Below are 1153433 nucleotides of genomic sequence, written 5' to 3'. Positions count from 1 at the left end.
TTGGTCTGCCCTGTTCCCATGATGCACTGGGCCAGGGACAGACTAATTTGCATATAGCCAGGTTCTGAGCTGGGATGGGGCAGTGAGCTAAATAACGGTGATGGATCAAGCCCTGATCTTTGGACTGGGTAAGAGTGGTCTGCTTAATTCAGACACTCTGTTCATCACCACCCCCTTTTCTGAATCATTTTGTCCACCATAAGCGTGGAAGGGTATACTCAGACATGAGTCCCTTGCTCACTGCTCCATCAGGATTCAAGCAAGCCGGGGCGTCGACGCCTGTAATGGCAGAAACCGGTCCCCGGAAGCTTGTCTCCTTTCTGGTGAAGAATTGGCTTGGTAGTTTGGTCTGCCCTGTTCCCGTGATGCACTGGGCCAGGGACAGACTAATTTGCATATAGCCAGGTTCTGAGCTGGGATGGGGCAGTGAGCTAAATAACGGTGATGGATCAAGCCCTGATCTTTGGACTGGGTAAGAGTGGTCTGCTTAATTCAGACACTCTGTTCATCACCACCCCCTTTTCTGAATCATTTTGTCCACCATAAGCGTGGAAGGGTATACTCAGACATGAGTCCCTTGCTCACTGCTCCATCAGGATTCAAGCAAGCCGGGCCGACGACGCCTGTAATGGCAGAAACCGGTCCCCGGAAGCTTGTCTCCTTTCTGGTGAAGAATTGGCTTGGTAGTTTGGTCTGCCCTGTTCCCATGATGCACTGGGCCAGGGACAGACTAATTTGCATATACCCAGGTTCTGAGCTGGGATGGGGCAGTGAGCTAAATAACGGAAATGGATCAAGCCCTGATCTTTGAACTGGGTAAGAGTGGTCTGCTTAATTCAGACACTCTGTTCATCACCACCCCCTTTTCTGAATCATTTTGTCCACCATAAGCGTGGAAGGGTATACTCAGACATGAGTCCCTTGCTCACTGCTCCATCAGGATTCAAGCAAGCCGGGCCGACGACGCCTGTAATGGCAGAAACCGGTCCCCGGAAGCTTGTCTCCTTTCTGGTGAAGAATTGGCTTGGTAGTTTGGTCTGCCCTGTTCCCATGATGCACTGGGCCAGGGACAGACTAATTTGCATATAGCCAGGTTCTGAGCTGGGATGGGGCAGTGAGCTAAATAACAGTGATGGATCAAGCCCTGATCTTTGGACTGGGTAAGAGTGGTCTGCTTAATTCAGACACTCTGTTCATCACCACCCCCTTTTCTGAAGCCTTTCCAGAAGGCAGCAGCATAAATCGCTGCTACCCCACTATTGGAGCAATGCCTGCTCCGGTAACATGCAAGGAGCCAGCTGGTGCTGCGAGGGCCCTGGGGCTCCCCCCACTGCTGACAAAGTGCTGTTTGTGGGAGCCCCTAATTGCACCGGGACACTTACATATATTAAAATCAGGTCTCAGGTCCCCAGGGCCTAATGAAGCTCGAGCAGGGGGTCCATGCAGGCCCTCCACCCTTTAATTTTGATTTTGGCCACAGAAATAGTGTCCCTGAGGCCTAATTAGGCTCACTTTATTATTTACTCAGCTCCGGGAATGAGGTCCCTGGGTATTAATGATGCTCAAGTAAGTGATAAATGTGGCCCTCACCCCTTCATAATGTAATGTGGCCCCAAGGAATGGGATTTCTGGGGCCTAATAAGGCTCGGGGAGTGGGAACACACGGTCCCCCTCGTCTTTACAAAAAAGGATTACCCAGGGGATATAATTCCTGAGGCCCAAAGAGGCTCGACGAGGGAGCCCATGGGGCCCCCCTTCCCTACTAAAAAGCAGTTGGCTCTGAGGGATGGGGTCACCAGGGCCAGAGAGGGCTAGAGGAAAGAGGACCACATGGTCCCTCCCTTTTAATAAAATAAACAGCCCGAGTGATGGGTTCCCCTGGGTCAAATAAGGCTCAGGTAGGGGGGGACTGTGTGTCACTGTCCACATTTTTATTATATTTGGAGCTGGGCAATGGAGTCTCCAGTGCCCAAGAAGCCTAGGGCAGAGGGGTAACATGGGCTCCACTCCTTTTTTTGCATTTGGCCCTTGGGGTCGGGACCCCATCGCCTATTGAGGCTCAGGTAGGAAGGAGGCATGCCCTCCTACCCTGTTTAATTGTATTTGGCCCTAGGGGCTAGGGTCCCTGGGTCCTTTTAAGGCTTGAAGAGGGCGGCCACACAGATCTCCTCCCATTTTTATTGAACCTAGCCCTGGGAATGGGAACTCCAGGGCCAATTAAGGGTCTGGGAGTGGGCTGCACGCCCCCTCCATTTAATATATATGTTTTGCCCTAGGGGAATTGGAACCCCATGGTCTAAAGGCCAACCCTGCACTGCATACTGCAAATGCTGTGTGGGTTTAGCAGGCTGCTGTGGGGTTTTCCACTGGGCTTGGCGGCAGACCAAGCCCTTTGGCCAACACCTCGCTGCACATGGCGAAAGGCTACATGAAGTGTGGGGTTGTTTGCCTGTGGGGAATTGGAAGCAGGGCCTGTCAGCAATACAGAACCTGCAGTTAACTCCATGCCATGCATGACCAAATCACAGAACGCCCTCCACCTATTCCAGATAGAACATCCTAATATAGGAGAGTGTCAATTTTGAAAAAAATAGGCTTATTGACTTTGTTAGAGGGTCACCACATTAAAATATATGGCAAGTCTACTGGCTTTGTCAAGGGTTTACCACATTGCAAGACCAATAACCACATGTCATAATCACCATTTTATCACTTGAATCATGCTTAAATGCAATCATTATTGTCAATCACAGCACTGCAATGTTTATCAAAAATCAATGTCTTTTTTCAATAAAACATTTTACTTATTTGAATATTTATTTTACCACTTCTTGCCACATAAAAAGCATTCATAGGACAAACGTCCAGATATCCCTGCACTCAGAAGCTGAAGAGCAAAAGCTCCAGTTCTTGAGTGCTTTAAAAATTATGTTAAACTCTCCTTGGGTGATGGTTTTGTCTGACAAACTCAGAGAAAAGCAGAATATATTGCTGCTATGCCTGCTTTTTTGCCAACAGCGAGGTTCCTTAAAAGGGAGTGGGCTTCATCCCCTTTGAGGTTTTGTTTGGGCACCTTGTGAATGGTCCCTTGAGCCTAGTGAGAGAGGTGTGACAGAATCTTTTCAGAGAACCAAAGCAGGACATTGTAAACTATGTACTTGACCTGAGATTGTGAATGGCAGTGTACATGAAGAAGTCACATAATAATATAGAGGCCAGTCAGGAGCTTGTGAAGCACTAGTATGACCAGAAGGCTTCATTCGTTGAATACCAGCCCGTTCAGAAGGTGTGGGTGTTGTAGTCTGTGGCTCTCAGGGCCCTCCAGGACAAATGGACAGGACCCTATCAGATACTGGAGAAGAAAAGTGATGTAAAATACTTGGTGGGCCTCAACACCCACATACACCCTCACAGAGTCATGCATGTGAACAGATTGAAACTCCACTATGACAGGTCTGACATAACAATGCTTGTGGTGACAGATGGAGGAGAGAAAGAGGTAAGTGAGCCCCCAGACCTCCTGACTCTGAGTCCCATTCTCACAGAGACAAACCTAGGTGTACCTGTTAGCAGCCTGGCTGCCTGTTCAAATGTCTTTTTTGGATGTTCAAGTAGAGGCTGCTGCACTAATCCAGTCGTGACAGAATGAGCGCTGTGACTGCTATCTTTAGGCTGTCTTTGGGAAGGAGGAATTTGATTTTCCTCAGAATTCTAAGAATGTAGAAGCTGATTGAGACGACCTTGCTAATTTGGTCACAAAAGGAATGTTTAGAGTCAATGATCTACCCCAGGTTTCTTAGCCTTCTCTGCAGGAACCGGAAGCGTGCCCATTGCAGTTGGCCACCAGTCCGGCGTCCAGAGGTTAGAGATGTTCCTAAATATAATCACCTCTGCTTTGTCTGCATTTAGTTTCAGGCAGTTTGATGCCATTGAACCTGCGATCACCTGCATACAATCATGGTATCTTTATCCAGTCTCCACTTCTTTACCATTCTGAAGAGACAACGCAATTTGTGTGTCGTCCGCATACGAGGTCAACTGGAACCCAAAAGATCTAATCAGGGCTGACAGTGGTGACACATACACATTGAATAATGTGGGACTGAGAGAAGATCTCTGCAGTACTCCACAGGGGAAGAGAAAGGCCTACATCTAGCCAAACCCAGGTCCACAGTTTGGGTCCTGTCAGTAAGAAAAGATCTAAGAAGATCACAGGCCTTGCCTTGGACCCCACATTCAGATAAACGGTCCATCAGAACTTCATGATGGACCGTATTGAAGGCGGACAAGAGAGCCAGTATGATCAATATCTCAGCGCCTCCCTGGTCCAAGGCCTCTCTGATCTCCTTCGTAGATTTAATCAGAGCCAGCTCGGTACTGTGTTCCGCACGGAAACCAAACTGTGTGGAGTCCAACAGAGAATTAGTTTGGAGAAGCGTACTGAGTTGCCCATTCATGGCCTTCTCAATCATTTTTCCTGGAAACGGAAGACGCGAGATGGGTCTATAGTTATTCGGGTCTTTTGGATCCAGTTTGGATTTTTTGAATAAAGGAAGGATAGATGCAGTTTTCCAGGGACCAGGAAAGTGACCTTATTTAAAAATGGAGTTAAACAGTGGGGTAAGGCTGCCCCTAAATTGTCTGGAACCAGTTTAAGAACGGAAGCTGGACAGGGGTCCAGAGGGGAACTGGATTGAATATCTGATAGTAATTTGGTAACCCCTTGTAGGTCCAGTGACGTGAAGCAATCTAATATGGGGGTAGGCATATAGTCACTAGGCGACCCTATTGCTGAGGCCTTGTTATCGTTAGTTAGCTGGAGAGGCAAAAATGATTTCCACCTTTTGCAAAAATAAAGACGGAAAGCGTTTCACAGAGTTCCGGGCTACTGTCTATCCTGGGGCTAGTGGAGGTTGTGAGTGCATTAATAGTTTTGAAAAGTTCCAATGGAATCTAGGAACGCACCTCTTGGGCCGGGGGGGCGAGAGAGGAGGACGGCTTTAAGTGTGTCATGGTCAGATGTTCGAACAGTAATTGACAATGCCTCACATGCCTGAATAGAGGCTTTAACAAAGGAGGGCTCTAAGGTGTTATGATCAATCACTGCCAACGCACCACCCCTTTTGATAGGTCTGTCAAGTGTATAACAAAAGAAACGGGGTGGAGTGGCTTTGACGAGGTCGGGTCCAGAGGCTTCATTGGACCAGGACTCTGTAATAAGAGCTAGTTTGATATTATGCTCCTCTATAAACAGGGGGCATTCTACACTATGCTTAATCAGAGACCAATCATTTAGAAGAAGACATTTGAGTGATGTCTGATCAGCTGGATGGATCCTATCCCCCATTGTACTGGCCTGGAGACTAGTAGCGTGTTTCACGATGCCGTAGATGGATAGGTGACACTTTGGACATAGCTCAGCCTGCACTTCCAGAAATAGGTTGGGAGCAACCCTTGGGCAGCGCGCATTGCCCCCCTCAGGGTACAGCCTCAAGAGATGCTCTCTAGAGTAAGTCAAGATGTCTGACATGGAAGTGCCAGGGGGACAGGCCCTGTGCCCGGTCCAAGCACAGACGGGCGTAGGCGAGCTTGCCTTAGGCGCGCCATCAGGTCACCAGTGATGCGTACGCTGCGCGGTTGCTTCAGCGTAACAATTATTGTGCTGCTGCTGGGAAAGCCTAGACCGCTAACCCCAAGATGGCTACTGGTGTCCTGCCCTGACTCCTTCTACGTGGAGCAGTCACTGTGCCAGTGTGAATGAATACAAAGGGTAAAGTGCCCAGTGTGTCTCAGTTACAAGTATTCCAATGATAATAACAGTAAAACAATGTAAAATATGTTGGAAACATTCCAGCAAAGGTTTTAAAACGAAGCGTTACAAAGAATACCTTCCTGGTGAGCATTGAACACAGCTCAGTTCCAGGAGGCAGTGCTGCGCGGTTGCGTCAGTGTGACAATTTATGTGTTGCGACTGGGACAGCCTAGACCGCTAACCCCCAAGATGGCTACCGGTGTCCTGCCCCGACTCCTTCTATGTGGAGCAGTCACCATGCCAGCGGAATGAATAAAAAAGGCAAAGTGCCCAACGCGTCTCAGTTACAAGTATTTCAATGATAATAACAGTAAAACAATTTAAAATCTGCTTGAAACGTTTCAACAAAGGTTTAAAAACAAAGTGTTAGGAAGAAAACCTTCCTGGTAGCATTGAACACAGCTCAGTCCCAGGAGGCAGAGCTGCGCTGTCACGTCAGCGTGACAATTTATGTGTTACGGCTGGGAAAGCCTAGACTGCTAACCCCCAAGATGGCTCTCGGTGTCAAGCCCCGACTCCTTCTACGTCGAGCAGTCACTGTGTCAGTCATTGTGATAGTGAGGAAAATGGGTGTGCAATGTCAATAATGACTGCTAGACGACATGCATATGTAAGATAAGCTTCTTGCAAGAAAGAATGTAGGTCGAAGCTAGGTCAACAAGTAAAAGTGTGAAATTCATTTGGGCACTGTCCCAAGAATGTGAATGGGTGCTCCATACATTTTATCATAGACCTTGTTGTGTCAATAAACATGATGCCAGAGGAAAAATACAATGAATTGTCTCCATTGCCCCATTTAACCCTGTCAAAAACCAAAGTTCACACATGGGCTGCTTTAATGCCGCTGCAAAGTCAAGGTTCATTCATAGCAACTGGGAAGCATAAAAAGACGAAAATAGAAGCCCTAATTCATGTCTTGCCAGGCACTTAATTTAGTGCATGTTTACTCAGTTTCAGGACTGCTGCTGACGAAAGTGCAACTTTACATAAATGAGGGCAGTCGTCATTTTGCTCAATGACATTTTTGGATTGCATTTCATTTACAAGAGGCTGTTGAGAAAGAACTTGAGACACTATGAAAGCACACTATCATTGAGCTATCCACTGATCTAACACCATGGTTATCACCCATAGCGGTAGAGTGAAAAAGGATAGTAGAGGAGCTGTGGACATCTGCATTGATATGTACCAAGCAAACAATATGATTGAAAGAGAATGACATCCAGGTCCGCACATTGCTGACATGATTACGCAGCTGTCAGAACCAAGGACTCTTTAGTTCCTGACTGCACAGGAGCAGAGTGAAGCCTAGTTCCCAATGCCCCTTTCAGTACGTTCCTGTTAGGTTTTAATAGTCCTTCGCAGGTAAGTACCAAGGGGGATAGGGGATGGGGAGAGAGAAGAGACTGACTGCCAAGTATTTATTTTTTCACCTGTTCAGCTTCGTCTTCTTCTCTTCTGGTATAGGCTACAAACAATACAATTCTTAATAACTTAATTCTTACCAGAAAACAGTTTGTCCTTTATTATGTATTGAGATAACTTATCTTACTACAATAAACCTTGGCCTTAGCTTAGCTTCTGTATAGTTCTTTCAGAATGTAGTGGTAGCATTGAATAGTAAAAGCCTTAATGTGTAACCTTTTCTCTTTTGCAGGAGAAGAAGAAGAAACCTCCTCCAGAAATGCTTCTCCGTGGAGAAAATTCGGTAAGTAGAGTATGCTATCTATGATGGTAGTGGAAGGCTCTGTCAGACTTTATTACACGCACTGGGTTCTTTGTAGGAAACATATTATAAGTCTTTTCTATGAGCGCTCAACTGCTATCAGTCTTTTAGTAATTATACGATGGAGAGAGCAGTATGGACTTAATTAGGACTAACTATCCTTATTCAATGAGTAGTTTCACTGTCATGAATAGAAGGATTTCAGTTAGGAATACTGTCTTAGTGCCCAGAACTGTTTAGAGAGAATGCGGCGCGAGGAGAAGTACACACCCGCATTCAACGTCATTTCAAATTATAACAATAACAAAAGGGTTTCTCTCAAGCATGCGCTGAATGCAAGAGAAGTTCGGGGCATGCCCCAAGAAATAACACTCACCTTGTGTCAGGGGAACACGGAAGCTCTGAGGACTGGCAAAACTAGACGTTGCACATGTCGTAACTACCCTGACTAACTAGTTGCATTGGGGACACTGCAGGTAGCTGCAGCTGCTGAAAATTCTCCGCTGAAGTGCGCAGTAGAACGTTGGAGCGCACTTCACCAAACCCCAAGGTTCTACGGTAAGCTGGAATGCTGAACAGCGGGCGGACTGGCGGCCATGTTAGAAGTCCAGCACCACCAGCAATTCTACCAACTGAGGTCACTGTGGGATCGTGACCCCTGTTTGTCGGAGTGAGAGCAGAAATGTTCGCTAGGGTAGAGTAGTGAGGAGGAAACCTCCTGTGAAACCTGACAGCAGCTGAATGGAGCTAAAGACTTTTCCCGCCTTAATTTGAACAAAGGATATCACCAGCTCGAGCTTGAAGGGAACTGCAGGTGCATTGCTCCCTTTTTGACAACTCATGTTGGTTTGCTTTGATATAAAAAGCTAAGTTTCTTAGTGTCATCAGCTGCAGAACGTTTTCAGCATGTAAATCGTCACATAATACAGCCTGCCACAGATACTTTCAATTACAGTGATATACTAGTTTTGGGGCCATAGAAAAGGAACATGATAAAGCTCTTACACAAGTGTCATATACTTGCTGATGCAGGCCACAATCTAAATGCAGCAAAGTGTGAGTATCATAAATCCAAACTCAGGTTCTTTGGTCACATTTTTTCTGAAGGGGGAATGACTCCAAATACAGTACAAGCCTTATCAGCCACTTCTCTCCCACAAGATGTAACTATGCTGTGATCATTTCTTAGTTAGTGTTCAAGGTATAAACTTGACTTTGCCACTGTAGGTGCCCCATTGAGAGACTTAGCAAAGCAAAATGTCCCATTTCAATGGTCAAGTAAATGTGAACAAAGCTTCATGAAAATCAAGAATGCACTGGGAATGTAACTGAAATGGCATACTTTGATCCAAAATTGCAGACTGAAGTTGTTGATGATGCCTGCCCAGGGGGTTGGTTCCATTCTTGCCCAGCACACTAGACTCCCAATGCCCCACGACACATTGTGAGTTATGCTAGCCAAACTTTGTCCCAAATAGAACAGGCCTATTCACAATCTGAAAAATATAGCCCGGGTGTAGTGTGGGCTTGTGAGCATTTTCATGTGTTCCTATATGGAAAGCATTTCACATTATGTTGTTATTTTTTATTGTTGTAAAGGTTTTGTGTTATACAAGCATGCTTAATACAGTGGTAGTCTAAAATCTATTTGGCCTATCAATTTGTGTAGGGTTCAAAGGTTTATGATATGTAATGTTAAGAAATGTAAGTTGCTTTTTGAAAAAGATAAAAAATAAATGTATGGCCATGCTAATTGAGTTTCGTGTCCACTATGACAAAATAAATGATTCTATAACTAGGGTTAGCAAAGGTTAATTTTGTGTGTATGTTTGACTTTTAGAAAGTTGGCCTTTTTATATTTAAACCATTTGGTGCTTTCTGTCTGTCTCCGGGAAACACGTCTGGGGTGGGTGACAGCTGGCTCCCTGTATTCCTTCTAGAGAACCACACACAAAAGAAGGGTAGGTTGTTATTGAGTAGCCATTTGCATGTTGACGGGTCATCCTGAGCAGGATGGGAGGGAGGATCTGACCCTCTGCACTTGAAAGGGCTGTGCCTGTCCCCACACAATGGATTGCATCCTCTCCTAGGGTGAGTTTCCAGCCAGGGCAGGAAAGGCAGGGTCTTGTGCATTTCAGAGCAAATCTTTGAAGTGTCCCTACTTTAAAGGCTTAACTGGTATAAGTACTATGCCTCTTATACCACCAAATCAGAACACTTCTGGAACAGAGTTCATTCTACTTGGAAGAAGGACTGCTGTACTGGCAGGAGGGACTGCCACTTTGCTGAACTAGTGTGCTGTGTTGGCCAGCTTCTTCTTGCTTTGGAGTGAGAAGGACTGGACCTGCATTTCTTAATTCCAGAACGTAAGTACTCTCTAAGGGCTTGATGGTTTGCCTCTAGTTTCCAAAGTCTCAGGGATATCAAAGACTTCGCCTTCATTTTCAACTTAGCACCGGAACTTTGCTTGCTGCATGTCTTGCTCTGCCAAGTGGTGTCAATCCAGTCCAGGGCACTTGGAAGTGAGTTTAAAGTGCTGCATCTGCCAGAACCTGGGCGACAATCAAAATTGATGCATCACCGCTCTTGCAAGAAACAGGTCTCATTGCACTCAGAACTGCTGCATCACACACAGAAGCACTGGATCGGAACCAACGCATTGTTGCTACTGCGTGGAGAAGATCGACCCTTCACACCTCCAGGGTTGATTAACTCGGCGCATCATAATCGGAACCACTGCACTCGGAACTGGCGCTTCGCTCAAAAGAATTGATGCATTGCCGCAGTTGCCTGGAGAAATCTGGTGCAACACCCCAACTGCCTAGGGATCATCAACGCATCTTGTGCTGTAACAAGAATTAAGGTATTTTTGCTCAGCGGATCCTGCATGTGTCCTGTAGCCAGCCTGTGCTCCATCACGGCGGCCTGAACTCTTAACTTTGTTTCGGTCCAGTGTGATCAATTAACTCTTTGAGCGCTGTTTTCTTCCAAGCACTATTTTTGCATTTAATCTTTAAAAATTCATATCTCGACTTCTACTAAGTTTTGCCATTTTGGTCTTGTTTTATTTTTTAAATCATTCTCTATTTTTCTAAACTAGTGTATAGTCTTTTTGTGGTGTGTTCACTGTGTTACTGTGTACACAAATACTTTACACTTTACACATTGCACTTTAGTTAAGCCTGAGTGCTCTGTGCTGAGCTACCGGAGACACACAATTGATAGATGGAATGCAGAACAAATCAAAACATTCACCCCCAGTCAAGAGATCTGGGTTAAATCCATCATTCTCTTGCTGACCATGCCATCCCAGTTTAGACCTAGCCATATGCAAATAAGCCTTGACCCTGTGCCTCATGGGAACCGTCCAGCCCGAACTGCCAAGCCAGGTCCTCCCTGGACCAGAAACAAGCATCCTAGGACAGGTTTTGCGGTTTCACCCCTCTTCAGCTAAGATAGCTTGATTCCAGAGGCACAGTGAGCCCGGGACCCACGTCTGGGCATAACCGGCCCACTTAGGTCTAGAAAGCAAAAGACAGACAATTGATGGACGGAATGCAGAACAAATCAAAACATTCACCCCCAGTCAAGAGATCTGGGGTAAATCCATCATTCTTTTGCTCACCATGCCACCCCAGTTTAGACCTGGCCATATGCAAATCAGCCTTGACCCTGTGCCTCATGGAGGGTCAGCACAGGTTAAATTAAAGTGTGCTCTGGACTTACCCTCACTAGGGTTGTGCTTCCTGCTTGGACAGGGTGCATACCTCTGCAATAAAGTCTCTCTCAGGTTCATGATCCTTGGCTAGTATTAGAGTGTACTTTTTCTAACCAGAGTACTTCAACGTGCTAGCCAAATCTAAAGCTAACAGTCTTTGAGCCGAGTCCGAGGCTCATTAACTACCACTACTTGGTAGATTGTAGGCAGCCTTGAATGCCCTCGAGAACCAAGGCATTCAACTGACCCCTGGACTTCGATGAGCCATCGAATCCAAGGCAGAACTCCAGCTGCAGAGGACCCCATTAACCTCACAGTTAATAAGAAAGAGATTTAGAAAAGTGTGAAGATAACATCTTGACCAGGACCAACCTGATGCCCACATCGGACCCCAAATGCCATCACGGTTGGCCTGAAACTTCGACTGTGTTCAAAAGCAATGATCTACCAAAATATTTGTAACTTTTCAACCTTTTCAGAGTGAAAATTAGTGATTTATGAAAATCTTGCAAAAATCACAACTCCAGTTACCTTCAGTTGATTTTTGTCATTTTGGTGTCTAATTAAAGATAAAAGTATATTTTATTATTTATTATAAATTGGAGTGGGGTGTTTATTCTGTTGTATTTCAAACGTATTGACTAATTTGGTACTGATACCTGCTTTACATTTGTTTCCTTTGAGTTAAGCCTAACTGTTCTGTGCCACAGCTACCCGAGACTGAGGAAGGGTTTGTTAAAAAGAGCCTTAACTGGACCTGACACAGAATATTGGCATCATTACTTGGTCTTACAACCACTCCAACTAACGCTCATTTTTCTCATGATTGCATAATGGTGCTCCAGGGATACTTGTAAAATATATGCAAAATAAATCTGATAGTACATTTATGACACATAACAATATAATTACCAGCCAAACTCCTTGTGCATCTACTCCCCAAAATAGTGTCAAAAAATATTTCCAGATACACTGAATAGAATAACTTATAAATGTTTCTACCACAGGAGGCTGCTCAAGAAATTATACAGAACTATATACAAAATGTAATCTTGGTTAATAATGTTTAAATTCTACCCCAGTATAGATAACTAATAACTAAAGCAATGATTTCAAGTACATTGCTGTGGAAAAAAAATCTCACATAATCACATAAGCATTCCACTAGTCATTACAATGCATGTTCTGTATCAAGCACATCCTACCCAAATGACATATCTGTACTTATTTCACCAAGTCAGCAAATTTGAATTGTTAATCGAGAAATAAATAGCAATCTAGCATTAAATAGTGTCAATATTAGATCTTATTCTCATAACCAGCATCATTGTCTTACAAACATTTCATACTGTCATGAACATTTCAATGCTTTGCTGGACTAACACCCTGGGAGAGGACTCCAGCCCCCAGGGTGCACCAGTAAGTCCACAGCTGCCGCGAGTGAGGAGGAGACATGGTGACGCGCATTAAGCGCTGCCTCTACCCCCTTGGCACAGGACGTGCGTGGTACGATGCCCGAACGAAGCCCAGACCAAGGGCGGGCCCGTCTGTGCCCGTCAGGGATCGGAAGAGACTGGGCTGGGCCACCCCCCTGACATTGCAAAAACTGCGTAAGCTGACTAGTTGGTTGTGTAACTTAGTATCTGTGCTGCCTATTTTGTTTTTGGTTTTCATCTAAGACAGTGGATAATGAGTAAGATCAAGTGCAAAGGGGGTGGTGGGTCAGGAGTAATGGGAACTTTGGATGCGATTCTTTCCCGCGCTGAATCCGTGAAAATGCACGAGATTCAACTTAGACAACGCAGACTCTCGTTAGAACCCCAGGTCCCCTCACAGGAACAGCATTGACCCCTGTACTTGAGCACAATGCAGCAGCTGACTCCATCTCACAATTAAGTCATGAGGCTCGAGTGCACCTGCACTCTGGGCTGCCTACTGTACCTAGTTTGGACAGCACCTCATCTACACCGCCCGCCTCCCCAGCCAAGGTACTTACTAGGCTGCAAAAGACCACACAGGCTTCTGATGGTGAACAATTACAAAAAAAGAGGAAAGCACATGGCTTACCCAAGACCATCTGCCAGGCTTCCAAAATGGTGAAACCTAAGCCTGCTACAACTGGAAGCGTGGGAGATTTGACACCTGCACCTATATCCCCTAATCCGGGTGCTGGTCAAAGTAATACCACTGCAAGGGAGGAACAGCTATTCTGTAATGTCCAGGTTGATTTTTTTAAACGGGGTTGAAGAGAAGCTGTTAGCGCTGATTGATCCCTTGATGCTGAAACTGTCAGCAATAGATACGAGATTAGCTAAAATAAACCAACACATTTTTAAAGTCCCTCAACCTTTTTGTGGGGTTAGGCAGGAAGAATCAGTCAACACCCGATAGGATAATAGGCTTGATAATAGATTATAAATGTTTGGGTGGAAATTTCTGGGCCTCGGTGCTACAATTGTCAGGGCCCAATTGTGTAGTGGCACATTCCTCGCGAAAGGCTTCACCCAAGATCCATTTTAAGGGTAAGTATAGAGGAAAAGTGGAGGACTGCGCCCTCATGTTTTGTCAGCAGTAATCTGAAAATGAAATACAGACGTCTCTGTGTTCCAGGACCGCAGAGACGAGATACCGGCTTTCTAACAGAATCATGATCTTGACCTACGCCAACACCAGATCCTTGCCTTGAAAAAGCCCACGGCTTTAGGTCACCAGTGCGAAACACGTGTCAGCTGTTCTTTATCCACAGATGTAACATGAAATAAAAACTATGGACATAAAAGTTTTAAAGAACGTCTGTATTTCATTTTCGGATTACTGCTGACAAAACGTGAGGGCACAGTCCTCCATTTTTCCTTGATAATAGAATATATTCTAACCCTGCAGAATGTGTCCCCCCCCAGGGTAGCCGCTCCAATGATCACCCCTCTGGCATACCCCTTACAAAGTGGTACATCGGTTTACACAGCAAGGTCACTGGGCCCTCCGGCTCCATCGCAAAGCATGGGTGGGGCCACGAACACCCATATGTCCCTCCATCTCCCACCCAAAGCAACACCCTACACAATAGTATTGGCCAATGCTCCAGTGCTCCCAGACAATGCCCAGGAACACTGGTCTTCCCTTAAGAATAAGGCTCTTCACCTTTTGGGAAATAGGACTGGAGTTAGGAACCATCTTTTTTTCGGAATTTAAGATGGTTCGAAGAATATCTTGGATCGGTAAATCATACAAGGCTTTTAGTGCATGTTTTTAAGTTTCAGGTCACCGGGTTTGGTCCAGTTAATATTGGATAGGGCAGGGTCTGGCCGCCTAAGTAAGGAAGATATCAATATACTTCTATTGGGTTTTTTCTATCAAACACATGTTAACCACCGTAGGGGACAAACTTGGACCCCTACAATTAAGCGGTACCTACTTTTAATAGATTTGAAGTCTTTGCTTCGCTGGATGATATTGACTGACTTGAATTCAACCCCAGTTCCTCTAGTCTTGAGACACAGGTTCAAAGAGAGTTTTGTGTGGTCGATCCTGAAGTAGATATTCATGATCTAGAAGTATCACTACCACTAAAGTTAACTGCCAAGAGGGGAGCTATTGTTGTGGGCGATAATATTGCAAGCGAAGTTAGGGACAGCAGGCTCATTCAGACTAATGTTCCATCTTGTGAGGGAGACACGGGTCCTTTTTATGCAACTAATGAACAGTCCACATCCCATAGCATAAACTCGAGTTCCTTCAAACCGAATTCACTATTAGTTTCCTGGAATATAGCAGGGCTAATGTCAAAAACACCCTCAGTAGAATGGTCAACATATATTGAAAGCCACAACATTATGGCCTTTCAGGAAACCTGGTCCTTGGATCATGTGTACCGACTGGGTTTCCTAAATGTTTCTAAAATAGCACAGGTGGGCCAGAGGGTGAGACCCTTGGGGGGACTCACAACTTGGGTGAGACAGTTAGAACGTTATAAGGTAGAGGACCTGTGTATTGACAGTGGGGATATTCTTATTATCAAACTACAGATGGTTAATGTCCCCGATCTGTTGATCATTAATGTCTATGCGAGAGGGTTGCCAGGTGGAAAAGCTTCCAGTACTGTTGCTCTCTTAGATACCTTTTTAGACCAGTACAAAGACGTGTGTAATCTGATAATTGCCAGGGATTTGAATTGTTCCTTTAAACCATTAGATATCAATGACGTAAACCTTAGCTTAGAGGAGGATGCCCAGTGGAATATTCCGTCACTGGCCCTCTCAACAATCAAAAAAATGGAATGGAGCTGCGTTGCAACTAAAAGTGCTATGTTTGGAAAGGGGGTTAGGGCTATCAACGGGAGGTCCGTTTCTGATAGGCAGGGCTCAGTAACTCATAACAATGGGTTGAGAAGTAGTCGTATGGACTTTATATTTCTCAACAAGGAACTGTGGTCCTCCCTGTTAGACATGGTAGTACAGGAGCGGTCTGAAAGCCACCATAACCCCCTAGTGCTATCAATGCAGCTCAAGGGTTTTTCTGACATTGATTGTCCGGCATCAGAAAGCGCCTTTGTAGAAGTGAAACTTAGTAATGACACCAGGAGAGTTAAATGGTCCAAATGTATTAATAAAGAAGAGCAATTGGAGCATGTGAGGCAACTGGTGGTAAATACAACAGCTACCCTTCAAGGTTGTGTCACACAAGAGGAAAATAACTCAACGGTTTTACAGGTCCACAATGAATTGTTTAATAAGCCTAAAGTCTTTTTTATTACAAAAGTAAAAACAAAAAAACTGAAATATTCTGGCCCTAATGTGGCCGTATGGTACGGGAAATCCTGTAGAGAGGCTTACAGAACCTTAGCCAGGGCAATTAGATCAAAGAATATGGGAGACATCAAAAGGGAAAGGATTGGGTACAAGCTAGCCCAACAGAAAGCTAAAAGGGACTGAGATGAGCAACACTGGGATGAGTTGTTCAAGGCTAGTAAGGGGAGAAACATGGTCACTGGTTGGCATGTGATGAGATTGGGCAGTGGCCTGCCAAGCCAAGCTCCAGTTAACCACGTAACCCCCGAACAGTGGGTATCCCACTATAAGGTCCAGTTCGCCGTTAGAGAACAACAGCCAGAACAGTTTGCACTGCCCCATTTAACTCTTCTCTGCACTTCACAACGCAAGAGGTAGAATCAGCGTTAAACTCAGTCCCGAGAGGCAGGGCTGGATTACGTCCCAGCCGATCTGTTCCTGCATGATAAAACGATCTGGGTAACATATATCCAGTTACTTGCGAATGCCATTGCCAGTGGTGCCCCATGCCAGAAACTTGGTCAGGAGCAGAAATACTCCCAATTTTTAAGAAAGGGGACCGCTCTAACCCAGGCAACTATAGGCCAAAAAGTCTCATTGACTGTGTATAAAAAGTCACAGCTAGGCTGATATTAAGCTGAATCCAGGCCTGGATAGATGAATTTGACATCCTAGCTCCATTGCAGGTGGGCTTTCGCTCACATACCAGCACCATTGACCAGGTTTTTAGGTTTATTTTAATTTATTGGTGTGTGGTGATTTTGATAGGTGGTACCATTACGTGGATTTTATTGACCTTAAGTTGGCTTTCGACTTAGTCCCACGTACCAAAATGTGGAGCCCATTTGTGGAACAGGGCATGCCATTTTCTAATTACATTACACAATTCCTATTATGCACAGGTACGCGGGGGAAAACAGGGGAGTGTTACCAATAGGTTTCCTATTGCAAATGGGGTTCAGCAGGGGTGTGTTTTAGCACCAACCCTCTTTTTCCTGTACATCAATAGGGTAGTGCAGTACTTTCAGAATCATCCCACTGACGCTCCCACCCTAGCAGGCATGAAAATCCCTTTGCTCATGTTTGCAGATGATACTATGATTATTTCCAAGACTCAAAAAGGACTCCAGTCAGCTATTGTTAGATTTGATGAGTTTTGTCGGGACCATGACCTTATAGTTAATGTGGAGAAAAACAAATTTATGGTTCTACACAAACACAAGATTATAAAAGGTAGCGTAGCCATGAACGAAGTTACTTTAGAGCAGACTCACGTTTTTACATATTTGGGCATCACTTTAGGTAGCAAACTTATTTAGAAACCGCATATCGACCAATTGGTCCTTACACACGCCCAATTGTCTGGTGCTCTACTGAAGGAACAGTGTCTTTTCCATTCTAAGCCTGTTGCTCCAGTCCTAAAAATGTACAACTCCAAAATAAGTGCCTCGGTTTTATACGGGGCAGAATTGTGAAGATTCGACAACTTAGCCCCATAGGCAATAGCCCGAAACAAATTCCTGAGGGGTTGTCATTATTTTGAAGACATAGCACGATTTAGACAAGTGGCCTATTGGAGAAGGCTTTGGGTTACACCTGAATTGTCCCTGTATGCTCAGGCCCTTCTGGAAGTCAGGGAGGTAGATCGTATGTGTAAAAGCTTTTCTCCTCTTTAACAAGGGTGTCATTAACAAGGGAGTTCTTAGAGTTTAAACATGATACAGAGTATGAAGGGTTTTGGGATGTTATCACATTTTTTAATGATAGGAAACTTTATCACCAACTAAGAGTGGGTCCACTCCCAATCAATTTGTTTGTTAGTAAATGGTATGCCCCGAACCACAGTAAATGCCCCTTTTGTCGAACTCAGAATGAATCTTTAGCACATATTCTATTTATTTGCCCTGTTTATAAATCTCCTTGACATAAATGGATTAAACCTATTTGTTTGACTTTGGGCATTAGTTCTGGCAACAAAGCATTCAGGATCTTGAAAACAGATACTGTCGAACCCATAGCGATTGCAGTTGCCAAATTTCTAAGTTGGATGTGGGCCATAAGAGCAAAAAAGATGAGGTTAGGTTAATCTGTTTGAAGTATATCCACCTGGTCATTTTTACTTACTAGCTGAGACTACTGTCACAGATTTTTGTGGTACAACCGTCAGAAGTTTTATTCATTTTTAAATATTTATTTATTATATATCAAAGCACTTTATCATTGTGGATGTACTTCCTCTGGAGCCTTCATTTTTAATGTATAACTATGTAATATTCCATGAAAATGAACTAGATAATCATGTTTTAAATGTAACGTCTTTTATGATTTTTAATCGAAATAAAGACATATTGATTTGAATTGAATTTATTATAAAAAATACAATACAATAATTTCTATTGATAAAGTACAAGAAACATCAAACAGAATGAATGGATCTATTTAATATAATTGTCTTCAACCTAAGTGTTCTTTGAGTTCCTCATCTAGGTTCAAACTTGTGGGGAATTTTGTCTTTAAGCTGATGATATATGTGGGCTCCATATTTCTGAATATTACTTCGCTGTTGCCTTCTCTCTTGTTGTCCTTGTCCATGTTGTACACTTCGAGGAATACCAAGGTAATATTACGGATAGGTGAAAATCTCATTGAAAAGGCAACGTTTTAAACACAAAAAAAATCACTGACATGTACTAGTCATTGGTAAATGAAGTAATTATAACCTGCACACTCTCCATGCACCAGGATGTTATTAATGATGTTATTTCAGATGTAATCAGTGATGTTATCAATGATATCAGAGAACATGTCATGAGGTGAGGTAATAAGCAGTGCATGACAAGTGTACAAGTTATAGTAACTTCATTTAACTATAACTAGTGAATCTGTGTTTTGTTTAGTTCAAAATATTACGTCTTAACTTACAATTTTACCTAACTATAATGTCACTTTAATCTTTACTTTTTATGGTGATTTTTTTTGTGTAAAATGAGTTATTTTTACCATGCCTAACTATAACATCAACGTAACCTCAGTTTTTTTGTGAATTTCGAGTATTTATTTAAAGTAAAGTAATATGCTATTACCATTCCACCCCTCCTGTGTGATGCTGGCCCCTTGCTGAGCATGGCAGAAGGGGGGATGAAAAAAATATAATATATTACTATGCATTAAAAAAAACTAGAAATGTAATCAAAAAGTAACAGTAAAAGTGACTTTATTGTTAGGCACAGTAAAAATATCTTTTATGTGTATAATTTGTTGAGTTGCAGAAAAAGGGATTATGTGTAAATTGATATGCCATTTGTCAAGAAAAGAGTAGCACTACATCTTCTAAGAGCCCCCAAGAATAGTAGGACATGAGTATGCTGAACAAGGATTCTTCCTATATAATAATGAATTATGTATGGTCGGATAATTGATAACAAGCTGATTTAATTGACAAAAGTGGGCAATCGAAAAGTAAAGGTTATGTTCATTGTGGTCATTGTAATTAAAATTATGTGAGGGGAAAATGGCATAAATGAGAAACTCTATTATGCAGTATTCTGTTGAGTGTGGAAATAGAAATAAGACTGTCTTTATAGGGATGGTCATGGAAGGCACTGTAGCATGTGATCAAGACTAAGGTTGAAACGTGTTGTGTATTTGTCCGTCACAATTGGTGAACTGCAATTAAAGCAAATGATCCAAATGACATGGAGTACAGCCAGTTTTTGATGAGTGAATCAAGTCAGGAATGGTTGCCCCAAGAGGCGCATACCGTGGTATCTGCTGTGTATTGCAGAAAGTTTGCAACAGTGTCAGTATACAATATATACATATATATGTTAATTTCCATTGTTTCCACCAAATGCAGAGGCTCTCAATGTGACCTCTTTAGACAAGGCTACAGCAAAAACTGTGGAACGGATTTAAACCAAATTTGGCAGGGACGTAGACCTTGGTTCTCAGATTGTGCGAAATTTATGGTAAACAATAATTGTATATTTTGACAGTTAGATCCGCAAGAGTTTCGAGAGACTCTTGTGGGACTGGACATTTTAAAATAGTGTGTTCTGATTTGCCCAGGGAGCTTAATTTCCCTTGGGCCATCTCACTCCCATGGAGTCAGATTCCGGCGAGCACTCTAATTATCTGCCGGCAACATGTAAAAAGGTTTGCTAGCAGCATTTACAGAACTTGGGGTCTTGGTCCCATGAAAAATATAGCTTTATGGGTGCAGAGTAGGGATATCCTGACACCCTATGCCCCATGGGGGAGTACCCTGATCCCACAAGACTTTTGTGGGATTAAACAAAACAAAACAAAAAAAATGGTATTTGGGGTGCATTTAAATACTTTATGCTTCTGGACTGTGTTCAAAAAGGGAAAGGGAGGTAAGGCCCCAGTCCCCATGCCTTCGGATGCCCCATGGAACCCACCCTAGGGGCTGAACATATTATGTATGGAGAGGGGGACATGTGTTTGCTCTCCGTGAGCCATAGGGGTCCCAGTGGAGCCCACTCCCATGGCAGAGCATATTATGAATGGGGAGGGAGCTGCCAGAGCCTCGGGGTTACAAATTTGAAAATGGGCGCAGCACCCCTCCTCAAGCCTCTAAAGGCCCTATGCAACCCTCCCCTAGGACCAATTACATTAAGGGAGGAGGGCTGTGTTGTCCCCCTCCCTGAGCCATTAATAGCCCGAGGGCCCCAACCCCCGGGACTGGCTCATATTCTATGTCTCAATGAGTCCTCTCCCAGGACATAGTTGTTTCCCTGCCCACAGCAGCTGTCCTACGTGGGACGTACGTCTTGAGAAAACTGCGTACGCATTTCTCGCAAGACATCTTGCGAGAAATGTGCATACTTGAGGGGGTGGGGGGATCTGGGTACACAAGGGATAAAGGATAAACAATTAAATTTACATTTGCATTTTCCGAGACAATATAGATCCCTGGGTACATGGAGGGATGCCCGTAAGTTCAGGGTGGATAGTGTCAGGGTACTCCAGGGGGGTGCAGTAGACGGAAGTAGGCAAGGTCTCTGGATGAGCAGGAGGCAACGTTTAGGTAAGGAATGTGCCCATTAAGAAGGATTTGGCATCCTTTTTTAAGCGAGCCAGAGAAGGGATTCTTCTAATGACCGGCGGGAGTAAGTTCCATATTCTATGTGCAGCCCCAGTACAGGCTCAATTGTAAGTTTTCTTTTTCCGAAACGTGAAGGTTGGAGCAAGAGATCTCGGGAGGATAGTGTGTTTCTGGTTCCTCCGGATAACATGAGTTTCTGAGCAAGATATGCAGGGGAGTTTGAGTATAATGCCTTGTGCGTGATACATGCCAACTTGAGTTGGATTCTGGCCTGTCAAGGAAGACAATTCGGAGCTTTCACGTGAGGAAAAATATGGCTGAATTTCTTTGAGCCAGTTAGCAGTCTGGCGACGGCGTTGAGGCAGGCTTTTAAAGGTGCCAGGGAGATCTTGGGTAGACCCGAGTGGGTAGAGCAGATATATTCAAGTCTAGAGATGACTAGAGACTGTACTGCCATTTTTAGGTCGGGTGTATCAAGAAAGGGTTTCAGTTTTCTTAGGTAGCTCAGGTGGAATCTGGCTGATTTGGCCATTGAATTGATGTGGTCCAGCATGCTCAAGTTGCAGTCCAGGGTTATTTCAAGTGATTTGGCCGAGTCCACGATGGTTGGAGGGCAGTTTAAGGCTGTGATGGCCTTAATTCAAAACCGATCTCAGGGTTAATATTGCCTCGGGAAATTAGAAGAAATTCTGTCTTCTTTGCGTTTAGTTTGAGTTGATTGGAGGAGGGTGATTGGACAGTTTAAAGGCTTCATTGAGGGAAAGAATCTCCTTGTGGGAGGAGATTTTGATGTAGATTTGGGTGTCGTCAGCGTACAAATGGTAGGAGACATTTGCAGTTTGCAATACTTCGGCAAGCGGTTCGAGGTAAAAGTTGAAGAGGATAGAGGACAGGGTTGATCCTTGGGGGACTCCAACCGTGACCGGAGAAGGAGCAGACAGGTTACTGTTAATTAGGAAACTCTGAGATCTGTTATGGAGGAAGGACCTAAACCAATTCAGAACAGAGACATCCAATCCCATTCTGAGTTTGAGGCGTTCGAGTAGTTTATCATGGTTGACCATGCCGAAGGCCGAGGATAGATTTGGGAGGATTAGGAGACAGGTTTTGCCTTGGTCAAAGGCTTGAAGGGCATTATCCACGATGTGGAGAATGGTGGTTTCCGTGCTGTGCCCAGGCCTGAAATCGGATTGGAAGTCATCTAGAAGGTGGAAGTTGGTGATGTGTTGGCGCAGCTGCTGTTGCACACACTTCTCCAGAATTTTGGCTAACAGTGGGATATTAGAGATAGGTTAAAATTGTCAGGGGAGGCAGGGTCAAGGGCCATTTTTTTTAAGATTGGTAGGACTTGGCCGGCTTTCAGAGAGTCGGGTATCGATCCTTGAAGCAGGGAGGCGTTCATTATTGCAGTCCAGGTAGGGATGATTGATTGGTGGTGGTAGCTTGGCAGTTGAAGGGGAGTGGGTCATTAAAGTGGTTGTTTGGGTTTAAGTTGATTAGGTTTCTTTTGCGATGGCGTGTTTGTCATAGATTTTGAAGTTGGTCCAGTGCGCTTGGTTTTTAGGAGAGGCCTGAGGAGGCGGCGGGAGGGAGGAGGCAGATCTGGAAGGGGTTGAGAGTAGTTGGCGAATCTGAGCTCATTGCCTAAGGCTGTGATTTTGTCAGGGAAAAAGGAGGAGAGTTCCTCAGATGATATTAGTGTTTTGGGGGTTTCTTTCGATGTTTTAGCCAGTTTGTTGGATTGGCGTTTGACCAGTTCGAAGAGATTGCGGGGACTGTTCTTGGGGTTTCCCAGTTCAGACCTGAAGAATTAATTTTTTGAGTTGAGGATGTTCCTGTTGTAGGCATTTCCGGCCTGGCGGAGACGTTTTAAATGCGCGGTTCTGTCTCCAGATTCTTTCTGACTGCCGGATTGAAAAATGCGATGCAGCCCGCGCTACGAAATTCGTTTTATTTATTAAATTGTTTACTTACCTCCAATTATCCATATTTCGGTTCTTAGCACCCCCCAACTGCCCCTCCTCTGCTCTGCCATTCTGCCCCACCGCAACTTCCTCCACGGGCCGCGGCTGCTCTTTCATTTTCCTTTGAGTGGTCTTCAGGGGGTATAGTCCTACTTCTCTGTTTAGTGCAACAGTGTGATAAGGTTACCGATGAGTACTAAAGAATATTGTTATAATAAACATCACAGGCAAGCTTTTTGGGGAAGGGCAATGTTAGCACGTACCCGCTGGAACCATGATCAAAAACCGTTTGTGAACACGTTTACGGCACCCAGACGCTCCTATCTGCTACACACCGAGGGTCAACAGATGGTGTCTGCAGTGGCTACCGTGGGAGAGATTAGTTGGTCATCTTCAGCGCACATACGCGCTCGTAACACCACCACCTAGCTGAGCATTTGGAGGCTGAGGGCAGCATCAGTCCCAATCTCTGCGGCGATACAAGCAGAGCGCAAATCTGCCACCCTGGGAGCACTGTCCTCAGCGTCAGGACCTGCAGCGTTGGGACTTTGCAGCAGAGCAGCATGGTACAGTAGCACTCACCCCTGGGGTTGTCCTGCTATGTGTCCCTCACTGCCGCACCTGGTTTCAGCGTGCGCCAACGGAGGCAGAGGGGATGCAGAAAGCAGAATCGAGACCTCGCAGCTCCCGATCCCAGTGTGGAGCAGGAAGTCCTCACGCAGGTAGGTGGAAGGTAGACAAAGGCGATCAGTGCCACAGGGCACACAAAGTAGGAGAGGGAGAAGGGCAGATGGCGGGGTTAACCGGGGATATGCACCAAAAATGGTTATCCCCAAACCAGGAGTTCCAGCAGGGAACTCCTACTCAGCGGCCATTTTACCATCTATTCATAGTTTACATAGTGATGGGTAACTACATAATTTCTACCTAATTTGAACAGCTTAGGTCCAGCTGAGGGGCGTTAGTGTTTACAAAATGTATGTCCTCCTCATGCATCATAGCTCTAAGAGGTACTGAACATGTTATACATTTTTGTAGAGTAACTATGGTTCCAGGTGACAGTTGACTTTTGGTTCTACAAAAAACGTTTTTTAACAGGAGATAGATTCTATATAGTATATACTAACTTTTGTAAGCAGCCTTGAGTTGTTAGAGAGAATTGTGTCAGCATGGAAATTTCTGTTGAACATATAAGAATGTGTGCACCAGGTACTATCCTATGTACGTGTGCTTGTTTTGCTTCAGAAGATGGACTATCTGTAAAGTTTTCACCACAGTATGAATGATGCAGGTAGCATCTTTAGCACCTTCAGATCTTAGTTATTTTTAGCAGCTAGTGTCTTATTTTAGAACTATTGCAGAGAGTGTACACTGTTCTTAGTAGATTCTCTTTAATACTCTGTGGTGTATTTCTCAAGAGAGATTTGCTGTCTGAAAACACTGTGGTACAGAGTAAACTCTCTCCATAGAGTAAACACTGTCAACAGTGAATCTCTGACAGAATATCGAGGCTGAAAATATCGACAGACAAAATATCGACGTTGGAATATCGAAGGCAAGTATATCGACACCCTATCTACAACATGGTAAGTACAAAAATATCAAAACAAAAATATCGATGTTAAAAATATCGTAATTAAAAATATCGTTTTTTAAAACAAAGGTACAATTAAGTAAATAGTACTTATATATATTTTAAACTTATGTTAAAATGTGTTATAATGTTTAAAATGAATAAATAATACATTTTTACTATTAAACATTTAATTAAAATTAATAATTAAATATATTATATATACTTAAATATTTATAATATATACATTATTTCTTAAATAATTATAAAATATTAACAAATACTACAATTTAAAAATACATCCACACTCATAAAATAATAACATAAATAATAATAAATAATTATATTTAATAAATAACAACAATAAAATATACTTCCAATATTTTTAAAATTAATTAAATACAACATTATGTAACATCTTAAATACATAAATAAATATAAATAATATTGAATAGCATAAGGGTGAAAATTACTATTCAAACTCCATAGGGTGCAACAGTAGATAAAGCGTTGGATAGCGTAAGTGTAAAAATTACTATTCCAACTCCAGTGAGTGGAACAGTAGAGAAAGCATTGGATAGCGGGTATGTAAAAATGACTAATCCCACTCCAATGAGTGCAACATTAGGGAAAGCGTTGGATAGTGTAAGAGTAAAAATTACTATTCCCACTCCAGAGAGTGCAACAGTAGGGAAAACGTTGGATAGCGGGTGGGTAAAAATTACTATTCCAACTCCAGTGAGTGGAACAGTAGGGAAAGCGTTGGATAGTGGGTATGTACAAATGACTATTCCCACTCCAATGAGTGCAACATTAGGGAAAACGTTGGATAGCGTAAGAGTAAAAATTACTATGCCAACTCCAAAGGGTGCAACAGTATGGAAAGCGTTGGATAGCGTAGTTTGGCTAATTACTATTCAAACTCCAGAGGGTGCAACAGTAGGGAAAACGTTGGATAGCGTAGGGGAAAAATTACTATTCCCACTCCAGAGAGTGCAACAGTAGGGAAAGTGTTGGATAGCGTAGGGAGAAAAATTACTATCCCCACTCCAATGAGTGCAACATTAGGGAAAGTGTTGGATAGCGTAAGGGTAAAAATTACTATTCCAACTCCAGTGAGTGGAACAGTAGGGAAAGCATTGGATAGCGTATGGGTAAAAAATAATATTCCAACTCCAAAGGGTGCAACAGTATTGAAAGCGTTGGATAGTGTAGGTGGGAAAATTACTATTCCAACTCCAGAGGGTGCAACAGTAGGGAAAACATTGGATAGCGTAGGGGAAAAAATTACTATTCCCACTCCAGAGAGTGCAACATTAGGGAAAGTGTTGGATAGCGTAAGGGTAAAAATTACTATTCCAACTCCAGTGAGTGGAAAAGTAGGGAAAGCATTGGATAGCGTATGGGTAAAAAATAATATTCCAACTCCAAAGGGTGCAACAGTATTGAAAGCGTTGGATAGAGTAGGTGGGAAAATTACTATTCCAACTCCAGAGGGTGCAACAGTAGGGAAAACATTGGATAGCGTAGGGGGAAAAATTACTATTCCCACTCCAGAAAGTGCAACATTAGGGAAACCGATTGGATAGCGTAAAAGTAAGAGAATGCAACAGTAGAGAAAACATTGGATAGCGGGTGGGTAAAAATGACTATTCCAACTCCAGTGAGTGGAACAGTAGGGAAAGCGTTGGATAGCGGGTATGTAAAAATGACTATTCCCACTCCAATGAGTGCAACATTAGGGAAAACATTGGATAGCGTAAGAGTAACAATTACTATTCCCACTCCAGAGAGTGCAACAGTAGGGAAAACGTTGGATAACGGGTGGGTAAAAATTACTATTCCCACTCCAGTTAGTGGAACAGTAGGGAAAGCGTTGGATAGCGTATGGGTAAAAATTACTATTCCAACTCCAGTGAGTGGAACAGTAGGGAAAGCGTTGGATAGCATATGGGTAAAAATTACTATTCCAACTCCAGAGGGTGCAACAGTAGGGAAAGCGTTGGATAGCGTAGGGAGAAAAATTACTATTCCAACTCCAAAGGGTTTAACAGTAGGGAATGCCAATTAATAAATATTTACAAAATATATTACACATAGAAAATTGTAATTAATTACTATTAAATTACTTCCCACCCTATTCCCCTATAAACCCACAACCCGCTCTGGTACTAAAACATAACATTTAATAAAAATTAACATTAATTACCAATTAAATAATTAATTTATCAATTAAAATAATTAATTACCAGTTAATTATTACAATTAAATTACTTCCCACCCTATTCCCCTATAAACCCACAACCCGCTCCGGTACTAAAACATATAATTTACTTAAAAATAAATGTATTAATATATAAAAATAATACACATATAATATACATTAATTTAAATACTTTACAAAAACATATAACACATACATAATAAAAATCTAAAAAATAATACAAATATCGATATTAATAACATCGAAATTAGTTACATCGATATATATGCTATCGATATTACTTACATCGATATAAATTAATTCGATATTACTTACCTCAGGGTCGATATTCTGTCCTACGATATTCTTTACATCGATATTCTGTACCTTCGAAATTTTAAACACGATATTTTGGTAGGTCGAAATTTTCAACTCGATATTTTGACTGTGTACCGTCAACAGTACCCACTTTTGCACTCATCCACTTTATTTCAAAATGCAGGTTCAGTGACTGTCAGAGGTTTGATACAAGAAAAGACTGTCTGTAGTAGGGCATTAGTTATGTAACAGAACTTAGGTTTTCCCTGAACAGTTGTAAATTGAACTCCATGTGCAAGATAGATTACCATTTCATCTGTGAATCATAGTCAACATGAACTTGGCGATGCCCAGACGTGGGTCCCCTGCTCACTTTGCCACTGGATTCAAGCTAGCGTGGCTGATGACGGCTGATTAGCCAGAAAATGTTCCCAGGATGCTTGTTTCCGGTCCAGGGAAGACATGGCTTGGCAGTTGGGCCTGGACTGTTCCCATGAGGCACAGGGTCAGACTGATTTGCATGTGGCCAAGTCTGAACTGGGGTGGCTAAGTGAGCTAAAGAATGATGATGGATTAAACCAAGATCAGTTGACTGGGGGTGAGTGCTTGCAATGTTCAACACTCCGTCAATCATCCCCTTTGGTGTTGCATATTAATAGACAAGAAATTGAAACATCCACGTCTGTCTACTACATGCTTCTTTTAAACCAGTTTGGCTTTTGTTAACACACAAATAATTTTGTTATCAATAGATTTAGTCCCAGTCAAACTATTTTCTTTTAAGAGTACTTTTTGCCCATTTGATGGACTTGATAGGACAATTTTCGGTCATCAGACTGTTGGATGCTGGAATGTGTGTAACCCCTTATTTTCAGTTTGTGTCTTTTGTTTGACATTTTAAGTAAAAAGCATTTGTTTTCTTGTATACACAGGGGCCTCGATTCCGATCCGTACCCCTGCGATCATGGGGGTACGCACCGTACCCGGGGGGGGGCGTTCCGTACCTGTTTCGGCGCGAACTCTGCTTTTACGGCTGTTTTCAGCTCCCGTAGAAAAAGGGTTGTACGGTGCGTACCCGACACGTATCGTACTTGCTGGGTCGTAAAAACCAGCCGTGAACCGTACAGATGTTGCGTACAGCGGGTTCCGAGGGAGAATCGTATGGAGATTAGAGTCGTACGGTGTCTTGTACGACTCGTACGGAGTACGGCTCCTGGTACGAATCGCACTTCGTCGTACGTACGGGACGTTTACAGGTACGATTCGTACGGGGAAAAAACGCTCCGTACAACGATTCAGAGCGCTTTTTACCGGATCGGAATCGACCCCTATACTGCAAGAAACACCATAGATACTCACAAAATGCCAACAATTATGAGCATTGTGACAGGGCTGGCAGATTATGGATAGGATGCCTGAGATACGTCAAGAATTATGAACATTCTGTCAGAAGCATCATCAAGCTACGGGTGGGACTCACTGTTCCATTCATATGAGTGGTATGTTAAGAATAATCACTGTGAGAAAGTGAATTATTAATTTGAGAGGTTGGTAATTTACTACAATTAATAACCTTACTATCTTGTTGGGTCCAGTTACATTTTTAAGTAATTTAAACCCAACCTCCACCCAAGGTAGCTATGGCATGGAACAGACAGGCTTAACCTAAGAAAATGTATAAAGTTTCCGGAAGTACTAAAATAGTTAACAAAAAAAAAAAAGACAATAAAAATCACACTCCAATTTAGAAAAATAGAGTAACATTTTATAAACAAAATGACACAAATACTACACAAATCCAATGAGGCGAACAGGAAATATGAATTTCAAAAGGCTTAAGTAAAAATAAAGCAAAGAAGAGTAAAAGGCCAATGACTGTCAATGGCCGTGGTAGACCGGGACATAGGCGCAATTTGTACAAGTAGTAGGTGTGATATGCGCATGGGTCAGCTACACCATGTTCAACCAGGTCAGAGGTTTTACCACAGGACTAGTTTTTTTTCTGGGAGTCAAAATCCTTCAGCAGGGCAAGTCAGCAGTCTGTATCCAAGGAGGGATCTATGACATAAGATAGGTGTCAAACGAGGTTCCAGTGAAGCCGTTGATTTTGGCGGGAAAAGCTTCAAGTGGGAAAATTTTAATTTCACATCCAGGGAAGTCCTCTCGTTGGTTGGATACTTTTGGCGCTATTGTCTGGTCAATATTTTACCTTTGACCTTAGTCTCTTTTGTCGAGCTCAGAATCCTCCAGTAGAGCAAGGTAGTGGAACGTAAGTGAAGAGTGCTCCATGAGGACAGATACCATCTTGGTGGGGGCCCAATGAATCAGATTTTCTGCTACGGAGAAGCTCAAAGTGGAAGAAGCCTGTTTCTTCAGCCCAGCTGCAATATACCTTGGGTGAATCATATAGGCAGGTTTGTCCTGGCCACTAAAAGTCTTCAAGTCCAAAGATTTTCTTGCTCCATTGTTTTCAGGGATGTTAGAAGAAGTCCAGTTAGACACAGCCAATGTTCCCAGGTCCTTAAGAACCAATAATTACCAACATAATGCAAGTACCAGCATTATACCAGGGTTTGACAATGGTCATCATGACACAGATGCCCACAAGCTGCCAAGAATTGCCACAATTTTGCCGGGGCCAGCATTTTTCCTGAGTGGACATGGTAATTATCTAATGGATGCCCACAAGTGGAAGAGAATGATAACCGTTATGTGAAGGTGAAACCTTTAATCTTGTGTAAGAAAATGGGTCATTAGTTGGCGGGAATGTGAATCCTATCCAAGTATCAAGTCTCCAAATCATGTAGGGTCAAACACACAGTTTCAATATTTTTAACCTGGGTTCAATCTCTGGTAGGTATAGAACAGAGTAGACAGGCTTAACTTAGAAACATTTGTAAAGTATTCAGCAACAGTAAAAAGATCAAAAGGTCAAAGCAAATCTAAATTAAAATTCCACAACCAATGTATTAAATGAACAAACTTTTCCAAAGTGACAAACATTTTGAAAGGGAAACCATAGATAAGTAGTTTTCAATTTTTAAGGCAAACAACCAATGTATTAAATGAACAAACTTTTCCAAAGTGACAAACATTTTGAAAGGGAAACCATAGATAAGTAGTTTTCAATTTTTAAGGGAAAGAATGCCAAGAAAATGTAAAAGGCCAATGAGAAATCAATATTCGCCATGGACCCGGGACCTAGGTGTAATTGCAGGCTGGCTACGATGGAGTGCATGTCAAATACACCAAGAGGGTCATCCTGATTAAAGTTTTTACCTTCTGACTTAGTCTTTGTCATGGATGTCGAAATCCTCCATCGGGGCAAGTTTAAGGATGTATCTAGTGAAGTCTGGCTAAAGCAATATCGGCACTAGAAGAGGCTCCACAGAAGCTGATGGTATAAGCAGGAAAATCTATGTGAGAGAGAAATCCAAATATTGCTACAGCTGAAGTCCTCTTGTTGGGTGGATACTTTTAGCTCCTTCACTCGGTCAGGATTTCTACTTTTAGACTTAGTCTTTTTTATGAAGCTAAAAATCTTCCAGCTGGGCAAGTCTGAAGCTGTATACGACAAACCTTTGCCTCAGGGCCCCCCTAATGCTCTGGAGTTCTTGGAAGTCCCACATTATTCTAAGCCCCGATATTTCTGAATTTTTTAGGTAGTTCCCAGGACATCAGAGACAGCACCTAGGGACAAGACACACTCCAGCAAAGACCACCAGGCAAGACCAGTTGAGTTACAGTTGTAACTGGTAATGTGGCCACACCAAGATAACTCCTCTATCCATTTTGTATGTCTCTCACAGGAGATCAGCAAGTTGACCCTTAGAGTTCACTTCTTTGTCCTATGTACAAGCAGGATTGGATCCATCTCTTCGGGTCAGACCACCAGTCACCTACAACAGGCCAAGTGCTCTTCTGTTCTATGACAGGTCTAAAAAGAGCTGGGGGTTGGGTTCTACCTTTGGTCAATCACTAGCCAGTGCCTGGGGTATTTCCTGGACACTCTTTGACACAAGGGCAAATACGTCTGAAGGGAAAATCATCCCACTTTTGCAGCACATCTTGTTTGGCTCTCTACAAACTATTTCACAGAGAAACATTTTCAGTACTATCTAACACAGCAAAATCATGGAGGACCTTGTGGCATATTTTGGGGTGCGTTTATGTTAATGGCCAGCCCTCTCCTACTCAAAGGTAATGGTCAGCCCTCTCCTTCTCAATGGCTCTAAACTGGTTCTGTAACCATCACCCTTGCCCATTGAAACTACACCCAGGAGACTAAAGTCTGTCTTGGCATCAAAAGACCCTTCTCCTTCATACTTCCCTTTTTGCTTAACTAGGAAAGGAAAGGTCTCTCCCTGAAATCTTTTAAGTTAATGAAGTTCTCCAACACTCCAAAACTGCCCTGCTTAGGTTAAGCTGGACCATATTCCTCCCCGAGCCCTCCTGCCAGGCCAAAGCCATTGCTTCTGCTCTGAGAGCAATATTTCACAAATAATCAAAGCAGCACTGACAGGCCAACTGCAGACAGGCCAATTCTAATTAGACTACAGTGAACCCAAGCACAGAAAGTATAGCATTTCAATGTTACATTTCACGTATATTTATAAAAATTCTAACTTCGTCAATAAACTGGATTGTAAATAAATACTGTAAACAGTGTTTGGACCATTTGTGTAGGTTATTCCATACACAATATACAGAACTGACATATTACCTGTAGTTTCGATTATTATTTATATAACCAACTGCAGCCATAACAGTAGAAGTGGTTGTTAAATTCAGCTCCACAGGCGGAGTTCATTGAGTTTTAGCCACTCCGCTTTACACTTGTAATATGGAGTTCTGGTCAAACTCTGCCAACCGCCACTTGGCAGAGTTTTTTCCACCGTACAACTCGTCAACGTTAAGTTGGAAAGAGCAAGCAAGAATTTATCATCCCCCTAACACAATTTTTGGGCACTAAGAGGGAACCTGCCAAGATTTTCTAAATGCGGGTGGTCGCGACCATTCCCTTGTCAGAAAGCTTCTGCTCAAGTAGAAAATCTACTAGAGTGCAAAAAATCAGCAACCACTGGTGCATAGCCTTCTGCCATTTGCCCTGATTTTGCAGTGTGGAACAAGCTCCTGAGGCTAAAAATCAGTGCGAGCAGTATGACGTGCAAATTTCTGTCCACCCGCCAAATCTTGTGGAGTTTTTATGTAACTCTGCAGAATTCCATGGAGTGAAACTTTGCAAGTTCTGTCCACTCACACCTAACAGTGAAAATACCTTTTAGGGACTAATCACTGAATGCGAATGTAAACATTAAATTCTTACATGTTCCACTTTAATTACCAGGCACCCTACTTTATGGACTACAAGGTCTACTTAGGGGTAACTTAGTGAATATTTAAAAGTAGGTTTTCCCTCCTGTCAAATTGTTTATTTTGACAGGGCTGCCTGCAGGTTTAAAAGCTTCAGGGTCCAGGCTACACATGCAGGACGGAAGGTGTGTTTTCCATGTCAGCCTAGTGAATGGCACAGAGAAACTAAAGTACTGTATATGGCTAAAACGTCCACCTCCACGCACATCTCACACTAGTGCACCCTGCTCGGCTCTGCTTAGTGCGTCATCAACAATAAGTCCTGAGGTCCACAAATGAAATTTAACTTTCTCTGTCATTGCTGTATTTTCTTACACCATATGCAGCAGTCTTACTAGAAAGTTATTTATGGCAATTGTCGATAAGCCAATTGTACCAAGTTTTAGGGTTTAGAGCTCATAAAATGGGGACTGAAAATCCAGCAGCTCAATCCACAAAAAAATTGAGTTACACATGCAAAAAGACTAAGAAGCACTTTCTTACATTTGGGATCGTCATTGGTCCTCCTCACACACATTTCAAAATGTAACCAAGAAACACCTCTATTATGCCAAACACCGCATTTTATCAGGATGGACAATGGGCATCATCCCATGGATGCACATGGTGCCAAGTATGACCACAATGGTGCCGGGACCAGCATTTGACCATTGGTGGGTATCATGTCTTAGATGCCTATACCTTTTAACAAAATACCATTATATGCACGCAGAATTTTAGAAGAGTTGAGCAAAGGGCATAATCCTCTCAACGCCGATAAGTTGTTAATAATGACAGCTATTATTTGAGGACCACCTTTTACCAGTGAGTCGCAAACGGATGCCCACAAGTGACCAAGAATTTCCATGATTGTGCCAGTGATGACATTTTACAAGAGGAGCTAGTGGGCACACATACACACAAACACATACAAAGCATTGAGACTTTTTCAAATAGTTACCTTCTGGTGCATTTCTGAGCTGCCATCCAAACTACTGCTGCTGCGGTGGACTACCTCTCCTATGCCTCACATGGACGGCTACTGCTCTCTGATCCATACTGCATGGAGAAGGGCAATGTGGATGGCATTGTCTTGGGTGGCATGTGAAGGGGAAAGCAAGAGTGACTAGGAAGAGTCATGGGGCAGGAAATAGTGTCTCATGAGGAAGGGCATTTGTGAATGCATGGGGGAGTAAGAGTGAAAGCCTCTAATCAGTTGCAGTAAGTGGACAAGCCAAACAGCCTATTTTTATCCAGGTGGAAAGGGCCATAGAGTGTGCTCTTGGCAGCCAGAAAAATAGGGATTATTTGTGGGTGTTCTTTGGGGAAGGGATACTGCTATAGTTGGTGGGAGAAATGATGCCTTTGCTAGTAGCTTACTCTCTGGTCAATGTATTTCTTTTGCGTTTTGCTATGCAGTTGGAGTGTATCTTACACCTGTATAACAACAAATCACGTAACCTCCCTACAACAACATTCCCAAGAGTACTTTCGCAGGAACCTCAGCATAACACATTTCCGCAAGGCACTGCTCTGCAGTGGCACTGATGCAAAACCTGAAAAGAGTTTCTATCATAAAATAATGTACCTTCTCGTGTTACAGAGAGAAAGAAGAGTGCGACACATTACACTAAGAAAGGAGACAGTACCATAACAAGACATATTATTTCACAGAACACCAATGAAAGGAAGCAGTCTTTCATAAATTGGCATATTATGTTTCCTAACAGATCTTCCACTTTTCTATCTAAAGTTAATTAGTGAAGGAAGAGTAGGATATAATTGATTTGAGGTCTTTGTGATATAAAATTGAATTATGGATGAGCAGAGACATAATTTCAGAATTATAACGAAGCGTCAAGCAGAGTTGGGTTACAATTAAGTTGCTCCCACCGCTCATTGTGCAAATAATAATACGTTTTTAAGCATTGTATAAAGTCCACAGTATTTCAATAAACTCACATTCGCTACACAATAAACATGAATAGGTGAAGCTGCAACATGAATGTAAAACATACTTTGGAATTACTAATCATATTTTAAAATATTATTTCCCTGTATTGTGCATTGGATTTCACGTTCTCTGCAGCTGTGGCCTACCATGATGATGTCCTCAGGAGACTTCGGGTTCTCAAAATATGAAAAGTTTCATATAATTACTTATGGGAATTGTTATCTCTTCCACAAATCCCATACTTCAGCGGGGCAATCACTTGTTGGGGGTCAGGTTTAGGTTTATCACCATTTCACGCTATCGACGCAATAAATGGAATTGTGAGCAGAATTAAATTTGTATTAATTACATCAGACAACCAAACCCCAGGGCTTATTGACTGCCATCAAATTGAATTTTGTGTCCATTGGGATTTTTTTGGTTATAATTTGCCTATTTCTCCTTCACTCGATAACTCAAGGATTTTATGTTACATGTTTGTGTAGCATCGCATTCCCTCTTTTCCTGGGCTCTTCGTGCTTTGGTTTCTTGGGCAGATTGCATTGACCTGTTCATGTAGGGAAAGTTGTTTGTCCGTTGGATCTTTCAACCTTACCCGTTTGAAAGGTATCTTTACGGGGGTCGACGAACTACATATAGTTAGGGTTCCTTATGACACTGATTGCTGCTTTCGGAGTCGACTGCTCTTACAGCAATATTTGTCGATGCTTGTCAGTCAAGAACTAAGAGTGCAGTGTTCGTTGTTTTTTGTTTTCTGTTGTGTATGTCAGGGACTGACAACATCACCCCCATTCTGATCTCTGAATTGCCACGGACTGGCACGGAATAATATATTGTTTACATTGAGCCCGTATTTACTACTTTAACGACTAAATGGAACAAGGGCTCAACATAATAGTCATGTGTGGCCAGTAGGCGGACAGGTGGGGTGACTGGATACATTTAACTTTCTATTAGATTAATGGAATCGCAGCTGTTTTGGGCAGACGTACATTAACATTAAATTACCTCCTTAGACAGTGGTAAATGTATCGTTGTCATGTCATCTTTCAAGGTGTGTGTTGCGGTTTGCTATAACTGTAGCAGTATTTGTTGACATATCTGAAGAATACAACAGAGCATAAAACAATAGCACACACAAAGCAACATAACACAATTAAAATACAACAGGGGACAACACAAGAAAACAGTCAAAACAGAATGCAACACACCAACCGGAGTCCAACACAACATCATACCTTAATAAGGCAGCACGAACAACCAGGCGCAGCCAGTTAAGGTAAGAGGCAGCATGAGGTGGTGGGGCGGGGCGATGTCGACATTTGACGGGATAGGGAAAATAAAATAAATAAATCAAAACCACTTACTGTGCGCTCGCCGCATCCCCGACCTAGCGATGCGGTGAGCTCAAGGTAAGTGGTTTTATTTATTTATTTTATTTTCCCCTATCCTGTTGTCTGTCGACTTGTCCCTCTCCCGCCCCACCGGCCCACTGGTCTTACCTGCAAGGGCTGCAAACAACAACAAAAAAAGTCCATTCCCACCACAAATAAAATGCGCACAATACGCACAACAATTCTTCTTGTCGCACATCACCACCTCCAGCAATCTTCTTTCATAATACAGAGGGTGTTTGCACAAACCACTGCCTTATTCACCACCTAGGACAGGAATTAGTTCCACTCAAATATCATTTGTGATCTGGCCCCATGTCTCACATTAACAGTTTCAGTGTTCACGCTACGGTCAATGAAGCATTAAAATAATTTAATCTTAATGAAATGGTTATGGAGTAACGAGTATGCCTTTTTGCAATCTATGAATTTCCCAGTACTTTTGCCCTGGCCTCCTGCACTCCAGGCTACTGCTATGCCAAATATTCCCCATGTATGCCAACACAGACCTTTGCTCTGGGTAGTAGAGAGTTTCAGAAGCGCAGTCTGCATCTCTCTGCTTCTTAAACCTGAAAACTTGCCGGAGTCCGTGGGGACTGAAAAGATGAGGATTCATAACGTGGCAGCAAAAAATAAAATTTTAGAGGAAATGGCCCAGAAACAGTGAAATAGAAATGAAGGTTTGAAGTAATCTTCCAATACTTTATGCAGCAGCAAGATATAAAAAATACAGATTTTTATTGCAAGCCCTTTTTCTTTCTGAGGAAATTGTTTATGCAGAATCTCTTGGGAAACTTCATTTTTATCTATATTCCCATATATATGAGTGCTAGTAATTTGAAGTCCTCCCAACAATCACCTGTAAATTATAATCTTTCCAAGCAGCACTATATATTCACAAATCCGTCCCTGGATACTGATATTATATGGCAAAACATCGAACGATATCCCTCTCGGTAGTGAAAGGGAATTGTCACAGATTTACGAGAATAGAAATTTCTTATTAGCATATACAGTTAATTGGGTAATAAAAAGAGTAAAAGCCCTTTACAAAGCTTGGGTGGCTGGTGGGTTAATCTAAATGCTGAACTCTTCAACTCTTGATTGGAGAATGATGAACCATGATAGTGATGACTAGTTTGCAGTATTGCTGTTCAAACTATAGACTCATCAATTGTAAAGTATGATATAAAGGTAATTGTAAAATGAAGGAGAACAAGAATTAGAGAACTAAGCACTCCACCCTACATGACACACAAGTGCATGTTGTGCCTTCTATTTATTTGATGGAATATTCAATTCTTAAATATTTTATTTAATTCAGTGTATTTAATGTTTAATATTTATCTAATATTTAATGGAAAGAAGTTGAGCATCAAGTTAACTTATCAACTAATTTGAAAAGTGACATCAAGGAGCCACTGTGCTAGTGGAAGTGGTCATGATAAGCTGTTGCGCCACTGGTCCTTTACAGTTTCCTATTGGGCATCTACCTGTTTGGCAGATGTCCAATAAGACGTTGTAACAATCTAGGCAGTATGGGTAAAAGAACAGCTATGGCCTGAGATCTTCCCTAGAATATCTTACACTGTAGTTTGGGCAGGAGTACCAATGAGGACATGGAGTTGGCACGCCCTACAGACAGGTGTTCAGTTGACTCTTCTTTTGGCTGATAACTTTGACACTTAGCTAAAGCCTAGCAATACTACTTCTTTTGGCACTCTCACAGATAGCAGTGAAGAGAGAAATAGGCAGGGACACCATTTAGGTGTCAGCAGGGGTCGTGCTTGTGACCCCTGGCTTGCCCCTTATGACCCCTGGCACTACCTTTGCCACCGCTGGCCGCAGAGGTGGCAAAATCAGTGCCTGGAGCACAGTGGCGGCTCGTCATAATGGATGTTGGTTGGGGTTCTACTTTCCTGGTTTTTTATATCAATTTTGTTATTACACAAATAGTGTATAATATTATTCACAATTAGTGTAATAGAAATGGAGCACAATGAGCAGGTATATTACACTATTTGGCAGCTAAGGTAAGTAAAAATGCTTTTAAATGTATGTTTATGCATGCTTGCGGTTGAGAGTGTGTTTGTGAGAGAGTGTGTATGAATGAGTGTGTATCTGTAAGCATATGCGTGAGTCAAAATCAATGCCTAATTTGAGCCAGTAGTTTCTGGTGCTTAGCACCGGCACTTACTTGTCAACACCTGCACTTATGACAGTGGCCACACTATAGCACTGTTTGTGTGATTTAGAGATTAGCATAACTACGGTTGCTTTGTTTTCCCCTACACTGCTTAGCCTTTCCCGGCCCTGTGCTAATCCTTTTTTTGACTTTTTGGGATAGTTCGCACTTAGGCCCCTGTAACTTTTTGTCCACATACGTATCAATACCAAATTTGTATCCTTTTCTTCCAGCATCCTGGGGTTATAAAGGTACCCTGAGTTTGTGAATTCTCCTGTTCGGGACCAAGAAATCAGCCAAAATACAGATTCATTTAGTTTTTTGGGGAAAAAAGGAAAAGTGTTGCAGAAGAAAGCATCAGTTTTTTCCCCTGCAAATGGTTTGCAGTGCTAAAATCACCATCTTCCCTGCTTTCAGGAACAGCTTTTGTCAGAAAACCACGATTTTCCATACAGTTTTGGCATTTCAGTGAGACATATTCTATTTTTCCAAAGTTTTGTGCTTTCAACCTCCTTCCAGTTAGTGGTAGAAATGGGTGTGAAACCAATAATGGATCCCGGAAAGCTATACATTTCTGAAAAGTGGACACAATTCTTAGTGGTCATTTGTTTAGATCGTTCAAGGTTTTCCTTTAGAAAGTAATAGTTGAAATAAAGAAATATTGAAATTGAGTCAAAAATCTGCCATCTGCGCCTACGTTTTCAACTTCAACTTCTTCTAAGTATTGCAGGTATTTGAAAGCAACATACCTTTATGTCCGCAGGACCTTTCTGGTTGTGGGGATATATAGGACTTTTAGGTTCACCATGAACCCGAGGTATCTAAAACCAATAACTGAGCTGCACCGTGAATTGGTTTTTGATTGTGTACAGGGTAAACCGCAAATTATTTGGTAAAATATAAAGTGAAAAATAAGTATCAAGGAAACCTATGTATTTCCGAAATACAAACAACTTATGGAGTTTAGAAGCAGGCGTTATTTTCACATCTCTCAATTTGTGAGTACCCTTACTGGCATGTGAATTAGAGGGCCTTTTTCAAAATGACTTCTTTTTTTTACACAGAGTCCTACATTTGAAAGGCAGAATTAAATGAAAAATCAATTGTAAATAACACTTGTTCTACAATTCTGTGTTCCCCTGATGTCTCCCAATAAGAATGGTACCTCACTTGATTGGGTAGGCCTAGTGGCTGTGACAGGAAATGGCCAAAAACACAACGTGAACACATTGCAATTTTCCAATGAAAACTGACGCTTTTTGTGCAATGTGCGTACCTTTGGATTTTGGACACTATCTCAGCTGAAACCTAGGGAAATCTAGCAAACCTGAACATTGTTTAAAACTATACACCCAAACAAAACCAGTATGGGGTGACTTGTGAAGCTCTAACCAGGTTAGGTTACCCAAAATCCACTGTAAATCTAAAACTTGAAAAAAACATTTCCCCACATTACTGTGATGGAAAGTTCTGGAATCTGTGGGTAGCCACAAACTAGTAGCATTCCCACCCAGCATTTGCCCTAGTCTCCCGACAAAAATGGTACCTCACTTGTGTGGGTGGGCCAAGTACACGCAACAGGGAAGGGCCCAAAATACAACGTGGATACATCAAAGTTTTCTATCACAAAAGTAACTGGCGTTTTTGGTCCCAGGCTCGGTGGACATCCAGGGAAACTTACCAAACCCAGATAGTTCTGCACTCACTTGCCAGAGACAGTTAGACTCACCACTATCTACTCTGCACAGACACAGCAAAGACCAACGATATCCCACTAGATAAGAAAAACAAATACAATTACACATAAGACCACACAATACACATCGTGCACAAATCCAAGGAGAATTTCACACACAGTAAAACATAAGCTAATTTTTTGCTGCTATTATGACACCATTTACGAAAAACTAATTAATGCATGACAATAACATTTATTTGGAGTAAACAGTACAAAAAACATGTTTTTACCAAACACATGCAACTATGCAAACTGCAGATCTACCACTGCGGAAACCGCAAACAGGAATCACATCAACGGAATCAAAAGCTTTGCACTAGAATAAAAAGGAGAAATAAAACATTAGAATCTCATATGCAAATAATGCACCAGTCCACACACTTTGACAGCCTGGCTAAGGGGGCAGATGGCCCTAAAAACATGGCCAAGCATTCACTCCCAAAAGAGGAGCAATCATTGCCCAAGGGGCCACTCCCCACATAACATTTGCCCAAAAATAAAATCCCTGGTGTTCAGTGGCTTCTTCCACCCATGGAAGCTGATTGGCCTAAAAGCATAAGGCTGATATGACCCCCCGGGGGGAGCAGAAAAGGCCAAGAATAATCACCCCCTAAACGGGAGCGACCCTTGTACAATGGGCCGCTTCCCACAACAAAATACTGATTGAAACATCCCTGGTGTCTAGTGGCTTCTGCCCACCATAGAGGCAGGTGTGCTTAAAAACATAAGGCTGATCTTCCCCCAAGGTAGGCAGAAATGGCAAAAATGCTCACCCCCTAAAAGTGGAGTGACCCTTGCCCAAGGGGCCGCTCCCCACAACAACAAAACATTTTGAATGAAACATTGCATGTGTCTAGTGACTTCTGTCCCCCTTTGGGTCAGATGGACCAAAAAGCATATGGCTGAACTGCCCCCAAGGCAGGCAGAAATGGCAAAAATAACCATCCCCTGTTGGGGAGCGACCCTTGCCCAAGGGGCTGCTCCCAACAACAACTTATTGAATACAATCCCTGGTGTCTAGTGGCCCCTGCCCTCCCTTCAGGTCAGATGGGCCTAAAATCATAAGGCTGATTTACCGTCAAGAGGGGCAGAAACAGTCAAAATAATCACCCTCGAAAGGGAAGCAACCCTTGCCTAAGGGGCAGAACCCCACAACAACAACATACTGAATGAAACATCCCTGGTGTCTAGTGGCTTCTACCCCCCCTCCCCTTAGGGCAGATGGGCCTAAAAACATAAGGTTAATCTGCCCCCAAGAGAGACAGAAACAGCCAAAATATTCACCTCTAGGTGTCTAGTGGGCATTCCTGCTGCACCATCTTGGCCCCATGTGCGATCATGCAGCAGGAATGCTCCAAAGAGACATCTGAGGAAAAGTAAACCCTTTCCTTTCTGCCGGTCTTTTTGTTATTAAAAAAAACCTCCCCGAGGAGAAACTGACTTTTCTCCTTCGACACACTAGAAACAAATGGCTTCCAGCACGTCCGGCAACTTCTAATGACATTGGCGCGTGGTGTGCACTGACATCTTTTGATGCGATGTGGGGGAGCGGAAGAGCTTCCGCTGCCATCCCTGGTGGCCGTGTGCACAAGGGCAGCCAACAGGAGGCGCCAGTGCTTCCCCCATGGGTGGGTGCCAAGATGGGCAAGAGCCGTCCAATGCAGATGCCAACCACGGCCGCGGCCGGCTCCTAGCTGTTCGACGCATGGAAACAGTTAATTTAATTTATATATTAAAACAACTAATACCTGCTGCCCACACCTTTCTTCTAGCTTTGGAGGCCTTGAACAGTCTTAATTGTCACACATGTTGCAGTGTGATAATTAGTAGTTGTGTAGATACTGTGATGGTTGCTCTGGCAGGGGCAATGGGTGGAGCAACCGGTGGTGGCCTCCTGACAAGGGCCCTGGAACCTATTTTTTTTTTACAAATTAAGCTCTGGCAAAATAAAGGTCAAATGGAGTGTGATGTCATATTTTTCACTAAACAAACTTCCTTCCCAATTAGTAGGAATGGAATTGATAACAGAAATCTATGTTCCACCTTCTGTAAGTTTATGTTACATGTTTCTAAGGAGAATGTGACTTCTCTATTTTTTACATTCACTCCTGTCAGCCTTATGTCTACAGATGTGGTGTTGCAAAGTACAGATTTCAAAGTTTCTAATTTTACATGTTTTGGCAAAATAAACTTGAAGACCTACTGCTTTTATGGATATTTAGGTACAAATGTGCAGACAATTATATGCAAATTGTTAACAGGACTCCCGTCACCAACCTTGTGAGTGTTCTCATTACGTTTAGAAAAACAGACCTTAACTGGGAACTAAATTAACTCTGGAAAGTTTTATGAGCACGCCCTTAGTGCTGGGAAGTAGCCCTACTATCCTATGAGTGTTGTGGAGGGATGAGGCAAGAGCTCTTTTACCTAAACATGTTTAAAAACATTAGGCCAAATAGTTAACTTTTAAAGTACAATTTTAAAACAATATATAATTTGATGTCTTTGCCAAGCAGCTGTGATGGAAATTTCAGGAATAATTTCAATACGTCATTTCACAACCAGGTGTTTTTTTTTCTTTTTTGGACATGACGATAGCCTCTGGGGGTAGTAGTTTGATGCAAGCTGTTATGGACGCTGACAAGCACAATTTCGTTTTGTCTATCACCAACTGATATAAAGCAGCATCTAGTTGCTCAAATGTTTCCCCCATGGCGGTGAGGGAAGGCCGAAGTAGAAGCAATAAATGTCATTCCCGTTTTCCATTTAAAACAGACCCCTCTGCTTTGAAAATCTGTCTAACACATTGGTTTCACTCCTGCTCTACTTATCCTCGAATCGGGAGTCTTGTAAGGGTTCAATATCAAATCCTATATGCAAAAAGGGAGAGCTCCCTAATCCATCAACTGAGATGGGTTCAGTCCCTGAGTACCGGATTGCCACAACACTGTTCAAATGTAGGTAGCAGTTGAAGACGCAGCTCTTTTCAAAGAACACCACCTCACAATCCATTAGTCATCCTCAACCCGGCTACCCATCCTATCACTGGTTGTTTTTATCTTGTCTTGGAACTTGCACAGTATATGCAGTTTAATTTCTTTCATTGACGTGGACTCAAAGCTTAATGCTGAGGGCCTCATTTATGAGAAATGGCGCATCGCTGCGTGAAAGCAGCGATGCGTCACTTCTCAGTGCACACTCCTTGCGTCATGATTGATGCGTCATATTTATAATATGGTGCATCATGTCGCAAGGAGTTACAGATACGTCAGTATTTCTGACGTATCTGTAGGCGCAAAAGTGACGCATTGCTGGAGTGTGTCACAAAAGTGATGCAACTCCAGCAATGTGTACTTTCACATGGGCAAGTCCCATGCTGTTAGTGCCTGTGTCAGTCTTACGCCTGCCATGAAGCATTAGCGGCCAAGAAATGGCACAGTGACATCTTCCATGACCCTTTCTTGCATCAAAACGCCCCCCTTGCATACATTATACCTGGCGCATGGGTTTACATAGTGACGCATCTACCTAGATGTGTTACTTTGTAAATATGGTGCAACAAGGCGCATTTTTTTGCCACTAGTGCGTCACAAAAAGTGACGCACCGGCGGCGTAAAAGTGAAGCACAGCCTCATAAATGAGGCCCTGGGGTTTTACTAACAAAGCTCATGATGTGAAGTTCTGAGAGTGAGATAATCCCTTTTTAGGTTTCGCCTGCCCAGCACTTGTGCTGTGCTTGTGAAATCTATTGGTTTTCATATATCTTAAAACAACTTGCATCCCACCTTCACATTTCCGTATGCTTGGCAGTTTACTTTCCTCCATTTCCATTGGTTGTAGCTTATTCTCCCTTCTGTGTCTCTCTTAACAGTTTCCCATGGCCTAACTACTCATTCCCATCTGCGTTAGTGGCTCATACTTTATTTATTTTGGTTAATGCTGCAAACTGTTTACATTTTTTTATCTTTCCTAATATTGATATAATTTGCTACTAAACAGGCAGTCACAATTGCAGTTACCTTGCAGTTAAAAGGGGGTTAATTTAAATGGAGCAACAGGAACACTGGCATCGGGGCCCAAAGCTCTAGGGGCCCTGCTAAACACAGATTATTGCTAAATCTTTCTAATAAACAGACTTCACAAGTGCAGTTATCCAGCAGGCATTAGGGTCATGACTACAATAGTTCAGCAGGAGGAGTGACACCTGGACCAAAAGCTCTAGGCACACCACTAAACACCAAGGGCCTCATTTATGAAAAGTGACGCATCGTTGCGTGAAAACAGCCATGCGTCACTTTTCACTGCGCTCTCCCTGCGACACTAACGATGCGTCATATTTACAGTATGACGCATCATGTCGCAAGGAGTTACAGATACGTCAGTATTTCTGACGTATCTGTAGGTGCAAAAGTGATGCATTGCTGGAGTGTGTCACAAAAGTGACGCAACTATCGCAATGTGTACTTTCACATGGTCAAGTCCCATGTTGTTAGTGCCTGTGTCAATCTTACGCCTGCCATGAGGCAGGCGTTAGATTTTGACATATTAGCATCCAAGAAATGGCACAGTGAAATCTTATAGATTTCACTGCGTCACTTCTATGACTCTTTCTTGCATCAAAATGCCCCCTTGCATACATTATACCTGGCGCAGGTATAATGTGGCGCAGGGGTTTACAAAGTGACGCATCTACCTAGATGCGTCACTTTGTAAATATGGTGCAACAGGCAAATTTTTTACTCCGCTGGTGCGTCACAAAAAGTGACGCACCAGCGGCGTAAATGTGACGCAAGGGCTCATAAATAAGCCCCCAAATATTGCTATATTTTACTGCTAAACAGGCAGTCACAGGTGCAGTTACCTTGCAGGCAAAAGGGTCATGATTTGAATGGTGCAGCAGATGCAGTGGCACTGGGGCCAAGATATTTCATAATTCCTCTAAACACCAAATATTGCTATATTTCACTAGTAAACATGAGTAAGTCCAGTTAACCAGCAGACACTAGGGCCATGATTTCAAAAGTGCAGCAGGTGCAGTAGCACCAGGCCCAAATGTTGTTGAACTTTTTTTCTTACGTTAAGGCTGCACAGCGTTTTATGTTTTCTGAAACTAAGCTTTCCCTGGCTGCACGCATTTAAAATGTGTTTGTTTAACTCTTCTTTAGTCGGTGGAACCTTTAACAAATGTTCTATTCGTTATGATTTTGTCACGCTAATATAATTGTATGTTTTTTTCCAATGTCATGTGTTTGTCGCTTTTATAATGGTTTTATTTTCCCTGTGACGTGTTTATTGTGGGCGCATTATGTAGTGTAAACCCGAATGAAGTGGCTGCAGTACTTTACATGAGCATGCTCCGTGGTGCTCTGAAGGGATGTTTTAACCTCTTTTATCAGTTGGGACAGTTTCCGAATAACATTACAGTGCCGGACAACTACCGCAGAGACTTGGATTGTAAACAGTGTCATGTGCCTCTTCTAAAAGTATTCCTTGAGTTTTGTGACTGCAGGCTGTTCCTTCTACTGGCCGGGAAATGAGGCTGTAAAGTGTAAAATTCCAGCTGCTGGGCATTGTTGTCACATTGCGTCAAAGCTTACCTTTGTGAGCAAGCGTGTTTTGTGACTGTAAGGGATTTGAGCTGCTGTTCTTATTTTGGCAGGTATCTGTTTTTTTAATACTCTTAAATAAAAAAAATCTTCTTTGGAAGTGTAGGGTGGGGTCAGGGTGAGGGGGAGGTTGGGAAAAGTTTTTCTTTCTATGTTATTGTTTGTTTGCCTTTTTGTTTCAGCACTCACGGAATGGCACATGCTTCCTCCGCAAGAGACAGATATGTCCTTATAGCAGGCGATTACCCATACATTTGTGGGCTCCTACGCGCGCTCACGCACCACTGTCAGACTGCACACCCCAAAGTAAATACCTCCTGTCGTGACTGCTAGAACTACACCTAAGGCATCTCTCCATGTGCTGTCGTGGAACGTCAATGGTCTCCTTGACCGGCATAAACGCACAGCGGTCCTGCGCTATGCGCAACACCTCCGCATAGACATCCTCATGCTTCAAGAACACACCTCCTTGGCAATTGTTGTCCTTTCCTGGCAACTCCGGTTTCTCCAGGGGCTCCCGCGGGGTGGCTATCCTCTTGTGGTGCACTCTGCCATTTGTCCTCTCTCAGGGGACTCACGACCCTCAGTTTGTCAGTTTGCGGCTCATTGACTGGCTCCCTCATCAATCTGATATCTGTCTATGCCCCTCCCTCGATGCTCTCGCCTACACTCAACCATCCCGCTGCCTTGGTGACTACTATCCCTCTGGGCGCCCAATGATTGTTGGAGGCGACTTTAATGCAGTTTCCTCCACGGCCTTTGACACAACACGTCCTCCCTTCATCTCTCAAACGGCGCAAGCGAAGAAGCTCAAGAACTTGTCCGAGGCACTGGGCCTCTGTGATACATGGGGCACATGGCACCCCTGCACCATTTAATTTACACACACCTCCGTGAACCATCATACACAGGCACACATAGATGTGATCTTTGTCCCTGCCACTGAATGCTCAGAGATTATAGATGTCCGCATCCTGCCTTGGGGTATTTCCGACACTCTCCAGTGCTCCTTAGCAAAGGGGCTCCCCCTCCTTCAGCCCGCTAAACATAGAGAATGAACGCATGGTTCCTCCAAGACAAGGAGTTCAAAAAGGTGGTGGGGATGGAACTCAAGCACTACTTCCTCACCAACAAAGGCTGAGTAGCCTCTCCGGGTACCCTATGGGAGGCAGGAAAGGCAACCATCCGGGGTGTTGCAAAGGGACAGCTCAGGAGCCAGAGGCAGGCACAATTGTGAGAAATCTCTTCGAGGGAGGCTCAGGCACTTCGCTTGGAACAACTACTATCTCTCTCTGATGATGCCGCCCAGGCCTGACAGCTTGCTCATCTTGTGGAAGAAATTAGGCAATTATCCTTGAACGCGGCTAAGCTCCTATGGAGGTCATCGGTAGCGAGAATTTATAGCTGGGGGGACAAGAATGGTACGATATTGCACCGGCTAGCCACCTACCCCAGAGTGAACTGCATTATCCCGGAGATTGCCAGACGAGGCTGGAAGGGTGCACCACGCCCCGTGGTGATTACTAACACCTTCACCACCTATTACCAGCATTTATACACACTGCACGCCCCTGAACTATTGCTCGCTGAATTCCTTGAACGAGGTTGTATGTGTCTCTCTCAGCTGGAGACGACTGCCCAGAAGTATTTGGAACACCCCATTTCTCAGAAAGAAATCGAAGAAGCGTTTTCCCTTACCTCATCGAGCAAGACCCTGGGCTCAGACGGCCTTCCCCAGGAGTACTACGTGGCATACCGCAAAACTCTAGTGCCCCGTCTGGCCGACCTATTTCAGGAAGCAGTGGAAAGAAGTTCCTTCAGCCAGAAACGGACATCGCTACCATCATGGTTCTCCCAAAATCCCAGCCTCCCTCATGTCACTGTGCGTACTATTGTCCCATCTCCCTCCTCAATACGGAGGTTAAGCTGTATGCCACCATTCTGGCTCAGCGGTTGGAGCCCTACTTAACCTCCCTGGTCCACCCAGACCAATGTGGTTTCATGCCTCAACGCGGGACCCGCCATTGCCTCCGGAGGCTGCAACTGGCTCTAGCCCACTGGCACTTGCTTACCCCATATTTGGCTCTCCTGTCTATAGTTTTCGAAAAGGCATTCAAGTCGGTGGATTTGACGTATTTGCAGGATGTGCTGGCCGAGATGTGGTTTGGGCCTCATTTTAGGGTCTTTTTCGCCCTCCCGCGAGCGCTTGTGCTGGTCAATGGTGTACTGTCAGAGGCCTTCCCCATTAGCAGGGGCACTAGACAGGGATGCCTCCTCTCACCATTGCTATTCACCCTGGCAATGTAGCCCTTGGTCTCTCTGGTGCAGGCTGAGGACCACATTCATGGCTGGGAGTGGCCCAATGTGGAGACGGACAAGATCGTACTCTATGCGGACGATGTCCTGATTTTTCTGGCTGACCCAGCCACTTCAGGGCCACACTGCCTCCAGGTCTTACAATTCATTGGGCAGGCCTCTGGGCTTCGACTGAACCCCGGGAAATCAGTTCTGGTTCCACTGCACCTCTCCAGGGACTGCTACGATTGGCAATCCACCAAACCGCTTCTGCGACAATCCTTTAAATACTTAGGGATATGGATCACCATTCTTCCCAAATTGGGCTGGTCCCTCAATGTTGCCCCATTAGTTAAAAACGGCAAAGAGGATCTCCATAAGTGGACTCCTTGGGGAGGGTCGCTCTGTTTAAAATGATGATCCTCCCCAGATTTCTTCACGTCCTCCAGAATACCCCCTTTTGTTTCCTTAGGACCAGGTTCCAGGAATTGGACAGTCTAGCTACTAAGTTTCTCTGTAATGGGGGGAGGGCACGCCTGGCTTTGTCTGTGTGCCGGATCCCTTCCTTCGACGGGGAATGGGGATGACACACTTATATCTTTACTTCCCGGCTGCACATCTCCTGGTGGTCCATGATTGGTTTAATGGGGGCTGGTCCGACCCAGCCCACCGGTTCGGGCTGGGTGAGCTGGGATTACCTAAAATCCAAGCAATGCTGTACGTGGGCCCATTCCATCCCAACTACCTGACGTGATGCTCTCCGTGTTCTTGGTCTGGCAGGCCTCGTTTCGCCATACCGGCTGGACGCGTAAGCTGACTCAATGTACACCCCTCTGGCATGGCTCCGGGAAGTTAGTGGGCTGCAGGGGTTTAAATCATGGGACCTCATTGGCATTTCACAACGAGGGGATGTATGGGATAAAGGCTATGATTTCCTTCCAGGAGCTTCAAACTCGTTACTCCTTACACACTTCCCAATTCTATAAGTATTTGCAGCTGTGGCATGCCCTCCAAACGCCCATCACCGATGACACAAGGCTCCCCGAACATAGCCCTACAGAGGCGCAGACAATGCTGGGAGATCTAGGCAAGTGGGACATCTCCCGCATATACCGCACCCTAGTCAACAACACCCCCACCTCCCTGGATAAGTTGAGGGACCAGTGGGTGGAATTGGTAGGCCCCCTAGACGAGGTGGATTGGCGCGGCACCCTCATGGCACCTAGCACAGTCACGACCTCTGCCAAACATAAGCTGATCCAACTCTAGTATTTGCATTCAGCTTATCTCACTCCCCTGTGCCTACACTGAGCAGGCTTGCACCCAGACGGGTCATGTGCGAGTTGTAATTATGCCCGGCCGATTATTTCCACGTGGTTTGGTCACGCACCCGCCTGGAGCGATATTGGGGGGCCATTGAAGAAGAGCTTATGGAGGTCCTGGGATGGGGGGTTCCTCATGACCCACGGCACTCACTATTGGGAATCACAGATGGGCTAGATGGGTCCAGGAGTGACAAGTTATTTTTTAATACAGCCATAATAGTGGCCAAGCATGACAAAGCGGTGGCATAGAAATGTCCTGACCCGCCGGACCTTGGGAGGTGGTGAAGGGGGGTGGACTGGTGTGCGACCCAGGAGAGGGCCCTTTACGTGGCGAGAGGGTGCCCCAAAAAATACCGAAAGGGTGTGGCCGGAAGTGGTTGGGTACTGTGGAGGGCTTGGATTGATTTGTCTCATTATTTTTGCCTGTGTATGTCTTATGGGATACAAAATCGAGGGATGCTCTAACTGTGAGAAAGTAACTGATCTACTGTCCTCCGTGCTTTTGCTGATTGGTTCTATGCGTTGCAAAACAATACATTTGATTTGCACAAAAAAAAATCTGGTAGGTGGTAAGACTGGCTTTTTCCAGATTGGCCTTTACTGTGCAGGTTGTATTGCGCTAGCACCAAAAACATGATATATAGTTTGCTGTATTTTTCGTTGGCCATAAAGAAAAGCAACGTGGTAATTGAGCCGTACTCTTTAAAGTGAAGCAGGAGTTTTTTCCTAATGGTTAGAATTTTATGTTTATCTTTCCATAAATGTAAAATGCATTCATATTTATTTGCATACTTTTAACACATGGTATATTAGCTTAATAATTGCTAAAAAGGGTTTGAGTTGTCCAAAGTAATTTAAACAGCCCTCAGTATTTTCATTATAATATAATGTAAAGAACACCAACTGTACCAACTGCACATTCTTAAAACCGTAAAAGTGCAGTTATCTAACATGCACTAGGGTCATGTTTTCAATGGTGAAGCAGGTGCAGTGGCACTTGCACTTATTATAGCAAATGCCTTCAAACAAATGCAGTGTTTGTTACAACATACAAATATACTTAAATTAAGTAAAATTGTAAATGATTAGTAACACAATACAATGACAATGCAAGTGCAAATATTTACTATATTCTCATTATTGTTTCAGAGTTTATGTTCATGTTTAAATTTTTTTGCAATAAAAAAAATGTGCAGTGAAAAAAAAACTTCTTAAAAGAAATCTGTAACTAAAAAAAAACTTGCCCTTCTCAATAAACCAATAAACTCACTTTCAGTGTGTTTCTTCCACATATATTCCACAACTGCTCAAATGCTCATTTGAAAAATGTAAAGTTAAATTTTAATTTGTTTATCATAACAATGGGCATTAACCAAGCAACACCTGAACATCTTGTTTTCATAATCTTGTTTTGTATGATTTCCAAAAAACGCTTATGCTGTACTGGTTTTTCATCCACCCATTACCTATTCTCCCTATAGCTGCACGACTTTCAAGCCTACTTATCAGGTACATGCTTTTTTATCTGTGTCCACCACCATTTACATCACCTCCCCACTTTGTAATACAACTAGTAACAGCGCAATATATTACCTTTTTGTACATAAACAAGTAATAACACGTTAACAGACTTTCTATAACTTATATTGTACAACCACTCAGCAAGCTACAACGTATAACATAAAAAAGGCCATTATTTATCAAATCGGCGAAACCTATCCCATTTATTAATGCCTGTTATTAAGGGGGCTTCAGGCCTAGGGTGGCACCACAGATAACATGCTGACATACAAGGCAAATCACATTTTGAAGGTAAACCACTATGCCTGTTTTGTACATTATACAGTAGCATTCGACAGGGTGTCTTGCTGTCTCCTTTGGAGAAAGCTTAGCACTTGGATTACTCCAGGTCCTTTACGTAGAGCCACAGACTCCTGGGTTAGAGCTAAGCCAGGCCAGAGCAATAATATTTATGAACGAGTTTCAACAGCAAAGGACCTTAAAAGATTTATTTATTAGCCCTCTTGTTGTTTCTTCTTCACACTGCAGATCTTGGAAGTGTTCTTCAAATAGGAAGACCCCTCCCTCTATGTGTAGGCAAGTACGCTGTATGAAATCCCTAATATGCAGATGATTTTCATTTTTCATACAGAGTCTACATTGGACTCCTCTGTTCCTTAGATGCTTTTCATTAATACAATGTTGATATTAAGATCAGGATCAATGTGAATAAAGCTAATGCTATGGTATTTGGTGCAAAGTGTAAATCGGCAAAAAATGGTTAATAGGGAATATGACAATTTCTTATTCTTACTCTTATACCCATCTGGGCACTTGCTTCACTGACTCAGGACCTCCTTGGTAATATTGGCAGCTAAAAAGAGGAATGTGCCATTAATCTATGCTTTTAACAGAGTACATGCAACACTTGAACGCTCTTTACAGGACCATTTATAAAAAGGTATAGGGGCCAAACTGTTCCCATCATTTACCTATGGTTTAGAGGCTTTTCCATTCAGAGACACTCATACATTAGACGCCATACAATGCGATGCTTATAGAAAAATGTTCACCCTTCCTAGGAGTATAAGCCAACACCAAACTGGGTTGGAATTAGCGATCAATTGATTAGCCCTGGCCTGAATTGAATCTTTTGTTAACATTAAAAAGTAAATACTTTTATTTAATTACAAATTAAAATAAGAGAGTAGGTCTGAATACTTTAAAAGGTTCCTTTTGCAATTTTTTAAATTACGTCTAAATCGTGTAATTTTGGGAAGTGTAAAATTGCACTTATGGAGTTGTTAAGCAACTGAAAAGATGGGTAGGGTGAGTAAAAAGAGTTATAAAAAGAGTGCTGTACTTTCTCAAACGTCTCCCTGTTTAACTATTTTTAGACTACTTATATCACAAATTACTAAAACCCTAGCCTCCCCTCACATTTTCAATCGGCAGGTTTCATACCTGCTTTAACATCTCTATGCCCATTTACGTTAGCCTACTCTTCAGAAAAGCCTACAATTTCAACTGCTATTTTCCATTGAAAAAGAGTGAGTGCCAGGGAGCTATGGCCTTTGCCAACAATCCAAGCTGTGTTTGAAAAAAACACAGTGATTAAATATATTCAGAGGATAAGCCGGTTGGAGGACAAAAGATACCTTGAAAAATCGGACCATGTGCTGCGTAATATGGTATCTTCATTTTCTTCCTGATATAGACCCAAGTCTCTAAAGCAGCTCTTAAAACCTTTAGCCTCACTTTCTTGTAAAATTTTGGATCACCATATTTGTAAAGAAAATTACTCTGGCCTTGCACCACATCCTTTAACATGGCCTCAAATAATAATCCTAATGATGAGCTATCGGGCTTACTTGCTAACATTCGAAAGTTTTTGAAATGGAAGGCGTAGCAGCAAGTTAATAAGTCGGGTAGTGCCAGTGCGCCCACATTGAGCCCTTTTCTAAGTTTTTTCCAGGCTATCCTTGAACATTTCATCGCCCAAGTAAAGCTTCCTATTTTACCTTGTACCTTCGCTATGTCTGCCTTTCTGAAAGAAAGTGAGATAGAGTTATATAGGAAGGTAATTTTTTGTAAAATACATTTTCACGAGGTTAACCCTCCCATAGATGTTTAAGGGGAGGTTTGCCCATCGTGAAAGTAAACTTATTACCTCCTTACTTATTCTCTTCCAATTGACTACAGTGATATGCTCCAATTGACTACAGGGATATGCTTCTGAGTGAGTTGTGTCCCTAGGTATCTCAAATGAGTTTGGGCCCCCTGGCTTCTCACCTCCTGATTCCATTCCATGATTTCAGGTTTTCCCTATTGATTTTATACCCTGAAACCTCAACAAATCTCTCTGCCTCCTCTATCAACCTCGGAATTGCTTTTTGAGGATTTGTCATATATAAAAGCAAATCATCTGCATATAATGGTATTTTGATTTCTAACCCACCCATCCTGAAAGGCAAAATTGAGGTGTCTTCTCTAAGCCAGCTTGCAAACAGCACAATATATAGATTAAACAGGAGGGGGGACATAGGACACCCCGGCCTAGTGCCCCTTGAAATAACAAACCAATTTGCCAGTTTCCCATTTACTAGCACTTTTGCCATAGGGCTAAGTAATACGTTTTTCACCGTCTTTACTAAATTATTTGGAAAGCCAAAACTTTTTAGGGTCACCCGCAAGTATGCCCAATTTACCTGATCAAATGCTTTGGCAGCATCTATTGCCACTACAGTCAGTGGGACATTTCTTGCTTCAGCCGAATCAAAGTCCCTCATTACCTGAAAGGTTAGTTCATTTAACTGCCTCCTTGATATGAAGCCTCTTTGATCAGAATGGACTACCCCTGTTATTACCTTTGAGACCCGTGAAGCGACTATTCCTGAGAAGATCTTATAATCCGTTTTTAGTAAGGATAAAGGTCTATAAGACTTAATCTTCTGGGGATCCTTGTTTGGTTTCAGAATCAGCGTATTTGTGGCTTCTGCCCATATGCTGGGTGGACATTTCCCATCTATATAAATTTTACCGAACAGGATTTTTAAAATTGGCACCACCTTATCAAGGATACTTAAGTACAACTCTACTGCCAGCCCATCCAGGCCTGCGGCTTTTCCTCTTGCCTTTTTTTTTTACATTGTGCCAGTATTTCATCCTCAGTAATGCCTTGAACCGAGGATGTTGTTTGATCCTTTGTCAAATTGGGAAGTGTTATCTGTTTTAACCACTTTTGAATATTTCCTTGTTCTAGCTTTATATCCTCTCTCTATAGATCACTCATGAAACTTTCAGCTTCTTCACGGATCTCTTGATCTGCTTGCATCATTACTCCTGACCCTCTTTTTTATTGAATTCTTAATCATGTTCCTTGCCCTGTCTGACTTAGCCTTCCACGCCAATAGAGAGCTGCACTTCTCCCCATATTCAAAATGTTGGAACTTGCGTGCCTTCCACCTTTCTAGGAGCTTCTTATCTATCTTTGCCTGGAACTCAGACTGCAGACTCTCTAGCTCTTACGCTGATGTTGTAATTGTACTTAAGCTTTCCATTAATGCAATCTGTGATTCTCTGTCTTTTTTCCTTGATCTCATTTATTTTCCTTACCTCCACTTGCTTCAGAACTTTCCTTTTCCCTGCTGTTATAGCCTTCTTTATCCCTCTTAAATAGGCCTTATATGCCTCACATACTATCTGGTCCTTAGCTGTTCCTGAATCGTATTTGAAATACTCATCCATCTTTTCCCCATGATCTCTAATCACTTCTTCATTTAATAACATCGTCCTATCTACTGTCCACTTTCTCTGTGCCTCTTTTTTCTGCAATATCAAATCCATAACAACAACTGAATGGTCTGATAATGTGGTGGGAATATGCTTTATCTTCACGGCCTCTTTTAACAATTCTTGATCTATAAGGAAATAGTCAACTCAGGAATGATGCCTTATTTCTTGCTGTATAACGTAAAATCTCTAGTTACCCCATTCGTACTTTGCCAGATATCAACCAAATTGAACTCCCTCATCATATTTTTTGAACAAGAAAATGTTTCAGGGGGGCTACTATACTTCACTTTCGAGGTACGATCTATATCCTTATTTACCCATTTTTTATTTATTTATTTACCCATTACATAATTTGGACTCCCCAGGTACTTCGGAATGTTTCAAGAATCAACTTATCCAAAAACAACAATTGATGCACAGAATTCAGAACAATGTCATACATTCACCCCAGTACAGAGATCTGGGCCTAAATCCATCGTTTTTTTTTCTCACCATGCCATTCCAGTTTGAACGGAGCCATATACAATTCAGTCTTGACCCTGTGCCCCATGGGAACAGTTCAGCCCGAACTGGACTGGAAAAAGACATCCTAGGACCGGTTTCGGGCTTTCAGCCCTCATCATCCAGGATAGCTTGATTCCAATGGCATGGAGAGCACAGGACTCACCTCTGTGCATACCCGTCCCACTCTGGTTGACAAATGCAAAAACAACAGTTGATAGACAGAATGCAGAACAATGTCATACATTCACCCCAGTACAGAGATATGGACCTAAATCCATTGTTTCTTTGCTCACCATGCCATTCCAGTTTGAACCAAGCCATATGTAAATCAGTATTGACTCTGTGGGGACGCTCCTGCCGAGAAGCCGCAGTGGATTGCTGAAGCCTCTTTGTCTCTGCCTCTGACACCGGACCTGCTTTCTACCTCGCCGGACCCGCTACGCGGGTCCCGCAGCGGGGTATTCTTTAAAGGGCTGCTGACTTTGGGACTGTTCTTTGGACCGGCAGGGTTGCGAGCGAAGCAGGGACTCCGTGGACCAGGAGCCCCTGCGAGCCCCATTACCATCAGCTGGGCTGCTCTCCCTGCCGGCCGCGACCCCGCCCACAGTGTTTAAACAGGCGGGATCTCCCGCGTTCAAACGGGACGCTCCTGCCGAGAAGCCGCAGTGGATTGCTGAAGCCTCTTTGTCTCTGCCTCTGACACCGGACCTGCTTTCTACCTCGCCGGACCCGCTACGCGGGTCCCGCAGCGGGGTATTCTTTAAAGGGCTGCTGACTTTGGGACTGTTCTTTGGACCGGCAGGGTTGCGAGCGAAGCAGGGACTCCGTGGACCAGGAGCCCCTGCGAGCCCCATTACCATCAGCTGGGCTGCTCTCCCTGCCGGCCGCGACCCCGCCCACAGTGTTTAAACAGGCGGGATCTCCCGCGTTCAAACGGGACGCTCCTGCCGAGAAGCCGCAGTGGATTGCTGAAGCCTCTTTGTCTCTGCCTCTGACACCGGACCTGCTTTCTACCTCGCCGGACCCGCTACGCGGGTCCCGCAGCGGGGTATTCTTTAAAGGGCTGCTGACTTTGGGACTGTTCTTTGGACCGGCAGGGTTGCGAGCGAAGCAGGGACTCCGTGGACCAGGAGCCCCTGCGAGCCCCATTACCATCAGCTGGGCTGCTCTCCCTGCCGGCCGCGACCCCGCCCACAGTGTTTAAACAGGCGGGATCTCCCGCGTTCAAACGGGACGCTCCTGCCGAGAAGCCGCAGTGGATTGCTGAAGCCTCTTTGTCTCTGCCTCTGACACCGGACCTGCTTTCTACCTCGCCGGACCCGCTACGCGGGTCCCGCAGCGGGGTATTCTTTAAAGGGCTGCTGACTTTGGGACTGTTCTTTGGACCGGCAGGGTTGCGAGCGAAGCAGGGACTCCGTGGACCAGGAGCCCCTGCGAGCCCCATTACCATCAGCTGGGCTGCTCTCCCTGCCGGCCGCGACCCCGCCCATAACGTGAACTAGTACTTTAAGTCCTTAGCACGCCCGCTGCGCGGGAGCGCGCGGGAGCGTCCCGGGAGAAGCCCGGGACAAGGGCGGGGCCGTCTGCGGCCGTCCTAGGCCGGAGTAGGCTGGGCTGGGCCCACCCTCTTGGTTGTGCTATTAGGCGCTAAATTTTGGCTCCTGTCACAGTGTTTTATACACTTCACCACACCTTAGACGCCATGCCATCCCCGATTAGGGAAAGCACCCCTAGGAAACAGGGTGGGCCAAAAACCTTAGATAATTATTTTCCCCGGGCTGTGGGAGATGGGGATAAAGAGGGCACCTTAAACCGGCTGAGGGTTGAACGGAGACGTTCAATAGATATCTTGAAAAACAGACCCTTGTGTGATGATCGTACCACGCCTAATGCAGAATTGCCCCCAATAGATGATGTTCCCATCCTGTTGAGAGAGGGTAGTAAAACTCCGGTAACTTCCCCAACGAGCTCTACCCCTGCGAGCAGTACATGCTCCAACAAGGTGACTATTGATTTAATTTCTCAACGTTCCCCGATTTTGCAACCTAGGAAAGCCAAACCGAAGTTTGTAGCTGCACATGCAGCCTTTGGGCCCCCATCAAAACGTAGGAGAAAGGCGAAGGGGCCACAGGGGAAACATAGACCTAAACCCCTTATTTTTGAGTTTGGGAAGTCATCTAAGCCCATTTCATCACCTGTGTCAGTAGTGGAGGCGTCACAGATAAAACCTGCTGCACAGACTAGTGCGCCCACCGGTGTGTTGGGAAACACAGCAAATAATATTGTTAATGTCCCCCTTTCTGTTGTTCCGTTGGGAAACTTGGAATTTCTACTGAGGTCACTATTGCTACCCATCAGTGAAAGCATAAAAAAGGTGGAAATTAGATTAACCATCCTAGAGGCCACACTAAATAGCCTAAAACTTCCAGCTACATCGCAAGGAAGGGTATCAGAGCCCACCGCCATATCAATAGCCCCAGGCAAACAACTGCCAGAAAAAGGAACGAACCCTGTACCAACGCAGACAGTAATGGTGGCCGCACCCCTATATCCCCAGAGTAACAACTCGACCCGAATGGAGATATCCAACCCTAATGGGCCTACCCCTCCAGTAAAACCCACCACACAATCACAGCCTTTGGATAGAGCTGTGTTAATGCCCCTAAAGAAGCCTCCCCCTAAGCCACGTAGACCTAATTTACCCCCAGAGTCAAATGACTTTACTGTAGTGATGGCGGGTGTTCCCCCGTTAGAAGAAGGTGAAACAGAGGATTTTTGTATCTTAAAAAGCAGGGTAATTAAATGGCTTAATTTGAACAGACCCTTACCAGAGCACTTAAATAACGAAATTATTATGGTCAGAAGGGTCCCTTGGGTGGGGAGAAGCCGCAAATCTATAAAAGGGGACTGCATATTGGTCAGCTGTAGGGATGCGAGAACTGTTTCTTATATATGCCAGGGAAAGAACAGATCGCTAGAGTCAACCATCCAAACCCTGCATGTGTCCTTTTTCTTTCCTCCCACCAATGTACCTGCACATGTGACCCGGCCATATAGCAACTGGGAAAGAGTGGGTCAGAGGGGTGTTCATTACGAGTTCAACCCTAGACCATTATTTAGCCGCCCAGAGTTACCCTTCCACACGTCAAATCGGTTTCATTGCCTGGATGGCCTTGAGGGGGTAGATTGACAAATAAATGAGGGCACACGGGGACTAGGGGGTAGAGGGGCTCTGTATGATGATCAGGAGAAGCACAGTTCCGAGGCAGAGCAAATTTCACCAAGCTCTGCCCGGATACAGTGGCCTGATGAATGTAGGCCTATAGATACTGCCTGTATAGGCGGGGTACAGGGGTTGGAAAAGGAAAAACAAGGGTGCGATCCAGTAGGAGGGCTATTGGGAGGAGGGGCACAAGGGGGTGAGGCTTTAAGAATAATCTCATGGAACATAGCAGGCCTTGCCGGGAAATTCAATAACATGGAGTGGCTTGATTATATTAAAAAATTTCATGTGATCTGCCTGCAGGAAACATGGGCCCAGGAGAATAACTACCATTTGCAAGGGTACAGGTGTTTCTTTGTACCGGCTCAAAAATCAAGATCAGGGAGGGCAATGGGAGGATTAATTATATATATAGACCTGTGCCTCCCGGGAAGTCATACATGTCTGGATTGGAACTCCCACAGGATTCAGGCAGTGATGTTCTCTGGGAAAGGCCTCAGATTCGTTGCAGTTAACATCTACAACGATGAGACATTAGGATCTAATGTCTCTTTGGCTGAGGAATTAGATAACAGGTTGGGCCAGGCTATTTCAAATCAAAAAAAGGGGCAGCCATATGGGCTGGTGGTCATGGGAGACTACAACTGCCACCTGTGCCCGGTTTTGGTCCACACAAATATTGATTGGTCACGATGCCCCAGGGAGAAGGGCCCGCATTTTTCTCACACACTGTTGGGCTCTGCACTTAGAATGCTACGGCTTAAGTATGACTTAGAACATACTATTAATATGATAGGGACGCAGTTGGATGGTACACTCCCTCCCACATTCAAGGGACGAGGATGTTCTTCTTTTATAGATTACATTCTGGTCTCAAGGTCCCTAACTAATAAGATTATCAGTGTAGGGATCGAATGGAGTGGTTTCAGTGACCATAATCCTCTTGTCCTGGATCTGTCGTACAGGGTGGGCCCAAGTACTAGAGTCCAAAGTACATTCTCTGAAAGAGCAATAGACCAGGGCAGGAGATTAAAATGGGCAAAAATAGATGGGGAAAAGTTCTACAAGGGCCTGGTGGACGCAGGGAAACTCGCTATTAATGATTGTCTGGATACTGAGGTCCAAGGGTCAAGGGTATTAGAAGCCTTTGATCAGATTGCTAAACTGGTCGACGGTCTATTAAAGACCAGTGCGCCTCTGAAGAACCACGGAAATCCGCGATGGTTCGACAATGACTGTTCTAAAGCTTTGAGGGAGCTGAAAAACTGCCTTAAAATTAAGCCAAGGGTTCCCCAAACAGTTAAGAAGTGTAGGGACACTTACAAAAAGGAGATCAAACGGAGGAAACTGGCTTTGCAGACGGAAGCATGGGCAGATTTACGGGAAGCAGGGGAAAGAAAGGATTTGGCAGGGTTTTGGAAAATAATTAATAACACAACGTTTCAGGAAAAAGATGCCCCGGATATAGGGGCTAATGTTCTCCCAGAGCAGTGGGTTACCCACTTTAGGAGCCTGTATAATCATGAGTCTGGCTCTAGTGAAGAGCCGTTGGCCATTTCAACTGAGGCTCCATTAGTAGAATTTTCCATTAGGGAGATCACTGTAGGGATGGAGGGCCTGACCAGAAATAAAGCCCCGGGGCCTGACGGAATCCCCCCAGACTTGTTCCTGAGCAATATCGAACTTTGGGCCCCTCTAATGACAAGGGTTATTAATACTGCCATTATCTGTGGCCTGCCCCCGTCTTGGTCCACGGCGGTAATTGTGCCGATTTTTAAAAAGGGCAGTAGGGATGACCCGAAGTGTTACCGTCCGATCTCCCTGATCGATGTGTCGGCAAAACTTTTGGGAAGGGCAATTCTTAATAGACTGTCCGAGTGGACCGAGGAAAATAACATCTTCTCGGACACTCAATACGGATTTAGGACAGGGAGGTTGACTAGCGACCAGTGCCTGAACCTCTATATGCTGACTGCCAAGTATACCATGGCTAGTGACGATTCCGTCTACATGGGTTTCATGGATCTGGCAGCAGCATTTGATCACGTCAACAGGGAAAAATTGTGGGGTATGATGCTTAGTATGGGGATAGAGAGGGGTTTAATTAATATATTGAGAGAATTGCACAGCGACACCACTGCAAAGGTTCGCTTTAACAGGGAGGGGGGACTGACTACCTCCTTTCCCTGCATGAGTGGAGTCCGGCAAGGTTGCATTCTTGCCCCCTTTTTGTTTTCCCTTTACATTAATAATTTGGAGCAGTTTTTGTTAGGTCTAAAGGCAGATTGCCCAAAGGTTGGGTCGCGTCATATTCCTGTTCTGCTTTACGCAGATGACGCGGTCCTGATCGCACGCACACCAAGGAGCCTTCAAATCTTGATAGATGGATTTGTTAGGTTCATGGGCGCCCTGGACCTTTTTGTTAATCTAAGCAAATCATATGTGCTTCTGGCGGGAAAAACAAAGAAAACCTCCTCTACATTCACATACACAATAGGGAGTCATATTGTGGAAAAGGTTAAAACGTTCCCCTATCTTGGTGTAACATTCGATGGTGCCCTGAGGTTCGATACCCTGGTCGAGGAACGACGTGGTAAAATGATTGCTTCTAACGGGGCAATTGCTGGCTATGGCAGGAGGCTAGGAAGATGGTCCCCGGAACAGGTGATAAACCTGTACAGCTCTGTATCATGCTCCAAGGTAATCTATGGGGCAGAAGTATGGGGCTTTGTTAATACCACTAGTATCCAACGAGAGAAAAATAAATATCTGAAATCGCTCTTAAGGGTACCACAAAGTACTGCTGGTATGATTGCCCACAGGGAGTTAGGCAGACCCTACATAGAAGATCTGATAAAATTGAGGCCCATTATTGCTTGGCTAAAAATCTGGGTTAATCCCGATGCGACACTAAGCAGAGAAATTTTATCGGACTGTCTTGAGAGGGACAAGTGTATGCGCATCCCCTGGCTCTTTTATGTGAAGAATACCTTGGAGGAGCTAGGTTTTGGGAATTTGTTTACGCACCCCACAACTATTGTAGCCCAGAACAAACTGCAGGTAGGGAGAATTTTTCTAGAGCGGAAAAACCTACGCAGAGATGAGGCTGAAGGGTGTAAAAAGACAGTAAGGGCCCATTTCCTGGTGAAGAGCAGGGAAGGTATGGAGCCTTACTTGTACCTCATGTATAATGCACAGGACAGGTTCTTGATGTGCCGTTTCAGACTGAACCTACTCCCATTTATGTTGGCATCACCAGCGGGTTTTGCTACGTCAATTGAAGAGAAGGGGTCCTGCGGCTGCGACAATAGGTCTCCGCAGGACTCCCTTCACTTTGTTTTACTCTGCCCTTTTTATTCAATGCCCAGACGTAGATACCTTGTAAACCTCCTGAAAAAAGCTAATTTGGTCCACGCGAGGGAGGCACTAGTATTTTTACAGACAGCTGCGGATCCGTTAACACTGTGTAGCATTTTGAATTTTATCAAGGTAGCTCTCCGCTTAAGGCTCATCAGAGGAGAAGATTGAATTGTTTTTACTGTAACTTTTAATAGTGCCAATAATGGATACCTGGTTGTATTATGGTGTATATTTTTTGTACAAAGAATCATGAAATGTTTAATGACTTTTTACTATGTATATTTGAGTGTGCTTTTATGGTGTTTTTTTTAATCACCGAATAAAGATTCTTGAATTGAATTGAATTGACTCTGTGCCCCATGGGAAAAGTCCAGCCCAAACGATGGATTTAACCCAGATCTTTTGACTGTGGAGAATATTTGCATTGTCAGCATTCCATCCATCATTTCTTTGCTGTGACACTTTTTGCCCTAAGTGAGATGGTTATGCCCAGACGTGGGTCCTTTGCTCACTGTGCCACTGGACTCAAGCTATCCTGGCTGAAGAAGGGTGACATACCCTGAAACTGGTCCCAGGATGCCTGTTTCCTGTCCAGGGAGGACCTGGCATGGTAATTATGTCTGGACTGTTCCCATGGGGAACAGGGTCAAGACTGATTTGCATATGGCTGGGTCCAAACTATGGTGGCATAGTGGGCAAAAGAACAATGGATTTAACCCAGATCTATTGACTGGGGGAGAATGTTTGCATTGTCAGCATTCCGTCCATCATTTGGTTGCTGTGACACTTTTCGCCCTAAGTGGGATGGGTATGCCCAGACGTGGCTCCCTTGCTCACTGTGCCACTGGATTCAAGCTAGCCTGGCTGAAGAAGGGTGACATACCCTGAAACCGGTCCCAGGATGCTTGTTTCTGGTCCAGGGAGGACCGGGCATGGCATTCAGTGTGGACTGTACCCATGGGGCACAGGATCAAGACTGATTTGCATATGGCTGGGTCCAAACTGGGGTGGGGTAGTGGGCAAAGGAACGATGGATTTAACCCATATCTTTTGACTGGGGAGAATATTTGCATTGTCAGCATTCCGTCCATCATTTGTTTGCTGAGACACTTTTCGACCTAAGTGGGATGGGTATGCCCAGACGTGAGTCCCTTGCTCACTGCGCCACTGGATTCAAGCTAGCCTGGCTAAAGAAGGGTGACATACCCTGAAACCGGTACCAGGATGCTTGTTTCCGGTCCAGGGAGGACCTGGCATGGCAGTTCGGTCAGGTCTGTTCCCAGGGGGCACAGGGTCAAGACTGATTTGCATATGGCTGGGTCCAAACTGGGGTGGCGTAGTGACCAAAAGAAAAAAGAATTTTACCCAGATCTTTTGAATGGGGAAGAATGTTTGCAATGTCAGCATTCCGTCCATCACTTGTTTTAAGTATGGGTGAATCTTGCGAATCAGCATTCCAAAAATTTGCGCGAAATCGCAAAAAAATCAGCGCATTCGTGGATTTTCCCACAGAATCGCGGATTCTTTTGCGACTTGCACCATACTTAACTGGAGTACTTTCTACTGGCTACTTAGTAAGTGCTACCTCATTGGGTAAATGTATCGTGCTTTTCCTACACTACAGCTGTGTAAAGGCCCAGAAGAGTTGTCTCCAGTGACCCCGTGTGTCTGTAACTTTGCCACCGTGCCCATAGGCACCGAGGTCCCTCGAGTGAGCTGTCCATCACAGTGGGGGAAAGGGCGGGAAGAGGTTGCATAGCCTAGTCACCTAGTGTGTGTGGGCTGGGGCCGGGCTTCTGTGCGAGTTCTAAATGGTTACAAAGAATCTAGCTTCAATTTGGGTGCCTGCTTTAACCCTGTAAGTGCTTCCTGAGCAAAATTCGCCCCGCTCGCGGATTCGCGGATTTTGCTGCGATTTCGCACGATTCGCAGATGGCGAAATTGCAGAAAATCCGCAAAATCTGCCAGCGGAATGAATTTTATGCCCATGCTTAATTTTTTTGCTGTGACACTTTTCACCCTAAGTGGAATGGGTATGCCCCGACGTGGGTCCCTTGCTCACTGCGCCACTGGATTCAAGCTAGCCTGGCTAAAGAAGGGTGATATACCCTGAAACCGGTACCAGGATGCTTGTTTCCGGTCCAGGGAGGACCTGGCATGGCAGTTCGGTCAGGTCTGTTCCCATGGGGCACAGGGTCAAGCCTGATTTGCATATGACTGGGTCTAAACTGGGTTGGCGTAGTGCGCAAAGGATTGATGGATTTAACCCAGATCTTTTGACTGCGGGGAGAATGTAACATCCGATACGAACATTGCTGATGCGACCAATGCTGAAGGCAATGCTTCACATCTATGTGAGGTTAATCTTGTTAAAGAGGTAATCCAACTGTCACCTACAATGATAGACTATTTTTTTACAGACATAGAGATTTCATGTTTTCTCCAAGCGCTAACACTGACTTTTAAATTTGGCACACAGTGTTCTGAGAGACTTTGAATTTGACCTTCATTTTTGAAAACAAATAACTTTTTTCCTATGATTAATTTTTTTTCTCCCAATTTGTATTTTTTCATTTTTTGGCACAAGTTATCTGCTTATAGTAGAACTATTCATAGAGAACAATAATTCTTTGAATACTTCCAGAGACAATATATGACCTTGTCCATAAACAAACAGTTTCTGCAATCTGACATGAAATGGTTTCGGCCTTTTTTCTTCTGTATTTACGAGCCATTTCATAAATGTATATTTTCGTGCTTCATTCATTTGGCATTCAAATGTAAATATATGCTTAGAATGAAACATGGCTTTAATGTGTACATCACCAATGCATTTTTTATGCTTACAACCAATTCTAATAAATTTTTTATGTATTTTGGAGGGGTTTTAGCACTTCATGTGTAGATACATTTTAGATATGTTAAACATGTTTAGTAACATCGTACATACGAAAGTGGAGTGAGTGTTGTGTATCGATTTGGATTCGGTTTGTATTTTCACGATTCATGCCCTTTTATAGGTACAGTTCACATTGCCCTTATTTAGGCATAGAAATCCAGTCCTTATTTAGGCATAGCCCATGCTACCCAAACATGACCAGGGAGAGACATTTTTTTTTTATATTAAACTTTATTTCGATTCATCAACAGAATCATAAAAATATACAGTTTTAAAAATCAAATTTACACAGAATTCTCTAAGTTCCATAATAAAATATTACAGTCAATCAAAGGAAAGAGAAAGCCATAGACAATTAAAATAAAAGTGCTTGTGCTATTAAACAGCAAAGACTAACTACAGCACATTAGCTGATAATACTACTCAATATCGTTTTCTTATAGTTAGGGCTAGCCTGATAAAACTAAGCACAGCACTACATATAGCTGCAGTAGACAATGACATCAGATACTCGTATCCCTCCCTGTAATCACATGGTCTGATATCCAGCAAAACAGGTTTAATAAACCGATTTCTTGGTTCATTATACAGAGTACGAAAAAGAACAAGATGCAAAGTGCATTGTGAAACCTTATTATTACCATGACAAGGGGACAGCCTCTCACACCAACCCCCTTGTTTCGGAAATGCAAACAAAAAATGCAGTGTATTTAAATGAAATCTTGTCATATAGAAGCGCCACTGGGTGTGCATAGTGAAGGATAAGTAAAACTGATGCTGCAATTTGCCCCCATTGTATGATGTTTGCCCAATGTCTTTTAACATACCCAGGGTAATACGATAAGCATTTTTGATTGACAACTTCACATCCTTCTGGATAGATTCAGGGTTATCAAAAATATGTCCCAGACCAATCTTATGGAAGGTTTCCCTTACATATAACAGCCAAGGGATATGCATGGCATATTTAAGTTTAATGCAGTCCTGTAGGATTTCTTTTGATAATTTAAAATTTTCCGACTGCCAAATTTTCCTCCATAAAAGTAAAGGGGAAACGTGAATGATATCACTCACAAATTCTATACCCATCTCTGAATGGCAGAAGATATTTGATGAACCGGATGGGATTGATAGGAGACGCTTTAGGAACTTATTTTCCATTATTTGGATCGGAGTGCATTTATGTATACCCCACACCCCCGCCCCATATGTTACAACAGGCACGCATTTGGCTTTGTACAAGGTCTTTAGTTCAGCAATCGGTTTTTGGCCCAACTTACTGGAGAAGCGAAAAAGGGCCTCTATAGAGCGAGTTGTCTTCTGCACACGTGCTGATATTAGAGGGTCCCAAATCAGAGTACTATTAAATAAATTTCCCAGATAATTGAAATTATCAACTTTTTCCAATGGTTACATTGTTGACTACATACTTGCGGGTTTTTGTCCCCTTCGGGCCGCAAACCATCGCAAAGGACTTTGTAAAGTTGACCCTAAGATCCAGATCTGACATAAAGTCATTAAAAGCTTTTAAACAAGCTTGCATGCTATTTGCAGTAAGGGTCATTAAGACGGTATCATCTGCATAAGATAACATAGGTATCCGTTTGCCATTTACTTTGGGGAAATCTGAGCAGTTTTTCAACAAATAGTTTTCCAACCCATTTGTATGAACTAAAAACAAGAAAGGGGCAAGAATACTGCCCTGGCGTAGCCCTTCAGTTGATGGAATGGGTTTTGTCTTCTCGCCCCCCGGGTCAAATCTAATCCTCACCGTAGTGGCAGCATGCAATCTACGAAGCAGGGTGACCAGCGGCTCCTCAAACCCCATAGACTTCATCATCCGCCATAACTTATCTCTACAGACAGTGTCAAATGTACTGGATAAGTTCATGAAGGCCAGGTGAATACAAGCTCCTCTGGCCTTCATGTACTTACCCATAATTAAAGCCAAATTAAGACACTGCTCCGTTGAACCCTTACCCCATCTGAAACCATACTGTGAATCCACAATAATACTTGATGATTCGGCCCATGCTTCCAGGCGGGCCAGAATAACCCTACCCATGAGCTTACATGATGCGTCTATTAGCGAGATTGGCCTATAACAGCACGGGTCACTTTTATTGCCCTTCTTAAAAATCGGTACAAGTACCGCCTCTTTCCAAGAAATAGGGATGCGCCCTACCACTACCGCTCTAAAAACATTAAGTAACAAAGGTGCCCACACCTCAACATTATGTGTAAAAAGATCTAGAGGGACTACATCAGGTCCTGGGGCTTTTAACAAGATGCCTTTCCTTAAAGCTTCCATGACCTCAGAAAGCGAGAGTGAAAGACTAAATGTTAATGCTGACTCTAGATGAAAATCACTATTCTCCTCAGTGACAGATACCAAGCAAATCCCTATTATGAAATTTTTTTCATAATGTGTTTCCCAGATATCTCCTGGTATATGTGTCATCATATTGCCTTTTCCCTCACTAATGAGGAAGAGACGATTTATTACTTCCCAGAATAGCTTACTGTCCCTCAAATCTGAGGCTTTTTCCAAATCATCCCAGGCCTTTTTTTTTAAATCTAGTTTACGCCTATCAATAGTCTCCCTGTATAATTTCCTTGCGTTTTTAACCGACTCCTTATCCCGTGGTACTTGATGTAAAGCCTTTGTTAAGATAGTTTGAGCTGCAGAACATTTAGAATTAAACCATTTGCACTCTCTTGGCTTTTTTTTGCCCGTAGTGATTATAAGATGCGATGCCACATTACCACAAAGTTCCTCAAAGTTCCTAATTAGAATTTCAGGCACAGAGGGGGAGGTTAAACAAGTTTCTATCAATGCGCTATTTTCTCTAAAAATCTCTATCTGTAGCTGTTTTTGAATTCTGAGTTGGAGGGATTACTTTAGTGATCTTTTGCACGCCCCTAGTAGGCTTTGTTGTACCGGGCGCTGCAATAGTAGGGGTTTTAGCACTTTTGCTCTTTAAGCCTTTTGTTAATTCATCAAGTGCGGCGGTATTCCCTGTTACCAACAGTTCCAATTGATCCAATTTTGCATTAAGACCTCACTAGTATTTCCATTTTTCCAAGAAATTCCTCATTTGAATTTTGTGGAGTCAATAGTGGTGCGGTTTCAGGAAGTACACCACTTAAGCTAGGAGACTGAGCTCTAACTGGTGGATCCTTATTCGTAATATTAGTTTTTGTCAATTTTACACAGCCACCCTTCCTATGTCCACCCCCTCTTTTCCTTTTACTTGATTTCAATGTCACTGTAGGATTTTTATCTACTCCTGATACCAAGTTTTGTTCTTCAGAGGGAAGAAGAGTTGGTGTCATACTAAGGCTACTAGATACACTACTAGACGAAATTGGGCTTAAATTAGGACATGAAACTGAGTCATCCAAGCCCTCCAACAGAGAGTAAGATATTGGGCTAGTAACAACCAGGGGGTCAGGCCTAATACATTGAACTGGGGTTGCCACTGATCCAATCAGCCCTAGAGAAGACCTTTTCCCTGTTAACAAATCAATAGACAGGCGTTTTTCGGTGAAGGCAATTTCCTTTTCTAAAATACCAGTGGCCCGGGTTATGAATTGATCCAGGGTCCCAGTGGCTACCCCACCGTTAGGTTTTAGGGTAACCTTTCTGCCCCTCCCCGAGCGTAGGGCCATTTTGCGACTCACAGATGGGATTTGTACTAAACAGGAAGAATACAATAACTACAAGCAATATATAAGACACAATATACCGAGTACAAACCCGGATTTCAAAGGGAGTGGCCCTGCCCAGCCTCAGACGGCCTCACATGGCCCGCTAATCCCGGGCACGTCCCGCATTGCGCGGGAGAGGCTACTGATATATACAGGGAGGTGGGGTACAGGAAGAGGCCCCAGCTGCAGCATTGATGGTGGCGCTGTGCAGGCTGGTCCTCGCAGTCCTGCCTGCGATGTAGCACTGCTCCTCTGCCCCAAATCGGCGTGGACTTCCCAATGACAGCAAGTCCTCAGATTAATGCAGTTAAAAGCCCGGGAGGTTTTAAAAGTCAGAGGAAGTTCGGCCACAGATACGGCTGCGAGCAGCACCCGCGAAGCGGGGGCCGTGAGCCGTTATCAGCTGCTGGGAGGAGGGGGCGGGAAGAGGCCGCAGCTGCAGCCTTGATGGTGGTGCTGTGCAGGCTGGTCCTTGCAGTCCCGCCTGCGATGTAGCACTGCTCCTCTGCCCCAAATTGGTGTGGATTTCCCAATGTCAGCAAGTCCTCAGATTAATGCAGTTAAAAGCCCGGGAGATTTTAAAAGTCAGAGGAAGTTCGACCACAGATACGGCTGCGAGCGGGGCCCGCAAAGCGGGGGCCACGAGACGTTATCAGCTGCTGGGAGGAGCAGGCGGGAAGAGGCCCCAGCTGCAGCGTTGATGGTGGCGCTGTGCAGGCTTGTCCTCGCAGTCCCGCCTGCGATGTAGCACTGCTCCTCTGCCCCAAATCGGCGTGGATTTCCCAATGTCAGCAAGTCCTCAGATTAATGCAGTTAAAAGCCCAGGAGGTTTTAAAAGTCAGAGGAAGTTCGGCCACAGATACGGCTGCGAGCGGGGCCCGCAAAGCGGGGGCCGCGAGCCATTATCAGCTGCTGGGAGGAGGGGGCGGGAAGAGACCCCAGCTGCAGTGTTGATGGTGGCGCTGTGCAGGCTGGTCCTTGCAGTCCCGCCTGCGATGTAGCACTGCTCCTCTGCCCCAAATCGGCGTGGATTTCCCAATGTCAGCAAGTCCTCAGATTAGTGCAGTTAAAAGCCCGGGCGGTTTTAAAAGTCAGAGGAAGTTTGGCCACAGATACGGCTGCGAGAGACATTTGTAAAAAGATAAAAGGTGAAAAAACAAACATAAACGGGAACAGAGTAAGGGAAGAAGGAGTAAAAACAAAATCACAAACCAGGTCAGTCAACAAAGGTGTCAGAATAAAACCATAGTTAATTTATCCTTCAGGAATCTCAGGGAGGATGAGATTTTTGTGTGGAAAAAATACTTTAATTGTGTACTAGTCAACATTTGGAAAAATGTGGTACCAAAATTTTCCTCCATGTAGACCCATATTTCTGTAATAAGATTGTGTACTGAAAGGGTGCTGGAATATTATCACAATTTGGACAATCCTTACTGTCCTTACTGTCCTTTATTAAATATATGATCGATTTGTTGAATACGGTGTCTGCTATCCCACAGGGTCCAAATGATCTATAGTTACTATGGATGGTCAGAGTCTTAACACTATAATTAATCACAAACAAGGACTTGGAGAGCTTTTTATTCAATAGATCAGTGAGATTTTGGAAATATCCTCAAATGCTTTTTGATCTGACAGAGATTGCGCTGAGCAACCATTTATTTTTATTTTTCACAGCTGTATGTATCATCAAAAGTGGGATATGGCGCTGGGGTCACATTCTGCCCCATCATACACTAATCTCTTTATGTGTTTGTATGAAAATACATATGCTGTGAACGATAACTTGTTCTGTATCAATGATAAGATTGTCTAGTGTGGAAGATGTTGATGATATTTTTCTAATTTGGAATGGAACTGTCAGGACTGAGCGATCCTATTCCAGATTGAACCGTTCTTTCCCATATTTTAGAGTTAAGCATGAGACTTATTTCAGAAAAAATCCATTCACGTGGAGTCAACTTGTAGGGAAGCCTTTCCTGTAATCAGATTGGCAATAACGTTTCTGCCATTTCTGGCGGAATTCCAAGATGGCGGCCACTTAATGAGCTGAAGTTAGCATTCTAGTGTTTTCATTTCTTTGAGGTTCGTTGCGGTTATTGTGCTCGCACACCTGGTGCCCTTCGCACTTCAACTGTCTTTCTGAAGTGGAAGCTGCGTTTCGAGTGAGCGATTCTTATTTTTTACAGGAAATTTCAGCGAGGAGATTTTCGCTCGCATTTCTGGTATCAGCCTACCTCTGATTCAATTCCTGGAGGTCTGAATAGCCACACCTATCTTCTGAAGCCTCCGTTGGAGATATCAGGTATTTCTCGGGGGCAATGAGTGTTTCCTCGCTTCTGTGGAAATCCTTGGTGTCCTTATTGCTAAAGACTCTTAAAAGTTCATTGGTATTGTGAGGAACTCCGCTCGCTTTGCTTGTCGGGTGAGTCTTGCTACGGTTTACACATTTCAACTAGTGCTCTTGGAAGAGAGAATTTATTAGTAGCTATTGGAAATTGAACTATACTTGATAAGAAATCTTGTTTCAGAACATAAGGTGTGCCGTAAGAATTCTCTGCTTGCTGTCGCGCAGTTATTAGATAGAGACAATTCTGCTCTTCAATTGCACTCAGTGAAGACCCTTCATTTACGTACGAGACACTACCATAATTAAGAGACTAATCAGCAAGAATTAATGCGCGCAGTGACAGTCTACAATTTACTGCTCGCAACTAATCCTATTCATCTACTAACAGTGCCTGGCTCATTGTAACGTTACGAAGTACCTAGAAATATATATATATATATATATTTGTACTTACCACCTTTAGCCTTGGCAACCAGTCTACGAAGTCAGCCGCAACCTGTAGGAGAGAAGGACAAGTTAAGACAGTATAATTGCAAACTATATATATATTGTATTGTATTGTATTGTATTTATAAAGCGCTTACAACCCCTGACGAGGCGTCAAGGCGCTTTTTCGGCGAGTAGCACGCTACTCCGGGACCCATAGAGGATTAGAGTTGAATTAGTATAGTGAAACATGCAAGTACATTTTAAGTGGTGGATAGGTTAGTCAGTTATTTGGATTTGGAATGATAGCAGAAGGATAGAGGAGGACAAAGGTTTGTATTTATATGGCGCTTGTTGATGCACACCATTCAGGAAGCCTACAAAGGATTAGTGGTGAATTAATATAGTGAAATATGAATTAATTTCAGTGGTGGATATTAGTCAGTTACTTGGAGTGAGAAGGATAGCAGAGGGATAAAAGAGAAAGAAAGATTTGCATTCATATAGCACTTGTTACCCCTGATGGGTGTTGAAGTGCTTTTCTGGCGAGTAGCACGCCACTCCGGAACCCATAAAGGATTACTGTTGAAAATGAGTATAGTAAAAAATATGAAGTAATTTGGGTAGTGGATATGTTATTCAGTTATTTGGGTAGTATATTAGTATAGTTTAATATGGAATTTGAGAAGTGAATATGTTAGTCTGCTCATTTCGATTGAAAAGGATAGTGGAGGGATAAAAGAGTGAAGGATTTTTTTTTCTTTTTATTTTAGGTCTTAGCAGTAGCAGGAGGCTATTGAAAGAGTAAAAAGGAGTTTTAGAGGGGAGGACTCAGAGGGAAGAGTTCAGAAAGGTTTGTTTTAGGAGATCGGTATAGTAAAAGAGGTGTCAGATGATGCAAGGAGGGGTAGAGTAGGAGAGAGTCTAGAAAGGGTTATTTTGGCAATCATAGTAGTGGTATGGGGTTTGGGATAAATGAGAGAGTGGATGTAGAGGATATATCGATAGATTTATAGGATGAGAGATAGGGTAGTGCATTGGAAGGAGTAGTAGAGGAAGTTTGAGATGAGTCAGAGGTTGGGCTAGAAGATATATTAAGGGAAGTATAGGGTAGTGCAATGGAAATGCTAAATTAGAAGAAAGTGATAAATATATAGATCCATAATTACATTGAAAGTATATAGATACATAAAGGAGGTAAGTATATGTAGATTAAAGATATTGATAGAGGCACAGGATGAGAAATAGGGTAGTGCATTGGATATGCTTTTTCAGGAGAAAATTAACAGACACACCGATCCAAGTACATGGAAGGTACATAGATGCACAATGGAAATATGTACATGTAGACCACAGATGATTTTTATTTATTTATTATTTTTTCTCTCAACAATATAATTATTTTACATGTTTATATAAAGTAATACACAAAGATAGGTACATATCTATAGTGAAAACAAATGCTTGTATACAGAGGGATATGCTCTAAATTTTCTGTTTGCGTATGGGGCTTATGTGGGGTAGACCCAAATCTTGAGTAGTTTTCTGAAGATAAGGTGGTTGTCGGTGGACCTTATGTTGGGGGTTAAAGAGTTCCATAGTTTGACTGCTTGAACAGAGAAGGATGTGCCACCCATGTTTTTTTTCTTGTATGGTGGGATTAGAACGGAGGTTCCTTTGTTGAATGTGTTTGGTGATTTTATTCCTAATGAAGAGTGGTCCCATTCTATGTATTGCTTTGCGGGTGACACACAGCAGCTTGAACATGGATCTTCTGGCAACCGGTAACCAATTCTGGGCTTTCAAGGCAGGGGAGATGTGGTCTTGCGGTTTGATATGCAAGAGTAGTCTGGCACCCGAGTTCTGAATCCGTAGTAGTCTTTTCATGGTCGTTAAAGGTGATCCGTGGTAGAGGCTATTGACATAATTTAGTTTGGATGAAACAAGCGAGATGGCAGCTTGGACCTTGTGTGGAAATCCCAAATGAGGGAAAATTTGTTGCAGCGTTTTCATAGTAGCACAGCTTGATCTTGCTAGTTTTTCCACTTTGGCATTCATCGACAGCTTGGAGTCCATGGTCATTCCGAGGTTTATTACTTCCTTAGATACTTTAGGCAGTGATCCCAGTTTATCAGGCCATACGCCAAGCGGGTTGTAATGTTTTCAATCGCCACAAGTGAGTATTTCAGTTTTTGAAGCATTCAATTTGAGATGGCTCCAGGTCATCCACTGATCCACGGCTCTGAGACAGCTGAAAATTGGTGATTTTCCAATGTCTTTGGGGCATTCCAGTTGAAGGAGTATTTGCGTGTCATCTGCATAGTTATAGCAAGTGAGGTGAAATGTATTGCTCAGTACTGGTAATGACTTCATGTAGATGTTGAAAAGCATGGGCGAGATGATAGAACCTTGAGGGGCCCCTGCTTTCGTGGAGTACGGTTTGGACGAGTATGGTGGGGTATGGATGACATTAGTTCTGTTTTGAAGGTGGGACACGATCCAGTCTAGAGCAGTTCCCTCTAAGCCGTCTTCATAGAGTCTTTGTTTCAGAGTGTCATGGTTAACTATGTCAAAGGCAGCTGAGAGGTCCAAGAGGAGTAGCGCAGCAACACCGTTGCGGTCAACTGTACTCTTTAGGTCATCCCAGATGGCAAGAAGGGCAGATTCAGTGCCTCTTTGCGGACGGAATCCTGTTTGAATGTCTGAAAGTATGTCATTCTCTTCAATGAATTGTGACATCTGGGCGAACGCTGCTCTTTCTATCAGTTTGCCCAGGAACCGTCCATTTGTAATGGGTGTGTAGTTGTCAGGGTTCAGCGGGTCCAAGTTTGTTTTCTTCAGTAAAGGGCGTTTGTATGACTTTTTGAGTTCTTCAGGAAATATTCCTGTAGTTAAGGAATCGTTGATGATTCTTCTTACTCCCTCCCCAGCGATGCGCATGCGTGGGACCGGGCCATACGACCATGCCCCCCCCCGCGGATCCAGGGAGACGGGACGGCAGTGGCTACAAGAGCGACGGTGAAAGCCCAAGCTCTACACCAGTCGCTCCTTGTCCTGACCAGACTTTGCGTGATGGTAGGTGCTGACGTCAGAGACCGCACGCCGCTTGGGTGAGTAATCTTTAAATGTCCTTGTTGCACGCCAAGTCCGGGATCACTACGGTGATGCTCCGGGCATTATGCGCCCCACCTTGTGTGCAGTTCCTAGCTACCTGCCCCTCATTGTCCCGCAGTGGCCATTTTGCATTCACAGATCATAGTGGGCACATCGATCCTTCCCGGGGTTTCTTACCGGCTGAATTTCGGGACCGGGTCCTCTCCTGCTTCCCTCCCTCCACCAATTAACATATGTGGAGACGTGAGGAGGGGGTTGGATCCGGCTACCATGAACAGAGCCTTGAGATACTTTCCGGAGTGGGTGTCGCCGCCTCTTCTGCTTCTGTGAGGCTCCCGTGCCAGTAGACATACCTTTATGAGTAGGTACAGGGCAAAACACGAGAGCGACGGCTCAGCCCTGAGCAATGCCTGATGGACCCTGTGATAACGTTCTTACTGCTGGCCTCATGTCCCCTCTAAGGTCTCCTTCTCTCCTTACATCTTCTCTCCCTTAGGTACCTTACTCAAAGGTGCAGGTCCCACGGGAGCAGACTGCGGGGCACCTTAGGGATTGTCTTAGGGTAAGCAGCGTGACGCATCACCCATGTCTTATTTATTGAAATGTCCTTTCGTCCTCATTCTCATTTGAAAGTTTCACCACCATTGTGGGTGTTTTGCCCAGACAATACCCACTAATTTTTAATTTCTTTTGTGTGTCACTAGTGTGTCTGTATAGCGTAGAGAACAAAGAACCTAGATAGTAATGGAGCACTACACTAATGCCCTTCACTGCTGTGTGCTCTTCTTTCATTTCTAGGTCGCTCGTCTAAGGGCAGGACCATTTGGCCTGCTTTTCTACTGACCTCAAGACATAAGGTTGCATTTTAAACATTCACTGTGTAGTACTGAGCACTTAGGTCCTGAAGAATTGCAATGAATGCAAGAAACATGTTGACCTGACCAGAGGGTTGTAGATATCTCACTGTGAACCTTATCACAGCACCTGTCTCCCCTCCCACCTTTTAACCAAGGGAGTCAACCACACTAATAAAGTTCCCTGTGGATTGCCTAACCTTTTTTTAAATCACTCTCACTTCACGACTACACATTCACTTGCCCTCTCACACGCATGCACCATATGGCTGGAACAGAAGATCTCTGATAAAGAGCCCCTTCGCGGGTGCCCGTCAGACATTGCAGCGCCAGTCTGACGAGGAGCAGAACCCATATGATGAAGCATGACACCTAGCTTGCTAGGTGTGTGAGGGTTTTAGTTCCAAAAAGGGAAATTCCCCGCCCTTTTTTCTTTTCATTCTCTACGCTACATTCACACTCCCACCTCTCTCGGGGAACTTTGTACCCTCCTTGTGTTACTGTTCTTCCGGACATGTACACTGGACCCCGCTAAATATAGTCCGTTTCTGGTTCCTCCCTTTTGTTGATAGATATATTCTCCCCCACACACCCTGCTGAATTTGGATACCTGAAGAAGTTTACTTATGGCTGAACGGAGTGTCCTTTTTGGATGATACCATAATAGATGTTGTTTCAGGTATTCAGGTCCTGTCCCCTGAAGGGCCTTGAAAGGCCATAAATTCCGCTCTCTTTTTCACTGGCAACCAGTGAAGATGTTTAAGGCCCTGGGACACAGACTGGAACTTGGGAATATTCAGCAACATCCTGGCAGCGGAGCTTTGAACCTGTTGAAGTTTGAATAGGTGTTGTTTATGAAGACCCAAATACGGGGCATTGCCATAATCCAGTTTGGCTAATGCCAAAGATGTTACCACTGTTTTCAACTATAGATGGCGGAATATATGGTTTCACCGTCTGAATTAGTTTTAAGGTTAAATGCAGCTGAGAAGCAACCTTATTAACTTGTAATTGGAACGTAAGACCGTCATCAAAAATGACTCCCGAATTTTTGGCCTTTTTTACTGGGATGGGAGGTGTTCCTATCGTCTGAGGCCACCGTTTCTCTGACCATATGGAGGGATCAGAGCCCAGGAGAAGCACCTCAGTTTTACTTCTGTTCCGCCTTAGGCAGTTAGTACTCATCCAGTGGTCCACTCAGGTCATACACCGATTGAAATGAGCCGCTGTTTCATCTGGATTACCAGAAATAGAAACTACGATCTGGGTATCATCGGCGTAGGACACTAACAAGAAACCAAACTGCCTGATGGCGTCTGCTAATGGGGTAACATACAAGTTAAACAGCATAGGGCTCAAAGATGAGCCCTGCGGAACCTCACACGGAAGTGAAAATTGCTTCGAACATGAGTCATCAATCTGAACAAACTGACACCTATTGTTAAGATAGGATTTAAGCAAGCTTAAAGCCATCCCTGAGACTCCAAACTTCTGTAGCCTTAGACTAAGAATGTCATGGTTCACAGTGTCAAAGGCCGCCGAGAGATCCAAAAGGATCAAGGCGGCCTTCGCACCGGAATCCAGTGAAGAGCGAAGCTCCTCTGCTGCCATGACCAAGGCTGTCTCCGTGCCATGCCCCTGCCGGAAACCATATTGTGTGGGATCCAGCAAGTTCTCTGAGGCAACGAGGGACGTAAGCTGGAGGTTCATGATTTTCTCAGCACCTTAGCTGGAAACGGGATCCTGGCTATAGGTCGATAATGACTGTGTTCACTAGGATCCAGACCAGGCTTTTTCAGCAGGGGAATGCCTCTGGAAAAATGCCAGAATTCAAAATCTCTTTAAAAAGTAAATAGAGTTGTTCGCTGATCTCCTCAGCAGCATGATGAAATATTTTTGGGGGACAAGGATCAAAGGGAGCCCCTGATTTCACCAGTCTGACCTGTTCTATATTTGGGCGGACAAAGGCAACCAGGTCCTGATCGTTCTGTTTCAGAGGAAGAGAAGGTTCAATCACCTGGACCTTATTGTTATTTCCACAAAACGTCTCATAAAGAGCACCTTATTCCTAAAGAAATTTGCCAATTGATTGCACAAGGCAGCATTGCTGTTCAATGGGGGTGTGGTCGGAAGTGTCACTAATTCCTTTAATACTGAAAAAGGTGTGTTGCTTGATTTATATGCCTGCTCAATTTTGTTAGAGAAATAACTAAAAATTTTTATCCATAATAATTTTTTTACAGACAGTCAATGACTGTGTATAGCTAACTTTTTCCACATCCCCATAAGATTTTCTCCAGCGCCTCTCAGCCCGCCTACATTTGTGTTTCTGATTACGCAGTGCATCATCGAACCAAGGTTCTGATTTCTTCAACCGTTTACTGGTAAATGTTTTTTCAGGGGCTAAGATGTTTACCGCTGTTTTTATCCAGTTATTAAAGATATTGGTGGCTATATTTACTTCAGGCATCAGTATCGGTTTGGAGGCAGCTAAAGTTGATTGCAATTGCTGTGAGCTCATTTCCTTCCAATTTCTCCCTGTAAATGACCTAGAAGCAGAATGAGGACAAGCAAGATGATGGGATGACGTAAGTGAAAACTGAATAGCCTTATGATCTGACCACGGGATTGGCAAACTCCCCTGCACTTTCAATTGAGGGTTAGATGTAAATATACCATCTAAGATGTGTCCAGCCTCGTGAGTAGGATGTTTGACCATTTGTGTCATTCAATATGGTAATTAAAGTTGCATAAGATGGAAAACTCCTGATGGTCGACACTGGCCTCAATGATATGGTCAATTGCCTACTAGTATCCTACTAGTATCAGGATGTCAAAAGCTTCCTGTAGCCACTCATATAGATTTTGAACAGAATTTATGGTTTCCAGATTTGTACTGGATGTTAGTTGTGTTTCCAAGTGTTCCAAATTGAGTTTGTTCCACGGGCGATAGGTGGATGGATGTAAGGTAGTTTTAGGTGAGTTGCTTAGCGTTGTTTTATGTTGGAAGGCAAGCAAGTGGTGGTCTGACCATGTGACTGGAGTTATAGTTTGAAAGGTAACTAGTTCAGTATTAGCAAAAATGACATCTAGGATATGTCCAGTGGTATGTGTCGGATTGTGGACAATCTGATGCAGGTTCAATGCGTCTAGGCCGGTGATTATTGTTTTTGGATGGGTCATATTGGGATTATGAAACCAAACGATAAGGTCACCCAGAACGCATAGGTTGGAGTGTATTGTTATCAGGTTTGAAACTGTGTCTAGAAGTGCGTCTGGGAATGTTGCCTTGCTAGGTGGAAGTCTGTAAAGGAGCAGGAAGTTACAGGAGGAAGATGGTGTAGGATTGCATCTTGTTAGAAGAGCCTCACAATTCTTTATGGAGATGTTGTCAATTTTAGTGATATGTATTGTTTTCCTAAATACAACAGCTAGACCACCTCCTTTTTTGGCTGTACGATTTTGGGTGATTGTTTGATAGCCTAGAGGAAGCCTTCATGCAGAACTGGAGCCACAAGTAGAGAGAAGCTATTCCACTGGGTAATATAGGTATTGAATGGTAGAGATCATTTAAGTTGTTCAAGTAGTTATTACAGCCGGGAGGGTCTGAATAAGGAGTAATTTTATGCTTTGTGGTTTCAGGTGTTGGGAAGTTCAGTCCTGGCATATTCCGCAAGAGATGGCACCGCAGTGGCAGTCTCTCTTTTCTTCCCATTCCCCTTTCCCTCACATCGCTGTGGGCAGATTTATATCTAGGTGGCAGTGGTGTTGGGCAGTTGGGAAAATATACATCAACAGCAGTGAGGTTCGGCTATTCTGCTCCTGGTGACGATGAAGCTCTGGTACATGGCTCTGACAGGAACTGCTAAAAAACTGGTTGATTATCTTAGTCTTTTTAAACAGAAATTAATTCAATATCATCTGACATCAGAGTACAGCACCATGAATATTGTGTTTCTTGATATTGAACTAACATGTTGCACAAGATCGATTACAAAGTAGGATATATAGGAAACCTACGCCATGCTAAACCATTTTTCATGCTAAGTCATGCCACCAATGCTAGCATGTGAACATTACTTATGGAGAACCATTAGAAGTAAAATAAATCTGTAGTCAGAATGAAACCTCTGCTGTGGAAAGTGTTACAACACTGAGCCAAGATGCTTTGTAAACTCAGTTTAATGTATATTGCAAGCACCACCAACAACGCAGCCTGCCAGTACAGCTCACAGGCTCCAACTGACACACAGTAGAACATTACTACAATGGAGACTGTTAGCATTCCAGCCGTGAGCTGCTGATGTTCATTTAAAGGAGCTATGCACTTTATAACAGAAAGCATAAATACATTGCAGAAATTCCGAGAGTGAAGCTATTCTAGTAAAGGCCCACACTAAGGCAGATAGTATTGACAAGTTTAATATTTTAAGGGACAAAAAGAAATCATATACTTATCAGGACCAATGCATAAGATTTATAATAACTTTTTTAATGGAGAGTAGACATTTTGCATATCAGGGTGAAACAATAGAAACATGGTGTTGATTTAACGAAACTGCTAATGGACTGAGCACAGATTACATTCAGGAGAAAAAAGTCCCTAAAAAACATGTTAAGGGCCTCATTACAAGTTTGGTGGTCCTCCTGCGGCGCTACCACACTGTCCGCAAGAGGACCGACAAAGTCTGCTGGATTACAATTGTATTCCATGGCAGACAGGTGGTGCTGCGGCAGTCTGGCAGCGGTGGACTGTTAGACTCATAGGAGAGCCTAACATGCAGCTCATCGCCATGCCTGCACCTGCAGTACATTCCTAAACAGTGTGGCATGAATGTCAACCCATGCAGGAACAGGAAAGCAATTCCAGGGGGGCACAACATGTGTCTCCCTTGCATGCACCCCTTGGCCCAGGAGTGGCACCGGGACTCTATTAGGGCCCCGGTGCTGCTCCAGCACCTTTTCCATGGTAGGCTCACTACCATGAAAAGGGCAGTGGACACACAACTCAGAATATGCTCTGGGGTGCGGCAATGGCACTGCCAGAATATTCCTGATCCTGACTGCTGTGCTCCTGTGGTAGTCCGACCACCACACCATAATCCTGCAAGCAGGCCCATAGTGTGGTGGTGGATGGAATGCCACCACAAGTACGGCAGTCCTTTGGACCACCGTACTCGTAATAAGGCTCTAAGTACAAGTGACACTGTCAGCTACAAGAAACAGCACCCAGATAAAGCCTGGCTGCCCAACCTTCTAAAGAGCTTTTATAAATGTGGGTCCTGTACTTGTTTTAAGTATGCGATGGACAAATGTGTTGAATTTGTTAATAGGACTGCTAAGAAAGAAAATGCAATCTTGTCTTTCATGAATTGCATTTTGACTCATTCTGTCTGCACTATTTTTTGTGTTTGCCATAAAATATATGTTGGTTCTACAAAAAGAATACTAAAATCTCGTTGGAAAGAACACTTCAGAGCCATACTTAACAGGGACGAGGCATACCCATTTGCGATCATGAGAATGATAACATTCTAAATATTAGCTTTCTAGAAAATCTACAGGTGCACAGTGAGAGAAGAGGAGGTGATAGAGATCTGAACTTGAGGAGATGTGAGACTAGGTAGATTGAAGGATTGAAGACTTTGGATTGAGGTGTAAAAGTGGATAGTGAACTCCACACATTTATAATTGCTTGATTGGTTAGTGTCTAACTGTACCATATCAGCTGAGACCTGAATGAATATGATTTGTTGGATTAGCACCAGATGTTTATCTATGGTGTACCTTAATAGGGTATAGAGGATTGAGAATCTGTGTTGACATCTAGGGATGTATGTTAACACACTAAATTATTGGTTTTCTCTGTTTTACTATATTTAAATTCTTTATTCATTCATCTGTTATGTCATATTTTCATTTACCTTTACATGCTTGATAAGAAAACGATACATAGAATTAGGTGAATAATTAGAGTGTTCACGTCTAAAGTATACGGTCTAACTGTGAGATATTAGCTGTGAACCAGATGGATATTAAATGATGGAACAACACTAGATGTTAATCTGAAATGTAGCTGAAAAGGGTATAGGGGTTCAACTATCCTGGATGACATCTGGAGATGTAGACTAACAGCAGTAAACCATTTTTACTTTGTTTTCTTATGTTTAAATTCTTTATTTATTTATCTGTTTGTGTCATATTTTCATTTAACTTTACACGCCTGATGAGAAAGAGATATATTACCTTAGATGTGTGATTAGCAATTTCTCTTAGGAGAGGTGATTTAGGATTGATAGACAGCCTGATTTATAGCACCAAGTGGCAATAATATCAAACAGAAGAGACGTGTCAAGGGGGTTTCAAATCTCCACTTTGTGGGTATTTTTAGAGCTGAATGAAACAGTATGATTTATTTCTTTATTTCCTTTTTGCTGTTTTCATTTTGACTGGTTGGCTCTAATTTTATAGCTTTAGCCAACAAATGTTGATCAGATATGTTCATGTGCGGCATAAGGAGTGATGTGGGCCTACCATTGGAATTGCAAATATATGTGTCAGTTATGTATGCTATTTGAGTCTGAAGGAGGATGAGGGTCTAGATGTTGAAGGTAGTGCTGAATGGGTGGGAGGTTATGTGAATTCTTAATGGGTAATTTGCAAATGTAAACCAAGCAAAGAGAGTTTTTGTTTTTCCTTCCTGTGTTTGTCATTTGGAGATGCCTATTGGTTCAGATAGTGAATTGCTAGTATGAAGGATTGGTTTGAGGAGATTGGTGCATTGTTTATGCGTTACAGGATTTATATTTTCATTGACAGTGATGCAAATTCCTTATCATGGATTTATTGCAATAATTGAAGTTGTTTTATACATATTATGTCTGACTGTATGCTACATGAAAGGTGTAGCTGTATCAGTGAAAATGCAAGCTTTTAATTAATGTTTTCACTGGGGTTTCTTCGGACTTGCCTTACTTATTACTGTGCGTAAGGGTGTTTTTTTTATTTCAAATAATTTTTTTGTGATTTCTCTTTGTTTGGACTTCAGTTGCTTCACTGTGGGAAATTAATCAATGAGATGGATTGTTATACTGCTTTTTAAATTTGAGACACCCCTCTAAATGCATAAATTTACCAGGATTGTCTATTCAGGGCCACTGGAATTATGCAATTGTGTGGCGATTGTCGAAAAATTCTAGATTTGCTGCATTTGCCACATAATCCATCACCTGTTACATAATCTGCAGGTTTTCACAACCAGAAAACTGATTCCACCTTGAAAGGTTCAAAAGTTACAAAAAATTATGTGATATGCATTGCTGTGCAGTGCAAGGACTTTGGGAAGCTTGACTGGTCATCTTTCTGTACCTTATTGCTGTGTTTGGGTGTTAAACTGATGAGTTGCCTAAACTGAATTACATTTACTATTCCCACTCCGGTCTGTGCAACAGTAGAAAAAGCTTAGGACTCCAGAGGGGTGACATTTACTATTCCCACTCAAGTTTGTGCAAAAGTAAGGAAAACGTTAGACTTCAGAGAGGTGAAATTTACTATTCCCGCTCCTGTTTGTGCAACAGTAGGGAAAGCATTGGACTTCAGAGAGGTAACATTTAACATTCCAACTCCAGTCTGTGCAACAGTAAGAAAAGCTTTGAGCTCCAGAGGGGTAACATTTACTACTCCCAGTCGAGTTTGTGCAAAAGTAAGAAAAGCGTTGGACTTCGGAGAGGTAAAATTGACTATTTCCACTCCAGTCTGTGCAACATTAGGGAAAGCATTGGATTTCAGAGGGATCAAATTTACTTTTCCCACTTCAGTCTGTGCAACAGTAGGGAAAGCATTGGACTCTGGAGGGGTAACATTTACTATTTCAACTCCAGTGTGTGCAACCGTAGGGAAAGTACTTCAATTCAAATACATAATTATACGAAACATAACCCTATTCATTTATAACAAATATAAAACTCTTAATATAAACTTTATTAAATAACACCCCAAAACCATATATACAAAAATAAAAAATTAAACAAATGACATGATTATTAAACATAATTAATTATCAATTAAAAAATATTGCCATTATGTATTACTTAAGTAATTTACCACACTATACCCTCCACAAACCTAGCTTGACACTTAAAATGTAACTAAAATTAATAATGTAACACAGTTAACATAATTAAAAATGAGTTAAATATTAATGAATACATTATTATTAAATAATTAATTATTTGATTATGGAATAATAAATTCCCCACCTTATACCCCAACAAACACAGCAACCCATACCTCATTTATAACTTAAAAAATATAATTAATACACAATTTACATAATGAATCATCAATTAAATATGTCTTAATAAATTCTTAATATTAATTAATTAATTAATTTCCCACTCTGTACTCCTAGAGACTCAGCAGCCCACACATAATATATGACGCCAAAAACATAGGGTATCATTATGATGGCGGTGTGACCGTCACCCTGTCAGTGGATGTCCCACAGCCATCGATAACTACATTCCTGCCTGCCTCATCATGATGCGGAACAGTCGGAGAGACTGACCGTCACAGATCCGACGGGCTCATGAGGTGCTATAATATCTACAATGGTGGTGGTGCCTGCCAGGCACCGCAGTAGGTATTACAATGTTCCATTCTGCCGGCCCATTCATGGCAGAGAACCCACCATGGAAAGGCTGGCAGAAAGGGACGTTTGGGACATAGCGGGCCCCCCTTCATCCCTGTGCCTCAGCTTTGGTGTTTACATTTCCCTGCACTGTGTGGCAGGCACCGAATATCCCTGATATGATGGCGGTCAGACATCATAATGAGGCCCTTAATTATTACACATTTAACATAATTAATAATCAATTACATAATTAAAAAATACATTAATAATTCATTAAGAAACATATTACCATACACCCTTTAAAACTTAGCAACCTGCTACGACAGTATAAATTAAAATTTGCTATTCATTTAAACATTATAAATCACTTAAAATTGCAGACTGTATTCAAAAATAATATTAACAATTGTAAAAACAATAACTCATAAAATTAATATATAAATGAACACACATGAAGATAATTAAATGACAGTATTTTTACCAACTATATTGGTGAAAACGAAAGTAACAACAGATATTCTTGAAAACTATATTGCTTACCTGAAAAATGGATATGCTTGACAACGATATTTCAAAACTCTATATTTTGTCCAAATGCTTTCTATCTATCTATCTATCTATCTATCTATCTATCTATCTATCTATCTATCTATCTATCTATCTATCTATCTATCTATCTATCTATCTATCTATCTATCTATCTATCTATCTATCTATCTATCTATCTATCTATCTATCTGTCTATCTGTCTATCTGTCTACCTGTCTACCTGTCTACCTGTCTATCTATCTATCTATCTATCTATCTATCTATCTATCTATCTATCTATCTATCTATCTATCTATCTATCTATCTATCTATCTATCTATCTATCTATCTATCTATCTATCTATCTATCTCTCTATATATATATGTAACTAAAATACCAAACACACAAAATCATACAAAGAGTTAGCTCAAATAACTATATCTTGTGCCCTAAATTAATTATAATACGCACTCCAGCCGTGCACATTTTTCTCAGTAATTTGACTGCAAATGTTGCAGTGATATTATCAATGATGTCATAGAAGATGTGGGAAGGGGGGTAATTAGCAGTGCATGGAGTACATCTTGTCTGTCTAAAATGTGAGAGTACTTAAGAGTATTCTACCACCCTCTTTAGATAGTTGCATCTTTATGTGAACATTCCAACTGTAGGGGACTCTTTCATTCAATCACTTGTAACCAGGCTGTGTTTGCACTGGAGCTCTACGTGCCAGCAATATCCACTAAAACTGCCTGCATGATCACTAGCAGCGGTGGTGAAATCACTCACCCAGTTCTCAATTGGTGCTAATATAAAAGAGGCTTAGAAAACACTTTAGTCTGCTTTAGCCCTTATCTGCAACCTCTAGTCTCATCATCATCTGTTGGCATGCAGAGTACCCATTTGTGCCTTACCCAGGATGGCGCCTTGGACTTGGTTGGTGTTATGTGATAATGTTACCCCAGCCTGCTTAACAGATTATGAGATGCTTAAGGTTATGACTCCTTTCTAGAATGTTTTTTTTTCAGCTTCATCTCAAAATGAACTCGAATCTCGCGCAACGTATGAAATTAATAATGTAGTGACTTTTAAACAGCGCCCCAACTTTTTCACATTCTAAGGTTATTTCGTATGTCTTTTTCTTTGCCCTTAATAGGGAGAAGGACCAAGAAAACATCAGTGATTTTGTTATGCCAAATCCTGCATACCAAACTGTGTGCATTTAAGCAAAATATGAATTGTAAAATATTGTTCTGCCTTTCTTTTTCACTTACATCTAGGACTGGAAATGTAGGTATTACATTTTCGGGGAAATATGCTACCAGTTTGTCGCCCATTAGATATTGGTTGCACGTTTGAGGATCAAGAAGCAAAAGTTCATTGGAATGAAATTCAGGAGCTTTTTACAGCCTTGCTCTGGAGAGTGTAAAATTACTTTGATGTCAATTTCATGGATGTACAAAATTATGATTATGGAGATCATTTCGCAGAAATGAAATGGTGTGAATTAAATTCTGTGACACGGTGGACATTATTGCATTTTCATTTTAGGATCGTTATTGCATACTTAGTTATGTTGAACTGCTCACATTTCTATAATTGAGGAAAAGATGTCTCTGCTGCAAAGAACGCGCCAGTGTTCACGTGGAGGAAAATGTCGCTTCTTAGAAGCAATGCGCATAGAATGAGGCCTGCACTGTATCATCACTCATATATGTGTACGTTTTGTAACTGACATACCATGTGACCTTCAGAATTAAAGACGTTGCATAAAATGTAAATGGTTTAACAGCAAAATTAGAGCTTGTGCAATTACCAGCAGAATTTGCTACGTTCCTTTTATGGGTTAGTATAGAGATAGAACCTGCAAAAGAAACACCACTATAAACATTTGTATCGAGGTGTACCTTTACAGCAAGCACTAGACAGTTGAAGCACTCGCCCACTGTATAATGAATAGGTGCCTTACTCCCGATTGGTGTTTGGGAAATGCACCTCAAAACCCAAGCCTGATTCACAAAGCTTTTTTTTTTTATTAATTGTGTCTTTCTCCAAGGTCAGATAAGCGTTACTAATAATTTCCAGAAGTAACATATGCTTATGCAGAAGTAAGACAGTCAGGCCCATAGGAATAGTTTTGGAACTCGCGCTGAAGCAATCATCACAAAATCTTTTAAAGATTTTTGATGATTACATGAAAACTCTACAGCATGTGCACCTAAAGTTAAGGAGACACTGTCCTCACTAAAGAATTATTATTAACAGGTGTTGGATATAGGGAAGATCTGCTATGGATTCACAACTGAGAGCTGTGCGGAGAGGAAGTGAATTATATTCGAAGCCTCTCGAACGTGGGTTCCTTTAACTCGAACCATACACAGTGCTTAATTTGAGCCAGTGGTTTCCGATGCTCAGCACCAGCACTTAATCATCACTACTGGTGCTATAGTTTCATGAGCACCAGTTAAGGACACACTAATTTTTGGTAGGTATGGGGAGATTAAGAGGCATATTCACAAGGATTTATTGCTGCGTTGTGTTGCCCAATTACCAAGCTGTTGATAACAGCCGTTAGCGACAGTTTTTAGGCACAAATGCCTGTTGTAAAGATCGCTACTTCTGATAGAGATAATTATATGCAGGAGAGGCGTTCCTGTACAAAACGCCCTCAAACAACACCACTCCATATTCACAAGGGGATCCTTGAATTTCTGAAGACCAAAAAAACTGGCTCTAACTGCAGTTAGAGCCAATTACTTAGGACCAGAAAATATCTGTTCTTAAAAATGGGGCTAATGCTTGGAGCCACATCACAGCATGTTTTTGTGCTGGACAGCGCTGCAAGCAATGTTGCAGCGCTGCCCTGTGACAAAACTACAGTGCAAGAATGAGCGCCACCAATAAGATAGTCCGCATTCCAGGGCCCCAGTCATGAAAAGTGTTGCAGCCCTGCAATAAGACAGCATTGCAACACTTCTCACAACACCCTTCTTGCGACAGCACGGATACGCTGTATTCACTGGACGGTGCTCCATGACGCAAGTAATGACAGACACGTCAGGAATCCTGACGTGTCTGTTCGCGCTAAAGTCACGCATTGCTGCAGTCGTGTCACAAATATAACGCAACTCCAGCAATGAATGGGGCCAGCCTATCCGTATGGCACTGCAAAACCCTCACACCTGCCATCAGGCAGGCGGAAGGTACTGACGCAGTGCCGTTCATCAGGGGTGCCCAAATATCTGCGCTGTTGAGATCCATCGGTGGTGGTTGCACACTGCGGTGTCATCGTTTGGAAGCATTGGTGGAGTGTTGTTGCAGAGGGAGTGGGCGAGACATTCTTCGATGGCCTTGATCCAGCTGCAAGGGGGTGCGATGACGGCGGTGACATCCGGTGCGCAAGGTGAAGACTTGATGTTACCAGTGATGGTCCGACCAGGAGACTCCAGTGTTGTGGCTGTAGTTGAAGTTCCCGCTGGCAGAGGTGACATGCTTGATTGTGTGTGCTGATATGTGGCTTGTTGGGGTGACTTGCTGCTTGTGTCTAATGTAGGGGACCTTCCCAAGGAGGGGGTGGTGTCCTGGTCACTGGGTTTGTCCAGGTGGAACTTGAGTTCACCGAGTAGGATGTCGTCGGTGGATGGGAGAACCTGGGTTGCAATGAGGTCTAAAATTGGATTGGAGAATGGGGGGCCATAGCCCGGCGGGCCTTCACATGAGGGGGCCGCAGATGATGTGCTTGGGCTTGGTCCGGATCTGAAAGTTGAGGTGGTCCATGGTCACCCTTGGGTCATTAGAGTGCGTGGTCAGTCCGAGAGTGCTACTGTAGGTGATGGCAATGCCTTCTCCTTGATGGTCAGGGTGCTCCTTGCGGGCAATACTGCAGCCGGCAGTGATGGCAATGGCGATGTCCCGCCCCGAGCAGAGGTTGGTCCTGGCCGGCGAGGAAGCGTCCAGGGTTGATGGCGCGGAGGGTGCTGGTGTCGTAGCAGTGGAGTGTCCAAAAGGAAGGCTCTTTGGTGCAGAGACAGATGGACGCAAATGGCGTAGCCTATGGGTTGCCTTTGGCATGGTAGACAACCAATAAAACACAGGCAGTACATCATCAACAACGCAACTCTGACAACACAGGTGCCTTTACATCATATTTGATTGGTGGGTATGGGTTTTGGTTGTAAAATATGGAAATTGGGGTGTGTTTTGGGGTATAATATTGAAATTGGGGTGTGCATTTGGGATAATGTATGGAATTTGGGGTGTGCATTTGGGGTATAATATTGAAATTGGGGTGTGCATTTGAGGTAAATTATGGATTTTGGGGGATGTTTGGGGGTATAATATTGAAATTGGGGTGTGCATGTGGGTCAAGTTTGATTTTTGGGCGTGTTATGGGAGCTCAAAAAATAATTCCAAGGTTCACGGTTGGGTTTGGGGTGCAAAGGCTAGTTTTGGGTTGCACTCACTGATGTGGGAATAGTGATATTGATGTCTCCGCTATGCAACACCTATTCTACTGTTGCCTTGTGCCTACTATTAGTATGCATGGGAATGGAATGCGATGTTATGGTATGCGTCACAACCACAAATGTGCCTTTGGCAAATGGGTGGTACGCCCACCGTGCATGGGCACACAGCGGCTGCCATTGAGAAGTGCTGGGGGGATGGACAGCTGTGAGGTGGTAAACGCTGGAATGAACACTGGATGGGGTGTGGACGTGGGGATGTGTGTGTGAGCAGGTGTTGTAAAAATATTAATAAGGGAAGTCTTACCTCCAAGCCAGGTCCTGTGCCTTCATTGCTCCTGCGCTCTGCTTCCAGGAACAGGAAGTTGGCAGCCAGGTTCGCTCCCCTGAGCCAATCACAACACTGCAATGCAGCGGTGGTATTGGTATTTGGCAATGGAACAAGGCTTGCAGCCAGGGGCTGGAGGGGTGGGCATGTTACCCATGCAGGCTGTAGTGCAGCCGGCATTACAAACAGTGGGCCGACTAAACAGTCAGTGCGCTCTTGATTGGGCATGCCAATCTGCCCATGCCTTTGTAGAGGTGGGCCTCAGCCAGGCCTACCAGTGCTAGGTTCGCCCTTCTCTGCACGCAAGTCCTCAGACAAGTAAATATAAGTTGGCACGGAAACTGAAAGGTAAAAAGATATATTTATCAAACCTCATGAGGTGGAACTATATTCACACAACACCCTTCGGTAGTGTATGAAGTAGCACAAGGAACAGAAGAACCATGGGTCTTTTATACCCACAGAGGGTCTCAAAAGAGGGTGGTACAAGCACATATAGGAGAGTTACATAGATAGATGGTCATACAGAAATGCACATTCAATAGTAAAGGAGGAGCCAGCAGTTGCTGACTCCGGTAAAAGTAACCTGACAGTTACAAACTAAAAGATATGCATGGACAGTTACAGATTCCTCTGCGCATGAGCTGAGTAGCAGAGTCTAAGTAAAGCCAGTCCTCTAAACAGAGCACAAGGGTAAAGACAATGAAGAAGGAAACACCACGTGGTGAGTACATTGCAGCCAAAACGGCTGCCGAAAACAAGATGACTTCAGCTAAAAGCTAACATCGATCGTTGTCAATTTTCCACAGACCCTTTTAGCATTAGCTGAAGACATTTATGTCCTAGGATAATCCTTGTATACATCTTGTATATCAATTTGCATCATATTATTAATTTCTTTATCCAATATATTCTGGGCATTTATTTGTGTAACATTACGTTTAGCAGGTATACATGCAGTAATGCAGGTGGAGCAAAGCATTGGACCACATTGTATGCAGAAGCCGCATGTCAGCAAAATTACAAATATGATACACAAGATGGTCAGTAACTTCAAGCCCCAGGTAACAAGTAGTGTCCAGAACCAACTGGCGAAAGTCCATGTGCCAGTATCTGGGTGAATCTCAGCTGAAATTTTTGTGCAGTTTGGAGATCGCATCAAAAACTGAAGGGGCATGATCTGGAATGTAAACACAACAGCTACTTCTGATGATGCGCCATGCACCACCTCGATCAACCAAGATTACATCTAGGACCATGCGATTTTGGAGCGCCACAATCCTTGCAATGTGTAGTTCCTCTGTAATGTTCCCAAGTGCCATGGCTGTCTGGTTGGTAACAGCTTCTACAACATGAGTCAACAGTCTAATTTTCCTGCTGTTTAGAGCAGCACCAACAAAGAAGAACAGTCCCAAATTAAAATCGACATATTGCTGTAATGCATTTTCAGTCTGGTCCTCCTCCTCATTGCTTAGTGTTCTCTTATATCTGTTCTTAGAGATATCATTAAACAGTCGATAGTCCTTGTGATATGACGCTGGTGCCAAAAATACAGGAGATAACAAAAAGGATATGTAGCATACTCCGGACCATCCAACAGGTAGATGGTAATATCCCTTATTACCACAGACAAAGTAGGTGTTATGTGAAGACATGAAACTACTATTAATGACACCTTCAATGGTCAAAACAAGAGTACGTTTCCTTCTTCCTACTGGGATTCTCCCAACACTGCTTATACACAAGTCTGCTCGGGCTCTAGTAACAGATATTACAAATGGTCCATTACCCTTAATAGTTCGCTTATTTGGGAAAACATACGGTGTAGAAGCATTTCCATGTCGGTACTCCTCCCATTCCCATGTAGCCCCTTCAGCCTGGGGATTGCCATCTTCATCTGGGTATCACACTTTATTGAGATGATAGTTTATTCTCCTTACAGTCATGCTAGTATCGCTAGCTCTTTGAGAAGCAATTAGAAGTGCAAACCAGGATTGACAAGAACCATTATGGGAGAAGGGAAGAGGAATGAAAGATGTTCCTCCCTTTTTCTGGTGAGCAGGTATCATCCAACACACCCAACAGTCAGTAGTGTCCGTAGCATTGTGAGTGTGGTGTAACATCTGGACGAACGTGTTGTTCAAATAAGATTGTCTCTGCTTCTGCTCATGGTATGGAAGAGTAAAGTAATAGTGTTCAGCTGTACTGGGGTAGTGGCAATCAGCAGTTGTCGAGCAGGAGCCACTTCCTCTACAACCCAATTTATCACTGCCATAGTAACCACTGTGACAACAAATGCAGCAATGCACATAATCTTTTTGTCACAAATTCTTGCAGCAGTTGATTTTCTCTCGGACATGATCGCTTCGCCACTAAAATAATCATTGGAGCTCTAAAGTTCTGGACAGCCGTTGATTTCTTCACTGAGGGTCAAGACGGGTGTCACTATGCTGGACTGATCCCCCCCTGGCCACATCAGCTCCCTTTCACAAACCCAGGACGGTAGCTCAACCAGTATTTTTCAACAATGAATGAAGATTCTTTCCGGGGTCTCAGTTGGTATCGGGATACGCCAGGGATCGAGTGGTCCGGGAAGGCTACCTCAGGTTCGTCAGGTGATATGACTTGGCCTCTTTCCGTATCCAGGATATCTCGATGGTCGATCAAGTCAACAGGTTACACCAGGGTAGACGGCACTTTCTTACAATGGGTGGAATGCACCCAGTTCCTCCTGTTCTCGTTGATAGGAGGACCTGCTCTGGGCTACGCCACCTGGGCTCCAAGCTGCTCGACATCTGGAAGGATTGGACCATTACATAGTCGCCGGGCCGGAGTCCATGGCTTTCACCTGCAGACCTTTCAGGAAGAGCTTCTCAAACATTTTGATGAATAGAAATCAAACTGTCAGTCAACTGTGATAGGTAGTCACTCATCAATACACATGGCACATCATGTATGGGGCGTGGTTTAGGAATTCCAAGTATTCATAGGTCTTCCAAATACCACCTCATATGGTGTAAGCCCAGATCGCGAATGTGGCACTGATCTAATGGACAACAGTGCTAAAGGTAATGCATCAGGCCATTTCAAGGATGTGGAAGCTTGAATCTTAGCCAGTTTCAACTTGAGTGTAGCGTTATACCTTTCCACTAGCCCTACTGATTGGGGATGTTAAGCACAATGGAACTTCTGCTTGATCCCTAATCCCTTCAGGACATACTCGACAACTTGCTCAATAAAATGAGGGCCGTTATCACTCCATAACAGTTTGCAAACACCGAATCTGGGAAATAATTTTTTCAGAAGCACCTTTGCTGTGGTCAGAGCTGTATCATCTTTCGTAGGGTACACCTCTATCCACTTACTGAAGGCACATACCACTACTAAAACATACTTTAAATTGTTACAGCTCTCAAGCTGGTTGTAATCCATTTGCAAAACTTCAAAAGGTGTGGTTGGTGTAGCAAACCCTCCTGTAGGAGTCCATGTCCCTTTACCAGGATTGTACTGAAGACACATCAGACAGGACTGTACCATCTTTTTAGCTGTGGCAGCAAATTTTGGATGCTCCCAAATGTGCGTGAGCAATTTCGTTATCGCGAAAGCTCCAACATGTGCCATATGAACCATAGGCTGTGGGCAACTCCCACTTGGTCATCTCTATATTCCTCCAACAGCCCTCATCCTTCAATGTTTCCTCCTTAGAGCATTGCTAATTTTTTTTCTGCAGAAGTAGATATCTGGATGTCTAACACTTCCTGTCTGGTATCATGCCAGCATTCAGCCTGTGACTTCACTACATACATAGACGTGGTGCTTCACTGCATTGCAGTTTCACGGGCTGTCTGATCTGCAAAAGCATTGCCTTGTCCTACCTTATCAGTTACTTTCTTGTGTGCACTACATTTAACAATTGCTATTTTCTTTGGGTATGTCAAGGCAGTCAAAAGGTTGTGTACTAATTTTCCGTGCATTATTTGCTTCCCGTGGGATGTAAGAAAGCCTCTCTCCTTCCAGAGTAACCCAAAATCATGAGCCACTCTGTATAAATATTCACAGACAAGTCAGTACTAAGTTCACACGTTCGTGTCAAAGCTATCAGCTCAGCTGCCTGAGCTGATTTCTGTGGAATTCGAGCTGTCTCAACTACCGTCTGAAGTGTTGTAATTGCATATGCAGCTGATGTTGTGCCATCTGGTAACTTCAAACAGGACCCATTAACCCATAACTCCCCATCAACGCTTGAGAGAGGCGTGTCTTGCAAATTGACGAGCCGCTTTGTCTATTCCTCAGTAAGAAATATACAATCATGAGACTCCTGTAGCTGAGGCTGAGTCGCTGAGTACGGCAACAAAGTAGCTGGATTCAAGGTTGAACACCTTTTAAAGTGATATGAGGGGCTAAGAGTGTTAATTAATATTCTGTCAAACAAGCATTAGTTAAGTGCTGTGTTTTGGTTCAGAAGGGCGTCAACTGCATGGGGTAGTAACACCAATAGTCTGTGTGACAAAACTATCCCTTCACTCTGACGTATAGACACAGCTGCCGCTGCAACAGAGCGGAAACACCCAGGCAATGCACGGGCAACTGGATCAAGATCAGCTGAAAAATATGCACAAGGACGCTGCTTATCGCCGTGGGTTTATACTAACAATGATAGTGCGCAACCATCTCTCTGGTGTACATAGAGTGTAAAACCCTCAGTGTAATCCGGAGTGCCTAATACTGGTGCAGAACAAAGGGCTTGTTTCAATTGTTGAAAAGCATTCTGACATTCAGTCATCCATGGAAGGGGCATTGGAGTATCTTTAGTCAGAAGAGCCAACAAGGGTTTAACAATGTGTGAGAAGCCTAAAATCCATTGCCTACAAAAATAAGTAAGCCCAATGAATGCACAGACATCTTTCTGAGTATAAGGCACTGGTGCAACTAAAATAGCTTGAATGCGGTCTGGTGTGAGTGCACATCCCTCCTTAGGCAGAAGGTGACCTAAATAAGTGACCTTCGGTCTACAATACTGTAATTTCTTCCGTGAGACTTTGTGATGGTGTGATGATGTGATGCAAGGAAGGAAAGCAAAGACAGTGTGCCTTCTTCACACTGTTCAGGCATATCAGCTGCCAACAAGATGTCATCAACATATTGTGTGAGAGCCACTCCTGTTGGTAAAGGGAAAGAATCCAACTGTCTTTTCAATGCTTGGCTGTAAATACTAGGACTCTCTGTGTACCCCTGAGGAACTCTACAAAATCTATAAGAACGATTATTCAAAGTGAAGCCGAACAAATAACGGCTGTCAGGATGAATAGGAATTGAAAAGAAAGCGTTCTTTAAATCGATCACAGTGAAGGTGGTCGCTGACGGAGGAACCATGGTAAGGAGTGTAATAAGATCAGAAACCACCGGGTATTGTGGCACAACAATTTTGTTAACCTCTCGTAAATCAATGATAAACCTGTAGATTTTAGTATTGGTATCTTTCTTTAAAATAGGAAGGATAGGGCTATTGCAAACATTGTAAGGAACTTCTTCCACAACCCCCACTTCAATCAGATCATGAACAATAGGTACAACTGCCTCTTCACCTTCTCGAGAAATTTTGTATTGAGGCAATCGTGGCAATGAAGCCCCCTCCTTAACACTAATATGCACTGGTGGAATAACCATTTGCCCTACATCAGTGTCCGAAGTGGCCCACAAAGTACTAGGGAGTTAAACCAATGCAATATCTTCTCTAATAAGACAAGTCTTTTCAATCACTGGATGGTTATCATTCAAAATAACACGCACACCTTCTGGGGAACAACGTATCGTAGCTCTAAAATACTTAAGCATATCAAGACCCACAATATTATCCGGTGTGTTAGGGGAAAGCAGAAAAGGACATGGAGCAGTACATTTATCAACATGGAATGCAAGTGGTTGTGACAGTGGGCTAAGGGAAGGTGTCCCATCGAAACCTATCGATGTAATAGTTAAGCCAGACAGGGAAGCCCTTGGAACCAATTGTTTAGACAAGGCGCTACAAGTAGATCCTGTATCAACCAGAAACCGATCAGTAGAACCCAAAACATGTGCTTGGACATAGGGACTCTTTAGATCTACTAGGACTTCAACCGATTCCCTACCCCATCCTAGGCATTCCTATGCATAAGTGGAGCCCTCCCAATCCGAATTCAAATAATCAGATATTTGATATTGATTACGCCTATCAAACATATTTGAAGAATTCAAAGGACGCCAACCAGTTTCAAATCTAGCACGATCATCCATACCTCCCCTATGTCCTGGGGTCCCTGGGTGGCCTCTCATTTGTCCCCGACCACGCTGATACTGTGAAGGACACCAATGAGGACACTCATAAGCCCAATGTCCAGTCTCCCTGCAGTAAGCGCACTGATCAGCAGACAAAGTAGCTCGGGAAAAAGAGGGTACACAAGGGCAGTACATTGCACGTCCACCTCGTCCACTATTTCCATAAGAGGGACCACAAACCTGAGCCATCATAACCTTTGATTTCAACTCCTTATTTTTCTTATCCTCATTTCCCTTAGCTTCCAATTCTTGTTGTTCGTAATACTGAGCCATAGTCAAAAGAGAGACTGGGGAGGACGTAGTCCATGAACTTTCGCTGGCCTTCAGGTGACTAGCTATTCCTGGCAACATGTTTGTGACAAATTTATCAACAAGCAGATGCCGGCCCATGTCATCTGTCAATGACTGGCCACTAAAGTCATGGAATGCCTCCTCAAAACGTGCAAAGAATTCAGAGACCGATTCATCTGCTTTTTGCTTGCCTGATACTAATATAGTCCAATCTATCTTTTTAGGAGGAATGAGAGTTTTTAATTTAAGTACAATGGCTTTTGGAAGATCTAAAATTTGCTGTTGCTGTTTCTGTGTGGGTTCCCTTTCTGCATCAATCCTTTCTAGCTCCTTCCAAACATCCTTAAAAGTTGTATGGTCATCGACTCTACGAATAGTTCTCCACATATCAGGGGGAAAATAAGCCCAAAAAACATATCAATATCAGACAAAGTCATGGTACAAGAACTAATAGCACCCTCAACTTCTTCATAAAAAGTGGCCAGATTTTTCCACGGGTCGGCCAAAGCAGCCTTAAGAGCCATAGCATCTGCTCTGCTCCAAGGAGTGTAAACCCAATTATAAATAAAATAACCCTTCGCATCCACAGAACTTTTATTGTCATCTGTTCTGACATTCAAAGGTGCGGCTTCTCGCATGGGTTTCCCATGAACTACAACATTCTTATCTGTCTTGGAAGCGTCAGCATGCGACACAGTGGTCTCGAGTGTTTGTCCAGCTGCGGCAGCTGCCTTTTCCTCTTCACGCAAACGGAGTGCATCAGCGCGCAGTTTAACCACACATCTAATTAAATCAGCCACCTGAGAGGAGAGAAAAAGACAGTCACACAATTGTTTATAATCCTTTGCTATATTATCAGGCTGTAACTCTGTGGAATGCTTCCTAAACCGTTCAATTACCTCCATGGCAAACATTTCCGTGAACTATACTTGTTCCCTGTCCTGCCATCATTGTATGTCATCTAAAATGTCAGGGGCAGAAACATCATTATGAGCAACAGATCATTACGAGCAACAGATCTAAGGTCAGCCGCACGCTCAGTGGTCAGCATAGAGCAAGTCTCTCGCAACTTATCCTGATCCGAAGGAGAATCATCATCATTGTCATGGGCAGGAGCAGAGGGAAACGAATATGGAGGTGGAGAAAGATCTAGCAAAATGGAATCATCCTGGGGTTTATTAATGAGAGGATAAAGGGGGCGCCGTATAGGGTATTGGCCATTTACCTGTAAATGATGCTCCCTATCCTCCCTTTCTTTTATTTCCTGCATCTCTTTATTTTTAAGTTTCAGCGTTTTCGCCTGAATACTTTTGCGTTGTTCTTTTTCTATCAAAGCTGGCTCTCTTCTCACTCGTTTACGCGCTTTTTTCTCCCACATTCGTACACAGTCAAACATGTCTTGTCTACTTTTGCATTTAAACATACATTGCTTCACATACTGAATCTTTTTAGGATCAAATGACCCATGCATAGGCCAGCGCAAATCAGGATCCTTGCTAGTATATTTATTCCATAACGTGCTGTACATTATAAAAGAGATACCAGTTTTAATATTCTTGTCCCTATTAGGCGTCCCCTCGGGGGAGCCAACTGATTCCTCTCTAGACTCTCTTCAGTACCAGCACAGAAGCAACTCATTCTATGAAGTGCGCTTGAAACAGGCATGTCCAAGAGTATTGTAAGATATACAACACTATATAGCAGTGGCACTTAACACAGAATTGCCGTTACATATAATTCACAAATTAGAGAATAATCTCCGCATTACCTGCCTATATAAATTGCAATTTATATATATATATATATACTTCCAAATATTCCCATCACTTTATCACTTGGTATCACTTTATCACTTTGTATCACTTTATATATTACTCTATATCACTTGTATACCTCACTTTATATCACTTTTTATATCTCACTTAATATCACTTTTTATATCTCGCTTAATATCACTTTTTATATCTCACTTTGCAGCCGGCGCACTTCTCTCACTGTCTCACAAATGACCTTACCAAGCATAGGTCTCCAGATTCCAACTGCCAAGTTCTGAATTGACCAAATGGTCTCTGCACGGCAAACACCAGAAGAGATCTCAGTCGAGGACCGGCACCACCGGAGGGTCAGAGCAGGAAGAGGAAAAAACACCATGGTTGCCAAGACGCGGGTCTCCTCAGGCACTGAACGTCCACAGCGAGATTCCAATCCTCCATTTCGACCACTCTTTCGGGCATCCGAGTCGCCGATGAGCCCCATGTGGGGCGCCAATCTGTAGAGGTGGGCCTCAGCCAGGCCTACCAGTGCTAAGGTTCGCCCTTCTCTGCACGCAATTCCTCAGGCAAGTAAATAGAAGTTGGCACAGAAACTGAAAGGTAAAAAGATATATTTATCAAACCTCATGAGGTGGAACTACATTCACACAACACCCTTCGGTAGTGAATGAAGTAGCACAAGGAACAGAAGAGCCATGGGTATTTTATACCCACACAGGGGCTCAAAAGAGGATGATACAAGCACACATAGGAGAGTTATATACATAGATGGCCATACAGAAATGCAAAGACAACAGTAAAGGATTATCCAGCAGTTGCTGACTCCGATAAAAGCAAACTGACAGTTACAGACTAAAACATATGCATGGACAGTTACAGATTCCTCTGCGCATGTGCAGAGTAGCAGAGTCGAAGTATAGCCAGTCCTCTAAACAGAGCACAAGGGTAAACGACAGTGAAGAAGGAAACAGCACGTGGTGAGCACATGGCAGACAAAACGGCTGCAGAAAACAAGATGGCTTCAGCTAAATGCTAACATCGATCGCTGTCAATTTTCCACACCTTGCCCCGTGCTTGGAGCAGTCCTAACTACCCTCCCACCTGCAAGGGAAACATAGCACGGTTACATCAGTAAATTATCATCATGTGATGATTATTCCTCCTCTGCACTGCTTGGAAGCAGTGGGGCGATGCTCTACTGCCATAGCGGATGAGCCGAAACGTGGGGTGCATCATCTACATGTGCTAGGCCCGGGGGACTCGACCCCCAGGCGTCCTGCACTACACATCCCACCTTCTTCTCACCTGGACATTGACACTGTGGCGCAATCCACTGCACTCTCTCCAAATCTGTGACTCATCCAGCAGGAGCCTCAGCCAGGAGCGATTTCACAAGCCTGGGGACTGCAGTTGCTAACAGGTCTGCTGTTGAACCTCCCGATGCAATTGATGCAGCATGGCCCCCTTAGGCGTGAAGTTGCAGCACTCACATCACACAATTTCCGCACAGCTCAGGGGCCTCACCTTCCACAGCGTCCGGCCAGCCCAACATTATCCGGCCTGTGATGCAGAGAGGCGGCCCCCACTGTTGCTAATCCCCTCCGTGCACCCCAGTGTAGTGGTGGATCGTAGTATGCGATGCAGACCTCCCTACCTTGGGGCGCAGGAGCGCCTCTACTATTGACAGCTCCAAGTTGCGCAAGGCGGTCTTCTCACACAGGTCAGCAACGTGTCTCCATGCTACCTGCCAGACTTCACCACCAGGTACAGGCGATCAATGTCTACGCAGGTCCAGCGAGGCATCCAGGCTCCAGAGGCAGGTCCAAAGAGGCATCCAGGCTTCAGGTGCAGGTCCAGCAAAGCATCCCGGCTCCAGGCGCAGGTCCAGTGAGGCATCCAGGCTCCAGGCGCAGGTCCAGCGAGGCATCAAGACTCTCATCCTGGTCATCCTGGATGCTGGCTGGCTTGCCGGGGTTGTTTATGTGTACTGCACTTGGCCCAGTCTGCTCCATTCTTCAGTTTATTGTTTTTTATGCCTATTTTACAATGGAAGTTGACTGATAGGCAATTTTGGGGATTAGAGGCAAAATACGCTCATTTTGGGCTGACTAACATAAGTTTTTTTTACGCTAATGGGCCTATCGGTAGTTTTCACCCGCTATTGCCTCATTTCCCATCGCCATCGCGCTGATGTTAGCTGCAGTTTTCACTCCCCGTTCCCTGATACTATCACCACGTAGTGATGGCTTGCTAATACGTCGCTAACATGGCAGTAGTTTTTAGGGTTAGGGGTGATAAAAAAACTGCAGCTAACTGCGTTTGCGGTAGGTATCGCCGGTCCTTGAGAATATCCCCCTGAATCAAAGGATGTGGAGCAGATGCCGGGACTTGAACTTGAGGCCTAAGTACAATCCACTATCACCACCACAACATCACCTATAGTGACGCTGTGGTGGCGATAGGGGCTACGCCTTATGAACCAGGCAGCGTTAAGCCACTTACCATGGCTTAACGCTGCCTTCTACATAAGGCCCCCTTTCACGCTGTGGTTAGCATGATAGGGGCGTGCAGTGGGTGTTCTGGTGGGCGTTCCACCACCACACCTATTGCTGCCCTATGTACAAGGATGGCGTACATAGGAGGCAGCGCCAAAATTGCGACCAGGAAAACTCTGGTCAAAACGAGGAGAAATGCATTATTTCTCCTCTTTTTTGCTTTTTCCATGTGTGCTGCCCTGTGCAGCACACATGGAAAAAGCTAAATGCCATTGTTTGTTTATGTACAGGAAGGTGTAAAATCCTGTACATAAACAAACTTTTAAAAAAATGCCATTTTGTCACTTTCATGTGTGCTGCATGAAGCAGCACGCATGATAGTGACAGAATGGCATTTTAGGATTGTTTATATGCAGGAAGGGACACCTTCCCACACATAGACGATCCTCTCCTGCACTCAGACACCCTTGCATAATGGTGCAAGGGTGTCTGCATTGGCGCAAAGTTGTAAATATGGTGCAGCCTTGCATTTCAGGAAGCTAACACCTCTCTCCTCCACTTCCCAGTACATATCGCCCTTGGTTCCCAAGCTCTGAAGTCGGTAGCTCTGGCCACTACGCCACACCCCCTTCCTAGTTCCTGGCTAGTAGTTGGCTCTGTTTATGCAATGTTACGGAAGAAATGGGATGGTGCAAGCTGCCTCCTACCGAGAGCCCCAGCACTTATGTTTTTTACAAATTAACCACTAACCGTACAGGTGTCAGGGTCTAGTTAAGATCTCAGGGTAGAAATCAGCACGTGATGTACACGCATCATTGAGATGATGGCCCATGCTCTTGTTCATTTACAATGAAAAGATATACAATTAGAGACAGTAATATAAGTTCATTATCTGTGAGGTTTCAGAGGCAGCCTCTGCTACCCTAATCACTGTACTTGTCTGCGCCAGTCCTTGTTTATACCTTCAAAAGTATGTTTCCAAACAATGTTGCAAGCTCGACAAGCCCAAATCTTGCAGGAAACATAACATTCAAAAGATATCCCTCTTCGTTCTCACTCAAAACAACTATAAATGAGCAGCATACAAAGGGGTCACTTCTGATGCTCCGGGGGCATAGCCCCATTCTCCATAATAACAATTTGGTACTAAGCCTCTTAATGTGGCTTCATGACACCTTGTAAATATGCACCTTTCCACAGCATTCTGTTGCAGCACAGGGACGAGCAACAGGCGTTTTTGTGGGTGTTCCCCTGCAACACCCATTGCTTTTTGATGATGCCCAGATTTACAAGTTTGGAGCAGTGCCAAAAACTAAGGGCAGGTAATACCTGGTCGTAGAATGGTGATTTTTTCTCCTCGTTCTTTGCTCAAACATACAAAGATCAAATCACCATGAATTATCAATTATGTGCAGGAAGGTGTAGTTTTCTGCAAATAAACATTCGGCCCTGCAGCGCAGGCACCCCTGCAACATGACGCAAGGGTGCCTGCACTGGCGAAAGGCACATTTTTATCTTATTTTTGTAAATACCGCGCATCCCTGCATTAAAAAAATGTCAGAATGACGTTGCCAAATTTTGCATAACACCGCCATCCAGCATTTTCATGTACATAGCCCCCAAAGTGTGTTATATTGTAGAATACATACAAAAAGTGGAAACCTGCTCCTATGCTGCAGGGCTTTCACAATTTACACCTGGGCCTTCTTTTTTAACTTGGATTTTCCTTAGTGGAGAATGCCGTCCTACTGTCTAGCATGATTCACGTCTGGTGCACGGAGCAAGCTCGATAGCTGGCAACATGGGCACTAAATACAGACACATTCTAAAAAATGTTTTGTGTTTTCAGAAAGTGATAAGCATTACAATGCAACCAATTGGCAGGAGACACATTCTAGTGCAATATTTTGTGTCAGTAACGTACGTGCTTTTAGCAATCTTTTGTTCCTCGTGGGGATGTGATTCAAAGGATTACATGGAGAATATTATTTCATCGAAGCACTTTCCTGTGGTACATGTTCACCAAATTACAATGCAGTCGTGCACAGACTTGTCATACTATTCTCAAAGAAAGGGCCTGTTAACAATACATTTTTTCTATTTTAAAGTCTTATTTTACCACTCACGTTGGACATATTGACACGTGTGAAATGCGGAGGAAGAAACTGCTAGAAAAGTTCTCTTTGTTACCCAAAGCCAATGTGATGCCTTTTCCACAGGCACTTCTTGTGATTTAATCGCAGGGCAAAGTATTCTTGATTTCACTTCTTCTACCACTGGGATTCTAGTGAATGGAAGCCCACAGAGCTAATAGTCAAGGTAATTTGTTTGTCCAGCACTGACAGGATTAGGGCTCATGTATTCATAATTAAACGTCGAAAATATTGACCCTACTCACGAGTGGACCAGATGGAGGTGAGATGTTTGCAATGCACAATAAATACTGACTCCATGAAGTTAGTTATTCGGCTACAGTAAATAACTCCTAGTCCAAGTTTTCACTGGAAAATTACTTTACAATTCAGTGCTTACTGCATTAAATTCTACTTGTAACAGTATTTTCTTGAAATACTTCCTAGTAAGTATGGGCAGGTTTCCCCTGCCAACATTTACCTCGGGGAAATTGTGGGATGTGCAGTAATGATCAAAATAGTTGGGATTCTGATACGTGCAGATACTGGAGTTACTACACATATAGCAATTTAACACCCCACTCAATATTAGGGCCATCACGAATGTCCTGCATCCACCTTTTACCAGGTATATATACTGGATTCGTGACCTTTTTGGGAGGTTTTATCTTTGCATGCTGCTTGGTCTTCCTAATTTGTATGTTATGGTCTTTACATCATTAATATCAGTTTTTATAACTGCACTCAATTCTATGCTATAAAGGAACAGATCTTGAAAAAAAGGGCTTCACTTTAAAACATTCCACACAGGAAGGATCATACAATCTAAATTGAAAGTCCTGAGATGTTTGTTTCCTGAAAAAATAACCTTCCCATGTTCACTTGGTAAAGTGAGTTGTTGAGCTATAGAAAATGCGTAAAGACTGCACCACCATTCCTTTTCTGATTATTTCTCTATATCAGGAAATTGAGAAACCAGATGACTTGATCTTTGAAAATGTTCACTTCAGCAACCAATCTTTATATAAAGGCCATGAAAGTGAATGTCAAAAAAAAAAAAAAGTGAATGTCGGATTATCATCAGTTCCCCTAAATCTGCTGTAGGTAATTGGGTTTTTGAGTGAGTTGAAGACCATTCTCCAGCAACAATAACCCTATCAGGGTGAACCACAAAAGTCACTAGATTAACCTGTGCTTACCCCTCTGGTAGCTTGGCACAAAAGCAACCAGCCTTATTTACTTATAGGCAATGTGTAAAATATTTATGTGGCACACAACCAGTAATAAAGTGAAAATACAACACAAGAAAAATCCCACACCAATTTAGAAAAACAGAGAAAAATGTAATACATAAAATAGCTCCAAAATGAATTAAATCCAATCAATAGAACCAGTGTCATGAATCAGTGCCATACTTTTTAAAGTTTTAAGTGAAAATTAGCATCTAAAAGATCAATTGTCAACTGTGAGTACCTTTGCAGAAAGTCAAAAGGGAAGGCCCACCACGCTGAAGCATAGTTCAGCTGCACCAGACGGATTGGGCCAGCCTCAGCTTACCTCCAAACTTAGAAGAAATTTTGAAAAAAAGTTTCTAAGAAGGTAAAGTTCAGCTGGGGGAAGACAGCTGGAGGTGTTCGAGGAGGAGGCGTCACTGTCAGGGAGCTGTGGTATAGAGTCACAGTGAAGATTTATATGTGAAGACTTTGTAACTTTTTTGAATGTTGAAAATCTTCAGCAGGATGAAGCTGCAGGCTGTGGCCAAGAAGGGCTCCACGTGGCCCAATAAACTTCATGAGATGTCCCGCTGAACAGTATTTGCTGCTGTGGAGTAGCAGTCAGTCCAACTGCAATGCATCTCAAGTGGATCGGTGAGCACGTACATCTTGTTGTCCAGTTGATTCTCAGGCCACTTTTTGTTGGAAAATTTTCAACGTCCCAAGTTACGAGTTTTGCCTGTTTGGCCACCTTTTGCACTGGTTTAAAGGATCCAGAAATGGTTGGGCACTATATGGAGGGTAGGACTCACTTCAAACAGGTTCCAGTTGCAGGGTTAAAGGATGTTGGTGTTTGTTGTGATGCCATAGCTCAGAACACAAGACCATCCATTTGCCTTTATAGTCACTCTGGAAGTCCTGGGAACCAAGGAGCAAGGCAGACAGGCCTTAAGGAGTGGGACAGTCCTCTGAGAGTGCTAGGCAAGCTTCAAGCACGGGTACCGACTGAACAGTCTCTGGGGTACCAAAAAGGCCTCAAGCAGCATGGCAGTCATCTGAAATTCAAGTCAGTCCCTCTGGGGGTCCTCGCAAATCCAAGAGTGTACTGAAGAGTTGGTCTGAGGCTCCAATTTTTATACCTGGTGTCAGCCTTTGAAGTCGGAGAAACCTCTAGGCTATCCCCCCATTTGGTTGTGGAAATGTCCTTCCTTTCGCTGCCCAGGCTCCAAGTTACTAGGGAGAGAAAAGGCTGGTGTGATGCAGCAGCCCTTTTATAATGTAAGTGGGACAATAAACAGCTCCACACTACCCTTCCTAGAAGAATGACATGTCCTCTTAAATCTAGCACCCCTTTTTCTCACAGTCTGTGAGGGTTAGTGTTGGAAAACGAGGCAGTATCTGTGAGGCCTGCACAAATAACATGTCACATTTGTCCTTCACTGGGAACCAAACACTCTCGTGTAGCGCCTGACTATCAGAGCGTAGCAGTCTAAGGCTTACTCAAGGGAGGTGGTGTGGGCTTGTACTCGCCATTACAGGTGCGCAGAAATAACACTCAATAATTGATTGTCCAGTCTGTGCTTTGCTGTATAAAAGTAAGAGTACATTTATTAAACACACACACTACTTAATACTATGCACCAATTTACAAATATACATAGTCTGTTGGAATTACTTTGTGACATTGCATAACATCGCCACCCCTCCTGCAGAGGGGTGGGGTCTAGTACCACCACTCCCATGTATGCACATCATCTATCCCCCTAATGCAGTGGGTTGACACAACCTGGAGCGAGGGCCCTACCAACTGGCACTATCCCAGTGGCGACCCACCCCATCATCTCAACAAGCAATAAAAAATAGGTACACCTGCCCTGGGGACACATAACCCTGACTGAGCATTGTATACTGACTGTACAGTATGCATCTCAGCACCTTAGTGGCTAACAATCTGGGTTGTTCCTCACCTAACACAGTAGCAAGAATACATGTTTGGGCATCACATCAAATGAGGTACTCATCACAGTTGATAACAGTTGTAATGCATTGCAATTAAAGCCCCTAGAAATGCATCACAGTTGAATCACAGGATTAAGCACATACTCCCAGACACCCTAGCAAGAATGTCTGGCAACATAACCCCATTTCGCTCATGACATCACCTTACACAGGTACTTCACATAACACATGTGACTTTCAGTCCCTCTGAAAGCAATAACATTAGTAAGTGCATTTCTGGTGCAATTACACCTCTTCACCTTCAGGTGATGCCCTTTTCCAGACATCCCCAGCACAGCCTTCGACACCTCGAGGCAATCCTTAAAGCACCCCCTCAGCTGCAGAACAACATTTCCAGCCCAGAGGAAAGTTGATTGCTGGCTGTGCCCTTGAGGGGTTGTTTCTTTTAAGTCCCCCTGAGACTTAAGGAGGGACTTTCCTCTTCGTGCTGGAGGAGGCTGCATTGCCTCCCCCTGCACCCTGTCACACACAAGCAGCGAAAAGGCTATACTCCCTTGAAGGCCGGTCCGGGCCTGCAAGGCATTATGGGGAACTTCTTCCAGCCCCATGAATGGTAGAGCAGTGGTGCCCCCGCTGCTCGGTGAGAACCGCGCAGCTCCTGCGGGTCACCTCACTCTGCTCCCTGCCTCGGTGGGGGGCCCAGTCCCACCTGGACCCCCAGGTGAGTGATAGAAGCTCGGGGAGCCCACCCCTGGCTGCTCCTGCTTATTTTCAGGGGGCCCGGTACCACCCAGGCCCCTGGTACCTCCTCTCTTCTGCTCGGGGTCCCGGTCCTACCCGGGAACCCCGCACAGCAGGCTCGCTGGAGAGCCACTAGAGGAGCCCACCCCCGCCCAGCACCCTTGCGTGCTTCCACGGGAGCCAGCACTCCTCTTCTGGTCTGCCCGCATCGGTGGGCAGAGAATTCCTGCTGGTCTGGCACTCCCCTGCCTTCCAGCAGCCACGGGGTAGTGTGACGGCGCACTCCCGCCTTCCTCCATCACATAGGGGCCCAGAGATGGAGTCCCGGGCCCCACTCCATCTTCACGAGGAGCACACCATTGCTCCTCAATTTAGCTTCTCCCGCCGGGGCCTGGAGGTGGGGTCACGGGCCCCTGAAGATTCTTCACGGGTAGCATGACGGCGCTCCCTGGCTTTTCTTCTCGCATCGGGCCCGGAGTTGGGATCCCGGGCCCCAGGTACATCTTTGCGGTGGCCATGATGGCGCTCCTCGTCCTCGGGCACCACCGGGGGCCAGGGTGGCCTCCTGGCACCCCGATTGGGCAACTTCACGAGGAGCTTGACAGTCCTCCCCGGCCTCCATTTTCAGCGGGGGCCAGGGTGGGCATCCGGCATCCCGCAGGGCATTTTCACGGGGAGCGCAACAGCGCTCACCAACTTCACTTCTGCTGGGGGGCAGCCCCCAGGACCTGACCCACCCGGACAAGCGGCGGAGCCCCACACCCTTCATCATCGGTCGGCCAAAGGTCACCTAGCTTCTGGGGGGCCTATCTGAGCCCCCAGGGGACCGATCTTAGCAATTCTGGCCTCTTCTTGCTCCTGGTGGTGCTCCCCAGCCACTGGGAGCACTTTCCTTCACCTTCTTGATCTCCAAGAAGGTGAATGCAGCAGGGAGCGGTCTTCACTGGCTCCCTGCGCCAGTCTTTCACATGGCTCTCTTCCTGGCCTCTCTTCTTGCTCAGAAGGCCTGGCTCCTGGTCACTTTTCCTGGTCTCCCCTTGTGGTGCAAGTCAGGGTCCTGGGCCAGTCTGGAGGTTTTTCCTTCCAGTTGCCCATGGTGCCAGGCTCCAGCGCCAGTCGTCCTCAGCAGACCACACGCCAGAGAGAGCTCCTCTTCCTGTGCATACTCTTTTAAAGAATTGGCTCGCATGAAGTCTCTGTTTGCCCTATCAAATAGCGACACATCACTTCCCTCCCCCTGTTCCCTCCTTCCTGCCCAGGCCTCTGGGTCTGTTCAAAATGGCATCGTCCAGGGGTCTCATGCCACATGGTCTCTATGAGCCCCTTCCCCCCTCGCTGCCTTCTCTCCAGAGTAGCTTGATGCCTGGCACCAGGTGTCAGCTGCTGATGGATGAACCTGCAGCTCCACCCATCTTCTCTTCTTGGAGTGGAGGCCTTCGCTCTTGGAATGCTTGTTGTGAAGGTCTGGGCCTCTGAGGCTACAGCTTAATTAGCATTAATTCAGCCTGGCAGGGTCAGCCCCAGCCAGGCTCTGGTTATGAGCTAACTGAAAAATATGACATTTCTGGATGTCCCAAAAGCAGTACAACTATGATTTTGAACTCTGCAGAATACTTCTTCTCACATAAGTTACAGTGGACTTTAGTGCATGTCTGGAATTTGTAGGTCCTAGGAAAGTAAAACTAGCCCATATTCTCCCCATCCTCATAGGGGAATAATGGAATAAAAACAGTAAAGCACACTGACTTTCCCACAAATGTTTCTTCCCATTATAGAAAGCCTATTGCATGTCACCACCCAGTTCTGCATAAGTCCTGCCACACCATTCAATTTGTAGCTGCTCCTGGGCTGCGCATGCTAGGAATGTCCCCTGAGCAGCCCTTACACTTGTGCACATGCATGTACACACGTGTCTGCATGTAACCAGCCCAGTGCCCCTTACTCTAGCTGCAGCGCAGCAGCCTACTTGCGCCAGGGGGACACCGGTAAAATACACATGCAGTCCCTTTCATCATGAGTTCACCGTGGGTGAGTCCCAACTTGTGAGGCTCTCCCACAGTAAACGCTCAACAAATAGGTGTTCAAAGACCAAAAAGCAGGGCGGCTCAGATGGTCAGAACCACCTTCTAACAGTTACACAAAGGACAACTGCCAACAATTCACAGTAATATGATCCAGGACACAGGCTGCAGACAAATGGATAGGCAAGAAAAATGCCAACTTTCTAAAAATCAATTTTCAGAATGGTGACTGAAAATCTGACTTTGCCGTCAAATTAACATTATTTTGAGCCCTAACAGGCCCTTGCTACCTATTCCCAATCAAAGGCTGGCACTTATTAAATGTAATAAGGTAACCCAATGTTATACTAGGGGAGAGGTAGGCCTTACAGTAGTGAAAACAAATTTGGGAGTTTTTCACTAACAGGATATATAAAACTTAAAAGTACATGTCAACTTTTTAAATGCACTGCACCCTGCCCTTTGGGATATGTAGGGCCTACCATGGTGTGATTTATATGTATTAAAAGGAAAGGTTTAGGCCTGGCAAAAGGTTTATTTTGCTAGGTCAGATTGGCAGTTTATGACTGCACACAGGTTGAAAATGGGAGGCCTCAGATATGTTCTAAAGGGCACTTAAGTGGATGGCACAATAAGTGGGTAGAGATAGTAAACTTTACCAGGGACTTATAATTAACGCCTTAACCGCGGCGGTTTTTCCGGTGCGGGCGTTCTATTGAGTGGGGGGGGGCTCCAGCACCCGCGAGGTAGTGCTCCCGTCAGCCAACGGCCGACAGGAGCATGGAACGGGTTAAATTAAATATGCCTATCAGGTGTATGTCAATTTTACCACTTTACCAATAAATGAATGAAAAATGTTATTGTTTCAGTTAGTTAAAACCATAACAATACATTTTATAAAATCAACTACTGCATTAAAAATTTCCTTTTGTATGGATACATTCTCTGTTAATTCATTCTAAAACATTCTGAGTCTAGTGCAAGGTTTTGTTATTTAAAAACAATCAAGCAATCCATGTGGTTTATAGTTCCGAGAGTTCTGATATTCAAGGGTTCAAAAGAGCCCTCTTACAAAACAACCGCAGTTATGTTGTCCTTTTATGGACAGGGTACCAAGGTATGTTTCAGTGCTTGGGCATGAGCCACGAGGAACTTTAACAATAGACAGTTCAAACGGGTGTCTGTTGAGTTCAAAGTTGACATGATCGCCGATCTACACGTTCGTTCATAGCCTTTTTCAGGAAGGCAGCTCGTGCTTGGGCTAATTTCGGACAGATACAGACAAGATGAATAAAGTCCTCCTTACTGCCCCCACATAGTCTACAGATTTTGGGTCCATCGTGCACCCAAATTGGTTGGTCCATGATTGATGGAAAATTTCCCAGACGGAGCCCCATTCATTTTTGTTTTCTATAAGCTGGGAATGTAATTGTTAGATATGGGGCTGCAGTGAGAGTTTTGTAGTTTGATATGACCATCCAAGCGTGTTTTCTTGTGCTGAAGGTGGCTTTGTCAAGTAGAAGAGAATGGAATTTTGTTGACTTGTTTATAGCTTGTTTGAACGCTGGGTAGGGCAGATTGAGTTCCTAAAGATTTCTTGTTCCAGTCTCAGTTATGGCCTTCTCAAGGTACTTGTTGTGTGGTGATTTAACATCAGCTTTTATTTCTTCCCACAGTGCTTGGTGCAGTTCTGAGGTTGCCATGTTCTGTTTCAAACTGTACCAGTACTTGATGATTGCGTACTTTCTTCCCACTGTTTCATTTATTATTCCAAATTCTAATCTCATCTGTGCTGGACTGTGGTGGATTTAAAGATGGCTGTCTGCATTTTGTTGAGCAATTCCGCATCTTTCCCGTGCAATCCCACACTGCCGTATGACAGGGTGGGAAGCACCTTTGCTTTTATCGTTGCCAATAAAGGTTTATATGATGGCCCCGTAAGCTTTTTAGCTAAAGATCTAAAAGCAAATGACAGTGAATTTGCTCTCTGGGCAATGTACGTCTTTTGCTGCTGATGGTTATGTCGATTATCAAAGTAGAAGCCCAAGTACTTATAGTTGGTCACTGCCTCTAGTTTTGTTCCCTCCAGTTGGATGTGTGGGTTGACTGACCGTCGTCTGGTGATGACCATTGTTTTTGTTTTTGTTGTATTTATCTCCAGGTTGTTATTTATTATGAATTCCGCCAGCCCTACCAGTGACCTTTGAAGGCCAATCTTCGTTAGGCTCAACAATACCACGTCATCCGCATAGGATAGGTGAGTTAGAGATAAGGACCCTAGTTTGGGTGGATGGGATGGGATCTTATTTAGAGTTGGGGCTAAGTCTGCCATAAAAAGATTAAAAAGATGCGGAGCCAGAACACAGCCCTGCTTGAGACCTTTGCTAGTATTGATTTGTCTTGAGAGCCGTGTTCCATTCCCCAGTTTAACTTCCATCCAAGTGTTGGAATAAAGGAGTACGATTCCTCTCAGTGTTTTGTCCGGGATGTTCCAACTGCGTAGTTTCCTCCATAAGATGTTACGATCTAGGCTATCGAAGGCCGCCTTTAGGTCGATAAAACATAGGTGGAGGGGCTGTTTTTTCTGCAGGTATTTGTCGGCTAACACTGAGAGAGATAGAATGTTTGTCATCGTCCCGGTCCCTTTCGTGAAGCCTGTTTGGTTAGGTGGTATTCTCTTTGTGGCGTCAGACCAGTTTGTTAGATCTTCCAGGATTAGGGATGCAAAGTACTTCGCCTCCACGTCCAGGAGGGCGATCAATCTGTAATTTGCAGGTGATGTTCTGTCTCCTCCTTTGAAGATGGGTGTGATTATGGAGCCCTGCCAGCTTGATGGTATTTGATTTTCACTTTCTATCTCATCAAATAGTTTTTTTAATTTTCCACTCCAAAAGTCCGGATCAGTTTTGAAGACTACTGGTGGTATCCCGTTCGCCCCTAGAGCTCTGCTACCACGTGTCTTACTTAGAATTTTTCTTATGTCCTCTTCACAAAACCTTGTGTGTTTGGACTTGTTTGTTATCTCCTTCATCTCCCGTGGCTGAACAACGTCACAGTGAAGCCTTATTGTAAGGAGATCCCCTTCTGGTGATGGATTTGCTCTGCTTTCTTCCTTCAGCTGTGGTGTTTGCCTGCGAGGAGTTTTAAGTTCACCAATGGAAACGGTGCTCGCTTTTCTTTGTTTGTCCCTTTTGTTGGTATTTTGTTGATTTGCTTCTGTGGTGGGCTGGTCAGTTGTTGCTTCCGAGAACCTCTGTGTTAATAGCGCGGCCCAATCCGCTTCTTGGACATTAGATGTTATTGGGTTTGAAGGATGGTTTAAGCTGCTTATGATCCTCCAGAATGTGTTTGAGTTGGTGTTCTTTGCCGTGCAGAGTAGTCTTGCCCAGAAGTCATCCTTCAGAGATCTTTTATGTTCCCACATTTTCTTTTTGTACTCTTTCTTGAGGTTCTGTCTTTGAGCCCAGTCTTTTGGGGACGTAGTTGTCTTTTATAATGCTCTGGCGTTTCTCCCTATTTCTATTTTGAGCTTTACCAGGTTCTTTGGCAGTGGAATTTTGTGAGTTGGGGGCCGTGGTTATTTTGGGATGGGCTTAGTTGTTGTTAGCTTTTTTGTAAAGTCCTCCCATTTTTGTATTTGGGTGCCTATAGTTGTCTCACTCTTCGTTTTTAGTCTCTGTACATTTGCCTGCAGCTCATCGATGTTGGCTGTTGTCCAATTGAGTCGCTTCAGGTTAGTGGAAGAGGAACTATCTCCCACTGGCTTGGAGCTACAATGTTTAGTGATTTTTAGATTAAAGTAAGTTTGCTGATATGAATGATCACTTTTTGATGCGTATTCAATTGAAAATTGCTGGACAAGTGGCAATAATGGAAGTGAGACTGCTGTGTAGTCGAGTCTTGAAGTGCTCAAGGTTCCTAGATGGGTGTACTGTGGTGGATTATCACCTGGAGTTCTTCCGTTGAGGAACCGCAGCCCAAGGAATTCCAAGGTTGTTACCAATTGTTGACCAATTGGATCGCAGCGCTCTGTTTATAGCTGGCTTTGTGGTTTAACATTCCAGAATTCGTTGGCAGATGCTAGCATCTCGTCCTCCTCTGGTGTATAGATTAAATTTGAGTTAAAGTCAACTGTTAGGATGACTTCCCATGTGGGATTGTTATTTCGAATGTCCCTAATTGTGGATACTAGCTGATCCAACTGGGCTTGTTTCTCTTTCACCTTTGGAGGTGCATAGAAATTAATCAATAGTACCGGAGCTGATCTGCCAGGTAGCGATAGTTTTATTAGTTGCGTGTTAGGCCCTTGCGGTGCTATTTGTTCTGATTTAATCTTGATGTCCAACGAGATATAAACTGATAGTCCCCCTTTTGGTCGACCGTGGTTGAAATTTTTTCTTGCAGGAATGTTAAAGTGTGTATACCCAACAAGGGGTAGCCCCTCGAGTGCCCAAGTTTCTTGAAGAGCGATGATATTGCATGCAGTCCAGTTATGGGCGTGGTGAACCATCTTTCAGCCATTTCCTGGACCCGTCTATATTCCAAGACAGTAGGTGGAAGATTTCATGACTATTATCCTTTTCGAGTTTTTTGGATGGTCAGTTTTTCTTCTGTATGTTCAATGTGTCTGTTAGACCGAGCCAATAATTGGCTTCGTCTTTGGAGTTTATTTGTTTGCCTGTGTTGAACAGAGGATGGATTACCGGTGGTGGGCTGTTCCCTCTTGCGTTCCGTAGTACTTTACCAGTTACAGTAATGAGCACACTCACTTTAGCACTGGTACAGTGTACAACACTTCAAAGTCAACAGGAACACATTTCTGTAAAAAGGGGGCGAGAAAGCAAAACGTTTGGGGTAAGACCATACCAAAGGCTGTAAGTTCTAATATCTGGTCTTGATTTTAATCTACCACAATAAACACAAGTTATAGCATAATTGCATCGCTAAATCAAAACCCACCATAAAAAGTCTAATTGTGCATGTGAAGGGTCTTTTATTGGTAATTTAGGAGACAGCTGTACTTACCTAATGTATGTTATATTTATGTTGCCCGCTGGCAGCATTGTTTTCATATTCTTTTTGCTGACAGCATTCATTTACATGTTCTAAAGAAGTTCATGAGGAATCCTGACAAAGGCTTATTCTCAATTTCAGGAAGTGTTCATGGGAGCAATAAAATGGCGACGCCTCAGATTGGCACCCTGCTCTTATGTTGCCCTAATGGGTCCTCACGTTCTCACAGTACAGTTATGAGCACACCATGCATTGGAGGGCCTGTATTGACCCCTTCTGTTGTTTATGGTCAGCATTGTCTTCATGTCTGCCTCCTGTTGCACTGACACCCAACGTCAGTGCAGTTAAGTCTCCCCTTCCTCCTCGTCTCTGCCACCCAGCTTTTCTTCTACCACTACAGATTCGTGCCTCTCGCCTCCTCTAGCTGGCCAATATTGCAATATGATTTCATTTAGCCGACATCTAAAAATGCTGTGTGCAAAACGTGTAATACTATTCTTCTACTTATAGATGTTTTGGATATGATAATTACTATTATGAAATCTTGATGTAACATGACACCTACTTCCATGTATATGTTGTTTTACAGGGTGAAATACGAAAGAAGCATATTTATTCTTCTTTTTTAATTATGTGTTTTTCTGCATGTGCTACCTCCAGCCACTCCATGACGCTTCGTAAACTACACCCACCATGTTAATTTTGGGTTTCACATCGCATATTAGATCACTACCTAACTGAAAATATGTAATTAAAGATATTTTGTTCTGAATAATAGGTTGTTGTTTTCAACAGAGGCTTTCCAGATGTCAAATGGACAAGGAGAGCAATGCTCTCATTGTTTATGATGTCACTTGGAATTCACAAGTGGGAAATCCCATTTTTATTGACAACTATCAGCCAACAATTGTATTTTGTGTAAGGACCAAATTCTTCCTGTACTGCTCAGATCAGCACCACAAGTGGCATATTGTCATAATGAGCCATGGACAACATGGCCATACCTCTCTCAGGTACCCTTACAGCCCCTGGTGTCCTGTACCCACCCCAACACTCTCAGGGAAACCATCATCTTCCCAGCACTATCAAAAAATCTGTCTGGCCTTGCCCAATCAGTATCCCTCTTTACCCAATGAAAAATGACACTGTCCCCACTCAATCTTTAAATAATTTGTATTCTGTTTTCCTTCCAATGCATCCTTGACAAAATATCTTCCCAGCACATAATCACCCTTTAAAGAAATGCCTGTAATTTTGCAATGATTCATGACCACCAACAGGATAACCCCCTGCCCAGACTAAAAACAAAATTCCTTGCCATTGTGCCACCCTCTACTTCCTCCTTTGGAAATACCTTTGCATCACCCTTCTCACCCCAAAAAAATGGCATTATGTCACTGTCTTTAAACACCCTTCCTAACTTGCTTTTGCTTCCCTACCAAAGACACGATCTCTGTTCATAATCAGAGAAGGAGATGTGCCTCTGCAGTGACAGCAGCTCTGTGATAGTCATTCATCAGGGCACTCTCCATTTCCCTGTCAGCATGGTTCTGGCAGACAAATGGCTAACAGGGAGATAGTTGTTGTTGGGGCAAGATCACCATCGACACTACACCATCTCATTTTGGTGACCCAGGGAAGGTGGTGAGTCACTGACCATCCAAGCACCTGTTTGGAGTGCTGCACTTCATTGCTCTGATATCAGAGCAATAAAGAAATGTTTTTCACTTCCCTGATGTTAGTATAGTGAAAATCCAGGTTACAAAACAGTTATCATGCTCATGGCTGTCAGTGAGAGCCACACATAACAAGATGTGTCTGTCACTGATAGCAGTTATAGTTTTCACTTTTAAGAACTCAAATAAGGAAAACATGAAATATTGAAAATGGTGGAAAGCAACGTTCAAGAAATCCATTGTTTAGAATAGGTTTATTAATTGTTCAGCATGGTCACCCTGGATTTTTCGCCATTTGTTGGACCCTACATTTTTGCTGGCTTTAGTACTCTGTACACTTTAATCCTGCTAACAAGCGGTAAGGTGAACAAATTGGTATACCCTAATAAGTATATTTAACTTACATACAATTACCTGGTATATGGTACACAATGTACCCAGGGTCTATAAGTTGAATGTAACTAGAGGACTTCAACACCTATTGTGCCATCCACTACAGTGACTACATAAAAAAAGGCTTCAGATCTACCATTGAAACCTGACTGTGCAATTTAAAAACTGAAATTTAACTTGTCTAAATAACTCTTTTGACTGGTCAAGACCTCCCTTTTAAATCTTAATAAGTCACCCCTGCATTGTAGTCAATGTTAGAAATCGGGGTCTCTAGTTTGCAATGGTTTGCACCTTTGTCCGAATAGGTACCCTTTCTTTCTAGTCAGGATGAGTGGGATACACTACTGAAATAACGAACAACAGCAAGAGGGTATAAAGTATACGGGAAGAATTGGCGCTCAAACAGTATTAGCGTACATATCAAATGAAAAAAGCAACAGTAACTGGTGCATGCAGGAAGGGGAGACCCCACAACAACCCCTCAATTTTAAATGTAAGAATTTACATTCAAGAATTAAGCAACTAATTCCCGCGCACACAGATTTAAGTATCAACAAGTTAAATATATCAAATTCACGAAGACAAAAATCCAACGTTGATTCTTTAAGTTTTGATGTGTCACTCCTTTTATTTAGATGGTCACACCAATGGAAATTGACAGCCAGCCGACACGTGTTTCGTTATAGGTCTATACAATCAAGGACACTATAACTCTTCAGGGCTCAATGGCTGAATCTTTATCTTTTAAGGCCCACATCCGGTGATAATTCCAACCCGGCAGGGTAATCTATTAGTAGACGGAGACGACAAATTGATGCCTTAAGTTTCAAATCACCATGTATATAGAGAACGCCAGAATTCAGCACGTTAGTGCCATCCAAGCAGTAATTGTATAATGGTCCAACTCATATATTTCGACAAAATTTCGTCCCAAAACACCACATGGGTACGTGTGGTTTAAAATTCTTGGTAGAATCACCCTCGTAGTAACCGGCGTCCCCGACCCGGAAGACTACTGAAATAACCCCTGCTCAACCCCTTGGAAGCTTGGCACGAGCAGTCAGGCTTATCTCAGAGGCAGTGTGTAAAGCATTTGCACATAACATAGAGTAACACAGTGAAAACACTACAAATGGACACCAAACCAGTTTTATAAAAATAACCAATATTTGTCTGTGCAAACAAGACCAAACCGATAAAAGACCAACATTAAGTAATCAAAAATATGCACTGTTCAAGAGTAACTTTAAACTGCAGTTCCTTAAAGTCGGTAGCTCCGTCTGGGGCTACCAAGGTGCTGAAAACAACAGAATCCAACAGTTCCAGACAACCGGGTCGCTGCTGACCAGCGTTAGTGTCAGCAGACTCGTAAACAGTGTCTTTTGGTCCGGCTGACCGTGCTGGTGCGGGAAGGTCATGGCAACCATTGCAGTTGCGTTGTGAATCATAGCGGTGCAGCATGCATTGCCCTCAAGTCGCGGTGCAGGCAACAGCTTGGTGATGGTCGACCAGCGGTGTCGGTGACACCAGGGCTGCGGTGCGGAGTGAGGCGGTGCTTATGACGGTGCCGACAGGTAACGGTGCAAGCACCATTTCCGGTTGACGGGAGCTGGTGTCGGTCAGCCCAGACTGCGGTGTGGGACGGGGTGGTGCATCGTGTGACTTACGAGCGGTGCCCCCAAACCACGGTGCAGTCATGGTGTCAAGTTCAGCAAGAAGCGACGTCGGTAAGACCAGGGAGGCGGAATGAAGCAAGGCAGTGCGGAGTGCGGTGCCCACAGGTAGCAGTGCAAACAGCGGCTCGGTGGGGCCGTTGTCCTCTGTGAGACCAGGGTTGCGGTGCAAAGTGCGGCAGTGCCTTCAGGACACGGAGCCAGCAGCAGTGTCGGTGATGGTGTCGGCTGCATTCCCCTCTATGGCAACTGAAACCCACAGTTCCAAAGGTGGTACACAGAGGTAATTGAAGTGTCTTCTGTCCCTGAGACTTCGTGAACAGGGGGCAAGCTCTATTTAAAGCCCTTGGAGATTCTCAGCAACAAGTAAAGAAAGTTCAGTCCAGCACTTTCACTGCCCAAGTTAGAAGCAGCAACTGCAGGCCAACCCAGCAAAGCAACAACACAGCAAAGGGGCAGTACTCTTCCTGGAAGTTTTTCCAGCTCTTCTTCCTGGCAGGTTCCTTGATCCAAGTGAGTTCTAAAGTTCTGGAGTCTGAGCCCTAACATTTTTACTCACTTTCTCTTTGTTCGCTTTGGCAGAGAGTATCTGTGCTCAGTCCAAACCAGTTTGGTCCTCTCTGGCCCAGCTCCCCGGCAGGAGGTGGAGACAGCATTGTCCTACACAGGCCAGGTCCATTCAGCTGCAAGAAAATCTCCCACTACTCTAAATGCAGCACAAGTCTATTCATCCCAGCCCTGATTCATCCAGGAAAGGCAGGACACATCTCGATCCCCCCCCAGTGACTGTCTGAAGAGAATGCACATCCCTAGTCATCGTCACTCCAAAGCCAGACAGTCAATCCACAACCCAGCAGAGGCACACAGAATGGCTAAGCAAGAAAATATCTACTTTCTAATAGTGGTCTTAACAAACACAGAACCTAATAATCATCTTTATTAAAAGATGCATTTCTACATTCATGCATACTGAACTCCATCTTGTCCCAATGGGAAGATGTACTCGTAAAATGTTACCAAGCACGCCCCATTCTATCCTATGGGACAGTGAAAAACAAAATACATTAGATTTCTCTATCAAGACATGTTACACACACCAGTACATGTCCTACCTTTCAAATACACTGTACCCTACCCATATGGGTACCTTGGGCCTACCTTAGGGGTGACTCACTGTACTAAAAGGTAAGGTTAGGGCTTGGCAAGTGGGTGCACTTGCCAAGTCAACATGGCAGTAAAAACTGCACGCAGACACTGCAGTGGCAGGTCCGAGAACCCTTTGAAAGGCTGCTCGTGTGGGTGGTACAATCAGTGCTGCAGGCCCACTAGCATTTTGATTTACAGGCCCTGGCACTCAGTGCCCTTTACTAGGGACTTACCAGTAGATCAAATATGCCAATTATGGAAACTACTATCTATAATGCAACTTACAAAGAAGCATTTGCATTTTAACACTGAACAGCCGTGCAAAAGTGCGCAGAGACACTAAACCAGCAAAAACAGAGTCAAAGCGAGTAGGTCAGAAAGCAAAAAGACAGATTAAAATTCTGAAACTGCTTCTAAGGAATCGGACTACTTGTAAAAATTATTTAAAAGTTAATTTTAATAGTTATCAAAAATTCAATTCAATTGTGAGGTTGGATTTTTAATAAATATTTGAAAAAGTAACTTTTAGAATGATACCTTTCCCTACCTGATGTTCCTTAAGGCTAATTTGCATTTGTTCTCAATCTTCTCCCGCCACTGATAAGTATATAATTTGGTGTGAAAAAAGGTGTGAAAGGCCTCCCAGAAGCAAATAATAGGCTGATCTGAATAGGCAGCGATGAGGCCTCTGAACCTCCCAGAATATGCACCTCCAAGAATATGCAGAATGGAGGTTGTGGGCATACTTTTTGACAGGTCTGCTTGGTTTTCATTTAACACTTTGGGGCACACTTGAAAGGCAGAGAAGAGATTGGCAAGACAAGTTTTGTGTATCCACTGTATCCACTGTCTGATTTGCTTTGTTCCACTGACTTCTGTGTCTGGGTTTTACATATAAGGCTGGGGCACACTTGAAAGGAAGGGAAATAGGATGTCAAAACCATTTGTGTGTATCCATTGTCTGGCTGCTGTACAACCCTACTATTCTACCAGTCTTCCATCTCTGGACTTATTGGGGGGCAGTAGCTGCCTCAAACTTGATTTTGGTGTTAGAAGTGGGAGGACACCAAATTACCATAATACAGAGCCCATAGACACTCCCAGCCCTCAATGCCCAAGTTTAGCGTGTCAGAAGACATTTGCCCTCTTGAAAATACCTAAAGTATGTAGGTTTGGCCGCAGGAACTTCTCCCCCATTTCTCAGAGCATACGCAAGATCCATTCCCACCCACTAGCTGAGCCAGACAAAAATGTGACAATGCCAGACACCCACTTTAGAACACTACTGGACGTGAGAAAGAGCAGAAGAACACTGAGCCTAATGCCTGTGGGCAGTGGGAAGAGTTCTGAAGGATTTCACCTTCTCTGTCTTATTCCAGGACAAAGAGGAAGACTGCAAAGGTCATAATGATGACCTACAGTTCATGCTACAGGGACAAAACAAGCTGCTTTCCTGGAACTTCCCTGCCTATTAGTTCTAACTCAGCCTGCCCTGAAACCTGCTGCTGGACTCTGCTGGAGTGAGTCTTTACCTTCAAGTGCTCTCCCACCGGTCCTGGACCCATGACTGATATCAAAGTAAATGCCTAACTTTTCCTTAAACCTGGGACTTGGAAAATGTTTAGTTTAAGAACCTCTGGAGGCCGACCCAAGAAAGATGATTGATGATGGGCCAAAAAAATCAGATGGTCCCATTCAGATATTTTCCGCAGGAGCAAATCAGATTCAGCTGGACCTATTTGAGAGGGTATACAGCCTTCAGGAGTCATCTACGGCTACAGCCTGCAGCCTTACCCTCCTGGATATATCCGAGCTCCAAAAAAGTGACTAAGACAAACGTAGAAATTTGCACCTGGTGAAAGCACCAAATGTATTCAGCTAGCAAGGGAACTTCCTTGGGCAGTAAATTCGAATTTTTCCCTCTCAGAGCTTGCCTGTCAAAAGTCAATGGCTTCACCGAGACCACGTACAGAAGCTATACTACGATGTAGAGCCCTCTTCGATCACAGCCTGCTGTTTTGCCCCACAGAGTATTTTCAAATTCCGTTTCAGAGACAAAGTCCTAAGGTAAAACTTCTGACTCAGTCAAGCCTGGTTTCTCTATCCGACCCATGCTCCAACACCATCAGCCTTAACTTGTATCTAGGTAACCTGTTAAGGCCAACGTTGTTGGAGCTTAATGCTTCTTGGTGCTATTTTCACAATTAAACTTTAAAAGTTCATAACTCTGATTTCCATTATTAGATTTTTCTTTTGTTGTTATGTCATTTTAATTATCAAAATGTACTCTATTCTTCTAATTTCATTCAGGGTTTTTCTTATGTTGTGTTTTGACTTTATCATTGTTTTGGTACTGCATAAATACATTGGGGCAGATTTACAAGCCCCTTGCGCCACTTTTGCGTCACTTTTCCCATGTTAAAAGTGACGCAAACGTGGGGCAAGGGGCTCGTAAATCTGCCCCATTGCCTTTTAGTTAAGCCTATCTGCCATATTTATCAGGGGATTGAGCTCAGGTAATTTAGTGAAATTAGTGGTTCACTCAGACAAGCATTGTGGTTATTATTTGGAAGGAATGGATTGGAATTGGATTTATAGAGCGCGTGGCTACCCGTGGGCGTCCCAGCGCTATTATTTGAGGTGGATACTCACCCCTCAAAAATACTCCCAATTTTCGTATACTTTTCATTTATATTCACCTTTATTGTTAATACTGCAACATTGTAGTTTAGCATCAAAATAATTTTTGGAGTGAATAAGAATATATTCCAGGGACTGCATTTATGCATGAATGCATTTATTTTTATGTTGTGCCTTACATTGTTTTGATTCTTTTGGTTTGCCTTATTCGACTGTGCTATGTTTTCTTACTGGATAACATATGTAAAGAGGGACCTGACTATTCAAGTCCCTGGCAGGTTGAATGGTTGTGTCGGATACCATGCAGCATGTTTTATAAACAATTCAAGTGATGCTTAATCAAATAATGTATACGCATCCATATTTTAATCATCAGCAAAGGGACTCTTGTGATGCAGCTGTCTTCGTGCATTTTTATTTTATTTTACTGTAGTGGTATCCTTAATTTTTGGCACAGCAAGGACAATGTGATCGTGAGGATTGGGCCCATTTTATTCATCCCGTGGAAAACAAATTGCAACAGAAGCCCATGAAATGTTGTGTATTCGCTTAAGGGTGAAAAAGGTCAAAGACAGACGATGAACTTCCCACAAACTATGAACCACAGTTCGAGTGATTTACGTTTCTTGTCATTCTCCGAGAGCCATGTTTTTCTGGCCAGTTGGAACTACACAAACTGCACACAAGTTGCGAAATATTTGGCTCACAAGTGAAACAAACTTGGGAGGTGTTTACTGTCCAATGTCACTCAAAAGGTGGTTCGTGAAATGGGCGAATTTAACTCATTGAGACATTTGTGACTTTTTACTTTCCTCGTTATTGATTCTCATACACAAGACTGTTGTGGGTTGCAGACATTTACTGGGTGGTCTTACGCCAGTGAAGATCAGATCCATTGATTGCTTGATCTTTTACCCCTTAACTGCACTAATAACTGTTAGTATGTTCAGAAGAGCAAATTTAGGATGAGAGTGAATCTCTGAGGCTTTAACCAGCAATCTGGTCCTCATCTCTTGAGTCTGCCTGGGAAAAAAGATTGAATATTTCAGGCTTTATCTCATGCTTTAACCTCGTCCATCAACAGCGTAATGCCTCCCAGGATATTGGGATCCTTTGGAGATGTCCTTTCTTATACAGAAGCATGAGCTCTGATCTCTGCCTTTAACTGGGTCACTGTGGCCTAACAAACAGACTCAGCAATTGAATGTACTTCTTATAATAGGCCTGCCAATATAGCTGATGTCCCAATTGGGTGTCAGATCATCATAAAAGAAGGCTAAAGTGAAGTCGTGGTTAGATTTGGTTATAACACATTAAGGTCCATTTAAAAATCCGAGGCAATCACCTTAAATAGCACAGCTAAATTAGACCTGTGGTTATGAAACAAAACTGAAAAAACACAGAAAATTGCAAGTCAAGTTCTAGTTCTATCAGCAAGTCATATCTCACGCAAAAGATATGCATAAAATAACTTCCACACCAAAAGCAATGCTCATGACCTCACTCCTCATGTGACAGATATTATAAAATAATCTCATAATCTTACATTTGGCATTACATATCTATAAAACAGTGGATTATTATTTTGGGTTGGTGGTCACCTATCACTGAGAATAATTACACTAATTGTAACTCCAAAAGTCACTAAATTAATCTGAGCGTAACCCCCTGATAGTTATGGCACAGAGCAGACAGATTTATCTTAAGGTGATGTGTAAAGTATTTGTGCAGTACCAAAATAATAATAAAGTCAAACACTTAACAATAAAGATCTCAAAAAACAGAGGGTAATAAGGTAAAATGTATTAAAAAGAATTACACCTGGCCAGGGAAAATTGAATAAGGGGAACAGTAGATAGAGATGTTTTGAGATTTAAGTGAAAATAGCTCTACGAAGCACGAAGCTCCAAGGACCTATGTGCAATTTGAGACTAATCATGATGAAGCGTGGGTTGTATATACCACGCTGTTTCATATCAGTCAAAGACTTTACCGTTTGTCGTTAAGATGTCAGAAAAGTATATGAATGGATTGTTAATGGAAAGATTAGCGCAGAGTCAGGCTTTCGTCTCCTACAGAGCACTGAAACAGCTGTCCTAGCTGTGGTGGATGACCTTCAAATGCTGTCGGACCAGGTTAAACCATCAGCGCTGATTCTCTTAGATCTGTCAGTAACATTCAATACAGCCTCCCACAGCATTTGGTGGTTAGATTACAGGAAGCCGAGATTAAATACACTGGCCTTGTCTGGTGTAGACTCTAGCTAACATTTAGAACACAGGTGGTCTATTTTCCTGCTTTCCTCTCTGACTTTAAGGCCTTGCAACAAGGAGTGACACAGTGTTTTGCTCTTAGCCCTACTCTGTTTAATTTTACATCTACCATCTCTGAAACTTATAAAATCTTTCAGAGTATGATGCATGAATCACGCCAATGACACTCAGCTTATTATCACTGGGGATAGGGCTAGCAATTATCCTATTGGTCCACTTCACAGATGTATGAACAGTCTCTAGTTGATTGCAGAACAATGCCTTAAAATATAACTTTGAAAAAACAGAGATTTTGTGGCTACAAGATCGACTGACCCTAAGTATGTTAACTATCAACACCCCTCCCTTCTTGGACGTTACACCCTGTTCCTGTGAAGGCTGTCAAACAAATCTAGGCATCTACCTTGAACCCAACATCACGTTGAAGGCTCAGATCAATCGTAGCATCAACTTGTTATTTTTTGCTTAAGGTCTTAGAGAAGATCCTCTCTTCCTCCCCAAGCAGGTCCATCAGGTGGTGATCCAGTCAACTGTTAGTCTCCTGGATTACTGCGATTCCCCCTATTTGGGCGCAGACTGGGGATGGCTACAGAAATTGCAAGGCATTCAAAATGTGGCAGCCAAGATGAAATTCCTCCTTTGTAATCCTCTTCAGAGGCCCTATGGTGTGCACTGGCTTCCTGTTGAAAATCAAATGAAGTTTAAATCACTCAGCCTTGTATACCACGCAGATCATGGAATAGGCCCCATCTATCTGGCTAATAAAATCAAGAGGTAAATTTTCTCTGTACTGCTGCACTCTAGTGAAATACATCTGCTGGTTCTACCGTGGATCACACAATGTTGTCCAGGAAGCAAGGCTTTCTCCGGTTGCACAGCAAAATTGTGGATTGAGCTTCCTATTCTTTTGAGGAAAATCCCGTCTCTACTTTAATCCAGGAAAGCTCTAAAGACTTGGCTCTTTGGCGTTAAGCAGTTTGCATTATGCCTTTTTTGAGAAATATCTTTGCTATGCTAATACCTTTTAGTCGCTCCAAGCTTTATCTTTGTTTGGAATCTTTTGTTTTAGTGCCGGGGCACCCTTCAGGGTATTTGTTGCATTTTCTTAAAATTAATAACATAACATAACATGAAGGTAACATAACATAACCTTTTGACTTTTTTATGGAGCTCAAAATCCTCCAGCGGGGCAAACCTCAAGCTGTATCTGAGGAAGTAGCATTGAAATTGGAAACCTGTGTTGTGAGGCTCTTGAGGTCTTGGAAGTCCAAACAGTTTCTAAGGTTTCTGGAACAGCTACTCTGGGTCACTTCTGAACCTCTGTACACCTTAGGGATAATACTGAGCGGGCAGGATTCACTCCAGAAGAAGCCACAAGTAGGATCTAGTCCAGATCCAATTAGTACTGGTCAATGGTTCACTTAAGGAAAAAAGCCTCTTGTAGCTTGGTGTGTATTGGTAGCCATAGACAAGATGATTCAAGAGACCCTCTGAGTCCCCTTCATTGTCTTGGGTATAATAGAGAGTAGGACCAGTCCTTCAGGGCTCATCTCAAGATATAGCAAGTAGGGTCCTGTCCCCTTCTGATCTTCAGCAGGTCCAGTAAGTTTAGTGAGGATGGTTCCTCCTGGCCCCTTACTAACCCATGGGGTAAATATTCTTTACCCACTTTTGTATTAGTTCCTGTTTGCTTTCTAGAAACACAATCCCAGATTGCTCTTTACTTCTAAAATCTAATACAGGGGACCCTTTCTCCCTTCTGCAGAGCCCTTGTACCCACCCGAAGATGAGGCCATGACAATGGGCAGTCTCCTCCCCTGTATTCACTCCAAATTGGTTCTGGAGTTAGCTTCCCCCCCACTGAACTTAGAGCCATCCTGACTAGTGTAGGAACTGGAGAATGCTACTTGAGTACAAAATACCTTAAAAACAAGAGACAATAAGCTTTTGGCAAAATAGGAACAGTTTGTTTAATTAAACATAGCAGCCGGGAGAACAGTTACAGGCACAGGGTCTGAGCACTGTCTCAATATACATTCAGTTGGAATCCTTCTTGAATACAATTTTCATCAGGTTGTAAAGTTCTCTGATGAAACATATATGGTGAGGAATGTTGGTTCCTGCCTTAAAGTCATCAATTAATCGTCAAATGTTCACTAGAGGTGGGCCTTAACCTTGCGTGGACACAATGTGGCCAGTGGGTAACGTGTCCAGATGTCCGGCATAGGAAACATGTGATCACTGCATGTGCTGTTTTCTAATTGGCTATATGTTCCTAACTCATGTGCCATCTGACGTTATGGTGTTTTAGGAGCACGCGTACCCCCTCTGTGTGCTTTATTGTAGTCATTTTCACCTGACCATTGTAATGTTGCGGAGCCTATCTGTGGGATAGATATATGGTTTCCTGTTTGTGCGGTTATCTGCCAGCTACGCGGCATTCCCACCTGTGACTTATAAACCAGAAACCCCAGGCCTGGGTCTCAGGGCTTGCCTGAATATGTATTTGAGAGTCGGGCTGATATGGGGTTCATGACGGGTGATATTTTTAATAGGGATGTGGTTTTGTTTTAATAAATCAATGTATCGTTTTCCATTTTAGCACTTTTGCTTTCCATATTAACATTAACAAAGGCCTTCCTTTCCTCGTGTTTCCCCTTACACTAAACTAATAATGGGCAGGCTTCACCTCTACTCCTTTCAAGTTAATGAAGCTCCTAGGCACACCGCAACTGATAGGGACTACGTGTTCCATGCCTAAGTCATTATTCTGCTCTTGGAGCAGTTTTCACATCTACCTAAGGGCAAGTACTGGCTGCGTAGCTGCTTTCCTGCAAATGCAAATTAGCCCCTAGAAGCTTCAGGCAGGGGAAATGTAGCTTTCTAAAAGTAATTTCTCTTAATATCGAAAATCTCATTTTACCAAATATTAGATTTTTAATAAACATGTTTCCATTTTAAAGGTACAGATTAAAGTTTATAATATGTACTTTAACAATTTCTATAATCCAGCCGGAGCCCTGACATTGAAAATGTGCTTTGGGGGTAGGTCACTGAAGGCACATGCCCTTGTGGGCAAGAAGGGGTATTTAGGGGTGATTTATTAATAGTTAAAAGCAGGGGGTTCATCCTGTTAGTGGGGTTATTTTGATGAGTTTAAAACCATGTTTTTAGGATTCTGCAGTCAGGCTACACCTGATAGTCCTGAAGCCATGGTTTACAGGCCCACTATGTGAATTGAACAATAGATGCTGTAGTCCATATGTGGTATTTAATTTCTAAGCTCTGGGTTAATTTTATACACATTATACTAGGGCCATGTAGATAAGTTAAATATATCAGTGAGGGATAAGATAATTTAACCATGTTTAAAAGGGGAGCACATGCACATTACACCTATTTAGGAGGAGTAAAAGTGGACAGAGTGCTAAGGCCAGCAAAAATGGGGTCCAGATAAAAGGGGAAAATCTGGCTGACCATGGAGAAAAGGCAGATTTGCTACAATATCACATTAACCTTAACTAACCTTAACACTATGGAAGAGAACACTTTGAATGTACCAATACCATTTGGTTTAATTATTTGTTGTTGTATACTTACATTATGCTCTTTGGTGTTGGCATACATATTGTAATTAACAATGCTAACAATAACACCTCTTTAACCATGAGTTTTTAATGAATATTAAGTGGGTTATGATCATATACTAGAACCAGTTTCTATGAAGGTGTAACCAATTCTGCTCTATACAGTCATTTGCAGTACACAGCTTTGACCTGCCACAGGCCCTGCACCCTACCTGACATGGGAGTCCACACACTGATGCTCGGAGCTGAAAGCTGCATGCCCTAGAGATTGGCCACAGGCAGACAACCATATGGAGACATGGTGTGCCCACTTTCAGCACCTTTGTGGTTTTTCAGGAGATTGGGACTGAGTCCTGTATTCTGCAATTGCGGCCTCAACGGGATTTTTCTCAGTTGCAACCAGCCAATCAGAAGCTTTGGTCTGCAGAACTGAAATGGATTATGCGATAAACTGCTCCCTCATCCAGTCAGATATATATTTTATGTATTTCATGGATGGTCTGGTAACCTGGGTTTGCAGACTATCCATTGACTAATGCTCCAACCATCTCAAACTTTTTACCCTTTTCAAGTCCACCCAAAAATTTTTATAAATTACATTTTCGAAATGGCTTACTTGAAGAGGCTATATCTACAATAAGGAGCTCAGAGGGTATAACAAAAGAAACGGGTTGCCCTCCACTCTTAAATCATATCAAACAACAAAACCCGTTCTCTATGGCAAAAAGAATTGTGTGTAGATCACTTTTATTTTCTGCTTGACGAAGCGTGTGCATTACTTACAATTTTTGCAAAACAAACCTAATTCCTTTCTTATGGTTATTTGCAGCACTTCCATGCGATTTCACTTAAACTCTTATCCAATGACAGTCCCTCTAGTGGAGGATTGATACTGAGTGGCTGCTATATCTTTTCAAATCCCTCCTCTCACCTAAAATTGTGCTGAAAAATGTGTGAAAAGACAAAGTGACACCTCACGGGCACACCACCAAGGGGGTAACTGGCAGGTACTCACCAGATAAGCCCACTGCTCTCATCATCGGCAGTCACTTTGTCTAAAATAAATGAGTGTCCAAAGGAAAAGAACAACAGGAGACCGTGCAAGTGCAAAAGAGTGATTCTAAATTACACTCTATGATAGTGACAAGAAAAAGGAGTATTCAAAATTGACAGGCACACCTTACACCTGATAACTTTATTCTTCACTAGGTGTGAACTGTCAAATTAAAAATGTGAAAAGGTAGCTATTCATGCATACCCATTTTCACATGCCAACATGTTTCATTGCCTATAGTTTCTGGCAAATTCTTCAGGACTAGACAACTTGTCACAGGACAGAAGTTGGACACATCAATCTAGAAAGACCTGTTTAAGCTTTGGTTTCTCATACCAGCCTCAGGTCATCACAGCTCCTAAAGTGAGCCCTGCTTTTTGATTGCCCTCTGATCGTTATATCAATCAATACGGGACTCAGTAAGCTCGACGTCGCGCTTACTGAGTCCTGAGACAGCTACCTTTTCACATTTTTAATTTGACAGTTCACCCCTAGCGAAGAATAAAGTTATCAGGTGTAAGGCGTGCCTGTCAATTTTAAATACTCCTTTTTTTTGTCACTATCGTAGAGTGTAGTTTAGAATCACTCTTTTGCACTTGCACAGTCTCCTGTTGTTCTTTTCCTTTGGACCCTCATTTATTTTTAAAAAAGTGACTGCCGATGATGAAAGCAGTGGGCTTATCTGGTGAGTACCTGCCAGTTACCCCCTTGGTTGTGCGCCCATGAGGTGTCACTTTGTCTTTTCACACATTTTTTCACCATACTTTTAGGTGGGAGGAGGGATTTGAAAAGATATAGCAGCCACTCAGTATCAATCCTCCACTAGAGGGACTGTCATTGGATAAGAGTTGTTATAAGTGAAATGGCATGGAAGTGCTGCAAATAACCATAAGAAAGGAATTAGGTTTGTTTTGCAAAAATTGTAAGTAATGCACACACTTCGTAGAGTAGGAAATAAAAGTGATCAACACACGATTCTTTTTTCCATAGAGACGGGTTTTGTTGTCTGATATTACTTGATGAGGCGCCAAAAGTACTGACATATATTGAACTATCTATAGTATAACTGCACATCCAATTATAATGTGTTGTTTTAAAGACACTGACGTAGATATCACAATTACAAATCTGTTTCTATTGATGCGTACATGGGTAAAACAGGCCAAGTTATCAGTAATCACTGTATAATAAATCATATAAATGGTCATTTACTTATTTATATGTAGCTTTATATAGCAAAAAACAGACTCAATGGGCGATATAGACTTCTTAGGCCCAGTGCACAAATCAGGCTTTGTTTCATTCTTTTGTGGTCTGTTATGTGAAGATATTTCACGTTCAGGCTTGTTTGTTTCTTAGTTATGGTTTGAGAGTCTGCTGCTGGCATGCCCTTCACATTTTTTTATTACTTGTGCCTTATGGTTAGACAAAACATGAACTGCTTTGATTTAATTTCCCTTGACTGTCTACCACTGCAAAAAATAAATTTCAAGGATCGGAAAGGTCAGGTGGACATGCTTACAGCTGATAACTTTCATTTCACAAAAATCCACCAGGGATCTATTGTGTGTGGAAAATCAAACCTGTAAAATGATGTGCTTCCTATTGGTTATTTGATAGGAAAATGACAACAAAATGCCTGATATTTGACGACCCCCAAATGGCATAAAGTTATATTTTCTCTTTAACAACAATTTTATAGTGCATGCAAAAATCTAACTTTAATTTGCAAAGCGAAAGCGTTTAGGGCATACAAAGCATAAGGACGTAAGGATGGAAAAGCAGTCGGTAAACGTTTTTGCAGTGTTATGAAGAAAAAAGCCGAAACACACAGTTGTCCAGCCCGGTATGACTGCCTCAATCAATCTTGCTCTGAATGTCGCCGTGAAGTAATACAAATCTCCTTTGCAGTTGTGTGAGAGGGCAGAGCATGAATTCTGAGCCAAGTGCAAAAGCAATTACCTAGAAGAATCCCTGAGAAATATTACTTTTAACAAGTCTGATCACCGAATTTATTTGAGGCGTCACACTGTCTTTCAACAACTATTCCTTTTTACTAAACGATACTTGTATTATGTTTCTGTCAGCAGCATACTTTATTTAATACACGCGTTTTACAGCCACAACAGCAGAAAATAATCAAAATCTCAACAAACAGTTGGGCCTACAACCTTTATTTATGTATCTATTGGTGCCCCTCAATCACACGAGTGGAGGGAAAATGGCTTGTTGACATCAGCAGGAGGGTGACCCTTAACTGAGGCTGCTGATGTGAATGAGGTATATAAGACATAAAAAGCCCACCCCCGAAAGGTTTGTGTTCCATTGCCACTTCCAATAAAGGGGTAGAAATAAAAAACGGAGCAGAAAGAAATGGTCAACCAAGATAAATGCAGAGTATGGAGCACTGTGTTTTAGAAAGATCTGCAGGCTCGATCCTAAAAAGTAAAATGCATGCATAGGTGTGAAGGAATACATACTGCGGTTAATATTGTTTGAATGATATCGTAGCTTGCACACTTCCATAGACCTGTTTCATTCTACCCGAGAATATTTTGGAAGTATTTAGTAATAAGAGCAATTGTTTCAGGTACCATTCTAGCAAATGGAAATCAAATGCCACAGAACACAAATGCTTGCAGATGTTTACCTAATTAGGTCTAAATCAGAGAGTAGGGTACGGATTCAGGGCCAGATGTACAAAGCCTTTCTGTGGTCGCAAATAGCCTGATTTGCTGAATCGGTCGCTTGCAAACCCAAAAAGAAATTTCTAAATACACAAAGCCCTAATTGTAACATGTTACCGAATCGCAGTTTGAGTTTGCGCATCGGTATTAGTAAGGGACATGTCCCTTCCAAATACTGAGTCACATTGGTATGTATGAATGTTTTGTGACCAAAATGCGGTTTGCACTTTACGGCCAACACAAAGTTGGTGGCAAGCCATTTGCAAATGGGAAGGGGTTCCCAAGGGATCCTTTCCCCTTTGAGAATGCTTGAAAAAATATTTTTTAAGAACAGCTAGTGGACTAAGGGACCACTGCCTGCTCTTATTTTATTTTTATTTTATATTACAGAGTTTTATATAGCTCGAGCTTGACCCAAGTCGGGTAAAATGAAACTTAAACGATTCATTGTTATGTTCTTAAACAAATCCCGTTTTCCTTCAAGGAAATCGGGCTGCATTTATGAAAAAAGATTGCTTTATTTAAAAGCAATCGCAGACATGATGGTCTGCTGACCCCAGAAACCCACTGTCTCTGTGATGGCAGTAATTCATAGTGGGTGACAAATTGCGACGAACCTCATTATTATTCATGAGGTCGTCTATTTGCGACCCACTACAAATGGCTATTTAATAAAATGGGTGTACATTAGTGATCGTGATTAACAAATAGCGATTGGCAAAAGAAATCGCTAATTGGTCATTGTTATTACTATTACAGGTACATCTGGCCCACTGTAGTTTATTTTTGCGACTTGGACATAACATTATCTGAGTAATAACTTTAACCAATGGGGCGTTTTGACGCCCAAATCCGGACGCACAACATTGAATTGTGCATAACAATATCCAAAGATGAAACAACTGAGATTAATATATACATACAATTTTCTTTCTTCCCACCTTTAACGTTTTGCCCACTGAAGTCAATTAACACTGAACTGAGATGAGGAGAAAGAGTTTCAGGTCCTTTTTGAAGCAAGAGAAGAAGGGGTTGCATCTGAGGTCAATAGGGAGTGCGTTCCACATCCTGGGTACGTTGCCAGAGAAGGATCGGCACTGGGTTGTTTTCTTTTACAGTTTCGGAGGGACGAGAAGAAGAGAGTTGGTGCTTCTCAGAGTTCTGGATTGTCCTGCTTTTACTAGTTTGCTGTTTAGGTAGTTTGGGGATTGGGTGTGAAGGGCCTTGTGTGTGGTGCAGGTCAGTTTGTAAATACATCTACCTTCCATGGGAGGCCAGTTGAGTGTGTTGAGGGTTGGTGAGATGTGTTTAAATCTTTTTACACCAGTTATGAGTCGGGCTGCCATGTTAAGGACTGACGTTAGTGGGGCTAGGTGAGCTTTTGGTGACCCAGTTAGGATGAAGTTTCCATAGACCAGTTTAGAAAGGACTAGGGATTGTACAGTTGCCTTGAGATCATCTTTAGAAATGATATAACCCTTGCATTAAAGTTGCACCATCTCAATATATAATTTCGTGAATGTTCATAAATATAGAAAATGAAGCAGAAGATTTGTCCAATAAATACAATTCCTTCCATCAGGTTAAGGTCTCAGATCCATCTTCTTAGTGTCTAGAAGGAGTATTTTCATCAAATATACATATGGTCCGCCATGATAAGGTTCCTAACGTGTATCTTCTCAGAGGCTTGTGCGCTAGTTTCTTTCGAATCGACCGCCAGATACGCAGTCCCACGGAGAACGGTTCTCCATGGGACTGCGTATCTGGTGGTCTGAGACCTTAATCTGATGTTTGGATCTTGAAAACGACACATTATAGTAAGAATTGACTGCATATTAGTCGAATTGCTCTCATCACATGATTGACTCAGTTTTCACGTAAAAAGGAATGAATTTGACTGAATACTGATGTTATTCGGCTTTTGGATGCCCTGAAGAAGTTCTGGTTTCAGAACGAAACGTGTTGGCTGTGAACATTTAAATAAAGAACTGAATACAAACCCTGAAGGAAGGAATTGTATTTATTGGACAAATCTTCTGCTTCATTTTCTATATTTATGAACATTCACGAAATTATATATTGAGATGGTGCAACTTTAATGCAAGGGTTATAGCATTGTTTTACTCTGGTTTGGGGTGGTGCTCTTGGACAGTGGGCACTGTTAACGCTTTGCACATATAACAAATATATTGCATAGATTTATTGGTAAATTTTGCTGCGTTTAGGGTGCCTGTTGAGGAGTTGATCCACTGTCTGGTTCTGTGCATTTAATGTTGATCTTTAGAAATGAAAGGTTTATTTTGAGGTGTTTTAGAGAGTAAAGCGCACTTTTTGCACAGTTCTTGAAGTGGTCCTTCATTGACAAGTTCTTGTCCAGGGTAATACCCAGTGACTCTACTGACTCGGATAGGACGAGGGAGCAGTTTAGAGCATCAAGCACCTTGAGCCAGACCTGACTTGGTTGGCGGTTACTTTTCGGAGAGAACAGTATTAATTCCGTTTTGTCTGGGTTCAGTTTTGAGTGGTTTGCGTTAAACCAGGTTTGGATCTTGGTTAGCGTGACATTGAGGTTTTGGACGTCACTGGGTGATTTGATTTTGTAGTATATTTGTGTGTCATCAGCATATAGGTGGTGATGAATCCCTGCTTGTTTCAGAATAATTGCAAGGGGTTCCATGAAGAGATTGAAGAGGGAAGATGAGAGGATCAATCCTTGCGGGTCCCCAAGTTTGACTCGTGTTGGTACAGAGAGGCAGGAGTTGATTTTAATCTGTTGCAAACAATGCTGAAGTAAGGAAGTGAACTATTCTAGAACTACGGCATTAATGCCACATCGGCTCTTCAGAGTCTCAAGTGAAGCTCGATGATTTACTGTGTCAAATGCAGCTGATAAGTCAATAAGGATGAGGAGGCAGGCTTCAGCTTCATCCAAGGCTCTGTGGATACCATCTGCAATATTGAGCTTCGCTGTTTCGGTGCAACAACCTTTCCTGAAACCCAACTGAAAGGTGTTGAGGAGGTTGAAGTCATCAATATGTTTGTTAAGTTGTTGGAGAACGCACTTCTCCAATGTTTTAGCTAGGAACGGAAGGTTCGAGATGGGTCTGAGGTTGTTGAGCTCGTTGGGGTCGGCCCCTGGTTTCTTGAGTATAGGTGTGATTTGTCCTAGTTTAAGGGAGTCTGGGACACAACCTGATGTGAGAGAGGAGTTGATGATTTTTGTCCAGAAAGGGTCAATGATGTGGTTGAGTTTTTTTACTATTGTGGATGGGAGGGGTCCATAGTGTGGGAAGAAGGCAATTATATTGAAGACTTAGATTTCCGACTTGGGTTCGAAGTTCAACCAATTGCGTAATTTTTAAGTTGGAGGCAAGTCTAGTTGTCCGTGGTAAGATTTTGATCTGTTTGGTCAGGGGTGGTTAAAGGGGGGCAGGTTGCAAGGGAGGGAGGATTTGAGGTTTGGATGAAGGATTGCTCAATTTTTGTGACTACATGTGAAGAAGCTGGTGATTTCTTTGCATCGATCTTTGGAGGCTTTTATTTCTTGAGGGGGTGTGCTGTTTGTTTTGTTTGACTTTTGACAATGTTGAAGAGTTCTCTAGGTCTATTCTTCACCTGGTCTACTTGGCTGTGGAAGAAAGTGGCCTTTTCTCTAAAAATGTGTTTTTTATATGCTGACCGGGTTGATCTAAGTTGAGCTAGGTGAAGAGTCGAAGGCTTTGGCCTCCAGGTCCGTTCTGATTGTCTGAGTTGTCTTCTTTCTTTATTAAGATCCACATTGAACCAAGATTTAGATTTGGTAGATCTCAAATGTTTGAGTTTGAGTGGTGCTACTTGTTCTAACACCTCTGTCATTTTGGAATTAAAGTGGGCTGTGAGGTCATCGGCCGTCAAGTTGGAAGTCTGGGGTTGTAGATGGGCATTAATCCTAGATTTCAGTTCAGTTATGGGTACTCCTTTGTTGTTCCTGTCCAGTGCTTAGGATTGTCAGGTCGTATTAGTTGGTTTCTGACATGTGAGTCAATATTAAACAGTATGAGGTGGTGGTCAGACCAGTCAATGGGAGAAATAAACCGATATCAAAGAGACCAGCTCATTTTTGGTGATGATTGAATCCAGAATTGCTCCTTTGATGTGTGTTGGTTTATTGCAGAGTTGTTTGAGGGTGATAATTTCAAGCAGGTTGGAGAGGTTTTGGGTTGTAGAGTCTTCTGGGTTGTTCCAGTGGATATTGAAGTCACCCAGGAACACGTCTATCGTGTCTGTTAGGGAGAAACGAGTTATAAGTTCAGTTAGTTCTTCGGCGAAGAAGGTACGTTCACCAGGAGGATGGTAGATGGTGTGAAATTTGATGGGCGTGGTGCCTTTGGCTATAAGTTCAAAACCTAGATACTCAAGAGTCAGATATTCTGTGGATTTTTTTCTGGAAAGCTGTATTCCTTCTTTATGGATGATAGCTAGGCCGCCACCTGTTTTGATCAGTCTATCGTGTCTGATGATGTTGTAGCCTGGGGGGTGAGAAGGTTAAGGATGGGGGTAGAGTTGTCATTGAGCCAGGATTCTGTGAGGAATGCAATGTCTATTTCTTCCGCAAGTATAACTTCAGCAATATCTGTGGTGTGTTGTACTGCTGATCTACAGTTGAGGAGCATGCACGATGGAGACCGGGGTACCACAGTGGTGGTGTGTGCTGTATGTATAGAAGTGTATTGAAGGGGTCTGGGTGAGAGGACAGGTCTAGGGATTCTACTAGTGCTCACTAAGACTGGGATTACAAACGGGGCCGAGTTCTGGCTAATTTCAAGGTAAGAGTAGTTGATATCATCTGCTTCTCGTTCTGAAATGGGTTGAAGAGCTCGGCTGGGACGATGTGCCAGATTCCTCATAGGATTGGTGGGCCATGGGCTGCCAAGTGGGCCATGGAAGAGGCTGCAAGGGGGGATGGTGTGTAGTTACCCGCCGTGAGCAAGGAGGCTTAATCTGGTTGGGAAGGCTTTTTTGTAGCTGTAGGATATCTGCCGCTAGGGAGTCTATTCTCTGCTCCATTCGGGTCAGTATCTGGGGAAGTGTGCTGAAAGGGCATGTTGTCTTTGTCTGGCTTTAGGACTCTGCACACTTTACCTCTGCTAACCAATGGTAAAGTGCTTGTGCTCTCTCCTAACAAAAAGGTGTAATTGGTGTATTCCCAATAGGCATACTTTAAATGCTTGTAAATCCCTAGTAAAGTATCACTACCTGTGCCCAGGGCTGGTAAATTAAATGCTCTTACTGGGCCTGCAGGACTGATTGTGCCAGCCATTTAAGTAGAACATTAAACATGCCTCAGGTCTGTTATTAAAGCCTGTGTGTTTTAAACTGCCATCTTGGCAAACAAACATTTTCCAGTCGCAAACTGTCCCTTTTAATACACATACGTCACCCCTAGGGTAGGCCCTAGACAGCCCATAGGTCAGGTTGCAGAGTGTTTATAAAGTTGGACATGTACTTTTTTAGTTTTACACGTCCTGGTAGTGAAAACCTCTTACAGTCAATTGTCACTGCTGTAAGGCCTACCTCTCCAATAGGATAACTTTGGAGTTACCTTATTACATTTAACAAGTGATCATTACTAAATGGGAGCAGGGACACATGTCTGGTGTCTTTGCAATTATAATGAAAAATCCTCTCTGATTGGGAAGTTGGATTTTAGATTACAATTTTGAAAATGTCACTTTTAGAAGTTGGCACTTTCCTGTGTTAGCCTTTGTGTCACATGACTGTTGGGCTTTGTATATTTCTCCTAGACAGCCACACACAATAGAGAGCTTAGGTGTATCTGGACAAGCCATCACTGTCAGGATGGGAGGGTAGCGCTGGGTACAACCCGACATACACATGAATAGGCTATGTCCTCCCTCCACACAAAGTGCTGCATACCTTCTGTAGTTAGCTTGGAACCATGACAGGGAATGCAGGAAGCCTGTGGACTTTAAAGGGAAATCGCTAGACGCTTCTCCCACTTCAAAGGAAGGCTGAGGTATAACTATTGGACCCCAGACAACAACTCTTCAGTGCACTCCTGGACCAGTGGCAACTCTGGCAGTAATAAGGACTGATGTGTTGCTGAAATTACTGCCACTCTGCTGGACTGCTGCTCTGAAGGACTGCTGCCCTGCGGTGCTGACCTTCTGCCTGCTGCCCTTGCGCCTGGGTGCCTGCATCTGTTGATCCCAGGATCCCAGAGTGACTCCAAGGGTTAGTTGACTGGCTTCCTGTCTAGAATCTCAAGGACAAAAGGCTCTAACCTTGAACCCAGCACTTGGACTCTGCCATCGAGATTCCTACCCTGTCTTGTGGTGCTACCCCAGCCCTGGTCTCTTGAAAGTGGGCCTGAAGGTACTCTGTCAGTCCATTTGTGGATCCAGCAGGACAGATGTATCTCCTCTGCGGTGTGGCAAACATCTGAGCAGAACTGACATATCACCTCTTCTACAAGAATTCTCTCAACGCAAGAACTCTGCATCGTCCCACTTGTGGGACACCCCCGCGCCGCACGGCCACCAGCTGCTGCGTGTGCCCCTTCGCTGTGCCCTCTGCCTTGTGCCTGTTTTCTTGGTTTTTGACCGCCCTCCGGCCTGTTTCCCGCCTCCCTCGCCGCCCCCCGCTTCCCGCCACCACCGCCGACCCCGCCCCTTTTTTCCTTCTGTTCCCTCCCCGCTCCCGCCTCCCAGCTGCTCCGCCCACCCGCGCACTTCGCCTTAAATGGCGACCGTGCGAACGCGCAGCGTTGACGCGCAGCGGGCGCGCCGATTGTGCGCCGAAGGCGCGCCAAAGGTAAGCCCGTCTGCGCCCGTCCGCGACCGGATCGCGACCAGCGCCAGGACCCCTGGCCCCCACCGACGGAAGCCGACCCGACGAACCTACACCGCCGCCGATCTCATCGCACTCAACACCGGCCGCATCCCGGGATGTCATCGAGCCGCCCCGAAGCACACCCACGGACCCTTCAGCTGCCACGCCTGCAAGTTCACCTGCATCCGGACCTTCCCTGCACCCGCCAAGCCGAACACCAGCAGCAACCACCTCAAGTGCATCCTGCTCAACACCCGCTCCGTCCACAGACACGCCGTAGAACTCTGGAACCTCCTCGACACCACCGCCCCTGACGTTGCCTTCCTCACCGAGACCTGGATGAATGCCTCCTCAGCCCCCGACATCGCCATCGCCATCCCAGAGGGCTACAAGATCATCCGGAGGGACCGCACCGCCAACCAGACGGGAGGAGGCATCGCCATCATCCACAGAGACACCATCCGCATCACGACCAACACCGACGACACCCTAACCACCGCTGAACACCTGCACTTCCAGATCCACACCAACCCGACGACCACCCTCAGAGGCACCCTGATCTACCGACCCCCGGGTCCACGCACACGATTCAGCGAGGACATCGCCGACTTCATCAGCCCGCACGCCCTCCCCTCCTCCGACTACATCCTCCTGGGGGACCTCAACTTCCACCTGGAGAACAACAGCGACCGCAACACCATCAGCCTGCTCGACAACCTCGCCAACCTCGGACTCAAGCAGCTGGTATCCACCCCCACCCACCTCGCCGGACACACACTCGACGCCGTCTTCTCATCCAGCAAAGACGTCACCTTCAGCCACGCAACAGGACTCCACTGGACGGACCACAGCTGCGTCCACTTCACCTTCAGAAGAACGACGATCCACCTCCACCAGCAACAGGTTGCCCGAAGAAGCTGGAACAAGATCACAGCCGACCAGCTCACCGCTTCCCTGAGCCAGCACCCTCCCGCCAGCTCAGCGAACCCCAGCCAGGCCGCCGACAACCTCACGAAGTGGATCAACAACTGCGCGGACGAACTCGCCCCTCTGAGAACCACACCCAGCAGACCCTGCAGCAGAAAAACACCATGGTTCACCGACGAACTCAAGAGCTCCAAGAAGAACTGTCGAGCCCTCGAGAAAGTCTGGAGAAGGGAACCAACTACGGACAACATGACCACCCTCAAGCTCGCCACCCGGAAACACCACCAACTGATCCGCGCCACCAAGAAAAATACATACAAGGACCGACTGGACAACAACGCACACAACTGCAAGGAACTCCTCAACATCGTGAAAGAGCTCTCCAACCCCAACGCCGGAAACAATGACATCACCCCGTCGCAAGACCTCTGCAACTCCCTCGCGTCCTACTTCCACAACAAGATCACGGACATACACAACAGCTTCAGCAACCAACCAACGCAAGCCACAACCGCAACAACGCCACCCACCACCACCCTCCGCACCTGGACTCCGATCAGCACCGAAGACACCATCCGCACAATGAACTCCATCCATTCCGGATCTCCGACTGACCCCTGCCCTCACCACGTCTTCAACAAGGCCGACGCTGTCATCGCACCCCACCTGCGGGACATCATCAACACCTCCTTCGACACCGCCACCTTCCCTGAGAGCTGGAAGCACGCCGAACTCAGCGCTCTTCTCAAGAAACCCACAGCAGACCCCACCGACCTCAAGAACTACCGTCCCATCTCGCTCCTCCCGTTCCCGGCCAAAGTCATCGAGAAGACCGTCAACAAACAGCTGGCCGCCTTCCTCGAGACGAATGGATCCCTCGACCCCTCACAGTCGGGCTTCCGAGCGAACCACAGCACCGAGACGGCCCTCATCGCTGCCACCGATGACATTCGAACTCTGATGGACAACGGAGAAACAGCGGCCCTCATCCTCCTGGACCTCTCCGCGGCTTTCGACACTGTCTGCCACCGCACCCTAGTACAGCGCCTCGGCAACATCGGAATCCAGGACAAGGCACTGGAATGGATCACCTCCTTCCTCGACGGAAGAACACAGAGAGTCCGCCTACCACCGTACAAGTCAGAGGCCACCAAAGTCATCTGCGGCGTCCCTCAAGGATCCTCACTGAGCCCCACCCTCTTCAACGTCTACATGAGCCCCCTCGCGGCCATCGCACGCCAACACAACCTCAACATAATCTCCTACGCCGACGACACCCAGCTGATCCTCTCCCTGACCAACGACCCCGCCACCGCCAGAGCCAACCTGCACGAAGGGATGAGAGATGTAGCCGAATGGATGACGACCAGCCGCCTGAAACTGAACTCGGACAAGACGGAGGTCCTCATCCTGGGCTCCTCGCCCTCCGCCTGGGACGACTCCTGGTGGCCCCCCGCCCTGGGCACCGCACCCAAACCGACGGACCACGCACGCAACCTGGGCTTCATCCTGGACTCCTCCCTCTCCATGACCAGACAAGTAAACGCCGTCTCCTCGTCTTGCTTCAACATCCTGCGCATGCTACGTAAGATCTTCCGGTGGATCCCCACCGAGACAAGGCAGACGGTCACCCAGGCCCTCGTCACCAGCCGACTGGACTACGGCAACGCCCTCTACGCCGGAACCACCGCCAAGCTCCAGAAGAGACTCCAGCGGATCCAGAACGCCTCGGCCAGACTCATCCTCGACATCCCCCGACGCAGCCACATCTCCGGACACCTGAGAGATCTGCACTGGCTCCCGATCAACAAGAGAATCACCTTCCGGCTCCTCACCCACGCACACAAAGCCCTACACGACCAAGGCCCGAGCTACCTCAACAACCGGATCAACTTCTACACTCCCAAGCGCCTCCTCAGATCAACCAGCCTCGCCCTCGCCGCCGTCCCCCGCATCCGAAGAGCGACAACAGGAGGAAGGTCCTTCTCCTACCTGGCCGCCAAGACCTGGAACTCACTCCCGACCGACCTGCGCCTGACCCAAGACCACCTCTCCTTCAGGAAGAAGCTCAAGACCCCCCCCCCCCACCCAGCGCCTTGAGACCCTACGGGTGAGTAGTGCGCTCTATAAATGACCTGATTGATTGATTGATTGATTGACCTCACAGCCCACATCAGAACTGTCACTGCAAGAAGCTTTACCAACTCAGGTACTAGCATTGCAAATCTCTCGTCAAAGCTGCTTTAATGATGATGCAGGTTCTCACATCACAGCCTTGCACCCCTTCAGAACCAACAAATCATCTCAACTGCATGACCCAGCCTCAACACTGGACTGTACATCACATGCCCTCATCAACGGGATCCTCGACTATGACACAGGATCTCACATCCCAGCTTTGCAGCTCCTCAGAATCAACGCATTGCCTCGGCTGCACAACACATTCTCAAAGCAGGACCTGGCAACTCCCTGCAACCCGATTTTAAGGTACTCTTCATCAGCACTTAGCCCAGTACTTTGCCCCTGTCCAGTGTGACCAAATATCCACAGTTGGCGCTTTGTGCATTTTGGCACTATTTTCTCCTCCTGTTCTACTGATTAGATGATTTTTGTTGTTTTGGACTTGTTTTATTTATGAAAATGTACTGTATTTTTCTAAATTGCTGTGGGTTTCTCTTGTGTAGTGTTTGCCCTTTATTACTTTACACATTGTCCCTGCTCCGTGCCAAGCTACCATAGGGTAGAGCACAGGTTAATTTGGGGTTTGCTTGTGCCTCACCCTGGCAAACATTGTGGTTGCTGCTCAGCCAGTAACCCAATTTCCACAATGCCTGATCCTATTACTGTCCATTAGTTGCACAAGCAGTACTCCTTGTGTCATTGCATTTGCTGCACATAGTACTCTAAATCAAATTAAAGAAAAGGGCAATCCAGTAACCCCATGCACGCTTGAGAATCAGCTACAGTAAGGGTAAATGGCCAAAAAGGGAACAATGAGAAATCTATATTCTCATATACAAAATGAATTGCTTGTCCGAATAGTGACAAATAGAATTAAACCAATTGACTTAGCATGCATCAAATTGTCATATGAATTAATCTAAAGAAACCAGGCATACACAATGAAAAAATTCCATACATGTATTCAAGGTGTTTATGGAGCGGAAATTTCGTATTTGTATTTTACTCATTTGTAGGGGTGCATCCTATTCACATAAAGAGTGCACCCACATATAATCCTGTTTGAACCGCGTTAATGTATCTATGTGATATTTTAGTTATTGACAAGTAGTATCAAGAGTTAATGTAAGAAATAAATGTATCTAGCTGAAGTGCTAACATGAAGAAACTCTGTTGTAAAGTTTGACACTATTCACATATTAGGGGGTCGATTCCGATTCGGGAAAAAAAGCTCCGAATAGCCGTTCGGAGCGTTTTTCCCGTATGAATCGAACCCTGCAACTTCCCCCGTACGTATGACGAAGTACGATTCGTACCAGGAGCCGTACCTGTGCGAGTCGTACAAGACACCGTACGACTCTAATCTCCGTTCGATTCTCCCTTGGAACCCGCTGTATGCGACATCTGTACGGTTCGCGGCTGGTTTTTACGACCCAGCAAGTACGATACGTGTCGGGTACGCACCGTACGACCCTTTTTCTACAGGAGCTGAAAACAGCCGTAAAAGCAGAGTTTGTGCCGAAACAGGTACGGAATGCCCCCCCCCGGGTACGGTGCGTACCCCCCATGATCACAGGGGTACGCACCGTACCCCTGCAATCATGGGGCTCGTACACCCATCGTACAATGGGGGTACGGCTCGTACACCCCATGATCGCAGGGGTACGGTGCGTACCCCTGCAATCATGGGGGGTACGGACCGTACGGTGTGTATGTGTTTGTGTGCTTTTCCGTACGACTCGCCCTTACCTGACGTGGACCGTACGAATCCGGTCCTTATACCCCGGTCCGGATCGTACTCGTCGGGTCGTACGGCATGTGTACGAGTCGTACGGCATGTGTACGAGTTGTACGGTTCACGGTATCAGCCTTGCAATACGTACGGATCGCGACGATTCAGACGGATTCACGGAGTACGGATCGTACTTAGCGACTCGGACGGACGGGTACGATTCGTACGGAGAGGGCTCCGGATACAAATCGTACAGACGTTTTTGTTCCCGAATCGGAAACGACCCCTGTATGTCCTTAATAATAATAATACTTTGTAATTTGGTAAATGTGTCAGTTGAAATGAAATGTAGTCATGCAATTCGTAATGTTTAAATGGTGTGTTCTTATGTTCGCTGAAGCTGTAGGCCTGAATTGCAACCCCTGACAACTCTTACACTAGGACTAATGTTCTGAATTTCATGTGCACTGTGAAAGTTGTTTTTTCTCACGTTTTGCATTGAAGACAGAGCATCATTCTTTTAGGCAAAGTAATGTCTTTGTTTTAGCAGCCAGGCAAGGAGAGAAGAAGTTACAATTGTATGGTTTGAAGCAATAAAAGAAAATAAGTTAGTTTCGCATGGGAGATGGCACAGCAACCAAGGACGAATTGTTGCAAGGGATGTACATGGAGAACACCATGGAAAAATAAGCTAATGACTGTACCCATTGTGTAGTATGTGAGAGGAGTGCATTCTGGGAAGTGTACCTGTGTACAACTGGTATAGTGACCAAACCTTCCTTGCCTTTGGAGATGGTGCATCACAGAACGAGTTCTTCCTCTTATGTTAGTGGCTTTATGCTACTTGACTCACCTCAATAGTGGGGATATTTCTTAGGAATACTTCACAACTGGCACCTTTTTCTCCTAATCGGAAATACTTGTTCATTAACGAAGGGATGTCACTACAATGATAGTGTAGGGTTAGATGTAAATGGTCTTTGTTCATCAGCCCATGATACAGGGAAATTTGGAATCTTGCTTCTATATTGTCTGTTTCTTCCTTCTCGAGTTAATAATGTTGTTCATGTTGCACCGTCCCATCTGAATTTGGTGCGTATATTTGGCTTCATGCTGTTTCCCTTGTATTTCTATACTTGAGGTGTGTTTATGTTCAATTATTGTTGTTTTGTAATAAACTTAACTAACCTTTCTCAATTGTCCTTTGGTTATTATGTATCAGGAAGTGTTGTCTCTAAATTGACAGTGCATTCATGATTTTCTCCGCTTCACACTGTTATGCTGCTTGAAAGACCCATCAGAGAGTGTCTCTAGAAAAGTTCCATAATGACCAGAAAACAACCCTTCCATTGTACGCAGCAGAAAATAATCCAAATATATATTGAACATGTTCATCTAGTTCCAATTAGGAATCAATATTGTGAACCCAGCGGTTAAAGTATGTAAAGTCCATTCTCTTTGAAATGAGTATCTGTCCACAATGAGGAATAAACAACTTATGGATGTAGATCCCATGAGTCTATGACAAGAAGTGGATTTCGGTCTCTACTGTCCTTAGTGCGGTAGAACATCCTCTGGACCAAAATAGTTAAGAGGATGCAAGCCATAAGTGTCTGTTCCTAAAGAGTGATTTATATACTCTAATATTTGAATTGATGAAGAAGAACTTATGAAGCCACAATAGGCCACGACGTAATCAATTATGGGGCAAGATCCAGTGAATTATCTGTAAGGGAGCTAACCTGTGTGCTATTGAGTATAGATTTCTAAATGTTACCCTTGTTGTCACATAGTTCTGTGTTACATGGATATGAAGGATTCCAAACAGCATCTCAGGTATAAACCCAGCCCCTATTATTTTTGTCATGTAGCTCAAAGGCTCCTCTGTATTTAAGGCTTGTTCAACTGTGGTCTAAAACAATTTCGAAAACTTGGTAATGTGCATTAAAAAGCAATGGTGTCTGTAATAATGAGCAAGCCCCAGCTTCGAACAACCAAGAACCATACACATCAAAAGCAGCGCTCTTTGTAGTGCCGCTAGTAAATACAGAGTGGCTACTATATAAATAATCATGAACAGTGTAAAGCATTTGTTGTAAATATGCAGCAGTTTGGTGTTTGATTTAGTTAGAACTTTGTTGTGTGTGAGAATGAAAAATGTAGTAGTACTAAGGGTGATAATGAGGTGGTTTTGCTAGTTACCTGCGCAAATCATATGTATAATATGGCAATGGTGTGAAAACCATCAGAGGTCTGGATTCTACTCAAGACAAGACCGTAAACTTATGACTGCCCATGGTGTTAAAAGTAGCAGAGAATGATGATTTTTAAAGGTTTACTCAATAAAGAATTGAGGTTTTATTAAAAACAAGGAGGCTAGCATTATGCATGCATAAAACTTTTATTCACTCTCTCTGAGCAGCAAACCATTAAAAGCTTCCAATTCGAAGTTAACAACATCACAACTGTAAAAAGAATGTTTAGTCCCATATAAAAAGTGTGACCGCAATTTTCCCTCTCTTTCATTAGTTCTTCTTCTTGACTGTTCTACAAATCTTTTTCTCAAATCTGTCCACTTCTAATTCTCTGCAAAAATAAACAAAAGTATGTAACCAATTCTTAATCTCCTAACATCAACAATTTCCATTGAAATCTTATATAACAACAATATACACAGCATCCAATTTGAACAAAATTGTCAAACGCCTACCCCAACCTCTTCACAAGGCATGTGAGGGTGAGATCATGCTAGCCTAGTTTTCTTCAATAAAATCTTATTTCTTTATTCAGTAAACCTTTGAGAACCATCATTTTATGTCAAGACAGGAAGCTGTCATTATACATGTTTAAAGTCTTTCAAAACACATTTTGAAACATGAGCTACAGATTCAAAATAGAACCCTCCACAGAAGATCAATCAGCCACTTTCAAAATATCTTCTAAACAATAAGCAGACTTACAAACCTTACTCGCCTTAGCTCCCCTCACTGAATGAGCTGTAACTTTTGACACATCCACACGTGCCTCTTTCATAGCAGCTTTCAACCATCTTGCAATTTTAGTATTTGACACAGCTTTAACAGGCTTCACATATAATATTAACAGTTGTTCAACTCATGCAGCTCTTTTATCCAACATCCTACTCTCATACTCCTTTAAACATTGTACCACGCACAAATTAGTTGAGTCATACAAAATTGGATAAACTATAGTCCCAGATATGGTTTTACTCTATCTGAAAACCTTAAAACCCACACCATTTGGGTAAAAACCTCTGCAAAACCTCCAGAGCCCTCACATCTGATACTCTGCAGAAATAAATGGGACACAGTAATGTAGCCAACTTCCAAGAGGATTCTCTCACCTCTAAATGTCTGTTGGCTGGCCAACTCTAAAACAATTTAAGAACTAAATCTACATTCCATAAGGTCTGATACTTTGGATTTGGTGGCCTTCTCAACCGAATCCCTTTCATCACCCTACATACCAATGGACTTTTTCCGATTGATATACCCTGTTGAAGAGAGTGGCTAGCTGCCACCGCTAATCATTCACAATTCACTCCTCTATACAACATACATTTAACAAACAACCTTACTAGGAAATGTTCTTCTTGAATATCATCAACCTCTACAGGATCCAGATACCTTTCCAAGAACCAACATAACCATACCTTCGATGCTCCTCTATACCTTTTCATCCAAATGCCTGATATCCTCCATACTAGAAGTCTGAGGGAACCTGACTCAACCAACTGATGCTTCTCACCTCCTACGCTTGACAAATTACCTTTGCAAGACATTTATTAAAATTGCTTCCTCCACTGCCATTACCATTACTGTGGGAAACTACAGCTGAGTTCTCCAAAATGGTGTAACCAACACTATTCGATAGTTGCCTCCTCACCTGTTCCAACACTCTCTGAATTATTGAGAATGGGGTAAATGCATAACCCCTCATTCAACTCTGCATAAACACATGCACTGCCATTGCACCAGGATCCGGTCTCCAACTGATATAATTTGGTAGCTGATAGGTTAGCCTGGCAGCAAAGAAAACCACTTCCAAAGAACCCATCATCTCTATTATACCCTGAAAAACATCCTCTCATAACTTCCAATCGCAGTAATCTATCACATTTCCTGAATTACAATCTGCTATGACACTCTAAAGCCCTGGCAAATACTCTGCCTTCAAGTCTAGTTTGTGTTCCAAACAAAATTCCCACATTTATTTTGCTAACTTCACTAGTCCCTTACATCTGCTTCCTCCCAAACTGTTTATGTATGCAACAGCCATCACATTGTCCATTTTCAACAACACAGATTTCCTATCAAGTCTGTCCTGAAACTCTGCAAAGCGAACAAACCTGCTTGAATCTCCAAGAAATTTATGTGTCTCTCCCTTTCTAACAGAGTCCTAACTTCCCGAATCTCCTCGCCCAAAGAAGTTGCTCCTCAACCTAAGTTGCTCGCATCCGACTTCAATACAAAATCAGGCTTTGTTCCAAGAATTGTTCGACCACTCCAAGCCTCCAGATTCTCCTTCTACCAAAGCAACTCCTCCCTTGCTTCCACAGATATAGACACCAAGTTTCTGTACAACAAACCTCTTGCTAGACCTGCAGTCTTCAAATACTTTAAGGACCTGTGATGCAAAGACCCTGGAAAAACTGCCTGTATTGACAAAGACCGCAGTCCAATCATTACAGGTAACTCTCTCAATTTGATCTCCTACATTTCATTTACGTCTGCAACTCTTGCCTTAATTTCTGCACTTTCTTCACTGGAAGTCGTAACTGACAAAACACTGTGTCCTCTATGAACTCCAAGAATTCCAAATTCTGCACTGGAGTTAAAACAGACATTTCCTGGTTTACGACAAATCCCAAGTCCTCCAACAAACTCTTCAAAATAATGATTCATTATCAAGATATCGTCCAGATAGATGATTAGTCTTACTCCTCACTCCGTGAGAAAACCAAACACTGGCTTCATCACCTTCATGAAACACCAAGGGCTGATGCTCGCCAGAATGGTGAAGTCTGAAACTGATACAATTGGCCCTTCCACCTGAGCTAATGTGGCTCTCCTTTGCTACCAGTATTTTAAGTAAGCATCCTTAAGATCTAACTTCATCATCCAATCCTGATCTTGTAGCAAATCTTGTTAAAGAAGTATACCTTCCATCTTGAAATGTTGATACTGAACAAGCAAATTCAAATCTCTTAACTTCATTACCGGCCTCCATCACTTGTCTTTCTTTTCCATCAGAAATAAAGTACTTACAAAGCTTTTCTCCTGCTCTTCTATTTTCACAATTGCATAATTTCTCAGTATTTCTAATGTCTCTTCCTATACTATGTATTCCAACTCTTTTTGAGATACGAATGAGTTTGGGTCTCTCAGCTGCTTAGGTTCTGTGTTGAATTCAATTAAATCCCTTTCTACAGTCCTTAATACCCAAACATCTTGGGTCACTGCTTTCCGATTGTCTTTGAAGAATCTTAATCTTCCTCCTACACCTGTTGGGGTAGAACCAGAGTAAATCCCCATACTCACCCTGGTTTTGACCTTGTCTGGGATTTTGACTCCTTCCTCTCCCTGCGTGAACTCTGCCTCTCCGTCTTTAGAGATAAAATTGGGAACCTCCCTGGTTTCCCCTGTAGTGTCCATTTCCTTGGTTCTGATACTGGGCTCACAAACTACTTGTAAATGCCCTATGTGAATACCGAAAGTTGTAACGTTCAACTTTTGGTATTCACAAAGGGCATATACGAGTAGCAAATGCCCTTTGTGAATACCAAATTTTGTAAAGTTAGACTTTCGTCTCAGTTTACCTATGTGAATCTGGCCCCGTTATTTGAAAAAATACTCTGTGCATAGAGCATCGTGCTTTATCCAAACTCATGAAGGTGCGAATGTACTTAGACAAAGACTTCACCATTCCATCTCCACAAAGCAAGCAACAGGCATCCTCACTAAATTCTTTATTTTCTAAATCACTCAATTTGGAATTAATGCACATAAGCACCATTATTCGCCTTTCGGCTAAAAGGCCTGGACTTGCATTTCCCAAGAAACAAATGGCCTGCTGGTGCCACCAACATTGAAGGGCCAAATCTAGGTCTAATCCTTTAAAAAAAAAGCAATGTGTTGCCAGAGCAACACAAATGAAAAATTAGATTTATTAGGCCACGCAAAGCCACCTTTCATGGCCCTGTGTGGCTTCATAAATCTCGAGTAATGTAACACAGAGCAAATTGCTGCATAGCATTATTCTGCACCAGGGAGGCATTTCCATGGGTGTTGCATGGGTGTATCCATGCAACATCCATGGATTTTGATGCATTCCCAGATTAACAAGAACAGGTAAACCTGGGAATGCGCCCAAAAGATACGGCTCCCTAGGATACGCAAAAGGAGGAGAAATATCTTTAGTTCTCCTTGGTTTTTTTTCTTTCTATGTGTACTTCATTCTGCACCACATATAGAAAGAAAAAAGCCACTCAGGATTCTTTGGTGCAGGAAAGTGCCCTTTCCTGCACAAAACAATCCTGCATGCACCGCAGGCACAATTGCACCATGGTTATTGTGTTTGCAATGTTCGCCCTAAGTGGCCAGGGTATACCCAGACGTGATCCCTTGCTCACTTTGTCACTGGATTTAAGCTAGCCTGGCTGATGAGGAGTGAACCGAAACTGGTCTCAGGATGCTTGTTTCCGGTCTAGGGAGGCACTAGACTGGCAGTTTGGCTGGACTTGTCCCATTAGGCCCAGGGTCAAGACTGATATGCATATGGCTGGGTTCAAACCTGGGGTGGCTTAGTGAGCAGAAGAATGATGATGAATTAAACTCAGATCTGTGACTGGGGGTGAGTGTCTGAAAAGTTTCAGCACTCCGTCCATCATCTTATTGTGCTTGCTATGTCTGCGTTAGAGCCAGGCAGCCCATTGTGCGCCAGCACAGGGGAAAGCACAGGAATGCATTATATTGCCTAAAATACGATGCATTCCTGCCCTTTCCCATAGGTGAATGCACTTTGAACATGAAGGAAACATACATTGGCAAAGGCAATAGGTTTCAACTATCCAAGAGCTATCGGCTATGGCAATTCCTTTAACAATGTTGTACAGCAGCATGGAGTTGAGTAGAGTGGAGTGGAATGGCATGGCATAGAGTGATGTGGAGAGGAGTGATATGGAGTGGAGTAGAGTGGAGTGGAGTGGAGGGGCTTGAAGTGACGTAGAGTGGCTTGGACTAGAGTGAAGTGGCATAGAGTGAAGTATTTAGAGTAGTGTGGCGTAGAGTGGAGTACAGTAGAGTGCCAGTCCACTCCACTCCACTATATACCACTTTGCTCTACTCAACGCCAGTCCACTCTACGCCACTCCACCCTACTGTACTCCACTCTACTCTCTCTACGCACTTTACTCTATGACACTAGACTCGACTCTACTCTACTATACTGTCCTTGTAACCTTTGGATTATTCAGTGAATTCCTGAACTTTTTCTACATTTCTAAGGTTTTTCTAAAGTAATTCTATTTCCTAACTATATCCAGAGCCACAACAGGAAAAGGCAAATTATACGACATAATGCAGCACATTTTGTAATAATATTACATTATTGTTTCATCATTTTTAATTTGGTAACACTGTATGTGCATTGGTTACACCTCATTAGTACCCATTTAACACACAAATATCCCTTTAAGCACAGAAAAGTGATCAGTTAAGTTTTGCAAAGGGCATTCCACTGAGTAGCAACTTGTGTGGCCGCCTCTTTATTAACTTTTGAACCGTTTGAAACAATTTTTTGAAAACCTGCAGATGATGTGGTAAATGCGGCAAATCTATAATAATGCGAACATTTCCGCGGCTGCACTATCAGATAATTCCAGTGCCCTGACTATAACTTCCCTGTAACCTTTGTCCACCTCTGGAATTGGAGCCAATTTATCGTGCATCATTCATAGATAATATTTCTTTTGCTTTCATAATTTATAAATGGATTCAATATAAGCCTACAAGAGTAGACAGGGTGCGTGACATTAGCTTTCTGTCTCCTCCGGGGGCGAGCCTTATTCTAGAGTGGGTCCTGCACAAGTTACAGCCTTCGAGGGTGCCCAGTGCTCCTTGGTTGTCAGTCAGCAAAATTGTACGTGCTAAGTAAGGAGTTAGGCCTACGGACATTAATCAGATAAAAGGATTCATCTGAATATCTGTTTAGAGGGAGTGCTTTTAAGGAGGAAGGGTTAATCCCTGTCACTGGATGTTAAAAGGGGGCACAAGAAAACATGGGGCCCTGTTGGTGACGGTGAGTGAACTCTGTCTATGAATGCGATAGGGTGACTGAGTTTGTTCATGGTTTAACCTGTGCTTTAATCACTTATCTGTCCAAACAAAGAGCTAGAAGGGACATGCAGAAAGCGAGTATCATGGACTTAAAAAATACCTAGAATGGCCTCCTGACTGGAAAAAAGCCTTGAGGCGATCTGCCGGTGTTTACTTCTTCCACCTTAAGTTTCACTGCAAAAACTCAAAACGAATCGGATAAATTAATTAGGCTGCGGAAAAAACAGATAAGGACCGATTTACATGGTCATTTTCTTGTGTTACACTTGCAAGCAGGGACAATTCCATCGGGTTTACAAATCCGTACCACCCCCATGGTGTTTATTGACGATCCTGAATATAAAAAAGGATTCAGTGGAATTGAGACTAAATGTAGTAGGGACCTGATGGTCCTTACAGTTGAAACGGCACACAGGATCTCTCTCAAACAACTTCAAGAAATTGCTGCTTTGGAGACGGAAATACAAAATAACCAACTAATCACGGACTCAAAAAATCTCCTGGAGAAAATTGAAAAGGAAATCCAAGAATTCAAGGATTATACTGTAACCCAGAAAGGTAACAAGTTTGATAAAAATAATTTTTCGTTAGAGGCAGTATACCCATACTTACAGCAGAACTTCTATACTCGACCAACACAAAGAAGGTTTTTCCAGGATAATCAGGGATGTTCAAGAAATAAGTTCCTAACATTTTCGGACACCTCCTCCTCTTCGGGAGGGGAGACGGATAATTCTGACTCAAGGAATAATACAGCAACCAAGAGTAACCAACAAAATCAACAACAAAATCCCCAGCCTTTTTTAGGCAGAGGCCAACAGCGGGGAAGAGGCCGGTCGCGTCCAGGAAGCCAACCATTTGAGATGAGGACAAGACGCCAATTTTACAGGAGCTAACGCCATCATCCTTGTTCAATCTATCTGACCGAGTGTTATCTAGTTCTGAAATAGCTGTGCTTGAAAAGGGTCTCTCTTTTGTGCCCGTTCGACCAACGGATTTTGTTAAAATGAAATTGGAAGCAAGTGAATTTTGCAGGAAAATACGCCTGAAAACATTTTTCAAAGACACACCAGAGTTAAGAAACATCGAAACCACGGGACTTTGCCTAAAATCTACTTTCTGTCCACCAACCAACAAAACCCCCAAAGAGGTGATTACCTTTGAGAGAGCGATATTATCTGGGATAAATGCCCTCGAAAAGAAAAAGCAATTTGTGAAATTTAATCTACCTAAGAGTGAAAAGAACGCTATTTTTTCCTTAAAAAAAAAAAATCACTAATAATAAAACAAGCGGACAAAGGGGGCGCAGTCGTCCTGTGGGACATTAACAGGTATAAGAAAGAGGTCAAACGGCAGCTTGACGATCCGTTCTGTTACAAAAAGATCAACCATAACCCGGTCAAGGAGTTACAAAACGAGCTTTTCAATATCCTGCAAGAAGGCTTCGACCTTGGTATACTTGGACCGAAAGAATTTGCTTTCCTTCAAAACAAAAATCCCAGGACACCCATATTTTACGTCTTGCCAAAGATGCATAAGGATCCAAATGATCCTCCTGGCCGTCCAATAATTTCAGGATGTGAATCTCTGACAGAACCAGTATCAACATCGACCATTTTTTTAAACCATTTGTCGAAAAGGTCCCAGCACATCTAAAAGACACGACAGCATTCATCAATCGAATAACAGCTATCAAATTTGATGAGACATACCAACTGATGGTGACAATGGATGTCGTGTCATTATACACGCAAATTCCGCAGGAACAAGCTTTAGAAACTTTGAGCTCTTTTTGGACCAAAGGGAGCAACCCACTAGAGTCCCAACTAATTTCATCTTGAGACTGGCTAAATTTGCGTTGCAAAAAAATTACTTTCAATTTGATACTGATTTCTTCTATCAAATCAAGGAGGTAGCAATGGGCTGCCCCTTCGCACCGGAGCTAGCGGTCCTGTTCATGGGTCTATATGAAGATAGATTCATATATAACAACAATCCATTTGCTGCATATATTACAAAATATATGCGGTATATTGACAAAGTTTTTTTCATCTGGTCGGGAACACAGGATAGATTAACAGAATTCATGACATGGCTCAACATGAGAACAGAGGACATTAAATTTAGCCACACTGCATCTAATAAGAACATCACGTTTCTGGATGTCCAAGTGTTAGCAACAGAGGGCACACTGGGGACAACTTTATTTTGGAAACCCACTGACAGAAATAAAGCATTACATTTTACCAGCCACAATCCTAGGAGCCTCAAACAAAACTTACCCTTTGGACAGTTTTTAAGAATTCTGAGAAATTGTTCCAGTAAGGATGAATATTTTACACATGCTAACGGCTTAATGGAACGGTTACTCGAAAGAGGGTACCCCAAAAAACTTTTAAAACACTCCCTAAGAAGGGCATGGTGGGTCCCGAGAGAGACTTTGTTGGAATAGAAAACGCGACAGGAATTGAAAAGGATTGTTTGTGTGACAACTTTTGGTTCCAACACACACCAACTACGCAGGTTGGTCTTGCAAAATTGGCATTTGGTAAAAAACCTTCATTGCGAGTTATTGGACCCCCCTCTTTTTGCATACAAACAAGAGAAAAGCGTTGCGAATCATATTGTGCAGGCAGCTTTACCACAAGAGCCGAAGTTGAAACTAAGAGGAATCATGGGATTATCCCCAGTGGTTGGACACCACAGATGCGGGAACTGTTCCTGTTGTGAATCAACAGAGGAAGGTACAGTCTTCAGTTAAGACAGAATACACTGGAAACATTTGACTTTCACCAATTGCCTAACAAAAAACGTAGTCTATGGGATTTGGTGCCCATGTCCAAAATTATATATTGGAAAAACTACGCTGGAGGCAAGGCAGAGAATTACCCAGCATAAGTCAAGAATCAGAAAACAGGTACCGAATGCACCTCTGGTCCAACACTGGAGTTCACATGAACACAAAGAAAATGACCTACGCTGGACGATTATTTCCAAAATTGAACATGACCTACGAGGAGGAGATATGGAATTAAAACTAGCACAGCGGGAAGCATTTCTAATAATGAAATACAACACTGCCATACCAGGGCTTAATGAAATCTCAGAAATTTACAAAGGGACTTCTGGTTAAAGTGTTATAAAAAATCCCCCCGCTTTACCAATTATCTGTTTTCCCCCCGCAGTGTCTACCATTTGGTATACCTGGACTTTAATTACATCTAGCCAGGTATAAGAAGTGGGGACTGCCACAACCATAATGCTTTGCGCAATGGGAAGGTATTCCTTGAGTGCGAATTGCAATTTGCAATTCACAATTAAGGAATATTAAGGAATCGCTAGAAATATTGAGATTCCTACCTACATTACAGTTTGCGAGTCCTTAATAGCGATTCCTTAAAAATCACTGTTAAGGACTCGCAAAACTGCTCTTACCTACATCTGGCACAATATTCTTAAGCACTGTAATGCATTTAAGTATTAATGCATTCAGTCATTGTGACTCATCTCTCGCTGAGCCATTGTAGACTATGTTTTGTAATTGCACCATGAAGTTTCACGGCCAGTGGATGCAGCAGCTCTGAATGTGGATAGTCATTTTGAAGAAATACACTCAGCATGCTTGGTTATACATGTCCCAAAACCAGCTAGAGAACAGCGCTTGTAAATGAAACATTAACGGAGGATCCTCCATGGCTGGCCTGCCCCCGGGGATGCTAGCAAGCAGGGGAGGAACACACTGTCTGAACTGATTGTCCTGGAAGCCAACTGAGTTCCTACCTGGTACCTTTGTTGCCCAATGCCACCCCTGTCCGCCTGACCTCAATGGCAAGGCGCTCGGTTTGTGGAATTCCTTATCTATGTGAGTTGTTGTGAACATGAGTATGGCATTTATTGCAGGTCACTTATAGAGTGCTATTGTTCTGTCAAAAGCATCACACTCACTGGTTGCACATGTGGTGGTCTTAAAATGCAAGTAACTCTCACTGAAGCCAACCACGCTAGATAAATTTCCCTTTCCACCAACTTGATTTGGAAAAATGCGGTGAAGCCGTTTCCCCCGCTTTTGGACTTTGCAGATTTTCATGCTTAGCACTTTGCTCGCTATTTTCCAGTTACATTTGGCAGATAAGATGCTGCACACTGCTTTCTCACAGTTATAATGTATCAACTCAAGGGCATGTGGGAGGTGCGCACTTTCTAGTTACTTATTTCAAACGCAGTGGCTTTCAGTTTAGTTCACTAGAGTGTAAAGCCTTGTTTAGCATGTATCTGCAGTGTGTCGATCTTCAAGTGCATTAGCACAGAGGCATGTTACCGGTGCATTGTCACCCTCAACTCCCCATTTAAATGTAGACTCAAAATATCAAACTTTCGATTGCATTTGGCACATCCGATGTCGGGTGCTGCGTTATCCCTTTCCATGCGTCGGACAGTCCCCGGCCGTCCGACGTCATGGTGCGCGTGTGCCTCTGACGACCGGTGGCCTTCCGAATCGCGCACGCGTGGAATTCGCCCGCACCACGGGGGAATTCCACGCATGTTCATGGGATTAAAATAGCTGTTTTTAATTGCCTTGTTGGTTTGTCTTCACAACGTATATCTGATTAGGACCCTCGAGTGTGAGGCCTCATTTTGCATATACCTGCGGCCTGTCAATGCTCGTTAGCGAGAAGACATGTTCAGGTGCATTTGCACACCTAAATTACATTTGTCTCCACTGTGTAATTGTAATACGATCGCTTGACACAATTAACTTACGATTTCAATGAGGATCAAATCATCAGAATCTCTTGTTGTCAACCGCGGCTGCTGCAGGTAAGAGCGGTGGGGCCAGCTGGGGAAGGTGGGATTTCGAGAGAGGACCACATGGTAAAATGTATTATTTATTTAATTTCTCCTTGTTATCCTCTCTCGAAATTCCCCCACCACCCCCAGCCGGCCCCACCACTCTTTCCTAAGGACCCGAGCTAAGGGGTCAGGGTATTCCTAACCTGCCCCTTTCCTTTTTTTAAAATGTTTTTCCTGAGACTCGGCTGAAGCCAAGCTCTAAGATTGCTGCTAACAATTCCTGGTTGAAGTGTTAGCAGCTAATCAGATCTCAGCACGAGATTGGGAGGGTTCACGGAGCCTTTGCATCCCTAGATATACAAATTTGGATTTCTTTCAATTACTCTAAAACTACTAAACAGATTTACACCAAATATCAAAAAGCACTTTTTCTGGACTAAGAGCTAATTTTTCTGCCAACGTTGGTGTAATTCCATCTAGCAGTTTGGGCTGTAGTTGTGTTCAAAATTCCTATGGAAATTAACACAGGAAACACACTTTTTTGGATGTCCCCTTTTTCTCAGCTCCCACTTGATGGATTGCCCCAAAACTTTCTTTGAGATTGTGACATCATTTCTTGACTGAATGTTTACAATAAATGCTTAACACTACACAATAACACTGTACAATAAATGCTTAACACTATCCTCTGATAAAGCCTTACTGCTCGCCCACACTACCACAAATAGAGAGTAAGATGTTATCTAGTTTTACCTCTGTAAGCCTTTATGGATCCACTGGACTCCGTGAACACTATACCTTACTTTGGTATAGTATATACAGAGCTATCTTCCTACAGCAATATGACAAGAACTTTGCCTGAGTGCATTGGGGTAACCAGGGCCAATTGAATGATAGCATACGGGTGCCGAAGGATGTATTAAAGAAGCAGCATTGGCTTTGTGTCCTCCAGAGGGAGGAACAAAAAGCGAATGGCTATATTTTGACTAGGGAGTTTCTGGACTTCAAACCCACCCATGGCTTAGAGTAATACTAGGATCTGATATCTGTACCACCAGACAGGAAACTTTAATATCAATTTAGAGTTATCTCATTACCTTTGAAGTAATTTGTAGCAAAATGGGAAGGTACAGTTTCCATACTTTGCCCCTTCTGTAAAGAGTCTGATCAACATTTGTTATTTATGTGCCCATCATATATACAATTTAGATCTACATGGCTACCACACATATGTACAAACAACAGTTGATGGACAGAATGCAGAACAATGTCATACATTCACCCCAGTACAGAGATCTGGGCCTAAATCCATCGCTTTTTTTGCACTCCACACCACCCCAGTTCAGACATGGCCATATGCAAATCAGCCTTGACCCTGTGCCTCATGGGAACAGTCCAGCCCGAACTGCCAAGCAATGTCTTTCCTGGACCGGAATCAAGCATCCTAGGACCGGTTTCTGGCTATCAGCCGTCTGACAAATGCAAAAGCAACAGTTGATGGACAGAATGCAGAACAATATGGCCATGTCCGAACTGGGGTGGTGTGGAGTGCAAACAAACGATGGATTTAGGCCCAGATCTCTGTACTGGGGTGAATGTATGACATTGATCTGCATTCTGTCCATCAATTGTTGTTTTTGCATTTGTCACCCCGAGTGGGATGGGTATGCTCAGATGTGAGTCCCATGCTCTTCACACCACTGGAGTCAAGTTATCCTGGCTGAAGACGGCTGATAGCCAGAAACCGGTCCTAGGATGCTTGATTCCGGCCCAGGAAAGGCATGGCTTGGCAGTTCGGGCTCGACTGTTCCCATGAGGCAGAGGGTCAAGGCTGATTTGCATATGGCCATGTCTGAACTGGGGTGGTGTGGAGTGCAAAAAAACGATGGATTTAGGCCCAGATCTCTGTACTGGGGTGAATGTATGACATTGATCTGCATTCTGTCCATCATTTGTTGTTTTTGCATTTGTCACCCCGAGTGGGATGGGTATGCTCAGACGTGAGTCCCATGCTCTCCACACCACTGGAGTCAAGCTATCCTGGCTGAAGACGGCTGATAGCCAGAAACCGGTCCTAGGATGTTTGATTCCGGTCCAGGAAAGGCATGGCTTGGCAGTTCGGGCTGGACTGTTCCCATGAGGCACAGGTTCAAGGCTGATTTGCATATGGCCATGTCTGAACTGGGGTGGTGTGGAGTGCAAAAAAAGATGGATTTAGGCCCAGATCTCTGTACTGGGGTGAATGTATGACATTGATCTGCATTCTGTCCATCAATTGTTATTTTTGCATTTACCACAGATATGTAAACAACTGGGCACTTCTAGCCACACTGTTGCCCTTCAAATAGTAATAACTGTTGCTTGTTCCTTGTATGCCTATGTGGTGCCAACAGTTTTGCGATTAACGTGGACAAAGAGAAGAAAGAATATGGAAGTACTGTGATAATAAAAATTGTGTGGGTCTTGTAGCTATGGTGACTCTAGCCATTTCTTGGAATTTGCACTATTAGATGCTTACACGTGAGAACATATTGTATTGTGTTGTTGTTTTAACAGCTGCTAAGTGCTAGAACTTTTAACATTAGTAATTTTTATGTGATAAATATTGCACTTTGTCGCTGTTTTTACTAGACGTATGCAGTTACATGTATTAATATTTTATCTAGGCATTATACATTATTATATTTTTATCTATTGGCTACTTTTATGGCTTCAGCCGATAGAAAGTTATTTGAATGTGTAAATACTTTATAAGAGAGATGCTATTTATCATGTATATTTTAAAGCTAACATAACATTCAGCTGGTCAGTTTCTAAGAGAGGAGATCCATTTTTCAAAACATCGCAGCATTGTTTAAATGCCCTGTTCCTATATAAAAAGCGACAAGAGAATGTGATGAAAACAAGAAAACAAACAGTTTCAAAATCCTCTCAATGATGACAGATTTGATTATGAGCGCAGAAGAACACATTAATCAAACGTTCTGTCATCACCTTCTGCAGTTGTGAGAAAACCTTTTCATCCAGATATTAGTCTTCTGCAATCTCCGCCTTAAGGCTCCGATCCCAAGATCTCAGGTTAATTCAGACCCATTCACAAATGGAAGTTTGCACAGGGTTCAGAATTCAGAGTTGAACAAGAGTTATCTCACTACTGTTTTCACAACAGTGACGGCTCATCCACTAAGGCGGAGGAGCGTCGGCCCACTGATTATGCAGCAGTGTAAAAAAATAAAATGATAATAACAGAAGTTATTTCTGTTATTATCATATTTTTCCGGCCAGGTTGAGCGGGGCTGGGCTCCGAAAGGAGGAGTGGCTGCTGCACACTCCAAAGTATCATGACTGCTTGGACGGCCCTCTAGGGCTACCCCAAGCAGTCATGCACACTTTACATGATCCTCATCAGGTTGCATTACACTGCCTGGTGAGAAACATGCAAACCCTCCCAGGTCCCGTCTGAGCGCCCTCCCCTAACCAATGGCTTCCTGGTTCCAAGGAGATGAGAGACGACTCAATGGAAGAGAGGCAGCTGCGGCGGACTCGTCAAGAATGAAAGTCCTTTCTTTTTATTGTGTAATGAACCCCCCAATCCCCTTCACACACCCTTCCTCGTCCTCCACCCCTCTACTTTCGTTCCCTGGCAGCCTCTACTGTTTCCGAGCCAGATTTCACCAGGTGAAACCTAGTGCAATATGTATGAGAAAACTGCTCTGTAAGTAGGCAAAATCTGTGATAAATCTGGAATCCACAATATGCCTCATTCTGGAATAAAAGGTATGCAGCACACCCTGACAAAACTCCTCACCAGGGTTCCAATATTTACTGAGCGCTGTAGATACCCTGCCTTACTCCACCCTACACTGACTGAAGCCCAAATTGGACTGTACATCGGCAGACCACTAAGCTTCCTTTAGAAGTAGCCATTGTAAAGGAGTCGCGCGAGCGCGTCGACAAGATGGCCGCCGCCACCGGAGCTCCGTAACCTCACCAGCCTAATGAGCTGAAAAACGACGAATTTTACCTCAAGGTTTGCTCAGTTTATGCAGCGCTTGCCTCCTCTGCTGGCCCCCTACCTTTCATGCGAATTTTGGGCATTTTCATCGTGTGGAATTCACTCGGTCTGCTTCCTGGCTCCTCTCCACAGCCTCAGCTCCTGTTCTGCCGATTATCTAAGCACAAGGGGCGGGACATTCCTGAAGAAAGGGCCTGGCTTGGGCCTAGACACTCCCAAGGCTCACATTAACCCCTTCATTTCCTCTTGTTCGAGTGCTTTGGGAACTTTTACTACCCTTTTCCCTCATATTTATTAAATTTCTTACATTTATTAAATTTTTGAGGTGAAATTGGTAATTCTGCATTTTTTTTTAATTTTTTTTTGCAATAAGTTGTTTTTTCCCCTCAAGATGGATAACAAAAATTCTACTACCAACAAAAGGAAGCAGCAGGTGTCTCCTCCCCCAAATAAATCGAAAGTTGTTGAAACTTCTGAACCTTCACTTACTCTGATACTGGAAGAAATAAAGGCGCTGCGCATGAATACTGATGCTATTGCAACTGAAGTGAAAAATGTGCGTAAAGATATGGCGTCAATATCCATGAAAGTTTCTGACAATTCTATTAAAATACAGGACAATAAAACCAAACTTGATGCTTTTACACCTTTAATGGATCAGATAGTACCAATGCATTCCCAATTGTTGGAATTGGAGAACCGTAATAGGCAATCTAATCTACGCATTTTCAATTTGCCGGAAGAAGTTGAAGGTTCCGACTGTCGCCTGTACCTGGAATCCTTGCTGCCTGGTCTTCTCAATGTCAAATTTCCTGAAAAATTTGAGGTGGACAAAGCACATAGAATTCCCTCACACAGGAACCTACGTCATACCAAACCCAGGCAGGTAATTTTTAAGGTTTTGCGTCACCATCACTTGGTTCTCATTAGGAAAGCTGTCAGAGACATTCCTTCGCTTCTGGTAAATGGCTCCAAAATATTTATCCATCAAGACTTTGCTAAGGAAGCGGTTGCTATTCGTAAGGAATTTTCTTCTATGTGTCCTCATCTGAGAAGCCTTGGTTTTAAGTATGGTCTATTTGATCCGTCCACAATGCGAGTTTGGAAAGACTCCTTCTCGAAATCTTTTCATCGTCCTGCAGATTTGAGACTCTTTCTGGAACAACAAACTTCGTCATCGATGGAAACTCAAACTGCTGTTACTTGATCATGGTTGATTTGAGCATTCCTGGCGTTTTTTCTCTTTCTTCATGAGCTCCAATGGTATATGGCCATGCTTGTGGAACGGGTGTGCGACTCTGTGTCCTTATTTATGTGCCTTGTTTGTACCTTTTTCTTCTTTTTCTTTTCCTTCCTTTTGTGTCTTTCCCTGCCTGTTCTAGCTTTCTGTGTAGAGTTACTTTTCTTCCATGGCTGTTCTCCCTCTTCTCTTTCTTTACTTCCTCTTTTCCTTCTCATTTTACTTCTTTATGGCTACTATACATGATGTTAAAATTGTTTCACTTAATGTTAAAGGTCTGAGACATCCGGTCAAAAGAACGAAAATTTTAGATTACTTGGGGGCCTCTAAAGCTGATATATGTTTTCTTCAAGAAACTCATGTTGATGATACCATTTTGCAATATATGAACAAAAAGTGGGTTGACACTATTGTCTCATCACCTGCCCTTGGTAAGAAAAATGGAGTGCAATTTTCTTTGCAAAGAGATTACACTGTCAGATTCTTAATAAATTTATAGATGCAGAAGGTAGATATATTGTTGTTAAAGTTAAAATTCATGATTCCACCTTCTTTTTGCTTAATATTTATGGCCCTACGTCCGATGATCCTTCGTTTTGGTCACACTTATCTACAGAAGTTCTAAAGTTGGGACAAGTTCCGTTGATTGTTGGAGGGGATTTTAATGTGATCATTGATCCATTACTTGATAGACTTTTTACTACAAAGTTTAGACCCCCTAAAGTTTTTCATGCTTTTAAGTCTTTCCTTAGCACTACTAAACTGGCTGATGTGTGGAGACTACACTTCCCCACTGAAAAATGTTTTTCTTTTTTCTCTAATCCCCATAACTCTCATTCAAGGATTGATTATTTTTTTATTTCACCTTCCTTACTCCAGTCAGCTACAAATCCTGTTATAGTAACTATAGACATTTCAGATCATGCTCTAATTTCAATTGTCTTAAACATCTCGTCGACCTTTACTAAACAAAATAGGTGGCGTATGAACTCCAACATTGTACTTACTGATAAGCACAAACCTAAGCTATTGCAGGCTATAAAAGATTATTTTTTATTTAACCCTGAAGATTCCACATCAATTGTTACCAGATGGGATGCATTTAAGGCTTACATTAGAGGTACCACTATTTCTATTATGACTCATGAGAATAAACAATTTAACGCTAACATTAAGCATTTAGAAAAACAAATTGCTAAATTTGAGCGTTTGTTTATATCTTCCAATGATTCCCAGTACAAACTCACACTTCAAAAACTTCGCTATGAGTTTAATTCCATTCTTAGTCAGAGAGCAGGAGTCCAACTTTCAAAGTCCACTGCTAAATTTCGTTTTAGTACCAACAGATCAGGAAAACTCCTTGCTAATTACTTACGAATTAAAAGAAATAAGACTCAGATTACCTCTATACGAGGATCTCAAGGCAATGTGGCTATTTCTCATAACGATATTGTGCAAGAATTTTTAAGTTTTTATTCTACCCTTTATAGTAAACCGGACACCTGCCCTGAGTCTTTAATCGACTCCTTTTTAAATAAGTGCAACTTACCCCATATTTCCCTATCAGAGAGAACAGGTCTTGACTCGCCAATTACATCTGAAGAAATTTTGCTTGCCATTGAGACACTTCCCAAAAATAAATCCCCAGGTCCGGATGGTATCCCAGCGGAATTTTACAAAGAATTTCAATCCCTTCTCCTCCCTTATTTGGATACACTCTTCTCTCATTTTGGCTCCTCTGGTACAATCTCAGGCTCGTTTACAGACGCCCTAATTATTGAACTGCCTAAGCCTGATAAAGATCCTACCTTGGTCTCTAACTATCGCCCCATTTCCCTAATAAACCAGGATTGTAAGCTCTATGCGAAAATCCTAGCTACTAGACTAGCTCCGGTTCTCCATTCCATTATTCACCCAGATCAATCTGGTTTCATGAAAAATAGATATTCTGCTAATAATACTAGAACGCTACTACACATTATTGAACAAAGTTCTCAACTTACTTCTCCTGCGGGAGTGATGGCATTGGATGCAGAAAAAGCTTTTGATAAAATCCACTGGCAATTTTTGTTTAAAACTTTAGTGTCCTTTGATTTTGGTGCCCCTTTTATTCGTATGATTTCGGCCTTATATTTTGCCCCTACTGCTCGTTTGTTCATTAATGGTCAAATTTCTAGTCAATTTCCGCTTTTTAGAGGAACTAGACAAGGTTGTCCCCTTTCTCCTCTGTTATTTCTTTTAGGTATTGAACCTTTCCTTAATTATATTCGCCTTTGTGATGATATTAAGGGTATTGTGATCAATGATGTAACTGTTAAAACTTTAGCATATGCAGATGATGTTTTATTATTTATTAATAACCCTCTTTCTTCTGTTCCTTCCCTATTAGACATTATTACTCAATACTCTATGGTTTCAGGTTATAAATTGAATGTAAGCAAAACTGAATTTTTTCCTTTGAATGTGTTTTGTACCTCAGAGATGCTCCCAAACAAAGATATTCTTTGGCAAACATCCAAACTTAAGTATTTGGGTATACTATTTGCTTCGTCACTGCCAGCTACATTAAAACTTAACTCTGATTTTTTAATTGACTACATTAAAAGCAAAACGTCCAAGTGGTCTGCCCTTCATCTTACTTGGTGGGGAAGAATGGAATCTATAAAAATGACTATAGCGCCTAAAAAAATTTATTCGCTAGCTATGATCCCAACCCAATTTCCTCTAAGTTTTTATAAAACTATTGACACACTTTTATGTAAATTCCTTTGGTCTAACAAAGCCCCTCGTATTGCTTACAAAAAGTTAAAACTTCCTAAGGCTCAGGCTGGTTTTTCCCTGCCAGACTTTCACCTTTACCATAAAGCTTTTATCTTAAAACAGAGCACCCTTTGGTTTAATACTTCACATATGGTAAAAACTCCAATTTGGTTGGATATTGAAGCGTCCATTATACGGCCTTTTTCTTTACCTTCACTGCTGTCCATGTCATCCACAGCGAAGGTTGTTCATCTTTCTTCTATCATTAAGTCCTCTAGATTGATAATTAACGATTTAGACTCTAATTTTGAAATGCCCCTTCTCTCCACAATCCACTTGTCTTTATGGCATAGTGCACTACTTAAATTGAACAGAAACATTACCTTCTGGTCCTCCTGGATTTCAAAAGGAATTTTACATCTTAAAGATGTATTTAATGGCACTGCTTTTATTCCTTTTGATCAGCTACAGTTAAAGTTTGATCTCCCAGCTACTGACCTTTTAAAATATCAATTTTTGTGTAACTCTATTTTGGACTCCTTTCCCAATGGCATCCCCTCTTCCACCACTAATGACCTATTAATTTACCTCACAGCTGCAACATCGTCCCCTAAAGCTGTCTCTGTTTTTTATAAAAAACTTTCCACCTCAATGGGCTCCAATGTTCAGATTATTGCGTCGTTTTGGAACAATGAACTTTCCATATCCCTGTCAGAGGACTCATGGTCCTCTATATGGTTGGACAGTATCTCAGGTTGGCTCCCAGTGTCCCTTTATCAAACTAATGCCTATATTTTATTTAACGCTTTATGGACTCCATCACGTTTATTTCGTGCAAAACTACTACCTTCTGATGTTTGTTGGCACTGCAATGCTAACCCTGGTTCGCTTCGCCATATGCTGTTTGATTGTCCAGTTATATTTTAAAAATTTTACCTTTACGAGATGATATTTCTTTTACTTTATTAATTTGCAAATCGTTTGCCATAATTTATCCCCTTTCTGAGTCAGAGACAAAATTGTTTAATTTTCTAATCACAGCTGCCTTAAAATCCATTACTTTCTGTTGGAAAGATGCTTCTTCTCTCTCAGTCCATGCTTGGTGGTCTTGGATTACCTTCACAAGAAGAGGAGCGCAATTATCTCTTAAAGGCGTTACTCATAACTTACAATCATTTCAATCGTTTTGGTCTCCTATTGATTCTTATGTTCTGCAATGATATTGATATGCTTTTTCTGTTGATGTACTTTTACATTATAATTCAACTGTAACTCTGTAATTTATGACTTTATGATCCTATGACTTGTTATTTCCTTCCCCTCTTCCTCCCTTTCCTCCTTCCCTTTCTCTGGACTTATGATTCTCTTTTATTATTATATGTTAATATTGCGAATTTTTGGTTTTTTGCATTTCATATTGATTATTTGATCACTTATGCTTGTAACTTCCTTACTCTTTTTTGTATTGTATGTGTTCTTTTTCTTTTTGTCTTAAAACTTAATAAAATCTTTTTGAACTAAAAAAAAAAGAAGTAGCCATTGTAGATGTAAGTGCATTATGATCAAATAGTAAGATAACATTTATTGTTAACACAGAGTGGTTTATAAACCGACCAAATGGAAAAATAACAGAGACCGAGGCAGCAAAGTGCAACATAGTTTGGCTGCTAATTGGCTGGTTTGCATGAATTTGGGGTCTAATGTACTGAGCCTTTTAGCAAACGTAATTCCTGTGATTCTCTAAATCCTAAGGTTTGCAACCACTAACTGAATTTTAAAAATTTACTAAACCCATTTAGTGAATTAGTAACTGGTTACTGAATCTCAAAATCGGTTTAGAAATGCATTACGAATTGCAACTTGGTAGGGGCATAGTAATGGCGTAGCTTCTAAATATCGATTGCAGTGCTATGTATCAATTGCTTAGAAACAAAATGTTGGTCGCAAACCATTGAAAGGTTGCCAACTCCTCACAGGAGGTGGTAACCCTTTAGCTTGTTTGGGACGCCGTTCCTTTTATGAATGAAAAATAACATTTGATCAGGAGTGAGCAGAGACACAAAGACCACCGCCATCTCTTAAACAAATATAATTAAAAAAAAAAAAACTTTTTTATATCCAGCCCCATTTACGTTATGGCAATTGAGGCGCATTTAAAAAAAAATAATTTGTAAAAAATGTGATCATAGACATGGTGGTCTGCTGTCCCCAGCATGCCACCATCCTTGTGATGGTATCCAATTGAAGTGAGATGCGATGTGTGACCCACCTCATGAATATTGATGACATGAATTGGTTTGCGCCCCATTATGATTCAGAATTGTTTTGATCTAACATATTAGAATAGAAGACAGTTCGCAAAATTCTACACTGGATGCAAAAATGCTGGTCATGAGTGGTAACCAGTTGTTTGCAACCTGTGTTTTGTACATGGGGCACTTAGTCTTTCCCTGGAGAACGGAAGGTGATCAACTTTCAGAGGCTATCCATTTCATACATGCAATATCCCAGAGGATAATAGAAGGAAACACTTTAAATAAAAATAATTGAATTGTTGCCAGAGTCAGGTCGACAGTAAATAGTTGTAAACATACAAAAAATCCTGCAGTAACTGCCATGGTGATTTCTGTTGAATGCACACTGTTTGCACAGACTGATGTTTTTCGTTATTACAATATAAATCTACTTTGAGTGTGTGCCCCGCCTTTTAGACTATAAATCGCACCATTATTGGCCTTGGTAAGTCATCATCCACCAGTGCACTCGATTCATCTTCCATGGTTTGAATTGATCGTCAACCATCCCCTCTGATTTATGCATTTCTGAGTAACTATATGTTAGTGAACTATTGTCCCCTGTGTCTTACTGCACACTTTATTGCTAACCCACAGGTCAGCCCTGCTTCTCAGTTCTCTGGGGGCCATTCAACTTCGAGTCTACTAGATACGGGTGCAATAAAGTGTTCACACATGATCAAATTGTTAAAGTCTGTATAAGATTTATTGTCAAGTTAATTAAAACTCACAATTAAAATACATTGTTTATAAAAGAAAATATATCAAGAATAAAAAGTTGGTTATCAAAAGTTAAAATATTATAGTTCATATAATTGGGTCGCCAACCCAAGAATGCTCAGTGTCACTGTCTGGCTATTGCACTGTTACATCTTTTTGTGCTTCCATAATCCTCATTGCCACTGCGCCAAGGAATTTTGTAGTTCTGCAGTTTAGTTGAGTCTCTTACGGGTTGAAACACAGTTTAACTGCCTGTCGACAGGATCTAATCCCCTTCTGATTCCAAATTACACATAGTAGTGTTCTCCTTATGTCAGTTAAACCTGGGCAAATACATATTATGTGGGTTAGATCTTCAAGGCCTGCTCTGCAGAGACGACAAGTTTGGTCTTCCTTGTTCCTTTCCCATGGGGCCAAATGAGGGAGAATTGGTAATATGCCTAGGCGCAGCTTTAAGAATTTCTCCTTGGTCTTCTGTTTGTACCCATGGTCTAGGTATGCTTGGGGCTTTAAGGTTTTATAGTCATGGGCCCTTTTTGCCAGAGTTTCTTTGTCTTCCAGTAGCGATGGTATTTTCGTTGCTTTTGTTACTAGCTTTTTAAAGCTCTTGTGGTCTACTGTGCTGTTCCAGAGGCCAGTCAGTTCGAGACTTTCTAGAGATTCTGTCAGATACTCTCTGGCGTGCGATCATTCTCGTCTTTGCAGTTCGGTCCAAATGTGGGTATTTAGGGTGCCTCGCTCTGCATTTCTGATCTTGTGCCAGCATTTTATAAAGCTACCCCTTCTTTCCACAGTTTTTTTTTTTAACCCGAACTCCAGACGAATTTGTGCAGGAGATGCGTAGCTGGGTAGCTGAAAGATTGACCTATAGGTTTTGGCGATCACCTTGTCGAGTGTCAATGCATCTCTTCCGAAAGTGGATTCGCTCCCATATGTTAGTGTCGGTTGGAGACGGGCTCTTAGTACCTGTAGAAAAGGATCTAGCGTGTGATCTGGCAGGATCTTCTTCAAGGGTTTCATCGCGAGGTGGCTTATGATTCCTTTTCGGTGTAGCGACTCTAATTGGGGTTTAAACGACCCTCTGTTGTCCACCAGAACACCCAGGTACTTGTAGCACGTCACTTGGTCCAGTTTGTATCCGTCCAAAAACCAATTGTTCTTCCTGATTTTCTTGTAGTTCACCGCCATGATTCTTGTTTTTTTCAGGTTGATGGTTAGGCCGTTGTGGTGTGAGAATGAGCAAGTGGTGTTTAGAAGATGTTGGAGGCCTGTTGGAGTGCGACTTATTAAAACGAGATCATCGGCATAGAGGAGGTTGGTCAGCGTAATGTCCCCCAACCGTGGGGCGTGCGATTTGGTGTTGTCCGATTCCTCTGGTAGGTCTGCCAGATACAGGTTGAACAAGCTCGGGGCTAGGACGCACCCTTGTTTCAGGCCGTTGATGGTGTTCATTCGCCTTGAAAGGTGCGTCCCGTCGCCCAGCTTGATCCTGACACAAGTATTGGTGTGGAGTAGGATGAGTTGGTTCAAGAGGGGGTATGGTATCCCCCATTTTTCGAGCTTTTGCCATAATTTACTCCGGTCCACATGGTCAAAGGCTGAGCTGTAATCTATAAAGCTCAAGAACAGTGGGTTCTTTCCCAATTTAGCCGCACGCATCTGTCAGTAACGACAGAGCCATAATGTTGGTGGAAGTTCCCTGTCCTCTACAGAATCCTGTTTGAGTTGGTGGAATTATGTGGTTTGTCTCTGCCCACGATGTCAGTTCTTCTAGTAGTATGCCCGCATAATACTTTGCCTCTATATCTAATAGGGTAATCAGCCAATAGTAACCAAGATTACTCCTGTCTCCATGCTTGTAGATTGGGCTTATGATAGATCCTTTCCAGGATTCCGGACATATTTCTAGTTCCAGAGTGCTCGTAAAAAGATGCACTAATGTGTTGCTCCAGAATTCTGAGTCATGCTTGAATATTGCCGGTGGGATCCCATTTGGGCCCGGGGCCCCTTCCATTTTCCCCTTCTTGATTTGGGTTTTAATCCGGTTTGCGGTTATTTTAATGTCATTTTCGATGCTGAGTATTAATGTGCTGTTATTCTTTGCCCCCCTGCCTGCTCTTGATTATGTTGTGCTCTTGTACTTTCTACTGTGGTTCTAAGCCCTTTTTCAAACTTTCTTGTTTCGCTGTTCTCCTTATTAGGCTCTTTTTCTTGTGTTATCGGGCATGAGGGGTTGTTTTCATTAGATTGGTTAAAGTGGTTGTGCAAATAGTCTGCCCAGGCTGGCTCTGATATATGTGACCTTATCCCATAATGCCGTGGTCGCTGCAATCTGTGCACCGTTTTCCAAAAGTTAGCGCTGTTTTTTAGTTTGGAATCATACTTTATTTTTGCCCAGAGTTCGTCATTCGCCTGCCTCTTCTTTTACCAAATTTCCTTTTTTAGGCTTACTTTTAGACCGCGTAGGGTGTGTTGTAAGTGTTCTTTTGTGGGCTGTATGCGCAGTTGTTTCAAAGTTTGCTTGATGTCCCTTTTGAGACTTTTGATCTCCGGTGTGGTTGTCTTTCTCATTGTGCTCTTCGAGGGTTTGCTTTTAGACGTTCTTGGTTTGGTTGCATGTTTGGTCCCGAGGGCCTTTAAGAACCCTTCCCAGACCTCTATTTGATTTGCAGCCGAGTTGCCTTGCTGTATTAGCTCCTTTGCGTCGGTGGAGAGTGCTTCAATGTTGCCTTGTTTAAATCTGATGCGTTTGAAGTCTGTTGTGTATTCAGAGCCGATGGTAGCCCTGACTTCCTTGGAATTTCCACGAAGGGTGTTTAGGACAATTTCTTGTGGCAGATGGTCGCTTTGATCGCTGTCGCCCAATTGAAATGATCTGATGGCGTCAAATAGAGGGAGGGTTACAAATGTGTAGTCTAGATGAGAGGAGGATGTGGCGGAGTGATAGGTTGCTGCTGGGGGGTTGTCTTCTTTAAACCGGCCATTCAAAGTTCTTAAGTTTAGTTGCTCTAGGTCTTTTAGCAATTGTGTTGAGTATTTTGTTGGTTTTGTTGTCAGCACTTGTGCTTGCTCTGGTATTCCCCAGGCTCTGTTGAGTTCTTGTGCTAAGTCGTCGTCCGCTGCGGTGCCAAAGAGAGAGAGATTAAAGTCTCCTGCCAGGATTATGTCCTCAACTTCCCCCTCAGTCAAGATTCTTGCTGTTTCGTTGGCCAGTTCTCTTGCACCCTTCTGCTTGTGCTTCGGGTGCATGTAGGAGTTGATTATTACAAGAGGATGATCCGGCTTCCTTATGTTGAGTGTAATGATTGCCGCCTGTATCGCTTTAGGAGCTATGGTTTTAGTTTTTATTTCCCTCATTGTTCCTATTGTGAGTATTGAGGCAAGGATCGTTAATCATCCTGAACTATGGCCAAAGGATGAGGTCCTGGTTTCAGGGCAGGTTTGCATCATGTATCCCTCCAGAGCTATCTCTTCTACTTCCCAGGTTTCTTGTAGTAATATTAAGTCAAATGACCTTAGGTATTTTAATGTTTCCTGGTCGTCCAGTTTGTCAGTCAGACCGTTGATTTTCCAGATGCATATTCTGAGGGCAGATGAATTTGCAGGTGCCAGGGGCTCTGCTGGGTGCTCCTGTCAATGCCCACCTCTGTTGGTTATTGTTCGCAGAATTATGTCAGGGTTCGTTGTTGAAGGTTTTGTTGTTACCGCTTGAATATGGGATGGCCTGCCTTGGTAGCCTGGTGCTGGGCTAAGTGCTCCTTTTAATATTGATGTGACTTTAGGGCGATGTTCTCTTTCGCTTTCTTTTAAGAATGGCGTTGGGTAGAATGGCCTTCTGCCTGGTTCAAGTTTTATTCCCCACTGTGCGAATTCGTTGTACTTATCTAGGATACGATCGACCAGGTCATTTGTAGACCATGTCGTCTTAGTTGTTTCTGAGTTATTCTGTGCAGGTGCAGGTTGAAATTCGATTTCAAGTAGATCAGTTGAAGAAACTCCCTTCAGGCCCTCAATTGAGTTAATCAGTTTTATAATGTTCCCTCTATTCAAGACGTCCATTCTGCCTCTGGATTTGTACTCTGGGACAAATATTAATATGTCTGTCTTGTTGTAGCTGTGATTTCCCTTGGTTCGGGGTATTCATAGTCCTGCTCCAGAACCGACTGGCTCTCGTTTTGTGGCACGGAGGTGTGACTACTAGTTGTGTTGCATTTCTTGGTCGCTCGCTCGGGGCTTTTCCGCTGTTGTGTGGTTTGTATATTTATCCCCTCCTTGTGCCCAGAGTGATCGATTGTTGTTGTAAATACTTCTGTTGTGTTTGGTTTTTTAGTTTGTCGGAGGTTCTTGCGGGAATCAGTTTTTTCCCTGGAGTCAGTTTTTTGCCTGCAGGCAGATTCCTCTCGACCTCATTGTAGGAAGATGCGGTCTCATCTTGTTCCTCCTGGCAAACGGGCTCCTTTTGTTGCCTTTCTGCTCTTGGATGATAGCTATCGTTTTCCTGTTCCTGCCTTTCCTTTTTTGTTTCCGACGGGTTCGTGAGTTGGTTGGCACTGCTGTGCTCCTTACTTCAGGAGACGAGAGGGTTGAGAGTAAATTTCTTGGCGATTCGGTGGCTTTGGGAGAGCAAGTCTTCTCATTTTGGTGTAACTTGTTCTCTGTTTTTAGCGGATTTCCATTTGGTTGTAGGTCCCTGATCTCATTTCCCTCAGTGGCTGGGTCTGTTGGGACCGGTGCCATGATTGGTTTCAGGTCGTCCAGAAGACTCTCTAGCATTGTTGGTAACGTCGCTAGCTTGTTTATTATTGGGAGGCAGTCGCATTCTGTTTTTGCTAGCGCTGGCTTCCTGTCCCCTTTTTATATGACCGTTTAGGTCGCCTAGTTTCCTCTCAATCCCTGAGGTAAACTCGGCTAGCGTTTGTAATACTGTTAGCTGCATGTCTCATTTTTCTGATTGATATTGTAAAGCTGTTGCAGATAATTGTATTGTATTTAGTAGATTTGCCCAGAACGTGGTGAACAAGCTTTTGCTCTCGTTCTCCAGTCTGCTGGTGCTAGAGATTTTGGTGGGTTTTATGTTGTAAGCCGCCACTAAGTCTTGCCACTCCTGTGATGCAAGGAAGGTCATGTCGTTGACTGTGGCGTAGGGGTTCTCTTTTTTCTGGCTTTTAGGTGTGATGGATGTGTTAAAACGACCTATGTCACTCTGCTCTTTAGGTGCCATTTGGAGAGAGTTTCGCGCCCTCGTGGGTGAGATGGAGGGGTGGTACTTAGTTGAGGTGTTACTTCCATTCCGTCCTGTTCGCTCGGGGCTTTTTGCTGCGACGATCGGATTAATAGATCGCCCCAGTCATGTAGATCTTGAAGTTAAAAAAGAATGGAAGCATCTAGTGCTCTGTTTACTCTTGGCCCGCTTGGAGAGGTATCCTTGAGTAGGGAGAGTCTGTGTGTTTTGGGGGCTCCTCAATACCATGTTTGATGGGCTGCTAGACTCCTCTGACCGATCTGTTGTTGTACAGGCTGTGACGCTTTTTTCATTGTTGTTTGTTGGCCCGCTTTCAGTTAATACCTTCTGTGGGTTGCCGATGTGGATTTCCACCACTACAAGTTTTGAGGGTCTTTCTGCTTCCAATAGTTGTTGTGCTTCTAGTGGGGGATATTCTATCTTCCCAGGAACCAGAGGAGTGGGTAGATGTTCTATATTCCTGTTTTTTGTAAAGATCACTGCTCCGGGGTGTTTGAAGAACGCGAATTTCGTATAAATGTTTGGTTGGTAGGTATGTGGGGTTTTGCTAGCTGGTTCTCCGTCTATAGTTATAAGGTCTTCAGTTCTGACTCTTTTTAAGCCTTTGGTTGGTTTGCTTGGTTTTCTTACATCTTTTTCGTTTTTTAGGCTCGTTGTAGTTGGTGGGTGGTAGTCTTTAGTGGGTTCTGAGCTTGTGAACCAGAGGCAGCCCATATCTTCTGTGAATTCTTTGCTAGTGTTGATTTCGTTGAAGTTGTCTTTTTCCTTTGCGTTTGTTGTTTTGCAGAAGGTGTTATCTATGGGTGGTGGGGGTACTCCAGCCTCTTTTATGACCCCCCCTTTTCCATCTGGATACTGATTTTATGAGAGGCCTTCTCACTTTTCCTGACCTCATGGCTGACCAAGGTCTAAAAGTGGGCTTAATTGCCACTCTGCGCTGCTCCGGCTCTCTGCTTCCCCACCCGTGCGGGCCTACGGTGCTACTGCGCAGGAGGAGGTGCCGATTGTGACTTGGATGAATCGTAGTTTAGTCTTGAATGAGGCTTGTGTCAGTCTTGGATGAATCTTTTGACTCGGTGAGCTGTGAGCTGTGGTGTGGGGGAGGTGAGGGGGAATCTAAGGACCTCATAGCTTCCTCAGCCGCTTGCAGCTCTGGCGTTCCTGGCGCCCCCCCCTTGCTGGTGGTTGGGCTGATGGCCGGGTAGGCAGGTACTGTGCAGGTACTATGCAAAGCACCTGTGCACTTATGCGGCAGCCTCACTTCTCCTCACACTCCTTCCCCTCTCACTTGCTCACTTTAGGCTTAGCGTTTGGAGTTTGGGGACTTAGGGCTTGGGTCTTAAGTCTTAGGGCTCGGCTTCAGCTTATTACCTCGGCCCCTGGTCGGATCGCCCCACCCAGCCGGCTCCGTGAGCCGCCGCCCTACTGACCTGCTGGCCCGTCAGCTGTCCAGTTTTCCTGTTTTCATCCTGCTCCTTGGCTGCTCGCTGTCCCAAGTCTCACGCAGCCTCGCGAAGACCTCTGTGCCTGTCCCTCAACGGTGGATATGGGGGGGGGAGGCCAAGTCTCAAGACCCTGCGGGTAGCACCGCGGACTATCCCCCTCCTCCTCCTACTGCTGCTGCTTGCGGCGGTGTTGTTCTTACAGCGCTCCGTGCAGCGCTCACACCTGCTCTCAGCTCCTCACTGCCGCTCAGGTCAGCCCGGATCCGAATCTCGTTATAATGTGACGAGCCGAGCAGGCCCAGCTCGGCCTGACCACGGCCACGGGGCCGCACACAGAGCCGCGCGCTGCAGCAAGCAGGCGAGCAGGCAAGGCAAGGTAAGGTAAGGCAAGGCAAGGCAGCAAGCAGGAGCCCCCTCAGCTGGCACAGGGCTTTGTGGAGGTTTTCCGCGGGGAACTTGTGAACCTGTGACCCTGTGAACAGGTGGCTGGTTCATCGTCAGCAGCAACGTCGGCGTCTGCAACAGCGTCAGCAACAGAGGTCCGTTCGTCCCGTTTGATCTGGCGTTCTGGCTCTGGTTCTTGAGCCGCCTCTGCCGGGAGCTGCTGTCTCTGTTCGGGTGGCTGAAAAAAAAGGGTTAATAAAAGAAGCTGCAACCCTTAAAAGTGAGTCAGAACATTAGAAACTACTTCCAACGTATATCCAATGAAATTAGAGGGGGCGTGGCTTGAGCACTGCCGAGCATGGTCGCCTGAGACCGGAGCTCCAGGCCGATCTCGGCTCTTATCCTGTTTAACTCCCTCCTCAGCGGCCCCACTGACCTTCTGTGCCTCCCGGAGGGGTAGGGGCGATTCGACAGCGGCTGACCGCCTCCAGAACCCCGCGATCGCCCTGATCTCGGTGGCCTTCGGGTGGCTGGAACGTCGGCGGGCGGCCATCTTGCTGTGGGCCTGCACTCGCCCTTGATCCCCGGCCTCAATTTTGGAGGAATCGCCGGATGGTTTCGCTCACCAAGGCGGTGTGGGAGGCGGCGCGACCGGAGGGGCGCCCCGGTCGCGGAGAGCACTGCGGGCTCCGGAGCGGACGTCAGAGGGCCTGCGGCTGCGCCTGGCTGGTGTGCAGGCACGGAGGACTGATTCCGGGCGGAGCTGTGGTGGCGCTGTGCCTGGCCGGCGGGGAGCTGTTCGCCGACCTGCTGTGGCGCCTGGAGGTTGTGGGCGATAAGACGGCTCGGCGCTAGGAGATCCCCGCGATCGCCTTGACCCTGGCGGCTTCCGGGAGGCTGGGGTGCTGCTGGACGGCCGTTTTACCTTGGGCCTACTCCTGTTCCTGATCCCCGGCCTCACTTTGGGAGGGGCCGCCGGGAGGTCTGTCCCTGCGCAGCTGTGCACGGCCCAACGAGATCAGAGGGGTGGCTCAGCTGAGGAGGACGCCGCGGACGCCCCGCACGGGCTTCTGCGCACCTGCAGCTGCCCTTGACCGAGAGCACATACGGGGAGTCGGGCCCGGGAGGTGCAACGACGACGCCACACCGGACCGCTGAGGGGCGCCCATAGGCTGTGGCGGACTCGTGGGTGCGGGCCCTGTGTGGGACTGCACTGGGCAAGGCGGCACGCCAGGTGTGTTGGGGCCAGGATTTCCGGCCTTGTGGTGGAGCCGACCGGGCACCGGACGTAGGAGTTGGTGCTCGGCCCCCTGAGGGCCCGGTTGCTCACTTGGAGGGACAGGAGCTGGTGCGATACCGGGGACCTGTGGCTGCACCGGGGGGAACGTGTTTGGACTTTGGTGGTGGCGCGTTGGGGCCCACGTTACCGGCCCTGGGCGGCGGGAGGCCCACGGCCGGCCTACCTCGGCGTGGCTGATTCCCCTGACGCAAGACCCTGGATTTGGTCCCGGACACGTGCCGGAGTGGCATTGGGGCTCCCCTGGCTGCGGGCTCTGTTTCCTGGATTCCAAGGTCGTCCGTTGGGTGTTTGGTGCGACCCGCCACGGCTGGCATACCTGGCGGCCCATGATCGCGACCAAGGGACCTGAAGAGTGGACCTGCACTGCCCCCCGGAGTTCTCTAGTGGACCCCACCTTGCTTCACGTGCGGGCCAGATAAGTAGAGGTGCGCTCTGCAGCCCTAGTCCCGCTGCGGGACAGACGCCTGGTGCCTGACGCGGTTGCGTGCTCTGGTGGTGCATCATGGGGAAGCCACGGAAGGGTGCTGGTGCGGCATCGGCGGACCAAGCTGAGGACTCCTCTGAAGTGCTCGACCAGCAATCAGCGGACTGCCAGAGCATTGGTCTCCAACAGCAGCAGATGGATCAGATCCTTAAGGCCATAGGGGACACGAGAGAAGCGCTACACCAGGATATTGCGCTGGTATCCACGAACCTCGGCCTACTGAAAGCGGACCACGACAAACTCGCTGACCGCGTCAAATCTGCGGAGCTAGTGCTAACAACGCTCGAACCGGCCCAGAAAGCGACGGACGCCACACTGAATGATTTGGCGCGAAGGGTGCAGCAACCGGAGAGGAGAGCAGCGGATACAGAAGGGCGCAACAGGCACAACAACATCAGAGTGGTGGGTTTGCCTGAAAATGTCGAGGGGGATGATATGATCTCCTATCTTGAACGCTGGCTGCGGACTGTGGTGGTGCCGGAGGGCCTGACGCATTTCTATACCTTGGAGAGAGCCCATAGGGTTCCGGCCAGGCCCCTGGCGCCGGGTCGCCCCCCTCGGCCTGTGATAGCCCGATTGCTGCACTTCAGGGATAGAGACATTATCCTACGTCAAGCTAGGTCGAATGGTCCGTACAAGGTGGACAATGCATCTGTGTCCCTTTTTCCCGACTACTCTCAAGAGGTCCAGCGCAGCCGCTTCTCCTTTGTTGCTGTCAAGCGAGCACTCCGCGACGAGGGAGTTCAGTACTCTCTGATGTTCCCGGCACGCCTGAAGGTGCTGGTGGATGGAGTGGCGACGTTTTGTGACTCACCTGATGAAGCCTGGCAAGGGCTGGAACGTTACAGAGCGGGCAAAGATGGTACGGGAACATGGACGGAGGGCTCGGAGAGCCGGCCACGGCCGCGTCGGAGCAGGCGCAATCGGAATCGAGGGCAGAGCAGTCGTTCGCCATCGGCATCACAGACGGAACTGGAGAGACAGGCCGCCCTACAGGCGGTGTCGCTCATTTCTGGAGTAGCGGCGGAGGGCACTGTTGTGGACTCGGGCTCTCGTTTGGGCTCTGATGAAGCGGGACTGGGGGGCTCGGATGGGGGTTCGGAGAAGGAACCTGGGGATCCGCCGCAGGTTACCCCCCAGAAGGCCGATGGACTGTTGGACAAGTGACCACCTGGCAGCTGAGCAAGGAACAGTAAGGAGGGGAGCCCGAACTGTGGGGGTATCTGCACCATGGTTACTGGAGTCCTTTCTTCCGGGGTGCTGGGTGTGGCTCCTTTTTCCTACCTTACCGGGGAGTTGACGGGGCTGACGGAAACCCCATGGCACTGTGTTTTTGATTGGGCGGGGGTGCTACTGGGGAGGGAGGAGGAGGAGAGGTCCCTTCTTAATTGGGATCGGCTCATCCCGGTGTGTTTGGTCTCTGGCTGTCCGGCCGGAGGGTGTTGAGCCATCCCCTCTATCTCACGTAACCTGTGAGTCTCTGGTGCTTTCCAGAGTTTCCCTCATTCGTGGGGGTTGGAGTTTGGATGGGTAACAACTGTTTGGCGCCTGTTTTGGGGGAGGGTGGGTTGGGGGTTGGTTGGGGGTGTTGGGTGTTGCAGGGGTTTGTCAGTCTGCCGCTAGGGTTGTTGTGGTTCGACCGCCGCTATAGACCTACTGATGGCGGCTAAGTTAGAACTGAAATATGTTACATGGAATGTGCGGGGGCTCAACTCCATGGGTAAGAGGTATAAGGTGCATGCATATCTAGTGCGTAGGGGGGTTCAGGTGGCTTTTTTGCAGGAAACGCATTTAACTCTGGCAGAGGGGCGAGCGCTGCAGCGGCGTTGGAGGGGGCAACTTTTCTACACTACCTACTCCGCTCATGCTAGAGGGACGTTGATCTGGGTTCGGGCGGGTGTTCCCTTCCAACCCATGACGACGGAGTTTGATTCAGAGGGGAGGTTCGTTGCGGTGTTGGGGAGACTGGATGGCCGGGACGTCACGCTATGCAGTGTTTATGTCCCTAATCTTGACCAGGCTGCGTTCTTCTCGGCGCTTTCAAAGAGGTTGGCGTCCCTATTGATCGGCACGGTGTTCCTGGGGGTGGACTTTAATTCGGTGGTGGATGTGGATTTGGATCACTCTCATCCCCCGCTGGCTCAATCGGTAGTGCGCAGGGTGGCCACAGCCCGGAGGACCTGGCAAGAGCAGTGGGGCCTTCTGGACGCCTGGCATACGCTCCATCCCACCGACAGGGACTACTCGTTTTACTCCACGCCACACGATCTCCACGTCCGCCTTGACGCCATTCTCTGCACGGCTGGGGCCCAGGAACTAACATGCAGTAGCAAATACTTGGCGAGGACGATCCTTTGGTCTAGACAATGGCAACCGATACCCACATGGCGGCTGAATCCGTTGTTGCTGGAGGATCCGGTATCTCGCGCGGAGTTGCAGGAATGCCTTGAGCGCTATTTTCAGGAGAACGCGGGCACCGCAACGGCCAGGGCGATCGAATGGGATGCCTTCAAGGTGGTGGTGCGAGGCGCGTGCCTCTCGTCCTCGGCCGGGGTGCGTAGAACGCTGCTAGCTGACGTGGAGCAGGAGGAGGACTCGCTCCGACGGGTAGAGAGGGCTAACCACACGACGGGGGGCGACAGGGAGGAAGTGTTGGCGGCTAGGGAACGGGTAGCCGTGCAAGTGGAAAGGCTTCGCTGCCATGACTACCGGGAGTACATGGTTCGGGCCCACGCCGAGAGGGATTGTGCCAGATCGTTGCTGGCGTGGTTAGCGAATCCTCATTCTGGGAACTTGCCGATTCTATCCCTGTGCACGCCTACTGGGGCGCTGGTTTACTCCCAACGGGAAATTAATGACCAGTTCCTGGCATATTATTCGGAGTTATATCGGAGTAGGCTGTCGCTGCCTCCGGAGGGATTGGATGCCTTCTTAGAGGAGGCCCAGCTGCCGCAGCTGACACCGGAGCAGGGGGACGACCTGGGTGCTGCTATTACACAGGGGGAGATCAAGGCTGTGATTAAGCACATGGCCCGGAAGAAGACACCGGGGGGGTGATGGTCTCCCGGTGGAGTTCTATGCTGCATTCCTTGACCTTCTGACACCTCGGTTGTTGCAGGTCTATGGAGAGGCGTGGGAACTGGGTAGGCTGCCGGAGTCTACGAGGGAGGCAATTATTGTGCCGTTGTTGAAGAAGGGCGGCCAGCCCACGGCAAGAACGGCATATCGTCCGCTCTCGATGCTCACTGTGGACTATAAAGTGCTGAGCAGGATTCTGGCCATGCGACTGTCGGCCCACATGTGTGCCCTCGTGCACCCGGATCAGGCGGGCTTTATCCCCACGCGGAGCACCTCGGCATGTATACGGCGTTTGATACGGGTTATGGACGTTGAGGGGGAGGGTCCTTCAGACGCGGCTGTCCTTTCGGTGGATATCGAAAAGGTGTTCAATAGCGTGGAATGGCCGTACCTGTTCTGTGTGCTGCGCCGGTTCGGGTTGGGGGACGGTTTCGTCCGGTGGACGCAGCTGCTATATGCATCTGCTGCCGCTAGGGTCCGCACGGGCCGTACGATCTCCGCGGCATGTGCAGTGACGAGGGGTACTAGGCAGGGTTGCTCACTGTCTCCGCTCCTTTTCGCTTTGGCGATTGAGCCTTTGGCGGCGCGGGCGCGACAGGGACGGCACTACGAGGGGGTGCTGTTGCGTGGTGTTCAACACCACATTTCTCTGTACGCCGACGACCTCCTGCTGTACCTGGCTGACGTGGAGACCTCGGTGCGGGGAGCGCGGGCCTTGCTCCGGGAGTTTGGTGCATTATCGGGGCTCTGTGTTAACTGGTCCAAGACCTGCCTGTTCCCCCTGACTCCTCGGTGTGCACGGCCCACAGAGCTTGGGGAACTACGCTGGGAGCCGGAGTGTCTACCGTACCTCGGGGTTCACGTTTATCATACCCATGCGTCCCTATATGAGGGGAATGTGGGCAGAGCGTTGAGAGGCATCATAGGCAATATTGGATTTTGGCGTACCCTTCCCTTGTCTGTGGCCGGACGAATAGCTTTACTGAAGATGGTGGTCCTCCCGCGCTTGCTCTATTTTTTCTGCACACTGCCGGTGTGGATTCCGCTCTCCTTTTTTCGAACATTGCGGTCGATGGTGATAGGATTCCTCTGGGGCTCTGGCAGGAGGCGTGTGGCTTTATCCACCCTACTTAGATCACGGGAGGAGGGAGGTCTGGCTGTGCCGGATTTCGAATGGTACTACCTGGCGGCACAGCTGCAGTGGCTTACGCAGGCAGTGGCGCGGGAATTTAGGGGTCCTGACGGCCTGCAGGGCAGAATTATACAGCGACATGTATTGTCTTTCATATTACTTCAGCAGGGACTCCGTCTGGACCAGCTATCTCTGGAGGAACGTACTCTCCGCCACTGCTGGCTTCGTAGTCAAAAGCGGGCTGGCATCCATATTCCTTATGCGCCGGAGATCCCCTTGGGTATGTGTACGGCCCTCCCGCATGGCGGGGACTGGTCAGGGCTGGCCACTTGGGAGGACAATGGGGTCCACATGATAGGGGACTTGTACAGGGATGGTGTCTTGTTATCGTTCTCCGACCTGCGGGAGGCTTTTGACTTGCAGAGAGGCGGCTTCCTACTCCACGCGGCTCTGGTCGCTGCGATTCAGGGACGCTGGAGGAAGGGATTGGCGGAACCTCCTACGTCATTAGGCTGTCAATATGTCGTGATGGCGGCTGGTACCTTCAAGGCCATTACTTGTTTATATAGGAGATTGGCGCTGGATGGCCCCCCACCGTTAGACAAGCTGCGGGAATGCTGGGAAACGGACCTGGGCCGACGGATCCCGGAGACGACTTGGCTCCAACTTGTGCGCCGGGCCTGGAAGGGCACGCGAAATGTTCGATTCCAATTGGTCCAATACTACACTCTACATAGGGCGTATTGGACGCCGGCCAAGATCCAGCGGGTTTTCGGTGGGACGCAATCGGCATGCCCTCGTTGTAACTCGGAGGGTGCTGACTTTGGACATATGTTCTGGGCCTGTATGGGGCTTGGTTCGTATTGGGCTGATGTAGTTACCTGTCTGAATGAGATTACTGGACGCCAAGTTGAAGTAGACATGGGAGCTTGCCTCCTGCTTTGGTTCCCGCACACTCCCTCCACGAAAGTTACCAGTAAATTTATCGATCTGGGGTTGATCCTAGCCAAGAGGGAGCTCACCCTACACTGGAAGTCCAGGGGGGGCCCCAGCTTCCTGAGATGGCGGGGGTGTTTCCAGCAATGGCTTCTAGTGAGGGGACCCTCCGCTTACAGTTAGCCGCTCGCGCAGCCAATGATAAAGCACTAGAAACAGCCAGGGCGTGGAGTGCGCTAGTGGTAGAATTACAATTAATGTCAAACGCAGCAGAGGGCAGTGAGGCGGAGGCACAAGCAGGCCCTGAGGAAGTGATGGTGGCGGGGAGGGCGGGGGCATCTACAGGGGGAATAGCGCAATAGGCCTACGCATCCGTTGACGGCTGAGGGACTGAATGTTTGCACTGGGGTGGTGGCGGCTGGAAGGAGTTGCAAGCACAGGTCTATCCAACGTTCAGACCCCGTCTCAGAGTGGGTGTTACTGGTTTAGGTCTGGGAGGAGTCACTTGCAGTTCCACGCAGACTTATGTCGCAACGCAGGAGTACCATTTGAGGCACACTGACATGGGGGGGTGGGGGTAGAGGGGGTGGAGGGAAAGAGAAGGTGAGGGCATTGACATGTGATGTATGATGACGGAACCTTTGATAAGTAACGGGCAAATGGTGATACCACTGTCATCTGTTTTTTGTTGTTGTGTAAAACCAATAAAATTTTGTTTAAAAAAAAAAAAATCCAATGAAATTAGATAAACGGTGCACTAGGATGAATGCACCTTTCAACAACCGTTGTGAAGAAGTCTGTATAAGAGACAACCTTCCAGCCTTTTATTGAACCTAATCATGCTTATAATGAGCCATTCACCAAGTTCTCCCAGCTCTGGCCAGATGGGTTTGGAAAGTACCTGAATGTTGTAACATAATTGTCAGACACCAACCCAAATATTCTTAATGCAAAATCCTCAATTTATTTATATTAAATGTGTGTTGCTTTAGGATTAAAGTGTGAGATCCCATTTCACCCATCCGTAGTTAGCTTTCTCACAATGAATACCTCCATTACTTCCCTTCCACTGTGGGCTTCCTTACAGGTAACAACGTCCAAAAAGGCAAAATGTCATGGGGGGCACACAGAAAAGAAATGTCACTACATAACTGAAAATGCAAGCGGTCATTTAGAGTTTGGCAGAGCGTGTGAACTGTCATAGATTTGTGGTTCATCTATCTTGCTAAATCTGTACTTCTGGCTTCCCACCTATAGGTGAGAGAATTGTATGGATTCCAACTAAGGGACTCAGCAGGTTCCACTTGTGGAAGACATTGATGCGGTAACCTATGCACTGCTTTGCCAGGGTAGAACAATATTCACTATCTTTGCCTGCCAGGGACTGCCATGTAAGCCATGGTGGTGAAGGCAAGGAATCATTTAATGATCCTCAGCCACAGGGAAAAAAATTCCCCCTGTGCATCAGAGCCATTGATTGTTTCTTCTCAAACCTATCTTCCACTTTGGGAGTTTGAGTTTGGAAAGCAAATTGGAATGCCAAGCAGCGTCCAAACAACATGGTGCACCTCCCTTTCAGCATCTCCCTCTGCCTACAGAGGAACTACTGATGTTCCAACTCTAGTAACAGCTTACAGATGGCTGCTAGATAGCTGAGGATCACTAAATAGGTCAGACATTCCTATGCCAGGGCAATGGAGGCCATAGCCTCTTCTGCCGTGGCATCTGGCAGACAGCCCACAGGGGTGCTGATTGAGGTCCCCAGGCTCTACATTTGACTCTAGCAAAAATCCTTCTTTAATTTCTGTGTTACAAAATCTAGTTATTTTTTAGTTCTTGCAGATGTGACTTTCATGCACTTGTGCTGTTTGAGTAAGTCTCCTTAATTAGAATGGGTATTCCCAGACATATTGTCATGCACGCACCCTATTGTCTCGGGAGTGTCCTGGAGTCTCGATGCTAGACACCCTGCTTCACCCCTATCACCCCCGGGGGTCAGGATATAATGCTAACCCCCAAATGGTAATGAGGGGGAAAACAGGGGAACAAAACAAGGGTAGTAGGGAAAGAAACCACACTCTGCAATCTTCTCCGGGAGCAGTATTCAGACTTTACTTCTCTCTGTTCGGAACTATAGTAAGAGAAAGCAGAAGGTTATTATAGTCCCTTCCCTGAGCTATTATCAAAGGATTGTTGATGTCCTAATGGAATACCTTTCAAATTGCAGGGTACAAGCAATAGACTGTACTATCTAGATGCAGGGAAGGTATAAATGAGCTGTAAAGTGTTTCTTATTTAGTTCCTGTAAGAAGGAAGAAGAAACCATAAGAAGACGATAGGCTAACAAAAAGGCTGAACTAATGACCTAGGTCTATAAGCTTACCTAATAAACCTAGTAAGTAGTCTGGAACTAATATAATCACCAGCAGCATGTACTATGTACTAAGACCTTGTTTAATATCACAAGGACAACCATACAGCAACCCCTAAGAGTCTACACCAATATAACTTCACTAAAAGGAAAAGCGAGTTGCTTTTATTATCTGATACAAATCGGAATAAACAAACAAGAATTTCCTCACAATCATGAGAAGAAGCCACAAGACACAAAGGAAGCAAAAAACGAAGCACACGGCTTCTGACTGACTGCACAAAAGATAAGGAAAACGCTGAAACACGACAAAAATGGTGAACACGCCACTCTCTCCTCGGACGACACCACACCGTGACCCGGAACGAGTAACAGGGCTCTAGCTAAACACGAAGCGTATCCGGGAGTGAGTCCCATGCTCTCTACACCACTTGAGTCAAGCTATCCTGGCTGAAGACGGCTGATAGCCAGAAACCGGTTCTAGGATGCTTGATTCCGGTCCAGGAAAGACATGGCATGGCAGTTCGGGCTGGACTGTTCCCATGAGACACAGGGTAAGGGCTGATTTGCATATGGCCATGTCTGAACTGGGGTGGTGTGGAGTGCAAAAAAATGATGGATTTAGGCCCAGATCTCTGTACTGGGGTGAATGTATGACATTGTTCTGCATTCTGTCCATCAACTGTTGTTTTGCATTTGTCACCCCGAGTGGGAGGGGTATGCTCAGACGTGAGTCTCATGCTCTCTACACCACTAGAGTCAAGCTATCCTGGCTGAAGACGGCTGATAGCCAGAAACCGGTCCTAGGATGCTTGATTCCGGTCCAGGAAAGACATGGCTTCGCAGTTCGGGCTGGACTGTTCCCATGAGGCACAGGGTCAAGGCTGATTTGCATATGGCCATGTCTGAACTGGGGTGGTGTGGAGTGCAAAAAAACGATGGATTTAGGCCCAGATCTCTGTACTGGGGTGAATGTATGACATTGTTCTGCATTCTGTCCATCAACTGTTGTTTTGCATTTGTCACCCCGAGTGGGATGGGTATGCTCAGACGTGAGTCCCATGCTCTCTACACTACTGGAGTCAAGCTATCCTGGCTGAAGACGGCTGATAGCCAGAAACCGGTCCTAGGATGCTTGATTCCGGTCCAGGAAAGACATGGCTTGGTAGTTCGGGCTGGCCTGTTCCCATGAGGCACATGGTCAGACAGATTTGCATATGGCCATGTCTGAACTGGGGCGGTGGAGTAAGCTAAAGAATGATGATGGATTTAATCCGGCTCAGTTGACTAGGGGTGAGTGCTTGCAATGTTCAACACTCTGTCCATCATCCCCTTTGGGTTTGCTTTGTTCGCCCTAAGTTGGCAGGTATGCCCAGACGTCGGTCCTTTGCTGACTTTGCCACTGGATTCAAGCTAGCCTGGCTGATGACAGCTGATTAGCCAGAAACCGGTCCCAGGATGCTTGTTTCCCGTCCAGGGAAGACATGGCTTGGCAGTTCGGGCTGGACTATTTCCATGAGGCACAGGGTCCAACGGATTTGCATATGGCCATGTCTGAACTGGGGTGGCAGAGGGAGCTAAAGAATGATGATGGATTTAACCCAGATCAGTTGACTGGGGGTGAGTGCTTGCAATGTTCAACACTCCGTCCATCATCCCCTTTAGTTTTACTGTGGAGCCTTAGCCACCTGAGCCTACCAGGATCTGCCTGTCACCTGTGATACCCATCTCCCTGGGTCTCCACACGCTGCCAGATGGGTATGACTGCAAACCCTCAATAGCACGTGTTTGCCCGCAACGGACCACGTCCACCTTCTTGCTGCACAGGGTGACAACCCAGAGGGCATGCTCGCACACCTGCCATCCACTGAGTCGCACCCTTCGCCATGAGAAGAACTGACATTAAACATCCCAAGCTTAACTTTGAAGCCCGAAAGTCCACGAGAACACAGGTAGACATGGAGGGAGAGCAAGCCGGCGCCCCCGCTCTGGAGCAGTCCACATCCACGGAGGACCTGAAAACAATTCTACTGGTCATCCAATCCAGTCTACCCTCCATAGAGATCAAGATGAATGCTATGAATGCTCGTATGGACAATCTCACTCACAAAAGCAAGGCCCATGAGGAGCATATTAAAGAAAGGGAGCACCTGATTTCCGACCTGGAAGATACTTCCACCACGACGGTGGACAAAGCGCTTGACATGTAGAGGGTTCTGAAGGTCATTGCTGCCAAAAATGAAGACTTAGAATCTTGCTTGAGACGCAACAACCTGCGGATTCTAGGGGTGCCGGAATCCACCACCACGGGCAGAATGGAGGAATTTGTAGAGCGCATGCTTACTGCAGCCTTTGGAAGAGAGGCCTTTTCGACAGTCTTCATCATCGAGAGGGCACATCGCTCATTGGCCCCTCGCCCTGTCCCTGGCACCCCTCTTGAACCCATCATTGCGAGGCTCCTCAACTATCAGGATCGGGATGTCATGCTACGATTTACCAGGGAACGTGGTAAAGGTCCTCCTCGAAGGCACGGTGGTCTCACTATACCCGGACTTCACCTTGGCTGTCCAGGAGGGGTGCTGGAAATTTCTCCAGTGAAGAAAAAGCTTCAACAACTGAACATTGCCTGCGCTATGCTTTTCCCTGCACGCCTTGAAGTCACACATCAAGGAAAGCAACATTTCTTCACCAACCCTCAGCATGTTCATGGCTTTATCAAGACCCTGCCCAAGAGACCTGCAGACCGGGCCTCCCCATCCACTCGGTTTGTTGGCGAGGGCGGCACAACAGATGTAGAGTGAACACTTTACCCCACCCTGAGATCTCTAAAACTACCTTCACATGGGAACACTCACGGCCGTTGATCCCCCTTGGCTCACCACCGGGACACCTACGCTCCTCATCATAGACTGCTGTGCGGCGGATGCCGGACCTTACCTGCGGACGTCATAGCCGCTCCTCCACTGATGCAGCTGACCAAAGAACATTTGGGATAGATGAGACTCTCTATCAATATCCCCCGAGCACCCTCCCAGCTGTAAGGAGATTCCGGAACGCCCTCTGGTGGCTACCCACTCAGGAAACCCCTACACTGTTCTGGTTTCGCGTTTTCACTGCCCTGCATCCACCCTCCCCTGTTGGGAGCATGTAGCACGTGGCATTGGGGATGGGAGGGAGGGCAACACGACACAGCAGGATTGGGCTGCTGATGTGGGTGGGGGAGGAGGGTGTTTTTGTTTCACGACACTTACCGCTGCTTGACACACTCTTGCTTGACCAATTTAGAGGCCCTACGAGACATGTGCCTAACACTCGCCACAGCACTCCCAACATATGACCATGGAGAGCCCACCTAGCCCCCCCTAGTATTACTTCTTGACATGGAACATGAGAGGCCTGGGAGACCCCCGTAAGCGGCGGCACATCCTCTCTTACCTAGACTGCCACAATATCCACTGCACTGTACTTCAGGAGACACCTCTCAGCCCCACAGCCCCAGCTTCATTCGCATCCCACTGGCCGACCTGCAGATGCTTCTCCTCATACTACACTTATGCGCATGGCACTGTAATTCTGGTCAACCGCACACTCCCCTACATCTCCACTGGGTCCTATGCTGATCCACAGGGTTGTTACAGTATCCTATTGGGGTGTCTGGCTGCTCACGCTATAATGCTGGGACACACTCAATCAGCCATTTGATGCCAGAGGCTTTGAAATTCCAGACTTAGAACTATACTTCTACTGTGCTCAGGCCCACTTTGTGGTATACTGAGTAACCGCCCCCTTATATGCCTCACCTTGCGGTCGAATACAGGTATATGACCCCGACCCCCTGCTCCGCCTACCTAAGTGCACCCACCATTCCCATACACCTTGCCTCCACCACAGTAGACTACACCACCAACGCCTGGTGAGTCCTAGCCCGCCGCATCCAGGCAATTATCCTTTATTCCTCCTTGCTACCCCTACTAGGTAGGCTCGATCTTCCTTTTACGCAAGAAGGGGGCTGCCATCAGCTCCTCAGTATGCTCTCCATTCAGTCCTGGGGTAAGCTCTATGTTAATGGTAAATTATGTACCAATGAGGAATTCTTTGGCACTACCCTATCTACCTCCATGGAACAATTTTTTTACATTAGGCTGCGGCAAGATGTTAAGGCCCTCACCCTGTGCTTCCCGCAGAAGCCCCCATTATGACTCCACTACATGCCCTCTTCCAGCATACTACCCCCACACATGTTGTATTATTGCTATGCCACACTACTCAACAGGACAGTGTTGTAAATAAGAACCTTTGAAGCAGAGGTAAGTCAAAGTGAACTTTATTCTGTCACCCACTCTCCAAGACTGCCAGAGGGATGCCAACATTCTAAGGCAAGCTCTGGCAGAACATACCAAAGGGGAGGGGGGAAACAAGGAGGAACATACCAAAGGAGGTGGAGGAAAAGATGGAAGGAAAATTACAACACATTTCCCTTCGACAACATGAGAAGATAACAAACTGGTACAAAGCGTGTGATCTTCCTGGAACTCACTAGATGAGATGTACAATTGATACAATGTGAGAGAGCTCCGTATGGAAACTAAGGAGAGAGGGGAAAGGGAGGGGAACCCCCAACGGTAGATAAAATATGAAAAAAAAGGTATAGAACATTTCATGCAAGGCGTATATATATCTCTTATAGCTAACGGAAAACATCTATCAACACATATGCCCAGGGTATTGACAGAAAATTACCAAGGAGTAGTACCATGCAGATTGTTGTGACACCAAGGATCTCTCCCTCTGAAGGAGGAAAAAGGGGAGATTCTCATTCCTTCAATGGGAGACGTGTGATATGTCCAAATACCATCCCTTATAGTTTTGTCCACATCCAGATTGTTGTCATGGGCAAATTGAATGTGTTTGATAATCATCTGAACAGACTTTGCAATTAGCTCAGTGGTTATAGAAGCACCAATGTTGGTACCTTCGTGTTTGATTCCTGAATTTTTTAAGAACTTTTCAATTTCACATGAAGAGAAAATTACATTTTTCCAGCGACTAAGGTATCTGGTACACCTTTACTAGTGAATGAACTTCTTAAAAACTCAATGAGGGCACCTGTTTTTGCGTCTGATACAAACTCATGCTTGATCCACTTGGAAGTGTAGTCAATGAGCAAGAACATGACTTTCTTATCCACTCCTAACTGGCCCAATGGACCAATTACCTCTAAGGCAACTTTAGACCATGGGATACTTGGTACTTAATCAGGATTCCTAGACGTGCTTTCCTTTTCTCCCTCAAATATACTAATTCTCTGTTCATTCTCTATTAAGGCAGAAACTTGATTTTGAGTACTGTTTCCCAGGCAAACATGATCCTTATTATTAGGGTCAAGCATGATCCCTATCTCTCTTACACGCTGCCCCTCGTCGGCATGGTCCCACTGGGAGGAAAAACTCGACTCCCCCCTTATTGATGACCAGTGGTCCTTTTGTTGCCGACAGACTGGTTAAATATCGGCCAGCAGAAGACTGCGCATCATCCACTACAAATACATACACTGCCTCTATTACACGCCCACACGCTTGAAGCGCCTTCGCCTCCACGACACTGACCTCTGTGATCATTCTGGATATGAGGGGGTGGATTTTAGACACTTAGCTTGGGACTGCCCTCCCATTCGAGCCACTGGACGGAAGTGCTGACAGCGCTTAACCGGATGACCGGACTACACGTTCCCAATGATCCCCTAGTTACGCTCCTGGGATACACTGAGTTCCTGGCCGCCTCAGTGGGGAGATACATCTCCCTGGCGCTCCTTCTTGCAAAGAGACAAATAGTCTGCAGATGGGGTAGAGGGAGAGCTCCCAATTTTAAAGACTGGCTAAAAGACCTTATATATTGCCAAGAACAATTACACATGTATGCCGACCTCTTGCCACATTCCTCCCATCCACGAGATATATGGTCTCCCCTCCAGTCAAACCTACTAGAACAGCCCACCACAGATGATACGGACACCGAGCCCCGACCTGAAGGTGACGAAGTTTGCGCGTGAGATGTGCGCCGTACCATCAGACATCTTGCTTTGTCCAGGGGACTGGTATCAGGCATTCCTTGTAATTGGGACTATGGTTCCTACACTCATAGGCTAATAATACCTTTCGTGTTGTCTAAATAGTCAATTTACAATGTCAAATATCGCTTTAGTGGTAATGTGTATCTTTTGAGGCTTGTTTGCTATGATAAAAACTCAATAAAGAAATTTACACTCAAAAAAATCTTTCATTGAGTTTACAATTTAGAAACATTTCTGAAGTTTGAATTCGAAATCTAATTCCCAAAGACAGTAAAAAAACTGCATTCTTTATTGTTCATGAATGGTAATTAAAAGCAATGAATAGAATTAATGAAAAATAATGTATATATTTATTTTAATAAAACGTATTGTTACATTCATTTATAAATTCAAAAAATGTTGTTAATGTAATTTATAGTTAATCATAAAAAATATTTCTTTTTAGATTTTTATTAACACAAACATATTTATTTGGATTTTTCACTATTTTAAATTTGATTTAATTCAATATTATTTCCTATAGGAGGTTTTTTTAAGTCCCTACCTCATTTACTTTCCATGGGAGGTTATTGCAGTACCAGTGTTTGGTCATATGTGGCGCTGGACGTACTCTAGTTGTGAACTAGAGAAATATACTACTACTTTGGGACCCATTTTGGCTTCAGTATCTTTAGAAGTGCAGTTTGTGAATAGCAACAGTTTTACTATTTTGAGAGCAGAGGCATGCCCCGCCCTAATCCTCTCCTTACTCATCCATAAACCCCTCCAATTTAGTAATAAGTATGCCCTTTTTTCCTGTCACTAGCCCAACCCCCCTCTACATTTACTACAATGTACCATGAGGCCCCCAAACTCTGTGACAGCCCATCCTTTAAATTTTAAATGAGGCCTTATGGATTCCTACAAAGACCCAACAGAAAGATCTTCTAAGTCTACAATAAAAAAGCTCAATTTTTACCAAGTGGACTCAACTTTTAGCAATTCGTTTGCTTTATGTTACAGTCCATTCAGTCCTTATTTAGCATTGTTCATTTCTGATATGTATACAACGATATTGGTAATTAATGTTTGCTAATTTTCCATGGAAGGGATAGCTAGTGATTCTTGTAATAGTTACTTCTGTGGAGGTGAACTGGATGATTAAAAAATTGTGGTATTCTACTTTATTAAAATTATATCTGCTCTGTTCTATGGCTTCATCTCCTATTGCTGAACTTTACACATTATAAAGATAAAAGAAGTTGCTTTTGTATTATTGAAACTGGTATCCATATGCTGGCATGCCAGTGGTTCATCTTTGTAAACAGATGTGCATTGTATTGCTTAGTAGTTTTTTGAATAGTCCATTTGCATCTGCCTAGTCTTTTGTTTTTCTTTCATGTCAATGTATGAGTTTGCATTTCATTTTTTGCATGTAGATTAAATTAGTAGTTGATTACATTGTTTGTGAACATGGAATATTAAAAATAAAACTAAACATGCTGTGTGAATTAGGGCCTAATTATGACTATGGAGGTCCGATGGATTGCCGTAACCATGGTGGCAGTGCGGGCACTGCCGCACCGGCGGTCCGACCGCACTATTACAAATTGGACAGTCGAACCGCCATGGGACTGCCACAACCGCCAGAGATCAGAGATCACTGGCGGTGTTACAGTGGTCTTGAAGCCACAATGTGCTTGGCAGTGCCACTGCGGCACTGCCAAACTTATTATGAGTTTCCTCTCTGCCACGGTTGTCCTGGTGGTGAGCCCTCTATGAAAACTGTGGCAAAGAGGAAACAAAGGGGTCCCCTGTTGCCTGAGTGCCATGTTGTGCATGCAGGGGTGCACATGCCGTTCTCCCCTGTGTGCATTAACCCCAGTTCCTGCACAGCATGGACTTTACAGTCCATGCCGTGCAGGAACGGCTTTGGCATTCACATTGCAGTGCTTTTTAATAGGAACCACAATGGAAAACACCAAAGGACTGCCCGAAGACCACAAGATTACATGTAAACTGGCGGGTGGCTGGCGGCCAAGTTTGGCGGTCGTGGAGTAGGGCTCTGGTGTGTCAGCCCACTCCAGGACCACCAAATTCATAATCCCCTGCTATTTTTTTATTTCCTTGTGCAAGTTAAAACAAGTTGTACCTTGCTGTGAGTAAACTGGAGACACAGAGTCTGTTTACAATTCAGATGTAGAGGTGACCCTAGGGTACTGTCAAAGTATAAAATGTTTGATAACTGGAACTATCAGTCATGGCAGCCGTCTATCAAATGTTTCAAAAGGGTTTGTTTTTCAAAAACAAACTCCCAAAGCGGAAGTTTGTTTTTGAAAAAAAAACTAATGATACCCACAACCTGAGAAATTTCTCTCAGGGTTCGGTGGTCAATATTGTTTTTTCCTGTTCCTTACCTCCAGGTTTTTCCTTGCAGTGATGGACAGGAGAAAAGTACTTACATCATCCACCCTAACAGGGGCAGATTGTGTAAAGCCGTTCCTCTGATTGCCCCTACTCTGTCTGGTCGTCGTATTCCGTCAATGGAGACAAAAAGGGTTCTATTGACAAAATACTTATGGTGCACCTGACTCTAGGGGCCTGATTAGGATGGCGGTCAGACTTACACCTGACCACCATCCGTACAATGCCTCCAAGCTCTGGAACTCCCTTCCACTCAACATGCGCAGGGAAGCCAACTTATCCAAATTCCGTAAGCTCTTGAAAACCTGGCTCGTTCCCTAGCTAATTCCTCGAGTCCAGCGCTGGGACGCCCCTGGGTAGCAAGGCGCTTTACAATTCCACTTCCAATTCTAATTCCAATTCCAATCCTGGTGGGAAACGGGACCGCCCGACAAGCTGAAAGTGGTGCCGCACCCTGAAAGACGAAGCGGCCACCTTTAAGGCGGTAACAAAGTGTTTATTTTGTATTGCAGCTGATGCTGCGGGCTGCAGCGCACTCCGCAGTAGAAAATATGCACTCTGGGCATATCCCTGCACTATGTGGCAGGCACCATGCAGTGCCTGCCACATAGTGCAGGCATATGTTGGGGGGCGTGGGGCCATGTTGGAGGGCCAGGGAGGAAGGGGGCCCACTACGAGCCCCAATGTCCCTTTCAGCCTGCCTTTTCATATCGGGTAAACCACCATGAAATGGCCGGCAAGTAGGGACATTGTAATCCCTACGGTAGTGCCTGGCAGGCACTGCCACTGTTGTAGGGATACAAGTCCCTCCGATGGACCTATCCGTGATGGTCGTTCTCTCCGACCGCCAACCATCTGCCCGCTATCCTAATGTGGGGGGCAGTAATCAGTATTAGGATGGCGGTGGGACCCCCCCAACGGGCTGTCGATGGCGGTCCTACAGTCATCGTAATCAGGCACTAAATGAGGAAAGCAGACTGTCAGTTTGGCGAACAGGGTACTCTGTTGGACGTGCAACAGAGCACCCTCTCCACCAAACTGTAAATCAGGCCCTTAGTTTTTGGGAGTAGAGATACATTGCAGGGATGAATAATCATAGACAACATGAATTCTGCCTTTGACTAAGACACACACATTTACTATGGGTTTACAGCCACGGCCCGTGAAGGGAGTTTCGGTGGGACGGAGAGGCGGGGCGGGGGAGGGGCAGGATGGGGAGTGCTAAAAACCGGAGTATGGATAATTGAAGTTAAGTAAACAATTTAATAAATAAAACGAATTTCGTAGCGCGCCCTGCATCGCAAAATCTGATGCAGGGTGCGCTACAAAAGTCGTTTTATTTATTAAATGGGTGTAACTTTCATGACAATTACATCAGTTTTTCATTTATTAAAATGTTGGTACTGATTTAGCATAAGCAGCAAGATGGGGGAAACACATTGCTTTCGGCTTGCTAGCAGTTCAAAGTTAAATAGTACTCTTGATAACTGTCGCTAAACAACACACATCACTCTATCACTTAGTAAGAGAAGAGAAAACACTCGGATTCCTGAAGGGCATTTCGTTTTTTGCTGTCAAAGCAGCAATGCAGAATTTGGAACATTTTGAAAGAAAAACACATTCTTTTGAACATCTGAATTAAAAGGAAGTAATTCATAAGCCCCTTGGTGGCAACTACTATGCTCTGAGAGAAATTTCAGCAGACATATTATTCTTTAGAAGACTGCTAATACAAAAACGATGTAATTGGCACCAAAACAGAAAGATTTTCGGAGGAAAACATAATCTTCTTAGCTGGTAAGTCTTTTAGTCTCAGCTGCATATTGTTGGCATGGAATAACATGCAGTGCTTTGCTGTCCTGTAAAACGAGTAGGAAGCTATTCTGTGAGTTCTCAAATCTGGATATTTGAAGGACAATATAGTTGGTTGTCTATTAGCGGCTAGCCATACAATAGGAAATAAATAATATCAGATGTAAGTTTTGTATACTGTGACCTCTGTTTCAGGATAATTTTACAAATAAGAAAACAAACTCAGGGGTCTGTTTTATGGGTAGGGCGCACTTTCCCTGTTTGTGCCAGGAGCAAACAGGGAAAGTGTGCCCTATTAAATTGAATGCGATGCCCCCAGGGCAAACCTGAACTCGTGCCACACCCAGGGCAGCGCATTCAAGTGAAAAATGGAGCGGCTTTGAAGCAGCCACTCTGTATTTCACTGTGCAGGCAGCAATGAGCCTGCACTTTTAAGAGGGGAAAGAGATCCCCTAGCAGGCGCGTTCTGTGAGTGACTGCAACTGCCTGTATGGGCATACACTTATGCAGTGGTAAATAGCAATCCCAGTCTCATTCCAGCTAATGATATATGTGCTTACTCTATTCTTCAAATATTTTCTAGTTCTTACCCAGTGTTTAATGAGAGGCATGCACATCCTTAATGTGTAATCTATGGTCCAGAGCGCTGCACTGGGGCACATTTGAAAGTAATAGCAGGAAAATCTCTGATGGATGTTATCAATGTTGTTTGGAAGGCCAACGTTTTTGCTGTATTTCCCTTAAACTTTGTTCTCAGCTGGTCATGCTTTTGACACATTGGGCCTGATTCACAAAGGTACACTTAGAGGTTTGGTCTAAAGTAAGACCAAACATCTAAGTCAAAGACTTTGTGAATTCTCAAAGGGCATTTACGAGTACTATATGCCTGCACTCTGGGTAGATCGGAGGAAAATCTGTGGGTATGGCATACTTTACTCTGACCCTACTGAGGATCCTCTGCATGCTAGAAGGGTCTACCGGCCCAGTTGACATCTCTTATAATTGGCAGGACCCGCTATCACAGCAGTTCCTTCAATATATTAAAGGTTTGACAGAAGGTACTGTCAAATTGTAGGTAGCATCCGTTTAACTTTTAACACTATTTTGTATGCTCAAAAACAAAATCTGAAAGTGGGATTTTATTTTTGAAAAAACACATACGAATGACCCCCACACCATGCGTGATGTGTCCCATGGTTGGAGGGTCATTTTTCAGTTTTCACTACCCTCTATCAAGAAGAAGTGAAAACTGTCCATTCAACCACTCTAAATGTCGAAATCGCCAAACTTCCGATGGCCTTTACTCCATTGGGGCATCGGAGGAGTATGTCAGCAATAGAGAAGGAGTATTCTGACAGGGTTGTCTCCTTCGCTGATATACTTAAGGTCCATCTGTTGGTAAATCAGCCAGGCAAACCATCAGTTTGGAAGAGAGGGTACATTTCAACAGATTACACTCTCCACCAAATTCTAAAAAGCACCTCTGTGAGCAAAGGATTTTCATAGTGTTAAATTTTAGGAATACTACAATAGTACTACAAAATACTATTCATAAACCTACAAATGTAAATCTTTATCTCCAACTCTCCTATCTTTTCTATGGGTAAATTCTCAAACATGTAATCAGTACATTCACCAGCTTGAATGTGATCCACCTGCCGAAGCTAGAGGTCCCTGGCAGGAAAACATTTTTGAATCTCATTTGTAACCAGAGACACCTCGCCACTATTTACAAAACAAGAGGAATCCATAAAATTAAGGGTTGACGATGTCCCTACTGTGGTTGGGAGCATGTCTGGTGTTTTTAGGTACCCCTCACACACCAACAGGCCCCTTGGTGTCATGCTTCATCATCGGGGTCATCGTATCCCTCTACGGGATACGGCGTGCTGCGACCAGCGAATACGCGGGAGCACTCTCAACGATGATATACCTTGGGGGCAATTAAGAAACTGAATGTACATTGAGACACCTCTAAAAATAATCCATCCAGGGACCGTGCAGTAAACTACCTACACCTTGCTTGCCTGACATGCAAAATGAAGGAACATGAGCGGGATGAAATGAGCATGCAGAGAACAGGATTTAATAACAGGGGCCGAAATGCTGTCCCACTTTAATATTTTTAATATAAATTGGTGAATCGAAGGGTTTGAAATCAATTCTTCCGGTTTTTTGCAATGCGCATGCGCTCAACGGAGACGGACTCTCACGTTGTAAACAGCAAGCCTCTTAGAGCATCAGCAACATCGCATCGCGGGTTTTGAGGCATTGCGCATGCGCAGAGACAGAGCCGCACCCTCTCGTGGGACACGGTGAGGCCTCCGTTATGCGCATGCGCGTAAGACAATCGCGCGGCCGCCCGGCAATCAACAGGCTGATCACCGGTAGACCAAATATGGGCTCCACGGCGAATAATTGACTAAATACTCATGCACCGGCCACTAATTAAGATAAACCTGGGCGTGTACCCAGCACATAAAAAGGCTCGTCTAAGACGCATTCTTAGTTACGACGGAGCCGGCGTAAGGGGCAGCGAAGAGGGATTCTCCTCATAGACCCGTGAGTAACTGAATGAAACTGACATTTCCAGACGGCATTGTAAGTACCAATCAGCATAAACAGCAGGATGTATATATCTTTTCCTTTTTTCATGTTCACAGGCAGCAAGGAAGCCCGGGTAACCCCTGCGTTAGACACGGTCTCATGGAGCATTGAACTCCCATTTTTACAGTATGTTTTAGCTGGCTCACTGTTTACAGCACAGTTACCTTACCACCTTTGCAAAATACGGGTGGCACTAAACATGGCCCGTTTCTAGAGTGTGTGCTTTATGTTGTATGTGTGTTCGTTTTGTATGTGTCCTCTTTTTTCGAATATTTTTCGAATATTTTGGAAATAGTATTTTTCACAATAGGCACGCTAAAAATAGTTGTGTAGAATTAACACTTCGTGCCATGTTTGTTTTCAACAACATTTTTATAAAAAACCGCACTTTTTCTGCATGACCAATACCACGGATGTATTTAACCCATGGTCTTTTTTGAAAGCAAGGACTACCAGAATTTTTTTTTTATCCTTTCTCTCTACAGGTCTGCAAAATAGCGGCTAAAGTTTAGGTACAATAATAGACCTTCACTAATAAATATCACTTTTTTGTATATACACAAATTAGAAAAACGTGAGTAAGGTGGGGATTTTGTGTAACCCTGTCCTGAAGAAGATGTTTTTACATCGAAACATGTTGACACACACCCAGAGGCAGCGCACATAATACTACGCTCATCCTCTTACAACCTTTTTTTAATAGTACCAACTCGAGGAACCATTAAAGTTTTTGAGTCCACCCACGAGTCAGGTCCTTTTTAAATCTCCACTCACTATCCCGACCCCACCACCACACTCACTCACTATATGATTAAATAACCCTCACTATACACCACACATAGACATAAGAGTGCTCCCGCGTATTCGCTGGTCGCAGCACGCCGTATCCCGTAGAGGGATACGATGACCCCGATGATGAAGCATGACACCAAGGGGCCTGTTGGTGTGTGAGGGGTACCTAAAAACACCAGACGTGCTCCCAACCACAGTAGGGACATCGTCAACCCTTAATTTTATGGATTCCTCTTGTTTTGTAAACGTTACCCAGGGAGAACGAATCCATATAGTCTCTCTCTCTCCTTCCTTTGTTAAAATTTACCTCGCCACTATTAACATCTATGGGCTAAATCACAGAGCTAAAAGGAGAAAATCCTAAAAGTAGATGTGTATTGCCTTCAGGAAACTCAAAGAGCACGGAGTTATAGCAATATGCTGAATTCTCTGGGGTTAAAGGTTGTTTGTCACACAACCCAGTATGTCAGGACTAAGGGGGTAGCTATTTTAGTGAAAGGGAATGTTATAACGCCGGGGAGAAATGCAGTGGATAAGAATGGAGGATGGGCAATAACTAAATGGTAAGCAGGCAATGTCTCTTTTACGCTGTGTTCAGTTTATGCTCCAGTTTTAGATGATCCTGGTTTATTGAATTTTCTAGCTATTGAACACCCCTCTTGGTCAGCACCATGTGTAGTTTGTGGGGACTTAAATATAAACGGGTCTAGAGGAGCCTCTGGGGATAATATACTTTCCAGTTCGGGCGCAAACCACAAATTATGAGGTCACTGAAGAATCTTTTAAGAGATATAGGATTGGTGGATGCTTGGCCTAGCTTGAAGGCCCAGGAGCCAGGATATACTCATTACTCAGCTCCCCATGGCAGGTTTGTCAGACTGGATTATTTTTTTGTCTCACCGGTCTTACTCAAGGAGGCCTAGGTGGAACCTTTCCCCAGAGTAATGTCAGACCATAATCCAGTCGTGCTGGAATTCTCTCTTAAAGGATTAAGAAAGGAATGTAGGAGATGGACGTTTGAGAGGGCAATTTTATCTGACCAAGAATAAGTTAATTACATGAAGGGCTGGATTGTGGGATTTTTCGATATTAATAAGGGTAGCGCTCTCTCAGGAACGGTTTGGGACGGATTTAAGGCTTCAGCGAAGGCAGAAACCCTGTGGTATAGTCTAGCTAAACAAAAGAGGGGGCAAGGACAGATAAAAGACTCTATCAAACTTGGCCTTCTGGAGACCGACTAGATCAGCACGGTGGCCAGGGGGGCCTCCTGTATTAAATTCAATTGCTATCACTAAAGAATGTCTGAATGATTTTACTGCAGAAAAAATCACGGGGAGGTTCTTGGCCAAGAGACAGGAGTGTTATGAATATAGAGAAAGTGTGGGCCAGTACCTGGCAGTCAGGGCAAGACAGCAGCAGGCTGCAGGGCATGTAGGGCAGTTTAGGAATATTCAAGAAATGGTAGTCTCAGACCCTGCTGAGGTCAGGCAGGCTTTGAGGGAATTCTGTAAGGATTTATATAAGGCCCGCCTGTAGGGGTTCCCCAAGTGTCTGATGAACAAGTGGGTTTTGTACCTAGGGTGAGGGTCTCCCAGGAGGAGAGACTTTTATTGGGGTCGGACATTTCGCTGGAATAATTTCAGGTGGCTCTCCAGGGCCGTCACCCAGGTAAAGCTAAAGGAGCAGACTGTATTCCTCTAGAATTTTACAAAGTTTTTACAAAGAGGTCTGTCAGTAAATGCTTTGGGTACTTAAGGAAATCAGGGATGGGGCTGCACCACCAGGCTCTTGGCGTACCACTAATATGTTATTTTTTTAAAGAAAGGTAAAGACCCTATAGTCCTGGGCTCCTAAAGGCCTATTACACTCTTAAATAGTGATGCTAAATTGTATTCCAAAATCTTTGCAAATCGGCTAAATAATGTACTGCAGCATCTTGTCTCTGCTCGGCAGCATGGTTTTATTCAGGGGAGGGGAGCTGTAGGCCATGTATGGTGGGTAATCTCATTATTCGACGACACAGAGGTCCTTGCAAAGTCCATGGGGGTTGCTCTTCTTGATGCCGAGAAGGCTTTTGACAGGGTGTCGTGGAATTATCTTTGGAAGATCGTGGAGGCTAATGGCCTCGGGATATCATTTATTGAGGCAATATGGGTATTGTACATCAGTCCTACTGCCCGATTGGGAATAATGGGGGAAGAATCTGAGCTGTTTTAAATCGAAGGGGGAACAAGACAGGGGTGCCCTTCCTTATCTTTGTTGTTCGCATTGTATATAGACCCCTTTCTCAGATGGCTGGAAGCCTCCACTGATTTCACCCTGTCAGCCTTCTGTTCTGGGACACTAAGATATTGGCCTATGCTGATGAAGCGGCTATAATTACTACCGACCCTGACAGAGCGCTGTGTTCTGTGGAAACCATAGCGGACGTTTTTGGGAGTCTGTCAGGTTTTATGTTGAATAGGACTAAAACTCACGTCTTAAATAAACAGATTCACCTCCGCGTTCATTAGCAGGATTGTCGATGAAGCAATTTATCTTGGAATAAACATCACATAAGGGTTGAAACTATAGTAGTTTTAAATCTTGCCCCCATAATGAGGAGAGTTAAGAAAGATCTTAGTTGATGGGACAATTTGAAGCTTGCAATAATAGGGAGGTTTAATCTTGTCCAAATGATAATCCTGCCAAAACTATTGCATATTTTTTTAACAATCCCCAAGGAGATACACAATGACTAGTTTAAGTTACTCGAGAGGGTGGACGCTAGATTTATCTGGCCCTATGGCAGGACCAGAAGGTCAAATGCATTTTTGTGCCTCCCTAGGGATAGAGGGGGGTGAGGGCTATCCAATTTCAAGTTATATTATTTAGCAGCCGTACTTCTATATTATGGCCCTTTATTTAGTAATACGCCTAGGGAAGGGAATGGCCCAGGCTATGTCCCCTCAATATTTGAGATTCTGATAGGGGCAAGGGCTAATGGCTGTCTGCTGAAATTTTACGATCCGAGGTATTTAAAAAAACACAGTACAAGACCTGAATCACTGCATTCCGGAACTGGGTGTGTATTCGGAAAAGACTGAGGGTGGGCAGATTCAGCAGTTATACCCCCTTGCTTAGGAATGTTCAGCTTCCAAGGATTCTACAAGATGATTGCTTGGCAAGGTGGGAAAGGGGGGGCTTATGTAAGATAGGGTATCTTTTGGCTGGAGACCATATCACGTCCTTTGAAGTGGTCAGGGAAAGATTTAATATTGGTCCTTGGGATTTTTTAAAAATATTTTCAGCTAAGGGATTTTCTTCTTAAAAAAGCCAGAGGCACGGCAGGCTTCGCAAAGATTCCTTTAATGGAATTGTTAACAAAGGACACAGGCCCCTCAATTTCACAACTATATGGGTGGCTGTTGGAGGGCATCTCGGATGACCTGGATAAGCATAGGATGTTTTTTTTATGTAGGGCACCCGATGTGGATGTGGTACATATGTTCTCTACCAGCCCCAGTATAGAATTAATTGGTCGAGAAATCATTGGTTTTTTGGGGGGATGTACTGAAAGATGACATCTATATGTCACCTCAGCTTATGTTACTAGGTGTAGCTGAACCAGAAAGAAAATTCAGGGAAGAGCTTATCTTTATAGCAATGTCAGTCTTTAGGCTCTGTGAAGCCTCAGCTTGGCTTGATCCTTTATCCCGACCTTTCAGCAATGGAAGGGGCACTTTGTGCACATTTATAACTTAGAGATGGCACTTTAGAGATAAAAAGGGAAGGATTAAAGGAAAAAGGATTTGGGTGCCAATATTAGCCTGGACTTCTCTGTCTACACAGAACAAGTGAAATTTGTTCTCCATCGGATGTTGATTCATTATGGTTTTGTATTTATGATTAGTTTAATCAAATAAAATTTGCTCTTTTGTACTGTATTTATGCCTATGCTAACCTGCTGCTACAATTCATGCTTCTATTGAAAAACAAAATAATTAAAAAAAAGAAATGCAACTAGAGTCACCATCTAATGCACTTCAGTAGATGGTTCTGTGGAAGAAGGCATCCAAAAAGCGTTTCCTGAGAGCGGAGCTCACTAAAATATCGTCTCTAAAAGAGGAGGGGAAATAGTGATACAGGTACGGTGAGCACCCACTCAAAAATAACATTTCCACCATTTATAGGTATTGGAAATGATCCTTCCTGCAGAGTTAACCCAAACTGTTTGCGTTCCGCCACCTCTTTCTCTGATTTTGTTTCTGTTGACCTTAGAACTCTGAGCACTTTACCACTGTGAACAAGTGCTAAAGTGCATGCGCTTCTTCCCTAAACATGCTTGTGATTGTTTTATACCTGATTGACCTATTCAATTTACGTGTGAGTCCCTTGTAAACTGGTACCCGTGTACACAGGCGCTGTAAGATAAATGCTACTAATGGGTTTGAAGCACGGACTGTGCCACCTACAGAAGTAGCCTTTCAAACCTGTCTCAGGCCTGCCATTGCAGGACTGTGTGAGCAGTGTATTGCCACCTCTACTTGGCATTTAAATTCTTCTTGCCAAGCCTTGAAACTCCCCTTTTATTGCATATGTCACCCCTAAAATAGGCCCTAGGTAACCCTAAGGGCAGGGTAAGGTGTAAGTAAAAGGTAGTATATGCACCTTTATGTTTTGCATGATCTGGTAGTGACAAACATCCTACTTCATTTTTCACTACTGTGAGACCTCACCTCTCTCATAGGGTAGCATTGGGAATTCCTTAATAATCGTTTAAGCTGTAATTCCTCATCAGAGAGTAATAGCTTTTTGATGCTTCATATGTTTGGAATTGTATTTCTAAATCCTACTTACTGGTGAGGATGGATTTAGCTTAACTATTTTAGAAATGCCACTTTTAGAAAGTGGACATTTCTCTGTACTTACTGCTATGAGTTAATCTGCATACTGATGGGTCATCCTGGGCAGGAGGGCGAAGAGGAGGTAACATTTCACTTGAATAGGTACACAACACCCATAGCTAGGCTGGCAGACAGGACTGGGCTGAAATGGGACCTGTGCATTTCAGAGAGCTCATTTGAAGTCAATCTCTCATCAAAGGCACTTTTGGGTATAAGTACTGGGTTTCTGATTCCATCTAATCAGACACTATTTGATCTGTGACCAGACATTTCTGGCTCTACAACAGCACATTGCCAGAAGGAACTTCTGTGCTGCCAGGAAGGATTGCCACTCTGCTAACTGCTCTGCGGTGTTGGCCTGCAGCTTGTTAAGCTGCAGGAGGGACTGCCACTTTGCAACCTGCCTTCTTTTGCTGGCCTGCTGTCTACTACTTTTGTGCTGTGTGCACTAAAAGTGTTCTACAGGGGCTTGTTGGCTTGCACCCTGTTCCCCAAAGTCTCAGGGCCATCAAAGACTTCGCCTTCCAGTCCCCGCCATGGGATTTCACACCTTGCGCATCCGACAGTTGGCTATTGCCATGGAACAAATTGCTCCAAATCCCAAGCTCGTGTTGGGAGCAGAGTGAGCTCTGTTTGTTCCTCTGTTTCCAATGCACACTCCGGAGAGGAGTCTGCCGAGCACCCCGTTTGGCAGTGCAGCACCGCCAGTACCTGGGATTGTGACTGATTACTTTAGTACGTGCAAGCCACATCAACCCGCCTCTACACCAGATGCTGTATCACTCACAGCAGAAGCCCTAGTGTACTTTGCGGCCCCCGTTGTCTTCATGACCATGATTCGCCTGCCAAACCATCTTCCTGGATCAGAGGAAGCCGGACTACAACATGCCCGGCCTCCATCAACAAAGGGAACCGCAGCGCAACTCACAGAATGCCAGCCTTCCTTTCAACAAAGAAAGGCTGTCAAGACCCATGAGGTCTTGACAGCTGGCCTACACAATATTGCAGGCGGCTGGGAGTTAATTATCAGCATCCCGGTCTCGAGGAACCGATTAAAGATGTCCTCAGTGAGGCGTTGGAGGGAGTACACATGTGCTCTTACAGTGAGAAAACTTCTGGGCCCTTCCTTTCTAGTATTATTGTAAAGATAATTATAGCACTGCTATTTTAACACTTGCCTGAAAAGTATTATTTATTTTATAGTTTATAGAGCGCGAACCAGACCCGTGAGGGTATCAGAGAGCTTTACAGGATTAAGGGGGAGGAATACAAAGCATAAGGATGGCAGGGATTACATTGGGAAAGTTAGGGATACATTGTAAGGGAGGAGCACGCAGTATATAGTTCAAGCTATATGTGGGGAAAAAACGCAAGTCGATAAAAAATACAAGGGGCTGCATTATACAGGAGGTGCATGCCATCAAAGGTCCAAGCTACGTGTGGGATCAATATTTAAGTCGTTAAAAATTAAAGCAGGAAGGTATAACATACACGCGGTCTCAGCTCTTGATGGGATGCCCCGGAGTGCAGGAAAATGTTTTATTCGTGGAGGCCTTGGATAATGCCGAGGTGGAGGGTGGAACATGTCGATGACGTGATTGAAAGGTATTCATTAGATGAGGTATTTTCCCATTAAGAACGTTTTGGTCTCCTTTTTAAAGTGTGCCAAGGACAGAAGTCTTCTAATGGAGGATGGGAGAAAGTTTCAGATTCTTGGTGCGGCCCAGGAGAAGGCCCGATTGTAGGTTTTTCAGCAGCAGGTCTGTGGCAGATCGGGAGTTTCTGGTTTTTCCGGATATCACGTATTTTTGTGCGAGAAATGAAGGGGAATTGGAGTACATAGCTTTGTGAGTAATGCAGGCCAGTTTAAATTGTATTCTGGCCTCAAGGTGAAGCCAGTTCAGTGCTTTGAGGTGGGGAGAGATTTTTTGAGGTGGGGTCAAATTTTTTTGAGCCCGTTAGGAGTCTGGGGGCGGTGTTGAGGCAGGCTTTCAATGGGGCTAGAGAGTTCTTGTGTAGCCCTGCAAGAGTAGAGCATCCATATTCAAGTCTGGAAATGACTAGGGCCTGGGTTGCGGTTTTAATGTCGGACGCATCAAGGAAGGGTTTTAGGTTTCTTAGGAAGCTCAGGTGGAATCTAGCCATTTTGGCCATAGAGTTTATATGGCCTTTCATATTCAAGCTGCTATCAAGGGTTTTTCCAAGGGATTTCGCCGAGTCATCATTGGTAGGAGGGCAGTTTAGTGCTGTGATGGTCTTGATCCATTCCTGCATGTCTGGATTGGGTTTGGGTGGGGAGATCAGAAGAAATTGGGTTTTATTTGCGTTGAGTTTCAGCTGGTTGGCAGTGAGCCAATGGTCTGTCAGCTTCAGGGCCTCAATAAGGGAGCGAATGTCCTCAGGGGAAGAGATTTTTATGTAGACCTGTGTATCGTCGGTGTACATAAGGTAGGAGAGGTTGGCGGCACGAAGCACCTCTGTGAGAGGTTCAAGGTAAAGGTTGAAGAGGGTGGGGGAGAGGGTTGATCCTTGGGGGACTCCAACAGTATATATGTGATTGTTATTGTTGTGGTCTTACTTTTTTCAGAATATAATAATCTATCATTCTAAACCTGTGTGGAGTCTTTTGTGTTGTATTCATTGTGTTACTGTGTGTGTGTACACATTTCTTCTTTTGTTAAGCTTGCCTGCTCTGTGCCAAGCTACCAGAGGGTGAGCACAGGTTATCTCAGATGGGTATCTAGCTTAACCTGTGTAGAGTGAGGGGTCCTACCTGGCTTCGGTGTACACTTAAGCCAGCCAGAAACCCATTTTCTAACAGTAGGGTGAAAACTGAAAGTGAGTCAGTTCCACTGACATTTTTCTCTCAAAGTAAAAGACCCCCTACACTCACACTTCAGTGGTTTCATTCCACTAAACAAAATTAATGCTTTGTAAAGACTCTCGAAAAGCTCCCCTTCTGTTTGCTCTTGGCTGTCAGGTATGACTGTTAATTGAAGTTCGAAGGGTCTGCTCTTAGATAAATAAGCTAAATAATAGAACAAATTAATTGGAAAGCACAACACATCAAGTCTTATTCCAACGATGGGACCACAGGCGGTAAAGATCAAAATTGAGCTATTCTCACTTATATTCTTGCTTTATGCAAAATATGGAGAATTAAACATTTTGAGCTTTTTATTGTAGCATGTTGCCGTTGTATCTCCAGCACATTTTAACTCTACCATGGATCTTGAGATCATGTGTAAAATATTTATTATTAACATTTGCTTTTAGTATTTCTGTAATGGAAGGGCGTGGTCAAATATATGGTTGAAGGTTAAATCGAATGGAGCTGAATTGACAGGAGACTGGCTAACCCAGAGAGCCATGGTAGTGATAAACAACAGCATCAGCCTTTGGCATCAGGATAAATCCTAGTCCTACTAGGGCATTGCCCGAGCTGAAGAAGATAATCCATTGGGCTTAGATCGATGTTACTTTCTCAGTTATTGCCTATGCCAATTACAGAGCCACTGATTAATTGAGTGTACCCTCTCTTAGAGGAAGTTAGTGGGTTTGTGTCTGGTTTCATAGTATATTAAAGGGTCACACATAGAGGTCATTCAAGGAAAAGAATATTCTTGGAAATGCACTAATCTACTTGTGGGATTTCTTTTAAATGCCAAGCTCTTCTAACATACTTTATTTCAGTGTGGGAAATGAGGGGTGTAAGAAATCAGGTTAGTAGTCGAGGGGGTTGAAACCCTACTCAAGCAGAAACCAAAATCCTTGTCAGAGTGAAGTCACAAGCAACCCCCAAATTAACCTGTACTCAACCCCCTGGTAGCTTGGCACAGACCAGTCAAGCTTAACTTAGAGGCAATCTGAAAAGTATTTAAGCAGCACTGTACACAGTAATAAAGTAAAAACACAACAAAAGGAAAATCCCACACCAATTAATTTTTTAGCAGACCTTAATACATTATTTGACACCAAAAGGACAAACATCGAATCAGTGGAATGGGAGATATGCAATTTTGAAGATTTAAGTGACAATAGCACCTAAAAGCACAAAGCGCCAACTGTGGCTATCTAGTCATCCTGGACAGGGACAATGTCACAACTTCAGGGTGACTGCAATGGATTGCAGGCCGGATACAGGGACCAAGTTAGGCCCACTGAGCAAAGCACCTTAAATCCTGCATGTGGAGAATTATTTCAAGATCCAATGTCAAGCATACATCATGGAGTGACGGTTTCGAGAAGCTGCAAGGCTGCGATGCGAGGTCCTGTGTTACCATTGAGGACACCATTGATGAGGAGCTTGCAATGCAAATTCCTGCATCGAACATACGTCATACGCCGGTGAGGTTCCGAGGAGACTGTGGGCTGGGATGCAAATCCTGTGTGGAGAATGCTTCCCGCAGTAGCAGTTCCGAAGTGGAACTCCAAGGAGATGCATTGTGCTGCATTGATTCTGTGCACAGGACCACAGCGGGGCTTGCCGTATACCACCAGACCCACTTTCAAAGGTCTAGGGTTGTTTGGCACCACTTGGGGGCAAGACTCACAGGAGACCGAGTCCAGGTGCTGGGTTCAAAGTCGCTGGGGCCTTTTCTGTCCCTGAGGCTCTGATTAAGAGGCCAGCCAACTAGCCCTTGGAATCACTCCAGTGATTCTGGATTCAAGATGCTGGTCCAGTCCTTTCACTCAGGCAGCTGGACAGCAGGGAAGCAAGGCAAAAGAGTAGCAGTCCTTCTTGCAGAGCATAACAGTAGTCCTTCTGAGTCTTCTTCAGGTTCAGAGGTGTACTGAAGAGTTTTATCTGAGGGCCCCATATTTAAACCTGCTGTCAGCTTTGAAGTAGAAGAAGGTTCTGGAGTTTTCCACCCCCAGCGGTGTTTGGAACTTCCCGCCTCCCTGCCCTAGCCCCAACTTGTCTGGAGCCACAATAGACTAGTGCCAAACCCTTTGTAAGTGTGCCCAGGCAGAGCCTTTGTGATGTGCAAGTGTAGTAGGTGGCATCTCCTCTCCTTCATCAAGTCAGATAAAGCCCATCCTGCCAACTCCTATGCTCATTTTCCTCACTGTCTGGAGGCAATACACAAAGACCATCTGTCAGCTACACCTAATCATGTGACCAGGAAAACAGGCTGCAGGCATCAAATGGTTGAGAAAAGAAAATGTCAACTTTTTAAAAATTGTGACCTAAAATTGGACTTTATCATTGATGGGGGCCTTATATTACAAATATTTAGACACCAAATTTGACATGCCTTCCTGTTACCAAGTGAAAGTTATCACATATTAAATCAGTAAATGTAAAAAGTTAATCCAATGTCATCCTATGGGAGAGTTAGGCCTTGCGATAGTGAAAAATAAATGTGAGAGTTGTTCACTACTAGGACATGTAAAATTAAATATGCAACTTATTAAGTGCACTGCACCCTGCAATATTTGCTGTTTAGGCCCTACCCTAGGGGATATGTATATGTATTAAAAAGGAAGGTTTAAGACTGGCAAAAGATGTATTTTGCCAAGCCTAAATGACTATTTGAACTACACACAAAGACTGCACTGGCAGGCCTGAGACTTGTTTAAAGGGCTATTTAAGAGGGAGGCACAATCATTCCTGCAGGCCCACTAGTAGCATTGAATTTACAGGCCCTGGGTACATGTAGTACCACATTTCTAGGGACTTACAAGTAAATTAAATATGCCAATTGGGTGTAGGCCAAAATGACCATGTTTAAAGGAGAGAGCACAAGCACTTTATCGCTGGTTAGCAGTAGTAGAATACACAGAGTCCTAAGGCCAACAAAAACGAGATCTGCAAAAATGGAGGAGTAAGGGGAAAGACCACTCTAGGGTTGACAGCTTAAACAAAATACATGGGTAATTTACAGATGGACTTACTGTAGTCCCAGTCAAATATTACAGCACTAATAAATGAAATGACATTTAGTATAATTATCAAACATATGTAGGTGATTGGACACATAATTCAAATTCACAAACATACTTCAGAGGAGTATCTGCTATTCAGTGTTTTGATGGCACCAACCATTATCTCACACATTCATCTTGAGCTGATAACCATGCCTGGTGATTCTCTGTACATTTTTGCTCCACCATATGGAAATAAATGCTGTTGGTTGCTCTGTCAAGCTTCATTCTGAGGCCACTCTTTGTAAGAGATTGAGAGGGATGTTTTGTATCTTTAGTCTGTCATCGGGATGACAGGGAGCTAATCTTGGGAGACTGAAAGATCTTGGTGGCCATCTCGGCTGCCAAGCGATAAATAAAGGCCATGCCCCCCCTAACACACTCAATGTGGCGGATTATGACATGAGCTGTTGAGAGTTTCTGTGAAGGATGTTGGAATATTTAGGTCTGAAACATAAGTCTGGTCCAGAACGGATTCTTCAGAGGTGCATCATTTACCATTGAGACTGGATCTTCCCACAGTAAACTGGTGGGATGTGTCTTTGTGTTTTCTTTGGACCAGTGCAACATTTCAAGTGGGACTCTCATGTTGTAGACCTTTGGAATGAGCACAGGATATTCAATGATAATTCATTGTGTAGTACTTCTTTGAGCCTTTGTTCTCTTGTTGTCTGCCAGAATCCTGTTGCAATTTTTTAGGTTACTACTACTGCATATGTAAGTATAGTGCACTCCATTGAATTGTAATATATCCCTGTAGGGTCCATAATTTGTGTCATTTTGTACCATGATCACATACACATTACGCAGTGGTATCATCACAGTGAAGGTAATCCTAGCTGTGCCAATCAAGCAGGTGTCTTATGATGGCAACTTTTTGCCTTTACTGCATGTGATTCATGATTACCCAAATTAAGAAAAGTCAGTTCTCACCCTGCATTTATATCGTTACAAAGCATTGTCCCTATGTACCCTGGCTATAATCTCTTCCCCTGATCAAGCGTCTCTCTTTATTATTTAGAGCAGAGTTGGTGCAGCTGGAAGGTATGCTACTGGAGATGTGTAACTCTAGAGAATTTTGAGTCTTACCAAGCTTTCTGGGCAGCAGGGTTTCCATGCCGTACTTTGGGGGGAAAAATTAAACTGAAAGACGTCTGCAGAGCTCAGACATACATTTTAAGCAACATTAATCCTTTTATTGTGCATTTACTGTCAGCACAGGTCAAGTGCTAGAGAAAAGAAAGATGAGCTTGTTTTTAACCCTTTTAGGTGGGGCCTAGAGTCAGTGTGTATGCGCTGCTCTGAAAGACTTGCTGTCCTGGAGTATGGAATAGAATTCCCACCCATGAAAGAAAAGAACCAACGGCGGACTCCAGTAGCCGCACCTCCTCGGTGTGTTCCCCAAGTGGCGAATTGGTAGTACCTTATGAATCAGTGTGCACAATCCGCTCTGGCACCCGCTGTTGTGGGATGCCAACTGCCGGGCAGATATACGATACTTCGAAAAACTGGAGCAGTGCACTACCAGGTGAGTAAAATGTCAATAAGGAAGCTTAATCAGTGTCTTTGTTGCAAAAATATATTATCTTTATTTCAAACAATCCATGCAAAGCATCATCCAACGCGTTTCGGTCAATTCTTGAACTTCGTCAGGTTATAGAAATTGTGCATATAAGCTTCAGTATTGCCGTGATGTGTGGTAATACAGATTTTAACATGTCATTTGTGTTACGTATGTCCTTTGTGTGGAAATACAGATTTTAACATGTTACCTGTGTCAAGTATGTCCCCCCTTTTTTAAAATATATACACAATCCTGTCCAGTTTTTCAAGAAGGACCACTTAGGAAGATGTTTTGTATAATAGATGGGTCCGGATGCACAGGATGCATTACATGTGAATTTAATATGTACCAACAGCCTTTCCCAGTGTCATGTTGAATCAATGTACAGATTGTACAGAACATTGTTTGTCAGTGTACAATTTATCTGTTACCTTTCACTTTTTTGTTGTATTTATGTTCTTCATGTCATATTCTTTTCAGCCCTGACGAAGTTCAACAATTGAACGAAACGCGTTGGCTGATGTTTTGCATGGATTGCTTGAAATAAAGATAATATATTTTTGCAACAAAGACACTGATCAAGCTTCCATATTGACATTTTACTCACCTGGTAGTGCATTGTGCCAGTTTTTCGTAGACTTCCCGTCCACTCTCTGCCCATATTTGTCATTAGTTTGTGCCATTGTTCTTCGTAAATGCTGGCTTCTGATTCGTAAATAGGCTTGTTAGTCCCTCCTTAGTACCGCCTTGTCTTCATTTGTAACCTCCAATGGCGACTGGCCTTTTTACTTCGGTTGTTACACTGTACGTGTTATTTAGTCTGTAAGCACTATTTTCGTTATTGAGTTTCTCTTACTGCAGGCCAATGCGCTTTGCTTACATTCAGCAGCATGCCATGCGCACATTCTCCTTTCAGCCGGGACAATTGCGGCCACTTCTTTCCAATGCCATAGGTCTCGCATTTAAATGCGAGACTTATTGCATTGCAAATAATTTTTGTGTTCTGGGGCCGCTCTCTGGCTAGCTATCAAGATGGCGGGGCGGCGTAGTGTGAGTCTGCTAACAGCACCTGGCTTGCTTCCCTGGTCTGTGTTGCAGTCTGCAGCAGCTGTGGGCGCACTCCTTCTGTCCGCTGTATAAGTTATCCAGGACTTTTACCGGCATGGCGTCCAAGAGGACACTGCTCATCATGGCCAAAGAGGCAGTAGGGGATGCCATGCGCTGTGAACATTTGTTCAACAGGTGTGGGCATTCTATTCTGCCGATATTTCAGCAGCTCCCCTTATGACGATCGCCGGAGCCTTCAACATTCTTTCTACTAGTTTTCATCGCAGTTTAGTCTTTCTACCCTACTCATTGAGCCTGCTGCCTGACCCTTCATTGCCACCCTACATTACCAATATCTGTTTTACATTGCCTCGCTAGCGGCGTCCACACATTTCCCATCCTGAAAGGCGTTTTTCCATTTCTAATCAATATCATGCTAGTTTGTATCATTGTTTTCTAGTCACGACCTGTTGCCGGTGTTAGGGAATGTTTGTTACTCTAAGTTTCCCTACATTTGAAGTGCAAAGTGAAGATTAGTCCGTGGCAGACAGAGCATGTCTCCCTGAAGACATGATGCAATTCTCATAACTCTCATTTAAAGTCCAGTAACAGGATGAACAAAACTGTGTGGGCTTCGCGACCTCTTTTTATTTATTACAACTATTCCTGACTTTCTTTGTAAGGCAGTTTTGGGAATTTCGAGCACATTAAGGAACTAAGGAATTGGGAGCGAATGAGAGATTTTAGTTTCCACACAATTTAGCTGCCATAAGAGCATTAGACGTTTCTGCTGGTGACTTTATAAGCAACACACTGTCCTGTCATACGGCTCATTGAAACAGGCTCAACTGGTTCCAAGCGGAGTTGGTTATCGGGGTCAGAAATTGTGCGGATTGCTATGCCAGATCTAGACCGGCCACGAATTATGGGATATAAAAATACGGGTAAGGCTGTACATGTAGACCATATTTCTGAAACTCCTTTCACGGTCACCACATCATACCCGTGGTGTGCTGTCAGTGGGCCTGCGATCAGTATAGCTCTGGCTGAATGATGTACCTGGTGTTGTTTGTGTTGCTGCAGGACATGTTGCTGTGATACTGGAATATTGCAGAATGAGAAAACTGCGTCTTTCAGAATTAGCTAGTTTTGCTAAAAGACACTACTGTTGGTTGGTAGAACATTTAGCTACGTGAGAAATCTGTTTTCAGGGGGGGCATGGCTTGGCGCCCGTAGGTGATGGCGGCGCTTGTGTGAGGCTCCGCGGTGGACCCGGGGAAATTATCGCTCACACTACGCTGCTTCCTGATTGAAGGATCTTTTCTAACGTCGGAACGCCTCTGCACCACCCCGCGACGCTTGAGGATGTTCGGCGTTGCTTTCCGACGTGTTTCCTGACTTAAACAAGCTTTGAGGTGTCTGCAGCTACCGCGGCCGCCATTTTCCATTTTCGGCTGACGCATTGCGCTGCCTCTGTTGAGGTGCGAGCGCTTTGCCTTTCATCATCAGTTTGGCGGCTGTCCTGTTCCCTGCTTCTCCTACGATGACTCCCTGGCATCTGGACGCCTCTCACTTTTCTTAAGGACACAACATCTCGCACAGTGAGTTTGAGGGGCTTCAATCTTCAGGCGCGGCTGCCATTTTGTACTAATTGGCGTGTCGCCGTCTTTTCACTGGGACAAGACGGTACTGCATCCTTATTCCCGGTTACTGGCCTCGTTTTGTTGGCGCTGGAAAACTTGCATTGCTTGCCTATTATGCCTTTGCGGCAGATTGCTTGTCGCCTGGGCGCTTTTTATTCTCATTAACCTGAGCACTTCGCTTGCATTTTTTTTTCTCAGCCCTCTCTGAAGAACTGGTCACTCATATATTGAAAGGATGCAGTACTTATAGGAATTTATGCTTTTGCAATGGCTCTATATTGCTTATGAGCGTTACTAGTGATACCCCATGTGGTCCATTCTATGCATTTTTGGTTTTCTGCAGCTCCTCTTTTTTACTAGCTCTGCTCTATTTCACCAATGTTAAATCCAATTGTATGGTTACGGGGTGAATAGAAACTTCATCTCTGTATATGGTAATGAACATCCGCTTGGCTGTTTATCCTGGTTGCGACTCTGCTACTTACACTCATGTCTTCTAGAGCCACTTACCTTTTTCGACCCTTTTGAATTCATTGTGTGTGTTCCCTTCTGGTCACGCACCTTCTGACGGACTCTTTCATTTAATGCAGTGGCTTTGTTAGAAGCCTGTTTGGAAGACTTGGAAGACTTCTCACACTATATACCCTTCTACGTGGACAACAAGTGCTGCGCAGATTTCTCTTTTTCCATTTATTTTATATGGGTCGACTCAAGTCTATGTTGCGCTCACCCTCCAAGTCAACCACAAAGGTGGCCTTCGTGAAGAATTCTAAGGTATTTTCTGCTCTCTCCAAGTTAGAGGACTCTCTCACCTCCTCTGGTCTGACACTACTATGGATCACCCTCCGCCACCATCGGGGAAATCCAACGTCAAGAGACTCCTTCATCACTCAAACAATCTGCACCTGTTTCCATGGAACTTTTGCTGGAGGAGATTAGATCTTTTTTCGCCCCTTTTTGGAGGAGATTCGGACCTTGCGTCCTTTCATGGAGGAAACTAATGTTAAGCTCCAAGCTCTCAATGACAGTTGGTCACAAATCGACACAAGAGTCTCCTTGGTTGAAAAGTCCGTTGCTTCTTTCCAAGAAACTAACAACAAGGTTTCTCATCTAACTTCATAGGTGACTACCCTCCAGAAGCAGGTGCAGGAATTGGAAAATAGAAATAGGCGCAATAACCTTCGCATTTATGGCCTGGCAGAGGGTCTTGAGGGAGCGGACTCTATCACCTTTTTCAAGTTTTTCCTCCCTAAATTGCTCCATTTACCAGAGGGCACAAATCTCAATATTCAACGCGCTCACCGTTTGGGTCGCCCACCTGCTTCCACTTCCGTATCACAACGTCCACGAGGTGTTATCCTTTACTTCTTGGAATATACTGACCTCTTGAAGGTTCTTACGGCTGCCAAGGCTCCCCCCAAATTGACATGGTCGGGCTCATCTTTGTTTTTCGCCCAGGACTATGCAAAGGCAACTGCAAACCGCCGGAAGGCATTTCTTGGCATGAGAGACGACCTTCATTTTATGGGTGCTCGTTATGGTTTATACCACCCTTGCCTGTTCAAAGTCACCTATAACAACAAGATGACCACCTATGAAGATCCAGAGAGACTACAGAGTTTCAACAATGCGCATAAAACCATTGCCATGGATTCCTCTGGTCCTTCTTCGTCTCGCCCTGGCTGAACTGTCCTTCTGTTTGCCCTTGCATTGCTCATATTTGCTCATGTTTTTGCTTTTTGTTCTAACAAGTTCTTTTCTTGACTGTCCATTTCAATACATAGTTGTTGATTGTTTGCTCTCTTTGATGTTAATCTGCAATTCCCCTCTTTAATCTCCCTTCTTTGCCTTCACAGGATCCTCCCCTCGTTTGATGATGTTTCCCTGGCTCCCCGCCCAGCCCTCCTTGGATGTGTTGCCTTACCTATATGGTTCCTCCCCCCCCCCCCGATTCCTTCTCGTCTCCTCCTCATGTTGGTATGTTCATCCTTTGTTTTTTCCTCTTCCCTTGTTTACTTCTGTTTCCCTACCTTCTACATGTGCTTCAATTCCCTTGGTTATGCAGTAATTTTAATATTTTCCCTTCAGGTTGTGCTTATCTTTCTTTCCTTTTTCTTCTCATTCTGATCTTTCTATATTTTTCTCTGACTTATATTTTACTTTCTCTTTATGCACGTCATTTTCTTCTCACTTTTCTCTTCCTTCTCTCTTTCTTCTTATTTTTCATCATTTCTTTCTTCTCTTTTGATTTATTCTGATTCATGGGTTTTTATCTTGATTTCATTTGTTTCGAACTCATTACATTTTTGTACATGTTATGTCCTTGAATATCACTTCCTGGAATGTTAATGGTATTAATTCCCCAATTAAACGTCAACACATCTTGTCTCACCTAGCCAAATTGAATGTAGATATTGCGTTTCTACAGGAAACTCACCTTTCTGATATCGAATCTGCTAAGCTTAAAAGAGGCTGGGTGGGTGAAGTTTTTTATTCACAAGGTGATGGTAAACGCAACAGTGTTGCAATTCTTTGTCGCAAATCTCTCCCTCTCACAGTAATTTCTCAAGAATCGGATACTAATGGCAGATGGACGCATGTCAGACTATCGCTTAGAGATGTTCCAATCTCTCTTCTTAATGTTTATAGTCCCACCAACAGTGAACCCCTTTTTTGGGCCGAATTTTCTCCACTCATCACCCAATTTATGGATGACAACTTCATCCTTGCGGGGGATTGTAACCAACCCCTGGATCCTTTTATAGACAGGAAATCTGATGCCATTTATGTCCCCACTAAATCGCACAAACTTTTTACCCAAGCTATATCCCAACATAAACTTGTTGACTCTTAGCGAATTTGTAACCCGACTATGCAGGAGTTTACCTTTTACTCACCGTCACACCGCTCCCAATCACGGATCGACTACATTTTTGTTTCACATGATCTGGCTCAATCACTCAATGCAGCGGAAATTGGTCCGATTCTGCTCTCAGATCATGCCCCTGTTGTAGTCAGCCTTGATGTATTCCCTAAAGCTGCTGGGCCCAGGAGATGGCGTTTTAATAATACCCTTCTCTTGGATCCCAAGTTCTCCACCTCCTTCACTGCCTTTTTGGATGATTTTCATTTGTTTAATGATGTCCCGCCCATTTCCAAACACACTGTCTGGGACGCTTTCAAGGCAGCTGTGCGCGACTTCATTATTAAATATGTTGCGAAGAAACGCAGGACTGCTCGCCAATTCACTAAAACCCTCCTTCTTGACATTAAGCGATAGGAACACGCCTACTTCACCTCACATTCCAAAGATAGTCTGACAGCTCTGGTCGCTGCTAAGCTTAAATTCAATGAACAGTCTACTGAAGATGCTTCTTTGTATTTACTTAAGTCAAGTGCTAAGTTCTATGGTGGTAGGAATAAAGCTGGGAAAATCCTTGCCAATTATTTGAAGGTTAAGCATAACAAGATCACTATTGAATCTGTTTATGATACCAATGCCCACCTACAACACAAAGATCCCGATATTCTTACTACATTCTCCCGCTTCTATGAGGCCTTATACACATCAGACACCCAGTCTTCTTCTCAATCTCTTACACATTTTTTCTCAACTATTCAAATCATTGGCGATTAGGTTGGATCATTTACTTACTGACCTTTTAGGAGAAGAACAATCCGGCTTTGTTAAAGGTCGTTTCATTACTGACAACACCAGGCTTTTATTTAACATATTGTCAAAATCATCTCACCTCCAGTCTTCCCTCGCGGCGATTGCCTTGGATGCTGAGAAGGCGTTTGATAGGGTTGAATGGCCTTATCTCTTCCACACTCTCGGATGGTTCGGGTATGGCCCTAAATTTGTTTCCCTAATCTCATTGTTATATTCCCACCCGCGGGCTGCAGTTTATGCCAATGGTCAATTTTCCTCCTACTTTGACCTTGGTAGAGGAGTCCGTCAAGGTTGCCCCCTCTCACCTTTTCTTTTTAATCTTGCTTTAGAACCTTTTCTGTCCAGGCTGCGCCAGAACCCTGACATTTATGGCTTTCAGACCGCGGAATTCTCCATCAAACTTGCTGCGTACGCAGATGATATTTCACTCTTTATTTTGAACCCTACGGTCTCCATTCCAGCTTTCTTGGAGGAAGCACGGAGTTATTCCTTAATCTCTGGTTATAGGCTTAATAATGATAAGTGTGAGATCCTTCCCCTGACTAAGTTCACTTTTAAATCTGACTTCACCGCCTCCAATTTCGCCTGGAGCCCTTCCCATATTAAATATTAAGGGTTGCACATCACCCCTTCCATTCCTGACACTGTTTCCCTTTGCCTTACTAAGTGCACTCAGAAAATTTCCGACCTCACTGCTAAGTGGCATCCTCTATATCTGTCTTGGTGGGGTCATTTGGATAACATTAAGATGATGATTTCTCCCATTATTTTATACACAATCTCCAACATCCCCGTTTCTAACCCAGCCAAATATTTCAAGAAAATTAATACAGTCTTGTCCTCCTTTTTATGGCATAATAAAAAAAACAGAAAGTCCCTTGCTAGGCTTATTTGCCCTGCTTCTGAAGGAGGAGTCAACTTTCCGGATTTCCCGGCTTACCATAAAGCTTTTTTGTTTCGCCAAGCTTCTTTTTGATTACTGGACCCTGATTCCCCTTGCCCTCTATGGACCAAGGTTGAGCGCCTCTTCCTCTCCCCTTTCTCCTTTGCTGAGTATCTTTCTTTTTCGCGCAAACCCTCCTCGCTTCCTACTCTCATTCATAAATTCACTCTTAAACTCCTCATATCCTCTAACCCCACTCCGCCTGCGAATATTGCTGTTTTCCTTTCTCTACTATTTGGCATAATAAATACCTCTTAATCAAAGGCAAACCCTTTTACTGCAAATCATGGAGATCCAAAGGATTGCTCTGGATATCGCAGCTCTTCTCCCACTCCACCTTTATGCCTTTCCATACCCTGTGTCATATTTTTGATTTACCCTCCCCCTTTGCCTCCAAATATCTTCTCCTCAAAACAGCGGTCATGGAGGTTTATGCGAAACTCTTGCAGGTGACCCCTTCTCTTCTTTCACCTGACCTCACTTTCCAACTTCATTCTCTTCTACGAACTCTTCCTAAAGCTTCTGTTCTCTACAAGCACCTTCATGCACATACACTTCCCAGACCCAAGTACAAGGTGGAAGTACAATGGGAAAGTGATTTTTCTACATCCTGGCCAGTATCTCTATGGGACAAGATTTGGACAAAAGTTCGTAAAACTTCTAGAGCGGCGTCCTTGACGCAATCTATATTTTTCATATACAACCGATTGCTCCTCACTCCTTCTACCCTCCATAAGCGCTTCCCTACCACCCCAGATATTTGTTGGTCTTGCTCCTTTCCTAATGCCACGTTGATTCATATGTTGTTCATTTGCAAACATGTACATGCCTTTTGGTTGCAAGTTTGGGCACAAATCAATGTTATTTTTCACACTTGTATTCCCTTCTCTCCTATTCATATCTTTTTTGGAAGTCTTTCTCCTTGTTGGACCGAGACTGATGTCTATGTACGTATTGTTGATTTACTACTGGCTGTTGCGTTTCAACAAATTACTATTAATTGGAAGTCTTCTTCTACCATTACTTTCAAAGCATGGTGGTATAACGTCTGCCACAACCATAGGCTTGATACTGCTTTCGTCTTTCCTGCCCAGATGGCATCTAAACGTGCAGATTTATGGCTTCCTGTTACAATGTATTTGGATAATTGTACAACCTGTTCCTTCTGCCCGCAACCAGCTCAGCAGGAGGTTTCCAAACCCCCTTGATACCCTTTTTCATTCCCTTTTCTGTGATAACATATTTACTTGCATTACCTCATTTGCATTCATTTTATTGTATATTTATTGTACTCTTTTTTTCATTTTTTACTGCCCAAGATAAGTTTATTGTTGTATTTTCAATTTTACAATGTATTCGGACTTTTCTTCATATGCTTCCCCTTCCCCCCTCTCCCTTTTTTCCCATATAATTCTTTTACTGTATTATGTATCCATACCTTTTATTATGTTTAATAAACTTTTGTTGAACTGAAAAAAGAAATCTGTTTTCACAGAGTCCTGGTATTCATTGCTCAGTGCAAGCCTTTTCTATTGCTCGTCTTTTGAAAGGGTAGAATACAGTATTTTAGCAGCACTGTATTGCAGCAGAAACGGGCGTTATTTGCGGCTGTGCTGGGGGTCCCTTGTTAGACAGTCTGACGGTTTGTTGCACTAGTAGCCCAAAATCCTCTTGCATACACTATTGCAGCTTGTCACTTCATTTTTAACTCAAATTTCAGGCTTGTTCAGACTTAAATAACTTGGACGTATAGATAGTTTTTTTTTTCTATTGGCGTTTTTGCCTGTAACTAAATGTATTTTAATTTTGTGGTCAAAACTTGTTTTAAGGGCATTTGTCTGTTTTTTGGCTTATGAGCACAAAAAGCCCTATGGAAAGCTTGATGAGCATGCTTGTTCTTGGTGGATTAGCTACGGTTTGATAAAATGTATTTAGTTATGTTTGTTGACATTCTGGTCCAGTAATTGCTTATTTCTCCATACACGCACATCTACCTAGTCCATAAAATGATGATAACATTTTTTTAATTGCGGGTTTATAATATGAATTGTACTCTTATGTCACTTTGGACAAGCAAGAGTAATGTCCTATCCACGTACAAGATAACTGCTCGTGCGATGTAACTCCTCATTTCAAACGCTGCATCACAAAAGTGAAATTTGTAAAATCACATTTGTGTTGAAATGGATGTGGTGCTAAATGGATGTATGTTATAATGACGAAAGCCAGCTTAATGAATTGCCTCATACAGGCATTCCCTCTGGTGCTAATCCTTTTTTAGGTCGAGCCTATGCAGCACATGTGGAACCTCTCTACATAATGTATTCAGTCGATGGCATTTTGACCGCCTTCAGCTTCTGATTGGCTTTTGTCGGTGTCCTTTAAAAATGTTTGCTTCTATTTGGATAATGGTTCCTGCTTATCCCTCCTTTTTTTCGAATGTTGACTCCCACGAATCACCCCCAGCACTTGTCCTCTTACACTTCTGATGTATGTCCATTCTTGAGCAGTATATAATAATATTAACTTGGCTGCCAGTGATGCAACAATTCAGCCATGATTCAACCAGCCCACCGTATAACACCACACAACATATTTACACTTCACATAATGCCACTCAACAGCACATAATTCAACTCCACCTAATTACACTCTACTCAATATCACATAAATGCGCCCCACATATATCCACTCAATGCCACACAACTTCACATAAATACACTCCACACCGTGCCACATAATTCCACTCAACATATTTTCACTCAACACCACACTGTTCCATGCCACACACTTCAACTCAATAAAATTCCATTCCACACCACATAATTCCACGCCAATCCACATAATGAAACCTCACAACACAATTCCGCTAGGCACCAAATATATCCAATTCAACCCCCACAGAATTCCACATCATTCTACAAAATTCGACACCACATAATTCCACGCCACTAAATGCCACTTCACAGCACACAATACCACTCCACATAATTCTACTCCATAACACACCATCTGAATCCTCATAATTCCAGTATACTCTATGCCACATAATTCCTATCCACATAATTCCAATGCACCCCATACCACTTAATTCCACTACACTTATCTCCACTCAACACCACACAATTCCATGCCATATAATTACACAGCAAACAATATCAATCCAACCCACATAATTCTAATCCACACCACGTACATCCACTGCACTCCATAACACATGGCTAACACACATTGAGAATGCCAATAATTCTCAAGCGCAAAGCAATCCACACAGTTCCATACCACACATTTCCAATCCACACCACATAATTCAACACCAAACCACATAATACAACTCCCCCAAAAAATTATACAACACACCATGTATATCCAATCCATACAACACAATTCTACATCGTGCCACAAAATTCACCAGCACACCACATAATTAAACTCCACTACACACAACACCACAACACAAAATACCATTCCACATATGTACACTCCATAAGACACAAAACTACTCCACATAATTCCAATACACACAATACCACAAAGTTATTATCCACATAATTCCACAGCACACAATGCCACAAAATTCCACTACACAAATCCACTCCACACCACACAATTCCATGCCACACAGTTACACAACTAACTAATCCAACCCGGTGCACATACACTCCATATCACATAGGTAAAAGAGATTGCCTTTTACAATGCCAAGAGCTCTAACTCAAACAAATGCGAGACTGATTCCATTTTCAATGGTTGTTAACCTTCTGCTGCTTTTCGGGATCAGAAAATTAATCAAAGCACTGCCGAAGTGTCAAATAGTGCTTCTTTGTTATACCAAACTGTGCCCTGACATTCACGTGTAGGGAACTGCTACTCGAGAACTTTAAAAAAAATATATATATTTTCTCGAAGAAATGAGGCAAATATATTATATTTAAACACATTTTGAACATTTAAATTCTACTGCGTACCTGCTTCATATTCAACAGAGAATTCGGTACAATTTAAACTTCATCCTGAATTCCATTGTTGACCGAGGAGCGAGCTTTGATTCCTTCGTTCTTTGCCTGATGTTCTATTTGACAAATTTAAATCTTCACGCAGACGAAGACGCACACGCAAAGGTCAAAGCATCACACGCTTCAAACGTGGCAGCCATTTCTTTTTTTTTTTTACTTTCTCGCCATCTGAACATAACGCCACGCATCTGTTACTACTATTTACACCACGCATCTGTTAATTCTGTTTTCAAAGCGCTATTATAAACAACGAACCGGAACATTCAACTAACGGATGTACTTTTCTTTTCTCATCGATCTGTAAAGAAGAAACGAACATGACCACGGTGACTACTTTTATTTTGTTAGCTTTTTATTTTATTTTCTCTCTATGTGGTAATTTGTTGTAGTTATATTGTCTATTTAAAATCTAATACTTAGTTAGAGTGTAAAACAAATATCTAAATATGTCGAAAAATATTGCTTCTCCTGCACATTTTTTACCAATTGCTGGGGAGCCTAAAATGGAATGGGATTAATGGTATCCCACGTTTTTAGCATATGTGGATGTTGTGGAAGAAGATGGTTGTTCTCCAAAGAGAAAATTAGCTCTTTTAAAAAATTGTCTAGGAGGTGCAGGTCTCAAAGAACTCGAAAATGTACCTCCTATAGAAGGTGCTGGCGATTTTAATATATTTGATGTTGTAGTAAAACAATTAAGCACTAGGTTTGGTAGGAAAATTAATACAGTAATGGAAAGATTTAAATTTTATTCCAGAGCACAAAAAGAGGAAGAATCTATTGAAAACTATGTGGCTGCATTACGTATTTTAGCTGGAACCTGTACTTTTGAAACTATAAATTTTGAACAAGTGTTAAGAGATCAAATTATGATGAAGACCAAGAGTAAAAAGATACAAGAACGCTTATGGATGGGGACAGAATCTTCTTTGAATGCTGTATTAAATATTGCTAAAGGCATCGAACAATCCGAACTTTTTGTTAGTGAAATTAGAGGCCAAGATATTAAGAACAAAGTGATAATTCCGGAAGTTGCTAGAGTAAAGGATGTTCAAACTCACAAAAAGTCTCCCTTTATCCAAACTAAAAAAGAGCTTACTGGAAGGGATAACAAATTCATGAGTAAGAAAACTCAAATGATTTGCTACAGGTGTGGGGAAAATGATCACGTGGGCAACTACAGAGGTTGTCCAGCGTGGAATAAAATTTGTATAAAATGCAAGAAACCAGGTCATTTTAGTAAAATGTGCAGCTCCCCACAAAAAGTAAACTTGTTGACTTTTTCTGAGTATGAAAATCCTGAAGAAATTCAGGAAATCAACAGCTTACTATGTGTAGGTGACACTAAATGCAAAGGTTTTCCTAAAGATAAAATGTTGATAAATGGAATTGAAATTACCATGTTTATAGATTCTTGTGCCTGGTACACCATAATTGGCAGAAATATCTTTGATAAGTTCTGGAATTCTTCTAATCTGTTACCACCAGATGTACATCCTGGTGGATATACTGGTCAGAAAATTGATCTTGATGGTTTCATGAGGGCAGACATTAAATTTAAAGATAGGAACATAAATGGCAAAGTTTAAATTGCAGCTAAAGCTGCTTCTAATCTAGGTTGGCCACATCAACACGAGTTAGGCATTAAACTTGATCCAAATGCATCCCCTCCTGTGTATTTAGTACCTCCTGAGGATAATGAGTTTACAGTTCAGATCAAGAATAAATTCCAAAACATTTTTACTGATACTCTGGGAGAATTTGTAAACTTTAAACACAAAATTATTTTGAAGGAAGGTGCAACACCTGTTCGACATAAAGTCAGGAATGTACCTTTGGCATACCGGGATAAATTAAAGGTAATTCTATCGGATTTAGTAACTAGAGGTATCATAGAACCAACTGAGTCATCTCCTTGGGTTTCTCCAGTGGTTTTATCACTTAAGAGCAATGGTGAGCTTCGCCTATGTGTAGATTTACGCAGTTTGAATAGTGAGATTTGGGTTGATAGACATCCTCTACCCCATATTCATGAGCTGATATCCACACTGTCAGGTGCATGTGTATTTTCAACCTTAGACTTGGCTAGTGCTTACCACCAGGTACCACTACATGAAGAATCTAAGTTCCTTACCACTTTTATAACACCTGAGGGCTTATTCCAATTTCAACGCATGCCATTTGGCTTAGCCAGTGCAGCGTCAGTCTTTCAAAGACTTATGAAGGAGGTCCTTGATGGTTGCGAAAATGCTATTGCCTTTCAGGATGACATTTTGATTTATGGGAGGAATTTCGAAGATCATGATGAGAAATTAGATAAAGTGTTAAGATCTGTACAAGACAAAGGTTTGACTTAAAAATTTTCCAAGTGTAAATTCAGACAGAGCAAGGTAGAATATCTCGGACATGAAATTTCTGCTCAAGGCATTAAACCCAAATTTAATCATATCCAGAGCATAGTTAAGGCACCGGCACCTAATTGTAAAGAACAACTTGTTTCATTTTTAGGCCTTACTGAGTTTTATAGTAAATTTGTACAAGACTATTCTTCTAAAGTTCATTCATTAAGGTCACTGTTAAAAAAAGACATCAAATTTGTCTGGAATAATGAGCAACAGTTTGCTTTTGACTTACTTAAAAAATAAATTGTTAATGCTCCATTTTTGAGACCTTTTGATTTGGGTAAAGAATGCATAGTATGTGTGGACGCAAGTAATGTTGGTATCGGAGCTGTGCTCATGCAAAGAAATAGGGGTGAAGAGTATGTAGTTTCCTATGCGTCTCGTACTCTTCGTGGTGCGGAATTCAACTATTCCACCATCGAAAAGGAACTTTTAGCTTGCACGTGGGCAGTTGAACATTTCAGGCAATTTCTTTGGGGCACAAAATTTCGTTTACGAACTGACCATAAGCCATTGATAAATATGTTAGCAGCTGGTGGTGGTCGCACATTAACGGCACGTTTGGCACGTTTAGCTGCCAAGTTACAAGAATTTCAGTGTATAGTGGAATACGTGCCTGGTCACTTAAATGTACATGCGGACTGCATGTCTAGATTGCCTTGTAATGATTCATGTGACGTTGCCATTATTTGTCCTGATTTTGATGTTGCATTCACAATTGACGATGTCAATAATGTAAAATGTAACTTGTCGTCTAGTGTTATCTCAGAAATGGAGTGGAGAGATGCTATGTGCAGGGATGTCAGTTTATCTAATGTTGTGAATTTTTTGCAGCAAGGGTGGCCTGAAGAAAGAAAGTTATCGGGTGACATCTTAGCTTTTTATAAAGTTAAAGATGAACTCATGTTTGATCACGGTTTTGTTACTAGGGGTGACAAGATAGTTCCTCCTTGTAACTTGAGAGAAAAAATTATTCTCATGGCCCATGAAGGCCACATGGGAATGTCAGGTACTAAAAGAAGAATCCGTGAATTCTATTGGTGGCCTGGTGTTGATAGAATGGTGGACAAATGGGTCAGTTCGTGTTCTCCTTGTGCCAACAGTGAAGTCGGTTAAGCCATTAGCTGGGAAGATGGATAGTTCTCCCATTGAGTTTACTACATGTCCTTGGAAAAAATTAGGAATTGATATTGTTGGTCCCCTTGATTTATCTGATAACAAGGCTGTTTTTATCTTAGTATTGATTGACTACTTTTCCAAATGGCCTGAATTGAAAATTGTGGACAAGATTGGTTCTACTCAGGTTGTGGAGTTTCTTGATGAAATTTTTTGTAGAGAGGGCATTCCGGCTGAATTAGTATCTGATAATGGTCCACAGTTTGTTAGCAGTGAATTTTCTTCTTTTATGGATAGGTGTGGTATAGTACACAAGAAAGTTTCTAATTATAATCCTCAAGCAAACGGTCAAACGGAACGCTTTAATAGAGTCATTAAGGAATCTATTCATTTAGCTGTAAAAAGTAATTTAGATTGGAAGAAAACTCTCCGTGCCTCTCTTTTGTCATACCGTACCTCTCCTAACTCAGTTATGGGTTTTTCTCTTTTAAAGGGTAGGAAACCTGGTTCGAGACTTTTACCTTGGTGGTTGAAGATGAAGATTCCTTGTGGGCCTTCTTTTGATCCCTCTAAAGTTAGAGATAAAGTCTTAAAATATCAGGAAAAGATGAGAAGCCCTTCTGTACGTTTGAATGATCATAGGTCTAGGATTAAAATTGGTGATTTTGTAAGAGTCAAATTTGGAAGAACTTATGGTTCCAGGTGGAACAAATGGTCCGATCCTTGTAAAGTTATAGAAGTCTTTAGCAAGGCTGTCAGAGTTCAAGGTGGGAAAGTGTGGAATTTTTTAAGGGTTTCACTTTGTAGGACATTTGATCCTAAAGCTAATGCACAATTGTCTTCACCTAACTCTGACAATGATTCTTTTCCAGCTTTGTTGGACAAATTTGGTGGTGATTTACAAAATGTTACTAGAAATAACAATGAAGCTTTTTCTAGTTTGTTGAACACCTTTGGGCACGAACCATTAAGTTCTGTTATTGTGCGTGATAATATTGATCAAGGATTTAATCCTAGCAGTTTAGATGCAAATTGTAATGTGGACAAAATGAATGCACAATCCTCTGATGTTATTTTAAGGAAAAGTTCTCGAGTTAAACATACTCCTGTTAAATTGCGTGATTTCATTCATTAGTTTTTTTTGTTGTTGTTTTTTGGGGGTTTTTTTAAGGGGGAAGGTGTGTTATATCCCCTTAAGTCCATTTCATTGGAATTGTATTACCTCAGTGTGTGTTCCACTGTGTGTTCCACATTCTGTATGTAGCAGTTGTTAGATCTCCTTTTGACTTGCTATGTTGTGGATGTATAAGCTGTTATCTCCTGTGAATAAATTACTCTTACATCAAGATTAGTCTTTGTAGAGTACATCAATAATACCCATTGTTATTATCATTTTCTTTTTCCTATATACTTCGGTGGCTCTTGGGCAGGGCCGGGCTGGCGGAGTAGGGAGAGTAGTGGTTTTCACTCCTGAAGTGCTCACTTTCCCACCAGGCTGCATTACACAACATGCAAACCCTCCCAGTCCCCGTCTGAGCACTGATCCACAGCGCTCGGACCAATCACAATGCTGCAGCATTGTAATTGGCTATGAGGAGGCTGGGAGGGTGGGTGTTTCCTGCTGCTGGCCGGGAGTGCACGAAGATGTTGGAGGGCCGAAGGACAAAGGAGAGGCGGCGGCCGTTCAGATAAGTGTGTTTAGTTTTCTTTTTTGTCCCCTACCACTACCTGCTCACCACCTGGGTCCGGTAGCAGCCGCTATTGCTTCAGTGACTGAGGTGGAAGCTTGCCCCTCTGCCCCACATAGCTACTCCTATAGAAAGGAGGGAGAGGCTTATATGGGATATACCTGTGGCTAAGCTAATGCTGCACTAGTGGACACATTTTTCTCAACATTGTTAAAGCAGTTTCTGCTCCTATTTTCTGATTTCAGCTCTTGATAGAAAATGCAAATGAGCAGGATTGTGAATTAATATCACATTTGCATCTAGACAGAGAGATATGTTTGTATGCAGACAGAGATAAACCTTTCAATATATTGAGTCTCTTTACAGCAATTAATGTTATAAGAAGCTTGTTGACATTCATTTATCATTTATTTTCTCCCATGAAGTAGTAGAAAGGGTTTTATACATGTACTCCATTGTCTTTAACCATTTTTCGATATGACCGGTATCCATTTAATGGAGGCACACTTCTATTAGCCACTCTGTACTGTTTATTTCATACTATTTATCGGCATCCTAATGCATCTTGAAGTGGATTCCTATTTCCTATTTATCCTACGCAATATTCTCCCTTGCTGAATTTACTTTAAAACGGGAATTTTAAATGTATGCCTTATTTCTAAATCTTCACTTTCACTTCTTTCCCTTTGTCGCGCTTTTCCTTTCTTCCTTTTTGATACTAACCTTATATTTGCTCCTACATATTAGCTTATTACTTGATACATGTGTGTATTCCAGTTGTAGTGCTTCGATACACATTGCACTGTTCGGATGAGTAGATTATGGTCAATAAATGTAAACCTAATGCAGGTCTAAATTAAAAAGCAGCTAAATTATATAGCAGACAAAGTCAAGAAATCGAAAAGAAGCATGGAGACACCAGTAAAGGTAGGATTAGGTGAGGTAGGGAAGAGGCATGCACTGGAGCAGAGGGGCCTTGCACCATCCGTACCTTTTTTTACAAACATGAAGAGTGTCACAGGTTGAGAAAAGGTTAGCCTGACAGACACTCTTCATGTTCAGGTCAGGAAGCCAGGTGCTGTACTTGGGTTAAATGCGCAGGTGCCTGGCTGCCTGAACAGAACTTTTTCCGGGCTTAAGATGTCACAGCCCTGTGTTTATGACGTCCCCAGCCCAGCAAAGCGATCATTGATCCTCCCCCTCATGACGAGGGGCGTCACTGATAGCCTTGAGCCTGGGCTCTTCAGTTTTAAGCCCTGAAATGCCCAGGGCTGAGTGACCCTCGGCACAGAGTGGGGAAGGGCCAGCGGTCTCTCTAAACCCCATCCCACTCTATGACAAGTAAGGGACTGCCACCTCCTTTTATTGTCTGACCCATAACTAGATCAGCCAATGAGAGGAGGCTTCCAACCAACCAAAATCAACGCTGCGGCCCAGTAAGTGTTCCTTTTTTTTTATTTTGGTTGTATGCATATGTATTAATGTATATTTATGTGTGTGCACATATGTGTGTGTGAATGCTTGGGTGTGAATTAGTGAGTGTGCATGTGTTGCCTGCCCCCGCTCCAATTACCGGCTGCCACTGTGAAAAATCATGGTTATTTAGTGGGATGCTTCTCTAGCCTGAAAAATAACCTGATAGTAAGTAAGCAAAAGATTCTTGTGGGCTGGTTCACGATGAGGTCCTTGGGCTCTGTGTGCAACCAAAAGCTTCATGCTAGCCACTCAAAACTTAAGTGCCTCCTCCTTGTGAAACACACTAAATTATATTTGGCTTCCATCTCCTTCCCCAGTTGTTAATTAAAGAGGAGTGGGTGGTCCCAGAGTGTCCTTGGTGAGAGGACATCCCTGTTTTACTTTATTTTTCTCATTGAGGCACTTGTCTTTCTGTTCCTGTTTAAGTTACCTAATTAGGAATAATTTTTCCATTCTGTGCATTTAAATTAAAGTGGTTTTACCTTTATGTGTGTTTTTGTTTTAAAGCATCAGCAATATGGTAAAACTGCATTACACAAGAGGAATACATGTTTGAAATGACCACCACTATATTGCTGGTGGTAATTGAGGGTGGTAAATTGTCCACAATTGTGCAGTGTGATATTACAATGGAAGAAAATTACCTAGATATTTTGCACACAAACTTCTAAATGAGGATGCAAAGCACAGAACTGAACAGCCTATAGCACACACATCACACACCAATGCTCTTGCTCATCATTCATAATTAAAATTCAGCACCTGATTCACTATGTACGCAAGTGCATTACAGCAGAGAAAAACAACCTACAGGAAAGGTTAATCAGAGATTCAAATGTTAAATAGAAAAACATATGGATAATTTACGGCACAAATATGCACAGAGGGAAGAGTTCTGCAATGATATCTCACCAATGGGTCTGTGGACCATGGAGAAGGAAGACATTGTTACGTGACAATAATATTAAAACTTTAGAAAAACACAAAGGTCTTGTGTGGAAGTGCATTTCATTGCCATAGTTCCACATTTTGCCCTGGCCATCTCTCATTTGACCTCTGGACTAGCAGAGTGTAGTTGCTTGTGCCCCAGCAACATATTTTGGGCCAGATGTAGGACCATTTTGCATGCGGAAAATCGGTTGCAAAATGATTTGCGCATGCAAAAATGGCCGTACACAATGTACGAAAGGCATTCACAAATGACAAAATAGCGCTGCGAGAGAATACCGACTCGCAAAAAAGTAACAGCTTTTGCATCCCCAAAATAGCGAGTCGCAAATTGCAACTCGTAAAATCGCATGTACTGAGCAGTCGCAAATTGCGACTAGGCGCAAATAGGCCCATTTGCGCATTCAATTTACCACTAACCAGAAACAGGTGGTAACCAGGCCCAACCCATAAAACCAGCCCCAGAATACATCAGAAACCTTTCCACAATGGTTGGCCTGTATGTGATAGTGAGGAGGAGGTGGATACTGGTGGCCCAGCAGAGGAGGAGGAAACAGGAGAGAATATTTAGAGTCAGGCTAACATTGTTGGATAAGCCAGAGGAGGAGATTTATGACCAGTACAGGCTGAGTAGTACTGTCATACTAGACCTCATAGACACCTTGAAGCCACAACTTGAGAGCAGAACCCTGAGCAGCAATGCAATTCCCACACATGTGCAGGTCTTGGGCTCCCTCCACCTCTTGGTCACTGGTAGTTACCAGGATGTAATTGCAGTGGCGGTGGTGTGTCTCAGTGTGTGCTTTCATGTTTTCCATAATTTCCTAGATGCTATGCTATACCACATCCATCAACACATAAACATGCCCAGGGATGATGAGGAACTAGACCAAACAAAACTCGATTTTTGCAGATTAGCAAGGTTCCTACAGGTCCTAGGATGCTTAGAGGGGACCCATGTGCCCATATGCCCCCCAACCCGCGTAGAATACATCTTCCGTGAAAGGAAAATCACACATTCCCTCAACATCCAAGTTGTCTGTGACACTAAAAACATCATCAAAGACCTGGTAGCCAAATTCCCTGGAAGCACCCATGATTCATACATTTTCAGACACAGTGGCATATACCAAATCTTATAAAGAGGTGACTTTGATGATGGATACCTCCTAGGTAATGAGATTACTGAGGTTCCGTGAATTCTGAACCCGTTCCATAAAGGTCATGGTTTCGTTATGAATTTGATATTAGCGAACCGTAACTAGTTAGTGCGGCAAGTATGAGTGTTTTTGTCATGTTAGACTGATGGATTCACTACGTATTTAGGGATTTCGTTCTGAACCCTTGGGTTCCATTTTGTGTATGGCAGCCATTTTGTGGTTGCCCTCACATAGGCCGATGACTGTGGATGAACTAGTCCTAAGTACACGTACATCTTAGCTGCAGTTCGTGCTGACTTCTGTTTGACCTGAGTGAACTGACCCTGTTGCCTGAAGCTGACCTTGTTAAACCAGTTCCTGCCCTTTAGCTGATCAAGATTAAGGATCAGAGCACAGGACGTCGTAAAACTTTATTGCACACAAATATGCCTTATCCTACTCACACCTGTTTCTGCTCCTTTCTTTATGGTCTGTTTACAATGGGGATGTGCCTTTTTTATTATGGGTTCGTTCGACCTGTCTTAAGAAGAATGTTGGGTTTGACCAATGATTGATCATGGGCCGGGTAACTGAAAAGTGGGTTTTACCGTCATGCGATACTTTTGGTGTGGATACATGTGATTGGACAGTTTGTAAATGTAAGGTATTTGTCTGGAATGTGATTTTTGGCATAAAAAGGGATGACTTACTTTGTAAAATTGAGCAGTCTCCTGAGAACTCATACCGTGTTGACTTCTAGGACTTCTGTTACTGGCTGCAGCCAATAAATTCGATCTTTGACGCCACCAAAAAGTTTCCGTGTCTCTGTGTTCTAAGACAGGTGATACCCGAAGACTTTGGGGGTGCCCCTGGCACCGCCGGGTCTTAAATAACTCGGTTCTTCAGTTGGCGCCCAATGTGGGGCAACTTCAGCGGTACCGGTCCAAGCCTGAAGATCGTGAGGAGCTTAGTGAGGAAATTCCGGAAGAGGGCCCCCACTTCATCGACCCCGGTATGTCGAACGTGGACTGAAGGGCTTTGCTGCGAGGCTTCCCGCTTTCCTGACGGCTACGAAGGACTGCTGCCCTGACTGTCGCCCTGTCTTGGACCCATTTGTGATGCTTTGTACGGCGAGATGATAGACCGGTCTTGTGGTGGTGTGATTGATACCTTAGTTAAGTATAAGTGGGTCGCTCCCAGTCCTTAGTTTTTGGTTCTTTGGTTCTTAGTTTGTTTGGTCCTTAGTTTTGATTTGAAAATTGCAATTTCCAAAGCCGAGCGTCTTGTATATTTACGAGTGTATCGGTAGAGATAATCCCTTGAAGTTTGAAGCTCGATTAGTGAGCGAAGATGCCTAATCGTAGCAAATTTGGTACTTGGTTTGGTTGTGGTTGCAACAGGGATTACCGATTGGAGGATTCATGTCCGATACCTCCGGTTGGAACTCCGACTTATGAGCTCTATTCTGAACACGGCATGGGCCCCATTATGTTTAATGAAGTATGGGTCCGATGCACTAGGAAAGACGGTGTTTTAAAATGGCCACATCATGGTAGCTATGACACAGAGATTCTAGATAATTTGGAAGTTAAACTATTTAAAAAGAAAGCCCAGCCGGCAATGTTTGACTCCTTTCGCCTTTGGCGTAATGAAGCCAGACAACGAGAGATTAAACAAGCTAAAAGAGATAAAAGAGAAAAGGATGTATCAACAATGCAAGCTGCTAGGCAGTTTAAAGAAAACGAAGTAGATAAAGCAATTGAGGTGTCAAATAGGAAACATAATATGGCTATTGATAAATGTTATCCAGCTTTGCCACCTCTTCTACAAGGTGCAACGAAGGACCCTGAGAAGGATCCTTTGATGTCACATTTGTTGAGATTGCCACCCCCTTATGCACAGATTGCTACGGCCTCCGCAACCTCCAGTTGCACAACCTCTTGTTGCTGTTCAGCCACCGGCTCCTCCTCAGCTGGTTCTTCCTCCTATGGCACAGCCTCCTCTGGGGCCGCCGACTTTGCTATCGGTTTTGTCTGGAACTACTTTGCCTTATTCTCCTGTACCTCCAACTTCTCTTGCTACTAACCCTACGCTTCTATCACCTCAAAATACTTTGTCTCCTGTCCTTATGACAGCTTCTCCTTCTGCTCGACAACGAATGACTGATACTGTTACTGGTCTTTTGTCTCCTTTCTTTGGGTCATTGAGTATGACCCCTGTTTCTGCACGTAAACAAATGCGTAGTCAGCTACCTGGTCCCGAAGAATGGGCAGTGTCAGATCTCTTGGCTCGCAGATGGGTTTCGAATGTTTCGAGGTATAACTTAGAGTCAGTTATGGATGTTTTCCAGCAGTGGGAAGCACCCAAGCAAAGGTATGTTTTTGAAGTTATGTGTACTTTCCTTCGTGAGGAATGGGAAGATAATGATTTGGGTTCAGTTCCTGTAGAATTGCTAAATGTCCAGTCTGAGTTTGCGAAAGGGACGATAGTGGGTCCCGGAATTGAGAATGCAGTTGCGATGGTACTTGCGTTAAGGAGCGATTTCCCTTCTCAGCGACTGTTTGAGCCTGATTCCGCAGTTATGAGGAAAGTGAGACAGTATCCGATGAGAGAAGTTCCTCCAGTGTGGTGTGATGCGGTAGCTGCTGGTCCGAATAATGTTCCCCCAGCTATAGCAGCACATTTTCAAAGAGTATGGGTACATGTGCCATGGAAGAGAGTAGAAGTTTTGGCCCTTAAACAGTCTTTACCTGATCCCCGTAAAAATCCAGCTGGCTATTACAAAGAATTGTCCCAGACAGTTGACGCATGCATCATGAATTTAGCCGACATAGATATGCTGTTGGGTAATGTAGTACCTCAACCTCTTGTAGTGTAGGTCCTATTATCCCAATAGGCTCTGCGCATTGGAATAATACCTCCAATAGTATAGACCTAGACCAGACGTTAACTAGGTCTTCTACTGTCGATATTAGACTTAAAGTTTTGGGTTTGCCAGCTAGCTCAGAGTTCACTAGAAACTTTCTCGAATAGGCAAGGAGGAGTTGAACCTCCCTGGATAGACAAGAAGGGATTTAGTTTCTGACAACCATAGAACATGACAACTTTGCTCTCCCCTAATCAAGAGTGTATCTCTATAGTCGTGTGAAAACAAAAGACAACTTATTTTACTCAGTCAGTACGTGCATTCTTAGTTTCACCAGATTGTAGAGAAAAGGAAGAGACTGGCGTGTTCAATAAAAGATGTTATTTATTGATCAGTCTCTTTTCTCGTACAAGAGAAATGGATCGATATTATCGCAATACTTATGGTTAAGTAAAGTGCATACAATAAAAGCAGAATTATAAAATAATACTGTAAAAACATTGATATGGTTTCTAAGCCATACGTTATTTAAAATGGACAGAATATATACATACACATATACATTTGACTAATAGTACTCAACTGGTGCTTCTAACTACGCCTACCCCAGTGTACCTGACCTAAGCCTAATACGTGGGCGGGGATAGAAAGTAGCAGTTTAAGTTAAGTTTGTTTTGCCAAGTGACTGACTCAAGAATTCTCTGCAAGGGGTTATTCAGCTCTGTACCTGTGATCTAGGATGGTTGAGGGATAGTATCTCTCGTCTGAGGTCTCGATATTCCAAGCTGCCTGCGAGGGCTGCTCGGAAGCGCTGGAGCTGGATTTCTCGGCCGGCGAAAACATCGTCTCGTTCTCAGCGCGTCAGGAAGGCGGGGCAGCGCCAGTGGGCTTCGCTCTCTGCTAGGCTTCGGCAAGTCTCGCTGCTCCGATCTCGTCACCACCGCGTGTGTTTGCTTAAGGCAATATCGGTAATATTTATACCTGTAAGGTGCCGAGATTGACGTAAGGATGGACATAGATACGTCAATAAGGATGTCATACGAGCTGGTCGTTAGCACATTCTTTTACTGAAGTTCTCGGTGAAATCAAAACAATGGCCGCAGGGTTTTTCCCAGGTTGTCATAGGTTTGATTTGTTTTGAGAACTCCGTATGCCTTATCAGGGGCTGGAGGAATATTGCTTTGCCTAATTAGATGGCAAGCGTTATGACCTAATCAGATAACGCGCTCCTGTGCCGTGGTCTGGCGTAATCAGATAACGGTTTCTGCATCATGGGATGGCTGCTAGTTAACTTGTTAACCAGAATAGGGTCAGGAATAGGGGGATCGATACAGAACCTATAGGAATACATCACACCCACTCCACGCTAACTATGGCCATATTTACGAATCTAGGCATAGTAAAACATACTGTAGAGTATCGTGTATACCTTACCACCCCAAAATACATATAATGCATTTCGAAATTATGTAATGTACGGGGAAATAAAATAGCCATATGTACTATATGCACTTAAGCAGTAGACTAATGCTAAATTAATCACGCATGTATACATTATTAGTAATCGAATATGAGAATTACACATGAAATGACTCTTAATACAGAAGAAACGTTCGAGACCACTTCATCACAGTTCAAAAATATTTATGAGCATACCAGCGGGCAGCTAATGTCTATGAAGTTTCTAAAAACAGAAATTAGTTCTCTAAGAATAGTTCCTACTTTAAGCAGAAGAAAAGTGTCCCGTAAAAGGTAAAAAAATATTTTGGGGCTGGTAAAAAAATTGCTGTCCGTGGACTGGAGGAAAAGTTGATCTTGCTACTTTATTATTAAAGTTGAAGGCCAAATTCAAGGTGTCGGGAACGCCGTGTGCTAGCTTGTTCAAGAGTCATTATTTCTGCTCTGGTGAGAACATCATATCATTGAGACTGCTGAAAAAGCTGTCAACAGCTTCCTGTGAGAGTTCCACTAACTCGGAAAAAGATGTAACCATGCATTCATGTGCATGATTGTCTCCATTGACGTTTTGAGTAGTATTGCTGACAGAAGGTTGTACCTGATCGATGCTGCTTTCATCTTGATCTTCACTACCCCTTAATCGTAGTGGTGAAGTTTCCACGAATGCCGTCATCAGGATTGGCAGCCGTTGAGGGCAGCACAATGCATGAGCCTTTACCGGACCCAACAATGTTTCTGCATCCATTGGCGCATCCGATTGTAGCGTCAGACAGGTGTCCAACACGCATTCTTCTCCGCACAGCATGCACCTTAATACAGGTAAAACACATCTTTGCCATATCGGCCGAAATGAAAGAAACCAAGTCATGTTCAGGTCTCTAAGCCGGGTTAGTCCCAGGATTTTTGATATCCGGTCCCGGTATCCAATGGCTCGGATTGTTTCTTCCCTTGTCGCGGGTGTTTTGTCTGTGACAGGGTTTGCCATAACGAAATATAAGGACTAAGAATAGGATTCCTGCAATTAGTCCCAAAATGAGGGGAACTCCTCCAAAAATCGAATGGACGAAGTCTGGAAAAATACCCAGTATGGCTTTGAATGGTGTTAATGCCATCGAAAATACTGTCTTAAATACATTTGAGACTCCACTGGTATCAGAAATATTTAAGATTTCATTCAAGATTTCTGCGAAATGTATAGGGGAATTAGTTGATAATCTCTGCAGTCGTCCTTGCGACTAGGAGATCATACGTTTCTTTTGATGACGTGAGCCTGGTCGGGGTCTGAAGAAGCACTGTTTTCATTCTGCTTAAAGTATCAACTCGAATAGAAGTAATTTTCAAGTTAGGCCATGCCCTTGCCTCCCTGTCTGGAAAGGAGCTGGGGAACAATAAGCGTCCACAGCACATGACCTTCGCAGTCGTACTAACGAGATAAGGAACCCCGGGCAGTAGACTACAACATCTGCGATCCACAATAAGAATGTAACTCCCGTTATAGAGTCTTTTAAAGAATGGTTCTATCTCTGTTGCAGGTGTGCCTAGCTGGTGACATGAAAGGTTATTTGAGTTCCCTTCACAGGCTCCATGCAAACTAATTCCATTACACAGAAGTGTACCGCTTAGTGACATCGCACAATTATTGCCACTAAGAAACACTTTCTGTCCTTTATTACTGACACATGCATGTGAATAGGGCAAGTTCCATGTTGTCTTAATGTACCCTTTTCCCAATTTTTCGTACATGCCAGCCTGTATATATTTATGGCAGTATTGAAACCTGAAAGTAGATATCGGAATATTAATTATCCCATGTATTATCCATTCAATGACAGGTCGTTCTGACATTGTCAATGGTAATCTCTCGAGTTTCTCAATGCTCAGGATTGTATAATCAGCACCCTTCTGTGCCATACTGATTTGTTTATCAGTAAGGTTAAAGATATTGAATAGTGACGTTGTGTTGATTAAACGCCAAGGCACATAGCCTGAACGCAGATTTTGTAACGTCCAGCCAAGCTGTACAATAGAACGCAATTGAGACTGACCGTGTTGTAACAACAGTAAGTCTTGCGATATTATGTCGATTGCTGATGACACAATGCTGTCCAATGAAAAGATTCTGGAGGACAGAGTCATTAACCCATTGTCCACTACAGAAAGCGATTTTTCCAAATTAATACGGTCAATTTCCCGTATACTTTCTGCTGTCTCAATTTGAGTTATCTTCCAGGCCTCGTTGTAAGCTGCATATATAGAGGCTGCTATGAAGCGTTTTTGACGCTGTTTGCGCGGTCCCATAATGAAATCACGCAAGTCAGCACCATCAGTAAGTAAAGTTAGGTGTTGCTTAATTTCTGTCAGTGTGGAAGTTTTTAGCCATTGAAGGCAGAGTTTGCCCACACTGTAGGTGGTGATTATCCCTGGGTGTTGTCTTTGGGAATATCTAGGGTCTGGCCTGGTCAATGTGAACCCCTGTGTTTTGTTGAGGAATCTGTCTTGATAGTTATTAGTATCTGTGGGCCAGATTAACCATTGTTTCCAATCAGGATTTGTTCTGTTTTGATTTAATACATAGTTTACGTCTATCTCTTCATCCGCAGAGTTATTGCTGTTCATTGTTGGTTTTGGAATAGACGGTGTAGTGTAGTTCCTATTTTCCCAATAGGCTCTGCGCATTGGAATAGTACCTACAGCAGTAAAGGCCTAGGCCAGACGTTAACTAGGTCTACTACTGTCGATACTAGACTTAATTTTTGGGTTTGCCAGCTAAGCTCAGAGTTCGCTAGAAACTTTCTCGAATGTTCAAGGAAGGATTAACTTCCCTGATTAGACAAGAAGGGATTTAGTTTCTGACAACCATAGAACATGACAACTTTGCTCTCCCCTAATCAAGAGTCAATCTCGAGAGTCGTGTGAGCACAAGGCAATTATTTTACTCAGTCAGTACGTGCATTCTTAGTCTCATCAGAATGTAGAGAAAAGGAAGAGACGGGCGTGTTCAATAAAAAGGTGTTATTTATTGATCAGTCTCTTTTCTCATACATGAGAAATGGATCGATATTATTGCAATACTTATAGTTAAGTAAAGTGCATACATTAGAAGCAATAGTATAAAATAATACTGTAAAAACATTGATATGGTTTCTGAGCCATATGATGTTTAAAATGATTAAAATATATTTACATACACATATACATTTGACTAAACGTACTCAACTGGTGTTTCTAAATACGCCTACCCCGTGTACCTGACCTAAGTCTAATGCGTGGGCGGGAATAGAAAGTTACAGTTTAAGTTAAGTTTGTTTTTGCCAAGTGAATAACTAAAGAATTCTCTGTGAGGGGTTATTCAGTTCTGTACCTGGAATTTAGGATGAATGAGGAATGGTATCTCTTTCTCTGCTCTCGATATTCCAGGCTGCCTGCGAGGGCTGCCCGAAAGCGCCGGTGCTGGGTCTCTCGGCTTGAGATAGCAGCGCGTCTCTCAGCGCGTCAGGAAGGCGGGGCTGCTGCCAGCGGGTCTGCTTCTGCTCTCGGCTTCGGCAAGTATGGCTGCTCCGTCTTGTCACCACGCGTGTGTTTGCATAGGGCAAGGTCGGCAATATTTATACCTTAAAGGTGCCGAGATTGACGTAAGGATGGACATAGGTACGTCAATAAAGATGTCATACAACTTGCTCGTTAGCACATTCTTTTGCAAAAGTTCTCTGTGAAATCAAAACAATGGCCGCACGGATTATCCAGGTTGTCATAGGTTTGATTTGTTATGAGAACGTCGTATGCCTTATCAGGGGCTGGAGGAATGTCGCTTGTCTAATTAGATCTCAAGCGTTATGACCTAATCAGATAACACGTTCCTGTGCCGTAGTGTGACTGCGTCAGATAACGGTATCTGCATCATGGGGGTTTTCTTGCCTCATGGGCTGACTGTTAGTTAACTTGATAGTTAGTTTAACCAGAATAGGGTCAGGAATAGGGGGATCGATTCAGAACCTATAGAAATACACGACACCCACTCCACGCTAACTATGGTCATATCTACTAATCTATGCATAGTATAACATAGTACAACATACTATAGAGTATAGTGTATACCTTACCACCCCAAAATACATAAATGCATTTCGAAATTTTCAAATATACTGAAAAATTGCAGTCATATATATTGTATGCACTTAAGCTATGAATTAAATGCAAAAGTAAACACGCATTTTTATGCATTATTGCTAATTGGTATATGAGAAATACACATGAAATGGCTCTTAATATGGCTATACAGAAAGGAAGTTCGAGACCATTTCATCACATAATAAAATATTTGTGAACCTACCAGCGGGCAGCTAAAGTCTATAAAGTATCTAAAAATAGAAATCTTAGTTCTCTAGGAATAGTTTCTTACTTTAAGCAGAAGATCAGTGTCCCGGAAAAAATATAGGAAGAAAAATATTTTAGGGGCTTGCTGAAAAAATTGCTGTCCGTGAACTGGATTGTAATTGTTCATGTGACTTTATTTTTAAAGTTGAAGGCCGAATTCAGGGAACCCCGTGTGCGAGTTTACTCAAAAGTCTCTATTTCTGTTCTGGAGAGAACATCATATCATTCAGGCTTTCGAAAAAACTGTCAACAGCTTCATGGGAAAGTTCCACTAAGTCGGAAATAGGTGTAACCATGCATTCGTGCGCATGATTGTCTCCATTGACATTCTGATTCGCATTGCTGACAGAAGGTCGTACCTGTTCGATGCTGCTTTCATCTTGAACTTCACTACTCTTCAATCGCAGTGGTGAAGATTCCAGGAATGCCGTCATCAGGATTGGCAGCCTTTGAGGGCAGCACAAAGCGTGAACCTTGGTAGGAACCAACAGTGTATCTGCATCCACTGGCGCATCCGATTGTAGCGTCAGACAGGTGTCTAACACGCATTCTTCTCCGCATAGCAGACACCTTAGTACAGGTAAAACACACCTTTGCCACATTGGTCGAAATGATAGAAACCAAGTCATGTTCAGGTCTCTAAGCCGGGAGAGTCCCAGGATTTTTGATATCCGGTCCCGGTATCGAATGGCTAGGATCGTATCTTCCATTGTCGCGAGAGTTTGATCTGTGACATGGGTTGCCATAACGAAAAATAAGGACTAGGAATAGGATTCCTGCAATTAGTCCCAGGATCAGGGGAAGTCCGCCAAAAATCGAATGGACAAAATCTGGAAAAATACCCAGTATGGCTTTGAATGGTGTTAATGCCATCGAAAATACTGTCTTAAATACCTTTGAGACCCCAGTGGTATCAGAAATATTTAAGATTTCGCTTAGGATTTCCGCGAAATGTACGGGGGAATTAGTTGATAATAATGTATGTATCTCTGCAGTCGTCCTTGCGACTTGTAGATCATACGTTTCTTTTGATGACGTGAGCCTTGTAGGCGTCTGAAGAAGCACTGTTTTCATTCTGCTTAAAGTATCTATTCGAATAGAAGTAATTTTCAAACTGGGCCATGCCCTTGCCTCCCTGTCTGGAAAGGAGCTGGGGAATAAAGAACGTCCACAGCACTTGACCTTCGCCGTTGTAGTTACTAGATAAGGAGTCCCGGGCATAAGACTGCAACATCTGCGGTCTACAATAAGAATTTAACTCTCATTATAGAGTCTTTGAAAGAATGGTTCTATTTCAGTTGCAGGTGCGCCTTGCTGGTGACATGAAAGGTTGTATGAATTCCCTTCACAGGCTCCATGCAAACTAATTCCGTTACACAGAAGCGTGCCGCTTAGTGACATAGCACAATTGTTGCCACTAAGAAACACTTTCTGTCCTTTATTACTGACACATGCATGTGAATAGGGCAGGTTCCAAGTTGTTTTAAGGTACCCCTTTCCCAATTTCTCGTACATGCCAGCCTGTATATATTTTTGGCAGTATTGAAACCTGAAGGTTGAGATTGGAATATTTATGATTCCGTGGATTATCCATTCACTGACAGGTCGTTCTGACATTGTCATTGGTAATCTTTCTAGTTTTTCAATGCTCAAGATTGTATAATCAGCACCCTTTTGCGCCATACCGATTTGTCTATCAGTAAGGTTAAAGATTTGGAATAGTGACGTTGTGTTGATTAAACGCCAAGGCACGTAGCCTGAACGCAGATTTTGTAACGTCCAGCCAAGCTGTACAATAGAACGCAATTGTGACTGACCATGTTGTAATAACAGTAAGTCTTGCGATAATATATCGATTGCTGAAGACACAATGCTGTCCAATGAAAAAATTCTGGAGGACAGAGTCATTAACCCATTGTCCACTACAGATAGTGATTTTTCCAAATTGATACGGTCAATTTCCCGTATTCTTTCTGCTGTCTCAATTTGAGTAACCTTCCAGGCCTCATTGTATGCTGCATATACAGAGGCTGCTATGAAACGCTTTTGACGCTGTTTGCGTGGTCCCATTATGAAATCACGCAAGTCAGCACCATCAGTAAGTAAAGTTAGGTGTTGCTTAATTTCAGGCAGTGTGGAAGTCTGTAGCCATTGAAGGCATAATTTGCCCACACTGTAGGTTGTTATTATCCCTGGGTGATGTCTTTGGGGATATCTAGGGTCTGGCCTGGTCATTTTGAAACCCTGTGTTTTATTCAGGAATCTATCTTGACAGTTATTTGTATCTGTGGGCCAGATCAACCATTGTTTCCAATCAGGATGTGTTCTGTTTTGGTTTAGTATATGGTTTACGTCTATCTCTTCATCTGTATCAGAGCTATTGCTAAACATTGTTGGCTTTGGAATAGACGGTTTAATTAAATCTTTGATTTTGGCTAAGCCAAGACAGGTGGTTTGTTGAACAGTGTCATTTAAAAATATCATTTGTTCTGGGATCATGCAGGCTCTAAACAAAGCTTCTATACCCTGTACTTGCCATTCTTTTGTACCCCAAACACTTTTTAAATCAACATTTTTGTCCCAATAATCAAATCCAAAAGTATTCATTTTTTCAAAGAATGAATCTGAATATATCAATTTTGTGTTGGTTATCATGGTTTTCATCCCTGTCTTGTTTGACAATTTAAAATAAAATGTTTCAGCATTACTTGTGTTAAAACCTGAAAAATATGAATATTTGTCATAAACAGTTCTAGAGCTCCCTTTTGGAGGTGTAGCACAATGTTCCCATTGATTATAATTTAAAACATTTCTAGGTTGTGCAGATTTATGCAAAAAATGGTTACCATAATGGTTATAGCAATACATACTATCATAATTTGTAGAACCTTGCAAATAATCATGTTTTGTAAATTTAGCAGACATTACTAAGTCAGACATCATATTGTTGATGCTTTCGAAGTCCCAATCATCAGCAAATGAGTTTGGTTTTGCAAAATCACTCAAGGAGATCTTGATTTGGTGTGGATATTTCAGGATCTCGACCGGACCATAAATTTCATAGTCAGTGTTGTCCCAGGCTACCCCACCAGGTATAGGATTGGCTGTGAAGTTGGCTGAAGAAAGTTCTGAAGAAAGTTCTCTTTTCTCGACGTGTGAAGATGTGTGTGGTTTGAGGACCAAGTTGATGTTCTGACTTGCTGTGTCCATTTTAGCATATTTTCCCTCAATGAAGCGTCCCAAAGTAAATACCATGATGAGCCAAAGTATGAGGATAAATGCGCCAAAACCCACCCAAAATTCAATCCAAGGAGAAATCAGATATGTTTCTTTCAGATGTTTCAAAAGTTCCTTCGCTTTGTCTTTAAAGGATTTTGATGATGGCTGTGTCTTTGATTCACTCAGGCTTTCAGAGGAATCATCGAAGTTGATGAAGTAACCAGATGCAGTTCTGTCAATTGTTCCAATTGGTTCAGGATTTCTGTTTCTTGCATTTTCACTTGGTACTTCAGTATAGATCGGTGTGTCTCTGCTAAATGTTTTTATTTGGGTTTTCAGAGGTCTGAGTTCTATTGCATTGTTGCATAGTCCTTCTTGTTCTTCTGCAGGCGTTTCGAATGTGATGAGCCTTTTTGTTAGGACCTCTGTACTGGTAGCAAACCTTGGTGTTCTGCTACTTATTGGGAGTCCACTTGGCCTACTGTTTGTTATCGGCCACATGTTGTGGTTTTACCAGGTCGATGGATACAACTCGGTTCTCCTTTTTTCCAGCAAGTGGCGGTAGTACAACTGATCTTGTCCCGTTGACAGACAAGACAGGAACTGCTTTTCTGTAAGAAGGCCCAAATTCCTTCTTTACCGCGATCTTCTCCCTGACTAGATCCCCGACTTTTGGAATCCAGACAGGTCTTGCTGGGACAGGTGGTGATTCTTCAGTGGTTGTTGGCTGTTGTTTCAACTGTATGTTGCTCAGGTCTTTTCTTGTTTTGTTTAAGTCCTGCAAAATAGCCAAATGGTCTTTGACATCAAAGGTTTTTTCTATTACCACTGAAGTCTGACTATCAAGGTCAGAGATCAACATCCTAGTTCCGAATAATAATTCGTACGGACTGAATCCCTTCAGAGAATTTCTTGGCAAGTTATTTAGACTACGTTGGACACTTATTAGATGTTTGACCCACCCAGCTCCCGAACCTAATATCCTTTCTATTATAGATTGGTTTCTGCCTTGGTTTTTTCTTTACACCATCCCGTACCCTCAGGAAGGAAGTGAGAAGATTCCCGCTGGGCTGTGCTCATTTGGCCATGTTTCCCCCCCAGGCTGGATTGCCTGAGTGAAAACAATGGTCGAACGTAGCATGCTCTTAGCGTATATGCCATTTAGACTCGCAAATCTTGTATAATAGTCCGGACGTCAGCCGAGTGCTGGTGATCTACATTATAAGTGGAAACTAGCCTGTATATGTTAATCGCAAGCCATTCTTTTTGCTGGTAGTATTATCTGCCTTGATACGACGAGGTATTAAACTGCTTCTCTCCCCACTGCGATCTCTGTTGCAGTTTGGGCAGTTTTTTACAAACATGGTGTAGTGCAGGCTCATGCCTGGCCACCAGTACCGTGATTGTAATTCTTCCAGAGAATCTTTTAATTTAAGGTGTCTGAGACCCTCGCCCATGTGTGCGTCTGCGATTAACAAGTTTCTCCTGTCCATGTTTGGAATCACTCTATCCCCCACTCCAGGGATTCGAGCAAAAGGGACGGAGTTTGCATCGATTATGTATGTATAATTGAGTGGATAGTTGATCGGTAACGCTGAGCAGTCGCCTTTTGATGACGTTTTCACCGCCAGCATTGTTTCACCGTCAATGTATTTTAATGTACGCTTTTTTCGATCTACGGGAGCCGATTTAGTGGCTGCCGCTGCGGCTGCTTCAGCCAATGAATTCCCTACAACGTGAACGCCATCACGTTGATGACTCAGTGAGTGAGTCACGTGAGTCTTTGGTAGTTCTTTTTTCAAAAGAGCTACTTGTTCCCAGAGCAGTCTCTGCTTTATTGGTGCATCTGTGTCATCTTTGTAACCGTTCTGAATCCATGTCTGCAAATCCTTGTTATATGCTTTGACGCAGTAATATGAATCTGACACTATAAGTGTCGGGAATTCGCGATCCGCATTATCTAGCGCCATTTTCAAAGCTATTATTTCAGTTTGTTTTTCTGAATTAGTTTCTACTGAGTGTGATTTTGTTAATAGAGGTCTTAGTTTACCTCAGCGCCACACTTCTTTTGTAATCTCACATGTGGGGTTGTATGCATGTTCTCCCCAAACGGAGGGTTGAGCATGTCCGTCTGTATAGATTACACAGGCGTAATGTCGTAGAGGCAGAATGTCGATTGGCAGAGGATACGTCTTTTCATATTTTAGATTTTTTAATTCTTCTAGTTCTGGATCAAAGAAGTAGTATACTTTGTCCATTGTGATTGAATTCACCCATTGTATCCATTCCGGATTCAATGTTGTTGTTGGTAAATTACACGGTGCTGTTAGTGCCTCAAAGGCTGATTCTGCTGTTCTGACTGTGATATGTCTACCGTCAGCTATGTCTTTTTCTCTAGCTATTGCGGTTTGAACTGCACGAATGATTTTTTCTGTATTACTGAATTTCTGTTCAGCTTCTGTGTACATGTGTGATTTGAATGCAATTGGTACCTTTTCTCCTTCATTAGAGGTCAGGTATGTGAATCCGCATCTCCCTGGGATGACTCGGATCACAAGATTGCGTGTGTTATCACGGGTTTCTAATTTTGTTTTAATTAGCATGTCTGTTTGTAAGGATCTCAAAATTTCTGTGTGTGTTTGAGTCCAACTGGATCTTTTAAAGTCTGGTTTAATTAGATCATAAAGGGGTTTGACCCTTTCTGCGTAATTTGCAATGTATGTTCTTCCGAAATTTAGGAAGCCTAGAATTGACTGTAGGTTTTTTAGTGTTTTAGGAGCTTGGATTACGGCACATTTCTCTAGGAAATTGTCTGCCAGGCTTTTACCTTCACTTGATAACTCATATCCTAAGAATAGGACTGTCAGATGGGCAATTCTGGATTTTTTAAAGTTGAATTTGTAACCCTCTGCAGCGAACCCAAGTATTATGGTGTTCACCCTTTTCAAGTGAGTCTCCAAGTCATCATCTGTTAAGTAAATGTCATCGACATAAGATAATGCTTCATCATCATATAGTTGTAGTAATTCTGTTACTCTCGCTGAGAATACCCCCGGGCTGTTCTTGTACCCCTGGGCTAACCGACAGAATTGTTTTTGAGTGCCATTTACTGAGAATGCAGTTAAATATCTGCTCTCTGGTGCTATGTTTTGACAAAAGAATCCATTGGAGATGTCCAAGGTTGTTTTGTATTTTTTGCGCACTATGTTATTCATTAGTGCAGCACTGTGTGAGTTTTGCACTGCAAAGGTTTTGCAACATGTCTTAAGGTGTCGGTAATCCAAAACTAGACGGTACGAATTGTCTGGTTTGGAGACCAGAAACAAAGGATTGTTCATTTGTGAGGTGCAAGTTTCAATCACCCCCTGGTATTCTAGCTGATCTAGTATTTCATTTACCTGTTTTTTAGCTTCTTGCTTAATTGGGTACTGCCTTTGTGCAGTTGGTTGTGATTTTAACTGGATTTTGTGAGGAGGGGAATCCTCATCCCATCCTACATGATTTTTATATAAAGCAGGTGCTAAGGCCACTGCCCACTTTCTAGCAAGTGTGTATTTTTTATGAATCGGTATTTGATTCGAGAAGGCAGGCATAATTACTTCTTCGCCATGAGGGCACTCCCTGACAAACTCTGGTGGCCAGTCTTTTTCAGCTAGAAGGATGTCATAGCCTTTGGAGAGGTTATCCCAAAATAGTCCCCTTATTTTCCTAGTCTTATCTCCCTCTATACGTAATGTTATCTCGTATATCTTGTGGGGCTTGCTAACTCTGGTGTCTGCAGTTTCCACTTGAAGGTATTCATTCGTGTCCACTGTCTCCAGATGATTCATAAGGACTTTGCGAGCTATGCTCACCTCTGCTGCGCTGTCTAGCATTGTCTGAGCCCATTCTCCGTTTTTCAGTTGTGTCCTCAGTATTCTCGGCATTGTTAACTACCTTGATACTGGCTACCTTCTTTTTTGGAAATTGTAATTTCTTTTTTAGCTGAGCAGATTCCTTGTCTTTGGACTTGGCGTGCTCTTCTGATCGTCCTCTTCTTTCCGATTTCTGCGAGGAATTCTGAAAAGATTGAGAGGGACGTGTATCAATGTCTTGATATCTATCAGGTTTTTTAATATTATCCCTATTTCTAAGGTTATATCTATTCCCAGAGGGGTCACTTTGTGGTGACCTCTGTCTTTGGTTTGGAGATTTCTCTCTTCGCCTCGGAGACCTTCCTCTGGACTGGAATTTCTTTTCTTTAGGATTGGATTGTTTATTTCCATCCCAGTTCTTTTTTGGTGAATTATTATTATTAAAAAATATTTTTTCTGGACTTGTAGTCAGTTGCGGTTTTACTGGTATTCCACCTAGACTATCTCTGCCTAGTTCTTCATAGGATTTTTCTATGATTCTGGCAATTTCAGCTGGTTGGTCTGCTATATCTGTCTCTTTTAACCTCTGGCGGATCGCCACGTTTGCTGCTTCACCTTTTATGTTGGCTAATAATATAGCCGAGACCTGCTTGAAGTCTTTTAGTAATTTCATACCAAGAGTTAAAGCAGGTTCTGGACCGTATTCATCTTGAATTTGTTTTAGCACATCTGGTATCACCGAAATGGATGGAACACCGTGCGTTTTTGTGTAGATGGAAGCAAAGACTGTACCCCAAGTGTCACAGTCCTCTATGTGTGGTGCGATTCCCATTGGGAGACATATAGTCAGAATCCTGTGTTTTTCTAATGGGGTGGTGTCAGGAAACACCGCCTCTATTTGGGTAATTTTCTGTGCCAACCAGAATGGTATTTGTTCCCGTTTAGCTGGAACTTTACCTAGGCAGGATTGGATGTTCTGTGGTGTGATTTTATTTGTGTTCCCCTGGTGAGGGGTCAGCTGTGGAAGTTTAATCGCTGGCTGAATTGTTGAAGTCCGCATTACATACTGAACTAATTGTCTATGAATTTTTAGTAGTTGTTTTAGCTGTATTAACAGCTCTGCTGCAGGCATTCTTTCGATGTCTGGATGTGGTGTGTATCCGGCTAAGACCGGCCACGTTGCTCCTGGTCTTCCTAAAGGACCGAGCCTTGTAATGTGATTGTTATGTTTTAGGGCGCCATCAAATAAGAGCAAATGCTCTTGGAATTTGAGTGGTACTTCCACCTCCTCGAAAGGAGTGTACGTTTCAGGAGGTTCCTCTACTTTGTAATAGTGGAAGTACTTTGTTACAGCATTTGCTGCCGGAAAATGTATCCATGAATAGTATACCTCTGTCTGCCGATATTCGTGTGCCTCGATTACGAATATGACTGTGCCACCTCTAGGTGTCAGTCCATTTTCTATAAGTTTTAGGGTTATAGATCTCCTTTTAATGACCGGAATGAGTATTATATCCGCGTCTGCTGCTTGCATGGTAGCATCAGCATCTGCGAGTTCAGTTGCTAATCTAACTGCCTCTCTTTCATCATCACTCTCTGCCATTTTACAGACAGGATGGTATTATGTTTATTTGCAGATCAGGTTTCTTATGGAACAAAGATTAGATGTACAATATTTTGGAACTGTTTATCCTTCAACGTTGACTTGACCAAGAACCATACATAGGAGTTCCCTCCTGCGAGGTTTTGGAGGATATAACCTTTCACCCACTCCAGACGTCTTTGGAGTATTTGGGAAAAGGGGTCTGAGTGAGAAAGCACGACTGAGTTACTCTAAATGTCTTACGTTAGTTTTATCGCCCTTTCCAAACGCGTTGGGCGCCATGTAGTGTAGGTCCTATTTTCCCAATAGGCTCTGCGCATTGGAATAGTACCTACAGCAGTAAAGGCCTAGGCCAGACGTTAACTAGGTCTACTACTGTCGATACTAGACTTAATTTTTGGGTTTGCCAGCTAAGCTCAGAGTTCGCTAGAAACTTTCTCGAATGTTCAAGGAAGGATTAACTTCCCTGATTAGACAAGAAGGGATTTAGTTTCTGACAACCATAGAACATGACAACTTTGCTCTCCCCTAATCAAGAGTCAATCTCGAGAGTCGTGTGAGCACAAGGCAATTATTTTACTCAGTCAGTACGTGCATTCTTAGTCTCATCAGAATGTAGAGAAAAGGAAGAGACGGGCGTGTTCAATAAAAAGGTGTTATTTATTGATCAGTCTCTTTTCTCATACATGAGAAATGGATCGATATTATTGCAATACTTATAGTTAAGTAAAGTGCATACATTAGAAGCAATAGTATAAAATAATACTGTAAAAACATTGATATGGTTTCTGAGCCATATGATGTTTAAAATGATTAAAATATATTTACATACACATATACATTTGACTAAACGTACTCAACTGGTGTTTCTAAATACGCCTACCCCGTGTACCTGACCTAAGTCTAATGCGTGGGCGGGAATAGAAAGTTACAGTTTAAGTTAAGTTTGTTTTTGCCAAGTGAATAACTAAAGAATTCTCTGTGAGGGGTTATTCAGTTCTGTACCTGGAATTTAGGATGAATGAGGAATGGTATCTCTTTCTCTGCTCTCGATATTCCAGGCTGCCTGCGAGGGCTGCCCGAAAGCGCCGGTGCTGGGTCTCTCGGCTTGAGATAGCAGCGCGTCTCTCAGCGCGTCAGGAAGGCGGGGCTGCTGCCAGCGGGGTCTGCTTCTGCTCTCGGCTTCGGCAAGTATGGCTGCTCCGTCTTGTCACCACGCGTGTGTTTGCATAGGGCAAGGTCGGCAATATTTATACCTTAAAGGTGCCGAGATTGACGTAAGGATGGACATAGGTACGTCAATAAAGATGTCATACGACTTGCTCGTTAGCACATTCTTTTGCAAAAGTTCTCTGTGAAATCAAAACAATGGCCGCACGGATTATCCAGGTTGTCATAGGTTTGATTTGTTATGAGAACGTCGTATGCCTTATCAGGGGCTGGAGGAATGTCGCTTGTCTAATTAGATCTCAAGCGTTATGACCTAATCAGATAACACGTTCCTGTGCCGTAGTGTGACTGCGTCAGATAACGGTATCTGCATCATGGGGGTTTTCTTGCCTCATGGGCTGACTGTTAGTTAACTTGATAGTTAGTTTAACCAGAATAGGGTCAGGAATAGGGGGATCGATTCAGAACCTATAGAAATACACGACAACGGTTTATTTAAGTCTTTGATTTTGGCTAATCCAAGACAGGTAGTTTGTTGAATAGTTTCATTCAAGAATATAATTTGTTCTGGGATCATGCAGGCTCTAAACAATGATTCTATACCTTGTACTTGCCATTCTTTTGTACCCCAAATACTTTTTACTTCAACATTTTTGTCCCAATAATCAAAACCAAATGTATTCATTTGTTCAAAAAATGAGTCAGAATATATCAATTTCGTGTTTGTAAGCATGGTTTTTGTTCCTGTCTTATTTGACAATTTGAAATAAAATGTTTCAGCATTACTTGTGTTGAACCCTGAAAAGTATGAATATTTGTCATAAAAGGTTCTTGAGCTTCCTTTTGGAGGGGTTGCACAATGTTCCCATTGATTATAATTTAAAACATTTCTAGGTTGTGCTGGTTTATGTAAAAAATGGTTACCATAGTGGTTGTAGCAGTACATACTATCATAATTAGATGAACCCTGCAAATAATCATGTTTGGTAAATTTAGCAGACATCACTAGGTCAGACATCATGTCATTAATACTTTCAAAGTCCCAATCATCAGCAAATGAGTTTGGTTTTACAAAGTCACTCAACGAGATCTTGATTTGGTGTGGATATTTGAGGATCTCAACCAGACCATAAATTTCATAGTCAGTATTGTCCCATGCTACCCCACCCGGTATAGGATTGGTTGTGAAGTTGACTGAAGAAAGTTCTCTTTTCTTGACGTGTGAAGACGTGTGTGGCTTGAGCATCAAGTTGATTTTCTGGCTTGCTGTGTCCATTTTAGCATATTTTCCCTCAATGAAGCGTCCCAAACATAGTATCATGATGAGCCAAAGTATCAGGATAAATACACCAAAGGACACCCAAAATTCAATCCATGGAGAAATCAGATAGGTTTCTTTCAGCTGTTTCAAAAATTCCTTAGCTTTATCTTTAAAAGTTTTTGTTGATGGCTGTGTCTTTGATTCACTTAGATCTTCAGAAGAATCATCAAACTTGATGAAGTAGCCGGATGCCGTTCTGTCTATCGTTCCAATTGCTTCAGGATTACTGTTTCTTGCAGCTTCAGCATATTCATTTGTTACTTCATTGTAGGTTGGTGTGTCTCTACTAAATGTTTTTATTTGGGTTTTCAGAGGTGTGAGTTGCATTGCATTGTTGCATAGTCCTTGTTGTTGTTCTGTAGGCGTTTCGAATGTGATTAGCCTTTTAGTTAGCACCTCTGTACTTGTAGCAAACCTCGGTGTTCTACTACTTATCGGGAGTCCACTTGGCCTACTGTTTGTTATCGGCCACATGATTGTGGTTTTACCAGGTCGATGGATACAACTCGGTTCTCCTTTTTACCAGCAAGTGGCGGTAGTACAACTGATCTCGTCCCGTTGATGGACAAGACAGGAACTGCTTTTCTGTAAGAAGGCCCAAATTCCTTCTTTACCGCGATCTTTTCTCTGACTAGATCCCCGATTTTTGGAATCCAGACAGGTCTTGCTGGGACAGGTGGTGGTTCTTCAGTGGTTGTTGGCTGCTGTTTCAACTTTATGTTGCTCAGGTCTTTTCTTGTTTCGTTTAAGTCCTGTAAGATAGCCAAACGATCTTTGATATCAAAGCTTTTTTCTTTCACCACTGAAGTCTGACTGTCAAGATCTAAGACTAGCATCCTAGTCCCAAACAGTAATTCGTACGGACTGAATCCCCTCAGAGAATTTCTTGGCAAGTTGTTTAGACTACGTTGGACACTTATTAGATGTTTGACCCACCCAGCTCCCGAACCTAATACCTTTGCTGTTATAGATTGCTTTATGCCTTGGTTTTTTCTTTACACCATCCCGTATCCCTCAGGAAGGAAGTGAGAAGAATCCCGCTTCGCTATGCTCATTTGGCCGTGCTTTCCCACAAGCTTGAGGGCTAAAGTGAAAACATTGGTCAAACGTAGCATGCTCCTAGCGTATATGCCATTTAGACTCGCAAATCTTTGTATAACAGTCCCGACGTCAGCCGAGTGCTGGGGTCTACATTTATAAGTGGAAACTAGTCTTTATTTGTTAATGGGACGCATTATTTACACTTGTTTCACTGATTATTGTTTAGCCCTTATTGAGTGAAACGCCATGGTATTACCCCGTTCCTCTCGACGCTGCGATCTCTGTTGCAGCCCGGGCATTTTTTTACAAAAATGTGATGATGCAGGCTCATGCCTGGCCACCAGTACACTGATTGTAGTTCTTCCAGAGAATCTTTTAGTTTGAGGTGTCTGAGACCCTCGCCCATATGTGCGTCTGCTATTAACAAAGTTCTCTTGTCCTTGTTTGGAATTACTCTATCCCCCACTCCAGGGATTCGAGCAAAAGTAACGGAGTTCGCATCGATTATGTATGTATATTTGAGTGGGTAACTGATCGGTAACGCTGAGCAGTCGCCTTTTGATGACGTTTTCACCGCCAGCATTGTTTCACCGTCAATGTATTATACTGCACGCTTTTTTCTAGCTACGGAAGCCGATTTAGTTGCTACCGCTGTGGCTTTCTCAGCCAATGAATTCCCTGCAACGTGAACGCCATCACGCTGATGACTCAGTGAGTCTATCACGTGAGTCTTTGGTAGTTCTTTTTATAACAGAACTATTTGTTCCCAAAGCAGTTTTTGCTTTATTGTTGCACCTGTGTCATCTTTGTAACCGTTTTGAATCCATTTCTGTAAATCGCTGTTATATGATTTGACGCAGTAATACAAATCGGACACTATGAGTGTCGGGAATTCGCGATCTGCATTATCTAGCGCCATTTTCAATGCTATTATTTCAGTCTGTTCTTCTGAATTAGTTTCTACTGAGTGTGTTTTTGTTAATAGAGGTCTTAGTATACCTCCGCGCCACACTTCTTTTGTAATCTCACATGTGGGGTTGTATGCTTGTTCTCCCCAAATGGATGGTTGAGCATGTCCGTCTGTATAGATTACACAAGCGTACTGTCGTAATGGCAGAATGTCGATTGGCAGAGGGAATATTCTCTCATATTCTAGATATTTTAGTTCCTCTAGTTCTGGATCAAAGTAGTATTTTACTTTGTCCATTGTAATGGAATTCACCCATTGTATCCATTCCGGATTCAATGCTGTTGTTGGTAAATTACACGGGGTTGTTAATGCCTCAAAGGCTGATTCTGCTGTTCTGACTGTGATGTGTCTACCGTCAGCTTTATATTTTTCTCTAGCTATTGCGGTTTGAACTGCATGAACAATGTTTTCTTTAATGCTGAATTTCTTTTCAGCTTCTGTGTACAAGTGTGATTTGAATGCAATTGGTACCTTTTCTCCCTCATTAGAGGTCAGGTATGTGAATCCGCATCTTCCTGGGATGACTCGAATCACAAGGTTGCGTGTGTTATCACGTGTTTCTAATTTTGTTTTAATTAACATATCTGTTCATAAGGATCTCAGAATTTGTGTGTGTTTTTTAGTCCAATTTGTTTTTTTTAAATCTGGTTTTATTAGATCATAAAGGGGTTTGACCCTTTCTGCGTAATTTGCAATGTATGTTCTTCCGAAATTTAGGAAGCCTAGAATTGACTGTAGGTTTTTTAGTGTTCTAGGTGCTTGGAGTACGGCACATTTCTCTAGGAAATTGTCAGCCAAGCTTTTGCCTTCACTTGATAATTCATATCCTAAGAACAGGACTGTTAGATGGGCAATTCTAGATTTTTTAAAGTTGAATTTGTAACCCTCTGCCGCGAACCCAAGTATTATGGTGTTCACTCTCTTCAAGTGAGTATCCAAGTCATCGTCTGTTAGGTATATGTCGTCGACATACGATAATGCTTCGTCATCATATGTTTGTAGTAACTCTGTTACTCTCGCTGAGAAAAATCCTGGGCTGTTCTTGTACCCCTGGGGTAACCGACAGAATTCTTTTTGAGCGCCATTTATTGAGAACGCTGATAAGTATCTGCTCTCTGGTGCTATATTTTGACAAAAGAATCCATTAGAGATGTCTAATGTTGTTTTATATTTTTTGCGCACTATGTTATTCATTAGTGCAGCACTATGCGAGTTTTGTACTGCAAAAGTTTTGCAACATGAGTTAAGGTGTCTGTAATCCAAAACTAGACGATATGAATTGTCTGGTTTGGAGACAGGAAACAAAGGGTTGTTCATTTGTGAGGTGCAAGTTTCAATCACCCCCTGGTATTCTAGTTGATCTAGAATTTCTTTTACCTGTTTTTTAGCTTCTTGCTTGATTGGATACTGCCTTTGTGCAGTCGGTTGTGATTTTAACTGGATTTTGTGAGGAGGAGAGTCCTCATCCCATCCTACATGATTTTTATATAAAGCAGGAGCTTGAGCTACTGCCCACTTTCTTGCAAGTGTATATTTTTTATGAATTGGAATATGATTTGAGAAGGCAGGCATAATTATTTCTTCGCCATGTGGGCACTCCCTGACGAACTCTGGTGGCCAATCTTTTTCAGCTAGAAGGATGTCATAGCCCTTGGAGAGATTATCCCAAAAAAGGCCCCTTATTTTTCTAGTCTTATCCCCTTCTATACGTAAAGTTATTTCATATATTTTGTGAGGTTTGCTAACTCTGGTGTCTGCAGTTTCCACTTGAATGTATTCATTCGTGTCCACTGTCTCCAGATGATTCATAAGGACTTTGCGTGCTATGCTCACTTCTGCTGCGCTGTCTAGCATTGTCTGAGCCCACTCTCCGTTTTTCAGCTGTGTCCTCAGTATTCTCGGCATTGTTGAATACTTTAATACTGGCTACCTTCTTCTTTGGAAACTGTAATTTTGTATTTGGATGAGCAGGTTCCTTGTCTTTGGACTTGACGTGCCCTTCCCTGGGTTCCGATCGTCCTCTTATTTCCGATTTCTGCGAGGAAGTCTGAAAAGATTGAGAGGGACGTGTATCAAAATCTTGATATCTATCCGGTTTCTTTATGTTATCCCTATTTCTAAGGTTGTATTTTTTCACAGAGGGCTCCCTTTGGGGAGACTTGGGTCCTTGGTCCGGAGATCTTTCTCTCCGCCGAGGAGACCTTCCTCTGGACTGGAATCTCTTTTCTTTTGGATTGGATTGTTTGTTTCCATCCCAGTTCTTCTTTTGACTGTTTAGATTATTTTTAATAAATATTTTTTCAGGACTTTCAATTAGTTGGGGTTTTACTGGTATTCCACCCAAACTATCTCTACCTAGTTCTTCATAGGATTTTTCTATAATTCTGGCAATTTCAGCTGGTTGGTCAGCTATATCTGTCTCTTTTAACCTCTGGCGGATCGCCACATTCGCTGCTTCTCCTTTTATGTTGGCTAGTAATATTGCCGAGACCTGCTTGAAGTCTTTTAGTAATTTCATACCGAGAGTTAAAGCGGGTTCTGGACCGTATTCGTCTTGAATTTGTTTTAGCACATCTGGTATTACCGACATGGATGGTACACCATGTGTTTTTGTGTAAATGGAAGCAAAGACTGTACCCCAAGTGTCACAGTCCTCCACGTGTGGTGCGATTCCCATTGGAAGACAGATAGTCAGAATCCTGTGTTTATCCACAGGGGTGGTGTCTGGAAACACCGCCTCTATTTGGGTGATTTTTTGTGCTAACCAGAATGGTATTTGTTCCCGTTTAGCTGGTACTTTACCTAGGCAGGACTGTATGTTCTGTGGTGTAATTTTATTTGTGTTCCCCTGATGTGGGGTCAGCTGTGGAATTTTAACTACAGGTTGGATGGTTGAAGTCCGCATTACATATTGGACTAGTTGTCTATATATTTTAATTAATTGTTTTAGTTGTACTAAAACATCTGCTGCAGACATTCTTTCGATGTCTGGATGTGGTGTGTATCTGGCTAGGACCGGCCACGTTGCTCCTGGTCTACCTAGTGGACTGAGCCTGGTGATGTGATTATTATGTTTTAGGGCGCCATTAAACAAGAGCAGGTGCTCTTGGAATTTGAGTGGTACTTCCACTTCCTCGAAAGGAGTGTACTCATCAGGAGGTTCCTCTATTTTATAAAAGTGGAACTCCTTTGTTACAGCATTTGCTGCTGGAAAGTTTATCCATGAATAGAATACCTCTGTCTGCCGATATTCGTGTGCCTCAATTACGAATATGACTGTACCACCTCTTGGTGTCAGTCCATTGTCTATAAGTTTTAACGTTATAGATCTTCTTATGTTGACCGGGATGAGTTTTATATCCGGGTCTGCTTCTTGCATAGTATTATCAGCTTCTATTAGTTCAGCTGCTAATCTAGCTCTCTCTCTTTCATCATCACTTTCTGACATTTTACTGTCAGGAAGGTTATTCTGTTTGTTTGCAGATCAGGTTCCTTATGGAAACAAAGATTAGATGCACAATATTTTGGAACAGTGTATCCTTCAACGTTGATTGAACCAAGAAGCATACATAGGAGTTCCCTCCTGCGAGGTTTGGCGGATTTTACCTCTCACCCACTCCAGACGTTTTTGGAGTATTATGGGAAAAAGGGGTCTGAGTGAAAGAGCATGACTGAGTTACTCTAAAGTCTTGCGTTAGTTTTATCGCCTATCCAAACACGTTGGGCGCCATGTAGTGTAGTTCCTATTATCCCAATAGGGTCTGCGCATTGGAATAATACCTCCAATAGTATAGACCTAGACCAGACGTTAACTAGGTCTTCCACTGTCGATATTAGACTTAAAGTTTTGGGTTTGCCAGCTAGCTCAGAGTTCACTAGAAACTTTCTTGAATAGGCAAGGAGGAGTTGAACCTCCCTGGATAGACAAGAAGGGATTTAGTTTCTGACAACCATAGAACATGACAACTTTGCTCTCCCCTAATCAAGAGTGTATCTCTAGAGTCGTGTGAAAACAAAAGACAACTTATTTTACTCAGTCAGTACGTGCATTCTTAGTTTCACCAGATTGTAGAGAAAAGGAAGAGACGGGCGTGTTCAATAAAAGATGTTATTTATTGATCAGTCTCTTTTCTCGTACAAGAGAAATGGATCGATATTATCGCAATACTTATGGTTAAGTAAAGTGCATACAATAAAAGCAGAATTATAAAATAATAGTGTAAAAACATTGATATGGTTTCTAAGCCATACGTTATTTAAAATGGACAGAATATATACATACACATATACATTTGACTAATAGTACTCAACTGGTGCTTCTAACTACGCCTACCCCAGTGTACCTGACCTAAGCCTAATACGTGGGCGGGGATAGAAAGTAGCAGTTTAAGTTAAGTTTGTTTTGCCAAGTGACTGACTCAAGAATTCTCTGCAAGGGGTTATTCAGCTCTGTACCTGTGATCTAGGATGGTTGAGGGATAGTATCTCTCGTCTGAGGTCTCGATATTCCAAGCTGCCTGCGAGGGCTGCTCGGAAGCGCTGGAGCTGGATTTCTCGGCCGGAGAAAACAGCATCTCGTTCTCAGCGCGTCAGGAAGGCGGGGCAGCGCCAGTGGGCTTCGCTCTCTGCTAGGCTTCGGCAAGTCTCGCTGCTCCGATCTCGTCACCACCGCGTGTGTTTGCTTAAGGCAATATCGGTAATATTTATACCTATAAGGTGCCGAGAGTGACGTAAGGATGGACATAGATACGTCAATAAGGATGTCATACGAGCTGGTCGTTAGCACATTCTTTTACTGAAGTTCTCGGTGAAATCAAAACAATGGCCGCAGGGTTTTTCCCAGGTTGTCATAGGTTTGATTTGTTTTGAGAACTCCGTATGCCTTATCAGGGGCTGGAGGAATATTGCTTTGCCTAATTAGATGGCAAGCGTTATGACCTAATCAGATAACGCGCTCCTGTGCCGTGGTCTGGCGTAATCAGATAACGGTTTCTGCATCATGGGATGGCTGCTAGTTAACTTGTTAACCAGAATAGGGTCAGGAATAGGGGGATCGATACAGAACCTATAGGAATACATCACACTCTGTGGGCAAAAATTCGTCATGAGGATCATGCAGTTGAATTAGGTGACACATGGCTCAATATTGCTGCTGCAGACGCTAGACAGGTTGGTGGTGCTAAACCTGAGGCTTTAGTGGCAGATCTACCTGGCAGAATTATAGATCTTATGAAAACGATGATGCCAGCGTTATTAGTAAATTAGGACAAGTTAGCAGCATGTAAGCAAAAGAAGGACGAAAGTGTATCTGATTTCTTCACTAGGTTTGAAGAGACATTTATAGATCATAGTGGTCAGGATATGAGTACGGAAGGTGGGCAAAGATTGTTCGTAGATAAGTTCGTCTTTAACTTACTGCCTGAACTATGTAATAAGTTGAAAGATTCTGAAAGTTCTTGGGCTGTTTCTTCGTCGGCCCAGATATTGGCAACTGCACAGTACTATGAGAATAGGGATAAGGACGAGAAAGATAGAGTAGAGAAAAAGACTAAAGACTTAAAGACGAAGGTTCTTTTGCAGCAGGCGTATCCGCCTCGCTCGAATCAGCAAGAATCACAGCAACGCCCACAGTTTCAGCAACCTCTGCCATTTCAGAGACCGCAATAGAACGTTGGGTATTTTCCTCCAAGACCACCCTTGGGTTTGAATCAGTGTGCGTATTGTAAGGAGGAAGGTCATTATAAAAATGAGTGCCCTGTGTTGCGACAACGTGCGAGTGGTATGCCGGCCCCGAGAGGTCGTGGTGGTTTTCAGCAAGTGTCAAGGGGTAGAGGACGTGGTGCGTTTCCTCAGAACGAACGTGCTTTTCCCCCACAAAATTCTATGAATTGCTTTGATCAACAGAAAATGACATCTGGTCGGTCGACTCAGTACTATTTATTTATTTATTTATTTAATTTCTTCTATAGCGCCGGAATCAATCCTAGAGGGTATCTCCGCGCTTTGCTAGCATAGGGATTATCAGATAGAGCAACCTGAGAGATTATATGGATAGAAAGGCTTCTTGGTAGCAAAGGGTCTTTAATGCCTTCCTGAAGGACAGGTGATTTATGGTAGTTCTTAGGTCAATGGGAGGACTGTTCCAGAGGGCAGGACCAACAGAGGAGAAAGCACGGTCTCACTATGCTGATGACTATTATGTCGAAAGTGAGAATGCTGACTATAATGATTGCTAGGACAGCCATGGACAAAGAGAGGGAGTAGTATTGGTTCCAGTATATCAGAGTGGGCCTTATGTTGCAGTAGCCACATCGGGTGTGGTAGAGCCTTTTCTTTTGGATACTGGTGCAGCGAAGAGTTCTATCATGCACTCTAAACTCCCTGGTGCACCTTTGTCTGGCTTAACTAATGTTTAAGTAGCATTCTCTGGCGCCCCAGTTCGTAACCCAGTTTCTAGTCCCTTGTCTCTTTCTATAGGGCCTTGTGAATTGGAAGCACCTCTCATTTTAACGACAGGTTGTGGTGAGAATTTGTTGGGTTTGGATTTGTTGAAAAGGTTGCATGCAACATTGCATTGTTCTCCTTCGGGAGTACAGCTTACATTGGGTAAGAGAGTGATCTCTCCGATGTATTTGTCTAAAGATCGGCTTCCACCGGAATTGCGTTCTCTCCCTGATACTCTTTGGGCTACTGGTCCTAATGATGTGAGTCTTTTGGAGATTCCACCCTATGTTGTAACGCTTAAAGCTAATGTTAAAATGCCGCGTATTCGCCAATATAGGATTTCTAGCGATGGTGAAAGAGCGCTTTTAGCGATCATCTATGATTTAATTGAGAAAGATGTGATTGAAGAAACGAGAGGTAATGTGTGTAACAGTCCGGTTTTGCCTGTCCTAAAGCGCACTGACTCTTCTCAGCCACCTGTTTACAGGTTTGTGATCGATCTTAGAGAGGTTAACAAAATTGTCGTGCCACAGTTTCCAGTTGTTCCGGATATTACTGCTTTGTTGACTTTGATTCCTGCTTCAGCTGCCTGTTTTTCGGTTATAGATCTGAAGAATGCTTTCTTCAGCATTCCAATTGCCGAGGAAAGTAGAGATATTTTTGGCTTCTCTTTAGGAGGCCGAAGCTTCCGGTTTAAGAGAGCTCCCCAAGGCTATTGTGAAAGTCCTTCTATCTATAGTCAGGCTTTGAAAACTCAACTTGATACTCTTGTGTTGCCTGCTGGTGCTGCTCTTATTCAGTATGTGGATGATCTGTTAGTGGCCGCTGATGATGAGAAAACTTGTAAAGAAGCTACTCTTTCTTTGTTGCGACATTTGTCGGACTTGCATCATAAAGTGTCACCTTCTAAGTTGCAGTATTGTTGCCAAGAAGTGACCTACTTAGGTCATCTCTTGTCAAAGGAGGGAAGAAGGTTGACCCCAGAACGAATTCAAGCGATTGTGCAAATGACTGTACCAAGCACACAGAGAGAACTTCGTGCTTTCTTGGGTATTACATCGTATTGTAGACAATGGATCCCTAATTTTTCACTGTTGGTGAAGCCTCTGTTAGCATTGACTGTGAAAGATACTCCGCATCCTCTTCCTTGGTCTGATGAATGTCAGAAAAGTTTTTCGGAATTACGTGATGCATTGTGTTCGGCTCCTGTGTTGGGTACTCCAGACTATAACAAGCCTTTCACGTTGTATGTGCACGAGAGAGAGGGATGTGCATTGTCAGTGTTGACACAATCTTTTGGGGACAAGCAGCGTTCATGCGCGTATTTCTCGTCAACTTTAGATCCGGTAGCTAGAGCGTTGCCGAGTTGCTTGAGAGCTACAGCGGCAGCGGCTGTTTCTAGCCGACAGTCTGCTGGACTGGTGATGGATAATACGTTGATTGTGATGGTTCTGCATGCAGTGGATACCTTCTTAAACAGGACTAAGATACAGCACCTTACTAGTGCACGTCTTTCAGGCTACGAGTTGACACTGTTGGCTAGCCACGTGCACATCAGAAGATGTAACGTGTTGAATCCAGCTACGTTATTGCCGATCTCTACAGAGACGGATGCTCAAGAACAGCATGATTGTTTTCTTCGTACAGAGGAAGAAACAAAAGCTAGAGTGGATCTAAAAGACACTCCTTTTGAGAATGTGGATGGTACGCTGTGGGTTGATGGTTTGTGTTTTAAGCTTCCGAATGGTGAGACGACTGCAGCGTATGCTATCACAACTTTAAATACAGTTGTTGAGACAGCACGTATACCACAGAATTCTGCGCAAGCAGCAGAGTTGATTGCACTGACTAGAGCGTCTGTGTTGTCGGAAGGAAAACGAGTGAATGTTTATACCGATAGTCAGTATGCGTTTGGTGTTGCTCACAGTTTTGGGCGTTTGTGGAGAGTGCGTGGGTTCCTTACTTCCCATGGAACTAAAATCCAGCATGGACAGTTGGTGAATGAGCTTCTCGAGTCACTTACTTTGCCGAAGCAAGTTGCGATTGTGAAGTGTAGTGCTCATCGGAAGGTTACGGATGATGTTGGCCGTGGTAATGCGTTTGCGGATGAAGTTGCGAAAGACACAGCAAGAAATCTGATGAGTCGAATGTATGTGGCAGGCCCTGCGAGATGAGTTGGTGATGTTGGAATGTGCAAAGATATGATCGAGAGTGTAAAATCGATACAGGCTGAAGCTACTGAAAGTGAGAAGAATGTTTGGAGAGAAACTACGGGTAGATTGGATTCGACTGGTTGTTGGGTTGAATTGTCAGAACACCAAAGATGGATGTTGCCAGATGCGTATGTGCTTGCGGTGGTTACGATGGCACATGGTTTGTCTCACATTAGTGTGAAAGGGATTTGTAAGTTGTTGGCTCCAGTATGGCAGAATGCTGGAATTCCCAAATGTGCGGAGAATGTGGTCAAGAATTGCATGGTGTGTTTGATGTATAATCCTGGCAAGGGAACTCCAACTCCAGCTGGTCACTTTGCTCCTCCGGCGTATCCATTCGAGGTTTTGCAATTGGATTTCATTCAAATGGAAAGGTGCAATAATTTAAAGTATGTCCTTGTAGTTGTTTGCGCCTTTTGTAGATGGGTAGAAGCATACCCCCTAAAAGATAATTCTGCCTCATCCACTGCTAAAGTCCAGGTCAAGGAATATTTCCAGAGGTTTGGGTTGCCAAGGATGGTGTGGAGTGATAATGGAAGTGAGTTCGTGGGGAAGGTGATGAAGAGAGTGTGTGAAGGGTTGGGAATTCACCAGAAATTCCACGCTGTGAATCATCCCCAATCAGCTGGTTTAGTTGAGTGCTATAATGGCACGTTAAAGTTAAAGCTGGCTAAGATTCAAGCGAGCACTGGTCTTCAATGGCCCGATGCTTTACCGTTGGCACTTTTGTCAACTAGAACTACAGTACATTCCCGGATTGGCCTTAGTCCTTATGAAATCGTTTTTTGCCGTCCGGCGAATGTGTGGGGAGTGCCGAGGCCAGTGAAGTTTAGTGACATCGAATATCCTGTGCTACTGGACTATTTGTATGATTTGACGGCTAAATTGCGTGTCTTGCATCAACAGGTTCATGATAACTTGCCACCAGCATCTGTGGATCCAGGTCACACCATCAATCCCGGTGACTGGGTCCTGGTGAGGAATTTTCAGCGGACCAAAAACGAGCAGCCCCGCTGGACCGGCCCCCACCAAGTGCTCCTGTCCACAAGAACTTCGGTGAAGGTCTTCGGGAAGAAAAATTGGATTCACGGCGTACATTGTAAGAGGGTGCCTTTACCTCTGCCGTACGACCAGTGGGTCCGTGAAGGTATTGCAGATTCAGAGACTGAAAGGGTGCCGAAGTTTGCACTGTTTAGCGACGCTGAGTTGGTGTGGAGAGGCTCCGAGAAAGAAGATGGCGATGTCCTTCAAGAAGCTGTGCCTGTGTCTCAAAGATTAGACACTACTGAACCTGAACTGTTGTTTCAGCCTCAAACGAGGCCTGGAAAAGAGCGTTATAATCTACGTCCTAGAAACAATGGAAAATAAATGAATTCCTTTTTTTTTTATTTTTGGAACGGAACTCTCTCAGGAATTGAACTCTCTCAGCCAAGAAACTTTTTTGGTATATTTTTGTGAACCACCATCCGGGTTCAGCTGTAGGGTCATGGTGCAAAGACTAGCGAGTGCTAGCCGAAGACGCAAGGTCAACGGTTCTGGTTGGTCTAAGGGAGTTCCCTGGGCTGACAGAAGCATTTTTTAGCAGAAAAAAACAACCGCCGTGAACGGAATCGGTTAGAGGATGGAGTTTTTGGAGATTGAGAGAGCCGTTGAGAAAATTAATGTTAAGAAGAAACTGTGTAAAATTATGAATAGCAAATATTTTCTGATCACGTCTTTTGATGTTTTTTAGCATGACGTTAGCTTTGGTGGGTTGGTTTGTATTTTCTCCTCAACTGATTTCTGCACCCATTTCCAACCTATGACTTTACCTACTACTACTTCTTTGCATTCTTTTCATACTTTACCTGAACACAAACAGATTAGAAGGTTGGAATTTGTGAACAATTCCTTTGTGCAACTTCTCCATCAACACCAGTTAGTAGTAAACACTGTGATGTATTCCTATAGGTTCTGTATCGATCCCCCTATTCCTGACCCTATTCTGGTTAACAAGTTAACTAGCAGCCATCCCATGAGGCAGAAAACCCCCATGATGCAGGAACCGTTATCTGATTAAGCCACACTACGGCACAGGAACGTGTTATCTGATTAGGTCATAACGCTTGCCATCTAATTAGACAAGCGATATTCCTCCAGCCCCTGATAAGGCATACGGAGTTCTCAAAACAAATCATACCTATGACAACCTGGGAAAAACCCTGCGGCCATTGTTTTGATTTCACCGAGAACTTCAGCAAAAGAATGTGCTAACGACCAGGTCGTATGACATCCTTATTGACGTATCTATGTCCATCCTTACGTCAATCTCGGCACCTTAAAGGTATAAATATTACCGATATTGCCCTATGCAAACACACGCGGTGGTGACGAGATCGGAGCAGCCAGACTTGCCGAAGCCCAGAGCAGAGCAGACCCCGCTGGCGCAGCCCCGCCTTCCTGACGCGCTGAGAACGAGACGCTGCTTTCTTCTGCCGAGAAATCCAGCTCCGGCGCTTCCGGGTAGCCCTCGCAGGCAGCCTGGAATATCGAGACCGGAGACGAGAGATACCATCCCTCATTCATCCTAGATTCCAGGTACAGAACTGAATAACCCCTTGCAGATAATTCTTTAGTCAGTCACTTGGCAAAACAAACTTAACTTAAACTGCTACTTTCTATTCCCGCCCACGTCTTAGGCTTAGGTCAGGTACATCTGGGGTAGGCGTAGTTAGAAACACCAGTTGAGTATGATTAGTCAAATGTATATGTGTATGTATCTATTTTATCCATTTTAAACCATCATATGGCTTAGAAACCATATCAATGTTTTTACAGTATTATTTTATACTTCTGCTTTTAATGTATGCACTTTACTTAACCATAAGTATTGCAATAATATCGATCCATTTCTCTTGTATGAGAAAAGAGACTGATCAATAAATAACATCTTTTATTGAACACGCCCGTCTCTTCCTTTTCTCTACAATCTGGTGAGACTAAGAATGCACGTACTGACTGAGTAAAATAAGTCGTCTTTTGTTTTCACACGACTCTAGAGATACACTCTTGATTAGGGGAGAGCAAAGTTGTCATGTTCTATGGTTGTCAGAAACTAAATCCCTTCTTGTCTATCCAGGGAGGTTCAACTCCTCCTTGCCTATTCGAGAAAGTTTCTAGTGAACTCTGAGCTAGCTGGCAAACCCAAAACTTTAAGTCTAATATCGACAGTAGTAGACCTAGTTAACGTCTGGTCTAGGCCTATACTATTGAAGGTATTATTCCAATGCGCAGAGCCTATTGGGATAATAGGAACTACACTACATGGCGCCCAACGTATTTGGATAGGCGATAAAACTAACGTAAGACATTTAGAGTAACTCAGTCGTGCTTTTTCACTCAGACCCCTTTTTTCCCATAATACTCCAAAGACGTCTGGAGTGGGTGAAAGGTAATATCCGCCAGACCTCGCAGGAGGAAACTCCTATGTATGGTCCTTGGTTTAGTCAACGTTGAAGGATACACTGTTCCAAAATATTGTGCATCTAATCTTTGTTTCCATAAGAACCTGCAAACAAACAAAATAACCTTCTGGACAGTACAATGTCAGACAGTGAAGGAGAAAGAGAGGCAGTTAGAATAGCAACTGAACTCGCAGCAGCTGATACTGCTATGCAAGAAGCAGACCCGGGTATAATAATCATCCCGGTCAACACAAGAAAATCTATAACTTTAAAACTTATAGAAAATGGACTGACACCTAGAGGTGGCACAGTCATATTCGTAATTGAGGCACACGAATATCAGCAGACAGAGGTATTCTACACATGGATAAACTTTTCAGCAGCTAATGCTGTAACAAAGGTCTCCCACTATTACAAAACAGAGGAACCTCCTAATGAGTACACTCCTTTCGAGGAGGTGGAAGTACCACTTAATTTTCAAGAGCATCTGCTCTTATTTAATGGCGCCCTAAAACATAATAATCACATCACCAGGCTCGGTCCATTAGGTAGACCAGGAGCAACGTGGCCGGTTCTAGCCGGATACACACCACATCCAGACATCGATGGGATGTCTGCAGCAGAGCTTTTAACACAGCTAAAACAATTAATAAAATTACATAGACAATTAGTCCAATATGTGATGCGGACTTCAACAATTCAACCAGCAATTAAAATTCCACAGCTGACCCCTCATCAGGGGAACACAAATAAAATTACACCACAGAACATACAATCCTGCCTAGGTAAGGTACCAGCTAAACGGGAACAAATACCATTCTGGTTAGCACAAAAAATCACCCAAATAGAGGCAGTGTTTCCAGACACCACCCCGTTAGAAAAACACAGGATTCTGACTATCTGTCTTCCAATGGGAATCGCACCACACATGGAGGACTGTGACACTTGGGGTACAGTCTTTGCTTCCATCTACACAAAAACGCACGGTGTTCCATCCATTTCGGTAATACCAGATGTGCTAAAACAAATTCAAGACGAATACGGTCCAGAACCCGCTTTAACTCTTGATATGAAATTACTAAAAGACTTTAAGTAGGTCTCGGCTATATTATTAGCCAACATAAAGGGAGAAGCAGCAAACGTGGCGATCCGCCAGAGGTTAAAGGAGACAGATATAGCAGACCAACCAGCTGAAATTGCCAGAATTATAGAAAAATCCTATGAGGAACTAGGTAGAGATAGTTTAGGTGGAATACCAGTAAAACCACAACTGATTGAAAGTCCTGGAAAAATATTTTTTAATAATAATAATTCAACATCACAAAAAAAGAGCTGGGATGGAAACAAACAATCCAATCCTAAAGAAAAGAAATTCCAGTCCAGAGGAAGGTCTCCTCGGCGGAGAGAAAAATCTCCGAACCAAAGACACAGGTCACCCCAAAGTGACCCCTCTGGGAAAAGATATAACCTTAGAAATAGGGATAATATAAAGAAGCCTGATAGATATCAAGACATTGATACACGTCCCTCTCAATCTTTTCAGACTTCCTCGCAGAAATCGGAAAGAAGAGGACGATCAGAACAAAGAGAAGAGCACGCCAAGTCCAAAGACAAGGGATCTGCTCATCTAAAACAGAAACTACAATTTCCAAAAAAGAAGGTAGCCAGTATCAAGGTAGTAAACAATGCCGAGAATACTGAGGACACAACTGAAAAACGGAGAATGGGCTCAGACAATGCTAGACAGCGTAGCAGAAGTGAGCATAGCTCGCAAAGTCCTTATGAATCATCTGGAGACAGTGGACACGAATGAATATCTTCAAGTGGAAACTGCAGACACCAGAGTTAGCAAACCTCACAAAATATATGAAATAACTTTACGTATAGAAGGGGATAAGACTAGAAAAATAAGGGGACTATTTTGGGATAATCTCTCCAAGGGCTATGACATCCTTCTAGCTGAAAAAGACTGGCCACCAGAGTTTGTCAGGGAGTGCCCTCATGGCGAAGAAATAATTATGCCTGCCTTCTCAAATCATATCCCAATTCATAAAAAATACACATTTGCCAGAAAGTGGGCAGTAGCTCAAGCTCCTGCTTTATATAAAAATCATGTAGGATGGGATGAGGACTCTCCTCCTCACAAAATCCAGTTAAAATCACAACCGACTGCACAAAGGCAGTATCCAATCAAGCAAGAAGCTAAAAAACAGGTAAAAGAAATTCTAGATCAATTAGAATACCAGGGGGTGATTGAAACTTGCACCTCACAAATGAACAACCCTTTGTTTCCTGTCTCCAAACCAGACAATTCATATCGTCTAGTTTTGGATTACAGACACCTTAACTCATGTTGCAAAACTTTTGCAGTGCAAAATTCGCATAGTGCTGCACTAATGAATAACATAGTGCGCAAAAAATACAAAACAACATTAGACATCTCTAATGGATTCTTTTGTCAAAACATAGCACCAGAGAGCAGATATTTGTCTGCGTTCTCAATAAATGGCACTCAAAAACAATTCTGTCGGTTAGCCCAGGGGTACAAGAATAGCCCAGGGGTATTCTCAGCGAGAGTAACAGAGTTACTACAAACATATGATGACGAAGCATTATCTTATGTCGATGACATATACCTAACAGATGATGACTTGGATACTCACTTGAAGAGGGTGAACACCATAATACTTGGGTTCGCAGCAGAGGGTTACAAATTCAACTTAAAAAAATCGAGAATTGCCCATCTAACAGTCCTGTTCTTAGGATATGAATTATCAAGTGAAGGCAAAAGCCTGGCTGACAATTTCCTAGAGAAATGTGCCGTACTCCAAGCACCTAGAACACTAAAAAACCTACAGTCAATTCTAGGCTTCCTAAATTTCGGAAGAACATACATTGCAAATTACGCAGAAAGGGTCAAACCCCTTTATGATCTAATAAAACCAGATTTTAAAAGAACCAATTGGACTCAAATACACACAGAAATTCTGAGATCCTTACAAACAGACATGTTAATTAAAACAAAATTAGAAACACGTGATAACACACGCAATCTTGTGATTCGAGTCATCCCAGGAAGATGCGGATTCACATACCTGACCTCTAATGAGGGAGAAAAGGTACCAATTGCATTCAAATCACACTTATACACTAAGGCTGAAATGAAATTTAGCCCAACGGAAAAAATTCTTACTGCAACACAGACAGCTATAGCAAAAGAACGAGCCCTGGCACAAGGTAAACGAATAATAATCGTGACACCGATACCTGCCCTAGAGGCTGTAACAAAAGCAAGCATTCCAAATGCTAAAGCGCTCCATCCGAGATGGATACAATGGGCTAATTCTCTTGCTGCAACAGACGTGGCATACGAATTTGATCCTAACTTAAAAACACAAGAATTTCTCCAATATGAATTTGAATGTCCTCCGCCGACCGAAATTCTGCCTCTAGAACATTACGGCTGTATAATATATACAGACGGATCAGCACAACCCGCAGTAGGGGGTAAACAAGCTTACAGTGCTGCTTGCGCGATTGTTAAAGGTCGCTGGCACGAAGGAAAATTCAAACCAGCTATCACTAAGACACAATCTCTAGGAGATTGTACAGCTCAGCGAGCTGAACTACTGGCGTTCAAGATGGCGCTTGAAAATACCGATCGAGAATTCCCCACACTCATAGTGTGCGATTCGTATTACTGCGTTCAGTCTTACAATGAATACTTGCAGATCTGGCTTCAGAATGGCTTTAAGGATGCAAAAGGAGGCACAATCAAGCATAAGATGCTCTGGGAACAAATAGTTCTGTTACAAAAAGAACTACCAAAGACTCACGTGATACATACGCTGAGTCATCAACGTGATGGCGTTCACGTTGCAGGGAATTCATTGGCTGATGAGGCCGCGAAGGCAGCTGTGCAAACGGCTTCCGTAGCTGCCATCACACGGTCAAAAACAAAAATAGACAGCGAAATATTACAGGCTGTCAGCGCTACAGAAAAGGATTCGATAGAAACACTCCCGAAAGGCTTTCCAGTAAAATACTCATACATAACTGATGCAAACAATGTTCCTTTTGCTCGAATCCCTGGAGTGGGGGATAGGGCAATTCCAAACATGGAACATAGGTTAGGACTGATAATAGCGGCACACGAAGGGCTTGCTTCTATACATGCTGGCGTCTCAGCCACAGTATCATTATTAAAACAGAGATACTGGTGGCCACAAATGAGAAGACAAACAAGGAACTATGTTTTAGAATGTGAAATATGTCAAAGAATGAAAGTATCAACGGTGAGACGTCCAGCGCAGGCGCCCCTTCTAATCTCGGATAAACCATTGGCATGTGTTTACCTAGACCACTGTGGTCCCTTACAAAGGGATGGTAACTATAAATATATCTTGGTTGCAGTGGACTCATGCACGAGATTCATATGGATGTGGCCCCAGCGAACGGCTGACGCCAGAACTGTTATAAAAGATTTGCGAGTCTTTATCGGCACATACGCAATTGGCATGCTGCATTCGGACCATGGTCCTGCTTTTAGCTCTAGAGCTTATAAGGAGGCCATGGTCAGCATGGGCGTTACATTGCGGTACTCTTGTCCATTTCACCCTCAGGGGAACGGAATTGTTGAAAGAAAAAACCATGACATAAAGCAATCTATAACGGCAAAGGTATTAGGTTCGGGAGCTGGGTGGGTCAAACATCTAATAAGTGTCCAACGTAGTCTAAATAACCTGCCAAGAAATTCTCTGAAGGGATTCAGTCCGTACGAATTATTGTTTGGAACTAGGATGTTAGTCTTAGACCTCGACAGTCAGACTTCAGTGGTGAAGGAAAAAAGCTTTGATATCAAAGATCGTTTGGCTATTTTGCAGGACTTAAACGAAACAAGAAAAGACCTGAGCAACATAAAGTTGAAACAGCAGCCAACAACCACTGAAGAACCACCACCTGTCCCAGCAAGACCTGTCTGGATTCCAAAAGTCGGGGATCTAGTCAGAGAAAAGATCGCGGTAAAGAAGGAATTTGGGCCTTCTTACAGAAAAGCAGTTCCTGTCTTGTCCATCAACGGGACGAGATCAGTTGTACTACCGCCGCTTGCTGGTAAAAAGGAGAACCGAGTTGTATCCATCGACCTGGTAAAACCACAATCATGTGGCTGATAACAAATAGTAGGCCAAGTGGACTCCCGATAAGTAGTAGAACACCAAGATTTGCTACAAACACAGAGGTTCAATCTAAGAGGCTAATCACATTCGAAACGCCTACAGAACTACAACAAGGACTATGCAACAATGCAATGGAACTTAGACCTCTGAAAACCCAAATAAAAACATTTAGCAGAGACACACCAATCTATAATGAAGTAACAAACGACTATGCAAGAAACAGTAATCCTGAAGCAATTGGAACAATTGACAGAACTGCATCCGGCAACTTCATAAACTTCGATGATTCCTCTGAAGGCTTCACTGAATCAAAAACACAGCCATCAACAAAAACCTTTAAAGATAAAGTTAAAGTACTTTTGAAACAACTGAAAGAAACATATCTGATTTCTCCATGGATTGAATTTTGGGTGGGTTTTGGTGCATTTATCCTCATACTTTGGCTCATCATGGTACTAACTTTGGGACGCTTCATTGAGGGAAAATATGCTAAAATGGACACAGCAAGTCAGAAAATGAACTTGATCCTCAAACCACACACATCTTCACACGTCGAGAAAAGAGAACTTTCTTCAGTCAACTTCACAGCCAATCCTATACCGGATGGGGTAGCATGGGACAACACTGACTACGAAATTTATGGTCCGGTTGAAATCCTGAAATATCCACACCAAATTAAGATCTCGTTGAGTGACTTTGTAAAAGCAAGCTCATTTGCTGATGATTGGGACTTTGAAAGTATAAATAATATGATGTCTGACTTAGTGATGTCTGCTAAATTTACAAAACATGATTATTTGCAGGGTTCGACAAATTAAGATAGTATGTACTGTTATAACCACTATGGTAACCATTTTCTACATAGATCTGCACAACCTAGAAATGTTTTAAATTATAATCAATGGAAACATTGTGCAACCCCTCCAAAAGGAAGCTCAAGAACCGTTTATGACAAATATTCATACTTTTCAGGTTTCAACTCAAGTAATGCTGAAACATTTTATTTCAAATTGTCAAATAAGACAGGGACAAAGACCATGATAACAAACACGAAATTGATATATTCAGACTCATTCTTTGAACAAATGAATACTTTTGGTTTTGATTATTGGGACAAAAATGTTGAAGTAAAGAGTGTTTGGGGTACAAAAGAATGGCAAGTACAGGGTATAGAATCTTTGTTTAGAGCCTGCATGATCCCAGAACAAATTATATTTTTAAATGACACTGTTCAACAAACTACCTGTCTCGGCCTAGCCAAAATCAAAGACTTAAATAAACCGTCTATTCCAAAACCAACAATGAACAGCAATAGCTCTACAGATGAAGAGATAGACGTAAATTATGTATTAAACCAAAACAGAACACATCCTGATTGGAAAAAGTGGTTGATCTGGCCCACAGATACTAATAACTGTCAAGACAGATTCCTGAACAAAACACAGGGGTTCAAAATGACCAGGCCAGACCCTAGATATTCCCAAAGACAACACCCAGGGATAATAACCACCTACAGTGTGGGCAAATTATGCCTTCAGTGGCTACAAACTTCCACACTGGCAGAAATTAAGCAACACCTAACTTTACTTACTGATGGTGCTGACTTGCGTGATTTCATTATGGGACCGCGCAAACAGCGTCAGAAACGTTTCATAGCAGCCTCTGTATATGCAGCATACAACGAGGCCTGGAAGGTGACTCAAATTGAGACAGCAGAAAGTATACGGGAAATTGACCGTATTAATTTGGAAAAATCACTTTCTGTAGTGGACAATGGGTTAATGACTCTGTCCTCCAGAATTCTTTCTCTGGACAGCATTGTGTCTTCAGCAATCGACATATTATCGCAAGACTTACTGTTGTTACAACACGGTCAGTCCCAATTGCGTTCTATTGTACAGCTTGGCTGGACGTTACAAAATCTGCGTTCAGGCTATGTGCCTTGGCGTTTAATCAACACAACGTCACTATTCAATATCCTTAACCTCACTGATAAACAAATCAGTATGGCACAAAAGGGTGCTGATTATACAATCCTGAGCATTGAGAAACTCGAGAGATTACCAGTGACAATGTCAGAACGACCTGTCAGTGAATGGATAATACATGGGATAATTAATATTCCAATATCTACCTTCAGGTTTCAATACTGCCAAAAATATATACAGGCTGGCATGTACGAAAAATTGGGAAAAGGGTACATTAAAACAACATGGAACTTGCCCTATTCACATGCATGTGTCAGTAATAAAGGACAGAAAGTGTTTCTTAGTGGCAATAATTGTGCGATGTCACTGAGCGGTACACTTCTGTGTAATGGAATTAGTTTGCATGGAGCCTGTGAAGGGAACTCAAATAACCTTTCATGTCACCAGCTAGGCGCACCTGCAACAGAGATAGAACCATTCTTTCAAAGACTCTATAATGGGAGTTACGTTCTAATTGTGGACCGCAGATGTTGTAGTCTTATGCCCGGGACTCCTTATCTCGTAACTACGACTGCGAAGGTCAAGTGCTGTGGACGCTTATTGTTCCCCAGCTCCCTTCCAGACAGGGAGGCAAGGGCATGGCCCAACTTGAAAATTACTTCTATTCGAATAGATACTTTAGCAGAATGAAAACAGTGCTTCTTCAGACGCCGACCAAGCTCACGTCATCAAAAGAAACGTATGATCTACTAGTCGCAAGGACGACTGCAGAGATTCACTCATTGTTATCAACTAATTCCCCCATACATTTCGCAGAAATCCTGAATGAAATCTTAAATATTTCTGATACCAGTGGAGTCTCAAAAGTATTTAAGACAGTATTTTCGATGGCATTAACACCATTCAAAGCCATACTGGGTATTTTTCCAGATTTCGTCCATTCGATTTTTGGCGGACTTCCCCTCATTTTGGGACTAATTGCAGGAATCCTATTCCTAGTCCTTATATTTCGTTATGGCAAACCATGTCACAGACGAAACACCTGCGACAAGGGAAGAAACAATCCTAGCCATTGGATACCGGGACCGGATATCAAAAATCCTGGGACTATCCCGGCTTAGAGACCTGAACATGACTTGGTTTCTTTCATTTCGACCAATGTGGCAACGATGTGTTTTACCTGTATTAAGGTGCTTGCTATGCGGCGAAGAATGCGTGTTAGACACCTGTCTGACGCCACAATCGGATGCGCCAATGGATGCAGAAACATTGTTGAGTCCAATAAAGGCTCATGCTTTGTGCTGCCCTCAACGGCTACCAATCCTGATGACGGCATTCGTGGAAGCTTCACCACTACGATTAAGGGGTAGTGAAGTTCAAGATGAAAGCAGCATTGATCAGGTACGACCTTCTGTCAGCAATTCTAATCAAAACGTCAATGGAGACAATCATGCGCACGAATGCATGGTTACACCTTTTTCCGAGTTAGTGGAACTCTCCCAGGAAGCTGTTGACAGCTTTTTCGAAAGTGTAAATGATATGATGTTCTCACCAGAGCAGAAATAGAGACTTTTTAGCAAGCTAGAACACGGCGTTCCCTGAATTTGGCCTTCGACTGGAATAGCAAAATACCATGAACAATTTTCCCTCCAGTTCACGGACAGCGATTTTTTTCAGCAGCCCCAAAATATTTCTACATATTTTTCGGGACACTTATCTTCTGCTTAAAGTAAGAACTATTCTTAGAGAACTAAAATTTCTATTTTTAGATACTTTATAGACATTAGCTGCCCGCTGGTATGATTCATAATTATTTTTTCTGTGATGGAATGGTCTCGAACCTTTTTTCTGTATTAAGAGCCATTTCATGTGTAAATTCTCATATACAAATTAGTGATAATGTATAGATATGCGTGATTACTTTAGCATTATTCTACAGCTTGAGTGCATATATTACATGTGACTGTTTTTTCCGTATATTTGATAATTTCAAAATGCATTTTATGTATTTTGGGGTGGTAAGGTATACATGATACTCTACAGTATGTTTTACTATGCATAGATTCGTAAATATGTCCATAGTTAGCGTGGAGTGGGTGTGATGTATTCCTATAGGTTCTGTATCGATCCCCCTATTCCTGACCCTATTCTGGTTAACAAGTTAACTAGCAGCCATCCCATGAGGCAGAAAACCCCCATGATGCAGGAACCGTTATCTGATTAAGCCACACTACGGCACAGGAACGTGTTATCTGATTAGGTCATAACGCTTGCCATCTAATTAGACAAGCGATATTCCTCCAGCCCCTGATAAGGCATACGGAGTTCTCAAAACAAATCAAACCTATGACAACCTGGGAAAAACCCTGCGGCCATTGTTTTGATTTCACCGAGAACTTCGGCAAAAGAATGTGCTAACGACCAGGTCGTATGACATCCTTATTGACGTATCTATGTCCATCCTTACGTCAATCTCGGCACCTTAAAGGTATAAATATTACCGATATTGCCCTATGCAAACACACGCGGTGGTGACGAGATCGGAGCAGCCAGACTTGCCGAAGCCCAGAGCAGAGCAGACCCCGCTGGCGCAGCCCCGCCTTCCTGACGCGCTGAGAATGAGACGCTGCTTTCTCCTGCCGAGAAATCCAGCTCCGGCGCTTCCGGGTAGCCCTCGCAGGCAGCCTGGAATATCGAGACCGGAGACGAGAGATACCATCCCTCATTCATCCTAGATTCCAGGTACAGAACTGAATAACCCCTTGCAGAGAATTCTTTAGTCAGTCACTTGACAAAACAAACTTAACTTAAACTGCTACTTTCTATTCCTGCCCACGTCTTAGGCTTAGGTCAGGTACATCTGGGGTAGGCGTAGTTAGAAACACCAGTTGAGTACGATTAGTCAAATGTATATGTGTATGTATCTATTTTATCCATTTTAAACCATCATATGGCTTAGAAACCATATCAATGTTTTTACAGTATTATTTTATACTTCTGCTTTTAATGTATGCACTTTACTTAACCATAAGTATTGCAAAAATATCGATCCATTTCTCTTGTATGAGAAAAGAGACTGATCAATAAATAACATCTTTTATTGAACACGCCCGTCTCTTCCTTTTCTCTACAATCTGGTGAGACTAAGAATGCACGTACTGACTGAGTAAAATAAGTCGTCTTTTGTTTTCACACGACTCTAGAGATACACTCTTGATTAGGGGAGAGCAAAGTTGTCATGTTCTATGGTTGTCAGAAACTAAATCCCTTCTTGTCTATCCAGGGAGGTTCAACTCCTCCTTGCCTATTCGAGAAAGTTTCTAGTGAACTCTGAGCTAGCTGGCAAACCCAAAACTTTAAGTCTAATATCGACAGTAGTAGACCTAGTTAACGTCTGGTCTAGGCCTATACTATTGAAGGTATTATTCCAATGCGCAGAGCCTATTGGGATAATAGGAACTACACTACAACACCACTAATTGTTGGGTGTGTGGTCTTATGCCACATACTATGGATAGAGGTATTCCTTACCTGGTTCTGCCATTCAGTTACAATGGGTCCGTATGGGCATATCAGAGGATGTTTATTTATGCCATCGAAATCTATCCCCTACGTTCCATGAGAGATAACTCAAGTAATAAAGCCTTGGTGAAGGGAATTACAGATATGAGTAGAGATATCGAAACGTATGAGACTATTCCCAAGGATGAGTTACTAGCATATGTTGGTTGGAATGCAACCGGATATAGTATTAGTCTGGGTGAGAAGCAGAGGCGAAAAAGGTCACCTCCGATTTGGATTGTACCCCATCGTGGTCATTTTTGTCTGCAAGGGAAAGGCAAGAATCCGAGAGCTCAGTTAGGGAAGAGTGTTTGTACTCAGACGTATGTCTTTGCGTCCCAAACTTCCCCACCGTTTTTAGCAGCTAAGGGCACGTATTTGTCTGCTATGTTAGAGCATATACATGGTTGCCCCCTGATTTTTCGGGAACATGTTATGTTGCATATTTGTTGCCTCCTACGTACACTGCTGCCGTAGATTACCACAGAACGAGAGTCGTTAGGGGTGTCTTCAGTAAGGAAGATACCACTGGACAAGAAGTGGGAGACTTTTTCAAGGGTTTCCTACCGTTTTGGGGACCTATGGCAAACATTAGAAACTTACGGCAATTAACGAGAGTGGTTGAATCCACCATAAATGAAACTGCCGGTGCCCTTAGTAATCTGACCGCTGAGCTTCAAGCGGATCGCCTTATGACGTTGCAGAATCGAGTTGCGTTAGACATCATACTTGCAGATCGAGGTGGGGTATGTAAAGTGATCCAATCGAGTTGCTGCGTTTTCATACCAGACAATGCTCCTACAGTATACCAGGCCATTTCTAAGTTACATAAGATCTCTGAGTCTATAAATATGGATAAAGGAGATTGGTCGTTGATTGGATGGTTTTGGGAACTGTTATCGACCTGGGGATGGAAGATTCTGATGATCATTGGGATGGCTTTAGCGATTCTTTTCCTGTTCTGTCTTTGTGTGCAGTGCGCTCCTGCTATATGTGGCCTCTGTGCTACTATGTGTGCAAGGAGACCTGTCCCTAGAGAGGTACTAAGTAATAGGATTATGCTCCAGCTTCATCTTGATGATCTGATGAATATAGACCTGGACTCAGATTGAAGTGAGTATAGGTTATTGCCTATGTAAGGGCAAAAGGAGGGTCTGAGGTTCCGTGAATTCTGAACCCGTTCCATAAAGGTTATTGTTTTCATTATGAATTTGATATTAGCGAACCGTAACTAGTTAGTGCGGCAAGTATGAGTGTTTTCGTCATGTTAGACTGATGGATTCACTACGTATTTAGGGATTTCGTTCTGAACCCTTTGGTTCCATTTTGTGTATGGCAGCCATTTTGTGGTTGCCCTCACATAGGCCGATGACTGTGGATGAACTAGTCCTTTTTAAGTACACGTACATCTTAGCTGCAGTTCGTGCTGACTTCTGTTTGACCTGAGTGAACTGACCCTGTTGCCTGAAGCTGACCTTGTTAAACCAGTTCCTGCCCTTTAGCTGATCAAGATTAAGGATCAGAGCACAGGACGTCGTAAAACTTTATTGCACACAAATATGCCTTATCCTACTCACACCTGTTTCTGCTCCTTTCTTTATGGTCTGTTTACAATGGGGATGTGCCTTTTTTATTATGGGTTCATTCGACCTGTCTTAAGAAGAATGTTGGGTTTGACCAATGATTGATCATGGGCCGGGTAACTGAAAAGTGGGTTTTACCGTCATGCGATACTTTTGGTGTGGATACATGTGATTGGACAGTTTGTAAATGTAAGATATTTGTCTGGAATGTGATTTTTGGCATAAAAAGGGATGACTTGCTTTGTAAAATTGAGCAGTCTCCTGAGAACTCATACCGTGTTGACTTCTAGGACTTCTGTTACTGGCTGCAGCCAATAAATTCGATCTTTGACGCCACCAAGAAGTTTCCGTGTCTCTGTGTTCTAAGACAGGTGATACCCGAAGACTTTGGGCGTGCCCCTGGCGCCGCCGGGTATTAAATAACCCAGTTCTTCATTACCAGTCCCCAGATAAATGTTTTAACACTTCTATGTCTGTAAGAATATAAGCTCAACATCATATATCTCACAGGTGTCTCCGTAGCTGAGAAGCAACTGCGGCTTGACACCTCACTATCTGTGCCACCCATGGCACCTCCACCAACAATCAAATTTGTCTGCAGGGTTTCCACTGCTGCAGTGATCTTCTCCAGGCCATGAGCAACATCCCTACTATAGTGGTCCATCTCCACCTGCAGCTCAGGGTGCGCTGGCTGTGTTGATTTGTTGCATGAGTAAGCCTACTAAAGGCGCTGCACAGTGTGTCCAATTTGTGGCCCCTGCTGCACTCCATGCGCCTAAGCTGTACCCTTTCCTCTACTCATCCTTTGGCTAGGTCTGCCACTGTGGTTCTGAGGGCTCCCAGTTTGGCCTCAAACCGGGTCTGATTTTCAGCAAGTTTGTCCGAAATCATGCGGAAGCCCTGTGTCAACCTCACATTCCTTTGCCTCTGTGTCTTATGTTGCAGGCGCTGGATTTCACCCAATCCAGTGCTCCAGACATGGCCTGACTGGCTGCTCCAGCAGAGGATAGACTTTGCATCCACCGTAGGGACTGCTGGGTTGGCCGTGACATCCGCACCCTGGTGGCCAGAGAGAGTAGAGATGTTGGTGTCTGCTGTGCGGCTGGTGTGACACTGGCTGAGGCCTGTGAAGTTGTTGGTGCCTCAGTTTGCTGGGACTTCTGATGAACTGGGCCCACTTGCTTCTCCTACATCCTGCCCTTCCTCCATCTGGTCAAGCTCCTGGCTACCCACAGTGTCATCACCTGTATTCTCTCATCATCTCAAGTCATTCCCTCACTACACTGTATACGTCACAGACTACATCTCCCATGATCAACACTAGTGTTGTTTGTTTGGTGGAAAGGGATGTTTGGTTGTGGATGATTAGTATGCATGCACAGAACAGCCTTTAGTGGGTATTCACACATCGCAAACTAATTTCTCACTTACCAGGATTTGTTCCTGGCTGTGATGTGCCAAGGCTCCCAAAGCCTAAAACAGCCGCCCTCTCCAGGGTACCTTCTACCATGGCTTTAGCTGCTGAAGGCTCAGATGAAGTGGACGGCCCCCCTCGGGTCCACTGTGCCTTTTGCAGACGTGCTGCCACCCTCTCCTTGGCCCTGGAGCGCAGATCGTACAAGCCCTTCTTAATGTCATCAATGGACCTATGTGCAACTCCGAGGGCATTTATGTGCTGCTGCATCCCACACGAGATCCTACGTGTGTCTGACTCTGGCACATGGTGTGAGGCACTCCCAAATAACTCCCCGTGGTGGTTGCAACATTCCTCTGTTATGATGTCCAGCTCCTTGTCAGCAAACTACAGCTTTCTCAGCCTCTCCTTGGCACCCTTCTTGCTTGCCTTGCTGCTCATGCTGTCAGTCATGCTCACACAGCAGTGCAGAACTGTGCTGCTGCACCTGAACTTGTGCTTGGATTTTGATCAGGAGTATCCTTGGACACCACTTCCTGTTTTGGGGTCCTCCATCTCAACCAGGAAGTGTTTTCCTTTATTTTTTCAAAATCGCGATTTGCAAGTGCAATTTTGGGCTGTTTCTGTCACACTCGTAAATTGCGTATGCAAAAATGTAACTTTTAGCTGGGCTCGCTATTTGTGTGCCTTTAGCGACTGACTAATAATGAGGTGCCGAAATAGTATTGCGAGTCATTACCGACTCGCAATCATGTGTGGACATCCATTCATAGGTACCAATTTGCGACTCGCTATTTGCGAGTCGCAATTTGTTGCAAATTGCTTGGCGCAATTTGTGACAGTCTTACTTCTTGCCCTTTATTTTTTGCTCTGAAAAGAAAACTGTTTGATTTAAAGTTGCCATAAATGGCACTTTGGTAAGTCGAATGTAAATATGTGAATCTGTTTTTCACATTAGAACAGACTTCAAGTATGGTTTACCCAAAATGAAGGAATCTTGCCCTCTTTATAATAAAACATACTGTAAGCTTCGAATACAACATATGTAATACAGTTTAAAAGAAAATAAGCATTAGATTTGAATTATTTGTATTATTTATTTGTGATACTAAAAAAAGCTAATCTTAAACACTGAAGCATTGCAGAGCAAAATGTCATTTGCACTCTTGGATAAACTCTTGGTCACCTTATCTCCTCTTTTCACACCTAATCTCTCTTGCTGCTGAGGAGACCAGCCACTTGTCTTCAAAGTCAGGCCCACATATAGTCTTAGCAAAAGGGAGGAAAACAGCCATAGTCTCTTAGGCCACATAACACTGTTAATAGATCCAGGCTCTTTTCAGGAGGGAGTCTGGCCTTAAAACAGTGGAGGCAAACATACCATGGGTGGAAGCAGAGAATTGGCCTTGAAGGTGGGAGTTTTGTTTGATCCTTAATGAGAGTAACTAGACCAGTCTTTGGGGTCATTTAATTTAAGGAGAGATGGAGCTCATCAGAAGGCAGCCAGACAGTAGCCATGTATCTTTCATCTTGTGAAAGGAAATATGGCATAGCTTTTTCCTGATGGTATATCCTCGGAAAAAGGAGGTGGACAACATATTCTGAAAATCTTTAGTGTAGAAAGAGTGATAGTTTTAACTTGATTTTGATAGTGGCTAGTCCATGCGGGATGAGGGGCCACGCCCCCAACCTTTTTCACAACAAGGGGAGTGTCTGTCAGGCTGAACATAGGGCAGCCTGATAGACAGTCGTCTTGATTAGGTCAGGCAGCCAGGAGCAAGACATGAGCTTAATATGCAGACTTCTGGCTGCCCGAACTGAACTTTGTCAGACTGAAGATTTCGCAGCCCTATGGGTGTGACTTCCTCAGCCTAGTAAAAGTGCCTCAAAGCTCTTCCAGTCATGATGAGGGGAAACGTGAATTATTGCCTCAGACTTGGGCACTTCAGTTTAAGCCCTGAAGTGCCCAGAACCAAATGACAATCAGTGACACCTCGACACAGAGTGGGTTGGGGCCAGCAGTCTCACTGACCCCATCATACTCTGTGATGAGTGAGGGACTGTGGCCTTCCCTCATTGGCTGATCTTTGATAATCCAGTGAAAGACAAGAGTTCCAAACCTCCTGGGACTCCAAGGCTTCTCGGCCTGGAGAGCTTCAGTGACGATACATTTTGTTTTTTTGTTTGGTGTGCGCGCCTATGTATGTATGTATCCTTATTTGAGTGCGTGAGTGCTGTGAATGTGTGTGTGTGCACACGTGTGTGAATGCATGGGTGTGAGTGAGTGTGTATGTGCACACGTGTGACCTCCCCGCGCCCCTCCCTGCTACACTTACCAGCTGCCACTGTCTAATTTGCGCAGGGTCCTCACAAATCACTGGCAGTTTTTGTGATTCAAGGCTGTGTCAGTATCCAAGGTGAAGCAAAAAAACATACTCATCAGATGTACCATCACTGACATTTCGACTTTATCTCTGAAGGTACCTCTGACTTTTTGTTTTAGATCACAGTTGCCAAAGTCCCTAATTTTGTAGGGCACTGCTCCCAAAGTATAGATTGTTACTACTCATATTACAAAGCAAAACCAAAGGGGTTGATGGACGGAATGTTGAACATTGCAAGCACTCACCCCCAGTCAACTGGTCTGGGCTTAATCCATCATCATTCTTTAGCTCACTCCGCCACCCCAGTTCAGACATGGGCATATGCAAATCAGTCTGACCCTGTGCCTCATGGGAGCAGTCCAACCCGAACTGCCAAGCCATGTCTTCCCTGGACCCGAAACAAGCATCCTGGGACCAGTATATGGCTAATCAGCCGTCATCAGCCAGGCTAGCTTGAATCCAGTGGCAAAGTGAGCAAGGGACCCACGTCTGGGCATAACCAGCCAATATAGGGCAAACAAAGCAAAACCAAAGGGGATGATAGATGGAGCTAAAGAATGATGATGGATTACACCCAGATCATTTGACTGGGGGTGAGTGCTTATATTGTTCAATATGTCCATCTTCCCCTTTGGTTTTGCACTCCTCATATTACAACGTGGGGAAGACCATGATAGGAAATTTCTCCTTTGGTCAACAACCCTGCCGACTCAGGTCAGTAGCCCCGCTCAGACCTTTTGCATGTGCCTTGGCTAATGGTAACTTATACATAGCTTTAAGTTGAACTATATGCACCCTAAGGGGAGTTACCTATTGAACTGTCTGGGTAAATTATGTCTGGAAGCTTGGTGTGAACAGAAGCCCCTTGGGTTTTTTGTTTTCCTGAACATAATGTTTGTGAAGACTATGCACCAACATCACTGGCATAACTCTTCACAAAGATAGGAACAGGTGTGTGTAATACATAAAGATTTTGCTACCATTTCCATTGCACCTGTTGCTAGAGTTACTTGTAGCTGGTTTAGAACATCTACTTATGTGTAAGAATGGTGTTTGAAAGATGGTTGGTGAATATTGCCCACAACGGACAAGACCTCCACCCCCCAACTTTCCTTCATTGCTCTTTTTTGGTTAAATGCTTGTCTGGAGGGAGTCAACATTATTTCCCAACACTACAGTCCCCCGTAAGGTGTGCCTGCACCTCTTCATACTGCATAGAAGAATTTTCTGGATTTCTTCCTGAGGAGCAAAAGTCTTATCTAGCCTGATTGCCCGGACAATTGAAGTATAAATATGCATTGAGCACTGATTAGTAGGTGGTATATGCACAGCATGTACTCACCTACCTAGCTTTAAAAATACAAGCAGGAGCTTCCTCACAGTTCATACGCTGGACATGGACATGCATGAATCCTGTTTCTGCCGATGGATGCAAAATGTGGAGCAGCATGCTGCTCAGTCCTTCCTGGCTAGCACTAAGCTTCAGGGCTATGTTGATGCTTTACTGGACAGCCCTGCCGCTGCCTTGACTGCATGGAAGTGCCCAGTCAACACAAGAAGATCAGAGTATTGGCCATATACCTTGAAGCTGGATGTACGTCTCAAAACAAGATTGGAGTTGTGCAGGTGCAGAAACAATGTAAATGGCAATAGATGTTTGTGAATATCCATTGATCCCATTGAAATGTTGACTCAACATGGAGATGCGCTGTTTGAGAGATTGATTCCAAGAAGTGCAGGTGAGAAGGATGGTCACTTTGCCTGATGAAAAAAACTCTGACTGATCCAGCTTTTATTATTCTCTTATTCCCTACCTGTTGCCAGGTTAAATGAACCAGCACCAAGGTTGTCTGGCAGCTAGTGAGATCCAGAGACCATTCTGGTTGTAGTGAGCCCTATGACTTTATGGACTTTCGCCCTCCTCTGTGCGCCAGGCTGCACCTTACCTCTTTGGTAACAAACTCACACACTAATTCCAAGACAATAGGCCATATGTATCAAGATACCCATTTGCGATTCTAAAATAGCGATTTTTAAGAAATCGCTATTTGAGAATCGCAAATGGGAATGTATGTTCAAAATCGCATTTTTTTTGTGATTTCTTAAAATTCCTTAATTGCGATTAGCAAATTGCGAATCGCAATTAAGGAATATTTTCCCATTCATTTCTATGGGCCAGGAGGCCCATAGGAATGAATGGGAAATTATTCTCAATTTGTGATTCGCAATTTGCTAATCGCAAATTTAGAATAATTTCAATGGTGCAGGGGTGTCCAAAGGACAACCTGTTGTACCCCTGAAATATGCATGGGTGCACATGTGGCGCACATACATGCCCCAAGGGCATGTATGTGCGTCACATGGCACTTTGATAATTGTGTTGTACTGTATCTAGACTTACACCTCACATCTACATTGAGTTAGGCCTTGACTGCTCATCCATGTTTTCCAGGAGAGCCAACGAAGCTTAATGAGGGCTACGTTTTGCTGCATATCTTGTTTTTGGAGCACTGATTACCAGGGATGCTCACTATCCGACCTTTTTTAAAAAAATACTTAGTGCTCCCTGTACTACCACAAAGATCCACCCTGACAAATACAAGTTCCCCAAAGCTAGCCATGGGGTTCAACAAAGGACACATTTCTTAATCTTTTAAAGAAGCGACAGCAGAGAATCTGATTAAGGAAAGCACAATGTAGAAGGGAGATTGCTTTAGCAGACCAAACCTTAGTCTAAGTTGTAAACTCTAATAATTGGGCATATAAGTGGGACTTTTCAATTGTGCACCATTTCCTATTTGATTCTCTTATTGCTTTTCTTTTAAACCACAATGACATATTTTTATGACTTCCGTCTTGAGACAGCAGTGACATTCCTAATGATCCAGATCTACTAAAGTAGCATGATTTGACTTTGCCCCAAATCCTAAAGCCTTGCGTGACTGGGCACAAGCTAATGATCAGGCAGGATATTACCTGATTTGACCACCTGTAACCGTGTGTGTTTTGTACTAATGGACACATCTTACACACCTGAACAACGTCCGGTGATTAACTCATTGGAATGTATACTGGTGGTTGAAGTAGAAATCGTAGACTAGAAACTCCTGAATCGCGTTTGTGTCATGATGCAAGGCTGACTACACAAAACAGTTATGGATTGTATTCTTGAATTAATCCCAAACACTGGTAATTAACTCGGGCCACATCCCAGTTCGTCTTTATTCTGCACACCAGGCCACGTCAGTATTGACCCAGCCGTATGCATATATCAGTCTTAACACTGCTCCAATGGGAACAGTACAACTGAACTGCCAGGCTAGGTACTTCCTGAACTAAAACACAAGCAACCCAGGACTGGTTTCACCCTCTCACCAGACAGATATAGCTTGGCTCGAGTGGCATAGTGTGCACTGGGCCCACATCTGGGTACATCCTTCTCACTTAGAGCAACTCACTGAAGCATAGAAAGTTTAGAGCGACACACTGAAGCATTGATAAAAAGGCTGAGCATCACACTGAACAGCTACTCTTACTTTTAGCCCCTCTATGATATTTCGAACAACTCCTGCTAAATATGTTGCTACTCTATTTATCGTCCTTCGCGTAATGTGCACTGCAGTGTTTCACACATCATCCCCTAACATAACGGGCAGTTAATCTAGGCAGTAGGTTCGAGGGTTAAATTGTACCCAAAGAATAAACACTTCTCTTTCGGTAATACTGGTCCTTAAAGGCAAGTGCATTTTAATTTGATGATTACCTGGGATATACCATAACGTTAAATAAACTGGAAAGCAATACTTTGCTTGTTTGTTCATGGCCAGTTAGTTTTTATTTCAACAAGAGATTATGCCCTGTTTTAACAATTACGTTGAAACCCCAACAATACAACTTGATGACAGTGCCTGTCTGCAAATACCACCTGTGAGTAGCAAGGAGCCACGATAAGGGGATCTTTGTTAATATTTCCATCTGCTTCAGATGTCTGCATCTTGTACAATCTGTACATTTGTATTCTCTTTTACTACTCAGATGGTTCTCTGTGGCTTTAAATGTGCAGTGATAAATCAGCCCCAGATGCCGAGCTAATTGTAAAACAATCATTAAAGTTATTTTCAGAAATTGTTGAATGATCAGTCTAAAAACAACAGCACCAGGCATTTGCTAAATTTAATTTTTAACACTGGTTGCAACTGAGAGATGTGTGACACAATGAAGAGGAAGTGCTAACCCCCTCTGGAATAGCCAAAGAGCATGCATGCAAAGTTACCTCACTTCTGATGATTGTTTTTTGCTGTAAGTAAGCGTGAGAAGTCCCTGTAGCAGCAGGTATTTGCAGTATGTTACTGTTGCAGGAATTTCAGACTGGCACCACAACCAGGTCAGGACATCATTAAATCAAAGTACGGTCATATATCATGAAATGTATACTTTTTAATCTGAATGTTTATCCTCGTATGCATTTAACCTTTGTTAAATGGTAGCTCTTTGGCAGTAGTCCGGTAATTTATTCATTTATACATTTAATTATAGAGAAGAAGGAGAAGACAGTGAGAAAAACAACATGGGTCATTGAGCAGAGAAATCGACTTTTTTAAATATGCCTCAAAAAACAAACATTTCAGATCTCTCCGTGGTGTTTCTAGCTGCGATCCAATGCACCTAACATGCCTCCTTCTCAAAACAAGCTTGTTTCTCGGTATTTAACTAGCTGCTTTAATCATTTTCATGTATTGAGTGCCCGTTAGTTCTTCAAGAGGATAGCGAGTTGAGGTGATAGACGAAGGAAGCGCTACACCTGGCCCACAATTTTACGTAGGAGTTTAACATAACAACAGTCATTCCCTTCAGCACGAGGGAAAATAAATGGGTTTGTGTTCTGGCTGACCAAAGAACTGTACACAGCAGGAGCGGCTGACCCCTGCCAAAGTTGAGGGGGTGACAGGCCTGGCCAGAGGCGGGAGCTTGGGAGGAGGCAGGTGTGGATGGTTTGGGTACAAAAATAAATAAATAAATAACAAATAAACTTACCTTAACGCTGCCGCTGCCATCTCCGGCGCATTGGCTCTTTCTGCTTCTGGCTCTGGCGCTGGGCATAAGCTCCCAGCCTGCCCTGCGGCCTATGCTGAAGCCGCTCTCGCAAGAAAGCAGCATCAGGTTTGGCCTGAGTGTCGACAACTTGCTCTCCCCGGCAGACTTGGAGCCTGTGCCTGCTCTCTCCAGCCTCTCTCTCCAGCCCCAGCAACGCAGCTGAGGCTGGAGAGAGCTTCACTGCACATGAGGGTTTGGCCAGTCTGAGACCACCGGCCAAATTCCTCATGCGCAGTGAAGTGAGCGGCCACCACTCCCCCACCAGCAGTGTCATCACCAGATCCCGCACCCAAGGCTCGTCAGAGTCCTGGGGGGTCCAGGGGCTACAAATATAAACCATAATAAAATGGGTTTAAAACCTGTTTTATGATCGTTTTATGTACTGGGGTGACGCTCCTCCGCCCTAATGGACCGGCCGCCGCTGGTGCACAGTTTATTTTTTAGCATGGTCTTGGACTGCCGGCCACCTCCCCCCTTGAACACCGACTGAATTACCCAATTCAACCAGTCAACACATGGGGGTCTTTGGAAGTCAAGGGGGGGTACGGGCCCCCCCCCCTGGCCGTATTTATTAAAATATAAAAACAAATCAAAAATTTTAATCAAATAAACATTTCTGACAATTATTAAAATGCACACTTTTCAGAATATTAGATTGACATCCGTTTCGACATGGTATGATGGGCTAACCTTAACAAATAGCTAATACAGCGTGTCTCCTAACGTAATCTAATCATCCTGAAAATTAAACTGCATTCTAATATTTTTAATACTTTTAATAACTTTAATAAAGTCCTACGGCAAGGTCGCCAACCGGTGTCAGATCCTTTTACAGCTGCGCTCTCACGTTGAAGATGCGCATGCGCAACCCAGGGCACGTTACACCCACGTGCGCTCCCCGAACTCCATTTAACCATAACAGGAGGGCCCAGACACTCGCGCACCTTAGTGACGTCATAGTGTTGTGAGGGGTGGCTACCAGCCTGAGGAAAGCGTAGACTCCCTCCCCCGCACCCTTTAAATTAATGGAGATCATATCCTGCCCCTGAAGTTCTGAGAGAGACCAAATGGCCCCTCCCGCGGGCGGCCCCTTTCGTGAATGGGTCCGCCCCCCCCGTAAGGACCTTAAAATGCTGCTCACCGATTAATGACCTTACCGCCAGACACACATAATAAATACGACATTGCTATTCTAAAAGGAAAAAAGGCCTAAGGATAAAATTGTTAACACACAGCAAAGCACAAACATCTACATATATAGTTACTCCTGTAAGCGGGAAAAAAGGGCCTCAGGAAAGAATTAGTTAAATATCACGGCACTGCACCAAAAGTTTAAATTCTGTTCTTCCTTCCAGTAAACAGGAAATTCAAGGCCTACTGGATCAAGCCCCCCTTACATCTATGTTCCGGCACATTGACAAACCTGATACTCACCATTTGCCAAGCCCCAAGGTCTGCTAATAAGGGATGGAGGGTGGGGAAAATTAAACGGCCCCACGGTGGGGCGAGGAGCGAGCCTGGGAGCGCGGGCACAAAGAGGCCGCTTCCCGCGCTCCCCAGGCTTTTAACCCTTTCGCCGCCGCGACCCCGCCCCCTCGCCCCGGAAGCACACCAGTACTTTCGGGGCGAGGGGGCGGGGAAAGCGGCCCCGAAAGGGACGGGGTGTGGGAGGGACCGGGCCCCGCCATGCTTGCGTGGGGGCCTATTGGCCCCCCCTTGTATCATGGTCTTGGACTGCCGGCCACCTCCCCCCTTGAACACCGACTGAATTACCCAATTCAACCAGTCAACACATGGGGGTCTTTGGAAGTCAAGGGGGGGTACGGGCCCCCCCCCCTGGCCGTATTTATTAAAATATAAAAACAAATCAAAAATTTTAATCAAATAAACATTTCTGACAATTATTAAAATGCACACTTTTCAGAATATTAGATTGACATCCGTTTCGACTTGGTATGATGGGCTAACCTTAACAAATAGCTAATACAGCGTGTCTCCTAACGTAATCTAATCATCCTGAAAATTAAACTGCATTCTAATATTTTTAATACTTTTAATAACTTTAATAAAGTCCTACGGCAAGGTCGCCAACCGGTGTCAGATCCTTTTACAGCTGCGCTCTCACGTTGAAGATGCGCATGCGCAACCCAGGGCACGTTACACCCACGTGCGCTCCCCGAACTCCATTTAACCATAACAGGAGGGCCCAGACACTCGCGCACCTTAGTGACGTCATAGTGTTGTGAGGGGTGGCTACCAGCCTGAGGAAAGCGTAGACTCCCTCCCCCGCACCCTTTAAATTAATGGAGATCATATCCTGCCCCTGAAGTTCTGAGAGAGACCAAATGGCCCCTCCCGCGGGCGGCCCCTTTCGTGAATGGGTCCGCCCCCCCCGTAAGGACCTTAAAATGCTGCTCACCGATTAATGACCTTACCGCCACAGGCCAGGTAGTTAACCGACTATCTGGCCCCCCCCCAGAACACCCCCCTTCTAGAAAGGTCATACTCTTCCTGCAAAAACTTCCACCCATGCCAGGATGTTTCTTATAAAAAGGGCATTCCCCTCCTCTGTTAAGTGAACCCCGTCCCGCAGGTAGAAGTGTTCCCCCCAAATGCAACCGTGAGGGATGGTCTGTAAGACCGGAGTCCTAAATAACCTGTCCAGCTTGTTGTTGACCCTCTTTAACGAGCTGTTCAACGCGCTGACTGAGTTTCCCCCCCTCCATTGCATCCTTGGTATCAGTTGTGACCATACTACAACACTACCTGGTAACCGCTTTGCTAGCCAACCCGCTGCAGATATAATTTCTTCAAGGAGGACCCTTCTGCCCAGACCTGCCAGATCATTCCCCCCTAAATGAAGTATTACCGCCGAGGGTGGTGTAGTATGTCGCGCTAGTAAGTCCGACATATAGTCCCCGAACTGATTGAGGCGGAGCCCCCCCCTGCCATGGAAGGAGACCCTGCACCCCCTACTTTCCACCCTTTGTTTGCCTGAACCTGCAAGAAAAATTTGGTTAGCACGTTTGACATATGAATGCCCCACTACCCAAATGACTACGGTCTTCTGTCTGTCCTCCTGGTTCCTCCATGCCGTAGTAAAGTTGCCTTGATGATCCATGGGTAGTTTCCGTCCTGCGTCACAGGCCCGTGAAACTGTAAATAACCAGAAAAACAGCAGGTATTAGCAATACTCCACATGGCGGCAGCTCTCACAACATGTGCAACCGCACGTAGCGTTTATAAGCGCTTGAGGACCATCTCCCAATTCTTTGCACACTATTTGTGGTCAAACCCCTGGCTGTTGCTTCTGTGGCTGCCCCTATCCGGAAGGAGTGTGTCCCAAACTCTTTGTGGTTATAACCAGCTTTTGCCATGCTCATGGCTAGTACCCTCTGTAACTGAAATCTGGTAAGAGGAGTCCCATCCCCATGCATTAGCAGTGACCCCACACACTCCTGTGCCCGCTGTCTTATCAGTTCCTCCACATGTGTCACCGGGCAGCAGGGATTGTTCCTTGCCCGATGTAACGCCAAACTTTGGCCCCTAGCGTCCTGATCAGTTTTAGATTTCCTGATGCTGATCCACATAGTGTCGCCCCTTATGCTGATATCCCGCAGCTGAAGGCCGCCTATCTTATCACCTTTGTTGGCCGCCACGAGTTCACCTACCCTGAATGCCCCATAGAAGGCTAAAGAGAAAGCAGCTTTAAATAGGCCCACCTCAGATGTAGAGCTACATGTGTCCGGCAGCGCGAGGAGAACAGCTGATAGACGTTCAAAACCTATGGGTTTCCTAGAATCTATGGAGGGGGGCTGCATGCGCCGCCATCCTTTTAATGCCCTCTGGGCCTGGAAGCTGTGCGTAGGGTCCCTGCCCCCTCGTGCCCGTGCGAAAAAGGAGATAGCGGCCTTGTGCCTGTTGGCTGTTGCCACCGTGCGCCCTTCCTTGTGTAGGCTGCCTAAATACCCATTGAAGCTAGCCTCCATAGTCCAACTACTCTCCCAGCCCTGTCCCAGAAAGTGACAGTAAGACCTGAACGCCCCTTCGTATGCCGTCCTTGTCTTGGGTGCTAGGCTGGCTGCCACGAGGTCATGTAGTTGGGGGCACCAATTTGCCAAAGAATCGCCGGGAATTGAGCTGGCGTTGTCTCTGCCTCCGGCAAGTGATCCCTGAACACCTGCATCTTAAAGCGAGAAAGGGCATCAGCTGCATTGTTTAACACCCCTGGGACATGTTTTGCTCTGAAAAGTACATTCCTCGTCATGCAACACAGCACAATCTCTTTGATCAAGCGTAAAATGAGTGGACACCTTGCAGCTTGTTGGTTGATGCATTCAACCACTGACATATTGTCTGACCAGAATATTACCGATCTGTTGGCCAACTCCTCGGGCCAGACTTTCAGTGCCACCCAGATTGGGAAGAGCTCGAGGAAACCAATGTTCACCGTCAGCCCGCTCTCCTCCCACCAGGCGGGCCACCTCTGCGCCACCCATTTCTTGCCAAGGATGGCACCAAACCCAACACTGCCCGCCGCATCGGTCCATAAACCAATGTCCTCCGAAGACACCGTGGGTGCACCCCACAGCACTCTTCCATTGAAATCCGCCAGGAATGCCATCCATATCCGCATGTCCTGGCGCACCTCAGCAGACAGCCGTGTCCGGTGATGTTTTTCACGAAGACCCCTCATGGCCTGTGCAATTGAGCGTGAAAATGGGCGAGCCATAGGTATTACTCTCAACGCAAAATTCAACTGTCCCACTGTCTGCTGCAACAGTCCTAAATTCACCTTCTTCGCTTGTAAGCACAGTCCTAGAGTCTGTTTGAACTTTTGGATTTTTTCTGCTGGTAATCTAAAACAACCCTCAACAGAATCCAGTTCAATGCCTAAAATTCCAGGCATGAATCAACAAAAAACAAGTGCCTATACTGATATTGTTTAACAAAGATTTTGCCACCAGAGCAAAGAATGTTTATCCAAGCTGGGGAGTGCTTATAAGTAGCCTTTTATTAAATTGTCTTGATCCAAAAAACACAGGGGTATATTTGTATTAGTCATATACATCTGAGAACAAAAGCAACACTTTTACATACACTAAATACAATACGGACAAAAAAGGGGGTGAATAGATTCTTTAAAAACAATTCAACAAACATACCAAAGTCAGTCGTATCACAATCATACCTTACCATTCATACATGGAAAACATACAAAAACAAATACATACACGATTAAGTAAACAGATAAACAATCATGTAATGTATTAGGTCTGCTGCAATCTATACAATTTATATACACAATAATATTTACAAGTATAATTCCAAATTACTCAAAGAAATCAAGTATCAGCTTGAGATGTAAACAGCAATTTTTTATACGCCAGTAATGTGACACTGTATTCACACTAAAGGACAGAAACCTATCGAAGGAAAGCAGACACTGAGCATGGAACGGCCTACGCGTTTCAAATCCCAGGGTTTTTAGCCGGGATTTTCGTCAGGGCCAGGTCATTCTAAAAAAAGAAGAAGAGAAAAAAGAGAATTCTATCGTGTGGATCTATAAAACTATTATAGTAGAATATCAAGAGCGCTCTTCAGCATAACCACCCAAGGAGCTTTCTGCTTACCACTATGGAAAATATCCAGGGAAGAAGTAAAACCTGTGTGATGAAAAGAACAACATGTAGAGGACTATATGAGTGAGTTGAAAAACACGCAACGAAAATGAGGTTTGCCATGTGTCAAAACAAAGTTTACCTTAGCGGTATCTTGTGTTGTTGCAAGTTCAAGTAGGGGGCCTGTAACAGAGCAACGTTCGTTTTAGTGTGGCATGATCGAAGACAGGGCTCATGAATCAAACCAAAAAAGGGGGTTGTAGAGTGCTTACCAGCCAGTTGTGGTCAAATGCGTCCTTGAACGAGGACAATGCGGGTACAGATTTAAATCAATTTCTTCCAAAAAAGCGGCCTCTATTTGAAAGGGAAAAACGAAGGGCTCGTTTATTCCATGTACCAGATTACTGTGGGCATATTTGACAAACAGCCTAGTCCTGTTCGGGCTTACCGGCATGAAGCTCCGTTGTTCTCAATCAATCGGCGTCCCCTGTAGCACTGCTCTCTCGCGCATGCGTGGAGAGTAGAGAAACTTTGCAAGGCTACTCAATATATGTAACGCAAATGCGCATGCGTGGGACAAAGACAGGCCGAGAGGGCATTTCCTCGCGCATGCGTGGAGAGTAGGGAGACATTGCAGGTCTAATCAATATATAGCGCTATTGCGCGAAACAAAGGCAGGCCGGGGGGGCATTTCCTGGTGTAATATATATTGCGCATGTATAGCGTCCCATAGATTCATTGTGTGGTGTTATAACTCCCAAGTTATAGCTTATATATCTCTGAAATCTCATTAAGTCCTTTGGCTGCTGTGTCAAACTTTACAATTAAGTGGGCTTCCCTTTTGGATAATTTCAGCTCCATGTCTCCTCCTCGTGCATCTTTTTCAACACGTGAGATCACAGTCCATTTAAGGTCACTGAGCAGATGTTTACAACGTTTCCAATGGTTAACTAACGGGGCAGTGTCGATCCCATTTTTTATTCTGGATTTATGTTGTGTGATTCGTGTCCGAATTTCCTGATTAGTTTTTCCGATGTAAAGTAACCCACATGGACAGGTAATGCCATATATGACATATTTAGTTCTACAGTTGCTGAAACTGTCATGTTTCCATGATATCCCACGATGTTGGAAGAGGGATCCCTCGACGGTCAGTTCGCAGCACAGGCAAGTGCCACATTTGTGGTGGCCTGTGATCGGTGGTAATCCCATCATCTGTCTTAGCGATGGCTGTTTGTCTTTTTTGATTCCTGCTCTAATCACATGATTGGCCACGCTACTCTCCTTTTTAAATGCAAATAAAGGAGGGGCTTCCATACTACTGTCCAAGTATTTTACAAGGTGCCAATTTTGCAGGATGATTCTTTTAAGATTATTGGCGTTTGGACAATAAGTAGTTACACAAACTTGCCTGTTGGAAGCAGATTTGTTTTTCCTTTCGAGGAGACTTTCCCTCGGGGTCCATCTGGCCCTTTTCATGGAGTTGCGGACAAGTTTTTTAGGGTATCCCCTGTCACACAATTTGGATACAAGGTTTTCAGCATGATGTTTATAGTCCTCCTGTAATGAGCAGTTTCTGCGAATTCGCAGAAATTGCCCATAGGGCAGATTTTCCTTTAGGCTTCGCGGATGATTACTTGAAAATAGTAATGCTTTATTCCTGTCGGTGGGTTTAGTGAAGAGGGACGTGGCTAACGTACCTTCTAACGGAAACACTTCGACATCCAGAAAAGAAATTTTTTTGTCTGAGTATGATATACTGAACTGTATGTCCGTTGTTCTATTGTTGAGCCAATTGAAAAACGATGTTAAGCTTTCTTCTCCCCCAGTCCAAATCATAAAGACATCGTCTATAAAACGCCACCATGTGGTGATGTGTTCTTTAAACGGATTGTTGTTGTGGATGTACTTTTCTTCATAGAGTGACATAAAAAGTACTGCCAACTCCGGCGCAAAGGGACACCCCATCGCCACCCCCTTTATTTGGAGGTAGAAATCATTACCGAAGCTGAAGTAGTTCTTTTTTAAGGCAAAGGATGCCAATTCAACAAGGAATTTTGTGGGTACCTGGACAGGTCTAGGTCGCAGGTCCAGGAAGTATTCCAAAACTGCCACAGCCTCATCCTGAGGTATTTGTGTATAGAGCTGGATCACATCTAGTGTTACAAGTAAATCCTTTTCTTTCTCAAATTTAATGCCATCCAACTTGGTGATGAAATCTGTTGTGTCTTTTAGGTAAGAGACAACTAAGTTCATAAACTGTTTTAAAAAACAGTCGACATATTTGGCCACCGGTTCCAAAAGGGAGTCACACCCTGCCACAATTGGTCTCCCTGGTGGCTTTGTTTGATGTTTGTGGACCTTTGGGAGGACATAAAAAAGGGGTACTTTCGGGTGTTTATTTCGTAAATATTCCAGCTCTTTAGGCCCTAAGAAGCCCGCCTCAAATCCTTCTTGTAAAATGGGAAACAGGAGGTTTTGAAATTCTAGCGTGGGGTCTTTACTAATCTTCCGGTAGCACATTTGGTCGTTTAGCTGCCTCAATACTTCAGTATTGTAATCATTGGTGTCCCAAATGACAATCGAACCGCCCTTATCGGCTTGTTTTATGGTGATTGTATTATCGTTCTTTAACATTGAAAGAGCATTTGTTTCATCCTTTGAAATGTTAAATTTTACGAACTTTTTTTGTTTCTCCATGTCCGCAATGGCCGAGAGGACCGTTTTTTCGAAGATGACTACTTCTTTTGGTACTTTGTGACCAGGAGGACAGAACGTGGATTTTTTCCGTAATCCGGTAACTTCTGAAGATGTAGAGAACGGGTTCTCTGCAAAAAATGTGGTGAGGCGCAATTTCCGACAAAATTCGATGAACTCGGTCTTCATCTTGACAAAATCTGTTTTTTTTGTGGGCACGAAAGATAATCCTTTGGATAAAATACTTTCTTCAGCTGTTGTTAATATCCTATTTGAGAGGTTGAAAATCGGAGAGACCGCTAGTTTTTGTATTGTTTTTGGCGGGTTGTCATCTCCCAAGGCTGATTGTAGCGTTGTCTCCCTCTGGAGCTCGTTTGGCCTCGTCCTAAAAAAGAGGAATTTGATGACTGTCCTTGGGGTTGTTGCATTTGGTTCCATTTGCGATTTTTATTATTAGATCTACTATTGTTTATATCGCTATCGTCCCCCGAGGAAGAGGTGTCCGAGAATGTAATGAATTGTTTGCGGGATCTCCCACGGTTGTCAGATAAGTATCTCCTAGAATCTCCCTTGGTGTAAAAATCCGGTTGCAAGAATGGATATACGTTTTCAATCCTGAAATTCTTTTTATCCTTCTCAAATTGGTTTGATTTTTGGATTATGGTAAAGTCCTTAAATTCCTGAATCTCTTTGTTGACTTTTTCCAATAATCCTTTTGAATCTGTAATAGTTTGGTTATGGCTGATTTCTTCCTCTAACTTTGTGATTTCTTCGAGCTCAGCCTTAGAAATCCTGACCGCTGTTTCAATAGTAAGGACCATGAGGTCCCTACTACACTTAGTTTCTATAAAGCTGAACCCTTTCTTAAACACCGGGTCCTCCGTAAATATGACGGGAATATTTTTAATTTGCAATCCTCCAGGGATGGTACCTTCGCGGAGATGGTTTAACAAAAAATGACCATGTAGGTCCGTGCGTATTTGTTTCTTTTTGAGTCTTAAGAGTCTGTCAGATTCGTTCTGAGAGGTGGCTGTAGTACTCAAGGAGAAGGATGAAAAAATGGGTGGGTCGCTTAAGAGGTTCTTGATGTGGTTCTCACTATATGCAAAGGTGTCCTCCTCTGCCATATCTTTTGTAATGAGACGCGTTAAAAATACGTTAGATGTGTGTAAACAAACATAAAATAAAACAACTGTGAAAGAACAGATAAACCTCCACCAGAAAGACTTAAAAAAGTCGATAGAAAAATGGGGAATTTAACCCCTTGTACCTACCGCTAGTAGGAATTACCAAAAAGCCTCGCGAGACAGCTCCCGCTATACATAACCTAAGAACACTTTGGGTGGGCTCTTAATCAGCAAGGCTGAGCCAAAATTATGAATCAACAAAAAACAAGTGCCTATACTGATATTGTTTAACAAAGATTTTGCCACCAGAGCAAAGAATGTTTATCCAAGCTGGGGAGTGCTTATAAGTAGCCTTTTATTAAATTGTCTTGATCCAAAAAACACAGGGGTATATTTGTATTAGTCATATACATCTGAGAACAAAAGCAACACTTTTACATACACTAAATACAATACGGACAAAAAAGGGGGTGAATAGATTCTTTAAAAACAATTCAACAAACATACCAAAGTCAGTCGTATCACAATCATACCTTACCATTCATACATGGAAAACATACAAAAACAAATACATACACGATTAAGTAAACAGATAAACAATCATGTAATGTATTAGGTCTGCTGCAATCTATACAATTTATATACACAATAATATTTACAAGTATAATTCCAAATTACTCAAAGAAATCAAGTATCAGCTTGAGATGTAAACAGCAATTTTTTATACGCCAGTAATGTGACACTGTATTCACACTAAAGGACAGAAACCTATCGAAGGAAAGCAGACACTGAGCATGGAACGGCCTACGCGTTTCAAATCCCAGATAGAATTCTCTTTTTTCTCTTCTTCTTTTTTTAGAATGACCTGGCCCTGACGAAAATCCCGGCTAAAAACCCTGGGATTTGAAACGCGTAGGCCGTTCCATGCTCAGTGTCTGCTTTCCTTCGATAGGTTTCTGTCCTTTAGTGTGAATACAGTGTCACATTACTGGCGTATAAAAAATTGCTGTTTACATCTCAAGCTGATACTTGATTTCTTTGAGTAATTTGGAATTATACTTGTAAATATTATTGTGTATATAAATTGTATAGATTGCAGCAGACCTAATACATTACATGATTGTTTATCTGTTTACTTAATCGTGTATGTATTTGTTTTTGTATGTTTTCCATGTATGAATGGTAAGGTATGATTGTGATACGACTGACTTTGGTATGTTTGTTGAATTGTTTTTAAAGAATCTATTCACCCCCTTTTTTGTCCGTATTGTATTTAGTGTATGTAAAAGTGTTGCTTTTGTTCTCAGATGTATATGACTAATACAAATATACCCCTGTGTTTTTTGGATCAAGACAATTTAATAAAAGGCTACTTATAAGCACTCCCCAGCTTGGATAAACATTCTTTGCTCTGGTGGCAAAATCTTTGTTAAACAATATCAGTATAGGCACTTGTTTTTTGTTGATTCATAATTTTGGCTCAGCCTTGCTGATTAAGAGCCCACCCAAAGTGTTCTTAGGTTATGTATAGCGGGAGCTGTCTCGCGAGGCTTTTTGGTAATTCCTACTAGCGGTAGGTACAAGGGGTTAAATTCCCCATTTTTCTATCGACTTTTTTAAGTCTTTCTGGTGGAGGTTTATCTGTTCTTTCACAGTTGTTTTATTTTATGTTTGTTTACACACATCTAACGTATTTTTAACGCGTCTCATTACAAAAGATATGGCAGAGGAGGACACCTTTGCATATAGTGAGAACCACATCAAGAACCTCTTAAGCGACCCACCCATTTTTTCATCCTTCTCCTTGAGTACTACAGCCACCTCTCAGAACGAATCTGACAGACTCTTAAGACTCAAAAAGAAACAAATACGCACGGACCTACATGGTCATTTTTTGTTAAACCATCTCCGCGAAGGTACCATCCCTGGAGGATTGCAAATTAAAAATATTCCCGTCATATTTACGGAGGACCCGGTGTTTAAGAAAGGGTTCAGCTTTATAGAAACTAAGTGTAGTAGGGACCTCATGGTCCTTACTATTGAAACAGCGGTCAGGATTTCTAAGGCTGAGCTCGAAGAAATCACAAAGTTAGAGGAAGAAATCAGCCATAACCAAACTATTACAGATTCAAAAGGATTATTGGAAAAAGTCAACAAAGAGATTCAGGAATTTAAGGACTTTACCATAATCCAAAAATCAAACCAATTTGAGAAGGATAAAAAGAATTTCAGGATTGAAAACGTATATCCATTCTTGCAACCGGATTTTTACACCAAGGGAGATTCTAGGAGATACTTATCTGACAACCGTGGGAGATCCCGCAAACAATTCATTACATTCTCGGACACCTCTTCCTCGGGGGACGATAGCGATATAAACAATAGTAGATCTAATAATAAAAATCGCAAATGGAACCAAATGCAACAACCCCAAGGACAGTCATCAAATTCCTCTTTTTTAGGACGAGGCCAAACGAGCTCCAGAGGGAGACAACGCTACAATCAGCCTTGGGAGATGACAACCCGCCAAAAACAATACAAAAACTAGCGGTCTCTCCGATTTTCAACCTCTCAAATAGGATATTAACAACAGCTGAAGAAAGTATTTTATCCAAAGGATTATCTTTCGTGCCCACAAAAAAAACAGATTTTGTCAAGATGAAGACCGAGTTCATCGAATTTTGTCGGAAATTGCGCCTCACCACATTTTTTGCAGAGAACCCGTTCTCTACATCTTCAGAAGTTACCGGATTACGGAAAAAATCCACGTTCTGTCCTCCTGGTCACAAAGTACCAAAAGAAGTAGTCATCTTCGAAAAAACGGTCCTCTCGGCCATTGCGGACATGGAGAAACAAAAAAAGTTCGTAAAATTTAACATTTCAAAGGATGAAACAAATGCTCTTTCAATGTTAAAGAACGATAATACAATCACCATAAAACAAGCCGATAAGGGCGGTTCGATTGTCATTTGGGACACCAATGATTACAATACTGAAGTATTGAGGCAGCTAAACGACCAAATGTGCTACCGGAAGATTAGTAAAGACCCCACGCTAGAATTTCAAAACCTCCTGTTTCCCATTTTACAAGAAGGATTTGAGGCGGGCTTCTTAGGGCCTAAAGAGCTGGAATATTTACGAAATAAACACCCGAAAGTACCCCTTTTTTATGTCCTCCCAAAGGTCCACAAACATCAAACAAAGCCACCAGGGAGACCAATTGTGGCAGGGTGTGACTCCCTTTTGGAACCGGTGGCCAAATATGTCGACTGTTTTTTAAAACAGTTTATGAACTTAGTTGTCTCTTACCTAAAAGACACAACAGATTTCATCACCAAGTTGGATGGCATTAAATTTGAGAAAGAAAAGGATTTACTTGTAACACTAGATGTGATCCAGCTCTATACACAAATACCTCAGGATGAGGCTGTGGCAGTTTTGGAATACTTCCTGGACCTGCGACCTAGACCTGTCCAGGTACCCACAAAATTCCTTGTTGAATTGGCATCCTTTGCCTTAAAAAAGAACTACTTCAGCTTCGGTAATGATTTCTACCTCCAAATAAAGGGGGTGGCGATGGGGTGTCCCTTTGCGCCGGAGTTGGCAGTACTTTTTATGTCACTCTATGAAGAAAAGTACATCCACAACAACAATCCGTTTAAAGAACACATCACCACATGGTGGCGTTTTATAGACGATGTCTTTATGATTTGGACTGGGGGAGAAGAAAGCTTAACATCGTTTTTCAATTGGCTCAACAATAGAACAACGGACATACAGTTCAGTATATCATACTCAGACAAAAAAATTTCTTTTCTGGATGTCGAAGTGTTTCCGTTAGAAGGTACGTTAGCCACGTCCCTCTTCACTAAACCCACCGACAGGAATAAAGCATTACTATTTTCAAGTAATCATCCGCGAAGCCTAAAGGAAAATCTGCCCTATGGGCAATTTCTGCGAATTCGCAGAAACTGCTCATTACAGGAGGACTATAAACATCATGCTGAAAACCTTGTATCCAAATTGTGTGACAGGGGATACCCTAAAAAACTTGTCCGCAACTCCATGAAAAGGGCCAGATGGACCCCGAGGGAAAGTCTCCTCGAAAGGAAAAACAAATCTGCTTCCAACAGGCAAGTTTGTGTAACTACTTATTGTCCAAACGCCAATAATCTTAAAAGAATCATCCTGCAAAATTGGCACCTTGTAAAATACTTGGACAGTAGTATGGAAGCCCCTCCTTTATTTGCATTTAAAAAGGAGAGTAGCGTGGCCAATCATGTGATTAGAGCAGGAATCAAAAAAGACAAACAGCCATCGCTAAGACAGATGATGGGATTACCACCGATCACAGGCCACCACAAATGTGGCACTTGCCTGTGCTGCGAACTGACCGTCGAGGGATCCCTCTTCCAACATCGTGGGATATCATGGAAACATGACAGTTTCAGCAACTGTAGAACTAAATATGTCATATATGGCATTACCTGTCCATGTGGGTTACTTTACATCGGAAAAACTAATCAGGAAATTCGGACACGAATCACACAACATAAATCCAGAATAAAAAATGGGATCGACACTGCCCCGTTAGTTAACCATTGGAAACGTTGTAAACATCTGCTCAGTGACCTTAAATGGACTGTGATCTCACGTGTTGAAAAAGATGCACGAGGAGGAGACATGGAGCTGAAATTATCCAAAAGGGAAGCCCACTTAATTGTAAAGTTTGACACAGCAGCCAAAGGACTTAATGAGATTTCAGAGATATATAAGCTATAACTTGGGAGTTATAACACCACACAATGAATCTATGGGACGCTATACATGCGCAATATATATTACACCAGGAAATGCCCCCCCGGCCTGCCTTTGTTTCGCGCAATAGCGCTATATATTGATTAGACCTGCAATGTCTCCCTACTCTCCACGCATGCGCGAGGAAATGCCCTCTCGGCCTGTCTTTGTCCCACGCATGCGCATTTGCGTTACATATATTGAGTAGCCTTGCAAAGTTTCTCTACTCTCCACGCATGCGCGAGAGAGCAGTGCTACAGGGGACGCCGATTGATTGAGAACAACGGAGCTTCATGCCGGTAAGCCCGAACAGGACTAGGCTGTTTGTCAAATATGCCCACAGTAATCTGGTACATGGAATAAACGAGCCCTTCGTTTTTCCCTTTCAAATAGAGGCCGCTTTTTTGGAAGAAATTGATTTAAATCTGTACCCGCATTGTCCTCGTTCAAGGACGCATTTGACCACAACTGGCTGGTAAGCACTCTACAACCCCCTTTTTTGGTTTGATTCATGAGCCCTGTCTTCGATCATGCCACACTAAAACGAACGTTGCTCTGTTACAGGCCCCCTACTTGAACTTGCAACAACACAAGATACCGCTAAGGTAAACTTTGTTTTGACACATGGCAAACCTCATTTTCGTTGCGTGTTTTTCAACTCACTCATATAGTCCTCTACATGTTGTTCTTTTCATCACACAGGTTTTACTTCTTCCCTGGATATTTTCCATAGTGGTAAGCAGAAAGCTCCTTGGGTGGTTATGCTGAAGAGCGCTCTTGATATTCTACTATAATAGTTTTATAGATCCACACGATAGAATTCTCTTTTTTCTCTTCTTCTTTTTTTAGAATGACCTGGCCCTGACGAAAATCCCGGCTAAAAACCCTGGGATTTGAAACGCGTAGGCCGTTCCATGCTCAGTGTCTGCTTTCCTTCGATAGGTTTCTGTCCTTTAGTGTGAATACAGTGTCACATTACTGGCGTATAAAAAATTGCTGTTTACATCTCAAGCTGATACTTGATTTCTTTGAGTAATTTGGAATTATACTTGTAAATATTATTGTGTATATAAATTGTATAGATTGCAGCAGACCTAATACATTACATGATTGTTTATCTGTTTACTTAATCGTGTATGTATTTGTTTTTGTATGTTTTCCATGTATGAATGGTAAGGTATGATTGTGATACGACTGACTTTGGTATGTTTGTTGAATTGTTTTTAAAGAATCTATTCACCCCCTTTTTTGTCCGTATTGTATTTAGTGTATGTAAAAGTGTTGCTTTTGTTCTCAGATGTATATGACTAATACAAATATACCCCTGTGTTTTTTGGATCAAGACAATTTAATAAAAGGCTACTTATAAGCACTCCCCAGCTTGGATAAACATTCTTTGCTCTGGTGGCAAAATCTTTGTTAAACAATATCAGTATAGGCACTTGTTTTTTGTTGATTCATAATTTTGGCTCAGCCTTGCTGATTAAGAGCCCACCCAAAGTGTTCTTAGGTAAAATTCCAGGCATGTCACTGGTCCAACTGTCTTCCCCTGTGCCAACGGGACCCCGAAAGAGCGCATGAGCACGCAAAATTCCTGCAATGCTGACGCACACTCCCGTGAACCCGCCGGGCCCAGAAAAAGAAAGTCATCCAGGTAGTGCATCACCCACTGGTGACCCGTACGTTGTCTTAATGCCCATTCCAAAAAGGAGCTAAACTGTTCAAAATAAGCACATGAAATTGAGCAACCCATGGGCATACACTTATCCATGTAGTACTTCCCCTTAAAGGAGAAACCCAGCAGGTGCTGGTCCTCTGGGTGAACCGGGAGTAGTCTAAAGGCTGACTCAATGTCTGACTTAGCCATCAGTGTTCCCGCGCCCAAACTCCTCAGCATGCCCGCTGCCTGATCGAAGGACGCATACTTCACAGAGCAAATTGTATCATCAATAGCATCATTCAATGATGTCCCCCTCGGTGCGGACAAGTTGTGGATGAGCCTAAATTCCCCTTGTTCTTTCTTAGGCACCACCCCCAGAGGAGAGCACACAAAATTCTGCGTGGGAATGACGTGAAATGGTCCCGCTACCCTCCCCAAACGCACTTCTTTAGCTATTTTTGTTGACACCACTGTTGGATTGGCAAGGACTGATAGCTGATTCCTACACTGTGGTCTCCCGACATACCCCCCAGCAGGAATTCGAAAACCATGTGTGAAACCCTCTTGTAATAACCTAGCAGACGTGTGATTAGGGTACCTGTTCAACCAGGGGATCAACGCTGACAACTGAATGGGTGAATGTGTTATTAGAGGGTGGATCTTACTATTCAGGTTTCCTCCTACCCCTGTTTCCTGCACCACTATTTTTATTTCGGCATGTTGTTTCGGGGTGGGAAGGGTGGCCACATACGCTGCATGCGTGCCTGAACTTACAGGTACCTGGTGCCCTGTTGCATGTCCGCCTATTGAAGTCCCAACATACCCCCTTCGCCCCTCCATTTGCTCTCTGCTTTTGGGCCGTCTCCCCTCCCGGTGCTGATCGAAAGGGCTGTTGAAACGGCTGCTGCGGCCTGGGGAAATAACCTCTACCCGCATTTGTGCTTGTGCTTGCCCCCTGACCCTTCTCGAATTGATTGTGCCATGAGATAGAATCCACCTTGTCCCATGATAAAGTTTTATCAAATTCTTTGGACTTCCTGAAAGCGACATCATATTCCTTCCATACATCCCCTGCATGATTCTCATGGAACATTGTTATCCTACTTTGATAGCAGTTCATGGCTGGTTGCATTCCCTTAAAACGTTCGCCCATTACTGCGCCGAACACTGCAAAAGCCCTCAGCCAGTTGATGAGGTTTTCTTCTACCCTAAACTTGTACAACTTCGCTCTCCATTCACTGGGCAACAACATTTCCTTCTGTGATTTTGCATATTCCCATTCCCTGTTATCTATCAGCAATGAAAACATGTTCACATACTTGTCAGCCCATATCATTTCCTTTACACTCTGTGACACATGCTGTGCTAAGCACTCACCCCTAGAGGGCAATGTTCCTTCGCCCAGCAAAGGAAGGGCAATCTCCTTACCATTCCCATTGTCGTTGGGTAACGTTGCCTCCGCGGTCTTGGCACTGCCTCCATCATTCGCTGGACCTGTTTGGGGAGAAACCGGTGCAGGCGGCGTTGCGCCCCTACCACTAGCCAACAATATCTGAGTCAGCAATGTTTGTTGCTCCGTTGTCAGAGCAGTATTGACCGGCAACGCACCCCCCCCTAACCAAGGGAGAATAGCCGCCACCTGAGCTGCCAGGTCTATTGGCCCTGGCCCTGGCGCGGGAATGGGAGTAGGGCCCGCACCTAGGGGCACCGGAGCCTGTGGTGGCGCGACGGGTGGCACTGGTGCCGCCGCCGGTATTACTGGCACATTTGGTACTGCCACTGGCAACTGGGGCACCGGGGCTGGAACGGGCACCGGGACCTGAGGTGGCGGGAGTGGGGCAGCCGGGGGTACCTGTGGTGGCAGAATTGGTGCAGCAGGAGGTAGGATGGGAGTAATACTCTGTGGCTGCCCCCCCACCCTCTTATTTCTTGCCCGCCTGGGTGGTGTCACAAAGACGCCCCTTGGCTTGGGCGGTACTATCGTCCGCTTGGGTCTTCCAGATGGACCGGCCTGGGCATCTACTTTGGCCCCCAGGTCCGCTAAAGCCTTATCCATTTTATCAACCTTCCCCAGTCTCTTATCCATTGCAGACATTCTGCGCATCATTTTTTGTAACATTACACCCACATTTGGATTGACACGCCCCCTTCTTTGAGACATATTTATGAGCACACCGTGCTCCGTACCTGACCCAGTTGAAGGTGCCCGAGCTGGATCACACAGACCTAGGTCCCAGGCTTGTCCCCCTGAAATTAGAAAGTACGTTATTTCTTATTCAAACAAGCAAATACAGGCAATCAGATCACCCTTCTCGGCGGTACAAGTCAAGGTAAACCTTTTAGAAAACTTTAACCACCCACTTTCTTTATCTCTAGCTGCTGTATCTGTAAACTTAAAAAAGCGAAACAGTAAAATACCAAATACACAGGAAGTGCCCCTTTTCTGTAATCATTCAGTTCTACAAATTATTTGGCAATCAATCACAACGTAAACCGGCAGGACACCTTTAGCGTGCCAATTCAGTTAACATACCAAGCAGTAAAAAGAGGCAATAAATCACATTTGTTAGACTTTAGCATGCCACTTCAGATAAAATTAAAAAGCAGTATTCAGTGGCAATAAAATTTTTTCCTACACAGGTAGGGCACCTTTAGCGTGCCAAATCGGTTATAATAATTAAAAAGCAGTAATAATTCCCCACATAAACCAGCAGGGTACCCTTTTGCCTGTAACCTTAGTTAAATTACAAAACAGCAATATAAAGCAAGAAAACCCAACATAAAAAACGTGCAGGGCCCCTTTAGCGTATGAATTCACATAAAACAGTCCACTTTAGCACTTCGTTGCGCTCTTTTCCATTCAAAAGGGAGTTTGGTCTCCCATCCGGCTTCTGCCCTAGCTGCCCCTGCTTCGCTTTTGTTGTTGAATCAACCAAACTACCACGCACTGAAGCGTCCGCGTAACTATTTGCAAGTTCTTAACCCCTATTCCAGGCTGTGTAACACGAATTGTAACCCCTAACCTTGCACGACGTTAAATGCCCCAAAACCGGTCAGCTTATCTTTAAATGAGGAACCTGCCGGTAAACCGTAGTATTCCCTGCTTCATGCGGCGGATCCTGAGCCGCTGCAGAGCCCTTCGCCCGCCCCGCACAATACCTCGTGTCCCGCTGGCTGGCTCTCGCACTCCGATGAGCGACTCGACGTTCCACCGCTACCTCTGCCCTTCCGATATCCTCCGCGGGCAATCCTGGCCACCGCCGCTTCCACGGACCACCGGACCACGCAGAGGCTCCCGCTCGGCTTGCTCCTAGTATGGCGTGTTTCCTTTGTTCTCCGCAACCCCGCCAACCGCTCCTCTGGACTTGTGTCGCTTCCGGCTGCACTCACGACGACACCTGAAAATTACACTTGAAAAATAAAACAGAGAAAATTAAACGGCCCCACGGTGGGGCGAGGAGCGAGCCTGGGAGCGCGGGCACAAAGAGGCCGCTTCCCGCGCTCCCCAGGCTTTTAACCCTTTCGCCGCCGCGACCCCGCCCCCTCGCCCCGGAAGCACACCAGTACTTCCGGGGCGAGGGGGCGGGGAAAGCGGCCCCGAAAGGGACGGGGTGTGGGAGGGACCGGGCCCCGCCATGCTTGCGTGGGGGCCTATTGGCCCCCCCTTGTATGTCTGGCTTGACAGAGCAGCTGTTGGCAGGCAAATGTGATCAACTAAAAGAAGAGTTTTCAGCGGTTCTAGCTCCCTACACATTGGTATCCATGAGTACATATTTGATTAGACAGTATTGTGTCTTAAGACAATGAGCTGTAGCACCCTGTGGTTCTGGGCAGACTCAAAGAAAAAATAACACAACTATTTGGGAGGTGTTAAGGTGTGGGTATTAACGGTAATGAAATAATGAGAAGTTCACGTGAATGTTGTACGCTGATGACTAAAGATGTCGGTCACATGCTCTGGGTATGGAAGGTTTATTTTGCATGCTACCGGGCTGGGGAGGATGCAACAGACAGAAGTTGCATGCTTCCATAGATCAAGCATGCTATGTGATGAATAAAGAGCTGTTTTTATCAATCATCGTCCGGAGAAGGAAAGAGCTCCGTGACAAATAACACGGGAGAGGAGAGGATGTGGCGCTGCGGCCACAGCTGCTGACTGGAGAGCTGGGGATTCTGGGTCGAATCTGAGTGGCAGCATCCTGTGATTCTATGCAAATCTCTTAATCTCTCTGGGTGATAAATTGTTACATAACTATGTTGCAAGAGTAAAAAGCAAAAAGAGGCAAAACTTAATGAAAAAATAGTTCCACCAAAGTGAATGTTAACAGTATTTCGGCTATGAACCTCTGATAAGAGAAGCAGATTCATGAACAAGCACTGGTAAATGCAGGAAAATATTCTAAAGTCAATAGAAATGGAGGAAAAGTAAGTAGTACGTACAGGAACCAATGAGAAGCCAGGAAAGAGAGGAGGCAGGATGCAAGGCCCCTTTAAATTGATATAAAAAACAATAGATTTCTTAAGCACAGCGCAAGCGCGGTGCAAGCAAAACATAAAAAAGTGCTTCCCAGCCACACAGCTGAGATATGTTTGTTTATCCAGCCGCCTGAATCGAATGTACAATGGAATCCCACATGACTTTAGCGGACATGCCTTCATCAAGCCATCATTATACAAACGCATTATTAGTACGCATTTGTTCATTATAACGACTTGCCTTAGAGGGGCGTTGGACTTTGGAATAGGTTAATTTACTATTCCATCTCCAGTCTACGCAACAGTAGGGAAGGTGTTGGACTTTAAATGCAACACCACCCAACCAATGCAACCCCTCTAAAGCAAGTCATTGTAATGACTTGCATGCTGAAAGAATGCATGCTAACAACATGTTCTATTACTGGTGTTGTGAAAGCAAAGTGTGATTCTGGCTTTTTCCTAAAAGATGTTTCCCGCCTGAACCATCAGCAGTATGGCTACCTGAACTTGACCTTTCAGTGTAATGCTGTTAAATAACTAGATAATTAACAGTGTTTGTTTTTCTCTGGCAAGCACCAAAGACCCCCTCCAACTCCATCATTAACTTTAAGCTTCAGAGTGCAGTGTTGCGTTTGACAGCAGTATAGGTTGCCCAGTGTGTCACTTATCTACATGGATTTTTAGGTCTGGAATTCAAATGAAACTGTTGCTTACCCGTAAGTGATGAACAAAGACGAGGCTCAAGCTTAACCCACATCATGGTTCTCTTGAGTACAGGACTTGATTGGGCCAAATTTGTGTGCTTCCACTAAAAAGACTGCTTATACTGTTTGGCTGTGGCAAAGCTTGCAGTAGGTCTGAGTTGGTTATGGTGGCAAGCCAACGGACATGGCTATCGGCCTAATCTGTTTATTATGAAATGTTATGATAAAGGCACTAGGCCTGACATCTTTATTGTGAAAAGCACATATAAAAGTCAATAGGCATTTAAGTGTGGATTGGTATTACTCTATTTTAAAGCCTACAGATTGCTGTAGGCAATGGTTTTGCTGTTGGTTACCCCATGTGCCAAACCATAGGTATAGAAAATTTGTTTTTTGAACATCCTTGTTAGGCCCACTTAGAAGAGATATTATTTTGCTTAGGCAACTGTACGTTTATATACTTTCCTAATTTTATGACTCAGTCTGATGATTGCCTTGTGGAAAGGCTTTTGCTCAAAACTGTAAGGCTGAGTTGTTAATTGTAAGAACTCAGATTATTGGTTAATGGGAGGGGAAGCCCCCATCAGGCAACAACCACCATTCTTGTCATGGTGAACCACAAATGGCACTAAATTAACGTATGATTAACCCTCTATTAGCTTGGCACAAAGCAGTCAGGCTTATCTTTGGGAAAAAGGGAAAGTATTTGAGCAGCACAGAAACAGTAATAAATTGAAGACACAACAGAAAGGAAAATACCAAAACAATTTATAAAAATAGATGAAATTGTAATAAATAGATGATACCAGAACAACAAAAAGCCAATCAGTAGAACCAGAGAGATGCATTTGTCAAGGTTTTAGGTAGCTGTAGCGCCCAAAAGCACAAAGCACCACTTGCGCAGGTCATCTGTTTGTGCTACACTGGAAGAAAGTCACAAGTTCAGACTGACTGCAATGAAACTCATGCTGCATGCAGGGACCAGGTCAGTCCCACTGAAAAGTGACCTTGACATAGTCCGGCTGGAAGAGTTCAATTTGCATTGGAGGAGGCCTTGAGGAGAAAGGAGAGTCCCGCAGAAGGTTCTTCAACGTAGCACGAAGAGCAGGCCTGCTGTCGCGGATGGTCATTGCTGTAGCGCAAAGATTGGTTCGAGTGTTGCAAACGGTTGTTTCTGGAGCTTCGCGTTGGTGCATTGATATAGCGCGATGTGCAGATCTCATGCACTGTAGCGGAAAGAGCCAGGCTCACTGGAGCTTTGTGTTGGCGGTCAATACAGGTGGCCGAGTTTCAGCATGAACGGGCCCATGCTCCATTACAAAGAGCCGAAAACTGCAGGATTTCACCTTTCTTCACAGGAGGAGCTCAACTAATGCAAGCAAAGGGTCCAGGACCTGGGGAGGCACCTCTTCGAATCAGGAACTCACTCCAACACAACCCAGTAGGGCTCAGGCAAGTCCATTTGCAGGTATAGGCAGGTCCAGTGCAGTAGGTCAGCTGGGCAGTTGCAGGGAGGCCTCTGGGGCTTTTTGTGTCCCTGTAGCTCAGACAGGAGGTCAGTCAGCTTTCCTTTGGAGTGACTCAGGTTAGTCTGGGGTCAAGAAAACAGGTCTAGTCTTCATTCTGAGACAGCAGCACAGTCCTCACACAGCAGAGAGCCTTCTAGGGGTCAAGGCAGCCCTCAAGCAGCAGGGCAGTCCTCTGGTGAACAAGGCAGGCCACGGGCAGCAGAAAAGTGCTCCGAAGAACAAGGTAGTCCTCCTTCTGTAATGTCCACAGATCCAGGAGTGTAATGAACAGTAGTTCTGAGGGTCCATTATTTGTACCTGGTGCCACCCTTTGAAGTGTTGGACTTCCCTATACTACCCTCAAGTCTGTTTCTAAAAATGTCTTCCCGTTCCCCTGTTAAGCCGCCAAGACGTCTGTGGTGAGAAAAGACTACTGTCAGGTTTATTTGTGCTTGAGGCAGCCCCCTTTAAAGTGCGAGTAAGGCAGGGAACAGTTTGCCCCTGCCATCATGGCAAGGTTGCCCATCCTGCCCACACCTACTCCCCTATTGTCTCACTGTCTGGGAAGAATACACGAAGTCTAAAAGGAGGGCTGTTCATCGTCATGTGACCCAGGGCGCTGGCAGAGGCACAAATGGTTAGGACAAGAATATTCTAATTTTCTAATAGTGGCAATTTCAGAAGCAGAATTTTCACTGAAAATCTGACTTTACCAATAAAGAGGATTTTAAATTACAATTTATTTGAGTCTATGCATGACATTTCTACCAGTTCCCAACCAAATGTTAGCATTTATTAAATGTAATAAGATAACCAAATGTTATCCAGTGGGAGAGGTAGGTCTTAAAGTAGTGAAAAACTAATTTAGGATTTTTTCACTACCAGGACATTTAAAACGTAATCCCACAGGTCCAACTTTGTAAATAGAATGCACCCTGCTCTATGAGTGACATATGTGTATTAAAAAGGAAGGTTTAGGCTTGGCAGAAGGTTTATTTGGCAGGTAGACATGACCGTTTGCACTACAGGCTGCAGTGGCAAACCTGTGACAACTTTAAAAGTGCAGGTTTAGTGGGTGACACAATGAGTGCTTCAGGTCCACCAGTATCCTTTAATTTACAGACGCAGAGTATGATGTAGTGCCATATACTGTGAACTTAAAGGTAAATTAAATATGCTGATCAGGAGCAACCTGCTTTTACCATGAGCACAAGCACTTTAGCACTGGTTAGCTGAGGTAAATTGCACCAGATGTCAACAAAAACTAATTCAGAAGAGAGGATGGGTGAAGGCAAAAAGTTTGGGGTTAGACAACACCAATGATTTCAGGTCTGACAGTTATGGTGGCAAGCAATAGGCCTGCTTGGTGCACTGTGAAGTGTTATGTCCAATGCCATGGGCCTGGTCTGCTTATTAGTAAACTTTATGACAAAAGCAGTTGGTCTACCTTACTAATTGTGAAAAACAATGGTAAAACCCACTAACAGTTGGTTGCTGTCACTTTGCGTTACAAGGTAATGACAGGTATTTTGTGGCATGTAATCTCTGTTACCATAATGGGCAAAGGCATTGACTTTGGGCATCTACTCTGACAAAGCCTGGCATTTTTCACTGAGAGGATTGTATATCCTTTTGCAAGCTGTGTTTGTCTCCATATTTGCAATTTATAACTGTATGCACTTTGATTGCAAGTTTATGAGCACTTAAAGAGGCCAGTGCTGAGTAAGGTGTAAATCCAATGGTAAAGGCCATTAGTTCATTGGGACGTATGAGTGCAATGGACATATGAGTGCAAAGATGAGTGACAACATTTATGGATTATGACTTACTGAGTGCCTAAACGCATCAGCGACACAAAATGTACTTTCATTTACAACCCACACCCATTGTCACTTGCATTTTGTGTGAGTGTATACCTTTGATGGTTAATCTTCACATGGAACGTTAGAACAACCGCTTTTTGACAGGAGTACTGAGTCATTTTTTATTTACTTTTGTGATTTTCGTTCTTTATGTGGCTTATTGCTAAGCAACCTTATAGCATGTATTTCCCAATGGAACTTGTTGAACAGTTTGATGTATCCACTGATTCCACAAGGCCTACATTGATAACCCAGATGCTTGGAAGCACTTTCTGCCTTGGTGTTGTATATGCTCTTTGGGCTATGAATACGCTTGTGCTGTGTAGAACATATCGTGATAGCACAGCATATTATATGTAGGCGTGTATGAACAGGGCTGGACTAGTCATGGCGGGCACCAGGCGTTTCCCCAGTAGGCTGGAAGGGTGAGAGCCGGTTTTGGACCCCTGGTATGAGTGGCCGGTTTTGCAGCAGTGCTGCAATATCAGCGGCCTGTAACAAAAGCGGCAGCTGCAGTGGTGCTACCCACTTGCACCGCCCCCTACCCCCAGGGCTGGTCGAGCTGATTGCCAGGGCTGGTTTCAGTTCCCAGTCCGGCCGTGTGCACAAGACAGAGTCTGATCTTTGGAGATAGGTCTGTCTTGTTGGTTGCTACGTTGCCTCCTTCGCAATAATGTGGGAAGGTGGTTTAAATGTGCACCATGGCGTTCAGAGACGTCAGTGCCATTCATTTGAAGCAGCTGCAAGGTGTGCCAAGTGAATGGACCCTTTCAGCATTCTCAAATGTTTTGTTACCTCCTAGGGCCACTTCCCTATGTCCTTTCTTGCATCATGAGGGCCAACCCTAATCGACCCCTGCTACTGATGCCTCTTTGGCTCTTTAAAAGGCTAAAGCCAGCCACCTTTTACTCTTTGTGACGAGGGATGAACTATAAAGAAATGCAAGACCCTTCTTTTCCCATCTACCTCCCCATGGAGGCAGTTGCTGGTCAAGTTGAATGGGCACCAGGTAATAATAAGCAGTGTGTCCTCCTGCTTCAGTTCAGTTGTGGAGAAGAGACCTGTTTCATAACCAGGTGCTGCTGGAAGTCACATGCTCCAACATGCAATCCGGTGCATGGCGCTTGGGACAGGGGTGGGATTTTCTTTGGCTTTTCCAACCAACCAAGGGGTCACATATCACCTTGAGGCAGGCAATCTTCCAGTTTAATTTTCATTGGGGACATTCTCCTTTTTCCTCGCGGGTAGCAGCTATCCTCAGTCCCTGTTGGAAGATGCATGGACCCAGGGTCTATTCCCCACTGCCAGCTGGGAAGCAACCAACGCGGCTCACAGCATCAAGGGCCTCTCCATGGGTGACTTGTTTCCCAACCATGAGGTTCTATCCCTCAACCATGGGTATTTATGGATTATTGGTGCACTTACTACAGGGGAGGGCCAGTGTGCAGTATGAAATGGTTGCTTCTTCATCATCCCCGCCCCCAACTCCATCGCATAGCCAACATGCTGTGCTTCATCATCCCTTTCATGTTCTTTGTTCCAGTGACCAGCGGGGTCGTGTGAATCTGGTTCAGGCTGCATTCCATGAGGGACCTATTTCATACAATGTTTAGGTGCACAAATGACCATCTGTGTGTTCAATGGGCATTTCCGTTTGCCTTTGTTATGATCTGGGCGTTCATATCATGGGTCCTGTGTGCTATACTGTAGTCATCCCACTTCTGTTTCTCTTGCATGTCCACCATTTGGTTGTGTAAATGTGGCCTCCCTAGTCTCGAAGGATGTAATGACTTCAGCTCTGAGTGCTCTACAGCCTGAGCGTCTCATCTCGTCTCCCTCGCCTCATGATGAAACGAATGAACCTGGGATTAATGATGATTGCTGGGAAGTCATCAAAACATGAATCCACCGCAACACTGTGAGTATTTAGAAATCGCTATAAGCGAACCTTAGCAGGAAAGGGTTGTGCAATACTTCTCACTGCAATGTGGTCCTTGGTCACAGGGCACTACATTAGTAGGCTCTAGTCATATCCGATATTTCGCGCAAGAATTATCAATTGTAAGCTGCAAGTCACAATGATAATGTGATACAGTTTGATGCTGATAATGGTGCAGGGAATATTGCAACTGGGAAGAGCCAAGGCTCAGAGCTGATTCCCACAGTCTCAATATTTTCATTAACAGTCAACTTAATTTACAATATGGGTGTCTGCCAATTGAGCTTCAATAACTTTTACCTAAAGCCTTCTCTACAGCATCTAGGAATGTTGCATCTATGGATGTACTCTAACATGGCAGTGGACCAGGAACACACCTCGGCACAACCAGTTGTTATGCTCATCTGTCAGCCTCTCTGTCCTGACTGCGTGAAGCTCAGGTGGCATGTGATAACTGCCTAAGGTGGTGAATGGGCTCTTTGTTTGTAGAAGCTGCTGCATAGAGACATAGAGACATAGAGAAGCCTATCCCATACAAGCGAGGGGTGCAGCTCTTTGGAGAACTACCTAGGGCCTTATTTAGTTTGGTGGATGGGTTACTCTGACACAAACTTGATGTATACCGCTTCCGTCTCATTATAAGATGGTAGGGCGCTTGTAGTACCTGTCAGCCACATTCTAAATCTGGCTCTGAGCTTGTACAGCTCTCTTGCCTCTTGCCACAGTACTGTTAGGTGTCTTTTTTTTTTTTTGTTTTATGTATTTTTATTTTCCAAATTTATACACACTTACATATTATACATTTCTACATGAGTATTTCATATATATTTTACATTTCCTATATATTTCATGTGTATATATACTTTTTTCCCGATCCACTCTTAACCTCCCTGTATACAGTGCATGATCCATGTTCTATCATAAAATTTCATTGTAACAGAGCTGAACACAGTGCTGTTTGCCCTAGTTCCAGTGATTCCTGAAACCAAGCCTACTCCCCACCCAGCTTATCCACCCACCTATTACTGTGCTTCTCCAAGTCATCCTTCTTCTCCTTTACCAGACTTGTGTAGAAAGAGCTTTTCGTACAATCCCCCGATAATTTTATTTTTTCCAGGATCTCTATCTTGCTAAACCCAGCGGCACCACCCTGCTTATTACCTAAAAAGCTTCTGATCTGGAGATATTTAAAAAATCCTCTGTTATCCAAACCGAATTTGTTCCGTATCTCATTAAACTGCATTATTCCATCCGTGTTAATAATATCACCAATTTGTATAACCCCACTTTCTGCCCATTCTGCCATTATTGCATCTGCAAATATAGTGGGAGGAAATGACCTATTTTTAACCATCCTTGTGTATCTATTATATCTCCCTAATCTTGTCTTTTTTAAGAAAGCATTCCAAATGTTTACCACAGCAGCTATTGTTTTAAACCTAGTTCTCTTGAAATATCCAAAATCAATACTATTTAACATACAATTTCCTGCTTCAGCCCCAAGTACTATAGAATACACCTCTGTGGAAAAGCTGGCGACTCTTTGATCCAGAATCGACCCCCGATTAAACCCTGCATATATTGTAAGGAGGCGGCCATATAATACAATCTAAAATCTGGGGTTCCCCATCCCCCTCTCTTTCTCGGGAGGGAGATAAACCTGTAGGCCCTCCGTGTCTTTCCATGCGCCCAAATAAATCTGTTCATGATCGCCTCTAATGCGTTAAACCATCTTGTTTCAAATAATAATGGGATAGATCTAAAGAGAAAAAGAAATTTAGGCAGTATCAGCATCTTAATTATATTAGTACAGCCCACAATTGACAAATGTAGGCTGTTAAGCCTGTCTAGATCTACTTTTACTCGTGTCAATAAAGGAGCCATATTCCTTTTTACTACGTCCTCTAGACTTGCTGAAATTGTAATTCCGAGGTATACTGCAGATGCAGTCACCCTATCGTAGTTACAATCTGCATACCTATTTTTTACAATCTGTGTTTTTGAGCTATTCAAACTGTATCCTGATACCAACCCGAAATTTTTAGCTTCCAGTTCCACCTCCCTAATAGCCCACGATGGATTGGGTGTCAAAACGGCCACATCGTCAGCATACGCCAAAGTTTTTATTGAGCAGCCGTTCGTCCGCATTGCTGGTATCTCTGGGTTTTGTTCTAATCTGCGAAGAAAAGGGTCTAGATAAAGCGCAAATAGCAAGGGAGAAGAGGGACAGCCCTGCCTGGTCCCCCTACAGATCTTAACCTATTCAGAATGCCCTCTGTTAACCCTAATCTTGGCTTTTGGGTATTTATATAGGGTTTGTGTAGCCCTTATAAATCCCTCCCCTATTCCACTCCACCTCATGACAGCCCATAAATAACCCCAGGAGACCCTATCGAATGCTTTTTCTGCATCTAAAAACAATGCTGCCATAGGGGCTCCCAGGGTACCTGCTGCATCGATCATTGTGATTAATTGCCTGACGTGGTGTGTCATGCCTTTTCCTGGGATAAACCCATGTTGGGAGGGGCTAACCATACTCTCAATTACCCTTGATAATCTTTTGGCCAACATTTTCGAATATACTTTTACGTCGGCGTTCATTAATGTAATAGGACGATACGAGCCCGGAGCCATTGGTGGTTTACCTTTTTTTGCTATAACTATAATGTCAGCGGCTCCCCAAGAGTCTGGTATTGAATCCCCCTTCTGAGCCAGTAGCATAATATCAAGCATATCTGCTGCTAATACAGTTTGGAATACCTTAAAAAATTCCACCGGGATCTGGTCTGGACCCGCTGCCTTTCCCGAGGGTAGGCTCTCCAGAGCGATATTCAATTCAGCCATTTCAAATATAGCTTCTAAACTCTCCTTGTCCTCTATCTGAAGCGTAGGAGGGAGGACAACACTCAGATACCCCTCTATATCCTCCTCACCCCCCACCTTATCAGAGGAGTATAAATCAGCATAAAACTGTCTGAATACTTCTCTGACCTGACCTGCCTCTGTAAAAGAATTACCCTGCGGATCTACAATCTCTTTGACATCTGATTTTGCTGCCCTCTGCCTACTCCGAACCGCTAATATGCGGCCGACCCTCTCGCTAAATTCGTACGCCTTCTCCCTTTGCGACAAATATTTCTCTGCCGTTTTTTTGGCCATCGCATCAAGAGCTTCGGCTCTGGTTACGGTGATCCTAAGCAGTATCTGATCTAACTGAGAGTTCTGTGCAATAGCTGCTCCTAATTCTGCTTCTAAATGTAAAAGATTTTGTCTTAGTTCTTCTGACCTAAGTCTCTCCTTCTTTTGGCTAGTTAACACATAGCTCAGTGTCTCCCTCCTGACCCCCCTTTAAATGCATCCCAAACCAAACATCCCCTGGTGATGCTGTCCCTCTATTTATATCCCAATACTCCTTTATCCATTTAGCCACATGAGCCCGATATGCCTGATCTTGTAGTAGTGCGCGTTCAAAAGTCCAGGAAACCTCCCTCCTTATGGCCTGACCCAGATTCAGTCTAACTACCAGTGGACTGTGGTCCGAGATCACCCGAGGGTGCCTCTCAATTTTTGAGCCTGCAATCAAGGTATTCGAGATTAAAAAGTAGTCCAGACGGACCAGTACCTTGTGGGGAGCTGAATAAAACGTGCTGCCGTCTAAATGCGGGTGCCACTTTACCCAAGGGTCTTCCAGGGAGTTGTGTATCACCATATCTGAGAGTGCTCTGTGCACCTTCTTTTTCCTCCCTATATAGTGTCCACCAGGTTGACCAAATGAGCTACTAAGATCATGTAGATTAAAATCTCCAGAGCAGACTATTGGTTCAGGCCACTGTGCCAGCTCAATATCCAAGTACTGAAAAACATCTGGGTCATCCTCTGTCGACCCATATATTGTGACCAGCGTGAAAGTATCTCCCTTAAAGGCCACTTCCAGGATTACCCACCTCCCCCACTGATCTTCCTTCTTCCTTTTTACTGTTGTATCCCCGCTCCTCCCTATTACCGCCACTCCTCTAGTTTTATTCCCTTGCTTGGAATTTGCTAAAAATGAGAAACCCAATTGCTCCAAAAGATAACCTTTAACACCCTCTATGTGTGTCTCCTGCAGGCATACCAGGTCAAGGTGTAACGTTTTAAGAAATGCAGCTACTCTCAGTCTCTTGTTTACTTCGTTAAGCCCGCAGACGTTTATTGAGGCGATTCTACACGGCATACCAACCCATCCCTTTTCCTGCCAATGAACCTACTAAATCATTAAGCAAAACCTTTATCTGTGGATTCAATACACTCATTTTCAGGTCCTGTATACATTCGACCACATTACAGTTTTCATACAGTATACATTGTACAACAATTTTTCCTCCATAAGTGTGATGTGCCAATAAAAAAACCAAACTTAGTGCCCCTTTTTCGCCCCCTTTCCCCCCTGTACCTCCCTCCACCCTCCCTCCCCCTACTACCCCCCTCCCCCCCCTCCCTTACAGGCAAATAGGTCGAGAGACCTATGTGTGCCCGCTTCAAGTTGCGCCAGTCGCCTCCCTCCCCTACTTCACCTATTAAAGTGCTGTGCTACCCCGTCTTCACCTTCTTCTACCTATCCTTCGTAGAATACGTTATGCACGTTATGCACATACATCAAGGCCCTTTTCCCTTTAACCACCTTTCTGCTTTCTCATTTCTTCCAAAAATTGCTGGGCTTTAATCTCTGAAGAGAACATCCAGGTCTTACCCCTCACAACTACTTTGAGCCTAGCAGGGAAAAGGAGGAATGCTTCCAAACCTATAGCCTGAAAGGGGGCAATCATCTGTCTGAGCTTCCATCTCCTCTCTACGGTGACGTGACAGAAGTCAGGTCTGGCAAAGAAAGTAACGCCTTCGAATGACCTCTTGTTGTCGGGCCTTGCCTTGCCAATTATCTCCTCTCTCAGTAAAAAGTTCCCAAAATTTACCAAGATCGCTCTGGGCAGGTCCCCCTTGCCCTCACCTCCTGCACCACAGGCCTTCCTCATCGTGAAAGGGAATCTGTGTGCCCTCTGTACCTCCCTTTCCCACTGCCACTGGGACTCTGGAAAGGCCCCTTTTAACAAATTAACAACAAATTGTCTGACATCCTGCCCTTCTGTCCCTTCTGCCACACCCAGGAGTCTAACATTGTTCCGTCTCTGCCTATTTTCGAAATCCTCCAACTTCCAGCTCATGTCTTCTGTCAGTTTCTCTTGCTCTGTCCTGAATGCCTGCCAGTTTCCCACGTCGTCTTCCAATTTGCCTGTACGCTCTTCTACTTCTGTAATTCTCCCCTCCACTTCCTTATATAGTTTGTTTATCTTCCTCAGCGAGCCCTGGATCTTTTTTGAAGCCTGCCTTGCTCTACGACTTTCAGTTCTTGCCTCTGCCTGCATCTCCTTCAAGGTGCCAAATAGAACTTCAAAATAATTTTCTGAGGCAAGTCTTCAGGCATAGGGACCCTATTACTACCATTATCCTGATAGACCTGGGATGTGGCTGAATAGTCCCAGAGCAAACGACTATCATGCTGAAGAGGAGACCCTTGGATGCGCCTCCTTAAGTTTGAGGGCCTTTTCTTTTGCGTGGATTCCTTGCCGGATGTGCTAGATCCAGAGTCTGTAACCTCCTCATCTACCTCCTCCTCCAGACTACCTTCAGAGGAAATAATCAACTCAGAATCCTCGTTCACTGAATAGAAGCAGTCCCCTTCAATTGAGCCCCCTTCTAAGTTTTCCGTGAAATGTTTGTCTTTGTGTCTATCAATGTTACTCTTTCCCTGAGTGTTTTTACCTGACAGGCTTTCCATGCTGCCCCAGGTGCTTGTTGCTCGACCTTGAGCATTTCTTCTCCCTTCATTTATTTCAGCCTCCACAAGCATCAGTGCCCCCAACATATCAGCATTCCCGGGTGGAGTGCCCGGTCGCCTCTCCATGTCTCTACCTGTCGTCGTACTCGCCGGCATTCGACCAGTATCTGCTGACTCTGCCACTCGATCCTCTGGAGCCTCTGCTGTTTCTGGGCTTTGTTCCCCCGGGATCGATGTAGAAGCAGTTCTCCCCGCACTCGCGTCTGTGAGCCCTGCTGCCTCTGCACGCTGACTTTGTTGCCTGGCATCTGGCTTCACCACGGCGTCGGCTGCTCCCGCAGCGTCCACGCGGACGCTCTTTTCCTGACTCCGGCGTCTCTGAAAGTTCCTCCGGCTGTCCGGGGGCCTTAGTGGAGAACACCTCCGTCAAGGTAGGCTGCCTCATCACGCTGTCTTTGTTTCCTCTCTGATCCTCTTTCGGATCCGCTGTGTTGGCGTGCCTTGATACCGTTGTAGTGCGGTTGTCAAGCGCATTCTTTGGGAGCGCTAAAGTTTTCCCTCGCACCTCTGTCTTCTTTTTCGGTGGGATATTCGGCACCTTACGGATCGCTCCAGGAGTTCTCCCTGCAGCTGCCTCCCCAGCCGATGCTCCTTTTGCCACCGGTTCCGCCTCTCTCGGCTTGTCCTGTCGTGGTGGACGGGGGGGCGTCTCGACCCTCAGGGTTTTTTCCCCTCTTATTGCTCTAAGCAGTCTGCTTACGCTCGACCTCAGCCAGCCCCAGGTCGCGCTGTTCAGGTGAAACTGCTTCTTGATACTGCAGTACTCTCGCATACCACCTTGCCACCTCAGCTAACGGGCCATCAGGGGAGCACAGCATTCTTTTCTGCTACATCCAAATTAAGCAGGGGAGGAAAGAAAAATGCGACTGCTTAGCTCAACTCGGCAGTGGCCATCTTGCCCCCCTCGCAGAACCTCCACCACCTGTCCCCCCGCACTGCTGCAGTACTGTTAGGTGTCAATGATGGCCTGAAAGGTGGCTTCCTTGAGGATCAGCCATTGGAATAGCGCCAGAGTGCCCTTTAAGTTAGTTCTAACCATGTAATGCCGCCCAACTTCTCCTGTGCACTCAAGTTTAACAGAATGAGAACGCTGTGCATGTGGAAGGCCTTCTTGATAAATATGATTTGCATTGTATCTGACCCCTTCTATATGGATAGGGCAACAAAGGAGGTTTGGGTCCTATCTCTGACCGGCTTGGACCACTCAAATGTACCAAACAAAACAGATAGCCAGTCAGGTTTACTTTTTTATCGTTTGATCACACCCAGCCTATAAGTACTGAGCGATCGGCGTTTTATTTGTGTTTTTTATATTCTTGTACTTTTTTATTTCTTTTTTGTATGTCATCAAAAGAACAGTTATCAAACAATAAAGAATGCATTCAGAAAACAATGTGCGCAGTATATACAAGTGTTCAATATGTACACCATCAATACTAAGTTTCAAAAACGCCAAATATATATTACAACAAATGAATTAATACAATGCCTAACAACAATTTTTGAAATAGGCACCAGTCTTTCAAATTATATACCAGAAGACAGGCGGACAACAGAATTCATAGATACTGCCTGCCTGTCTTACTGAGCCAGTGATTAGATATTTTGAGGATTGCACAGCGTGGGATGGGAAGCTTGGTATTATTTTTGTCCCTAGTTGCACCCTTCTTCTTTATCCCTGGCTCGGGGTCAACGCGTTTCGAACCACAGAGAGATTGGGGGTTCTCCTCAGGACATGGACTGGATGGAGCCGTAACTGTGAACAATCATAATGGAGTTTGGTGTAAGTATTGTGTAGCAATCACATTACGCTGGACTCAAAGACTCTAAAAATGGTATGTATAGATACCTGGATGTAGCACTCATGGTCAATTTGGGTGGGAGCTGAAGCCTCACAGGGAACAGAATTTCTGCAAAAACACGTTTTTTAAATGAGTGGGAGCCTGTATCTGCAACGAGCGTTGTATCATTGCAAGCGAGCGGGACTGATCAACAGCCATCCTACCTGCCTGGATGTAACACTCGTAGTCAATTTGAATGGGAGCAGAAGCCTCAAAGTGGAAAGAATTTCTGCAGAAAAACAGGGATACATGAATAAGAGCCTGTCTATGCAACACCCGCTGTAACATTTCAAACAAGCGGGACTGATCGACGACCATCCTACCTGGTCTTCAGACGGAGTGTTGTGTAAAATGGTAAGGTGGCGGCCGTTCGGTCCGACGAATCTTTTATGCACTACTCTGTTCAGTTTAAACTACAAGGCAAAGACGAACATTTAGATTCAGAGTCGGGCGAGAACAGGCCAGAGGAATGCCGCTCTCTGGAACGTGTGTACTTACTCGTTCTGTAATCACACCACTCTGCGTCTCCTCCTCCGGCGTTTGGCGAGTGAACGCCGCGAGTAGGCATTGATGATTTAAAGGGGACCACGTTAGAGAGGTGCGGGGCGGGGCAGAACGCAAAGAAGGATGGTACTCGTAGTGCTGGTTGGACTCGTGTAATTGAGGTACTTCAAAGACAGCCGCGAGTGACACGGCGTCATAGATTGGAAATGGCCGCAAGGCGCTGGGGATGGTGGAAAGACTGGAGCGCACGACCACAGCAGAAAGACAGTCACAGACAATGCCGATCAGATTGGCTCATAATGCAATGGAAACACGGGCGTGTGATTATAGATTGCCCGATTCAGACAGTTCATTCAGCCCTGAGGTGGCTGTATCAAATTTCAATATTAGGTACGCTTCTTTTTGAGATAGACGTATTTCCTGATCTCCGCTGCCGCCTTTTATTACTGCCAACACCGTCCATCTCAGATCATTGGCAGAGTGGTTATGTTGTAAAAAATGGGACACTAGTGGTGCCGTCAGGATTTTGTTGTTGATTCGAGAGCGATGTTGTATAATCCTTTGTCGCACCTCCGGTGTTGTCTTTCCAATGTAAACTTTCTCACAAGGACATTGGATGGCATAAACTGCGTTTTTAGTTTTGCAATTGGTGTGTTCCTCGTGACGCCAGAATTTTCTTCCATCGGTAAACAGTGACGCTCCCATCGTGAAGTTACAGACGGAACAGGTTCCACACTTACGATGTCCCTTTACCGGATTCATTCCGAAGATGGTGCTCTGAGTGTCCTTTTTCCTTTGGGGGCGTGTAGATGTGATCAACTGTCCTATGCTCCGATTCTTCTTGAGAGCAAACAATGGTGAGCCGACATCAGCCATGATTTCTTCCACCAGGTGCCTATTTTTTCGAATGATTTTCTGCAGTGGGTGGGTATGAGGTCCAAACGTGGACACGCATACCATTTGCTGTGTGGGTGATCTTTGTCTCTTCTCCAATAGGTGCTCCCTTGGAGTCCATCTTGCCCTTTTCATGGAGTGGTTAAGCAACTTCCGAGGGTATCCTCTTTCTTGTAATTTCTTAACCAATGCTTGGCCATGGACATCGAAGTCTTGGACTCTTGAACAATTCCGTCTTACCCTCAGAAATTGCCCATAGGGAAGATTGTTCTTTAGACTCCTGGGGTGATAGCTCCAAAAAGTGTAGGGCATTATTTTTGCCCGTTTTTTTCTGGAAAAGGGTACAGGCCAGTCCACCTGTTGTTGTCTTGACTTCTACATCCAAGAACGGTAGGGCTTTTGCATCGTAACAGAGGCTGAACTTGATGTCCGGACTTCGATTGTTAAGCCACACATGGAATTCTTGCAACAGCTGTGATGTCCCTCCAGATACACCACACGTCGTCTATATAACGTAGCCACTGGTGGATATGGTCTTGATATGGGTTGTTGTTATAGACATATTTTTCTTCATAATGGCCCATGTACAGGATCGCCATTTCAGGCAACACAGGAGGTGCGACAAAGGATTATACAACATCGCTCTCGAATCAACAACAAAATCCTGACGGCACCACTAGTGTCCCAATTTTTACAACATAACCACTCGGCCAATGATCTGAGATGGACGGTGTTGGCAGTAATAAAAGGCGGCAGCGGAGATCCAGAAGTACGTCTATCTCAAAAAGAAGCGTACCTAATATTGAAATTTGATAAAGCCACCTCAGGGCTGAATGAACTGTCTGAATCGGGCAATCTATAATCACAAAGCCCGTGTTTCCATTGCATTATGAGCCGATCTGATCGGCATTGTCTGTGACTGTTTTTCTGCTGTGGTTGTGCGCTCCAGTCTTTCCACCATCCCCAGCGCCTTGCGGCCTTTTCCAATCTATGACGCCGTTTCACTCGCGGATGTTTTTGAAGTACCTCAATTACACGAGTCTAACCAGTACTACGAATACCATCCTTCTTTGCGTTCTGCCCCGCCCCGCCGCCTCTCTAACGTGGTCCCCTTTAAATCATCAAAGCCGGCTTGCGGCGTTCACACGCCAAACGCCGGTGGAGGAGACGCGGAGTGGTGTGATTACTGAAAGAGTAAGTACACACGTTCCAGAGAGCGGCATTCCTCTGGCCTGTTCTCGCCCGACTCTGAATCTAAATGTTCGTCTTTGCCTTGTAGTTTAAACTGAACAGAGTAGTGCATAAAAGATTCGTCGGACCGAACGGCCGCCACCTTACCATTTTACACAACACTCCGTCTGAAGACCAGGTAGGATGGTCGTCGATCAGTCCCGCTTGTTTGAAATGTTACAGCGGGTGTTGCATAGACAGGCTCTTATTCATGTATCCCTGTTTTTCTGCAGAAATTCTTTCCACTGTGAGGCTTCCGCTCCCATTCAAATTGACTACGAGTGTTACATCCAGGCAGGTAGGATGGCTGTTGATCAGTCCCGCTCGCTTGCAATGATACAACGCTCGTTGCAGATACAGGCTCCCACTCATTTAAACACCTGTTTTTCTGCAGAAATTCTGTTCCCTGTGAGGCTTCAGCTCCCACCCAAATTGACCATGAGTGCTACATCCAGGTATCTATACATACTATTTTTAGAGTCTTTGAGTCCATCGTAATGTGATTGCTACACAATACTTACACCAAACTCCATTATGATTGTTCACAGTTACGGCTCCATCCAGTCCATGACCTGAGGAGAACCCCCAATCTCTCTGTGGTTCGAAACGCGTTGACCCCGAGCCAGGGATAAAGAAGAAGGGTGCAACTAGGGACAAAAATAATACCAAGCTTCCCATCCCTAGCTGTGCAATCCTCAAAATATCTAATCACTGGCTCAGTAAGACAGGCAGGCAGTATCTATGAATTCTGTTGTCCGCCTGTCTTCTGGTATATAATTTGAAGGACTGGTGCCTATTTCAAAAATTGTTTCTAGGCATTGTATTAATTCATTTGTTGTAATGTATATTTGGGGTTTTTGAAACTTAGTATTGATGGTGTACATATTGAACAATTGTATATACTGCGCACATTGTTTTCTGAATGCATTCTTTATTGTTCTTTTGATGACATACAAAAAAGAAATAAAAATGTACAAGAATATAAAAAACACAAATAAAACGTCGATTGCTCAGTACTTATAGGCTGGGTGTGATCAAACGATAAAAAAGTAAACCTGACTGGCTATCTGTTTTGTTTGGTACCCTTCTATATGGATGGCACGATTTTAAAAACATATTAGGCCAGGTGACTTACCTATAAGCAAATCAGATCAGTTGACTGGGGGTGAGTGTTTGTATTGTCACCCAGATCAGTTGACTGGGGGTGAGTGTTTGTATTGTCAACGCTCCGTCCATCATCACCTTTGTTTTTACCTACAAGCACTCAGACATCACTGTTCGTATCCTCACTATATACACATTATTAGGCCTGGACATAATTTACAAGGCTCTAAAAATGCAGAATGGATATAACGGTAGCAGAGTTATTACAAATTGCAGTGAAACATATCCCGAAAAAACATTTGCAAAAGTAAATTACCTACCGTAATATAAACATTGCATTACATCGAATAACTTGATTTTCCCTTCTCTTGTAAATGTGCATTATCGTTCAAGTGAAACGACCAAATGAATGTTTGCACTCTCGAGGAACAGTCAAGATCTTCTCAGAACTATACAATCATCTTGTGTCTGTTATTCGTTCTCCAAACAGCATCAATAGTTTTAACTCTATAACATTACTCAATAATTCAACAATTAAAATATTATGGTAAGCATTTACTAAAGTACAGACACGTGAGATGTGTCATATATTAAATGCATCAATGCATTATTTCATGGTGAGGTAATATATTACGAATAAACGTGTTTTCAATAGTAAATTGTGACCATACACTGTAACCATTAGTCAGTGCTTATGGAATTATACAATTCTATGCATGTGGTGTTTTCCATATAATCCACCAAGACAAGAGTGAGAGCCTGAGCCTAGCGCCTCCATCACAGGCACGCCAGCATGGCAGGGTGAGGAGCTATGCTGCCCCCTGCGCCCGCAGACGCCCCCAGAGACTCTAAGCTGCAGGAGCCGGATTCTGAGGGGCACCACACAAACCTGATTGTATCGGTCACTTGCACACCTTGCTGAGGAGCCCTGACGCTCATTCAAAATGGCGCCCATCGGTCGGCGATTGATGGAGTTTCATAATGGTCAGTAAAATACTCAGAGCTGACGCTGCATATCCTCGCACGTGGCTGGTGGGGAATGTTTCCCTTTACGAAATCGCTAAGTAACCTATAGAGGGAATGATGCTTCACTGGAGGAATCACTGGAGCAGACCCCCATAGTATCATGCTGCAACTTGGGACCCTACAGCGAAGTTTTACAGACAGTGGTAACCACCCACTGAGGGTTGCCCGGATCACAGGGGACGCACCCCAGAAATTGAGGTCGTTGTCATGCCTGATCCACGCCCACGCCTAATACACAGAACGCCCTCGCAAATACCAAAATGGGGAAGCAGTGGTCTTGCAATTCTTCGCTGCTACCGTCTCTAGGTAAAGAATGTGCCTGGGACCGGAGCGCCTGTTGGGACCCTGGGACAGAGTAAAATGACCAAAGAGGCAGTAATGGAGCTAAGGTGAATGAGGGGTGGTGGTGACCACTACCTAATCAACACAAAATGACAATCTCTGAGCATACTCCTGATCCCCATCCTGACAGCGGAGTCCGAGCACTTTGTCTGACGCCCGGTGGAGCTGCTCTGTACAGCTATTGAGTAGATCGGCCTTGGTTAATTCCCTGACCATCACCTACCCAGCTGGACTTTGGGCACAGCTTTTCTCCCCATCTCCCTGCCTTTCCCACCCCCCATCATATTTCTGTGACTCTGCTTTTTGCCTGTCTCCTATCTATCTGTTCCCATTCAACATTCTTTCGTTCTTTGTCTACTTTCCTTAATCTTATCCCCTCTCACCTGAATCTTTCCCCTTTCCCGCTTCACCGCCTAGCCCCCTGTCCTTTTGTGCCCTTTGACTAAGCACTCCTCCCCTTTATGGGGACAGATCCAAGATATATACGCTGGAGTCTCAACATAACCGCTGAGAGAGTCCACAGCACCAAGGGAGCCACTCACAATTGAGGTATGGTATGGCACCCCTTGCCAAAGCTCTCCCTCTCCCCTTATATGGGAGGGATCCAGTAAAGTAGGCCGTGGAGTCTCAGATACCCCTCTGAGAGAGTCCACTGCACTTAGGTAGCCTCTCGCAACTGAGATGGGGAAAGTATACTACTCTCCCTGGGCTCACAGCTTACTGGACTTTGGGTGCGGCTTTGACTCGCCTACCGGTTTGTGTCCCCGTCACCCTACCCCTCCTCTTGCCTTGCCGTGTGTTAGAATTGGGGGTCTCTAGTTGGCACAGGTAGGTACTTGTGACAAATAGGGACCCTCTCCTCTAGTCAGGATAAGGGGATTACACTCTGAAAATAAACCCTGCTCACCCCCTTTGTAGCTTGGCATGAGCAACCAGGCTTTATCTCAGAGGCGTTGTAAGTTAAGCATTTGTGACCACATACAGTAACAACACTACAAATGGACACCACGCAAGGTTGTATATCAAAAATAAGTATATTTTATATAGAGTTACCACAAGATCAATAAACGACAAAAAGAATCCACAGTACTATTAGATTTCAAGAGTTCTTGTTAAAAGGCTTAGTTCAAGGTTCGCTGCGAGTCGGTAGCCTGGTCTAGCTACAGCGTGGCTGAAATAACACAGAGTCTAGCAAATCCAACAGACCGCATTGGTACGGGCCCACTCAGATGTCGACAGTCTCAGTCACAGTACCTTTTACTTGAGGCGGCCGGCACGGAGGTGAGAGCCGCTTCCAGTGTTCGTCGCGGTACAGAAAAGAAAGCGTTGCAGGATGTGTTGTCCCTCGATGCGGTGCAGGCAGCAGCCCGTTGACAGAGTCAGTGGATCCAAGGCGTGCGTTGCAGGGCGAGACGGTGCTTCGATGCAGTGCTAGCGGTGCGGCAACAGAGCCGGAGTTCGGGAGCTGGCGTCGATCAGTCCGGACAGCGGTGTGAGTCGGGCGGTGCGTCACGAAGCGTGCGAGGTGGTGCCCAACTCCGGTGCATTCACAGGACTCAAAGTCAGCAGCAGTGATGGCGTCGGTTAGACCAGTACGAGTTGGTGTAGCAAGGCATTGCATGTCGCGGTGTCCACCCGTCATGGTGCAGGCAACGGCTCGGTGACAGCATCGGGATGGAGTCGGTGAGCTCAGAGCTTGCGTTGTTCAAGGCGGACGTTGCTTGATGTGGTGCCTACAGGACACCGGGCCGGTCGGGAGAGTCGGTCACAGCTCCCTGCCTCTGTAGCCACTTAAACAGCGTTTCCAGAAGCAATCCACAAAGGCCGGTGAAGTCTACTGGTCCTGAGACTTCGGTTAGGGGGAAAGCTCTCTTTCAAGCCCTTGGAGATCTTTTCACAAGTTGAAAGTAAAGTACACAAAGTTCTTTCTACTCTCTTTGGCAGTGAGGCAACCACTGCAGGCCAATCCCCCAAGCAGCACTTCAGCTTGGGAATAGCCTCTCCTCAGTTTCTTCAGGTTCCTCTCCCCAGCAGAGGTTTCGTCTTGTAAGTCCAGAAGTGATCTAATTTCTTGGGATCAGGGTCCCAATACTTATACCCCCAAATCCTTTGTTCTCTGAGGGGAGAGGGACCTGTGCCCAGTCAAAACCAGTTCTGAAGCACTCTGTTTACCAGACTTCTCCTTTCCTATCAAAGCGCAGGGCAGGCACATCAGGCGGGCCCACAGGAGGTGGAGCCAGCTTTGTGGAAGGCAAGTACCGTCCTGGAGCACTTTGTTGACTGTCTTCCTTCTCTTCTTTCAGTGTGCAGGGCAGAGACATCAGCCGCACCCCAGGAGGTGGAGCCAGCATTGCGGAAGGCAGGCACAGCCTTATTCAAGGTTCAGGTGCAACTCCTCCCTCCCATCTAGATGCAGATCTCTCTATTCACCACCGGGCTACCCCAGCCTGTCTCTTGGAACCCCCCAGCCCTGTCACTCACAAAACCAGACGAAGGAATACACAACCTCGCAGAGGCTGGCTTAAATGGTTAGGCAAGCAAATACCTACTTTCTAAAAGTGGTATTTGCAAACACAGAATATTAAAATAAACTTCACTAAAAGATGTATTTTATTATTCTGAGTCCAGGCATACTAAACTCAAATTCTACCATGTTCTTTGAGTCTGTTAGGATTATAAATATGTAGTAATCTAACAGCCCATTCTGGCCTATGGAGAACAGATAGCCTTGCAATAGTGAAAAAACAAAAATGGCTGTAATTTACTATTAGGACATGCCACACACATCAGGGCTTGTCCTACCTTATACCTACAATGCACCCTGCCCGTGGCCCAACCATAGGGGTGACTAATATGAAGAAAAGGGAAGGTTTAGGGACTGGCAAGTGGGTGCACTTGCCCAGTCAGCATGACAGTACCAGACTGCACGCAGGCTCTGCAATGGCTGACCTTAGACATGTTTTACAAGCCCGCTTCTGTGGGTGGCACAACCAGTGCTGCAAGCCCACTAGCAGCATTTGTAATTACACGCCCTGGGCACACTCAGTGCATTTTGCTAGGGTCTGACAAGTAAAGCAAACATCCAATCAATACATTCATTTACAGTAGGGAGCACTCACACTGTGGCACTGGACAGCAGTGGCACAGTGCCCAAAGTATCTAACACTAGCAAAAACACACAAGGCAATAGCAAAAAGGGAAGGGAGACCCACGCCAATGGTGCCTGGTCTAACACGGTGTCTCTAATCCTCCCCTCCTCCACTCTTTGTCTACTTCCCCTGCCTAGCACTGTGTCTCTAATCCTACCCCCGCCCACTCCCTGGAATATCTCCCCTTGCCTGCTTTCACCACCTAGCCCCCTGTCCTTGTGTGCCCTTTGACTAAGCACTCCTTCTCCCCTTTTTGGGGAAAGATCCAAGATATATACGCCGGAGTCTCAGCATACCCGCTGAGAGAGTCCACAGCGCCAAGGGAGCCACTCAAATTTGAGGTATGGTATGGAACCCCTTGCCAAAGCACTACCTCTCCCCTTTTGGGGGAAGGATCCAGTAAATAGGCCTTGGAGTCTTAGAGACCCGTCTGAGAGAGTCCACTGCGCTTAGAGAGCCTCTCGCAACAGAGATGTGGAAATGATACCACTCCCCCTGGGATCACAGCTTCTGGACTTTAGGCGCAGCTTTGACTCGTCTACTGGTTTGTGTCCCTGTCACCCTCCCCCTCCTCTTGCCATGCCGTGTCTCTAACCCTCCCCTTCTCTTTTCCTTCACCACTCCCTGTCTACTTCCCCTTCTCTTACCCCCACCCCACTCCCAGGAATATCTCCCCTTGCCAGCTTTTTCCCCTCCCTATATGTTCCTTTTTGTTTGTTTCAACCTAACTTGTAACTAAAATTGCCATGCTCTAATAACTGTGTAACCTTTGTAAAGCTGTAACCTGCAATTTATTGTCTGATACCCATGTAAAGCGCTCTGATACCTCCTGGTCAAGCCAGCGCTGTATAAAATCTTTTAATTAAATAAAAGAAATAAATAAAGTTTTTACACTACAAATATTTATCGCATAAATGGATCAAAAGTTACTAAAAATCAATCAACACAAGTTGCCATGCGGTAGCAGTCCCCTTGCAAACTCTAACTGGTCACTCTTTAGTTTCTGATTGTTGCATTACAAGATCACAGGCACAAATATGGTGACAATCACATAGAGATGCTGCAACATGCACCTCCAGACAACAAATGGCATCAGATTTCACGCGAAACATACAGACCAATTATAAGTTTGTAAGTGACAAACTTATAATTGGACGGAAATTTTGTTCACATTTACTAACGTGTGTGAAAATGAACACATGCGAAATCATTTTAAAACAGAATGTGCTGCATTATGCCACATTATTGGCCTATTCTTGACGAATAATTTAATGAGGCCTGTCCCATAATTTTGTCCTCCATTTAGTTCCTGTGGCCCTGACATCAACCCAGGTATTGTTAGGTTTGCATCGCTGGCATATGGTTAAAGTCTCACAATGCATATTTGCTTCCGTCTAATTAGTTACAATATAAAATAATGTTTTCCACAGTATGTTTATGTCTCACGCAACCTTTAAAAGTAGCCTGAGCTGGGGCACGGAGTTTACACCTGAAGGCACAGAATACAGCTTTCTAAACCTCCTTTAACTTTACAGCTTCAGATATTTAACAGCTCTTCACGGGAGGACCGGGCAATTTAACACCGCATCCAGAGAGGCCTCCAGCAGGCGCCGAGGAGGGCCTCGGCGATGGCTTGTTGGCCTTGACGAGGGGCCAAAGATGGAAACTATTCTCTAATCAGTGGCACCTCGCTCTCGGAGGGAGGCCGCCAGCTGCACGGGCTGCTCATGAACATATTGAGCACCGCACAGTCTAGCACGTGAATTGGCGCGAGAACTTGTTGCTGGAAGGGCCTGTGAGGGGCTTGAGACAGACAATTAGATCAGGGATTCCAGGCTCTTTCTGTGCATTCAAATGTGCGTCTCAGGTCATGAGTGAAAATGAGCTTGGAGGTTTCATACCTTCCCAAATGGACACACAGCTTGGAAATCCAGCTCGCCACTTGACACTCTTTCCAGGTGGGGACTCAGGATTCTGATTAGCCGGGTACTGGGCAGGATGTGAAGATGATGGTGTCTTTTTTGAGTTTCTGAGGTAGGTGTCCTGCTTGTGGGGCACTTTATTTTCAAGACAACATCGATTTTCAAAGATGATGAACCCTTTTGTATTTTACGTTTACAGTAAGTCTTCAATGAACAAATTTCTTTAATTTTAATGTGAATGAATTGCTTGACCCCACATTGCAAATCATATAAATGTACCCATGTTGTCAATCAATCAATAAATCAATCAATCAATCAATCAATCAATCAATCAATCAATCACTGCATTTGTAAAGTGCACTACTTACCCGTGCGGTTCTCAAGGCGCTGGGAGGGGGGGATGAGTGAGGGGGTGCTGCTACTGCTCGAATAGCCAGGTCTTGAGTAATCTTCTGGAGGTTAGCAAGTGCTGGGGGTCTGCCGTAAGAGGATGGGGAGAGTAACCCAGGTCTTGGCGGTGAGGTGGGAGAATGATCAGCCGCCGGAGGTCACTCTTCGGACGCGGGGGACGGTGGCGCGGTTGGCGGAGCAGAGCTGGGGGTTGGGGGTGTAGAAGGTGAGTCGCTTGTTGAGGTATGCTGGTACTGCGTTGTCAAGTGCTTTGTGTGCGTGGGTGTGGAGCTTGAAGGTAATCCTCTTGTTCAGTGGAAGCCAGTGCAGGTCTCTCAGGTGGGGTGTGATGTGGCTGCGGCAAGGGATGTCGAGGATCAGGTGTGCTGAGACGTTCTGGATGCGTTGTAGTCGTTTCAGGAGTTTGGCTGGGGCTCCTGCGTGGAGGGCGTTTTCGTAGTCCAACCTGCTGCTGACGAGGGCCTGGGTGACCGTTCTCCTAGTTTCGGTGAGGATCCACCTGTAGATCTTGTGGAGCATGTGGAGGGTGTCAAAGCAGGAGGATGAGACGCCGTTGATCTGCTATGTCATGGAGAGAGTGAAGTCAAGGATGAACCCCAGGTTGCGTGAGGGGCGAGGGGAGGTAGGGAGGAGGCGGATCTCTAAACATCTTTAATTTGGCTAGCAGTTTAATTGACATGAAGTAAAGTAGTCTTTTGGGCAGCAGCTGAACTAATATCCATCAGAATAAAGTTTTCCCCATCTTGAAAGAACTGCTTTGCAGCCTTGTCGCTGCCTGAACCCACTCTCCCTAAACCACTCCACTTGAGTAAACCTTGTTTCTATGCCTCTGTGCCCAGTGTCCCCGCACTACCAGAAGCGTCTCTCTGGATTCTATGAAAATCCAAAAGGCATAGCATACAGTCACCAACAAGCTTCCTCTGCACATGGACCGAGGCTCTGGAATGCCCCCCCTCTGCATCTCAGGTTTTCATCTTCATCCTTGTGGTTCACTAAAGGTCACAAAACCCACTTCTTCACAATCTTTTTGAAAGCCTAGACTGGTCAATTCTCTGTGCCACCTCACCCCGTTTTTGTGTGGCGTTTCTGATCCCATCTGTCTTTGTGTGCACTTCCTGTGCACCAGTCACACTGAAGATGAACCTGTAAGTCTGTTCCTCACATGCTGGCCACAGCTCTTGTTACTATGCAGAGATCGAATGCTCTTTGGGGCAAACTGGCCATTGATAAATACCTCAATAAAATAAGGAAATGAAAACAGCACGGATTTACCTAAAGCCTCATAGTCCCTTGCCCGGCTCCTTTGGGGCTGTAGGCTAGATGAAAGAGCGTGGATTTTAGAGCACTATATAAATGCAAACCTCTTTTCCCTCTTCTATCCCGCCGCTACCCTTCTCTATCCAAATAACTGAATAACATATCCACCACTCAAATTACTTTCATATTTCACTTAACTAATTTTCAACACTAATCCTTTATGGGTTCCGGAATAGCGTGCTGCTCACTACAAAAGTGCTTCAACACCCCATCAGGGGTAACGAGCACTATATAAATGCAAACCTTTTTTCCCTCTTCTATCCCCCACTATTCTTCTCACTCCAAATAACTGACTAATATCCACCACTCAAATTACTTTCATATTTCAATATACTAACTCACCACTAATCCTTTATGGGTTTTCGTAGTATCGTGATACTCACCTAAAAAAAAAAAAGCTTCAAAACCCCTACAGGGGTACCAAGCGCAATATAAATACAAGCCTTTATTCCCTCTTCTATCTTTCTGCTACCCTTCTGAATCCAAATAATTGACTAACCTCTCCTCCCACTTAAATCACTTTCATATTTCACTATACTAATTCAACACTAATCATTTATGGGTTCTGGAGTAGCGTGCTACTCGCCAAAATAAAAAAAAAGCTTCTAAACCCCTTCAGGGGTACCAAGCGCAATATAAATACAAACCTTTTTCCCTCTTCTATCTTTCCACTATCCTTCTGAATCTAAATAATTGACTAACCTCTCCACCACTTGAATCACTTTCATATTTAACTATACTAATTCAACACTAATCCTTTATGGATTCCGGAGTAGCATGTTACACGCCAAAAAATCACTTTGAAGCCTCGTCAGTGGTAGCAAACGCTATATAAATGCAATTACAATACAATACAATACTTTGAACGTGATGATATGAGTCGGGCCGCCTGACGTCCAATGAGTACAACTTTGATCACTCCTGTAAGGCCTGTAAACCCAGGAAGGTCAAAGTGATTGTGATAGTTCCGAACAAGCGTCATAAAATTCATTATTAAATTCCCTTTGAAAATAAATGGGTTTCTACAATGATCAAAAGTGCATGTGTCTAGTGGTTGTACTATTCCCGAAAACAATGCATTCGCTGACAAAAGCAGGTGCCCTACATCTGTGTTTAAAGACTTCAGGGGAAAATACAAATGGATTAATTGCCACATATCTGGAGAGGAAACATATTTCTTTGTACTGTGCCTGCTGCAGAGAACACCTGACTCAACAGAACCTGCCCTCCTTTGAATCTCCCGGGGTCTCTTCCCAGAGCACCATGCACTACTTCATCAACTAGGATATACTTTGTTGACCAAAGAAAGAAGCTTTTTATTTTGAATGGAGCATACTAATATCAAAGTATGAGGCAGAGAAATGAGCAAATATAATGCTGAAAATCTGGTGGATAACATAGTTAGGATCACCCCGGTGGGATTTATCATGAGAGATCAAATCTGGTGACAGTGATAGTGCCAGTGTAGGAGGGGGCAAGTTAGTTGCAGTGCACAAAGGGTTAAGAAGTCAGAGCTGTTTGTCTCTAGCAGGAAACCCAACATTCTAGTTTGGCAGGCTTGCTGTCAGTAATTGCATCTTCTATGTATCCTGGTGTTAGTGCCTTCCATAGAGATCGGTGTGCACTCAGTATGCCCTAGCATCGGTTCCCAGTAGGGCAAATTGTCCCTTGGTGCCGAGGATGTCTTTTTTTGTTATCAAACTCTAAGTTTACATTCAGGCCATTTAAAAAAAAGTGCACATTTAGGGTCTGTACGAGGAGTGCATCATGGTGGTAATCCGAGGACTTTACTGTCATCAGACCCCTGTAAATGACTGATTTTGCCACTCTGGCATTTCCCCAGTTGGCCGAAGTATAGGGGGCTGCTTTCACATCTGGATGGACTGCCATGAAGTACTTGGCCACTGTGGCCTCAACCTAGTTGCCCTTCTGTATTGTTGGGGTGGTTTGAACTTTTTTGTCAGAAGTGATTTTGGGTTACAGTCCAGGCCTGGGCTTGGAGCAGAAAAACAGGATTGGGGTTAGGGCTATCATTATGGACTTTTGGTTTGTGTTTGTCCAATAAAAAGCAGGATTGAGAAAAGCAGAATTGCCTACCTTCAGTACTTGAGAAGGATCATCTGCACTTCATCCCAATGCAGAGATGCCAGGAGTCTTCAACCTTTTCAGTAGTCAGAGCTACTTTCTGATTAGTGAAAATGATTGTGAGCTACTGAAGGCTGTACAAACCCATGCATGGTTATCAGACACCCCCACGCCAGCTTCATTGACTTAAGGCTAATGTCTATAGAGGCAGAAATTGACTAGGGGCACGATGACAGTGCTTCCATGTGTGTAAATGAGAGTGTGGCCTTGGGTGTTGTATGAACATGTGTGTATGAATATTTATATGAGGGACTGAGAGCCTGTGTCATGTGTACTTGTGGCACAGGACATACCTTTCGTCTTATGTGGCATAATTACATGTATAACGCAAACAAAAAACATTTTTTTAAATGGGAGAAATGTAAAGTGCAGAAAATGTTCAAAATATAACATCTTCCTGCACTTTAAATTTCTCCCATCTAAAAATATGGCTGTATTTTCCCCTTCTACATATAGAGCATTGTCTACTGGCCAATAGAAGCAAGAGGCCTGCTGTTTCTGAAATGTGCCGCATTGAAATGGGAGAAAATTAAAATGAAGAGTTAACTTAATCATTAGGGTAACTTTTCATTTTAATTTTCTCCCATTTAAAAGCATTCTGAAACATTGTTTTATTCTCACACTCAAATATTGACTTGAGAAGAAATTTGATTTAATAGTTAAATACCTCAGTGCTTCAGTTTGTCATCTCTGTGCCCCAGCCTGGGTCATCAATCTGACTGAGCATTGCTAATTATCAGACCCTGCAATCTGCAGCCTGATGATAATAATGTATAATAAACACAGCCTTCAATTACCTTTAAAAGCAAAATGTGCCCATGTGCTTATTTAAAAATGAACTCAAGGATGCAAGCTACCTTGAAGGTGTTTGGGAGCTAATGGCTCATGATCGACTGGTTGGAAATGCCTGGGCCAAAAAATCCCCCAATTCCAGGCGAGCTTGCTGGAAAGGCTACACCCAAGAAAAAGGCCCATACATCCCAAAGGACTCTAGATTGCAAGGCCTCAGCTGAAGGTGTGCATGGAACGAGAGTGCATTTTCTGTGTGCTCCCCTTCTAACCTCAAGGAATTTGTCCAGGCCTTCCAGACCTGGGGAGGGTCTAATTCTTTGGAGTGTGGTGGTCTGTTGGACACACTGTTATCATTTGGAATGGGGAAGGGAGATGTATATGGTACTCACACTCTCCTTTGATTGAAAAGCTGATAGTTTCTAATATCAATCACCCCTGAAGAGGTGAATCGGACTATGACCCTTCTCAGGGCTCTTCCCCACCCCATCTCAGGTGTACCAGAGCTATAGGGTGAACAACATCCGTCCCCTGGGCATGGGCTACCTTACACAACTATCAAGTGTACTAACCGGGGAGACAAGCCTTCCCACTATCATTGTCTGGTTGGCACTAGTATCCTCAGAGTGGAGACAGGGATCCCATTTACTGTGATGTGATGCAAGTGACAACTCCAACACTCAGAGATCACAAGCCTACCCTCTGAGTCTATCTCCCACTTGTGGGGGACTAGGGCATGTTCTATTCGCCAGGTCCTGGGGACCACTTTTCCTTAGGCAAAACTGGCCACAACTGTAGAGTGTCCACCAGTGGGTGGTTTTGTGGTATAGACAGTGTCCCTGTTAGACCTGTCAGCCTTGGGGTGGTCTTTCCCTAAACTTTTTGCCTTCTGTCTTTATTTTTGCTGACCTCATTTTCGCTGGCCTTCAGACTCTGCACACACCACTGTTAATCAGTGCTAAAGTGCATGACCTCATTCCTTAAAACAAGGTAACATGGGCTTATCCCCAATAGGCATGTTTCATTTATTTATAAGACCCTAGTACAGTGGTACTACGTGTACCTAGGGACTGAGAATTAAATGCTACTGGTGGGCCTGCATCACTGATTGTGCCACCCACTTGAGTAGCTCTTAAACATCTCAGGCTTGCCACAGCAGCCAGTGTGTGTGATTTTTTTTAAAGTTTGATTTATTAATGAATAGAGAAAAAAAAAGGAGGAAGGGGAAAGGAAAGGAAAAGAGAAGAGTTACAATAAGCAAATGGGAGAAATAAGCATTAAAATAAAAACATCATAAAAGTAAGCATTACAAGCATGAGAGAGCATGAACATATCATATAAATAGGAATAAAATAGGCAAAATACAATATATATGAACACAATAAAAGTAGTAATCAAATATATGTGTAAATAGATAGGTAATAAGGAAATCATGGGGGTTTGCGAACTTCAACCGTGTCCGGAGCAGGAGAGGGAGGAACAGGAGCAGAGGGAGAGAGATATGCTACCAAAGGAAGCCAAAGTAAGTCACGTTTAACAGCCAGGGAGATGGGGGATACATAACTGGTGTCTAAACAATGGTTAAAACAGATTGCATTCCACCAGGATTGATAGGTAACATTCATAGCTTGTTTCCAGTTAGAGGTAATAACATGAAAAGCTATAGCCAGGAAAAGGTCAAGTAAAAGGTAATGACTGGAGGAGTGAGGAAGTTCTGGCGAGAGGGAACCAAGGAAAACTAGTGAGGGTGAAAAGGGGACCTGGAACTGAAAAATCTTTTGAATTTGCTTCCAGACCAGCTGCCAGAACTGGGAGACAGGAGGGCAATCAAACAACATATGTTTGAGATCAGCGGAGGGGAATGGACAGGACCAACAGGAAGAGGGAGTGTCTGTTGAAAAATGGGATAGGGCGAGTGGGGTAAATAAAATTCTGTGATAAATAAAAAATAAAGTCTGGGTAGTATTAGCAGCCCTAGAGGTCTTATGGAGTTTAGTCCAAATTTTATCCCAAAAAAGGACCGGCCAAGCCTGAGAAAGGTCCAACTCCCATGCAAGCTCGGTGCGAGATTTTAATCTATCGTTGGTAAAACGAAAAGAATTATATAAAGCGGAAGCAGAAGGAGACGTTTCCAATAGAAGGGATGTGGGTCTGCGATCTCCCGGAATCTCGTTAGAGGATGGGAGGGTTTGAAGATATGAAAGCAAGACTGGATAAAGGGTGTTATATTGCGCTCGGGCAGAAGCGGGCAAAGAGAAAAGAGATTGAAGATGCTGAAATGAGAGAGGTTTACCTTGAGATAGTAATTGAGAGATCCAGGAAAGTCCTCGAGAATGCCAAGTTTTCCAATATATGGTACGATTACGAATTTTGAGAAGAGCGTTATTCCAAATCGCTTGTTCGTGAAGAGAGAGAAGAGATGAAAAAGAAGAAGATATGTAGGGGGAAAGGAGGGTACGAGAGTGTGAAAGAATAGGTGAGCGGAGACGAGTTAAGGAAGATGTAAAAGACAAGAATTCCCGGAAAGTGAAAGGGGAAATAAAAGAAGATTCCATATTGAGCCAAACAGGGGGATGGTGTGGCAAGTCAGATGATAACCAGCGAATCGATTGTTTCAGGGAAAAAGCACGATGGTATTGTTTGAAATCAGGAAAGCGCACTCCGGATTGAGCTTTGTCTTTACGTAAAGAAGCAAGGGCTATTCGGGATCTTTTACCATTCCAAAGGAATTTCAATAATAAAGAATCAATCTTCTTAAAGAAAGAGAGGGGAATGCGTAAAGGAAGCATGGAAATAGTGTAAAGAAGGAGGGGAGAAAGCATCATCTTTATAGAGTTGAGTCGGCCCCACCAGGACAAAAAGAGCGGATGCCAACGAGTGATAGCTGTATCCATTTTCTTATATACATAGTCAAAATTTAGCTTGAGAGTGTCGGAAATCGAAGGAGCAAACCAAACTCCTAAATATTTAATTTTGGATGGTTGCCATGAAAAACCTGTACAAGAAAAAAGATGTTTCTGACAAAGAGGGTTCAAGGGTAGAATCTCACACTTATCAGCGTTCAAACGATATCCGGAGACTGCGGAAAAAGAAGAAACCTGTTGAAGAAAAGAGGGAATGGAAGTAGCAGGATCATAGCAATAGAAAAGAATATCGTCGGCATAAACCGAGAGCTTGATTTGTTGAGAGCCAAAAGGAAAACCAGAAATAGTAGCATCTAAGCGAATTTTAGTAAGGAAGGGTTCCAAGGCTAAAATAAAAAGTAGGGGGGATAGTGGGCAGCCTTGTCTGACTCCTCTATGTAGAGAAAAGTAATCTGAAGACATCCCATTAACAAAAATAGAAGCTTGGGGATTAGAATAAAGTAAAGAAATGATAGAAATAAATTTAGGGGGAATACCAATCCAACATAAAGCCTGAAACATGAAATCCCATCCAATGCGATCGAAAGCCTTCTCCGCATCTAAAGAGATAGCTGCAAAAGGAAGAGTGAGTGAAGAAGATTTACCAAGTATGTTGAGAAAAACTCGGGAATTGTCTGAGGAGAGACGCCCTTTGATAAAACCAGATTGTTCTGGTCCGATGATATCCGGTAGAAGAGGATCCATATGTATGGCTAATATTTTCGCTAGAATTTTATAATCAGTGTTAACTAAAGAGATTGGTCTATAGTTTTTGCATAAGGAGTGATCCTTATCTTCCTTTGGAATTAAACAAATTAAGGCTTGTTGGAAGGAGCCGCTAGAAGAGCCGGCGTCGGAAAAGGATTGGAATAAAAGTAGGAGTTTGGGAAGAAGAAGAGAAGCAAAATGACTAAAAAATTCAATTGTGAAGCCATCAGGGCCTGGAGATTTACCATGATGAAGCTTGGAAACAGCATGGGAGATTTCAGAAAGAGAAATATCGTGTTCCAGAGTATGAAAATCAACATGTGAGGTTGGGGGAGAAGGGAGAGACTGAAAGTAAGCAAGAAGATCATCAGGAGTAGGGGTCTGCTCTGGAGTATAAAGCGTATCATAGAATTTAGCAAATTCTGCAAAAATTTCTTTATCTTTAAATGTGGATTCACCAGAAGAGGTTTTGATAGATTGAATTTTTGTGCGTTCTTTACGAATCTTCAAGTAGTTGGCCAAGAGCTTTCCCATTTTATTTTTACCACCATAATATCTAGAATTACATTTGAGGAGGATATTAGAAGCGGCATCTGTTGTAAATTTATTAAAAGAAATTTTTGCATCAATAAGGGCTTTAAGGGATGAATCAGATTTAGAGGTGAAGTAAGCGCGTTCTAAAGCTTTGATGTCACCTAAAATTTTCTCCGATTTGGCCGCATGTAATGTTTTCCGCCGTGAGACAAAATTAATAATAAAACCCCTAGAGGCTGCTTTAAATGAGTCTCAAACCATAACAAAGGGAGAATCTGGGTTTTGGTTTAAAAGAAAAAATTCCTTAGCAAAGGCAGTAAACTCAACACCAAAAGTGGGGTCAGAAAGTAAAGCATTATTAAATCGCCATCTGCCAGAATGTGGGGAGAATGGGAGTAGATCTAAGTCTACAAAAACAGGGGCATGGTCTGAGAGTAAAATGGAGCCAATCTCTGAGCGAATAGCGTGTTGGGATAAGGGTTTACTGAGAAAGATATGGTCAATACGGGATTGGGATTGATGAGGAAGGGAGAAGAAACTATATTCACGAAGTTCAGGATTGCATAGTCTCCAAATGTCTACAAGGGCATTATTTTTAAAGGAGTTCAGAAATTGCGTGTGCATTTTAGAGGGGGTAAATTTGACTTTTGAGTGGCGATCCAGGAAGGGATCTACAATCTGATTGCAATCTCCAGCAAGGAGGATGTACTCTCCAGTAAGGGAAGACAATTTGGTAGAAATAGAAGGCCAGAAAGATTTATCAATTGCAGTAGGGGCGTACACATTAAAAAGGGTAAGTGGGATATTATCGATGAGTAAATTAACAATAAGCCAACGGCCATCAGCATCACATTCATGAGTAATCGAGGAAACATTTAACTTTTTGTGTAACAAAAGAACAACTCCATTTTTCCTAGAAGTCGTAGGGGAGCAAAAAACATGACCCACCCAGCAACGCTTAAGCTTTGAAGCCTCTGGTTCAGTGAGATGAGTTTCTTGAAGGAGGGCAACATCAGTTTTAAGTCTTGCTAAATGGGAGAGAACCCTGTGCCGTTTGATGGGATTATTTAATCCCTTAACGTTCCATGTCGTTACACGGAATGAAACAATTTAGAAAACAGCTAGAAGCAACATGCTTAATAATGCATAATAGTACAATTGAGAAAGACTGAGAAAAGTAGAGGAGAAAGGTGAAAAGAAAGCGGAATCAAGGATGAAAACAGTGACGGTTCCAGAAATGGATACCAAAAGAAGAGAGAGAAAAGAGAAGAAGAATCCAGGAAAAAGGGAAAGAAGAGTGCAAGAATAAGAAGAAGAGAAGAGAAGAGAAGAGAATAGAGACAGTAATGTACATAAAGACAGTACAAGTTCAAACGAACGACTGAAAGACATACTTACGAAAATGGAAAAAACCAGACAGGAATGGGGGTGATGGTCGCAGGAGATGACGACGAAAACAACCAGAGCGAGCAACCAACCAGTAGTATGTAGGAATCCAATGGGCACGATAGAAAACAATAGGAAGTATCGAGATGAATCAACGAGGGAAGGATCTAAAGGAAGGAGATAAACATTAGGGAATAATGTAGGAAAACATGGTGAAAACACGACTAGACTAAGGAGAAAGTATATGAAACAGTGGATCTAAATTAACAAAAACAGCTAAGATAACGAGAAATGGTAATGAAAAACAGAACAAAACAGCAACAAGGCAAGTATAACCATAATTAGACGAGGTCAGAAAGAAACATCAGACAACGGACAAACAAGGCTATTCAGCCAGGTTTGGAGGTGTCCATGACATCCGGATGCAGTTGACGAAGAAAGGCTTGCAGAGCCGCAGGATCCTCATATGTGGTAGTCTTGTCTTGTCTTGTAACCTTGAAGAGGCAAGGATGAAGGAGACCGTATCTTGCATTGATAGCCCTTAACTGAGGTCTCAAGTCCAAAAACTTTTTCCTTCGGTCTGCGGTGGCCTTGGAGACATCTTGCGAGATATAGAGACGATGAACTTCCCACATGATTTGCTTCTTGAGCTTGGCGGCTGAGAGGACCTGCAGGAGATCGGTGTACTGCAAGAACAGCATAATAACACCTCTAGGTTTAGTAGCAACCCTGGGTCCAAGACGATGTGCTCGCTGAATATTGATGGAGGACAAGGCCGGGGTGTCGAGTAGCTTCGCAAGGAAGGATTGGAAGAAGATGGTAGGATTGGACCCTTCTGTAAGTTCCGCAAGGCCGTATAAGCGAAGGTTGTTCCTGCGATTTCTATTTTCCAAATCCTCAGCTTGAAGCCTAAGGAGAAGAATTTCAGCTTCGATTGCAGGAATGCGGGAGCAAGAAGAGTGTAAAGAATCTGAGGATTGCTCCAAAGTTGCAACGCGTGAGTCCAAAGATGTCCACTTCTCCTGCATTGCCTGCATGTTCTTTGTGGTGGCTTCCATAAAGGGCTTGAAGGCACGTAGTTCCTCCAGAATGAGATCCATGGAGGAGGAGGAGGAGTTACTCCCAGGAGATGGAGGATCCTTCTTTAAACGCTTGGACGAAGTCAGGGAAGACTGTGATTTACCTGCAGTTTGAGCTTTAGGAATAGCGCCATGGACTGTATCCGACTTTGAGGGTTTGGCCTCCTCCATTTCCTGAGTAGGAGAGTCAGAATCAGAACAAGGAGGCAACTTCGGCAGAGGAGTGAGTTTCAAAGTACGGAGTTTCCCCATAAAAGGTAATCAATAACCAAGGATGTGGGAGACAGGAGAATTCCGTAATACCAATCTTGTGATAAGCAGCAGCGACCCTGCGTATGTAGAAAAGTCCACAGAAACAAGAGTAGCCAGGAACACAGAGCTGTAGGCAATTGTTAAAATGAAGAGTCCTGACAGGGTGGTTCAATGCAAGAAAGAACAAAAGCGCCAGTCAATGGAAAAGAACGTAGGAGAAATGTTGCGCATAGCAAAGTCTATGTAGCAGGAACCATTGAGGTTGAAAGAAGGCACGATAAACTTGAGAAAAGTCCAAAATGAGTCACTGGCAGAGCGTGAGGGAGGAGGCGCCGTTGTGGAAGTCAGAAGAAAAACACCATGACGAGGAAATGCCACAAGGGAATACAACTGAGCAGGAAATGAGAAAAAACACGCATGTTGAGTAATTACTGATGCACAAAATGGCGGCTGAGGCGTGTAGAAGAGGTCTCAATCAGCATGCTCAGAAATTAGTGACCTTGACCCAGCATAAATCAAAGATAAAAGGTTCCATGAGGAAGCATAGGAAAAAGACAGCACAATAGAGGTGTATAAATGTGCTGTAAAGCACTGCTGCAACAGTACATATCGTCTTAGTGGGTTGTAAATACCTCAGGAAGTAGCACAGTCGAGATTGAAGGAGAAGGACGGTTCCTGAAAGCCATGGGAAAGTGTTGAAAGGCTTACCCAGGAAAATAACGTTGGAGCAGCTGCCTATTAATCAGAGCAGCGCTCGTGTGAGGAGAAGTGATGAAGAGCCGGCCGCCGCTTTGTTTCGCGGCCGGCGTGCAAAACGGCGGCAGGAGCCGCGAGAGGATAGCTGCTCCGTAGCTGCGTCGTATGACCGCAAAAACCGAGAACAGCGAGGGCATTAGATTGCGCTCACGTTCCGGTCCGCGGGACAGTGCGCATAATGCCGAAAATCGTCGATGAAGTGCCCGTTATGAGAAAACGGGACCCGGTTGGCAGTGGAGCGCTCGGTCTACGCCGCCATCTTGCCGGCGCCCAAGCCACGCCCCCCCAGTGTGTGTGTGATTTTGACCTGTCAAAATAAACCTTTTGCCTGGTAGAACCTTCCTTTTTAATACATATAAGTCACCCCTAGGGCGGGCTGTGGACATCCCAATGGGCAGGGTGCAACTTTTACGTGTTCTGGTAGTGAAAAACTCTTAAATTCGTTTTTCACTACTGCAAGGCCTGCCTCTCTCATAGGGTAACATTGGAGTTACCGTATTACAATTAAATAGCAACCACAGACAATAGCAGTAAATCTCCAGCCATATCTTCACTTTACAGCTATCTTTTACATTTCTGACTCAAACTCAGAACATTTGAAGCAGTTCCAAAGAAACTCTAACAGTCGCATGGAACTATTAAATAAACACCTGCTCTCACAGTTCAACACAATTATTGACTGGGATCAGTATTGTAAGGCTCTAATAAAGGATCCTCTTTTCAACTAACCCTTAAACAGAAAACCTCACTGTAGATGTCAAAAAGTATTTTTATTGCAAAAAGGACAGTAAACAGAGAGCACATCCTGTTTAAACACAGTTACCTAGTCAAGGCACAACAGGATAATGTAAGGAAACTGCACTAAGAGTATTAGAGGGCAGTCTGGTTGTCTAAGAAACCGTATTCCAATATGTTCTGGGCCTGGGCAGAAATGCTCCATAAATGCAACACCAGGGATTCTAGAGCTTTTGGGAAAATAATCCCTGAATTAAACAAGGATCACACTGCATTTTACAGCACAAACATAAGTGAGGAGTCCTGGGCACACCACTTGCAAAAACACGATTTTACAAAGTCAGAGGAGTTGACAGAAAATATTCTAGATCTTCAACAAAGGTGCTACCACTTATTGAATTATCACCCATGTCAACCTGCCAAGTTCTACTCACCCAGATGCCCACAACAAACCAGGTTGATTTGAAGGGCACAAATAGGGATGGATGTAAACAACGTGGGGTACTTATTCAGGATATAAGCTTGCCCATAGCCAATACCAGAATAGGGTCTTCTAATTGGCAATTAGGGCAAACTGAGCGACAAACAAGCCCAATAGAAGCTATCATAAGGAAGAGCAGAACAGATGGGATCCCCGGACCGATTGGGCTTCTCTCTGCCCTGTTCAAAGCTTACCAACAATTATTGGCTAAAACACAATCTCTTCTTCAGGGAGGTAAGCGTCCATCAGGCTGTCTCAGACTCATGGTGTGGATCTATAATCCACACAATTTTTAAAAGGGGTATAGACCCATGGAGGGTTTACAGATTGAGGAGAATACATTTCTACGGGGAGTATTATCGGTCCCCCAGTCAACGCCTACCTATGCTGTTCATCAGGAATTGGGCTATATAACAGATAAACTAAGGCTGGCTCCAGTAATTTTTTGGCTTAAATTATGGCTTAATCCTGAATTAGATCTTAATCATAGACTAATTAGGGATTGTCTCATTCTGGATTATGTACATAAGATTAGGTGGCTTGTTTACGTAAAGGAAACTTTGGCAACAGTAGGCCGACAGGACCTGTTTGAAAACCCTGAGAAAATTACAAGAAGCTTAGTGAAAAAACAGCTTTTAAATTTATGGGCTGTTCAACAAGAAGAATTAGAGTTGATAAAAGTAACGGTAAAAGCACGTTATCTTTTAAAGACTTTACCCACGCTGGAACCCTACTTAAAAATCGTTACTAGGCCTTTTCACTGCATGCTTTTAACATGTTTTCGTTTTAACTTAATTTACCTTTCTCTAGGAAGCTCTAAGGGGTGGTGCAGTCTGAAAGAACTAGGGCCCTGTGGTTGCGATAACTTCTCAGTTCAGGATACAATGCACCTCATAATGTTTTGTGACTTTTATAGTGAAATCAGAAAGAGGTTCCTATTCCCAATACTAAAAAGAAAGGGTTTTATTCAAGTAAAGCCAGCCTTGTTGTGCTTACAGTTATTAAATGATCTGAAAGAGATGTTTTTATATAGCCAGTTTTCTTGTGGCAGCTGTTAGACTGAGGAATAGCCGTGAGAAAAGTCCACAACTAACGGGGATTTAGATTACTTGCTTTTTATCATTTTTAAACTATTTTTAATTACGGTCGAAATTTTAATGCTGTGTATATTGAATTCTCTGGATGCACTGTCACTTTGATCAGTACTGTTTTGCACCTTTTGCACATAGACTGTTGTGGCCGGATTACATTACATCACATTGTATTTTAGGTACTGTATTTTGTATTCTTGCATTTATATGTTTGCATGTTTGTGCTGTACTTTTATGGTTTTAATTTAACCGAATAAAGTGGTTTGATGATGATGATGAAAAGGGGCAATAGAGGTGACCCACCCAATTATCGATTAGTAGCCCTACTCGACATTGATTCCAAGCACTTTGCAAATCTAGTACTGCAAGATTTGCAAGAATGGATTGTCTACTTGGCACTTATTCCGTGGAACCAAACAGGATTCTATATCAGTCAGGGTACATCCTCAATCCTGGCAGCCTTAACACTCTGTATTGAAAAGGCCTTAATTGAAAAATGAACACTTCATATTTGTTTTGTTAATTGTTTGGCGGCATTCACCAGGGACCCTCAAGACCTACTTTGGGAGAAACTCAACAGTATTGGGACCCCAGTGAAAATAATGAGAGCTATCAAACTTCTTCACACTGTAGCTTGGTCACATCCCATACCTGTAGATGGTGTCAAGTTTTCTCAGAAAATCATGGGGGTGCTAGGTGGCGCACGACCAAGATGGCTGCACGCCTGTGAGGCTCTGGACACTTGACAGCAAAATTCATCATTTATCATTATTAATGCACTCATCATCCCTACGGAAAATGCCTGCTGTGCTTCCGAACATCTGAGGCTATGCTCCCGTGCTGGAATCAGCATGAATGGCCTCCGCTGGACATTGTGAGGCAGCGCGGTGCTCTGGGTCAAGAATGCAGGCGGCATCTGGTGGAACCCCCTTGGTGGCTGGAGCAGGTAAGCGGGGGCCGAGGACTCCATGTGGCAGCTAGGCCCCGGCCGCTCCCTGCTTCAGAGCACTTGCCTTATCGACAGCGCCCACACTTTGCTGTGCCACCGCACTGTTATTCTATATTCTCCGCCCCGTGAGATACAAGGGGCCACCACAGATCCTTTATAGAGGAGTGGATACCGCCGATCATGCTTTTGCCTGCCTGCTGCACAGACCAGCGAGATCTCACGGCCTGGGACAATCTGTAAACTAGCAAGGCACCTGTACGTAATTACCCCGCAATCGGTCACGGATCAGTCTTAGCAGCCCCTCGCCTACCAGTGCCCTACCTCCTTCAGCACCTGTGTGGCACATCAACTTCACATCCCTGGATGCTCATTCATCACCATTTCACCCACCGATTCTACCTTTTGCAGAGCCTGACCTCAAGTGCGCCGCTGCAGCGCCTATAATCCTGCTTCGTCGCTCTGGGAACCATTACTGCATTACGCCTTATTAACGCTCATCGGACAGCGATTGGCAGGCATGGAGGCCACCTTCCTCTCATCAGGGACTGTGTTATTGCCAGATCACAGGGCTTCCCCCACTTCAGGCTTGCAGTGTGGACCGAGAACTTTGTGTGGCCCTGCAGTTTGATTTCTAACCACACGCCACTATTCATGGCGACGAACCGTCTTTGGCACCTTACAGACCGCTTCGCCTGTGTTGCACCATTTTGCAGACGCTCTCTGAGCTGACTTGACTCTTGGAACCCCCGTCTTCCATGCCCTTGGAGTGATAGACGACAACATGGCCTCCTTACGCGGAGGTTCCTACATACCTTGGCCTGAGACCAGCCCTGCGGCGTGGGCGCCATGTGCACTCCGCAACTTTCATCACACCGGGAGCATAATCCGAAACGCTCGCCCTCCCTGCAATTGCTACACACGGGGGTCTCTCTGAGTGAGCTTGCCTTGGCGGCGACTCCTGCACAGGCATCACTCCCTGCTCCTCACTGACATCTCATTCTTGTCGACTTGTGCTCCTGCCGCAATGGGGAAGCCAGATGATCGCCATTCCAGGCTTCCGTTTGACATGAAAAAGGTTGCAACACGATCCAGTTCTAAGGAACCGGAGACGTCCATGGACACACAAATGCCACATCCCCTGCCAACTCCAGTGGACAAAGTCAAAACCCTCCTCTTGGCCATGCAGCACAGCCTCACGGATCATTCAAGTAATATGGATTCCATGAGTAATCGCATGGACTACATAGTGTTGAAGGAGGAGAAACACAGTGACAACTCAAAGAAGCGGAGAAACAGATCTCTGACAATGAAGATGCCACAACCCAAGTGACTCAAGAAGTGGCGCAATGGACAAACCACTAAAAATAACTGCGGCCAAAAACGAAGATTTAGAGGCACGCAGTCAGCGCAATATCATCTGTGTCACTGGGATCCCTGAGAGCGCCAACACCGGGCGCATGGAGGACTTTGTCGAGGGCCTGTTGCGTACCACCTTTGGCGCAGAGGCATTGTCCACTTAGCTGATTGTGGAGCACGCACATTGCTCCCTTCGCCCTCATCCTCCCCCGGGAGGTAATCCACTCCCGATAGTTGTTCGCCTCCTCAACTACAGGGACCGTGACGCCGCTCTGAAATTGGCCAGAGACTACAAGAATCTTCAATTCGAAAGCGCCTCATTCTCCATATATCCAGATTTTACAGTTGCGGTCCAAGAGGTGAGAAGCAAGTTTCTACCTGCTAAGCAGAAACTTTGCAGGATGCAAATCGAATATGCATTATTATATCCAGCCCGGCTGCGACTCACGTATCTCGGAAAGCAATACTTCTTCAGCAACAGACAGCAAGTAGATGACTTCCTTCGTACCATCAGAAAGAACTCGCCATCCAGAGAATCCCAGGACCGACTGTCTCGATCCCCGTCGCTAAGCTCTGATTGATAACCAGCATTACATCTCTCTCAGTTCTACAATCCTGCCTTGCTTTGTTGCTGACACCCGCGGTCCAGGTGCTCCGCGTCTGGCTGCGACCCGGGTGGCTGACGGAAAGCGTCGATTCCGCTCACTGCTGCCCGTTTGGCACCTCCTCCTACTGCATTACAGAAGTCTGGATTTTGATGAACTGTAAAGCATCGACAGATAAGTGACATGAACTCATACTTGCCATCTGTTTTTGTTAGCGGGCACATTCTCTTAATACTCCTTTTTTTTGGTTCACAAACTGAATTATGCCAAGCACCTCCCCCCCTTCATCCCATCTCCCGCTGTCATTGGGGGATTGGCTCTGTACTTATGGGAGAGGGGAGGTTATTTTGCACACCAGCGTTCCCCACACAGGAGTTCCCTCAGTACTCATTGTATGACTATTTCCTTTTTTTCGTATTGCCACAATTTTGTTCTGGTTTGGGTAGAGAATAACGATACCAACACATTTGGGGTGCCGTTGTGGATGGGGGTGGATGGGGGACTCATTCGCAATGTTGTTTCACTACATTCTCTTCCAACAGGTAGACTTAGGATTCATATTCAGAGGCCCACTTTCCTTCTTTTTTCACAGAGCATACTGCATCATTATTATATTAATCTGCTATGTCTTCCCAAATCTTCTCACTTGGAATGTTAGAGGACTTCGAGATCCCCAGAAATGCAGACAAGTCCTTGCATACCTGGATAGGCACCATATTCACATCGCAATGTTACAGGAGACTCACTTAGATCCGGCTTGCACTCCCACATTTGCTGGCAAATGGGCCGCTGAGCGATTATTCTCCTCATACTCTACCTATTCCGGAGGTACCGTGATACTTGTAAAAAGGAATATTCCCTTTATATTGGGAGGCACACAGCAGGACTCTCTTGGGTCGAGCTGTATGATGTGGGGCACATTAGGTACTCAATCAGTCACACTGGTGTGCTGTTATGGACCCAACATTGATGATCCAGGCTTCTACACAACATTATTTCAAATAGGCTCCACTCACAACATTTGGGGGGAGATTTTAATACCGCACTTCATCCCACCTTAGACAGGTCTAATCCCTTACCCTTGCCCTACACTAAGACACACGAAGCGTTGACGGGCATATTCACAACTCATGGGCTCACAGACACATGGCGGCATGTACATCCAGATGGAAGGGAAGGCACCCACTACACAGCATCGGATGCATCCTGGGCTCGCCTAGACTATTGGGTGGTTTCCCGAGGGGTGGTCCTGTGGGTCAATAAAGCAGTCCACCTTGCTAAGACTTACTCTGATCATTCCCCAGTACTCATAACGGTCGCCCCACACAATTCAATATCTTCTTCCAGATTCTGGAGGCTGATGCCGGAAGCATTGCTAGATACTGTTTTCCGGACTGAGCATAGTACGGAAATCACTGAATTTTTCCAAAATAACATAGACTCTGTTCCACAAAGGGGAACGGTCTGGGAGGTCTATAAAGTTACCATCCGGGGCTCCTGCATGGCTAAAAGCTTTGGGGTACTACGGGACCTCCGTCGCACCTTACACACACTTGAAAGTGAGCTAAAGACACTGGAGTGTGACCTCTGGAGCGATTCCTCCGGGCAGTGCCTGGTAACATTCAGGAAAAGCTCTCAGACTACAAACAAACAGCCGATTTAGAGGCACGGTTTTGGGGGAAGTGTCACACAGCGCGCAGGTATGGCGAGGGTGATCACCCAGGCAGAGCATTAGCGCAAGACATCCGGCTACCCCGATTCTCCAAATATGTCCTCCAAACTTGGGACCCTGCTGGCGGGCGCCACAGAGACAGTCTAGATATCCTGCATACCTTTACTAAATTCTATACTGATCTACATAGTACCCATAGGGACAACCCCCCGGACTTTACCTCATACCTACAAGATATAACCCTTGGCTGGCTTGGAGACTTGCAGAGAGAGTTTCTTGATGCACCCTTTGAAAACAATGAGATACGCGAGGAAATTATGCAAATGAAGTCCAGGAAGGATCCTGGGTCTGATGGCCTCTCCATCGACTTTTATAAAACATACTTCAATTGATTCCGATTCTCAAGCAGGTCTTCAGTGAAGCATACAAGCTGGGATGTCTCCCCCCGTCCCTGAGGGTAGTCCTGATCTCCTTACTCCTAAGGCCTGGTAAGGCTGCAGGCTGCTGTGATTCGTACCGCCCCCTCTCCTTAATCAACATGGATGCAAAAATCCTTGCCAAAATCCTGGCCAATTGTCTAAGCCTACTCATGGAGAAACTTGTTCTCCCAGACCAGGCTGGATTTATCCGTGGCTGGACAACAACGCATAATATCCACACACTGTTCTTCATTTTGTGCTCAGTTGATCCTCAATTGTATTTAGCAGCAGTCTTTCTTGATGCCACACAAGCATTTGACTCTGTTGAATGGGACTACCTTTTCGCAATCCTCCAAAACATGGCCATGTCTAGGGGATTCCTCGCATGTGTTCGCCTGTTATATACCAATCCTAAAGCTAGGGTTCTTATCAATGGTCACTCCTCTCCCTCCTTCCCCATCACCCAGGGCACTCGACAGGGCTGCCTGCTCTCTCCCCTTCTTTTCGCCCTGGCTGTTGAACCACTTGCAGCTAAGATACGACAATACCACCATGACAAGCCCTCCGCTGTCTACTCCGGCCTCAATCCGTTACACCGGGAAATTTTTCATTTTGGAGGGCTCTCCGGCATACATATAAACTGGAAAAAATCCCAAATTTTCCTCCTCACCACATTGGTTACGGTGTTCACGCCAGACTTCCCCATTGAATGTTGCACTGATGAGGTGAAGTATCTGGGGGTATGTGTCACCTTTGACCGTGACGAGCTGAAGCGACCCAACTACGGTTGTACCTTGGAGGGGATCAGGGATAATGTCACGAGATGGATCTCCCTACCTCTTTGCAGGGCGCACCTTCCTCATAAAAATGGTCATCCTCCCTAAACTCCTTTATTTATTTCTGAACATCCCTTGTGACCCAGGCAGACACTTCTTTTCTGCACACCGCTCGGAGCTGATAAGTCTCACTTAGGGTGGCAAACAACCTAGACTACAATGGGACACGATTACTAGGCCATACTCTCATGAAGGGTTCGATGTACTTAACTTCGAACTCTATTATACTTGCACGCAGGCTCACTAGTACCGAACACTGGTTATTTGATCCCATACCACTTGAGGGCGCCATACTGACTGCCACTGCACCACGCATAGGGGACTCACCACCAATCATTAGCACAGTGAAGGCATGGCAAGCTAATGTTACGCGATCCCAGGCTCCCATGCTGTACTCGCCTTTGCTTCCTCCAGTCTATCACCCGAAAATGCCTGTTCTCCAGGGAGGTGTTTTCAGAAAAACCCAAGCTAAATACGGGTTTACGACTTGGGGAGATCTGTACCTTAACAGTAAATTCTGCACATCACAGCAACTCTTTACTAAACTGCTGCCCTCTCCTATGGACATTTTCCTTTATGGCCGTTTGAGACAGGGCTTCAAGGAGCACACACCCACGTACCCTCAGGAACCCCCCAGAGGTCACCCCACTGTGCATGATACTGCATAGCGATGCTGTGTCACTTTTAGTCTCTTCGCTCTACCTTAGTCTCTACATTGCCCAGGGCCCTGTACAAAGCACTGCTCGAGACAAATGGTCTGCTGAGATGGGTCGGGTCATCACAAAAGAGCATTGGACCTACTGCTGCAATCAGATGGAACAGAGCTCCTCCAGTAGCCGCCTCCGCATCCTACATTACAAGTTCCTCCATCGCACATATTATACCTCAGCCAAACTCCACTGATATAAACTATGCGACAGATGTGAACGTTGTGGTGTCACAGGGGCAGATTTTCGATATCTAGCCTGGGACTGTGGTGTTGCGCAGGAGTACTGGCACCAGGTCCTTACAACCCTAGAAAAAATTAAATCTCCTGTTCTCTCCCCTACTCGCCTTGATGGGATACACTGAAAAACCGGCGGTGACACTCCGGAAATGTATCTCCTTCAGTCTCCTCTTGGCTAACTGGTGAATAGCATGCAGGTGGGGGCAGGGCATGGCACCTACATTTAAGGAATGGATCTAGGATATGGTATTCTGGCAGGAACAGATATTTTGCTGAACTGCTTCCCCCTACCTCAGGTCCCCACGACAACTGGAGGGCCCTTAAGGCATACCTACTTGCTCACCCAATTGATGACGCAAATAATACCCAGACTGCCAACACTACCAACACCTGAATTATACTTACCCATCCATCTTCACAGACCGCCCTTTCTCAGAACTGTTTGCAGTCCATCGATATATCCGTGGTAATAGAGACCTCAAGTGAGAGGAATTTATCGCAATAGTCATTGTATTGCCTACAATTTTACATAGTGCTCTGTAAATCACTGTTTTCTATTGGCCTTAACATCTACCTTATCGTTTCTCCTATCCTGGTTATGCCTGTACGTTGGATATGCTATACTGACTGTACCTGTGTTTGGAAAATATCAATAAATAAAAATATATTTAAAAAAAAAAGTTTTCTCAGAAAATCCACATTTCAGTTGGATTGAAAAAAGGGTGCGTTCTTGCCCCCTTATTGTTTAATATCTACATTTTAAGCATGTGAGCAGAACTGGAACTAAAAAATGCACGTCCTCCAAATCTAGTGAACCACCTCCTAACTCACATGCTACGCAAAGGTGATTTCCTTTTGAGAGCATGTAGATGGTAACAAGCTTTCTCAGAAAATCGACACTTCAGTTGGATTGAAACAAGGGTGCGTTCTTGCCCCCTTATTCTATAATACATTTTAAGCATGTGAACAGAATTGGATCTCAAAAATGCACATCCTCCAAATTGAGTGGGCCGCCTCCTTAGTCACATGCTTTGCATCAGTGATTTGCTCTTGATGAGCACGAATTTCAATGGCTTCTAGATGTCCTATCAAGCATCACAAAGTGGCACAAACCTGAAATCAATCACAAAAAAACAAAAGCTGCGATATTCAGCAAGAAATTATGTACACCGTGATCATGGATTATAGATGGGTTCCAGTAATGTATTAAATCAAAATATAAAAATCTTAGGCTAGTATTAGATTCAAGAGGAACCCTTACTCCACATATGGACATAATGAAATCTAAGGCCTCCTCCTTGGCTTCAAGACTTTATATACTATCAAGGTCACAGCAAGGACTCATTTTAGGTACTACTACAGAAAGTCTTAGTGGCCAGGTTACTTCCATCCATCACCTATGGCTGTTAAATAATGGCCAAAAGAAGGTGGCAAGGTTGTTAGATCTGCTATATTGCAAAAGCTTATCAGACTGTCTTTAGGCTTCCAATTTATACATCACAGACACAACTGCGATTAGAGCTGATTTTAGTAAAATAATAATTTGCCATAAAATGTTCTTTTCGAAATATGTGCCACAGATTCAGACTGGTAGAGGACAATTCATTGGCTGCACGCATCTGGCTTAAACAAAAAGTAAGCACAACTCAAAGTCAATATTCAGACACTGCTTAGGCGATACTCTGCAGGCACTGCAAGCCATTGACTTATGGATCACTAAGACACCAACTGGTAAGTTAAAAAAATCTTTAATAGAACCACCAAATCACTTTCCATTCAAATATATAAGGCGACACTGGTGAAGCATGCCTATGCCAGGCAAGTCATTAATACCAACGAGTCTCTAAAACCACAACCCTACTTTGACTTAGGATTCTATTCCATATCACGCTCAAGTTTATGCATCTCTGCCTATGAATCCAACCAACTTTGGACCAGTTACCCACCTAAAATCTGCCAGGACAGAATGCAGACCCTGCGGCGTGGAGAAGGAGACCTTACAACATGTTCTTTGCTTCTACCCGGCAATGTTATCTGACCGTAGCAGTATGGTGTGTGGTTCTTTCATTCAGGTCCCTATTTGATCATGTAGGCAAGTCCATAGAACTGCACTCAACCTGGATCATACATGCCTAAAAATTCAGGTGGTAAAGTCCATAGAAATATTCCAAGCAAGAACAAAGGCCATCATGGGCAAATTGAAAAACACAAAGGTCCTATGAGTCACTGGCATATAGTTGACACTGGTAGCTAATAAAAGCCATGGCACTAAAGCAAAACTTGTTGTAACAGCTTCTACCAACCTACCCACTTGAAACCTGGAAATTGATAGAGGCATGGCAGCTTTAGGCCTACATGACATCATTAATGGGTCTCCTTAGTAGTTTCCTTAGTGTGACCAAGGCTCCTTTATTGCCTTTATATGGAGACATCTGTGGTGATAAGGGTTTTCCTCCTCAGTTTAATAGGAAGTACCTATTTATTTCTGTAGGTTGATCAAGCTTAGTGTATTAAAAGGATAGTCCCCTATAGTGTTTTTCTTTCTTTGAATTCCATTCATTCATTAATATGGCTCAAACAGTGGTTATTGCTATTATAGACCAGCAGTAACAAATCATTTAACTAGATAGTTGATGGTGGTGGTGGTGGTGATGGTAGTTAAGTTACCTTTGTGGTTGCAGCTCATGAAGCCTAGAAATGCAATTATTTTTATTCCTGGGTTAATATTCCTGCAGTAAATGCAAATTCACAAACATTTCACACATATACCGAGGCTACAGTTCCAGCTGCATATAGACCTTATGAGTATTTAGAAATCCCATAAACTTGCCAGTAGCATCATAATTGGTTTCAATGCACCATCTCACATACTCATTAGAATATAAGAATGGGCCCTCTCTGTAATGAAGGGTCTACCTGGCCTGTCTTAGCAGGCTATACGCTTTTTCCAGATGCTCATCGTTTAACACAGCAAGAGACGCTTGCTCTCTTGACTAATTCAGTTAGACTGCATCAACGTCTGATGCGGTTCATAATGCATACCTTAAATACTGTCATAGCAGGAGTTTCCCAAGCTAGACAGGTGCTGCTAGGTATGCCTGCAATTGGGCCAGTTACAATTAATGCCATTAAGGGTAAGATCCAAGTCAAACGTGATAAGATTGCATTTTGGATAGCACAAAAACCAAACCAGCGTGAGGCAGTTTTTCCCCATACAGGACACAAAGATACATTTTGAATTCTCACTATGTGTCTTCCACTTGCTATGGTTTCCCCAGTCAAGGAGTATAATGCGTGGGGTACTGTATTTGCTTGCCTCAATACCATTACTCATGGTACTCCTTCAATTGCTGTTTTGCGTGAAGTGCTTAAACAGATTCACAGTGAAAATGGAGCCGTTTTTGCCCTAGATTTGGGGAAGAAACTAATTGGAAACTTTGCTACAGTGTCCGCAACTATTTCACGTAATATACGATGGAAGGCAGCTTCTTTGGCAATACACCAACGGCTAGCTTTAGTTCCCACTATAGATCAGGAACACGAGCTGCCTACAATATTTATGAAACCTATATTTAGGTATACAAAGTTTAAGAACCAGGCCTAATAAGCCACAATTTAAAGGGAAGTCAGAAGCTGAAAATACCAAGCAGACACCTGGGTCTACTAAAAAACACTGGGATAATAAGAAAGAAAAAACTACAACTAAAACATGGACTGAATCGCCATAATCAGAGTCTTCCCTGAACCGTTATAATTTACATGACAGTAATAAAATTAAACAGCCTGATATGTATCAGTATTCTCATACTCATCCTTCTCATTCCTTGCAGGACTCTTCAGAGACAAGCGGTCAGAGAAAGGGTCCAGGCAATCGTAGTCAGGAGGAGTATGTGAAACCAAGGACGGACTCACAACGCTCCTCTAGCGTCATTCAAACTTCCACAACTAAAAGCATAGTTTAAAAAGAAGCAAGTGGCAGGTTTTTCCATTCAAAATGCCACAAATGCTCAAAACATTTCTTCAGAATAAGACGTGGGTAAGAGCTCTTATAGTTCACCAGATTCTTCTAAAGTTTCGGATGGAGAGACCGACTGAAGAATATGTACAAGTTGAAACTCCTTATCAGAGGCTTAGCCCTCCAGATAGATTTTATGATTTGGACATTAAATTGAGGATAATATACTGTGTACTAATCTATCTATATATAAAAACGAATGTATGTCTGTCTGTCCGTCTGTCTGTCTGTTTGTCCTTTATGCATTACTACACCATTCATCCGATCGCCATGAAACTTTGGGAAGTTGTTGAGTACACTCCCGCGAAGGTTTCTGGCATACATTTTTTTTAAATATCGGCCCCCCAGGGCCCTCATAATCTTTCCAATACTGATGTACGCACCAGACAGAAAAACAACAAATCGTGTATCCACAAGCACTTGAATAAATAAATAGAATTAAAACACCATTCATCTGATCGCCATGAAACTTTGGGAAGTTGTTGAGTACACTACCGCAAAGGTTTCTGCCAAAAATTTTATTAAATATCGGCCCCCCAGGGCCCTCATAATCTTTCAAATACTGATGTACGCAGCAGACGGAAAAACAACAAATCGTGTATCCACAAGCACTCGAATAAATAAATAGAATTAAAACACCATTCATCCGATTGCCATGAAACTTTGGGAAGTTGTTGAGTACACTCCCGCAAAGGTCGGCCCCCCAGGGCCCTCATAATCTTTCGAATACTGATGTATGCAGCAGATGGAAAGACAACAAATCGTGTATCCACAAGCACTAGAATAAATAAATAGAGTTAAAACAACACTTTGAAATGTTTCCATATTAAAATGAATACGTTTCAATAAAAATGACACAATGTAAATTGAATGTTATCATGACGAGTTTCCTTGAATTTCCTTTCTTCGGAGATCGCAGCAACGTTCGACGGGTAAGCTAGTAAAGTAATATTCTGGCAGAATTTGACTGCCAAATATGACATTCTCTTGGCTGAGATTGCTTAGCTGCTGGAGTTTGTTAGAAATGATTCACAAAGGGAGGTTGTGATCATACGTTCCTTTTCTGCTCTTTTTCGGGAGCAGGTGGAAGCAGCATATGCTGCAGAATGGGTTCTTGCGCAAGCCTCAGCTTCATTTTATTATGTTATACCTATAAGGTCAAGCCCACAGGTTTAGGCACAATATCGAAAACATGAAGCTGAAACGCGCAATGAGAGAGATTCTATCTTAACAAGCATACCAAGGTGTGAGTGAGCCTTATGATTAATTAACCCTGGGTGTAGTGGGCGTAGTGGGGCTACGCAGAGCATCACGAAGTGGGGGGGATCTACGCACACACCCGCACACTCCGCATATCTCCACTACACGCGCCCGCCTCCCCCGCCCTCTTTTAAATGCCCTTACCATCATTAAAAGCATTGTAAAAGTAATTAAAAAGACTTACCTGAGATGCGGCGTCCAGGGGCTCCCTCTTTCTGGTTTATCGACGACTTCTTTCTCACAAATGCGCATGCACGGGTGCTTTTAATGATGGTAAGGGCATTTAAAAGAGGGCGGGAGGAAGGCAGGTGGTGGGCAACTCCGCTCTTCCGTGGTGTGTGCGTAGCTTACCTACTACGCCTACTTTGCGGATCTCGAAGTAGGCAACACTGCGCACACTCCGTGGACGGAGCGGAGCACTACTCCCACGACTATAATTAATCCATTATTTCCTGTGTTTAAACCTGCACATTCGTTTCTTATAGTCTTAAACTATTGCCATTTAAACAGTCATATAAAAGCTTTGGGGCTTTATTAATAATAATATAGGGGCATATCAACAAGGCCAATATTGCGGGGTTAGCAGCACTTTCGTGCCGCTAATGTGATAAATTCACATTGCCTTATCAACAAGATCCGCTAATTTCCGCGAGTTAACTGCCAATTTTGTATCTCCCTGCATGCAATCACTAATTACATGCAAAGTAGGTGTTCCGGAGCAAAACAACATGGAAAAAGTCTTCGCCATATCAACAAGCCTGCAGCAGACCCACGAAGTGTCAGGAAGAATCGTGCACGCTTCATCGCCTGTATTTAACGTTTGCTATTTTTCTAACTTAGCCATTTGTTTAATGAGAGGTGGATTGCATGGTTAAGGCCACAGGGCCGTATTAGCGAGTTTATGCTTTCTCTCACGAAATTATTGCTTGATTTGCAGTGCTGTTGGGGGGTTTTCGGTGCTATCGCTGAATTTTATATCGCCAAAGCGCTAATCGTTGTTGATAGCGCGCTAACAAGGCGATGCAATCCAGCGGTAGCCAGCAATATGAAAAATCTCGCTGACCGCGCATTGTGATGTTTATCGCATGTTGTTGTTGCCCCACAGTATGTAAAAAATGCAAAACTACATTGGACATTCCCAATGTTTTTTCTGCCAAAATGTAATTCCCAAAAGCCAGAATTTGACCACTTTCTCTGCATTGGGAACACAACAAACGTAACCTCCAACAAGGCTATAAGAACAGTCCAGGTTTGTTTGTTGCCCGAGTAATGTTAATTTTACAAGAAATTGACTCCGAAGCATTGTCTTATGCTGATGACATTATCATCACAGACGATGATTTAAATGCACATTTGGTCCCAGTGGATCGCATTATTTAGGGATTTAGGGATTTAATTTTACCAAGTCTAAATTTGCTATTCTCAGTGCCCTCTTCTTGGGATGTGAATTATCAAATGACAGCAATAGTTTAGCACCGCATTTCTTAGAGAACTTCCAATTACCTTAAAAAAGCTTCAATCGGCAATAGGATTTCTGAATTTTGGTAGAACATATATGCCGGATTACGCGCAATGGGTCAGAAAGTTGTGCAAATTAGTTTGTCCAAAATATTCTAAATAAACATTTGACTGCTGAACATACTAATATTCTCCAGAATTTACAGGCATACATCCTTGAATGTAAACATTACATACTCCTATTACTCTACAAATTTAGTGATCTGTGGCATAACTGTAGATTCCATTAGTTACATATATGTTTTATTACATGAAGCAAAACAGGGTGATTGCTTGTACATCACATTTATATTCCAATGCAGAAATGCATTTTGCATTGAGAGAATTTTTTTGACTGCAGTTTCATGCAGCTAAATTGAAGTAATGCTCATTGGCACAAGCATGACATATAATTGTAGTGTCTCCTGTTCCCGCTATAGAGGCCGTCATCAAGGCAGTATCCCAAACGAGAAAGTCTTGAATCCTAGATAGATCCAGTAGATTATATTTTTGACCCTACTTTGAGAACACAGGAATATCTCCAGTATGAACAATAATACTCCATGCCTACTGGAACGTTGCCTCTAGATTAATATGCTTTCATACTCTATACTGATAGTTCAGCCCATTTGGCAGTTGGTACTAAGTGGAAGTACTCAGCTGCATGTGCTGCAGTGAAGGGGTCATGAAAGATGGTCTATTTCGAGCACAAAAACATATACAGAAATGTACTGCTCTGCTGGATGAATTGAAAGCGTTGCTTCTGAATTTGCAAACTACGATTTAGAATTCTCCTTATTTTTAGTGTGTAATTCCTATTACTATGTCCAAGCCCTCAACAATAATTTATCCTATTGGTGCTTGAATGCATTCAGAGATTCTAAAGGAAATACTAATAAGCAAAAACTGCTTTGGGGTAAAGTGACAGCTCTGAAAGATGCTGTGTCACAGACTGATGTGATTCATACATCAACGTGTTGGTGTACATGTTGCAAGGAATTCATTGACTGATGAAGCTGCCAAGGCAGCTGTTCAGACTGTATATGTGGTTTTGATTACTCATTCACATACGAGAATTGTAGATGACATTATGGTTGCGGCCACTGCCTCGACTGGTGGCGAGCCCTTGCCTATAGGCTATTCAGCTAAGAAATCCTACCTATTGCGTCCTCAAAATGTTCCCTTTGCCTGTATTCCTGGGGTGGGAGATCGGGTGATACCCAACCGGGACCACAGGTTAGAGTTAATAATAGGTGCTCATGAGAGTTTGGTGTCTGCTCTTTTTATTACAGAAATGAAATTGGTGGCACAGTCTTCAAACGCAGACCAGCAAATGTGTACTTTGTTGTGACATTTGTCAACAAATTAAATGTTACACCGTTGCACGCCTACCTCAGACACCACTTTCATTATCAAATAAGCCATTACAATGTGTCTATTTAGATCACTGTGGACCACTCCATATGCATGATGCCTTTAAATTCATATTAGTGGCTGTTGATACATGTTCTCGATTTCTATAGGTGTGGGAATAGTGATAGGCTGATACTCAAACTGTTATTAAAGATTTGCAAGTCTCTATCGGTACATATGCAGTGGCATCATTGCACTTGGACCATGGCCCGGCTTTCGCCTCCTAGAATACCAGGACACTATGGGCACCCTGGGTGTTGCTGTGCATTATTCTACCCTCTATTATCCTAAAGGAAATTCAATATTGGAATGGAAGAACAATGACCTAAAACAGTCCTTAACAGCTAGAGTAAAAGGTTTAGGTCATAGTTGGATACATCACCTGCTTGTGTACAGAGATCTTTAAATATTCTGCCTAGACATATGTTGGTTGGTCAGACTCCATATGAAATATTGTTTGGGGTTCCATGTTTGTACCAGATCTTGGTAACTCTGGCACAGTGGCGGAGGATGTGCCCTTTGACATCAATAAAGGTATCACTGTCTAACAGGAATTACAAGACTTCAGAAATGAACACTCAAATTTAAGTTCTAAACATTCTGCCACTGACAAACTTAAGGTGCAGCAAGCAGGTTCTGTCTGGATTCTTAAAGTTGGGGATCTAGTCTGAGAGAAGATTGCAGATGAAAAATAGTTTGTTCCGTTATATCATGCACAGGTGCCTGTCCATCCCATTGCCACATCTTGCTGGTTGTAAACAAAAACAACAAGTTTACATTGATTTGATAAAGTTACACAATGTGGCTACCTCTCCACAGATGGTCATGAGGGTTTCTACGTAGTTCAATGTCACCTTTCTCTTCCCTGCAGGAAGGTAATCTACATGCAATAAGTAGTCATAATCCTGCTACTCCCTATCTGTGGTCTTCAGATGCTGAACTTTTGATCCTTCAGAATGATGAGTTTGCCATTTTCCATTGCTGCTTCTTGAAATGAAGTTGTGTATTATCAACCTCCTTTGGAGGCACCTGTCTCCTTCACATGATGAGGTCCCTGTTTTCTCTCATACTGCTTCAGGTTATTTTGTCAACATTGACGGTATTTCATCAGACCCTTCTCATACTTCCTTGCATGGTGTGGTGGACTATTCCCCTTGCTGAAAAGGACATATTTGATTCCTCCTTGGTACTATTGTTGGATTTTTGTTTCCTTATGTTTTGTTTCTTTGGATTGGATATGTTTCAGTCTTCTTTTTACTGTTAAATGGATACTATCTCCCTGATCACACTTTCCAGAACTAGTAGCTGAGGTGCTTACACCCCATTCTTCATCACATAAGGTCTGAAGAGACTTGTTCCTTGTGAACATTACTGCATTCCTTGTCCATCATGGTATTGTATGTGATAATGTTCCCTATGATATTTTTGATCCTACAGAAACATTGCAAATTCCGAATGCATTTAACGTTGCTATGGATGACATTATTATTCTGATTAATGGGATGTTATGAGTGTCACTAATATACTATCTGATTTAGAATCATACCCAGTATTTGAAAATGAGGATTTGTATTTAAATTCTGCATATTATGATGAAATCTTTTGTTACCGTCATTATGCCCATCACTTTTTACACAGAGCTAGAATTCCTCATACTGTTTTTAATTATTACCAATTGGAAAACTGTTTGCCACCACCAATGTGAATACATATTTGAAAACAATCCCTTATTTTTCTACTCATGTTCCTACATACCGTTTCATATTTTTACCACCCTATGCCTACCGAAGAAAACATGGTCATGCAAACAAATTAGATTTACTCTGACTAGTTTATCTCATATTGAAAAAATTATATTGAGCAAAAATCTGTTCAGGGAACACACAATTGGCAGGTCCAGGACATTGACTCTTTATTTGGAGCTTGTCTGATCTCTAAACATTTTTTTTTTTTAACAAAACAGTACATGTCTAGGATTTGGTGGTGTTTAAAGCTTAATGAAATTGTGCAGAATGAAACATACAATTCTTCAATTTCTGGTTCAGATGGGTGGCTATTATGGCCACTTGACACCAATGATTGTAATGCTTGTTTTTGTAACTCTTCCACAGGTTTAAGGCAAAGACATTAGTATAGTATCGGGGTATAGTCAGTCACTTCACTCTGGGGTTGTCACTACTTATATTGTGGGTAAACTGTGCCAGCAGTATTTAGAACACAGCATTGTCAGCAGGTAAAAAACACTCATCCCTCCTTTCTATGAATATGGATTTGCAGGATTTTTTGTTGGAGCATAGATCTCCTCAGCCTAATGTTTTATGTATGCCAATATAATTAGGGCTCCTGGTTTTATTGTATTTATTTTTTAACATTTCCATCTGTATTTATCCATATTTATTTTTAGGCCGTTTTATTGGTATTTAGCCATATTTATTTTATGTTTTGAGAGTAAATGGAATAAAAAAAATTACATTTTCACATTATTTAACTGATAAACATGCAGTCATACTTTGATGTCTGTTGTGTTTTAGCAACTTAAGCAGCCAAGCATACCAAAACATTACATCGACGGATAAATATTATCAATGTATACAAATATATGTTGACACTGCATTTAAGGGAATGTTTTTAAATCCCCATGATATCTCTCTACCTAGCACATGGTATGTAATTCATGAAGAACAGCAAAGAGAGTCACACACAAGAAGCACCATTTTCTGAATTTTTCCACTTTTAAAAATAAGTACAGCCAGGAAATAGATTGTTTTCTGTTTATATTAATCTGTAAAACTCAGTAAAAAATGGAAAACTGGAAGCTTTAATTATAATTAAATTTGGAAAATTTCTCAACAAAAAGCTGCTGAACATTTGAGACAAATTAATATAGATAATTTAGTAAATGATTTGGCTGTTGTTGATAATGAGACAACCGCATTGTCAACGTGTATTAATCATTGAATAATATTGTTTCATCTGCATTTGATTTCATACAAAATGACATGACTATGCTTCAACATGGCTTGAGTCAGTTGAAATCAAATTTGCAATTGAGTTGGACTTTGCAGGTTCTAAAACTGAATTGAGTGTTATAGAAGTATTTGAATGCAACTGAGTTGATTCTGCCTTATCATTTGACACAATAATGGCTAAAAAAATCACTTAGACTATGCTTAGTATTGAATGTTTAGAAAACATCTACTTTTTGGTTGCTGAAACTCCCTTTGCTGTTTGGTTAATTCATGGTTTAATTTCTGTTCTGATTTCCACGTTTCATTTCAAATCATGCCTGAGGCATTTTCAAGTAGGCACATATGTGGAGATGGGTACACATTTTTTACACAAAGCTTGGTTTCTTCCTTTTCAGTACAGATACGTGCACAAGAACAAAGAGGCATTTGTTAGTATATGTGAGTGTGAGGCTCCCTTATGTCACTCATTGGTCTGAAGTGAGATTACACACCATGGAGTGTGTAATGCCTCTGTGGCTAACTTAGCATGTTATTTGAAAGATGCCCCCATATAATTGATCAAATCTGAATTTTGTATTACTTTCTAATTGGAGCTATCTAGTGTTAATTGATCAATTATGTGGCAGAATGAAACCAGGTGTCCTGTATGTGGTCGCTGTTTCCAAGGTGGTAACCTTCTGTACACATGCATAACATCCTCCTGCAGATACCACTGGGTAAGGTACTTTGTGGCCCAAGGTCCCAGTGTATGCCATCTACTTTGATAGATAAAGCCAACTCAAAGCCTTGTTGCTTCAAACTGAAGTGGCTTTTACATCTGCCCAAGAAACCTTTGATATCTAAGTAGAATGTTTCTCATCAGAAGTGAATTCTGTTTCAAAATTCAATTGCCACAGCATTTTTGGTGAGTGTGTAGACCATATTTTTATTGCTTCTAACGCAGCTAAAGTGGCACACTTTTTTAATGTGATTGGGTCTGGAATGGTTTCTACGTTCCAGACTTTACTTGAAATTATTTGGGCCTTTCTACATTCCCTGTTTTTACGCGTTTTTGGAGGCATTCTGATTGTATTATTTCTCCTTGTTGTGTTTTGGTTCTATTTGTGTTGTTCCGCAATGGATGTCTCACATTGAAGCTAAATATAAATGGGACTACCACACGTTGTTTTGTGTCATGAACGCACGATACAGTACTTTGGACAGCCTCTATAACTCAAACTGAACCAGAACTGGTCTCTGTCCTTCTGGCTTGCAGCCTGCATTTTGCTGTCTATGGAGCTTATTCGAGTATGAGCTCGAGTCATGTCTGGCCAAACAATTGTCGCAGTTTCCTGATGTAAATCTACTTGTGCATCCATTGCAGTCACATCGGCTGTGTTGTCAAATGATGCTGCATCTTTTGCTGCAAGATGCCTTCTATGAGTTGCCTTCATCCATGCCAGATGCTCCTTCGACTACAGCTTTCCTGGCATTTGGGCACTCTTCTGATGCTGCACTTCTGGCACTGTCACCTTTGGCATCTGCTATCTGGGCTGGTGATGACTTTACCTTGCTTAGATCTTGCTCCTCAGGCCTCCTTTTATATGATGCCTGGGGTTACTGGATCTCTCCTGGACCCTGCCGCCATTCTGGAAATGGATGTTGAGGGCATTTAGGCAATGCCGTCCTCCACTTAGCATGCCTCTTAGGTTCCTAAATTAGCATTTTTGGAATTTGTCTTTTCTTTTTCGTAGTATTCTCCGTTTTTAATTGGCAATTCATATGGCCTTTGACTCTGCTTGTGCTGTTAAAGTGTTCTTATGAAATGCAATGCTTTTTATACAAACTTAGGGGCACATTATGATGGAGGATTTTCCGCATCCTCCGGGCCGGCGGAAGCCACCGCCGGCCCGGCGGATGCGGAAAATCCTCTGCCGACCCACCAAAGACCCACCGCCACATTAGGATGGCTGGTGGGTCCTGGTTTCAGTCCGCTGCTTTCCGCCACGGTTGGCTTACAACGTGGCGGAAAAGCTCTAATATGGTGGCGGTGTCTCTCAGACACCACCAGACATATTAGGATGGCGTAGAAGAGATGCTTTTCCGTGGCGGGTTCTCTGCCGTGGAAAAGCATACGGATCTTCACTCTGGGGGCCCGTTGCGGGCTCCCTGGGTGAAGGGAGGTGGGGGGTGCACATGGGGGGTACCTATGGTACCCCCCTCCATTTCCATGCAGAAAGCAGCAGGCACCGCGCGGTGCCTGCCGCTTTGTGCATGTAAATGCACTGCATGTGTTTTTAACATTGCGGCGGGTGCAGCATGAAGGCGCACCCGACGCAATGTTAAATATAGAGGATGTGACCGCCAGGGTGGGGGTCACATCCTAATTGCACAGGAGGGAACGCTGCAGCACATGCGGACGTTCCCTCCTACACATGGCTCGTGGACGGACACAAGTCCGTCCGCGATCGTAATGGGCCCCTTAGTGCTATTGTTTTTTTTATATAGTTGTATCCTACACCACAGGGAGGGGGTTACAGGGATTATATATAGTCTTCATTTTAGTTTTTCTTTTTAACTTATTCTCTTTTTAAGATGGTGGTTTGAACATGTTTTTCACTTACACAAGAAAATGCCACACACCGATATATTTTTTTGTAGACATTGTCATTCTGTAGTTTGCACTGTTAGTTCCAGGGACCCACATACTAGAACACATGTGAATTCTTTATTATGTGCTTGTTGGAAATGGCTCTTTTTCCTCAGACTACGTAAGGTTGCTATTATGCGTCTTTAGCAGAATGCAATAAACCGGTGTTTTATTATTTAAACAGCATCCGTTTTGAATTCGGTGAGAGGCAGTTGACACTGAGTAATCAGAAATGCTGCAGAGAGCTGTAAATGAGAGGCAGCTCTGACACACATCCTAAGAAAGAAGATAACTGTGCAAGCAGAGATGTGAGCAGACTTGCACACTGAGATGGTAAGCATTTGTTAATGCTCTGAGACCGGCTTCCTGAAACATTACACTGAGGTAAGGGATTAGATCATTCTAACTGGGTCTGGCAGAAGGATACTCCCATCATCCTCTCGCTACAGTGGAGGTATCAGTGATACCTAGGAGTAATATTAGGAACAATTAACATGGTTGAATTGTTTGAGTTTTTCACCATTCTAATAATGTTTATAGCAATGATTTGCCTCCTCTGTCTTATTATAGTTCATGGTTTACTTAAAAGGATTAGATCTTAAAAAAAACATTTGGACATGTACTATTGTCTCTTCTCTTTGTAAAACATTGGGCATGCACAAGTGACAAGAAAAAGGGTTAGATCTGATTCCTTGACTTCCTTGGGAATCAGAGTAGTCATGTTCTATGTTGCCAAAAGCGTCTGTGACTCTAAAGGTTTAAGAGTTTAGATGCGGTACTGTGAGCTAGTCAAACCAACATTTGCTGATGATATAAGAAGACACATGAGTAGGAGCAAGTGCCATATTGCTGTAAATATGGTGCTCTTCTGCTCTCTCTTGCTCATGCAGCACAGAGCCGCATTTGTGGCTGCTGCACTGCACTGTGTGATAATTTAGTTAACTCGAGCCATAGTTTATGAAGTATGAAGTTTTGGTGATCTAACACACAGTCCGACTAAATTTGTTGGAACCGTGTAACATGTTTTCACTGTGTTACTATTTGAAGTGTTGCACAAATACTCTGAGACGTTTTAAGGCATGGGCAGAGTGGGCTCAGGTCCAAGGCCACAGCTTTTCAGTGGGACCCATGATAGAGACAGCTTTGTTCTGCAAATCCTTGTCCTGATTGCCTTGAATAATTCTCAGATTGTTTTAAATACCGTTTTCCTTTCATTCATTTTTAATGTGGGCGATATATGAAAGTCTGTTACAGACATTTTGCACAGAAATGTTGCGTTTATTTTTCATGCAACATCCATAAAAAGGTTTCTTTTACAATGCAATAGGACCTCCCGTAGGAGAAATTGGAGGTTGTCCCAGAGATCATTTGTAGTAATATTATTGAACGGCTGCTGTATTACAATATTGAAATCACACATCACTCCCCCTGAATATTAGATGTAAACACATTAGAATTTGGACAAGTGCGCTTTTGCACTGTCAGTTAGCTGGCCTAAATTCAAACCTGTTCTTCAGAGAGACCCCCAAAATAGTTTTGGCCCAGGGCCCCCAAATCCTTAACTGTTACTGTGGTGCACCTGAGAGTAAGTTAGGGTTCGGAACCACAAATATGAGGCCCACAGGTGAGGAGAAGGGGTCCCCTATGGGCCAGTCCAGTGTCTCAGGATAGCATTGACTGAGGGATAAAATTAGTTCAGCGGGCCAATGAACCCACAAGCGCCTCAGCATTAGAGAGATATTGTCCACATTCTATTGTCTGAGCAGGTTAGATCATCAAGATATTGATTAGTCTGCATTGGCTTTAGACTTGAGGGGGTCATGTTGGACCTCACCCTCTCTACAAAGTCATCCCAAACCTTTTGCATTCACCACTTCTGTTTTGCTGAATTCATTTTTGTTGGCCTTTACGACTCTATGCACATTACCACTGCTAACCAGTGCTTATGCTCTCTCAAGACAGAATTGGCTAACACCCAATTGGCACATTTAATGTACTTGTAAGTTCATAATAAAGTGGTACTACATGTATATCCTATAAATAAAATGCTTCTAGTAGGCACACAGCTCTCATTGAGCCACCCACTTAAGTAGCCCTTCAAAACATGCATCAGGCCTGAAATTACAGCTTGAAAACTGACATTTTGACCAGGCCTAAACCTTTCTTGTTAATACATATGCATCACCCCTAGAATAGGCCCTTAAAAGCCCAAAAAGGCATGGTACATTGTACTAAAAAGGTTGGACATGTATTTTTAAAGTTTGCATGTCCTAGTAGTGAAAAACTCTCAAATTCATGTTTTACTATTGCAAGGCCTTCCCTTCCATAGGATCCCACCGGGCTACCTTATTACATTTAATAAGTGGTAACTTTTGTTTGGGAGCAGATACAAATATCATGTTGTGTGTCTGAAGAATTGTAATTTAAAACCCTCTTGAATGGCAAAGTCAGATTTTAAGTCACAATTCTAAAAATGCCACTTTTAGAAAATTGGCATTTTCTTGTCTTAGGCATTTGGTGCCTGCAGCCTGTTTTTTGGGTCACGTGGCTACGATTAGTTGTGTATTCTTCCCAGACAGCCACACAATAGAGGGCCTGGGTATTGACAGAATGAGGGGATGTACAACCCTACTTGCACTTCGAAGACTGCCTCAGCTCATGCACAAAGAACTTCACACTAGCCTTTTGTGACCTCAGACAGACTGGGACCAGGACAGGGAGACAGGAAATTCCAAACACCTCTGCGGGGTGATCCCCCCAGAAACGTCTCCCATTTCAAAGCTAGCAGCAGGTATGAAAATGGAACCCTCAGGCTCTCTCTTCAGTTCACTGCTGGAGGTTCAGAAGGACTGCTCTACTGCTGTAAGGACTACCCTCATGCCCTGCCCGGCTGCAAGAAAGACTGGACCTTCTATTTGAATTCCGAACCACTAGAGTGACTCCAAGGGCTAGCTGACCGACCTCTTGTTCTGAGCTACAGGGACATAATTTAGCTCCAGAGACATAATTTAGCTCCAGAGACCTGTGCTGCACCACAGGCCATAGACCCTTGGCTGGCATCAGAGTTACTTCTGACCTTGGCTGACTTCCTGGCCCAACTGTGGGTTTCCTCAGAACCAATGCAACTCAAAGCAGCAGAATGTAGTACCTCATAAGATGCGGTTCCCGAGGCGATCATTTTGTAGGTAGTCAGATGAAGTTCAGGCTTTGATGAGTGTGTGACTAAAAGCAGAACTTTCCGCCAGGTGAACCATGGAGCCTAGGCTTCAGCAGTGATACATTTATCACAGTAGCATTACCAGGTGGTATAGAAATGTTACAGCACCTGAGTATAATTGTGCGATTGCAGCACTGTGTTTCAATTGGATTTAGCAGACCAACTATAGGAGTAGAACTAAGTACACCATTAGAAAATAATAGGTCCTGAAGAATAGCCAATAGGGGTAGGCTAGAAAGATGTGGACCTTTAGGATTCGGGTACAATAAAATCTCATATAGTCTGACATTTTCCACTGTTTTTTACCCATACTGACTGGGGGTAGAAATAAAAGTAGCATCACCCACTACCCAAATATTTTTAAACACACACCTCCTTAACCTCACTCCTCCCCAGCAGAACATTCTGCCTCACATATTCATTACTATCAGTGCTCCCGCGCAGTTAATCTGGTAGCAGCACGCCCTATTCCGTAGCAGGACGGTAAGGATCCTATGATGAAGCAGGCCACCAAAGGGGTAACCCTGGTGGGTGAGGGTTTTACGGATAACCTTACGGTTTTCCCACAAAGTGAGCGAATAGGGATACCTAGGAACTCGATGCGGCAAGAGGCCTGGTCCTTTATTTTTGTTTTTCATGTAACTCGCGTCACATCACCTCACAGCACATCAGAACTGACGCAGTGCAACAACAGCTCAACACAGGACCTTGCATTATAGCCTTCGCAGCTACTCTTCAGAACCAACACTGCACAACAAAACTAAACACAAGCCTGCATATCACAGCTCCTAATAGGAAGCAATGGAACCCAATGCAGCCCTCTTAGCTACTTTTTGAAACTGATGCATTGCTCTGCATCTAGGACATAAGGTGCAATGCTCAGAGGGATTATCCTGGTCCCTGTATCCTACCTGCCTACCATAGTGGTCGGTCTCAACTTGTGACTTTGTAACCGTCTAGCCCAACCAGATAACCCCAGTTGGCTCTTTGCGCTTTTGGGTGCTATAATTACCTTAAAAAAATTAGAGTAGAGTCCTTAGTCGCACCAGTCTTTCTTCTGTGTTTGGAAAGAGCATGAGCTTGAGTGAAGCTGGGCGGAGTGGAACTGCAGAGCTTGCTGCTTGCTGATCTCTCTAGGAAACATAGGAGAGGCTTGGCTCAGCCTAGCCTGGCTTGGCTTGTCCCGGTAGATTGTATCACCATCATCCAAGGACCAAGGCAAAGAAAGCCATGAACAGATGGATGGGCTGCAAAGCAGGAGCATAGCGAGAACAGGCATACTGAGGCATGCAGCGATGAGTGTATTATGCCAACAGACACCCAGGAAAGCCTGGAGGTGACCAACTTGGCTGGTGTGGCTTGCAAAGCCTGCGGGGCCTGCACCCCCGCTTGCGCGCCACTCCTGCCAGCTAGCTTAAACACTTTGCTATGAGCAAACTTCATCCTTGCTAAATTCCCTACTTCATCACTACCACATTCTTGGATTGTCAGCTCACTTTCTTTTCTAATTATAACCATGCCCTCACCTGCTTCCTGTTGCTATTTGCCTGTCTGCCTACACTTGGGCCCCAGTGTCACGCATCGCCTATGGCCTACCAACTAGTGAGTAATAGGTGAGATTAAGATAAGATGAAGCAAGGGCAGGCAAGGCATGGGCAGAAATTTGGCAGGCTGACGTATCCACCTGGACATGGATTAGAATCAGCGAAGGTCAGAAGAAGCCCTTACAGTCTCTTGGAAATATGAGGCAAAAAGTATGGAACTACAGAGCCAGGCCTGGTATGGACAGGTTAATCAACTAAGACAACAAGAAAGGAGAAGAAATTAAATATCTTGGCCCAAAAGGATATTGTTACTCACTCTTTGTACGTACTACGCAATGCATCGTTAGCGATCATAGACCACAGGACTGAGGAGGTTCAAAGACCAGGAGTGCTCATGCCCCATGGTTGTTCCTCTTAGATAAGAACGGGAAGGGATTCCACGTGAAGGCAGCCCAGAGGGGGAAAGGGGGCTAGAGTGATGTAATGTTCACAGAGTTTAAAAGACCACCTTACTCTAATTGGTGGCATAAAGTTACTGGATTGTATTAGCCCTCTTGTGAATTTGGTCTGACACAAGCAATTGTCCTGCCATTAAGAAAGTATTTCATTAATCTGTAATAATCTAGGGTGCACTTAGGTATCTAGTGCAGGGGGCTCATCATGAGGACTAGATGCCATAGTCTGGTCTCCTACTGTCGTCATATTGCTCTTTTGTTGTGCTATTTGTGGTAATGTACTTTATACCAATGTTGCGCATGGCACACCAATTCTCACCTTAGTTGTAAAATTAATAAAATAATAAAATGTTTTTGAAACAATACCAAAAAAACATTATAATCAAGCCTCTACTTAGGCAGCCAATTCGACTTTTGTTCACAATACCACTCTGAACGCAAACATGAGGTTTTGAAGCGGCAAAACATAGTGAAACTGATATCTGCCTTTGATGATCTCAAAGGAGTCACTTCATGAGATTTATTGAGCATACAATTTAAGCAAAATCTATGATTTTCATTTGACAACACACGTGCAACATGGAGATCACAGGAGCTTGCAGAGTTGATTTGGTCGAAGGAAAGGCATTTTGTCGATTGAGACAATACACTCAAAACAGTTGTACAGGAGAAATGCCCATTTTTTCTGAGGCACTCACTTCCTGCATATAGTGTGTCATCTTCAGCAGTGAAATCTTCTAGTGTAAATCTGGTGAAAGGAAATGGTCATGGTTAGTAATTCATTAAACGCAATTGTCGAAAATGGCTTTTTTGAGGAGTTACCCCAAACTTTTTGCCTTCTTCCTCCTCTGTTTTTTACTTCATTTTGCCGGAATTAGGACTCTGTGCACTTTTTTACTGCTGAACTGTGGTAAAGTGATTGTGTTCTGTGTCTAAAAAGTAATGGCATTTGATTTTTCCATGATAGACATATTTGATTTACTGAGAACTCCCTAGTTCAGTGCATTACATGTGAACAGGGTCTGTAAATCAAATGCTACTAGTGGGCCTGCAACACTGATTGTGCCACCCACATGAGTAGCCCTTCAAACATGTCTCAGGCCTGCAACCTCAAAGCCTGTGTGTGCAGTTTTAAAACTGCCATTTCGATCAGGCAAATTCACCCACTTGTCAGATCCAAATCTCTTTTATTACATCCAAGTCACCTCCAAAGTAGGCCCTAGGTAGCAGTGTATTTAAAAGGTAGGACATGTGCTTTTGAGGTTTACATGCCCTGGTAGTGCAAGCCCGCTACATTATTTTTCACTACAGCAAGGCCTATCTCTCCCATAGGTTAGCATTGGAGCTGTTGGAAAAAGAAAGGAAGAGTACGTTTGGTGTCTTTGGACTCACAAATTAAAAACACATCTTTTAGTAAAGTTGTTTTTTTTATTTGCAGGTCTAAAAATGCCCTTTGACATCAATGAACATATCACTGTCTAACAGGAATTACAAGACTTCAGATATGAACACTCAAATTTAAGTTCTAAACATTCTGCCACTGACAAACTTAAGGTGCAGCAAGCAGGTTCTGTCTGGATTTTTAAAGTTGGGGATCTAGTCTGAGAGAAGATTGCAGATGAAAAATAGTTTGTTCCGTTATATCATGCACAGGTGCCTGTCCATCCCATTGCCACATCTTGCTGGTTGTAAACAAAAACAACAAGTTTACATTGATTTGATAAAGTTACACAATGTGGCTACCTCTCCACAGATGGTCATGAGGGTTTCTACGTAGTTCAATGTCACCTTTCTCTTCCCTGCAGGAAGTTAATCTACATGCAATAAGTAGTCCTAATCCTGCTACTCCCTATCTGTGGTCTTCAGATGCTGAACTTTTGATCCTTCAGAATGATGAGTTTGCCATTTTCCATTGCTGCTTCTTGAAATGAAGTTGTGTATTATCAACCTCCTTTGGAGGCACCTGTCTCCTTCACATGATGAGGTCCCTGTTTTCTCTCAGACTGCTTCTGGTTATTTTGTCAACATTGACGGTATTTCATCAGACCCTTCTCATACTTCCTTGCATGGTGTGGTGGACTATTCCCTTTGCTGAAAAGGACATATTTGATTCCTCCTTGGTACTATTGTTGGATTTTTGTTTCCTTATGTTTTGTTTCTTTGGATTGGATATGTTTCAGGCTTCTTTTTACTGTTAAATGGATACTATCTCCCTGATCACACTTTCCAGAACTAGTAGCTGAGGTGCTTACACCCCATTCTTCATCACATAAGGTCTGAAGAGACGTGTTCCTTGTGAACATTACTGCATTCCTTGTCCATCATGGTATTGTATGTGATAATGTTCCCTATGATATTTTTGATCCTACAGAAACATTGCAAATTCCGAATGCATTTAACGTTGCTATGGATGACATTATTATTCTGATTAATGGGATGTTATGAGTGTCACTAATATGCTATCTGATTTAGAATCATACCCAGTATTTGAAAATGAGGATTTGTATTTAAATTCTGCATATTATGATGAAATCTTTTGTTACCGTCATTATGCCCATCACTTTTTACACAGAGCTAGAATTCCTCATACTGTTTTTAATTATTACCAATTGGAAAACTGTTTGCCACCACCAATGTGAATACATATTTGAAAACAATCCCTTATTTTTCTACTCATGTTCCTACATACCGTTTCATATTTTTACCACCCTATGCCTACCGAAGAAAACATGGTCATGCAAACAAATTAGATTTACTCTGACTAGTTTATCTCATATTGAAAAAATTATATTGAGCAAAAATCTGTTCAGGGAACACACAATTGGCAGGTCCAGGACATTGACTCTTTATTTGGAGCTTGTCTGATCTCTAAACAATTTTTTTTTAACAAAACAGTACATGTCTAGGATTTGGTGGTGTTTAAAGCTTAATGAAATTGTGCAGAATGAAACATACAATTCTTCAATTTCTGGTTCAGATGGGTGGCTATTATGGCCACTTGACACCAATGATTGTAATGCTTGTTTTTGTAACTCTTCCACAGGTTTAACCCCTTCGACGCTCATGACGAGCTGGGCTCGTCATGAGGTAGCCTCCTCGCACGCTCATGACGAGCCCAGCTCGTCATGAATAAAGGGAATATACAATTCTCAGCACAGGAGGGGAATACCATAAGCATTCATGTGGTTAAGGCAAAGACATTAGTATAGTATCGGGGTATAGTCAGTCACTTCACTCTGGGGTTGTCACTACTTATATTGTGGGTAAACTGTGCCAGCAGTATTTAGAACACAGCATTGTCAGCATGTAAAAAACACTCATCCCTCCTTTCTATGAATATGGATTTGCAGGATTTTTTGTTGGAGCATAGATCTCCTCAGCCTAATGTTTTATGTATGCCAATATAATTAGGGCTCCTGGTTTTATTGTATTTATTTTTTAACATTTCCATCTGTATTTATCCATATTTATTTTTAGGCCGTTTTATTGGTATTTAGCCATATTTATTTTATGTTTTGAGAGTAAATGGAATAAAAAAAATTACATTTTCACATTATTTAACTGATAAACATGCAGTCATACTTTGATGTCTGTTGTGTTTTAGCAACTTAAGCAGCCAAGCATACCAAAACATTACATTGACGGATAAATATTATCAATGTATACAAATATATGTTGACACTGCATTTAAGGGAATGTTTTTAAATCCCCATGATATCTCTCTACCTAGCACATGGTATGTAATTCATGAAGAACAGCAAAGAGAGTCACACACAAGAAGCACCATTTTCTGAATTTTTCCACTTTTAAAAATAAGTACAGCCAGGAAATAGATTGTTTTCTGTTTATATTAATCTGTAAAACTCAGTAAAAAATGGAAAACTGGAAGCTTTAATTATAATTAAATTTGGAAAATTTCTCAACAAAAAGCTGCTGAACATTTGAGACAAATTAATATAGATAATTTAGTAAATGATTTGGCTGTTGTTGATAATGAGACAACCGCATTGTCAACGTGTATTTATCATTGAATAATATTGTTTCATCTGCATTTGATTTCATACAAAATGACATGACTATGCTTCAACATGGCTTGAGTCAGTTGAAATCAAATTTGCAATTGAGTTGGACTTCGCAGGTTCTAAAACTGAATTGAGTGTTATAGAAGTATTTGAATGCAACTGAGTTGATTCTGCCTTATCATTTGACACAATAATGGCTAAAAAAATCACTTAGACTATGCTTAGTATTGAATGTTTAGAAAACATCTACTTTTTGGTTGCTGAAACTCCCTTTGCTGTTTGGTTAATTCATGGTTTAATTTCTGTTCTGATTTCCACGTTTCATTTCAAATATGTGGAGATGGGTACACATTTTTTACACAAAGCTTGGTTTCTTCCTTTTCAGTACAGATACGTGCACAAGAACAAAGAGGCATTTGTTAGTATATGTGAGTGTGAGGCTCCCTTATGTCACTCATTGGTCTGAAGTGAGATTACACACCATGGAGTGTGTAATGCCTCTGTGGCTAACTTAGCATGTTATTTGAAAGGTGCCCCCATATAATTGATCAAATCTGAATTTTGTATTACTTTCTAATTGGAGCTATCTAGTGTTAATTGATCAATTATGTGGCAGAATGAAACCAGGTGTCCTGTATGTGGTCGCTGTTTCCAAGGTGGTAACCTTCTGTACACATGCATAACATCCTCCTGCAGATACCACTGGGTAAGGTACTTTGTGGCCCAAGGTCCCAGTGTATGCCATCTACTTTGATAGATAAAGCCAACTCAAAGCCTTGTTGCTTCAAACTGATGTGGCTTTTACATCTGCCCAAGAAACCTTTGATATCTAAGTAGAATGTTTCTCATCAGAAGTGAATTCTGTTTCAAAATTCAATTGCCACAGCATTTTTGGTGAGTGTGTAGACCATATTTTTATTGCTACTAACGCAGCTAAAGTGGCACACTGTTTTAATGTGATTGGGTCTGGAATGGTTTCTACGTTCCAGACTTTACTTGAAATTATTTGGGCCTTTCTACATTCCCTGTTTTTACGCGTTTTTGGAGGCATTCTGATTGTTTTATTTCTCCTTGTTGTGTTTTGGTTCTATTTGTGTTGTTCCGCAATGGATGTCTCACATTGAAGCTAAATATAAATGGGACTACCACACGTTGTTTTGTGTCATGAACGCACGATACAGTACTTTGGACAGCCTATATAACTCAAACTGAACCAGAACTGGTCTCTGTCCTTCTGGCTTGCAGCCTGCATTTTGCTGTCTATGGAGCTTATTCGAGTGTGAGCTTGAGTCATGTCTGGCCAAACAATTGTCGCAGTTTCCTGATGTAAATCTACTTGTGCATCCATTATTGTCACATCGGCTGTGTTGTCAAATGATGCTGCATCTTTTGCTGCAAGAAGCCTTCTATGAGTTGCCTTCATCCATGCCAGATGCTCCTTCGACTACAGCTTTCCTGGCATTTGGGCACTCTTCTGATGCTGCACTTCTGGCACTGCCACCTTTGGCATCTGCTATCTGGGCTGGTGATGACTTTACCTTGCTTAGATCTTGCTCCTCAGGCCTCCTTTGATAAGATGTCTGGGGTTACTGGATCTCTCCTGGACCCTGCCGCCATTCTGGAAATGGATGTTGAGGGCATTTAGGCAATGCCGTCCTCCACTTAGCATGCCTCTTAGGTTCCTAAATTAGCATTTTTGGAATTTGTCTTTTCTTTTTCGTAGTATTCTCCGTTTTTAATTGGCAATTCATATGGCCTTTGACTCTGCTTGTGCTGTTAAAGTGTTCTTATGAAATGCAATGCTTTTTATACAAACTTAGGGGCACATTATGATGGAGGATTTTCCGCATCCTCCGGGCCGGCGGAAGCCACCGCCGGCCCGGCGGATGCGGAAAATCCTCTGCCGACTCACCAAAGACCCACCGCCACATTAGGATGGCTGGTGGGTCCTGGTTTCAGTCCGCTGCTTTCCGCCACGGTTGGCTTACGTGCTGTGGAAAAGCATACGGATCTTCACTCTGGGGGCCCGTTGCGGGCTCCCTGGGTGAAGGGAGGTGGGGGGTGCACATGGGGGGTACCTATGGTACCCCCTCCATTTCCATGCAGAAAGCAGCAGGCACCGCGCAGTGCCTGCCGCTTTGTGCATGTAAATGCACTGCATGTGTTTTTAACATTGCGGCGGGTGCAGCATGAAGGCGCACCCGACGCAATGTTAAATATAGAGGATGTGACCGCCAGGGTGGGGGTCACATCCTAATTGCACAGGAGGGAACGCCGCAGCACATGCGGACGTTCCCTCCTACACATGGCTCGTGGACGGACGCAAGTCCGTCCGCGATTGTAATGGGCCCCTTAGTGCTATTGTTATTTTTATATAGTTGTATCCTACACCACAGGGAGGGGGTTACAGGGATTATATATAGTCTTCATTTTAGTTTTTCTTTTTAACTTATTCTCTTTTTAAGATGGTGGTTTGAACATGTTTTTCACTTACACAAGAAAATGCCACACACCGATATATTTTTTTGTAGACATTGTCATTCTGTAGTTTGCACTGTTAGTTCCAGGGACCCACATACTAGAACGAATGTGAATTCTTTATTATGTGCTTGTTGGAAATGGCTCTTTTTCCTCAGACTACGTAAGGTTGCTATTATGCGTCTTTAGCAGAATGCAATAAACCGGTGTTTTATTATTTAAACAGCATCCGTTTTGAATTCGGTGAGAGGCAGTTGACACTGAGTAATCAGAAATGCTGCAGAGAGCTGTAAATGAGAGGCAGCTCTGACACACATCCTAAGAAGGAAGATAACTGTGCAAGCAGAGATGTGAGCAGACTTGCACACTGAGATGGTAAGCATTTGTTAATGCTCTGAGACCGGCTTCCTGAAACATTACACTGAGGTAAGGGATTAGATCATTCTAACTGGGCCTGGCAGAAGGATACTCCCATCATCCTCTCGCTACAGTGGAGGTATCAGTGATACCTAGGAGTAATATTAGGAACAATTAACATGGTTGAATTGTTTGAGTTTTTCACCATTCTAATAATGTTTATAGCAATGATTTGCCTCCTCTGTCTTATTATAGTTCATGGTTTATTTAAAAGGATTAGATCTTAAAAAAAACATTTGGACATGTACTATTGTCTCTTCTCTTTGTAAAACATTGGGCATGCACAAGTGACAATGAAAAAGGGTTAGATCTGATTCCTTGACTTCCTTGGGAATCAGAGTAGTCATGTTCTACGTTGCCGAAAGCGTCTGTGACTCTAAAGGTTTAAGAGTTTAGATGCGGTACTGTGAGCTAGTCAAACCAACATTTGCTGATGATATAAGAAGACACATGAGTAGGAGCAAGTGCCATATTTCTGTAAATATGGTGCTCTTCTGCTCTCTCTTGCTCACGCAGCACAGAGCCGCATTTGTGGCTGCTGCACTGCACTGTGTGATAATTTAGTTAACTCGAGCCATAGTTTATGAAGTATGAAGTTTTGGTGATCTAACACACAGTCCGACTAAATTTGTTGGAACCGTATAACATGTTTTCACTGTGTTACTATTTGAAGTGTTGCACAAATACTCTGAGACGTTTTAAGGCATGGGCAGAGTGGGCTCAGGTCCAAGTCCACAGCTTTTCAGTGGGACCCATGATAGAGACAGCTTTGTTCAGCAAATCCTTGTCCTGATTGCCTTGAATAATTATCAGATTGTTTTAAATACCGTATTCCTTTCATTCATTTTTAATGTGGGCGATATATGAAAGTCTGGTACAGACATTTTGCACAGAAATGTTGCGTTTATTTTTCATGCAACATCCATAAAAAGGTTTCTTTTACAATGCAATAGGACCTCCCGTAGGAGAAATGGGAGGGTGTCCCAGAGATCATTTGCAGTAATATTATTGAACGGCTGCTGTATTACAATATTGAAAACATACATCACTCCCCCTGAATATTAGATGTAAACACATTAGAATTTGGACAAGTGCGCTTTTGCACTGTCAGTTAGCTGGCCTAAATTCAAACCTGTTCTTCAGAGAGACCCCCAAAATAGTTTTGGCCCAGGGCCCCCAAATCCTTAACTGTTACTGTGGTGCACCTGAGAGTAAGTTAGGGTTTGGAACCACAGATATGAGGCCCACAGGTGAGGAGAAGGGGTCCCCTATGGGCCAGTCCAGTGTCTCAGGATAGCATTGACTGAGGGATAAAATTAGTTCAGCGGGCCAATGAACCCACAAGCGCCTCAGCATTAGAGAGATATTGTCCACATTCTATTGTCTGAGCAGGTTAGATCATCAAGATATTGATTAGTCTGCATTGGCTTTAGACTTGAGGGGGTCATGTTGGACCTCACCCTCTCTACAAAGTCATCCCAAACCTTTTGCATTCACCACTTCTGTTTTGCTGAATTCATTTTTGTTGGCCTTTACGACTCTATGCACATTACCACTGCTAACCAGTGCTTATGCTCTCTCAAGACAGAATTGGCTAACACCCAATTGGCACATTTAACTTACTTGTAAGTTCATAGTAAAGGTGTACTACATGTATATCCTATAAATAAAATGCTTCTAGTAGGCACACAGCTCTCATTGAGCCACCCACTTAAGTAGCCCTTCAAAACAGGCCTCAGGCCTGAAATTACAGCTTGAAAACTGTCATTTTGACCAGGCCTAAACCTTTCTTGTTAATACATATGCATTACCCCTAGAATAGGCCCTTAAAAGCCCAAAAAGGCCTGGTACATTGTACTAAAAAGGTTGGACATGTATTTTTAAAGTTTGCATGTCCTAGTAGTGAAAAACTCTCAAATTCATGTTTTACTATTGCAAGGCCTTCCCTTCCATAGGATCCCACCGGGCTACCTTATTACATTTAATAAGTGGTAACTTTTGTTTGGGAGCAGATACAAATATCATGTTGTGTGTCTGAAGAATTATAATTTAAAACCCTCTTGAATGGCAAAGTCAGATTTTAAGTCACAATTCTAAAAATGCCACTTTTAGAAAATTGGCATTTTCTTGTCTTAGGCATTTCGTGCCTGCAGCCTGTTTTTTGGGTCACGTGGCTACGATTAGTTGTGTATTCTTCCCAGACAGCCACACAATAGAGGGCCTGGGTATTGGCAGAATGAGGGGATGTACAACCCTACTTGCACTTCGAAGACTGCCTCAGCTCATGCACAAAGAACTTCACACTAGCCTTTTGTGACCTCAGACAGACTGGGACAAGGACAGGGAGACAGGAAATTCCAAACACCTCTGCGGGGTGAACCCCCCAGAAATGTCTCCCATTTCAAAGCTAGCAGCAGGTATGAAAATGGAACCCTCAGGCTCTCTCTTCAGTTCACTGCTGGAGGTTCAGAAGGACTGCTCTACTGCTGTAAGGACTACCCTCCTGCCCTGCCCGGCTGCAAGAAAGACTGGACCTTCTATTTGAATTCTGAACCACTAGAGTGACTCCAAGGGCTAGCTGACAGACCTCTTGTTCTGAGCTACAGGGACATAATTTAGCTCCAGAGACCTGTCCTACATCTGACAAGAGTCAACTGGACCTGCCTGTGCCCTGCTACTGGCCTCTGCTGCACCACAGGCCATAGACCCTTGGCTGGCATCAGAGTTACTTCTGACCTTGGCTGGCTTCCTGGCCCAACTGTGGGTTTCCTCAGAACCAATGCAACTCAAAGCAGCAGAATGTAGTACCTCATAAGATGCGGTTCCCGAGGCGATCATTTTGTAGGTAGTCAGATGAAGTTCAGGCTTTGATGAGTGTGTGACTAAAAGCAGAACTTTCCGCCAGGTGAACCATGGAGCCTAGGCTTCAGCAGTGATACATTTATCACAGTAGCATTACCAGGTGGTATAGAAATGTTACAGCACCTGAGTATAATTGTGCGATTGCAGCACTGTGTTTCAATTGGATTTAGCAGACCAACTATAGGAGTAGAACTAAGTACACCATTAGAAAATAATAGGTCCTGAAGAATAGCCAATAGGGGTAGGCTAGAAAGATGTGGACCTTTAGGATTCAGGTACAATAAAATCTCATATAGTCTGACATTTTTCCACTGTTTTTTACCCATACTGACTAGGGGTAGAAATAAAAGTAGCATCACCCACTAGCCAAATATTTTTAAACATACACCTCCTTAACCTCACTCCTCCCCAGCAGAACAATCTGCCTCACATATTCATTACTATCAGTGCTCCCGCGCAGTTAATCTGGTCGCAGCACGCCCTATTCCGTAGCAGAACGGTAAGGATCCTATGATGAAGCAGGCCACCAAAGGGGTAACCCTGGTGGGTGAGGGTTTTACGGATAACCTTACGGTTTTCCCACAAAGTGAGCGAATAGGGATACCTAGGAACTCGATGCGGCAAGAGGCCTGGTCCTTAATTTTTGTTTTTCATGTAACTCGCGTCACATCACCTCACAGCACATCAGAACTGACGCAGTGCAACAACAGCTCAACCCAGGACCTTGCATTATAGCCTTCGCAGCTACTCTTCAGAACCAACACTGCACAACAAAACTAAACACAGGCCTGCATATCACAGCTCCTAATAGGAAGCAATGGAACCCAATGCAGCCCTCTTAGCTACTTTTTGAAACTGATGCATTGCTCTGCATCTAGGACATAAGGTGCAATGCTCAGAGGTATTATCCTGGTCCCTGTATCCTACCTGCCTACCATAGTGGTCGGTCTCAACTTGTGACTTTGTAACCGTCTAGCCCAACCAGATAACCCCAGTTGGCTCTTTGCGCTTTTGGGTGCTATAATTACCTTAAAAAAATTAGAGTAGAGTCCTTAGTCGCACCAGTCTTTCTTCTGTGTTTGGAAAGAGCATGAGCTTGAGTGAAGCTGGGCGGAGTGGAACTGCAGAGCTTGCTGCTTGCTGATCTCTCTAGGGAACATAGGAGAGGCTTGGCTCAGCCTAGCCTGGCTTGGCTTGTCCCGGTAGACTGTATCACCATCATCCAAGGACCAAGGCAAAGAAAGCCATGAACAGATGGATGGGCTGGAAAGCAGGAGCATAGCGAGAACAGGCATACTGAGGCATGCAGCGATGAGTGTATTATGCCAACAGACACCCAGGAAAGCCTGGAGGTGACCAACTTGGCTGGAGTGGCTTGCAAAGCCTGCGGGGCCTGCACCCCCGCTTGCGCGCCACTCCTGCCAGCTAGCTTAAACACTTTGCTATGAGCAAACTTCATCCTTGCTAAATTCCCTACTTCATCACTACCACATTCTTGGATTGTCAGCTCACTTTCTTTTCTAAATATAACCATGCCCTCACCCGCCTTCTGTTGCTATTTGCCTGTCTGCCTACACTTGGGCCCCAGTGTCAGGCATCGCCTACGGCCTACCAACTAGTGAGTAATAGGTGAGATTAAGATAAGATGAAGCAAGGGCAGGCAAGGCATGGGCAGAAATTTGGCAGGCTGACGTATCCACCTGGACATGGATTAGAATCAGCGAAGGTCAGAAGAAGCCCTTATAGTCTCTTGCAAATATGAGGCAAGAAGTACGGAACTACAGAGCCAGGCCTGGTATGGACAGGTTAATCAACTAAGACAACAAGAAAGGAGAAGAAATTAAATATCTTGGCCCAAAAGGATATTGTTACTCACTCTTTGTACGTACTACGCAATGCATCGTTAGCGATCATAGACCACAGGACTGAGGAGGTTCAAAGACCAGGAGTGCTCATGCCCCATGGTTGTTCCTCTTAGATAAGAACGGGAAGGGATTCCACGTGAAGGCAGCCCAGAGGGGGAAAGGGGGCTAGAGTGATGTAATGTTCACAGAGTTTAAAAGACCACCTTACTCTAATTGGTGGCATAAAGTTACTGGATTGTATTAGCCCTCTTGTGAATTTGGTCTGACACAAGCAATTGTCCTGCCATTAAGAAAGTAATTCATTACTCTGTAATAATCTAGGGTGCACTTAGGTATCTAGTGCAGGGGGCTCATCATGAAGACTAGATGCCATAGTCTGGTCTCCTACTGTCGTCATATTGCTCTTTTGTTGTGCTATTTGTGGTAATGTACTTTATACCAATGTTGCGCATGGCACACCAATTCTCACCTTAGTTGTAAAATTAATAAAATAATAAAATGTTTTTGAAACAATACCAAAAAAACATTATAATCAAGCCTCTACTTAGGCAGCCAATTCGACTTTTGTTCACAATACCACTCTGAACGCAGACATGAGGTTTTGAATCGGCAAAACATAGTGAAACTGATATCTGCCTTTGATGATCTCAAAGGAGTCACTTCATGAGATTTATTGAGCATACAATTTAAGCAAAATCTATGCTTTTCATTTGACAACACACGTGCAACATGGAGATCACAGGAGCTTGCAGAGTTGATTTGGTCAAAGGAAAGGCATTTTGTTGATTGAGACAATACACTCAAAACAGTTGTACAGGAGAAATGCCCATTTTTTCTGAGGCACTCACTTCCTGCATATAGTGTGTCATCTTCAGCAGTGAAATCTTCTAGTGTAAATCTGGAGAAAGGAAATGGTCATGGTTAGTAATTCATTAAACGCAATTGTCGAAAATGGCTTTTTTTGAGGAGTTACCCCAAACTTTTTGTCTTCTTCCTCCTCTGTTTTTTACTTCATTTTGCTGGAATTAGGACTCTGTGCACTTTTTTACTGCTGAACTGTGGTAAAGTGCTTGTGTTCTGTGTCTAAAAAGTAATGGCATTTGATTTTTCCATGATAGACATATTTGATTTACTGATAACTCCCTAGTTCAGTGCATTACATGTGAACAGGGTCTGTAAATCAAATGCTACTAGTGGGCCTGCAACACTGATTGTGCCACCCACATGAGTAGCCCTTCAAACATGGCTCAGGCCTGCCACCTCAAAGCCTGTGTGTGCAGTTTTAAAACTGCCATTTCGATCAGGCAAATTCACCCACTTGTCAGATCCAAATCTTCTCTTTTATTACATCCAAGTCACCTCCAAGGTAGGCCCTAGGTAGCAGTGTATTTAAAAGGTAGGACATGTGCTTTTGAGGTTTACATGCCCTGGTAGTGCAAGCCCGCTACATTAATTTTCACTACAGCAAGGCCTATCTCTCCCATAGGTTAGCATTGGAGCTGTTGGAAAAAGAAAGGAAGAGTACGTTTGGTGTCTTTGGACTCACAAATTAAAAACACATCTTTTAGTAAAGTTGATTTTTTTATTTGCAGGTCTGAAAATACCAGTTTTAGAATTTGGCATTTTTCTACTTTTACAATTCTGTGCCTCAGTCTGTCTCTGGAATACACGTCTGTGTTAGATGACAGCTGGACTTTGTGCATTCCGTCTAGAGTAGACAGTCACAGTCAAAAGGATCTGAGATAGGCCCTGCATATCCTGATGGGCCATTACAAGACTGATGGATCTTCCTGAGCTAGAGTGAAATGGAGGAGATTACACTTGCACCTGAATAGGGCTCTGCCTGTCCCCACACAAAGAGCTGCGTATCTCCTTATAGTGCGTCTGCATCCAGGGAAGGAAAAGGGCAAGTCTTGTGCACTAGAAAGACCTTTCTTTGAAGTCTCCCTGCTTTAAAGGCTAAAATGGGTATACGTACTGGATCTCTGTCACCATATACTCAGAACATTTGTGGAACTGAGGACTTTCGACCAGGAAGAAGAGTTTTAGTGCTGCCAGGAGAGAGTTCCACTTTGCTGCTTGCTTTGCTGTGTTGGCCTGCTGCCGGCTGCTTTTTGCCTGGGAGTGAGAGGCCTAGACTTGACTCTCTAGATCCTGCATCTCTAAAGGTTCTCCAAGGGCCTGTTGGCGTTATATCCTGTTTTTGAAATCTCAGGAACATCATAGACTTCACCTGAATCTTGCTACTGGCACCTGGGCTCCTCTACTGTGGGTCCTACTCAGCCAAGTGGCGCCAAAGCCAGTGCTGGGCTCTTGGAAGTGAATGGTTGGTGCTGCAACCCAAGAAATCAATGCATCGACACTGATGGGGCATTCAGAATTGGCGGTCTTCTCTGAGATATTGACTCATCTCCGCTGTATACACCAAAGCCATGGACACCACTCGCTGACAATGTGATGCAACAACCTCGCCTTACAACGCAGCCCCACCTTTGCCAGTACAGCATCTCTGAATCACCGCAGCTGTGTGAGTCTCGAACACCGCATCGCCGATGTCTGCGACACACCATCTCCAAATCTGATGCATTTACTGCCCTGTATGTCTCTGTGCCAACACATCGCCTACAGCCCAGCGGTTTGACATTGAAACTTTGGAACAGACACATGGCGCTCTTGATATTTAATGCATCATTGATGCCCTACTTTGGAACTCACTCCTCGCCTATGACAGCTACGCTACCCCTCTGTTTTTCAATGCATCATCCCCAGGCTTTGAGGCATCCAAGGTACTGTCAGCTGGTCTGTGTGATTCCTGTATCTGGCCCATGCTCCATCGCGGTCAGACTGAACTGAATTCACAACAGTCAAGCGCGACCAGCTTTCCCCAGTTGGAGCTATTGACTTAAGAGCACTGCATTTTGATTTAAACTTTCAAAATGCATATCTTGACTTATGTATGGTGGATGTTTGTCGTTTTGGTCTTGTTTAACTCAGATAAATATTGGTTATTTTTCTAAACCAGTGTGGAGTGCATTTGTGGTGTTTTTACTCGGTTATTCTGTGAGTGTGTGTGTGTGTGTGTGTGTGTGTGTGTATGTGCACAAAAACCATACACATTGACTCTTTAGTGTAGTCTGATTACTCTGTGCCAAGCTACTGGAGAATGAACACAGGTAAGCTTTTAGTGTGTAGTACACTTACTCTGACTAGGATTGTGGTTCCTGTTGGACAGTGTGCATACTTCTGCCAACCAGAAACCCAGTTTCTAACAGCACTGCATAATTTAAAGATACAAATAGCTAATGGAGGACAATCGGCAAGAGGAGTTATACTCCCATCTAAAGCAGCCTCCACAAGTGTGTGGCCACTCTGGAAAACATGAGAAGCTGGACCCATTAGTTTTCCGTCATATTCCTAACAATCAAATCCCACTCAGGAAGTTATACGCAAGAGAACTAAAACTATGATTGAAGAATATAGCCGATCTAAATAGACAGCTCAGAATAAGTGGAGTGGATCTTCACAACTTTCTGAATCAGCATCATATATATTCCTTAACAGAAATTTGGATAGACACTAGTTTAACTGTATCAAATTATTGTGTGTTTGATTGTCCTGCAACGAAAGCTACTACAGCAGACCAAAAAGAGCACAAGCTACCTTAGTAAGGAATGATTTAAAAGTCATTCATATCAAACTTAATCAGATGTCTAAATACTTTGTTGCTACCTCTATTAGATAACACAAATACTTTTAGCCTTGTGAATATTTTTATACCACCTAACTCTATCAAGGCCAAGAATCAAATTCCACAATTTATCTCAGACTTAGAAGTGGTAATAGATGACTTTCCGTCATACTTCCTTCTTTTAATAGGAGATTTTAAATTTTAACACAAACTTGCGTGCAGTTAAAAACCTTATGGGTTTTGAAGAACAAGACACTTTTTATCGTATTCCACAGCGGGTCGCCGTTTTGGATGGCAGGAAACTTATTCAGAATGTATAATGGAACCTTGGCTTTCGACAATGAAATGGAAGATTTAGCTCTGACCAACCTGTAAATTATACATTTTGTTCTGCAAGCAACTGTCCAGTTATTGACTATACTTTGATTAATGTATCAAATTTCCATCTCTGCTCAGATTTTCAAATTAATAAAAGGTCAGAGAGTGACCATGATCCTCAGAGTGTTCTCTAGCCTTGGATGTCAGCCTGCATAACAACAGGAAAAGGCTTGAGGATAATACTGAGTTAAGACAGAGAAGAACAATCGGGAATTATAACTTTTCAGTTCTCCTAACTGAAATTTGGAATGAATACACTCTCCTGGAAGCAATGATAGTGATTCTTTCCTCATCCCCAATTGACCTAAACTAGTGTGAAAGATGGGATGTATTATGGTCTACAATCATTTCATTTCTATCCTCAGTGGTCAATCGTAAAACATGACAAATATGATCAGATTGACAGGATGTATGTGAATGAGAAAAAAAATATTAGGAAAGGCTACACACCATACAAAGTTGAAGACTACCTCTGATCATATAAGAAGGCTGAAGCACGATTACAGAAAAAATTATTTATCAAATAGGATTTAAACATGGGGCCAAAGGCTGGCTGACCTTACAGACCGCAATTTAAACCAGGAATAGACATACATTTTGCTCTATATTAGCACTGGGCCTACAGAAACGCAGTTATAACTCTGAGTATTTCATACCTTGTGGCAAATGGGAATCCTTCCGTACATGTCTTTAAGGCCAAACCCCAGATATAAACTTGAACTCTTCTGGCCTGAAGGTCTGTGAGGCTTTGATCATTTCTGCTAAAGGTGTAGAATTAGTAATTTTCAAAAGTGGATATTCTAAAGTTGCTTGCCGCAATGGCATTCTGATAACAGTTATTAAATACAATCCAATGCTGTGGAGCGATATTCTGGTGTTGGTTTATCCAGTATATCCTTCAGAGGCAAGTTCAAGCGGCTTGGAAAGGCTGTAATATTCAAGCGATTTATAAAAAAAAAGGTCCTAAATCAGAGGCCAGGAGTTATTGGTTTATTTCACGGTTAGATGCTGATGACAAGTTATTTGCCAAGCACCTCCACTAAATTTTATGAGCTTCGACTGAGGGACGCAATCATCTTCTGGTTAATCAAACTATCTTTGGACCTACTTGCTCCACTATGGACAATATGTGTGTTTTAACCAATTTAATTAATCATATATTGAAATTAAAAAGAACAAATTTGTTTGTCTGTTTTGTGGATGTTTCTACAGCTTTTGATAAGGTTCTAAGACTTTGGTTATAATGAAAGCTGACAGAATGGGCAATTGATAGGACTCTTCTGCTATTATTAATTGAACTTCATACAGATACAAGCCTATAACGGCCTCAAACAAGGTTGAATATTGGTACTCCTGCTATTTGCACTTTATATTGCAGACCTAACCCCAATACTTAATATGACAGGAATCCTCCAAAATTTGGCAACAAGAACATTTCACACTTAATTCAAGCTGAAGATCTTGTCCTAATTTCGACGACCCATGTGGGTCTCCAGAAGCAGTTACTACGACTGGGGAAACATAGTACAGATATCTGTTTACCTATTAATTACAATAAAACAAAAAGAATGCCATTTGGTAAAACAAATCAAGATCTATCTGGAAGTTGGACAAGGTAATCGAACAGGTCATGGAGTACTCGTTTTAAGGAGAGAACTACGACCTAAAACTCACATGGTCATTACATCGGGAATGGATCAAGAATAGATTAAAATCTACTGCAAGAGCTATTGAATGTTTTGCACATCTATATGGAGGGTCCGCTATGGGTTTGATGATGATGGTGTTAACAATGAAAATGTATCTAATAATTTTCTTTGGGGCAATTGGATTTAACAAAAGTATTATGAGGTTTTAAATATACCTTCAATTCAAATCATACAACAAATATTTACCTTCCAGTGTTCGACTCCACATACTAAGATCAGATGAGAATTTGATCTTACTCAGCTTACTTTTTTAAACAATGTAAATATGGTTAATCATTTTTGTGACAGTCAAAATGCATCATTGATCTAAAGGGTCTAAACAGAAAGGATTTGAAAATGTACCCTGCTGATCAATTGATTGCAATGGACATGGAGCTAATACTTCTACCAGAAAATTAGGGAAGCTACGCAATTATGTTTTACTTTCACTCTGCTAAAAGCATAGGATGTTATAGCAATTGTACCTCTTTCCTAGAGCTGCTACTGAAGGCCCTGATTAAATTAGGTGCAATGGACATAACTTCATGACTTTGAATTTTAATGGACGATTGTGTGCAATTTTAGGGTTGTTTTATTATTATTTAAGTATTGTATTGTATTGATTAGTAATATAAATTACTCAATACCATTTTTACAAATTTTAAATTGCATGGGGCGCAGCCCACCTGCATGGCCAAGTGGAGCTGAACTACCCGAGCTCTGTGGCATTCACCTTGGAAATTAAGGCAGCAAGGGACCTCTACGGATAAATTGAACAGATTTGGCATGCCACAGGACTCGTGACATGGAATGGGTGTCCAGGACCCCCCAAAGCATACTGGTCAGCCTCAGCAATGGCCTAACCCTCCTATGCAAGAGGAGAGTGTCACAGCCACCATTACAGTGCTCAGCAAGCTGCCAGTGAGTGGAATGCTGCGCATATGAGGCTTTGGGCCCCTAACCTCCCAACTCACCTCTGCGTCAATTGGACAGGACTGCATCCCAGGGCCTGAACAGGAAATGCGTTAGTCCCCCAGGAACAGAGTTGGGCAGGCTTGCCTGAGTTTAAAATGGCCGCAGTGAGGACAATTTAGCCAGAAACAGAGTCTGCAGGCTTCCCTGACTTTAAGATGGGGCTGCGAGGGACATTTCCTTAGGTAAAGAGAAAGATGCAGCTCTCAAACAGGCCTACTCTGGATAGATGTTTTGAAGGGCCTTGAACAATGAATCAACATGGGCCTCAGTCTACCATAATACCACAAGCTGGCTTAGCCTGCCGCCCAGCTCACAACAGAGCAACTGAAGCCCTCCATCCTTATGGCTCACCAATCCTCTAAAGCCCTTTACTGAGACAGTGTTTCTTTATTCATTCATAACCTCTAACTGCTCCATTTGAAAATAATTGTTCACCCCTGTGAAGGGGTTACCTTACCTTTAAGTAGGTGATATTTAATACTGCCATTATGCCTTGTATTATTATCTACATTACAGGAATGCCAAAGCGGTATATGACCTATGCGCCAATATTGATGCAAGTTAAACCTACTTTCTACCCCAGTTCTGAAAGTAGGTTCACAATGTTCCTGTTTGTTTTCGTTGTCTGTTATCTATGAGCAGGGTTCTTTTGACTTGTGCTGGGGGGGAATCTGGGACTGAAGAACAAACAACCTTCTATTGTCGGATCATGGGGGGACTGATGGGGTGGTGGAGAGCGGGGAGCTACATCTATGCCCCCTTATTGAATACACCAATCACACATCGTCATGGTGTTAACAACATTAACTTGAAATGTAAAGGGACTGAACTCCCTGGTAAGGTGTCATGAATTGTGGAAATATACCTAGAAAAGAGGTATGTTGTAATAGCTTTGCAAGAGACCCATCTTAAAAGAAGCGAAGATCACAGACTATGTAATAAAACGATCCCCTTATATACAAATCCTCAGCCCTTACCAAACACCTCTGTGATTCTGTGCCTTTTTTTTCTCCCTCTGTCCCCTTCGCTGCCCCTTTGTCTCTGTGCCTTTTTTCTCCCTCTGTCCCCTTTGCTGCCCCCGTGACTCTGTGCCTTTTTTCTCTTTCTGTCCCCTTAGCTGCCCCCGTGATTCTGTGCCTTTTTTCTCCTTCTGTCCCCTTCGCTGCTCCGGGATTCTGTGCGTTTTTTCTCCTTCTGTCCCCTTCGATGCTCCTGTGATTCTGTGCCTTTTTCTCCTTCTGTCCCCTTCGCTGCCCCCGTGACTCTGTGCCTTTTTCTCTTTCTGTCCCCTTCGCTGCCCCCGTGATTCTGTGCTTTTGTCTCCTTCTGTCCCCTCCGTTGCCCCCGGGATTCTGTGCCCTTGCTTATTTATGGGTTTATACCGCGCTTGAATCGACTCCTGAAGGAGTATCTCTGCGCTCACACCCAGTGGCAGATGGAAGAAGAGGGGGCAATCCAACAGGAGGGAGCTAATTAGTGAACCGGAAAGTTTTGAGCGTTTTCCTGAAAGTTAGATGGTCAGTACATTGTCTGAGCAGAAGAGGGAGCTTATTCCATAAGGCAGGGCCAACCACTGACAGGGCTTTACCGCCCTGCCTAGTCTTTTTCACCGTGGGCACTCGAAAGAGAAGCTGATTGCTGGACCTAAGGGTACGGACGGGGTTGTATGGAGTGAATTTTTCAGCCAGATACGAACATCCTAATCCGTGTACGCCCTTATGGACCACGCAACAGGTCTTAAACTTCACCCTTTGGCGAACAGATAGCCAGTGTAATTTTTCTAACAGGGGTTTGGAAGGGGATCTGGGGGGGGGCATTTAGGACCAGCCTCGCAGCGGTGTTCTGTACCACTTGAAGCTTACCCATTACTCCATCGTTGGCCGATGCCAGTAGTCCGTTGCAATAGTCGAGACGACTAAGCACCAAGGACTGCACCAGAGTTTTTCTCGTGGTATCTGGAAGTAGAGGAAACACTCTACGGAGGAGTCCTATAACATGAAAACAGGATCCTACTATATTGTTTCCATGCTGCTTTAAAGATAGCTCTTGGTCCAGTCGTACCCCCAAGTTTTTCACCACCTGTTTGGGTTCAGGAGCCGGGCCCAAGTCGGACGGCCATCAGTCAGGTGTCCATAGCATTTTGGCATCCCCGAAGAGCATGACCTCCGTCTTACCCACGTTATATTGTAGGAAGTTCGAAGTCATCCACTGGGAGACCGCCTTCATGCCTTCGGAGAACAATTTTTTAACCTCGGAAGTAAGAGATTTAAAAGGAAAGAAAAGCTGGGTCTCATCGGCGTATGACACTGGAATGAAGCCAAAAGCTCTCATAATCCTAGCCAGGGGGGTCACATAGATGTTAAAAAGGGTGGGGCTCAAACATGAGCCCTGTGGCACCCCTTTTGTGATCTCTACCTCCGCTGATCGAAATGCTCCCATGTTAACACATTGAGTTTGATCAGCTAGGAAACTCCTCAACCAGGCAAGTGCCATACTCTCAAGTCCAATCTCTGCTTCTGTCTCGCCGCTGCATCCCCCACTCCCCTGACTGCCCATTCACTGCCTCCGCCTCCCAGCTGCTTCTCCCTCCCATCTACCCATATATGGCGGCTGCTGCGAGTCCGCACCGCTGGAGGGCCAAAGGCGTGCCTAAGGCAAGCCCCGACTGCGCCTGGACCGCGCCCAGCGCCAGAACCCCTCGCCCCCGCTCCCACCACGACGACCGCTGCCGCTACGATGCCAGTACACTGCACGCCCTCAACCTTGGACGAACCCACACCTGCTTCATGGCCGCACCGAAACGCACATATGGTCCCTTCACCTGCCAGAACTGCAGTTACACAAGCCCCAGAGCCACCGAACCATCCGTCAAGAAAAAAACCTCAACCACCTCCGATCCATCCTACTGAACACCCGCTCCGCACGCAAGCACGCCGTTGAGCTCTGGGACCTGCACAACACATCATCCCCGGAAGTCACCTTCCTGACAGAGACCTGGATGATCGACTCCTCCGCACCCAACATCGCCATAGCCATCCCAGATGGCTACAAGATCCCCCGCAGAGACCGCACCAACGGAGTCGGAGGAGGAATCGCCATCGTCCACAAGAAAAGCATCAGGGTCTCGACCAACACCAACGACACTCTCAGCACCCCCGAACACATGCACTTCCAAATCCACACAGACCCCAACACCACCCTCAGAGGTACCCTCATCTACAGACCCCCCAGACCCTGACCCCAATTCAGCTGATCCATTGCCAACTTCATCAGCATGCACGCCCTGACCTCCACCGACTACATCCTCCTCGGAGACCTGAACTTTCACCTTGAGAACAACAACGACAGCAACTCCACCACCCTGATCTCCAACCTCACCAACCTCGCCAACCTCCGACTGACGCAGCTCGTCACAACGCCTACCCATTCTGCCGGCCACACGCTCTACCCCGTCTTCTCCTCAAGCTCCCACGTCTCCTTCAGCCACACCACCGAACTCCTCTGGACCGACCACCGCTGCATCAGCTTCACCTTCCAGAAACCCACCACACACCACCACATCCAACAGATCCCCCGCCGCTGCAGGAGCAAAATCACGGAAGACAAACTACACGCAACCCTCGCTCTCAGCTCACCCAGCGACACCTCCAACATCGACGCCGTCGCCTGAAAACTCAGACGCTGGATCAACGACTGCGCCAACACCCTCACCCGATGAAGAAACCTACCCACAGAGACACCAGCAAGAGAGCTCGCTGGTTCACCCCAGAGCTCCTGCCGGAAACTAGAGTAGAAACGGCTCAATGAAAAGACACCGGACAGCCTCGGAGCCCACAAAGACGCAATCCGCAAACACCATCACCTCATCAGGTCTGCCAAGAGGACCTCCTTCAAACACCACCTCGACAACAATGCACACAACAGCAAGGAGCTCTTCAACATCGTAAAGGAACTCTCCAACCCCAGCTCCAACACCAAGAACATCCTGCCATCGCAAGCCCTGTGCGACTCCCTCGCCACCTCCCTCCACCGCAAGATCGCTGACATCCACGACAGCTTCAAAGCCCAGACAGCCCCAACAGACATCGACACTCCAGACACCACGACCACGACCCCCCTGCCAGCCTGGGCCAACTGAACATAGATGACATCATCAAGACCATAGGCAAAATCCATTCCGGCTCACCGTCAGACCCACACCTGCACCACATCTTCATCAGAGCCAGCAGCTCCATCGCACCCCACCTGCGCAACGTCATCAATCTCTCCTTCAAGACCTTCCCAGAGAACTGGAAAGACGCCAAGATCAACGCCCTACTCAAAAAACCCAAGGCGGACCAGAGAGACCTCAAGAACTTCCAGCCCATCTCCCTGCTTCCGTTCCCAGCCAAGGTCATCGAGAAGATCATCAACAGACAGCTAACCTGATACCTCTAAGAAAACAGCATCCTGGACCCATCCCAGTCAGGGTTCCATAGCAACCACCGCACCGAGACTGCCCTCATTGCCGCCACTGACGACATCAGGACTCTGCTGGACAACAGTGAGACCGCGGCCCTCATCCTCCTGGACCTCTCCGCCGCCTTCCACACCGTCTGCTACCGCACACTACGCACACGCCTCCACGACGCAGGGATCCGAGACAAGGCCCTGGAATGGACCACCTCCTTCCTCTCCAGCAGAACCCAGAGCGTCCGCCTCCCCCCATTCCGATCCGAAGCCTCCAAGATCATCTGTGGTGTACCCCAGGGATCATCCCTCAGCCCGACACTGTTTAACATCTACATAGCCCTGCTTGCAGAAGTTGCCCGACAGCACAACCTCAACATAATCTCCTACGCCGATGACACTGATCCTCTCCCTCACTAAGGACCCCCTCACCGTCAAATCCAACCTCCACGAAGGAATGAAGGCTGTCGCCAACTGGATGAAGATCAGCCGACTGAAGCTGAATACGGACAAGACGGAGGTCCTCATCCTCGGCTCCAACCCTTCAGCCTGGGACGACTCCTGGTGGCCTACGGCACTGGGAGAAGCCCTGACACCCACCGACCACGCACGCAACCTTGGTGTCATCCTCGACTCAACACTCTCCATGACCAAGCAAGTCAACGCAGTCTCCTCCTCTTGCTTCAACACCCTCCACATGCTCTGCTAGATCCATAGGTGGATCCCGACAGATACAAGAAGAACAGTCACCCAGGCCCTCGTCAGTAGCAGACTCGACTATGGAAACGCCCTTTACGCGGGAACCCCGGCCAAGCTCATCAAACAACTTCAACTCATTTAAAACGCCTCTGCACGCCTGATCCTCGACGTACCACTCCACAGCCACATCACCCCTAACCTGAGAAACCTGCGCTGGCACCCCGTCAACAAGAGGATTTCCTTCAAGCTACTCATCCACGCACAAAAGGCACTCCACAAGACCGGCTCAGCCTACCTCAAAAGACGACTCTTCTACTACATCCCCAACCGCCAGCTCCGTTCCGCCGAACTCGCACTTGCCACCGTACCTTGCATCAGAAGAACAAGCACCAGCGGCAGATCCTTCTCCCAACTCGCCACCAAGACCTGGCACTCCCTCCCATTGAGCCTACAACAGACCCAAGACCTGCTGACCTTCAGGAGGCTACTCAAGACCTGGCTGTTCGACCAGTAGCGGCCCCCTCTTTCTTTCCCCAGGCGCCTTGAGACCCTCACGAGTAAGTAGTGCGCTCTACAAATTCTTTATTGATTTATTGATTGGTAGCCCTTCTCTTTCACTCATCTCTTCAATTCCAACCTACCAGCTGTAAATCTGATACAGAGGGTGATGTTAATGGTGAAAGATCGAAGTAGCACAATAGCTATCGACTATGCCTCCAAAAAAGCCCAAAGAGCTTCTCTAGAATCATGCCTCATTCTTGGGGAATTTGCTGAAGGGGAACTAATCCTGATGGGAGACCTCATCCTTATATAGCACCCAGATTTGGACAGCACCAATCCACACCGGGCCTTAACTGGGAGCTTTCCCAAAGCACAGAAACAAACCGTCCCTTCCACAGGCCTTATAGATTCTTGGAGAACAACTAATGCAGAAGCTCGAGACTACACTTTCTCTTTCCCATTTGCACTGCACATACTCACATATCGACTATGTATTTCTAAGCCAATCCACAGAACACTCTATATTACATTCGGAAATTTGCCCGATAGCCCTCTCAGACCATGCTCCAATGGCTTTGGCATTGGAATAGGCCCCTCTGACACCCAAATACCGCAGGTGGTTCTTCCCCAGTGCACTTCTACAAGATCCCCTTTTCTGAAACGAACTGCGCAAGTCTATCAGAGGCTTTTTCAATGTAAATGAGCCATGTGTTACTGACTTATGTATTAATTGGGATGCCTTTCAAGCCGTTATTAGGAGGAACTGAATTTCCCTCTTGGACACTTTAACCAAGTAAAAAACCCTGGATAGGTTAGCACTGGAGGAAGAACTACAACAAGCAGAAAAGGCTCACAAAGAAAATCCCTCCTTACCTCTACAACGGAAAGTTACTGCCTTGAGGGACAAGTTGAACGTCATAAATATGAATTGCGTTGAGTTCACCTTCCTCTGTTTCAAATTTGGGACCTATGACCAGGGAAATAAGGTGGGAGCGTGCCTCGCTCGCCAATTGCAAGTAAAGCACCAAAATGAATATATTATTCACCTCAGCCTAAAAGGATGGAGAGTATCAATAGTGGATGCAGACAAAGCTGCAGCCTTCTGCAGGTTTTAATAACAAAATGTACACAGGTGAGTCATCTGTGACAACTGACCAACTAAAATACTTCAATGATATAACTCTTCCCCAGGTGACCAAAGACCAAAAAGAGAGTCTGGGAAGTCTGCCACTTCTGCCCTTAAACTTTAAAAATCACCGGGCCTGATGGCCTCAAGGCTGAATTTTTAAAGACCTTCCATTTCAAGTTGGTACACTACTTGGCTACACGCTTTAATTATAAAGCCCCCTCTCGAGAGGTTACGCACTTGATGAATGTTAGAATGTGGTTCTGACACTCTGGGCCACCCGGATTTATCACTTTTTGAGCACCTATTTGTTGAGCTTTTACTGTGGGAGAGCCTCAGGAGTTGGGACTCACCAACAGTGAACTCATGATGAAAGAGACTGCATGTGGATTTTACTGGTGTCCCCCTAGCCTCACTAGGCTGATGCGCAGCAGCGGCAGTAAGGTAAGGGAGATTCCTGGTGTGCGCAGCCCAGGAGCAGCTACAAAGTGAATGGTGTGGCACAACTTATGCAGAACTGGGTAGTGACATGGAATAGTCTTTATACGCTGGAAAGAAACATGCCAGGGAAAGGCAGTGTGTTTTAATGTTTTCACTTCATTATTCTCCTATGGGGAAGTGGAGCCCATGGGCTGGTGACACTTTCCTAAGGCCTACAAATTCCATACACGCACTAAAGTCCACTGTAACTTGTGTGAGAAGAAGTATTCTGCAGAGTGCAAAGTTACATTTGTACTGCTTCTGGGTCATCCAGAAATGTTAGATTTCTCCGAGTCAGCTTATAACCAGGGCCTGGCTGGGGGCTACCTTTGCCAGGCTGATTTAATGACCTCCCTCTCCAAGCCGGGGCCTCAGAAGCCCAGCCCAGCACAACAAGCATTACAAGGGCAAGGGCCTTCAATCCAAAAGGAGAAAATGGGTGGATCTACAGGTTCATCCATCAGTAGCTGACACCTGGTGCCAGGCACCATGCAGCTCTGGAGAGAAGGCAGCCTGGGGGGAAAGGGGCTCTCAGAGACCATGTGGCAGGAGACCCTGGACGACGCCATTTTGAACAAACCCAGAGGCCTGGGCAGGAAAGAGGGAGCAGAGGCTGAGAAGTGAAGTTTCGCTGTGTGATATGGCAAACAGAGATTTTCTGCCAGCCCCCGCCCAGCCCCAAATCTTTAAAAGGACTTGCACAGGAAGAGAAGCTCTCTGTGGGGTGTGGTCTGCTGAAGTGGAGGCTGCTGTAGCCTGGCACAAACGGCGGTTGGAAGGAGGAACACCCTGACTGTCCTAGGATCCAGAACAACGCCAGCGCCAGTGCGCAGAAGCAGGGACCTCTGCGAAGGAAGAAGAGAGGCCCAGGAGGAGAGCCGGGTGAAAGGCTAGCTCAGACAGTGTTCCCAGTGACTGGGGAGCACCACCAGCAGCAAGAAGAGCCCAGAAATGCCCCCAGAAGGTAGGCAACCTTTTAACTCTGGAAGGCCGATGACGAAGCACATGGGGCTCTGCCGCCGGTCTTGGAGATGCCCCACAGGGTGAGTCAGGTCCCGGGGGCTGCCCCTAAAAAGAAGTAAAGTTAGGGAGCGCCATCACGCTCCCCGTGAACTGGCCCATGAGGGTTGCCAGGAGCCCACCCTGGTCGCCAAAGACATTAGTGGAGGGGGTACGCCATCGTGCCCCCTCAAGGAGAGTTCAGGGGCCCGGGATCCCAACTCCGGGCCCCAATGGTGATGGTGCTGCAGAGGAGGGGGGGCACTGTCGCACAACCCCCCTCGCAGTAGAAGTCAAGCCGAGGAGCACCGTTGCACTCACCTGTGAAGTAATCAGGGGCACGGGACCCTGGTCCCCGGCTAGAAGAATGAAGTCGGGGGGTGCCTTTGCGCCCCCGTGAAGACTGTCCAGGGGCCCGGAACCCCATCCCTGGGCCCCGAAGTGAGGAGGAGGTGGGGGGAGTTCCGTTGCACTCCCCCGAAGACCTGCTGAAGCGGGGAAGCGGCCTCACGTCTGCTCTCGGGCAGACCAGAAAAGGTATGCCGGCTCCCATGGCAGCATGCGAAGGTGGTGGCCAGGCGGGGAGCCGGCAGGTGCAGCCGGGGGTGGGCACCCCAGGCTGCCCTCCAGTGAGTGAGCATGTGGGGGTACCGGGTGGGACCAGGACCTCGAAACAAAAGGGCAGAGCTGCGAGTGGCCCAGGTGGGACAGGGCCACTGAAAAACCAGCAAGCGGCCGGGGGTGGGCTCCTGGGGGAAAGGCAGCGGGCCTCTCCCCAGAGCAGCGGGGGAGCGGCTCTAATATTAAACAGTTCCCATAATGCCTTGCAGGCCAGGGCAAACAACAATTTCTTTGCTTGTGGTGGCCCCAGTAGAACGGGTTCACAACCACCGTTGTGCCAAGGTGCAGGGGGAGCTGTTGGAGCAACGCAGTCTCCCCAGCACGAAAATTGGAAATCCCTCCCTTAAAAAGAATAACCCCTCAAGGGCTCAGCCAGCATTTTAGCTCATCTTGGGCTGGAACTTTTGTTCTACAGCTGGAGGAGGATTGAGAAGTGCGCCAAGGGATGAAGGGCTTAGTTGGGGATGTCCAGAGAAGGGCATCCCCTGAAGGTGAAGAGGTGTAATTGCACCAGAAATGCATTTACTAACGTTATTTCTTTTAGAGGGATTGAAGGTCACATGTGTAATGTGAAGTACCTGTATAAGGTGATGTCATAAGCAAAGTGGGGTTATGTAGCCAGACATTCCTGCTAAGGTGTCTGGCTGTATGTGCGTAATCCTGTGATTTCATCTGTTATGCCTTTAGGGGCTATAAATACAACACATTCTAATGTCCAACAAATGTGATGAGTACTGTAATTCTAAAGTGATGCTTAAATATGTATTCTTGCTGCTGCGCTTAGGTGAAGAACCCAGACTGTTAGCCCTTCAGACGTAGGGGTGTATACTTCATGGTCAGTAGGAAATGCTCACTAAGGGTTGTGGGTCACCAGGGCAGGTGTACCTATTTTAAATGCTTGTTGCGTTAACGTGGTGGGTCCCCGCTGGGATGATGCCAGGGCGCGGGGCCCTCGCTCCAGGTTAGGTTCAACTAACTGCATTTGGGGGCAAGATGATGTGCATACATGGTAGTGGTGGTACTAGACCCCACCCCCCTGCAGGAGGTGTGGAGATGTTATGCAATGTCTCAAAGTAATTCCAACAGCTTATGTATATTTGTAAACTGGTGCATAGTATTGAGTAGTGTGTGTGTGTGTTTAATAAATGTACTCTTACTTTTATAAAGCAAAGTACAGACTGGACCATCAATTATTGAGTGTTATTGCTGCGCATCTGTAATGGCGATTACTAGCCCACACCACCTCCCTTGAGTAATCCTCAGACTGCTCTGCAACGCTACCCTCTTAGAGTCAGGCGCTACAATTGTGTGTTTGGTTCCCAGTGAAGGACAAATGTAGTCATGTTATTTGTGCAGGCCTCACAGATACAGCCTCATTTTCCAACAATGAGTGAAGCCCTAAACTCTATCTTGCCAAAGCCAGGGAAAGACCTACACTTTTGTGCCTTCTGTTGACCCATTGCTTTACTAAACTTTGACACAAAAATGTTAGCGTCACGACTAGAGGACTTCATGCTGGATCTGATGAATCCAGATCAGTCTGGCTTTATCAAGGAGAGACAAACGCATGATAATTTTAGAAGGGTGATCCACCTGGTTAAAAAGGCTACTTAAAAACGTATCCCAGAAGTTTTACTGGCACTAGAACCTTGGAAAAGCTTTCAACCGAGTGGATTGGCCCTTCCTTTTTCACACCCCCTGGAATTTTAAATGGGGTGGGGACTGAGCTCTTCACTCAACAGGGAAGCCCCCTCTCACTGCTCTTATTCGATCTCAGCATAAAGCTCCTTGCAGCAAGATAAGAGAAGAAAGAGTGATCCAGGGCTTATGCTTTGTATCTATAAACCATATAATGGCACTGTTTTCAGACTATATGCTGCTCTCCCTGACTTGGCCCACAACCTCACTGGTGGTCTCTCAACAAAACGAACACTTTTTGAGAAAGTGTCAGGATCCTGTATTAATATCCATAAATCTTTCCTCTTAAATTTGACTCTCTCTCCATCTGAGATGGAGACGCTAGCAAACAATACCTGCTTCCTTTGGGTCCAAAAGAAATTTACATACTTGGGGATTAAAATCACTCCTAAGATATCTGACCTCTGTAAGCCAACTACCATCCACTTTTCCAGCAATTTAAAACAGACCTCAAACAGTGGGCTCCCATGTACCTATCATGGGTTGGTCATATCCAAGCCCTCAAAATGACTCTCTTATAGGGGTTCTTGTATCTTTTTCAATGAAATAAAAGGCGCTATTAGTAAAGTGCTGAATGTCACTCCGAATGGAGCATCCTGGCGCTGGATACTGAGGTAAGGTGCAGCTCTGAAGGTCTTAAATGAGAGAGATGTAGAGTTCATCTGTTGCTCCGAAGATCCAAGTTTTTAGAGCCTTTCTGTATTGTGTTTCGGTTTTTAACATTCTCAGTTGCTAGATGAGAGATATTTTGGTCCTATCTGGAGTGACGCTCTGAAGGTGATTAGAAGGATTTTAAACAGAATTCTCTTGTGTAATGGGAGCCAATGAAGGGTTTTGAGGTCTGCTGAGGTGGAAGATCTACGAGGGAGTTTTAAAACAAGCTGTGCTGTTGCGTGTTGGACTACTTGGAGTCTTTTAAAAGTTTTTTTGCTGGCGCCTGGCAGGAGGCTGTCGCAGTAGTCGAGTCGAGAAAGGATTAAGGCGACTGCTACTGATTTCCTTGCTGCGAGGGAGATAAAGTCGAAAATGTTCCTCAAGGATCGTATTATTATGAAGCAGGTCCCTGCAATCTTCACTGCGTGTGGTTGGAAGGTGAGGGCGGAGTCAAATTGCACTCCTAGATGTCTTGCTACCTTCACAGTCTCAGGTGGGGGTGAAGTACCCTCTGGCCAACAATCACTTGGTAGAAATAAGACTTCTTTGCTTATATTTGTAGTACCTCAGGCTCGTTGGTGTTGCACCTAAGGTGGTTATCCTTCATCCACTGAAAGACCTTGGTCACACATCTTTTAAAGTTGAGTTCCGCATCCTTGGAGTTTTGATCCAGGGATAGTATCATTTGGGTGTCATCTATGTAGGAAGTATCTTCGATCCCGCAGGATGTAATCAGTGAGATAAGTGGAGTTATATAAACGCTGAACAACATTGGACTTAACTTAGTGTGGACCCTTGAGGCACTCCAGTTGTGATGGTCTGTTCGACAGATAAGAAAGTTCCCAGGGACACGACTTGTATGAGCTTGGAGAGGAAGGATTTTATCCATTCTAATGCAGTGTTCGAGATGCTGCTAGATTTGAGTCTTGATAGGAGGATGGTGTGTGAAATGGTATCAAACGCAGCCGATAGGTCGAGTAGGATCAGCACAGCCTTCCTACCTCTGTTTGGTATAATTTTTAAAAATGTTGGTTATTTCCAGAATTGCAGACTCAGTGGAGTGTTTAGGATGGAAGCCAGACTGTTGGGGGTGGAGGATGATGGCCGTCTCTATAAAGGTGGATAATTCTTTGTTCTTGGACTTGGCCCTGTTGGCAGGTTTACCCCTGAACTTTTTGCCTTAAGCTCTGATATAGTGGTAGTGATTTTAGATCTCTGGGCACTTTAGCACTGTGGCCCAGTGTAAAGTGCGTGCCCTCTCTAAATGTGTGTGGTGAGATTGGCCTGCCCTCCCATAGGAATACATGGGGGATATGTGTGTCCATTGTAATTCCTGATATGAGAGGAATGCCAGGGGCGAGTTTGGTATGTATGAACTCGTGAGAATAAATGCTGCGCAATGGTGTGCGCAGATTTATGGTGAATGGTGGAGAAGTGCCACTTTTAGAAGTTGGCATTTCTGTGTACTATGTGTCTGCCTGCATGTCTGGCTTGTGATTGACTTGAGCTGAGAGGTGTGGGTGGCTCCAGGAGCCAGGAGGAATCTGCCCAGTGGTGAATAGGGAGATCTGCATGTAGATGGGAGGGAGGAGCTACACTTGGGACCCGAATAGGACTGTGCCTTCCCTCCACAATGCTGGCTCTGCCCCCTGGGGTGCGCCTAATCCCTGAGCCCCCATCTGACAAAGGAGAGAGGAGCTGAGGAAAACAAAGTGCTCCAAAGCTCCCCTGAACCAGTTGCATCTGGTTCCCCCATGACCTGCACCTTTATACTAAGGGAAAGGTAGTATAAATATAGGGGCTGTGACCCCATGTAAATGCTGAGTGTTCAGTTTTCTGGAGTGCTGTTCCGGTGGGGGCGTGCTGCTGCTGGGGCCCTGGGGTGGCTGCATTGAGGGCTTGCTTCCCTGGGCCCTGCCTTGCCCCTGGACCTGGGAGACCCTTCCATTTTGGGACCTTTTGCCTCATTTCTTCATCTCTGAGGATCTTAAGCCTAGCGCCTGGTGAGCGCTTTATTTCTATGCTTGTAGAGCACTTTGTGGTCCTGAGGAGGAGCTTGTCTGCTTCCCCCTTGCAGCGCTGGGCTGCAATCATTTTGGGGAGGAACCCCCAGCGTGGGGATTCCCCTGCTATTGCTGGCTTCGTGGCGGGTGCCCACCCCGCGGTATGGCCGCTTGTGTTTTACTTCCAAGATGGGTGCCACCCCGCTCTCCTGTTATTTGCCCTTTGGGTGCCCACCCTGCCTACTGGTGCCAATTATGGTTTTGGCGGGTGCCCACCCTGCTTATTTACTCCGCGGGTGCCCACCCTGCATATGGAAATCTCCTAAAGAGCCGCCGCGAACCAGCGTGGCGGCCCGGAAATCAGGCGGCCTTGCCTGACTGTGGGCGGAGCTTTGCCCATATCCGGCGAGCAGGGAGAGGAAGTCCTGCCCGCCAGAGAAGCAGTGAGTAGCCGCCTTGAGGAGTACCTGGTGGCATCCAGGGGAGAGCCTGATTTGCATGCTAGGATTGTTTCTCTAGTTTGATCCAGTGATACTGGTTTAAATTAGCATAAAGAGCGCTTTGTGGTTTCAGGTTCATGCTCCTGGATGGCGTATTTGGTCGGGACTGGGTCCATGGTGAAATCATTTTGAACATTCATAATCTTTTCTTCAAAAAAGAATGATATTTGATTGCAAAGCCTCTGGGACGAGGGTATTTTTTTATGGAGCTCTTTAGGATTGGTATAGGACTGTACGACCCAAGAAATAATTTTTGGGTCCAGATTGGCTTCTAGTATTTTGATTGAATAGCCTTCTTTTTTTGCTAATTTGATCTGTGTATGGTAAAGGCTTCTACTTATTTTCTATGCTTGTGTTTCTACTGCGTCATAACATTTTCTCCATTTCCGCTCTTGTTGTTTGCATTGGAGGTGTGCTTGATTGAGAGTGGGTGTAAACCATGGATTTTTCTGGCATGTTTTCTTTTCATCATCATTTTTTTTGTTTACGTTTTTGGCTTGTGAAATGAGTTCGTCTCTGACAGTGGTCATCCAGTTATGGAAGAGATGTGAGTCTTCTGCGGTGTTCCCTATCAGGGTAGGCACCAGGGCCCGTGCTGTAGTAACTAGCTTGGGATTGCGTGATAGTTGTGTCCAATTACACCTAGGTTGCAGGCTGATTGGTTGTTTGTTCCGATGATTTTACAGAGGTATCTTAAACGTGAGGGGCACAAAATTGTGGCCTGACCATATTTGAGGGATGGGTGAGTCGGCAGAAAGAAGGATGAAGTTAGAGCAGACCCCATCCAGTGTGTTGTTGACTTGATGTGTAGGAGCGTCTACCATCTGGGTTAGCTCTAGACCTTCCAATTGAAGTAGAGCAAGGATTCTTCAAAAATCTTTGCTCACTGGTGATAAAATTTACTCGGCGAGGTCATAGAGCCAAACTCCCATATTAACGGTTGCACCTTCCTAAGGGGAGGAGCAGACTGGCCCTGCAAGACTTCCCCTCTTATTACAAGGTGCCTTAACAGAGAGTGATCTCTGAATGGTCTCTGAGGGAGTCAGATAAACACTGGCTCTGTATGGACTGTGCAATGGTGGACCATTAAATTTGGGATCTACTATGGAAACCAAAATTGGACTGACCCCCTAAATGGGTACATTAGGATACCTACAACAACCACTCTTAAAGCCTGGGACAAGGTGAACCTTTCCTGGACCACATTTCCTTCCCTGTTTACCCACATTCAGTTTAATCTGCCCTTTCCCCCGGCATTTAAGTCAGGCCCTTTCGATCTCTGGAGGGAAGGTGGATGTCTCACTGTTTTGGATTTGTACCATGGATGGGATCCCCCAAAGTTAGACTACAACATGTGGACTACTGGGGTCTTGGATAAGGGTGGGAGGTAAATTCCGTTCTGCTCGCGGAATTTGTAAAATTCCAGCGATTCCGCGTTCCACGCGGAATTGCCGAACAATCCATGATCTGCGGCGGCTGTGACTGAGTAGAGGTATTGCACAAAATGGTGGCATCTTCTTGGATAAATGCTGGGCAGAATTCATTCTGGCATGATGCTCCTGTCACAAAAATTAAACCTCAACAGGAAGCACTTACGGATATAAAGCAGGTGCCTGAGTTAAAGTTCAAATTCAGTAATGCATTAATCAGCCCAAATAGTTTGTCAGCACGCTCAAGGCTGGGCAAGTGTGTTCTCCCCAAATGTACCGTCAAAAATTAGCTGTGGTCCTTGATGGAGGTCTTTGCATCCATGAGTTTCTCAAGCACAATCCCTGTGTAGTTCCTGTGACCAGGAGGTTCTTTCTCCTCATCTGCTGCTCTGATCGGTCCCTGACCCACTATTAACAAGAGCCATGAGAACTTGCATAGAAGTTCCGCCCATTTGTCCCCACCCCACACACACTAGCGGTATGCAACGTCTTCCCACCCTTTATCCACTATGATGGACAGCTCTCTCAAGGGACCCCGGCGCCTTTCGGCGCGGTGGCAAAGTTACAGACACACATGGTCACTGGAGGCAACTCTTCTGGCCCTTTACCCAGCTGTAGTGTAGAAGAAGCACTATACATTTTTCTCAATGAGGTAGCACTTACTGATTAGCCAGTAGAAAGTACTCCAGTTGAGTAGAGGTATTGCACAAAATGGTGGCATATTCTTGGATAAATATGCAGGGAAGGATTCATTCTGACACGATGCTCCTGTCACAAAAATGAATCCTCAACAGGAAGCACTTACAGATGTAAATAAAGAAGGTGCCTGAATTGAAGCACAAATTCAGTAACGCATTAATCAGCCCAAAATGTTTGTCAGCCCCTCGAGGCTGGGCAGGTGTGCTTTCTCAACATATCTACCGTCAACAATTAGCTGTGATCCTTGATGGAGGTCTTTGCATCCATGACTTTCTTGAGCGCAATCCCTGTGTAGCTCCTGTGACCAGGAGGTTCTTTCTCCTCATCTGCTGCTCTGATCGGTCTCTGACAGTTTATAAACAAGAGGCATGTGAACTCGCATCGAAGCCCAGCCCCACACACACTAGCAACAAAGTTAAAGTTGTAGTGTAATGGGCAGAACAAGCAATTCAACAAGCTCGCGGAATTGCGCGCGCGGAGATTTTTTGCCGTTTCGTGGAACTTTGCATAGCGCGACTACGCAAATTCCGCCCAGGGTTAGTCTTGGAGGACGCCATCCCTAAGAACAATGGCAGAAACTACGGGGCAACATACCAAGGTTCGGCCACTCAGTGGGGATAAGAAATGCTCACTACAATTTATTATATGATTGGTACTTGGGTATACAGACATAATATCGAACACAAAAATATCGAGGTAGCTAAATATCGAGTTAAAAATATCGAGTAGACAGAATATAGACAAGACAGAATATAGACTACAAAAATATCGAATAGAATGACAATAATATCGATTCAAAAATATAGAATGGACAGAATATCGAATGTACAGAATATAGACAACAAAAATATCGAGGGAAAGAATATAGACAGCAAAAATATCGAATTTTAGGTAAGTAAATTTATGTTATTTAATTTTTGCGTAATATAATTCCGGAGTGGGTTGTGGGTTTATAGGAGAATGGGGTGGAAAGTAATTTAATTATAATTAATTAAATATTTTAATTTATTGGTATTTATTTACAATTAGTTGTTCATTAATTTCTAATTGGCAACTAATTAAAATATAATTGGTAATTAATTTTTATTAATTGATTGATAATTATGTTCATTTTATTCATTTATTTTCTGGAGCGGGTTAGGGGTTTATAGGGGAATAGGGTGAGAAGTAATTTAATTATAATTAATTAAATATTTACATTTTTTTATTGGAACTTATTTGAAAATAATTGTTAATTAATTTTTAATTGGTAATTAATTAAATTATAATTGGTAATTATTATTTTTTAATTTATTATTTGATAATTTTGTTATTTTCTTTTTTTTTTGAGCGGGTTGTGGGTTTATAGGGGAATAGGGTGGGAAGTAGTTTAATTATAAATAATTAAACATGTGAATTTATTAATTGCTACTTATTTACAATTAATTGTTTTTTTATTTTTTAATTGGTATTTAATTAATATATAATTGGTAATTAATGTTTATTAATTGATTAATTGATAATTCTGTGAATTTTATTTATTTAATTTTTGTTGTGGGTTTATAGGGGAATTGGGTGTGAAGTCATTTAATTGTAATTAATAAAAAAAAATTAATATATAAATTGGTATTTATTTTGAATTAATTGTTAATTATTTTTAATTGTTTTAATAATTTATTGTTATTGGTAAATATTTTGTATTAATAGGTAATTATTTTTTTAGTAATTAAATTAATTTTATTATTTTTAATTGAATAATTAATATAATATCTGAAATTGGGAATTCATTTTAAATAATGTGTAATTGGTATTAATATTTAATTTATTTTTAATTATATATGAAGTATTTACTTTCCCTAATGTTGCTCTATTTGGAGTGGGAATAGTAATTTTTACCTTCCTGCTATCCAACGCTTTCCCTACTGTTGCACTCACTGGAGTGGGAATAGTAAGTTTTTACCTCTACGCTATCCAATGCTTACCTTACTATTGCAATCTCTGGAGTGGGATTAGTAATTTTTACCCCTACCCTATCCAACGCTTTCCCTACTGTTGCACTCAGTGGAGTGGGAATAGTAATTTTTACCCCTACGCTATCCAACGCTTACCCTACTGTTGCACTCTGTGGAGTGGGAATAGTAATTTTTACTCCTACGCTATCCAATGTTTTCCCTACTGTTGCACTCTCTGGAGTGGGAATGGTAATGTTTACCCTCCCGCTATCCAACGCTTACCCTACTGTTGCACTCTCTGGAGTGGGAATAGTAATTTTTACTCCTACGCTATCCAACGTTTTCCCTACTGTTGCACTCTCTGGAGTGGGAATAGTAATTTTTACCCTCCCGCTATCCAACGCTTTCCCTACTGTTGTATTCTCTGGAGTGGGAAAGTAATTTATACCCCTACGCTATCCAACGCTTTCCCTACTGTTGCACTCTGTGGAGTGGGAATAGTAATTTTTACTCCTACGCTATCCAACGCTTTCCCTACTGTTGCACTCTCTGGAGTGGGAATAGTAATTTTTACCCTCCCGCTATCCAACGCTTTCCCTACTGTTGCCTTCTCTGGAGTGGGAATAGTAATTTTTACCCCTACGCTATCCAGCGCTTTCCCTACTGTTGCACCCTCTGGAGTGGGAATAGTAATTTTTACCCTCACGCTATCCAATGCTTTCCCTACTGTTGCACCCTCTGGAGTGGGAATAGTAATTTTTACTTTCCCGGTATCCAATGCTTTCCCTACTGTTGCACTCACTGGAGTGGGAATAGTAAATTTTAGGCCTACGCTATCCAACGTTTTCCCTACTGTTGCACTCACTGGAGTTGGAATAGTAAGTTTTACCCCTCCGCTATCCAACGCTTTCCCTACTGTTGCATCCTCTGGAGTGGGAATAGTAATTTTTACCGCTACGCTATCCAACGTTTTCCCTACTGCTGCATCCTCTGGATTGGGAATAGTAATTTTTACCCCTACGCTATCCAACGTTTTCCCTACTGTTGCATCCCTTGGAGTGGGAATAGTAATTTTTACCCCTACGCTATCCAACGCTTTTCCTATTGTTGCACCCTTTGGAGTGGGAATAGTAATTTTTACCCCTACGCTATCCAACGCTTTCCCTACTGTTGCACTCGCTGGAGTGGGAATAGTAATTTTTACCCCTACGCTATCCTACGCTTTCCCTACTGTTGCACCCTTTGGAGTGGGAATAGTAATTTTTACCCCTAGGCTATCCAACGCTTTCCCTACTGTTGCACCCTCTGGAGTGGGAATAGTAATTTTTACCCCTGCGCTATCCAACGCTTTTCCTATTGTTGCACCCTTTGGAGTGGGAATAGTAATTTTTACCCCTACGCTAACCAACGCTTTCCCTACTGTTTCACTCTCTGGAGTGGGAATAGTAATTTTTACCCCTATGCTATCCACCGCTTTCCCTACTTTTGCACTCTCTGGAGTGGGAATAGTAATTTTTACCCCTAGGCTATCCAACGCTTTCCCTACTGTTGCACCCTCTGGAGTGGGAATAGTAATTTTTACCCCTACGCTAACCAACGCTTTCCCTACTGTTGCACTCTCTGGAGTGGGAATAGTAATTTTTACCCCTACGCTATCCAACGCTTTCCCTACTGTTGCCCCCTCTGGAGTGGGAATAGTAATTTTTCACCCCTACGCTATCCAACGCTTTCCCTACTGTTGCACTCTCTGGAGTGGGAATAGTAATTTTTACCCCTACGCTATCCAACGCTTTCCCTACTGTTGCACCCTCTGGAGTGGGAATAGTAATTTTTACCCATACGCTATCCAACGCTTTCCCTACTGTTGCACCCTCTGGAGTGGTAATAGTAATTTTTACCCCTACTCTATCCTACGCTTTCCCTACTGTTGCACCCTCTGGAGTGGGAATAGTAATTTTTACCCTTACGCTATCCAACGCTTTCCCTACTGTTGCACCCTCTGGAGTGGGAATAGTAATGTTTACCCCTACGCTATCCAACTCTTTCCCTACTGTTGCACCCTCTGGAGCGGGAATAGTATTTTTTACCCCTACTCTATCCAACGCTTTCCATACAGTTGCACTCTCTGGAGTCGGAATAGTAATTTTTACCCCTACGCTATCCAACGTTTTCCCTACTGTTGCATCCTCTGGAGTGGGAATAGTAATTTTTACCCCTACGTTATCCAACGCCTTTCCTACTGTTGCAATATGTGGAGTAAGTATATATATTAATGTATATGTAGAGTTTAATTTATTTTAAATGTATATGTATTAGTTATAATTTTTTAAATATGTTTTAATGTTTTTATTTAATATTTGTAAAATTATATGTATTTTTAAAATATTTTTACATTATTATTAATACATTTAAAAAAACGATATTTTTAATTTCGATGTTTTTGTACTACGATATTTTTTTCTCGATATTTTTGTACTTACCTTTATGAAGATATAACTCCGATATTTTTGATGTTGATATTTTTGTGTCGATAATTTTGTATGTAGATATTCTGTCTGTCGATATTATGTCATAGATTCGTTTGAAGATAGGAAGTCGATATTTTGGCATTCTTATATTTTTTACTCGATATTTTTGTAGGTCTATATTTTTGCTATCGATATTCTTTCAGTGATCCTGGTACTTGTACCCTATTAAACTCAAAAACATCTTTCCAAACACAGCTGACCTTTTCTGGAGAGGGTGTGGGTTGCTAGGAGATTTCCATCATATTTGGTGGGATTGCCCAATATGTCCATTCTGGTCCTTAATCTTAGCACAAATTAAAGACATACTGTCATATCTGATCCCTTTACACTGGGATTTGTTTTATTGGGGCTCCCAGACAAGACCTTTAAATACCAAAACACAGGTGACCGTTCAATCATATGGATATGTCTAGGAGCAGCCAAGACAGCACTGGCAGCCACGTGGAAAAAAACTCCTCCCTCAATCACTCAGTGGCATGCCTGCCTGTGGCATGCTTTGTCAATGGAGCAAATGGCTGATATACTCCTAGACAACTTAAAAAGTTTTGAATATAACTGGGGTCCTTTGGTGTCCTTCTTGTCCACTGACCTGCCACCTGTGGCTTGCTCCACTCCAACATGTGTACAGCATCTTTTTCAACTCTAACATCCTGAATAGTAGAATGGACTGTAGAAGACCCTGAGATTCAATGGCGCCCTGGGGAGGGCCCCTTGGACCGGGCTCGCCTACGTCAACTTCACAAGCAATGAACTTAATGATCTCACTCACAGTTCTGAAGTTTTATAGTTTACAATAGATTTGTTGGGGGAAGGGACATCGCTGTTGGGTAAGACTTCATATTTTCTGGAACAGACAAATCACTGACAGTGTTATTGTTGGAGTTCTTGACCACTATAATGTTGTATCAGTATATATGGGAAACTGCTTGTCTCCATAATGTACTATTGTGGATTACTGAAGATTCTGTTGCTGATTGCTGATACTGTCCACTGATGTGCTGTATTAAAACCCAATAAAGAAAATTGACAAAAATAAAATGAAATGTCATATCAACTGTTCTATCATTTTGATTTTTGTTGTTTTGATGTCAAAAAATGTATTCATTGTACTCTATTTTTCTAAATTGATGTGGGATATTTATTGTGTTGTCTGTTCACTTTATTACTGTTTGTGTGCAGGACAAATACTTTTCACATTGCCTTTAGGTTAAACCTGACTTTCGTTATGCCAAACTACCAGAGAGTAAAGCACAGGTCAATTTAGTGACTGTTTGTGGTTAACCCTGACAAGGATGGATGGATGATATGGCAACGCGGGCTTTTACCCCGCACTGCCATTACGACGCTGCTTTTACAACGCAAGTCGTTACAACGACTTTCGCTGTAGGCGCTGGATAGTGGAATAGTTTCATTTTCTATTCCAACTCCAGCCCACGTTACAGTAAGGAAGGTGTTGGAATAGAAAATTAAACTATTCCTTTTCCAACAGCGCCCTCCAGCGCAAGTTGTTGTAATGACTTGCGTAGTAAAAGCAGCATCGTAATGGCAGTGCGGGGTAAAGCCCGCGTTGTCATGGCTGCTTACCGACAAGGATTGTGGTTGTTACTTGTACCCACCCCCCCACTTGCCCTCTCACCAACAACCCAATTCCTCACAAGCCTACTGCACCCCACTTTCAGCAGCCAGGAGATTTCGTGAGTGAGGCACTGGCAGGATAAAGCCTCTCAGTCCAGTAATGGAAACATAACTTTCTCCCTCCATCATGTGCCAACCACATTTGGTACAACCATCTTAGTAGAGGCCTTCTGATGACACATGTTGCACAAGTAAGACATCCTTTTCCTCTTCCCCCTAAATGACCTCCCATGCTTCTGCTTCGTTTAACCATTCTTTCCATCACTGGGACTTGCTTGCCCTGCCATCTGCCACACGTTAGGTCCTGTGCTCACGTTGGCTGCACCCTTTTCAGTAGGCTAGGAACCCAGATGCCCCTCTCTCCTCACAAACATTCAAGTAGGCAGTCACCCCTGATGGCTGAAAACTATCCAAACAGCTTCTGATAAACCTTAGATTTTACAGACTCTAAACCTTTCTATTAGGGACCCTTCTTTGATGCGCCCAAGAAAGGGTGGATAATCCTGGGAGGGAAACAAGTACCAGTGACTGATGTGGGATCGTATGTACTTTACTGTACTATAATACTTTTACCCCCACACCGGTGCAGATACAAATCCTGTTTGCATTTTCTTTGCATGGTTTAGTTTCTGGTTATTCTTTTCGAGTTCATCCTACCTTGGGGATAACATACAGATTTTGTATTATCTACCTCCAAGTTTATATTCACCACAAGTAGAAGTTCAGAACCTGTAAGAGGAGCGCCTTATTTTCTGCTTTATCCTATATTACTTTTTCTGTTGTATTGTCTGACAGGTTTGCACTGACTGCTTCAGGGTTACCTTCCTTATGAGGAGTCTGCAGATTCCTTGGGCCTTAGCTTATCTCAAGGTAGGAACACTTCTCACATATCCAACACCAGGGGTTTATACGGAAAAATCTGTCCGGGAGGCATTAATCTTTCTGTTCTTTCTGATCCTTTCTTCACTTTCCTATCCTTCCCTGGGCCAAGCATTCCCCAACAGGACGTACAACAGAAAGAACCTGCATGTCACCTCTGAAATCATTAACAGAGGACATATGAAAGAAAAGAGGAAAGTTTTAGAAAAAATAGAAAGATACATAATTCAAAGTGGCACGATAAAGGACAGAATGGTGTCTAGAGATGTGCTTCAGCCTGAATGGAGGAAATCTATTTTCTGAATTTTGTGAAAAAACATGTCTTTATATCAAAGAAAATGTATCGTCCTTGTACAGGGGAACACGTTTGACAATTATTAGGGGATGGTGAGGATTTTCATCATTCAAAATTGAATAGCTGATGAAATCGAAGAAAATGGCTCAACAGATAAGTTGGCGCCTAGGGCAAATTTTTATTTTTACAAAGTAAGTTTGCAGCTCTCAAATAAGTCTCGACTATAGAATGGGACGGTGACAATCCCCACAAAGGCCTTGGCTGCACATTACAAATCAAAGGGACAAAGGACTATTTTCAAGGTCATTTCTTTCCCCTTTCATCTCGATGATGAGCAATAGTAAGCGTGGTGAATCTGTTTGACCAAAAGCCACAACGATGCAGTCAATGGGAAACTACTATTGTATGTGAACTGTGTGTGTGCCCTCCCACCTAAGGCTTAGAGAGCCTTCCGTATTCATACAGTTACGTAAATAAATGTCCAGGCTATTCTTGCCACCAGCAACCGGAGTCTGCATCTAAACAGTCGGTTATCATGAATGGACAGGAAGTCAAGTCAGTATACTAAAACATATGCTACTTCCGACTAAATGGGACGTGTAAATAAATAGAAATCAAGAAATACTTAATGCCTTCTTCTATGCGGATCTTTCTCCAAAACATAGACAAATGCCTTGACTCTGAGGTGCTGGAAATAAAGAGTGGGATTTACAGCACTCCAGAGTGAGGTATTCTACAGATGCGGTAAATACATTTTATGCCAAGCAAAGGTTTGGTCCTGGAAATGAGAAGTACTTAGTGCACCCAATACACTTTGCTAGGTTTTATTGGGAGAAATATGTCAGAGTAAAAGAGCAAGTGTGATAATTAACGCACAAACCAGAATTCTGACCTGTGCGCCAACCTCTCTTTGCGTGAGATTGGAATTTTCCTCGACTGAGAGGCCCAAGACTGCTATTTCCGGTTGTATGATGTTACAACGCGATCTTTTAGATCGCGGTACATCACAAGGCAAGTCGTTACCATGACTTGCGCTGTAGGGTGCTGGACTTAGGAATAGTAAGATTTACTATTCCAACTCCAGCCTACGTACAGTAGGGAAGGTGTTGGAATAGTAAATCTACTATTCCTTAGTCTAGAGCGCCATCCATCGCAAGTCGTGGTAACGACTTGCGTTGTAAAAGACGCGTGGTAATGGCAGCGCGGTGTTTTGACCGCGTTGTCATAGATGTTCCCCCTATTTCCTAACACAAATAAAAGTAAGCAGTACATTCCAAGTTAAGAGAAGGATAACAAACAGAACCACCTTATACAAACATTCTTTGTGATTGAAGGTGTACTTTTTGTTGTTCAAGACTATCATTAATGTGATGTGATTTACTTCTGTGGTACCCCCTTACCTCAGCACCTTCCTTTCTGATCAGAAGCTAATGTTAATAGCATGCAACACTAATTAAAGCACACCTGGGCATGTTTTGAAAAAGCAGCAAGACAGACAACTAGGAAACATTCATCATGTTTAATTCACACCAGTAATAAAATTGCAATACATTTTCATAAAATAAATGTTCCAGTTTATATACAGAAAACAGACTGTACAGACCCCTCCCGAGTTCCCCCAAAAATCACAAACATACAGGCAAATGCAGTGCTCAGCTAAGCAGGCACAACTGTACATCTAAAAGTGTAACTTGCTTTGTGTTGGAGGGGGAAAAAGTACTACAATGTTAGCAGTCCTTTGCGGACCGAGACTTAAAAAAATATTGCAGGCAAGCCAACAGACGCTCCTCGCTGCTTGTGCGCAGAGCACCCGTCCCGCTTTGCTCCCGGCAGGCAGGGCTTTGTTATTGAACCTGGGAATCAAAACTTCCGTTCAGCTGTCCCTCCTCATAGTCCATCTGACACAAGATCATGTTGTTCTTCAGAAAAAATTTATCTCCGACGCAAAATCTGGAAGAAATAAGAAAACAAATGAGTATAAATGTAAAACTGTTAAATAGTCATCACTATTTCTTTTTGGTACAAAGACAATGTTTGACATGAAGCAAAATATGATGACCTACATCACGAGTCCTATGTTAATGGCATTGTGGTAATACAACACACCGTATTATTGATACAGCAGATATTGGTAAATCCAGGATTCGGTATTACCGTGGGCCACATATGGAGTAGTGGAATTGACTGCTGAAACTGATTTTGCTGCACCGGTTTCCGTAGGATATTCCTGACCTCCAGGCCCTTTGGAACAGGGTTGGATTGGGATGCAAAATTGGCAGGGGCACTCTATAAAAGTGTGGCCCACATTTGCGGATTGCACCTTCTCGCAAAACACTGCTTCAGTGTTATTATAAAAAGGACGGGGCGGGGTCTCTAAAAGAGGCATGTTTTCTTAACTTCACTGAGATAACAAAAAAATGCTGCCAGGGCTCTTTGTGCATGGATTAGTTCACAGTGGTGAGCCACACCTGAATATAACTGAGGATACTCCTGCTCAGACACCCTGCCCCTGCTCAATCTGCATACCTTGATGGGCCGGCCCAGTGAGAGACCGGGAAAGACAGATCTTCCCCGAGGGTCAAAAGGAGGCAATAGAAGCCCATCTGCCTCTGGTAAGGCCGCCCTGGCCCCCATTGGCCGCTGGCAGCATCTGAACAGCATGGACAAAGCCTAAATTGGCCACCATGCTGCCTAGAAAAGTGGCCCACAACTGCAACTCAGATACCATTCCCTCGCCCATTGCCTGAGTGCCCAGTTTACCAATATGAAACGACTTCGCAATGACATATTCTCTCGGTTTGTCATGGTGGATTTGTCCTAGAAGTCACCTGTGGTAATATTGCATGTGGTGATAATCCATATGTAAAATGTGGGTTATTAGTTGCGAAGGAAGTGCATCCTTCAAAAGTAATAAGCCAGAAAACGCCTGCTGATTTGGATTTACCCCCTTGTAGCACTTAACTCTCTCAGGCTAGCGAGGTAGCGCAGTCCAAGGCCTACTAAGGGGAGCAGGTTTGTGCTAGTCTGCCCACATTGAACAAACACCACCCAAAACAATTATTGTGCAGGCATTATTTTTTTACTTATAAAAAGGAAATATACTTAATTATGTAAAGAGAGTATTTAATATTATGCATCCCTTTACTTATATATAGATAATGCCATGATGGCAGGTAGAAATACCTAGGGTAACACCCTCTTAACAGTTCACTCACTAGTGAGCCCTGAACCATATACTCACCATAATCCCTCACAAATATTAGACAAACTACAATGGGTTATAGTTGTCAAAGACTTTGTCAAGGGTTCACTACATTAAGAAACGCAGAATATCATAAAACCCTTGCAATGTCATTAAAATGCTATGGATGGTACCATCCTAAAAATGACATTCATAAAAGTCTGTCATGACTCACTGTTAACTTTTTGATTGTTACTAAAGCATTTCAATGACCTTCATTAAAACAATTGACTGTTATCTTCATGCTCACACTACAGCCTTGATTAGATATTCAAGTCAATCAGTTCCCACTGATCGCTTTAAAGTTGGAAGTGGTGTTTGACAAGGGCATTCTGGCCCCTTTTCTATTTACCCTCTATATTAACGGTCTTGAGCAGGCGTCTGAAATTGACTGTCTTCAAGTCGGAACCCGTTCACTTCCTGTCCTGCTTTACACGGACAAGGCAGACTGAATGGCAAGGACTGCTAGAGGATGGCAAACCTTTTTGACCACCTTCGGTGCCTTTAAAGAGAAGCGTGACCTGGAAGTTAATTTTTCTAAATCCTTCATTATGGTTGCTGATCCTAGTTCAAAAAAGACACAATCATTTAGTATCACAACCACATATTTGCCAAGGACCATGCCTTTACCTATTTAGGTAAGCTGTTTGATGCTAATTTGTCCTGGGAACCAGTAGTGGCTGCTAAAAATTAGGAGCTTACCAGATCTATCGCTGCCTGCAGTTTTTAATTTTGCAACTAGATTGGGTTATATGCCCCTTAAGACCCTGGTGAAAATTTACCAAGCAAAATATCTCTCAAAGGGTCTTTTTGGAAGCAACATTTGGCGATTTGTGGCACTAAATAGCTTTCAGGTTACTGAAAATAAATGTTTGTTATGATCATTATGTGTCCCTCAAAGCACCCCATCACTGTGTGTGCATGAAGGGCTGGGTGTAGGATACCTGACCGACTTTTTAGCTCCCCACTCACTGTTTGGTTGGATTAGAAGGCATTTAACAATCCGAGAGTATTTGCAAAGTGGATGAAATCTGGGTGAAGAATAACTTTCTAGAAAGACAAACCTCATACAGAGAGGAGTCGGAATTATTGAAGCCCACCGTTCATATATATGTGCTGGTGACAATGACACAATCAACGGAGCCCTACCTTGCCCTAGCCATAAACAATTACGAGAGATTTGTTTCTTACTAGGTCCAGATTACATTTTCCTCATCTATTGTTAGCGTTTCCCAGAGGATGTTTTGACCCAGAGTCTATGGATCCCTGAGGCTGCGACAATGTGTCCCCTGAGGACTCACATCATTTTGTGATGTTGTGTACATTTTTTATTGAACCTAGACAAGCTTTTATCATTCCGCTCTTGAAGGATAAGGGATTTGTACAAGAACACCCCACCCTCATCTTCTTACAGTTGTCACCTTACAGATGTTACCAGATGAATTTGTATTTTTTAATGTTGCAATTTTTTTTAAATCAATCATGTGTCTTAGAAATTTGAGGAAAGATTAACTGTTTTTTAGACTTTTAACTCGCACCTTCTTTATTTATTTGTTCTGTGCCTTGTGATGTTATATTTCATGTCTCAATATTTTCACTTTTATAGATTGAAAAGATTCAGAATAAAGATATTTAGAATTTGAATTTCACTGTTAACTTTCTAATTGTCCATAAAACCTTTTGAAGATTTCCACTAAAATATATAGTGATTCATTACCAACTTTGTGACTGTCAATAAAACATACATTTCAGTAAAACTGGTGCATCTATCTCCGACTTTTACCATGCTGTAAGTGAAGCCTTTGGACTGACCAACAACCAATCAACTAGGCTCCTGGGCATTCCATGCCCAGAGGCATGCAAATTTGAGTGACTGCAGTCAAATGCTTTCCTTTTTTTTTTTAAAGTGGTGTTGTACCTCAACTTCAAAAAAAAAAAAAATCAGAGGACCAGGGTGCCCCTGCTCCGCTATTGGAGCATTTCTATCCTGGAAGACCTTGGGCTGAGAGTGGAGCCCAAGACCACATGGATAGACAGGCTTCCAGCCCTACCAACACTGCTATGTGACGGCACAGGAGCCAGCATTCAGATTTTCCTCCCTGTGAGTGTGCAAATGGGTGGTGATGGCGGTGCGAGTGCCATTCACACCAGACACAGGCACAGGAGTAGGGAAGGCATACTGCGGTGCTCTCTTACCCTGACCTCCCTAGGAGCCCATGCTGTGGGAGCAGGGTGGCACTCAAATCTCTTTCTGTTCTGTACAAAGGAACTTGCATCAAACCACACCTCAGGGGGCTTCATTAGCTTCTGAACCAGAAACGCGCTCATTTCACACTCCTCACACATATGCAAAGCATTACACAGCTTAGGCCCCACTTACCTGATCAGTCGTATCCCCTTCTATCAACCATCCAGAAAACTCCTACTCGTACACATCCCACGCAAACACAGAACCAGATCAGGAGGACAGGTGTTTTCTTACATCGCTCCTAAAGCCTGGAACGACCTACCACTCCATGTCAGAGCTTCTTCTCTTCTTTATGAATTGCACAACAAGCTGAAAACTTGGCTTTTCAATAAACCAGCCTGCCCTAGGCAGCGCTAAGCACATGTATGCCTAGCGCCAGAATTCCCTAGCAGGTGATTGCAGATTGTATAAATATACATATCACAAATGTGATGTGAAGTCCAAGGCATTTATTTGTTTACTGTACTAAAACATTGATTTCTTCATTTGCCTCATGGTGTGAATGCGCAGAGCTCAAATAATAGTGTGGTATTGGAAGGTGCAAGTCTCAAACGCACTAGTGAAAATTATTACGATGTCCATTGATCCAGCGATTCATTCATGGAAAATACACAATAAATATAATTCACCTCATCACTGACCAACGACGGGAGACACTCCAGAACAGAACACACATTTAGATTCTCTCCTTCCTTAAAAACTCTGCAAATAAGGCACATGTTTTTCAGCACAAGGTTCGTTATAATCAAATTATATTTGTTTGCAAAACAAGATTGCATTCCAATTACACATTTGTTTGGTGCTTAGCGATTTTAAAGAGAACCGGAATTGCGACTTCCCTTGCACTTTTCCCAGACATCCTAATTGTAGGTTGCAGTGGTTAGCCTATTGCCATCTGTTGTAAATAGACACTGGATAGGAGGCATTAGGAAAATCTGCCTCCGTCGCCTTTTGCAGTTGGACCCAAGGGGTATAATAACAAAGGTGCATTTTCAGCAAGACATTATTTTCTAATTTAGTTCTTCTAGAAGCCTTCAATTATTCTTTTTTTAAATAGATGGCTGTTCTATCAATGGGATATTAATCAGCGAAACTGAAAATGAATAAACCTCTGAGAAATTAAGATCTCATTTGAATTAAACTGGCAATATCCTCGTGGATGATATCTCCCATTATCTCCTGCATGAGGTACTGTTCTCCATAAAAAAAGCTTAATTCATTGTGCTAATTACCTATGTAATGAAAATGGTTCTAGGTGCATGCAGACCACCGCAAAATACTTCAGAGTAGTTCATGAGGAAACTGGTATGTGGTGAAGGGAAGCATGAAAACCTCAATCAGCATTTAAATGATGGCACTTTGGGGATATCAGCAGGAAGTTGTATTTGACAGGGAATGTTGTAAAGAGCCCTATCATCCAGGCAAAGACTACGCGAAAACATTGTAAAGTACAACCGGCTGTGATAGGAGTATTTTCATGGGGAAGATTTGCAAGATTATTAAAGTTGTATAATGAAAAGAGCAGCAACGACATTGACATTTTGTAGAAATGCTTGCAACTATTGAACAATACAACATAAAGACAACATAAAGCTTACGATGAGCTTACAAATTCTGCTCACAGTAAGAAATATAAAACTAATCGCATTATCATAATTTTGGCAAATCATGGTGATCATAAATGGTGGTACATTCTTGCTTATAAAGTAATCCACCCTAAGGGCATGGACAAACGTATGACCTGATAGCAGCTAAAGTCTGTCGCTCCTCTTCATCCTTCCTGTAATTTGTAAGAGTCACATTATTTAATCTCTTTTTAGGTCGCAGCCTTACCAGACAGCGCAGCTGTGTGGTTTCATTGGGAGATTCAGAAAGTTCACCTGGGAATGCATTATGCCCGTTGCTTCCCATGACTTTGGGGTTTGTAACTCACATTTTCTGGCTTTCCATTTGCAGCCTTTATTTGCTTATGGCTGTCCAGCTCGAGGTTGTACCTCCCCATGGCAAAGCTGTGTTTTCAGTAATCTTCAACAAACTCGTTTTCTGTACAAACAGGCCTATAAGTATTGTTCTTAACGCATCACATTTGTTTTGCATTCAAACACCGAAGTCAAATGTCAAGCTGTGTCTTGGTGGGAACCTGGTGATTATTTTGCTTTTGGCTGACTTCAGAGAGCGTTTACAGGAAAGAGGAATGCAGTGTATTTTTTCCATGGAGCCTGCTTGTGCCATTTTTAGGTCTCGCTGGTAAACTGCATCCGAAGGATGCGTGTCCAGCTGGAGACGTATAGTTGCCTGTCTCGGGGGAAGGACAGACAAGAGGGCGTTACGAGCGTTTCTACCAGATTTGGGTGCGCGAACGCGCACGTTCCGTCCCGCGCCGTGCACTTCCCTCCCATACTCCCAGCAAGTCAGCCTAACGCGCATGCATGCACACAGACACACACACGCGCGCACACGCACTTACTTACACACACACACACGCAGGCACCCAGACGCAGGCAGACACATACAGGCAACCCCCTCTCCCCTCCCCTCTCTTACCTAACCGGGCTTGGCGCGCAGATTTAACATCGTGGACGCGCATGCCCAGCCTCCCGGCGCCGTGCACATCTCCTGTCTGTCCCACATTCACACAGCGCCTCTCTAATTCACGCACCCAGCCCCCCCTGAACACACACACACAAGCACGCACATACACACACCCGCCCCCCCCACAACTAAGCCCCACTCACCCATCGACGTCCTCAGTCGCCCCTCCTGACTTCTGCAGCCACCGCGCGACAGCCGTGACGCTCCCGAACTTTCGGTTTCGGGACGTGCACGCTCACGGCTTGTTTATTTCTTCTTTTCCTTCCACGCTGCTATAATGGAGTAGTCCGTCGTTTGTCTCTACCGGTGTTAGTGTCTCTTGCACTGATAGCTGATGTTGCAGAAAATGCGCCTGGCGGTAGGTGACTTGTTTCTTTGAACACCCCTCCTTCTTCCCTCACAGAGGTAATTTACTGGAAGATTGTAAGTCTGTGCGCAGGAGGGTAACTGAGAAGACGCCTTTATACTACAGCGAGGGGCTAACTTCAGAACAGCATGCAGCTTCTACTTTTCTGGTACGTTCATCTCAATAAGTCAGACCAACTACGGAAGCGCTCTTTCAAAATGTTAAACTTTATTTTTAATTCCTGTCCTCACTCAATGTATTTTAATTTTTAAAGCGCTTAGAAACGGCAGGACTGCACAAAGCGCTATTACTATTTCTCTACAGGGCTTCGTAGCACACAACGCGTATTGGGATAGCACACAAGGAGGTCGGGGTCCCTGCAGCTCACACTGCCTCTACAGGGCTTCCAAGCGCACACACACCATCTATAGGGCTGGCACACTAGGAGATCAGGGTATGTGCGCAGACTGCACAGGAGTTGGTGGCACACATGCAAGGATTGGGGTACGCATGTCCTACCTTGGGAAGAAGCGGGGTGTCCAAGACCAGGGAGCAGCCCCCGCTCGTGCCATCAGCAGCAGCCCGGTCTGACTATGAACACTGCCGCAGCTCCTGTGCGGACCCCCAGCACCTGTCCCTGCCTGGCAGCCTGTCCGGAGGGGGTGGGTGTGGACAGGACGGAGGAGAGGGGAACAATAGGAGGGCCGATCCGAGAGCCCCCATTCCTCAGATATTACATTCGCACCCTGCACCCTAACACCATCAGCAGGGTGTACAGTGGCTTGTTGCTCACTCGTTTTTAGTAGGATTTGTCTTGAAACGGTGGCTGTGCTGCCCACTGATTAGCCATTAGTGAAACCGGTTTACCTCTGAAGATTAGCCTGTTTGTGCAGGCAGAGAACACGACTTCCTGCATAATATACAAGGGACAGTTCCCAAAGATTGATGCAAACCAAACGTTTTTCACTGATTAGCCATTAGTGAAACCGGTTTACCTCTGAAGATTACCCTGTTTGTGCAGGCAGGGAACACGACTTCCTGCATAATATACACGGGACAGTTCCCAAAGATTGATGCAAAACGAACGTTTTTTGCCTGTGAAAATAACTTGGAAACGTAAACTGTTACATATTCAAATGCCTCTCACCTAGCGTCCTTGGAGGTACACTAAATAGTTGTCCCATTATGCTAATTTCCAATCACTGTAAGGTGTAAAAACTTAACTTGAAGACAGCCATTGTTGATTGCACATTTTATTACTCTGTCTTTCATCGCCCACTATATGTTGTGTGCAAAGGATGTTATCTTGTAACTGTTTAATCTGCAAAACTGTTGTCACACATACACATTATTTTGTTGTGTCCTAGACAGGCTGCTGACCGGCTGCCACACACACACACAACTCCACACACACACACACACAACCCCCCCACACACACAACACCACACACACGCAACCACACACACGCAACCCCCCACGCACAACCCCCCACGCACAACCCCACACACACAACCCCACACACACAACCCCACACACTCAACCCCACACACACAACCCCCACACACAACCCTACACACACGCACACAACCCCACAGCCACACAACCCCACACCCACACAACCCCACACACAACCCCCCACACACAACCCCACATACACACAAATCCCCACACACAACCCCACACACACACCCAGACCTCCCCCACACACACCCCCCACATTCACCCCCCCACACACACAACCCCCCACACTCACCCCCCACACACACACACACAACCCCCCACACACCCCCCCACACTCACTCCCCCCCACACTCACCCCCCACACACACACACAACCCCCCACACACACAACCCCACACAAAGTCCACACACACAACCACACACACCCCCCACACACCCCAAACACACAACCCCCGCCACACACACCCACACACACAACACCCCACACACAACACCCCACACACAACCCTACACACACAACCCCCACACACACCCAACGCCCCACACACACACCGCCACACACACCCACCGCCACACACACCCACACACACACTGCCACACACACACACAACCCCCCCACACACACCCCACACACACAACCCCACACACACAACACCCCACACACAACCCTACACACACAACCCCCACACACACCCAACGCCCCACACACACACCACCACACACACCCACCGCCACACACACCCACACACACACTGCCACACACACACACAACCCCCCACACACACACCCCACACACACCCCACACACACAACCCCACACACACACACCCCACACACAACCATACACATACAACCCCACACACAACCCCCCCCACACACAACCACACACACCCCCCCCACACACCCCCCACACACACACACAAAACCACACACACACAACCATACACACACAACCCCCCACACTCACAACCATACACACACAACCCCACACACAACCCCCCCTACACACAACCACACACACAACCCCCAAACACACAACCCACACACACAACCCCCCACACAACCCCCCCACACACACACTCCTACCGCCCTCACTCTATCGCCTTCACTTTATTGCCCTCACTCACTCTATCTATCGCCCTCACTCACTCTATCTATCGCCCTCACTCACTCTATCTATCGCCCTCACTCTATCTATCGCCCTCACTCTATCTATCGCCCTCACTCTATCTATCGCCCTCACTCTATCGCCCTCACTCTATCGCCCTCACTCTATCGCCCTCACTCTATCGCCCTCACTCTATCTATCGCCCTCATTCTATCTATCTATGTTCTACCTGCACCTCAATGCTCTTGCTTCCTGACATTGCTGTCTCTGGTCCACTCGGGTGTGTCAATAAAGTCGTCCAAGAGCTCTTCGCTGATGCTCCACCCTGGGTGCGGGGAGAGAGAGGGGTGAAGCGACCTATAAGGTACAGACCAAGAGGCTTATTTTGAGTTTGGCGGACAACATACACCTTAACAAGCATTTACAATGCAATAGGTCTCGCATTATTAAAGTTGGAGCAATTGGCATTGTAAATGACAATGTCTTTTATTCATTGTTTTTAAAACGTGCAATCGGTGCATAAACACGCACTTTGAACGTATATTCCTTGCTTACAATGAGCAAAGCTGGCAGTAAAAGAGACTTCCAGCCTTGCTTCTCATAAGCATGTACTATAAGTGCAAAGTGCCTGTTTACGCAACGATGCAAATGAAGAAAAGGCATTGTCATTTACAATGCCAATAGCTCAAACTTTAATAATGCGAGACCTATTGCATTGTAAATGCTTGTTATTTTAGACAACGCCATCTCAAAAGCTATCTTGCTTTTTAGCAACACAAAACATTTGCCTTTCATTCGATGGACATGAAGTTTACCATTGGCATGGGTGGAAGCACAAACGTGTCTAAAATCATGTTTGAAAACTAACACAAAAAAAATCTTGCAATGATTTAGTCTAATGTACTAGTTACTTGTTTTCTTTCACATTGATTAACTGGTAAATATATGCTTGCCCGTTTTCAACTGGGTGTCGCATGCAAAAATCAGGAGGGAGCTAGGGGAACGCATTGATTTAGTCTGATGTGCTAGTACTCTTAATATGAAACAGCTTGCATGTGAATGAAATACCTTTTTGGAATTTTTGGAGAGACTTTTTCATATTTTACATATTTTTTACATTTCTCTTCTTTGGTGAGTCCATTTAATTTGTGAAACTGCCTTTTTAGGAATAAAGTACAAAACTGTATTTCAGTCTCAGCCTAACATATGGTGATCTTGGGTAATTTACACTCTTTATAGCCTATTCACTGTCAAGCACAGGATAAGATCTTTTCACAGGAAAAAGTCAGCCACATTTTAAAACTATTTAATAATGTTTGTTTTTCACTTTGATGTGTAAAGCATATGTTTTATTTAGGACATCTGTGGCAACTCGTTTTGGAGAACTTTAAAGGCACTTTTATGAAAGCTTCTGTGTTTATGTTTGCCTAATAATGATGTATTCCGTCTGCAACTGTGCCTTTTTTGGAACACATATATTACTGGATATAAACAATTTCCTCATTCATCACTGCAGGCACTAGGGTCATGATGTAATGGTGCAGTGGCCAAAAGGTTTATGGAACCCACTGAGCACTGATTATTGCTATATTTCACTACTACACAAGCAGTCACAAGTGTGGCTACCTTGCAAGCAGTAGGGTCATGATTTCAATAGTGCAGCAGGTGTAGTGGCACAGCAGCCAAAAAGTCTAGGAAACCACTGAACACTGTCTATTGTTACATTTTACTACTAAACCAACAGTCAAAAGAGTAGTTACCTAACAGGAACTAGGTTTATGATTTAATGGTGCAGCAGGTGCAGTGGCATAGGGGCCATAAACTCTAGGAACCCCACTGACCACCAATTGTTGCTATATTTTACTACTAAACAAGCAGTCACAAGTGCAATTACCTATCAAGATTTGAATAGTGTAGCAGGTGCAGTGGCTCAGGGGCAAAACATTTTAGGAAACCCACTAAACACTTATTATTGCAATAGTTTACTACTAAACAAGCAGTCAAGTTATTTTACCTTGCAGGCACTAAGGTCAAGATTTGAATAGTGTAGCAGGTGCAGTGGCTCAGGGGCAAAACATTTTAGGAAACCCACTAAACACTTATTATTGCAATAGTTTACTACTAAACAAGCAGTCAAGTTATTTTACCTTGCAGGCACTAAGGTCAAGATTTGAATAGTGTAGCAGGTGCAGTGGCTCAGGGGCAAAACATTTTAGGAAACCCACTAAACACTTATTATTGCAATAGTTTACTACTAAACAAGCAGTCAAGTTATTTTACCTTGCAGGCACTAAGGTCAAGATTTGAATAGTGCAGCAGGTGCAGTGGCTCAGGGGCAAAAAGCTTTAGGAAACCCACTAAACACTGATTATTGCTATATTTTACTACTAAACAAGCAGTCAAGTTCTTTTACCTTGCAGGCACGAAGGTCAAGAGTTGAAAGATACAGCAGCAGAAGTGGCACAGGGCCAAAAGCTGTAGGAGATCAACTGAACACCAATTGTTGCTATATTTTACAACTAAAAAAGCAGTCAGAAGTGCATTTACCTTGCAGACACTAAGGTCCTGATTTGAATGGTGCAGCAGGTGCAGTGGCACAGGGACCAAAAGCTCTAGGATCCCCACTGAACACTGATTGTTGTTATATTTTACTACTAAAAAAGTACTCACAAGCATACAGGAGCGAAAAGGTCTAGGAAACCCACTGAATACCGATTACTGCAATCTTCTACTACTACCTCAAATCGTATCCAGCTCGAGGCGATATCTCCTCGCCCCAACCGCCTGTCGGCCCAGTGCTCCCTGTGGTGCAGTGTGAGCGCCACCTCCTCCACAGCCACTGCAGCGCTTCCTGATGCTTCTTCTATCCCCTCATAGTTACTGACCTCGCAAGATTCCTCTTCTTCTCGCCTAGGACACTGGCACACCTTGAAAGTGTATGGATCACCTTTTTTTCACAGTATTGTCAGATTTTATAAGAAGCACTGAAAAGTTCTATAAAGTATTCCACAACTTTATAAGAACAACAGTTATTTGGCCCAAAGACACATTTTTAATGGCACTGGGGAGATTACATGATTTGGCCAGGATCACAGGATGTTGAGCCACACCAATGCTCCAACCCAGTTACCCAAGCCAGCAGCTCTTTCTGTTATTTCACAGCTTTATTATAGTCATCTGCAACCTGTACAAAAAACAGTGACAAAGACAATAGATTTCACATAGGCAAAACCTATTGGCTTTGCCAATGCTTGTTCTTTATTATTATATATAATACAATCTTGAAATACAGACCTTCAGGATATGCATGGTAGGAAAACTTCTCCAACATTTGATTTTACTAAAATGTTGTCCATGTAGAATAGCAACCCAAGCCACTCAAAAGGGGGCACATAATTGACTTGCTTCTTAGTTCACTATTGGCATTGTCAGGGTAGGTGGAAGCATGAATGTTGTGGCCCATCTCTTCCATTGGGGGCTGTGTGTGTTTTCCCCATGGAATAACAATTTACTGTGACTGAGGTAACCCATTCTACCCCCTGTTATTTCTCCTTGCAATGGAACCTAAAGCAGCATCCTTGCACCAATCAGATCGGATAATAGGTATTCCAACACCCGGAGGTCCCTCGACATTGTATATATATGTAGATGACATTTTACTTACCTTTTCAGCCTTACCCTCCTCCATCCCTGTGGTGTTGGAGGCTATTGATGCCTTCGCAGCCGTATCTGGCTACAAAGTGAACTGGGGAAAGAGCGAGGAATTACCGTTGCTGTAAATTACCACCTGCACTGTCATAGCCGGTTACCCCTTTTAGTGGACAAAGTCCCACATTATCTGGGCATTCTAGTAAATAGGGGCCTAGAATGCATTGTGGTGTATAATCTGGACCTATTAATGGAGCAAATGCGACTGGACTCCGCAAAGATGTCCCACTTAAATCTCTCTCACTGGAGACAGACTCAAGCTGTGAAAATGGCTATCCTTCCCTGAATCGCGTATGTATTTGCCATGCTTCCCCAATTAATACCCCTCTCAACCCTCCGTCAGATAGAGAAGACCATTAGGGCCTTTACCCATGGCTTAGTGAGACCTCACCTGGCAATTTGGAAGCTTATTGCCGACAGATCAGCAGGTAGATTAGGTGTGCCCTCTGTGGAACATTACTGTTTAGCCCTACATTTGGCACAAATGGCATACACGCACCCCCGGGTCCAAGACCCTCTGTTGTGGTTTATGATAGAATGCAGACTCCAGTAGGCATCGCTGGGATTACAAACCCTCTATCTTCCTGGCCCGCTGCCACTGACTCCTCCAATCCCATGCTGAAAGTCATGTACGAGGCCTGTATGCGGGCCAACAAGTTTTTTCTGTGGATTTACATCTTCATGAAAAAGCTCCCATGTGGAATCATGCAGACATTCGTATAGGAGGGATCATGCTTAACTGGGGCCTTTGGAGCTGAGCTGGGATTCTGACTTTTAAGCGCTTAATCTCTGGTGGTGAACTCAAGTCCTTCGAGATGCTACGGGACAAATTTAGCTTGTCGCATACCCAACAATGGCGATTAATACGATTATGTCATTGTGTACTGAGCAAATTGGATCCCCATACCTGGACCATTTCCAGTTCCTCAGTGTCTTCTTACCGCAACAGTTGGGGTCAGTTTAATGGTGCAATGTCTGGTTTATATAAACTCCTGATTCGTTATCTTTACTCTCAGCCACAGTTGGCTAGCCTCAGGATGACCTGGCAAGTTCATCCGCAGGTGGAATATGATGAGGAAGAGTGCACAGAACTTTTGGAAGCCATATATTTAGGAGTCCATGAGGCAGGGATTAAACGTATTATTTTTAAGAACCTCCAGGACTGGCACTAGATCCCAGCACGGCTCCAGGCTGCAAGGTTGCTTCCTCATTCTGCCTGTTGGCGATGTGATCATGCGTCTTGTGATATTGTCCATATTTTGCTGGACTATACCACCATACGCCCCTTCTGGATGTCAATAACGTCTATGGTTTGGGAATCTATGGATTTGCCCTCACCATTTTCAGACCCCCTAATTCTCCTCCATGACTTATCGGACATTCACAAATGTATCTGCCGGGCTCGTCGATTGAACGTCACTGCCCTTACAGCTGCCAGAGTCTGTATTTTTTGACATTGGTGCCCTCAACAATTTCTGTCACATGAGGAATGGCTTGAGGAGATGTGCAAGACCACAAAGTATGAAAAGATCATTTACAATTTAATGGACAAACCAGATAATTATCTTCTAATATGGTCCTCCTTTTTGCAAGATACCCATACCCTTTAGTTTGCTTAGACTCTTGCTTATTCCTCATTATCATCATTGTACTCAGTACCCCTCACCTCTCTTTCTTCCCTACTTTGAAGTTTCAGTCTTTCTTCCCTTCTTTATCTCTATGTCCTTCTTCCCTTCTTCTCTTTAACTTCTTCCTTCTGTAGCTTATTCACTCACCTCTCTCTTCCCTTTTCTATCTCTCTTAAATATTATATGTAAATATTGTTTGCTATTGGTGCATGTGTCATAATCAATATGTATATCTCTATATGGGTATAAGCTGGACTTGCATGGTATTGTATTTGCTGTTATTTCTCAATTCTTAATTTTACCAATAAAATAATTGATAGAGTGAAAAGAAAAAAAGACAAAGTGCAGGGCAGATTTTAAATTCCTTACCACTGCCCTACCAGTTCTAGAGGACTATTCCTGACTCAGTTTTCATTCAAATAGTCTGGTTTCAGAGGTCTGAAATTAGGGTGCTTCAGATGATAATACATTATCGATTTGCATTCATGCCTTCATGTCTTGTGCCAACACCTACTTCCTTCCTTTAGGATTCTCCTTATGGTATCTGCTTTCTTCAAAGTACAGTTTCATTCCTATGCTTTTTGCTCTCCTTCTTTCAATTTGCCCACTCGTGTTTGGCAGAAGATTAATGCTAGATTTGTTTTCTTAGTGAGCAGTAGAGAGATATTGGGACCAGCTGCTATTATATGAGAGAGTCTCACAATTCTGACACACACAAAAATGCACAACCATAGAAAAGGTACTCCCCGAGATAAGTATAGCACTGATTGGGTCCATATAATAGTGGGCCGGAGAGGCATATACTATACTCGGTCATATCACAGCTGAGGCTACTCTTGTGTCATTTTTGTAGGCTTGCTACTCAAATGTGCTTCTAAAGACTGGTTCTCTTGGATTCACCATGGCTTACTGGAAACTGCTAGCTGAGTAATGCTGATTTACACTGGATTAAAAGTGGACTAGCTAAATATTTATAAATGGCACAACGTGGACACTGAGGACATCCACTTATGCAGGTGGAAACTCAGATCTTCTGTTGTCTGGTGGTTTGGCCTGTGATGAGAGACTATTATTATGGACTTAATATTAATAATAATAATAATAATTCGGTATGTGAAATATTCAGTCAGTCATGTATAGAAAGGCTCAGTTATTATGCCAATCTACAAAGGGGTCACAGCAAGTGACCCAGCTAACTACCGGCTCATATTCCTCATGGATGCTGAATCAAAGTATTTCACCATCTGTCTTCTGGAGGAATTAGAAGTCTGGGTATTAGAAACTTAATCCCATTTAATCAAACATGCTTCTCCAAGGAGGCAAGAACGTCTGCCAACCTACTGGTCATATTTCTTCTGTATGACCATAGCAGGGCCACTAAGCAAACTCTACACCTTTCATTTATAGTTTATAAGGCCACCTTCAACCGAGTAGACAGAGACAAACTATGGAGCAAGCTAGCCAGCTGGCACATACTTGACCACCTGCTGAGAGCAATAATCCACCTTCACACTAATACTTGGGTGAGAATTAAGCTTGGGGATGGTGCTCATCTATCAAGAGAGATCCCAACCAACCTAGGGCTACGACAAAGGTGTGTACTAGCCCCAACTGCTTTCAACCTTTTCTAGCTGACCTGCCAACCAACTTAGCCTAAGTAAACTTCTATGCCACCAAACTGGAAAACGCTATACTACCATGTCTGATGTACGCCGAAGACCTGATATTGCTTAGTCAGACGAAAATTGGTCTTCATCGGCTTTTAGATACTACAGCTCAATATTCTGTTGCTGACACAATGACCATTATTAAAAAAAGGTCAAAACAATGTCACTCAAAAAGTCTTCATGGTACTTTAATCAGTGGCACGTGGGCGTCGACAAAATTGAGGACGTGCAGGGATAGAAGTATGTTAGACCTGGCATCTTTGGCGTGGTTTCCCCTGTCTTTTTGCCTCTGCCTCCTGTATTTTTGATGCTGTGCTGGATTTCATTTTGGCTGGTTTAGATGCTTTGGGCACTTTGCCACGCTGATCAGAGTCAAAGTGCAAGTGCTCCCTGTGTAAATTGTTATTGTGATTGGTTATCCCTGATTGGCATATTTGTATCACCAAGAAGTTCCTAGTGAAGTGCACAGAGTGTGCCAGGGCTGGTGATAACAAATGCTACTAGTGGGCCTGCAGCCCTGATTGTGCCACCCACATGAGTAGCCCTAAAATGGTGTCTCAGGCCTGCCACCGCAGTGCCTGTGTGCAGTCTGTGAACTGCCAGGTCCTCCTGGTCAGTGTCCCCACCGACCAGGCCTAACCCTTCCCTTTCTGTGCACATTGGTCACCCCTATGGAAGGCTCATGGTACCCCCTTGGGCAGGGTACAGTGTATGTGAAAGGTAGAGCATGTACTAGTGCAGGTGACATGCTCTGGTAGTGAATGAAAGCCATTTTTGTGTTTCACTATTGTAAGGCTACCTTGCCCATAGGCTATCATGGGGAATGCTGGCTACAGTGGCTACCAGCATATCTTCCCATAGGAGCAAGGTAGGACATAAAAGTCTGGTATCCCCGAACTCAGAATTCAATAACACATCTTTTAGGAAATATTGTTTTTAAATCCTGTGTTTGAGAACAGCACTTTTAGAAAGTTGCTGTTCTCTTGTCTGACCTTTCTGTGTGCCTTGGCCTGTTTGTGAATTGACTGTCTGGTTTGAGAGTGATAGGGGCTGGGGAGCCCCAGGAGGCTGACTGGGTCAGCCCTAGGCTGAATGACTGCGTCTGCATCTTGAGTGGTGGGTGGGGATAGCACCTGGGTCTGAATAGGACTGTGCCTCCCTTCCACAATGCTGGCTCCACCTCCTGCTGGGCAGCTGACGACCCTGCCCCTCTCCCTGAAAGGAAAGGAGAAGCCAGGAAAACAAAGTGCTCAAGGAACACCCAGAACTGGTTCAGACCGGGCTCAGAGCCCTCCCGCACACAGGGAACAGAGACTTTTAGGGGTATAAGTACAGGACGCCTAACTACAGAAAATTAGATCATCCTGGAAGCAAGAAGGAACCTCTGCCAAGGAGAAAGCTGGAAGAGTAAAGAAGGAAGACTGTCCTGCTGTTTCTTTGCTGGACTGACCTGCAGTTGCTTTGCTGCCAAGGAGAGGGGAAGGACTTTCTTGTTGCTTTGTCCCCTTGCTTGAAGAGATCTCCAAGGGCCTGTTGTTAAGAAGTCTCAGGAACAAAAGGAGTTCACCCCAGCTTTCCCTGAACTCTGTTGAAAGAGTTCTGCCCTTCCTGAGTGCTGAAAAGGACTGAGGGGCATCTGAAAGTTGTGGCCTGCTGTTTGGAAAGCTGGAGAACAAGAAACTAAGACTATCTGCAAGTTTTCACGCATCGCTCGCTTGCGTAGCGCATCCCCGTCAGTACCAGGAAATTCCCGCCGCCGCGAAGATCGAGAAGAACCGATGCATCCTTCGATTGCGGAACGCCTCGCTCCGGTGCAGGAAAAGTACCATCGCTGCGAGTATTGTCGCAGAGCCTGCCATCGCTGAGTGAGATGCCGGCACCGCTTGCTTGTGGACCGCATCACTCCGCTGCGAGTATCGTCACAGAGCCATCGCATCAAAGGGCCGCGAGAGGAGAAGATCGATGCTGTGCCACGCATCGCCGCCGCACCTGAGATCATAGCCGTCCCGAAGATCGTCGCATCTTGCCTTTGCTAGACGCTCCCTACGGAACCTATGCACCAGAATCCATACAGACCGGATTTGTCACAACACGCCCGCTGTGTCCAGCGGTGCTGTCGCATCGCCTCCCCAGGGTCTCAGGAGTGACGCACGCTTGTTTAACACCGCACCAGGTTCTGTTTTGGAACTTTGTCACATCTAAAGGTACTGTTGGCTAAACGTGACGCAACTGTGAACTATTTTCACGCAACTGTGGATTATTTTAACGCAACCTTAAGAACTCTTTTGAAACCATAATCTTGAACTGTGTATGTTGGATTTTTGTCATTTTGGTTTTGAGTAGTTTAGATTAAAATACCTTTATTTTTCTAAACTGTTGTGGAGTCAGTGTGTGGTGTTTTCATTGTGTTACAGTGAGTGTGGGTACAAATACTTAGCACATTGCCTTTGCTAAGCCTGACTGCTTGTGCCAAGCTACCAAGGGGGTGAGCAGGGGTTATCTAAACAGCGCATCCTTCTTACCCTGACTAGAAGCAAGGATCCCTATTTGGACAGTGGTACCTACCTCTGCCAACTAGAGACCCCCGGTTCTAACAAAGTACTTGGGCGTGCTTCTGGACAGTAAAGGTACATTCAAACCACATTCAAACCACATCTAGAGCTCATACAACAGAAGTCCGTCTTCCTCACAGCTGTATTAAAGCACACTAAAGTTGCCACCAGATGCTCTACATTCTTACCCTTCCTGAAAATAATTCAGGCAAAACTAATTCCCACAATTGTATATGGAAGAGAATTTTTTAGGGGAACGGACGGCATCTATCTGGACCAAGTTATTACTAGACTCTTGAAATCACTGTTTTCTTTTCTCTACCAGCCTACATGTCTTCAGCCCAAATACGCATCGAGTTTGGCAATAGCAAGGGAGGGCACTTTCATCAAGCTTTGTCACAAACTAAAGGAGGCACCTCTACCCACACTTTGCTCTCTCCTCTGGATAGATATGAATGGAAGTGCACACTCCCCAGCCGGGTCATACCTTGACAACTCCCTGGCATCATTAGCTTTAACACACCAATGAGAATCCTTCAGCACTTACCACCAAATCAAAGATACAGTTAACAAAAGAGTCAAGATTCGCTTGTTGCTGGTTGACAAGGAGGACTTCGCTAAAAGAAGGTACCCTTGGCTCACACTGGCGTCATACACTTAATCAGCTCCCTGGCCATACTTGGGAACATGCAGTTAATTCGTGACTTAAAACAGCTTTCATGAAATACCGAATGGGCTGCTTGCCTACAAATGTGCTTCTCCCCGATGGAAGCACGCAAATATGACTGGGCTCTGCCTGCTCTACAGGTGAGCCCCTGGGACGCTGAACCACCAGGTATGCTTCTGCAAAGGCAATGTGGAAGATCAAAAAAGTATACTGCGACTCATCTGGAACCAGAATGGCCTTCGTAGCTGCAGGACAGCAATTTTAGCTTGCTTCAATAGGAAAAACATGCAGCTCAGCTGCAGGCTCTCGAAATATCTGGTTAAACTTGACCAGAAAATTTAAAGTGCTGCAGGGTGCCTGACTGGCACAGGTCACGTCACTTCAGAACGATCTCCTTGTGCCACAGACGTGGCAACGACCATCAGCCATCACGAAAAATACAAGAGACTGTAGATGAGTTCCACAGACAGGACAGACAGTCTATAAGGCTTTAGTATCTATGCCTTCTTCTAATCTGCTATTTGTTTCAGCATTTTTTTCATTTCACTGCATATATCACACGGTTTTAATCGACGTTTTCTAATTGAGGTCTTGTATTCACTCAACATCATAGCACTTTATTGTAACGCCTCTTTTTTTATAGCTTACATACGTTTTAATTTTATTCTTAAGGAAGACTCTTTTTAAACTATTTGCACTCAGTGCAAACGTTTCAACTAACTGTTTACTTAGTAAAATAAACCGAACAGTCAGTTATGTGCCCTTAATGGAGGAGATAAATAGAGCCAAAGTTCAGCTTCTCACCGCATAAAACGTGAAATGAGCAAAGGTAGAAGACTCAAGAAGAAAGTGCTCCACCACCAACATAAAAATAAATTGGAAACAGCTTTGCATTTAAAGGCAGCACCAGCGCATGCGACACTGTGGAAAGTATGGATGCACCCACAAAGCAGACAGATGATTTTCCTTGTCTTTCGAATAAAGATCTTGAAGAGCTCATCCTTTAGGGACATAAGCAGATTAGTAAAACAAAAGGGATATATTGGCTAAGAGGAATGCCATCCGGTAAACATCGTATACAACGCGGTGTTTACACCGCACGACCTTTACCACGCTGCCATTACAATGCAAGTCATTACTACGACTTGCGCTGGATGGCGCTCTTGGTTAAGGAATATTGTGATTTTCTATTCCAACACCTTCGCTACGGTTACGTGGGCTGGAGTTGGAATAGAAAATTATAATAATCCTCAATCCGCGCTGTACTATCATTCATCCATGCCATCCGAAGGCCAGTTGTGGATAAGATGTGGATGAGGGCCTCAGACGTGGAACAACCGATCTCTTTGATTAATCAAGCGAGGAAGGAAAATTCACCGAATGTAAAATGCGTCAGCAAAAGAACAGGACATTCTAAAAGTCAAAGGGCCCTAGAGGCTGGTCCTCCTGCAACAATATCAGGTAATCCCTCTTGAATTAAAGATTATACCTCAGGAATGCTTTGATAAAATGCTATTTTGTAGAACTCCGGTGAATATTTGAAGCTGGCAGAAGTCACATTAAGCAGGAAGGCACTTAGTGGAATGGTTCTCTACCCCGCCCCCCTCACTGTGCTTTAAGGTGGTTTTTAATATCAGTCAGTTCTAGTGCAATGTACTGTTCCTTAGGTTTCTCCTATGTCTGCTACGTCTGCGAGTGTTTTAAAGGACTATCAGCTAGATTCATCAATCCGAAAACGGCTCGCAAAGGGCCAGATTCTGAGAATCTGGCCCTTTGCGAGTGCAATTTTTGCATTTGGGATTCATCATCCCAAATGCAAAAATCGCTAATTGCGAAATCGCATATTTGCGAGGAATTGCATTTAAGGAATCTCTATTTGAGATTCCTTAAATGCAATTCATCAACCATTTTCAGTTTGCGAATTCGCAATTTCTGGCCGCTATTTACCACGAAGTCAGACTTCGTGGTAAATAGCGAAAACTCAGAAAAATGCACTTTAGTGCATTTTTCTGAGTGGTATGTTACACACACATGTCCTTTGGACATGTGTGTGCGCAACATCTGGCTACATTTGCTTTTGAGGGGTGCTACAGGGTGTCCTTTGGACACCCCTGGCACCCTTGAAATCGCATCCTTATTTGCGATTAGCAAATTGCTAATCGCAAATAAGGAATAACTCCCCATTAATTCCTATGGGCCTTTAGGCCTATAGGAATGAATTGGGAGTTATTCCTTATTTGCGATTAGCAATTTGCTAATCGCAAATAAGGAAGATGTAGGAATCGCAATATTTTTTGCAATTCCTACATGAATCCCGTTTTGCAAGTCCTTAATTACAATTCCTTATGAATCGCTATTAAGGACTCGCAAAACTGGATAATGATGAATCTAGCTGTATGTTCATCCGCCAGTCATGCTGGTTGGTTCTGTCATCTGGCTTTACTTTCAACACGTGCACAGATGACAGTCAGATCAGAAGGTGCTCTGGTATGCAAACATTACCACCCCAACATTTTATGGAATGTACGCTAATGGACTAAGCCCCAATACCAATAAAACGGCGGCCAGGGCATTCACATACAGGGAGATCTGTGTTCCTCTGATAACCAGTCAATCTGCCTGGTCTCATATCTGTTTCCACGTGTCATGAACCTTGGATTTCCAACTGATGGCAGGCTGAGACGGGTTCCTCAAGCCCTTATCAACACTTGCTTTTTTCACTTGAAATATCCACTCAGACCTTTCCCTACCTTCACAATTCCCACAGGAGAGCCATTGTCACTGTACTTTTATCACCATACCTACACTACTGCTTTAAATGTTCTTTGGAACGTCAGGTTTATTTATTCCAACGAAAGCAATGACTGCAAAATACAGCCTCCATCTATAAGCTGGTTTTAAGAGGAGTTCCCTCTGAACTGAGCCCCTCGGGACATCCTAAGTGAAATGCACATCACTCTCTTGTGACTCAATACTTATATTTCAGGTTGCAATTATGTTAAGGAGGCTTGGATTGCCATCATTCTAAAGTGTGTAAGTACCCTGCTGGATTTATTAAAATCTGCATCAATCTCACTAAATGCCGTCTCAGTCACCAAAAGCCTCCTTACATCAGCGTCTTCACACAGGATACCTCGAAGTGCTTTGATATCCCAGTCTTGTCCTGTGCAGCAAGAGGTGCCTTTTTAGATGGATGTCTGACTTGCTAAAGCAACGAATGACATGAGAGACATATCACTGGACAGAGTCCTACCATCAGATTGGAACATCAGACGCTATGTGCTGCTTTCCATACAGAGAAGGCTGTTTAGGCTTGACAAGGGTTGAGGGTGGCATGGTCTTCGTACAAGGAAGAAGGGTATGTTCCACATCAAGGGATTACACTATGGTGCATGAGAAATTTGTAAATTCTTAAACTGTACCATAAGTTCTCTAATTTGAATCTTGTAGATGAATTCTAAACACCACATATGGACTCTTCTATGTATCGTTTCCTTAAAAGTTTGTTAAATCCATTTTTCCTTGGTAGGTTTTGAAAATGTCCGCTAGTTGCATTGTTAGTACAAAAAATAAAATTTCAGTTGATGGCACTTTTTGAGACAAGAATAAATGCAGACCACAACTCAGATTCCCAACTCTAGTACAAATGAATTTGCCATAACTTATTCTCACGAAGAAAAAAGTGCTTTGCAAGGATTTCTCGTTAGACAATTGACCCATATTACAACGACTCACACAATACAGCAGTGTTCATACCCGATGTCAATGAGAAGTAGCTTGGCAAGAAGAACGTTTCAGCCTAGAGATTTTCCCACTCGGCCTCCCTGTGACAGTCAGCCTGGCAACAATGCAAAGGTGCTACTTCTCATCCAGTAAAGCTGTGAACTATCCTTAGGTCAGCCCAATAATTGTCTTCTTCCATCTTTTAAAGCTCTTACAGAGCCACCGCTGAGTCTACTGAAACCCTCTGAAAGACTAGTCATATCTTGTGCAAGAATGAGTTTCCATTTGAGATCTCCAGCGACCCTGTTGACAGTGAACTGCATATTCTAGTCTTAAATCAACAAAAATACTGATGGTGTTAATAAAACCTAGTGTTGGAAAAAAATCAACCAACGTATCTGAAACCCTAACCACTTACTTAGAAGGTCAAGGGTCAACAAAACAGAGGTTGGACTAATTATACTCTACTTTTCGGTGCCTAGTCTGGCTCTGTATGCACACCACTCTTTAGAACAGTGACAGTCGCCAATGCTTTTCAGTATTTTTCAGTCAATGGTAAGCATGCTTACCTCAACTCCTGGGTTCAGGGATATATCCTTGTAATGATCTGCTTCTGCATCTCTTCAAATAGTCAGTAACCAAGCTCTTACACTGCCTTGGCGCAATGCGTGGCGCTGTGGTACTGTAATTTGTATTCTCATTGGCAGCATTGCGTTTATACCATCCGTGCACTATTCTCTGATCACGTGGCTCCTAATCTCCAAGGACATCAGCCTGTATGTTAGAACTGGGGGTCTCTAGTTGGCAGAGGTATGTACCTTTGACCAAATAGGGACCCTTGATTCTAGTCAGGGAAAGGGGATTACACTCCTGGATAACTCCTGCCCACCCCTTTGGTAGCTTGGCATGAGCATACAGGCGTATATCAGAGGCAGTGTGTTAAGCATTTGTGAACACATACAGTAATACAGTGAAAACACTACAGATGGACACCACACAGGTTTTTATAAAAATAAGTATTCTTTATATAGACTTAACACAAGACCATAAACTACAAAAATCCCCAATACTGTACTCAAAATAGACTTAAAGGTGGTAGAAGTAACCTAGTTGAAATGGATGATAAATGCGACACGTTTCTCACAACAGTACCTTGGATGTGTAACGCAAAACAAACAAAAGGTCTGCAGGGGAGGGTGGTGGGTCGGTTCCTTGCTTCAGGGGAGGCGATGCATTGCACCTCAATACTTGCGCAGAGTAGGGAATGCATCTGTTCCTCACTGGAGAGGAGGTGATGCATTGATTCTCGTACTGAGTTCCTGTTGCGATGCGGCAAGATGGCGCCTCGATGTGATACGATGAAAAATTCAGTGCGATGCAAAAAGATGGTGCCCTTGATGCGATGCAATGATGTGAAGATGATGCATGCATGCCTGACGGCCGTGCGGCGAACTCTGTAACTTTGGAGCCACGACAGGTCCTGCGACACGCTTCTCCAGTGATGCGACGACCACCCTTGCGTTGGCGACATGCTTCTCCAGGGAGGCGACAGCAAACAGCTGCAACAAAGACACACTTCTCTGGTGATGTGGCGGCGGCCTCTGCGGTGGTGATACGCTTCTCAAGCAATGCGTCGGCAACATCTGCAATGGCGACACGCTTCCTCTCGTTGAGTCACGCTTCCAGCTCCAAGCGACACGCAGGCTTCTGCAGACAGAATTCCCAGCAAGGAAATTAAGAGTGGAGCTGGTGGTGAAGTCTGGTAGTCCTGAGACATCAGCAGGAGGAAAGCACAAGTTCAAGCCCTTGGAGCAATATTCTGCAAGATGATGAAAGTTCTTTAAAAGTTCTTTCTCCTTTCCTTGGCAATGCAGGCCAACCCAGCAAACAGCACACTGGCATAGGGGCAGTCTAAACTCCTGCAGCTTCCTTGGTTCTTCTCCTTGGTAAAGGTTTGTCTTGTTGTTCCAGAAGTGATCTAAAGTCCTGGGGTCTGGGCCCCAATATTTACACTGCAAAATCCTTTGTCCTCTGAAGGTAGAGGGTCCTGTACATAGTCCAAACCAGTTCTGTGCAGTCCTGGAGCACTTTGTTTACAGGACTTCTTCTTTCCTTTGTTAGGGTGGGCCAAGGTCCTCAGTCACACCACAGGAGGTGGAGCCAGCATTGTGGAAGGCAGGCACAGCCCTATTCAGGCCCAGGTGCTACTCCTCCCACCACTCTACATGCAGCTAGGTCTATTCAGCCCTGTACTGACTCACCCTGTCTCCTGGAGCCTCCCCAGCCCCTGTCACTCACATACCAGACATGCAATATACAAGCTAGAAGAGGCAGGCTGTAGGGTTAGGTAAGAAAATACCTACTTACTAAAAGTGGTATTTTCAAACACAGAATGTTAAAACCAACTTTACTAAAAAAAAATGCATTTTATCATCCTGAGTTCAGGCATACTAAATTCGAATTTCTACCATGTTCCCTGGGTCAGTTAGGATTAGAAGATGTTATAATCAAACTGCCCATTCTGGCCTATGGGGACAGCTAGCCTTGCAATAGTGAAAAACGAAAATGGCTGAAATGCACTATTAGGACATGCCACACACACCAGGGCATGTCCTACCTTTTACATACAATGCACCCTGCCCTTGGGCCTACATAAGGAGTGTCTATTATGTAGAAAAGGGAAGGTTTTAGGTACTGGTAAGTGGGTGCACTTGCCATGTCGACATGGAAGTCACAGACTGCACACAGGCTCTGCAATGGCAGGCCTGAGACACACTTTACAAGCTGCTTCTGTGGGTGACACAACCAGTGCTGCAAGCCCACCAGCAGCATTTGATTTACAGGCCCTGGGCACACATGGTGCACTGTACTAAGGTCTGGCAAGTAAATCAAATAAGCCAATCATGGAGTCACTAATCAATACATCAATTTAACATAGGGAGCACTTACTCTGTGGCACTGGATAGCAGTGGCACAGTGCCCAAGGCATCTAAACCAGCAAAACATATCAAAAACAGAGGAGGCAATCAGAGAAAAAGGGAAGGGAGACTCAAGCCAATGGTACCAGGTGTAATACAGTACTGAACTGACACTACAGTTCCACACTGCTGCATCTAAGGTAAAATGTAAACAATATTGTTTTGGTAGCTCTGACGAACTGATTAATGCTAAATTTATTGTGCCCAAAAGTTGACTGAAAAATAAAGCTCTAAATAGCACAAAATGCAAACAGTGCATTGTAAAGTGCGCTGTTATTTACAAACAGTGCTCACAGCCCAGAGGTCTTGCGGTTAGAAACGTATCCCCAAAAATGTTGGGAGAAGATGAATTAATACACCAACTCCGTTCCCAGAATAGGTAAAGGAATATGCTTAATCCCCCCGAGCTATTTTGCAGTAAAGCTATTATTCAACGTGCTATTTTGATGCGTCGCCGTTTTATAGAAGCTATTTTTCAGTGAGCTATTTTGGGTCAGTTCCTAAAAGTGCACTCCTGTGCAGTTGTGAATTAAACACACAGGAGGAGGTTTTCGCCCTAAGTTTAGCGCTGTGGGCATGCTGTTGCCACCCTGGTGATATGCACTTTCTAAGGTAAAACACTTTTCATGTACAACCCCCAAAAACACACCCCACTGCCTGCGGTTCATTGTGCACCATATGCTCTTCAAATACCGCCTTATATTCCCTTCAGAAACATGCTTAGAAAGAAACCCTGCCTGCAGCTAATTAATCATCCTATAAGCTCACAGCGCCATATCCTTAAGTGCAAGAGGCAGGAATAAAAATAAATTCCCTTGTCATGGAAAACACTGCACAAAACAATGGAGCCAAATAATAAAGTAAGGGCACTTAATTGTCTAAACTAAAACCCCTTCAGATTGAGACGCCTCACGCTTTAAACGATTTAAAGGGCACAGTTTAAGGCACAGCAGAAAAGCATCTCGCGGCTGAAGAGTGAGTTATTGATTTATAAAGTGCTAAAAATGGACACCATGACTCTCCACTCTAAATGTTAGAGCACAGAGTCGAGATGCTAATGGAAGGCATGAGTGAAATGTCTTATAGTGGCCTTCAGATAGAGTTGGAGTATTTTGCTTGTCATTTGGTACCGGGGGAGAAAGACATTGCAGCGTGTTTGGGCCACTAGGAAAATGCACATCTTTCCATAAGACGTAATTCGAAGTACTGAACGATTTATGCTTGTGCCTTTACGTTGGTGGACATACTCGACGAGCTCGCCACGTTCTGCAGGAAGCCCCCATCATTTTGCGTCACGTCAATGGGAGTCCATGGCATTTGGTGTGGAATTGCATTGTAACATGTATATAGCTTACTACACCTATCTGGGGCACTGGAGCACTTCCCTACACGAGTTACATGTTTCACCCTGAAGTGTGTATGGTAGGCAGTGTGTTGTGTTGTCTTTCTTTTGACCCCATGTGACAAGTGTTTCATGTCGTGCATGATGACTACCGAAATGCAGTTAGCGTATTGTTTGATGAAACGCTTAGCAGTGTGATGGAAGAAGTGTGAGAGATAGGCGTACAGTTTTTTCCAGTAAGCTAGCAGCTTTAAGCATCTCTGCAGGTCCCTTTATGCTATTTTTCATGATCGTAGTCCACTTAGCTGGTTACTGGACTAGGCTGTCCATTCTGAGATATTGTATGGGAAGCTTCCTGAGCAGGCATAGGTTGGCAGAAGTTGTTGTGGTGTGAACTGCTGGGATGAACCTTGTTAATATCATCTTCTATCTGAGTGTCATATTGAGATGTTAAAAGCAGTGGTATTATGTAACTTTTTCAGACCTGCAGCTGTGGACTAAATTAAATTCATGCATTAGCCAGCCGCATGTGGTAAACCTCTTCAGTTATTCCGTGACTGTTCAGTTGGTGGCTGGTGGTTTAATTGTTGTGAACTAGTACATGACTGAGTGATGAACATAACCTGTAAAAAATTTTCTTTTCCATGTGGGAGTTAAGCAGTGTGACAAATGACTATGTAGACTGTATGAACTACAATTGCCTGGCCAACCGCAGAGTGTCATGGCTTTAGAAAGAATGTGGACAAGGAGGGATATATATTGTATTGACTTGTAGTTGCATGGATATAGTGTTAATTCCCCCGATGAGGCATTCAAGCACTCTATGACAGGCAGCATGCTCCTCCTGAACACAAGATTAGAGGGTTTTTTCCAGCGGTCATTGTTGGTTACTGGGATTAGTTTTATGCTCATTAGGACAGTATTCTATGCATTTACTTCAGTTTCTTTGTGGTAGATTAAATTAATGAATCAAATCTCATGATTACCCAAAATGGTTTAGGAAATCAATGTTCACAATCTAGCTTGGGGCCACACATCGTTCCCTTCTCCCTAATAGATCAAAAGATGTTTCAGAATGGTAAATGTGTGCTGATAAAGTGTACCCCCTTCAAACATTCAAGTCCTCCTATCGCGGCTCTAGTGCAGTGTGTGCTGTGTGCATCATTTTAGAAGTGATGTGGCAACCGCACATTAGTCAAGAGTTCTAGCCCAACCACCTCATTCAATGGAAATTCTGCCATCTGGAAAGCAGTGGGCTAAAGTCTGCCACCTGGAAAGATGAGGAAGGATAAAGAAAACTCAGCTAACTAGGATGAAGTAGTAAACTGTTATGCTTTTAAGGCATCTTATGCCTTGTGTTCAATGAACTATGTAATTTGGAGCCTCATGGTGCATGGATTCCATTTGTGTCAGTTGGATCTGTGCTGGCAGGAGGGAAGCTAGCATGTGTTGAAAGGAGCGCAAATCAAGAGGAGTGTGCTACCGGCACAATCAGCTAGCACGAGTCACAAGAAGCGCCTGCAATAGACAGAGCATGGCCACCACAACTGTTCCAGCGCAAACGACGTACAGCCTTTGAGAAAGGCACAGCAACCCTAGCTCGGCACGAGACTGAGCGCTGCCGCAACCTTTATTGAAAAAGCCGCAGGAGGGGCATCTCAAGTTCAGGTTTTGTGGCTAGTGCTTCCTGCACATGTGCGGCCTGCAAATGAGTTTACTACATGTAAAATACATTCCTGCGAAGTTCAAATAAAAAAAATTAAAAAAAAGGGAAAATAGGGAGCAAAGGAAATTAAACTCACCAGTCTAGCTCTCATCATGTTTTGGAGTTTAGACTTCAATATTCTTACAAAGGGAGGAAAAGCTCACGGGAAGCTCATAGCACAGCCCATGGAAATGGACCCACAGCTATCAATCAAACAGTAGAGGAAAGTACCTAAGAAACCTTATTGGTAGGAAATTTGAGAAGATGTTAAAGGCATTATATAAATGGAAGCCAATTGCATTATAACACCTCCAATCTGTAAAGAAGCAAAGTTATTTTTGTATGGAAAGTTTGTTAAATAGACTAATATAGCAATGATAAGATAAATGTTTTATACCCACCCCCTGAAACCAGAAGAATCGATTGACAACTTTGTCACAATATTCAGAAGGTTATCTACTACCTATCAGTTTGGGCAGATGACAGATTTACTAATTAGAGACCAATCGATAGTGCAATGTAAGAGTAAAAACAGTCAAGAGAGGTTGCGGATAGCAAAAAACCCTTCATTGAAAGATGACATACAAATTGCAGAAGTAGTAGTAGAATTAGAATTTTTCATGCTTGAAATAAGTAAGAGAGATATACCAGAAGGAGGGTTAAGAGTGCCCACTGCAGAGAAGGATGAAGGGGAGCATAAGAGCTTGAAGGTGTTGAATAAATATGGGAAAATTCAAAGAGATTTTAGAAAAACTATAACTCAAAACAACCAGCTAAAAGTTGTTTTAGGTGTGGGAGTGATTTCCATTGGTGAAATTCCAAATCCTGCTACAAACAAAGAGTTCATGGAGTGCAGACGTAGAGGGCATTATGCACACATCTGTACAGGGAATGTTAGGTTGAGAGTGGTAGTGACAGAAATGGGAGAGGTCTCTCAAGAGAACAGCGAAGATCGTATTCTGAGCCTGGGGCATTTCGGACGTGACTGTGTGAGTATAAAAACTCGACCCATTGCTTTGTTTCAGATCATGGGTAGAGAAGTGGAACTTATGGTGGATTCATGTTCCATGTTTACTATAATTCCAAAAGCATTATTTTAGGAGGAGCAGCCTGAGGTCATACTGTTTACTAAGGATATTAATCCAATGAGATATCAGGGGGTGACCATTGAAATTCTAAGGTCTTTTTCTGCTCTTAGAAAGTTTGAATCAAGCGAGATGATGGTCAAAGTTTGCATAGCAGAAGAGGGTCTACTGATTTTAGGATGGATTCACCAATATGACCACCATATTATCATAATTCCCAGACTGCCCAACCAAGTAATGCTGGTGGAGGAAATCGGTGTTGAGGGAAAACTTGAAGAAGCCAAGGAGGTGTTCAAGGAGGAGTTGGGCCAGTTGAAGGGTTATGTGCATGTGATCATACTCAAGAAGGAAGCCATACCAGTAAAAAATGAATTGAGGAGAGTGCCTACAGTGATAAGGAGTGAGGTAAAAGAAAATACCTTATGACATTCTCGGCGAAGGGATAATGAAGCTGGTGGAAGCATCTAGTTGGGTGTCACCTGTGGTTATCATGGCAAAGGCAGATGGACGGTTGCACTTTTGCATATATTTGAGAAGAGTGAACCATGAAATAGTTACTGACAGTTGTCCATTACCGAACATAAACAAAATGATCTTGTTATTGAATGGGAGAAAAATGTTTGCTTAATTGGACCTTAAAAATGCATACCATCAGATTTGCTTCCATGAGAAGTAAAAAAACCTTACAGCATTCATAACTATGGAGGGAATGTTTCAATTCACCAGGATGCCTTTTGGCCTCTCCTCGGCTGCATGTGTTTTTCAGGAAACGATGTCAGAAGAATTCAAGGGAGTAAAGAATGCCATCTAGTTTCAAGATGACATTCTAGTTATTAGTAGGACAGAAGAAGAACATAATTGTGTTCTCTAGCACGTTTTGGTAAGGTTATCTGAGGCTGGTGTACCTTGAGAAAAGATACATGTAAATTCCTATTGCAGGAGTTTGAGTACCTAGGGCACACTATAACTAGTGAAAGTGTCAGGCCAAAAGAGAATCTTCTCAAAGTTATAAGAGTGGCTACCACTCCATGGGACACGGAACAATTGCATTCCTTTATGGGTGAACAAAGCAAACACAAGGAGATGATGGCAGGAGCGCTGATACTTTTCAGACATTTACCACCAGTCACAGATCTAGGTTGAATCCATCATCGTTCTTTAGCTCACTTCACCACCCTATAAGTAAATCAGTCTGACCTTGTGCCTCATGGGAACAGTTCAGCCCGAACTGCCAAGCTCTCTCTTCCCTGGACTGGAAACAAGCATCCTGGGACTGGTTTTGGGTTAACGCCCCTCATCAGCCAGGCTAGCTTTAATCCAGTGGCAAAGTGAGCAAGGAACCCACGTTTGGCAACTGCCAACTTAGGGCGAACAAAGCAAACACAAGGAGATGATGGACAGAGCGCTGAGCCTTTTCAGACACTCACCCCCAGTCACAGATCTAGGTAGAATCCATCATAGTTCATTCCTTTATGGGTCTCATGGAGTACTATTCGAAATTTGTAGACAAGTTTGCAAAAATAAATGAAAGTTTGAGAGGCTTGTTGAGGAAGGGATGTATTTTTGAATGGGGAATAGAACAGCAAGACAAATTTGATTATATCAAATGAGAAATCTGTTGAGCAGGTATTCTGGTGCCTTTTGACACTTCCTAGAGGAAAATTTAACAGTGGATGCTAGTGCCTCTGGCATATGGGTCATCCTGTCCTATTTTCAAAATTATCTCGAAAAAACAGTAGTATTTGGCTCTAGTTCTTTAACTAATATGCAACGCAATTACTCAGTGATAGAGAAGAAAGCATTAGCTGCAGCCTAAAGTGTCAAATACTTTAGAACATATTTGTGGGTTTTGAAACTTATGCCCCGCACAGATTACAAACCCTTAGTAAAGGCTTTGACACCAGGGGGGTAGGAAAGGGATCTGAAAGGCTGGTAAGCTGGCGGCAAGACTACAAGAATACTGATATAGGGTAGAGTACATTCCAGAATGAAGGAACGCTCAAGTGGATTGCTTGTCATGTCTTTCCTTGGATTGGTAAGATATAGATAAGGAAGCTGTAGTGGCTAAGGAACAAGAAGGGGCTGTAGAGTGGTTGACAGATATTGAGAAAAACAGCGATGGAGCATTTACACTAGAGAAGTGGAAGAAGGAATTGAAAGGTGATAGAGTGTTGAAGGAAGTGGTAAAAATAATTGTGAAGGGAGGTTGAAAAGAAAGCACAGTTGCACCTAGTGTGAGGCCTTTGGCTAAATGAATTGTCTCTATGTGGCCAAGAGGCGGTGATGAGAATAGACAAGTTTGCTCTCCCACAAGGCCTGAGGAAACAGGCTATAAAATTGGCCATTTAAGGACATCTGGGACAAACTCTGATCGAAAGGAGATTTCTAGAAACAGTTTGGTGTCCAGGAATGGCTGAGGAAGTCACAAGTTGGGTAATTGGGTGCCAGGAAACAACAAGAGCAAGAAGAGATTGAGGGCTAGGAGTACAAACAGAAGGGGTTCACATTGAGGATCCTAGAAAACCATGGTGAAACATTTGCATGGATTTCATAGGGCCCATGCAGGGGATGAAATCTGATTTGAAATATGCTCTGGTTATGATTGATGCACATTCAAAGTTGATGGTAGTTAAATTCATGAGGTAGGTGGCAACAAGAAGTGAAGTGCAATTTCTGTGCCAGAGATGGTGTTTAGAGAATAAGGATTTCCCATGATAGTCATTACAGATAACGGTACTCAACTTATGTTGGACCTGGCCCTTTTTGCAGGTCTATTTCCAAACATTTTGCCTTTGTACTCCAATTTTTTCGGAGATGTCTTTATTGGCTTTAAGACTCTGTGAACATTATTACTGCTGATCAGTGCTAAAGTGCATATGTTCTCTGTCTAAATTGTGATTATAATTGATTATCGATGATTGGCATATTTGATTTACTGGGAAGTCCCTATTAAAGTGCACTGTGTGTGTCCAGGGCTTTTCAATCAAATGCTATAAGTAGGTCCGTAGCACTGATTATGACACCCACATGAGGAGCCCTGCAAACATGTCTCAAGCTTGACGCTGCAGTGTCTGCAAGAGCAGTTTTTAACCAACCTACGTCGACCTGGCAAGTGCACCCACTTGCCAGGGTCAAACCTTCACTTTTCTTACATGTATGGCACCCCTAAGGTAGGTCCTTGGTACCCCCATGGGCAGGGTGCAGTGTATGTGAAAGGTAGGACATGTACTCGTGTGCCTTACATATCCTGAAAGTGAAAGACTGCCAATTTCGTTTTTAACTAATGCAAGGCCTATCTCTCCCATAGGTTATCATTGGAGCTGTCTTGTAACATCTTACAAGTGTAACTTCCAATTGGGAAGGGATAGTGAATTGAAGTTTGGAATTCCTGAGCTCAGAATGTAAAAATACATATTTTAGTGAAGTTGGTTTTTAAACTGTGTGTTTGAAAATGCTACTTTTAGAAAGTAGGCATTTTCTTGAGTTACCATCCTGTGCCTTCCTGTGGAATCAACGTCTGGTTTAGACTGACAGCTGGGTTGATTGTGCCTTCCATTCTAGATAGTCACATAATGGGAGCTGAGGTGTGCCCTGCATATCCTGATGGTCCATTACCTGGCTGATGGGCCTTCCTGAGCTAGAGTGATGGGAGCTGTCGTCACTGACACTTGAATAGGGCTATGACTCCCTCTCACAATGCTGTCCCCCCGATTTACTGTGTCTGGAGCCAAGGTAGGGCAAGGCTTTCCTTTGAAGTATGCCTATTTCAAAGACCAATAATGTATAAGTATTAGACCCAAAACCCCAGACTGTTAGAATATTTCTGGAGTGAGGACTCTGCCAAGAAGAATAGCTGAAGTCCTGTCAGGAGGAGTACTGCCCTTTGCTGTGTGTTGCATTGCTGGGTTGGCCTACAGTTGCTGCTTCTGTCTGTAAGTAGTAAAAGGACTGGACTTTGCTTTCTGAAATCCTGCTTTCCAAGTTTCTCCAACGGCTTGTGCGTGCTTGCCTACCGTTGGAAGAATCACGGTCAGCACAGACTTTCTCTGTCCTCTGCAGCACCTGGACTCCATTGCGAGGTTTCCTGAACCTGCCGAGAGGTGCCAATTACAGTTCCGAGCCATTGGAGGTTTTTGTTGACCTGTAACTTCAAGAAAAGCATTCACAGTGCCTTTACTAATGCCTGCACCGACGCCTTGGTCATCACTCACTGAGTGAGCGCAGCGCAACACTGAACTCGACGACATCACTGCCCTGGTCTCACTGACAACAACGCTTCTCAGGAACATTGATTCTACTGCCTGCACCATGGCCGTGAGCACCGCCTCATTACACCGACTTCAACTACACCACAGCATTGGTCTCACCGATGGCGATGCCTAAGCTCCGTCACTGACCTCACTGCGCCTCACCGCACTGCCCTTGACCACACCACAGCCTCAGGTTGGTGATGACCACGTCATCGACTCCAACGGCAGTGCTCTGCACCAATTCCACACCACTGTCTGCACCAAAGCATTGTGAAGTGCGCAACTGATCACCCACGACAACACTGCAGCCCAGGCACTGCCGGCGTCAGCACTCCTAACTTCGATGTCATGGAGTTCGATTTGCAATGTGTGTGACTTCAAGGATTCCCTGACTTCTGCACTGGCTTGCAGCAATGACGCCCGTGACACCTCACCATGCACTTGACAGCACTGCCCTCGAAGCCTCTTCAACTCCAAGGTACTGTTTGCGGTTCTTCCCCGACACCGTAGCCTGTCCTCAACTCCACCAAGGTCAAACCGAACTGTTGATTTGTTGGTCACAACACCGCAATAGCCCCGGTTGGCATTATTTCCTTCAAGGAACAGTATTCTTGAGATATTCTTTTAAAATTATTATCTTCACTTTTGTATGATGGATTTTTTTGCCATTTTGGTCTTGTTTTGATGAGATAAATATTAGCTATTTTTCTAAACTGGTGTGGTGTCCATTTGTAGTGTTTTCAATTACTGTCTTCCTGTGTGTTTTATGTACAAATGCTTTACACTTTGCCCCTAAGATAAGTGTGATAGCTCTTGTCAAGCTACTAAGGGGGAATGAGCAGGGGTTAGCCTGGCTGTTTATTCCCCTTACCCCGACTAGAAGGAAGGGTCCCTACTTGTAGAGGGGTCAAGACATTTACCAACTAGAGACCCCCATTTCTAACAACTTACGTCACATGAGATGAAGTAATTTTCAGAAAGGTGTGGCATTAAACACAGGTATACTGCTCAATACAACAAAAAAGCAAATTGTCTCATGGAAAAGGATAACCCGACTTGTACAAGGTACCATTTGATGGGACTCCAGAGTGGAGAAGATGTGGAGAGAATGGTTGATGAGTTACTGTAGGAATATCGCTCTGCAGAGAATTGGGCAGCGAAAATCTCTACCTTCGCATGCTTGAGGGGAAAGATACTGGGTACCAAGTTACTTTCAACATGGCTGTAAATGTATGGGGCTATGGTCAAGCTTGATGATTATGAAATGGTTATCAAGAAGAAGAAGGTGGAGGCAGGATTGTTTACATTTTCGAGACACTTTAGACCTAGGTCAGTCCATCAATGGCATTTTGTACTTCAGAATGGGGATACAAGGAATAAAGGAGAGTTGAGTCATACCAGAAGTGTGGTGAGTGTGATTCCACCACATGCCATAACAATAGTAGCATTAGTGGTTTTATGATGGTGGAGGATGGAGAAATGATAGGAAGCCGGATAGAGGAGAGAGGAAATGGTTATGGTGGTGATTGCAGAGGAGGGGATGAGGAAGCATTGAGTAAAAATCAGAGAAGTCACAAACTGCAGTTGTACATATGGGACTATAAAAACATAAGTGTTAAAGAACATGTATCACTTTATGTCTTTATTGTCACCTGAAATTGCAATGCACGTTTATGAAGTTTTTGTATTATATTGGAATGTTTAATTCTGTGAATCTCCAAGTATGAGGCAAAACTCCGTTAGTTTATAAAAACGTTTGGTTTAATTAAGTTTTCTTTATCTTTTATTTTTTCCTGGTTATTTTTAAAGGAGGAAGATGTGTTATGCCATTAAGGCATCTCATGCCTTGTGTCCCATGAACTATATCATTTGGAGCCTCATGTTGCGTCGATTCCATTTGTGCCAGTTGGATCTGTGCCTTCAGGAGGGAAGGCACATATCAGGCAGTCTATGAAATAAAACTCAGTCTGTTCCTTAACTGAGAAGTTGTTGGTGTCAACCCTACATAAACAAATGCATGAACGTTTTGAAAGGTGCATTGAGTATCTCAATTTCGGACATTTAGCATAAGAGGAATCAATGAGGAAGATAACTGAGAACATTAAATGGAGCCTAGAACATCACCATACACTCAGTGAAAGGCAGTCAATTAATTAAATGATTTCATATGTATATGAATATATAACTCCGTTATCTAGATATGAAATGATGCCACTAGATGTCACTCTACCCTTAGCATGGAGTGAAACCTTGTTTTTTTAGAAATAGATTTATCACTATTTCCAGTGTACTGTCAGAAAGGATGCCATGAAATGCTGTGCAAGTAACAGGATCCTATTAAAATCGTTCCTCATTTGTGACATGTCCATGGTGTCAGAACCTAGGAAACTTGCACATTTTTAGAAACATAACTTATTTTAAAGCCTAGTTTGAGTGATTTGGAGCAGGCAAACCTAAACTCTAATAGCAGTTCACTTGCTTGACTAATTTGAGTGATCCCTAATGTTAGAGCTGACAGCCTTGGAGTGGTCTTTCCCCAACATTTTGCCTGCCTCCCTCCATTTTTCTGTACTCATTTTTGCTGGCTTTAGGACTCTACACACTTTACCACAATCAGTGCAAAAGTGCTGTTGCTCTCTCCCCTAAACATGGTAACATTGGCTCATACTCAATTGGCTTATCAGTCCCTAGTAAAGTGCAATACATGTGCCCAGGGCCTATAAATTAAATGCTACCAGTGGGCCTGCAGCGCTGACTATGCCACCCACATATTTAGTCCCTTAACCATGTCTCGGGCATGCCACGGCAGTGCCTGTGAGTTTGCAGGTTACTTCTAATTCGACTTGGAATTTTAAACAATTTTCCAATTTTTTAACTTTTATTTTATCACATATGTCACCACTATGGAAGTCCCTTGGTAACCCAGAGGGGAGGGCACTATGTAAGGAAAAGGCAAGACACATACTTCTGTAGTTTACATGTCCTGGTTGTGACAAACAGCTAAATTCATTTTTCATTGCTGTGAGGCCTTCTCGCATAATTAGAATTGGGAATTCCTTAAAATAACTTTAAGCTGTCATTCCTGATCAGAATAGGAGTAGGTTTTTTATGTTTCTAACTTTGGAAGGGTAAAGATAAATTCTCTTTACTGGTAAGGTCAGATTTAACATTACTATTTTAGAAATGCCACTTTTAGAAAGTGGACATTTCTCTGCTCATACTGCTCTGTGTGCCTTACAGCCTGTCCCTAAAACACATCTAGGAGAGGTGACAGATCCCTTTGTCCATTCCTTCTAGACACCCACAGACACAGAAAAGGACTGGGTGTGATTTAGCACCCATCTACATTCATCTGTATTCCGATGGGTCTTCCTGGGCAGATGGGAGGAAGGGACTCAACCTTACCCTTCAAATGGTAGTGGCCTGACACCATACAAAAGACTGATAAACCCCCACTGGTAGTCTAGAGTGGGATACTTGTGCACCTCAAAGCCACTCTTTGAAGTTTCCCTCACATTAAAGGCCCATTTGTGTAGGAGTACCAGGTCTCCTGCCCCATCAAATCAGACACTTCTGGACCGCCACAGAATGTCAGTCAGTAGCAGTGGCGGCTACTCCGCTAAGGTGGAGGAGTGTCGACCCACTGCTTTATGCAGTCTTAAAAAAGGAAAAATAAAATGATAATAACTTGAGGTTAATATCATTTTATTTTTTCCCGTTGCTGCATCTTTGTGGGGTGGGCCTGCTCTCAGAGCTGAGGGATGAATGGTTTACACTCCCCTTGTGAGCAAAAGTGATTGGCCGGCCCTTCTGGGCCACCCAAAACACTCACGGGCACATAGCATGTTCTCCATGCAGGTTGCATCACAGCCTGCATGGAGAACATGCTGATCCCTCCAGCCCCTGGCTGGATGTTGGGTCAAGGCGCTCAGACCAATCACAACTCATTGGCTGAGGGGAGCGTGGGAGCCCTGGTGCTTCCTGTTTCCCAGAAGAAGCCAGGAAGAGGATGCCGGAGAGGCGGCAGCCAGCAAGCCAGCCGGCCGAGAGTTAAGTGATTTATTTTTTTTCCTGATTTCTCTCCTTCTGCCCCTTCCCCCCACCGCTGCTTCAAGGTAGCAGCCGCCGCTGGTCAGAAGAACTTTGGTGCTGGAAGTACTTTGTGCTTGTTGCCCTGCGGCCTGCTGCTCTCTGACTCTGCTCTAAGGAGAGCCGGACTCTGTCTTTCCTCCAAAGTGATCTGCAAGGGCTTGTTAGCTTGTCTCCTGTTTCTGAAGTCTCAGGGACACAAAAGACTTCCTGCAGTTTTGCTGGTGCTGCCAAGCGCTGCCTCCTGCGAGTCGTACCCTTGTTTGAGGTGCCTACTTAAAGTTCTGGGCCTCAGAAGTGGGACATGCGGGTGGGTTTCAGCCAAATCCGACACAAGTAGCACAATGCCCAGCAAAGCCTCGCCGCACAGCCTCTCGGAACCAACGACAGATGACGCAAAGCTGTGCCAAGCAGACTGTGCCCAGGATCCAAGATACTGTGTTTAGCGGGCTCAAGAGGGTCCCTGTAGTCAGCTCGTGCTCCATCACAGTCGCCCTGAACCTTGGATTTGCACTAATCTCTCGCAACCTGAAGTAAACGTTTTAGCGATACCTGCTTCTAAGCACTTTATTGCATTTATTTCTTCAGCATTCAATAACTCGACTTCTACTATATGGATTTAAGATTGTTTTGTCTTACTCAGACACATATTCCATATTTTTCCAAACTTTTGTGGAGTCTTTTTGTGGTGTATTTCCTGTGTTGTTGAATGAGGTATTGCACAACTATTTTACACATTATCTCTGAAGTTAAGCCTGCCTTTTCTGTGCCAAGCTACCAGGTGTGAGCACAGGATTGTGTTGTGACTTCCCCTGACTAGGATTGTGGTACCTACTTGGACATGGTGTATACCTCTTCCAAGTAGAGACCCAATTTTTAACACGTAATAGATTTGCTTTATTTTCTTGTGACAATTACATATATATGTGCAATTGGGGGTGTTTACAATCAGGCAAAATTCCTAATAAGCACTATAAAACACTGCATATTTGCATATATTCAAAATATTTCATGGCACAACAGTATTTTGGTGGATTTTACTTGGACATTACGTTTACAAAACTGTCTTTTTTAAGTAATTTGTTAAATGATTGATAAAATGTGGGGAAGAAAAAGAAGAAAGGCGTAGGTCTATAAACGTGTTTCCGGTGCTCACGCAGCACAGTACAATTGTGTGGTTCACTTGTGGGCCTTTAATGTTTAGCAGATATGAGCTATGTTTTGCATCATGTTGTGCCATGTTATTGCCCAACCAAAACCACAATAAAGCTACCCGAAGGCATCACACCTTTTTTTGGCAACAATTTTTCATTAATGCTTTCTGACTTTCGCTTAACTAATTCTACAGAAATGAAAGGAAAGCAACATTAACAGTAGCCAAGATGTACTGCCTCTAAAATGACAGTAGCTCTGGAGTGCAGAACACATCACAACGCAACAAAGGTAAAGATACTGCACTAAGAGCGCGTGCTGGAGCGTACGTAACAATATGGCAACCAGGCTGTGAACGTCCGTTCAGTCCCAAAGCAGCAGCACAATTTTCAACAGTTTCTCCACCTCTGCTGTCCTGCAAGCAGCATCAGCAGTCCTGGGTCGGCTGGGAAGCAGACCTTTTTGTGGGCTTTTTAAATACTTACTTACGCATGCCGCCGCTCCTTATTTTATTTTTTTGTTTAAATCTTTTTATTGACATATATTATTTTGTTTCCAAACAATACCACAATGTAATGACATCACACACCATAGCAGTATTAGGGCAATGCAGCTCTTGGTACAGCTTTCCGTTCTTCCGTAACCGCTTGCGGATGTGGTAGTTCAGATTATTACTTGGAAAGCTGCATTACTTTAACCATAATGGCCTTGGTGTGACATTGTGGTACACAACGTATCTCTCTATGGTCTGAACAGAATGCATCACACATTTGAACTGTGGGATACAACAAAATAAGGCCGAAGTAATCAAATCAGGGATTTGAGACCTGTTGCCGGGGGTGCTGACTAGGGAGATTCCTGCCAGCTGTAAGTTGGTGATAAACCGTTTGATGCCGGGGCCTAGACTGTGTTAGTGGGGCTCTGCTCTTCCTGGACCTCTCTATGTGTGCTCTTGGAACCCAAGTGTTGGTTTGGCTGGCGTTTCCTCCGCAGCTGCCTCTAGGCCCTGTAGGTCTGATACTATAGTCTCCCAGCTATTGGCCAGGGGAAACTTGCGAAGACCCAGCAGATCTTCTCTGCACAAGGCCACTTCCTCTGCCCTAGCCCAGTTGAGCAGTGATCGGTGCCAGGCTATTGTGTGGGTGGCTTTCGGGGGATTTCCATCTCTTGGTGATCAAGCGTCTCACTGTAGCTAGGCCCAAATCTAGAAATCGGGAGTTTGCTCTTTTTTCAACTATAGAGACGTAGGGGCAGATTTATGAAGGCCTTGCGCCGCTGGTGCGTCATTTTTAACATGGGAAAAAGTGACGCACCGGCGGCGCAAGGCCTTCATAAATCTGCCCCGTAATATATAAGCCTCCCAGCGAAAGGGGATGTTGCGTCCTGTGCAATTTGCCAGAGAAGCTGCTACCTTAGTCCAGTATTCACCTAAAGCAGGGCAATACCATAACATGGGTAATATGTCTGCGTCTGTTAAGCTGCATCTGGGGCAAGCTGCATCAGTTCGTAAAAAATATTAATTAATCTGGTTTGGAGCGAGGTATGCCCGGTGTAGTATGAAACATTTAATCTGCTTAAAACGCTGATTGAATGGCACACACGTCGGACCTTCCAAGCCAGCTGTCCACTCCCTGGTCTGTGAATGCACATCCCAGATCCTCCTCCCAATGTCGTCTTAAGGGGTAAGGGTGATTGCTGTGTGTTGGCTAAGTGACGATGCAATCCAACAAGTCAGGTGTCCCCCCTCTCCCATCACATGTAGGTATTGAATTGTATGGTGTGTAGGTGGTTCCGAGGTAAGATTGCCCCATTTGGATGACAGGGACGCTATGAGTGCACGATGTAATAGGAATAGATATTATCCAGGGTGTATATTCTCCACAGACATAAGCTCTGGGTATGGGATGAGGGAGCCATCAAGATAAAGGTCCACAATGTCATGAATGCCCACCGCGTCCCAGCGCCGCAGTTTGGCTGCCGTGATGTATGTGCTTCCTCGTGGCATTCCCATCAAGAGGATGGCATACGGTGTAGTGTCTCTTGTGAGAAAGAGTCATCTGCTGTAGCATTTGTATGCTATGTTAAGTAATAGTGCTCCCAGGTCACCGGGTTTTGCGCATGGATCGAATGTGCTAAGTAAGGTGTGGTACCGGCAGCTACAATGAGGCTGTGTCTGTCAGATGCCAGGAAGACAGCCATCTGGCTATCCACTGCAACTGGGCAGCTAGGTAATACTGTTCGAAATTGGGCACTGAAATCCCTCCTGCCCTGTTGGCAAATATCATTTCCTCATGGAGACTCTATGCCACGATGTCCCCCAGATAAAATCCTTTCCCATTTATGGAAAAGGGAGATGAAAATAGGTAGGGTAATGAAGTAATAGAGGAGGCGAGGTAGGATCACCATCTTTGTGAGGGCAATCCTACCAGAGACAGCTAATGGGAGGGTCTTCCAGAAGCTCATTTGTGACTGGATGGCAGTGGTGGCTTTGACTACATTTTCCTCAAATCGTTCATGTTTGTTTTGGTATACATGTACCCATACATATCTGAAAGCATCAGTACACCATGGCACAGGAACTTGTCCAAGGGAGTCTGTGGTAGCCGGCAGGGCCGGACTGGGAACATGAACCGGCCCTGGCAAACTACTGAGCCGGCCCCCCGGCCTCCCCCTGGGGTGAGAGGTCGTGAAGCTGAGCAGCTTGTGTGGGCCGGTTTTGGCCGATGTTGTTACAGGCGTCCGACATTGCTGACCCCCGGTAACAAACAGCCTCCAGGGACCCAAAACCGGCCCCCACCCTAGCGGCTTACCGGGGAAATGCCTGGTGCCTGCTATAGCCAGTCCAGCCTTGGTAGCTGGTAAGAAAGGAGAGAGAATAGACTTTGCGCCGTTGACACGCAGCCCTGATGCGTTGGCGAATAATGATAGCAATAGGTCCAAGGATAGCGGGATGGCATGAAGATCTCTCACATATAGCAGCAAGTCATCGGCCTATAGTGAGATTGTGTGCGTGCCGTCTTCCATGTCGATGTGCGAGCGGATGCACGCTGCCAGTGGCTTAACTGCTAGCGAGAAGAGGAGAAGGGATAACGGGCTGCCCTGCCTTGTCCCTCGTCCCACTTTTATAGGGTCTGAGATAAAAGGTCCCGTCTTAGCCCAGACCCTCAGGTGCTTGTATAGCAGCCTGACCATGTTAAGGAAGTAAGGCCCTATACCATACCTAGGTAAGGATGCACAGAGGTAATCCCATTCCAGAGTATCAAAAGCTCTCTCGAGGTCCAGCACCAAGCAGCCCGATAATGGCCAAGTCAAAGGGGCATACTCTGCCTCCCTAAAATAACGGGGGATATTTAGGGCTGTGTTATGGGCAGGAACAAACCTATTTTGGTACAGGTACACAAGGGTGGGGATACACGGTGCTAGCCGGTTAGCTAGGATCTTTGCTAATATTTTATAGTGCACATTTAAGATTGCTAGAGGCCAATATGATTTTAGGGATGTTGGTTCTTTGCCCGGCTTCAGTAAGGAGACCACATTAGTGGTGCACAGTGAGGGTGGTAGGGTCATTCTACTTATTGCAGTGGTGTATAAGGCATGCACACGAGGCACTAGGGTTTCCGCATAAGTCTCAAAGAATTCAGTTGGGAGTCCGTCCGACTCCGGTGTTTTCCCGGATGCCATCGACGTTAGTGCTTCTCGGACTTTATCCACTGTTTGGGGGGAGTCCAATGCTATGTGCTGGTCAATTGCTAATGTAAGCCGAGTAGTTGCAGCTCAGTAGTAGACAGGAATTCGTCTAGTTGCCTACAAATGCTCCATTCATGGCCTAAACAGTTTTTTCTGGTCACAGCCTTAAAGGCCTCCCATTCTGTCAAGGGTGAATCAGTGGAACCCACATTGTGCTCAAAATAGTCGATCACTGCAGTCTCCAGAGAGCTACGGAATGCCTGATCTTCCAATGCAGTTATTTGTAGCTGCCAGGTTGGGAACGGAGGGGATCTCGCCTCCCAGCTAAGATTAATTATCTTGGGATGATGATCTGAGTGTGTTTGACCCAGGTATTCTCTATTTTGGATCAGGGTGATCAGAGCTGCTGAAGTCAGTATGCGGTCCAGCCGCACATGTAAGTTATAAACTGGTGAGTAGAAAGAGTATATCTTCGTGTCAGGGTTGCGCTTGCGCCAGATATCCGTCAGGGACCAGTTCCCCATCCAAGTGCGCAGGAAGTGTGCATTTGAAGAGGCTGTAGTGTGGTTTAGGGGAGGGGAGGAGGGATTGAGTCAGACGTCCAAGACCGAATTAAAGTCACCCCCCAATAACAATCGGACATCTTTCAAGTGGGGCAGGAGTGCCAAAAGATTGCAAAGGAAGGCATTCTGATCCGTGTTAGGGGCATAAATGGAGCCTATGAGAATAGGTTGCCCATTTAGTTTATCCTTGAGGAAAATATAGCGCCCAGTGGGATCTGCCACCACCTCTTATCTATCCATGGGACCTCCTCCTTCACCCAGAAAAATACACCTCTCACCAGGGATGAATAGTTATTGCTGTACACCTGTCCATGCGAGCGCCGGTGCAGCTGGAAAGCCTCTGGACTCGTCAAGTGTGTTTCCTGTAGTAGAGCGATGTTAGCTGCTTTAGGTTGTAAGTAGGCATATATTGAGTACCTTCGAGTGGGAGTATGTATACCCCTAACGTACCAGGTTATGACATTAAGGCTAATCATGAGGGTGGTGTGAATCTGCCGAACTCAGCCTGCGCAGATGATTTACACTACAAGAGTGTGTGTGACGGCAACAGATCTCTGAGGAAGCCGATAACTCTGTGGGGATAAACCATGTTGAAACCAAGAAGACGTAACTTCATAAGAGCAGACCCAGAGAGGGGGATCGACCTAAACAATTGTGCCTAACTTTGGCAATTAACTCACTGTCATAGGATGACTCAGAAAGGGTAAGTGTAGGGTAGGAATGAGCCTGTGTCCCATCCCTCGCATTAGTACCAATATGAGGTGGCATTACGCTAGTGTGTCTCGTGTGTATGGCGCAACATAGGAGGGAGACATGAGATGTTAGGAGCGGGTATGAGGATTCGTTGAGCAATACTGCTTCTTTACATGTGATCTGGCTATAAGAGGGACAACATATGTAACATTATCAAATAATTTCATCTGATGTCTGAGGCATGATGTCCAGCAGGTGTGGTGAGCTAGCGTCTGCCAACCATTCCAGTGCAAAGTCAGCATCCCCATGAGGCCTCGATGGAGATGCAGTGGAGCCAGGCAACAGTGATGGTCTCATCAGCTGGAGAGAGGCCGCCACCCGTAGTGCCTCATAGCAATCCGACCTGATCTTCTCATGGTCATGGCAGTTATGAGAGATGCCCTCTGCCATGCATTTTTGCCTCTACCCCTCGGACGGATGAGATGGGTCCTCTTTTGCATCTGGAAAACATATGGGCGCCTCGGCTCAGTCACCAGTCCACTTTCTTCCAACCAGTCCCAGGCCACAGATGGAGTGTCAAAGTATCGAGTTTTGCCATTTCGGATGACCCATAGGCGAGCTGGAAAGAGTAGAGAGTATCGAAGATCTAGATCTCTTAGCTGTCCTTTGACTGCCCAGAAGGTGGTGTGTCTCTTCTGCACCTGAGAAGTGTAATCAGGAAAGAAGGAGGCTGTGGCATTTTGCACTCTAGGGCATGGGTGCTTCCCCACTTCCCTTAATATCACATCACAGTTCCGGAAATTCAGCAGGAGAAACAAGAAAGGGTGAGGATTAGCTCCCAGGGGAGGTTTACGGGCAGGGACCCTATGGGGGCGCTCTACTACAAATTGTAGAGAGAGTGAGCCCAGGGTAGTAACGCTCTCATCCAGGACTCTGTGTAGCCCTCCAGGTCTCGACCCTCTGTCCCATCCGGCAAACTAATTACCGGCACATTATTGAGGCACAACCACCCTTCAGCATCGTCCACCTTCTCCTCTACGGTGCAAACCCGACCCATAAGGTCCTTTAGGGTCAACGTATGATTACGGTATCTAGGTTTGAGGTTCACAAGTGCCACTTAATTTGTCATGCGCGCAATCGGCCAGCTTGTGCTGGTCTGCCCGTAAAAGCGTGAAGTCAGCCGTGATGGCATCTATTCTGCTCTCTTGGGAAGTATGGGTCTGTTCCAGCTCCATGCCTATTTTTTCCATTGCTGCCATCACTGAGTCTAATAATTTGGCCGAGAGGTCAGGGTGGCTAGGCTCTGAAGATGTCCCTGTGCCACTGGACAAACCCCTGCCTGCACCATGTGATACATTGTCCTGTTGGGTGCTCGAGCGAAGGCGGCACATGGCTAACTGCTGTGCACTGGGCATATGGTGCAAATTATGTACAACTCTTGTCTGCAATAGCTGACGAATGAGAGATAATCCAGTGATATGCTCTTTGCACTGCTCCTCTCAAGAGCATTCAGAATTGCAGATAACACCCTACTCCTCTTGTACGTTTGCGGTTTAGGGGTCCTTGGGACAGCAGTCACGTCTGTGTCAGCTGAGGACCAACCTGCTCCTCCATCCCCCAGTGATAAAGCCGGTGGCCTTAGTTGAGGGCGGGAGGGGGGGTGGGAAGGAAAGTTAAGAAACTGCACCTTGTTCTATCTGGAGTTCTAACTGCTCAATACTGTTTCCTGGCCACAGTAATGGGCTTTATGGCGCAGATATGACTGGGTATGTGCAGGGGGCCTGCATCCATCACTAGCAGGCCCCGCATCAGGTCTGGAGTCTCTCTCCGTGTCCCATGTTGTTGAGTTGTAATGTCGGCACCCCCGGGGGGGGGGGGTGGCAGCCCGCGGATCTGGGCCCAGCCTTCCAACCTCTGCAGTCTTTGATGGGACGCGGGCCCCGGAGCCTGCTACTGCTGCAACCACATCCTGGTCTTCTCCAATGGCCACAAGTGTTGAGGCGAGGGATAGCGCGCACCCGCCGGGCCCCAGAAGTAGGCCTGGATAACACCCGCTCCCGTGACTATGTCGGTGCAATGGCACCCAAAAGGGCCAGGGCTCGATCGACCTCCTGGACTTCTGCTGCCCTCCATATCCCAGCTGTACAGTCGAGGATATGGCTGTCTAGGGGAGTCTAGGCCCAGACGGCCCCCGGACCTCTCCTAACCCAAGTACATGTGCCCCCGATGTCATGCTGCGGAAGGCCCCTAGGCCAGCCTTGCTGCAACGTACTTGGGCCCGTTCGACCCTTGGACCCCCCCTGCTCCCGCCAACAGCTAAACCCCAGCTCCCCGGGCTCACCTGCTCTGTCGGCCTCCTGGTACAGCTTTACCCACACTGGAAGGAGACACTTATCCGGCCACTTGGGCGGCAATCAGCCGCTTTGTTGGTGCTTCTGCGGCTTTCCGGGTAGCCCAGGCTCCCATCATATTGTGGCCCGCTCTGGACCATCATGCTGGTGCCAATTCGCATCAGCATTCGCAAACTGTGAGCACCCAGATGCAGGGAGTCCAGCCTCTATGGCTGCAGTGTTAGCCACCGCCCCAAGGAGGCGTCGGGCCGGCCGCGCAATAGGCCGCGGCCGTGAGGCTTTGCTGTTATTGTGTCTGCATCAGTGAAAGGCCCCTCCTTGGGCTCAGTGGAAGTTCCTTTTCGTCCTCCGACCCCCAGGCCTGTCTTTAGGTTGGGGGAATCTAGTGCCCAGCCGTCCGCCCCCTATCCCAGTCAGGAGCTACTTGAGCTACTGATGTCAGGAGCTACTTGAGCTTCAGGTGCCAGGAGGAGGACAGCTTAGGCCTGAAGTGACCCGCGCACTGTCTGTGATCGCTGGGCGGTTGTCTTTAGGCCATCAAATGCCTGGTAGGCCTGCCCTGCTGTAGTGCACTTATGTCCGAGCGGGCCTGGGCCTGGTCGACCCCACCTCGGTCTTGCCAACACCTAAACTTCAGCTCCCCGGGCTCACCTGATCTGTCCTCCCCTTAATCGGGAGGTAGCAGGCCTCCTGGTACAGCTTTACCTGCACTGGAAGGGGACCCTTGTCAGGCCACTTGGGCAGCAATCAACTGCTTCGTTTCTGCTACTGCCGCTTTCCTGGTAGCTCAGGCTTCCATCACACAGCAGCCCCGCTCCAGACCATCGTGCCAGCACCAGTTCGCATCAGCCCTCGCAAACTGTGAGCACCCAGAGTGCAGAGATTCCAGCCTCTACGCTCGCAGCATCAGCCACCACACCAAGGAGGCGCCGGGCTGGTCATATGATAGGCCGCGGCCATAAAGCACTGCCGCTAGTGTGTCTGCATCAGTGTAAAGCCTCTCCTTGGGCACAGTGGAAGTTCCTTTATCGCCCTCCGACCCCGTGGGGCCAGTCTTAAGTTGACTTTTGCAGCGATGTTCAGGATAAATAGGGAAGGGACTCACAGCTCCATTAAAACACATCAGCCATCTTAGGTGCTTGGCCACACCCCAGCATGCCGCCTTTCCTTATGCTGGGCTGTCATGCTGTCCATTTTGCATGTTTTCTATTTCCATCGTCTGAAGAGGGGAAGAGGAGGATCTGAAAATTCCTCCCTAATTACAGAGAGATATGCCTCTAGTATATTAAGACCAGCTGCAGGTGTTTTAGTGGTTTTTAAAGGCATTCCCCCCATCTTCTCTACTCAATCACAAGATTACTTGATTTCTTCTCATTAGTCCTTGTTGGAACCCTATTCAACACCGTAACGATTTTTTCTACCCATTGGTGCTCTTCATTATTCCCTCTCAACTGCTTCATAATCTATTATCTTGTTTTGCACCTTCTGTATTCACCATGGATCTTTAAACACCATTCACATCTAAGTATATTACGGCTCCCATTCCAACAGCTTTGTTCCTAGGAAATAGAAATCTGAATATGTCAATAAGAGGGTTAAAAAGGACACGTTATTTAAGTCTTCTTTGCCATTACATTGGACAACCTAGTGGAGGAAACCTATGTAATGGAAACAAATGTTTCTCTTCAAAGAATAGAAGACAAATGGTTCAATCTTGACTCTAGAGCTGGGATACTCAAAGTACGACCCGGGGACCACATGCGGCCCAACTGACCTTTAAATACAGCCCCCTGTTGAATAGCAGCACTGGACTGTTGTTCACTAGACAGAACACAAACATACAGAAAACTGTGAAAGAAATGGGTTTCCTTCATCTAAAGTAATGGATAAGAACGTGTCCTGGACAAGTTATCTTTAGGAACACCTTTAATTTTAAATACATTTTGCAGTAAACATGTAACAACATGATAAACTCTCTTTAACCTTCAAAAAAGTATATTTTATTAACATGCATTAGTGTTACTTCTTTCTGCTTTACTCCAAACACACTCTCAAGTAGTCTTATTGTGAGTCGGGATTGCAATCAACTTATGAACCTATGAACCCTTTTATAGATCGTCGTACATATATAGATATACTCATAAAAAATACAAAACTCCTTTATGAAAGCACTTCATTCTAGGGGACCTACTGATATCAGGAGGTTTCTTCACCTGAATAGTATGGAGTTTACTTTCTATTCACCTATTTACCAATCCAACTTCAGGATACACTTCATATTTATCACATATAATATTTACAACTGAAATTGGCTCCATCGTCATATTTGATCACACTCCTGTCATTGTTAAAAAAAAAAAAGAATTCCTAAAACATATGCATGCCAATAAATGGATATTTAACACTTATTACAAGATAGTACATTAATAGACATATTGGGACAAATCTCCTCTGAATTCTTTGCTCTTAATATGACTGAAGATGTTCAAATTCATTATATCTGGGATGGTCATAAGGCAGCAGCCAGAGTCTTCATCACTAATTATATCACCTCTAAAAAACAATACTCCTTCACTTTGAAGCACATCAAATATTTAAAACATGAATATTTCACTTCTGAATGTCTGAACACATTATCCCATCTCATCACGGCTACATTTCAATTAAATAAAAATTCTATTGAGCACACACAAGGTAGCCGCATAAGAATCAGTGCCAAATACAATGGGGAATGAAATAAAGCTGGTAAACTCGGCCAATTATTTAAAAATCTAAAATCAAAAATCTAAAATTAACGTCATCAAAGAAAAACACAGAACAAACCACCATAAAGTCCTCAACATTTTAAAATGTTTCCAAGATTTCTAGACTAATCTTTATAGTTCTGACTTCTCCCACAAAACAGAAAAATGTGATACATGTGTGCCTCTATTCCTAGAAATCACGCTAAATCTATTGATCTTTCCTCTCTGTATAAGGATCTTTCAGTTGCTGAGCTCCTGAGCTTTGGTGAGTTATCAAAATTAGTCAAGGATAAAGACCCTGGCCTGGATGGATTTTCAGTAGAAAGTTACTCTAAATTCTTTAACCTACTTATTCCCAAAATCCTCTTAATTTCCAGCACTTTCTCTCTGTTAAGAACACTCAAAGATCCTTCCTCAAGATTTAACCCTGTGTTGAAATTATAGTCCAATTTCTGTCATTAATACGGACTGCAAGATTTTTTCTAAACTGCTGGCTTTACGCATTAAAACATAATCCAAGACCTTATTGGCAGGGACAATTTGGCTTTGACAAGGGATGTAATATTACGGACAAATCCAGAATTTTCTTAAATATTATACAACTCACCTCTAAATTATCAATCACAGTTGCAGTCATCACCCTTGATGAGGAAAAAGCATTAGATCAGATGAATTGGGATTTTATGTTTCAAACTCTCAACTAGCATGGCTCAGGCCAGCTATTTTAAAATACATATGTTTGTTATACTCCTCCCCTTCCACTTTTATTTTTCCTACTGGCCATCAATTCTCTTATTTTCAATAGCATAGAGGACCTCGACAGGGTTGCCCTTTTAATGTCTATCCTTTCAATTGAATACTTTTTGATGAAGATATACCAATCGAGTTCCTTCTCAAGCTTTAAACTTAAAGACACTGAAGTCACGTTTATGGCTTATGCTGACAATTTCCTTCTTTTCATTGCTGATATAGGATACAAACTATTCCAGAAGCTTTTTTACCCTATTAAAGGAATATTCATTGATATGAGGTCATAAATTGAACATTGATAAATCGAATGCATACTATCTTATAGGGATGTTTACAGACTCTAGTTTCACCTGGTGTTATACCTCTATTCAATGCTTATGAATTAGATACCCCCCTACTTTATATGAAACAATACGGATCAAGAGTATAGAATCACTCTACTACCCCATGACACTCCTTCCCGCTTTGACTCAACCCTCCCATTAACTCCTAGCCCACCCTCCACTCTGACATCATCCCCCACCACTCCTCTAATACACTCCTCTATCTTCCCATACCCCACAACGACCGTCCACCTCCAACAACGAACCACCTCCCCAATACCCCTCCTCCTCTACTAAACGGGCCCTTAACGACTAAACCCCTCCACGTCCATGCCCTGGCCCCTTACTCAACAAATGACACTTCTATGTCACCCTCACCTGAACCCTCCCCTGACACACTCCCCACTCTAGCTCCCTTTCTCACCTATTCCCAACTCTCCTGCACCTCCCAGAGACTAACACCACCCCCCACGACACTCCCCCCGTAATGACACATCCCCCTCCGCAGCGCCGATTATACCCACTTCTCTGGAAACATCCCCCCCTTCTCCGCTAACCCACTCCTTCAAATTCCCATATCCCCTAATGACAATCCACTTCCAACACCCTATCACGTCGCAACACCTCCCCACCCCTTTTAAACCATCCCCTTATGACCGTTTCCCCCAAGGTCATGACCCCCTCCCCTAACCTCTCACCCACCCACTAGACCTATACCACATCCCCTTTCACACCTCACATGCTCCCCTCACCGCCCCCCTTCCCCATCACCCCCCTCCAAGCCATCGCACGTCATTCTCATCCTTCCCTCCCAACACCGGGCCATACTACCCTCCCTTTCACTGGCCTCCCACACTCCTTATTTAAACACAGACCTACCCACACTACTCCCCGCGGATGAACCGCTCATACCAAGAGGTCAATCTCATCTCTTTAGTCACTCTGCCCCAACACCCCCTCCACTCTAGCCACCTCCGCCTCCCTCCTTCTTAACCTCAGCCAGACACTTCAGAACTTGGACGATATTCTTGTTACCCTAGCTACCGAACTTACCCTACTCAGAAAATATTTCAATCGATTGAAATCCTACAAACCCACTTCCCGCCCCTCCTGGCCCCCCACTTTATGCTAACCCTCGAAAGCTCTTAGATCCCAAACATGGGTTAACAATGCCACTCCTCTCCCGCTCTCACAAACCCCTTTGAACCTCAAACACCTACTCCGCCCCTGACCTCTCGGCCCTCTGCCTCACCTACCTTAACAACCTCCACCTAAAGAATCTCCCCCCTCCCACTCGAGAATCCCTGTTATTTTGGGGACCAGCAGAATCCCTGAGCCTCCGAGCTCCCCAAGACCTGCCTCCCAACTCACTAGTATTCAATTACTTCCCCCATCGCCAAACCCAAACACCTGACCTGCATGCTTGTCAACTGCCGTTCCGCTGTCCGACATGAGACCGAAATCTCAGAAACCGTTCTTAACGAAGACACTGATATCGCCTTCCTCTCTGAAACCTGGCTCAAAGACCATTCGACTCCCATCATCGACCTTATGACCCCTCCTGGCTACTCTATCCTCAGAAGAGATAGACCAGAAAAAATAGGGTGTGGCCTAGCAATCATTTTTAAAGAAGAACTTCAACTCTCCCCTTTTAATAACACTGACTACACAACCTTCGAATACTTAGGCGTCAAACTCAAAATGAAATGCTCCCCCCTATACAAATGCATAACATCTAGCATCCCCCGGGTGAACCCCTTCCGTTTGCAGAAGAATTCTCCGACCTCCTAACTAAATCGTTACTTTCCAGCTCCAAAAACCTTTTTCTAGGAGATTTCAACCTCTACTGGAACAAACCTAATGACCCGGCAATCAACCTCATCAATAATCTCCTTGAGATTAGTGACCTCAAGCAACTTTGCCTCTCCCCTACCCACGCCAAAGGAGCTATATTAGATGTAATCATCTCCAACCCAGTTCTTACATCCCTATCCAACATCATCCTCATCGACTGGTCTGATCACCATCTCATTCTGTTCACAATATCTCCCCCAGCCCCTCCTGCCCCTATAAAATAAGTAAAGCTACAATTGTAGCTAGAAATTTTAAACAAGTCCCTCCTGGCGCACAGGAACATAAACTCCAATCCCAACTTAGTCTCACCCCCCCTCTTCAAATGTTAATGATCTCACGGAGCATTTCAACAAAACTGTAACGGAGGTGCTAGACCAACCTGCCCCTCTGAAAACTAAAACATCAAAAAATGCCCCCTCTAAATCATGGTTCACACTAGACCTTAATAAAGAAAGACGCTTGCTGAGACTGGCGGACAGAACATGGAAACAACACCCCTCCCCATCCCATCTTGCCCTCCATAGAACTGCAAGATCCTCTTACAAAAAACACATCTTTGCAGAGAAAGCGTCATTCTTCCGTCTTCAACTCTCTCGTGCCAAAAACAGACCTAGAGAACTGTTCAACATTATTAGAAACCAAACCGCCCCTGCACCCCTTAACTCGGTAGCCTCCACTAACAAATGTGAAAATATTGCCAACTTCTTCTGTGAAAAAAATCGCAAAAATAGACCGCTTTTTCATCAATACTCTACCCTTGCTCACCCCTCAACCACCCTCTGATTACCGCACCTCTTCCACCTCTCACGTTGAACACTTCCCTGACCCTCTCTCCCCCCCTCCCTTCTCTTACCCCCCCGGAACCCATTTCCCTTCTGCTTAAAAATAACGCCTCATGGCATAATTTCCACCCTGTATCTGAACAGGAGGTCTTTAACATTGTAGCCAAAATCAAACCTTCCTCCCACACCAAAGATCCTCTCCCTTCCGCACTCATCCAAGATCTCAAACATGTCATCCTCCCCTACTGGACCATCATCATCAATGCCTCCATCTCAACAGGGAGTGTGCCCATCTCCCTTCAACTCGGGCAAATCACTCCCATCCCCAAAAAACCCAAAGCTGACCCCCAACGACCCTAATAATCTCCGCCCAATCTCCAACCTCCCCCTCCTCTCCAAAGTCCTGGAAAAATCTGCACTCCTCCAAGTAGACAAACACATTGACACATTCAACCTGCTTGACCCCCTTCAATCTGGCTTCCGCAAAGGGTGCAGCACAGAAATTGCACTTCTCAATATTGTTGATTTTCACCTAGCCCTGGATAAGGGCGAGACCTACCTACTTATCCTTCTTGACCTTTCTGCGGCATTTGATACTGTTTACCACCCTACCCTACTCGACACACTCAAAAATCGCTATGGCTTCAGTGGCACAGTCCTTAATTGGTTCACCTCCTACTTTCACCATAGAGCCCAACAAATTAAAATTCAAAACTGCCTCTCTAGCCCAACCCCTGTCTCCCTTGGTGTCCCTCAAGGATCCATCCTCTCTCCCGCTCTCTTTAACCTCTTTATGGAACCCTTACCCGGATACTCAAACAAGAAAAAATCAACTGTCGACGACACCCAATTGTACTATAAAATAAAATCCCATGCTGATATCCTGCACCTTAACACAGCCTTAACCAAGATCCAAACCTGGTTCCACAACAATCATCTGAGCCTCAACCCTAACAAAACTAAGATCATCCCCTTCTCTCCCAAAAACAACCCTCTCCTCATCCAAACATGGATCGCCGACCTTAATGCGCTAAACTGCTCTCTCCCCCTCACCGATTCGGTTAAGTCACTCTGCATCACCATCAACAATAAACTCACACTAAATTCCCATGTCAAGAACTCAGCAAAAAATGCACGCTTCACTCTCAGGCATCTCAAAAAAATCAAACCTTTTATCCCAGCTGTAGACTTCAAATTAATTATCCAGTCTATTGTTTTATCCAAAATAGACTATGGTAATGCCCTTCTCTCTGGCACCCCCAAAATCCACCTGGACCCAATCAAATCTGTTCTCAACCTCGCCGCCAGGCTAATAACAGACTGTAAAAGCTTGGACCATATCTCCCCTGCCCTCAAGTCCCTCAAGTGGCTCCCCATTGAAGGCAGTTACTCATATAAAATTGCCTGTATTACTCGCAAAGCCCATTACCAGAAGACCCCATCCTACCTCTCAACTAAACTTAAAAAAGCTTGCTGTGCCCGAACACTGAGAAGCACCAACACTCTTCTTCTCATACCCCCCTACTCAAAAAAGCTGCTTCGAAATTCCGCTCCTTCTCTGGTAAAGCCCCTACCATTTGGAATGCCCTACCCAAAGACCTTCGATGCAACCCCTCTTACTCCAGATTCAAAAAAGACCTTAAAACTCATTTGCTCACTAACTTTTGGGGAAACTAAATCCCGGGAAACCTTTCTGACTACCTCTCCTCCTCCCTCCTTGACTACCCCCCTTCCCCCATTCACCCCCCCCATTTTTTTCTTGTCGCCTTCCTCTCCCCCCTTTTCTTTACCACTCACTACCTACTATGTCCTTTGAATCCTCCTTGACATACTATTACATTTACTATTGACAATAAAATTCTGGTTCCTGCAACTTGCTTCTCTATCTCTTCCTATATGTACCTTTTATCACTATTGTTTTCCCTAAAATATGCCCTGTATTTTTTATTGGTTTGAACACCTGTATAACCCGTTTCGACCAACTACCATATTGTTTTATTGTGTACTTCCATTGCTGATGTAAAGCGCTCTGATACCCTCAGGTGGAGCTAGCGCTATATAAAACCTTCAAAATAAATAAATAAATAAATAAATCAACACGTCAACAGTTAAGCAAAAATACTTCCCCTCTCAGAGCAATGGTCACCATATTTCTATCATGGTGGGGCAGTTTAGACACTTAAAATGATGATGCAGCTTATAATCAACTTCTGCCTATCCATGTTGCGGTGAAGCTCCCTAAGTAATTTTTCAATCTATAAATAGCGCCATGAGAAATCTTGAGGGAAAACAAGAAAGCATGCATTTCCGCGCTCAAACTTCAACAGCCCAGAGATCTTGGTGGAGTAAATTTTCTCAACTTTGAGAACTATGACTATGCTTATACTCTCAAACAGATTTGGATCTCTTTACATGCAAATTCTGGCTTCATCCCCAATACTTGGCAATGGCTAGAAAGTACTATTTATACCACTTTTCCTTTCCATCATTTGAAACGTGTTTTACAACAACCTTAATGTTTCACTTCACCTCTCATTACTTTCTCTGTCTCCCTTACAAAACTACGTATTACACATTCACATTCCAACAACAAGAACTTCCTTTTGCCCCCTATTTGGTAAAACGAAAATATTAAAATAAAAAATAGTTATATTTTGAAGGGACGGTTCCAGAAAGGTATCATTATGGTAAAGCAGATACTTTCCAACTCCGGTCTTCTCCATTTTTCTACACTTCAAACTCATTTCGGTTTACCCACTTCCTCTCTTCCAAAATATAACCTGCTTAAGGACTATATTCTACAATCACATTTATTCACTATAATCTCATCACAAATTCCAGACCATAGTCCTCTAAAATTCGATTTTACAATTCGCACAAAGGCTTCCTTAATTCATAAAAACGTTGATGGTTATCTTAACAACTTCTCTAACAGGTGTGGTAAATAAATAAATAATACCTCTATTTTTGACTAGATATAACAATAACAGATAGCTCAATAAATAAGAGTCAAGATTCGAGGTAGTAGGAGTTTGCAGGTTTAATACAGCATAAAGGACAGGAACAGGACAACCTGCACGGGCAAGATCTGGGATGGCTAGCCAACAGGGGGGCCCCGACAGCTGTCGGGCAGGAGCTGGAATGAGCGCGCTAAAGGGATAACTTTTTTAATAACAGTGCACAAGTATATATAGTTAAAACAATTGCATTACAATACATACAGTAGGCGTAACTGTGGGTGGGGCCTGTAACAGTCGCGAGAGATAAGGCAGAAAGTAGGTGTAACAAGAGGCGTGAACAGGGCGTATACATAGACATGTGATGTAAACGTAACGGAATATGTCATAAATGGGGCGGAAACATGGAGGGGGCTACCTAAGGAGCCGGGACCTCTAACCTAGTGGTGCGCGCAAACTGACAATGACGTGTTACTAGGAGAAGCTGGGGGCTATGAATTCTGCGCTAGGAGCAGAGACTGAAGTCTGGAGAGTCAGAGCGACATGTACCTAAACACTATCTAGTATCTGATGTTTAGAGAACATGTTGATAGAATCCAAAAGTTATCAGGGTAAAGGCTAACAGACACTAAGACTGGTGCATGCATTATTCTACATGTAGTGTGTGTTGAGGAATATTAAATGACCATAAATACAGTATTTCTCTTACATGGAGACGTAAAGGCTAGACGATGACTGAAACTATTGATGCGATTCAGTAGCTTAGGAATGCAGAGAAGGAGGGCTGGACTGATAACTGGAATCATAACATACTCTTGGCAGACTGGCAGGCAGAGCCAGGCCGAGCCGGGCACTGTGAGGCAGGAAGTAAGTGAAGGGTCAGGGATACAGGTGGGGGCTGTATCGCTCCTCAGCGAGGGTTCAGGAGACAGGAGCTGAATCTGAGTCCGGGCCCTTTTGAGGCCTAGAAACGGGGACTTTCAATGAAATAACGTGCACACTGAGAAACGTGGCAACGTAGCTTTACATAGGCCTAATACTCGTAGCTTTCACGAGAACTGGAAACTGGCATACTGGAGATGGACACAACTGTAATTGCGTCTTTAATCGATCATGGGGAATACATATGCATATTAATCATGCACATACAACATAAGATGGGGGACACGTAGGGACACAGAACATGGCAAAATTTACTTTTCCACATTCCCTCCTTGTCACTACGTTTCCATCAGGAAACATCAATATTCATGATACCATCTATCATTTCATACAGTATCATTTGCTCGTCTCGAATTTTCTTGGAACGGGATCTAGGACGGGACTTGGGACTAGGAATACAAGAGGTAGCACAAATGCTGCAAATCGCAGGGCCACATTGTATACAGAGGCAGCAACTGAATATGATCGCTACTGCAATACCTAGAAATGACAATACTTTCCATCCCCAGGCAGAAATTATACTCCAAAACCAACCAGACCATGTCCAGGTGCCTGGATTCTGGTGTAACTGATGGGCAATTTTATGAAGTCTGGTTATAGCTGAATAAACAGACGGCGCGTTATTTGGAATGAAAATGCAGCAACTAGATCCGATGACTCTACATGCTCCTCCTCTATCGGCCAGTATGACGTCAAGAACGAGACGATTTTGGAGCACGACAAATCTCATAGCAGATTGCTCTTCGGTTAAGTTACCTAGGGCAGAAGCAGTCTCATTCACTACTGCCTCAAGGGTTCTGGTTAATCTACGGATTAACTTACTATTCTGGATAGGTCCTATAAAGAAAAAGAAACCTTTATTGAAATCTGTATACTGTTCTAGAGCAGTTTCAGTTTGATCGACAATCGGGGACTCGATCTCCCTTCTATGTCTAATGTGTACTAGATGTGTGTTTCTGTGATAATGAGATGGGGCTAGGAAAACTGGTGGCAGTAGGAAGGCAATGTAACAGGTTCCCTCCCAATCGAGGGGCAGACGAACATATGCGGTCTGACCACAAACAAAATAAGAATGACGTGAAGCTTTGAAAATAAATTTCCCACTGTCACTATACTTGACAATAGTAGTACAATCACTATGTCCTACATGTACGGAACCATTATTTCTGACACATAATTCGCCTTTGACTGGTAATACTGAAATAGCAGGTAAGTCTGGAGTAGGATCAGACTGAACATTCAGGACCATGAAATTCGAAGAATAATTACCCAAATTATAAACTTCATTTTCTAGATCTAACCCTGTTCTGTGGGGAAGACCTTGCTTGTCTGGAAAACATGTACTGTTCAGAAGGGACATATCATTTGAAGATGACGTTAACATGGACCAGGCTCCACATGAGCCATTATGTGAAAATGGATAAGGAAAGAGTGGCAGAACTCCCTTCGGTGTCTGGAAAGGGGGGAGTCGACCACACACCCAACAATTTGTGGCATTGCTGGTCTGGTGTGAATAATGTAACATACGGATAAATGAATTGTTGCGCATAGCAAGACGATAGGATAGTTCGTGAGGAGGCAGATCACTAAACGTGTGCTCTACTGTAGCATTAGAAGACTTATTTACATGAGAAATTGGAAAACATAAATGAAATGCATAGCTCGTGCAGGTAACCATCAAGCTGAGAAACAATATAAAACTTAGAAAAACGATACATCGGATTGAGTTTTGACTAACTCTCTCACTATGGGGGTCTATTTCATACATGTCAGATACCTGTCTAACCGTTTCACCTAGGGGAGGACTTAGACAATTAAACTGGCTGACTTATTTTACTAGACCGTAGCTTACTTTTATACTCCTGCTGTGGAGTTTTCTCTAACAGGGGAGGCTTTGAATCAATGTCATTTGCGGGACAGTCCTTAAGAATAGTATCTTGGCAGTCTTTAAAATCTTGACAATCCTTGGAAAAGTTCTTGGAAACAGTTTTTAGTCCGTGAAATTTCTTGACGTGTGACAGATGCACCCACCCCTTCCTGCCTTCCAACTTGACGGCAGTACGGGTGGTCAGGAGGACTAACTTCGGCTCCTTCCAGCGAGGCTCCAGCGGACTTGAACGATCAAAATTCCGGACGAGAACCAAGCTTCCTGGAACAATTTCATGCGGTTTCACCTCGGTATTGTCTGGAAATGCGGCGGCAACCTGTGAACGACAAGAGTGTAGGGCAGACATCAAGGAAGCTAGGTAATCTGTCAGCATATTACTGGAAACATCTGTAATACTTCGGGGTCTGGGTGTACCCCACACATTCGGGGGGCGGCCGAATACGACCTCATAAGGGGACAGACCTGATCTGGAATGTGCGACCATGCGCATATAAAATAGGGCGACTGGCAGAGCTACTAGCCAGTCTACACCTTTCTCTTTACATACTTTGGCGATGCGGATTTTTAGGGTCTGGTTATGTCTCTCTACGAGACCTGCTGCTTCAGGATGGCGTACACAATGGAACTTCCACTGGTACCCTAGTAAAAGGGAAACGTGCTTCATTAATTCAGATGAGAATGGCTGGCCGTTATCAGAATACACGACCCTAGGGAGTCCATAGCGGGGGAAATATTCACGAACCAGCTGCTTGGCAGTGGTCGCGGCTGTGTAATCTGGGACTGGATATGCTTCTGTCCACCTGGACAAAGCGCATACAACTACAAGGACATACTTGAAACCTCGACATTGCTCCATCTGAATATAATCCATCTGGAGGACTTCAAAAGGGTGGTCAGGGGGTTGGAACCCACCTTGTTCCACCGGGACACTTTTACCTGGATTGAATTGGCAACATATCATACAAGTACGGACTTTCTGCTTGGCTGCAGCTCGTAAATGCTTGTTAAACCAAATGTTCTGGATACTGTCTAACATGGCTTTTTCTCCTAAGTGTGCTGGACTATGTGCGGTATTGATAATGACTTGAACCATTGAGTCGGGGAGAAACCATGTGGCTCTACCCTTCGTCACCCATCCCTGATCTGTCTGGACCCCTCCTTGTTCGGACCATTTCTTGATTTCTTCGGGAGTAGCATGTAACTGGATATCTATGACATCTTGAGTAGGGTCCTTAACTGTCATACAAGTAGTCTATTCTAGAGTGGATGTCGGTGTCTTGTTAACTGGTATGTCTGGGGTCTGAGCTGTAAGCTTGGCTGTTCGATCTGCTAGATCATTACCTTGAGAAATAATGTCAGTAACTTTCGTATGTGCTTTGCATTTCATGATAGCGATAGCTGTTGGTAAATGTATTGCATCTAACAGAGCTTGAATAAGGAGACCATGCTGAATCTTGGTTCCATGAGAAGTCATGAAACCTCTCTCCTGCCAGAGCACTCCGAAGTCGTGTACAACTCCGAATGCGTAGCGTGAATCTGTGTAAATATTAACTTTCAGGTTCTTGGCACGTATGCAGGCTTGAGTCAGAGCAACTAGCTCTGCTGCTTGAGCAGACAGGGTGTCAATACGGTGTGTTTCAATAACTTCAGTGTCAGTAGTCACTGCATACGCGGCTACTAGTTCTCCTGTACTCGTTCTCATACATGAACCATCCACATAAAGTGTCAGGTCGGGATTTGGTAAGGGAATATCTGTCAGGTCTTGTCTTGGCTTAGTCATAGTGTTAACAACTTCCACACAATCATGTGTGGCAGGATTTGAAGTAACTAACGGTAACAGTGTAGCAGGATTTAGAACGTTGCAGCGTCTGATTTCTATGTGTGGCTGGAACAGTGTCAGTTCATAACCTGTTAAACGTGCAATAGTCAAGTGCTGGGTCTGTGTTCGGTTTAAAAGAACTTCCACGGAGTGTGGAACTTGTACTGTCAGGGAGTGTCCTAATACTATGGAATCACTTTGTCTGATAGCTAGTGCTGTGGCTGCAACTGACTTGAGGCACGCAGGCAGAGCCTGGGCTACTGGATCTAGTGTGCTCGAAAAATAAGCACAGGGCTTGTACTGTCCGGCTTGATCTTGTGTGAGAACAGATAATGCAGTACCATCACGTTCTGTGACAAAAAGTGTGAAAGGCTTATTGTAGTTCGGTGTAGCTAGGACAGGTGCTTGGCATAAAGCTTTCTTTAACTCATTGAAACTAAGTGTATGTTCAGATGTCCAAGGGAGGACAGTCGATACGGCTGCCTCCTGTGTCGTTAACTGTATCAGTGGTTTGGCTAGAAATGCATACTGAGGAATCCATTGTCGGCAATAAGAAGTGAGGCCGATAAAAGCACGTACCTCCTTCTGGGTCTTGGGCTGAGGAAGACTCGCTATTAACTGGATACGATCGGGTGTCAACTGCCTACCCCACTTGGACAGTAAGTGGCCTAAGTAGATCACTTGCTGGACACAGAATTGAAGCTTCGAAGGGGACACCTTGTGCCCCATCTCGGCTAGGAAATACAAGACTGTAAGTGATGCTCGCTCGCAAGCACGTTCAGAACGGGCTGTGATCAGTAGATCATCGACATACTGGAGCAGGGCAGTGTCAGTTGGCATGTGAATGTTGTCTAGTTGTCTCTTAAGTGCTTGACTGTAAATACTAGGACTTTCTGTGAAACCTTGAGGAGCTCGTGTGAATTTATAGCTCCTTCCATTTAAACAAAAACCGAAAAGGTACTGGCTGTCTGGATGAATGGGGACACTGAAAAATGCGTTTTTGAGGTCTATGACTGTGAAAAATGTAGCCTCAGAATCAATGGCTGTCAATAGAGATGAGATATCTGGAACAACTGGGTACTGGGGAATGATACATTTATTGAGTTTTCGAAGGTCAATCACTAATCGATATACTGGGGGTGCATTTGGATCAGTACGTTTCATGACTGGAATGATAGGAGAATTACATACATTGGAGTCAGTTTCTACAACTACTCCTTGAGCAATGAGCTCGTCAATAATTTTGGATAAGGCTGCTACAGCCTCAGGTGGCAATCTGTACTGTCTGATTCTTGGCAGGACTATACCTTGCTTGAGAGTCACACGATGGGGTGTGATTTGCATGAAGCCAACATCAGTTGGACCTTGCGCCCATAGATGCTGCGGAACATTAGACAATCTTGGATCAAAATCTCGTAAAACATAGTGACCCTTGAAGTCACGTAAAAACAAACGTACCCCCTCTGGGGAACAGCAAATAACTGCACCTAACTCTTTCAGTGTCTTAATACCTAACAAATTTTCTGGACAGGACTTCGTAAGCAATAGATCAGTAGTTCGGGACAATGGACCTACTTCTAGAGTAACTGGCTTTGATATCTCGTTTACAATAGGCTTTCCTGAAAATCCAAGGGAAACATTTCTAGAGCCTGAGAGCGGAGCCCCTGGAACCTCGTCGTGACTAATGGTAGTCCTACTTGCCCCTGTATCAATCAGAAACTTTCTGTCTTTCCCTAATACTTGACTATGAACATAGGGACCTTCTTGATCTACAGGAATCTCGATGAGAGGCAAGCCTACCTCCCTCTCTAGGCTGTTTCATGAATACGCTTGATACTCTGGATACTCTGTCTGAGCATACTGGTACATCTGCTGTGTAACATGCTGAGTTGCAGCGATAGGCTGCGGTGCTGGAACTGTCTGTTGTGCATTCTGTGGCTGAGAAGTCTGTGAAACTTGTTCTTGTCTAGGCGGACGTGGTCTTTCTTTAGTCTTACCGGTAGCTATATTGTGTTTCAGAACTGCACACTCGTTTATGAAATGACCTGGCTGTTTACAATAATTGCAGGTCCCTTTAACGGGAGCTGCAGGATGACTGGCTTGATTCGGACCCCTCTTCTGACTGTCCTGTGGAACAGATTGTGCAACTAGTACTTTCATTTTCGTGTCTTTCATACGTCTCCTTTCGTGTTCTTGCTCTTCTCTGATTCTATTCTGGTGGTACTGGAGCATCTGGAGCATTTGGGACGGAGTATTAGCTTGCCATGTACTTTCGACTTTCAAAACTCGATTCTTAACTTGTGGACTTGAATTCTCGACTAATTTAGTAACAAAAAGATGAGGGTATGACTCGCTACTCGTCTTCAAACCACTGTTTATTATAAAACATTTCTCAAATCTGGAATAAAAATCACTAGTATCTTCGTCTTGTTTCTGTTTACAGGCTGAGATTGCATCCCAGTCTTCCTTTTTAGTGGCTAATAATCTAGGCAAAACTTGTATTAACAGTTCAGGTAATTCTTTACATTTATCTCCAAGACCGGTACCTGGTACTCGTATCTTATCTTCAGCTTCTAGAGCTGTCCAATCGATCTTTTTCTCTCCCACCTCCCAATCTTTTTCCTTGAGTTTTTCGTATATGCCCGCAGGCAACAGGACTTTTAGCATTTTAATAATATCTGGATACGTGTATTCTCCCATACGGAGCATGTCTTTTAATTCTCGGTGGAACCCTGCTGGATCTTTGTCGTGACAGGGAATTAATTTCTTCATCTCTAAGAGTTCCATCTTTGTAACTGGGGTGTAAACAAATACTCGTTGCATTTCACCATCTGGTGTCCTAACTGGGTGTACTTCTCGTAACGGATGCTGTCTATCTATGTAAAACGGTTTACTTTCTGGAGGTGAGACATGAACAAAATGTGGGTTCAAAAACGTTCTGTATTTGTGGCGCTGTTCTAGAATGACACTAATTAAATCGGTACCTAAACCTTCCCATCTATACTGGAGTAACTCGTTCAGGATATCATGTAACGGACCTGGATCAGAATGTTGACCCTCATACAATGTAATGAGGTGCTGGATCATATACATACCCACCAGTCGCTGCTCGGCTGGGGGCAGTTTCAGAAACATTTGTGCCACTATTTCGTCTGGAAAAGTGGTAGAATCAGTAATCCATCGGACTGCTGATCGGGCTAGTTCTTGTTCATGCATGGTACCTAATTCACTATAACCGATTCGTGATTTCAGAATTTGATCGGTAGCTTGAAATACTTGTTCTAGGGAACCTTGTTCTGGTGCTGGAAGATGAAAGACTTTCTTGTGTTCTAGGCGTAAATGTCGGTCTGGAAATTTAGATTTACCCACATACGCTATTCTGGAGGGATTCTCGTCGTCTACCTCTTCAGTAGAAGAGTCATTTTCTTTCTCGCTTCCTAGAGCTTCTTTGCGTTGTTCGTGTAACCTTATTATTTCTTTACGTATTTTCTTGTACATACTCTCTATACTATTGAGTGTCTTGTGCTTACCCTCGGCTATATTATCACTCCACTTTGTCAGAATTTTCATTTCGTTCGGATCTTTAGTCGGGGAATCTTGTTCCCTAATTAAACAATTGATCAGAAACTTTAATAACATAAACTGGATCTCAGATTTCCTGAGAGACATGACTTCACCAATACTTTCTGGATCTTGTCCTGTACGAATGAAACGATACATTCTGTCTAGATCTTCTTTCATATTCGGTAAGGTGACCAAATACTCGGACACCTGTCTTATACGTACGGAATATATAACCATACTATCCTCGCCTGGGACTGGATCATAACAGCATTCAGTAAGAAGTCGCCTGATTTCTGCAATGGACTTATATTTAGGCGTACGCTGTAACGCACGTTCATGTAACTCGACTGCCCCTAGACGTCTACTTGGCGGCGGGGTACCAGGGGGACCTCCTCCCGCGGCCCCTAAACTGGAATCGTCGACTGATACTCTTCGAGCTGGCAGAGTGACTGATGTGGCGGGAATTTGTACTACGGGCTGGACCGGGGGTACCGTAACAGGTACTGCAACAGGTGCCCCGGTGACTGGAGGAGCAGGATTTACATTATTTACAGGAGCTGGCGGAACAGGATTTGCATATTCTGGGACTATGTCGTCCAAATTGGACGAGAGAAAAATCTCAGCTGCGGTCGGTTTGTGACGTAGCTTGGTCGGAACTAAGGGTGGCGGAAAATTACATGGTGCTTCCGGGGTTGCTTTTGGCAAGCCCTCGGCAAGAAGAGGATACATACCCTTAATGAGGGTATTCCTCTGTCTGTCTGACTGTTCGGTTTTAACTCGTTCACCTATTTCGATTAGTTCCCTTTCTTGGGCTCTTTCTAAGGATTCCCTACTTAATTCTGACTTTCTGATTTCTTTTTCGGTTCTTTTATGAGATTCTTTGCGCCATAACTCGATGGCATCTTTCTGTGACTGTCTGGCTTTCTTTTTCCATAATACTTCTTCTACTCGCATGATGCACTCGGCATCCCATGTACCCGATACGGGCCATCTATACTTTTCTTCTAACTGTTTGGTGTACTCCACCCATAAATCTAGATACAATATGGCACTTATGCCATGCTTTTGATACATAAAATGACCTGGACTGTCCCTAGGCGGGACAGGAACTGCTTCTTCTAACAGACCTTTTCTAGTTTTTAACTGACGTAACTTGGAAAACAATGGCATGACTGGGCTGGAGTCTAGACACAATACAATACACAATGAACACGATAATTACACCACTTTCATACCACAACATTGAAATACATGAATGACATTTAAAATAACAGTTCAGACAAAATACTACCTGGAATACTGAAAACAGAATACATGAATTTCTCGAGAACAGAACGGACTAGAACAGAAACTAGATGCACTGCTGAAACAGTACGAAACTTACCGGTCTCATAAAGAGACACGTCAGGACCCGCATCCACCTAAGTGGACACTTCGTGTTGGATCTGCGTACCCAAACCCACGGACCAGAGACAATGCAATTGACCCTGTCTAGATACTACCCCAGCAACGGTACTCACCGGGCAGCAAGAACGGAAGGCCTCGGACTGGACTGGACTGCTACGACGCCGGACGGACGAACTTCGGACTTCTGTTACGGGTGGGCCTCCGGATACATCGGACCTTGGACTCTCGGCTTGGGCTCTGGTCGGGACTCGCCGCGTTCCTCCACCGCCTCGTCTGGATGCTGGACCGCAACCTCCGTCTCCTCCGTGGGCCTGAGGGATACTTGAAGCAGAAATATCTGCACGTGCACGTATGGCTCCGTCACGGCTGCAGAGGATCAGGGGGCTTGCGTGGCTTCACCGGCGCGTGGGGAAAGGGCAAGTACCTGTTCGGGCGCCATTATGTGGTAAATAAATAAATAATACCTCTATTTTTGACTAGATATAACAATAACAGATAGCTCAATAAATAAGAGTCAAGATTCGAGGTAGTAGGAGTTTGCAGGTTTAATACAGCATAAAGGACAGGAACAGGACAACCTGCACGGGCAAGATCTGGGATGGCTAGCCAACAGGGGGGCCCCGACAGCTGTCGGGCAGGAGCTGGAATGAGCGCGCTAAAGGGATAACTTTTTTAATAACAGTGCACAAGTATATATAGTTAAAACAACTGCATTACAATACATACAGTAGGCGTAACTGTGGGTGGGGCCTGTAACAGTCGCGAGAGATAAGGCAGAAAGTAGGTGTAACAAGAGGCGTGAACAGGGCGTATACATAGACATGTGATGTAAACGTAACGGAATATGTCATAAATGCGGCGGAAACATGGAGGGGGCTACCTAAGGAGCCGGGACCTCTAACCTAGTGGTGCGCGCAAACTGACAATGACGTGTTACTAGGAGAAGCTGGGGGCTATGAATTCTGCGCTAGGAGCAGAGACTGAAGTCTGGAGAGTCAGAGCGACATGTACCTAAACACTATCTAGTATCTGATGTTTAGAGAACATGTTGATAGAATCCAAAAGTTATCAGGGTAAAGGCTAACAGACACTAAGACTGGTGCATGCATTATTCTACATGTAGTGTGTGTTGAGGAATATTAAATGACCATAAATACAGTATTTCTCTTACATGGAGACGTAAAGGCTAGACGATGACTGAAACTATTGATGCGATTCAGTAGCTTAGGAATGCAGAGAAGGAGGGCTGGACTGATAACTGGAATCATAACATACTCTTGGCAGACTGGCAGGCAGAGCCAGGCCGAGCCGGGCACTGTGAGGCAGGAAGTAAGTGAAGGGTCAGGGATACAGGTGGGGGCTGTATCGCTCCTCAGCGAGGGTTCAGGAGACAGGAGCTGAATCTGAGTCCGGGCCCTTTTGAGGCCTAGAAACGGGGACTTTCAATAAAATAACGTGCACACTGAGAAACGTGGCAACGTAGCTTTACATAGGCCTAATACTCGTAGCTTTCACGAGAACTGGAAACTGGCATACTGGAGATGGACACAACTGTAATTGCGTCTTTAATCGATCATGGGGAATACATATGCATATTAATCATGCACATACAACATAAGATGGGGGACACGTAGGGACACAGAACATGGCAAAATTTACTTTTCCACACAGGCCAAAAAGAAATCTAGAAACCCAAGAGGAAGCCAATCACGAACAATTTATCTCAGTTTAGCTGTGGCACAAACTTTGGCCTAAAAACATACCCTCTCGTTCTGCCAGCAGCACATAGACATTTTTCTTTTATACCAGGCTATTTCTCACCCATCCTCTTTAAACAAGTGCAAACTATCTATGGATAGTCACTGTTGGACATGTTAAAAAAGACAATAGTGATCTTGTTTATATGTTTTTTTGACTGCCTGTCAATTAGCCACTTCTAGTCACAAACATGGGCCACTCTCATTAACATTTGTTACATCTCTTCTCCATTTGATAAACTACATACTTTTCTGGGTGGTTCCTCTACTTTATGGAATAACTCTGTTATGCTGGGGAAATTTGTTGACATGTCAATACCAATTACTTTACTGGTCATCACGTCTAGCTGGAAGAATGCACAGGAAGTTACCTTCATTAAATGGTGAAATATGCTCTATAACCACTGCAACTTGACTGGGCTAAAGCCATTACAACAAACAACTAATTAAATTAGATTTACTGTGACTGTCACTTTGCTCTTTTCTTTCACAACAATTGCACACTTCCCCTGCAGCTCCACATCAGTACGACCCCGATAATCAATTCTGACTTCCTGAGATGTTATAGATTGTCAATATACAGTTGTACCTTATATCCCCGTTTTTCTCTCTAATAGGCTTTTTATTTTCCTTTTCTCCCACTTTCTCCAATCCATTATAAAAACTATAAAATGCAGTGTTATATTAATTTATTATTCATTAGAATATCTAATTGCAGGATTTACATATCGTTATAAGTTATCTGTGTTATTAATATTGCACTATGTTATGGTATAAAGATAGTTTCACTTACTCTATTTTAGAGTGTTTTATATCATTCATGTTGTACGTATACTGATGTAAGTTTTGCAACTCTTCAATACAGCACTAAAGACAAAGACTGTGGTGGAAAAAAACATACAAATAAACTTGGAACTGTCAGTAAAATGGAACATGGAGCGAAACAGGTATGGTGTAAGAATACACAATGTATATCAGTGCAGTGACCAGATAATTATCACCCCTAAGGAAACACTGAGCAATGCTACAAGATTGTGTAATTCAAGGTATTGCATGACTATCCTATGTGTTGGACAATCCAACATAACTGTTATCCATGGGCTACTACCCAGCACCACAGATCGATTTAAGCTAGGCACCAAACCAATAAAAAAATGACATTCGGTCCCAGGGAAAACAAAAAGCCGGTGGTTGAACAAATCTAGGAAGTTGCAGTGGAGGAAAAACAGGGGCTATTGGATTGGGGGGTAGTCATACTGCAATGAGTGTGACCTATTAACGGGTGCGATAAGATGTTGCAGCCATGAAACCCACAGTGGAAATGGTTGCAGTTTGTGCCAAATAAAAAGCCAGATCTAAAATCTACAAAAAGCTTTTCCAAAACATACATTAATGTCAGAACACTGACTCCAAGCAAATGGCCCATGTGGGTGCAGCAGGGGGAGTGGAAGAGTAGGAGTATAAGACATGGTGAAAAATGAATACAGATGATTGAATAGTACAGCAAATGGTCTGAAGGCAACAGAAGACATTTGGAGGCACCTAATTTAGGCATTTTGCCCATGCAACCCAGATGGACAGAGTATTCTCTCTGTCTCCTCCCTCATCATGAAGTGGGAGCTCCTAAAGGAACGGCTTCCCGGACAAAGGGTTGAAAGTATGTTTGAGCTGGTTCTCTAGTCAGAAAGCATAAAAAAGAGGAGAGTGAGAGTTCCCTCAGCTTCCCATATCAATATCAATAATCAAAGAGGAGCGAGCAAGCTACCAAGGGCCATATGTATCATTCCAAATTGTGATCGCAAACGTCGAAATTCGCAGAATTTCGGCATTTGCAATCGCAATTTGGCTCAGGGGTATGTATGAAAGCAAAACTGCCTTGCAAAATAAGGAATCACAAAATTTGCGATTCCATATTTTGCAATTGCATTTAAGGAATCGCAAATTGCTATTCCTTAAATGCAATGTAAGAAGCACAGAAAAAGTGCAGTTTGGCCTTAAGGAATTGCAAATTACCCCCAACTTCAAGTTGGTGGTAATTTGCGATTTCTTTGAAAACTACACTTTTTTGCAATTTTCAAAGTGGCATGTGTGTGTGCCACATGTGCACACATGTATATTTTAGGGGAGCAACAGGGTGTCCTTTTGACACCCTGACACCCTTGAAATTGCATTCTCAATTTGCGATTGTCTAATTGAGAATCGCAAACTGAGAATGTCTTCCCATTCATTCCTATGGGCCTCTAGGCCCATAGGAATGAATGGGGAGGTATTCCTTAATTGCGAATTGCAATTTGCGATTTACAATTAAGTAATATGTAGGATTCAAAAAATTATTTGCAAATCCCAAATACATAGCCTTTTGCGATTCTCAAATAGCAATTCTCTAAAAATCGCTATTTGAGAATCGTAAAAAACCAAAGTTTCATACATATGGATCCAAGTTCCTTAAAGATATCCCTCACACAGAGTGTGAAAAAGCCACCTTTAGGCTTTTTTGAAAGACCCTTCACCCATCAACCTGTTTGGTGGCATGCTTCATCCTTGAGGTCCCACCCAAGGCACCAATCCACCCCATCATGGGTGTGCTTTGACACCTGTTTACAGCAGAGCAGGGTGTTTGAGGGTGTTTCTCTACCTCAAATGAGATGAGAGAGTGAATTTAAATTGTCTTCTTGGTTGCCCACCAACATGATGTATTTTGTTTAATAATGGCACCTTTAAACAAGGATTAAAATCAGTGGTGGATGTGTGGCGAGGAATTAGTGACCTCTCACATCCTTCATAAACATGTTTATACCACCCTAGGGGGTCAGTATGGCTTTCCTCAGGACCAAGAAAGATTGTGTGAGCGGTATGGCAGGCAATAGTTTTACATTGTGTGGAAAAGTAAATTTTGCCATGTTCTGTGTCCCTACGAGTCCTCCATCTTATGTTATGTGTGCATGATTAAATATGCATATGTATCCCCCATGTTTGATTAAAGACGCAATTACAGTTGTGTCCATCTCTAGTATGCCAGTTTCCAGTTCTCGTGAAAGCTACGAGTATCAGGCCTATGTAAAGTTACGTTGCCACGTTTCTCAGTGTGCACGTTATTTCATTATAAAGTCCCCGTTTCTAGGCCTCAAAAGGGCCCGGACACTAGATTCAGCTTCTGTCTCCTGAGCTTCGCTGAGGAGCGATACAGCCCCCACCTGTATCCCTGACCCTTCACTTACTTCCTGCCTCGCAGTGCCCGGCTCAGCCTGGCTCTGCCTCTGAGTCTGCCAAGAGTATGTTATGATTCTAGTTATCATTCCAGCCCTCCTTCTCTGCATTCCTAAGCTACTGAATCGCATCAATAGTTTCCGTCATTGTCTAGTCTTTACGTCTCCATGTAAGAGAAATACTGTATTAATGGTCATTTAGTATTCTTCATCACGCACTACATGTAGAATAATGCATGCTCCAGTCTTAGAATCAAGTTAGCCTTTCCCCTCCTGACTTCTAGTTTATATCAACATGTTCTCTAAACATCAGATACTAGATACTGTTTAGGTACATGTCGCCCTGACTCTCCAGACTTCAGTCTCTGCTCCTAGCACAGAGTTCATAGCCCCAGCTTCTCCTAGTAACACGTCATTGCCAGTTTGCGCGCACCATCAGGTTAGAGGTCCCGGCTCCTTAGGTAGCCCCCTCCATGTTTCCGCCCCATTCATGACATATTCTGTTACGTTTGCATCACATGTCTATGTATACGCCCTGTTACACCCACTTTCACCCTTATCTTTCGCGACTGCTACGCGTCATGCCTACTGCTCCACCCACCGCTCCGCCTATCATATGTACTGTAATGCAACTGTTTTACTATATATGCATGTGTATTGTTATTAAATGCTAGCGCGCTCATCCCAGATCCAGCCCCGGCAGCTGCCGGGCCCTGCCATCCTATTCCTATGCAGGTTGTCCTGTTCCTGTCCTTTATGCTGTAATAAACCTGCAAAACTCCTACTACCTCGAATCTTGACTCTTATTTATTGAGCTATCTGTTATTCATTTATCCATTCAAAAATAGAGGTATTATTTATTTATTTACCACATAATGGCGCCCGAACAGGGACTTGCCCTTTCCCCACGCGTCGGTGAAGCCACGCCGGCCCCCTGACCCTCTGCAGTCGTGACGGAACTCTTCTGCGCACCGGCAGATATTTCTGCTTTAAGTATCCCTCAGGCCCACGGAGGAGACGGAGGAGGCGGTCCAGCATCCAGACGAGACGGTGGAGGAACGCGGCGAGTCCCGACCAGAGCCCAAGCCGAGAGTCCAAGGTCCGAGGTATCCGGAGGCCCACCCGTAACAGAAGTCCGAAGTTCGTCCATCCGGCGTCGAAGCAGTCCAGTCCAGTCCGAGGCCTTCCGTTCTTGCTGCCCGGTGAGTACCGTTGCTGGGGTAGTATCTAGACAGGGTCAATCTAAATTGTCTCTGGTCCGATGGGTCTGGGTACGCAGATCTGAAACGAAGTGTTCACCTAGGTGGATACGGGTCTTGATGCGTCCCTTATGGGACCGGTATTTTCCGTGCTGTTTCAGCAGCGCATCCAGTAATTCTAGTCTGTTCCGTTCTCGAGAAATTCATGTGTTTCTGTTCTCAGTGTTCCAGGTAGTATTCTGTCCGAACTGTTGCTTCATAATGTTATTCAATGTATTTTCAATGTCGTGGTATGCCTGAATTGTTTTCTCAATTGTTATTGTTCCTCGTGTATTGTATTGTGTTCAGATTCAAGTTTGCAATGTCCCTCTTTTCGAGATTACGTCAGTTAAAAACTAGAAAGGGTCTGCTAGAAGAAGCAGTTCCTGTCCCGCCTAGGGACAGTCCAGGTCATTTTATGTATCAGAAGCATGGCATAAGTGCCATATTATATCTAGATTTATGGGTAGAGTATACCAAGGAGTTAGAAGAAAAGTATAGATGGCCCGTATCAGGTACGTGGGATGCCGAGTGCATCATGAGAGTAGAAGAAGCATTATGGAAAAAGAAAGCAAGACAGTCACAGAAAGATGCCATCGAGTTATGGCGCAAAGAATCTCATAAAAGAACCGAAAAAGAAATCAGAAAGTCAGAACTAAGTAGAGAATCCTTAGAACGAGCCCAAGAATGGGAACTAATCGAGATAGGTGAACGAGTTAAAACAGAACAGTCAGACAGACAGAGGCATGCCCTCATCAAGGGTATGTATCCTCTTCTTGCCGAGGGCTTGCCAAAAGCGACCCCGGAGGCATCCAGTAATTTCCCGCCACCATTAGTTCCGCTCAAGCTACGTCACAAACCGACCGCAGCTGATATTTTCATTTCGTCCTATTTGGACGACACAGTCCCAGAATATGCAAATCCCGCTCCGCCAGTCCCTGTAAATCAGGCACTTCCTGCTCCTCCAGACACCGGGGCACCCCTTGCAGTACCTGCTACGGTCCCCCAGGTTCAGCCCGCCATACAAGTTCAGCCCGCATTTCAATTTCCCGCCGCGCTAGTACGAAGAGCATCAGTCGATGATTCCAGTTTAGGGGCCGCAGGAGGAGGTCCTCCTGGTACCCCGCCACCGCACCAACGTAAAACGTTGGCCGAGTTGTCCAGAGCGCGGATGGGGGGAAGATCTTTCAGATGCCTTGCAGCCGCTAGATGGAACAAGCTGCCTACGGCGCTTCGACTTGAGCCATCTGAATCAATCTTTAGAGCTAAGCTCAAAACTGCTCTATTTGCTTAGTTGATGTGCCGTTTCTGTAGGGTCCAGTAATGAAAGTAGCTCCTTAGCGCGGGGACACGCCGTTGTTGCGTCACCATGCGCTTTACAAAACTCCCTAAATAGAAATAGAAAAACGTACGCCCAAATATCAGTCCGCTGCAGATATCCGACGAGTCCTTACTGAATGTCGCTATGATCCAGTCACAGGTGATGACAGTATGATTCTATATTCTATACGTGTAAGACGGGTGCTCGGGTTTTTAGACACCCTACCAGATATGAAGGAAGATCTAGACAGAATATATCGTTTCATCCGTACAGGGAATGATCCAGAAAGTATTAGTGACGTCATGTGCCAAAGAAAAGTTGAAGTCCAGCTCATGCTATTAAAGTTTCTGATTAATTGTCTAATAAGAGAACAAGATTATCCGACCAAAGATCAAGCCGAAATGAGAACCCTGACAAGATGGAGTGATAATATAGCCGACGGTAAGCATAGAACTATCGGTAGTATAGAGAGTATGTACAAGAAAATTCGTAAGGAAATAATAAGGTTACATGATCAACGTAAGACAGCACAAGTAAGCGAGAAAGAAAATGACTCTGCGGAAGAGGTAGAGGACGAGAATCCCGCCAGAATAGCGTATGTAGGAAAATCTAGATTTCCAGACCGCCATTTGCGCCTAGAACACAAGTCAGTTTTACATCATCCAGCACCAGAACAAGGTTCTCTAGAACAAGTATTTCAAGCTACCGATCACATTCTGAAATCACGAATCGGTTATAACGAGTTAAGTACTATGCATGAACAAGAACTAGTCCGATCAGCAGTCCGATGGATTACTGATTCTACCACTTTTCCAGATGAAATAGTGGCACAAATGTTTCTGAAATTGCCCCCAGCCGAACAGCGACTGGCGGGTATGTATATGATTCAACACCTCATTACTTTGTATGAGGGTCAACATTCTGATCCAGGTCCGTTACACAATGTCCTGAACGAGTTACTCCAGTATAAATGGAAAGGTTTAGGTACCGATTTAATTAGTGTCATTCTAGAACAGCGCCACAAATATAGAACGTTCTTGAACCCGCATTTTGTTCATGTCTCACCCCCAGAAAATAAACCCTTTTACATAGACAGACAGAATCCGTTACGAGAAGTCCACCCAGTTAGAGGAACGGGTGGCGAACTAGAACGAGTGTTTGTTTACACCCCGATCACAAAGATGGAACTCTTAGAGATGAAAAAATTAATTCCCTGTCATGATAAAGATCCAGCAGGGTTCCACCGAGAATTGAAAGACATGCTCCGTATGGGAGAATACACGTATCCAGATATTATTAAAATGTTAAAGGTCCTGTTGCCCGCAGGGGTATATGAGAAACTCAAGGAAAAAGAATGGGAGGTGGGAGAGAAAAAGATCGATTGGGCAGTTCTAGAAGCTGAAGATAAGGCACGAGTACCAGGTACCGGTCTTGGAGATAAATGTAAAGAATTACCTGAACTGTTAATACAAGTTTTGCCCAGACTATTAGCAACTAAAAAGGAAGACTGGGATGCAATCTCAGCATGTAAACAGAAACAAGACGAAGACACTAGTGATTTTTATTCTAGATTTGAGAAATGTTTTATTATCAACAGTGGCCTCAAGATGAGTAGCGAGTCATACCCTCATCTTTTTGTTACTAAACTAGTCGAGAATTCAAGTCCACAAGTTAAGAATCGAGTTTTGAAAGTCGAAAGTACCTGGCAAGCTAATACCCCGTCCCAGATGTTACAGATGCTCCAATATCACCAGAATAGAATCAGAGAAGAGCAAGATCACGAGAGAAAACGTATGAAAGACACGAAAATGAAAGTACTAGTTGCACAATCTGTCCCACAAGACAGTCAGAAGAGGGGACCAAATCAAGCCAGTCATCCTGCAGCTCCCGTTAAAGGGAACTGCAATTATTGTAAACAGCCAGGTCATTTTGTAAACGAGTGTGCAGTTCTGAAACACAACATAGCTACCGGTAAGACTAAAGAAAGACCACGTCCGCCTAGACAAGAACAAGTTTCACAGACTCCTCAGCCACAGAATGCACAACAGACAGTTACTGTACCGCAGCCCATCGCTGCAACACAGCATGTTACACAGCAGATGTACCAGTATGCACAGTCCGAGTATCCAGAGTATCAGCCATATTCATGAAACAGCCTAGAGAGGGAGGTAGGCTTGCCTCTCATCGAGATACCTGTAGATCAAGAAGGTCCCTATGTTCACAGTCAAGTACTAGGGAAAGACAGAAAGTTTCTGATTGATACAGGGGCAAGTAGGACCACCATCAGCCACGCCGAAGTTCCAGGGGCTCCGCTCTCAGGCTCTAGAAATGTTTCCCTTGGATTTTCGGGAAAGCCTATTGTAAATGAAATATCAAAGCCAGTTACCCTAGAAGTAGGTCCACTGTCCCGCACTACTGATCTGTTACTTACTAAGTAATGTCCAGAAAATCTATTAGGCATTAAGACACTGAAAGAATTAGGTGCAGTTATATGCTGTTCCCCAGAGGGAATACGATTGTTCCTACGTGACTTCAAGGGTCACTATGTATTACGAGATTTTGATCCAAGATTGTCTAATGTTCCGCAGCATTTATGGGCACAAGGTCCAACTGATGTTGGTTATATGCAAATCACACCCCATCGTGTGACTCTCAAGCCAGGTGTAGTGTTACCACGAATAAGACAGTACAGATTGCCACCTGAGGCTGTAGCAGCCTTATCCAAAATTATTGACGAGCTCATGGCTCAAGGAGTAGTGGTAGAAACTGACTCCAATGTATGTAATTCTCCGATCATTCCAGTCATGAAACGTACTGATCCAAATGCACCTCCAGTATATCGATTAGTGATTGACCTTCGAGAACTTAATAAATGCATTATTCCCCAGTACCCAGTTGTCCCAGATATCTCTTCCCTATTGACAGCCATTGATTCCGAAGCCTCATTTTTTACAGTCATAGACCTCAAGAACGCGTTTTTCAGTGTCCCCATTCATCCAGACAGCCAGTTTCTTTTCGGATTTTGTTTAAATGGAAGGAGCTATATGTTCACACGCGCTCCTCAAGGTTTCACAGAAAGTCCTAGTATTTACAGTCAAGCACTCAAGAGACAACTAGACAACATTCACATGCCAACTGACACTGCCCTGCTCCAGTATGTCGATGATCTACTGATCACAGCCCGTTCTGAACATGCTTGCGAACAAGCATCACTTACAGTCTTGTATTTCCTAGCCGAGATGGGGCACAAGGTGTCCCCTTCGAAGCTTCAATTCTGTGTCCAGCAAGTGATCTACTTAGGCCACTTACTGTCCAAGTGGGGTAGGCAGTTGACACCAGATCGTATCCAGTTAATAGCGAGTCTTCCTCAGCCCAAGACCCAGAAGGAGGTACGTGCTTTTATCGGCCTTACTTCTTATTGCAGACAATGGATTCCTCAGTATGCATTTCTAGCCAAGCCACTGATACAGTTAACAACACAGGAGGCAGCCGTATCGACTGTCCTCCCTTGGACATCTGAACATACACTTAGTTTTAATGAGTTAAAGAAAGCTCTATGCCAAGCTCCAGTTCTAGCTACACCGAACTACAGTAAGCCTTTTACACTTTTCGTCACTGAACGCGAAGGTACAGCATTATCTGTTCTCACACAAGATCAAGCAGGACAATACAAGCCTTGTGCTTATTTTTCGAGCACATTAGATCCTGTAGCCCAGGCTCTGCCTGCGTGCCTCAAGTCAGTTGCAGCCACAGCACTAGCTATCAGACAAAGTGATTCCATAGTCTTAGGACACTCCCTGACAGTACAAGTTCCACACTCCGTGGAAGTTCTTTTAAACCGAACACAAACTCAGCACTTGACAATCGCACGTTTAACAGGTTATGAATTGACACTGTTTCAGCCACACATAGAAATCAGACGCTGCAACGTTCTAAATCCTGCTACACTGTTACCATCAGTTACTTTGAATCCTGCCACACACGACTGTGTGGAAGTAGTTAACATTATGACAAAGCCAAGACAAGATCTGACAGATATTCCATTACCAGATCCCGACCTGACACTTTATGTGGATGGTTCATGCATGAGAACAAGTACAGGTGAACTAGTAGCCGCGTATGCAGTGACTACTGACACTGAAGTTATTGAAACACACCGTATTGACACCCTGTCTGCTCAAGCAGCAGAGCTAGTTGCTCTGACTCAAGCCTGCATACACGCCAAGAACCTGAAAGTTAATATTTACACAGATTCACGTTACGCATTTGGAGTCGTACACGTCTTTGGAGTGCTCTGGCAGGAGAGAGGTTTCATGACTTCTCATGGAACCAAGATTCAGCATGGTCTCCTTATTCAAGCTCTGTTAGATGCAATACACTTACCGACATCCATTGCTATCATGAAGTGCAAAGCACATACGAAAGTTACTGACATTATTTCCCAGGGTAATGATCTAGCAGATCGCACAGCCAAGCTTACAGCACAGGCTCCAGACATTTCAGTTAAGCCAACACAGACACTTACTCCAGATCCGACTACATGTATGACAGTTAAGGACCCTACTCAAGATGTCATAGATATCCAGTTACATGCTACTCCAGATGAAATCAAGAAATGGTCCGAACAAGGAGGGGTCCAGACAGATCAAGGATGGTTAACGAAGGGTAGAGCCACATGGTTTCTCCCCGACTCTATGGTTCAAGTCATTATTAATACCGCACATAGTCCAGCACATTTAGGGGAAAAAGCAATGTTAAACAGTATCCAGAACATTTGGTTCAACAAGCACTTACGAGCTGCAGCCAAGCAGAAAGTCCGTACCTGTATGATATGTTGTCAGTTTAATCCAGGTAAAAGTGTTCCGGTGGAACAAGGTGGATTCCAGCCTCCTGACCACCCTTTTGAAGTCCTCCAGATGGATTACATTCAGATGGAGCGATGTCGAGGTTTCAAGTATGTCCTTGTAGTTGTATGCGCTTTGTCCAGGTGGACAGAAGCATATCCAGTCCCAGATTACACAGCCGCGACCACTGCCAAGCAGTTGGTTCGTGAGTTCTTCCCCCGTTATGGACTCCCTAGGGTCGTGTATTCTGATAACGGCCAGCCATTCTCATCTGAGTTGATGAAACATGTTTCCCTGCTGTTAGGGTACCAGTGGAAGTTCCATTGTGTACGCCATCCTGAAGCAGCCGGTCTCGTAGAGAGACATAATCAGACCCTGAAAATTCGCATTGCCAAAGTATGTCAAGAGAAAGGTGTGGACTGGCTAATAGCTCTGCCAGTTGCCCTGTTCTATATGCGCATGGTCGCACATTCCAGATCAGGTCTGTCCCCGTATGAGGTCGTTTTCGGCCGCCCCCCCTAACATGTGGGGTACTCCTAGACCTCGAAGTATTACCGATGTTTCAAGTAATATGCTGACAGATTACCTAGCTTCCTTGATGTCTGCCCTCAACTCTTGTCGTTCACAGGTTGCCGCCGCATTTCCAGACAATACCGAGGTGGCACCGCATGAAATCGTTCCCGGATCCATGGTCCTAGTGCGAAATTTTGATCGTTCAAGTCCGCTGGAGCCTCGCTGGAAGGAGCCCCGACAGGTCCTCCTGGCCACCCGTACAGCCGTGAAGTTGGAGGGACGCAAAGGCTGGGTGCATCTTTCGCATATCAAAAAGTTTTATGGATTGAAGCCCGTTTCAAAGAACATTTCAGATCATTTAAAGGACTGCCAAAGTACTATTCTTAAGGACTGTCCCGCAAAAGACAATGATATTGCACCCTCCCTGTTAGAGACAACTCCGCAACAGGAGTATAAGAAAAAGTTAAGGTCTAGTAAAATAAGTCAGCCAGTTTGATTGTCTAAGTCCTCCCCTAGGTGAAACGGTTAGACCGGTTTCTGACATGTATAAAATAGACCCCCATAGTGAGAGAGTTAGTCAAAACTCAATCCGATGTATCGTTTTTCTAAGTTTCATATTATTTCTCAGCATTATGATTTCCTGCACCAGTTATGCATTTTATCTGTATTTTCCAGTTTCTCATGTAAATAAGTCTTCTAATGTCACAGTAGAGCACACGTTTAGTGATCTGCCTCCTCATGAACTCTCTTATCGCCTCGCTATGCGTAGCAATTCTTTTATCCGCATGTTACATTATTCACACCAGACCAGCAATGCCACTAATTGTTGGGTGTGTGGTCGACTCCCCCCTTTCCAGACACCGAAGGGAGTTCTGCCACTCTTTCCTTATCCATTTTCTCATAATGGTTCGTGTGGAGCATGGTCCACGTTAACGTCATCCTCAACAGATATGTCTTTCCTTAACAGTACATGTTTCCCAGACAAGCAAGGTCTTCCCCACAGAACAGGGTTAGATCTAGAAAATGAAGTTTACAACTTAGGTAATTATTCTTCGAATTTTATGGTCCTGAATGTTCAGTCTGATACTACTCCAGACTTACCTGCTATTTCAGTACTACCAGTCAAAGGCGAATTATGTGTCCGAAATAATGGTTCCGTACATGTAGGCCATAGTGATTGTACTACTATTGTCAAGTATAGTGACAGTGGGAAATCTATTTTCAAAGCTTCACGTCATTCTTATTTTATTTGTGGCCAAACCGCATATGTTCGTCTGCCCCTTGATTGGGAGGGAACCTGTTACATTGCCTTCCTACTGCCACCAGTGTTCCTAGCCCCACCTGATTATCATAGAAACACACATCTAGTACACATTAGACATAAAAGGGAGATCGAGTCCCCGATTGTCGATTATACTGAAACTGCTCTAGAACAGTATACAGATTTCAATAGAGGTTTCTTCTTCTTTATAGGCCCTATCCAGAATAGTAAGCTAATCCGTAGGTTAACCAGAACCCTTGAAGCTGTAGTAAATGAGACTGCCTCTGCTCTAGGTAACTTAACCGAAGAGCAATCTGCTATGAGATTTGTCGTTTTGCAAAATCGTCTCGTCCTTGACGTCATACTGGCCGATAGGGGCGGGGCCTGTAGAGTCATCGGATCTAGTTGCTGCATTTTCATTCCTAATAACGCGCCGTCTGTTTATTCAGCTATAACCAGACTCCATAAAATTGCCCATCTGTTACACCAAGATCCAGGCACCTGAACATGGTCCGGTTGGTTCTGGAATATAATTTCCGCCTGGGGATGGAAAGTATTGTCCTTTCTAGGTATTGCAGTTGCGATCATATTCAGCTGCTGCCTCTGTATACAATGTGGCCCTGCGATTTGCGGCATTTGTGCTACCTCTTGTATTCCTAGTCCCAAGCCCCGTTCTAAATCCCGTTCCAAGAAAATTCGAGACGAGCAAATGATACTGTATGAAATGATAGATGGTATCATGAATATTGATGTTTCCTGATGGAAACGTAGTGACAAGGAGGGAATGTGGAAAAGTAAATTTTGCCATGTTCTGTGTCCCTACGAGTCCTCATTCTTATGTTATGTGTGCATGATTAAATATGCATATGTATCCCCCATGTTTGATTAAAGACGCAATTACAGTTGTGTCCATCTCTAGTATGCCAGTTTCCAGTTCTCGTGAAAGCTACGAGTATCAGGCCTATGTAAAGTTACGTTGCCACGTTTCTCAGTGTGCACGTTATTTCATTATAAAGTCCCCGTTTCTAGGCCTCAAAAGGGCCCGGACACTAGATTCAGCTTCTGTCTCCTGAGCTTCGCTGAGGAGCGATACAGCCCCCACCTGTATCCCTGACCCTTCACTTACTTCCTGCCTCGCAGTGCCCGGCTCAGCCTGGCTCTGCCTCTGAGTCTGCCAAGAGTATGTTATGATTCTAGTTATCATTCCAGCCCTCCTTCTCTGCATTCCTAAGCTACTGAATCGCATCAATAGTTTCCGTCATTGTCTAGTCTTTACGTCTCCATGTAAGAGAAATACTGTATTAATGGTCATTTAGTATTCTTCATCACGCACTACATGTAGAATAATGCATGCTCCAGTCTTAGAATCAAGTTAGCCTTTCCCCTCCTGACTTCTAGTTTATATCAACATGTTCTCTAAACATCAGATACTAGATACAGTTTAGGTACATGTCGCCCTGACTCTCCAGACTTCAGTCTCTGCTCCAGGCACAGAGTTCATAGCCCCAGCTTCTCCTAGTAACACGTCATTGCCAGTTTGCGCGCACCATCAGGTTAGAGGTCCCGGCTCCTTAGGTAGCCCCCTCCATGTTTCCGCCCCATTCATGACATATTCTGTTACGTTTGCATCACATGTCTATGTATACGCCCTGTTACACCCACTTTCACCCTTATCTTTCGCGACTGCTACGCGTCATGCCTACTGCTCCACCCACCGCTCCGCCTATCATATGTACTGTAATGCAACTGTTTTACTATATATGCATGTGTATTGTTATTAAATGCTAGCGCGCTCATCCCAGATCCAGCCCCGGCAGCTGCCGGGCCCTGCCATCCTATTCCTATGCAGGTTGTCCTGTTCCTGTCCTTTATGCTGTAATAAACCTGCAAAACTCCTACTACCTCGAATCTTGACTCTTATTTATTGAGCTATCTGTTATTCATTTATCCATTCAAAAATAGAGGTATTATTTATTTATTTACCACAATTGCATAACTTACAGATTTCTGAATTACTCCATTGGAGTTTCTGTGTGAAATAAAAGGAGAGAGACACATTTTGTGTACTTTCGTAGACAATACAAACAAGAGTCACAGACTATGCACTCTCTGCGCACTTAAGCTATCATGCAATGAGTCCCATTATAAATGGAACCTCTGTGCCGTTGAATTGAAACAGCAACATGCTGCTGTACATGGTTCTGCATTACCTCTAAGGCAGACTATTCAAATGTGCAGGTGATATCCTGCAACGCGATACTTTCTATGTAGTGCCTAGTGACTCAACATGCACTGCTATATGTCGGCAGGCATGATGTCTGTGGTATACATAGCTTATAATAACAAAGCTCATAAATAGAAATTAAACAGTGATGTACACAGCAGTGGCTCCTTTGCTATGGCGGAGAAGCTTTGCCCGACTGCCCGCAGAAGCAAACGAAAAATAAAATTATCTAAATGCAGATCATTTTATTTTTCATCTTGTGGACCAGTCTTGGAGGCTGGATCACAGCACTGCAGCAGTGGGAGGAGGAGTGGTGGGTTCCTGCTGTCATTGCGCATGATGGCTTGGCCGGCCGTCTTAGGATGGCCAAACTGTCATGCGCAATGACATCTCTCCAATCCAGCTGTGCTGCTAGGTGGAGAGAGCAGCAGGCGCAGGCTCCCAGCTCACGATGGAGCGCGAAACCAGTGCGCGCCACCCAATCCCTATGCTGCTGTCATGGTGAGAGCAGCATCGAGGTTGGCAGCAGGGGCAGCTGGGAGCTTCAGCCAGTGTCCACGGGAGGAGAGGACTGGCAAGCTGCGAGAAGGATTATTATTATAGATAATACTTTATTTGATTTTAAAAAAATCATAAAAGTGTGGACTCACCACCATGCAAGCAACATTTTCATCATAAAAACAACACAAAATCAACTTTGAATCAACTTAAAAACTAATATCATAAAATATGCAAAATTAGCGGGGAAAGGTCTAAAAGGAAGGGGACTGGCAGATAGTTTTTTTTATTGTTTCAGCCCCGCCTCCTGCCCCATGAGCTGCCCCCCCACATTTCCCTGACACCAGCCGCTACTGGATGTACACACACAATTCAGAAGAGATTAGAACATGAATCGTGCTGTTTCTACGCACTGACAAGTGAAAACAACATGCACTGCTATATAAAGGCAGAGAGATGTTTGTGTCCCACCTGCTTTTAGTAATGAGGCTTGTGATGAATGTTATAACAGTGAAAATCACACACAATGCAATAGATTAAAAAGATTTGGTTAACATACTTGTCTTTGGGTAGTCTATTACTACCCGGCTACTCTGAGAGAGCGAGCCATATAGTCAGACACTGTCAAAATCACACACCGATTAGTGATCCCAATAAACATTGAGGTATTGCCAGAAAACCTATACCCCTGCTAAGCCCCCTATCGCCGGCACTTACTTTGTCAAGGGTGATCGCCCGAACCCAAACCTGCATTGAGGCCTCCAGAGCTCTGCATCCTCCCATGGCTCACAGTTGGTGTCGACTAAATAGTAAGAGAGCTGTGACTGAGCCTTAAAGTGCATGTGGGTGTGTCGGCTGCGTCCAGAGAGACATGTATGGGGCATGTCTATGGCTATGTTGAGCATGCACTACCATGGGAACAGAGGTGGACATGCACTGGAGCTGCAGCATACGTTTGTGGCTTGTGAAAAGCACCGCACCATAGAGACTAAGGGCCTGCCTGGTAAAGCTGTTGGCGGATGGGTTACTCTGTCACAACGGTGATGGATATACTTTCCTTCGAAATATAAATACCATAGTCTATAATGGGATTTATAATTCAGTGGACGAGATATCCGTCACTGCTGTGATGGAGTAACCAATATGCCAACATCTAAATCAGACCCTAAGAAAAGACTACGCTTTGATTTTTTTTGTACATAACTTTAAAAATGTCAAAATATCAGCAAAATCCTCCTAGAGGAAATATTTCCATTATTCTGATGTGGTTTGTATAATTGACCTGTTGCTTCATAGTGTGCCAAGGGAATCAGATATAGTGCATTATGTCCCCCAAGATTAGGCCATTACAGGGTAGGATGCATAAGGCAAATTGAGTTCATAAGGAGGCATTATCTCAGTATAAGCTCATTAGAGGCAAAGAACATCGATTCTGGGAAAAGAAATATATCCTGCAAGGATAGACCAATAGAGAGTAGAGGACAGGAGGCACTGTATGGTCAAAGGGAGACATTATCTAAGTGTAAGCTCCTTGTAGCAAAAGAGCACAGATTAGGAGGTGTTCCCATTAGCGTTGGACACTGTTTCATGGGAGGTTGTCTTTCAGACCTGTTATTTGCACGGAGAGTCGATAAATCCAATGCTGTTCCTTTTCAAACAATTTCCTTTCAGGGTTGACTTTGTTCCCTCCAGTTGTTCAATTATGACCCATTTCATGTCTTTAGGGGCGTGGTCTTCTTTCAGAAAGTGATCAGTCATCTTAGGGCACACATTCTGACAAAAATTTTTCCTGTTCAGGACTGCCAAGGAAAACCTGGCGAGCTCAAACATGAAAACTATTAAATTACCCTCACACACTGGGAGAAACATTCAGTGTGCCAGGTACATTTGTTTTCATTCTTAGGTTTGTAAAACAAACAAAAAAAATTTGATGTGCACGCATATTGAAGATGGTGCTCGCATAGCAAAGCTGCAGTGCATTCAGCGCAGCACTCGCGGTGGCAGCTCCTCCGAAGACACATAAGTCACCAACAGGTAGGTGGAGAACTCTAAATATGGTGGGCTGTAGTCCATCAGACCAGTGGAGTACATCCCTTTACTCCCCCGGTCTTAATTGTTGGTATAAAAGTAATGTATGCTTCAATTAGACATCTGTTAAAGAGCGACAGTGTCGATAGCTGAGTAATAGCCTCTGCTGTTCTTTGCCTACAGTGTTCGAAGACCACTTCGGTGTCAGACAAATCAATTATTATTATTACTATTATTAGTAGTAGTAGTAGATGCAGTAGCAGAAGTAGTATTAGGCTGTTCAAAAGAAAATCAAATTGTGATCGTAAGCACTATATTTTACATTTGCACATGAGGGTAGGGGCACAAGCTTGTGAAACTAAATCGAGCACTGGCACTGAGAGAGGGAGCTTGCTGGGCGTGCACGTTTGCAGTGTGAACCTTTCTGCCACATGTCTTGTACTGCAGCACTGCTCCTGTGAACAGCAAACTGAATCCAGTTCAGCATGCATCTGAGCAGCAGTTTATTTGTACAAACTATCACACAAATGACACAATATTTTCAAGATGGAAGTTCCTAATGGCAGCTTTTTGAGTATATATTATATGGGTGAGGAGAGACTCTTTCATCACTGGATGATGATGCTAGAGCTAAGGTCCTAAAGGGAGAGTGAAGCATGAGTCTAGTTCCACCACAGATTTCTTGCTGTTTGGATGTTGATGCCCATAGAAGGATTACACTTCTTCATGGAACTTACTCATGGGTCCATTAATAATGCACATTGTAACCCATATGATTTTCCAAGCAATCGTACGTTTCTGCTTTTTCAGCTTCCAGATGAGCTATGTCTTGAGTGTATAGTACATACTAAAGAGTCACAGTATCGGCTCGCATAGGTAAGAGCGATGGGGTGTGGAGGGGCGGAGCAGGGTGGGCGGTGGTGGAAGTCGACAGACAACGGATAAGTAATATTAAATAAATAAACCACTTACTTTGCACTCGCCACATCGCCGTGTCGGCGATGTGCCGATCGCAAAGTAAGTGGTTTTATATATTTAATGCTACTTATCCCATCGTCTACCGACTTTCAACACCTCCCAATCCGCCCCATCCCCACCTCACCGCTCTTACCTGTGCGAGCCACCACTAAAGAGTAGGCACAGGTGCTTTTGTGCACCACCTGTATCCTACAGCACCTTCAAGGAATTGATGGCAACAATGATTTCCATGTTTCACCTTTGACTCGTCTGCCTGCCTATTGTTGGCTTTTGTATATTTTAGAAAATATTCGCACACTTTATACAAACTGTAGGATTTCAATTTAAACCTTCCTATGAACTAATCATGGTCGAAGGCTGTTTGATGTCACTTCATGGGATGTGATTAGGATCACAATTTATGGGGTTACCTACGACCTCCTGTTTTTCAGCAGTTGTGTGAGGCAACACCTTATTCTGGTCAAATGACGAAAGGGAAGAGCTTAAGAAAATATGAATATCGTCCTTGGCTTTGTCATGTTTGAGGGCAGAATAACTGCGTAATAGTGATGACCCTGAGGAATCGCTTTACACTTTATCAGCAGTAGCGCAGCTTGGTCACTAAGCCAGGAGGACGTGAGATTCAGATTTTTCAACAATCACTCTGGCATGGAATGTTAAAGTATCTTATAGACAAGGAGGGGTCATGAAATGGGCTTTAGGGGCAGTGGAAAGAGAGAAGAATACTGATTGGTAGGGGAACTAGGTGGGAGAAAACACAATATTTGGCAAAATAGCCAAAATGTCTAAAGACGTTCAAAGAAGAGAGAGAAGGAGAGTGTGTTTCCATTTTTTTCTGTAAAGAAAATCCTTGTGAAATCCAACAGACTCCGCGCCATACCGAGCTAAAGCACCTGTACCCAACTAATTACCAGAAAATGCATTGATTTGGGGGGGGGGGCGGGGGTTACACCTCAAATACCCTCCACCCCCTCCCGAAGCTACGCCCATGTTTACCAGGCGCCATTAATCCACGTAAGCATTTCTGTATCTTGCCAATGTGCTATATGAAATGGCTGCCTAGCAAAAGACATGTGAAAAACACACGTTGGTTAATATGATAATGGATAGCATATATCACTTTAGCCCAAGTTACAATGGGGCTGGAAAATTTTGGTCCCTATGCAAACCCGTGTGCATGGGGTTGGAATTATGAGCTGTGCAGAATTTATCACATAGGTAAGTACCAAGCGTGATAAATGTGGCAGCCCAGCGATTTCCTCATGTACATAACAGTAGGTCAAACCTGACAAATTTTACCGAGGGAAAATGCTCGGAAAATACTGGAATATGCAGATTTTTGGTACAGAAGGCAGCAAAACCACCATGTTATACACTATTCTGAATGGCTTAGCTTGTAATATGCAACATTTGTGACCGCCGATAAATACTGAACACCATGAGATCGGGTGTTGTCGTTTGTCATTAATTTTAATGTCGCATCCGCCCCCGGAGCACTCGTAATCAGAGACAAACCTGCATACTAATAATTTGATGTTGGCTACAACTGTTTATCTGCACTGCATAAGCAATGAAATATGTAAACATTCTGAGGTGTGGGAAACTGAAGGTGACCTTCGGTTTAGGTTTAGCACAAACAATCACGCTATGATTTACATTGGAAAATGCCCATCTACAGCAGGTGTGTGTTTAAAGCTCTTCCTTGGCCCTGATCTCCAAAGGCTGTAGCTAATGGCTTGCACGTGGGCGATCGGTTTCCGTTTCCTGCAGGTGACAACATAGGCTCGTTCTTGTGTTTTTAGCGAGAGTGAACCTCGGTGTTCTCACCTCTGGTTGCAGAGCTGGCAGGCGAAGCAGTCCAAGTGGTAAACATTATCTCTGGCCCGCATCACCATCTCGAAAGCAGGGATCAGTTTACTGCAGGCTGCACAATTCCCAGTGGTACCGAAAAGCCTGCCAAGAAAGCATATTCATTAGAAACAATTTTAATTAAATGGTGGAAAGACTAATTAAGTATAATTAGCAGCATCAAATACTGTATTCCAGTAATAGGCGTAGCAATCTCCATTTTGCTGACCAAACTGAAGGGTATGAGGAGGGGGAGCAGTGCTACAGATTAGAATGTACCACTTTGCAGCTTGAACACCATCATAACATCTATTTTGTCCAGCAATGAACTGCAGAATAACATTTTAGAGGTACCTTATAATAAATATTGTTTATGAATTATATGAGACGGACTGGAAACAGTTGCCACATTCAAGCCTCAGTCCCAGCTTTTTAATTTTACGGAACAAAGCTGTGCCTCTTTAGAAACATGGTGCATTTGTTGGTTGTTTACTGTATAGTGCAATGCTCTGTGGACTACACATGCTGCCTACAGCTCCAACATAATTCCACCTATCAGAGCCCTGCTTGGCTCCATCACATGACGTGGGTGCCCTGCTTCTACTTCCTTCAATCAATAAATCAAAGACATTTATAGAGCGCACTACCTACCCGTAGGGTCTCGAGGCGCTTGGGGGGGGGGGGTGCCGCTACTGCTCGAACAGCCAGGTCTTGAGCTTCTTCCTGAAAGAGAGGTGGTCTTGGGTCAGGCGCAGGTCGGCCGGGAGGGAGTTCCAGGTCTTGGCGGCCAGGTAGGAGAAGGACCTTCCTCCTGTTGTGGCTCTGCGGATGCGTGGGACGGCGGCGAGGGTGTGGCTGGCGGATCGGAGGTGGCGTTTGGGGGCGTAGAAGTTGATTCGGTTGTTGAGGTAGCTCGGGCCTTGGTTGTGGAGAGCTTTGTGTGCGTGGGTAAGGAGGCGGAAGGTGATTCTCTTGTTGACCGGGAGCCAGTGCAGGTCTTTTAGGTGTCCGGAGATGTGGCTGTGTCGTGGGATGTCGAGGATGAGTCTGGCTGTGGCGTTCTGGATGCGCTGGAGTCTCTTCTGGTTCTTGGCGGTGGTTCCGACGTAGAGTGCGTTGCCGTAGTCCAGTCGGCTGGTGACGAGGGCCTGGGTGACGGTCTTCCTGGTCTCTGTGGGGATCCACCAGAAGATCTTCCGAAGCATGCGCAGGATGTTGAAACACGACGAGGAGACGGCGTTGACTTGCCTGGTCATGGAGAGGGAGGAGTCCAAGATGAAACCCAGGTTGCGTGCGTGGTCCGTCGGTTTGGGTGCGGTGCCCAGGGCGGGGGGCCACCAGGAGTCGTCCCAGGCGGAGGGCGAGGAGCCCAGGATGAGGACCTCCGTCTTATCTGTGTTCAGCTTCAGGCGGCTCGTCGTCATCCACTCGGCTACCTCTCTCATCCCTTCGTGCAGGTTGGCTCTGGCGGCGGCGGGGTCGTTGGTCAGGGAGAGGATCAGCTGGGTGTCGTCGGCGTAGGAGATTATGTTGAGGTTGTGTTGGCGTGCGATGGCCGCGAGGGGGCTCATGTAGACGTTGAAGAGAGTCGGGCTCAGTGAGGATCCTTGAGGGACGCCGCAGATGACTTTCCACTCACACTTTGGTCGCTTTCTCTCCTAGAGGGTGGCTCCTGTTCCTTCTGTCCTAACATATTTTAATGATTCACCCAGGGCATTCGGCTTGGGTGTCCAGATAACAGACGCGGAGTTGAACTATGTGTTACTTGTGTTGACCTACCTGGTTATGGAAAAAGCCAAGAGCCATAACCTCTGCATGGACTGCTCCTCTGTGCTTCTGGGTGAATACTAGCACATTAATCCTGGCTGCATGAAACTAGTGCACAATTTGGGTTGTTCCTCTGCTGCTCCTGGGTGGATCCTAGAGAGATTTATCCTAGCTGTCTGTAACTAGCGCATGTCGAGAGCTGCTCTTCACACTCCTGGATGGACCCTGACAGGCATAGTCTGAAATCCACTTGCCAGTACTAATCTCGATGATATCAGGATGCTTGTTTAATGTACCAGCTGGCCATTAGGTTGTGGCCTCCTAGATCTGTGGCTTTCCATATTTGTGCGTCTTGTTTGTATAGACTATTTCTTAGATGACCTGCATCTGGCGGTGGCTTTTAGAGCCCTGGCTGCTTGTAAGCACTGCATGCCTGCGGATTGCCCCTCTATTTCTCCTGGATAATCTCCAAAGGGCATTCCCTCTGGCTAAATGCCCCCCATGTAATCCTTAAACCACTCTTCAACTCTCCTGCAGCTGTGATGGATGCTTGTATCCAGTGCGTGCCCATAGTTTGTTCTCCGATCACTCCTGTATCGAACCTACTGAACGTTTACCCCATCTACCTGCAACCAGCGCATTCCTCGGGGTCACTCTTCCGCTTCCCCACAGTAGTTGCTAGAGAGCTTGTACTACAATTGTGTTCTGTGAATACGTGTGGGTTACTCCTTCTCATTCCTGAATGGAAGCGGATCATTTACCATGGATGGCATCATACAGCGCATGCCTCCTGGGGTGCACCTATTGCTCTGGGGGGGTTACAGAGAGCACGTGCCATGAATGCTTGAATACAGTACATGCTATGGGCAGCTCCTAAGTCTCTCTTGAGTGAGTTCTATCGAGATCAGCTCAATCAGGCATAGCAATAATTCAATGTAAAGTGCACGTGTCTATCTGCCACTCATCTTCCTCCATTACTTGATCAAGCGCAGAGACTGAACATAAGACCAGAGAAGCACTCGGGTCACTCACACACAGCACCACAACCCTTCAGCAGTTCAACAATCTTTCTACCAAGCACTGCTGATGATGCAGAGTGCTACCCATCCCACCTCATCATGGCTATGAAGCACTGTGGAAATGCAATTACAATGCAATACAAAACCTTTATCAATGCACTACTCATGATCTTATGTGGGTCGTACAAATGACATCATCATGATGTCATCATAGGTGTCACAGCTTATCAAAACACCATGGACACATTCAATTACACAAATGAGCATGTTCAAAGTCGCTCCAGTTCAGAGTCCACTGGGCTCAACTACTGGCTGCATCCAACAGGCTTTGGGAGCATTGTCTGGCACAAATATCCTGACATAATGGGGCAGGGACACCATCCTGTGGTAGAGAAGTCCCCCTCATTAACTTAAGTTAAAAAGTTAATATGGCGAAGACACACACAACATGAAAACATATAGATCTTGAAATCGTTTGAAAGAAAAAACTCTTGAACCTGATGAATAATATAGCCTTACCCCGATGTAGCGGGCTCTACCGACCATTAAAGCCCACTCCAGTGTTAAAGGCCCGAGCCGATGGCAAGGGCATTTAACAAGGTAGCAGGCCTTTAATGGCCTGTAGAACTCACTACGGAGGGATCTCAGGCTATTAGAACACTCCACCCCTAGTGGTCAGATTGTTCTAATTTGTAAAACAAAGGCTTCACGGAGCCCGAGGGGATTGAAATCCTCTCAAACTCTGTGAGGGCTTTGTTTACAGCAACAGATGTGAACATTGGAATATTGATACTCCGGGCTTTTAACGGCCATTAGTAGCCTGGAGCACTCCATGGTCTTCAATGGAGCTCCCAACATACCAATGTTCTAATGTATGGTAAACACAAGATGTGTAAGGTCTGTAACAGAATGACACATACTGCAGTGCATTACGTAATCATGGATGAATTGCGACAGGTGTTAACTCTTTGCCTGTTCCCAGTTTGTTCATCCTCATTGGGTATGGAGGGTACATCTAGTGTTCACAGCTCTGCTGAGACCGCTCCTGATTAACCAAGATAAAGAAAGCACAGACAACCGTTTGCACTGTAATAAATCTCTTTCCCGAATCCTGCATGTTAAAATGATCGGCTAAAAGGAAACTCTGGGGTAAGACAGATGCGCCATTAACTATCCAAACAGTCAACCCAGGACCCATAAAAAGGATGGCAGTCGCCGTGTACACACGGTATTTGGTATGTAGGGATGCAGCCTGCACCGTGGAACAGCTGGCAATGTTTGTTTGAAACTGAAACCTTGTTAGTTTAGGTAGGTGGACAAAAGGACCTCTTCTTAACAATACCCACTGCCCCATGCCATGGTCTAGATGTCAAAAAGACACATGTTCATACTCAGCTCACCACCTGCTTCTTCTTTGCCCAGTGTGTAGAGCTCAATAACAGACTAAAGTTGCTTAGTGCAGTGTTATTAAACTGGGAGGCCAGGGGCCCGAGGCGCTATTCCCGAGTCACAAAGTAGTCACTCTTTATGCACAGTGATTGGTTTGCCACCCAAGAATATTTTTGCTGGGGGACAAATATACTGATCCGTCATAGCGCAAAACAGATATATGCAAGGGCTTTAAAATATAGTGCCTCTTGCACAATAATGAGACAAGAGGAGGCCGGTGATCACCTGCAGAGCTCCAGTTCTCTATTAGCATTTGCAAAATGGTGCGATTGAGCACTTGTCCCTTAAGGAGACGCTTGCCACCATTACAAAAGTAACCTGCAAAAACAACAAAACAATGGAAGGAATGATCACATTAATGTCAGCCACTAGTGATTGCTCTGGGCCGCATTGCAGACCATAATTTTTCACCCACTGTGCCATTCTAGACAGATAACCACTTTGTGCAAATCTATCTCGGTCCTGCTCCAATGGTATTACAAATACCTGTCATAATTCAAAGGGAATGGGGGGACATGCAGTAGTTCTCTGGACAGCTATATGCTCCCCCATGCACACAGCTGAACTTCAAAAAGGGGAACTGTCCTCATGAGCATCTTATACTTTATGTATGTATATCATCCCCTTTCAATTATGGACATTCCAGTAGCAGTGATGCAAACTGGCGTATTTTGTGTTAAAGGTTAATCATTCAAAGGTGTTCTTTCCATTACAGATGCAGTCAGTTTGGATCAGACACCACTGATGCCCTGGCTCCCTGGATATTGCAGACTTTTCACCACTACCTTGGTGAAAGTGGTTCTTTCCTCACACCAGAAGCTGGACAGGCTGTCAGCCAAACTGTAAATATGGCCAACTGACTATTGAAACGCAATGTGCAGCAAGAGTGCACAGGATTTTAGTACCAGGGATACAATATGATAAACAATATAACTGGCTGAGGAGCTCAATGGTGTTAAAAGAGTGTGCTTTTTTCAGTCTCCTGATACTCATGACTCCCACTCATCTCATAACAAACTAATTCCTTTAGGTTTTATCCTGTTTCCAAAGTAACCGTAGGCCACATAGTCATGAAAATTAAGTCAAGAAATGTTTAACTCAATAAAGCTCCACGATAAATCTTGTACTCATTCCATAAGATGTTCATGATTTAATTTCTTTCCATTCCCAAAGCATCACATCTTCATTAAATCCACTTTGAAACAAGCCTTTACCTTGTTAAATATAACTAAGATCAAGTGAGACCAGGTAATTATTGTTCAATAGCTGGATCAGCTCTGTTGAATCAATTCCTGCAAAATGTTTAGCCTACTCATTCATTTCGCCATGTCAGTCACTCTGCAGTAATAGCACCCTTTAATATAAAGCTCAAAGCTTTTGTGACCATTGATAATGGAGATATATCTACAATGATCATACTGGTCCTCTCCACCATGTTTGATCAGGAAGTTTCCCACACACTACCTAATCTTCTTCAGTCTTTCTGATAAGCACCAGGGATCAAAGTAATGGACTTTAAATATTTTCCATCTTTTATGGCAGATCAAACTATCACGACTCATTTTGTCCATGTCTAATCTTTGCTCAGCTGGTTCATGAAAAGGGTGTTTCTGGGTACAGAGGCACATGAAACTAATCCAAACCAAACTGGGTAATGACGGCACCCCAGCTGTCCATAGGCCTCCAACGCTTCCTTTGATTTCCAGTGGGCAGCACTTTCAGGCTGAAATCAAGCTAAGTTCTACAAGCTCAGCTACATATTGAGAGAGGGTGAGGGATTTGATGAAGGTGAACAAACCCCAGCCAGATGATATTGGTTACTGTTTGAGGGTGGTGTATTCCTACTAAAGCGTAGAGTAATTCCAAGAGAAATAAAAACTGTAATCATTACACATAATCATGACAGGGTCTTATCTGAAATCGGAAGAAAGGAACTCCTATACAATATCTTACCCCGGGCTGGACTGAGAACCGAAACCGGCCCTGGCAAAGTGCTTGGCCGGCCCCCTGGGGGTGCGACCGAGCTCTTTGGCGGGGCCGGTTTTCGGACGATTTTGTTACAGGGACGATTTTGCAGCTATGCTGCAAAAACGGCCCTGTAACAAAAACGGCCCCCAGGGTCCAAAACCGGCCCCCACCCTTGCGGCGCACCCAGGGGATTGCCTGGTGCCCGCAACGGCCAGTCCGGGCCTGATCTTACCCCCCTAATCTCTCCAAAAATGCCACCAAATCCTTTAAACACAATTTGCTTAGAAAAAACCCAGACATCTTAATCTCTGACCCCTCCTTCAACATAAAAAAAGGCGCCATTATTAACGAACTAATACTATTCACCACTAAAATGGCTAAATGGTGCAACACCCTAAATAATGTGCTGAAGGTACAGGAAGTAAGAAACATTCCTTACGGCATTAAGATGCTAACAACACCCTCTCGAACACTAAGAGCTACAATGAATATAACATGCTACAAGAATGGCACAATTCTCACACAATCCGCCAACAAAGATTTGGAACGTTTCAACAACTATTTCACAACCTTGAAAGAACACGTTCTTAACAGCCATCACTCAAGAAACCTGCCAAAAAATAAATCACAAACCATCTCCCCACACAGGATTCAATCTGCCAAGATAGAAAACATCACAGCTAGAGAGACCCAACAGTCGAAAACGGAATCCAGAAGCTCCGTAGCTAAGAGCACCAGCCCACATCTATCTAAATCCACTATATCCCCTACTAACCATAGAACCCATAGCTCTGAAGCATGCCCTAACACAGGTCCTAACCCTAATTTTGAAAAAGTCGGTAGGAGGGAGTCTGCAAGCACTGACCAGGAGAATTGGAAATGTACTCATAGGACAGGCTATAAGAACCGCAAAACAGCAAGAAGATATAAGAAAATATGCATAGAAAAACCGAACAGTAGCCCAAACGCTCATGAGACAACCTATCCCAACATACCACCAGAGTCACCCATACGACCTCTAACGTAACTCCAGGGGGTGCAACAGTAGAGTAAGTGCTGGATAGTGTAGGGGTAACAATTACTATTCTAACTCCAGGGGGTGCAACAGTAGGGTAAGTGCTGGATAGTGTAGGGGTAAAAATTATTATTCTAACTCCAGGGGGTGCAACAGTAAAGTAAGTGTTGGATAGTGTAGGGGTACTATGCATTGTAATTGTATGCATTGTAAAGACATGCAATGTAATGCCTGCGTTGTAGTGACATGCGTTGTAGTGTCATGCGTTGTAGTGACATGCAATGTAATGGCTGCGTTATAGTGACATGTGTTGTAAAGGACATTGTGATGTAATGACTGTGTTGTAAATGTAGTGCGATGTAATGACTGCGGTGTAAAGGTTGTTTCCCAAATAGGGTAAGTCACTCCACTCTGGAGAACTCAGCAGACCTGAACAACTTCAGACCAGTAACAAACATTCCCATGCTAGCCAAAGTCCTGGAAAAATGTGTACAACAGCAACTAAGCCAACACATCTCTGAATCCAAACTGCTGAATAACTTCCAATCAGGATTTAGATCGAACCATAGCACTGAAACAGCAATTCTGCACATCGTGGACGATGCTCTACTTGACCTTGACCGCAACAAAACCTTTCTCCTAACCCTGCTTGAACTTTCACCGGCATATGATACTGTAAACCATACCAAAATGCTAGATTGCCTAAAAAAAAGGATGGGCCTAGAGGGTACAGTCCCAATGTGGTTTAGTTCGTTCTTAGAAAACAGATCGCAAAAATTCATAGTGAACCAGACTTTATCTGCTTCATCCAGGAATTTTATTGGAGTACCACAGAGCTCAACACTATCCCCTGCTCTATTCAATTTGTATGTAGAGCCACTCACAGAAATTGTACAGCAAGCAAACATCTCCTTCCACATGTATGTTGACGATACACAGCTTTACATCAAGATCACATTGTTAGAAGAGATTGGTATCATGAACCAGGTATTAAAGAAAACCGCCCATTGGCCAACTAGTAATCACCTCAAGCTTAACCCACAGAAAACTGAATTCCTTTTGATTTCCCCCCAGAAAAGCACTACGAAAATCGATCGTGGAGTGGACCAAACTAATCATGGCACTAAACTGTATTGCGAGGATTGTGGATTCAACGAAATCCCTGGCCATTATGCTAGATAAAAACCTGAACATGCTTGCACATATCAACACAATGGCAAAAATCACCCAATTTCATTTAAGCTACCTCAGAAAACTGAAACCTTTCATAAATAACTCAGACCTTAAAACTGCAGTCCAGGCACTAGTCATATCAAGGATCGAGTGTGGTTGTACAACACTAGCCGGTCTTCCTAAGATTTCAACAGCTCCAATAAAGCAATGCGGCTACAAGACCTATAACTGGATCCAGAAAATTCAACCACATCACCCCTCATTTGAAAGCGCTCAACTGGCTGCCCTACGAAGCAAAAATTCAACTAAAAATGCATGTATAACTCACAAAGCGATATATTATAATACACCTATGTACCTAGCTCTGAAAATCACTCTTTCAGGAGGATGCCGGGTTTCCCGGAATCATGGAGATCTATTACTGAAACCGTCCCTCTTCCGAAAGAAAAGAACTTATGACCGAGGTTTCTCTTGCGCAGCACCAAGAATTTGGAACATTCTCCCGCCTAACATTAGAAAAATCTCGTCCGTTGCGGCTTTTAAAAAAACAGCCAAAACTTTTTTTATGAGCAAATTCCTGCCATAACTCCAGCAGTCTTGACGTTATCAAAGGTTTAATACACACGCTGCCACTCATCGACCACTAACGTCATATTGGTTTTGTAAATTTGAATGTCATGCACAAATGTTTCTCTCACCATTCAATGTATAACTAATTTATGACTGTGTAGCATAACTGTTGCTAGTAACTTACTGTATACTGATGAGATATACTGAAACTGCAAAGTATTTGTGTTGTTCTAAATGGTAAGTTATGTCAATGCAAAGGGCTCTGATACACTATTAGGGTCATGTTCGTGCTATATAAAACACTAAATAAATAAAGCAGCAACCACAATCTCTGTCAGGGTAAAACACGAGCAAACCCCAAATTAACCTGTGCTTAACCCTCTGGTAGCTTGGCACAAAATAAGTTGGGCTTAAATAGAGGCAATGAGCATGCAGCACTTCAAACAGTAATAAAGTGAAAACATAACTCAAGAACAATCACACACTAATTTAGAAAAATAGAGTAAAATGTCATTAATTATTTGACACCAAAATGATAAGAATCCAATAAGTAGAACTGGAGAGATGCAATTCAAAAGATTTCAGGTAACTAAAGAGCCTAGAGTGCAAAGCGGCACTCAAGGTTATCTGGTTGTGCAAGACCGGGTTAAAGTCACAAGTTAAGGCTGACTGCAGTGGAGCACGGGCCGAACACAGGGACCAGGTTAGTTCCGCTGAAAGGGTTACCTTCATAGTCCAGAGCAAAGAGTTCCATTCATGGTAGAAGGGGCCACAAGGTGCAGATCAGTAATTGTGGATTATTGCAGCTGTAGTGCAAAGATCCTTTCAGGCATCGTGTATGGTCATTGCTGGAGCTTCACATTAGGGGTTAACGTGAGCTGTGGATGCTGTAGTTTGAAGTGCAGATCTTGCACATCAAGGCATCGCTGGCAGTCACTGTGACGTGAAGAATTGGGTTCACTAGAGCTCTGCTTTGGTGGGAGGCAAGATCCTGGCGTGAATAGGCCCATTCAAGAAGAGCCCAAAACTTCAGGCTTTCTTCTTATTGAGGAGAGAGCGCAACTGAGGCCATACGAAGGGTACTGATGGGCACTTTTTTGGGGTCAGTAACTCACTTTAGTAGGGGCCAGCAGGGCTCAAGCAGGCCGAGTTGCAGTTCCAGGCCATAGGTCAGTTGGCCAGATGCAGGGAGCCTCTGGAGCTTGTTATGTCTCTGAAACTCAGAACATGAGGTCAGTCAGTTGAGCCTTAAAGCCACTCCAGCCTGGGATGAAGGCTGCAGGTCCAGTCTTCCTTCCCAGCAGGCAGAGCAGCAGGCAGCAAGACAGCCGAACACCTGGGCAAAATGGTGGCAGTCGCCCTTGCAGCAAAGCAGCACAACAGTCTTTCTTGTGCAGTATCCACAGGTACAGAGTTGTACTTAAGAGTGGGTGTGAGGGTCCAATATTTATCAATAACACAATACAACCTCATGTCTACATTGGCACACTAATCATATATTGGAATATAAGTGTGATGGAAGTGAGATCTCTCTTAATCTCTCATCAATAACAAGGGGAATAATCCCTTAAGGACGAAAACCCTCACTCACCAAAGGTGACATGCTTCATCATATGGGTTCCTCTTCCCAGTAGGAAACCCTAGTCTTTCTGAGGGCTACAACTTCCTCACTGTGAGGAAGGAGCTCAGGGATGTTTTCAAAGTGATGGTTACTATCCAGATTGAGATGCTAAAATCACATATGTGAGTACTTAGGTGTAGTGAGAGTGCAGCGCAACAAAGGAGAAAGGAAAACAATAATAGTGAGTTTTAAACTGCCTAATGAATGCAAAAAACTATTTTATTGGCTTGCTCTCACTGGCAGGGTTAAAAAGCAGTGCAATGAGTAGTATAGATTTAAAACCTCTCACAGTCCAATATTTATACCTGGTGCCCACTAGGAAGTAGGAGAAGTTTCTAGAAAATTCCTTGAATTTTCCTGCCGCCCCTGTCCAGGCTGGATGCATGAACTATGCAGTGGTGACAAGATATTTGTGTGAAGGTAGGGCACAGCTTAGCAGCGGTAAAGTGCTCAGAGTCCTAAATACCATCAAAAAACGGATTTCGAAAATAGAAGAGTAAAGGCAAAAGTTTGGGGATGACACTGCAGAAAGGACAAGTCCAGCACTGAAGAGCACATTTGTATCTTCTTGAGGCTGGTGCTGAAATGTTCCTGTGTTTTCTAATGAAAGATTATTGACAGTAAACTTTAGATGGTAATGTTTTGAAAGTCTTATGTGCTCACCAAGACTGTAACAAGGGAAAACAAGAAACAGATGCAGAATACATTGCCAAAATACTGACAAGTCTTCTTTTCTAATATACAATCTTGCTACCTGCATACATTTTCACACAGACTGTATCACAGACAACCATACCACAGGACTCATAAATATTTTGACTATCTGTTAACGATGTATATTGAGTAGAAATCTTGCTCTTTTGCATGAAACTGTGTTGGTTAACCCACCAGGAGTAAAAAAGCTTATTTGTCATAATATCAAGGTGTGAAAAATTGGGTTATTAGTCGAGAGGGATGAGAGCCCCACTCAAGTAGTAAACACAATCCTTGTTAGGATGAACCACAAAAGTTACTGAATAAACCTGTGCATAATTCTCTGGTAGCTTGGCATTAAAGCAGTTAGGCTTAACATCGTGGGAATGTGTGAAGTATTTATACAGCTCTCAAACAGTATTAAATAAAAAATGCCATTCCAGAAAAATCCCACAGCAGTTTAGAAATATAGAGTGAATTTTAATAATTACAATGTCACTAAACTGACATAATTCCCATAAGTAGAAACGGAGTCATTACTTTCTAAAATTTCAGGTCAGAATAGCACCAAGCACAAACTGGCACAGCGAATATCTGGTCTTGCTGACCATGTCAAAGTCGTAAGTTTAGGCAGACCGGGATGGAGTGGTAGTCAGATACAGGGTCCAGATTAGTCCCAGTAAAGAGTTTATCTTCTCACACAGTACTTTTCCATGCAAGGTGGGCCAGTTGTTGCTGAGGCAAGCAGCAGGTGGACGTTAGATGTTCACATTGGCAGGAAACGCGGTGGTTGTTCACAGTTGTGAAGAGCCCCAAACCTCTGGATTTTCACCTGGAGTTCAGTTCTAGCAGTTTCGAAGCAGGAGGAGTACAGTCCGACACCATCCAAGGGTCCAGGACCTGTGGAGGCACTTCCTCAAGGGCATGAGTCACTCCAGCAGAGGCCAGACGCAGGTTTCAGGAATGTCCAGTTGGTGATAGCTAGCTGAGTAGTTTCAAGCAAGGCCTCAAGACGCTTTTTGTGTCCAAGTAACTTAAACAGAAGGTTAGCCAACTGACCATTTAAGTAAATTCTGGGGATCCCAAGTTCAAGGCAAGTGGGTCCAGTCTTCTTTCTTAAGACTTGAGGGCAGTCCTTCTTCTGAATCTTCCACAGGTCCACGAGTGTTCTGATGAGAGCTTCTGAAATAACCACTTTTATACTCAGTGCCAGCCTGTGTATGAAGGTCCCTTTCTTTGTCAAGCAGGGTTTTACTCCAAATTGTTCAGGGCAACAAAAGGTAGGCAAGCCCAGGTGTTAGCTGCGTTTACTAATGACAAAGCATCAGCATCAGACGTTAGGGAGGGGTGGCCAAAGCTCTCAGGCTACCCTTTGAAGGCCAGGAAGGGCTGAGTACAAAATCCAGGCCACCCTGCTCATGAGAGGAACACCCTTCCAAACACCCAATTCCCTTTTGTCCCCTGTCTCAAAGGAATACACATCACACCACTGGATAACCATTAACAGTCTTGGAACTCGCGTGGCTGGACAGGCCCATTTGGGTTAGGCGGAAAAATACCAACCTTCTAAAAGTGACATTTTTAGAACAGTGATTTAAAAACTGACTTTACCATTTCGAACGTAAGTGCACCGAGTCACTGCTAATCAGGTTTCCAGTGCTAGATCTCTTTCCTAAACACTGTACCATGATTGGCACAACTTCAGCTTCCCCTGTAAATCTCTTGCAAATTGTACCCGTGGTACCTAGGGCATGGGTACTGAAGAGGGTCCACTTGGGCTGAAGCATGTATTGTACAACCCCAGAGACCACTCACCACGACTATGCATACTGCCATTGCAGGCTGCATGTCTTGGTGCAGAGAAATCTGAAGAGTTGACATTGCACACAGCCCTGTGTGCCATGCCTCCATACACTGCGTAATGTATGGGCAAGTGACCCCAACTTTAGCCCTACGGCAGGGTGCACTATAACCAATGTGTGGGCACATCAGCATGAGCAGATATGCCCCTACAATGTCCAGTCCATTCTGAGATAATATAAGTGCATAGAGAAACCATGGGCTGGATACTTGTCAAAACGAGTTTCCTAGCTCCATGATGACTTCAATGATTTCTAAGATGTTTGTTACCAAACATCTTGTATTAATAAATCCTCACTGATCCCAGTGGTGGATTTATTCATAAATTCACATAGGAGATCCTTTTAGACGGTCCCCTGAAAACCTACCCAGCACTGGTGTGGCCTCTGACTTGTTTTTGCCAGTCTGCCACAACCAGACATGCTTCTACCCTCATGGGGTGAGGGTCAGCGCTCTCAGAGGGAAGAGACAAAGCCTGCTTCAGTACAGGAAGGCCCTCCTGGGCAGGAAGCTTCAAAGGCAATTCTGCCTTTGAAATCCAACCCATGAACCTCCAGATAGCGGGGGAGGCCAAGCCCCCTCACCTGCTCCACTTTTGGTGCGAGGAAAGGTTGGAAAATATGTTAGATTAGGAGGAGGGTCACAATTAGCCAACACCGCCATTAAGGCAATGTGAATCCCTCTCCTGAACTCCACCATCTTGGGATGGTGGAAAAAAACGTATCAGGAATAGGGTAGTGACCCTTCCCACTGGAAGTGGTCACGATAGGGTGAAGACACCCTAAAGGTAGGCAGGCCTTGTAACACTCATACATTCAGCATTTAGGTGACAACCCAAGACCGGAACATCAGATTTGATTGACAAGAGAAGGAAAAGGGCAAAAAGAGCTGCTGCCTGAAGATTGATGCCCTTCTGCAGAAGAAATTGGTGCCAAAGCCTGCCTGCTGCGTGGGAGACTCAACAATCGTGGTGTGCTCTCTAGCCCTGTGACTGTGAGGCCTCCAAGAACCCTAGAACAGCTGCAGCCATCAATAAATCACCAAGATGCTCCCTTACAGTGAAGGTATTACTCCCCTGCACCCCGCAGGCACCAAACCGTGAAGTCAGGTTTATTGACTTGCAGCTATCGAACAACTTCGACACAGCACTGAAGCAAGAAAAGGTACAACAGCTCCCGATGGTCAGATCTGTCTCCTTACTAAGATTGGAGACACCAGAACCGACCGGAGCTGCACCCAGGGTATTGGACCCCCAACAGCAAGCACCAAGAAGAAGAGCCCACTCTGGACTTCAATGACTCCAGAAGCAAGCACCCATCTAAGGATGTCGAGACCGTTGAGACACACTTCCTGAGTGTCCTAGTTGTCCTGAGATCGCCTCTCCAAGTTGCCTGCTGCACCCATCTAAGGATGTCGAGGCCCTTGAGGCACACTTCCTGAGTGGCCCAGTTGTCCTGAGATCACCTCTCCAAGTTGCCTGCTCCTGACCGCGTGGACCTCAAGATGCACGATTCCCAGATGGCCTATCTACTCTGCATGCAGCCCCACCTGCCCCAGTGACAATGAACCAGCTGTGCTCCCTTCTTCCCCAGACCCTTGCAACGTCCTCCATCCAAGGAGACCCATCGGACTCGCCTGCAAGTCCTCCTGTGCAGTGTGTTTTCAAGTGGCCCCCTTTGTCTTTGACGAGCCAGCTTCTATGACGCTTAGCACTCTACTGTGACCGAACCGGAACACTCCAGAACATCTCCTACTGGAACTTTGGAACTGGTACTGACATTGATCTAAAACAAGAAGGTGAACTTTGTGAAAGCATTGTCTGATTTTATATGCATTTTTCTGCTTTTTCCCAATTGTTTTTAATAGTGCGTAAAGGTGCACCAAAGTGATGTATTTCCCCAACTTTGAAAAATTGTAACTCTGAAAGTAATTACCTTAGAACTGTGTTCTTGGTCTTATAAATTAAATAATAAATACTTAGCACGACCATTTGAAAAGCTCACTTGCTTACTGCTCTCCCATACTACCACAAAAAGAACATTAGTATTTTGGAATTTAGCCTCTGTGTACCAGTAAGTGATCCACTGGACTCTCTGCACAGTGTACTTCATTTTAGTACACTATTTAGAGATCCAGCTTCCCACGAAGAGCTTTTGAATTACAATTCAAATGAGTTGAAGAAACATTCCTCTATCTGCTCCCAAACTGAAGGTATTACTTATTAATTACAATAAGGTAACACAGTGTTCGTCTATAGGAGAGTTAGTCCTGCTATAATGAAAGATTACATTAGGAATATTTCACTTTTAGCAGATGTACAGATCTTGAATATGCTTGTCCTACTTTTAAATATCATGCATCCTGCTCCATCAGCCTTTAGGGACTACCTTAAGGGTGAGTTGGAAGTATTAAAGTGAAAGGTTTAGGATAGGTTAATGGCTTAGAAGTTCAGAATTGTATTACAGGCTACAATGGCATGCCTGGGACATGCTTTAAAGGGCTACTTTAGTGGGTGACTCAATAAGTGTTGCAGGCCCACCTAGTAGCATTTAATTTACAGGTCCCGTGTACAGGTAGTTATATTTACAAGGGACTTATAAGTAAATTAAATGTGCCAATTAGGTGTATACCAATTTTACTATGTTGACAAGGGAGAGCACAAGCATGTTACTACTGGTTAGCAGGAGCAAAGTGTGCAGTGTTCTAATGGCAACAAAATCATCTTCAGCATAAAAAATATGGTAGTGAAGGTAAGAACCTGGGGGAATACCATGCAAAAGATTTCATTTTATTTTCAACACAAGGTCAATAATATCAACCTACACATAATCAACTCCAGAATATCAGCTGCAAACTTATCAACCATGTAGGCATAAGGAGGCATTAGGAGGGAAGTATAGATTCACTATTTCTAACTTCAGATTAACTTAACTTGACCATATGTTGACAGTCAATATTGCCGAGTACATAAATGTGCAGATCTAAAATCAAACTTTATTTTATGGTATAACACTATAAAGAATTACCATCACTAAGCAAATGGTGCAGATATGTGATGTAACCAGTAGCTGATCTACAAAAGATAAATAATAATATTGGCTGCCATCATTAGGCAGCAGCGGACCGTGCAGGTAAGAGCGGTGGGACGGGTGGGGGATTTCGACAGACGATGATGAGGGAATTCTGTCGAATCCCCCTAACCTGGCTCCACCGCTTTTACCTGTACAGGGGCAATCCAAGAACTACTAGAAAAACAAATTGGTAAAAAAAATAATAAACAGATTACTTCGCACACAGCTTGATCACTGTTTATTATTTGAAAAGCACTACAAGTTTTACAAAGATGGGATAGTGTAGCCACATAAACTGAGTCTTTTGTTCCCCTGCCATACACAAGAGATCACAACGGTTTGTAGAAGCAACAAACAAAGAACCAACCTAGAGAGGCTGACAATATCAGTCAATCTTCCATTCAGCAGCAGCTATAGAAAGATACATTTGCCAGGAGGTTTTGATTTCCTGAATTTATCCTGATGACCAAAACAGCACAAACACTCTCGTGAAGTGCTTTTGCAGAAGCTTTGAGATTATTCCACTTAAGCTGTTTTTCCTCCCGAAAAGAAATCAAATCTGACGGTAATTTTGCTACAAAGGCCCCAGTCACCACCTCTATGAGATGACCTGCACTCGTGAGTCAGATCCATTTCTGCCAAGGTTCCCTCGAATGACCCAATGAGAATGTCATTTTTGTAATCTATTTCTAGTTTTCCCATTGACTTCCAATGGTTTTGTTGGAGCACATATTGACGGCTGCTCTAACCGACTTATCTAGGTAAGTAAAACTAATGTTTCCTTCATTTTTCACCAGAGTTATTCAACATAAAAGTTAATGAATTTCTAGTTTTTATGAATGTAGTTTGGCCATATTATCATTTACATTTTTTTATCTGCTGTCGAGTGGTTGAAGACTAGTATAATTTCTAACATTTACTGAGAGAAAACACTTCACCCACAGACACTTTACAAATGAGTGGCCCTATAAATATTGTAAGGAATCTTTTGTTTGTCTCAGAAGGACCAACCTAAGTGGGTTGTTATTGAAGATCCAGTATATCCTTGGCTATACTCTTACTTCATCAGCCAGCAAAGAGTATTTGTTACAGTTAACTCTAGTTTTCAAACCTTAGAGTCTCATTTGTAAACATTCACCTGCATTGATGAATGTATCTCACATTTTGCCCAGATGACTTGTGATATTGCACATTCCTTTGAAGTGCAACGGGCAGGTGCTTAATCTCCTTTCTCCGATATAGTTTAGAGATTAGAGTATTTGCAAAATTGATCTCTGCTGTTAAAAGCTGAGCAAACAGGGATGAGCAACATGTGAACTGTGGCAGAATGGATGGGCTAGGCAGAAGCATGCCGTACATAGTTCTGTAAACTATAAAAAAGCAGGGTGGGACTGTGGGGCTGACAAAAGGGGGAAATCTGTATTAAAAGACCAGACTAAAGTCGAATTAAAAGCCTAGTGCTGGTGATCAGGAATCACAATAAAATAGTGTACATCTGGTATTGGAACAGGATCCTCTATCAATGAATAAAAGAGCAGTTTTAGCAGTATCTTAATACAGTCATTGAACTGTAATATCTAGGGGCTTTGGCCGTTATGGGCGTGCAAGAGTATTTTCTTAGTTAACAGAAAAGTCCACCAGGTCCTGCTTGGTTTCCTCTCTACCTATGTTTGCAAGTTATTCAGCTATTTTAAAAAGCCTCGAGGATGATGCTGGGCTTAGAATAACCTGATATGATAAATATTCTAGATAGAAGTGAAAGACGAGCTTCATAAGGACATGGTTTCTGTCCAGGGGTTGGGTAACTCTGAAGAACACACTGATGCACAACAGCAATGTGCGATACTGCACACTGAACTTTAAGTGGACTATTGAGAAGGTACAAAAAGTGGCATGTAATGCATGACAATCCACCTCATGGTCATGGACAGCAGAATAATACAGATTTTTTTGTATACGGTTGGCTAAGTACTAGTCACCATCCAAGCGTCGCCATTACCAACTTCGAAAGTTAAACTTGATACACAGGACACAAATGATCACAAATTTGCACCTTCTTGATCAATACAAGATCTTCTACCCTAAGAATGCGAAGACTCGCTGATCCCTTCTGCCAGAATGGTACCCTTTCCAAGTCGCATCACACTCATTCCATTACTTTTAACAGAAAAACAGCACCATAACCGATAACCAATGGTCGTTGGCACTCAGTGTGCTGTGCAATACACATAACATCACCGTTTGTTCATCCCATTACAGGCCAACTGGTTTTTCTACGTATGTAAGATTACATATCAGTAGCAACACGTTTTATTTTGTTAACATACTATTTCCATAGCTGTACGAGAATGTCATTTCTTGTCTATTAAAGATCCGCCACCGTAATGCAACAAAAATGGCTATACTTTCTTATAAATTGACAATAGTTGATCGTATACTTGTTAATCTAAATAAGTCAAGGTTTTAACAAAAACAGTTACTTGTAGTGATAATACCATAAGTGAAAAAAAAATTTTAATAAGGTTTTTCATTGAGCTGTAGAGACTATTTTAAAGTTTGAATTCACACTTCATAGGGTTGAGGATAAAAAGCGTGGTGACCTTTTTATGTATTGTGGATTCGATCGGAATAATTAAGTAGTGTTAAGCTAGAAATACAACTCTCTGCAATGATGCACAAAACATATTTCCATAATTGTGGTGAAACAATATAAATTAATTTATGCACAGATACATGCCTACGTGATTCTCGATAGTTTTTAACGTATGGCTAATAAGGGAAATATTGTCTTCATCTCTCATTGTCAAGCAGAAATAAAAACATGCTCATGTGACTAGTATCCAGGATCGTTCGCTCCATAATTTAAATTCACATTTTTTTCCTAAACATTGTTAGGAGTGAATATGTGCAGACATTGTAGGTCGCCATGAATACAATATCCAACAGAATCTCAGCATATATTGACTCAAAAAATGGGAAATACCTGCACGGACCCAAATTTACTGTGCAATATTACGTATGGTATTCTCTAATCTTTTTAACATGCCCATGCCTTGTCTGAAGATCATACATGTTCCAGGGAATGAGTCTGCAAGGGAGCAATTTCCTGAAGATGCTCCTGTACATGGGCAATCTGAGTGCCACACAAGAGTCCACTCATGATTGAGTAGAGTGGAATTCTACTATGTTTAACTCATAATCTGGGCCTATCAGTGTTATTTAGAGTTTACCAGATAGGAGACAGGCTCTAAAAAGTATTGATGTCCAAACTATTTTAAGTGTATATGCAAGAACAAACTCGAAATACGGCGGATGGGATATCCCCCAATTTTAGGCAGAAGTCTTGCATCTTTTAAACTCTGAATAAACCCCTAAAGTTTGCAAGAAATTCACAGCTTCTTCTACGGGGAAATATTTTCATGTGCACCTCTTTACCTGTGGTGATATTCTCCATCCAGTTAAATAGTGAGCCTTGCAGAGACTGAATGTTATCAATCAGACAGTCTCACATCACGTACAAAGGAAATAGGTACATTTCTTTAATGATTGATTGCTTCCATCTATGGAATCGTGTTTCCAAAAAACTGAATCTTCAGAAGTGATGAAACTTAATTTTAATAAAAACATTTCGTCTAGAGATACAGATCAGGCCAACCAGTCCAGCAAAATTTGAAAGCTATGGGCTGTATGTGATGGACTAGTCTAGCAAAGGTTGACTCTGAACACGGTTCAATTTTAACGTACTGGACAAACCAAAGTAAAAACTAGGTTTGTTTCAGGATGAAAAAGTAGCTTGGCAAAGTGAGGGACCTTCCTTGGGAGCAAATTTAAAATTTGTCCCACTCAGAGTTTTCCCACCAAAAGTCAATGGCATCATGAGACATCGTCTAGTGGTTTGATGTCATGGAGCCCTTCCATTTTAGAGACTAAGTCAGAAGGTAAAACTTCTGACCGGGTTGAACCTGGTTTCTGTATCTTCTCTGTTACCTCATCTAGTTCAGCCTGAACTTGTGCTTAAGTACCTGTCAAGCCAACCAGATGACCGTGGATGGCTTTTGGCACTATTTTTACATTTACCCTTTAAATGTTCATAAATCCAGTTTGCCATCACTGGATTTTTCCCGTTTTGGTGTAATATTATTTATTAAAATGTACCGAATGTTTGTAAATTTGTTTGAGATTTGTATTGTGCTCTGTTGTGTTTTGGCTTTATTACTGTTTTGGTGCTGCATAAACACATTACACATTGGCTCTTATTTAAACCTATCTGCTCTGTGCCATAGCTACCTTAGGGGTGAGCTCAAGTTAATATAGTGACTTTATTGCTTCACTCTGGCAAGGGTTGTGGTTATTACTTGAGGTGGGTAGGCACCCTGTCAACAAATACCCCAATTTCTTACAGCCCCCATAAATGTACCCAATGTTTTAATACTGTGCAGAGCTAAACTAAAAGTTGATGTTATGGAGAAAAAATGAACAGTTAAACTGGGGAAGTGTTTCTGTGAACCATCATTTGACAAGAGAAAGAGATCTAGAGAGTATCAGCATTAAAAGGTACTACATCCTAGATGAATTCTAGTTTCTAAATCAATGTCATCCCAATGTTTAATCAACCTCTAGTTAGCACTGTTAAGAGATTTATAGATGATTTTAATTTATTTGTAAATAGGTCCATCTCATAGCTGTCTAGTTATTAAAGGTAAGCAAGCAGATAATCGCCAGTGAATGTTTATGATCCATCATCCTCTAATGTATATTTGGCAGAAATGAAATGTCTGGCAGGCCAACCTGCAAAGTGATCATCATTTGTCCTAGTCAGTGATGGTTAATGGCACACTTGGAGCATCACTCCTTATGTAAAGTGTGCAAATATTGACAAATAATTGAACCATTGATTGGCCCTTTTTAGGTCTCGGCTAAGCGCGCCGAAGCGCGTTCTCGCCGAGAACCTATTGTTGCCGTGTCTCCTTTCCAGGAGACAATCCTGGCCGCGCGCATCGCCTTGGAGGCGATTTGAAACGCGCACGCGCTCGCTGTGGGCAGCTGCTGTCGCGCATTTTCTCAGACACACACACACAAGCGCCCATGCACGCACGCACATACAGCCCCCACCCACACATACACACGCGCACGCACACACACACACGAGTGCTCACCCCCCCCGCCTCCCCCGTCGCACACAGACACACATACAAGGTCACCAAGACCCCCCCAGCCCTTTTTAGCTTACCGGGCCAATCTCGGGGGACTCCGCCGCTGCAGCTCTTGCCAGCTCCTTTCACGGGGCTCCCTCTTGGTCAAGGGAGCCCCGCAACACTCGCGTAACCTCCTGCTGGTGGCCCCGGGGCTCTCCACCGCTCACAGGAGCCCCGGGCCGCGATACGCATTTACTCGCCTGCCTCCTCTTCCAGTCCGGACGCGGCCCCGCCCCCGTCACAGGCAACATTGCCTGACTTCCGGTGCGTGCGTAGATTTCCGTCTTAGAATCGGACTGCTACAAAATAGCTTCTTTATTTTGGGGAAGTTTTATACAGCGCGAACTTGGCCCGAAGGCATCAGGGCGCTTTACACGAGCATCAGTTGCATTACCGAGGGACTCATTAATTGTAAGTTTAGTACGGGGAGGATTAAGCGATTTGCTCAGAATCAGAGTATGATGAACGTCGCCGCCGAGACTCGAACCGCTTCCCCAGCGTCCAAGTCAACAGGTCTAGCAGTTAAGCCATATCCTCAGGTTGTGACCTCCTCCTTGAAATCAATTTCATATGGGGACAGGTAGCCGAGTGTGGGCTGCAGACAACCGACCGAGAAGGTGGGTTAGCCATGGGTAAAGCACTCCAGCCTGGCCTCCCAAACACCACATCATGGGCCCAAAGTTCAAAGGTCTCACATAGAAAAAACAATGCCATTTATTTAGGGATAAAAAAAAATACAAAAATTATGAGCAATGCCAATAGCTCTACCTATAATATTGCCGAGACCATTGCATTGTAAATGCTTGTTTCTTATGTTCTGATGTTCAACTGTCACAGAACTACAACATAAGTGTATCGGTGCAGATAAAATTGGCCATGACTGTTGCCTGGCACTCAGGTTTTATTGATATGAACAATACTGCTGGACACCTACACCTACAGCAAATCTTTCTAACCTGTAGCCTGCTGCCTTAATTTTGAAGTTTTTGAATTTTAATGAAAGTACAAGCAGGACCTCCACCATAAAGAAGGATTTGCACCATGCCACGTGTCATCTTTTCGTCTTTCTTTTATGTCCCACATTCTTCCCTCTGGAGATGTCAGTATACAAACACAAATATTTACTGAAATCCTCTAGAAAACCTAAGCAAATATCATGAACATTGCAAATATACACCAGCTATCTATATTTATAATTAATTATTCTATATAGTTTAGTTCATGTATGGCTGTCCTATAAAGTCATATGCTTGTTACAGATGGAGACATGTAGACAAAATAAATGTTTCTGGTACACTGGGAGGAGGATACACATGTAGAGAGGAAATAACATATCCATCCAAAGCCTGGTGCACTGCAGTTGGCTAAGAAGACCATGTGGGAGTGGTATGGTTGAAGTTAATCCACCTGGAAAATTAGGGTGCTGTCACATAAACTGAGCACTGCCTGTGCTACTTTAAGACATGGTCTCTGCCACTTTTTTGCACTTAGTGGGATCTTCAACAGTTGAAGAGCTGGAGTATTATGATTTTACCACCTTAAACAATGGTAAATAGTTGTTTGTCATGGGAACTTTAAAAGCATAGTTCTGCTTTTGACATAAAATGTTGCAAATGTCTAAAGTAAACAAAAGAACATTACAATAACATAAAAAGAGCAACATAACACGATAAAAAAATTAGCAAGGAACAAAACAGCAAAAACATTCAAAACAAAATGCAACATAATCATATCGGGACACAAAGACATCACATGACTATAATGCACAACAAAAACAAAGCAACACAAAAACCACCACAACAATCAAGGCCACGCAACAAAATGCATGAGTGTTCTTAATTGCGTATTTATGCTTTCACAAACCTGCTTTTAGAATATGGTGGTAAAAGGTGTCCTCACCAAGTAATGCATCAATTTACCACAAAAGACATGACATTATGTCAATCAAAAAAGATTTGTGATCCTTCAGCTGGGTCTGAATCTGCTGTTGGACTTTAAAATTGAACATCATTTGCAGCAGGCTGCTTTTTTTTCAGCATGTCTCCACTCCTGCAGAGCATGGGTCAGGTTAGGAGGTAGAGCTTGTCCCACTTTTTGCTTCAATGAGTCTCCTCAGTCTTGCCAGCTGTGAGGTATCTGTCACCACGTGGTCAACTGTCGTTTCGAGCTTCATGTTCAGATTCTATGACCATTGATGTGTTATGGCTCAAGCTCACCTGATGTTCAGTGTTTTTACAATGTAGCTACGCTTCATCAAGGTGTGCCCACCAGGAATCACTGTGAAAGTCTGAAAGCCATAAATGAAGGTATTTCTGACAGTAATGTTATATTTATGTCGAATAGGGCACACAAAGTGTACTGCAAAACTATCGAAACAATTTTAAAAACTAGAATAGACAAACTGCAATAATGAAGTATCAAAACAATTGATGGAAAACTTTAACAATACTAATAAAATATCCAACCAAGCCATGAAGAGCAACATCATAGCATCTCCATACTCAACAACATCCTCTCCCTACTTGCAGCTACCAGTGCTTTAGCAGAACCTGCAACGAAGTCAGAGGTCTCCAGATTGGCACTGAAGATTAAAGCAAAAGCGTTCCAGATTTCAAACTGACGTACAGCATTTGCTAAGGATTTTCATCCAGCATTCATTCCCATACTGGTTAGACAGAAGTTAGAGAATGCCCAGAAATTAGCATTTTAATGTTCCCAAACTTTCAAGGCAAACTTGCCTGGGAACGTTTATTTCCCATCCCTCTAGTGAGATTTACTACTACAGAGTTCACCGATATTGTGATAGAGATACTGGCAATATCAAATGCATTTACATCTGCCATGAATACCTTTAGGAACTCCTAGCAGGAGTAAAGGTATTTGTGTCCATAAATGTCTCTTTATGGTCAAAAATACAGCCATGAATAAAGCCCGAGTGCCAAGAAATAAGCAGCAGTAAATCTCACTGAAGAGGTGGGAAGTGGGTGTTCCAAGGTATGGTTTGCCTTAGACGTTTAAGAGTACCCTCAAAGATATGTCTGTGAGCATTTCTAGAATCATCTCTGACACCTACCCACTCTGGCAATAGTCATGGATTGGTTCTTCCTTTAGTCCCCTGCAATTTAATATCTATGTTCAACCATTGGCCGCAGTAGCCATTAGCAGGGGTTTGATCATGGTCTCCTACGCGGATGATACACAGTTGGTGGTGACACTCTCAAATAACACTGAGCGGGACACCCTCAAGTTTAAGGGCGACCTTGCAGCAGTGGCCGGGTGGATGACCGTCAACTGTCTCCAGCTGAATTCCAAGTCGGAGGTATTGTTAGTGGGAGAGGACCATGGTCAGTGGAGTGATCTCTGGTGGCCAGCAAGTCTGGGCAAGCCCCCCTCCCCCAAGCAGGTACTAAAATATCTAGGGGTTTGGTTGGACTTATCTTTAAACTACCGAGTCCAAATAAAAAAAAACGGCAGGGACTTGTTTTGGACTCTTACGGGGGCTCAGACCATTGCTGGGCTTCTTTGGCGTGCCCACACGCCAGGTTATCACCCAGGCGATGATATTGTCCGGACTCGACTAACCCTGCTATATTTATCTGGGGTCCAACAAGGCGGAGATTTTGAGGCTGCAAAGGGCACAGAATGCGGCAGCAAGAACCCTTTTAGGTTTGCGTAGGCCCTGTTCCGTGTCCAATGCCATCCGCCGTCTTCATTGGTCACCTGTCGCCAGGCGCATTGAATTTAAAACCTTATGTATTTCCTTCAAGGTTCTGAAACAGTCCACCCCTTCTATCTTGTCCAATTTCCTTTTGCCATATGTCCCCTCACGACCTCTTCGCTCACAGGGCCAGCACTTGGTGGTGGTTCCTCGGACACGAAGAGTTTGTGCTTGTGGCTGCTCCTTTCGTCACAGAGCTGCCACTCTCTGGAACACACTCCCTGTGCAGATTTGTGGCCTCGGCAACTATTTAGAATTCAGGAAGGCTATCGTGTTTGTGCTATCTGCTATGTCAGTCTTGCTTCCCTTTGCTGGGGCAGCTGTAGCTCTTTATAAATCACAATAACATAACATAACTCCTCTTGTAGGATCTGAATGGAAACATATCACCCCCAGATTGATGGGGGTGCTGGGGAAGATCTGCGGTTTTCCATGCAGTGAATAAAAATGCATGTGCACAGGAGTTTCAGTTCCATTTCCATATGTGGGCTCCTACTCGATGTAGAACTCCCAGAATATGAGCCTTGAGATGTCACATTGTATTCTTAGACGTACACCAAGAAGCCTGCATATGGCAAAGCTTTCCACACTCCCGAAAACGTTTGTGTACGAAAAAATACAAACTACGTAATAAATGTAAATGTCCACACAAACTTCTATGGTTTTTTTTTCTGAACAAGCCCCTATTTATTTTGAGCTGGCTCCTCTTGACTTCAAACTTTAAAAAACGTGACTGGTACTTCAAAGTAATGCCTACTCTGCTTAGGTGAACTAATTCTGTATTACACTATTTGAGGATACTTTGTTTTCTAGATTCTCTTAAAACAGTGTTATTGGTGTACGGTTTTAACGTTTCATTGAAAACGAATGCTAAAGAGTTGAAAATATTGGTTTCCCATAGTTTTCCATAGACTGTGCCGTAGATTGATAGTATCTCTGCCCTGTTTCCTGTCTTGAAAAGATTTAGCCAACCTCCACTCGTCATTTTTAACAATGAGGTCTAATCCATATTGGGAATTATCAGAGGTCAGCTTGCACAGCTTAGGTATGTTCAGTGTAAATATTATGCTGAGTGTATGGGTGATAGGGTCTATAAGGCCCCTGACAATTTGGGAGAACCCCAGGGCACTGAGGTTCTTCCTTGGATCATTCACTCATTATTTCCCGGGTATTTTCTGCTCTCTGTGCTAGGTTTTGTAAATATAATGCTAGATACAGATTTGAAAAAATATGTTCTTGCCGCAACCTTGTCAAAGCCTGAAGGCAATATGTTAGTTCAATAACCAAGGATAATTAGGAATCTAAAACACAAACACATTAAACAAACAAGGTACATGCTATTTCATGTCATTCCAGCCCCCTTGCCTTATTCTGTAACAATTCAGAAAAGGGGGTGGTGATGAACAGAGTGTCTGAATTAAGCAGACCACTCTTACCCAGTCCAAAGATCAGGGCTTGATCCATCACCGTTATTTAGCTCACTGCCCCATCCCAGCTCAGAACCTGGCTTTATGCAAATTAGTCTGTCCCTGGCCCAGTGCATCATGGGAACAGGGCAGACCAAACTACCAAGCCAATTCTTCACCAGAAAGGATACAAGCTTCCGGGGACCGGTTTCTGGCATTTCAGCCTCGTCGGCCCGGCTTGCTTGAATCCTGATGGAGCAGTGAGCAAGGGACTCATGTCTGAGTATACCCTGCCACACCTATAGTGGCCAAAAACGATTCAGAAAAGGGGGTGGTGATGAACAGAGTGTCTGAATTAAGCAGACCACTCTTACCCAGTCCAAAGATCAGGGCTTGATCCATCACCGTTATTTAGCTCACTGCCCCATCCCAGCTCAGAACCTGGCTTTATGCAAATTAGTCTGTCCCTGGCCCAGTGCATCATGGGAACAGGGCAGACCAAACTACCAAGCCAATTCTTCACCAGAAAGGATACAAGCTTCCGGGGACATTCTGTAACAGCCATGGAGCTTCTCTGAGTCCCTATGAGATGTTCAATGCAAGTCCAGTTTTCAAATGACCATCCCGAAAATGTTTCTCACAGATATTTACACCAAGTTTAACTTTGAAATGCTGTGGTATTTCTAAAAAGGCTTGAAGTGGTGCATAACCCTGAATAACAAACTTCCCCCCAGATGCATCAACAACCCATTTAGCGATTCCTTAATAGCGAAAAATACCGATTCGCTATTAAGGAATAGCAAAATGGAATGCATCAAGAAACCCCTAAAAAAATAGCGATTTCTTAGAATTACTTAATTGCGACTTGCAAATTGCGAGTCGCAATTAGCGATTCGCAAATTGAGATTGCGATTTCAAGGATGCAGGGGTGTCCAAAGAACACCCTGTTGCACCCCTGAAATTGATCTGTGCACATATGTTGCGCACACACATGCCCTTAGTGCATGTGTGTGCGCAACATGAAACTTTGAAAAATGCACTTTAGTGTATTTTTCAAAGTTTTTGCAAATTACCATGAAGTTGTACTCCATGGTAATTTGCGTGCCCTATTAGCGAATTCGCTATTTTTAAAACTTTTATGCATTGCATTTAAGGAATCTCAATTTGAAATTCCTTAAATGCAAATAATCACAATTTGCATCCCAAATGCAAAAATACCGGTCGCAAAGGGGCAGAATCTGAGAATCTGCCCCTTTGCAAGAGGATTTTTGTTTGATGCATCTAGCTGATAGTTTCTGTAGCAGACGTAACAAGACTGACTAAAGCATATAAGGTAGAGGGATTTTAAAATGCTGATACTTAAATGCCAGTGTAAACAATGTGCCTAAGAGATTGTGACGCTTAAAACTGGTGCAATAGGTTACAGTTAAATGTGCATTGCACATTCGCAGCTTTTGAAACGATTTACAGCTTTGTTGTTTAGGCTGCCGCGATGCAAGGTCAAAAAACAACTCTTTTGTGGAAGCATTTTCTGCTTTTTACATGTTTTGATACAAAATATTTCCTTTGTTACAGCCCATTTGATTCAGTTTGCATCTCTCTAGGTCAACTCTATTTGCTGTTGCCAACTTATTGAATTCTGGTAGACAAAGCATCCCTTGTTTAGCTGTACCCAGATAGAAAAACATTTTTGCAGAAATTCAAAAAGCTATGGAATGCTAAAATCCTGCCGAGGGGGACTTGAAAAGTATCTTTTCAGAACACTGTGATATGAATTGGCATCGAAACCAGTCCACGGTGATGAAGTGGAGTTTACAGAAGTAATGGAGGGCACAATATGCTCCCTTTGTCCTTGACTCTATCAGATCCGGCGCAGTGAGTGGGCAATAGACATCTTCGTATTTCCCTGGTATATCCATAAACAGATGTTAAGAATATGAAGAACAGTGGCAGAGACACTTCCAGAGTCAGCACTTAATGGAAGCTAAACAACAAAGAGGATTTCCTTCACTGGCAAAGCTGAACTGGGTGCCACTGCCTTGGCCTTTATAGTTTTCACCAGAAAAAACATGTGTGCTTTGTTTGTAACAAGATGACGGTACTGCTCCAGGAGGAGTATTTTTAGAGGACATGTTGTGCCTATATCCCCAATGATTGAGCTCTGATAGGATCACGGTAATAACAGGGACGGGCAATGTGGATGTTTGAGCAAAGCTCAAATGAACTACAGGCCACCTGGGTTGGAGGAAAGCAGCATTCATTAAGGCACATAGTCAAACTGTTTGTCTTCCTTGGATTTCCTACTGTATAAAACTGCAATCTTTGTTATAAATGGATTCAGCTGCAGGTGGACATTCGCCACTCACGTCATTCTGCAAAAGTTGCAGCTTTTCAGGCAGTGGGTTTCTTTAAATGTAAATGGATGTCATTGGCAAAAGGCATGAATCAAAATCTCCAGCTTGAATACTGGAAACTGTCTCCTGCCTGGTGGCTCCCAGAATTAAATGGCTGCCCCCGCCTCTTCAAATGAAACCAAAATAATGAATTGATTAAAGTAAAACTTCAGGGAAACCCATCCTCACAAAAATATCAAAAGTTCAATACAAATTTTCGGGAGCATGGAGCATTTGCAAACATAACCTACAGATGTCTTGAGAAAAAATAAAGGCCCCTCTGCTGACGTGTTTAACCACTGATGACAGCGACACAGCCATTGTATTACAATTCATCAAGATGTTGCCGGGCTCAACATTTTCTCTCTCTCTCTGTTGATTTAACAACTGTCATTGACTCTCTCACTATTTCTGAATATCTTTTGCTATTATCTTTTTCAGCTTCCCTCTTGAACAAACCACATCTTAGAAAAGCTTTGCTTTGATGAAGTACTCTGATTTTAAACTGTCCCATGGGGAGCAGGGTCGAGACAAATTTGCATATGGCTGGGTCCAAACTTGAATGACATGGTGAGAAAAACAAATGATGGATTTAGGCTCAGATCTCTGTAATAGGGGTGAATGTTTGACATTGTTTAGCATTTTGTCCATCAATTGTTTGTTTTGCATCTGACTTTAAACATGTCGTGTGGCCCGAGCCCTTAAAATGGTCTCCTATTGTTCAGAAATTCTACAGTGAAATAGGGAGATTTGTGAATTTTGCATCTTATATAATGTCCTTGATACTCTCACAATTAATCCACACTGCTACCATGTTTGTGTATAGGCAGGTGGGCCTTCACCCGAGGAGCCACAATGGAAGCCTTCCAGATCTGGAGCACTGGTGGCCTAGTCCAAGCCACCATGGGAGATGTCTATTTGCCTATCCCTCAATATTTTCAGACATTTTTGCATGAAGACATCTCTGTCCTCATGCAAAACTCATATTCTTACACAAATGAGAGTGTTTCCATCCGGCATATCCATAGTCATTGCCATTATGAACTCTCTCTCCAATGCTTGGCTCTGCAGATAAATGTATTGGTTAGGGAGCAGTACAAAAACAGTCTTTTCGTTGTTGCCTTCCTGGGCAGCAATGAACATTGAACTATACATGCCCAGGACTGAGAAACTCTTAAAATAAACATTGGCACGAGTACACTGACTAGAACTGGTTGGAACGTCTAACTTAGTCAAACTGAATAAAAGAAGCCCGCAAGTATTAAGCAGACTCAATACAACATAAACTTTCTTTCTGAAGTTAAAAAAGGTGAGAGGACACTGGAAATAAATGGGTTGCAAAAGTCAAATACATATTTTGCACAACAATACCCACAAAGCCAGTTCGAAAACAAGGAGAAAAGCAATCATCAAAGTTAAGCTGCAGTTGATTTCACACAAGTTTGTGTGCCCAATTATCTCAGAGAACCAGCCAAAACTGCCACACAAATCTCAAGACACCCTTTGATTTAGTATGGACATGCACACCATGGCTGAAAGATGCCTGCGTAGACAAGCATAGAGGTGAACTAACACCACTATGAATTGAAAGTTCTTATGCAAGTATACCGAGTGACTGGCTTGATCACTCACTCACTCTAATAATCACTCTCTCACTCTGTTATTTGCTCGCCCATTTCCTGCAGACAATGTTCAAGGTTACGGGGAGCAAACAGATAACAAAGGTTTGGATGTTCTACTTCCATAAAAAGCATGGACATGTGGAGCTAGGAAACAATGGTAGCAGGCATAAAATACTTCCAGGGTCTGACAGAACAGTGAGATTAAAAGTAAAAATAAAGTGGAAGGTCAAGTGATCAGACCCTCCAAAGGATGACTCCACGGAGGAATAACTATTCACCAGCCACTGCACTCTTCAGCACTGATTAGCACAAAGAGGCCTTAGGATTGGTGTATCTAAACTGATTTACATAATGTGACAAAAAATGTGATAGGCAATTCAAGCATAGGAGCACCATTATGTTTAGCCAGTTACTCCACTGCTTTTCTTCAAACTCATTAACATCATTGGAGAAACCTGGTTCTGCTGGCTTTGTCACTATAGTAGATCCTAACTGGTCTGTTTTCATTAATTTCCATCCTTGGATATCAAATTCCATTATGAATTGCAAACTTGATAGTTGTATAATCAGGCTGTATAGTAGGTACAGTTCAGGTTGGCCCTATAAATCGTAGGTACGGTAGTCAGAATGCAGCATCATTTAGGGAGATCTGAACCATACTTAATTAACATATTCTATACAGTGGAGTATGTTCCATTAATTATACTCTATATTTAGTTCTCCCAGATAGCTTTAGCTCTTAGTTGTCAATGACATATTGCCTATACAACAATAAAGTAATAAAGAGAGCAGACTATGGCAAAGTCCATAGATTATGATTGGATGGTTATCTTGTCTATCACAGTTGTATGCTCTTTAGTCAGTAGCTGTCCTCCCTATTCTTGTGTTTGTCCCTCCTTTTGAGCACATCTTCTTTACCATAGTTTTCCTTTCCACTGCTGACAAACTAATTTTGTGTTTCAACACTAAATAAATGGGCATGTCTTTCCGAGCTCCCACCCTGTCTGATCACTCTCCCATACATCCTCACTCCCAAGCTCTCTTTACAAGTTTTGCCCCTCCTCTGGTCCTCTCCCACAGTGCTTCTTATTCCAATACTGCATGGGTTTTTTTCTTTTTTTTTATGACGCCCCAACAACTACGCACTACAACTCGGCTGCTTGCTTCTGTTTGTGTGTGTGGTATCGCATTGATATTTCTTCTTTTATGAATACATTTAAAATGGACAATAGTCAATTTGTAACAGTAAATACAGTTTTCAAAAATATGACAAGATAGCTTCCAATGCGTCACAAATCCTGCATGTGCATGCATATTGGGGGCCATTTTAGAATGCCTTTTCTTAATTTGAAAGCCATTTAAACATGGCCTCCCAAGTGTATGCACGCATCACGATGCATTGGTGGACATCTTGAAATAATGTTTCTCCTATACAATTTTTTTTCTATGATGGCAGCCAATGCTTGCGTGTGCATCACATTACAGCAGGAGCCATTATAGGTGGGTTTTTTTTGCAAAGGAAAAACAGCAAAGCCATAGTTTAGGAATCACCTTTAAAAGGTGAGACATCAGCTTGGAAAATGCTTGTTCACTTAATGTTATATCTCCTTTTTATCTTGTTACTTTGTTTTTCATTTCTCCAACCACGGAGGTTAACAATAGGCAAAGCACATATTAGTCGACCTGCGAGTTAAAACGAGTTCAAAAGAGCTAAAAGCATCATTAAATGTATTAGGTGGAAAATATTTACCGATAGCAGCCAGGGTATTAGTGTCTACATGTTTCCAATTTTTTTATCTTTTTTTCAGTCAAACTGATAGGAATTTAAGTGTTTCCAATCTGTAAGTATCCAACCATAAACATGGGACAGCGAAAGCCCTAGTCATGGGCGTGACGGATGTGTATGAGAAACGGCTTATTATTTTTGTATTTATTTCGTGCATGTTGCAACTCAAATAATCGCTACGAAAGCACCAAGGAAGAAACGAGAACGAAGACCGGAAATTCTAACTCGAGTTGTATTTGTATTTAATTCATAGAATATATTTTACCTTTTAAAGAGCCCTTTTTTTAAACACATCATTGATTAAGATTCCATTTGTTTTTGTCAGAGAATAAAAAGTGTTAGGCGCCATTAAACGTAAAACCAGAAAGAAGAAATGACCTGTACAGTCTTGTTCTATTTGTTAAATGTTATTAAAAAATGGACTAAACTTTTGAATTCATCATTGAACACAGCCAGGCAAGAGGAAATGCTACCACACTGTAATCTCCGCACAGATGTTTTCAACTGGCTCAGAAAAGCTGCATATTTTGTTTGGAATAAACATCACTCTCTTTGCAGAATCCTTTTTGCGTTCCAAAGTAGTCACTTATGAATACCGGAGCCGCATTCAATATTACTAATGGACCGCTGACAGGTCAGCTCAAGATTATGGTAACTTTGGCACACGAATGTGCTCGTTTAAGAAAGAGTCTCCAAGAGTTCCAACGGTGATGGGGCTCTTGATTGTGCGCCATTTGCTATTACCAAGACGTAAGAGCCTTTTCAAAAGGGTTCCAGTCAGGTAATGTTCTGTAGCACATCTGCTTCTGAGATTATATGGGGATGGAAAATGTAGGCCTACCAAATTTCAGAATTCTTTTTTATGTTAGACTGCTACTTCTCAGTAACTCTGTGCCTGATGAGCTGAGATTTTTATAGTTTTGCTTCCCTCGCTTTATTATTGTACAAAATAGGGATGATTTGGAATGCACCATGTTGTTTAGTACAGCTTTCTAGCATGATCTCTGCGCTCTCATGACCTTTGAAGCATGCAACCACTTTGTAGCATGGTGAGTATGCCAGTAGTCAAAACCCCTCCGTTCGAAATATGTGTAATAAGATTGTGTGCTTACAGGACTGTACTGGTGATTAGAGTACAGGTTCACTGACACTGTGTCTTTATGTACCTAAAGAAGTACAGAAAGATAGGTGCATGTTTCTAGATAACATTAGGACCCACGTTAACACGCTATGACATTGTGCCGCAAGGAATTAGGGTAAAACATAAATTATTCATTGAATAGGGCTAATGCAACCTCTCTCAGGTGTTGCTTGGAAGCCATTTAAAGTTTTCCTCAGCATCTTCAGTGTGTGGAAGCAGGATGCTGTGACAGCGTTGCCATGAGCGGTCATGTTCTGTCTGTTGTCAATGACAAGCTAGAGGTTCCTAGTGTGGGTGGTAGAGGAGGGTGTGGGTCCAAGTTCAACCTGCCATCAGGGTGAGTCCCATGATGAGATGCTCTTGCCAAAGATTACTACTTCTGTCTGATTAGTGTTGAGCTTTGAGCAGTTGGACTTCATCCTGTGGGTGACTTAGGTCATGCAGGTGGTGAATTTGTTTCTAGTGCTGGAGGTCTTCTCCAGAAGGCAAAATATGATTTGCATAACGTCAGCATAGGGGAGGATGATGATGGGGTGTGCATGAATGACTTTGGCCACAGGGGTCATCTAGGCGTTAAAGGGGTTGAACTGAGTGATGAACCACGGTGCACTCCACGGATGATTTTGATGGCTTCTGAGGCACAAGGAGGCAGGCTGATGGCTTGGGCTCTATCTGTCAAGAAGGTGTAGATGTAGAGGAAAACAGGTCCTTGGATACTAATCTCATGCACGTGATGAGGATGTGTGTGGGACTATGTCAAATATTGCTGAGAGGCCCATGAGGGCCACTATTTCTCCTTTGTTCATGATCATGCTGATGTCATCCATAGTGTTTATGAGTGCTGTTTCTGTGCGGTGGGTGGGCATGAAGCCAGACTGCATTATATCATGGAGTTGGTAGCTGCTGAGGTGGTCGGTGAGGCATCTGTTGATGAATTTCACTGTATACAAACCACACTATCCACGGGTCTAATTGAACAACCAACTACTATGAAGTGTATAAGAGCTTAAGAAAGACCTTGCGACCTATACACCGCTTAACAGATTATGAAAAAATAACTTTAAATAGGACGGACTCCCTTTTCCATGTGATTGTGTTTCTTGATGAATTTCACTGTCAGCTGACAATAATGGTGTGCTCCTTCTCTGAACTTTTTGGCCAGTGCAAGCTTGAACTCCCTGGCTTGTGAAGTAATATCCACTCGGGACACAGTCACTGGCGTAACGAAAACTGAGGGGGCCTCCCTGCACGGTACGTAGAGGGGCCCCCTCCAGGCCCAATCATGAGCTCTCTGGCCAGAGTGCAGTGCCGAGGGGGCCCCTTGGAGCTTAAGGCCCCCCCGCACCGTGTGGCCACGCCCCTGGACACAGTGACTGGGCCCTGCTTCTCTCCCCGTACCTTGTAGCTGGTGTAAGGCTGATGTTTCAGGTTTTACTAGTGGTTGCAACACAGAAGGCTGACTTCCTCAAGCAACCCTCATGCTACTCGGTTGGCCATCCACCTTCCAAATATGATTCAATTATCACCCATTGTGCCTTTTGTTTTTGATGTATGCCCTCAGTAAAGTGTCTGTGGTATGTGTACCCTATAAAATGCATTATCTGTACTTTATGGTCATTACTATATGCACCACTTATGGGCAGGAGCGGCCGGTGAAGGTAAGAGTGGTGGGCGGGGTTCAAATTGCCATTAACTCTTTTAGCGCACACTTAATTGTTGGTTCAGTATTAGGAATTGATGTCATCTGATGCATTCCATGATTTACGCGAGCTTTGGAATGAATAAATGAAAGTGTTTCTATACAATTTGTGTATTTCCACCTTTATGTGGTTCCGCACACTGGGACATTGTGCACAGTCTGCTTGTCCACTGGTTTATGTATGTATGTATACTGTCACATGATTTACGTTTTTGATATTTGTTTTTAAATTATGGTCTACATTAAATCATCACTTGAGCTGTAGTGTGTCCTGTATTTATAACATTTAGTGTTTGCCAAAATGTGTTTGGCTCAGTAGTAATAGGGTTTTAAATTAAATCCAGTTTAACCATGTTTTTATGTAAGCTCAGGTTCTTCTCATTCAAGGGCAGCTTTTGCTATATGAACTGCATACTGAAGTGTTGGCCTACATAATTCCATTGTTATTTCTCAATGAGGAGTAAAAATGAAACAGGATGAATTTCCCTGGATGCTCACTTTATAGGCCCTCCATGAGAATGCATTAACACAGCAATGTGGTTGGAGAGCCCTCATCTTGTTGACATCCGCAGGCCTCTGTCACTCCTCATAACATTCATGGAAGCCAGCGTAAAACTGAAATAACAACAGCTGCATTCGGATGCATGAATGGCCCGGCTGTAAAACAGGTGCACCTCCTGCCAGGACCTCTGGTGACATGTAGGCCCGATTTGTGAAAAGGGAACTTTAAATGTGAAATAGTTCAAACACATTTGTGATAAGGAAACTGGTCATCACAAATTTATTTATTTATTTATTTATTTCAATTTATATCGCGCATTATCACCCCAGGGTCTCTAAGCGCTTGTACAAAAAGAAACCAGTCCCACTAATGACAGATATCAAGACTTACAACACACCCCATGCTTCCCGGAAAAGTATTGTTTTTAACATTCGGCGGAAGAGCAAAAGGTTGGGCTCCTTCCGAAGGTTAGTTGGAAGCTTATTCCATGCTGTAGGAAGCAGAGTGGAAAAAGCACGTCCACCAACTGTGGACAAGCGGAAACGTGGGTTGACCAGAAGAGTGGCTTCAGAGGATCGTAATGCCCTGCCCGGGATATATCCAGCCAGTCTGGTTTTAATATAGCTGGGCGCATTACCGTAAAGTGCCTTGTGTGAAATACACAGACCTTTGAACAGTGTCCTCTGTCTGACAGGGAGCCAATGTTACTGATGCAGGAGAGGCGAAGCACGCGTTGTCCTAGGCTTCTTAAAAATCAATCTCGCTGCATCGTTCATGACCGTCTGCAACCGTGTCAATAATCGCTGGGGAAGCCCTATGTACAGCGCATTGCCGTAGTCCAGACGTCCTAAAATCATGGCAGACACAACGCTTCTTAAGGTGGAGAAAGACAGCAAATGAGAGATCTTGCGAATCTGTCTCAGAAGACCGACGCATGTTCCTACCACTACAGACACCTGTTTACTCATGGACAGCATGTTGTCGAGGTGGATTCCCAGGCTCTTCACCGCAGTTGCTGGTTCCGGTGTCTTGCCCAACTCCCTGGGCCAAAAACCGTCATTCCACGGACTGCCCTGGATGGCTATGGGCAGCACCTCGGTTTTGTACGGATTGATTTTCAGGGAGTTGGCAGTCATCCAATTTACAGTGAACCTTAAGATATTGTGCAACCTGGTTTGGGCGCCAGGAGAATCTTCTATTTGGATAATGATCTACGTGTCGTCAGCATAGTTAAAAATCTGACAATCCATCTGATTCAGAGCTGAAATTAGTGGCTGCAGGTAGATGTTAAAGAGGAGTGGTGAAAGGACAGAGCCTTGCGGCACTCCACAGGTAATGGCCGCTGATGTTGAGACTAGGTCGGACAACTGCACCTTCTGTGATCTATCCTGCAGAAAGGAGGTGAACCAACCTAGCGCGTGCCCCCTGATGCCCATGTCTCTCAGACGCGACAGCAGTTGACTATGACATACCGTGTCAAATGCCGCGGAGAGATCGAGTAACACAAGGGCACCAGGGATCCTCTTATCAGCTCTGCACCTTAATTCGTCTAAAATAGACACCATCATCAACTCCGTGCTGTGGTGCACCCGAAAGCCAGCCTGATTTTGCTCAAGCAGATCATTTATCTCCAAATACTTAGTGAGATGTAACAACACATGCTGTTCCAAGACCTTTGCCAAGAAAGGTAGTTGGGAGATGGGTCTGAAGTTTTTTTAATTTTTTGTGTCCGCCCCTGGCTTTTTTAGCAATGGAATCAGCCGGGCCTCCTTAAACATGACCGGGACTTGTCCAATTTCAAGGGACTTATTGAGCAGGTAAAGAATATCTTCCTCCATCCCTGGCATAGCTAGTTTGAAAACACTAGGGGGACAAGGATCCGCCTGAGAGCCTGATTTTACCCTCCCTATCAGACTGGCTAACATCTCCTTTGTAATCAAGGGGATGGTTTGCAGAGGGTTATCAGCTTTAGGCATGATAGACTCAACTTGGAGCGAACATTCCAGAGCAGGAGTGCACGAAATTTCTAACAGGATATGCTCAATTTTCTTAATGAAGAAATCCTGGAAGAGTTGGCAATCCTCCTGCGAGAAATTAAATTTCTGCTCCTTGTTTTTCCTTAGCTCAGAGAGTATCTTAAAGATTTCTTTCTGCGGATTGCGAGCTGTGGCAATCCTGTTCTCAAAGAACTCGGATTTTCATGCTATGATGGCCTTTTTGTATATAGCCTGCTCCTGTTGGTATAAACTCCGTGCCATCAAATAGTAATCCCGCCTCCAAGCTCTCTCAGTCTTCCGCAGAGCCTGCTTCCTTGCCCTCAACTCATCGTTGTACCAGGGTGCTCCTGCTCCTTTGCCCACCATTTTCACCCTTCTGGCCGGTGCCATTAGGTCAATGGTGGATTTTAACTTATCCACTACCCTATGGCAGACGACCTCGAGTTTGTCGTCACGAATGATTGTAGCGACGGGGTTAAGTAGGTTTTTCACCAGTTCTTCCTCATTTATGGTGTTCCATCGCCTCACAGTTCTCGACATCGGCCTAGATTTCTCTCCATATTTGGGTGCTATTTTCTGTCCCCTTATCAGATAGTGGTCGTTCCTCTACAATTACCAAAATCTTGGCTATTGTTTCAGAGCCATAATTATAACAAATAAATGAAGATGTAAAATTTGGAATGATAAGGGTGATCACCCTCCTCTACCCGAAGGTTAGTAGATATGACTGTGGATTGAGATTGAGATTGAGAACTTAAATTCGAGTGGGTTACCAGAAAGAAATCTCTCTTCACCTGGTTGAGTAATAAAGAGGTCCTAGAAGACTAAGGGGCATATTAGCGAGGGCAATATCGCCGCTTTAGCGGGACTTTTTCCCGCTAAAGCGGCAATATTTTTATCGCCCTATCAGCAAACTGTCGATAACATCAGTTAGCTACAGCATTTAGGCGATAGCGACCAGTTCGGGCCCATTTTGCATGTCAGCGATATTAATCTCTAATGACATGCAAAGTGGGTGTGCCTAAACACAGCTATCGCCTATTAGCAACGCAGGCTTAGCGATAAAAAAAATCACACTAAGCGCGATTATCGCTAGAATCTAACGCCTGCTAATAGGATGACTTACCTGTATATTCATTGGTAGGTGGATTTTCATGTTAAGCCCCCACTGGCGTTAATGCATGAATATCGCTGGATATACAGCGATATTCACACATTTCGCTGCTATCGCTGGATATATTAGCACAGTGGAGAAAAACGTTGCTAATAGCATGTTTTCTCCGCTAACATATCCAGCGATAGGCAGCAATGGAAAAAAAACACGCTAAGCGAGTTTTGCGATAAATATCGCAATTCCTTGCTAATATGCCCCTATTTTCCCTCCTACATGGCATTTCTACTACTGTTGCACTCTCTGGATTTAGAATAGTGCCATTGAGTGGACTGCTGGGTGGAGAAGTCACTGCTTGGTGGATGTGGGCAGTGTGATGTGTACCATAGTGAATAGGCCTGATACTTCTTCACCTCTGGAGAGAGCAAAGTCCCCAATGCTAGCTTGATCCGACACCCTGTGAGCTCCTTTTAAGACAGAGACATGCACCCTCGTAACAGAGCTCAGAAAATGAACAGCAAAAGTGTGATCATATTCTGCAGCATTTCTCTACGCACAGCTGGGCTTGTAATTCAAAAAGATATTGTACTGCTGACATCCAACTATATGGCCCTCTTTTGCATAGAAAGTCCCCCCCCAGTAAAATAAGGTCTGGTAGTGGATGGTAACGTAACCGAACAGAATGGTCTTCTAAGAGATTTGTTTACTGCTGGCTGGGCACTCTGCCTGTTATCATGGCCCCCCTCGCAACCATTGTCAAAAAACACAGACTAGATAGAGCCTCAAACTCCGATGACACCCAGCTCATCCTTTCCCTCACCAAGAAACCCAACAACATCAGGTGCAGTTTCCGAGAAGGGATGAAAGACGTCCTAAACTGGATGAGCAGCCGCTGCCTTATGCTCAACTTGAAGAAAACAGAAGTCCTCATCCTCAGCTCCACCCCCTCCAGATGGGACAACACCTGGAGGCCCCCACCCTCTGCATCACACTTGACTCTTCACTCACCATGAACTTCCAGATCAATGCCATGTCCTACACTTGCTTCAACACCCTCTTCGTACTTTGCAATACCTTCAAATGGATCCCCCTGACATTACGAAGTCTGTCACCCATACACTCATCACCAGCAGACTGGGCTGCGGAAACGCCCTCTATGCCGGAAACAACAAAAAACTCCTCCGCAAATTTCAGACAGTCCAGAACACCGCAGCCAGACTTATCCTCAACATACCACAACATGACCACATCACCCAACACCTCCGCGACCTCCACTAGTTGCCCGTCGAAAGAAGAATAACCTTCGAACTGTTCGCACGCCTACAAAGCCCTCCAAAGTACCGGACCCCAACACTTCAACAAACGAATATCCTTCCACGCCCCCAAGAGAAACCTCTGCTCAGTCTACCTGGACCTAACCACGGTCCCTCGCATCCAAAGGGGTAGAGCGGTGGCAGATCTTTCTCCTACCTCATGGCCAAGACCTGGAACGAACTCCTGCACCGCATCCAACAAAGCCCGACACTGCACCAATAAGAAAGGACCTCAAAACCTGGCTCTTTGACTGACCTTCGGAGCTGCACGCACCCCCCAGCACATTGAGACCCTCACTGGTGAGTAGCGTGCTTTAAAACCTCTGATTGATTGATTGATCGGTTGTTCTTTAATGGGCACTATTACCAGCCGCGGCCCGTGCAAGTAAGGACCAGTGGGGCGGTGAGGCCCGGTGAAGGGGGATTTCGGCAGACGATGAAAAGGGAAAAATAAATAATTAATTTTCCCTCGCCATCTTCCGTCAAAATTCCCCCCCACTAGGCCCCCTGCCCACCGCTCTTACCCGCACGTGCCGCTGCTGACTATTACCAGGCAATATCTTGGATCCTGCAGTAGGCTACTGCCCTTTCTGCGTTTAGGTCAAGAAAGTTGCTGTGGTTGAGGGACTGAAAATGTGTGGGTCTATTGAGATTAATTCAGTGTAAAGTTGAATTTTATTTTCTTGAACATGCACACAATATTAAGTGGTAGCGCTAGATTTACCTTACTACAATATTAAAGTCTTCTTGACACATCTGGTGATATCTCAATCAAGATTACATTTGAAATGAAAAAGTCACATAGATCTTTGACTTATTCTAAGTGAGAGCCTGTCTTTGGACAGATTAAAGAGATTCAATATGCATCATTTAATCTCTTTCACAATATGATATTTTGTGGGCACATGTTTCCCAGATAATGGAATATATGCCCAAGACTGATGTTTTTCGTACTCAACTCCTTAGAAGATGTCCCTCGATCTTAAGGACATTCACACAATCTGCAGCTCCTCAACGTGCACATTGCACAGAAAAGGCTTGAATACAGCCGATGTCACAGCATTTCACTTGGCTCAATTGAAATTGTGTCTACATGTATATGTTAATGTTGCATGCACACAAGCCCCAGTAACAATAAAGAAAGGGACTTGTGCATATGGTACGTTCAGTACATATAGGTGCACATTGTACTAAATCAATATTTTATGGCTAAGCTTTGCACATATAGCTCATACAATTTCCAATACACTTGTGCTCCCTTAGCCTAATAATTCAGCAGAGGTTTATTGATTTGTTATAGGTTTATTGATTAGGTGAAAACAGGGTTTGTCGATCTATATTTAATAAGTAATACATTTTGTTAATACTTATGTGGTTAAATTTTTAAAAGAATATGTATTTATTAATAACTAATTAAAAGTTTTTTGTTTATTTACATTTATTATTAACTTTTAAACTAACAAAATTGTGATTTAACTATTATATATAATTTTATTTAACATATGTAAGATATACACACAGACATATATATGTGAGCTTCGTGGAAACCTAAGTCTGGTTAAATATGACAATCAGGAACTGCTCAATAAAAGACATTGGTAACTTGTCAATGGATATAATTGGAATTTTCACACAGAAAGTATAAATCAATAAAGATATACCTAATGTCAGCGACACTACAAGTACCAGAATTCCCACTCAGGGATATAAAAGGGGTAGTAATCAACATTGTGATTTTAAACAGACTTGCCACCATGATCAAGGCTACAATGGCCGAAACGTGTCGGTGGAACAGTAATTAAATGAATCTGGCACCCGAAACCCACGAGAGTGCAGCATTTTTTTTCTTTGTTCTAGAACTATCTAGGGGGCGCTGGTCACCTCCCAAAAGCTGGCACCAGCAGTAACAGCAGGCCGCCTCGACCGCTTTGCAATGCATATATATATATATATATATATATATATATATATATATATATATATATATATATATATATATATATATATATATATATATATATACCCCATATCAATATGGATTATGCAGCAACAAGAATAGATATGTTATGTTATGTTATAGTGTATTTGTAAGCGCATAGCTGCTCAATATGTAGATATGTATAAAGCGGTCAGGAAACTAAAGCTGCGCAAATTTCACCTACTCAAATCTAACACCAACGCAAAATCACAAATTGTTGAACAAAGTGATGAGGTCAGTGCTTCAGTGTTGTCTATATCCAAGGACATTTTAGAATTGTGGGAAACTGAAGGAGTGGGCTATGATGCAATCTCGGAACACGACAACTAATTAGCCAAAGATGTTTCACTTATGAAGCAGAAAGCGCCAAGAACACCTTTTAAGCCACCCTCAACTTTTAGTCCCTTCATGCCCGCGATACAATTGACATCTTCCATGAGAATGTAATCTCTCAGCCTAAAAGGTTTGCAGAGACGGCTCTCTAAAGGGAGGTGCAAATACGACAAACAAACGCAACAATATGAAATGTTGGTTTCAAAATTGAGTAAAGACAAAGATATCATGGTCCGTGGGAGCGACAAGGGTGGCAATGTGGTGCTCTTAACACAAAGTAACTATGACAAAGAAGCCTACCTTCAACTCAATGACAGACAGCATTATGAAAGGATTAACACAGCAACCATGAAAGCCACTCAGCAAGAGTCCCATCAAAAACCTGCAAAATGGAGGAGCAACAAAATGCTTTCCTACGATGAATACAAGTACTTGAAAATAGACAATCCAATAACCCCCTTGATTTGTTTTATACCAAAAGTGCATAAAGACTTGACAAACCCATCCGGCAGACCGATTATCTCTGCCAGAGGGGGGTTGTTGGAAAGGACCTCAATGTACATTGATTTTTTTTGCAGGGGTATGTGAGAGCTTTGGATTCATATATTCAGGACACTGGGGATTTTCTGCTTAAAATCCAAACATTTACATGGAGCAATGACTATTGGATGCTAGCACTTGACGTGACAGCGCTCTACACGAGCATCATTCATACTGACGGAGTTGCTGCTGTAGACATTTATTTATCTTGTCGTACAGCGCAATTCAAGGATCAAAACAACATGTTGGAACAAAGTCTCAAATATTTTCATGAGTAATAATATCCTCTATCGTTAGTTACAAGGAGTGGCAATGGGGGCCAGGTTCTCCCCAAGCTATGCCTGCTTACATATGGGGGCTTGGGAGGAACTGGTCCTCAAAGCTGAACATGGGGCAATTTTCAACGCTAATGTGGTGGCATGGTACCGCTACATTGACGATTTGTATGTTGTCTGGAGAGGGGGCAAGGAAAAAGCTGAGGAGTTTGTTTCTAAGATCAATGATAATGTGTTCAATCTCAAGTTTACCGCAACTATAAGTCAGACTAGTGTTTCCTTCTTGGATACAGAGGTTTACATCAGCGATAACAAGTTAGAGACTAGATTGTTCAGAAAGACCACTGCAGGTAATACTATCTTACATGCAGGGAGTGCGCACCCGGCACATTTGATAACAAGTATCCCTTACGGAGAGATGCTCCGACTTAGAAGGGTGTGCAGTTGCAAAGTTGATCTGGAAATACCCCAAAAAGCCAGTAAGAATAGATTCCTTGAAAGAGGCTATACTGAACGAGTCATAGACAGTGCTATCATCAAATCTATGCAAGTGACTAGGCAAGACCTGCTGGATACCTATAACACTACAGCAACACCGGCCGTACCTGCTATATCTGCCAGTGTAGCACACAGTGATCAGCCACCTACCCAAAGTAATTCATTTAGAATCATAACGGGATTCAACAGACAACATAAGGAATTGTATCAAATTATTAATCGCAATTGGTCTGCAATCCTTAGTGATCCCGTCATTGGTCCTTCGTTACCACGGAGAGCCTCCATAACCTATAGCCGGACTCCCTCTATGAGGGACAGATTGGTTAATACCAGCCCAGAGGTTATTGAAAAAACAACTTGACTTCAAACCAACAGTGGTTTCTTTAAATGTAAAACTTGTAAATCCTGCACTCATGGCATAAATACGAAAACATGTACAGATGGTTTCAGGGACAAGGAACATCGGATAAACAAGGTGCTCACTTGCAAAACTGAATTTGCCATCTATGCCCTCCAATGTCCCTGCCAACTTAGATACATTGGGAGCACAAAACGTGCGGTGCATACGGGCATCCTGCAGCATCTAAGGGCTATAGCGTACCAAGATAACACCTATCCTGTAGCCAGGCATTTCAGAGAATTTCACCACAGTGACAATAAAGGACTTAAATTCTATGTCATAGATGCAGTCAATGCAAGCAGAACAGGTGGCAATAGGGAATCCTAAGGTCGCAAAATGGAAACAAAATACATTCTACAGCTAGACACCAAACAGCCAGGGGGTCTTAATCTTACTGAAGACTTACATACTAGTCTATATTAATATCTGGTTAGAGTCCTCTTGTTTTGAATCACAGTGACTTTTAATCTTAGCAGGAGAGATCAGAAGGTGGTCTTAACTGTTTGATAATTATTTATTGTCTTAAAGTATATTTCTTTTGCAAAGTGTTATTCTTTATTTATATCAATTAATGAAGTTTCTAGAGGAGTCCTCCTTATAAGTTAGTAGATTTATCCCCTATATCTGGTCTTCCCAATTGTGGGAATCTAATAGCTGTAGGACAGAATCAGCCCCCATGTCTCCCGTTATCATGTATTGGAAATTTTAGTCTTTGAGTTTTTAAACTCCTAAGCTGTTTCTGTACATCAATTCACTTTAAATCAGATTAGCATTGATCTTTTACTGTGTATGGGACATTGTGTGCAATTAGGATCTCTAGAGCTGTTGAAGCTATTTTCATCTGCCAACAGAAGGGTGTGACTGGGCTCAGTCCATCCTAATGAGAAGTCTTTGGTTCCCCGTATGTATATAGCTGATTTTAATGTAACTGTATGCACTATAACACTAGCACTTTTTTGCACATTCATTTTAGGATAAAGATCGGTGAGATTATTTATATTAATTGGCAGACAGCAACATACTACACTGTAGGGATTTATCCCATGATTTACCATTGATGTCCTATATTGAATTAGGGCAACTCATAATGTTGAGTAAACTACATGGTGATTCGCGGTTGTCAGTTGTCAGTACCATGGGTAACTGTATCAATACTATACTGAGAGATGCGAATCAGATATAAAACTTGGGCATATGGATTTGACTCCGAGGTGTTAACATGCCTTAGACTTGGGTGATGGATTTAACTGAGGATATATGTTGACTTCAAATAGGCACCAATATTTATCTTCACTAAGAGACGTTATCTTACAATGTGGAATTAACCATGCATTCTACAAACCTCCTATTGAAACATAATGTATTTAGCGATGTATTGCACATATATGCATTATTGCACAGATTTTGTGATTTTTGCACATTAGTCAAAGCAATCTCAGTACTGTATATTTCATTTCCCCACCGTTGGCTACATGTAAATTTACACTGTTTTGTATGACCATTTTTTACTGCTACAGGGCGATTTGTAGTATATCTTCATTGTCTACTATTTATTGTATCACATGATCGTACCTATCCTATGTACAGTCACTTTAAATGCGGTGGTTTCATTTGCTCATGTTGTCATGTGATCAAGGCTCTCAGGAGCCGAAACGTTATGGCGGCAGAACAGCACAAAATAAAATAATTCAGCATCTATTTCCTGGTCCGTGTTTGCTGAGGAGTGGAGCCGATTGAGCTACTGAAGCTGAGCTATGGATTGATATATATATATATATATATATACATATATATATATATATATACATATATATATATATATATATATATATATATATATATATATACCTTCTGTGCACCCATCCCAAGCCTCGCATTGCCGAAGGCTGTGCACGGTGGAGGTGGGCCACCCACGGGGGATTTGGGCATGGTAATGAGATCTTACATTAAATAAAATAAATGCAATTTTAAAAACCGAGAAATGTACTGAAAAATCCAAAGGGTATCATGACGTATTAAGTCAGTATGGTATTATTACCTTACCTTACATAATAGTCTGGTGAAAATGTCAGTAAAATTTAAAAATAAAAAAAACACAAAAATTCACAAGTTACAGTCTACTGCACTAACTAGACCTTGCGCCCTCACCATGCTCTGCTTATGCCTTCACAGATTGTATCCCTCATGACATATTCAATAACACCATTAATGACGGGACTCGGCATAGCGGAGTCATAAGTTCTAGTGAGCTCAGTAGGCTATAATTAGTGAATTTCCATAAAAAAATGTTTTTATTACATTGTAACTCACTATGAGGATATATAACTTTCCTGATGTTATTGAGGCTTTATTGGTTAATCATTGTACAATGCAAGGTTGAGTCAATTAGAAATGCTGTAAAAAAGTGTGGTTGTATCTATAGTTTTAAGGCTGTACATGTTTGTCATCTTTGTAAAGTATATTTTACCAAAAAATGAAGAGTTCTCCATACAGCCTGGCTGGCGGTGCCTTCTCAGGGACAGCTATGTACATGCCAACCTCTTCATTCAAAATGTGGAAGTCATGTGACATATCTAACAGTGTAATCCCATTAACGTGAACAGAAAGTTAACATCAATTTTGTAGGGTGCTGATTTAAAAGGTTGGTGACCCCACTAGTTTGTGGAGGCATTTTGTTTCTTAGGTGACTGAATATCAGTGACTTCCACCAAATGTGGATGAGTTCACAGATATTCTGCGTGCTACCAAATGTTACCACCATTATCACTTGATTTATGGTAGAAAATTGGGTAAATATGTACTCCTCAACACCCACATCACTCTTCGTAATCACTGTTAGAAATGGGGTTTCTGGTTGGCAGAGGAATGCACCCTGTCCAATGAGGAACCACAATCACAGCCAGGTAGGTTGGATACACACCATAAATTAACCTGTGCTCACCCTCTGGTAGCTTGGCACACAGCATGCAGGCTTAATTTAAGTGGCAATTTTTGTGCAACACTTCAAAAAGTAAAACAGAAAAGAATACTAGAACTTAATTTAATGAACAAAACAATACTGAAATGACGAAAATCCAATAAGTACAAATTGAGCTCTGGATTATTAAACATTAAACTGAAATGTAGTGTTTAAAAGTATAACGCGACAACCGTGGCTTTCTGGTCGCGCTAGACCAGGTCAAATATGAAAGTTTAGGCTGACCACGATGGAGTGTGGGTCGTTTACAGGAACTAATCTTGTTCCACTGCAAAGTACCTTGCTGCGTCATAGGTGAGGGACCAAAGCCTGGAGCAGAGGAGGCGATGTGTCATCGTCGATCCCTTCGGATGTAGGCAATGCGTTGGTTCCGAGTCGTGCAAGTGGGCACTGCGTCGTCGTTGAACCCCAAGATGTAGTCGATGCATCGTCATCGCGCGACGCTAGATGAGAATGTGTCGAGAACTTGCAGTGATGCACAGTGCATTCGGCGTTGTGATGCCTTCGGTGCTTGGGGTAGCGGTGAAGCATTGACATTAACGGAGATGGGTCGATGCCAAGCCACGCAATGATAGTAATACATGAATTTACACTGAAGCAGCACTTTATACCCACTTCCAAGGGTACAGGAGTGGATTGGCACCACTTGGCAGGGCAAGACTCTCAGATGGCAGAGTCCTGGTGTTGTAGGTGGATGTTTAAAAGTATTTGGTGTCCCTGAGACTTCAAAACTGTACTTCAAAACAGACAAGTGCTTTGAGTCACTTTGCTTTTCTGGTTTGGAGAGATGCAGGTACATTGCTTCTCACTACCAGGCAAGAGGGCAGCAGATCAGCACAGCAGAGTAGCAGTCCAGAAGAGTGACAACCCATGTGGCAGCACAGCAGTCCTTTTCCCTGGAAGAGTATCCTCAGGTGCAGAAGTAGGCCTGGATGGTGATCTCCGCTCCATTCGCGGAGGTGTGGAATTTTCCACACTCCATGCTCCGCGGAGCATGCGGAGTTCTGAAAAAATCTACTCTGCAAAGCAAAGTAGACTTTTTTCTCGCTCATGCTAACATTAACTTGGTGAACGCAAGCGAGGAAAAACTGATCCTAGACCACCTCCCAGCGAGATTTCTAAACAGGGGCGGCCATCAATGGTTGCTACCGCTCATGTTGAGAAATCATCCATTTCCAATAGAAGAAGCTTACACTTGAGTAGAAAATCCACTCAAGCAGCAGAACGAAGCAGCACCCTCTTGTGCTGCAAAGGGTGCTGTTCGCGCTGCTTTTCCAGCGTGGGACAAATACCTGGTGCTAAAAATCAGTGCAAATGGCACAACTTAACGCACTCTGCATAGCGAGGCTGAGTAAACTATAACTGGTAAATTTCTGTGTTTTTTCAACTTTTAAATGATAGTTGTTGTCTCACTTTGACACCTAACTAGAGAGTCAGTGAACATATATGTGTATATGTGTTGCTATAGTTATGACCATTTTCCATAGAAAATTAAACTTCTGATTTGCTAACTCTTACCTTCCCCAAGCACTGCTTGTTCCTTATCATATTACATCACTTTAAGCATGTTTAATCATAGCATTCATAAGAACACTCTTGATATCTGAAATTACATCCTTTATGTGAAGACTGTGCATGATAGAGGGTAAGTTATAGTTATTGTAGTGTGGCGAGTGAGATGACAAGACTGTGTGAGGTGCGCAAGTTATAGTAATTTTAGGGAGGGGATTAAATGATAAATGTTAGTTCTAACTATAAAGGTATGACTATAACTTTTTAATTTTTATGGTTTGTGTAGGTTTTTTTTGTCCTCATCATTATCTGCATAACCAAGTCATTTCTGTGATTCCTGTCCCAACCTCAGGCCTGTTGCATATTTTTGCTGGCCTTGCTGACCCAATCCAACCAGTAACCTGGTTTCTGGCTTCACCCATGCGTAGTCTTTAAATTGTTACCACTCCGCTCCGTCTTTGAAAGTCAACATACATCCTACTTCGATTGCCCTCCCCCACCCCCAGGCCTACAGTCAATATCCATTCAAAATATGCATCTTACAGCCTGGAGCCAGTTCATCGCTCCAGGGGGTGCTGGATCCGTCCAGCTCTTGCAGATCTCCCTCCTAGCTAAAAGTATCAGATAAAACAGCAGAGCCCTCAGTGGTCTTGTTAGAGGCTAACTGGGACAGACTTCCACACCCATCAGAACTAGTGTTAAACTTAGCGTTATATTCACCTCAAAGATATCCTTAACCTCATTCTCCACCTCCTGCCAATAAACCTTTATCTCTGCAAACCTAAAAAAAAGGTTAGTCGTCAGCCCTTAAAAGACCGCACCTACGGCATCTAAGAATCGGCTCTTGCACAAACTTTTGCTATCTTTTGAGGCACCCAATATAGCCAGTTGATAGTAAAAAAAAAGTGGTTGTGCTTATGGTTAGCTGGTTTTGCCATAGACTACAACAGTTTTAAGGAGGTTTGTCATACTGTTTGAAGCTCAGTCCCGTGCTGGGTGCCCCAAGTGACAGAAAAACTCCTTGTAAGTGAACCATTGAGGAGGATCCCAGCTGTTGAATGCTCATAAGGCCCATTTAACATTGCGATAAAATAGGGGCTCAAACCCAGTATCGCCAACGCCTCCCAAAAATAAACCCAACCGACGTGGTCAAAAGGTTTTGCTGCGTCTAAAGTAGCGACAGCCAAGGGAATCGACCGAGCCATGGCAAGATCTATACTACCAATTAACTGCTGGGTAAGTTTGTGGATATGTCTTCCTGGAACAAATCCCTTTTGGTCTGGATGTATTAGCTGAGGGGTTAGTTTGGCCATTCTCCCTGCTAAAATACCTGCAAATACCATGTAATCTGCATTTAGCAAGAATATTGGACCGCCTTCCTAGGATCTTTTGATAGTTTTAGGATCAATACTATAGTAGCTTCCTTCCACAACCCAGGTATCTATGTCTTTCCCTGATACACCATATTAAACAAGGTCTCCCAGACAGGTGCTATTTCCTCCTTTAGGAGTTTATACAATTTCGAAGGAATAGCATCCAAAGCAACAGCCTTCCCACTATTAATATGTGATACATCCCTTCTAATTTCCTCCTGGGTGATCGGAGCTTTTGTACACTCTTTTCCTTTTCCTGTAAGCTCAGGAAGGCCAATATCACCCAACCATTTTCTATGTGGTTATATCCTCAAGTCTATGAGGCTCCGGAAAGATATCTTCCTTATAGAGTGTATCAAATAAGGAGACCATATGCATGTGCATGTCTTCTAATTTATCTATGACCTAATACCAGTTTCTTTGTCATGTTTCTAGATCTATCTACCCTTGCATTCCATGCCAATAGAACCCCGGCTTGCTCCCCATACACAGACTGCCTCATACTTCCAGACAGCCACCTCTCCCTACACTTTGAGTCCAGCTTGATTTTGTAGTTAAGCTGTGCCTCTGCAAGCTGTTTTAATTCCATTTCCTTATCCTCCCTTCCACTCTGAGTCTGTGGGGCAGCCTCCAAAATGCCTAAACCTTGCTCCAATTCGGCCAATTCCACCCTGTCCTCCCTATTCTTTAAACACCCCCAACTGGTTTGCGTAGTATACGTTTTTCTATAGATATAATGGAAGAGGTTTTCCTAACTATAAATAATATTTAACATTTGTGCTACATTAGCATTTCAAATTGTATTTAAGCCAATAATTGTTTTCCTTTCAAAATTTAGGGGCCCATTAGGATGGCGGGCGGATCACTTCGCCCGGCCGGCAGTAGCCACCGCTGGCCTGGCAGGGCTGATTTGCCCGCCATCCATGCCTGATTGACCCCCCCGCCATATTAGTATGGCTTGGGGGTCAGAGGCAGACGGAAAGACCGTCTGCCGCTTTTCCGCTGGTCAACTCATCGACCGGGCGGAAAAGGGGCATAATATGGTGGTGGTGCCTGCAAAACACCACCATCCATATTATGATGCCAGCGGAGATCAGCCTTTCCATGGTGGCATTGCCGCAATGGGCACTGGAATGAATATATATATACAGGAAAAAGAAGTTGACCTCCAATGAAGAAGCCACACGCAGGCAAGCTTAGTCCATTTATTTGCATATTGCATTGAGCATTCAGTCTGGTGTCTCAAACACAAATCTCAAAGCTAGACGCGTTTTGAGCATCACATCGCCCTTGTTCACTGGCAAAAGAGGAAAACAGCAGCAAAGAGAACCACCTGTGCTTTTTTCAATGTCCTGCCCTTGTGGGTGATTGCATTCTGGTAGTTGTATTCCCCTTGTAATAGAACCCAAGTGAGTGCCGCCGTACCCCAACATTTTTGTGGCTGTTGTATTGACTGGGCATCAGTCCTGGGTGCTTTGAACATGCCCACTTGTGGTAAGACTTTAATAATTTTGGGGCATGGCCGCATTGAGTGTGAAGTGGGGTAGCGAACCCCTATGTGCACCAGAATTCCAATCCCCAAACAGGTTCCCTCTTTCAGAGGGTAAGAACAAGCTGGGTCGCTACTCCAATGCAGTTAACCAGCGTGCATTTATTACCACAAAGTAATGTCAGAAAACAGCCCGATGCATTTAGGAGACCAGGTCGTTTTGATCATGGGTCAGGTTTCGCTTTCAACCATAGTGTTTAAGTACAATCATATGTTCAATTCCAAAATTTCATGAACAGTGAAAGCAGACTTTCCATTGGAACCTTAAAATGCACTACATACCTGTCCCTCATAGTACCTTCGTTGGAACTTGGCACACAATGATATCATTTCCCTTTAGGATCATTTAAATGCATGGGCTACGGAGTAGTGTGCTACTCACCAAAAAAGCACTGCAGCACCCCATCAGGGGTAACAAGCGGGAAATAAATGCAAACCTTTTTCCCTCTTCTATCCCTCCGTTATCCCTCTGAATCCAAATAACTGACTAACATTTCCACCACTCAAATTACTTTCTTATTTCACTATACTAATTCAACATTAATCCTTTATGAGTTCCAGAGTATCGTGCTACTTGCTGAATAAGCGCGTTGACGCCTCATCAGGGGTAGTAAGTGCAATATAAATCCCATTACAATACAATGCAATCCTACAAAATGCAGTTTGAGAACAGGCCCCACAGCAAAGGAAAAAGGAAGAGTGTAAGTAAATGTTGCTATCCAAAGACTAAATTCCATTGTTTTGAAGGAAATCTCTAGTCAATATGTTCCAAACTTCTAAATCAAATTTACAAGTGTCCCACTGTTCACCCCCTGCGTTCGGTACTTAATGTAAGAAATAACTGAAGCGCCATATAGAGAAACTGAACATTTTAGGTTGTTTTATGGGCACTGGAATGAATTTCATTGCTGCTCTAATGGTTTTATCCCGCTCAAGCATTACAAAATATAGCTCCAAAAATATCCGCCTGAAGGAAGGTTAACAAAACCCTTTCCTTGAAACGCTTCCATGACGGGGCCTGCTAAGTGTGTGAAGCAGTAAACGTAGGCATGTTTTTGGTAATGCACTTCGAGGCATTTAAAAAAACACCTCGTTGTCGATTCTTCGAGGGCGCGCCAGCAGCACAAAGCCATGCCGCTAATATACAGGGATAAAAACGCGCTCACTGCCGAAAGGTCGCTAAATGCTTTTGACAGTACACTGAAAAAATCGTGTGGTAAACACAAGGCCCATTAGGTCGTGTCTTCGAAGAGCCGTTTGGGATATTTCGCGTTTTATACTTTATATGTGCATTTTAATATTTTTTTTAAGTTCCATGTAAGAAGCACCGCTCGCTACACCTTAGGTGTGAAGTTCTGCTCATACGAGGCTTTGAAACAGAAACGAGACAGGGCTTTGTGTCTGATCTCCCAACGTCTCGCACAAGTTTCCAAAGAGCATCTACAATGTGTATTTAGATTTAAAAAGCGTGCCCAGGTTAAGGCTAGTAAAGGTGTGACCCAACCAAAAGGAGCGGGATGAGTAACGTTCTCCGATGCGTCACATAGTTTAAAAAACAAAGGGGAGAATGAAACATTCTTTTTTTCAAAAGGGAATAATATTCTTCCACAATGTTTTAGGAGCAGAGGAGAACAAAGGTGGCCCGAATCAGACGTTTCGTGCTCACAATACTATTGTCGAACTCACGTGGTGCCGGGAAACAACGCATCAACCACTTTACCGACATACAAGGCAAATACAATTAGCAAATGTAAGGGGCACACTGTTTTATTGCAAGGCCCCTCCTGTGACCGCCTCGGGTTCCCCTGCCTAAAAAGGAACACCCAGGCAAATATACAAGGCTGGTAATTGCATTCCACACAGGCTAGCATCATTAGCCTAGCGACAGGCTGGGGCAAATTGCAGCGGTGTTAATGTGTGCTGATAGACAGCAATCAATATGGTGCCACCCAGAAGGGCTACAATGGGAGCTACTCAAACAAGAGGGGGAGGCGCACCTGCGGATCATATAACCCTCGCATGTGCCTATTCCGTGGGCACCAACACATACTTACTCAACGGTCTGCATTCTGCATACATCTTGCTCTCCCATTATACAATAATGTCAGCCAACAATAGCAGCTCTTATTGGTGGTAATTGTTGGCCGCAGATTTATTAATATCAAAACACATATTGATAACATACTGGTTGTCCAATCTTCCATTTGCGAACTCTATTCATCAATCATGCACATTACATTTACAGCTTATGACACCCTCTTATGATAACAGGTGTCTGTCCTTTTTGTGCACTCCACAGTTCGTAAATGGCACTTGTATACAACCAGTTCTTAGTTAGTCTATTGGTGTTCCGGTGTTTTGATTGGCCACGCCCTTCTGCGTGTCATGGAGGGGAGCTTATCTGTCTGGAGTTAGGTCCCCAGCTCGCTACCATTTGCGCCCTGCCGTCCGGCCGGGTCTAGGCCGCGAGTGCCGTCTCCACCTGTTACTCCCCTCCTTTGTGCGGCCACGTCACCCTGCCGTGCGGCATTCAAAAGTGAGTAGCCCTCCTCTTACACACCGCCCGCCGGTGTGTTTGGTTAGCCAACCATTGTAGGATTTCCGCCACGCCGCAGGGAGGCTCACGTCTTTCTGCGGCTCCCCCCTGCCTCTGGTTCGCGGCTACCCCCTCCTCCTATCCTTTTTTTTTTTTTTTTTTTTTTTTTTTTAAAGACAACCTGCGAGTGCCATTGCGCCCCACAAGTTATCCCAGAAAACCTCCATACCCCTGTCAGCAAGATGAACCCCATCCTGCCCATACAGTTCCGGGCGGCCCGGGTGGATGAGGCCGTGCCGAATGGATTCCAAGCCATTGGTAGCGCAGAACTTATGCATCGCGATATTCAGCTTGCGCCTCGCATTATCTACTGCCTTGTTGGAGTCAGCGCCCTTCCAGTGCCTCCTGCTGATCATTTCTGACCAGACCACTGTCGTGGGGCCGAGCCATGCCGCTGCTTTGGTGAGGTCCTTTTGCATGGCCTGACCCACCGCCTTGTGGCCCAACCGTGTGAGGTCGTTCCCCCCGAGGTGTATAATCAGGACATCGGGCAGCCATGCAGAGTCTGCCATAAGGCTGTCTAGGGTCGGTAGTAACTGCTCCCATCTCATGCCGGGCCGTCCTATCCAGCGGATGTACGTCGCTTTGGGCCTGCTTGCCTTGTGCCCCGCTCGCCGCCACCACGACTCCATTCTGGACACGAATGAGTGCCCCACTACCCAAACAAGCCGCGGGCGTCCCCCTGCCAAGAGAAAACGTTCATTAAGGTGGCTTGCTGCGCACCGGGTGTGGTCGAGGGAGGGCAAGAAACCCTGCCGTGCGGCATCCCAAGGCGGCCGTCCTCCCCCCCCCCCGCTTCCTTTATCGTTATTCCCCCCCTCCACTTTATTTTCCTTTTTTTTTTTTTTTTTTATATGAGGTGGGGGCGTATATAGGACTGTACGCCCTGGAGCGCCATCTGCCCACGGCTTGGATCCTGTCCTCCGGCATGCCATGCTGCGATGCCGAGGTCGCTGCGCCGATCCTGAAGGAATGAGGAGCAAATGATGCAGCCTGGAAACCGGCCTTACCAAGGCCCCGGCGCATTACAGCCGTGAATTGGAACCTGCTAAGGTTTCTTCCATCCTGGTGTATGAAAAGGGGGGCGTCGCCAGCCGGGCGGGCCGCCATGTACTTAAATAACCAGCATACTGCACAGAGCCCAGCCTCTGGGATGCAATGGAGGCGTATCGTCACCCCCTTTCCTGTCTTGTCTGTCTTGGACTGCCTCAGCGTGAGCTCCACTGCCCTTACCATTGGTTTGACGTCCCTAGCTTGCAAGCAACGCTGCGCCGGGCCTGATTTGCTGGGTGCCACCATTTCACTTACGCGGAATGCCCCGAAGAATGCCGTGGTGAATGCCGCCCTAAACAGTAGCAGCTCGTACTTGTCTGAAATGATGCTGGGTAGGGTACCCAGCAGCTGCCCAAGCTTGTCGAAGTCGATAGGGCGCCTGCCGTCCTTTCTAGTTCCCTCAACCCTTCGCCAGCCTTTCAAAGCTGTTTTTAGATACACAGAGGCCGTGGGGTCCTCACCTGTGTAGAGCCTGGCAAAGTGGGCAATGGCGGACAGGTGTGCCTGGGCCCAAGATCTTGTTTTCTTGGCGTCGAATGCCCATTGCACGAATTTTTCAACTGCTGTGCGCGCCCCAGCTTTGTCCTCCAGTGACTTTATGCCCCCAATTCTCATTACTGTGCTTGCGTATTTCTTGTATCTCCTGTGCGCTTCAGGGGTGAGCGAGTGCCCTATTAAGCTGGACAGGTCGACCCCCCCAGGTCCCACAGGCGTGGTGGAAAGGGGGTCATCTCCCTGGTCGCCCCGGGCACCAGTTGTCTGAACCGCTTCATTTGGGACCGGGACAGCGCATCTGCAGCCGTGTTTTCTGCCCCTGGCACGTGGCGAGCCTTCAGCTCCAGGTTCCCCTCCAGCTGTAATTTAACCAACCGCCGCATTAGCCTCAACATGTCAGGGCATCTTGCTGTGCCTCTGTTAATGGCCTGTACTACTCCCTTGTTATCAGACCATAGGGTGAGTTTCAGGTTTTTTATCTCCTCTTTCCAAACGGTCAGCGCCACTATTATCGGGAATAGCTCGAGGAAAGTGATGTTTTTTGTGAGCCCCTGCGCATGCCACCTGTCTGGCCACTGGCTGGCACACCATCTGTTTCCCAGGACCGCCCCGAAACCCAAGCTCCCAGCCGCGTCCGTGTAGAGGGATAGCTCCTCAGCAGTCACCCACCCTTTTCTCCAGATCAGGACACCATTGAACTCCTGCAGGAATTCATCCCACACTTGCAGATCCTGCTTTACACCTGTACTCAGCCGGATGTGGTGGTGTCTGTGGGTGACGCCAGCTGTCAGCGCAGTTAGGCGCCTGGAAAAGACCCTAGCGGGTGGGATGACCCTAGCCGCGAAATTCAGTCTACCTATCACTCCTTGGATATCCCTGAGGGTAGCTTTGCTCCGGCCCCGTAGCTTGGCAATTTCTTCCCTGAATTCCTGCACTTATTCCGGGGGCAGCCTGGCGGTCCCTGCCATGGAGTCCAGCTCTATGCCCAAGAACGTCAGTCTCGTGGTTGGGCCTGTCGTTTTCTCTTTCGCTAGGGGGACCCCAAGTGACTTCGTCAGGGCTTCAAATGCTGCCAGTGTACTAGCACACATCGTGGATCCTGCCGGGCCTGTGAACAGGAAGTCGTCGAGGTAGTGCAGCTTTCCCCCTTCCTGGTGTAAGTCATGGAGGGCCCACTCCAAGAAGGTGGCAAATTGCTCAAAGTAGGCGCAGGATATGGCGCAGCCCATGGGCATGGCCTTGTCGAAGAACATGTCTCCTCCCCATTGGAAACCCAGTAGATGGAAACTGGCCGGGTGGACTGGCAATAAGCGGAAGGCCGATTCAATGTCCGCCTTGGCCATGAGGGCTCCCTTCCCAGACGCTTTGACTAGTGCGATTGCATCGTCGACTGACGCGTAACCCACAGAGCATGCTTCAGGGTCAATTCCATCATTTACAGACGAACCCTCGGGATATGACAAGTGGTGTATTAGCCTGAATTGACCCATCTCTTTCTTGGGGACCACTCCCAGTGGAGAGACGACTATACCTGCGTGCAATTCCTTAGGAAGGGGGCCCTCGATTCTACCCAAACTCCTTTCCTTCTCTATTTTTGCGCTAACCACCCGGGGGTGTTGCTTCGCTGACTGCAAGTTGTTCGCTCTTTCAAGTGGCAATGGGCCCTGGAATGGGATAATGAAACCTTCCTCAAAGCCTTCCACCAGCAACTTGGCATCCGCTTTATTTGTGTATTTGTTTGCTAATCTGCGCAGCTGTTACGTATTAATGGGGGACCTAGCCAGCTGGCAATGTTGAATGTCTACTAGCGCCCCGCCCCTGCTAGTTTCCGGGCTAGTGTTTCTTTTTCTTCTCTTTCTTGTCCCCTTTTGATTCGTGCTTGGAACCTTTGCATGCCACCGCAGCGTGCCTGCCCCCGCAGCTCGAGCATGCGTGCTGGAATTTGCACGAGGAGCCCCAGGTACAGTCCCCAGCGTCGTATCTCCAACATATCGCCTTGGTTGTGGGCGGGGAGTGGGATCTCCCCGAGGAATGCTTCTGGTAAGATTTGTTCTTCCCCTTTTGGGAAGAGCCCCGAAAGGACTGGTCATATTTGCCTGTCCAGGCTCTCACTTCCTTGGCCGCGAGCATCTTATGTATGAAGCCCGACACATCCTCCTCGTTCCACTCCATCTCTGGGTGCCTCTGCATTTTTAATCTAAATCCCTTATCGTATTCTAACCAGGCATTCCCAGGGAATTGCCTCTGTGCTGAGTGTATGTTGGCCTCGTATAACCATAGGTCAGCCGCGCAGTGGGGGAACCTCTCCACTATAATACATGCCATGATTCTGAAAGCGTCTAGCCAATTCTCAAAATTACGCTCCTTTCTGGCCCCGCGCCTTTCTCTTTTGTCATCCTCTTTCCTGTCGCATGTGGTCAGGTCGAGGCCTTCTAGCTGTATTTCCAGCAGTGAAAATATATCTATAAACTCTTTGCGCCATATCCTCTCTTTTACTGCGGGAGGAATCAGGCATGCTAGCCCCGTGGCTTTCGTCGTCAAGGAGGCCGGTCCAGGGGACGGCCTAACATAGAGGTCCGTGCCTAGCCCGCCCAGCCCTGGGCTCCCGGACGTGGCAGTGTACCCCCAACCGGGTAGTGGGGAGACCTGCTCACCTTGTGCAGCCAGGCCAACCTGTTCCTGTACCCTTGTCTGCCTTACCCACCCCGGGTCAACCATATGCCATGTCATGCCCCCTGCCTCCTCCGCGTGCTGCTCCCTAGGCCCTGTAGCCCCCTGCCCTGTGCCGTTAAGTAAGGCTGGCGCCAGCGATTTCAAGTATTCTTTCACGATGGTACCAATATGCTCACCATTAACTGCTCCGCCGGTCGTCTCACCCTGTTTGGCGTCGTCCGGCTTCGGCGGTGGCTGCTTCTGGCGCACTTTCTTTGGGGGGTTTCTTTTTGAAGTTTTCTTCCACGGTGTGGTCTTGAGCTTCTTGGGTGCTGAGGGGCCTGCTTCTTCCGCCGTCTGGCCCTCCGGCTTATTCTCCTTTCCTTTGGGCAAATGCGGCCGGAGCCAGTCGTCGCCGTGCACCGCCGATATTTCGCGGATCTTCTTCAACACCTCCGCTACTTCGTCTGGGTGATCCTCCGCCATGATGCCCTTCGCGTCTGCATCAGGCCGTTTGCCGCGGCACCGCGAAATGCGTGTGCTCTACGCGGGCTCTGAGCACGTTGTACCCCCTTTTTGGGCCCGCACTGCCTGATGCGTGAGATTTCGAGGGGAGGCCGAGCGGCGTGTTCGCGCTGTGCGTCGCGCTCTCCCACGTGGTCGGCGGGGAGGTGTGGCCTGCTCGGGCTGCGAGGCGCTTTTTCTGCGGGCCGACTTCTGCGCCGCTGGATCGAGCTGCTGGCTGATTTCTGTGCCGCCTGAGGGTTGGCCTAGACCTTCAGGCCTGTTCGCCGCCGCTTCTCTCCTTCTACTTTTTCCCTTTCGCTTGCTCTGTGCAGCGGCCCAATGCGCGCTGTGTGCGGCCAGGGGGGCGGGAAAGCGGGGCTAAGTTGCGTCGCTTATGCTGTGAAGAAGCCAGGCCGGGCCGCCGCTATTGTTCGTCCGCGTTGTATTCCCACGGAGCTGGGGTGAGGCTGGAGCGGCGCGTCACTCTGCGGCGCCGTCCGGGGCGAACTCCCACTACCAGGAAAGGGGGGGGAGTAGGTTCGCCTTACTTCTGCTTCGACTGTCCCTCGTCGTCTCCTGCCGCCGTCGTTCCTTCGTTCCCCCTTCCTCTTCAGACGATGTCGTTGTCGCGCCGCTCTCCCAGCTCCCTGAAGACGTTGTGCTTCGGCTGGGGAGCGGCGCTGCTTAAATGCTCATGAGACCCCTAGGGGATCTCAGGTGAACCCCCTCTGATTGGGGGGTTCAAACATAGCCAGTTTGCTCATTGGTCGCCCCTTGTGGGGGGCCAGGTCACAAGGTCACTTCCTGTCGGGGTGGCTGGGGCGCACCCCGCTTCCGCTGGTTCCTGGCCGCTTCGGGGCGCCCAGAACCAGTTCACCCTCCACTGATGGCACCGCGTGGGTTATGGCGCCGGCCTTTGAGCCTCCTCCCCCCTACGGGCGGGTGCGGCGGCCTCTGCAAAAATAATCTCATAGGGAGTGAAAGTAGCCCCGATCCTATGCGTCTTGGGTGAGTTTGCCAGTGAGGCTTGCAGGCTAAGTAGCCCAGAAAGAATCAGCCAATGGCTGTCTTGGTAAACACACACAAACACCTGTTCCCCTGCACCACTGCAGTCCATGGATATGTTAATCACTTTGCATAGGTTTACTACGTTTTAATATTTATGATTAATTTTCTAAAATAAATATATAGACTTTTGGTGTTAAATATTCACTTTGAAATCGTCCTGATAACTGTAATTGCATTGCCTAGGTGTAAGTGACATCTGTCTGTGACCCATATTGTTTAATCTAGGGTGGGTTTGACATACGTGATGGCACATCTGTTCAGAAATTGGGGCAGGCACCCATTCATTTTTTTACAGTGCATTTTGAAAGATACTCATCAGCTTGCTAAAATGGTCTCAGCCATACCTTCAACACACATTATTTAGCCATTCCTTCAGCAGTGCTGTGTTTACTGAAGTCCCACCTTTGTGTTTAGTACTCAGCAGGGGCGGCTGGTGACATTTGAATGTGGTGAGGCGTAAACTAATTTGCATATTGCACCGCAGCGATCGAGCGCAGCGAGCGAGCCCGAACCACCTTGCATCCATCCATACATCATTCATACATCCACCCATCCATCCACCCACCCATCCTGCATCCATACATCATTCATTCATGCACCCACCAATCCATCCATCCACCCATCCATCATGCATCCACCCATCATGCATGCATCCATGCATGCATCCATCCATACATCATTCATGCATCCACCCATCCATCCACCCACCCATCCTGCATCCATACATCATTCATTCATGCACCCACCAATCCATCCATCCATCGTGCATCCACCCATCATGCATGCATCCATGCATACATCCATCCATACATCATTCATGCATCCATCCACCCATCCATCCATTATGCATCCACCCATCATGCATGCATCCATGCATCCATCCATACATCCATACATCATTCATGCATCCACCCATCCTGCATCCATACATCATTCATTCATGCATCCACCCATCCATCCATCCTGCATCCATCATTCATGCATCCATCCACCCATCATGCATGCTTCCATCCATGCACCCATCCACCCACCCATCCACCGAACAATCATTAATGCACCCACCCTGCATCCATCCATCATTCATGTATTTTTATGACCATATAAAAATAAATTATGGACTCTAACAAGCCTTTAGGATCGATGTTGAAAGATGTGCCAGTTTACATATTACATCACCCCTACCTTTTTATGCTGGAAACCTTCTACCGCCCATGTATTTGCCATCCTGTAAGCCCTAGGTATGTACTATACAAATTCACATACAAACATACACCAACATGCATGCAATAATAAATGCATATATCATGCTATTCCGCCTCTACCGTTTGTTAACATTTTGACATTTTATAACCTTAGTTCAAAGAGTACATTATATTTGTGGTGACAAAGTTGTTAACTCATTTTCTGGAAAATGTTTATAAAATGAAATCTGTTGAAGGCTGTTGTTGCAACTATCAAAATAGAAATTCTGAGAATTTTTACATTTCCAAAACCCCATGCCGTGAAATAAACGGGTGACCTGGAATAGACGCACACATTTCTGCAGCAGATGCTTTAACACACTGAACTATCTCAAGTCATTTTTGCAAGCTAGTTTACAGGAACACCGAAAAACACACACTCTTACCTTGCTGCCGGTCCCGGTCCGCGCCACCTCTGGGTTCTTCTCCCCACACGTCACAGGCTCACAGCGCCCCTGGCCAATCCTGGCGCCAGGGGCACAGGTACCCTCTCGCCCGCAGCACGCCCATTAGGGCTCCTAATGGGCATGCGCAACGCCGCCAAAACACAAGTGCGCATGCGTGGGCACGGGTAAAAATTCACCCTCCGTCCCCACGCATGCGTACTTGTGTTGCCGCCTGTACAATCATGTCAATGAATCAACATGACGCCCGCCCGGCGGTCTGCCGTCATGTTGATTCATTGACATGATTGTCATGAGGGAGCTGCGGGCGGCGTCCGGCAGGGGGGGCTACGCCCTCACGCCCCAATGGACGAACCGTGCCTGGTACTCAGGCCTTCGGGTAATAGTGAGAAAGACAGAGAAAGCGCATCTCCCTTTTCACGTTCCTTCATCAATTTGTCCTGATGCTTGGCAATAATTTTGAAGGAAGTGAGAATCAATAAGTTACTTACACAGAGTAAATGTTTCCAGGGAGCACTTGCTTTTCATCTTCTCATTCTCTAGTTCCGATCAACATTTTGGGATGCTTGTGTTGAAATAATCTACTTAGAGGAAAACACTAGATCTAATCCTGATAGGTGGGTTTTGAAGACTAAGTAATGATCTAACCCCGTCTTTCCCCTTTTTTGGGGTCTACAAAGACTTTATGAAGGCTGCTTAAACGTTAAAAGATTATTAACAATATATGAAACAATTATATATATTCGCGGTTATGGACTGAAATTCACACTGCGATGTTCTAATTTTATATGTGGATATAGCAGTCATATTTAGTGCTCTTAATGTAAGTACACTTTGCATATTTTAATTATGTGATTACATTTGAAGAATGTTATATTGTATTTAATACCATTTGAAAACTATAATATGGCCGCCAATAATTTTGGTTAGGGGTCCTTTTTCTATTTTGATGCTCTTCACTCTTATTTCCAACATTTTCAGATTTAAGACACTGGCTATACGTACTACGTCTTTTATTGCTTTCAATTATAATATTCTGTGCATGTTAATATTACGAGATTGAGTTCTGAAGAATGATATATGGGAACTATACCATTTGAAAGTCATAAGATGGCTGCCATGAATTTTATTTCTTTTAATCCTGCGTTTATTTGATGATTGACTATCGCTTTTCTCATAATGTATAGGTTTGAGATACTTGCCACACGTATCATGTGTCTCAATATGAATAAACAAATTCAATTTTTAATTTGCTTATGGTTCAATGCACTGGCAGAGCGTGTTCTTTACCTTTCAATTCACTCTCCTAGTGAAGCGCTGCTCACACAGGCTCCGCCGATTCAGGCGCGGAGTACACACCTCCCTCCAAACGCTGCGGTGACATCCTACGCCCTCCTTGCAGGCGGGGCGGTGGGGGCGCGGCTGAGGCAGCTGACGCGAGCGGCGTCATTACAAAAGGACCGCCCAGCTCGAGGCTCGCTCTACTCTTTCACCCCTGAGGCGGAAAGCCGGGGGTTAGGCTGTTTCGTGTTTTTAACTTTTAATTTGCTTATTGTTCAATGCACTGGCAGAGCGTGTTCTTTACCTTTCAATTCACTCTCCTAGTGAAGCGCTGCTCACACAGGCTCCGCCGATTCAGACGCGGAGTACACACCCCCCTCCAAGCGCTGTGGTGACATCCCACGCCCTCCTTGCAGGCGGGGCGGTGGGGGCGCGGCTGAGGCAGCTGACGCGAGCGGCGTCATTACAAAAGGACCGCCCAGCTCGAGGCTCGCCCTACTCTTTCACCCCTGAGGCGGAAAGCCGGGGGTTAGGCTGTTTCGTGTTTTTAACTTTTAATTTGCTTGTGGTTCAATGCACTGGCAGAGCGTGTTCTTTACCTTTCAATTCACTCTCCTAGTGAAGCGCTGCTCACACAGGCTCCGCCGATTCAGGCGCGGAGTACACACCTCCCTCCAAACGCTGCGGTGACATCCCACGCCCTCCTTGCAGACGGGGCGGTGGGAGCGCGGCTGAGGCAGCTGACACAAGTGGCGTCATTATAAAAGAACATGTTGTTACCTCCGCGCAGCGGACGCAGGCAGCGGGCGCACCTTTGGCACGCCGAAGGTGCGCCAAAGGTAAGCCCGTCTGTGCCCGTCCGCGGCAGGCCGGGGCTAGGGCTTGGGACCCCTCCCTTCATCTTTGGCTTGTACAACTCAGCAAAATAACATAAGTTATTCCTCAGCAGATCTCCATATTCTTCGGAGGATTGCATCCGGTTCCGTGGAAGGTATGATAACCTGGCCATCAAAATTCCCGGCCCAGTTACAAGGCCCGGTAGCCTGTAGCAGATGCACTTTCCAGGGCGATAAACTCATTCGCCATAGGGAGGTTAAACACACCCTGGAGTGCAAAAGGGAGGAAGCCCCTACTTTTATGCCATGCAATGTCAGGTCCCTTCCCAGACATCAGTTTGAAATCTGGGATTTGCTTAACACCTATTCCCCGGAAGTATGTTTTATGACGGAGACCTGGCTGAATGCCACTAATCATCCATCTATCAACATGGCTATCCCAGAAAACTATAAATTTATTCATCTTGACAGGACAGATAAAACGGGGGGGAGGGTATTGCAATAGCATATAGACAGCATATTAACATTTCCTGGATTAACTCCAAATTGGAGGAGAGTTCGGAAATCGGAATTTTTAAAATAATCTTTTCAGCATCAGAGTGCTGGTCGGGAGCACTAGTTTACCGGCCTCCCGGCCCAAAAACTGATTTCACGGACTCACTTGTAGACCTGATAGCCACGCAAGCTCTTGCGGCTAACACATTTTTGGTATTAGGTGACTTTAACTACCATGGTGAACTAGGTCCCCTACCTGAAGTTAAGAAACTCCTTACTGATATGGAGCAGCTGGGTCTCCCTCAAAGAATACAAGGGCCCACGCATAGTGGTGGTCACACTCTTGACCTTGTCTTTTCCAATGTAGAGGCGCTTAAATTTGATACTCCACTGCCTCTCGTATGGACTGATCACTCGATGATCAAGTTTACATACTTGCTGCCCATGCAGTCTCAAGGGATCAGGCGGTCGGTCGGCGTCTCACCGCATATAGGCCATGGAATAAACTTACCCCACAGGCTTTCGAGGAAGCCTATAGGCCTCCGGCTCAGCTAGAAGCCCTGGGGGCAGTTAACATGTTGTCTGAATTTAACGCTGGGTTGGAAAAAGTATTTGATGCCACCATACCTAGGAATTACAATCTAAGGCCCACTCCTAGCAGGGCCTCTGCTAAATGGTATACCCCAGAACTGAGCCAGGAAAAGGCCGTTTGTAAAAAATTGGAACGAGCGTGGCGACATAACAAAACGCTGAAATCCAAACATCTCTATAAATCAGCTCTGGCGACCTATCACCGGAACTTGAAGGTTGCACGCCGAGTGTTTATTGCCAGCCTAATTGAGCTCTCTAAGAACTCAGCCAAAGCCCTTTTCGATATTGTAAAAGACTTTGTGGAACCGACAGTGTGCAAACAACCTGCTATGTAATTCCTTAGCAGAGTTTTTCTCTGAGAAAATTGATAAAATCTATGCAAATTTCTCCACCGATAAGCTGGAGACTACAACTGGTGACAGGCACCCAGAAGAAGATGTTAATAGATCTGACTGCTCCTTAGATGGTTTTGAGCCAGTCACTCTTGCGGAGACACAGATGGCGTTGGCCTCTGCTAAATCAGACTCACCGACAGATCTCTGCCCACCCAAAATCATGTCGCTTTTATCTCATAGTCTGGCCCCCACAGTCCAAGAGATGTTTAATCTCTCTATGAAGGAAGGAGTAATCCCAGTATCCTGGAAGGAGGCTCATGTTCGCTCTATTCTAAAAAAATACACGGCTGACCCGAAAGAGCTGAGAAATTATCGTCCGATATCCTTGCTCCCTCTTCTGGGTGAAATATTAGAAAGCCTGATCAATAGGCAATTAAATAGCTATTTAGAGGCGAATAGCATCCTGGACCCCTCGCAGTCCGGTTTCCGGCGGGGTTTCAGCACTGAAACGGCCCTCTTGGCGGTGACTGATTCCCTCCGAACAATAGTGGACGCAGGAGGCTCTGCTATTTTGATACTGTTGGACCTCTCCGCGGCCTTTGATACCATCTCTCACCATAGGCTGGCGGAGAGGTTAAGTTCCTGTGGTATCAAGGGCCTTGCCCTTAAATGGCTACGGAATTTCCTGGCAGACCGTTCACAATCAGTCCAAATGGGCCGTTATCAATCTGAGAGAACATCATTGGATAAGGGGGTCCCCCAGGGCTCCTGCCTTAGCCCCACCCTTTCTAATATCTATATGGCCCCTTTGGCCAGGGTGGCAGAGGCCCTGGGGTTTGAAATAATATCGTACGCCAATGACACCCAGTTACTATTTAACATCGGACAACATGCTGAGGCGGACAGGCTTCGCTTTGCTACGGGGTTATCGGCGATCTCTAACTGGATGAATAACAACTGTCTCCAGTTGAACCCGAGCAAGACGCAGCTGATGCTCCTAGGAAAAGCCTCAGTAATGTGGAATACTGACTGGTGGCCGGCAGAATTGGGCTTGCCCCCTACGCCTAAATCTTGTGTTAATAACTTGGGCATTAAATTAAATCAGTCTTTAACCATGCAGGACCATGTGACCGCAGTATCTGGCGCATGCTATTATAGGCTTAGACTACTTAGAAAGATCCTCCCTTTCATTCCCATAGAACACCGTAGAACAGTCACGCAAGCCCTGGTCTTGAGCCGTATCGACTACGGGAACGCGCTGCTGGCTGAAGTGGGAACCACCTCCCTGAAAAAAATTACAGGTTATTCAAAATATGGCAGCTAGACTGGTCATGAATTTACCATCTGGCACCCCTTCGCAACCTTTATTGAGAAGGCTTCACTGGCTTCCTATAAAACAGAGGTCTTTTTTTAAGATCTGCTGCCTCACTTACTGTGCGCTGCAGGGGCAAGGTCCTGAGTATCTTCAGAAGAAACTGGGAAGATATATCCCCTCACGCTCTTTGAGATCAAGTCTTAAACAGTTATTGGTGGTCCCTCGTTCCAGACTTCGCAGATCTGGAGGCATGGCATTTTCATGCCTTGCGCCTAAATACTGGAACAGTCTGCCGTTGTCCCTGCGAGAATCCCCCTCCTACCTGATGTTCAGGAAACATCTTAAGGCCCTACTGTTCTAATGCTCTCCTACCTTCCGTGCTTCCTGCCTTTCGGGTTGTCCTAGAGTTAAGCGCCGAGATGCCCCCAGGTGATTCATGCGCTATAAAAGAGAGACTAACATAACATAACATAACAATAGATATGGTGATATACAAATTTGATATATGTCAGGCGTAAACACACTGCAATATGGCTGCCATTTACGATTGATTTTACTTCCGGTCCTGGGTAACTTGAAATGGCAAGTGCAAGATGGTGCTGATGGACAACACCAGGAGATTATCAACTGACCGGAGCACTCTAACTTTCGGTACGTGATGTCAGTTTGTTTGTCGAGAATAAAAATCGAGCACACCATTGGTAATATGGTCCTTGTTACACGGCTTGGAGTTTTTTCTAATTGCGGAGGCCTATCGTGCAGAGTAATAGGGTGAATGCATATATTTGTTGTATATCACCTTGGCTGCTTGGGTTGATCTTCTGCTGTGCTGAAGGTCAGTAGAAACGGGTGTGGTCATGACGAGCTCAGCTCGTCATCAGCACACGAGCACTGTGTTTCATGACGAGCTCAGCTCGTCATGAGCATGGAAGGTGTTAAACTTAATAACATAGGTACAGCGAAATGGGGATTTATAGTCAGAATGCGGATGCAATGCGAATAAATGCACATTGATATGAACGTTGGAATGGATTTGTTGGACTTGGCCCTTTTTGTAGGGTCATCCCTGAACTTTTTGCCTTCCTCCTCTATTTATTCTGACCTATTGTTGGCTGTTTTATGAGTCTGGGCACTTTACCACTGCTGATCAGTTCTAAAGTGCATATGCTCTCCCTATTATAAATTGATGTATGGATTAGTGGTTCCATGATTGGCTGATTTGGTTTACTGGTCGGACCCTAGTACTGTGCACGGAGTTTGCCAAGGGCTTGTAAACCAAATGCTGCTAGTGGGCTTGCAGCACTGGTTGTGCCACCCAAAGAAGCAGCCTGTAAAAGTGGGTCTCAGGTCTGCCATTGCAGAGCCTGTGTGCAGTCTGGTACTGCCATGTTGACTAGGCAAGTGCACCCACTTGCCAGTCCCCAAATCTTCCCTTTTCTTCATATCAGACACCCCTATGGTAGGCCCAAGGGCAGGGTGCATTGTAAGTATAAGGTAGGATAAGCCCTGATGTGTGTGTGGCATGTCCTAATAGTAAATTACAGTCATTTTCATTCTTCACCATTGCAAGGCTACCTATTCCCCATAGGCCAGAATGGGCAGTTAGATTATTACATTTTATAATCCTAACTGACTCAGGGAACTTGGTAGAAATTCGAGTTTAGTATGCCTGAACTTAGAATGATAAAATATATCTTTTAATGAAGTTGATTTTAACATTCTGTGTTTGAAAATACAACTTTTAGAAAGTGGGTATTTTCTTGTCTAACTATCCAAGCTTGCCTCTGCTAGGTTGTGTATTCCTTGTCTGGAGTTTGAGTGACAGGGCTGGGGATATTTCAGAAGACAGGGTGAGTCACCGTGTGGTGAATAGAGAGATCTGAATCTAGATGGGAGGAATTGCACCTGGGACCTGAATATGGTTGTGCCTTCCCTCCACAATGCTGGCTCCACCTCCTGTGGTGCGTCTGATGTCTAGCCCTGCACTGTGAAAGGAGAGAAGGAGTCATGTCAACAGAGTGCTCCAGGGCTGTGCCTTCCCTCCACAATGCTGGCTCCACCTCCTATAGGGCGTCAGATGTTCCTGGCCTGCACAGTGAAAGGAAAGAATTAGTCATGTAAACAGAGTGCTCCAGGACTGAAAAGAACTGGTTTGGACTAGGCAAAGGCCCATCTGCCCTCAGAGGACAAAGGATTTTGAGGTATAAGTATTGGGACCCTGATCCCAAGAAATTAGATCACTTTTGGACAACAAGAAGAAACCTTTGCTGAGGAGAGGAACCTGAAGAAACTGAGGAGAGACTATCCCTAAGCTGAAGTGCTGCTTAGGGGATTGGCCTGCAGTGGTTGCCTGACTATCAAAGAAAGGAGAAAGGAACTTTGTGTGCTTTATTTCAACTTGTGAAGGATCTCCAAGGGCTTGCGAGAAGAGCTTGCCCCCTGCTGAAGTCTCAGGGACAACAGACTTCAACCCCCAGCTCCCTAGAGTTCTTTGGAAGTGCCTGCTGCTGTTTTGGGCCTTCTGAGGGACTGAGTGTCGCAAGGAGCTGGAAGCGGGCCTCAAGAGAGAGAAGCGTGTCCCAGCCGCTGCCGTCACATCGTGGAGGTCGCCGCTGTAGCTGACGCATTGCACCGCATCTCAAAGAACATCCGGCAACCCCGAAGAAGCATGTCACCGTTGCAGACGTTGCCGTCGCAACGTGGATGTCGCCACTGTAGCTGACGCATTGCACCACATCAAGAGAAGTGTCTCGCAACGAGGAAGAAGCGTGTTGCCGTCGCAACCACTGCCGTCGTAGCCACTGCCATCGCATCACTGAGTAAGGTTTTCGCTTCTCTAGCTGTCGCATTGCACCGGATCACAATAAGCGCCTTGCATCCACGGAAAATCGTGCTGCCGTCGCATCACTGAACAAGGGTGTCGCCGCTGCAGTTGTCGCATTGAGCAGAAGTGTCTTGCATGGTCAAAGAGTGTCACCACCAAAGCCGCTGTCGTCGCATCACTGATCAAGGGTGTCGCCGCTGCAGCTGAAGCATTGAGCCGAGACTTCTCGCAACATCGGAGATGTGTGTCACATCAGGAAGAACTTGACGTCTTTATTTCTTTGCACCGGATCTTTGCCGCATTTCCATCTTGCAATACTTTTGTTGCCCTGCGCGTCACATCTTAAGGTATATTGACTCAAAGTGTCGCATTTTATGAACTAAAGAGAACTAAGCTAAACCTACCAAGTACAGTATTGTCGATTTTTGTTGTTTGTGGTCTTGTGTTAAATCTATATAAAGAATACTTATTTTTAATATACAACTTGTGTGGTGTCCACTTGATTACCCTATGTGTTCACAAATGCTTTACACACTGCCTCTGAGTTAAGCCTTTATGCTCGTGCCAAGCTACCAAGGGGGTGAGCAGGGGTTATTTTAGGAGTGTACCTCCTTACCTGACTAGAGGCAAGGGTCCCTATTTGTCACAAGTACCTACCTGTGCCAACTATAGACCCCCAAATCTAACAGGATTGATGGAACTTAGCTTGGTATCTTGACACATACGATACTGATACGCAGTTTTACTGAGACCACGTGTAAGTGACACACTACTCATTTGACACCACAGGTTGTGAAGTGGGATTACATTGATAACTATAGAGTCCTTTATCGAATACGGACTAACAGACGTGTGAGTGTATTAACTGTTGGGATGTATTGTATATATAAATGGATTGTTAAAACGCGATTGTCAAATACTGTTTTTTTTTATTTTAGATTTTGGATTAGGATTTGCCTTAATAATAGAATATAGGATACAATAACAATTGCTATGAGGTGAGCGACGTGTTGAATATTGTGACTTGTTAAAGGCAGAGTAATATCGAGCACGATATGGGCCTTTCGATTACTTTGAAGGATGAGGGCATATTGACACTTGTGTGGTCTGAGAGGGATTTATTGCACTTTTTCCCTCACTCTCACAGTTTTCTATTTCAATCTTTTAAAATGTTCAATTTTATTTTACACAGATTATGCACTTATTAACTAACATGGATGAATTACAGACCTCTTCCACCACCACTCTTGCAACACCTGGTGACCTGGTAAAGGGTGTATTGCAACCTATTGACTTTCTTCATTCCCTTATTTTACGAGTCTGTTCATTTCAGCCCTAATGAAGTCCAGTTGTGACTAAATGGACGAAACACGTGTTGGCATCGCTTGAAGTTGCTGTCAACCAAGATTTTTTGTACAGATGAAAATTATAAAGAAAAAAGAACTTATGTCTGAATAAAAGACATTGGACATGAATTACTTAAATTAAATTTGTCAGTGTACCATTGAGTGCTTGGAGCATGTTTAAGCAATTGTGTAAGGAGAAGACTCTGATCTTCTTCTGTTTTGTGGGAGAGTAAGTGTCTCTCCTTCCTCCTGAAGCACCAACGACATCATTTTGTATTGTGCATGGACATCTATTAACCCAATTGGAGTGTAGGCCATCACCCAGCCACTGCTTCCATATCATTGTCAAATCATATTAACTTCACCTATTTACTTCATATTAACTTCACCTTTCAGGTCCTTTTCAGGTCCTTTTCGGGTCCTTTTCAGGTCCTTGTAGGTCCTTGAGGCCCACACACATGCAGATTTTACCACTTGGCTTCCTTGTGATTACAAGCGGGCTTAACCGCTCCGAAGCCTCAATGGGTTCTATCAAACCTTCACTGCATTGCTTCCCCAATTCTTCTTTGACTAAACTTCTTTAAGCCAGACAGACATTCTTCGCCTTATGCACCTTAAGTAGGGTCCCATTCTTCAACACAATCTGGTGCTCAAACTTCTTTATTCACCCTAACTGCTTTCTGAATAACTTTGTAAACATGCTAACCCAATCATCCCCTACACGTGAACCTGTCAACAATACCTGCCTTGGATGATTAGGATCTAAAATCAACCCCAACGTATGCTGCTCTTTCCAACTCAATAGGAACCTTCCCTTCTCCACAACATACACTTTTCTTTGAGCTTTTCTGTAGGGGTGGGCGGCAAATTCCGTTCCGCTCGTGAAACTTGCAAAATTTCGGCACGATACGTGAACATTTCAAAACATCCGCGATTCACGGCGAAACGGAATTCGTGGCATGCATGAGGTAGTAAACCTCACCAGAAGTGGCCAGGAGTCTGCTTTCTCCTCATGAGTTTCTTGAGCGCCATCCCTGTTTAGTTCTTGTGACCAGGAGGCTGCTTTCTCCTCGTCTGCTGCTGCTCTGATCAGCCTCTGACCCTTTATAAACAAGAGGCTTCACTGATGTAACATAGGAGTGCCACAAGCAAACCAGGGGGCCCCCCAAAACACAACACTGAGGGATTCAGGGCAACTTCAAAAAGTAAAGAGGCTGGTTCATAAGCACTGCCTGATTGTTCATTCTGTGTCGGACTGTATGAAAGTCCACTTCTGGACTCCCGAGGGAATCAGATAACTGCAGACTTTAATTATATTTTAGCACAGAGTAAACACAAGTTAATAGACAGCTCGGCGGTGGAGGTTTAACAGTGTGTGGGTGCAGTAAGAGAGTGTGTGTCTAACTGTCTGTGTGAGGGTGTGTGCCTAACACTTCCTCTCAACGCAGGGACCTCAGTTCGGGAACCCACCGGCGCACCAGACTGGTGTCCCCAGGGCTATCCTTCCCCTAGTCCTGCATGCACTTGAAAGCTCTCGTCATGTTCTCCCCTCCCCCTCCACGGTGTCCTGCACTGATCCATTAATTCAACAAATATCATTGTCAGTGCCTCCACCTTACAACGTCCTGGAGGATCTTATGAGCAATGCGGCATTTTAAGTCACAACAATCACAGTACACCAAATATCACAGACGATATACCTACACAATGCGCAAGTAGTGACATAAAGGACAAGAAAGGCAGCAGAACATAAAACACAAACACAACATCAATGCCAAAACATAAAACAGCAAAACTTGTCACAAAACAAAAACCAGTGTAAAACACAACATATAACAAAATATACTGAAAGCAATCTATAAAGCTATAACATTATAGGCAATTACAGCCTATGGTGAAATCGTGCAGGATTTCTCAAAATGCTTACGAGTTGTAACAAAACGTAGAGGGCTGTCAAGGTGCACATGCTAAACTCACGGGGCCAAGGTGGGCTGTCATTGCCATCTTTAGAGCGAAGGATTAGCCACACGGGGAAGGGGCAGACAGCAGTGGGACCAGCTCCCGAGTGAAAATGCCCTTTTAAGAACATGCATTTTAGCCACGCTATCACAAGGTGCTTTTGAATAACAAGAAGCCTTATAGTGTGAAATACCTGCTAGACGTCCTACGTTTGTAGTTCAGACCCTGCATTGTGAACCACCATTGAAGCCACGCCCATTTGGCCATGCCCCACACACACTACCGGTACGCACCGTCTTCCCGCCATTTCCCCACTATGATGGGCAGCTTACTGAAAGGACATCGGTGCCAATCAGTGTGGTGGCAAACTTACACACATATATGGTCACTGGAGATAACTCTTCTGGCCCTTTACGCAGCTGTAGTGTAGGGAAAAAGCACTATACATCTACCCAACGAGGTAGCACGTACTGATTAGCCTGCATAGATTACAACATGGGCGCAGCAAAATCTCAGCGAGCAAGCGAAATTCCGCGTGTTCGCAGAGATTTTGTGCCGTTTCACAGAAGTTTGCGGAGGGCACTTTCGGAAATTCTGCCCACCCTTAATTTTCTGTCTCATAATCCATGTTCCATTACACAATACCCTATGAGTAGTAATTTTTTCTAACAGTAACTTTCACGTTCTACATCTGCCGGACACAACTTCCCAAGATTCAATTCATCCCATGTGGTTTTATCAATCAAGGTAAATGGGGAACATAAATCTGCCCACACTTGCACCTCCTTCCCATTTAGGATAATACAACATTTAGGGGGCGATAAGCTTTCTCCCCAGTCTCCACCTTGCTCAACAAAACTGGTAATTCTAGCCCAGAGCTCTAATTGGACCCTGGCACTTCGATCAGGCACTTCTCACAGTTATATTACGACACTGTTAACCATTTGCCAATTAAACCTTTGCAAATCACATATGGGATAAGATCTCTGGAATCTACTTGGGCTGTATCACACATCCCTTACTTTAGTCTAGAAGAGACAAGGGAATCAATTGAAGCAGTGAAGTCAGAAAAAGCCCCAGGCAAAAACAAAATACCAGGTGAACTTCTGAGACATGACAAGGTAGTATGGGTACCTTATGTAAATTTGCTCTGTAACCCGGAGACAGCAGGGGCCCCAATACCTGAAACGTGGAGAAGAGCTGAAATAGTCCCTATCTTTTACGGGGGCAATCTGCAAGATCCTGCCAATTATAGACCGATTCGCTTATTAGACACTCTGAAAAAGGTCTTCGCTAAACAGGTCTTAAGTAAACGTAACTGGATAGACGAAAACAATATCCTCTCACAGTACCAAAGAGGGTTTTAGAGCAAGAACAAGTACGATTGACCAGGTTTTAAGGCTGCTGTGTATAGCGTGGAAGTTTACTAAATTGAAGGGAGGGCATCTGTACATAGCGTTCTTTGATTTGAAAGCCGCATTTGATCTTCTTCCCAGGATTTCCCTGTAGAATGTTTTAAAAACTCAGGGAGTACCCAAATACCTCCTGGTACAGATAGTAAGACTCCATCAAGAAAACTATACCAGAATTAGATGGGGGCCTGGTGGTCAACTCAAGGAAGCAATTCTGATAAAAAAGGAGAGTAAGACAGGGATGCGTAGTGGGACCCACCCTATTTATATTATACGTAAATGATGTTCTGCAATACCTTTGGGGTTGCAAACAAGACTACCCAAAATTAGGAGGGCTGCCAATACCGTCATTACAATTTGCAGATGATACCATCCATATCTCCCAGACACCAAAGGGATTACAAAGGCTACTGGATCGTTTCAATGACATTTTCACTGTAAAAGGCCTTGAAATCAACGGAACTAAGACTAAATATATGGTCATAAAACCACACAAGTTTTTTAAGAAATACATAACTGTTGAAAAACAACTGTTGGAATGCATGGCCAATTTTAGCTATCTTGACATTACTACTTGTCCTGGAAACAGCACATAAATAAATGTAAATCTGTCTTGTTGCAAAACTCTATGACCATTGTGAAAAAGCAGCAAGCTAGTAAATCCAAGGCAGTGTTGTCAGTTTTGAATGCCTATAAGTAAAGGGAACATTCAGCGACCCTTTATGGTGTAGAACTCTGTGGGGGTAACAGCTTGGTTAAGCTTTCTACAGACGAAAACAAATTTGTAAGGATGATACTCCACCTACAGGTACACACACCCATGATTCCTGTATGCCAAGACATTAATTTTAGGAGAACAGAACATCACGCCCTATTGAGGCCTTTGTTATTCTCGATACGTTTATGGGTTACCCAAGAACTTACATGTTATAATGAGGGTTTCATTGAAATACTGAGCCTTAATCATCACATCACATCCGGCATGAACAACCTTGGTTTCATAAACCAGGCCTAAACTGTTTCTGGATTGCTCCTAATATGTTAACAATCCATTAAAAGAAGGTACTGAAACATTCATATTGGGATTACATATTAAATAGTTTCCACTCTAGCTCTAGTGTAGGAAGGCTGACAACACAGTTTTAATGTGTTCAACCGTTTCCTGCCCTAGAACCATACCTGGACAAAGTACAACCACAACTAGCAAAATCAATGTATATGAAGTTTCGTTTTGACGTTCTTCAGATTAAATCAAATACATCTAAATGGTCATGTGGTACAGCCGATGTAGGGGAGGTTTATTGCACATTATGCACTTTAAACACTTTAGAAAATTTTTCATATATGCTATTTTCCTGTCTAGCCTATGCTAACCAGAGGAAAAATGGATTAAATCAATCTGCAGTGACTTGGGGACAAGGACATTTGTTTAAGTGTTAAGAATTTTGAAACCACATAAGTCTTAGCCTATTGTTTTTAGTGTTATTAAATATCTTTTTGCTGTAAGTTTAATACATAAGGGAAAGGGCTTGACATTAGATAGATGATTCATTTTATTATTTGTATTTTATACTGTTTACAATGTATATATGACAAATTAAAACCCGTTTTGAATTAATTGTTACTCAGTTTCATTCTTACCAATTGCCATTTATGTATGTGATAAATTGTTGATGTAGGCACTGTTAATAATTGTCTGTTAGGTTTTTACGTCTGTAAATGTTTTTTCTTTTTTTGTGGTCTCTGTACTCCTGCTTTTATGGCTATACTAGCCGAAATAAAGTGGAACTGAACTGACAAATTAAAAATGTATTGAGATGATATATATTGCATTTGTGTTGCATAGTCTGATTGCTGTTTGTTTGCTTTTATGGGTTTTAACTGAAATAAAAGCTATTCTGCTACTACTACTACAAAAGTTAAATGTAATTTAACCCCATGCTATCCTGTGGGAGAGGTAGGCCTTGAAGAATTGTAAAATGAATGTATGTGTTTTTCACTACAATGTAAAACTTAAAAATAGATGTCCAACTTTTTAAATACACTGCACCCTACCCTATGCGCTGTTTAGAGCCTGCCTTAGGGGGTGACGTAAGTATTAAAAAGGCATGTTGAGGCCTAGGAAAATGTTTATTTTGCCAGATCAAAATGGCAGTTTAAACTACTCCTACAGGATGCAATGGCAGGCCTGAGACATGCATAAAAGGCTACTTAGATGGGTGGCACAATCAGTGCTGCATGACCACTAGATAGTATTTAGTTTACAGGCCCTGGGTACATGTGGTACCACTTTACGAAGGACTTAAAAACTAAATGTGCCAAATCGGGTGCGAGTCAATTTTACCATGTTTAAAGGCGAGAGCACAAACATTTTAGCACTTGTTAGCAGTGGTAAACTGTGCAGAGCCCTAAAAACCAACAACAATGGGCTCATAAAACAGGAGGGTGAAGGCAAAAAGTTTGGGGATAGCCCTGCAAAAAGGGCCAAGTCCAACATTGGGCAAATCAGAGAAAAAAAATTGTTTTGGGCAAAGCCTGATAATGCAGTGCAACCTGGTTTTGCACAAAATCCTAACATCAAATGAAAGCATTTGATAGCAAGCGTTCAAGAGAGAAATCATCCAATATACCCACATGTAACATGTATACCATACACTAAAAATCCTAAATGTTAAAATCCTGATTGGAATAGCTTCACACAGAATAGCCATTTGTAGTGCAATCTGGTACTACAGTATTTGTTGTCCTTTGCACACTGGAGCACTGCAATGGTTCATACGCCGCTCTGTTGCTGGAAGGATAGTAAATATAGGCCAATTTTTTTCCCAGCATTGAAGGATTAACAAGTCAACAACACCCTCTTTGCTTCAAGTCAAAAGCAACATCTCCTCGATGACATTACTGTCAGTACCAGGATTTCAATCAGGCTCATGATGTCAGCAGACTTGCCTCTTCTTTCTATAGCTCCCATTACCACATCAAATCTCCTAAACTTCCCCCTCTTACAACAATGTCATTGTTCCAACCTTCTTACTGTTACATTTGACTATTCAATATTCAGAAACAGGTGTTTTAGCATTGCCCATAGTTAATAAATTATGCCCATGAAATATTGCCCATAATCAAATGGTTTGGTCTCATTCCCATTAATTTAAGAATTTGAACCAGTGAGAAACTCAATATAATATTAGAAATTCACAAAGGCATTCATATGAAGTCCATGAAGTAGTATTGTAGAAGCATTACTTTGTGTACTCATAAATGTCTTTGTGAGATGGTTGTGAAATATTCAAATCCCTATTAGCAAGTGTGCAGAGAGTGCACATTGCTTTCTTTGCACTAATTGTAGATGAATATTTTGTGATTATTCAATTTTAGATGAGTACTATATCACACACTCATGAATGCCTTTGTGAATTGGCCAAAGCATATCTACTATAAGCCCATGCTCAGCCTCTCTATCATCAGTTCTGTTATGAAGAAGGTGAAGGGACAACTTCAAAACCATGTGAAGGGGAACTCCATCTCGTATGGGCACCAATTTGCCATCGGACCCAGAAGGGCGCTGGAGAAGCAACAGTGGACATAAGGAAAGACTTCCTCCTCTCTAAGGACAAGGACAACAAAACAACCCTCATACACCTCAAACTACCCATATCCTGAGGAACACTGCTGCTGAGTAGAGTAAAACATTGGATGGGAATAGAAGGCCCTGCCTAACCCTGGACTTGCTCCTTCTTGACCATCCAGAGGTACAAATCCAGGATAGGAATGGCTCAACGGGTCACTAATTTCAGGGCTACCAGGCAGTTGTGTGTGCTGCCGTGCTGGGGGCTAATTTCGTTGATGGGGACCTGCATGTGCAAAACGAAATTCGTTTTGCTTTTTTTATTTCAAATCACACGCAGGTCCCCATCAACGAAATAAGCCCCCACCATAGAGAAATTAGCCCCAAGCTCGGCAGCACACACAACTGCCCGGTAGCCAGTCCGGCCCTGACTAATTTGTTGTCCTGCACTGTTCCCCAAGGACCTTCCATATTGTGCCTCCTGTTCAATACTCATGCGTGCCCTCTGCCACTCCTCAAGAAGTTTAAAGTAAAATGTCATTACGTAGATGACACACAAATCCACTTTCAGTTAGCCAATAACTCAAACAGCACTTCCAACATCATCATACACCTAGACCTCTTTCCCCACTGGATGAAGAAGATAATTCTATCCATGACTGGATACAATCCTGATATCATCTTAGCAGAAGAAAGTGAACAGCCTTCACTACCCTTCAAATTGTCTCCAGCACTTGCAACATCCCCATCAACTACCCTGGATTCTAGGTTATTCTTCAACTCAGAAATGTCCTCGGTTCCACAAATCAATTTAGTGATCAAAATGATCAAACTGTAAAATCCTACCACTATTTCAAACTGATCATGGATTAGAACTGGACAGAACATTTGTAATGTCTTACCTGGACTATTGTCTACACAGGCTTCCCTCAAGCACAAATAACCAGGTTTCAAATACAGGAAGTCAGAATGCTTGTAAACAGGAACCAGAAAGACCCTCAGTGGCTACTGGTCAAAGCATAGGATCAAATTCAAGATTTTCTGCGCCATCCACAAAAGTTTCTGGAAAAAGGTCCTAAATACTTGCTGAAACTAGCCACATGCTATTCACTAGCACGGAACATCTGGTCATCAGCATCCAATCTGATCTAGCAATGGTCAAACAAAAGGATGAAACATGGAGTAAGATACATGGGTGCGCAAAGCCCAAAACTGTGGAACATCCTTCACTATAGTTTGAGAGCTGAACCAACCATATTAATTTCAGGAAACTCCTAAAAACCAAACTGTTTATATTCTAATTCTAATGCAAAAGACAAAACAAATAGGGCATTTTATCACAGCACACCTGCTACAGAAGATTTACCCTACCTGATCAATCACTCTCTATCCTTCATTTTCTCTTTGTTTAACAGTTTTTCTGTACCTTGCACTCTGAAGTAGCCAAAAGATTACACTTAATGCACACAAAATCGATGGATAAATAAATACATAAAAACTGTATAATAGGAAATGAATCGAAGACTTTATTATGACAGTGACCGAGGACACAAATGGCATAGAGCTTGGTAAAGTATTACCCTACAAGAAGCTACCCATATAGTTCTGTTTTGAGGTGCTAACAAATCACACTAACACCGTCCTTACTTTAGAGTTCTTTTCTGTTTTCCTCTACCATGCGAGTTTTCTATTAGTCTCTTCCATTTAAGCACATCTGAAATTCAGGTATAACAGACTGCTGCCTCCATATGGGCTCTCAAGGACTTTCTCAAGTACTACTAATTGAAGAAACGTGTTTCTGACAATTATTTGACCACATGGCAAATGGAGGAATTGTGTACCAGGAAATAAGTCACTCTTTCGCCGAGTGTCCTCTCTCCTAAATTATTCATGGCAACCCTGCATTAGCGCGCACTTCTGAGTGTGGGAGCCACTTTAAACTCACGAGCAGAAGAGCTGATTTCATCACGGTTTGATGGGGAAAAAAAGTTTAAAAGCGTGTGATTGATTCAAAAGGTTGTCTTTAATGTTTCATTTGATACTTTAAAACGTTTGCAAATAGCAGCGAATAGAGTGGCCCTGGGCCTCACAAGTGTGATGGGATGAAGTTAAAATACTGCCATGTTAACACAGCCCCACAGGCAAGAGCACAAGCGGCCCTGGGCAGGCACGGCCTTACACACAAGACGCCATTTTTACTAGATGTATGGCGTCTTCCCTTACTGCAACCTCTTCACAGTCACTCTGCTTTGCAGGCTTGTTCTCTGGGTGCAGGAGCTCATACATTCAATGAGTCCACTCTCTTAGAATGTTTTTTTCGTGACCTGTCTATCTCATAAAGGATGTCTAATGGCGGTGGCATAACGAAACTTGAGGAGGGCCCCTGTAAAGTACCGGGCGGGAGGCCCTCGCGCTTTGCACCATTTCATGCTGTTTTAGGCCATGGGCCCGCCACCCATGCTTAATGTCGAGGGGGTGGAGAGGAGGGTGGTAGCTGGAGCTCTGGGCTCCAGTCACTGCAGGGGCTGTTACTCCACTGGGTTGTGGGTGCAATAACAGACAGCTTTTTCAAGATTATGTTTTTCCCATGGCGGGTTCTCGATAAGAAGAATGCACTTTTGAGAAGGAAAGAATAATTTCCTGAAAATTCAGAAAGAGCAAAGATTTTAGTACTCGACATGAGAATTTTCCATTATCAAGAAAGTTACACTAAGTAAAATATTTAAACGCAAATACACAAACATCGTAATGTTTGTGATATAGTAGGATTGAAAAATGCTTCGTTCTTGGACATAACACTTTTGGAATGGAAATGCTCCTTTGAGAAACAAATACCATTAGAGACATTAATGCAAACATAAGATGAATTAAATGCACACAGATAAGAACTGAACAAAGATAGATCACAAATGTGAGCATCGTCTGAAAGGTGTACTTAGCAAGAAGGGACAGTACAAGGGAGCGCCAAAAGTCTCATCTCAAGAAAAAGAGACACACGTACAGAGACGATGGTGCACTTGAAGAGGGGATCACCGGTTGGCACACAACAACATACACAAAGAGACGAATAGGCAAGCAATCCTGCGTAGGCTATCAGCAAACACCCAGATGCACGACAGAACCAGCAACAAGGTAGCTTTACACATAACCCAGCACTAAGCCCCACTCCCTCAAGTGCATGTATCAAGTTGCATCCACTCGTAATAAAGCCAACGTACACACTTCTTTGCCGTGGTCATTTGTTGGCCGCAGTTTTATTTAGGAATACATGCATCTCTGTTCAGTAGCTGCAAGTCATCTGGTCAGTTCGCTCGGTTGGTTTTCCTGTCGTTTTGCCTGAGGGTGGGGGTGTAGCCGTCGTCCCGGAGTTAGGCCTAACTCGCTACCTGTCGGACTCGTGTTGTGCCCTGCCAACGGGCGGGGGCTGGGCTGCGAGCGCCGTCTCCGTTTGCTACCCCCTCTTGGTAGGCCGACTCCCAGCCGTGCGGCATCCCAAGGTAAGTGGTCTTGTCCCGGCACACCGCCCTCCGGTGTGCCTCTGTACCGACCATTCTCCCTGTCATTCTCCACCACGCTGCCAGGGAGGCTTCCGTCTTCCTGCGGCTCCCCCCTCGCCCCTGTGGCCCACTTCACTTGCAACCCGCCATGACCATAGCGCCCCACAGGTTGGTCCAGAACATGCTCATTCCTGTTTCCGACAGGTGCACCCCATCCAGTGCGCAGAACTCGGGACGACCTGTGTGGGAGCCCGTGTCTGATTGACTCTAGCCCATTTGTTCTGCAGAATTTTCTGACGGCAAGGTTCAGTTTCTTCCTCGAGTTCTCCACCGCTTTTGGGGATTCCGCTCCCCGCCATTCCCCTCCTGCTGATGAGTTCTGACCACACTATGATGGTGTTCGTGAAGGCTTTGGCTGTCTCAGTGAGATCCCTCTGTATGTTGTCGAGGACTGTTCTCCTCCCTAATTTGGCCCGATCGTTCCCCCCCTGATGTATGATCAAGATGTCTGGGTGTCCGGCCGCCTCTGCCTGCAGGTCCGCCAAGGTCGCCGGCAGCTGGTCCCATCTCATTCCTGGCCGGCCGTACCACCTCATGCAGGTGTTCACTGGACGTCCCTCCCACTTGTGGCCCCCTTGTCGCCACCAGGTGTGCATCCTGTTCACGAATGAGTGGCCCACTACTCATACCAGGTGCGGTCTTCCTCCTGTCGGTGTAAGGACAGCAAAGCATATTGTCACTCAACTCCAAGACTGCTGGGAATTGAACTGCAGCTAATTGTACACATTATTTTGGTGTTTTCCCTTTATAGTGTGTGGCCTCAACTACAATTCACTGAAGCCTAATGGGTGGCTCATGCTGACCGAAGGCCTTCTCCATATCTATTCTGTTTGTAGCTTTTCCTCAAAGGCAGCCTCCTTCCCATCTGCGATTAGGATACTCAAGAGAAACAAAAATATTTCTGGCATTTTGAAGATGAACACCGAGCAGCAAACTTAGTTCATTAGGGTGATCTTAGGATTGGCTTACAGAGTGGAAGCCCTGGTGGTAGATGGCTTCTCTGTGTTCACTGCTGCCCAAGACCGTTCCCCAATCAGTTGGATTTGGGAATAAAATGTTATCAAATTAAACCAGTCCCGGAGAAAAATTGTTTCACGGTCTCTCTCATTTTATTATTTTATTTGAAATAAGAAAAACAATTAACAAGCCAACTAAAAATGCTCTGTATCTATGAAGACACTACAATCAGAGAAATTAGAGTTAACACAACCAATGTCTGAACTATTGACACAGCAAACCCGATAACAACAAGACATAAGATATTTGAAGAGTAGCATACATATGTTCCACTTAAGAAGCAACAACGGGCACTGTGAAAATCCTAAATGAGTAATATCTGGCTGTTCAGCACAGTACTGATTGAATTATTCCTAGACTCTTTTAGTGACGATGACTGCCATAGCCAAGGCTTAGGCCTGTCTGATATAGCATCAATGCAACTACATAAGCAGACAGAGATGCAGTCAGCATCATTCATCAAATGGTGACAATGAACCATGTCTACGTGGAGCTCAGTAGTTGAGGACAACGAAGAAGCGGGCCTGAGGAAAATGCACCCTGGTTGGAATTGTTGCCAGACACCATTAATACATGAAAGAAGGAACGGAAGCACCAGCATGGATGTCATTTAGGTGACGCTAGGCCAGGGGTCGCAGCTGCAACTCCTGACTAGCCCCCCTTCTACACCTGGCACTGCCTTTGTAACCCCTGGCATTAGAGACGTTCTCAAGGAATGGGCAAAGTGGGCTGTTGCCCAGGGCCACAACCTTTCAGGGCCCCCCTGACAGAGCCAGCTCTGTTCTGCTGAGAATATTCTCCTGCTGACCTTGAATAATTCCTAAACAGATTGCTTTAAAATGCTGTTTTCATTTAATTTATTTTTAATGTGGGTGATGTGTGAGAGGCTAATACAGACATTTTGCAGAGAAATGTTGTGTTTATGTTTCATGCAAAGTCCATAAAAAAGATTCTTTTATATCAAAACGGGACCTCACATATAATAAATTGGAGGCGGGTGGGGGGGTCACTGAGAATATTTCCATTAATATTGGCGCGCTGCTGCTGTGTTCCAATATTGAAAACACACTTCACTATCCCTGTATATTAGATGTAAACACATTTAGAATTTGGACAAGGGTGCCTGTGCACTGCACTGACCAAAGAGGACATGAAAGAGCTGAAACTGGATGATTAATTCAAAGCTGTTCCGAACAGGGGCTCGCAAAATACGTTTGGTTCAAAGCCCCCAAAATCTTTAAGATGTCCCTGCCTGGCATCAGATGTCCTAAAGGCAGTGACAGCAACACAAATTAAACAGGGGGCTCTGGTGAGTCTTGTTTACTTTCAGTAGCCAGTAGTTATTTGGACAGACTGTTATGTGAATAAATGTGTCGAGGAGCGGAACACTCGCTACTGTGAAACAAAATGTTTCCATGTGAAACTTGACAATGGCACTATCATTCGTGTGCTGCGCGTCCAAATCTGAGGTGCATCTTCGCTAACTTTGCAGTTCAGGAAGGAATGAAAAACAATCAGCAGGAAGCGACAATTTTGCAATATAATTCATTCATTTTCCTGGTGGAAAGACCCGAAGTAAAAATACGTCTCCGTGTGTTTGGCTGACTTGAACTCATGTGGGGGAGAAAAAAGCAGTGTATGAGAAAGTTGTGAGAAAGAAGAAAGTGAGAGACTGAATGAGAGAGAGAGAAATAGGGGAAGATGACCAGAGGAAGCAGAAAGAAGACAGGTCTAGGACACTGCAGAGCAGCAGATGAGTGAGAGAAAGACAAAGGCAGGTAGGTATCTGTGTGTGTGTATATATCCAAGAGAGATAGTAAAGAAACAGCTCACTGACAAAGAGAAAACCAAATGTGATAGCAACAGACATCAAGACCTGAAAGAGAGATTGAGAAAGGTAAGGGAAAGATACAGGCTATAACAACAGATGATTAAGAGACAGTACAAGTGACAGAAAGAGAGGGCGAGACAGGTATGAGAAGGAAGTGATGGAGCCAGTTGGATGAGGGAGAGAGCAAAGAAAAAGATGGCTGACAGATCATAAGGAGACAATTAAAAGAGCAAGATAAGAGGAGGCATGAGAGGTGATAAAGATGCAGACTGGTGTGACAGATAACTCAGAGAAAGAGGGGAGAAACGTTAAAGAGGGGATATAATGAGACAAATAAGAAAAAGGGTGAGATAGATGATAAAGCAGTGCAAAATAGACAAGTGAGAAAGAAACAGCAACTGGTTTGAAGTGGGGCAGATGAGAAGTGGAGATATGATATAGAGACAGATGCAGGGGAAAAAGAGATGGATGAGGGTATAGGACAGAAGTGGGAGACAGGCAGTAGAGGCTATGAAGAGGCAGTCAGGAAAGGTCAGATGATGTCACTTCCTGTGATGTCATTGTAGATAAAGGGAATGTGATGTCACTTCCGCTAGCCATGTAATTTTGGTGAACCGATGTCTATGAGCACCAGCAGTGTGTAAACAGACAAAACACAGATTTTGGGGTTTGAGAGAGGTTCTCTTTTATGAAATTGTGCAGAACTTTTACATCTGCAAAAAAGTAACCATTTGAAAAAGTATAAAAAATAGACGAGTACCAAAGGATCCTCAAAAATCCTGCTTTATGAAAATTCTCAGAAGAGGTGTGAAAAACACTTAATCATGAGTTATGTGCAAGGCTTAGCCAGTTGAAGGAATGTTGAGCGCTGTGAAATATTGGACACTATTCTAAGAACTATTTACTTAACCTTTTAGAAAAACTGCAGAGAATCATGTATAACAGGTCAATTAACTTCCAAGATTTTATACATTTATTGTGATATTTATCTAACACCAGACCTGAGATTTATGTAACTCTCTAGTTATGGAACTTGTTTTTAGAAATGTATATGACACTGAAAAATTGCAAGGCAAAATTCATATCATGACAATGAATATTTAAATAAAAATTACCACCTCTCATAAGATTTGTAGTGTTAGAATAGTGTATCTAAGGTGCCGGTAAAGATGGCCGCCTGACAGAGTTGCTCTGCCGCATCGGGTCCTGTTTATGTCCCGTAGGTGCGCTCTCCGCACTAATGGACATCGGAAACCTCCTTAACTGAAACCGGAACATGTTAAGGTTTGCGTGAGGTGTTTTTTGAAAACAAAGCGCGCTGCGCTTCTTTTTTTTTTGCCGCAGACGCACATACCTCAGCGTGCCTGCTATTTTAGATGATTGCCGACCAATGCGTCTCAGCGAACATAGAAACTCATCACTTATCAAATCTTCATTTACTCTAAACTTAGACAGCCTTTCTGCATGCAGCACGTTTTATAAAAAAGAGGAATTTTATATTAACTACAACACGGTGTATTGGGCACTTTTTCTATGAATTCATCCACCTCAAAATGCCCGCCATTTGGGTTTCTTCGCATTTTCAGCTAACTCCACAAGTTATTTATACTACTACATTTTTCAAGTCCTCCCTCAAATTTCTGTGACTCATATGAAGTTCTCATGCCTTCCTGGAGAGGAGTGTATACTGATGCTTTTGCTTTTTTCTGCCATGATATAGAGTTCATTTTAATTGCTGATTCCTCAGTTATGGTACTACAAATGTCAATGACATCCCAGACTTTCTCTCATTATCAATTGTATTTTTTTTCCAACATTATTGCCATTTCTTATCATTTTTACCAAATTCTCCTCAGTGGATTTTAATACTTATGATATATGAGATGTGCTGTAACTGTCTGCTCCTGATTAACTTTTCTTTCCAAGGGGCCTTTTGTCATCCCAAGCGGTTGTTCTACTTTGCTTTTTCTGGGAACTTTGGAAACCAAGCTACCATCTAGTTTGTGCTACGATCATTGTGCTACTTGGGTGACAGCTCTCTATGGGAAGACTACACAAACCGCAATTTGTTTTTGTACCTAAGAAACACATTGCATTGACAACTCCACCCTCTTCTTTGCTATTAAACTCCTCTCTCACCACAGAAACGATGGCTGTAATTGTTTCCAATTGCAATCCTTCATCTCAATCTACTACAAGCAAGTCTTCTCCATCTTCTCCGTCTTTTAAATGTTTGAAGCATGATCCTTCTTCAGACAAATTGTCATCTCCCTTTTCTTTGGAGCTGCTGTTGAAGGAAGTTCGCACATTGCGCCCATTTGTAGAGGAGACAAATAGCAAAATGAAATTCCTTGAGGAAAAGTAGTCTATAATGGAAAATAGAGTGTCTTTAATGGAACAACAACTTTCAGAACTCCAAGGTAACTCTCAGAGAATTTCTTCTTTAGAAAAAGAGGTCCGCAACCATCAACAACATACTGAGGACTTAGAAAACAGAAATAGGAGGAACAATCTAAGTATTTATGGTTTGCCTGAAGCTTTAGAAGGTGATGACATGGTCTCCTTTTATTCCTCCTTTTTACCGAAACTCTTGGATATGCCCCCTACCACCTCCCTCAGTATTCAGAGAGCTCACAGACTTGGTCCCTGTCCTTCACTTTCTATGTCTCCGGTTAAACCAAGGGGAGTCATCATTCTCTTTTTAAAGTTTACTGACTTTTACTGACTCCGCAGCCAGAGCCAAACAACACATTTCCTGGGTAGGTCAAAAGGTGTTCCTCTCTCAAGATGTCTCTAATGCCATGGTGAATCAGAAGGGAAGAGTCCCTTAATCTTCATGCACCTTTCCATTCTCTTGGCGCTCAATATGGCCTTTTTCACTCCTGCATTTTTAAGGTGACTTTCCAAAACCAAACTTGGTCCTTTCAAGATCCTGCGGAACTTAAGAACTTTATTCATATTCACAATATCAGTGTTTTTAATGGACCTATTTCTTTACATGGTTCCTGTTTACTTTTTCTCACTTCTTCTTTTTTTTTTAGTGAAGAAATCTCTAGAATGTTTCTAACTATGGCATATTTTCTGCTGATCCTTCTAATGGTTCAGTAATTATGTATTTAATGTTCTCTTGATCTGTTATTTATTTTTCTATTCTCTTTTTTCCTCTAATTTAGTCTAATATTGTTCAATTATAAAATTCACCTGTTGCTCATGAATACATTCTTTGTTTGTATTATGTTTGACAAATACGTAGTTCTTCTTGTTTACTTGATGTTTATTGTCTCTTTTTTGTACATTTCTACAGGTTTGTCCATTTATTCTCACTACATTTGGCCCGTTTCTCTTTCCTACCTAGTCCCGGTGTGACAGACTCCTCGCGTTCGGACGGTTCATCTTTTCGTGTGTTGTACTTGCCCCAGTTGTGTCTCTGTTTGCCCCCCTCAGGTATGTATTTTTCAGTCATCCTCTCTGGATTTGTACTGTCTCTATTTGACTTTCTTCTCTCTTTTCCTATTCCCTCTTCTCCCCTTTTTCTATCTTTTATTGGATATATTATTTCTTTCTCCTCATCTAATTGCTTTCCCTGTCTTCTGCCCTTGTCATCTTTTCATTAGCCTTTTCTTTTTTCCCCCGTTTGTTGCTTCAGCAGTTTTCTCTACCCCGCTCCTTCGTCCACATTTTCTCCCCTATATCTATTTTTCACACCTTATGGTTTTATCTCTTTTTTTTCTTCTTTTTTACTCTTTCTCAGGCTTAATCTCGCTCTTATGCTCATATGTATTTTCAAATTGTATTACTGTATATATAATGTTATTCCTTTCTATTCAGAGTTATTACATGGAATGTAAAAGGTTTTAATAATCCTATAAAGAGGCAAAGAATTATTTCACATTTAGCCTCCTATAAACCTGATTTAGTTTTATTACAAGAAACTCATCTGTCTGAGGCTAAAGCACTCAAACTTAAGCACAATTGGGTTGGCTTGGTACTGATATCTCCTACAAATACAAAAGAATGGGGTTGTTATTTTATGCCAAAAAAAGTTGAAATGCTCGGTTGTAACACAAGATACTCATTCTGATGGTAGTTGGATTTTGGTCAAGTTAATAATTAATATTATCCCTCTCACTCTGTTTAATCTTTATGGCCCTACTCAACCCAATCCTACTTTTTGGTCCAGTAGTACAGACAAGTTTGTTCAATATAAAAGATGAATTCTTTATACTTGGAGGTGACTGTAATCAAGTTATGGACCCTTTTATTGATTGCAAATCCCAGGTTCACTATATTCCCCATAAGACCCACAAACAATTTCTTAGTACTATCACACAGGCTCATCTAGTTGACGCCTGGAGACTATACAATCCAGACCAATCAGAATTTCTCTTTTTCTCCCCCCACATGGATCCTTATCGAGGTTTGACTATATATTACTTTCTAAATACTTGTCCCAGAATCTTGTTTCCTCCTCGATCGAGCCCATTCTTATTTCATTCCATACTCCGGTGGTTGTTGATTGTGATTTACTCCCTCCTAGATCTAAATGTTCCAGATGGAGATTTAACAATAATCTTTTACAAGATCCTGTTTTCTCCTCTTCCTTCAACTCTTTCGCTGAAGAATTCTTCTCAATAAATAAGGATGCTCTGTGTCCCAAGTTTCGGTGTGGGATAGTCTTAAAGCCACCGCTCGAGGTTTTATTATAGATTTTATCTCAAAGAAAAAGAAACAAACTTCCACTAAACATAAGGCTGTATTAGCCTCCATCAAACACTTAGAACATCGGTCTTATACTTCTTCATTGGATTCCACCCTCCAAGAACTTATTGCTGCAAAGATGGATTTTAATAACATTTCCACAGATAATGCATTTTTTATTCTACTCCGTAGTAGTACTGGATATTATGGGGGTCAAAAGAAAGTTGGAACACTCCTTGCTAATTATCTAAAATCTAGAAAGGAGAGAACACTCATTGACTTTATTCAATCAACCGATGTTAAACACCTTTTTAAGGATCAGGATATTTTATATGACTTTACTTAATTTTATAGTGATTTATACACTCCTGAGGCACCCCGAACAGATTCACACATCGATGAATATCTAAGCACTATTCCTCCACCTTCTTCAGATTTAGATTTTACCTAATTGGATATGGGTCTTTCACTCGAGGAAATCTCTTCTTCTTTGAACTCTCTAAAGAAATGCAAATCCCCTGGTCCGGATGGCTTTTCGGTAGAATTTTATCTTCACTTCTCTTATCTGTTACTACCAAAACTCTTTAATCTTTTTCAACACTTTTGCTGTACAGGCACAGCAAATGGTACTTTCTGGAGGCTTCTATATGTCTTATTCATAAAGATGGTAAAGATCCCAAATTTTGTTAGAACTACAGTCCTATCTCCTTGGTAAACGTTGATTGTAAGATCTTCGCCAAACTATTGGCATTACGCCTTGAATACTTACTTCCTCATTTAATAGCCCCGGAACAATGTGGATTTGGCAAGGGTAGACTAACTTCTGATAACTCTTTTTTATTCTTTAATGTTCTAAATAAAGCTTTCTCCTTATCCTTTCCTCTTGCGGCGATCTCCATTGACACTGAAAAAGCCTTTGTTAGGGTAGACTGGTCCTCCCTATATAAATCTCTTCAATAGCATGGCTTTGGTGCTAAATTCATTTCTTTTGTTTCTCTTCTGTATTCTGCTCCCTATGCTTCAACCATCGTTAATGGTCAAATCTCACACATTTTTCACTCCATCGTGGTGTTCTTCAGGGCTGTCCATTATCTCCCCTTTTATTTGTCCTTTCTCTTGAGCCTTTTCTCTCCCATATTCGCCATAACGCCCTGATAAAACAGAGGTCCTACCAATTACAAAATGTTGTCGTAAACAACAATTTGACTCTACTGGCTTTCATTGGAATAATTCTAAAATCAAGTATCTTGGTATCTAGTTTTCCAACTCTATAAACTAAACATGATTGTTGCTCTGGATCGTATTTCCAAACTCCTATCTTCATGGAACCCTCTTTTTCTCTCTTGGTGGGGTTGTCTTGATTACATGAAGATGATGATTACTCCAATTCTATTATACTATTTCTCAATGATTCCAGTCCACATTCTTCTCACCTTCTTTAAAAAAATAGATTATTTTCTTTCCAAATTTTAATGGAGAAACAAAAAATCCAGAATTTCTTTATTTCACCTCAGGAAACCAAGACTTGTCGGTGGGGTAAACTTTCCAGATTTTCGGTTATATCACAAGGCTTTCTGTTTAAAACAGGCTTCTCATTGGCTCCTTATGGAACCTTCTCCTTTTACTCCTTTATGGGTCATTATCGAACACTGTTTATTTATACTCTTCAGCCAAAATTACTCTCCAAAAATGATTTTACACAATCCCATCTCTGGCATAATCGCCTTATTAGCATTAATAATAAGCCTATATATTGGTCCTCTTGGTGGGCTAAGAAATTTATTTGGGTCAAAGATTTGTTTGATGGTACTTCTCCCTGTTCATTTCCTATTTTTTCAAAATACATTCAAATGTCCTCGACCATTTTTATTCAGATTCTCCATTCTTATGGAAACAATTCTTAATATTTTGTATTCCCTTCCTCCTGATTAGTCTTCATCTACACAGTACCCACTTCTCAAAATCTTGGCATTATGTCCATAAGCTTCCTTAATTTATAAATTATTCTCCTCCACGACTCCAGAACATGTTACATCTAAAATGGAACTTGCTTGGGAATCAGATTTAGATTTTCAGTGTACTATTTGGGCTCGGTCACTGAGGATCCCGAGATCTGCCTCCACTACTCAATCTATGTTATTTCTGTATCATAGATTATATTTCACTCCTATTTCCATAGCTAACTTCACACACACAGATAATCAGAAATGTTGGTCTTGTGACTTTCCATCAGCAGATCTTTCACATCTCCTTTTTTCATGCCCCATTGTAGTTTCTTTTGGACACAAATAAGGGCTTGTTTATCCCCCATTTTTAAGTTTCATACTCCCATGTCCAGTCTCCTTCTCTTTATGGGAAGTTTATCAGAATCCATCATTCAATCATCCTGTTAATGAGGGTTGTTTGATCTCATGTTAGCTTTAGCTTTTCAAAAAAATCTGTTAAACTGTAAATGTTTGTCAAAACTTTCAACTAATTCTTGTTGGAATACTGTATGCCAATATCATAGGTTAGATGTTGCTTATGCCTCCCAATATAATCCACATGTTAATAGAGATGTATTTTGGTTGCCATTAACTACTCATTTTAATAAGGTTTCAATCAATGCTGTTTCTCATCACCGTTCTGAAAACTTCCAAGCCACTTGAATTCCTTCCTCTTTATTCTTTCCTTCTTTTAATTCTGGCGGATTTGATTTAAAACAGTCAACTTGTTCACTATATCTTATGATTTATGGAGCATCATATTACTTCTTCTTTATAGCTTGTAAATATATTTTCTACTGTTATTTACCCTCCTTTCTCTCCCCCCATGTTTTCTTTTCTTCTTTTCCTTTCTTTTTTCCCTTAATGCCCCTAAAATGTAAACAGCTTTCTACTATTAATGTGTTGCCTACTTTATTCTGCTTACCTGTTATTCTGTATATTATTATGATTTAGGCCAATGATATATTTAATTAACTTTTTGTTTCAATAAAGCTTATTAAACATACAGAATAGTGTAGCTAAAATATTTATTCAGAAGAATTGATCAGTCTCCCAAGCCTATACATGAACCGTATAATATACAATCATACTGGAGGGCTATTTAGAACATAATTACATATGGACTATCGACATATATGTAATCTTAAAAAGATCTGCAATAGTTCCAATTTGCTATGATGCTTCATTTAGCGCATATAACTGACCGTGAAATTGACCAACATTTAATTTGGGTCTATATCTGCATCAATTTGTATTTTCTCTGTATCATATGCCTTAGCTGATTACATCTACGGTTGCATTATAAAGCAGAAATTCAGAAGTCTTTACAGAGCACATGCCTTTGTCTTCTGCAAGTTAATGAAAACATGTCCACTGTCAAAAAACTCAAACATTGATATAAATGACAGAAGACAATCCCTAAACCATGAAACTTAAATTACAATAAAAACACCATATGCAGCCACTCATCGAATAGGGTATCCCACTTAAGGAAGTCACATATTCCTCAATGAAGCAAATATGAATCAAACCAATGTGTCTTGTTTTGGTTAAGGATGTTAAAATAAGGTAATGTGGAAACGTTTTTACTCTTTTCTGCCACAAATGGTTAGGTTGACTTACATTTGTGTTTGACACTTGTCATGCCTCCATATCAATTTACAAAGCTACACTCAGATTAGAAAGAGTAAAAGAGAAGAGGCGATGAAATGAGGAAACTATCCGAGTGCTGCATCATGGGGTGCTTGTGATTATTTCACATGGCTGCCATCCCCAGCTCCGCCACTAGGTGTATATTGAACTCTTGTCAAGACGAGATGCACACAAACTGTCCTACATCAGCATAAGTAGCTATTCAACAGATTCTTTCACAGTCACTATGCAGCCACCTTCAATACCAGTAGGATATCATGGGCCAGATGTACGAACCTACAAATTTGCGAGTCACAAATTGTGTTGTTTTGCGACTTGCAATAGGAATGTACAACAGTGACTCAGTCACTGTTTGCGATTCCTAATTGGGTCGTAAATTGCCTGCCTCATTAATATTAATGTGTCAGGTGCAATTTCCGACCCCATTAGGAATGGCTAGTACACGAAGGGAAGGTGGCCTGCTGGGGTCAGCAGACCACCAGGTCTGTAACTGCTTTTTAAATAAAGCTGTTTTTAAAAAAAAAATCTTAAAGAAAAACAGAATGCATTCAAAAAAGAAAACGTTACTGTTTAATTCTTAAAGAGTGGCATTGGTGCGTGGTACCACTGCCTGCTCTTAAAAATATTTTCAATGCAAGATACAAAGGCGAAGGGGTTCCCTGGGGACCCCTTCCAGTTTGCGAGTGGGTTACCATCCATTTGAAAGGGGTGGTAAACTCCGAGTGTTTTGCGGCTGCAAAAAAATCTTACATTGAAGTGTGAGTCGCTATTAGGAAGGGATGCCCTTGGCATGCCTCTTCCTAATAAAGAGCCTTGGAATCTGGCTGGATAAGTCACTAAAACTAGACCATGAAGTGGTACAAGTGGCAGCCACATGTTTTGGCATTTTAAGGCAACTTAGGAAAATCCTACCACTTCTCCCAGATTCCGCATGCAGAACAATGGTACAAGCCCTGATACTCCCCCGGTTAGACTACTGCAATGCACTCTACCTAGGCACCCCTAACGCTGTAGTAAGAAAACATCAAGTGGTACAGAACTGTGCAGCTAGACTACTATACAACATCCCCAAGAAACAATCAGCCAAGCCAGCACTGAGAGCGCTGCACTGGCTCCCCATATCCGAGCGTGTTAGGTTCAAATCACTCTGCATTGCACACAAGACCCTCTGGGACACAGGCCCAAAAATTCTTTCCACACTGGTCTCCTTCCATCACCCTCGTTATAATCTGAGATCTGCCAATCTGTTCCTAGCCAAGGTACCAAAGATTAGGAGGGCAAGAACCGGGGGACTTATGTTTTCGTACAACGTAGCCGTTCTGTGGAACACACTTCCCCTGCAACTTAGATCCACACCACAGCACCTCTCTTTCAGGAAACAACTAAAAACATGGCTCTTCCAGAAGCTGCAGTAGAACAGTAATGTGTGATGCCTTCGCAACCAGTGCTGAGATGCCTAAGGGTAGCCATGCGCTATACCAAGAATCGATTTAATAATAATCATAATAATAATGTCATACACCATATTTTGCAAGTAGGTATTAGCTTACCGATTTGCAAAATAGGGTTTGTAAATAGGGCAAACCTATTATGCAGTTGCATTTTGGTTATGGAAGTATAAAACAGAGCACAATTGTACACATATATTTTTTTTAAAAGCTTCTTTTATTGAATTTGTGTATCAGATTGCCAATGTCATTCTTAGCAAATTACTAAACTTATTTACAAACTGTGTGTTGCATCCTGAGGCTATGCAATTTAAATCATGTTTAGTGAATGCAGCAGCCACGGCCCATCCTACTGGGCTGAGGGGCCACGCCTCTCACCTTTTGGCCACCATCAAGAGAGTCTACCAGGCTGAGCAAAGGTCAACCTGACAGACACTCCCTATTTTCAGGTTAGGCAACCAGGAGCTAGACAAAAGCTAAATCCACAGACTCATGGCTGCCTGAGCATAATTTTGCCAGGCTGAAGAAGTCACAGCTCCTATAGGCGTGACCTCTTTAGCCAGGCGAAGCACTTCAAGCACCAGCCCCCTCATGATGAGGGGGATCATCACTGATTGCCTCAGACCTGGGCGTTTCAGTTGTAAGCCCTGAAGTGCCCAGGGCCGATTGTCAATCACTGACACCTTGTCAAAGAGTGGGGTGGGGTCAGCAGTCTCACTGACCCCATCCCACTCTGTGACGAGTCAGGGACTGATGCTTTCACTCAATGGCTGAACAGTAAATGACAGTGTTGTCATTGACTGGACTCATTGGTCAGCCAATGAGGGAAGGCAGCAGTTCCAACCTTCCTGGGATCTCCGAGGCAGAGATGCACAGGTAAGTATGATTTTATTTTTAATGTTTGGCATGTGCGTGCATGCATGAATATTTAGGAGTGCTATGAATAGATGTGTGTGTATGTGCATGTGTGAATGCATGAGTGTGAGTTTTAGGTGTGCCTTTGTGCCCCAACAGCCCCCTTCCCAGCTAAAATACAGTAAGCCACTGGAAAACAGAGAGCATTTTTGAGCCATATTTATGTTCATGGCCCTTCTCACACCTAAACCCCTGTGCTGCCATGCCTTAGCACACATTACACCTAAAAATTCAGTCTACTTCTAAATGATGTTCATATCACCCACTTTCAGCTAAGAAAAGAATATCACTTCCTGTTTAAAAAACGATTTCAATCTGCTGTCGTGATGATAGGACATTACCCAAATCAGAGATAGGAAATGTTAGCTAAATTAATATTTTCCGTGAGTAATCATGTAAGGATTTGGGGGCAGATGTATCATTACCATCATTTGCGATTCCCAAATAGCGATATTTAGAAATCGCTATTTGGGAATTGCAAATTGTGATGTATGTAGAAATTCGCTATTTTTTAGCGATTTCTTACAATTCCTTAATTGTGATTAGCAAATTGCTAATCGCAATTAAGGAATAATTTCCCATTCATTTCCATGGGTCAGGAGGCCCATAGGAATGAATGGGAAGTTATTCTCAATTTGCGATTTGCAATTTGCTAATCGCAAATTGAGAATAATTTCAAGGGTGCAGGGGTGTCCAAAGGACACCCTGTTGCACCCCTGAAATATGCATGGGTGCACATGTGGCGCACATACATGCCCTAAGGGCATGTATGTGCGTCACATGGCACTTTGAAAAATGCTAAAATGTGCATTTTTCAAGGAATCCGCAACTTACCACCAACTAGAAGTTGGTGGTAATTTACGATTCATTAAGGGCATTTTGCTAATTTTCTTTGCTACATACATTGCATTTAAGGAATCGCAAAACTTGCGATTCATTAAATGCAATTGCAAAATAAGGAATCGCAAATTTTGCGATTCCTTATTTTGCACCAGATTTTGCTTCGTACGTTCCATTTAGCAAATTCGGCCTTTGTGAATGCGAATTTGCTTGATACATCTGGCCCTTAGGTTCTGGCCAGCCAGGTCACTCCAAGTGATTCCAGACTTAGTAATAACAGCTAAGGTGTTCAGAAATTGTTACTAATGATAGTGAAGATGTACTGTAGCAAAGGCACAGCTTATTCAAGAACAAGCCTCATGATTAGTCCTTTACAACTCCCTACATAGAACACAAACCATCTGGGTTAGATTAAGTCATTTGGGGCATATGTATCAATCCTTTTTCCTGTTTTCAAACAGGCAGATTCTCAGAATCGACCCGTTTACGAATTGGAAAAAGCCTTTTGGGATGTATCATTCCAAAAGGCTAGCGCAAAATAGAGAATTGCAAAATTTGTGATTCTCTATTTTGCAAATGCAATTAAGGAATCGCAAATTGCGATTCCTTAAATGCAATTCTGGAAGCACCAGAAATTTGCTATTTGGCCTTAAGGAATTGCAAAGCACCACCAACTTCAAGTTGGTGATAATTTGCAATTTTCGTTAAAAAACACTTTTTTGATTTTTTAAAAGTGCCGTAGGGCATGTATGTGCGCAAAATGTGCACATATGTATATTTTAGAAGTGCACCAGGGTGTCCTTTTGGCACCCTTGCAACCTTGAAATTGCATTCTCAATTTGCGATTCTCTAATTGGTAGTCACAAATTGAGAATGCCTTCCCATTCATTCCTATGGGCCTCCTAGCACATGGGAATGAATGGGAAGGTATTCCTTAATAAGAAATATGCAGGATTCTCACATTTTTTAACATTGCATTTTGCGATTCTCTAATTGAAATTTGCTAAAAAACACAATTTGAGAATCGCAAAACTCTTTTTGTATACATATGGCCCTTAATCTGCTAAGGATGTCATAACTTAGTGAAAGTCATGAAAGCGTTCCATGAATCCAATCATAAAAGTAGTAAAGAAAATATAGAATTGGGTGTTTTCCTTCCAACTGTTTGCCTTCTAGAAGACTTAGGACCAAAGAGGGGCATGTGTATGAATAATTGATCAACCAAGAAAGCAGGGAGAATGCATTCACCACTGACAAAGGAGGCGTATAAATACTGATGACAAACAATATAGGTCGGACATGTTATCTAAATTTTCCAGTAAGTTTGAAAGCCATCCTACCAGGATGTATGAATAGATCACCATTTGATGTGCACAATCATGTACCTCATGTGTCACCACCATCCCTTTCATCTGTGCCCTGGCAACACTTCACCATTTAAAAAATAATATGGAGACCCATCTTCCTTGGGCAAGGCGTAACTTGCTCTTTCTCAATGGTTTTGAACTAGTTGCTTGTTCAACCCAGACCTCTACAATTCGTGGAGTAGCAATTATGATTCGAACCTCACTGGGGGAGGCAAAAAAAGTATTGGCGCATGCCAACGGTAGATGGGTAATGGCAGAATTGGAAGTGGGAGTCACTCTCTGTGTAATTTATGGATCAAATCAGGATGATCCTGAGATATTTGACTTTTTAGAGACAGAGCTAGTTGGATGGCCTACCCCTTTAATTGTTACTGGTGATTTTAATATCTCAGCAGATTGGGGTACCTCAAAAAGATATATAGGACGGAAACCTAAGGTTTATCGATCAATTGAAGCCCTTATAAATTCCCATGGCTTACAGGATATATGGCTAGCTAAACATCCACAGCATCCGGGATACACATATTTTTCCAATCCAGCCCAGAAACATACAAAACTGGATTATGCCCTTATTTCCTCCTCAGAGATGTCAAAAGTTAACATTATGAAACTCCCGAAGGTAATCTCGGACCATAATCCCCTAATAATAACATATGAGGTGAGCAGTTTGAAAAGAAAAAGAAATCCCTGGTCTTTTGAAAAAAAATTATTAATGGATAAAAGATTTACTGACCATCTTAAAAAATGGGTAACAGAGTTCTTTGATATCAATAGATAAAGCGCCCCACGGAATACAGTGTGGGATACATTTAAGGCTGCGTTAAGGAGGGAAACAATAAGCTACTCTGCAAGACTTAGGAAAATTGATCGAGAGCAAGTTGACAATTTAATGGGGAAATTAGGGAGAGCAGAGGAGCAACATATAAAAGATATTGCAGAGGGGAAAGAATGTGTAGAGAGCTTAAAGATTTTAATGGTTGTGAAAGCCGATCTACAGAAAGAAATAACACAGAAGACAATAAGGGAGTTCCAATCATCTAGAATAAAGAGATATGAGACTGGGGAACAGGCTGGCAGGGCCTTAGCCCTTCGGCTAAGACAAGCGAAGGCAAAATCCACTATCACTCACATTGAAGAAGCAGGCATAGAGTATACGGATGAAACGGAAATACGCAGAGTATTTGAAAACTTTTATCAAAGGTTGTATGAATACGAACAACCTGGTAGCAATGAAAGAGTAATAATTTGTGACAGAGGCCCTAAATTAGATAGAATACGTAAAGTGGATTTAGATAGGGATATTACAATGAATGAGGTCCTTGATGCACTTCGGGGACTAGCCTCAGGGAAGGCCTCTGGACCAGATGGTATTCCTTTGGAAGTCTTTAAAACAATAGAGGATGAGGTTTCCCCTCTATTACTGGATTTGTTTAATGGGATTTTTTATTCAGGTCTGGCTCCACAGTCTTGGAGAGAAACGAACATTATAATCTTCCATAAAAAAGGAAAACCGACGAGTAACCCAGGTTCCTATCGACCCATAACATTAATAAATTCAGATATCAAGTTATACTCCAAAATACTAGCTAATCGGTTGAGTGGGATCATTGGTGATCTTGTGTCCCCGTGGCAGCACGATTTTGTCCCGGGTCGTGGAACGACGGACCATGTAATTAGAGCCATTAGCTTATTTGATGCTTGTGCTGCGGCGGGGAGGGAGATGGCAATGATCCTGCTCGACGCGGAGAAAGCTTTTGATCGTGTTACGTGGAGCTTTCTATGGGATATACTGGAAGGCAGAGGTTTCGGCCCCAAAATTATTGAAGCCCTTCGGGCAATGTATGTGGAACCAAGAGCCAGAGTAACGGTCAATGGTGAGAAATCGGGGATAATAAACATCAAGAGAGGGACGCGTCAAGGCTGCCCCTGTTCCCCGATTCTCTTTGCCCTGTATATTGATCCCCTTATCCAGGAGATATTAGCTAATCCGGGAATTCAACCAGTAGTATATAATGGATACTCCAATGAAAATTTGGTGTATGCCGATGACCTCGCTGTAATCACCATCAATCCACAGCAGGCATTACCCATCCTTGTTCAGATGGCTAAAGACTACGGCTCAAAATCAGGATACCTGTTAAACGATACAAAAACCCAGATTATATGTTCTAAAAATATCCTGAGGACCGATTATAGATTTGTTGAATCTGCAACTTATCTTGGAGTTAAGATTAACGCCTCCGTGGGTAAAATTGTGGAAGAGAATTATACCCCCTTAATCAAGGCTATTGATAAAGAATTAAGGAGAATTGATGTACTTCACCTGTCCCTGATTGGGAGGATTAATGCTGTCAAAATGTCAATGTTTCCTCGTGTGCTATATCTATTCAGAGCAATTCCACTACTAATTGAAGAAAAAGTCTTGAAAAGTATGGAGTCTACATTTATAAGATTTGTATGGCAATATGGAAGGATAAGGCGATCCACCAATTTCATGTCTCTTCCGCATGAAAGGGGGGGTATGGCCTTACCGAATTTACGGCTATATCACTGGTCATGCCTTTTGCTTCAAATGCATATTTTAGTTCAGTCAAAAGTAGAGACAAGAACTGGACCTGTATTAGAAGAAAATCCAACCCCAATCTTCAGAATGCTTATGGGCGATAGAGCTCAAGGGTTCTTCCGGGGGGAATTAGAACGGAGATTTTATAAAAACACTTGATTAAAGATCTTGTTAAGCATGTGGCAGACCTGGAATATAGTTTTAAATTTTTTTCATGTTTCAAGAATGAATCCCCATTTATTGTTACGTAACTCAAGTATCTTCTTTCAGTTAAAAGGTGATAGGAACTTAATGATATGGGACAGAATGGGAATAATCACTCTGGGAGATATTATGGAAGAAGGCAAGGTTTTGGGATTCGAGGTACTCCAGAGGAGATATGGCATTCCTAGAAGTCATTGGCTTCTTTATGGCCAAATAGCCCGAACTATACAAGCTTTAAGACCTAGAGCTTTTTCCTCACAGGAATCCCCAATGATTAAGCTTTTAGAAAGGGACAGAAATAAGATCAAGACCGTATACAGATGTTTATTAGAAGCTGTCCCTGATGATTTGGAAAAGATGGAAACCAACTGGTCCACTAAATTAAATGACCCAGAGGTTGATTTAGACTTAGCCTTGGTTTTGAATAAACGGATATTAAGAGCATCCAATTTACGTGCACAGCATTATAAAACAATCTTCAATTTGTATCATACGCCAGCGAAACTATATGCCTGGGGTTTGTTAGAAAATGATAATTGCCCCCGTTGTAAAGAGAGTCGAGCAGATTTAATGCACATGTTTTTTTCTTGTAAATGTCTTGAGCTTATCAAAAAAGAGATGGTGAGATTTTGGGAAGGCCTGACCGGTCTTAATATTCTATTAACCCCGACACTGATGATTACTGGTATTGACGTAAACCTGAAATTGGGGAAAGATGAAGTAGCCTTGTTGTTTATTTTGGTTGCCGTTTTTCGTATATTGATTTCAGCTGGGTGGAAAGATGTAAATCCTCCGTCTTTTCAGATGTGGCTTACTAGAATGTTGGGGATACATAATATTGAAATATGCCTATATGAATCCAAAGGTATTAGTAAACGTGCTATGGGAGAATGGATATGGACACCGGTAACAAATTGGAGGATAAATAAGACTTAGCTAATGTAATACTGAGTTATTGCTCTTGTTGATCTATAAATTGCTCCAAACCTACTGAATGAAATATCTGTAGATATGTATATACATGTATATGTATATTATGAAGTTTATTTTTTAATTCTGTCTGCCCTGCTACACAAATTCCAAATAAAAAATAAATAAATAAATAAAAAATAATATGAGTATTCACTCAATGGTAAGCTTGTCAACTCAACTTGTGCAAAAACTCTTACCCACAATGTTATACTCAAGTAAGGCGCATGTTTTAGAAAGGCTGTTTAAATGGCGCAATAAAATAAACCATAATTATAATTAAAAAAAGCAAAGCTGGAAATGATTTACTATATTTTTCTCTGCTCACTTCACATTGTTCCAGATCATTGTCTGGAAGATGTGGACACTCTCGGACAGAGTTATTATTAATATTTATTATTTTTTAAACCGATTTTATTACTTTTCATTACAAAAAACCAAGCAGCATGTCTGGTAAGGTTGAAGCAAATTTCCATACAATAGTCCTCACAATTTAGCCTGCACTGCTGTAACATTTCCCCTATCAATATTCCCACCCAATTATTGCCCCCCATCCCGCTCCGTCATGGGTCCCGATAGTTGCGCTTGATGTCGGTACATACTAGGGGCCTGACTACGAGTTTGGTGGACGGGTTACTCCATCACAAATGTGATGGATAGCCATTCAACCGTATTACGAGTTCCATTATATTTCATTGGATATAATGGAACTCGTAGTATGACGGACGGGATAACCGTCACATTTTTGATGAAGTAACCTGGCTGCAAAACTCGTAGTCAGGCTTTAGGTGAGGGTCAATGTTCCTTATTCATCTCAATGGCCTCCAAAGACCATTACATGTAACTAAGAGTTAGCCCAGGTGTAGAAATCATATACTTTGATGTGGAGATGTGTTCATGATCTATAATACGAGTACCTGCTATTGGGGGTTAGCAGTAGGGGGTACCCTGAGGTGAGGGATCTGGGGGCTTCATACTGTGCACTATAATTTCCCAGAGCCAATACCACCCCTGGCCTCTCTCAGCAACACTGCTGCATCATAGCCAGTCCAGTTCTCGAGTTCCTTTCGCCATACTCCCACCCAAGGGCTTCTCTGAGCTTTCCGGTTTTGAATAATCTCTCTTTTTGCTAACACGAATACAAGGTCTTGGAATCTGCTTCTTAGCTGTATTCAGGAACCAGCCAAGGAGGCAGTGACATGGGGAGCATGGGACCTCTCTCTCAACAATGGCAGTGAGTGTAGCACTTATGTTTTTCAAGTAGGGTGTTTGTCATGCAGGCCAGGAACATATGAATAAGGTCAGAGCTCTCCTCCCCACATCTTCGACAGCCGGCATTGGAGATATCAAAATATCGGTTAATGCGTACCGGCATCAGGTATGTTCTGTGAAGTATGTAAAAATGTATCAATTTGAAACAAGCATTTCTTGGCACCTTAGGTACCCTTTCTAGGATTTCTGTCCAGTCTCAATCAAGTATGGGGCACCCCAGATTCATCTTCACTTCTCTGGAAGGATTGTCAAAGGCAGTAGCATATCTCCCTGCATTGTCCCATATAAACAGGCAATTGCTTTAAAAGTGCCCGCTGGTGTAACAATGTATTGACAGGTGTTGTGTCCCTTTAGTTATGCAAGTCCTGTTCCCCAGTGCTTACACACTGCTTTCGTTGCAGCCCTATGCAGCAAGAAGTGCCCTCTAGGCAGATCATACATCGTTCAGAACTCCTCGAAGGGGAGGTTTGCCTAACTTTTTAATAAGTCACCCAGCCTGGTTGCTCTTGCCTCCACTGACTCTGTTAAACCCCTCCAATTCTCACCATGAGGCGGTACATCCAAGTATCACTCAGACATGTTTAGCACATATGGATTTTTCATCTTAGTCTTCTGTAAACACAAACCCAACATTAGTTCAGTACCCTGAACTCCTTTGAATCCCTTGTGTTTGAGCACTTAGAGTTATAAGCACCTTAATGAGTCCGCTGGATTCTGGTACATCGGGTCTTTTGATACGTCCGGGCATCAGTGTCACTGTGTCAGTCACTGTAGCTGGGCTGCCAGATAGTAGGTCTGGCACTGCCAGACCTCTGTCAGTCACTGGCCTCTGCAAGGTGTGTAAGGCCGCTCATTTGCAGCCTGTCCCCCACTGTAGCGATGGAATTTATGTTCCGAAACATAGTCCAGGGTAGGCATATTGGCAATACTATGAAGTAATAGAGAACCAGGGGAAGCATTATCATATTCAATAGTGCAAACTTACCCGCCACTGACAGGGGGAGCATTCCCCAGAATTCAGTGCTCCTTTTAAGATCTCGAATCTCCTTCCCTATATTGCCTTCCAGGAGGTCTGCACTGTCATGAAATTTGTTAACACATAGTTATTTGAAACACCGTGATTCCCACAGCAGTCCCGGCACATCTGGTGGCTGACTACAGTCCACTATAGTCAGGAACAGTTGTGATTTTCATCATTTAACCCTCAGTCATAAGTGCTGCTTGAAGTGATCTAAAAACTTGAGGGTGCCCGCCATCGTCGTTGAGGTATCGTGTAAGAATATCGAGAGATTTTCAGCATATAAGGAGATATGATGTATCTGCCCTCCACTATTGATGCACCTATAGCCGCTTACCAGTTTCCCCTATAGGCACTTCCCATCCTAGCATGGGTGGTGAGTAGTTTACTTGCTAAAGCGAATAGTAAGGGGAGAAGGCAACCCTGTCTGGTCCCTCTATTTGCACGATAACACTTCAAGACACAGCCTACTGTACACACCAAAGTCACAGGATCCATTTACAGAGGCCAAGTCCAGGCGATTAAGTTGTCAACCAGCTGAAAGCTTTCTCTATATCTACCACGAATATTTCTGTCTGCGTATAATCATATGTGTCATCGTCTAGTAGTGTCAGCAGCCTTCGTATATTAGTTGCGGTGTTCCAACCTGGAAGGAACCCCCACCTGATATGTGTGTATTAGCGTGCACATGTGGGTAGGTAACCTAGTAGCAAGTATCCTGCTGAAAATCTTGTAATCCGCGTTTAGCTGAAAGGAGGTGCCTATAAGTGATTCACAGGTGGAAGGTAGCAGTAAGCCTGCGACCTTGGCCATGTTAAATAGGTCCACCAGTTTGGGAGTCAGTTCTTCCACATAAGTGGCATATAGCTCCACTGGAAGGCCATCAGTGCCCGATGTTTTTTCCCTGGCCAAAGTTTATATTGCAGCTTGGGCCTCCGGTAACGTGATCTACCTTCCCATGATCTCTGCCTCTTCAAAGAGCAGTGTTGGAAAAGTCAGGGGCAACAAGTAATTGCCTATGTCCGTCACAGAGCAAGTTATTGAGATATGATTAAGTGCAGAATGATAATCCTGGAAATTGTTACCAATATTTACTTGCCTGTATTGTTTGCCACCAGTACTGGATTAGATTTCTAAAATCACCAAGTCTAGTTTAGCGGAGTTCACCAGCCAGGCCAGTAGCATTCCGGTTTTGTACTGCATGGGCTCTGATCATATAGGTCTTGTAATCGAAGCGCCAAGAGCACTCCACTAGATACGACACTTTTCTCCGGCTTCTAATAGTTTGCACTCCCGGATTACCTGGTGTTTTTAGACAGAGTTATGTGCACAGTACAGAGAACCCCTTTCCTCCTGCCAGAAAGTTGGCATGATTTAAAGGGCAGCCTCTTATTACTGCATGTCTTGTATGTCTTAGTGTAATGTATTTATATGGCTGAAGTACTAAATATCTTGCCAGAATTAAACTTGAAGCATCTGCATGACGTCCTTCTTCTGTGACAAATTGTTTTTATAAATGTGAACATGTTAAATAACAATTATTTGTATTTTATTCTTTGAAAAGTATGCGTTTCTTTTCATTATCCACAACCCCTGTTCAAATGGCATCGAAGGTGTGAATTTCTCAAAATGACCCTTAAAAAGCACCACAGCACACCAACTAATCTGTTGTAAACACAAGTATGAATACCAAATTATCATTATAAATAGCGCAGAGTTCTCCGCACCTGTAAATCCACTCAAGGGGTGGTAACATTTGAATTTCAGTGTGTTCCAAGGTTAGCCTTGGAAGTTTGTGAACACCCAGAAACAAGTACATTTGTGGGCATCCTCTCTTACTCCTCTCATTCCTCTTTCCACCTTGGAAAGGGTCACATTCTTGAACCAGTCAAGAGAATCTCTTTACAGGGTGGCAAGGCAACCCTAGAGTTGCCCAGGATGCAACAGAAAGTGGGTCTCCTCAGGCAAAAACATTGTTGGCACAGTGAAAACATTTGTCCTTTTCCATAGGCAATAGTTCCCCTGTGTGGAGTTCTCCACTATGGAGAACTGCACAGAAGGGAATAAAAGTTTGATAGCAATGTCGCACAGCATCATATTATACATTACTGCAACATTTATATAGCACTTACAACCCCTATTTGGGGCGCTGAAGTGCTTCTATAGATTGGTAGCATGGTACACTGTGTTGCGTGTATGGTTGGTAGCGTGTTGTCTTTGTTTTGATCCTATGTGGGAAGTGTTCCCATGGTATGCTTGATGACCAATGACTTGCGGTTATTGTGTGGTCTATGCACTTCTTAGCAGTGTGATGGATGGAGAAGTGTAAGAGAGTCACATAGTTTACAGTTTTCAGTAAGGCAGCTTTGAACAACTCTGCAGGTCCCTTTATGGTATTTCTTATGGTCGTAGCTCACTTAGCAGGTCACTGCACTAGGTTATTTTGAGATATTTTGTTTAAAGTTTATGATCCTGAGCAGGCATTTCACATTCCCCGTAATCCAGCCTGCAATTGGCTTACCTTTCCATGTAGTATACTGGGACTGTTTGTTAACCTCGAAATTCCTTCATTGCACATATATGTAAATCTGACAGACCTGACTTACAAATTACTTATGAATTGAGCCCATCATTTCTTTCATTGAGACCATTACATTAATATTTAGTTCTTTAATATGTTACATTATCTGCAGCACAATGATACTATCATCACTCCTTTCCGGACTCTTACACATCCTAAGATACATTTTAAATAAAATGCTTCTAAATGGAATTCACTAATGTATAGTGATAATCCTGTAAGTAAGGCATGGATCCAGCCCTAATGCAACAAGAATCTCCTTGGGCCTTAGGTGCATTGCATTTATTCCTATACATGTTTGAGGAAAAGGATAAATAAGCAATGAGATTACCTAAATCACACTGTGCCACAGTGATACAGGAAGAATCATATTTTAAATGTGATGCACACAACACGAGCTACCTTTAAGCACTGCCATTCTATCACGCTGGTACATCTTTTATGAATAGATTTTTATTTGTAAAGCACATTTCACAGTATGTGGGTCCTGCCTCTGCATCCAAGTTGAATATCCGTTCAATTTCCTGCAAGTCACCGCAAAGCAAAATGCATAGCCAATGCTGTTTCTAAGATTGGTTGCCTGCTGCCTCCTGGCCAACACATTTTAGATCCGGACATAATTACAATTGTTTCACAAAAGTAAACTTAGTATGTCATGTTCTTGGACTGGACCTACCTCAAGTAATCTCTGCGACAGAGAATAAGATTTGCTTTTGTGTATAGAGTGGACCCAACCTCTCCAAGGCGGCAGTCGCAACAGGCGCATTTTAGACAGTCTTCATGCCAATACTTATCCAAGGCCTTCAGCAGGTACCGGTCCTTGATCTTTCGATTACAGCCAGCACAGCCCTTCTGTTTGCCTTTTGGCTGTACAGATAACATTGGCACACCTAAAAGAAAAATAATATATATCTTGAATGTTGGGTGGTATTAGCTTCTCTAAATTGATGGCTTGACATGAAATAAAATCATGCTTAATCTGCAGTCATTCGTGAGATAGGTCTGCTCTATGGATTGTAAAACTAGAGACCTTGTGTGGAGAAAATCAGTGGTTGTGATAACATCCACAACTAAAAACAAATACATTTTAACTAAGGTGACAAAGGCCAACTCAAGCAAAGTGTGTCACTGCTACGAAACAATTTCTGACGATAGGATCGTTATAATAGACTTCTATGCATGGAGGTGTGTCAGAGATATTATCACACAAAAATATCCCATATTAAATATAATTTACAACAAATATGATACCATTGGGTGTAGAGTTTCTAATATCAACCTTCCAGGGGAGCTAGTTTTGCAGATGATATGTGGGAGACAATATTTATGCCATCTGATATTCTGATGAGGATATCCTGATACCACGCCATCACAGTTTTTACATTATCTAAGCACTTTAAATAATGAACAAGTTATCTTTGGTAATGTTCTTTCTGGTAGAGATTCTAGCTAACTGTAGAATCCTCATCTTTGGAAAACATTTCCCCAGAAATCAGACTGCATCTGTAAAATCTTTAGCAGTACTCCTTTGTGTCAGTAGGTGCTCACGGCTCCCCAACAATGTTGTTCCACACCATATGCGACATGTGTGTGCCTATATAAGCACCACCCATGTACGCTGACAGTTACGTTTTGACTCAACCATGCGCACAGATGCAGAACTAAAATCAGATCAATCATGACCAGTGTGCACTTCTTTAAAATGGAATCTTATTATATGAAAGAACCCAATTGACAGACCAAGGATGTGGCGGGGAGGTGGTGTGGAATCTGCAGTTAGAAGCTCTACCAGAAAGAGCATTACTGAAGGTGAGTAACTTGTTCTTCTAATAGAAACGTATAAACGCAGATTCCTTGGCTTCTGAATAGATACCAAAGCAGTACTTTCCTGGAGGTAGGTCTGTAAACTGGCTCAAACAAAAAAAAAAGTCCTGAAGGACCGGGCAGGTAAAGTACCCTTCCCGATGGACCTGTCTGTCTAGACAATGGTGCATGGTGACTATATGGAGTGACGCCAAACTACCAGTTTGGCAAATGTCCAGAACAAGCACCACATGCACAACTCAGTGGTAGCAGCCTTGGCTCTGGTAGAATGAGTCTTCAATTCTTCAGGGGCCTGCTTTTGGGCACGTGCACAGCAGATCTTACTTGCAGAGCAAGGTAGAGATGTTTCCCCACAGTCTTGCCTTTCGTTGATCTAATGAATCTGAAAAAGAGCTGATCATCTTCCCATTGTTCTTTGGTGCGATCAATGTAGATGCTGAGCACTTTTCGGATCAAGCTGGTGAAGTCTCACCAGCTCCTTAGAGGGGTAAGGCGGAGCAAAGAATGCCAGAAGAGTGATGCTCTGGCCAACCTGAAAGGGAGTTACTACCTTTGAAAGGAAGGAGACCTAAGTTTGCAGAATCAGCTTGTTTCGGTAGGAAGTCGTGTAGGGTGGGTTGACCACCAGAGCCTGAAACTCAATCACCCATGACTCAGATGTTAAACAACAACAAAAACGGTCTTGAGGGTGAGGAGCTGAAGAGGACAGCTGTATAGGTTCTCAAAGGGAACACATGAGAAATGCGAGGACTAAATATAAATCCTGTTGGGCATACAAAAAACCGAGAAGGAAGAACAGAAACTGCAACTCCTTGAGGAAGTGCATTACAACTGGTGATTTGAACTACAAGGGCTGGTCTGGCGCCTTAAAAATGCCAAGAGAGCCGACAGATACCTTTTTACAGTGCCCAGAGCAAGACCTTCCTGGGCTAGTGACATCACAACAATAACACTTCAGATAGTTTGGTATGTAGTGAGTCGATGTTTAGAAGTGTACTAGGCCACAAGCATATCCCAAAGGCAGGCATATACAGATTTGGCCATGGGATGCCTGACTGACAGAATGACATTTATGAATTCGAGAGGAAGGTCAAAATCACTCAGCTGCCACTGTTCAATCTTCATATTATTAACAAACAAGGGAACCCAATAAGATTGGTCAGGAACCTTGGGTACAAGTATGTTGATAACACAGTGGTCCCTCACAAAAGGAATAGGTGAAAAACATTACATATGGAAATGCAATGAAATCTATATTGCGTTGTCCAGAGGGACAAGAATACTTTTAATATTAGAAGAGTTTATGACACAAAAATAAAGTGGGAACACAAACTCAGCTTCAATCAGAATACAAACAAACAGAAACGGCTCAGGCATAACTTAATGCTTGGAAAATAATTCATCAAATTGGCAAGCATAAATGAAGAAAAACACCATAGCACATTAAAATTATTACATATGATTGTTTTAATGTGTCAAGGAGTCGACGACGTTTCTATCCCATACATGAAATAGTGGGATCATCATCAGGGCATAAAGTTACATGCCTGATTAAAATGCCTGTGGATAACAATACATTTAGTGGGAAAGAAAAAGAGAGGGGGGAAAAAACGTAATAATAAGTACAAAGGTAAGGAATTTAAAATATTCAAGAAGTTGACCATATAGTTTTAGAGAACCAAGAATAAAAATGCATTCTGTTAGTGAGATATGGGGACTGTATCCTAATTCAGATTACGTAGAAGTGATCACTACAATTGCGATGAATCTAGGACTAAGAACGTCTGACACAGGTGGTTAATTGGATTTGTGGAACTATGGTGCGCTCAGGTGATGACGGAAGAGAAGGTGAAGAGCTAGGTGAAGTGAAATTGAAATGGCGTAAGGGATGGTCAAGGTGAAGTTACCAACTGCAAGGTCAGAGGGACCTGCAGTGGATTGGTGATAATAGGAGGCGAGCAGTTCCTGCCCGCAAGCGAGAGTGTGAAAAAAGGAAAATGCGGATCAAGGACGAATCGGACGTGAAGCCAGATAAGAGAATAACCGCACCGTAGGTCTTACCGAGAGGGCATTTCTAGGTGATGTGAGCTAATTAATTCAGGTAAGCGGTCTGTGGGGAAAAAACTTACAGGTGAGCATCAGGGGAAGTGAACAGGAGCTGACCTCATGTGGAGGAAAGCCAGAAAGGGAGACTTACCAAATTGGAGTATGGGCGGTGATAATCACGCCTCTGCGCTGGCCGTTGTGATATCGGAGTGACCGATTTGGCAGCCTGGTTGGTGATGAGTGCAGGAGTGATCGGTGCTAAAAGAAGGACTATGTGAAGTGTCATGTGACCGCAGTCACCAGGTGTGTATGGTAGTGCATGCAGACAGAGGGGATTAGGGGAGTCGGTGGTGGCCATCTTGGCTGCTCAATCTTCAAGAATGGAGATGTTGATTCCACAGGTTCTGGTGCAGAACCCTTCCCTGCTACTTTGAAATAAGATCCACCCAAAGGAGCAGCCTGATCAGAGGATGGATATTCATGCCCTTGAGTTAGGGATAACATACTGTCTGAGCCCAATCCAGGGTCACTAGAATTACTTGGGCTTGGTTGGTCCTGATTGTATTTTGAGAATGGGAAAGGAGAGTTATCAGTGTAAAGGCAGACATCAACTCTACATGGAAAGTGTCTCCGGGCAAAAGATGCTTTGGAAACTCTAGTGTGAAAAAGTGCTGACATTTTGCATTCTGAGCAGTGGTGAAAAGATCGAGGAAGGGTTCTCTACATTCGTGGAAAATATTCAGTGCCACCTCTGGATGTAAATGCTATTTGTGATCCACAAGGCATTGATGGCTTAGTTCATCTGCTCTTGAATTGAAGGAATCTGCCAGGAGGTGCATCACCAGATAATTCTTTAGCAGTCTAGCCATGTCCAGAAATTGAGGGGTGAGATATCCCGGGACCAATTTAGTGGGTAATATTGGAGAGAATTGTGACGCTTCAATGGGGAACCTTTCAGAAAAGGGGGTGGTGATGAACAGAGTGTCTGAATTAAGCAGACCACTCTTACCCAGTCCAAAGATCAGGGCTTGATCCATCACCGTTATTTAGCTCACTGCCCCATCCCAGCTCAGAACCTGGCTATATGCAAATTAGTCTGTCCCTGGCCCAGTGCATCATGGGAACAGGGCAGACCAAACTACCAAGCCAATTCTTCACCAGAAAGGAGACAAGCTTCCGGGGACCGGTTTCTGGCATTTCAGCCGTCGTCGGCCCGGCTTGCTTGAATCCTGATGGAGCAGTGAGCAAGGGACTCATGTCTGAGTATACCCTGCCACACCTATAGTGGCCAAAAACGATTCAGAAAAGGGGGTGGTGATGAACAGAGTGTCTTAATTAAGCAGACCACTCTTACCCAGTCCAAAGATCAGGGCTTGATCCATCACCGTTATTTAGCTCACTGCCCCATCCCAGCTCAGAACCTGGCTATATGCAAATTAGTCTGTCCCTGGCCCAGTGCATCATGGGAACAGGGCAGACCAAACTACCAAGCCCATTCTTCACCAGAAAGGAGACAAGCTTCCGGGGACCGGTTTCTGGCATTTCAGCCGTTGTCGGCCCGGCTTGCTTGAATCCTGATGGAGCAGTGAGCAAGGGACTCATGTCTGAGTATACCCTGCCACACCTATAGTGGCCAAAAACGATTCAGAAAAGGGGGTGATGATGAACAGAGTGTCTGAATTAAGCAGACCACTCTTACCCAGTCCAAAGATCAGGGCTTGATCCATCACCGTTATTTAGCTCACTGCCCCATCCCAGCTCAGAACCTGGCTATATGCAAATTAGTCTGTCCCTGGCCCAGTGCATCATGGGAACAGGGCAGACCAAACTACCAAGCCAATTCTTCACCAGAAAGGAGACAAGCTTCCGGGGACCAGTTTCTGGCATTTCAGCCGTCGGCGGCCCGGCTTGCTTGAATCCTGATGGAGCAGTGAGCAAGGGACTCATGTCTGAGTATACCCTGCCACACCTATAGTGGCCAAAAACGATTCAGAAAAGGGGGTGGTGATGAACAGAGTGTCTGAATTAAGCAGACCACTCTTACCCAGTCCAAAGATCAGGGCTTGATCCATCACCGTTATTTAGCTCACTGCCCCATCCCAGCTCAGAACCTGGCTATATGCAAATTAGTCTGTCCCTGGCCCAGTGCATCATGGGAACAGGGCAGACCAAACTACCAAGCCAATTCTTCACCAGAAAGGAGACAAGCTTCCGGGGACCGGTTTCTAGCATTTCAGCCGTCGTCGGCCCGGCTTGCTTGAATCCTGATGGAGCAGTGAGCAAGGGACTCATGTCTGAGTATACCCTGCCACACCTATAGTGGCCAAAAACGATTCAGAAAAGGGGGTGGTGATGAACAGAGTGTCTGAATTAAGCAGACCACTCTTACCCAGTCCAAAGATCAGGGCTTGATCCATCACCGTTATTTAGCTCACTGCCCCATCCCAGCTCAGAACCTGGCTATATGCAAATTAGTCTGTCCCTGGCCCAGTGCATCATGGGAACAGGGCAGACCAAACTACCAAGCCAATTCTTCACCAGAAAGGAGACAAGCTTCCGGGGACCGGTTTCTGGCATTTCAGCCGTCGTCGGCCCGGCTTGCTTGAATCCTGATGGAGCAGTGAGCAAGGGACTCATGTCTGAGTATACCCTGCCACACCTATAGTGGCCAAAAACGATTCAGAAAAGGGGGTGGTGATGAACAGAGTGTCTGAATTAAGCAGACCACTCTTACCCAGTCCAAAGATCAGGGCTTGATCCATCACCGTTATTTAGCTCACTGCCCCATCCCAGCTCAGAACCTGGCTATATGCAAATTAGTCTGTCCCTGACCCAGTGCATCATGGGAACAGGGCAGACCAAACTACCAAGCCAATTCTTCACCAGAAAGGAGACAAGCTTCCGGGGACCGGTTTCTGGCATTTCAGCCGTCGTCGGCCCGGCTTGCTTGAATCCTGATGGAGCAGTGAGCAAGGGACTCATGTCTGAGTATACCCTGCCACACCTATAGTGGCCAAAAACGATTCAGAAAAGGGGGTGGTGATGAACAGAGTGTCTGAATTAAGCAGACCACTCTTACCCAGTCCAAAGATCAGGGCTTGATCCATCACCGTTATTTAGCTCACTGCCCCATCCCAGCTCAGAACCTGGCTATATGCAAATTAGTCTGTCCCTGGCCCAGTGCATCATGGGAACAGGGCAGACCAAACTACCAAGCCAATTCTTCACCAGAAAGGAGACAAGCTTCCGGGGACCGGTTTCTGGCATTTCAGCCGTCGTCGGCCCGGCTTGCTTGAATCCTGATGGAGCAGTGAGCAAGGGACTCATGTCTGAGTATACCCTGCCACACCTATAGTGGCCAAAAACGATTCAGAAAAGGGGGTGGTGATGAACAGAGTGTCTGAATTAAGCAGACCACTCTTACCCAGTCCAAAGGTCAATGGGGAACCTAACACATTAAGGAAAAATACATAGATTGGACGGAGCTGGATATCTAAATCATCTTGTTTTTTCTAATTCCAAAAATGGATAGAAAAGTCCAGAGTAGCCAATGCTTGTTTATTATAATAAGTTTATTTCTCTTGTGATCGAAGAAAGTTATGTTAGAATAGAGAGCCAACACATGTTTCACCCCTTCATGGCATGCAAGCCTGTCCAGAAACACAAGGCCTCCCGAAACAGGGTCCGTGACCCCAATCCACCCTGTTTGTTGTAGTACCACATGACCACCAGCTTCCCTTTGATGGATGGCGGGAAGGCTTTCCATGCCAAGCAGATAACCCGCAGTTCCATGCCTGGCCTCCATTGGAGAACAGGTGCCTCTGATCTCTGCCTCTTCTAGATGGCCCCTCCAGCCCAGGAGCAATATATCCATCACCACTGTGAACTTTGACTGAGGAAAGCGGAGGGGTCTGTCTCTGACCCAATCACAGCCTTGCAGCCACCACTGCAGATCTTTTCACTCTCCACCGAAATCTGAACCAGATCTGAAAAGTCCCCCTATGGCTGTGCCTACTGGGACTTCAGTCCTATCCTCACTGTAGGCCCTGTATGTGCCTTTTGGCATGCTTGACCAGCAGTATACAGTAAGCCATCAGTCACGGCAGCCTCAGAGTCATCCTCACTGAGATCCCAGAGTGTGGTAAAAACATCAGAATCATAGCCCAGATGTTCTGAGCTCTCTGTTCTAGGGGACAGATGCAAAACTGCACCATAGCCAAGATGGCTCCAATAAGGAGAGTGTCTGCGAAGGAGTCAGGTGTGACTTTGGAATGTTGATAGGGAATCCCAATGATGTTAGGAGGGTCGCCCCTAGCCTGGAGGTAGGTAAAGACTTCCTGAGGTGAGCCTACCTTCAGCAACCAGTCATCAGGGTAGGATACGACTGGGACCCCTATCCTTTGAAGTCATTCTGTAACCACAGCCATCACTTTTGTGAAAACCTGAGGGTTGCTAATAAGGCCAAAGGAGAGCACAGTGAACTGAAAATGTTCCTGGCCCGACATAAACGTCAGTTAGCGCCTGTGGGCCTGAAGGATGGGGAAGTGGAAATAAGCATTCTGCAGATCCAATGGCACCATCCAGTCTCCTGGGTCGGGGCAGACAAGAATTTGGCCAAGGTGAGTATCTTGAGTTTGTTCTTTCCTAGAATGGCATTGCAAGGACAGAGATCCAAGATAGGATGGAGAACTCTATCGTTTTTCGGCACCAAGAATTAGCAGGAATAACAACCGTGACCAACTTCACGCATCGGTACCCTCTCTATGGCTCCTTTGGCTGAAAGAGCCTGCACTTCTTGCTGAAACAGAGACAGGTGGTCCTCCGTCAGCAGTTCTGGGATGGTGGAAGGTATGGCATTTTTTTCGGGAAATGTTAGGGAGTAACCCTGCAAAACAGTTTACAGGACCCACTTGTCCAAAGTTTTCACCCGCCACCATGGCAGAAAATGTTGGATTCCCCCTCTGACAGGCTGGCTGTGTGCCACCCAGGGTACGGTAGACAGGTTTGGGGCTGCAGCATCTGCGGAGGTGGAATACTGTGCAGCACGCTGCCTCTGTTGTCCATGTGCTTGGTAACTGCTGCAGCCTTGGCCAAGAAAGGGTTTGGGAATTGCTTTGCCGACTGGATTTGCTGGGAATACTGGAAACCCCTACCAAAGCCAGAGAGGGGACAAAAGTGCTGGCATGGCTGATGTGAGGGGAAGTAAGGCCCAGGTAGTGTGATGTGGCCCTGCTGTCTTTAAAGCACTACAGGACCAAAACCACTTTGTCCCCAAAAAGACAGAAGGTATTGAATGGCATGTCCATGAGGCTTGACTGAGCATCCCCTTAAAATCCAGTGGACCACACCCAGGCATGCAGGGAAAGGGAAGGGTCACCCTACTGCCAGTGAACCTGCCCATAAATTCAATGATGTCTAGCCTGTAGAGGATTGAGAATATGGCTGCATCTCCATCAAATTGGATAGCCTGAAAGAGGCTAGCACAGGCTTTACCTTGGACCACATGGAGCACCTGAGCCGCAGAATCCCACGGAGCATGAGAATAGTCGCCTAGAAGGGAGCTGGCATTCGCAGAGTGGAGGGCAAAACCCACAGAGGAACAAAGCGTTTTCCAAAATGTCTCTTTTCTCCTTGATTCCCTATCATAGCGAGTGGTTTGCAAGGAAGTTGGATGCACTTTTTAGTCCTTAGCCTGTAACACAAGGCTTCTGGGAGTATCATACAGGGTAAAAAACATCACTTGGAGCAGGGTGATGGCACCTAGCAACCTTCTGAGTCACAAGAGGACCTGAACAAGCATGGCCCAGGTCCCCAATAAGTATTCACCAGAGCCTCATTGAAAGGCTGAAGGGGCTGCGAACATGTTTGGCCAGGTTGAAGCACCTCAGTCAAAACATTGGTATTGACTCTCTGAGTAGGATGCTGGAGATCAAGGAGATCAAGAACCTCCGCACAACTAAGGCAAAGGCAAAGAAGGAGCTTTTCTCTATGGTAGGTGGAGACACCAGTTCAGTATCTGGGAAAATATTCGTACAACTGGCGTCCAGGAGGTCCTTATATTCAAAGTCCTCGTCATAGAGCTGGGAAAACTCATTCTCAGCTTCAGAGCCACCATTGTCTGAGTCTGTGCCAAATAATTAGTGGAAAACATGATCCTCCATGTGTAAGGGCAATGTATTAGAGTCAGAAGAGTGATGATTAAATGGCTGCAGTGCAGGTAAAGCAGTGGGCAACAGCTGTCAAGGTTGGGACAGTGCAATCTTAGTTCGAACTGTTCTATGGGTTGGCCATCATTGTCTGAGGACAATGGCACTGGTATTGGTGATAAAGGGCTGTGATTCAATATGGGTTGTGGTACCGGAGAGGGAGCCGTTACCGAGGTCAGTCCAGAACAAACCCAGAGGACCAAGTTGGAAACAAGGGTGAACCTGCCAGTGGAAGGCCAGTTGGGTGGCCTCCCAACTCATTGGGGCATGAAGGCGCATAGAATACCTCAATCTGCTGCAGCGTTGCCAACCGCCCGGAAACTCAGACTGTCATGGAACAAGGGTAGGAATCATCTCCAAAGTGGAACGACTTTGGGAGTGAGATCTCGAGGCATGATGGCACCCTTGCACCTTCTCAGGGTCTTGAGAGTGACAAGACACTGCCAAGTCCCATTTGGACTTCTTGTGGTTTTTCTTGGACTTACCTGAGCTTTTGAAGTTCGATGATGATTTGTCATGGAACAGGACTTGGGAGAAAGCTGGGAAATGAGTTTTGACCTTGACCTGTCATGATGTGGAGTCTGGCGGTTTCTCGCTACAAACAACTTTGATTCTTGCTTCCAAATGGGCTTGAGGTCCAGCAAAGTGCAGATACTGCAGGCCTTGAAGTTGTGGTCTGACCCCAGCCAGCACAGGTAAAGCACGTGTGGGTCAGTCACAGACATCTGTTTGTGACAATTCCTACATGGTTTGAATCCTGTAGATTTTGGAGGTAGAATTGTTCCTTGCACACTGTCGTAATCTTGCTTGAAAAAGACAGTCTCACAGAGATGAGGTGTAGCTCAGGACATCTGCTGGTGTAGAAAGAAAGGAACTGATGCAAGTACTAATGGGAGGCACCTATACAAGTCTGAGCACGTCACATTTGGTGCAGACAACAGTGATGTAGAGCTGCCTGTGCCACCTATTTGCACGCAAGGGTACTGCTGAAGATTTCTCAGGTCCATTCTGATACGCGGGGAATATTCAAAGTTGAGGAATCTGCGGGTGGAAGTCTATCAGTAAGGTGGTACTATTACTCAATTGACCCATTACTTAATATATTGACCTTAGAAAAATGAGAGGCTGTGTAGCCTTTCCAGAATTTGAACATGTAACCTTCAGGTCAAAGTAGATATCGTAGGTGGATGTATGACATTACAATGCATGCTTTTACATCGCATGCTTTTACAACGCTGTTTTTACAACGCATACCATTACAACGCATAGTGCTTTTAGGCGCTGGATAGTGAATTGTTTAATTTACTATTCCAACTCCAGTCCCCGTGGATAGTAGGGAAGGTGTTGGATAGTACATTAAACACATTCCCTATCCTAGAGCGCCCCCCAGCGCAATGCGTTGTAATGGTTTGCGTTGTAAAAGTTGCGTCGTAAAGGCACTGCGTGGTAAAAGTTGCGTTGTAAAGGATGTTTCCCATCGTAGGTGAGCACTTAACTCACTGAGCCATCTTTCAAGCCAGGAGCATTGTGTGAAGTTTTAATAAAATACTTCTCAACCCTATCTGTTCCGGGAAGGACATACAGAGCATGAAAGACGCTGATGAACCTGAATACGCTGCATCACCAAGCTCCATAACCAGTTGTCTCGCCAACTTAGCTGATACAAACCCTCTTATTCAATCCCTCTGAGAGTTGGTAATAGCCTGGGAAGGCTGCGGGCAAACAGCTTGATGAACACTCACATCGCCCAGTGACAGTTTTCACTTTTATCATTCAGGTTTACAAAAACAAATTGTACTTGAGACAGAATGGTAGGAGCTCCAACCCCCTAGCAACCGTTGTCTGCTGGTCCCTCATGTGCACCAGACACGGCCATTTGCTTTTTCTGAGTGGGACATCAGACCTTGCAACAACAACAGGTCTATTGAAAGTATGGCGAATGGAGGAGAAATTGCTTGGGAATGGCCCTTTTATTTTTGTGATTGTTGTCATCTGCAGAATAAACTCTACTCAGAGAAGCAATAGAGAGATTGTGCAAACTGACTCCAGGTAACACTTATCAGACACAAAAGCTTGTCACAGCTTCTTCAATGATGTAAAACCATGGGTGGAATCATACTGTCCATAAAAGATATGATGTTCAGGTTCTTAAATGTATTTGGTCTTACTGACGCTGTCTATCGTCCATATCAAAAGTGAAAGAAGGCTTGCAGGGTAATTAGCAATATTACTCATTTTAAGTGAGAGAGGGAGAGCAATATAGAGGAAGAAAGAGGGGAACAGGGAAAGAATTACAGAGAGAGAGAGATCGAGAGAGAGAGAGAGATAAATATTATATCCACTCTCCTAGACTGACACATGAAACCTGTAGTGCTAGAGGTACCATATTCAATTGGAGACATGGGTTGGCCAGGGAAAACCAAATGCCCCAGATAAACAGGTGGTATCAAAGACTGGCAATCAGAGCAATTGATGACACTTTGGAGAAAAGATCAATGAAACTCCTGTCACAAAGCACTTCTAAGATCAGGTCATGGAGTGTTTCTCAGAGGCGATCAATTGGAGACCTGTAAGGAACTGACAACTACTTGTGTCATTGACAGCTACTGCTGATTGTAATGCTTTCAAACAGGTGTCAAGGAGCTTATCCTACTGAGCAGCATTTTCCAAACTGTGGGTCATGACTCACTGGTGTTGTGCAAGCTGATTTCTGATTGGCCACAAAAGTACTGGTCTATATGTAAGTAGTATTTCAAAAGATTAGCCCGGTTTGTGCACCAGGACAAAGGGGGGTGAACAATGTGCCTAAGCCCAGTATTTATTTATTTATTTATTTTTTTTAAAAACCTTTATTTGAGCAAGCAAGAAGGTACAAGGATGGGCTTACAACCACACGGGCCAGCCGCTAAAAAAGGAGTAGACACATATCATATATGCCCGCAGAGGTAACAGTCAATCAACAATGTAATACTCCACATTATATACAGAGCAAAAAACAGGTTTTATGTATATAAAAGAACAAACATACAAAAAGGCGAGAGTGTATCACTGAAGGTCAGCCCAAGGGACGCAAGGGGGGGACAGCAACGGAAGTGCAGTAGCAAAATTCTAAGCACTAAGGAGTTCGGAGGGGGGGGGGGGGGGGGGAGGGGCGCAGAGATCAGGAAGAAGGGGGGGGGGGAGCCGGAAACACCAGCTCAGTCCCTATATGAAGATTCCGAGAACGCTAGCCTAAGGAGACAGGGTAATCTCAATAGTGTCCACAAGGGGAGGAGTACAAATGTCGCCACGGTATTCATTCCATTTACTCCACACCTTCACCCATGCCCTGGGTCTGCCCCTGGCCACATAGACAGTTTTCTCACGGAACATGGACCAATCCATGTTATCCTCCCATTGCGAGAGGGCAGGGGGCCTGGAGGCCCCCCAGAGTTGCGCTATATCTCGCTTCGCAATCATATAGCCCAGGGTGGCCCATCTAGTCTGTGCCACCGAATAGTCAGTGGGCTCCCAAACATTCAAAAGACAGCGACGAGGTTCCGGACGCAAGGACATCCCTGTCACCACAGTCATCAGATCAAGCACAGCCACCCAATAAGCAGCCACCATCGGGCACTCCCAAAGAATATGCAGGAAAGTAGCACGCAAACCACATCCACGCTTACACAATCCATCGGAGGAAAAGCCCATCACCATCAGTCGCGGTCCCGTCACGTACACCCGATGAAGGATCTTCAATTGGACCAGACGGAGTCGAGCCGGGATAGCCACCTCCTTCGGGGAGGAGAGGGCCGACTGCCAATCCTCATCATCAAGTTCCAACCCATCTCCCACCCACTGTTCCCGAAGTCGGGCCAATAAGTCAGTCCGATTGTTAATCAACTTTTTATAGATCAGGGAGATAGTGCTATCAGGAAGATGTTCGTCAAGGATACGGTCCTCAAGGGGGGAAGAGTCAGGCGGAATCTCACCAGGAGCAAATACCGAAACCAAAGCGTGCCTGACCTGTAAATAACGAAAGAATTCCCGACTACTCAGGCCGTAGTCAGCCTGGAGGGCCTGAAACGGGCGCACAGAACCCTTAGAGTACACATCCCCCACCTTAGAGATCCCAATCAAGTCCCAACGGTCAAAACCCTTGGAAGACCAAAGACCGCCCAGACGTTCTGAAGCATAAAGCGGTGTCGCCAACGTCAAGCGATCCTCCCAGCCCAGGCTCACATTCGCGGCACGCCACACCGACAAAGCAATCAAAGTAGGTCCCACAAGATGGCGCCCAGCGGAGCGAGAATAGAGCACTCTGTTAAAGTCACCTCCCGGAAGCTGAAGTTTATCCATCTCAAACGCCGGATTACGACCTGGCGAGAACATAGCGTGATTAATAGCGGACAGATGGGAAGCCCAGTAGTATCTCTTAACATCGGGGAGCGCCATGCCCCCATCATACCACGGGATGGAAAGTTTCGCGAGAGCAATGCGCGGTCGCCCATCCCAAATAAGTTGCCTCTGAAGGCTCTCAATCTCCCGAAAATAGGCCTTAGGGATAGGATCGTAATAATTCTGGAGAGCGTAGAGAAACCGCGGTAATGACATCATCTTAAACAGGGCCGCCCGACCCAGGGGAGACAAGGGAAGTTTGCGCCAACGGGCAACGTCCAAACGGAGCCTAAGCAACGGGGGAAGGAGATTACGATCAAAACGAAGGGACGGGTCCAAGGTAACAAAAACCCCCAAGTATTTGAAGCCATCCCGGACCACCTGAAGAGGAAGTCTACTCGGCAACGGAGGCAAGATACCAGATAAAACGTATACACAGGACTTAGACCAGTTGATGACGAGGCCTGAGTTAGCGCCAAAGGACGCAAGAACGTCAAATAAAACAGATAAAGACTTGCGAGGGGAAGTAAGATACAAGAGGATGTCGTCCGCATAAAGCGAGACGCGGTCTTCGAAGTCCGGGGCCCAACGAATCCCTTTAAGGGATGGTTCCCAACGGAGCCAGGCCGCCAACGGTTCAAGAGCGAGCGCAAACAACAGAGGGGACAAGGGGCAACCCTGACGGGTACCCCTGCCCAAGGAGAAGGGAGCCGACACTCTACCGTTCACTACAACTTGTGCCAGAGGTTCCGCGTACAATAGTCTAACCCAGCTAATAAACTCGCACCCGAATCCGAATTTCTCAAGAGTCGCCCATAAATAGGGCCACTCCACAGTGTCAAAGGCCATGGAGGCATCCAGGGACGCCAAAATGGCCGGTTCAGTCAAAAGCCCCGCCCTCGCCAGCACGCCGTGGAGGCGACGTAAATTCAGAGCAGTGTTTCGATGCGGGATAAAGCCAGACTGATCCGGATGGACCAAATCCCCGAGAACCGAAAGGAGACGGGTCGCCAAAAGTTTAGCCAATACCTTAGGTTCAACATTTAATAGGGATATGGGCCTATACGAGGAACAGAGGTCACGCGGTTTACCCTCTTTGGGGATGACGACGATTGTCGCCAGACGCTGATCATAAGGAAGTATGTTCCGCTCACGAGATTCTAGAAACATGGCGCGAAGATACGGCGCCACCTTATCGGGGCGCAACTTGTACAACTCAATAGGCAAACCGTTCGGGCCCAATGCTTTGCCCGAACGGAGCGAACGAACTGCAGTGGCTATCTCATCATTCGTAAAAGGGGAGTCCAAAGCAATACGGTCCAAGTCGGTGACACAGGGCAAAGTGATATCACGCAGAAGAAGGCGGGAGTCGGCAACATCCCTTACAGACACGGGAGCATATACCACACGGAAATATTCCGCAAAACGATCAACAATGGCAGTCGGATCAATCACATTCTCACCACTCGCAGACTGAATCACGGGCACCACACGATTAACTCTTTCTTTCTTGTCCAACCACGCTAGGAGTTTGCCCGCCTTGTCACCCACATCATACAATCTGCCCTGTTGCTCACGAAACATCACCTTCGCAGCGTCAGTGACCAAGGATTTATATGCAAACTGTTTTAGACCCAGGGCATGGAGTTTCTCAGGCGTGACACCAGACTCTAACTCGTCCTCCAAAGCAGAGATCTCCCCCTCGAGGTCCACCACCTCCCTCCTCCCAGCCTTCTTAGCTTCAACAATCAAGGAAAGGGCCTGTCCACGAATCACAGTTTTAAAGGCTTCCCACAGGGACACAGCCGAAGAGACCGACCCCTCGTTTTCCAGGAAATATGCATCCATGGACTTGAGCAAGAGGGTACGAGTCTCAGGGGAGGAAAGATACCAAGGGTTAATGGGAGCCACTCGGCCCGCCGCTTCTACCCCAACCTCGAAACGAAGCCAGAGCGGCGAGTGATCAGAAATACCCCTTGGCAAATGTAAAATCTCACGAACCGCCGATGATTGGGCCGCGGGCATCAGGAAATAATCCAGCCGAGACAGACTGCCATGAGCCCCAGAATGGAAGGTGTATTGGAGCTGAGTAGGATGCAACAGTCGCCAGCAGTCCACAAGGCCAAAGGTATCTAGAAACCCACCCAACCACTGCTGAGCCTGGGGGGTATCTCTAGGGGGATGGCGATCGTGAAGGCCGGAAAGCACCGAGTTAAAATCACCGGCCAGAAAGAGAGTACTATCAGGGAGATCTAACAAAACACGGCCCAAATCAGTAAAAGTAGAAGCCTGCAAACCCGGGGGAACAAACATTGAAGAGAGATAGGGTGCGGCCTTCATATCTACCCACCAAGACAGTATATCTCCCACGATCATCGTGAATCACCTCATCGATCGCCAGGGGGAGGGAGGTTCGAACAAGAATACCCACACCCCTAGATCCGGAGGTAAACCCCGAGTGCGCCACAAGGCGGTAGCCCCATCTATTCATTGCATAACAAACATTACCAATCAAATGGGTTTCTTGCATGAAAACAATGTCCGGTGACAAACGTCGTATACATTTTAAGACAACACTGCGCTTAATACGATCTCCCAGGCCATTAACGTTCCAGGAAAGAAATTTCAACCCTCTACCCCCCATCCCAGCCGCCCGAGCCAAGACCCCTCGTCCATGAGCTAGACATCAGAAACAGCAGCAAACACAGGAGCAACTCGCCTTGAAAACAACACACAGAAAAGAAAAAACTTCCCAACCCCCCTCCCCCAAACTGAAGAGAAACACCCCCCACCCTGCACCCCTGCAAAAAGCTAAAGAGCCACCCCAACCTGCAGTGTGCCTGTCGCCCAAGAACCCCTATTCTACACAAAGACCCCGGAGGAGGAAAGGTCTCCGTTCCACCCTCCCCCCGACCTCAGCAAGAACAAAAATAACAAACGAAAGACAGAATAATCACAATGTAGAGGGACGCCGGCCAACACTCCTGATAGTGTATACGAAATAAGACATAAGAGCCGAACAGTTAGATCTCCACACCACCTTCGGCACCACCCGGGTGAGCGGCGGAGCCAGTCTCAGGAGGACGATCAGGCAATGAGTCCAGCCAGTCATTAACAGCATCTGGCCGATCAAAGAAAAGGGTACGCTCATTGTATTCGACCCGAAGTCTGGTGGGAAAGAGCATGGCGTAACGTAGGCCCCGATCCCGAAGACGTTTCTTGGCACCACGAAACTCCATACGTTGTCTCTGAACCTGTTGAGAAAAGTCCGGGTAAAAGTTCACCGTAGCATTCTCAAAGGCCACCGGGCCCTTCACCCGCGAGGCCTGCAGGATAGCGTCCCGGTCTCTATAATGAAAAAGCTTCGCTACAATGGGTCTCGGCGGGGCTCCCGGCTTGACTTTGCCCCCTGGAACACGATGTGCGCGTTCCACCGTGAAAAATTTTGTAAGACCAGAAGGGGCCAGATGGTTCAAGACCAGATCCTCAACCAGGAGATCCACCGAGTGGGGTTCAGGGTTCTCCGGTACACCAACCAGGCGAACATTGCAACGACGCGCCCTATTTTCAAAATCCTCCAGGCGACGGGTCATGAAGTCGTTCCCCCGACGGAGATTTCCGATCTCTGTCTGGAGCTCTGAGACGTCCTTCGTAAGGCTAGACGATTTAATATCCAATGATTGTACCCTCTCATTCGTCTTGCCAAGATCAGCACGAATCAGATTCACCTCAATAGCCACGGTGTCAAGTTTATGGGCCAAGGCCTCGTACTGTAGGCCGATGGATTCCCTCACACCCGAGATGGCGCCCATGATATCCTGTAGGGAGGGCTCCGCCGACTCTTCCAAAACTCGTTCGGACGCTATACTGGAACCAGGCAGGGCAGCTCCGGGGGACCCCTTAGAATGGGTATAACGGTCCATGACATTTGATTGAACTGGAGCTCCGCGCAGAGGTGTTTTCGTCTTGCGCGTCTCTCTGTCCCCTCTGCCCGCCATTTTGAAGATGCGTCACAGGACAAGCCACCAGGTTCGACGGGCCCGACACCCAAAGTACAGGATCAAAAGTACACTAAAAAGGGGGCACAACTAGGGTAGAGGTCGCCAAACCAGCAAATAGGTCACATGAAAGTCCAACAGCCGATCTGCCTCCAAGTCTCAGCCGCAACACGATATCCACACCCGTGGCCCAAGTCGGAACAGAATCGAAACCGAAACTTAGGAAGGGGGGACCCACAAGGCCAGATCTCCTGCCGTTGTTGTTCAATTGCAGGACGGCTACAGAACCGCACCCCGTCCCGGGCGCACCTCAAGGGCGGAGCCCAAAAGTTCAGAGCACCATATCTCAGGAATACGAGATCCTAAGCCCAGTATTAAAGCAAACTCTTGCAAGTATTCCCAAGCAAGATTCCAGGTAAATCTCCCATGATTTGTTGCTGCTGCTTATTTATTTCACAAAGCCATTATAACAGTGTACTCACTGTACATGATTGTGTACAACCCAACCCCTTTTGTAAATTGAGGGATATGGATGAGGCCTAATACCCAGAGCTGATGACTTTGGATGTGGGGAACCAGAATTAAGAGCAGTGTTAGTTCAACATCCTTTGATTCTGAACAAATTCCTTAATGGCCTACACTTATAATAAAATCAATCTGACCTTGTGCGATGTAAGCATGTGCTCATGTAAAGTCCTCCAATGCCCCTGGGCTCTCCACACACAAAAGTATATGTTTTAGTAGTAAATTTGACAGGGAACTCGCTGGAAATTACCCCGTTCTGTGCTCCCGTCGGCCGACGGGAGCACTCCCTCCCTGGTGCTGGGAATGACCATTGGCAGTCGCAGCCCCGCCCACCTTTTAGAACGCCAGCACCGCGGCGAAATTGCTGCCGCAGTTAAGGCGTTAAGAAATATTTATGACTAAAGCTGCGGGGGATTGGAAGAAGTAAGGAGGATCTATGGGAGGGCTAGAATGGTGTATGGAGAGGGGCATGCACCCTCCCACAGAAGAGCAATCCTCTTCCTATTCATCAACTGCACTTTTACATCTGCTACAATCAAAAAAGACAACAAAACAGTTGTAAATGTACTCCAGCTCAGCGCTGGAGTAAGTCCAATAGCACACATGGCCAGTCAGAGGTACTGCAACATTATCCCATATAAAGTGAAGGAGCAAGGAACTTAAAATAACACCCCATATGAAACAATGTTAAAAAACAAATTTATTTAATCTTTTTAACAAATACATATAACATTATTTTCATTTTAAAAGATATGAATTGCAAAACATACATTTTATTGTAAAATAATGTATTATCATTCTTTCCATTTACAAATAAATGTAGCATTATCTATAAAAATAAATAATGTAATTTTATACATACCTTTTTAATACATAAAAAATAAATATAAATAATTTCACTTTAGGTGGGTGTTACTTTTTAAAGTACAACTTTAAAAAATAATTTGGATTTATTTTAATATAATTATATCAATTATTTTTTGTATTTCAAATTTAGTTAATCACTCTGTTTTATTTTAAATAATCTACACTTAAAATACTTCTGTATAAAATTAATTTATATTAATATTCAACTTACAAATAGTTTTCTTTACCATACGTAGATCTCCTCTTTGATTGTGAAGGTCTCCAGCAGGTGCGTGAAACTTTAAATATGGTCGCAAAGTCACTACACTAAACTTTACTGTCATATATGACTTCTTTACTGACTTCCACCACCTCCCTCGTTTTAGTGGATGTGGACATGTGAGTCTACACTTTTGAGTAACTTTGCACTGGGTAACTAGACAAAAGCAGTTATTTTTTTAGCTCAGAGCCTTTTTCTTTATTACTTGGCTTGTTTTCAGCTTCTTTTCACCATTTCCTGACACTGCTTTTACCTACCTTTTGCTTCTTTTCCTTACCTATTTTCCATTTATAGTTCTTCGCCCTCCTCCTTTTTATGGTGGTATATGATATTGAAAAAGGACTACTACAAGTTTCATCTGTTGGAGTTGTCATGTTTTCACATTTTTCCTCATAATTGGGCTTTCTAATAAATGGCAATGCTCCAAAAACATTTTCAATGTTTAGTTTGCTCGTTCTTTTAATTTCTATAATTGTTTTTTCCCCTATTAAAGTACATTCTAAATTTTCACCCACTTTACTGCACAAATACTTACACATTTACGTTATGTTAGCGTTTACCTAATTTAGCAATATTTGAGGATTTCTTGAGTTATTTGGAAGGATTATCAAAGTACCTATGTTAAACAATCTTCGCTAGAGTTGGTTTAGCACTGTTACGTAAGTGGATTTTATCAACATTACTCAGTGGTAATTAGATGTGAACATTTTTTTGTAGATGCGTGTATGGTGGGAAATTTGGAATTTTTGTCATACTGGTAGTGGATGTAGTTTCTTTAGTTGTACACAACTACGCATTGCATAGCTAAACAAGCATTTGCAATGCAATAGGTCTCGCAGTAATTAAGTTTGAGCTATTGGCATTGCTTAATATTGCAACACCAATTGCAACAAAAGCACGCCATAATTATGGAGTGCCATTAGAAGGGAGTTTAAAAAACTGTGTGCATATTTGGGGTAGTGACAATAGTTGTCAGCTGTGCCAAAAGATAGCGCTACCCCTGTGCTTCAGTGCCACTTCCCTTCACAAACCTAAAAGGTCACTGCGTCCAGGAATCGCAGCCTTGGAAGGTATTATGGAAATGACAATGCCTTCTATCTATGTTTTGGGTTTTAAAACATAAGTACATAAGTACAAGGGAACTTTTAGAGAAGCATCTGAAGGCACTTCAGCACTCGGAGTGGGTGGAATGGTGTCTGGCCCCAGGGCATGGTTGAAGGATTTTCTTTGCTCCTGTGGCCTTTAGGAGAACCGAGGTTATTGAGTGTGGAGTTCAAGTGAGTTAATCTGGTTTGCCCCATGGCAAAGAAAGAGATTAAATACCGATTTGATGTTTTTGCTAAACTCATGTTTGGGTGCACCTACTGACTGAGCAGTAAATAAAAATATTTGTCTTTGTTAAAATAATCCACATGTGGTATATGCGCCTGGAAATGTTGAAAATGCTTTTGATAGGGTAATGCAATATATCTACCTCCAAGTTCTCTTAAACTTAACATATACCTTGTAAAATAGGCCTAACATTTAAAGTTTTTTAAATAAGCAGATCGAACTTAAAGTAGATTAATCACTATTTCCTTTTCCTATACTGTATTAGTTGTAGCATTATCTGCAGCCAATCTTTTTATTGTTGTGATTTTTATGAGAAATCAAAATGGGATAGCATAGAGGCTGCCACTGCATAATGTCACTCTGTCTCATTCGTCTCTCATTCTGTGTGCATTTCTCTAACGAGTTTAAGCTATTGCCATCGTTAATGACAATGCTTTTTATTTATGTTTCAAAAACATAAATAAAAGGCATTGTCATTTACAATGCCAATAGCTAAAACTTGCGTAAATGCGAGACCTGCTGCATGGCAAATGCTTGTTGTTTCCTGGTGGCGACCGGCAGTCTGCGTGAGCCGAAATTAAAGGGCAGAGCAGGTCAAGGGCGGGGAAGCCAAAGTATCCTGATGTGTTATTGTATTGGTCACAGTGGGTGCAGGCAAGTAGCGGCCCCACTAAATGAGGTGTGAATCACGGCAGCAGCAGGGCCACCAGAGGTAGCAGTTTTCATGCTAACCTAACACTGATGGCCCTTTCGGTGTTGTTATGCAGGCCCCTAGACACAGAGGGGAAGGTGAAGGTGAAGGTGAAGGAGGTTGTGGGCACTGCAGAGGCCTTCCTCGATGAGCACCACACAGGGTGAAAGATAAAAGTTGAAATTTTAATAGTAGGGCTATTCCTACAGTCCTGGGACGCTTTTTAAAAACAAAGAAGTAGGGGAACGGACTGACATAATTTTTAAAAGTAGGGGCACGCCGTGCCCTTCTGATCCGGCCCACTTCTAATACTTGTTAAGAGGCCGGAGTTGAGCTGTGTGTCCAACTGGCAGGTCAGGGGTTTGAATCCAGACAGGGCTGACTTAGGCATTCGAATGTGGCTTTACACCTACCTTTCACAGTGCTACAACATGGCGATAGGTCTTTAGTAAGATCACTGGGGAGAGGATGTGGACGGCTAGACTACCGACTTTGGAGCCGGGAAACCAAGGTTCGAGCCTCGGGGTCGACTCCACGTCCTGTAATTCTGTGCAAATCACGTAATGTGCCTATCAAAAAAATGAATGTGTCCTTGTGTAAAGTAACTGGTGCGTGCTCATGTATAGCGCTCCAAAACCTTCGGGTCGAGTTCGCGCTATATAAATCTGTAAAAAAAAAATGTAATTTAAGGACGCTTGTAATCGAACATTAAACGCAACCCATCTTATTACAGCCTAGTTTTGACGTCAATCATTACCTGCACAATGAAAATGACATAGCAGTTCTACGCCAATAAGGCACTTAGTTTGAGTTGGAATGTCGCAATACCTCTGCGAGAGCCAGCAGGCAACACGAAAGGCGGGTCAGTGAACATAATTACACCTGCTTGGTTAAACAATAAAGGATTCATTAGCTAGTGAGCAATCTCTCCAGGACTGATAACCAGAGCTCCAAAGTACAATACTGTCCATGATGAACGGGTGGAGGGTGCCGGAACACCCAATTTGCCAAAGGTGGTGCTATGCAGGTTTGTTTTAAAATTATCAGAAGCCGATTTATAGGATCAAAAAATACCATAAATTAGTTAGCCTTTTTGTAAGTCACCTGTATGACGTCCCTCTCTCCATTACGATAATATGCTTGAAGGCCCCTTTTAAGATTCTGGTTGGAAGAAAAGGCCCGAAGCATGTTCTTCTGCCCACGTTTATAGTTCATTCAAGGTGATCTTGGAAAGGAGCTATTACAGCTCAGAATTTAAGAACACCAAGGAGAACTGTGGCTATCCAGCAAACTCGCTTTTCAGCTATTCACAACAACAATCCATATTTGTAAAGCAAGACCATGTCACTTTTTAACGTTTCAAGGCGCTGGGTGCACCGTTTAAGGTTTCAGGGCACTGGGTGCGGGGAGATTAAGTGAGCTATTGCCCAGAGTCACGTGGTGCTGAGCAGAGCTACTGCCGGCGCCAGGATCGAACTATGAGTCCCGCTCCCAGGAGTCACCCGCTCTGGCCTCTGCGTCACACCTCTTTCATTTTATTTTTTGCTCCTGTATCTGTCTCAGTACATTCTAAAGATGCGTTTCCTTCTTTTATAAAAAAGATGCTACACAGTGAACTTTTTATTGGGAAAAAAAGCCATTATGTCATGCATCTGCCCCGTAAGCTTAGCAGCCAATCAATCAATTAATCGTGCATCCTGGCCCTTTCAGGATATTAGCTTCTGTATGAGATTACCGAGCGCACAGCTAAGGTTCCACTTATTAAACAAGCTTTGATAAGAGCAAGGATATCCCTGGCGGAGGGCAGGTTCTAAATGAAGGGTACTCACCACACGCCCCCAGCGATTCAGACGTGAACGAAACCGAAACCTTCCGTGGGGCGGGACATCCGTCTTCGGAAGCCCATGCACGCGCCCACGGAGTGCCACGGAGAGAAGCAGTGCTGGTGACGCGGGGCTCCCATGCCCGAGGGAGAGCCCCGCGGTGGCGGCTGAAGTCCGGAGTGGCAGTAAGTGGGCCTTACTTGTTGGGGGGGTCTCCGTGCACTTGTGTGTGTGTGTGCGCGCGTGTGTGTGTATGCAATGGCGGGGGTGGGTTCTCTGTATGTATGGGTGCGTGCATGCATGGGCGCTCGTGTGTGTGTCTCTGTATATGCGCATGCGTGTGTGGTGTTGAAGCTTCCCAGGAGACAGCAGCTGGCCACAGCGAGCGCGTTCGCGTGCGCGTGGCCCGCTCCGATCGCCTTCTCGGAGAGAGGAAATGCGCGCGGCCAGGTGCTGTCTCCTGGAAAGCAGAGTCGCTAACAATAGATCTCTGGCGAGACAGCGCTTCGCGCTGTAATTGCCACGAGACCTAAAAAAGGATGTTGCTGTTCTACCTAGCACCTATATAATGTTCCATTAAAAAGTGCAATCTCCATGCCTGCAATAATAGTTTGATGACATCCTTGAACAAGCAATAGTGGAAGGGGAAGTGGGAGTACCTGTCTTCCTTATCCCCCATTTTCCAGCATCAATCTGGGCGGTCAGGTTGCATCCTCTCCTGTAGCATGGGAAGAACCTGGGCATGACAGTCAAGACTTCTGTGTGTGGGGTAGATGATAGAAAGGGTGGGCAGGGTTCACCTAGGCTGATGTTAGCTACAGATAGCTAGGCAGTCCGAGCAGATGTAGCTGGTGCAGAATATGGGCTGCTTGGGCAGTTTGGGAAGCTCTTGTGATAGCCAGCCACAAACCCCCAAATAAACAGGTGAAGGGCTAACAACAGTGGTCAGGGTAAAAAGTGACAAGTGGCAAGAATACACCAATTCCCCCCAATTGATCCCTCATTAAAAAAAAACATAGCTATATACTTTGCTCAGTTATCCAGAGGTTTTATTTAACCCTGGGCGGGGAACTCTGCTAGCGGAGTTTACGGAGTTTCCCACACTCCATGTTATGCCGAGCTCGTGGAGTTCTGAAAATCTCCGCTTCGCGCAGTGGAGCAGAGTTTTTTTCCTCGCTCATGTTCACCAATGTCAAATTGGCGAGCGTGAGCAAGGAAAATCCACCTCCCGGTGAGATTTTTCCTCGCTCGCGATCGCCAACATCAAGTTGGCAAGCGCGAGCATGGAAATAAACCTCCCGGCGAGATTTCTCAATGCGGGGTGGTCAGTTTTCTCATTGCGAGTGGTCACGTATGCTCATGAACGCTCGTGTTTACAAACTGCCCGTTTGTGTTGAGATAGCTACTGCTCTAGTAAAAATCTACTTGAGCACCATAAAAGGTAAGCTTGCGCTGTGCATGGTGCAGTGCACAATGATTGCACAGTGCGGACAAGCATCCGGCACTGTGCAATCACCGCGAACAGCATTTTTCTACTGTACTCCGCAGCTTGCGGAGCTCCGCGTAGTGCGACAGAGTTTTGTTTTGCACTTCACGTAGCTCCACGTATTGCAACTCCATGAACTCCGCCCAGGGTTCGTTTTTATTAAAGTATGCAGCGTTGCAAGCTGTAAAGCTTTAAACATTCAAACACTCTTGGAGGTACTATGTCTTACCATACTTGTTTACTGCACTATGGGCTGATCTATAAGAGGATTCAACACAGCAAGAAAGCCAGTAAACAACAAGGCAGGTATGTCAGCCCCACGTACACACAGCAATTTTTACAAATTGTAACTGAAATTGCGCTCTGCTCTTCCTTGAGAAGGTGACATTTTATTTCCTTTTTTCTGTCCATAGACCAAGGGAAGTGAGGAAGCACACGTTTGTTTGTATATTAGCCGCATTATACAATGTTGTACTTGCACAATGGTCTAAATGTACATTTTATTTCCAGTGTTTTAAATGGGCCAGTGCTTTCTGGTACGGAGTCCCTGTACTTTTTTTATTTTGAGAGGGAGAGTGCCTGCACATCTCAAAACAAACATAATTATTTTAATTGGAGAGTACCGGTACTGCTCAGAAAGGAGCAGGTCCTCTGGTACAGAGTACCTGCACTTCTATTTTTTCATTTCAAGTACTGTTCATTACTGAATAAGAAATTCACATAGAAGTCTGAAGGGAGAGAGGGGCTAATGAAGGTGAAATGTAAAGGCATAGAGCCACAACAACCTGGCCATTGTGACACTCCAAAAGAAAAGCAAAGATTTCATAAGAGATTTCCTTTTTTTAGAAGTTTTTGTTGGGAGCAGGGGTGTCAGAACAAATGCAATACTAAAGAGAAAAAGAGAAAAAAGTAATGTCCAAACCATTCCAGAACAGTAATGAATGAATAAATAATCGCAAATGTTCAGAGGAAAATCGATATAGGGGTGGTTGATATAAATGATAAGCCATAGCCATGTCAATGGAAGAAGATGTTAAAATGTCCCCACCTGGAACTAAATGAAAAATTTATGGAAAAAGTAAAAATGGAAAAAACACACTCGCAGAATGAGAGTTTGGCTCTTCGCCCTCCAATGTGACAGACGTTCTGCTCTGTCAAGTTGAGGTTCTACCATAGCTAGAATTTTCCACCAAGATGTCTATGGTTTCCCTAGGGCTTTACGTGGGATGACAATGTGGGGAGGTCTCTGAAAAGGGCGTTCTCTATGTAATTAAGGGTGTGGCTTGCACACTAGACTTCAACACACTAAAAGAGGAGATACCCTGAGTTTTTCAGATAGTGCATGTATGTAGTGCGTCCAAGTAACCTGGGTAAATCGGTATATATATATCTATCTCATCAAAGACCACAATCCTGATGAAAACGTCCTCATCAAATGGGAAATCAGGTACGGACCACCCAGTTGTTTGAATATTGCAGTGCTTTATTGTGAGTTAAGCAACATGACACGTTTCGACTGGGTTTCCCCGGTCTTGATCACATATATATATATTATTAGGGTCCTCACCCACAGGTACCATCCATGGCATGCTTAATTATCGGACCCTCAGTCCCAGATATAAAATGTGTGAGTGGACTTAATGTGTGTGTAAGCAAAGTACTATGGTAAATGTGAGTGTAGGCAGGGAGTGAGGGTGTGTTAAAGTAACCTCCTAAACCTAAAATAATTTTAAATGGTATAGGTTGAGGGGCTAGATTTTAAAAGAAAAATGGCGACACTCTTAGGTTTTGATAATCCTAGGTGTCTATTCAGTCGACATGTTTAAGTCAATTTAACTGCCTTGAGAGGTCATATGGCTTTCTTCAGGAAACTAGTTTACCCTGCTAATTATAGTGAGCAGCTTACTTGCTATTGTGAAATTGTATTATGTTCAAAATTCAAAAGACATGCAGATTCATATACAGACCATAAATGAAGGACCTTCTCCTCGTATGGTCAAAGATGTCTAAGTAAGTTTACCGACATCATAGGGAGTTTCAGGGATGGACCGTCCCTGTAGTCACACATTTGTCAAGGGTACAGGTCCGCTCAGCACTCGAGCAGTGTTCCTGTCTCCCTGCATGTTAAAAAACAAAAAGGCTTTGTCCTTTTCTATCTCGGCATAGATAGCACTGTGCAATCCTACGCTTAAAGACTTTCATAGAAAAGCAGACACTTGAGGTAAGCAAATTTAGAGTGTCGCTGGTGTTGGGAGAGCTCTATACTGGAGTTGCTTCTCACCTAAACTTGAACACTACCCTGAGTTCTCTGCTTCTTATTTTGCATAATTTATGCATCACTCTATGCCTGAAAGGGTATATATTTATTTATTTAAACTTACCTTACTAATACTTACCATAGTTAAACTGATAATGCATTGAAACGGCATGCAAGGTAAAAGCATATGCGTGCTAAAAAAAGTGAGGTAAAAAATGTGTTGTAAAGGCATGTAATGTTTTTACCTGCATTATTTCATCATACAATCCTTTAGACTCACTACTGGGATTGCAACAAGGAAGATGCTGGTTGGGAAACAGGAGATAAGGGTGCCCTCCGCTCATACAATCAGTCAATCAAAGAATGCCCCCTGCTTCAGCACTCAGTGTATTACTCTAAATTCATAACCCTTTGTCCACTGTTCTTCTACAAGAGTGTTTGACCAGTGGCCAACTGGTTCAAATGGCTGGTGCTATTGTTTTTAGAACTGAACAGTGGTGATCAAAGTAAAAATAGGAGACACCTCACGTAAGCAACCGAGATAGTGACACTGGATTTTGATTCCAGTGGCACGGGCATCTCATCAGAGGTTTACCCCTGTGCATTCTGGATTGATGGGCTGTCCCTCTAGCCAAATGTAGAAGCTATTGCTTACTTCTAATGCCTGCCCCTGTTACGTCCTTGATCATGTCACATCCCTGCTCAGTTATTTGTTCTTTTGTTCCTCTGCTCAAATACATCATACCCTTTTTCTCGTAGGAGTTTAAAAATGTGTCGCAGAAATTATCTATATTTTCTATTTGATATGATACTTACGTGTATGGTTAAAAACCCTTATACATGTTACAACCTGTGAGTTACATCTGGCCAGCATGTTTCATTGTTGCATCTCCACACGCCACTTTCATCAGAGCATTAGGACCAAAGTATCCCCATAGTACACCACATCATGTCTGTCAGACGGGTGAAAGTCTACCGGCGGACAGCTTAGTCAATATTTTATTTGACCACTGGTGACGGTCTAGGTCTCACTGACTATGTTTGAGGAACAAAAATTCTTATACATTCCCGTTACGGGTTGATAGTGGTTGTTTCGTTAAAAATTGGTTTTCAATTGTATCCTCGTTAACAGTATTTTGGAACAAATATGTCTTAGGAAGTTTTTTTACCAACCTCAGAGAATGGTCTTGCCTCAGAGTGGTTTGTAACTGCTATTTTCCCTGGTCGCCTCGGTACTCAACAGGTCCCCTCCCTATCCAGAGGCACTAGCTACTTTTGCTGTCTATGACTACCACTGAGTGTGATCATTCTGCAGTGAGAACGTGTTATGAAAGACCAACCAAATAACAGGCCAAGTGGACTGAAGACCAGGGAGAGCCCTTACATCTCATTCCTCATTATTGGCTCTGGTTTGTGGATATATTTTTTGCTACTTCCTCGCTTTTTGTATTCCATCAGTCACATGAGCTGGAATTCCTCGTTTAGCATAGATGTGGGTGCTGCCTACATCTGAAGTGGGGCAGCCTGACCCTGCCTTTGTTTATTCCACACTGGCACATTTTGATCCAGGCCCAGGAGCTATGATTAAAAGCAGGTTGGAGGCAATTGTTTTAATTTTGTTTGAGTAATGTACCCTAAATGTACCTCACAAAGCACAACAGATACTAAACAATGCTATCCCTGCCTTCTGGGACTCGTGCTCTACTTTGCTATAGATGAATGAACAAGCACATGGAGACCTAATTGGTAACCAAGTTTCCATAGTTATTACCAAAGAATATATTTATAAATCTATGACACATATACTGGTGCTTTTGAACAGGGGCTGTAGGTTCATGAAAATTCCTGTTCACAAACACTTATAAAGCTGGTTACAGAATTCAAATATGAACATGCCAATGCATGTTTTCTTAAGCATATCGTCTCAAATAAATGCAGAATCAAAGGTAAGTTTGTGGATAGATTTTGCAACCGTTCTGGTAAGAGTAAAAGAAGAATACAACGGTGTACCTGTTTTTTGTTTTTTGTTTTTTAGCACAAGAGCATACGAAATGAAGCCAAGACATATTTTTTTTCTCTATGAGGAAAACAGTTTTCCCCATATAGAAAGCTTTTCTCATACACCCCCAACAAATTTGGAAGATGAGTTACTACAGCCATTGTTTGTAGCAACCTTCTGACCATTTCCACGGTGAAAAGGATTAGATAAAAGTTTGAATATGCTCACAAACGAACGAGTGTATGGACATTCTCAAACATACAAAGGTTTACCCCTCCGTTTTCCTTTTACCCCTTACATGGGATTTTCTGGTGTGGCTTTCTCTGTACTCCAGGCCTGGAAATCTGCAGTAGTAAAATCATTGAGGCCTGCCAGGAATCCGTTTGTGATTTCCTGGCAGAGGCATTTTCGGCCACAATGACACATGAAAATATCTAAGTGACTTGGCCCCGAAGGGTTCCTCTGAGTGAGGTGTGCTGAAGTAATGCAAAATTAGGTTATGTGAATCTCACACAAAATACCCATAGAAGGCATGTGAGGGGTTGTTATATCATGGCAACTCAGGAATTGCTGCACCTATAGAAATCACAGTTTAATTTGCATATCAGCCTCCTCCAGTCCTCAATCACAGAATGTGTGGGTTTGCATTCAAGTTATGTGTAGATCACACCTAAATGTACTTGTTTATTGACACGACGTATTCCCTTTCCTCCCCAACAGTTAGTTACTTTTAACTTGTGTCTCCAGGAAATTTAAGCATGAACTGCAAAGACTTGATTTCAATAAAATAGCAAACACATTTTTTGGTCCCAACCCCAACTGGCGCTTTAACACCTCTATATTCTTTTCCAAAGGGAGTCCAGGGCAATTCTTTCAGAAGTCGTTAATACCAACGAAAAAGATTTTCACTGCCTCGTTCATCACTGTGGTGAAAAATGATTTGCTTCACCTTCACAAATTCACAAGGGACTTACATCATCTCATTTATCGTGATCTCAGAAAGATCGCAGGTGGTTTAGCAGATAATTCCTGTTTAGATTATATAGACTATTAGTCTGCAATGAGTTACCAAAACAGTTTTTCTGGCTTTAAAAGGCATAGAACGCAGCTGCCGGGCTCATCTTGGGCCTATGAAAACGAGGCAAATTTAGTAAAGATTTAAGCGGCCTCCGTTGGCTCTCAGTCACTCTGTGGCCGAGCTCCTTTGTACAACAGTACTAACTAAACATCCTCCTAAAAGACTGCATTCATAGCCCCATCGACTAGTCTGCTGTGTGCCCGGGGGAAGTGGAGCAACAACCATTGTTTGCCCTGTCCTTTCGAACTCTTTGCTCACTGGTAAGGAAGCTGCCCATCTGAAGTTAATAGCCACTCACACATTGTCAAGATCTCTGGGGGTTAAATATTCCTGCAGGAAGCAGTAACATGTAAATCCAACAGATTCCTTTCTTGATTCTCAGTAAGGAAAGCAGCGTATTTTCTGCTCCTCTGTAACCATTGCTCCACTCATATGCGTTGTTAATTAACATGAGGTGCCTGTTAATTGCCACGAGGTGCCTGTTAATTAATATGAGGTGCCTCTTAGCTGTCCAGGAAAGCAAAAGCCAGTACACCAAGACTACACAGGCATTTTAGCCAAAACGACAGGCTGCCTGGTGACCAATAGGAATGATCAGAATACAGGGGGCATTTCACTCCGTCACAATTAGTTAACACTTCTTTGAAACTTGCTGTACTGGATTTCATTCAGGACATCGCCTCGTCAACAGGCATTTGTATCTGCCCAGGCAGAATGACAACAGGAAAGTCAGAATACTGGTAAAATCCACCTAAGTCAGGGCACTCTCGTCGCCTTTTGCCTCTGGAGCAGTTTAGATGAGCACTTCGAGATAAGATGAACTAGAAATCTTACATTAGTCATTCATTTTATCTTCAGTCCATCCTTCCGTCCATCATGTGTCCGGCCATCCATCCACCCATCCATCCATCCGTCATCCATCCATCCCAAGAAACAGGCAAGGCAGAGGTTCATAAGCCACTGCTGTGGTTATTTAATTGATACTATACTCATTTAGAAACAGGCTGCCACTTGTGTTCCTCACACATTGCACATGTATGCACATGGATGTTTGTGAGAGCAAGCATGCACGTGCACATATGGGTGAATGTTCCTTTTTTCTGTCCATGTAAATGTGTGTGCCTGTGTGAATTTGTGTTTTTCTGTATCTGTGGATGCGTGTGTGCGCGTGCACATGTCTGACTGTATTTCTGTATGTGTGAATGTTTTGTGCGTGGCCCACTTGGCCTATTATATGTGTGTTAGTACGTGAGCGAGTGCATGCATGCATTTGCATGTGTGTGCGAGTGCACATACACCTTTGTATGTCCATGTGTATTGGGTGTATATTTATGTGTGTCCGAGAGACTGCCTTTACATCTAGCTGTGAGAGCATAGCGATTAAAGGTCTATAAAGTTTTCCATGTTGCAGCATCAACTTGAGTAGTTGCAAAACTGCGCAGCTCATTAACTTGCCAAATGTTAAATTGACCTTCATAAACGGCTAACAGAATTTGCATTTGAGAAGGGACCGTAGCAATTACATTATATGGCCAGCAATAGTGGTTAAACGCATCTGCTGCCAGGTCTAAATGGAAGACGCTTTAGAACATTTTAAAGTTTCTGTCTCCTATTCATTATGCCAATTCTCCTTCAAACACTTTATTTATATTTTATTGCGGGGGAAGGGGAGGGAGCTGGAGAAAAAGAATGCTGTAAATTGGTTTGGTGTCATGCAACTTCCTGTCTAAAAGATGTTCTTTTTAGACCCTGAAAGGATAAATAAAGCCTATTTAATCACTGCAGTAAACATTAACAGACTCTCTCGGCTTGACATTGGCAGTTCTGCTAAAAGCTACCAGAGGGCTGCTGCTACCACATACAGGCACACACCAAGCACCATCGGGCTAATGTTACCACATACACATACACCGCCATCGTCTGCTATTACCACATACACACATACACACTGCTTGCCCATGCCAGGGTCGGATTGGTAACAAAATTAGGCCCTGGCACCGAAAGAAAAAGTGGCCCACATCTGTTATTAGGACTTTTCATGACACGTGGCTTAGTATCAGGAGTAATTTTGGGAGGATTCTCTGATAAACTAAGCTTTCTAAACTCGTGGGGTCAGTAGCATAGGCCAAGACTAGACACACCACTAGACACACCATTATTCCACTGCAACTCAACCACAGGACACCTTACCTGATCTTCAGGCGTATACTCTACTTCGGCTGCCTGAATGTGTTAGTCATCTATTGGTCTCTTAGTCTGTGCTCCCCCCAAAAATGCCTGAATATTCTGTAATATATCAGGCCATGAGTCAGAGAACCATCCACATCCTTTGTGTGTGGAGGTTCCTGTTCACACTCAAGGAACCAGCGGTCTTCCTCTTTTGATTGTCACTCACGAGCCTCAGTGCAAGCAATGTCTTTGGGGATTGCATTCAACTTCGGACTTGATGTCATTTGTATTGTGGGTAGAGACTTTGAATCAAGAAAAACTGCAGGAATTCACTCCAAATGCCTTTCTTTCTCTGTCTCTATACCCCTTTCTTACTTGCTCTGTTCACCTCTCTCGTTCTCCTTATCACTTTTGACCTCTCTCTCTAGTTCTTCCTTTTTCTCTCATACTTCTTTTCCTCTACTTGGTGTCTCTCATTACACATATGTGCTTCGCTCAGTCTCTCACATTCCCCTCTCTCTTTTTCTCTTTCTCTCTGTCTACAAATCCCCCCTCTCTTTCACTCCTGTTTCCCCTGTGTTTCATTTATTTGTATTGCTCTCATTCCTCCTGTCATTTTGTAGTTTTATTTCATTTCTCTGTTACAAACCTTTCCCTTTTCTCCTTGCTTGCTGTCTCCAGTCAGTCACGTCCCTCTGCCCCTTGAATTTCTCTGAACCATACCTAATGTTAAATTCTTATGTGTCCCATTCAATGCTTTGCTGCAGACAGCATGGAAAGTCCTCCTTTGCCTGGAAGCAGTGTTAAAACTAAGGGTGAAACCACATGTAGAATTTCCTTTACCATTACATCCCTTTGATGAAGGAAATTCCACTGCTGGATTGTAATCTACATTTAGCACTACCTCCAGTAATGTCCCCAAACGGTAAACAATGCCCTAGACCGAGGGAGAAAATTAGGATAGTGCATGTGAAATAGTGCTAGAGCCCAAGGATTGGTCAGGATCAGGTCTTAAGTCAATCACCCCAACTTTACAACTGGAATCCTTGATATCCTGTGGAGCGTTATCATCAGGTCGACAGACCTTTACCACCATTTTGGAATGAAGCTAAAATAAAGTACAAGTCATGTATCATCAACTGCCAGATTCTTAATTAGCACTCAATGACAAGAAGTTAATGGGGTTTCTAAAACCTTTATTTATCTTTAAAGGGTTAGTATGGTTTTGTTGTTTTTATTCTGATTAGACTAATTACAGAAATATTGAGAAAAGGTTTTTACTAGTGAAAGCATTAATCAACAGTGTTCCATAAAGGAATCAGTCCCTATCTCATCTAAAGAGCCTATCCTGTGCTATAGAAACCCATGAAGAGTCTCTTCTAGAAGAATAACAAGATTCTTGGAACATGGTTAAAGTATTGAATTTCCCATAAGGTGTAGTTCTGGAAACCCAGCTGAGTTCCCCAAGGCTGTAGTAGCAACCATTAAACTAAGGTCAGAGACAGAAGAATGATTTCAGGAGTAGCTTTCATCAAATTCAAGACGAAAATCTTCCTACACAAAGAGTTAGGGTAAATTGGGGTAAAATCACTGAAAGCAGTAGCTTTCAGTAATAAGAACAGAGGCCTGAATGGGAAAAGAAAAAATAATTCTCATCTCTAGCTAGGAACACTCGAATATAATATGAAATACACAAATATTGTATCGAAAATTTGTAGGTTTAGATCATCTTCAACCAATGGAAACCACTAGTCCGATGGTGGTGTCGCCAACAGTTGTTTCTCCTCCTGTTTTCCATGGTAAACATTCACGCAGGTTCATACTTAAACTAATGTTGCAGTTTTAGTTACATGGGAGAAAGTTCTCATAAGAACCTTCATGTTAGCTGCTCCCAATATCCCATAGTGAAGACAAAGGGCTAGTCAAATGTAAGGCAACAATACTAACGCCAGTGTCCTAGTTAAGCATACACATTATATATCTAATTCTTTATTAATTTAAGCAACAGCGAATACATTGTCAAAGCAGGGTGAGTTAATGTGGTGAGATGAAGCAAAATAATACGATCTTAAAGTAAGAACATTCTTGGGTAGGATGCCGGTGCTAGGCAAAAAGTTCTACAGAAATATCTATTTAGCTGTGTGCAAGAGTCGAAGAAAATATGGCTTGGGCCCAGTTACAGAAGCACATTGAAAATGATAGCATAATGCATTTTTTTCTTTGCGTTTAGTTTTTCTACACATTATATGCAAGCAGATTTCCCACATGTGATTATTTATGCACTTTTTAGCAGTGTTTTAAATGCATTTCAAAGTTAAATTCTAATATGTTTGTGCAAGTCTCGTTTGATTGTTTATTTATTTACAGTAGTAACCATCCTTCCTTTTTTCTCATTGACGAGGTAATGTTTGTCACCCTTTTCTGCCTTCCTCTTCTCTCCATCAATTCCTTCGTCATTTATTTTTTTTGTAGTTTTATTTAAGCGCTTTGTATGGACACATTCATTTTTGTTTTTAGGCACGAGGAGATTGGGTAATTTACCTAGTATTACAGGATGTTGATCCAACGCTGAGACTCAAAACTGGATCCCAAGTTACAAGGTCAGCAGCTCAGGCTGTTACGCCACACCCTCTACCACTTTCCTGTCTTCCTCCTCCACTTTTGCTTTCCAGCTTTCTCTTTTATACTCTTCTCTCATCGGTCTTCCATCACTTCTTCTTTCTAACCTCTTCCTCCTCACTCCCTCCATCTGTCTTCATCTCTAGAGTTCTTATCCTCTCTCTTCTACCTTTGCTTTCATCCTCACTTAGGGGACCATTAGGATGTCGGGCGGATTGCCCCTGCCAGGCTGGCGGTAGCCACCGTCAGCCTGGCGGGGGCAATCCGGCCGACATCCTTCCCTGAAAACCGCGCGGTGCCTGCCGCTTTGTTAATGCAAATGCTGAAAAGCATTTCTGGCATTGTGGCGGGCCACAATGCTAAAAATGAAGGATGTGCCTGCCATTGTGGTGGGCACATCCTAATGCCACCCCCGGGACCCCTGCCCTTAAGTCCGCCCGTCATCCTAATGACCCCCTTAATTTCCAATATTTGTCAATCTTCTCCACTCTGCTGTCTCACTTCTCCTTTTGTCTCTCTCCAAATGTCTCTACTTGCTTAATCCATTTTGTTACAGTCCTGCCATGTGTACTCCCCCTTCCCTTTGTCACAATGAACGTTTTTCACAGTAATGTTTTTAAAAAAAATGTTTTGTGTCGTCAAAAACTGTTTTCTTTTTGCTCCTACTTGTTGAGTTATGTTTTATTTTCGTTCAGTGGTGAACCTGAGTCCCCTCCCAGTTTTTAGGATGACAAGGTGGCAGTAGGCACCTGTGATTCACCTGTCTGCTGCTGGAAACAAAAGTAAAGCCTTTTCAATGGCTACCACGTGTAATCTGTCTCCCTGCATAGCTCCATTTTACCTCAACCCTAGGTAATATTAGTGCTGGCTCTGATGCTCAAAAAGAGTACAGCCATCTGGGAGACTCAGGACAGGAGGAGAACCACCACATGCTGTGACTGCTCAGTTTTGGCCGTTTGTCCCACTGTGCAAGACAATGAGTCTGCCATTCCCTGTACTTTGTTTCAATGAGCTCCGATCTTCGCTCTAAGCCTACAGCAGCCTTTAACCCTTGCTTGCTGCAGACCGCCCCCTGACGTCATGGGCGTGTGCGGAGGGCGGCCGGGCGCCGTCGGTACCCCGCGCACTCTTTAATTTGCCCGCACAGCGCAAAAATTTGCACAGCGCACATGGTGTTAAGGTCAAGCGCCAGAGGCCAAGTCGCCACAGGAAATGTGATTTTACTTACAGCTGAAAAAAACAGGCCACTAACTCGCCTTTGCCTCAGGCACCGCGGGCAGTGGCCAATTGCCCGCCCTGCCAATCCGACGTTGGTCCACGTCACACCCACACATGCTCACACGGACCATGCGCTTGCGCACATTACAGTAATAACTTCCTTGCCTGATCAGAAAGCACATGACAACAACACTTAAGGCTGTTTCACGCAAACTGTGATGTATTGATCCCATTTGATAACAAAGTAGGCTTGTTCCACAGAGACAGGCCGAGGTACATATTGAAAAAAATCCTTTCAAGGTTTTCCAAGGGTCTTACCCAAAAGCTTTTGTTCAGCATAGTTAATGCCTTGGTGTAGTGTTCTTTCATAACTGGTGTTTGCAAAGCATTATCTTCTAGAGATGTTTCCATCAGTGACACAATTTTTAGATGGTGTTGGGGTGCACCGGGATTTACCAATAATTTAAACAAACAACCCTGAAAGTATTACCTCTAATCTGGGCAAATAACACCCCTGACTGTGATGTGCGCACCTGGCCACTAACGGCTAATGCACCGAAAGCAGGTCCAGTCTGCTGCCACATCTTAATTATCCATCAAGCACTATAATCCATCAGAAATAAATATTCTTTGAAAATTATATTATACGAAATACACTCCTCCCCCGCCGCCATCTGCTTATTCTGTGCACTTTACAATGGATGAAAAAAATATGTAAAAACCCATCTAAAACAACTGTTGATTATTTTTCTGCATGAAAGTAATTGAAATATTACTGGAAAAGTGATCATCATAAGAGGAAACAGTTGCTAAGAGAAATGTCTTCTGGTGTTACAGTTCAATAGAGAATATTTGGACCCTTTATTTTGAGAGCCCACAAAGTATGATATTTATGAGATAATCTAATTAACACATATTTAGTACCCAGGGCGTATTTAGACTAATGCAGTGATACTATGTAACAGAAATGCGACAATACGGCTTACTCTATGAAAAAAACAGGCAGATAAAATTTTGCAAATGGCTGGTGCCAACTACTTGCAAATAAAAGCATACCTTTTCCAGAAACCACATTTAGAACAGATATTCCCTAATCATGAGGAAAATTCTGGATTAGGGGTAAAATTGCTGATCCCGAATAGTTATATAATTATTGCATTGCAGTACTTCACGTGATTTCGAACGTCAGTCTAAGTGAGTGTCTTCCATTTCTTGATTGCCATTCCCCAGCCAGTAACACAAAGAAGAAATCAAAAAGGAATTCGCAAGAATCTCTTGAAAATGAATATTGCATCACGCGAATTTACAGGCACATCAATGCTGCAGAAAACCATGACGATGTTTAGTTTGATTAGGAACAACTTCCCAATGGCCAAGTGCTTGGGATGAGAGATTAGCTCATACTGAAAAATACTTGTAGGAATCAAATTGTTTCATATATATGTTTTTGAGTAGGCTACACACAAAGCATAATATACAAGTTTTTTTTAATGTACGGTCATGAACTGGGAGCGAAAAGTAGCCCTGGGCAATTGCTAATTCCGGACCTATCTGCAGCATGGGCAAACATCTATCTAGTTCAACCCTCACCAGATGGTTTTGGAGAAGTTGGATTCTCCTAAAGAAGTTTTTTTTTTGTAAAAATGAAAATGGGGCCAAAGTTGCCGAAAATGGGGGGAAAAGTTGCCGTAAAGTTGCTTTACGGCAACTTTTCAAATATATTCCATATGAAGGCATATACTTTCCAGGCTGTTTTAAAGAGGAAGCCATAAAATATCCCTATATCATGTGGTCTGGCAAAGTACCCAGGTGTAGTGTCTTGTATGTTTTAGGGAACGGGACCCCTAGAGTCCCTAATGGACTCAGTGATCTTATGACATAAGTGATTGAGTGTGGTTAATAAAATTCATGATGCAGTATGTGCCAATAAACCGTGACACCTAGAAATAAAGATACTGAGCTCAGTGACACTGAGAAATAAAGTTACTGAGCTTAGTGTGTGGAATAATTCATTTACATGCTACAGGGCCGGGGAGGATACTACAACTGGTGATGAGATAGGGGATAAATAAACCCCGCAACCCGAGTGGAGAGTGCTCTCCCAGAGAGTTTGCAGAGGCTCAGCAAACTGCACAAATCTCCCAAAACAACACAACATCCTTTGAACATGTCAGATCTTCCAAAACACTTCTGGGAGAAGATTGCAGTTGACTTCTTTGGGCCTCTTGAAAATGGCCATTACTTCATGGTAATCAAAAATGAATGCTCCCAGTTTCCTCTAGTGGAAGACCTTTCATCAATTACTCATGATCGAGTAGTGGAAAGTCTAGAAGGCATATTTGCAACCTGGGGTGCTCTGTCTATTAAAAAATCTGACAATTGACTGCCATTCAATGGTCATGAATTTAAAGAGTTTCTTACTCATTTGAATATTGGGCATCAGAAAAGGATATGTCTATGGCCACAGACTAATGGCATTGTTGAACGGTTTATGAGAACTCTTAAGAAGGCTGTCCAGCGCGCTGTGCTAGAGGGACTTAAATTCAAGTAATTTCGTCATTCTACCCTTCATGCCTACTGACCTACACCCCATTCTACAACTGGCCAAAGCCCAGTCACTCTGATATTTGGGAAAGCCATGGGCACCAAAGTTCCCCAGTGGACCACTGAAAGAACAACTAATTCCAAGAAAGGTTGACTCATTGATTCATCTCCCAAGTCCCAAATGGAGACTTATGGAAACAAGCATCAATGTGCTTGGGACATTGGGACATTGGGGGGGCGGAGCTAGCCGTGGTAGGAAATAGCCGCGCTGTAGGCGAGCTCTCCAGATCAAGCCACTATCCTGCAGATAATCCTGGGTTCCTGAGTGCAAAAACCGACAAACTCTGCTCGATCGGTAAGCGGATGATCTTCGCTACCTGCTGATATCATCCATGTGAAATTTGGCCGACCTTGGGGCGAGAGCTCCGGCATACACCAGGAGTAGCGAGGCGCCTTCCCTGCTGTATGTGACCGCGTAATCGCTACGCAAGCCCGCGGCTGAGGAGGCGAGACACAGGCCGTGCTGGGCCTAGGGGAGACGCAGCGACACCGGGATCTACATTAGTCGGGGCTGGCTGAGGACCGAGCCGGCTCTCCCATGCAGCCCCTGCTGACCTGCGGAGATGCGGAGACGCTACCACGGCAGAGGTGAGGGAGCGCTACTGCACCTATAGGACCTGGATGGAACATATACTCCCTGAGGCACGGGTGGCGTTTGTGGCCTACCCGCACCGGGGTCTTGGCTTCCTTGCGTACCCCCTCTGCCAATGCAGTGCATAGAAGGCTGGTGATGACCCCACGCACATGCTTCCGTTGGGACTTACCCTGATCGCCATGCGTTGATTGTGCCATTTTGACTGCCTGCTACAGCACCTTGTTGGCCGGGCCTGGTTGGGAGGACCGGAATACGCTGCTGTTCCCCATCGACCCCGCGCTTTCCTGCCGACCTTGGAGGCGTGAGGGGGACAGGCAGGGATTGTGAGGGCGCCCAGATCCTAGCCCAAGATGCGATCGCTCCTTGACCGGGAGACATCTGCCTGCTGGGCCTCTGCCACGTGCAGCCAACAGGACTTGTCCTTGCTGCTGGACCGCGGCCTTGCTGCTGAGAGGCACATCGCTGAGAACGAACGCGATCTGCCCCAGCCATCTGCCTTACTAGACGTGACCATGGGTAAGCCGGAGAAAACGCCAACGAAAATTCACTTTGTCAATCAACGGAAGACACCCACGCCGTCCACTGATCGCCCAGCACCAGCCCGAGACACCGCGCCCTCCCCCACTACGCAGACACCAGTGGATGTCCAGGCTATGTTCACCACCATCCAATCCACCCTGACCAACATCGATGGGAAGATGACTCCCTAACGTATCGGGTGGACCGCATGTCGGAGCGATTGGACAAACAAACTGAGCGCATAGATATGGCGGAACGCCGCATATGGGATGCAGAGGACACCACGCAACAGCTTGAACTGAAGCATATAAAGGTGGACACACTCCTGCAGAGTCTGGCAGCCAAGACGGAGGATTTAGAGGCACGGTCTCGGCGCTGTAACCTGCGCATTTTGGGTGTTGCGGAGACGACCCATATAGGCAACATGGAGGCGTATGTAGAAACTCTCCTGACCACCATTGTGGGCAAAGAAATTTTCTCCCCGGTCTTCATAGTGGAGCGGGCGCATCGTACACTGGCGCCAAAACCGGCGGTTGGAGCTAAACCGCGCCCTATTGTTGCCAAACTGTTGAATTATAGAGACAGAGACGCTGCGCTCCGGAGGGCCCGTGAAATCGGGGCTCTCACACAGGAAGGCATGAGCATCTCCATATACCCGGACTTTACTTCTCAGGTACAAGAGGCATGGAAGCAATTCCTAGACATCAAACGGAAGCTGAGAGACAATGATATCCCCTATGCAATGCTATATCCTGCCCCTTAAAGGTGACTTTGGATGGGAAAAGTGTGATCTGCAACACACCCCAAGAAGTGATTAAATATTTGCAAGCAAATCACCCCCATGTACTACGACGCAAATCACCACGTGGTCAGCAGCACGAGCAGGACCCCCCCCCTTCGGATGCGGAGTAATTATCTCTCTTGACTGCTTTCTGTCCTCACTGCACAGCTGTTATTGAGTGGGGGCTATGAATGATCATCTGACTTGTATCCTTCTCAGACTGTATATGTACATTCGAGTGGTTGACCCTCTCGGCGGAACTGCGATTTAAATGATATGTCCGAATGACTGTATGTGATGGTACAACATCCTGTTCTGATCACTTTGGTCTGTGCACTGTGACACCCGATTGCTATTGACTCGCATTGCTGCGAGTACGGCTTGATCCCCTGGCATGACCGTGCTGGGGTTATTGGCGGGCTGCTACCGCCCCCCCCCCCCCTGTGTGTTCCACACTAACTGCCCTGTTTGGTTGTACTTTGCTAATTTGGGTACTCACCTGTTTTTTTCTTTACATCGGGCAGAATGTTCAGGGAATAGGCTTTGTCATGATTGGGATGGTGAAGTGGGTGGTGGGAGGGGGGAGGGATTTTGTTAAGGTTAGAACAGTCACTGTATGTCTCAGTCATATCACTGCTCATAGATCCGGACTCTTATGTATCAGTTCGGAAGGCACAGAGTACCCGTATGTCCTATGAAGGTACTTAACAGGGAATGGATAGACACTTAAAATTACTGACATGGAATGTTAGGGGCCTTAACAGCCCTAAGAAAATCAGGCAGGTATTTGCTTATCTGGATCGGCATGCTATAGACCTGGCGCTCCTGCAAGAAATGCACTTACTTCCTGGTAAGGCTAAGACACTGGGGGTATAGATGGGCTGAGCACTCCGTTTCGGCCACGTACTCCTCCTATGCTCGCGGGGTGACCATCATACGTAAAGGGGTCCAATTTCGCCTGAAATGCACAGACATAGACCCGCAAGGCAGATTTGTTATCATTATAGGCACACTGCGGGGCACTAGAGTGGGTATTGTTAATGTATACGAACCAAATGTCGACGACCCTGATTTTTATATGTCTTTGTTATCCAAACTGCGAGATCACCCACCGGTAGAGTGGCTCTGGGCGGGGACTTGAATATAGCCCTCGACCCTGCTCTAGATCTCTCTCATGACACTATTGAACACCATAGACAGGCGGCGGACATTCTCCTTAATGGCATTGACGAATTTCGCTTGCACGATGTCTGGAGAGACCGTCATCATACACTACAAGAAAGCACACACTCGTCTGCAGCACATAATAGCTGGTCGAGACGTGACTACTGGCTCTTGACTGACCGGGCCTCCATATGGGCTACGGACGTCACGCACCTCCCCAAAATGCTATCGGATCATAAACCGGTGGTGTTAACATTGGCTGTCCCTACATACATCCCACCCCCGTTCATATGGCGCTTTAATGAAGCAGCGCTCATAGACCCTCTATACAAAGAGACATTACATAAGGCCATTGAGGACTACTTTGCTATCAACAGTAAATCTGTGGATGGCGCTGGCACCCTTTGGGAGGCCTTCAAGGCAACACTCCGGGGGGTATGTATCTGCACCACTGTCGGGATACTAAAAGATATCAGAGCACAACTGCAAAACTGTGAGAGTGACATTCGACTACTGGAGGTGGAATATGATTCCACACAAGATGCAGGGAAATTAGCAGCGATACGCGAGGCGGTCACACGTTACAATGAGTTGGAGGACGACGAAATGCGATACACATCTAAGCGACATAGAGCGCGCAGGCTGGGGGAGGGAGGCCGCCCGGGTCGTGTACTGGCACAGAAGGTGCGCATGCAATATAAGACACAATTGGTCACGCAGATAGTGGACGATGAGAGACAAATGCACTTCGACACCCCCAGTACTCTGCAAACGTTTGTTAACACATATCGCGACTTCTATACCACTCAGCACACGGCCACAGAACCTGAAATCTTGGAATATATTGCGGATATAGCGCTGGTATGGCTCTCAGATGCTCATCGTGAATACCTAGCGCTGCCCATAACGGAGGAGGAAATGCTTGCAGCTATTAGAGCCCTCCCAAATGGGAAGGCGCCGGGCCCTGACAGGTTCACGGGAGAATTTTACAAGGCGTATGCCGAAGATATTATCCCTTACCTTCTTGAAATGTACGATGAAGCCCATAATAGTGGCACTCTCCCACAGACGTTAAGAGAGGCCCTTATAGTGGCACTGCTCAAACCTGATAAGGACGCGTCTAAGGCAGAGTCCTATCGGCCTTTGTCATTAATCAATACAGACGTTAAAATATTAGCGAAAATAATTGCCACGAAATTGCAGCCGCTTATGCCCATGATTGTGTTGCCTGACCAATCGGGCTTCATCCCCGACAGGTCCATTACACACAACCTGCGCACGATTTTTGCTTTAATGTACCAATTAGACCCGGATCTCAGTGCTGTGGCTGTACTATTAGATGCGGCCAAGGCCATTCACTCGGTGGAGTGGCCGTATATGTTCGTGATTTTGCGGCAGATCGGCCTACACCGACGAATGCTAACCTGGATCAGCCTGCTGTACACGAACCCCTCGGCCCGCGTTAAGGTCAATGGCTATGTCTCAGACTCAATGCCCATACAGCGGGGCACCAGACAGGGGTGCCCGCTATCCCCACTGCTCTTCTCAATAGTGCTGGAACCGTTGGCCTGTAAAATTCGCCAAAAATATGCCCACATTGCGCTCGGTTTCCGACTCCGTCCTATCAGTATCTCACTCTATGATGATGACATGGTCCTCTACATCCAAACCCGGAGGATAATATATCCCCTGTGCTTCGGGAATACGTGAAATTTGGCAGACAGTCTGGTCTTCGTATAAATTGGAATAAATCCGCTGTGATCCCGTTAACCTCCGGCACCAGAATTCCCTCTTGTGTGGCAGGATGACCCAATTAAATACTTAGGTATATGGGTACACAGAGATATGGAACTAGTTATTCGGCTTAACTATGTCAGAGCAATTGATCACATAGAAACGCAAATGCAGAGGTGGATGACACTCCCCTTGTCCCTAGCTGACAGAATCTCCTTGCTCAAAATGGTGGTGCTTCCGAAACTTCTGTATTTGTTCGTTAACATACCGATCACCCCCCCTTTATCGGTCTTTGCCAGACTCCACACAGCGTTTGTGCAGCTAATCTGGGCGGGGAAGCAGGCCAGGATCAGTCTTCGCACGCTCACTCTCCCATACAGTGCAGGTGGTTTCACGGTACCAGACGCTTACCTATATTACTTTTTTTTTTTTAGGTAGAAAATTCTTTATTTAGATATAACACAGATATCTTTAAAAGAGGGTTACATAATTAACTTCATATGCAACTTGTTAAAAATGAAGACAGCAAAACAGTCGGTAAGCCAGCCATAGTAAGAATAATAAAAGAAAGATAAAAACCAAGGAAAAAGAGAAAGAGAAAAAAAAAATAGTACAAAAGTTAAAACCTGGTATACAAGGAACTTCACTCCTTTTTCTTTACTATCACTGACTTGTATATCATACATTTAAAAGACGACCCAAGTTCCCTAGGGGTACTGCTCTATTCTTTTCAATTCATCCCTCTAGAAATTTGGCGTGTATCATAACGATCGTTAAGTGGTAAAAGAGAAAGAAAATAAGAGGGAGGATTTAACAGGACCTCTTTAACTTAAAATTGCAATATGCTTGCCGAATGAACCTTGTTAGTCTTATATTTAAGTCAGTGTTTTCAGGGTTCAAGGCCACAATAATGGCTTGCCTGCAGGTTCGAGCGCCCAGCCTGTTCCATTCTGCTTTTAGTTTGCACCTGCGTTGGGAGTTAAAGGCTGGGCAAAGGCAAACCACGTGTAACAATGTTTCGGCTGTTGTACCGCACTCTCTGCATGTTAGATCTTCCGCTGTGCGTCTCCAGGGGGTAAGTCTTGCAGGAACCGCCAGTCACCCATTCTAATGGCTATAAAGCTACGTTTTTGAAACAGTGGGTATGTGCAGGAGAGATAAGCGGCAGGAACTAGCCGACTATAGGAGTTTACAAGGGCCCAAGAATGGCTCAGTTTTGAAAAGAGTCCTTTGTCTGTAATAAGTGATCTCATTCTTACACATTTTTAATGGCAGTTTTAAATGCTGTCTGACTAGGGTTAAGAGCCCATAGGTCTCCTGCTGACATTTGTTGGATATAGTCCTTGAAGAGGCGACCAAACGTTCCTCCTGGGTTTTTCTGGGAGATTTCTAGCCAGACTAAGGATTCTAGTGAGTCTGGGTCAGCCTGTCTCAGCTTGTGACAGAGGTTAAGGTATACACCAATATGGGAAACCTCATAGTATGGTAGCCCCATCTCCAATCTTATCTGTGCGGCAGATGCAGAGGTTGGCAACTGGAGGACCTTTTTATAGATTTTGGTGGTATGTTGGTTTAGGGCCGTATTCAGTTTGCCCTTGAATGTCTCTATCCCGTATGATAGGGTGGGGCCGATTTTCGCTCTCAGGACTTCCAAGAGGGGCGAAAGAGTTGGACCTGAGAGATTTTTCGAAAGCTTAGTTAGAGATACTGCAAGAGTCGTGGCTTTAACTGCTATATCATGGCGCTGTCTTATAAGGTTTCCCCTTGAATCCAGGTGGACGCCAAGGTATTTATACGATTGACCTATCACGAGGCTTATGTTGTTAAAGGACCACCCACCCCCAACATATCGTTTCTTCCCAAAGGGAACTACTTGAGTTTTCTTTAAATTGACTTCTAATTGGTTCGCTAATGTATAACGAAGCAGTGTGTCAAGAAGCCTTTGCAGCCCGACCCTGGTAAGACTGAAGAGAACAAGGTCATCGGCGTATAACAGATTGCTAAGTGCCGTGCCTCCCACCTTTGGGGGATGACTATTGGTTTCATCGAGGGTCGACGGCAAGTCTGCTATGAACAGATTAAAAAGCAGGGGGGCCAGCACGCATCCCTGCTTGACACCTCTCGTTGTCATAATTTTGCGCGAGAGATGCGTGCCGGACCCTAACTTCACTCGGACCCAGGTGCGAGAGTGAAGTTGGATAATTGCCTCCAATAGTTTGTCAGGGATCCCCCAATTCCTAAGTTTTTCCCATAAAGCCGCCCTGGGGACCCTGTCAAATGCTGCTTTGAAATCGACAAAGCAGCATAGCACTGTCCTGGATGTTAAGAGAGCTTTATCGACAATGGTTGACACTGCTAGAAGAATTGTCATGGTCCCTGAATTGGCAACAAACCCCGTTTTATTCATCGGAATCCGGTTGTGTTCCTTTGCCCATAGCTTTAGGTCCTCCAGAAGGAGACCTGCATAGTGCTTAGCCTCAATGTCCAAAAGAGCAATGAGTCTGTAGTTGTTGGGGGCTGCGCGGGTTCCTGATTTATATATTGGGTGTATTATTGCACCCCACCATGATTCTGGGATAGTTGCGGTTCTCAGGGCATAGTTGAATAGGTTTGTTAGGGTTCCTGCCCAAAAAGGAATATCAGATTTAAAGAGGTTCTGTGGTAGGCCATTTGGGCCTGGTGCTCCGTCTGATCTTGCTTTAGTCACAGTCGACGCTACTCTGTCTTGGGACACCTGAAAGCCCATATTAAGAGGACTTGGCAGCTCAGTGTGTGCACTCCACTTAATGCTGGCCTCAGTATCAGTCTCTCTCGGCGGGCCACCTCCTATGGGACCTAGATGTTCTGAGGACCTGAAATGTTCTGTGAGGTATGATGCCCATTCAGACTCTTGTATATTTGCTGATCCAAAGCTTGAGGTACTCAGGTTGGTGCGGTTAACTAGAGCCCAGAATTTTTTGGGGTTTTTGCTCTTACTCTCCCACACCAATTTGCACCAAAATTGATTTTCGTGTATTTGTTTGTCTTTGAGGATCGCCAGCCTGAGTGACTTTTGGGCAGCTTGATAAAGATTTAAACATTCACTGTTCCCAGGGTGTTTTGCAAGTGACCGCAGGGCGTTATTCCTGGCTTTCTTAAGTACCTTTGACTGTAATGAGAGTTTAAATTTGTAGCGCTGGTTTGTCCTTTGGGCCCGCTGTTCTACTGGAAAACAATTAGTCAGGTGGGTGCACAGCGTCGTCCATGTTACAATGGGGGAGGCATCATGTTCGTTTCCGCTTTTTATACGTTCCTTGCATACCTGTAAGATGGACGGGCTGATGTCTTCGCTCCACTTCAGGCGCTTAAGATTTTCCGTGTATGTTCCCCGACACGTTGGAGGTGCGGGTTTGTGCTTCACTGGGTCTGAGGCCTGTGGTCGCTTTCAGGACGTGGATGAATACGAAAGTCAGACAAACAGTGAAGCAGATCAGCGTTGTAAATGGTGTAGTCCAGATAGGAGTGTTTGCTACCATTTGTCCAGGACCAGTTCGGGGGAGTATCCCCTGCCGACCTGCCATTCATTACCAGGTAGCCGGCGCTGTAAAGTTTCGTCACACAGATCTCACCCAGACCACAGTGGGCTAGGTTAGTTGGTTTGGTTTGTGTCGCGGCCTCAGTGATGGGGAATAAGAAGGGCCCATTGATGTCTGCTAGTTCCCCCTGAAATAGGTTGGTATTAAAATCCCCCGTGGCAATGCAATCTGAGTTGGGATGTTCCGCAGCTATGTCGCACATTATTTCCGTTAGGCGTGCCAGGTGTCCTTTTTTTGTACATGTGTTTGGATTGATGTATACATTTAAAAGGAAAAGTGGGCGCTGTTTTCGCCATGCGGTAATTTTGACCCCGAGTAGCCAGTCTTCCTCAAAGCTTAGCTGTGAGATTGGGCCTTTTAAATTGTTTGATATATATAGTGAAAGGCCGCCTTTGGCATGGCCGTAGCGGCTGTCCCTGAGTGTAGGTTTCCATAATTCAATATAGCCGATGACGGGAAATCCGTCTGTAGCCCAGGTTTCCTGTAGGGCTATTACAGCATGTTCGCATAGGAAAGTTAAAGTGTCAGGGTGCGTGATTTTCTGTTGAAGGCCGCTAATGTTCCATGAACACATAAAAAAGGTGGAATCAGCTTCTGGAGTGGGAGCGGTTGTAGATTCCACTACTAGAAGAGTTGGCACTGCTTGGAGTTTGTGATTATGGGAAAAGGGCTCTACTTCAGAAGGTCAATCTGTGCTTTTGGTTGACAAAATTGCTGGGAGCCATTCCCAGCCTTGATTTGTTTCGACATTGGAGGCCACTGTTGGAGGAGTTTTGTACAGTTCCTCGGATCCTGCCGCGTTTTTTAAAATCGAATATGGTCTTGGATGGAGCACTGGACAGGTAATGCCAGTGTTTCGCGGGGGTGTTGGCTGGGTTAATAGGGAGATGGGGTAACCTGGAGTGGAGTATGAGTACACTCTAATGCCCCAATCCCGCAGAGTGGTCTTGTGGTTCAAAAAAGCTCCTGCCCAGCTTGCCGATTTAAATGATACCAGCGTTACCTCAGATGGTTGAGTACCTCTTGGTGGGAGGAATTCGATGGATTCTATATCCTCCGATGCCAGGCCTGCAAGCCCCGGAATGCCTTCCACTAATTTTATTATGTTAGATCTATTGAGAATATCTTGTCGACCCTTTGATTTGTATTCTGGTGCCAGTATGATGTGGAAGAGTAAGGAATCATTTGTATTCTCTTTTTTGAAAGCGCTTTGCGCGACTTGTTAATTTTATTGCTGAACAGGCTTGTATCTGGTTTCTGCTCCTGTTGCATTGAATAGTTGGACACCTTCAATGGGAGATGACCGGTTTTGGGAACGGTTATTTTTTGGTTGTGGATTGTTTTTGTGAGATTCAATCTTGTTTTTGAGGTATCCACAAAGAGAGGAGTTGGGGCCAACACTAGGTTAGATTTTATTAATGTAACTGTGGTCCCTATTGGGTTCGACTCGATGAGTTTGGTCGTTGGATTTTCCGTAGCTATACTTGATTCTTCAATTGCTGCTCCCATAACAGGCTCGGTTGGATCTTGGGAACCCCCAGAAGATGGCTGGGTGACACTTGTTGGTAAATCCCCTTTTGATTTGGAGGCGCTTGGAGTTGCTGGAGTTGTTGGTGTGTCCGTCTCACTTGAGGCTTTCCTATCAACTGCCTTCACAAAGAGGGGAAAGAATTCCTGGTGTGCGGCATTCGCTTTTGTGCTTATTTTGTTTCTGCGTTTGCGCTGACGTTTGCGGTCTCTCTTGCTGCATGGTAGCGGCGGGGCTGTCGACGCTTCCGGTTTGGAGGGTACCAGGGTCACTGGGCTGGCCATTGGCCTGGTTGCTAGGTTATCCATGCAGATTGTGTGTCTGGAGGGGACCCCGGCGTTTTCAGTCGTCGCTTCGGTCGGGTCAAAGCCCCTTGTTGCTGGTTGGAAGTGGCCGCTTTTTGGCTGATCATTTAGCTGGTTTGTGCATGGTTCTGTTCCTCCACTTGACTTTGTGCCTTTTTTTGTAATGGGCCACGGGTCAGCAGAATCTTGGTCCATTTTTGATGGTTTTTGCTGTTGCAGAGTGGGATTTGTGGATGAGTTACCCCCCTTCAGCGACTTGACTTCCTTTATAACACTGGATAGAAAGACTGGGAGCGAAGAAAGTGAGTCAATGATTGGGGAGCAACAACAGACCGATTGTACGAGCTTAGTCGAAGCTTGTGCTCCTAGTATTAGGTTGTTCAGTTTGTCAAGTTTATTATCTATCCCTGCCGTGAATAGGGCCAGGGTGTTCAGGAGGTCAACCTGCACATCCAGTTTATCCGAGTGATAATTTAATGCATTGACTGTTTGTTGAAACGTTAAAAGGAGTTGTGGCCAAACTCCGGTTGCTGTTAAGTCTTCTTTTTTAGAATTGATGTTTGGCATATGATTGATGGAATTTTCGGTGTTTTTGAAGAAAAATGAAAGATCCGCTAAAAACTGGTCATTCGGATCGGTTTTCTTAGTTGTTTTTTGAGGGGGTGTTATTTTTGCTGCTGGTGGTGAAAATATGTTATGCTTAGGGCTTGACACGACTTTGTCGATTGACTGGAGATTTGACGTGACCAGACACTGATTAAATGTGTTTATGGCTTGCGGTGAATGGGGCATTTGGGAAGTGATATTGCACACTTCGGGAGTTTGCGCATGTATTTGTGCAAAAGTTGATTGGCACTGGAGACCCATTGTACGTTCCTTTGACGGAGCGTGCTCTTGTTGGGGGGTAAGTACAAGGGAGTCTGGTCTCTGTTTTTGATCTGAGAAGGAACTTCAGGTGGATTGCAGGTCCACCGGAGAGGATTGGAGCAGGCATACTCCTTGCTTGTCCGCACCTCCGGTTAAAAGTTGCTGACCTAATTGGATCTGTGGTTGAAAAATAACTGGGAGGTTTTGATTAGGGCTTACATCCCCTGGCCAAGCCGAGATCGAGTCGTTGAAAGTTGATCCGAAGATGTACACTCCCGGGGGTTGAGCAGACTTTTTGGATTTCATTGACCGCTGTAATGGGGATAATAGGTGTGGAGGGGGCGCGCTTATTTCGGCCAGTTGGTCCAGGACTCCGGGACTTACTGCCTCCTGAGACTGGGGCTGTGGATGAGTATCAATCATAGTTGGTGTTTTTTTGAAATAGGCCAATAAGTTTGAATGCTTCATGGTTTTTGGCATATCTGAGCTCTTGCCTTTCTGACTTGGGTGGCTGCAGCAGGTTGGAGATGGTTTTGCTGCGGTCGCTATTTCCTCGGGACCCGTGAGGGGTGAATGGCTACCCAGGTGGGATTCCTCTTTGGGTGCCCGCTGCTTTGTATTCCTCCGTTTGGGCACCGCTGTGATCTTTCGTACCTTCCCCGATCTCATTGCCTCAATTCAGTGGGGCTAAGGTGAGCTACAAGGGCTATTAGGAACCCGAAAGTAGTCCAAAGGAGAGTGTTGCTATAGCCTTAAGTCTCTGATAGTTATGCAATGGCTCTGCTGTTGAGGGGTTGGAAGAAATTCTGTAGCCTTGAAGCACTGATGGATCTGGTCAGTATATTCACTCCGAGGGCACTGCAGCTGGTTGGATCACCCCGATCGGGTCCACTATAGTTTGACTGACCTTGTCGTTGGAGGCAGCCCAGTTGGATAATGGGTGATTATTTAAGTGACGCTATGGCGTGCACCGGTGCGCTGTCTGTGCTTGACGGCACCCTAAGGTGCTTGACGGTACCTTAGGGTGTGGCACCCCCCTGCTCCTTTATTTCCCAGCCCCTTCCGCCTAACCCTCGACCGCTGGCACACACCGCACCCCCCAAGACAGGTCTCAGGGAGAGTCTAAGCCTTGGGTAGGGCCACACAGGTAAGGGGTTGGTGTGTGTGACCAGGTCTGGCCGACTCAACCAGTTGATGTCCTGAAATTGCTGAGAGCGGTTAGGGCGGCCGTCACAGGGCAGACTCCGGGGAGGGGGGGGGGGGGCAGGGGGAGCAGCCCCAGAGCTAAAAAGAACGGCCGGATACCTCACACGCCCGACCAGCCAGGCTGGCGGGTGAATTGCACAAGAGTACTGACGCAAGGCAGGGCGATGCAGGGATGCAGGGTAGAGCTCACCAGGCGGCCTTCCAGGCAGGCAGGAGCAACACAAAGGATACCTGGGAGACACCTGGCAATTCTCCGAGGTAGGGGGTCTCTCGGCGGGCAGGTAGCGGCTCCACGCGACTGGGTGCGTTTCAGGGGAGAGGGGGGAGGACTTGCACTGCGTTTTGTCGAGCAGTTCTTGCTGGCCCGCCCTACCCCGCCACAGCCGACAACCGACAAACAACCGGCAGCCTGACAGTGGTGGGGCGCCTCACCGCACCCTCACTCCCTCCCACACGGATTAGCCGACTTACCGGCACACCACCGCTCTCACCGGAGACCCGACTTGGCCCGAACCGAAGCTCACTGGACCCTGCACGGCTTCCCGACCTGGCCCGCACAGCACAGCTCGCCCGCTGCAATCCTGCCTCAGCCTCCATCAGCCTCCGCCCTCCTCACACATGCCACACCTGCCTGACGGCACGTCCGAGGATCAGCCGCAGTTTTCGTTAGTGGGGCGCGGCCTCGTCACAGCGCACAAGCCCAATTCGCATACTACTGGCACCACCCGGTGAGATACTTACCGCATCTAGCTGTCGAGGATGGAGACGCTAACCCGATACCACTTGCAAGCATTCTATCACACACTAGGCCACATCTTGCAGTGCGTGAGATAAACACAATCCGTACCACCACTCATGCGTGGGAACGACTCAGCAAACTGGCCCACAAATCCCCTATTTATGCGCCAAACCTCCCACTGGCATGGCACTCTAGCCTATCGGTCACGATGGAGAGGAATAACATGACACTTCTGGAACAGGCCGGCATTCTGACTCTGGGTGACCTATATCCAAATGGCTCATTTCTCACACACGACGACTTGTCATATATTAGTAACCAAACATTGCTCTTCCGATTCCTATATCATTGATTATGCGCTGCTGCTCGAGAGCTGTATCCCTCCTTCCCTGACGAACCACCTACCCTGCACTCTCTGCAATTACTGATCACTGCACCTACCCATGCTCACATTGTGTCCAAATTGTACAGGCAGGTACAGGATGAGATAGGCGCTGACACTGCTCCGATGAGAGATAAATGGTCTGAAATGCTGAGTGCCCCCCTCACAGAGGAAGATTGGATAGCTACCTGCACATTGACTACACTTCTCACCCCCAACGGAAACCTGCGTCTTATTCATTATAAATATATACACCAGGTATACCACACCCCACTTAAACTGTATAAAATTAAACTATGTGATAATGCAAAATGTACGCGATGCAGTGCAGATGAGGCGGACTTTGCGCATCTCGCTTGGTGTTGTGAGAGGGTACATCTGTTCTGGGTGAATGTTATCACCCATCTGGCGAAGCTGTTGTCTTGTGACATTCCATGTACCCCTAGAGTGTGTTTGTTGGGCCTAGATGTACCCCTTAGAGCAAAGGGGAAGAAACTTATGTCCATACTACTGCTGCTGGCGAAACGCAGACTATCTATGCACTGGAATAGCAGACGTGCCCCAATAATTAAGGACTGGTTGGTGGACGCTGCCTATTGTAGAGACAACGTTCTGATATATGCAGAGGAGCTGCCGAACGCTTCTAAGCCCTCAGACATATGGGACCCGCTGTCTGAGTATCTACGTAACAATCCGGATTTGACCAAACGGACTCCTGACACCGTGCCCCAATCCTAAATTTTTACAACTGCCATTCTCACCTGTTGGGATCTGATGTTATTTATGCTATATATGCGATGCTTATGTGGTACTGTGCGACTTCTATGATTTGTAGCTTGGATCTTATACTGTGATTTTTACAACTTCATGTATGGTGCTTATGACTAATGTGTGACTTGTTCGTCTTGATTTTCTGTGATAAAACTGATATAAATAAATTTTAAAAAATGTGCTTGGGACATTATGTTTCATTAGTGGGATTGTGTCTGTAGGAAAGTGGATTTCTGCTGCAGTACCTCCCTCACAGTTTTTGCCTGATTCTGGTGCATCTTTGACTGGGTGTGCAGTGGGTTCCTGGTAACCAGGTTCCCAGTGCCTGTGCGCTTTCCCAAAAGTGTACCACTGTTTCCAGAATTGGCACACCTCTGGCTCACATATAAGTCACTTGTAAAAGGTACTAGTGGTACCAAGGGCCTTATGACCAGAGAGGGTCTCTAAGGATTGCAGCATGTATTGTGCCACCTTAAGAGACGCCTCACCAAACACTGGCATACTGCCACTGCAGCCTGCATGTTTTGGTGCAGATAAAAGTGAAGAGTCGACCTGGCACACATCCCTGTGTGCCAGGTCTACCATCACTGCAGAATGCATAGGTAAGTCACCCCTACAGCAGGCCTTACAAATTACCACAAGTTTTTACCCTGTACCTCAAAGTGTGCAAAACAAGAGGGAGGATATAGTTATGGGATGGGCTGGTCACAGATATGATTTGATATGATTTGTTTGTGTTGTCTAATTTTTTACATGGCTCTTAGATTTTTGGCTGTGGTGCTGGAGGGGGTCTGGTGAACCACAGTGATTGGAGAAATGTGCTAGTCAGTTGGAGGAATGTGACGACCCTGCAATATGGAAAAGTCTAGTTTCAGAGTTCTTTATTGAAAGAAAGAACATTTGGTTTCTGGAGTTCCCTTATTTTTTTGTTTGTGTCTCAATTGGAGTTTGAGGATCAATCAAAAAAAGGCCTGAGAGAACATATTCTGTTCTGGTGGCTTGCTTCATTTCAAGAATAATGCACAGACCTTCTACAACTGTAGCTGAATGTGCCGTGGGATACAACAAAGACGTTGTTGGACTTTGGCCCTTAGGGCAGGTTCACCCCTAGACTTTTTGCTTGAAATGGTGACCTGGTAATGGTGATTTTTGGGTTTCTGCGCACTTTCACTGTGTCCCAGTGGAAAGTGCGTGCGCACTCTGAGTGCATGTGCTGAGCTAGGCCTGCCCGCCCATAGGAATGCATGGGGAATGTATGTGTCCCTGGTAGTTCCTGATGCGTGGGGTGTACAGGCTTGAGTCTGGTATGTGTGAACTCGTGAGAGTGAATGCTGCGAGATGGTGTATGCAGCATGTATGTGTCTAGTAGGGAAGCGCCATTTCTAGACATGACTGTACGTGTGCTGTGAGGGTGCTGGCGTGTGATTGGCTGGAGCTGGCTGGCATGCCAGGCTCCAGGAAGTCTGGGTGGGTCTGCCCGGTGGTGAGTGGGAGATTAGCATGAGTGATGTGTGGGAGGAGTGTACCTGTGTCCTGGATGGGCTGGGTTTTCCCCACACAATGCTGGCTCCGCCCCCCTGTGGTGTGTCTAATGACCCAAGCCCTGCCAGTGAATAGAGAGGGTGGCTGAGGTAAACAGAGTACTCCAGAACCAGCTGCGACTGGTTCCGCCCCCACCCTGCACCTTCAGACAAAGGGAAATACTGTATAAAAATGGGGCTGTGTCCCCACTGAGGTTGTTCTCTTCCAGGATCCTGAGGGGGCTGTTGCTGCTGCTGGGCCAGAGGACCGCCACTTGGGGTGTCTCCCTGCCTGGAGACCCAGTGAGCTGGCTCTGGGCCCAGCCTTGCCCCCTGCCTGCCCAAGGACTTGCTGGAACTCTGCCCTGCTTGCTGAGGGCACTTGGGAGCACTTTATTCTGCTCGTAGCGCTAGGAGCGCGCTTTATGCCCTCTAGCGCTTGGAAGCGCTTTATTTTTATTATAGCGCTTGGAGCGCTGTGATTATCTGCCTAGCGCCTGGGAGCGCTTTGTTTTACTGATTGCGCTTGTGAGCGCTTTGGTTGCAGAGGCCGGTGCCCACCTGGCGTTGTCCGCCCTGATCGAGTGCCTACCTCGATCTGTCCTGAAGAGGGGAGCCGGTGCCCACCCGGCGTTTGTGGCCGTGAGGTCTTCCCCCGGGCCGCCGCTCTGCCTACGGCGACCCGGAAGCAGCTGACAGGCCGGCCAATCGCGGCGCGGCCTGCCCGGAAGTCCCGCCCCCGCAGCCAGAAGCAGGAAGCAGCCGTCTCCTCCGGGGCTCCCGAGGGAGAGACAGAGCCCCGGGGTGTCCCGCCGAGGAGCCTGGACGTGTGCCCCGGGCGGAGCACGAAAGAGGAGTTCCCCGCCCGACGGGAGCAGAGCCAGAGGAGACCGAGGAGAGTCCCGAGGAGCGGGAGCTCTCCAGCCGGCCGCCAGAACCCGTGAGTGCATTCTGTCGAGCCCGGAGAGGCACGTGGGGCATCTGGTAGCTCTGTGTCCCCAAGAGGGGGACTCCACCGAGGCGCCACAGTTGTTTGCAGAGGCCCACGAGGGCCTGGGGGCATTTGTCGTTTAGGAGCCCCGAGGCTCCCAGGGCATTTCCATTGGTTCCTTTGAGTCCCAAGAGGAGGGTCTCCGACGACGCGGTGAAGGGCCTCGATAGGCTCTTGAAGGGCATTTGCATTTGTTTCCGAGTCCACGAGGGACTCACCCGAGGCTCCTGGGGGCAATTACACGTAACGGCCGCATCTTCTTGCAGAGCCCTGAGGCTCGTGAGTGTTGTTTCCGTTGATTGAGAGCCTGGGAGAAGGCTCCCCGCCCACATGTGTGATCAGAGCCTGCGAGGCTCAAGGGGGCAATTATTTCACGAGCCCTGAGAGGCTCAAGGCGCCCCAGTGTTAAGGAGCCCAGAGAGGCTCAGGGGCAGTCCATGTGTTTAGAGCCCAGTGAGGCTCTTTGGGTGCCATGTGTGTTTAGAGCCCAGAGGAGGCTCCAGGGGGCATTTCCTTTCGCCCCACCAGTGTTCTGAGAGCCCAGCGAGGTTCCCACATTGGCCCCCTTGTTGTTCTTGAGCCCTGGAAGGCTCAAACCTCAGTTGCCCAGCACTTTGTGGGCAACTGCTACGTTTAGGACCCTGACACTGGACACAGGGCGTCCTAGCCCCAACAAGGCCAGAGGGCCTAGGGACAGTCACAGAGGGTGACTTACGTGAGTTTGGCGCAATTGTACTTTTCTATGCACCTCTGAATGTATTGTGATGCATCATGTGTTTTCCTCCCTTACACCTCTGAATGAATGTTATGCATTGCATCATGTGTTGTGTTCTTACACCCCTACAGGTATTGTAATACATAGGTGGTTGTTTTCTCCCTAGTACAGGTGGTGCTAGTGAGGTCCTGGTTACCAGTGATTACTGGTTGTGTGCTATTTTGTGCTATATTCTATGTACTAAGTGCTATTTCTGAAAGTGCTACTTCTGATTCCTGACAGTGGTCCAGGTGGCCCTGTCTTGTAAATAATCCCTTGTAAATTCTGCCCGTGCCTCTGGCACATTGTAAAGTGTGTGTTTTATCTAATGTGTTTTGGTGTAATACAAAGGCTATTTTTATATAACCTTGTGTGGAGTTTCCTTTGTGGTGGGCCCTGGGAGTTGTTGCTGGGGTGCATGCGCAAATACTTAACTTACATCGCCTCCAAGTTTAGCCTTGCTGCTCGCGCCACGTTACCTAGAGGGTGAGTAGGGGTTATCTTGGCGTGTAACTCCCTTGCCCTGACTTGGGTGTGGTGGTCTCTGACTGACTTTGGCGAAAGCCCTGGCCAGCCGGGGATCCCATCTCCAACATTGGCGGCAAGCGGTGAGGATAAGGATTTGTGTTTGCCTTGTACCTTAGTAGCGGCTGGCTGCACCACAAAACTCTGCATTTTAGATGACCACATTTTAGGGGATTGTTTTTGAAATTCCATTGTTTCTTCTCCTGAAGAGTGTCATTTGATTGTGTTCAGTACATTTGTCCCCCGCCCTGCTTCCAGAGTTTGGTACCTGTGTCGCTTTTGGTCAGGTTGAGAAGTCAGGGGTGGTAGAAACTGCCTTACCGATCCGAGGGGAGGGTGTGTGTGGATGAATGGTGTGTTTTCCTGGACGCATGAGTATGAGTTCTCTTTGATAAGGAGATTGTTGAAGTTTTGGAATTGTGTACTCTTACTTCAGATTGTTCAGTCCCCTGTGTTGCACGTGTCTGTGATCATCCTGCCAAGATGGAGTCTGCTTTTAATGTCTGGGGTCTGTTTTTGCATGAACTGAGAGAGTTTTGCGAAGAGAGAGACATTGCAGTGAATGAGTCAGACACCCAGTCCCAACTTAGGGGTAACCTGATCCAATGGCAGAAGGAGGACTGGGAGCGTGAGCACAGTGAGGAGAGGGCCCGGGTCTCACACCATGAGGGTGGTGGGTCAGAGGGGAGCCCTGAAGAGTCTGAGGAGGAGGAAGAAAATGATAGCACAGGGACGCCAGCAGATAGTGAGGACCCCATAGATAGGGAGTCCCTTGCTGGGTCCAGCGTAGGAGGCAGCGCCTCATCCCTTTTCCTGTCCCCAGAGGAGCTGGAAGATAGGAGGAGAGAAAGGGAGCACCAGCTGGCTTTAGAAAAGCTCAGGTTGGAGCATGCCCAGGCTATGGCAAAGCTGGGCGTTAGAAAGCAACAGCTGGAGGTTAAGAAGCAACAGCTAGAGACCGAGAGGGTCTTAGCGCAGGAAAGGATAGAGGAGGCTGAGAGGGCCGCCACCAGAGGCAAAGTAGCTCTGTAGGGTAGACTATCCCCTGCGCGCAGTGTTGAGTTTCTGGATCCCCCAGGGAGGGTTGAGTCCAGTGGTGGCAGCTATTTAGATTTCAGTATAGGAAATCCCAGTCCCAGTTCCCCCAGTCTGGTACCTGTTTCCCCAGAGGAAGAGTTAAGGGTGAAATTCAGGGGCAGTAGGAAGCTGCCTCACCAGTCGTGGGAGAAGTTTGAGGATGAATGTCATGGAGCACTGTGGGCTTGGGTAGAGGTTCACACTGACACTGATTTTGAGAAACTGTTTGATATGATTGTCAAAGAGCAGGTGCTCAGTGGTTGTTGTCCAGAGTTGCGCCAACACCTGTTGGATTATGGGTCTCCTTGTTCAGAGCAGCTTGCCGCGGAAGCAGACCGCTGGGAGAGGGCCAGAGGTTCTCTAGAGTCCCTAGTGAGTGACTCCAGAAGTAGTGGTTCAGGTATCCTCCAGCCCAGCGTGGTGGAGGAGGCTCAGTGTAGCCCAGCTAGGTCCCAGGATAGCGAGGAGGGTGTAGGGGCTCACTGCCTGGCTCAGTGGAGCAGGAGTGAGGGGGAGACCGAGGTTCCCAGACGCCCGAAGCCCTGCCTCAGGACTTGGATGGTTTCTTGAGGGAACGCCAGGTTGGGGACCTAGGCTGTCCTGTTAGTCCATTTGAGGAAGATCTCCTAGTGAGTAGAGGACCTGGAGCGTCTGTAACCAGAGCTCCTGTGGTTCTAGAATCTGGCAGTACCGCTCCGGTAGGGAGGGTACAGGAGTCCAGAGTGAGGAGTGATTGGGGGAGTTCCCCAGTGGCTGGACCAGTGGGTCAGGGACTACCCAGTTGGGCTAGGTTCCCGTGTAGTGACCATGGTGACACCACTTCTGGTCTGGGGGATCTTCGCGCACTGTCAGGTGAACAGGGAGCGGGAGATCTGCGCCAGACAGACAGTCACACAACAGGTGTGTCATTTGTTAGCCTCAGGGGGATTGTGTGTGAGTCCCCAGAAGTCCTGGAGTGCCAGGCAATTGTTCCACCAAAGGTTTTAGACCGGAGGTTGGGAGGCCAGGTTCAGGGTCAGCCTGACCTGAAGGGTAGGACGACTGTAACCAGTGTCCTGACCGGTTCTTCTTCCAGAGGAACTTCTCCAGGTGGGAGAGGGCAGACCTCTGGAAGGGGGTGCAGAGGGTGGGAGAGCCCACCCCTGACCCCGGTGCAACCTGAGTGGATAAGCCCTGGGTTGGAATGGCGTTCTAGGTGTACCCCTCGTCGGAGGTGGAGGAACCCTAGAAGAAGAGGTAGGGGGAGGAGAGCCTTCCCCGAGACTCCTGGTCCGCCTGAGGTTGTAGACCCTAGGCTGGAGTACCAGTGGCAGTCTAGTCCTGTCTTACAGACAGGAAGAGTGGAGAATGGCTCCTATGGGCCAGGGGTTACTACCCCCCACTCTGCGAATAGGCAAGGACCAGTGGCACCTGGGTGGCCCAGGGCCTGGTCCTGGCCGCGGACAACTTGGGAGTACCAGTGGGGTAGCCCAGTTGGTCCAGACAGTGTGTTGAGAAGGAATCCCATGGGTTCACCGTGGCGTAGAACAGGAGGGTGTCCCTGCAGTTGCGGGCCCGCGTCCGTGTTCTATCGCCCCAAGCAGGGAAGTCCATCACGGTGGTGATTGTTCTACCCTGCGTTTTGGCTGGAAGGGGGTTGTGTTGGACTTTGGCCCTTAGGGCAGGTTCACCCCTAGACTTTTTGCTTAAAATGGTGACCTGGTAATGGTGATTTTTGGGTTTCTGCGCACTTTCACTGTGTCCCAGTGGAAAGTGCGTGCGCACTCTGAGTGCATGTGCTGAGCTAGGCCTGCCCGCCCATAGGAATGCATGGGGAATGTATGTGTCCCTGGTAGTTCCTGATGCGTGGGGTGTACAGGCTTGAGTCTGGTATGTGTGAACTCGTGAGAGTGAATGCTGCGAGATGGTGTATGCAGCATGTATGTGTCTAGTAGGGAAGCGCCATTTCTAGACATGACTGTACGTGTGCTGTGAGGGTGCTGGCGTGTGATTGGCTGGAGCTGGCTGGCATGCCAGGCTCCAGGAAGTCTGGGTGGGTCTGCCCGGTGGTGAGTGGGAGATTAGCATGAGTGATGTGTGGGAGGAGTGTACCTGTGTCCTGGATGGGCTGGGTTTTCCCCACACAATGCTGGCTCCGCCCCCCTGTGGTGTGTCTAATGACCCAAGCCCTGCCAGTGAATAGAGAGGGTGGCTGAGGTAAACAGAGTACTCCAGAACCAGCTGCGACTGGTTCCGCCCCCACCCTGCACCTTCAGACAAAGGGAAATACTGTATAAAAATGGGGCTGTGTCCCCACTGAGGTTGTTCTCTTCCAGGATCCTGAGGGGGCTGTTGCTGCTGCTGGGCCAGAGGACCGCCACTTGGGGTGTCTCCCTGCCTGGAGACCCAGTGAGCTGGCTCTGGGCACAGCCTTGCCCCCTGCCTGCCCAAGGACTTGCTGGAACTCTGCCCTGCTTGCTGAGGGCACCTGGGAGCACTTTATTCTGCTCGTAGCGCTAGGAGCGCGCTTTATGCCCTCTAGCGCTTGGAAGCGCTTTATTTTTGATTATAGCGCTTGGAGCGCTGTGATTATCTGCCTAGCGCCTGGGAGCGCTTTGTTTTACTGATTGCGCTTGTGAGCGCTTTGGTTGCAGAGGCCGGTGCCCACCCGGCGTTGTCCGCCCTGATCGAGTGCCTACCTCAATCTGTCCTGAAGAGGGGATCCGGTGCCCACCCGGCGTTTGTGGCCGTGAGGTCTTCCCCCGGGCCGCCGCTCTGCCTACGGCGACCCGGAAGCAGCTGACAGGCCGGCCAATCGCGGCGCGGCCTGCCCGGAAGTCCCGCCCCCGCAGCCAGAAGCAGGAAGCAGCCGTCTCCTCCGGGGCTCCCGAGGGAGAGACAGAGCCCCGGGGTGTCCCGCCGAGGAGCCTGGACGTGTGCCCCGGGCGGAGCACGAAAGAGGAGTTCCCCGCCCGACGGGAGCAGAGCCAGAGGAGACCGAGGAGAGTCCCGAGGAGCGGGAGCTCTCCAGCCGGCCGCCAGAACCCGGTGAGTGCATTCTGTCGAGCCCGGAGAGGCACGTGGGGCATCTGGTAGCTCTGAGTCCCCAAGAGGGGGACTCCACCGAGGCGCCACAGTTGTTTGCAGAGGCCCACGAGGGCCTGGGGGCATTTGTCGTTTAGGAGCCCCGAGGCTCCCAGGGCATTTCCATTGGTTCCTTTGAGTCCCAAGAGGAGGGTCTCCGACGACGCGGTGAAGGGCCTCGATAGGCTCTTGAAGGGCATTTGCATTTGTTTCCGAGTCCACGAGGGACTCACCCGAGGCTCCTGGGGGCAATTACACGTAACGGCCGCATCTTCTTGCAGAGCCCTGAGGCTCGTGAGTGTTGTTTCCGTTGATTGAGAGCCTGGGAGAAGGCTCCCCGCCCACATGTGTGATCAGAGCCTGCGAGGCTCAAGGGGGCAATTATTTCACGAGCCCTGAGAGGCTCAAGGCGCCCCAGTGTTAAGGAGCCCAGAGAGGCTCAGGGGCAGTCCATGTGTTTAGAGCCCAGTGAGGCTCTTTGGGTGCCATGTGTGTTTAGAGCCCAGAGGAGGCTCCAGGGGGCATTTCCTTTCGCCCCACCAGTGTTCTGAGAGCCCAGCGAGGTTCCCACATTGGCCCCCTTGTTGTTCTTGAGCCCTGGAAGGCTCAAACCTCAGTTGCCCAGCACTTTGTGGGCAACTGCTACGTTTAGGACCCTGACACTGGACACAGGGCGTCCTAGCCCCAACAAGGCCAGAGGGCCTAGGGACAGTCACAGAGGGTGACTTACGTGAGTTTGGCGCAATTGTACTTTTCTATGCACCTCTGAATGTATTGTGATGCATCATGTGTTTTCCTCCCTTACACCTCTGAATGAATGTTATGCATTGCATCATGTGTTGTGTTCTTACACCCCTACAGGTATTGTAATACATAGGTGGTTGTTTTCTCCCTAGTACAGGTGGTGCTAGTGAGGTCCTGGTTACCAGTGATTACTGGTTGTGTGCTATTTTGTGCTATATTCTATGTACTAAGTGCTATTTCTGAAAGTGCTACTTCTGATTCCTGACAGTGGTCCAGGTGGCCCTGTCTTGTAAATAATCCCTTGTAAATTCTGCCCGTGCCTCTGGCACATTGTAAAGTGTGTGTTTTATCTAATGTGTTTTGGTGTAATACAAAGGCTATTTTTATATAACCTTGTGTGGAGTTTCCTTTGTGGTGGGCCCTGGGAGTTGTTGCTGGGGTGCATGCGCAAATACTTAACTTACATCGCCTCCAAGTTTAGCCTTGCTGCTCGCGCCACGTTACCTAGAGGGTGAGTAGGGGTTATCTTGGCGTGTAACTCCCCTGCCCTGACTTGGGTGTGGTGGTCTCTGACTGACTTTGGCGAAAGCCCTGGCCAGCCGGGGATCCCATCTCCAACAGACGTCATCTAGTCTACCCTATCATCATGGGAAAGAGGCAACACGTGCCTTATTCAGTGCTCTATCATAAATAAGATAACAGCCTTGTGTTCTTTTCAACTGTTACTTTAAGAATTGCATTGCTTGTATTTCCCCAGTGGCTAGATCAGCGCCAAGTAGAAAAACGTGAACAGAGAATTCTAGTGCAACACAGATATGGGACCTAAATGGTTATCTTTATTTCCATAAAAGCACTGTATTCTAATCCAGCTTCCTACCTGGCGCTTTACAAAAAACACTGGAAAAGCATCCAAACCAGAAAAGATATTCCATGTACTTGGGTATCAACAAAACACTTTCCACAAAAAAAAATCATAATCATATCATAATCAAAAAATATCAAACACAGCATATTAGAGAGACAATACCGCACACAACCAGCTCTTTATGTACAGATATGGCATTTATTGGGCATCAACATGATCTGAATACCATTTAAATTGATACCCACCTAGCCGGACTATCTGAACAGCTTGGTCAGCAGAGACTTGGAATTTGAATTTGAATTTAAAAGTATTTATTGAAGCGCACGTACACCAGGCGGTTTCATGGCGCTGTAGAGGAGAATGATGCCTGAGTAAAGAGGGAGGAGCGGTTTAGATTTTAAAAATCTGTGCAAACAAATTGGTTTTCAAGGTGCTGCGGACCTCCAGATAGGATGATGTTGATCTAATTTGGATAGGTAGAGAATTCCAAAACTGTGGAGCAAGGACTGAGAACTTGGAGCCTCCCATTCTGCTCTTCTTGAACCTGGGCACCACTAGGAGGGACAGGGAGGAAGATCGCAGTTGTCTGCCGGGGATGTAGGGTACGATTTTTGACCTGATAAAAGATAGAGATGTTCTGCAAGGGCCTGGAACGTAATACATCCCATCTTGAAGAGGGCCCTTTCCCTAATTGGGAGCCAATGAAGGGATCTTAGAAGGGGAGTGGTGTGGTGTGATTTGGGTAAACCATAAACCAAGCGGGCAGCTTGGTTCTGCACCAGCTGGAGTCGGCGTATGCGGGGGCACCGTTGTATAGGGCATTCCCGTAATCCAACCGGGAGAGGACCATAGCCATCAAGATCAGTTTAAGGGCTGAGAAGGAAAAAAAACGTGAAATCTTTCGAATAGTGCGCTAAGTAAAAAAACAGGAAGAAACCACTGTGCTAATATGAGAGTGTAAGGTGAGTTGTTGATTGAGCGTGATACCCAGAGTTTTGACAGAACGAGAGGGAGAGGGTGAGGGACCAAAAGAGGGGGGCCAAAAAATGGGGGACCAAGGATTGAGTTTACCGCCAGTGAGAAGAAGTTCGGTCTTATCAGGGTTGAGCTTGAGATGGTTGAAGCTCATCCAATCCCTGATAAAGACCATCACCAACTGAAAATTATAGATAGAATCAGGGGAGTCACAGAGGTTACAAATAAGCTGGAGGTCATCGGCGTAATTAAACACCTTACCTGCATTCTCTGCAGAGCAGAAATAAGCGGACAGATGTACAAATTAAAAAGGGGAGGGGAAAGAGAAGATCCCTGAGGGACGCCACATTTCACTTTGCGGGCCTCGGAGGAAAAGTTCGCCAGATGGACTGCCTGTGAACGATCGCTCAAGAATGAGCTGAGCCAGGCCAGGGCACAACCTCCAATGCCTGCTGCCTCAACATGGGAGACAAGGATGGTGTGGTCCACCGTGTCGAAGGCGGACGACAAATCAAGAAGCACCAGTGCCTGTGGAAGATTAGCATCTTGCCCCGCTCGGAGTGTGTCTAAAACAGAGACCACCACTTTTTCGGTGGAATGGAGGGGGCGGAACCCTGCTTGGCACGGTGAGAGATAGCCACTGTCCTCTATGAAAGAACTAAGGACTTTGGTAACGTGGCGTTCGAGAATTTTGGCCAGGTAGGGGAGAAGGGAAATGGGCCGATAGTTTACTAGCGCTGTTGGATCTGCGCCTGGTTTTTTCAAGATTGGGATGATAGTGGCTGATTTATGGCATGGGGGGACAGTGCCTGACTTAAGGATCTCATTGAGAAAAGTGAGGGGGGGATGGGCAAGTGAGGAAAATGTAGCACAAGATGTGGGCCGGGCAGATATCGGAGGGGGATCCAGACTTGACGCAGGGGAGCAGGGAGAGGAAGGTTTCTTTAGACAGCGGGGCTATAAGGTCGAGATGAGAGGCGTTGGATGGTGGGTCATGGTTTAGGAAAGCTGAGGAGTGAGGAGGAATATTGGCCTTGATATCTACAATTTTGTTGATAAAGAAGTTATTCAGCGAATCGCACAGGGGCTGAGAGGGCACCGGCTTGGATGTGGTTCTGTCCGAAGAAGCTAATTCGAAAACTGTAGCAAAAATTTCTCTGGGTTGATTCTCTGCCCGGAGGATCTTATCTGAAAAGTAGCACATTTTGGCGTCAAGGATGGCTTTCTTGTATTCTGCCTGGGAGGAGGAGTACAATAATTTGGTGGCGCTGCAATAAGTGCGCCTCCACGCACGTTCTGCACGGCGGGCAGCCCGTTTTTTTCTCCTTAAGTTCTGGGGTGAACCATTTGTTGACATCGTGGGCGCGTCTTACCCTGATGCGTCTTAGGGGTGCCACCTGATCACAGGCGTTGGACAGCCATTTATTTAGAGTTTCTGCCTGATGCGATGTGGCCTGATTCTCTATGGCTGGACTAGAGGCTGATAAAGAGGAACAGAGCAATGGGATGTCAACTTTGCCCCAGTTAAGGGCCCAGGTGTTCTTGGGCAGGGGGGGTTTTATGGTGAGACTAGTGTCCAAGAGGAAGGAAATCAAATGATGATCCGACCACAGACAAGGTGTAACAGTGGGAGCATGGAAGGGGATGTTGAGGGACCAGACTTGGTCCAGTATATGTCCATGGACGTGGGTTGGAATATGGATGTGGGATATGAAATTCAAGCTTTGAAGTGATTCCGTGAAGTCTCTGGAGGGGGCGTCTTCTGCCGGGTCCGACGGCCAAAAATTGAAGTCCCCAAGTACCAGGACTGCCGAGTTGTTCACAGCTAAAGTAGCTAGCAGGTCCTGAAAGGCTGAAAGAAAGTGCGGCATATTTTTGGGAGGGCGATACATCAGAACACAGGTGATAGGTGTATGGAAAGAGTTGTATCGTACAACTAAGTAGTCCACTTCAGGAATTGGGGGCTGGGGTAATAGTTGGAAATGTAAGTCTGAACGAATGATCAGAGCCACTCCCCCCCTGTTTTGCCAGGAGGTCGATCTGACCGAAGAGCATAGTAAGAAGAGGGTAAAGCCGCAAGCAGGTTGGGCAGGGAGTCCTGGCAGAACCAGGTTTCCGTGAGGAACAATAGGTTAGGTTTCTGAGTGTCCAGGAGAATGAACAGATCAAGGTGATGTTTTACTGCCGACCGAGTGTTCAATAGGAAGGCAGAGATGGTCGGTGTGCCGCTAACTTGAAAGGTGGAAGAACTATTGCGGGTGGGAGGTCGAATTGATGAAGGTAGATTTGGTGGTAAGGAGGGTAAGGGGTGGGCATTTAAAATCTCGGCTTTAGTGATAAGACCCAGCGCTGTTTGATTCAGGTTCCATGGGCCTTGGAGGGCGCACAATGTTTCAGAAGTATAGGAAACAAAATGGGCAGGGTGCTGTGCCCCTAGCCCCGTCCGGTCGTGGACGGGCGCAGACGGGCTTGCCTTAGGCGCGCCTTCGGTGCGCTGGCGGCACGCCCGCTGCGCGTCCGAGGGTTGCACATTGATATATGGTGAGAGGGGGCGTGGCCTCACATCAGTGGGCGGGGCTTGCGGGGTGATGGCAGCGAAGGATTTCCCAACCCGCGGCAGCGCTTACGTCCGCTGCATGGGAATATTCAAGATAGTGTTTGAGGGAAAAGTAGGTGCCAAGTAAACAAGCAATCAGGTAAGATCAATAGATTAAAACATACAATTTTAAACACAAGCAATCTCTCCCGGCTTCCGCCTCAGGAGTGTCACTAGCCTCTAAGCGCGAGCTTGTAATCAGCGCGGCTTTTGTAGGGTGTTCTTTTTTGGAAGGATGGCTAACGACAAAATGATGGGCCTTGCTGGTCAACAGAAGACAGATTTTGCCAAACAGGAGAAATTGCAGCTCTCCAAATGGGGCAGGGTTCAAACCGTGAAGACAGTAGTGGCTCCGAGTTTTGTTTAAACTTTCAGGATTTCACTAATCATGATCCTAACCTACACCTTAAAGTCGATAGACAAACAGATGAGCTAGTATTGATGTGATCCAAAACCAGTGAGATGTGTAGTATCTAAACTCTATGCTCCCTGCACCTCTGTAGGGCTATCTCTGTCCCATATGGAATTTTACTACCTGTCCCTAATAGCTAGTCATCTAAACCATTTCACGTCTGTGTTTTGCAACCATAAGAATACATTCTCTAAAGGTTTAAGATCTCCATTTGCAAGCAAGATATGAATATATAGTGTCTGTATCAGGACCAAAAATATTTCTGAGACACGGTATGCTTGGCTAGAGATGTGGAGTACGGGCACAATTCAGCATTCCTACTCTATGCCTGGAGATTTGTGTCCCGTCCGGTGGTGCTAAGGACGCCCACTCCTGGGACACTCAGACTCTCTATTTGAAAAGGTTTGGCTGCTACATCAGCTTAAGATTTGAGTCACAGTTAGAGAAGATTTGCAAAAAACTACCTATGTCCAGAGTTTAATACATTTAAGGGCAAGCCGGCACATTGAGAAGTACTTTGTTGTTTGTGAAACATAATGACAGCCTTATTTAGAGCTTGGCATATGTAACTCCCACCCCCTTAGTGTGCTTACAGCATCCATACACTCGAAATAAGGCAGACTGGACACCCGTCATTATTTGATGGATTACCCGCATCTGCTAAACTCTTAATAAATTCCAAGGCTTCACCTAATACTAGCCATGAGTGCTGATTCTCCTCAATCTCATAAAAGTAAAACACGATAATTTTATTTTAAAATGTAAGCCTTGCCCATTATTGACGCTTAAAATAAATATGAATAAATAATGTCCTCAAAAATCAAAAGGTCAAAATTATCATTATAACCAAATTGATAGTATTGATTAATTCCTGACCCTGGCTTTATTTTGAATCCATCGTAATTTTGATGATGTTGTGGGTCACCATCACATTGTATATGCTGTATGCCCAATATTAGAATTAGTCTTTAGCACTGAGTATTTTGTCTACTAGCTTATCAAACACTAATTAAGAAATTTACAACAATCCAATATGGGATCCGTTTGGAGTAACATTCCACAAAAAGACCAAGTTTGACTTCACTCTGTTCGGCAAAGTTTTGCTCTAGCAAAGACCAACATTTCTGATGGTAGATACTAATAGAACCAAATCAAACTTCCAATGCATGTGGCCCAGTAGGGACCTTGGGGAGATGCACTGAGGCTAAGGCTATAACAGGTTGCTCAATTTTACACAAATTCGTGAAACAAGGTCAAAGTTTACAACAATCTAAGTATTCTTCTCCTGCGGACAAAGCATCTCAACCATAATCACAGAGTCACTATTGCCATCCCAGCAATCCCTGGAGAGTCTTCCTTTGAAGAGGTAGAAACGTTGAGATCTCAGGCGTAAAACAACAAAAGTGTGTCTGTTATGGTTAGAGAAGCAAATAATATTGTCATTGACATCTTATTGCTATGCCATATGACTAAGCAATTTCCATCACTGTTGCAGTTCTAGATTGCATTTTTTCAAAAGGCCTTTGTCCATGTCAGGTGTAAGTTACATCTGGGTATAGGCTGCCTGAGTGTAGGATTAATGGCCAAGTGCGTGTGTGTTACGGGCATAGGGCATCTGTGTGTAGTACACAGAGAGCACGTGCCTGTTAAACACAAGAGATTACAGCATAGCCAGTGGCTAAGTAGTGTATGATACTCACAGAAGGAATGGGCTTCGGCCATGCTCAGTGAAAGCAAAATAACAACGCAGCTGTTACGCTCTAAGTTTAGATCACACAACACACGCCCTATAAGCAAACAGGGCACCCAATGTACAGGAAACTGATTGCCTCATTGATGATGTCACTGGCTACCTATGAGGGTGGAATCTGTGGTATAGTACATGTCCTTGCTTGGCTTCTTCTGAACATAGCCTCTGAGGGCATATTATGTGACACAATATATGGCATCCTCCTCTTGTTCTGGGCGTAGCCATAACCAGGGGAAAAATACTCTGGTCCGAATGTACACACCTTTTTAAATAGCAGTATGAATTTTCAACACATAAACCACATACAAGCAGCACAGCTTTCTTCATGCTAAACTGGGTGATTTATTCTGCAATTTTGTTAATAGCCTTGACTAGATTTTCTCTTTGGAAGTTTGAGTAAGAACGCAACTTGGAGTTTAGAACGGTGCGTGCAGAACCCCCAATCAGGGCCAAGTTATTAGAGATTCAAACAATTCTCTTTCAATGGTGAATGAGACTGAATCGTAACCGAGAGTGTGGCTGTCAATGATGCAGCAGGTGCAGTGGCGCTGGGTCCGGGAATCCTGTGTAGCCCACTGAACCCTGATTACGTCTGTGTTGTACTATGCTACCAGTGGTCGGGGGTTGGGGTAACTTGCTTTCTTGCAGTTGCACAGAGACCGTGGCACCCTTGCTACGCCACTTTTACCTGCATTGTCGCGGTTTTACGTTTGCGTCAGTAATACCAACCTACTCTAAATCTCTCATCTTCTAGTTCTTTATCTTACAGAGGAATCAGAGGTGTGTTTTTGTTCTTCCCCTCCCCGTAGCTGGTATTGATGACTTTCTTTTCACAGCATCGGGGAGCAATTTAACCTCTTGTGGTCAGTTTTCAGCGGGGTGTCCGAGTCGGGAAAAATAACATCTAGCGTCCAGAGATTAGAGGACGTTCAAAGCCGCGGTTCCCACTGAGGTAATAACGAGCGAGGTCAGCACGCGTCGCTCGGACTCGGGCGCTTTGAAATTACGCAGTGGACAGAGTGGCTTTCATCCCTGTCAGTCCGCGGGGAGAACAAATACAACTGCACAAAGTTTTAATTAGTTGGCAGGGTGGCGTGGCAGGTGAGGTGCAAAACAAATTTGAAGCTGCCGAGCCCGGTCTGCAGGGGTTCACAGTGTACCTGTCATGACGTTTTTACAAAGAGAAAATAGCATCTCCATAGAATTATGGCCCTGACGTGAAATCTCCAGAGGAAACGGCAGGTGAACGCAGCCTCGGGCAAACAGAACCGAAGAATGGGAGTAGGACTTTCTTCCACTTACAAAGAAGTCAGAGCGCTCTAGTTCAATAGTTAAAATATTCCATACAGATCTTATATCGCTTGCAAAGCGAAGGGTCCCTTTGCATTGATTATGGGGCAGTTTCCGAGTTAATTGCATGGTTAGAATGCATCATTGGAAGAGGGGAGAGACCGAACAAGAGTCCTCTCGTCAGAATAGAAGGCTTTCCACCGAACACAGTGGGAGTCAAGAATGAACAAGTGTGCCAAAGGGACTACTTTGTTGTGCACTCAAAGAGCCTATTTTTTATCTTGGCTGCAGACAGCTGTAGCTGTTTGTTGGAAAACAGAACTATTGCACACAATACAGAATTAGAGTGAGCATGCCGTCCATCCCATGCACTTGATTGGCTACATTTATGGTGTATCTCGCTTCCTTAGCCCTGGTTCAGCGGCATTTCTTTGTATTTGTGTGTGTTGTTCCTCCCAAGGGGCACTTAGATCTCATCGTATTTTCAGAGGATTAATGTATTCTTCCACTGCTGACTTAAGACCTTGGTTGCCCTAAGGACTATTTCCCCCTCTCTGTTTGTACCGCTCCACTTGGGCCTGCTTCTTTCTTCAACCATTCTCTTTATTAAAGAATGAAGCATCTCCCCCATCAGCTGCTTGTCTAACAACCACCTAGTGCTCTTTGCAACCCCCGATCCTCCATTGAAGGGTGGCCATCTTTAAATGGCTATTTATTCATTCCAAGATGGCCATATATGTGTGTGCAAGCATGTGTACCTGCCAATTTACAGTGGCTTTTCTTTTAGTTCAAGAAAATCCATTATAAGTTGGCAAGCCACACGTGGGTGTATGCATTGTACATGTGCGTGAGACAACAAATTACAGGGAGAGCCGAGCCAGAGCCAAGCCAAAGGCAGTCTGACTCTAAAGGCCTATGCACCAGCCAAGCCTTATAAATATTGAAAAAACATGTTAGAATATGATATGGTGTCCTCAGTATTCACAAAAGTGTACTTGTTTAACACGCTGAAGCATGTATCCATCTCAGCATTGGGAGTCATGTATTACAAGGGAGAATTTTAAACATGAACTGAGAAACATGCCTGCCCCCTCTGTAATGAACATGTTATTAGAGAACTAGGATGCAAGACAGTTGTCATGTGTACCGTATACTTGGCCTAGTATCACATTAAGGATGAAGACACATTACAGGCTATTAAATCAAGCACACAAGAGATTTTTGTACAGCACATTACCTGAACTCACATATTTGTTTGTGTTCAGAATACAAGAAATGTATAGTATACTGAAGTGCAACTCTATTGTTGAATTACACTGTTAAAGTCAAACGTTTTAAGAAATTCTAATGGTAAGTATTTTAAATAGTATCCTCAGCAAAATATTCACTGTTCCTAACACAAGTCAGAAATGGGGATACGTCAGGGTGGAAACAGAGATGTGTGTGATATGACCTATGTTAGGTGCTACTGAAAATAAAGAAATACACATTGCCATGGACTGATCATAGAACTGTACATCTAAAAGTTGTGTGTTTTGTGCCAGGATACAATTAACTAATAATAATAATGTTTTTTATCTAGTGCCCCACGTCTGTTTTTCTAACAGCTGTAAATAACAGGTGTCACTCTCACCCAATTTAACGGTACTCATGGGCATGGCGGGCTTTAGGGCACTGGGACTGGTGCTGTCGCACAGGGTGCGAGGGGGACGCTGTGTTTAGCAATAACTCACGATTTGAGAGATGAGGGGCACTTTTGCCCAGCGGTAGTGAGGCGGTCATGGGGTGTGGGGGCGCCAAAAAATGATTGTCGCACTGGACCCCACCAGCAGTAAAGCTGGCCCTGCTCATTTAGTGTTCCATTTGAACATTCTGGTCTTTCAGAGTCACAAACTAGCTTTAATTGTTTTAATCGAACACAGTCTGAAGCGATGAAAAGAAGAGGGCCGTCCTACCTTTACTGCTGTCTTTTCCTATGCAGGCCGGTAAAGTTGCACTTGCTGCTAAGAAAACAACAAAAAACACAGCACTGTTACTTAGAGTCCATCCGAAGTCTCTGTGTCAATCACACATTACTTCATAGTGCCAGCTCATAATAGGATCTCGTGCAACAAACACACAAAAAATACTTCAATTATGAAACAGGCACTCATCTAAAAAAACAACGCTCGCTACAGAACAATTTCTATCAAAATATGCTGTGTCCAGCTACGCGGTTTCGCTGCACTTGAACAAAAAAACATAATCCAGAGATTTCTTTAATTTTCTACTGTCTTCTAAAAAAGATATATACGTCTGTGCATGAGAGTAATATATGCCTGTCATAAATATTCATGTGTATTCGATGCATGCCTCACCTAAGCTCGTCACCGTGACACAGTGCACACATTTATATGCATGCTACTCACACACTCACATTAAGCTTACCAACTACACAATCTACACATATATAAGAATGGTACACACAAGCTTGTCACATAAACACAAAGTGCACAGGTGTAAGCGGGATACTCACATCCTCCCACATCCTGCTAACACGCGCCTATTACCCATTTCGCCATTTTTTTGCACCTATGTGAAACATATTTCAACACTGCCCAGTAAAAGATTTAGAAGGAACATACTCCTGCATCGTGCGAGATGTTCCCTGATACTCAGTGGAGTAATGATGGCGAAATGATGCCCCGACCTACAGAATATGAAGAGGGGCCCCTGAATCTCCACATCCATTGGCCTTGGTTTAAATTGTGACCCCATTAATGTTTTAAGGGTACCTGAAGTTAACCCCTTGCCCCCACACCCAGCCTGAGCTGATCCTGTCGCTCGGCTGAACCACGCCCACTTAAGAAACCAGTGCTGTGGGAGGGTCGAGTTTTGGCCGGGGTCCCTGCTAAATAAGTTCTAGTGGCTCAGGCAAAGGTAGGCCACTCGGAGGCAGCCTCGTTCCTGTAACGCAACTCGAAAGGTTAATTGGTCTGCAGGAGGACTGCGAGGGTTTGGCTAATGACATATTGCCTTAAGGCTTCCTTCCCCATGCTGCATGCAATCAAGGCCAGAGCACAATGAAGGCACGTCGCGGGCCACCACCGCCCCCGAAGCCCCCTGCCTCCACACCCCGCACATAATTCTGAAACAGCTTCACATTAGAGTCGCGATGGCTGAAGGCAGTTCGGTTCCACCTGCATTACATGCCTTGTTAGAAGGGGACCGGCTAAGTGCGGCAACTCCGCTGCTCATTACCATGGCAGAGAGCTAAAAAGAGCCCTAATGAGGCGAGGGTGTGCGAATGTGTGGCGCGCGCGAGGGAGGGCCGGCCCCCTGCCTTCCCCAAGGGATCCGGCCAAAAATCTTCAATTTGCCATTTATGACAGCTAATTAGTTATTCTATTCAAAATCTTTGCTTTAAATAAAAGAACTAATTACACACAAAGGTCAGCCCCCCACCTCCTGTGAAGCACACATAATTGGCTTATTTCCCCAACATTGTGTGTACTGTATGCTTACACAATGCTCCTGGGCAGATGGCGTTAACTCTTCCCTCGAAGCAGTTCTTTTTAAAACTTTTTTTCTCCGTTGCGCAGTTTATCAACGCATTGTTGACCTTTCTAAACAAAAACTACTGAAACAGGATCTGGGCAGGCACTGCTTGGGAGTCGGGCATGCCGTCTGCTTGGAATCCACCTCGTTGTCGTCGTCTGAAGCACCCCGAATAGAAATTAGGCATTATTTAAACACATCAATCTTGTGTTCAGCATGTGCACGTTTCACCTCGTGACATGGGCACAGCTGACGCTAATAAGTAATGACGAGCAGGATACACACATCTAAGTCCCGTCTTGTGTGGGTCTCTGAACCGCACATCCTTATTTACAAGGAACATTTTGTATACAGGAATGAGGGGAGGCATTCTTTAAACACCGCACTCCTCGTCACTGAGCTTTCTTCCTTTACAAACTCTGTTATATGCCCTGAAGCAAAATCGCCTTGGCTTCAAGTTGTCCTGCAGGAGCCACCCATCTCATGCAGTAACTGACACAACGTCTAAGTCCCTAGAAGCAGTGGTGTTTTAAAGATAATCCCCTCGCCACGCCACATATTTTATGATATATTTTCCAGGATTGTTATTTTTGTGCTTTTGGGAAATTCCATGGGGATGCAATGCACGATAAAGGGGGAGTTGTTATAGCACGTTCTACTGACTCACGAAACAAAATGGCAAATGTTTCACCTCCAACTCTTCGGTCAGTTATGAGCAGCAGCACGTTATGAATGATTCACAAGGAATTGGGAAATCAGCTCCTTTGAGTTGCTTCTATATTTGGACTAACAGTCCACCTTTCTCGACTATCACAAATAATTCAAGGAACAAAACTGGGAAGCTGAACATGTTGCAATATTTCATGTGAACTTATGTCAAAAGAAGAGAATGCTATTTATAAGGGCATTTCCACTTTCTAACTTTTTTTAATCCCTTTTGCTCATGGGAAAGAATACACTTTTCCCTGTAGATAAACCCCTCATCCAAGGTCCCATCAACTCTGGACGTTGTAGTGTCTTGTAAATAAGAAATGATGGAACCCTTTTGGCTCCAGATGGAGTCTGTAGAACTGTGATGTAAACGTTAGAGTGGAATGCATTGAAGGCTGATATTATTATTATTGCGGTTTTATATAGCGAATAGCTGGCCATCGGGTTTCCCAGAGTTTGGTGGAAGACTAAACAACTTCAAGAGTGGTAAAAGGGTAGTCCAAGTTTCAAGCATTTCAGCATGGAGAGGAGGATTGAAGTAGCCAAGTTTTTAGCTTTCTGCGGAAGGCAAGTAGAGAAGATCAACGTCAAATAGATTGTGGGAGGGACTTCCACAATTTGGGACCTTATACCTCGAAGGAGCAACCACCCATCCCGGCTCAGTTGACTCTAGGAACTGTGAAAAGCAAGTGATTGCTGAAGCGCAGAGTGCCTGTAGCTATATAGTGAGTGACAAGGTTTTGGAGGTACTGAGGCCCTGAGCGCATGTGGAATTTATACATAAGGCAGACACCCTTACATTCAATTTGCTTGTCCACTTTAAGCCAGTGAAGATCATGAAGAAGGTGGGACATGGAGGAGTGTTTAGGGAGCCAGAACAGAAGTCTGGCAGCAGAGTCCTGAACCAGTAGAAGGTGTCTGATCACATACTTATCTGTGCCCAGATATAAGATATTTCCATAGTCCAACCTGGACGCTATCATGGCCTGCATGACAGTTCTCTTTGCCAAGGTGGGAAGAATCCACAAGATCTTTTTAAGCCATCTCATGGTGGCAAAGCATAAGGAGGTGACCTTGGTTACTTGGGGTTTCATGGAGACATTATAGACTATCCAGAAACCAAGGTTCTTCACCATGTGAGTGGATACAGGAGGAGTTCCAAGTAAGGAGGGCCAATGTTGGGGCCCCTAGAGTTGGGGACTATTACATAATACCATTTCCTCGGAATTGTCACCATTCAGCTTTAAAGTGTTTGAATGCATACAAGTGGAGACATGGCCAAGGTATAAGTTGAGATCTTCCGAGGAGGCATCCTCTGCAGATGATAGCAGAGTAAGCCCATAGCTTTCCACTAGGTCTGCGAGAGGGCAGACATACATATATATATATCAAAAAGCATTGGACTAAGGGAAGAACCCTGTGGGACTCAAGAGGAAAGTGAATGTATATTGGATGCAGCGTTTGTAGAGAAAACCTGAAACGTGCGGTCTATCAGAAAGGAGGACTACCAGGACAGAGCAGTGTCCTAGAGTCCAAGATGGAGCAGCATTTCAATCAGGTGGCTATGGGACACAGTGACAAAGGCCAGCCTGAGGGCCAAGAGGATGAGGGAGGCTGTACCGCCCATGTCCAGTACCTGCCGGAGGTGCTCTGTAACTCCCAAAAGATCGGATTACATGCTATGTTCAGCATGGAATCTGGGAGGGGTAGAGGGCGTTCTGTGTTTTCACAAACAGAGTGAGCCGGGAGTTGACATGCTTCTCCAATATTTTAGAAAGACTGGGAAGCAGAGAGATGGGCCTGTAGTTGGACCAGACCCATGAGTCCAGGTGGGGCTTTCTCAAAAGCAGGCGCACCATAGAATGCTTCCAAGAACGAGGAAGGCGTTTCCCTTTAGGGAGGAGTTCAATAGTTCGACCAGGAAGGACAAAATGTGGGAACTCAGAATACACCGTTTGGCCGGGGAAGGAGGATCAAGGTGGGAATCTGGCTTAATCGATTGAAGCAGACTCATAAATTGCCCAGGCTCTAGGGGGTGGGGGGGCGGAGAGTGAAGTGAAGCCGCAGGCTGGCTCAGCACCAGGTGTGTTTCCTGCAACAGAAGATAAGTCAGGAGTGGGAGATATGTTATTGATTACAGACTGGAACTTGGCAGTGTTTGCCGAGGCCAGAGAAAATGTAATATTTGTGACTATGTTGACAAAATAGCCTGCCAGCCCTTCGCATTTTGCTTGTGACGGTTTGGGCAATGGTAATGTTTTACTGTGGCTGGACTGATCTTGAACCACTTTGAAAAGTGTTTGAGTGTTTTTGGGCTTTGAGGATTTTTTCTGAGAAAAAAGAAGCATAAGCCTTTCTGCAGTTCCTGTGATATTGGCTCAGAGCTGATTTATATTTTAATTTGGAGTTGGTATCATAGAGCTTTCTCCACTCCCTTTCAAGTCGCTTGCAGAGTTTTTTTTCTTCCAAAAGTGAAGAATTAACCAGGGGCAGGAGGTTATTGCCTGGACAATATTTTAGATTTGGCAGGCAAGAGTGTGTCAAGGGAGTTTCTATGCCAGCTGTTGACCATGGGCTCCCAGTTGGGGAGAGGTACTGGATAAGTAGGAATGAAGAGCAGGAATGTCAAGTGAGGCCCAGTTCTGGACCATTATGTTAGGGGCTGTTGTTGTGCCGGGGCAGATAGAGGATTGCGAAGGGATGAAGAAAGGGGCTGCATAGTGGTCTGTCCATAATACTGGCATGGGAAGCTCAGTGGTGAGACCAGTAACATGGGAGAAAATCGGATCCAGCAAGTGGCCAACCTTGTGTGTGGGGGTGGAGTTGATTAAATTAAGGATGAGAGCGTTTGGCCTAATTTACAGGGGGGTCTCAAAATGCATGTTTAGATCACCTAGGAGTGTGAAATTAGCATTTTTTTTAAATGTATGGCGAAATTAGGTCAGGGAAGGTTGTACACCAGTTCCCGGCGTAGCCCGGAGGTCGATTGATTAGGGCACCGAAGGCCGCTAATTTAGGTGAAAGGTGAAGTGAGAAGGTGAGGGCTTCGCAAGTGGGGGAAGAAAGTTCCTCAGTTTTACATTTAAAGGTGTCCAGATATATAATGGCGATAAAACATCCTATCTTGTCTTTGCGATCTGTTCTACTGCTGCAGTAGTTGTGCGGCTTTGCAGAAATGACATCTGGTGTAGAGGCCTCATGTAGCTAGATTTCAGTGAGGAACATGGCATGAGGGTCAGTATCTACAAGGAAGTCGAAGATGAATCGTTGGTGTTTGGCAAGGAGCAGCAGTTTAGGATATAGAAGCAAAAACCATTCTTGGTGGAGGCGTCTGTGTTTGGTGTGCCCTTGCGCTTATCTTCCAGGGTGATGGTACTGGATATATTGCCTTAAGCAGGATGGGATTCTTCATAATGCAGGCAAAGTGGCAGTGTTTGCAGTGGAGCCTACCTGCCGAGGGGGTCAATTGATGATCTGCAAGCCTCCAGGCAAATTAGGCGATGAGGCGTCAGTTGGTGGGTAGAAAATCACTTCCTAGGAACCTTAGAAGGGGCAGGGATCCTGGCCCCCGGCCCAGGTCAGACGCAGACAGGCACAGACGGGTTTGCCTTTGGTATGCTGGTGGCGCGTCCACTGCATATCGTCAACAAGCTGCCATTTAGTAGTGCAGGCTGAGCCTCGAAATGCAGTTCAGCTGCACCACAAGCCGTCCAAAATGGCGGCCACCAGAGTGCCACTCAGTAAGGGGAAGAATGCATCCCAGCTCTCTCTGCCCAATTGGAAAACCAGTGACAAACAGAGGAGCTGGGAGAGAGCAGAGTGGATCAGGAGGGTGCAGTTTAATGGTTTCTGTGCTTTTTTTTTTATCAGGGAAGGGAATAACCCAGTAGGAAAAAAAGTTTTACAATAAAGTAAATGCCAGTTTTTAAAAAGAGGAAAGATTTCCCATGTGTCCATGCACTCCTGATAAGTTAAGAGCAAAGAGGCTGACCCTGCGTGAAGAATGATCAAAACAATGTAAATGCTACCGGAGCACGCACTCACATACAGAATGTTGAGTTGCGGTTACACACAGAAAAATAAAGATGTGTATTACTAAGCTCAATGTGTGGCATAGTCCTTTGCGGGTACCCAGGCTGGGGAGGATGCTACAGCTGATGATGAGTTAAGGGATAAATAATCCGAAGTTTGACAGTTCTCTCCCAGAGAGATTACCATGGTCCATGCAAACTGCCCGTGTGTGCCACATGTATTGTAGTTGAAGTGAGGAACTGACACTTAACACATGTGGAGTCAAAGCACAGCTCCAGCCACCATAAACAAGTTAAAAATTACATAAGAATTGCATAGAAATCTTCATATTGATGACCTAGAACCTGCTGGTCAGATCATACGTAAAGGTACTGTGCTGCTATGCAATATAAAGTCTTATGCAATCCTGTGGTGTGAGCGCTTAAAGCAGATACAACCAGATTTTCGAAGAGCAGCTATTGATAATCACAAAAAGCAAGATAATGTTACAATTCGAAATTAGATATGGGACTGATTTCTGTGAATTACAACATGAATGCTCACCAAAAAATAGTAAACTAGTTTCCTTCACTATTTCATGGTTTGGGAAACTCAGAATATGAAAATAAATTTAATGAAGTTGCATATTAATGAGGACATCTGTCCTGTTGCTCAAATACCTAGACACATTGCTTTTTATTTGCAAGAAGCTGTTGAGAAAGAACTTGAATCGTTACGTAAGCATGGTATAATTGAGCCTTCCATTGGTCCAATGCCATGGGTTTCTCCCAGGATAGTAGTGCCCAAAAAACACGGGGAAGGAGATGTATGCATATGAGTTGACCTGCATCAAGGCAATTGAACGAGAACGACATCCAGGTCCAAACATTGCTGACATGATAATGCAATTATATGGTGCAAAGGTCTTCTTTCATCTTGATTTAAATAAAGGTTATCATCAGTTAGAACTTGAAGAAGATTGCAGGTATATTATAGCCTTTTCTACACATGTTGGTCTGTTTCAATAGAAAATACTGTGTTTTGGTGTGTCATCTGCTGCACAGCTGTTTCAAGATGTCATGTTTCTCTGTTCGGTCGTCCCTCGTCGTCTCCCTGGCTGGACCCAGGAAACACACTGGCTCCCTCCCCTAAGCCAATCACAATGCTGCAATGCAGCATTGCGATTGGTCTAAGTGCTGTGGCTCGGCGCTCAGATGGGGAATGGGATGCTGGGCATGTTCCCCACCAGGCTGTGCAATGCAGCCTAGTGGGAAACATGCAAAGTGAGCAGGACTGTTTGGCCGGCCTGAGAGGGCCGGTCAAACAGTCAGGCACACTTTGAAGTGCAGCCTCCCAGAAATCACAGGAGCCCAGTCCTGCACTGCCCAACCTTCCTGACACTAGAAATAAAATGATAATAAAAGAAATAACTTCTGTTATCATTTTATTTTTTATTTTACACTGCTCCAAGAGCAGTGGGGTGATGCTCCTACGCCTTAACGGAGGAGCCGCCACTACACATGAATGTGAAAAAAGCATCAAGAAAATTAAACAAGCCCTTTAGAATGGTGCTGAAATGGCATATTTGAATCCAAAACATCATATAGAGGTTGTTGTTGTTGCTAGCCCAGTTGGGTTAGGCGCTATCCTTGAAGAGCACAGTGGACACCCAAATGCTCGAAGGAATATTGTAGCCTATGCAAGTAGAAGTTTGTCCTAAACAAAGCGCTCTTACTCACAACCTGAAAAAGAAAGCTTAGCTGTGGTACGGGCTTGTGAACTTTTCCATGTATTCCTGTATAGAAAATATTTTACTGTGGCAACTGATCAGCAAGCTTTACTAACTATATTTAGAAATCCAAAGGCCAAAGTGCCTCCTCACGTTGAAAAATGTGATCACGGTTACAAGAGTATGATTATACCATTGTGCATTGTTCAGGGAAGAATCAGAATCCTGTTGACTACTTTCCCAAAGTGCCTAGACAAGGTCACGGTACTCCATCTAAGATGGCTGAGGCCTAATCAACTTCATTGTAAAATCAAACACACCAGCTACAATATTTTGGCCCAGATTATCACTGCCACGAGCCATGATAGTGACATAGTAAAGCTGAAGGTTATAATTACCCATCAGTCATAGACCCAACACACTCAACAACTCATCAGTAATGGAGAATATCAAAAGTAAAAAAATGCTAAGGATAAACTGTCCATAACGCAAGAAGGAGTTATATTAAGAGGGTCGAGAATCCTGAGTCCAGAGAGTCTGAAACAGAAAATATTTGAGGTAGCCCATGACGGACATTGTGAAGTTGTTGCCACAAACAAGCTCTCCAAGACCAACTTTGTTTTCCTTACCATGATGACAGGGTTGAAAAGGAATTAAAGGTCTGTCATTTATGCAACTGCCTTTCTACAAAATCTTTTCATCACACCTCATGTCAGAACTCCAGAAGCATGCATGGGATAAAATAGCCATTAACTTTTTCGGTCCACTTGACAATGAACAGCATCTACTAGGATATTATGGACGAATACTTGTGACTTTCACTAAATGAAGTTCTTTCATCTACAAAGATTCATCGAAAGACTAGATGGCATTTTTGCAACATGAGGCGTCCCCGCCACAGTGAAGTCTGGCAATAGCCCACCTTTCAATAGTCGAGAGTTCAGAGATTTCTTAGAGCAAAATAAAGCTGATGATGTTCAAAGTTTCTTTCTACCCTGAAATCCAATGTGTCCAGTAGTGGCTCCTGGAAGGAGTGCTGCGGGGCGGTGTGGTGGCACGGGGGAGGGGCAGGTTGGGCGTTAGTAAACTCCAGCGTACGACCGAACGGTGGTAAGTACATAATCAAATAAATAAAACAAATTACATTGCGCACACTGAATCGCTTCATCCTGTTACGCTGCAGAATGGGGCGTGCTGCGACTTATGGATTATGCCGGAGCACCAAGTGATATACTCTAAATGATGAGAGAAAAATAGGAGTCAGAGGGGTTTTGGGCAGAGGTTAAAACTATCTCCCTGGTATGTCAATGATACTTTTTAATATTTCCTTCTGGCGATATGGTTAAGAAACGGGAGTGCGCTGGAAAGTATAGGTTATAATATGCCTACCCTTCCAGTGGTCTACATTTTTTAAGCCAAACCCCATGGCTTTTGGTCAGCACCAAGGAACTAATTCCCTGATTCCACTCCTACAATTGTGCTGGAGCAAAATAACTGCATGCACTCTGCATGCTAATGATAACAAAGTAATTGCACCTACTTGGTGTCACTGCTTGATAATACTAATTGGGAAAAGATTTTGCTTCATTGATCCTCCGGTGGCCAAGGTGAGCCTTTAATCTTGCTAACTCCAAAGCATCCCCTCGGCCAATCACCTAAGGACAAAATGCACTGGGACGTGGGCAACAGTAAGCTTGAAAACCTGAGGCTGGCGCAAATTTACAGGCATGCTTCAAAAAATTCTTGTAAGTTACAGTGAAATCAGACTGCATCCCTGTAAGGGATGCAGTCAATACCACAGTCAATAATTTTTTTTTAAAGTATAATAGTCTGTCCCTTTAGTCCAATATGATCTTTTGCACTGCTTTTATAATACCATTTCTGATCTGTCATAACAAGTCCTGTGTAAACACACACAGTTTTTATTGAATGCTAGAATGGGGTTTGCCAATCGTATCTCTCAGTGTAGATAAGTAAACATGCATAAAATCAACAAGTATTCATAGATCAATAAATATTCTGAAATGATCATCAAGAATGACAGACAGTAACCTAACGTATCTAATCCTCTCCTAACATAGCCTTGATCTTGGGCATAATGTCATTCTTATCTCATGGGTCCTGAATAAAAATACACATTTTGTCATAATGAAGCTTAGTTTGTAAATCTAAGGTGAAAAAGGGGATGATGGAAATGAATGTAGGGTTCCCTAACACTAATGTTGCCTAGTCTTGATTACACCTTATGCCTCTTTCTTCCACCAACCTACTACTCTTGCAGGTTCTTCTTTTTCAATCCTGCTTTCTTCCCTTTTCACAGTCTTCTATCTTCTATCTTCTTACTGTTTACCTCACTCTTCTACCTTTCTTTTTCACGCTTGGATCAAAGTCTGATGAAGATAGAAAGGTCCTGGTCTTGAAGCATGAGTGGTAGCTCTCAATTCCTTGAAATAAATTAAGCAATGAGTGGCAGGATAGTTGATTAACATTTACCCCTTCAACCTCAATGGAATATCATCATGCGCATTCTTTACACCTGTCATCAGATCAATTGTCAAAGCCAATTTAGAAATGCTCAACACCAGAGGAACTTGGAGTGGACTGGCAGAATGTGGATGTATAGATCGCTTACTTGGGCCAGGTACTTTTCCAATGCTTTGGACTAGCTCCCTCCAAACTCAGTGGAGAGTCTATAAAATGACTGTTAAATCTCCCTACTTTATCATTGATTTATTCCAACTGTACACTAGAGAACCGGGTGCATTTTGAAGGCTCATTTATAACCATTGATATGAGGCATAATGCCTTGTCAAACACAATATATTTTCGAAAAGGCTACTGATTGAGAAATCTAAATAGATTTCTTATTTTACAAAATTTAACAGATGGAAGTGTAAATTGAAGCTTAGATTTTCAGGACCTGTCATTCTTGGGTGACTTTGATTCCTTGTTCAACCAACCTCTATATGAAAATTATTTTAAAATGTGTACATGTTAATCAAATGCTTAGAAACCATAAAAACTGCAAAAATAAAAACAAAAAGTGGTATCTGCGGATCCCATGACTCAGTCAAACATGAATATGTTTGAAGCAGTGCTCTGAACAATATAGACCGCAAGGAACACCTCGTCCGAGCTACAATCAACATCCTTTCAACCATCTACTACAAAATAGCACCAGGAATGTGATGTAAGTGGGAGAGCTTTGTGACCAGGTCAGGGGTCCTAAACACTGTATATATGCTACAATATACTACAATGTGTCCCCTTTAGTCAGTCAATCAGCAGACCTGAAATTTTATAGAAAAATGCAACAATTTGTGTCACAGCAAGAGTTGATACACAATCAAAACAATGTACTTCCTTAGCAATATTTTCTTAATCTTCCATCTTGATTCGGTACCAAATACTCTTCTAACATTACCTAAAGAAATAAATCTCAAAAGAAACAATTCCTCCAGTAAAAGAATTACCATTATGTTACAACACACAAGTATTATAGCAAGTAGTTTTCTGGTGTCCTTTATGGTAATAGTTTCATGTTCCTCAGCTTGCTCCACGATTAAGCATTTGAAGTCCTTTACCGGTTACATTTAGGTTTTTATGTAAGCCTTGTCACTCGTTACACCACAAGTGAGTTTTAGTATGAGCAATACCACTTTGAGTATTTAGACAAAATATTGAAACAATAGAGGTACATAAATATTTAGTTTGAAATATTGTGATGCACAAATATCGTGAGCAAAAATATTGTGAATAAGAATATCGAATTTAAGGTAAGTAATATTGATGTTAAAAATATCTATGCGTGAACTCCCCCCTGCGCGAACCCACCCCGCGTGAACCCCCGCACAAACTCCCCATGCACGAACCACCCCCCATGCGAACCCACCCACGAACCCTCCCGCGAACCCCCCGCAAACCCACACCCCCTGCATGAACCCCCATGTGACCCCCGTGCGGACCCCCCTAGCAAACCCCTCCCGAACCCCCCCACAAACCCACCCCTCTGCTCGACCCCCACCCCCCTGCATCACCCCCACCCTCCCCTGCAGAACCCCCACGCGAACCCCACCCTGCGCGAATCCCCTTCCCCCGCGAACCCCCCGGTGCAAACCCCTCCCCGTGAACCCCCCTGCGTGAACCCCCACACGTGAACCCCCAAGTGAACCCCCTCCCCGTGTGAACCCCCCCAAACTCCCCTCGTGTGCGAACCCCACCGTGCGAACCCCCCGCGACACCCCCCCAGCGAACCTCCCCGTGCGAACCCATCCGTGAACCGCCCCTCCTCCGCGCGAAACTCCCTTCCCCGTTTCGCAATCATTGCTGTTAGTATTCAGATATTGCTCACAAAGAATACCACTAGTCTTCAAATAGTGGTCGCAATCAATGAGATTAGCCTTCATTTTGCTCTTGAAATAGCACAAGAGCTGCAAATAAACCCTAACAGAATACTACTAAGCTTCAAATACTATTCTTCTAGAATACTACTAGTCTTCTTTTAGCAATCAATTGAAGGGTTCATTATGTATTTGAACGGTAGTTGAGTAGAACTAGTATTCCCTCATTTGCATATTTCGGCTCGTGGGCATACTACTTAGTCTTCATGCATACTAAATAAATACTATATTTTAATAGTAAATGAATAGTAAATGAATACCTCTGTAACCACTTGAATCACACTAAATGAAGATCTTCCATTTTGGTGAGGGCAGTGAAAGGAAGAAGAGAGTCATTTAAACAAAGTGCTCAGGAACTGGTTTGGACTAGGCAGAGGACTCTCTGCCATCAGAGAACAAAGGATTTTGCAGTATAAATATTGGGACCCTGATCCCGAGAAATTAGATCACTTCTGGAACAAGAAACCTTTCTGCCAAGGAGAAGAAAGAAGGAAGCTGCAGGAGTTGTACAGCCCCTCTACCAGTGTGCGGTTTGCTGGGTTGGCCTGCAGTGGTTACTTCATTGCCAAGGGAAAGAAGAAGGAACTTTGTAAGGACTTTCATCTACAGAATATTCTCCAAGGGCTTGAACTGTGCTTGCCTCCTGCTGAAGTCTAAGGGACAAAAGACTTCACCTCCCTCCAGAATCCCCTTGCTGGGAATTCTGACTCCAGTCACTTGCGTGCCGCTGGGAGCTGGAAGCGTGACGCATCGAGAAGAAGCGTATCACTGCTGCAGCTGAAATCATCGCAACGCCGGAGAAGCGAGCCTTTGTCGCATCTCCCTGTAAGCCTGTGTTTGTTGAAGCTGCCTGCTGTCGCATCACCGGAGAAGCATGACGCCATCGAGAGAGTCGCCATCGTATCACCGGAGAAGCGGGTCACAGTGCTTGTCGTGGCTCCAAAGTACAGAGTCGTCACAAGGCTGCCAGGGTGTCATCGCATCGCCATCGCATCGCCGCTTCAAGGGCACCATCTTCTCGCATCAGGATAATTGCATCAAGGAGCCATCTTGCGCACAGCAACGGGCCCACAGGCCGAGAATCTACGCATCACCTCCGCACCGGTAAGGCTCACGACGAGTCCCCTACTCTGTGCAAGCATTTAGGAAGGACGCAACCGTTCCCACGGGGCACGGAACCGATGCATCTCCCTTTTTGCGAGCCTTTTGTTCACTTTGCAATACGCATCCAGGTACTTTGTTGAGAACTTTGTCGTAATTACCAACAACTTGAACTAAGAGACTTTTATTATCTTTTAAGTAATATTAAGTGTAGTATTGTGGATTTTTGTCGTTTGTGGTCTTGTGTTTAAGTCTATATAAAGAATACTTATTTTTATAAAACCTGTGTAGTGTCCATCTGTAGTGGTTTCACTATATTACTGTGTATATTCACAAATGCTTAACACACTGCCTCTGAGATAAGTCTGTCTGCTCGTGCCAAGCTACCAAGAGGGTGAGCAGGGATTATTAAGGAGTGTAATCCCCTTATCCTGACTTAGAAGTAAGGGTCCCTATTTGAACAAAGGTGAATACCCTTGTCAACTAGAGACCCCCAGATCTAACATTGGTGGAAGAGGTGGAATTCGAACCCACGCCTCCGGAGAGACTGGAGGGAACCTCTTGGGTAGAATATGTGTCTTTCTTTTGCAGAGTTATGGATGGTTGGGTGAAGGGTAGCAATGTTGATAATTTTCAAGCGCTCTATGATTTGATTGCTAGAGAGCACTTGTCTGCTAATTGTTTTCCAGAGCTACGCCAGCACCTTATTGATAGCAAGTTAACTAACCCTAGAAAGCTTGCTGAAGAGGTGGACTGCTGGGTCAGTTCCAGGGTCCACAAGGGTCTTGTGGGAGACTCCGGCAAAGGTGGGCAGGGTCCCCAGCAGAAGAGTGGGGGGGACAAGGGTAAACAGAGGGAGTTCCAAAAAGGTCCCCAAAGTAATTCCCAAGGGAACCAGGCTAAGGGTTCCCAGCCTTTTCTGAAAAGAAGTCAGGACCCCGACAGGTAAACCTGTTCAGAGGGGGCCTGTTACCTGCTTTCAGTGTAATAAGGGTGGGCGCAAAATCCGTTCCGCTCACGGATTTTGCAGATTTTCTGACCCTAGTTACAAGAGGCATGTGAACTCGCATGGAAGCCCTACCCGTTTGGCCCCGCCACACACACTAGGGTTTGCAACGTTTTCCCACCCTTTCCTCACTATGATGGACAGCTCACTCGAGGGACCTCGGCACCCAAACAACTAGTGAGCACGGTCGAGGCTAGCCAGGTGTGCTTCCTCCCCATATCTACCGCCTACAATTAGATGTAATCCTTGATGGAGGTCTTTGCATCCAGGAGTTTCTCTAGAGAAATCCCTGAGTACGTCCTGTGACCAGGAGGCTGCTTCTTTCTCATCTGCAGCTCTGATCCATCTCTGACCCTAGGTACAAGAGGTATGTGAACTCGCAGTGGGTGACCATCAATGGCCATAGAGTGGAGGCTCTCAGAGACACAGGAGCAAGTGTGACAGCTGTCAAGTGTCACTTGGTCTCTGAAGAGCAGGTAGTCCCTCATGCATTCTTACCAGTTGTTGCTGTTGACAACACAGAGAGCCATTGCAAGGTGGCTCAAGTTCCCTTTGAGTGGGGGGTCTCTGGTACTCTTCAAGTAGCTGTGAGGCCAGCCATGCCTGTTGATTGTCTGTTAGGCAATGATTTAGAAAGCTCCCCATGGGTTAAGGTGGAGAGGAAGGCGCATTTGGAGATGTTGAGTCTGCCTGAGTGGGCATGTGTGACCACTCGGCCTATGGCAGCTAAGGGTGTTCAACAGACCATGGAGCCTGAAAGTATGTCCCAGGGACCTGCCTTACAAAGAAGAGATAGGGGGCGCGGGAAACCAGCCCCCATTGTTCCCACGGTCCAGAAGGAGGCAGACCTTGAGGGGGATGCCCTGGAACCCACTGGTGAGCAAGTGTCTGAACTGGGGAACCTTCCTGAGCTGACCCATTGGCAGCAAGAAGGGGGACCCTCCAGGGAAGAATTTTGTGAAGAGCAGCAGAAGTGCCCTTCTCTTGTGGGTTTGAGGTAACAGGCCACAAACCAGGCAGCAGGTGATCAGTCTGGATAACATTGGAACTACTGGGAGAATGGTCTCCTGTATAGTGAGCCTAAGGTTGCTGAGCCTGGGTCAGCCCGTGTGCTGGTGGTACCCCAGCGCTTTAGAGCCTTCCTACTGGGTTTGGCTCATGATGTTCCTTTAGCTGGTCATCTGGGGCAGAATAAGACCTTTGAGAGGCTTTTCTCCCACTTTTATTGGCCCCAGATGCGGAAGAGTTCAGATACTCATTGTAGGACCTGTCAAACTTGCCAGGCAATTGGGAAAAGTGGAAGGAGGCACAAGGCCCCTCTCCAGCCTTTCCCTGTAGTCAGTACCCCCTTTGAACGGGTGGGGATTGACATTGTGAGGCCACTGGACCCCAAGACAACCATGGGCAACAGGTTTATCCTGGTCTTGGTGGATCATGCTACCCGGTACCCAGAAGCTATTCCGCTCAGGACAGTGGCGGCCCTAGTGGTGGGACGTGCACTGATGGGGCTCTTCTCCAGTGTGGGGTTCCCCAGGAAGGTTGTGTCTGACCGAGGTACAAACTTAATTTCTAATTATATGAAGTCTCTGTGGAAGGAGTGTGGTGTTACCTACAAGTTCACCACTCCTTACCACCCCCAAGGAAATGGGCTGGTTGAAAGATGTAACCGGACTCTCAAAGGCATGATCATTGGTCTTGAGGAACTAATGAGGCGTAAGTGGGACGTCCTCTTGCCATGCCTTCTGTTTGCCTACTGTGAGGTGCCACAAAAGTCTCTAGGGTTCAGCCCCTTTGAGCTTTTGTATGGTCACCCGGTAAAAGGACCTTTGAGTTTGGTCAAGGAAGGCTGGGAGCAATCTCCCAGGAAACCTCCCCAGGATGTATATAGCTACATGCTGGCCTTCAGGAACCAGACTCGGTGTTTCAGAGATCTCGCTTAGTCGAATCTGGAAGCCAGCCAGGAGGAAATGAAGCGGTGGTACGATCAAAATGCCACTCTGATTGAGCTTCAGCCAGGACAGAAAGTTTGGGTCATGGCCCCTGTGGAGCCTTGTGCGTTCCAGGACAGGTGGACTGGTCCATATGAGGTGGTGGAGCGCAAGAGTGATGTCACCTATCTGGTGAACTTGCGGTCTTCCAGGAACCCCTTTCGGGTCCTGCATGTGACCTGCCTGAAGCCCCACTTAGAAAGGTCCGAAGTGAGCATGCTCCTAGCAACAGATGATGGAATGGAGGAGGAAACCGAGCTTCTTCCTGACCTCCTGTCTGCAACAGAGCAAGATGGGTCAGTGGATGGTGTCAGCCTCTCTGCCACACTGACCCCTGATCAGCAGCAAGATTGTCGCCAGCTGTTGGGGCAATTCTCTGATTTATTCTCCTTGGTTCCTGGTGTCACAGAGTGGTGCGTCCACAGTATGGACGCTGGCGACAGTCCTCCTGTCAAGTACAAGGCTTACAGAGTGACTGACAAGGCTAGGGCTTACATTAAGGAGGAAATCTTCAAGATGTTTGCTTTAGTGGTCATTGAGTCCTCAAAGAGTCCTTGGGCCAGTCCAGTGGTCTTGGTCCCAAAGACTGCCTTCCCGGGTGCCATACCCGAACTCCGCTTCTGTGTGGACTACAGAGGGCTCAATTCAGTCACCAGGACTGAAGCACACCCCATCCCCAGAGCTGATGAGCTCATAGATCGGTTAGGGGCTGCACGGTACCTCAGCACGTTTGAATTGACGCCTGAGTACTGGCAGATCGCCTTGACTGATGGGGCTAAGGAGAGGTCAGCATTCTCCACACCAGATGGGCACTACCAATTCCGGGTTGTGCCCTTTGGGATGAAGAATGCACCTGCCACCTTTCAGAGGTTGGCCAACCAGGTGTTGGCTGGGATGGAGGATTTCAGTGCCGCCTACCTGGATGACATTGCAGTGTTCAGCACAAGTTGGGAAGAACACTTTCAGCACCTCTGGGAAGTGTTGATGGCACTGCGGAAGGCAGGCCTCATGATCAAAGCAAGTAAGTGCTAGATTGGTCAGGGTTCCGCTGTGCACTTGAGTCACCAGGTAGGAAGCGGCTGGTGGCACCCCTACAACCAAAGATTGATACCATCCTGGCATGGGAACCCCCAAAGACTCAGACACAGGTGAGAGCCTTTTTAGGACTCACGGGGTACTCAAGGGGTATGGCAACATTGTTGCACCCTTGACTGAGCTGACTTCAAGGAAGCAGCCCAAGAAAGTGAACTGGACTGACACCTGTCAGAAGGCTTTTGATGCCCTGAAGACTGCCATGTGCACTGCACCCATGCTTCAGGCACCCAACTTCTCAAAAAAATTAATTGTTCAGACGGACACTTCAGAGCATGGTGTGGGGGCTGTTCTATCACAGATTAATGAAGAGGGCCTAGACCAACCTGTAGCCTTCATCAGTAGGAGGTTACTTCCACAGGAACAGAGGTGGAGTGCAATTGAGCGTAAGGCATTTGCTGTGGTCTGGGCACTGAAGAAGCTGAGACCATACTTGTTTGGGGCTCACTTCGGGTTCAGACCGACCACAGGCCCCTCAGATGGCTGATGCAGCTGAGGGGTGAGAACCCAAAGTAGTGGAGGTGGTCCATTTCCCTACAGGGTATGGACTTTTTACGGTGGAACACCGCCCTGGTACAGAACACACCAACGCTGATGGTCTGTCCAGATTTTTCTGCCTTAGTGAAGAGAACTCTCAAGGGGAAGGGTAGTTCTCCCCACATTTCAGCTGGAGGGGACACGTGTTAGACCTGGCATTATTGCCGTGAGTCTCCCTTCCATTTTTGACGGATTGCCTCCTCTGTTTTGATATGTTTTGCTGGATTTATGCTTTGGGCATCGTGCCACTGCTAATCAGTGCCATAGTGCAAGTGTTCCCTAGGTTAAATGTATGCACTAATTAGTTATTCCATGATTGGGTTATTTGATTTATCTGTCAGCCCCTAGTACAGTGCACCATGTGTGCCCAGGGCTTGTAAATAAAATGCTGCTGGTGGGCTTGCAGCACTGGTTGTGCCACCCACAGAAGCAGCTTGTAAAGTGTTTCTCAGGCCTGCCATTGCAAGGCCCGTGTGCAGTCTAGCACTGCCATGTCAACTTGGCCAAGTGCACCCACTTGCCAGTCCCTAAACCTTCCCTTTGCTTCATGTTAGACACCCCTATGGTAGGCCCAAGGGCAGGGTGCATTGTAAGTATAAAGTAGGACATGCTCTGATGTGTGTGGCATGTTCTAATAGTGAATTACACCCATTTTCGTTTTTCACTATTAATGGCTACTTGTTCTCATAGGCCAGAATGGGTAGTTAGATTATTACATTCTTATAATCCTAACTGACTCAGGGAAAACGGAAGAAATTCGAATTTAGTGTGCCTGAACTCAGAATAATAAAGTACATCTTTTAGTAAAGTTTATTTTGATATTCTGTGTTTACACATACCACTTTTAGAAAGCAGGTATTTGCTTGCCTAACCATTTGAGCCTGCCTCTGCTGGGTTGTGTATTCCTTGTCTGGATTTGTGAGTGACAGGGTTGGGGGATTCCAGGAGAGAGGCTGGGGCAGCCCGGTGGTGAATAGAGAGATCTGCATCTAGATGGGAGGGAAGAGTTGCACCTGGGACCTGAATAGGGATGGGCCTTCCCTCTGCAGGGGCTTCTAATGTCTCTGCCCTGCACAGTGAAAGGAAGAAGAGAGTCATGTAAACAAAGTGCCCAGGAACTGGTTTGGACAAGGCAGATTCCTCTCTGCCTTCAGAGAACAAAGGATTTTGGGGTATAAATATTGGGACCCTGATCCCAAGAAATTAGATCACTTCTGGAACAAGAAACTTTTCTGCCAAGGAGAAGAACCAAGGAAGCTGCAGGAGTTGTATTGCCCCTCTGCCAGTGTGCTGTTTTGCTGGGTTGGCCTGCGGTGGTTGCTTCATTGCCAAGGGAAAGAAGAAGGAACTTTGAAAGGACTTTCATCTACAGAATATTCTTCACTTGAACTGTGCTTGCCTCCTGCTGAAGTCTAAGGGACAAAAGACTTCACCTCCAGCTCCCTCCTGAATTCCCTTGCTGGGAATTCTGACTCCAGTCACTTGGGTGCCGTTGGGAAGAAGCGTGTCGCCACCGCAGCTGAAATCATCGCAACGCCGGAGAAGCGAGCCTTCGCCGCATCTCCCTAAAAGCGTGTGTTCGTTGAAGCTGCCTGCTGCGCGTCACCGGAGAAGCGTGATGCCATCAAGAGAGTCGCCATCCCATCACTGGAGAAGTGGGTCGCAGTGCCTGTTGTGGCTTCAAAGTACAGAGTCGTCGCAATGCTTCCAGGGCGTCATCGCATCATCATCGCATCGCCACATCAAGGGCGCAATCTTCTCTCAACACAACCGGATTATCGCATCAAGGCGCCATCTTGCGCACCGCAACTGGCCCACAGGCAGAGAATCTACGCATCACCTCCGCACAGGTAAGGCTCACGACGAGTCCTCTACTCTGCGCAAGCATGGAGGAAGGACGCAACTGTTCCCCCGGGTCACGGAACCAACGCATCTCCCCTTTTACGAGCCTATTGTTCACTTTGCTTCACGCATCCAGGTACTTTGTTGAGAATTTTGTCACATTTACCAACAACATGAACTAAGAGACTTTTATCATCTTTTAAGTAATCTTAAGTGTAGTATTGTGGATTTTTGTCGTTTGTGGTCTTGTGTTTAAGTCTATATAAAGAAAACATATTTTTTATAAAACCTGTGTTGTGTCCATCTGTAGTGTTTTCACTATATTACTGTGTATATTCACAAATGCTTAACACACTAACTCTGAGATAAGCCTGTCTGCTCGTGCCAAGCTACCAAGGGGGTGAGCAGGGGTTATTAAGGAGTGTAATCCCCTTATCCTGGCTTAGAAGTAAGGGTCCCTATTTGGACAAAGGTGAATACCCTTGCCAACTAGAGACCCCCAGATCTAACACTCATATTTTAACAAGCATGGGCAAAGTTAATTGTTTGCAGCTGTAGAGGGGTGCACTACTGGCTTTGTCAATGCTTGTTTGCATGGCCTTTTAGTCATTATAGCAAAATGGACGCCAGTGTGTCATGGTGTATTCAATTAAAGAAAAGCCATTCGCAAGTGGCCTCTGATGCATAAACACGAAGCCATTATAAGGTGGAAGCCGAGTCACATGCATGCAAGCATGCACACAAGTCATGTGTCTGTTTTGAAATGTTCAATTTGTCGTTCTAACATAGCCAATGGCCTTTGTAGCAGGGTATATTAAAAGTGAAAAGAAAGCGTGCAAGTGTGCCAAAAAAAGAAAAAAGTGAGTGGCCCTGTGGGAATTTGAATTTACTTAGTGCTCGTAAAAAGGCAATTTAAAACAATTCAATTAAAAACAGGGAGCAAGACAGAGATTGGGGTCAGTCCTTAACTTGTAAAGTAATAAGTGACAGGGTCCTCGTCAGGAAGCCATTGGAGCTGGAACCCACCATTATCCCTGCCAGTGCTGCCAACGACAGTACCTACATAACCACTAATCAACACACTCCTACAAGTGTGACATTTCAGCCTATTTCAGGTCCCCGAAGCTATGAGAATGGCTTGGGTGGCAGGTATCAGTAGTTTTAAGGTATATTGAATCAATAAATGACTGTTGTTCTGATAATCTCTACATTACATAAACAGTGCCACCATATAGCAGACTGTCATAAGTGTTGACAATTGGGTGCGGTGCAGAGCACTGGAAACCACTGGCTCAAATGAAGCGGAGTACCAGAGAGTGAGCTTGGACACTGCAAAATAGCAGGACCAAGTGACAGGGATAGATCAAGGAAAGTTATGCAGAAAAAAAGGGTGAGCGGTGGAAGGTTAGAGCTTGTCCAGTAAAAACACTGTAAGATCGAACTGCTTTCAGGTGGCAAAAGGAAAGAAAGCTGTTGAATCAAGAGCAGAGATCTGACATGGATAAGAGTGCTTTCCAATCATGAGAGAGGGTCTCACCCAAAGACCACTCTATGAATATGTTAAGCAGTGAAAAGTATATGTCTGAAACAGATATCTGAATCTGTCTGTAGCTAAGTAAGTAGCCAGAATCCCCTAATTTGAATGAACTTTTTTACAGTTTTATATAGTGCAAACTCGACCAGAAGGTATTGGAGCAGGTTACATGAGCACCTGTTACATCACACAAGATTATATTCATTATATATTTATTTGGCACGGGCGATGAAACAGTTTGTCCAGAATCACAGGACGTTGAGCTGATTTCACCACTCGAACCTGGTTGCCCAGTTTCAAAGACGGTATCTCTGGCCCTAACCCCATAATATTGAGTGCTTTAAATGAGCCGGTACTGCCCGATACGGAGAACCAGCACTTTTTTATTTTGAAAGGGAGAGTACCGGAACTTCTCAAAAGTGGCATAATACTTTTGATTGGAGAGTACCGGCACTTCTCAGGAACAAGCAGGTACTCCGGTACAGAGTACCTACACTTCTACTTTTCCATTTCATGCACTGATAATGTCACACCTTTTCCCACCTTCATGCTCTTAGCCAATCTACATGTTGATAATTTGGAGTGTCATTATGCAAAGTGATGGGAAGCTTGGGGGTGGTGGCCCTTAGACAATCTCTTAAGAACAGCACTCTGTCTTTAGGCAAAGCTTCCTAATGTTGTCAAATACTGCACATCATTCACTGGGTTATTTTTCAACAAGGCTTCAGTGTCAAATATGTGTTTACACACATGACTTGATGTTCTGGATTGTGCCTACATTTATAATTGGTTTAGTTCCATTTTTGCTAGGCATTGAAACTAAATATTAGCCTTGTGCGCATTAATAAAATGTGAGTAAGGCAAAAACATGTAAAATACCCTGCCTCTATTTTAAGGGGATAAATAAATATACCTTATGCAGAATAGAAGGGCAGGAGAGTTGCCTCTCTAAACAGTTGGCACGTCTAAATCTCCCACTCACAGTAGAAATCGTAGCTCATTCAGGAAAGTTAACCTTCCTGATCACCTACTCATCTTAGTCATACATCATCACTCAACAGAAGCGCAGATATTGATTTAAATGGACCATAGCTGTGGACGTCTTCCAGAAGCCATACAGCGCAAGAAAGGAGCATCACCACGATGAAATAGCAAAGTACTGAGACCACCATCCAAACAGACATACTCCTGACCATTTAGTGCCTCCGCAGTGGTTTCCCTTCCTTTTGCATTTCACCCTTAGCAGTGAGCAAAGTAATTGATCTGGAAAAAAAGTGATTAATTCCTTTAATAAGTTTGCTCCTTAAGGTAAGTCCTACAGTGAAAGTCATGCACACCCCTACACCTCCTTCCTGGCTCATCATCTCCTGATGATTGGTCAGGATTTTATCACAATACTGTGCCCAGCCACACTGTGCCACGTTACTCAGCTCAAATGAGCCTCGAAGGTGTATACAATTGTGTTGCACTTCCTTGTGTCACTTTTCATTTGGTGGTAAGCTGGGAGCATTAGTCCCACCCCCCTCCCCCCCGATACATCCAGCTGCTAACGTACAGATGGAACACACTGCAGCCAGAATGGGACCATTCAGACTGCGGGAAGCTGGATCGGAACTCCCACAGTGCGCTGCCATGCCCGTAAAGAGCCTTAGATAATGGAATTACATAACAACATCAATAACTATTACAACCAACCACAAAGGAGCACTTCTTACTGCATCAAACAAAGTAAAACCTAATTTGTTTGTTTTCAATAGTTTTGTAAATTAAATGCAACCTAGTCCTGGTCGCGTACCAGTGTCTGCGTGGATTCACGGTGATGAGCACAGCTTTATGCCGGTGCTTTCAACGTGGACATAACGCTTGTTACTGAAACTGCTCTCGTGCTGACAGCATCTCCGTCACAACCCATCTTCCCACACCACAAAACCAACTTTCGACAAAATTAATGTTTCAAAAACGAACTGGATTGAATGGCGTTTCTTCACTTGCATGGCAGCACTAAGGTTGAACAATAGAACTTTCAAGCAGCATATGCAAACGAGCAGCACTTAAAACATGTTAATTGCAGAAAATTACTCAATGGAGGGCAATTAAAAATCTTTCAAGATCCTGAGTGCACTTTAGTGACTCAGACACTGGCATCCAAAGCTGTTCTATATATCTTCAAGCCCTTAAAATAGGAAGAGGGAGGCAAAAAAGTGCAGGCGAGAGAAGGCGGCGAGAGCACTGTGTGCATATCATTTCTTTTACTATGATGTGATTTAAGAGCTTGTCAAAAAATTGTCAAAAACTGAGAGCATCCTGATGCATCTTATTTAGACTGGGTTGGGGGTCTAATACATGGAAATGTTTCTTTGACACTCAGAAAACCTTCTACTGACTCCCGTCTCACTTTAAAATGTTGATTGCTAGTCATTGATCATGTTTGTGGGAGACCACTCAGCCTTTATAGAACCAATTGTCACAGTGTACACTAAATCTCTTACTTAAAATGTTCTGTAATGGGGGACACACTCTCTACTCTTATAAGTGGTATCATCTACAGTTGCTGCTGGCTTTTCCTTAATGTAAACATTACATATTCTAATCTTTATGTACCCGAAACATGTGTGCTAATAGTTTCCCTAGAGGCATTGTGAGGGGTTACAAGTGTTCATCTCCCATACAGCCCGACAAACAATTAAGATGGAAGATTATGCATTCAATTTGAAATATTGTGGATGCTTTCAATATGCCCTTTCTAATCTTTTGTTGGGTAAAACTCGTTTCTATTGGCGTTGCATCTCTTCCTTCTTCCTCTCCACGTGCCCGTGTGTTTGGTCAGTGTGATACTTACCTGAGTTTATAGTTATATCATCGAGATAAATCTAGGAGTTCTACACACGCTTCGCCATTAAGTAGTTCCCCGTTCAAGTACAGTTCGACCCCTCTGAGGAGGTTGCCATTACCCTCTGCCTCGAATCTGAGGTCCACCACTCTGAGTACAAGCCAGGAATCATCACTCCTGGCAATAACTCTGCAGGACAGGAGGCTGATTGCATGCTTTTAACTATTATATCCCAATATTCCAAAAGTGTACCTATGGGTGGTTGCCATTTTAACAAGTATGAGAGATGTTTGTGGCTCTGGTGATCAGCTATAGTGTGACCAAACTTTTCTCTGCTATCCCTCAGGGGAGGGAGCAGAGAGGGAGTCATGTTTTTCTCCATTTCTATACGAAATGATTGAATGGTAAAACAATAGACAGTAACAATACAGTGATTATAATGTGACCCTCCTACCACAGTCAGATGCCTTATCCTGTGTTTAGTTTGTACAAAAATAAAATAAGTGCAAGGCCCCAAACTTTCTGAGAATCCCAGCAGCGAAACTGATGAATGCCGGCAGGGGCGGCTCTAGGCTCATGGTGGACCTGGGCAGGGAGCGTAGGTAGGGGGCCCCGGAAGAGGGGGTCCGGGCGGGGCGGAGCGTGGAGGCCAGTGAAGGGGGTGGGGGGATGTCAGGGGGTTTGGAAGTGGGACAGCCCCGAAGGGTGCCAAATCCATGCCAGGGGCCACCATGCAAATATGTATCTATCCTCAGAGGATTATTATATTAAGGATATATATTGGCATTGTGGCCCCTGGGGTTTGGTGGCCCTGTGCAGGTGCACAGCGTGCACATGCCTAAGGCCGCCCCTGATGCCGGGATACCTGAATACCCAGGCTGCCGAGTCTCGGCTTCCTTCTCGCCTTTTCTCTACATCCCTCTTGCTCTGGATCGAAGTTTGATGATGAAAATTCGCTGCTGGTCCCCAAAAATAAGTTTTGGTGTCCCCCACTCAAAACCACAGGCACAAACTAAGACCTGACCTTATATTCAGGTGAAGAAGATAATGTCATACTTACACCTTCTGGTGTAATTGTCATTAAGGTGCAGATGACGTGTTCCCTCACTTTTGAAGGCGAGCAAGGGCATCTAGGACAGGTACTAATCAATTTGTATTTCATTGTTATCCAACATATGTTCTGCCTTTTGGGCAAACTGTTTGCATTCTGTGAACACACTTTATGATGTGAAACTTTAACTTTCCAGTAAGGAGCCCTAATATTCGGCTGACACACTCAGCTGCATACTACCACCAGAAACTTTGCACTTTTGATAATGTATCATAAAATAGCCGAAAACCAGCTAAGGGTAAACCCACTTGTGCCCTTAGCTCTGAATTCAGCATATGTGCAGGAATCTCATGGTATCCAAATACAATTAATTTGCATGCAAGTAGATCAAAGAGAACTCATTTACAGAATGGCTTACCTGAAAATCTAAACAGGAGGTGGTTTAAGGCTCTAAGTTAGAAGTCTCTAATTCAAAAAAAAGTCTCAAACCTTCTTAAATGTCATGAATGATCATCTTTTCAGTGAGGAGGTAGGCACCGCACTAGAGTTTCCTAAAGACAACAAGCACACTGTACTGATCACTCATTACTCAACTAGAAGTAGGCAGGATGTAATAGGGTTAGACATTTCAGATGAGACATAAAAAGGTAGCTGCTACGGAAGTGCATAGTTCAACATCAACTTCATTGTATGAAAAATAAATGTGAAGAGCCTATGTGTTCATTGGCAGTTTTAGCAAAGGACATTTTCATTACTAAATTTGCATGCTAAATGGACCTATACCAGAGGGGGGCCTAGGCAGTGGGCAATGTCTGTTTTTAATAAATGTCAAGGATCTCTAATTGCAGGAGTTCACAGAATGTATCACTTTCCTTCTTTTACTGAAAAAGATGAGGAAATAATGACTAAAACCATCTTCATGTTCCACTGGATACTGTAGGTGAATGTTAAAAGCTTGCCTTGGCTCTACGTGACTGCATAAAAAGCACTTAGTGCATATTTAGTAATCCTAATAGAAGATTTTTGCCCATTGCCAAATGACCATTTGATGTTTTCTGCGGAAAACACAATTTGTCATGGTTCCTACTTGGGCAATCTACTACTCAGTAGCCCAATGCTTTTAGATTTAAGTGCTTGCTATTTTATATCTCAAGACCTTTAGGAGTCATAATAAATAGAGTGTCAAAACACAGTGCAGTTAAAACACTTGGTCCATTTATCCTTCTCACACTTACTTGTTTCTTTTACCTTCTATGAAGGTCTTGCTCCTCCTCCAGCCCTTCATTTTCCTCGTTGCATGATCCATAGGTCATCACTTAAATGGAACCTTGCGTAGGCGAGAACTAAAGCATTGCATGCTTCTTACCATAAAGACAACAGGGTGAAGGACCACATGAATTGGAGCAAACAAACATATCTCACAAAGCACCCAATGAGACATCTCCTTTTAAAATCAAGGCAGCGATGCTCTTGAAACTTGAGCATAACTAGGCTGCCAAGCCTTACCTCATGTTACCCTTAAGGAGTTGTGATCCCTTCGCTGATTGGGGCTCATTTTGTTTATTTTACTCTAAAGTTTCCTAAAGTATGAACAAGAACCCCTGCCTCCTTCTACATGTGGTGGTGGGGGGAGGGATTAAGGAAGCCGAAAGTGAGAAGCACAAGCATTATCCGATATATGAAGTAGAAAGAACACAGGCAACATGGATAGATTTCACACTTATGGATAGGCATTTTCCAAAGAGTAAGATACTTAATCAAAATGTCAGTATGGTGGGGGGATACTAGAAGGATTCCGCTGAGAAAATGAAGAGGGACCTATTGTAGATTTGGAGAGTAAGAGTAGGAATATGAGATCATATTTTAAGCCATCAGCAAGCTGCAAACTAAGGATGAGCTGGCCATGGGAGGCAACGTGAAAATCTAGCAGTTTAAATGAGTGTCTTCTAGACAGTGAGTAAAAAGAAGAGATGATGGCTGGAATGCTAAACAAATTAACCATTCACCCCCAGTCACAGACAAGTGTTAAATCAAACTGTTTTGCTCACCATGCCGTTCCATTTGGGGCCCAGACATATGCGAATCAGTCTTGACCCTGTCCCCATAGGAACAGCATGGTCCAAACTGCCAGGCCAGGCACTCTCTGGACCGGAAACAAGCATCTTGGGACTGGCTTTCGTGTATCACCCCATATCAGTCAGGCTATCTTGAATCCTATGGCATAAAGAGCACAGGACCCATGTCTGTGCATAACTCAGAGTTGATACCCCAAAACCGGTCCCAGGACGCTTGTTTCTGGTCCAGCGAGGTCCGGCCTGGAAGTTCAGGCCGAACTGTTCCCAAGAGGAGCATGGTCAAGACTGATTCGTGTATGGCTGGATCCAAAAGGGTGTGGCGTGCTGATCAAAAAAACAATGGATGAAACCCAGATCTGTGACCAAGGTGAATTTTTGATTTGTTCAGCATTCCATCCATCATTTGTTCATTTTGTTCTAGACAGTGAGGGCATGGACAGCATTTTGAAGGAGTTAGGAACACACTTGAGGTAAATGAAGATTAGTGTGTGCAAGAGGAGCTAAGTGTATACTAAACAGAGTGGCAAATCCAACATGCATATTGGAAGGAAAGCGCTACTTTGCTGTAACAGTTTCTTATTCTGGTCTAGTGTGTAGGTTATGCATATTTTGAGAGAGAGGTGTTGGTGTGAAAGAGATGGAGGTTGGTTTGTTCAAGAGAAAGTTGCCTGAAATAAATCCACAGTCAAGCAGACAATGTTCACTTTATAATGTGCCCTCATGTACAGTACAACTGCTGCAAGACTTAATAAAGGCCAACTACTAGCAAAATGCAGCTCTTTCAGACACAACATTCTGCATTGGTGGTCTTGTAGATAACATTGTATTGTACTGTATTATAAATGTCTGTACAACGCTGATGAGCAGTGCCAACATGCATTTTCGAATGGGTAGCACGCTACACTGTGGAGAATGTGTGGTTGGCAGAGTGTTATGCTGTTGTAATCCTATGTGGGAATCATTTTGGTGTCACATAAGAGTGACCAAAGAGGTGCTCTCATTTTGCATTCAATTGCAGTGCCTAGAAATATATATGCTAGAAGTTGTGTAAGCCAGTGTTTCCCAAACTGTGGTCCGCGGACCCCTAGGGGTCCTTGACACATTCCCAGGGGGTCCGCAGGCAGCAGTTTAAAAAGCACTGCAAAGTTTCCTGTATTAGCAGTTTTCGAGCAACAGTAAAAGTGTCAAGATAACACCAGTGATTAATGTACCTGCAGCAGAGAGATGAGCTTTGTACAGTGGCAGCTTTAACTTATCTAATGTAGCACAGAGGGTTAATATGCCTACTGCAAAGAACGTGTACCATGCATTAAAAATGTTTTTTATTTCATGTGCATAGGTCAGTGGGTTACTGCTTTTGTCAGTAACTTATTTTTCTTCCCAGAATGTCGTACCCTGGTGCATAGTAAGGTTTTCATTTACTATTTAAAAGCAAATAAAATTCAATATGTAATGATAAAGGTGACTGCACCATTCTTTCCCAAAATCTTTTGGGGGAGAGCCTTACAAAGCCCCCTCTGTAGTGGCCAGGCTCACTCACTGCACTTGGTATGCACCGTATGGGACTGATCTGAAAACATTTTCTAGGGCTGATTTTGGTTTCCAGTCTGGCCCTAGCAGGAGCAGGAGCCTCATACTGCAAAATAAAACCAGCCATTTAAGTTAGTCACTGGGATCCAGCACCAATCTCCAGATTAAATTATTTAGTTTTTTGCCAATTCTTTCAATATAAATTAAGAGGGATATTTACAACAGAAGTGTAGGAGCGTGTCGTTAGCATCCTTGGCTTAACGACACGCTCTGCCACTTCTGAAATGCAGGGCTGCACCATATTTACAAGAATATGGTGCAGCCCTGCATTTCCCCCTACGCTGGTGCTACATTTAGCCGGGTAGTGCCAATGCAGGCACCCTTGCACCATAGTGCAAGGGCATCTGTGTGCAGGAGAAGATAGTTTATGTACAGGAAGGTCCTCCTTGCTGCACATACAATCTTGAAATGCTGTTTTGTCACTTCTATGTGATTTGCTTAATGCAGCACGCATGGAAGTTACACAATGTAATTTTTTTAAAGCTTGTTTGTGCAGGAAGGGTCACCTTCCTGAACATAAACAATCCAAGGCGTTTTGCTTTTTCCATGTGTAGTGCATAAGGTAGCACACATGGAAAAAGCAAAATCGAGGAGAAATAAAGAATTTTTCCTCGTTTTGCCAAGTTAAGACCAGGTGTTTCCTGGTTTTAATTTTGGCGCAGTCTCCTATTTACGCTGCCCTTGTAAATGGGAGGCAGTGTAAAAATCAATGGGTGTTGCAGTGGAACACCCACCGCAACGCCCACTGCCCACCTCTTTCACGCTAACTATTGCATGAAAGGGGGCGTTATTTGCAAGGCAGTGTTAAGCCATGGTAAGTGCCTCGACACTGCCTTGTAAATAAGGCGAAGCCCCTATCGCCATGGGAACATCACAAAAAGTGACATTCCCGTGGGGATAGGGGCTTGTAAATGTGTGCACATGTATGTGTTCTGTTCGAATTAATGTTTGAAATTTAAATCCTACAAATTGCTTGGGGTCCCCGGCTTCCAGTGGTGACTTAATGGGGGTCCCCGGAAGTCAAAAGTTTGGGAACCACTGGTGTAAGCAATTGGTGTGCCTATTGTAATTCTACTTAGCTGGAGTTTCTAATTTACCAGCAGGTTCCTTGCTATGTTTCATGATTTCTGTTATGCTAGTAAGAGGGGAAATAGTTATAGATCTACCTAAATGGTATGTGTTATAGGTGGTCCGGTTGGCATATACACAACACCTAGCACCAAACCCAACCAGAGGGTGCTGTTTGTGTGTACACCATAACAGGGGTTATTTGTGAAGGCCTAGTAATCCATATGGAAACAAATGCAAGGCAGAGATGTTCTGATTTGGGTAACAAACAATGCCAAATGGCCACGAGTGGAATTTGGTGACATAAGCAGAAGCTAGGTACCTTTTTTTAAAGGCATGTATATTGCCTACTGTGTATAAATACACCTCATGAGTGAGGAAAGAAGCGGAAGAGCAATCATGGCTGGAAACCTGAATAGGAACTCTATGATAATTAAAAACCCCGGATTCTATCTCCCCCTGCTAGGCCGAAAGATACCAACTTTTTTGGCAGGAGTTCAAACCCTAAGCCTGTTTCATGCTCCTAAAGGCTTCCAAAGGTGGACGAGCCCTATTTGGGACCTTGGTTCGGATCCAAGCCAGACTGGCACCCTGTAATGTGAAGGTGAGAGACAAAGCACTTGATAGGTTGCTGACCTTATAGCACAAAAATGAATCGACTCGCCTGATATCACCTCTCTGTCCTCAACTCCCACTTCAGGCCAATACCTTTTCTTAAATATGAGAGACTCTTCCTCAGTTTATAGGAAGAGGCATCCTCCTGCCCTTGTAGAATATCCCCCCAGATAACTTCCACTTTTAGTATTAGTAGACAATGATATTTCATCAGCCGTGGCCCGTGGAGGGAGTTACGGTGAGGCGGGGAGGGGGAGGGGCAGGGTGGAGGGTGCTAAAAAACGGCAGATGGATAATTGCAGGTAAGTACACAATTTAATTAATACAACGAAATTCGTAGCACGCACAGCATCGCATTTAGCATTTAGGGTTATTAGTGTCAGCTGCAGAACACCAGTTCAAGGTGCTGTTCAAATATCTGGTGCCAAAAAAAGATGTATTGTGTGCTGTACCCAAGACCAGTCGCTGAACTTTCAGTGGTGTGGAAAGGAAGGTTAGCAAGGAAGATGAGCCCCTACATGCTCTGGTTGGATATCTAAAGTTAGCTTTACTTTTTGTCCTGGGGCGGGCCACTCATATGTCCTGGCCCCAGCCCCGGTACCACTGCACCGACTGCACTGAAGGTAGCTGCGATCCTGGGAACTTTCCGGAAATTAAACATTAAGCTACATCCTGAAGGAAATGTGGAGTTTATGGACGTCTTGGGTGCACCTCAATGTCACTGCATTAGCATGACCTTGTTTAATGTAATAGTTTTCCTGATGTTTGGGGCCTAATAATAAATATAGCACCTTAAAAAACGTGCTATTGTGGAATAGATACAGATACAACTGGCCCTGGACTTTGTTTGTCACTCAGAAATGTTTTAGAGGTTTATTTCCCCATCGACTTAAAGGCCCTTCGCATTTACAAGAAGCCTGCACACTCACAGAACTGGTGCCATTAAGACAGCACGAAAACATTTGATTTCTAGCCTCCTTTGTGGAGGAAAATGCACATTCATCACGACAATATGCGCGGCCTATTTGCATGCTAAGCTGTCAGACCGTGCACTTTCCATCAAAGAGATAGCATCCCTTTTCATAAGCCCATTTGGGACCCCTTTTAGCGTTATCTAAAAATCATATCTACGTGGTAATCCTTTTAATGTGCTCTTGACTTTTAGAAAACAGCTTTATGTTCCTTCAGGAAATGTTTTAAACCATTACCCGGTAATTACTATTCGTCCATGAAAACAGTACGTGATCTCTCGTGATGTATAATCAGTGCGTGCTGGCTTAAGCCAGGCAAGACAGCAGCCCACTTAAACGTGGGGGGGAAATAACCCTGAGCAACAAAGATGCCCAGCGCCAATGGAACACCAAGGGTACATTAGAAATCATGAAAAAAGAGTCCCACGTGTCCCCACAGAATGCAGGCCTCTTTGCTTTAAATCCGGGCCCGCCCCTGTACAGTTCAGTTGACAATAAATCAACATGCATTCCTTACCACAGGGCGCATCCAATGCGTGGCACAAAATAGCTACACACGCCTCACCCTGATTATCGGCCACGACGTAATAACCGGTTTTCTCGGAGTTCAATTTTCCAGTGGCTGATTTACAGGGAACTTTTGATAGTTTCGTCCAACTTATTTTTCACGTTCTCCATTTGATGTTTTGTGTGGGCCCGCAACTCTTCCAACATATAATCACCCGCTCTGGGTTTGCGCCATTTGTGTTTCCCAGTTGAAAGCTTTCTGAGCTTTGCAAAAGCATCCCCGCTTAGGTCTTTGGACGGGCCTCCCTCGCGCAGGCTAAGCTTGCCTTTGAAAGAGTATTTATCCTGTAGCTGCAGAACAGAAGCTGGCCTGGTAGAAACTGGGCGTAAGTGGCAGGTTGAGACATCAGGAAGGAGCGAAATTGTGACACACAGAGATAGATTTAGTGCATTTTGCTGCCAAACACTGCTAGTGCAGAAAGCTAACTTTAAAAAAGAAATGACCGCCTGTGTTGGAAATAAAACATGCTGCAAAATGGAAAACAGAGGACATATGGCTCGCTTATGAGGATAGCCCAGGCCCATAGGTTGTCACCTTTATTTTGCAACAGTCTTAACTATGACTACAAAATATTAGTACTTATTAGTTATACGTCTGTATCATTTTTAGGTCTCGCCTAGACGAAAGCAAAAGCAAAGCTTTTGCTGTCTAGGGAGACAACTTATGTCGCCACTTTCCGGGCTTTCCGGGGAATGTAGACAGCAGACTGTGACGAGCTTGTCCTCCTGGAGATTGTAGCTCGTGAGCGCGCACGTCGCGTCGCCGTCCCTGCTATTCCCATGCACAGAAAGGCTCCCGCACGCATGCGCACATACACACACTGCATGCATACACACACACACACACTCAACCCCCTTTAACAGACACACGCCCAGACAGACACACGCACGCACAGACACACTACAACAGACACACGAGCACACCCCACCCCCACTCACCCCTCCTCCTCCGTAACACACTCACCTGTTCTGGCGGTGCTCGGCGTGCCTCTCGGGCGGCGGTTGCGCTTTGCGGGGCACTCTCACCACATGAGAGCCCCGCCTTCTTCATGCGCCCGGCCGCTCTTCACCCGGTCCCCCATCTCGGGACCGGGACTCGATCAGGAGCCCTCGGGGCTCCTCGGACAGTGGCTTCTCTCTCGCGCCGCGATGGGGGCGGGACTTCCGGTTGGGGCCGCGCTGCGATTGGCCGGCTGCCCAACCGCTTCCGGGTCGTCGCAGGCAGCGCGGCGGCCCGGCGGGAAGCGGGAACTTGTTTAACTGTAGTTGAGAAATATTTTTTTTAACTTATTCTGTTCGTCATATAGAAGATGTACTTTAAGGTCACAGCGGAGTGGGGTAAGGTCGTTTTCTAAGTAACTGCTCTGTGAGGTCCCCGGCAATGCTCTGTGCACTGTGGAGTTCGAGGCACAATGTTAGACAGTGACATCACAAATTATTGTGTATTTGTTAGTTTGACGTCACATTAATGTTGGCATATTAATATCCAGGTTTGCCTTTGGTTGTATGGTGGATGTGTGTGATCAGCACGTTTTGTGAGGGGGCGGTTAGTGCAGGAAACTGTCTGGGTACTGTGCAGTATGATGTTACAGGCTTTGTGTAGTGATGTGCCTTGCACAAGTGTCCCTGGTGCAGTATGATGTTACAGGCTTTGTGTAGTGATGTGCCTTGCACAAGTGTCCCTGGTGCAGTATGATGTTACAGACTTTGTGTAGTGATGTGCCTAGCACAAGTGTCCCAGGTGCAGTATGTTGTTACAGGTTTTGGGTAGTGATGTGCCTTCCACAGTGTCCCAGGTGCAGTATGATGTATGTTATAGGCTTTGTGTACCTTGTGTTTAATGGGCGTCGCCTGTGAGTTTTAAATACGCCCCCCCACCCCAGCTCCCCCTGTACGGACGCTGCACAAGCGGGCGCTGTGTTAATTTGAGAAATCTGTGGACGCTTCCTCCATTGTTTTTTTTTTTACTTATTTGTGCTCGAAGCATGACTTTGTTTTTTTCTTCAATTTGTTTCTTTCTTTTTGAGCAGTAACAATGGTAGCTGCGTGGGTATGCGCAGCTTGCCAAAACTGTTTTTTAGTAACTCAGCAAAGCGCCTATTTTAAATATGTTCCATTCCTTGCACCCTCACCCCACTGCACAGACCTGCGCTTCACGGTTTGGGACGCGGGCGCTGCTCACTAAAGACTCCGTGGAGGCTTCCTCCATGATGCATTGTTCCCGCCCCCATCCATGCACTTCAAGTATCTTGATTGATTTTTTTTTTACCAAACGCAGTGTCCGCTCCATAGTGTCTGCCCTTTTTTATATCGGGGCAACCTTTGTTAAACTGTCCCCCTGATCCGCACACACTGCGCTACTTCTCCTCAAGTTGCAATCCATGCTCCTGCAGCGGCCCAAGACCCATCTTAGCCACTTTCAGGATTCAGCCCGGTTAGGTACAAGGGGGGAGGAGGATGAGCAAGCATCCGCGAGCCTCCCCGGGGCACTGGCCAGAACATGGTTAAACTATATACAGACGTGGAAGATTTGTGTAGACATATAAGGTATTTTTTATTAGCTTTAATGATTATTTTTGCTCAAAAATGCCTGGTGATATTGAGCTCATTATTAGTGTGGCGTCCACCACCCTCTCTTATTTTTTCGAATTTGTGGTTCGCGGCACAACTTCATTTCTTACGGCGTGCAGCTTGGAACTTATTTTTGTTCATCATGCAGTTCCTCCGTGATACCCTTGTTAGACTATGACTGCGTATTTGTATGACTCATCCTAATTACTAACACGCATTTGCAATGAAAGGTCTCACATTTACGCAGTTTGAACTATTGGCATTGTAAATAACAGTGCCTTTTATTTATGTGTTGGTTTTTAAAATATAAATAAAAGGCATAGTCATTTACAATGCCAATAGCTTAAACTCTCCCAAATGCGAGACCTATTGCATTGCAAATGCTTGTTTTAAACGTATGTTTTTAGGGTTGTTGCATAACTTGGACTTGATCCATTCCTGAGGTGGAGATTAGCTCTTCGCATGGCACAAAGGAACAGAGACAGTGACTTTACAGAGCACGTGCTGAGTTCAGATATCAAACAAGTAAGGAACATGGGGGATGCTTAACGGGGTGGAAGATGATATCACAGTTTAGTAAGGTTGTATGTGTGTATGTATGTATGAAAGGGTTAACACAGTGCAGACCTAGTTAGAAGGTAATGGAGCGCTGTACTCAAGGAGAGAAGTGCGATGGCAACAGCAGACAGAGACGGGTCAAACTGGAGCAGCCAAGCAGACGCAGCGCAGGCAAGGACCAATCAGACATTATCTGAAAAAGAGAGGTTTCAGCTTTTTTGTTTTGGAGTCGGGTGGAAAGTCATCCATTCCGCACCGGGATGCTGCGCCTGATTTGTGAGGCGCAATGCGATGCGGGCAGGCAGGAGGAGCCTGTGGAGTTCTTTGAGCGTGGATGCGATTGTGTCAAATTTAATCAGGCAAGCTACAGTGTGGCCAATGCTCTGGAAAGGGATAAGGTGGGATTTAGGCACACCGAACAGCATGGTGTTACCTCTGTGCACATGCAGTGTGTAGACTAGTCTGCACATGCATACACTGATGGTCTATGTATATCAGTTGACAGATTCAATATGGGGATTAATAGACCTGCTGCCACCGAGGCTTTTTCATTTCTTATTTTGCACCACCACCACATGTCTTAGTGCCTATTTAACCATTTTTATTTATAATTATCTATTTACCTGCATTTTGCCAATATTATGAAAACTATGATTCCCCTTTCCTGATTTTGTCCTTGCTGTTTTGGCGTCCTGAGGTAATTTTTCATGCAGAATGTCCACCTTGTAAACAGGCAGTAACCACCACATTAATTCCCATAACTCTGTCCTGCAGCTATAAGGATAAAGGCACTTCTTTCCCTCATTTTCTTCAGAGTTGCCCGAAATTTGCGTCTTAAACAGCTATGGAAACAGGGCGCGATGAGTAGTGCATCACCGTCCTTCAGGGAAAAGAAGAAATCTTGCTGGTCCATTATTCACGCGAAACAGCAATTTGCTAGATCTAGCAGCACGAGGGTTCATTCTAAGCCAGGGAGCATTGCAGAAGCATCATGAATTTAAGCAGAAACTCCACCAAAATCAATAAATTATGAGCCCGCCATCAGTTTGAAAGCACAAGACAATGAAACAATTTATGCAGGGAATTGATTGTTCAGTCCCCGCGATTTCTAACTCATGAATACCAAAACTGACGGGCACCTCAGTGATGGAATGCTACTATATTAAAGGAATACTTCTGACAGTTTTCAGGCAACTCAATACATATTCAAAAGCCTGAAATCAATGGGCGAAAGGGTGACACAGACTTAGTACCTGACGGTTTTCACTATCTATTTCACTCCTTTGACACATCAAGCAAACAGAATTATGCATCACCGCTTATTTTAGGCATCATAATTGTCTTTCATGATTTATCATTAGCAAGGCCATTTGAAAGTCAAATCTAAATCCAAGTGAGGTGCTCTATGAGGAATCCTATGCCTTTAGAGGCAAGTCACATCCTGCTGCCAGCCTGAGTTTTATGAAGCATTAAAAAATCCACTTATTGTGCCCTGAAATCGGGTGATCACAAACTGGGCCAGGCAATGTAAAGAAACGCAAGACCCAAATACAAGGGTGGGGTGGTGTGTGGGCTAAGAGAGAAGAATTCAAATTGGGATGCAGAGTCTCTTGGCCAGGCTTTATTCTAATTTCTCATAAAAGGCATCGTTTTTTTTTGTTACTGAGGGAAAAGTATAGCCCATGAGCGTGGCGTCAAGGGATAAGCAACCACTTGCCTTATCACCCTTGAAGAGTACCCACTTCCAGCTCTTTGTAAGCCTCACTTAGCATCTTTCCTCTTTCGAATGTAAAACATTGCCTGTGAAGCATATCCCTATTGCCAGTTCCTCTCAGGTTATTTCAGCACTGCAAACCCCTCCTCAAGTACAGAACTTTGCTTTTTATCTAGGTTTGCATTATAGGTTGCCATACCTTTGGAGGCTGGCAAATGTATTTTGTTTCCCTCAGATCTAGAGGAAAATAACCAGTATGCTATAAGAGTATTTACTTTCACAATTCGGTCTTACGATGTAGGCTTAGGTTAAACAAAAGTGTATTAGTACAATTGTCCATAAAACATACTAGAACAATGGAACAACGATACATTATAATGCAGAAGTCAATGGAAGGCTTCAATTCTGCGTATTTTGTACAAGATGACTTGAGATGTCAGTGAAGTTCTCACTTCTTGCCTGAATATAACATACCTTGACAATGATTTTGTTTAGGGCACATCAAGAAGTCGAAAATGAATAGGAGGAGCAGTAAGGGAGCTGTAGTTCTAGCAGAGGATGCCAGGGACCTTTCATAGCTGCTCATAAGTCCGTGTCCCAGATTTACTTTACTAGCACAAAACGGTGCCCGCTATGTACTATTTGACACAAAGGTTGTTTTGCTCTTGTCTCAGTGCAAAAACAGATTTGCCCAACTTTGTGCTATTGAGGTGGATCACGCATAGGTTTTGATGCCAGGCAAGATTTACTAAGATAACCAGATTGGGCTTGCATCAAAATACTATTGTAACCTTCTTGAAGTAGGTGCAAACAAGGGGATATGTTCCTTTCACGTGAAAAGATGCATTTCATGTTTGCTGCAGTGCACTGCACACTCATCACTGAAGATGAGGGGTTGCCCACATCTCCCCACTTGGCCTGGGCTGCTACATCCATTACATATAACCTGGCCCAATATGGGAACAAATATGAATACATACAACAAGTAACCCAATAGATTTTCTATTGGAGAGTAACCTATTTGCAACCTGCCAATTCCAATTCTTCAACCGTCCTCCCCAGCTCAGATTTAAGGCATGCTTATATATTTTTATCCAAGAGCTGGTGCACTCTACACAAATTCAACTTTTCATTTCTTTTGTGCTTAATGTTTCTACATACAGCTGTAGATGCATTAGTGCATAAAAATGTTTGTTAAGTTGTGTTTACCTGTTTGTTACGAATATATGTGCATATAGCTGTTTGAGTTTATGCTTATTCTATTGTCATGGACAAATGTGTACACACAGCACACGTCTAATGTGTACGATCCTTTATGAGATTGTCTACACATAATTTGTGCTGGGAAAGTATGATTCAAGTCAACTCAACCATGGCACTAGGTTGTACATTTCACAAGGCAGCATTTTGCGAGTACCAGCACAGGGGATGACGTCCATTCTGCAGCACACATAGAAAGAGCAAATTGATTTTCAAGATTATTTATGTGCAGGAAGATGTTCCTTCATACACATAACCAATCGCCCCTGCATCACAGGCAACCTTGCAACATGGCGCAAGGGTGCCTGCACTGGCGCTAGACAGATTTTTTTTGTGCCAGCACTAGGGAAAACATAGGGGTGCACCGTATTTTTGTAAATATGGCACATCCCTGTTTTTAAAAAATGTTGAAGAACAGCGTTACCAATTTTGGCGTAACACTTCGCTTCGATATTGCGTTGTAATTATCCCCCATGGTTTAGCATCAACTGAAGATAGTATAGTACAAGAAAGCATAGTTGATATAAGTAATTGCCAGATATTTTGCTGTTACACTGTAAAACAAGTCAGTGTAACATTTGTTCAGAATTCACCTGTGCATGGATAAGGCCACAAACCATCCTATAGCTGTTGAATAATAGTTACTTAGGCTTTTCGTGAACTCTTTTACAAAGTGGTTAGGGGTACAGTTTTTGGGAGGAAATTCCACATTTTACTGGCGTGGGCTTGAAAGAAGTATTTCAAGGTAGATCCTTTCTTGTATTTGGCAATTTCACGTCATAGAGATGAAGTCTTTCTTAGAGCTCTGTTACTGTCAGAGATGAAAAGCTCGTACTAGTAGAAAAAACCTTCAATGGTTTGCTGCGGCTATTCATGTACTCACTCATTCACAACATTTCTCACAAAGGTTGTCTAGCATGTACATGTTAGGTTCATCATGGTGTCCAATAACATATTCAACTGTTGGTGTGGCAATGTATGTATGGCAATTTGTGGGAGATAGTAGCAAAAAAGAACATTATTGCTAATCCTGGGGACTGATACAAACAGTCCTAAGGACCTGAGAAGTAAGACCTACTCCTTCCCATACAAACAGAGCTGCAAAAGGCATGTTGATTAGCAAAATACTTAGAATTTACTTGCATTGTTTCGCCTTTCAACAATATGTCCTGCAAGAGCATCATATAGCACAGGCAAAGAAATCTTTGATAACACTGTTTCCCAAAATTCTCAGTGGATGAGCAAGATCATTTAAAGAAGACTAACGATCTTGCACCTTTTTTTTAGTGATTCATTGTGGGACAATTTAATAAGGTGCTCCAAAGGCTTTCAAAATGTACAATATCCTCTTATACATGTTGCTTCCAATCAAGCTCTCGTAGACTGACTTTTATGGAGTTCTGATTACTTTGTGAGCTAAATCTATTTATTCATTATAATCTTATCCTACACTATACCGTCCATAATACTATTATTCGTCTCATCTGAAGCTTGAAAGGAGACAAAAGTCAATGTCCTTGATTTGTCTCACACAACACATCAGTAGAAACATTTTCATTATCTCTTTCCCAGCTTCTAAAAGACTCATGTTTCTCACACGTACCTTAGTAATTAAGGGTAACCTCCTCTTTATTTCTTTAGATGTTCACTACAATAGAAATTACCATTAAAACGTTCAGCTAATACTGCTGTCACAATGATGGCAAGCATGACTTTCATCACTTCATGTCGAGGTGGCCGTATTATCTAAACAAAACTAGTTTTGAATTTTAAAGGTAATAACTCAAAAGTGCATTTTTCAAAGTTTTTGCAAATTACCATGAGGTTCAACCTCATGGTAATTTGCTCCCCCTAATTGCGAAATCACAATTTTTTTAAGTTTCATGCATTGCATTTAAGGAATCATAAAATGCGATTCCTTAAATGTAATCGCAATTTGAGAATTCGCAAATATTTGCGAATTCTCAAATTGCCTGGGCCTTCACCCTTCATGCATTCCAAAAGCAGATTTTGCGATCGCAAACAACCGATTTTTGCGATTCGCACCGTTTGCGATCGCAAAATCCTTTGATGCATGTGCCTGATAGTTCTCTTTGATACTCTAAATGTAAAACCTTTAAGCCACAGCTGTTGGTTAAATATGTGTGTCTTCATACAGTGTTGCCTATACTATGCCACTTGCTCTCTTTTTGTTTAAAATATGGGGATAGTTCACAAAGGTACATTACAACAGAATATCCCTTTTCTAAATCTGCAAGGCATCCACAAAGAGAAATTCCTGGAAGGCTTACAAGGAGTTATGAGTGTGCATCTCTCCGCCATGAGTGTGGAGAAACCACCACTTGTGAGGCCCACTCAATGGGGGGGGGGAGGCGGTGGGGGTGGAAGGAGAGTGGGCATTCCAAAGGCTGGTTTGACATGGAAATTTGGAAATGCCCACAACCAAATGTGTGGGTATTCCTGAATTTCTCTGTGTCCCCTTTCCACCCTGGAAAACAAAGGACAGGAGTAAATACCCTTGCAGGGTGGAAAGGGGAATGGATCTCCTCCACATTTAGTAGAGGTGAGGAGAAGAGCTTTCTCTGTGGGGAAAGATGCCTTGCCCCAGAAGCAAACAAATAAGAGAAAATGTGTACAGGCCTCCTATTCCCCTTGTGTGGGATTCTCCTTTATGGAGAACTCTGTACAGAGGGAACAAGAATCCTTGCGAATATTTACAAGATAGTCCCTAAGCAGCACCTGGCACACCTTTCCAGGCATACTTCGCGGACTGATTGTGAAACTGCAGCCACATGTAGCTGCAAATCCACAGGTGTGTGCTTGCCACTTTCTTCATAAATGAGGTCCTAAAACTTTAAATATGTATTTAATATTAAAGATATCAATATTAGAGATTGTTACCGATCCTGATAGCATTTTGGCAAAACCAGCTTCCTTTCTAGTTGTATGTATGTGTATAATGTTGTTTTCCAGTGCTTAATTAGAGCTTGTAGTTGCAGCTAGGGCCCACCGGCACGTATTTTTGGGGACAAACATTTAATTTTCCTCAACAAGATTTTGCTGCAGAGCAAGACAAAAACAATTCACAAAAAGGAAAAAGAAGGGGGAAGAGAAAGACTTAGGGGCTGATTACGATGAGTGTCGGAAAGCCTCTGACCTTGTTTTTTGACATTCATCTTCAGTTTCAATTCAGACCGGCTGATTATGTTACAGCCAGTCGGAATTGAAACCGGCTGGTCATTCCAGCTGGCTTCCGACAGGCTCCAGGAGCCCGTCTGCCATTTGGAGATCGGCCCGTAATCCAAATGGAAGGAGTTTCTGCCTTATGTATTACGATGCACAGTTTCCGGCAGGGATTCCATGCTGGCCTTTCCGACCCTGTCAGAAATTGTGTTTGGGGGCCCCTAGGTGGGACCCCTTCTGTTTTTGGCCTCGGTTGGGGGCTGAGGGGGTGCCAAAGGTTCCTCTTGTTGATCCCTGCACCTTGTGGCAGGCACCTTGAGGTGCCTGTCATGGGGTGCAGGGATCAACACAGACTCCCATTCCTCTATGGGGGCTTGTGTTATGGCCGTTTACAGCCGTAATACGGACTCCCATAGAGGAATGAGATTATGCGACCGCACCATGTGCGGTCACATCGTGATTAGGAGGTAGGTCAGTCCCGTTTCCAGCCCAACATCAAAATAAGCCCATAAGTATCAGTTACAAAGGGAGAAAGTAATGATGATAAAAACCTGCAGGATTAAAGAGGCCTAAAGTGGAATCAAGACTATCCAGCATTGATTTTGGGAACCCTGACATTCCATAGCACCGGCCATGATCTTCTGAAAAGAACTTTGGGCACCAACACTTATCTTTTTTACAAATTAAGAACTGTTTTCTAGCACATATGTGTACCTAACACTTTGGTTGCTACCTTCTTAAAAGTTGAATTCCAATTACATTGTTTAAGACAGTTGTAGATTATCTACTATGGGTGCCTCCATGCAACTGTGCATACTGCCCTCCGCCCTTGTCACTGCATGCATTGATTATTCTAAAGATTGAAGCTAGGGCTTCGACGCTAGTTGCTCCTTTTACCCAAGTGGTTCCAAATGCAGCCACCAGGAGAGGCACTACTAGTATGCAACTGATCACCCAAACTGCTGATTATTAATAAACCATTCAGTTCAAGGTCATGTACGCTAAGTAGAGGCTGGTCTTCAAGATTAATCATCAATCATACCAATCTGCTTTCAGTAAACATCCCCTTGTGCACTGCGTATACTTTAGAAGACCTCTGACTAAGGTTCTGCCAATTTTGGAGAGATAGAAATGGTGGCAATGCATTCTATATCCAAATTACCATTGTTTGGAAAAATTAGCAGTCTTCATCTGAATAGGAGAGGAAAAGGACCAAAAGTGTATATCATGCATGATCAGTATTGAAGCTGGCGAGTTTTGCATTTTTCACAGAAAGACATGAGTACTCTACAGAAGCATGCAGGTGTAGGTGAGTTTTTTTAAATGTCTTACGACATGCCACTTTTTGGGATAAGCTTCTCTCAGATCAATAAACACTCTTAAATGCCCGAGTTTTTCTACATTCACTCTCACATACTGGCACAGACTGCTGTAAATAGGGTGTCTGGTAGTGTACCACGAATTACTTCAAAAGCCTGTAACATTTTGATTTATTTTGAAAACCTCTATTCTGCCCAACTTTAGGAGGTACTGGCATTGATTTTGGCCAGATGATCTCTAGATCCATCTCCCCACTTTCAATTGCAATCATATATCTCAGGGGATGGGCGTCTTTATTCAGTATCACCATGTTGACGCTGTCACATTCTTTCTGTAAGATTAACGAGAAATAAGAACCATACATTTGTAAACTTTATTTTCATAAACTGACACTCACATGCCAAACTTTGCTACCTGCATTTCGGTCTAAACTTATTTCCAGCAAAATTGATGGATGTTTGAGAAGCCTATAATGTTTAATTAAAGTGCAACTTCATTAAAGAAGGCTTGGCTACTGACTTGAGGAAGCCATATCCATTTCAGTTCTCTAGAACTGCATTGAATCACCTACTGCTGTTTATAAATGAGGCGTATAATCTCCATAATATAAATCTCCTGCTGGTCATGGTTGCCAACAAGCAAAAGTAATTAATTAGATGAAATACAAAAACAACAATCTATTATCAAATATTTGATGCTGCACTAGACCAGAAAAGTAGTCCCGTGGAACTAGATGAAACTTAAGCAGAACTGTACCTTTTTGAAAACACAAAACGCATTAGTTTGCACCTAATAAATTCATTATACTCTCATGGTACAATCTAATACAAGTTGTACTTTTCTAAAAAAAAAAATGCAACTGACCTTTTTTACTGAAGCATCTGGGTCACATGTTGCAATTTATGCAGGTACCTTCAACCCTAAAAAGGAACAATATACTTAGGCCATTATTTTTGACATTTCTTTTCACCAATATCTATCTATGTTTACTGAAATTATTATCTGTGTGCATAATTCGAAATGAGATCAGAATGCCATAAATACGGAAACTTTCAACGAGTGTTTCTATTAGCAAATGTTTTCATTCTCATTTATTTCTGACATATTCCAGTGTCATAAAGTCATTGGCCAGCCTGTCTCTGCTACATGGATTGATACGCGATTTGCACGAAGAAATGGTGTCTGGAGAGCGAATGTTCAGTTTCAGTTTCCAGTCATCCATTTTTACACTAATGTTGCTACTGCTATGACTGCAGGGTTTTTAAGGGGCCTCACATTACTGCTTCATAACACTTTTGAAGCCCCTCCGTTTCTCGGTTTGTCGTACAAATGAACATTCTGAAAAGTGCTCCTTTTAAACTTTCGACTCACAGAGGTAGTGGACTATGCGAATGGTGAGTGGTAAAAAGATTTGCCTTTTCCATTTAAAAATGTAAAGTAATATTTTGAAAAAGTGACAAATAACAAATCCAACTAGTTAAAATTCATAAAACACATTGCGATTATTTTTTAACTCGTTGATCCTGTTTTTACAACCCCTGGGGAAATGTGACGCTTAAACCCCTTGTTAGTTATTTGATACATTTCTCTAAATATATAGAAGGGTTACACCAATATGAGTAAACACAGAAACACAGTTCTTCTGAACTTTCCTGGCATTAAAAGGAACTACGGATTAAACTTCATGAAAGTAGAAGGTCAAGGCCTGAAGGTCAAGTCCACTCAGTTATGACACATCAGTAACTAGAAATGTGACCGTACAATTCATAAAGGTACTATATATTACAAACACTGAAAACTACTGCTTGCAACAAGCAACCATCGACATAAAAATAAACGGAAGTTATCATTTGCAAACTACTTCAAAAAACGTCAAAGGTAAAAATCACCATTCAAGAATTCCAAAAGAATTGCAATTGATGGGAATATTTGGGCCTTGATTCAAACATCTCCGAGAATCGTCACACCTGAAGTAACCCAAAAATACCCTCAATTATGATTTGTCCCCTTTAAAATGTAGAATAACCCTTGCAGTTTGGCGTTTTCTACCCAAATAACTGCATGTATTTGCCAGACCTTTTTGACCATCAGGTTAATCTTTGCAGAATTTAGCACAATTTATTAAACTCTCCTACATAATTTATTCCTTCCTTGCCACAAAATTACAGTGTCCCTAGCTTTAGGGAGTTAACTTACCTATTGAATAGAATATGGTAAATCATGTGACATGCCTTTCATAAGCTTGTTCTTTCCATGAAAGCAAGGATTTCAGGGTATCCACGTTTTAATATTGGCCTCTCTCTTGGAACTTTTAAGATATAAATGGGTCACAATATTCGAGTTGAAGTCCACATCTATTTTCCCATCTCAATAGAATAACTTCAAGACCTTAATTACAGCTGGACTTGATAAGTGTTACCTGTATATAAACCTCAGTTTATGTGTGTGTGTGGGGGGGGGGGGGTGTCGGAATTATGAGCTGTATGGAATTTAAGATACCCAGTAATGACCAATTATGCACCCTGATAAGGTAAATTGTGCACTCGAATGCGGCACATTTTGAAACAGCATTACGTCACTACTTTCTCATTTTTTACACATGTTAACATTCTATGGGGAAGGTTTCACATCATTACCTAAATACAGTGATCACCAACTGAAAGGTAACCTCCCTTTATGTAACAAAAGGTGTGCCACTACCTGGCAACACATGTGGTAGCGTTTTCAGTAACGTTTGATCCACTTCAGCTAGAAACAATCCTTTTTTGTGAAAATCTGCAAATTGTACAGAAGATGAGTTGTTTGGTAAATGCAGTAAATCCTTAATTATGTGGAAAACACAGCACGCCAAAGAATAGCATAATTTCAGTGGACATGCCTGATTGATGTGGATATATTGTGCTCTCTTGCCGGTAGAGAAGGTAACCATCAATGTCAATTCAAGGCCATGCCACTGCCTGGATGCCTTTTGGTTCTAATGATATTGGGAAATAATTTAATTTTCACAAAATTGAAAACTTTACAGAAACGTCACCAGCAGCTATTATATCCACACTTAATAGGATCACCTTAATTTCCTAGATTCTGTTAATTAAGACATTCTATAGCTCACTACTCCAGGGTGAGCGATTTAGAGGAATCACTAGCCCACTAGGATTTTAGAATATCAATATTATCCAATAAAGCCCGTTGGAAATGGAGACCATTTTATTTGCTTGTTTAAGATAACCGAATAGGAAACAAATTAGGAGCAAAGGTCATCAACAGAGCTCAATGCCATTGATGTAGAGATACAAACAATACCCACTGTGACAACGCGTATAAAACAAAGCCCAATATTACCAAATCCTACCACTTAAAAAAGCCCAGGGGGCAACTTCAGTTACACCATCCAACACTAACATTTAGCATCACATGGCAACAACGTTCGAGGAACTTGATGCTTAATATAAAAAATGCAAAGGAGAGAGTAGGTCAGATAAGATGAGATAAGAGTGACTGAGTGAACATAGGATATCAGTTACTAGTGAGGCATCGCAGAACAAAGACGAAATGTGTCATAAAAGTATGCTTTGTTACCTTATGTGTGAGAAGACATTAAATGTATTATTGTAAAAGTAAAGAATTAAAATGAATTTTAAGTAAGAATTCGGCTTTATTTCCAAATGAGGCAAAGAGGTAGTTTTGATAAAAACAAAGAATGAGATTTCTATAGTTTCAAATGTGAAATCCAGTTTTGTGGTCATTCTCATTTCACATCTATAGAAGAAGTAAAACATGGCTTGCTAACTTACATTTAATTTAAACATATGTTTATTTATCATTTATGAAGATATACAAGGCTGTTTAAAATAAGGGGATAGATAGTGCGTGCGTTTTTTATGAAATATATCCATTTTCTTGCACAGAAGCTAAGAGGTCTCTTCTCTATAACCATGAACACATTCCCTTTTGCTTTCTTCTCTCTTTCCCCCTCATAAAACCTTTTAATCAAAACTAATAACCCCTACAGCCATAAGATCTGTGTTGATCCAGAAACATTGCTGGGCACTGGTGCCTTATTTTATTATCTTGAGTGTTACATTTTGCTCCATATCTTGTATGTTGCTTAACAATCATGCTTATCTTCTTTCTGGACAAGTACCTCCAGGTGATGGAATAAAACAAAGTAATACTACTTATGAGGAGTTTTTATAATTTTCCTGGGGTTGTTTGTTGGGTTATCTCCTGGTAGGTCGGGCTTCTAATACTCTGTGGTTGTCGTTTGGGAGTTTCATACATTTGTAGGGGTTATTTTCTAGGACTGTTTACGTGCTCATCATTTTCTCTTGCCATGATTTAGAGTTTGGCGCTTATGAGACATCTGTCGAAAACTAGCATATTTCCTGTCTGACTTATACAAATGTACACTCTCTAATAGCATGAGCGGGACAAATGGATACACTCCAGCAGGACACCCACCAAACAATAAATTAGGGCCTCTATGTTTTCTACCTTTATAATCAGATATCCATTAGCCAAGCCAGCAGGTGCTGATGCTCTGCTGGTCTGTCCTCGTGAATGTGGATGCCGCATTGGTGTCCTTGGAGAAGGATTGGTAAACCGTTCAGGACCCTGGTAGGGGCTCAATATTTAAATCAGACTTTATCTTCTCAGTAGCAATGTAATTCAAAGTGAATGGGACCACATTAAAAATATGATGAGAGGCTCCTAAAATTACAAATATGTATGACATAACTGCATCCATGCATTGGCTATTCTACTACTCCAGCATTCCCATGGTAGGCTGCAGGCTACATGGCTGTTTCAGAACATGATAGGCTGCCATGTCCCAACCATGCATTATTGGCCTTATTCTAGTTCTAGCCTTCTGTAGAGTGAGCCTAGTTTCCCCATTTTGCCAGGGCTGGTATCGGTTTCATGTCAGACCTTGTACCCATGAGCAAGCCCTTTTCACAAACGTCAATATCAATAAAGTGTCAATTCTCTATTAGTGCTTGAGACCCTTTATTTTACTGAGGTTCTGACCTGTCATCAGTGCATTGCACAATGTGGATGCCCAGTCGAATCAGCATTATCCCAGTATCCCAGCATTAAATACCCAGTCGAGAGTTCCTTTCTCCCTTAATATGCCTCTACCTTGAAGCAACTTAAGTGGCATGCCACACACACAAAAATCCATTGAATCATTATTCTCCTCATCAGACAAACTGTGCTACGTTATTATAGCTTACAACCTCCAACCCCCAGATGCATCAAGAACCCATTTTGCTATTCCTTAATAGTGAAAAATAACGATTCGCTATTAAGAAATAGCAAAATGCAATGCATGAAAAAATCATTAAAAAAATAGCGATTTCTTAAAATTCCTTAATTGCGACTCGCAAATTGCGAGTCGCAATTAAGGTATACCTCCCCATTCATTCCTACGGGCCTAGCGGCCAATAGGAATGAATGGGGAGACATTCTCAATTTGCGAATCGCAATTAGCGAATCGTAAATTGAGAATGCGATTTCAAGGATGCAGGGGTGTCCAAAGGACACCCTGTTGCACGCCTGAAATTGATCTGTGCACATATGTTGCGCACACACGTGCCCTTAGGGCAGGTGTGCGGAACATGTAACTTTGAAAAATGCACTTTAGTGCATTTTTCAAAGTTTTTGCAAATTTCCATGAAGTTCAACTTCATGGTAATTTGAGATCCCTATTAGCGAAATAGCTATTTTTTAAACTTTAAGGCATTGCATTTAAGAAATCTCAATTTGAGATTCCTTAAATGCAAGTAATCGCAATTTTGCGATTTCTTAATTTGCGATTTTTGCATTTGGGATGATGCATCCCAAATGCAAAAATACCGGTCGCAAAGGGGCAGATTCTGAGAATCTGCCCCTTTGCGAGCGGATTTTACCTTAATGCATCTATGCCAAAGTCAGCAGGATGGATCTGTGAGTTTAGTCCTCACTTCTGAAACGTACAGTGATCTTCAAGTCACACAACTGAATCCTAGGAAGGGCAATTCAAGTTTCCATCCTCCTGAAGTCAGTTCATTAACATTACATTGGATTATAGGAACATCTTTTGTCATAGCACATGGGCATGGCTGAAGTGCAATATGAAGCTTCATTAACAAAACAAGTTGCTATTTTAAGGCACAATGTTAAATCATGCTTGCTGCAGGAAAGTACTTCCTGCTACATGGCTGTCGAAGAGAGTGGCTCAGAGAATATATTAGATAATATCTGTAGAGCGTGTAACAGGAACAATACTATTTTCAAGATTGTATGTATTCCGTATGACTGATGACAGTTTACTAAGATAGCACACGTTATTTTTCAGAAACTGCAAAGGCACTTCATAAACCCTTCATCTTTTTAGGTTCTTGAGGCTGGAAGCTTTCTTGTAACATATCCTGGTATTTTGAATGTGGTCGTTGACTCACTCAGAATCTTTTATAGGTCAGACAAAAAAATTAGGAAGGTCTTGAAAGATATCTGATGTGCATCGTTTCAAATTGAGGCTCTAAGCATGTACTGCGAATTTTAACTAATGTGAGCAACCTTGAAGGCAATCTTGCAATGTGAACAATCCAGAAGTCTTGAATGGCTCTGAAGACTTGTTATAGAACAAGATTGTCCATAAAAGCTGCAATTACACAATCACGGATCACCCGTCATGACACATATCATCTGACATAGATTCTGAGAAGGATACTTGCCTGGTTTCTATCCTTACTATGTGACAAATGCCCAAAGTGGATTTGGGGAATTTCACAGTTGTTGGGCCCTTGGCATCCCCACCACTCAGTCCACACCTATAGAACCATGAACTAGCCACCTCAAAATCTGCTGGGTGGTCTTTAGGGTCAACTGGAGGTTTCTTGAATCGCACTTAAAAATAAGCTTGTTTGAAACAATCTAGACCACACCTTGAGAAAGACTCTAGTTGCAGATTTATGAAATCAAGACTAAAAGTAGTAAGGTCTTAAAAAGTATTTTCAGTAAAAGTCTCTTAGTGAGCAGGAAAACATTAGGTCATGCATGATTCTGCAAACAGATGCTGAGGCGGTGGGGTGGAAGGACACAGTGGGAGAGGATGAGGTGGGAAAAGTGATATTAGTTGAAGGTGGGGAGAGGGTTGTACAGAGTTCCATAATTTTTCCCCCATGATAGTATGTGGTTTTGAATAACCTTGCACCACTCAATAAAAGAAGGAGGAAAAATGCAAGGGAAAGGATTGGCATCCACACTATGTTCTTGGTTGGCATGTTATTTTATCGGGCATGCTATGTTCATAGGTTACCCATGTGCATCATGAATGCCTGATCTGGCTTCATCAGGGCTGCCAAATGTACATTAATCGGTGTGTGCATTTTTAAATATATATCATACCATTTATTTCATCGTTGTCCTGTGTCTGTACCTAAACATCTGGCAGCAGGCTGGCTATGACAAACTTCTTGCCGAAATCCCTACGTCTTCAAAGATATAATGGAACACATTTACAATTCTTTTGAGAGTTAATTAGCTGAAAAATTTAGCTTTTGTAGGTGTATATAGCACATTCATGAGTTGAGAGGCTGAAGGAAACTTCCTTCGGAGGAGTGAAGCCTGTAGCCCATTCTTCTAGGCATGTTAGGCCTCTTTTCCAGTCTGGCTTGTGGAAAAAGCAAAACATCTTAAATTTGACCCTGTTATTCACCTGGAGCTAAAGGTGTGCCTTTAGGGCAATCTTGACTGCTTAGCTGTATTGTTTTGGAGTCTTTGACAATAGTTGATCAGCTTATTTAGGATGGTTTTGTAGATTATGGTAGTTATCCAGTGCTTCCTCTGACTGGGCATCTTGCACTTTCAATCGAGTGGAAAATTTGAAGGAGGAGAAGAATTTTTCAGAGCATGTGAACTGCAGATTGACAAGTTTTAAAGCAGCATTGAAATGGGGGGTGAATGAAAGGGTCAAATCAAAGATGATTTCCAGATATCTGTCTTTTGAATTGGTAGAATTGACGATTCTTAGGCTAGGAAGCCACTTAAACGCATGAGATATGGTTTTCTGTCCTCTCAGGAGCAAAAGGTCAGTGTTTTTCACCTTTGAAGCACAAAAAGTTTGTTTTATATCCAGTTTTGAATGTGGTCCAAACATTTGGTGATGGATCGAGCTCCGAGTTATTTTCAAGGAGATTTACATTTGAGTGTCGTCTACGAACCTCTGGAAATTAACCTTATATTCAGCTAGCAGTTGTGACAAGGGACAGATGTAGCAGTTGATCTGTAGAAGGCCTTGATCAATGCTGGGGGAGCCCTGAATGTTATTTACGAGAGGAGGATTCCGATGATCCCAGGCATACCTGTTGAGTTCAAGCAGACAGGAAAGAGCTGATTCAGTTTACAGTGATTCTAGAGATCCTGAACCATTATGTAGATCTGGTCAACAGACTTATGTGGTTGTTGGTGATGTATGCTGCTGAGAGATCAAAGAGAATCAGGCAACTTGCTGGCCCTCATCCAAAACGTAATTAGAAATTCTTCTTCGATGTCAGAGAGTATGTTTCGGTTCTTTTGGCAAATCAGAACAAATCAGAAATCTGACTGTATTTCACAGGGGGCTCACAGCTTGGTGTTTCTTTGTAAGTGGATGATAAGCTCATGTTTCACATGGCTTGTGATTGCGCCTGTGGACAGTCAAAGTGTTGCTCTATGATTAGTCAGAGAAGACTTTTTCATGCAGAATGGATGGCTTAGGTCTACTTTCACCTTAGAGGCTAACTTTGTAACTTCCTCCATGAGAAATGTGTTGAAGAACATCAAAGGCCATTTTTAGATTCTCAAAAACAATGGGGATAAGCCAATCAGGGAAATTTCAACCCTCTATGGGAGCAAGTGCCTCACAGGAATTTGCTATGGCCCTGCGTTATGGGGAATGGCTAGCCATGCTGCACTCCAGACCCAAGAAAATATCTTCCTAAGAAGATTACTAGCTGTTCCTAACTCAACTCCCTCATGCATCGTACGTACAGAGCTGGCAGCTCCTTATTTCATTGCAAATATCAGCACAGCAGCTTTAACTGTATGGTATGGGATCTGGAGCAAAGATGGAACTAAATTCACACAAGAAATTATTAAGGATTGCCTTGCCCTTGAGGACAATAAAAAAAATCCCATGGTTAATTTACAATAATAATTGTAATAATCTTTTAAATGAGTGCACCGAGAACATTGTCTTTAATGACCCCACACAAATCCTTGGTTACAGCAAAAAAGATCTGAAATCTGGGCTCATAGAATCAAGAGAACTGTTAAGAGAAACTGATGTAAATTCAAAACAGGCGACCAGGGCTTACTGTGAAAGGCCAATCGCGTCAGGCACACAGCGATATTTATTCCAAGTAACAAATTTAAAACATAGGTTTTACCTCACTAGGCTGAGAGTGGTTATTCTCCATTTTTTAATAGCCTTTCCAATTATGGGTAAGAGGAATTGAAACCTTCCAAGATGCCCTTGAAACAGTAAATCGCTACAGACAACCCTACATTTTATCTTTTTTTGTAATTTTTATAGAGATATTAGAAAGAGCGTTTTACGACCATTATTTGTTAATGAAAAATTGTACTTTTATAAACCTGCTTTTGATTTTATTTGTAGCCTAGAAAACGAGAAACTCTGTAATGCAGTGGTTGTCTATACCCAAATAGCAGTCAAAAGAAGAAAGTCTAATCCACATCTCTTGATAATACTTTTATTTTGTGTCCCATGTGCACATTACTTCATGTATCTATCTCTTCTGGCACTGATTAACTATTGTATTTTGCCAACACACCTATAGAATAAATGTAATGCTTTCATGCGTTTTATTGTGCCGACTATTTGATGATTTTTGAGGAGAATATCTAATTTTAGAATGCTTTTATGGTTGTACTGTTTTTAACCGAATAAAGCTGAATTGAATTGAATTGAATTGAGTTGAAGGAGGTGAAGGATGATTTAAGAACATATGGGTTAACTAAAGAGCAGTCAGATGACTGAGGGTAATTAACCCAAACCTTAAAATTAACTTTTCGTTTTACTAGCTACTTATCTATTTTTTTCTTTGCAATCGTTGACCTACTTCCTTTTCCGTTTGCACCATCTAAAGTAGAGCGAGTGGTGTCGACACCCTGTGTGCTATATTATGTTCAACTGACATTTACACTTAAATTTAAAAGAGAAAATCCATCTTTCATTGAATATGTCCAATCTTCAGTGAGGCAATATTCAACAAAGGTTAGCCCTGTTCGAAAGCAGGAGACATTTTTTCCATTCTTTTAAGTGTCTGAGATTAATAACTCTGTGGTTCAAACGTTTACGTCCAATCTAATGAGTAACACACAAATAATTGTGAATTTATCCACAGACACCAAAGGGGCCGGTTTTGCAAAATCTGCACAAATGGAATGTCTGAACCTCAACTGTGTGTGGGAGGATTTAGAAAATATAAAATGAAGTTCTTAGCCTAGTCTTCTCAGTATATTGATTTTAAATGCTTTGTAAATCGTTTCCACTAATGTGTCAATTATGACACATTATAATAGGAAGAATACAAAACGAATGTTCACAAAGTTTAATTTAGACAGTGCAATTAGTTATTCTGTAATGCATGGTACAAGTATCTCATACATCTAGTGTGACAAATAAAGAATAAAATATCCAAAACTGCCATCAATTGGTATATTGCACGTATTTACAATTTTACTACAGGAAGAACTGAGCTGTTTTAAATACAGTTAAGATCCAGCAAACCAAATAGAGGAACTTTAAAATGAAAACTAGTTGACTGCTTACAGAACAAGCATTTGTCAATGCCAAAAGGTCTGGCTTTAAAAGAATGTTGTATGGTAATGTGAAACCTACAAGTACATAGCTTGGAAATAGATATGTATTTGTTTGGAAGCAAAGAACTGTCGAGTAATATTGGCATAGGTTGAAAGGTTAGTAGAGAAAAACACCATAAATTATCTTGTTATCTGAGACACTCTTGTAGCATTACAATGCAAAGCTTGGTCCTACCTACCATTTGCAGTAAGAACGCATTAAGACTGCCTGAACTTCACAAAACAGCTAATGAATGTCTCCTATGCCAAATCTTTAGAAAGCCAAGCTCACTGGCTGGCCCCCTTTCATTCTTCGTGGCACCTGCAATAGTGGCATCCTTTGACCTCATGTCTGTCACGCTCTAACTTAATCTTGCAACAGCAAAGAGGACAACTGCCCATCTGGGCATTTCTTTTGTTGTGTAAGTAGCAGACCCCAAGTTGCTTGCTCTGGACAATAGACCACTAAAAGAAAAACATAAAATGAAAGATAAATAATATATGGAAGAAAAAAAGGTTTTGTTGTGATGTACACTTCAGAAAATAAAAAAGGCCCTAGTTATTGCAGTGAATGTATGCGTTCATAGCTGTGTCTCAGAACTGACAGTTAGGAAGTGCAGATAGTGCATATCACCAATAAGCACCATTTCTTTTGTGCAGGGTGACAGTAGTGGTGGCATCTGAGAGTGGTGGGTGCCGGTGCAGGGCAAAGAGTAGCAGCAGGGGTCCTCTCCTCTTTCTGCCAGGCTCCACGGCGTGTATGACAAGCATAGTTGAGCAAAGAAACCATAGGATTCTTGTGACCCCCTGTCTCTGCTCGAGCCACACAAGAGAGAGATCCCGGCAGCAACAAGCATTGGCAACGCCAATAGTTCTGGCTTTCAAAGAATGTTGTATGGTAATGTGAAGTATTACAAGCAGATAGCAGGGGAATGGATATGTATCTGTGTACAGGCAAAGAAATGTAGATAAATATTGTTAAGCCAGGCCTAAAAATCCATGTAGGTAAATGACTGCCCTCCTCCTATCTGAACTGCTACTAGAGAAAATCATTGTGACAATTTAATATCATGAATGGGCTCCTGAAAGTTCAAGCTCTGGCAGCATGTGGAGAGCAAGCACTTTTTTGTAGAAGCGCACAGCTTCTGCTCAATCAAAACATGAACTTCTGGATCCTAATTTGTGGGTGGAGCCAACACCCTCTCCCAATGTTCTCACATAATTGTCTAGCAACAGCTGTGCTATTGAGCCAGACCATAAAAGTGAAAAGCAGAATTTCCCACTGAGGAGCTGCAACAATATTGCAAAACACAATACCGTTTGTGATCACTGCAGTCCAAATCGAAACAATCAGTAGTTTGAGGTTAATCACGATTTTGAATTTCTAAATGGATACTTAATTGCAATAGCAATTTTATTTGTTTTAAACAGCATGATTTCAGGAGCTGGTAAACATTTGATCCTGCCTCCCAAAATGATACTAATTAAAGTCAAGGGAAAACATCACTCTTAAAGTGTGCAAGTTTACTGTAAATGTTATTTTTCCTATTGAGGATTTCACTGTAAATACTTCTTAATTTTCAGGAGGTATTTACCTTGTTTAAATGTGCTTAAGAAATATTCAAAATATGTACTATTACATTTACAGCAATACTTTAATGTTCAAAGCTAAATTATAAAGCTTTTTTATTCAATCATGTTTTATAGTTTGGAAAGTAACAAGTAAATAGATTGCTAAAAGCCACTTAGCAGTCTTATAAACATATCCTCTAGTTGTTCTTTATCTTGTAGACAATTTATGGGGTATTTTAATAAAGTTTGACTCTAAAAGGGGACATACACTGAGCATTGACAAGTCTGACTCCAGAGCCTTTGTGACATGCATCTTTCATCAGGAAGTGAATAATACTCAATTAAAAGCTGTTTGTCCTTCTTTGCTTTATTAAGTGGTAGTTTATATAAGAGATTATACATTATAAAGATATTGCACGTCACAGAGGATTTCTATACCATATGCAGAGTTCCTTTGTAAGGTTATGACACTCCAAAGTAGCTTGCAGTATCCTTATCATGTAAGCCAGGTGGTACGTTATCCCATCTGATACATGGTCACACCATCACCTTTCCCACAAACCACTTGAAACCTTGGTGAATAGCTCTTTCATATGAAAGGGCGAACATGTTTGCAAACATTAAGAAAAAAATAAAGCTTTTAGTGAAAAATTAAACGCATCAAAAACCTGTTAGATATTCGTTGCAAGGACATATTAAAAACAGTTTAATACAAGTCCGTTTTACCAACACAAGATGTTCAGGTTCCTCTCTCATAGCAATACAGGAAGGATGAATACCTTCTCTGGATGGTACATTAAGGGTTAATTTTATTATCATGTTATTGGCCATCAGGCTGCAAACTTGCCAGCCCAGATAAAGTATGAACTGTGTTTACCTTCTGGGAACCTGCTCTCTGATATTGGAGGAATTACGTGTTGCCAGAGTCAATGAGCCAAGCGGAGTAACTTCTATGTATGGCGAGTGAGCTTCTTTGATTTAGCAGTCAAGCTGCTACACTTGATTTGTTAGGCAAGCAACATTTTCCATTACTATTGGAATGAGATAGCTTTTTTTATTGTCTATATTAGCCACTTTATGGACAATCTGTTTTTTTCAATTGACAAGGATATTCCTTCAATCAGAGATAAAGGTTGATCCAGAACATCTGGTATTGCTACTCTATAATTTTCTTAATGTGGCCGTAAAAGAAAAATATCAAAAGAGTAGAACCAAAACATTGAAGTCAATCTGGAAGTTGTAGGATAATATAGATGTGAATGACAAGCACCTACGGAAGCTCCACCCCACCAAGACTGAGGTACTGTTATTTATTATAAACAACAAGCAATAACTAGTCCAACCCTGCCTCAATTACATAAACATTGACAACTTCAACCCCCAGCTTTTACACTATGCAAAGTCACTGCCAAGAGAACAAAGATAGCATGGTACTAGCTTTCTCTAATAAAGTGAAACTATAATTCGGAAATGGTGGTTTCAAAACGGTTGTTCAAGCCCTAATGCTCTAACATCTGGATGATGGCAAGGCCCTCATTAATGACTTCTCAGACTCAACAATGACCACCTTGAAACATCCGCATCCAGGGTTTAAATAAATATGACCATGTAACCCCCATCCTGATGGAATTCCACTGGCAATGCTTCCTAGGCCACACTCTCTTCAAAACCAACTGCATCATTTGCAATGCGCTCACGAACAGCACCACACTACTTTGCTGGCAAGCTCACATTTCTGGGGGTTCTCAGCACATGCACAGCCCGGACACCATCAGACTTGATGCAAGGAAGTAAAAAAAAGAATAAAAACACAAGACAATTGGCCTGTTCTAGCCATGCACCAGGATCTGGAACAACATTGCTTTATCCAAGATTATGGATCTTGCCCTGCTTCAATTTAGGAAAGAGGTGAAGTCGCATTCTTTAAAGAGCATTAGATAACGATGTAGCAACAACCCACATCTGCTCTCAAAACGAAACTACCTCTTCAATCATTTTGTTGAATGTATCTTTTTATTTGACACTGTACAGCACTCTTCTGTCTAAGTTCACATCCATACATAGATAGGTATAGAAAAATCATTAGCAAGAGAGGACCATCAGCTTCTGTCATGGTTACAGGCAAATCTTTTTTCTGGGTGAGTCTGAACAGTGCACTAAGAAACTGCATAATCCCAACTGTACTGTAATGTGAAGTTCATACTACTAACCGCCTAAAGAGCCTAGCTGGGATAGCACCAACCCATACCAAGACCCCGAAAAAGAAACATTGGTTCCCAGACTGAGTTTCAATTGCTTCTAACAAGCTTTTTAAGTGTGTGTGCATTTGTAAAGTTAACAACCAACATTCATCCGCAATGTTCCAGGATTTGATGGTCAGGACTGATGATCTACAGCAGTTTTCAGTTCATCGTTACAGTAGATCCTTTTGCAACTAAGTCCCTTTTTCCTGACTGATGGAATTAGAAGAGAGTTATTCATTTCTAACCTTTTTTTCTAACTTTAGCTTGTTTTTTACTTGTTGATTGGTGCATTTCCAGGGCTGTAGCATGCACTTTTTGTTAATCTACCTGACAATTTCAGCTCCACGTGCAATCTGGTTGCTAGCTTTCCTAATTTTGAGTCTAAAATGTGTAATGTCTTGCATAACCATTAGGAAACGATGAGCCCCTCGTACCTTTCTTTCCAATGTACCCGCTGATATATTAGAATACAAATTAATACTAGCTACTATGTATTTTGCATTCGGCGTATATTGAGAAATACTGCTTATTCCCTCTGCCTTAGTTCCCTTTCCACACATTATACTGCCTAGTTTCCATCTCGTGCCTATCTCTTAGTTTAGTAATAGACTGGCTTAAAGTGTAGTTAGGTTTCTTGGTAGTCAATTGTTCCAGCATCGTTTTTGTATTTTTATTGTATGTTCTCTTGCACTGTTTGCACATGGCAAATTTGTTTTTTTAGTCCTTTTGTTGAACAAGTTGTTGTAAAAACACACAGTATGGCTGGGCACAGCAACGAATACAAATGCACCATCATGGTTATAAAGTGTGGATGGAAATAACAAGGTAATACATTTTATGTCCGGGTGGCTAGCATATCAACAAGTAGTTTGATACTGTTAGACCTGTCAGCCTTAGGGTGGTCTCCCCTACATTTTTGCCCTTTTTGCCTCCCATTTTTATCCTATATTTTGTTGGACTTAGGACTCTGGGCGCCTCACCACTGCTAAACAGTGCTGAGGTGCCGGTGCTCTTCCCTAAAACCTTGTGAGGCTGACATATCTGCCACAAGCCACTGCTACTGCAGTAAGGTTTAATCCTCCATAGGCTAACATTGGGAACCTCCCCTTATGGAATAACTTCTGACAGGGACCTAATAAGTCTATCATGTTTGGTCTTGTTGGACTCGGGGTGGGGAACCCTTTCCAATGATATATAGGGTTTGGGCATTACTACGCTAGGGATCCCACTTTTATAAAGGGGACCTTTTCCTGCCTACACTTAGATTAGGCTGCAGACTCCCCCCTCCCCTCTGCATACTGATAGCCTGCCTGGGTTGGGAGGTGGGAGTGGTGATTCACACCTTCTTCCCTGGGATGAGCTGTGATGGGCTGCCCACTGTAGCCTTAACGGCCTGTCTCTCGTCACTGTGACAGCTAGGTCAGGGAAGGCAGGGAACATACCAGAACTCCCTGGACTCTTCCAGAAGCCCCTGCCCCCAGACCCTTCCAGAGATTTCCACCACTTTCTGGCCCCTAGACTAAAAAGATATATAAGGGAGGGTCCTGGCCTCACATTCTTGTTACACTGCTGGACCTGGAAGAATCCCTGCTGGAGTGAGGAATGCTGCGCGAAAGGATTGCCACTGGGAAGGAGGCTGACTGCTCCAAGGAACTGTTGCCCCACAACCTGCTGAGCTGCCCTACTGTCTGCTGATCCTGCCCTGCATGGGAGACTGCAACATCACCACCAGAGTGTCTCCACAACATCCCAAAGGAACTACTTTTCTTTGAACCACATTTTAAGGAATCTTCAACCATTTAAAGCTTGCCTTTTTGGGACTGCACCCTTTTTAAGATAAAGGAAACTACCTGTCCTTGGACAACAGCGTTTTAAAGACTGCCCTTTGGAACAGCAACAACACTCTCAAGATTTGCCCTGCAACGCTGTGCCTGCCCTCAGCACTGCTTGCCCCGTGATCCTCCCGAGGGCTCTGTGATTGCCTCTGCTTCTGGCGCAAGCCGACTGAAACTGGCCCTGAGGTCACCGCCACTGGGACCGGAGCGGGCTGTGTAGCGCTGAGAAGCGAAGCGCTGTGTGGCAGGAGGCTCCGTCGTTGCTCCGGACTTGGAGGCACTGTTAAGCGCTGTGCTAAAGGAGCGCTGTGTGGCCGTGACCCCCACCCGTGCAGCGCCTGCTGAGCCCGAGGCCCCAGGGAGAGAGGAGCCTCGCACCCGCGCCCACAACCACCACCCCAGGTAACGCCTCAGTGCAACCAGGCTGCTGCGAGGGGGCGGGGTGCGGGTTGGCCGGGTACCTGGAGTGTGAGCTTTGTGCTTGGCTGGGAGCATAATTTCTATGAGAGGCACACTTATTATGCTACAAGGGAACTTTGGCCTAAGAACCTTCCCCCAGTGAAGTTTGACCATGAGAACCTACCTCAAATAAACTTTTGCCATCCAAGGACACTGTGAGAAAGACATTACCAGAGGAGCCCTTGGCACACATGAGCTTTTGGTGATTTGATCAGGCCTGGGAACTGGATTCATTCTTATTGGTTACTGATCTTGCTTGGAAACTGGAATCCTTTTTATTATTGATCAGGCCTGGGAACTGGATTCATTCTTATTGATTATTGATCTTGCTTGGAAACTGGAATACTTTTTTATTATTGATCTTGCCTGGAGCTGGATTTATCTGCTTTTTGTTCTCGCATAATTTTTAGATAAAGAAATTCTTATTCTTATACAAAACTGGTGTGGTTTTCCTTTTGTGAGTGTTTTTACTGTGTCATCGCCGTTGTGTGTTGCACAAATACTTTACACATTGCCTCTGAAGTTACTCCTTTGCTGCTCTGCGCCAAGCTACCAGGTCGGAAGCGGTGGTCCCTACTTGGACTAGGGTGCATACCCCTGCCAACTAGAGACCCCGGTTCTAACAGATACCATCTAGAGTATAGCAAACATTACAATGAGAGAGGCAAGCAGATGCCCACCAATACTCAAGTGTACATAAGGAGCATACCAAGCATAGTGACTGTGATAATAAAGCATTCAATTATCGTAATCAAATTACAGGCATAACAGAAAATACCAGTGACAGTGCTCTTCATCTCCCTCACTCATTTACCACTTCCGAAACACCTTTCCTGTGTTCTTGCCAATTAGGTAAGTCTGATAGGGTCCTCAATGTGCTCTAGGGGGGAAAGTCCACTATAGGTGTCAGGTCGTTAAAGTAGACCATGTCAGGGTGCCAATCATTTAAGGTCAGGAGTGGACCTCGAGCCCATCTCATGGCCACACGGATTCTTGCAAGCAGCACTCTAATAGCAACCAACTGCTGACTCTCCCCATCAACTTCCTTATCATATCCCCACAGCGCCAGCACTGGAGCAAACTGCAATGTGACACCAGTGATAACCTCCAGTTCACAGAACACCGACCGCCAAAATGTGTGTACCCCAGGGCAGAACCAAGCAAGATGTGCAAACCCAGCTGCTCTCTCTACACAGCGCTGGCAGTCCGCACTATCACGTAGCCTGTATGTATATAGTTGTTCTGGACTGTAATATACCTGGTTAACATATTTAAAGTGCACCAATCCGTGTCTGCCATTTGATGAAAAAGCTTTTAACTACTGAACAACAATATTACGATTGTTTGTCACTTATAACTATTCCCACTTCCATCTGACATTCAAGCTGAGCCTTAGTCAGTCCAGGTCTGTGCACCTCCTGTGTAAATTCATATAGTTTGCCAGCAGTCTGTTAGGGAAATCGACCTGCAACAGTAAAGACAATTCAGGCATGTAAGGGGGCTCCAGGACATCTACGCCCAACAATCCCCATAATTTGTGTCTCGCTCTGTAGTAGTGGTAGCGAGTTAGAGCTGCTGGCCTCTCACCCTGTTCCTGAACTGCTTCCCATGTGCACATTGTGCCGTCTCGAAAAAAGTCTCCCATAGTTCTGATGCCGAGTGCTTGTAAGGCTTGCGTTGCTCTGCACTCCTGACTCATAGGGAACCAGGAACACCAAGTCAGTGGGATATGTGGCAAATGTATTATAGAACCGGCTTGACACTCCAGAGATCTGTGCCAGGCATGGACTGTGACATTCAAAGAATCAAACATGCCATTTCTGAGTTCTAAATAGGGCTTGAGGCAACATGTGTGGATATGTGGCATCCCTCTTGAGCTGCACGTGGGCCATAAATTCAATAATAAGCAAACATACTCTGCACCACTCTATAATATGTCTCCAAGTCCGGGGCATTCAGACCTCCCATGTAGAACAGGAAGCTAAGCATTTCCCAAAGTACTCTTGGTTGCTTACCAGCCCAAGCCAATTTTTTCATGATAGACCTTGTCAAACACCTTGCGAGATAGCAAAATTGGGATGTTTTGCAATAAGAATAGAAATCTAGTTAATACTACCATCTTCATAATAGCTATGCACGCAGTTAGCGATAGTTGCAATCTAATACAGCAGTTCTCTGCCTTCGAGAGCCGCTGTGTTGCCCTACCATAGTTATCAGGTAGCACCACCGCTGGGTCTGTGTGCTCCTGTATGTCCAAGTAATGCACCAAATCCATCAACCATTGCAATGGGTATTTGTTGGACACACCCCCCTTAGGGGAAATTATACCAAAACTTTTACATATTTTCCTCCTAGTCTGCTAACTCTCTCTGCATAACCTTAGGAAACTGGGCACCTTTTCCCTGTACAGCAGAGGGAAGGTGCATGTACCAGCCTTGCCCGTATTGGGCTGAGGTGTGTATATGGTGGGTTTTAGGTGCCATACCTCCGTGCACCCGGTAAACAGGTACATCGCATAGGTATGGCACTGGCTAGTAGTGGGACATAGCACTGAGTGTGACACCCAAAGGATAGCCGTCAACCCTATCTCAGGTCTGCCATACCAGGCATGTGGGGAGCCATTGCACCCCTGCTTAGGTTGGAATAACTTATGCCTCAGTCAACCCTGAGTGGGTATCTCATATCATGAGGGCAACCCTCTTGTGCTCTGATAGGCACAAGAGGGGTGATAGGCTGAAGGTCGGGCGGGCGAATAGGGATGTTCCCTGCTCTGGTAGTTAGGAACCACCAAATGGGGCTAACCCTGCCTTGAAGTTTGACTCTACCAATGGATACTCCAGGGGTGCTGCTGATTTTCTGGAGCACCTCACTACCTTCTGCAGGTCCTCAATGTCAAGGCTGTGTGCAAGTGCATGTGCCTCCCTACATAGATTAGAAAGAGGCGCTGACACGCTGTTCCAGAACATGGGCTGGTCTATCAATGCAAACCGTTGTGTGCGCACCCGGCCTGATGATGATTCGGACACATGTACCATCTGCAGTGGCAGGGTAAAGGATGTGTCGTGGCACCTATGACATCTTGGATAGGTGCAAAGCCCACTATTGTGTGCAGATGAGCGTACACCTGCACCACCGGTGTGTTAATCTGCGGGTCACACCTGCCAGGGCCGGCCTGTGTCTCCATGCTTGCATCGGTCATGCTAGCGGCAAGGTGCCTGGTCCACTGTCGCTGGCCGGGAATGTGTAATCGCACCTTAAAGGGGGTCTCCCCATGTCTGGCTGGTCCGAACAGGGTAGTGTGCAAGCCCCTGGACCAAAGGTGCTGGGTCCTGGATAAGCCATGTGCCCAGCCTGTGGTTTCCAAGTGTTAGAGCGCACGCGCTTCTTATCCGTGTTGGGAAGTGGCACTGATTCCATGTTCTGAAACACAGGCCAATCTGTGATTGCAGGCTGGTGGGTGGGCGTTGGTATCTATTGTGAGTAAACTCATGGGCAGTGGGCCATTGTAGGCCACTGCGAGTACACATCCATACCTTTGGTGCCAGTGATTGTCTTTACTGCCTGATAATGCAGGCTTTTGTGTGCGCATAGACACACGTATTTGTTAAACCTGTGTCCAGTCTGCTGTGCAGACTCAGGCACGCACACTTGCACCACTGGTGCTGGAATCTATGTGTCTCTCCTGCCATCGCAGGTTGGTGTGAGCAATAGCACACATGCGCCCAGGTAGTGAGGTATACCTATGAGGCCTGCTCTTTCCCTAAGGTTAACATGGGGAAGTGGTTAACATTACTTCAGACTGCAATAGTGGATTGCAGCCGAGCAGCCTCATGATGTTTCATATCAATGGATTCACCCTGCCAAACTCTTTCCATAGGTAAAGGGGGTTTTGGCATGACTCGCTTAGAAATGAGACTTATAGAAAATGGACATTTCTAGGCTCCAAGAGTCACGGAACCTTGGTGTCTGGCTCCAGTGGACACCAGGGATCAGGGGAGCAAATCTGTGCATTCTCCAATCAGCAGCCATAAACTATGGGCATCCCACAGGAACAGCAAACCTCTGCCATTTGAGGGCCAAATGAGATAGGACTGCCCACCATTAGTTGATTTAGAATTGGCGGCCGGTTTAGAGACAGGGCCTCAGAGGTGCTGTACTAAGCTAGCGTCATTCAGGGCCTTTGACTAAAGGTTTCCAGCCTGGAGTATGTAGGTGAGACCTAAGAAGAGAATCCTCATGCTGCATATGAGACATCATTGTAAGAGCTGCTCTCAGCAGAATGGGAACATTTTTCTTACCGATAATGATTTAGGTCAGCAGGAATTTCAAACTCTGAAGTGAAAATCTAGTGTGGACACTTTTTGCGGGACAAAAGGTGGTAGCCCTAGTTGTAGGTGAATATTCTAGGTGTTTGATGGTGAGGCATGATAGGGTGGAGGCTGACCAAGCTAGTCCATTGTTCAACTATCTTTGGTTTTATCTGGTCAGCATGGCTGTTATTTTTATTTCAAGGCCAAAAATCTGAAAAACTGGCATTTTTTTTATCTTTGAAATATTAATGTAAAACATCAAATACAAGACGAAATCACTTTGGAAGTATTTTAGAGATGTCTGCAATATTCCTAATAAATAATAGCACAAGAGAGAGCTAAAGTTGACAGTTCAAAAAAAGACACAAATGATTTTACAGATAATCTTATTCAGAAATCCGCTCGTAGCTGTTACACGATTTCAAAAGCATAAGCAATTGCCAGTATTTTTCTCAGAGGATTAAACCCTCTGGTGTACAGGAATATATGTGTCAGCCCATTCAGATGCATAACGAAATCTTCAACAAATAAAGTCAAGGGGAAGTTTTGTTTAACAAGTATTGCATTTAACTTATCTACTTCCATATAACAAATGTGTGGAACTTTATGGGGTGCAGATGAAACAATCAAAGGACAAACAGAAATGTAATCCCAAAACAATATAGCGTGTGTACACTGGCCATGTACTGGTTTGTGTAATTTTTTTTTACTTACTATAGAGAAAGAAAGCATCTGCAAGAAATAACTTTTCAGCTTTTGTACACTCAAGCTTGATTACATTGCTGCAGAGAAACATACTGTCCTTTCATAGGCAGTAACATAAATGCAGAGTTGTTGCTTTTATAACTACCCAATTAATGATCTACTGAGACCAATCTTCTAAAATATAAAGACATTTTTTTTTAAATATCTAGAGGGTGTTGTAGCACCTGCCAAATCCCTACTTGTAGTACGGCTGGCTTCCCTTCTTAATTCTAATAACTGTGCTGTAGGTCTGCTGGTATTAGCATTATAAGTTCCTTTATTCTAGCATTACTTGAATGATAGACATGCTACCCGTTCCATCCTCTTTCTAATAACTTTGAAAGAGCAGTATCAATAAAAAACAGCTGATGAAGATAGCTTTGACACTAATCGCTGTAATATAAGTGCTCCCATTTTCCCCTGCTCCCCTAATGTCAAATGACAAATGTTATTGTTTTCCTAATAGAGTTCACATTTTATGTCCTGGATTAAGGTCTCGTCTACAAACAGCTTTTGCAGTCTCCTGGCCGACCTGCTGTTTTCAGTAACTTATAGACTTAGAGTGGGTTTAGGTCAGCCTTATGCTCATGACTGGATGACTTTGTTGTCTATCTCAAGTGTCTGCTCTTGATTTTACTTTCTGCCCTATTCATGTGTTTCTCTCACCCGGGAGCATTTAGGTCTCACAGTATACTTGTATCCTTCCACTCAAGACCTAATAGGACTCTTTTTTTAGAATCTGGCACTCCATTACAGTGTATACTCTCACCATGTATTTTCCTCTACTCCACCATTCATTTTTACTCCCCTAACCAGTCCGCCCAGCCCTGCTACCTGTCCCACTCTCCCTGTTATTTCTTGTTTGCCAGTTCTTACCTAGCAGCACTGGCGCTGTCTCTTCAAGGCATGCTGTGTCCAGGATCTGGGTTTGAAAAAATGCCCATCTTTTACATTGGTTCCTGTTGCTGTGCTTTAGAAAATGCTGGCTTTTCATTGCTGAATACTCTCAGTAGTCCCTCCTTTTGGAATTTTGCATCCTCTCATGAGGACCGCACCTCTTACATGTGTTCTTACTATTCAGGTTATTTATACTTAGAGGAAACTCTTTTTTTAAGAGGCCTGCCTCTTTGCTTGCTAACTGTTCCGTTTATTTGTGCAGTGAAACTTCTGCTGCATCATTTGCTTGCTTGCCATAGCTTTATCTCCCTTGCCTTCCCCTCACTCCTCCCACAACACTGCTTTGGTTGTTTCATATCCCTTAATCTCCCCGTGCCTCCTCCTCAACCCTCCCGAAACACTGCTCACAGGCCCCCACTGCTTTTTTGCTCGTTTTTTTTGGTTAATTTACAAATGCTTATATTTATATAGTGCGCCTAGCCATGCGTTTGGAGACATCAAACAATCAGCCCATTATCACAAGATATTAAGCCTGACAGCAGACTCGAACTGGGATCCCCAGCTCATCAGTTAGCAGCTCTCACTGCTGTGCCTTAGGTATCCTTTGCCTAGTCATGTTGCAGGGTGCAGTACCACAAGTGGCCAAAAGAGGAACCAAGGGACTCCTAGTAACAGCCTGTGGTACTGTACCCTCACAACACTCCTTGTTTTAATGTGGAGTCGGAACTGCCATTTTCCCTCTCAGCTCTATCGCACCAGTGCAGGTTTAATACATAATAAGGAAACACAACAGAGTTCTCTATTTTATTAAGGTGAGGAGGGCAAAACTATTGCATAGGTGAAAAACGTTTGCATTTATAATGCCAATAGCTCCAACTCCAACAATTGCAAGACCTATTGCATTTCCAATGCTTGCTATTCTTATGCTGCCACGCCACTATTTTTTTGCACTGGTGCCCTATCAATTGCTCCAGGCTGTCCTTCCCATAACATATTCTTTTTAAAATATTAATATTTTTTTTGCAGGCCAGGCATCTGCGAGGTATGCTGGCTACCCCTCTAGATGCTGGTGCACACTTTGTTTTTCTTTTTTTAACTTTTAATTTCCATTTTAACATAGCCATCACTTATGTTAGAACAATAAATAAACAATAACAAAATGCCCACTGCTCATCATGAGTCTTGTGCATGCACGTGCTGTAATGCGCAGACACTACTGCGTTAGGACAGGTGCATAATGTTATGTTCTGGGCCTACGATCCGCCCCTGGCGCAAGGGGCGTGTGGTGTTGAAGTCATGTGACCTGTTATAATAAAGAGAGGCTCCGCACGCACGTACGCAGGCAGAGACGGGCGCACGGAGAGCCAACAAGTTATTCCCAGTGTCTGACTCCGTTATTTCTAGGGCCACGTGCGAGATCTAGTTAGACCTAGATAACCTACAGAGTAGGCCCCTAGTGGTGATCCCCGAGGTTGTCACGATCCCTCTACAGGACACAACACATGTGTACTGACACACCCACATCGTGAAGCACGTGTGTGCATCAGTGGTATCCTTAAATTGGGTTTCCTTAATAGACAGCCCATTCCAAAAACTGTGGCCATGAGTGCTCATGTGTCTAACGCATGCACTGGCCTGCACATGCCACTGTAAAAAGCCCTGGCAAAGCTAATAACTTTGCCTTTTAGTACTGAGAACTTTCAGCTTTGCCAATACTTGCTATTTGTATACCTACTCCTAAAACTGTAATAAATTAAGCTTTTAATTCCATACTATTGCCTCACAATGATAATCTTTTCCATTTCATTTTTTTCTCAATCTGTTTTGCATTTTCAGAAAATGCACTAACAGCATAAAACAAGTCCAGTTTCACGTCACTATAGAGGTAAAAGTTTTTCCTAATCGGTCCATTCTTCCCCTTTCCCACCTGACCTCTACCTAAAGAAGTGTTTATAAATTCACCATCTGCTCGCACAGCTACCAGGTGGTACCAAGTCACAAAGCACACCTGCAAATTCATTATTCCGGTACAAAAAGGCAAAAAAAGAAATGCCGTTCTTTTGCGGAAACTTTGATACGTGTGCCTTTATTGCACACGCTTTCTGGAGTTTTGAATCCGCACCATTAGTGAACAATGACTACCTACAAGCTGGCTACAAGGGGAGCCGAGTGACTGATCTCCGGTGTTCAAAGCAGGGCAACTCCTGCTGCTCACACATTCGACATCAACTCTAATCTCGTGGAAATGAAAAACTGGCAACTTCACATGATGATGTCAAAGTAATGAACAAAGACGAATGAAAACAGTTTGTCTGATTCTTTGAGTGGGGTCACTTATGTCAGTACTCATTTTGCAGCCGCTGGGAAGGCCCAATATCTGGTGCTGCTTCCGGCCGGCTGCTGCTCCAGAGGCGGTGCTCTCCTGTTGCTGAGGCTGTGTCGGAGTTATTTTCAGGCATTGTTTGCATCCACGAAGGGAACGTTTCACACCTCTTTGTGCTGGCTCTTTTTCCGCTGTGATAGATCGCACTGGCTGAGCAGAACAAGAATTTGTTCCTGGGGCTGGAGAAAAGCTAGTTGAACTCTCCACTGGCTGGGCCTGAAGTAATAACTTGTCTTTCGTTTCCTTAAACAGCAATCCTGGCTCTTGCCAGCATTGGTCCTAATTGGGAAATTGGAGCTATGCTTCCTAAAAGTCCTTTTATTTTAAGGGAAAGTCTGGAAGTATGTGGGTAACGCAGTGTGAATAATATTGTCACGTTTTCTGAACCCAGGGAGACCTGAAATTTTGAACCTCTTTTTTGCGCAATTCCAGAGTTTCCATTTTGACGACTAATGGTAGTTACAAGACGAATCAGAAATTCTGAGTTGTGTGGTGATATTTTTGCCAGTGAAATTACTACACAATTATGGGACATGTTTGCCAGGTGTAACCTGTTGTTACACTGAAATTGAAGTAATTGCCCCTTCCATATCCGAGAACTCGGAATTCTAAGGTAATTTCACATCCAAAATTGACTAATCACTGAGGTATCATATGCAGAATTACTGCACCTCAATTGCAGATGAGCACAAAATGAGACATTTTTATACTGTATCGAACACTTTCTATTAATATCCTATTTAAACTCCATTCATCAATCACAGAAGGATGAAGTAATGATTAGCCCCTGCCAGGACGTGAGCTTATGACTCAAAAGGCACACACAATGGCAGCAGGGAACCCTTATCTCACTGACCCATGCTTTCAGTAGAGTTGGCAGCATTGCCATTGCCTCAGGGGAATAGCCACAGTGTATTCAATACATTATTTTATATGACAGCTCTATTGCATCTAGAACATATACCTCACCACTATAACGCAATGTAAGTAGAGGTAAATATAGTAGACAAACACACTAGTCAATAGGGTTGGTTAGGATTATATAGAGGGTGTGGAGATACAATTAAATATATTCTACTTATCATAATGATGTAGTGGTGGGCAATGTATTCGGTGCAATATAATTGTAGATTGATAGTATTGGCCCAATACTGTGTCTCAAGCACAATCGTGTATCAGAATTGCCATTAACATATTTCATTTTTGCCAGTCTGTGTTTATTCCTTATTCACTAACACTAAATTCTATCCAATATTCAATTGATTTGCTTCCCAAGGTACATTATTTGTCATCTTTAGGCCTACACAATGGCCCAGAGGAGACTCTAAGGGCTGTAAAAGATTTTAAATAAATTGGTTCTAAATTTACGAAAAACGTAAGGACATACATTCAATTAAGAAAGTTATAGCACCTCACCATCCAACCAAATGTCCCTTCCACATAGTAATTTGAGAGTCGGGAAGGATTTTATTTAGAAATATCTCTCCACCTGAGGTTGTCTAGTTAAAGTTCTTGTAACCTGTGTAATGCCAGCTGGCTCCTGGCTCATTCCTACCCTTTCACAATGCAGTTCTGCAGGATGGCTGTTGCAGGCAGCCCTGTCAAACCACTCGTAATACGACCAGCAAAAGGATTATTTCATACAGTATTCCCAAGGTTCCTGTTAACATTGTTTTATCAAAGATTATCACACCTGTGGTGGTGGAAGTGGGTGAACCCCACGCCTGTGGCACTCTATCACGAAACTAAGGATTCCTCCAACAGACAGAAAGTAACTGAGTTCTTTGATAAAGTGTTATCACTAGTGTAGCAGTCTACTGGACTACAATATGAGTGGTAGCTACTCCCATGAAATTAACCAGGATTACTTCTTGCAGTATGCTGTGCCAATTATGTAACAACGGCTATGAATGGCTTGTCAATGAATGCATTTAAAGTTCTAAAAAAAAAACTTCACATGGTGTTAGAGTTTTATTAGGGCCAGTATATGATCCACGAAGATCTGCGAGGTCTACTGGCTACCACTCTAGGTGCGAAGAAAAAGTAGATGTAAGTATCAATTCTTTACCATTTACAGAAACCTGCAGATTTCATGCACCATACAATGGCCGAAATTCTGCAAGGGATTATTAGTGACTTGGCTGCTTAGGTAGTGCTCACAATCCCAAACCCAGAAGCATCACAGGAAGGGCCCAGCTCCTTCGTATAGGTTATTTACTTCATCATCTGGGCCAGGTTAGGCTTTGAGGCCTGGTGTTCCCACACACCTCTGCTCTGCACGGTTTGCTGGCCCTTCCAGCATAGCCATGAGAAATGCTGTACTATGAACTGAAAGTCCACTCGCAGCCACTAACCGAAAGCTAGTCACTTAACTTTCTCTCGTAGATGGAATGCCTCTCTGACAATATAGGTATGTCCAACAGGAGGGAAACTGCAAGACATCCCTTTGTGGATAGGGCCATAGCAACGCATAGATCTAATGCTACCCCTCCTTTTTATTCACAAGACAATCGTTTGAAATAGGGACCTCGTGTGGATGTAGTTCACCACAGGACTCCCCATCAACAGACTTTTTTGAACACCTAATTGGCAAGCCTGCCTACATATCAAGGATGCCAGTGTTTTGAGAATTGATCACTCAAGATTTTAAATCTTGTAGGAATTATATGATTACACATTATATGGGGACGTTTTAACAAGATGATGCCCGTAAAGATCATAAGAAAGTGCTGACATGAGACGACTATTTTAGTTTCCATCTCTAATTGTGTTTTTTCAACTCTTTCTTCTTGAAAGTGAGGAAATTATAGCTTTCTTCATTCAAGGAAAGAACGACTATCAGCAGGGGAATTCATTTGGAATATGCATTGAGCCACCACCTGTAGCCGAACGAAAGACAAGTATACTTGCATGAACATGTGAAATCGAGGTCACCAATACTGTCTTGTCTCAATAAAGATTCCCACACAAATGTGCATTAAGACCGAGCTATTATCAATGGTGCAAACCATTGATGAGACTATGGTTTAGTTTTGTGAATACACAGACATTAAGCTTTATTGATTATATTTAATACTCAGAGAACATGTACGAACATAACTCGAGAAATCGGCAATAAATATATAGTAAATATGTGTTAGTCTCTCTAGCCATCTGCGTGTGTTTATTCAATATTTACGATAAAACGGGGCATCTCTGACTCGATGTTTTTCTGACTGATGAAAAATGAAAGGGTCTGTGTGCTCCGTGATTTTGAGCAATTTTTACAGATTACACCAAGGACTGCGTGCTCACACAGGCTGCCATTGATCCCAGTATGGGCCTTAATATTCAAGATATGCATATCTTTTTAGAAGATGGGCACGAACAGTATTTCTTACATTCATTGTAGGTCTGGCTAAAGACAGTTTTAGGGTCTGGAGGACCTAATGTGATCAAATCTCCACCAAATTATAATTTATAATGCAGAAAAAGAGTGGGCTTTGAGCCAGCCCCTTTCAGGCAGAATCATGTGTGCTTGAGCCCCCTTCAGGCACTGGCTCGCGCCGTTGTCCAGTATGCTGGCAGCATCTTGACGATGTTTACGTTTTTTGCGGTACACTTTTGTGCTGATTTTAGTGACTTGTCTAAAACCTGTAGTCTCCCTGAGGCATGTCGCATTTTGTAAGTGCCCACCAAATTACTGTCAGGACGACCCTGGAGAGGGAGTCAACTGCGCCAGCATGAAGCTGCTGCGAGTAATGCCACGCCATGGTTAAAACGTCCCCACACAGAGCAGAGGGCATTCAGTTTAACAATATACAATTCTGAATTGAGGAAAACCTGCCTCTCTGCCACTTGAGTCGGACACAGTGATTGACGCCACAATTTCCCTCCCTTTCTCCTCCTATGCAATGTGTGCAAATGATAACATGATACTGCAGGTGGAGATGACAGGCACAGGGACATCTGTCATGCCAGTGCCAAGCTGCGAGCCTCTCTCATCCAAAATGGCAGCAGCGCTAGAGTGCCTGGGCTCCTATGGCAGCGCAGGGCATTCAGCGGCATTGTCTCCTCATCTTTTGGCACACTCGCTTTGAGATGGTGCTGTCAGCCAGGAGTGACCTGGGTGAAGTGCTGGGCGAGTGAAAGTGGCAGGCTCGGCGATCCTGGTGTCCTCTTCCATTGGGCCTGTGCCCAGTGTGGGTGCACACAGCTCCCAGCCAATATCTCCCTGCAATAACTTTGTCTCCTGTGCACCGTTTATATCTGCAAGACATGTCTGTAGAAGGTGAGACCTTAGGAGAAGCCACCAGATCACTACGCCCATTCAGCACTACCAAAGCTTATATAAAGATAGCAGGCATGGTATGTGCGATGAGCACACACCCTTTAGCAGAGCTGTAACTTCATAAAACAGTCTGTGTACACAACATTTTCACAAGTTTGAGGTGTCTGGCATCGGCCACAGCGACCCCCTTAGGTATGGGTTGGGTGGCAAAACCCTTGATCTGCATGTATGTTGATATTTAGTGAGTTGGTAGTCACAGATGACAGCCATGTGGGATACCGCAGTCGGACAAAAGGATTGTGCTTCCTCGAATTTTTAGGCTCTATTGGAACAGGTGAAAAAACAAGTCCAAGAATGCAATCGATGAGCAAGATATACATGTTGTGGCCTGAGCCATGTAAATGGCTGTCAGACTAAATAAAAAGATTACTCTAGCCAGGCAAAGAAGATCCCCACGTACATATGTCATTTTTACAAGTCCTATTCACACAGCATTTCATCTCAGTTACATTTCCTGTCACATTCCCTACAGCTGTATCATCCCAACAAACAAGTATTGGCAGAGCTCATGCGGCTTAGAATTGAAGAGGCAAACCTACAGTCTTTGTCAGGGCTGGTTAATCCTTACTTTAGATTGTCCATTGTGAAGCCTTTGAACAAGTCAGGACTTGTGACCTGCAAATCAAGTGCACTCGTAGTACAGGCTTACAACACACACTCTTTTAGAAACAAAACAAAGAGGAGATGACGATTTTAACCAAGACATTGATGCTGGACTTTGCCCTTTTTGAAGGGTTATTCAAAAACGTTATGCTTCTTCCTCTTAAATTTCCCTGACCTGTTGATGTTGGCTTTAGGACTCTGGGCACTTTACCATTGCTAATTAGTGCTGAAGTGCATCTGCTCTCAGTATAAATTGTTATCATGATTGGTTATCCATGATTGGCATATTTGATTTACTTTTAAGCCCCTAGTAAAGTGCACTGAGTGTCCCAGGGCTTGTAAATCAAATGCTACAAGTGGGTCTGCAGCACTGATTGTGCCACCCACACGAGTAACTCTGAAAATATATCTCAGACCTGCCACTGTAGTGTCTGTGCACAGTTTGTAAATGCCACGTCAACTTGGCAAGTGCACCCAGTTGCCAGGCCCTAAACTTCCCTTTTATTACATGTAAGGCAGCCCTAAGGTTGCACAGGCCCCCCCCAAGGCAGGGTGCAGTTTATGTGAAAGGCAGGACATGTACTGGTGTGTGTGACTTGTCCTGATAGTGAAATACAGCCAATTTTGTTTCTCACTATTGAAAGGCTATCTTGCCCATTCAATAGAATGGGAAATGCTTTGTAACATATTACAAGCATAATTTCTCATTGTGACAAGATAGAGAAATAAAGTTTAGGCTCTCTAAACTCAGAATTTAATAACACATATTTTAGTAAAGATGGTTTTTAAATTATGTGTTTTAAAATGCCACTTTTAGAAAGTAGACATTTTCTTGTTTAACCATTCTGTGTGCCTCTGCCTGTTTGTGTATTGACTGACTGATTTTGGACAGACAGGGGCTGGGGATGTGCATTCACTGTAGACAGCCACTGGGGGTGGGACGGGAGGGGGAGCTTGACCCTTCCTCGATGACTCAGACCTTGGCTGAATAGACCCTGGCTGAATTTAGAGTAGTGGGAGGAGATTTCCCTTCACCCAAATAGGGCCTGTCTCCCTTGCACAATATAGTCTCCATCCCTGCGGTCATACTACACCAGTGAGAACAGATCTGGTTTGGGATGGGCTCAGAGACCATTGCACAAAGGGAACAAATACATTTTGGGGTATTAGTATGAGACCTAAAAACCCAGAACTTTAGACTACTTCTGGAATCAAGAGGAACCTTTGCAAAAGAGAAGAGCTGGAGAAACTGAGAAGAAGTATTGCCCCTTTGCTTTGCTGTGTGCGGTCTGTGGTTGGCCTGCAGTAGCTGTTTCTGCCAAGGAAAGGTCAAGGACTTTGCTGTGTGCTGTGTCCCCCTGCTTGAGGAAGATCTCCAAGGGCTTGAGTAGAGCTTGCCTCCTGTTCTGAAGTCCCAGAGACACAAAGATTTCACCCCCAGCTCCCCTGACAGTCTTTGCTGGGCGTTCTGACCTACCAAGAGGTGCCTGTGACTGGGCCTCTGAAGGTTGTTCCTGCTTTTTGGGAAAATCGATCCATCGCTCCTCTTGCGGCTGTTTGTCCGATGTAGCACAGCTGTGCAAGAAGAATCTCCATGCATCGCCGCACCACTGCGGAAACTGACACAGCGCCTGTCGCAGCTGTAAGATCCGACACATCAAGGGATCATGGGTGAAGAAACTGCTGCATCACAGCTTGGCGTCATCGCATTCTGGATTTCCACGCATTATACCTGTGCAGCAAGTTTTCCCGATGCAGCACCCGCTGACCAGAACTGTCTTGGAATTGACGCATCACTTCCCCCTACAGACCGGATTCGATGCATCACTTCTCTTGCATGCAGCAGAACTGTTGCATCGCCTACCCAAGGTCTCCGGAACTGACGCATCTCTTTGTTTTTCAACGCTTCCCATCTCTGCCGCTGCTTGGCCTTGTGAATTTTGTTGTAACTAAAGGTACTTTGAGAGAAATCAGGCATCCATAGTTTTCTATGGACCAAGTTGTTTGAAGCATTTTTAAAGTCATATTCTTATTACATGTATGTTGAGTTTCTGTCCTTTTTGTCTTGTTGAGTTTAGGTAAAGATACTTTGTTATTCTAAGCTGGTGTGGTGTCCATTTGTGGTGTTATCACTGTATTACTGTGTTTTTTTGTTTTTTGAGTACAAATACTTTACACATTGCCTTTGGGATAAGTCTGTCTGCTCGTGCCAAGCTACCCAGGGGATGAGCAGGGGTTTTCTAAAGGGTGTATCCTCCTTGCCCTGACTAGAAGCAAGGGTCCCTATTTGGACAACGGTACCTACCTCTGCCCCCATTTCTAACAATTAACAAAACAATAAATACTTTATAGTGTATCATGGTTCCCTTACTGTCCAGGGTGAGAGGATTAACATTAACTAAGTAATAGTTTGGTCAATGCCTTAGATTTAGTGGATCTGGGGCCAGGTCAGGGAAAGGCAGGGAAAGGCAGGGTCTTGTGCACTATAAATACCTTCCTTTGAAGTGTGCCTACTTGTATAAGGATTAAAGTTTTGATGCCATAACTTCAGTACACTTCTAGTCTAGGAGGACATTCTACCAGGAAAAAGGGCTGAATGCTGTGGATCCAACTGAACCAATCCATCGCTTCTGCTGTGTGGCGCAAGCCCAAGCAGAACTAACGCATTTCCTCTGCTGCTTGGATTGGACCGGTCGCAAAGAATCACGATGCAGCCATAGCCCACATCCCCTTTGCAACTGCCACTGTTGGATGCATCCTCAGTGAAGGTTCTTGCATCTCTCATTGGTGGCAGCCTCGACAAAGAACTCTGCATTGCTGTATTGCAGCTGAATGAATCCAACAGATCGCCCCGACTGCTTAACACATCCCCTATGCTGGACTTCGCATCACATGCCCTCGTCGATGTGAATCCTCAACATAGATGCACAGGAACTTGTACCGCAGCCTGCCCACAACTCAGAACCGATGCAGTGCTTCGGCTGCGCAACGCATCTTCAATGCAGATCCACTCAACGATTTTCAAAACAGGATTTAAGGTAGTCTGTTCAGCCTGCCTAAGTAGATCACGTAGCTGGATGGTGCTCCATTTCAGGCAGTCTCAATTTATGACTTTGCCCCGGTCTGACATGACAAGGAATCCACAGTTGGTCCTTTAAGCCTTTTGGTGCTATTTTCTCTAAAAACATTAAATGTAATATCTCCAGTTCTACAATTTAGATTGTTGTTATGTTGGTCTTGTTTCATTTGTTAAAAATCACTCTATTTTTCTAATCCTGTTGTGTGCTCCTTTTCTAGTGTGTTTTACACTGTTTGAAGCATTGCACAACTATTTTACACATTGCCTCTAAGTTAATCCTAACTGCTTTGTGAAAGCTACTAGAGTGTTGAGATCATGTTAATTTGGGATTTGATTGTATATTACCCTGACAAGGATTGTTGTTACTGATTGAGAAGGGTTTTCCCCCTTAATCAGTTACACAATTTCTTACAACAGGGATGTGTTTGATTAGATTATAACATTTAGCAATAAGTGATTGTGATACTTTTACCAGTGATATGATATCTGAGACAATACTTTGTCTGGGTAGTTAAATCTAAAGGTCCACAGAAGACAGAGACAATAAGAGCCATGGCAGAATCAACAATAACCTGGTAATTGTGCAGCCAGCTGGGGCACCATGGCACTCACACATCACCTAAAGAACAAACTATAGCACTCCTTCATGACTATGGTATGTCACAGGAGAATTCACTGGTTTCAGCCGTGTAAACATGCCCCATACAATAAACCTTAAAGAAACACAACTCATTGTCAAAAAAAACAACAGAAATTGGAAGCATTCCCTGCCCATCTACAATAATAGCAAATTAGAGTATGCACAACCAGAAGACTAGATACGATCCAACAACATCCTACACACAGCACAAGCAGAATTCAAACCTGAACAGGGCAAGAAAAACATTCAAGCCTCAGCCTGACAGGACCTCAGAAAGGGATCTGCCTTGTCATAGGCTGAAGTGACATCAGTTTATTTCTACTGGATAAAGAAACGATTGTCCTAGTTCTAAAAATGGATCTCCATCTTTTCCCTGCCAAATCCCAGCTACTCTTACTCGTGCAATTCCCTCCTTAAGTAATACACACTTCGATGCACACCCCACACGGCCACTCTGCCAGCTATGCTTTTCAGCATATTCCTGACTCCATTGGTGAGATGATCTTATCAGACCTTTTAAACCTTTACAGATGACAGGCCTGTAAAACCACCTGTGGGACATACTGTTACCACATGACCATGGTATCCTAATGGTTTTACCGACTCATTCAATGTTTTCCCTCTCAGACGGTAGAATACCTCATGGTATCCAACACCCCACTGTTTCTGCCTTATAGATTTCTCCAGATAATATCTACAGCGGTTACTCAGGTGCAAGTACAATGTTGCATGAACTTGGAATATGCAATCACCATTACAGTGTGCTTGAAATGAGAAGGTACGGTGATAGCGGTCACCTGGTGGAAAAATCTGGACTACTCTATGACATCACTCAAAGAAGCCATCAGTGGTTCACAAAGTTAAGTTGCTAGCAGGACAGTGATAGGACTACTCACTCTCCACTGAAGGATCAGTCACTCAGGGACGGCTGGTGGAATTTGAAACTGGTGAGGCGTAAGCAGAACGAATCAATTTATGCAAGCGAGCACAGCAAGCGAGCCCGACGGCAATAAGGGAGGTTCGGGGAGGGGAGTTCCCCTCCCGTGAAGAAATAAAAAAAAAATTGCCATCTTTTTGACGGATTTTCAGCACCATTTCTGTGATAAATGGACTAAAAATTCAGTTCTTCTAGGCATTCATAAAAGAAAATTCATACATTATTTCAGAGAATTTCTGGGTTGCCAAGCAAGTCTGACTTCTGAAGAGGGCTAGGGTACTAAGCAAGACTGCTTTGGCTCTACATTTTGCAATAGAAAACACTAGTTAGCGATTTGAACAAGTACAATGGACAAATCTGGGGTCTAGGTAGAGTCCCTCTTCTGATAAAGAAATTTAAAAAAGATTGGCAAATGGTGCATTTTAAAGCAAATGAATGCAGTGATAAAGCAAGGATTATTAAGCAGTGGGAACGTATAGTCTTGAAATATTAAACACATTAAAAACTGCCCAGTATCTTCTTGCATTAATTTGTTCAATGTGATATGTAAATTGTTCTGCATGACAACTTTAGCCCGTTAAAATGTAGGCTTGCCAAGTGTCTTGCACTGCAGGCAGCATTAACTTTGGAAAAATATGCTCTAACCAGAATTCAGGAAGCACCCACAGCTGCTGGCTGTAACCAGTCATATAGAAATATGTGCAGACAGGTCTTTAAGTGAGATGAAAGAAGTGAGTGTTCCCTATAAAGGAACAAGCCAAATACATTTCTGTGATTCCCATAGTGTGCCATCAGACCGGTATTTTGGTTTTTCTCTAAGATGTAATTTTATCCATATAAATTGCACAGCAACTGACATATGCATAAAGCCTGTCAGTGTGATTGGCTTTGTCACTGGGTGTTAGCTGTTTACGATAAATAAGTAACAACAATGATTTCTTATAAATAATTAACATTGAAAATGTTTAAATTCTGAAATAGTGAGCCTGTGAATTAAATAGCATTGGGGTCTGCAGAAGGAGTTTTTGCCTTCAGTTATGTGTGCTTCATGTTAGATATGTATCCTCTTTTTCTCTGCCTATCTTGTCCCTCTGCACATCTTCAACCCCCTCTCTTTCCTCTTCAGCATCCTCTTTTCACTCTTCCCCTAATGCCCTTCCTCATATCTCTGTCACTTCACCACCCCAACATGCACTGCAATCCCTCTTTTGACATCAGTGTACCCTCTTCACACACATTTCCACAGAATATTTAGTTGCAAATGGAATACACAAATATTGTTCTGTGTGCTCTGAAGAGAGGCCAACCCACTAACAGGCACTTTGTTTGGTTTTAGCCTTATCGCCTGCGGGCTCAGTGCTCAATCAAAGCCCCTCATAAACACCTGGCATGGCTCAAGCCTCAAAGTATGCACAGAAAAAATACAGATAAGCAACATTATAAAATAGCTAACTCGTGGGGAATGCAAGATTAAGTAAACATGTCAAATAAAAGAGGAACTAAATGGCAGAAATGCATTCACTCAATGTTTTTAACATTCATTGTTTGCGAGTCAATCCATGTTTTTGGCATCAGTGTTAACTTAGGAGCATGTACACAGGGCCAGTTTTAATGCCATACATCAGAGGACTGGCCACTGTAAGCACATGTTACACAGTAAGCAAATATCTCTCGCGTTGGGCCTGACTCGGATATTTGGATCCATTTCACAAGGAAGCAAATGCCGCAGCTCCACTTCTAAAGGAGCGAGTAATGTGCAGCGAGGGCATGGGGACCGGTTGGGGACACATTTCACTGCTACAAGAGTGAAAACAGCACAGCTGAAGGGTAGGAACAAACCAGGAACTTAGCACATGCCTTTAACATCTGTGTAACCGAAGGCTGGCAGGCTTGTTTACCACATGTTCTCCTCCAACATACTAATGTTTTTCATGCATATAGTGACGCTTGGTGCACAGCTCTTCACAAGGAAACCTCTACCCCCAACTGGAGCACCCCCAGGCCCCCACTCTCCATGAAGTGTCTCTCCAAGTTAGCCAGCGCTACTCATTCACCCCGAAGCCCCCTCACACCGTACACAGGCTCTTTCCACCACATGCAGTTCTACCCATTCACCCAGAAGCCCCTTCACACCTTACGTAGGCTCTTTGCACCACATGCAGCACTCCTCACGTACACCCGGGGACCGCAGAGTGTCAGTTAAAGACACGGGGACGTCAGGGCTGCTGCTGATTCACTACAACATGTACACATGACGACCATTCGACGAGGGGCGTTTCCGGCTCGCAGTAACTACGTGAAGTATGTATGTAGAGGTCACTTAAAGGCAGGACATATTCCTCGACTGTGTGTTAGCGGTCGCCATGCACAGTGTGTGTGTCAAGTGTTTGTGTGAAAAGAGTCTGACAGAGTGCCTGGTGTGTTTGTGTGTGCACGAGAGAGAGAAGGTAGGTAAGTGCGTGTGTGCACATGCTGCGAGAGGAGTTGGTGCACGTGTATAGGGTACATGTCTGCATGTGACTGTATAGGGAACCTGTGGGCAGGGATGGTTATGTGAGTATTGGGTGTTCACGTGCACAGATTTAGCAGAATGTGCCTGTGATAGTACTATGCAGTTAGTGGGCTGCAGGGTTAGTATGGCCAGTGTACTGGCTCTGTCCGTAGCTCACGAAAACAGTGCAGACTGTGTTAACTGGTTGTGCTTGAGTAGGAATCCTCGGGGACATTCTGCAGGCTGTATCCGCTAAATGCAAGGGGTAATAGAGCAGGCTACGTCCATGAACTCGGCTTACAAGGGGGAAGTGTGCAGTTTGTGTGCAAGGAGTGTGTATGCAGAATTTATGCAGTTCCTCAGTGTGAAGGTCGTGCGAACAGGGTGAGCTCAGTGTGCATGCAAGGGGCCAAGGTTCAAATGTGTAAACGGGAACATTGTGGTGGTTCACAGGGCAAGCTTGTACTCTGCATGCACAGGTTCGAGATGAAAAAGCAGACTGCTTGTGCACAATTACAGTGTGACGGTTGCCTGCACAGACTCGCACACAAAGCAGCCAGCAAGAGCTCGTTGTGTAAGGGGTTAGTGCAGGTTGTGTGCACGGGCAGAGCGTGCACAGGTTCAGTGCGCAGGACGTGTACACTGACTTATGGTTTGTGTGCAAGCTGTGTGCACAGGTTTAGTACGCAGGGCATAAACCATGCTGATAGTCAGTGTGCAGGCTGATGGCTAGTGTACAAGGCGTGGGCACAGAATCACGGACGGTTACCAGACTGTGTGGTCAGGTGTGTATAGGTTGATGCCCAGATCATGTGCCCGGTATTTACTGTCAATCTCACCCACGGCTCTGAACCCGGACACCCCCCTGCCTCCTGCCCGTTAGCGCTCCAGTCCCACAGCTGTGCAGGTCCCTAATGCATGATCCACGTCTGCATCATATAGTCTGACCATATGGTTGGATAAGGGGGCACCCTGCACCGTCCCTCCAGGTCCACCTCCACACAGTCCTTCGGCAAGTCCAGCCAGCGGGATTAGGGTGACCAACCGTCCGTAATTTTCACGGACAGTCCGTAAATTGGACCTCACGTCCGTTGTCCGTGAGGATCCTTTTAACGGACGCCGTTTGTCCATAATTTTGGCCATCACAGGGAGCAGCACTGGTCCCTGCGAGAAGCCTCGAGCCCCTTGATGCTGGCGCCTCGCACTCCTCCTCGGAGCACTAGAGCAGCCCCACCCGCCCATTGTCATTCTGTATGGGGCTGATGATTGCCACATACAGAATGACAATGGGCGAGTCTGAAGTGTTACCGCATGCGGTGGGCCTCCTCCTGCCTCGGTCTAGGGCAGCGTATTTTGTTAGATGGAAGAAATGTGCAAACACGCACAGGCTGCTGCAGAATCCGGTTCATTCAAAGAAGCTGGTGAAAAAAGTTGAAGAGAAGGGGCCCGGCTAGAGTTCTTTCAGTTTCATCATTTTAGCAAAGCACAGTTTCAATATTATATTGAACAAAGCCATGATTTCTGCATTTTTATTTTATGCATCTAACAACCACTGACAAAGCCAATACGTCTGGCTTGTTGTAGGTGTAACGTTACTTGTGTTATATATCTGGATACAATGACAGAATAGGCAAAATACCAGTCCGGTGGCACACTATGCACTGCAACGATTTTTAGCTTAGTTGTTTTAAGCCACCCGCCCTTAATTACATCAAACACCCCCTTTTGAGAGACGCCCCCCCCCGTCTTTTTTCATCCCGCTTAAAGCCCTGGAAACAACACCATATCACAGTCGCCTCAAGTCCTAGCACTGCATCATGCATGACTCATGCCTTCCACTTTTTCAGATTGCCTATGTGCAGGGAAATAGTGAACCTTCCGCCACCCCACCCTTTGCTTTAGGAACTACAGCAAGGGTGACATTTTTGATGGGCCTCTTCTGTCTGGAACTCTGCAGATGAAGGCTCAGCTCATAATTAATATGAAAAGGTTGGCGAGTGAGTAAGTGAAGGGATGGATGGATGGATTGGTAAATGGATGATTGAAAAGGTGAATAGATGGATAATGGGCCAAAGGATGGATGGATGAGTGAAAGGGTGGATGATCGGTGAGTGAATGGGTGGATGGATGAGTGAAACGATGGATGAGTGATAGGGTCAATGGATGGATTCACGAGTGGATGAGTAGATGGATAAGTGGGTGGAAGGATGGCTAAGTGAAAGGGTCGATGGAGAGAGAAAGGGAGGATGGATTGATGACTGAAAAGGTGAATGGGTGAAAGGATGAGTGACTGGATGGATGAGTAAGTGAAAGGATAGCTGGATGGGTGAAAGGGTAAACGGCTGGATGGAAAAGTGAATGGATTAGTGTATGGATGGATAGGGTGAAAAGGTGGCGGGATGGATGAGTGAAATGATGGCTGAAAGGATAGACAATGGATAGGTTTGCAAATGGATCAATATGTTTGGAAATAAATGGGATTACTTATATACTATTGCGCGACCTCCTTTGATGTGTCTGTAAACCCTACCTTTTGTCCCGAAGATTTGTCCTGAATTTTGACCCCCTGTCCTGAACTTTTGTCCTGAATTTTGACCCTTTGTCCTGAATTTTCACACTCACCGTCCTGAATTTGCACCCATGACAGTTGGTCACCCTAAGCGGGATACGACGAGACACAACTGCGCAGTGCGCACAATCGACTTGAGCTTCCCGCCACCTGCCTGCAGCTTCTACCCCACCCCTTCATAACTCATCATAGGGCACGGACTGCCCCCCTGTGATCAATTGGGAAAGGGATTGGCTAGAGGGCATAGATGCCCCTCGCCCATTAGGAGACGGTGGGCTAGGGCTGCTGCAATGAAGCAAGCAACCCCCGGTCCCTCACTCTCCTAAGGGAAAGCAGTGGCTGGTAGTAGTGCGCTTGTTAGGGCTGGTGGTAAAAATGACCATGCCCAAAACCAAACATGCACACTATTACTGCGCTCACAAACAGACAACAACTGCTTCTTGTTGTCTGACTGTCAGTCACCACAAGTGGGCGTGCCCCGGGGTCAGGTGCCGGCCCGGAACAGCCCGCGTCGCGAATCACTCGAGTTTCACTTTTAACACGTCAGATTAGAACGAACGAGATTGAACTTCAGTCTCGTTTGTCATTGAACGAATGATGAATGGGCCCTGGGGACATGGGGACATAGTGGCAGGTGGGGCAACGCCCCAGTGCCCAAATGGACGCACCGCCATTGTCACTGCAATCTCATGTTTCAAACTATGAAGCACCTACAGCAACAACCCAGGGGCTCTTGAACTTAACTGACACTGAAAATATTAGTATTAGTTTCTCCTTTTAGCACTCATGGACTTGTGTTACATTGCACAATCGGTGGCAGACCCATTACGTGGGCATGCATATTGCACATGGGCAACATAAAATGTGTATTATTTAGTGTGCATGTGGCAAATTACATGCATTAAAAGCAATTTTCATGTGCCAGATTACATGCAGCACAAGGTATGCCTTTTCCCACTCTCACATGTCAAAATACAAACATGGGCGCACAGGCAAAAAGTCACACTGGGAAGACACACTGACTACATCATCAGGAGAGCATCCATTTGGGGTGAGCATGGAGCATCCCGTGAACCTCCCACAGGACTTGACAGTCACAGAAAGATGGTACATCCATGTGTAAAGGAGTTAGCAGTCCAGTAGCTGGGGTGGGCGGAGCTAGGTGGGCTGAGGGGAAGAGGTGGGGACAGGACAGGAAAGGGTCAGACAGAGTAGGGACGGGGAACTGAGTGGACGTAGTAATAAAGGGTTGAACCTAACTAAGCACGTGTCCGTGTATCATTGTAGTAGGACACTACAACTGGCGACGAAGGGCGGGATTTCAGCAGCAACCCCACCAGAACGAACCCCGTCCCGCAGCGTGGAGCGTCCCGAGCTCCGCTGCGACCGTGATCCTGCAGCGCCAAAAGAGAAGCCCCAGGAGCGACCCAGCGACCCTCGAAAGCCGAGGAGAGAAAAGTGCGCCGAGTGAAAGCGCCAGAGGAGAAGGAGCCGGTCGCGCTGGACGCGCGAGATCCACGGGCGCGAAGACCCGACAAAACCGTGAGTGTAAGTCGGGAGCCCACTCCGACATTGCCCCATCACTTTCTGAGGCATCGCGTAGGCGAGAGAAGCGCCACGCAAGCAAGCGGCAAAGCACCCCAGCCAGTACCGACACCGTCGGAAAGTGAAGCCTTGCCGCCTGATGCGTGAGGCTTAGCATCAGGTCGGCGCGCGTGATCAGAAAACCGCGCTGAGCGGCGGAAGACCCCCCAAACCACCTCTGAGAAGCAGAAGGCTGCAGCCACCTGCATCTGTGAGTCCAGCAGCCCTGGGTGTGTGTGTCTGGAGCGAGGGAGAGAACCTCGTGCACTGCAGAGGGGGCGGCCATCTTAAGGTCAGGCAACTTGGAAGACAAACCCTACATGAATGGGCGGCGGCCATCTTTGAGTCAGGCAAGAACCAAAGACAAGCACTAGTAGTGAAAAATTTCCGGCTGTGGCAGAGATCCCAGCGAATCTAAAAGAAACAAACAAGCATTGTCAGCCACAATAGATCAAGTCTTGGAAACGCACACCAGTCACTGAAACAAAATCGAATACAGGCACCAGAAAACTCACCGCCAAGATGTCTAACCCTCCCGCGCAAAAGGAAATTAAGGGAGGCACACACCTGCGAGCACCTGAGCCACTGACAGTCACAACAGGAAGCAGCATGGGCCTAAAATGGCAAGAGTGGCTAGAGGACTTTGAGGACTACATCGAGGGGTCCAAAATAGAACCAGACAAAGACAAGATAATAGCCCTTCGCAATCTGGGAGGGCGCGAGATAAGCAAGATTGTTCGAGAGATCCCAACCGCAGATGGTGACACCTATGTCAAAGTGAGAGACGTCTTAAATAACCGTTTTCTGCACAAGAGAAACGTCGACTATGAGCGACACAAATTCCACCAGCAGCGCCAGGGAAAGGAGGAACCACTGAGCTCCTTCATACATCGACTGCGACGGCAGTCCCAACACTGTGACTTTACAAACTTCTCGCCGGATGCAGCCATTAAATCTCAAATAATCACTGGGTGTCACTCGGAATCGCTGAGACAGCGATTACTAAGAAAACCACAGGAACTAGCAGACATCGAGGAGAACTCCCGGTTGTACGACCAAGCGGAAGAAAATGCAGCGGAAATCGAAACCGGACCCAGTACCAGCCATGAACACGCCAACCGTGTCACTGATCGACGACATGGACGACAGGATCGGCGCGACAGTGGAAGACGTCACCCGCGAGACAGGTCCCGGCGCTCCAGGTTCTCGCCCAGGTGACGCCCGGACTACAGGAGGAAGGAACCTGAAAGGAGGGATCGACGACCCGAACGCACGCGGCGATGTTTCAGGTGCGGATACGACTACCCTCACATCGACTCCTGCCCTGCCATGGGCCAACGGTGCAGAAAATGTGGACGGTCCAACCACTTTGAGGCCATGTGTGGGGACTACCACAAAGAAAGACGCAGCGACAATGACAGACGCGATGGCTCGCAGCGGCCCTCACGATCGGAGGCCAAACGTCATCACATCAGAGCAGTTCAAGAGGAGCCACCTAGATCTCCCGCGTCTTCACACTCCAGTCACGAATCTAAACGCTCCAGATGGGACCGTCGTTCTCCGTCAAGGGACTCCAGATCGTCCTCATCCAGGCGGTCATCATACACCATTGAATACGTCAACTTTGCTGACCACGATCAGTTTAAACGCTATCCACGTCTCAACATCAAAGTGGGCAACCACGCTGCTAAGTTCGTGATGGACAGTGGAGCGTCGCTCAACTACATATCAGTTGCTGAACATGACCGCATGAATCCAAAACCTCGTCTGCGGTTCGCGCCTGTCCGTGTCTACACCTGGATGGCAAAGAAACAACTCCAATGTTTGGGCAAGTTTGACACCACCCTTACATATGGCGACGTCTCCATCCCAGCAGTCATCCACGTCATTAAAGGGCCCGAAGCCGACTGTCTGTTGAGCCTTCCCACCGCTGAACGCCTTCGGTTGGTGCACATCCTCTTCAACGTTAATGACAGCTCAGACTGCGCTGAGAAATTCCCGTCCCTGTTCCAAGGATTGGGAAAATTGAGAGGCCGGCAAGTCCATCTGCACATCAACGAGCAAATAAAACCGGTGGCTCAACACCCGCGACGGGTGCCCTTTCACTTGCAATCTGCGGTTGAGAGTGAACTGCAGGAACTTTTGGACGCTGACATCATTGAACGCACTGAGGGCCCCACTCCCTGGGTGTCCCCGGTGGTTATCGTCCCCAAGAAAGGGACCCACAACAAGGTCCGTCTCTGTGTGGACATGCGCCTACCGAACACGGCCATTGAACGGGAGAGACACCCCGGCCCGCTCCTGAGCGACATGATCACAGCGCTCAACGGGGCAACAGTATTTTCCAAACTGGACCTGAACAAGGGCTACCATCAGCTCGAACTAGATGACAGTTCTCGTTCCATCACGACATTTGCCACACACCTTGGTCTTTTCCGTTACAAACGGCTCAGCTTTGGCGTTTCATCAGCCGCTGAAATCTTCCAGGAGGCCATACGACTCGTCATCCACCACGTACCAAACGCCATTAATTACAGTGATGATATCTTGGTCTACGGATCGGACGCGAGAGAGCATGACATCGCTCTTGATCGTGTCTGCCACGCCCTGATGGAAGCCGGTCTGACCCTCAACAAGGAAAAATTTGAATTTCATCAGTCGACCCTGAAATTCTTTGGACACATCTTCTCGGCTAGTGGCATGAAACCGGACCCGGACAAGATCGCCATGCTCAATAACACCAAGAGTCCGGCTGACGTCAACGACCTACGTTCCTTCCTCGGAATGGCAAGCTACTGCGCCCGCTACATTCGTGATTACGCCACTGTAAGTCATCCACTGAGGCTCCTCACGAAAGCTGGCACGAAATTCATATGGACCCCGGAGTGTGAACGTGCTTTCAAGAACATCAAATGCGCTGTGGAATCGGCTGAGTGCCTCTCCTATTTCAACCCCAAGAGGAAAACAGAAATCACTGTGGACGCAAGCCCCGTGGGCTTAGGAGCCATCTTGGCACAATACGACAATGAGTCGGATCAGCGGAGGTTCATCGCCTATGCCAGTCGGAGCCTAACCGACCCTGAGAAACGGTACTCCCAACCAGAGAAAGAGAGCCTGGCTGTCGTGTGGGCGTGCGAACATTTCCACATCTTCATATACGGGAAACACTTCACACTCATAACTGATCACCAGGCTCTTGTCACGATCTATGGGAATCCTAAGTGCAAGATGCCCCCCAGGATCGAAAGATGGGGCCTACGGCTGCAAGAGTACACGTTTTCAATCATCCACAAACCGGGGAAGGCTGAGAATCCAGCTGACTATATGTCCCGCCACCCCGAGACTCTTCAGAGACTGTGCCCTCCATCGCGGAAGAATACATTCACTTTGTGTCTAGTCACGCTCGTCCACCGGCCATCCCCATGCACGCTATTCGGGAAGCGACCAATCAAGACACCATCCTACAAACAGCAATCAAGCGTACACAAACCAACAGATGGAGATACCACCCGCAAGAGGAAGAGGAAGACCCCGCTGTCAAGAAAGAACTCCAAGCCTTCCGACATGTCTCTGACGAACTCTCTGTAACCGATGACGACCTCCTCCTCAGAGATCACAGACTAGTCATCCCAGCGGCACTGAGGCAAGGAGTAATCGACCTGGCCCACGAAGGCCATCGAGGGGTCGTGTCCACCAAAAGAGCTCTGAGAGAACGTGTCTGGTTCCCAGCCCTCGACCAGATGGTCGAAGACACATTGAAAGACTGCCACCTCTGTCAACTGACCAGCCACAGTAATCCACCCGCACCTCTACAAATGACCCCATTGCCTGATGGGGTATGGCAAGAAGTTGCCATGGACTTTTATGGCCCCCTGCAATCAGGGAAGTATGTAGTCGTCATCATGGACGAATACTCCAGATTCCCAGTGGCCCAGTTTATATCATCCACCAGTGCTGCCTGCACCCTCAAGGTACTTGAAGAAACTTTCGCGACATGGGGCATCCCCAAGGTCATCAAGACGGACAACGGGCCCCCATTCAATAGTCATGAATTCAGCGACTTCGCGAAACACATGGACTTTCAACACCGCAAAGTCACACCGCTCTGGCCCCAAGCCAACGGCACTGTGGAAAGATTCATGTCCACCATTAAGAGAACATTCCAGCGAGCCACGGCCGAGAAGAGAGATCTACAGTCAGCGCTGAACGAGGTCCTCAGTGCCTACAGAACCACTCCCCACTCCACAACAGGCCAATGCCCTGCGACCCTCATGCTCGGGAGGACAATGAGAAATCGGATCCCCACATGGGACGGAGCACTGAGGAAGCCTCCTTCGGATCAACAACACAGAGACATGGCCGCAACAGATCAGCGCCGAAAAGACAAAATGAAAGAATATGCGGATCACAAACGAAGAGCCCGGTCCCCCTCCCTGAGGGAAGGCGACAGAGTCCTTGTCAGACAGGAACAGCGCCAAAAGACTGATTGTCGCTTCAAGGATGAGCCTCTAACAATTACTCAACAAAAGGGCACTATGGTGACCGCGGAATCAGAGAACCGGCGAGTCACCCGCAACGCTTCTCATTTTAAGAAGTGCTCTCCTGAAGTCCATGAAAATGTAGCTATGATCCCTACACCTGAAGGCCAAGACAATCCTGAATCTGTCGCACCCGACACTGGACATTCTTCAGCAAAGGAACCCTCAACTGAAGGCGCCGTGTCCACACCAGCGAGACCCCACCGTCACGTGCAGCCTCCCAAGAGACTGATCGCAGAGATGGACTAATCTCTATTTTCACTTGTTGCTTTATTAAGAAAGGGGGAGATGTAAAGGAGTTAGCAGTCCAGTAGCTGGGGTGGGCGGAGCTAGGTAGGCTGAGGGGAAGAGGTGGGGACAGGACAGGAAAGGGTCAGACAGAGTAGGGACGGGGAACTGAGTGGACGTAGTAATAAAGGGTTGAACCTAACTAAGCACGTGTCCGTGTATCATTGTAGTAGGACACTACACCATGGACTACCTCCAAAGAGACTCATTGTGGCCGTATGTGCATGGACACCCTTCACTTTGGCATCTGAACAGACTACCATTGCATTAGGCTCTTACCTTCCTTCCCTACAACTCTGGTTTGAAGAGAGTCAAGGAGTAAGATTGAAGTACAACAGACCAGCAGCCACTTTAACTTTGGTTTCTCTCCAAGTCTGACGTCCTTTGGGTAATTCAGTATATTGACATTTGAAATTAAAAACTAGGCTTGCAGAAAAAAAATGCCTCCCTGTGATCGGTACAAATATAATACATGCCTCAAATCATTCCGCCTGCCTTAAGTCAGGCTGCTTCTTCCTCAAGCGTTATTAAAAACAGGTAGATTTCACCATCTCAGCAGGCGGCCACCGTCGAATCTACTTTGTACTGATTAAGTTACACCCTCTTGAACATTTGCCAGGACAACCAATCACCAGAGGGTCTCGAGTAGGGATGAAATGTGTATTTCTAGTGAGATTAATTTGCCAGTAAACCAGCTTATAAATGAGAACTGTGCTTGTGCCATATGACAGGTGAAAGTTGTAAGAAGCAAATCGTTCATTACCATCAGAGAAAAGACATCCAATAAATCAATGCTGTCTCGTACAAACGCTCATGCCAAGTTGCCCTGAGTTATGCCCAGTCACCAAACAATTCATTTTGTGAAAGACACGAAGAACAGGCAATCCTGTTAAAATACAATTTGTAACTTTACAGCTGCTCATACTATTGCTTTAGAGCTGCCCCTTCTACAGCTGTGTACTCACACAGTTTTTTTTTCATAGTATAAAGTGGCTACCCTACTTGAAATGTTCTGAAGGATGTGTTTTACCTGGTAAAGTGCCTGTGAATTTTAAGGAAATTGCTTCAAATACGAACTATTTTCCGGTGCTTGAGTTACAGGGATACCTCATTAACTTCAAAAAGGTGAGCAAATAATCACAACTTTTATTCTCTCTGGAATTGTTCTTTTTGTGCAGCTGTGACCAAAAGCCTTGCTCAGAACAATAATAAAATATGTAAAGTGTACAATACATCAAAACTTTAAAATGCAGGATTGGTATGTTCTAGAACTAATTGAAGATACAACAACGTCTATTTTTATTTCCATGTAATTTATAAACTGTGTGTGCTTTTTTTGGAATAGTTTTAAGGAGCTACCCGATAACTTTGTATGTGACTTTTTATATGACTTGACCTCATTAACCAGATTTAAATTCATAACCCGATGCAAAACCATAAAGGACAAATGATTTAGACCTACTACCAATTCATAAACTAATACCCTTATTGCCCAGTAAAATATTATTACAATGAACAGTCTTCAAAATGGATTGAAAACCAAAGGGAGCAAACCTATTGTTTAGCTGTGCTGTAAGGTTTGTCCCCTCTGTAGGACATTACGAGATTTCTTATAAAAATACATTCTGTGCAGTTAGGACTGCACAATAGTTACAGTATCATACATTTCTCAGTATATACATGCTGTGTCTTCACTGCTACGGGTTTGACAAAAATTTGGCAAAGCAGAAACCCTGGATTTGATGGAGAAAAGCACTTATGTGTCTTCTTGATTTTCAAAATAATGTTTTTCATTAAGAAGCGCGTTCTAGATTTTGAGATCCGGGACAGAAACGTTATTTCCCGCAATTGATGTCAGCCTTAATTACTGAGGAGAAAGCAGAAATTGTGTACTCCGTGTAATTTACTTTCTGGCTGAATGTGCCGTTATTTTTACTGCACAGACATGCCAGCCATTTTGTATTTAATTACAGCCTATACAAGCAATGATTGCATTAATTTACATTAATTTTATATGTGACTATTAGACTTATAATAAGTATCCTTTATTTGACTCTTTAAGGATTTGTTATGAAAGTTCTGGCCTGAGTCCACTCTGTAAACTCTTGGCCAACTCTTTTTTTTCTTGAGATTTATTGCATACATCACACGCATTTGTCATCAAAAAAGAGAAAACGAAAACAAGAGAAAAACTTCAACCCATATAAGACAACAACTTGTGCAGTACAGTGCCCCATGCATCACAATATTATTACTCAGTCTTACAATGTAGTGTGTTACCTATTCTCACCTCTGCCAACAAGTACATTACATCCCCACATAGCCACACCGGGATACTGTACGTAATTTAACATATCATTTCAGGTTGTTCTAATAAAAATACTGTAACGGAGTCCTATCAATCATTAGGTCTAGAAGAAATAGGTAATTCCTTCGCATAAATGTCCAATTGCTCTCTACAATAGACAACATCCTTGAGCTATCGTGTCACCCTAGGAGCCATTTTACCCCCCAACTTTTTTGCCACCAGTCTTTTGGCCAGCAGTACAGAGAACTGCCCACCAGCTTGCGATTACGCGGCTTTAAAGATTTAACAAGCCCCAACAGGCACAGGTGCAGAGTGCACCTTACCTCTTCCATTATCATTTGTGATAGAATTTGTGTCACCTCAACGCAAACTTCGTACAATTCTAGGCGATGTGCAAAAAATCAGCCATACCATCGCCACATCCCACACACCGGGAATCCTCCCGCAGCCCATATTGGTGAAGCTGTGCACACGTGTAGTATGTTTGTTGAATGAATGTAAAGTATTTTTATTCCAAGGTTGCACTTTGTTGTGAGGCGTCCTGTGAGGGCACAACATGACTCCCAATCCTCCCAAGATAGAGGCGCCTTAAGCACACCATTCCATATATCTAGGGCAGCAGATCTAACTTCTAAATTTTCCCTGAGGGATGTGTTATATGGTTTTGTTATCAACCCCATCCGCTCTCCTGTAGTCAGTAGCAGCTGTAATGCTTTTAACATCTGAGGCTCACTCTGGAATTCCGGATATAGTGTCCTTATAGCCGCTTAGAGCCTAATGTAGACGAATCCTAGCATTCCTGTATAAGGCTGCACAGCAGTAAGTGCATCTAGTGTCACAAATTGCCCGTCAGTGTATAGATCTCCCAGTGTAGTCCATCCAGTGCTTTTCAGGATTCCTGGTTTTATGTGTGACCGATATATGAGGTTGCGCCGCCAGGGGCAATGCCGGTGCATATATACGTTTCCTACCCGCCCTGTGGCTCAGTGCACTCCAAGCTTTGGAAGTGCTAACATCAGTATTTATCTCCGGCTGAAGCCTCCTCTCTCATACAGCTTTGTCAGGATATCCCACCTGCATCTGGGTTGCTTGCCTGCCCATGCTAGTGTCAGCATGCATGATTTGATGGACTGAAATAGTGCCTTACTTAATGTTATGGGTATATTTACAAACATATACAACAATTTTGTTGGTACCGTCATTTTCATGATTGCAATGAAGTCCACCAATGACAGTGGGAGACTTATCCATATGGCAACCTGATTCGTCAGTTTCCAGAAAACCTTTCCATAATTCATACAGACCACTACCTCTGGATCCCCATGCACCCAGATACCTAAGTACCTGACAGGTTCTGTTGCCCAAGCCAACGCAAATTCTAGATCATATGGGACAGTGCATTGTGTGAGGGGAAATATTGTTGATTTATCCCAATTGATCCATAGGCCAGAGTACCTCTTGAATCGCACATATTCCCTGTTGGTTAGACTTAGCATCTTTGGTGTGGTTTCCACTGAATTTTTGCCTCTACCTTCTATATTTTTTATGCTGTGCTGGATTTCATTTTTGCTCACTTAGATGTTTTGGGCATTTTGCCACTGCTGATCAGTGTCCAAGTGTAAGTGCTCCCTGTGTAAATTGTTGTTACAATTGGTTGTCCTTGATTGGCATATTTGATTTACTGTTAAGTCCCTAGCAAAGTGCACCGAAGTGTGCCTGGGCCTGTAAATCAAATGCTACTAGTGGGCCTGCAGCACTGATTGTGCCACCCACATTAGTAGCTCTAAAAATTTAACTTACACCTGCCACTGCAGTGTATATGCGCAGTTGTTATCTGCCATGTCGACTTGGCAAGTGCACCCACTTTCTAGGCTCTAACCTTCCCTATTCTTAAATGCAAGGAACCACTATGGTAGGCCCAAGGTTCCTCCCCGGGGAGGGTGCAGTGCATGTGAAAGGTAGGACATGTACTGGTGTGTGACATGTCCTGATAATGAAATACTGCCAGTTTCGTTTTTCACTATTGAAAGGCTATCTTGCCCAGTAGGATAGAATGGGAAATGCTTTGTAACATCTTACAAGTACAACTTTTAGAAAGTAGGCATTTTCTTGCTTAACTATTCTGTGAGCCTCTGTTTGTGTATTGACTGTATGTTTTTGGAGTGACTGGAGCTGGGGATGTGCTTTCACTGTAGACATCCACTGAGGTGGTCGACTCAGAGGTGAGCTGAATAGGCCTTGGCTGAATTTAGAATAGTAGGGGGAGATTTCTTCGCACCTTTATAGGGCATGTCTCCCTTGCACAATGCTGTCTGCACCCCCTGTACTGCACCACTGAGGACAGAACTGGTTTGGACTGGGCTCAGAGACTTTTGCACAAAGAGAAAAAAGACATTTTGGGGTGTAAGTATTAAACCTAAAAAATCAGAGATTTGAACTACTTCTGGAATCAAGAGGAACCTTTGCTAAAGAGAAGGGCTGGAGAAACTGGAGGAGCAGTACTGCTCTTTGCTGTGTGCTGTCTGGGGTTGGCCTGTTTCTGTCAAGGAAAGGACAAGAACGTTGCTGTGTGCTGTGTTCCCCTGCTTGAGAAAGATCCCCAAGGCCTTGACTAGAACTTGCCTCCTGTTCTGATGTCTCAGGAACACAAAGACTTCACCCCCAGCTCTCCTGAAATTCCTCGCTGGGAGTTCTGACCTGCCAAGAGATGCATGTGACTGTTTGGAGCCTCTGGAGGTTGTTCCCGCTGTTGGAAACTGGAAAAGCACCACAACTACAAGAAAATTAATCCATCGCTATTCTTGTGGTTGTTTTTCTGACACAGTACCGCTGTGCGAGAAGAATCTCTATGCAATGCTGCGCCACTGCCGAAACTGAAGCAGCGCCTGCCGCAGCTGCAAGGCCCGACGCATCGAGGAATCCTGGCTGAAGAAACTGATGCATCGCTACTCGACGACGCTGCACCGATTGCCAACACATCCTGGATTTCCACGCATCCTACCTGTGCAGCAAGTTTTCCAGACGCATCACCAGCTGACCAGAACCGTCTTGGAATCGACGCATCACTTCCCCCTACAGTCCGGATTTGACGCATCACTTCTCCTGTGTGCAGCAGAACTGTTGCATCGCCTCCCCAAGGTCTCAGGAACTGATGCATCTCTTTGTTTATCGATGCTTCTCATCTCTGCGGCTCTGTGGCCTTGTGAATTTTGTCGCATCTACAGGTATTTTGAGAGAAATCACGCATCCATAATTTTCTAAGGGTCAAGTCGTTTGAAACCTTTTTAAAGTCATATTCTTATTATATGTATGGTAGATTTTTATCGTTTTGGTCTTGTTGAGTTCAGATAAAGATACTTTATTTTTCTAAAGTGATGTGGTGTCCATTTTTGGTGTTATCACTGTATTACTGTATTACAAATACTTTCCACATTGCCTGTGGGATAAGTCTGTCTGCTCGTGCCAAGTCACCCAGGGGGTGATCAGGGGTTATCTAAAGTGTGTATCCCCCTTACCCTGACTAGAAGCAAGGGTCCCTACTTGGACAAAGGTACCTACCTCTGCCAACTAGAGACACCCATTTCTAACAGTCCCATACCAGGGGTCCCAGATGTTCCTCTGGCTCTCTAACAAACAGAAGCATATCATCAGCACACAAGGATATGGCAAGTGGGCGCTGATGTAACAATAGGGCATCACGTCCATGTCCCTGCCTGAATTTACATGCTAGGGGCTCCAAAACCAGGGAGAACAGCATCGGGGACTGTAGGCACCACTGCCTAGTACCCCTACGGATCTCAAGTGTGTCCGAGATTAAATTGTTTATACGTATCTGCGCTATTGGGTTGGAGCAGAGTAGTCACACCCACTTCAAAAATGCAACTTGCATCCCCATATGATATAAAACTGTGAACATACATCCCCACTTTATGGAGTCAAATGCTTTGACTGCATCCAGGATTGCTGCTGTAGCCCTTAACTCCGGGTTTAATTGATGTAACACTGCAAACAGGGTTCTTTAGTTGTGCACCGTGGATCTCTCAGCTACATACCCCGAATGATCCAGAAGGACCAGATTTGGCATGAGAGGTTGCAGTCTAGTGGCAATTACTTTCACAAAGGTTTTGGTATCAATATTTATCATTGATAGCAGCCTACATGACTCGCATCATCGAAGGCCCTCATTAGGCTTCAGGAGCATGACTATGAGGGCATCGCGCAGAGTGGGGGAAATTCGCCATTTTTTATATGCTTCAGCATACACAGCTAGCCGTTGTGGGGCCAAACTATCTGCGTAAGTTTTATAAAACTCACTAGGTAGCTCATCCACCCCAGCTGCCTTCCCAATCGGTAATGCCAGAATGGCATCTCTCACCTCTTCCACTGTCATTTGTTGCATTAAGTACTCTTTTTAGCTCAAGGACAGCCAGCCCAGAGTGACATCGTCCAGATAACTAGCCACCTAACTATCAGATGCCTCAGGCCTAGGCCCATAGAGGTCAGTATAGAATTCTGAGAAGGCTGTCATAATCACTGGTGTCATGCAACGTAGAACGGAATCTCGGCCTTCTATCTCTACCATGTGATCCTGCACCTTTGGTTCTGCTAATTTTGAGGCAAACGAGTGCCATGGTCTACCCCCATGCCCACATGCCCTCGCCTCCCATCGTCTAGACCTGTGACGCACTTCTTGCTCAGCAAAATCTGTGTGCCCTGGGACCAACTCCCTCACCTGAGCTAATATGTCATATATGGGTCTTTGTTCGTATCTCCTCTCCAGGTTGTGTAACTTGTTTTCAATATCCTGCAATTTATTGCACTACGATTTCAAAATCCATGCATGCACCCCTATGCACTGAACCCCAGATTGTGACTTTGAAGGCCTCCCACAAAATCCCAGCACCCTGCACTGATCCCTCATTCTCATGAAAGAAATGCGTAATAGCAGTGCCTATAATGCCCCGGAACACTGTGTCTGGCAATGATGAAGGCTGCAAGCTCCATTGAATAGGGGTTCAAGCATGTGTGGGCATCTCCATCTCCAGGAGCACAGGGTCATGATCTGACAGTGTCCGAGCCAAGTGCAAATCTCCCACTACCTATGTGCACACCTCTCTGGAGACTAGCCATTAATCTAACCGGGACCATGTGCCAAGTACTGATGACACATACGTCCCCTTCTTGGAGTCGGGATTCCTGAATCTCCATATGTCCACCAGCCCCTCAGCTTCCATAATTTCTCATATTATTCTGGCTGCACATTTCCTATGCCAATCTGTAGTGGCGGAACAATCCAATATAGGATCCAGATATACATTTAGGTCCCCCCCATATCACCACTGAAGGAGGAATAGTTCCCATATGTCTCCAAAGCTCACTGTAAAATGTATGATCGTCCACATTAGGGCCATAAGTGTTTACCACAACACCCTCAACCCACCCAAGCAACCCTGTATCAGCAGGAATCTACCCTGTTCATCAGTCTCCCTGTGAGTGAGAGTGAAGGGGGTCCCCTTTTTCACTAGTAACAGCCCTCCCCTGGAGTATGTGGAGTATAACGAGGCCACCCTAATTGCTGGCCACCTCTTCCCTACGTTCTGTTCGGTGAGTTTCGTGAGATGCATTTCTTGCATCATGCCTGTCAAGGTATGACAGCACCCGCCTTATTTTTCTGGGATTATTGAGACCCCCGCACATTCCTTGTTATCAGCTGGATTAAGCCCCCCTGCCCTGGCATTTCCAATGTATGTCTTTGTTGATCCAGTGAGGTGTCCCACCTCCCCCATTGGGTAGTTCTGGAATTTCCATTATACATGACATGAACTGCATTTGTAACGGAGAACAAACATGAAAACATTTCCCCATCCACTTCAGCACCTCCAACTTGCTAAAGCCATCCCTTTTATCAAAAACGTATACAGAGATAAAGCAATGTCCCACATCTGTCGTAGGGGTTTACCTGCCGGCGGCCGCTATTGCTTGAAATCCCTCCTGTTGATAAGAGTAGGTGGCCACGTGTACCCATTGTTGAGGTATATTCAATATACGTTAGGTGTGAGGGAACCAAAACCCATGGTGGCAGATGACTCCTACCTAAGACTCAATACAGTTTGCTTGAGGAGCCTCTATATCAACTCCCTCTTCATCCTGCAGTAGGCAGTCAGCCAGTTAATGTCTCACATGACAGGGATGGCCCTTAATGACAAGTCATCACCATCTATCAGTTGCACTCTTCAGGTCTCAGCAGCAGCTCCCCTATCTAGTCCCTTTCAGAGTATCTGCCATTCAGCTTTTTCACTTGATCGCTCTGGTTCTTTAAGAGTGATTTTATGTACTCCGTCGCCGTTTTTGGTGAATAAAAAATATTATTCTCTACCATGACCTCTATATGCAGGCATGCTGGATATAACATTGCATATTGTAGATGTTCGGCCTGCAGCTTCTTTTTAACTGGCAGGAATTACCCGTCAAGCCGCTTGAACCGAGGCAATGAAATACGGGTAGAAGGCAATGTCATTCGCTTTGTAGTTATTAGTCTGTTTGTCCCTCGCAAGGAGAAACACAGAGTCCCAATCTCGATAGTTCAGCAATTTTTCAATGAACGGGACCGGAGGGGCACTCAGGACAGGCCACGCCTCCAGCAACCTGTGGGCTCTCAACTACCAGGACCGCAGACATATTTTCAGGCCCAAATATCTCTCTGAGCATCGTCTCAATATACAGCTCCAGTCTGCCCATGTTTGTAGACTCCGACAGCCCAGTAATTAGGAGATTGTTGCGCCATGACCGCGTCTCTAAATCCTCATTCTTAGCCTGACTTAGTGCCAACACCTTTTCCATATTCATACGTTTAGAAGTGACAGTTTGTAGGCCATCTTCCGCATTAGATATACACTGTTCAGCTTCCCCCAGCCTGGCGCCCTGCTTGTCAGATTTAGCCGCCAGATGATCCATCCACAAATTTTGTGCATCAATTTTTCTGTCTAATGATTGCAGGCTGTTCTGTATCGCCAGGAGAGTTGCCTCCAGCGCTGTTGCGCCCTTTTCCGGTGGCTCCTGTTCCGAGTTTGAGAGCGCATGCGGCTGTGTCCTTGCCGTCTTTTGTGTTTCAAATGTGAGGCGTGCCTGCTGTTTGTCGGTTTTCCCCAGAATGCAAGTGAAACCAGATTCCTCACAGGCCGACCTCTCTACTGTTATTATGGCAGTGCCGTAAGGCCCAAGCCTCCTCCGTACCACAGATCACTCTTGCTCTCCTGTATCTGATGCTGTGTTATTTACGTTAGTACCACCACACTGGCACTCTTTACCGACGTGCAGCCCACTGATTCACCACTGTGTTTTTGCTTTAGCACCACCACACCCGCGCTCCTTCACGATTCGCAGTTTACTGATCAACTCAGGTGCGAGTTCAGGGCTAAGCTCTACAATCTTCCTCCCCATGTCAGAGTCTGTTTACACCAGCAGGGCAGGGCCTTCACTCCTCCACCTTTGAAAAGTTATTGCCAGCACAGCCCACCAGGGCCCTAAGCGCCTCAGCCCAGCATGGTCCCAGTTTTCACTTATGGGCCTGACAGCAGCTGCGGGTCTTCCTGCCTTGTTAATTGTGCTGCAACTGCCGCTTCGGTGCCAAACAATCACTCTCCCTAATCACGGCTCACCGCACTTCCAATGCTCACCGTCCTATGGGCCAACACTCGATCACCTGTAGTTGCAGGATCGCGGCTCCGGGCGGCCACCCGTCTTTCTTCACGGCACAAACAGCTGAGCCACACCAGCTCGCAGCTGAATATCAGGCCGTCACTTATCTTCGCATCTGATGCAGCCGCTCACCGTACTTTGCATGTGGTGGGCATCCACAGCGACTTCAGGCTAGTAGTAGATTTTGTGCAGCTCCACCCTGGGTCTCCAAGCCTATTCAGCTTTGTCAGGTCACTGGCATTTTGCTACCTCACAGTCCGCCAGAGCAGCTACTCCGAGACCGGGTCACGACTCGCGGCATTGATTTTGCAGGGCTCAGCAGGCAGGTCTTACTCCTGCCAGCTTGTTAATGAGGGTCCTCCAACCCTCCCATACGGATAGCATACCAATCCAAGGATTTTGGTCGGATCTCTGCAGCTGGCAGAGCTGCACTAAGGCATAGCCATCTTCCCGCGAGGCCTCAACTCTTGGCCAACTCTAACCTGAAATTTGTGGCTGACCGTTGTTTCTTGGTATGAAGAGGGGCAGAATATTTAACTTGTTACAAGATGCCCCTTTGAGAACACAGACTAATATAAAACCTTGGTCCTTTGCACTATCATCAAGGGGGAAATTACGGGTTAAAGAAAACAGGCAATAAAATGGCAGGGTGGTTCTCCAGGCTTGGTAGGGTTCCTGAAAAAAGCATGGTAAATTCTCTAGTTATAAACAAGATGTGCTGAAGATGTAAAATGATGTCACAAAATTTAAGTGGAGTATGCTTCCTTATACTCAGCCACCTGACTATGCCTTTATGTGTTTTATAATTTCTTAACAAATATTAAGCACTCAAACCTATCTGTCAAACTGAGGATATGTTCAAGCATTGATGTGGAAGTGATACTGTTTTGTTCTGCGAGGTGGTGTCGTTCTTTGGGAAATCTGAAGCAATCTCCTGGTAGGGTGAGCTATAATAATAATGTTGCCAACTTTACGTAGAATTTCTGGACTCCTTACTCCTATCCTCTCATTTTTTCTCATGGGCTGTGCAAGAACAGAAGACTCGAAGTGGGCTCGTCCCTTAAGGCTCTGCTCAGCCCTTGAAGCCAGAATCGTTCCCCTGCTACTCCCATATCTTAGCCCCTTTAACTAAGGGATAGGTCCTTCTATATTAGATGCCTAAGGGAAATGTATGGAAAGTAATACTTTTACTTTCAATTCACTTGTATGATTTGTTGAAACATATGTGCCTACTGATTTATGTAGTTTAATTGGTGTATATTTTTCCAATTAGTTTGTGAACTATGCTCCTCTTTCAAACCACACGTTCCACTGTGTTGGGTCTCGTGCTCCACTTTACCTTGGAGTGTTTATTGTATTGGTTCGATTCCTTGGGGTTCCGAGTTGTGCAGTTGCTGCCGGGGAGCCGCTGTAACTGGACCGAATAAAGCAACCTCCTACCTGACGGTGTTTGTAAGAGACTTCTTTTCATTGGCGACGATTGGTTTAAGTTTTCAGCCTCCCCATCCTTCGTGATGATCGTATGATTTGCCTCGTTGAAGTCCTTGGTGTCCGGCATTTCCTGTCAGTTTCGTTTTGAAGTCTTCTTCGATCTGCTGTTTCCTGTACAGTACAGTTCCTTCAGGGCTGCTGCCCAAGCTAAGTATGACACCAGATCTGCTGTTTCTTCTTCGCTCAAAGTCAAGGTTGGAGATTGGGTGAGGTTAAAGAAACCTGGTTTTATTCGCAAGGGGGAGTCCCGGTTTTCGTCTCCCAAAAAGGTGTCTGGTGTGAGAGATCATGTTGTTGTGCTTGATGATGGAAGGATTTGGAATAGGAGTACTGTCTCCATTGTACCTGAGACTATGCTTGATCATGTCAACAAAAGGTTCGGAGTTCATTCCCCTCCTTGTGTTGATTCAACCAGCATCCATGGAAGAAATGTTTCATTGTCTAACCTTCTCCCTGTAAGGGGAGCTTCTTCTAGAGTGAAATCTGTTCCAATCAAATTTCAAGATTATAAAATGTTATAACTTGAACAAAATGGTATAAATCTGACTTCTGCATAAAATGTTATTTTGAGTACATAATGTCATGAATCTGTTACTGTTTTCTGTCCTACAAATGCTTTCTTTCTTTGTTTTCTTTTTCTTTTTTTCCCTTCTCTTGTTTTCTTGCTTTCTTGTTTTTCTTACTTTGGTTTCTTTACTATTGTTATGAAAGAAGGGGGGTGTGTTGGGTTTCGTGCTCCATTCTACCTTGGAGTGTTTATTGTATTGGTTCGATTCCTGGTGGTTCCGAGTTGGGCAGTTGCTGCCGGGGAGCCGCTATAACTGGACCGCATAAAGCAACCTCTTACCTGACGGTGTTTGTAAGATACTTCTTTTCACACTGGCTCGTGGATGCTTTCTTACGCCACACACAATGTATTCCAGAGTAATTAAATTACTTTAAAAAAATGAGGACTTTTTTCCTTAGGGAAGCTTTTTTCTCACGTTGGCCGTGTTGGCCTGCTTTTGCTCAGTTTAAACACTATTCTTGAAAAAAGCAGTTAAAAGTGCAGGGCATTCAAATTCTGTGGATAATAAGTAAATGTATCGCTTTTTAAAAAGAAGGAGAAATCACTAAGGGGCAAATAAGCAAAGGCAGAATCACAAAATCAGATTACAACGTCAAGCAGCGTTTCACCAAAAACCATTACTAATCTGCAATTGTTAAAAAACAATTTTGAAAACAAGTTAGATGGTTGCACATTAATTGGGTGGTGGGAGGAGATTGTGCATTAACCACAAACACCGGTTAGAGCACTCTCATCATGGGAGCTATCATCCCTGAAAGTAGCATCTGTTGTCTAGAAAAATAAAGTAGTTTACCTTGAGAGTAGCATCCCAGGCACGACTGCACATTTGTAGCAAAAGAGATACCAAAAACTCATCTCCTAAGCAACAACCACCTGATATGGGTCATGATATCAATGGAAATTGGACGAGCGTCCCACCACTATCGGGATCAGGACCGCCTGGCAAGTAGGCAACGGTCCCTACCTCCGAAATATGATCCGACCGCCATGTAGGCTGTAGGAAACCTGATTGTTTACATTGAAGATGGTGCTGCGGCCCAGAAAAGTGCCACAGCACAAGCCTCAATGCAAAAAGTCATGTTTAGAAACATCCATGCACTGTGTGCCAGGCACCAGGTGGTGCCTGGCACAGGGTGCATAAATGTTTCGGGGGGCACCACAGGCGCCGCCCAGGGTCCCATAGCGTGGGCCGATGAGGGACAGGGACATTGTAACTCTGACGGAGAGATTACCTGTACGACTGCTCCTCGGGCGGCAGTTTTTCCCCCCACCCATAGCGATCTGATCAGTGGCATTGTAATCCTTCTGTCGGCCCGCAGCCCTGGTGGTTGTGGTCAGTACAACATCGGAATTGGGCCATTAGTGACTATTAAAGTGCGTGACACCAATGACTGAACTACAACACACACACTGTTTAAAAAAAGAAAATGTAATAAAACAAAGATAAACTATTTCTAAGCTTCTACTCATTAGTTGTGTCCAACTGCAAATGTTCAAATACTGGCCAACAAACACACAAACAATTTTTCAAACGTGGAAAACTAGATCAAATGAACTGACACATCACTGCCAGCAGTGCAATGTAACACCAGGCCTCCACAGTGTAATGTACAGTTGGACCTTCACAACTGCCATTACACAATGGAAGTGAACTGAGCTACAGATCCCAGGGAAAGAATCAACGGCCAGTATGAACATAGCACATGTTTCCTAGCTAAATAGAGGTTGAAATAAAACATCCTCACCCATGTAACACATATCATAACTGGAATAAAGCAAATGGAATTTCCATGAAAAACCTAAACTAGTTGAATATAATGACTAGGAATGGAGAGAGCTCTGAGCCAACCAAATTGTCCAGAGGGGTACGCCAGGGATGTATTTTAGCACCCATACTTTTTACTTTGTACATAAATTACTTAAATGTTCATTTGGTCCAAAGTGGACAGAATGTCCATCGGATTGGTAGGCTCCGTTACCTGCCCTACTCTATGCAGATGATCCTGTTTTATGCGCTCGGACTCCATGACCTTTGCAGCTTCTAAATTCTTTTGCTACTTTCATGACTAATCTGGAGATGGATATTAACTATAATAAGTCCCATCTTATATTTTGCAGTGGTAAGAATCTTCAACTAAGACCTATTAACTGCAATGGACATGGTCTGTCAGTGGTGAGTTGTTTCCCCTATTTGCAGGTACATTTTGACTAATCTGCAACATGGAATAGCAATCTTGCCACCCGATGCCTCGAATGTGTTAAGTCGATTGGGCGCTCTTTTAACCTCACACCTCTGTTAAGGAGAAACCAACTTTACCTTTTTTGGACATATATAATACCCATTGCATACCTGTGGCATGTGAGAGTATTCTACGGTAGCTTGTCTTCAGATGGAGTAAAACCGTTTCTGTTGTAGGGTACTGTCTCAACCAGCTGGCTGCCTGTATTTTTCTGTGCCACGAGGAGCTTGGGCTGAGGTATACTGAAGATATCATAAGGCATGCACCCCTGAAACTGTGGTTATAAATTTGGAATAACCCAAAGGCATAACTCTACTAACTCATAATACAGAATTATTTTGATTTCGAAAAGGGAAGATATATCCCTCGACTTGCTAATATTAAAAAAGTTGGATACACCAGCTCTATTTCAAGATCTTAATTGTATTAAGAAATGTGATATATATTGGCGGAAAAACTTTTTTTTTTTTTTAGGAAACTAGCAGATTAGGGTTGAAGGGAAAGCATAAAAAACCTCTATTTAACAATACTTTTTTTGCCCACTGCAAATGGTGTACAACCATATTTGCTGTCCATACTCAATTTGCGGGAAAGTGGCCCGCTGATGAAATTTAGACTTGGATCTATTAGAAATGTGCACTATTTTCCGTTAGGTCAGTATGGGGTAACAAATGTACTTGTATGCCAATGCGATAATACGTCCCCTCAAACGATTTTGTATTTTGTGTTCTTTTGTACTTATTTTATCAAATATACCAGACAATTTCTTTTTCCTGTCCTGAATATGCATACGTTTAGACAAATTTAGACCTGACTTGCTATTTTCACAAACCTTATGTCAACCATATATATGTATAGCTGTTGGTTCCATTTTAAAATGTGCAGTCCGCAGTAGATGTAGTATGCAACCTACTTGTTCCTGGTTATTTCATTACTGAGCCAGTGATTTTTATACGTAGTTTATATTCTTGTCTGACTTTTAAAGGATGAACTTAAGAGTTGAAGCAGTGAACTTGCAATGTCTATCATTGTGATTTTAAGACTGTATTTTGACATGCGCCTAATGATTTTTAATGTTTTGAACAGTCATTTTTATGAATCTTTGTCATTTAGTAATCTTAGAATAAGATGTAATTGATTATTGTGTGGCACTTTTATTGTCTCCTTAATACCTAGTAAAGTTATTCTGACTGACTGACCGACTAGGAATGTCTGTGGAAAGTTTACTTCATGTGAACAAAAGCATCCTGCATTGGATGGGGCTGAAGATGAAATTATTACACAAAGTTCAAGGATTGGGGGGAAGAAGCATTTCCTGTCCCTAAAAGGTTGCTACCTGCTTTCCTAACTGGCTGCATGTAGCAGCCTCACCAATGAGGGAAGGAGGTCCAACCGGGAGAGGACTGTTACTGGACCAATGACTGTGAATGACAAGGAGACAGTCATGGCCTGTCATTAAGTACAAAAGGGATTGCCCACTCACCTTTTAGTAGACATAAAAAGTGTCTGTCAGGCTGAGCAAAATTCAACCTAACAGACAATCTTTATGTTTAGGTCAGGCAGCCAGGCGTTATACATGCACTAAATGTGCTGGTGCCTGGTTGCCCGAGCTGAACTTTGCCAGGCTGAGGATTTCACAGTCATTGAGCCTGAGCTCCTCTGCCCTGCAAAGCACCTCGAGGTCCTCCTCCCTCATAACGAGGGGAAATGTCACTGATAGTCTCGGACCTTGGTGCTTCAGTTTTAAGCCCTTACATATACAGGGCCAAGCGTCAATCAGTGAGGTTTGTCCCAGAGTGGGGTGGGTTCAGCAATTTTCACTGACCCCCATCGCACATTCTGATGAGTTAGGGACCTTGGGTCAGTAAATGAGGAGGCAGCAGTCCCAAATCTCCAAGGCCTTCCTCCCGCTACTTGAGATCACTACTGCAGCCCGGTAAGTTTGTCTTTTTTGTGTAATGTTCTGCAGTGCGAGCAACGAAATTCGTTTTATTTATTTAAATGTTTACTTACATGTAAAACTCCGTAATCCATACATTACTACCCCCCACCCTGCCCCTCCCCCCGCCCATGTCACCGCCCTACAGAAACACCTACTGCCGACCGCTACTGATGTTTGTGCATGTGTAGCAAACCCGCCTGCTCAAATTACAGACCGCCACTGGGAGGAGGGTTTCATGCCCTCCTATTCTGACACTCCAAGTATAAAAGGTGCAAAACTGATCGAAGCTGGTGGCCTGATTCCCATTCAAGCCATTGTTACTGCAAAAGAGGTGGCTTTTAAAAGGTTTAGGGGTCTACCCTCCATGCCCTTATTACCATATGTTCATATTTGTTAAGGTAGGTGGAAAGTCTGTGTCATCAAACACTTCTTTGAGAGTTTGTAGTGGACGGCATACGTACATCTGTCGATCTCCTACATAATTATAGTAGTTTCTGCACGTGAAAATGATCTCTTTTTCATTCCTCCAGTTGCTCGATTGCTGTCCTGCCTATTCCCGGTTTTTGCATCACTCGAAATGTTGCATCTCACTATTCTGTGGGTGTACTTGAGGTGGTTTACTTACTTTCCCTTGTAACCCTTTGTCTCCATTGCGAGTTCAATATTATGTTATAATCTACAAAAATTAAGCTGTGGCCTAGTGACGAAAGAGTGATGTGGCTTTAAGATGTTTGAAGTTTTTAGCATCTTTCAGCTCCTGCTAAAACTATTGAGACAGACGGAAATTAATCAAGCAATACCGTTTGAAATAATTCATATTTGCAGATTCCTTGCTAGTCACCCATTGTTCTCGGATTTGTTGAACCCTTCAATGCTGAAACAGTGTTTGCTGTTAGGATAGCTTTTTTCCTAAGAAAAACAGAGCAAGTCAATTTGCTTCATCATTACAGCCATGGATATGCAATTTCATTTTTAGTTAAAGCAGTAAACTACTATAATAAAAGTGCACCTGGGGAATATTTAGAGAAAGCACTAATGATTTTTTCCCTGGTGGTTAATAAATCCCCTTCCAGATCAATTTGTTCGTGATAGAATTTGAGAGTATAAACAGTTACGCCAGTGCATTAATGGAGAATGTCTCTTTCAGTATCAGTGATTTATTACAATGATTAGCAGCTCATAAACAATTTACAATACAACTCTAATTAGTTTTTTGGAAAGAAAGGTGGGGGTGCTCCGTGACATTTTTTCCGCATTATTCTTTACTTTTCTCTGCCTACTTTTTAATTAAATCTGAGTGTCAGCGAGAAAAAATCTAATGTTTTATTACCACTCCTACTAAGTCATGCAAACACCAATTATATTAAGCCAGATGTAGGTTTATAAGTGACTACAGGAGGCAGAAGGGAGTGTGTAGCCCTTTTACCTTTTATTTGACAACAATTTCTATGAAGATTTACATTCCATGGCATTTTTGGCAAGCGTTTAACACTTTATCCAGACATGTAGGTGGTCTGTGTTCTTCAGATTCAATCGTTAGCAACAGAGTACATTTATAGTTTCCAATCTATGTTTAGAATTCCAATGTAACCCTATCATTAAATGACTGCATAAATGGATCAGCTTTTAAACAGTACATTGATAATATTTTATTCTGGCAGAAATCAGAATTTCTGTCCTACTGTACAGTTTGCACTGGAGTTAAATCTGTAAACATGGAGTCTTGGAATAAAGTAATACCACCCATGGATCACACTGCATTCCATATTATTACAGAGATGCAGACACAAAATCCTCACGATGAAGAAAAGATACTTGGAGCCATGGCTTACTGCTGCAACAGCCAAACTAGGAAACTAAAGCAGCCCAGCAAAATGTTGCTGCCCAGCCCGCTCACTTTCTTCCCTCTGGCTCTTCATCATTACATTCCTTATCTCTCTCTTTTCTTCCTTTCTCATGCTCTCTCTCTCCTCCCTCTGTCTTTCTCCCTTCTGTGCCTGCTATAATAGTCCGGAATGTCTTTTTGAAGTCCCAGTCGTGGCTCTGGGCCTTCAAAAACTAACGTCCAATGACTCCAGGACCCTTGGGAAATACAACAAGTGAAAATGACCAATCCATCCAATTGATGCTGAAATCTCCTCCAATGTCTGGAAACTCTTCCTAGAAAGGCCATGCTATTACTTACTAGCCTCTTCTCCAACTACATCCCAAGAAATACGTGTATGTATGTGTTGATATGTATGTGTAGTGCGCAAACTTAGCTCAAGACCAACAGAGTGCTGAACAGTGGGCATGGCCCTCAGTATTTGCGTCTGCAGCTTTTTCTCTGAATTGTAGGTGAGCTGCTGCTGATGTGCTGTAGATAGGGATGCGTTTTAAGATCCTGGAGCAGGAGCATAGTAGATTTGGTTTCCAATCTGGTAATATCCTGGCTCCAGGTCTGGAGTTGCCCCCAAGAAGGGGAAAGTTTGCTTGCCAGATAAGCTGGGATCTTGTTGTTGAGGATTTTTTAAGTGATGCAGTTTCATTTTAACAGCATCCACGCAGGACAGGGGGGCAGTGTAGATCATTTAACATGGAGGTGATGTGGTTGAATTTCTTTGAGGCCTTGATGAGCAGAGCACTGCATGTGTTATAGTTTCCAGGATTGCAAGCGTGGTGTTGGGGCGTTGCATCCATCCAGTTGGGAGAGGACTTGTGAGGAATTAGGTTATTGGTTGAGGGGGGGTGTGAAACTGTATTCACAAAGCAACCACAATCTTTGTAAGGGTAAGACACAAGCAGACCCCAAATTAAACTGTGCTCAACCATCTGGTAGCTTGGCACAGAAGCAATCCGATCTAACTAGGAGGCACAGTGCAAGATAAGAAAAATCCCACAATTTAGAAACACAGAGTAAATAATAATAAATAAAACAAGACCAAAATGAGAAAAATACAATCAGTAGAACCAGAGATATGCAGTTGTAAAGATTTTAGTGAAAATAGCATCACAAAGCACCAACTTTGGCTATCTAGTCACACTGAACCAGGACAAAGTTCAGGCCAACTGAGATGGAGTATTGGCCAGCTACAGGGACCCAGTTAGGACCACTGAACAAGAGTACCTTAAGTACTGGTTGCAGAGCATTGCGAGATCACGTGCCACAGATGCGTCCTGCAGCCAAAGAGAAGGCTCTGTACTGAGGATACTATTGACAAGGGCTTGCGATACAAAGTCCAGCATTGAACATGCACTGCACAGCCGGGACGATGTGTAGATTCTGAAGAGCTGTGATGCAAGATCTTGTGTTGCCATCAAGGCTGCCACTGACAAGAGATTTACTATGAGAGAGCCTGCATCGCGGAAGCCGCTCTCGATGTCTGTTCTGATGCGGGCTGCGAGGTCGATGTGGAGTTCTTGCGCTGAGAGAATCCTCACAGTAGAGGCGATGCATCAGTTCTGCTCAGAATTGTGCTGCGCAGCAGAGGTGATGTGTTAGTTGCTGCTGGATCCACAGATGGGCTGGCAGAGCATCTTCAGGCCCACTTCCAAGTACAGAGGACTGGTGTGGCACTACTTGGCAGGGTAGAACTCACAGACGGCGGAGTCTAGGCGCTGGGTCCAAGGTTGTTGGAGCCTTCTGTACTGAGGTTCCAGTCCAGCTGCCAGCAAACTAGCCTTTTGGACTCACTCTGTAGTCCTGGGTTCAACAGATGCAGGTTCAGTCCTTCTCACTCTGGCAAGAGGGCAGCAGGAAGCAGGTCAGCACAGCAGGGCAGTAGTCCCTCAGAGCAGCAGTCCAGCAGAGTGGCAGTCCTTTCAGCAGCCCAGCAGTCCTTCTTTCTGGCAAGGTATCCACAGGTCCAGAATTGTACTGAAGACTAGGTGTCTGGGGTCCAAAATGTATACGTGGGCTTTCCTTTGCAGTGGGAGATGCTTCTCGAGGTTTCCATTTGCTAAGCTCTATATCGTGTGGGGCTGTTTAGGAGGAATACAAAAAGTCAGACTGTGAGCTACACCCATGGATGTGACCCAGAGAAATGCTGCAGACACCAAATGGCTAAAGCAGGAAAATGCAAACTTTCTAAAGGGGCATTCTTTACAATTTCAAAGATACCAAACATAAGCTGGGTGCCTGTTCCCATTTGCAAATTAACACTCATTAAATGTAATAATGGAGCCCAGCAACCATCAAACTGACTTTTGAAAGTCAAAATATGAATGCTGTCAGTCTGGCTGAGCCACAACCGCCTCAAAGACTGCTAGAGTACTCTTTAAACAAGTAGATATTTAGCCCCTCCTGGTCAGCTGGTAGCCCTTCCTATCTTTCATACTCACAGAAGATCTGTGACATTGGATTAATCCTTAATGATTTCCTCAAAATTGAACCATATTTCAAAAAATATGTCTCACATTGTCTTCAAATCATGCATGGCATTCCTGTCCTATTTCGCCCACTTCAACGGTTGATCTTTTGCAATGCAGTGATAATGCCCCATATTAATTCATCTAATAGCTTTTACGTGGACCTCACTCCAAAAAACACTATCAAAAAAATATGAAGTTCAGAGGGGCACTGAAACATATCTGTTCAGAATGCCTTATGACTCTAGTCACATTTATGGAGCACAAGCAAGTTCTCTCTGTTGGAGCTGTATCTGTAGACTCCAATATTTTCTACCTCACTCCCCTTCATTTGTCTTTAGTGCTATTATCAATGTTCTGTGTGGTGTATGCACAGTACCAATCCAATAAATCGCTAAATAAGTCAAGGTTTAGAAAGGAAAGCTTGTATACCTTCTCAACACAAATTAAAGGTGATATATGTAGTTAGCACTAGGTCACGTGGTACTGATGAGAGTTAAAAGTCTAAAAAGTAAGAGGATGGATTTTCTGTTTTGTTATTGGAGCGCCATTGCTGGTCCTGAGGTTTGATCATTTAATTTCACGTATAGGAATCTAGTTCTGTGTTTCATTTTCCTGTAAACACTTCACAGAGAAAGGTTCTCTGGGTAGTGTTTACACAGCCCAGAGGTCTTTCCCATGTGGTCTTCCCCCTCTCTGTGTCTGTCCAGAGACAGGTTCAATTTCAAGTGTGTCTCTGTGTCTGTACTTCTAGCTTTTGAGCCTGATGACACAGTAGGCATAGAGTTTTGAATACCTTGGAGTACATGTAACTAAATCCGGTTTTACACAATCTACTCAATGTGTATGGCACTAAAGTCCTTTAAGGTGGCCACTCTAGTAAAGATTTGTTATAAAGTAGCCCATGTAAAAGAGGTATATGCTATGCAAAAATGTCCTTAGATAGAATAAAAATGATGTCACCATCCTCTATTGCTGGTCCAAAATAGATATCACTTTGTCGTCTGCATTTGATATGTAATTTAGTGTGACCTCTGTAGATCCTTTCTTAAACCATGGTGATGTGTTAATTTCAATAAAGAACTTTGGAACAACACAAGCTCATACTGAGCAAATGTTTAGGTGTAGCATGATTTATTAAAACTTATTGAGAATGTCTAGCACAACCTGGGACTTGATGTATCCAACTATGCAATCTTGCCACTTCCACTTTGTAGAAAAGAATAAACTTTTTAATAAGCATTTCATCAATTCAAAGAGTAATCAAAGAGCCTGGGTGTGAGCGAAGGCTTGTACCATGGTAAGAACTGTATGTAATACAATTTTTGGAGATTGAGGAGCTATATTTTACCAAGGTGATATGCATAGTAAAGACTAGATCAAAAGTGCATCTTTGGCCCTCCCAGAATATATGCCATCTTTTCGAAACATACTGACCACCACTGGCCAGAAAATGGGGGAAAATGTGCTGCAAGGCAACCCAAAAGAACAAAATAAGATTAATAATGATGTAGGCTCTATAATTAGAAAGGGCCCTCTTTTACATCATAAGGGAACATGCGCATATCAGGAGCAGTGAAAATGTGTTCCCCCATGCAAACAATTAATTGATATTGATGGTTTTAGCACCAATATATGTTACTGTTGTAACACATCTATAAACAGCAACAAAGGCATAAGTTACAATTAGCTGGGTTACTAAAACATATGTTGCTCCTGCCAAACTCAATATAATTACAAGAACCTATGCTGTTCAACAGATATTAACATCATAGACTGAACACATATTTTTTGTAATATATTATGAGAGTGTCAATTGTTCAATACAAGATAAAATACAGAGGTAAAGAAGTAGCAGTCTAAACAATGTGTTTCTCCTAACAAACTGCTGGATTACAATACTGATGTTTCAATCCCTTATGATGTAAATAGGAGAGGGTCTTTGTCAGGGCAAAATACATTGATTCATATGAATATTTATTACAGTTTATAATTAGAGCTTTCACAAGTCGATATAAATTAAGTGCTTTTTGCAGATGCACTCATGCTGCATCAGTTTGAAACTTCTAGCTATTCATTAGGAACATTGATTTATTCAGACCGATTTTTGGAAAATAATTATCTACAGTTGGATGTTTCTTTCTAATTGTCAAGTATATTTTCCTAACTCACTAGCTAGTCTGGATTCCTCACATTTTTTGCTTTCTACGTTTAATTTTTATCTCATACCCCTCTTCTGCTTCTACTTTCCTGTATTATTCAGAAAATTCCAGTCCTGACTACTAGCCTCAAATCAGGCATCTACCGCTGTTCTATTGTTGGAAAGATCTTTCTATTTACTAGGCTCTTTTCTCATTCCCTCCATTGTTCATTACTTTTTGGACACTCCTCTCACCCCTAACACTTAAGGAATGGCACTGGAGATGCATATTGCACTGTGCATGTAACCAACATAACACTCCATATGCCTTTTGGTGAGCCATGTCAGATTGGGTGTGACCATTGGTGTAACGTGCCCGTAGATATGTTGATCAGTCTGCATATGTGTATGGACATAGTATCTCAGTCAATAAGCGCATGAGTGGCGTGTGTCTGTGTGCATGCACAAAACAAAAGAAAATCATTTCGACTTTTTCAAAGCTTGTGTACGATTTCACAGCTGACCAGCGACAGCTTGACATATGGTTTGTAAAATTAAGACCATTTGCAAAAGTTTGGCCAAAGTAGCAGTATGTGTGAAGCAAGGTATGCGCCAATATATAGCTGCTTTCACTTCAAAATTAATAACTCTGAAAAACCAACTAGATTTCTAAACAAGAGCTCATAGTTTGTTTCTGTTACTCCATACATTTTAATCGAATATCATTTAGTGTTCCACGTATTAGACCTAATACGAGCATTAACTGACGAAAATGTAAGAATATTTTTTCTAAGAGGGTATTGGATTTCTGGTATTTTTTCCAACTAAAAGCTGAACTCAGACTTGCAGAGGAAGGCACATAAACACACACACACGCACGCACGCACGCACACAACCTCTCAAAGCTCAGGGTGCCTGAACATTAGAGTGCTGGAATAAACCCAGCAGCACTATAAAATGGCTCACAATTTGGTTTGAGGACATCTAATAATGGATCTTACTCACCCATGCTACGAAGAGCAATTCAATTTGAAGTCCACTAAAACACAGGGCGGGGATTGCGGCTTATGTGGTTGGATGCACATGTGCGACTTATTCTGAAAATAACTGTTTTTATTTTACATTTATAGATTGAGGTTCTGCAGTGTGACATGTCCCTCTACTCAGCTGATCGATTCTCAATTAAAACTGGCTTTCCAGGAGGCTAGGCAGCAGAGTGGTTAAGCGCATTAGCCTTTCACCTCTCAAGACCTGGATTGCAGCCGCGCTCGGTCCCCAGTGAGAGGAGTTTTGTGGTCTCGTGCGCTCAGCCTGCTCTTCACTTTGACCTGGTATATATTGTGTGACATTCTTTCAAACTCGGAGTCACCACGCATTGCTGTGTGTTTACCTTCCGAGATAAATATGTCACCCATCACATGCTCCATTCATTTTTTTATTTTCAGTTTTTAAAGAAATAGTGCACACAGATTTGTCATTCCGTCGAATGTCATCAGGGGCAGCCATTTCTGTTTCTGATTGCACAGCGCTGTGCGTGCTTGGAGCCTTCATTCTGATCCGGGCGCAAGTGGGTGTTACTGACTTTATCAGGATTACAAAATGTAATCACATTTTGTACCTGACCCTTATTAAGAGGTGGACACGGATGCATAACAAGTGGAGATATTGCCCCACCCGTGTATGAATGTTACAAGGAAAATAAACTTTTGAGAGTACATTTTCTGCTTCTTGTAGGCAAATGAAAAATGTCGTGTGAAAAGGCCCTGGAATCAAGAACCACATTTGACAAAGGACCTGGTATTTCAGAGCCCGGCATGTTATTAGGCATTATTACCAGATAATCTAATATTCCAACTCCGGGCCGGTTTTAGGAAAGTGCAACCAGTGCAGCAGCATCTGGTTTGGGGGGCGCTGTATGTAGAAATGACATGGGCTTCAAAGCACCTGCTGCAGAGTTCCTAGTATGTCCAGCCGTCTTAAGACAATACAAATATCAAAACTGCACTGGTGTTTAACGTTGCTGCTGAAAAACTGTATTTTATGTGGATAGTTCAGTGGGTTACTGCTTTTGTCACAGAGATCCTTTTGTTTATTGCAGCTCATTAGTTACAATCCTCATATAGCACAGTGACCTATGAACTGTCATCAAGGAGCTCATGCTAAATGCATGGAATAGGCCAGAACGTTACATTTTCTCCTTGTCTTTCATTAACCTAATGTTGCTAAAAAAGGGTTTGTTTGGGTAGAAATACATTCATATTAGGAAAGCCAGCCCAACCCATTTAAGTACATATTAAATCCATAGTTTGTGCTTCTGCAGACCAAACAATCTTAAAATATACTGTCTACTACGATGAATGACGTGTGATTCCTAGATCTTGTAATCCTCATTGTCTCATTTAACCTCCTATAGCCTGATTTACACACAGTGGATATTTTCTCTGTTTCACCCTACGCTGGAAGGGGTAGCACTATATAACAAATGAAATGCATGTGAGAGAGGGCTATGGAGAGATGAGGGGCACTGTTGGAGTGTGGCATTGAGGGGATCCGTGGAGAAGTCGGTCATGCGGGGGGCGCCAAAAACATTGTCGCACTGGGCACCACCAGCTCTAAAGCCTGCCCAATTCTCACCCACACAATGCATAAATCGAACACACTCAGGAAATAGTGCATCCTGCTGCATCATCCACTGTAGGCGTAGTTTTAATCTCCCAAATAGGGTGCTGAGAAGTAGGTCCTTGGTCTTACAGCTTTGTTTTCCCTTACATCTACATATGACAATCTTATCATGTTAAGTGCAGTCGGCTAAAAAGACAACTTAAGATTTTTGTCATGTAATGGAACTTGCTACTATTGAAAGAACCACATCCGTAAATATTCACTATAATTCGAAAACATTCACTATAATTCATTAACATTCATGATAATTAATAGCAGTCTATTAAAATTGATGAAGAAAGACAGTGGTTTCAAAAATATGTACACAATTCTCATAAAATGGTTATACAAAATGATTTTATTAATTATTTGATTGTAATTGCAGTTCACCATGTGACGTGTGAAGGAAAGCGTAGTCCACTACTCATGGACATACGTTATACTGAAGTAGCGACAAGCCACTGACTATAAGTACTAATGCCCTCATTTAGAGTTTGGAGAGAAGTGAAAATCCTTCAATTTCTGGAGTAGAATCCAAGGGCTGAATTGTCTTCATTATACAATCGCTTTCGGGGTATACAAGTGAACTGCAGAAGACTGGACTGAAAACTAGAATCAGCCAAAGTAAAACTATTTAACCAAGTGCCTGACAGTAGGTGGTCGTGCCTGGAATGGGGGCATTGGGTGCTTGGCTGGTTCATTGTAGCCCATCCCACTCTAAAAGCGGCTAGTTAGCCTGCAGCCTACTCAGAAAGTGCTAGCGTGGCCGGATGGCTAGCCCAGTGCAAACAGCATTATAAAGTGTTGTTTGGGATACATTTTGCACACAGTATTATTGCTACCACACAACTTTGCCTGTACAATATTCAGGTTGGACCTGAACGTACTGGACATGGTATAATAGGAAGTTAGCGTTTTGCCCAGAATGGGTGCAAAGCACAAAGTGATGGTCAGAGTCAAGCAACAGCCTGATATTGTTATTCGTACATTATATGCTGGTTTCGTCCTCTTCCTCTCTGACTCCATGGTCCAGGCCACACACTATGTGTAAGAGTCTCTAATAACCTCCCTGACCACATTCTCTAATATATCAGTGTTAATCCAGGGAATATGTGTTGGATTATAGTAGGAATCAGTAATGTTTATTAAGACCATCTCCATCAAACATACACAGAATAAACATTCATATAAATATCAGATATGAATGACAATTATGCATGCAATTATTTGACTTTTTACATTGCACAGCACATTTAAAACTTGCAATCTATAAAGACGGCCTTTTTAGGAACACCAAGTTAAAAAGTATTCTTGGAAATGGGCTTGTCTGTTTTATCCCTGGACATTTCAACCGAAGAGCAGCATATAAGGTCGTACCCTAGGGGAACATATGGCTGAAGAGTCCCAAAGGCAATACACTTCCCACCAGCAATGTTTCGCACTTCATGGTCGTGTAGGTTCTCCTAAAAAACACACTTTTTCTTGCTGATAAACAATGTGGCTTTGATTCAGCGCCATGATTCATAGAACATACATTTTTTATGTCTACTTACCACACAAGGTGAAGGAAATATGAGCCAGGGACAAGTTGCAAAACAGCACTGGGGTAGAGAGTCAGGCTCCAGCACCACATGGCAGACATCTTGGTAGAGAAGGTTTGGGGTCTGGGCATGTGTGAAGTGGGATATGCATGGTTTGAAAGTTCTTGAGGCGATGCAAGGGCACAGTGGTGATACTGGGATAAGTTGGGAGAGGGTTGACAGGAGATGTAGGCAGTTATTAGGGTCTGGGGAGGGTGGAGGGGTTGGGAAATTAGCACACGCTCTAATTCTGGCCGTGAACAGATTGTTAGGTTTCGAATGTTAAAAGGCCTTGCATGACCTGGTAATCACAAGTCGCAATCCATTATACTGGCAATGATTACCGACAAACCATCATGGGGTCAACAATTACGGCCAAATTGTCTCACGGTTGAAATGATTGAATGATTAAACCCCCTCCATTGTTTCTCTTTTCTAGATAGATGAACTGCTGCAAGGAACGTGGGAAATGTGAATATATTTCGAAAAAATTAAATTATCTCCCCTACCTTATGGAAGACACCTTGTTCCCACTACGTTGTTGCGTTTGGGGATGGAAAGACTATTACTTGTATTTTGATGAGCTCTTTCTTGGCCAGTGTCTGATGAGACAAGTCTGTTATATTTTCTTTTATTGATAAACAGCTGAGATTATTGGACATGGATGTACCTTTAGCTTTCCTAACTGGCATGCTGAAAATATGAATAATTAAAGCTGGATACAAGTAAACTTTCTCTTTAATGTGGCAAATCCCGTTTTCCTAAATTATTTTAAAATAATATCCTTTTCCTGCATTTAGAACTAGATTTGTCTTGCCTAAAACAAACAATTCCAACTTCTATCTTTACTCTAAAACTTCCCTTTTAATTCTAGCACTGCAGTGAAACACTTCGTTGTTATCATTTGACCTGCAGTTCCATGTTTCTTTTATTGTGCTTACCCTTACGTTGCATCTGACGCTCTGTGCATGGTTTACTGGGATTTAGCAATTCCAATTTGTCAAAAGGTACATAGGTATAAGGCCCTCTCCAACTTTAATTTATGTATTTCTAACTCCCCTTTCCATACATTTCATAAAACAGAATATGGCAATCATTAATAAATGTTAATAGGGATGACATAATTAGCAAAATGACCTTTTGATTTTTTAGCATGTCTGAGAACTCCATTTATATCCGTATTCTCTTCCAGTTTTTCCTGGTCATTTGGATTATATAAGACAGAGGACGAGAACTAAAGGAGTGTGGTTTTGGAGCAGTACATACATTACCCGGTATTAATTAATGTTGTTACTTACATATTTGCAACTGCTAGAAACAAGCCCTCTTCTTTGTGGTTATGAAATAAGTCATATTGAGTGTGTGGCTTGGACTGAGTATTGCTAGGTAGAGCTTGGCTAACATATTCAAGTACTCTCTTGCCGTTCCACCCTTCTGTATCTGCTGTAAAGATGACTAGACAGGGCCAAGTGTCCCTGAGTGCATGCAAGGTCAGTGCAATCTAAATATCTACCACATTCTCTCCTTGGTAAGTTCTTTGTTTAGTGCAGTGAATTAGATTTGAACTCAAACCATTTAGGTCTTAAGTGCCCCCTTTTGGCAGAATAACCCTTTTTCTTTTTGTCCCAGTGGAAAGGACTAGCCCAATGAGACTGCGGGAGGCCTGACAATTATCAATCACAGAATTCTATTATATTATTACAGGTTCTACATGTTGCTACCAGTGGTGGCTGGCATCTACCGGGAGGCGGTGGGGGCCGGGGTGCCGCGTTCAAGCAAGTGCAAATAAAAAAATTAAAAAATTAAACACTTACCAAGACACACTGGGCCTCTTCCTTCCTCAGCAGCCTGGCCACCAGGAAACTCCCTTGACCAATTCTGGCTCTGCTCTCAAACCACGAGAGCAGTACCCTGATTGGAGGGAGCAGCATCACTTGGCGCTCCACAGTCCTCTTGAGGCCTGCACTTGCTCTAACCCAGATGTTTTAAGACAGCTCGGTTAGAGATGTTTAAAGTGGACATGTGTGGCTGGCCTTCACAAGATGGCTGGCCAAAAGGACATGTGCACATTAAACAGTGCACTTGACTGCCCACCCACCTCACTGCTGCTGTCACTTACAGCGGCCCCATCCTGATGCTTTGTCTGGGAGGGGGGGATGAAAAATAAAATGGTAATGAATTTCCATTTTATTTTTCATCTTTGGAGCTCAGGAGTGATGTAAGTGGGGCAATGCTCCTCTGCACCAATGGAGGAGCCAACCCTGGTTGCAACTGAGACCAACAGGAGATTGTCTCCTAAATCAGCTCAGGAAATGTGGTAGTTCTTCTTCACAGCTATGGAAGTTGTATGGGCAAAACGTGTCTGCCTCCTTAACCACATGCCTGCGCATGTCATTCAACTGACGCCCCTCACAGCTGCATAGCAGTCCTTTCTTCCCCACCAGAACCCTCTGACTTATGGAGCAGAAAGGGGACACACTCTCCGGGCCCCAATATCATGACTCCTGTGCATCAGATTAGGAGCCACTGCCATTAACAGTCAACGCATCAACAGCGCCAATGGCAAGTCCTGACAGGAGGATCCTTCTATGGTTTTGCCATGACTGCACCTGGCAGCCCCAGACTAGGCAGAGCGAGGGATGGTCGATTAAGAATATTTGCCTCTGGCAGGTTCTGGCACACAACAAAAATTGGTCCAACAGTTATAGGCTGCCGTTTACGTTTGAACATGCTTCCGCCGTTCCCTATACATTTAGCTGGAGCCAGTGGCGAAGAGGAAAAGCATGATAACAAAAGTTCCTGAATTTTCAGCAGTTAATTCTTTATGCCAAGTCAGACGATCATATTCAAATCTCTTAACCGTTGTTTTTGCCTGTCTGAACACCCTGAAGCTCAAACACACCCTGCCGATGCTATAGATCAGATGACGGCAAACCGGGCAGTGTTCCTCAGGCTTGGTTCACAACTGTGAGGTCTCGTGTTTGAGTGCCTTTAACCGTTTGGATTTTCTCCAGCTGGAATGCAGCACTTCTCCAGTCTTTGAAGGTTTCATATTTCATCGAATGGCGCCCCAATGCTCCAAGGGTTCTCTCAAATGTACGAGTTGTTCTCTGAAATAACTTCTCCATTCACCAGTTATCGCAAAGTAGTAGCAGTGCTACCTTACCTACATTTCATGAATCTAAAGGATTGGGCTCAAATAAATCGGCCTACATTGATGCAGCTGCTGAGCAATGAGCACAGACTAGATGGGTCAACTGCTTCTCAAACCCCCGCTTTGTTTAGCACGGAACCCTCTTGTTCACAGGACACCTGTTACGTTTCTGTCTCATTTATATCCAGGACCACAAAGCAACCTAGCAGGCACAGAGTATTCCAGTCGCTTTGTATCCAAGCACCAGTCAGGCTGGTACACAATACTTGGGACTCTACGGAACATAGGAGGTAATCAGTGAACTGATCAGTCCAGTAGTAATAAAAGCCTTCAGTCCATCACAATCTATAGATAAAAGAGCAGCTCTCCTCATTAGGTTGAGCCTAGGCACCGCATTCGCTGCTCTGCGAGGCATACTGTATTCGAGTATGTACTTGAAGCCCCGCCCACTCTCTGCCCATATTTGCCATTGGCTTGTGCCATTGTCCTTCGTAAATGCTGGCTTCTGATTCGTTAATAGCTTTGTTAGTCCCTCCTTAGTACTGCCTTGTCTTCATTTGTAATTTCCCATTTGGACTGGCCCTTTTACTTGTGTTGTTACACAGTAGGTCTTATTTAGTCTGTAAGCACCATTTTCTTTAATGAGTTTCTAATAGTGTAGGCACGACATGCTTTCCCGCATCATTCAGTGCCCCATGCGTGCATTCACTTTCCAAGCAGCCCAGGACAATGGCGGCCACTTCTTTGAAATTAAATAGGTCTCCCATTTACGAGAGTTTGAGCTATTGGCATTGTAAATGACAATGCCTTTTATTTATGTGCTAATTATCAAAACAGACGAAATAAAAAGCATTGTCATTTACAATGCCAATAGCTTAAACTCTCACAAATGTGAGACCTATTGCATTGCAAATGCTTGTTTTTTCACAAGGATGCATAAATCTCTCTCCCCAAGACTTGTACAATGGTTGGTTGATTGACATGATGTCTATACTTCGAAGGGAGAGCACTAGTTTTATTTTACATTTAATCCCATCCTCTCTACACCAAAGGTAGCATCACTGGTGAGTCAGATGTGAGGCTGTTGGAAGAGCATTTACTGGCGAGGGTGCATATTCAATGTTTTTAAAAGCAATCTGATAAACATGGTTAGTTGTGCACAGAATAGAATTGCCCAGATGTTGGAATTGTGGCCATCAATCCCTTTTTGCCCTCTTAGGACACACAGCAAATTAACACTTTACTAAATAATCCTCTGTATGGCCAGATAGGAAATTCCACTGAGGTTATCTCAGGAAGGTCCTTAAACATACAGGAATATCAGTGCCAGTCAAACTAAGAAATGTACTTCCATAGATACTTAAATTGATTCAGGTACAATAATATTGTAGTTCTGTGGACAAAATATTAGATTCAAAGACCAGCTATCCAAACTGATTTTAGAATCAGAAATTCTATTAAAAAATATATAAATATTTTTTTTGTGAACTTTAATGGAACGTGCACATGTATCAGCAAAACCCAACATAAATGCAGGAAAGCACATGCAGCAGAAAATATAATTTTCCCTCCCTATGCTTTCAAAAGTAGAACAATGCTTGTGGGAGCTGTGGGCTACATTGCAGAAACACAATAATAAGGTACACTTTTATTCAAACTGATACTCCATTTGAAGACAAGTATACCACACTGGTGTCAGTCCACAAGTCATCTACCCGTCAGGATTATACAAGACTGAAAGGCGCTGGCCAGCACAAATCGGTTTGAAGTAAAAACACTGACCTCCACAGTGCCAACCAAACCAAGCAGAAGGGATGATTTCAGGTCCTTTTCTTCACATGCCTAAAGTTGAGTGTGAATACCTCAAAACCTTGACCTGAACTCGTTCTTGGAGCATACTTTGGCTATCCTTTCCTGTCTACTCTAGGCAAGTTAGGTTCAGTACTTTTCAATGGTTCAGTATCAGAACTAGCTCTCGTGGTTAGATAAGATGTTGATATCATGACCTCCTTCCACCACATTAAAGTTTTTTCGAAACCATTAAATTGCCAACAATATATGAAAAACACCACACAAAGTGTAAGTCAAAGGCCTCCAGTTACTTACTTCGGGCAAAGCAGGGCCATACTCAGAAAGAGGGAATACTCCTTTCATGACAGCATACACAAGAGTCTTTTAGAGAAGTAGGCATGAAAGGGTGCTGCTCCCAGACTGCACAAAAGAAGAGAAAGCTACACAAAGATCAATACCAAAAAGCACTACGCTCGTACACTAAAGAAACTTGCTTTAAAACAAGGCGGCAAGAAGAACCAAGTTAAGTATAGTAGATTAATGACTTATAAACTTCTCGAAAGCAGAGTAGTTAAAGTGCACATTATGAAAAGCAGGAAAAGGATCACCGATGCCTGCAATTTTCAATGGAGAGCATTCCACCTGAAAGCTGCAAACACACAGGTGAGGGCAGGACTGGCCGTTCATTCCATAAAACTTTTTCCTGTGTGCTGAAGTGATTGGAGGCGGGAAATTGAAGGCCCCTGATGGAGCTCTAGTCATATTCTCCAGCCCCCTTAGGTTAACTGCTGCAGACCCACAGGGTGGTAGAGGAAGTCGAATGAATGAGAATGAACGGATGAGGGGTGCAGGGGGAGAAGAGAGAGAGGGAATGGGGTTGGTTTTCAGTCCAGCCATGCATCCATATTCATTCAATTAGACGGGTCAAATGTATGCATTCTAGCAAAGTCTTGCCTTATTGAATTAGCATCTGTACCAAGCCAGAATAATGACAATGACATATGTTTAGCACCTCTGCAAGTGTTAACAGTCCCACTCTAAAAACTGTATAGCTTCTTGGGTAAGGCCAGAACTCATTAGCTTTAAAGTCCCTTGGGTTAGGCCAGAACTCATTCTCATAATAAAATTTGACACAATTGTGCTTCGTCAAGGACCTCGATATACTGCTGATTCATTAATTCTAACATTTATTTTCCTCTTCCCAATGCTGCCCATTTAGTGAGTAATCATGGAAACTTTCATAGTGATACCAAACAGCATAAAACATATGGCACGAGACGTACATGGCGTTTGTTTCTTGATCCTTAGCAGATTATGACTCAAATTTCTAATAATACCTTCCAATTTGTGCTATTGTTGATTTATGTTGTTACAAGAAGCAGTTTTCAGAAACTATCATTATCCATAACCATAAGGACACAGCTGACTAGGGGGTAAATCTTTTCCACATGATGCCAATAATTTGTATTTTCATTTCTCATGATTAGCTGTCAAAAGGTTAAATTATGATCAGTAAGTGACAGTGAATATCATTATGAAACTAGTTCATAAAATATGAGGGTTGTGTGACAGAACCTCACATGCGATTACCATGCATGCCGTTTCTACGCATTCTGAACAACGCAAGTCTTAACCACGCATATACCTTTACAATGCAATATGCATTGTTAAAGCATGTATGGCAAAGACATATCCATGGTTAAGTCTTTTCAGGTAAGAGTAAGTACTCCGATAGCTGCCCCCAGCTCTGGGCCCTATAACGGCCCAGTAAAGCCCCCGCCCTGTTACTTAAAGCCAACCCCTTCCCACCACGCACTAAAATCTTCCCTGCCCCCAAAGCCCTAAAAAGTACAGCGATTCTGCCCCCTGCCCTTAGCCCTAAAATGTCCCACAAGCCCCTGCCCTGAGACCTAAAACTACCACCTCCCTCCTGAAAACCAACCGTGCGCCCTAAAAACGCTCCTGTCCCCCCCAAGCCCTCAAAACTGCCCGACCTACCAAACCCTAAAAACTTCCCCAACCTGACTCTAAGCCCTAGGAACTACTCCTAAAAACTTTCCCAAACACACCCTAAGGCCGTAAAAAATACCCCAATGCTGCCTCCTGTCTGAGCCCTAAAACGGTCCCTCAAGTCCCTGCCCTGAGACCGAGCACTACCATCTTCCTCCTGAAAACCAACTCCGAGCCCTAAGAACTTCTCTGAACCCCCCTCCCGAGCCCCAAAAACGATCCCCACCCCCCAGAGCCCTAAAATCCTCCCCGACTCCCCACCCTGAAAACAATCTCGAGCCCCCAGCCCTGAGAGCAAACCCCAACCCTTAAAAACTACCCCCACCACCCCAAAACCCAGCCTCAGACTCACTTACCCCACCGCGTCCTCTCCCAATCCTTCCTGCTTGCGCCCATTCCGGCAGCTAGTTGTTAAGGCATATGCGTGGTTATGGCAAGCATGCTAGCACTTGCGCTGTTGGGACACGTGTGGCTCTGCTTGGCCTGTTCCATCTGTTTCCCTTTGTGAGAGATGACTCTTGCAAACGTTAGCCTTTTTAAGGAAGTAAGTAAAATCACCATGAAAACAGCGGCAACGCAGGAGGCTAGACAGCAGCCGCGGTCTGTAGGGGAGTACCTGCCGGGGTGGTGACGTGGGTAGGGGGAGGGGCAGGGTGGGGGTTAGTAATGTATGGATAATGGAGGTTTGCAGGTAAGTAAACATTTAAGTAAATCAAACGAATTTCGTTGCGCGCACTTCATCCCCAAATGCAATGCAGAGCGCGCAACAAAATTCGTTTGATTTCTTTAAATGTTTACTTACCTGCAAACCTCCATTATCCATACATTACTAACCGCCACCATGCCCCTCCCCCTCCCCACGTCACCGCCCCAGCAGGTACTCCCCTACCGACCGCGGCGGCTAGACAGATCTGTTGCATACCCGTTTATATGAAGACAATTAAAAATACTAATTTGCTAAAGATGTATGAATAGGAAACGAAACCGGAATAATTTACTCTACACACACACAATTTATTAACTTATAAAATGAGTCACTTCCTAAGGAAGAGTTCGTGAACGTCAATGACTCAAAACACATCTACGTCGGTTCACTGAATATTTAATGAGTTCTTATAGAAATAAATCTCCACGTGTCGAAGACGTAATTGTGTGAGGAAGAGGACTTTTTAACCCCCCCCCTCATAATATTGGGTAAACTGGTTGTTTGAGTGTAATACAAAAGATGCCAATTGGAACAGCATGGCTGCAATGACAGCCAAAATACCCAAATTTGTTCAAATCTTCCTGGATTAAGATTTAAATTGTACAAAAGATGGGAGGAAACTAAAGAGAAATTACGAGAAATTTAAAAGTGACATTTATAATTATTACAACCAAACAGATCGATAAATTGTTTTACATACACTTTTAAATCAGTGTGTTTATTCTAGGAACAGATGTAGTAAACCGAGTTTCACATACCATAATCATTTGGTGTTGGCTTCACCTGTTTTGGATAACAGCTGAATTCTCCAGTTACACTGAAATATAGAGTCTGCCTCCATCAACACTCTCAAAATCCACTTTATTTTGCTTGTATTACATTTTAGGCCTTTGCAAGTTTGGAGGTCATTTAATAAAGCAGCTCTGGGATCAAATGTAATATTTTCGACTGAGACGAGGAGGCCTCTTGGGAACAGTTCAGCATTTTGAGCATCAAAATTCTATGCTCGGCAAATGTAGTGGCAAGAGTAGTAGCAGATTACTAAAGTGATCTCCCGATCCACAGATGTAAACAACACCTGAAGTAATAGGCCTGAGGCGGATAAGTCATTAGGAACCCGAGGAGTTACATTTCAATATGGCCTTCTCCGCGGTAATGAACCGGTCCCAAAAACCTCATCTCGCTCCTGCCATTCAGACCAATGCCACAAGGGCCAATTCAGTTTCACAATTTGCAGAATCAAATTTGAAGACTGGACACTATGCATTTTCTCACAGCGGTTTCTTAGAAAACCAATCCTCCATCCTCAGTAGAATTTGAATCAAAGTAAACTCAATTATTGGTGGCCTAAATTGTGTCAACACACTGGCTCTTTCATTTCAAGAAGGCAAATAAATTCTTTCGGGAAATCCCGTGTCCTCTTTAATTATATTCCCAAATGGATTTAAATAGATGGTACAGTGCAATTTTCAAAGCATAGCGCGAGTGGACTGAAGATTACCTTTGATCTGCCCAATTATCTGGCCTCAGCAAACGCATTATGCACTGAATCACGGGCTATGAAATCTGGAGTCAGAGACATCAAACTAAGGCAGCGAAGAGAAGGTAAGTGAGAACATTACTGCGGTATTAACTGTAAACCACATTACGCCAGCAAACTGACATTGTTTTTACTCGGCAAATGATGGTTTGCAGTACATAATAAAAATAAAAATAACCTAGTCGTGTTTGGCATGAAATTACAATGTTCGTAAAACATTAGGTGCCAGAGTCACTCTCGTTAAGTCTGTGTCTTTTATAGCACTGTCTGGGAAACAACCAACTTCTTTTCCCATAATTACAACCTGTGTTTGCATTCAGGACGGTGGTATGTTTATATAAAAAGGCTTTTGCAGGATTTCATCAGGTGAAGGGAAATTGCTGAATCAAGGTCAACTTTGTTTAAGGGATTGTTTTATTGAATGCTATTCACAAAATTAAGACATTTGTTTACAGTTTATAATAAGGCAAAGAAAGTTGCGATGATTTGCAATTGTATGTATAATACAGTGCTTAGGATTTCTAGATGGCATTACTTCACCTTGAAAACCAACAATTAACATAATTAGCACCATACACATATTGTACAAGGTAAACAATGAGGAGATGTATTGTAAAATGCTACTTATTACCATTGCTGAACGAGGAGAGTCCCATTACTCAGGAGAAGCGAAGACTTTCATAATTTGTAAATATGGTACGGTCTGAGAACTATGCCACGGACTCATGAGTTTCATAGTTTTTGGTCTCTATTCAGTGCTTGTGAGCTTCAGAACATGATCGGGACATCTGTGCCTGTTGGGGTTGGCAAACTCTGTTAGTCCTCTAACCCCGCAGTAAAATATATATTTTTTTAACTTTCAACTTTTGGGATCCTTTTTGGAGTGCTTCCGCCTAGTCCGAAGGGTCAGGGAATGCACATCATGCCTGATTGTAATGCATTTTCATGTTTTTTCAGGATGTGGGGACCATGACATGCATTCAGAAATGGTGGCCACAGGAGAACATTTTCTCTTTCGATAAGACAATCAAGGTGCTGGAGTCCACAAACTCAACTTTGAGTTTGTGGACCCAAAATGGACACTGGCAGAAAAGGTTTCCTTGACCAATTAAGTCTCTATTTTCTTTTAAATTTGTGTACGCGATCTGTCTTTAAACCCCAGTCAAGGTTAGTTCACGAAGTAACATACTAGCTATCTTTAGCTATTAAACATTTAAAGCTAACCCAACACATTTCTATAATGTTAATTTCTCAAAAACAACTGAATAGACTTACAACAAATCAAGGAAAGGCGTTCCTCTGAATAAAGTTCTGTTTTTATGCCAAGTTTCGTGTAATTCTGTTCAGTCTTTTTTTCTGTAGCAGAGAGCAAAGATTCCAGTAGGTACTAAAATGAGAAACACTGCTTTATAGACCCCCACTCCCTCCCTTTATTCACCTCCTAGACGGATCTACAAAAACCTTGCTATACTGAACCTAGACTGGATTTACTTCAGTTGAAAGTTTAGTGCAGATGCGCCACACAATGCTAATGTAATTAGCAAAGTAAAGCATGGCTTTCCAAAAGAAGTTGCAGCTCTGTAATTTATCATATATGAATATATTTGATACAATGTCCTGCTAGGCCCGCATTTAGGTGCTGTATCCTGAGGTCAATCTCCCCCTGATGAGCAGCTCATGTGTTATCCAAGAAAAACACTAGAATCTTCAAAGACAGAGTTAAAACCTAAAAAGGCTACATTCATGAAAGTTGTTGTTAGAACTGGGGGACTCAAATTGGCAGAGGTAGGTACCGCTGTCCAAGTAGGGACCCTTGCTTTTAGTCAGAGTAAGGGGGATACACACTTTAGATAACCCCTGCTCACCCCCTTGTTAGCTTGGCACCAGCAGACAAGCTTATCCCACAGGCAATGTGGGAAGTATTTGTACTCAAAACACACAGTAATATAGTGAAAACATCACAAATGGACATCACACCAATTTAGAAAACTATATATCTTTATCTAAACTCAACGAGAACAAAACAACAAACATCCAACATACATGTGGTAAAATTAGCACTTAAAAACAATTATTTCCAAAAATAAACTTGTAGAAAAAAATACCTCCCCCTGGGGCTATCAAGAGGTCGTGACAGCAATAAATCCAATGTACGGCACTAACCTCGAGGTGTGCGGCGTTGGGCACAGAGTCACACGGGCACCCAAACAAACAGTAATTTGGAAAACAAAGTCTATGACGATGCACAGTGTCATGGAGATGAGGCGTGTGTGCTAAGGTTGAGACCAGCTCCCTGGTTGCCATAGGGGAGGCGAGGTGTCATGCACGCAAGGAGGCGACGCGTTGAATCCAGGACAGGGGACGTCGGTTGCGTAGGCGGTGAGGCGTCAGTACCGGTACGGTGAGGCAAAGTCAGCTAGTTTGTGGAATCACCCTTGGTGGTTATCGCCACAATGATAACAGGATGCAGACGCTGGCAATGACAGAGTCGGTGTGAGTGCTGGCATCAGGAATGCCGATAACTTCAGGAGTCGGCAAGCATCGAAGGGTGTCGGAGCTGCGGTGCAGGCTGGTCAGTGCATCATGCACTTCACGAGCTGTTCCACTGGCCTCGGTGCAGGTTGTGGCATCAGAGCCGCATTGTTGATGGTGTTGGAGATTACTTTTCTTGCTTCTCTTAGGTTCTTCCAGCTCCCAACAGCAGTAACAACCTCCAGAGGCCCAAAACTGGAACAGACACCTCCTGTAAGGTCAGAACTCTCCGCAATAGAGTTCAGGGGAGCTGGAGATGATGTCTTTGTGGCCCTGAGACTTCAGAACAGGAGGCCAGCACACACAGGCCCTTGAGGATTCTTCTTCAAGAAGGTTGCTTAGCAAACTTCCAGTACTTGTCCCTTTCCTTGGCAGAAGCAGCAACTGCAGGCCAACCCCACCCAACCAAGGCGCTGAACTCCTCCTCACAGCTCTCCAGCTCTTTTCCTTGCTAAAGGTTCCTCTTGAGTCCAGAAGTGATCTAAGATTTTGGGATTTAATGTCCACTAATTATACCCCAATTTTTCTTTGTTCTTCTTTGTGCCAGGATCCAAACCAGTTCAGTCCTCATTGGTGCAGCATGACCACCAGGGTTGGAGACAGCATTGTGCAAGGGAGATAGGCCCTATTCAGGTGCAAGGAAAACTCCTCCCACTACTATATAAGCAGCCAAGCCCTATACAGCTCAGCTCTGAGTCATACAGAAAGGGGCAGGCACACCTCAACATCCCCAGTGGCTGTCTACAGTAAATGCACATCCCCAGCCCCTGTCCCTCCAAAACCAGACAGTCAATCCCCAAACATGCAGGGGCACAAAGAATAGTAAAACAAGAAAATGGCTACTTTCTAAAAGTGGCATTTTCAAACAAAACTATTCAAAAACCTTCTTTAATAAAAGATGTGTTATTATTTGGGAGACTAAACTCAATTTCTCTATCTTGTCCCAATGGAAAGTTATACTTGTAAGATGTTACAAAGTAACTCCCTTGTTAGCCTATAGGCTAGATAGCTTTTCACAGTGAAAAACAAAATTGATAGTATTTCACTATCAGGACATGTCACACACATCAGTACATGCCCTACCTTTCATAGACACTGCACCCTGTCCATGGGGGTACCCTTGGCCTACCTGAGGTGTGCCTTACATGAAAGGAAAGGGAAGGTTAGGGCCTGGCAAGTATGTGCACTTGTCAGGTCGACATGGCAGTTTAAAAATACAGGCAGACACTGCAGTGGCAGGTCTGAGATACATTTTCAGGGCTACTCATGTGGGTGGCATAATCAGTGCTGCAGGCCCACTAATAGCATTTGATTTACATTCCCTTGCACACTCAGTGAGCTTTACTAGGGCGTACCAGTAAATCAAATATGCCAATGATGGGTAACCAATCACAATAGTAATTTATACAGGGAGCACTTTCACTTTGCCACTGATCAGCAGTGGCAAAGTGCCCAAAGCATCTAAACCGGTAAAAACAAAATCCAGCACAGCATCAAATATACAGGAGGTAGAAGCAATAAGTCAGGGAAAACCATGACAAATATGTCAAGTCTAACAGTTGTAGTTTAAAAAAATTTTTTACTACTGAAATGTTTCACATGCGAGCATCAATGTATGTGGGTAATCATGGGATCTTAATTAATATACTGTGCACAACCGATTTTTTTTGTTGACTCCAATCAATGCATGCTGGCGATTGAAGCTTCATGTCATCACTTCAACAAGATGCCAGCGCTTATCATAACTGATATTTTCCTTACTTGTCCTCTGTTTTTACTTTGTAATTGAAATACAAGTGCTTAACTTTAAAATGCTGGTATTACAATCAATGTCCAACACATATTCATATTGCCATTCATTTTTAATGCTTGAGTTTATTGAGATTTCATAGACTTTTAAATAGTTTTATAATGTTATATCTGCATAGTAGATTTAAGAATTACTTTTGGGTAAATCATTTCTTGTACTTATAACATTAACGTCATGAGCACGTTGTACATATGTCAAGGAAAGGGCCTCTCCAAATGTTTGTGTAAGATATGTGTATGCATTGGAGAGAGTATACTGCACAGGAGAGAGCGGGCACTTCTGCAGAGAATGGGATAATGGGATAATACTGAATAACACCCTTTCACCCAAAGATGTCATTTATGCTGCACTTCATAGAATCAAAAATTATATATTAATCCTGAACAAGAGTTTTCAATTCTATTAAGGACATGGAGGCAGAGATTATGAATTATCTTCCTTGCTTTATTAATACTGCAGCCATGTAAACAAAACATGACAGAAGAATGTTCCATTAGAGAAACCTTAAAAAACCCAGGGTTTTAAACTTTAAACTACAAATCCCAGCAATTGTCAATCCATTAAACAATCAGAGCGTAAGACAGTGATACTCATAGTATGGTCAGAAGGCCGCATGCAGCCCTCCTTACCTTTACATTCAACACCCCTAGTCAATAGCAGCACTAGGCTGCTGTTAACTCAACAGGGCACTACCATATGTTAAATAAACAGGAACACATATATTTGAAGGTTAATTAAAGTTAAAGAAAGGAAGTAAATAGGGTGTACTGCACCACTTAACTTTGGAAATACCTTAATTTTTAAAGATATCCTGCAGCTTAAGTGTAAACATATTATAAAGTCTCTTCAAAATTCTAAAAGTGTATTTCATTAACATGCAGACCTGTTTCCCCTTAGTACAGCAGATGATATCAGTGCATTGCAGAGTACTTTTTTTAAAATGGATAGTTTTCAAATATGAATTCAGTAACATTCATTCTTCCACCCTCAGCCCCAAAAACAATCTCAATAGTAAACTAAGAAGTACATCAATTGTAATGTACAAACTTTGGGTGGCCTGTTTTCCTATTATACATCAACAACATCATAGTTTATTAAATCAAACACTGGAGAAAGTTTTCTTCAGCAAACACCCTGAGTTCTGTATTTTAAGGTTCTCTTATATGTGGTTATGAATAAAGAAGAGGGAAAGTTAAATAAAAAAAATGTGCCTAGTATCACACAATTTGGTTAAGCGGAGAAACTGGATTAATCCCAGTTTTTCTGGTTTCATGTTGTGCAGTTCAGCCACCAGATGTATATGCTTTGGTTCCCCTACACCAAAGAAGGAGAAGTGTCGCTCAATGGTTAGAGCAGGCAGACCTTGATGCAGAGCTCTGGCCTGGGACCAGGGTTCGATTCCCGCCTCGTCGGGTCTCCGGCTCATTAATTCCCCTGACTGGATATTCTCGCCTCAGTGCCTGTTCTGATCATGGGTCCCATGCTGCAACTCTGGGCAATAGCTTGCTTAGTCTCCACAACGGCCCCAAAAGCACTGGGATGCCTGGCTTCACCTGGGGGGTGCCCAGGAGTGGACATTTCCCAGGAAAGCCAGGAAGGGTTCTGTAGTAAATGCTTTCTACATCTTTTCCCTCAGTACATCTCCATCAGAATGTCCTGTGACATCATAGAATGTTGAGTGCCTTTCTGTGAGGAGATTGTCAGTTAACCATCTCAGGCTGAGCAGCTGGTAGCTCGCTCCTGATGGGGTTTTCTCCTTATATCTTCTTATCCTGTAACTTGCCACCTAACTATATATCAATAAAGAAGAACCTTCTACTACAACTGGACTACGCATCATCGTTTGTGTACCACAGGTTCCTAAGCGGTATACGGACAGCGCCGGGACACCTCCGGTGGAGGTAGCTGTGCGCTTTACAAATTCCTACATTTACATTTACACCCACCTTACAACCAACCCCCCCATACCCAACCGCCACCCTGCTGGCATCAGTGCGGCTCTTGGCCACATCACTGACCACACCTTTTGGCCCCTGTTGAAAATGTTTGTGAATATCCATGGTCTAAGATGTGCTATAAACAGACTGAGTAACATAAGCACCACCTCATTTTGCGGCGAGGAACAATCCATGAATGATAAACCCATGCGACTCATTCTTCTTTCTAATCTGAAACTGAAAGAATAACCATATTAACTGGTATATCAGCTAAGATGCAAAACGATCCATTTGACACAGACAACACTTTTCCATGATTTTGGAAAAAGGTATGGATCTAGTTTCAATTTATTGGAATCTTTGATACAGGGCGAGTTCAAGTCGGTGACTGCATTCTGTTTGCCCAGGAGATGAAACCAATCCCTGAAATTTGATGCTGAAGGCAAGTGTTACAGAAATACTTGGTGATCTCTGCAAGAAGACACAATCTCGTTCTTCCTTGGTGGTTGACATACTGAACCACTAAAACACTGTCCATCTTCAATAGGACTCAACAGTGAGTTTGTTGAGGAGCAAAAGAGAACATCGTGAAGGAACCTGCCAGTAATTACAGACAATTGATGTGCATAGTTAGCTTGTGTTTTGGACTACCTGCCTTCAGCAGTAAGATTCCCCACAGTGAGCGCTCAGGCCTAATGGGTGGCGTTGTACTCTTTCACCATGTGTAAAATGAGGTAAAAAATAGTCTTCAAGTTCCATGAGTCCAAGTGATTGAGCCACTTGAAGCATTTCTGCAGTCAAATGCAGTCGATCTCAATACGATAGGCCTTTCTATAAAGTGAGAGATTTTGAGACATTGAAGAGCATGATAATGGAGAGAACCTGGGAAGATTGCATGGATGGATGACACCAGGCACCCAACCCCAACCAGTCTCGCTAGCCGGCAAAGAGTAAGGGTTTGTTTGTGACTGTTCAGCAGACCTTCTTCTGTATGGCCATGATCGTTTGGACTTAAAGGGGTAGCTATGGCTGAGATTGAATGTTTGGAGAAGCCAAGAAAAATCATTTGTAGTGAGAGGAGCAGTTCAGGTTTGTCAAAGTTTATGGGAAACCCCAGTGAGTCCAAAAGGGAAATCTTGAGCTGTAAATGTTGTTTGAGTGAGTTTAGGTTTTCTGACATCAACAGCAAGTTGTCTAAGCAAACAATTAATTGAATATATTTGGCTCTCAAATACTCCACTACAGGTTGAAGCAACTCAGTCCATGGAGCTGAGTTTAATTCCAAAGGGCATGATAAGATTTCTTAAGAAAGTTGCCTCCAATGAAACTGCAAGAAGCGTTGATAGAGAGGAAAGATCAGAACTGTCAAATAGGGTCTTTAAAGTCTAGGTGAGTCATGAAGTTTCATTCTCTTAGGAGGTCACTAAACAAATGGATACCATCCATTGTGAAATGCCTTTAGAAGACCCAGGTGTTGAAATTCTTCATAGTGCTAACCAAACAGTAAACTCCACCCTTTTTGTCCACCAAGAAGATTTTGCTCCTTAAACCGTTTGGGTGGAGAATGCAGGGAGCTATAGCTTACTTCTGTATTAGAGATGCAGTCTCTTGATCTATGAAGAGTTGTTTGTGTGATGGGAAATATAGTGAATTGAGATAATGGACTCAGACGGGTATGCATAGAATTCCAAACGGAACCTTGCACCGTCCTGAAGGACCCATTTATCTTGCATTACCAAAGACCAATTGCATAGCAAATTATGAATTCTGTCCCCTAGTACGGGATGGGAAGAAAGGAAATTTCTTACCTTGGTAGCTGGAGTTAGTTTACGTACCATGAAAACTTCTGCAGTGGAAGCGCCCTCTCTAGCTTCTCAAGAAGGGAAGAAGGGGATTATCTCTGGGGGTCGGTCAAACTTGAGGATTGCGCCTGGGTTGTCCTCAAAAGGAGGGGCTTTACTATAAGGAAACTGCTGGTGAAGCGAACCCTGCCTCAACCAGCTGTACTGAAAAAGTGGGACTGAAAGACTTTCTAATGAGCAGACTGTGCCTTATCTAAGGATGTAAAGGTACTGGCAAAGCGAGCCCCTCTTTCACAAATGGGTCAAAAGCAATCCCTTGGCAGAAGCACTGGCATAGTTCATCACCAACTCACATAATTTGAGATCTATCCGAAGAAGAATATAATGTAGGCGTTCTGAGGACAAGGTGCCTTGCCCAACAGACGGAAGGCAAGGCCTGTTGGCCCAGCTGGCCAAAACATCAGGCTCATGGGTGTACCTTGATCTTTTGCTACGACGGTCAGTTCTAGAGGCCCAAAATGCCTAATAGTTTGTCCTTGCATATCTAAATATCCCTTTTTTGAGTCCATGACGCATTTCAACAGAAAGATGGACAATCTGAAGTCTATGTCTGGGGTCAGAGCCACCTTACCCAGCAGGGAAGGTCTTGGGCAATCTGCCCACAAGCGGTTTCTAATGTCTTTGAGGAACGATTTATGTAATCTGCTAGGAGCATACACTACCATTATACGTGACTTTATCGATTCGAAAAAGTGAGGATAGATGATATCCTCCAGATCAACAATGTCCTGAAACAAGGGAGTTTGTGTTTCAGAACCAGAGGGACATTTTACCATATGTCTATCTCTCTTTTTTTGGGCTGGAAGCCAAGAACTCATGTCCTCACTATCAGAAGTGTCTGTATTTATCATGTTTTTGGATGTCTTGGAGGGAAACTATACTCCTAGCAGCCTTGTTTTTTCTAGAGCGCCTGATTCAGAGTCAGTTTTAGAAGCAGTTTTAGGTTGATACTTTCAAACATGAAAACAGGGTGTTCGTGGGAGCATTGGAGTTGGGTAAGGCTAGCCAGAGAAACAAGGTGGGGCCGAGGAAGCATTCGGTGATGGTCCCCAGAGGAGGCAGGACTAAGGAGTGGAGCACGCTCAAGAGAGGAAACAGGGAGCTGAGATTGAAATGGCTCCAGAAGGGTCTCTCGAGCCGACGTGGGAACGCAAATGACAACACTTGCTCGGAAGCGCCTCCATGACTGTCGACTTAGTTTAATCAGTCTATAAAATGGAGGTGGCACAGGTGGTTTCGGAAGGTGCCTGACTAGCTGGATACAACAAGAGTTACAGAAACAAACGCTGACACAGTGAAGGTGAACATGACAATAAAGCATGAAAACTATCATTAATAATATTACGGCAAAAAAATGAACACTATTACAATTACAAATGTATGTGGAAAAAAAACGAGGTAATTAACATGGCCGCCAAGCAGCAAAGAAGAGGAAGTGCTTATGTTACTCAGCCTGTTTATAGAGCATCATATGCTCCAATTGTGTAAAGGATGGACTATTGCTGGGATTTGTAATTTAAAGTTCAGAACGCAGGGTTTTGACATTTTCTCTATGACAACTATCTTTTCAGATGTTTTGTGTACATAGCTGCTGTATTAATAAGGCAAAGAGGAGAATGGCTTATCTAAAGCTTCTGGTCCTGTCAGAGTTCTAAGAAAAGCGTGCAAGACATAACACTTGGCTGAGATTAATATGATGGTAAAGAGCAAATGGGCCTCGCCCCAGGATGTCTTATTCTTTATTTCTAGGTTTGGGCATTTTTTTGAGTACGTGTGAAAAATGAACATAACACACAGCCACTGAGTCATTGTATGCAAGGTTTCCACATGGTAGGCATGGTAGGGTGGTAGGTCTGGTAGGGAGTGAAACCTCATTATTTAAAATGATCAAGACATGATAATCTACATACAAAACCTCTTTTAAAGCAAACACGAAAGACAGACAAATCTTGGGATAACCATTCATGGCATTCTGCCATATACAACAGTCTACATATCTAAGCAAATATGGCAGCTCCCGAATGAATTGTTGCATTTTTGTATGCAAAAACAGGAATGTTACTGATGACATAATGACAACTGAGTAATTTACTCGTGTATACATTGGGTTATGTTTTATTGTAATGTAATTATAACAAATCTGCCTGTTGTGCATGGCTACTTTGCATTTTGGGCCATTTCCTAGCTCTTATTTTTACTGGTTTGCTGGCATTATGGTTCTGCACACTGTGACACTGCAATTCACTGCCGTAGTGTGTGCTCTCTGACCCTAAAATGGCACTGGTAAAATTGATTTTACCCAGTTGATCTTTTCACCTTTCCTGCAATGCTATGGTAGATGGCACAGAAACTGCAGCAGTGGCATGGAAGTTAAATGTTATGAGTGGGCTTCAGTGTGTATTAACTCCAACTACATATGTATGACACAAAAATATGGCTGCCAGGAGGGCCGCTGTGCTCTGGCTGGGCTGCAGTTTAAAGGCACTGCAGTAGCACATGGCAAAGATGAATGCATTTTGCAATATAAGGAAACCTAATTTTATACATTAATCTCACCCCTAAAGTGTGCCTTGTAAGCCTACAAAGTAGACAGCCTAATATATAAAAGATGGCACATTATACATTTAAACAATGCGCCCTCATAGAGACTGATGGCCTAAAAGCTATTTCCACTGTGTAGGGTCAGCTATATTTTGCGTAAGACGGCCTAGGTGTGAATAAAATATCTTGTTTGTATCTTCTCTTAGGAAACTGCTATATTCTACGTAATTCTGAATATCTCATTTATTGGAAAATTAACCTTTTAAAAATGTACTTTTGGCTTCTTGAGCCAAAACAGACTAAAAACCCGTGCTGCCACTCATCAAACCACATCCTTGGAAGGGAGAGTTAACAGCTCTGGTCAGAAGAAAATAGGTAGAGCAGTGGAACAATGTGCAAAATAGATACCATAGTTCTGGTGGATATAATTAACTGAAATTACAATTATCAAATAGTCGGGACATACATAATTTGATATTTAAAATTGCCTGCTCGAAAATGCTGGTCAAGGACCAGTTATGAGGCATTTGGAAAATGACAACGTAGCTTCTGATCTATCACTTTCTTAGTGGGAATGATCCACAGCATTAAGCTCAGAAGCTCCTGCTAGTTTAACAGCAATATAGGAAAAGCAGCAGTGACATGGTAATAGAGGTTAGTTTAATTATTTATGAACTCTTAAAGCAGTGGTGCATGATATACATGCGGCAGTATAGCCAGAATGCTACCCTGCAAGTTATACGGAGTTAGACAGGATGATGTTTCGCAGCAAAACTTACTTAGTTTATTAGTCAAGGACACAACACATGCCCTGCTCACAATAAAAGGGAGGCCATCTAAGATATCATTCTTCAGAATAACACATTAAAAGGCAGTGAATGACCGGAAAAGTAATTGAGGACAAACGATAGATTGGAGATGGTAAATTACATTAGCTGTCTTAGATGGTATTTTGGGGAAACCGGGGCACTGATTGCAGGTAGATTGAGAGGCAGCTTACCTGGAGTGCTGTTTGCTGTAATCTTCTGAATGCGTATCAAGAGAGAGAGAGAGGACCAGTTAGCTAGTCCGTATCCCCGAGGTTTATATATGTGTAATCTTCTCTCATACCCTCTGGATGATAAAGGCAGGAAGTGATATCTGATTGAGATCATTCTACAATAAACTGGAGTTAGTGCTCATACACTTCTGTGCTGGTCAACTAGACAAAGGGTATCTCTTCCACCATCTAGGATATCTCTAGAATGAAAGCGCTGTCTGATGAAGGTCGTGGTAAATTCTTTAATAGCAGGTGTAGGAAATCATTGATAGCCATTCTCTAGGAGTGAGAGAAATGTCAATGAAGACACTGAAGTAGTGGTGGGGAATCTGGACGTTAGCATGTTTGCAACTGTAAATCAGTTGAAAATGTGAAAGCATTGAGGATGCAACCTAACAACCTTGTTTGATCAAACGAAGTGTGATTACACTTATAATAAATAAGATAGGGCTGTCTTTCATTGAGACTTTGCATCAAAACAAAGAGGATCTATAAAAAAGTAGCCTGAGTTATACATGCCTTCCTAGAGATTAAATATTTTATAATAATTTTCAATGTCATACATTAACAGCAAATTAAATTAGATGAATTAGAACATTCATTGCCATATGTAACTAGTATCAAGGAGACCCGTGTACTCCAAAGCTCAACGATTGTATTCAATTTGCGACAAAAATGATCACACAAAAGTGACTAGGCTGTAATACTAAATTGTCTTAATTAATAAAACAATGGTCTAATAATTAAACAGCAATCACTACATGCTTTAGAATAGTATTCTGAACACCATGTTGCAAAACCTTGCAATAAGACAAAGTGAAGATAGCACCTGTGAAAAAGTGAAACATTTTGCAGGGTAATATTTATATTGGAGGCATAACTTTTAGGTATAAGACAGAAAAAGGGACAGGGATAGTGCTTATATGTGGAATAACAGCGATTCCTGTGGCCTATTAGAGTGAAACAATATTGTTAATGATGTCACAACTCTTATACACATTCAATACCAAAGATCATACATTTCTGATCTAATTACAGAAAGAACCAAATTAGCGGCGGTTGAGTGACGCAAGTCTGTTAAAGGGCTTCATTTTGTCCTCAATAGCCAAAACCGTTTTGCTTGGAACAATTTGCCACGTCAATGAAAACTAGGATAAGTGTGGTTCTCTAATGTTCTCCATTTTTGCCCCAGTTTTTTGTTATAAACTATCGGTTTTTGTTGTTATATACTATCGGTTTGTGAAGTCAAAAACTTTTCATACCTACTCAAAGGACACAATTATTCCTTTGTGAATCAAGAGGCCTGTGTAAAATCATATTTCCTGCCACTGAACAATGGATGGACCAAAGCTAGACTAAAAATCCTCTCTAGCAATACAAATGTTGAACGTTTTCAGTCTCCATTCTGTCTCTGACTATTCTACTCATGGTTGTGGCTCCTTGAGAGAAAATAAGTCAATAACTTAGTAGGTAGTAACATAGGAGGTCATTTAGACTTTAACGTAGTGGTGGCCTCACTTTGAAGCAGCAGAACGCTTGCACTAACAAGCTTACAATTCTTCTGGGGAACCATGTCCCGACTGTGGGCAGAGCCCTCACCAGCTCCAACAACAGATAATCCAGGGCACCAGTCCATCTAGCACAGGGCTGCTGCCTTTAGATGCTTCAGGACGACTGACCCAGGCTTAATCTCTGACAAAAGTGTCCAGTCGTGTCTGCCAAGCGACTGGGTCAGAAATGATCGGTCAAGGCGAGGGAAAAATATTAGCTAGGATGGAATGTGTCTATGATGGGGGTGGAGGCGAGCAACCACCACCCAAATGGCCTAGGCGTACTTGCTGTTTTATTTATAGGCATATGGGTTCTGCCTCTGTAGTGCTGGATTAGCCACAAATCAGGTATTATATGATGCCCTTAAAACTACCAAAAACTGATAAATCTGCCACCTACAGACGCATAACACTATCAAAACCCTTCTAGTAACCCTACCAAAATAATTGAATTCCAGAGCCCACTAAACTCTTTATATTTCACATTTGGTCGTTTACACGGTTCCCTCTCCTTTCCGTGGGCATATCATTGCATATTCCTTGTGATTACTACTTGCTCGCTTTTCCCCAGCACCACAGAACATGAAAAAACGAATATCAAAGATGTTTCACCTATTTTTCTAACCTTTCTAAATGAATATCAAATGAAAAATGCTTCTAATTATTTCACTAATTTATCAAAAATATATCCATTTAACCACAATTTGAAAGCATGCACATCATTAGCGCGACACATTTTGGACACTACTTCTCTTCAGTCAATTTGCAATCACAAAACAAGAAAGCAAATGTTTATTGCTGCTGTAGCACCTTATTAAATCCCTATTCCCTCATATTTTTCATGAATCGGTTGAACTAGGCTTCACCATAAATGTATTAGAGGTTACGCCAACTCAAAGTTTGTTCATAAACTTGAAATTCCTCAAAAATGACATGCCTATTAACAGTGGTGAACTTCTGCTTGACAAGCTGCCATGTCATTCCCATTGGAGTATTGATGGTTGCCCTCACCCCGTGCCAGGTACCATTACTTCCACATAGATTCCAATGCCTATTTCAACAATGCTGTAAAAAACATAAATGCCCAACTTGATAATTCAAATTTAGATTTCTCTGGAAAACCACAATTTCAGCAACCAATAAACTCTACTCCGTCAGTCAGAGTACTGTTTTATCTCTCAGTCGGATTATTGTTGTATCCAACATCAGTGGTTGAAATGCTCATTCACCACCCTCTGGGACACAGTTCTGGCTCTACTGAAATCCATCCTAGTCGCAGCTTTCCACCACCTAATCAGCAACAGTGGAAACACACTTGCATCATCTGCACCATACGATAACCCCATTGGTTCCCACTGCCAGCCCATGCCCATGAGTTCCAAAACCTTCAAACTGGATGTACTGGAAAACCTTGTTGTCTAGTGCCACATCTGAGACAATCTTCACAACTGGCCCTGCTCTCACAAGGCTTAAAACAAGATAGTCTGCAGTAACGACAAAAACTGAACAACCATACATTAAAAAGTGTCTCATTTATTCAGAACAGGAGACACTAATGACGATGATGTATGGGGCACTAAGCATAAAAGCCCAAATTAATGGTTGGCAATTCTGAAACGGAGATGGAGGGTTATCCTGAAACATAATACTGGAGTTTATACAGAGGAGGGGTTAGGAAATCACTCTACAGGTTTTAGTGTTTGTTATCTTTTTCCACTCTCCTGACCCTCGAGGAAGGTGCTCAACAGTGTGTACTCCGATCGAATGACTGAATGAATGGGATGTATAACAGATAACATCATGGTGCAACACAACACTTTTCATGAAAAAATATAAATGCATCTCCCAGTGTACAGCTATATCACCTAAGCTATTTACTTTGTGAGTTGTACAAAATTAAGCCAGTTACGACATGAGTTGTAAAAATTGGCAATTTCTTTAATTGTTTAGATAAACGGTTTTAGAAAGGATAATCAGCGCACACTGTGGACACCCCAAAGTTACTGGGTACAATGCTATGCGTTTGAAAAAGCAGCAGAAAAGTTTTTGTATTTCATACCAAACTAAAGGATAAACGAGTCACGGCATTGCTCAGGCAAATACAGTAGTCCAACATTTAATTATTAAAAATTCATATCATGCTAGATAAATGTCTACTTTTCTTTCGAAATCAAAGAAGGTTGTAGGCCCCACATTCTGCAATATTACATTTCAGAGTTTAAGCTCCATGTTGGTTTAGTCATAAGTTACCACGACATATTGATGACAGACATAAAACATTCCTTAAATTATTAGGCAAAAATTGCACACTGTAATAAGTTGATACACCAAGCCATAGACCAAGACAAAGATGTCATTTCGATAACTCAAACAGCAAGTATAATTTAAAATAGGAGCAAACCAATAAGCTTGGAAAATAGCAATGTGCGAGAGCAAAATTACACTGCTTGAAAAAAGTCGAAGGATTTAGGAAATTTATAAAAGTAATCTCCAAGTGGAAATTAGAAATCAACCCCTAGAAACAGAATAACACAAAAGAAATATTACTGTCCACTTTCTAAATCAATATAACACTGCTACACGACAGAATTACCATGGAAACTCAAGTAAAAAGCATAAAGCAATTCTTATTATTTCAAAATAAAATCACAGCCTCAAGCCCAGGTTTTATTACAACTGCTGATAGATCAGTGGCTTGTATTTATCTGAAATATTGCTTTTCAATCAGTCTCTTTATGAATGTACAAATTGCACTGAGCAGCCTACTTTACTCGCATAAATCTGAGAAGAAATGAATTGATTATACCTTGATGTATGGTGAGGAACATATAAGAAATAATACAACAATATTTATGCATTTTGAAAACCTGATCGTAGACTGCCCGCATTACATTATATTTTCATATAAAGTGGATTTTTTTTAGTAATGAGAAACTGAGAGAAAAGATTAAAGCTGGTTGGGTCTGAGACAGAGGTAAGTGAGACCACAGACACCCAATACTTCAAGAAGATTTGCTCAAATGCTCTTATAATCACGCGTGAGTACAGTAGACACCAGCTCCTTTCGGGTCAAGGATCCAAGGTGAAGCTGAAAGCAGGAGCTAATTAAAAGAGCTTTCCTGGCCATGGTGAACTGAAAAGTCTCCTTACAATGACTGTGGGAGAAATTTCATGTCGGAGACATTCTGCAACAAAGTGGATGAGCAGATCCAGATTTGGAGGTGATGTGCAAGCTGTGTACTTAGATAAGAGACAGTTTCACAACCTCAAGACCATCATCCCCATTAGTTCCTTAGAAGGTAGGTGGGGAAGAAGCAGTGTGTAATTAATTATATCCAATCTCGCCTTTCATATTGGACTAGGCTGTAATCTGCTTCCTCCTTTGCCACTTTCCCAACTCCTCTATAACCCTTCTACATTTACACTTTCTGGCACTAAAATTCTGATGAAAACACATGCCTTTAAAAGATGTTCAAATAATATATGTCTTTTGCTTCCTCCAATAGCAAAGCACTTTATGAGTTTGTCCTATGGATTTTAGTGGCACCCAGCAATGTCTGTGGCCTTTGCCATGGTGGACCATAAAATCCTCCTATGCTGGTTGAAGACCAACTATAAAAGTAATTGTGCTGTAGCGTATTGCCATGGCCATTCCCTTGAACCTTCACCCAACAGGTAAGACTGGGTTCCTTCCTTTCAGCAACTAGAAAAGTGACCTATAATGTACCCCACTGAGCTACCTTCTCAAAAGCCCTGTTGAGGTTTGTACATAGTACCAGTCACAACCATTTTAAATAATCATAACATCAGCTGCAGCCTATATGCAGACATTATTCATGTCAAGATACCGAAAGACCAGCAAAATATTTGTGACATAAATCAACTCACACAAGTATTTCTGAGCTTGCTATATTAAGGGCAGAAGAACAAAATATTGCTTATACTTTCTTCGGCTGACAGAGACCACATTGTGCTGAGATCAGTAGGACCAGGGCTCCTGCCAACGTTCCACATTGATGTTAAGACCCTATTTTGTGCCTACTGTAGCGCAACTACAGGGTTTTAGCCAATTGCTATTGACGACTATCAAAAAATGCTTCATATGAAGTACTGTCTTTGAGAAGCAAGAATTGGTTTGTCAGTCTCCCGTGAATAGAAATATGAGTGAGTACTTGAATATATTCCCAATAACAAGTTTTTAGCTGTTTCTTTGAGACAACAGTCAACAATGTAGGATATGGCCAAAGGGATACAAGGCCCACTTTTTTAAACCAGAGATGAGCATGTCTAAACCACAGGAAAGTGAAGCCTGCATTGAGAGACAGCAATTCCTTTACCGCATTCCAGTATGGCTTAAGCTCTACTGAGGTCAAAATCCTCATCCGATATATAAGTGGCCTTAGCCAGACAATGTCTCCCACCTGTTTGTGTGCCAGATCAAGAAACATTGTGATTAGGGGATGGCTTTTGGGAAGACAAAGTACCAATCCAAAATAGTGCTTTCATATCATCTAACCAAATATGAAAGCCCAGCTTCTCAAAGGTTGTCTCTCTCTGCTCATGATAATAATTAAATCGTTTGGGGAGACATCCCTGCACTAACATGGCTCATCCATAGGTACATCTTACCCATGCCCCTCTTGGTCGATGAAGAGTACAAAAAATTCTGAAAATTCTGAGGAAACATCACTTTCAGCAAGCATATAGATTCGTCCCTTCTCTCTTATACACATTCCTGTGGTCATTCCCTATGAGCTCTCAGAAGCATCGCCTAGCTTTGTTAGCTCTATAACAAAACAATAACCCTAACAACCAATAACAACAATCTTCGCTGACCCCCTACACAGTCCCTGTTCCCATGACCCTGACTCCCCCCAGATCTAACACCATTTCCAATCCTATGAATTCTCTCCCCCCTCCTTCCTCTGCACACTCCCCTTCCGCTGCCACACTCCCACATACACAACTTACCTCAACCGCTAATCTCTCTGACATGACCCAGAACTCGAATGCCCTGCCTAGAATTTCTCTCCCTCCTCACCTGGACACTAGTCCCACTTCTCCTCCTCTGAACTCCTCGAATGGGAACATGACAAATCCGGCTCCCTGTGTACAACCTCTCTCCTCTCCTAATCCCAGGGACTCCATCCTATCCCTGACCCCTGTTAAATCTCCCTCCAAAGACCCAAGTCAGTCTCGTCCCCTGCCTAAAACCTCAAACTTTTTCAGTTCAATAACACAGCAACTGAACAGAATGGAGATGAAAATTAACTCCCTTACTGCTGATTTTCTTCAATTACAGTAAAACCTCCTCAACAGAGCAAAGCCACCGTGCTCCCTCCCCCTTGGTACTTCTGCCCCTACCCTACTCAATACACCTCCCATGGCCCCACTCAATACAGCTCCCATGGCCCCCCAGAGCACCCCTCGACCCCTCAGTCCAGCAGCGAGTCAGGCACTTTGTCCCAACTGGGATAGCCAGCCCTTTTTGGTACCGAAACCAGATGAGATCAATTACTCTTACCTCTCTTCCAAACAGAAGTCTGCCCCTTTCCACATCCCTGTTATTATTGGCACTAACAGAATCCCTAATACTGTCCACTCGCCTAGACCCTCTGCTCAATACACCTCTATCCACCTAACTCCCCATCATCGAGGCTCCCCGTCCTCTCTCTTGTATGCTCCTAAACTGCAGATCAGCAGTACAACACGCTACTGACATTACTAAAGCTCTTCGCACTGAAGAAATTGACATCGCTTTCCTCACTGAATCCAGGCTCAATGTCCACTCTACCCCCATCCTTGACATTATCACCCCCCAGGCTACAACATAATCAGACAAGACAGGCCAATCAAAACGGGTGGGACAAGCCATCATCCACAAAGCTGGAATACAGATTACCAATCTCAAACCTGCTGAATACCTATCGTTTGAATACCTGGGTGTCGAACTCACCACCTAGGGCACCTCATCCATCAAATTCCACACCATCTACCATCCGCCTGTTGAATGTTCTCTTTTTCCCGAAGAACTAACAGACCTAATAACACGGTTCTCCTTGACAGATACCAAAGACGTGTTCCTGGGTGACCCCAATATCCACTGGAATGACCCAAAAAACTCCACTGACCTGAACCTATCCAACCTTCTGGAAATACATTACCTCAAACAACTCTGCAATAAGCTAACTCACATCAAAGGTGCAACACTAGATGCAATCATTACCAACAATGAACTGGTCTCTCTGAGAGCGATTTCTCCCATTGACTGGTCCGACCACCACCTCATTCTGTTCAGGATTGACACACCTGTCAGCCACCAACCTATTCGTGACGTCAAACCTAAACTCTTGTCCCTTTATCCAAACTTGAACCCATGATCCATCCCCATCTGCAACTCCATCCCTCATCATGGACGGCTGATGACCTCACTACACACTTTAACTCAACAATGACAGAGGTTTTAGACCAAGTAGCTCCACTCAAAGTCAAACAACAGAGGCGAAACAAATCGAAACCTTGGTTTAAGGTGGAGCTAAACGATGAACGGCGTCAACACAGACAAACGGAAAGGGCTTGGAGGCTTAACCCCTCGACATTACACCTAACGCAATTTAGCTCTGCTCGGCAGGCATACAAAAAACACATTTTCAGTGAAAAGGCGTCCTTTTTCCGCAGCCAACTAGATCTGGCGAAAAACAGACGAGAGAACTCTTCAGCATTGTCAAAAGCCAAACTAACTGCACTCCCTCTCAAGATATTGAAGCCACAAATGAGCGATGTGAAGAAATTGCTACCTTCTTCACTAATAAAGTCTCTAAAATTGATCAATCCTTCATACAAACTGCAAACACTCCTTTCCTCATAACCTGCCCCCTTCTACTTCCCTTGACCACGCAGAAAGAGTTCTGTATAAGGACAATCAGACGGGCCTCCAGCTAAAAAACAATGTGCACTGGTCCTACATTGAGCTAATGGCGGAAAACGAGGTCTTCAAGATAATTTCTAAACTAAAACCTTCCTCCCACACCATGGACCCCTTCCCTTCCACAATCATAAAAGAACTCAACCACACCATTTCCCCTTTCTGGACAAAAATCATCAATGCCTCTCTCACCTCAGGCTGTGTTCCAGACTCCCTTCAACTAGGACCAATCACGCCCATTCTCAAGAAACCAGGGGCCGACCCTAATGATCTTAACAACCTCAGACCTATCTCAAACCTCCCATTCCTTGCAAAAACATTGGAGTCATGTGTTCTCCACCAACTCAATAAAAACATTGATGAGTTCAACCTCCTCAACACCTTTCATTCGGGATTCAGGAAAGGCTGTAGCACGGAAACAGCAATACTCAATGTCTCGGAGGACATGTGCAAAGCCTTAGATAATGGTGATGCCTGCCTACTCATCCTTATTGACTCTACGGCATTCGACACAGTAAATCATCCAGCTCTTCGGGGGACCTTGTCGAAGCGCTCTGGCATAAATAGTACTGTACTAAAATGGTTCACCTCTTTCCTTCAACATTGGTCACAACAAATTAAAATCAACTCCTGTCACTTGAAGCCAACAAAAGTCACACTGGGAGTACCACAAGGCTCGATCCTCTCCCTACCCCTCTTCAATCTCTTCATGGAACCCCTCACAATCATCTTGAAAAAAGCTGTGTTAGTTACCCCCTTTATGCGGATGACACCCAAATCTATTTCAAAATCAAGTTCCCCGATGACATCCAACACCTCAATACCACTCTAACGGAGATCCAAACTTGGTTCAACGTCAACCACTTAAAGCTCAACCCAGATAAAACAGAACTGATCCTATTCTCTCCAAAAAGCAACCATCGTCCTATCCAAGAGTGGCTCAAGAATCTGTTTGCCCTAAACTGCCCCCTCATTCTATCCAACTCAGTTAAGTCTCTAAACATCACCCTTGACAAGAACCTATCAATGGAGGCCCACATCAGAGACTCTGCAAAAAGTGCTCTTTTCTCTCTAAAACACCTCAAGAAATTGAAACCTTTTCTTCCCCATGATGACCTCAAGACAGTAGTTCAATCCCTGGTTCTCTCTAAAATCGTCTGCGGGAACGCCATCCTTACATGGACTCCAAAAGCTCACCTAGCCCCTCTAAGGGCAGTGTTGAACATGGCCGCTCAACTTGTATATGGAGTAAAAAGATTTGAACACATCACTCCAGCTCTCAACTCCTTCAAATGGCTTCCCATGGAAGGGAGATGTATTTACAAGCTGGCCTGCATCACACACAAAACCCTCCACTCCCTGGCCCCCAACTACCTGAACAACAAACTGGTAAGAGCAGGTCAAGCCAGAACACTGAGAAGCTCCAACTCACTCCTTCTCATTCCGCCAAAAATGAAAAAGAAAACCACCCAATACTGATTGTTTTCTGGCAACATTCCCAGAGTATGGAACGCACTCCCTGGAGTCCTCAGATGCAACCCCTCCTTCTCCTGTTTCAAAAGGGACCTCAAACTCCATCTCCTTAACAAATAATTTCCTGAACAACGTCAACTAACCTAGACCTCAATATTCCGTGTTGACTCCCATGCACGGATTGTTGGTGAATGGACTATGCTAATCACCATTTTTTTCTCTCCCCCTTCGTTGCACAGTTATTTCTTGATCATGCTGTATTCTTTATCCATGGTTTGCTTACTTACTGTCAGCCTTCTAGGTAATGCAAGGCACTTCTGTTTTTCACATGTGTATGTGAAGAGCTCTGATACCTTCAGGTCTAGCTAGCGCTATATAAAACTTTAAAAATACAAATAAAATAAATAAATCCATGTAGACACTGCTAGAAATGAAACATCCATTAATTTTATGGAATAGCTTCACCCACAATTAGGATTCTGCCTAAGTAGTCCAGGGCAGTGATAACAGCAACAACATGATCATTTTGTTATCTTTTTTAATTTATGGTATTTGCTGGAAATAACCATATTTTACCTGGCGTTCCTCTAGATTTATGTTGCTTTGTGCTGAATCCGTTTTTGTTGACGATAGGATGGAGTGAATTATCCCATTTCCATGCCACCCTGTTACCTATTGATCCTTCATAGTGATCTGAGAGCTGTGCCCAATTAAAGGCCTTGCCTATCTTTGATTTCTGATGTGGTGGGTTGAATACATATGTTTATTTCATAGCTTAACTTTTACTCAGAGTACAACAATATAGTGTGCCAAGTTACTTTTTGTTGTTTTAGCAGTATTATTTTAAACTACTGTGCTTGTGTATTTGATTTTTGGTGAATAAGTATGTAAATTTGCATACATTGTGTTTTTTGGCCTTTTTGAATTTTCAGGAGCCTGTGTCTAAGAGTGATTATATAGCATCTAGGTGTATTTTAATTGTTCATATCGCTTTCATGAGTGGACATTGTAAAGGAAATGTGACAGTAAAAGTTACATTTTGTTTTTCTTTGGCTTTGGAAACGATTAAGCAATTGGCTTTCTATGAACATTTCACTTAATGGTAATCAAAATGAGAGATTTTGGTCTGCTAATATATTTTCTAAGACATTTAATAAGGAGGAATATTACTATGTCAAAGTGCACTTACTGATTATATCAAATCGGGTCATTGCGAAGGATTTATAAATAATATTTCTCTCAGTGACCATGTGTTAGACCTGGCATATTTTGCTTCTGACCTCCTGTTTATGACTGTGTGCTGCATTTCGTTTTTGCTGGTTTTAGAACTCTGGGCACTTTACCACTGCTGATGAGTGCTAAATTGCAAGTGCTCGCTGTGTAAATTGTGACTAGGATTGGTTATCAATGGTTTGCATATTTGATTTACTGATTGTGCCACCCACATGAGTAGCCCAGCAGCCATGTCTCAGACCTTCAACTGTAGTTTCTGTGAGTACAGTTTTAAACTACCATGTCGAACTGGCAATTGTCCCACTTGCCAGGCCCAAACTTTCCCTTTTTTTACATGTAGGGCACCCCTAAGGTAGGCTCAAGGTAGACCATGGGCCGGGTGCAGTGTATGTGAAAGGTAGGACATGTACTGGTGTGTTTTACATGTCCTGATAATGACTACTGCTAATTTCGTTTTTCACTATTACAAGGACTATCTCTCCCATATGTTCTCATTGGAGCTGTCTTGTAACCTCTTACAAGTGGTGTAACTTCCAATTGTGACGAGATAGAGATGTGGAGTTTGGTGTCCCTGAACTCACAATTTTAAAATACATCTTTTAATAAAATAGGTTTTTAAACTGCGTGTTTTAAAATGCCACTTTTCGAAAGTGCAAAAAGACCAATTGATGACAGAATGCAGAACAATGTCATACATTCACCCCAGTACAGAGATCTGGGCCTAAATCCATAGTTTTTTTGCTCACCATGCCATTCCAGTTTGGACCACGCCATATGCAAATCAGTCGTTACCCAGCACCCAATTGGTTAAGTCCAGCCTGAACTGCCAGGCCAGGTTCACCCTGGATGGGAAACAAGCATCCTAGGACCGGTTTCGGCCTTTCAGCCCTCATCATCCAGGATAGCTTGACTCCAGTGGTATGGAGAGCACGCGACCCAGGTCTGGGCATACCCGTCCCACTTGGGGTGACATATGCAAAAAGAACAATTGATGGACAGAATGCAGAATAATGTCATACATTTACCCCAGTACAGAGATCTGGGCCTAAATCCTTTGTTTTTTTGTTCACCCTGCCATTCCAGTTTGGACTCAGCCCTATGCATATGCATTCTTGGTACCCACTTTAGACTCCAACGCAGGCCCAGCTGTGTGGCTGAAGAAATTGATTCATCACCTGTTTTGCAGCTTGCAAATCGATGCAGCACCTGTTTTGCAGGGCGCCGCATCAATCCAGCACGATTTTCAATGCATTGCACCTGTCCGCCAATTTCTCCATCGACGTTGCCCAGCAGTAAGGATCCAAGGCCAGATGTCAGGAAACCGACGCATCACCTCCCCTGACAGTTAGAACCCAACGCATCCCCTCCCCTGTGCTGCAGTAAGGAACCAACTCATCACCTCCCCTTGCAGTAAGGAACTGAAACATCACCTCCGCTTCAAGTAAGGAACTGCTGCATTACTTTGTTTTATGGCACCTCACCACCCCTGCACCTGTTTTTTTCTTTGATTTTGACGTTTTGGCTTTGTTTTACTCTGATAAATATTGGTTATTTGTCTTAACTGGCGTGGTGTCATTTTGTAGTGTTTTCACTGTGTTACTGTTTGTGTGTGTGTACACATGCTTTACACATTGCCTCTGAGATAAGCCTGAGTGCGTGTGCCAAGCTACCAAGGGGGTGAGCAGGGATTATCTGGGGTGTGTAATCCCCTTACCCTGACTGGAATAAGGGTCCCTACTTGGACAGGGTGTAAGCCATCCAATTTCTAACACCATGAAGCATGATGTCAATGTTAAGTAATGTATAAATAATCAAATGGAATCAGGTGTCATAGGATTGACTGAAAACAGTAAGCAATCACTGCCTCCACCTATATGGGCTCCAGAGTGGCTGAGACTTTCACAGTGCTTTAATGAGCTAAAGATTATAATGTACTCACCAGTCATAGTAGAGAATCATTCATTCCCATTATTATCAGTATTTTGGACCTGATTTAAAGTTTGATTTCTGAGATACGGTGCCAAAAGCATGACCGATATCCCATCAGTTGTATTACAAGTGCATTATATCCTATGGCACTTGTAATATGGCAGACGTCATATCAGCCACATTTCTGATGCAGCATCTCATCTGCCAGATTCCAAATCAGCCCTTCATGTCTACTTTAGTACAGAGGCAGGAGTTCAAGGTGACTCTCGTATAAATATTATTGGCACAGGAGATGCAAACCTTTTATTTTCTCCACAGAACAACTGACGCACACAGAAATGTTAGTGTGATTCTGTTAATCACCATCATGAATGACTGAGCACCATGATTGGCAAATCGAATTCATATTCTGCTTCAGAGTTGATTGTGATGTTGAGATCCTATTGCTGAGTTGAAGACAAACCACTTTTGTATGATGATCAGCAATATGTTCTAACAGATGCTACAACTGCAGAGCTTAACCCCTCCCATGCTCGTGACGGAACCGCTCCGTCACGAGCCTCGGGTGGGCTGTGCTGGTGACGGTGCGGTTCCGTCACGGCCCGCTCGGCGCGCCTGTGCGATGCTGATTACGTGCCTGCGCGGCGCATTCTATTGAGCGGGCGGGGCCGTGACGGAACCGCTCAGTCACAAGCACAGCCCACCCGAGGCTCGTGACGGAGCGGTTCCGTCACGAGCATGTGAGCGCCGCGTGGTTCCTCTCCCCACTAGCGCTGCAGCGGAATTGCCGCCGCAGCCAAGGGGTTAATGTGATCTCCACCTTCCTTGCACAACTTTCATCTTCATTACAAGATTTCTTAGGATGACAATGTTAAATCTGTGGAAACGCTGCTTTGATGGTCATCTGAGTCAGACTGCATAACTGAAGGAGCAAGGAGGGCAATCCTCATTCAGTTGCTGAGAAAAGGTCCTGCAGAGAAGATAGCAGTGGACTGGCATTAGATATCCAGTGGGGGTCAAAGAAGGGAGGGCTTTCACCATAATATGAAGTCATCAAGTAAGCGTCTGTGGCATCTCTAAATTCCGAGACCAAAACCATTCATGATTTGCCAAAGAAACATCAGTTTTAAAGTACTAGACAGACACCCAGTAATTTTATCCACATTTGGGAATGCACGAGCAGAATTTATTTTGTCTACAATTTCATATTTTATTTTGAAACTATCAAGTTTTTTTTTATTTCTACTCTTTCATTTGACTTCATTGTTCATTTAACGTATGTAACATGAAAGGTTACTATTTCATCGATAGCACCCACCTCAATGTCTGCATGACTGCTGTCTTAGTTGACAAAATCTGTTCTTTTATAATACTGTATAAAGGCCAGTTGCTGAAAGCTACCAAAGAAATGAAATGTCACGTGGCCCCTTCCCAGTTTCTTTGTATCTATCTTCGAGAAGAATTGTTCTTTTTATATTCTTTTTATATCGAAAAGACAACAGATCTGTTCAAAGGAAAACACTGTCAACAACTATAATAGTAACATCAATTAGCTATTGAATTCAATAATGATTTGAGACAACTTTCAACAATGCAAGGATGGAGCTAGTATAAAGGCAAGGCCATCGCTTGTTCAGGCATCTGTGCTAGAGAGATATTGCACATGACTAACTATATATTCTGTACAGTGATTGTACAATAGCCTCACAAAGCATGCTTTTCTAAGCTACAGCGCATGCTGTGCTCGAATGTTAATAAAAGGTAATACAAATTTGAATAATTCAGCCTAAATATCCAGTTAACGTTTGCCAAGGGGGGTGAAGACTAGGTTAAATCTGGAGATGTCAGAGCTGGAATGCCCCCATTTTTCCAGTGAAAATGTTGTCAACGAAGTTAGTGCTTGCATACACTATACACAAGAACAATATATGCACTCAGTTCGACTTTTTCAGGACCTTAAGATTTTTGGGGCCAATACACTGCTCCAAAATCAATTCTTTACATAATTCCTTAGATGTGAATGAATTCAAGATAGTAAGACCACAGAGAGACCAAAACGTTGAATACGACTGTCATTCTCAACCTCAAGCAGAGGGCCTTTGTGAAATGTATTTGCCATATGTCAGCTGGCAACAAGAATCACCACACACAGACGATCTCCCTGATTTATAAGAAACTTATCAATAATAGGGCGGACTTGCTTACGGCTCTGAGGGTTCAGTGGACTAGTGATGGTTTAGAACTGGATGATGAAGATTGGCAATTGGCTGTGTCCTCTCCAAAAGTGTTCGCTATCACAGCAAGATTGCGACTGGTACAGTTAAAAATATTGCATAGGGTCTATGTTACCGGTCCTCGCCTAGTACAGATGGGGTTGTCGGAAGAGGGGTTGTGCAGACGAGGATGTGGATTGGTGGGTACTTTTATGCATATTTTTTCGGAGTGCCACCATATGACTGAGTATTGGGGGAGGATTCATAACGTTATTCGGTGGTCACTGGAGTCTCCCTTTCGCCGGAGGCACGAAGGTGCCTACTGAATGTATGGGAACCTACTGATTTGAATAATGCGCAGACACAGTGGACCACACTGAGTTATATGATAGCTAAACAAAATATCGCCCAAAACTGGGGTGCTGTACTCCCTCCTACCCTTGATAATTGGAAGAAGGACCTGGATTGGAGTATGTTCCGTGAAAAAACTGTGTTTATAGCGAGAGGGCGTCCCCGGAAGTGGGCATCAGTTTGGAATCAATGGAATCAGTATAGGGGAGGGATCTGCACGCCACCTCGGAATTCAATATTTGATGTTCCCCCATCCCCGTGATGACCTTTATAAGTGCATATTGTGGTTCGGCTCCCCTCCTCTTTTGCTAATGTGATGCAATTATAATGTGATTCATCTGTATTGTGTCTTTTTGTTTGATGCCTTGTTTTAATAAAAAGAAAAGTAAAAAAAACAAAGAATCAACACACACAATATAATAATGTTCACCATCAACTATGGCTCTGAGTTGATGACGTATACGTTTATTGTACAATGAAGGCTCATGTGAACTGATGTTTAATTTAGAATCATGGCCCATTCCCATCTCACCTGTAAACAAAAATGCACCTCAGGATTAGTTCCTTGTGTTCTCACTTAGAATTCAGCACTGTGGGGCTACCCAGCACAAATCGTATACACAATAAATGCAATAAGTGTAAGCTTTTGGAGAACGTTGCTGTTTCTGATGGATTCTGCATTTGCTGCTACCACCACTGACAGTAGTGACTGACAATAAACCCAAGCTCAACATCTGAAACATAAAAAGTTTACACCCATTTTGCCTTTAATTTCCTGATAAGGTGTAAATAAATAGAAGGGAAATCACAGCCCAAACTTGGTAGCAATGTTATCTGCACCATCCTTTCTTATAAGACAGTTTTTACACTAGAAAATAAATGAAGCCTTACGCTGACGTGGTGTGTTGTGAGGTGGTAGAGTTAGAGTATTCTCATCACTGCAACTCCTCCCAAGAATGCTTTCTATACTTCCCAACCACGTGGCCATGTTTTGTTACAGGTCCCTCGGAGTCACAGCAAATCATACAAGCACTTGATGAAAACGGCTTAATCATTGTGTCAGACTCCCCTGATGTTTTTCTGGAGAATTGTACAGATTCACCTACCTCAGATATGTTTGAAGCACAGCAATGACAAACTTTCAACCATGTCAGGTGAGAGGCTGTTACAGCTGTCAAAGTGCATTGCTAACTTCAATGTTTTTCCAGATATCTCAACTGAATTCCTTTGTTTTACATCAACCAATTGCCTTCTATTATGGTCAGCAGCCTTAAATGTATTCCTGATTGTTTGGAGGCTTCTTGAACAGATAACTCTTCTGTAACATGGACTTGGAGACATCAACACAGCCCTGGGCTTAGGCCTTTATGGGACTGCCCAAGAGCACCTGCTAAGTATTCAGAATATGGTTAAAGGGACCAAATAATGTAACAGAATGTTTCTTGGGCGTTTCAAGTCAGCCAAGTTTAGTGATATAAGTCAGTGCTAGGTTTATTTTATGGTAGTATTTCTTGTACATGCATCATAAATTAAAATGTGGGACTCTGCTGTATACTGCATGGTGAGGCTATGCCATTTGGTTTGAGAATAATGAAATAAATTGTGCATTATGAATTACTTGACACAATACCTGATAATAATAACGCTCTGACTGTTAGATTCCGTGCCTTCATGCAATAACTGGCTCTGCTGGTTCCTTAGTGTGGGTGCATGGCCAGCACGATGGGGAATAGTGACTTCCAAAGGTGGCATTGGGTGTCATTGATACATAGCTTGGAAAGCCTGTGTAGAATGGGTCTCAGAACGGTTTCCCATAGCTTATAACTATTAAGTGGAAAGAGTTGATATGTACTTTGGGTAGCCAACGATGGTGATGGATTTTCCCACTCGCTTCAATAATGATTGAGCATTCCCACCGAGTGCATTAAGAGACAGGGCATTGGAGTAACACTTGTTCTCCTTCCCATGATATGCAAAGATAATCAGACTGCATTCTATGATAGGAAGGACTTTTGTGAAGAATTGAGTGAGGGACTATTGAATTCTCGTTTTTAGTCAGTTTCATCGCCCTCCATGCTCTCACATGAAGCATTTAGGTAAGAAAGGTTGTTTGTTTATATCATCCTCTTCATTGCAGCTTGGCCAGCTGAAAAGAAAAACAACATCTGGTAACACCAGGAGAGAGCTGCTCTAATAGCATTACTTAGGAGACCACGCCTCATGATGGGAGTGCAGCTCTGATGGTAAACCAAGCATGATTGCATGTACCACTGAGCTTTTAGCCATTTGCAAGAACCAACAACATCTATTTCAGATGTGGTGGGCGACTGGGCGTGAAATGCATGTGCCATTTTCCTTGTTGATGAAAGGGAGAGAAGAGGACCTACTGGGCCTGCCAGATTCACCTATAAAGGAAGAGGGTCTCATTCAACGCTCTACACATGTGCAGTGGATAGGGCAGGCAATGACGGAGGCTAAGCATACATCAGAATGCATTTTTTGATTCTATTGATACACTTTGAAATTCTTAAACTAGGCTATTTTTAGGGAATCTCACGTATTCATAAGACATGGCTGCAGCTTTTCAATGTAACAAAGAATTTGTTTTTTGTTAGGTTAATTTTGTGACTGCCTCTCACAATTCATCTACGTGTCATTTACTGTGTTTACACTGTGATGTCCATAAAAAAAGCATCACATTCTACTCTAAGCCTCTACATACTTATGCAGTGACCAGGTACATAAAGTACATTTAAAAACAAAACAAAAAACAATATATTTCTACTACATTACTTGGGTTCAATTCTGTGTCTACAAGAAGCATTGGTAAACATGTTTCCCCAGTCTTAATTTAGGTTCTTATTGATGTCTGATTTCAAGAGGTAAATTCAGCCAGGGAAAATAAACAGGTCCATTTACTAAACAATAAATACAAAAACCCACACAACCACTCTTTCCATTTCCTGTTTCGAGAAAACAGCTACGAAGAGGAGAGAAACACAAGCCACCAACACAATAAGTAATACATGCAACGGGGGTGGGCTGTGATCTTTGTTTGAAGGGAAGGGGTCCCAGGAGAAACAAGGACTCTAAGAGGACTTCATGAAGATTGAAACGTGCATGTGCTAAAAGCACCGCAGTGACAATACCTCCCAGCAACTTTCTCGGCTCTGCATGGCAGAAAAAGCAAGTGAACGCTTGCTTTGATCCCAGCGCATAAAGGGTGAAGCTTTTAGGCAAGGAGCGGCAGGTGATCTCAGCTCTTCTGCAAGTCCTAATGCTCCTAAAAGCCACTCTTCCAGTTTCTGTAATTGGGCATCAGTAGTTAATGTAGTATTGACTGCATTACATGCTCCTGTGCATCCTCTCTCACTAATGCCAATTGCATCACCTTGTACATTTACCATATTGCTTAGCCAATAGCTGTTAAAAGCAATCCAAATCATGAATCATATAGGAAACTTTTAGCAAGACACGACATCCAAAGGAGACAATTTACAGTTGAGTTAATCTGGGTACATTAGCGAGACATGGATTCAGGAAGACAGACCAATTTATGTTACTTCAGTTTTACCCTTTATTGCTTTGTATAGACAAACGAGTGGAAGGGCGCAGAGTAAAAACAGATAGAAAGGAGCCATTTTCAAAATAGAGCACTATTCTATACAAAGAGGTCAGAAAGGTTTAAGATAGATGCCTACTCTATCATTTCAGACTCATGGCAGAGTACTTACTCACGGCTGAGTGTCCACGGGCCCGGGAGATGAAAGCCTGTAATGGCTCATGCAATGATTTCTAGATAGTGGTTTTTTCTAAATATTTCAAACACTATGGAATACAATTCCGACCATAGGTACAGGCGGGCTGCGAGTGCTTTGTTTTGCATTTGTTTTTGTTCTTCCATCCCCTGCACTCGGAGTTAAGTATCAATTGCTTCGGCACTTGTGTCCTTTTGCACAATGTTTGACCTCTTTCTGCACAAAAGAAGGGGCACAGACATGGATATTGCAAAGCATGAAAGAACGGCTGATTACAGTAGATGTTTTCCTATAACTAATGTTCTAAAGCCTGAGCCTTAGTCTATGAGCCCAGGTAACCTGATTCGGGCACAGGCGGGAGTTTGCATCTTAATCAGGAGTACAAACTTGCACAAATTTCGCACAAGGCTTTTTTATTAATTACGAAGCCTGTCAAAAATGTATGCCTCAATTAGACAGCACAGGATTTCGAGATCAGCATCTTGGAACCGGAGGCAAGTTGGGCTATTATCAGGGTCGGATTGGTAAGGCGGGCACTCGGGAAACGGCCGGAGGGCCGATAGCCGAGTTTGCATATGGCCATGTCTGAACTGGGGTGGCAGAGTGGGCTAAAGAACGGTGATGGATTGAACCCAGATCTGTTGACTGGGTGTGAGTGTTTGATTGGTTCAGGTGCTCCGTCCATCACCACCCCCTTTTGTACCGCGAGTTCCAGCTGTGGGCTGCTTTTTTGGGCAGCCTGGGGTCTGTGTGTGCTGCTAGGATGCCGCCAGCAGCCCGTGGGTGCCTGAGTGGCCTTTCTAGAGGAAGATGGGCAGAGGTGCCACTCCTTTTCTCTCGCTGGGTCGGCCCATTAATGGATGCTGATTGAGCGGGGGAAGGGGGCCTGAGCAGAAGTGGTCTCACTTGCATTAATGTGTGGCTCAGCAGTGTGAACTAATCTGTGCATCTAAGTGAAGTTAATAAAACACGCCCCCACCCCCTTTCTTTTCATAAAACGTAGCTGAAGCAGTGTTTTGCGGAAAGGCAATACGCAAATGTGGGCCACTTGTTTTTTGATGGGCCCGGGACGATTTTTAATCCCAATCTAACCTTGGCTATTATGGTGTTTGCCCCATGTCAAACTGTAGAACGTTTAAGGTGGCAGTAATATCACACCTGAAAAACACTACACCCTGTGGACTTGGTATCTACCTGGTGCCCAAGTACCCAGGTACTCAGAATAAAGCCTTTCAAGTGTAGGTTTAGGTCCTTATTAAGAATCACCCTTTAATCCTGACGGGCTTGGTGATGGGAGTTACCAGCCCCATTGGAATTACAAGTCCCTCAGGTCAGGGATGTACCACCCGGACACCCCGCCTCTTGAAAACAAGTGAAATGACTGCGTGCAATGTCTGTGGGGAGAATGGGTAATAATCCTGGGCTCTGAATGGGTTGTTTGGATTTCCCATAATAATTCTCCATTTCGCTGCGAACCCTCAGGGACCAATTCATGGCGCTGCATTACTCCCATCACCCCGGAATCATCCATACCCACAGTATAGGTAACTCCTGGAGAGGGCAAGGGTGAAAATTAGTCCCTTTTCCAGTCCTTCATAACAGCCCCTTAAGCTGAAAATGCCCCTATTGTATACAAAATACATCTATGTGCATGCATTGTGACGCTGGCCATGTGTACTGGTTTCATGTTTAGAAAAATAGGTTGCTGTACTGTGCAAAGGATGTATTTGCTCAACCCTGTCATCAGAATAGAATTATAAAGTGCTCCACGAGCATGCATAAACAAACGCAAATTATAATAGTGCTACCACCATCAGATAAAATGAAAAGAAAGCATTCACGTCATGTCATGTCACCAAAATCTCAGAGGTAGAAGAAGTGACACCACTAACAGCTAACAAAATTACAGAAATTCCACCATGTGACCATCAGAGTGCATTTAAATTTACAGCTATTCTGTGAACATCGCACGTGTTAAACTACAGCAAGCTCTAACCGCAACAGACAACCCCCTACTAAATCTATGAAGGTAAAATGTGCACTTATGTTCAACACATCTGCTGTGAGTAAAATGATTTTCATTATAGGGATTGCAGAGAATGTAATAGTGTGTACAAGGATAGGGTAATGGTTCTGATTCCTAGATACGGTTAAATCACAACAATTATGAACAGAGTAATAAAAAGCAAAACAAGCATCGATACCAGGGATAATTTTGGCAAAAATATCTAACATCTATATAGCGCCACGATAGGGCACCTAGTGTACAAAATGAATCTGTAATCTCACTTCTGCAAAATAACGTGCACATCAATACATGCATGGAGTGGAGATACCTGGTCAACCTTCCAACAAGCAGAGATAATGGTGTATTGAGTACTGAGGAAATTAGATGGAACAATAAGAAAACCCCAGAACCGTGGGGAAGGACACTCCCAGACTGATGGCAGCCCCGAGAAACCAGAAATTCCTACACAAATACTAATAAGCCAACTTTGCTTACAACTGCAAAGACATATATTAACAGGTGCAGATTTCCATACATTACTTTGTAGTTTAATGGAATGCATTTTGCAGTGTTCAAAAGAAGCATTTACATCTCAGTCATTCTGGAACAATGTTTTTGTAGGATGGAGGTGTCATTCATTTTAATGGCTATTACTCTCCAAGGGTGAAGAACTGCTAGATATGCACCTTTTTAACACATCTGCGGAATGTTTAGATTAAAAACTGGACAGAACTTGGAACTTTGGTGAAGATATTGGCTACAGCTGTTAATATCGAGGTGGCAATTTTCCCACAGAATATATTATTTACAACTTAGGAAAAGTCTAATTTATAGACCTATTTGTGTCATCTATAAAAAGATGTGAGCAATATTGCTTAATTCAATATGGCTATGGGATTAAAAAAATACAAGCCCAGAAATGTGTACAATTTTCACTTCCTGGATGTAAAATTATTGCCTTTCAGGCATTGTTTCAAAAAAGAATTAGGTTGGAAGGAAACGTTTGCCAATAGTGCATGTTAACTCTTCCAATATTCTAGTTGAAGGGATGGCAGACAGAGGATCAGAAATGAAATGCTATAGATCGGAACAGAACATGGAAGCGGTTATATGCACTTAACCAGTATTTGGCTTGTGCCAATTGTTGCCAGTTGGTGCAGGGGCGGCTGCTACTTAATGGTGGTGGGGGGTTGATCACACGGGGGCGGGGATAAAAACATTTTTTTTAAATCACTTACCTGTCAACCAGCTGCCACCTCTTGGTGCTCTTCGCCAGGTTCCAGAAATCCAGGGGCAGAAGGCACACAGGCTCCCATGCTCCCTTAGCCAATCACGATGCTGCGTTACAGGAACATTGTGATTGATCCAAGAGCTGTGGTTCGGCGCTCAGACAGGGAGTCGGAGCCTGTTCTTGTTCTCCACCTAGGATGTACAATAAAGCCTGGTGGAGAACATGCAAAGTGCATATGACTGGTTGGCCAGCCCAAGGCGGCCGGCCAAATCATCATGCACACTTAAGAGAGTGCTCACCGCCCTCCCCCAGCTGCTCTGTGTTAGCCCAGACCCGCCGCTAACCAACTACGAAAAAATAAAATAATAATAACGTGTAATTTTCATTACATTTTTTCCTTTTTGACCTGCTCACAGAGCAGTGGGTCGACACTCCTACGCCTAAGCAGAGGCGCCACCCCTGGGTTGTGGTCAGTGGAACAGGAACTTACTTTTAGTTATCACTTTCTCCTGCAAGCAAGAGGTAGAAAGGTAGAAAGGGATAGTTAGAAAGAGACAGACAAAAAACAGTGACAAACTGATGAAAAAGAACCAGTGAGAGACATTATTACGTGTAGGGTAGTGGATCAAACAGGCAGGAGGAAGAATCAACAATAGATAGCCTTGGTATTGGGCACATCAGAATTCTATCACACCACCCACGGGCTGCTAAAAAGCACTTTGGACTCCTGCACTTTGTTTAATTACATATGAAACACAGCACATGGAGCTCTTTCATTTGCCAAAGAAATGGCCAGGCCATCACTAAAAGTGCCTGTCAAAAACAGAAAGGAAAGAAATGTAAAAGCATTGTGCCTATATTGAAATGCCATGTATAAATAAAGACACATTTTTATCTAAAAAGGTATTTCACTGGCAAGTTAAGAGCAAGGGAAGGAATTTGTCACAAGCCTATTGCTTTTAACTGCTTTGCTGTAGCGACATCAAGACCACAACTCCATCATTAACAATTTACAGCACGGCTACATTTGCTATTCCCGTTGTATTTTCTATCTATGCTTTTATAAAAGATAAAAAAGCTCTCCAGCATAATCCATTTCTTCACTTGAATAATGAAAACAAGCCCACAAAGAAGCACCAACATCTCAAGATTTGACCTAAATGCTTGTTTGATAAAATGATGCCTGCTGCTGTTTGTCAGAAGTGCTTTGGGTGCGCTTTTTTAAACTGCGTCGCATTCACTTTGCACCGTGTACCCCCACGTGGGACACTCGGTAAACTATCCCACAATGAGTAAGGAGTGCTCACACTCCTGGGATCCAAGGTAACATTTTGCATTCCGGTTGAATGATAATGCGAATAAGCAACGGTTATGCTGGACGCTCTCCATGCTCAAACAAGTGGGTAGTAAGAATGGATACATGTTGAAAATGTGGCAGTGTTTGCAACTGACCAGGGATAAGCATTACAGCTGCACAAGCAAAGAAGTTATGTCCAACTTCAAATTATCCCTAGAATGTATTAACTTTGGTTTAACTCATGAATGTGGCATTCTAAGATCTCCTTCAACATTTTTCTGGCACCAACAATGATTATGTATTAAGCGAGACAAGAGGGAGAAAAAGGTAGAGAGAAGAGATTAAACTGATAGAGTTGGAGAACCTAAGTATATAGTTAGGTAGTGTGTCGGTGGTGCTGGTAAATTATCACAGAGAATACCCCAATTTAATTTTTTTTTAAAGAACACAAAAGTAAAGTGTTTGCTCAATTATTAGGCCTATATGAATTATTCATGTACAGCTTCCGGCTCTCATAACAGAATGGAAAATTTGTATTGTGGGAAGAGTTACAAATCAAGATGCTGTATCTAACTGAATGTCACAGACCCTTGTGAGACATCATGAAGCAACAAAAGTGGTCATGTGATTTGAGTAAGGTAGGTGGAGACTCAGGCCCAACATCGGGGCTCGAGTCGGGGTACCACGCGGGTGGGCGTCGTCCCCCCACTTATTTTACAAGGAGCTCGATAACCGGAGCAAATGGAGCCACACATTCACTCTTTGGCCTCTCTGGGGCGAGATGGGAGCTGATTCAGAATGCTGCTCAGGTCCTGGCTTCTCTTATGCAATTGCATCTAGGGGTGAGCGAGGGGAGGGAATGAGTCTGATGGTGCAAGCCACCTTTCATGACGTCACTACCTGTTGTGACGTCAGCGTCCCCCCACTTCTTTTTTTAGGACTTATGCCCTGCCCAACATTAATGCCGATGTTGTACCTGAGACCGTCAACAGAGAAGCCGATGTTAACTGATAAAACATCACAAAGGTATTCAGTAAAATTAGACTGACAATTGGACTTCTAATTTTGTAGACACTATTTATCTGCAGATAAGAGCTATTCACTGGCAGGCTAAAGAAAGAATAGAGATCGGGGATGAAAAGATGCTAAAAAAAAACTGAACGCTGGCTATTCATGAACTTGGGCCAGCCAAAGGTTGTTTATAATACCACTTGCCAGTGCCTTGGACACCATGGCTGAGCTCCAGGCTTGCCCCTGCAAGAAGTGTTGAGTTTGAAAAACAACAAAGGCAAAGAATGAAGTTAGGACGTAATGAACGTATGGTCTAGATGGAAAAAATGTATATAACCTCTCAAAGTGTATTAACTATCAGTAAACAATGAGTGAGTAGTACGTCTATAAGGATAAAAGCTAAGTTTGTTTGGTTTTATGTTTTATAACACCTACTTATTAAAGGGGTTTTATTGTGGTCGCTAATTTTTCCTACAGTTTTTTGTGGACTCTAACAGTTTTTCGGAATTGCTGCAGGACAAGGGATAATTTAAGCCATGCGTAGGCCATTTCAATATGTGATAAGAGATTCAGATATCTATGAAATATTAGCTTCACATTTATAGCCCTACTTCATGCAAGAATGTGTATGCCGCAAATAGCACCAGAAACATGTAAGATCAGCTTGCTTTTAAGTGAGAAAAAAGTTCCTGGCTACAAAAGACGTAAAAACACTCCAATATCTAGGTGCCAGGACTTAATGTTGAAACACGTCTCAGTTAACCCTATTAGAACAAAGCATTTTTTTCCTCGGAAATTACAAAGAATGAGCCAGCTTGTCTTCTGCCTATTTTTTAGATATAGGAGTAAAAAAAACATTCTGCATCATGTACCAAGACTGATTCACAAACCAGGATATGTAGTTTGAACACTCACTAGTTTATGAATAGGAATGACATTTGCAACGTGATCTAATTGGTCACATCACAAACTGTACACTGACAGAGGGTTAAATAATGACCTGCCTAATGAATATTAATTAGTTGGGTCACAATTTGCAAATTTCTATAAATGGTTGCAAATGCAGGGATGAAGGTCTGCAAGAGACTGTGAACAAAAATCTTTGTCTTTGCTTTCCAAACCAGACTGTTTTTTAAAGCACAGCATGCTCATTAAAAGTAAAGGTGCTGTTTTAAAAATATATATGTTTCCCAATTGGTGACAAGCTGGGAGGAGCATCCATTGATCCCCTTGATAAGCGTCTGCCCCTCCTCCTATCAGAGCCTGACTTGATCCTCAAAAAGGAAGCGGTCCCAAAACAGCATCCCCCTTTCAAATGGCTTACCACCTCCTTGGAGATGTTGGGAACTTTTCAATGGTTTGCAACCACAATTGCTGTCAGATATCACTGATATATGCCATTCCAAACTGCATTTAGGAGGGAATGACACTTTCTCACCCCTGCTTCCTAATTGTGATTCCTAATGCTTCTCATAACGTTTTTTGAGGTGTCAATAATGTTTCAATCATTTATGAGTAGAATTGCTGTTGGAATCTACTGATGCACACCACTGCAAATCACAATTAGGCATGAATACCTCTTTCTCGCCCACTCCATATTTTGATTTGTAATGGTTTGCAAACCTCACTTTAAGATGTCAGTAACGTTTCAATGTTTTCTGGCCACAAATGCGACCGGTAACCATTGATTCATTCCACTGCAATTCTCAACTGGGAGTGAATGCCTCTTTTCTGTCACTTCTAATTTCGAATACTTTTGCAAGTCAGAAAGGATTTTCTGACTCATACAGGGGTTTATTACATAATCCAACTCCATTTTGCAATTATATACTCCAGTTTTGCGAATCACAGGGCCTATGCCTGCTCAATAGATTCGTACATCTGGCCTGGAATAAGTTGGGAAAGTGTTCAAACCCCTGATATTACTTTTCCTTTGAGAAACACTGTTTGGGAAACTCTAAATGCAATAAACTTTAAATGCAATAAACTTTAAATGCAATTACACATTTTATTAGCACTTCTGTCTGTGGGCCAGATTTTACTAAGATCCTTTGGTGCTACCATTTAATGAACAAAGGCAACGTTATTGTTTTGTGTGATGCTTAATTTTGCCAGTAGGTACTTGTTTATTGTCTCTCTGCCTCGGTAGAGTAGGATAGAAACAAATTGCGAATCTTTTTACACCTTTAATCTAGATGGTTTCCAGGTTGATGATGTGCTCCCCTTCATTTTCCTAACGAAATATAGTATTAGTGGTTTCCATTTGAACTAAACAAATATCGTTGTGTCAAAAACATACAGGATAAGAACTCGTAACTAAATTCAAAAGAGGCAGAGTAAAACAACATATGTTGTTGTTCACTAGACAGCTCTTGTACAGTGGTGGAGAGGAAAAACCAATTATTTCTTTCAAGGAAGACACAGAAATTTAAAATCTTGCATTTTGAATGCTTTCAGGTGTGTTCCTTTTCAGCAAAATTCAAATTCATTGGCTGTTCAAACATCTGCACAGCACTACTTGGCTCGTGCTGGTAGTGACCATTGAATAGTGCAGCTTCGCCACTGTTGTCACATTTTTCCAATAAATTGCTTCATGCTGATGACACCTAGTATTGGATCAGAGCAAGTCACAGATTGATGCTACAGACATACATATATATTTGTGGCCCTACTGGAGAGTTGCAGCAGCGCGGGTGTGCAAGATAGGGTAGGGACTGTGATTTACCTGGCACCCACAGGATACTGACACTTTATGCTTCACATTTTTCAAGGGATCCTAAATACAATTATTGAAAATACATATACAAAAAAGCTACAAACTGTACATTTGGTTGTATGGCCTATGGCCTAGCATTGTATTAAAGCTCCTGCCATGTATTTTCGTCCATTTTGTAATCTGTTCAAGATTGATATTGCCACATAGCCTCCACTAGGGCAATTGTTTTATGTGAAAATCATGCATCAACAGTTTGATGGGCACATATCACATTTTTGCATTGCACTCTAGCAACTGTCTGTCAACTTCATTTCACTCAGTCGGTGTGGGGGGGGGTGAAGGACCGGTTTGACATGTGTTGGATATATACGAAAACAAACTCCTACGTCCATTGAGTATGTTCCTGCACAGTAGGGTCCGGCAGGTTGGTGGAGCCAAGAGCAGGCCATAACTGCATCTGCTGAGCCTGACCCATGATGTTCTCTATAGTGCTTTGAGATAGTCAGGCCACATAAATGTGCAACATTAATGCTCCTTTCATTTTTAGCCCCTCCACTATCTTGCAGTGTTCGCTTCTGCAACTATACCAAAAAAGGAAAGCAATGAAATGAAGTAACAAAGGTGAATGCAAAAAGTATATACATGTTTGGGAAATAGGTACACATGTGCCTTATTTTTAGATGTAATGTTATGTGAATGCTCAATGGTTAAATTCTTTGTAGTTCAGAGATCCTTAGGTACAGGGCATGCTCTTCGAAATACTGTGCATGGATACATCAAACGTGGGAGCCTGGATTGCAGTGAAACATTTGAAGAGTAATGGTAAACTACGATTTCGGATTTTATTTTATGGAAAAATCTCGTAAAATTGCCTAATAAAAAATGTGTATAGGATACAAATGCTCAAAATATTTCCTTGTGGCATTTCATTAAAAATGAGGCAACTTATTCAAACGTCTTTAAAAGGGATATATTTTGGAAAATCAAGTCAAATGGACGTTCCCTGCATAAGTAAAAGCATATCAACTGATGAAGTGATACCTGAAACATTTAGCTCTAAACTTGGCAGAGTTGTCATTTTCTGAAAAGCAGCTCTACATTGCCGTTTAAAAATCTTTTGCCAATGTAGTAATTTTCGTTGTAAAGCAATACGTTTGCAAGAGGTGAGCTATTGTAGGGAACAATTAAATGCAACTGAAAATAAATTAGAGGCAGAAACCAATTTTTCAATACAGTTTTCACCATTTTATAGGTGACTGCGTTGCACTAGCGAGCTTCTTTACCTCCTGTTGACTTTTTGTAACTTATTTTTATTAATTTTCGTAAACTTGCTGGTGGCTTTCTACCCCAATCATTGTTTAATAATGCAAGAAATGAGGGATGCTTTTTTAAAGTGCTATCACTAGAATTTGACACATGGCAGGTGAACAATGATGTCAGCAAAGTGTCCGGCTCTGTGTTTCGCCTTATTTTAGAAACATTTGATTTGCTTGATTTGGTTTACAATTTCTAGAGCGTAACAATTACCTATGGGCATCAAGGCGCTGTAGTGGGCTGTCCGGATAACCAATCTTAGCCTATCAAATTCTGGGGGAAGTCTATAGCATGTACAGCAAGGTCTAACGTGCTTTCCTGAACGGCAACAGCTGGGGGATAGCCCTCAGGCTTTGCAGGAGGGATTTCCAAAGTCTGCTTGCCGCCGTTGAGAATGCTCTGTCCCCCCATTTCTTCTTTTTTTTTTGTGTTCTAGGTACCATGAGCTGATTTGTATGTACTGATTGCAGGATTCTTCCTGGATGGTACCAGCGGAACACATTTTTGATTCTTGCTGGACCGGGAAGGAACATGGCCATATGAACTATGCAGAGAGATTCGAACATAATGTGTTTTCAGATGGGGAGAAAAGGAAAAGGCCTGTAGTCCCCTCGTAGCTGCCTGATGCATAGGAATATCAAGGATCACTCCGACCAGTGTATTTTGTACCACTTGGAGTTTGTGCTGGGTGCTCATACTAGCATTTAAATATAGCGAGTTGCAGTAATCTGGTCTGGACATGACTAGGGCAAAAGCGACTTGCCTACGTGCTGCCTGCTGAATGACCGTGAAGATTTTCCTGAGCATCCTAATAATCCAGATGCAGGTTGCCACCGTGCAATTAGCCTGGGCCTTGAGTTGGAGTCCCATATCTAGAAGAACTCCAAGGCTTTTGGCATTCTTCCCTGGACTAGGACAGATGCCTAGTGTGTTTGGCCACCAGCTGTTATTCCAGCTGAAAGCCCGTGCCAAACAGAAGCACCTCAGTTTTTCCCATTCAGTTTTAAAACGTTTTGGCCCATCCATCCTGCTGACATGCATAATGAAACATTATCTGCTGTAGATCGCGAGTTCTTGGGAATTGACCCAATAATCTGTGTATCGTCTGTGTACGAGAGTACCTCCAGCCCAAATGCCTGAATTATAGTCGCCAAAGTGGTGAATTGAAGGTTAAAGAGTGTGGGGCTCACTGATGAGCTCTGCGGCACTCCGCATAGCAGAGAGAAAACCTCTGAATAGAAGTATTGTAGTTTCACTCTTTCTGTACGATCTGAAAGGAAGGAGGACAGAGCGGCTAAAGCTTGATGAATGATACCCTGGTCTTGAAGGCGATCCATCAGTAGCAAAGGCGAGATGGTATCAAATGCTGCTGATAGATCGAGGAGTATCAATGCTACCCCCTGTCCTTCATCCACTAGACGCCGGCTGAAATCACCACAGTTTCTTTTCCATGATGTTTCCTGAACCCGAACTGAGAATTTTTTAGTCTGTCCTGCTGTTCCACAAATTCCCTCAGGTGGTTAATGTGATGTTTTTCAAAAATATTTGCTGGACAGGGAAGCAGTGAGATAGGATGACGGTTTTTGCAGTCCATGTTATCCAAGTTATTTTTCTTAAAGAAGGGCCTGATGATTGCTTCCTTCCATCTCCGGAAGTAATGTCCGGGTATGGTTCATTAATTTGAAAAGAGGTTGGGCTATGGTACTAGCTGCCAGGTGGATAACTGAAGGTGGGCAGGCTTCAAGGGGAGACCCTGAATTTGTGTTAAGAAGGTATTGTGCCACCAACTTAGTAGTGAGAGGTGGAAAGACAGACAATGAATTGGTCTCCTAGTCTGTTTGAGCAAAGGTCTTCTGAGAAGCAGGATGTGGCCTTCTGGAAGGGATTGGCTGCATGGGTATGTTAGGATCTGCTTTTAATCCTTTATGGATATCTAAACTCTTAGATTGAAAAAAAGTTTGCAGCTGTTTGCAAAATAGTTGAGAGCCCTTCAGTTCTCCAGTACCCGGAGGGTTTGAGATTTGTTGCACTACTCTAAAGAGCTCTCTGGCAGATGTGGCACTTTCAATTTTTGGGCATTTTGTGCATGAATCTTTTTAAAGATAAAAATCGGCATTTCTGCAGCTGATGATTGATTATATGGAAAGTGGGAATAATCTATTTTTATGTGCACATCTCACAATTCCAATGGTGCTGCTTATTTTCTGCATCAGTTAGAGGGAGTTGGACATATCCATATTGGGGGACTAAGAATCATTCCCACAACAGACCATGATTTTGGGCCTTAAACCATCATCTTTCATGCCCTCAACTGAAACATATATGAAAAATAAACAATAAAACTGACAGGTCTTCTTCACCTTTGGAATGCACTAATAAGTTCTCAAAGCTGCTAATGGACACGTGTGCTACATCCAAAGGGTGGTGGCCTGAGGACCTCTGTACCATCTGGAAAGGAACTGATCATTTCAAAGTTTTTTTAACCAGTTTTGCACTCGTACCAATGTTACTTTATTTGTAGTGATTGCACAATCAGCATCACCTTAACGCTTTGGGGACCATGGGCAAGATATGTTATAGGGGCGCCTCTCCGGAAAAGCTTTGCATTTTACCACCCATTTTTTTGCTAATTCAGGTTCAACGACGCCAAACACTATTGCATAATACATTAAAAGGTTAAGATGGAGAAATAGATTGATGTGAGTTCACTTTTCCAGTGGCCCCCTTAGATAGTGGGTACCCTGGGAAGTTGGCCCCCTTGTCCATGCATTAAAACATCAAGGTGTACAATGTTTCCAACACTAAAAAAGCTAATGATTCCGAAAATAGGTCAGATTTTTTTTTTACCCGTAAAGAAATACCCAAATGTGAACAATGTGCTGAATTCTCTTCAATGCCATTAACAAACATAAACCTCGCGGTCAATCCTTAAGAAATGTGAAAAGTAATTATATAGCCCAATGTTTAAGTTTTGGTAAAAGTTACATGCATGAAACTAGTGCCGGAAGAGCGAGTCATATATTCAGTTTACTTTTGAAAAATCTCAGAATGTTCTTTTCCTCTAACTGAGGATACCTGGATAGCTGCAACTGAAATTTAGCAATCAACTTAGCAGATATGTTACTATTTTCTTACTACGTATTAGACTAGGAAAATATAATATTCAAGTAGTCTATTGTCTGTATAATAATTTAATACATCTATGTAAGAGACCTCAAGAAAATATCAAGTTATTTGCAGAAATCGGTTTAACCTGTCAATAACATATATGAATCTTGACAGGCTTAACTCAACATCACATTTCAAATTTGTCTTGAAAATCAATCTTGTACCACTGGATTTGAATTTGTTAACACCTGTTATTTGCATCACTCTGAAAGATCAGAAATGTAGCACTGTACAATACTGGTTGCTGGTAGAACTGTAAACTCACATAAGCATATAGCGAAGTAACATCACCTGACTATTTCTGGGGAAACGCTGAAACCATTGTGCTACTCTTTAAAAATCTTTTATAAAAAAGCAATACAGCTCACAATGTACAAAATAGCTGTCAGCAAGCATGTATCTATATCGTTAAGCATAACACTCTCCAGGGAAATTTAAGCTGTGGGTTGACGCCAAAGAATTTTTTATTAAAAAGAGCCCCAAAATGTATATTTTACATTATTAGGTTTCAAATACGTTGGCACAAAAGGAACCTGCAGGACCCACGATTCTGGCACTGCATTCAGAAGTACTATGACTAAGCTACAACAAGTGATGTGGGCTGCTCCAACAATTATGTAGTGATCCAAAACATGTGATGCACATCAGCCAAATGTGTGCCACAAGAGAAGCAGAGCATATCAGAAGTTGAATGCCCACGCCCCATTAAAAATGATCATTGAAAATTGTTTGCCAAGTGAAATAGCAAAATTCTGCGCTGATTGTGTGGCTGCAGTGTTTCTCGCATCATTATAGATTTGCAGTAGTTGTCACACAAACCCTCATCTGCTGCAAAATCTGCAGATTTTAACACCAGAATTTTTGTTCTAGCTCAATCAGCTCAACATTTACTAAAAAATGAAGTGACGCATGTTGCCACGCAGTGGAAGGCCCTTTGCAAAAGTTGACTAGTCATCTTTCTGTTGCTTGTTTCTATAGTTTGAAGTTAGACTGGTACTAATGAGGAACAACCAATGCCAAGACAGTGTTAACAAGTGTGAACATGACAAAATAATGAAGTAATATTGTTAGAACTGTCAGCCTTAGGGTAGTCTTACCCCCAACGTTTTGCCTTGCTCCTCCATTTTTACTTGACCTTGTCTTTGCTGGCCTTAGGACTTTGTGCACTTTACCACTGCTAACCAGTGCTAAAGTGCTAGTGGTCTATCCTCTAAATATAGTAACATTGGCTTTCCTCCAATTGGCACATTTAATTTACTTATAAGTCCCTAGTAAAGTGGTGCTACATGCACCTAGAACCTTTAAAGTAAATGCTACTAGTGGGCCTGCAGCACTAGTTGTGCCACACACTTTAGTAGCCCTTTAAACATGACTCACACCCACCATTGCAGAGCCTGTGTGTGAAGCTTTAAACAGCCATTTTGCCCTGCCAAAATAAATATTTTTCCAGGCCCAAACCACCGTTTTTAATTCATATAAGTCATTTATAGGGTAGGCCCTGGACAGCCTAGAGGGCAGGGTGACATGTATTTGAAAATTACGATATGTACTTTTACGTTTTATATGTCCTGATATTGAAAAACTCTTAAATTTTGTTTTTTATTAAAGTGTGGCCTAACTCTTCCATAGGTTAACATTGAATTACATTATTGCATTTTATAAGTTGGAGTTTTCTTGCCTTTGCCATTTAGTGCCTCTAGCCTGTCTCTGGTCACATGACTGAGAATAGCTGACAGTTGAACTGTGTATATTCCTCCTTTACAGCCACACACAATAGGGAGATTAGGTGTGCTTGGATGGGCCATCACTGCCAAGATGGGCGGGAGGAGCTGGGCACAGCCCCACTTAAACCTGAGTAGGCTGTGTCCTCTCTTCACACAAAAAGCTGCATGCCCCTTGTAGTAAGTTTGGAGCCATGACAGTGAAGGCAGGATGCTTGGGGACTTCAAAGGGAAACCCCTTGAAGTATCTCCCCTACTTCAAAGACACAACTGGATGCAAATACTGGACCTCAGCCACCACCACTTCAGTAAACATCTAGTACTGTGTACAGCCTGCTAGGGAGAAGGGCTGCTGTGCTGCTGACGGACTGCCACTCTGCTGGACTTTGCTGTGCTGCCCCCACTGCCTGCTGCCCTCTTGCCTGGGTGAGAATGACTGGACCTGCATCTATTGAACCCTGAACTCAGAGTGACTCTGAGAGCCTTGCTACTGCACCTGGACTTGAATGTCTGTGAATCTACCTTGCCACGTGGTGCCACCTTAGTCCGGGCCCTTGGAAGTGGGCTTAAGGGGCTTTACCATTCTAGTTGGATCCAACAGGACCAACTCATCTCCTCTGCTGCACAGCACAACCCTAAACAGAACTGACGCATCTCCACTGCTGCGTGGATTGGATCAATCGCAAAAGACCCGAATTGCTGCCACAACCGGGAATTTGGAACTGCCACTGCCGATGCATTAACAGCACTGTACTTCACATCGCATGCTCCATTGATGGGATCCTCGATGTGTACGCTCTCATACCGCAGACTCGCCGCATCTCTGAAACGATGCATTACTTCGGCTGCGTGACTCTTCTTCAGCGTGGATCTACACAATGCTCCGCAACCCAGTATTTAAGGTACTTTTTTTCAGCAAATCTAACTAGGTCCATGTAGCGCTCCATCGCTGTTCGACTGAACTTGTGGCTTTGTCCCCGTCCAGCACAACCAGATATCTACAGTTGCCACTTAACACCTCTTGGCGCTATTATTACTAAGAACTTAAAAATTCACTACCTATGGTTCTACTAATTGGATTTTTTGTCATTTTACTTGTTTTATATACTACATTTTGCTCTTTTTTCCTAACCTTGTGCGGAGCCCTCTTTTGTGTGGTGTTTTCACTGTTTTACTGTTTGGAGTGTTACACAAATACTTTACTCATTGCCTCTACGTTAAGCCTTATTGCTCTGTGCCAAGCCACAAGGCGGTTGTGCAGAGATTAATTTGCGGTTTACTTGTTCTTTACCCTGACAAGGATTGTGGTTGCTGCTTGACCAGGGCTCACACCCCAGTCAACCAGTAAACTAATTTATTACAAATAGTATCCCAAAATGTGCTGCATTTTGCTGTATATTTTGCCTTTCCTTGCTGCATAATTTACTCAACCTTGCCACATAATTTGTTCTTCTCCTGCCACATAATTCCAGCAGCGGCCAGAACAAGTAAACACAGTGGGGTGGGTGGGGGGGTGGGAGGGAGGATGTCTACAGTTGGCTGAATAGGTGTAGTTAAATAAATAAATAATACTTATTCCATCATCTGTCGATTTGTACTCCCCGCCGCACCCTGCCCCGCCCCACCCCGCTTACCTGCGCCTCCTGCTTCTCGTCAACAGTCTATCCAAGAGTATGGGTAGAAAATAAAAAATGGTCACTTATATACTTATGTGTAGCTGAGCGATGCTGAGCTGTTCAAGGGTATTCCTGGGCATGGCCAATACTGTTAAGGGACTAGTGTAGTATTCTGGCCGTCTGCTTTTCATGCAAATTGTCAAGAGGGGTCATTGAAGTTCAAATAGGCTAAGGATGCTCAATGGGTCAATAAACGTGGCTAAGTGGCTATTCATGTTGCTGGCGCTTTTGGTCAAGGTGATTCAATTTACTAATAGCACTCAGATTTCTAAAGTTATAGAACTATGCAGCAGTTTACAGGTAATGTCTTGACGCCATTTTCAATGCTGTCTCGCCTCTTTGCACGATGCACCAGCATGCAAAGCAGAACCATATCCAGCCCATTATCAATGGTTGTTCAGTATTTAAACACGCTAATTAATAAGGTCAGTGCCTCTCAGCCCCAAATAAGGACAACAACACCATCATCTGGGTAGGATTTCGCAATGCCTAATATACAAACCACCACAGCCAGGGTCGTTTTCACAGCATGTAAAGTGTCATAGATTAACTATTTTCATATTGCCCCCGATTGTAAGGCACTTTAGTCAGGCCACTGCCATGAGAATTCCAGTATGTAAAGCACAAAAGGCAAAATGCAGAAGTGTCTACAGAAGTATCATAGGCCCCTTGGATTCGATGCACCACAACCCTGGTATGGATGAGAGGTAGCCCTGCTTTCCAACATCTGCTTTCAGTGCAGAGATGTTCCAGGACACAACGTTGCACTCGAAGGACGACATAATTTGTCACGTGTTGGATTATTTAATTTAAAGAGTGCAGTCATCTTATTGTGCTCTGTACGTGCAATGATTCAACACTGAGATTAAAGTATTAAAAATAAAAGTGTGCAGTCATTTACTGGACGCAGTGAGTGGTGTTTTGGTCAAGCATCCTTGCTCACTTGGGTGGCGCTAGTGGTCTAAAGACTGTGCTGCCGGAAGGGCACAGCATCGGATTTGCATGAAGACCCAGGGTGTTCTTTCAGAGACACCTGCCTTCCAGGGAGTCATTCAGCAGATCAACTGCAGCTTGCTCAAGTGATGCAATCAGTTAAAGCACAAGAAATGTATAAAGTCAGTCAACACAAATTAAGAGAACATTTAGGACCCGATTACGAGTTTGGCGGTCTACGGATCACTAGATTCGCGGGTCACGGTGGTTATAATATGGACGACAACCCCTTTCACTGCCACCAGGGAACTGCCATTCCCTGGCAGTGTTACAGCTGTGTAGAAGCATCAATATGCATGGTGTGACTGCCATGGTCCCGCTAAGCATGTTGGGAGTTCCCTCTCCTCCAGGGTTTTTATGGGGGTTCTTCCTCTATGAAAACACTGACAGAGAGGAAGCAAAGGGGGCCTTACAGGGCCCCCTGGTGCATCTGTAAGGCTGTGGAAGCACAGAGGAGGTCACAATATGTGCCCCCCTGTGTGCGTGCACACCAGTTCCTGCATGGCATGGACTTTCCAGTCATTGCCATGCAGGAACTGTTGTTGGCATTCTCATTGTGGTGCCTGTTTTTAGAGGCACCGCTGTGGGAAGCCCAAATGAAGCCCACCAGACATAAGGAAACTCTGAATTTGGTGGGCTTCCCGACCCTGGCATTAGCGGTGCTGCAGCGGGACGGACCCGGCGCTGCACCCCAAAGGTCGTAATAAGCCCCTTAAAGTGTTTCACTAGAATTCACACTCGCTTAACGCTTTCTTCAATGGGCAGCTAAATATGAGCAAAATTACCTAGACTGAAAATGTATAGCATAACACCATAATAAAATATCCTACACCCCTGGTGAATTTGACAATGCGATTGGCTTCAAATCGCGCAGAATGCGGCGGCCAGATTGCTGACAGGGATACCGAAATATGTCTCGGTCAAGAAAGAATTAAACAACTTCAATGGCTTCCCTTAAAACAAAGGGTGCGTTTTAAAGCCCTTTTCACTGTTTTTAAAGCCCTCAAGGGAGTAGGCCCCAACCACTTGAGGAAAAAAAAGTGAGTGGTATGTCCCTAGAAGGACCCTCTGCTCCACAGGAGCAAAACAAGTCCTAGTTCCTCCGATCAAAAAAGCCAGTTGGGGAGGTAGGAGTTTTTTCACCTGGGCCTCTAAGGCCAGGAATGATCTTCCATTCCACCTGAGGAACTCAGTAGGTCCCCTCTCCTTCAGAAAGGGACTGAAAACACGGCTTTTTACCCTGTAGCACCCTCCAACCATAATAACCATAATAACCAGCAGGTAGTGCTCAGCGCCAGGACACACTAGGGTAACCGTTGCGGTCTAAAAGTTTAATTAACATAACATAACATTGACACTAATTAAAGTCTTTTCTCAGTTAAATAGTTCTCACAGGGTAACTATTGTCAGTCACAGTGGTAGCAATACATGCAGATAGCTACGGAGGCAGCAAATCAAGAAAAAACAGATAGCAATATGAATGCCAGGAGCGTGTTAAGATAACTACGAGGGCGATTGTCCCTTTAAAGGGCACTCATCTGGCACGCGCTTGAAGTTCTAAGCGCTTATCGGATATATGTTTCACTGGACACATTTGTAGTCTAAAGGAGCTAAACATGTCAAGAGTTTGTCGTAAGCCGAGGCAGCGAATTGTTTTTGAAATCTGTTTATTAAGCTGCACTTGTCCTAATGCCAGAGTACGATCCGTCTTTTATGACATATTTGCAGATGGGGATATCACTTAAATCCATGTAAGAACAGATCCATTTTTCCAACTCTTAGCTTGCTGGCAGATTGATTCATACGTAAAGCAAAAATAACAGGCATATTAAGCCTTCAGAATAGGACGTAGATACTTAGAGTCTGAGTGCAGATAAGGTCCACCAGGCTCAAGTAATAGCATCAGGGGTGGCATGCATCGACGAACAGAGGTGAGCATCAATAGACGGCTGTCTGCATCAGTGAACAGAGGTGAGCATCAATAAAAAGTGCTCTGCATCGATGAACAGAGGTGTGCATCAGTGAAGAGATGTGTCTATCAATAAAAGGTGGTCTACATCACCAGTGAAGAGAGGTGTGCTCAATAAAAAGTGCTCTACATCAGTGAACAGATACTTGTTCAATAAAAAAAGCACTGCATCAGTGAACAGATGTGTGTTCAATAAAAAGTGCTCTGCATCAGTGAAGAGAGGTGTGCATCAATAGACGGCTGTCTGCATCAGCGAACAGATGTGTGCATCAATTAAAAGTGCTCTACATCAGTGAACAGGTGTGCATCAGTGAACAGATGTGGATCAATAGACGGTTGTCTGCATCAGTGAACATTGAAGCAAAATAACAGGCATATTAAGCCTTCAGAATAGGACGTAGATACTTAGAGTCTGAGTGCAGATAAGGTCCACCAGGCTCAAGATATAGTATCAGGGGTGGTATGCATTGATGAACAGAGGTGTGCATCAATAGGCGGTTGTCTGCATCAGTGAACAGAGGTGAGCATCAAATAAAAGTGCTCTGCATAAGTAAACAGAGGTGTGCATCAACAATAAAAAGTGCTCTGAATCGATGAACAGAGGTGTGCATCAGTGAAAAGAGGTGTTTATCAATAAAAGGTGGTCTACATCAGTGAACAGAGGTGTGCTCAATGAAAAGTGCTCTACATCAGTGATCAGATGTGTGTTCAATAAAAAGTGCTATGCATCAGTGAACAGAGGTGTGCATTGATAGACAGTTGTCTGCAACAGCGAACAGATGTGTGCATCAATGAAATGTGCTCTACATCAGCGAATAAAAGTGTGCAACAGTGACTAGATGTGTGCATCATTAGAAGGTTGTATGCATCAGCGACTAGAGGTGTGCATCAATAGATGGTTGTCTGCATCAGTGAACAGAGGTGAGCATCAATAAAATGTGCTCTACATCAGTGAACAGAGGTGTGCTCAATATAAAGTGCTCTGCATCGATGAACAGAGGTGTGCATTAAAAAAAGTGATCTATATCAGTGAACAGAGGTGCACCTCAATACAAAGTGATCTATGTCAGCGAACAGAGGTACGCCTCAATACAAAGTGATCTATGTCAGCGAACAGAGGTGCACCTCAATACAAAGTGATCTATGTCAGCGAACAGAGGTGCGCCTCAATACAAAGTGATCTTTGTCAGGGACAGAGGTGCATCTCAATACAAAGTGATCTATATCAGCGAACAGAGGTGCGCCTCAATACAAAGTGATCTATGTCAGCGAACAGAGGTGCACCTCAATACAAAGTGATCTATGTCAGCGAACAGAGGTGCGCCTCAATACAAAGTGATCTTTGTCAGGGAACAGAGGTGCACCTCAATACAAAGTGATCTATATCAGCGAACAGAGGTGCGCCTCACTACAAAGTGATCTATGTCAGCGAACAGAGGTGCGCCTCAATACAAAGTGATCTATGTCAGCGAACAGAGGTGCGCCCCAATACAAAGTGATCTATATCAGCGAATAGAGGTGCGCCTCAATACAAAGTGATCTATGTCAGTGAACATAGGTGCGCCTCAATACAAAGTGATCTACGTCAGCAAACAGGGGTGCAGCTCAATAAAAAGTTATCTATATCAGCGAACAGGGGTGTGCCTCAATACAAAGTGATCTTTGTCAGCGAACAGAGGTGCACCTCAATACAAAGTGATCTATATCAGCAAACAGAGGTGCGCCTCAATACAAAGTGAACTATATCAGCGAACTGAGGTGTGCCTCATAAAAGGAGGTCTGCATCAACGAACAGGGCTGTGCATCAATAAATGTTGTTCTGCATAACCGAACAAAGGTGTGCATCAATAGAAGGTAGTCGACATCAGTGAACATTGGTCTGCATAAATAAAAGGCGGTCTGCATAAGTGAACAGAGGTAAGTATCAATAAAAGGTGGTCTGCATCAGCGAACAAAGGTGTACATAAATAAATGTTGCTGTGATAATCGAATAGAGCTGTACATTAATAAAAGGTAGTCTGCACAACCAAACAGAGGTGTGGATCAATATAAGTTATTCTCTATCAATATATGGTGGTCTGAATCGGCTAAAAGAAGTCTGCATCAAAACAGTGGCTCTGCATCAGTGTCAGGTGGTCTCCAACAGCAAGTGGAGGCCTGCATCAGCGAATAGAAATGTGCATCAATTAAAGGGTGGTCAGCATTTGCGAACAGTGGTGTGCAGCAATAAATGGTGGTCTTTATCAGGAAACAGGAGTCCATCAACAAATGAAGGTCTTCATCAGGAAACAGGTGTGCAGCAATAAAAGATAGTCTTCAATGGGAAACGGGTGTGCATCAACAAATGGTGCTCTTCATTGGGAAATAGGTGTGCCTCAATGAAAGGTGGTCTTCATTGGGAAACAGGTGTGCAGCAATAAAAGGTGGCTTTCATCAGGAAACAGGAGTGCAGCAATAAAAGGTGGTTTTCATCAGGGAACAGGTGTGCAGCAATAAAAGGTGGTTTTCATCAGGGAACAGGTGTGCATCAATAAAAGGTGGTTTTCATCAGGGAACAGGTGTGCAGCAATAAAAGGTGGTTTTCATCAGGGAACAGGTGTGCATCAATAAAAGGTGGTCTTCACCAGGAAACAGGAGTCCATCAACAAATGATGGTCGTCATCATTAAACAGGAGTGCAGCAATAAAAGGTGGTTTTCATCAGGGAACAGGTGTGCAGCAATAAAAGGTGGTTTTCATCAGGGAACAGATGCACATCAATAAAAGGTGGTTTTCATCAGGGAACAGGTGTGCATCAATAAAAGGTTGTTTTATCAGGGAACAGGTGTGCAGCAATAAAAGGTGGTCTTCATCAGGACCAGGAGTCCATCATCAAATGATGGTCTTCATCAGGAAACAGGTGTGCCTCAATAAAAGGTGGTCTTCATCAGGAAACAGGAGTCCATCAACAAATGATGGCCTTCATCAGGAAACAGATGTGCAGAAATAAAAGGTGTTTTTTTTATCAGGGAACAGGTGTGGATCAATAAAAGGTGGTTTTCATCAGGGAACAGGTGTGCATCAATAAAAGGTGGTTTTCATCAGGGAACAGGTGTGCACCAATAAAAGGTGTTCTTCTTCAGGGAAAAGGTGTGCACCAATAAAAGGTGGTCTTCATCAGGAAACAGGTGTGCATCAATAAAAGGTGGTCTTCATCAGGGAACAGGTGCGCATCAATAAAAGGTGGTTTTCATCAGGGAACAGGTGTGCATCAATAAAAAGGTGGTGTTCATCAGGAAACAGGTGCGCATCAACAAATAGTGGTCTTCATTGGGAAATAGGTGTGCATCAATAAAAGGTGGTTTTCATCGTAAAACAGGTGCGCATCAACAAATGGTGATCTTCATTGGGAAATAGGTGTGCATCAATAAAAGGTGGTTTTCATCGGGAAACAGGTGTGCAGCCATAAAAGGTGATCTTCATCGGGCAACAGGTGTGCATCAATAAAAGGTGGTTTTCATCAGGGAACAGGTGCGTATCAATATAAGGTGGTCTTTATCAGGTAACAGGTGTGCATCAACAAATGATGGTCTTCATTGGGAAATAGGTGTGCATCAATAAAAGTTGGGTTTCATCGTGACACAGGTGTGTATCAATAAATAGTGGTCTTTTTTGGGAAATATGTGTGCATCAATAAAAGGAGGTCTTCATTAGGGAACAGGTGCACATCAATAAAAGGTGGTTTTCATCAGGGAACAGGTGTGCATCAATAAATGGTGGTCTTCATTGGGAAGTACGTGCACATCAATAAAAGGTGGTCATCATCAGGGAACAGGAGTGCATTAATATAAGGAGGTCTTCATTAGGGAACAGGTGCACATCAATAAAAGGTGGTCATCATCAGGGAACAGGTATGCATTAATATAAGGAGGTCTTCATTAGGGAACAGGTGTGTATCAATAAAAGGTAGCCTTCATCAGAAACAGGAGTCCATCAACAAATGATGGTCTTCATCAGGAAACAGGTGTGCAGCAATAAAAGGTGGGCTTCATCAGGGAACAGGTGTGCATCAACAAATGGTGGCCTTCAGTGGGAAACATGTGCTCATCGATAAACGGTGGTCTTCTTCAGGGAACAGGTGTGCATCCATCAAAGGTGGTCTTCATCAGGGTACAGGTGTGCACCAATAAAAGTTTGCCTACATCAGGGAACAGGTGTGCATCAATAAAAGGTGGTCTTCATCAGGGAACTGGGGAGCATCAATAAAAGGTGGTCTTCATCGTGAAACAGGTGTGCATCAAAAAATGGTGGTCTTCATTGGGAAACAGGTGTGCATCAATAAATGGGGGTCTTCAGTGGGAAACATGTGCTCATCAATAAACGGTGGCCTTCAACAGGGAACAAACAGATGCTCATCAATAAAAGGTGGTCTTCATCAGGGAACTGGTGCGCATCAATAAATGGTGATCTTCATCTGGAAACAGGTGTGCATCAATGAAAGGCAGCTTGGATATGCCTAAAGAGGTGTGCCACAATGAAAGTAGACCTGTGTCAGCATAAAGTAGTCTGTACGAGCTAACAGAGGTGTGCATCAATAAAAGGCGGTATGCATAAGTGACCAGGTGTGCGTGGATACAAGCTGATCTGCATCACTACAACGTGGTCGACGTGAGCGAGCAGAGGTATGCACTGACACCAGGGCAAGGGGGTCTGTATCACCGAACAGAAGTGCACACCAGTAAAGGTGGTCTGCGTCAGCAAACAGCTGTGTGCATCAATGGAAGGTGCTTTGCATCAATATAAGGGGATCCGTATCAGCTAAAGTCTGCTCGTGCCACAGATGCCACACCTGTAACAGTGAGAGACAAACGACGGACTGCGGTTCCGCTCTCCTTTCATTTACTTATATGCAAGTCATTTGTTTGGAACGTGTATTCTCTAAGACCCGCCCTTTCGAAGGCACCGACACTTCAAGCTGGCAACAGTCAATCAATCAACCTCACTGCAAGTTCTAAACAGTAATAGCCAGGTAACCGCTTTGCCCCCCAATGAAAAACAAACTGTGCAGGTTCTGCAAGGCCACTTCTCCAACAACAGCAGAGCTGAAGACTGCACCCAACAGGTCATCCTTCCCTCTCTGCACTCCTTAACACCCCGGAAACATGCTCTCTACTCTTTTTAATTTCAGCCTGGCATGATTGCATTTTGTCAGTTGTGTAAGATTTTAACCACCGTTGAAACATTATTGCCGTCAATTCTTGAGAACTACTTGCCGCTGATCAACCAACAACTGGGAAAAATAATATGTGCTTCTTGGCCATAGCGGAGACGTTCCCATCTACACACAAGCCCTTCCTAATGTCGGTGATCATTATGCACTGCCCACAGTGAGCAAAACCCTTACGAACCTGCTGTTATCGGGAGTTGTGACAGGTATGTGAAACGACTTTTTTTTTTATATTAGAGAGTCTAATGATTGAGAAAAGTAGTTAGGTTTAAAGTTTGTTTTTTTCTTACAAGATTAGCGGCGATTTTACCCTATATATATATAATATTTTTTTTTTAAACGATATTTAGTTAAAATAGTGGCAAATTAATGTTCACTGCTATTATACACACCTGTTTTCCAGTCACAGGCCTTACAAAGCATGTCAGGATATGGGCACTACGTTGAGGTTTAAGAATGGATTCTTGATATTTGTTATATTATTCACCTCAAAGATCTTGCAGTTGTCAGCATAGGTTCCATATATAAAAGAGTTTCAAGGGATTGGACAACACACCACATTCATCATTCTAAAAGAACAAATTGGTATTAGCACTGGAACTGACCGCAAATTGTATTTACCAGTTGTGTGAGAGCAGATACTAGTGGCCTTTGTTCTGTATGACGATTTTGATACATAGATAACCAACAATCAATGTGGACAGAAACATAAGGCATTGTTGTGAATATGTGGGGAGTTGGAGAGAGGCTCTCGCTGCATACCTGGCAGTTAATGTTTTTGAGCCCATTAAAGGGTTCTCACTCTCTCCACTTGAAATCATTATCATTGATTGTATTACTGGGAGCGTTTCAGAATTTGACCCTTCCAGTCAATATCCTAAAATTAGTTTCAAAGGAAGTCCCACAAAATGCTATTTTAATCTGTGTAAGGCGAAAACACAGTTGTTCTGATGTCCTCACCCAGTTCACTGCGTCTGAAACAGTTTTCTGCCTTTCAGTGAATCATTTGCCTTCTTCTTTAGTAGCATCCTCACAAGTGCTGTGCTGCCATGACAATGGCCGACTAAGTGCTTGTAAGTGCCAACTAACACTATCCAGTGACCCGGTGACTGGGGTGGGTGAAGAGAACGCCTCACACCATGTCTAAGCAGGGCCTAAAGGCCCATTACAGGTAGAGTCGAGGCAAGTTTAAAATAATATGAAAAGCGCAGGTCACCGAGGAAGTTTGAAAACAAGTGCAGATCACCAGGAAAAACAAATCAAAGTCAAGTTCGACCTTTGAAAGAAATGATGCAAAACTTAAATGAAGCAATTTGTAGCTGCAATGCCATCTGCCCAGGCACACTAAATACACTTTGTGCAATCTCCTTAAACTCCACGTAAAACGGATGTCTCCAACAGATAAACATCCTGATGCTGCAGCGGCTATTGAAACTTCATCTCTCCAGTGAAGCAGGGGCGCACCTACCTTTGGTGCAGCAGGTGCAGTGGCACCAGAGCCCACTGAACCCTGTTAATTGCTGTATTTTACCACCCCTACCGCAGTGAAATGCCCATTTTCCATGCTTGCACCAGGGCCCGTGCCTTCCTTTCCACGCTAGTGCAGTGCAGCACTATTGCACTGTCCAAAACAGCTTCCGGACAGCTTTACTTCTGTGCATGTGTAGTAGATAAAGACGGCACTAGCCCGGCCTTAGAATTCAGCAGCATGCCGGGATCTGAGCGCCCTGGAAGAGTGAAGGCATCCACGGGGGTGTTTGCTAGAAGAGGAAACAGAACTTTCTGCCTTGCTGTTGCATTGATGAACAATGGGCTAATGCTGCCGAGGTCCTGCACATGAGCTCTGTGGAGACCTGTGATTAGAGGAAGGCACCACTCGCTTCCATGGCGACAACAATGGTGGCCTGGCCTCAACAACAGAACTCCTTTACCTGGACCTGATGGGAAGGGCGAGATGAGTGTACATTCTGTCCAGCCTTCCATCGGTGGGCACTGCAGGACAGGCCTTCTATAATACAACCCCCACCTCCCCCCGTCTGAGCCGAAGAACACGTCTCCTTGCATCTGAAACCAGCTTTTGCAAACGGTGGGACTTTTTTGGAGTAACTTGAAATAAAACTGCAACAGCAGATTAAGGTGTTAGAGAACCTAGCCAGGCTTTGAAAAGAGCCGGTGCCTCGCAGCATTTCTTCTCTTAAAAGCGCACAGGAACAGTCATTACACGCAGCACATCAAGGGAGACGAGCTCATCATGTTTTTCTTAATTGACATTCTGCTGGCCTCGCTCCAAGGAGGAGAAGAGCCGTTGGAGTACCGTTAAATTAGGCAGTGGGGGCACCTGTTATTCACGATGCCTAGAAGCCGTAACGCGCCTTAGAATACATGTTAATAATGTTGCATAGAACATGTCTGTTATAGTCGGACTTCCTCGAAGGCGAGAGGGGAGTCACGCTGAAGCCAGCTCACAGCAGCCCTAAAGTTGGTGAAAACGTGCAAATGGCACAGCGCTGCGCGGTGCACTGTACACTTGTTACCACTTCGTTAGAACGGGAGGCACAGGAACTTAGTACATTTAAAGCCAAGGTCCCAACTTTCCTAGGCTCCCTGTCAGCAATGTAGGCACACACTTTCAGCAACATTCAAGTCAAAACGCCTTTTTTTTTTATCTCTCCTCAAAAAATAGCAAGCATATGGCACGCGTAAAGCAGCACTCTGCGTCCACTCTCCTTCCTACAGTCGCTTCCACGCTGGGGGACAGGATCTTACAATAAGCCGACACACTCCGTAAAGCACTTTAGCCAAGCTGCGAGCCTCTAAAAGCAGATTTACATTCGCAGAGAAAGCAGAAACAGATAAAGAACCAACAAGCTTAACCATTTAGCTAAAATCAGTGGCAAGTACGATAAAGTAAAGCCCAGAAACAGACGCGTTTCTAAACACCTGAGAAGAAAATAAATAGCCTCGGTCCACATGCGAGGTCAGTCGACGTAAACGACTCCGGCATTTACACTGGTTAGCAACAAAAAGCGGACAAAATCAATCCATATTCACTTAAGGACGGGAAATGATAGACACCCTGGTCTCGCGGAGGAGAGTAAACATGCAGTTGAGGGGGGCAGGCGCCAGATGGGGGAAGAGGGCAAGGGGGGTGGGGGGATGCAGGACCGGGCAAGAGCCACTCAGGTAACACATGTCCGCACGGAGGCCGGGACGCGCCGGGCAGCCTAGGCGCACCTACCGTCTTCCTTGTCCAGCACCATCATCTCCGGGGGCAGGCGATGTTTGGTCCCCAACAGGCGCTCCACTCCAGGCGGGGGTGAGGTGGGGGCTGCTCGGAAGAACAGTGCCGGCTCCCCCGTGCTCCGGTGAGCCACAGCCGACCAAATTGTCCTGCAGCAGCGAGGGAGCTCTAATTACCCCGCCGCTCGGCCGGCTTTTAACCCAGATTGCACTCAGCTACAATTACACTCCCAAGTGAAGCACTTTGCGATATCAAACGCAGTGTCACCTACTTTTGTGCCTTGGAATAAAAAGGAAGTAAAACTGCACTTTAGAGGAGACGGATCAGATCGGAGGCGCGTCCTCGCTTCTCACCTTCCGAGATTGTTCAATTTGCACAGTGTAATCGGTTTTAATGTAATTGCATCTGTTCGGTCTCTGCTATAACGACACAGTTTTAAAGCTTCTTTCGAGCCTCGTTCTAATCTGTCTCTCTGTCTAAATGTTCAGCGAGGGCACACAATGCACGACTCCCCTCTGCTGCCGCTCTTCCTCCGAGTCTCGATTTCTGAGCGTGTGCATTATTCCTACAGAATAAATTCACGTATTTCCCAGAGAACCCGCTCGTTCCTGACAAGGTTTGACGGTAAATGCAAGAGTTTCCAGCTCACCAGCGCCATCTGCCGTTACTCTCGCAAATGTACGACATGAGTGTTAGTAGCAGAGCGAAGGCGATTGTCTACGACGTTATCCGAGCTGGCATCTTCGTACAGCACACAAATGTTCACGCGAGTTTTATTTTCCGCAAAAGTCTCAATTTCGTATTTGCAACATCTCCTTTGCAGGGCCGGCCTAAGGCATGTGCAAGCTGTGCACCTGCACAGGGCCGCCAAACCCCAGGGGCCGCCACGCCAATATATATCCTTAGATACATATTTGCGTGGCGGCCCCTGGCAGGGTTTTGGCGGCCTCGGGCCCCCTACCTACACTCCCTGCTCAGGGCCTCCGTGAGCCTAGAGCCGGCCCTGTCCTTTGCCACTGCCATCACTTACTCTTTCCTCTACTGTTGTGTTTTTTCGTGCCAAATCGTTAGAATTTTCCATTCTGCTATTAAAACGTGCGCCACATGCTGCCTCGTTCTGCAGGTTCATACTGTAAAAAAAAATAAAAGCGTTAATGATAACGGAGGGCAGCCTTTGCATTGAAAGAATGTTGTATCGGTGCATCTCGGTGCGTGAATACTCATAGGAAGAACCCCATGGCTAGAAGAGATAGTAAAATCACTTATATTCCAGTTGTGCTTTTGGTCCCTTCCCCACTGAAGTACTTCCTGTGTAGTTTGGGGGACCTAAAAGTAGACACAGTTCACAGATTCAGTCTGTTGGAATAGCACTATTTTCGCTGTGGCCCATAAAAGTAGAAGATGGACTTTAATAGATATTACCAGTCAGTTTGTATAAACAGTGGGTGGCCCAGAATCAACCAGCGACTCTTAGCTAATTAAAATACCTGGATCTCAAACACAACGAACCTATCTATATATACTTTTGCGTCCTAATTGTTGTTGGACCTGGCCCTTTTTACAGGTTTATCCCCTGACTTTTTGCTTGTTGCCTCCTATTTTTCTGACCTCTTTTTGTTGCCTTTATGATTCTAGGGACTTTACCACTGTTGTTAAGTGCTAAAGTGCATATGCTCTCTGTATAAATTGTAATTCTGATTGGTTCTCCATGATTGGCATATTGGATTTACTGGTAAGTCCCTAGTAAAGTGCACTTGGGTTGCCCAGGGCATGTAATTAAAATGCTAATTGTGAGCCCGCAGCACCGGTGGTGCCACCCACATAAGTAGCCCTATAAACTTGCCTCAGGCTTCCCATTGTAGTGTCTGTGATTGCCATTTTCAATTACCATGTCTACCTGGTAAGTGCACCCACTTGCCAGGCCTTAACCTTTCTTCTAACTATATGTAAGACACCCATAAGGTAAGCCCAAGGTGCCCCCAATGGGCAGGGTGCAGTGTATGTGAAAGGTAGGATATGCACTGGTGGGTTTTACATGTCCAATACTGCCAATTTAATTTCTCACCATTGCCAGGACCAGCTCTCACATTGACTATCATTGGAGCTTCCTTGTAAAATTTTACAAGTGCAACTTTCAAGTGGGAACAGCCAGAGATTTTAAGTCTGGGCTCTCAGAGCGCAGTATTTAAAAACACATGTTTTAGGAAAGGTGTTTTTTCAAATTGTGTGTTTGAAAATTGCACTTTTTGAAAGTGGGATTTTCTTGTTCAACCATCCTGTGCCTCTGCCTGCCTGTGGATTCAACATTTGGTTTAGACTGACAGGTGTCTGTTGTGCATTTGCTGTAGACAGTCACACAAAAGGAGTTGAGGTGTGCTCTGCATATCCTGATGGCCCCTCACCGGGCTGTTGGGCCTTTCTGAGCTAGAGTGGTGGAAGGAGCTGTCACCCGCACCTGAATTGGGCTGTGTCTGGCCTCTCACCATGCTGTCTCAACCCCGTGGAGTGTGTCTGGAGCCAAGAGCAGACAGGAGTAAGCCAAGAGCTTGAGTACTGCAAAGACAATCCTTTGAAGAATGTCTACTTCAGAGGCCAAAAGGGGTATAAGCATTGGACCTAAAGCCCCAGACTTTTAGAATACTTCTGGGTCAAGAGGGACCTCTGCCAACAAAAAGATCTTAAGAGCTAAGAGGAGGAGTACTGCCCCTTTGTGTGTGTTGCTTTGCTGAGTTGGCCTGCAGTTGCTGCTTCTGCTTTAGAGAGGAAAAGGACTGGACTTTGGTTTGTATCGTGCTTGTGAAGTTTCTTCAAGGGCATGTGTGTGATTGCCTCATGTTGGAAGTCTCAGGGCCATGCAATAGTTCATCTGCAACTTCCCTGACCTCAAGTGTTGAGAGTTCCGAACTGGCTTGTGGTGCCTAATCAAGGTCTGGGCCCTTGGAGATTGTTCCTGCTGCAAACATCTACTTGAAACCATCAAAATCAATACATCACCCTTCCAGCGTCTCTTTTTCCGATGCAGCACCGCTGAGCAGGAGAAATTTCCACACACATCTGCTGTGCGGCCAAAGAAATCAACGCAGAACCTGTCCATAGCTGAAGGACCAGTCGCAGTCCGAGTTCAGTGCACCATATCTCCAATGTGAGAGACCCCCACATTGACTCCGATGCAGGCCCTGCTATGCAGCTCACAAGATCGACGCATTGTGGGACCGTACCTGAAGACACCAACACAGCGCCTGGTTGTCACTGCCCCATCAATCTCCAGTGTGTCAAAATTTCCACACATCACACCTGTGCAACAAGTTTCCTGATGCATCCCCCGCAGACCAGAACCATCTTGGATTTTGACGCGTCACTTCCCCCTACAGTCCAGATTCAATGCAACACTTCTCCTGCGTGCAGCACAAATTATGCATCGCATCCATGAGGACCCAGGAACCAACGCATTGCTGTGTTTTCCAATGCTTCCCTCCTCTGTGGCTGTTGTGGACTTTGATGTACCTGAGGTACTTTGTGTAAAATCACTGCATCCATAGAGTTCTTTGGACAGAATTGCTTGAAACCTTTTAAAAGTCATAATATTTGTTGTGTTTGCTGGATTTTTGTTGTTTTGGTATTGTTTGGTTTAGATCAAGATACTCTATTTTTCTAAACTGGTGTGGTGTCCATTTGTAGTGTTTTCACTGTGTTATTGTGTTTGTTATGTAAAAATACTTTACACATTGCCTCTGAGGTAAGCCTCACTTCTAGTGCCAAGCTACCAAGGGGATGAGTAGGGGTCATCTTAGCTGTGTAATCACCTTATCCTGACTAGAAAGGAAGGGTCCCTACTCTAACAGGGTGCATACCACTGACAACTAGAGACCCCCATTTCCAACAGTAACATAGCATAACATAGCATAGCATAGCACTGCATAACATAACATACCATAGCACTACAAACATAGCATAACATTTTTTCACAACAACATATAAAATACCATACCATAACATAATATCAAATAAGTGAGAGAAATGGGTGTAGACATACTTATTTAGTTCCTTATTTTTGGAATCTAATGAAAAGAACAGAGACAAACGTCTCCCTGAAGCAGGTTCTCGAATGTGGAATCCCCTGTAAAACAAATCCCATGTGAGGATAAATTTGATAAATTGAAATACATATAACACAGCCACAGTAGACAGGAAACAATCCAAAAAAGATAATCGGTATGACTCATAAACAGTAAGCACAAACTACCCTTTTGGCGACAGTGATTGAAAAAAGTTCAACACATTAAAATGAGAAAATGAAGTTTTGGCCACAAGAACAGAACACTTAAAACACAGTTCAGCAGATCCAGAATAAAGGCCTTCCAGTGCAAGATGGGTGAAATGGAGTTACTTGAGTTTGTGAGATGCCGTAAATATGTCGACATGTGCTACACAAATGAAAATAGAGGAGAGAATACTGATGCCAACCGAGGAAACCAGCTATTTAATCCTAATATACCAGGTTTGAAAGACAGAGATAACATTTTCCAGGAAGTTAGTAGATGACAGACCTACAAATAAAGGTTCCAAGAGCTTATTGTTCCCCATCCTAGCACGTTAAACACATAAGATGAGAAAATCCTGCATAGCAGATAAAAGGGACCACTGCTCAGGGCTGGACCGGCTGTAGCAGGCACCCGGCATTTTCCCTGTTGGCTGGAAGGGTGGGGGCCGGTTTTGTGAAAGGGGAATGTTTTTGCAGTAGTTCTGCAATATCGCCTCCCTGTAACACAAGCGGAAGCAGTGCTTCCCACTAGCAACCCCCTTGAACCCCCCCGGTCCTGGGGCTGGTTGAGCCCATTGCCAGGGCTGGTTGCTGTTCTCAGTCTGGCTGTGCCACTGCTACAAGAGTGAAGGAAATATTTCTTCAGTCAGCCAAACTCCTCTGTGACCATACACAAGAAAGAACACATATTTTGGATCCATTCACGGAGTACCAAAATAACATTTACATGAAGACAATTATGTCAGAAGCTCCAAACTCAGCTTGCCCCATCGGCCTACAACAGGTCAACCCATTGCTCAGTGAAGGACAACTACCCAAGATAATAAACATGGTATTGTTGCATGCATTGCAAAGACGACCACAGCGGATCTAGAGTTGTAGAAAAGTACAAGCTGGTCTCAGGCTTGCCATGCATTGCCGAAGGGGCTTAAAATAACGGTTAATGAGCAAAATACAGCCCTTATTGAGGAAAACGGTCTTGTGAATTAGTGCCAGCCAGGATTCTACCACAAACAATTAATTAAATCATCCCTTTAGCATCAGGAAAAAAACAATCTGCACCAGGGACCACGGGCAGTAAGCTGTATTTATACCATGACTTAATACCATGTTATTAATTTCATCATTTGAGTGTTTGTATAGTACATGAAAGATACAAAGGGGTGTCAGAACGCTTTATGACATGATGAGAAAAAGCATCATTACATCTCCAACAAACAATAAAATTACTTGCAGGTGTTCACCGGGAGTGGATCTGTGAAAATGCCATTCAATATCAATATAAGCATTACAAATGGATGTATGACGTTACAACGCAGGCTATTACAACGCCTGCCTTTACAACGCGGTCTTTACATCGCAATCCATTACAACGCATAGCGCTTTGGGGTGCTGGATAGTGAAAAGTTTAATTTACTATTCCAACACCAGTCCCCGTGTACACTAGGGAAGGTGTTGGATAGTAAATTAAACTTATTCCCTATCCTATAGCGCCCCCAGCGCAATGCGTTGTAATGGTTTGCGTTGTAATGACCGCGTTGTAATGGTAGTGCGTTGTAAAAGTTTCGTTGTAAAGGTTGTTCACCATTACAAATGTTTCATACTCCACTCTATTCTGATAAACATTGTTAGATTTAGCCCTCTCTTCAGGGTCACCCCAACATTTTTTGCCTGCAACCATCCTGATTTCTGAACCAGTTTTATTGGCTTTTAGGACTCGGTGCCCTTTTACCACTGTTAACCAGTGCTAAAGTGCTTGTGCTTAATCCTTAAAACATGGCAAAATTGTCTTGCACTCACTGCCTAGTTAAGAAGCACTACCTGTACCCAAGCAAGGACTTCATTTGAAGGTAATCAGAGGTCGCAGCTGTGACCACTAGCTTGCTTCCTGCTACTCCTGCCACTTCCTTTGCGATCCCTGCTTTCAGAGGGGGCAAAACGTTTGCATCCTCTGAGACCAGTGGTCACAAAGGAAGTGCCAGGTGTATCAGGGTGCAAGCTAGAGGTCACAGCTGTGACCCCTGACTTCCTCCAAATGACACCCATGTAATCAGGACCTGTAAATTAAATGCTACTAGTGAGCCTGTATCACTTATTGTGTCACTCAATTATGTAGCCTTTTAAACATATATCATGTCTTCCATTGCAACCTGTGGATGCAGTTTTGAACGAATAGCACTCGTTACTTAGCATGCATTTAGTACGCATGCCATTACAACGCGGTCATTAGTACGACCGCCTTGATAGTTCGCATACCTTTACCACGCAATTCGGAACAACGAATTGCATTTGGGTTCGCTGGATGTTGGAATAGTATAATTTACTATTCCAACTCCAGTCTGTACGGATACTAGGGAAGGTGTTGGATTTTAAATCCAACACTTTCTCCCCCCCTAACACAAGTCGTTGGTCCAACTTGCGTAGTAAAGGTATGTGAACTAACAACGCGGTCGTTATAACGACCGCGTTGTAATGGCATGCGAAGTATCGCATGCGAAGTAAACGCTGTTCACCTTTTAAATTGTCGTTTCCACCTTGCAGAATAAACCTTTTGTCAGGCCTAAAAAGTTTTAATACATATAATGCACTCCTAAGATAGTCCCAAATCACCCCGTAGAGTAGGTTGCAGTGTATTTAAAAAGTTGGACATCTACCAATAAGTTTTATATGGCCTGTTAGTGAAAAACTCCCAAATTCATATTTCACTACTGTATAGGATAGCATGGGGTTACCTTAGTACTTTCAATAAGTGATAACATTTTGGGGGGAATAGGTAGGTATGTCATGTTTAGCATCTAAGGAGTTGTAGTTTAAAAATCCTCTTAAATTATTAAAGCCGGATTTTAAGTCACAATTCTGTGAATGTACTGTTTGATAGCTGATATTTTCTTGTACTGAATAGTTGGTGCCTACAGCCTGTTCTTGGGACACATGACTATGTGTATTAACAGTTGACCTTGTGTATTTCTCCCAGACAGCCTCACACAGGGCTGGGTGTTGGCAGGTTGGGCCATCCAAGCAAGATAGGGGGGACAGAGCTGTGTACAGCCCCACTTGCACTTCAAAGACACTGCTTCATTACAGATACAAAGAACTTCACACCAGGCTGTTGTGACTCAGGACATCCTTGGACCAGGGCAGGAAGGTAGGAAATTCCAGACACTTCTGTGGGGGGAAACTCCAGAAGTTTCTTCCATGTTAAAAGTAGCACCAGGTATAAAAATATGACACTGACACCCATTCTTCAGTACACTCCTGGACTTGTTGGCACTACAGAAGAAGGACTGCCCGTCTGCTAGAAGACTACCCTGCTGCTTGAGGCCAGCCTTACTGACTGAGAAGGAAGACTGTTTCTGCTCCCTTCATCCCAAGCTACCCGAGTGACTGCAAGGGCTGGTTAGCTGATCTCCTGTTCTGAGCTATAGGGACACAACAAACGCCAGAGGCATCTTTGTAACTGCCCAGCTACCTGCTGCACTGGACCTGCCTGAGACCTTCTGGAGTGAATTCCTGATCCACAAGAGGCTCCTCCCAGGTCCTGTACCCTCATGTGACATCAGTGGAGCTCCTCCGGAAAGAAAATGAGAAATCCTGAAGTTTTGGGATGTTCGCAACCACGAATGGGCCCGTTGACACCAAACTCTTGCTGCCCATAACAACCGCAAATGCAAAGCTCCAGTGTACCAAACTTTTCTTGCTACAGCGACCAACAGTCAGGGGTGATCATCAACATGAACCTCCAGCAATGACCATCCTTGATGCCTGACAAGAACCTCATGCTACCATGATGACTGCCTTCAATGTCTGGCCTGAGCTTCGTGCTAGAGTGACAACCATTAGTGATGCTCTCCCTGATCCACGCGTCTCCTCCATCACAAACTGAACCCTTTGCACAAGACTTTGAGACGGTAACTTTTTCAGTGGGACTTGCCTGGTCATTATATCTGGCCCACACTCCATTGTGGTCGGCCTGAACCTGTGACTTTCACATGGTCTCGCACGACCAGATAACCACAAGTGTCACTTTGTGCTTTTAGGTGGTGTACTTAGAGTAAATATTTGAAACAGCATATCTCAAGTTCTACTGGTTGGAATTTTGCTGTTTTGGTGTCTAATAATTTATTACATTTTACTTTATTTTTCTAAATTGGTGTGGGATTTTCTTTGTGTTGTTTTTTCAGTTTATTGATGTTCAAAGTGCTGCATAAATACTTTACACATTGCCTCTGAGTTAAGCCTGACTGGTTTTCTGCCAAGCTAACATAGAGTTAAGCACAAGTGAATTTAGCGGCTTATATGGTTCACCCTGAAAAAGACTGTTGCTGAAAAGGGATCACACCCCACTCAACTGACAACCCAATTTCTCACAAACATCATAGTGCAGGAGTGCTGGTGGTCATTATAAGCCTGCAGCTTGCATGTCTTTAATTCAGACCAGGTGCACCCAGATAGAAAGCACTGGCTATCATTCAGTTCCAATGTTCAAAGGCACCTATGGATTCAATTCCCTCCCCTTTAGGACATCATTATTATCTTAAGATGTTTCTACAAATTTCTTTTTAAAATTAAGAATTTATTTTTGTATGACTGTTGAAAATATAATCTTAAAGTACCATTTGTAAACAATGAAACTGCACATTCGATAACAAATACCCAATAACGATCCATGACAATATCAGAATGCCAACTATTAAGCAAACTTTTCTTTTCTGAGCTACAGCACCATTTATAATAAATACAATTTACAATTCTAAACGTTAGAAAGCGAAATAGCGTTGGGCATCCCTCTCCACAACCTCTTCTCTCTCACGACTCCTGTTTCCCATTTCCCAATTTCCTATGATTATTTTTGCACATACAACAAGCATCAGATAGTAAGTAACATAATCTTTTGTAAATTGCTAGTAACCAAAGGCAGAAATGATATTGGGTTGTTTTACCATTGTTACAGAGATAACCACACTGTTTCAGAGTCACTTAAAGTACCAAAGAGAGAATTAAGTGCACCTCCTGTATTTCAACGTATTTCTACTTTTTTCTCTCCCTCACTGAACTGTTGCATCAAGAATCATTTAAATTGTAGTAGCCACAAATACTTTTAATACCTATCTGTTTCTAAAGCGTAGGTGCAGTTTTTTGTACTTCAGAAAATTGTGCATGGTGTATTCAATTGAGTCAAGTCCCCTGTTGTGAAATGACAAAATCTTATTTTGAAATACCATGGGGCCTCATTTACAAGCCCATTGCGCCGCCGGTGGGTCACTTTCTTTTGATGCACTGGTAGCGCAATGGGCTTGCCATATTTAAAAGAGCACGTAAAGTCGCCCTGCATGACTTTTCATGGCCTTGTAAATATGGGCCCTTTTCACGCATTACTCTGCGTAAAAGGGGCATTCCATGGGTGTTGCTGTGGGTGTCCCCACGCAGCATCCTTGGAACTGACACATTCCCAGATTCACAATGTTTTGTAAAGCTGGGAATGCGTCATTACCGTACGCCTCCCAGGGGAAGGCATAGGAGTGGCGCAATGAGGAGAAATACTTTCGTTTCTCCTGATTTTTCCTCTTTCTATGAGTGCTGCATTCTGCAACACGCATAGAAAGAGGAAAATGCCATCAATGATTGTTTTTGTGCAGGAAGATGTCCCTTCCTGCACAAAAACAATCATCCCGGCAACAGGAGCACCCTTGGAAAAGGGCTCAAGGGTGTCTGCGATGGTGCATGGCTGCTCTTTGTGAGCCAGAGCAGCAAAGAAGGAAAATAATGCACCGTAACTTGTAGATACGGCGCATTCCTGCCCTTTTATTTGACGCAGGGCAGCACAGCAGGAAGGCTTGCTGGCTGCTGTGTGCAAAATACATTAAATGAGGCCCCATATGTCAAAAGAGTGGTTGGTTTTCCCCGGATTACCAGCTGCACAAAGTGCTCATGGTGGGCTACTAGTCTGCAAAAGTTGGTGTTCATTTTCCATTTTTATTTTCAAGTGACTATAATTGTGAATGTGGGCAACTTGGAAAGCACTGTTTTTTAGATTCCATCTCAAAATTGAATTACTCAAAGAATCTGTTCAGAATGTAAGTGCTTAATCCAGAGAGGCAAAGCAATCACTTATTCATTCACATTTTAAAAAGTTTGTTTCTGTGTGAATACGTAGTTATAACTAGATTTCCTACATGCAAAAACAAAGCATTATGGCTAGAGCAAAAGCCAACCCACAACTTAAAATTAGGTGATTAATAATTAAAATCGTGAATTTATGTTAGGAACTTTCAAGTGTTGACCTGTGGACTGTCAAACATCCTACTAGGAGAAAAAGGCAAACTGATGAAATGTTGAAATGGTAACAAAATATTCAATCAAATGAACTGCACTAATATTGAAGTCACAAACAGATGGATCAATAAAAGTCTGCAGAGGTCTGATTCCCGTGTCAGTTCTCACTCGAGGGTAGGATACGATGGAGGAGGGGACAGATGGCAACAGTGGAAGGGGGGGCCAAATGAAGTTGAGATGTTGAGGGAGGAGGGATAGGATATAAACATTTGACGGGAAAAATCATCAAAACAGGAGGAGAGCCAATGATGGTGACAGGGTGGTGTATAGCGCAAGTATAAAAAAAAGTGTCATGGAACAGAAATCTGGTACACAAGGGATAATTAGGAGATAACAGCAGGACCCATGACCCAAACTAAAAGGACTAAAGACGGTGGCCCTTCTAAAGGAAATGCTTTCACACCAAGACATGAAAACTCGCCTATCCTCCATGCATTGCCCCACTAATCATTCCTACCTCTCTAGTGAAAATAATTAGCTCAAACTTTTTTTCCCCCGGAAATCTCAGACACTGCGAGCAACCGAGTAAAAATGCAGCCAAGGAATGTCCATCCTCCTACAGCTATCCAACACCTCCGTTAGATTCTGCCACACTTCCTGCTTTCTCTCCCATCTCCCAATGAAGAAATTTCCCATCCAGCAGCCTGTCAGCTCCTTGTGTGCCACATCTGTCCCTTTTGTCCCTAAATCATCAAACCAGTGCCACTCTCTTCTCACTGACCTCTTTGTTTAAACTCCACTAGTGCAACTTCGGACCCTGCCAACTATCACCCTTTGTCCCAATATTGTAAAACATCTGGAATGACTAGGTTATAATGGTCTCACCTCTTTTCTCAAACCTCTCAACATATTTGACCACTTTCAGTCAGGCTGATGTGTGTTAAACAGCTGGAGGCCCCTTCTTTACTTGTGCATCTTTCTTCACTCACTAAAGACACCAGTCTTCTAGTCTTACACCTCTTGACTTCCCTTTGCCATTTGATCACTTCTCTCTAGTATTCATCATTGCTCAGCAAGAGATTACTGATTCTGCACTCAAATGGTTTTCAGCCTTTCTATCAGATCTTTCTTTCTCTCTCCATCCCCACTGCCTCTACTACTGGTAAGCGCCCCACAGTGCATAGCCCCTGGTCTGTTCTTCTCCCCACCCCTCCCCCGACACACCCTCTCCTGACATTTCCATCACCTAGTTCAGGTTTTTCTATCACATCTATGGAGACGATTTACAAATATGTCTTTCGTCCTTCACTCCTCATCTCCAAATATGGATTAGAAATTGCTTCACAGCAAATATTAGAAAACAGTCAGCTCATTTGGTCAATTTCTTTTCAAAATAGAAATAATCTATTTTCCTGCTGCATCTATGCGCTCCACCCCCAAGTTACCCAAGGTTCTCCAAAGTCGGTCCTGGTGGGCCTGATCCATGCCAGATGTTCAAGATAACTACATTTGTCTAAATGGGGATATGCTAAACAACTGGCATGGATCCGACCCTCCTGGACTGACTTTGGAGAACCCTGCATTAGCCCTCCATTTTCTCCCGGATATTATTACAACAACATCTTCAGCTAGAAATTCTGGGGTACACTTCAAGCCCTCAGTGATGCCAGAAACAAATATAACAAACACAGCTGGAAAACTCTAATTAAACTACAGAACATATGGAAATTTCAAGCAAGTATTTCATTTCACAAAGCCAAGACACTGATCTCCACATTAGTTCTTAACAAACGCTAGTACTGTAGGGGTATAGTTGTAGGTCTCTCCCACATTATTTTACATCAATCTACAAGATTTTAAATTACTAAGGCTTTTTACAGCTTTTTCGTGCACACTCCAGTCTTTCAGTATTGTAACCAAGTCGGATAACCCTCAGCTAAAAAATAAGCTTTTTCAAGCTATTGAATCTGCTTTTCAAAACTATTAATGTTACATCCTAAAACTGCATCTGCCTAACAAATATACAAATATTTTCTTTCTGATAAACAGATTTTATTGGTTTTCAAGCACACACATGACATTTCCACTACAGAAAACATTAAGTACCAAGTATAGACCCACATCTGAACATCTTAAAGACTGTAATATCCCCACCATTTTCCCCACACCTTGGCATGCTTCCTTGGGCATCCACTGGACCGATATATTGTCTCTTCCAGTTTATTACCCCTGCTAATGGCGATCTGCCGGTTCTGCAGAGAAGGAGCCAATGGGGGGGTTCCAGTGCTTTGCAAGCCCCCTCTTGGCTAGCATTGTTCCAATGCTTACTAGAGTGCGGTCTCCCCGGGTACCCCAAAAATCATTGACTATACCTAACAATGTGACTATGGAGGAAAAATTCACCAGGTTGCCCAGCATACGGGTGAGAGTTGAAAATATTTCCCCTCAGTATCCTAGAAAATTCCCAAACTACTTGAAACAAATGTGCTTCCTCAACTTGATAACATGGGCAGGTGGGGGTCAGCAGTTTGTTTGCGCACCGGAGTCTAACCAGGGCAAGGTAAGTCATATGGAGGATCTATAATAGATATGTCTGAGCTCTCAGCTTACACTCAAAACTCCCACGTATCCTCACCCAAACCTCAGCATGAAGCATGGAGATGCAATTATTCTACTTATTGGGTCCAACGCTTCTTTCCAACTGTGCTGCATTATATCTCTCTTCTTTCATTGCTCAAAATACTGCTCAAGAAATACCTCCTCTTATATAAAGCATCTTAACTAACTTAAATTCCACCCTCTGGTGGTCTTAAAAAATGGGACAGTGACCGTCAATCCTCATTTGTGGCAGAGGACTTTATTTCCACCTTTGCGGAGGACCTACAGATCAGATTTGAGATTGTTTTGGTGAAAGTGCTTCCACTGACACAATGGGAACACTTTCATTGAAGCTATAATTGCAGAAGGGCTGCCATGTCAATGGAGACTCCTTGCATTATTTTTGTTTCTCAGAAAGAAGTCGCCAAATCTGTGGTTTGTGTCTGAGATCCGAACGATCAATGACTCTGATGTGCAGTGAGTTTTCTTGTGGGGGGCATGGCACTGATTATATTTTACTTTTAGGATCTCCCTGCCTTGCATGGGGGTATGGGGCAAGAAAAAAGTATGTTGGTGGGCTAACATAAGCGGACCAGGCCTTCTAACTGACCTGACAGTCCAGAGGCAGATGAGCTGCTGGGGTGGATGTTTCCCAGGGCAGAGTTAGTTGAGCCTGCACCATTACAATTGAGGCAGGGCAAAATGCTTGCTTCCTTCCTTCCTTGCATATTTGGTATCTGTAATTTAATTTTTTTTATTTTACAGAGTTTTATATAGCGCAAACTTGACCCGAATCGGGCATCAGAGCGCTTTACATAGCACCAGTTGCATTACATGAGGACACATTCATTTTTGTTAGGCATGGGGAGATTAAGTGATTTGCCCACAATCACAGGATGTTACAAATCAGGTAACTAGTGGCGGAGTTGCCTGCTCATATGAACAGGATACTAAGAAGTAATTCTGGCAACGTGATACCATGTTATCCATTATTTGCATTTCTATTGCATTGTGATGTTTTCAAAGATTGAATATCTGTAAAACACATGTTTCAGGCCATAGTAAAAGAGGTTTTAAATCTCTGCTATACATTCACTAACACACTGGCGCAGTATGATCATGAAAGGGCACATTGATATTGGGCAAAAATACTTAAAGGTGGTCTCAATCTTTATTTTGGGACCAAGGAGGTGATGTGCTTTTCAGAATTGACCACTGATTGTGGGGTAGAGTCAGGTGACTATGCAGACAAGCTTTTCTGTCCAGAGGACCTCTGATTGCGAGGCAAATAGATTGGAGAGAAGTTTCTCCCGATTTTTAAAAATTGTGTTTGTCGTTTTTTACACGGTTCCAAGAGGCCCCACAAAGCTTAAGTGCACAAAGCTTAAGTGCAATTTTAAAATACGTTTTCGATCAAATCCATTGTTTTCCACCCACAAGAAATCACGTCACTCATATTCAACTTCAAGCAGAAATAATTTGAAATGCAAATTTCTTGGAACAACCGTTCAATTATTGATCAACGTATGATTGTTTTTCTGCAAATCCTCGCACCTTTTCCATGTCTTAACAGATCCCACACTTACCCCAGCATGCCCTGGCTCCTTTTTGTGTTTTGTTTTATTAACAATTCGGTTTCTTGGCTAGAGAGCCTGGAACGAGCGTTAATTTCCTAATGTGTTTTCCATTTACTTCAGAGGCTTTGCCCAAATATACTCTGCTAATGACTATCGCATTTCATATTTTAGCTTGTTTACAGTACACTGCACCAGATGTTACAGTACATAATACAGACCCTGAATATAATACGAATGCCGCCCTGTTTGCTTTAATTATTCACAATCATTATTGTCACTGTGGATTATGGGAAGGTTCTCATCAGAAATTAGTGCGCTTTGCATGCTAAAAGGTACACATAATTTTTAAACATCTTTAAAATTAGAAAAGTGATTTGGGAGATTAGCGTTTACTGCGTCTCCATGGTGCTGGGAGACAGGTGCAGAAAAACAGTTGCTGGGAGCTAATATGAGCTAATATCTTCCTTCCCCTTCAGGGTGTGTGTGTATAATTTCCATTTCTTTCATGTTAATATTAAAAAACATGACTTTATGGTGACAATTTAGTGATAACCATACTCACTTTTTTGACTGCGCCTACAGTAGACTTTAAATACCTGATACTCCACTGGAGATTTCTATTCTCAATACCTAGGTTTAATTAGATTCCTCGGCCTCATCTCATAGAACCTCTTTCCCTTCATTTTGAATACTTAATCCGAGCAGTCCTTGAACACACTTGATATTCAATATATCATTTTACACACAGCCATTTTCCTCCAGGATTTAAGAATCGCCTTCTCTTGCAGAGAATTACTTGCAGCTGTAGTACATTTTGAACTTTTGCATCATGGTGTATTCATCTTTTATTAAAGCAAGCCAATACCTGATGAGAAATATTATGCAAATACACGTTATAATGTCACAAATAAACAATAAAAAAATAGTTCAAATTAGGGAGGCGATGATATCATAAATGCGTGAAGTGTTTTTTAAATATGAAATGTTATATGATAAATTATTTTTTAGCCTGGCACTTCAGAAAAAAGCAGTATGCAGAATTTTAACTTGTTTGCTGCTTAGTACTGAAAGCATGTTTCTGCTGTTCTGTTTTGCTGTAAATAATACTCCACTAGCTGAGCCTCATTTAGGGTTTTCACCATTCACACTTGTGCTGTCACCCTAACTAGCATAGATACTCCCAGATATGGGTTATAACCACAGCGTTTTGTAAGACTCATGTCACACCTTACTGGATAGGCCAATGAGGCCAAAAGTAATCATGGGCCACATTACACAAAGTGTCACAGCGGTGCAATGGGCTTGTGCACACATTTTCTGCTCCCCTAGGGATCTTTGGTATCACTGAAGGGTTGATGATACCTGTAAGGCTCGCTCTGTTATACTGATCATACCGGCACAACATGTGTGCCAACAAGATCTCAAGGATGCATTCCCTGATTTGCATGGAGCAGTGGCAAATGATGAAACACTTTGACTCTGTGCCTGCGCCATATTACAGACTCAGAAGCTGAGGCAAATGAGCAGTGAGGAGGCACACTATTGGTGCTCCACAAGGAGGTAATGCTTAGTCAGAGCACCTGTACGAGGGTGACCCCTGAAAGGAGAAAGAGGAGGTCCCAGGGACCCGCTGGACTCACCTGCAGGGTGATATCTGCCCCCCTTTGTAATGCATGTAGGGTCGCTAACTGTAAAATGACAAGTGGTCCACCTGCTTCATGCAGCTGGTCTGCATTCACTAATGATGCACCACTGATGTCTCAGGCACGGCGAGACTATTTTTGGAGCACATAGCGGCTACGGGAGCCACATTGTGCACCGCAATGTTCCCCAGACTTTGCAGGAGATTTTCTTTGTTCCAATCAACATGGAATGCACCTGCATACATGTAGACGTTGCTTAGACAGACCCCCCCCCAGGATATTGCGGCATGGATTAGCACATTTTGCGGCACAAACATGGAAATTTTGCAGCATTTTTGCAGCACTCTATTTTGCTATTCTTTCAGAACCAAACATGTATTTTTCTATCAAGGTTTGGGGAACTTGATAAAAATAAATGTCCCTTGGGTCCACTGCATGCTTTGAGGACATTAAAAAAATTGCCCCCTGGGCCTGCTGCGTATCCTGTGGGTGGCAGGCCCTTGCCATTAAAAAAAAATGCCCCCTGGGCCGGCTTCATACCCTTTGGGCTGCGGGCCCGAAACATTTTTTTTTTTAAATGCCCCCTGGGTCGACCAAATGTCCCACGGGCAGCAAGCCCTAATTATTAAAAATAATGCATGCACCCTGTGCCCGTCGCATACCCCATGGGCGATGGGCCTAAAAGTTGAGGGTCTGCTTAGAGTTTTTTGATAGGATGCCCAATGCAAGATTACTTGTCTTTCTTTGGCCTTAAGGAGGCCATGCATTTTTCTGGCTGATACGCGTCCACCTTATCAACTGGTGGAGTCTAAGGACTGAAAAGAGTTTCAGACTGATTTCCAGCAAGGCAGAAGTCCTTCAGACAGATTACCTTTTATTATTAAGCTTTGCTTTCTTGTTGACTACCTCCCGATGAATCAGATTTTGAAATGAAGATTGCACCAATGAAGACATAGAATAGAACGTTGAGAGACAAGACATGACATATAATGTGTATAATGGGAAGATTTATACAGAGATTGTATTATACAATTTGTGTTTGCATGTATATATATATATATATATGTTCATATGTCTAGAAATCTGTTGAATAAGGGAGAAATTATTCAATGCTAAGATATTGTTTGTCCTGTACATGATGTCCTTTTCTAAAGATATATTAAAGCAATGTATGGAAATTGATGGTTAGCATTTTTGAAGGAATATAGTTAACTAACTGGTGAGTAATCCGCAAACCAATAGGAAATTGTATATCTATTGGCCTCCGAATTAGTTTACATTTCTAATTTGACCCATTTTCGAGTTCTTTGCTTCATGGTTTTCAGCAAGGCCCAGGTCATTTGGGAAGAAACGGGTATACCCCTTTTGCTTTAATGATTCACCAATGAAGAAATGAAGTACAAGTTTTCGGCTGTGCTGGAGGCTGCACATTTATTGCGATAGGTCACACTTACCTGGTCTGTGAGTGGCGCACCAAATTAAAATTGTGCCACGGTGCAAACGGGGGCAATGCACCCAATACGTAATTCAGGCCCTGCAGTTTCATGTGTTTGGGACTTGGCCTAGAAGTTTTCATAGGACAGTCACATTTGAGGAGGGACTCACACCTATTTACATGAGGAAGTGGCTTAACGGCCTAAGAAGCAGACTTTGAAGTTGGGGAACCAAATTCGAGGCTCAAGCATCCTGTGATTCTGGGCAAGCCACTTAATCTTCCAGTGCCTAAAAACAAAAATATCTGTTTGTCTGTAATGCAACTGGTGCTCATGTAAAGTGCTCTGTTACTTCCGGGTCGAGTTATCGCTATATAAAAATGCAAAAAAAATAAATATATATTATTGGAATAGGAACCCCTGTCTACCTGCCTTACACAACACCTTGCGCAATCATTGATCTTAGTACTTAACGTTATTTTGTACATTTTCTATCCAAGCAACCTTTCTGAAACCATACTTTCCTTCATCCAGTAAGAACATCCTAATCACTCCACTGTAATGAGCTTCTAGTTCTGCAATTTACTGCCACTTCCACTGGTTCTCACTTCAGTCTCATCTCTTTCAGCAGCCAAGACCTTACCAGAATGTACCTCCTCCTCCCATAATGCAACAATAACTAATCATATTCTAACCCTCCTGCCGCATGCTTCTGTTTCCCCTGCTTCAAACCATGTGCCCAGTAAATATGCATGAATGATAAATGCATGTTTTTATTAATATAGTTATCATTTATCACCCTTCATACTTTGCCACATTATCTGTCACTCGCCCAAGATCTTAACAGCCTTTGTAGAGCTATTTTGTTGATATGTATAGCATTTCTTGTTGAACTGCTCCTTCTGCGCAATAAAATAAATAAGATAGGGTTGGTTGTTGTCTGTAATGGGAGAGATAAAATATAAAATAATGGAATGCAGTGCTTCAAATAAAATCAAGCACTTCAGTCAATTACTTTGAGCTATTTATGCGTATTTAAGGAGTTGTGGGCCCCAAATTAACTGTGCAATAGATCTCAAGGTTCACCTCACAGATGAGTTCCAATTAGAACTGCCACGATTGTGTTTCTGTTCAAGTAGTTTGGGATTTGTGGCAGGAATGTCTATTTAGGGTCACGAACAAAACGGTTTTGCATATAATTGTTGCCTATCTGAAACAGCAAAAACGAGCTAAAATGACTGAATGAACCCAGAGTAATTTTCACTAATTCAAATTAATTTCGACATTTCCTTCAACGCGTTTGCACGTTTGTCACACTACAGTGGCTTGAGCTCTCGCTGCACCTCACAGACCAGGCACACAATTGAAATGAAAAGCCCCCGGGGGTGGGGTGGGGAGGAGGGGTTGTTCGTTTAAGAAACGACAGGACAAAGCAGTTCATATTTGACTGTATCTTTTGAGGCAGGGGCAAGGCTGACTTTGTATGATGGTCTTGGAAGGATGAACTGCTAATTTAGCCTACCAGGAACTGAAACTGCGACCTAATGCACACACACAGATGTCAGCAAAAGATGCTCAAATATCTGAACCATTTTCCTAGCTATTATGAACCGGCAATAACTTGGTAAGGCTATCTTGCCTAGTCCGATAGTGTGCGTTCTGGACCCAGGGGAAAGAGGTGGTACCACATAGTTTTGTAGTTTTTCTAACTTGTCATTCAGTTTTAAGTAAACATATTTACATGGGCGAAGAGCAAGAGAATTGCACAAGCATCACTATTATGAATTTCAGGGTTTTTGTTTCACTGGCTTCTTGGTAGTGTCTGCATAACTTCAAATCAGACCTCGGAATTACCTTCTTCACCTATCGCTTATTCTATCATGATATATCAGGATATAATCAGAAAAGTGATACATCTGTAGTTGCAGATTTACTAGGGCTAGGGGTTCAAGAGGAAGGTCCTAATGGGGTTCTGGAAACACGATGAAACTTCATTCAGTCATTAGTTTTCAGTATTCCAATCGCTCTTCACCCACCTCTTTACCCAGGCGCTTTGCTCCCAGTGCCTCAAACGGGCTAGATTTGGCAGTATTATGGGGTGTTCAGCAATACATTTTCTCTAAAGAGCTTCAAGCTTTTCTTGAACTTGACTTTCTGTTATCAGAAGTGACTGTAAATGAACAGACACAATATATAGAGTAACAACGTTTTTAAAGCTTTGCCCAAATCACTGCCAGACTTCATCAGATTCTAAGTCCTTTCTTTCCTTATAATTTTCTTTATTAATGAAGAAACTCTAAGGTCCACCCGAGCTGCTAATCGTGTTTACTGTCACAATAAGGCATCGATTGCACCCCCTAGGTCCGTATTACTGAAGTGCTATGGAAACACAGTAGGCACTGTGCCTTCACGTAGCGCTCCTGGGGTACTCTACATCAAAGTCGTGGATTTAGGACTCCTTCTGTCATGGGCAAAGGACTTGTGCACATTTTACATTGATGCAATTTAGGGTGGTGGTGGTGGTCACGTATTTCTATTGGAATGTGAATTCAACCAAGGAATTCGCTGCTGGGCCTGCACCATTTTACACAAGAAGGAAAACCAACTTAAGGGCTGTTTTGTCTTCCAAGTACTACACGCGGAGAGAGGTAAGTGAACATACACTTCTTTATTTCCTTTTGCTGCAGCTGTGCCCACATGCATGTCTGTCCCCTGTAACCTCATGTCCAGAATGCCTTGCCCACTCCCTGACTAGAAGTGGTGTCCGGTTCCTGTCCCCTTCCCACCACTCGGGTACAGGGTCCTAGTGCCCCTTTGACCCAGGTCACTACATCTCCCCCTTTGTTGCAAGAAAACCAGAGAGAGAGAGAGAGAGAGAATAAGAGATGGTGAGATATTTCGTTATCCCCATCCTCACATTTCTCCAATCAGTCTTTATGGCCTTTTGCTCACTCTTCTCGGACAAGTTCCTTCCTTTACCTTCCGTGATCCCTATTCCTGTCCCTCACCGTGGTCTGCTCTTCTTCCCCTGTTGTCCATAGCTTCATGTTTTTCATGTGTGTCACTTTACACTGCTGCAGTGTCCTCTCCATCTTCATCCATGGTCTTCAGTCCCTTGTTATTCGGTAGGGGCCCACCGCAGCAGTTATCATTGGACCCTTGACATTTGTCAATGGTTCTGTTCAGTATGGAAAAATATGTAGATCAAATTAGTTATTGAGTATATTTAGGATAAATTGTGTCATTCCTATAATTGGTGCACCATGATTGAAATTCAAATCCACAACAAAGTTCATTTCAAGGAGGTTCAGGTGGACTCATATTGTTAATGCAAAAGGCAGAGAATTCTCGCTCCCATTCATTTTCTGCCAGATAAGTCCATTTAAGAGGTGAGTATTTTTGGCTGCGTACTCCTGCTCTTTTTGATCTCTTTGCATCTGTTCACTCTTCATCACTGTCAATCGGATCAGACTGCTCAGAGCTTTCAGGAATGGTTTGTGGTTCTTGTACTTCCATTCTCAGAATCTCACCTCTTCTGGGACAACAGTCTCCAGTTACAACTCGCTTTCTTACTGTACTAAGCCCTTGGTTAGAATCTGTGTTTCTCATAGTCGATTCCACTGGCTGGGCCCCTTCGGTACTGACAATAGTTGACTCTCCAAGACCACGCTCAGGCCAATCAAGTGCTGTCCCATCTGCTTGCTGCTCCCCAGCAGCTTGACTACACTGCTCCCTCTGTCTCACTGTAACCATCAGCACATCAAGAACAGGTGCTGTTCTATCATCAAAGTGACATGGCACTCTGCCACTATGGGTGGCTTGTCTCAATTCAGAATACCTCCACACTACTCAGCAGTGTTGGTGACCAGGATCACCTGGTAGGGTCCACTCCAACAGGGTTCCAAGCACAACTTTGCACATGCTTCTTCACCATTACCCAGTCGCTAGGACTGAGGTCATGGCACTGCTCCTTTTGAGTTGCAATGACAGCCTCTCTGACCTTGTGAGACACAGAACGTACCACACCAGCTAAACCTTTGCAGTAGTCTAATATTAAGTAATCTGTAGTATTGACAAGAGCGTTTGCAGCAATAACAACTGGCTGTATCATCACTCTGCCCATGATGTCTTCATGAAGTGACAATCCTGCCCTCCAATCTGGCGTGCTTCTCAGACTCATCAGCACAAGAGGCAATGCATTGGGCCACTTCAAAGACATTGACGCACAGGCCTTTGCCAATCTGGGTTTCAATGGGCCAATAATCTGCTCCACAAGTCCATAAGCCTCTGGACACTAACTGCAGTGGAGCTTCTGCTCAACTTGTAATGCCGCACATAACTTTTCAGGACCTTATTGTTAAAATTAGACCCTTTGTCTGACTCAAGAGAAGTCAGAAATCCAAACCTTAGAACCAACTCCCTCAACTACAATTTAGCTACTGTGAGACTATCTTTTCTTTGTGTTGTATAAGCTTCCACCCATTCTGAGAAAATGCAAACACTGACCAAAGCATATCACAAAACATTGCAAAGGGGCATTTTTATAAAGTCCATTTGTATTTGGTTAAAGGAACCTCCTCTACATGGCTCATTGTAACTTTTGATTTTGTTTTAGCGTTTTGCTGATGACACACTGCACATTGATGGCATAGATTCTCAGCAATCAATCTGAATCTGGGATTGAACTAAACCTGTCAAAATAGATGGCTCATTGCATCTCTTCCTACATGTGCAGGACTATTATAATGTCTAGCTATAGTTGGTAAAAAACATATCCGGTAATACAAGTCTGCCAACTGTGTAAATCCAAACTTCATCTTCTATCTTGGTGCCTCTAACTCACTCCCAACTTTGCCGTTCAGTTTCTGTCACTTCTTCTTGTAATCTCTTAATCTCATCCCATGTGTCTATAGCAGTCAGTAACAGGTTGTAATTTGTTTTGTCTCGTTGATTAAATCCTTATTAAAGGTGTAGGCATTTAATGCACAATATTTGGCAATCTCGTTAGCATATCTATTGCCAAAGGTCACATAGTCAGTGCCTTGCCTATGAACTATGCACTTAACTACTGAAATTTGGCCAGGCAATTGTAGGGACCACAAAAAGTTCTGCACACTTTCTCCATTTCATATAGGCGATCCTGAGGAAGTCATTAAGCCATGCTGTGACCATAATTGCCAGAAGTAGTGTACGACTCCAAAGCCATACTGATTTTTGGCGAAGTTGTCACCCTGAGTTGTTCTGAAATGCTGTAAGCCCTAGTCAAGGCAATACATTTAGCAACCTGTGCGGAATACACTCCTTGCAACCATAAAGCTTCAACAACACCTCCAACTGTACAAAAGGCATAGGCAGAGTTCAGATTTCCTTCATTGTCTCACAAACAGGCACCATCGACATACAACTCATGATCAGACTCAGGTGAAGGTTCATCCTGTATATCAAGTCGGGGTTTTGCGCATAACTCACTCACATCCAAGCAATCATGTTCAACTTCATCAGTTACAGTTTCATTTCTAGGCAGTGGCAACAGAGTGGATGGATTTAGAATTGGTTCATTCTCTGTGCCCAAAAGTATTTGCTCATGTTTTGTAAGTCTACTGTATTTCCACTGAATGGGGCAGAAATACAGTCAGTGAATGTCCCATGACTATGCTTTCACACTGTTCAAGACTCACACATGCAAATGCCACTTCTTTCAAAGATCAAGGCAAAGCCACAGCAACAGGGTCAAGAGTCACTGAAAAATAGGCAATTGGCATGCGACTACTTCCATGCATTTGTGTACTGTACTGTACTGTAATGAAAGAGTGCAACCTTCCCTTTCACTACAGAACAACACAAAGCACTTATTATAATCAGGCATTTCCAGAGCTGGTACCCTACAAAGGCATTCTCGCAGCTCAGTGAAGGCAGTACAAGGTACCAGATCAGACAGGTCTTTGTGTGTCAACTACTGAAAAGGTTTTGCTGATAAGGAAACATTTGCAATCCATTATTGACAGTACTCAACATTTCTAGAAACATGCCTTTTGGGTAGTTGGAGGACTCATATTAAGAATTGTAGAGATTGTATCTTGTGACACTTTCCTTGCTCCTTTTTCAATGCGGTGACTTACAGGACTTCAGTTTGGCAAAATTGTATCTTAGCTGGGAATACTTTATGTCTACTTTTAGCCAGATGATTTAAAAGTGCAACAATATCAATCTTACTAGTTTCCTTAGTATTTGACGCCACCAGCAGGTCATCAATATACTGTACTAGCACTGAATGATTTGGGATTACCAGAGACTCAAGATTCTTTTTGAGAATCTAATTGCATATTGAGAGGCTTTCCATAAACCCCTGTGAGACTTGGCACTAAGCAAAAACATGATTACTGACATGGAAAGCAAAATGGAACCGGCTATTTTCATTCACAGGAATAGAGAAAAAAGGCCGGGCACAAGTCCATGACTGAAAACCATTCAGACTTGCATGGAATCTGAAGCAGTCTCACAGCTGGGTTGAGAACCACAAGACAACAAGGGACAACAATAGCATTCACTTTCAGTAAATACTGTTATGTTATGTTATATTAAATTATACAGCGCACAGATACTCAAAAGTGTCCCGGCACTAACAGAAGGAAAGGACCAGAATAAGCACAAAACAGCAACTAGAAAAGCAATGTTTTCAGTTTTGTCTTGAAAAGCAGTGGATCCTGGATACACCTGAGAGACCAGGGAAACGTTTTCCAAGCCAGACTGGCTTTTCGCACAAACGAAACACCTCCCAGTCTTTGGTGGTTGAACCTGGGGGTCTGTAGCAGCCGCTGAGCAGACGAGCGCAGCTGTCTTCCTGGAGTGTAAAAAGCAAACCTCCTCTGCAAATAGATGGGGCCAAGCCCATGAAGGGCCCTATGAGTGATGGTCAGCATCTTAAATTTCAACCGCGAATCAGCTGGAAGCCAGTGCAAGGAATGCAAATGAGGGCGCACACTGTGCCTGGATGTCAGTCCAAAGAGCAATCTGGCCACCGAGTTTTGAACAACCTGCAACTTCTTAATAAGATAGCCCATACTGTCTACCAGAAGGGCATTGGCATAGTCCAACCAGGACAGAATAAGAGCCCGGACCACTGTTTCTCTGGCACTACCTGGCAAAAAGGGAAGAAACTTCAAGATTTTCAAGGTGCCAAAGCATGTGCCCGCCAGCTTCTTTATTTGTGTAGAGAAATTCAGGTTGTCGTCGAACCAGATGCCCAGATTTTTTGCGGCACTTTTGTCTGCCATAGGACGAGGAAAGCCAGAACGCCAAAGCCTATCTTTAAATTCCAAAGTGAATGAACCATAAAGGAGCACTTCCGATTTCCCTTCACTGCATTTCAGCTGAGCAGTAGCCAGCCACTGGAAAACCCAGACAATGTTGGGCCGCCACTACCAAATCATCCTCCCTGCGCCATGAAAACAAGAGCTGGGTGTCATCCGGGTAGGCCATCACTTTAGCCCCAAGAGACTCTGCAAGATAGACCAGCGGAGTCACATAGATGTTAAAGAGTAGGGGCCTAAGTGATGATCCCTGTGGTACCCTGGTGGTATCCTGCATTGGCTCCAAGGAGCAGGGAGGAAGCCAGACCTGCTGTGTCCGGTCTTCCAAGAAGGACCTGATCCACCGCAGGGCTGAGTCAGAAATACCTACCTCTGACAGGCTATCAAGGAGCAGAGAGTGGGGCACAGTGTTGAATGCCGCCGAGAGATCTAGCATAACCAATGCAGCCCTCCCGCTGGCACCCAAACACTCCTGAATGGCCTCTGACACCTCAAGCAGGGCAGATTCCGTGCTATGAGAAGCACGGAAGCCATAGTGTGTGGGTGGTGCAAAGCTGATGTCTCAACATAGTTAGTAAGTTGGGAGGTAACAACTTTTTCGCAAACCTTGGCCAGGCTAGGTAAGAGCGAAATAGGGCGGTAGTTCTCAGGAAGCAAAGGATTAAGAGACAGCTTTTTGAGGAGAGGCAGAATAAATCCCTGCTTCCATACCTTTGGAACATACGCCTCTCGGAGCGACTGGTTCACCATTAAATTCACTTCAGCATTAATGGAGTCAGCCACATCTGACAGAAGCCTAGCAGCACAAGGGTCATTAAGTGATCCTGACTTAAGAGCCATCAAGATCCTGAGGGAGCTTGGCATATCCACCACACTAAGGGGCCCATTAGGATGTCGGGCGGATTGCCCCCGCCAGGCTGGCGGTGGTAATCCGCCCGACATCCGCATTGGAATTCCCCCCCGCCATATTAGTATGGCGGGGGGACCTCGGCGGACGGAAAGACCGTCCGCCGCTTTTCCGCCCCAGTCGCCTTGCGGCCGGGGCGGAAAAGGATTAATATGGTTGCGGTGTCTATTAGACACCGCCAGCCATATTACAATGGGCTTAGGGAGATGCCATTCCGTGGCGGCATCAAAGGCATGCGGTCTTCACTCTGGGGGCCCCCTGCGGGCCCCCAGAGTGAAGGAGAGGTAGGGGTGCACACGGGGGGTATTTGCATAAACAAGCAGCAGGCACTGCGCGGTGCCTGCCCCTTTGTTTATGCAAATGTAAAAGTGCATTTTTAGCATTGTGGCGGGCGGTGCTGAGAGCACCGCCCACCACAATAATAAAAATACAGGATGCGCCCACCACAGTGGCGGACGCATCCTAATACCCCCCGCGGGACCCCGCCCTTATGGCGGGAGGTCCCGATTACCGATGGGAATGGCGGGCGGACTAAGTCCACCCGCCATCCTAATGGACCCCTAAATGTGGAAAACGTGGGGGCGGAGTCAGCCTTCGACCCGGCTCGCAGCCCGCCTAAAGGCTTCCAAGACGGAGTAGAAAAAGTCTCTTGGATGCTGGTGATTTTATCTTTGAAGAATTTAGCCAAAGTATTACACCAGGTTATCAACGTTGGAGCCCCAGTCACCAGGGCACTAGGAGCCAGGAAATTCTGTACAATAACAAAGACTTCTTTTGCATTGTTATTTGCCCGATCGATGTTTGCCACGTAGTACTGGCCTTTGGCCAATCCAATGGCAGTGTAATAAAGTTTTTGTTTGGCTCGCAAAACAACTTTATCGAAGGTACCATAACCCCCGGACCGCCATGCTCTCTCCAACATTTTACACGTATGTTTCAGGGTCTTACGCTCAGGTGTGAACCAAGGCTTGGAGGGGAACTCTCTCCTCAGCCTGGGCTGACACAGAGCCGAAATAGTGGAGACCGAGCTGAAGACCCGAACTGAAAACTTGGTCAAATTATCCTCTTGGTCAAATACTGAACAATATGATACTTGCCCATTGGACTATACAAGCCCATAATGGCAGGGGTACATGGACTCCTCACTATCTTCTTTAGGATCCCTTGCTCAACCATTAAGTCAATCACAGAAGTAATACCAGCAATAATATCTAGGGTCAAACTTTACTATGGGTTTCTTGAAAATTCTGCATTTGGTTTGATACTGGTACAGACTGGTTCGACACCTTTGATTAGACTGATATCGTTACCTGCAAAGTCACAGACTTTAGGCAAAACAGTGTCTCACAATTCAATAGGCAAATCATCTTTCATCAAGACAGGGTACATTCCCTTGTCAGATCACACATGGGATAGTTTAAAAATAAAATCGTCATCATTGGTAAAAGATTCTATAACTTTTGGAGTGCAATAGATAGAACAAGTAAGCTTGCATAATAAGTCACATTCAAGTAGATTAACTGGACTTGGATCACACACCACAAATTAATGTCGATCCTCAAAGAACCGTATTTTAACAGGAACTGCTACATGAACCAATTGAAGCCATTTCATATACTATGAAGAAAGTAGCCATTGCAAAACTCTTTATTATTACTGTGTGCAATGACTTCAATAGCAAGTTGGGTGAATGGGGAAATGACTCAGAGTTGACACTTAGACTGAATAATGCACTTGGTGCCACTCTCTGCTCCCCAACTTTGAGGGGAAAAATGCAAAAAAACAAAAACACCTAAAATCTTACAGTACAAATGAAGTTCTGTTCTGAACTTGCAACTTATATGAAACAAGGGGCATGAAATCCCATTTTAAAATTAACATGAAGCTTTGATGTAATCAGTTATATCAGAATAAGAGGAAAAAATTGTACCAATTCAAAAACATTGGACTAACATGGAGATTGGAATGTAGAGAATTAAACACATGAACCCTACTATCTGAACAATACATGGGAGCTCAACTCTGGAATAGGGTCCATTGTTAGCAGACCATGGGATCAAAACTGTAAGAATGGAGCAGCGAGATAGAAATGAAAGTAATACCATGAAATTTCACCAAAGCATTTGCTCAGTTGAGAAACTGACCCCCAAACAATGAGAACCGACCCCCAAACAATGAGAACCCCCTAGCTTCAGTGAAACTCACAGTCACACTTTATCTGAAGAAAAAAGATCAAGGTGCCCAAAATAACCACAGCATTTTGCCAGTTTCAAGTAAAGGAAGACTTCAAAGGCCTAGTTCAGAATGGTGAAGGCTCAGAAAAAATCAACATGGCCAAAAAGAGGTACGAAACCTTAATCAAGAGAAAGAAAGAAGAAGCAATGCATAAGAACTGGAATACATTGGAGAAAGCCACAATGAAAAAGGACCCCATACCTTATCTAGAAAATTGGAGAAGTGCTACGTACTGGGAACGTACTAACGGTGAACAGAAGACAACCAGATAACTTTCTTTGCCAAGCTTTCAAAGCAGCAAACACATCATGCAGTAAGTCATAAAATGGGTTTTCACCATTAGTCCCCTCAAAGAATGTAAACACACCTGGAAACACAAATTGAGAAGCAATTACGACGGCATCTGCATGGACCAGAATGTAAATAAGGCAATCAGTGAGCGTATCAAAGGGAAAGCTCTGCCCCTGAAGATCATACCTCCTATGTGTTCAAACATCAACCAAAATGGTGGGCTCAAATTCTAGCACCTCTCTTCATCAAGATCAATTTTTACACAGAATATAAATACAATACAGCAAAATTAACGCCGCTATAAACAGTATTCTTGGATTTTATGCCTGCCTTTAATCTGGGATCTGCAGATAAACTATGGAGTAAACAAGAGAATATCGGTCTCAAGCGTGCTCTCCTATCGCTTCTAAGAATTCTGTACAACCTGCCAAGCAAGGATCAAAGGGGGTGCTCAGCAGACAGGTAGCAACTGAAGGAGAGTAAAACAAAGCTGTTAGAAATTGGGTTTGTGGTTGGCAGAGGTATGCACCATGTTCAAGCAGGAACCATAATTCTAATTAGGGTACGCTAGAAACACACTAAAAGATAACCTGTGCTCCCCCTCTGGTAGCTTGTCAATCAGGCTTATCTAAGGAGGCAATGTGTAAAGTATTTGTGCAACACACACACAGTAACACAGTGAAAGCACCACATAAAGACTCCACACAAGTTTAGAAAAATAGACAATCATTTTATAAATAAATCAAGACCAAAATGACAAAAATCCAATCAGTAGAAGTTAAGATGTGAATTTTTAAAGATTAAGAAGAGTTCTAGTGCTTATTAGCAATAAGTGCCTATGTGGGTTATCTGGTCGTGCGGGACTGGAGCAAATTCAAAAGTTCGAGCCGCCTGTGTTAGAGCATAGGCCATCTATGGGACCCACGCATCCCAGGGTGAACAAAATACCTTATCCTGGTCACAACAGCGCGATGCGCTAGTCGAGCGATGCATCGATGTTGATCCTGCAGGCGAGGTGATGCATCAGCTTTCTTTACACATTGGAGGCGATGCATCAGTTTTGAAGATGGAGAGTCGAGATGCATTGGTTCGGAAGGGCGTTGCGCCGGGTTTCCCCATGCAGTTGAGGTATGCATTGACCTATGAAGACTGCTGCGGCAGCGATACACGGTTCAGATGATTCGGGATCTGGAGGTAATGCATTGGTTCCAAGAGTGATACACCCACAAACGGGTCGATGCGTCAGATCTGTCACACACAGACTGAAGTTCTGCCGATTTTTGAAATGCAGGTATCTGGGTCCACAGCCAGTGAACTAGGCACAGGAGCAGGGGTATTGACTTTGATATCCCTGAGTCGCAAGCAACAGGAGGCAAGCCAACATGCCCTTGGAGATCACTTCAGGGTAAGACAGATTCCAGCTCTCCTCAGAATCAGAGAGCAGCAGGGAGCAGGGCAGCCCAACAAAGAGCAAGACTTCCAGGTCAGCAGTCCAGTAGAGTGTCAGTCCTTGATGTGGCACAGCAGTTCTTCTGACAGGGTCCAGTTGTAGGTCTAGAAGGGTCTGATGTGGTGGGGTCAGAGACCCAGTACCTGTACCCAAATGTGCCTTTGGGGTCTTTGAAGTGCACACATATCCTTTCTTCCTCATCTCTGGCTCCAGACTATCTGGTGGAGGTAATCAGCCCTTTGTCCACTACGTATTCAGATGTGTCAGTCCCTCCCTCCCTTCCTGCCCAGGAAGAGCCATCAGAATACAGGTGAATGCAGATGGGTAATCAAACACACCTAACCTTCCTGTGCTTGTGCCTAGAGGGAATACACAATGTGCAGCTGTCAGCCATCCCAGACATGTAGTGGAGACAGGTTGCAGACACACAGAGCAGGAAGAGTATGTTCATGTCCTACCTTTTACTTACACAGCACCCTTCCCTATGGGCTACCTAAGGCCTACTGTGGAATCCTGGCCACTTCACTACATCAACAAAACCATAATGATACCAAGTATCAAGCCAACTCAAGGTTAAAATTCAAACCAGTTTGGTGTAAGGATTTTGTCATGGCATAATTCCTGTTCATCTTAATTTGATTTTTTTGTTAGGATTGTATATGTTTTGCAAATATTTCAGCTGAATATTTTTTTATCTTTTATCTTTTCTGTTATTTAATTGTGTTACTGATGTTGTATATAGTTCAATTATATACGTGTTATACTATTCTTTTGATAACTATGTAACTTGCAATATTTGTGTTGACGAAAGGGGATGTGTGGCATCCTGGCCATTGGTGACATGTAGAACCATTGGCCAGGGTTCTACATGACTCATAATCCATTCTGAGTCAGTTGGCCCAGGCTCTTATATGTAATGGTTTATTGTATTTATGCTCAATAAATACACATGCAAATCTACCTTGTCAGACCTTCATTTGAAATATAACACCTACCTTAGGGGTGACCTGTGCATAATTAAAGGGGAGTGTAAGGCTTGGCGAAGGGTTTCAAAGGCCAAGTCGAAGTGGCAGTAAACTGCACACATAGGCTCTGCAGTTGCAGACCTGACCTGAAAAAGCTTTTAAAGGCTACATGTATGGGTGGCATAATCAGTGTTGCAGGCCCACTAGTAGCATTTAATTTACAGGCCCTAGGCTATGTGGCATACCATTTTACAAGGGACTTACAAGTCAGTCCGTCAGTCAAAATACTTTATTTCGATAAATCAATATCATAAAAAGACAAAAGCACTAAACAAATATTCACACAATAAGAAACTGAAGTATAAAAAATATTTCCCTTTATAAATACATGTTAAAAATAGATTAAAATACCATAAAAAGAGGTCAGTTAGATGGGGCATCATAATCACATACAAATTACAGTTACACAAAACAATTTCATAAAAATATGCATTTCCTATATTATAGACAATATTCAATTTCATTAATTAAAGAACCATGGTAGAAGAATTATTTTTCATATTTCTCTTCTTAATCCTAACAGCCCCCACTAGGGACTTACAAGTCAATTCAATATGCGGCACAGGTGTAAACCAGTTATAGCATGGGTAAAGGAGAGAGCACATGAACTTTAGCACTGGTTAGCAGTGGTAAAGTGCTCATAGTCCTAAAGTCAACAAAAAGTAGGTCAGGAAAAGAGGAGAAGGAAGGCAAAAAGCAAGGGGTGACACTTCAGAGAGGTCTATTTTCCCAAAAAAGGCTCTTCACTTCACTCTTGCATTCACAAAGAAATGTTGCAAACCTCTCAAGACTTCTCTGCAGTGAATACTTTTAAGTGCCAATGCTACTCTAAGCCAAAAATTGTATCCTCATTGCTCGTACCCCAAATGGATACTGGGACCTGGAGCAATGTGCGCCTAAAATCAGACCCAATGAAAGGAATTTTTTTAATATACTGCTCATGCTCCTGGCAGGGCTCCTCACCCATTCATTGCAATCTGATGCCAGCTACAGCCCCATCCTTCTTAGAGGCTGTTTGTCACCCTTAAAATATAAGCTAAAAACTGAGGGGCATATTATCAAGCCCCAGCGATAATTATCGCTGAGCGCGCTTAGCGCGTTTTTAATTATCGCCGGCTATCGCTGGAATATATCGCCAAACTAGCGCTGTATTATCAACGCTCAGCGCTATGGCAATAAATATTCCAACGATACGGGGTTTTCCATGGAACATCGCTGGTTTTCTAGCGATGTTCCATGGAAAACGGCGATAAGCTTGATGATAGGCCCTGTGACCTTAGCCCCACAATCCACCTCCTATGTTAGGTATGCCTTAGTCAAGAATTTAACAGATGATAAATTCCTGAGTTAAGGCAGAGTTAGCGCGATTTAAATTATCACTACGCCTCGTTGTTAATATCGTGAAGCTACTTTCGTGATATTTTCCCATGTTGTTTTCACAGCCACTCCTACTTTGCATCTCATTATCGATGTGAGGCGAGGCGTGTGAAAAACGGGAGCTAAGTCAAGGAAACACGCGCTAGCGTTTCCCTGTAAATAATGCGATATAATTATCGCTGCTTTGCGCCCAAAAAATCACGCTAAAGTTGTGTTAATTGTATCGCTGGCCCTTGGTAATATGCCCCTGAAAGTCTGCCGAAAATCAACAAGTCCATATAGCCTGGAAGAAGAACTTTACCCCATGTCCACCTTCCAAATACACATCAGCTTGGAAAAATGAAGCTTCATTGGATGTCCTTGCAACAGAGATGCTAGAGCTATGCTTGAGACCCATGCAACTAAAAAGAGGAAATACTAGGCTGAGTTCAATCACAGACGCCAAGTGGACCAGGCTCTGCCAAGGCCCATTTGCAAGTTGATAAACATATTTTGTATTTTTTCTTGATGATTTAGGTGGGCCTGCAGCCTCACTTTCTGAGCCTAAATATTAAACTTCTATGACAAATACCAATATGTTGGCTTTTGAAGTGCCTCGGGACGGGAGAAAATCCAGGGGAATGGCGGCTATTAACATGTAGACGTGAAAAGCAGGTCTAACTGTGACACATCTATTTTATCAAACGTGGCCTGCAATCTTCAGTTACACAGTACTTAAGAGAATACATACGACCAGAGCCACTGGGTTTTTGTGATTCTGTGGATGCAGTGATTTCTGCATAATTATTGATTGGCCACACTTCTCTCATCTTCTGCATATTTTGCAGATTTTAATAAGAAAATTGTTTCTAGCACAAATGTATCAAATGTTACTAAAATCACTACCACATTTGTTGGTGCGCGCAGTGGCCTGCCTTTTGTCAAGAAGAGGCAGATCATCTCTCTGTTGCGGATTGCTGTATTTAGGTGTAAAACTGATATCAATAAGGTGAAACGCTTGCTGATATAGTGTTAACGTGTGTAAAAATGAGACAGTTGTGAATACTGTTTCAAAATATGCCACATGAGCCCGCATGATTTGCCTTTTTTGGTTGCATAATTTAGTAAACACTTCTTCATAATTTGATCTTCCCATGGCTGATAATTACAGTGGCCACGCATATGGCAGCAACAATCTGATAGGATTTTGGCATCCCAAGAAAAGTCAATTGATATATGTGGACAATCAATTTATATTTTATTAGTGTTTTGTTTTATTTTCTTCCTGCTGTTACTCTATTCCTAACTTGTGGTACTATATAAAAAACACACTGCTAATGCCACACTTTTGAACTTTTCTGAATTGAAAAGACTTTTCCAAGGTTCACTAACAGAACATTGATAAGCATGGGTGGTACAGTAGAAGTTCCTCTTGTAAAAAGAACGGCATTTGTAGCTATTGTATGGTAGCACTTGCAAGATGCACTGCCATTGTACTGCCTACTTCCAATCTCCAGGGGTGCTAGGTGAGTCTAAGTTAATTGGAAGGAACTTAAGGCATGGACAGCAGCCTTTGGGAAGCAGTGAAGTATGCATTTATTTGCTCCAAACATTTATTCCTTTATGCCACATAGATAGAAATGAATGATCGGGCTGAGGTAACCCCTAGGTTCTAAACCAATACGTTGATATATTCGGCTATTGAGCTTGCTGCCAATTATGTTCCTACAATCAGTGGGTTCATAAGTGCAAATATTGCTACTTAAGTTTTTATTTTTGACCCAAAATTAGGACAAGAGGTGCTGTAAAACATTTGTATGTTCTGTCATCAAAATAACAATTTTGAGCCTTTACTTGTCCCAGAACCCTGATAAACAACACAGTCAATTGAGCTTCAAATAATTGTGTTTGATGTATTTTGAAAGGCAGATCACATAACCTGGTTAGACCACTAATGCTATGAACTAACCATTAAGGCGCATCTGTGGATGTGGGGGTGTCCTTTCATCAGAAGAAACGATGAGGCAAAGGAAAACTAGAAGGATAAGGGAAAAGAATGGAAAGGAAAGAGATGGATGAAATAAGAGTAAAGTACTGAGTACTGGTCAAACATTTATGATGTTTGACCAGTTGCCAACTGTGATTGCTTTTTCAATTGTTATTACACTCATTTGAAGTAAAATGGACAGCAATAGTCACTATCAACAAGTTCAAAAAGTCACACAGCCTTTTGCAACCTCTTTAGAAATGCGAGTTCCATAGTCTTTGTAGATCTTCTACACACACACAGTGTGTATAATACAGACCTTGATGCTGCCGCTCTTTAAAATGTTGAGCGCTGCCAGTAGAGAACAGGTACAGGGCAGCAGGAGGGCAAGGTCCCCATTTACACACACCCACACAAGCACCACCTCTTGTTGGGAAGCAGTTTAAGCCTCCTTGGCATTCACAAAATGATGACCCCATAGGCAGCAGCAGTGAAGGTAAGGCTGACAGAAGAGGGTGAGATGGAGAGAGTTAAAGATGAGCTGGGAGACAGGAGGTTATGTTTCAAAAAGGAGATGTTGAAAGAGAGAGATAGGCAGGAGCATGGGCATAATGACACTTGAGGGCCACCCTGCAAAACACATGGAGAAGGCTCCCCACGCTCTGGACCCAGTCAGGAGCTCTTAGGCCAGGGCCCCACTACCCGTGCATAGTGCCTGAGGGGGCCCACTGAAGCTCAGGCCCCCACACCATGGGGGCTGCAGGGGCTATTGTTACACCACTGGCTAGGAGTGTGAGAGGGCATGAGAATAAACGTGAGGCAAAGAGAGGAAAGATAGTGAGTAAGAGAGAGTGAGGGTGGCGAGCTGAAGAGAAGAAGGTAGCGGGTGAGGGAGAGAGTGAAAATATGGCATGAGTGAGAGAGAAGAATGACGTGGAAGCCCAGTGGGATGCTGATAGTGAGGGAAAGAGAGAGAGGAGATTGAGGCAGAAAGGGAGGAGGGTGAGGTGAGAAAGACTTTAGGGTGAGGTGGAGAGACAGAGAAAGAGGAGGCCACTGCAGTGAGGCAGAAGGATGAGATGGTGTAAGGAGGGTGGGGCAGAGAAAGAGGAGGACGTGATGAAGAGAGACAATGATGCAACAGGAGGACGTAGAGGGTGAGAAGTACACTGTTAGGTGGAGACAGAGGAGGGTGAGGTGGAACGTAAGAAGGATGAGATGTAGAGAAAGGCGAGTGATACAGAAAGAGCAAAAGAGATAAAGAACTTAGATACAGAACAAATCCTTACAATTTGAGTTAAATCTAGTAAGTACGACTCCGCACAGTATGCAGACAGAGTATGCAGCTCATCCCCCTACAAGACCATCCAACATTCCCAGATCCTGGTCTCAGGGCCCCTGGAGATGCTGTGGCAACTATTCATCATCACGGCCCACCAATGCTTCTTCATGGCCCTCCCAGGTCCCGAATCCTGGAGCCAGGCCTGGCAAACACCAAGGTGAAAAAGCAGCTTAAAAACCTTCAACGAGAAGGAAAATGAGCATCATAGACAACTTTCATCCTAGAGGTCAAAATGTGATATTTGATGTCTCACAATATGCCCAGCCATACCTGGTGAACATGACAAATCCCAAAGTGAGGAAACTGTTTGACATGTCCAGATGTGGACCCCTTCTGCTAGGCCCATATCGAAGCAAAAGAAACCTTCCACAGCCAATTGTGCATGTGGCCAGAAAGGAAACCTATACCACTTTATCCTGAAATGTTCACTGAACCTCAAAATCAGAGGAGAAACGATCTCGCGAGTAACAGCAACAGAACAATAGGAGCGTTACATCTGGTTTTGTACTATGCATCTTCCCTGGTGCTCTTGTTCTTGCTGGCCAGTATGAATGTGCTGTGTGGAATGTTGGTGTGCATGGTGATGCATTGAAATGCTTGGGTGCCTGTGAGGTTGAGTGTGTTAGTTGGAGTATGGGTTGAGCAGCAGGGAGGCTGCTCCTGGTGGGACTTACTATAGCGCTTATTATTGGAACTTATCATTTACCTGCAACTCAGATAAATAAATCATCTATGGAGCTACACCAGACTCCGTTTATTACAACAAATAGACAAATGAAGAAATGTTGTTTTACTTGCTCACAGACGTGTCTGATGCAACAAGGCTGATGGGTCAATTCCTGGCAAGAGACAAAACAATCAATTGAGCAAATGCATTGACTGCTTAGTTCGCACTCACATAAATAAATACAGAGAAGACGACTGCCCTGCCGATCCTCAGAACCCGACAGTAACTCCTTTCTAACTGGGTTCGCTGCCGCCACAGGTCCCAATTATTTCATTTTAATAATTTACTATTTCTAATTTTGCATTCAAAGATTAAGTTATATGTATCTGATTGCGCAATAGGTACTTGTACCCGAATCACTAAAATAAGCTTGCCTAACATGTCCTGCTGAAGTCTGTTTTTCAGAGTTATTTTCCGGCTGGATTTTGTTTGTTCTCAAGTCTATATAATGTCCGGCATTCATGAAGATTGCAAATATTTGAATTATATTATATGTGTTTACCTTTATTTGAAAAACAGAGAAATCCTAATTACATAAAAACATCGACAGCACCGTGTCATATAAATGGCCTCAAAGGGATGTGAGTGACAGAGTGAAGCTATAGGGCAGTAGTATGTCAAATGTACACTTTAGGCTGTGAGGTCGGGCTTGTTGCTGCGGAGCAAAATTTCATTAATTTTTAGCTGATTGACGATAGTACCATATATTCTGAAAGAAAATTAGTTAATATATTTTTTCCTGCAGTTCTGCTAGAAAATTCACATGATTTTTAAGGTAGATGTGCCATCTAGTGGTTTTTGAAAGACAAATGGAATAATCAAAATAGCAATGTTAACTTGGAGAGAGGAGAGGGTGGTTGGTGGTCTGCATATTACAAAGTACAGACATAGCTAGGATTGTACTCCTTTCTTCACTGATGAAACATTGAAGGATGTTAGTGGTTTAGAAACATTGTTGAAAGCAATAATAATCAAATTCAATAATTAATGTCCTAAAGTAGAAAAGTAAAAAATAAGGTTTAGAATTTCATGTATTGAGTTTAAGGCTAACTCATTGACCAAGCACATGACTGGTATGTCTAGGGATGGCAACGTCAGCTCATTTGTGTTTTGTTATGAGGTGCCTTTGAAGAAGCCTCCACCATGAGTTCTTTTTTTTCAAAGTAAATTATTCATTTTGGGAAATAAAGGCAAATGAAACTTTTCCTTAATGTTCTTTTTTTGTAGCATATTGCCAGCTCATTTTCCGGAGGATAATGCGTATTGAAGACAAGGGCTTTATGCACGTAGAAACATGACTAAATTGTGGTTAATAATTAAAAAAGGACTGGATGTCAATCTCCAAGTAAATAGTTAAACTTATCCTTTAGGCCGGAGGTTGGCAAGCACCCAGGATAACCTACCCGACCTATACATGTTTGAAAACTAGACACTGATGATGTGTCTCGTGTGGATCTCACTATTTTTATGACCCAGAATGCCCTATGAACATAAAGCTCTACAAGGAGCCAAAAAATAGAACCACTCAGCATTCCCATATGTCGCCCAATCAATACATTACCCCACTTAGGTAGGCGGGCCAATTGCCTGTTACGGGAACAGCCAAAAATGAAGCCTGGAAACATCAAGATTTTGTGTTGTAATCAATCTTTCTGGCGATGAAGGTAGCTGGGCAAGGGTATCCTACTTGTATAGATCCCACTACTTGTTTTTAACCCAGAATACCCTGCAAACCTCAAACTTTGACTTAAATCACAAAATATCAAAACATTTATGTATGGGACATTTCTGTAAAAGTCCTTCCAACCAGCTATGGTGTTTGTTCCTGGGATTGGCAGGTATCCTGGGTAACATTACAACCCCTGGCATTTTTGAAAACTGAAACCCATGATGCCCTGGGTGGTGTGGCGTGTTGACCTCAGTACATTTTCTTACCCAGAATACCTTAGGAAAGGTCAGTACTATGCCTAAAATCACCCAAATCCGTATCACTATCTATGGAGGATGGCTCCAGTATTGGAGTCCAGGGACTGTTAGCACCCACGTAACCCACCAACTGAACCAACCAACCAACTATACCAACGCTGTGCCTTTCTGAAAAGTAAAACACAAGGAGGAGCCAACCCTCAGCCCACACTTTAAAAAATCTTTTAGACTGATGATCTAGCAGGGGCGGTTCCTCCGCTATGGCGGAGGAGCATTGCCCAACTGCTTTCAAGCAGTGTGAGAAGCAAAATCATGAAACTATTAATTATTATCATTTAATGTGTTTTGGGCTGCTTTGCGGGCGGGCGGGTGGGTATAGCTGCTCTGTGAGCAGGGCAGTGGAGGAGTGGTTTGCCCACTCCTGAGTGCACAGTGACTGTTTGGTCGGCCCTCTCGGGCTGCCCAAAACAGTCATGCCCACTTTCCCCTTCTCCGTGTAGGGTGCATTACAGCCTGCATGGAAAACATGCCCACCCCTCCAGACCCTGGCTGAACGTCATGTCACAGCGCTCAGAGCAATCACAACGCTGGATTGCAGCATTGTGAGTGGCTTAGAGGAGGGAGCCTGGCTGCCTGATTTCTGTTTCTGTGTTGGAAGCAGGAGAACAAGAGCAGAGAAAACGCGGGGCCCGGCGGTGGCAAGGTTGGTGATTTTTTTTCTCCCTTCCCCCCGCAACCTCCTCCACGACCCCCGCAATCCCCAGCACCCACGCCCCCACCCACGAGCCATGTAAGCCGTGATTGTGTTCTAGTGGACTTTGTTCCCACCATGGAGTAAATAGACAGTCCTCAAAACCTCCCCACCAGGGGGGTGCAGTAAGTCTGTCTTGGATGGGAGTTGTAGGGTCCAGTCCAATGCAAGTCATGTTCAGAACCACAAGGCATATATAATAAAAAGTAGTAAAGTAATTTGTGGTGTCCATTTGTGCTTGGGACAAACTCACAAAATTAATTTCCCTCCAGGGGCAGAAAGACTGTGTGGGCCCCCCTGGGAGGAGGTGATGCAGACCAATGCCAATGTAGGTTACCTCCCACCCGAAACATAAGAAAATGAATGAATCACTGGTTTGCGTTTGTGCTTTCAGACCTGCCCTGAGTGAACAAATAGGGGATAAACCCCCCAATATGTCTTCTAGGAGGAGCAGAAAGTAAGTATGTACCTCTCTGGAGGACGGGTGTGGACTGACTCCAATGTGGAGCTCTCCCACCCCATAGATGCACAGATTGTGGATAAATTCCCCAATATGACTCTATGGGAGGTACAAAGATGGTCTGGCTCTCCATGGAGAAGGAGTGCAATTTCATCGAAATAGGGGCAACCTTCCACCCATCATAATAATAAAAGTAATCCCTGGTGTTGGGTGGTTCTTTCTGCTAGGTGATGGGACAGATTGGTAATAGATTCCACAATCTGCTTCCCAGGGGGTCAGAAAGACTGTTTGGGCGGCCACCCTAATGCCAGATAGGCCCCCCCTCCACTCCATTCTTATTTTAATGTACTTATCTTAGAATCTAGTGATGAGCTTTCCACAAACTAAAATAATAATACCATAATAAAATATGAATATGGTCCAATGGTTTAAACATTTAGAAGAAAGAATAGGAAAGGAGTTACCACAGAGAGAGCTTGTTATTAAATATGTGTCCAATCACAGAAAAATACTTTTACGGGGCATCCTTTTTATATATCTATACTGAGGCTCTGAATCTTCTCCGCCTGATGCATTGGATGGGAAAGGACAAGTGACTTGTGGGTGATCTATCCATTTTCAAGCTGAATGCTAAAGTGTTACGATAACTTGGGCAATATATCCCAAAATTAGGACAGTGTGCTCAAATGTATGTGTAATAAACATCATATGTACTCCAGCGGTCAATAACAGGATACAGCAGTTTTAGCTATCTCCTACCTCACTAACTGGCCAGGGTGATATAACACAATGAACCTCCTTTAACCTATATTATACATTTATTGATGTAACAGTACAGCCTGGTTGTAAAATGTACATGCGAATGTACATGTGAGATATGGAAGACCAATAGGAACTGCCTTTTTGCAGTCTTGTCTTGAAATAACAAGTGCAGTACAGCAAAACGAAACTCCTCAATGAACACAAATCTTCAACATTTCTTAAGAAAGAAAGTTAGAAATAGCATGTTAGTGGTTTATTGAACATTTTCAAGTAGAAGGATAAAGACAAATCAGAATAAAATACTAAGAGAGTATTCAAATGATGTGGAAAGGGGCTTGACACCTACGGAGGAAACTATAGATAGCCAGGATTGAATCAAGTGAGAAGAATGTTGAAATGATACATGCAGAAACTCCATAATTTCAAAGAAATCATAAGATACAGAAGAGTGTCATAAGTGCCCTGCTGAATTGAGTTTTTTTTGTTTTTAAAGGGACAATTCAGAAGAATGAATGCAATTGAAATCAAAGCTGTTATTCTCTATTATTCTGCTTCAGAAAGATTTAAAAATTGTTTTGTTATTTATTTGAATATTATTGTGTTTTAATAGAAAATATACTATCTTACATGAATTTTCATCAGCGGCTCCCCATCTATTTCCTCCTTATTTTCACAATATGTTCCCCAAAATTTTGAGAGTAGGCACTACACTTTGTCACCCATACAAATCCAATTTTGTTAACATATTTTTCACACACACTACACCTCAAGGAAGCAGTGATGCGAAGGGATCTGTACTTTTCGTGAGTCCTTGGCCGCTTCCAAATCTCCTCCTGTTTCTTTTTTCTCTATGTGATGATCATTGCTCTTCCATGTAGCTGGTGATCCCTGCAGCTGCCATAAATGCAGAGATGGCGACAACTGTGATGCAACAATAGCTCAGTGTTCAATTTATTTGTAAATAATATTTTTCTTCAGTACTGGGGGTTCAAACTCAAAAGTTTGTTTGCTTATTTTATATAATTTCATTTTCATTTTGATGATTCAGTTTTTTGTGTCTTACTGACTTTGCCGGCATGTTGTGACTTTTGGAATGAGAGGTCACTTAACACCTCCCAGTGCTTGAGCTATGGCTTCTAAAACATAGTGAGTAGTTGACTCATCACAACTGGAAAATTTGGCAAGTAGGTAAAGTCACAGTAAAAATGGGCAAGAACTGAACATGTGACATAAAAGTCAAGAGGTCAAGTGTTGCATGTTGGCTGTCTTGTGGTCTCCTACATAAGAGAGAGTTTAAAAACCTAGCATTTGTGCCGCCCCAGGAGACCTGAGCAGCTGTCGGCCATACTACAGCAACCATATCATAATAAACTTGTTTGATGTGTTCAAAATCCTATTACCACGACTACTACCATTAAATAAGTCACTTATAGATATCTCCTGGAGTCCAAGAGGCCTTGGGGAATTATGTGTAGAGGTGAGATATGCATAGCTAGAAAGTGTCTCTGCAGTAAAATATTCAAAAGTAATTGCGTGCAGACTAAATCAGGCTCCTTCTAGCAGGTTCCTGATTCATGTATAAGATCTATAAATGCCTAACTTGATTTTGCTAGTTCTTAAAAATCTAATTTGGAGGTAAACTTATAAATGTAGTACAAATGTCAGCAACATGAGTTCTAGACAAGTTGTTTATCTCTGCCTAAGCTCTTGTTGCCCACACCCCAACCCTGACCATGGGAAGATGTGAATGACTATTGTCAGGATCTGCCTATACAACAAATGTACTTCCTGGAACAGCTTCTCTGCTGGGAGATTCATATCAACAGGGCAAAAGAAATATAATTAAAGGAACTCACACACCCAGGAATATCCGCCTGCACTTAATATAGAATTTGAAGGAAGGGAAGGTGAATGGAAGTAGAGGCCTCGGCAGGTAAGTCAACTCTTCTTTATTGAAGTCCAAGGTAAAGGACCGGTCAGAGCAAGCACCAGCACCAACAGCTTCTCCTGAACATTCCGCATGCCACCATTCCAGCGTAGAACCCATAGTTATGGTGGCATGTGTAGGTATTAAAAGGTACAGAACCCAACACATCTCTTCCCTTACAATAACGAGAAAAGAACAATTATGAACTATGCATACAATTTAAAAAAAAAAACACAAAGGGAAAGAAAGCAAACAAAATAAAAATAAAAACATACATTGAGATTCAATGTAGTTCCTGAACTAAAAGCGTACATTAAGATTTAACAAAGTCCTTGAGCCAACAAAGGAAGTCTCCTATCTCTTGCAGAAGCATTGAAACTGGGTTCATTTTGAGTGGTGGAACTGGGCTCCCTTTGCACAGAGGAATTCATGCTATGCTCACAATCAAATCTCTGTTTGCACAACCTCTTCATGTTCCACCACTTCCCATCACTGAGTTTGACTGATCTGCCTCTTAGTGCAATTATTTCCATAGTACAAGAAAACTTGGAATGACCTTTGGCAACAAGACTTGGAATTTTCATTTGAACCCAATCCCCTGCTTTGAAAAGAGCCTGTTTTCTTCCGCTGATTGGCACACTGGTAACACACATGCTTTGAGCTTTGTCACAATTATCTTTCACTAAATCAGGTTTCACATTAGGTACATTTAAATACCTCATCCAAGGTCTCACCAGCTTTGTGGAAGCCAATCTACCTTTTAATAGGGGAAAAGGAGCTACGTTGTTAACTGCATTGGGAGTAGTGCGCAAAGCCCACAACAAATCTACCAGTTCCTTCTTCCAATTTAATCCATTGGCCACAGAAAATTGAATGCTGTCTTTTTTTGACCCTGTTACAGTGTTCCACTAAACCATTACTGCGGGGATGATATAGAGAAGTGGTGATATGTTTGATGCCCCAACGGCACAAATACCCTTGAAATTCCTTAGACATGAACTGCACCCCATTGATAGTGAAGAGTTCAATTGGAGCACCTTCTCTCAGGCTGGAGAAAATCCATAACTTCTTCAGTGTTGGTGCACTTCTCAAATTTCACTTCAGGTCACCTAGAGCCATAATCCACAACAACTAAACCATACTTTTTCCGTCCATCCAAAACATTCATTGGTCCAATGATGTCTAGACCTAACTTGAACCATGGTTTGTCTGGAACAGGCACCGCCTCAATGGGACTGGGAAAGGTGACTTGGGTTTTGTCACTAACAGCACATGCAATACACTCTCACAAAATCTTCAACAGCATGATCCATCCCAGGCCACCAAAAAAACCAACAACAACTCCATTCTTCTCAAAACACCTGAATGCATACATCACTCTGGAAAAACATGTTTGAAAGATCTTACTTCACCGTCCTTAAGTACTCAACCCCTACTTAACATGTCAATAACCAGTTGAATCATTTTATATTCTTGTACTGCAACCTTCTACTCTTCCTCTGAAATGCAATCAAAACCAGAATCCACCAACAAAGCCATAATACAAAATTCATCCTCCAACTGCTCCCCTGCTTGCTCATTAGAAAGAGGCAACCTGGATAGACAATCTGCAAAAATGTTTTTAACGCCAGGAATGTATTCCAACTGAAAATGGAATTCCATCAACCTGTAATGCCACTTGGCAATGCGGGGAGTGGCATGCTGGCTCCTTTAGTGGTGAACAGATTAACCAAAGGCTTGTGGTCCACACGGATGACAATCTCCGAACCCCATAAGTATTGCCTGAAATAATCCACACCCCACAAACAAGCCAGGGCCTCAAGCTCAACAACAGAGTAGGTAGATTCTGCACCTCTTAAACTGTGATAGGCAAAAGCCACAACTTCCTCCTTTCCCTCTCTTCTTTGGAGAAGCATGGCACCCAAACTATACTAACCAGCATCTGTGACTACAATAGATTGATCATGTGTTTCAAAAGGTTGTAGAGGAATAGCAATACTCAATTCTAATTTTATCAGATGGAATTCATTCTCTAGGTTGGAGGACCATTTAAATTGTTGATTTTTCTTCATAAGCAACCTCATGTTATGAGTCTTATCACTGCAGTTGGGAATAAACCTGGCATAGAATCCTAACATGCCAAAAAAGGATTGGGGCTGGTCCTTGTTCTGAGGAGTGGGGAAACCCTTTATAGCCATCCCCAAATCATTCTTCAGTTCAACGCACTTAGCAGACAATTTGTAACCTAGTTAATCCACCTCGTCCACTGCAAATTTACATTTCTCTGCCCTCAGTGGCAACCCGGTCAGTTAGAATCGATAACACCATGGCCAAAAGTTTGTCGTAAGATTCCACATCTTTGCTGTAAACCAATATGTTGTCTTGAAAACATTTGACATTGGGAACATTAGAAAACATTGCCTTCATGACCCTTTAAAATACAGCTGAGGCTTGCGCAAGGCCAAAAGGCATTCTTTTGAATCTGTAAGCACCAAAAGGAGGCACACAAAAGACGTGAGATGACGACATTCTTTCTTAAGTGTGATCTGATGGTAAGCGAAGGACATGTGTACAGTGGTAAAAACTTTTGCATCTTTCAATTAACTTAACATCTCTGTGATGTTGGGTAGAGGGTGTCTGTCCACTCAAATCCTATCATTAAGATCCCTCAAGTCTATACACATTCTAAGGGCCCCATTCCCTTTTCTGGCTGAAACCACTGGGGATAACCACTCAGAGCTCTCTATGGGCTCGAGGATGCCTTGGCGGCAAAGGGATTCTAGTTCAATGGATAATTTCTTCCTCATAGCAAGAGGTGCCTGTCTGGTATTGTGAATGATAGGTTGAATTCCTTGCTTCAAAATTATCTGATGAGAAAATCCCTTTATTTTCCCAAGTCTTTTGCAAAAATCTCGTGGAAAAGATGCTTTCCAATCATGTGCCCCCACTGTGAAAACAGATTTAAGATCATCTTTGAGGAGAACCTGCTCAGGACTATTAGGATCTATAATGATGCCCAGGTTTTCCTGTTCCAACCATCCAAGAAGTAAAGACCCATCTTTTGCCACTTTGGCAGGAGTAATGTGCCCCTTAAATGTTAGAGAGCAATCAAATTCCCCTAAGACCTGAACAGGCTTGCCTTCATAAGCTACAGCTTTAACCAGGAATTTCCTCAAGGGAGCATTGACCACTCTGCTCCATTCCTCTGGACTAATTAGGGTGAAACAGGAAGCAGAATCGGCCATCATAGAAATATTGTTACCATTTATACCAATTTGACAATACAGCACCTAACACTGGTAGGCTAAATCTTTAACACTTCTGGATCCTTTACAGTAACACAGGTATTGTGAGGATCACATAAAACATTCAAAGACTCTTCACAATTTGATTCACCAGCATTAGATATCATCATAATTTGATTTCCATCCTCATTGTCTGAGTTAGAATCCACTTTGGATATGGTATCAACCTTTGCAGTTGAGGTTTTGACATTAGCTGGTCTGGATTTGCATGCTTTCTAAAATGCCCTTTCTTTTTGCACTTCGCACAAAGAACCGGTCAGAGCAAACACCAGCACCAACTGCTGCTCCTGACCATTCCACATGCCACCATTCCAACATAGAACCCATAGTCATGGTGGCATATGCTGGGTGGCATATGCTGGTATTAAAAAGTACAGAACCCAACTTCAAGTCCCATGTTTATATATAGCGTGAGCTGTCCTTGCAGTCGGGGGCAGTTTGAGTAAGTTTTCAATTGGTGGAGAGAGGGAGGTACTTTATTATAAATGTTAGAAACAATCTAGGAAATTGCTTTCTGAAATGAATTGTGCCATTTATATGGATAGATGGTGCAGGGTTGGAAATGGTATGGCACAGAAATGTGTGACTATTGGTTCAGGGTCCTGCACCAACTACTGCTGAGTTAACACTATATTTTCATACTCCCGTAACCTTGAAATCAGACTATTGCATGGAACGCTGAGATGCAGATGGGAAGAAGACAGTAAGCTTACCGGACTTTCGGCTTACCTGAGTTCTTGTGTAATGCTTCTGACATTTACAGGGGAATGAAGAAGAGGAAGAATGTATCAGTAAGCCCAAAGAAACTGAATTTCTGACTGTGGCCCAGAGAAATAAGGAGTGGATCCATGGCATTGGTCCAAATGGATAGAGCTTGTGTAGGTTTGAGAGCATTGCAGCTTCCAAGAAATTAAATTATTCACTTTTGGAAAGTAGGGACCTAAAGTACTTTTTCAATCTCGGAAACATCAGTAAGAGATTTCATGTTTTTTTGACAGTGGTGCAGTCTTGATGTGCAATATTTCATAGTCCCCGTGTTAAACCTGGCATCCTTTTGTATGGTTGTCCCCCTTTTGCCTTCAACCCACCTTATTGAGCCATGTCCAGGTGCAGCCTCTATCCTTGCCAGATGGAGGATTTTGGGCTCCAAAAAAGTGATTTAGGGCTCCATTAGAATGGCATCTGGAATGCTGTGTAAGTATTCCTACTCTTGAAATTACCAGACTGAGATTAATATTAATTTCAAAAGGTAAGAAATGCTGCAGTTTTCTGACTTACACATCGACCCCCCACAAGTGTCCCAAGAAATGTGCAAAACCCATGGGTACCAGGTGTACCACATCTGACTCTCACACGTACTCTGTATTTTTGGTCTTTTCCCCACCTGGTAAATTCACCAGCTTTAAGCTAATAAAAGATCTTAGTACAGAACGTGTTATTGGTTAATTCAGAAATTTCAGCTCACTTATTATGGGGCTTTCATTCGAATCATACAGCACAAGAGGGTGAAACTGTGATCCTACCATTGACAGGACAACATCAGCTACAGTTTTTAAAGTTGTCCAACTTGGAGCATTTGGCACTAAAATTCAGAGCTTTAGCTGGACCCAGAATTTGACAAATCCGGCCATGTAAAGTTATTAGTGGCCAATGTGTACTGCTTAGCTCCACATAAAAATGTTGACTTCCATTAGAAAAACTAAAACTAAACATAAATGACTTGCCGGGGTGAAATGCTAGGCTTTACCCGATTGAGCTCTATCTTCACTATCCTGAAAAGAAGCATAGCTCTAAGGATCCTCACCCGGTCATCGAGAATTAACTTGGCCCGGTCATGCTGTTTCCTATGGATGTGTGTTTGCCTTTTCTTAACTCATTCATAACTTGTATTCTCTTTACCACCATTTAGCATTTTAGTGTAATTTTAATCATTACATTTTCGTCCTTCTTGCTAAATTCTTTTAGGAATTTTCCCTGTTTCTTTTCTTAAGTTCAACATTGTTTTGGTTAATAAAATACTTTCCTCATATTTGCTCTCAGAGGGACTGTTATTTTCAGCCACAGCTACCTGCTTTTTTGGCTGCTGGGTTACTTTACTTGGTGGGAGCTCAGCAACTGTTTCTACCCCAGTCATGCCAGTTTCTCACAGTTGTTTTTCTTTGGACAGACCTCATTCAGAACATACAAACACGCTACCTGTAAAATGTGACAGAAAAACAGGTGTCCTAAACACTTGTTAAACAGAGGCACTTTTGCTCTTTCCCATATTGTGGCCATCAAGAAGTCTTATTGACGGACATTTACTTTTATCAATACGAATATGGGAACGTGAATTGTAGGAATTTCAGTTTACTTGGTTTGTCTCATGTGTGGGTATATGTATGTATATATATTACCTACTGGTGGTCGCCAGTAGGTAGTTATAGTTAGGACCTAGGGGCATATTAGGGTTGCGGGCTGATCGCCACCGTCAGCCAAGCGGTGGCGATCCGCCCGCCAAATGTCCCTGTTGCACACCCTGCCATATTAGTATGGCGAGGGGCACCGCGGTGGACAGAAAGACCGTCCGCCGCTTTTCTGCCGGTCGGATTGCCGGCTGGGTGGAAAAGACACACAATATAGTGGCGGTGCCTTGCAGGCACCACCATCCATATTAGGATGGCGCAGTTGGTTTGCCTTTTCATGGCGGAGACTCTGCCATGGAAAGGCAAGCGGTAAATGGCTTTGGGGGCCCGTTGCGGGCCCCCATGGTAGTGGGCGGCTGTACTTGGGAGATACATATTGTACCCTCCTTCATTGCCATTCAGGTGCCTGTCATGTTGTGCATGCCAATGCACAACATTCAGATTTTACATTGCGGTGGGTGCTGCTTACAGCACCACCTGCCGCAATGTAATATATGTGGGATGCGACCGCCAGTGTGGCGGTCACATCCTAATGGGCCTAGTGGGACTGCCGCACCTCTGGCGGTTGGTCCTGTTTACCGACAAAGTCCACCGGCCATCGTAATGGGGCCCCTAGTTTTCATAGGAAATCGTTTTTTGATTTGCCAATATTTTTCGCGCCGTTTGATGAATCTTTGCGAAATTTTTCCAAAAACAGGTTCACTCAGGTCAGCTCCTGTACTGAAAGTTTCAGGGTGATTTGTGAAGCAGGGGTTGAGAAAAAAGGGGGGGCCATTGTGTGGCTCGGTAAAGAAAGAAGGTGAAAAGGGGGCAGGGTAGAAACACCCTGACCCCCTAGACCTGCTCAGTGGGTCCCACAAGGATCTCCTGCTGAGCAAATAAGAAAAAACAAAGCACAGGCTCCTGTGCTTCATTTTAAAAAAGCCCCCGGGTGGGCCAGGTCCCAGGGGCAATCAGTGATTAATTTGCGGGTGTACCTGCAGCCCCAGGGACCCCCATATTAATTTGAATGTGGGGGCACGTAGCCCCTCTACAGCCTCGGGGACCACCACCTCCCTGGGGCTTTGTTTATAAATGAGTGGGGGGTCCCAAACACCCCCACGCTGCCACGGGGACTGCCACTTCCCTGGGGCATTCAAATTTAAAACGTGGGGTGCCTTGCTGCCCCCCCCCTAGCCCCGGGAGCCGCCAACTTCCAGGGGCTGAATTTTTTTTTAATGTGTTGGGGGGCTCCTGCCCCTCCCCAAACTGCCCAGGGATCACCACCTCCAGAGGCAATGAATATTTAAATACAGGTGTCCATTGCAGACCCTCTACCCCGGGGACCAACACCTCCCCAGGCCTATGCAAATGAAGGAGTGGGGGCCACAAAGCCCCCCTCCTAGAGCCCTTGAAGGTCCTTGGGACCGCCACCCCCCAGGGCTGGCTCCTGCAATGTCCCGGGGTGCCCTCCCCTGGGACATTGCTGTTTGCTATGGCAGGGCAGGAGCAGGAGCACGGCTCACACCCTGCCATAGCAAACTCTGCTGCTTTGCTTCATTGAAGCGAGAGCAGGTAATCCTGCTCTTGCTTCAAGCAATGCCGGCTCCCGCAGGAGGCGGGGAGCCGGCGGGACCAACGTAAAGGGTCGGCCCTGGGGGTTGGGATCCCGGGGGCCAGAAGTGGCCCAGGAAGGGGGCCTCGCACCCCCTCCCTGATTAAAACAAATAAATAAATAAAATAAAAAAATAGAGGCACAGCCCCAAGGAATGGGGTCCCCAGGGCAAATATTTGCCTCGGGAAGGAGGGCCACGCAGCCCCCTCCTTACAAAAGTATTAAATATGTGGCCTTGCCCAGGGGAATGGGTCCCTGGGGCCAAAATTTACCTCGGGAGGGGGGCCACGCGGCCCCTTCCTTTTTTTTTCAATAAAAATGGGTCAGGCCCTGGGGGATGGGGTCCCGAGGGCCCCAAATCTTGTAAAAGAAGGGGGGCCACACAACCACCATTCTAAAAATAAATAAATAAATAAATAAAAAGCCGGCTTCTCACACGAGGCCCCACCCCCTCCCTGTACCACTCTGCAAATGTGCCCCAGGACGCATTATAAGTTGGGATATTAAGTCCCCTTCAATCCTGAGGGTACCTGGGGGCCAACTAGCCCACCGGGTGCCTCCAGTATGAGCCACAGAGCTGCGTTGCATAGATGTGATCCGAGTCCACGCCCTTTTTTTCACCACTCTGCAAATACGACTCTTCGTGCACTGGTGGTGGGGCAATGAGGTTCTCTTGTATCCTGAGGACCACAGGACACAAGTGGACTTCATCCCCCGAGCACAGTGCGCCATGAGCTGCGTTTGCAGAGTGGTGTATAAAGGTGGCGTGAACTTGGACTACCGCTCTGTAATGCAGCTCCGTGGCACATACTGGAGGTACCTGGTGGGCTAGTTGGCCCCCAGGGACCCTCAGATATTAGGGGACTTAATACCCCAACTTAGAATGCGCCAGGAGGCATGTTTGCAGAGTGGTGGGGGAAAGGGGGGCATGGCCTTTGTCCACCTCTCAGCAATCCCACTGTGTGGGGCTTACTGAAGGTAAGATGTAGGCTTGTTGGCCCCTAAAGGATCCCTAGCAGCGAAGGGGACTTCAATCCCCATCCAAGAGCGCGCCAAGGAGCACGTTTGCAGAGTGGTGGGCAAAGGGGGCGTGGCCTGCTATGAGAATTTTGCAACCCTGCTGTGTGGGACTTACTGGAGGTAATTTGAGGTGTAGTTGGCCCCCAAGGTTGTCGTTGGGGGCTAACTACCTCTCTTCTTACATGCAGTTAGTCCCACACAGTGGGATTGCTAAGACGTCTAAGGAGGACATACCCCTCTTTCTCCAACACTCTGCAAACGTGCCTCCTGGCAGACTATGAGATTGGGGATGGAGTCCAATTTACTCCAGAGGGACTTTGGGGGCCAAGAAGCTCTCTTGGTACCTCCTCTAAGTCCTATGCAGCGGAATTCCTGAGCGCTGGTCGGAGGCCCAGCACCCTTTCTCCTTCACTCTGCAAATGTGATTACAACTTATAGAAGCATCTTTCTGCACATCTGACTTAGAAGTAGTTTTAATCCCCCTGCCCTATTAAGCACTAGGGCCTTACAGAGGAGGTCATGCCAATCACAGGGGTACCCCAAAGAATAGTGTTTCCTAGTGAATGTAGCTGTTTTCACTGTATTCTAAGTGTCTTTTAGCATAGCACTGGCTCTAAGCCGGGTTAGTCAGAGTCAGTTACCACCAGTATCCGTCAGCAAAAAGTTGGGTGCACAAGATGACTTTGCAACAAGTCCTCTTTCTGCTACTCTGTTGGTTCTTTGTGCACATTTCTTGCCTCTTTCTGCACTTTTCTTCGTCTTGCTGGACTTCTGTTGCCTCTTTCTGCATTTCTCTTGCTTGTATTGCACCTTTTTCCCTCTTTCTGCACATATTCTACCTCTGTAGGCACAGTTAGAAATTAGCATTTAAAAAACCTGTGAAATCCTTAAAAAAAAACACAGGTTTCAGGGAAGTTATAGTTCGAAATTAGCATTTAAAAAACCTTTGAAATTCACTGAAAAAAACATAGGTTTCAGAGACGTTATAGTTAGAAATTAGCATTCAAAAAACCTTTGAGTTTCACTGAAAAAAACACAGGTTTCAGGGACGTTATAGTTAGAAATTAGCCTTTAAAAAACCTTAGAAATTTACTGAAAAAAACAAAGGTTTCAGGGATGTTATAGTTAGAAATTAGCATTTAAAAAAACCTAGAAATTCACTGAAAAAACCACAGGTTTCAGGGACATTATAGTTAGTTGAACATTTCACTCGTACAAAACCAGTGAAATTCGGCTGTTATAGTTAGTTTGGCTAACTATAACTCGCATCCCCGCAATGCACTGCTGATGAAGTCACATATTACATCACCTATGACATGGTCAGTGACATCACTGATTACATCACGGATGACATCTCAAATGACATCACTGATGACATAATTCACATAATTTGATGCATCTTCTCACACCCTAATATAAACTTTGATACACCCACTCTAAATTACAGACTGCCATTCTCAAAAACATAGACACTGCAAAACCATTAACTACATACCCACTCACTGATTCCTAGGTGTACACACCCATCCACTCACTCTTTCATACAGTCACTCATACGTTCAATCACTCATCAGTACATGACTATCATATGCACTCATACACCTATATAGACACTCACACACTGCCACTCATACATGGAGTTACCTAGTCAGTCATGCAAATAATTCATCATACTTCCATTTACTCATCTATACAGTTATACACACACCACCTCACTTACTCATACAGATACTAACACATATTTAAGCTCTTATACAATCACTAATACAAGCATACACTCCTGCATACAACCACTCTCACAATCACTCACTCTCACATATAGTCATTTATGTACTCCAACACTCACATATATTGCCTTTCACATATGTAGATACTAACACATGTACCACTGAGACATCCATTCACTGACCAACACACCCATACACACACTCACCCACCCATATAGTCCTCACAGATGCACTCTTGAACCCGTACAACCAGTAAATCACCCACTCACATATCTATGCACAGAGTCACATACCCCCCCACCCACCCACACAGACACTGAGGCACCCATACAGATACTCAGACAACCAATCAATAACCCATATAGACACTCATTTAGCTACTCACCAACCCATGAAACCGATTACACGCCAACTGACAGACTGATACAGACATTTACACAGTTTAGTCACTAACCCATTGCATTCACTTAGACACGTTTAATCACTCACTTATACAGTCAGTCATGCACCAACTAAATCATCCATACAGACACTCATACACCCACTCATTCTTAAATACACCGTGGCCTATATATATATATAAAACATATTTAAACTTTACAGAAACACACAGTCACTGGATGATGTCAATCAGTGATGTCATTTGAGATGTCATTTAGGCTGTCATTCAAGATATCATCAGTGGTGTCATCAGTGATGTCACTGATCATGTCATGAGTGATGTAATATGTGATGTCATCAGCAGTGCATTGCGGGGGCGCGAGTTATAGTTAGCTGAACTAACTATAACGGCCAAATTTCACTTGTTTTGTATGAGTGAAATGTCCAACTAACTATAGCATCCCTGAAACCTGTGTTTTTTTTAAGTGAAAAAAATTGATATATATATATATATATTTATATTCCTGCTCCGTGTCTCTACTGTGATCTCCGCACTCACAAATGGGTGCAAACGGTCTAGCGTTGACTAAGGCTAACGCCAAAACGCGTTTGTTCGAATAACTTTATCGCAATAAATCCAGAGGGTGGGTTTACCTGACGAGAGTGCTGGTCCTTATTTACTTTGTAAGGAGCTGGATATATATATATATATATATATATATATATATTTCAGTCCAAAATGCCCGAAAGCTTAAAGAATGCACTCCCAGCAGTTTAAGCCAACAGCTTTATTCAAACGGGAAAGAGTGCACCGTCTCGAAAATCAGAGAGGCTGCGCGGCCCCTTGGAACTTTGCCGTAGCCGCGAACAGCCTAGCAGTTTCTTGGAAAATTCTAACCAGCAAGACATTTGAGGGCCCACTGGAGGGTGAAGAAATGCTTTGTAAGTAGTTGTGCACGGAACTCACTATGAGAAATAACTATTTTCCAATTGGGGACTCAAGGTCCCAACATGCAACTGTACTAATACATGAACTACGAACTGCGCAGATGAAGTTAAAAGCGCCAATTGGAATCACCTGTGCACAACTAAGCTGCCCATGAAGAAGAGGCTGTGTCCTTGAAACGCGTCGGCAAATATCTTTTTACCTGAAATGAAGTTGCTGGCTTTCCGTTTGAATAAAGATGTTGGCTTAAACTGCTGGGAGTGCATTCTTTAAGCTTTCGGGCATTTTGGACTGAAATAAAATTACCCGGCTGCCCTGCCGGGAAAGAGTGCACCGTCTCGAAAATCAGAGAGGCTGCGCGGCCCCTTGGAACTTTGCCGTAGCCGCGAACAGCCTAGCAGTTTCTTGGAAAATTCTAACCAGCAAGACATTTGATGGCCCACTGGAGGGTGAAGAAATGCTTTGTAAGTAGTTGTGCACGGAACTCACTATGAGAAATAACTATTTTCCAATTGGGGACTCAAGGTCCCAACATGCAACTGTACTAATACATGAACTACGAACTGCGCAGATGAAGTTAAAAGCGCCAATTGGAATCACCTGTGCACAACTAAGCTGCCCATGAAGAAGAGGCTGTGTCCTTGAAACGCGTCGGCAAATATCTTTTTACCTGAAATGAAGTTGCTGGCTTTCCGTTTGAATAAAGCTGTTGGCTTAAACTGCTGGGAGTGCATTCTTTAAGCTTTCGGGCATTTTGGACTGAAATAAAATTACCCGGCTGCCCTGCCGGGAAAGAGTGCACCGTCTCGAAAATCAGAGAGGCTGCGCGGCCCCTTGGAACTTTGCCGTAGCCGCGAACAGCCTAGCAGTTTCTTGGAAAATTCTAACCAGCAAGACATTTGAGGGCCCACTGGAGGGTGAAGAAATGCTTTGTAAGTAGTTGTGCACGGAACTCACTATGAGAAATAACTATTTTCCAATTGGGGACTCAAGGTCCCAACATGCAACTGTACTAATACATGAACTACGAACTGCGCAGATGAAGTTAAAAGCGCCAATTAGAATCACCTGTGCACAACTAAGCTGCCCATGAAGAAGAGGCTGTGTCCTTGAAACGCGTCGGCAAATATCTTTTTACCTGAAATGAAGTTGCTGGCTTTCCGTTTGAATAAAGCTGTTGACTTAAACTGCTGGGAGTGCATTCTTTAAGCTTTCGGGCATTTTGGACTGAAATAAAATTACCCGGCTGCCCTGCCGGGAAAGAGTGCACCGTCTCGAAAATCAGAGAGGCTGCGCGGCCCCTTGGAACTTTGCCGTAGCCGCGAACAGCCTAGCAGTTTCTTGGAAAATTCTAACCAGCAAGACATTTGAGGGCCCACTGGAGGGTGAAGAAATGCTTTGTAAGTAGTTGTGCACGGAACTCACTATGAGAAATAACTATTTTCCAATTGGGGACTCAAGGTCCCAACATGCAACTGTACTAATACATGAACTACGAACTGCGCAGATGAAGTTAAAAGCGCCAATTAGAATCACCTGTGCACAACTAAGCTGCCCATGAAGAAGAGGCTGTGTCCTTGAAACGCGTCGGCAAATATCTTTTTACCTGAAATGAAGTTGCTGGCTTTCCGTTTGAATAAAGCTGTTGGCTTAAACTGCTGGGAGTGCATTCTTTAAGCTTTCGGGAATTTTGGACTGAAATATATATATATATATCTATATCCAAAGAGAAAAAGGTTGGGGCATGTTGGTGTGCAGCCAAATCGCTCGTGGTGATGGGAAAGCAGCGCCACTGCCAGTGCTGGAAATATGCAAAAGTTCTCCCCAAACTTCATTACAAGAAAGGGAACCGGCACTCGAAGTCAGGGGCATTAGACTTGCTTATTAAGTCAGGTCACCTCGGGCACTAGAGTCAATCAGATTGATAAAGGCAGTGTTACTGCTGAAACGCGTCTCTCTGATGTTCCAGTACAGTAGATAGTTATAGTTAGGTTTTCTTTTCCATCAACAGAGTGTTTTTTGGTTTGCTAATAACTTTGGCCCCGTTTGTTAGATCTCCAAGAAACTTTCCTAAAAAAGGTTCTTCCACCTCAGCTCCTTCTAGAAAAGTCTGGCGTGATCCAGCAAGAGGGGTCCCAAAACTCAAAATCTCAATGCATTTTCTATCAACTTCTTTAAGACAGGTTTTAGCAAAAACTGCTGAACGAAATTACAGTAAATTCAGCAGGAAGCTAGATTTAGGTTTGCTGAATATGCTTTTTGTGGTTTGGTGTAATTCTGTTCAGTAGTATTGCTGATATTAAAGTTACGATCTTGTGAGACACTAGCGAGTTTTTGAAAAGTAGGAAGGAGTAGGTTATGTTTGAATACACTCTGCTATGCACACCCTATATTGTCTGAAAGGAGAACCCAGTCCTTCCTCACACATTACTATGCACACCTATCATTGCAGAAAGAGGTTATAGCAGAGATGACAACCCCTCTGCACATCCTACTACGCACACTCATCTAAGAGGTCTGAAAGAAGAAGGCAGCCCCATCCCACACTCTACTATGCACACCCATCATCTAAGTTAGAGGTCTGAAAGGCGAGGCCAGACCCTTTCCACATTCTACTACATACACACATCATTACAGAGAGAGGTCTCATCAGAGAGGTGAGTCCATCCACACACCTTTCCATACACACCTGTCATCTGACAGAAAGGTCTGAAAGGAGAAGCCAGTCCCTCTCCACAGCATACTATACCTATAATTACAGACAGAGGTCTCTGCAGAGAGACCAGTCCCTCCATATATCCTACTATGAAAACCTGTCATCTGAAAGAGAGGTCTAAATGGAGAGGGCACTCCCTCTACACAAAATATTATGCACACCCATCATCTGAGAGAGAGGTATGAAAGGAGAGGCCAGTCCCTTCACATAACCAACTATGCACACCTGTCATCTGAGAGTGAGATCTACAAGAAGAGGGCAGTCTCTTCCCACACCCTACTATGTACAATGTCATCTGAGAGAGAGTTCTGAATGGATAGGGGTGTCCCTCTCCACACCCTACTAAGCACACTCATCATTACAGAAAGAGGTCCCAGCAGAGAAACTAGTCCCTCTACAGGCCCTACTATGTACAGCCATCATTGCAAGAATAATGACACCTCAAAAAAAACTTGCTGGTGACATGTCTTGATATCAGAGTTACAATAACTGAGCAAATAAACAATTTCTATTGAATATTTTTCTGTTTAATACTCACACACGTTACAAAGATTTTGCAAGCTTGAACCATATCCTGTTTTGTCACAACCCAAAAAATATTTTACTATAATAATGTCAGAATCGGTGATGTCATCATTGATGTCATTTGAGATGTCATCAGTGATGTCTTAACTGCTGTCAGAAAACATTTCAAGAGTGATGTCATATGTGTGGTCATAAGCAGTGCATAGCAGCGGTGCAAGTTAGCTCTACTAACTATAACTGGTGAATTTCTGTGTCTTTTTTAGTTCAAACCGTTAATGTTTTTCATATTTGTGTGATAAGAAATAAGCATATGTATTGATTGATTATATTATTTAAGTTGAATAATAAACACATTTTAAAAACTGAACATTTTAACGTATTTTTTAATGTAATAACATTAATTTCTACTTAAATTACTACAAATGAATTAACAATGTTAGGCAGTATTTTTTATTGTTGTTTAAAAAATAATATGTATTTATTCATGTCATATATTTAACTTATTTTCTTATTTAATACACAATTAATTTGCTGCAACATTTTTTTTTTAGTCCCCAATAAATATTAATTATTCATTGTTTTACAATTATATTATACATTATAATTAAGCCTCCTTGTTTTCCATTTTTTTTAATTTTTACAGATAAATACAGACAGAAACCCATTTATTTTCATTCCTGTATTTTTTAGATATGGATACAAATGGAAATTAAGACATTTTTAAGAGACTCTACATGCTATCAGCCAAGACTGCCAGGCGAATAGCTTTGTGGACTGACACGTAAGGGGGTGAAAATAAAGAGTTTTCTGTAAAGAGGCTTAAACAGCAGTATATATGCACATAGTTGATACTAACATTTGCATGTTTTCATATAAGTGCATTGATTTATTATCTGCGTGTGTGCACACCTTTGAACCCTGTTGGGCATTGAAGTAAGAGTGAACAGTTGATGGTTTAATAATTGTGGAAATATACAAGTTTCAGCTTCATGTTTCACAAACCCCAAAATAAATGTGGATAAATAGAGGTAAAATTAGCAAAAAAAGAAATATGGATTAATACATTCATACATTTCAGACAAATAAATACCATGAAACCGGGAGCTCAAATTCTTTTCTTTTTTATTTTTAAGTACAAATGGTAAACATTATTATATTTCCCTATTATTTCCAAAAGTAACTCTCTACCCGAGTGGTGGAGATGTCACCAACAGATGAAAAGGTACTATCAGTAACTTCACACTTGTATATTCTGTTGTAAGAGGTTCCACCCTTTCATTGGAGTTTGTAGAGACATGGAAGTCTACACTTAAATATAAATCTCCATTCAGAAATGGTGAATAGCAAAAAAGTGGATTTACTTTTAGGTTTAGTAGAAGACCTTCATGAGTAAATAAACACAATTGTGTATTTACCTTTGTGAATTGACCCTATACTATATAATCGACTACACTAATATTCCCAATTACTTTAGGTTTAGCCTACTAAAAAGCACATACGCTGTCTGTTGCTAGGCATATTGTGGTGTACCAATAACATTGTGTGGCTTGGAGCCAGCCCATTAGTTACAATTGATTGGCTTTCCTGTCACTCTAATTTGCCTGCTTTTTATTCGTGTCCCAGCACATCAGTCTTCTGTTTATCCCTACCATCCAACGTTTCCTGTTTACCTTCACTTTGATTGACTAACACCTCTGCTTATGCTGCTTGCATTTCGAGTACCACTTTTTTTCTTTTATGCACTCATTTCGAGTGCATGTGTTTTCGAACCATCTCCCTTGTGTACTTTTCTCACCATGCGATTGTGTTGCTCTCTGTTATCCTAGAGCTTCTCCCCGCAAACCTCCCTATTGTGCTCACCCATGTGCTTCTTCTCATTGCCTGCTGTGTCCTCCATGTTGCTTACTCCTACCCGAGCCCACCTCTCTCCTTTGTTCCTCCCCACCAACCCCAACTCCCTGTTACCACCGCCTTCGCCTGTGTTGCTTTTGCATACCTCCCACTCTTCCCTGAATTGCTTTTATGATCCTCAATGCTCCCCCTGTGTTGCTACCGTTCCCCATGCATTTTCTCTAAGCATAGTCTTTTGCTCAGTCCAAGCTACCAAATGTGAGGCTAAATGCACTTTTATTGAAACTGGTATACCACTGCAAGGGGAGTAAAGTGAGTAGCGCCTAAGCTTGCACACCGTTCACATCAAAACTTCCACCTCTTTGTCGCATAGGTTGATAGTATTGATCCTCACAAAAATGGTGTAATGTTGACTTTTATGAGTGGAGTTCACTATGATTCCAAGAGTAACATGAGAAAATGGTTTGGTTTTTTGTGTCATGTTTACAATATGAAGGCTATTCATGGCTTAGGCTGTCTTCTTACTGAATTAAGGTTTTTAAAGGTAGGAGTGTGGTCTTTCTTAATACAGACATGCAAGGTATAATTTTTATTGGAATGAGTAATCAATTGTTGAGATACATTATATTTGGTGATAGTTGTGTATTTCAATATAATTGTAGGTGTGACCCGAAGTACATAACATGTATTTATGTAATGTATTACAATTCCAGGACTTTATGTGCATAAACAATCAGTTGGAGTGTCCACTCTCTAGAGTCACAGAGATGACTAATTCTCAGAAAGGCATAGTCTTGATACGTTTCGGGGTTTTACTAGACCAGAAACAGGAAACATCTTAATTGTAAAAGCTGAATAAAAATTGTGAGTGCAGCAAACTGCTTTAGATTAGCTGAAATGGTCGCCTTTTTTTAAATCTTATGTTCCACGTGAAGGGGAGTGGGAATATACAGTGAAAAAGTATTCCTCGTTAGCAGCTAATTTCATCTTTGTTTAGAGGTATTTTTGTGTACAAATATCACAAAATGTTTTAGCTAAATATTCCATACATTCACATGAAATTGTGAGTGTTATTGTCATAAAGCAAAAGACCATGTTTCTCAATTGTCTCCAAAGGTACAACCCATGTTAGTTGTTCGATGTATTGCTTGTATTGTAAATCCTGCAAGTGAAGTTTAAGTGAGAAACGAATTTGAGCACATTACTCAGATTAACATTGGAAACTGATTTCTTTAGCCTAACTTTGAGAGGCAGAAAACTTGAGTGTTTTGTGGCATACATTGATTGATAGGCATAGACATAGTATTCATATTTTCATGGTATGTAATATGTAGGCCGTTAAGACGGATAACCGCTCCCTAAACTCAGATGATGGTTTTTTTCTAGAAATGTACAGAAATGTAGATTCCAACAGTCTTTCTTGCCATTTTACTGAAAATCGCAAGCACACCCAATCCAAACTGAAATGAAAACATAACCACCTATTAAAATAAATATTATTTATGTTTGACACAACCCTTGTTTTATAAAGCTTAAACCATGGTGATTTTGGAAGTACAAATCTTTGTTTTATTTGGGAACTGTCAATGTTTCATTTTTTTAAGTTAAGATCACACAATTATATTTATAATAATAAGGCATAAGCGAAATATTGTCATGTATTTTGATTGTTTGGAAACATTTCAAATAAAATCACAACACAAACGTGTTTCTTCAACTGATCAATATCTTGATTCAAAATAGGATGTCATGCTGACCCAGGAAAAATGTCAGAAAAAAAATGTGTGCCATAGTTTTAAAGTGAATATGTAGAAACATCAAACAATGTCTTTGCACTGGTGAGTAAAACTTTCCAGCATTTAAACTGTTAAAGATCCAGCTGCAATCTCTGCATAATGATTGAAGCCACGGATTCTAACCCTGACAACTCAAACGTTCATTTATTTCTGGGAACTTTTCCACATGGCCAATGTTATTTGCATGGTAGATGTGCGGGATACAAGAAAGGTGCACATCTATGTGGTGGGTTTGAAAACTTTCAAATGAGGGAATACCGAGTATGCAAATCAATTACAAAATAAGTCCTGTCAAGGAGATGCTCTACCATATAATTATTTCTTTTATATGCTTCTAAATTCACCTTGTGAGCCACTGGCACGGTTATCATTTCATCCTTTGGTTTGCATGCTTCTCTGATGAAGGGCGCTGAGAAGTCTCTTGATTACGGTGGGCGCCAGTTTCGCTTTTAGACACCACTGCCATGCTCTCACTGAGGATGTGCGTTTAATGATAGCTCCTGCAATGCTTAAAAGAATCCAAACATTCCACTCCACCCCTATTAGGAAACTCTCCTCAGATCTCAGCCTTTCCTCTCAGCTCACCTGCTTCACTAACTTCTGCTGCTCAGGAAGCATCCTGCTGTTAGCTTGCCAATCAGATTGAAAAGATATGGGCTGCCAGGAACCCTCTGGCAGGACTTAAAGAAAATGTCACCCTGTTTGTTATGATTAAAAGGGGGCTTTAAACACCAGAGTAAAGCAACAGCATTCAATGACCAAATCAATTTCGATTGCTTTTTCTAAGGTCTGCCTTATCAGCAAGAAAGGAAGGAAGAACACAGGCACACCGAGGAACAACTTTTATTCTCAGGAATAGACTTTTTATTTTCTTCAAACATGAAAATAGATAAAAGCAGTGCATGTCTCTCCTTTCCCCTAGAATCTTCCATGGGTAAGTGACAAGGCCTACTTCCTGTAAAAAACAATGTCACTAGTTTGTGAAATGACATAAGAACGTTGTCTTTGCACATAATCAAAGACCAGCATTAAGTGCGCTGTTGAGAGTGGGCATGTTAGCGTGTTGTTGAGCATTACAAGAAATATATAATAGTTATTTTGAGAATCTGCCATTTTAGCTGATTTCAAACGTTGGGGGCTCTATATGCGGTTATGAAGTTGCCTATGCTGCACTGACCAGCAGTAAGGTATCTATTCTGAAACAATAAAATAAATCAAATAATAGACTGTTTTTAATCTGGTTCATGTTTTGATATTTGTCCCTAAATGTAAGATGTTTATCAATTGCGCCATCTTGAACAACATGTAAAAATCGCCAATTCAACCTACCCCACCACAATTCAAAAATCACGTCTTTGTAGCCACTTTACCTTCACAAGAAGTGTAATTGGCAATGATTTAGGGAAAGAGGCATCTAGTCTAGACGAACTGGTCCTCAAGGGCTGAGTGGACCAAACAAGGGCACAGAGAGATCAAGAAAGGATAAAAACAAAACAAGCAGGAAGATTAATCACTGTCACTAGAAAGTGAAAGCAAGCCTAGTCAATCACTATCACTAGAAGGTGCAAGCAAGCCTGTTGCTCAAACTTTGAGGAATTCGGGTTTCAGAATAGACTGATTTTTTTTATTGTTTAGCAACCCCTACTATTTGTTTCTCTGACCTCAACTACATGTTCTCCACTTAAAAACCGAGGAGGAGGTATGCTTTATAAGGATGCTTATTTTAGCTCTGATGAGAATGCTAATAGTTTTAATGAGCACTAATCTCTAGGGGTGCCAAATATATAATTGTGTATAATTTGTTTTAAGTTTATATATTTGGGCAAATGTCATTTAATGAGGTTTTAAATCTGCATTAACCCAATGTACAAAGCTCTTTAATAATTTATGAATCCGAAAAACTAAATGATGTATAATGTACTTTAAGGTTGATTTTTAATGGCCATTGTTATGGCTGAATGTTTTTGGCGCTCTCAGATAGGTACTGCGCCCCTATGAAAGCTAGGAGCCAGGAGCCACCGCCACACCGAGTGTGCCCACCAAGCACACCGATTGGCACACTCCGCCTAGGGGTTGGACATAAGCCAGGGTAGATAGTGCACATTCATGCTCTAAGGTGGCCACACTTCATTCAGCATTAGGGTCCAGATGAACGCCAATGAACACCTGGATCTATTGATACGGGTAAAGTTACCTTCAAGATGATATGTACTTGTTACTCTACCGCTGTCACAAACGCACACCAACATTACACCAGTCTGTGCTTTGGTTCCTGCGCCTGTATAGTCTTCGAGCACTTATAGTGTAATCTGATCCCTTCTGAAGCTGATGTTCGAGTTAGAAGAAACCTCTCTGAAGAGTTGTGTGGGGGAAGACGCCCTTCCCTACCTAGTCTCCTCTTTCTCACCCCTTTCCTCGGTGAATTCCAGTTAGGACCGCAATTCTGTGTCAAACACCCCGAAGAATGTCTGGCAAAACTTTTACTGTTCTTTCAAACACCCTATTTTAATCACAAAATGACCAATGACTCCGCGAGCTGGCCAGCAGCTGGGCACACCCCTAGCAGCAGCAAACCAAAGCGGGTGCTTCATTCTGTGTGTTGCTTTAAAACGCACGTCCTTTAAACTCAAGAACATTAAGTGGTCTGACAATAGAACCATCGGAAAAACCCAATGAAACAGTAGTCTGAGAAATGCTGCGCTAACCGGCAGAAAGTTGGCCACAGTCTGTGCATAGGTAGAGGTTTTGGAAACCTGTTGCATGGTTTTATAATCGTGTAACTTCTGTTGCTTTAGTGAAATGCCCCTTATTCCTTCTCACGTGTAAAGCGGGGTCAGGGCAGGGGGAGTGTGCTCTAGACACATATGAGTCTTTCAATACCGCTCCCCCGGGGACACACCGTCCTGCCCTTTATTTGACAAGACACGACGGGCTCACGTGAAGCGAAGCCCTGCTGCCACGCACTTGTAAACACCGCCTGCCCGCTCATTTCAGAGAGTGCTCACGCGCACCACCAAGCCCTTCCGACTCACGCACAGCCAACATCGGCGGCATTCAATCATGGTGGGGTTAGGGAGTTCACCAAATGTCTGAACTTGCTTTTCCTTGACTCCTGGCCGTCATTTGAAGACGGGAGAGTAGGTCGGCATTATATGAAAACTAACCCAAGACCCGTCCAAAGCCGGCTTATGCCTGTAACTACCACCTCCTCACAGGTCTGAGGTGTACTGCGCAGAGATGGGTGAACGCAGGCAGGAAAACAATACAGGCAGGAGGCGCCAAACAATAACATATCCAAGGAACGTCTTCAAGAAAGCACTGAACACCCGCAGCTATCACACTCATCCCCAACCAACTTCCAAACACATGAAATGCCCTGCAGTGGCGGTGCAATAAAACAACGTCCAGTCGCACACATCCAAAGAAACACAAATCAAATGCCAGCCATCAAATGCCAGCCAATTGAAGATATGCCCACAGCAAAGAAGCTTGTTTCACGAAAGAAACGGCTTCGACGTGACACAAACTCCTTACCTGCAGAAACAGAAGGAGGGATTTTTCACTGAACTGCGCTGCTAACAATGACTCCACGGCGGAATAAGAAGCACACACCGCTGCCAAGCAGTCACAGCACACACCTGTTCACACCTGCTCAGAGGGCAGACACACACCACCGGACTGCACCTGCTTAGAGGGCAGGCACAGCACACACCTGTTCACACCTGCTCAGAGGGCAGACACACACCACCGGACTGCACCTGCTTAGAGGGCAGTCAGTCACAGCACACACCAGTGGACTGTACCCGGCTCAGAGGGCAGTCAGTCACAGCACACACCACGGGACTGTACCTGCTCAGAGGGCAGACACTGCACACATCACCGGACAGTATGCAGCACAGAGGCCATACACGTCACACACCCGCGGAGTGCACCTGCTCAGAGGGATGACACCGCACACAACAATGGACAGTATGCTGCTCAGAGGGCAGGCACTGAGACACAGCACACACCACCGGACTTTAAACTGCTTAAAGGGCAGGCACCGCACATGTCACCGGACAATACCTGCTCAGAGGGCAGACACAGCACACACCACCGGACTGCACCTGCTTAGAGGGCAGGCACAGCACACACCAGTGGACTGTACCTGCTCAGAGGGCAGTCAGTCACAGCACACACCACGGGACTGTACCTGCTCAGAGGGCAGACACTGCACACATCACCGGACATCACCGGCAGCACAGAGGCCATACACGGCACACACCCGCGGAGTGCACCTGCTCAGAGGGCAGACACGGCACACACCCGCGGAGTGCACCTGCTCAGAGGGATGACACCGCACACATCAATGGACAGTATGCTGCTCAGAGGGCAGAAACTGAGACACAGCACACACCACCGGACTTCAAACTGCTTAAAAGGCACATTTTACCGGACAATACCTGCTCAGAGGGCAGACACAGCACACACCACGGAACTGTACCTGCTCAGAGGGCAGACATTACACACATCACCGGACAGTATGCTGCTCAGAAGGCACCGCAGCACACACCAGTGGACTGTGTCTGCTCAGAGGGCAGACACAGCACACAACTCCGGACTGCAGCGCTCAGAGGGCAGACACAGAACAATCCACGGGACCGTACCTGCTCAGAGGGCAGACACAGCACCACCGGACTGTGCGCTGCACAGGGGCACCGTCAGAGCAGAGGGAATTCGGCAGGCGCGTCTCGCGCAGCGCGAGGTGTGAGATGGAGGCACGCCAGGCACCTACCGTCCTCCTTGTCCAGAACCATGGTCCCAGGGATGCAGGGCAGTCCGGATGTTGACGCTCCTTCTCCCCCGGCAGCCAGAGGAGCGGATTCCGTGGAGGCAGCAGCGCGGGAGACGACGAGCCCTCTGTGCAGCACACCGACGGCTGCCTGAAGACCGTCCTCTGCCAGCCACCGAGCGGGCTACAATTACACGATTGCACGACTTTTAACCTAGATTGCTCCGAGCTAGAATTACGCTCAGAAGTGAAGCGCTTCACTAATACAGACCCAATCTCTTTTCCTTTTGGGCGCTTTTGACTGGCATCAAAAGGAATTAAAGTTGTGGTTTAAAAGGTGGGGAGGCAAGGTGTCCTTTGGTCCGGTCCCCAAACCGTTCAATTTTCCGAAAAAAATGCGAGTTAATGTAATATTATGTGATGGCTTATAACCCTGGCGGATGCGACTGGAGCTCTTTTCAGGCGTCTAAAGTGCTTTTTCTCTTCAATTCCCTCTGAATCTAAAATTATATTTGTTCCAGCGTCAGAAAATATGCAAGTCTACTCCGGAAAGGAAGGTCTGCTCGCTCGCTGCCCGCCCCCCTCAATTTATGTGCTTTGCGCTCTCCTGCTGTTGAATAAATGCACACATTTCCCAGGGATCCTCCGATCCCCCTGTTAATTAAATCAATTCATTATGCTCAGATCTGATTAGCAACCCTTCCCCCCACTTTGAATCAATTATTCAATACACAAACATAATTGCCTGTGCCAGAGGTGTCTAAGTATTAGCTTATTTAACTCCAAGGACACTAATTACCCCTAGGGCAATGGAACTTTTCTCATTAATTCTGACAAAACACATAACCACAGTAGAACCGGTGCGCCATGTACGTGCGTTGGGGGGCAAGGGGGTCGTGTGCATGCTGGACACATGCGCACACGTGCTTACACGTTTGTGCATACGAGGCACAGACTCATGCACACACGTGAGCTCGCACATACACGCGAGCATTCACAAGCTCATGTATACACACAAACGCGCGCATTCGATCATACGCACCCACACAACTATGCAGACAAAGCAACTCACACACCAAGGGACACATATATGATGTGCTGAACACATTATATGACTTTGACCTCATTTCACAATACACATAATCATTAACATGCTTGAGGGTTCCAATGACTATGACAGGCTAAACAATATATGCGCAAAGAAGCTTTATTCAGCTTCTAGAAGACACTCTCTCTCATAGGTACGGCTGAGGTGAGGTAGGGGGCTAAATCTCGGCCTGTGCATAAACAAGAGGTTCACATTTGTGACTCCTGACTTGTTACAGTGCTTGTCTATTGCTGGCAGCGGGAGAGCAGTCAAAGAGGCCAAAAGCTTGTCCAAATGGGGTGCCCAGTACGATCAAATGTGGCAAGCAGCACTCGGCCCTGGCTGCCCTGATCCTACAGAGAGATAGCCAATTGTAGAGGGTAGACTGAGCTGCTAGTAGCACTCAGGTAGAACCGGTAACAACCTCCATCGGATCACATTGTGAACATGTAAAACACACTGACAGTAGTACACCATAGAATGCCAGTGTTAATCACACAATATTTCATTGACAAATTCATTAACAAACATGTCACAAATATTTTGTAAAAATCGGTGTTTATTCCCCTTGTTATGTTTATAACAATATCTTTCTTTTTTTCCTTCGCTTACATATGTTGTGGTAATATCGTTTCTTTCTCATGTTTCACAAATTGCAGCATGTCTTTACACAGTGGTCCAACCGGCATGTGTTTCCCATTGGCAGGAGTAAAGCATGGGGCTTTTTCAAAGCTGGAAAGTTTTTGAGTGAAGATTGCTGTAGCATTAATGGGCGTTATAGACAGAGTTATTCACTTTAAGGAGGTAAAACACCACTTAGTACTGCACAATGGTGTGCATGGTAAATGTGAGTCACACAGAAAAAAATAGTTAAAATAGTTAGGGTGAATGCCATGGTGACTAGTGTTCTTGTTTGTCCTGATTGTCATGACTATCTGTGTCAAACGTGTAGAAATAATCAAACAGGTCTGCAGGAAATGACCATATTTTGCGTGGTGTACCACCATATGTTTGCCCTGTCTGTTGTTGCTGGATGTAGATCTTGGTGCACCTTAACCCTGTGACTCTTTTCAACATACAACTAATATACCCTTAATTGGCATATTTAACTTTCCTAAAAGTCTCTAGTATATAATTCAGAATGTACCCAGGGCGTGTAAGTTAAATGTCACTGGTGGACTGTAGCACCCATTGTCCCATCCACTGCCATGAAATTGCAACCCATGGCTTCAGGCCTACCAGGGTAGCCTGACTGAAGTAGCTTTCAAACTGCAATTCAGCCTGTCACTATAACCCCTTTTGACAGGTCTAAACCTTTGTTTAAATATAAATAAGTCACCCCTAAGTCTGTCAATAAGGCAGGCACATGGCATTTAGAAGAAGGATAGGAATTTTGGGCCTTATAACGATGAGGACCGGAAAGCATCCGGCTGCAGGTCTGAGTCTTGCCGGGGCTTACAGGGGTTTTAATTTCGACCACCTAATTACAAGCTACGTGGTCAGAATCGAAACCGGCTGGTCAATATGGCTGGATTCTGACAAACATAATGTGCCAGTTGGCCAGTCAGCGACCACCCTGTAATCCCAATGGATGGCATTTCGGACGTAGGGATTACGATGTTCACCTGCCGACTGGCAATGCCAGTCAGAAAGTGAGTTTAAGAACCCCTATCAGTGATCCCTTCTCCATGCGGCCTCTGGTTGAGGGGGCACCTTTGGTTCCCTACTGTTAACTCTGCACCGTGTGGCAGGCACCTTGATGTGCCTGCCACGTGGTGCAGGGATTAACACAATCTCCCATTTCTGTATGGGAGCGTGTGCTACGGCTGGTTTACGGTCGCAGCACAAGCTCCCATAGAGAAATGGGTGTATGCAACGGCACCAGGTGCAGTCGCAGTTTAATTGTGGTGTCGGGACCGTCGACCAGAGTTGTCGGTCCAGAGACCGCCACAGTGTTGATCTGAGGCAACTCCAACCCACATTGTAATCAAGCCCCTAATATTACACCAGTTCTTATAGGGAACTCTGCCCCAAATCTATTTGACTGTATCAAGGCTGGCTGTGCCACAGAAAACACTGGGATGCAATATTAAATGTAACAATGCTTTCTTAGGCTAGAAAACACTTACATATTTCATTCTTGGACTCTGTAATATTTATTAAAAGCCCAATTCACTGGTGAAGTCAGACTTTTAATAAATATTAAGAAAAAGAGACTTTTACATAGTTATCATTTCCCTGCCGAAAGCCCTGGAAGATAAATTGCAAACCTGCCAAGCCGATCCAATGAAGGTGAATTGCCGCTGGTGTGAAGATTCAGTTTTACCATGTTTAGAGCATAACCACAGCAGCAAATCAGATTTAGTGGGACCTCACAGCAAAGGCGTTTGATTGTGATGATCATCTTTGGCTGTAGCGTGCAGCCTTTCCCTGCTGGAGTAGTTTGAGCTCCAAAAAGTGACTAATTGTGAACCTACAACTCTCCACAAGGTGAAGGCACCAAAAGTATTTGGCTGAAGAAGGAACTTTATTGGGCGTGAAATTCATATATCTCCCTCACAGACGTTTATCACCAAGAGTCAATGGTTTCACCAGTAGGTTTGCCCGAGCCCTCTCACATAGCACCACTATATGGCTTTGTAAATTATTTTGGGGGACTCTTGGACCGAGTCCCCAACTTCTATAATGGCAGATGCAACAGTCTCTTCATATTGCAGACATCCAGCCACAGCTTTTCGTATCAGGACACATCTTGGTCCTGCGGGACTAACCAGTCAGAATGCTTTATTTTGAATCCCAGGACTGCAGGACTCTTGAGGAAGTACTGCAGCATTAGCTATTTCTATGTTTTTTTAACCTTAACTTCTCAAAAGCAGCACAAACTTACACTAAATCACAAAAAGCATACTTGTCGAGTAAAGATGTAGCTTTCTACCAAATTTAGTGGAGTTCTGTTGTACCGTTTTTTTCTGTATCATTGTCTAAAATACAATATGGACATTTCATGGCAAAAAACTGTTTTGGGACGCCCCTTTTTCTTAGCCCCCATTTGACAGACAAACAAGGCTTTATTCTAAGCAAATGTGTAATTCAAAGCAAGTCCATCAGTGTATTGTCGTAGAAAGTTCTTCACTTTATTTTCAGTGTTGCATTCCAAGGTCAGCAATATTACAGCCACAGAAAATAAAGTGAAGAAGTTTCTATGGCAATACACTGATGGACTTGCTTTGATTTGGACATTTGCTCAGGATAAAGACTTATTTGTAAGGACATTTGGGGGTGTTTGTCTCCAAATCCTGAAACGTTGGGTGGCTGTTTCTCATTATCCTTTTGAGCAAATTGGAATTATGTACTGTGTAACTCTGTAAGGACTCTGCTCATAATTTGGACCTGCCACGTTTTATTTTTGTTATATTAACCTATTTGACAAACTATCAATTTGCAGGAAGAAGCTGAGATCAATGAACTTTTTTTCAGACTAGTTTGTGGTCAGATTTGTTAAATGATTCATGACAAAAGAGCTCTTTCTTTGGTGACCGCCACCAAAATATATATATATATATATATATATATATATATATATATATATATATATAAATAAATATGCGTTTCACTTCACCTTGAACTCTCCAACTTGCCAAAAAGTGAAGCACAAGCCAATATAGTGCAGTTCCAATATTTATTTGGGTATCGCAACAACCTCAGAAGTCAAGACGCGTTTTGACACTCTTGGTTTCTTGATCACATGATGCGCACATCATGGGGGAGGTACATTTTAAAACATTTTTTACCAGCTTTTTTTCAAATATTTATAGTGACAGTGCATAAAAACATGTAAGGTCAGTGCATAGAAACAAATGACAGGCACGAAAATGTCAAAGACCGTTAGTGCTAGCTTTGATATAAAAAATCGCTGTTTGCTGATGATCTAAAAAATAATGGTATAAATACCTCATACTTCATGATTTAAAACATTCCATTCATATGGTCAATAATAGTAATGGCCATTGCCATGGATACGTTCTTAGGTTGGCTTACTCAACGAAGTTTGCCCTCAATTTATAAATAAATAAACTGTCAAATTTAAAACGAGTAAAAAAAACCTATTGATCAGTGCAAAATCATTTCAGTGCAAATCGCAATTTTATAAGATGTCCCGGTATGTATACCAGTTGATCATTGTTTAAATTTAGGCTAAGCATCTATATGTACTCAATATTTGTACATTTGCCAATATTACACAAAATTGGTTCACTTGCAATTAAAATTCATTACTCATTTTTTGTAAGAACTTGTTTCTAGAAAGTGCTTAGTGCAGTGTAAATGTGCAAAAAATGTGTATACAGGTATCCCCATGTTAAAAACATAAGACATCCTGAGAAAAGAAGATATAAATAATCTACATTTGTGTAAAAAACCTCCACTACCAGTGTATAAATTAAAAAGAGGGAATTGCGGCAGATTCATCATAACCTTGGTGGTATTTCATCTGGTATATTTCTAAATTTATTCATATCTTTATTATTTTACATAAATATTAGGTAGTTCTCCCTATGTTACAAAACTGCAAAGATGTAAACATTCCCATATTATAAGCAGGTGTGCAATTCTTAAGTAGCATTAAGCCCTGTTGGATGCTTTCTAAAATTAAAATGTGACTCATTTCCAATTTTTAAAGGGCTTTTTCTCTGTCCCCTCCTCTTTTGCTCATGGAATCACTGTCTATTAAAAAGTATTTGAGATCCTTACAGTCACCGCCATGTATTCCATTAAAATGTCAGGCCATCATGTAGGACTGATCACTTTTTTTGATGGCCCGTAAGTGTTGGAGCACTGTTTTGCACTCCAACACATACAATTTCAATTTCAATTTAGTTACTTTATTCGGCATTTTACAAGAATACCAAAGAAGTACAATTTAAAATGACAATAATACACAATTTAAAAGAGAAATACAAAAACTATTCCAGTTCATTGGGCCCCCATCAAACCCCCACACATTACACATGATTTGGGAGGGCTCCCTTCAACAGGTCCCTCTTGTCTCTCAATTTTACTGCTAGCCTCAAGAAATTCGTGATACAGAGCAGGGTCAAGGGATCTTGAGCCAATTGTAAGTATTATAAGGCCACCTAAGCGTGCTTGAATTTAGACTTTTTCAGCAGACTAACTAAAAAAACGGCGCCTGGGTAGTGAATAAAAAGGGAATAATAATACAAATGAAGGGTGTTGTGCGGAGACCGAAGGTCGCAGTCGCAGGGACCCTTGAGCTCAACTGAACTAGTAAATCCAGCCAGATCGGCCAATAAATGATGTAAAAGGTTGAGCCTAAAACGGGTGATTAAAAATCTATCATGAGCGTTATATGTGAGGGCAAGATAAGGTTCCATTCCCTCATAGGTCCTCAGCAAACCATGAGCTCTGACTGTGTGTTTACCTCATTCCCTCTCTTCTCTGCATGAGATTTTATGATTAAAAAACATCTCCTTCACTTTTACCAGATCCCGACCAATCATTTCAGTCAACTTTAGGAAGAGGTCCTTGCAGCCAATGCTTTCGAAAGCGGCCTTTATAAACTTCAGCCATGGGATATTCATTCCCCTGTCCCTACCAAGGCAGTCCATAATTATAGGCCTAGTCAGCAAGGCCTCAGGATTAACCCAAATCTTTAGCCATGCTAACAAGAGCCTGACCTGCACCTTGTCCCCTATAAATGCTATCCCCAGTTCTTCGTGAGCAATATAGGAGGGAACACTCGGTGGAACTTTGAGCAACCTTCTCAAATATTTATTCTCCTCAACCTTCAGCTTATCGGAGTCAATGAACCCCCAGAGTTCCGCACCATATAACACTTTAGAGCAGCAGATTGAGTTATACAAGTTCCTCATTTGCTCAGGGGACGACCGTCCAAGTCTACGGCTAAAGTTCATAATTGCCCCTATGCTGGTGGCTAACTTACTACAGCGCTCCTCTATCAATGCTTTAAAATGTAAACACCCATCAAATAAAATGCCCAGATACGAGAAGGACTGCACCTTCCTCAGGCTCTAAGTGCCTATTCTATAATAAAAATTCTTCTGTGATTTAGTCCCTGCCACCATAACATGCGACTTGGTCAAGTTGGCAGACAAATCTAAATTGTTCATAAAATCCACAAAGCCATCTATCAGACGCTGTAGTCCCAGCCGGGTACGTGCCAACAGGACCACATTGTCTGCGTAAAGCAGGACGGGAATTGTTCTTCTACCTACTCTCGGTGAATCTAAATTTAAATTTTGTAGGGCTTGATCTAAACCATTTATGTACAGGGAGAACAAAAACAGAGCCAAAATGCACCCCTGTCGCACCCCACTTCTGCAAAGAAAAGACCCAGTAGTTCCACCCTCTAAATTATAACTGACTTTAGCCGAGGTGTTCCAATGTAGGGCTCTCAAAATCTTAATAAGATCTTGATCTACCCCCAGGTTACTCATTAGAGCCCACCGCTTCTCTCTATTGACACAATCAAATGCTGCGGTAAGGTCCATAAAGGCCAAATATACCGCTTCATTATTGACAATGGTGTATTTAGCCACCAATAAGTATAGATTTAGGCATTGGTCAGTTGTTGATCTTCCAGCCCTAAATCCATACTGGACGTCAGTAATAATATGTTGTTCCTCCGCCAAATTCATCAGGCGGGTTAAAACAACATCTCCCAGCACTTTAGCAGTTACATCTATAAGGGAGATGGGGCGATACCACTGGGGGCTATCTCTGTTTCCCTTTTTTAAAAAGGGGACTATTATAGCTGATGAACACGAGCGGGGAAGCACCGTGGCTATGGCAGCATTTATTACTCTTGTTAGGATCGGGGCCCCTTGATCCACCTTGCTTAGAAAAAGGTCCGGGGGGATACCATCCGGTCCTGGTGCCTTATTTCGGGTGAGACCCAGGATACCAATAATGTTCTCTTCCAGGGTAAATTCTATTGTAACAATCCACCTCCCCTCCCCCCCTCATTAACCTGTGCCTCACTATCCCCACAATTATAAAGCCCTCTAAAGTGCTCTAGCCACTGTTCGGGTAGAAAATTGGATCCAATCTAGGGGCTATTTGCATCCTGAAAACAGGGATTATTAACAATCTTCCAAAAGGTAGTCATGTCTTCCCTTTCGGCAGCTTCACTCAAATCCTCCCAGGTTTGTGACTGGAGTAGACTCTTCCTAGGCATGACTGCCTGCTTATAAGTTATCCTGCATTGCATAACCCTGCTTTTGTCCCTTGGGTTAGTTCTTAGAGCAGTTTTAGACCATTTGTGCAAGGAAACATCTGGGATCATTATTGGGCTTGCCCTGCACAGTCGTCTGCAAAAGTCCATGTATCAGGCAACCTATTTCCTCGAATGCTTCCACTTAAGTTGTTCCTTCCACTGATAAATCTAAAAATTCCTCTAAAAACTGTTTTCCCTCTTTTACAAGAGACCTATAAAAACTTTCACCATTGATCCTAGACCATTTTAAGCATCTTCCCTGATCCGATACCTTCTCTACGTTTGTCACTCCCCTCCTCTTAATCCCACAGACTGAGGGCCAATCAAGATGGGCTGTTTTGAATGTGACCCATCCCCCCTCTTGTAAAATAAGGCAACCTAGGACAGAGGTTTGTCGAAGTAGTGATAGGCCTATTATAGGCATTTGCCCCTCTCCAAATCTCCTAGGGAGCTCTTTTAAACTAGTCTCCTGGAACATAGCAGGAGTGTCAGCCAAGTTTCAAAATCAGGAATGGTTGCAATTTATCAACACATTTAAAATAATTTGCTTACAGGAAACCTGGGAGATAGATTGCACCAATTTCCACCTAGCTGGGTATAATTTGTTTTGGATCCCTGCAAGTAAGTCAGTTGCCGGAATAGCGAGGGGAGGATTACTAATATTTGTAGATCTGTGTTTGGAGGGTGTATGGACTGATTTAAAATGGAACTCAGACCATATGATGGGGCTCCGGTTTAATAACAGGGGCCTTAATATAATTGTGATTAGTTTTTATAATGCAGGAGGTTCTAGAGTGAGAGAGTTAGATGAAAGACTTAGTTCGCTGACGAGGCAGAAGCAGGGAACAATGGTACCTATGCTTTTAATAGCTGGGGACTTTAACTGTCATCTGTGTCCCAATCTGTTACCCATTAGAGAAGATTGGACCTCTTGTAGCTGGAGGAGGGTCCGCACTTCGAGCACACGCTGGAGGGTAGGGAATTGAGTTGGGTGTTGAAAGATCATGCCCTTGAACATACGATGGATCTAATGGCTGTGGTGCCTCATAAATCGGTTAACCCCACATTTAAAGGAAGGGGTTGTAGTTCCTTCATTGATTTTATATTGGTGTCCCAATTGCTTAAAAAGTGGCTAATAGGAGACTCAATAGAGTTGAGTGGTTTAACCCCCTAATATTGTCGGTAATAGAGTCAAATACAAGTAAGGTCACAAATAATTGATTCCTTTTAAACCACTTTAAATCGTTTCATTCGTCCTTGTTCTCATCTTTTTAATTTACTCGCTTGAAATATTGTCCCACTTGACTTTGTGCGCCACGTTTCTAATGTTCTGCCTGTGCCACTCCGGGCCCCTTGAAAGAACATGACTGATGCGAAGTTTCATACAAGGCAGTGTTTTATTAAACTTTAAATTGAAGACAGTGTGAATAGTTTTGCATTCCACACCCCTCTCTATTATTCATGTAAGTGACTGCCCAGCCGTGGGATTGCACCCGCAGAACTAAAGGACTATGATTAAGATGGAAATCTAGTTCCCCACAAGACATTTGGAATATCAGGTTTGTTCTTGAGTCAGTGTGAAATCTCGAAGGAAATGAACTTTGAAGCCTAGTATAGCGGATACATTGAAACCATCAGTACATTACAGTTGGACATTGCGACTGTAATACTACGTTTATGTTGATTACACTGCATCATGGGATTTGTAGTATTTAGCTTACGCACAGCCATTTTTGTAGTTCACTCTGATGAGGGAGATTTAAAACAGTTGAGTGATCAGGAGGAGTTTAAAAACGCAAGGGATTGTGGGAGGAACAATGTTTGTTGAGAATGAAGAGGAGAACGGGCGTTTTTTAAACATTTTTTAGCAGGTACGTGTATATCTACGAGTGTGAACAAAGTGTTAAGCAAATATCGTGCAAAATAAAATGTTAGTTAATAAGTTAAGCACGGGGAGAGCTAAGGAATATAGTGACAAATTGAAGTGGAACATGTAGTTTTACCGCCATGACTGATCACCGGTTGTTGAACTAGGAGAGGGAGGGCAAGCTACCTTTTGAGTGAAAAACATTCATTGAAAACAGGGAGAGGTAGACAGTATAATTATGGAGGGTGCTGTTCAGGTAAAGATAAAATGGCTTCATAAAGAAATGTTATTGTGGGTTAAAGTTAATATTAGATTAAGTGATACAACTTGATGATGCAGTATGATGTATATTGATGGGATGTTATTTTTATTGTTCATTCACAGTGATCCCCGAAGAAGGGCATTTCATGCCCAAAATGCATTGGGTTCTATTTAATAAAACACTGTCTTTTATGAAACTTTGCATCAGTCATGTTCTTTCAAGAGGCCCGGAGTGGCACAGGCAGAACATTAGAAACGTGGAAAATGGCGCACAAAGTTAAGTGGGGACAATAATTCAAGCGAGTTAAATTAAAAAGATAAGAATAAGGACGAATGAAACGATTTAAAGTGGTTTAAAAGGAATCAATTATTGCCAATGAGGCACATTTCGCTGTGCATTTGATCTGGGTCGGAGATACGTCCCATTTTTCAATGTTATTAATCTTTCAGTGTCTCTAGGGTATGACACTGTGACCAAGCTGCACGCATATCGGAGTACGTGTAGATAAACTTAAATTGAAGACAGTGAGAATAGGTGTGCATTCCACACCCCCCTGTATCATTCTCCTCCCCCTGGGCCATTAGGACCCTGTCTGTAAAAGAGCCCCAGTGGTAACAGGCCGATACTTGAGCAGCCCTCCGCCCATGATCGACTCCTGAAAGAGTGAAGTGCCTCCTGTACGAGCCAAGGAAATCTAAAATTCACAACTATACAGACCCCCTCGAAGATCTTACTTACCTTACCTATCCAAGCCACTCTTCTGGCCATAAGAATCTGACTATGGTTTGGCATGCTACACCCTGCATATCTAGATAACCAATGGGCTACCTTGTTAATCAACATTCTTGTGGGTTCAGCAATATTCCCCTTCACAGTGGGCTCACCGACCAAAACTAGCGTATATGGGCTAGAAGCGGGTGGAAAAAATTGCTGGCTTCTGAATTACTCACTGGGGTCCCCCTCTCGTCACCCTTTGTTGTTTTGGGAGCAGGCCATACACCCCTCGCCTCAGGTGCTTCGCTGATGCCAACCCTCTGTTCCTTACCCCTGCTTTTTCCTCCCTCCCGCCTACCCTGCCCACCAACGCCCACACTAACCCTAACATTCTTCCGTGGGTCTCCCCGACCCCACCTACCACCAGTGACTCTTCAGTACCAGGATGCAGCAGCCCGACGAGGTCGAGCTGTTGACCTTCCACCTCATAGGGGCTCTTTCCTTCGCCATTGACGATGCCCCTCTCGTCGGTCAACATCCCCAGTTCACTAAGTTTGTCCTCAATGAACTCTAGTTTCTCCAATAGCGGCTTGAGGGCCCTGTCTATTAACCTCTGGAATTTGGCCCAAATATCACAATCAGTACCCATTTCTCTCGGCTCCACTTCGCTGCTAAACTCCCCAAATTGGAGCAAATCAGCGCTACTCTTATTATTGGTCTCGACCCTCTCCGGTATAGACTTGACGGGGGGCCGAATTGTTATTTTGTTTACATTCAGATTTAGTTTTTTTGTTTCTAAGAGAGAGAAGACCCCACTGAGTTCCAGGGAACAGGGTACTATCGACACTCAAAGTCAAAGGAAATCCCTGGAAAAGCAATCCTATTTTCAATATTACTGCATCTCATACATCCAGAAAGTCTTAGTAGAAAAGAAAACGTTTTATGTATAACACCCACACTAAAGTGTAACGTTTACACTCTTTTTATTTTGCATAAAAAATAAGGAGGAATCTTTCCTTAAATCACAGATTAAATTTCAGAAAAACCTTCTGAAAGCATACATTATTAAAAACTTGTACAGTATATCACATTAAAATAAATATTCCCAATATCTCATTAGACACAAAAAAAATTTCAACGTATTTAAAAAAAAAAAAAATTCTTTATATCGACACAACCAATTTATCACTTAATCACAATATATTATAAAATCACAGTACATTATGAAATCACAAACATTACCCCTTCTCTCAATAGCTTCAAATGTTCTCGCTACACATTATATTGATCCAATAGCCTTACAGTATTTTCTAAGAGGAACTACAGTATCCAAATTTTTGTATATCTGTTATTCCCTGGGGCTCTATTTGGATTCTGTTTTTCAATGCGTCGACACGTTTCGGTGTTGTACCACTGATATAGTAACACCTTCTTCAGGACAGGACAATTCAAGGGGGTCACTGTTTCCAATTTAGGTATCCTTTCTGTATATATAGAAAAATACATATCAGTGAAAAGTGAAAATGCTAAATGCTCTCATCATTCACATTATTTACTAGTCTAATGTATAGGTACATTCTAATGCATCTTGTTGTTTTTATTTCATTTTCCCTTGTAGTGTAGTTCCTATATTCCCAATAGGCTCTGCGCATTGGAATAATATATTCAGCAGTGTAGACGTAGGACTGAAGTCGACTAGGTCTCTACTGACTATATTAGACTTAAGGTTTGCCAGCTAGATCAGAGGTCACTAGAAACTTTCTCGAATAAACGAGGAGGAGTTTAACCTCCCTGGATAGACAAGAAGGGATTAGCTTCTGACAACCATATAACATGACAACTTTGCTCCCTCAGAATAAGAGTGTATCTCTAGAGTCGTGTGAAAACAATAGACAGCTATTTCACTCAGTCAAGTGTGCATACTTAGTTTCACCAGAGTGCAGAGAAAAGAGAGACGGGCGTTTTCAATAAAAGATGTTATTTATTGAGCAGTCTTCTTTCTCATACAAGAGAAATGAATTGCCACAATTGCAATACTCATAGTAAAGTAAAGTGCGTACAGTAAAAGGAGTATTATAAAATAATACTGTAAAAGCATTGATATGGTTTGTTAGCCATATGTTTCTATAAAATAGATAAAATATATACATACTTATATACATTGACTAACATACTCAACTGGTGCTTCTAAATACGGCTACCCCGGTGTACCTGACATAAGCCTAATACGTGGGAAGGAGTAAGTAAGTAGCAGTTTAAGTTAAGTTGGTTTTGCCAAGGAATCTGACTCAAGAATTCTCTTAAAGGGTTTAGTCAGCTCCGTACCTGGGTATTAGAAAGCGGGAGGTCTGGTATCTCTCTCTCAGGACTCGATATCCCAGTAACCCGCGAAGGTATCTGGAAACACCGGAGCTGGATTTCTCGGCAGGAGAAAAGACAGCGTCTCTCTCAGTGCGTCAAAAGGGAGGGGCAGCGTCCTTGGGCTCTCGCATCAGCTGGGCTCTCGGGCAAGTAGATAGCTGCTCTTCTCCAAAACCACCACCGTGTGTTTGCTTAAGGCAGCGTTGGTATATTTATACCTGAAAGGTGCCGGGTTTGACGTAAGGTTGGACATAAGACGTCAATGAAGATGTCACCAAGAACTGGCCGTTCTTAGAGTGCTCACAGGAGTTCTAGGATGAAATCAAAACAAAAGCAATGGGGAATTCCCAGGTTGCTGGGGGTTTGGTTTGTTTACAGAACTCGTTGTACTTGCTAGGAGCCTGGGGAAGTAGCCTTGCTTAATTTGGACAGCATGGGCTATGACTAAATATGGATATGATTCTTATGCCTTTATAACGATATTATTCATTATAACCACATAAGGGCATAAATCAGGACTATCAAATTTAGGGTCCTAGATAGAACTACAACACCACGATCTAATGTCCCTCATTACTTAAAACTAAGCAATAGTAAACATATAATGATGCATGTGTTTTCCAACCCACCCCAAAATACATAAAGTTGCATATTTGAAATGGTATAAGGTAATACACGAAAATGAGTAATGGTACTATACATTTTTCAAGCAGTGGTATCATTCAGTTAAAAAATGCATATATATATCAGCTGAATGAATTGCGAAAATTTACACATGAAAATGGCTCTTAATACAGAAAAGAAGGTCGAGACCATTCCATCACATAATAATAAAAATTCTTGTACATGTGCTAGAGGCTGAGGTAATATATTGTCTCTAGAGTTCCTAAAAATAGAAGCTCTGTTCTCTAAGAATAGTTCTACTTTAAGCAGAGTACATGTGCCCGAAAAAGGTAAATATTTTGGAAGTGGAAAAAAAATAATTTCGCTTCAGGGGAAAAATAGTTCCAAATATTTTCAGTAGCTTTTGTTTATCAAAGCTGAAGGCCGAATTCAGAGTTCAGGGAACGCTGTGTGTCTGTTGCTTAAAAAGTTATTCTTTCTTTTCAGGGGAGAACATCATTTCAGACAGACTCTCAAAAAATTGGTCTACGGCTTCAGGTGAAAGTTCGACTAAGTTCGAAAATGCCGCAACAGTACAGTCGTGAGAATGATTGCTATCATCGATGTTAGGATCAGCAATGCTCACAGAAGGTCGTACCTGGGTGATGCTGCTCTCACCTCGTACTTCACTACCCCCTAATCATAGTGGTGAAGTCTCAACGAATGCCGTCATCAGAATGGGTAGCCGCTGGGGACAACACGATGCATGAGCCGTTACAGGACTTAGCAAAGTATCTGTATCCAATTGTACGGCTGATGGTAGTGTAAGACAGATGTCCAACATGCATTCTTCTCCGCATAGCATACATCGAAGCACAGGTAAGATGCAATTCTGCCAGATGGGTCTGAATTAAAGAAACCAGGTCATATTCAGATCTCTTAGCCGGGCTAATCCAAGGACTTTAGTTATGCGGTCCGATAGCGTATAGCTAGGATCGTTTCTTCCATCGTTGCTGGAGTCTTGTCTGTGACTTGGCCTGCCATATGGGAGCAGTAGGATCAAAAATAAAATGCCTGCTACGAGTCCCAACAGAAGTGGTAGGCCGCCAAAGACAGAATGGACAAAATTAGGAAAAATGCCCAGAACTGTTTCGAAGGGTGTTAACAGTCCCGAAAAAATTGTCTTAAATATATGTGGGATACCACTGGTATCTGATATATTTAGAATTTGGCTTAGCATTTCTACGAAATGCACGGGGCAATTTGTTGATAAAAGGCTATGTATCTCTGCCGTTGTCCTTGCAACTTGCAGATCATACGTTTCTTTTGATGACGTTAAGGGCACAGTTGTCTGTGAAAGTACAGACTTTATTCTACTTAAAGTATCAATTCGAATAGAAGAGATATTCAAAGAAGGCCAAATTGTTGCCTCCATATCTGGAGAGCTGTTTGGATACAATACTTGCATACAGCAAGTGACCATGGAACTCACGCTCACGAGATAGGCTTTTCCTGGCACCATGCCACAACAGCTGTGGTCCACTATTAGAATATAACTCCCGTTAGAAAGCCGTCTAAAGAATGGCTCTATTAGTGTTGCAGGTGTGCCGTGCTGGTGACATGAAAGGTTATTTGAAGTCCCCTCACAGGCCCCATGCAGGTTAATACCTTGACACAGAAGTATACCGCTTAGCGATCGTTTACAATTGTTACCACTAAGAAATACATTCTGTTTCTTTTCACTATAACATGTGTGTTTATAAGGTAATTTCCATGATGACTTAATGTACCCTTTACCCAACCTTTCATACTGGCCCGCTGGTATATACTCTTGGCAGTATTTAAATTGGAAAGTTGTTATCGGAATTGTGATTATTCCATGTATTATCCATTCAATGAAAGGTCTTTCTGACATTGTCAATGGTAATCTCTCAAGTTTTTCAATGCTCAGAATATTATAGTCTGCTCCTTTTTGTGCCAAACTGATTTGTGTATCAGTAAGGTTAAAGATAGAGAATAATGACGTTGTGTTGATTAAACGCCAGGGCACGTAGCCTGAACGCAGATTTTGCAACGTCCAGCCATGCTGTACAATAGAACGTAATTGGGACTGACAGTGTTGTAACATTAGTAAGTCCTGCTCTATTATATCAATAGCAGAGGATACAATACTGTCCAGTGAATATATTCTGGAGGACAGAGTCATTAACCCATTGTCCACAACAGAAAATGATTTTTCCAAATTAATACGATCAATTTCTCGTATTTTTTCTGCTGTTTTAATTTGCATCACTTTCCAAGCTTCGTTGTACGCAGCGTATATACCGACCGCTATGAAACGTTTTTGACGCTGTTTGCGTGGTCCCATTATGAAATCACGCAAGTCAGCACCGTCTTTAAGTAAAGTCAAGTGTTGCTTAATTTCAGCCAGTGTGGATTTTGTAGCCATTCGAGGCAGAGTTTCCCTACACTGTATGTTGTAACTATCCCTGGATGTTGTCTCTGGGAGTATCTTGGGTCTGGCCTGGTCATTTTGAACCCCTGTGTTTTGTTCAGGAATCTATCTTGACAGTTATTTGTGTCTGTGGGCCAGATCAACCATTTTTTCCAATCAGGATGTGTTCTGTTTTGGTTAAAAATATGGGATACGTCTATTTCAACATCTGTAGTGCTATTACTGTCAGGTGTTGGCTTTGGAATAGACGGGTTGTTTAATTCTTTTATCTTGGCTAGGCCAAGACAGGTTGTCTGTTGAATGGTATCATTCAAGAATATTATTTGATCTGGGATCATGCAGGCTCTAAATAATGCTTCTAAACCTTGGACCTGCCAATCTTTGGTACCCCAGATGGTTTTTGTTTCAATGTTGTTTTTCCAGAAATCAAAACCAAATGTAATCATTTTTTCATAAAATGTTTCAGAATAGATCAATTTAGTATTAGTCAGCATTGTTTTTACCCCTGTCTTATTTAACAGTTTGAAATAAAACGTTTCTGCATCACTTGTGTTAAATCCTGAAAAATATGGGAATTTCCCGTAAAATGTTTTCGAACTGCTTTTAGGTGGAGTTGCACAATGTTCCCATTGATTATAATTAAAAACATTTCTAGGCTGAGCAGATTTATGCAAATAGTGATGTGCAAAGTGATTATAACAATACATTTCTTCATAGTTTGATGAACCCTGTAAGTAATCATGTTCTGTAAATTTTGCTGACATTACTAAATCTGACATTATATCATTAATACTTTCAAAGTCCCAATCATCAGAGAATGTACTTGTTTTCACAAAGTCACTTAATGAAACCTTGTACTGGTGTGGATATTTCAAGAGCTCGACCGGGCCATAGATTTCGTAATCCGTTTTGTCCCATGCTACCCCACCGGGTATTGGATTGGCTGTGACATTCACTGATGATAGTTCTCTTTTCTCGAATAGAAGTCATCATCTTGAAAACATGTGTCTCTATGAAGTGCTTCAAAACTATATTTTTAAACGGCATATTTCAGAAAACATCAATAATGGTATATATGTCGTGGTTGGTTCTGAAGGATGTTTGGTGAAACAAAGAAAGGGACATTTGATTAATCACCGTAAACTGAGTTGTGAAACTCCTGACAAAAGGGAATTTTTACTACTTAGCTCTTTTGCAACTTTTCAAGCCGTGGCTTTCAGAATTGGAATTACTTAGAGATTTTGAGAGCTATGAAGATTCCTTCAACGCAAGTAAAGATACTATAGAATGTCCTGTTTTTGCTAATTATGTGAAAATGTTGAACAATGAAATTGAGCAAGAAGCTACAATTGCAGCTGAGACAGTTCTCAAGACAGTCAAACTTCTGCTCCGTTGAGTCAGTACCCACTAGGAGAACCAATTGTTCAAAATGAAGTAGCAACTGCTATGGAAGAGGTGGAAACAGCAAAGTACCAAGAGCAGAAACAAATATATGAGCAAGTGAGAGAACAGATTCACCATGGATTACTTCATGAGAAGAAAGAGTGCTCTTGCTCATCATTTGAACCTATCCGAATGTACGTGAGTGGACAGCTGGAACAGGCAAATGTTTTTTAATTAAAGTAAGCACAACTTTTCTACAGAAAACAACAGAGACGCATTTGTCTTGTGTTGTCACTGCTCCAACTGGATTAGCAGCCCACAATATTAAAGGAATTACTTTACATCGTTTATTAATGCTACCAGTAGAGCATGAAAACAAATTAGAATACCACAAGCTATCTGGAGAAGCTTGTTGTGAAGTTTTAAGAGTCTTGAGGAAAATGAAACTTCTCATTATTGATGAGGTAAGCATGGTATCAAACTTAATGCTTGCCTTTGTGCATTTAAGAATGCATGACGTATTATTTGGAGGAAAACACGTCATAGTTTTTGGAGATCTACTACAATTTACTCCTGTAAAAGCAGAACCAGTGTTTAAAACACTGCCACATGATGATACCAGAATGTCTTTGGGGAGCATTGGAAATGTAAACATTTGGTCATATTTTGAGTATAAGGAACTTATTACAAATATGCGACAGGCAAATGATGTGGATTATGGAACTATTCTTTAAGATATAAGAATTGGAAAAGCGACTACATATGGCAAAGAAGCTTTACAGAGAAGATTACTTTCTTTGTTTCCAAATGAAAATATTGTCCCAGAGAAAATATATATGAGAATTGCAGAAAACAAATCTGTAATCTGCTTAATGCTCAACACTGTGTGAATGTTCTATATTCAATGAATAAATGTTAAAGTTGGAAAATGAAGAAATTATAAAATTGGAAGCTATTGATAAAATAGAACATGAAGGAATCACTATTATTTTGACTGAAAAGTTGAAGAGGAAATTGGATTCTTTAGAGAAATTGATAAGTAAAACTGCTGGTTTAGAAAATAATTTATATGCATGTGTAAACTGTAGGGTAATTTTACGACGTAATTTGCATGTGGAAAAAGGTTTAGTAAATGAAGCAATAGGTAAAATAGTTGATTTTGTTAATTATGTAAATAGAGATGGTATAGAAATTTTAAAAATCAAATTTGATGAAATTGATGAAGTACAACAATTTAGTCGTTGTTCAGCTCGGTTTTTGCTTGTAAAAGATTTGTATGTTCGCAGAAAACAGTTTCCTATTTCTTTGGCGTATGCGGTGACCATTCATAAATCTCAAGGTTTACGTGTAGAATGTGTTTTAGTGAATATTGGAAGTACTGTGTTTAGAGAGGGTATGGCATATGCTGCTTTGTCTCGAGTGAGAACTTTATCTGGATTGTACTTGATTGATTTTGATGAGACAAAGATTAGTGCAGATTCAAGTTGTGTGAAAGCTTATAATAGGTTAAGAAGAGAATATGCACCCAATCTAGGTCAATATCCAATATTTGAAAAGCTTGTGATAGGTAGAAAAAGAAGATTTGAGAATATCTGTAGTGAAGCTGTAGAGAAAGAAAAAAAACAAGATAAAGTTTTGTTTGAAGATTGGAGGCAAAAAGAAAAAGGACAGTGTTGAAGAGAATGTTGGTTATCAGTTTGAAAATAGGTCTGGTGTCAACTGCTATGCTAATGTAGTTGTTAATGTTGTTTTTTTCTTGAAAGTTTGCAACAACAAATTGTTGAAAATCCAAAAGAAAGATTCTGTTCGTTGTTGTATTCTGTTTATGGGAAATGTAGTAGTGATAAAAGTAAAATAGAAAGTGTTTCTGATATTCGAAATGTTTTGGACATATGTTCTGGTTCTACTCAATTTGTGCAGAATATTCAGCAAGATTGTCAGGAATTTCTAATGTATATGCTTGTTGTGTTGAAAGATGAAGGTATAGATATTGAAAATCTTTTTGGCCTTTCTTATAAATGGAACAGAACTGTGAAAATTGTTTGTTTACATGTGCGCAGTAACATTGACAGTGAAAGGTTCATATATTTGACTTTACCTGACTGTGAATCAGTGTCTTTTAACAATCTAATTAGAGGAGCGAGTCTAAACATGGAGTGTAGACAGTGTAAATCAGGAATGTCATCAACATTATTTCTACAAAGATATGGACAGTATGTAATTTTAATGCTGCAACATTGTAGAGCTGATAGAAGAAAATTGGAAACTTTCATTAAAAATGTTGTAGCTGGTCAAGTATCAATATCTGGAAGAACTTTTGTAGCTGTTGCAATTATTTTTCATGATGGACCTTCTACAACATCTGGACATTACACTGTTTATTTAAAATGTCCGAAAGGTTGGATACATTGTAATGATAGTCAATTGGTTTTTAAACAACGTTTCCTAAAGAGATACCAAATTCTTACCTAATATTTTTAAAGCCAAAATTTTAAGAACAAAAGTTGGCCTTTCAGGATTACTGCTGTTAAGGTTGGTTGGACTGGTGTTGTAGAGTACTTTGTAAGTGAGGGTGAGCAGTTTGAAGTTGATCCTCTTGTTGACGTGCAGCCAGTATAGGTCTCTCAGGTGGTGGAGGTATTTTGGATTCATTGGACTCGTCGGTGTTTGTTCGAGTTGAGATTTAGAGAGTTGATCCTGATGCATTTGGTTACATATTTCAGTGGTATGTGGCTCCTTGGTGAGGGAGAAGATGAGTTGGGTGTCTTTGCCTTAGCAGATAATGTTGAGGTTGTGATAGTGGGCCACTTGTGTAAGGGTGCCATGTAGATGTTGAATAGCGTCAAGTTGAGGGATGATCCCTGGGGGACGTTGCAAATGATGTTGGAGGTTTTGGATCAGAAAGGTGGGGGACGGATGCTGAGGATTACTATTGAGGAAGTTCTTTACTAAGAATTTGAGATACACTATTTGGCCATGAGGAAAAGTGCATAAAACTATTAAGGACTATGTGTTGTCTATTTTCTCTGCATATATGTAAAAGTAACTTTCTTTACAGTGTTTGAAAATTATTGAAAGTGTTTTGGTATTTTAAGATTCTTTGAGATATCTCATAGTCATGTAGGAAATTGCTGCTTCAAAAAAACATTTAACATATGTTTTATTTACGTTTTTTCTATTGTTATTGAGAATGTTGATTGTTTTTTGATATTCTTATTGATTGTCTATTTTTTACCAGCTGTTATTTGATGAGAGCTATTGAACTGGCGAGTGAAATGCAATTGATGTTGGGAGATTCTGTCTGCATATCAGAGCCAGATGGCGGTGTGTTGCTGTGTGACCTCACATTTGCGAAGGGCAACTTGGTTAAAAATATCACTTACGGCGGCCCGGCCGTCGAGAGGAGCACCGTCACCAGCTAAGACAGAACCCCTTGCTAGCTGGGAGAGCCAGGTTCTGAACTTCGGAACCCGAAGGGCGCAACATTCCAATGCGTGAGGAGCCAGCTTTTCAAAACGTCGCCTACCAAGGTTTTAAAATGCTTAAATTTGTCATCACTTTGAAACTTACTAAAGTGGTAAATGTTGATTCGCACCGATGACTACATGCCCCATAATGCACGATGGACTTAGCAGTGAACTACGCCCATTGGGCGTCATGAAAATAAAGGTAGTCAGTTAATGGTAAAATGCAAAGCTTTAATGTGGTGATTGGCAGCCCGAGAAGAAGAGGCTTTCTGCCTTGAAACGCGTTGGCGAGTAAAATGCAATTGATGTTGGGAGAGGCTGTCTGCATATCAGAGCCAGATGGCGGAGTGTTGCTGTGTGACCTCTCATTTGCGAAGGGCAACTTGGTTGAAAATATTACTTACGGCGGCCCGGCTGTCGAGAGGAGCACCGTCACCAGCTAAGACAGAAACCCTTGCTAGCTGGGAGAGCCAGGTTCTGACCATTCGGAACCCGAAGGGCGCAACATTCCAATGCGTGAGGAGCCAGCTTTTCAAAACATCGCCTACCAAGGTTTTAAAATGCTTAAATTTGTCATCACTTTGAAACTTACTAAAGTGGTAAATGTTAATTCGCACCGATGACTACATGCCCCATAATGCACGATGGACTTAGCAGTGAACTACGCCCATTGGGGGTCATGAAAATAAAGGAAGTCAGTTAATGGTCAAATGCGAAGCTTTAATGTGGTGATTGGCAGCCCGAGAAGAAGAGGCTTTCTGCCTTGAAACGCGTTGGCGAGTGAAATGCAATTGATGTTGGGAGAGGCTGTCCGCACATCAGAGCCAGATGGCAGAGTTTTGCTGTGTGACCTCTCATTTGCGAAGGGCAACTTGGTTGAAAATATTACTTACGGCGGCCCGGCTGTCGAGAGGAGCACCGTCACCAGCTAAGACAGAAACCCTTGTTAGCTGGGAGAGCCAGGTTCTGACCATTCGGAACCCGAAGGGCGCAACATTCCAATGCGTGAGGAGCCAGCTTTTCAAAACGTCGCCTACCAAGGTTTTAAAATGCTTAAATTTGTCATCACTTTGAAACTTACTAAAGTGGTAAATGTTGATTCGCACCGATGACTACATGCCCCATAATGCACGATGGACTTAGCAGTGAACTACGCCCATTGGGGGTCATGAAAATAAAGGAAGTCAGTTAATGGTCAAATGCGAAGCTTTAATGTGGTGATTGGCAGCCCGAGAAGAAGAGGCTTTCTGCCTTGAAACGCGTTGGCGAGTGAAATGGAATTGATGTTGGGAGAGGCTGTCCGCACATCAGAGCCAGATGGCAGAGTTTTGCTGTGTGACCTCTCATTTGCGAAGGGCAACTTGGTTGAAAATATCACTTACGGCGGCCCGGCCGTCGAGAGGAGCACCGTCACCAGCTAAGACAGAACCCCTTGCTAGCTGGGAGAGCCAGGTTCTGAACATTCGGAACCCGAAGGGCGCAACATTCCAATGCATGAGGAGCAAGCTTTTCAAAACGTTGCCTACCAAGGTTTTAAAATGCTTAAATTTGTCATCACTTTGAAACTTACTAAAGTGGTAAATGTTAATTCTCACCGATGACTACATGCCCCATAATGCACGATGGACTTAGCAGTGAACTACGCCCATTGGGGGTCATGAAAATAAAGGAAGTCAGTTAATGGTAAAATGCGAAGCTTGAATGTGGTGATTGGCAGCCCGAGAAGAAGAGGCTTTCTGCCTTGAAACGCGTTGGCGAGTGAAATGCAATTGATGTTGGGAGAGGCTGTCTGCATATCAGAGCCAGATGGCGGAGTGTTGCTGTGTGACCTCTCACTTGCGAAGGGCAACTTGGTTGAATATATATATACATATATATATGTATATATATTTCCAAAATTCGTGGGGCGTTCCGGTCAGCTCCTATCCTGAAAGCTTTGGCGTGATTCTACAAGCGGGGGCCGAGGAAAAAGGGGGTCCCAAAACGTGTTTTCTCCATATTATTTTCAATAGGAAACTTTAGACACGGCTACAGCCCAAACTGCTCAACGGAATTACACCAAATTTGGCAAAAAGGTAGTACTTGGTTCAGAAAGCAACCTTTTTTTAAATGGTGTAAATCCGTTCAGTAGTTTTTAAAATATCAATGGAAAAATAAATATATATATGTGGGTGGAGCCTAACAACACATCTCTTTGTGAGATCTGATTGGCTGTCAGCACTTCATCCAAGAAGTGTTGGCAGCCGTCCTGGGACCAATATACATGATAGCACCTCATTAAAAAGGCATTGCAGTTAATGGAAGGTTTTAAGACTTTAATTACATTATAAATCATTTGTTGATGGTACCATACTCATTTTAGGAACTGTGGTGTGTTCTAAGGTGATTTTACCCCTGTGAAAAAGCCTTCTGCTGGGATATCATGACTCATGTTTGAGAGAAAACTATTTTCTCATGGTTTTCCCACAGAGGTTTGGAAGGTGATCTATAAGCTAAACTGAGAGCTTATTTTCTGTAAATTCACATTATCTTTCTCAGTCATGTGAGAATGAAGTCTGACATTCTCAGTCAAACATGTACATCCAACAAGGGCAGAGACTGTCAGTTGATTCCTTTGTGTTCTACTGCAGCTTCCCAGAGTGTTCTAAAGAATAACTAGAGCTTTAACAGTCCTACTTACGACAGAAGTATGGCACACCTAAAGCCATCTTGATTGGAATAAACTGGTAACTCTTAACACATTTAATTTAAAAAGGAACAAAATGAGGGGGTTCATTTTGCCATAGGAAGTATGATTAGTATGATTAGTGCTGCACAAACAAAAATTAGGGCACATTTTGAGTGACTTCTCAAATCCTCTTCTATTTCATTAAAAAATTCTGACATGCAGACTGAAACATGCACTTTTATTTCTTACTGAGGAGACTACAGTAAATGAGGAAATTAGGAAAATTCATAACAAATAAGTCTCCCAAGATGGCCACCAGAGACAGAAGAGCCCAAATGTAGCACAAATTTCACCCAGATGTAGCCCAGGTATAGCCCAATAACAGAATGCCCCAGAGTGGTCTAAAGAACAACTAGAGACCTAACAGTCTTATTATGACAAAAGTATGGCACAACTGAAGGCATCTTGATTAGAATAAAGTGGTAACATTTAAAACATTTAATTCGCAAAGGAACACAATGAGGGGGTTCATTTTGCTATAGAAATTGTGTTTAGTGCTGCAGAAAGAAAAATTAGGGCACATTTTGACTTCTCAAATCCCCTTCTATTTCATTAAAAATTTCTGACATGCAGACTGAAAGCGGCAGCGGCACCCTGACTAAGAGGGTGAGTCACTTTTGGAAGGCTGCTATCCCTTTCATAACGAAATCAAACTGCTGAAGGTTTTAAATGTAACTGCTGACCTATTTACCAAAACGCCTGCATGATTTTTAAACTTTTCACCTTGGTCTTTGTTTGTTTTGTCTCACAACACTGACAGTGTGGAAAGTACATATTTTAAATTGTAGTTTATGTTGCTATCGCCACTGATTTTAAAAGTGTCTTTTGGTAACTCTGCCAGACCCCGGTCCGCCGCGGCCTATGCCGTTTGATGCGGAGGGTCGCTCGGCAGGTATACTCACTTCCGGTTTTCACTCACGGAAGCCGAGGTTAGCGTGCTAGTGTACCCGGCTCCTTTCCCTACTTAATAGCAAGGGAGACGCGGACGCGCGCAGCGGCACCCTGACTAAGAGGGTGAGTCACTTTTGGAAGGCTGCTATCCCTTTCATAACGAAATCAAACTGCTGAAGGTTTTAAATGTAACTGCTGACCTATTTACCAAAACGCCTGCATGGTTTTTAAACTTTTCACCTTGGTCTTTGTTTGTTTTGTCTCACAACACTAACAGTGTGGAAAGTACGTATTTTAAATTGTAGTTTATGTTGCTATCACCACTGATTTTAAAAGTGTCTTTTGGTAACTCTGCCAGACACCGGTCCGCCGCGGCCTATGCCGTTTGATGCGGAGGGTCGCTCGGCAGGTATACTCACTTCCGGTTTTCACTCACGGAAGCAGAGGTTAGCGTGCTAGTGTACCCGGCTCCTTTCCCTACTTAATAGCAAGGGAGGCGCGGACGCGCGCAGCGGCACCCTGACTAAGAGGGTTAGTCACTTTTGGAAGGCTGCTATCCCTTTCATAACGAAATCAAACTGCTGAAGGTTTTAAATGTAACTGCTGACCTATTTACCAAAACGCCTGCATGATTTTTAAACTTTTCACCTTGGTCTTTGTTTGTTTTGTCTCACAACACTGACAGTGTGGAAAGTACATATTTAAAATTGTAGTTTATGTTGCTATCGCCACTGATTTTAAGTGTCTTTTGGTAACTCTGCCAGACCCCGGTCCGCCGCGGCCTATGCCGTTTGATGCGGAGGGTCGCTCGGCAGGTATATTCACTTCCGGTTTTCACTCACGTAAGCAGAGGTTAGCGTGCTAGTGTACCCGGCTCCTTTCCCTACTTAATAGCAAGGGAGGCGCGGACGCGCGCAGCGGCACCCTGACTAAGAGGGTGAGTCACTTTTGGAAGGCTGCTATCCCTTTCATAACGAAATCAAACTGCTGAAGGTTTTAAATGTAACTGCTTACCTATTTACCAAAACGCTTGCATGATTTTTAAACTTTTCACCTTGGTCTTTGTTTGTTTTGTCTCACAACACTGACAGTGTGGAAAGTACATATTTTAAATTGTAGTTTATGTTGCTATCGCCACTGATTTTAAAAGTGTCTTTTGGTAACTCTGCCAGACCCCGGTCCGCCGCGGCCTATGCCGTTTGATGCGGAGGGTCGCTCTGCAGGTATACTCACTTCCGGTTTTCACTCACGGAAGCAGAGGTTAGCGTGCTAGTGTACCCGCCTCCTTTCCTTACTTAATAGCAAGGGAGGCGCGGACGCGCGCAGCGGCACGCCGGCGGCGCGCCGAAGGCCGTGCCAGACCGCTGCCGGCTGTCCGGTCACTATCCTCTGCCTATACCGGACTCTACTCTACACTCTCCCTGGTTCCAAAATGGCTTCATGTACCCCGACCCCCATCAGGTATGCACGACACGATTTGCTGGCTTTTAACTGCTCCCCCCTGGTACTATCAGAAAAACTAAAAACCGATCTCTTAAATGCTCCCAATGACTGCATTAAGACGGCTGGTGTCCTAACCAAACCTAGTTCTATATTGGGAAAATATACCGCTATATATTTAAATGCCAGATCTATTCCAAGACATGCCTTGGAGATATGGAGTCTTCTTAATTTTGAAGAACCAGAACTGTGTTTTATAACGGAAATATGGTTGCACAAACATGCGACCCCTGATCTCCATATAGCCTTTCCCCCACAATACTCCATAATCAGACGTGATAGAATAGGAGGAAAAGGCGGTGGAGTACTCATAGCAGCTAAAAAGAATATAAATGTTCAAATTATAGATAGCCTAGCGGTAAATGATTCAGAGATTCTAATTTTTAAATTTAGCGAGCCAGAAAAAGAAGACATTTGGAAAGGGGCTTTATTATATCGCCCTCGAGGAAACAAAGGAGATTTTGCCAATACCCTATTAGAAACTATCGCTTCGCACGTACTGACGTCAGACTATTTTCTATTATTAGGTGATTTTAACTACCACGTGGACGATCAGTCCAATGTTGATACAGAAAAATTGATCTCTGCAATGAACACCCTCAACCTGATACAAAAGGTCACTGGCCCCACCCACCAAGCAGGTCACACGCTTGATCTTTTATTTACAAATTCGCCAAATGTCATATTAATGACCCCCATTCCATTATTATGGACCGACCATTTTCTCGTGAAGTTCTCTATAAGTAGCCATAGATCCAAAACCATAATAAATAAAAAACAAAAAGCATGCAGAAACATGAAAAAAATTACTTTGGCCTCTTTTTCTGAAAACTTCATAATAGATCATATAAACCTTAAGGAAAATGTACATCTTGGAGCCATACACCTGGAGTCTGCCATCTATAAGACACTGGACAAGATAGCCCCTATACGAAAGGTGTACTGTAGGGAAAAAACCTCACCATGGTTTACTGACCAACTAAAACATCTTAAAACTCAAACAAGAAATGCCGAAAAAATCTGGCGGAAAACTAAAAACACCAATGATCGTAAAATTTACCAAACCCTACACACCAAATATATGAGGGAAATCAAAGCAGCTAAAAGAACTTATATAGCTGAACGAATAAATAAAGCTGAAAACTCGTCCAAAGAGCTCCATCACATTCTAAAAGAACTTACTTCCCTCAAAAGTCCACAAGAGACCCCGAAAACCAAGGAATGGACGGAAGACCTTTCTATGTTTTTAGACGACAAAATTACAAAAATATGTCAACCGTTTAAAACAGAAAATATATCTCTCAACATCTGGAAAAAGAGTTACACACGAATCAAGATATACATATAAATGTCTCTTCTTTTAACTGGTCCACTTTTGAGTTGTTGGACAACGAAAAAACCATACGTCTAGGACGGAAAATTAAATCAGGCTCTCCTTGCGATCACCTAACATCTAAACTATTTTCCACCCTTGCCCCAGTGTTGGTCCATCCTCTCTCTTGCCTTCTAAACACATCCCTGATAGAAGCGGAATTTCCTAAAATCTGGAAAGTGGCTAGAGTAAAACCACTATTAAAAAAGCCCGGTGCGGATGTAAACACCTTCTCAAACTACCGCCCCATTTCCTTGTTACCCTTCTCTGGGAAAGTGTTGGAGGCATTTGTAAATGAGCAGCTGATAGGCTATCTCGAGAGGAACAATCTACTCGATACCTCTCAGTCAGGTTTCCGTGCTGCCCACAGCACGGAGACAGCCCTGATCGAGGTTACTGACAACATCAGATCTGCCCTTGACAAACGTCAGTCATGCATTCTGGTACTTTTAGACCTATCGGCTGCCTTTGACACCATCTCCCATCACATCTTGGTCAGACGGCTGTGGGAGTATGGTGTCAAAGGGCAGGTTTTAAGGTGGTTTATCAGCTATCTGTCAAATCGAACAACCACACTGCAAACAGATGAAACCTTAGCCAGCACACAGCCAGTTACAAGGGGTGTGCCTCAGGGCTCTATCCTCAGCCCTTCGCTTTTTAATGTTTATATGGCCCATTTGGCCAATCTTATTAGGGCACATGGATTTGACGTGTTATCATATGCGGATGACACGCAAATACTAGTCACCCTTGACCATGACATAAATGATACCAAAAAGCGTTTCAAAAAATGTTTGATAGAGGTAAAAGACTGGATGAGTCTGAATCACCTACAACTGAATGGTGCTAAATCTGAAATAATGACATTCGGTCAAGCCAGTGTACCCTGGACCCAGGACTGGTGGCCCCGGAAATGGGGGAATGTCCTGTCCCAAAAGAATCCGTCCGCAACCTTGGAATCCACATGGATAATAAATTATCCATGAAGGACCATGTAAACCACACTGTTGGGACCTGTTTTGGAATCATGCGAAGCTTACGCAGAGCTTTCAAATGGATACCAAAAGAAGCACGCAGAGTTCTAGTTCAGGGCCTCATAATAAATAGGTTAGACTATGGTAACTCCCTTTTGCTTGCCATAAATGAGTGCCATATTAAGAAATTACAAGTTGTTCAAAACACTGCTGCTCGTCTGATCTTGGGACTACCAAAACGATCCCCTTCCCTGCCATGCCTAAAAAGTCTACACTGGCTCCCTATAAAAAAAAGAGCCATTTTTAAAACCATGTGTCTAGTGCATAAACATATGCACGGCACAGGACCAAAATACTGGAACCGAAAATTGACATGGTACCAGCCTGGCCGAGAACTGAGATCTAGCTCTAAGTTCCAACTCACGCCATCTAGAGTTCAAACAGCTAGAAATGGTGGACGTGCTTTCTCCCATATGGCACCATTTCTATGGAACAAACTTCCTCTAAATATCCGTGCTACTATTGAACACATGAGTTTCCGAAAGTTGTTGAAAACATGGCTTTTTAGCTAGGCCTTCTTTATAGGATCATTCACCATTTTTTTTCTGGGACTGTCCGCATGCGCCATGAGACTACCTCACGGGATGTGATATGTCTGCGCAATATAAATATCCAGACTAGACTAGACTGAAACATGCACTTTGAATACCAGCATCAGACTTCCCTGGTGAGCAGAAGCTTTACAACATTGATCTAATGAGCAGCAACTAGAGTGCTAACATTCAGAATTTATGGCAAATGTGTGACACATCTGAATGCCTTCTTGATGGAACCAAAGTAAAAAACTGAAAGTATTTCCTACTGAGGAGACTGCAGTAAATGAGGAAGTGAGGAAACTTCATAACAAATAAGTCTCCCAAGATGGCCACCAGAGACAAAAGAGCCCAAATGTAGCACACATATCACCCAGATGAATCCCACATGTAGCCCAATGATAGAAGTGTGCACAACACTTTTTATTTTTTGTGTTTTTGCAGGTCTATATAGTGCAGACTTGTCAAGTATTGGAATGATTTACATGAGCATTGGTTACATCACACAAGAACAGATTCAGTTTGGTTGTAGACGGAAGCGGGGAGTTTTAAAATCCTTGTACTTTGCACTTGCACTCGCGCCAAAATTTGTACTTGTACCTGTTACAATTTTTAAATTGCACCAACATCCTTCTTAACCATTTGACTGCCGATTAGGCGCTGTCAGGAGGGGTAACGTGGTGAACCGGGAGGCAGTAATTCCCGAAGTGGCAGACATCTTGGGGCTATCAAGCAGGCAGCAGGCTAGTTTCTTTTGCCCTCCCTGCATAAAGGCAGCGTCACAACGCCTGCGCAGCACTTAGTTGGCTCCTGAGGCGGAAGCCGGGAGTTTTAAAATCCTTGTACTTTGCACTTGCACTCGCGCCGAAATTTGTACTTGTACCTGTTACAATTTTTAAATTGCACCAACATCCTTCTTACCCATTTGACAGCCGATTAGGCACTGTCAGGAGGGGTAACGTGGTGAACCGGGAGGCAGTAATTCCCGAAGTGGTAGACATCTTGGGGCTATAAAGCAGGCAGCGGGCTTGTTTCTTCTGCCCTCCCTGCATAAAGGCAGCGTCACAATGCCTGCGCAGCACTTAGTTGGCTCCTGAGGCGGAAGCCGGGAGTTTTAAAATCCTTGTACTTTGCACTTGCACTCGCGCCAAAATTTGTACTTGTACCTGTTACAATTTTTAAATTGCACCAACATCCTTCTTACCCATTTGACAGCCGATTAGGCACTGTCAGGAGGGGTAACGTGGTAAACCGGGAGGCAGTAATTCCCGAAGTGGCAGACATCTTGGGGCTATCAAGCAGGCAGCGGGCTAGTTTCTTTTACCCTCCCTGCATAAAGGCAGCATCACAACGCCTGCGCAGCACTTAGTTGGCTCCTGAGACGGAAGGCGGGAGATTTAAAATCCTGGTACTTTGCACTTGCACTCGCGCCGAAATTTGTACTTGTACCTGTTACAATTTTTAAATTGCACCAATATCCTTCTTACCCATTTGACAGCCGATTAGGCGCTGTCAGGAAGGGTAACGTGGTGAACCGGGAGGCAGTAATTCCCAAAGTGGCAGACATCTTGGGGCTATCAAGCAGGCAGCGGGCTAGTTTCTTTTGCCCTCCCTGCATAAATGGCAGCTGTTGAGTGTTTGCGCAGCGGGCGCGCCGAAGGCGTGCCTAAGGCAAGCCCGTCTGCGCCCGTCCGAGCCTGAATGGGGGTAGGGGCAGGAAGCTCTGCTCAAATTAGAGCTCATGCCTCCCCTCAGACCAGACTCACCTACTCTCTCAAAACCTTGCTAACCACCAGATTCAAGGAACAACATAATTTAGCACCTACCATCTGCTGCCCAAGTAAGTTTCCCTTTTTTTAAGATGGCCCGGTAGCACGCAAGTCCTGTTCCTTCCAAAAAGATCTTACCATGACCAGCTCATCACATTTAAATAACAATCCCAAGCAAGAAAACTCTAGCCCCAAGCACATTTTGTGCAATGTTAGATCGCTAGCCAAACACCCATTTGAAATCTGGGATTTGATCACAAAGCATTCCCCAGAACTCTGCTTCTTCACCGAAACTTGGCTAAAACCAACTAACCACCCACAGATTAACCTCACCATTCCTGATGGCTACAAATGTATCCATCTAGATAGGGAGGGAAAAATTGGTGGTGGTATTGCCATAGATATTAGAGAAAATCTCAAGGTGAAATGGACTTCCACTATGACCTGCGACAGTTTAGAACTGGGCATTTTTAACGTTATTAAATCACCAACGGATAGCTGGAATGGAGCCCTAATCTACCGCCCACCGGGATCTAGAGTCAACTTCCCCAACATTCTGACGGAACAGATAGCTTTGCAGGCCCTAGCCTCTAGCAAATTCATCTTGCTGGGGGATTTTAATTTCCACGGCGAAGACCTTTCCGACCCGGAGGTCAATAAGCTTATAACTAGCCTTAATCTGATGGGTCCGTCCCAAAAGGTCCTAGATCCCACCAATAGGGTGGGGCACGTCTTGGACATGATCTTCACTAATATAGACCATCTGATATGTGACCCCCCCCTCCCTTTAACATGTACTGACCATTCCTTAATCTTGTTTTCCATCTAAAGCCAGATCAGTGACCTCTCGTTTGGGAAATCAAGTCGAATTACAGAGCTACGTAGGCCCTGGAATAACTTATCCCTTGAATCCTTTAAAGAGGCATTCCGCCCATTTCCAGCTGAGAATACCCTAGCTGTCTCTGAGCCATCCCAACGGCTAGCAGGCTTCAACTCTGCCCTAGAGACCGCTTTCAACTCCTTAGTACCCCCAAAAAAATGTTTTTCGGTACAACAACGCCAATCAGCCCCCTGGTACACGCTGGAACTTAAACTTGAAAAATCCAAGTGTAAATCTTTGGAGAGACTATGGAGAACTAGTAAAAATATTCCAGACAGACAGACCTACAAATTAGCGCTGTCCAAATACCATCGAAATATTAAACTTACTAGGAAAAATTTCATTATGAGCCAAATTGACCAGGCCAGTAATTCATCTAAAGCTCTGTTTACCATAGTGAAGGACTTTGTATCCCCTAAAGCCTGTAGACAAGCAACGCATTAGCGGATTACTTCTATGATAAAATTGAACAGATATACTTTGCTAATTCGAGCTCTCTGAACTCTGACTCTTTTAGTATTCCAGTAGATGTGCCGATAGCAAGCTCCCTGGAACAGTTCGAACTGATCTCACTTCAAGACACCACCAACTTATTACTTTCTGCCAAATCGGGCTCGCCTAAGGACCTTTGTCCAGCCAGAATAATAGCTCGGCTAGCCCCTGTATGTGCTTTGGAGATTCAAGAACTGTTCAATTGCTCAATCCAAACAGGCCTAATTCCCATTCCATGGAAAGAAGCTTATGTCCGCCCAATATTGAAAAAGCCAACAGCGGACCCCCAGGTACTTGGTAACTACCGTCCCATCTCGTTACTCCCCGTACTGGGCAAGAAACAGGAAACTGCCATCAACAGCCAATTAAGCCATTATCTTGAAATCAATAATCATCTAGACCCCTCACAATCTGGCTTTCGCCCTGGTTTTAGCACGGAAACTGTCATTTTAGCAGTGACTGACTCCTTGAGGCAGGTAGTGGACGCCAGAGGATGACTTGTTCTGATCCTCCTGGATCTCTCCGCGGCTTTAGATACTATTTCACATCTAAAGCTTGTGGGGAGACTCCACTCCTGTGGTATCCAGGGCACGACCCTAAAATGGCTTCAGAATTTCCTGACCGATTGACATCAAACGATCATGTTGGGACCCTTTCTCTCTAAGAAAACCCGTTTGGACAGAGGTGTACCTCAGGGACCCTGTCTGAGCCCAACTTTATTTAATGTTTATATGGCCCCCCTGGCAAAAATTGTGGAACATTTAGGGTTCGAAATAATTTCATTCCCGGATGACACCCAGCTTACGTTCACAATTGGTTCTAATATAGAATCGGAGAAAGCTTGCTTTGTGGCAGGCATGGTCACCATTTCAAACTGGATGTCTGAGAATTGCCTCCAATTGAATCCAAGTAAGACGGAGGTAATGTTGATGGGGAAAGCATCAATGTTCTGGACAGATGACTGGTGGCCATCCGAGCTTGGTTTGGCCCCCATCCCAAAACAATCGGTAAAGAGCCTGGGAATAATTCTGGACCACTCCTTAATGATGAAAGATCAGATTTCGGCCATAATCAGCTCATGCTAATACAGTCTCCGTCTTCTGTGTAAGATTTTACCCTACTTACCGACTAAACATTGCAGAATCCTGGTCCAGGCCTTGGTGACTAGTCGCCTCGACTAAGGAAACTCTCTTCTGGCCGAAGTCGGAATTACGCAGCTTGCCAAACTACAGGTTATTCAAAATACGGCAGCAAGAATGATCTTGAATCGTCCTGCTGGCTCACCATCGAACACCTTACTGAAAGAGCTTCATTGGCTCCCAATAAGAAAGCGATCTAATTTTAAGATATGCTGTCTAACCTTCAACTCGCTTAGAGGTAAAGGTCCTGACTACCTGAGAAAGAAGCTGATCAAACATACTTCGAACAGGGCACTCAGATCCAATTCCTTGGCCCTTTTAAAAGTCCCCAGGATACGTCTCAGTCGTATCGGAGGCATGGCTTTTTCCTTTCTCGCCCCACGATACTGGAACTCTTTGCCCCTTGCTTTGCGAGAATGTCCTTCCTATAATATCTTTAGGAAACAGTTAAAAGCATTTCTCTTCTAGTTAACATAATTCCCCCCTGTTTTTCCATACCTCTCAACACTAAGTAAGCGCCGAGATGCCTCCGGGTGAGTCGTGCGCTATATAAGTGTGTTTAACATAACATAACATGGGGAGATTAAGTGATTTGACCAGAATGTCGAGCTGAAGCAGAAACTCCAACCTGGTTCCCCAGTTGCAAAGTCTGCAGTTCTGGAAGTAACACCACATCCTCTCTCCTGAGTGCAACATTTAATCAAGTGGTCAACTGGATAAAAAAATAAAGATAACAAATAATTTAAAAGTGCTTTGTCGCTATTTGAAAAATCAGAAAATATGTCCTCATTTTAGTTTTTTAGAGCACTAGCCATAATTGTGATGCAAATAAGACCCTCTCATATATGTAATTTCTAAAGGAAATGCTCTAGGTATTACAATTTGATTACATCAAGATGACGTCAGGCGTTCTACACTTTTGTAATAAATATAGAATGTTAGCAATCTAGTTGTTCATTAGAATACTTTTGGGAGGCAGCGGCCAGGGGCACGGACTCTGAAAATTGAAGGCAGGTAGGAGGGTGCAGAGGCAACAATTTGACCACACTGGGCAGACAGAAAGGGCAGTGGCAGCACAACAGATGATGGAGGGCAGTGGAAAGGGGGCAGGGGCAACAAACCAACAATACAGGACTGGCAAGAGAGGCTGTGGCAATATAATAGACCATTTTGGGCAGAAGGAAGAGGCAGTGGTAGTACCACCATACATGCCAACAGACCTAAAACGTCCAATGTTTTTAAGCTCAAATGGGCTTTATTTGATCTGTCTCCTGTCTACAATCTCCTCTTTTTCAATGTAAGTCAAACCAGAAAATCAATACCCCAGTTTTTTTCACCATCTCCCTCTTACCAAGTTCAAAATGTTCGCAAGTATGGTACATTAGATAGGAAAGCAGGAGGTATTGGGGTGGAGACATGGACTCGGATAACAGAGGACAGGAGGGACATGGAGAGGTGCAACAAACTGACCTTACAGGGCAGGCATCAGGGTTTGTGGCAACACAATACACCACACAGGGCATGTGAGGCGGGAGTGCAGCACAACAATCCATAGAAAGCAACAGGGAGGGGACAGGACCATGCACATGGACAACAGAGAACAGAGGGGAAAGAGGCAATGGTAGCTAGCTGACTATAATGGACAGACAGGAGAGACAGCTGCAATTAATGGACCATAAAGGGCATGAGGGACGGATCAGGGGCATTACAATGGAACAGACAAGCCAGGAGGGAGGGAATAGGAGTCTGCACATGGAAATAGAGGGCTGGGGGCAAGGGGGCAGGGCAGGAGCAGCAAGATGACCATGGAGGTCAGGCAGGATGGGCACTAGAAGCAAGACACACCATGGAGAGCAACAGTGAGACTATAATGGCATACACACAGACCATGGAGGGAAGGTTGGAGGGGGTCAGGGGCAGCTGGCTGACCACACAGGGAAGGTGGGAGGGGCCATGGCAGCACAGAAGACCATGCATGGTAAGCGGGAGGGTTAGTGGCTGCACAATGACTATGATGGGCAAGAAGGAGGGTGCAGGGGCCTGCACAAAGGACCATGGAGGATAGAAGGGAGGGTCAGGACCTGGGCACAGACAAGAGAGTTCAGGGGAAGGAGTTCACAACAGACCACGCGGGGCAGGCAGGAGGAGCAGTTGCAGCACAACAGACCAGGGAGGGCAGAAGGGTGTGGCAGCCAAATGGACCATGGACGACAGGAGGAAGGGGATAGGGGCATGGAATGTGGACAGGCAGCGTGGAGATGGCAGGGACAAGTTACAGTCATCTGGTGGAGAAGTGTGGCTCAATGGTTAGAGTGGCAGACCCTGATGCAGAGGTCTAGCCCGGGACCAGGGCTCAATTCCCCGCCTCGGCGGGTCTTGGGCTAAAAAATTCCACGGACCTGATAATTCTCGCCTCGGTGCCTATTCCAATCATGGAGTCCCACTTTGCAACTCTGGGCAATAGCTTGCATACTCTCCACAACGGCCCCCACAACGCTAAGGATGCCTGGCCTCCACCTTGGGGGTGCCCAGGAGTGGACACCTCACAGGGAAAGCCAGGATGGGTTCCACAGCGGTATTCGTATAAGCGCCTTGAGACCCTTGCGGGTGAGTAGTGCGCTATACAAGTATCAATTTACAATTTACATCTGACAATGCTAGGCAGGTGGGAGGGGAGTGGCAGCTCAACAGAACACTCAGAGTAGATAGGAGTGGCAGGTCCAAGGAACATGGTGGGCAAAAAGGATGGAGCAGGGGCATGCGCACAGACATCGGAGGGCAGGGGGGAGGAGAATAGGGTCAGCAAGCTAAGCACAGAGGCTGCGCAGGAGATCAATGATGGGGCATAGAATTGGACAATGGAGGGCAGGAGGAGTGGACTGATACATCATGCTAAATGGAGGGCAGTGGCAGCGCATCAGACCATACATGGCAGGAAGGAGGAAGCTAGACCATGGATTCAAACAACAGAGGATAGGGAGGAGGTGATGGGGCAGCAAGCTAACTATTCAGAGAAGGCGGGAAGGCCAGTGGCAGAACAACTGCCACACAGGGCTGTAATAAGGGAGCAGGGACATGGACTTGGACAATAGATGGCTGGGAGGAGGGAAGGCGGGAGCAGCAAGCTTGGGTGGGGGCAGCACAATGCCAGGCCCTGCTTCCTACCCCCCACCATCCATTGTGATATGCATCTTACTTAACATTAAAAAAAAATGTTGAAATTTTCTGAAAAAAACAAAGATTATAGGGACGGTATAGTTAGACTCAGATTTCACTCATACACAACCAGTGATATTCAGCAGTTCTGGTTGCCTGAACTAACTGTAACTTACGCCCCCGCAATGTACTGGTAATGACCTCAGACTTTACATCATTCATGACATGGTCAGTTACATCACTCATGATATCACTCATGACATTTCAAATGAGCTGTGAATGGAATGGAACTATAATCACTAGAACTTTATTTAGGGATAGTGTGTGTAACACCCCTTTTTTTTCTTTTCTTTTGTGTAAGAACCGCAGCGTGCCCTGATTAATATGGCTGATAGCCTTTCACTTTAATGTAATGTGTAGTCCATGTTTATGTTGATGTCTAAGTATGTTTATTATAAATAAGTCACATTGATGAACATACAGGTATGGCGGTCACGGGGCGAGATATGCTAAAATGACATTGTGTGCATATTAACACTTGTTTTCTTTTCTTTATTGTATCAATTCCTGAATTTTCACATCGTCACCAGGCCAATATGGCCGCCAGCTTTTTGGATTAAAGTAATATGTAGTCTTTTGTTAATGTTGGCAACTGGAGGCATTTTTACATTTAAATAAGGATACTACAATGACGTCTTGTATCGTTATCAAGGTTCGGACAAGCCGATACACGTGGATCACGTCCTTTGCAGATTAAATACTTCCAAACTACAACCTGAGTGCTGATTCCTTCCTTGTAAGAGTGAGAGGAGATTAAATACATATATATAAAATTCACTGAAAAAACCACAAGTATCAGGGACATTATAGTTAAAAATTAGCATTTAAAAAACCTCAGAAATTCACAGAAAACACAGGTTTCATGGACGTCATAGTTTGTTGGACATTTCACTTGTATAAAACAAGAGAAATTCATCTGTTATAGTTAGTTGTGCTAACTATAACTCGCGCCCCCGCAATTCACTGCAGATTTTTTGTTTGAATATCTTTTATTGCTTTTCCTGGTATGTTGCTCACAATATATAACATCCAAAATTACATTATAGCATTACATCACATAACCATATTAGAACATTCGTATGGACGACAGTTAGCCACAGCGCATATCTACATGCTTTCTATTGTGTCCAGCAGATGCTTATCTGAGGGCGCACCCTCTGAGAAGTCACTCATCAGAAAAGTGACCTGCTCCTCCGGGGAAGGGGAAGAAAAGGAAAATAGCAAATAAAAAGAAAAAGTGTGAAAGACTTGTCCAGGATCAATGCAGTATTGGAAAGTCCAAGGTGCAGTGCCAACAAGGAGCTACATGAAGCCTCATAAACTGTAGTGGCTATATGTTAATGTGTCTAATCCTTCTATCCGCCACAGCGTTGGGTGGTACGACATCAAAGGAATTATCCTGCTTACGCGTCTTCAGCAAACTACATCATTTTACAGTTTTAATTCGGAATATTGATAATATGCAGCAGCAACAGCCAAGTAAAGGCAAGAGATAAGATATGCACATCTCGATACTCAGAACATTGAAACCAATTTCCCAACGAAACAACAGTGGGACACTAAATAAAAAAGAAGATCAAAACATAAAATAAAAAGTGAGTCCATAATTGAAAATTCAATCATGTGCTATCGTTAGTGCAAGACATCGCTCATGTGGTATGTACCGTGTGGGGGCTAGGAGGTGTGTAGACATCGCAAAGGCAGGACTAGCATGGGAGGTGGAAGGGACAATAGCTCATGCCACGACTATGTCTTGCCTGCGGCATATCGGGAGCAGAGCGTCCGGAACTCGGAATAGCGGCTCTCCAGCATGACCTAATAGAGGCGGCTCGCATATGGATGCGGAACATGTAGGGGTCACTCGGGGGCCACCGTCACCAGCACTGCCTCTCCGGTAGGTTCGGCTATGGTGTGATTATGGAATGCTGAGCCTATGACATGCATGGTGAAAGGCCTTCAGAGTGTCATCCCAGGACTGTGCTCTGGGGTATTTCCTTAATCCCGCTGTTTCTGCCCTGTGCAGTGTTGTGCTCTCCGCTCTCGCCCAGTTGTCAAAGGAGCTGTGCCACTGTGCCACTCGGGGGGGCTCACTATTTTTCCAGCGCTCGGTGATTAATCTTTTCGCCTTAATGAGCCCAAGATCCCAAAACCTGGCAGAGACTTTCGTCTGTTTCGTCCTTCTGGTTACGCCCAATATGCATACCTCCCAGGTGTGCTGCAATACCCCCGACACTCTCCGCCAGAGAAGCCGTCACTTTGCGCCAGTATGTTTGCAGCAAGGGGCATGACCATAGCATGTGTAAGAGGTCTGCAGCTACAAGCGTACATCATGGGCATGCAGATGTTGTAAGTTGGAAATAACGATTATTCTTATCGGGTGACAAATACGCGCGTTGAATGATATAGAACTGTATAAGCTTGAAGCGGGAGTTGCGCGGAACATTCGTGGCGCCGGCCAACACCACTGCCCATTCCTTATCTGTCCACGCTCGCCCCCTGTCCTCTGCCCATTTGTCCCGCAGTTTCTGGGAAGAAAACTGTGTATGAGTGAGGAGCGCCTGTGCGAGCCAGTGTACCACATGAGAGCCATTTCCCATAACATGTAAATATTGCACTATTAGGTGTGTCGGCAATTACCCGGAGAGGTCACCCCAAGCCCATATCAGTACTTACTGCTCAACACAACGTCATCGCAGAGCGTAGTCCACAACTGGTCTCCGAGTGTCGCCATTGAGGAGAGTCCCTCAGCCGTCCGGGTCAGCAGGGGCGCCAATAAACTCTCCGCAACAAGAAGCCACTTGATAATAGTCTGCTACACAATCAGTGAATCAGATCAGCCATTTGTGGAGTGACGTCGGGGGGCTCCGTGGACATTTGCGAGTCCGGAAGTCCATAAATGTTCTCGTCATCCCGGCATCTGTGTCCAGGGAGCCACTGAGTTTTGCCACCATCCGGAGGGCATCTTGTTGTTCACTATGGATCAGCTCCGCTGGGGGTCTAATCTCTGCCGCTGTGCGAACCCGTCGCGCTAGTGACAGCCTGTTCCTGCGGCGTTGCCGGGGCCCTCTAATTCTCGGTAGAGGGGATGATGACTGCGTCGTTCGGGAGTCCGCGGCCATCCCAGCATCTAGCCAGGTCTCGACTTCTTCCGGAGTGGCAAAGAAGTGGGTTTTGTCCTGTGCCACCACTATCAAACGCGCGGGGAAGAGAAGGGAATATTTCAAGCCCAGTTGACGGAGCCGTTGCTTAACAACGAGGAAGGAGTGACTTTGGCGTTGCACTTGAATCGTATATTCGGGGAAGAACATGATTTTAGTATTTTCAATTCGAATCTCCTGTTGCTTCTGTGCTTCCCGCAATATGGAGTCGCGGTCCCTATAGTTCAGGATTCTGAGGAGCATTGGGCGGGGGTTAGAGCCCGCCGGAGGTGGCCTGGTCGGCACTCGGTGCGCACGCTCCACGACAAAGTGTGGTGACAATGTGCAGGTGATAGGAGGTTTCGCAACCAAGCTTCTTTGCGTGCCGCAGGATCCCTGCCCTCCCAGTGCTCCAGTACTCCTACGAGTAGTACGTTGTTTCTTCGCGCACTCCCTTCTGCATCCTCAGCGCGGTCTTCTAAAAATTCTACTCTGGTGAGGAGGTCCTGTACTTGCTTATCCGCCTGCGTGACTCGGGGGGTAATATCAACCATAGCATTCTCCAGGGTGGTGGTGCGTTCTGCCAGTTTCTTATGATCAGCCCGCAGGTGCGTGAGGTCAATGGCAACGCCATCTATTTTGGTTTCCAGGGAGGTGCGGGTGAGTTGTACCAACTCTTCTAGGCGCTCCATAGCCGCCAGCATCGTGTCCAATTTGGAAGCCGTCTGGTCCAAATCCGCCGATTTCATTAACTTGTCCATCTTCCCCTTTGTCTGCGTGCTGCCAGCGCCAGGTCTAGTTCTGGTGCCCCCAGACATGAGCAGCGAGACAAGCTGCGTGCAGGTGGCGCGCTTGTAAAATGCCAATGGCCTACACTGATCCGGACTGTCCCAGAGATGAGCGGCAGCCATAGGCGCCAGGAAGGCAGGAGGCACGGGGCTTCACTGCTACAAAGCGGGGCCCACAAGCACAAGGAGGCCGCAGTCGAATAGTCCGCAAGGAGATGTTATATCAGCGGGGGGTGAAGAGTTAGCAATCGCTGCCCTCCAGCGCAGCAAGGGTGCCGAGCAGCACTCCGCATGAGTCTTCGTCCGGGACCTGGCAGGTATCTCCAGGAGGCAGAGGCCAGCAGCCTCGCACAGATGGCGCACTAGCGAGTGCTGTGGTATAGCCCCCCCGCTGTCTGCGCAGGCAAGTCTCTGGGGTGCGTAAGCCTTTTGGCAATGTCAAGGCCGTGTGGTGGTGGCAGTGTTTCGCAATGCCCAAGTGTCCCTATCAACAAGGCGGCCTCTCAGACTGTGGAAAAGTAAATTTTGCCATGTTCTGTGTCCCTACGCCTCATCCATCATATGTTATGTGTGCATGACCAATATGCATATGTTATTCCCCATGTCCGATTAATGACGCAATTACAGTTGTGTCCACCTCTGATATGTCAGTTTCCAGTCCTCGTGAATACTACGAATATCAGGCCTATGTAAAATAATGTTGCCACGTTTCTTAGTGTGCACGTTATTCCATTATAAAATCCCCGTTTCTAGGCCTCAAAAGGGCCCAGACCACAGATTCAGCTCCTGTCTCCTGAAAGCCTCGCTAAAGAGCGATACAGCCCCCACCTGTATCCTCGACCCTTCACTTACTTCCTGCCTCGCAGTGCCCGGTGCAGCTTGGCTCTGCCTCTGAGTCTGCCAAAAGTATGTTATAGTTCCAGTTATCAGTTCAGTCCTCCTCCTCTGCATTCCTAAGCTACTGAACTGCATCAATAGTTTCCGTCATTGTCTAGCCTTCTCGTCTCCATGTTAGAGAAATACTGTATTTAATGGTCATTTAATATTCTTCATCACGCACTACATGTAGAATAATGCATGGTCCAGTCTTAGAATCAAGTTAGCTTTTCCCCTCATGACTTCTAGTTTATATCAACATGTTCCCTAAACATCAGATACCAGATAGGGTTTAGGTACATGTCGCTCCGACCCTTCAGACTCTAGTCTCTGCTCCTAGCACAGAGTTCATAGCCCCCAGCTTCTCCTAGTAACACGTCATTGCCAGTTTTCGCGCACCATTAGGTTAGAGGTCCCGGCTCCTTAGGTAGCCCCCTCCAAAGTTTCCGCCCATTCATGACATATTCTGTTACGTTTGCACCACATGTCTATGTATACGCCCAGTTACACCTACTTTTACTGTTATCTCTCGCGACTGCTACGCGTCACGCCTTCTGCTCCACCCACTGCTACGCCTACTGCAATGTAATGCTATGTGTTTGCGCTATGTATATAAGTCAATGTTTTGTTATTGAATGTTAGCGCGCTCATCCTAGACCCAGCCCCGGCAGCTGCCGGGCCTTATTGTCCTATTCCCATGCAGGTTGTCCTGATCCTGTCCTTATGCTGTAATAAACCTGCAGAAACTCCTACTACCTCGAATCTTGACTCTTATTTTATTGAGCTATCTGTTATGCTATAAGTCTAGTCAAAAATAGGGTATTATTTATTTATTTACCACATAATGGCGCCCGAATAGGGACTTGCCCTTTCCCCACGCGTCGGTGAAGCCACGCCGACCCCCTGACCCTCTGCAGTCGTGACGGAACCATACCGTGCACTGGCAGATATTTCTGCTCCAAGTATCCCTCAGGCCCACGGAGGAGACGGAGGAGGCGGTCCAGCATCCAAACGAGACGGTGGAGGAACGCGGCGAGTCCCGACCAGAGCCCAAGCCGAGAGTCCAAGGTCCGAGGTATCCGGAGGCCCACCCGTAACTAAAGTCCGAAGTCCGAAGTCCGTCGTAGTCCAGTCCCGTTCGAGGCCTTCCGTTCCGTGCTGCCCGGTGAGTACCATTGCTGGGGTAGTATCTAGACAGGACCAATCTAAATTGACTCCTGGTCCGTGGGTTGGTGGTACCCAAGCCCACAAACGAAGTGTTCACCTAGGTGGATACGGGTCTTGATGCGTTCCTTTATGGGACCGGTATGTTCCGTACTGTTACAGCAGTGCATCCAGTAACTCTAGTCTGTTCCGTTCTCGAGAATTCTGTTCTGTTTCTGTTTTCAGTATTTTCAGGTAGTATTCTGTTCGAACTGTTATGTTATGATATTGTTTAATGTATTTCCAATGTCGTGGTATGCCTGAATTATTTTCCCAATTGTTATTGTTTTTCGTGTATTGTATTGTGTTCCGATTCAAGTTTAGAATGCCGCTCTTTTCCAAGTTACGTCAGTTAAAAACTAGAAAGGGTCTGTTAGAGGAAGCAGTTCCTGTCCCGCCTAGGGACAGTCCAGGTCATTTTATGTATCAGAAACATGGCATAAGCGCCATAATGTATCTAGATTTATGGGTAGAGTATACCAAACAGTTAGAAGAAAAGTATAGATGGCCCGTATCGGGTACATGGGATGCCGAATGTATCATGCGAGTAGAAGAAGCATTATGGAAAAAGAAAGCCAGACAGTCACAGAAAGATGCCATCGAGTTATGGCGCAAGGAAGCTCATAAAAGAACGGAAAAGGAAGTCAGAAAGTCAGAGTTAAGTAGAGAATCCCAAGAACGAGCCCAAGAAAGGGAGTTAATCGAGATAGGTGAACAAGTCAAAGCCGAACAGTCAGACAGACAGAGGCATGCCCTCATTAAGGGTATGTATCCTCTCCTTGCCGAAGGTTTGCCAAAAGCGACCCCAGAGGCATCCAGTAATTTCCCGCCGCCATTAGTTCCGACCAAGCTACGTCACAAACCGACCGCAGCTGATATTTTTATTTCGTCCTATTTGGACGACACAGTCCCCGAATATGCCAATCCTGTTCGCGCTCCGCCAGTCCCTGTAAACCAGGTAATTCATGTTCCTCCAGACACCGGAGTACCTGTTACGGTACCCCCGGTCCAGCCTATAGTTCCATTTCCCACTCTGCCAGGACGTAGAGCCTCAGTAGACGACTCCAGTCTAGGGGCCGCAGGAGGAGCTACTCCTCAAACCCCGCCGCCACACAAGCGTTTATCAGCACTCGAATTACATGCTCAAGCATCACAGCGTACTCCTAAAAGTAATAAGTCTGTTACAGAAATCAGACAAGCCCTTAACGAATGTGTCTATGATCCAGTCCCAGGCGAATATACTATGGTTTTATATTCTTTACGTGTAAGGAGAGTGACCGAGTATCTAGTCACCTTGCCGAATATGAAAGAAGATCTAGACAGAATATATCGTTTCATCCGTACAGGGGATGATCCAGAAAGTATTGGCGAGATTATGTCTCAAAGGAAAGCCGAGATTCAGCTCATGATATTAAAGTTCCTGATCAATTGTCTAATAAGAGAACAAGATTACCCGTCTAAAGATCCCGCCGAAATGAGAATCCTGACAAGGTGGAGTGATAATATAGCCGAGGGTAAGCACAAGACCGTCAGTGCCATGGAGAGTATGTACAAGAAAATTCGTAAAGAAATAATAAGGTTACACGAACAACGTAAAGCAGCACAAGTAAGCGAGAAAGAAAGTATCTCTGATCCTGAAGAGGAAGAGAACGAGAATCCCGCCAGAATAGCGTATGTAGGAAAATCTAGATTTCCAGATCGCCATTTACGCCTAGAACCCAAGCCTATTTTTCATCCAGCACCAGAACAAGGTTCTCTAGAACAAGTATTTCAAGCTACCGATCACATTCTGAAATCACGAGTCGGTTACAGTGAACTAAGTACTATGCATGAACAAGAACTAGCCCGATCAGCAGTCCGATGGATTACTGATTCTACCACTTTTCCAGACGAAATAGTGGCACAAATGTTTCTGAAATTGCCCCCAGCCGAGCAACGACTGGTGGGTATGTATATGATCCAGCACCTCATTACTCAGTATGAGGGTCAACATTCTGATCCAGGCCCGTTGCACGATATCCTGAACGAGTTACTCCAGTATAGATGGAGAGGTCTAGGTACCGATTTAATTAGTGTCATTCTAGAACAGCGCCACAAATATAGAACGTTTCTGAACCCGCATTTTGTTCATGTCTCACCCCCAGAAAATAAGCCATTCTACATAGACAGACAGAATCCGTTACGAGAAGTCCACCCAGTCCAAGGGGCGGGTGGCGAAATGCAACGAGTGTTTGTATACACTCCAATATCAAAGATGGAACTTCTTGAAATGAAGAAATTAATTCCCTGTCATGACAAAGATCCAGCAGGGTTCCATAGAGAATTAAAAGACATGCTCCGTATGGGAGAATACACTTACCCAGATATCATTAAAATGTTAAAGGTCCTGTTACCCGCAGGGGTGTATGAAAAGTTAAAGGAAAAAGAATGGGAGGTGGGAGAGAAAAAGATCGATTGGGCAGCTCTAGAAGCTGAAGACAAGGCACGAGTACCAGGTACCGGTCTTGGAGATAAATGTAAAGATTTACCAGAATTATTGATTCAAGTTTTACCCAGATTATTGACAACTAGGAAAGAAGACTGGGATGCAATCTCAGCCTGTAAACAGAAACAAGACGAGGATATTAGCGATTTTTATTCTAGATTTGAAAAATGTTTCAGTATCAACAGTGGTCTCAAGACAAGTAGTGAGTCATACCCTCATCTTTTCGTTACCAAATTAGTCGAGAATTCAAGTCCGCAAATTAAAAATCGAGTTTTGAAAGTCGAAAGCACCTGGCAAGCAAATACTCCGTCCCAGATGCTCCAGATGCTCCAGTATCACCAGAATAGAATCAGGGAAGAGCAAGAACACGAGAGAAAACGTATGAAAGACACGAAAATGAAAGTGCTAGTTGCACAATCTATTCCTCAAGACAGTCAGAAGAGGGGTCCGAATCAAGCCAGTCATCCTGCAGCTCCCGTTAAAGGGAACTGCAATTATTGTAAACAGCCAGGTCATTTTATAAACGAGTGTGCAGTTCTGAAACACAACATAGCTACTGGTAAGACTAAAGAAAGACCACGTCCGCCTAGACAAGAACAAGTTTCACAGATTCCTCAGCTACAGAATGCACAACAGACAGTTCCCGCACCGCAGCCTATAGCTGCAACACAGCATGTTACGTCACAGATGTACCAGTATGCACAGTCTGAGTATCCAGAGTACCAGTCATATTCATGAAACAGCCTAGAGAGGGAGGTAGGCTTGCCTCTCATCGAGATACCTGTAGACCAAGAAGGTCCCTATGTTCACAGTCAAGTATTAGGGAAAGACAGAAAGTTTTTGATTGATACAGGGGCAAGTAGGACCACAATTAGTCATGCCGAAGTTCCAGGGGCTCCGCTCTCAGGCTCAAGAAATGTTTCCCTTGGATTTTCAGGAAAGCCAATAGTTAATGAAATATCTAAGCCAGTTACTCTAGAAGTAGGTCCATTGTCCCGTACTACTGATCTGTTACTTACTAAGTCATGTCCAGAAAATCTATTAGGTATTAAGACACTGAAAGAGTTAGGTGCAGTTATTTGCTGTTCCCCAGAGGGAATACGTCTGTTCCTACGTGACTTTAAGGGTCACTATGTGTTACGAGATTTTGATTCAAGATTGTCTAATGTTCCACAGCATTTATGGGCGCAAGGTCCAACTGATGTAGGTTACATGCAAATCACACCCCATCGTGTGACTCTCAAACCAGGTGTAGTGTTACCCCGAATCAGACAGTACAGATTGCCACCTGAGGCTGTAGCAGCCTTATCCAAAATTATTGACGAGCTCATGGCTCAAGGAGTAGTTGTAGAAACTGACTCCAATGTATGTAATTCTCCGATCATTCCAGTCATGAAACGTACTGATCCAAATGCACCCCCAGTATATCGATTAGTGATTGATTTACGAGAGCTTAATAAATGTATTATTCCTCAGTACCCAGTTGTCCCAGATATTTCTTCCCTGTTAACAGCCATTGATTCCGAAGCCATGTTTTTCACTGTCATAGACCTCAAGAATGCATTTTTCAGTGTTCCAATTCATCCAGACAGCCAGTTTCTTTTCGGATTTTGTTTAAATGGAAGGAGCTATATGTTCACACGCGCTCCTCAAGGTTTCACAGAAAGTCCTAGTATTTACAGTCAGGCACTCAAGAGACAACTAGACAATATTCACATGCCAACTGACACTGCCCTGCTCCAGTATGTCGATGATCTACTGATCACAGCCCGTTCTGAACGTGCTTGCGAGCGAGCATCCCTTACAGTTCTGTATTTTCTAGCTGAGATGGGGCACAAGGTGTCACCTTCGAAGCTTCAATTCTGTGTCCAGCAAGTGGTATACTTAGGACACTTGCTGTCCAAGAGGGGTAGGCAGTTGACACCCGACCGTATCCAGTTAATAGCGAGTCTTCCCCAGCCCAGAACCCAGAAGGAGGTACGTGCTTTTATCGGCCTTACTTCTTATTGTAGACAATGGATTCCCCAGTATGCATTTCTAGCCAAGCCACTGATACAGTTAACGACACAGGAGGCAGCCGTATCGACTGTCCTCCCTTGGACATCTGACCATACACTTAGTTTTAACGAATTAAAGAAAGCCCTATGTCAAGCTCCAGTTCTAGCTACACCGAACTACAGTAAGCCTTTTACACTTTTCGTTACTGAACGCGAAGGTACAGCATTATCTGTTCTCACACAAGATCAAGCAGGACAATACAAGCCCTGTGCTTATTTTTCGAGCACATTAGACCCAGTCGCCCAGGCGTTGCCTGCGTGCCTCAAGTCAGTTGCAGCCACAGCACTAGCTATCAGACAAAGTGATTCCATAGTTTTAGGACATTCCTTGACAGTACAAGTTCCACATTCAGTAGAAGTTCTTTTAAACCGAACACAAACTCAGCACTTGACAATTGCACGTTTAACAGGTTATGAATTGACACTGTTCCAGCCACACATAGAAATTAGACGCTGCAACGTTCTGAATCCTGCTACACTGTTACCATCAGTTAATTCAAATCCAGACACACATGACTGTGTGGAAGTAGTTAACATTACGACAAAGCCAAGACAAGACCTGACAGACATTCCGTTACCAGATCCTGACCTGACACTTTATGTGGATGGTTCATGTATGAGAACTAGTACAGGAGAACTAGTCGCCGCGTATGCAGTGACTACTGACACTGAAGTTATTGAAACACACCGTATTGATACCCTGTCCGCTCAAGCAGCAGAGCTAGTCGCTCTGACACAAGCCTGTATACATGCCAAGAACCTGAAAGTTAATGTTTACACAGATTCACGTTACGCATTCGGAGTTGTACACGACTTCGGAGTGCTCTGGCAGGAGAGAGGTTTCATGACTTCTCATGGAACCAAGATTCAGCATGGTCTCCTTATTCAAGCCCTGTTAGATGCCATACATTTACCGACATCTATTGCTATCATGAAATGCAAGGCACATACGAAAGTCACTGACATTATTTCCCAAGGTAATGATCTAGCGGACCGCACAGCCAAGCTTACAGCACAGACTCCAGACATTCCAGTTAATATGACACATACTCCAGATCCGATTACATGCATGACAGTCAAGGACCCTACACAAGATGTCATAGATATACAGTTACATGCTACTCCCGATGAAATCAAGAAATGGTCTGAACAAGGAGGGGTCCAGACAGATCAAGGATGGTTAACGAAGGGTAGAGCCACATGGTTTCTCCCCGATTCTATGGTTCAAGTCATTATCAATACCGCACATAGTCCAGCACATTTAGGAGAAAAAGCTATGTTAGACAGTATCCAGAACATTTGGTTCAACAAGCATTTACGAGCTGCAGCCAAGCAGAAAGTCCGTACCTGTATGATATGTTGTCAGTTTAATCCAGGTAAAAGTGTCCCGGTGGAACAAGGTGGTTTCCAGCCCCCTGACCACCCTTTTGAGGTCCTCCAGATGGATTATATTCAGATGGAGCGATGTCGAGGTTTCAAGTATGTCCTTGTAGTTGTATGCGCTTTGTCCAGGTGGACAGAAGCATATCCAGTCCCAGATTACACAGCCGCGACCACTGCCAAGCAGTTGGTTCGTGAATTTTTCCCTAGATACGGACTCCCTAGAGTCGTATATTCTGATAACGGCCAGCCATTCTCATCCGAGCTCATGAAGCACGTTTCCCTGTTGTTAGGGTACCAGTGGAAGTTTCATTGTGTACGCCATCCAGAAGCAGCTGGACTAGTCGAAAGGCATAATCAGACTCTGAAAATCCGCATTGCAAAAGTCTGTAAGGACAAAGGTGTGGACTGGTTAATAGCTCTGCCAGTCGCTTTATTTTATATGCGTATGGTCGCACATTCCAGATCAGGTCTGTCCCCGTATGAGGTCGTATTCGGCCGCCCCCTAACATGTGGGGTACTCCTAGACCCCGAAGTATTACCGATGTTTCATGTAATATGCTGACAGATTACCTAGCTTCCTTGATGTCTGCCCTCAACTCATGTCGTTCACAGGTTGCTGCCGCATTTCCAGACAATACCGAGGTGGCACCGCACGAGATCGTTCCAGGCTCCCTTGTGATGATCAGAAATTTTGACAGATCAAGTCCGCTGGAACCACGTTGGAAGGAGCCACGTCAGGTCCTCTTGACCACCCGAACTGCCGTCAAGTTGGAAGGCAGGAAGGGGTGGGTCCACCTTTCTCATGTAAAACTTTTCAATCCATTGAAACCAGCGTCTAAAAACATTTTCCAGGATTCGAAAGACTGCCAAAATATTGCTCTTAAGGACTGTCCCGCACAAGACATTATTACAACCCCTCCCTTGTTAGAGAAAACTCCGCAGCAGGAGTATAAGTTAAAGCTCAGGTCTAGTAAAATAAGTCAGTCAGTTTGATTGTATAAGTCCTCCCCTAGGTGAAACGGTTAAATTGTTTCTGACATGTATAAAATAGACCCCCATAGTGAGAGAGTCAGTCGAAGTTCACTTCAATGTATCGTTTTTCTGAGTTTCATATTATTTCTCAGCATAATGATTTCCTGCACTAGTTACGCACTTTTCCTGTGTTTTCCAGTTCCTCATGTAAATATGTCTGCTAATGCTACAGTAGAGCACACGTTTAGTGATCTGCCTCCTCACGAATATTCTTACCGCCTCGCTATGCGCAACAACACATTTATCCGTATGTTACATTATTCACACCAGACCAGCAATGCCACTAATTGTTGGGTGTGTGGTCGACTCCCCCCTTTCCAGACACCGAAGGGAGTTCTGCCACTTTTTCCTTATCCATTCTCACACAATGGTTCGTGTGGAGCATGGTCCACGTTAACGTCATCCTCAACAGATATGTCTTTTCTTAACAGTACATGTTTTCCAGACAAGCAAGGTCTTCCCCACAGAACAGGTTTAGATCTAGAAAATGAAGTATATAATTTAGGTAATTATTCGTCGAATTTCATGGTCCTGAATGTTCAGTCTGATACTACTCCAGACTTACCTGCTATTTCAGTACTACCTGTCAAAGGCGAATTATGTGTCCGTAGTTATGGTTCTGTACACATAGGTCATAGTGAATGTACTACTGTTGTCAAATATAGTGACAGTGGGAAATCTATTTTCAAAGCTTCACGTCATTCTTATTTTATTTGTGGTCAAACTGCATATGTCCGTCTGCCCCTCGATTGGGAGGGAACCTGTTACATTGCCTTCCTACTGCCACCTGTTTTTCTAGCCCCATCTGATTATCACAGAAACACACATCTAGTACACATTAGACATAGAAGGGAGTCCCCAATTGTCGATTATACTGAAACTACTCTAGAACAGTATACAGATTTCAATAAAGGTTTCTTCTTCTTTGTAGGACCTGTCCAGAATAGTAAACTGATCCGTAGGTTAACAAGAACCCTTGAAGCTGTAGTTAATGAGACTGCCTCTGCTCTAGGTAACCTAACCGAAGAACAATCTGCTATGAGATTTGTTGTTTTGCAAAATCGTCTCGTCCTTGACGTCATACTGGCCGATAGGGGCGGGGCCTGTAGAGTCATCGGATCTAGTTGCTGCATTTTCATTCCAAATAACGCGCCGTCTGTTTATTCAGCTATAACCAGACTCCATAAAATTGCCCATCTGTTACACCAAGATCCAGGCACCTGGACATGGTCCGGTTGGTTCTGGAATATAATTTCCGCATGGGGATGGAAAATCCTGTCCTTTTTAGGTATTGCAGTAGCGATCATATTTAGCTGCTGCCTCTGTATACAATGTGGCCCTGCGATTTGCAGCATGTGTGCTACCTCTTGTATTCCTAGTCCCAAGCCCTGTTCTAAATCCCGTTCCAAGACAATTCGAGACGAGCAAATGGTACTGTATGAAATGATAGATGGTATCATGAAAATTGATGTTTCCTGATGGAAACGTAGTGACAAGGAGGGAATGTGGAAAAGTAAATTTTGCCATGTTCTGTGTCCCTACGCCTCATCCATCATATGTTATGTGTGCATGACCAATATGCATATGTTATTCCCCATGTCCGATTAATGACGCAATTACAGTTGTGTCCACCTCTGATATGTCAGTTTCCAGTCCTCGTGAATACTACGAATATCAGGCCTATGTAAAATAATGTTGCCACGTTTCTTAGTGTGCACGTTATTCCATTATAAAATCCCCGTTTCTAGGCCTCAAAAGGGCCCAGACCACAGATTCAGCTCCTGTCTCCTGAAAGCCTCGCTAAAGAGCGATACAGCCCCCACCTGTATCCTCGACCCTTCACTTACTTCCTGCCTCGCAGTGCCCGGTGCAGCTTGGCTCTGCCTCTGAGTCTGCCAAAAGTATGTTATAGTTCCAGTTATCAGTTCAGTCCTCCTCCTCTGCATTCCTAAGCTACTGAACTGCATCAATAGTTTCCGTCATTGTCTAGCCTTCTCGTCTCCATGTTAGAGAAATACTGTATTTAATGGTCATTTAATATTCTTCATCACGCACTACATGTAGAATAATGCATGGTCCAGTCTTAGAATCAAGTTAGCTTTTCCCCTCATGACTTCTAGTTTATATCAACATGTTCCCTAAACATCAGATACCAGATAGGGTTTAGGTACATGTCGCTCCGACCCTTCAGACTCTAGTCTCTGCTCCTAGCACAGAGTTCATAGCCCCCAGCTTCTCCTAGTAACACGTCATTGCCAGTTTTCGCGCACCATTAGGTTAGAGGTCCCGGCTCCTTAGGTAGCCCCCTCCAAAGTTTCCGCCCATTCATGACATATTCTGTTACGTTTGCACCACATGTCTATGTATACGCCCAGTTACACCTACTTTTACTGTTATCTCTCGCGACTGCTACGCGTCACGCCTTCTGCTCCACCCACTGCTACGCCTACTGCAATGTAATGCTATGTGTTTGCGCTATGTATATAAGTCAATGTTTTGTTATTGAATGTTAGCGCGCTCATCCTAGACCCAGCCCCGGCAGCTGCCGGGCCTTATTGTCCTATTCCCATGCAGGTTGTCCTGATCCTGTCCTTATGCTGTAATAAACCTGCAGAAACTCCTACTACCTCGAATCTTGACTCTTATTTTATTGAGCTATCTGTTATGCTATAAGTCTAGTCAAAAATAGGGTATTATTTATTTATTTACCACAAGACCAGGGGAGGCATACCTGTTAGGTGTCCGCTGTGCTCGTGTCCCAGCCTCAATGTGCCACCTCTACCACAGTGCCAGGCTTCCCCCGCTGGCGACAGCCACCGCGAGCTCCCGCCTCCGCTCCACCACGGAGGTTGCAGTATCAGGGCCTTGTGGGTGGAGCTGATCCTCGGCACCGCGTAGATTTGCAGGCTGACCCATGTATCACGAGGGCGTCGGCAAACTGCGCGCCAATTGCAGTGCGGCCAGCAACGTCCAAGCGCCTCCAGATTGCACAGCGCACTAGTTTATCACCTCCTCGCCGGAATGGTAGGCTGGGACATCCGCCCCTTGGTGGCCGCAGCGCACTCTCCGGCACAACCCTCAGCGAAGGTATTATCCCGGTCCGTGGAGGGGCACTCTCACTGGGTGTCCTCACTGGGGATGCATTTGGCTCCAATTCGCCATCTCCCCTTCAGCGCCGGTCTCCTGTGCCGGCGACCGTGTCTTCATGCCCTCGCTACCGCTCCGTTCCGTGTGCCGCGGTATCAGGGCCTTGTGGCGGAGCCAATCCCCGGCTCCTCGTAGACTGCCACGCCGGGCTGGGCACCACCTGTGCCGCAGCAACACTCGCGGCGGCCCCGGTGCGGCCAGCGACGGCTGATCGGCACCAAACTTCCCAGGGCAGCTGCTGGAACCCCAATGCCACGCCGCCAGTAGTTTAGGCTGGATTAGGATAAGTGTGACGGAGATATGGCCTGAGCAAGGAGAGCTCGGATCGGAGCTCTACCCAAAGACGGCCGTCGTCATTGCGTGCCCCTGCAATTCACTGCTGATGATGTCAAATATGACATCACTCATGACATGGTCAGTGACATCACTGATGACATCACTGATGACATCTCAAATGACTTCACTGATGACATCATCCACGTGATCATCTGATGCACCTCCTCACACCCTAAAATACAGACTACCATTCTCAAAACCATAGACACACCAATACTAGTAAAGCTACAATATTCTGTGCACTATGCATGCAGACCTCTAATCAGCTAAATAGCATTGATACAGTCTTTTAAATACTCAGTTAGTACCTATGCAGTCTAGGAATCCTTCTGTCTGTCCCATGAACGTGTCCATTCACCCAGCAAGCACTATGTATATATCCTATCACTCGGCCAATACCTAAGCACTTATAAATTTAGCATGCACTCTCTTTGCAGCACTGAAATTACTCCAGTTATTAGTCATATACTTAAGGAATGGCCTAGCCACTAACTCAAGTACAGGTACTATGTTTTGTACACTATGCATGCAGATCTCTAACAAGCTACATACTATTAATACGCTCTTCTAAATACCCAGTTAATACCTATGCAGTGTTGGAATCCTTCTGTCTGTGCCATGTATTTCTCCAATCACCCATCCAGCACTATCTACATATCCTATCACTCCGCCAATACCTAAGCCCTTATAAATTCAACATGTACTCTCTTTGCTGCACTGAAATTATTCTAGTTACTAGTCATGTACCAAAGGAATCGCCTAGCCAGAAAAACTAGTACAGCTACAATATTCTGTGCACTATGCATACAGACCTCTAATCAGCTAAATAGCATTGATACAGTCTTTTAAATACTCAGTTAGTACCTATACAGTCTATGAATCCTTCTGTCTGTCCCATGCAGATCTCCATTCATCCATCCAGCACTATCTACGCATCCTATCACTTCACCAATACCTAAGCACGTATAAATTGAGCATGCACTCTCTTTGCAGCACTGAAATTACTCCAGTTATTAGTCATATACCTAAAGAATGGTCTAGCCACTAATACAAGTGCAGGTACAATATTGTGTACACTATGCAGGCAGACCTTTAACCAGCTACATACTATTGATGTGCTGTTCTAAATATCCAGTTTATACCTATGCAGTTTAGGAATCCTCCTGTCTTTCCCATGCATTTCTTCAATCACCCATCCAGCACTAGCTACTTATCCTATTACTCCACCAATACCTAAGCACTTATAATAACTGAAAAAAATGTTTAGCATTTTTTGATATGTACTCTGTCAAGGTAAGATTAAGTAATCAATGCACAACTACATTCAGCTGTGCACTATGTATATAAACCTCTAACCTGCTACTTAGTAAAGTACTAACCATGCAACCTAGGAATCCTCCTGTCTGTCCCATGCACTTCTCCAATCACCCATCCAGCACTATCTACGTGTCCTATCACTCCGCAATACCTAAGCACTTATAAATTCAACATGTACTCTCTTTGCAGCACTGACAATATTCTAGTTACTAGTCATGTACCTAAGGAATGGCCTAGCCAGTAAAACTAGTACAGCTACAATATTCTGTGTACTATGCATGCAGACCTCTAATCAGCTACATAGCATTGATGCAGTCTTCTAAATACTCAGTTAGTACCTATGCAGCCTAGGAATCCTTCTGCCTGTCCCATGCACTTCTCCATTCAACCATCCAGCACTATCTACGTATCCTATCACTCTGCCAATACCTAAGCACTAATAAATTTACCATGCACTCTCTTTGCAGCACTGAAATCACTCCAGTTATTAGTCGAATACTTAATGAATGGCGTAGTCACTAACACAAGTGCAGGTACAATATTTTTGTACACTATGCATGCACACCTCTAACCAGCTACATGCTATTGATACACTCTTTGTAATACCCAGTTTGTACCTATGCAGTGTAGGAATCCTCCTGTCTGTCCCATGCACTTCTCCAATCACCCATCTAGTACTATCTACTTATTCTATTACTCCAGCAATACCTAAGCACTTATAAATTCACTATACACTCTGTTTGTAATACTGTAATTATTCTAGTTACTAGTCATGAACTTATGGAATGGCCTAGCAACTAACACAAGTACAGCTATAATATGTTGTGCACTATCCAAGCAGACCTCTAACTAGCTACATACTTTTGATACACTCTTCTAAATACCCAGTTAGTACTTATGCAGTGTAGGAATCGTCCAGTCTGTCCCATGCACTTCTTTAATCACTTATCTATCACTATCCTATCACTCCACCGATACGTAAGCACTTATAAATAAAGTGTTTACTATGTTTGTGGCACTGTCATCATTCTAGTTACTAGTGGTATTCTTATAAAATGACCTAGGCACCAACAAAAGTACACACAAAATATTCTGTGCATAATCCCTACAAATCTCTAAGCAGATACATACTATTGGTCCACTCCATTAAATACTTAAGTAGTACCCATGCAGCGTAGGATACCTCCTGCCAGTCTCATGCAAATCATCAATCACCCATCCAGCACTATGTTCTTATTGTATCAGTCTGCCAATACCTAAGCACTTATGGGGAAGATTTACAAGCACCCTGTGCCACCAGTACGTCACTGTTTGTAACCTAATGATGGCGCCAGGCACTTCTTATATTTACAAGGAAAGGAAAAGCCACACTGCGTGGGTTTTCCTCTCCTTGTAAATACGACCCCTTCATACACAGAACTTTGCATTGAAGGGGCGTTCCATAGGTGTTGCTGTGAGTGTTCCCACGCAACACCCATAGAAAAAAACACATCTCTAGATTTATGAGAAATTGTAAATCTGGAGATGTGTGTGAATGCTGCGCCATCCTAGAGTTGGTGTAGCGAGGCGCAACGAGGAGAATTGTTTTCATTTCTCCTAATTGTTTCCTCTTTCAATGCTTGCTGCATTCCACAGCATACATTGAAAGAGGAAAATGCCTTTACTGATTGTTTTTGTGCAGGAAGACGTCCCTTCCTGCACAAAAACAATCTCCGCATGACACAGACATCCTTGCACCATGGTGCAAGGGTGCCTGTGTCACCGCATGGCTGCAGTTTGTGCAGCAGTGCAAAGGGGAGCACAGAGTTGCAACATATATTCATGTACATATTTAATATCCCTGTGCTTCGGAAGTGCCACAGTGCAGTGCAGCTAAAGAGCTTGCAGTGTCACCCTGCAGTACTTCCTCATAAAGCTTCACCTATAAATTCACCATACACTACTAATGCATTCTTTCAGTCAATCATGCTGTATACATATATTCAACCAAACTTTCACACATTACCTTGAAATTATAGTTCTTTCTATCACCAGATAAGGTAGTTCTGTAAGAACTTTTTTCCTCTTCTTTTTTCTATTGTATTTTTTATTATTTTGAACAATTTTGTATTTAATTTGGTGTTTTTTCAAAAAATGAACAAAAAAAGAACGAATAAAACAGGAAACTTTTGGAATTACTTATCATTCAACAAAAAAATAATTAACAAATTAACAACGATGGTTGCGTTTAGCAGCACAAACGGCATCCACCGACAGCTCACCAGAGCATATAAGTTTCTTACACTTCACGCAGTGTTGCTCGAGGAAGGCAAATTCTATGTCAGGACCGGAGGCTTCAGATTATGCTTATTCTCTCTTCGCTTTATTTAACATTCCAAACACAGCAGCCAGAAAAGATAAACGATTTTTCATCAACAAAGAAAAACTACAACTCCCTACAACCAAGGATGCAAGAAAGTCCATATTCTTTCCACCATTTCCAGCACTCCTGGTTTTCCTCTCCTTGTAAATATGACCCCTTCATACACAGAACTTTGCATTGAAGGGGCGTTCCATAGGTGTTGCTGTGAGTGTTCCCACGCAACACCCATAGAACAAAACACATCTCTAGATTTATGAGAAATTGTAAATCTGGAGATGTGTGTGAATGCTGCGCCATCCTAGAGTTGGTGTAGCAAGGCGCAACGAGGAGAATTGTTTTCATTTCTCCTAATTGTTTCCTCTTTCAATGCTTGCTGCATTCCACAGCATACATTGAAAGAGGAAAATGCCTTTACTGATTGTTTTTGTGCAGGAAGACATCCCTTCCTGCACAAAAACAATCTCCGCATGACACAGACATCCTTGCACCATGGTGCAAGGGTGCCTGTGTCACCGCATGGCTGCAGTTTGTGCAGCAGTGCAGAGGGAAGCACAGAGTTGCAACATATATTCATGTACATATTTAATATCCCTGTGCTTCGGAAGTGCCACAGTGCAGTGCAGCTAAAGAGCTTGCAGTGTCACGCTGCAGTACTTCCTCATAAAGCTTCACCTATAAATTCACCATACACTACTAATGCATTCTTTCAGTCAATCATGCTGTATACATATATTCAACCAAACTTTCACACATTACCTTGAAATGATAGTTCTTTCTATCACCAGATAAGGTAGTTCTTATAAGAACTTTTTTCCTCTTCTTTTTTCTATTGTATTTTTTATTATTATGAACAATTTTGTATTTAATTTGTTTTTTTCAAAAAATGAACAAAAAAAATTTAGCATTCCAAACACAGCAGCCACAAAAGATAAACGATTTTTCATCAACAAAGAAAAACTACAACTCCCTACAACCAGGGAGGCAAGAAAGTCCATAGTCTTTCCACCATTTCCAGCACTCCTGGTATTTAGTCCTATTTTGTCTTTCTTCTTCCTCTTTCTTCGCTGCTTTGACAGCCAGATAAGTGCTGCTGCTCTCTTTTCTATTTTGAGGCCTTGTTGTACTATCTGATGTGTTTTATGGCTCTATCTATTGCCTGCCTGTAGTTTTTTGTGTATTCCTTGTTTCTTTTGGCATTTCAAATTCCCTGCCGCAGGTGCGTTTATTCCGCTCCTCACGCGGCTGACCCCCTGCTGGTGCGGGACACGGCCCTCTCGTTGCTCTCGTAACGTCGCTCCTTATAGAGGAGTCGCGCGGCGTGAGTAGGGATTGTGAGCCTGTCCCTGCCTGCCCCACCGTGACTCCCGAGTCCATCGGGTTGTATTTCCCTGCTTTTTGACCATTTGTACGCTCCGGCGGGGATCCGTATTCCTAGCGAATCAAACGCTTGATTGACGCGCTCGTCTGAGCGTTGTAGCTTGCACGAGTCCCACTGTTTTTGTTCACACGCGATCGCGCCTGCCATACCTCACACATCTCGCGGAACGCGCATCGGGAGGCAGAAGGCCCAGTCAGTTTCTGCTGAGGGCCGTGGGCGTGTGGGAGTAAGTGCTGCCCCCATTGTAATCCTTTGGTTTACCAGTCAATTTGTGCAGCCAACTTGCCTGCCTAATCTTAGTGGGGTTTTTAAGCCCTCTATTGATTTTCTGTGCTCAGTACTTCCTAGTGTGGCTCATACATTGTGGGTGATTTTAGTGTGACACGGAGTTGTGGTTACCCTGCATTTTATTGTAAAGCCATTTGGGCATTGTCTTTGGTGAAACTATGGAAGGCCACTTTGAATATTATGAGGAGAAGATGCAGGGTTATTTGCCATGGGACGATGAATTCTTTGAGGAGGTGGACACCTCAATTTATAGGGTGGTCAATTAGGTCATTGGTCCAATGGTACAGCGCCTCTCAGAGAAAATTGTCCAGGAATGTGCAAAACTTGCGGCGGCGAGGACGGACCCCTCTGCGGAGTCTGGCTAACAGTCTGGGGAGAACCATCCACCTGCTAAAAAACAGCGCCCCGAAGGGGTGGATGTGGAGGCTTTTGCGTGCCTTAAATCCGTTTTTATTGCGTCTGGGGCTCCCTTTGTTCCCCTGTCTCCCTCGGCGGACGCCCTGCAAGAACCCCTGGAACCTCCTTCCTCCGAGACGGATGATGATGGAACACAGGGTGATACCGATGATGAGGCGAGGTCTTCACGGCCTTGGCTTCCGTCGGCGACTCTGTCAACCTCCGCCGCTACAGCTCAGGAGGATTCTGACATGCTCAACCCCGATGAGATCATGCACCCTTGTTTGGCGGCTTGGGTTCCTGGCAATAAGGTGGCCATGTTTGTGGCTAGTAGGCCCCGAAAGCCCTTGGAGAAGGAGGCTCAAGGCTGTCTGCATGCAGAATGCCCCAGACTCTCTTTGGAGAATAAGATTGTCTTTACTCCGAAGCTAGATCCAAAAATGGCCACATTCATGGCAAAGTACACGAAGGATCCCAGGAAAGGTAGTGACAGGTCCTGGAGATCCTGTCAAGATAAGTTACTTGATGCCATTGGGCCAATGACTAAAATACTTGGCATGGCCGAAGAGGCGAAAGTTTCAGGGTCCATTTCCCCTGAAGTTCTCTCTAATTGGGCCCAGCGGGCTATTATTTTTATGGGCAACGTAAATTGCACTCTGTCCACCGAGCGTCGGAGATCTCTTTTGATTAAACTAGATCCCAAACTAGGAGATCTGGCCTTCTCGGAGGCAGGAGCTGTGGCGCAAAGAGGCCTTTTCAGCGACCCCATTATTAAAGAGCTGGGGAAGTTCGTCGCAACTTTTACTTCACTGGACAAGGACCAGTCCAGTATCAAAAAGATCTTTAACCAGCGTGTTTTTCGTGGGACCAGGCAAGGCAGGGGCCGCTCTCCCGGCCGCGTATTCCAGCAACCCTCAGACAGGGGACAAGGCTCTTGCCACAGACAATATAATACTTCCGCAACCTACAATAATTTCTACCCAACGCGAGGACAAAGATTCAGAGGATGCGGAGGATTCAAAACCAACTCTGGCGGCAATTGAAACGGTAAGTGTTCTACCAGCGACTCATGTGCGCATTGGGGGGCGACTAGCGGAATTTCTGGGCACTTGGGAAGACATAACTTCAGATCCTTGGGTTCTCCAGACCATTCAAGGCTTTTATAAAGAGTTCCACGGGGTTCCACGACAAGAGACTCTTCCTCGCCCGATTTCTTTCAGCATCCACGATTCTCAGTTGATCGACGAAGAGGTTTCCGAACTCCTTCACAAAGGGGCCATTCGCCGATCAACACTTCATTCTCATGGTTTCCTAAGCAATATTTTCTTGGGAGACAAGAGCGACGGTGGCCGACGTCCTGTTATCAACCTCAGGGACTTCATCAGCTGGTTGGTGTATCATCATTTCAAAATGGAGGGGATCCACCTCCTCCGCGACATTCTCTTACCAGCCGATTGGGTGGTGCGCCTCTACTTGAAGGATGCCTATCTGGTAGTGCCTATCCATCTGCCACATTGTCGTTTTTTGCAGTTCTGCTGGAAGGACTTGGTGTTCGAATTCACCGCTCTTCCGTTCGGCCTGTCCTCAGCACCATGGTGTTTTACCAAGGTGCTTCCCCTAGCGGTGGAGTTCCTCCGAGTTCAGGGCATCCGGATGATCATTTATTTGGATGATCTGTTGCTCATGGCGCAGTGTCCTCGAATTCTCGCCTACCAACTCCAGCAGACGGTGTGCCTGTTGCAAGGTCTGGGGTTTGTGATCTATGAGGCCAAATCGGTCCTGCAGCCTTCTCAGACGATAACTTTTTTGGGTTTGTGATAGACTCTGTCTCAAAGAATCTGAGTCTTCCAACTCGGAAAATGGCAAAGATTCGTCATGTGTTGCGCCAAACGATTTTAAAGTCCCACATTTTCTACGCCACCTGGCCTGTGTGGTGGGCCTACTTTCCTCTTCAATTCAAGCGATCTTCCCGGGACCTCTACATTACCGGGCACTCCAGAGCCTCAAGGCGTTTCATCTGCGAAGAGGGAGATCTTATGACCATATGGTTCCCCTCTCAGAAGAAGCCCGAGAGAAAATAACGTGGTGGTTGTCCCACATGGAGACCTGGAACGGGCGGGCGATTTTCGGCTCGATTCCGCACCTGGTCATAGAGTCCGACGCCAGTCGTTCTGGCTGTGGCGCACGATGCGGGAAATTCTCCACCAAAGGAGTGTGGTCTGCCGACAAGCAGAGTCTGCAGATCAATTTACTGGAACTCTTAGCGGGGTCCTTTGAAGTCCGCTGTTGGACCAGAGACAGAGTGCAATCCTGTGTCCTTCTGAAGATGGACAACGTTTCCGCCGTCCAGTACGTCAATCGTTTGGGAGACTCCTGTTTGTGTGCTCTGGTGAACTTGGTGAAAGATTTCTGGACTTTCTGTCTAGATCACCACATTTCAGTCACAGCGTAATATCTTCCGGGGCTGACCAATCAGATCGCGGACTGGCATTCACACAACTTGTACGATTCCAGTTTATGGAAATTGGATCCCCAGATCTTTCAGTTTATCCAGTCTCTGTGGGGCCCATTCTCAGTGGACCTCTTTGCCTCCTGCTTGGACAATCAGGTTTTCTGGTTCTTCAGTTGGAGACTGGATCCGATGGCAGTGGCCACGGATGCCTTCCTCCAGGCTTGGACCACGGAAGTCGGGTATGCGTTTCCCCCTTTTTTGATGGTCACAATAGCGGCCGCTAAAATCCGTCGGCAAGGGGCGGAAGTGATCATGGTAACACCTTGTTGGAGGTCTCAAGTTTTGTTTCCTATTCTTCTGGAACTTTCTTGGGATTTTCCAATCCTACTCCCCCAATTTCCTCACCTGCTTCTGAACCCGGACGGAATGTCTCACCATCTGATCATGCAGGGACAGCTCCGTCTCATGGCGTGGCGGCTTTCCGGCAGCGTTGGTCGCTGCCAGGCCTTTCGGAACCAGCTGCGACCCTCTTATCAAAGGCTTGGGCGGACAGCACCACGAAACGTTATAGGCCCGCTTGGACACGGTGGCTTCATTGGTGTGTTCGAAGGTATTTGGATCCCGTGGTCGCGGATGTTGTTCACGTCTTGAATTTTCTGGCAGAGATGACGTCTGATGGACTGGAGTACCACTCAATTAATGCGGTTCGGTCGGTGATTTCTGCAGGCCATTCCCCGCTTGAGGGGAAGCCAATTGGGGAGCATCCTTTGGTCTGTAGAGTCTTACATTGTATCCGGTTGTCTTTACCTCCGGAGCCTCGGTATTCGACCCTTTGGGATGTCAATTTTGGTTTTGAACCTCGTTTCATCTTAGCAGCCTAATAAATACCTTTCTTTGAAGGAATTATCCGTGAAATTAGCTATGCTGCTGTGTTTGATTTCCTGCAGGAGAGTTTCGGATGTCCGTGCGTTGGCCATTTCGGCAAGGACTTTCTCGCCTGAGGGAGTAGTTTTTACACTCGGAGGCCGTACTAAGTCTCACACTCGCACAGTGTCATACCTGGCTTTTCGGGATACTCCGAAGTTGTGTGTGGTAGATTGTCTTAAAACCTAAGAAGACTTGACCCTAGAATTTCGTCCTCTGGGTGAACAACAACTTTTGATAGCACTCAGGAAACCGCACAAGGCGGTGTCTTCTCCTACAATTGCAAGATGGGTGCGCTGGGTCATGAATGAAGCGTGCATTGATACGAGACAGTTTGGTGCTCATTCCACTAGAGGAGCCATGGCCTCTAAGGTGTTTGCGTTGGGAGCGCGAAAGAGGATTTGATGCGAGCAGCAGATTGGTCTTCCGACTCTACTTTTAAAAGGTTTTATTTTAAACCAGTGGTGGATGTGGCTCAGTTGGTGGTAAGTAAGCTTTAAACTAGCATAATCTGAAGCCTCCGGTCCTGACATAGAATCGGAATTTGCCAAGCAGGGTGACGGTAAGTTCCAATTCTATTAAGGACACGAAGGCGAGGATTATCCCACCCTGGGCACGATAGTGCGAACCCACCCGTACAGTGGTAAGTAAGCACTTTTAATGGTTTTTTACTAATGTCTGGTTGTGATTGTTCACTGAGGCTTGGTGCGGTGCGATCATTATTGTGACATTTTACAGGTTCTTTGTTTTCTTCATTTCCTGATCATATCTTGTTCCTTCTAGGAAATGATGGTTAGAAACAAGACCAGTGATAAATGAGCGTGATTCACGCGAAAAAAGAGGAAGAAGAAAGACAAACATGGGACTAAATACCAGTAGATGGGCGCTAAGTTCTGATTGATGTCCCGGGGGATTGTAGATTACAGCTCCTCCGAGCAATATGTGGTCCTGTCTTGCCACTTGAAATGGTAGAGCCTTCCCAGCTTGTGCCACTGCGACATGGAGGCAGGTGAGGTGGTCTTTAAAAAGTATGGCCAGACCCCCTCCTTTCCGTCCCTGCCTATTTTGTTTTAAGATTTTGTAATTTATAGGTAGGGCGGTAGCAATGTCAGGAGAGTTACTTTCATCCAGCCATGTTTCTGGCGCATAATGGGCTGGGATGTGTTACGACCTCGAAGGGAGGACAGTAAGATGGGCCAGAAAGGCTGGCCTTACTAGGTTCAGGGCATTCATACTCCCCAACAATATCAGATGACGGTCTAGTTGTCCCTCTACAAATACATAACGTCCCGCAGGGTCAATTTTCACTGCCAGGTACTGAAAGGGGACCACTGAATAGATCCCTAATAGTGCTTCCCTAGCAAATCTGGAATATATAGTGCTATAGCACTGCATTCACCATTTCCTTTTAAAAATAGACATCCTCCCCACCCATTATGTGTGTCTTCTGGAGTAGCAAGACATGTGCATCTCGCCTGCTCAGGTTTGCAGAACCAGACGCGCTTACGTGCTGTCCCCATCCCCTTTATGTTCAAAGTGAGTCTTGTCATATTTTTGTTAATATGCGGCGCTGGCATAAGGACATGTGGCCATGTGTAACTGCATCATGCCCTGCATAACCATGAAATACAAAATCCCCAACTCCCCTCCCAGGGTAAGTCATCCAAACTTTGAACCAACTATTTTGTATGAAGTTCCATGGCCTCATACAAGGTCCCTAGTGCAGAGGGGGGGTGACCAGTGTAGCCTGATTCATTATAGTATCAACATTCTGCAGTTAAATTAATAATATTACCCAGCATTTATACAGGTAAACAGGAGTTTGTCAGCATGAACCAATTCCTCATTAACAGCAATGCTACCAACAAAATAACAGTGAGAGACACAGTCTGTGGGGTGACATTCGGCAGAATAAGTGAGGCAGTGCTACCTGGCAAAATAAGTGATCTAGTATCTGACTTTGAGTCATCAGTAAATCCATTGGGAGGGGGACAACATGGCACCATTGACAGAAGCGACACATCCGACAGTGCGTTGCTGACGGTCTTGTATTTGTTCCAATGAGGGCGCCCCTTCAGCATGAGAGCATGTCTTCACCCAATCATGCCATATCCTGGCGCATTGCTTCCTAGGTATAGTCCAGAAAGATATAGATGCAGGAATTCTCATATTGTTGTGGACCTGCACCATGGACCACTTTCAGTATAATCTCTTTGTCCTTGAAGTTCAGGAGGCAAAGCTCCAATGGTCTGGAGAGGGATCCATAAGGGGGCAGTCTTCGAGGGCCCTGTGCACTCGCTGTAGCTGATGTTGAGGAGAGAAAGACAAAGTTATAATGAGAAAAAGTATGTGTTTGTGATAGGTGGATATTCTGAAATAGGTGTTGTGACTGCCTGTGGTGATGGTAAATGGTTTTGACATGCTCATAGTGGTAGGGGTTGGTTTCCACATAGTGCTATCTAATTGCAAGATGTACCACATACATGACTTGGGCTTCCTGAATTGACAGGGGTGGTGTCAGCAAGGGTCCAAATTGCTGCACTTCAACATATCATTCTGGCCTACTCTTCACTCTCCAAGGAAAGATGCTCCTTACTTAACGCAAGAAATCCTGGCAACTATGTTTCCATTTCTCCAGGAGCTGGTTGTGCCTCTCCATCACACATTTTTGTCTAGCAGGTAATCATTTGTGCTTTCTAGGTGCATCTTGAGTTCATGGATACATCCATGTTATCAATACCACATCACATAGAGTGTGACTGGCTAAATCCTGTTCTTTTCCCAGAAAGTAAACCTTATCCAAGGCAAAAGCTCACACGTGTGGCAATCTTACTCTGCAGCCATATTGAATAGGGTATGCAGTGGTGCTCTCTGGGCAATGCAATATGAGGAGTGGTGTATAATTGCAACCCACTTCTCACCTTGAGAAACCTGTTTGGGTGATGATAGAGATATCATTGAAGTTGAACCTGGATAGAAGGGTGTAACAGGGGATGTATCATGGGGGCATATGAGGAGGTTGGTGGGAATTTGTGTGTCCTGCATAGCCAGGACAAGCATCAAACACCTTGGTCCTTGAGTTTATGAAGGTATATCACCAAGGAAGACTAGTGTCCTGGCACTGAAGTGTTCATCCGGTGTAGGGCTAACAATCTCCTCATCCAGTGCAATGTTGAGAACTCGTGATATGGCTATCTTCAGGAGAAGATGCTTTCCTTCTGGAATTAAAGTTTTGCCTCTGGATGATGCATCATTATCTGGCTCATTGTCTCCGCAGAATGCAGAAGATTCAAAAGTCCTTGGAGGACTGATAGAATGGGTATGAAGAGGGACACATACTGCCATACATGGCATTGTGTGACTTGATGATAATTGTTAGCAATTGAGGTTTATGGTTGGCAGAGTATGCACCCTGTCCAAGCAGGAGCCACAATCATGTCCGACTAAGTCAGATACACAACCTCAATTAACCTGTGCTCACCCTGTGGTAGCTTGGCACAAAGCAGTAAGACTATTCTTAAGAGGCAACGTGTAAAGTGTTTGTGCAACACTTAAATTACAGTAACAGAGTGCAAACACCACAAAAGACTCCACACCAGTTTAGAAAAGTAGAGAATGTGTATCTTAGTAAAACAAGACTAAAATGACAAATATCCAATAAGTGGAAGTCAACACATGAATTTCTAAAGATTAAATCCAAAAACAGTGCCTAAAAGCCAATAGTGCTAAAAGGTTACTTCAGGTCGGGCTAGAATGGGCTAAATCCAAAGTGCAGGCTTATGTCTTGGAGGGCAGGCTGGCTACAGGACCCACGCAGGGCCCACTGAAAAAGTACCTTGTATGGAGAAAGCGTCAACATTGGAGACTCTATTGGTCACTTCCGACTAACACAGTCAGGACCTTGCATCTACGCTGTGTCATTGTTGAATCTGACAGACAGGTCGATGCATCATCGTCGAGCTGCCCAGGGATGTCCTGGGTTCGGCACTGCGTCAGAAGGCACTGCGTCGGTTCCGATTGGCGCAGTGGTGATGATGCATCAATTTTTGCAGAGACAGATGCAGAACCCACTTCTGATGCCCAGGACTGGAGGGTGCACTGCAGGCAAGTTTATGACTCACAAATTGTGGACTCCGGCAGCACCAGTAGAGTTGCAAGAAGTCTTGACACTTCAGAGAACAAGAGGCAAGCCAACAAGCCTTTGCAGACGTTTGGGCTCAAGGATGTAGAGAAAAGGTCCAGTCCTTCTCACTGCCAGGCAAGAAGCAGCAGGCCATCACAGCACAGCAGGTAGCAAAATGGCAGGCCCTCCTAAAGCACAGCAGCTTCTCTTCAAGACAGAATGTCCTTGGTTCTGGGAATATTCTGATTTGGTGGTGTCAGGGGTCCAGTACTTATAACCAATGTGCATATAAAATGGGGGAGACTTCAAAGACTTGGAAGATCACAGGGACCCTGCCTTTCCTGCTCTGGCTCCAGACTCACTGCAGAGGGGTGTGCAGCTCTTTGTGTGGGTACAGGTACAGCCCTATTCAGGTGCAAGTGTCCGCTGCTCCCTTCCAATCTACTTCCGGAAGGACCATCAGCCTGGTGATGGGCCATAAGGATACAAAAATCACACCTCAGCGCCATTAGTGTGACTGTCTAGAAGGAATGCGTAAAGCCCAGCTGTCAACCAACCCAGACATATATTTAGAGACAGCCAGAGGCACCGAATAGTTAAAGTAAGATAATGCAGATTTTCTAAAAGTGGCATTTTAAGACTTGCAATTTAAAATCGACTTCAGCATAAGTTGTGATTTTACACTGTAAGTCCAAAGACCCCAAACTTCAAATCTCTATCCCTTCCCAACTGGAAATTATACTTGTAAGATGTTTTAAGGCAATCCCAATGTTAAACTATGGGAGAGATAGGCCTTTCGGTAGTGCGAAACAAATGTAGCAGTTTTTCACTATCAGGACATGTAAAACTCAAAAGTACATGTCCTACCTTTTACATATACTGCACCCTGCCATTGCGCTTTCCAGGGCCTACCTCAGGGGTGACTTATATGTAATGGAAGGGAATTATTTTGGCCTGGCAAGTAGGTGAACCTGGCAGGTCAAAATGGCTGTTTAAAACTGCACACACAGGCTCTGCAGTTGCAAATCTTTTGACACGTTGTTTGTATAGGAGATGTGGCTTACTGATTCTTCTGGCCCTGACATCTGGTCAGCAGTCCTGGAGGGGTTTAAAATTGTAACAAAAGACAGAGATAAGGGCATAGGGAAAGGGCTTGCCATTATCTTTAAGAAATGTTTTACCCTGACCCAGCTGCCCCATACGGAATTGGAGAGGGCTGAGATATTAGGGTTTACCCTCTCCCTCTCATCTAAACAATCTATATCTGAGGCTCTTATATACAGACCTACTGGCCATTCTGGAGAATTTGTATCATCTGTATGTGAAGTGTTCTCTCCTCTGATGCTCAGATACGCACATTGTATCCTGTTGAGGGCTTTAACTTACACATGGATTGTGATTATGCAAAAGAAAGCCTAAAACTGCTGGAGAACCTATCAGCTATGGGCCTTACTCAAACTATTCTTGGCCCTACTCATCTGGCTGGTCACACGTTAGACCAAATCTTCACTTTGATACCTCTCGAAGTTCATTCTCCTATTCCTCTGGTTTGGACTGACCACTAAATGCTCAGGTTTAGATGGGCATAGCTTAGTAAGGCCCCTCCTACGAAAAGCAACTTATCCCGTATGGTAAGAGCTTTTCACAAAATTAATGCGCAAATATTAGGCAAGAGACTCGATGTGGATAAGCCCTTTCTCACCGGCAATATCAATGAAGATGTAGGCCATATCAATGAAGATGTAGGCCTACCCTTGGCACCAGAAAGTAGCACCCATCAACGTTGCTCAAAAGTGCCCAGCTCTTGGTTCACCCTTTCTCTCAAAAAGACAAAGCTAGCCTGTAAACACAAAGAGAGGCCATAGAGGGTAAACTACTGTCAAAAAGCAAAATCTGTATATATAGCACAATTAGGGAAGTTTTATAAAGAAATAAAATTAGCCAAAAAAGCCTGCTTTGAGTCAAAAATTCTAAAGGAGGGAAACCACTCCATAGAAATCTTTAAAATTGATAAATCTTTTTCCTCTCCCAAAGTAGGCTCTAACAGAACACTTCCATCAGTGGAATAGGGTGAGACCTTTTTCTTGTTCTTTTGAGAAAAAGTAGATACTATTCAGGCAAGCCTCCCACCTGCCAGTGCAGGAGATGAGATACTAAAATCTGGCACTGATGCTGTTGCCCTAAATATGATAGGAAATAGGGAAGAGCCTGGCCATGATCCAATCATCAATGATGAAGCTTGTTTTCTGAACTCTTTCTCTCCTATCCCCCTGGATTATTTCCTGCGTGCCTTAAAAGGCCTCAAATCAGGTTCCCTATTGGACCCTGCACCCTCCTTTTTTCTTGCTCGGGCCAGAGTCTATTAACCCGCTGGTGAATAAGGTACTGAATACCTCTCTCTCATCAGCCACTGTATCTCCCAAATGGAAACAAGCAAAGGTTATCCTGTTGCTTAAAAAAACCCAGGCATATCCCTCTGACCAGTCCATCTATAGACACATTTCCCTCTTTTCTGTTTTCTCTAAAGTAGTAGAGAAACATGTGAAACATCAGATATCATCATATCCTGTAAGAAATTGCCTACTAAATGCCAGCCAATCGGGCTTTCATCCTAATCACAGTATCAAAACAGCACTGTTGGAGGTTGTTAACTCCATCCAAATTGGTCTGGAAGTGGGTGACAGGTCGCTGCTGGTCCTGTTAGATCTATCACCCGCTTCTGATACGATCTCTCACCATATACTCCTGGCCCATCTCCACTTGATAGGCATTGGGGTGCAGGTATGGAAATGGGTGGCATCCTTCCTTGAGGGGAGGGGCAAGAGGCATGGTGCCACCCATACTCAGCCAATTCCTGCAAGCTGAATGTTGGTGTTCCTCAGAGCTCTGTCCTGAGCCCCACTTTGTTCAATATTTACCTCAAGCCTTTGGCTACTGTGCCAGAAGGCTTAGGGGCAAAAATTGTGTCTTATGCAGATGACACCCAGCTGCTGTTCTCGTGGAAGAACAATGAGCACTTCTCAGGCCAGAAAATTTTTAATTGCCTCTCACCAGTATTTGGGTGGTTTTCCGTGAACCAACTTAATTGTAATGCAGGAAAGACGGAGCTGCTTTTTTTGTTTAGATGCAGAGACACCCTTTAAGTCCTTTTGGCCATCGGAGCCCCCTCCACCTCAAAAATCAGGTGGTGAAAAACGTGGACTTTAAATTTGACAGCCAATTGCTATTCCATACCCAAGTAAACTCGGTAGTGGGCACCTGCTTTACCCTCCCGCGACTCCTTCAGAATTTTCTGTTCCTATTGTCCTTGATGGCCAGACAACAAGAGACTCAAGCCATGATTATCTCACACCTTGACTATGGGAACAGTCTTTACTCAGGCATGCCTAAGTACCTAAAGAATTGGCTCGGCTGGTCCAGAATGCAACGCTGCACCGGGGTGGCTTGGTGGTCTGAGGACCGCAAAATGCTTGGTGGTGCCCGGAGGCACTGTGGAAATATGCCTTTTAATGAGCACACCGGTGCAGGTGTCACCCTTCTCTCTCCACTGGTCCGTGAACCAACAAAATAGAGATTGGCACTAAAGCTGGAATTCAAATAACAAGTTTATTAATCACTCGTGAGTGGGACTATGTCCATACAACACCTTCAAGTGTTCCAGGAGGCAGTAAATTGAATACACAGACCAGGGTGCTTATATACACACTTTGTTGCAGAGTAAGCATGTAGATACAAATAGAAGGTACAGGCCTACACAGAAATAGTTACCGACAAACATAGGCAGAAGGGAGATCACTTAGTCAGTAAAGTGGTAAGGGGAACAGAACTGTTTACAACAGCAGAAAATAGTTGACAGTTACATCTTTAACCACATGCATTTCAGCAGCTACAGGCCTTTGCTCACCACATACATTGCTTTGGCCCTTTTAGCATAAGCTGAAGACACTTCCCTATGCTTTTGAGGGAAAACGAAAAATATTGTTCATGTCAATCTGCATCATTTCATTAATTTCTTGATCATTTGCTAGTCGGGTATTTACATTCTTAACATTTTGTTTAGTCTGTATACACAAAGTACAAGTAGAAACACAAAGGGAACAAAGCATTGGCTTCATTGAATACATGGGCAACAAGTGAAAAGAATAGCAAGAAGTCTACATAGGGCTGACAATAGTTTCCAACCCCATACAGTAAACATGTTCCATAGCCATCCAGTCAAATTCCAAGTGCCAGAATCCTGATGGATTTCAGAGGCTATTTTATGCATCTTGAAAATTGAATAACAATCATTGTTCTTTTGCTGCAAACTCTTGCAACAGTTGGTTTCTTTTCCTTAGGCATATTCATTTCGTCGACAAACAACAAAACAGATGGTGCCCCAAGGTCTTGGCAGGTGTTGGTTTCTTCACTAACATTGAGACGAAAAGTCACTAAAAGGTGACCGCCTTTTGAAGTTAGTCTTTACCCACCCAGGACAGTGGCTCAAACAGTCTTTTTCAGCAACGAAGTGTCTTTCTTCCTAGGTCGCAGCTGATATTGGGATGTACCAGGAATCGTGTGGTCCAGAAAGACTTCCACAGATCCTTCAGGTGACACAGCTTGTCCATTCTCGGTGACCAGGATATCGCAGTGATCTGCCAATGCAGCTGGGCTCACTAGGTCTTGCAATGCTTTTTGACGGTGTGTCGCATGGACCCAGTTTTTCCGGTAGTCCTGGTAGCCAGCAGCACTTGTTCGGGACCTCGCCAGCTCAGTGCTAGGGAGCTGGCCCTCTGGAAGGATTTAATCATAACATGGTCACCAGGACACAAGCAGTGGTCCTCACCTTGCAAAAGGTCTGGGAGAGTCTCCCGAACCTGTTGATAAATAGAAGACAAACTGTCAGTCAACTGGGACAAATAGTCATTCATCAAATACATAGGGTACATCATCTATAGGACGTGGCCTAGGAATCCCCCAAATATTCATTGGCCTTCCAAAAACCACTTCATATGGTGTGAGGTCAGATCGTGTATGTGGTATCTATCTAATAGATAGCAATGCTAGAGGCAGTGCATCAGGCCATTTCAAAGATGTGGAAGCATGTATCTTAGCCAATTTAAATTTTAGGTTAGCGTTGTAACACTCCACTAGCCCTGCTGATAGTGGGTGAAAAGCAGCATGAAACTTCTGCTTAATTCCCAACCCTTTCATGAGATACTCAACTACTTGCCCAATAAAATGGGGTCCCTTGTTACTCCACAAAACTCGACAAATGCCAAATCATGGAAAAAATTCCTTTAGGAGCACCTTTGCTGTAGTAAGAGCTGTATTATCATTCTTAGCGTATGCCTCCACCCATTTACTGAAGGCACAAACATCTACCAGGACATACTTTAGGTTGTAGCATGGCTCAAACTGTATGTAGTCCATTTGCAGGACCTCAAAAGGTGCAGTAGGTCTTGCAAGTTGGAGTTCGTGTTCCCTTTCCAGGATTATACTGGAGACAAATCGAACAGGATTGGACTTTTTTCTTAGCCGTACTGACAATATCTGGATGATGCTAAACTTGTATAAGTTGCTTTGCTATTGAGGATGCTCCAACATGTGCCGGCCCATGTGTCATGTAAATCATAGGGTGTAAATAGGCTGAGGGCAACTTCCATTTTGTCATTACTTCATTTCTCCAACAGCCCTCATCATCCAATCCTCCCTCGTTGGACCATTGGCTAACTCATTAACAGAGGCAGATTGTTGCATGTCCAGCACCTCATGCCTGGCATCATGCCATCGTTTAGCCTGTGATTTAACTACAAACATAGATGTGGTACTTCGCTGCATTGTGGTCTCCCGAGCTGTGTAATCTGCAAAGGCGTTACCTGATCCTATTTTATCGGTCACTTTCTTGTGTGCGTTACATTTTACAATTGCCACTTTCTTAGGATAGTTCAAGGCAGTAAGGAGATTATGTACTAATTCCCCAGGCACTATGTGTGTCCCATGTGAAGTGAGAAAGCCTCTTTCTTTCCAAAGCTGCCTGAAGGTATATACCACGCCGAAGGCATATTGATTATCAGTGTAAATGTTAACAAGCAAATCTGTACTAAGCTCACATGCTCTTGTCAGTGCTGACCTGACTTCTGTGGGATACGAGTCGTCTCAACTACTGTCTGAAGTGTTGTAATTGCATAAGCAACAGATGCAGTGCCATCAGGCGAAATCCATCGACCCACAATTCTCCATCAACACTAAAAAGAGGTGTATCTTGTAGGTCATCACAACCTTTTGTGTGTTCTTCAGTAAGAGACATATAATCATGAACTCTTGTGACTGAGACTGAGTAGCTGGAAGTGGAAATATTGTAGCAGGTTTCAAAGTCAAACATCTTTTCAACGTGATATGAGGGGCAGAAGTGTCAATTTATATCCTGTCAAGCTGGCACTAGTCAGAGGCTGTATTTTTGATTGATGTAGCAAGGAATCAACTGAATAAGGTACTAACACAAACAATCTATGTGACAAGACTATTCCCTCACTCTGACGTATGGACACAGCCGCTCGAAAACAATCAGGCAGCGCGCGGGCAACTGGATCAAAGACAGACGAAAAATATGCACAAGGATGTTGTTTATCAATGTGTGTCTGTGTTAAAACCTAGAGGGAACAACCTTCTCTCTCGTGTACATGAAATATGAAAGTCTTAGTGTAGTCTGGAGATCCTAATACTGGTGCCGAACAAAGAGCTTGATGTAGCTGTTGGATGACATTCTGGCATTTAGTAGTCCACGGGAGAGGCATTGGAGTGTCTTTAGTCAAAAGGGCCAACAAGGGTTTAATAATGTACGAAAATCTAGGGATCCACTGCCTACAAAAAGAAGTAAGGCCAATCAACGCACAAACATCCTTCTGAGTACAGAGCACAGGAGTATCTATAATGGTCTGAATGCGTGTGAGTGCATGTCCTTCCATAGACCTAAATAGGTAACATGCTGTCTACAAAATTGCAATTTCTTCTGAGAGACTTAGTAATGATGTGAGGAACGAAATGATAATAAAGACAGTGTTCCTTCTTTACACTGTTCAGGGGTATCAGCAGCCATGAAGATGTTGTCGAATAAGAACCACCCCTTTCGGCACAGGAAAAGAATCAAGTTTCCTTTTCAATGCCTGACTATAAATGCTAGGGCTCTCTGTATACCTTGTGGAGCTCTACAGAATCTGTATGATCTATTATTCAAAGTGAAGCCAAACAAATAACAGCTGACAGGGTGAATAGGTATTGAAAGAAATGCATTCTTTAAATCAATGACACTAAATGTAGTGGCAGTAGGAGTAACCATAGTAAGAAGTGTTGTGCTGTCAGAGACTACCGGGTATTGGGGCACCACAATTTTGTTTACCTCTCGTAAATCAATAATGAATCTGTACATTTTAGTATCAGTGTCTCTTTTCAAAATAGGAAGGATAGGGCTATTACAAATGTTATAAGGTACTTCTTCCATGACCCCCACCATGATCAAATCCTGAACAATGTGCGTCAATGCTTCTTCACCTTCCCGAGACATTTCATATTGGGGCAGCTGAGGCAATTAATCCTCTTCCTTCACTTGAATATGCACTGGTGGAATAACCATTGTCCCACATCAGTATCTAATGTATCCCACAAAGTACTAGGTAACGATGCCAGAGCAATATCTTCTTTAATGAGACAAGACCTCTCAACCATTGGATAGTTATCATTTAAAATAAGATGCACACCTTCTGGGGAACAACGTATTGTAGCACGAAAATATTTAAGCATATCAATGCCCACGATATTATCTGGCGTGGTAGGGGAAAGCAAAAATGGACATGCTGCAGTGAATTTATCCAGACTAAATGCAAGTGGCTGTAACAGTGGGCTAGATGTAGCAGTCCCATCGAATCCTATCGATATTATCATTGCGCCACACAGGGGAGCCCTAGAAACCATTTTTTAGACAGAGCACTACGAGTAGCCCCCGTATCAACCAGAAACAGATCAGTAGAGCCCAAAACATTTGCATCAACATAAGGACCTTTCTGATGTACTGGGACCTCAACCCTGTTCCTTACCCCATCCTAGGCATTCCTATGCATAATAAGACTCCTTAAGACCATCAGTCGAATAATCTGCCATTATCAGAATCTCTGATCAGAAGACAACGTTGATAGAGAGAAAGGGGGTACACCAGGGGCATTATACTGCACGTCCCCCTCTACCACCACCTCTGAATGGTGGACCATATACTTGAGCCAACATAACTTTCGTCTTTAAATACTTAACCTTCTTATCCTCTTTGCCTTTTGCTTCCAATTCCTGACGCTCATAATACTGGGCCATAGTCAAAAGGGACACTGGGCAATACGTAGTCTACAAACTCTTGCTGGCCTTGAGGTGACTAGCTATTATTGGCAACATATTAAGAACAAATTTGTCGATGGACAGATGCTTACCCCTGTCACCGTCAATGACTGCCCACTAAAGTCATGGAATGTCTCTTCAAATCGTGTAAAGAAATTATAAACTGACTCATCCACTTTCTGTTTACAAGACGCTAATGTTGTCCAATCTATTTTCTTAGAGGTATGAAAGTTGTCAACTTAGTCACAATAGCTTTGGGAAGATCTAATATCTCATATTGTGGTTTCTGTGCAGGTTCCCTAGCCGCATCTATTTCTTCTAAATGCACCCAAGTATCATCATATGCTATATTATAATCTATTTTCCGAATTGTTCTCCACATATTAGAGGGCAAAAAACATATCGATATCTGGCAAGGTCATAGTACAGGAGCTAATAGCTCCTTCGAATTCTTCATAGAAAGCTGCCGGATTTTTCCACGGATCGGGCAAAGCAGCCTTAACAGCCATAACATCTGCTCTACCCCAAGGAGTATAGACCTAATTATAAACAAAATATCCCTTTGCATCATCTGAAGTTTTATCATCATTTGTGCCCGCACCCCTCGGAGGAACATATAGAGGCGCAGCTTGATGCATCGGTCTCACAGTAACTACTGTATCCTTAGGGTCATTGTCTTTCCCCGTAACTTCTTCTTTTTTCGCTGGGGTCTGAACTGTTTGCTCAAGTTTAACTTTACTAACTGATTTTTGCTCCACTTTTAAATGTAGTGTATCTTCTCGTAAGTTAACCACTTGCCTAATTAGACCAGGTATATTTGAAAGAAGGAAAGTTCCATCACTTAATTGTTTATAATAAGAATTTATATCAATGGGCTCTAGGCTTTTAGAAATGGTTCTAAAAGGAAGTATTACTTCCCAGGTGATATTTTCGGCAAATTATAACTGCTCTAAATCTTTCCACTGCTGAACAATCGCTACAAGGTCTGGAACAAAAGTAGTCCCACAAACTTCTTGGCGAGCAGTGTATCTGATCATGGCCTTTTCGTCAGTAGACAAAGCAGAGCGAGTGTGTCACCCATCTTGCTTATCAATGTCTTTATCGCTCTTCATCAGAAAATCATTATCAGGGGTAGGGGGAAACTTATTCGGGGCAGAGGTCGATCTAACAAGATGGAATCATCCTGAGGTTTATTAAGTATGGGATCAATGGGGCGCCTAATGGGGTATTGGCCGGTTACCTCTAAATGACGCTCCCTTTCCTCTTTTTCTTTTATTGCCTTCATCTCTTTATTTTTTAATTCCAATGCTTTTTGATATAACGTTTTTCGCTGTCCTTTTTCTGCTACAGCTTCTTCTTTTCTCACTCTCTCTTGCACTTCTTTCTCCCACATTTGTACACAATCAAACATATCTTGTCGACTTCTTCAAGTCAAATGACCCATTTACTGGCCATTGTAGACCAGGATCCTTTTTGTATATTTGTTCCACAGTGTACTATACATTATAGAAGAAATACCATACTTAACATACATATGTCTATTAGGTGTCCCTTCTGGGGGAGCCGGCTGACTTCTTTCTAAATCTGTTTTGGTACCACCAAGACAGCAACACAGCTTATGGAGTGTGCTGGAAACAGGCATGCTACCAATTTTTTGTAAAATATTACTTTTCCAAAATATTCAAAAGTAAAGAAAAATCTCCACATTACCTGCCTTTATCTTTTGCAAAAAATAAATCGAACAAACAAAACCAAAATCTTGGCCAAGAAAATCAAGAGTGTCGCTTCAGCGACCTTACCAAACAAGAGCATCCAACTTCCAACGGCCAATCTCTTGGTCGACCTAATGGTCACTGCTAAAAAAATTACGCCAAAGGATACCTCAGTCGGGACCAACCACCAACTGGACGGTCAAATCGAAAAAACCTGAAAAGTCACTTTGGTCTGCAAAGACAAGGCACTCCTCATGCAAGACGTCTCCTCAGTAATATTCCACTTTTCTGTCAAGACCACTCCTTTGGATGGCCGTGTCTCCGCCACGTGTCGGGCGCCAACTCTGGAAATGTGCCTTTTTTATGGGCACACCGGTGCAGGGGTCACCCTTCTCTGTCCAGGGTTCCGTAGACCAACAAAATAGAGATTGGCACTGAATCTGGAATTCAAATAACAAATTTATTAATCACTCATGAGTGGGACTACGCCCATTCAACACCCTTAATTGTTCCAGGAGGTAGTACATTGAATACACAGCCATGGTGCTTATATACACACTCTGTCCCAGAGTAAGCATGTAGATACAAATAGGAGGTATAGGCCTACACAGGAATAGTTACTGACAAACATGGGCAGATGGGAGATCACTTAGTCAGCAAAGTCGGTGGGGGAACATAACTGTTGACAACAGCAGAAAAAAGTTGACAGTTACATCTTTAACCACATGCATTTCAGCAGCTACAGGCCTTTGCTCAGCACATGCATTTCTTTGGCCCAGTACAGAAGGAGTTAACCAAAGCTGATGACTCAAGAAGAATAGAAGGGCAAGCAACAGTGATGACGGAAGAATTACATAGCTAACAAAATGGATGCCACAACCAAAATGGCTTCAGCTCATGCTAACAAAGATTATTTCAGATTTTCATAGCACCGCCAAGCATTTTACGACTTTTCTCACCGCCAGTGGTGTAATGGAGGTTCTAAGTACATGAAACCTCTGATGGTGAGGAATAGAGGGGGCCTCCTGTTACCCCTGTGTGCCTGGGGTGCATGCAGGGGGGGGCATACATTGTGCCCCCCGTGTTCATGCACCCCATTCGTGCACAGCATGGACTGCATAGGAATGTGCACTGGCGCCCCCACAGCAGTGCAGTTTAAGGCTCACATATGAGCCATTAAACTGCACCACCGCAGGCCCGCCATGCCGCCTGATAGCCAGACCACTCGTTTGTACTCATAATCTGGCGGGTGGACGGTGATTAGGTTGGCCAGTGCAGGAGCAGGGCGGTGACATGCCGTCCGCTCCAGCACAGCCAAAACTCGTAATTAGGCCCATAGTAGTTTTGATTCCTGTAGAATTCCTTTACCCAGCTCGGGTGAGTTGCTTTAAACAAAGTATGTTCAAGACTGACCAGCAAGACTACACACCATAGGGGAAAAAGTATGTCTGATTTTTACATTGCTTGAAAGAAACAGAGTATTTTGTTTGGTAGCTTTCCACCAGGAAGCTGTCATGTTTGAAGCTGAAGTCAGGTATTCATTTTCCTTGTCCCACTCATGTAATTAAGCCACACGTGAACTGTTTTGCAATGGATTTAGGGCCTTATCAGCTTGACTGCCACAAACGTTACCTGCATGTGATTTTAGAAAGGAATCCCTTGGTTTTCTCCTTTCCAGGCAAATATCAACTCAAAGACACTTGCAAAATATATCCAACTTTTATATTTTTCAATCAGGAGAAGAAACATTTGTGATTGACCACAAGTGACTTCCCAACCTCCCTTTGAAAAGGGTGTGTGTTTTATGTCTCAATTTCAACTGGCTTACCTCTCTCATGTTGGAATAGTTTAATGAGCAAAGTTGCCCATGTATTTATTTCCATGTATCTCTTATGTGGAAGTAAGTATATTTGGCATATTTTGACTGCGTTACATATACACTAATCACCAACACTCAAACAGAACATGTGAGGTAATTAGTTTTAGAGAGAAATCTGGCAACTCTGATTTAGTGGATGATATCAACCGAAGTGTCACATACAGATGCAGAAATACCTCATATATTTTCATTTCTAATGCAGCATGCCTTAAGTAGGGGGGTATCCATGTGTTTACTTCAAAACAGCTGAAACTGTTATTCTCTCGTCCTGCCATCAAACACTTCTGGCGTTTATTTGCCTTGACCTATTTTGTTAAGGGAAACTATACATGCATATATTTGCAATATGTCTAAGACCTCCACAGTCAGGCACATTTAAATTAATTGGATCATCCCTTTGCCACTTTCAAGCATGTCAATTGAAAGGCATCTGTCAATTAGTATCTCTTAGTATATCTTACTCACTTAGAGCCTTATTATGAACCTGTGGTGCGGTCCGACCACCGCCACACTAGGGGCAGCACCTCAGTATTATGCGTGTGGCGTTGGGCTGCCACTGGACGGCTTCCACTGCCTGTAATAAAGGATCCTGTGGCGGTCATGCAGAGGTCAGGAGCACTGATATGCTAGTAGTGTTGCTGCGGCCCCACAAAGCATATTAGGAGTCACCTGTTCACCGTTCTTTTCATGGCAGTGAGCCCACAATGAAATTGGTGGCAGAGAGGCTGCTCCTGGGCCTGGGGGTCCATGCGGGGAGCATATGTAGTGCCCGCCTGGTTTTGCACTGCCAGTTCCTGCATGGTGCGGCATGTCTGTCACACTGTGCGGGAAGGTGCAGTTGGCGTTCTGAGAACGGCGGTCTGCATGTTAGACTCTTCTATGAGCCTATGAGACCACTATTGTCAGACCACCGCAGGATTGCCCGCCAGACCAGGATTTATCTCCTAATCTGGTGGGCAGTTGCACCAAGCCTTTGGCGGTCCTACAGCAGATGGTCCATTGCACCATCTCCTGTAAGACCGCCAAAGTTGTAATAAGGCCTTTAGTCAAAGGCTAGGTGGAATAGTTCATTTTTAAGCATTTCTGAATCCCAGATATATGGGTTCTGTGTTCAAGCTCAGTTTCAGAGCAATTAAACAGTTTTGGGCTTCAGTATTCAAGTCTTCAGAATATTTGTTGATTGTGGTGTGACATAGCTACTGTGGATTTTTGACTGAGATGTGTTCTGTGTTGGTCTCTTTTTCCAGTGTTTTAGGTACAACACCAGAAATTTGTAACTTTATTCTCTCCGTGAAACTGTGCTTTCTTTGTTTTCCACACACAGTTTGTATGTATATATATATATATATAGATATATATATATATATATATCTCTTTATATATAAATTCTGTTCTGCCTTCTTCATGCCTCTTAACTTTTGAACTATCCAAGGATGAGCTAATTGAAATCAATAAGATGAACAGTGTTATGATGTGTTATGAAGGCTGAGGAACATGTCAGGTTGGGTGGTCATATTCAAGTCCACAGGAGGCATTTTGCTTGCATGGATGGTGAAGCTGAGCCCAACGAGGGGGAGCAAAAAGGTGTGCTCCTCCACAGAAAGGCAGAGCCATTAGACAGGTTTTTGAACACCCAGGACTGCCAAACTGGCGTACATGCCTCATTGCTTTTGTGTTGCGATCCAGGTCAGATATAGCGAGCATGGAAGAGTGAAAAAAGTACAATTTAAAACTATGAGAAAAGAAGGAGGCAACAAAGAGGTTACCATCATTTGTGAAGTTTATTTGGAGAAAATCATGAAAAGCCGCTAGACATGCGATGTCTTTAACACTTCTCCATTAAATAATTAGAGTAATAAAATGTTGGCTTTTTCGAAATGTGCCCTTTTGTGGCAGATGGAGTTTAATTTATTTCAGCTGTACCCTTTACAGATATGCTCTGCAAAGTGACAACTTGCACCCTGGAGTTGTCCAATTACCTTTGTTCAAAATTGTTAACATGTACGTTTATATATGCGTAATTGTTGCCACCACAAATGAACAGAGAATCTGTCACGTGTTGGGGCATATAAAGAATTATTAATCATGCCCTTGGCACTGGTCAGTGACTTGTTGTTGGACTTATCCCTTTTTGCAGGGTCTGGCACTTTTTGCAGGGTCATGCAGGGTCTTCCCTGAACTTTTTGCCTTCCTCCTGTATTTTTTCTGACCTGCTGTTGGCTGTTATATGACTCTGGGCCCTTTACCACTGCTGATCAGTGCTAAAGTGGATATTCTCTCTATGTTAAATTGATGTATGGATTAGTGACTCCATGATTGACTTGCTTGGTTTACTTGTCAGACCCTAGCACATTGCACAGAGTGTGCCCAGGGCTTGTAAACCAAATGCTGCTGGTGGGCTTGCAGCACTGGTTGTGCCACACAAAGAAGCAGCCAGGAAAAGTGTGTCTCAGATCTGCCAATGCAGAGCCTGTGTGCAGTCTGGTACTACCATGTTGGCTGGGCAAGGGCACCCACTTGCCAGTCCCTAAACTTTCTCTTTTCTGCATATTAGTCACCCCTATGGTAGGCCCGAGGGCAGCCATTTTTGTTTTTCACTATTGCAAGGCTACCTGTTCCCCAGTGGCCAGAATGGGCAGTTTGATTATAACACCTTTTAATCCTAACTGACTCCGGGAACGAGGTAGAAATTCGAGTTCAGTATGCCTACATCTTTTAGTGAATCTGGTTTTAACATTCTGTGTTTGAAAATACCACTTTTAGAAAGTAGGTATTTTGTTGCCTAACTATCCAAGCCTGCCTCTGCTAGGTTGTGTATTCCTTGTCTGGAGTTTGAGTGACAGGGGCTGGAGGATTCCAGGAGACAGGGTGAGTCAGCACAGGGCTGAATAGAGCTATCTGCATGTAGATCGGTGGGAGGAGTGCACCTGGGACCTGAATAGGGCTGTGCCTACCTTCCACAATGCTGGCTCCACCTCCTGTTGTGCGTCTGATGTTCCTGGCCCACACTGTCAAAGGAAAGAAGGAGTCTTGTCAGCAAAGTGCTCCGGACTGCACAGTACTGGTTTGAGCTGGGTACAGAACCCTCTGCCTTCAGATGACAAAGGATTTGCTAGTATAAATATTGGAACCCAGACCCAAGAATTCTAGATCACTTTTGGGAAACAAGGAGAACCTTTGCCGAGGAGAGGAACCAGAGAAACTGAAGAGGAGACTATCCCTAAACTGAGTGCTGTTTGGGGGATTGGCCTGCAGTGGTTGCCTGACTGCCAAAGAAAGGAGAAAGGACTCTGTGCTACTTTCAAAACAACTTGACAAGGATATCCAAGGGCTTAAGATAGAGCTTGCCTCCTGCTGAAGTCTCAGCGACAACAGACTTCACCAACCAGCTCCCCTTCCTTCCCTTGCTGGGAATTGAAGTGCCTGCTGTTGAGCTGGGCCTTCTAGAGACTACGTCTCACTGGGAGCAGGAAGCGTGGCTCAAGACTAAGAAGCGTGTCGCCGTCGAAGCCGTTGTAGTCGCATTACCAGAGAAGAGAGTCGCCGTCGCAGCAAAAGCCATCACATCACCGGAGAAGCGTGCCGCCACCATTGCATCAACTGAAGCGCCTCGCATCACCAGAGAAGAGTGTAGCCGTCGCAGCAGACGCTGTTGCATCACCAGAGAAGCGTGTCGCAGAGCCTGTCGTGGCTCAGAAGAAGCGATGAGTCACTGCACGGCCTTCGGGCATGCACACATCGTGTCGCATCAAGAAGAAGACGCCATTTTTGTTTCATTGCACCGGATCTTCATCACATCACGGCGCTGCTGGTCGCATCGCCACAGACGCGCAGTAAGAAACCAACACATCACCTCCCAACATCGGAGAAGAACCCACGAATCCCCTACGCAGCAGTAAGGACCCGACGCATCACCGGTCTTGCATGTAAGGAACTGACGCATCACCTTCCCTGGAAGTGTTGCATTTTACATCTAAAGAAAACTAACCTATTTCTACCATTTTTAAAGCACAGTATAGAAGATTTCTTTGTTGTTTGTGGTCTTGTGTTAAGTCTATATGAAAGTACTTATTGCAACTTTTGTGGTGTCCATCTATAGTGTTGTCACTGCGTTATTGTATGTGTTCACAAATGCTTTACGCACTGCCTCTGAGCTAAGCCTGCCTGCTCGTGCCAAGCTACCAAGGGGGTGAGCAGGGGTTATTTTAAGAGTGTACCCCCTTACCCAGACTAGACGCAAGGGTCCCTATTTGGTGAAAGGTGCCTACCTCTGCCAACTAGAGACCCCCAAATCTAACACTTCTGATAAGCAATTATCCCTCAAAAGTTTTAACTGTTATTCTAGAAAAGTATGATAGACAAATAGACTAAATATGTTTTAGAAACACCTAATCAAAGTAAAGAAATCTATTGAAGGCTGATGATCTATGTTTTGTAATTTTAGCTAGCTCTTGCGATAGAATGGGGACTTAGCACAATTGGCTTAATGTGGCAAAAAAAGTCTGTAGGAGAAAATACAATAATTAAGAGCTTTACATACTTAGGTTATGTCTTCTTAAAATAAAGGCATAGGAATGACTAAATTAGCAGTGGTTCGAAGAGAAGTACGAGTAAAAAATATTAACTTGAAATTATGGCCATTATGTGACAAAATGCACTCTCTGACATCTTCTCTAGATTTATTGGGACTCACAGAGGTGGAATTTTTAGACTCGCTTGTACCAAGGACTTACTTAATGCACCAACTTGTTCAGTTGTACTGTAACCTTTCCACAGCCCACTGAGTAAAATTGGAGTGAGATGTGTTCAAGGGATTAAGTGTCGTAATATTATGAAAATTAATATTGAGTGACAGAAATACTGTACAAAAAGTATCATTGACAAAAATATATTAGGGCCATCATTATAATGAAAGCCCCAAAAATATTGTGTCAAAAAGATTTTTTTCAAGAATATCAATCAGAAACAGGTAAAAATATTGATTTCGTAATAAATATCGACATTAAAGTAGTGCATTTAATGTAATGTATTTTAAAAAAATAATTGTGTATGTATATATACATATATGTATTAATTTTTAAAAATCTATATATACATATATATATATACAAGCTGTTCAAGTGTTTTAAATCATGGACAAGCTAAAGCTGACGTTAGTGACACGGATAATCTCACAGTGGGGGATGTGGAAACTCTGGCAGTATTGGAGGACCTGGCAAATGAAGGGGATCCGATATCACTAATTCCATCATCGGTGCTAAAGAAAGATCAGACAGGGATTACACAAATAAATCCTGGCAGCCCTTTCAAGCCCAAATCGAAGTTTATTCCCCTAATGCCAGTCAATTCCATAGGTGTCTTCACTGAAACAGTGACCAAAGAACTGCTAGAACTTCGCAGTTCCAGTAATAGAAGGAAAGGTGGGAGGAACATTACTGAGATGCAGAGGAAGGCGCTTGCTGATTTACAAGAGGACAAGACTACCGTCTGTAAGCCGTACGATAAGGGTGGGAATAAAGTCCTAATGACGAGTGACTATTACAAAAAAGAGGCCCTGGTCCAGCTCAATGATGAGTTGAGCTACAAGAAAGTGACAAAGAAGATATTCGAGGGGAGCACTTATGCATACCGGGCTCTCCTCAATAAATGGTACCACAGAGGCATGTTAAGCAAGGAAGAATATGCCTTTTTGGAACGTAAACATCCACGTCTACCTACCTTTTATCACCTTCCGAAACTGCACAAAGATGCAACATGTCCTCCCGGTCGCCCTATTGTGTCGTCCCTGGGGAGCCTAACAGAGCATATGTCCAGGTTTGTGGACTATTTCCTTTTTGATTTTGTGAAAAAACTGGTTTCGTACATCAGAGTCACCAAAGATTTTTTGACACGAGTGGAGAATTTGAGTTGGGATGAGGACTTGGTGATGATAACATTAGACATTTCGAGTCTCAATACGAGTATTGATCCCTTGCAGGGAACTAAAGCTGTCAGATTTTTCCTAGGAACAAGATCTATCAACCTGGCTGAACATAACAAGATGCTGTTAGAATTTGTGGATTTCTGTTTATGTAACAATATCTTTCTATTTCAGTAACAATTGTTCAAACAAGTACGTGGTACTGCGATGGGCACCTGCTTCGCCCCCAGCTACGCAAATCTCTTTGTGGGCTGGTGGGAGAAGACGTTTGGCCTGGGCAGCAAACAATGAAAATTGGACCCGCAGGGTATTAAGCTGCAATAGCTACATAGACGACTTGTTTATTATTTACAGAGGCACAGAGCAATCTGCCAGAGAATACATCAGTGTGCTTAACACGAATGACCTCAATTTAAAATTCAGAGGAAAAGTCAGTAAGGTAACTTTTAACTTTTTGGATCTCATGGTTTTCCCTGCGGATGGCAGACTGTGCAATTGCTTGCACAGAAAACCGACACAGGGAATTCCTTGCTACACGCGAGCAGTTGCCATCCTGGGAAGACGATAACAAGTATCCCGTATGGTGAATTATTAAAAATACAATAAAATTGCCTGCGTACCTGTGATTTCAAGGCAGCAGCGACTGAAAGCATTAAGAGATTTGAGGTCAGAGGCTATCGGAAGGAGACCTTAGAGGAAGCCAAATCCAAGGTAGACAGAAAGCCCAGAATGGAGCTGATAAGTAGTAGTGACCTTAGTGTAAATAAGGAGAAAGATGTAAAATCAAATAATCTGAGGATGATCATGGAGTATTCTAGTGATGCTTCAAACATTAGAAGAATCTTTGCAAAGAACTGGCACATTCTGAAATCTGACCCAATAATAGGGAAAGCATTGCCTAAAGCACCTCTCTTGACATTTAGGAGAGCAAGACCACTACGCAGTAGTCTAGTCCAAAGCTACTGTGTTTATGAGAACAAAGTACCATCATTTGGGAGGCTAGCTGGGTTCTATCCATGTCTTAAATGCAGGGCCTGCAAAAACAGTAAGAAGGTGTTGGAGTATGCAATTCCCGGGATGAGGGAACCTAAGAAAATCAAGAGTCTTATGAACTGTAATACAAGCCACACGGTATACTGCTCAGTGTGTCCGTGTGGCTGGCGTAACATTGGAAGTATGATCCACCTAACTAAAATACGAATTTTGGAACATCTTAGGGCCATTCAAAACAAGCAAGCCACCTATCAAGTGGCAAGGCATTTTGAGATGTTACATCAAAGCAACAGGGACTTGTTGAGTTTCTTCTGTATTGACCAGGTGCCCATCAGTGTGAGAGGTGGTGATAGGCAACTGCAACTACGCAGATTGGAGTCCAGACATATTATCGACAACCAAACGACTGGGAGGGCTAAAGAGTGGTGAAGAGATGGCTGTGCATTTATAACATCTTTATAAACTTTAATGTGTATATACCTGCTGCATGTGAACCCAAACTTACTGCTATTAACTAGTAATGTCGAGAATGTTGTTGTGCTCATGAATTGTGGCTTGTTATGTACTATCCAGATTGGGTAGAGTGAGAATATGGAGAACAAAAGCCCATCAAGGGCAAGATTTCTGTATGATTTAAATATTGGGTTAGGCAAATGCAACACTATAGGAAAAGCCCATCCAGGGCATGATTTTGTTGTTGCTGTTGTTGTGTGATCCCACTGTGTTGCTAACAAACCATATACATGTTTACAAATGGCTGACACCTTAGACTGAAGGAAGTCGGGTGTCCTTTGTTTTTGTTTAACAGTTGATGAGTATTTAAGTCTGCTTTATGTCAGTGCCAGCCACTATTGACAAAGGCGGCAGTCTGGTCGTGTGAAAAGAAGCCCAATGAAATCTGGGAAATCTACGTTCCTGTGAATGCTGGTGCTGTTTGTTGTTCCGTGAGCTTTGGCGATATATATATATAAACTGTATGTAAACTGTAAGTTTCATTTTTTGGAAAACAAGCATTATTGAAGAAAATGAAAAAAATTGTAAAAAATTAAATTACCATGATTTGTCAAATATCGGAAAGTCTGTTTTCTAGGTCCATCAAGGAAGGGGAGGGGCTGGTACTCTTGTGAATCAGTATTTATTCATGATGGTGGTCCCGACATGTCAAGTCCGGGGGTTACCGGACGAAACGCGTCATGTTTGCCTAAAGGGAGAAATAAAGCACTTTAAATTCAACTTGCCGTGTGGTCCGCGTCCTGATTTCGAGCCGCTCTGCAGCGGTGGAGTCGGGAGTTCGTTTTGCAATATATATATATAAACAACTGACCTGTAAGAGCGAGTACGTGGTGTATGTGCTGGAGTGTCCGTGTGGCCTGCAATATGTTGGTAGTACCAAGTTGCAGGTCCACAAAAGGATACTCCAGGACATTTATTTATTTATTTATTTATAAAATTTCTATAGCGCACAAATACCTTCCGGTGTCTCGGCGCTAGAGCTTACAGATTGCAAAAGGGTTCCTATTGGGAGTTTACTGATTAAAAAGCCAGGTTTTAAGATGCTTTCGGAATGTTAGCAGTGATGGGCTAAGTTTAATGTAGGGAGGGAGCAGGTTCCACAGTTTAGAAGCGGCAACCACAAAGCGTTTGTCTCCTTATGTGGCTTTTTTTGTACGTGGGATTTGAAGCTGTTGGGCTACAGATGAACGTAATGTTCGACTAGGCGTGTAAACACAAATAGCCTTTTTAAAAAATTCTGGTCCAATGTTGTTCAATGCCTTATATGTGATACACAAGGCCTTAAACTTCGTACGGCTTCTAACCTGCAACCAATGTAGTTGACGAATGATGGGAGAAATAGATGAATACTTCGGTGTGCCGGTTAGAATCCTTGCGGCAGCATTTTGAACAAGCTGTAGTTTGTTCAAAACTTGCTCCTGCGCGTTCAACAATAGGCCATTACAATAGTCCACCTTAGACAATACCAAAGTGGACATTAGGGTCTTGCCTGCATTTGGGGGAAGAAATGGAAGCAATTTCTTTACCATTCTTAGGGTAAAAAAGGAGGCTGAGACCACTGCGTTGGCATGGCTGACAAAAGCTAGCTTGTTGTCGAATAGAACCCCCAGATTCCTAACTTTGGATACTGGTGATGGAGGGGTTCCTAACTCCGAAGGCCACCAAACTGGGGACCAAGACGGGGTCAGCTCACCAAATACCATGACCTCAGTCTTGTCAGAATTTAACTTTAGACAATTCTGATCCATCCAGGTACTGATGGCTCTCATACCCTCCTGGAAGTTAACGGCCACTGCTCCTCCATTTTTGTGGATCGCCAGGACCAGCTGGGTGTCATCAGCGTATGAGGTCAGTCCAATACCAAATGGCTTGATCACCCTCGCCAAGTCCGACACGTAGATGTTAAAAAGTGTCGGACTTAGCGAGGAGCCTTGGGGAACTCCACAAGGCAAAGTGAAATCAGGAGAGTAATAACTCCCCATCTTCACAGACTGCTCTCTATCAGCCAGGAAGGATGCCAGGAGTGCATGGCTTTGCCCTGAATGCCTGTTGCAGCGACACGGTCGATCAAGATGGTATGATCGACCGTGTCGAAGGCTGCAGACAAATCCAACAGTATTAGGACCGCTGCACCACCCTGGTCCATGATTATCCTGACCTCCTCTGCTGCCTTTATCAGAGCAGTCTCGGTCCCGTGGCCCTTCCTGAACCCAAACTGGGTGTCATCCAGCAGATCGTTCTGATCAATATATTCCGACAACTGTAAGTTTTCAAAACATTTTGATGGATAGGGGAGCGAGGCAATAGGGCGATAGCTTTTAGGCTCTGATGGATTTAGGGTCCATTTGTTTGAAGAGAGGTTTTATAGTGGCATTTTTCCAAATTAAGGGGTAGTCCCCTGTCCGAAACATGGCATTACAGATGTTAGTGAGCACCGGGGCTATCAGATTGAATAATGGTTTGAGGATAAATGGGGGACATGGATCCAAAGGTGATCCTGACTTAATAGAGTTCATAAGTTCTTTCATGGCCTGTTGGGATAGTGGGGAAAAAGCGTCAAAGGTTGGCTTAGGGGACGAAAGAGGGATCTCCAAGCAGGCTGAATCAGTGATAGTTTTTTTAGTAAAATTGTTAAAGATGTCTTTGACCTTTGCCTTAAAAAATTCCGCTACCTTATTGCAGAAAATTTGAGATGGCTCTGTGGTGGCAAGAGCTGGTGGATTGGCTAATTTTTTAACCACCTGATATAACTGTTTGCTCGAATTTTGAGCGGCGATCAGGGCGATCAACACCAATGACGCCACGTACCCGGCTGCCAGACATTTTAAGGAGTGCCACAATAACAACAGTGGACTCCTTAGTTATTATGCCATTGACACAGTGGGTCCTCTGAGAAGAGGTGGTGATAGAGAGGGCAAATTAAGATCACTAGAAACTAGGTATATTCTAGAAATGGACAGCAAGACCCCGAGGGGTCTTAATTCCACAGAAGATTTCCATACTTGCCTCTAATATGTGGGGACCTCAATATTGTTGTCCATTTTGCCTGGTTCTTCTTGACTTCATCTAATGGTTGCTTATACTGTTTCTGCCAGACCAATTTAAAATGTACTTCCAGCTTGGATGGTCAGTATAAATATATTGTCTTCCGGTTCTTACACCATGGGTGTCACCTTGAGTATTTGTGGTAGGTTAGGACTAACCTACATGAAACATCTGGTATTACTTGATTTTAACTATTTAGTCTTTCACATTTTCACATTGAGTTGGTTGTCCTTAGCGGGTCTGGACGTTCTAATTTAGACGTTCCAATAAATGGGGTAAGTGACAAGGTGGTGATCCATCTGACAGCATAGAATCGAATTCTCTAAAAAGGGAAAGTGTGGTCTGATTTTGAGTTTATACAGCCAACACGAATACCACTTAACATTTATGTTAACATCAATAGACTGTTGTATGTAGGTGACTGATTCACTTGTGGTTTTTAACCCGAATGTCTCACAATTATACAGTTTGTAAATACTATGACGCATTGATTATTCAGAGTATTTTACATTTATTATTGTAGATATTAATTAATATCGTCATTTATTGATTCAATTATTTATTAATTGATTAATTGACTAGTGATTGTTTGATACTTTCGATGATTATCCCATTATGTATTTCCAATCAGTATGTTTTCTATGCTTATTCTTACATACCCCGCCTTTTGGTCAGGTCAACCAATGCAATGCACTGATTTTCTGGCACTAACACTTTAAAAACTGTCCGCTTCTTTCATGGCGTCATGTGACCAAGGCCTCTGTGAAGGCAGAAACGTTATGCTGACAAGGTGCGATTCAAAATAAAAAACTCACCTGCATCCTGGGTCTTCCGTTCCTTCTTCTTTGCTGCGTTCTGAAACTGAGGGACGTGCTTACTAGATTGGAATAAGCAGATATATATATATATATATATATATATATATATATATATATATATATACATATATATATATATATATATATATATATATATATATATATATATATATATATATATACATATATATATATATATATCCACTGAAAAAAACATAGGTTTCAGGGACGTTATACTTAGCTGGACATTTTACTCATACAAAACCATAGAAATTCTACTATCGCACCTGCAATGCACTGCTGAAGACGTCACATATTGCATCACTCATGACATGGTCAGTGACATCACTCATGACATCACTGATGACATCTCAAATTACATCACTAATGACATCACTGATGACATCATCCAGTGAATGTGTGCTGTTCAGAAAATTAAATATATTTTATATATAATTATATCTCAAGGTCGATGGAAGAATACATGGGTATTAAGTGTCTAAATTGATAATTTTGTTTTTGTAAAATTGATTGTATAACTGTAATTAAGTGAGGGACCATTCGACCATGCTTGATGTCGGGGAGACAGACCTGGGCGGTCCATAGACGTCCACCCATGGTTTACAATCTAAACTGTGAACATAGATTTGCCCCCCTATCCGATTTAGAAGCATGTGATTGACTACACCCAGTAGAATTGGATTACCTTGTAAAAGTACAAGCCATCCCCCAATAGTCCCTTCCATTGGAGACAGTGTACAGGTAGTATTGTTAAATCCAAATGAGAGTAGAGGGACCATATCCCCTTCGGCCTTTACTGTAAATGATTGCTCACAGCCACCTGATAGATCACAGGGGTCTCAAATTGTGGGATCTAAAGCAGACGTTAGGAGTAAATTGGGAAATTATCTAATACAGCATTATAAATATCAGCCAAATACACACAAAAATCAGGACTGTCTAACTCCTTTTTCCTATCAGTTAACATCAGGGGAGGCCAAAGTGATTGGGACAAATTTGGGTAACCCCCTTATTGTGGAGGGAATTGATTAATATTGTACTACAAGCACTAATATAAGAAATGGCAATCCCAAAACGAATGTGAGAAAGGTTACCGTAATAGATACTTGTGAAAGAGAGATAGAGGATGCACTTGAGCATAATTATAGTGACAAACCCGTTAACTCCCTGATAGCTGATGCTGAAACACGATAAACATCCTAAAAATTACAACATGGAATATAGCTGGCATCAAAAACAAGATCAATGATGCCAACTGGCAAAATACACTGGAGTGACTGGGGGTCGTTTTATTACAATAAACTTGGTGCCCTGAAACTCTCTGCAAAAATGGGTACCAAAGCATTGGCACAAGTGCAATGCCATCCAGAAAGGGAAGGGCGAAGGGAGGTCTGACAACTTTAATTCCAGTTGCCTTCCCTCTGATCATAGGGAAAACCTTTACTGAATCATAATATTATCAGTTTTTAAAATTAATTTCTAATGAAAATCAGATCTTTGTTGTCTTAAACTTTTATAATAACGTCTTTGACAATTCAAGGAGCGCCATAATTGATTCACTAGAAAGGGATTTAGATTGTTTTATGAAGGGAATTGTAGGGTTTTATGTTTTAATTTGGGCTGGGGATTTCAACTGTGTTACATGTGATATCGAAGCTGGCAAGCCATGCGGGTACTGTGACCATTCTGGCAAAAAGATCACACATTTTGAACATGATAGATAAAGGGAAGCCATTAATAATGAAATACACAAATATGATTTAATAATTTTAGAACCAATTACCTCAGACAGGGAAGAAAATCTGCATACCTTTGTGGGAACAAGATCATCCTCAAATATAGACCATGTCATAATATCATCGAATGCCAATGATTTGGCCAAGGTAGTCCTGATAAATATCAGTATGTTTAGTGACCATCATTCCCTAAGTTTGATTTTGGAGGTAAACTTGTTAACAAAACAAAGGGGTAAGAACGCGAACGCTGATATCGACACCCGAGGTAATAATGGTGTTTTTATAAAATGGACAGGTGTTAATCATTCCCTATTTATGGAAACCCTTAAAGGGAAAACACCAAAAGATCTAGAAATTTGTTTGGATGGTTCATCTACACATACAGCGGTTATTAATGCCTTCGCAAACATCACTAAAGTAATCTCAGGTGATTTAAAATCTATAAGAAGGAAAAAAACGTGTAGTCCAACACAAAGATGGTTTAACCATGAATGCACAAGGTTATATGGGGAACTGAAATTTGCGCTTAAACAAAAACCTTTAGATCCCCAAAAATAAGTGCCGCCGGGAGAGATTATAAAAAGACACTGGAAATAAGAAAAAGGGAGATCCGTGATGAGGCTTGGGAAAGCCTAAACCGGGCGGCAGAGCTGAAAGACCCAGCCCTCTTCTGGAAGATAGGTAATCTTCCATACTTTAAAGATAATAATGCAGTAAGGATTGATACCGTAGTACCACCAGAAGACTGAGTGTCACATTTTAAGAGTATTTTTATCCCAGAAGATATAAAAATCATAGACTGGAAAAATGAAAAATGCATTAGGGTAAATTCAGTTAAAACTTCATCAATCACACACGAGGAAGTGAAACTTGCACTTCAGAAAAGTACAAGTGGGAAAGCAGCAGGTCCAGATGGTGTGCCGATAGATGTTTTTAAGTATGACCTGGATTTCTGGACACCAATATTAGTGACAGTTTTTAATGCTGCTTTGGGAGGAGCTTTGCCAATCAAATGGGTTGAAAGTATTATTGTACCCATATTTAAAAAAGGGGACAGGGAAAAGGCAAATTTCTACCGCCCAATATCCCTTCTTGATTCCTCTTCTAAGATCATCGGCCGAATTGTGCTGGAAAGGTTTGAAGACTGGGCCAGCGAAAGTGACATCTTAACAGAGGCACTGTATGGTTTCAGAAGGGGTATTGGGACGGTGGAGAAATGTTTAAATTCAGACCTGTTAATTGGGAAGTACACCTTAGCTAAAGAAGTTACCCTTCACTTATGTTTTGTAGATTTGACTAGTGCCTTCAATTTAGTCAATCATCAAAAACTATGGCAAACGTTAAGAGGGCTTGGTGCTCCCATAGAAATAATCCTTTTTTTAATAGCAAATTTACACCTATTTAACCTCAAGGGTACAGTACGGAAAATTAGGGGAATGCACGCCTGACTTTCTAGTAAAGCATGGTATCAGACAGGAATGCATATTAGCCCCCCTTTTATTTTCCTTGTATATAAATAATGTTGACTCGTTTTTACAAGAATTGGTTGTAGATGCCCCAAAAGTTGGAATTCGCCCCACACCTGTGTTATTATATGCAGATGATGCTGTCCCAATGTCCAGAACTGCAAATGGCTTACAATGCCTAATAGAACATTTTCCCCAATACATGACTAACATAGACTTACAGCTGAACTTAAAAAAAAACATTTGTAATGTCATGTGGAGGCAAGAGACAAAAGTGTAGACAGCATCATATGGGCGGGGTTTTTATAAGCAGAGCTCCGACTTTTTTATATTAGGGGTTGCTATTTTGCAATAACGGCACATGGAACTCTCATATTGAATTATGTAAAATGAAATATTAAAAAATGACTGAGGGAATCTTTAGGTTCGCAGCAAAACTGGAGTAAGTGTGTTCCAGCAGTTAATTACGGAGCCGCCATATGGGGGAGAGCAAAAACGACAATCCTTCAAAATTAACGAAAATAAGTTCCTAAAAAGACTATTGGCAGTCCCTAGTGTAACTGAAAACATGATTGTACACAAAGAATTGTTTGTCCCATATTTAAGTAATATATTAAAGTACATATATATAAATACATATTTAAATATATTTAAATATATATAAATACATATTTAAGTACACTCAATGTAGCTGTCCTTACACTCTGGCATAGCTTATGGACAAAGGAAGAAACAAAATTCTCTAAGGATATAATTACAGATTGTCTACCGTTAGCCATGGTATGAAAATACCATGGCTGTGTCACATTTCTAAACTTTTGACAAAATGTGAAATAAGCACAGACGACCCCATAAGCATACAAGAATATAGTAAAAGCGACCTGAAATCGAGATATATTACTGCCACGGAACATGATAGGGATAAGACAATTATGCAAAAACAGACAGTGGCAGCCTTTTGTGAACGTCCATACATGAGGGGTACTCAGTTATATCTTATCTTAGTCCTGAACGTTCAGCACAAATTTTATCTGACCAGGCTAAGGATGAGCACTTTACATTATTTAACTGCTTTCCCAAGAACTGAGAAATGGCACAGAACTCTGCCCCTTTGCCCATGTGATGGTAAAACCTCACAGTCCACTCTGGACTTTATTCTTTTTTGCCCTTTTTATATAGATAATCGAAAAACTGTATTGAAACCACTCTTTTTAAAAGATATGCTTTTTTAATATAAGGATGCGTTTAATTTTATATGCAGCTTGGACACTATGAAAATTATTAGCCCTGTAATCTGCTTCATACAACAATCAACTAGAAAAAGAAAAGATTATGCACTTTTGGACGCTCTGCTGTATGAAAAAGATGATGAGTAATACCATTCCTTAATCGCATTCTTTTGCACTGATCGCACTTGCACTTTATTGTATGAACTAGTGGCAGATTGTATTTTATGAACTTTTGGAAAATGGATTTGTTATTTTATTGTGTTATTTTCCCCATGAAGTCCAAATGTGAACATATTTTATCATAATTAATTTTCCCTCCTGAATAATAGTCAGAATGTATTTTCTTTTAGATACATGCGTTTTAGTATGCTTTTATGCTGTTTGCCGTGTTGTCACCGAATAAAGCTGTTTTGATTTGATTGATTTGATTAAGTGTATCTTAGTGAATACATGGGTTAGTGAACAATGTTTAAATATGTAAATATCTGTATTAGTCTCTCACTTTGTGTATAAGTGGCTGATGGGGTGCTGAGTAGCTACATGAGTGTCTATATGGGTTATTAGTTGGTTTTTGAGTATCAGTAGGAGTGTCTGAGTGTCTGTATGGTTCGGTGGGGGTATTACTTAGTGTATAGAGTGACTCATTGTTTGTATGTGTTAAAGACAGCATGTGTGCAGGTCTGTATGGATGGATGAGTGTGTGCATGGGTGGGTTAGTAAGTGAATGACTGCCTCAATAGTTTCTATATGAGTAAGTACATATGTTTTACACTAGTATATGTGAGTATTGGTGTATATAAGTGAGTATATGTGAGAGTGAGAGATTGGAAGAGTTCCTGTATAAATATGTGTTTCTTTAAGTGATTGTTTAAGAGAGTAAGTATGTGTAAATTTCTGTAGAAGTAAGTGTGTTGGTATGTGTATAACTGTATATGCAATTAAATGGATGTTTGATAGTTTGTTTGCATGTATGACTAAGTGTGTGAATAACTCTTTGAATGAGTGGCGGTATGCAACTGGATGTATAGGTGTATGAGTGAGTACATGTATGAGAGACTTATAGGACTATTGGTGAATGAGTGGATGTGTTTGTAGATCTTAGAATTACTAAATAGGTGTGTTGTAACTGCTATTGGTATCTCCATTGTTTTGAAAATGTTTGTTTGTATTTTTGAGTGTGTGCATCAAAGGTTAGATTAGGGTGAGAGGAGATCTGCCACTCTATCACAAGGATGATGTCATCAGTGATGTCATCAGTGATGTCATTTGAGATGTCATCAGTGATGTCATGAGTTATGTCACTGACCATGTCATGAGTGATGTAATATGTGACGTCATCAGCAGTGCATTGTGGGCGCGCGAGTTATAGTTAGCTGAACTAACTATAACGGGGAATTTCTATGGTTTTGTAGGAGTGAAATGTCCAACTAACTATACCGACCCTGAAACCTATGGTTTTTTCAGTGAATCTAAGTCAGAGGTGCAAAAAGGCACCGCCCCTCCCTTCACCACTGTGCAAATGCGCCCTGTGGCGCGTTTTAAGTTGGGGATTAAGTCCCCTTCAATCCTGAAGGCACCTGGGTGCCAACTAGCCCATCAGGTACCTTCAAAAAGCACCAGAGGCCTGTGTTGCAGAGAGGTGGTACAGGCCACGCCCCATTTTACACCTCTCTGCAATGCAGCTCTGTGGCCCTTACTGGAGGTATCTGGTGGGCTAGTTGGACCCCAGGGACCCTCAGGATTCAATGGGACTTAATCCCCCAACTCAAAATGAGCCACAAGGTGTGTTTGCACAGTGGTGAAGGGAGGGGGAGGGGCCTGAGGTGACATGTATGCAAACACGTCCTGTGGCACGTCTTAAATTGGGGAATTAATCCCTCCTCAATCCTGAGGCCCCTGGGGGCCAACTAGCCCATCAGGTACCTCCAAAAAGTGCCAGAGGCCTGCATTGCAGAGAAGTGATCCGGGCCATGCCCCTTTTTTTACACCTGTCTGCAATGCAGCTCTGTGGTACTTACTGGAGGTACATGGAGGGCTAGTTGGCCACCAGGGACCCTCAGACTTGAAGGGGACTTAATCCCCCAACTTAAAATGCTCCACGGGTGCGTTTGCACAGTGGTAAAGGGAGGAGTCGGGGCTGAGGTGACATGTGTGCAAATACGCCCTGTGGCGCGTTTTAAGTTGGGGAATTAATTCCCCTTCAATCCTGAGGGTCCCTGGGGTCCAACTAGCCCACCAGGCACCTCCAGTAAGTGCCTCAGAGCTGTGTTGCAGAGAGGTGTAAAAAGGTGTGTGGCCTGGACCATATCTCTGCAACGCAGGTCTCTGGCAGTTACTAGAGGTACCTGGTGGGCTAGTTGGCCCCCAGGAGCCCTCAGGATTGAAGGAGAATTAATTCCCCAACTTAAAACGCACCACAGGGCCTGTTTGCACACAAGTCACCTGAGGCCCCGCCCCCTCCCTTCACCACTGTGCAAACTTGCACCTCGGGACACTGCAGGAGCTGGCCCTGGGGAGTGGCGGTCCCCAGGGTCATCACAGGCTCTAGGAGGTGGGCTGTGCAGCCTCCCTCCAATTACATTGACAAAGCTCCAGGGAGGTGGTGGTCTCTGGGGCTTGGGGGTCCGTAATGGACCCCCAAATTTACATAATTAGTGCCCTGGGGAGGTGGCGGACCCCTGAGCTTTAGCAGGGGCAGTGTGCCCCGGCATATTTAATTAATGAGAGCCCCATGGGGTGGCGGTCCACAGGGCTTGGTGGGGCCTTAGAGGCCCCCCAAACTATAAAAAAACTAACCCCCGAGGTGGAGGTACCCGAAGCTGCAGGGGTACCGCGCGACCCCGCAAATATTTATACAAAGCCCTGGAGGGATGGCAGTCCCCGGGGCAGTGTGGGGGGGATTGGGGCCCTGGCACACATGTTTTTCACTGCCCCAGGACCTGGCCCACCCGGGGGCTTAAATTAAACGAAGTGCGGTAGCCCACGCTTTGCTTTTTTCTATTTTTGTGGCCGGATTCGCGCACCCAGCACAAATTCAGCTGATTTGTTTTTTTAAAAAAAATGCTTTTTTTGGTCCTGGGGGTCCTTGTGGGATCCCCTGAGCAGGCCTAGGGCATCAGGGTGTTTCTACCCTGCCCCTTTTCTTGTTTTGCACCTTTGTTTTTCTCTTTTCTTGTGCCTCGGTTCTACCGAGGCACAAGATTGCTGCCAACACTTCCTGGTTTGAAGTGTTGACAGCCAATTAGAATGCGGCTCGTGGTCGGGAGGTTCCGGGGATCCTCTGTGCCTCTAAATAGCGAAACCTTTATTTTTTTATTTTCTCAGCAATTACTAAATGGATTTACACCATTCCAGAAAAAGAATGCTTTCTGAACCAAGCACTACCTTTCCACCAAATGTGGTGTAATTCCGTTCAGCAATTCCAGCTGTAGCCGGGTCTAAAGTTTCCTATGCGAAATGCATTTTTTCACCTCTTTTTCTTTTATTTCTCAAGAACTACTGAACGGATTCACACCATTTAACAAAAAGAGTTCTTTCTGAAACAAAAGCTACCTTTTTGCAAAATTTGGTGTCATTCTGTACAGCAGTTCGGCTTAAAGCCGTGTCTAAAGTTTCCCATGGGAATTAACATGGAGAAAACACGTTTTGGGACCCCCCTTTTTTCTCGGCCCCTGGTTGCCGAATCACCCCAAAATTTTGAACATAGGAGCTGACCGGAGCGGGCCATACGTTTTGAAAATTTTGCTAAGTTATTAGCCAAAGTTATTGGGAAAAGAACGTTACGATTTTCCTATGGATAATAGGTCCTAACTATAACTACCTACGGGCGACTGCCAGTAGGTAATATATATATATATGTAAATTGGCCGATTGTTTTGACGGATGCAGTCATGGCACCTGAGGTACCTACTAGCCCCACCATAACATACCGTAGAGGCACCCTAAAGAGAACACAAATAGTCCGTAGCAACCCTGAAACCGTCAAAAGCAACAAATCTACTTGACTAAAACAAAGGGAGGGTTTTTACAAATGCTCATCCTGCAGGACTTGTACATTTGGTGTTACAACCACCAAATATAACACTCCATTCAGCCCCTATGAGTCAAAAATCAAGGGATGTGTTGATTGCAAAACCGAGTATGCCGTGTATGTCCTGACATGCACCTGTGGCCTCAGATATGTGGGAAGCACCAAGCTACAGGTGCATGTCCGGATACTTCAGCATTTACGGGCCATTGTCAACAACGACACGGCATACCCGGTAGCCAGGTATTTTAAGGCTGTTCACAGAAATGATCTCAAACATTTGAAATACTTTGTAATTGCTGCTGTCCCTGCACCACTCCGGGGTGGCAACCGTGAGAAAAGTTTAAGGCAATTAGAGTCCAAATACATAGTTGAGCTAGACAGCAAACACCCCAATGGACTAAACAACACGGAGGACCTACACAATTTCATGTAACATAATAGCTTTGGCAGTATATTAAGTGTTTCCTAGTACTCTCATACCATCCATACTGTCACTATTAACAATTCTTGATTATGTATATGTTTTCCTTACAACTGTAAAATATCTGTTTTTAACTCTTCCCAATAATTTCAATAATAATTTTTGTTTGCATTTTTTAACATACCTCTTTAAAACCTATCTGAGCCCCATTTTGCATAGACAACTTTCTTTGCACTCACTTATTGCACTTTTCTAAGAAATATTACAGACAGCTGCTAGTGCGTTACACTTGCATACGGCATAATTTTGCACATTGTTACCATTTGCACATACAACTAGGATTGTTATCCACATTGATATCTATCCAGTTAGGCCATCAATCAGTTCAGGAATTCATTCCGCCAGACTGGTATCTTAATTTGCACTACAACACATGTATATTAAGTCATTTTATCAATTTTTACAACAATTTTTACGATATTTATTCGTTTTATACATATATTTATTTATTTAAATATATATAATTTTGTATGTACATACCAATGTGTCTATATATCTACTCATATTTATTTATTTATATTTATGAATTAAGGTATATATATATATATATATATACATACATATGTGCACAACGATCCAATATAAGCAGTTCATACTGAGCTTATCAAAGAAAAACCAAAGGAAATGATGGACGGAGCGTTGACAATACAAGCACTCACCCCCAGTCAACTGATCTGGGTTTATTCCATCACCGTTCTTTAGCCCACTCTGCCACCCCAGATCAGACATGGCCATATGCAAATCAGTCTGACCCTGTGCCTCATGGGAACAGTTCAGCCCGAACTGCCAAGCCATGCCTTCCCTGGACCGAAAACAAGCTACCGAGGACCGGTTTCTGGCATTTCAGCCTTCTTCAGCCCGGCTTGCTTGAATCCAGTGGCAAAGTGAGCAAGGGACTCACGTCTGAGCATACCCTGCCAACTTATGGCGAACAAAAAAAACCCAAAGGATACTGAGCTTATCTACTTAGAGGCTCGTTAAGGGCAATTATCAACAGCATTTAAGCTACAAACTATATTGCCTTGTGATATGTGCATGCAAAACAACAAATGTGCCATATATTGGAGATATGTTGCAAAATATGTGTGCCAGATAATACAATGTGTTACAATCCATAAAAGCACAGCATTCATGCCTGTATAGTATTTCCTCTATGTTCATTAATCACATGCTGGTGGTGAAAGCATCACAAATACAAAAAAACAGAGTATAAAAACAGAAAGCGGACTGTGTTTAGTCAATTGAAAAAGAATACCTTGTTATTCGAAACGCGTCTGACCTGACATTAGCTGTAAGCTAATAAAGACCTGCTTCTACCACGACATTTGGTGTCCGTTTCCCGTCCTTTGGAGCGCTACTGGCTGGGTTGCATCAGAGAGGTGTGGGAAAACTCGTTTGGATATATATATGTATATATATATATATATATACATTTCACAACATTAAATAACACATTTTTGAATCATTTTAATTTTAAATACTAATAGTAAAAACAACTTAAACATTAACAAACATAAACAAATTCTACAAAATATTATAAAGATTTCTTAACCCCAAAATATTTAAAAGAAATAAGCAACAATGTTACAAATATTAAACATCCACTCTAAAAAACATTGGGGAAAGTGTTAGACTTTCGAGGGGTTTGATTTACCATTCCCACTCCATTTTAAGATACAATAGAGAAAGTGCCGGACTTTAAAGAAGTTACGTTTAATATTTCCGCCCCTGTCTAAAAAATTTAGGAGAAAGTGTAGGACTTTAAAAGGATTACATATAAAAAGTCCTGATCATTTACTAAAAAGACTTCTATAACTAATACAACATAAATAAATTATAATACCTAGACAAAATAAATCATATATTTTTTAAGAAAAATATGAGCACATTTTAAAATATGAATTAAAAAATTTCAAACAATACTTATAAGAACATTCACCTGCATAACTACAAATGAATGAAAACAAATGTAAAACAAATGTCAAAACAATGTAATATTAAAAACATATAAAATATACAAACAGAAATCGTTCCATAGAAAACATTGGAAAAAAACTCACAATTGAATTAATTAATACTTTAAATAAAACAAACTAATTAACATATATACTACAACAGTAAAATTATACTTAATCAGTTATCAAAAATCCATTACACATGAAAATAAAAAACAAATATTAGATACAATATTATAACTTTAGTTTGTCAGAAAAAACAGCAGTATTAAAAATACATGCATAAATAAACATATCTAAATTAAAATGTGGTTTAAAAAAGTAAAACGTCAAAAATGAAATATTTATAAAATTAAGCCATTTACATAGTTATTATTCAATTGCATATACAATTAACATAAGACAATAATTTCATATTTAATTAAAACACATTGTATTCTAACCTCCCACCCTGTTACCCTACAAACCCAGCAACCAGCTACTGAAATATAACATACTATTACTAATAATCAAGCTAAAATATACATTCAAATCAACAATTTAAAATAACACAATGTAATATAACAATGAAACAATAAACATAATTATTCAGTTAATTAATTTACAACAAAAACCCAATTAACATTGCATTCTTTATAATTCAATTAACTTTGCACCCTATTAGCCTACAAACCCAACAACCCACTGCGGCACTATAAATAACTAATTACCTTTAAAACTAATCTGCTAACACACTTCAAATTACAATTAAAAAAAATGCTAACAATAGTATCACCTAAAATTAATATATTATCTTAAACATATTAACAAAAACCAATATATTTTACAACTATATTAAATAAAACAATATTAAAAACAGTCAAATTCCCCAAAACAATATTCTATAAAAAATATTCTATCCCACAATGTTGTGATAGTAACAATATTTATAAACATTAATGTCCCACAATATATAAAACTTGATATTTTGTCCAAAGTCCATTCTAGATAATGATCAAACAAATGCAATGTTACAGGGAAAATCGTTGGATTTAAAACCCGCTTTCATTAAGGAATAACACAGTCAAGAACACTAGAACACAAAAGAAATATTTCAAATATTTTAGAAATTCAAAATTCTAGTCTAGTACACAGAATATGAATTGTAACCACAATGAAGACAAATAATATGGCAGCAGCAACAGTTACTAAACCCATAAATAATAGATACTACTCCAAAATGACTGCTTCTATTAACCTGTAGAAATCCTACCCTCATTTTTCTCCTACTCTGCACTAATCTAATGTTAGAAAAGCAAAGAATAAAACCCATTGCCAGTTTCATTCAAGGTACACATCTGCATATCTGTTTGATGTTTGATAAAAGGCAAGATCTGTTATTCTCTCCTCACAAGGCTGGCTACATTGATAAGTCAGCGAACATAGGCTAAGTGCCCCCTGTTCTGATAGCCTTCAATAGGAACTGGAGATATGGGACCAAATGTACTAATACAGGTAATAGTGATTTTCAAATTGAGATTTTTCACAGATAGCAATTAGCAAATTGCTATTTGTAACGTATCAAACTTTAAATTCATGAGTCCTAGTGGATCCTAATACAATTAATATTAATGAGATGGATTGCAATTTGCGACCCACTAGGAATCGCCGCCATCACGGGGATGCTGGCCTATTTGGGTCAATAGACCACCATGTCTGTGATGTTTTAATAAAGCAGTATTTTTTTAAACTTCTATCTATTTCTTTTATATGAAACTGGACTGCATTTAAAATGAAAGTATTCTTTCTTTTATTTTTGTTTAATAAGTTGCAGGGGTTCCATCTACCACTGCCTCCTTTTGCACAAATCCTTTTTTACATTCACCAAAGGGAAGGGGTAACAAGGGGACCCCTTCCCATTTGGGAATGGGTTACCACTACATGTTTGTAGTCTGTAAGTTATTCATATTTTGAGACCGGAATTCAGTTGCAAAACATTAATACATATCATTCCAATTCAGTATTAGGAAGGGATTCCCCTTCTAAATGCAGAATTGGTCTTTAGTCACAAATGCAAATTGCGATTCAGTCACAAGTTATTGTATCCTAATTTGATGTTTGTACATCCAAAAAGGAATTTTTGCGATCGCAAACGCGGTAATTCTGTGAATTGGGCACTTTGCGACTGTAAAGCTTAGTACATCCTTCCCATGTGAAGACTTGCTTGACTTTTAAACATAATCTCATTGTTAAAAACTTATCAGAAACAATTAACAGCAAGTGGCCTAACGCCCTTTCACTTATGTACCTTCTGCGAGATTGTGTTCTTTTCAATAACAAAAAAATTATAAATATATTTGTCAACCATCATGAAACACTTAGAAATCAATAACAAGCGAAAGTAAAATGAAGCAGTCAGCATTTTTGATTAAATTCTGCAAATACATTGCTTGATTATAACATTGCAGAACATATTAATATAAACTAAACTAACATCATATGACTCATATGTATTCAACAATATGATTTATTGACTAGCACATGTAACGCAAGCTGGAGATTGCCCAGAACAGAAAAACACAATGTTCATAACAATTCCCCACTTTAAAATATGTTTAATTTATTTGAAATACAACATATTTATGGTACCCAGTGATCTGCATTGTGAATATATGCAAGCAAATTGTATACCAAAACCTATGTTTAGAATAAGAAATCACAAATTTTACAGAATTGCACCTGCCACAATTGAAATGTCTTTGGCTATATAAAAATACCAAACCTAATAATTTGGTTGATAGAGTTCAGTTCATTTTGATATTCAGTGTGTCACAAATTCAAAATTGATGCTGCACAAAACATGGGCAATATTAAATGCATTTACAGAACACAAGATAAAAGGAAGAAGCTCGGTCTTCTAACGCAAGGGTCATGGTCTGTGTGTTTTACTTAAAACAGGGGCTAACTGGAGAGTGTAAGGAAAATGGAAATCCTTAAATGAAAGTTACGTTGTGGTAGCACATTACAAACTAAAGGGTAAATCCAAAAGGCCAAAGGACCTGGGTACAATTTGATACAAACAACAATCGGTCCTATTGGCAAGGAGAAAAAAACAACAGACACGGTACCCAGTAACGTATTTACAGCAACATAAATTAGAGCACCCAAAAAGTAATTATTGATTTATGTATTTTCTTGATAAGAAAAATATATAGAATTGAATTGATTTCCAAGTTCATTGTCCATTGGATTACTTTCTCTATCTCTCTCATGAATCAAATTATGTTGATGTAAAAACGGTATTGGGCACGAGTCTGTTTTCTTTTTTATCCTTGCCAATAGGACGTGGTGGTAACCGGCACATTCTATATGAGAAAATAAGGTGATATCTTTTTTAATAAATATCATAATAAGCAGAAACTGTGATACAATTCCTACATTACCCAAAGTATTCAATTGTTAATTTAATCATATGGTGGATTACATATGCATGTTCGAGTGTGTGTATGAATTTCTGGGTACAAACTATTTTTTAGTTTGTGTGTTTGCAGGAATGTACATCTCCTGGGGAATCTAGATCAACTCACCATTAATATTTTACGGTGGCAAGCACATTGGCATTGATTTTATTGCTCAGGGTGCAAAATATGTACTGGCTGAGGATTAGAGCACAGTATCTCATAATTCTCCTGTTTGACCTTTCGCTGCATGATGATGAATAGAGAAAAGTACTTAAACTTTATTGTCTCCTTTGTCCCCATTTTCCAGCAATGTCTGTCTACCTTATTGACCTATTCTAAGCTGTCTCTTTGTCCATTCCTTCGTGCCATTTCAATGTTCCATTCACTCTCACCATCCCACTTTATTTGAGTTTCTACTGCAAATTCTTTCTTTCATACTCTATGCCCCATATTCTCATCATGTCATTTGCCCTCTTTAACAGCTGTGTCTGAGCCCTTCCTGAACCTTCACATACCACTGCAACCAATTGTGACCAGCTGGGCATTAAGGTATGGAAGAGGAGTTTGCAGAAATGTGTGTTGATGTGAGTCATATCTTTGAGAGTACTAAGGCCATTTTGAGGCTACACCTAATTTCAGTCAGGAAATATTGAAGTGAAATGATTAAAGTATTGATGTAATAGAAATGGTTTTACAGACACAAGGGCAGTTTTCGGAGGAGCAAGGTATGCTTTTAGTATGCTAGTGAGAAGGGTGTTCCAGTGGTTAAGTCTGTAGAGACGTACATGCAAAAGGCGATGGGAGGAATACTTGGAATTTGTCTAACCATTGGCAATCGCTCGTAGTAGCATTCCAACCCATTGCTCTTTTGCTCACCATACCAATTCAGTTTGGACCCAGCCATATGGAAATCATTCTCGACCTTGCTCCAATAGGAACAGTTCAGCCTGAACAGCCCTGGACCAGAAAACAAGCAACCTAGGACAGGTTTCACTCTGATGGGGGCTCTTCAGTCGGGTGTTGCTTGATTCCAGTGGCACAGTGAGCAGTTAGTACACTTGATAATAGATGAGTGTTGAGGATAATACGTCAGCGACCCTTGACCCTGTTCCCAGTCAGGTCGCTCCCCAGGCCACGCAGCTCCACCTGACTGCGCCCATGTTCCTGTGACCAGCTGCCCTGCTGAGGGTGTTCGAGGCCCGCCTCCACCCGCAGGCTGCCACCTGCGCCTCATCCCTGGTGGCCAGTGGTTGGACCATAGGTTCGTGTTCTGCCCGCGCTACTGTTTCCATCACTGTTGCTTGTGCTGTATCTTTTGTAATTGTGCCTGTTGCTTAGTGCCTTGCTTTGTTGCTTTGTTGCCCGCTTTGTAGCTTATTGCCTGTTGCCTTTGCCCGTGCTTATTTCCCCCTCGCCGGTCCCGATTCCCACCGCTGCGCACCCTGCGGCCCCGCCCCGCTCCCATTGGACCGTTTCCCCCACCCAGCTGCTCCTCCTTCCCACCTCCCCTTCTTATGGCGGTCGCTGTGCGGCAGTGAGAGCGACCCTTGACCCTGTTCCCAGGCAGGTCGCTTCCCACGCCACGCAGCTCCACCTGACTGCGCCCGTGTTCCTGTGACCAGCTGCTCTGCTGATGGTGTTCGAGGCCCGCCTCCACCCGTAGGCTGCCACCTGCGCCTTATCCCTGGTGGCCAGTGGTTGGCCCATAGGTTTGTGTTCTGCCTGCGCTACTGTTTCCATCACTGTTGCTTGTGCTGTATCTTTTGCAATTGTGCCTGTTGCTTAGTGCCTTGCTTTGTTGCTTTGTTGCCCGCTTTGTTGCTTATTGCCTTTTGCCTTTGACCGTGCTTGTTTCCCCCTTCGCCGGTCCCCATTCCCACCGCTGCGTCTCCTGTGGCCCGCCCCCCGCTCCCATTGGACCGCTCCCCCCACCCAGCTGCTCCTCCTTCCCACCTTCCCTTCTTATGGCAGCCGCTGCGTGGCAGTGAGAGCGACCCTTGACCCTGTTCCCAGGTAGGTCGCTCCCCACGCCATGCAGCTCCACCTGACTGCGCCCGTGTTCATGTGACCAGCTGCTCTGCTGAGGGTGTTTCGAGGCCCGCCTCCAACCGCAGGCTGCCACCTGCGCCTCATCCCTGGTGGCCAGTGATTGGCCCGTAGGTTTGTGTTCTGTCAGCACTACTGTCCGTCACTGTTGCTTGTGCTGTATCTTTTGTAATTTTGCCTTTTGCTTAGTGCCTTGCTTTGTTTCTTTATTGCCCGCTTTGTTGCTTATTGCCTGTTGCCTTTGCCCATGCTTGTTTCCCCCTTCGCCGGTCCCGATTCCCGCCGCTGCGTCCCCTGCAGCCCCGCCCCCTCGCTCCCATTGGACCGTTCCCCCACCCAGCTGCTCCTCCCTCCCACCTCCCCTTCTTATGGCGGCCGCTGTGAGGCCGGGCGCAGCGGGCGTGCCGCTGGCGCGCCTTAGGCAAGCCACCTGTCCGCGCCTGGATCGCACCCAGAGCCAGAATCCCTGGACCCCGGAGACGCTATGACACCCGACTGCACTACGACGCCAGCACCCTCCATGCACTCAAACCCGGACGAGAACACACCTGCTACCGGGCCACCCTGAAGCGCACCCAAGGGCCTTTCACCTGCCAGAACTGCAGCTTCACCAGCATCTGGTCCGCCAACCCGTCAACCAAAGAACCCAACCACCTCCGATGCCTCCTTCTCAACACCCACTCCGCTCGCAAACACGCCATTGAACTCTGGGACCTCCTCGACTCAACCACCCCACGTCGCCTTCCTGACGGAGACTTGGCTGAACACCACTTCAGCTCCAGACATCGCCATAGCCATCCCGGAATGCTACAAGATCTCCTGCCGAGCCCGCACCAACGGAGTGGGAGGTGGAATCACCACCGTCCACAAGAACACCCTCTGAGTCTCGACCAACACCGATGACACCCTCAACATCGCCCAACACATGCACTGCCAGATCCACTCTGACCCCAACACCACCCTCAGAGGAACCCTTCTCTACAGACCCCTGGACCCCGACCACAGTTCAGCGACTCCATCGCCGACTTCGTCAGCACCCACGCCCTCACCTCCATGGACTACATCCTCCTCGGGGACCTGAACTTCCACCTCGAGAACAACAACGATACCAACTCCACCACCCTAGTTGCCAACCTCACCAATCTCGGACTCAGACAGCTCGTGATGACTCCCACCCATGCTGCCCGTCACACGCTTGACCCCATCTTCTCCGCACGTCCCCACATCTCCTTCAACCACACCTCTGAACCCCATTGGACCGACTATCAATGCGTCCATTTCACCTTCAGGAAACCCACCACGTACCACCAGACCCAACAGATGACATGCCGCTGCTGGGGCAAAGTCACCAAAGACCAGCTGACCACTACCCTCGCCCAGAGCCCACCCGCTGACCCCACCGACCCTACCGCCCACAACCTCAGACAGTGGATCGACGACTGCGCCAACACCCTCGCTCCACTCAAGACCCCCTCCATCAGCCGCACCAGCAAGAAAGCTACCTGGTTCACCAAAGACCTCCAGGCCTCCAAGCGCACATGCCGGAAACTGGAGAAGAACTGGCTCTGCGAACAGTCACCAGACAGCTAAATAGCCCACAAGAACGCCACACACAGACACCATCAACTCATCATAAACGCCAAGAGGACCGCTTTCAAGGACCTCCTGGATAACAACGCTCACAGCAGCAAAGAGCTCTTCTGCATCGTGAAGGAACTCTCCAACCCCAGCTTCAACACCAACGTCATTCTCCCATCGCAGTACCAGTGCGACTCGTTGGCTTCCTTCTTCCACCGCAAGATCACCGACATCCACAACAGCTTCAACGCCTTGACTCCCCCACCTACCACCGAGTACCCCACCTTGACGACCACCCCCGTACCAGCCGTCTGATCTCCTGGTCCAACGTCAGCTACAATGACACTGTCAAGATCATGAACTCCGTCCACTCCGGAACCCCGTCTGATACATGCCCCCACCACGTAGTCAACAAGGCCAGCACAGTCATCGTCCCCCATCTCCGGAGAGCAATCAACATCTCCTTCGAGAAAGCAAGCTTCCCGGAAAGCTGGAAGCTCGCCGAGATCAACGCCTTAATCAAGAAACCCAAGGCAGACCCCAAGGACCTTAAGAACTTCCGTTCTATCTCCCTGCTCCCGTTCTCAGAAAATCGTTAACAAGCAACTGACCCGCTACCTCGAGGGCAACAACATCTTGGACCCATCCCAGTCCGGCTTCCGAAGCAACCACAGCACCGAAATCGCCCTCATCGCCGCCACCGACGACATCAGGACCCTGCTGGACAACGGAGAAACAGCAGCCCTCATCCTCCTGGACCTGTCAGCCGCTTTCGACACAGTCTGCCACCATACTCTAAGAACACGCCTCCATGATGCCGGAATCCAAGAGAAGGCACTGGACTAGACCACATCCTTCCTCTCCGGGAGGGCATCCGCCTCCCACCCTTCCGTTCCAAGGCCACCGAGATCATCTGCGGCGTACCACAAGGCTCCTCACTCAGCCCAACGTTGTTCAATATCTACATGGCACCACTCGCCCACGTCGCCCAACAGCACAGCCTCAACAGTATCTCCTTCGCCGACGACACCCAACTGATCATCTCCCTCACCAAAGACCCTCTCACTTCCAAAGCCAACCTCCGCAGAGGAATGAAGGCCGTAGCAGAATGGATGAAGATAGCAGGCTGAAGCTGAACTCTGACAAGAATGAGGTCCTCATCCTCTGCTCCACCCCCTCAGCCTGGGATGACTCCTGGTGGCCAACATCGCTGGGAACAGCTCGACACCCACTGACCACGCACCCAAAGTGGGAGTCATTCTCGACTCCACCCTCTCCATGACCAAGCAGGCCAACGCTGTCACCTCATCTTGCTTCAACACCCTCCGAATGCTCCGCAGGATCTTCAAGTGGATCCACACTGAAACAAGAAGAACTGTCACCCAGGCCCTCGTCACCAGCAGGCTGGACTATGGAAATGCCCTCTACGCAGGAACAACATTCAAGCTCCTGAGACGGCTGCAACGCATCCAGAAAGCCTCGGCATGACTGATCCTCGACATCCCCCGCCGCAGCCACGTCACACCCCACCTGAGACACCTATACTGGCTCCCCGTCAACAAGAGGATAACCTTCAAGCTCCTCATCCACGCACACAAAGCTCTCCATAACACCGGACCAGCATACCTCAACAGACGACTCTGCTTCTACACCCCCACCCACAACCTCTGCTCAGCCAGCATTGCCCTCGCCACTGTCCCCCACATCCGAAGAACAACCGGCGGCGGCAGATCCTTCTCCCACTTCGCTGCCAAGACCTGGAACACCCTCCCCCCAACCTATGACAGACCCAAGACCTACTGGCATTCAGAAGACATCTCAAGACCTGGCTCTTCGATCAGTAACAGCTCCCACCCCCCCACACCCCCCATCCAGCACCTTGAGACCCTCACGGGTATGTAGCGTGCTTTATAAATACCTTGATTGATTGATTGATTACGTGAGTTCAATCAGGATAGTAAGAAGTATGTTTGCATGGTTTAATTTAAACCAGTACAAAACAAATAAAAGCCATTTGTATGTGTGTGCTTTCATTTGAAACCGTCTGGCTTTATATCACACTAAAGCAAGGAGGCGTTTGTTCTTCTAGTAGTCAACAACACTCTTTATCATCAGTGGCAGTATAAAGACCCATCTGTGCAGCATTCAACAGAGTAAACTACAGTTAACCAGCAAACATTGGTCCATATCCAGGAAAAATGTGGTGGCTTCTATTACATAGTCTTGTAATGGCTTACCTCTTACCTTTGCATTTATCATCAACTCATACAGATAGCAACCACAAGATGCAAAAGAACTCCAGTCAAAGGGCTTCGTCCTCTCCACCCTTAACATTTACATCTACATGCAACCCATCATATACATTCAAAAAGGGCTGTAGAACAACTGTCTAAAGCTCAACCTGATAAAGATTCAGTTCCATTGGTTGCCAATGGTATCAATGAGCTACAGATTCACATGCTCATTGGCATCAACCTTGAAGGCTTTAGCTCTAACTATTATAACAATGTAACATCACTTGGATTCAGCTTCACTGTAAATGCTGCTTTCACATTACGCGTCACCAGAAAAATCCAACTTAGCATGGTACCAACTCTTGCTCCAATAGAAACTCTTTCCTTTGGAAGCTGAAACCAGAACAACTCTGAAAGCCCTAGTTCTCTCCCATCTGGAAAGAAGCAATATTCTGATAATTGGTGTTAGACCTGACAGCCTTAAGGTGGTCTTGCCTCAAACATCTTGCCTTACTCCTCCATTTTTGCTAATCGCAACCTTAGGGCTCTATGCACTTTACCACTACTAACCACTTCTTGTGCTCACTCCTATGAATATGGTAAAATTAGCTTACATCCAATTGGCACATTTAATTTATTTGAAAGTCTGTAATAAAGTGCTACAACAGGTACATAGGGCTTGTAAAGTAAATGCTACTAACAGGTCTGCAGCACTTATTGTGCCACCCATTTAAGTAGCCCTTTAAACTTGTCTCAGGGCTGTGATTGCAGTCTGTTTGTGCAGTTTTAAATTGCCATTTTGACCAGGTAAAATAAATTTTTGACAGGCCTAAACCTTCTTTTTTAATGCATATAAGTCATCCTTAAGGTGGGCACTAAATAGCGCATAGGACAGGGTGCAGTGTATCAATCAATCAAAGAACTTTATTCGGTTATTGTATCAAAAATAACCATAAAAGTACAATTTATAAATCACACATTAGTTCCACAAATATATTAAGGATTAAAAGCAGGATTAAAAAACATATAGGAATCATATTACAATTGATACACAATACTTTTTATTTTTTTAAGAAGGCAGTGACAGAGGCAATAGTAAATACATTGTCCAGGTATTACAATGCAAGAAATGCGGGGCGACATCGTCTCAAACCCAACCTTTTTAACACGGGAACAATCCATCTTTTTCTAGGTTTAGAGTACAATGTGCAAAAAAACAATATATGCATGGACGACTGGGCTGACACGTTGTCGCAAGGGCAATTACAAAGTGTTCTCGACCAGTAATTTACTGCAGGGAAGCTCGGAGATCTATGTAATATGCTCAACCTAAAACGTGTTAGCAGAAATCTGTCATAATCTCTGGTAGTTAGCAAAATATATGGTTGAATGGTTACAGAAGTCAGAGTGAGATGGTGTGTTAGGACCGTTGTCTTAAACAGTTCACATACAACTAGCTTTGAGGTCCTTCCTTGATACCTGGCACATCGTACAGGGGTCTTCATAGTACTCTACATGGCCAATTTGAGTTAAAAAGGTTTTGACATATGTTAGCCATCTTTTATGTTTGACCCCTTCTGTTCCTAGTGCATCCTTTAAAATATGGCGATTAAAAGTGGGTTCTTCAGTGGTCCAAACCCGATGCCACATAAGGACAGACTGTATCCTAATCACATCCTCCAGGTATGGCAGGCCCAGTTCGGTGTGACAAATAAATGTTGACGTGCTGTCTGGTACTGCCAAAAGGTACCTGAGGAAGGTGTTTTCTGCTATTTGCAAAGAATTAACATTTGCATATCCCCATATACCTGCCCCATAAGTAGCAATTGCTACACATGTCGCCCTATAAATGCACAACAGTTCAACAGGAGAACGTCTGCCCAGTTTTCTACTAAAGTTTGTTAATGCCATCAATGATTTACTGTAGAGGAGACTTCTCGCTTTTATTGCCCTGCTCCAAGACCCTGACTGATCGATTAGAATCCCTAGATAGGAGAAAGTATTAGTGTACTCTATTGCCTTGTTGTTAATAAAAATGGGTTTTTCCCTTTTAATTTTTTTTGACCCGTTCCCACAGTTCATGGCGAACGTTTTTGAGCAATTAATTGTAAGGCCTAAATTTGTCATAAATTTAGTAAAAGAGGATACTACCCTTTGGAGACCAAGGGGAGTGCGGGCCATCAGGACCGCGTCATCTGCATAAAGGAGTGCAGGGATAGGGCGAGTTGCTGCTAGTGGGAAATCCTTGCACTCCTTAATTAAAGTGCACTCATGGTCATTTAGATATAACATGAAGAGTAATGGGGCAAGGACACAGCCTTGTCTCACGCCCTTCAAGACCCTAAAATTCCTAGTACAGGCTCCATCCTGTCTGAAACGGACCCTTGCCCTTGCCCTTGAGTACAATTGTCTTAAAAAGCAGATTATCGACTTGTCCACCCCTAGCCCCTCTAAAAATAACCCACAACTTTTCATGAATGATACAATCGAAGGCTGATGTTAGATCAACAAAAGTTAAAAACAGCCTTTCCCTTTTGGCTTATTATATTTATCTAGGTTTAAACCCTGGTCAATGGTGCCAAGGCCCTTTCGGAAACCATACTGCAAATTACTTAAAATTGAATGTTCCTCTGCCCACGTCTGCAGTCTGTCTAAAACCACACACCCTATTTTTTTACCTGTGGAATCCAATAGTAAAATTGGGTGATAACAAGCTGGGTTCACCCTGTCGCCCTTTTAAAAAAAGATGATAAAAACTCACTGGAGCAGCATGCATTAAAAAGTTGGGTTAAAAGTGGACCCCACAGCACCAAGTTGTTTTTAAAAAGGTCAACAGGAATACTATCCGGGCCCGGGGACTTACCGCCGAAACAAGCTGTTATGGCCTCAGTAACCTCGCTCAGTGTAAAATCCATCATTATGTTATGAGGAGTGGGGGAAGACTCGTGGTCATCCTCGTACTCCAAAATTCCTTGATCATCTAATGTTTGATTGGAGTAGAGCTTAGAGAAATGTATTACCCACTCTGGTTCTGAGATGGCGATTTCTATTCTAGCTTTATCATTATCCTCAAGAAAAGGGGCATTGACCGCCTTCCAGAAAGCCACAGGGTCGCGATTATTCGATGACTCATGCAAGGCGTTCCATGCTTCCGCCTTTAACCTAGGCTTCCTTACGGCTTGTACCCTTTTGTAATTTCTTCTAGCTTGCCTGATTTGCTCCTGATTCTTCACTGTGGCCTTCAATGCGTTTTTAAGTTTAGTATGAGCCTTAGTACAATTTGAATGAAACCACCCTTCCCTTTTTTTTTCATTACTTTTAGCTTTTACCCACAGAATTTCTTTAACTTGAGCAGAAATTGCTAAAAAGTTCTCAATAAGTGCTGGATGGGAGGAATTTCCATCAAGACAAACATAAAAGATATTTATGCACTCAGTCAGTAGCTTACTAATGAATTCTTCCGGATCCATTTTCACCCACTTCAGGGCGTACCCGTTTTGCCTGCTCAGACTAATATTCTTAAGGAATTGCGTGGATATGCCTTTAGTATTCAAATTTTGGTTAAGCATAGTGACCTCAATACTTAATGGAAAGTGATCGCTTAATGCGATATCATGAGTACAGAAGTGCTTAACACGAGTGGAATATCTGCAAGAAATCAAAGTGAAATCTATTGTTGAAAAAATACCTCATCCATTAAAGGTCGGTCTAAATGGGGCTACGGGTGAACACATATTATTGGCAAACCCCATATCACATGAAAACATGATGTCATTTAAAAGATCTCTGTGTGGAGTATGCATAAAATGCGGAAAGCTTGTATCTTTTCCATAATTTATACCACAGACCCCCTTTTCACCACGTTGGTATAAAAAACAATTAAAATCCCCGCCCCATATGACAAAAACATCTTTAGATAACTGGGTTTTCAGGTTAATCACATCTCTGCTTAGGCTTCTCAATAGTTCCTCCTTCGAATCCGACGACGCATTATTATAAAAATTCAATATTGCCACACAGGATACTTGATCTATATGGATTCTAATGATTTGATAGTATTGATTACTAACAACTAGTACTATTTCCCGTATCTTCAGATAATTGTAGATGTAAGTACACAGACCCCCTTTTGCTCTACCATGTGGTGAACTAATTGCTGGGGTGTGATATGTTTTAAAACCACTCAGATGGATTGGATCCTCCACCCAGGCAAACTTGCAAACTAAGTATTTCAAAATTTTGCACAAATTCCACCCACACTTTATCCGACACTTTTGTTTTTAAACCAGCCACGTTCCAAAAACATAATCTGGCAGTTGGCATTCCTCTCTTTACTACCAGTGTTATCCCCAATTCCCTCCACAGATGTCAGTCCAGATACATTTTGGAGAGCAATAGATGGTTCCAAGACAACTACCTTGTCTATGTAAGTGGTGTTGGATACCTCAGCAAGAAGCAAGGGTTCTTGCACTGGTAATTCAGCTATAGTGGCTCTGTGTCTTGTCATATTTGATCGACCCTTAATACCGGAAGCATCCAAATCTCTCAATATAACAACTTCAGCCAGATCTTCTGCGCTCAGTCAGTCCACCTCCTTGAGACAATTAAGTCTATCGAAGCGGTTTTGAGTAGGGATATTGTACTGACTTCTATGAAACGGGGTATGATTCTCCAAGATAGGCCGGGGATAATTACTGTGTGGGGGTTGGTAAAAATATCCTAGAGGAACAACACTAATATGCGTGTCACCCACAGGGTTATTTCCAATTCTGTTCAGTACTAGTCTCACTAGGTTTGGAGTTTTGAATGACAACACTACACAATCCCCTTGAAGTTTTTTTAAACCTCTCCCTAACCATCCTACTCTTCTTGCCATCTTGAACTTGTCAAATAGAGTCTCATTAAGTCCTGTCCTTGAACCAAGCCACTGTAAGGACTTATTCCTTAAGTACACCCAGGATTCTACCGACTCATCTGTTAGTGTGGGAACGTTCGCTAACACCACAACATACGGAGTAGCTGCTCGTGGTAAGTCTAAGTGTGTGGTGTGTCGTGTCCTTTGATTCGTGGACTCTTGGTTGTAGTGTACTGTTATTGGGGTAGGTGCAGGCATAATCACAGCTGATGTTGCAGTGGTTTGTTGAGCCTCAGTGTTGGCCATAGAAATATGTTGTTTTATGGTCGGAGGCCTATGGCCTAAAGCGTGGTGATTACCTATGGCGGGTCCGTTGATATTTGCCTTTATGTTATTGCTTTGGCGGTTGTGATTAATCGCGTTGGCAGGCAGACACATACTGTCAAGCACTGGAGGCTGAAGTATGCCTAAACATTTAGTTAAAATTGCCTCTATTAAGCCTATTCTAGTTGTCAAAGTACATAGACTCTCTCTAATCAGTGTGTCTAGAGCGTCCAGCTTCATTTTTAATTTGTCCACCTCACTCTGTGTGCGCATATTGGAACTAATTAAAGATTTTTCCCAATTTTCAGATTTATTTACTGATGTAAGTTTATGCCTTTTGAGTGCATTTTTTCGGATTTTCGGTGTATGCCTCATAGTTAAAGGGTCTAGATCCTCAGAAATACTAGGACAATTTTCCGGATTTCTGCCTCGCTTTTTTGGTGGCTGAAGTTGCAAATCGTGCTCATGGTCACTACCTGACGGGTGATCTGATATGCTCACTACGCAGCCGTTTGTACCCGCTATGTTTCTCTGGGACTCAGATTGATTAGAACTAGCCTCCGGTGGAACACCCTCATCTATTCCAGGTTTTAGGGCCTCTTTGACTGTAGTAATCTGCCATTCAATGGCGCCTACAGCGCCCGTAAGATAACTGAGTAGAGACTGGCGGGACTGCTCCCCTGGTTTAACTACCTTCTTGTTCTGATTACTCATCGTCTTCCTCTTACCCATACTATGTTTTTCACCCTCAGAAATACAAGTAAAAAATATAGTGCCAAAATGAGTTTCAAAAGGTAAGAGGTAACTGCAGTACTTCACTTCTTGGGGCGCACAGTGCCCTTGTTACTAATATACGACAGTTCAAGTCACAGTACCTTGAAATACAGGCGAAAGAGCTATGGCCAAGCCCAGCCCCTGCCGGTCTATGATGGGCTAAGACGTGCCCGTCTTGGCCCGGTCTTCGCCCGTGCTAAGCCCACGCGCGTTCCCGCGATGCGTGACCAGCTCTGAAGTCTTATCAGGTCCCCCAGGGAGTGTGTCAAAAGTTCTCTGTTATAATGGGGCGACATTTCACTCCAAACCACTGGCACAGCCAATTCCGCCTCTGCATCAATTCATGTAACCATTTTCATTCTTCTCCAAGAAATCATCCATACATTATTCAGTTCAAAGCTGTTTAAATCCACATGCAAGGAGTTGCATTTTCCCAAGATTCTCATGTTCAAGTTGGGCCATCCGAACCTCTGAGCAAGAACACGTACAAGCGCAAAGTTCATATTAGCAGTTTATTAAAAAACTCAATGCATTTCAAGCCACTCGGGCCCTTCGTCAGGGGTCACTGCTCAAAACAACCATCTTTCCTGTCTTTCACCAAAGGAGTTCTTCATGTGTTTTTTCAAAAAGTTAACTTCATGTGTTTTTTCAAAAAGTTCTCTGTGCCAGGAAGGGGTCAGGGCCCACAGTAAAGTGCGGCATTCTTCGGCGTTTCAGAGAGGTCTCCCGCGATGCGGGACCGGCTCTGGAGTCTTATCAGGTCCCCCAAGGAGCATGTCAAAAGTGCTCCGTGCCAGGAAGGGGTCAGGGTCCACAGTAAAGTACGGCGTGCTTCAGCGTTGCAGAGCGGTGTATCTAAAAAGTTGGACATATACCTTTAACATTTACATGTCTTTGTAGTTTAAAACTCCCTGGATAACATTTGGCTATCTTATTACATTTAATAAGTGATAACTTTCAATTGGGAATAAGTTGGAATGTTGAGTTTGGTGTCTAAAGAATTATAATTTAAAATGCTTTTTTATTGGTAAAGTTGGATTTTAAGTCACAATTCTGAAAATGGCTCTGTTAGAAAGTTGATGTTTACTTTTCCTAACCTTTTGGTGCCTGCAGTCTGTATCCAGAGTCACATGACTAGGTGTAGTTCGCAATTGGTCTTTGAGTATTGCTCCCAGACAGTGAGACAAAGGGGGTTAGGTGTTGGCAGGATGGGCCATATCTGACTTGATGCAGGGGAGGAGTTGTCACCCAAAGAAGGTAGGCCAGGGCAGGAAGGCTACTCCAAAGTGGCACCAGGTATAAGTAATGGACCCTCCGATCCAACTCTTAAGTAAACCTCTGGATCTGGAGAATACTCAGAAGAACTGTTGCGCTGCTCTGCTGCCCTGTTGCCTGAGTGAGAAAGACTGAACTGACATCTGGAACCCGGGACCACCAGAGTGACTGCAAGGGCTAGTGTGTGGCCTCATGAGCAGAGCCTCAAGGACAAAAAAAACTCCAACTGTATGGGGTCTAGCAGGGTAAGATTATCAGGGGTCTAGTTGGGTGAGACAGTTCAAGAGTGGTTACATGGTTCATGTATGATCTCTGAAGGAAATACATAATAAGAAAGTACCTGTAGGCTAGAAGTGAAGCAGGTCAGAAGCAGATGCCTAAAGCAGTATAGAACAGGCAGTGAATAGGAAAATGGAATTCCGAAGGGAAAACACAAGTATAAACAACAGGAAGGCTAAGCAGGGAGATGATAGACAAACTATCAAAAATGATAGCTTGTCTGCTCCTCAGAAATTACCTATGTGATGAAAGCAAGGAGCAGGTTAATCTCACATAGTTCTGGGAGACACATCAGCTCCTATGGAGAAGGAGTGCAGAGTGGTATTTAGTTCTTAGAGCACAAGCCTCAAAGTCTCACTGGAAGCTAAGACAATCAGAATTGCAATATAACCACAAGACAGAACAGCAGGAAAAAGAACAAAGAACACCAAAACTTGTCTCAGGAAAAGCAGGACTGGAATCAGGTTAAGCAATACGACTGGAATACACAGAGCTGAAATACTGAAAACAAGGCTATGAAAGATCTATACTCCAACAAGGCAAGGCAGAAATATATAGACAAATAGGAATGCAGACAACAAGGCAAGGAGCCTGCAAATAGCAGGGCAGATTAAGAAGAGTGCAGACAGGAGACTATGATCAATGGCTAACACAGAAACAGAGATGCAGGAAAACAAGAGATAGAGATAGATACTACAAATAACCAATAACAGGAAAATGGTTACAAGTAAAAAGTGAAACAGATTTAAAGAGAAACCTTGAAATAACAGCAGCAGGAACACAACAGAGAACAAGGAGTCACTACAAATGTTGGTTGCAAGCTGCTGCACTCTGCGCTAACAGGGCTGAAATAACTGGAGGCTCACGGCAGGAGCACAGGAGCATCGTAGCACTGCAGTTTACTCTGAACCATCGCTGCATGACGGAACCTCAATGCTGGATCTCACACCGCTTCTCAAACCAGGATTTAGGATACTTTGTTCAGGAGGCCTGACTTGGTCCCTTACCTTGCTCCATCGCAGTCTGCCTGAATTTGTGAATTTGTCCTGGTCCAGCGTGACCAGATAGCCACAGTTGGCACTTTGTGCATTTCAGCATTATTATTACTTAAAACTTGGAAATTGTATATCTCAGGTTCTATTGACTCAATTACTGTCATTTTGTTATCAAATAAATTATCAAATTTCAATCTATTTTTCTACATTGGCATGGGATTTTTATTGTGTTGCGCATTCACTATATTACTGTTTGAAGTGCTGCATAAATACTTATACATTACCTCTAAGTTAAGCCTGACTGATTTTGTGCCAAGTTACCAGAGGGTTGAGCAGAGGTTAATTTGAGGTTTGCTTGTGTTTTACCCTGACCAAGAATTATGGTTGCTGCTGGATTAGGGTTTCACCTCTTTAACCAATAACCTAATTTCCAACAACTGACCTCTCATACACTACTTTGGCACCCCTGAAAAACATCAGACTCTCTTTGGAACATTTCATGAAGTGCTTTAAGAAGTTCAACCACATCCCTCCATGCTGTCTTACTCAATGTTCAATAACTGCAAAAGCTTCCCCTTAAGCTTGAGTTCTTCAATCTCAGATGCATCTCCTATAGTGTTCATCGAATTTATAACAACCAGAACTTGACCGGGTATGAAAGGAGCCAGAACATCATCAGAGTGGGGGTGAAGAAAAAAACCAAAACAAAATTCAGGCCCTACCCTTGCGGGATTGGAATTGTATCTCCATCAACTTTAGAAGTAAGTTGATGATGCATCACTTCAAGAGCACTACCCCTCTTCAGTCGCGGCCGGCATAACTTGCGGATGTGGGGGGGAGGGGTTGTGCGGGGAGGGCGTCACATGGGGGAGGGAGGTTTAATTTTAATTATATAAAAAATAAAATACCTTAACAAAACCTGCCCAATTCGGTTCTGCGTTGTCTCTGCTCCTCGCAGGAAGCGGGCAGCCTCCCTCCCCTCCTCTAAGCCAATGACAATGCTGCAATGGCAGCATTGTGATCGGTGGGGACGGCGCCCAGCCAGGCACCTATGGGGAGGCCATTTTCTCCATGTAGGCTGCATGCAGCCTTCATGGAGAAAATGGCAGAGTGCACAAGACTGGTTTGGTCGGCCCCAGAAGGCCGGCCAAACAGTCAGGGCCCGCAACATTGGGCTAGCCACTCCTCGCCTGCCCTGCCCTGTTGCGGGACCAACCTTACAAACCCTTCTGCTTTCTCACAGTGTGAGAAGCAGCAACATAAAGTGGTACTTATACCATTTTATGTTACTGCTTCTCGTACTGCGAGAAAGCAGCGGGGCGGCACTCCTCCGCCCACAAGGAGGAGCCGACAGGCCCCTCTCCCATAGGAGAAAGCTTACCTGTTGCTTGCCTTCACTGTACATTAAATGAATTGCGCTTGAGGTGCCTTTACTGCTGCTTAGTACTCGGTTTTTACCCAGCTGTGTTTGCACTATACAAATAGCACTGTACACATATGTACATACATCTACACTGCATGTAACATTAAAATCTTCTGTGTATGTGGTGGTTGCAGGTGGCATTTGTGATGTGTTTTCCCAGTTGTGTAGATTTCTGGCTGCAAACGAGTCAATTGGAATTAATTTGATTTTATTACACAATAACACATATCATTTTTAATAAATGTTTCTAAATAATAAGTAATTATAAAAATGCTAGAGAAGGTGGGGTTGTTGAAAAATAATAACATATTTTTAAAATAAATTCATATTCTACAAAAAGGTTTGTTTGGAAATTCATGTAACTTTTTTTTATAACAGGTCACTGTGTGCTGAGTGTTTTGAGGGGGGTTTATGAGACAGAGGGTGAGATAGAGGGGGCGAAAAATGGAGAAGGAGAAAGCGTAAAACATCTTTTGTGACTGTATAAAGGTGAAATCAAGTATTTACTGCTTTGTGTCTGGGTGTGGCATTTATGTTCTTTACCGTTTAGCATGGATTAAGGACCTACAGTCATTAGTAGGAGAGGAGATTTGTACAAAAAAAAGTAAACCTGGACCTACCATAGTGCAAAGCAGTGCCCAAGTGCACGACTCCACCCGATACCAACAGGGTTGAAGCAGTAGAAGTGGGCTTATAACCTGTACCAAGCTCTTTCCTACATCAATTTGAATAGAGAGAAGCTGTTATAAATTACATTGGTGGTATTGGTTGTAGTGTATACAATACCAACAGTGTCAGCATACAGAACACTTCAACTTACTCTATGATGCGTCACATATCAAAGGTATACAAGAGCAGGCTTGTCCAATTTACTAGTCTGTCTATGCGATAGCACAATGGGATGTGAGATGGACAATTGACCAAAGACAGACAATGTCTGCAGTGAACTACAGGACACAGTTGAAAATGTCATTCAATATAGACAGTCAGATTGTGTGAAGCCATGGATGCCCATTTTGAGGAAGGGCACAGCCAATGGGAATAATGAGCTGCGATACAATAAATCAAGTCACAATCTTAAGAAAATATGAGATAATCAAACTATTTGGGGGTGTTAAACAAGGATAGACATGTGGAATCAACTGTATAAAGCTAATGAGCAACATTGGGTTAAGAGGAAATGGTTGGCCAGTAGAAACTTACAACTAAAGTTACCCTCATGTTGCACTACTTTTAGGATAAGAAATTTAACAAAAATTCTGCTGTGATGCTCCAAACTATTAATTGAGTCCATATACTTTCAGAATACTAGGGTATATAATTGTTGCACTATATTGGTGAGTATAGCTTCAACATTTTGTTCAGTGGTGTAGTGCCCAAGGCATGAGTCCCAAAAGAGTTTTAGTCACAGCTCAAAGTTTACATTGCACTACTTCCAACCTTTCCATTTGCATGGCAAGGAATGAAAAATCATCAAAGACTTTGCACACACATGAACCCCTCTTTGAAGGATCAGTACCTCATCTTGAACTCTTTGTTGGAGCATAGAGATACTGTGTTACTGCTGTGACCCTAAAAAACATTCACCATTGCAATGTTCAAGTTAAACCAGCAATTACATTTACCAAGGCAGACAGGAATATCTGCAGAAATGCCAGGGGATGGAAGAAGGAAAGGCACAACTGCAAGAGGTATTTCCTGCCCTAGACAGGCAAACTTCAGTTTCAAACATCACAATTATTGGATTTTTTAACAACATTGAAGCCGTGGGATTTGGTGCCATGGGAGCTACAAGCTATCTATGGTCAAGAGCAATTGAGGGAGTCACCTAAAGGCCACGCTGGAGCCTAAATAAAAAGACAGCCGATCATAACTCAAATGCAGCAACACCCAGAGATCTGATTATCTCCCTGTAATATATAAGGACATCTCTACTAAGCCCCTCCTGTTCTAAGACTCAGGGATATCGAAATTTCTCCCACTGCTACTGTGCCTTGTCTTTTGGAAGTAGACCCAGGTGCTTGCTCCAATTGAACCGACTCATTTCCTGTCTGCATGTAGCAAAACCAATGCATCGCCGGTGCTGCAGTGTGGGAAGATCAATGCATCCCCTCGACTGCCTGGAGAAATACGGCACATCGTCTACTGAACCAATGCCTCTCAGTTCAGCGCAGTCACAGATCTGGGTTGAATCCATAATCATTCTTTAGCTCACTCCCATGAGGCACAGGTTCAAGACTGATTTGCATATAGCTGTGTCTGAACTAGGGTGGCAAAGTGAGCTAAATAATGATGATGGATTCAACCCAGATCTGTGACTGGGGGTGAGTGTTTGAAAAGTTTTAGCACTCCATCCATCATCTTCTTGTATTTGCTTTGTTCGCCCTAAGTTGGCAGGGTATGCCCAGACGTGGGTCCCTTGCTCACTCTGCCACTGGATTCAAGCTAGCCTGGCTGATGAGGACTGTTAGTCCAAAGCCGGTCCCAGGATGCTTGTTTCCGGTCCAGGGAAGACATGGCTTGGCAGTTCGGTCTGGACTGTTCGCATGAGGCACAGGGTCAAGACTGATTTGTATATATCTGTGTCTGTACTGGGGTGGCAAAGTGAGCTAAAGAATGATGATTAATTTAACCAAGATCTGTGACTGGGGGTGAGTGTTTGAAAAGTTTCAGCACTCCGGCCATCATCGCCTTGTGTTTGCTATATTTAGAAAAATAACCTTTGTTTTTCTAAACTAGTGTGGAGTCTTTTTATGGTGTTTTCACTGTGTTACTGTTTGAAGTGTTGCAGAAATACTTTACACCTTGCCTCTTAAGTAAAGCCTGCCTGCTCTGTGCCAAACTACCAGAGAGTGAGCACAGGTTACTTTATGGTGTGTATCTGACTTACCCTGACAAGGATTGTGGTTTCTGCTTGGACAGGTGCATACCTCCACCAACCAGAAACTCAATTTCTAACAGTGGTGAAAAGAGACGAGGTAAGATGGCCGCCTCTTCAGTGGCCGAGTGAGCACCTGTAGCTGACCGCCTCCCATATCTCCCCAAATTATGACTGACCTGATGCGGTTCAAGAACTTTAGAAACTTAAAATTACGTGAATATTTGTGATGCTCTGGAGTATATTTAATTACCGGTGTTCGGCGTTATTTGGTCCCTGAATTCCGTTTTTGTGGCTGGTGTTGTTCTCATCTCTGGGAGCTGGCGTGGAGCTGTGGGAGTAAAGATGCCTCCTAGTGGAGACTCCACAGCAACTTTGTAGTGGGCTCGTCTGTCTCGCGCGCCCCGCGCGCGATGCCTGTAGAGTGTGTCTCGCGCTCCCCGTTGGGACTCGTGAGACTGTGACAGTTGGTGGCGTTACGGCCATTTTTTTGTGCACCTTGCCATCGAATAGACGTGCCTGTGGGAACTGTAAATAAAGCTTTATCTGTGAAACGCTTCTGTCCCATGCGAGTCATTACACTGGAATATGGCGACGAGGACAGTTCCCACGAAGAACCCACAAATGAAGAAAGAGTTTACCTGGTAAACGAAGAAAGGAAGTAGCAGACCTCAAGTTGGAACGGTTTGGCAGATCGGGAAAGGAATCACCCGGTGAACGAACCAAGAGGCGGTCTGCGACGGAGCTGAAGAGCCTAGAGGTGATCGGCTGCTATGCGCATGTGTGATTTAATGCCTGTCGGCTTGCCGCCGTATCAGGAGGAAAGCTGAGGTGAGAAGTCGTGGGACGCTCTTTGGTGGGCGTGTATTAGACGCGATTTATCCCGCCTTCCTTGTGATCCTCTCAGGGCTTGCTCGTAAATTACATCACGCCCAGCTCTTAAAGGAGAAGCTACGAAGTTAAAGGCATTTGTCAGTACCGAATAAATTCGTCAAAACAAAGACTGTGGGTGAAAAATTAGTTCGACAACGACACCTCTGGGGCACAAATTAAACCGCTATCTGGCAAGGGAAAAAACGTAGCACGTCAGAGGCAAAAATAAACATATAATTCACTTTGTGTTTTCCCAGGATGCAGTATGTGGAAAAAAAAACACATTATAAACCATTCTAGCCCTTATTGGTATTAGTGTTCTTGGGAAAGGTAAAAGAGCTACCTATTGTTGTTTAAGAAAATTCTGGGAAATTGAATTTTTTCCTATTCACAGTTAAAAAAAGAAAGGAAAATAAAGTTAAAAGGAGAATCACTTATCTTCAGTTTATCTTGTCCGCAAAAAACAAAAAACAAAAAAAAAACATGATGCAGTCTATCCACCCTCCACCTCCTTTTCTGGATACACCAGGTGAACCACCTGTACCATGGAGGAAATGGTTTGATGCGTTTGAAAATTATTTGGGAGCAATTGGAGCACATAGGTTCAGAGCGGAAAGGAAAAGGTTCTTACTACTTCACTCACTGGGGTTTGAAGGAAGGGAAACTCTCTAACATTTACCTGATGTTTTAGGTGAAGTAGGTGAAGAAACTGATGAATACCAAGACACAGTGAGAAAATTGAAAGTGAGATATGACAAGCAACCCAGTGTCGTGGTATCAAGACATAAATTCTTTAAAAGAGCGCAGAAGACGGAGGAAGATGTTGACACGTATATTACCGCCTTGAGGAAGATGGTGGCAGAGTGTGAGTTTGAAAACTTCAGTGAACAATTAATACGTGACCAGTTCATAAGCAAATGCCTTGATAAAACCATAAGACAAAAGTTGTTGTCCTTGGAAAATCCGTCTCTAGATGAATCCATCCGTATAGCTAAGAGCATTGAAACTTCACAATCCTCCATCAAAGAGTTAGAGAGTAAAAATGCTGAGGTGGTTACCCCTGTGCGAATAAAAAAGTTAGTAAAAAGGAAAGATTATCAACAGAACAATTTCTTCAAAAGGACTGACATCTGCTTCAGATGTGGATATCCCTCTCATGCTAAAACTGGAAGACCTTGTCCTGCGAGGAATGCCACTTTTCGGAAATGTGGAAAATTAGGGCACTTTGATAAAGTATGCCAAACTCATAAAAAAAATACAAACCAAGTCGCATGCTCAAAGAACTCTAGTGGTAGTGACAGTGATGACACTCTCAGTGAACTTAAAGACATGGTTTTAGTGGTCAATGATGGAAAAATAAAAAGTGGTGATCCTAATGACTGTGTAGATCCCTACGCAATCATCAGTGTGGGTGAAAAGAAGCTGAGACTGTTGGTAGACTCTGGAGCATGGATCACAATGATCAATGAATCTTTATTCAGGGAAAAATGGGGAAATAGACCTCTGCAACCACCAGACCGAGAGCCTGTATCCTATGAAGGGAGGAGTATAGACCTTCTAGGATATTTTGAAGGCATCCTGATTTTCAAAAACAGACACATATATGGGAAAATATATGTGGCCGTGCATGGTTTAGACATATTAGGATGGTTCCATCAAGGTTTGTTCAGCATGATGCTATGCCCGGGAGCAAAAGAACAAATATTTGTTGTTCGCGACCAATCTCATGTGGAAGAATTACTCAATAAATACCCAAGAGTATTTTCTGGAGAATTGGGGAAGATCAAAGGATTCAAGCACAAAATTAAGATAAAGAGTGATGCTGTGCCTGTAAAACACAAAATAAGAAGTATTCCTTTCAGCATAAGAGAAGACTTGGAAAAAGAACTCTTGTCTATGCAGAAAAGAGGGGTTATTGAACCCATTGAATCGTCGGATTGGTCTTCGGCTTTGGTGGTAGCCCGGAAGAAAAACAACGAACTAAGAATCTGCATTGACCTGCGCAGCTTAAACAAGGTGATTTGGGTGGATTCGCACCCTCTACTTAATATTTCGGAAATGTTGGGGGTAGTTGCAGGAGCAAAGGTTTTCACCAAACTGGATTTGGCCTCAGCATATCATCAAATCGAACTTGACAAGGATTCACGTCACTTCACTGCGTTCAATACTCCATCAGGATTATTCCAATTCTGTCGTATGCCTTTTGGCCTGGCATCGGCAGCCTCTGTCTTTCAGAGAGTTATGGTCAATCTGCTGAAGGGAATCAAAAACGTGGCCATATTCCAAGATGATGTTCTGTTATTCGCTAAAGATCAACAGGAACATGACATGGTGTTGAGCAAAATCTTGTCTATTTTCCAAGAACATGGTGTGGTGTAAAAAGGGACAAGTGTGTGTTCTCAAAAGACAGTGTGGAATATCTGGGTCACACCATCTCAAGCGAAGGAGTCACACCTAAGCCGAGCTTGGTTCAAGCCATTGTTGATGCTTCTGCACCCAAAGACAAAGCTGGTGTAAAATCTCTTTTAGGTCTTACTGAATTCTATGCCCGCTTTATCCAAGACTATGCTACGAAGATACGCCCAATATCGAGATTGTTACAAGACAAAAGTGAATTTGTGTGGGATGATGAATGCAAGCGTGCTTTCCTTTGGATTAAAGAACAACTGAGTACTGTCAAAGCTTTGAAGCCATTTGTACAGGATGTCCCATGCACTCTGACTGTGGATGCCAGCAGCTATGGTTTAGGGGCTGTCCTGACACAGATGGTTGGTCAAAGCGAACACACTGTAGGATATGCATCCAGGGTACTCAGAGAGGCAGAGACACATTACTCAGTTATCGAAAAAGAGCTACTAGCATGCTGGTAGGCCATTGAGCAATTATAAAAATTACCTGTGGGGGCGTAAGTTTACACCTCAAACGGACCACAAACCGTTGGTTGCAATATTAGGTAACACCAACAGCCGCAGTTCTACACCTCGCATTGCACGTCTAGCATCAAAACTTCTACAATTTAACTTTGAAGTAGTACACATTTCTGGGGGAAAAATGTTAGGGCTGACGCATTGTCACGTTTGCCCGCAACAACCAGTCAGGACATGCAATGTTTTGATGACTGTGGTTATGACGAAAAAGAGGATTATATCATAGCAAGTGTGGAATTGACAAATGTATGTACAGTAGGACAGGAGGGTTGGAGGGAGACACTAGCAAGTGATGAGGTTTTGAAAGAGGTGATAAAGTATATTACCCAAGGGTGGCCTAGGGAAAAGAATGTGGAAGTGGCTTTACAACCCTATGTGAAAGTGGATGAAGAGCTTTCAATTGAAGACGGTCTGGTATTCAGGTTGGAGAAACTTGTTCCACCAGAGAACATCAGATCCACTCTTCTAGCCAAAGCTCATGAGGGGCACCTTGGAGCTACACTTACCAAGCGCAGAGTAAGAGAGTACTTTTGGTGGCCACAGATGGACAGAGACATTGATGCTATGGTGCAAGAGTGCACGGTCTGTTCTTCCAGTGACAAAAGTCTTCGCACAGCTTGTTCCCCACTCACGCCCATTCCCCTTCCTGGTGGTCCATGGGAAAAACTTGGCATTGATGTGTTAGGACCCTTCCATAGTCTACCTCAACAATGCAAATTTGCTATTGTGATGGTGGATTACTACACCAAGTGGCCAGAAGCCAAGTTCGTATCAAAGGTCGACTCCAAAGAAATCATTGACTTCATGAAAGAAATATTCATGAGAGAATGGTTTCCCCATTCCATTATTTCCGATAATGGAGTGCAATTTGTGTCAGTTGAGGTGGAAGAGTTTCTTAAAGAATCAGTCATCGTTCATCTCAGAAGTTCTCTCTACCATCCACAAACTAATGGTTTGGTGGAGAGACTCAATAGAGTTATAGGTGACTGTGTCAAATGGGCTATAGAACACAACAAGGCTGTTCCCCAATGTGTCAGGACGATGTTGTGGTTCTATAGGACCACCCCCCATTCTTCCACAGGAGTGTCTCCTTTCGAACTATTGAGAGGCAGAAAACCTTGTACAGAATTTAGGCCCGCTTGGATGTCTAAGCGGTTTAGATCTAATTCCACTCCCCAAGAATGGATGAAAAGTAAGGAACAGGAATGCAAAAGTCCAGTCCAAACAAAAAGAATACTTTGATGAAAGGAAGCGGGTTAAAAACAGAGAGTTTGCAGTGGGTGATTGTGTCAGGATAAAGAAACAAGGTTTTGTAAAAAAAGGTGAATCCAAATTTGGGGAAACTGTCGTGGTTGATAAAGTGTGTGGAAGTGCTGTCCGGGTCAAAGGGAAAAACTGGTGGAATGTCAACAAGGTGGTGAAAGTCAAAAATGTTCAAAATGATACCAAGAGTTCTCTTGATGTAAAAGATGTTTCACATGTCATTCCTCAATGTGACCTCAGTGTTCAGGGTTCTCCTCCACTACCCTCTACTGTCAGGAGGAGCGCCAGAGTAATCAGAATTCCGGTTAGATACCGACGTTAGGTCCTTTTTCCCTACTGTGCTCTTTTCCCGTTCTCTTTCTTCCTTTCTTCCTTCCTTCCTTCCTTTCTTTCTTTCTTTCTTTCTTTCTTTCTTTCCTTCTTTCTTTCTTTCTTTCTTTCTTTCATTCTCTCTCTCTCTCTCTCTGTCTCTCTCTCTCTCTCTCTCTCTCTCTTTCTCTCTCTCTATCTCTCTCCCTCTCGCTTCCGCTTCTCCTTGTTTTAGGGAAAGGAGATATGTAGTGGGCTTGTCTGTCTCGCGCGCCCCGCGCGCGATGCCTGTAGAGTGTGTCTTGCGCTCCCCGTTGGGACTCGTGAGACTGTGACAGTTGGTGGCGTTACGGCCATTTTTATGTGCACCTTGCCATCGAATAGACGTGCCTGTGGAAACTGTAAATAAAGCTTTATCTGTGAAACACTTCTGTCCCATGCGAGTTATTACAAACTTCTTCAAAGCAGACAGAAAACACCCAAGGGAAACAACAACAGGGAGCGGTTACAGCTGACCTAGGAAGTAAATTGCAACCCAGGAACAGTCGAACTACGGGGCCAGGAAAGAAAGTTATGCCTGCTATTTTTCTTATTGCCATTAAAGGAAAGAACTCTAACTCGGATGGATCAGTGACGAAAGAGGCAGATGTAGCTATACATCAAGACGAGGGGAGCGGGGGAAATACAGGCCCCTCTGACTGTTATGTGGAGCAGCAATAAACAAACTGAATCAAGGAGGGCAAGGGGTTGGTGACCCTGTAATCCATACCCCAGAGTCCATGATGGGTCAAGGGGGGAAAGTACGGTTTACCCATATTTTGGAGGGGCCAGAACACGGTACAAATGTGGCAAGAATAGACAATGACATTCCAGAGATGGTTAAAAGAGCCTGTGACACGCAGCCTATAGGCAATCAGGTAGATCAGAGCAAATCTCAAGATCCGCCTCAAATGGACCTGGGTGAACATTTTTTCTCACCTTCTGATCACTCTAACTCATATGGTGATGAATCTGAGCAGTTGTCTGATGGTCCTTCTGGCTCGCCAGGTGGATAATGGGGTGAGACTAGCAGTATATATCAAGATGAGACCCCGGGGAATTGGACTAGGACGTCTGGCTTAGATACCATATGGAAAAAAAATAACAGCAACATCTCGAAAAGCGGGTGGGGCAGCGACCGTGACTAATCAGATACAGCCTTCTCTGCTTAAGTTAGGTCCAACTGTGTCACCAGAGGGACTGCGACAAGATTAACATAACACATTGGATTTCACAGAAGAAATCTCTTTGGCTGTCATTTATGAGACAACAATGTCACATAGAGAGGAAACCCTGGCTGAGAGTCAGAAAACGCAGGGAGAGTGCCAAAAGTTACAAAATTCGCTTCGACAAGTGGCCAAGTCCTGCTCTGAATTTGCCGAGCGGATAACAGAAGCTGAGAACAGGATTTCCACTCTTGGGGATCAAATGACCACTCAGAAGGCAGCGACAGATGACTTAAAAACGCAGCGTAGCGATATGGCTTGGAAACTCGAAGACTTGGAAATTAGACTCCATCGAAATAACTTGAGAATTTTGGGAATCTCTGAAGGCACTGAGGGTCTGATCCACAGAAGTTTGTGGTAGGGCTGCCTACAGAATTCTTCCCGGAGTTGACACATTGGGCACGGGACAATGAGGTGCAACAGGTCCATCAGTTCCCCTTTCGGCAACATTTTAATCAGGAGGCCAGCAAATCTACTCAACCCAGAGCAATTCTCATTACTCTATCTAACTTTCTATCTAGGCAGGCTTTGTATGATCTGGCTATGCCAGATAGGGCCTAGCCAGATGGGTTTGAATTATTTGTGCGCCATGATTACTGTCACCAAACAGTGGAAAAGAGGTGGTAGCTCCGGCAATTAATTTCCCCATTTCAGGTCAAAGGTGCCCAAGTATTCCTCCTGAATCCTGCCAAACTCAAGGTCATACATAAGGTTAGTACCAGGTTCTTCACATCTTCAATAAAGGCTAAAGAATATCTTGAGGCTATTAAACCCTAAGTTTGAATTTACAATAGAAGGTTTCTATATTTATGTACTAATTGCATGTGAAAAAGTCTATAAGTATACGTATATGCTTTGACTATGTTTCTCATCTTTGTTTTTTTTTTTAAATACTGGTTGGAATTTGCCAGAGTATTGATTTATTAGCACATTGGTGGGGGCAACTGTGGGAGAGAGGGGCTGTCAGCGCTGCGGCAGGGCTCTCCATCTTCCAAGACTCTTTGGTCTTGCAGCCTCCATGGTTGGGTGGGTAGCGCATGAAATTAAAAACTTGTCCCCCGATGTGCTATGCCTTCAAGAGACTCATATCCCTTGGGTTAAGCATAAGGTACTTACAGAGCTAGTGTATGAGTTATTGGCTTCTACCTCACAAGGGACTACAACCAGAGGGATGGCCATTTTGGCTAAAAGAAGTAATTTAATGTTAGGGAAATGCTTGTCGGATAAATATGGGCGCTGGGTAATTGTCGAATGTGTTGTTGCTAATAAAAAGTTTACAATATGCTTGGTATATGGATCAAACCATGATGAAGCTCAGATACTAGATTACCTGAACATAGAATTAGCTTCTTGGGTATCTCCCCGATACTATGTGGGGATCATAATATTCAGCTGGAAAAAATTAATCTGGGTCCCTTTGGAGAAAAATTCTTTGGTCAAACACCCAAGGTTTATAAAGCTCTACAGTAAATTATATATGAGCAAGGGTTGGATGATGCCTAGCCTAGTCCAAATCAATAAAATCCTGGATACACGCTCTTTCCTTGTCCACATCAGAAGTTAGCAAGCTCGATTACTTCCTGGTCACTGAAACACTTTTATCTGAAGCAAAAATACAGGATTTTCCAAGAATTATTTTGGATCATAATCCACTACTATTAAATATTAAAGTGCAAGGAGTAGTTTGAACCCGGGGATCTTCTCTTTTGATCAAAAACTATTGCTAAACGATCAGTTTGTTAGTCATATACGGCAATGGTTAAAACAATTTCTTGCCATAAATCAGAACTCTACTAACAGTTGTATTATGTGGGACACGCTAAAGGCCGCACGCAAAGGGGAAATTTTGAGCTTTGGACTGTATGCTCAAAAACAGCAGGGACAGTTTATTCAGGGATTGTATGATAACCTTAAACAAGCATAATACGCGTTATTGCATGTTGTGAGGGAGAAGGTGGATAGTTCTCAGGCACAAACCGAGGTAGAACGATATAAGGCTAAAATAATTGAGGGATGGGATAAAGACTATGCTAGTAAATATCAAACATTTAGAAGAGAGTGCTATGAGTATGGGGAGAAGACAGGAAAGTGCTTGGCTAAGAAAATCAGGAGTAGAGAGATAAAAGATGTAATTACTGCAATTAAAGATGCTCATGGAAAAATGGTAGAAACACCGGCAGAGATCCTAGAAGTTATTAGAGCTTTCTCTGAGAGATTATAGACAGAAGAGTATGCGAATCAGGATATATCTAAAGAATTTTATAAGGACCCAAATAGGAAGATACTAGGGGCCCGATGTAAGTAACACATTTTTACCGATTCTTAAATACCGATTTTTACCGAATCGGTATTTAAGAAAAGGGAAATGATATGTAGGTAAAAAATCGGTAAAAAATTACGAATCGGTAAAATTCGGAAACCCCGACCCGTTATTTACCGATTCGGTATTTACCGATTCGGCAAATACCGATTCGGAAATACACATTCAAACCTATGGGCCTGGATGCCCATAGGAATGAATTGAAGTTACCGAATCGGTATTTACCGAATCGGTAAATACCGAATCGGTAAATACCGAGTCGGGGATACAAAATATCAGGCAGTTGATGTATCAACCAATCAGGAGCCTCCACCACGCCCCTCAGCCAACCAACAGAGCAATCTACCAATCCTGTGCATCCACCCTACCCCACAACCAGGAAGTGGCCACTCCCATGCAGGTGCAGAGTACCTGATCACACAGGAGAGCAGTTACACAGAGACAGGCTGTTGCGAAGCTGAGCTCTGCAGGACAAACAAATGGATCCTCAAGACTCCCAGAGGGAAGGTGGAGACAGGAAGAGGAAGATGAAGTTTAGCACAGGTGAACTTCAGGTGCTGGTGGAGGAGGTTGTCAAGCACTACCCCAAAATCTTTGGAAAGCAGTCTCTGCAGGTACCAGAGGCTGTGAAGAGGAACACCTGGCTGGGGATCCAAACCAAAGTCAATGCAATAGGAGTGACAACCAGAGAAGTGGACGATCTCAAGAAGAGATGGTATGATCTAAGGATTATAACCAAGAAGAAATTGGCAGCAAGGAGTAAAGAGGCCAATGCTACAGGTGGAGGGAAGAACAGGGCACCTGCTCTCACGGATCTGGAAGAGCTGGTGGAGTCCACACTGGAGCCAGAGTGCGTTTTGGGGATTGGTGATGCAGACAGCTCAGCCCGAGCTGCATCAAAGAAAGGTAAGGGACATGTCCATCATTCCTCACCCCTTGCCTGTGTCCCTCCCCCAATGTGGCTGTGTGTTGAGGAAATCCAGTACAGACTTCAGTATTCACCTGCAATGCATTATGGGAGTGGTAGGCATAAGAATACCCATCAGAGCAGTAAACATGAAATAATGTCAGGTATGCCACACAATACAAATAGAGACATGGGAGGAGCAGGAAATAGTGATATCACAATGTGATTTAATAGTGATTTACACGGTGAAAGCACCACTAAGACATATCTGACATATCTGTCCACAGGAGAGACATCACGCAAGTCAATGCAGGAGAGGGAGAAGACATATCCCCACAGGAATAGGAGTGAGCAAGAAGGCAGGGATGCAGGGCCCAGCACTGCAACACCTACAGCACCCTGCACACAAGCAGCTGCCACACCAGAGGCAGACACCATGCTACTTGAAGCATCTCCTGTGCTCCTAGACTCTCCACAAAATGAGTCACAACTACTTGACACACCAGCAGACACAGAGGTGTCAGACATCTGCAGGCCCAGGAGGCAAGACGTTCCCCCGCTAAGGATCCTTCAAACATCCTCCGATGAGGAAAGGGAGGGTGAGGAGTCAATTGAGGCAATTGCAGGAAATGCACCAGGTCTTACATCCACTCCTGTCAGTCGATCCGGTGGCACAAGACTTCGTAGGGTCCGGGATGCAAGCGTGACTGGCTGTGATGAGGGTGTATTCCGTGGTCTTAAGACCACAATGGTCAAGGTGCAGCGCCTGCAAGCAAAAGGTATTAGTGCAGTGCACAGACAAATGCACCATGTGAACACAAATCTGGACAACATGAACAAGGGAATAACAGCAAAGGTGGACAGCATGAGGGACATGGCCGAAGTAGTCATGGACATGTCACAGTGTGTGATGTCACTCTGTGAGGAACTACGTGAGGACCGCGTCCAAAGGCGCAGTGCGAGGCATTGCATGCAGCAGCAGACATGGGGCATGCACTGTCTTGCAACTACGACTTCACTGCTGTGTTGCCGTCCAGTTGCGATGCAGGAGGGGCTGGTGCACTGCTGTACTGATCTCATGAGGGGGATGGGGAGAGTCACTACAGCAATGGAGGTGCTGCTGACAAACCAGGCAGCCACCACAGGAGCAGAAGGTCTGACGGAGACAGATATTTCCAGTAGCAGGAGCAGCACCCCTATCCCAGAAATACGGAGGAGCAGCAGACGCCAGACTACTGGCGCTGCTACAGCAGACTTGGAACAAAGCCAACCTCACTCATCACGCAGTGCTGGTCATGGGCGCAAGCAGTGAGTCAGCCAAATTCAGTTGGACATGTGAGGGGGAGGTAACCCCCGTCCACCCAGTAGTGCTAGGCACACTAGTATGTTACAATTGTGTCTTCAGACATTTAACGTAGTGCCAAATAAACTACGTGCATTGCAGTACAACACGTGTTTTGTCTCTATACTTACTCAAAAGTAGTTGTGTGTGGTCTCTGCCCATCTCTGTCTTCCGTCTGTGGGTGTAGGTACTCCTACTGTGTTTGCTGCTGGTAGTGCCTGCTCATCGTCATGGTCTTCATAGTCCTCCAATTCCACCTCTGTGCCCTTCTTAGTTGCGAGGTTGTGCAACATTGCACAGGTTGCAATGATCTTACAGCATGTTACTGGTGAGTACTGCCGTGCCCCATCGCTTTTGTGGAGGCAGCGGAACCGGCTCTTCAGGAGCCCAAAGGTGCGCTCCACGATGTTCCGGGAGGATTTATGTGCCACATTGTATCGTCTCTGGCTGGGGGTTGTGGGGTTGAGGTAGGGTGTCAGGACAAAGGAACGGAGTGCATATGCACTATCCCCTAATGTGAGAGAGAAAAATACATTACTCACTGTGAGAAGTTGGCCTGGTATATGATGCTCACTAGTTCTAGTGATCACCTTGTACCATGCCAAGCAACCCCCTTGGTGCAGGTTGTAAAGTCAACCTTATAGACAAGCTATCCTAGGGGTAGCATGGACTAAGCAGTCTTAGGCTAAACTCTGTAAAGGCATGTGAAGCAAGCTGTTTACCATACACAATCCCTTGAATACCAAATGAAAGGACACCACACAGATATATATTGAAAATATATATAGATTTATTTCTACAAATAACACTGATACTCTTTATGAGCACAGAAGCCAATGCGTTAAAACAAAACACAGTTTAAATATACAAAGGTTGCACAATTTTGGATGAGCCCTAGGGGCCACCTAAACCATATACTAAAATAGTGGTATAAGAACCACTATGGGGAAAGTGAAGAGGCCTAGGGCCTGGGGAATCGCTGGAGCTGTTCGGGACTAGCAGTGAAGAAGTCGGGAAAGGCCCGCGGGACTCGGGTGCAGTGCAGAAAGTGCACGCAATGCCAATGCAATGTCAATGGTGCGTAAAAGTTACAAAGTTAGTTATTAAGGAACCTTCCGAGTGACCTAGAAGGATGAAACTTTAGACACAGACACTAGAGGTGTGTACCAGTGTGGGAACACCGGCGTTGCTGAGTTACCTCACCCACAGGAAGCGGGTGCACAGGGTCGAAGTAGTGTCGGGTTTCGTCAAGCAGGTCGATGGTGCTTGCAGCTGAAGATGCTGCAGGCGGCTCAATGTGAAGAGTTCCGGTGGATCCAAGGGTGGATCTGAAGAGGTGAAGACCTGAAAGCAGAGGGGAAAATGTTAAAAGTCACTAGCCAGTGACTACCGTGGAACCAGGAAGGAACCAGGCGATGTTGGGCGCAAACAGGTGATGTCGTGAAGATTATCTCTGCAGCCACGTAGACACGAAGAGGTCAAGGACGTCCAGGAGTCGGTCACGAGCTGTCCCACGTAGGGTCTTGCTGATGGCGGTGTTGGCAACTTGATTGGAGCAAACAGGCCTTGGCTAAAGCAAGCCACGCAGGAAGTGATTCAAGCTTCTCACTCGGACCAGCAAGGTCAGAGCGGCTGCTCCTTTTCAGGGGAGCAAGGGCCAGTCTGGAGCAACCAGACCAGCAGTGTAGTTCGTCGTTTTCATCGCCAAGATGGCCGCTAGCCACGTGGCAAGTGGCTGGGATGGTGCATCGAGTGGCACAGTGCAAAAGGGCCCCACGCAGATCGTGGAGATGCTGGGGGGCTGATCTTTGGTGCAAGAGCTGCTCAAGGTTGGGGCTTCTCAAAGCCCAAAGCACAGCATCGAGGGTGCCTCGGGTGCTGCGCAGTCAGCTTCTCGGGGGTGTTTCAAGAGGTCCGGTCCCACGTCTCTCGGTGCCTCCACGAGTCCCTTCTTTGCAGGGACTGTGGATCGGGCTGTGGAAAGTCTGGGAGTCTGAGTCTTGTCAGGCTCTGGGCTCGGGCTCCGGCGGGAGGCGGCGGCAAAGCAGACGTCGAGTTGCTGGATGGTGCCTGTGTTCACAGGGTGGCCACTCCTAGGCCACAAGGGAGATGCTCTGCAGTCTTCTGTGCAGCAGAATGTCGAAGTCCAGTCGTCTTCTTAGTTTCAAGTTGATTCAGGATGATCTGAATTCTCAGGACACAGCTCCCACTCTTATTCGAATCTGGGGGGCCGGATCACCTACTAGGTCCCTCCTCTGGGTGGGACCAGGAAGGGGGGTGGTTACAACCCCTTTCCTTTGTCCAGTTTCGCGCCAGGGCTGGGGCTGGAAGGCCCCAGCACCGGTTTTAACTGGCCTATGCACAGGGACACCTTGTGTGCCCCAGGCATGTCTGATTCTATTCAGCCCTGTCTTACCCAATACACAAAATCCTGTCTGGGGTGGTGCTAGCACCTCCCAAGGCAGGAAACCCTTTGTCCAACCTGCCCTCGCTGGAAGGACTCCCAGCAGCAGGAGGTCAGACTTGTGTCTGTGGTGGCAGCATCCATTTTGTGATGCTGAGGCTCTGTTTAACTTTAACCGGGGTTCAGGCTAGGTACATGTCGTGTCCCTCTAGAAGGGTGGAATGCTACCCCCGTTGCCAGAACTGGCGAGGGGGTAGTATTCCAATTCGTATGACACCCTACTCAACATGTTTTGATAAAGCCAAACCAAAGATAGCATTTAACCGCGAGGTTCATAATGCACTTAAGAGTATATGGTATGGCAGTATCATGAAACAGCTAAAGGACATGGTTCCGAAAGCTGCAGACAGGCTCAGCTCATGCCAGAGCACTATCTCACATATTCCCAAGCACTCTGCCTAAAGGATTGATGAGGCCTTCCATAGGAGTGGCTGATAGGGACATATGTGTCCATTTTAGGTCAGGTATAGGCATACTACATCTAAGTAAGGGGTGATTACACCGACTTACCCCAGCTGAGTGATCAGCCAGTTGTGTCAAATATGGAGGCCAGGCCAGGGGTGGCACAATACATGCTGCAGCCCCTGGTAGGCCTTGGAAACACCTATGCCCTGGGTACCTGGGTATACTGTTACAGGGGCCAATAGGGTGAACCAGTTCCAATGTCGTTATGCACCTAAAGTGCATGGGTAACAATTTAGAGAGAGAACAGCAGGCTGTGGGTCTGATTAGCAGGCCCACAGCCACATTAAGTCATAAACCAGTGAAGCAAAAAGCAAAAATTTGGGGTGACCATAGGATAGCAGACCCTACTCTCCTACACTCACAGGCACACATTGACATACATCTGCATCATCTATCAAGGGAGTGTCACACAGTAATTTACCTAGCAGGTATCCTTCCCCGAATTCACCCGCTGTCAGGCGGGTGTAGATCCCACTGTTTTGGAATATATATGAGTCGTGGGTGCTTCCTGGGTACCTGGCCACTATATCTGTGATCATGTACTTGGCATCACAGATTACTTGTACATTAATTGTGTGTGACGACTTCCTGTTCCTGTATATGTGCTCAGTGGCAGCTGGGGGGCATATTTGGATGTGGGTCCCATCAATGCAGCCAATCACGTGTGGGAAATTTGCCATGAGGTAAAGGTCAGTCTTGGTCCTGAGCAAGTCCGCATCAGTGTCTGGGAAGTGGATGTAATGCTCCATTCTTTGCATCATGGCATCCAGGAACTTTCTGAAGATACGCAACAGGCAGCTCTGGGACACCCAACCTACCACAGCAACAACACTCTGGTAACTCCAAGATGCAAGCAGGTGTATGCTACAGAGCACCTGCACATGGGGTGGGATGGCGTGGGCCCTTGGTTTTGGGTGGTCCAGGTGTGGGTGCAGGTCCCTGATCAGGTCCATGATGGTTTGGGGGTGCAGTCTGTATCTTTGCAGTATCTCTGGCTCTGTCAATTGGAAGAGTGTAATCCTCTGCCTGTAGACCTGCTCCTCCCTTCTCCATTCCCTCTCACCTGCTGCCTGTAGCCTTAGCCGTCTTGCTATGACATAGAAAGCCGCCATTCTGGTTCCAGTGTTGCATTTTGGGGCCCTTTTTTATAGGCTGCACCTGATTACCACCTGCTTTCCATCCATGTTAAGTACCGATTCATAAATACCGAATTTTCGTGAAATTCGGTAATTTATGGGTCACCTACATCTCAATGGTGTTGTTTTTTCCATTTCTTATTTTCCGATTCAGTCATTTTACCGATTCGGTACATTTACCGACTCGGTATAATTTCCGAATCGGTAATTTTACCGATTCGGAACATTTGCTGACTCGGTATATTTTCCAAATCGGTAACTTTTCCGATTCGGTAATATTACCGATTCGGAAATATTTCTGAGCCGGTAATCTACCGATTCGGTATTTTTACCGATTCTGTGAATTTTGGGTGACCTACATCTCAATGTCCAAATACCGGTCCCTAAGTGTGGTAGATAGTGCGCATTTAGAAGAACCTATAACCCTGGCAGAATTCAAAGAGGTGCTTAGATCACTAGCAACAGGGAAAGCCGCTGGGCCTGATAAGAATCCGCTCAAATTCTATAAAAAATTTCTAATCGAGATACAAGTAGTCATGCTTACGGTCCTTCGAGAGGCACAGAAAGGGCACGCTCCAGCGTCATGGGACGGAGCAAGTATAGTTTAAAAAAAAAAGAGAAGTCATCTATGTTGCCGGGATCGTATCAACCCATTTCGATTTTAAACTGTGATGGGAAGATATATGCGAAAATGTTGGCAACACGTCTCTCCCAAGGATTAACTCCCATCGTTTCTGTCCGACAGCATGGCTTCATTCCAGGAAGAGGCACGGTCAATCACGTTAGCTGGGTAGTCACCATGTTGGACTCTGCAAATATACGGAACGTACTGTACGGTGTGGTGCTACTCGATGCGGAGAAAGCATTTGATTGTGTCTCATGGGAGTTTTTATGGGCAACGATGCAATGGCAAAGTTTTGGATCTGGGTTTATTCAAGCTCTTCAGACTATGTACCGATCACCTAAGGCAAAAATATGTGCTTTGTGTTTGTAGTCAAATTTTGTTACAATATTTAGAGGTAACCGACAAGGGTGTCCATGTTCCCCTTTATTATTTGCCCTTTATATTAATCCTTTATTGAATTTATTGGAACCTAGGCAAAATGCTTTGTGGGCGAGACCTGGATTGTAGGTTAACATAATAGCATATGCAGATGATATTGCGGTTATCTCACCAGATCCAATCAAAACCTTGAAAGAGATAGAACAATTTGCAGCTGCATTTGGGGAAAGATCTAGATTTAAGTTTAATATAACAAAAACGCAAATAATCTGCACTGAACAAGTATGTATTAATGATTCCAGGGTTACAGAGGAAAATAAAAAAGATTTGGACAGAATAGAGGCCTATACCTATCAATAGTTGGGAGATGTAATGTTTCAAAGATGGACTTTCTGCCCAAAGTGTTGTATTATTTTAGGTGTGTTCCCTTGGAACTCACGGTAAAGCAACTTCAGATATTACAATCTATTTGTAGTAGCTTCCTGTGGCCGAAAGGCAAGCCCCAGCGAGCAATGAGGTACATGACCTTGCCTTGATCATGAGGATGTTCCTAATTTCTTATTTTATTATTGGGAGTGTTTGCTTTAACAAATGGGCATTCGTTTGGTCGGGGAAGGATAGGGAAAGGTAGAAGGGTTACTGAATAACTATCAGATGTTGTTGGGCTCAAAAACAGAGAGGAATCTCTTCCTAAACTTAGAGCCCAGCTAATATACAAAAAAACGCGATTCAAGCTGCTTCAAGCTACCTATAAAGTATGGCTACAGGTTCGAAAATATTTGAAGCTTGGTAAGTTTAATTTTTATACACCCACTTCCTCCTTAGCACTACCCTCCTTACTTTTTCTGATAATACTATGGGTAGATGGAGATGGAAGGGACTTATGACTCTGGGGGACTTAATTCATTGCACTGGTATTAAGACTTATTCCTCACTGGTATCGGAATATGATCTCCCCAAAACTGATCTTTTAAAATATCTACAAATTCTTTATTGCTTACAAAAAAGAGTAGATGTACCGAATTTGGCTAAAAGAAGTAACCTGTTGGAGGCAATCAGCAAACATGGGAGGATTGGCTTTTTATAGCAGAATCTTATGGAACTGCAAGGGTATGATCTTGAAATACATAATCTCAAGTTGAATAATGAATTAAATCAGTGTGGGAATGTTCTACGAGAGTCAATTGTATTGTCAGAAAAGCTTTTGGTTTCCTCTAGACTCAAATCGCAACATTATAAAACTATATTTAATTTTTATTACACGCCTGCCAAAATTGTGCAGTGGGGGGTCAAAATGAGGGTAAATGTATGCATTGTGGTACAGACCAATCTGATAGCCTTCACATGTTTTTTTAATGACTGGACCTGAGACAACAAGTAGAATTGAAAAAGTCTTTTCCATCCAAAACCTTAATAGAAGGGGTTAATATTCATATATTCACTGTTTACCAAGAGAAGAGGCAAAGGAATGGGGTTCAAGAGGGAGGAGCCTTTTATGTATAGGCACCAACTCACTTACCACTGGTACCTTGATGGCAAGATTTTCTATTGCTTTTGGGAGGACTCAATAGCCATGCATAGAAACCACAAATCAAGAATCACAAACAGTAGGTTACATTGCAAAATGATGGTTTGAGGGGATGTAAAATGTGGGCTAAATTGAACATCAGCAGAATATGCTCGATAGTGGTTATGCAGCATACCTAATAGAGCTATGCAAACCTAATTGGCTAACCTTGCCAGTTGTCTGTTAGGGTTAATATTGGATACGCTTGGCACTTAGAAAGTGGACACATATTGCAATAGGAGCTGCACCAACATCCACAATTGACTGCATGTAATAGCAGTTCATTTCAGAATAATACAGTGTCTGATTTGCCGACCAACAAACAGGACGCTCTTAACCTTTGCTATCATCTGATATTACAATAATTCAGACCTTGCATTTGAAATAATTCAAATGCATGGACTGAATATAGTTCCCAACAAGAAAATATTCCTCTTTGACTGCTATGAATGCCAAATGCTGCATGAAAATATATTTGACTTCCCTTGTCTGGCATCTAACCAGACTCTGGTGGATGTGGGAACTCTTTTCTTCACGCCATTGTGCATTAACAGCTTTTCATTCGTCACCCTGATTGGGGCTCCGATTCAGGAGAATACTGCCAAGGTGGACATTGTCCCCTTCTTCACTGCCATTGCATGGTCACAACTCATTGTCCTCGTATCCTGTTGGGGCTCCGATTCAGGATACATTTACCAGGGCGGATTGTCCCCATCCTCACCACTCATCACTTTTATACATCTCCTTGCAATGATTTTTCGCCCCATCTCTCTGGTCCTTGACCCTGCAGCGCCCGCCCAAGGTTATCACTCGGACAATATATCTTATGTCCTGATGATGATCCCCCCATTCTAGTGGGGATCGAAACGTCGTAGACTGTTGCATCTTGAGTCCAAACTGCCTTACTTGAATTTCATATGGAGCAAAAGATGCTTGCTTAAATGTAACGTCTGATATTTGTATTCCTTCAAAAAGTCACCTTGTACTTTTAATGCCTGAGGTTTGGACATCTAATGACTTCCAACCTTTGACCCACGTAATTCTGTACATAGTTTTGTTTGTGTGTTCTTCAATTATTTTATGTTTAATAAATATACGTTATCTCCATTGGAGAGCATCATCATAGGGCTCATTCCAGAGCTGTGCCCTATTGTGTTTATATACCCTTCCTGTAAGGACTGTTGTTCCTTATAATTATATGAAATATGGGAAATGATTCACAGAGGTCAACTTAAAAATGTGGTCTGAACTTAGACCAAACGTCTAAGTTTATGACTTTGTGAATTCACAAAAAGCATTTACAAGTACTATCTTAATGTCTGCACTCAGAGTGGATCTACGCCCCGAGTGTGAACATAAAGATAATACTTGTAGATGCCCCTTGTGAATTCTCAAAGTCATAAACTGAAACATTTGGTCCAAGTTTAGACCAAACATCTAAGTTTGCTTTGCTTTAGCTTTGTGAATCCGGCCCAAAGTGCACACAGTGTATACTTTCAATACAATGTGGGCATAGTATACCTCAGAGGGACATTAGGACCCCTTCTAAAGAAGAATGAAGTGCCATTTCAGCCCCACACCATGAAAGCAAAACGCATGCCCTTATGAAGAAATTATGTGAGCGTGTCTTTAGAGCAAGGACAGTCCGCAGTGTGCAGGTTCAAGAGATCAGATTCATATATGAAGGTGTACAAATATATTAGGATGCACTATGCAATTTCTACCGGTTTCCACAATTTGATGGACCAAAGACATGCAGACATTTACTTATTATTTCGTGAGCACTGGTTGAGTTCTGAATTTGGATGGTATGGGACTTATCACCAAAACATACACTACAAGATTCTTAGTGGTGAGAACCACTGTCCATCTGGAAGGAACATAAATATATTTAACATTTTAAAAAGAATTATGTCCCTACAAATAGAGGTAAAGTACCTCCTGGGGAGATGCTGAAGACTCCAGAATTTTACAGTTGAAAAGACTCCAGTGAAATTTGAGATTTCAGTGAGCCCTCAGAGGAGATAATCATTTTTAACATCACCAAATTGTCTATAATACTCCCACAACAATTATAATGTGTTTTATTACCCAACAAGAACTTTTGATTCTTCTACCAAATTTCAGAATCACTTTAGAGGTATATATTAATTAAATGAAACTTGTGAAGCGATATTTGTCAGATATCTCATGTTTATCAAATTGCTCGTTCAAAAATATTGCCTTAATGGATTTTTCTAACAGAATAACCGAAATTGTCTGCTGTTAGGACATGTATGTGGGCCCCCCTTTTAATTTCAGGAACTCTCAGACTTTAGCATGCTTACTTGGGTTATTTGCATTCCATAATAAGGGTCTGTGAGATTCATCCCCACATAGGTTTCCCCGGAAGCAGCCATTGATCTGTTTAACCTCATGTGATACATGGAAACCATGAATATCATGGTGTCAATTAAATCCAGGCGGGTTTTCGTTTGCCGTTCAACCGCAAGTGCCAAGAGTCTCGAGCCACTTGCAAACGCTTGCAAGACTTCTCACACCACTAGCGACCTCCAGCAAGACTTTGCACTCACTCGCGCAGCTTCTGGCCGCGAAGGTGCAATCTAGTTTTCTTAGTGCTGAGAATGCATCTGAGAGGCAGTTGGAGTGGATGTTCTTCTCAAACTGGCCATTGGGGTTGTTTTATGTGTGCAAGAAGCCATTGATGTGGACAAACGGGCCTAGTCAAATGCCTGACACAGACGCTACTCCCTTTTGAGGTTTTCACACAGGAAGTTAGCAAGGAGGTCAGTATGATGGGCCAAACTATCCCATTGTTGTATCTCCTACAATACCATGTAAAGAAGGTGTGTGAAAGATTTGTCCCCGCAGGTGTGAATGAAAACACAGAAGGGCATGCCTTGGTTCAGACCTTAGTCCTTTACTTGGCTTCTAATATAGAGCTGCAACATGGCATCATTGATCCCAAAGAGTACATGTGTGCCCCACTACTTGATCCATGGTACAAAACAATTCTACCCACTTTCATTCCTTTTTCTGAAGAGGATGTTTTAAAATACAAGAGGTGGATTGTAGAGCAAGCCGGAGACTTAGAAGAAGAATGTCTGCAACTTTAAATCCCACCCTACAGTTCTGGGGTGCCCCCTTCAACTTCCAGAGAGGGCAGAATTGTTTTCTTGTTGAACTTAGTTCTTTCTTTGCAAAAAAACCAAAACAAATTAGCTAGAAGAACATTATTATTTTTGTGTCTGATTGATTCTGCCCCATCTTTTTTATTAGTCACATATATATTTCCGGATTACAGTTTACCAGTGTTCATTGAAGTAGCCTCCACAATTCTTTCATGACTTTGGGGATAATGCCTGCCCCCCCTTGCATGCCTATTGCTATCACTTAGCACTACAAGGGCAGCCCCATAAAATCATTTATTATTTACAAGACTGCCTGCCAATACCAAATTCCAATGTGTTACCTGCATCAAAGATGATTGAATACCTAATAACTGAACTACTCATGCTTGCATTGGATCAGGTGACATCAACTATTGCAACTGTGAGCGACTGATTGCATGAGTGATGATTTAAGTTGATTGATGATTCACATAGTGACAGAAAGTGAGGAATGGTGCTGAACAGTAATGTGGGAACTTGCATGAGATGACTGATTTGCAATGTCTGGGGCCTGAGGAATGGGCGATCATTTTTCCTGTGGTGGCAGACAGTGAGGGAGGTCGTTGAACTGTAATGTGTGAAATTGCATGCTATGAAAGATTTGCAATGTTTGGGGCCTGAAGGGTGGGCAATCATTTTTCCCCCGGGAGTGATTGGCCATCACAAACTTACTTAGCAATACTGAATTAACCTGCATAGTCCGGTCCTATGATCCTTCAAATTTTTTCATCATCTAAGATGGTTGCCCCAGATCTGTTGCTTGTATGGAAGGGGAGAATGTGTACCTACCATCATGTTTGGATTGGAACAGGTAACCATTGGACCAATAAGTGATCATATTATCAAGTGAGTGTGAGTGATGATTGATGTGGAGGCTGAAAGTGGGGCAGGGTATGTTGAACTGTTATATGGGAAATTTATTGAGATGATTATTGATTTGCATTGTTTGGGGCTTGAGTGATAGGTACTCATTTTTCTCCCTGTAGGTGATCCGCCCTTTCACACTTAGCAAGATTTATTTGTAGTGTGTTCTTCTTTTTTCTGGTTCTTCAGAGACCAGAACAGTCACTTTAGTTAACCAACAAAAAACTATGCAAAATACTGCAGCTCTATTTCTCTACTTGTTCTTCAACAGCAGTGCACTCCACGTCTATCTTGCTCTGGTCATAGTGATTCATGATGATGATGACTGGTCTGGGACGGCGTTACTCAGAGTCAAGAGGGGTATCATGGAAGGACAAAGTGTGGGAGATGCAGGACTACCTCATCAAGCTACCTCTAGAAGCAAGAAGTTATTGAGTATCAACTTCAGTTCAAAGATAAACCAAAAGTCTGAGGCCTAGTACTCAGCTGTGTGGAATAGAGAGAGGTGTATTTGTGAAATGCTGCTCTGTGTGTGTGTGTGTGTGTGTGTGTGTGTTGGCCCTGTGGCAAACGTGATACTCTGAGTACCTTTTATTTTGTACTCCGCCTCTGAGTCTTCTTGATACACTCCTCTTGAAGCTTACCTTCCTTCTGTCCTTCTCCTTGACTCTAAAATACAGTTTCTCTTTTACAATCTGAAGGTCTTCTCTTCTTCTAATCCCTTTCATGAACGAAAGGCGAAAGCATGCTGAGCTCAACAATATTCCTACTTATCTACCGGACTAGCGCAGACAGGCCCCAGAGAGTGGACATTCCCTAAGAGAATGCAGATGCACCACCCAATTTCACAATTCAGTATCATTTTTCTTTTAACAATTATATTAACTAAGAGAAGTGGGTGGGTGGGTTCACTCCCCAACTCAGAAGACAGAATATTTAGATATCTGATAAATTGGGCTGTACTGTCATACTCAGTGCTTTGTTTCCTAACAACAGCTTGATGGCAAATTGTGATGTGCTGCTGCTTATTGCTCAGATGAATGTTTGGCATTTGTTGTAGTGTTTGTCTTTGTCAAACCTTTACCCAAATCCCAATGCACATCCATTCATCAAACCCCTAACCCGCTTCCCCTGAGCTGCATGATTTATTGAGGTGTGGCCTAAATTACACCATCAATGGATCAAACACTTGGTGGGGCTGGTGTGGTGAAAGCAACAAGAGATTATTGTAGATCCTTCTAAGCAGTAGCCCACAATAGCCCAGTACCAACCCAGACATTAAAAATGATCCATATTTTAGATATAGAATGAAGGACATCAGTCTTCAGCACCATCATTCAGGCCTTGTATTGTCTATCCATAAATGCCTAACCTAAGTTTCTCCACTCCAGAATTGAGTACATGTTTGATAACTTGAAGATTTCACAAATAATACTGCTAGCTTCACATTAGCCAAATCTTACTAGTTTTGCTATTTTCTCTCTTTTAGCACAATAAGGCATTCTCATTATGTCATCATGTAGTACTAAGGTGGTGTCAATTCTTAGTAAATCTTTGATAAATATATAACTCACTTATTCAGTCTTTCTACTTCCATTTAGTTGCCTACGATGGATAATCAATCAATCATTCCGATCAATCCTACAGTTGGAGCTTAGCTGGGTAGAACTGGAAGTAGGACCTCGCTCATGAAGTTGCGATGCCTCTCCTGGTATTGCTGCATGTATATTCAGATAAGACAACTAGCATGGATGACATGTAATTTAGTAAGAAATATTTTGACTGCTACTGCTTTATATCTAGATAGTTGTACAAAATATAGGTCATCATGGACGTATTCAGCATAATCTTCAAGATAGTTAGAGAAGTATAAACCTTGACTGTCAAGACCACCATAACAATGGGGCGAGTGGACAATGCACAAAAAAAACAAGAATTCACATTTGTTGGAGGTACGGAAATACCCTTGTTGGATTAGACAGCAATTGGGTTCAAAACTCGCAATAAAACATTGTGTGAGAATGATAAAAAATCTTACTTGGAAAATGGCAGTCCTGGCAAGGATCGTTTGTTTTCAGGGTTGCAGTCTAGTGCTCCAGCTCGCGCGTCCCGCTGTGCCCTCAATGCGCATGTTCCACAAAGGAACTGCGCACTTCAACTGTGACCGTGCGCGGCGATAGTGTCTCCTCAGCGCACAGTCTTTCTGGGGCAAATTCCGAGCTTGTTTGGGAGACGCAAGTAGCATTTATTGATTTGAGATTAGTTTCCTATTTACGGTCCAATTGAGGTTGATAATGCACGCGCAACGTGGGAGTGTTGCAGTGGAGAAAACTAAAGGAAACGAACTGAAGGGCAACGACCGCTTAGTGTCATTCCTTAATTACTTGAGGTAACCTAAGCGGCTCTCAGCCAGAAAACGTTTCAGAATTTAGTCCTGTTTTAAGCTGTGTGTTCAAAGTGACAAGACAAGGTACAGAGAATCTCTTTTCCTGTTAGAACTTAATGCTGTGAACTCTTATCAGAGACTAAGCTCATTCCAGTTACCAACTGGTAGCTCAGAAAGTACGCTAAAGAGTTGTAAAAAAGACAATTGCTACTGAAGTTGAACACAAGGATTTTTTGAGGAATATTTTGTAGTATTGTGAAGTAAACACTAACCTAGAAATAGATTTAGAACCGCAATTTAGGAATACAGGTTGTTCATGTTTTCTTGTCGCCCCTGCAGGTGTGGTAATGTTAAACATCTCCAACACTACCAATTAGAGAGCAGCAAAAGCCTTTGGTCAATGGGGTAATTATAGATAAATCAAAAGCAGCAGTATATTGACCTAACATTACAAGGTTGTAGTAGTTTATCAATGTCGTTCCCTCACAGGTGCAGTTAGAAGACGTTCTCCACCACATCGGCCCGAAGCAAGTGAGGACTCCGGTTCTCCGGCACGGAGGCTGTTTCTCCCTCTTCCCCTTTCCCCCCTACTTCAGCTGTGACCTAGGAGTTTTTCTTTGGGTGGCAGGTCAGGTGGTGAGGCATTAGGTCTATCCTGGGGTCTGGAGCTGGAATCTGACATAGACTCTATAACTACGCTCTCTCTTAATTTACAAGCACATAATCAGGCTGCATAAAAGTACTTGAAGGCAGCAGTGCAAAGTAAAATTAAAAGACTACTCAGGTATAAATTTAGATTTATAAATAGTTTCCCCCTTTATTTATTTACAAAGAAACCCACCCCTCCACCCAAACAACATGCCTCCCCCTCAACCCCAAACAAAACTGACCCAAGCCCCATAACTCAAAATGTCCAAGAAAAAGTCTATCCAGTCCCAACTCCCTTCCCACCCTCTCCACCCAGCTCAAAAAACAACAAATCCCCCCCCACCAAAACACAGTTTTTTTTAAAAGAGATAGAAGAGGGCATTATGGATGTCAGTCATGATCTGGTCCAGGCTATGCTCTATTGTGGGGAGCTGGCCCTTGATGGTGTTTGGCCACTGTAGGATGCAGCACAGCAATGGCCTGTTGTCAGTGTGGTGGGGGGTTGCAGCAGGTAGCTGGCGGCGGCACTGGAAATGGGATGGCCGGGAGGCTGAAGGCGGAGGGGCACCGGATGCAGTGTGGCCCGGCTGTTGTGAGTTAATTTCCTCCTCGTCCTCTTCCCGGACCAGTAGCCACTGGTATTCCAGTTGGAAACACACCAGCCTCTGCCCCCGCAAACAGGCCACTACCTCCTGCGTTGGGTGGTTCAGCTGGACCAGCTGGACCAGCAGGAGCAGCCATATTGAGAAAAACAAAAAAGTCAAATTGTAAATAATGTTCTGTGCAAAAAATTGCTTTAAATTATTGGGTGGCACAGTAGCAATACATTGCTAGTCTCTTAGGACCATTGGAATTTATTTTATGTGATTATTATGAGGAGAGTCACAAGGCCAATTTTCTGTTTTACCCACACATTTTGCCAAACATTAAAAAAAATTGACTGTGTGGTGATTTGATTAGTGTTGTTCTTCTAAAGTCTTTTGAAATAACTATAAACAGAGTCAGACACTCTGAGTTGAAAAATAAATGACTATATGGAGTAAAAGTTTTGTGTGGTGCTAAAATAATGAAGCCATCTCATTGCTATTCAACACCTCGGCTAGTTTGCAACTCTCTGCAATTGTAGTTGACAATTATCTATTTTTAATTCCAATGGCCCTGTTCTTCCCCAAATACATTTCTCTTTCTACCCTGTTTCCAAAGAGGCAGATAAATAATAAATACGATACTACATCACACACCTCATGTATGAAATGCGGATATTAATAAACTATCCTGTCTACCGTAAGTAGATGTTGAGGAAAATTAATCTAATGGAATGCGCTACAGGTATGGGCTATATAGATTTTATTTGGCACATTCATCACTATGTATCCCATATACCAACCTTGGCATCCAATCATGTGCTTACTCCCACTTTACTCTTTGGCCTCGCCCACCACTACGTACTTTCAACAAATGTATTTGCTGGGCAGTAACCAAGGAAAGAAAACTGCTGCATGGGGTAGCGTAGAAGAATTAGACAGGTAGGGTAGAGCTTTTTAAAAATATATATATTAGAGGGGCAACTACATTGATAATCAATTCATCACCTTTGATATATTCAGTCAAAGTACAATTCAAAAGGGAAAAATCTGTGTAAATTAAATCTGTTATGCGAACCCATGAAAAATATTCTGGAATCACTTCATATGGGTATCGCATTAAAGGTGGCACATGCCAAGAATGGATTTTCCGATTTGGTAGACTGAGATGGAAGAACTTGAGAAAAAATAAAGGAGTGAAGTACTAAGAGTTGACTGAGTGGGCGAAGGGACAACACACCTTGTGTGTTTGGTTTGCTATCCAATGAGTACATTATAAATGACGCATTAACTGAAGCAGATGCAAATTAGACAGCCAACACTGTAGTCCCAAATTGATTAACCCATACTCCACTTTGGTCATAGTTGACAAAAATGCCATGGGCGGGGAGGGGGGGTTGATGAATGATAGGTAGTATAGATCTGGCTCACTTAACAAATACAGCGAGTCAAAGGAGTAGAAGAAAGAATAAAAATAAACAACCCCCCACTTAGAACCATAGCTTTGAATAGTATTGATAACCATACATAAACCAAATAAGCAAAGTAGGGAAGCAGCATGCTCCTCATGAGAAGAAGATCTGCCTTGCTTATTCATCCAAACATTCCAAATATTCATTCATCCTTTCATTCTAATTCATCAATAGCCACCATGATTAAGCTTTGTCTCCCATCCATTCTTCCCCCAAATTGCCTATATATTATCCACTCATTCAATAGTAACCCTTTCTTCAAACCATCCTTTTGCCCATCCATCCCTTTACCCACCTGCACAACCTTTCACCCACACACCCACCCTTTCACTCACATACCATGTCCTTTATTTCAAGTTACCTTCCATTTTTCATGTCTCCCTCAAGCCGTCAAAGCTCTTTATGTGAAATTTTTCTGTGTTGCAGATAGCAGAGGCCAAAATAACTCAATCACCGCTATGGCTGGTAAATCTGGGGAGGGTTCACTCCACATTCATGTTTGATGATGACGAGTGACACCATGGTAAGAGCTAGTGAGCATAGTAATTGCAAGAAACTATGCGACTTACTAGTGCCCGTCCCTGCTGCCACTCCCCTCCCTTCAATTGAACCGTCTCCTTCTGCAGCAGCACTGGAGCCAGTATTACAGATGTTTGGTGTGGCTAGAATAAAACATTACACATAATTTAGAACCCAGATCCGCAACCCCAAATGCAACTGCAATGCAGCACTACAGCTTAGTTAGCATGTCAGTCTCTTCCAAATCTCACTCTGGGCATTTGAATAGCTGGTTGACAAAGTTACACAAGCCAGGCATGGAATAAATGTGAATGAAAGACATATGGTGTTGGTTGGCAAATGCAATTGGAGTGGGACCTCATACATTTTGTCCAGCATTTCTGCACTGTCATGGGAAACTGCTGGTATACCATAACCATAAATGAACAAGTCTGCAGCACCCTACTATGGGGGAGGAAGGTGGTCCATGATGACCATGGTCACCGTCTCGTGAACTGAATTGTGTTAGAGCTACTCATAAGCAGGAAAAGGAAAGCTTTCTCAACAACTAAACATGGTGAATTTTATTTAAAATACTAGCTTACCTGAATCTGCTATCTGAATCATCACAATAGACAGCACCAACATTCCAATACCCCAAGAAGATTACCCTAAGAAGTCCACAACAATCATTAAAGCACTTACTGGGATCAGCAGAACCCTCGGCCTCAGCGCTGGTAGTCAGTGTCAGCTGACCAGCTTCTCCTGGACCCTCAGAATCATCCCTCTTATTGTCCTTGGGTGCTGATGAAAAAAAAATAAGAAAATAAATAGCAATACATTAGTGCTTCAGTAAATAATCTTCTCAAAATGTTTTATGAAAAGCAAACACAGTTGCTAGAACAGATCACTTATAGTACTACTAGTTTTGACTCAAAACTATTGACTGTTGTTACATCTATATTCCAAATTTCCTTAACAAAAACTACATTTGGAACGAATGTAATGCAGTGAAGGATCTTTGAATCTATTTATTCCCATTTCTCAACAGCCTTGATGAGCCAACCCAGTTTCCCTTTTTTGTTTATTTTTTAAAATTTTATTTATAAATTATCAAATCAAAAACATGCCATCTCTTTAACGGATCGGTACTGCAGTAGTTCTGACAATTCCGTACCAATCAATAAATTGACAACAATTGTATTATATTGCATGAAAAACACTCAGAAAGACCCCCGACCCCTACCCAAGCACATCAGTCAATTACATTATCTCCCGCTCTTGATCTTGTTCGAACACTGGGGTACACAACATTCCCCAATAACTATTCAACCTCCCCCAAATCTTTGTCTATTTTTTCAGGTAGCCTCTATTCTCATAAATCATTCTTTCTGCCTGAACACACCAGTCCAGATCCATTTCCCACTCTTTCAACTTTGGGGCATCTTGCACTCTTCATTTCTTTGCGATATTGCAATCATAAACCCGAATGTTACCCATGTGCACTCAGCATTTGTAAGGTCTGAATCTCCCAAGATATTTAGCAAACATAGTCGTGGGGATTTGTCCTCCTCCACCCTATAGGCCTCCCTCATAGTCCTCTATAGTGGTGTCCAATACTGTTGAAGTGGTGGACACACCTACATTAGGTGGAGGAAGGTACTGACTCGGGCACAATAGCGAGGTGAGTATCCCCATTTTTACCTGTGTGTTACATGCATAATAAACTTTGTGAAGAATCTTAAGTTGTACCAATCTAAAGAGCAGTCTTATGGCACCTCGCTCGGCGAGGCCTTTGCTTCCACCCACTCTTCATCGTCCAACGCACCTAGGTATATCTCCCACCTATTCCGCAGCAATGTCAAGGGGTCTGGCAAATTATTTATACGTTTCCGATAGACCAGTGATATCGCTTTTGTGTCTAAATAGCCATCTAATAACCTGTCTTCTAGTGGGGAGGCCTCCGGCAGTACAGTCCCTTTGGGTATTGCTGCTCTTAGCACATGTGTGATTTGGAGATACCTAAAAGTTTCAGATTGTGGCCTCTGATATGCCTTCTGCAGCGCCAGAAAGGTGTTAATGTCTCCTTCTTTCCAGAGGTTGCCCATTTTCGAAATCCCAATCATGTCCCATCAAGTAAAGCTTGCCCTAAGCTCCAGCAGGCCTAGTCTCTTCGAATTCCACAGGGGAGTCATCAAAGTAATTTTACCCCGCTAACCCAGCGCCTTTGAACCTTCCCGCCAAGCATAGTAGTAGTCGAGGGGTAAAAGGAATCCACCGCACCTTCCCCATACAGCGCCGGAGGTATCCTCCCCGTTGCATGTTGTGACAGTCCATCCTATATGCAGGCTCACTATAGGATTGTTATACCCAGTGATTAATGACTTTGAGTGGGGCCGCCAAGTAGTAGTGCAAAAGAGTAGTCAAATACCCCCATTGTACCATCCCCTGGTCAATTTTCTTAACGAGATTCTAGCCGCTCCCCCATCCCACAACAGCTGCTGTATTGATGCGTCTGTTTGCTGAAAATACAGCGAGGGCACTGTGTAAAGAGTATTGTGGAGCACATTGAGGAATCTGGGCAAAGCCATCATTTTAAAAAGTGCCGCTCTACCCAGGAGGGAGAGTGGTAGCGATTGGCAGTGTTGGATGTCACTTTGCAGAAGGTGCAAAAGAGGGGCTAAATTTTCCTCATAGAAGCTCTTATGATCTTTAGTGCTATATATGCCCAAACATTGGAACCCCTTTTCATCTACACGGAGTTGACATCCTCTGGAGAGTACAGGCTGGACTCCTGCTGGTGCAGAGCAGGAATATCGACAGAGATATATTGTGGGACATAAATGTTGCCGCAAAAATTTCATGGGGAAGAAATATCGACAACAAAAATATAGTTGACATGAATATCGACTGACAGGTAAGTAATAGCGATTACAAAAATATCATTGTAATAAATATTGTTTACAAAAATATAGTTTACAAAAGAATTGGTTTAATAATAACATTATGTATTTTAGTGTTTTTAATGAGAATTGTTTGTCATTTTATTATATGTTTTAGATTTTACTAGTTATTAATTTATTTTAAGTTTAATTCCACGTTTTTAGTTCCGTAGCGAGTTGTGGGTTTATAGGGGAATAGGGTGGGAAATAATTTCGTTATATAAAATGTATTAATTAATGTGTTAATTGATTGAATAATAATAGTTTAATAAGAAGTTGTTAATTAATTTCAATTAGTCACTTAATAATTAAATATTTTAATTGTTTAATTAATTTTAGGTGTGTGTTGTGGTGTTTATATGTGTAAATGGTGTGAAGGGTGGTAAGTAATTCATTTTTAATTAATTATTACATATTTTTAAATAAAATAATTAGTAATTAGTAATTTCAATTGTGTAATTAATTTTAGGTGTGCTTTGTAGTGTTTATATATGTAAATGGTGTGAAAGGTGGTAAGTAATATAATAAATAATAATAAATTCACTTTCATTACCTAATTAGTAATTGTTAAATTTAATTGTGTTATTATTTTTAGGTGTGTGTTATGGATATTATAGTGTTAAATAGTGTGTAATAAATTATTTTTTATTATCTTTGTTAATAATAATATATTTAAATGTATATATTAATTATGTTAATATTGGAAATTAAATGTAATTAAAATGTTGATGGATTTGTTTTTTATCATTTTGGGATCCAGCGCTTTCCCTACTGTTGCACTCACTTTAGTGGGAATAGTAATTTTTACCCCTCCGTTATCCAATGCTTTCCCTATTGTTGCAATCACTGGAGAGGGAATAGTAATTTTTCCCCTTATGCTATCCAACGTTTTCCACCTTTAGCACTCACTGGAGTGGGGATAGTAACTTTACCCCTCCTCTATCCAGCGCTTTTCCTACTGTTGCACTCACTGGAGTGGGAATATTAATGTTTACCCCTCCTCTATCCAGCGCTTGCCCTGCTGTTGCACTCACTGGAGTGGGAATGGTAATTGTTACCCCTACGCTATCCAATGCTTTCCCTACTGTTGCACTCACTGGAGAGGGAATAGTAATTTTTACCCCTCCGCTATCCATATTTTTCCCTACTGTTGCACTCACTGGAGTCGGAATAGTAATATTTACCCCCCCGCTATCCAGCGCTTTCCTACTGTTGCACTCACTGGAGTGGGAATAGTAATTTTTACCCCTACGCTTTCCCTTTTGTTGCACTCATTGGAGGGGGGATAGTAATTTTTATCCCTCCGCTATCCAGCGCTTTCCCTACTGTTGCACTCACTGGAGGGGGAGGGGGAAAGTTCCAAGTCCTCCGGTGATTCAGAAGTAGCTAAGGAGGGGGTGGATGGGCTGGGAGTGTTATTAAGGCCACCACCTCTGGCACTGAAAGCCAGTCAATCTCACCCGGTCCCAGGGGACCTCCGCTGCCTCCGAGCCCCGCAGATCCCTCACTTACGGGATTCAGAGCTCCGGCTTCATTGTTGATGGCAGCCGGCACCAGTCTCCCACCTTCCTCCGACATCTCTAGACTCCCAGTCAAGGCCCAGTAGTCCACGGACTTGCGTCTATGCCCCAGCCGACGTACACGCACTTCTGGTTGGCTCAGCCCTCTACGTCAGCTTGTCGCATTGGGGTCTCAGCCAGGCCACCATCTTAACTTTCTTCCCGGTGGCTTTCCACCGCTGCTCTCTGCTCACATGGGTACCGCTGATCTCACCCTTGCTTCCCTTGCTTCTGCAACCTATACTGGTGGTGCACTTTGTATAATTAGTCGGATTGATGGGTGAATTGGCGGCGGCCGGTCAGAGCTGTCTCAAGCTGTGGCCATTCCCCATTTTTTAATGCATAGATGCATACTTCACATCACTGTAAATTTAATTAAATTGAATTAAATAACCTGGAACTGTATGAGGTACATAAACAAAGTCACAGGGAGAACGAGCTACTCAGTGATTCACTAGAGTGACAGGAGAATAGTCTGCAATGGCTTCTTAATCAGCCAAAGCGTGCACCTGATGAGTGCGATGAGGTAGCTCTGAGCACCTGTCTAGCAGAAACTAAAATGGATCTCACAATAATATATCAGCATAAACTAAACATAACTTACCTCTGAGTGTGAGCAGCATGCTATTCGGAAAATAAATGTAAGCATTGTAGAACATAAACACAACAAATATTTAATACTCACAAGCCCAGGAATCTCAACGCCTGGCTGGTCGAGCAGGTCCTGTTACCGGTCCAGAATGTCCACCCAGCGGTGATTCAGATGCTGGGCAGTGCACTGAACCTGGCTGGTGCACCACATGCACCAGTGCACCATCCCCAAGCACTGCAGACACTTCCACAGGGGGTAGCTGCTACCAGGCCTGCTGCCTGCTGCCTGTGAAGATGAGAGATGGTGTTGCACAAAAAAAACTAGTGCTGCCACCTCCTCCTCTCCAAATATCGCCCGGGGCTGCACATTTCGTCCCTCTGCCATGGCACTGGGTGGCGTAGAAATAATAAAAAGGAAAAGGAAGAGAAAGTAAAGAAGAAAGAAATAAGGAAACAAGGGAAAATAAAGTCAAAAAGTCACAAAAACACAACAAAGATTTACCCAAAAATGTAAAATACACAAACGCAAAGACACACTATTATAAATAATAAAAATTCGGGGTAGAAAATTAATCAAAGGAGAGGATTACAAAGATTAAGGACAGATACAATTTAGGCCCAGCACCATAACAGAGAGCTTAAAAACAAGATAGGGTGCCCATGCGGACCACGTGGTGCTGTTCGCCAGCAATTTAGAATGCGAGAACACACTTGAGAACCGTGTAGTGTCGTTCATGCGTGATTTTAGAGCATACAATGCACTTTGCCTTCCCAATGCATCGTGAACCGGCGTGCCGGCAACCTCTGCCTGCAGGTGGAACTCCGCGAACGAGGCAGCGTTCTTTTTCGACTCTGTGGAATTCCACGTAGTAACACTCTGCAAACTCTGCCCACCCCTAGTGTCAATACCTAAATGCACAGTGTGCAAGCTCTGAGGGTATGGGCCTTACATAAAAAGATAAACCCACTTGTCACTCTTCCCTGTGAAGCACTCTCCTTCTAGGCCTAAATGCACTTACCTTATCCTATATCACATTTTTAAAAGCTTTTAATGCAAGCTAGCATGTGGAATCTTGCTAGGGATTACCAAGGAGAATAATATACCAAGAAAACAATCGAAAAATACATTTCTTGTCTGAAATGCAATTAGTTTGTAGATGAAAAAGTTAATTCGGTCATCTGATGTGGATCTATTTCCAGTTACACATTTTACAATATATTACGCAGCCCAATATCTAATGACTGTAGTTATTATGACAACGAAATCTAGAGCCTCATTTACGTAGAATAAGATGTTTTGACCTTGAAACGTTTAATTTCAAGGATGAATGCTTTCTATTCATTAGCGTCTTGTGATTCTCTAATTTGGCTCTTTCATGTTGCACTTGAAACGCAGGAGCTCATAACCCATAGTCCACATCCGAGAAAAAAATACATTTTACACATTGGTTTACAGTTCCTTTTGCATGTTCATGGGATGTACATTGAGTTTGCTTGATGTCATGAACATGAATAGCTTTCTTGCCTGCAATTAGATTATTTTTCATGTGAAGGTATTCGAGGACTTTGAAAATGAAGGACCTTGCCCTAGAACATTTAGAGATTTTGTTAGAGGTATGATCCTCTACCTCATCAGAGGGTCTTATCTACTGATACATTGAACAGCTTTTTTTCACACTTGGAAATTATTTGTGATGCCAGGATACAAGACTAGTGGACAAGGTATTCCAAAGAGGAGGATGAATTATTAATAAACGTCAATGTTAAAACTTTTAGTTATAATGTGGTAGTCTAGGTAAGAGTTTTCATCAGGCAATTGTATATTAATATGCTTTTGTATAACAAAGATGTTTATAATGAACATTGCTCTTCGAGCTTTGTAAAACACGTTGAACCAACTGACTTTCATTTACATTGTGTCCCACAGTAGATAAACCTCATTGAGAGATCAGTGATCAAATCCATGATCTACCTAACTGGATATATATCTGGGAATCCTGCAGAGAAATATTTTTAGTGTGGCCTGTGGAAAAATGAAGAGATAATCTGACTGCTTGTGGAGATGAAATGCATCTACAAAGGAGCCAACCCCAACCCCATACAAGGAACAACTGAAAAAGGCCCAGCTAATTAGAGACTTATGATGTCACTTATGAACAATGAGATTCCAGCAGCCCCATTTCAGCATTAGGGCTACACTAATGACTTCATTAAGAATAAATCATTTTTCCTTAGAGGATGAGTTTTTGGAGTTTAGGATCTTTTTATGAGACACCATTTGTTTTTCTGGTGTTCTGAAACTTTAGCAGCTGGACTTTATACACTTACTTATCTTGTTTGGTGTACAAACGTGTACCAGTATAGGAGTTTGGTCCACTGAACCCACATCTGTATCCCTTGTACAAACCAAAATCCCTTTATGGGAGACAGCCATTGAAAGTAGCAAAGGAACTGATGAAGTCCAAAGAGCCTTATCAACACAAGCACAGCCCACATAGTATATCATTTGCCATAAGGGCAATGTTCTAGTAACTCTAGCGCCTAGCAACAGAAGTAAAAATCTGAGACTGTATCTCACCTCCAAACAGGACTAGGGCCTTCAACTTTTTCGTACATTCTACTTTTAACTGTTTTACTTACATGTTTGTTAACCACCGTCATTTTCTTCTTAGAAATTAAATAAATGACTAGACAATTGACTTATTGAGCGTAAATTACTTTGTGATACCGTATGTACGTTTTTAACACCCAAAATCTACTAACATGAGTCTTCTGTGCTCACTCTCCCACGTGCCTACATTGGACAACTTGGTTATCCAGTTGGAGCGAAACAAAGTTGGGCCCCTGGAACACTGGGAGAAACATCAGTACTGACATAGAATGTTGCCTACCGTAACTTCCTGTGTTTTTAGTATTGGCTGTGGATCCTCTGAATACTCCTGGCAGATAGGAAGGTCAATTTCCCCCATCTGAATGACACCTTGCTATAACCCAAAGTTTCATTACAGAGCAGGCGTGGCTACTGGAGCATTGCCTCGCCACCCTCTAGGCCTAAATGTCAAAGGCCTATTGAATTTTCATCCCGAAGAAATGGAGAATATGCACATTAACAGTGATAGCAGATAAGAACAAGTTAAGGACTGACTCTCTAGAAGGAACATGATTAGATTTACTCCTCATCTAATAAATGACATCAATTTTTTTAAGCCTTGCATTGCAACACCAACCTCAGCTTCAGAACGCAAATCAAAACATTTCACAGAAAGCATCGAACCATTTATCCCTGTTCTGAAATGTCAAGAAGTTACCTTCAAAAGAGGCGTCATAGTTTTGCTCCTCTTGCAATGCCCTGTTTAATTATGCCCAACATTTCCACTTGATTGTCTAGAAGTGTGTCTGCTACACTGAACGTCACCTGAATAGGGGACTCAGGAAACACTGCTAGATCACCTCAGTGCTTTGAGAACTGACTCTCTTCCTGTCTGCACAGTCTACATAGGCCGCTGCTTCACTTATCTTTGAGTCAGGAAGAACCTAACTACACCTGCCACACAACCAGGATCTCGGTTGGTCCTCGTAAGGTTTCAGAGAGGCTTAACACATGTAAGTGCAAGAAGGAGAAGTCAATATGACAAGATTTCCCTGATTTGCACCTAGGATCTGGAGCACCAGCTCAACATATCTGATAAGGTCCTCCCTCCATCACTGCTGGAACAAACTGAAGTCATATCTCTTCAGAAAACATCTAGCTTCTTCTAAATGACCAAACCCTTTCTGGCATCGAACAGTTAGTGTACCCTCATTCGAATACTGCATTCCCATGCTCCTAGCTGAATGTATACTCTATAATACTTGCATGCTCATATACAAATATGTGTACTGATGATATACTTATCCATTTCCTGTGATTGCAGTTCCTTTATTTCCTCTTCTTTTCCTTTGCAGTATTCTTGCCCCTCTCCCTCCTCTACAATAACAATGTTCTTCGTCTTACGTTACAACTCTCATTTCTCAAACCTTCTTTCATTGTCAATACTCTATTCCTTTCCCTACTCCGTTCTCTCCTTCTCCGTTCCTCGGTGTTACATCCCCCCCTTTACAAGTGTTCTATAGCAAATTGTTGGGTACAAGTGCATTCAGTTGGATATAGTGAGATGTCTGTCAGATTTCACTCAGGATTGTTACATGCCTCCACTGACAAAAATACACAATCACACACTCTCCTGCGTTTCTGCCTGAACTTGGATAGTTTGAAAACGATTGTGTTTTAAGTACCCCTAACAATCCGCGCTCCTCTCTCTTTCCACAGCTTCTTAAACCCCCTCGTACCCTGCTCTCATAACAAGATATGCCAGCGTGATTGTTGGGAAAAGTAAAGCTTACATCCCCCGTCTTACTGACCAGGCTATGCCCTGTCTCTGGCTGTTAAAAACTCGCAACTCTTAATCGCAGTCTTTATAAATTAGCGTTATTTGCCTCTATTAATGTTCAGCATTCCTCATTAAGTGCATAAAGCTTAATTGCATCCAGCAGTGAGTAGAATGTTACAAGGAAAATGCGCGCTGTTTAGAAAACGATCCCCGTGAATCTACACGACATTTGAAGACCTATCACATTTGCAAGTTTAAAAGATAAATACAATATTAATATAAAGTGAATAATGTCTCTTCTATCAGCGTATGTGTCGGCAGGTTATATATTCTTATAACGTTGATACACATTCCACGAGCATGCAATTATCCTGAAAGAAATTATTCTTGCTCCTAACAGATGTGTATTTCTTAGTTACCTTCGTTAAGTTTGTTTATTATTTTTTGTTCGATATGTTGTTGTTTAAATACGTAGCGGTATTTTCAGTATCGAAATAAAACATATTCAATCTTAGATTTTTTTCTCATTCCAGACACATCACACAACACACTTTAGGACTTCTATTATTAGAATTGCCACTTGGCGATGCTACCTACTATCTGCAGGAAGCACCTTGTGAGTCGTAAGCCTAAACCTGGCAAGTGAGAAAACATTGTGCTATATTTCCCTGATACCATTCCCAAAAATCAAATCAGCTTTGCAAACAAAAATCTCTATGGTTAATTTTACGAATTTACAGAACCCAAGCAATATTTACCAGTCAGACCCATTGTTTTACATCGACGTCCAGCAAAATGAAATTGAACAGCATGAAGAACGTAAAAACGAAAACAATATTGTTAACTGTTTAAAGGTATGTTGTTCATTAAAAAAATATGTAGATACGTATATGTATATATATATATATATATATATTCACTGAAAAAACCATAGGTTATAGACCATATATAGTTAGGAATTAGCATTTAAAAAACCTTATTTTACTCACACAAAACCATTGAAATTCCATATATAGTTAGTTGCACTAACTATATATCGCGCACCCGCAATCCACTGCTGATGATGTCACATATTACATCATTCATGACATGGTCAGTGACATCACTGATGACATCACTGATGACATCTCAAATGACATCACTGATGACATCACTGATAACAACATCCAGTGATTTTATGTTTCTGTAAAGTTTAAATATGTCTTACATATTGAAGAATGAGTGGATGTATAAGTGTCTGGACGAAGGATTTAGTAGGTGCATGACTGACTGTATGAGTGAGTGATTAAATGTGTCTCACTGAGTGCATGGGTTAGTGACTAAACTGTCTTAATTTGTGCATCATTATGTCTGTTGTTCTGTAAACTGCTGCATGTGTTGATCAGTAGCTATATGAGTAACTATATGGGTTATTGATTGATTGTCCAAGTATTTGTATGGGAGACTGAGTGTGTGTGTGTGGCTGGCTGGGAGGTGTGTGACTCTGTGCAGATCAATGTGTACTTATATCAATGATTGTATAACAAGGTAAGTATGTGTTAGTATATGTTTGAAAATGTAAGGTGCTCTATGTTTAACTGTATAGACAAGAAAATGGAAGTGTGATTGATTCTTTACAGGACTGACTAGGTGTGTGAGTAACTCCATGGATGAGTGGCAGAGTGTGAGTGTCTGTATAGGTGTATGAGTGCATATGATAGTGTTGTAAAGATGAGTGATTGTATGTATGAATGATTGTATGGGTGAATGAGTGAATGTGTGTGTAGACGTAGGAATCAGTGAGTACATATGTAGTAACTAGTATTGGTGTGTCAATGGTTTCAAAAATTATACTCTGTATTTAACACTGGGTGAAACAGAGGTTATATTAAAATGTGAGGAGATGCATTGTATTGTCACATGAATGATATCATCAGTGATGTGGTCATTGATGTCAAATGAGATGTCATCAGTGATGTCATCAGTGATGTCATTTGAGATGTCATCAGTGATGCCATCAGTGATGTCACTGACCATGTCATGAATGATGTAATATGTGACATCATCAGCAGTGGATTGCGGGTGCGCGATATATAGTTAGTGCAACTAACTATATATGGAATTTCAATGGTTTTGTGTGAGTAAAATAAGGTTTTTTAAATGCTAATTCCTAACTATATATGGTCTATAACCTATGGTTTTTTCAGTGAATTTTCAAGGTTTTGTAAATGCTAATTCCTAACTATATATGGTCTATAACCTATGGTTTTTTCAGTGAATTTCAATGGTTTTTTAATAGCAAATATCATAAGCTGTCGAATGTCAAGTACGTGGTAAGTGAAAACATTTTCGTGTTTATGCACACTGATCTGCTTTGAATGGTGCCCCCCCCCCATTTCTATTAGGAGTACTCTCTCTTTGCACATAGTGAAGGGTAGTTAACGCAGGCCTTTGCCCCCGTTGTAATACGTCGTGCCTGCTTCTCTCTCCATTTGATTGATTGTTATCCAAGTATTTACTGTTTTAGAATTGGTTCTCTTTGGTTCATTCTCTATTTACAAACAAACACAGAGTCGCAATACTCTGTTTAGTCTTTGCAGATAACGAAAAATCGTGTAAAAAAAAAAGAAAAGGAATCGAGCAAAATCAGTAGGCCACTAATGGGATCTCTTTTTGACCTCGCTAAAATAGAAACATTAGGAACAACCCCTCATGACAAATACAAAACTAGTGAAATGAACTGAACTCCACACAATGATGGCTGCAAAACAGCTCGGCTCCGCCACCCACCCCGCCCAAAATAACGATAAAGAGCGGCTGCCATGATTGGTTGCGGAATGGCCACGACGGAGCTACGAAATGGTACTGCTCTCATGCTAACCCCAGCTTCAGTCTGAAACATCCAGAAACACTGTAGACTACCAATTCGATCAGTTCCGGTAGCGCCCCAATGTAACCCGGTAGAGAAGAACTAGCCCTCCCCTCTTTGACTGATGGTTCTTGTTGCCTGTCCCTTCTGTTGTAATTTAACAGAACTATTTAGCCTGCTGAAAGGGGTTGTGTTCCGACCGCTGGTTGGTGGAGACATTTTGACTATATTCTGGACCTGCGTTGTCGCGTAATGCATCATATGACGCGCCGCGTTAGCGCATCCGGAAGTCATCCGGGGCGCGCAGCGCGTAACGTAAGCATAACAAGTCATGTGACTTGTTAATAAAACTTTTCATTGGTTCATTTTACTTTTCTTATTCTAATGATGAAAGGCTTGGTCATATGACCTAAAAATTACGCTTTTTATTACTTCCGAACATTATTTTTTCTTAAATATATGTTATAATGTTCCAGGCTAATGTACTTTCCCGGAAAATTTACAACTGTCCTGCAAGTAAAATATATTCTTTTTTCGAGAAAAAGAGCGTTTCTTCGTCCCATGACGGAGCCGTTGAGCAAAAGAGGGTCGACCTGCTGTCTTAGTCGCCGATACGCCTGAATATGAGATTCTTATCGATCACTTTATGTTGCAGGAATAGAAAACACAACAGCCCTTGACCATTTATCTTTACTGCGTTCCTTCGTATTATACCTTTTACCCTTCATGTAATTGGTCTGCTTTATTTCACTTGCCTTTTAATGATTCTAAAACAGTGACTATTATTAAAAACTTTACCAATGTATATACTACTACCATGTTTTCTTTTAAAAACCTTTATTGTGAAAATTTCATTATACAAATACGAGCCTATAACCACGTGGGCCGGCCACGGAGCAAACTGTAATCGTATATGATGAGTAGACATTTACACTGTAGAGGAACGTAACGGGCGGGCCATTAGGTTGCAAGAACTAAGGTGTCTAACAGTTACGGAATCGGTGGACGTACATTTTATAATTAAAATACGACAGGGCCAGTTACAATAAAATTATCTAGATATACATTTGCGGGCAAGTACCATGGGTGACGTTAATTCGAACTTTCAATAGTACAGTAATCAATAACACATCAGAACTTAATATCAATAGGGATGTCGAAATATTCAATCAATTCTCGTCCCCGCCCGCCATGTGCTTCAAAACTGCATACGTATCTCGTGATTTCAAGGTTCTGCAACCAGTACACAACAAGGAGTTACGAGTCCCATTTATTCCGGCGCCATTTTGGGCGAGGACGGGCAGGTCCAGGATATAGTCAAAATGTCTCTACCAACCATCGACTATGATGATGTTCATATGCTGTATTTATTAGAGTAACACTCATCTGTCCACATGAAATTAATTTGCCACAATCTAAACATGTCATTTTAATCTTTCCAAAGTTCTTCTAAATATTTGGGACCGTTTCCCTTGCCTCTGATGCTGTCAGTGCCACTTCTTTGATGAATGTACTAGCAGGTCAGGGGTTCTCCTCCAAATCTCTCTTTTATGCAGCACTATAATTAATTGGTGCCACCTCTCCATATGACGATGCATGGTATAGTTACCATAACTATATTTTTTTTCGGTTCCTCTGGAGAGTTCATCGTGGCAGATGAAGCGTGTAACGTACCGGGCATTTACCTTTTTTTGCATGTACAGGAAAGGAAAAAAAAATCGAGCGTCCGAGTTCTAAGGTGTCCCAGGGCCATTTTAGTGGACCAGGCCCAAATCCAAAGAACAGGCCGCCATTTTGAGAGTCCTGTTGCAGCCGCCTGTCGCTGTAGCATCAAGAGCAGCCGAAACTCAGCTGAATGGCAACTGAAACGGTAAAGGGGCGCCCCACTACAGCAGACGAGCCTCCACCTAGGAAGGCCCGTTCACGCCGCCCCCCCCCCCTTCGGGCACCCCACGCCGTTATTCGGAGCAGTATTGTAGGATGGCCACACCAGTGCGGCAACTTGCTAGACATCACCTCGGTGGTAACCGAATCTCAACGCCTTGTGGTGTCTTCTATTCAGAAAACATTGTAATGCTGCCTTCCACCTATTCGCCGCAAGTGCGCACGCAACTCAGCTGCATAGCTTGCTAGACACCACCTCGGTGCCATCCGGATCTCAGCGCCTTGTGATCTCTTCTATTCCAAAAAAATTGTTGCGCTGCCTTTGGCCCCATTCGCACATCGGTCCGCTACTGACGCCATCTCACAGGCTGATGGGGCGCCCCATGCCGAGTTTCAGCATTGTAGGATGACCACACCAGTACAGCAACTTGCTAGACATCACCTCGGTGCCATCCGGATCTCGGCGCCCCACTGCAGATGAAGTGCCTCTCAACTATGAAACCACCACGGTGACATCCGGATCTTGGCGCGTTGTGCTGCCTTCGGCCTATTCGCACATCGGTCCGCTACTGACGCCATCTCACAGGCTAATGGGGCGCCCCACGCCGAGTTTCAGCATTGTAGGATGACCACACCAGTACAGCAACTTGCTAGACATCACCTCGGTGCCATCCGGATCTCGGCGCCCCACTGCAGATGAAGTGCCTCTCAACTATGAAACCACCACGGTGACATCCGGATCTTGGCGCGTTGTGCTGCCTTCGGCCTATTCGCACATCGGTCCGCTACTGACGCCATCTCACAGACTAATGGGGCGCCCCACGCCGAGTTTCAGCATTGTAGGATGACCACACCAGTGCACCTTACTAGACACCACCTCGGTGCCATCCGGATCTTGGCATCTCAGCGCCTTGTGGTGTCTTCTATTCAGAAAATATTCTTGCGCTACCTTTGCCCCATTCACACATCGGTCCGCTACTGACGCCATCTCACAGGCTAATAGGGCGCCCCACGCCGAGTTTCAGCATTGTAGGATGACCATGTGGAAAAGTAAATTTTGCCATGTTCTGTGTCCCTACGTGTCCCCCATCTTATGTTATGTGTGCATGATTAATATGCATGTGTATCCCCCATGTTTGATTAAAGACGCACTTACAGTTGTGTCCATCTCTAGTATGCCAGTTTCCAGTTCTCGTGAAAGCTACGAGTATTAGGCCTATGTAAAGCTACGTTGCCACGTTTCTCAGTGTGCACGTTATTTCATTGAAAAGTCCCCGTTTCTAGGCCTCAAAAGGGCCCGGACACCAGATTCAGCTCCAGTCTCCTGAGCCCTCGCTGAGGAGCGATACAGCCCCCACCTGTATTCCTGACCCTTCACTTACTTCCTGCCTCACAGTGCCCGGCTCGGCCTGGCCCTGCCTCTCAGTCTGCCAAGAGAATGTTATGTTTCTAGTTATCAGTCCAGCCCTCCTTCTCTGCATTCCTAAGCTACTGAATCGCATCAATAGTTTCAGTCATCGTCTAGCCTTTACGTCTCTATGTAAGAGAAATACTGTATTAAATGGTCATTTAATATTCCTCAACACACACTACATGTAGAATAATGCATGCACCAGTCTTAGTGTCTGTTAGCCTTTACCCCGATAACTTTTAGTTTATATCAACATGTTCTCTAAACATCAGATACTAGATAATGTTTAGGTACATGTCGCCCTGACTCTCCAGACTTCAGTCTCTGCTCCTAGCGCAGAAGTCATAGCCCCCAGCTTCTCCTAGTAACACGTCATTGTCAGTTTGCGCGTACCACTAGGTTAGAGGTCCCGGCTCCTCAGGTAGCCCCCTCCATGTTTCCGCCCCATTTATGACATATTCTGTTACGTTTACATCACATGTCTATGTACACACCTCCTGTTACACCCACTTTCACCCTTATCTTTCGCGACTGCTATTGACCACACCCACTGCTCCGCCTATTGTATGTATTGTAATGCAATTGTTTTAGTATATATACTTGTGCACTGTTATTAAAAGTTACGCCTATACGCCAACACCGATCCTGCCCCCGGCAGCGCTGCCATCCTAGTCCTGTGCAGGTTGTCCTGTTCCTGTCCTTATCCTGTATTAAAACCTGCAAACTCCTACTACCTCGAATCTTGACTCTTATTTATTGAGCTATTTGTTATTACTATATCCAGTCAAAAATAGATCCGGTATTATTTATTTATATACCACATAATGGCGCCCGAACAGGGACTTGCCCTTTCCCCACGCACCGGTGAAGCCACGTATGCCCCCTGACCCTCTGCAGCCGTGACGGAACCATACCGTGCACGTGCAGATATTTCTGCTTCAAGTATCCCTCAGGCCCACGGAGGAGACGGAGGTTGCGGTCCAGCATCCAGACGAGGCGGTGGAGGAACGCGGCGAGTCCCGACCAGAGCCCAAGCCGAGAGTCCAAGGTCCGAGGTATCCGGAGGCCCACCCGTAACAGAAGTCCGAAGTGTGTCCGTCCGGCGTCGAAGCAGTCCAGTCCAGTCCGAGGCCTTCCGTTCTTGCTGCCCGGTGAGTACCATTGCTGGGGTAGTATCTAGACAGGGTCAATCTAATTGACTCTGGTCCGTGGGTTTGGTGGTACACAGACCCAACACGAAGTGTCCACTCCGGTGGATACGGGTCCTGACGTGTCTCTTTATGAGACCGGTATGTTTCGTACTGTTTCAGCAGTGCATCTAGTCTCTGTTCTAGTCAGTTCTGCCCTCGAGAATTTCTGTATTCTGTTTTCAGTATTCCAGGTAGTATTCTGTTCGAACTGTTATTTTAAAATGTCATTCATGTATTTTAATGTCGTGGTATGAAAGTGGTGTAATTATCGTGTTCATTGTGTATTGTATTGTGTCTAGATTACAGTTCAGTCATGCCGTTGTTTTCCAAACTACGTCAGTTAAGAACTAGAAAAGGTCTGTTAGAAGAAGCAGTTCCTGTCCCGCCTAGGGACAGTCCAGGTCATTTTATGTATCAGAAGCATGGCATAAGTGCCATATTATATCTAGATTTATGGGTGGAGTACACCAAAGAGTTAGAAGAAAAATATAGATGGCCTGTATCAGGCACATGGGATGCCGAGTGCATCATGCGAGTAGAAGAAGTATTATGGAAAAAGAAAGCCAGACAGTCACAGAAAGATGCCATCGAGTTATGGCGCAAAGAATCTCATAAAAGAACCGAAAAAGAAATCAGAAAGTCAGAATTAAGTAGAGAATCCTTAGAAAGAGTCCAAGAAAGGGAATTAATCGAGATAGGTGAGCGAGTTAAAACCGAACAGTCAGACAGACAGAGGAATGCCCTTATTAAGGGTATGTATCCTCTTCTTGCCGAGGGCTTGCCAAAAGCAACCCCAGAGGCATCCAGTAATTTTCCGCCACCCTTAGTTCCGACCAAGCTACGTCACAAACCGACCGCAGCTGATATTTTTATTTCGTCCTATTTGGACGACACAGTCCCAGAATATGCCAATCCTGTTCCGCCAGTTCCTGTAAATCATGTAATTCCTGCTCCTCCAGACACCGGGGCACCTTTTGCAGTACCTGCTACGGTACCCCCGGTCCAGCCCATAGTACAACTTCCCGCCACATCAGCCACTCTGACAGCACGAAGAGTATCAGTCGACGATTCTAGTTTAGGGGCCGCAGGAGGAGGTCGTCCTGGTACCCCGCCACCACACCAACGTGTAACGTTAGTCGAGTTACATGAACGTGCGTTACAGCGTACGCCCAAATATAAGTCCGTTGCAGACATCCGACGAGCTCTTACTGAATGCCGCTATGATCCAGTCACAGGCGATGATAGTACGGTTATTTATTCCATACGTGTAAGACGGGTGACCGGGTATTTGGACACCCTACCGGATATGAAAGAAGATCTAGACAGAATATATCGTTTCATCCGTACAGGGAATGATCCAGAAAGTATTGGCGAAGCCATGTCTCAAAGGAAAGCTGAGATCCAGCTCATGATATTAAAGTTTCTGATTAATTGTTTAATAAGGGAACAAGATTATCCGACCAAAGATCCGGCCGAAATGAGAACCCTGACAAGGTGGAGTGATAATATAGCCGAGGGTAAGCACAGAACCATCAGTAGTATAGAGAGTATGTACAAGAAGATACGTAAAGAAATAATAAGGTTACACGAACAACGTAAAACAGCACAAGTAAGCGAGAAAGAGAATGACTCTCCTACAGAAGAGGTAGAGGACGAGAATACCGCCAGAATAGCGTATGTAGGAAAATCTAGATTTCCAGACCGACATTTACGCCTAGAACACAAGAAAATCTTTCATCATCCAGCACCAGAACAAGGTTCTCTAGAACAAGTATTTCAAGCTACCGATCACATTTTAAAATCACGAATCGGTTATAGTGAATTAAGTACTATGCATGAACAAGAACTAGCCCGATCAGCAGTCCGATGGACTACTGATTCTACCACTTTTCCAGACGAAATAGTGGCACAAATGTTTCTGAAATTGCCCCCAGCCGAGCAACGACTGGTGGGTATGTATATGATCCAACACCTCATTACACTGTATGAGGATCAACATTCTGATCCAGGTCCGTTACATGATGTCCTGAACGAGTTACTCCAGTATAGATGGAAAGGTTTAGGTACCGATTTAATTAGTGTCATTCTAGAACAGCGCCATAAATATAGTATGTTTTTGAACCCGCATTTTGTTCATGTCTCACCTCCAGAAAGTAAAACGTTTTACATAGATAGACAGAATCCGTTACGAGAAGTACACCCAGTCAGGACAGCAGATGGTGAAATGCAACGAGTATTTGTTTACACCCCGATTACAAAAATGGAACTCTTAGAGATGAAGAAATTAATTCCTTGTCATGACAAAGATCCAGCAGGGTTCCACCGAGAATTAAAAGACATGCTCCGTATGGGAGAATATACGTATCCAGATATTATTAAAATGTTAAAGGTCCTGTTGCCTGCAGGGGTATATGAAAAACTCAAGGAAAAAGAATGGGAGGTGGGAGAGAAAAAGATCGATTGGGCAGTTCTAGAAGCTGAAGATAAGATACGAGTACCAGGTACCGGTCTTGGAGAGAAATGTAAAGAATTACCAGAACTGTTAATACAAGTTTTGCCCAGATTGTTAGCCACTAAAAGGAAGACTGGGATGCAATCTCAGCCTGTAAACAGAAACAAGACGAAGATACTAGTGATTTTTATTCTAGGTTTGAGAAATGTTTCATTATAAACAGTGGATTGAAGACGAGTAGCGAGTCATACCCTCATCTTTTTGTTACTAAATTAGTCGAGAATTCAAGTCCACAAGTTAAGAATCGAGTTTTGAAAGTCGAAAGTACATGGCAAGCTAGTACCCCGTCCCAGATGTTACAGATGCTCCAGTACCACCAGAATAGAATCAGAGAAGAGCAAGAACACGAGAGAAAACGTATGAAAGACACGAAAATGAAAGTACTAGTTGCACAATCTATTCCACAAGACAGTCAGAAGAGGGGTCCGAATCAAGTCAGTCATCCTGCAGCTCCCGTTAAAGGGACATGCAATTATTGTAAACAGCCAGGTCATTTTATAAACGAGTGTGCAGTTCTGAAACATAATATAGCCACTGGTAAGACTAAAGAAAGACCACGTCCGCCTAGACAAGAACAAGTTTCACAGACTTCTCAGCCACAGAATGCACAACAGACAGTTCCAGCACCGCAGCCTATTGCTGCAACACAGCATGTTACACAGCAGATGTACCAGTACGCACAGTCCGAGTATCCAGAGTACCAACAGTACTCATGAAACAGCCTAGAGAGGGAGGTAGGCTTGCCTCTCATCGAGATTCCTGTAGATCAAGAAGGTCCCTATGTTCACAGTCAAGTATTAGGGAAAGACAGAAAGTTTTTGATTGATACAGGGGCAAGTAGGACTACCATAAGTCACGCCGAAGTTCCAGGGGCTCCGCTCTCAGGCTCTAGAAATGTTTCCCTTGGATTTTCAGGAAAGCCTATTGTAAACGAGATATCTCAGCCAGTTACTTTAGAAGTAGGTCCATTGTCCCGCAATACTGATCTATTACTTACGAAGTCATGTCCAGAAAATTTGTTAGGCATTAAGACACTGAAAGAATTAGGTGCAGTCATATGCTGTTCCCCAGAGGGAATACGTTTGTTTTTACGTGACTTCAAGGGTCACTATGTATTACGAGATTTTGATCCGAGATTGTCTAATGTTCCGCAGCATCTATGGGCGCAAGGTCCAACTGATGTTGGTTTTATGCAAATCACACCCCATCGTGTGACTCTCAAGCCAGGTGTAGTGTTACCACGAATCAGACAGTACAGATTACCACCTGAGGCTGTAGCAGCCTTATCCAAAATTATTGACGAGCTCATGGCTCAAGGAGTAGTTGTAGAAACTGACTCCAATGTATGTAATTCTCCTATCATTCCAGTCATGAAACGTACTGATCCAAATGCACCCCCAGTATATCGATTAGTGATTGATCTTCGAGAACTCAATAAATGTATTATTCCCCAGTACCCAGTTGTCCCAGATATCTCTTCCCTATTGACAGCCATTGATTCCGAAGCCTCATTTTTTACAGTCATAGACCTCAAGAACGCATTTTTCAGTGTCCCCATTCATCCAGACAGCCAGTTTCTTTTCGGATTTTGTTTAAATGGAAGGAGCTATAAATTCACACGAGCTCCTCAAGGTTTCACAGAAAGTCCTAGTATTTATAGTCAAGCACTTAAGAGACAACTAGACAACATTCACATGCCAGCTGACACTGCCCTGCTCCAGTATGTCGATGATCTACTGATCACAGCCCGTTCTGAACGTGCTTGCGAGCGAGCATCACTTACAGTCTTGTATTTCCTTGCCGAGATGGGGCACAAGGTGTCCCCTTCGAAGCTTCAATTCTGTGTCCAGCAAGTGATCTACTTAGGCCACTTACTGTCCAAGTGGGGTAGGCAGTTGACACCAGACCGCATCCAGTTAATAACGAGTCTTCCTCAGCCCAAGACACAGAAGGAGGTACGTGCTTTTATCGGCCTTACTTCTTATTGCAGACAATGGATTCCTCAGTATGCATTTCTAGCCAAGCCACTGATACAGTTAACGACACAGGAGGCAGCCGTATCGACTGTCCTCCCTTGGACATCTGAACATACACTTAGTTTCAATGAGTTAAAGAAAGCTTTATGTCAAGCTCCTGTTCTAGCTACACCGAACTACAGTAAGCCTTTTACACTTTTCGTCACAGAACGTGAAGGTACAGCATTATCTGTTCTTACACAAGATCAAGCAGGTCAATACAAGCCCTGTGCTTATTTTTCGAGCACATTAGATCCAGTAGCCCAGGCTCTGCCTGCGTGCCTCAAGTCAGTTGCAGCCACAGCACTAGCTATCAGACAAAGTGATTCCATAGTATTAGGACATTCCTTGACAGTACAAGTTCCACACTCTGTGGAAGTTCTTTTAAACCGAACACAGACTCAGCACTTGACGATTGCACGTTTAACAGGTTATGAACTGACACTGTTCCAGCCACACATAGAAATCAGACGCTGCAACGTCCTAAATCCTGCTACATGTTACCGTCAGTTATTTCGAATTCTGCTACACATGACTGTGTGGAAGTAGTTAATACTATGACTAAGCCAAGACAAGATCTGACAGATATTCCATTACCAGATCCTGACCTGACACTTTATGTGGATGGTTCATGTATGAGAACAAGTACAGGAGAACTAGTAGTCGCGTATGCAGTGACTACTGACACTGAAGTTATAGAAACACACCGTATTGACACCCTGTCTGCTCAAGCAGCAGAGCTAGTTGCTCTGACCCAAGCCTGCATACACGCCAAGAACCTGAAAGTTAATGTTTACACAGATTCACGCTACGCATTCGGAGTTGTACACGACTTCGGAGTGCTCTGGCAAGAGAGAGGTTTCATGACTTCTCATGGAACCAAGATTCAGTATGGTCTCCTTATTCAAGCTCTGTTAGATGCCATACATTTACCGACATCTATTGCTATCATGAAATGCAAAGCACATACTAAAGTTACCGACATTATTTCTCAAGGTAATGATCTAGCAGATCGCACAGCCAAGCTTACAGCACAGACTCCAGACATGTCAGTTAATCCGACACAGACACATATTCCAGATCCGACTACTTGTATGATAGTTAAGGACCCTACTCAAGATGTCATAGATATCCAGTCACATGCTACTCCCGATGAAATCAAGAAGTGGTCTGAACAAGGAGGGGTCCAGACAGATCAGGGATGGGTAACGAAGGGAAAAGCCACATGGTTTCTCCCCGACTCTATGGTTCAAGTCATTATCAATACCGCACATAGTCCAGCACATTTAGGAGAAAAAGCTATGTTAGACAGTATCCAGAACATTTGGTTTAACAAGCATTTACGAGCTGCAGCCAAGCAGAAAGTCCGTACCTGTATGATATGTTGCCAGTTTAATCCAGGTAAAAGTGTCCCGGTGGAACAAGGTGGTTTCCAGCCCCCCGACCACCCTTTTGAGGTCCTCCAGATGGATTATATTCAAATGGAGCGATGTCGAGGTTTCAAGTATGTCCTTGTAGTTGTATGCGCTTTGTCCAGGTGGACAGAAGCATATCCAGTCCCAGATTACACAGCCGCGACCACTGCCAAGCAGTTGGTTCGTGAGTTCTTCCCCCGCTACGGACTCCCTAGGGTCGTATATTCTGATAACGGCCAGCCATTCTCATCTGAATTGATGAAACATGTTTCCCTGTTGTTAGGGTACCAGTGGAAGTTCCATTGTGTACGCCATCCTGAAGCAGCCGGTCTAGTAGAGAGACATAACCAGACCCTGAAAATACGCATTGCTAAAGTCTGTCAGGAAAAAGGTGTAGACTGGTTAGTTGCTCTGCCAGTCGCTCTGTTTTATATGCGCATGGTCGCACATTCCAGATCAGGTCTGTCCCCGTACGAGGTCGTATTCGGCCGCCCCCCTAATATGTGGGGTACACCTAGACCTCGAAGTATTACAGATGTTTCAAGTAATATGCTGACAGATTACCTAACTTCCTTGATGTCTGCCCTACACTCTTGTCGTTCACAGGTTGCCGCCGCATTTCCAGACAATACCGAGGTGGCACCGCATGAAATCGTTCCCGGAAATCTGGTTCTCGTAAGGAACTTTGATCGTTCAAGTCCGCTGGAGCCCCGCTGGAAGGAGCCCAAGCAAGTCCTCCTGGCCACCCGTACTGCCGTCAAGCTGGAAGGCAGGAAGGGCTGGGTGCATTTGTCGCATGTAAAGACATTTTATGGACTAAAGACTGTTTCCAAGAACATTTCCGAGGATTTTAAAGACTGCCAAAGTACTATTCTCAAGGACTGTCCCGCAAATGACATTGATACGAAACCCTCCCTGTTAGAAAAAACTCCGCAGCAGGAGTATAAGTTAAAATTAAGGTCTAGTAAAATAAGTCAGCCAGTTTGATTGTCTAAGTCCTCCCCTAGGTGAAACGGTTAGACCGGTTTCTGACATGTATGAAATAGACCCCCATAGAGAGAGAGTTAGTGAGAACTCTAAAAGTTGCATTATTATTTTATGTTTTCTGCTTTATCTCAGCCTTATGATTACCTGCATAAGTTATGCATTGTATTTATATTTTCCACTTTCTCATGTAAATAAGTCTTCTAATACTACAGTAGAGCATACGTTTAGTGATCTGCCTCCTCATGAACTATCTTATCGTCTTGCTATGCGAAATAATTCCTTTATCCGCATGTTACATTATTCACACCAGACCAGCAATGCCACTAATTGTTGGGTGTGTGGTCGACTCCCCCCTTTCCAGACACCGAAGCGAGTTCTGCCACTGTTTCCTTATCCATTTTCACATAACGGTTCATGTGGAGCATGGTCCACGTTAACGTCATCCTCAAATGATATGTCCTTTCTGAACAGTACATGTTTTCCAGACAAGCAAGGTCTTCCCCACAGAACAGGGTTAGATCTAGAAAATGAAGTTTATAATTTGGGTAATTATTCTTCGAATTTCATGGTCCTGAATGTTCAGTCTGATACTACTCCAGACTTACCTGCTATGTCAGTACTACCAGTCAAAGGTGAATTATGTGTCTGAAATAATGGTTCCGTACATGTAGGACATAGTGATTGTACTACTATTGTCAAGTATAGTGACAGTGGGAAATCTATTTTCAAAGCTTCACGTCATTCTTATTTTGTTTGTGGTCAGACCGCATATGTTCGTCTGCCCCTCGATTGGGAGGGAACCTGTTACATTGCCTTCCTACTGCCACCAGTTTTTCTAGCCCCACCTGATTATCATAGGAACTCCCACCTAGTACATACTAGACACAAGAGAGACCTCCCGATTGTCGATTATACTGAAACTGCTCTAGAACAATACATAGATATCAATAAAGGTGTCTTTCCCTACTTAGGTACTGTCGTGAATAGTAAACTGATACGTAGATTAACCAGAACACTTGAAGCAGTAGTGATTGAGACTACCTCTGCTCTAGGTAACTTAACCGAAGAGCAATCCTTTATGAGAATTGTCGTGCTCCAGAATCGTCTCGTCCTTGACGTCATACTGGCCGATAGGGGCGGGGCATGTAGAGTCATCGGATCTAGTTGCTGCATTTTCATTCCTAATAACGCGCCGTCTGTTTATTCAGCTATAACCAGACTCCATAAAATTGCCCATCTGTTACACCAAAATCCAGGCACCTGGACATGGTCTGGTTGGTTCTGGAATATAATATCCGCCTGGGGATGGAAAGTGTTGTCCTTTCTAGGTATTGCAGTAGCGATCATATTCAGTTGCTGCCTCTGTATACAATGTGGCCCTGCGATTTGCGGCATTTGTGCTACATCCTGTATTCCTAGTCCCAAGTCCCGTTCTAAATCCAGTTCCAAGAAAATTCGAGACGAGCAAATGATACTGTATGAAATAATAGATGGTATCATGAATATTGATGTTTCCTGATGGAAACGTAGTGACAAGGAGGGAATGTGGAAAAGTAAATTTTGCCATGTTCTGTGTCCCTACGTGTCCCCCATCTTATGTTATGTGTGCATGATTAATATGCATGTGTATCCCCCATGTTTGATTAAAGACGCACTTACAGTTGTGTCCATCTCTAGTATGCCAGTTTCCAGTTCTCGTGAAAGCTACGAGTATTAGGCCTATGTAAAGCTACGTTGCCACGTTTCTCAGTGTGCACGTTATTTCATTGAAAAGTCCCCGTTTCTAGGCCTCAAAAGGGCCCGGACACCAGATTCAGCTCCAGTCTCCTGAGCCCTCGCTGAGGAGCGATACAGCCCCCACCTGTATTCCTGACCCTTCACTTACTTCCTGCCTCACAGTGCCCGGCTCGGCCTGGCCCTGCCTCTCAGTCTGCCAAGAGAATGTTATGTTTCTAGTTATCAGTCCAGCCCTCCTTCTCTGCATTCCTAAGCTACTGAATCGCATCAATAGTTTCAGTCATCGTCTAGCCTTTACGTCTCTATGTAAGAGAAATACTGTATTAAATGGTCATTTAATATTCCTCAACACACACTACATGTAGAATAATGCATGCACCAGTCTTAGTGTCTGTTAGCCTTTACCCCGATAACTTTTAGTTTATATCAACATGTTCTCTAAACATCAGATACTAGATAATGTTTAGGTACATGTCGCCCTGACTCTCCAGACTTCAGTCTCTGCTCCTAGCGCAGAAGTCATAGCCCCCAGCTTCTCCTAGTAACACGTCATTGTCAGTTTGCGCGCACCACTAGGTTAGAGGTCCCGGCTCCTCAGGTAGCCCCCTCCATGTTTCCGCCCCATTTATGACATATTCTGTTACGTTTACATCACATGTCTATGTACACACCTCCTGTTACACCCACTTTCACCCTTATCTTTCGCGACTGCTATTGACCACACCCACTGCTCCGCCTATTGTATGTATTGTAATGCAATTGTTTTAGTATATATACTTGTGCACTGTTATTAAAAGTTACGCCTATACGCCAACACCGATCCTGCCCCCGGCAGCGCTGCCATCCTAGTCCTGTGCAGGTTGTCCTGTTCCTGTCCTTATCCTGTATTAAAACCTGCAAACTCCTACTACCTCGAATCTTGACTCTTATTTATTGAGCTATTTGTTATTACTATATCCAGTCAAAAATAGATCCGGTATTATTTATTTATATACCACAACCACACCAGTACAGCAACTTGCTAGACATCACCTCGGTGCCATCCGGATCTCGGCGCCCCACTGCAGATGAAGTGCCTCTCAACTATGAAACCACCACGGTGACATCCGGATCTTGGCGCCTTGTGCTGGTTCCGGCCTATTCACACATCGGTCCACTACTGACGCCATCTCACAGGCTAATGGGGCGCCCCACGCCGAGTTTCAGCATTGTAGGATGACCACACCAGTACAGCAACTTGCTAGACATCACCTCGGTGCCATCCGGATCTTGGCATCTCAACGCCTAGTGGTATCTTCCATACAGAAAATATTGTTGCGCTGCCTTTGGCCCCATTCGCACATCGGTCCGCAACTGACACCATCTCACAGGCCAACAGGGCGCCCCACGCCGACTTTTACCATTGTAGGATGGCCACACCAGTACAGCAACTTGCTAGACACCACCTCGGTGCCATCCGGATCTTGGCATCTCAGCGCCTTGTGGTGTCTTCTATTCCTAAAATATTGTTGCGCTGCCTTTGGCCCCATTCGCACATCGGTCCGCTACTGCCGCCATCTCACAGGCCAATGGGGCGCCCCACGCCGACTTTCAACATTGTAGGATGGCCACACCAGTGCGGCAACTTACTAGACACCACCTCGGTGCCATCCGGATCTTGGCGCGTTGTGCTGCCTTCGGCCTATTCGCACATCGGTCCGCTACTGACGCAAACTCACAGGCCAACGGGGCGCCCCACGCCGACTTTCAGCATTGTAGGATGGCCACACCAGTGCTGCAACTTGCTGGACACCACCTCGGTGCCATCCGGATCTTGGCGCGTTGTATTGCCTTCGGCCTATTCGCACATCGGTCCGCTACTGACGCCGCCTCACGTGCCAACGTATTTTCTCCGCATTTTATACCCTATGCCGCATAACAGGTCATGTGACTTGTTTATAAAACTTTTCATTGGTTCATTTTACTTTTGGTTTCCTAATGATGGAAGGCTTGATCATATGACCTAAAAACAACACTTTTCATTGGATGAAAACTTTTTTTTTTTCCCAAACGATGAAAGCCCCACCTTGTTTCTGGATGTTTCAGACTGAAGCTGGCGTCAGCATGAGAGCACCACCATCTCGTAGCTCCGTCGTGGTCATTCCGCGAGCAATCATGGCAGCCGCTCCCCACCAGAAGCCTACAGGAGTCGGGGGCCCCCAAAACTTTTGATGAATCCTCAAGGCGGAGGGGACGCTTTCGAGAATGGGGTCCAAGACCTAGCAGACAAGCGTCCGATTTCCAAGGTGTCCCAGGGCCATTTCAGTGGACCAGGCCCAAAAAGGAAACAGCCTGCCGCCATTTTGAGAGTCCTGTGACAGCCGCCTATCGCTGCACCGCAAGAGTGGGCGCAACTCAGCTGAATTGCGGCTTTTGACACAGTGGACCAAAAACGGACGGAATGGCAACTGAAACGGTAAAGGGGCGCCCCACTACAACAGATGACACTCCACCTGGAGAGGCCCGTTCACGCCGCCTCCCCCGGGGCGCCCCACGCCGTTATTCGGAGCAGCATTGTAGGATACCAAAACCAGTGCGGCAACTTACTGGACATCACCTTGGTGCCATCGTTCTGCTGCCTTGGAACTATTCGCACAACAGTTTGCTACTGATGACCCACCCCCCGCGACGCCCCACGCCGGAAATCTGGACGTTGTGCTGAGTTGGGACTATTCGCACAGCCGACCACTACTTCGTTGTTTTTCCCTAAAAATGTTTATATGTTATTACTGTTTTTGTTTTCTTGTATATATTTATAAGTTATTAAAGTTTTATAAAATCTTACTACTTTGTCGGAGTGCTATATATTTTTAATGTGACACATAATTGTAAAATCTTTGATGTACAAAGAGTCATCCCTGGAATCTTCCGCTTCAGGCTCGGTCCCCTCCCCAATCACAATACAGGATGGTTTTCAGATAATAGGAACGCGTCTGCTGTGACGGATCTCATCGAGTGTGGGCCTTGATCTACTATAACTCCTTTGAAGAGGGGTGATTCTTTACAGCTGGGGCCATAAACTACATCTGCAGGGCTAGCTGATACCCTAGGACCGGCCTGGACAATCGGACACAGAGGAAAAGGAGTGTCAGAGGGTGCGGTAGTGAATAGGGCGAAAGGGAGGTGTCGGGCGGGCACAGGGTGTGATTCTCAGGGAAGAGCAGCGCAGATGGGGGGAGGTTTATTACCCATGCATAAGACAGAGAGCGGAGGTGACCACTGCCTGGGGGAGATGCTTGCGAGGGTGGGGAGCCATGCTAAGGATCGACAGCGTGCACAGAGTGGGTCTGGTCAACGCATCTAAAATGGCTGCCGTGCACGACAAAAGTGTGGCATTTGAAAAAAGGCAAGATGGCGCAGACAATGTTTTTCAACACTTCCTGATTTCCTTCGAATCGAACGTTAACAGACGTTGGGGCATATTACCAAAGTTAAGCGATATTTATCCCTAACGATGCTTAGCAACGATTTTTTTACCGCTAAGCATCGTCAGAAATTATCGCAGATAAACCTTGCTATTATCAAGGTTTATCGCAAATACGATAAAAAACTACCGCAATGCATTAATATCGCTGAAAACTCAGCGATATTCATGCATTACCGAGCTAATGCTCTTAGCCATGTTATCCACCTCCCATTGGATAACATGGCTAAGAACTGCTCAGGGCAGGTGCTAGCTTTTGGAGATATTCGCGCTTATCGCGAATATTTCCAAAAGTTGATAATAGGAGATAGCGATGTTAGCGACTGTTTCCAGTCGCTAACATCTTGGCATGCCCACTTTGCATGTCATTAGTGATAAATATCACTCACATGCAAAGTGGGGCCCAAGATGGTCGCTATCTCCTACTAGCCGTCGCTAACTGGTGTTAGCAACAGCTAGGTAATACAGATATAATTTTATCTCCGCGAAGCGGAGCGCTGTTACAGATATATATCTTGTTTTTGAACGTTAATTTCTCAAAATCCACTGAAGCACATATATTGAGACCTAGCAAAGGCACATCGAGCTACCAGTCCCTACAATTTTGCCAAGTTTCGTGCAAATCCATTCAGCCGTTCGATTATTATTATTATTTTTTTTGTTGCCCCGCGGGGCCCTTTTAAAACCTCCACATCAAACCTAAGAGGTCAAGGAGGATCTACTATGCCCCCTTATGGTCATTTGCCCCTTCGCTTTGGCCTCCTCTTGTCTCTCGATCCTACCGAGAGACAAGATGGCGGCCGCTACGGACTGTTTGCAATGTTTACAGACGCCGGAGAACCAATCAGCTTCGCAAACCTCCGTTACACGAAGCGGAGCGCTGTTACAGATATATATCTTTTTTTGAACGTTAATTTCTCAAAATCCACTGGAGCACATATATTGAGACCTAGCAAAGGCACATCGGGCTACCAGTCCCTAATATTTTACCAAGTTTCGTGCAAATCCATTCAGCCGTTCGATTATTATTATTATTATTTTTTTTTGCCCCGCGGGACCCTTTTAAAACCTCCACATCAAACCTAGGGGGTCAGCGAGGATCTACTATGCCCCCTTATGGTCATTTGCCCCTTCGCTTTGGCCTCCTCTTGTCTCTCGATCCTACCGAGAGACAAGATGGCGGCCGCTACGGACTGTTTGGAATGTTCACAGACGCCGGAGAACCAATCGGCTTCGCTTCACAAAGCTCCGTACCGCGAAAAGTCCGCGAACCGGAGCGCTGCCCGGTCCGCTGTTACAGATATATATCTTTTTTTGAACGTTAATTTCTCAAAATCCACTGGAGCACATATATTGAGACCTAGCAAAGGCACATCGGGCTACCAGTCCCTACAATTTTGCCAAGTTTCGTGCAAATCCATTCAGCCGTTCGGGCTAAAAGTGAGGCCAACCGCCCTATGGAAAACTCAATGTTAAAAACACGTTTTGGGACCCCCCTTTTTTCTCGGCCCCCCCTTGACGAACCCCCCCCAAATTTTCAAGGGCTGCTCAGAAACAAAATGTGCCATTTTCCTGAAAATTTCAGCCAATTCCGTCCACAAACGCCAAAGTTATTAGACATAGAATTTTCAAAAATCCCATAGAGAAAAAATCCTAACTATATATACCTACTGGCGACCGCCAGTAGGTAATATATATATACACATATATATATATATATATATATATATATATACATATATATATATATATATATATATATATATATATATATCCTACATTACACTATATTTACTACAGTTTGACACATTTTTTTATCAATAAGAAAAATTGTATTTTTTTTATTGACTTCAATGTATATGTAGCCTCCTTTTCTGTCACTGTATTTTTGGTTCAGTATGTTGTCTGGTCTTTTTTTTTATATCATTGCTCATCAGACTTTCAGGATTGTGGATTCGGGCTCCCGTTTCATCGGATCAGGTCAGAAAAGACTATTTTGATGTTTATATAAACATATAAACTGTAGTGCAATTGTAAATAGTGCTTACTACCCCAGACGAGGCATTGAAGAGCTTTTCGGTGACTAGCACGCTACTCTAGAACCCAAAGGTGGATTTGTGATGGATTAGTACAAGGGAAAATAAATTGCTATTGGAAGTGGTAGACATGTGAGTCTATTAATTGGATTAATAGCATAGAGGATGGACAGAGGAGAGAAGAGTTAAGAAAGGATTATTTGGGAGTTCATAGAAGTAAAAGGGATTTAGGATGAGTCAGAGAGCCTGTTAGTTGGAAGAATTGGATAACGGATGGATAGAGGAGGAAAGAGTTTGGAAAGAGTTGTTTGGGTGTTCACAGTAGTAAAAGAGGTTTGCGAGGAATCGGAGAGTGGAGATAGGGGGTATTTTGGAAGAGGAAGAGGATGAGTCAGAGAATGGTGTTTTGATGTGGTTTGTGGAGACTAGTAGAATACATGAATATGTAGGTACATGACCACATATAAGAGGTGCATACATAGAGATTTTAACAAGATGTGCATATGGAAAAAAATCGCGAGATACAAAATTGTACCTGGATAAAATCCAACACGTACATGCATGGATAAATATTTACAAACTCAGGTTTTTCTGTTTTGCTGTAAATGAAGGGTTCTTTTATTTTATTTAATGTTATTCTTTTTTTTGTTAGTGTTCTTTTTTTGTAAATTTGTCCCCCAATATTTCAATAGTTAAATGCTTACATATATATGTTGGTTATATTTAGTTTTAGCATAATTTGATATTTATAGATTTAGGTCAGCATTTATATGGTGCATTAGTACATATTTGGTTATTTAGCATCAGACCAATATGCGAGTGCCGAGTTATTGGTCTATCTGTATTATGGTGGTTGAAATAAATTTGAGGTATATATAGTAATTGTATAGTATTTGTAGAGCTTAGTTATTTTATGATAACTGTGGGGTACATGTGCTGTTTTAATGTTGCAGGCTGAGTAGCGCTTCCGTTTTGAATTTTCATTAATACTTTATTTTGTGTTTTTCAGAAGAATGTGCTGAATTTTTTTAAATGTTATATGTTTTCACATTTTTCTTCTATTTTCTGCTTTATCTGTATTTTTGAGTATGTTTTGGGTGGTCTCTTTGGATTTGATATGGAACTTTATTTCTGGATCTAAGGGGCACATGCATCATTGAAAATTGCATTCGCAAAAGGTGCAAATTCTCAAAATTCACCCGTTTCTGAATGCAATTTCATCATTTATGATGCATCATATTTTTTGTACTTTTCGCAATTTAAGAAATCGCAAAATTGCGATGACTTAAATTGCGATTGCAGTTAAGGAATCTCAAATTGAGATTCCTTAAATGCAATGCATCAAACTTAAAAAATTAGCGATTTCGCTAATAGGGGGAGCAAATTACCATGAAGTTGACCTTCATGGTATTTTGCGAAAACTTTGAAAAATGCACTAAAGTGCATTTTTCAAAGTTCCATTTTACACACACACATGTCATGTGTGTGCAAAATGTACTTATAGGCAGATTTCAGGGGTGCAACAGGGTGTCCTTTTGACACCCTGGCACCCTTGAAATTGCATTCTCAATTTGCGATTGAGAATCGCAAATTGAGAATGTCTTCCCATTCATTCCTATGGGCCTCCAGGCCCATAGGAATGAATGGGGAGGTATTCCTTAATTGGGATTCGCAATTTGCGAGTCGCAATTAAGGAATTTTAAGAAATCGCTATTTTTTTAGCGATTTCTTCATGCATAGCCTTTTGCAATTCCTTATTAGCAAATACTTATTTTTCGCTAATAAGGAATCGCAAATGGCATTGTCAATGCATGTGGGCCTAAGTTTTCTGTTTTTTACAAACCCATTTTACAATTTTTTTGTATATAATTTGGGGATTCGGTTCTTTTGAGGAATGCGCTACTTCTAATATCTGCAACGTTAGTAAAGCACTTTCATTCAGCCGATTTATATTGCACTGCAATTTGTGCAATTTTTAGCTTGTTGCACTTTTTATGTTGCTTATATGCTGACTGTTTAATGGTGTACCAGTTAATAACAAAAGGTAAATATCTGTAGTGTACAGTTCGTATTCTTTACAAATGTGTGGGTATGTTTCAGTAATAGTATTATTATACTGTTTACAATATGTATAGTTTAGATTTTTTTAAATATATTTTTCTGAAAATATATTTTGCAGTTTAAAAGTTGTAATGTGGATTTCTAAGTTGCTTATCCAGTATTTGCTTTCTTCTTTACATGCTGGGACATGTCCCAGCATGTAAAGAAGAAAGCAAAATTTCTAATTTAACATCGGTTTAATAGGAGTGTAGGGGCCAGAATTGAAGTTAAAAACGTGGACTGGAGAGGCTAAGTTACCTAGGAAAGGGTATTGAAAAACATATAGATCTAGTTCTAGGATTAGTTTTTGTTTGTTTTTTGGATTGACATGGCAGGCTACTCTTAGTGGTAAGTCGATTTTAATGTTTTGGTTATACTATGGTTTATGCTATTAATCTCGGATGAAGTAGACCATGTATGGTTTCAAATAGAAGGGCTTTTGTAGCTAGCAGAACACTAATTTCTTTAGTCTGCCAGAAGCCAGTGAAACATAGCATTTCTGTAATGTAGAAACTTAAAATAACATCAAAAGTAACGTATAGTGGTGGACCTATCTATGTCAGAGCATTCACATAGTTAAACAATACGACTTGAATACTACACAGAGTTAGCTACAAACCCACACAAACACTGTAAGAGTACAAGTATTATGTCTCTGGAGGAGGCATCCCTAAAGCTTGTACCTAATGTCATGCAGAGGCCCCATGGAGAATCTGAAGAGAGTCTAGTATGGGCCTCATCTTAATTAAAGGGCAACCCAGAGTCTGGAGAGCCAGGAACACAATGAAATCAGGCACTCAATTGCACTTCTTGCCTCCGCCATAAAGGCTCCAAACACCCTTTCAAATACTTCCAATTTACTTTATAAGTGGTGCACTTGAAGCTATTTGAGTCATTCATGGACTGTGGGAGTAGAGGACCGGTGCCAATGCCAGAAAATACAGAGTTTCTGTACCGCCAACGCGGTGGCTAGCCATCGGTGCAAATGAGTATCAAGGTCTGCGATTTTTATGTGTCATGTAAAAAGGCCAGGTATGCCGTTGGGCCCAGAGTAACACAACTGTAGAGGTGCAGACACCTCCTTACTGCTGAACAGAATGTTTGCCGGACTGTATAGAACTAAAAAACATGGGGGCAGATTTATGAGGCCCTTGCGCCACGTTTACGCCGCTGTTGCGTCACGCAAGGCGGCGTAAACGTGGCGCATCCCTACGAACGATTTACAACGTGACGCATCTAGGCAGATGCGTCACGTTGTAAAGCCCTGCGCCGCTTGTGGGCGTTCCGGCGCAGGGGGGGCGTTCCGGGGCAGGTGCGCCTCGCAAAAGTGGCTGAGTGAAATCTATGAGATTTCACTCAGTCACTTTCAGGCCAATGCTGCGTCAAAAGCCTGCGCCTGCTTGAGGCAGGCGTAGGTCTTGACGCAGCATTGTTAAGATGGGCACCCCCGAGCCTTGCTGGAGCTGCGTCGCGCTTGCGACGTTACTCCAGCAATGCGCCACCTTTACGGCACAGATGCGTCACGCATCTGTGCCGTTTTTGCCCCATGGTGCGCCGCATCATAAATGCGGCGCACCATGGGTGGCGGAGCAGTGGCGCACTGTGGCGCATGTTAACTGGCGCATCCCTGGGGATGCGCCAGTTAACATAAATCTGCCCCATGGTACTGGCTGCTCTCCTCCTCCTTACATAGCCACCATAGATTATGGGGCAGCAGCTGTCCTCATTTCAACTACAAGGGTGTCCAGTAACAGTTGTTTAAAATCTTGCAGTACAGAAGTTTCAGTCTGGACTCTCGGAGGTCTCCATTGTGATCTAAAAGTAGCATTGACCAGTCCTCAGGTTAGTAGTTGTTACACAAAGAAATCTGCCAATGTAGCCTGTTCGTACTAAGGGGCCAGAGTGCAGTGTTTTGATGGGTACACCATAGACCCCGGAAATAACTCCACTAAGCTGGCCCCCTGGTGTTAAAGGAGCGGTAATATCATTGGGGTCACCGAAGCGGGACCAGTGCAGCTCTAAGGTAATGTGTAATTTGGGAATATCTCCAGAGATCCATTGTTGAAATACCAAATTCCTACTCAGCACCTGGAATGACTTAAAATAGTCACCCTCTAGCAACTAATCTAGCCCAGTAAAAGGGGCGGCTGGCTATACAGAATGCCATGTTGTGCCACAGTGGGCCCCCTTGTTTATAAGCAAAGCAGTAGCAACTAACTTATGCACAGTGTGCAACTCACCTACCATCATCTGGAGAATAGGGTACTCTGAGATGGGATGTATAGCAATTGTGAAACAGACCAGGAGGTAGAGGTTGGGGCAATGCAACAAACTTCTAGACCCTCACCAATTGGGTTTCAGAAAAAGTTGCAGCACAGAGACAGCTATCCTGAATGTCATAGATGATGTCTACAAATCACTCGACAAGGACCGCTGCTGTCTACGCAGACTCCTGGACCTATCGGCAGCCTTCGACACGGTTGACCACAAACTGCTCATCAATGTACTCCGTGAAAGGGTTGGAGCAGGAGAGGTGGTCCTACAGTGGTTCACCTAATTTCTGCAGAACCGCTCTCAAAGAATAAAAATCTGAAATTTCACATCTGACCTACGTCCCATAAGCAGTGGCATCCCCCAAGGATCAGTTCTCTCACCCGCACTATTCAACATCTACATGGAGCCCCTCACCGCCATACTCAAAAAAGACAATATACCCTTCCACCTATATGATGACGACACCCAGATCTACCTAGAAACTTCCTCCATGGCTGACATGCAAAGACTTAATGAGGAGTCCAACAATGGCTATCCCACAACCACCTGAAACTCACCCAGGATAAAACTGAAACCCTCCTCATAGCCAACAAAGAGCAGACCACCCAAATCACAGAAAGGTTAAAACTATTGATGAACTCAACTGCACTCTCATCCCGGCCTACTCCCTTAAATCACTGGGAATCCCTCTGGACCCTAACCTAGACATGCTTAAACACATCATAACACCACAAAGAGTGCCCTCTGCAACCTAAAACTGCTCAACAAAATCAAACCCTTCATCCCTTCAAATTACCTTAAGCAAGCCACACAATCCCTTGTGCTATCCAGATTTGTTTACGGGAACGCTACCCTCACAGGCACCTTGCTCCTCTCAGATCAACTCTAAATGCAGCAGCCAGAATGGTGACTAGAGTAAAGAAATATGATCTCCCCCCTTCTCAGAGAGCTAAACCGGCTCTCAATAGAAATGTGTGCCAACTTCAGAACTGCTTGTCTCCCACACAAAGCTCTGCACACTGTCAAACCTGCCTATCTGTCCTACAAACTAAACAAAGCTTGGCAGACAAAGAATTTCAGGAATACCAACACTCTACCTCTCATCCTTCCGAAAACTTGCAAACACATGACCTTATCACGCTCCTTCTCTGGAAATGCGCCCAAAATTTGGAATGCAATCCCAGTCCATATCAGGACTAACCAATCCTTCAAAAAATTCAAAAGCCAGCTCAAAGTCCTCTTCCTTAACCACTTGGGAGCTAGTAAACAAACCTCCCCAGTGCTGCGCTGTCCATTATCCGGTGCTGAACTGGACGTCCAGCGGTCGCACGCAGCACTGGGGAGGTAGTGCCCGTGACGACCGTTGGCCGACGGCAGCACTTAAGGGGTTAATCAAACTCTTATGTTGTGATTGATGACGCACAAGGCAGAATTGTGCCCACCTGACCATCCAGTCACTATGCTAAAAATAACTTTTTGCAGCATCTACCTCTTGACTCGCACCTATGCCCCCATGAACAAGACCCGTCATGAATCAATGTGTTTACTACTGTTATACTTTGTGCTTGATTGTTACATGACAAAAGTTGTAAAGTGCTCCAATATGTTCAGGTCTGGCCAGCGCTATATAAAACTCTCAAATAAATGCAGAAGATGAAATTCAATTGGAAGTCAGATTGAAGCATCTCTTGGACCACCGAAGTAGAAGGACAACTGAGAAATATGAAATGCCAAACCGTGCGATGCTATATGTGCTAGATAAAAAAAACGAACAGTGGTATCCGCCCATAATCTAGACATCCACAATCTTGGTTCACAACCTCTCCAGACCACATATTTTCTTCTATTCCCCCAAAAAAGGAGATTTGGGACCCGCAAGGGGATTATCCCAAGACCACAACTGAACCATGGTGCAACTGACATTTTTTCTGTGATGTTACCTAGTTTTTGACTCCGCTTCGTACCTAGCCGCCATTTTGTGTCCAGACGCCATTTTGTGTTGCCTCACTCAGGCAGCACGGCGAACACGGTGTTTTTGCCTTTTCAGCTGCTATGTGTCTTGTCTGTTAAAGAGTAAACCCCCTGCCCTTGTTTACGAAACCGATGTCAGGGTCTGGCCGAGTCCACTAATCCATGTCTAGGCTGATTGATCCCTGTCTCGACTGACTGTTTGGCTCTCACTATTCTTGCTGATTTTATCTTATTTGACTGGCCTTCGCTATTCTCTTTGTGTATTCTCTTGTTACATAAACTATCCTTTGAAGCATTCAAAGATGTTCTACCACCTGCAAATTGAATTACGGGCACTAGTGTTGATTAACTTGAGGGGAGGAGAGCACACGGGGTCTGAAGGAAGGGTGTGTTTTGGACATTCGATAGCTTGTTTTCGAACTATTCCTATTCGTCAGTTTTGTATATTTGGGAGTGGGCATTGTAAATCTGTGTACTATAATAGATTGTGCGCCACAGAATTAAGTGGCAGTCTCCTGAGAATTTACCACTGGTGTACTTCTAGGACCACTGTGCTTAGCTGCAGCTAATAAACCTGATTTTCTACGCCCAACAGAGTGTCTCGTGTCTCTGTTCGACAAGGCAGGTGAACCCGGAGATATTAGGCGTGCCCTGCGCCGCTTGGCCCATAAGGCCCGGTTCTCCAATTGGCGGCCCAACGTGTGGGCGACTTCAGTGGTAGTGGTTCAGCCCGAGGGTCGTGAGGAGCTTCGCAAGAAAACTCTGGAGGATTCGCGAACCACCTGAGCGACCCCTGTATGTCGAAGTGGACCGAAAGTCTTTTGAAGCGCGGCTACTCCTTTCCTACGGCTGCTGACGACGCTACCCTGACTGTCGCCCTGCCTTGGCCCACCTGGTGATGATTGGTAGCGCGAGACGTTAGACGGACATCTGTTGGAGTGAGAAAATATTTAGTTAAGTATTCGTGGGTAGCGCCCACTCTTTGTTTTGTTTTTGTTATTCGATCAGTGCACTAATCGAAGCCAAGGGGTAAGTACGTTTGTGCTGTGACTATATTGTCTTAAAACCTCTTGACGTTTGGAATAAATCCAGTTCGTTCCCAAATGCCTGGATTTAGTAAGTTTAGGAAATTCTGTTGCTTTGGTTGTTCTAGGGATTCCCGGCTAGAGGATTCTTGTCCGATTCCTCCGGTTGGAAATCCCACTTATGAGCTCTATTCCAAACATGGTCTTGGTCCTATTATTTTTAATGAAACATGGATCTGATACACAAAGAAAGATGGTGTTTTACAGTGGCCACAAAATGGTAGCTTTGAGCCTGACATATTAAATAATTTGGAAGCAATTGTGTTTAAGAGAAAAGCCCTGCTGGCAATGTTTGACTCTTTCCGCCTCTGGCGTAAGGAAGCCAAACAGAAAGAAATTAAACAAGCAAAGAAAGATAAAAAAGCGCAAGACATGACGATATTACAGGCTGCCCAACAGTTTAAAAATGATGAGACAGATCAGCTGATTGAAGTTTCAGAACGACAGCATCGTGTGGCAATAGATAGGTGTTATCCTGTGTTGCCTACTTCCTCAAAGAGTAAGGGTCCTGACAAGGATCCTTTCATGTCCCATCTATTGACATTACCTCCACCTTATGTATTAGGGACTAATCACCCCCATTACAACCTGCTGCTAATCCAGTTATTCCGGTTCCCGCACATTTGCCTCTTCCAGTGATTCCACCTCCGCCTCCTTTGCCACCGACTTCTGTACCTCAGTTTTCTATGCCTAAGTCTTCTTTGCCATCAGTTTCTTTTGCTACTAGCTCTTCTCCTGCCATACAGAATACATTGTCTCCTGTTCTAGTGTCGGATTCCCCTACAGCTCGACAACGATTAGTTAACACTGTTTCCGGTCTCTTGTCACCTTTTCTTGGGCCTCTTTCTTTTTCTCCTGCATCATCTCGAAGGCAATCTCGTAGTCAGATTCCAGATCCGGAAGAACAGACTAAGTTAAATTCTCTCGATCGTAATTGGATCATGAGTAGTCTACAGTATAGTGTGCGTGATATCTTAGACACTTTTCTTCAATGGAATGCGCCTACGCAGAGGTATGTCTTTAATGTTATGTGCAATACTATTATCAGAGCATGGGGAGATATGGATTTGGATTTACCTCCACAGGGTTTGTTCGAGATACAGGATCAATTTGATATGGGACTTATTGTGGGTCCTGATGTAGAGCATGCTGTTCAAAAGCTTGTTACTTTCTGATCTTCCTTTTTCTGTCAAGCTCCTCTTGAACCTGATCCTGCGGTTCGGCGTAGAATAAAACAATATCCTATGCGAGAAGTTCCTCCAATATGGAGAGATGCAGATCTAAATGCTAATCCGGCTCATTTTCAGCGTATATGGGTACATGATCCTTGGAAAAGATCGGAAGTGTTGGCACTTAAACAGTCTTTACCGGACCCTCGTAAGAATCCTGCTGGGTATTATAAAGAGTTGTCCCAGACTGTTGATGCATGTATCATGAATTTGGCAGATATTAATTTACTGATGGGCAATGTAGTCCCACAGGCTATATGGGCTAAAATTCGTAGGGAAGACCATGATCAAGCTTTAGGTGGTGCTTGGGCTGCTATAGTAGCCGCAGATGCAGGACAAATAGGTGGTGCCAAACCTGATGATTTGATCACGGAATTACCCAGTAGAATAATAGCTCTTATGAAAACGATGATGCCTGCTGTACGCGTTAACTGGGATAAGTTGGCAGCGTGCAAACAAAAGACGGATGAAAGTGTCTCCGATTTCTTTACTCGTTTCGAAGAAACTTTCATCGATCATAGTGGCCAAGATATGAGTACTGAAGGTGGACAGCAATTATTCGTAGATAAATTTGTTTTTAATTTGCTTCCAGAATTATCACATAAATTGAAACAATCAGAGAGTTCATGGGCCGTTTCATCAACTGCCCAGATATTAGCTACTGCTCAGTATTATGAGAATAGGGATAAGGAAGAAAAGGAAAAAGCAAAGAAAAAGACTAAAGAATTGAAAACGAAGATTCTTTTGCAACAGGCTTATAACCCCTCGTTCTGATCAGCCCCAATCGCAACAGCCTCCACAGTTTCAAAGATTATTGCAGAAACCTACACCTTTTGTTCCGCGATCTCAGTTGGGTCCTAATCAATGTGCCTATTGTAAAGAGGAAGGTCATTTTAACATTAATTGCCCGATTTTACAACAACGTACTGGTGGACAATCCGTGCCACGAGGTCATGGTGGTTTCCAGTCAGCACCTAGAGGTAGAGGGCGAGGTGCGGTGTCTCAAGAACAACGTTCCTTACCTTCGCAGAATACTATGAATTATTTTGATCAGCAAAAATCTCAGTCTGCGCAATATTACAATGACGATTATTATGTAGAGAGTGAAAGTCCCGATTTCCAGCTAGGACAGCCGTAGACAATGTAAGGGAGTCGTATCAGTTCCAGGGGATCAGAATGGACCTTATGTTGATGTTGTAGCATTGGGTGTTACAGAACCATTTCTTTTGGATACTGGTGCAATGAGAAGTTCTATTATACATTCCAAACTCCCTGGGGCACCTTTGTCTGGCTTAACGAATGTTTCTGTAGGATTTTCTGGCGCCCCAGTTAGTAACCCTATTTCTTGTCCTTTGCCTATTTCCATTGGTCTGTATGATTTAGAAGCTCCACTTCTTTTGACGACGGGTTGCGGAGAGAATTTATTGGGTTTGGATTTGTTAAAACGCTTGCATGCTACATTGTATTGTTCCCCCTCTGGTGTACATCTTACTTTGGGTGATAAATTGATTTCTCCAATGTATGTATCTCAAGATCAACTGCCACTCGAATTGCGTTCACTTCCTATTACGCTTTGGGCTACGGGTCCGAATGATGTTGGTTTGCTTCAAATTCCACCTTATGTGATTACTGTCAAGCCTGATGTTAAGTTGCCACACATTCCTCAATATAAGATCTCTAATGATGGTGAGAGAGCTTTGCTGGCCATTGTTTATGACTTAGTTCAGAAGGGTGTGGTCGAAGCGACCAGAGGAAATGTTTGCAATAGTCCTGTTCTGCCTGTTCTTAAACGTACTGATCCTTCTCAGCCACCTGTGTATCATTTCGTGATTGATCTTCGAGAGGTCAACAAAATTGTTGTCCCTCAGTTTCCTGTTGTCCCGGAAATTACTGCTCTGCTCACTATGATTCCTGCTTCGGCAGCTTGGTTTTCGGTTATTGATCTCAAAAATGCTTTCTTTAGCATTCCTATTGCTGAGGAGGGTAGGGATCTCTTTGGCTTCTCTCTCGGAGGCCGAAGCTTCCGATTTAAGCGTGCACCTCAAGGCTATTGTGAAAGTCCCTCCATCTACAGTCAGGCTTTGAAATCTCAGCTTGACACTTTTGCCTTGCCTCCAGGTGCTACTCTTATACAATATGTAGATGATTTGTTAGTGGCTGCCGATTCGGAAGATGTTTGTAAAAATGTGACTGTGCTAATTCTGCAACATTTGTCTGACTTACATCATAAGGTATCACCTTCTAAGTTACAATATTGTTGCCAAGAGGTTACCTATTTAGGTCATCTCTTGTCAAAGGAGGGAAGGCGATTGACCCCAGAACGTATCCATGCAATTGCACGAATGTCTGTGCCATCCACACAAAGAGAGGTGCGTGCTTTCTTAGGCATTACCTCTTATTGTAGACAATTTTTCCTTGCTGGCCAAACCTTTGTTGGCACTTACTTTGAAAGATACACCCCAACCTCTTCCTTGGACTGATGAATGTCAGAAGAGTTTTTCTGATTTACGTACTGCTTTGTGTTCTGCTCCGGTGTACTCCAGACTATAGTAAGCCTTTCACACTCTATGTTCATGAGAGAGAAGGTTGCGCATTGTCAGTCTTGACACAACAATTTGGAGACAAACAAAGGCCATGTGCCTATTTTTCGGCTACTTTGGATTCAGTAGCCAAGGCATTACCTAGTTGTCTCAGAGCAACAGCAGCAGCGGCGATCTCCATTCGTCAATCTGCTGGACTAGTGTTAGATCATACTCTTAATGTTATGGTGCCACATGCAGTAGATACCCTTTTGAGCAGAAAAAGACACAGCATTTAACGAGTGCTCGTTTGTCTGGATATGAGTTGACGCTTTTAGCTAGTCACATACATATCAAGAGATGTAATGTTTTGAACCCAGCAACATTGTTACCTGTTTTAGATGAGAAAAATGTACAAGACCAGCATGATTGTTTTCCTCGTATAGAAGAGGAAACTAAAGGTCGGGTTGATTTAAAAGATACACCACTTGCGGATCCGGATGGAATTCTGTGGGTAGATGGATCTTGTTTTAAGCTTCCTAATGGCGAGACGACAGCAGCTTATGCTGTTACAACTTTGCATAGAGTAGTAGAAACTGCATGCATTACACAGAATTCAGCGCAAGCTGCAGAGTTAATTGCATTAACAAGAGCATGCGTGTTGGCGAAAGGAAAGAGAGTGACCATTTACACAGATAGCCAATATGCCTTTGGCGTTGCTCATAGTTTCGGCCGTTTGTGGAAGGAAAGAGGATTCTTTACCTTCCACGGCACTAAAATACAGCATGGTCAGTTGGTAACTGACCTTCTTGAATCACGTGTTTTGCCTGCTCAAGTAGCGATTGTGAAATGCAGTGCGCATAAGAGGATTACTGATGATGTGGATCGAGGGGATGCATTTTTGGATGAAGTAGTGAGGGAAACAGCGAAAGATGTTGAAAGTCACATGTATGTTGCGGGCCCCACAAGATGGGTCGCAGAAGGAGGTATGTGTGAAGACACAGTGGAAAGCGTGAAAATTATTCAGAAGGAAGCAACTGAGAAAGAATTGAGTTAGTGGAGAGAGAGTGCGGGAATGTTGGACACGATGGGATGTTGGACAGAATTATCAGAGCATCAGCGGTGGTTGTTACCAGATGCGTATGTACTACCTGTAGTTACTATGGCACATGGACCAGTCCATATCAATGCAAGGGGTATATGTAAAGTTCTGGCTCCAGTATGGCAGAATGAAGGTATTCCCAAATGTGCAGAAAATGTGGTGAAGCATTGTATTGTCTGTTTGATGCACAATCCAGGAAAGGGAACACCAACTCCGGCAGGTCATTTTGCTCCCCCTATGTATCCTTTTGAGGTATTACAAATAGATTACATTCACATGGAACGTTTTAACAACCTTCTGTTCTGGTGGTGGTTTGTGCCTTTTCCAGATGGATAGAGGCCTACCCCCTAAAGGACAATACTGCTTTGTCCACTGCCAAAGTTCTTTTGTAAGGAATTTTTCCCGAGGTTTGGTTTGCCGCGCATTGTCTGGAGTGACAATGGGAGTGAATTTGTAGGCCAAATTATGCAGAAGGTGTGTGTGGGTCTTGGTATTAGACAGAAATTCCATGCGGCAAACCACCCTCAGTCAGCGGGTTTGGTAGAGTGTTATAATGGCACTCTCAAGCTCAAGTTGTCAAAGATACAGGCCCGCACAGGCCTCTCCTGGCCTGATGCCTTGCCTTTGGCACTCCTCTCAACAAGAACGACAGTTCATTCTCATTTGGGGCTTAGCCCATATGAAGTTGTTTTTGGACTCCCAGCCAATGTTTGGGGAGTCCCTCGACCCAAGAAATACTCAGACATTCTGTATCCATTGTTGGTTGACTATCTGCATGACCTCACCACTAAATTATGTGTTATTCGTCAACAGGTCCAAAACGCTTTGCCGGAGGCCTCCTCAGATCCAGGACACTCCATCCAACCTGGGGACTGGGTGTTTCTGAAAAACTTCCAGAGGAAAAAGAATCTGGAACCTCGTTGGGGGCCGCCGAGACAAGTTTTGTTAACCACTTGTACAGCAGTGAAGGTTGTTGGGAAGAAAAATTGGATCCACGGCGTGCACTGCAAAAGGGTACCATTACTGTTACCTTATGACCAGTGGGTCCGAGAAGGTGTTGGTTATAGCGAATGTGAGAAAGTACCCAGATTTGTACCATTCAGTAGTGCACGCCTGGACTGGACAAGTTCTGAAAAAGAAGACAACAACGTTTTGCAGGAAGCTGTACCATCGCACTTGTGTATGAACACGTCAGATCCAAAGACTTTGTTTAAAGACCAAACGATACCTGGCAAGACGCAGTACAACCTACGACCAAGGTTGACCAAGGACAATTGAACTTTGTGTTTTATCAATTTTGTTTTTATTAAAAAACATTCCTTTTCCATTATCCATCAAGTTGCAGGGTCATGGTAGGAGTCTTAGGCTGTGACCTGAATAGTGACTAGGTCAACAGGACTTGCAGTGTCATAGGACGGCTAACAATCACAGCCAAGTGATTAAGGAAGATTATCGTGAGCAACGCCTTTAGAGTAATGGATAACGAAATGGAAGGGGGCGATATTAAAATGATGAAAAGAAACCATTATAAGAAGTTACTGTTTAGTCGTTGTGGCGTAGCATTATGCATTTTAGTATGTTTATGCAGTTTATTAGCATGTGTAGGATGGATTGTACACATTATGCAGCCAGCACCTGTCTCTTTGATTTTCTCTACTATTTTTTCTCCCTACAAATTCTATGCACTACCAGACCATGAGCAGATGAGGAGAACGGAATATCTCAACAATTCATTTATCCAATTGTTACATCAGCATCAATTGGTAGTAAATACTACTGACTGTTGGGTCTGTGGGCACATGCCCCACAATACAGAGAGAGGGATGCCGTATTTAGTTCTCCCATTTTCATATGAAGGTTCTGCCTGGGCTTATCTGGCTATGTTTTCTAATGCATACCAGAATCAACTTCGATATCCTCCTGGTGGGTCCTATAATGGTGGAATAGATTTTAGCCACAGTCCTTTGATAAAGGGAATAGTAATAAGGCAAAAATCGCTGACATTAGTAAAATTCCGAAGGATGAGAAGCAAGCATATGATGGGTGGAATGTGACTCGTTATATCACTAGCCTCACTGACAAGATTAAACAGAAAAGATCTTCACCGATCTGGACTATACCTCATAAAGGTAGTTTGTGTTTACAAAATTGAGTCACCTCAACCTGATTCTTCCCGCAGTGCCTTTTTCTCTCCCACTGTATTTATTGACAACTGGTTACTATCTGATGACGCCTCCTTCCTGTCCTGTCTACATAGTATCAGGTCTGGCTCCCCCCGGGACCCAGTTCCTATGAAGATACTAAAACAATTAGATCTTGAACCACGGAGATTCCTAATGAGGCTATTAAACATCTCTCTCACTGAATCTCAAGTGGCACAGGACTGGAAACATGCCATGGTGGCTCCTTTGCTCAAGAAATCTGGTGCCGACATCACAAACCTTGCCAACTTTAGGCCTATATCCCTGCTGCCAGCATGCTCCAAAATATTGGAACGTCATGTTAACACTCAGCTCAATGAGTTTGTTGAAAACGTGGGATATCTCCATCCATCCCAATCAGGCTTTCGCGCTAATTATTCAACCGAATCCGCACTCCTTGGGGTGACCGAGCGACTCCGACACGGTATCGATCGCGGTGAGACCTTCGCGCTTATTCTTCTTGATTTAAGCGCGACGTTCGATACCGTGTCTCATCCCATCCTTCTGGAGTCCCTCCGCTCCCTTGGTGTTACTGGATCTGCGCTTGCCTGGGTGGCCTCATTTCTGAATGAGCGCACCTTTCAGGTTTTCTCAAACAAGGCTGAATCTGCGATCTACTCTTCACCCTACGGCGTCCCCCAAGGGTCTATATTAAGCCCATTGTTGTTTAATATTTACATCCGACCTCTTGCTTCCATCGTAGAGGATGCCGGTCTGTCCATATACTCATATGCTGACGACACGCAGATAGTGTTTTCTCTTTCTAGCAGCAGGTTTCAGGAAGCTTCCGTCCTTAAAGTTGGCCTATCTCGCGTCGCAGCTTGGATGCAAGACCATCTGCTGAAGCTAAACGGCGAGAAAACGGAGGTTATTATATTAGGCAAGCACAAAGATCTATGGGGCTCTAGACATTGGCCATGTGATATGGGTCCTCTGCCTACCCCCGTGCCTGTCGCTCGTAACCTCGGAATCTTGCTTGACGACAAACTTTCGATGAGGCAGCAGGTGACTAAGGTCGCTGCAGTCTGTTTTAACACCTTACGATGGCTGCAGAAGATCTTATGGATGCTGCCCGAATCCACCCGAAGAACAGTCGTACAGGCTCTTGTGATGTCACGGATCGACTATGGCAATGTGCTTTATCTTGGAGCGGATAAAGCAACAATCCACAAACTACAAGTGGTACAGAATTCAGCTGCTCGCCTCTTGCGTAATGTTCCACAGAGAACGTCCGCAATGCAAGCCTTACGTGATCTACACTGGTTGAGAATCTCTGAACGTGTGACCTTCAAAACACTGTGTTTTCTGTTTAAGATCCGTCAGGGTTCTGCCCCCACATACCTGCACAATCTTGTTCAGCCTTATTTACCTGGCCGTTCCTTAAGGTCTTCAAATAATGGCGATTTCCTGATCCCCAGAATTCGACTGGCTAAAATGGGAGGCCGTTCATTTGCATATCTTGGACCAAAGATGTGGAATGCCCTCCCATTGGCATTAAAAACAGAAACTAATCTTCTGGCCTTCCGAAAAAAGTTGAAGACTTTTTTATTTTAATTTTTTCTTTCTTTGTGATTCCTTTTAGTGCTACCTGATTTCTCTCTCCAGTCTGTCCCTGGCGCCGGGAAACCCATTGCGGGTAGCTGTGCGCAATATAAATTCAATAAAATAAATAAAATAAATAAATCACAAATGGTCATGTCTGGGAGTAATCGGCCGTGAAAAAGGAAATACTCAACCCGTGACATGATGCCATGTGGACAAGGATGGAAGTTGAAGTCTTTGTCAGGAAGGTGTAACAGACACCACACGTCAAGTTGATTGTGGTCTGGCATAAGGTCTTTGTGAAATGTTCTGTCAAGCCATGATGGGCCTCAAGTTTGCCAGTTCTGTTCATAACCGGATCCAGTGCTGAGTTCCAGTCATCCCCTAAACCAAGGGTTCCATGTCAGAAAGCAGTAGAGAGCTGAGAAATGCTAGCCAAGAACTGGGTCTTGTCTGTGGTAGGGGTATAAATTGAGCCAACCACCACTGTCTTATCTAGTATCTGTATCCTAAAGGTTCATCAGCCTGCATAATCTGTTCATGTTTTAAGGAGCATGCAATCTATGGTGAATCAGGATGTCTACTCTGCATCTATTCCAGGGGCTGCGGGAGGGAGACAACTCACCATTAGCATCCACCAGCCTCCTGCTACTGATGAACATGCCAAGCCACTCCCGCTTCAACATAAGGGATTGTTGTAGGGATTCTGCACATACACAGAACTATGTACAGGAAACCAGGACCTTGGTGTGTATTGGTGTACCAGAAAACCCACCTCAGTACCCAGAAACCCAATCCGACTAGCTATAGTGTCTCATTCGTTCTCCGTACTACAGCAAAGCTACCAATGCCAAGAAAATGTCCCTCCATTCCTCTCATCGCAGGAAAAAGAACACTCTTTCAGTCAAACACTCATACATTCCACAACGTGAGTAAACAGAGACACAGTATAGTTTAAAATGTTTATTTTAACTAACGTGATCTACAATGCTGTATACCAGCCAACACAAGCCGTGAAAAGCATAAGAACAATATAATCAGCATGGTTACAATTCCATAAAGCACACATGGGGTAATCATCTTATAATTAAATTGGGAACAGGGCTATAGCGCCTTACCACCCTCCCCATGCTATAAGCTATTTTATTATAATTATAGAAGACTTCTAGGCTTTGTCAGGGGGACCCTATACCTCTAAGTGTAGATGCAAGGAATCACGTCTCAGGACAAGCACAGCTCTTCTTCGTTGAAATGAATCTCTCCAAGTGCCTTTTCATGCATGCAAAGCCATATTAAAAGCACTCGACTTTCAGTAGTGCAGCTGTGCTCTATGTTGTGTCTATGGGCACGGGACTGACCAAAGTGAATAAACAGCATACATTGCTCTTCGACCTTGAACATGCTGTGCAGACTAGGAGCACAGTGTACAGCTAAATGTGTGAAGGGCAGACAGTTCTCATGCACAAATGCACCAACAGTTTATTTCACGAGAATAAAGCCATGCAGTAACATGCGTAAAAGTGGCAAGATGGCTGCCAAGCATATACTAACCAATGCTAACTTAGCAATATCTGCAGGTAATTCTATGGCCTCACTACAGGATTTTTCAGGATAGGGGTGAGTTTGTTGTAGGAGGGCGATCTCAATGCTTTTTATATGCAGATAATGCAAGAAACATTTGCACTTGATGTGTTGGGACGGCACTCCCTGACTATGAAGTTTAAATGCCAGGATGAGTGTCCTCCTCATGGAAGACTGTTCTTAAGGGTTCATTAGGGAGAAATGTGGTGCCGCTCTAAGGGAGTACAATGCCAACCGCCTCAACGGCGTGCCTGCACTAAGCGAGGGGTAACCGATATTTAGCACCAGTTATTTGAACTGCTAGTCCAACCCCCAAAAGAACAGCTAAGATGCAGGATACAATAGTAAAGTACACCTGTCACGTAAAGTAAGAAATGGGAGCTACATGAGAGAGTGACAATAACCCCACCAGAGCACAGGCTTGAAGCTGGGGTGTTTGCTGCAATACCTAAGGATGAAAGGGTGGGAAGGGGATGAGGAAGGTAGGGGGAAAAGTGAGAGGAATGAGAAAGGGTCACTAAGGGAATTTAGATCTTTAAGTCACAACCTGGGTTCTGCTCCTAGCCAGAAATGCCCAATCATGGCCCATGTAAGAGTCTAAGGGAGGGATAGAGCAGGTGAGTATACCATTGGGCACCAACACGGCTTAGGGAACAGGAGAGCAGAGATACACACTATCAGTCTTGGAACCATGTAAATAGTTGAGCTAGATTAGGAAGAGCTAGTACTAATAAACTTAAAAAATCAAATCAAAATAAATGCACAAATTCTAAAACATAAAATAATTATTACCACTACCAAATATAAACAATCATGTATACAACGTATTTAAAAATATATATAACATATATTAAGACATATATTCTAATTATATTATAAAATGAAATAAAAAAGCACTTTTAAATAAATACAGAAAACATTAAACAAACTATATTATAACTTCCAAAATAATCACACATACGCTATTCCAAAAAATAAACTACAACAACAAAAACCAATAGAAAGCTGCAACTAATTAAACTAACACTATAAAAGTGACCAATTAATTAACCATCAAATTACCTAAAAACTGACAAACATTGGAGAAGATCAAAACCTTGCCAGACAGACAAACCAACTAAAAAGATCTACATATAATACTGCACGCAAAAAGTCTAATTAAAGGTAAGTATAAAACTTTTAAAATAAATAGCCTTAACTAAAAAAGTATTAAACATATAAACCTACTAAACAAAATAATTGTTTTTTCATGTTGATATTTTAAAGACTAAACTTCACCAAATCTCTACTCTACATAAAAATTTCCAGTCCACCATTTCCTCCCAAAAGAAAGAACAAAATCAACATTAACGAAATGCATAAAATCAAGTAAGTATACATCTTAACTATTTGTAAAAAACCTAAATTAATAGACCTAAAAACAATCCTAATAAACAAAAGTTAACTAGTGAACACTTTTATTTTATTTCCCTTCAACAGGCTACAAAGTGTCCAATTCAAACACAACATCAAGAAAAAGAACTACATTAACCAAAAATAGTAAGTATTTTTTAGAACATAAAATAATTAAATAAAAAGAAGCACTTCCTAAACACAACTAACAAATAAAACGTATCACTTTAATAAAACGAAAACATTTTTTTTTCAACCAACAGAAAAAAATTTAAACCAGTAAACCACCAACAAACTTCGAAAAAGCATAAAAAAAAGAAAAAAAAGCAACATATATGTATGACAAAAAATGTAATATATATACGAAAATGCTTACTTTTCACTAATTGACAATATATATATATATATAAATATATATATATATATATATATATATATATATATATATATATATATATATATATATATATATATATATATATATATATATATATATATATATATATATATATTACCTACTGGCGGTCGCCAGTAGGTAGTTATAGTTAGGATTGTTTTCCATAGGGAAATCGCAACATTCTATTGGGAATAACTTTGGCGCCGGTTGAGGAATGTGCCTGAAAATTTCCTCAAATTTGCCTCGCGGCTCTCCGCTCCTTCCCTGAAAGTTTGGGGGGGATTCGTCAAGCGGGGGCCGAGATAAAAGGGGGGTCCCAAAACGTGTTTTCTCCATGTTCATTTCCATAGGGCGGTTGGACTCACTTTTAGCCCGAACGGCTGAATGGATTCCCACCAAACTTGGCAAAATTGTAGGGACTGGTAGCCCGATGTGCCTTTGCTATGTCTCAAGATATGTGCTCCAGTGGATTTTGAGTAATTTAGGTTTAAAAAAATATATATATCTATAGCCGCGCCCCGGTACGCGCACCGGGGAGCGCTCCGGGCGCGCCACGCGACTTGCGCATGGAAAGCTGATTGGCTCTCGGGTGTCTGTAAACATTCCAAACAGTCCGGAGCGGCCGCCATCTTGTGTCTCGGTAGGATCGAGACACAAGAGGTGGCAAAAACAAAGGGGGAAGTAACCAAAAGGGGGCAGGGTAGACCCCCCCTGACCCCCTAGGTTTGATGTGGAGGCCACAAAAGGGTCCCGCGGGTGAAAAAAAAAAATATATATTTTTGATTTTCGCAGGGGGAGCGCCCGGTACGCGCACCGGGGAGCGTACCAGGGAGGGTACTTTGGTGAAAAATAGTGAAAATAGTAGTGTAAAAAAATCATTTTGAGTGATTAGAGGTAGGGTAGCTCTGAAAAGAGCTTTTGGGTTCTGTGGCTGTTTTAGGTACCTACAAGTACGTCCCACACACACCCACACGCACACAACCCCTCACCCCCACAGCCACACACTCCCCACACATACCTCACACACGCACACCTCCACCCACACCCAAACACCCCACACCCCCACACCGACACCTTACACATCCACACCCACACCCACACACCCCACACAACCACACACACACACCTCACCCCCCCAACACACACACATGCACACACAGATACCTCACAGACACACCCCACACATCCCACACCTCCCTCCCCCCCACACACACACATCTCACAGACACACCCACACATCCCACACATACACACACATACCCCCCACACCCACACACCTCCCACACACACCTCACACACCCACACCTACACTCAAACACCCCACACACCCACACACACACCTTACACACCCACACCCCCACCCACACCCACATACCCCACACACCTACACACACCTATACACCTCACCCCCCAGACACACACACACACACACCTCACAGACACACCCCACACATCCCCCACTCACACCTTCCCCCCCACACATGGGGAAAACTCATTGAAACAGTAAAATAATAATTTAAAGTGCTTAGAGGTAGGGTAGCTCTGAATAGAGTTGTTGTGTTGTGTGGGTGATTTAAGTACCAACATGTAGGTACCAATGCAGAGTCTTAAATTCAATGTACACCTTTTTTTCTGTAGATATCTTGCATGTTGTTACGGAAGTTATTGTGGTATATGGAATCCATACCATAGTCTGTCAGGAAAGCAGAAACAGATCCTTTAAGTACTCCCTGAGAAGACCTAGGGGATCATGGGTAGTCTACCCTGCTCCCTTATGATGTTTTAAAATTGCACAGTATATTGTAAGTTTCACTTTATACTATAATATAAACAGAATCATTTTGGTAGCACTTCATGAATTAGATATAAAAATGAATAATGTCTCAAACAATTTTTAATTATTAAATAAAAATGTATTGGTTAGAATTTTCATAGTTCAATAAAACTTCCAGCATTAGATCATCTGGAATCTCCTCAAAAATGCATGTTTCTATATCTTGTAAACATTCAATAAATTGTTGATCCAAAGACTGATCCATAAAATCTTCTTCAACAAAATCTTCATTAAGAATCTCCTCATATGTAATCTCGAAGGAAACATTGATGTTTTCTTGCTCCCTTTCCATTTTTTTGCTGTAAATTGCATAAAAAATAACTATATCAGTAGAGTTAGGGCACTGTTGGGTTTAAGTTCAGACAGGTAGTTCTGATTTTTTAACAGTGAAGTTAACTTTGGGCAGTGTATGGTAACAGGCAGGAAGTAGAAATATAAAAAAGTGCCTGTGAAGAAGCGTAAGTAAATTCATAATTATAGCAGAGAAGCCTAAGTCAATCCATAAATATAACAGAGGAGCCTATCGCTATCTATAACTGTAGCAGAGGGACAGTAAATAACTATCAGAAAACGTTTTTACAAATGAACTTAAAATGCCCCTTACAAATTAACAACTTACTTTACAGAGAGGTGAAGAAGAAAAAATGTGAAAATCCTTTCAAGATGTACCTCAGGTAGTTGTAGTCAAAATGGCTGTGTTTCCCTCTCATTTTTCATTTATATTCATGTACATAACCAATCCAATGTCAGGAAAAAAAGTAGAAAATGAAAGTAACATTTTAATTGGTTGTAAATTCTAACACTTCAGATGTGTTTTTGTCGTGTAATTTACCTCAGGATATTTAGACAATGCTACAGCTCAAATGGCTCAATGGAATTCCACCAAATTTGGGAAAATGGTAGGGATTGGTATGTAGTAGGGCCTATTCTATATTTGGTGAAAGTGTCTCCAGTGATTTTTATGTAAATTAACTTTAAAAAAAATGTGGGAGTGCTTCCCGGGGCGCGCCCCGGTACGCGTATCGGCAGCGCTACGGGAGTCCTCCATCTTGTGTTTCGGTAGATTTGAGACACAAGATGGAGGACAAACAACGTTGGGAATGGGTAAAAGGGGGCACAGTAGACACTCCCTGACCCCCTAGGTTTTCTGAGGGGGGCTTAGGAGGCCCATATAGGCCCAAAAACCCCATTTTTTTTTATTTTCACGGGGGGAGCGCCCGGTACGCGCACCCGGAAGCGTACCGGGGAGCGTACTTTAGTGAAAAACAGTGAAAAAAGTTGGAGAAAGATAATCATTTTTCGTGATCAGAGGTAGGGTAGCTCTGAAAAGAGCTTTTGGGTTCTGTGGATGATTTAGGTACCTACAAGTAGGTTCAATGCACAGTCTTATATTCAGGAGGAATATTCTATTCCCCTCATCTGAGAAGTGCACACCATCTCCTCTGTAGATATCTTGCATGTTGTAACGCAAGTTGTTGTTGTATATTGAACCCATTCCATAGTCTCTCATGTAAGCAGAAACAGATTTATCCACATGTTTCCGTGCTTTCTCAAATTGTGGACAAAATTGGTTGGACCACTTCCATTTCTGTCTTTGTCATATATTGGAATATACCAAGGCAGTTTGAGGAAAAAGTGCCATCAATTGCTCAAAGGTGTCCTTTAAAAGCATTTCCAGACCTACCCCAGTCAAAGTGCCTAAGTCATTTCCACCACAGTGCAGAATTATGAGGTTAGGGTGTGGCAGATGCAAAAAGATTTTCACCAATGGTATCAATTGATGACATCTCAATCCTCTTTGGCCAATCCATTTTATGTCTACATTTGGTAAGTCAAGGTTGTGAAAATTTCTGGTAGCTGCATACCTTTGAGCCCAGTGGATGTAGCTATGTCCAATAATCCAGACAGAATACATGGTAAGAGGAGGTTCTGGTGCAGTCAGATGAAGTGTGGGAATGAAATGGCAGTTGGAACAGTATGAGTTTGCAAAAAAAAAACTGTGGAGTTTCAGTGCTCTTCAATCACAAGCAATGATTGGTGGATTCAGATAGTTGAAAACTGGAAGTTAGGGTGCATGGTTCTGTTCTGTGAAAGAAGCAATTTGAATGGTTAAGAAAAAGTCATTTAAAGAAAGATTGCAGCGGATAAGCTGGTGTATTGAGAGGTCAAACATCCTTGCTTAGTTCATTTGCAACATTGTAGAATAAACTTTTAACCCTGAGAGCTCAGTGAGGAGGGAGTTGCTATGGTAACAGGTAGAAAAGGCTGAGGGGGGAAGGGTTTTGGTTTGAAAATAGAGAGGGAAGAGTTTTGATTGGTTACCATGTGCAATATGTGTGTAGAATTAGAGGTTCTCTGTGCCATTCATGGTTGCAGTGCCTGGAGTACATACCTTTTGCTCTGCTAAAGAAATATTGGTGTGTGTGTCTGACACTGTTCTCAATCTCTTAAAGCATTTGTAAAGGTGAGTAATGATTCATTTAATATACATAGAGACTTGTATACTCTATGGAGAAGATTTAGAAGCAAATTGTGTTTTTTTAATGTTGCTTTGTGTCATGCTTTTTGATAATGCTTGGTAAAAGGTTTTTACTGCATAGAGGAATTGTATTTTGTAAAATTGTGAAGTGTCAGCAGTGACATTGAATTCTTGTACATAGGACCTGTGCTGTGTTTCTTAAATGTGATGTCAAAAACGATTTTGGGGAAAATGAATGGCTTTTACATTTTTTAGAAGGAATAAATAATGTGTGCATGCTTAAAGAAATACATTTGACCCTTTCACAATGATGTTACCTGTGTTAACTCAGTGTAGGAAGCACATTGAGTTTCTTTGCATAGAGGAATTGTATTTTGTAAAATTGTGAAGTTTCAGTAGTGACATGGAATGCTTGTACATAGGACCTGTGCTGTGTTTCTTAAATGTGATGTCAAAAACGATTTTGGGGGAAATGAATGGCTTTTACATTTTTGAGAAGCAATAAAGAGTGTCTGCATGCTTAAAGAAAAACATTTGACCCTTTCACAATGATGTTACCTGTGTTAACTCAGAGTAGGAAGCACATTGAGTTTCTTTGCTGTTGGTTTGTGTCATTTTTTTTTGATAATGGTTGAATTTCAGTAGTGAAATTGAATGCTTGTACATAGGACCTGTGCTGTGTTTCTTAAATGTGATGTCAAAAACGATTTTGGGGAAAATGAATGGCTTTTACATTTTTGAGTAGGAATAAATAGTGTCTGCATGCTTAAAGAATTAAATTTGACCTTTTCACAATGATGTTACCTGTGTTAACTCAGTGTAGGAAGCACATTGAGTTTCTTTGCATAGAGGAATTGTATTTTGTAAAATTGTGAAGTTTCAGTAGTGACATGGAATGCTTGTACATAGGACCTGTGCTGTGTTTCTTAAATGTGATGTCAAAAACGATGTTGGGGAAAATGAATGGCTTTTACATTTTTTAGAAGGAATAAATAATGTGTGCATGCTTAAAGAAATACATTTGACCCTTTCACAATGATGTTACCTGTGTTAACTCAGTGTAGGAAGCACATTGAGTTTCTTTGCATAGAGGAATTGTATTTTGTAAAATTGTGAAGTTTCAGTAGTGACATGGAATGCTTGTACATAGGACCTGTGCTGTGTTTCTTAAATGTGATGTCAAAAACGATTTTGGGGAAAATGAATGGCTTTTACATTTTTGAGAAGCAATAAAGAGTGTCTGCATGCTTAAAGAAAAACATTTGACCCTTTCACAATGATGTTACCTGTGTTAACTCAGAGTAGGAAGCACATTGAGTTTCTTTGCTGTTGGTTTGTGTCATTTTTTTTGATAATGGTTGAATTTCAGTAGTGAAATTGAATGCTTGTACATAGGACCTGTGCTGTGTTTCTTAAATGTGATGTCAAAAACGATTTTGGGGAAAATGAATGGCTTTTACATTTTTGAGTAGGAATAAATAGTGTCTGCATGCTTAAAGAAATAAATTTGACCTTTTCACAATGATATTACCTGTGTTAACTCAGTGTAGGAAGCACATTGAGTTTCTTTGCATAGAGGAATTGTATTTTGTAAAATTGTGAAGTTTCAGTAGTGACATGGAATGCTTGTACATAGGACCTGTGCTGTGTTTCTTAAATGTGATGTCAAAAACGATTTTGGGGAAAATGAATGGCTTTTACATTTTTGAGAAGCAATAAAGAGTGTCTGCATGCTTAAAGAAAAACATTTGACCCTTTCACAATGATGTTACCTGTGTTAACTCAGAGTAGGAAGCACATTGAGTTTCTTTGCTGTGGGTTTGTGTCATTTTTTTTGGTAATGGTTGAATTTCAGTAGTGAAATTGAATGCTTGTACATAGGACCTGTGCTGTGTTTCTTAAATGTGATGTCAAAAACGATTTTGGGGAAAATGAATGGCTTTTATATTTTTGAGAAGGAATAAAGAGTGTCTGCATGCTTAAAGAAATACATTTGCCCCTTTCACAATGATGTCACCTGTGTTACCTCAGATTAGGAAGTAGATTGTGCAGATGAGGTGATGCATGTCCAGAGGTACAGAGGAGGTGAGGCCTTTGTTCAAGACTGTAGTGGGAGAGAGGGCTTTCCTGGGGAGCATAGGTGGTGAGGCTTTTGTCTAAGAGTGCAGTGGACTAGGCTTCATGAAGCCTATCCCCGACTGCACTATTAGACACAGGCGTCAATTTGACTCTTTACAATGATGTTACCTGTGTTAACTCAGTGTAGGAAGCACATTGAGTTTGTCTGCATAGAGGAATTGTATTTTGTAAAATAGTGAGGTTTCAGTAATGACATGGAATGCTTGTACATTGGATCTGTGCTGTGTTTCTTAAATGTGAAGTCAAAAACGATTTTGGGGAAAATGAATGGCTTTTACATTTTTGAGATGGAATAAATAGTGTTTGCATGCTAAAAGAAATAAATTTGACCTTTTCAGAATGATGTTACCTGTGTTAACTCAGTGTAGGAAGCACATTGAGTTTTGTTGCATAGAGGAAATGTATTTTGTAAAATTGTGAAGTTTTAGTAGTGACATGGAATGCTTGTACATAGGTGCTGTGCTGTGTTTCTTAAATGTGATGTCAAAAACGATTTTTGGGAAAATTAATGGCTTTTACATTTTTGAGTAGGAATAAAGAGTGTCTGCATGCTTAAAGAAAAACATTTGACCCTTTCACAATGATGTTACCTGTGTTAACTCAGAGTAGGAAGCACATTGAGTTTCTTTGCTGTTGGTTTGTGTCATTTTTTTTGATAATGGTTGAATTTCAGTAGTGAAATTGAATGCTTGTACATAGGACCTGTGCTGTGTTTCTTAAATGTGATGTCAAAAACGACTTTGGGGAAAATGAATGGCTTTTACATTTTTGAGTAGGAATAAATAGTGTCTGCATGCTTAAAGAATTAAATTTGACCTTTTCACAATGATATTACCTGTGTTAACTCAGTGTAGGAAGCACATTGAGTTTCTTTGCATAGAGGAATTGTATTTTGTAAAATTGTGAAGTTTCAGTAGTGACATGGAATGCTTGTACATAGGACCTGTGCTGTGTTTCTTAAATGTGATGTCAAAAATGATTTTGGGGAAAATGAATGGCTTTTACATTTTTGAGAAGCAATAAAGAGTGTCTGCATGCTTAAAGAAAAACATTTGACCCTTTCACAATGATGTTACCTGTGTTAACTCAGAGTAGGAAGCACATTGAGTTTCTTTGCTGTTGGTTTGTGTCATTTTTTTTGATAATGGTTGAATTTCAGTAGTGAAATTGAATGCTTGTACATAGGACCTGTGCTGTGTTTCTTAAATGTGATGTCAAAAACGATTTTGGGGAAAATGAATGGCTTTTACATTTTTGAGAAGCAATAAAGAGTGTCTGCATGCTTAAAGAAAAACATTTGACCCTTTCACAATGATGTTACCTGTGTTAACTCAGAGTAGGAAGCACATTGAGTTTCTTTGCTGTTGGTTTGTGTCATTATTTTTGATAATGGTTGAATTTCAGTAGTGAAATTGAATGCTTGTACATAGGACCTGTGCTGTGTTTCTTAAATGTGATGTCAAAAACGATTTTGGGGAAAATTAATGGCTTTTATATTTTTGAGAAGGAATAAAGAGTGTCTGCATGCTTAAAGAAATACATTTGCCCCTTTCACAATGATGTCACCTGTGTTACCTCAGATTAGGAAGTAGATTGTGCAGATGAGGTGAGGCATGTCCAGAGGTACAGAGGAGGTGAGGCCTTTGTTCAAGACTGTAGTGGGAGAGAGGGCTTTCCTGGGGAGCATAGGTGGTGAGGCTTTTGTCTAAGAGTGCAGTGGACTAGGCTTCATGATGCCTATCCCCGACTGCACTATTAGACACAGGCGTCAATTTGACTCTTTACAATGATGTTACCTGTGTTAACTCAGTGTAGGAAGCACATTGAGTTTGTTTGAATAGAGGAATTGTATTTTGTAAAATAGTGAGGTTTCAGTAATGACATGGAATGCTTGTACATAGGACCTGTGCTGTGTTTCTTAAATGTGAAGTCAAAAACGATTTTGGGGAAAATGAATGGCTTTTACATTTTTGAGATGGAATAAATAGTGTTTGCATGCTGAAAGAAATAAATTTGACCTTTTCAGAATGATGTTACCTGTGTTAACTCAGAGTAGGAAGCACATTGAGTTTCTTTGCTGTTGGTTTGTGTCATTTTTTTTGATAATGGTTGAATTTCAGTAGTGAAATTGAATGCTTGTACATAGGACCTGTGCTGTGTTTCTTAAATGTGATGTCAAAAACGATTTTGGGGAAAATGAATGGCTTTTACATTTTTGAGTAGGAATAAAGAGTGTCTGCATGCTTAAAGAAAAACATTTGACCCTTTCACAATGATGTTACCTGTGTTAACTCAGTGTAGGAAGCACATTGAGTTTTGTTGCATAGAGGAAATGTATTTTGTAAAATTGTGAAGTTTTAGTAGTGACATGGAATGCTTGTACATAGGTGCTGTGCTGTGTTTCTTAAATGTGATGTCAAAAACGATTTTTGGGAAAATTAATGGCTTTTACATTTTTGAGTAGGAATAAAGAGTGTCTGCATGCTTAAAGAAAAACATTTGACCCTTTCACAATGATGTTACCTGTGTTAACTCAGAGTAGGAAGCACATTGAGTTTCTTTGCTGTTGGTTTGTGTCATTTTTTTTGATAATGGTTGAATTTCAGTAGTGAAATTGAATGCTTGTACATAGGACCTGTGCTGTGTTTCTTAAATGTGATGTCAAAAACGATTTTGGGGAAAATGAATGGCTTTTACATTTTTGAGTAGGAATAAATAGTGTCTGCATGCTTAAAGAATTAAATTTGACCTTTTCACAACGATGTTACCTGTGTTAACTCAGTGTAGGAAGCACATTGAGTTTCTTTGCATAGAGGAATTGTATTTTGTAAAATTGTGAAGTTTCAGTAGTGACATGGAATGCTTGTACATAGGACCTGTGCTGTGTTTCTTAAATGTGATGTCAAAAACGATTTTGGGGAAAATGAATGGCTTTTACATTTTTGAGAAGCAATAAAGAGTGTCTGCATGCTTAAAGAAAAACATTTGACCCTTTCACAATGATGTTACCTGTGTTAACTCAGAGTAGGAAGCACATTGAGTTTCTTTGCTGTTGGTTTGTGTCATTTTTTTTTGATAATGGTTGAATTTCAGTAGTGAAATTGAATGCTTGTACATAGGACCTGTGCTGTGTTTCTTAAATGTGATGTCAAAAACGATTTTGGGGAAAATGAATGGCTTTTACATTTTTGAGTAGGAATAAATAGTGTCTGCATGCTTAAAGAATTAAATTTGACCTTTTCACAATGATGTTACCTGTGTTAACTCAGTGTAGGAAGCACATTGAGTTTCTTTGCATAGAGGAATTGTATTTTGTAAAATTGTGAAGTTTCAGTAGTGACATGGAATGCTTGTACATAGGACCTGTGCTGTGTTTCTTAAATGTGATGTCAAAAACGATTTTGGGGAAAATGAATGGCTTTTACATTTTTGAGAAGCAATAAAGAGTGTCTGCATGCTTAAAGAAAAACATTTGACCCTTTCACAATGATGTTACCTGTGTTAACTCAGAGTAGGAAGCACATTGAGTTTCTTTGCTGTTGGTTTGTGTCATTATTTTTGATAATGGTTGAATTTCAGTAGTGAAATTGAATGCTTGTACATAGGACCTGTGCTGTGTTTCTTAAATGTGATGTCAAAAACGATTTTGGGGAAAATTAATGGCTTTTATATTTTTGAGAAGGAATAAAGAGTGTCTGCATGCTTAAAGAAATACATTTGCCCCTTTCACAATGATGTCACCTGTGTTACCTCAGATTAGGAAGTAGATTGTGCAGATGAGGTGAGGCATGTCCAGAGGTACAGAGGAGGTGAGGCCTTTGTTCAAGACTGTAGTGGGAGAGAGGGCTTTCCTGGGGAGCATAGGTGGTGAGGCTTTTGTCTAAGAGTGCAGTGGACTAGGCTTCATGATGCCTATCCCCGACTGCACTATTAGACACAGGCGTCAATTTGACTCTTTACAATGATGTTACCTGTGTTAACTCAGTGTAGGAAGCACATTGAGTTTGTTTGAATAGAGGAATTGTATTTTGTAAAATAGTGAGGTTTCAGTAATGACATGGAATGCTTGTACATAGGACCTGTGCTGTGTTTCTTAAATGTGAAGTCAAAAACGATTTTGGGGAAAATGAATGGCTTTTACATTTTTGAGATGGAATAAATAGTGTTTGCATGCTGAAAGAAATACATTTGACCTTTTCAGAATGATGTTACCTGTGTTAACTCAGAGTAGGAAGCACATTGAGTTTCTTTGCTGTTGGTTTGTGTCATTTTTTTTGATAATGGTTGAATTTCAGTAGTGAAATTGAATGCTTGTACATAGGACCTGTGCTGTGTTTCTTAAATGTGATGTCAAAAACGATTTTGGGGAAAATGAATGGCTTTTACATTTTTGAGTAGGAATAAAGAGTGTCTGCATGCTTAAAGAAAAACATTTGACCCTTTCACAATGATGTTACCTGTGTTAACTCAGTGTAGGAAGCACATTGAGTTTTGTTGCATAGAGGAAATGTATTTTGTAAAATTGTGAAGTTTTAGTAGTGACATGGAATGCTTGTACATAGGTGCTGTGCTGTGTTTCTTAAATGTGATGTCAAAAACGATTTTTGGGAAAATTAATGGCTTTTACATTTTTGAGTAGGAATAAAGAGTGTCTGCATGCTTAAAGAAAAACATTTGACCCTTTCACAATGATGTTACCTGTGTTAACTCAGAGTAGGAAGCACATTGAGTTTCTTTGCTGTTGGTTTGTGTCATTTTTTTTGATAATGGTTGAATTTCAGTAGTGAAATTGAATGCTTGTACATAGGACCTGTGCTGTGTTTCTTAAATGTGATGTCAAAAACGATTTTGGGGAAAATGAATGGCTTTTACATTTTTGAGTAGGAATAAATAGTGTCTGCATGCTTAAAGAATTAAATTTGACCTTTTCACAACGATGTTACCTGTGTTAACTCAGTGTAGGAAGCACATTGAGTTTCTTTGCATAGAGGAATTGTATTTTGTAAAATTGTGAAGTTTCAGTAGTGACATGGAATGCTTGTACATAGGACCTGTGCTGTGTTTCTTAAATGTGATGTCAAAAACGATTTTGGGGAAAATGAATGGCTTTTACATTTTTGAGAAGCAATAAAGAGTGTCTGCATGCTTAAAGAAAAACATTTGACCCTTTCACAATGATGTTACCTGTGTTAACTCAGAGTAGGAAGCACATTGAGTTTCTTTGCTGTTGGTTTGTGTCATTTTTTTTTGATAATGGTTGAATTTCAGTAGTGAAATTGAATGCTTGTACATAGGACCTGTGCTGTGTTTCTTAAATGTGATGTCAAAAACGATTTTGGGGAAAATGAATGGCTTTTAAATTTTTGAGAAGGAATAAAGAGTGTCTGCATGCTTAAAGAAATACATTTGCCCCTTTCACAATGATGTCACCTGTGTTACCTCAGATTAGGAAGTAGATTGTGCAGATGAGGTGAGGCATGTCCAGAGGTACAGAGGAGGTGAGGCCTTTGTTCAAGACTGTAGTGGGAGAGAGGGCTTTCCTGGGGAGCATAGGTGGTGAGGCTTGTGTCTAGGAGTGCAGTGGACTAGGCTTCATGAAGCCTATCCCCGACTGCACTATTAGACACAGGCGTCAATTTGACTCTTTACAATGATGTTACCTGTGTTAACTCAGTGTAGGAAGCACATTGAGTTTGTTTGCATAGAGGAATTGTGTTTTGTAAAATAGTGAGGTTTCAGTAATGACATGGAATGCTTGTACATAGGACCTGTGCTGTGTTTCTTAAATGTGAAGTCAAAAACGATTTTGGGGAAAATGAAAGGCTTTTACTTTTTTGAGATGGAATAAATAGTGTTTGCATGCTGAAAGAAATACATTTGACCTTTTCAGAATGATGTTACCTGTGTTAACTCAGTGTTGGAAGCACATTGAGTTTTGTTGCTGTTGGTTTGTGTCATTTTTTTGATAATGGTTGAATTTCAGTAGTGAAATTGAATGCTTGTACATAGGACCTGTGCTGTGTTTCTTAAATGTGATGTCAAAAACGATTTTGGGGAAAATGAATGGCTTTTACTTTTTTGAGAAGCAATAAAGAGTGTCTGCATGCTTAAAGAAAAACATTTGACCCTTTCACAATGATGTTACCTGTGTTAACTCAGAGTAGGAAGCACATTGAGTTTCTTTGCTGTTGTTTTGTGTCATTTTTTTTGGATAATGGTTGAATTTCAGTAGTGAAATTGAATGCTTGTACATAGGACCTGTGCTGTGTTTCTTAAATGTGATGTCAAAAACGATTTGGGGGAAAATGAATGGCTTTTATATTTTTGAGAAGGAATAAAGAGTGTCTACATGCTTAAAGAAATAAATTTGCCCCTTTCACAATGATGTCACCTGTGTTACCTCAGATTAGAAAGTAGATTGTGCAGATGAGGTGAGGCATGTCCAGAGGTACAGAGGAGGTGAGGCCTTTGTTCAAGACTGTAGTGGGAGAGAGGGATTTCCTGGGGAGCATAGGTGATGAGGCTTTTGTCTAAGAGTGCAGTGGACTAGGCTTCATGAAGCCTATCCCCGACTGCACTCTTAGACACAGGCGTCAATTTGGCTCTTTACAATGATGTTACCTGTGTTAACTCAGTGTAGGAAGCACATTGAGTTTGTTTGCATTGAGGAATTGTATTTTGTAAAATAGTGAGGTTTCAGTAATGACATGGAATGCTTGTACATAGGACCTGTGCTGTGTTTCTTAAATGTGAAGTCAAAAACGATTTTGGGGAAAATGAATGGCTTTTACATTTTTGAGATGGAATAAATAGTGTTTGCATGCTGAAAGAAATAAATTTGACCTTTTCAGAATGATGTTACCTGTGTTAACTCAGTGTAGGAAGCCCATTGAGTTTTGTTGCATAGAGGAAATGTATTTTGTAAAATTGTGAAGTTTTAGTAGTGACATGGAATGCTTGTACATAGGTGCTGTGCTGTGTTTCTTAAATGTGATGTCAAAAACGATTTTTGGGGAAATTAATGGCTTTTACATTTTTGAGATGGAATAAATAGTGTCTGCATGCTTAAAGAAATAAATTTGACCTTTTCACAATGATGTTACCTGTGTCAACTCAGAGTAGGAAGCACATTGAGTTTCTTTGCTGTTGGTTTGTGTCATTTTTTTTGATAATGGTTGAATTTCAGTAGTGAAATTGAATGCTTGTACATAGGACCTGTGCTGTGTTTCTTAAATGTGATGTCAAAAACGATTTTGGGGAAAATTAATGGCTTTTATATTTTTGAGAAGGAATAAAGAGTGTCTGCATGCTTAAAGAAATACATTTGCCCCTTTCACAATGATGTCACCTGTGTTACCTCAGATTAGGAAGTAGATTGTGCAGATGAGGTGAGGCATGTCCAGAGGTACAGAGGAGGTGAGGCCTTTGTTCAAGACTGTAGTGGGAGAGAGGGCTTTCCTGGGGAGCATAGGCGGTGAGGCTTTTGTCTAAGAGTGCAGTGGACTAGGCTTCATGAAGCCTATCCCCGACTGCACTCTTAGACACAGGCGTCAATTTGACTCTTTACAATGATGTTACCTGTGTTAACTCAGTGTAGGAAGCACATTGAGTTTGTTTGCATAGAGGAATTGTATTTTGTAAAATAGTGAGGTTTCAGTAATGACATGGAATGCTTGTACATAGGACCTGTGCTGTGTTTCTTAAATGTGAAGTCAAAAACGATTTTGGGGAAAATGAATGGCTTTTACATTTTTGAGATGGAATAAATAGTGTTTGCATGCTGAAAGAAATAAATTTGACCTTTTCAGAATGATGTTACCTGTGTTAACTCAGTGTAGGAAGCACATTGAGTTTTGTTGCATAGAGGAAATGTATTTTGTAAAATTGTGAAGTTTTAGTAGTGACATGGAATGCTTGTACATAGGTGCTGTGTTTCTTAAATGTGATGTCAAAAACGATTTTTGGGGAAATTAATGGCTTTTACATTTTTGAGTAGGAATAAATAGTGTCTGCATGCTTAAAGAAATAAATTTGACCTTTTCACAATGATGTTACCTGTGTTAACTCAGTGTAGGAAGCACATTGAGTTTCTTTGCATAGAGGAATTGTATTTTGTAAAATTGTGAAGTTTCAGTAGTGACATGGAATGCTTGTTCATAGGACCTGTGCTGTGTTTCTTAAATGTGATGTCAACAACGATTTTGGGGAAAATTAATGGCTTTTACATTTTTGAGAAGGAATAAAGAGTGTATGCATGCTTAAAGAAATACATTTGCCCCTTTCACAATGATGTCACCTGTGTTACCTCAGATTAGGAAGTAGATTGTGCAGATGAGGTGAGGCATGTCCAGAGGTACAGAGGAGGTGAGGCCTTTGTTCAAGACTGTAGTGGGAGAGAGGGCTTTCCTGGGGAGCATAGGTGGTGAGGCTTTTGTCTAAGAGTGCAGTGGACTAGGCTTCATGAAGCCTATCCCCGACTGCACTATTAGACACAGGCGTCAATTTGACTCTTTACAATGATGTTACCTGTGTTAACTCAGTGTAGGAAGCACATTGAGTTTGTTTGCACAGAGGAATTGTATTTTGTAAAATAGTGAGGTTTCAGTAATGACATGGAATGCTTGTACATAGGACCTGTGCTGTGTTTCTTAAATGTGAAGTCAAAAACGATTTTGGGGAAAATGAATGGCTTTTACATTTTTGAGATGGAATAAATAGTGTTTGCATGCTTAAAGAAAAACATTTGACCCTTTCACAATGATGTTACCTGTGTTAACTCAGAGTAGGAAGCACATTGAGTTTCTTTGCTGTTGGTTTGTGTCATTTTTTTTGATAATGGTTGAATTTCAGTAGTGAAATTGAATGCTTGTACATAGGACCTGTGCTGTGTTTCTTAAATGTGATGTCAAAAACGATTTTGGGGAAAATGAATGGCTTTTACATTTTTGAGTAGGAATAAAGAGTGTCTGCATGCTTAAAGAAAAACATTTGACCCTTTCACAATGATGTTACCTGTGTTAACTCAGTGTAGGAAGCACATTGAGTTTTGTTGCATAGAGGAAATGTATTTTGTAAAATTGTGAAGTTTTAGTAGTGACATGGAATGCTTGTACATAGGTGCTGTGCTGTGTTTCTTAAATGTGATGTCAAAAACGATTTTTGGGGAAATTAATGGCTTTTACATTTTTGAGTAGGAATAAAGAGTGTCTGCATGCTTAAAGAAAAACATTTGACCCTTTCACAATGATGTTACCTGTGTTAACTCAGAGTAGGAAGCACATTGAGTTTCTTTGCTGTTGGTTTGTGTCATTTTTTTTGATAATGGTTGAATTTCAGTGGTGAAATTGAATGCTTGTACATAGGACCTGTGCTGTGTTTCTTAAATGTGATGTCAAAAACGATTTTGGGGAAAATGAATGGCTTTTACATTTTTGAGTAGGAATAAATAGTGTCTGGATGCTTAAAGAATTAAATTTGACCTTTTCACAACGATGTTACCTGTGTTAACTCAGTGTAGGAAGCACATTGAGTTTCTTTGCATAGAGGAATTGTATTTTGTAAAATTGTGAAGTTTCAGTAGTGACATGATATGCTTGTACATAGGACCTGTGCTGTGTTTCTTAAATGTGATGTCAAAAACGATTTTGGGGAAAATGAATGGCTTTTACATTTTTGAGAAGGAATAAAGAGTGTCTGCATGCTTAAAGAAATACATTTGCCCCTTTCACAATGATGTCACCTGTGTTACCTCAGATTAGGAAGTAGATTGTGCAGATGAGGTGAGGCATGTCCAGAGGTACAGAGGAGGTGAGGCCTTTGTTCAAGACTGTAGTGGGAGAGAGGGCTTTCCTGGGGAGCATAGGTGGTGAGGCTTGTGTCTAGGAGTGCAGTGGACTAGGCTTCATGAAGCCTATCCCCGACTGCACTATTAGACACAGGCGTCAATTTGACTCTTTACAATGATGTTACCTGTGTTAACTCAGTGTAGGAAGCACATTGAGTTTGTTTGCATAGAGGAATTGTATTTTGTAAAATAGTGAGGTTTCAGTAATGACATGGAATGCTTGTACATAGGACCTGTGCTGTGTTTCTTAAATGTGAAGTCAAAAACGATTTTGGGGAAAATGAAAGGCTTTTACTTTTTTGAGATGGAATAAATAGTGTTTGCATGCTGAAAGAAATACATTTGACCTTTTCAGAATGATGTTACCTGTGTTAACTCAGTGTTGGAAGCACATTGAGTTTTGTTGCTGTTGGTTTGTGTCATTTTTTTGATAATGGTTGAATTTCAGTAGTGAAATTGAATGCTTGTACATAGGACCTGTGCTGTGTTTCTTAAATGTGATGTCAAAAACGATTTTGGGGAAAATGAATGGCTTTTACTTTTTTGAGAAGCAATAAAGAGTGTCTGCATGCTTAAAGAAAAACATTTGACCCTTTCACAATGATGTTACCTGTGTTAACTCAGAGTAGGAAGCACATTGAGTTTCTTTGCTGTTGTTTTGTGTCATTTTTTTGGGATAATGGTTGAATTTCAGTAGTGAAATTGAATGCTTGTACATAGGACCTGTGCTGTGTTTCTTAAATGTGATGTCAAAAACGATTTGGGGGAAAATGAATAGCTTTTATATTTTTGAGAAGGAATAAAGAGTGTCTACATGCTTAAAGAAATAAATTTGCCCCTTTCACAATGATGTCACCTGTGTTACCTCAGATTAGAAAGTAGATTGTGCAGATGAGGTGAGGCATGTCCAGAGGTACAGAGGAGGTGAGGCCTTTGTTCAAGACTGTAGTGGGAGAGAGGGCTTTCCTGGGGAGCATAGGTGATGAGGCTTTTGTCTAAGAGTGCAGTGGACTAGGCTTCATGAAGCCTATCCCCGACTGCACTCTTAGACACAGGCGTCAATTTGGCTCTTTACAATGATGTTACCTGTGTTAACTCAGTGTAGGAAGCACATTGAGTTTGTTTGCATTGAGGAATTGTATTTTGTAAAATAGTGAGGTTTCAGTAATGACATGGAATGCTTGTACATAGGACCTGTGCTGTGTTTCTTAAATGTGAAGTCAAAAACGATTTTGGGGAAAATGAATGGCTTTTACATTTTTGAGATGGAATAAATAGTGTTTGCATGCTGAAAGAAATACATTTGACCTTTTCAGAATGATGTTACCTGTGTTAACTCAGTGTAGGAAGCCCATTGAGTTTTGTTGCATAGAGGAAATGTATTTTGTAAAATTGTGAAGTTTTAGTAGTGACATGGAATGCTTGTACATAGGTGCTGTGCTGTGTTTCTTAAATGTGATGTCAAAAACGATTTTTGGGGAAATTAATGGCTTTTACATTTTTGAGATGGAATAAATAGTGTCTGCATGCTTAAAGAAAGAAATTTGACCTTTTCACAATGATGTTACCTGTGTCAACTCAGAGTAGGAAGCACATTGAGTTTCTTTGCTGTTGGTTTGTGTCATTTTTTTTGATAATGGTTGAATTTCAGTAGTGAAATTGAATGCTTGTACATAGGACCTGTGCTGTGTTTCTTAAATGTGATGTCAAAAACGATTTTGGGGAAAATGAATGGCTTTTACATTTTTGAGAAGGAATAAAGAGTGTCTGCATGCTTAAAGAAATACATTTGCCCCTTTCACAATGATGTCACCTGTGTTACCTCAGATTAGGAAGTAGATTGTGCAGATGAGGTGAGGCATGTCCAGAGGTACAGAGGAGGTGAGGCCTTTGTTCAAGACTGTAGTGGGAGAGAGGGCTTTCCTGGGGAGCATAGGTGGTGAGGCTTGTGTCTAGGAGTGCAGTGGACTAGGCTTCATGAAGCCTATCCCCGACTGCACTATTAGACACAGGCGTCAATTTGACTCTTTACAATGATGTTACCTGTGTTAACTCAGTGTAGGAAGCACATTGAGTTTGTTTGCATAGAGGAATTGTATTTTGTAAAATAGTGAGGTTTCAGTAATGACATGGAATGCTTGTACATAGGACCTGTGCTGTGTTTCTTAAATGTGAAGTCAAAAACGATTTTGGGGAAAATGAAAGGCTTTTACTTTTTTGAGATGGAATAAATAGTGTTTGCATGCTGAAAGAAATACATTTGACCTTTTCAGAATGATGTTACCTGTGTTAACTCAGTGTTGGAAGCACATTGAGTTTTGTTGCTGTTGGTTTGTGTCATTTTTTTGATAATGGTTGAATTTCAGTAGTGAAATTGAATGCTTGTACATAGGACCTGTGCTGTGTTTCTTAAATGTGATGTCAAAAACGATTTTGGGGAAAATGAATGGCTTTTACTTTTTTGAGAAGCAATAAAGAGTGTCTGCATGCTTAAAGAAAAACATTTGACCCTTTCACAATGATGTTACCTGTGTTAACTCAGAGTAGGAAGCACATTGAGTTTCTTTGCTGTTGTTTTGTGTCTTTTTTTGGGATAATGGTTGAATTTCAGTAGTGAAATTGAATGCTTGTACATAGGACCTGTGCTGTGTTTCTTAAATGTGATGTCAAAAACGATTTGGGGGAAAATGAATAGCTTTTATATTTTTGAGAAGGAATAAAGAGTGTCTAAATGCTTAAAGAAATAAATTTGCCCCTTTCACAATGATGTCACCTGTGTTACCTCAGATTAGAAAGTAGATTGTGCAGATGAGGTGAGGCATGTCCAGAGGTACAGAGGAGGTGAGGCCTTTGTTCAAGACTGTAGTGGGAGAGAGGGCTTTCCTGGGGAGCATAGGTGATGAGGCTTTTGTCTAAGAGTGCAGTGGACTAGGCTTCATGAAGCCTATCCCCGACTGCACTCTTAGACACAGGCGTCAATTTGGCTCTTTACAATGATGTTACCTGTGTTAACTCAGTGTAGGAAGCACATTGAGTTTGTTTGCATTGAGGAATTGTATTTTGTAAAATAGTGAGGTTTCAGTAATGACATGGAATGCTTGTACATAGGACCTGTGCTGTGTTTCTTAAATGTGAAGTCAAAAACGATTTTGGGGAAAATGAATGGCTTTTACATTTTTGAGATGGAATAAATAGTGTTTGCATGCTGAAAGAAATAAATTTGACCTTTTCAGAATGATGTTACCTGTGTTAACTCAGTGTAGGAAGCCCATTGAGTTTTGTTGCATAGAGGAAATGTATTTTGTAAAATTGTGAAGTTTTAGTAGTGACATGGAATGCTTGTACATAGGTGCTGTGCTGTGTTTCTTAAATGTGATGTCAAAAACGATTTTTGGGGAAATTAATGGCTTTTACATTTTTGAGATGGAATAAATAGTGTCTGCATGCTTAAAGAAATAAATTTGACCTTTTCACAATGATGTTACCTGTGTCAACTCAGAGTAGGAAGCACATTGAGTTTCTTTGCTGTTGGTTTGTGTCATTTTTTTTGATAATGGTTGAATTTCAGTAGTGAAATTGAATGCTTGTACATAGGACCTGTGCTGTGTTTCTTAAATGTGATGTCAAAAACGATTTTGGGGAAAATTAATGGCTTTTATATTTTTGAGAAGGAATAAAGAGTGTCTGCATGCTTAAAGAAATACATTTGCCCCTTTCACAATGATGTCACCTGTGTTACCTCAGATTAGGAAGTAGATTGTGCAGATGAGGTGAGGCATGTCCAGAGGTACAGAGGAGGTGAGGCCTTTGTTCAAGACTGTAGTGGGAGAGAGGGCTTTCCTGGGGAGCATAGGCGGTGAGGCTTTTGTCTAAGAGTGCAGTGGACTAGGCTTCATGAAGCCTATCCCCGACTGCACTCTTAGACACAGGCGTCAATTTGACTCTTTACAATGATGTTACCTGTGTTAACTCAGTGTAGGAAGCACATTGAGTTTGTTTGCATAGAGGAATTGTATTTTGTAAAATAGTGAGGTTTCAGTAATGACATGGAATGCTTGTACATAGGACCTGTGCTGTGTTTCTTAAATGTGAAGTCAAAAACGATTTTGGGGAAAATGAATGGCTTTTACATTTTTGAGATGGAATAAATAGTGTTTGCATGCTGAAAGAAATAAATTTGACCTTTTCAGAATGATGTTACCTGTGTTAACTCAGTGTAGGAAGCACATTGAGTTTTGTTGCATAGAGGAAATGTATTTTGTAAAATTGTGAAGTTTTAGTAGTGACATGGAATGCTTGTACATAGGTGCTGTGTTTCTTAAATGTGATGTCAAAAACGATTTTTGGGGAAATTAATGGCTTTTACATTTTTGAGTAGGAATAAATAGTGTCTGCATGCTTAAAGAAATAAATTTGACCTTTTCACAATGATGTTACCTGTGTTAACTCAGTGTAGGAAGCACATTGAGTTTCTTTGCATAGAGGAATTGTATTTTGTAAAATTGTGAAGTTTCAGTAGTGACATGGAATGCTTGTTCATAGGACCTGTGCTGTGTTTCTTAAATGTGATGTCAACAACGATTTTGGGGAAAATTAATGGCTTTTACATTTTTGAGAAGGAATAAAGAGTGTATGCATGCTTAAAGAAATACATTTGCCCCTTTCACAATGATGTCACCTGTGTTACCTCAGATTAGGAAGTAGATTGTGCAGATGAGGTGAGGCATGTCCAGAGGTACAGAGGAGGTGAGGCCTTTGTTCAAGACTGTAGTGGGAGAGAGGGCTTTCCTGGGGAGCATAGGTGGTGAGGCTTTTGTCTAAGAGTGCAGTGGACTAGGCTTCATGAAGCCTATCCCCGACTGCACTATTAGACACAGGCGTCAATTTGACTCTTTACAATGATGTTACCTGTGTTAACTCAGTGTAGGAAGCACATTGAGTTTGTTTGCACAGAGGAATTGTATTTTGTAAAATAGTGAGGTTTCAGTAATGACATGGAATGCTTGTACATAGGACCTGTGCTGTGTTTCTTAAATGTGAAGTCAAAAACGATTTTGGGGAAAATGAATGGCTTTTACATTTTTGAGATGGAATAAATAGTGTTTGCATGCTTAAAGAAAAACATTTGACCCTTTCACAATGATGTTACCTGTGTTAACTCAGAGTAGGAAGCACATTGAGTTTCTTTGCTGTTGGTTTGTGTCATTTTTTTTGATAATGGTTGAATTTCAGTAGTGAAATTGAATGCTTGTACATAGGACCTGTGCTGTGTTTCTTAAATGTGATGTCAAAAACGATTTTGGGGAAAATGAATGGCTTTTACATTTTTGAGTAGGAATAAAGAGTGTCTGCATGCTTAAAGAAAAACATTTGACCCTTTCACAATGATGTTACCTGTGTTAACTCAGTGTAGGAAGCACATTGAGTTTTGTTGCATAGAGGAAATGTATTTTGTAAAATTGTGAAGTTTTAGTAGTGACATGGAATGCTTGTACATAGGTGCTGTGCTGTGTTTCTTAAATGTGATGTCAAAAACGATTTTTGGGAAAATTAATGGCTTTTACATTTTTGAGTAGGAATAAAGAGTGTCTGCATGCTTAAAGAAAAACATTTGACCCTTTCACAATGATGTTACCTGTGTTAACTCAGAGTAGGAAGCACATTGAGTTTCTTTGCTGTTGGTTTGTGTCATTTTTTTTGATAATGGTTGAATTTCAGTGGTGAAATTGAATGCTTGTACATAGGACCTGTGCTGTGTTTCTTAAATGTGATGTCAAAAACGATTTTGGGGAAAATGAATGGCTTTTACATTTTTGAGTAGGAATAAATAGTGTCTGGATGCTTAAAGAATTAAATTTGACCTTTTCACAACGATGTTACCTGTGTTAACTCAGTGTAGGAAGCACATTGAGTTTCTTTGCATAGAGGAATTGTATTTTGTAAAATTGTGAAGTTTCAGTAGTGACATGGAATGCTTGTACATAGGACCTGTGCTGTGTTTCTTAAATGTGATGTCAAAAACGATTTTGGGGAAAATGAATGGCTTTTACATTTTTGAGAAGGAATAAAGAGTGTCTGCATGCTTAAAGAAATACATTTGCCCCTTTCACAATGATGTCACCTGTGTTACCTCAGATTAGGAAGTAGATTGTGCAGATGAGGTGAGGCATGTCCAGAGGTACAGAGGAGGTGAGGCCTTTGTTCAAGACTGTAGTGGGAGAGAGGGCTTTCCTGGGGAGCATAGGTGGTGAGGCTTGTGTCTAGGAGTGCAGTGGACTAGGCTTCATGAAGCCTATCCCCGACTGCACTATTAGACACAGGCGTCAATTTGACTCTTTACAATGATGTTACCTGTGTTAACTCAGTGTAGGAAGCACATTGAGTTTGTTTGCATAGAGGAATTGTATTTTGTAAAATAGTGAGGTTTCAGTAATGACATGGAATGCTTGTACATAGGACCTGTGCTGTGTTTCTTAAATGTGAAGTCAAAAACGATTTTGGGGAAAATGAAAGGCTTTTACTTTTTTGAGATGGAATAAATAGTGTTTGCATGCTGAAAGAAATACATTTGACCTTTTCAGAATGATGTTACCTGTGTTAACTCAGTGTTGGAAGCACATTGAGTTTTGTTGCTGTTGGTTTGTGTCATTTTTTTGATAATGGTTGAATTTCAGTAGTGAAATTGAATGCTTGTACATAGGACCTGTGCTGTGTTTCTTAAATGTGATGTCAAAAACGATTTTGGGGAAAATGAATGGCTTTTACTTTTTTGAGAAGCAATAAAGAGTGTCTGCATGCTTAAAGAAAAACATTTGACCCTTTCACAATGATGTTACCTGTGTTAACTCAGAGTAGGAAGCACATTGAGTTTCTTTGCTGTTGTTTTGTGTCATTTTTTTGGGATAATGGTTGAATTTCAGTAGTGAAATTGAATGCTTGTACATAGGACCTGTGCTGTGTTTCTTAAATGTGATGTCAAAAACGATTTGGGGGAAAATGAATAGCTTTTATATTTTTGAGAAGGAATAAAGAGTGTCTACATGCTTAAAGAAATAAATTTGCCCCTTTCACAATGATGTCACCTGTGTTACCTCAGATTAGAAAGTAGATTGTGCAGATGAGGTGAGGCATGTCCAGAGGTACAGAGGAGGTGAGGCCTTTGTTCAAGACTGTAGTGGGAGAGAGGGCTTTCCTGGGGAGCATAGGTGATGAGGCTTTTGTCTAAGAGTGCAGTGGACTAGGCTTCATGAAGCCTATCCCCGACTGCACTCTTAGACACAGGCGTCAATTTGGCTCTTTACAATGATGTTACCTGTGTTAACTCAGTGTAGGAAGCACATTGAGTTTGTTTGCATTGAGGAATTGTATTTTGTAAAATAGTGAGGTTTCAGTAATGACATGGAATGCTTGTACATAGGACCTGTGCTGTGTTTCTTAAATGTGAAGTCAAAAACGATTTTGGGGAAAATGAATGGCTTTTACATTTTTGAGATGGAATAAATAGTGTTTGCATGCTGAAAGAAATAAATTTGACCTTTTCAGAATGATGTTACCTGTGTTAACTCAGTGTAGGAAGCCCATTGAGTTTTGTTGCATAGAGGAAATGTATTTTGTAAAATTGTGAAGTTTTAGTAGTGACATGGAATGCTTGTACATAGGTGCTGTGCTGTGTTTCTTAAATGTGATGTCAAAAACGATTTTTGGGGAAATTAATGGCTTTTACATTTTTGAGATGGAATAAATAGTGTCTGCATGCTTAAAGAAATAAATTTGACCTTTTCACAATGATGTTACCTGTGTCAACTCAGAGTAGGAAGCACATTGAGTTTCTTTGCTGTTGGTTTGTGTCATTTTTTTTGATAATGGTTGAATTTCAGTAGTGAAATTGAATGCTTGTACATAGGACCTGTGCTGTGTTTCTTAAATGTGATGTCAAAAACGATTTTGGGGAAAATGAATGGCTTTTATATTTTTGAGAAGGAATAAAGAGTGTCTACATGCTTAAAGAAATATATTTGCCCCTTTCACAATGATGTCACCTGTGTTACCTCAGATTAGAAAGTAGATTGTGCAGATAAGGTGAGGCATGTCCAGAGGTACAGAGGAGGTGAGGCCTTTGTTCAAGACTGTAGTGGGAGAGAGGGCTTTCCTGGGGAGCATAGGTGATGAGGCTTTTGTCTAAGAGTGCAGTGGACTAGGCTTCATGAAGCCTATCCCCGACTGCACTCTTAGACACAGGTGTCAATTTGACTCTTTACAATGATGTTACCTGTGTTAACTCAGTGTAGGAAGCACATTGAGTTTGTTTGCATAGAGGAATTGTATTTTGTAAAATAGTGAGGTTTCAGTAATGACATGGAATGCTTGTACATAGGACCTGTGCTGTGTTTCTTAAATGTGAAGTCAAAAACGATTTTGGGGAAAATGAATGGCTTTTACATTTTTGAGATGGAATAAATAGTGTTTGCATGCTGAAAGAAATAAATTTGACCTTTTCAGAATGATGTTACCTGTGTTAACTCAGTGTAGGAAGCCCATTGAGTTTTGTTGCATAGAGGAAATGTATTTTGTAAAATTGTGAAGTTTTAGTAGTGACATGGAATGCTTGTACATAGGTGCTGTGCTGTGTTTCTTAAATGTGATGTCAAAAACTTTTTGGGGGGAAATTAATGGCTTTTACATTTTTGAGATGGAATAAATAGTGTCTGCATGCTTAAAGAAATAAATTTGACCTTTTCACAATGATGTTACCTGTGTTAACTCAGTGTAGGAAGCACATTGAGTTTCTTTGCATAGAGGAATTGTATTTTGTAAAATTGTGAAGTTTCAGTAGTGACATGGAATGCTTGTTCATAGGACCTGTGCTGTGTTTCTTAAATGTGATGTCAAAAACGATTTTGGGGAAAATGAATGGCTTTTACATTTTTGAGAAGGAATAAAGAGTGTCTGCATGCTTAAAGAAATAAATTTGACCTTTTCACAATGATGTTACCTGTGTTAACTCAGTGTAGGAAGCACATTGAGTTTCTTTGCATAGAGGAATTGTATTTTGTAAAATTGTGAAGTTTCAGTAGTGACATGGAATGCTTGTTCATAGGACCTGTGCTGTGTTTCTTAAATGTGATGTCAAAAACGATTTTGGGGAAAATGAATGGCTTTTACATTTTTGAGAAGGAATAAAGAGTGTCTGCATGCTTAAAGAAATAAATTTGCCCCTTTCACAATGATGTCACCTGTGTTACCTCAGATTAGGAAGTAGATTGTGCAGATGAGGTGAGGCATGTCCAGAGGTACAGAGGAGGTGAGGCCTTTGTTCAAGACTGTAGTGGGAGAGAGGGCTTTCCTGGGGAGCATAGGTGGTGAGGCTTGTGTCTAAGAGTGCAGTGGACTAGGCTTCATGAAGCCTATCCCCGACTGCACTCTTAGACACAGGCGTCAATTTGACTCTTTACAATGATGTTACCTGTGTTAACTCAGTGTTGGAAGCACATTGAGGTTTGTTGCATAGAGGAAATGTATTTTGTAAAATTGTGAAGTTTTAGTAGTGACATGGAATGCTTGTACATAGGTGCTGTGCTGTGTTTCTTAAATGTGATGTCAAAAACGATTTTGGGGAAAATTAATGACTTTTAGATTTTTGAGAAGGAATAAATAGTGTCTGCATGATTAAATAAATATATTTCAACCTTTCACAATAATGTCACCTGTGTTACCTCAGATTAGGAAGTAGATTGTGCAGTTGGGGTGAGGCATGTCCAGAGGGACAGAGGAGGTGAGGTCTGTGTTCAAGACTGTAGTGGGAGAGAGGCCTTTCCTGGGGAGTATAGGTGGTGAGGCCTGTATTTAAGAGTGCAGTGGACTAGACTTTATGAAGCCTATTCCCCACTGCACTCTTAAACACAGGTCTCACCTTCTTTGTACCCGTGGACAGACCTTTCTTCCACTACACTCATCAATACAGACCTCACCTCTCCTGCACCCCTAGACAATCCTCACCTCATCTGCAACCCTGAATAGACTAATCTGTATCCTTAGACAGGCCTCAGCTTATTTACACCCTTGGACATGCGTCACCTCATCTGCACCCAGTTACCATCAATTATACTCAATACATTGAGGCCTGTCCAGAGGACACAGATGAGGTAAGGCTTGTCCAAGGGTGAAAGGAGGTCAGTCCTCTCCACTGTACTCATGGACACTGAATGCTTGTACATAGGACCTGCAGTGTGTGTCTAAAATGTTATTTAAAAACTATTTTGGTGCAAATCAATGAGTTTTAGATTTTTGAGAAGGAATAAATAGTGTCTGCATGATTAAATACATATATTTCATCCTTTCACAATAATGTCACCTGTGTTACTTCAGATTAGGAAGTAGATTGTGCAGATGAGGTGAGGCATGTCCAGAGGGACAGAGGAGGTGAGGCATATGTTCAAGACTGTAGTGGGAGAGAGGCCTTTCCTGGGAAGCATAG

At 43.7% G+C, this 1153433-nt stretch overlaps 1 protein-coding gene across 8 annotated transcripts; it reads right to left on the bottom strand.

Moving 5' to 3' along the window:
- Positions 1 to 410934: 410934 nt before the first annotated feature.
- LMO1 (LIM domain only 1) lies at positions 410935 to 926406 on the bottom strand. 8 transcript variants are annotated; one of them, XM_078681003.1, is made up of 6 exons: positions 860618 to 861201; positions 720259 to 720314; positions 676489 to 676536; positions 605104 to 605317; positions 498987 to 499112; positions 410935 to 411375 (listed from the first exon to the last, which is right to left on the bottom strand). In XM_078681003.1, exons 4-6 carry the CDS (start codon positions 605307 to 605309, stop codon positions 411270 to 411272), a joined length of 438 nt encoding a protein of 145 aa, XP_078537129.1. In that variant the 5' UTR covers positions 605310 to 605317; positions 676489 to 676536; positions 720259 to 720314; positions 860618 to 861201; the 3' UTR covers positions 410935 to 411269. The 8 variants fall into 8 exon arrangements, with proteins under 8 accessions (XP_078537129.1, XP_078537128.1, XP_078537125.1 ...); XM_078681002.1 differs by having other exon boundaries at positions 676489 to 676533; XM_078680999.1 differs by lacking the exons at positions 720259 to 720314; positions 860618 to 861201 and adding an exon at positions 925902 to 926406.
- Positions 926407 to 1153433: the final 227027 nt, after the last annotated feature.

The sequence above is a fragment of the Lissotriton helveticus genome, chromosome 3_1, assembly GCF_964261635.1.
Source record: "Lissotriton helveticus chromosome 3_1, aLisHel1.1, whole genome shotgun sequence".
NCBI lineage: Eukaryota > Metazoa > Chordata > Amphibia > Caudata > Salamandridae > Lissotriton > Lissotriton helveticus.
Note: the sequence above shows the minus strand (reverse complement) of the source record. Positions and strands in the feature narration are given on the sequence as shown.

Excerpts from the sequence above, each read along its gene's own strand:
- LMO1 (XM_078680996.1), bottom strand. The coding sequence starts at position 860,642 with ATGATGGTGCTGGACAAGGAAGACG. Across the intron at positions 499,113-605,103 it reads TGTCGCAGAGATTACTTGAG|GCTTTTCGGTACCACTGGGA; the intron begins GTAGGTCCAGTC and ends CTTTCTTGGCAG. Across the intron at positions 411,376-498,986 it reads TGCCAGCTCTGCAACCAGAG|ATTTTGCGTCGGAGATAAAT; the intron begins GTGAGAACACCG and ends TATTTCTTCCAG.